The sequence below is a fragment of the Chionomys nivalis genome, chromosome 18 (genome assembly GCF_950005125.1).
Source record: "Chionomys nivalis chromosome 18, mChiNiv1.1, whole genome shotgun sequence".
Taxonomy (NCBI): domain Eukaryota; kingdom Metazoa; phylum Chordata; class Mammalia; order Rodentia; family Cricetidae; genus Chionomys; species Chionomys nivalis.
Window position 1 is genome coordinate 30,423,473 of NC_080103.1, and position 1,153,433 is coordinate 31,576,905.

Genomic DNA, 1,153,433 nt, shown 5'->3' on the forward strand with positions numbered 1-1,153,433 from the left:
AAAGGCAAAATGTGTGGGTGTTGCTTCAGCTGTGCCCCTAATAGCTGGAGTTGTGCCTGCTCTGTAAGAGACATTCAATGTATTATCTCATACGAACAAACTAACTTGTGAATCTGGGGAAGGTACAATTTTCTTTCGTATTGTTGAAATTTAACCCTTACTCCCTCTAGCTGGCGACACCCGCATCCAGTCCTTTACTCCCAGGCCGTTCTGATCTTAACTCAGGTAAATCTCCTGTAATTTGCCTGCTTCTACACTTCTATAGACAGTGACCTCTGAATATCGTAGCCCCTCAACTCAGTGAAAGGAAACAAGGTCGCACAATCCAGCCCCCTCTGTCAAATACAGCTGCCTGAAGTTGACTCCTATATTCAGAGACCTCCCCAAACCAACCTATATGTGAAAATCCAAAAGAACGATTGTTTAAGAAAATAAATATCTTCTAATCTTCCTTGAAATTGTAACTCTAAAAATCTTCATATAAAAATAATACGACTCACAAATTATTTTTGGGTAAATAGCTAAGTGAGAGACGCTTTTTCTAAAGCACCCACCCCTGCTTCCAGGTTACTCCACTAGACACTTCTATGAACTAACACTCTTACCGCACCTCTGCACAAGTGATTCTAGTGACCATCTTCACTTATTCACATCTGTAGCATTTACTTGACAGTTTTTTGAAGCACGGGGAATAGATACAAACGATTTTAAAAAGTCCTGGAAGCGCTATGTTAGGTGAAATAATATCCCGATATAGAGACTGACAGCAGTGTAGCAGGTGCTGAGGGGCTACAAGCAGGAGGGTGGCCTAATCAGATCTGAGTGTTGCCAAGATCATGATACCAGGCATAACAGGATGGAGACCCACCACTTACGCCAGGTCACTAGTTAGAAGGCTGTTTTCAGAGCTCAACCAAGAGAGAATGAAGAACCTTTCCAAGAAAGAAAAAGTACACAGTGTGTATTTCCTTTCATTCAGCTTCTGCAGATGATCATATTAGACTGATATATTCAAATTGCAAGACGTAGTTACACAATTGATAGAGCCCACAGGCATCAAACATGCTTAACTCATCTCGTTTACTCTTTAACAAGTATTAATAAACACGGATATGTGTTTAGTCCTGAGCTGGTAATACAAATATATACAGGATGAATAACGTACTAATCTTGATCTCGGGTCTACCTTAGCAAGATCAAAATGATGCGGTGATGGTAAGAATATTGTGATATTTAACAGACAATCCATAATGTTGTAATTAAAAACTGCCATTACATTAGCAAAACAAGCGCATTTAATGTTTCAGTAGTATTTACATCAGAATACAATGAATAAAGAATTCAGAAAGGGCATTTCTGGCATTGGTTTTTATAAGTTGTGGAGTGGTTTTGTACATGTATTTACTTACAGCCCAATGTCTATGAAATGGAAGGATGGGTTACGCTGTGGGTCACAACAGACAGGAAACTTCTAGCTCTTCTACCAGTGAAATTAGATCCATAGAAAACAAAGGACTACCCGGAACATTATTTACAAAAACCTCAAGGTTGCAAATCAAATGTCTATGCAAATCGCCTTTCCATACTACCCTGCTGAAGCCTCCAACTTAATGAGATGTCTAGCAGGAAAGAATCTTGTTAGCAAGAATCTTTGAAAGTGGCAACACATTGGTGAGATATTATTGTCAAATTCTTCTCAAGGAACAACATGAAAACAGAGGAATGGAAGGACAATGGCAATCAGATTGGCAAGGCAAGGCTTATAGCACTGTGTTTCCACAAGGGTATTCTGTATTTTGCAGTTACTTCTCAGTGAGGACTAAACTCCACTTTCATGTTAATTTTTCTAATAAATGTCAATCCCATGTGACCCTTCATTCTGCCATCCATCTACCCTGTGAATCATCCTAACTCTAGATTATGTATACATAGGTATACAAACACAGTTATATGGGCTTAAAGTTATTTAAAAATTAGCTAATCCAGCAGAAAGTTCTTTTTTAAAAAAAGCCCATATTTTCCTAATAGTAATCATAATGAGCTCTGAATCCAAAGAGAAGTATTATATACTGTCTGCCTGGTTGGTTTATCCACTAGGAGAATGATTTTTGAGTGGCTGTAGATGCAGCTATCAAGATCTGCCTTCCTTGAATTGGCTACATTGGCTTCCACATCCATGCTGTCATCCTTCCTGTTAGAATTTGTGTTTTGAAGGAACAGCCTATGTTTACCCACCTGGGATCTTAAGAAATCCTTGGCACAATTAAGGTCTCAATAATTAAATGTATGATAGATACCTACATGGCTTACTGAATTGTTTGCTGTGTTACTATTTTGTGTCAAGTCAGAGTGCCTTTGTGATTTATGTTTGTTACTCAAATTTTCAAACATAAGACTCAGTTTGAGACTGTGTTTTAATGTTGGATGTTAAGTAAATGACAAAACTGAGATATAATATAGCTTTAGTTTTTTCCTTCTTAATAAATGAGCAAATAAATAGATTCTTAATTAATTGGTTATTTTTAATGGATAATACACATTATATAATGTGATCTTTTCAAACAGATAGAAAAAATTTAGCAAATGTGGGTTTTCAATTTTGTACTAGAAAATAAAAAGTGACCTAGAGTAAAAATATATGATGGCAAGGATAAAAGAAATATATTGTTGTGGCCTCCAGAAGTGAGATGATTATGCATTAACCTTTTCCTAGGACTCCTCCATGTGTACAAATGCATTGTCTTCTGATGCTCTCCAAAGGACAAGTATGTGCGTACATAATACCCTCAAAATAATAATAACAAAGGTGTACCAGTCCTCAGAGAGAACAGCTCAACAAGGGAAAGTGCACTAAAGAAAGGAAAAGTCACATCAGATCCAAGGGGGAACAAGCACAAAAGAAACAGGTAACTCAATTAACTTAGATGCCAGGACTTAAACCGTGAAAACATAATCGAGTTTTAATCTATCATAAGACAATGGCCCTGGATCATTTGCACAGTTTCAGCGCAATCTCTGTACCTTGCTCTGATATCGCTCCTCCTGCGATGTCCTCCTCCGATGAAGGGACTGCTGTGGCTTATCACCAACAGCTCTCCAAAGTTGCCTTGCTGTTGGGATGGGAATAAATCCATCCACCCTCTCTCCACTGGCCCTCTTGTGAGCAAGAGTGTACATTGGCAAGCTGAATTTACAGCTGCAGTCCGTTGGTGAGCCTAAAATAAAACAAACCCAAAATTCAGAGGGCAAAAGATCAATCAGTTTGTAATTAGTGCACAGAGAAAACTGAATAATCAAATGAGAAAGATTAGCAGCGTGCACTAACCAACTGAACTCAGCTCACATAGGAAGTCAAGTATTGAATAACAATTTTCAGGGTTTTTTAATTTTAAAAATTGTATTTACTTAGTCTCTCTCTCTCCTCAGTCTCAAGTGCCTATGTACGTGTGTGTGGATCAGAAAATAACTTGTGGGAGTTGTTTCTCTCTCCGTTGTGGGTCCCTGGGAACTCATTCGGTTTATCACTCTTTGAAGCTATCACCTTTACTTACTGAGACATCAAAGTGGCCCAGATTTATTAGTGTTAAGATAATATGCTGTCCGACTTTGACAAACTTTAGTAAGATTCCCCAGTACCTACTTAATGAACTATTTCCAGTATGTATATGAATAAAATGTGTGATACCACTCCAAAATATGACTAGTAGAAAAATAAAATGTTCGATATGTATAATCTTTATTGATAGAAAAACTACAACCCATCTAATATGCAAGGTATTTTGCCATAGCCGTGAGAAAATGAACCGATTTTCACATGAATTCAATGATTAAACTCAATGACTGGCAGCAAAGCGGGTTTGGTTTTCGCCTAAAATAAAAGAAATTCTGTAATAATATTCCTTACTTCTCTTACTGTTGCGAACAAACACCTGACAAAGACTAACTCAAGAAAGGTTTATTTTGATTTACAGTTCAAAAAATGATAGAGTACATCATGGTGGGGAAGGCATGAAGGTCCCAAATGGCCCGTACAATCATGAAGCGAAGAATGAGCAGGAAGTGGGGCCTGGCTATGAAACCTCAAGTGCCCCCCCCCCCCCCCGCTCCGACCCATTTCCTTGAAGGAGGATCCACTATGGCCTCTTAAAAATCCCACAACTTTCTCACAGCACTATCTAAGAACATTTGTTCAAACCTGTGACCAAATGAAGACACTTCATAGTGAAACCCAAACAAATAAGATTGATTAAGAACACAGCACCTTTGTGGAACGTCACAAGCTGTGTCTTAATGACAGAGGCATGGTCCTCCAGGGTCTTTTAGCCAAACGTGAAAAGAACAACTTAGGATCTACCCGATACAAGTATTTACCAGTTCCTAATAGAGTATACTGGATCCAGTTTTATAAAATAGAATGATGACTATCAACGTATTTGTTTTCTTAATGAATCAACAAATGAACTACCGATATAAAGTATAAGCAAATTACATAATAGAATTTTAGATGATATAACAAGCATGCAACCATGAGTAGATCTGACGTCCTCCTGCACACCCCTGAATACCTGGAAATGAATCCTCAGTTCTTCTAGGCACAAATTTATAGAGGAAAGTTACATTTAATCATGTATAGATGAAAAAGAATTATTACTCACAAGCAACAGGAGCCACCTATAGTGCCCATAACAGAAGCTGGAAGGAGATGGGTTGCCTTGAATTTTAAGCAATTGTTGCATGCTGGTCCCTGGACAATAATATAAAGCTGGCAAAGTTTGTATTCAAGATGACCTTCAACCTGTGTGTTTTTTTTTTTTAATTATTTTGACCTGATGACCCTGCTCCCAAGCATCCAGAACCTTTGAGATATGCACAGACTGTTTAAAAAAAGAAAAAAGAACAACTCTGATGTGAAAAAAGCTTAAGCTTTTTCTCCACTCAAGCCAGGTGACTGGTGTGGATAGGAGATAACTTCCCTGCACTTAGACTCCTCGGTGTAAATTTAGAATCATAGTAGCTCTCTTGTTAGAGGAGTCACACAGACTACATGAAAATGCGCTTGGCAATATATAGCATTTAACAGATAATTGATGCTGCTCAAAATGGCCTTCATATTAGGGACCCTCTAAAACCGACCCTGCCTGAAGTATCTAACTCATACCGCTTCATTTCTTTAATCCAAGCCCTTGCAATTATTGAGAACTGAACAAAGTCTTATTATTATTAATATTTATATATTATATTATTATTGTATTATATTATTTATATTATATTAATATTTATTGAATTTCAGATCTATTGACATCCGTGATATACATAAAACCACCTTATTGTTTTAACTTTCTAAGAAGGGGGCTGCTTTTCTCTTAGCAGTTAGGTCTTTCAAACTTCTACTAGAGTAGCCAGTTTAGCTCTCCTAACAGTGTGTTAGGGCTTTTCTAACACACACCTTCAAATTGTTCTATGTTATTCCCATAAACCAACTCTGTAGACCTAAGAACCAGACGCTCAGAATTTCCACAATGATCCCACTTCTGCCGCCAACTTTCTGTATTAGTTACTTTTCTCCTTGCTGGGACAAAAGCAGCTTAAGGAGGAAAGAGTTCATTTGGGATCACAGTTTGAAGGTTCTGTCAACATAGGAGAGAAGTCACAATGCATTAGCATTCAGGAAGCTGAAAAAAAGAAAGAGAAAGGAAGAAAGAAAGAAAGAAAGAAGGAAGGAAGGAAGGAAGGAAGGAAGGAAGGAAGGAAGGAAGGAAAGAAGGAAGGAAGAAAGGAAGGAAAGGAAGGAGAGGAGAGGAGAGGAGAGGAGAGGAGAGGAGAGGAGAGGAGAGGAGAGGAGAGGAGAGGAGAGGAGAGGAGAGGAAAGGAAAGGAAAGGAAAGGAAAGGAAAGGAAAGGAAAGGAAAGAGAAAGAGAAAGAGAAAGAAAGAAAAAGAAAAAGGCTAGTGTTCAGCTTACTGCCTTATGTTCAGTCAGGGGTCAGAAGAGTTATCCCAGGAAGAAAGTATAGATGTTTCAATCTTAAATTTTCAATATATAAAGGATGCTAATGTAATCTCTCTAAATGTGCTAGTGTGGAAATTTAATTAAGAGGAACCGGACACAAAAATAGCTTTGTATCAAATACACAGAAAGTTGGACTTAAGTACTGGATGACTTATGTTTCCATAGTGATTGTTAAAATTATATTTATAAAAGAAACCAAGTGTAACCATTTTAACAATTCGAGAAAGGCATACTCTAAGAGGTAAAATTAAAATTAGGGAAAATGAGACCATTTATAATGGGCCATTATGAGTCTGAATGACGATGATTATTGGTTCTGCTTAATAAAACTGTCATCTAACACAAAATAGATATTAAGCTAAATTGCATTGCATTATCATTCTATCAGGCTACGAAATTCAATGCAAAGCGTTAAAATATAAATCTACAAGAAACAAACCAGCATCAACCTTCTCTGCCTCCAAACAGCTTTAATTAATGAAGGGAAATGTGAAGAATGAAAACGGCGTGTTATAGGATGCGGCTTTTCATTAGCGCAAACGACCAAGTGCTTTTTATTTATGTTGTTAATAGCAATGTGGCTTTACAAGGATATTTACCGAGCCAGTATTGACCTTTCTCCACTTTCCACCTACTCTCTCGCTTTTACTCGATTATTGAAAGTCCCTATACTCCAGCTGATCTCCAACATACCTGCTGCGGATCAAGCCCCACAATGGAGAAATTTCTGCCTTAATTATCTCTCCAAATAGGTGGTTTGGGGAGTTGGGAAATCGAAATCATCCATTATTTGATCTCATTTGAGAAATAGAGATGTGTAGGTAGTTCCCTAAATATACAGAGTCAGAAACTCTGTGCTTAGACCTGTGGGTCTGTATTCTGTTGCTCGTCTGAAGTGGTTTTTCTTTTGTTTTTCTTTTTGTGTTATTCACTAGTTTCAGAAGCAGCTATATTTGAATTGCTGATAATTGGTTATGATGATTTATTACTGATAATGTATGGTGTGTTTAGCCTTTGCTTTATTTATATTCAGCCCATTACTATAAACATTCATTGAGACTACAATATGTGAAGGCTGGAGTCTTGATAGTAGGGGTGTGAGAAGGAAAAAAAACATTCTATCGTGCATCTTGTAATCTGATGAAAGGAGTGTCTTTTCTGGAATTAGTGTGTCAATAATATAGCATTATTTCTGGAAAATAATAGAATCCTTTTATTATTTCTTCCTTATTACTTTTTATTTATTAACTTTTTTGAAACAGTATCTCCTGTAGCCCATACTAAACTTGGACTCACTGTATACCTAAGGATAACACCCAACTTCTTATTCTCCTGCTTCCACCACTTGAGGGCTGAGATTATAGACAACAAACATCATACTTGGTTTATGCAATAGCCGGGATGAAATTCTCGGTCTCCTAAATGCTAAGAATTCAATATACCAACTAAGCTACTTCCCCAGGTCCATTAAATGAAAATTTCTATCAAATAAGTTGATATAGTCATTGAAGTAAAACCATAATAGAAACCATATAGAGTACATCGTACAAAAGTGTAGAGAAAACAAGTGAAATAGAAATTTGAAGATTCAGCAAAGAGGAAGATGAAATATCAGAAAAATATTAAAGGAAGTTTTGAACATATGGCAAAAATTAATCCAAAATCTCTGACACATCTCACAAGAATAGTGGTAAAAATAGTAGTGTTGAAAGGAGAGGAAAATGTTGAGATAATGATGGAATGATTTATTCAGGTGGAATTGAGTCCTCATATTTAGAAAGTTTCATAAAGAAAACAAATTATATGTAGCTGGTAATTTTGTTGTGAAAAGGCAGAATATGAAGGACGAAGAGAGGCTTCTGGAGTCAAACAGAGATAAAAGCCTACCCAAAAGGAAACAATTAAGCTGAAAGCAGAGCTCATCACCATTGGAAGAGCTCAGACCAGAGGGAAAAGTAAATTCAAACCACAGTTAAGTGAGGGCTGAGGAAAGAGAGAGGTGGAGCGGGATACCAGATGTCTCCTTTTGTCTCTGTATGTGCAAATTCTCATATTTATACACAATGCCACGTGTGCAAACATCCACATGTGATGTTAAACATTTTCAAGAGAAAGAATCAGAAAGTTTAACTGTGTTTAATGATAAAATTCCTTGCCATCATTTCAAAGTAGACTCCTATTTCATTAAAAGAAAGAGAAGAAGAAGAAAATCATGTGTTCAAGGAGAAAGGAGATGATGCGCAAAACAATCAATTTAACATTATATTGTTAAATCTGTCCTAAATTTTATGTCAGAATAAAAATCACCCCAGGAATGTTACTCACTGTAATTAAATAAAAACAGCTATAGCTGGAGGCTGGAGAGAGGGCTCTAAGGGAAAGAGCGCTTGCTTGCATAGTTAGCACCTGAATCAGATCCTAGGATGCTGTAAAGAGCTAAGAGTGGTCACAGGTACTTGTGTAAGAAATATCAAATATGAATCTTTCCCATCAGATACTATAAACCTTGTGTTTACAATAAAGAATTCAAATATTGGCCGGGCGGTGGTGGCGCACGCCTTTAATTCCAGCACTCGGGAGGCAGAGGCAGGCAGATCTCTGTGAGTTCGAGGCCAGCCTGGTCTACAAGAGCTAGTTCCAGGACAGGAACCAAAAGCTATGGAGAAACCCTGTCTCGGAAACACTCAAAAAAAAAAAAAAAAAAAAAAAAAAAGAATTCAAATATTTTATCTCCCCCAGCTTGTAAACATTTTCATGCAAATGTTTTCATCCCCTATTACCCCACATACCTAGTAAAACCTGTATTTGCAAAAAGACCCCTGCTGCTTTCCAGAATATTATGGCCTAGAGGTGTGACCATTTTCCCCTGGGAACAAAGAGCCCTCTCTCCTCTTTTCTTTCCTGTGAGCCAATTCTTTTCAGACTAGCCAATTGAGTAAGATTGAGAGGTTGGTGGGACCCCAGCCAATGGCGGAAAGACAATCACAGTGAGCAAGAGTAAAAAACAAATGCACTTCCTGTCTCTGTGTGGCTCGGTTTCCCTCAGCACATTTTCTTGATCAAGAGTTAAGTTTGGGTCATTTTTTCTATCACCCATTACCTTGGCATTGTGAGGAGTGCAGAGAAGCCTTTCAGAGTGAGTTCACTGGTCACCAGGCTAGCTTCCAGTACAGTGAAAGATCCTGTCTCCAAGGAGTTTGAAAGACTTAAAGAGTAAGAGCAGAGTACCAGATGTCTTCTTTGGCTTTTGCAGCTGCAAGTACCGGTGCCCATGCCTATGCCCATACACGTACAAATATGTATGTGTCTGTACTACATGTACAAACCGACACTCTCTCACAATAGACACCTAAAACTATAACTAAATTACAGATTATGTATTTTTTTTTTCTTGAAGAGAACTACAAAAATAGATCATCAAAGTAGAATTTTGTTTTACGGCTTAAACTAATTTGGGAAGCTATCAAGAGGCACTTGAATTAACATTAAAGATGTAATCAAAATCAGTTCATTTCTCCTCTATATCATCAATTTAATAGCCATTTAAATACTCTTGTTATCAAAACAGATCCTATTTCACCCTGAAAGCTTTACTAGTTTTTCTTGTTTAGGATTATTTTTGTGTTGTTTTTCGTACCCCTCAGATTTCGGTATCTGCTTTTGAACATGTAATTACTAAATCATTAGCTTTTTCAAAAAGAATTAAAATCCTTATTGCACAACGTTCATTGTCGAAGATGGAGATTTTTCTGAGGAATGGATATTAGCATGTTTTCTAACAGTGTTGACAACAAGACGTAGCCATATGTGGCAGAACAAAAGCAACCTGTTTATTATGTATGTCAGGAGATTTCTTTTGAGGTTGGATTGGTGAGCTACAGATCAATACTTCTCATTTATATTGCGGTATAGAGCTATACTTTAAAACTTTATATAGATTTTTCTGTTTTTGTTTTCCTGTGTAGTAATTCTGGGCTTCCTCCAGAAGAAAAAAACCAAAACAACTTTTGAGCAGTCCAATATGGAGGTAAATACATTGTTTATACCTCTCTGTAGATGTCTGGGTTACTTCGTAAGATTATTTTGAAACATCAGCAAGCACATAAAAGCTTTCATGTTTAATGAGACATACACATATATGAACTGAGAATTACCTCAATTAAAACATTTAAATCAAAAAGTATTGCTTCTAGTGTTAGGGAGATGGCTGCGTACATAAAATGCTTGCTGTGGAAGTAAGAGGACCAGAAATTGAGTGTCCAGAGCCAATGTAAAAGCCAAGTGGATGGGACAGGCCACCTTAATTCCGTCTCCAGAAGCCTGAAACAGGATCCCTAGAACAAGATAGCTGGGTGGTAGCATTTTCAGTGAGCTCTGTGTTCGACTGAGAGACCTTACCTTAATTAATAAGGAGGAAATATATCAAAGAATTTCCTACCTTCAACATAGAACCTCTACATGTACTTACAAATACATGTGCTACCACACATGTGAACACACATAAATACATATCACACAAACACACACATAAAAAGTAGAAAAATTTTTGCTAGCACAAGTAATAACACTGTTGTCATAACTACTGGGTGATTACATATTATAGGCTGTGTCTACAACCCCAAGGAAATGGTTTCAAGTGATCAAAGACAATAAAAAATACATTCAAAACCAAGTCATTTTTCTATAGATAAAACTTTGAATTATACGAATGTATATGTGCCTTATAAAATGAATTGCTTGATTTGTTATAGGTATTTTTGATAATTACCACAGATATGAAGTTAATTTCATTTCACCTAGACTTATATTATGACATTTCCCTTTGATTAAGAAAAGTTTCCCTCCACCCTTCTTTCTTTTCTCCAGGACCCATCTTGCCTATATGCTCAAGCAGTTTTTAAGTTATGTCAGGATGTCCAAATTGGAAAGCATTGATCATACAAATTGCTTAAAAATCAAAATGAAGGAATCTTCTATTAAGAGGACTGCATAATAATATAGGTATTGGGATCGCATCCAAATATTTTTGCAGTAATCTAGATATTCAATATCCTAATATAACTAAGATTGTCTATGCTAAAGTAAAACTCCTTAAGAAACAGAAAGTCGTTTGGGAAGTCCTGATGCTCTCCATATATGTGGAGAGCAGATGACTAGAAGGAGAATGTGTTAAGAAATTTTCAATGTTGCAATAGGGAAATAGCTCAGGAGTAACAAACAACCATTTGATTGAACTTAAGTCCACTCAATAGGAGGGTATTCATGCTTGGTACTATAAACCTAGCCAAATACCTGTTGCTGGAGAGGTAGGTCATAGACTCTAGAGAAGAATCTATTACAGCTGCTTTCTTAAATCTCTAAAAATCTTTCTAAATATCAATCCTCCTATTCACAATTAAGAGCGTGTCTCACCTCTTATCAAAGAAGCTTGTTTTGTAACAGATATAGAGCCAATATAAGCATCCATAGCTGATCAAAACGCAGAAAACAAACTACAGAATAACAGATAAGGCTTGTAAATATGTAAGAGAGGGCAGAAAGATTGTAAGAGTCAGAGGACCAGGTTGTGGCTAGTAAGATTGTCTTTTCCATGTGTGACAGGGAACCTACACCCATGAAATCTAAACATGATCTCAAAAACAACATCAATTGGCATGCAACCTAGATGGAGAAAATCTCCCAAGACCCCACCTTAGAACTGAATGAAGAGCTGTAGGCAATTCATGGTTGCTGGGAAACTAGGTGATGAGATTCATTCTTCTCAAGGGAGGAAGCCCCTGACAAGTTTTCCAATCCCAAACAGTCAGCTCTAAACACATATACATATGAGTGACACTAAATCGACTCAGCAAGTTGGGTTTCTCTCTCCTCTCCCTCCCTCCTTTCCTCTTCCCTCCCTTCCTTCCTCCCTCCCTCTCCCCCCCCACTCTGTGTGTGTGTGTGTGTGTGTGTGTGTGTGTGTGTGAGAGAGAGAGAGAGAGAGAGAGAGAGAGAGAGAGAGAGAGAATTCTTGTGTATAATAACTAAAGCGAAAAGAGGTAACAAAATTGAGGATTTGGGGAAATGGAGGCATTGGAGCATTTGGAGGGAGTGGTAGAAATGATGTGGATACAGTACTGATGTATGAAAACTTTAAAACAATTTTAATTAAAAAGAAGCAAAAACATGCTTGGTTTTGAGGATAATTGGTGTGCCTATTTGCATATCAAAACAGACCCTCGCAGCCAGGTTCTCCCAGCATCCCTTAGTTCTTACCAGTCATTGGGTCCTCCTAGCTGGCATATCCTGCCCCCGACCCTGATCTTATTGACCTGGGTTTCCTACTCTCCAGCTCCTCTGGCACCTACATAGCTCAGCCATTTTAGCTACACCAATCTCCTGGCCAGTCTCCTGGTAGAGACCACTTGTCTGGCTCGGCTGCTCTTATCTTGTTCTTCTCTTCCTCTTCCCTCCTCTTCTCCTCACATGGGCTGGCTCAGAATGGGCATGTTTACTCTGGACTCTCCCAGATGTCCCTGTGTCTGCCTGTTTTCTCCTTTATATCTATTATAAACACCTCAACCTTTAAGAGGCAGTCATGTATCCCTTTTATTTCTTTTTTTTCATTCAAAAAAGAAAAATAATTGTGGAGAAATATTTTTTTATTAATTAATTTATTTAATTATTAAAGATTTCTGCCTCTTCCCCGCCACCACCTCCCATTCCCCCCCCTCCCCGAATCAAGTCTTCCTTCCTCCTCAGCCCAAAGAGCAAGCAGGTTTCTCTGCCCTGTGGGAGGTCCAAGGACCACCCACCTCCATGCAGGTCTATTAAGGTGAGCATCCAAACTACCTGGGCTCCCACAAAGCCATTACGTGCAATAGGATCAAGAACCCATTGCCATTGTTCTTCAGTTCTCAGTAGTCCTCATTGTCCATTATGTTCAGCGAGACCGGTTTTGCCCCATGCTTTTTCAGACCCCGGCCAGCTGGCCTTGGTGAGTTCCCTATAGAACATCCCCATTGCCTCAGTGTGTGGGTGCACCCCTCGCAGTCCTGAGTTCCTTGCTCGTGCTCACTCTCCTTCTGCTCCTCCTTTGGATGGTGAGACTTCAGTCCAGTGCTTGTGGAGAAATATTGGAAACACCTTAAAAGCATGCAATGATGGCGGAAAAGTTGACAGAGGGAATGCATAGTGACACACACAGTTCTTCTCGAGACTATTGGTTCATTTTCAATCAATCAATCAATCAAGTAATTAATTAACCGCTAAATCTGGTGTGGTGCACACGCCTTAAATCCCAGCACTCTGAAGTCAGAGGCAGGCATATTCCTGTGAGTTTGAGGCTAGCCTGAGCTACAAAGCAAGTTTCAGGACAGACAGGGCTGTTAAACAGAGAAACTCTATCCCGAAAGAATAAAAACAAATGAAATCCTCCAAAATAAGTGAATAACTAAACAATTTATTTTCTTAACTCACAAAATCTGGGCAACTTAAATTTACAAAGATAAAGTTTGGACTTAGTCTTAAAAAAGCAGTTATCTTTGGATTTGAAAGCAACACTGTGCACTGTGGTCATTTCCTTGTTACCGCTTAGATTTGTGCAGTTTGAGTTCTTAGACAGAAATTAAAAGTCTAGTATGTTCATATTTAAAAAATATTAGCTATGATAGTCAACGGTAGATCACCAATTTTTTTTTTTGTTAGAAATTGATAGTATAACTTTTCAAACTACAGGATCCAGAAGACTAGCCATAATGCAATAGTAAGAAAGAGGCTACAATGCACTGGTAAGACAAACTCTAGAGGAACACATTTATTCTTAGCACCTGCTTAGATTCTACCACAGCCTAGGCATTTTATATTTGGTATAATATTTATTGCACTGAATAATCAAAGAATAAACACCATGGATTTACATTAAAATCAAGGAAGAGGTTTCTTTAATCATATGAATGTTCAATTTCCAGTTCTTTTTTTTTTCCTTTTCTTTTCTTTTTTTAAATTTTATGTGTATGGGTGTTTTGCCTGCATGCGTATCTGTGTACGATGTGCATGTCAGATGCCCAAAGAAGCCAGAAGGTGGCTCTGGATCACCTGTAACTGGAGTTACAGACATTCATAAATTACATGTGGGTATTTGGGATCAAATCTGGGTCCTTTGGAAGAACAACCTGTGCTCTTAACAACCCTCATTTCTCTGTCCCGTAATTTTATTTTTAAAGGTATGTACTTATTTACTCTGGTTATCTTAAGTATAGCCTTTATTGAAATTAGGATTTTTGAAAATACAGATCTATTAAGTCTGTTTTAATTATAAACTTAATTATAAATTATAAAATTGACAAACTCTCAATTCTTTAAAAACGTGTTTTCTTACACAGTCAAACTAAACAGTATGTCATTGTTTACAGCTAACTTTCAGTTTTGTGTGAAATACTGAATTTGGTTAGTTGAAACCTTATAGTGTCCTCATTAAGATGGAAGTTCCTTCTAATAATTTTAAAGAAATGTTTCACCTATTTATCTAACTTTAAATTTAGTGTATTTTAAGCAGCTATCTTTCTTATATGCAAAAAATGCTGAACTGAAAGCAAGATGGAATACATTGACTCGGAGCAGTAGATGTACAGGGAGTTCACCACACGACCCTAAGAAACATTCACAAAACAAATTTTACAGATAAAAGATAAACATATTTATTACAATTTTTCTCAGAAGGTAGTTTCATGAATTTTTCCAAAAAACAGTTTTATAGTGAAAATTTGTCTCTTCATGAACAGAGAGTGTTTTGAAAATACACATGCTTGATGCGTTGGATGGTGCCTTTCCCATTTATGTATCAAAGCATGAATGTCCAATGTGATGATGTTTGGAGAAGAGGTTTTTGTTTTTTTGTTTTTTTTTTTTTGAGATCATTAGACCTAGCTGTGTTTATGAAGGCAGGGCCATCATGATGAGATTGGTGACCTTAAATAAGAAACACCTTAAGAACCTACACATATTTTTCACTCATGTTCTTTTAAAGAAGTGCCCACATGTAGTGAGGAAAGCAGACTTAATAGGAAAAGAAAAAAATCTCAGATTGACACCCAACAAGCCTGGACCTAAATTTTGGGGCCTCATCCTATAGAACTTACAGGAAATAATTTTGTGCTATTTAAACCACAGATGTTTGATACTTTTTATTCTGGACTGATAACATTATGAAAAGATATTGATAAGGGATGGGATGATTTTCTGACACATACCTTAAAATGAAGAAGATTTGGAATTTGATGATGCATAGGAGACTGAAAGAATTTTGACAGGTCCACCAGAAATTTTATATGTGATTCTAATGAGGCCTCGAGTGGAATGGATATGTTTTTAGGAGGATAAGGAACATTATTCCTGAGTGGTAAAGAGTTTGGCAGATCTATGTTGTGGTGTTTTGTCACTGGGAGACCTTGGGTGGATGCAACTGGATAGTTCACTGTGGAAGTCTGTAAGTCATGTGTTAAAGAATCAATGTGGTTCCTTCCACCTGATTATTGGAAAGTGTGAAAGGATGCAGGTGAAATGAAGGAAGGTTGGTGAAGGAAAAAGGAACCACAATATGCAAGATTCGGTAAATTCTCAAGTTCTTCATATTACTGCAAAGATGAAAATAGAGACAAAGAAGAGAAAGAGGCAGAAAAATATAGGAAAATAGGGAGAGAGAGAGGAAGGGAGAGAAGAATGACTGAAGGGAAGAAAGAAGAAAAAGGAAGAAATGAAGGAAGGAAAGAAAAAAAGAAAACAGGCATCTACAGTCTCACAAGTCAGCCCTCACCAGAACCCAACCATGCTAACACTCAGATTTTGAATATATAACCTCTAGCATTTGGAAAATATTAATTCTGTTGCTTGGGTAACCTAGACTGTGATTTTTTTTTTTGTTTAACACAACTACCTTTGTAAAGACACAGAGAAACCACACAATTTTGTAGTTGGCAAGCCTTGTAAGTCTAACTGATTAATTGTCTGCCCATAGAAACCCTTGGGGTATTTCTATATAATCAATGAAGAAAATTTAAAGACCGAACGATTATCAGGAGTGTCTATAGCTTATTGAATTTTATATATGTATATTATTATATATTATAGGTAGGTAATTCATTATTACTACTAATAATGGGGTTTTATAAACCCATTGAAGGTAAAGAAAAATCTCAACCAAGTATAATTTGACTGCTTTCATAAATCTCTGGAGTTATTTTATAATCATTACATTATTAGCATCAATGCATGCCTTATTTAATCAATGTTAATTTCATCCTTAACTCTAGTGTTCCGTTTTTGAAGTAACCAAATACAGCTTCATACAAACTCAATGGCGTGTTTGATAAACTGTTAGACTGATATTTGATGATAAAGATTGTTTTAAGGTAAACACTGCTCACCCTATCTGGTAAAAGATTGAGAGGAACATGAGTATGTTAACAGTTAAGGTAAAAAAGGATATGTTACATGTGATTTCACAGAGCCAGTGCGGCAGCCAGAGCAGCAGGAGGCAAGTTGGATTGTACGGTCACTGAGGACCAAACCCAATTGGGATCAACTTCAGATTGAAGGTAGTGACTGAGGGGAACATTGACAAAGGCCTCTTCCATAATAACAAAATTCAAATGAAACAGAGAAAGTTGTAGAAATTGCTGAATTGATTACTCCTGAGTTACTCCCTGATTTTGATATCCTTCAATTACCAACAGCTCATCTGTGCTTCAAATATACACCATGTCTCCTTCTCAGCATTCACTACTTTATTTTGCAATACATTGTTATCTATATTTATCCTGTAGCTGATTAAATTGTTTAGTTGAGAAACACTCTCCCTCTACACCTGCTGGCTATTCTAATACCTCTAGTCCCAGATCAAACAGACTGAGCTTTGGAATTCTCTGCTTTGCCATATTGTCTATAATTCGTTTCCTGTTTTCATTATAATAGTATACAAAATACATTTCTAGCAATGTTCTTTTCAGTGTTTGAACTTCCTGTTAATGTATTAGTCTTCTGAATTAGATTGGGAGATCACTGAGAGTAGAGATTCATCAATGTCTTGTTTGACACGTACATGGCTACTTTAGCACATAATAGGGTTACTTTATTAGGACATAATAGGGCTACTTTAGCACTCTTTAACATGTATGAATGAAAATCACTATTTCATGTATCTGCAACTGAGTTGTGTGCTTGAGTTGGTACAAGAGACAGGAAGAGGAAGTAGAATATAAAGTAGTGAAATAGGGAGAAACTCATTGCTAGGGTAATCTAATTCCAGAATAAAACTTTGTGGGATGATGATATTCATCAGTACACAAGTATAGGATAATAGAACGGGAAGACATTGCTGAATTAAGATGTTTATGGAACATTTAGGCATCAAGCAGATTTGGGTGAACAGACAGGGAACATAGCACTGGGAGCCAAGAACAAGATGGAGGTGATATACATACAGTAGTAGTAACCCCTTTAACTAAAACACTTCTGACTGCTTAACACAGTGTCATCTGTATGTCAGTAAACCTAATGCATCAGGAAGTGAAGCAACTGCAATTGCTCCTATTTTGTAAACGTAGTAACTGATGCCCAGATCTTTACAAGGGTTACTCCATGTCATGTGATTCCCAAAGAAGGTAGGATTCAGCCTTATACAGTACAGTTGTAAATCCATATTTAGTGACAACCCAATAAGGAGACTGGACTTTTCATCTTTGCCATTGAAATTCGGTGTGACTTTGGTTTTGCTAGTCAGCCCTTCTGTGTCATTGAACTCCTCGTATGCATATTGAGGACTTCATCGGCACTGATCTCAAAACTGTCTTTGATGTAGAGTAGCACTCAAAATCATTATTTTAATTAAAGAACGGAGGAAAAGGTTTCTTGGGTAAGTGTGGGGAGACAAAACGGGGCATGTAGATGCTTCTGTGGTTAAAGGACTAGCTGCCTGTGCACAAGTGTGAGGAGCTGAGTTCCTATTCCCAGAATCCATACAAATGCTGAGAGTGGGCAGGAACTGTAATTTCCCAGAGCAGGCTGACTAGCAAGACTAGCTGTATCAGCAAGTTTGGATATTGGCTGAGTGACCTTGTCTTGATGAATAAGGTGGAAAAGCAGAGATCAAGAATGATTATGGAAATCAGTCCCTGCCATACACATGCATGCTCACCTACATGGTGGATATCTACTCACACACAAATATGCTTCCACACACGCAAGCATGCACACACAAGCTATAAACATACTTGCAACGGGAAAAGAACAATAAAAAAAAATAGGAAAATCTATGACTTGTTAAAGTGGCATGGGAGATTTGCTATCAAGTGTGAACATTTCCAAGGAGTAAAGTGAAGCTTCGAGAATGGAGTTATGGCTAAATCTTTACAGCTTGTCCAAGACAGGAGGCAGCAGCTTTTTACCATATGGTGATATTTTATTTATTTTTTAATAATAAAAAAAAAACTTGCCTGAAGATCAGAGAGTAAAACTAAGTCACTAGAGACCAACCAGGCAGTGGTGTCACACACCTTTAATCCCAGGATTTGGGAGACAGAGGCAGATGGATCTCTGTGACTTCAGGGCCACCCTGGGGTACACAAGATCAACACAGAAGCAGGTCCAGGTGGAGGTGGCTCACACTTTTAATCCCAGTACTAGGGAGTTACAGGCCTTTAATCCCAGCAATAATGGGGAATATAAATCGAGAGGAGACAGAGGCTCAGGGCTCAGTTGTAGTAGCCCAGCCTTGGTAGAAGTAAGAATTCTCTAGTTGCTTGGCTGTTTTGCTTTTCTACTCTTCAGCTTGAACCCCAATATCCATCTCTGGGTTTTTGTTATTTGTGCTATATCACCATTTTTCATCTCTGGGTTTTGGTTATTTGTGCTACATCACCATTTTTCTAGAAGCCATTAAATTATGCTAAAACCATACAATGTAAGTGAAGACATGAAATGCGAAACCTGGTAGGCCATCAAGATTAGGGTTCCTCATAAGCAATGGAAGTGAAGAGACTCTGCTTAGATGTTAGGAGGTAAATCTTAGAGTAGTTTCCTAAGCAAATGCAAAAATCTTTTTCTCCCAGGATGTCATAGGAGGGATTTAAACCCACAAGCAGATTCTGAAAGCTTGTAATCCACTGTTTCTCCGCCTACACATTTGTATAATTTCTGTTGGCTCCAAATACTCTGTCTATGCATGGTTCACAGGAAGATTCCCTGTCTGTGTCACTTTCGCAGGAATCCTGGACTAGAGTAGAGATGAAGGGATTTCCCTCAAATGTCTTCCTAAATGTTAAACACTCTCCATTCTACACAGGTTTCAGGTTTTCTAGTTTGGTTTTGTTGTTGTTATTGTTATTAAGGCACTCTCTTACCTATCCCAGGCTGGCCTTGAACTCATTATGAAACTGAGGTTGAACTGTTTCTTGATCCTCCTGTCTCCATACACTTAGGGCTGGGATTACAGATGTATACTACTCAACCTGGCATTATGAAATGTTGTAGATCTAAGCCAGGGCCACAAACATACATTCTACCAGCTGGGCTACAGCCCCAGCCTCAGCTTTCTATACTCAACTTAAAAAAGAAATGAGGACTCTTTGTTCCTTCACCTGCACGTCCCTATGGGTGATCAAGAGGGACAAAGAAATTTCTGACACTCTGTGTACAAGACGAGAAGGAATGACGAAGGAAGAACTTACCAACACACAAACATATACACTTTAAAAATGATTAATGTTTCATAACTAGCTAACAGCTGAATCTGCAGCATTGTTTTCAAAGAGTCAATTGTTTTCTGAAGCACAGATTAAACAGTATATATTTGTTGTTAGGTTAGAATTAAGCTCTACAACATTTTCTAAGTATGTATCGTATCTGCTTTTAAAAACAATGACAAATTTAAAGAAGCCATGAACTTAGGGGAGTCTCCCTGGTAAAGGCAATTTGGGGACACAAAACCTGTATGGTGCTTGAAGATCTTCTCAGGGTCTGTGACTCTAAAACTGATCAATACGGTGAATGATCACACAAGACATAGGAAAGATCAATAACCTCTAAAATTTAAAATTGCATGACTTGGACTATTCTCAGTCCTCATGAAAACTGCAATTATCAAATGTGATGGAATACTGTTTAAATAAGTAGATAAGAAAAGGCCCACACATGTGTGCCTTGAATGTTTACTTTCTGGTCCTATGGCATGTTCATCTAAATATTCTAATCTGATTATGTATAGATTCAAAATGCTAAATTTTGTGTTAAAATGAGTACTTTTTATCTGCATAGATTTCCCATTAGCGCTAAGTCTATTAAGTATCAAATCTCATGCATAGGACATGGCTAAATGATTCGTTTGGGTGGATTTGATTGTTGAGGTAAATATAGTACACGAAAATTAATCTTAAACTAAATTCAAAATTCAAGTTTCCACAGCCTACACTTTACTCTAGCTCAAAAGTTAACTTTGGGCGTTCTTCAGATTGTCTGGGGAACGTTTAAAAATACCATCTCCTGAATCCCACCCGAGGCAATTAAATTGGAATCTCTGTAGGCGGAGGCTGAGTATTTCTCAGAATCTCCCCAGTGATTCCAGGGAACACATAGACTGAGAGCCTGTATGTGGGGATGTGACAGCGCCAGGGACGGTGGAATGGTCAGCAAAGTTAGTGCATTCCTTCCCAACCTCAGCATTAGGAAACATTGTAGGAGAAACAGATTAATAGCACAAAGTCCTCGCTCTCTGGGTGTTGAGACTGCAGTAGGGGAGAAAGGCTGGGTGAAACAATGTCTTAAAGATAGAGAATAAGGGAGAATGAGACGACTCAATAGGTTAAGGCACTTGCCTCCAAGCTGGAGTTCCATTCCCAAAATCCACATGGTGGAAAGAGAGAACCGACTCATTCAAGTTGTCTTTTTCTCATCATATATACGCTACATCACATCACATACAACAATAAATAAAAATAAATAATCAAATATATGTTAGAAATAAAAAAATAGATGTAGAATACAAAGAAAGTAGACTAGGCAAGCATATTCGGCTAAATGATTGAAATGTTAAAAATAGTTGAGAATTCTTACTAAAAATCACTGAGGGTTATGGAACAAAAACCAGTTTTTCAAAATGAATATAAGTAGGCTTAGAGAAAAACTCACTGTTAGTTTCAAGTTAAATTAAAGATTAATGGCAAAATAAATGGGAATTCAGAGGAGGGAATAGACACCGAAATAGAGCAAAATCCAGAGCAGTTATTAATGCAAAAACCCTATGGTGATACGTCCATAGATTAAGAACTGCTTTAGTATATTTTTAGCAACTTGAAGTGAAATTCTTAAAGTGACTAATGGCATGGTGATGTTTTCCTTGTGTAAGAAATGTTGACTGGCTCCTGACTTAACGTTGCAGGTTGTTGGGGAAGTACGGGTCCTTCTGCCCATGTTGCCCCATGGCCAATGACAATGAGGAGGTGGCTTCTGAAAAGAAGAATTCACAACATCACAGAAGTCAGTCTTGGTGGGGCCAACTTCACACTTTTAAAATAAACTACTTTTAAAATCTCATTAGAATCCCAGTAGAAATGTTTCATTCTCTTCTGAAAGAATGTCGGAGTGTGCCCAAGACCCTGCCACTACTCCCCCGCTTCCAGGATCCTCACCTCTTCTGGGATAGTACCCTCTCATAGGTTCACACTATGTCCCAAATCTCCTACCTGGAGAGCAAGCCTCCAGCATATGAACATTAGGGGAGAGGTAAGCCAAACCAAAACAGGGGCCTGTTCTCAGAGGGAAAGACTTCCCAGGGAACATGTGTGGTGAGAAGCATTTGGATGTGTGGACTTTTGAGATGCGGACGTCTAGATATCAAGTAGATGTCAGCATGGTGTGTGGTAATGCTTTGGGAAATGCCTGGCTGAGATACAGGAGGTTTGCGAGAAAGGAGCTTTATCTCCAGCATAAGAAAAGGGAGAAAAGCTGATCCTTGGGAAAGGTGTATGTTCCCAAACAAAGCAGAAAGATGGAGTTAGGAAGACATATCAAGGAAGTTGATCAATAACATCAAGGCTCAAAGGGAGGTTTATAATTGATTCTGAGAGCAGCTCCCGAGTTTGATATTCAAAGGGCTCTTAACAAACATTTAGAGAGAGGAAACCAAACTGAAAGCACGGGAGGGGTGAACATAGACAGAGGACAAAGGCTACGATTAAAAGAATGAGTCTCAAAAGTAGATGAGCAGTTCTGGGTGAGCATGAACAGTCCTGAGCCATCACTCATTGCACAAAGTTGCTTGCTGTGAAGCCCAAGGGATCTGAGTTCAGTTCCTGGAACCCACATGAAGAAACGGAAGAACCATCTCTTGAAAGTTGTTGTCTTACTTCTGTAAGGAATCCTATCCACACAAATAACAAATAAATGTAACAAGAAGAAGCATAAAAGGTAACTAGAAATTAATTTCAGAATAACAGCATCAGTGTGTCTTTTCTAGCCGGGGAAAGGAAATGAATGGCCTCTTTGCTATGGTGCTTCTTGGAAAAAGAACTGGGTGTTTGGTTTGGGTTGTATTTGCCTAATTAATTAATCTTACATAAAAGGAGAAGCTAGATGGGTGCTGAAAAATTACCTTCTCTGCCTTTTCCTTAGGATCCCTTAAGTGTTCCTAACGAATACAGGTTACCTCAGCATAGAGCTTCAATCCAGCCAGGAGTGACAGGCCATTCACTCTAAAATAAACCAGGACTAATGCCTTATGTGAGTACCATAAAGAAGTCACCAAAGGAGAAACAAAATTAACTATTTCCTACATATCAAAAAGAAAACTTCATAAACATACTACAAACTAAAAGACAAAATGAAAAAAATATGAAGGATTCAAATATCAAAGATTACCAAATCAATGACTAGAATTACGGTCTTAAGTAACTGAAACACTAGAGAAAACAAAAGAAATTTCACCAGCAAGCACAAAGGAAGTGACAATCTTTGGTTTTAAAACTTTCAAGGCCCAGGAAGAAAGCTCCAATCCATTGTGCTGTAGTTTTTCTAGGTGTTCAATATACTCTTTTCACATCTGCCCTGGATCCAGAAAAACTTCAAAGGAGGCCATAAGCCACGTCTAGATGTATTTTCATCATCTCCACATTAATTCGTTCTTGTTTGGTGATATTGATATACTTTTATTGCCTTTTCCCCCCACTCTTCCCCTCATCAACTGAGGTTTTCGTTTAGTTTTTTTTCTAATGTCTTAGATACATAATTTCTATTCCAACATCTGTGAGTTTTCCTATTTTTCATTTTCAGTTTCACTTTGTGTACGTGAAGATGGCTCTTTGGAATTACCACTCTGATTTCAATACTGTCCTAGTCCCCAAATCCCAGGCTGGGATTGGTCCCAGACTATGCGTTTATAGCACCGCAATGTGTTTGCTTAGCATCCCACACAGTGACCTCCTTAGACTGGCATGCTTTGTCAGGTTTTGGAATAATTACATCATTGATTTCAATCCTATCTGTAAAGAACTTCCCACTACTTTGCACTTAGACTCTGTGCCATGGTTAAAGGCTGAAAGAATCAACTTGCAGGGGATTCTGTATGTTTCATGATTAACAATATTGCAGTTTTAAATTCATAAATTATGGGATGGAATTTTTACCAAGTTGATTTTTCTAAGTAAGGCACTACGTATATAGACAGTAGTCCAAATTTCCTTAATGTTCTGTGTTAATTCTGTAATTTAATTAGTATGTTTTATTGCAAATGGATAAAACTGTTGAGGTTATAAAGTTGTTCATTAAGGAAGCAATTCTCTTGCCATTTATTTTGCTCTGCACTAAACTGAGATGCCAGGTGGTCACAGGAAAGCATGGTAATATTATTTAAATAGTGATTTTATACCTTGAAATGTTAAAGAGGTTTAAGAAACTTCAATTAGCATGTTGCATTACATTGTAGTTGGAAGAAACAATGTTTTGAGCACTTTACTCTTGTAATGTGCCTTTGGTATATATGATGGAAAGTGATATTTTGTAATAGGCAGTCCTGTTTCATTTTCTGCTCTTATTTATTTTCTCTGTGTGTCTACACATGCATGTGTGTGCATGTGTGCATGTGTGTATGTGTGGAGGTACATGTATGCAGTTCTATGTGTGCACCACAGAACATGAGGACTTCAGAAGGAAACTGTGAGAAACAGTTATCCCCTTTGACCATTAGGTTCCAGGAGTCAAACTCAGGTCTTTATGCTGAGTGGCAAGCTCCTACTTTTACCAGCTGAACCAGCACATTGGTCCAGCAATTCCATTTCTAGATGTCCAGTTTTAATAATCTAATATCACTAATAGGTGCTGGAAACTACGAAAAACTTCTACAGTTTCCGATTTCAGACATTTAAATTTTATTGGTTTTATGTTTTCTGGGTGCCTTTATTTTCTCACATTTCTATATATATACATCAATTCACTTGCATACATTAATGACCTGAATCTATCATCTTCATTGGAGAATTTACTTGCCTGAAATAGGGTAGTTCCCTCTCAATATAAGGCAGTTCCCCCTTTCTCAATATAATCTATAAATCCAAATGCTGCATGAATTCCACCAGAAATACGCAGTTACTCTCAACAGTATATCATGAAACCTTCTCTCTCGCTTTTGGGTATCTTTACCCTTTAATATATTTTCATTAATGTATTAAATATGGACTTCCTCCTGGTAGTTTTTAAAGTATTATACTAAATAAATATGTTTAAGTAGCATTCACAATCAGCTTAGCTTCAAACCTCAAGAACAGGATATGTCCTGAAGCAATCTTTGTAAATTTACAGTTTAACTACTGTTTGAAAAAAGTCCATAATAATATGGATAATAATATTCAAATAAATATAACTATTATGATAATGTTGAGTATATACACCTGATTTTTCAGATGTTAGTGAGATCAAAGGAGATAGATAGATAGATAGATAGATAGATAGATAGATAGATAGATAGATAGAGATAGGTAGATGATTTTTAGTCTTAGTGTATGTATGTATTCATGCGACTTGTGTAACTCTGTGTGTGTGTGTTTGTATGCACGTGTGTGTTACTATGTATGAGTACCACAGTACAAAGAAAGCCTCTGGTGTTGACCTTCATTATCAACCTTGGGACAGGTTCTCTTTGTTGTTCTCTGCCTGTCTATACCAAGATAGCTGAACCACACGTTTCTGAGGAATCCCCCCACCATCTTTCCATCTCCTCTCACACTGCAGGGGTGCTACCAGCGCAGACCCACACTACTGTATCTGGCTTTCCACAGGTCCTGAGGATGCTCAAGCTTGCATGGCAAACATTTTAACCCACTGAGTTATCATTTAAACCCCCAAGAGTGACTTGAAAAAGAGAAAAATATAATGACTTAATTTTGATTAGCCTATTACTAGTTTTCAAAATCCATTCTATTTTGCCTTCTTATTACTGATGATAATGTGATCTAGTGAGTTGTGCCATTACACTGTCTGCTTTCGGAGGAGAAACCCAGTGTTCAGAGAATTATAATTTGATCATAAAGATTTGATCTTTATACATTAATCAGCTAGCGGGGCAGCCTGAAACAGCCTGAGTCGTCTAACCCTTTGAAATTCTGCTTTCTTACCCACTGCTAATATGTTCGCAGTCATTACCGCTTTTTAAAAAAATCAATATGGATAATTGAGTTATTATAAAAATTTAAGAAACAAGTTAGGCAAAAAAAAGTAGTCTCATATTTGATTGTGAGATTCAGAGGCTGTCAGATATTCTTAGCAGAGAGCTACAGGTTTCCTGAATCACAGTCTTCAGTGTGTTCATTGCCCTGGGTGGGTAATGAGCAGCATCCAGATCCCTTCCGGCACCTGGACTACGTTCTGAGTATTGTTCAAATGCTCAAGACGAGTATCTTGTCTAAGAGAATCATCATCATCAAGAATGCACGCTAACCAAATTGCCACATCTACACACATACTATCTCTGGTCCTCTCCACAGCTGGTGGGACTGGGGTCAAACTAACTAGTAACTGTGAAATTGGTGATTATGCCTTAACACGTGAGATGGACGTATTATTGTTACTGTTTTGTCTCTGGGTTTAGATTTGGTACATTAGGATTTTCTGTAGCATACCAAGGCAGATCAGAGGCTTGGGACCTCAGAGTGACCTGTGAAAGCTGGGTAGCGTCAGGGAAGAAAGAGGAATATGTACGGTCGAGCTGAGTCATGTTACTAAGGGATCAGTAAAGATGAAAGAACTGCTGACATTGCAGAGGTACACGAAGCTGCCATAATTACCTTGACTCCAATAGCCCTTAGCCCCAGGCATGAAACAGCATTTTCTTTGACTGTTGTAAGATATAGATCCCATACTTCTTTCAGTGAGCATATATATCCTGGCTGGCATAAATGGGGCTCTAAATTATTAAGAAACTTAGTTTAACCAAGAAGACTTAGTCCCAGGCTTTTTACATTTTATGAAATAAGCTTACTCCAGAACTAACAGATGCCACCGGGAAAGACAAATTACACATTTCAGAAGTGGTATTTTAAACCGAACTGGTCTGAGCTAGTGGAACAATCTATATGCTTCTAAAATCTTCCCTCTTGTCTACATATCTAGTTTTCTGTTTCTTTGTTTCCAACTTCCTCCCCTCTAAGATTGATTACAGCATTTTCTATAATTCATTATCGCCTGCTTTTGCTCAAGGAGACAATCCCTTGAAATTTACACCAAATTACCCCGATAATGGATGTGCCCTCATAATTCACCTGTCTTCTGTATGTTCACTGATTTGTGAAATGCTTTAGAACCGAACCTCTCGTTTTAATGGACCAGACATGTGCTTTGAGCTGTCCTAACCAGGACACATATCACATGACAATAGTTTCTGGAATCACCCCAGAAACCAAAGGTGCAAGCGGGAGATTGTGTGTGTGTTGTGTTTCACAACGCACACTTATTGCCTTGATGGCTCTTTGTCTTTTGAAATGTAAGGGTTCCTGTTGTTCCTAACTCATAAGCCACAGTATAATGCACATCTTCTTTGTGGGCAAAATGTACCTTTTAGCCCAAAAGTCAAAACCTCGCTTCTTTTTGAAACAAATCTCCAATTAATTCTGAGTTTAAGAGACTACTAAATTAAATGTTTCCTGTCACATGTTAGCACTATGGGGCCTTCGACTGAAAGGAGCCCAGTGTAATTTTATTGAACCGGTAGGTCAGAGGAATAAGAGAAAACGGGTTTGGATCACAGGAGAAAGTGGATGCTGGATGGATCTGTGAGCTATTCTCTGTTGTGGTATCAGCTGACTGATGGCTGTGATTCTCAGAAGGACTCCAACATTTTGCCTTCTAAAAGCTGGAGATTAATGCAACCATGGCGAACTGCACAGCGACACTCTGGCAAAGAAAAAGGGTCAGGGCTGGAGAGATGTGGCAGGTGTCAAAATAAAAGGTTAGGCTCTGTGCCTGGGGACCCATCTGTCAGATAAAACCGTGATAAGACAATTAATGTATTTGTTTATGTTGCTCATGACACATCATGCATTCCATAAAAATGATCAGTTTAAACACTGTCAACTGTTTTCTGGAAACTAGACTGTATGTAAAAAGAAAATGCTCAAGAGAGAAAGAAGTGAGGGTTTATTAGTTAAATGGGTAGTATGTACAGCCAAATCAAGTCAACTTGCAGGACTGCTAGCTATCTGTACTAAAGAACTAAAGCTATTAACCTCAACATCTTCATAATGTAGAGTTTGTATTAGGGACGTTTGAAGTGGATTTTATGCCAAAAGATAATTGGTATAACGCTTCAAAATTTCACCATGCTTTACATTCATGATACTAGATTCTAAGTTTGTAATAAAATGCATCCCAGGGAACGTATGGGAAGAGGAGAATTTTCATCCGCAAGCTATGTATCCTGCATTCTCTTCAAATGTTTTGTTCACAGCGTTGTCGTTATTAGAGCTTTCATCTTCACTCTGTGAGTAATTCTGACTCCTCTCATTGTATTTATTATTTATTTAGCTTTCTCACGACATCTGCTTTGCAATCTGTTTAAACGAGAACATGTTTAGAGTTAATATTCATCAGTAATCTATTTCTTGCAGATAAAATAAATTATCAGATGCTTTTAAAATGCCCTGTTATTTTACAGGTCCACAAATATAAAATGACTTACCTAGAATTATGAAAGAAAGAAGGTTTTTTTTTTTTCCCCAGTTCAAAATTTCAGGTAGAAATTGATTTTCTCGTTTCTTTCTACTGTGGAGTTTAAAAAGGTTCCCAGTTATTGTTTCAATGCATTATTCTTGCAATCATGTGACATTTTGAAGAGAAGAAACTGGTTCAACAACAGCATAATATGCTATGGAGAGGAAAAGCGCCTTTCTCAAGCTGCACACTCTGACAGTGATGCTGTTAGCTTTCTTCGTGACAACAGAAAGAAGCATTGGAAAACAGAACTCCGGTGTTCAATAGATTCATTTTTCATTTTGTTGGGACAGGATTTTCCCCCCTATCACTAGTTCCCATCTATTAGAAGGGTTTTAGTTAAACATTAAGTCAATGATTTTTTTTTCTTCAGCAGGAAAACTTCTCTGCCCAAAGCATGTCACAATCTTATACTTTCTACCATCTCTCACTGAAGTATGGATTCAATGGAGCAACAGGGATATTAGGATAGAAGCCGGGAAGTAAAGGTCAGACTCAAGACACAGACTTTATTATATGGTTCTTCCAGCAGTCTGATGCATGACTTACAAATTATGTTTGCAGTCCGACTACAACTAACTACTATTTAAAATTGAATTCACTTCTGCCTGCATTTCCTGACTCGGAGGTTTATGCTGTTGCTTTAATTTTATTTGAATTTCAGTCTTCTGAATTAGCTCTATTTCCTATCTCTTTATCTTCATTTGCCTGGATGCAGTTGAAAATACACTAGGGCAAAATAAAATTCTTAGTCACCATCCTGTACGACTGTTCAAAATTTTTAAGATGTGTAACGTTACCAAGCTGTGATAGGCTTAGCTAACTGGCCACTTTCTCTGTACCGCAGAATAAAAGTAATAATCTCAACAGAAAGTCAGGATCTCTCTTACCCTTTTTTCACAGATCCATTAAAAGATTCATCAGACAAAAGGTAAGACGATTTCTAACTTCTTCACAGTAGGGACTGTCCATTGGAAATGAGCAGTTTCACAGTACATGTTCTATCGTTACGTGGGGAGAAAATAAACGAAGCAGTTCCCTTTATTTTGAAATGATTTAATTTCTGCTTTCACTTTTCTGCAGAACTGCGAAAGAGTAATTTTGCTGGATATCCACTTATTTCAATTCAGCCATTTGCAGACAGTATGAGAATTCTGGTGTGGTTGTTGACCCCTCTTTGCTCTGGGACAGTGCAAACCTGCCTCTGTTTTAACCACAGGTAAGTTTTTCATGAGTTGTTCCCTGACAGACCAACTAGAGATGATAAATCATCAAACCCCTTCTCTTATTTTATAAGCTTAATAAATACAGTTATTTGGGAAAAATAATGACTCATTGGCCACTCCTTCAATCCATGATAATGGTAAACAGTGCCTATCTGAATTTTTTTATTATTAAAAATTTCCACCTCCTCCCCACCTCCCTTTCCCCTCCCCCGACTCCTCATCTTTCACTCCCCTCCCCCTCCCTCTCCAGTCCGAAGAGCAGTCTGGGTTCCTTGCCTTGTGGGAAGTCCAAGGTCCTCCCCACTCCATCCAGGTCTAGTAAGGTGAGCATCCAAACAAGCTAGGCTCCCACAAAGCCAGTACATGCAGTAGGATCAAAACCCAGTGCCATTGTCCTTGGCTTCTCAGCAGCCCTCATTGTCTGCCATGTTCAGAGACGATTAAAATCCTCAGCATATACTGTGTTATGTAAAGAAAGTATCCACAACCAGTTTTGTTTCTTATTATTAAAAAAAGGTTGTTATTTCTTTCAGAAAATCTGCTTGAAATTGATTAGAGTGTGTCCCACCCGTTAGCTTCACATTTTTCTGGATCTCATTTGTCTTAAGCATCACTTTTCTGGCCAAACATTTTTATTTGTTTCTCTTGTAGTCTATAGTTTTATGGGCTTATATTTTTTAATTCGTCGAACATTTGTTCAATATTAGATAGCTAATATTTTACCTCCATTTCCAGATGACAAAACTCTGGTATACTGAGGATAAATCATTCTCAAATATGAACCTATCTTATTTTAGTTATAGGGATGCTTTGCATCTACTTCCTGCACAGATGCTGAGGAACAGGAATGACAGTTTGAGAGTTGTGTGACAGGAAAGAAAAATAAATAGGTGAGTATTCGGAGAAAATTAGAACAGGGGAAGCGAGGAGATTTGTTGGACAGCAAGCCTAATGATTTAAGATGAAGCGTGACAGCAAAAGATGGGTAGGGTACAACTCTAAGTGGCTCAGTTTCGTTCCCTGTTGCTGCGCTAAAATACCCTGCCCAAAGTTTCTTAAAGGGGAAAGACTGCCTTACAGCTCAGGGTTGAAGGCTCAGTCCATCGTGGAGGGGGAGTCAGACAGCAGGAACCTGAAGGAGCTGAACACAACCGTCTGCATTTGGAAGAGAGCAGTGTGTGCCTGTGCACCAGGGCTCAGCTCCTTTCCTCCAAGATCCTTAAGGATGGCCCACCCACGGAGGGGAAGGCTTTATCTTTTAATTAACTTAATCAAGATAATCCCCCACAGGTTTATCCAGAGGCCAGACTCCCAGGTGCGTGAAGATTTTTTTTGTCAAGTAGACAACATGAACCACTACACTATGGACACTTGCAAAAGTCTTATGATATTGATGGAGAGGGAGAAGGGAAGTTATGAGAAATAATGCATAAATGGGTTTCTGGACCTTTAGCATAATTTGATTAATTCTGAAATAACGTTTCCAGTATGGAATTCATTTTCAAGATAGAATAAAGAGGAACCTCTGTCTCTGAAGATGTTATTCAGGTTGTAACAGTTTGTCATGGGAGTGGTTTAGTGAGGAAGACATTATATAGTGACTCGGAAGACGGACTTTGTAGAGAACTAGGAGCCCAATTCCCTGCTTCATCCTTCTTGTTACGTGTGTAATCTTGACAAGAGTCGGAGCTACCTCCTACAGCAGCAGGATAGCTGACCATGCGCATCCCCCTAACATCATGTCCAGTAACAACCCAGTAGCGGATCACACACAGCCAAGATGATTTAGAGCCTCACACTGGACAATCCTAGATTAGGCAAATCAGGGCTTTAGTCCTCCTGCATTATTTCAGCAGCAAACTGCTGGAGGCCAACAACATCCCTAACCCCTACAAGTCTTCCTTCTTTGTTTTCACTGGAGAAGAAACAAATAGAATGAATGTACTAATCTCTGCATAAGTTTCTGCAGACCTTTCAAAAGAAGGCATATTTCAGGTTTCCTGTATGTAGCAAGCATCGATATCGTAACTCTTGTAATTTGATTCAGCATGTTCTACAGGACAGTGAACATTTTGCAATTCTAATGCACGCAAAAGCATTTCAATTACTTCATCACCATTTCAGAGGAAGAAGCTTTGTAAAAGTTCTTTTACTGGCTTAATAGGTGAGATGTTTTCCTTTAAGTAGTATTAGAAGGTTCCAAAAACAACATGCAATTTTAATACCTGTCTATTAAATTCATATATATTGTCTATTAAACTAATATATATATATAGATATCCAACCAGAATACATAAATATTTTATATATGTGTGTATGTATGCATAAGTAGAAATTAAAGAATAGACCATGGGGAAATGCTGTTTACTGGTTTGTTCTCCATGACTTGCTTAGCTTGCTTTCTTAAGCAACCCAAAACCAACCTATTCTGGCGGGACTGATCACCACGATGGGAACTTCACATTAATCATTCATCAAGAAAAAGTCCCTTTCCCAACACACACACACACGCATACACACACATACACTAACACACACACACAGAGAGAGAGAGACAGAGACAAAGAGGTATGTTCCTATAGCAATCTGAGGGACACAGATCCTCAAGTTGAGGTCCTCTTTTCCCAGAAAAGACTAGTCTGTGGAAAGTTGAAAGAAATTAGCCATCGAAGCACTCACATATGCACAAGCACAAACACACACACACACAAACACACACACCCTTTTAGGTATTTTAAGTGCTCTTCAGAATTAGAGTAAATCTATGGTTTCAGTTCATCATACTCCTTGACAAGTTAGTATGAGGTCTGGTGCTGGTTGTGTGCCCTGCTGTTCGGGGAGCTCTAATAGAATATTCTAAGCCAGAGGCCACTATGTCTATCATGATGACAGGCAGTGTGTTCAATGTAAACCATTAAAGGTAGACTCTGCAGGATATCAGGAATTTAAGTAAAGATTAAACCATCAGTAAATCACCCTACTGACTTGCCTAGCTAAAACCTCTTTCATCTAGGTAGTCATCAACAGGGATTATTTGTTCTTTGGATCCTCCTTTCTATTTCTGCTCTAGGAATGTAATTTTTGCAATATGTTAAAATAACTTTTAAATAACATAGATTTTTTAGGAAAATTATTTGCAAACCGTGAAGGCCATTTTGCTGTCAAAATTATTTTTAAACCTTGTTTATGAATTGTGTAGTCTTGAGACTATTGAGGTGAAATTGTTGTTTACTGCTTAACAAACTTTGTGTGATTGTTTGCACCAGTGAAAAGAACCCCTCTGTCTCTCTGTGTGTGCACTTCCGCCATATGCTGCTGTATTCCCCCACCTTCCACCCCTCAAAGCCTCTCCAGTCTACACTTAGCCAATTGCCACACTTTGTACAGTGTCACTTTAGCCAGACTAAGGGAGCTGTTTTTCAAGGCTGCATTATCTGCTGTGTTGAGGACACCATTTCAAAGAAGCTTGAACTACTTTCAAGGAAGCAGAAGGGAGCAAACAGGAGAGAAATGTCAAGTCAGCTAACAGCTCTGGACCAAATACTAGTTACATGACAGTGGCTATAGTATACTAAGATGGCCTGCCCAGTAATAGCCACACATCATCTAAAGACTCATAAGAATAGGTAGTATAATTGTTTTAAACCAGGAAATAGCATATAGCTCATGGAATAAATCCTAGACATTAGCTATTTTTAAAAATGCAGAATCTGGGGTAACACAGACATATATATTTACATACATGTTACCTAAGACTATTTTCACATTGCACAAAAGTGGCAGTGTTGAATAATCAAGACTCAGTGGTGTGAAGAGCCTAAAAACATAACATCTTTTCTTTTGCAGGGAAAACTGTGTGAACTCTTGCTTTGAATCTAAGAGGTAGGGTGATTTGTTGGGCAGCGATACATTATACAGACATTTGCCCAAAGGAAGCATGCCTCATTCCTTATTAAACCAATAAATTCCTATGCTCGTGAAAAACTACATATGCATTGGCAGAGCCAATAACCCCTTCTGCAGATAAGGCTTATTGTTCAGCTTGCATTTCTTAAGAACGGTTATGCAGATGGCTGGTTGTACACCAGCATCTGCTACTTGTTCACCATAACTGTGGAGCTAGGCATAAGGCTACTCTTCCAGAATTGGATATCTGAGGCACTATATATTATATATGTATATATATATATATATGTGTGTGTGTGTGTGTGTGTGTGTGTGTGTGTATATATATATATATATTTGTATTTGTATTTCCCTTTCTGAAATAAGAAGGGAAGAGATGTCGGCATTGCTCAGGTTTTCTCCCTACTTGAAACTAGCAGAAACCTATATCCACTTGATTCACCATCCTAATAAGTCTAGTATGCTAGATAAGGAGGAAGAAATGAAAACTATTCAAACCATTTAAGACAATTTTTCAATTTCTAGAACTCCATGGAGCAAGGGTTCTAAAGGCATAGAATACTCATATTTATCTATAAATTAGAAAGAAATAAAGTTAAGTCTTCTCTAATGGATTGAATGGCCATTGGGTATCATGTGGAGCAGGCTGGGCCATCGGGTAACAGTTTTATTCAAAAATCAGGACCACGAGGGATGCACCCACCCACTGTGACAGTGGATCTGATTTATTGGGAGCCCACCAAGGCCAGCTCGTCTGGGATTGAATAAGCATGGGTTGAAACTGGACTCTCTGAGCATGGCGGACAATGAAGGCTGATGAGAAGCCAAGGACAATGGCACGAAGTTTCGATCCTAATACATGAACTGGCTTTGTGGGAGCTTAGCCTGTTTAGATGCTCACCTTCCTGGACATAGACAGAAGACCTTCGTCTTCCCGCAGGGCAGAGAATTTGGACTGCTCTTCAGTATCGAGAGGGAGGGGGAATGGTGTGGGGGGTGGAGAAGAGGAGTGGGGATAGGGGGAGGGGAGTGGGGGGAGGGGGCAATATTTGGGAGGAGGGGAGGGAAATGGGAAACGGGGAGCAGGTGGAAATATTAATTAAAAAAGAATAAAAAAAGTTTTGGCACAAAATGATTCAGCTGATAAGACATTGGATAGTTGGCTCCAAACTCGAAGTGACTTTGATAAACTTTGCCCTAATTTTGTTAGTTGGCTAGAGGCGAACCATTTACAGTAACCATACTTTTCTCTTCCTAGATAAAAATATATGACTCCAGACAGATGAAGCAGGAATTTGGAACACTGACCTTTCTAATTCCTGTTTCTCCCAAGTCAGAGGGCTGCAGTAACTGGCGATCGCCCTAGGCATGTGTCATTTTAGTTCCCAGAAATGCTTGTGCACCAACATAGTGCCTTAGGTGATGCAATAAGTATATAATCAAGGTGAGCCTTTGCCATGCAGGCAGCTGAAAAGCACATTTACAGCATTTTTTTTTTTTTTGGCAATTAGCAGAAAATTAGAGAAGAGAATTTTAGTCACACTGTGAATCCATAAACAATGATGGCCATCAATCCCTGTCAATGAGGGCAACGTTTAAGTTTGCAGACTTGAGCACAGTCCCTATTTCTCCAGTGATTGCTTCCCTTAGACTGCGGTGAAGCCTATCAATTCACAGATGATAGATACTAACCCACATGATTCTGAGAGTGACCTATCCTTAGAAAAACAACTCTACACCAGACTTTAATATCCAGAGCTTAAAACCCTGTTATAGAAATTCTGGAAATCTAAATGCAGCAAGTGTGTTCTGAAGAATAAAAAAAAAAACAACAACCAACCAACAAACAACAACAAGACATAAAACAACAAAAATCTTAGTTTAGTTTCCAAATGAAATGCATTAAGAACTCTTCTTCCCAGAGTAATTTTGTTGAAAGTAGAGTTCCTAAACACAGATGTAAAAATGGAAGCTGGTTTGTGGTACCTGGGATCTGCCTATTCATGTGCTAATGCCCTTTTAAGAGGAACTTCTGTTGGAAACGAATCAGATTTTCTTGTTATGGACCGTCTCAGATTCTGTAACTTCTGGATCAGGACAAGTAGCATAATAGTCTTTGTGTTCTAAGTGCCTGCTTTCTTGCTTTACTGAATGCCATGTAAGGAAAGAAAAACATTTTTCTTGCTCACCAAAATATTCCCAGGGCTTGTTAAGATGGTAAGAAGAGCCCAGGTCCTTAACAGATACTTGCTGAAGAAACAGATTTCTCCGGGGAAAACAACTGATTGAATTTTTCCAGCATCATAAATGGGCATGAACGTGATGAACCCTCTGCAAGATATGCTTGTATGTAGCAGATAGTGATTTCACAACATTGAGCAAGACAGTGTTGGGCAAAGCCCATTATGAATATTATAGCCAGAAGATACATGAGGAAAATATAGGTTTTGGTACAGGGCCATGGACTGGCAAGGAAAATTCAATTCAGATCATCTCCCTGTAAGGACATACTTAGCTTTGCGAAGGGAAATCGAACCCATTTTGGTTTTCTATACCACACTATAATTACTATGGTTATTCTTCTAGGCTGTTAAATTTTCTTTTTAGGTAAGTTTCGGGATGTGTATTCATGCACAAGAGAGCTGGCATTTAGATAACCTCCTTAAGAGGACAGTAATCTTCCCAGGTACTAGAGTCCAAAATGGAGCAAATAAAAATAGCCAACTTAAAATAGAACCCAGTTTTCCATGGTTATGTTGAAAATGTAAGTAAAATGCACTGTTGGGGACTGGTGCACTCTAGAAGTGAGAAAAGATAACCAAGGCAAGACTGCAACACACTGGGAGGAAACCTGAGAGAAAACTGTCACGTGTTCTCTGTGGCACAGAGGAACACAACTGTGTCATTCCACAACGTCAGAACCTATTAAATAACAATAAATTCACAGAGCTTGGGAGTTTCAACTAAGGTAATTTGCTAGATAATCCCACTCCTTGGGTCATCTGTCTAAGGCAAATGAAGGTTCTTTTGCTTTAACCTTAATTATTAATGTTAAATCTTATATCATGCATCACACAACACACAGTGAGTGTGGCAATCTATCTTTAGAAAGGCGTGTGGCTTACAGAATGAATATCAGCTAAAGAAGCTGCATTAGCATCCCAAAGGTCCTAGAAGTAGGGTGATGGAAATGTGACTAGAGTCCTTATTGATAGGGTAACTAAGAATTCAGGTCAGGGTAACAGATGATAGATTGGTCTGAGGGCCTGACATCATAGTGCTAGATACCCATCGTTTTGTGGGGTTCATGTGAAGGAAAAATAGCTTGTCCTGGATCTAATGAGTCTTATGAGTTCTTGAATCTAGTCTCCCTGTAATGATGTTAAAATGCCCATGTGCCCACAAAGTCTCAGCTCCCCCCAAAGCTTAATAGGTGACATCTTTTCTACTACAAGGAATGGGTCATTTATCAGTTGGAAAAAGACAGGTGGTACCCAGAAAATACTGTGGGTAATGGGTACACCCAGAGGTCACAGTCATCTGCCTCGAAAACAGAGCAAAAAGCTTTTTGTACAACAGAGTATCCTAGGTCAAGACACAGCCTGAGCACTGCTTGCTTTATACAATACAAAATAACTAAGAGTAGGGCAAAGCCTGATCTCAACAAAACTAAAAGGGGTAAGAGCCAACCTGACTGGGAACAATCACTTAACCTCTCTCTACCTGGATCTCATTAGTAAAATTAGGATGAAATAATTTATAAGGTTGCTATTAACGTTAAAATTTTTATGAGCAGCGAGGCCTTAGGAACATGATGTCTTCAGCAGAAAACACTGGCGTTTTTCAATATTCCTTTTACATATAATGGAAACAAGTTAAAATAATAGGTCTGATGCTCACAAAGCCATTAAATATTTACTGGTCACTCTCTTGATGACCATTTTGATTCATTGTGTAGTATATATAAATCATCGATATTTCCAAATTACAAACAGCTCAGGAAGGAATTTGCAGCTCCTGCTGTGGTCTTGAACTAAAATATGAATTACCTTCCTCTTCTTTGTGGGGGTGTTTATTAGCTTGCCATTTGTTTTGAGCACTAAAGATCTAAGCAAGATACTACATATGTATGATAAGTGAAATATATTGCATATGTATGATAGGTTTATTATGATAATTTTCCTTGAATTGCAGATTGTGTCACATAGATCATCTTTCCTTTTCTGGAAATCTCCTGTTTATTTTTAAAATATCAGTATCCAGTAGCAACCAAATTCAAACAGAAATAGATGTTCTCTGTGTCACATGATACACCATTAATGAAACTAAAATATGTTATTTCTTTCGAGGGAAATATAATTAAAGATAAAGGGAGGTGTGGGTAGAATGATACTTATTTATAAATATCTTAAGTCTATTTTATAATTCTCTACATTCTTCTTCATTTACTTAATCATTTGTCCCTTCCACGAATTTTTATTTTTCCTAAAGTGCCATTGTTTATTTCTCTGTCTACTGGGTAGCAGCTTTCATATTTTGCAATTTCTCCAAATACTCTTAAACAGTTGTCTGTACTAGGTGTTATACAGCCAAAAACCTCCATTGATAAGTGTTTCAAAGTTTATTCCAACACTTACTTCCCAAACTCCTTCTCAAACTCCACCACTGAGCCTTGCCCTGGTAAGAGCATTACTTACTCATTCCCACCCCTTCTTTCTTGTGTAAATGAACATTCCCTGGCCTCCTACCTTGAGATAAAAGACGACTCCTTCTGGGTTTTTTTTTTTCTTGTTTTTTTTTTCTAAACTCTTTTTATCCATCTAGTTTTTGAAACCATGTCTGTTTTTGAAATTCAGAAAATGGGGCAGTCAGGTAATAAGTAAATCTGTCAGGGTCCCCAAATTGATACATGATGGATGTGTCAGGGTCTGTTTGGAAGCAGCTAATGATGATTCTGTTATGTCTTACTGCATGGGTACATTGGAAATGCAGATGGCGTGTGGAATCTGGCTGGATGTAGCATTAAAATAAGTTGCACACCATCCTTTAGTTCTCTAAGTTTGCCAATTATATTAGGTCTCTGGTTACAAAATATACAAGTAATTTGCAGGGTTGAGAGTGGGTTTATTTACAGGTGCTAGCAGCTAAATCAAATAAAAATATTCAAATGACATCCAGTGATGTTGGCAATCCTAGGCACTGAGTATACCTACCACTGCATTCACCAGATGTTGAAAATTACCTCTGCCCTACTGAATACAATCTCTGGACAATATTAGTATTCAACTTTATTCAATTTAAGATAAAGTGTTTAGTATGCATAAACTACCTTAATTTGCTGCATGAAATGGGTAAACTAGTTCTGATTTTAGTTTCTGAGTCTGAATCAATACTGATTTCCACTGTAGTTTGACTAAATTGCGTTCTAATACCCTTTTTTCATTTCTGCCATTTTATTTGCGTTTTTATTTTTGCTTGTATATATGTATGTGTGAATACATGCCACATTCGGCAGGTGCTTTGGGAGGCCAGAAGAGGGTGTCAGATCACCTGGAGCTTGAGCTACATATAGATGTGAGCTGCCCAACTTTGTAACCCACCAGACCAACAGCTGGGAAGAACCCCTCATTTTCTGTCCCGGGAAGTAGTAGCTTACAAATATTGTCCTTCGTAGAAGCAAAGAGAAGTGTACTTGTTTCAGGTGTTCATAATTATGCACTATGTATTGATTTGGCTTCTTTCACAAAATATGTGTCTTAGGTTATTATCCATATTGGTGATAATAATAGTTTGCTTACTTTCAGAACTTGCAGTATTAAACTTCATTACTAAATTTCTGCAACCGACTTGCTCCTTCTATTATCTATGAAAACTTGTTGCTCCCCAGATGCCCAGCTTTTGGTTAAAATGAATACTGTTTTTACAGTAACTGACACATCTGTGTATACATGCATATGAGTATTTGTATTAATTTATAATGAATGCAGTTGTTCATGTGTTTCTTTTGTAAGCCTGTTGAGCTTTTCTTTAAACTTCCCTCTTCCATTTGTATTCTGTTAACACTGAGTTGGGTTCAACTGCACTTCAGCCTCGCCAGTACTGGAATTGTCTCCTGTCTCCTTACTCTGGGAGGTTAGCAGAGACCTCAATCTGTTTCTGACTTACATTAAGTTGATGAACAAAGTAATCAGGGGAATTTTTCGCAGCCAGTGGCCCTTTGGACATGCTCATTTGTCAACAGTCTATTAAAGTCCTTTCCCAAGCTTTCTACTAAACTGTATCATTTTCATATAGATTTGAAAATGTTCTTATATATTCTAGATGAATTTGGGTACTATCGATTTATGTATATGCGTGTGTCATTTACTAATGCGTTTTGATTTTAATTCTATCCATGATTTTTTTAGTCACCAAATAATCTTTCATTTTCTATTTTATCTATTATTATTGCCTATTTCTGTGATGTGTGTGTGTGTGTGCTCTTGTTCAAGCCAGGCCACATGTGTATGGGTCAGAGGACAATATTCAGGAGTGGATTCTTTGTGCATCACAGACATTGAACTTACGTTGTCAAGCTTGTGAAGCAAGCACATTCACTGAGCCATTTTCTCAGCCAAACATTCTTCGAATTGTACAGTAAAGCTCGATAACTGAACTGTAATGCTGTTTCACTTACCACTTCCTCCTTAATGTAATGTTAATGATATGTACTGATTAATAAATCATTGACTCTTTCCAAAATAGTTAATTTCCTTATTGATTTTTATAGCTTTACAGCCTTGTTCTATTCTACTGGAATTTTAATTGTGTGTCTGTATGTGTGTATCCAATGGAACCACTTCCCTTCATTCCAATAGCCTGTGGCCCTCCCTAGTCATATGACTACATCAATGTAGGATATAATTGAGTTCACATTAGTTCCTTTGGTATATTACATTATCAAAACTATACTGTTTTAATAATCATAAATTGACAATAACTGATAAAGACATTCTTCTATAAGACTCTTGACTATTCTTTAAAAGCATTTAAAATTACATTTATTTGTTTGTTGAGTGCCGAGGGCATTTGTATACAGGGGCACAGTACAAGTGAGAAAATAGGACGTGTAGCAGACAATGCTCTCCTTTTATCAGGTGGGGCCTGGGAATCAAATCCATGTTACAGCCATAGTCACAAGTGCCTCTAACTATCAAGTCATTTTGCTGATCGTATGCTCTTGACTATTCTTAAACCTCTGCAACTATGTACAATATTTTAATGATCTGATCAATTTTCAAATGAAGATCTCATCTGTTTTCTAAATACTAAAAGGCTTTATGATTGGTTTTTGAGCTTTTAATTTGTTTACGTGACAAGTTTTCTTATTCTTTTTGATGTTAATATTGACTATTTGTATCTTTTATTGTTGGAACCCCAATAAAATGGATCCATTTTCATGTACTGCTCTATTTGGTTTGCTGATATTTTGGTCAGCATACTTTCATCTGTATTCATGAAAGTGGTTCATTGTGATTTTAATTTTTGTAATATTTTGCCAGATTTTACATAAATTGTTTCCTGTCATTATTTTCATCATTTTTGGTGGGATTTTTGTAGAAATTCTGTTATTTGTCTATAAGTACTTTAAAAAGTTACTTGATGGATTCAGTTGAAACAGTGTTTCCTTATGAAAAATTTTCAAATTTTATTTATTTAAAACAGGTATGATATTATTCAAATACTTATGTATTTTTGAAGGCCTTATAATTTTTATAGTTCATTTTACCTTATTTATTAAGGACATTTTTATAAGGTCACTTAATATTTTTAGTTTTAGTTATCAGTAGGACTAATAATGATGTTTAAAATGTTTCTTTTTTTTTTTTTTTTGGTTTTTCGAGACAGGGTTTCTCTGTGGTTTTGGAGCCTGTCCTGGAACTAGATCTTGTAGACCAGGCTGGTCTCGAACTCACAGAGATCCACCTGCCTCTGCCTCCCGAGTGCTGGGATTAAAGGTGTGCGCCACCACCGCCCGGCCTACAATGTTTTTTAAACTAGTAAGTATATTTTATTTATTTTATTTGATTAACTCTGTAGGTAGTTAGTAATTTTATTATTCAAAATCAGAAAAGAACTTTGTGTATGGTTGAATGTATATATAATATGTGTGTTTTGTATTTCACTTATTTATGCTCTTTATTCTTTATGTTAATCTCTTTTGTATGATATTTAATGTGCTGTTACCTTTGCTGGGAGAATTCTTTGTTTTTTGTTTTTTTTTTCAAGACAGGGTTTGTCTGTAGCTTTGGTGCCTGTCCCGAAACTAGCTCTTGTAGACCAGGCTGGCCTCGAACTCCCAGAGATCCGCCTCCCTCTGCCTCCTGAGTGCTGGGATTAAAGGCGTGTGACACCACCGTCCGGCTGCTGGGAGAATTCTTAAGAAAAAAGCTTCGATGTTGAGTATCAACCCCTTTATTCTCTAACATGAGACCTTAAGACTCTCTAGAGAACATGACTTTCTCTTCATTCCATTTTTTATATGTTCTATTGGTGCTTCACATAGGCCATCTAACCATCACTGACTTTTTTTTCTCTTGTTATTGAAGATTAAATGGCTTAATTTTCAGAAGTTGGAGATTTCTAGTTATTTATCCTATTATTTTTAAATGTAAATCAATAGCAGTTAGAAGCCTAGTCTTAAACTTTGGAACCTGTTAAGAATCATTTTTGGTATGGGTTCATTGTTTATCTAAATATAATCTGTATTTAGTTAGGTTTGTGTGCTAATGTATGCCGGTGAGTCATTGGTTGTGTTTTTAGATCCTGATTTTTTTTTTTTTACAATTTTTGCCTTGTTTGTTTATTCTATCACTACTCAATAGTAATTAGTTGAATTTTCTGCAATACCTATGGAATTATTTGTCTATTTTTTTTTTACTTTTTATCTACTATCTATCTATACTTTTCTACCTATACATTATCTCTAATTTACTTATTTATCTGTTATATATTTGTTATTTGTCTATATTCTATTTGTCATTGATTTGTACCTTTATCATTCTAGCATAAATATTGCAAACTATTTGATAAAGACAATCTTTTAACTATATATGCTGTTGTTGATTTTTATTAATCTGCAATAGTGTTGCCTACAGAAGTTTTCTGGTTTAAGAACCCAACTCCATTTTAAAATAATTTAATAACTTCTTTTTCAATGTGTGTATATGGAATTTCCCTTCATGTTTTCATATAGTCACACATGTATGCGAATGCACACATACATACACTAACCCACACATACACACACACACACAGACACACTAAACACAAATGTTAAAAGGAAAAAGTACTAAAAAAGAAAATGGTATAGAGAATGCACTAGAAAAACATTAACAGCCTTCTTTCTTTTTCAGTTTTTTTGTTGTTTGGTTATTTATGAAGAGATAGTGCTCTAAATGATCTAAAAGTCAATGTGCAGCTCAGGGTAGCCTTGAACTTACTATTTTCTTGTCTCAGCCTTCAGAATGGTGAAATATACCAGCATGTCCAGCTCTTCTTTACTCTGTTTCTAAGACTGTTTAGGCTGAATTTGATTCTGTTACTATACCAGATTAACGTATGAATCACTGTATTGACAGGTGCCTTTTTGTGGGCTTGGCTCCTTAAGTACCTAGCAATAAGGGTCCTGGTCTAAGGGAGGTGCCCTGGCAGACATTGCTGGCTTCTTGTGTAAGCATAGGATTATTTTTCTTCTTGTGATTATATCCCCTTGTCATACATAATGCCAAGGATTAGCATCTTTCTTTTTTATTGGCTTGCCTTTTCTGCAGTTTATCTCTTTTAATGATCTGTTGGAGAGCTAGCATTTAAATTTATCACTCAACTGTTCTTCTCTCATTTATAAATTATTGATCTCCAATCGTATCTTTATTAATTCATTCCTGACATTTTATACTCATTTAAAAATTATTTCTATTTTTTTACTGGAATGATTAATTAATCTATTTTCATTCTTTCTTGCTTAACATGAAGAACATTAAAGCATTATATTTTCTTCTGAGTACTGGTCTGTCAGATTCTTACTGTATTAAGTTTTTCTATGAATTTGATTATGATTTTTAACCTTGACATGAGTTAGGGGAATTCCCTCTCTCCCCACCTTACCAAAATTTCTAAGACTGACCCACAGCTTCAGTCTTTCTACCATCTTCTGATATGGTGGCATTTATTTTGACTGAGTGCCACATCTCAGCTGTTTTTGTAACTGTGTATAGCCATCTTACCAAGGATTGAGTGAGGAATCTGGGAAGGTAAGGGATGTGAGCACCGACTGTTAATGGAAGTCTTTGTCTTCTTCCTGATTCCCAAAATGCAGACCTGTAGGAGGAAGGATCTGGACAACTCCACCTGGACCTTAGGTGAAAACAGCAATGTCTGGAGTGAGCAAGTAGAAGTCCTGGTCTCCAAGGATCTACTCTATCTGCTCTGAAAATGTATAAAATTATTATTGTAAGAGAGAAATTAACATCTATCCCTTTAAGGACCATTATTTCAAGACCCCACTTCAGCAGCTACAATGATGTAACTGATACAGTTAGTAATTACTAGTTTAGTTGTATTGCTACCAAGAAATATGAAATATATAAAATGCATGTCCTAGTTCTATGTAGAATATGCTATTTTAGCTGTCTAAGAAATTATAAAGTTTTATAAGTATTTACTACTGTTTTAATAAATTTTCTATTACATAACTGTATGCTGTCTTAATATATATATATACATACATACATACACACATGTTATTCAATCCACCTTATTAGTCATGTCATACTTTGCATATCATGCTCAACAGCGTGGTATAGAATACTGATGAGTTTCCATCAAAATAAAAATGTTTCATGTTCCCTTTATTCTTTGCTTCCTGTTTTTATTGATAAGATTAATAACACAGACTATGAACCAGGAATAGTCCTATTTCTCATATACAGCTGTTTCAATATCAAAACACATAATTTCATCTTAATAGTATTCAGTTTCCATGTCAGGGTAAAAGGGGAACAATAGTACATATCCCTCAGGATTAATAGCATCGTAAAATGAATACATGTTGCCTCAACTCAATCATGCTTAGCTGATGAGGGACAAGATCTTGCATTGCATGTAGGAGATGGTAAGAGGTGGTGACATATTGGCATCTGCTTAGGGTTGAGTGTCCTGGACTTTCCAAGTTTATTTTACTGGAGATACTTTGGTTACGGCTAAATGGAAAAAAAAAATGTTCCATGGAATATTGATTTGAGGAATGCTGCTCTATTTCACTGTCTTATACTATATACTGTGATCCACACCTCAACACAGAATGTGTAATACTATTTAGGAGACCTTTGAACATCTTGACATGGATACATATTCGATGTGCATATATCTATGTATTTCCAAGGAGATTTATATAGAATGAAGCTGATTTCAAATTTTCTCCCCATGTAGTTTGCTTTTTGCAATTATTTATTTATTAAATCCATTCATTTGTGTGGGTGTGGAAACACATGTTTCATAACAACAGTCAAAGGGATGCCGAGAATGCAGTGTGCTGGGATTGTTTTTATACTTCTACCACGTAGGTACCAGGAATCAAACTTGGGTCATCAGTCTTGTTTGCAAGCACCTTTACCTACCGAACCATTTAGAGCCAATCCCCCCTCACCCAACTGTGACTAAAATTCTCAAATACATTGTTCCTTTCCTCTGTTCCTGGCTGATTCAGACTTTTCCTGCATGTCACCATCAAACATTTCCTAACATCAATGAGTTTTTTCTCCTTAGATAATTTGTTTCTTTATATATTCTCTCCTTTTAAGTCAAATGACTTCTCGCATCTGAAAAGTGTTTTTTTTTTTCATGGATCTTTGTTCTCTATAACACGAAGCAGTGTTTCCTTGCATACTTTTGTGAATATTAATTGCTTCCTACTATTTATGTCTAGTTTCTACAGTCTCTTATTTTGCAACCCAAAATCTGCGGTTATTTGAATCAGCTGCTGAATCCATTCCATCATTTTGGTTGTTATTTCATACATCAATACTGGTCTTATTTTTGCATTATTTTAATTGTTTAGAGTCTTTGGAGGGGATATTTTTGTTGTTGTTGTTTATTTGCTTGATTTGGGTTTTTATATGCTTTGAGACAGAGTTTCATTGTATAGCCAAGGATAGCACAGGACTCACCATCCTATCTCCGTCTCATGATTGCTGGGATTACATCTATATCCTACGAGGTCTAGGCTCATTGTATTTATTTTTCTCATTATTTTCCAAGTGTCAGTTTAGATGGTGAGCATGCCATCTTGTCTCAGAAGCACATATTCCAAAAGCAATTTTTAATAACTTTTCCAAAGTAAATTAGATGATGAGGCCCATTTATGAATTTCCCAATTTCTGGCAAGTTTTGCCTCTTATTTCTCTCCTTAAATTTTGGCAATATTTTTATATATCCATTATTAACACTCTGATGTTTTCAAGTCATACAACTGCTATTTTATATGTTATGACTCATAAATCACAGCTTCCAAAAACTTTCTGGATCCATGTCTGGCAGCCAGGACCTACTAACACAACTGCTTCTTCTGAGATCTACATTCTAGAACTGTATCCTCCTCTTCTGTTTGTTCCTTGTTGCTTTCTTAGATCTGGCACATTTAACTGAATATGGAAGAGTCTAAATGGAAGGTAAATGAAGCCATATTTAGCCCAATTCCACTACAGTGGCTGGGAAACAAAAGAAGAGGTGATATTCCTCCAGATGAAACAGCCTTGAGGGGCATAGTTCAGGGTATTTAAGGGAACAAAATTAAGGAGACATCATCTGATCTCCCATGAAGAGCTCCAAGTCACCAAGGTAAAAAAAAAAAAAAAAAAAAAAAAAAAAAAAAAAAAAAAAAAAAAAAAAACACCAAAACACCTCTCCTGTAAAGAGATTTTCCTTCTCTTCCTATATCCAAAATGTTGTCTCATTATGAGTTTCTTCAGCTTTTCAGCATCTGATCACTTGTGAAGTAGCCCAAAGATCCATATGGCACAGTGGGAAGAGCAAGATACTTAAAAGCAAACTCTAGTTTCAAGTACCATTCTGAGCACTCTGTTCATCTGTCTTCGTTTCTTCACTTCCAAATATGCTGTGGCCATATCTTTCCCACTAAACATTTTCATGAGAGTTAATTAGGAACATAAAACCTTCCAGAGTTGTACACAGCAAAAAGTATCCATACCAAATTCAGAGTATATCCCAACCACTCAGGGAGAAAAGGACACACTCTCAAGTTTTCATTATAATGAAAGGACTCCAATTTAATTTCTAAGTCCCCAATTTAATTAGTAAAAAAATGTAATTTCACCACAAAGCAAGAGGAGGATGAGAAAAAAAATAAAATAACAGTAGAAATATGCATCACAGGAAAATCGTGGATGGAAATTTGGTAAGATCAACAGAATTTGGAAAGCCTATATTCAAGTTGATTATGAAAGAAAACAGAAACACAGATGATGGCTTGTGTTAGAAATTGAAAGATGTTATCAGCATGTGTATTGGATATCAAGGAACAGTGTAAGGACATTCGAAGAACTTTAACCACTGTTTGATAAACTCAGTAAAGCATTCAAATTCTTTCAAACATATAACCTGAGAACTTATTTGAAAAAAAAAATAGACAACTTACATAACTGTATCTTGCAAAAGCTAAACTCATGGCTTCACTTGTAAAGTCAACCAAATATTCATAGAAATGCTAATTCTGTATAACCTCTTCCAGAACATGGAGGAAGCAGGAAACAATCTCAACTCAACATTTCAGCCCGACTTAGTAGACTGCTCTTGTTTTGATTCTTGCATCAAACAATGAAATGGAATGAAAGAAATTTCTTCCCATAGGTCAGCCTAGGTACATGACTTAAGTCCCAGGGACTCAGAAGACATAAAAATCTCATCAGCCTCAAAGTTTTTTTTTTATTTATTTATTTATTATGTATACAATACAGTGTGCCACCTCCATGTATACCCACATTCCAGAAGAGGGCACAAGATCTCATTACAGATGGTTGTTAGCCACCATGTGGTTACTGGGAATTGAACTCAGGACCTCTGGAAGAACAGTCAGCATCCTTAACCTCTGAGCCATCTCTCCAGTCCAGCCTCAAAGTTTAATGACAGTCTGGGAATCAGGACAAAGCTACAATAGGAGAAAGAAGACAAAAGGAGGAAGGGAAGGAGGAAAAGAGGGAGGGATAAAACCTAGTCATGAATAAGGAAGTGAAAATTGTCTGAAAAATTGTTAGATAGTTACCAGTGACTCCAAATTGTTTGAAAATGTATTTGTTTATACAATATTTTATTTCATTTCTGACAGCAACTTGATTTCCATTCTTTCTGCTCTTTCAGATTCAAATTTTCTTACTAATCACATGGATATGTATGTGTGTTTTCATGTGCATGTATTATTACTATAGAGCAATGTTATAAATGCACAAAGTTTGTATATTATTGCTGTGTGTATATTATTTAGTACTATTATTTCATTGTGTATGTATTATTGTTGTGTGTATTATTGCTATGTGTGTATATTTATCATTTCTGTGTGTATGTATTGTCATTGTGTTTATTATTTCTGTGTGTATTGGACATCATTGAATAAATGGGACCTCCTGAGACTGAGAAGCTTCTGTAAAGCAAAGGACACTGTCACTAAGACAGAAAGGCAACCCACTGACTGGGAGAAGATCTTCACCAACCCCGCAACTGACAAAGGTCTGATATCCAAAATATACAAAGAACTCAAGAAATTAGACCGTAAAAGGTTAATCAATCCAATTATAAAATGGGGCACTGAGCTGAACAGAGACTTTTCAACAGAAGAAGTTCAAATGGCCAAAAGTCACTTAAGATCATGCTCAACTTCCTTAGCAATCAGGGAAATGCAAATCAAGACAACATTAAGATACCATCTTACACCTGTCAGAATGGCTAAAATCAAAAACACCAATGATAGCCTCTGCTGGAGAGGTTGTGGAGAAAGGGGCACTCTCTTCCATTGCTGGTGGGAATGCAAACTTGTGCAACCACTTTGGAAAGCAGTGTGGCGGTTTCTCAGGAAAGTCGGGTTCAACCTACCTCTCAACCCAGCAATACCACTATTGGGAATATACCCAAGAGATGCCCAAACATACAACAAAAGTATATGCTCAACTATGTTCATAGCAGCATTGTTTGTAATTGCCAGAACCTGGAAACAACCTAGATGTCCTTCAATGGAAGAATGGATGAAGAAAGTATGGAATATATACATATTAGAGTACTACTCAGCAGTAAAAAACAATGACTTCTTGAATTTTGCATACAAATGGACGGATATTGTTGTGTGTATATGTATTATTGCTCTGTGTGTGTATTGTTGCTGTGTGTATGTGCCTGTGCATGTTGTATATGTGATGTGTGCATACCAAGGTACATGTGTGTAGGTCAAAGGATAAATTTATGGAGTTAGCTCTCTCCTAGCTTTGTTTCTGTTCCAGAGATCAAATTCAGCTTGTTTGGCTGACATCAAAACTTCTGCCTTCTGAACATCTCATTGGCCTCATTGTCTGGGTTATCACAGCAAGCTTCCTTTTGTTCCAACTTTCCATGGACTTCCATCAAATTTCCTTCTTTAAATGTACCATTTTATCATGTCCTCCATGGATTAGAGCATTGGTAGACTTTTGGTAACTTGGTGAGTTTATTTAATACTATTAGGACCCCTTAGCCCAACATTTGAAAATTCTAATACACATACATACATACATACACACACACACACACACACACACACACACACACGAATGATATATACTGTATGCCCAGGATCACTTCACAATGTTATTCTAACACAGAAACATAATTGTATAGTTTTCCATGAAACCTGAATAGCATGCTTCCTCCCTAATTTTCATCTCTTCACTTTTAGTTTCCATGTTATGTGGTTCTTTTGAAATTCATTTTGGACTTATTTTATTTTATGTGTATAGATGTTTTACCACAATGGAATTAAGGAGATTTACTGCCATATTAGAATAAAGCCTGAGGAAGTCTGCTGTTCTTCTAGATGTGAACTTTGCTTGGAAACAATTTTCTTTCTTCCTTTCCATCAGCATCTTCAGACCTGAATTTAGCCACAGATATTAAAATGTGTGACTTTCCCACATTCCACATTCTGCAGTTTCTTCGTCCACCACCTAATGATGCTCTTCACACGCTCCTGGTGAGCATGTGACTATTCCAAGCCCATCCTTTCTATACCTCTTCCTTTCCGACCATCTCCCCTTCCCCACCTAGCCTGGATATTGCTTTTTCTTTTATAAGTTGGAAAAGCTCCTAGTGGTGTAGAAGCACAAAACTGATTTTGAACATTTCATCTGATATATTCACAACTAGGAACACTGAAATTTCTAGTTACTCAAAAGAAATATGATTCATTTTCACATCTTTGTAAAGCACATGCAACAGTAATGCAAATATATGCCCACCATATATGCAGAAATAACTTGTTTTAGCATAATTTCTTATGCTGCCCAGAAATTTTGTACCTCCAGTTAGAATGGAATTAGAACTAAGATATAATTCACTAGACATTTCATTTAATATTTAAGCAATTTTGCTGTTTTATATGTGTGCATATATATGCACATATATCCATGAATAAGCACATCTGTACATGTGTGTTCATATGAAAGCTAGAAATCAGTGCCAGGTATCTTCCTCAATATCCTGCCACCCCACTTTTTGAGATGAGTCTTTCACTAACCTGGGATTCACCAATTCAGTTAAACTGGAAGAGATTCAGGTTGCAGGGATTTATCCTGTCTCTGCCTCTCCTTTATTCTTTCATTTTCAGGTTTTAGTTTAAAATATGCTTAAAGAGACATTATAAAAAGATCTAATTATTTCAAATACAGTAAATCACAATCACTACCTCTTAGGAATCAGATTTTGAAAATATATACTGAAGATAGTAATATTGGTTCAAAATGTCAAAAATCTTTTCCTTCATAAAAAAAACAAATAACGAATCCATCTTCATATTTTCTGACTATGGTTAATTCGTAAGAAAAAAATAAGAACCATAATTTTCATTAAGTTAAAATGAGCAACAAGCTTAAGAGATTTATAATTACAGGACATATTTGCACTTAGAATTAATTTTTAAACATTTTCTAAGTGCTATGTGATGAGCATTATGCGAGAGAAGATAGCATTTTATTTGCCAAAGACACCAACAAAATCAGTTTTAATTTTAAAGAGAATGCCTTCCCGGGAAAAATGTAATCAATAATTTGTCTTTCATTCTCAGAACAATTAAGTTGTCCCTGTTTCCAAATACTCACCTGGAGACTTTCCAACTCCCCTACATCCCCATTGTATTAGGAAGAATGTTTCTAGCTCACTAATTTTGCTGCTAATCAAACACTTAAAAGAGATTCTTTATACTTTCAGATATGCTTTGAGAAAAAAAAAATAGAACTCCCATCATACACACAAGGGAATTATAAGTTCATTAGTATCCAGTTTCTCACATCTTAGATTCATGGTTCATTATGTTACCTTAGAGATAAAAATACAATTTTACACTTATATGAAAGTGAAAATAATTAGAATTAACATCTGATTATGAGTTTTAATTTTGAAATTAATCTACAGACATCTTTAATTTAAATATTTCAAATCAAAAACTACCTTTAATATTTTACTGCAAACAATACTTAAAGCCTAAATTGCATTCCTTTAGAGTAATGACTTCAGAAAACCAGGAAGCAATTTTGCATTTTAAAAGAACTTCTATTTGTATAGTAGATGCTAAAAAAGACAAAGCTAAAGGTATATGGAGATTCTGCATCCTTGAAACATTTGCCATGCTTATTATCTGAATTTTGTTTACTAAGTCAAAGTTTGTGGCTACATATTTCAGTCCGAAATGCAACACTTGCATCTCAACGACATCTCATTCTGTGATAAATCATGGGAGCAAGCAATACCTCCATTTCGGCTGCATGAAATACTGTCAAATCCTGCACTTCCAAGGAAAATTCAGGAAGCATAACCAAATACCAAAGCTTCTAAATCTTTACTCAATTTGCAAAGATTTTCACCAATTTACACAAAGTTGGGTAACCTAGGATGTCTTTGTTATCTGGGAGTAAATTCTAACTCAGGTCCTTCCTGGAGATATACATTGTACAGCCATGTGGATCGCTTCACTACCACTAGTTTTGTCCATGGCTGCTCACTAGGAACAGGGACCGTACTGTGAGCATTTTAGAAGCATATAAGAAGTGGTATAAAGAATTTGTGTCATCACAGCTCTGACACGAACCCGTTTTGATTTTTCTTGACTTGTACAAGTAGGTTCTAATTTCTCCCTAGAAAATACTCAGCCTATTGACAAACTTTTAAAGCTATTATGAAAATTATTTATTAGAAGTTCAAATTTCAATTGCCTACAAAAATGATTAATACATTTAACTTGCAGTGTTATCTTGGGTCACCACATATATAGCTGAGAAATTCTACATAAGGCACAAACTCTAAAAATTTCAGTTAAAATATGCATATCATATTCTAGTTCCAAACCTGGAAGTCAAACATATATCACTCCTTTCACATATGTTCATCCTATTTCCTTTGTAACTTATAAAGGGTCGGCAACATAGTAGGTTCTTTGTTTCAATATTCTTTTTTCAAAACTAAACCAACATTCAAAAACATACTGGTTTGAAATAACTTCTACTTACTTTGACTGAAGTTTTGTGGGCTGAACTGGGCTGAGCCTCTGATTCAATTTGTGGATCCCTTAATGAGTAAATTTAGTTGTTAAGTCAGCCACAGATAGGAGAAAGGGTGAGTCAAAGAGACTCAACCTTCTTGTTCCATGTAGTCTCTGAGCCCCATTCTCCCCGTCATTTCTTGTTGGGAGCAGTGAGAACCCAGATCCTGAATTTCTTGTAATCCCCTGATCTGAGTGCCTACAGCTGCTCTGAGCACAAGACCTTCAGGAGTTCCTGATGGCAGGAGAATGGTTTCTGGTGGATTTGGCTTGGGCGTGGCTATCTCTATATAACCTGCCCCGGAACACAATAAAGGGGGCACTCTTAAGGAATTCAAGGATGACCCTTGTCGCTGTCTCTCTGTGTTTCTGTATTTTAACTTCCAGCCCCCTTGCTCGAAGCTGGAGAACTAGGTAACAGCGCACAGAGCGCAGACAAGGGGGCGCAGTGCGCGGCAATTTCTTGTGTAAGCATCTTTCCAGGTTGGGTCAGGCTTCTGACCTGGACATTACAGCGTCCTGTGAGAGCAAATGTATAAACTCACAGAGCTGGAGGGCTGGTACCACGTTACTCTCACAGATCCCTTTGACACACACATCAGTTCTTGAGTCAGGATCTGAATGGTGAACCAGGAAACTTGGGCCACCAATGGAGCATACTGTCCCAGGGTGAGTTGGCTGGCTGCCTGAAACCTAGATGAATGGGTGCTAATCTTTTAATTGCTGGGGGACAGGAAATGAAGTTGGCAGTTTGGTAATATGCAAAATCCACTGAAGTGCGAGTTACTCTTGGGTAAGTATAGAATGTGATGTGATTACCTGTTTATTCATCTGTCCTTACTTTTGCTGTTTTGCTTATTTCTGTCTGTTTTGTTTTGAGACGGAGTCTTAAACTATTGCTAAGGCTGTCCTGGAATTCACTATGTCATCCAAACAGGCCTCAAACTGAAAAGTCCCCCCCCCCCACTCTCCCAAGTCCTGAGGATACAGCTATGAATTACCAAACCTAGCTCAAGTTAGTGTTAATCTATAATTCTTAACAAGGAGAGTGAAATTGGGAAGCTTTCATTTTGTGTGTGTGTGTGTGTGTGTGAAAATTTTCTGAAAATCTCAGTGAAACTAAGTATATCATATTGTAGCTCCAAACCTGGATGTCTAACATACATCAGTCCTTTAACATATATTTTTTGTATCTCATTGGTAACCTATATAGGGTCAGGAGCATAGTAGGTTCTTTGTTTCATTATTCATTTTTCAAAACTAAACCAACGTTTAAAAGCATACTCGTTTGAAATAACATTTGCTTACTTTGGCTGTGGTTTTGTGGTCTGGCCTGGGCTCTACCTCTGGTTTAGTTTGTTTTGTTTGTGGATCAAACAAGATGTTCAGTGTTGTATTGTCTTATCAAATAGTAGCTCACACACTCTGGATAAATGCACAAAGTACTGGCTTATACTTCAAAATGTATTTTTCTTTTGTGACTTGAGATAGCTGTTAATTAACCTCAAAAAGAAACACTCATAAACACATACACATATATGGAGTACATCAAATTATAAGTGAGAGAAGTTAACATTTAAAGATACTATGATTACTTTTTACCTTTTACCCACATTGTATTTAGTAGTCTTAATAGCTAATCAATAACTCCAGAGAGTAAAGTGGAGTTCAAATTATTCCCATCCAGATACCCCTTTCACCATTATTCATGTACCAGGAAAGGGGTACTGCACGGAATTTCTTGATTGAATAGAACAGGCATTGGCTCTTACAATCCGGATAATGTTGGGCAGTTAGTGTGAAGGTAGGCAATAATCAATAAAAGGAAGGGACTCTCAAAGTAAGATTGGTTATAGAGTGTAAAAAAAGAAGCCATAGAGATTGGAGATTCAGAACAACTTTAAGAAAGAGGTTTTATCACCACTCCACTCCATGAAACTGCCAGTTAACCACTAGTTTTTGTCCTTCACTGACTTCCATTAGATCAGATATAAATTTCACGCTCTCTTGTACCATTTTATATTTCTAGTATCCATTTATGCAAATATCTGACTATAATTTTCTGTCAACCAGGGGCATTTGAAATGAGACATTTTTCTTAACTGCGTGCAATTTTCCCTCACAGTGCATGATATTGATAGGTCCTCAGACCCTAAAGGCTTAGATCATATACAGTTATTTTGACAATGTAAGGCATTCCAACACATAACCAATCATCCTAGATGATGGCTCCTCCGACTAAGGGAAGAACTACACATAGCAATGTAAACCTTTTTCTTGTGTGTCTGCCTAATAGCCACGCACCCATCATGAAGTTTACATAGACTTTGCAGTTCATACTATCTGTACTTATTTGACTGAAGGAAAGTAAAGAGATCATCATTTTAACAAATTCTCCCGAAAGTGTTTCTGGCAATTTCCAAAGCCAATTTGAGACCTTAGATCTATAGAAGCATGTGTAAGTCACACTCCTAGAAAGATCAAGCTGTGAACCATCGTAGACATGCTAATCTAAACCTCAATAAGGGTTTTAATCGTTGCAGACCAATTAGATGGGGACAGTGTAATGATGGGCATTTACGAGGCTTTTTGAGAATAGAGATGGTTTGAAACCTACACACACTGCAGTAAGGGATATAAAACGTGTAGCTGTTATGGAAAACAGTTTAGAACTTTCTTAAAAGTTGAACAAGGAGACAAAATATGACACTGGGGTTCCACTTCTAGATATATACTTAAGGAACAGCAAAACACAAATTCAGGTAAATTGTGTGTTTGAATATTGAAAATATTATTGTACTTACCAGTTAAAGAGTGGAAATAATTCAAATTTTTACTAAATGAGAAAAGACAAATATGGTGTCCTGGAGACAGGTAATAGAATAGTGTTCAGATAAATGGTAATTATTGATTGATGCTTATTTGATACATTCTTAAAGTACTGGTAAAATAAAGACGACAAATACAAAAGGATGACATAATATATATTTTGTTTATATGGAATATTCAGATGTGCAGACAAAAATTAGCTTAGTTATTCTCACAGGTAGAGACATAAGGTATGTGGAATATCTCCTAGTAAATGCAGGTCTTCATTATGGAGTGCAAAATCTCTTCTGAAATTAATAAGGATATTTGTATCATATTATAAATGGAACAAAACCTTAAAATGTACATTTACAAGGGCAAATTAGGACATAAATTATATTTGAACAAATTTTAAATTACAAAGTTATAATCAATTATATGTATGAATGTTTATAGTAATATAACATTTAATTACCTCAAACAGAAAGCAATCAAACTGTCTTTAATAAATGAAAGGTTAACTGTCATATATCTGTGCAGTGGGATTCTATACAATGATAAGAAGTCAGTTATTAAGATATACAAAATGTACATACTAATAAATGAAAGAAGTCAGTCTGATAAGCTACACACTATAGGGATTATTCATATGACATTATGTGAGACATAAACCAATGGAATTAATAAATAAGTCATAGTTGATAAGAATTCCAAAAAATGCCAGAGTTTGTAGTAGAGTTCACTAGTTCATTTCCCAACTGCCCGGAAGCTGAGACCTGAAATAACCACACAGAAACTATATTAATTAAATATGCTTGGCCAATGACTCCAGCGTATTCCTAGCAAGCTCTTGCATATTAAACTAATCCATTTCTATAATTTTATATTTTACCACGAGGCTCATGGTCTCCTGGTAAGGTTCCAGCTGGCAGCTTGTGTCTTTCTCCTTTGGAAGCTCCATGGTGTTTCTAGACTCTGGCCTTCTTTCTCCCAGCATTCAGTTTACTTTTCCCCACCTAGCTCTACTCTTTTGCCCTATCACATGCCAAGATAGTTTCTTTATTAACCAATTGTATTTACAGCATACAGAGGGAAATCTCACATGAAGAACAGAATAAATAATTCTTAATTTTTATCTTATTTTCATTTATGTGTATTTGCCTATTGATGTTCTCATACCAGAGGAGGGCATCAGCTCCCTCACAGCTGAATTAGTAGCTGGGTGGGAGCCACCTAGTCTATGTGCTAAGAACCATATTCAGGTCCTCTGCAATAAGCACTCATATCAGCTAAGTTATTGCTTCATTCCCATTTAGTGATACACAGTGGATATTTTAGGGTGAGAAAACTATCCTATAAAATTGCGAAGTGCTACATTTTAATATATTATGCATTTGTCAAAACCCATTAAACTTCACCACACAAAGAGAAAAGCTTTTATGTATGCAAACAAAACCCAAACAATTTTGGAGATTCAGGAACCCTAAGGTACAGAGCAGAATGTGCCAAAGGAATCTAATTCTATCACAAAGGGGCATAATAACCTCACTGAAGGGAGTGAGGGGAAATGCTAGCTGAGACAACTTTGCAAAACAGAATGCAAAACCAATGCAAAAGGCATTGCATAGAAGCATTTAAATGTTGCTGTGAAAGTTGCTTTCCAGAGTGTGTGGGTTAACAATTAAGATGGTGGTCCAGGTAGAATTGGATGATTAAGGACAGAGACAGTGATTAGTGTTGGAGTGGATGATCACAGAAAGATAAGGTGAATTTTAAGATGATCAGTATGGTATAATGGATTAGAGGTGGAGGCACCAAAATAGTCTATTGTTTATTTTAACAGACAGATTAGTTGTTTTAATATACATAGTAGATATGCATAGATATGAAAATATTTATAGATATGCATATAGGTATGAGTTGATATAAGTTATGAATTGATAAATAAGATATGCTAAATAAGTATATCTAGTTGTACAGACAGGGATTTTTAATACTAATCTCAATTGAAAGGTCCAAGATTCCTTGTAGGTTGCTTATATAGGGTGTAAGAAAACATCCAAGATTATCTTGGAGTGCAATATAATTCCATGAAATAAGTTTACACACACACACACACACACACACTTCAGAGGTGAGGAGATATGAGCAATTCATCAAAGGGACAGAGACACAGGAGACCACTAGAAGGACTCCCTAAAGTCTAATGCTGAAACAATTTGAAAAAAAGTCAAATACAAACTTACATGAAGTCCATACTGATTTAAATAAATGAACAAATAAGATAAATGGAGCAGAAGAAGCAGAGCTTCTATATGAAAAATCAACAGTAACATTTGTCAGTACTCAGCCCTCAGTAAGGAACATATTTCTTCATCCTCTGCCATTTCTGCCTCTGAAAGCCTGTCTCCTATTCATAGCACAGAGCGAGCCTCACTGCTTTATAGCCTTCTAACACCTCCTCACCTCTCTCTTGAACAACATTGATCTTTTTCTCTTCTAAACATTGCATGTGGGATTTCCAAAGTCAGTTCATTCTAAAGAGTACTGTAGTACTGTATGGGAGAAGAAAGAGAAACATGCAGCTTCACAGTGGAGAGGCTGGTTAGCACTATGAACAAAGCCATTGAGTTCAAGATCCACAACGAGTCCTGTTGATGGTGTTTCCTCTTGCTGTGAAGTCATGAGAAGAGGAAATGACCCCAGTGGTCTTTCCTGTCACAGTCCTTAACCTCAGGTAATACTGGCAAACAAGAGTTACCTCCTCATAATAGACAAAATGCTTAAGGCAAGTGATTAAGTCCATACTTAAATAAATAACAAAAATCCAACCAGCATCCCTTCAAAAAATTATGGGAATACCCAAATCTCTAAGTGGATTTCTAAGGTGGAGAATATGATCGATATATAGTTTTTTTGTTTTTTTTTTTTTTTTGGTGTGTGTGTGGGGGGGATTTTGACTTTAGGATCCTAAAGCAAATACTGAGTGATCAATTTTGTTAGATGATAAAGTTGAATAGGGCATCCTTATTGTGTGTGACCTAGTGACCAGCACATTGATTTTAGCACCAGGTATTCTAAGCTGGGAAATTTATTTCAGAGGGGACTTTGTATTTTCATAGGCTAGCACACATAAGTAGAAAATAGTAGTAGATAGAAAACTTGTAATCACCTAGTGTTTTGGCAAATGGTTATGAATTTTTGCCCTCTTCCCTCACTTTTTTGTTTTTCCTTTGTCAAAAGGACTACGTTTTTACCAAAGATGTTTCTTTTTTTATTATTTATTTATTTATTAAAGATTTCTGCCTCTTTCCTGCCACCGCCTCCCATATCCCTCCCCGTCCCCCAATCAACTCCCCCTCTCTCATCAGCCCTAAGAACAGTCAGGGTTCCCTGCCCTGTGGGGAGTCCAAGGACCTCCCACCTCCTTCCAGGTCTATTAAGGTGAACATCCAAACAGCCTAGGCTCACACAAAGCCAGTATGTGCAGTAGGATCAAAACCCAGTGCCATTGTTCTTGACTTCTCAGCAGTCCTCATTGTCTGCTATGTTCAGTGAGTCCGGTATTATCCCATGCTTTTTCAGACCCAGTCCAGCTGGCCTTGGTGAGTTCCCGAAAGAACATCCCCATTGTCTCAGTATGTGGGTGCACCCCTCATGGCCCTGAGTTCCTTGCTCGTGCTCTCTCTCCTTCTGCTCCTGGTTTGGACCTTGGGGTTGTAGTCTGGTGCTCCAATGTGGGACTCTGTCTCTGTCTCCTTTCATCGCCTGATGAAGGTTAATATCCAGGAGGATGTCTATAAGTTTTTCTTTGGGTTCACCTTCTTATTTAGCTTCTCTAGGATCACGAATTATAGGCTCAATGTCCTTTATTTATGGCTAGAAACCAAATATGAGTGAGTACATCCCATGTTCCTCTTTTTGGGTCTGGCTTACCTCACTCAGGATAGTGTTTTCTATTTCTGTCCATCTGCATGCAAAATTCAAGAAGTCATTGTTTTTTACTGCTGAGTAGTACTCTAATATGTATATATTCCATACTTTCTTCATCCATTCTTCCTTGAAGGGCATCTCGGTTATATAATATCAGTCAGAACACACTGAACCTGATAGAAGAGAAAGTGGGAAGTACTCTACAACACATGGGCACAGGAGACCACTTCCTACATATAACCCCAGCAGCACAGACATTAAGGGCCTCATTGAATAAATGGGACCTCCTGAGACTGAGAAGCTTCTGTAAAGCAAAGGACACTGTCACTAAGACAGAAAGGCAACCCACTGACTGGGAGATCTTCACCAACCCCGCAACTGACAAAGGTATGATCTCCAAAATATATAAAGAACTCAAGAAACTAGACCGTAAAAGGCTAATCAACCCAATTATAAAATGGGGCAAGGAGCTGAACAGAGAATTCTCAACAGAAGAAGTTCAAATGGCCAAAAGACACTTAAGGTCATGCTCAACTTCCTTAGCGATCAGGGAAATTCAAATCAAGACAACTTTAAGATACCACCTTACACCTGTCAGAATGACTAAAATCAAAAACACCAATGATAGCCTTTGCTGGAGAGGTTGTGGAGAAAGGGGTACACTCATCCATTGCTGGTGGGAATGCAAACTTGTGCAACCACTTTGGAAAGCAGTGTGGTGGTTTCTCGGGAAATTCGGGATCAACCTAGCCCTGGACCCAGCAATACCATTCTTGGGAATATACCCAAGAGATGCCCTATCATACAACAAAAGTATATGCTCAACTATGTTCATAGCAGCATTGTTTGTAATAGCCAGAACCTGGAACCAAGGATGTTTCTTAAGGCACGACACTAGCTTGCTAGATTCCCATCACAAATACTTGAAAGAAAACCATTAGTAAAAAGAAAGGACTTATTTAGCTCACAGTAGAGTTACAGTCCACGATGTAATGGCTTCATTGCTTCTAGTGAGCCAGCTCATGCGGCTGAGTATAACTTCTCATCTCGACCAAAAGAGTACAAAAAGAGGATATAAGGACTAACTGTTAAGCCTGACCTTGAATTTGATCTTCAGAGCTTACGTGGTAGAAGGAGAAAATTGAAGAATTGAGCTATCGTAAACCATCCTCTGATTCTACACATGTTGCATAACATATGAACACATACATACACGTGTGTGTGGGCACGCACGTACACACACACAAACACAGATGCGTGCACACAAAACACACACAGATCCCATAAAAAGGTGTAATTAAACACTTGAGGGGTTTACTGGGTTTGGAGTTGCCTAGGCTGTTTGTGACGAAACTGGTGCACTATGGTCCCTTTTAAGACTTATAAGTCGCTGGTCCAGCTGAAGCACAAAGAAGGGACCTTATTTGAAGTGGTCGGAGACTCCAGCACGCTGCCCAAGTGGTTCTGTATCGAGCATCTGGATGATCCAAAGACAGTGTACGTGAATCCTTGGTTCGTGGAAGCGATATTTGGCAAGGATGGAGAGTACATCCCACATGTCGAGAGTATGTCATGTACCTTGCTTCAAGTGACCCATTGGCGTCCTGAAGAGGATGCAGAGATTTTGATATTCGGGCCTCCTTATTACCAAGATGATGTTTCCCAGATGATCTCCAACTTGGTTAATTATTTCTGCCCGCTAATGAAACAAGAGAAGGACCTTTCTCAAGAGGATGAGACCCAGTGTCTTCCTGTCGAGGTTCACGAGGCTGCCACTCGGCTGTCTCTCGTGGGGAAAGTCCAAGAGGCTGCCACCCAGCTGTCTTCCGTGGAGGTTGCTGATGCTGCCACCCAGCTGTCTTCTGTGGAGGTTGCTGATGCTGCCACCCAGCTGTCTCTTGTGGAGGTCCAAGAAGCTTCCACCCAGCTGTCTCTTGTGGAGGTCCAAGAGGCTTCCACCCAGCTGTCTCCCGTAGAGGTCCATGATGCTCTCTCCCAGCAGGCTCCCATGGAGGCTGGTGATGCTGCTACCCAGATGGCGCCTGTGGATGTTGCTGAGGCTGCAACCCAGCTGTCTCCAGTGGAGGTCCATGAGGCTGGTACCCAGCTGTCTCCCGTGGAGGTCCATGAGGCTGGTACCCAGCAGGCTCCTGTGGAGGTCCATGAGGCTGGTACCCAGCAGGCTCCCGTGGAGGCCCATGAGGCTGGTACCCAGCTGTCTCCCGTGGAGGTCCATGAGGCTGCCACCCAGCTGTCTTCCGTGGAGGTCCATGAGGCTGGTACCCAGCAGGCTCCCATAGAGGTTGGTGATGCTGCTGAACAGCTGGCTCCTGTGACTGTCTATGAAGCTGCCACCCAGCAGGCTCATGTGGAGGCTAGTGAGGCTGCCGCTGAGCAGACCTCAGGGGCTGTTCATCGGGATGTCGTTCAGGAGGCTGCCACTCAGTAGCATTCTGTAGAGGCCTCTGAGGCTCTGCCCTAGAAGTTTCCTGAGGTTGTTCTTGAAGGGGGGGGACCCAGAGTTCTCCAGTGGAGAGCCTTGAGACTGGAACCCAGCAGTCTCTGCATGTGTCATGCCAGTATTGAGCCTCCACAGGCTGCCTGGAAACCAGTTACCAGGTTATAAGGGTGACTCACATGTTGAACTAGAATAAATGTAGTACACATCAGTAATCCCACTCTCTGGAGGCAGAGGCAGGGGGCTCTTTAGTTCTAGGCTAGCCTGGGATGAATGAGGCAGTGATCTTTAACCCCTGCCTAAGTTTCCAGACATCATCTTTGTTCTTTTTCATCTTTGTTCTTTTTCACCTTTGAAGTTGGAAGAATGGAAAAAGACTTTCTGTTTTCCCCTAGTGTTAATGTTTGCAAACACGATTGAAAATATTCCAATAAAGAGCTGCATCCTCAAAAAAAAAAAAAAAAAGAAAACACTTGAATAAGAGGCGGTTCCAAAAAGTCCAATTAAATAAACAGCTGAAGACATTATTTTAAAGGAGGACACTGAGACTGGGCTCTGCGAAATTGTCCATGCTTTACTTTTATCTCTATTATAACCCAATATAATAGGTATTATATTGTGATATATATTATAGAACATATGAGATAACATGTTCTAGCTGTGATTATAAGTTTTAAGGAGCATGTGTCATTTCTACTTTCAGTATTTGAATATTGGGTGAGAAAGTTGTGCACAGTAATAACCAGCTTCAATATTCAAGAAGATGATATGCAGACAGAGAAATAAGCAAAGAAGTCTGACCTTTGGCAGCCCAAGTCGCTGAGCATGTTAGAGCTCTCCAATCCGAGTGGGCTATGTCACGTGAGACAGACATAAATGTTTTTGGTTACTAAGCCTTTGTAGTACCTTGAGTAATCTGTTACTGCAGCAGAAGCTAGCCCGTATATGCAAACATATTACAGAAAATCCGCAACTAAGAATAATGTAAGTCTACTAAAATCCCATTTCGTATCTAGTAAAACAAACATCAGACTGATTATTAGATTGTTAAAATCAACCCTACTGTGCAAAGAAAGGAAGGAATTATATAAACTGACATTAACTAAAACATTGATGGCAGACCATTAACTAAGTCTCAGATATTTTTGTGTACTTATTTCATATGCAATATCGTGAAATATAATCTCAATATAAAAATACAATTCGATTACTGGGAAATTACAGTAAAAATCTAACCTAGTGATAAAAATACTGTCTATAGTAGCATCTAAACAAATGTTTCCCCATTCTACTCTATGTATTAAAATACACTTGTGTGAGGATATGAACGCAGTATTCCTTGTGGCAACTTGGTACATCACACTGGCATCTTGATTGGCTCACCATGTGATTAAATGGGATGAAGAGATCACAGAGTATTAGAAGATGAAGGAATTGCTTTAACTTTGGCTAAGGAATGAAGCTGTTGCCGTTGGACAGTTAAGCTTGAAACCTTCACGTTTGGGGGCAGTGAAAATGCGATCAAGGAACATCCATCCCTGAAGGTCCAGGTTCCTCTATTTTCCTTATAATACAGGCATACTACTAACTTCTGAGGTTGATTTAAACACTGGATGAGATAATGTTTGCAATACATTAAGACAGTGTATGGTACAATATAATCTTGTAAAAAGTTTGGCTATTTTTACTGCCCAGGACTTCTGGGAAAACATAGAAGTACAGGGTTGGTAATTGCCTGCTGTTGTGAGGCTCTCACAGTGTGCTTGAAAATTGCATTGAATGTACCGTGTACCCAAAAGACATAAAAATAAATTGTATAAGAAAACAGATTTTGAAAACTGATTTTTATTTTGTTTGTTCATTTTATACACAAATATTATATTGACATTATTTCTCCTTCTCCAATTACTCCCTTACTCCAGTGATTCTCTTACTCTTCTTTATATCCACATCCTCTTTATAAAATATCACTGTTCCACATACACAAGCTTGAGTCCATTTACTGTTGTTTATATGTACATGTGTTTAAGGACCACTTGGAATTGTGTAACCTATCATGGATCCTTCCTGGAGTAAATGGACTCTCCTTTTGGCAGCCATTGAAAGGCCTCTATTTTATCTTTTCAATTAATAATTCTCATAATACACCTTAGTTAAAATTTCTATTTCTGTGCAGAGGGACCATGACCATGACAATTCTTATCAAGAAAACCATTTAGTGGGTTAATTTCTAGTTTCACAGATTTAATCTCGTATGGCAACCTGCAGGCAGACATGGTGCTGGAGCCGAGAGTCCTACATTTTAATTGACAGGCAGCAGGAACTGTTATGAGATCCTAGGTGTAGCTTGAGCACATATGAAACCTCCAAGTTTGCCTGCACAAGGACCACTTACTCCAACAAGGCCACACCTATTCTAACAAAGCCATACTCCTAATAGTGGCACGTCCTTTGGGGGGCATTTTCTTTCAAATGATGCATTCTACTCCCTGGCTTCCAAAGATTTATAGCCATATCATATGATAATGCAAAAATACATTCAATCCAACTTCAAAAGCCCCCATTGTCAATAACAGCCTCAAACTTACTTAAAGTCTAAAGTTCAGTTTTTTTCTGAGATTCGTGCAATCTATTAACTGTGATCCCCTGTAAAATCAAAATAAAAAAGATCACATACTTCTAACATATAAAGCACAGGATAGACATTGCCATTCTAAAACATAGGGAAGGGGTCATAAAGAGGAAATACTGAACCAAAGTAAGACCGAAAACCAGCTGGGCAAAATCAAAGCTCTGTATCTCCATCTCCATATCTGATGTCAAAATTCTCCTCAGGAAAAATGTAGAGCTCAATAAAAATCAATTTAAAAAAAACTCTCTTCAGATCTCCAACTCCTTTAGCTTTGTTGACTGCAACACATTCTTTCTTTTTGGTTGGTCTCACTCCCTGTTAGCAGAACTCCTCAGCAGGTATCCCAGGATGTTTAACATCTAAAGGTCTCTAAGGCAATCCAGGCTTCAACTTCACAGTTTTATGCAATGGCCCCTCCAGGCCTCCAGTAAGGGACACCCTGACATACCTGGCCCTGGCCTTAGGGGCTTTCCTTAGTCATGGAGAAAAATTATATAGCTCCTTTCTTCTGTCTTTAAATCTGGAACTGTGTGGCTGAAGCTGCCAAGTTCTTCTGCTTTTGGGGACTGGAACATGCTAGCCTGTTCTAGAGCTTACTCTGTAGAACAGGATGGCCTCAAATTCAGAGATCACCAGCTCCTGTCCCTGGAGGACTGGGATTAAAGGCATGCACCACCACACTTGGCTCTAAGTTTTTCTTTAATTCATTTTCACAAGTTGGAAACTTAGCTGGGTTAAGTTGTCCTGAAGTCACCACTATCTTTGTTACATTCCCAAAACTGTTAGTCTCCTTGAACACACAACGTAACACCATTTCACTTTCTGCTCTTCCCTTTCTTCTCAAACTTTACATTTTGTAATTTACCCACTCACCTTGCTCCTCTTCATTATAAATCTTCATTAGTGACTGCTAATAACCACACAACATAATCTATACTAAGCTGCTTTTTTGTTTTTGTTTTTTGTTTTTTTTTTTTTTTTTTTTTTTTTTTTGGTTTTTCGAGACAGGGTTTCTCTGTGGTTTTGGAGCCTGTCCTGGAACTAGCTCTTGTAGACCAGGCTGGTCTCGAACTCACAGAGATCCGCCTGCCTCTGCCTCACAAGTGCTGGGATTAAAGGCATGTGCCACCACCGCCCGGCTTATAGTAAGCTGTTTTGAGATTTCCTCTGTCAAAAGAATTCATTCAAATTTTTTCACTTTATCCTCAGGCAGACTCTTTGGACAAGGGCAAAAGGCAGTCATGTTATTCACCAAAATATCACAAAATGTCTCTAGGCCACATATTAATATTATTCGTCTCTCAAACCTCTTGAGCCAGCCCCCCATAGTTCAAGTCATTCTCAGCACCGATGTCTTCTTCCATGTGGCCCATTAAGCAGTGCTTAAAGCATTCCACTGCTTTCCTAATCCAGAGGACCAAAGTCCAAATTCCTCAACACAAAGACAGAGTCAGGACTATCACATCAACACCCCAGTCCCTAGTACCAACTTCCTTCTTGGGGTATCTATTGCTGTGAAAAGATGTCATGACCATGCTAAATCTTAAAAAGGAAAATGTTTAATGGGGGTGGCTTAGAGTTTTACAGGTTTAGTCCATTATTATCATCGTAGGACATGGTACTATGCAGGCAGATATGATGCTAGAGCTGAGAGTCCTACATTTTATAGGCCACTCCTATTTTAAGATACCTCCTAATAGTGTCACTCCCTTTGGGGTGCCTTTTCTCCCAAAGCAGCGCAACACCTTTACCCTTAGATCTTTCCTTACCTCTTACACCTTCACACTTGTGCTTTCCCACCTGCTATTTATGTGTAGGGACACTCTTGGCTGTGCGTTTATTGTGCCATTAGAACCTGAATGGTAGCTCATCAAGTTATTGCAATCCCTGACAATAGAGATGTGCCACAAGTGCAGGCTATCCATAGATGGTGATCTCAAGATGAAGAGCCAGAGGAGATGCTGGAGTGATGAGCAGGATACAAATTTGTGGGGTGTGGCAGAAGTACTCTTGAATTTCCTCTCAAGGTGAAAACTGATGGAGGGCTAAGAAAGAGAATGAAGACACAGGTTTTTAAGAACAATTGTGGCATGGCTGCATTTATTCTCCTGTTAGAAGCAATGCTCTGTTGCCTACAGTGGCCCTTCCAGCCCCACTGACCCTATCACTTATTTCTGTTATCCTTACACACCAGGGCAGCTACTCAGTACTGAGCAGGTTCAGCCATGAAGGAAATCTACTGATACTGGGGACTATGGGAGAAAAAGAAGTTGGTAGACAGGACTGAGTGGTGCTGACTAATTAGAAGTGCTGGATTAGCTGTAGAGAATATAACAGAGACCATCTACCTGGAGGCAAGAATGTGGGAAATTGGAGGTAGAGAAGAAAGGAGTCCAGTTTGTGATTAGTAAAGAGGATGTTATATTAACTCCATCCTTCTCAGTTATTCTGTAGAATTCTACGAGTGTCACCTGTGTGGCCAAACAGTACAAATAGTTCTTCTGTGACACACGGACCTTAATGGGAAAAAAATGAGCTTGGGAGTGCTCACACAGCTCCCAAACAAAACAACCAACTACTTTCAGATAGAAAAGCTACTCACTGGGTGATATCCAGGCACATGACCTTGGAGTGAAAGGTTCCATGATCACAGCCTTGCTGGTCACCCTTGCCTTCCAAGTGCCTCAGCTTTCTTTTATTTTAATATTCCGTGATATGCTTACTTTCGTGGCTACAAAGACACATGGAAGTTTGCAATGCTATTTGCTACTCGGCTGCAGAGTATTTTAACTGATGTTAGTTCAAATCAATTCTGGAGAAACTTTCCAGTCAAGGGAATTGCAAGCTGGCTGGTTGACATTGGAGGTCAAATACTCCAGGGTATGGGTCTCAAATCACTTAATTCTTCACAGCAAATTAGAAACAGGACTCCAGCTGGTGCTAGAGAATGGGACAGACTTGCTGCGGAAGGACAAGCTGCTGCCTGGATTTGGAGTCTTTATATTCCCAAAATAAAAAAAAAAATAGGAGACATTTTCCCCCTCTATCTCCTCTCATTCTTTCCAAGTAAAAGATTTCCGAACAGCAGCAGAAATCTGGCCACCTGATTTCAACGCATAAACCTTGCCAAGGTATAAAAATAAAATATGATTTAAACAGCAACCTATAATCTCCTGTTGACGACCAGCTGTGTCTCCTATTAGTATTAATGGAAGTTACACGGCATAATAAGGAGGAGGGGGGAAATGCCACCTTATGCTTTTCCAACACCTTAACATTTTTACAGCGAGTCTGATTACCAGGGTTTACTTGAGCAGCAATTAAACACTGATTGATTACTAAGTACGATTTGTATTCCAGGCAACATGCAAATGGCAATGAAATTCTCAGATAAGGAACAGAATAAATTCACTTCACATCAGAGAGAAAAATCACTTTTTTTTTTTGGACAGGGTCTTACTACTAGGCCCTATTTGGCTTGGAACTCCTTGTATAGACAGGACAAGACTGGCCTAGAACTCACAGAGATCCACGCACCTCTCACAACCAAGTGATGATAAAAGTCTATACTACCATGGGATGTGAGTCACATTTTTTAAACAGATTTTTAAAAAAAATATATACGGAGAAAAACAACTCCTCAAATCTTTAAAATAATGTATTTTTCAGCTTAGTATAATATTCTAGCATTCCAGAGTCTGAGGCAGAGGGTGTATTTTTTTTCTTTGTTTCAAATGTATACATATGTGTAAACACATACTCCACCAATATCTTTCTATATTATATTTAGGAAGACTATATGGATTCAGTTTCAGAAACCATCCATAGTAAGCATTTTGGAAATTGCCTTTTCTGGTTTACCATTTGACTTTAGCTCTCTTTCCACGAAAAAAAAAAAAAAAAAAAAAAAAAAAAAAAAAAAAAAAAAAAAAAAAAAAACCACAGATGGGAAGTGGATTACCATAAAACAGATATACAGAGATTGCCACATGCTTCACAACTACAGTTGTAAAATCAAATTTTGACACAGCAGTAATCATTGCTACTCTTCCATTAGAAGTTAAAATATAGATTTGTTAAATACTCACCACACGCCAGACTCCATTCTAGCTGTAGACAACATACCAAAGAGTGTGCCGTTCTACTGAACAGAAAAAGACTCTGACAACAAGCTAGCACACATAGATATGGTGGGATGTATGTGAAGAAAATGAAAACATGAAAGAGATGGACTGTGGTGCATGTCTGAGCTGGTGCATTTGCAGGCAGGGGTTGATGATGCAGGGAAGGCAAGGACCCTGGCACCGATTGCAGTATCTTGATTTAACATCATAGAAGGAGTGGTTGCCTATTCTGTATAATTTGGGTACTGAACCAAAGATAAAGACTAGTGAGAGTTAAGATCAAGGTCTTCTGGCTAAACGGTGGTGGGCTAGTGAGTGATGTAGTGTGACCTGTGGAAGGACTGGACTGAGATTAGAGACAATGGGAGGTTCAGACTACTAACAAATGTGACTTTGACTTAATGATGATCAAAGGCATTGATAGATTATGAAGAGGTGTGAGCTGGTTTAAATGCTTTCAAACATTACTCCAGCTACACAGCTTATATCTGCATCGAAATATGACATAATGCGTGACTAATACTACCACTACAGAACCTGAGGCAGGAGGGTTGCCTTAACTTTGAAGTCAGACTATATCACATAGTGAGTTCTAGGTCAGCACCAGTTACAGTCCAAAATCCCTTTTCAATCACTATGCAGAACTGCTCTGTGATAGAGCTTATAGAGGTAGAGGCTACCACATGTTCTACTGATAAAATATATGTTTAAAGTAGTGTGGGGGTCTAAATAGGAAGGGCCCCCATTTATACTCATGTCTTTCAATATTTGGTCACCAGGGAGTGGCACTAACAGTAAATATGGCCTTTTTTGGAGTAGTTGTGGCCCCGTTGAAGGAAGTGTGTCACTAGGAAGTGTGTCACTAGGGGTGGGTTTTGAAATTTCAAATGGTCAAGCAAGGCCCAGTATCTCTCTATCCTTTCTGCCTTCAAATCGAGATGTAGGAGTCTCAGTTCCTTCTCCAGCACCATGTCTGCCTGCACACCACAATATTTCCTTCCATGGGCTAAACCTGTAACCCAACCCCAATTAAATATATTCTTTATTATATCAGGCTCTAAGCATTAGAATTTTTGTAGATCACAGACTACAGAAGACTAGAATGGGTTGGAATGGACTAGACTAGGAGAGGCAAAAAGTTATGTAGGGGAACACTTTACTATATTCAAGGTGACATAGTAAAATAATAGATACAGTAAGAAGAATGTGGAGTAAGAATCTAGCACACTCCACCAGTCAGCCTTAAATATGTAGCTATCAAGTTGTTCCACCTCAGTTTTTTTTGACTGTATACTAATCAATATAAACAGTCTAAGGCATGTAGGAACTCTACATGTTAATACCATTCTCTGGGTACTTTAAGAAGAATGAACTTTATGGAGTTTGGGAAATGGCTATGTGGGCACAGCGTTTGTTCAAAAGTCCTGAGTTCAGATCTTCACAATTCATATAAAACTGGGTGCAGTAGTCTGCAATCCCTATGAAATATTGGAAGCAGAGATAAGATAATCACTGGAAAAAGAAAAGCAGCAAGCTCTGCATACACAAAGGAGAGCGAAGGATGCTACCTGAAGCTAGGTGGGACCTGAAGACTGACACCTACACTCACATACATAAACACACATACACACATACACACATACATGCACACACACATACACATACACCGCACATCTCTCACACACAAAGCACATATATACACACGCTCACAATTGTCCTTTATAAGCTGTGTTACATTTAGAGCAAACTCCATGAATGTCTATCTTTAATAACCTCTATAAAAACAGGAAAGTAAGTGCTTGTAATTCCAATAAAGCATATAAAAATCAATTTTTCTATTCTTACATTCAGATTATTGCAATAATCAAATCAGAGATATATGTGATATCCTTGGCATACAGTAGCTGATCAATATAGAGTTATCCATTTTTATTAATACCAAGGAAAATTAATAATTAAACATGTATGGTTCAAAAGTGACCCACAACCCAGCGATCAATGGAAGTTAATGCCCGTGCAGATGGGAAGGTGGCTCTGTTATATACCCTAGTCATTCATTATCCAGAGACAACAAATGTGGGCCAGGATTATCTTTCCTGAGAACAATAGTGGATGCCAAATTCCTAACTGCTCAATACAATCTCTCAGAAAGAAACATTTGGTGGCCTTTAAATAGAAAGTATAATGCCAAAAGAAGACTTTGGGTTCTACAGTTTTAATCTCCAAATTCCAAGTAGTAAGTTATGTTGGGGGAAAAAAAGCCTTCTTCCATGGAAAGATATATTATATGATTTTACATTATTACAGGGGTCAAACACAATCTTGAAATATGTCAATGTAATATTCTCGAAGCACTGCTGAGGTTGTGGTGGGTGATGGTAAGCTATATGCTCTTAAGAAATGTGTGTGTGTGTGAGTGTGTCTGTATGTATGTGTGTGCTGTTGTTGTGTCTCACACAGATGGCTGGAATAAATTATGGCACTCAAAAAGCAAGTCCGTTGACTTAGTTTTAAAATCCATATTGGGAACCTCATTTGTACTTCTGGGAAGAGTCACAGTGACCAGCAGTCTCTCTACCTCCTAACTCAAGAAAAAAGAAACAAAACAGTAATGACAAAATGTGCCATAAGGTTCTTTCAGTTAAAGCCTAAAATGAGAGGAGGCTGTATAAGTTCAGAAATGAGTCATTTTGAGAGATAGATGGGAAATACACAGAGAGTTTTACACTGTATAGTTACGTCAGTATGCTTATACTCCTCCCGATCATGTTGCCTGAGACATATATTATAGTAGCCCTTCTAAAAGAATATTAAGGGCAAGTATCATGGCTTGCAGCAGAGACAGGCAGAGCTTTGTGATTTCTAGGACAGCCAAGTATACATGAGTCTCTCTCTCTCTCTCTCTCTCTCTCTCTCTCTCTCTCTCTCTCGCACACACACACACACACGCACACACACATTCACACACACATACTGCTAAATACTATGACTCTCTCTTAGAATTATGTGAATTCGGCTAAAATATTTAGAAAAGAATCTGATGACATTTTCAGTAAAGGGCTGTTTTGAATGTTTGGAGAAACAAAGCATTATATTCTTAGAATGCATTGGCAATGAAAGCCATAGAAATCAATGAAACTTTCAAATTCAATAAAAACGCAATGGGTATGTACATTAATGATTGTAACTATTAAATATTTCTAAAATAATTTTTATAACCAGAATACTAATCGGGAATATATTTTTAGAAATGCTTTGGTTGATATACATAAGAAATCTCAACTTTGCACATCAACATATCCAGTGGAGTGGATACTATTGCGAAAGTACTCAAAATATTGATTCCCATTTCATTTAATCAACATATATTAAGAGCACATCTACATGATATTAGGCAATCTGTAAGCCGAGAATTCAATGATTAATAAGACATTGTCCTTGTCCTTGACCCATCTGGCTGCTGAGAGGGACAAAACGTATATGTTTGCATATAGAATATATAGTAGCAAGCAGAGATGATAAGGGAATGTAGCCTATGATCTGCTTTATCCATTTATTCAAACATGGTTTTTGAGTGCTTACAATCTTCTCAGACCTGCTCTGGCTCTGAAGATGTCACATGGAGCAAAACAACCTTAGAGGACTCATTTATGCTCCTGTGATGACTCAGTAGGTATGGTGTTTGCTGTGTACACATCAGGACCTGCATTGGTCCCCAGCAGTCACCTTAAAAAGCCAGGTGTGGCTTCACACAGCTTTAATCCCAGAGCTGGATCAGAGGATCCCTGTAATGTTCATGCTCATTGTAGGACAATATGAACAACTTGACTCTTCTTCACCCTGGACATTCACTAAAGCGCCTTTGCCAGTCCGAGACATGAAAAGCATGCCAGTGTATTTTTTTGGCATTGCTTTATTAGTCTGTTGAAGTCAATTGTCACACTTTATCAACCGCTTGTTTTCCTTTTTGCAGTGAATTGTCTATTATGCTGCTTTATCAATTTGTGTGCTACTAGAAATCTTTTCCCTCCGGGCTTTCTACACATCATGCTATGTTTGAAGAGAGTAACAATGAATATTTATTTGCAATGAAGTTTTGATAGAAGAATATAGTAATTATTTGTGAACACTTTTATGCCTACTATGAAGTAGTTATCATGTTAGGCATGGAAAATTAAAAGATAAGACCCCTTTCAGCTGCGACTGAGGAGGTAGCCATACCTGGTGTATAGTACAGTATCTTCTGTGTAACCATAAAATCCCGCGCTTAGATATCAGAAATGATGGAGTAAAAAGATACTGCTTTTTTTTTCTGCATTTCTGTAACTCTATGATTGGAGGTAGAGAGAGAAATCAGAGAAAGATGGATTTCTAGAACTTATTGTTTGCCAATCTACGTAAATCAATGAACTCCAAGTTCAATGAACAGAACAAGACATTACAATCAGAACAAACTTTTGGTTGCTGCATGGACATGCCCACTTAAGCAGGTAAATACATAAAAAAAAACAAAAGAAGAAGAAGGACAGGGAGAGGAGAAGGAGAAGAAGAGGAGGAGGAGGAGGAGGAGGAGGAGGAGGAGGAGGAGGAGGAGGAGGAGGAGGAGGAGGAAGAAATGACTCTGTTGAAAAGCATTAAGGACTTTAAGGATGTTTGCCGCCTGGAAACTAAAGTGCTGGGAAACTCCAGCAAGTATTTTGCTATTCAAATGACTAAAAACGTTTGAAGCTTCATGTTAGCAAACTAACATATCTATTGTTAGAGAAACAAGTTCTTCTGAGAAATGAAGTTTATTTTCCATACTGATTAAAAACAGAAGTCTGCATTTAAGTGTTATGCCAGTTCACAGTGGTAGCCATATATGACAGTCATTATATATAACACTAGTTTGGTTTCTAAAGACAATTAGGATATGATGCATGATAGGAAGAGCAGAGAATGACAGCTTCCATGCACAGAAGTCATTTGCTTTATTGGATTTCACACATTCATCCAAGTGAGTATATGAATATGTCAGTATATACAAGTTGCCACGAGAGTGCTAATCCAGAAGACAGTTTTGATCCTGTCATTCATTTCCTTTAAGAAAAGCTTCCCATTTTCTTACTGGACCAAGTTCAAAACCTTTAGCAAAGATTGCAACAGAACACAGCATGTTTATCTCTTGATGGGGGCTACACACTTACTAGTCCCCTAATGGGCTTTGCCCTTTCTACTAGCTTCTTTCTAGAAATCGCCTCTACCTAACAATAACCATGACGCTTTGGCTTTGAAACCATTGTAGCATAGATCCCTTGATGTTAACAAACTAACGTGTGTGTGTTAGAGAAACAGAAATTCTTCTGAGAAATGAAGTTCCTTTTCAATACTGATTAAAAACAAAAGTTTGCTTTTCAAGTGTTATGCCAGTTACTTCACAAACTTTTAATGGCTTCATCTTTATTGTTTTGAACATCTCTCCATTGAGCTTCCAGATCCACTTCTATAAAGACTCCCATGTCTTCTTGATATCGTTATTTACAGTAGAAATTTCTGTGTAATTTATTGACAGATACTAAATACTCCACAGTATCAGCAATCCATCTACTCTATGGTTGAATATTTTTTTCCTTTAAAGATGTATTTATTTTTATTTTTTATTTACCAGTGCTTTGCCTGCTTGGGAATATATGGAGTGCTCAGAGAAGTCAGAAGAGGGTATATTATATTTCCTCTAATATTTATAAATGGTGTGAGCCATAATGTTGGTGCTGGGGACTGAACTCAGATCCTCTGCATAGAGTAGTAGGTGTTTTTAAGCACTTAGCCAACTCTCTAGCTATATGGGTGGTTTCTAATGTGACCACCATAGTGACTTTAGTGATTTTCACTGTAACTAGTATGTATTTGGGACACAACAATTTGCAATAAGAATGTGGAAGTATCTGAGAACATTGGAATAAATGATAAGATTTTATAAGAAGTCAATTTCGATATCTAAATACATTATAAACCAACTATTTTCCATCAACTGAATGACACATAGGCGTGTCAAAGAAGCTAAAGTTCTCTGGAAAAATGATTTGAAGAAGCTTATTTGCTAGGAAGAAATATAAGGCCAGTAGGGTCAGGGAAGGATACAGAGGAGAACTCAATTCCATCAAAGTCTAACCCCCTACATCCCTCCCAGGTACTGTGGATTTATGCCAGGCAAACAGTCTACCACCGCACCACATACCAAGCCCTTTTTGCAGTCGTAACATATATCTTGAGTTATTCTTTGAAGAACCTGTGTGGTTTCAATGGACCTCAAAAATGCCTTATATTGACGAAGTCATTTATTATTTGCTAACATATGTAGAGGTGGGAATCTCAGTAAGGATGCATTTCTTTAGCAAATGATTTCTTCTAATGAGAGACTTGGAGCGCTTTCAACTATCAGTATGGATAGCAGATGAGACTGAACTCTTCAGTCTTGAATGAGGTGAGAGATAGCTGTAGATATGTGAGGAACCCAGTATCCACGACCCATGGCTAAATGAAACACTGAGTCACTACAGCAAGATTCTGTCTCAACAAAATGGTGAAATTCAGGAAGAAAATGTTGCAAATGCCAGTTACAGGAAATATGGCAGCTTCTGAAGATGAAACACTTAAAAAGCCAAAGAGAAAGACTGGTGATGTGTGTGTGTGTGTGAGAGAGAGACAGAGAGAGACACACACACACACAGAGAGAGAGACAGACAGACAGAGACAGAGAGAGAGAGACAGAGAGAGACAGAGAGACAGACAGACAGAGAGACAGAGAGAGAGACAGAGAGACAGAGAGACTGGGGAGATCTTTACTCCAGGGGATTGTTTTGTTTAGAGCAAGTTAGGTAAAGCTACAAACTTCCTACCTCATATTAAACAAACTTGTTCATAATTAGTTTATGAATCAGAGTTCTCTAGAGAATAGTGGGTGCATATGTGCATGTGTGTGTGTGTGTTTGTGTGTATGTGCGTGTTTATTAATTTGGCTTACACAATCAGAAGCTGTATCGGTCCACAGTAGCTCTTTGTAGGGTGGTGAGCCAGAGAAACCAATAGCTTCTAAATGCATGAAGCAGGACAAGAGGAAATAGCAATGCATCCCTAGGCCCATACTAGTGCTCTAAAGGCTTCCAGGGTAGTTGTTGCCATAAGGAGGTAATACAGTGTCTGACATTCAGTTGTGATGGTGGCAGCAGAAAACACAGACCCTGGTCTGAATGGATCTTACACATGGTGGAGTATCTGCCTTTCCTTTTTGTCTCATCCAGTCCCTTGAGCTTTTAAATTGTGTTATCCATATCTAGTTTAGGTTTTGACCTTCAATTTTCAATTCACATATGGTTCTAGAAATGTTATCTCAGACACATTTGGAAGACATTTCTTTTCTCACTTTTTAGAGACATCTCCAACCAGTCAAGGTGATAACTAAGATTAACCATAAAATACATTAGTGGCTGAGTCACAGAACATGAGCCCTTGGAGGGTTAGATTTTAAAACTTAGTATCTATTTCATTTCCCAGAACTTTGCAATTTACATAATGCATCTGCTTTGGATCAGTCTCTCACAACAAAACCATTTAGTTAGACCATGAGCACAATTCATCATTGAGTTTAGTTGATGAATATTTTTGAACTATTGGCTGCATGAAGACGGACAATTTCTTCATAGTCCACAAGTTTCACTAAGCCCTACCAATACACCTGATATATTGGCATCCAATAAATAGTTTAAAAAGAATTAGGATAGAAATACATTTCTGCAAGGTGTTCATAATTTTGTGATACATGTTATTTTTTAAAAAAATCATAATACATGCATATGTTTACATAGGAAAACTGTCCTCCACTTGTCTCATAAATATGGTCTTTTTGAGAAGGGATATTAGAAATATTTGGACCCAACTGGTCTCAGTCACTATCCTTCTGGGCAATTTGGATGCTATAAATTGGTCCTAAAAATTAGATGGAGTGAAATGGGTTCAAAATCAGTTGAAGTCTTTGACTGTGATTTTGGAAATTCCAAAACCTGTTCAAAATTACTTAATGCTAGTATACTGGGGGGAGAGGGAGAAAAGCATATTGAAATCTGAATTTCTATTGTGTTTTAAATTTGTGATATGGATAACTTTTCAGATGTGAAATTAAAGATGAATCATAAGCCTTTCTTCTGTCTGTGGTAGTAATATTAAAATATTCATTCTTAGGCTGTAAACTATTAAGTTGAAAAATGAGCTGTCTCACCAAAGCCTACAAAAAATTAAGTAGAACACCTGATATTTGACTCTGCTTCCAGATGGAAGGGCAGCTTGACAAATGCTATCATAATTTACAACTTTAAAAAGTGTGGTGTCAATGCATTTGCAAGATCTGCTTACAGCTTGAGTTACTTACAGATACAACTATGTTTAATATTGAGCTTCAATGGCTTTAAAATAGCATTAGATTCAATCACTGATCACAGATAATATGTGTGGCCCATGAACAATGTGATTAGATGTCTTAATTAAATATTTCAGAACAAGATTATCTGCTTGGAGGAGTTGGGTCATGTTGAAGTTGTTTCTTACATCTGAATTTACTTATTAATGGTCACTCATAGAACTCTTAAATTTGCCCCCACAAAAGATATACTTTACAAGTTTCGTTCAATGAGAGGTTGGGAAAATAATTACAGAAAGAAAATATGGGCACACCATGTATAATTTTTAAGAATAACTTTTATGCTGGTTCCCGAATGCAAAATCTAAATTTTAAAAGTAAAGGCATCAGTATAGAATGGTAGCTATTTGAAAGAAGCAGGCATCAGAGGTAAGAGTTGAGTTTGCAGAGTGTGAAGAGATGGATAAAATCAAAGTTTCTAATATACATTTATGAAAATGCTGCAATGAAATCCAATACTTTGTACAATGCATGATAAAGCCAGACAAAAATATTGATTGCTATCTGACAACATTTACATTGCAATGGTTGGCAAAACAAGCACTGAACCTTAGTGATTAAATTGAAGGGTAAATCATATGCGATTATGCATATCAGGTGTATGCATAAATGCAAATATTGACTTAAAGGAAAGGACATAAATCATGTGTATTCATATGTGTGCACATGTGTAGAAGATGTGTACATCATTCCTCAGTATATGAACATGTGTGCATTTTCCGAGGTACCTCTGATTATGTATCATGACAGGGATGACTTCAGATGGATGGTGGTATTTTGCAGGTGAAGGTCTGGTACTGAGAGCTGCACATGCGTGTAGCCTTAGACTATAATCCTTGAATAGGGAAGTCGTTAAGTTGAGCCCGAAATCCATTAACTAATACTGTGACTCATTCTCAACAACGAAGTGAAAATAAAGTTTCCCCAAAGAACTGCTTAGTGTGCGATCTACTGTTCCATCAAGGAGTACAGCTCGTATGTTTCAAACTCAGGCAAGGAACAAAATGTTCGGTAAACAGCCAAATCAGTCACTGGTCCTGTTTACCTGGAAGTTGCATCTTAAACAGAAGCTGTATAGCAAGTGAGTCACATGTGAATAAGCAGGCAAACAAAACTTGACATGGATATTCAGAAGAAAACAGCCTGCTGTAAACTAGAATGGTAGAGATCGGCAGATTCTGACTTATATTGGTGGAGGGCGTGTCTCAGAGACTTGAGAGTGAATGGGAAGGGAAATTGCTTGTGGAGGAGAATGAGCCAAAGCAGAGATGAGCAGAAGGATCAGAACAATACTTAGTAAGTGAGACACAAGTCAGGGAAAGAGTGACCCAGTGAGGTGGAAGAGGAGACAAGCAAGTGACAGTGAGGTCAACAAGTGAATGAGACTTTATTTGTATCCGAGTTGCATGGCCACTGGAAAAGGCTCATATCTTGTGTGTAGGGAGCAAGGGGTTAATTTATACTTTGAGGCTCACTCTAGATTTCAGGAAAGTTAACCACAGAAACTGTTGTTACCGACTGTGGCCGACTGACTCGTGATCTGGTTGGGATGAAACATCCTGAGAAATGGGGAAGGATTAAACCAGTGAGTGGCAACCAGGAAGTAAAGGGTGACTCTGGGGTTTCTACTTAACGCTAGTGTTGTTTTGTTGTTGTTGTTTTGGTTTTGATTGTTATTTTTTTTATGTCAACATGTGATTCAAAGGGAAATATTACCCAGCCAGCCTCTAGAAGTTTTAAGTTCTTAAATGTAACCAGGTGGCTTGTGCTGTAAGCCCTCCCCAGTCACTCAAGAATTTCCTCCTTACCCTGTACCACAGATACCTCTCATGACAACTGGGATCTCAACATGTGGGCCACCGCCCCTTGGGGGAGGGCGTCGAACGACCCTTTGACAGTTATTGCCTTTGACAGGGAAAACACAGATGTTTACATTACAATTCATAAGGCTAGAAAATTTACAGTTATGAAGTAGCAACGAAAATAATTTTATGGTTGAAGGTCACCACACCATGAGGGTCACAGCATTAAGAAGGTGGAGAACCAGTAGTCTACAGGCGGCTCTGGGTTCGGGACTGTGGATTTTGATGTCCACCTGTCTTTTTGCTCTCAAGGCTCCCCAGACTCCAATGTAGCTTCAAAATCCTTCTGGCTTATTTGCTGGTAGCCAGAGGAATATAGATAGAGATACTCCCTGGTCCCGGAAGAATTCTGGACGGTCCTGTTGTTCTTTAGACTGTGCTTCTGTACGTCATGGGCTCGGAGCGTGGAAGAATATTAAACACGCAATTGTTTGCTTTTAGTTCTGGGGATCTCTAGTATCTGCACCCGACTACCAAGCTCGTCCTTGGCTGGTTTGGGAGCATAGGCCAGCACAGCCCAAAGTTCGCTCTAACTTAGTAAGGGAGTCTGGAACCAACGGGACAGGCTGTGAGGCGGGTCTAGAGAGTTGCCCCGCCCCGAGGGCGTGTCCTCGGCTGTCGCCCCGCCCCCGCCCTCCTGCCTTGGCTCGGGCAGTCAGTGCACCAGCTCTGGGGCAAGCCGAGGTTTCGGTGCCTGACTGAAGGCTGCTGCAGCTAACACAGGGTCTGCGAGCCTGAATCTGCGGCCGGGAACGCTGCCATGGCGGGGGTGCTGAGCAGGGACACGCCGGACATTGAGGTACGGGCCCCGGCCCCGGGGTGAGAGGGCCACAGAGGGGCTGGGGCTCTGGGGGCGCGCCCGGGGAAGAGCAGGTGACTGTCGAAGTTTCCTCCAGGGACATTTGTGGGACAGGAGGGACGCGGCATTCCGGGACTAGGACCTGGTCACTTTGTAGAAGACTTAAGGGTAGCCACCTCTCTCTGCCCTAAATCACAGTGACCCAGAAGGTCCGAGTTCAGAGGCCTGAACTCCAGGGCACCGGAGCACCCCTTTTCACCCTTGCGACCCTCTAACTCCTGCTCCTTCCCTCAGTGGCGTTGGGGGACACCTACCCAGTGCCCCCACCTACAGTAGCTGAGCGCTGCTGTCTGCAAAAGTGGAGGGTAGAAATCCAAGATCCAGGCCGCTGTCTATAGCTGTGCTGGCCAAGGTATTGTTTACGACTTAATTTCACATTTGGAAGAACGGAACGAAGTACAGAGGACATTGGAAAGTGCCACCTCCCCGGAAAGAGATACAAAAAACTGCCCTGTTCTCTCTCAACAATGTTTGATTTTTTTTTTTCTTGCACTCTGTTTCTGCAAAAAAGCTCATCGTTCTGCAAATAAGTTCCAACCTGAAAGGGCAAAACCTTTCTTTTGAGTTCTTGTAGGTACTTTTGTGTAGGCAGGCTGAGGGAAAGATGGAGTTGGAGCCTGATTTTAGTCACACTGAATCAAAGCCTGTGTTTCTCGGGTTTCTGTTCTGTTTTGTTTAGGGTTTTTCTTCGAGATAAAAACAAAACCAAACTCCTGTAGAATATTTGCGCTTTCTCCTCGCCCCACTTCCCTTCCTTCTTACCTCCCCGCCCCCAGCCTTTCCTCCCACCCTCTGGTGTGTTTGTTTAGAAATAATACTCTTTCCCGCTTTGTTCCCTTCTCTTGAATTAAGTTTAAAACCACCTGTTTGCAGGATAACTGGTTTTGTCTATAGTTTGCCTCTGTCCCTGGTTAAAGAACTTTTATATAGGGAAGCCTGTAGTATTTTAACAGACTTCCTTTTAGCCTTTGAAAAATGCGTGTTACTGAAAAGAGCTAAAGAATAACAGTGATTTCTCTATGTAGATGACTTACCACTTTTCTTCCTCGTTTCATTTTCAGATATTGAGTCATATGATTGATTTAATGAACTATTCCCGTGTGTGTACAGGGCACAGGATACCATGTCTGACTGAAGTCATGGTCCTCTGGATGCTAACTTTGATATAACGTCCCTGGCACGTTTTTGTTGTTGTTAGACTAGATCAGTGAGCATACCTCTGGCAGCATCCAGGCTGTGTGGATTTCAGGAATCAGCGTCAGAGACTGGATGACTTTTGGCTTCCAGCTGTTTCGTTTCAGAATGGTGTTTCAAGCTCAACTGATATCATTCTTTATGCTTCTCGTGCATCTGTCTTGGAAAACAGTTTTTACTGACATTCTTGTGGACAAAGTGAAGCTGGTGAGACAGGAATATGTAGTCACTCTGAGCCTTCCCCCGTCATTCAACTGAGGGTAATCTTACTCTGTGGCCAGTCAGCCTGATGTACCTTATAACCTGGCATGGCAGCACTCACCCTTTTGTGAGCCTCTTTTGTGTTGTTCAATGTGTGCTCCATGCTCTAACCAACAGCATCTTTTATCACCCACAATATTTTACTCTTCCTTCAAAGAAATACCTATGATTCATGAGCTATAAATACCATGAAAGAGCATGAAATTAATCATTAAAATATAACACAGTGAGGAAAAGTACATTAAACCCGGAGGAACACACTCATACAGAGAGATGACTCTGCTAATCGTATTAATTCACTGAAGTTTTGTTTGTGTTGAAGAATCAGAATAAGTTATGAAGGCTTAGTTTTCTGTCAAATTCAAAAGCTTTGCTAAACACATTTATTAAAAACCATCTTTGGGAAAATGTTCTGATGGTGATCATTGTCTTTGTCTCAAATACATGGAGAAGGAGGCAATTTAAATATGGTGTGAAATAGATGGGCATCAGAACACATTGATAAAGCACTTGATTTGTAAGAAAAATAGAGACGGAATGGGGGCCACCCACTGCACTAGTGATTTAATTTTCCCATTGAGCTACCTATAGAAGATGGTTTCAAAATCAGACAAAAAATATTTTGTCAAGTTATTGAAGTCTTCAATGTTGTATTGTGTTACTTTGTAATATTTAGCCTCAATTCTAATAACGTGTGAGCGGGAAGGGTGGTGAACGTTGTAGAGAGTGAGCTCTCTAAACTGCATCTGGAATATTCCTTGGGCTGGGAGATTGACATAGGGTGTGCTATTTGATTATGAGCCTGTAGAATCAAACATTGCCATCTTTGTTGAACTTTTAGAAATGGTACAAGATACCAAATTGTCTTTTGCTGTTGCCTGGCTGTGGCTCAGAGCCTGGCTTCTGGAGCTAACTGCTGGGACTGAGGCCTAACTTTGCTCCTCTTTGGCTGAGTGACCTTGATGATGTTACCGAGCTTTCAAAGCTGAAAGGAGTGTGGAAAATAATGATGTGGTTAGCACTGCTCCAGGTACACAGTTTCCTGTCAGGAAAGAGGACCAACATTAGCAAATAAATGGAGGAAAGGAAATCACTTCCGACAGATAGTACTTCCAAGTGCATTAATAGTAACCACATAGTTTAAATACCACTTTGCTTTCCTCTTTTGATACAGTCTAAACGTTGAAAAGCATGACTTTTGAATGCAGGCTTTCCTGGGAGAGTTTTAAAGTAGGTGAGAATTGGCCAATGGTCACTTTCCCTGACCTCAGCAATAATTTCACAGTATGTCTTAATTTGGACTGACTCACTAGCCAATATGATGTCAATATCGGCACATCTAAAAGCAAGGAAAAACGATTATTCAAAACTTTACTTTTGCTCAATATCCTGCTTCCCACTCCCCTTCGAAGATAGTTGAGAAGGAGCAAGGAAAGCACATATTTAAAATTTTTAACCACTTATAATAATTTTGGTATTTACAGCCAAACTAAGCTATTGCTTACACCTCTGCCACCTCCACAATCACAGATGAAAGCCCTTCCCTTGAATTTACCACGGAGTGAGAGTTCAGATTTACCCTGAACAAAAGAAGAGAATTCCAATCTGCTGGACACAAAATTGAATGCACTTGGAGTCTAATCAAAATGGCTTTTAAGTTCCTGCTCCCCTGTCTTCTGCTGAGCTGAGAAGACAATGGAGAACCTATTATACTTATTAGTTAAGAAAATGATGTTTTAAAATGAGCACTTTGGAAAATGGAAATGTAAGGAAGGTCCTGCTTCAAAATCAAGAAAACATTCAAAATTGGCAGAAATAGCTAAATATATTTCAGTACAATTTTATTATAATTGCTTCTGCCACTTGGGAGGGAAAAAGAGTCAAAGGAGAAAAATTAGTATTCAACTTTATGGAAGTTGTGAGTTCTTTATTTTATTCATAATTTGTTTTAGCAAGTGTATAATATTCCTTTCCTCTCTCCTGGTTTTATCCACTGGACATCACAGAGCTTATGGAAATGCAATTGAGTAAAGTTTTTAAAGTTTTTTTACTTAAAAACAAATGAGTTTTAATTGTGGAATATGTACTTTTTTCCTCCAAATTTTAAGCTGTTCTGTGGATCACTCTTATTTTTGAAGAGTTTCTTTTTGTAGGGAGTTTGCTTGAGTAGGACAAATACATATATCTGCTTATCTGCCCTCAACCATAGCTAGTTCCATTAATGTTTGTGTGTGTGTAACATACTTCATGTTTCTGTAGCTGGGCATGTTCACAAGTATTTCCACATATTTAAAAATAAACTATCTCTTGCCCACGTATTCAGAGAATTGATTTAGTAGTTTATATAAAACTATAATATAAATGATTAATAATGAATCTTTCAATGGGGAATTTTAGATTGGGTCTAATTACTCTCAATAATAGCACATCGGGTTGATTGGTTACCTAACTAAAATGTACGAATTCAGTAGTTTCCTTTCATGCATTCTGGAGAAAAATCTGTATTTGAAATGCTGATTGATAATGATAAGAAATTAATGAGAATGCTAAGATCTAGGGTCTAATGCTGAGGAAACATGGTCTTTAAATAACTACACAGTGGTTGAACATACCATCCTATCAAAGTCTGTATGAACAGGTATTAACAAGACTGAAAGCTAGACCTCCCAATCGAGTACAGATGTGTCATCATCAGGGAAATTTCAAAAGCCGAAGTTCAAGGATGTTGGAGGGTGTGCACAGAAGGACAACAAGACTGTAAAAGAAGGTTGTCCTAAAATGCCATGGCAAAGTACCAAGAGAGCTTTGGCATGCTCCAAGCTTCACTGTATTCAAGGAGGAATAGAAATGGTCATTTTATTGTTTTTCCCAGTGGCTGTAAGGACACAGCAACAGCTACGTATCACAGATCTCCATTTCTTAATACCATGTGGAAGAACTGGGGAGACAGGTCTGTGCTGGCTGAGAAAGAAGGCGTACCCAGCATGGAGTTAAAAAATCTGCACTAGGGAAATGGAGATGTGTTCTCCAGGTTCGTTGGGTAGCAGTGAGAGATTCTGACTCATAATACAGGATAGAAGTATGCTTTTAAGAAGAGCACTCAAGCCTGACCCCTAATATCACACACATGAACAGATACGTACATACACACACACACACACACACACATTTCATTTCTATTCTACACTAACTAAAATGTGTAATCAGATATTTGTTGTTAGTAGCTTTATTTATAATCAGGAGTTTTATCTTCAACTATGGCATGTTTACTTTCTGAATGTTTGCTTTTATTTGCTCTTAAGCTTCTTTTTCAAGACGGAAGGTGGTTTCTGGCCTCACACATCAGTAATGTGGGTCTTGAGAGTTATCCTGGAGTCAGTTGTGCTACGGAGATAACTTTGAATAGCTTCATGTAGTTCCTTTAATATATGACCATTTTTGCTTTTGTTATTCTTCATTAAAATACTGCTTTCATAGGTACTAAGGGCCTGCATTTAAAATAATAAATAACTATTGTTTTAGATATTTTAGTACAGTTGTCTACTAGTGTTTGGAACTAAGAAATTTTGTATGACTTTATTTTTAAAAATGACAACATTTATTCAATAGTTACTATTTGAAAACAGCATCATATTAAAAATGGTTAGAACTTGTATTCAAAATGTAAGCTGTTAAGCTTCACATTGAATTTTACACTTTTAGTATTAAATATATTTTACTCACCTAACTATCTCTAAATAAGAACAAAAAATCTATGACAGGATCAGAAGTAGAAAGATAATTAACTTCATATATTTAAACGTATACAATTATATATACAATTATAACTATATGTAAGTTCATCATGTTGCATAACCTTTGCATCTTGTTACTTTTGGAATATGATGTTTTGTTTGTTTTCAATCTTTTTCATAGTGAAATAAAATAAATAAATAAAAATGATTTTTTATATTGAAAAACACCTGGCTTCAAATCCTGTTTCTGTTATTTCCTTGGATAATTGTGCTATTTATTTATTTATTTATTTATTTATTTATTTATTTATTTATCTGTCCTTTTGGTTCTTGTTTGTTTGTTTTTTTGTTTTTTCAGACAGTGTTTTCCTAAGTGGTCCTGACTGTCCTGGAACTCATTTTGTAGACCAGACTCTGGTTGCTGGGAGTAAAGACTGGTGTCTCCACTACCTCCTGGCTGTGTCTCTTACTTTCATAGCCTGTCCTTTCTTCATCATCTGGTTAAAATTGATTTTGTTTATTTCCTTAATAAGGGATATAAAGATTAATGCATAAAATACCTGCACATATCACATAACATGAATGCATTTAAAATGGTAGTACAGGGGCTGGTGAGATGGCTGAACATGTAAGGGCCCTGGCTGCCAAGCCTGACAACTTGAGCTCAGTCCTGGACCCAACATAGTGGAAGGAGAGAACCAATTTAGACACACACACACAAGCACACACACACACACACGAATGAATGAATGAATAAAAACCAAAATGGTCATGCATGTTAGCTACGTAAACAGTTTTTGCAGTCATTTGGATAGATTTTGCTGGACTTTAAGGATTTCCAGACATGTTAGAGACTTGTCTTCTTTGTAAGCAGGTATTTGAGAATAGAATCTAGATTGTGTGAGGGAGGGTTTCCGTAATGAAATTTGAAGAATTGTTAGGAAGGCTCATTGTGGAGCGAGGCATGCTGCAGGAATGTGTTATGAGAGTTGCGGAATACGAGTTTTTGATGGGATGGGGGAGTTTAAGAAATTCTGGTTAAATTAAAGACTCTTGTTTGTCTTCCTTGCTACTTTCTGTATGCTTCTAATCCTATCTTAAATCCAGCCCTCTAGTGTAGGCCTTGGGGAATGTAAAGGAATTATATGGCAGAGCTCATCTATGCAGAACTAGCAACATATAAATGGTGGAATGAGACCGAAATTCAATACTTGCCTCTTTTTATTTTTTCCAAACTATGACTTACATATGACATATGACTTACATATGGATAAATTCTTCAGCAGTTTTGATACTACATCAAAGCTGATAAATTGGTAAATATTATTTTCAGATGCGCAGTTATTGAAAGTTTGAAGTGATCTGATGCTAATTCTCTTTCTAAAAGAAACCCCATACAACTGAAACATAACAAGATATCCTGTGTAGTAAATACAGGATTTTTTTTCTAGGCAAGCACATACACTTTAAGATTTTTTTTTCTGGATTTTCAAGTATCTGTGAGCATACCACACTTGTTTTTGATAGTTTGATAGTTTTTTTTTTTTTTTTAACTCCTGGGATAGATTAAGCTAGAGGTCAAACTCTTTTGTTCCAAGACATTGTGTGAGTACTCTTTCTTAACAGTGACTCAGGTATTCTACTTTTAGTATACATCCTGGTAATTTTCTTGGAGAATTTCAGCCAGGTTGTGTAATTTGTTCTTCCTTCCCTCTGCCTGTATCATAATAATTAAAGAGGCTATGTGAGTCCCTATCTCCCAGGTGCTTGGAAATTGATATTATGAGTGCTTATGAATGTCCCCTTGAGGCAGTCTTGACTGGGCCACTTTGAAGAAATATCTCTTCATCAATAATTAAGCCCAGAGGGCCACTTCTCAGGGGACACACAGAAAATTACATGTCAGCTCAAGGCCTGATTTATACAGATGGAGGCCACAGATGAAGCCCTGAGTGCACGTCTACATCCTGTGTTGTTGGGGTTTGTTCTTCTGATTCCTCGTTTTTCTTGTTTTGTTTCCCTGCCACTTGAAATTGCACCCATCACCACTTTCACTTCTCTAGAAAAAAATCATTTCTCCAGTTTTGACTTTTGTTCTGCATGCTTAGGCTAACTCATTTGGGGGTTTTATTCATTGTGAAATTAAAAATTGTTTATAGTAACATGCTGAGACTTTTAAAAGTTTAGTATTTCTAACAAAAGAGCAATGTAAATGTCTTCAGAAAAACAATGGAAAAGATTGTGTATATCTCTTTCTTTCTTCTTTCCTCCCTCCCTCCCTCCATCCCTCCCTCCCCCTTCTCTCTCTCTCTGTCTCTCTCTGTGTCTCTCTCTGTCTCTCTCTCTCTCTTTCTCTCTCTGTCTCTGTCTCTCTCTCTCTCTCTCCTTCCTTCATTTCTTTCTTTTAATTAGAACAAGAGACCTGGGATGGTTTTGTTCTGTAGGTGTGAACCTTTATTGGCTGTTTCTGACCTTGTGAAGGAGATCATTCAGTCACTGTAAAGGGTTTGCTGAACCTCCAGTGAATCTGCTGTTAGTCACTCTTTTAAGAGGCCAGCGAGACCACTCAGCGGGCAAAGGAGTCTGCTGCCAACCTTAAGGACCTGAGTTCAATCACCGTGTCACACCCAATGGAAAAAGAGAACAAAATCCTGAAAGTTTCCCTCTGACCACTACATGCACATAGTGAAAAGAACCTCCTTGCATTTACACACACACGCACGCACGCACACACACAGGCACACACGCACATACACTCCCAATAATAATAATAATAATAATAATAATAATAATAATAATAATAATAATAATAAGTAAAAAGAAATTGTTTGAAAATGTGAACTTCTTTGTAATTATATAAAGAAAGGAGATCATGTTCTGAATCTTCTGTTTGCCCATTCTGTGAGTTCACATCTACAGCTCCCCTGATGTGTCCAGAAGACACTGTTTCCTCATAGTCTTATATCATCTCTGGTTCTTACACTTGTCCCATCCCCTCATTCAATGCCCGCTGAGCCTTGGGAGGAAGTCATGCTTATATTTATCCCAAATAAGACTGAGAATTCTGCAGTCTTGTACTTTTTGCACCTTGGTTAGCTGTTGGTCACTGTGCTAACCACCTCCTACACATAAACTTCTTTGCTGAAGACTGAGGGCTCCATTAATCTATGTGTTTATGGTAAATCATTAGGACTTAGTTTAATGCAATGCCAACTTTTCAGAATAATAGTCGTATATTCTCTCCTTGGGCCTGTGACCTCTGTAGCCAAAGATTCTTGGCCTGACAATGGTGCTCTTTATGAGTTTTACCTTTGGGAGTACAATTTGTATCTTATCAAAAAGTTGTTGATTAATCTTATGATCATTGTGCTACTATTGCACCAATAAGTATGTCTTGTCTAAGAACACAAGGGAAGTTCAGTCCTGCTATGTGTAGCCAGAGTCTTCATAATAATAATTCATATTTTGTAGATAATGGATGATACCCTTTGTGTGTATTTTTTATGTGTGGGTTCATCTGTGTACACATGTGTTGGTGTGTGTACAAATGCCATCTTCAAGCGTTGTTTCTCAGGCACCAACTACCATTTTTGCTGTTTCTGTTATTTTTGCTGTTTTGTTTTAGAGACAAGGTCCTTTACTGGCCTAGATTTCACTGATTGGAAGGATGTCTGTCCATCCAATCCTAAGAGCTCTCCTTTATTTGCCTCTTCAACACCGGGATTATAAACATTCTGTACCACACCTAGCTTGTTGTATGTGTGTTCCAAAGATTGAATTTAAGTCCCTATGCTGTCTCACTAATCAGTCTCTCCAGCTTCCAAATATGGCTGTTCTTATCTTGAAAGTATGACCAGACAGATCTCCCAGTCAGCTTGGAAAGGAGGGCAGATCTGGTGAGAAATCAGCGCCCCTGTGGAGAGAGTTCAATACCTACCTCTGACTCTTTCTCACAGTAGCTTCACAGCTTTGGGGGCTTTCTTTTTATTGAGAAATGTTGCAGTTAAAAAAATGAAGTTATTTGTAATTTTAAAAAAAGTATTCAGTTTCTTTCATAGATCCTTAGGTATAAATCATTGCATCTTTCACAGAAAGATGTACATTTGTATGTGTCAACTTGTATCAAACTTCCTTTCCTTTATCAAATTTAATGCTACACTAATTTTCATGATCATTAGTGAAGACTCAAAACATACTAAAAAGAAAATAAAAAAATTAAATTATGACTGCATAAGCTGGAGAAATGGCTGAGTGGTTCAGAGTGCTGGCTTGTCTTCTAGAGGCCTCAGGTTCAGTTTCAAAAAACGTGTTTTTGTTGTTGCTTTTGTTTCTGTTTGTTTTTGTTTTGGAAGGAAGAGTGTCTTTCCCAGGGAAAGACAGAAACTGCGTAGGGGTGTGGCTACTCACCCATGTTACTTATTGTCTCAACACTGTTTCTAAGTTTCAGAATGCTAAGGTACCCAGATGGCAGTTTTCTTGGAGAGGTGATGCAGTTTGTACTTAGTGCTTCTTAATGGGACGTAGTCTGACCTTTGCTTGAGATCAGGAAGGGACAGGAAGAACATGAGTGGGCTGCAGGCGTTGTTTTGAGCCAGCAGCATCCCTAAACCTCAGGTCAACACCTTTAATGGATAAATTACAGAGGCTGCATCTGTTCATATTGTGTCCCAGAATGGAAATGTTCCTATTGTCTCAGACTTTGTGTTCTTCCTGTAGGACCATTGTGGCAAACCACATTGTCAGAAGATGCTTTTCACCTAGGCCAGCCTTATATTGGAAGCAGGAGTGGGTAATCCTGTGACCATGTATCATGTTTATGCATGTGTTTTTCAAAGGACATGTGTGCCAAAGTTTTGATTATTTTTACTCTTCATAAATAATAAGAAACTATCTTTGAGTACAAATACATCTGAATTAACACACTTTTCCCTCATGATAAGAAATTTCGTACTTCTTGTGTTAATTAATACAAATAACACTGAGTTTATGCTAAATTTTAAAGCTAAGTATACCTCCAATTTGAGGCATATGTCTCTGATTTGAATGAGTGGAAAGTGTTTGCACAGGAAAACCCTTACAAGTTCATGGAATCTGTGTTTAACATCCCCCACCTCATTTAAACAGCAAGAAATTAAAGTGTTTCTTATATTTGCTTAAGATCAGATGTTTAGGATAGACGCCTAGGTGAGAAATTATCAGTAGTAAGTGCAATTAGTGTAGGAGCCTAAAAAATTTTTCCAAGTTGTGAATATACTCAGTCTCAGTATATAGTAGTTTGCCATGTAGAAATGTTTATAAAATGCCATATTTTCCTTTATTCTATGTTTTAATTAAGTAATTCAGCGAAAAACTGCCTCATTTGTTTAATTTATGTTTGTTTGAATAGCGGGGCTTTTGAAAAATCTTAGTTTTGCATTCTATGTGTTGCACCTTTATTTTAAACAGATCTTTTGGATAACACCTTCTTTTAAAAAATACGTTATTAGTTCTTTGAGAATTTCAAACGTAGTGTATTTTGATCATGTGCATACTCCTCCACAGCTTCTTCTAGATCCATGCCTTCTTCCATGCACACCAAACTTTGTAACCTTGTTTCTTTAAATCCAACTTGTGGGACCATCCACTGCAGGAACATGGCCCACTCACCAGGAGACCAAACCCTTAGAGAAAACCAACTCACTTTTCACCAGTACCACAAGGACACTCGTGTATAAGTACACCTGCATCTGTATACCTGCATGCACCTGCATCTACATGATGCGTCATTCCCTCAAAATAATAAAAGAAGGGAAAATGGAAATACGAAACACAAATAACTAAGGCAAAAACATAGATATTAAGAAAACTAGGCCCTAATGAATTATAAGAATCATAATAAAATTAATGATGTTTTGGACACAATTCACCAGAAGTAACCCCAGAAAAATTAATAATGATAAACCTGTGTATGTAACCAATTATAGCATTTAATGTTTATTGTGATTTAGAGTAAGTAATGTTTCATCATTATGTATTTTAATTGTAATTGTGGAGTAGGGGTAAAGAATCCAGACTTGAGGGCCTGGCGACATGGCTAAGGTAAGAACACACTGTGTAAGCATAAAGACCTGAACTTGAATTCCCAGCATCCATATTAAAAGCTGAACATATCTATATTTGACCGTAAACCCAGCATTAGAAGTCAGAGACAAATGGTTCCCGAGAGCTTGCTGTTCAGCCAGCCTAATGTGAGCTTCATGTCCAGTGAAAGACACTGTTTCGATCAATACAATAAGCAGAGAATGACAACAGAAGACACTTGGCATCTTCCTTTGGCCCCTACCTGCATGTGCACCAGAACATATTTCAAATACTTAGGTGCACACAACACACCTACAACATGCCCCCACTCAGGAATGAGGATGCCAGCTATCCACTCTTCCTTCCACTTTAAAGTTCTGACACAGGCAAATAGCAAAAATATTTTGGTTTTAGCTCCTCATCTGTGAACTGGAAATAGCACATAGTACCTGCATTATTCTTCTACTTGGTCCTAACATGGGCAAGAATGTAGTTGATGCCAGATATCAAAATATGAATAATGGCTGTCACTTGCTGCTATGATTCCAATGATCTTTCTGCACCTTTTACTTTTAAATGTATATTTTTAAATTCTTGAAAGTGCATGAATTTACCCATATTTTTCTTTTGTCCATTCATTTATTAATTTCTGACTGTGTACAAGACAATTGTGTCACAGTAGAATGATCAGCAGCAGAAAGACTTATATTCATAGTGTTTAAGAGGATAAGATGTGCTTTTGAATAAACAAACCAGAATGACATGATGCAGAATGATCTGTAGTTCTTCCTTTACCTGGGGATCTTCCTTTACCTGGTGGTCTGAGGAGTTCAGTTGAAAGGCTATAAGGATTTGATCTGAATTTTTTTGAGATTGGGATTTTGGAGCATTTTGGCTTTGGGAATTTTTGATTGGGGTGTTTACCTGATGAACTATAGTCAAATATTCTAAGATCCACAGAATTGAAGTCTGAAATAATTCTTGTTACCAGAATTTCACGCAAGGGGCGCACAGCCTGCTCATAGGTTTCCAAAGCTGCTTACCGACAGTGTCATATGCTTCTTGCAATTTGGGAAGTTTTCTTTGTAAAGTTTTCTTCTGAGTGCATGCTGCTTCTTAGCCTGTGCATTTAACACGGTGTGAAGAAAGACGCACATCCCATGAATACGGTTATGATACAGAATCGAAGATGAAGCAAGTTAGCAGAAAATTGCAAGGCCTGAAAGAAAATAATTAGTGCTGCAGATGATGATACAGGATTCTAATTATGGGATCAAAGTGTGCATTGCTCTGGATGCATACTCATGAAACTTGATTGGTTTGTATGAGGTGATATTAGTTGTATTTAACAAATGATAATGAAGTTTATGCAAGCTTTGCTACAGTCTCTCTCTACCTTGGCTTTCATATCCAGTAGCTTAGGCTTCTGGAAATGTACTGGTCTTCCTTTTCCAGGGAGAGATGGAGAAGGGTGGCCCTGGAAAATAGACAGGTATAGAACAACTGCAGGCACAGAAGCCGCAGAATCGAGTTCATAAGGATGACAGTGGCTGCACACCCACTGGATGTTCCGTTCTTCTGGTGCCCTGCTTCCGAACCTGACCCCCATCCTGAGAAATTGGGCTTGTTTCAGAAATGCTGAAACCAAGGACTCAGGAAGCGGACATGATCTGATTAAGTCCATGGTGAGTTGGAAACTCACAGCTCTGAATAGGAGCTCAATTTGACATGGCTGTTTTTCCAGACATTAAAATACATGATATGAAAATTAGGAATCAGAGAAGTATGTAAGCAGGGAGTCCTCTAAAAGTTACCTCATTTTTCTCTGACTGAAGGCATTCACAGACTCCCAGCAGGGTAGTTAATATTCCATTCCTCAAGGAGTCCTTCACATGTGTAAATGAAGGTGGGTGTGAGAGAGACTTCTAACCCCAGCCAGATGGTTGCAGTGGGGGGAGCTGGGAAGACATCATCCATCACCTCTCAACATGCTGTCAGATGACCAGTATTGCCCTATGCAGGCCCCTTTGACCTTCCACAGGTCAGAATCTTCATTTGTTGGAGAGGGGGGAGAAAAGAAAGTAAGTCAAATGACTACAGTGGTTTTTTAAAATTCTACATTTCTTTCTCTTCCTTCTCTTTTAAAAGTCGATGTATATGTAACCGGGTGTCAGTTTCTCTTGATTAATAATCGTCCTTGGAAAGAGGGGACTTTGTCTTCTATATCTACTTTATATCTATAATGATATCACATCACTTGTCAGGAGAATCTGCTCATATTTGAAGACTCAAAAAATGTAATTACAAGGGTATAATCTGAGGCTAATTTATATTAGCCTAACCTTTGGCCCCTTTGCCTCTTTAGTCCTGTACAATTTTGAATTAATTATGCTATCCTGAGGAACATATTGCATAATTATAATTCACTCTGTGGTATTCCCAAACAGAACAATTTGTCCAGGTCTCAGTTGCTTAAAATGAAACAATTCCCATTATTTTCGGCAGCCTATTCAAAAATAGTATAAAAACCCATAAATCTCGTGACATAAAAATAAATGTAAATTGTGTTTGATAAGTTTTATCTTTTGGCATATTTTTCCTTGGGACATTAAATCAGACTGTGGACTCAAAGTCTCAATCTGTAACTTACTCTGCTATGGCAACCACTTTGAATTGATCATGAGCTTCAAGTTCAAGATGTAGTGGAATAAAAATAACACCTGAAGAATCCTAAATTGTAATGGATCTCTGTTACAAAAGGCAGATTTACAAGTGATAAGCAAGCAAAGTTTATTACCATGCCTATCTCAGAAACTTACAGGAGAAACCCAGAGAATGAGCAATTCCCCAAGGGTTGGCTTTGGGGTTTATGCAGCATCTTCAATGAAGAACAATAAAAGTTTTCAAGAGAGTTAAGAAAAAGAGAAAGGATTCAGTGTGTGTGGCTGCCGTCTTAGAGGAAAAGCAAGCAAAAAAGCTAACAATGACAATGAAAAACAGAACAAAGTAAGGAAATTAAAGACTGATTTGCACAGTGAGTCAGTAAGTGTATTCCTCTGGTTCCATCACCGAGGCTGAAGGGGAGTCCACTGCTTCGCAGCTTGTCTCCTCTACTTTCCCTGGTGGAAATGAAGGCTAGACACCTGTCATCATTTTAAACAAATTTTCTGGTTCTGTCGAGTAGAGGCAGGAGAGACAGCTCTCTATCTATTTCTTCTTTGTCTTTAGCTCAACGATGCTTCTTACAAAAGGAAGAACATTCTGGTCCTCCATACTTGCATTACCTTTGAGGCATTGTTGCTAAGATGTCATTAACTTGCTGCCCAATGACTTCCTCCAGGCATAATTTCTGAATAATCTCATTGTGTCAACAATATATACCAACTGGTCATCATTGTAATATGTGAACGTAAAAAGCATTAAAAATAAGCAATAAGTGCTCTTAAAGAAACTAATGGTTCCGTTTCCTGATTTTCCTATGACCTGCTGGTAAGTAATGACTGGGAGGTGAGTGGTGCCTGCTTGTCAGTGTGTGGACTGAGCATCTTTATCTGCCACTACTGAGTGATGAGGATGTGAACGAGGACATAGATGGTAGCTTATCTTCTCCCCAGAGCCCACTGGAGCTGATTCTCACCTCTGCCCATACTCTCCCAGTTCTCTTCCTAGAAACAACATATTTGTTTAGCTTGGCCCTTTTTAAATCATCTTCTGGGAAGATTCAAATTTCTGTTTAACTGTCAGAGTTTTGTACATTTTTAATTTTGTATTTGGCCATTTGCCCAGAAATCTTGCAAAACTACAGTTTTTTTTTTTAAAGGCTGTTTGAAGTTTAAATTAAGATTTGGAAATGCTATTAAATTCTGAATTCCTTTAGGATAGTTTAAACTTTAAAAAACTGACCAATTTATGGTGATGTAAGTGAAATACATACAGGTAAATTTTAAGTTAGGAACAAGTAATAATTTCCAAGGAATTCTTTTAAATAGTTAATATTGATACATTTTGCAATGTTAATATATAATTAACATAAATGTCAAGGACATTTCCCCAGCCTCCTCCGTATTAAGTGTTGCATGGTAGGCTAATCTGTGTTGTCATTTCAAAGTTCTGGTTATGACAGAAGCTCTGGTTTGGGGTTGGTAGGCAGAATTGATAAAAAATTTTGAGGGTTATTCATACATACATACATACACACACACACACACCCCTGTACAAGTTAGGTGTGCATGTAAAATTATGAAATATTTCATTTGGATCCATAGCCTACATGTAAGTATTTTCCTTAGATCCATAGCCTACATTTTTGGGATTATAGTTAATTTTATTCAAAGTGTACTCTTTCCATTACTCATATTTTCACTGCGAATCACTTGAAGGCCAAAGTAATGTGCTATTCTGTATTTTCTGTGAATATACATTATTGGGGCTTGAGAGATGACTTAGTTTGTTAAGAGAACTTGATTTTCTTATAGAAGATTCAAATTTGGTTCCCAGCACCCATGTTGGGTACTCATAACTGCTTGTAACTCCAGTTCCAGTTACAGAATCTGACAGCCTCTTCTTGATTTTGAAGCCCTTCCCCTCCATGACACACAAACACCACACCATACAACACATATACACACAACACACAATACATACACACAGATACACATACCCCCACATACACACGTATCACAGAATGCATACACACACAGACACACACCACATACACACACACTACAACACACTACACAACACATACACACATCTACAAATACCACAGAACACATACCCCCCCACACACCCGCTCATGCATTACACAACACATACATATATACACACCACACACATATACATACACACATACCACAGAACACATACCCCTCCACACACCTGCACAGACATACACACAGACCACAGAATGCATACACACACATACACACCACACCACATACACACACACTGCACACATTATACATCACACACTTATACACACATACCACAGAACACATACACACACATATACACTGCACAGCACCTACACACAGATACCACACACACATACACACTTACTACGTAACACATATACGCACAATATACACCATACACACATAGACACACGAATAACAATAAAATAAATCCTTTAAAAATACACATTATTTTAAGCTTTTATCATTGCCATAACAAAGTTTACAAGAGCTGCATTGGCTATATAGCCTTTGTGTCTTCATCACAGGTATAAACAGCATGAATGATGCTTACAATCTATCCTGATACATAATTAATTGGCAAATTAGTTAATTTCCATCACAGAGTCCTCCATTAATTCAAATTTTCATCTATGCCAGTCGAGGAACCTTAATTGAAAAAGCAATATCTATCATCCTTTGGAGAAAAAAAAAATGTTTAAACTTTGAGTAAATTTAAATGCCAGGAGAGCTTATAGAAAATATGAGCCTGCTCATGAGTGGGACGTCCCTCCTTTAAAGACACATAGAAAATTTACTTTTTGGATTGAAGTTAAGAATTATGAGTGCTTATTTCCTGGTTGTGTGCCCATTTAAGAAAAATCTGCAAGAGGTTATCAGTTGAAGATAGCTTTTGGGCTAGGGATCAGATAGACATGTGTGTGTACTTCTTTTGTTTCAAGACCCCATCTGATGCAGATCTGTGCAGGTCCTGTGCATACCGCCCCAGTCACTGTGAGTTCATATGTGTGTCGGTTCTGCTGTGTTTGGTTTTCTTTTTAAAGATTTATTTATTTAGCTATTATGTATACAGTATTCTCAGTATGTATGCTGCAGGCTAGAAGAGGGTACCAGTCCTCATTACAGATGGTTGTAAGCCACCATGTGGTTGCTGGGAATTGAACTCAGGACCTTTGGAAGAGCAGGCAGTGCTCTTAACCACTGAGCTATCTCCAGCTCCCAGTTTAGTTTTTTTTTTTTCTTTTTGTTTGTTTGTTTTATGAGACAGGGTTTCTCTATAGCTTTGGAGCCTGTCCTGGAGCTAGTTCTTGTAGACCAGCCTGGTCTCGAACTCACAGAGATCCGCCTGCCTCTGTACCCCCCCCCCAACCCCCCCCGTACTGTGATTAAAGGCGTGCGTCACCACCGCCCGGCTTCTGCTGTGTTTAGAAGGTCTTCTCATGGAGGAAACAAACTGTTCTTAAAAGTAGGCCTCAGCCCGGCGGTGGTGGCGCACGCCTTTAATCCCAGCACTCGGGAGGCAGAGGCAGGCGGATCTCTGTGAGTTTGAGGCCAGCTTGGTCTACAAGAGCTAGTTCCAGGACAGGAACCAAAAAGCTACGGAGAAACCCTGTCTCGAAAATCCAAAAAAGAAAAAAAAAAAAAAAAGTAGGCCTCATGCCCATCAGTAGATGGCCAACAAAAAATGAGTTCAGTGGCATACTTGGGGGATCTTTTATTATACTTTCATGATAGAGCATCTTTTTTCCTTCCTTCCTTTCTCATTTCTTTTCTATTCAATTTTTAATTTATTTTACCACCACAGGTTCTATGCTTATATATTATGGTTTTTAGCTGTCTTTTTATAGAATTTCTGAGCATATGCAAGAGTGGGTCTTTGCATCTCTATCTGTTTCTTATGCCTTTTCGGGGGTTCTTTTTCTTCTGTTTGTTTAGATCATCCTATTCCCATTTGTTTGGTTTTGTTTTATCTTACTATATTTTATTTTATTATCATTCCTTAGATGCCTATTTGTTATCTAATGAGAGAAAGAAAGGGCATGGGTTCTGATGGGAGGGGAGGTAGGGAGGGACTGGGAGGAGCAGAGGAAGGGAAACACATCTAGTTTCAGTAGGAAAGAATTTTGATTCTAAAAGAATGTCTGCAAAGCCCACTGTTAATAAGATGGAATGTCTTCTCATTACATAACATAATTCAACTTAAGTACCTACTCAGTATGAAGCTGTAGACTGCTAAGGTGTACAAAGGTTTATGTTGACATAACAGGGAGAATATACTCAGCTTTGAAGTGCCGACTATTTCAAAGGCACAGGCAATCTTTCAAATCTTAAAAACTGTCTTTGCATCTGGGGAGACGTCTCAGTGCTTACATATACTTTCTCCTTCTGCAGAAGCCTGAGTTCAGTTCCGACCACCCTCATGCTGTCTTACAAAGGCCTTGAACACATGTTCCAGCTAATTTAATATCGTCTTCTGGCTACTGTTGATACTGCATGCACATAGTACACATACACACTCTCAGGCAAACACAATACATGAAAATAAATAAGTGAATAAATAAATATTAATAAGTAGATTTTAAAATGGGGGCTACGTATGTAATGCTTCCTTCAGGAAGAAAAGATACCCAGTTTTACCCAACGCATTGAAACATTGCTTATGACCACTTATGCCTCTGACTGATATTTATTTTAATTTACTTTCTGATTATTGTTGTTTAATTTTTTTTTTTTTTTTTTTTTTTGGTTTTTCGAGACAGGGTTTCTCTGTGGCTTTGGAGCCTGTCCTGGAACTAGCTCTGTAGACCAGGCTGGTCTCGAACTCACAGAGATCCGCCTGCCTCTGCCTCCCGAGTGCTGGGATTAAAGGCGTGCACCACCATCGCCCGGCTTGTTGTTTAATTTTTTGTTTAACAACTTAATACATTTATTCAGTGATTTTAATATTCTCCAACTCAACCCCAGCCTCTAAATGCCCTTTCTCCTATAGCAGCTTATAAAGAAGCTAGATTGATTCTTGCTTTTTTTCTGCTTCTGTGTATGACTTCCTAATGGAGTAGGCTGATACAAAATAGCAGATAATTCAATATATCTGAGACTTCTCTATACCGTTGTAAGATTGGGCCAACCTGGACTGCAAGAGTGAAGTCCTATCTCAAAAAAAAAAAAACCCTAAAAAAAAGGTAAATCTAACATTATCATTTACTGTGAAAGAATTAAGACTAATAATTAATAGTATAAAATTAAAATCCAAGGACAAACACAAGTTGGCTATGTCAAGGCCTCCTGTAGTTGTGTTGACTCATGTTTAAACTGCAATACTAATGCCACTACCGTCAGATTATAGTGAAAGTCAACTGAACCATCCTAACCATCTCCTAGAGAAGTGGCCGGAATACCTGAACACCTTATTCAGCACCAGCTATTAAAAGCAGTGGGGGGTGGTGGTGGATGGAGAGGTTGCTCAATGGTCAATAGTACATGACCTTCTCCCAGAGGACTGGAAAACCCTCATGGAAGCCTATAAATTCAGCTCCAGTTGTTCTGATGCTATCTCCTCGAGACTCCTCAGGAATCTGTACACACACACACACACACACACACACACACACACACACAAATATAAATAAATCTATAAAATATTGAAAACAATGTACTGATACAAAATTACTTAAAAAATGGGTTAATTTAGTTTTCCAAATTGGACACATACGTTTTTAGATGAAAGAGTTGAACCGTCTTCTTGTTCAATTCTTTGCTAGAGTGAGGACAGTTTCTGAAATTACATCAGGGCCTATTGATAGAGGCAGAGTGTTCTGTATGGTAAACCTTGGGGAAGGGGCACAGGGGTGTGTTCCTTACTGTACTCTGTAGGGACAGTTTCACAAACAATGGGTGGAGCATGGATTGTGTAGAAGGAGTAGGGCTTTCAACACAAGTACACAGAAGGACATTGGCTGAATTGTTATTCACGTCATTGTTCTATGCTATTAAAATTTTATGTGAGTTCAAATGGAGAAAACTATTAATAGTCAATCAATGGAGATTAAAATGAATCATGTGTTCTTTTTTTTTTCCTGGGCCAGTACAACAAAATTTCCATTGATCATTTTTGAAATGAATAATTTTTGGTTTAGGATTTTTGACATCTTGATGGATTTCAAGAAAGCTACTAACTTATGTTGATGTGGTTTCTCATTTGTCTTTTAAAATACATGAGCCAAATGCTTTTATTTTCCATTTCATGTACACTTTGGTTTTGGGCATTTTACCTGTGGGTTAGACTGACGGCCCTTCCCACACCTAGTTGGCTGCCACGGTCCCCTTGGGCAGAGTGAGAACCAAGGAGAATGAATGAAGATGGTTTAAAGAGGACAGTGATTTATTTATTTTTCATGGGAAAAGAAAGCCAGTGATGCATCGTGCAGAGAACATGATGCTTCTGAGTTCCTCATGGCTTTGTGTCTTTCCATGCTGTCGATTTCAGATTCACCTTCCTCTTCAAGTTTGAAGTTAGAACTTCGAAAGGAGAGTGGAGGAGAAAATAACAGTGGGTACTTCTTTCTTTGATATTACTTCCTCAAAAATCAGTGTTTCAAATTTATCTTATAAACTTCAGTTAGTCGAATGGCTTACTGGAGCAACAGGGCAGGACTTAGAGTCTTTAACTGAGAACTTGGCCCATTGAACAGTAGCAGGAATTTGCCACAGGAGAAGGTTATGGGCATTGAGGTGGGGTATTGTGAAGCGCTGCTATAGTTTTGCTCAAGAGAGTCTGTAATATGTTAACCTGGCCTGTTCAAAAGTAGATGATTTTGAAATTAAATTTGTCTTTACCTTCTTCACTTAAGATTCCTAATGAAAATGGGTTGGGTTGGTGGGAGCAGTGGGATAACCAAGAGGGTAGAGGACCTTGCCAACAAACCTGATGGCCTGAGTTCTATTATTGAGATCTACATGGTGGACGGAGAGAACCAACTCCCATAAATCATCTTCTGTCCTCCATCCCTGATTTGTGGTACATGTGTACACAAACAAAAAATGTAAATGCATATGGGTGGGGGGGATGTTGAGAAATACTTTATTGCCATTTCAAAATGAATTTTGACAAAAAAAAAATAGATTAAAGTCTCCAAAGGGAAGGAACACATATCAAAGTTTGGAGGAGCCCAGGCAGAGTCCGTGAGTTCTCTTTCCTGGAGTTAAATGGGCACACACTTCCCATGATGTGTAGGTCAACACCTATGAGGCATTGTAAATCAGTGGGGCTCCATTCAGTCTTGTTGTCATATGAGAAGGTGGCTCTATGTGATTGACTTTATATATAGCTCTATATTACCAGAAAAAAATGTATAAGAGAAGAAAAAAAGTTAAAAAGAAAGGAAGGAAGGAAGGAAGAAAGGAAAGAAAGAAAGAAAGAAAGAAGAAAGGAAAGAAAGAAAGAAAGAAAGAAAGAAAGAAAGAAAGAAAGAAAGAAAGAAAGAAAGAAAGAAAAAACCAAAAGCAGATACCAGACACTGGTCATAGCATTCATGTAATCCCATATACTGGTTGGTTTTGTGTGCTAACTTGACATAAGCTAGAGTCATCAAAGAGGAAGGATCCTGAGGTGAGGAAAGGCCTCCATGAGATACAACTGTGAGTCATTTTCTTTCTCAAGTGATGCCATCCATAGACTGCTGGTTTTGGGTTCTATAAGAAAGCAGCCTGAGCAAGCCTTGAAAAGCTAGCTGATAAGCGGTGCCCCTCCATGGTCTCTGCCAACAGCTCCTGCCTCCAGGATCCTGCCCTATCTGAGTTCCTGTCTTGTGGAAGTGTAAGCTGAATTAACTCTTTCCTCCCAACTTGCTTTTTGGTCATGGGGTTTCAGCACAGCAATAAAAACTCTAAATAAGATACCCTGTGATACTGGTACACTGTCGTCTATGGTTTTAGGCATAAAAGAGGAAGACATTCTTTCCTGATGGGATGTTCCCAGCTGTCTTTCACAATAAAGCTGTATACTTTTTTGAGGGAATATGCCTGAATATAGCACTGCAGACCTACCAAATACACTCTTTCATGCTTGCATTTGCATTGGCGTCTACATAGAGAAATACCAATTTTTCAGAGACACTGGTTATCAAGTTGTAAATGAATGTAATCCCTGAGAAATGGAAATTAAATGAAGGATTCCGCAGGTTGCCCCCCTCCACTGTCCTGTCTGAAGAGACAAGCTGCACCTCACATGGAGGAACACATGTGGTACTTCACATCACAGATGCTATTGACCTTAGCTGATATTTGGGATCAAAATGCTACCTCTGTAGGGGTGCCTTAGCTCTTTTTCTGTTGTTGTGTTAAAACATCTTAGCCAAAATAGCTTAAGGAAAGGGGTTTTATTTTGCATATCGTGTCCCAGAGAGGGGCAGAGTCCATCATGGCTAGGAGGCATGGTAGAAGGAACCAGATTCTGAGAACTCATATCTTGAGCTATAAGTGATGGGGGTTCCTAATCTCAAAGTCCAGCTCCGGTGATGTGATTCCTTCAGCAAGGCTGCTCCACCTACACCTCCCAAACAGTATTATTGAGATGCTGGAGATTGATGGAGGGCTTGTCTCATTCAAACCACCACAACGGGCTACAGGCTTTTGTATCACACACTGAACACCTGAATAGGAACAGGTTGTTAAGAGGAGGCTCCTCCTAGGACAGGCATAGGATCTTAAAGTAGAGAGAAAGTTTCAGCCTAATAGTGTTATAGTGCCTGTTCATGTTTTTGTGTTTACCATAGCCAGCATTTTGGAGCCAGTTTGAATAATGTGGGTTTTTTTTAGCTTGCTTGGATAATGTGGGTATTTTCAAGAATGTTCTACCTGTTACATTCATTCCTACATACAACTGTGTGAGTAGCATGTGGCGTTAACATATTAAATCTCTACCAAAGGGTATGAATTTTAATATTAGATTGAGCTACTGGTTTCCATGGGACACTGGAATGATTGTGTCAGGGTGCAAGTTTTAGCTGGTGTGGATGGGTATTTATTTCTAGTCTTCCTCTTGGCCACTTTGCTTTTGTTGGGTGCTAATTCTGTATACTGTGTGGAGGGCATCTCAGATCCTACCCTCTGCCCTATCCTTCTGCCTCGTTTTCAGTTGTCGAGACAAAGCTGGGAGTTCTGGGTACTAAAGCCATAAAGATTTGTAGAACAGAATAACAGAGCAGAGAACTACTCAGAGGGAAGCAGAGCTCCGCTTCAGTAGCTCCCTGAGTAAAGATAAGCACTGCTAGGTAAAGACCAGTCTGAGGGAAGGAGCATGGGAGGTATCTGCCACTCGCAGAGGCTTGGGATTCTGCCTTCTTCTTACAGCATGCTGCTAAACTTGAAAATGTTAGCATTCATAGAACATTAGGTACTCATCAGTTTCTTTCCTCAGCAATGGGAAATAATTAGGCTTAGACCAAATGCTGTTGAAGTGCTAGTTCATAAGCCTTCGGACCAGTTCCTGAAAGAAGCAAATGTTTTCCAGATATTTTGTCTAAAAAAAAACCTCAAGAATTTGTAAAGATTATGAAATCATTGCATGTCCAGGCCATGAAAATTCACAACACCTGTCATCAAACTAAAAATATCCAGGCACTATAAGATGTAGGAAAAGATTATGTGTTAAATAAATTCAATGAGTCAAAACAATCTAAAATGGAGACAAATGTTAGGATGGACAAATAACTACATTAAAGTTGTTACAGCTTTGGCTTGTTTGTACAAAAGCTATTTGGAAGCCTGGAAGACAGTAGAAGAGCCAATTGTTTCTCTAGAACTGAATTGGTTCAGAGGCAGAGTAGGCATTGTGGATGAACAGACAATTCTAAGACAGCAGTAGCACTTATCCAGAATGAAGCACAATATCGTGGTTCAGAGCTACGTTAACTATGGAAAGATGTGTTGAATACCTTTCACTTTGCCTGCCTAAGGCTCCTTATTGATCTATTAAAAAGCTGAACTGCCAATAGCTAAGCAGTAGAGGGATAGGTGGGGCTGGCGAGTAGATAGAATAAGTAGTAGGAAGAACCCAGACTAGAGAATGAAAAGAGAATGAGGGAGAAAGAAAAGGAGGTGCCCAACCGGGGCCAGCCAGCTAGGCAGCCACCACCCAGTCAGACATGGTCGAAGCGGGAAATGTAGAATATATAGAAAAAAAAGAAAGATAAAACGCCCCGAAGCAAACGTAGATGAAGAGGAGCAGGTTAAGTTAAAAGACCCAGTGGGGCAAACATGGCCAAACATTCATAACTAACAATAAATTCTCCATGTCATGAGTTGGGGTTGGCAGTCTGAGAAAGCCTGCTGCATCACAGAAATGGGGAAAATGATAGCTAGCTAAATGAAAGTAAAACATTACTGTCAATTACCTGTAGGATAACGCTGAGTATCTTCATCTGTCTATTATGAATTGATTCTCTCAAAGACAGTTGTAGTGGAGAGGGAGGAAGACAGGAAAATTATTTGAAAAAAATCATCCAAAGAGCTAAGAAACCCAGTGGAGTCCAAGATGAAATAGGTAGAAAACTACACCAACAAGGCAGTCTCAAATCGCCCATATCTGTGGTAAATAGAATCATCATGTCATTTAGAAAGGAAATAAAAGGGTAAACAGGAAACCAAAGAACAAAAATAAGGCCACTGGGGCTTGAGATGTAACTTAAGTTAGTAGGGTCCTTGTTTAACCTGTGTGAATCCATGGGTTTAGTAAGTAATGTTTTACAAACTGGAAGTGGTGGCTCAGGTTTATGAGCTAGCACTCAGGAGAAGGCAAGAAGAACAGAAATTCATGGTTAATTCTTGACTATGTTGTGAGGTAGAGGAGTTGGAAGTCAGTTTGGGGTCCAAGAGACCTTGATTTAAGCAAAACGACAGCGGCAGACACATATGCAAAGTAAGGAAGTTGGGGATTCTTCCTTATGATCAGAGCAAGTGAGAAGACAGCAAGGAGCACACTTGTATGAGAGACAGACACTTTCTCTCATGTGAATTCTGTATTTAGTACCATTACCATTCAAAAGTAAGATGAAATCGTGACCTCCTCACACACACAGAAGCAAAATGTGTCACAAGCTGACCCACGCACGCCACAGGAGAATGTAGAGCTGGCACGTCCTGCAGGTGGAAACAAAGCGTGTGGAAATACATTCAGGAATTCAGAAAGGAATATAGAATTGTAAAAATGGTAAAGGTGCAAATAACCATCTGGTTGTTTATCCATGACTTAAGTCTCATTAAGACAGTAGACTGGTTTAGGCTTTTGTTGCTTATTTTTTGTTTTTACTGCTTCTTATTTATTTTTATTTTATTTTATTTTGGTTTTTCGAGACAGGGTTTCTCTGTAGTTTTGGAGCCTGTCCTGGAACTAGATCTTGTAGACCAGGCTGGTCTCGAATTCACAGAGATCCGCCTGCCTCTGCCTCCCGAGTGCTGGTATTAAAATAGTGCGCCACCACCGCCTGGCCTGTTTCTTATTTAAATACAATTCGTTATAATTATGTGTGCCCCCATTACCTTCCTTTTTCTGTTCCTCATTCAACGCTTGTCTATTCCTTTCTAATTACTCAAGCATTTCTGCTACCAATTTTTGTCTCTTTGTGTGTGTGCACATGAAAATCTTTTAAACATCAAATATCGTGGAACACGGGAGGTGGCTCAGTGACTAATAGCATTTACTGTGAATGTAATATGACCTCACTTCAAATGCCCAGCACCCACATGAAAACTATGCATGATCATGCATGCTGGTAGTACCAGCTAGGGGAGGGGGACACGGCTGGATTCAAGGAGTTTGCTAGCCAGTCTAGTGTAAGTAACTTCCCATGTAGTGAGAAACACTATCTCAAAAAGTAAGGCAGAGAGCAGTAGATAGTAATACCCAATATATATATATATATATATATTATAACCTTGGGAGCTCAGTCCGGTGCTCCAGTGTGGGTCTCTGTCTCTGTCTCCATCCATCGCTAGATGAAGGTTCTCACTCAGGATCGTATTTTCTATTTCCATCCATTTGCATGCAAAATTCGAGAAGTCATTGTTTTTTACCGCAGAGTAGTACTCTAATGTATATATATTCCACACTTTCTTCATCCATTCTTCTATTGAAGGGCATCTAGGTTGCTTCCAGGTTCTGGCTATTACAAATAATGCTGCTATGAACATAGTTGGACAAATGCTTTTGTCATATGCTAGGGCATCTCTTGGGTATATTCCCAAGAGTGCTATTGCTGGGTCCAGGGGTGACGAGAGGCCAAGGAGAATGGCACAGGAACTTTCATCTGGCGATGGATCGAGAGAGAGACAGAGACCCAATTTGGATCAACCGTCTGTGCTCTTAAGGCCCAAATGAGGAGCAGAAGGAGGGAGAACATGAGCAAGGAAATCAGGACCACGAGGCGTGCACCCACCCACTGTGACAGTGGAACTGATCTATTGGGAGCTCTCCAAGGCCAGCTGGACTGGGACTGAATGGGCATGGGTTGAAACTGGACTCTCTGAACAAGGCGGACAATGAAGGCTGATGAGAAGCCAAGGACAATGGCACTAGGTTTCGATCCTAATACATGAACTGGCTTTGTGGGAGCATAGCCTGTTTGGATGCTCACCTTCCTGGACCTAGATAGAAGTGGGAGGACCTTGGTCTTCCTGTAGAGCAGGGAATTTGGACTGCTCTTCAGTATCGAGAGGGAGGGGGAGTGGACTAGGGGGAGGAGAAGTGGAGTGGGGATGGGGGAGGGGAGCGGGGGGAGGGGGCAATATGTGGGAGGAGGGGGAGGGAAATGGGAAACGGGGAGCAGTTGGAAATTTTAAGTAAAAAAGAATAAAAAAATATACAAAAATCTACACCAATGTAAAATATTTGAGACTAGTGGTTGTTCACTAGCTGACTAAACAATCCACCCTTTTAACTCATCCTTTCTATAGTATACCCCCCTGTTTCTCTTCAGAAAGAGATCCCTGAATCTGATCTCTTTGTTCATTTTTTTTCTGACCATGACCAATAACAATTTGTAACCAATCCCCTAACAATGGCAAACATCAATAACTCTCCAAATGACTAAAATAACCACCCACCCCACCTCTTAGGATTGTGGGAGTTGTATTCTCTAGACTCTTTCTTGTTGCTAGGGGATGCTGGCATCTTTATAATGTTGTGAGATATTTGATTATACTCTGTAAAAATAAGTCACTCTGATTGGTTTAATAAAATATGACTGGCCAGTAGCTAGGCAGGGTTTCCAGGCAAATAGGACATTGGGACGAAAGGTGGAAATGCCAGGATGCAGAGCAATCAGCAAGGACATGCAAAGCAAAGGTAACTGAGCCATGTAAAAGAACTATATTAAGAGAAATAGGGTGATTCAAGTTATAGGAGCTAGTTAGAAACAAGTCTAAGCTATAGGCCAAGATTTCATAATAAATAATACATTTCCATGTCATGATTTGGAAGCTGGCTGATGGGACAAAGAAAATCCCACAACATTTTGGTACAAGTTTTCTCACTTTAGATGGCAGGCCAATGAGTGTTTGTGACATTTCCTGAATTAAGAGGGATAACCCAATAAACTCTGTAGTGTGTTTCTATACTAATTAAATATTGGGAGCCCCAAGAATATTTGAAGGGTTAATTCCATTCTCTGAGTTTGGGTTAGGTCTATTAGTATTCAATTACAAATAATAACTAAGAATGAGGTCATTCTTACTTTATATATTGCTTTAGGTGTTAAGTTATTTTATGTTAAATATGTATGCCCTTGAACTGTAATTACTAGCTTTTTTTGTTGTTGTTGTTTTGTTTTTTGTTTTTTGAAGAATGGTGACTTCACACTCCATGTTTCCCCCTAGTCAATACTATCTTTCACATAGACGCTACTGGGTACTCCAGAACTGCATGATGCGGCTCCCAAGAGGTTTTCTTCCTTGATTGGTTAGAGGTTTCTTGAGATGCAGACTTTGAGGATCACTCACACTATTGTAAGTTACCTGTCTTACAATAAACCCAGTAAGCCCATTGGTATATACACACACAGAGACAGACACACAGACACAGACACAGAAACACACACACAGGCACACAGACACACACAGACACACACACACACATGCCATGCTTGCATTGAGTCTGAGGGAATCTATTCTGTTTACTTATTGAAAAAAAGTCATTAAAGAAGCCATATTACTGTTCTTTAATTAGGAGAGTAAAAATAGCAGAGTAATTATATGCATGAATTTTGTGTCATTTTAAAGTTATTTCCTACAGTAAAGTATCAATTTCTAATAGACCTAGTTTCAATCCTAGATATGATTTCCTTATAGGACAAGAACATTTTATATATCAGCAAATTTTTTTAACCCATGATTTAAATATATATATTTGTAACATATTTTCCTGTTACAAATAGATCTCTCCCTGTGAGACATTGGGTATTTTCTGTAGTTTCCTTGCTACTAATAATAAATTCTCTTTCTTGCACAGGATATCTTTGTAGAGGATCAACTTTTGAAGTTTTAATGGTGCAGTGGGGCACAAGCTGTTTCCTAGACTGACGTTGCTCGTTCAGATTCTATACTTAATCAGTGACCATGCTTGACTTCCTTCAGTACAGCTCTTTCTCTCCGGTAGTTTCCACGTTCTCTTGCTTTGGGGGCCCTGTTTTTTATACCTTGTATACTGAAATTCGAAACTTCCACTCTAGAACGTCAATGAGCCAGTAAGTGTGGTGTTGCCTTGACTTTCCCATTGGAAAGTGTTGATTTTGGAACAGCTTTGTTCTGCTGCTTCAGCAAGTGAGTTGCTGATTACACCTTGGCAGGAAAGTAAGACCAAGGGACCTCCCTCCTTTCACAGGGCTGTTAATCATTACCAGGCTTGAAACCTTTGTAACTGCTGACAAGTTGTGAATGTTGTCTCCTTTGTCTTGTGAAACAGAAGAAAAGAATGGCAGCAAAAGGAAAACAGGATTCTGTTTGTCTTTCTACTGGGAATGTCCTTTTACCTTCCAGCAGGAGATTTTCCTTTCAGATTTTCTTTTTTTTGCTAAGGATTTTATCTTGTTAATGTGTATGTGTGTGTGTGTGTGTGTGTGTGTGTGTGTGTGTGTATATATATATATTTGAACACACACACATAGATAGATAGATAGATAGATAGATAGATAGATAGATAGATAGATAGATATTACAATCATGAATGCTTGCTTTTCCTTTCACTGGGCAGTCTGGTGGTAAAAAAGCGTACTCATAAGATATCCTATCCTGTGTGGAAGGAGTAGCAAATAGTGCTGTTTCTTTGGAGACTCATGGGTGTAACATAGCAGAGCAAAGACTGACTTTTAAGTTTTGGAAGAGATGGTTTTTAGTTAGAACTAAGGTGTTCAATATAATGTAAAGCACTGCTTCATGGTGATGCAAGCAAAGATTTGGAATTAAAATTTTATGCCTGGAGAGAATAACGAGTAGTCTAACATGGAGAGTTTGATCATAGTGCAATCCAGGTAGCCTCAAAAGGATCTTGTATATGCTGAGGTAGAAATAGCAAAGGCCCAACCGCATGTGACTGACATGAACAGGCATGCATGAGATGAATAAGCAAAGGGGAATCCATGTAGACTAGCCTCTGTGTGCATGCTCACAGAGAAAAGTGTGGTATTTTTGATGAGAGAGAGAGAGAGAGAGATGGGGGTGCTGTGAGATTTTGTAAGGAAAGACAGTGCATGGATATTTTTGATTCAGATGAATTTAAGTCATCATAGACCATGCCTGCAGATAGGCTATATGACAGTGCATTACAATGGCTAACTGAATTAGGGAAGATCCAAGAGCCCTTTGTTGTGACCTAGCTGAGTAGAGAATTTATAGCAGCAAAAACAGTGTATGGAAAGTGAGGCCTTGGGGTACTGACGTGACTCATTTGGTAAAGGGATCATGAAATAAATGTAAAGACCTTAATTCAATCCTACATAACCTACAAACCACAGGTTTGATGAGAGTTCCTGCCTCAAAAGCTAAGGAGAGAAGTGACTTTGGAAAACACATGACATTGCCTTCAAATCTTCACATATGCATACACACATATGCAGGCTCACGTTTATGTGTGTGTGTGTGCGCACAAATGTATACCCAAGAAAAAAGAAAGAAAAAGGAAAGAGAGAAGTGAAGAAGAAAGAGAGACAGAGACAGAGAGAGGAGACTTTAATGCTATAGACACCAAACAGAGCAAGCTTCTGGATACAAGACTGCAATGAGAATGTTGTGTATTTGTAAACATTATAAGCTAAGACTCACTCCAGATCCAGAAGAACAACACAACACTGTATGATTTCACAGCTTCTATTTTGAAGAGTCTAGCTCCCCACCTTCCCCTACTAGTGTCCTTTTCAGAGCCCCTTCCTTGTGATCATCCTCCAGTTAATTAAACGTGAAAAAGAAAAATTACCTTTGATCACTCTAGTTCTTATTGTAATTCAAACTGCTTGCTAGTTCATGTGTTTCCTTTTGTCAGTTAGTCCTATAGTCGGCACACAATTAGTCAATATGATTTATTATTAATTTTTGAAACAAGTTACACATTCAGTTTACTTAATTTTTAAAATCATAATCTTTACTCAGATCTTGCTTTGTCCTTGGTCTCTGCATCTTTTCTTCCAGTTTTATTAGTTGACTGGTGGTGTTTTAGTTTTTATCATGTTGATATATTTTTACCTCTTGAATTCAAATGACTCTGGGCCTTGTGATCCAGTCAGTCTGCTGTAACAGGTGTCCTTTCCTTTTATACACTTTTAATATCCTTTTATAAATGCTTTCCCGTGATATGTTATTCTTAATTTACAATGTAAAAAAGCCCAGCTAGTACAATATCATAGTATATTCTTAATGTTTTGTTCTTTAAATTGCTTAAAGAATAAAAGAAATAAAATAACTGTGAGCTGGTGTTAAATTCTTTGGTAATATTGCTTTTCTTTTCATAAATGTAAGCAATACTATAAAATGCTCACTGCTTTGGTTCTAAAGTTTCTTCTTGGTACAGAGAAAGTCTGGAGTTGTTATGGTTCCATCTGAAATATTAAGATACTATTGTCTGTGCTGGAATATAATGTGAGCCGTGTTTTAATAGCTCCACACACGATAACGTCTTTTCTGTGTCTGTTATAGACTAATTGCATACTACTAGCGCTCATGTGTTAAAGCCTAGTTCCCAGTGTGTAGTATTAGGAGATGGAACTTTTTGAAGTGAGTTAGGGTTATTTAAGCTCATTAGGGTGGGACTTTTATAATGCCATTAATGCTTTTATGAGAAAAGCCTGTGGAGGACTTGCTCTCGCTCTCTTCACAAAGAGATAGAAGGCAAGGTTAGTAATCTACAAGCCAGCAGAAGGATCTTCACTAAGGACCAAATTGTGCACAAAATTGACCGTGGACTATTCTGCCTCTAAGATTGTGAGAACAAAGTGGTTGTTGCTTTAGTCAGCCAGTCTATGGTATGCAGGGGCTGTATTTTAATGAAAGGAACCAGTGTCTACATCAGATATCATCACCATGCTCTGATCCTACAAGAATTGTGTGGTCAATGAATTGGGATCTGGTTCAGTGGCAAGTGGTTGCCTAATCAGTGCGAGATCTTGGGAACAGACCTTCTTACCAAGGGAAGCAAAAGGAAGAATCACAGGGTAATATCATATACATTAGCATATTTGCATATATATGCTTATGTGTGCGTGTGTCCCTCAGGAATTTTCAGTCTTTTAAAAAGAAAATGAACCTTTTTAAAATCAGTCTATTGCGTGGCATTTACTTTATAAGTTAAAAAACTCTGTACATTCTGGCAAAGATGACTAGAGACTCAAGTGATAGAACCCAGATTGCTTAGTTGCACAGACATGATAGATGTGATGTTTTAAGATGTGTGAACCATTTTACTTAGGTTAACTATTTGTTCAGTGGAAATGAATTGAATTTCCCAGGTGATGTGACTAAAATCCTGAAACCGTTCATGTGTTTCCAGTTGATGAGTTTTGTGATGTTTACAAATTCATCATTTTTCTCACCCGACTTGTCTTTCCCAGAATGGAAATGTAATGTAAATTCACCCTTACATGTCTCGCCCAAAGTTCATTAGTTATGTACAGTTCTATGTATTACAGACATTATCTGTATTGTTCCATACATGTCATGGATGTTCAAATGTATATTTGAATTTCATGACACTTCAATGGTGCCATACTAATTTGCAAAGAGCATATTGGCATTTGTAGGCAATCTGCCTTTGCAATTGCAGGTCAGGGAGATGTGATAAATTCAGGAACCCATGATCAATTTGATTTAATTTGAGGTACATCAATTCTTGTCATTCTGTCGTATTTATAGTGTCCCTTTTGCCTGTTGCCTTTGTCTTTTTGCATGCTCCTATATTTTTAAAACAAATCCACATGTAAATATTCACAATTGACATTTAGAAGCACAGATGCCCATTAGCTGAGTAATAACTAAAACCTACTCATACAACTAAAATTCAATGTGGAATAGGAACTTACTGCTCACCAGGTAATTTTCATTTGTGGTCGTAATAATCAAGGCATACTATTACTAATCACTGTTTAACAGTGAAAGAATGAGACACTGTTGCTTTAAGTAGCCAGTAAAAATAGAAGAATTAACATCGAAGACCAAATGTAACATAAAGCACTAGACACATTGTTTAGTAAGTTCTTAACAGGAATATTTAGAATAGTTACATAATCTTTCTTCACCTGTTGTTTATCAATAATATTGAGCTAGAAACTGTGCATAGAAGGAATATTGGAGTTAGTAGGAAAGGTCAAGAAAAAAGGATAACTTTGCTTTATTAACATAACCTGGAAAAGTGGTCCAACTTAAGGTGATGCCTACTAGTTCATTTAGAAGATGACTATGAACACATGAGAGTCCTTGGCCAGGACTAATCGCCAGCATCTTCCAAAGCCTTCAGACTCCAAACTTGCTTTTATCTGTTTTTGTAGACCTGAGGGACTAAATGACTGAAGCTTGTTCTGCCCTCTGTTCCCAATAAAGCAGAAAACTGGCCACACCATCTCTGGGCTTATCTAAAGTCTTCATTTACAAAATACTTTGTAAATGCCAGAGAGATTCTTTTTAAACTCTTCCTCTCCTATGAGTAATGCCAGACTTAAGAAATGGTGCAGTAATTGGCTGACACTGAAGCTCAGCAAGTAAGTACCAAAAAGTTGGTTTCTATTCGCTAGAATTTGCTAGGACATAAATGCATTAACCAATGGCCTATCTGCTTGCCTGTGAGTTGAGAGAATTTGCTTAGGTGAACATAGTGTAGTGTTTCCTCAGGTACAAGTGGAAGAAAATACATTTTGAAATCAAGATGAAGTAGGCATGACAAGTTGGGCAGAAGTAAATGCAGCATGCTTTTAACCATTTGCTTTCTGTTAGCCTCATACATGGAAATGACCTACAGGAATCACAGAGTATGCCATCAATTATAAGATTTAACCATAATTTGAATAAGATCAGTTTTAATTCATCAACTTGAACATGTATACTCCAAATGTGAGTACATATGTATCATTTTTATAGTTCAGAATGACACCAGGGAATAAGTAGTGTTGAGGTAGAAAATATTTGTTTGTAATCCAAATATTAGAAAAGATGAAAATCTTGATGGTACAATATTTAATGAATAAATACAGTCATGTAAACATTGGCACATTTTTTTTAGAAAGGACGCTTGGCCAAATGACTTCATGAAACTGGAATTTGAGCTCCCAAATGATACTCAAGATCCAACATTTTACAACCAGGGATTAGTGTTTCCATCCAGGAAGAGAAGGTGTGTGATTGCAGTCAAATGGTCACTCTTCACACTCTCTAGATTGAGGCACAAAACTCAGGTACACACTTGAAGTATGTGTGCTGCAGGACTCCTGAAACCTTACTTGTAATGTTCACAGGAACCGGGTGACAGTACATAACTCAGATTTTATGCAGAATCTGCTTGAGTCATATTAAATCCTTTCTGAAACCAAAAAAGAAACTCATGCCATCAAATTTTCTCAAATTGGCATTTTTCTTCTACCCCCATGCACACCATTGCAGTACCGTAATGCTTCTGACATTCTCATAATGCTTCTGAAAATGACTGGAAAACTTAAAGCCAGATTCTTTGAAAAGAGAAAAGTCCCCTTTTATTACCAGTAACTTGATATCTGAAAGGGTTAATGGGCTTCTTAAAGTGCTCAATTTATCCAGAGAGGGGACCCTGTGACCTGGTAGGTCCCTGACTTTGGTCATTTCTTAGGGAGAATGTAATTTAGGACTCTCCCTTATTATTCTGCCAGCTGCTTTCTTATTGATGATATTGACTTTGGGTTTTAAAAAGTCTTGTTTGGGAAAATTGTTTTGAGCAGCTCTCAACCACTCATATCCTGTATTCTTATTTTATATCACTTTTCATCTGGGAAATTATTAAGTCAAATCCTTGGTAACCATTCTCCACAATCCAATTTCTTTTTACCCAAGATCCATTGAATTCAACTCAATGCCTTCTCATAAAAGGTTAACCCAATTTTTCATGCTAGGTTATGCTTTATGTTTGTGTTATGTGAAAGAAAAGTAACCATGATAAGCAGCCAATAAATTACATTCAGAATGTTTATTTCCAAAAGTTACATTTCTATGCCGGCGTAGATAAACGTAATCATTTATCACAATATGGATTGAGGATGTAAAAGGTAAAATAAATACAGCCACATTTCTTGCATGATTCCTATTTTGTTTGATATAAATGTTGGCCAGAATACCTTTAAACTCATTCTTTCCTTTATTGACTTATATTATTGCATGGTACTCTTGTGATTCAAATCTGAAAAGATAAGCCAAAGCACTGTATTTATAAGAAATCATCTTTAGTTTTTTCCTATAAAATGAGATTCTTTTAAATGTGCATTTTCTTAAGTGCACATTTGCCTTGGAAATTTTTCATTCCATGGAGTAAACATTTAGTTTGAGTGTGAATGTCCTATTTGGAATACACAGAAACTAGCCTGATAGAGGAAAGATTTTCATGTTTGTCATTTGTGAGAGTGACTAAAATAATTTTATCACATTTATGCAAGTAAAACAAGTCCCAAAGTTGTTAATTAAAATGAATACAGTGTATAGTTAAACTTGTTGAATGCAGCATTTATTGATTTTTGATAACAACTTTATCAAGATATAGTTGCCATATCCTGCCACTCCCCATATAAGAGAAAACATTTAGCATTTTAAATATATTAATATTATTAATGTATTTTATTATTATTATTAATTTTATTATTATTAATTTATAATTATGCTTTCAATACACAGTCAGGCTTCATCACTCCACAAACAAATCACATGCTTTAGTGGTTACTTTCCACTTTCTCCACCCATCAGCCCTAGGCAACCCTTGATCTGTAGATTTCTCTATCTTGGACAATTCATGAGAATGCAAGCATGCAATATGTGGAACTTTCTGTTTTTAAATTATTGTATGTATAGGGACTGTCCTCCCACATTATTCTTGTTGTCCTTGTTGGAAAGCTTCATGCACATACCCATAAAGAATGTGTGCTCTGCTCTCCTGGGCTGCTCATTTTCTACAGAGGATTGTGTCCAGATCCTCTGTTTCCCTCCTTATCAATCTAGTTTTCTTGCTATTATTTAATATGGAGCATTATTATTGACTACTGTTATTGTCTCAATATGTTTCCCCATATACTTTGTCAGTTTTGTTAAGTGTATCTTGCCTTGTTTTTTTGGCACATATATGTTTTGAATTATTTAAACTTCCAAATGGGTAAGACTTTTCTGTTATTAAATATCCCTCTTTACATCTAGCAATGCTTTATTGCTTCAAGTCCGTTAAGAAATTAGGATGGCCACTCCCATATATATTTTTATAAGGTCATAATTTACATGGCAGTTTAAAAAAAATCTGTCAGTCTTTCATGTTATTTGTGTCATTGAATCTATAATGTGTTGATGTGTTGCCTAATGACAACGCAGCATGGTTGGGTCTAGCTTTTTTTTTTTATCCATTCTGACATATCACACATATCATACATATCACAGTGGCTTCTAGAACCCCATTAGTATCTATACTTTATAGGCTGCTGTGCTTTCTTGTTTCCTGTTATTGTGTTATTATTATTTTGCCACCTGTTTTGGTGGTATGAGGGATCTAACCCAGTGCTTCTTTCCTCTCCATGACATCTGGACAGACGGCATCATGGCAGAAGTATGTGAAAAGGAGAAAACTCATGGTGCGGCAGGGACCCCGAACTTTCAGAGAATTGCCCCAAGCCGACACTACTTCTTAAATGTCCAGCCACCCCTTTATTGTTACCACACTGGTGACCAAGGTTCTAGCATCTAAACCTTTGGAGACATCCTCAATCGTTTCCTAACCAGAGCATATGACATAAATGCATTTATTCTAAAAACTAAGAATTTTTAATATACGTACTGGCTTTGTGGGAGCCTAGGCAGTTTGGATGCTCACCTTACTAGACCTGGATGGATCTGGGTGGTCCTTGGACTTCCCACAGGGCAGGGAACCCGGATTACTCTTAGGGATGATGAGGGAGGGGGACTTGATGGGGGAGGGGGAGGGAAATGGGAGGTGGTGGCGGGGAGAAGGCAGAAATCTTTAATAAATAAATAAATAAAAATAATAAAAAAAATTCAAAAAAAAAGTTTGCCATACTAATCTTGTGCTTTCAGGACAGAGGGCATTTGCTTTGTTTAGTGACTGGGTAGATGGTTTGGAGAAGTCTGTCTATCCTACAGCCTGTATCTCTGACATTTCTATATGGTACAGGTTTTTTTTTTTTTTGTGTGTGTGTGTGTGTAGTAAAAGCACATTTGGGTTTGTTTGGTTTTTTGTTTTTTAGAAAACTTGCTCTTTGAAATCTCATAGGTGCTAATAATGCATTTTGATCACTGTCATAGGCACCCTCTTTTATCCCCCTGCCACTCCTGTTGATGCTCCCCCCACCCACTCCACACACGTTCCTTTCCTATATTTTGTCTTTGGTTTTGCTTTGTTTTGTGATGCACTGGGTTTACCCAGGGTCTTCTGTACCCTGGGGTTTGTACAGTGTTTTCTATAGAGCTCTCGTATGCCTCTTTTTCCGTTCCCTCTGAATCTTTGTCGGTTCATGTTGCTAGCACACTTAGTTTGTATAGCACACCTATTTTGTATAGTTCCTGGAAGTATCAATGGCCCCGTCGTATGCTTCAGTTGTATTTGAACTCATTGGTGAGGGTTGTTTTTGAGGTGAGTTTTTTTAAGGGCTTTTGTTAAGAGCTTGTTGGACCTGCTTCTCCCGTTCTCCCTGGTGAATTCTCTGCCGTGGTACCTCTATTTATTATTTTTTTTCAGGAAGATGTCATCCTTCCTAATTGTTTGCCATCAAAGTCTCAATTGCTCAGAAGAAGACTTTTAGGCTTGAACTTCCCCATAGAGATGTTCAAGTGAATTCAGTTCATGTGGAGAACTGCCTGTTCATGCCACTGTCTTTTCCTTTAGGGCATCTCTGTTCCACAGCTCTATTCCTCCATTACATGGGGTAGTGATGGTGCCTGCTCTTCCAAAGGGATGCCTGACTTTATGACCAGGGTGCTGGGTGTGAGCAGCCATCTTTGGTTTTCTCAGTGAGTTGCTCCTCCTGTGCAGTCTTTATCACCCTGTCTTAGTAAAGGTCTCCAGTGTTAACCATCAGTTTTTGCTAGCATGGTTCCCTCAAGGTGGAGCCTATAGTCAGTCAGTGAGAGCTGACGCAGGTTCAAGGAACTCTGGGTCACTAGGCTCTATTTTCTTGAGTTTGTTGTCTAAGTGATTGGAGGTAGGGTTCTGAGAAATGCTGACAGAACCTTCTTCCCTGAGAGGCTCTAGGGATGCCAGAGTCTTCAAGTGGATGTTGGCACAAAAAAAGTTTTACTGTGTTGGTTATACACTCTTGGGGTGGATTAGTGTGACATGGAGCTGACAGGGGGAAGACAGTGGTGGCTGGTATTTCAGACTTCATTAGACCCTCAGTTTTCTTTCTGAGTTGCAGCAAACTGTCTTCAATTGATGTGTGTTTTTGCTGTTGTTGTTTTTGTTTGTTTGTTTGCCTTTAAGACAATTTCCAGAGAAGTTAAGGGTTGTTTCATCAGCTGTATTGCTGGAGTTGATCAGGTCCTGAGGGTACTACTTTGAATGCGATCTCACTGGTGTTTATCTTTCACAGTAAAGTCAAGGGCTCACATTGATTCTCTCTCTCTCTTTCTCTTGCTCTTTTTAAACTTTTGGAAAATGATTTAATTCTTTTTTAAAATAACGTTTAGTATGTGTGTCTGTGTGTGTGTGTGTCTCTCTCTGTGTGTATACCCCTCTGCCTGGGTGCATGCACAGAACCAGAGTAACAGCATGAGTTGGATTCTTCCTTCTACCATTGAGACCTGGGATTTGAACAAAAGTTGTCAGAGTGCCTGCCCAACATTAGTTTTTCATTGAGTTATTCAAGTGTCATTTAATATTTGTTATACATGTAGTTATAACCAGTTTATACATTAGACATAGAAAGACTTTATTTGTGACTAAATTTGAATTTAAACCAAACAAGAGAACCAAATTATATCTTAGTCTCCTTTGGCTGTAAATGTGGTACTTATTCAGCCTCAATTTATGTGTTTAGCCATAATATGGTCATAATGGTAGATGCTTTTGAATTTAAATTATGAAATGCATGTAAAACCTTCTAAAAGTCCAAAACTTTAAAGTGAGTGACATTCTTACCATTTTAAATCAAATGTAGTGTGCAATATATCCTTTTCTGATTTAATCCTTATATTCTAAGTACAAAATTCATCTTAGGCAATGGTTTTTCTTTGTACCATTTAAAAGTCTTTTGTATTATCATGTGAAAAATGTTATTACTAATCACCTAAATTTTCACCCATAGAATGACTAATTTATGTGAACATACAGAACTGAATAGTATAAGATGGTAAGGGCATTGCTAGCACATAATTTAGTAGTATAAGAATTTGTCTATTCATTTGTCTTGGTGTTGTGGAGAGTTTTATGGACTCCCAATAATGATTCATTTTAATATGTGGAAAAGATGAGCTTGGCAGGCTAATTTTGAAGGAATTAAAAATCTAGGCTGGTGGAAGTTCTTGGAGTTCAACAGGAATTCGATTCTAAAGACCCTGTCAGAACCATATCCAGCTGTTATGGTGCTCTTCCAATCTAGATAAAAAGGATAAATTGTTCAAAGGTATTAGCAAAAATGTTGACTAGGTTCAACTTAAACATTTGTCGTTGGAGATTTTCCTCTCTGGTGAAAATAAAATTTTTTTTGCTTGTTGATGGTCACATTGGTTTATGATTATTATTATGGTTTCTTTTACTTTTGATATTATAAATATAATTACATTAATTTAAATAAATAAAATTTAATTAATTTTTACGTACCCCTTTTCCTTCCAAAGCCTTTCCATATATCCTTACTATCTTTCAAATTCATGTTTTTACATTATTTTTACATGCATATGTTTATATGCATATACATATAGTCCTCAATATAACCTGCTCAAACTGTATAAAGTTACTTGTATTTGTGTTTTCAGTGCCGACCATTTAGTACTGGATAATTAATTCGTGTGTTCTCCCCTGGGGAAGACTATTTTTCCCACCATCAGCTTTCCTTAATTACCTGCAGTTCTTTGTGTAAGATTGGAACCTCATGGTTTTTCTTCTGTTCATTTTGGCATGACTATTGTCCTTGTTGAGCCCATGTTTAGGCAGTCAGGTTGGTGAAGCATTGAGGCTATAAGTTCTGTCGTTACTAGTAGACACAATTTCAGGGCACACCCTGATCCTCTGGCCTTTTAAATATCCCCACTCTATCTTCTACAATGATTCTTGAGTCTTAGGTGTATGCGTTTTTTTTTTAAAGGTGTTTCCTTTGGGCAAGACTTCTTTGAGAATTATTAGAAAGGAGATTAGGATTTACCATGTTTACATTTTATCCAGATAAGCTCGATTTATAGTAATGGTGTTTTTATTTCTTTATTTGCTTGCTTTTGTTCTTAACAGCCTTGGTTCTTCTTAACTTTTCCATATGCATTCTTGTTTTTGATATTCCTGCATAGGTCCTGGTCTAAGTCTAATATTCTTTTTCTTCATTTTTTGAACATCTTTGTGTGACCTTTGAATCATTTTCTAATTTGTTTAGATTACATCTACTTCTTTTTCTCTATCTTATGTGTCACGGGAGATTTCACGTGTAACTAAGTTTCTCTGTGAAATAGGGTAATGCAAATGCAATTTTGATTCTTTGTAATGCCAACATGGTTACTTATGTTTGCATATTGTTTTTCTTGTATTCAGAGTATCCTGGCTTTAAATCCTCGAATACAAGCTCATGCAACACTGCGTTCCACTGTGGCCAAGAAGCTAGACAAGAAACATTGGAAAAGAAATTCTGATAAGAATTGCTTTGTAAGTATCATTGATACATGATTTAGTGCTGAAAATGACTACATACATTGGACAATGTCTTTTGAATCCTTCAAAATGTAATTAAATATGTACAAAGTACTTCTGTGCTTTTGAAATACTTTAAACATTTTATATTTGAAAACAGTCTCAAACCAATATTTATTTTTCTAAATTTGATTAACTTTAGCTTAAAGTTTTGCGCAATGGTGACATGATGAAAGACTTTCTGCGTCATAAGGCTCAGTGTCACTGTGGAAGGTACAATATGTTCTTGGCGGACATATGACTAGCAAGTGTCCAGCGTAAACAGTCGACATTTCCAGCTTCTTATTCCTTGTTGAGACCAGGAATCACTGTGTAACCCAGACTGGCCTCATATCCAGTGATTCCTTCTATTCTCACCTCCTGAGTCCTAAGGTTGCAGCTTAAGTCACAACACTCAGCTTAGAATCTTTCTTATCTGTGCCTATGTCACGATCACAGACTGTGAGGTCATGAGTGGATGTTAGATGTGACCTCAGAGGCAATCTTGAAGATGTTGTTTTATGGGCTACAAACGTTTTAAATGGGAAAGGAATTCCTTTTTCCTGGAATTCCCCCCAAAAATGATTTTTCCAAGATAATTAATGAGACTATAGCAGGAGCTTGTTCGGTGTTTGTTCCTTGTATGTTTTATACATACTGTTGCTTAAGATACATGACATTATTTTCACCCTCCTTAGTTCTCCTTCCACTGGAACAGTCATCTGTGGATATGCTTAGCAATTGTTATGCTTTTCTTTCATGGGCCGTTCTGAAAAGGGTTTTGAAAACAACAAAAATACAGGCAGACTATAACATGAACAGATCTCCCAGTCAGCTGCAGCCATGAATTCGGGATTCTGTTTTTCTTGGTCTACTCCCAGGAGTTCTGTTCTCTACCAGGACATTTCTAGTACGGGTCTTTGAAAGGACACCAGGGTAGCTCACACTAGATCATGTGATGACATATTGTGATCTTGTATAATGATGACACCAATTGAATAGCAATGAAAGCAGAATGGTATAGTTTTCAAACCTACCTGTTAAAGTCTATCAAGGATAACTCTCTCATTTCAAATATGTCAGAGCTATGATCCAAAGACAGCAGATGCCTTCCCTAGGGCTTTTCATTCAGAAACAATCTAACATGCTTTGGTCCAGGTTCTATTTAGAAATAGAAGTTTTCTTCTATTACAATTGGTATTATCACTACTGTCTTAGGAAACTGATGATTTTATTCCTGATGTGATCTCCTACATAGTTTCTTATTTCATATCTTCTAAAATATGCAGTTGACAAAGGGTGTATCGAGATGTTTTCTTGACCCAGTATTTATTGTTTTAATTTGTAGAAAAGCAATCTCACAATATACTTGAGAATATTCATTAATATTTGTGTTATGTGATGGGGCTATAATTTCAAAACATCATTGTAAGGTAGCTTGAATCATTAAGATGGATGGAGATTGTGATGAATGTGTTCACAGAGTTGAATCCTGCTGAGACCTTTCTACTTGTCTTATCAATGGTGTCTACTTCCTGTTTTCAATGATTTCTGTTTTCATGTAGTCTGACTGTTCTACTAGCTTATTTTAATCTGTTTACTTCTTTAAATTCTGTCTTTTAGTAACTACATTTTTGAGGTACTAAGTAAGGGTTAGTATTTCAACATATGTATTTTACAGAGACACAATTCAACCTATAACAATAACTAAATTATCAAACACACTCAGTAATTCATCTTACAGTAATATGTCCTATGTAAAGAATTAAGAATTAGGTAAACATTAATTATGTAGAAAGAGGATTATTCTAGGCATTATTTATTCAGTAGAGAAAAAAATGTAGAAGAAAATCCTCTGAATTCTAAATACTGAGTCTTGGTTAACTAAATTAAAGTAAATATATTCAGTGTTAAATTGTATGACCATTAAAATTATTTTTAAATACTTAATACACTGGGTTAAATAGTCACAATCTACATTACATGCAGAGCACATTAAATATCTCTTTATCTAATTGCAATTCTGTGTACTTATATACAACCATAACTTTGTGCATATCCATAAAGAATAAAAATGTCCATACAGTTTTTATTGGTGGTTATATTTGTGTTCTTGACATTTTGTGTATTTTGTATTTTATATAGTGACTAAATATAAATGGGACAATAAGGTAAAAGCTTCCAATCTATGTAAAAATAATAATCCTTTGTACAAGATCTGCTGAAGATGTAGATCACTATACAAACTCCAGTGATTCTCATAGGATGAGAGAGAGCCGCAGTGAAGTTCATTCCTGTAAGAGGATCAGGACCTATGGTTCAAGTTGATTCTCAGTTCACCATCAGAATAAGCTTCCCTTCTTCTGCATTAGCATCCTCTCTGTGCTGATGTAAAGAATTGCATGAAGTTGTTATCAACGTATGTGATTTGATTGTTACTTTCTATTCTGTCTGTACCTTTGGTAACACCAACAGAACTCTGTTTTCTCTAGTCCTGGGGAGTCAGTAAGACAGATAGCACTCAGAGAGGCAAACACAAGAAGATACAGGAAAAGAGGAGTCCCTTTACAATGCTCACTAATGGGGCAAGTGGAGAACCTGGATTCCCGCCTTGTCATGAGACTGAGATGCCCCAATGTTTCTACTGGGGTGGTGTCAGAGGCCAAGGAAAGATCCTAGAATTTGACATGTAGACTAGACTGACCTTGAACTCCCCAAGACTCACCTACTTCAACCTTCAATATACTCTTCTTAATCTGTGCACTACCACATCCAGCATAGATGTGTTCTTAAAGTTGGCTCTCCCCTTGCCTCCAGAAGCCTTCTTGTTCTGGCTGAGACTAGACAATATCATGGATGCATCTTGGCTCTGCCTTTTCCTCCTTCATTCTTCCTCTCCCTGTGGTTTTCCTGTAGAAAACTCAATTAATAAGGACATATGTCCAATCCCAAATCCAGTTTTGCCTCTAGGAAAATTATGTATCAGTGCTGAAATTTCTATTTCTGGGCCTCATGCACAGTATTGCTACAGCTCTTCAATTTCTGTTTAATGGAAGACTGGTTCTCTCATAATCTCTCCCTCCCTTCCTCCTTTAATCTCTCCCTTTCTCTACCCTCTTTCTCCTCTTCTCTGTAGTATGTGTATTTCTCTCCCCTTCTTCTACCATCTCTCCCTTTCTCTCCTGTTTTTTCAAAACTATGTTATTAATTGAATCATTCCCTCTCTGTTTTAGTGGCATCTTCAGTCAGATAATTCCTATATTTTGATCTCTAGCCAATCTCCTCCGTGATAAGCAAGGGCTCACTGTTTCCTCTTCTCACAGACCTGACAGGTATCTCAAATGGAAAATGCTGATGGTCAAATTATGAAATTACTATCTTGCCCCTGAAATTCTGTTCCCCAGAATTTCTGCCTTTATCTTTTCTGCTAGAATAAAATACTAAGAGTATATGATGTCCTTATCACCACTCCTTTAGGTCTCTCTGGTGGCCTTGAAACTAGCTTCAATACTGTCCCCTTCCCAGGTGGAATCTATTTTTAAGAATTAGCCCAGCTGAGGTCTACTTTAAAAGTTCTTTGCTGACAATCTGCCAGGGCTTTTCCTGTTCTCTTGTAACTTGCAGAATTTCCTTTGCTGATCAATCATCTCAGTGAAGCTGCCTCCGGGAACACTATGTCAAATTCTGCCTGCTCTTTATCTGTTTTGGGGGGGATTTCCTTGTTTGGCTTTTCTCCCCAGGATTTGCTAATGGTACACTCCTTTTGCTCCTAGTTTCTTCATTGTCTTCCTTTTGCCTGTCAGTCTGTAAAGCCTCAGTAGAGCAACTATTTTTATATTTCACTTGTCTTCCTTGTCTTCTTACCTTGACCCTAGCTTCTTTTTTTTGTTGTTTTGTTTTGTTTTGTTTTGTTTTGTTTTGTTTTTTGAGACAGGGTTTCTCTGTAGCTTTGGTGCCTGTCCCGGAACTAGCTCTTGTAGACCAGGCTGGCCTCGAACTCACAGAGATCCGCCTGCCTCTGCCTCCCCAGTGCTGGGATTAAAGGCATGCGCCACCACCGCCCAGCTGACCCCAGCTTCTTGAATGGCACTTGGAACATAGCAGGGACTTACCATATAGCTATTGAATGAATGTATGAGTGAGCAAATGAGCAAAACTGTTATTTTCCCAATTCTTAATAGACTGGACATTAGAATTGCCTATTTTCTCATGTTGCAGCAATTGGCAGTTCTTTGTGGATGTCTTGTTTCTGCATTTGATTTCTGAGGAATGTGGATCCCTCAGATTACTTACTTTAGTTTATTCATGATGATATCTAGGCTGAAAAATAAATAAATATTTACTTAGACTCATTAAAATTACTAATGTCCTTATCGGTATTTCACCTCACATTCTTAGAAAAGCCAAATTGGGGCTAGAGAGATGGTTCAGATGTTAAGAGCACTGGCTGCTTTTCCAGAGGTCCTGAGTTCAATTCTCAGCATCCATATGCGGATCACAATCATGTATAATGAGATTGGATGTTCTCTTCTTGCCTGCAGGGAAATATTCAGATAGAAAAGCATATACATAATAAATAAATAACTCTTTAAAAGGAAGAAAATACAAACGTGTTTATGGAAACTGACATGCTTTAGAAGTTCAAGAAGGTGTGGATTTTGTTGCTTCTGACGTTATCCCAGAAGACAGACAGAATGAAGACTTGAGCATTGGTTTGACTATGGTCAGCCTTCTGTCAGAAAGTCATTGACCAATCACAGGGCATATCCAGGTCAGGATTGGGTTTCTTTGAAATCCCAGATAACGTTTTAGGGAGGTATTGTGTAGTCCTCATTCCCTACCTAACTTCCCTCCATCTTTCTGCTCACTTAACTGATGCCTGAAACAGTCATACTGAGAGATGAAAAAAAATCTACAAAAATATTGTATTTTTTTAAAGACAGCCTCTAATTTTGTTTTAACAAGCAGATGATTGGCTTCTAGGAGTACAGGAGTTGTTTTGTCCCAAGGATGACCATTTTGAATTTTTTTTTGCCCAAGAATTTTCACTATTTGGCAGCTTGCTAGCTTTCTATTACTAATTGGAAATTCTGAATTACATAGGGAATTTAGGCTGGCAAATATGTTTGGACTGGGTAATGAAGCACAAGGCAGTTATTTCCAATATCTTTTAAGCAGGTGTTCCATAACCACTGTTTATTTTTGACATTTTGAAAACGTTGAACTGTCCTAATTACATAAATATTTTGCAGTCATTTTCCATGAGCAATTTTTGAAGACCAGAAAATATTGTGAATCATAAATTTTGTGTCAGGTGGAAAAAAAATGAAGCACGGTTAAGCACAGTGAGTCATTTGTTTTCAGACTCTCAGTGAATTTATTCAAATTTGTGACACATAGTAGGTACTCACATTTAAAAAAGATGGTGAAAATTTAATGCCCATTTAATGTTTGTTATTTCAGGTCCTATGTCTAAATTCTTGCTTTTTAACCTTCAGAATCACTTTGTGGTTGTCATATTTTATCTCCACTCCTAGATGTGAAGTTACACTGGCCAATAGAGCTCAGTATACTTCATGTCTCAGGCCTCTTTCTCAGGGCTTCAGATGGCTCCTAAGTCATAGAGTCTCTGTCTGCTGACTGCCACACACCAGGTGTTGGCCAGGCATCTGTGAAGAGCATTGGGAGCAATCCTGAAACCTTTTCCTCCAGCATTTGCTTGTCTTTTGTTCCTCTCCCGACTCTCTGCCATTAAAATATTAATGTGATCTGTGTTGAAAGGTGAAAAGTTGAGAGAAATTTGCCGTTTCCTTGGCTCACATTTCCTCTTCTAGCTATTGTGAATCACCTAGGTTCATTTCTCCTCCCCTGAAAGTTTGATTTCCATCTTTCCAACTGTCGTAGAAATGCTATTTATATGAGTTTTGCCATTATTTTTCCTTTCTTGGGGAAAAAAGTTTTGAGAAGTCTAGTGTAGGTATTTTATTTTACTTTCCGAGGAGTTTCACTGCTAAGTACCTGGAAAATCTGGAACTTAATATGGGCTCAGACTGACCTTGAACCCATAGAGATCGACCTGTCTCTGTCTTGTAAGTGCTGGGATGTGCTCACCTTTTTTTCTAATCTTGAAATATTATTTTATTGATTAATTATGTGTATGTGTGTGGTCTGTGTGTGGGTAGATTCATGTATGAATACAGGTGCCCAATGAGGTCAGAAGGCAACAGGAAGCATGCCATCTGCCTTATCTGGTGTTGGGATCCAAATTTGGGTCTTCTGCAAGAGCAATAAATGGTCTTAACTGATGAGCTAACTCTCTAGCATTTTCTCTTCTTTTCCTGCTCCTTCTTTCTTCTTTGTTAATCAGGATCTATGAGTTTGGTCTAGTAGTAAATATGAGCAAATTTTATTGAAATCTTCATGACATGTAAATACTTAATATTTTCACTCCTTATGAATTTATAACATATTTATCATGCACAAGGCATTTTAAAGTATCTAATTAAAGTGCCTCATTCGGATGTCTCATTATTCAGTTTCTTATATATTATTTCTGTGTCTGTCCCCAAAGCAAGTATATTTCATTTATGTGTTCTCATGTTCCTAGAAGTAGGGACTGTGTAAAAATAGGATTTGATTGTGTGATATATGCTGTTGTATTCTATAACAGTTTCAGGGACAATGGTGATTGAGAAGAAGAAAAGAAGAGTATGGAGGGGGAGTCAATGGTGGTAAATCCTGATTAAATTACTTACAATGATAACTAAACTGGAGTCAACAGCTGTGGGTCACTGCTGCCCCGTGTATTTATTCTGCATTAGTCCTTCCCTTCTTCATTTTTCTTTCCATAGCAATTGGCAGCTAACACACAATGTCTCCTAATGAATGGTTTGTCTCCTAATTAGAACATCAGGTCTATAAGGACCTGTTGTTTTCATAGCTGAACCCTCAGCACCTGGATTGGTGCTGTGTGTGTGTGACTAAGTGCTTAGTAACTTATAACTAACTAGACTATTAACTAGATTACTGGACTAGCTAAAGCCTGTTCTTGGCATTGATATTCCAAATGTATTCTTTTTTTATTTATTAAAAATTTTGTTAAAAATTCCACCTCCTCTCCTCCTCTCATTTTCCTCCCCTTTCCCCCACCCCTCCCCCTCCCTCTCCAGTCCAAAGAGCAGTCAGGGTTCCCTGCCCTGTGGGAAGTCCAAGGTCCTTCCCCCTCCATCCAGGTCTAGGAAGGTGAAGATCCAAACAGGCTAGGCTTCCACAAAGCCAGTACATGCAGTAGGATCAAAACCCAGTGCCATTGTCCTTGGCTTCTTAGTCAGCCCTCATTGTCTGCCACATTCAGAGTCCGATTTGATCACATGCTCCATCAGTCTCAGTCCAGCTGGCCTTGGTGAGCTCCCATTAGATCAGCCCCATTGTCTCAGTGGGTGGGCGCACCCCTCGCGGTCCTGACTTCCCCTGCTCATGTTCTCTCTCCTTCTGCTCCTCATTTGGACCTTGGGAGCTCAGTCCAGTGCTCCAATGTGGGTCTCTGTCTCTGTCTCCATCCATCGCCAGATGAAGGTTCTATGGTGATATGCAAGATACTCATCAGTTTGGCTATAGGATAGGGCCATTTCAGGCTCCCTCTCCTCACCTGTCCAAGGAACTAGCTGGGGACATCTCCTTAGACACCTGGAACCCCTCTAGAGTCAAGTCTCTTGCCAACCCTCAAATGGCTCCCTTAATTAAGATATATACGTCCCTACTCCCATATCCACCCTTTCTCCATCCCAACGTCCCATTCCTCCAAGCTCTCCCCATCCTCCCCTTCTCACTTTTCTCTCCCCATCTCCCCTTACCCCACCACATCCCACCCCTGAGCTCCCAATACTTGCCTGGCAATCTTGTCAACTTCCATTATCCAGGAGGATAACTATATGTATTTTTTCAGGTTCACCTTCTTATTTAGCTTCTCTAGGATCACGAATTATAGGCTCAATGTCCTTTATTTATGGCTAGAATCCAGTTATGAGTGAGTACATACCATATTCATCTTTTTGGGTCTGGGTTACCTCACACAGGATAGTATTTTCTATTTCTATCCATTTTCATGCAAAATTTAAGATGTCTTTTTCCTCTCCCCCCCCCCCCCCCCCCCCGCTGAGTAGTACTCTAGTGCGTATATATTCCACACTTTCGTTGTCCATTCTTCCATGAAGGGCATCTTGTTGTTTCCAGGTTCTGGCTATTACAAATAATGCTGCTATGAACATAGTTGAACAAATGCTTTTGTAGTATGATAGGGTATCTCTTGGGTATATTCCTAAGAGTGGTATTGCTGGATCTGGGTTAGGTTGATCCTGAATTTCCTGAGAAACCGTCACATTGATTTCCAAAGTTGTTGCACAAGTTTGCATTCCCACCATCAATGGATGAGTGTTCTCCTTACACCACATCCTCTCCAGCAAAGGCTATCATTGGTGTTTTTGATTTTAGCCATTCTGACATGTGTAAGATGGTATCTCAAAGTTGTTTTTGATTTGCATTTGGTACTTACATTCTGGCAGATGATAATAATACTGTTTTGTTTTACACACACACACACACTCACACACACACCACTGATTGTCATGAGTATGGTCATCTATTTAGAGGAACATGTATCCTGCAGATGAAGGGATTGCTAAGTGATATATATAGTACCTAGGCCATCAATTTTCAACCTGTGGGTCCCAATTCCTTTGGGGCTGAAACACCCTTTCACAGGGCTTGCCTAAGACCATCTGCATATCAGATATTTATATTACAGTTCTTAATGTAGAAAAATTATAGTGCAGAAGTAGCAATAAAAATACTTTTATGTGAGAGTCACCACAATATGAGGAACTGTATTAAGGGTCACAGAATTAGGAGGCTGAGAACACTGACCTAAGTGATAGAGCTAGAACTGCTGACTTCATGAGTCCCTCCCCCCCATACACTAAAACCTATATTGGTTTCCTTTTTGAGAACATGTTTCATGTGTAGTCCTCATTTATAAGAATTCATCTGGACCTCCCTTGAAAACTCAGATTAAAGCCTGAAGTGTGGTTTGTTCTTCACTGACTTCACATGAATTGTGAACTCTGAGGAGTATCTGAATACCTTGGTGCATTAGCTCAAAGACAAACTGAGTGACTTTACACGCAGTGACTTTTCCTACAGAATTTACTTTTCAAAAAATGTTTGCTTTTGTTTATTGAGACAAGGCTTCTCTATGTAGCCTTGACTATCCTGGAACTCACTCTGTACACCAGGTTGGACTCGAACTCAGAGATCTATTTGCTTCTGACTCCCAAGTGCTGGGATTAAGTGCATGGCTTGATAAAGAATTTACTTATAGTTTAACCACTATTCATATGTCTCCCCAAATTAATTCATCCATTTTAAATGCGGGGCACACTCAAAACATCAACTTGAATCTCACTTGTAGATATTTATTAAATACCAAACTGAAGATCTCATAGGCATCAGTCACTGTGGACTGCTATGGAGATGAAGGCACAAGCCCTGTTTGCCTTGACAATATACACACATTCATCCATACATTAAATTTGTATTCACAGTTCAATTTTGTTGGTAAGTCTGCCATGGTAGTTGTAGAGGAAATACATAGCTTGGCTTCAGTATCCAAGACTGGCTTCCCTCAGAAAGCAGTTCTTACGGTGAACTTAAAGATGGAAGTTGAAGAAGGAAGGCTACAAAGTGGGATCCTTTCAGGGTGGAAAATGTGCATGGGGAAGACCTCCGAGGGAGCTGACTGAGCCAAAGGTCAAGAAGCAGCCTGAGTTCTGCAAGTAGTAGGATGTAGAGTTGAGGGAGGGCAGCAGTGAGTAGCGGTAGTGATGATCACAGCTAATTACACCTATTGACAAGGTCAAAAATCCGCTTATTTCATTGAGAGAAGTACGTGCTGGTTCATTAAGGAGGCAGGCTCCTTGCTTGATATATGCTGTAGTTTAGTGTTGATCAAATATTATGCTTTCACTTTGAAAGCGACTTTCCTTGGTGTTTCCTTCCACATGGAATGGTATGGCTAGAAATTTATTCTACAAGTAGATACATGCAATAAAACAGTAGCTGCCTAAAGAGAAGAAAAGTGTTAACTCTTGATATCCAGAGGCTGTTGCAAAACGACGACGTTCAATTATTTATTTCAGGCCAATCACAATTTTCTCTACATCCAAGTGGCACACAAATTAAACTCGTTTGTAATTGTCTGCCATCAGCCCTGTTACTTTTCTTGTGTTCTTCTCTGGTTTGAAATTTCTATAATAGTTGAGCAATTTTCCCCTCCTTTATTGTTAATCAGAATACAGTCTAGACCTAGTCCTGGTTCACATGAAGCTGAAGAAAAGTCTCCAGAAGTAAATTTCAATAAGCCTTATTTGCAAAAGAAGAAGAAAATCTTCTTTATAATGATCTGCCTTATCTTTGAGGTTGGAATTATAGGGAGGCAGTCAGAGTATCAGTATTCAGCTGCAGACAGGTCATCTGGAGTCTGTCATCTGGAGATCAACAACTTGGGTTCACATGATGCTTTTGTCATTTACTAGTTGCACAATTTTCACTAAAACGCATTTCTTTCCACTGCTCTTTCTTTGTCTGTAAATGAAGATACTAATAAAGTCAATGCAGTAGGTGAAACTAGAGAACGTGTGCATACACGAAACCCATCAGCCATGTAACCCTCCGTAGAACTGGTGCTCATAAGAATTAGCACTTGGGGTTGTTAGTGCAGGTAGATTTCTGTTGCTGTAAAGGTGGAGCCGCAGGTAGGTCCTTCATGGCAGTTGACATAGAAAAGCAGAATAGAGGAAGGACATGGGAGTAAGGCAATAGGAGGAACTGAAGGTGATGATGGGCAACAGACTATATTTCTTCTATGAAGGAATGCCCTTGAAAGAAACTGAACCTTACACTGCACCTTGGGTAAGGCTGATTAACTGATAGAATTCAGTGATTGTGGCCAATTTGGAATGTTGCTGGTCTGGAGCCCAATTACAATTTATCTTGGGTTATTTTTAGCCCTCTCAATAGCCTTTCTTGCAGACTTCTGCATGTGACTGAACATTCTTGTGACTGTCAGTTGAAACCTTTTGGAATGTATTAACTTAACAGATCCCTAGCTTCCACCATCCAAACAGCTAAGAATGCCCTCGCTTCGTATCTTCAGTCTATAGCAAAAGTTCTTGTGCTTTGCTGTAACCTTGTGTACCTGATGTTTTCAACAAAATGCTTGGAAGGCGACACCAACTTTGATTTTCTTTCTTTCTGTTACTCCTTCAACAAACTGTTCCTATGTTGGGACATGGAATTTGATACAACCTGAATCTGTGTTTCTGTGTAATGTCTATCTTTTATCCTCTTTGAGATGAGAATTGCTTTTGTATTAATATCTCCATTGTCCAGAATTTTTTGGCAGTAAATTGGTCCTGTACATACCAACACACACATACAGTGCACACACACACACATCCACATACACACACACACATACAAAAAGCGAGAGAATATTTATTTTGAGTTTCACCGTATATAAATGAAATTGGAGTACATTATTTTCTATAAACGTTTTTTCCAAATTCCTTTAATAATAAATCTCCACGTAGTAGTCTGGATCAGTTTTCACTGTAGGCTACCCCTCTGCATCCTATGGATGTGGGAAAAGTGGATCCCACCCTGACTGCATGCAGTTCAGCCTGTCTGGGACCTTATGTTGGGCTAGTCAGTGTTTGTGAAATGTGAGCCTCTTTCAGACTCTCAGCATCTGATACAGAGCTTTCTCTTCGAAGAAGTTGTTCATACAGGCCGCATAATGTTCTAAAAATACTGAGATGGGATCCAGAAAATCTGGAACCAAATTGCGTTGATTTGTTTACACAGAAATTCTTTGCATAATCATAAATATTAAACTGGAATTGCATGATGTATTGTAGGTCACTAAGTGCTATATAATAAAGCAGATGTGTGTTAAGATATGGCTGCAAAACAGAATATGTATATTTTAGATGATATTAATGAAGCATATTACTGTATTTGCAAATAAGAAATATCTTTGCATATGGGAAAATAGAGTGCTCTGAACAAAAGAAATCAGCTAAATTGTCTTTAGAGCCTAATGGTATATTTTACCTTTGCAAAACACTTATTTGGTGCTCATAGCAAATAAATATGCGAGTTTTGCTGTTTTCCAGAATGGGCATACAATGGCAGCTGTCTTTCTAATCGCTCATCTATTCAAACGCTAATCGGTGGTACCCACGTAGAATTCTAGAAGCCTGAATAGGTAGACAATGACAGCAGCGTTTTAATCACAGTCCTATTCAGGCACTAATCGGAGTGATGATTAAGGGACATTAGAAGGAGCACTTTGACATCTGATCCTTTGAACTGGCGTCTGTGCAGCCTGCACTACACAACGGCTTACTTGGCCAGACCAATTTCCTTAAATAAAGTGCCGTGATTTCCAATGTAGGAAATATTACATTAGAGCCTATTGAAATGATTAGGAATTGAGGAGCTTTTCTTTTATTGGGGATGCAGTGTGTGCTGTGTACTCACAAAACCGAGAGCATTAATATTGCATGCAGTCCTCTGAGTAGAGGGGACCATAGAGAAATAGCTTGAAAAGAGCTCACTACAGTCATGCACCTTCAATTGAATGTGAGCTGACATGTGCAGCTCTCCTTTATTGAAGTTTGTGAATTTTGAAATACTTGGATTTCCATATGCCCTAATCCAGGTGGGTATATCCTAACTGCATGGCGTGTTTGTTTCCTGTACATGGGGGGTGCATTTTCAGTGTTACTTAGCTGGAGTTCCTCTAATTAAAAAGTTAATTGGATGGGTGGGGTCATGAGGCCCTACCCCTCGCTGACTACCTATTGACAAATGATGACTGTGGAGGGAAGTCTATCTTCTTTAGGATTATGATCCCTGGTAGGTTGCCTACATTCTAATGGATGACTTTATACCCATGTGCCTCTGAGCGTCACTAGTAGGACTCAGTGGGCTCTTAAGAATTGGGCACATGAATGCAGGAGAAGGATCCAGGAGTTGGGGAGGTCTGTAAGGAAGGAGCTGGAGAGGAGAAGGGTGTGAATATGATCTACTTGGATTTTGTGTAGGTATAAAATTATACAGAAGTAATTAAAAGAGTATTGTTAAAAACTTAATTGTTGGTCTGCATAAAAGGTTGACTGGTGAAGGGAAGGCACTGCCTTTGCAGAGGACCCGAGTTTGAATCCCAGCCCCAACATTAGGTCATTGGGCAGCTAGCAGCTTCCTGTGACTCCAGCTCCAGGTCATACGACACCTTCCTCTGGCCTGCACAGGCATCCTAACTCACATGCATGTACTCTCATAAAGATACATGCATATGTATAATTAGAAATAAAAGTAGTTTTTTTAAAAAAGGTAGTCTATTGTGTTATACCCTATGCTCATGGTCATGCGGTAATCAGTCTTTAGCCGCTTATAATGGAATCTTTCTCTTTTCTCCCAGCATTTCTGACATATATTTTAATGTTTCTAGCCTGTTTCCCAGTATCCTACCTGTGACTGCTACCAAAGATTTTCACGACTACTCAGCATTTGCATATCAGATCCTTGGCTGAAATGTCACCAGCGGTGTTTGAGTAGAGAAGACATAACCACAGCTCTCACCTAAAATGGGATAAGAGATGATGTGTTTCGCAGCCAAACATCAGTAGCCATGGCCTAGGAATACTCATTGGCTTTACTCTTAATTCCTTTTTCTGATGGCACAATTTTCAGATAGTGTAGTGAGTTTATCAGGTAGGCAGGTTATGAGAATGTGGGGAAACGATTATAGATTCCAAATGCCTTGCTGTTTCTAACTGTTGTTTTCATGGAAGTTAATGATGTGCTAAAAAGACATTCCATGGATTTTGCCTGTTGTTTGAAAAGATGTAATGTCAGACACAGAAGGGGGAAAGAAACGTGTGCATATCCATACATATGTACTTTAGGTATGGTGAGGAAAATCTTTGCTTCCATCCCATATCTTATATGTCTGAGCCACGGGAATTGAAGCAACAAAAGACAGATAATCAGCAAAGAAAAACATATAACTTCACATGATGTTAATATTTGACTTTTCATGGCCAAAGGACTTCATAGAAAAGGAATTTAGACTGAAATATTCAGTGGATCCAAGGTCTACACACCATTTTGCCAGAGCTAATTAATTTTAAATGACATCACCAAGGAGAAGGGAGTTGGGCTTCTGCAGGTACTGATTCATGTGAGGATGCATAGAAGAGGAAGATAAGGATTGTTTTGGTAAGTTCAACCTGGTGTTGATCTGTCTGCTGTGATAAGTGTTCTTGTCCTGGAGAGGAGAGATATGACAATTTCAGAAAAGGTAATCCATTTGCTTTAAAGTAGTTTGGAAGGAGGCAGAAAACTCTCCCACTCCTTAAATGTCCCTGGGACATGATGGCAGAGTTTGGTATAAGGTCTTTAGACGGCCAAAGGAAAGGACAAAGATTCTATTCTCAACTAAATTGTGATGAATACACCATGGTGTGCGCATCAAGATCCAGGTTACTCCTGGAAGCAACCTAGATGCCCTTCAATAGAAGAATGGATGAAGAAAGTGTGGAATATATATACATTAGAGTACTACTCTGCGGTAAAAAACAATGACTTCTCGAATTTTGCATGCAAATGGATGGAAATAGAAAATACGATCCTGAGTGAGGTAACCCAGACCCAAAAAGAAGATCATGGGATGTACTCACTCATAATTGATTTCTAGCCATGGATAGGGGCCACTGAGTCTATAATTTGTGATCCTAAAGAAGCTAAACAAGAGGGTAAACCCAAGGAAAAACATATAGATATCCTCCCAGCTATGGGAAATAGACAAGATTGATGGGCAAAAAATGGGAATCTTGGGGGGTGGGGTGGGATGGGGATGAGGGGAGATGGGGAGAGAAAAGTGTGAAGGAGAGGATGAGGGGAACTGGGGGAATCGGGGTGATTGGGGGTAAAGGAAGGTTGGATGGGGGAGCAGGGAAACTCATACCTTAGTTAAGGGAGCCACCTAAGGGTTGGCAAGAGACTTGAACCTGGAATGGCTACCAGAAGCCCAGGGCAATGTCCCCAGTTAGTTCATTGGGGCACCTGAGGATAGGGAACCTGAAATGAACCTATCCTATAATCATACTGATGAATATCTTGCATATCGCCATAGAACCTTCATCTAGCGATGGATGGAGATAGAGACAGAGACCCACACTGGAGCACCGGACTGAGCTCCAAAGGTTATAATGAGGAGCAGAAGGAGAAAGAACATGAACAAGGAAGTCAGGACTATGAGGGGTGCACCCAACCACTGAGACAGGGGGGCCGATCTATTGGGAGCTCACCAAGGCCAGCTGGACTGCTACTGAAAAAAACATGGGATAAAACCGGACTCTCTTAATGTGGTGGACAATGAGAGCTGACGAGAGGCCAAGGAGAATGGCACAGGAACTTTCATCTGGCGATGGATCGAGAGAGAGACAGAGACCCAATTGGGATCAACCGTCTGAGCTCTTAAGGTCCAAATGAGGAGCAGAAGGAGGGAGAACATGAGCAAGGAAATCAGGACCACGAGGGGTGCACCCACCCACTGTGACAGTGGAACTGATCTATTGGGAGCTCTCCAAGGCCAGCTGGACTGGGACTGAATAAGCATGGGTTGAAACTGGACTCTCTGAACAAGGCGGACAATGAAGGCTGATGAGAAGCCAAGGACAATGGCACTAGGTTTCGATCCTAATACATGAACTGGCTTTGTGGGAGCGTAGCCTGTTTGGATGCTCACCTTCCTGGACCTAGATAGAAGTGGGAGGACCTTGGTCTTCATGTAGAGCAGGGAATTTGGACTGCTCTTCAGTATCGAGAGGGAGGGGGAGTGGACTAGGGGGAGGAGAAGTGGAGTGGGGATAGGGGGAGGGGAGCGGGGGGAGGGGGCAATATGTGGGAGGAGGGGGAGGGAAATGGGAAACGGGGAGCAGTTGGAAATTTTAAGTAAAAAAGAATAAAATAAAAAAAAAATAAAAAAAATAAAAAAAAAAAGATCCAGGTTACTCCCAACAACACATCCCAGTGTAGAAGCAGCTTCATTAACTTTCTACACATACACAAGAAAAGTCACAACCAATACATTTACCAAATACACTGGTGGAGGCGTCAGGTAGGCAGGGAGGAGCAAAGTGGGGAAAACTGCCAGGTTTCAGAAACTATCTCTTGACATTCTCAGCAAGCTAATGGCATGTCAAGAATGCATTTCAAAGATGTAAGGTCAGACACAGAAGAGCACGATGAGTATTAACGGACCAAAGATAGATCTAGATAATTTGGCTCTGGATCTGTAACAGGCAGACTCCCATGACAAAATTTATATCAGCCAATTAGCCTTAAAAAATCCTCTATGTAGGGAACTTCAATTTGCTGGATCCCATCATGTATAGTCTCTCTACCCTGTGATGATTTCTTGTTTGAGGATTCTGTGTCAGTTTTTAGGACTGTATTACCATGTTGTATACCTCAGCCTTATTGGCTGTGCTGTGCTAGTTTTATTTTGCTATTTGTCTATGATTCTTTGACTCTCAATTTAGCCATGCAAATCAAATTGAGAAACCTGATCAGTCTTTCTTGGAGAAATTCCCTTCCATCCAGAAATGTTTGAGACAAGAACTCAAACTCATGTTAAAGGGTTGCCATGTAGATGTGTGTGTGTGTGTGTGTGTGTGTGTGAGAGAGAGAGAGAGAGAGAGAGAGAGAGAGAGAGAGACAGAGAGAGACAGAGAGACAGAGAGAGAGACAGAGACAGAGACAGAAAATGTAGAAGCAGTGTAGAAGCAGGTGTCTGGCTTTCTCTCTCTCCCCCTCTCTCTTTATGGAAGGATTTTGTGTTTCAAGATGCTCTTACATCCTAATAATTTTCCTTTTATTTACTTATAATATCTAAGTAAGTTTCTGATACAGAAAACAAACAAGGCTTTCAAGGGACACAATTCCTAATATTGTTTTATTTTTTATTGGCTTACAATATAAAAACAAGTTTCAGATATAGAAAACAAATAAAAATCTGAAAGGACGTGGCGTATTTGACATTCTAATGGCTTTGGACAATGTACGTCAATTTTAGTGAAATGTATGGTCATTTAGTTTAAATGACAATCTATCTGTTGCAGTGGGGGCCTAATGTGGCCAGTATCTACCCACCCAGCTCAGACCTTGTCTCTTCATGTACTAAGCTAATAGGATACATATATACATACATACATGCATACATTTAAGCTGGTGAAGAATCTCTGTGTGAGAGAATATCTCTGTAATATATATACATATATATATATATATATATACATATATATTACATATATATGAGAGAGCAAACATTTCTTCACTTCTTTGTGTGTTGGGGAACATTTGTGTACCTGTTCATGTGAAAGTCAGAGTAAAACTTTGGATGTCATTCCTTAAAGGCTGTCCACTTTGTTTTTGTGAGTTCCTATTTTGAGTCAGAATGCTTTTCTGGTCAGGAACTTTTCAAGTCTGCTGGGATGGCTGGCCAAAGAGCTTAAGGGATCCATCTGTCTCCATGATCACCAATACTGGGATTACAAATAGGTACCACCATGCTTGGCATTATTTCTTAAAAACTGTGGTTATGGGCGTTGAACTCAGGTTGTCATGATTAGAAGGCATCCACTCTACAGACCTGAGCTATTGCCTGAATTCTAGTAAAGCATTTATTAATCCTGAATTTCTTTAGAGAATGTTACAGCTTTTAGATATAAATTATAGGCATTAAATATTGAACATAGGGATGCATTTATTTCTTTTTAGTGATTTTTTTTTCCTAATACAATATATTTTACATTTTAACACCCATATTTGTTATATGCATTTATGATTAAATAAACTTAAATTTATTTAGTGTATGTGTGAGAGAGTCAGAGACACAAAGTGAGGGACAAACAGAGACACAGTGACAGAGGACAGAGAGAGAGAGAGAGAGAGAGAGAGAGAGAGAGAGAGAGAACATGCACATGTGGAGGTCAGAGGACAACTTGCAGGGATCTGTTCTTTCCCTATGTGTGTTCTTGGGGTTGGACCCCTCAGGTCCTCAGACATGGAGGTATTTTTTTCCTTTCTTGACCTCGTGCTGGCCCTGGAATAAGTAAACTTGATCATAAACTCAGATGGTGGGACTTACATAGATTTAGTTACTAGCTTCTATGTTACATTCAGTATTTGCTATTGGTTGCTTTGGAGTCCTTCCTTTCTGCCCAGCTTCACTCAGAGCATAGGTAGAATTTGTGGTATGGCTTTATCATTGGTTCATTTACTTCTTTTGGCTTACTTTTAGACTGTGTTATGCTTTCTGATGAACTGATGCTCTTTCTTGATACTTTACATGTTTGACTTCCCCACTGTCTTTCTGACTCATAGTTTGTCTCTAGAGTTACAGATGATTATGAGCAGCCTTGTGGGTGCTGGGAATTGAACCTGCAAAGCAGCAAGTACTCTGAAGTGATGACCAATATCTCATATCACACACACACACACACACACACACACACACACACACTATTTTATATCTCATGGATGGCTGTGTATATGTGTGTGTGTGTAGTATATAGATGTATCCATATATATTATAATTTCTAAATGAAACCATTTAACTTATACATTGCCTTTTATGTGTTTGGCAAAACCAAATGTCAGTGATCAGGAATTTTCTTTGAATTAGTAGTTGCCATAATACATGGCAGACCTCTTGGTCTTTCCTGAGATTTTGGGTTGTTGCACTAACTTCTCTGTAATAGCCTGTTGTGGAATATTAGTTTAAGATGTGTTACATTAGTTTATTCTGTGGAATATTTGGTTAGTGATGAAAAGATGTGTTGCATTCTTTTCTGTTGCAGTTGTTTAACTCTGCAAAGCTGTGTTACTTTGCTTGTCTGTAACACCTGATTGGTCCAATAAAGAGCTGAACGGCAGCAGAGAGAAAGAGGCAGAACTGGCAGAGAGAATAAATAGGAGGAGAAATATAGGGAAGAGAGCAAGGAGTGTGAAAAGGAGGAGAGGAGGGTGCCAATGGCTGCTACCCAGCCACACAGCCAGCCATAGAATAAGAAGGGGGATATATAGAATAAAGAAAGGTAAAAAGCCCAGAAGTAAAACTTAGTTGAAAAGAAAAAGGATAATAAGTTAGAAAAGCTTGGCTAGAAACAAGTAAAGCTCGAACCAAAAATTTCTAAGTAAGAATAAGTCTTCTTATATTATTTTTGAGCTGAGTGGTAGGTTCCCAAAGGAAAAAAAAATCCAACTAGTCAACTACAGTTGCCTGGTCCCTAACTTTTGGGAACAATTATTTTACTCTTTGTTTCTATGACTGTAGCATCTTTTGAAATTTAATGTGTTAGATCAACTATTGTAATGTCTGGGTTTATCTGTCTTGTTGTAGAAAAGGTTTTTTTTTTTTTTGCCACATTGAAAGTCTATATGATGTTTCATTGTATTGTATACCATGTACCATGTTCCTTTAGCTATAACTTTACTAATGGTCACTTAGGTTGGTGCCATGTCTTGATATGTGAGTATTGGTGCAGTGAACATCGACTCTGAGTTACACTCTAGATCTCTACCTTGTGCATGAACTGGTATCATAATAGTTCTATTTTTAGTTTTTTTCAGAAACTTCCATATTATTTTCTAAAATGGTTATTCTAACAGTCCCTCTTAACAGTGTGTGAGGATCCTTACTTTTCCCATACCCTCTAGATGCTTTCTCTTTCATGGTTTTTATAGTGGACATTTTAGCAGAAGTGAGTTGAAATTTCATGGTGGTTTCAATTTGTGTTTCTACAGTGACTAGTACTGTTTAGCATTATCACATACAAATGGCATTTTTCATATTTAAATCTTATCTTCTAATGATTTGTTGCTTTTGTCCATTTTTAATTAAGGCTATTCATATTAATACTACTGAGTTGAATAACACGCATATTTTGAATTTTAACATCTAATCAGATGATACCTAAGTTGCAAATATATCATCACAAAGCCTATGTTTTCTCATCACTCTGTTGATATTTTTTCTTGGATGATAGTATTTGTCTATTTGTGGTTTTTGTTGCTTGTGTTTTCAGTTCATATATGAACCAAAAGTGCTCATGTCAATGTCATGAACAACTTCACATAGAAATGTAGCCCACAGAACTAAACCTTATTTTTAATAAGAACACCTTATTTTTCCAGCCACATTTTTAAAAATACATTGTTTATTGGCTGATTCATTGCCTTTTTCTCTTTGTAGAGCATACGTTTCTTAAGGATATTAGTTTTGATAGTTTTGTTTACAGCTCTATCCTCAAGGTTGAGACTGGTACCTGAAACATTAGGCATCAGTAACAAAAACAAAAACTCTAGTTCTTGTTAGGATAGCAACCTAACTAATCAAGTAATCAAACTATATAGTTGCACATGGATAAAGTTTGACATTTACATTTAAATTTTGATTTTTAAAGTTGTTTTTTTTTTTGAGTGATAAATTTGAACAAATTGAATGCACGGTAATTCTTTATTGCTTGGAGATGTAATGGGAGCTATAAATGGATAGAGCCAGTACATCCTGTCCCAAAGTTTAGGTGGAAATGCCTTGCCTCATTTGCCTTCTGATAATATCATACTAAAATTATTTCAAAAGACAACATTAGGAGGCTGGTTTGGGTAAAAGGAAGCTCAAACCAATTACTCTTTAGAATGAGCTCTATTGAGAAAGAGAGAGAGAGAGAGAGAGAGAGAGAGAGAGAGAGAGAGAGAGAGAGAGAGAGAGAGAAGAGAGAGCTTCTAACCAACATTAGCAGGGGGAGGTACGGCCAGATCTTGAGGTAGGAATTATTATGAGAGACAAAGAATCTTCGCAGATTAAATATGGCCAGCCTGTGCAGGGATATAGCTTAAAATTGGAGAATAAAAAAGAGAAGAGCACCATGGATTATATGCCCAGAGTGATGAGGGAAAGAGAGAAAACATTGAGAGAAATGCCCCCGAAGAGATATATCTGCCCAGTATAGCTCTTCAGGAGGTGGTAGGAAGTTCTGCACATGACTTTACTGCCCTCGTCTACATGACTCTTGGCACTCCTGAAGCCAATGCTGAATGTGACTATAAACTAAAATTTTCAATTGTGTGAGGGAGGAGAGGCATGGCCGCCGAGCAGGCTGATTTCTGAACCTTCTGTCCTGGAAAAATAGGACTAGAAATGAAGATAGAAAGTGCAGAGGGCAGGCAAATGATCTGTGATTTAACACCTACCACATAAATTTGAGAGGAAAATGACCTTTAACTTTCTGAGTTCAAAACAATAGGTATATAATCCCCAAAGACTAATTTTGGTTATAAAAACAAAATACAACATAATTTATACCATAGAGATATTAAATAAGAGATTTTTATTTTATCTGCATTCTTTTGCATAAAAGACTTTAAGAAGAACACACTGTGCTTTTCCTATGGTGCCCAAACAAAATCAGTAACAATATTTCCACCCTGATGTACTCAAGATCCAGGCATTTGATAGCATTATGAATTAGTGTTACTGTATTTTGTATTTTGTTTGTGTGCTTAAAATTTTACAAACTGAGTTATCTAGTTGGCCAAAGAGCCACTGAGGGCCTTGCAAGTAGGCAAGATTCCCCATTATCACCAGCTAAGGAACATTTAGCTAAGTACACTCTATTTTTTTCCTCTTTTGTTTTTGGGCATTCTGGCACACACAGGCATTGGCAGTGTTTGTGTGCCATACGGAAGCATTGGGAAGCATTTTCGGCTGGCTTTATGGAACTTGATGCATGATTTTATTACATTTCCTGTGTCATAGACGTATAATTTACATCAACAAAAAATAAGTCTGCCCCATAAATATGCGATTATATGTAATCAAACATAAATGAAAATTTATAAGTATTAGACTGTAATACAGAGACGAGTTATATAGATGGGAGACATTAAGTGGTAATAATTTTGAAAATGGGAAACATTTCAAGTTATTAAAATCAGGAAGGCAGAGCTGGAGAGATGGCTCAGTGTTTCAGAGTACATACTGCTTTTTGTTGGGGACCCATATTTGGTTCTCAACACCCATGTATAGGCTCCCAACCACCTGTAATAATAAGTTCTAAAGATCTACTGTACTTTTCAGACCCATGTAGGTACCACTCTTACACATAAAATTAAAATTAAAACAATAATAACTTTTAAAATCAGAAAATATCCAAAGATGCTAGTATACATGTTATTGTAATTACAGATTCATAGCTGGTCAAAGTTCTGAGGAAATGTGACTAAGTTCTGGACTAAATGGATCATCTTTAGCCACACTGTCCTCTAACACTAAAGGAACTTTAAAGAAGAGAGGTCAAAAAGAATATAAGAGTCAAAACGTTGTGAGAAGAAATGTGTTCTGGACAAGACTTGGGCATTACATGTGTCAACTGATAGCAGCTCTGTGTACCTGTACCAGATGATACCAGTCAAAACTGTAGGACGCATGAAGCAGATGCTACTGAGATCCTTCTTCTGGCTTCTGTGATACGGGCAGTTAATGGCTGGTGAAGGAGGGCAAGTCACTTTTCTTTGTGGGTGTGGGCCCTGGTAGGTTTTCTATGCCCCTGTGGATGACATCCCACCCATGCACATGTTGACAACATAGTTAGACTCAGTGGGTTGGTAATAAAAAAATAATAGTGGGCATGAATTGGGAATGGAGAAGTGTTAGGTTTTTGGGAGATGAGATGAGAGGGTAGTAGGAATGGATATGGTCAAAGGGCATCCTGTACATGTATGAAAATTTCAAGAACTAAAACATGAAAAGAGAAAAAGCGGTAGTATGTGAATTCATGTTAAGTCTTTGACACTGTGATGAGTGTAAAGGTGACTCAGCAATTTTTTTAACTCTAAGAAATACCTTCACTTTACATCCTATCTCCTATCATAGCCCTACCCATTCACGTAAGATCAGTGTAGACAGACACTCCTGTGTAGACATTACACTGAGAGGCACATCATGTATGACTACTCTCCAGGGCCTGCTGATGGCCCCTCTTCCCTGAAGCAGAATTATTTGCTTCAGGATTTGTGACAAGAGTCTAAGGAGATGGCTAGACTAAACAGATTGATTTTAGATGAACCTCATAAATTCTTTTTGAGTATTTAACTCAATCTTAATTAAGGGAATTTTCTGATTGTAGTCATATAACTTCATGCATTCTTATCTCTTCTGGTAGCTTCTTTATTTAAAAGAGTTTGAGTTATTTCAGTGTACAAATTGTGTCTTCATCATATTTGTTTTACGTATGACTATATAGGCACCTTAAGCTCAGTATGTAAATGAATAATAAAAATGAGAGTTGTCATGGGTTCATCGAGTTTCAGTGTACATCAGAATTGTTAATGTCAGTTATATTTGTTGATACTTTATTAAACCCAACTAAAAAGTCTTCATTAAAAAAATCTTCATGTTTTAAATTTGGGCTTGGCTTGGTAATAAGAATGCTTGTATAACTAGTATGCTTGCCAGTATCTCAAAAGCAAACTAAATTAATAAAACAAAACCAAAGTTGGATCTTAGATAGAGACATTAGGGCATGGGCTGAGAAGAAAACTTAATTTATTGGTTATAGCATACTCATTCATTTATATCAGAGAAATATAGAATATTTCTGCTTTACAATTTTATAATCCCACTTATTTATGTTCTACAACAGAAATGAATGAATATGCTGTAATCAATAAACTGATTATTCTGTTCTGAATATTCCTATCATTTGAAACAAGGCATTTTCAAATATTCCCTTAAATATTTCTATGCCTTGAAAATACTGTCTTAAAACAACGTATATTATATATACTCTGTCAATCAAAACATGTACACGTATGTACTGGGACCATGAGAAGCCTCTCATGCAGCTCAGTGGACACACTTGTACTTACTACTTGGGGACCTGTTAGTCTGTTCATGTGACAGGGAACATACCTTCCATCTTGTAATACTCTCCTTCGTGCCTTCTCTATGTTCTCTAACTCTCTGCTCTCCTTGCCCTCATCTTAGGCTTTGGTTTGGCTGTCACTCTAAGCGTCCTCCGGTGCAGATCTGTCTTTACTCCATATTCATTAGACTTCTTCACCATAGGCACTCCCAGAAATTTTAATGTCCAAATAAGAAAGACTTATTCTCCCAAGTCAATTCTGCTTCCCAAGGCATACTATCATCTCTGAGCCAGCTTCTGCTTAACGCAACCCCTGAACATCTATCGTTGAAATGCATCTACTTATTGCAAGTCTCTGCTAAGCTTTCCTCTCTCCTGGAAAGCTTATTCTTATTACATCTCAGCAGCTCACCCAGCTGCCTGAGCTTATCACTCACGTAGCTCACTTTTACCTGTTTTCCTTCTTTTTCCTTCATTCAATCAACTAATCTCCATGATCTTACTCTGTGCCCGGGACTGCTATAAACATTTCAGATGAAAAAGTGGGCAAAATGTTTGTTTTATTGGACTTACAGTGACAGAGAGGCAGACAACAGACGTCTTACCAGTAAACTGATTACATTATGAAGCCTTTAAAGTTATGTTGAACCAATGTTGTTTTACTTGTCTTTTTCCCACCAAGAACTATATAAGTTGCTCTAGTTACTAAGTGTCTAATGTTATGCTATGGACTGAAGAAAGTTTGGCTCTGGAAACCGGTTTTATCACTAAATGTTTTGTGATGTCAAATTCTGATTACTGATACTCTTTTCACACCAGTGTTTATACAAGTTAGCTTTTGTTTCATTCTAGCCATGTAAATCTCTAGATTCGTTACGAGGTGTTCTCTCTAGACAGATCTAGATGGATGAATTTCATGCAATAGTAGTTTTCTTTATATTTCAGTTGGAGAAATTTTAAAGTATGAATTAGTTTTCATAAATATATTATATAGATTTATGTATGGCATTATATATTAATATCATGATTGCTAATTGCTACATATAATACAAAGTTAAACTGATTCCTGGGTCTGCATATTGATCTATTCCGTTAGTTTTAATGATAATGTAAGTATGCTATGATATGCACATGTTATGATTTATAGAACTTTCCTGTGTACTAGACATATGTCATGGTCTTACCACTGTAAGCCAAATGCATTGTTTCCTCATCTGTTTCTGGTTAGGTGAATATTTGTGTGCTTTTGTGGGATTGCTTTCTGGAAGTAGCATTGCTGCACTTTTGTAATAAATGCTGTCAAATTATTCTCCATAAAGGGTTAATGCCTAAACTGTATGTATAGCTTTTTTCCTTACTTGCTCCTAATCCTTACTACCCTTGTTTAAATGTGAGTGCTATTCTTGTCATCTGATGCTGATCTGGTTATTACTTTTATAGGGACTCTCCTACAATATTATATCAAATTCTACCCTAGTTACAGACACCAATATTTTAGTTTACCCCATTATTTCTTGTTTTTTAAAAATCACATTTTCTTGAGTTTAATACATTACAGAGGTTAAAATAATAATAAATTTAACCCAGAAAAGTTATGAATATTTTATTTTACTTATTTTCATTTTTTTTAAAACATCTACTAATCATTAACAAGAGGACTGAGGGCATGGTTTCCTGCTTGCTGATTTGTTTGCCATTTTGTGAGGTTGCTACATGGTGGTAATAAAGTCTATAAAAATAATTGCTTTCCTGGACTGAGTTACAAAATATGCCTTTTAAATTGGCATGCTGCTAAGTTATTATTTCTAAATATATTTCTTAACTGTGAGGCATCATGAATGACCACTGAGGGGCATTTCAAGCAAACTGTGATAGATTTTCATGTTTTAATTTTTTTTGGCAGTACTTAAGAGTCAGTCCAGGGCAATGTGCTGGCAATTACCATAGAACTGAGATCCCAGCCCTTTTGTTTGTGGCTGTGTTTTGAGACAGGGTCTCAATAAGTCGCAAAGGCACACTTTGGACTAATAACTCTGTAGCTTAGGCAAGGCTTTACTTGCAACCCTCCTGTCTCAGCATAATCTGTAGCTGCGATTACAGGCGTGTACTACTAATACTCACAAAAGGTACATCTCTGTTATCACAAGCAAAAGCTCTTTTAGGTTAAAGTTTGCTCTTTGTGTTCTATTTCATCCCATACGCTATTGTCACTGCATTCTCTTTGGTCATTTAATATGTTTCATCCATACTTTTGTCCATGATATTTTTGCTGAAGTTTTTATTTGGTTTGTTCCTCCTATATAGTGTATGTTGAATATAAACATAATTTAAGGTGAAAAACTTTGGCTACTAGTGATGGGTACAGACCTTGTATACTCATTAATAATAATTTTGTTTTCCATTGAGTGTCTAAATGATTTAGTGTATTTATTTAATTTGGAATATTTTAATTCATTTTAGGCATTTTAATACATACACAGGCTGGAACATTTTTTATGTCTCTTGGTTTCAGATATATGAGGTTACATATTCTCTGGCTATTTTCCTTCTTCTTCAGCTGACATTGGTGTGTCTGTTAAGACAGTTATTTCAATTCCAGTTTACCATTTCTATGGGATTTCCACTGCACAATGAGATTAACACTGTCTCTGTTTAGTGTGTGTGTGTGTGTGTGTGTGCATATGCGTGTGCATGTGTAGTCTTGCTGTGTGCATATATATACGCAAATGCCCAAGGATGCTGCTTCTTCATCTCTCTCCATCTGTGTCTCTCACTGAACCTGGTGACCGCTGGTTTTGCTAGGCTGGCAGACCAGTAAGATTTGGGAAACTGCTCCTCTCTGCGTCCTCAGTGCTGGGGTAACAGGCAGATGCTGACATGGGGCTTTTCCATGAGTAACTGGAATCTGATCTCACATCCTTTTAGTTACTTGGCAAACAGTACTAATTGAGCCATCTCCCTAGCCCCTACATTTCTATCCAGATGCCCCTTCTATTTATCAAAATTCCTGACTTTGAAAATATCTGTATACTATATCTATATAAGTCTTGACTTCTATTTAGCTATCTGTGTTATTTTATTGTCTTTGAAAGCTTACTCTATCTTTTCCCATTGTATTTATTTGGGTATAATTTGGGGGTGTTTCTACTTTTGAGTAAAAATAGTCTCTCTTTCTCTATCTGTAATATATATATATTCTATCAATAAGTAATGTATTTTAAATGTGATCAAAAAGTATTTTTAAACACTAAGTGTTTCCCATTCTCTAAGAAATTAAAGCATATTGCATTTGAGCTGTCAGGGAGAAATATAGATTGGGACAGATCACTGCTTTGTGTGATGGTTGGTGGTGAATATGTTAGTAGCATCTTCTTTATGATTTTTACGATTACCTGGGTGGTTTGTCTGATTCACTGATTTTGAATTTGTTTGAAAGTGTATCGAAGGGGTGGAGTCTTCTGAGCAATGATCAAATAAAGATAAGCTTTATAGCTGAAAACTTAAGCATTGCTGAAAAATAAATCAGGTTGTGTTTAGAAAATGAATAAGGAGTTCAAAAGAGTGAAGACTGAAAAAAAACAGAAATAACAGAGATGAAAAATTAAGGGCAAATTGAAAGGCAAATGATTTACATATCAGATGGAGAATATTAACTATTCAGTATAGAATAGTGTGTCTCATGGAATCAAAGCTAAGGGCTATTGTCACACAGTTCATATACATTCTACATGTGGGATTAAAGATTTTGTGAGTATACTCATAAGCATTTATTGTAATGACTACTAACACTGTTTTAATTGTAGTGTGTATTTGATAGGAACTTAATTGAAGCACTAGACAGTAATGCCTAGAGGTTTGTAGATTTAGGTAGTTTACTCTTAAAACATTACTATTATAAATTATTTTGGTAAAGATATTAGACTTATAACTATTTTAAATTTAGTAATTAATATACAAAATAAAGTTTGAGTTTTAATGTTTGAATTCCAAGAGGTCCCTTATCTGGCCCATACTTATTCCTAAGTTACTAGTTAACTGTCATGAGCTTGCACAGTGTCTTACCACTTGTTATCTAGAGGAGGGGCAGCAGCGCACTTAGGGTTCCATTTTCCACATGATTTTACTTCATTCTGATGTGGTTCTCCAGCTGCCTCCGTTCCCTTCATCTGCGTTTTTATGTTTCTTCTAAAGTCTGAAAGACTAAGCAACCAATTCATTCCTTTATTTCCCACTAAACATTTATATTTTCTTCCATTGATCTACTTTTAAAGTTTTTAGTATAAATCTAAGTAAAGAGATGGCATTTTTAGCGTTTTCTTAGGTTTATTTTTTGGTTTCAATTTTTTTTTCATTTTTATTTTAAATTACTCTTTTACCTGTTATTGTTCCTATATCTGTAAGCACACATGCTCGTGCTGTGACACACTCATGGAGGTCAAAGGTCAATCTTCAGAAGTAGTTTCTCCCCTTCCACCATGACTCCAGGGATGAGATTAAACTCAGGACCTCAGGTCCACACAGCAAGTGTTTATACTCTCTGAGCGATCCTGCTGGCTCTGGTTTTCATAGTTCTGTATGTTGTTCTTGCATTCTGCTTCCAATGAAGTTGAGTCAAGGACTTTATATTTTTGTCTTAATTTTGTTTTCCCTTTGTTTTTAATTGAGGCACAGTAGTCATATATATGAACAGCAATATAGTGTGTTTCTTTGACATGTGTCAAAGAGCAAATCAAATGGTTTAGTGTACCCACCTCCTGGTATTACACATTTCCGTATGGTGAGAACATTATATATATAATAAATATTTACATCATGAATATAAAATTATATTGCTAATTCTAGTTATTCCTCAGAACAGTAGCACACCCAGACTTTCCCTGCTGTCTAGCTGTGCCTACACCTAGTGACCTACTTTTCCCCATTCACTCTCTCTTTTTCTGGTTTCTTTTAACCAATGTTCATCTTTACCTTGACAAGGTCAGCTCCCTTCAATGTCCACATATGTGTGGGGTCATGTGTTTCTTGGTTTTGGTTCATGCCTTACTTCACTTAGCACTTCCATCCTTTGGGTCATCCGTGCTTCATCACAGGACAGAAAGTCCTTCTTATTAGTGAGTGGCATTCCATTGTTTTCATATGCTGATTGGTTGAATGAGGTAAATCTTAGAAATAAGTTCTTTGGAACAGAGTGACAAAACAAACCAGCAAGCCCTCCTGGAGTCTGTTCTTTGTCTCTAAGTCACACAGTAATCTCCCCCGCCCCGCCCCAGAGTTCAGGGGCTTGGGATTAATCATAGGACCTCATACATACTAAATATATGTCTTACCACCGAGCCATATCCTTAGTCCTTTGAAGCAGGTTCTTTTAAATAATTTAGAAGCAGACTAGTATTGTTGGTACTGTATTTCACTCAGCAGTCTTCAGGGACCGATGTTTGTGCAGAGAATCATGGGAGCATTGTCATTACTCACTTTAGTAATTCCTGAACTGGATCCATAGTCATACTCGGAGCATCAACATGGAGGCAAGGCCACCAAGAGTCCCTTTGGCATACTCAAGTTTCTAGGAAGCCTGTGTACCACAATGACTTCACAGTGACCAGGTAGATACTTTTCATCATGAAGAAACAAATAGGAGGTAATAAGGACAGACTTTGATGCATATGGAAGGCAAACAAGGCTGGTAGAGTAGATATTTCCTAGCCTCTTCGTGTATATCAATGGCCCAGAGCCATTGATACAAACATGTGACAGCTAGGATTTTGCAGGCAGCCTTGGACTCAAGCCTCTCCAAGTTCATCCACGCTGTCTTGAAATCTGAAGGACCATGATCTCCTCATGCTCATAAGACCTTCGTGTGTTCCAGTAGGGATCTTATCTGCACAGGATTTTCAGCCAGCACTTTGGCCACTGATGTTTTTAAATATATATTCATCATAAGGCTATGGACACCTTATCCCACTTATACAGAACACACGAAGGGCAGATGAATCTCTTGATGCAATGCCCTCTTTTGTCTAGGTCTGTTGGCCTGGACTGCCCATGAGCAGGAGCTAGTGAGGTAGTTACAGAGGACTGAGCCACTGTCTCTGTAACTATCACCTTTAACAACCAAGGAAGGACTATTCCGTAGAATATTTCAAAGCTGTCACAGATTGAGACTGTGCCACGGAGCTGTGAAAGGAATAATTTTTAAACTCATACTGAACATTGTATTAGGTCCCATGATACAAAAGCGCCTCGGGATGCTTCACAGTCTCAGTCTTAATGGTGTTGGATATGGGATGAATTTTTTTACTAGCAGCAGGCGTATTGGCCATTGTGATTTGCTCCTCACTGTGGAAGGTGAGCTGGGATATCTATTACATACATATGTGTTTTCTCGGTGAGTATTGATTATCTCATAGGTTGGAGACTATGCAGTGAACTAAATAAACCTTTGAAAATTGAGTGTTATAGTAAAAGTGGAATTAATCAAAATACAAACATTAAAATGTGTGAATATAGATGCTTTATGAATTCTGCTTAAGTCTTTTATATTTCTAGGAAATTTCAGAGTCTTGCTTATTAGTCTCTTTGCTCCAAGACTTATTTGCAAAGAGGCTAAGTAAGACTAAAACAAAAAGAAAATAATTAATATTATAAAGTCTTTTCAGTGTTTGAATATGTAATATAAATACAGGAGTGGAACCCCAGTTTCTGAAGATTTGCCAGTATAATCTGTAGTGGAATGTGTGAGAGACAGAGAGGAAGATGAAACAAAGCAATGTTTGCTTCCATTGAAACGAGAAATGCTCTTTTATCTTATTTTTCCTACATGATCTTTTTTAATTTTAAGTATTTTTGACCAAGATAATAAATTTGTCTCCATGTGAGCGGGTTTATTATGAGTTATAACAATCCTTCCAGAGATTAGTGTCACTAACCCAGAACAACACTGGGAAAGTGCAAGAATCCCCTATGCCAACTACTCACTTTTAGTTGTCACTGTTTTTTTGTATATCCCCTAATGAGATCCTTCATGTCTCCTAGAAGCAAGAATATTCTTATCACAGTGGGGGGTTTTATGTGTGTGACACACACACACACATTATTAATCCATACCAGTTAACTTGTTTACATAGTTCAGTAGGTCTACTAGGTTTTTAATTTGGGTGACATTTAATAATAATTTCTAGGCCCCAAGTAATGATGTTTTTATAGGCTCGCCTAGGAAAACAATCTACTTTGAGACTGTACTCAAGGATTTCAGAGGTTGCTGCCCATCAGATATGCCCACATTTGGAGCAGAACCTTTGTTCTCCTCAGAGTGGTTTGCCTAGCTCAGAAATGCAAGTCTGCTAAAGGAGAAGAGTTCGCTTAATCAGGATATTTTAAGACTGCATAACTAGATAAACCATGCCACCCTTCCTGAGCACTTACATACAGATGCCTCAGTAATTAGTTCAGGAAACTGCTGTTGAGCTTCTGCCATGGAACAAAAACAACACCAGCCAACTACACAGAACAGACAGTTCTTGCATTCAAGATCAGGTGCTTTCAGGGAGCTTTGGCCATAGATGGTGAATGGATTTTACTTTCACAATGTTCGGATTTGTGAGGAACTTAGCTGTGTCTGTATATGAAGGGCGACATGAGAGAAACAATCTGATACGTATCCAAGGGTGTCTCCATAGCATCATTGCCCAGAATGAAATGAAAGGATCTAATGGGAAACTCTGTCTGGGGGTGTGGGTTGAGCATCAGTAGGCATTTGGTGATGTGTTTCTGGGGGAAATTTATCAGGTTAGTAACTTCCAATATATGGCTTTACTGATTTATAATATGGTAAATATATTCCATGTTTTGGGATTTTGATTGGTCAAGAATAACATTTTTTTTCTGCCTGTGTTTGAACAACATGGCACACAGAAACATCATCAGAAATGTGCTGTTGATTTATCCCAAGAAATCACATCTGAAAACAGCATTCATCAAGTTGTAATCAGAAAGCTGTTAGGTAAGCATTGGACTAGTTGAATTTGAGATCATTGACATGAGAGATAGCCATTAAAAAATGGAAATGACCACATAAAATGCACACATGCACTGCCCATTGGTTAACAGACTACTTGTGCAATTAGGAAAACAGGATGATTAACAGAATGGTAATTATCATAATTGACTTCATGCTAAGGGCAAACAGATTCAGAGAATGGCTCTCTTCTGAGAGGGGAGGCATTTCAGCTCTCAGAACCATGGCTTCCTCATCTGCAGAATGAGGGTGACAACAATATATTCTAATAATACTGCTAGTGAGTGCTATTCTGTTCCATATGTGAGGCAAATAGCAGGCACCATATGGACTGTGCTGGCACCATGGATGATGGATATTACAGCTGAGAATAACAAAAGGTTGGGATGGTAACTTTTCACTCTTTTAAAGACTTTAGGCAATAAGTACATATTAACTTTGATTTTTTTCTGATCCTGGTTTTTATAAGGTCACGTCCAAATATCTGTTTAATTTCCCATTCCTTTGTTTGCCTGCTGTCAGCCACCGTGTCACAGTCCTGCAGGACTGACGTCAAAATGCGAACTTTTAACAATTTCTTTTTCTGGCTAACATTGTTTGTTGTTGTGAATGGAACAGAACAGGAAAATGTGTTCACCCAGACCTAAAACTTTTAGTATAGCACCCTATGCATTACAGAAAGCTTTCCGGTGTTTACTGCTAGAACCTGACTTCTCTGTATCCCCAGCTGCTTCTTTTAGTCACTCTCTAGATCACAAAAACAAGAGAAATATACTGTGGTATTTGCTGAAGTCTTTAGAGTAGAGTGGTTACCATATCTGGATTCAAGGTAAAAAGATTATATAAAATATAGCTACTAAGTAGAGAACTGAAAAAATGTGTTTATGTTTTTGGCAATGGTGCCCCACTCAATCCAAGCTGGCTTTGATTTAGGGCCAAATCTCCTGCCTCAGTCTCCCAAGTACTGAGATTACAGATATGAGCCTCTCCACCTGCTCAGATATATGTGCGTATTAAAGATATACTTATGCATCTCCTCAAATTTCAATAGCACCATTGTCCTTGATGTATTTTATCTTTTTTGACCTTAGTCTTGTATGCGGTATCAAGCTGAAGTGGTTCAATATATTGTAGTGTGGTAAGAGGAATGAGGGAGCAGTGTGAAATATGGCAATAGCTAATCAAGAGGGTTCTAGTCTGACTTAGTGTAACCACCACAAACGGTTACATGTATCAGTAACTCGCATAAGTAGAGAAGAGCACTGATATAATATTGGAGTTAGAGAAATGATCATTTGTACTTAAAAATTATTATGGAGTATAAAATCCAAATAAGATACCCTTCCACATATGTCTTCTATATTATTTTATCTATTTTTCAGATAGCTCTTTAGGCAACATTGACTTGTCAGATAATCAACAACTGTGATAGAATTTATGAAAAATAATTTCTATTTTAATGCGTGCTTAAATATATAACTGTGTTATATTTTAATACATAAACAACTTAAGAAATAGAAGACAATGCATTTTTCTCTTTTCATTAGTATATTGATAAAGAATCATAGAAGATCAGGCTCTTTTAAAAATTTCTATTATTTTTTTATGTGTGTGCTTCTGTGTTGTACAGATTAGTAGGGGTAATCAGAGAGGACAGAAGAGGGTTCAGATTCCTTGGGCTGTGAAATTTCATGCGGTTGTGAGCCACCCAACATGGGTGCTAGAAACTGAATTCCTATCATCTGTAAGAACAGGAAATGCTCTTAACTGATAAATAGCCCCCCCCATCTGACTCATCAAATTTTAAATGGTCACATGATTTAAGCATCACCAATGGCTTTAATTGGCATATATCATTCAGAGGGTAGAATTATAATTATAGACAGTGACATACAAAACTCACGACGTCTGTTGCTGTTGGTATCTAGTAGGAAGTTTGTATGATCAAATTATGTTTGTGTAAACAGGAGACTTATATTGATTTAGGTCTCCTGTTTACACAAACATAATCTGGTTTCCCATGGTTGTCTGTACCAACTTCACAACACTTTCAAATTACATCTTCTTCTCTTTTGCTATTGCCTTAGTTAGGGTTTCTCTTACTGTGAAGAGACATCATGACCTTAGCAACTCTTATAAACAGAAACAGTTAAGTGAGCTGGCAACATACGGTTTCAGAGATTTAGTCTGTTTTCATGGCAGGGAGCATGGTGGCTGGGGGTATGGTGGTGCATAGGCAGACATTGTGCTAGCAAATTCAGCATCTCTGATATAAAGAGGCAACAGGAAGTCAACTGTCACCCTGGGCTGTATCTTGAGCATATATGACATTCCCGAGTCTACCTCTACAGTGATACACTTCCTCCAACAAGTCATGCCTACTTCAACAAAGCCACACCTCCCAATAATAACACTCCCTTTGGGGGACATTTTCTTTCAAACCACCACAGCTATCTAATCAGTTACTCTTTTCTAGGGCTTAAATTTTAGAGATGTAAAACAATTCTCATATTGAAACGCCACTTATATTAAAAAATTCATTTGACATGAAAGGACTAATGATTTAAGGGACTAAAACATATCATTAAGAGGATTTGTGGATGTGAATAATGTCCTAATAATGAATTTTAGTTATCATTTTCATCCCTAAGAACTTAGTTAAAGCCTATCTTCATATACTCCATCAATTTATAGCTATTTTAGAAGAGAAAACTGAAAATTTTACCTACATTTTACTATTTGTGAGAGAGGCACAAAACTATGCATACCGTTTGCACTCCGGTCTGAATCGAATAAGATACTTGGAGACCTATTGCTGTGGCCTGAGGTGTTAGCTATTCAAACACAAAACATTCTGTAAGATTTTATTATAACTAGAAGCCCAAATGGCTCATTTTCCTCAGATAGCTGAGCTGATACAATAGCTGTGCAGAGTAGATGAGCTGCTACTCTTTCTCACCATTCTCTACCCAGTGCTCTGTCTCTGGCCTCCTTTCCCTTGCTTGTGTTTATCTAATTTGAATTATTACCATGCCATAATAGTCTAAAATTTTTCCCTCACAGTCATTTACTTCTTGGGCAAGGAAAAATATCTCTTAGTACCTTTGAATACAACAACAGGAGGTGGTATTTTGATTTTAGTAAAAGAAGATCAGAAATAAAAGGGTGGGTGAGACTCTTGCCTTTTCAAACACTGGTGAGGGATATTTGTTCACACTTTTTCTGTAAGTGTGAGATGTAGGAGAAAGAACTATTGACTGATCAATGTCAGTCACAAGTTTTGAGTTTATCAATTTTATTCTTTTTATTTTTATTACAATTATTGCATCACTTCAAAAATTGTGAAACATAATTCAGCTTTCTGTATGTCTGGGTTCCTAATTATTACACTGGGTTTCAAATCCGAGATCCTCCAGCTGATACTTAGAGAATCTAACCAAGCTGATTGCAGTGCCCCGTGCATAAAAGCCAACTCAGAACACGCAGGATTGTGAATCTGTAGTTAGTCTGGTCTATACACTGAGACCTTGCCTCAAAAGAAATGTGGAAGAAGAGAAGATTGTGAAAAGGAGGAGGAAGGGAAGGAGACTGAAGAAATGAGATAGGGAAAATATAGGCATAGAGGGAAGGAATGAGGATGTGGGGGACAGAAGAAAGGAAAAAAGGGAAGACAGGAAGGGCTGTAAAAATCCTAAGCAAGTGATTTAACTCATGCTGCGTTTTCCTCATCTGCAAACAAGGGTGTTATTGGGTTTTTAAAAGTTAAGGCATTAAAAAGCCCACAGAGTCTAAGGGTTTAGAAGAATCTCAAGTTATAGTACGATATCAGATTTGAAGTGTTTTTATCCTGTAGAGAACTTAGAAGACACAGTTCTCAGTGTTATCAGAGTTTGTAGTGCATCGAATCCAGACAGGATAATTTAAAGTATGATGTTTATTTATCTGGTACATCTGTATTTTTATTGTAAAATGGAATTACACAGCATATGTCTTAGTTTGCAATTTCATTTTGGTCACTTAAGTAGACGTGACAATATTCCATGCAATTCTGTGTTTCATTACAGATCATTTAAATGGTGCCAGGTTTGGGTAATTTAGTTATCCAGTACCCTGTATCTGAACATTTATGTTTTCACGCATGGCTTCTTTCCTTTATTACCACAAACCATGCCTCTTTGTGGTGAAACAGCTGACTCTGACCGAGGTCTTAGGAGTTTTCTATGTGGGAGTTTTTTTTTGTTTTTGTTTTTTAATTCTGTACCACTGTGTTTTGAAAAGATGATAATTTGCTTAGCTAAGATTGTCCCTTTCAATATCATAAAAGTGTTCTTTCTAAAAGCTAACCCTAACTTATGAATTACAACCTAAAGTAAACTGAAACTGGCACCATTTCTAATGCAAGGAACCATGTGATGTCCACCTCTTTATGTTACATAGAAAACCTTCCTCACTCTTCCCTTATTCCTTTTCTTTGGAAACCATTGGTTGGTCCTCAGAGATCTTCTGAAACTATGATAGTCACAGTGTTGACTAATGATGCCATACAGAGGGACATTCTACTTGCTTAATTATTACATCTCATTATTTTCATAATTATTACATGGTAGCACAGATCTATATCTAATTAAGCAAAATTGAATAAATTAGCCATTTCTATACCTACATTAGTATTATAAGAATAGTCCCTGTAAGCTGAGGAAATAGCTTAGTTGGTCTTGCTTGCTTAGCATGATGAAGCCTTGCTTTTGGCCCCTAGGATCACATATGCTAGCCATGGGACTCACTTCTGTAATAATAGTGTTTGGGAGGTAGAAGCAGAAGAATCAGAAGTTCATTGATATTTTTAGCTACATAGTGGGTTTGAACCCATCTGGGCCATGTGAGACCCTGTGTCAAAAAAATAAATAAATAAATGAAAATTGCATTATACATTCATGTGTTTTAAATATATATTTTATATATTAATCCAAGTTTTCCCTCCCTCCCCTCTTCTTGTTCCCCCCACTTTTCCTTCACCTTAACCCAATCTGCTCCTCAGAGAGGGAAAGGCCTCCCATGGGGAGTTAATGAATTCTGTCACATCACCATATTAAGGCAGGACCAAGTCCCTTCCTCTCCTCTCTAAGCTGAGCAAGGTTTTTCTTCTTAGGAAATGGGCTCTAAAAAGCGTTTTAATCGTGCCTGATATTTGCATGTGATAAACACAAGAAAGAAAAGTTCTTTTCATAAAACATAATTCCATATTATAGTTTAACTTCTTGTCTTCCCTAAAATGACACTGTTCGTATAATCTTAAAGGATAAACTATTGAAGATTTAACTATTTTACTCGATATACTATTTCTGCAGAATAGCCCAATAAACCTTCCAATAGATCTTAAAAAGAAATGTGTTTTCTGATTATGAATTGGAGAATCCTCTTCTATTTTTCATTGATATTGAATATTATTTCCTATTTTAAATTCTATTTTCCATTTTAGTTTTTTTTTTTTTTTTGTCTTCTTTGGAGGAGAGGTGGATACTACCATGTTTCAATGTAGGAAGTGTTGTGCCTTTCTCTTACTTGGATCACTTCTGTATTTTATTCTTTATTTGTCCAGTGATGTCCTTCTTTTATACGTGTTGCTTTTATTGGTTGATGAATAAAGCTGTTTTGATCAATGACTTAGCTGAGTAAAGCTAGGCAGGAAACCCAGAATCTTAGCGGTAAACCACTGCCTGTGACGACATACAGATGAGCAGACATGGGTTAATCTAAGATGTAAGAGTTAGCTAGGAATACACTTGATCCATTTGCCAAACAGTATTGGAATTAATATAGTTTTCGTGTGATTATTCAGGTTGCGTGGCCAAGAAATGACAGCACAGTCTCCGATTACAGTCCAGAATGGTTTGTTCTGTAGAATAGAGTTGGCCTTTGTCTGATTTTAGATTTGTAATTCTTTTAGTTGAGAACCTTAAGTATTCTACACATGTTTAATTGATTTAGTTAGTCTTGCATCCAAATGAAGTCTTATCCTTCACTCTTTTACCATGTCTTTGGGAATTGCTACTTTATACCCATTTCCCCCTCATTGTTAACAAATTCTATATTTAGTTCAATTCTACAAATATCTGATATTACGTTTTTAACCTAATTGAATGGTTCTACTTTTGCAAGTCTGTATACTGCTTAATAAAGAGAGCGAAGTTGTCCTGAAGTTTGCATTCCAACTAAATGTGCACATGCCATTATGATTGACAAGCACTTCTTTACTTATCAGAACACATTTGCATTAGAAATCTGCTTTGGTTTTTAATTATTTTTTAGTAGTATGAAAACTCAAACAAAATATCTTCATTAAGATTCATGGGAATTTTGAGGACATTATGTTACATATGCATATGTTTCTAACATGCTTTTCTTCTTTTCTCGTCATTTAATTCTGCCTTCCTTGTACTCAAGAATGAGGGACAAGAATTCTAGTGAAATTTTGAAGAAATTGGATTCCTAGATTTTAGCCTTCATGGTAATTTGATGTTCTTGGAAGGAAAGTAACTTTTTTTTTTTGAGGAAAAGATAAGGTTCCATTTCAAATACATTTAATAGCATAGTGTAGTTCTAAATTCTAATAATAATTTAAGATATAAGATTGATATGTAAAAGAAAGATAGCAATAATCTGTGGGGATAAGTAACTTTAATCGATTGCAGAGGCATATCACCCTTCTTTTCATATTTATTATATGCAGGTTAAAAGATGATTTACATATGGCATATTTTCCAGAAATCTGCACCTTTATTCATTTTTTATTATTTTCTTATAATTTCTAAGTTCTTTGGTACTAGAAAATTATTTGTCTAGTCTTACCCTTTAGGTTTTCCAAGAACATACTTTCAAACTGCTCTTTTGCTTCAGTTTTTATTAAATGATTTTTAGAGTATATTTAAGATAATGTTATGAGATACTTAAGGATAATACAGTAGGTCCCACAGTAAGGTGGGTTGAACTTTTTATGTTACATACTTTCTTTCTGTGACACAGAATAACCATGTTATTGAATGAAAAACTGCAATAACAAAACCAATACCACTGTGTATCTGTAGAGATGTCTCAGTGGTTAAGAGCTTGCTGTTCATATAGAGCATCAAAGTTTGTTCTCATGTAGTCATCTTGGCCCCCTTAGGCACCTACACTCACATGTACTTATATCCCACCAAGCACACATAACTTAAAAAATATAAGATAAATCTTTTAAGATATGTAATTTTGTGTATATTTATGAATTCAGACAATGGGATATACATTAGAACTCTGAAAATTTTATCTATATATCTAGGATTTTGTGTAGTCTGGCATTTTTCTCCCTGCAGGCATCTATAAAGTCCAAAATGGGATCCCAGAATTGCAGAGCAACTGACAATGTCCTGAATGATAGTCCAGGCTCAGTTCAAGGACAATGTTCAGGTAAATAGAAGTATTGGCACACAGACTCAGCATTCGTCAGAAATATTGTGCAATGGGTTTCTATTTGTCAGCAAAAGTCATTGCCTCTCTTAGCTGTTCACTGCAACCAACTACTCCCCTCTAGTTTCTAACTAATTCCAACAAGGCTGCAGGATATCAAGTTTCTAACTAAACAAGGCTGCAGGATATCAATCTCCACACTAGCCCCCACTATTCTGGCTCACATACTCCCTTATCTTCACATACCTGTTCCCTTAAAACAAGGCTTTCCCTGACTTTTTATTTCTCTCTGACCCCGAGACAGCCTTGGCAGTTTGATTCCCAAATAAACATTTCTTTCTTCCTACAGTGAGGTCTAATTGTGTGGCTTCACTGTACCCTCACTTAAAACATCCCTCCTCATTCACCTATTTTGACTCAAGATGCATAGAGCCTTAACATCAGTTCTCCAATTTTCTCCAGATAGCAACTGTGCACACACTACCTTCTTTCCAATACTGTCTATTTGGTTGTTAGTAATAGATCCCATATTAAGGGTTCAGTTCCCTAGAATGCCTGTCCTAACAGATCCATTCCTTTGGTTAGGTTGTTTGCTACAATATTTCATAGAACTCAAGGATATAATTTACTTATAGATTACAAGAATATTATGGAAAAGAACAAATGGAACGGACGGGCAGAGTCAAGTTTTGGCAAAGGGGTGAGGGTCTTCTCATTCCTCTCTGTATACTGCAGTTTTATTATCTCTACAGGTTCCAACATTCTGGACTTTTACAAAGGTTTCATTAGGTACATGTTTCAGATTAAATTACCTGCCCTTTATTATTAACTGAACCTTAAGGCCCTTTATCTGGAGAGACTAGGGCAGCAGATTTCAAAACCACTTACCATCTCAGAATTTTTAAGCTTCAAGGATCCCTGTGTCAAGAAATAGGGATAATTGCCAAAGTATCATTATAATTGTATCACAGAATTTTAATGGTTGGGCTTCGTCTATGAGATCTGCTCCTTTCTACTCTCCTGTTTGATAAGGGCTGTTATTATATACTTATTAGGCTTTAGGCTTTCTTCCTTTCTGGCTTTCCAGACTTAGAACCATTTTGGAGTCTGGATATTCCTTTTTATCTATTATCACCCTGGAAGAGGCTTTGTGGCTATTCTGATTTTATCAGGTCCCATATTCCTCTCTGTTAGCATTTTTCTTTCTTTCACCACACATGAATGTCTAAAACTATCAGATTTTGTTAAATGTACATATTTGAAGTAAGTATACAGATTGTATTTAACATATTTTATTGGTAGTGCCCTGGATAGAACTTGGAGGCTCACAGAAGAACAGACACACATCGCTGACTGAGCCACATTCCCAGCTATGCTGTTTTAAATAAAGTATTTATAATTTACATTGCATCATTTCTCTCCTATCTACTAACATATGAGGTTTATGAGTACTGAGGGTCAAAACATGTATAATACACTTTAAAAGTTCTTTTTATCAGAGTTGGGGATTGAACTCCAGGTCTGGTGTGTGCTAGGTAATTGCTCTACTGCTGAGCTACATCTTCAGTCACCTAAGGATATTTTAATTTTTTCTGGTGAATTTGTTCACAGAAAATATATTTAAATGACACAGACACAAATAATTGCAGAGTTTCTGTTTTTGCAACTGCTAACTCAATGAACAAATCAATATTCAACTTCTTAGTAAAACTAGCATAGCAATCATTTAATCTTGTTACCACATCAAAACCAGCACTGCTCAGTCATAATAAACAATTAAAAAAAAAAAAGAATCAAATTTGTATTTCCGACTTGGTCAGTAAAAAAAAAAAGTTCGCATGAAGTCATTATCATAATGTTTGTTGGGAATTGTTCAGTAGGCTCCACAGACAATGGGTTTGAGCCAGACAATAGAGTTATTTAAAGCCATCATCTTATACCAGATGATATTTTTCACTATTAAGCTTTGCCTTAAAATGATATTCAGTGTATTTGAAATCAGATTAGATGAAGGGAAATCATGATAAAATCCTGCTGAATCTACTTCAGGGAAAGATGTTTGTTGAGGTAAAATAGCCTTTGTTTCTGAAATTCTGGTGAGTTCCAACCTCAGAAGCCCTCAAAACACCTGGCCAAGGGCATTGAGAGTGTGGGTGACTGTCACAGGGCAAAACTGTGTAGCAATATGTGATTGATTGTGTATAATAATGACTGAAGGGTCAAGACAAGCTTTCCAAGTTTAATCTCTCTTAAGAGGGGACTCTGAAAACGTGAGGAGGGTTCCTGAGACAGTTCCATATATAAATTGAGACTTAAAACAAATCAGAATTATAAAGCAAGCCTGAAGAATTGGATTTGTCAGGCTTGCGACGAGTAGAGCGGGGAGTTAATAATACTCTTTAAGGAAGAAAGGTTCTTACGAGAGAAAGATGACTAGCTTTTCTTCCATCTTCACCAAGTACAGAATGGGAGTTGCGACTTAACCAATGTTTATTGAACATCTCCATGGAGAGGAGAACAAGAGGCTGTGAGCACAAGAGCTAAGATTAGAATTTAAGAATAATCAAGAGTGAAGATTTTAATTCCTTGAGAGTCTATGAATTTTAGTTTGGAAAAGTCTGTTAATAAAATCTATTTTTTTCTTTCATAATTCCATTCATGGGCAAGAGTGTCAATATAATTTAGATATCAATGGCTTTCTTAAATCTCCTTCCAGTTCCCAGTTTTCAGCAGTCTGAAGCACATAGCTTGAGCTCTTTAAGAACCCAGTCTACATATAAACTAATCATGATGATGATAACCACTGGCATGATAACTATAATAGCTGTAAGGTGGTAATGTCAGTAGGAGAGCACATGTGTTCATAGTAGGAAATCATCATGTAGTATAAATTCTTATATACATTCAAATATTTGGATTATTCGAGTGCATCGTAATAAACCTGAATGGAAATAAGCAAATTTGTTTGCATGGACAGACATAATTTAGGATTGTACCATCATTTGCTTCTCCTTCAAAAATTCCACTCAGAAATTAAACTCCCAAAGCATATTTGTCTTTGAAACGTGCATGCATTGTTAATTTAATTATAAACAACTTTCTAATCTTTGAATGATTGCAGCCGACATTTAGACACATTTAAGAGAATGAGTAGATAGCTATTCAGTTTCCAAGATGAAATGTTTATTATTTTCAACTAAATTATAAATTAATGACCATAAAGCATTATGGTATGTTTACCATTTTCCCAAATGAAACCAGTCAGATTCTAAGAAATATATTAATATGTTAACTTATCAAATATAGATGAAATCCCATTAATGGTAAAAAGGACTTACTGAGTATTAGAGACTGTCTGGCCCTTTAGTCTGCAAAGAAATGTCTGTGAAGTCTTTTCTTTGTTTAAGTGTAATATTCGTAAAGCTTTTGTAATTTATGTATAGTATGGTTTTCTTCATTCACTGAACAACTATTATGGGTCAGGCATTGTTTAAAGTCCTGGAGAAATACAGCGTACAATACAAGGGACAACTCCTTTTGAAATGTAGGTCCATTTGAGCCTAATACAGCTATTGAAAAAAGTAGGCAAATATCAATTCTAACATGTCAGATTGGTATCACGGTCATTTACTGCATTATCCTAGTGAAGTGTGGGATTTTCTTATGCTCTAGAACAACGGTCTCTGTTCATTGTTCTTGTTCTACCATTTCTTCTGCTTATCGGGAGAATGCTGCTGTAGGGATGCAGGCAGGTATAGGACGCTTGTTTCTGTTAGGTGCCCATGGTCCACATTTCCTTTATCAACGAGATGATTCTGCCTCTCATCCTTCCCAGCACTGGAGGCTGCACTGGCCGACTAGGTGAGAAGCACAGGCATTCAAGCTCAGCACTTACAGAGTATATTAAAATAATCACTAAGAAGGAACACTCAGACCCAGGGCAGAGAAAGGGCAGCTGATCCAAACTGTGTAGGTTTTTGGTGATGAGTCAAGCCACTGATGGCTTCTCATGGGGCTGAATGTGTCACTAGTCTCTTGGTCAATTTTCTATTTTTTTTCTGTGATAATCTCATAGAAAGACCAGTTCCAAGAATAATGATGACTGATAATGCCCTTACATTTAGAAATGATACTGTAATTTTCATCACGTGTAAATGATCTGAGTCTTGCAATTTACATAATCAACTCTCTTCATTTAATTTTCAAATTTCATCTTCATGTCAGCATTTTGATCATGTCCCATAAATATACCTTTTCCTTATAGTTTAAAATGAATATCATTCCAACTTGTAAGACCATTCAATTGTGCCAGATTTGCAAATATGTTTATAACGATGAGTATTAATTTTTACAAATTTACTTAATTTAAATTTTTAACCTCTAAAAATTAACTGATATTCCTTTGTGGATAGGAATATTGGTGCCAATATTTTTTGAAATGAACTTAGAATAGAAAGTTCCTCAGAGAGAGAGAGAGAGCATTTGACTATAAAATATCAAGATTTTGTATTATTTCCATGAAAATTCTTCTAAAGATACAATAACTTGTATTTTAAAAAATTACAGAAAATAACCTTTCTTACCTGGAAAATGAAAATATCAAAAAAAAAAAGACATGCTTGTAGAGCTAAAGTGTAATTTGAAAACTAAGCTGTGCTTAGCCCCTAGAATGCACAATGAGTCCTGGCCTATGTGCTATGCACATCCAGTCTTCCCGTCTTTCACAGGTTTGGTGGCATTTTGGAAAGTGATATATATGTTGAATTAATAACAGAAAGATGTTGGCCAATTACTACTAGATGTAACGCCTAACCTGGAGTGAGGTTGATATTCCAAGTGATAGTTCACAGGTATCAGTTACAATAGCTTGTTGGTTTAGGACTGGGTGTTCACTTGTCCATGTTATCTCAGTCTCAAAGCTCATGTGTGCATCACTTCTGTTGTGTTTGGAAGGCATTCTGTACTTGGAGTTATCCACGTCTCTGGCTCTTACAAAAAAAAAAAAAAAAAGAAAGAAGATTTTTGAGTGATAGATCTCATTGAATGGCAGCCATGCACAGGACTTCCATAATATATAAATAATTTTTAATTATCTATCATATGTCTATCATCTACCTACCTATCATCTATCTATTTATGTCTAACACCTGTCTACCTATCTATCCATTCATCCTCCCGTCTGTCCATCCATCCATCCATCCATCCATCCATCCATCTATATCTATGTTTATATGCACATGTTTGTGAGTGCTCTCTCCCTTTCCCTCTCCCATTCCCTCCCCCCCCCCTCTTTGTGTGTGTGTGTGTTTGCATGTACATATTTTCGAGAGCACAATGAGGACATATTGCAGGAGGCTTTTCTCTGGTTCACTCCTTCTACCGTTTTTTTTTTCATCTTGGAAATTGAACTCAGGTTGTCAGGCTTGGCAGCAAGCACCTTAACCCACGGAGCCATCTCAGCTGTCCTTCCCTGTAAAACTACACCGGTTCCATTCCAAGTTCTACTTGCTACACGCTACAAGAACGTGGTTGAAAATTTAAAGTCATACACACAGAGAGACAGAGACAGGCATACATACGGGGCCACAGGAACATCCTTGAGACAAGAATGCCGAGAATGTCTACTTTATTGTGCTCAGGGGCAGCTTATAGAGGGCTCCAGCCACGCCATAGCTATTGAGGAATCTTTCAGCTGCAGCCCCACCAGCCTGCCCTCAGGGGCTGGTGCTCAGAGCAGCTGTAGGACATTCAGAGCAGAGGAAAACAAGTTGCTTACAAGAAATTCAGGGTCTGGTGGTCGGCAGTCCCCAACACTTCCGAAAATATTTAAGACTGTACTGTGATAAAAGGATGTTTTAAGAGGTATTGATTACCAAAACTGTCAAAAAATGATGGTAGAAAGAATTTGATAGATTTTGGTCAGACAAAGTTATATTTCACTACTTTGACCAAAAAGGAATAAGGTTGGATTTCTAGGTTACTTAGAAATCTGTTTTCGCAAAAATGAATTTCTGAGCCTGTGTTAAAAGCATCAACTTAAACATCCTGTGGTAGCTTTGGTCCTGCTATTTGATATCACTGTGGATACTACAGTGTTGCCTTGAGCAGCAACACCACGGCCATTAGTTTCCTTTTTTTGTTTTTAAAGCACACAATTTTTTCCATTCTGAGATTTTATTGAATAGACACAACACCCTGTAATATAGAACAAGATAAATGTTGTGACAGGACATTTCAAAAAACTTCATTTTCCCAGAGTATCTTTAATGACACAGTTCAAAAAAAAAAAAAAAACATTGGTTACTTGCTTTCCTTTGTCTTACAATGCTCGTAACCCCAAGCCCCAGTTTATGGCCATTGCCTCCAGAGGCATGATTTTCAGAAGACTATAGCTATCTCTGCTAGTTCTGAAATGATCTAGTCTAAGAAAAATTCACAAATCAAATACTTCCTAGACTAGATAATGGAGTATATGGATTACTAAATTTAATTATAAGATTTATTAAACTGAAATCAAAATTCTGTTTCTTCTCTATTTTGTCTGAACAAAAGAAAATGTAATTTATGTTTATTAGGTTAAAAAAGAAGTAGATTTTTACTTCAATTCTTCTGAGATCAAAGATCTTATTTATTCTATAAGATAGGGTAGTATACATTAAAAGCTAAGTTATTTGATAATGTTTCAGGAACCTTTGCGTCTATGCATCTGTCATTAAAATTATGAATATTTTGAGTTTTATTCCAATTTTTACATCTGTTTGCATACTGCTATATATGCTAGCGTTTATGCCTAATTAACATTTTAAAAACGTTGTTGCATTGAATTGTTTTGCTCTGTACTATACAGAGTTAATGGAAAATGTATTTATCCCTCCCATATTGACATATTTAGTGCTGATACTTACAATTTCAGAACTGATAATCAGTTACTATTCTGGGAAATATGAATTATTTAATCAGTTCCAAACTTTTGAAGTAACTGTCTGGTATTTAGGAAAGAGAAACAAAAATTATAATAAGAGTTTAGACTATAATATATTGCTGCAGGGGCAGTTAGTAAGGGAAAACACAGCTGACATTTTCTGATTTATGCACACAATCAGAGCTGGAGTCCAAGGGCTGTGACATAATTATCTTCATGCTAACAATTTTTGTAAATCTCTTGACAGAATTTTAGCTAATTTTAAAATGCCTTCTGAAGATTAGCACTTAAAATTGTTGGGGAAAATGGCACAATTTATTAGCAAGGGTATAATTGTAAACCTTCTAAATACTCATTGTGAATATCGTTTAGACAGTAACTCCTGCTTCAGCAGCTGGTATATAAGACACCAGTTTATGGAATCTTGAAACAACAGAGAGTGGAATCTAATTAAAGAGGATTACATGCCAAAGAAAAATTATTAAAAACAGACTAATAGACAATTGTTATAGATTCAGAAACCTCTGCCAAATTTTCTTTTTGATATGAACTCATGTAGCTGTCAAGTAAAAAGCCTTTATTCCTCCCAAACCAAAAGAATATTAGAAGACTTTCTCTTTCATGACTTAAAAATGACTGCTTTTCTGAATTTTAACTTAACACAAGGACTTCAATGGTTCTATTAATCTTTTCCCCACATACTTAAAATGCATGTGCCTTTAAAGATAATGACGAGGCTTTCTATTTTAGGGCTTTTTTGTATGATTATATATCTAATACCAAGAATTCCATAACTGTTAATAGGAAAATGTTACTTTTTTAATAAACAAAAATCAGCTATCAATTTAGTTACTGCTGATAGAGACTTGTGTTTAGTTAGATTGCATGCTTGTTTGTCATGAACATTTAAAATTCATGGTACATTAAAGCTTTTAAACTTTCCAACCGAACTTACTAGATTACTCCTTTCTCTTTGAGTTTATTCTCTTTGGTGTGATCCATAGGGATTTTTTTTCCAAATAGCAGACCAAGATAGCTTTGAATGATAGACATCCATCATTAGTTCTTTATATAAAAATGAAATAAATGGTGCTTTTCAGTGCTAAAGAAGTCATTATGTTCATGACTGTGAGTTTGCCTAGTGTCTAGCTTTGCGTCTTAACTGCTGTGCATGGTGTTGCATAGGATTACATAGCTGTACAAGCCAGTGTAGTTCTATAGATTTGGGCTAATTTAAAGAGACATTAAAAATTAATTGCTGAATACCAAAACTAATATTTCCATGTCATTAATAAATGTATGAACACACACTTTGGATTCAGTAAATGAGACATTTGTTTAACATTCTTAAGTGAATAGCAGTACTAAAAACAAATGCCATGTATGAAAACATTAACCTCATAAAATTACCTGTGAGACGAAGAAAAGCCCTCAGAGTGGCAACAAAGGGCTTGTTTCTCTTTGTCCCATCTCGTCCCCGATTCTAGAGCTTTGTTTCTCTGCATAGACACCACATATTCAAGTGAGAATTGTCGACTCCCTCCCTTCAAAACCTTACAAGAACAGGGGCCTGCTTTAAGTTTAAAGGATCAAGATGACTTCACACATCTTCCCTTTGGGTTAAGTTTCTAAGTGTGATAATGTGTCTATAGTTTTTTTTTATGTGCTAATAATTAATGTAATGGTAGTATTCTCTGTAAATTAGAAACTACCAATATTTTTATTCCTGATTTACTTATTTTAAAAATAATCTATTTTACATAACCAATCCCAGTTCCCTCTTCCTTCTGCCCTCCCACTCCCCACTCTTCTCCCCACACCCTCTACTACTCAGAGAAGGTGAGTTCTTTTTTTTTTATTTTTTAACTTTCAGAAGACACAGCTTAATGCAAGTGGATCAAATACTTGGTGGTCATTTTCATGTGGCTTGCTCAAAGATGATATCATTCATACATGATAAAATGTCAGCAAGTATATGAAACACTAAAGGTAGTAAATTTATTAATACTAACAAAGCTGATTTTCTTACTTGGTATGGTGGGTGTTACATGCTTACAACCTCAGCACTGGGGAGAAAATGTCAATGACTCAAGGCCATCCTTTGCTTTACAATGAGTTTCTGGCCTGCCTGACTATGTGAAAACCTGTTTGAAAAGAGCCAATATTGTTTTTAAAGAAAGAAATTAATTTATTCTTTATATTCTTGGTGAAAAGAAAATAATTTATTATATTCTTGGATAAAAACACAGTCTTACAGAAATAAATTCATAACTGTACAGTAGACTTGTTCTTTGAGAATACCTCAAATACTTAGAATTAGGTTTTTCTTTTCTTTCAATTGAGCTGGTCCCTCTTTCAATATTTATTATTAAAAATTACTTTTCAATATACTTTTTGTTTTTTGTACCAACCCCAGTTTCCACTCCCTGCTACCCTTCCACCCCGCAATGTTCCCTGCCCCATTCACTTAAACTCCTTACCAGAGGGTCTATTAGAGCTGTGTGAAATATTCATTTTCCTAATGTAGTTCAGTGTATTGATGGCTGAAATTGTTAAGTCGGGCCTTTGCACAGCTATGTTTAGAGACAGGATCCACTTCTTTGGCATTACAGTATCTTTGTCCTTCTGTCCAGCTATAAACACATCTTATATCATGAGAAGGTGGCCTGTGAGCTTTCACCATACGCATGAACACAAATATCTATACATGCGCATACTACGAGGGAAAGACTCATCTCATTCTTTTAAAAATGTGGAATATTAAGGGCAAGAGATATAGCTAAGTTGGTAGAATGCTTCCTCTTACAGGAAGCTCTGGGTTTAATCTACAGCATCTCCTCAAAAGGGCACTTTGGTGTGCATCTGTAATACTAGCACTTGTGAACAGAAGCAGGATCAGAGATTCAAAATAATTTTCAGCTACAATGATTTTGACGCCACCTTGGGCTACATCAAACCCTACTTCAAGTATATATAATTCATATACACATATATGAATATATTATATCATATATATTAAGTGATATATAGCATATATTATCTAACAGTGCTTTCTTACTCAATGCATATGTTCTAATACATGATTCACTCAACCCTGACAATGACAGCTACAATGTAAACATCGCTGCTTTGATCACTTTCCTCATTTTATAAGGGACTATGTGCCCATGGAGGGGTTGATCATCTTCGTGAGAATTCAGAAGCAGTTTAGTTGCGAAATTGGAACTCAGAAACAGATGCCCCATCTGTGAAGCTCAGATCTTTCCTATTCTATGATGTTATTGCATTTCACTGTGACTCACAAGATTCTCCGAGAGAGGGCCTGCTTGTAAGCTGGCCACCATTAGTGAAATGACATTAACTAAATATGATTACATCTTAATGTCCCCTGAAAGGTATTAGACTAGCTAGTTAAGACACAGTGAAAGGAAAAGCAATTATCTATTGAAATATGAATCTCTTGATGAGAGTTGGAAATCATATCTTACTATCAGAATGCTTGTGAGGAATTTTAACAAATCCAAATGGAATAATTATTTCTTAGAGTGTGGTGTAGAATTTCAGGGAGGCTACCTTCAAGGCCTTCAGTTGAGTGGAACAATTAGAATGGAATATTCTTTAGAACGAGGACTTTCACATAACCAACTTGTTCTAGAGAGGAACATCGTCCTTGGAAGTTCTGATTCCACTGCAATTGTATCTACTTGTATTTTTTTTTCACGGATTTCCCTCAATAAGTCAATCCGTTATAGTCACCACCTTAAAATACCTTACTATTGCAATGGGAAAGCTTGAAGGGAGTCATTTCACTTAAGTTGTCTTCATATTTTACATTGAAGAACCTGACATTGCCTCTACAAAATTGTTTGCATAATTTGTGATGATTTCCTTAAGGTCCCTTTAGTACACAGTGTGTTGCGGGCCTCCAGCTTGCTGCGGTAGCTGGATATTTCAGGACGTATTCCTATTCTTGGCAACTGATTCTTCTTCTTCCACTGGTTGTGGAGGTCCGTACTTTGCGCCATTTATCTTATCAAACGGAATTGGTTTACTTCAGTGACTGCCTCAGTAAAAACGGTGAACTAACACATGATTGATTGGTGAATCCTGCAGATCATTTCTGGCCTAAGAGCCAAGGTCCCTTCTGCTGTTTTCTTTCTCCCCCTTCCTCTCATTTCTTCTACTCTATTTCTCTTGTTATTTTTCCTTCTCCATATCCTTTCTTTACCCCTTCCCCTTAGCTTTTCCTCCTTTCTCTCCTTTCTTCCCCCACTTTCACTTTAATTTCTTTCTTGGTTTATATGGCTTGGAGTCTCACTCTATAGCCTAGTTTGACCTAGAACTTGTTATGTAAGCCATTCTTGTGGAGCTCGCTATGTAGCTGGCCTGGGACTCATGATCCTCCCGCCTTAGTTTCTCTATTTGGGGATTATAAAAGTAAGCCTCCATACTGACTCACTATATATTGTATGTCGAATAATAATGAAGGGAAGCCAGGAAGCTAATTTCAGTAACTAGTCTAGGATTGTCTCCAATAGGCAACAGTGTTGCTCTATCGACTAGAGCCAGGTTTGGCTTAGCTTATTTCCATCTTTGATCTTGATGTGAAAAACTGTTAATCAATGCAAAGGCACATGATTAATTTACCCGTTGTCTCTTTTCTCTCTAATATGGGAACAAGTCAAAATGTTTCATATTTATGTTTATTGCTCTCTACCTGGTACATTTGCTGACAGTAGATGTTTTTTTCCTCAGCTGAAGGCTATTGAACCTTTTGTTTTTAGTTTCTTAGTCATCTGGGACCTGAGTTCTTCTCACTATGCCATTAACTGCCTTTGGCCTTTCATTTATTAAAATTACTTTCTTAATTTATTAAATTTAGATTAGTCAGAGTATAAATTATAGCTCTGTCTTTTTTGATATTTTGATTATCCAATAAAACATACAGACCCATGAAAATTAAGTCTTAATAAAAATAGCAGTCTTTTTTTTTTTTTTTTTTTTTTTTTTTTTTTTATGAGAGCACCTAGCTGTCCTTGCTTTACTTCACCCTAACTCCATCCAGAATGTGAGTGAATGAGTAGACAAGTAGACATGTTTGCCTTGATTTTATTTTTTGGCACAGATCAGACAAGGGTAACTTATTTAGTGATCCTATTTAAATTTCTAGTGCTAGAACATTGTGACTATTATTTTCCCTAGTGTCAATATTGGTATTCCATGTACTAGTTTTATTATATTTTATTTAGTCCTTAACACAGATGAATTATAAAACATGATAAAATCTACCACACTTGAAACTCTAGACCTTCCTTCAATCCATGGGGATTTGTTTGGCAAGAAGCCACAGAAACAGGGTTTTGATGCTTAGTTTCCTGTTTCTCCTTTAATTGCTGCCAAAATCTGAACACTTGGGAATTTAATTGCTCATTATATTTGTCACGGTGGTGTCACAGACCCAAATAAAGACTGTTGCATGCAAAATATTTGTGGATATTAATTTGGCCTAAACATGTGTATGTTGAATTCCTTGTTTCTCCACACTGTTAGGTATATAGCACACACAGACAGAAGTGCCCCTGCTTGACATTCCTAGCAAACCATTATTTGTTCTTCCAGAATCTGCATTTTGGTATTTTCCAGAGGTTCCAGGAACTTTTTTACTCTGCATAGTCAGCTGCCTACAATCTGTCTTGTGCTTGATTGACATTGCTTTCTGAAATTACCCTGCAATAACACAACAGACAGTTTCTTTAAAGATATTTGTCATTTACAAATAAGCTTTTAATTTTTCTTTGCTCTATACCCATGTGAACAGAGCCGAGGAAGGAGTTTGGGAGGAGGCTATTGGCTCAATTTTTATGTAGTAATTAATCCTTGATGACAGGGAGATGATAATGATGGAGAGTGGGACAGGGAACCTATGTGCTTCTGACCAATTGGAATTTTGATGCTTAAATTTATGCAGAAGATAAGCAGATGAAGGTGTTGGTTGCTTGAGCTGTGTGTTACATATGGTGAGAGTCTAATACTGTTAGAAATAGAATTCAAGCCCTGTGGACTTTGATTCTCTTTTATATTCATGAAACATAATAATCTTGGATTTGTTTTTTATTTCTGGATATGGAAATATTTTGGCTAAGGTACATTATTGAAATACCTATAGTCTTATTTTCTCTGTGTTTTGTTGAGCATAATAAACCTCAATCATGCTTAGAAGTATAAAACAAGGAACATTCTTTCTTTTTCTGTGAGTCAACCTAATACTAAGTCAGGCTCCCGTTTTATCTCATGATAGAAAATGCAGTTCTGAGTCCCCTCCAGATAAAGTCCATATTAAAAATTGAAGACTGTCTTTATTAAAATGCTGAATTGTCTTCAGAGACTCTCGAATGTTCTCTTTCAGCTAACAGAAGGATGACCTAATGGTTTCTTGAGCTATAGTGTATTTAAGGGCGATTACTTCCAGATCTTTTGTTTCTCTGTCCTTTTTTTAAATCTTTGTATCCAAGAAATATTTTCATGTCCTGTCTCAGTGGGAAAAATAGTCAGGAAATCTGTGTATTCAGGATAAATCTGAAAATAATTACAATTCCATTATTTTGTGTCTTCTTTTACAAGCTGTACACTCTACTATGGTGGACACAAGATAAAATTTAAAGTTTACTGAGATGACAAAGAGGATGAAGGTGTGGAGGATTATAAAGGAAGTGGTAACATCAGGGAGAAAGCAGGGGAAGAAGAGAGGAGAGAAGAAGGGGATAAAAGTTTGTTTATTTGTGTGTGTGTGTGTGTGTGTGTTATATGTACATGTTTGCATGTGTATGCAGCAGAGCCTATATGTAAATGTATATAGTTGCTGGAGTTTTGTGTCAATTTCTTCCTCTATTCCTCTGTGGCTTTTCTTTAGTCAGGGTCTCTCTTTGAACCTGGAGCTCTTGGTTTCAGATAAGCTGAGTAGCCACTAAGCTTCAGGGATCCTCCTGTCTCCATCTTCTGAAGGCTAAGATTACACACTTTTTTTTTTGTCATGGTCTCAATCCATGACATTGTGTTAAAAATTGAGATAAATACACATTCTATTATTTTTATCGATAGCAACATGTAGAGTCCCAACCATCTGTATAATTTTAAACCTATATATCCCAAACAGCAAAGTTTCCTCAATGATTCTGTTGTTGTTGATGTTTTTTAAGTTGTCTGTGGATATTAACATAAACTATTTCAAATAGTGATCTTAGTGGCTTGCATTTCAAAAAGAACATAAATTCTGAAAACAAGAATTAATGCTTAATTTTCATTACTTTTCAGAATTATTATTGTACAGCATTCCCAAAGACACTTCAAATATGGTTACTGGATGACCGAGGCTGGATGTGGTCCTCCTACTGTTTCTGGAGTCCAAGCCAGTGTGTATAATGTAATGACAGACAGCTTCCAGTCTTTGCTCTTCTTTATGGTATTTTGTTTCTGGCATTATACTCAGGTGTAGGGAATAACATTAAATGGCTAAACTACGATCTTCAAAATCTTCTCTTAATTACAGTACTGCAATTACCATGCCTTGCCAAAGCTATTAAAAATTAAACCACATGTTTCCTGCAGCACTGCCGATTTTAAAGACAATAGGTAAGTGGAAGATGATTGTTTTAAAATAAAGAGCTTCAGGTATGGCGCTGTGTAATTTTGCTAATTCCCATTGGAAAATGCAATGTCTCCAAGGCTTGCTTACCAAAAAAATAATCAACTGAACAAAAGCACCGTGAGACACTCGGATTGATTTTTGTTAAATTACAGACAAATAGATGTCACCAGGAGATATATGTGCATGAAAATTTTTGAAAAAAATATTCATGCCAATTAAACAGAAGTATTTGTTTCCATGTCTGGTTGAGAAGCTGTCTCTGAGAAGGCATTTATTTAATAAGAGGAGGTTTCATAACAAGAGTCAGTCATTTAAAGTTTGAAAATAAAATAAGACCTCAGACTTAGCAGTGATTCACCTAAATAGTTAGCTGTAGTAATCTAATTCCAAAGAAAAGAATGTTAAAAATAACATGACCAAAGAGGACACTAACAGTGCTTTCTGTTAATTTTTGAATTAGGCAACAAAAATATAGATTTAGAATTAGACACCCTGAATTTTCAATCTTGATGCCACCTCTGATGATAGTGGTCACACACTTTGAAAGGATTTTAGATGAAAGTAGTAATTTGAGTTAAATAGCAAATTTGTTTGAATGAATAATCACAGTGACCCTTCTTTCTTTCTTAGACTTTTTAATCCTTTAATTCATTTACACACATCAATTCCTTCCCTGATTTTATAGAGATATTAGAACAAAAGGAAAAAAAATAGAAATTAGCCAAACAAATAATTACACCTAAATGCAGTGAAATACTAGGAACATTTAAGGAGAATTCTAGTTATCAACATAATCATTTATGGTGCTTCCTTCGCATTTTTCTGAGTTTTCTGGAAGTATAACCAGTGATACACTCTACACAATCTCTCTAGCTCTCTTGTTTTCATCCTAAGGAAAGGGCAGCAATATTTTGTAACCACGCTAGATACAGCCATGTTAAACAACAGTGGTGTAGGCAATGGAGAAAGCTTAGATGGTTGCTGACTAGTTTTATGTCAACTTGACACACAAACTAGATTTATCTGTAAGGAGGGAACCTCGATTGAGATAATGCCTCTATGATATTCTGGTATAGAGCATGTTTTAAATTAGTGATTGATGGAGTAGCCATGCCCATCATGGGTAGAGCCATCCCTGGGGTGGTTGTCCTGTGTTGTATAAGAAATCAGGCTGAGCAAGCAATGGGGAGCAAGCTTGTCACCAGCAACCCATCCATGGCCTCTGCATGAGCTCTTACCTCCAGGTACCTGCCCTGCTTGAGTTTCTGCCCTCACTGCTTTTGATGATCAACTGTTAAGAAGAACTGTGATTGAAATAAATCTTTTCCTTCCCAAGTTGCTTTTGGTTATGGTGTTTTGTTATAGCAGTAGTAACCCTGCTGAAGACACTTGTTTTCCATAATCATAATATTTAATATTAAAATATCTCCCTAAAAATTGTCACATGTTTTCATAGAAGCAATGGCTTGTTAAAAAAAATCCATCTAAGTAACATTTGTGATAAGTATGTTTAATTTATCAGATTTAAAGTTCTTTGTCTAACTCTTTGTTTAATGTTGGAAATTTAGTCTCCACCACTGAGTTCTCAGTCCCATGAGAATGACGCTTGAAACTCTGTAGAATCTGAGTCTTCTAAAAACTGATTACTTTTTATGCAGCTTTTAGAAATGTCATTTTATGCTATAGTATAAATATATAATTAATTGAAATGTATATACATATATAAATTTCATATATGTGTGTATATATGAAATTATTTAATTGTTCATTTTTGAAATTATATCCAGCCCTATAAATGTTGTCTTTGAGTATTCACAACTTCTGGGGTGAGGGACAGCACTTCTCTAATCCCAGACCTTAGGAGGGAGATGTAGGCGGATCAGAACTTCACAGTCATCCTTTATTGTGTAACAGTTTTGACACCCACCTGGATTGTTGGAAACTGTCCCCAAACAAACCAACACAAAATTCCAAACAAAAGAACAAGAAAAGAACAAAAAACTACAGAACATTCCATCTACAGGTAAAATATGTACAGTTAACTTACTACAGAGTCAAACATTTATTAAGACTCAGACTCAGTCGCAGGAATGGACCCTTAGCCAATAGTAGCAATAAATAATAATACTTCCAAACAACAATCACATACTGTAATATTCATCTATACTTTCAGTATTTGGTAGACTGAGATAGAAGAATCTCAAGTTTGGGACCAGTCTTAAAAACCCCTAAGCAACAACCCAAACAATAAAAAACAAAACCAAAGTACAGTCCTGCTAAACTGTAGCAAATATTCGCTGTCAAATATTTTGAATCATTTAAATTCTTGAATTTTAAGTCCATTTGGATTATGATTCTTAGAGTTAAAACTCTTATGACTTTATTCATTTGTAGGAATGTCATTTAAATTCAAGTTTATTTTTAGGTAATATCCTAAGCCACACAACATTGTGTGTATTCATGAAGTAACATAATGTTTTGGTATGTGTATATCTTATATCATGCTTAAGTCAAGATAAGCAAATCTTTCTTTAAAGCTCCCTTGAAAACTTTTTGTTTTTATACTTTCCTATAGAAACTTAAGTGAATCTTTCAGGAGTTAATTGATCAGTGTATAGAAGACCCTATTAACCCTCCTTGGGGCTTCAATGCTGTAGATTAGCTTGCCTATTTTAAAAATAACAGTTTTGCTAAGATAAGTCACACATACTATATAGCTCACCTCTTGAAAGTGTAATTTCATAATTTGTAGTCCATTCACAAGTGGCATCCTAATTACCACAAATTCCAGGACATTTCTTCTCATTTCCAAGAAATCAAATTCCCATTAGCAGCACCCAACCTCGTGCTTTCTGCAGCCCTTGGCAACCACTAATCTGCTTTCTATTGATTTGCCCAGACTAGGTATTTTATAAATGGAATTATAAATTGATATCATTTATATACAGCTTCTTTTCCCACTTAGCATAATGTTTCCTGGCTCATCCACAGTGGACAATGTGTGTGATTTCACTCTTTAAAGACAACAATAGTCTGTGGTATGGGAATATCACACCAACCATCCTTTTGTCATTTTACTGACTTTGGGGTTGTTTCTGCTTGCTGTCGGTTATTGATAGTCCTGATATAAGAATCTAATGTACATTGAATATGACAACATGTTTTCTTTCACATAGACTTGTCTGGTTCATCTGCTAGCATTCTACGATAGCACCAAATGTTTGTGAATGTATCATAATCTCCAATTTACATGGCCAGCATGCGACAGAGTGAAAATGTAGTTCAATGATATTATTACCCTTCTCCCTGAGTTTAGTGATCCATGATTCCTCTGAAGAATAATTATGTGGATGCTTTTGCATTTTCAGTGCCCATTTTGTATTTTCAATGGAAAGCTATCTATTGAGAAGTGTTTGCTCATTTAAAAATATAGGGAAAGCACAAGTTGTTTTATTGAGTTGAATTTTTTATATATTCTAGAGACGACTCTTTTATCAAATACCATTTCTTGGGTTTTTTCCCCTTTGGATCTAAGAAAACTCTGGTTTTCATAGATTAATTCGAAATCACAAACATATCTCCCTTTGAATGTTAACTCTTGTCCAGGTTTGTGATAATTTTGAATTGGTTTTGAATTGAGTGTGAGTTATGAGTCTTACTTCATGCTCATGTGTCCCTTCTGCAAAATCCATCCTGACTTATGGACCGTAAGTGTTACTGTCAATTTGCACTCTCAATTCTCTTCTTTAATATGTATGTTTGTAAGCTTATGCCACAATTACACAATCTGTATTCGTGGTAAAAGTTTTGGAATTGGAAGTCTAATTCTTGCTAACTTCATTCTGTTTCCCATGCATGTTTTGAATATCTAACCACTGGCATCTGGTGAACTTTGGGAAGGGTTTCCCAAATTCTGAAAAAAAAATCAAGTGGAATTTTGCTATTAATAGGTGGGGTTATTGCCTCAATCCACAGAATAGTACCACCTTAGTGAAAGGAAGTCTTCCAGTTCATGGCACTGGCATGTTTTCCCATTATTTTTTTAAGTGTGATGCTTCATAGATTTTAGTTATTTTTTTCAACTTATTCATATACATTTTATTCTTTTTAATGTGCCTCCAAATGAAAGTATCAATTTTTAGATTATTCATTATAGCCTGACAAATTATTGAACTTGATACAAATGGGGTAAGTCATAGATGAGATTGCATTTTCAACTTGACACTCCCGGAAGAGGGAATCAGCTTATGTGAGAAATTACCCTCATTGGCTTGGCCTGTGGGCATGTCTATAGTGCATCTTAATGGGTAATTGATATAGAAGGTCTTCCTACTGTGGGTGGTACCATATCTAAGCAACTGGGTTTGAGCGGTATGAGGAATGAGGCAAATAGAGCCTGGGAGGTAAGCTTATATGCAGCTTTTAACATGACCTCTACTTCAGTTCCTTCCTGATGTTCCTGCCTTGATCTCCTGCCCTGACTTTCTTTTGTCGATGGATTGCTATCTGGGACTTGTAAAGCAAAGTATAAGAGGGTATCTTTGAGTGCATTCGGATCTGTGGCATTTGAGGTGCTTCTACGTTACTTGATATAGTTTTAGTCATTCATTCTCAGTGCTACGCAGCTTCCTAGGGTATGAAAGTATTACATCCATGTACTTTATCTTAATATGAAACATTTTTGCTTTTGCTTTTGGGAATATGCAACAATGTTTGCATTAGTATTTTCTCACAGGACTTTGGATGATTACATTATACTTTATTTCCGGGTGTAAAACAGCAAGGCCAGGGAAGCAAATGGGTGACTGTTGAAGCTATTGACATCATCTTCCAAAGTGACTGTAACAGTCTACAGGTCTACGATTAGTGAGGTGCTTTTTAAACTTGAACAACAACTTTGTATGTTCTACTTTTACGTTTCACACATATCTATCTACATAGTCATGTTTAGTTATGGTTTCAATTTTCATTTTACTGTTGAATAATCATGTAAGACTTGACTTTTGTTAGACTATTTGACTTTTCTTCCTGAAAGATTATGTAATTCTTTTGTCTCTTCTTATTTAGTGATCGTCGTATCTTAATTTGTAGGAATAATTTATTTATCATAGTGTAAATATAGAATTAAGACGTGTGGTACTAGCACATGTATGGAAAGTTGATCAATCGATCAGAATACAATTGAGAAACGGATTCTGTAGGCACTGAAACTTAATTATGGGAAAATGACTCCAAATGACAGATGGTATTTAAGGGAAATAGTACTTCATTGATTATCTATATGATGTGATTTTCGGTACTAAAGCATATAAATATCATTTCACAGACATGTTTCACTAAAAGATGAGGTACAAAATAGCAAATCTTCCTGACTAATACTAAAGGAAGCTTTACTGACTTTGAAGAAGATTTCAAGTAAACGGACCATAAAAAACACCAACTGTGTATTAAAAAAAATATATACTCAGCATCATTAAACTTAATTTTTTTTATTTGTGAGAAAAACATGTGAAAAAACACCAATCAAGATCATAAAATGATTTCCAATGCATGTGCCCAACAAATGATTTTAGATGAGTTCAAAGAACTCAGAATTTAAGTTATTTTGGAAAATTTCAAGATTTCCATTTTAAAATAATTTGATTATTCATTAAAATGATCTTTTCCTTAATTTGATATAGTTAAACTGAAGAACTAACGGTGAGAATGATGAATTGGATACCAGTGGGTTGGAAATTAATTAACTCTTGTACAGTGGAAATCAATAATCTAAGTTTCAGTCTTCCGAAATCCAGCATGTTTATTTATAACTTGGGAATAGAAATGATACATTAACAATTAAATTTTAATATTTAACTATTCTGTTTCTAAAATTGAAAATAAAGGCCAAAATCAAACAAAACCAAAAAAAGAATCACCAAACTTCTTTTTGTTGCCTTAAATGTCTACAGAACACCAATGTGTGAAAAGATTAAAATAAATACTCATTTAGTCTAACAGATATGTTTACATTCTAAAAACTTGGTATGTTATATACAATTGTTTGTGTAAATTAATTACCACTAAATTAATGATTGCAACAAAAACTTAAATTTACTTTTAGAAAAGCCAGTGCACTAGTACTGTGTATTCACTACTTAGTAGAAACAGTTACTAAGTTTTAATAACCTGTGGTGTGTGTTCTTGATTTAGTATCCCTCAAATACTTGATATCACAGCAACCAGGCTGATTTATTTTCAGTACACACTACCTACCTTTGAAATGGATCATCATCATATACATTTACCTATGTTATTTTGAACTTATTTACTGATTTTTCTCTTTTGAATTTACATGGGCTTTAATTAATTGGAGATTATTTTAGGAAACTAATTGCTATCCTGATTCCCAGGCAGTTTGGTTAGTTTTGTGTGACACTCACTTTTTTTAACACCTATTTTGAAAAAATAATATGATGAAAAGGTTTCTCCCGCAGCTGCATCAGAAGACTCGTGAGTTCGTGGCTGTTGAATTTCATTGTCGATTTTAATGAATCCTACCCAATTAAAGCATTGTGCCTATTTTTCATGAGTCTATGATCAATACAATCGATCACATTTATATAACTGCATAGAGGTAATTTTTATGGGGGTGTGGAAGATGAATTCCGTGTTTTAATGTGTTGCAGAGCTGTGAGAAGCTGGAGAATAATTTTGATGACATCAAGCACACGACTCTTGGTGAGCGAGGAGCTCTCCGAGAAGCAATGAGGTAAGTCTGGGTCACCATAGCAACAGTCACAGATGTGGTAAAGAAAAAGTCATTCTTCATTATTGGGGGAACAAATGAGTTCATTGCCACCATTCAGCTCCGTTCTCTAAGGTATTAATTTGTCAGTGGAGAGACTTCCCTTGAGGCTCTACTTTGGTTTTGAAGCTGCATAAATGTTAAGCCTCAGTGCACAGTAAAAAATGTAAATGTTTAATTTGTTACTTAAAATGCTTATGGGGTGTCTTGTTTTATATTTATACTAAATTGTGCAATTGAATGATAATATTGTTCACCTAAATTCTGTCTGTGAGTAGAAAATAAACACCGTGTTAAGGTAGCTAACCTGAGGACCATTTCCTAATTAATATATAACTTGAAAAGGTATACTTAAATGTTCATCTTTTGTTATCTTTTACAAGATTAAAAATTTTTTTTAAAATGAATCACATTTTTTCAGTATTTCAAAGCAGAGAACCATTTTCTTTGGATGCAAAGACCTATAAGTAGCCTGATATGTTTTCACTTAACATTACTATTTTGATTTTCTCAAAACTCAATCAGCCTTGCTATCTTTTTTAAAACAACTTTTAGCGAAGCATCCTTTAAATTTATTTGGTTAGATTCAAGGAAAAATTTAAATAGATATGAACAATTTCTGAGCAATAAGTTTATCGTCCTTAGAACAGGAAAGTCACAAACAGCACTAGCCCTAAAAGTTCCCAGTGCAAAACTCACAGTGCCCAATCTGCATTTGTGCAAAGAAATGGTGTACTTTCCTTTGTTTTCCTCAGAAAGCAATGCGACTTAAAAAGTTATATTAATGCTTATTTATGTTAAATGGCTTTCAGGTATAGAAAGTTAAAATTTGAGAACTAGGAAATCTAACAGACTTGCTGGTGGTTTAAACACAATTTTGTTATTGCTGTCACACAGCTACCATATACTTTAGTTTAGAAGCCACTCTCATTTAGCAGCCTCCCTTTTACCATGCAAGCAGCAGGAGAAAGTAATTAAATTTAATAGAAGCTGCCCTCATTTTGAAGCCACTTCTATTTAAAACCACAGGGGGAGGTAATTAAATTTAATGGAAACAGTAGCTTCTACACAAAGATACATGGTACTTCTGTATAGATGATTATGATGTCACAAAAAGGGGAATAATATATTACTAGTGTGCAGGAGAAATTACCAGCCAGAGCAAGGGAACCTATTTTATTGTTAATGTCTTTGCTAATAAAAAAGATGGAAAAATAAAACTGAGTACGCAGTAGAGAATTTGTGTCTGTATAAAATGCAGTGGCAGTCTAGCAAAGTTTAAGTTACTGAAAATAATTATAAATTAAAAATGAGGGATAAAATATACTGTAGGAAAGTCTAGGGCAGAAATTATGAATGAACTCCTGTTTTGAAACATGTTTTTTATTCTTTATTGAAAACTACCACACTGTTATAAATTGAACATGTCGTTTACGTAGAGCTTATATTATACTATTGAATATGTGAACTGTGCATACTAATATCTATTTAGAAACCATTTTTTGGTAATTTAATTTCTATGCAACTTGAAATAAATACATAGACAAACAGGAAGACAAAGAGGACGCCAGATCCCATGCTTTTGAATAAAAGAACTAAAGACTAAAAACACAGAGAGAATTGAAAGGGCTATATGAATGAATGTGGATGTGAACGAGGGAAACAGAATGAGCAGAAAGACTTGTGAGCTGTGCAGGGGATCTATTCTCAAGAAAAAAACAAGCTAAATTGTAGGAGAACAGTAGATAAAAAGATTATAATTTTTTGCCAGTTTCTTTTAAAGTAAATAATATTTAGAACATACTGAGAAAGATTGCTTTTGGAGAAGAAGTAGGAATGAATGTTTGGGGGTGGGGAAGTAGCATTAATTACCGAGTTGGAGTGACCTCTGACCACCCATGCAATGAGTAGGGCAACAGCCCAGATAATTTAATTCAGAATTTAATCACATGGTGGTGAAATGCACTTGTTTACTTAGGCTGAATATTTTATGTGTCCACATACACAGTGCACATAGGAATGAATGTCTGGACTCTCCAAATGCAATGAAATAGTTTAGCAGCCAGTTGCATCAGACGATGTAGTATATCGCTCATGGGCACCTTCTGTTTTTTAATACATCAATAACTTAGTCTTTTGCAAGAAAAAAAAAACACCTAGACAGAAGAGATCTCAATGTGATTCAAGAACTTTGAAGGAGAAAAATGCATTTCTCTCTCAGCTGTGATCAGTTCTTCATATGAAGGGTGGCTGGACGAACGCCTGGCTTAGACAGGTGAAGATGTTAACTGATGCTACAGGAAAGTGTTGTTATACGCAGAGAGAGCAGGAGAGAGTGAAGAATGGGATGCTGGAATACGAAGGTGTGCACTGATGGAAGACAAACTTTTGTGCTCATGTGAATAAATTATTTGTATCAGAAATGTGCATGCAAATGGACTTCTTTTTGATCAATACTAGGTCTCTTCTATGTCATGAATTTATAAGTACACATGGAGCATTTAGAGTTTCACTGATTTAGAGGACCTCAGAGCAGGATTGAGATATTGGGAGACATGTAGAAACAGCTTATGGGAGCCTCTGTTAGCCAAGGGACTGACATCAGATTTTTGGCAGCATGTGTTACAGGTCAACTTGAGATAGTATCTAGTGTTCTGTGAAAATTATTTAAATTATTTCAAGGAATCTTTTAAAGAATTTTAGGATTTTTTTTGATGTTTTAGTTTTTTATTGATTTAAATTGAGCTGTACATTTTTCTCTCTTCTCCTCCCTGCCTACTTCCTCCCCTTCAACCCTCTCCCAAGGTCCTCATGCTCCCAATTTACTCAGGAGATCTTGTTTTTTTCTACTACCCATGTAGATGAAATCCATGTATGTCTCTCTTAGTACTCATTGTTGTCTAGGTTCTCTGGGATTGTGATTTTTGGGCTGGTTTTCTTTGCTTTATGTTTAAAAACCACTTATGAGTTTATAATACAAATAAAAGCCTTTGAATTCTAATATAGCCAGTCAGCAGCTATCATTGACAAAAATCCCTATAAAGATCTAGTGAAGTTATTCAGATAAAGTATCCAAATTATTCAGAACATGCTGAACCTATTAATAAGTGATATCAACTTTTGCTGTTTGAAAAGGGAAATTACTTTATATTCTTATCTCAAATGGCCAAAGCAAACTTCTTGAAGAGTTAAACAAAATAAAAATTAAAGGGCCAGATTCCAATTTATTGTAAAGTGACTATACTTTTGAGGCTTGATGAGTAAAGATACAGTAAATGTCATGGAAATAATCACAAAGTTTTTATTACATTAAGACTCATACATTGGCCCACCAAGGCCAGCTGGTCTGGGACTGAATAAGCATGGGTTGATTCCGGACTCTCTGAGCATGGCGGACAATGAAGGCAAATGAGAAGCCAAGGACAATCGCACTAGGTTTCGATCCTAATACATGAACCGGCTTTGTGGGAGCTTAGCCTGTTTAGACGCTCACCTTCCTGGAAGTAGACAGAAGACCTTCGTCTTCCCGCAGGGCAGAGAATTTGGACTGCTCTTCAGTATCGAGAGGGAGGGGGAATGGTGTGGGGGGAGGAGAAGAGGAGTGGGGATAGGGGGAGGGAAGTGGGGGGAGGGGGCAATATTTGGGAGGAGGGGAGGGAAATGGGAAACGGGGAGCAGGTGGAAATTTTAATTAAAAAAGAATAAAAATAAAAAAAATTAAAAAAAAAGACTCATACATTGGAAAATATTAGCATTATTTAAAGACTTCAGTGAACTGTATTGTCACCTGTACAACAGATCAGAAAACATACTTGGTCCATCACTAAAAAATTGTGATTGAGGTGCTCCAAAATATTCAAACACTGTTTTGATCTTGAAGACAAAAGATATAAGCTTTAAAAGTTTGTAAAATTCTTTGCAAATAGCTATTACTTCAGTTCAGTGGGAAGGGCTATTCCGAGTGCTAAGATAGCCATTCTCACAGCCCATGAGGAATGGAAATTACTAATACATTGAGGAAAGAATAGTCAGTAAACACTAAGAGCCTTAAAATAACATGCCCTTTCATATTAATTTACCATCTTTAAATTCATTGTGCATAAGCCATAGAAATTATGGAAAATATGAAGATTTTTAAATTATAGGCTCTATTGATCCAATTGAATAAGATTCAATTGTACCATCAACCATAATATCAGTTTGATCTTACCTTTCTGTAGAATACGGTTGAACATTTCAGAGACTTGATGTGAGTCATGACAATAAGAGAAAGGAATAACTTTTAACCAAATGTTACAATGTTTGTGTTTATTTTTATTTTAATAGCATGAAGTAACTTTAAAATAATTTACTTCTGTCATATATATTTGTGGAACTAATTGGGAAATTTCACTGTAGTCTTCATACATAAAATAGCAAAAAGGATGACTTATGTACTTATGTGTCACCCATCCTCATGTTCCTTTTGTTGCGGAGACCTTCTACAAAGTTTGTGAAAATGATTCTATTAAAGATATGTATTAAGCACAAGGAATAAAGCCACCTTTTCCAGGCCAAGTCTCTGGTCCATTGTATGATAATGAATTTAGCAGTAACTTCTTGCCTCCCTTTCAGACTATTTTATGCCTAGCTCAGCTGATTCTACTCTGTCCCCACTTCAAGGTGATTTGATTTCTGCACTTTAATATTTGGTGCCTGTCTTGGACGGTGTAATGAAGGCTGAGGATAAAGGGGGGAGAGAGGTTCTTTCATACATGTGTCTACTCAGAGTCCCAGAGGCAGAAGTGAGCAATAAATATAGGTGGTTGGCCCATAGAAATGATAGTCGAACTGAATAACCTGGGAAGCTTAGAAGTTAATTCTGCAAAAGAATGTGATATAGAATGTAATATTTTTCATTGAGAAAGACAAAAAGGTAAAATGTTTTGGAGGTCATCATAAGGAACTTAATGACTGTGTAGAGTGCAAATTGGTTGGATTGAAGGACCTAGCTCTACGAGCGCACTATTGGAGAACCAAAGTGTCCAGAGTCAAGCTAGTACTGTGTTAAGAGGAACTGGCTGTTGGGTGAGGGCTCTTGCTTCTGGGTCTTTATCATAGAGCGGAGCTGCCAGCACCTCAGGAACTGAGTCTTCTCCTCTTTGCTTGTCTTCATCACCTGTTGAGATTCTTGTCACTAGATGGAGATGTTGAGTTGTACAATTTCTGTTTGCTGGCTTTTTTCCTGGTGTGTGTAATAGTATTTGAAGTTTCAACAAAAGCTCAGCGTAGATGCAGAGTCCAAAAATATATTCTAACCATGTCACCTTAGAGAATTATTTCTAGGAGATATAATCAGTGTACATAGTGTACATGTTTTTTGAATCAAAAGGTTAAAATTGCTGTAATGTGCTTGATTCAGAAATATAAATAGCAACCTAAATTATATAAGGAAGATTGAAATCCACAGTATATTTCAAAACAAGGATAGGTTATTCAGGTGTCCAAGCCTATTCTGTGTCAATGTAGGAATCTAAGTCTGTCTTTAATTTCACTCTGTTGTTAATATCCAGTGATGGTGAGACCAGTAGGTATCTAATGCTGAAGTCATTCTACTGTGTAGTTGGACTTGATCATTGCTTTATCTTTTTATTGCATCCCTTGCTAAACTAGAATTTCTTTGACCCTCTCTCCACCATAATTTGAGCGAAGAATTACCTTATTGAGAATTTTCTCCATCTCAATAAGAACATTGTAACTGTTCTATTTTTTATGTTTTGGAGATAAACATACATGTGTCTGTGGGTACATATGCATATGCAATTATGCATTGTGCCTCTGTTCACTCAGTATATATACAAAAAAAGTATGTATATAAAACCTCTCCTCCAAGTCAATGAAAACTCTCAGATGAGAGCATGTACAGATTTGAAATTTCCTTTATTGTTTCCAAATGTGCATTAGGATTGCAAGCATACAATCAGGTTCCATAAAATTATTTTATAATTTTAAAAGGAATTTTTTTAATATCTGAGAGTAGAAAATTGCAAAATGTAGTAAATGACTAGAACTGAGATAATTTAATGTAGGCTTCACAAAGAATACAAAATGAATGAGAAAGGTTTAACAAAATACTTATACTGAAATTATAATTCAATTAATTTTAATAAAATATACTAATAATAAATTTAAATTAATATAGAAATTGGTAGGTTTTTCAAATAATATGGAAGGTAAGAAAATTTTCTTTTCTAAAATTCTGAATTTATTATATGATGCTGTCTTATTTTAAATGGTTTGGAATTGTAGCATATTTGTGTTTAACATTTCAGGAATAAATACACACCACTCCTGTAATCAGAAATATTCAGGTATCTGCACATATTTGAAGAATATAAAATATTTGTAACTATGCCTGTAGGTAAAATGCTGCTGCTCTTCTGTTTGCCTTGAAATTTGATACTATATTAATGACTTGTTTTCAAACTTTTCTTCCATTGGCTGCATCAACAGGATCTCACTAAAGCCCCTCCCCCAGGTCATCAGAGTACAAGTATCCCCTCAAAGAGGAGAACTTTATTGTGATCATTTCTGTTATAAATAAGTATTGTCAGGGTAACAGTCATTTCTTTGATTTGTTTTCTGTCATCTAATTCATAAGTAAAAACTCAAGCTGGCTACTTTTAGACATTTTGGAATCTGAAGGCAAAAGTATATCATTGCTATATTTATAGATGATGTATATGTTATTATAAGTATCACTGTCATACAGTCAGCAAATACATATAGTTAATTGTGTGAAATGATGCAATATAGGTAATTAATTTCATGTTAATTGTACAGTGTAAAGATCATTGCATGCAAAACCTGTTTTATATCACCTGCTTGTCACATGCATAAATACTAAGACTTTTTTTTTATTGACTCAGCTTTGTGGGGGAGACTGAAAGCAATTACAAACAACCTGTTTAATTTTTACCATTCATGGGAAATAGAAAGAGGTACTTACTAATATATATATTTCAGTACTTACTAATATATATTAAAATCATGAATATGCTCTGCAACAAGGCTTCTGGATTGTTTATAAATTTTGTATCAATTGTATATACTTTATAAAATATATATATTAAAATTTATTTTTATTTTATGTGAAGGCATGCTTTGCCTGCAGGAACATGTGTTCATGTGTACTTGCAGGGCTCATGAATGCCAGAAGAGGGCGTCAAATCCCTCATAGCTGGTGTCACACATGGTTGTGAGCTGCCATATGGGTACTGAGAACCAAACCCAGATCCTGCAGAGGAACCCCAAATACTCTTGACCATCTAATCATTTCTCTAGCCCCTGAATAAATGTATTCCATATAGTATTTTTTTTTACTATTTTAAAATTTAATTAGGAGTCCCATGTGAGGAATATTGATTATATAATTACCAATTATAAGTTCCGTGAAAAGCTAGCACAAAGGAATTCAAGTGCAGGTTAAATTAAATGTTTATAAAATCCATTATTATAGTTACTGACAACAAAACTGATATGTTCAACTTGGTGTGACTACTGTGTTCTATGTACTCCTTCAATAAGAGCAGCATGTTTAGAAAAAATATTAATATTGTGAACGCCATTTGATGACCAATTTATTATATTTGGAGTGATCACACACCATTAGGATAACTTATTGAAATGACTCTACTGCCAAGAACATCAGTAGAAACCACCAAGCAAAGGCCAAGGAAAGTATTCCAATTCCCTCTTCTTATCAAAGACTGTTTCTTACAGTCTGGATCTGCAGTTCTCAATATTCCTAATGCTGTGACCCTTAAAACAGTTCTTCATGTTGTGGTGACACACAACCATATTTTCATTGCTACTTCATAAGTGTAATTATGTTATTGTTATAACTTGTAATATAAATATTTGATATGTAGACTATCTGATTTGTGAACTCTTCTTGTGGCGTCACAACGTACAAGTTAGAACTGCTGGCCTAGAAGGAACAGGGGCTGTTTCTGTTTGCTAGCAGAGAAGATTGCAGAGCTGAGTTTCCTCTGGAAAGCTGATCATCTGAGATACAGGATTTGAATGAGCAGCTAATAACTAAAATTGTTTAGGAGATAAAAATTGGTACTGTGAGGATTAGCTCTAATTTTAAGGATCTATAATTGAAGTGGCGCATTATGATTTTAATGTTTTGATAATCTTGTTAACGAGCTGTTGTGTGTATACTATCATATTTTAATGTAGTTACAGAGCTTAAGTAAACCATAAAGTAAATTGCTTTTTGAATCAGGCTTTTACAAGTGGAAAATTAGTGGTTTACATGTTTTGAATATGTATTTTGTAATTATATTTGGCATCTTCTACAACTTAAGGAGAATAATAGAATAGATTTATAGATCATAAACTATTGTTTAGGAACACATTGACATTTTAAAGAAGCCATTAGAGTCAATCTGGGTGGATTTTATAATGTGGTAAGATGCAATGATTGGATTTCACAATTTTCCAAAGTCTTTGCTTATGGATAACTTACATTGACACCCCATATATATCTCATTCTTTTCTATATTTAGTTTGATAAAACTCACTTTATTATAAAGAACTTGCAAATCAGAAACATCACATAACTATATTAACACAACTGCCCATATAAGCACCTTCTCAGACACAAACTTTATACATCTCGGTGAGCTTTTATAGGCATAGAGTAGCCGTTCCAAATCTGGAATCAGTGAAGCTTCCTTTTGTATTTTTACTTTCACTATAAAACACGTTTTCATGCATGTATCTGGCAGAAACAATGGAAAGTCCACGACAGAGTGCACACTAGGAGAACAGTAGGCTTCGTGTTTTCTTTCATGATTCATGTGTCCTTCATCTGTGTTCTCCCCTCATCATCTAGCATTACACTTTATTGTTCTCTCTACATGCTATGCTGTACCCACACATATATTTGTTTGCATATATATGCATATGCATTTATGATGGGCTATGATACACATATGAGGGAGAACATGTGTTCCCTTTTTTTCTTTCTGAGATGCGGTAGCCACCCTTAAGCTTATACACTTTAAGTCCATACATTTCCCCGAAATTTTGAGATTTAATTTTTCTTTGGAGCTTAATAGTATTCCATTTTATACGTATAGATTTTCATTATCTTTTCATCTATTAATGGATTATGAGGTTTATTTATTTCCTTGCTCTAGTGAACAAAACAACAATAAATGAACACAGGGCAGCAGATATCTCTGTGGCAGGATATGGAGTATGGAGTGCTCTGAGCATCTTTCCAGGAGTGAAACAGCTGGGGGGTATAGTAGTTCTGTTTTTTAAAACTTTTTGAAGACTCCCAAACTTGTTTTCATATTGACTGTATGAATTTCACCTCATCAGTGATTAAGGATTCCTCTTACTCTACATTCTCAACATTATTTGTCAGGGTTTTTTTTTGATGCCTTTCATCTGGAGTAAGGTGGGATATTAGAATATTTTTAATTTGTATTTTCCAGATGACTACTTAAATTGATTGCTTTTTAAAGTAAGTTTTGACCACTTGTATCCCTACTGTTGAGGAATTAATTAGTCCACTTATTAATTATCAGTTTTGTTTACTTGCTATTTAAGTTTTGAAATTTTTAATGCTGGATATTAGCATCTTGTTTCTTATATATCAGTGTGTAACACTGAATAAGAAATTAACATTTTATACATTCTTTCAAGTTACTATGATACATGCTACATTTTATTCATTGCTGATGTTTAATTTACTCTAGGAGTAACAAAAATTCCATTCTGACAAACAGTGAAGATAGCTAGTAAGTTACAGTTATTGTTTTGAACTGGTTGCTTTACTGGAAAGACAAGGTAACAGATAGTTCAAAACAGAAGTAACCTGGCAGTTTTACTTCAGAGATCTCATAGTATGTAGTCTTAGTATCCTGGGCCATTTGCTTTCTGTAGCTGGGCACCAGATAATCAAAGCATCCATAGCCACATGAAAGAGAGATTGGTTCATGCTCCAACAGAATTGTTTAAAACAAACAAACAAGCAAACAAACAAACAAACAAACAAGCAGCCAGCTGCATTGACCTCAGGAGTGTACTATTATCCTTCTTGGTTGGGATTAAAATGATTTCGATATCTGAGAGAGTAAAACACTGTGAAATCGTTTAATTTCAGTAAGAACCTGGCTGAAGAACACTAGTATATGTGTTATAATCTCTTAATTTCTGTGATATTCCCTGAAATTGAATTATTCATTTAAGAAAATAAGCAGGCTTAACAATAAATGATATAATCTAGTTTATAAAGTTACCAATATACAATCAAGGTGAAGAATAGGAATCAGGGCTCCTGAATTAGAGGGCATAAATTTTATGTTATATGTATGTGGTTTGTACTTTTAACTGTGAAACAATCATGCAGTGAAGCAGATTTATGTTACTCACTAGCAGAATTCACCACAACGTGGTACTTCTGGTCTTTCAGTTTATCTCTTAACTTTAGATGGAGAGTCACAGGCTACACTCTATGTGATGTTGTGATGGGCTCACACAGCTGCTTGGGATCCATCTTCTTGTCCAGGGCTCTAACTCCTGTACACATTATGTACCCTAGGACAATCTAAACACACGCTTCCAGAAATCTAATTATTAAACCTTTAGTTAATAAACCAGGAAATAATGGGCACAAATGTTTTATCTATATTTTTAGAGTGAAGTGAGTTCATACATTGAATACTCTGACCTCTTCCTTTTTAAAGCTATTAATATGCAAAGTACCAATGTTTCTGGTCCTATTGCTAAGTTCCTGGTAACAGTTTCTTTGTATGATATCTGCGAAAGCCTTGCTCCTATGAAAGGCAGGTCTCTTCTCTGCTGCAATAACCCTGTTTATTCTAGCCATATCAAAAATCTCTTAATTACCCCTCTCCAGTAACTCAGCCCAGACTGGAATTAAATAACCTTCAACAAACGTGCATGCTTACTTATTTTGTATTTCAAAAATCAAATCAAATCTTATCATTTTCTCTTTAGGATCTGGTTTATTTTCTTTCCTTCTCTCCCTCCCTGCCTCTCTTCCTTCTTTCCTCCATCCCTATCTCTCTCTCTTCTCCTTCCTCTCTCCATCCTTTCCTTCCCTCCCTCCCTCCCCCTTCTTCCATCTCTTCCTTCCCTCTCTATATCCCTGCCTTCCTCTTTTTCCATTCTTTAGGTGTGATTTTACACTGTAGAGCAAGCCTGCTTTGATTTCTTATCAACTTCATTCCTCATTTTCCATACTGGGAATGTAAGCTTAAGCTACCACATCCAGATGTATGGTGAAATGTGCTTGTGTGTGTGTGTGTGTGTGTGTGTACATGTGCACAAGTGTATGCAGACCAAAGGGTAATGTAGGGAATATCTATCCTTACAGAGTCTGCATCTGAACCCATAGCTCACTGATTTAGCAAGACTGTGTGCCCATCAAGCTCCAGGAAGCCTCATGATTTAGACTCCCAGTATTTGAAAGCCAATGCTATACTAGCTTTCCAGTGCACCCTAGGACTCAGAACTCATGACATCATACTTGTACAGTACTTTACTAAACTTTCCATCTCCCCAATCTACCCTCTGTGTTTCTTGTCATTCCACTCCCATCTTTAGTATCTCCTTGTTAAACAGGGACCAGCTAAAGAATCCATGAAAGAATTAAGCATATGGTCCAAATTAGAAAGCTGGAGTGTGAAGCAAGATTCATTTCTTTTGGAAATCTTATTCTCAGAAATTTAGAAATTTTAAATATTTATGCCCAAAGTTATTAAAACAGTGTGCTCTACTAAAACATTGGAGTATTAGATAAATGCTACATTAAAGGAATGAAATTATATGTATTTTATTAAATAATATGTATTATACATAAAGTCCACGCAGCTAAATGAATATGTAGTGTTTGTATACTCAAATGAATAGATGATGAATTTATGTTTATTTGTTTCAAGATTCAATCATGCTTATGTTTTCTGAGGAGACTAAAATATTGTTTAATGCACTTGCAAAATTTGGTCTTATTGCCATAAATTAGTCCTCTCTCATTTAAGGCCCATTACTTCGGCTGAGGGTAGAAGTATTAGCAGTGATTTTATTTAGAGGTCTTCTATAAAGTCAGCCTTTAGTGGAGATGGGTGTTTGTCACTGAGCCACAAAGGTAATCCTTTTAGTCAATATCTGTGCTATGCTTACAAAACAATTATCTCCCCTGTATCTTCCTTTAGCTTTCGGGAGCATTTAGAGTAATCCCTTCCCCCCTTGTAGATGGGGAAAAAAAAGATTTACAACAAGGTTGAATTACTTGCTAGCATTGTATTCATCATTGTCATATTTTTCCTCCATATTTCATTTCCTTCTCATTCCCTTATATATTGTTTGTAATTCTGTATTCTGTAACGGAATATTCCTTAAGACATTCTAGCCCAGAAGTGAGAATCTGTTTAACATTTCAACATCTTAGATTAAAAAGATGTTTGAAAGATCATACATTCTTATATTTAATAGTGAAACAAGGATACAGGTTTTTTTATATTGTATAGAGAAAATGTTAATTTGACATATGAAGATAAATGATTCCATATGAATTAAACATATTTACAAATTAAAAATATTGGGTAGCCAGTTGTTTCCATTAATTGTAGCCTGGCAGTTATTCCTTGAGGTGAGTCATTTTCCTAAAAATGAAAGAACATCATTACTTTGCATCAATACAAAACTTGTTGCAATTCATAATCACTTAGGATTATTACACAATCGTTTGCTTGTGTAAAATTTTGTGAGAATCAACTGTCCTTACTGTAATGCATTAAAATATTTGCCTTTCAGCGGCATAACAAATATATTTGTCACACATATTTTCATAAATGCTCTATTTTAGAAAAATATCTGGTTCATCGCATTATTAACAAACCTGAGACTTATATTAGCAAACTAAGAATTTCTAGCCATATTTGAATTACCATCTGCCCCAGTAGTTATTTCATCTGTCTGTCTCTGCATAATAACAAATTCATTTAATATGGAGGCTTATAGAATTGGAGTGGGTAAACAAATTCATAAACATTTTAAGATCATGAGTAAATCTGTGAAACATGTTGTACATGTTATATCTTTATGAGTGTGTGACCTAGTATGCTACCCATACTTGTCTATTCCCATGTTGTTGTATTACTGCTCTGATATTCATTACTAAAACTGACCTTTAGAAAAAAAATAAGAGCCGGGCAGTGGTGGCGCATGCCTTTAATCCCAGCACTTGGGAGGCAGAGGCAGGCGGATCTCTGTGAGTTCGAGACCAGCCTGGTCTACAAGAGCTAGTTCCAGGACAGGCTCCAAAACTACAGAGAAACCCTGTCTCGAAAAACCAAAAGAAAAAAAAAAGAAAGAAAAAAAATAAGAGTCCTTCATGTTTAAAAGTTATACTCATACACACACAGCATATTCATCACAGATAAAGAAACACACAAAACACACACAGTGTAGCATAATTCGTGAGAGACCATCTTTGTATATTCCAGATTTATCCTTATTGCTACAGAAAGCAATTATAGTTACCATCTCTGAAAACCTTTAAATAAACTAGAGACTTGTCTTCTTTTCCTTTCAAGTCCTCATGGTTTTTTTTATGTCACACCCTCCTCTTTCCTTTTATTGTTTTTCCCTGTCTGTTTTTCAGTGACCTGTACCCTTTCTGTTATCGCTTCCCTCCAGAGGGAAACATAGCTATTTGTTCTTTTCATTTCCCAATTTCTGCAGCTCTCTCCTTATGGCAGTGATCACTAAAAAAAAGCTACTGATTTCATATCTCACCCTAAGGAAGTTTTTCCTATTAGGAAGCACAGCTTTCATTCTCCTGCTCTTTCAAACTTCTTACACCATTAGAATCATTTTTGATTTCTTCAGGGTTCTCTAGTTTGAGCTGAGAATATTGACTGGTCCCTTGTCATTACACATTCTGTCTAGATGCTGAAAAAGTTCTTTCGTGTGTACCTAAGCATATGGTGATATCATGCAGCTTGTTCAACAAAGTTAATCACTAAAAGTTCAAGCAAACCAAAACTGCTTTTCTTAAAAAATAATTTTTTCATTTCAAGAAAAGCATTTATTCTGCTTCATAGTTTCATCAAGATGCATTTAATTCAGACATCTTTCTTATCTGCATTCTTGGCTCTGATGATCTCATAGGCCTCCTTGCACTTCATCCAAGGCACTTGCATCACTATTTTCTGTGGCTGTCCTACCTTTTGGTCTCACTCCCAAACCCCAGACAACTGAGTGTCCTCTCCAGACTTGAACTCAGCATCTGAAAAAACAGGACTTGTTCCCTTTACCCATGTAGCTACTCTCCTGCACCCCCATGCTCTCACTTTGGAGACTATCCTAGAGACTGAATATAAAGTTAGTAAACTCCCTATGCTCTGTGAGCCATACTTTTCAACTTGACTTATTTGAATTGCTATATAACTGTGCCTTTCCTTGTTTGACCAAAATCTTTTACTTATTGCCAACTTAATACTATACTGTTGTGTCTTCTCATTACTTCATATAAAGAAATAATTCACTTCTTTGGTCAGAATTAGTTATTAATTGGTCTTGTTAAGTAAGGAGCAATTAAGAACAACTTGGTCCTGTCAACTTGGCTTGATGCTTCAAAGTGTAGGCTAACAAATCCTAAGAGGCCAAGTTAGATTAGCTTTAATTGAGCTTTTTATATGACCACTTAAGCCCTTGCCTTTCCGAACGTATGTTTTTATAGCTGGAATATGCAACCTGTTATCTTCCCCTTCCTTTAATTCCCTCTTCTCTGGAGAGAGTTCTGTGTCATTGAGTGTGCTCCACCTGGGTGAACACAACCAAATGACTTCGACTTTAGCGTAGGAAGATAAATATCACAGAGACTCTATTGGGAGAGATAAAGTAAAAGATACAATGTGGACTGTCTAATTAAGGCTTTATGAAATCAAAACATCCATTTGTTCTTCTTAATAATTTTGCACAATGTCTTAAAATCCCAAGATTTCACAGATAATGAGGTTTAGAATGGAGTTTTAGAATGTTATTTATAGGATGCAATTTGCATGATTATATTTAATTGTTTTCTATTTTTAAAAATCAGTTTTTATTGGTGCTTTGTCTACTTGCATGTATGTCACCATGCACATGTCTAATGCTCATGGAATCCAGAAGAGGGTGTTGTGTCCCCTGCAACCAAAGTTACAGACAGTTGTGTGTCACAATGTGGGTATTTTTAACCACTGAGTCATTTCTCCAGACCCTGCTTCCTAACTTTGTACTGTGAAGATGTGTCTGTTTTGGATTAAATTCTATAGGTGTTTTATGTGATATAACATCTTTTTGTATCTTTATTATCACACCTTCATTAGATACTGATGAAACTCACAGAGAAGGTACTGTTGATATAATAGCTTCAAACTGGATATAATAATACCCATGACGTATGCTCTTCCCATACTCAAGGATACCTACATTAATACAAATCAGAATTACAGAAAGAAAATTTACATTCTAAAAATGATTGTCCTTAATATGATGTAGTAAAACTTTTCATCACTGACTAGAGGAATAAAAACCTTTGTTGCTAATATTATTGCTCAAAAATTACTTAACTTAAAAGTCATTCAAATAAATTCTAATTTTTTCATTTATATATTTAATTTTGTGTGTGTGTGTGTATGTGTATGTAACACAACAATACACATGTGGGAGTCAGGTGACAACAGTTCTAAATTAGCCTATTTTAGGGAGGAATTTCATTCAAGATGGTTGTTTTATTCAGGCAGATAGAGTGCTGGTCACATTGTGTGTATTAAATCAAAGTAGGGGAAAAGTAACTTCCCAATTTTCAAATAATAAAATGTATATCTTTTAATTGAATATAGCATTTGAAATATTTTTCATCTCTGTTTTATGTAGTCATATTTCAAAGATATTATAATCATGTACACCTATGTTTCATTGTCAAGATATGTATTCAGCTATGCTGTTTGAAGTAGCTGTTTGTGTGTGTGCGTGTGTGTGTACATGTGCAGATGAACACAGGGTTTGTTGTTGAGTGCCTTCTTCAACTATTATAAACTCTATTTTTTAAAACCACATCTCTTGCTGAAGTAGGCCTTTTTGATATAGATAGTCTGACTGGCCAGGAAGTTCCAGGTAAAAATCCATCTGTCTCCACCTCCCCAATGCCAGGATTATAGGTACACATTGCCATGCCAATTTCTAAAATTGTTCTGGGAATCAAGGTCAAGTCCTCACCCTTGTTGCCATAAGGCATTATTTTTTTTTAACCTACTGAGCTATTTCCCAAACTCATCATTTTTCTTGAAGCACCTTTTTGATTAATGTCTTTAACTTTTTGTGGGTTCTTTTGTCTTTTAGCCTTAATATAAAATAATTCTGCTCAAACACTTCTGTTATATATAAAATAAGAGCTTGAAATGACAAGATTATTACAGTAACTCAATGATCTATTAGAAAGAAGAGTGTTTCCTGGAGGGTAGTCCAATTACAAAAGAGTAAAACAGGAACAAAGCACGATAAAGTGTTTGTCTATTCGTTTCAGTAAGTTTAGCACAGCAGGGTCTGCGTCATTCCTCCTGGCGGGTACAGCAACGCTGCAATGTGAAATGTGACTGCAAATGGGAATTATTTAGAGATATCATATGTAAGTTAATAACCTTAGCCATAGAAATGATATAATCACATGGCATTTAATATATTTAATTTGCTTTTATTGTAATAATGCCGTACCTTTGGTTTGAGAAAATGATGTGCTCATATGAAACGGCTGATGATGAACATGAATGAGGAAGACATGTTAAAACTAAACTTTGCACCATTTAAACATTACTTCTACTAGAATCAGTTTTTGTAGATCTGTATTTATTGCTGTCCTGATGAGCCTGAAGGTGCTGTAGGTTCTCTGAATGAAAGCTACACACGCACACACACACACACACACACACACACACACCTTGATATTGCAAAAGATAGACATTCTGAAAATTAAAATTCAAGGCCATATATTGGACTTCTATATATCATCAAAACATTCATTGTATGAATCTGTGGAAATGTAACTTTTTTATGACAAGAAGTCTATGTACATGGAAGGTCAACTATGTTAGGGAGGACAAATAGTAGCTTAGATGACCACAGTGAAAATAATTAGATCAACCTAGATTATATATGACATACATCAACTATATGTTAGCAATAGAAGGGACATCTTTGAAAGGTTGAAATTAGGAGAGAGAAGAATAGCAAAAGGAGAGAGGTGGTAAGAAGGTATTGTTATCTGAATGGAATTAAAATAGACAACACACCTAAATGAAAATGTCTTCCAATGGCTTATCACTATGCACAAACATATATGCTAAAAGTAAATAAAATAAGAAGATGATTAAGGTGCCCCAAGTCACATGACCAACACACTATTTTTGAAAAATCAGTGAATAATCTGAGGGAAAAGCCTCTGAGCAATAGGTCTGAAGCATCAGGAGGACATGGCTGCTTTGGGAAGTGGCAACAGCTTCTGACTAATTTAACTCTTTCTGCTCTGCGAGAGTTCAAAGTCTTTGCTGGAAACAGATAACTCTGAACCCGAGAAACACACCTTGTGATTGCAGGCAGCACGGGGTGCGGTGCAGACTGCTGATGGAGAAACCGGACAGTGAGAGCAGACTCGCAGCCGTGTCCTTGACTTCCTGATAATGCTCACCAGGGCAGTAAACATTGTCTCAATTGTGTGTTCATATGTTCATAATTAAATAGTTTTAGAAACCTGAAAGACTTCACAAGAGCCAACTACCAGATTTGTGCCATATCCAACTGCAGAGCTGTTTGGGAGGTGATGTCACTGCCAACCCTCCTGAATGTGAAACCTGAACAGCATGAATCCATTTCTCCACCTCATACGCCAACCTCAGCCCACTCAATCTGGCATCCTTGCTGCTCTGTGTTTCTGACATACATGGTTCTCTTTAAGTGTAAACGCTCAACTGACATGCTGATATGTTTTAATTTCATTTATTTTGTTGTTGATCTTTTATATCCCACACTTTCTTCAAAAGGGAATCAAAGCAGACTTTGTATGATGCTTGCATGGAAATTTGATAGTACTGGTTGAGTAAGAAAATGAATAATATTTATTAATTTCTGCAAACTAAACAAGAAGAGGCATGAAGACATAAAAAGCATGCTAATCCGGGGGTAGCTATTGTACATAGATGACTATTCAATTATGGAGAAATGAAGTCAAACATTAAATAGATTTTTAAAAAAACAGGGAAAAAAACTGAAAGAGGAAAATTGGCTTTTTCCTTTTCAGTTTGGGGATACAGATTATCTGCGTGCCGTGCTTCTTCATTTTCACTTCTTTCAAATGTGACCATCTTACTTTTATCTATCTTGCTACCAGAGAAAACTGCAACCCAATTTATACCATCAGCACTTCTTAGTCACATTTCCTACTTTCCTTTGTTCAGGAGACTCATGACTCAGTTACTGTATATCTTACTTATTTGTCTTTTATTCATCACACAATCAAATGTAAGCTTCATTAAGAAAAAAAGTCTGTGTCTTTGTTACTCACACAGCCTTTGTGCATAGAGCAGCTGCCCAGTAATATGGGCGTTTCTGAACAATGCAAATTCTCAGTAAGCACAGGATGAGTGAAGGACTCAATGGGCTTAATAATTGCACATGTTGGACAAGTCCAAATAAACACACAGAGGAGCGATGGATGCATAGATAGTAGATGGATGGACAAATGACAGATGGCATAAAGATAGATGATCATGGATTTATGGTAGATTATAGAGAGATGATAGGTAGATAGGTCATAAATACATGATAGGTTGCCAGATGAGAGATAATATATAGGTGATAGATAGTGGACAGATGATGGTTAGGTAATTGGAGGATAGAAGTGATATAGATAATTAGGCTATGTCTTCATAGCCAACTGACTCTCTGACATCTTTGTACATTGACACTAATACATTTATGTGAGCTTTATCTTACTGAACTAATTGCCTCTCATGTTCACATAGCCAAATAGCATCACTTTGGTATTACTGTGTGAGCTTACTAATTTTTCAGTGGGAACAAGAATTTAGTTGATAAAAATTGGAATAGGCTATGGAATGAATGAGCGAGTGAGTTGATAAAAGAATGATAAGAAAGGAAATGGAGATCGTATAAATAAGAAACTTTTTCCCTACCCGTGATAGTAGGAGCACATAACTAGTAACAGGGAGCTTTAAGAAACAATACAAGAGGAGGTTACATGCATAAGTAATTAATCATAAGATATAGATTTGATAGAAGCTCCTAACACTAAATGGGGATAAATGGCCAGAGAAACGACTAGTGGTTACAATTGGACTTAGGTAGATGTGAAAGGTATTTGAAGTCCCCAAACTCTTCATTTAAAAGTCAATGATGTAGACAGTTTTGCTGTTGTTGCTGTGGTGGTGGTGGTTTCTTTTTCTAGTGAGGATGAAGAAATGTACCAAGACTGGAAAAGAAAGCAAAAGAGAAAGAACAGTTTATGAAGTTTTTTTCTAGAAAAGAGAAGAATAGAAGTTAGATCAAAGAAATAAACTAGGTTTCTATGCAGTTCCAACTGCTCAGTGACCTGCTGAAGGTGACACTCTGACCCCCGATTTCAGCATGTAGGTGATATTCTTCCTGTGTGTAGAGGTTTTCACCAATGGTTTAGAAGGGAGGAAAGAAGGAAGAGCTGAGTAACAGAGGAAACTAGGTTCCTTGGTCAGAGTTTATTTGGGACTATAATAGAGTTTAAACAGGAAAATCAGGGATGAACCAAATTACAAAAAAAAAAAAAAGGAGAAGCATAATAATGATGATGACGATGATAGTAATAATTAGTAAAATGCTGGTAGTGGTAGTGGTTTGTAGCTTGTGAACTGTGTGTCAAGAGCTTTTTCTGAATACTCTGTATAATTCTCATAATAATGAGATTATGAGATAATTATGTCTATAATGCGTACAAAGTAGTACGTGCACCTTTGTGAAGTCAAAATCACCAACAGATAAGAAATTTTGCATAAGAAAAGAAGGAGGGCTTCGGGCTGCCTGCTGTCTGAGTCCTCCTGTTGTGTCTTTAACCATAACCACTCTGCTATACACATCGTACACAGGTACATCTGAGGCCCCGCACTCCTTAAGAGCCTGCCCTAATGGGGTAATTGACCAAGCCAAATGGGTAGTTTGGGGAATCTGGTTGGGATGTTTAAATTAATAAAACAGAGGGAAAAAAAAACACTGAGATGACAACATGGTTCTATTTTTGGGAATGTGGCCTTTTTTTTTTCTTTCTGCACTTCTCCAATGGAACAATTCGACACCACAGGTATAAAATACTTTAGTCACATTTACTGAAGATTATCCTTTACATGGGCTGTTTTTGAGACAAAAGAGTTTTGATAAGACATTGAAACCCTTGTAATTTTGTTATAGATTTTTAAGAAAATGGATTAAAGTATTCTCAGTGGAATCTCTGTGGGAAAGCATCTTGAGGTACAATCTCAAAAACTGGGTCAGACTGGGATAAAGACCAAAATCATAGAGTAGAAACACATACTTATTTCAGATTATAATGGATCACGTAATTTGTTCCTCACCTTTGCTATTTCAGGTAACCAATGTGGACTTCCAAAGTTTACATTTTTTTCCCAGTCAGGATGAAAACTTACACATGCAGGTTTATCTTTGCTTCTAGAGATCACTGTTATATACTCGGTGACTTTCTTGAGAATATTCTAATTGATTATTTAAATAAGAACCACATGACCCTGCAAAAGTCTGAGTTGATTGTTAGTGTTACCTCCTAAGATCTACTAAAGTTACTCAAATGCATGAGCTTTATGAGAACGTCTTCTCATACGATATAGTACAATTAACTAACCACTACACAAAAATATCTGCCCCACCAGTTTTCCACTGGGTGAGAGGATGTGTATCAATTATAAAATGTGTGGACTTCCAGGCCCACCTTGATCCACACCCTAGTGGACTCTTTGAAGGAGCTCAGAAGGTAGAATGAATGAATGCCTGAAGAAGGATGGAGAGTTTTAGTGCATACAGAACATGTTTGCTTGCCTTCAAAGGGAGAATGGATTTCCTTTTAATGAAAAGAAGAGGTGGAAATGGAGTCTCTGACCCCATCTTGGGTAGAAAAGCCTTCAGAAAGGCTTAATATTGTATTGTTTTCCTACATGACCAAGATGGGATTTACGCTGCTGTCTTCCAAACTAGCAAGTCTGCTCTCATTTGTCAAGACTGACCTTTGCACCTTCTGTGAAAGGCACACTCAGATGTCTATGAACAGAGATGGGCTACTTAATCATTGAAGTGAATGAATCTTAAACTCTTTTAGATATAATCATTAAATTAAGCATAAAAGTAATATGACTTTTGGGATCTTCCTGTGCTTAATACTTGAATTGGCATGAGACTTTCTTTCTCTTTCTTTCTCTCTCTCTCTTTCTCTTTCTCTCTTTCTCTCCTTTCTTTCTTCTTTCCTTCCTTCCTTTTCTTTTTTTTTTTATTTATTGAGTTAAGGTTTCTATGTGTAGACCACGCTGGCCTCAAACTCACCTGCCTATGTCCTTCTTAACTTTTATTGTTAATCATTCTGTGATATAGCTATTTTTATATAATTTCAAAGAGGTCAAGAAATTTGTTGATGGTCCTGCATAGAATAATGATAACTTGAAAACTGCAAAAGTGTTTCACTTATTATTTGAGTGTTATAGAGAATTTTTCAAGCCCATGGTTGTTGTCATGTTCTGTGACTGTCTTACACATAAGTTATTCTGAATTTGCCTAGTTGTTTATAAAATCATTTTTAGAAAAAAATCCTCCATATTCTGTGTCTTTAGTTCCCTTTTTCTGAAACAGTTAATGGCATCTCTAGCAAGTTCTCACCTTCTGGAGACTTGAATTCAGAACAATTTTGGAGTGTTCACCCTCACACACATGCACATTCACACACACACACACACACAAACACACACATGCATGTGCATGCATGCGTGCACACTCACACATCCACCAACCTAGAGCTACAGTGATGAGAAATGAAGCTCCTGGGTAGATAGGCGCCAACTAAGATCCGTTACACTGTTGTTGGTGACTGACTCTTCCACAGAGGTTTTGTGAATCTGATATTTTATGAGGTTACATGTTTTACATAGCAAAAGTTTGTAGAACAAAAAAGTAAAGACTCTTCAGTAGCTACTAAGTATGTATTGCACTTTAAAAAAAATACGACTTGTCAAAGTTGTTGCAAATGTTAGAATGCACTCTTATCTCACAATATGTAATTGTCAGTTCATAAGCATCTTCAGCTTCTGATATTGAGTCAGAATGCCACGATTCGTTTTAGCACAGAGAAGTAAACATTATCTAAGACAGAGATCTCATCCAACCCACTGTAGTTCTGGAACCATATTAAGCCTAGAAAAATGAAAGGTGGGTGGAAGGCAGAGCTGACACCAGCTCCTGTTAAAAAGACAGCAGTAGTTCCTGTAGCTCATGATTTCTTATACAATATTGTGTAATAATAAATGTAATCTCGCTTCAAAGTTCTATGCTGAATTAGAAGAGGAATGATGCAAATTGTCTTTGGCCCATATATGTAACTTTTCATTCCGTGACATGGTCGATAGTAAATTGTCAAGTAACTGATTTTTCTTCCTAAAGGGATTTTCTTAAACAAAATTATTTTTCAGTCATGTCAGGTATTTTTGTTTGTATCTTGTGGTTGCCTAGCTATCATCTGCCACCTCAATTTTCACTGACTAATGCATATATGTAACACACATGCACACACACACACACATTTGAATGGCTTTTCTCTTCTAGCAATGATTTTAATGAAGGAAAGAGAATACATAGCAAGACAAATGCATTTTATTGTATTATTTTTATACATTGCCCTGTAATTGTTTCCAAAATAAAACTCTTTTGATAAATATAAACTTTTACTATTTCTTGTCATTTATAAAAAGCAGCTTAGTTCATAGGTAATGGAAAGTGAGCAGAGAACTCTGTCTTGGTGTATGTTTATGTGTGCAAACATGCATGTGTGTGTGTGTGTGCGCACGCACGCATGTGTGAGGGTGCATGGGTGCACATGTTGCTAAGGAGGCAGCCCCAGAATCTTACATGTGCTAGTCAAATGCTCTGTTGCTGGACCACAATTTGAGCCCTGAAAGAACTCTCAAGTAAATTTTCCAGGACTGACTGCTATGTTATGTGTCTTTAGACAGAAACTTTCCCCGGCATAATCAGCTTGTTGCTGCCCATTTTACTGCCAAATGGTCCTTCTCTGTGGTACCAGAATACTGTAACCAAGGGAACAGCTTATAGCTGACACATAGAGTAGTGCTGCGAACTAATTTCACAGTCATCAGGATGGAGGGCGATGGCAGCAACGTGAGCTACTGTGAAATCGCTCTAGTTCCCATAGAGTTACAGTCTAATCATTGCTTTTCCTGTAACTAAGAAAATAATTCTCATCGATACTCTTGGATGTGTGTTCTTTTGTCCTGCTGTTTCTCTGTTCCTTCCCTTTCTCTCTCCTTCATTTCCTATTCCTCCCTCTTTTGTTGGTTCTGCATCACCATATATTCAGTTTTGTGACAGCAATGTAGATTATTTTTAATGTTATTATTAAGAAAGTTGAAGTAGGGTGAAAACTTATTCAGGGACATTTAAGGGTGCTATAAATGTAATTTTTCTTGTTTCCATGACATATTACCTGAGGGGAAAAAATCAAGGAAGAAAGTCTTGCTTTGATTTATCATTTCAGAGGGCTCAGTCCACAGTTATTTGACCCTGTATTCTGAGTATGATATCATGGTGTTGGCTGTCTGTGAAGTGGGGGCCGCTCACTTTGTGAGGGGCAGGAAACAGAGGAATTGCAAAGATAAAGGTGAAAGCATTAAAAAGAAGTTTGAATATATGTAGGAAAGTTTGGTCTGGTGGATTTGCTTCAGCTTTTTATTCCCTATGAGTTGGCATTTTAGGTATAGCTTATACATCTTCTTATAGTAGGATCAGAACATGACTTACAAATGATACTGTCTGCTCAATGCCAAGCAGCTGGTCATGTGCCTGTCACTCAGCCACTACAAATGGCACTTTCTTTGTATTCAGAGTTAATGCATGAGAGAATAAATTAGTTGGACGAAACTTCCTTCCAGTAAATATAATTTATTTATATGTGTGTCTCCTGTGAGGATGTAGAGGCCAAAGGGATATAGTGGGTGTTCTGATAGAACATTCCTTCCTTGAAATGGGGCTTATCAGAACATGGAACTTGGCTGGAAACAACCTCCTATCTCTGCATCTCACAAGCACCGAGGTTACAGGATTGTGTATGGCCATGCCTAGCATTTTTATGTGGGTGCTTAGATCTAACTTCAGGGGTAGATGTTCTAGCAATTGATGTTAACCATTTTGCACGTTTCTTTCCCCAAAGAACTTTTTGAATGAATGCCTCTTACTGCTTATATTTTCCCAGAGAGATTAGGGAATTATACACACCCATTTTGATGCTGCCCGACACTGGTAGTTTTCATACAAAGAAATGTGATTTTGACTGAATCTACACATTTACACATTCCATTTTCAAGAATATTTCATGTTATTTTTAGTGATGCATCTGAGTAACCAGATGTTGTCCAGTCCCTGTACCCTCATGGGTAAATAGGAGGTGATGAGGTGATGATATTGGCATACAGCTCAGGCTGGTTGTGGAAGCAGGCATGGCAAGTGTTTAGCAAGAGGAGGTCTAATACAGACTAAAGAGCACAGCCGTGCTGTTTTTTCCTTGAGATCCTTAAGGACAGTGTCAGACAGTGGAGATGATGTCCATCTCCCTATGTTCCAGTTCCTCATTTTGTGTATGTTCCATGCAGTTCACAGTCGTGATTTACAGCCCCTCTTATCTCTGCTGCAATGTTGTCATATGTAAGAGTTTAGACGGTGCCTTTTTTTTGTAGTTTGGAACTATTAAGAAGCAGGAATCTATCCCTTCAGATAAATATTTTTTTCACTTTAAATTTTCCAGACTTAACTAACAACACTAAGTTTCGTGAAGCAATGGAGGAATTAGTTTATTTATCTTGTTTTTTTCTCATCACTTTCTTCTCTCCTCTCTTTCTGTTTATTGATGTCTTACCACAATTTAGCTAAAAGAAAGACCCATCTGATTATTGTTATCATTGAATATTTCAAGGCACAGGTTTTGGAGACCAGAATAGCTCTATGTGAAATGTTTGCTTTCTTTTGATATACAGTATTGTGTTCCAAATTGGATAAATTTATCATGTTTTTCTTAAGAGAGAGGAGACTATTTTTTCCTTTTTACCAGTCCAAAGGACTGTGGAAACCACTAACTGATTCATGAGCCAGTCGCTATGATCATCAGTCATCAGCATGGCTTCCCTGAAAGCTTTCTGCAATACCACAGATGCAAATTTTTCACTCCTCAAAAAATGGTTAGCCCAGTTTACTGAAATACACCCTGGACCACAAAACATACTCCAGTACCCTAGTGCTACATCTGCAAAAGCAAATCAGGATATTTTTCAAGTTAAATGGGCGTTGCTGTGATATTTTTCCTTCTGAATTATTGGAGGCATCAGCTTGCTAGTAGCTAGGGGCAGCAACTTTCAAGGGCCATGTGGAGATACATGTAGGGGTTTTTCACTTATTGTAAAGACGGATGTATGCTTCGTTGATTGACAGAAAGAGGGCAGATGACCATAGAATACCACGACACTAGAAAAGCATAGGACAAAATGGAACAGTCAACAAACTAGGAGTTGACTCAGTGAGAGAAGCTTTTGCCATGTCATTGTTTGGATTTGAGATCAGATCTCCTGTGCCCATGTAAAATGCTGCATGCGTATTGTGGCTCAACTGTGGTTCTAGCACTCAGGAAGTACAGTCAGTGCATTCCCAGAGTAAGCTGGCCAGCTCTGTGTCCAAGTGAGAGACCCTGACTCAGTACATAGGTGGCGAGCACTTGAGGAAGATGCCCAGTCAGTTACTGGTCCACACATGAACACGTCTACACATTCACATACATTTGTAGAGACAACCACCCACACACATGTGAACGTGTATACAAACAGGCGTGCACTCATATACATACATATGAAGGAAAAAGGAATTCTTTATTCCTTATAAGATATGAATTGTGCCTCTGCATAAAGAAACTGTTGATAATGCTCATGGAACAGGGACAATTAGAATTTTCTTGTACTTTATATTAAACATGTTTAGACTCATATTGGATAAACTGTCTATTTTTATTTTTACAGTTCTTTATAATTTCTATTATTTTTAAAGTATTTTTAATCAAAATACAATTGCATCACTTATTTTTTTCTTCCCAGAATTTCTTCCATATCCTTGCTCTTCCTCCCTCTCATAGCAGTGGTCCCTTTTTCTTTGGTTATTATTGTTACATATATGCGTGTATAAACATACAAATATATGAATACAAGTACAGCATTCATTTTTGTTGTTCATGTGTATTTGATTTCAGAGTTATTTTTTTAATTCAGTATTAACATTAAAGAAAACACAGCCTGGTGACTTACCTATGCATGAAATGTATTTAATAATTTAGCAGATAACTGGAAATCTATTTTTGATTACAGCTTATATTAAAGACTGGAATATACTGTGTGATAATTGTAGATAATATTTAATCATGCTTACAAAAGTAATAAAATTATCTATTGATTTCTTTTCCTAATAGAGTATCTTTAACTAAAAAGAATGACCTGGTAATTCTAATTTTTTCAATATCTGACTTATTTGAGCATAGTTTTGAAGGATTCTGAAACTGAGTAAAGAAGGTAATAGAGTAATAAATAATATTCAAATGATATAAGAACACAGAAAAAAATATTGCATTTACTTTCACAACAGTATTCCAATTTTTTCTCCGAAAAATAGAATGTATTCTTTTTCCTCTGAATCAAATGTCCCAAAAGTAACAGAACCATATAAATCACGCTGTTTAAGAATAATCTATGTCCTCTATGGAAACCATATCTATGTATGCATATATCAGGCTTTCCATATATGTATATAAATATATTATTTCCATATATATAAATTTCTAAATTTATAAAAATTTATGTATATTCATATATAGTCATATATGCAAATCACACACACACACACACACACACATATATATATATGATTTGGGGATGTATAAATTCTATAGAAAACAGTCCTCTCTAGCGTACCCTCATGTAGATCCCTCTGGGTTTGGTACCATCCTGCTCAATATATTGAAGGAACCATTTTATCAACCAAAATTCTCTTTATCTCTATTCTCTTTCTCATGCAAGAAAGCTGATATCTTCACAGAACATCACACCTGTTCATAAACTGTATCTTTGCATTCAGAGGGGTCTCTGAGTAGTCTTTTTTCGGAGCCTAACTTGCCTTTGGCAAAACATCACGTTTGTCCATCTCTAGAAAAACTTGATTCTCGGAAGTTGTTCGTAAGCAGTTCAATTATTTATGAAGATGTTCTGAGCAAATGTATGAAAGGCTCCCAGTGTGGATTGCAAGTGTCTGTACCTTCATTAATGCTTTCTCTGAAGCTCCTGATCTCTCAACACATAGCATCCTGCCCTCCTGGAGCTGCTGTCTTTATTCTTCAAATTCATTTACAGTCTTAACAATCTTGAAGGCTTCCTTCCTTGTTTTTTTTTTTTTTTTTTTTTTTTTTTTTTTTTTTTTTTTTTTTTTTTTGGTTTTTGGTTTTTCGAGACAGGGTTTCTCTGTGGCTTTGGAGCCTGTCCTGGAACTAGCTCTGTAGACCAGGCTGGTCTCGAACTCACAGAGATCCGCCTGCCTCTGCCTCCTGAGTGCTGGGATTAAAGGCGTGCGCCACCACCGCCCGGCTGGCTTCCTTCCTTGTGTGTGTATGTGTGTGTGTGTGTGTGTGTGTGTGTGTGTGTGTGTGTGTACATGAGAGTGCAGATGTATGAGACCAGAAGTCAACTTAGGATGTTCATGTTGTGAGTAGTTTCTTAGTGTCTAACACTAGCCTGTTGCTTGCTAAACTGGCTAGGTAGACTGCAGAAAAGACCCAAAGAACCACCTATCTCCATCTCCTGGGCACTGGGCTTACACACATGTGCTATCATTGGGCCTTTTACGTAGGGGCTCTGAGTCTCAAGCTCAGATTCTTTCATCGATACAGCAAGCACTTTACTGATAGAGCCATCCATCTACCCAGCTGCCTTCCTTCATCTGGTAAAACCATACAGCTCTCCATCTATCAAAGGTTTAAAGCAGTACATAACTTCATCTGCTTTGGTATCAAAGCTTCCTTAGTACTACTGATCCAAGATGTGCAGTCTTCAAAGATGCAGTGTGTTTATTCAGGAATGGACTTGGGAGATTTGTAGGAGCAAGCTCTTGGGAGGTAGGCCTTACAAGATATGTTTATATTCAATTTCATTTTGAAATTCAAATATCACTTTTCTGGGGAATTGAGAAAAGTGCAGAACAAGAGTAAGAACTCAGGCAAGCACCAGATACCACAGGTTAGGAAGTAAGTCTAATCAAACCAAAGCAGAAGAAACAGATGGAGGTGGGGTGTGGTGTGGTGGAGGGCTCTAAAATCTGCTTAACTTCATTAAGAAATAATAAGATTTTTCTACAAGCAACAGCTGAAAAATTCATTGTATTAATGTTTTTTCTCAGAAGTCAGACTGTTAAAATGTCGCACCAAGGGTGTTGTATCTTCCTGACCAGTAGTGAGAATATGGCTAACTCTTATTATCCTGTTTGACAAAGAGATTGATGTTTTCAGCACTATCAGAAGATGCAGCCTTAAAGTGTTGTGGATAAGGCACTTCTGAAGGAGGTTCAGCTGCATGTTGTGTTAATTTGTTAGATTAGTAGAATAGCATAGTGCCTTTTAGTATATAAATACTGAATAATCTGGCATAGATTTCAAACTTGGGTTGTTACTTGAGCCTTGGCTATCCTGAACCGCCATGCATTTATTACTGTATTTGGATACCAGGAATACATGTAATACCTTGCTAAGAGGACCTTTATTCTGACTCAGATTCTTGTGTCAAATTAAGAATATATTGCATTAGTCTTGTGGTCTTTGCCGAGGGCTAGTCTTTAAAGTATTTACTGCTTCTCTGCTGATGGGTAAGTGAAATCTTGTAAATTGCCTTTTTCACCCTTCTTGGTGTGCTACAGGATGATATGGGGCACCTTGCCAGGATGACTGCCACTGCCCTAAGTGCAGATTGGCAGTGGGAGGCAGTGGTTATAGGACAGCATCTTGGATCTTCCTTTCTTTTCTCTCCAGAGTATTGCTATGATGAGCAGTTCCACTGTTTAGGGAGATAGTTGCACTTACTTCGTATTACTGTAGATATAGATGGTCGCTCTTATTCTGTATTACATTGGATATAGATGCTATTATGGCTTATTAAGTTATTCTTTCAAATATTTTTGCTGCCTATGCAAAAGATCCTGCTGAGAGATCTATAAACAAGAGAAAGTCTTTATTTTCTTCCAGACTTTAGGTATTTTTGTATGTGCATAAGTAACTTGAAATTTGTGGTAGTCTTTCCTGTAATTGAACAAAGTGGTCAATTTTCTCATGGCTTTTGTATGGAGAAAAGAAGGCTGCATGAATATTTTAAAGGCTGTTCTTAGTTCACAGTGACCTGTATATTTTTTTCTTCCAAATCTAGGGAAATAAAGCATAAAATATGAAGCAGTGATTAACTAGTGTAGAAAGCTAGAAACTCACGTGCAGAAAGAGAACAATTTACACAATTTTCTCCCTCAGTAGTTATGCCAGCAATGTTTTTTTTTTCTCCACTCAGATTTTTGCAGGTATATGCTGTATTTCAGCAAGATTTCCTTTGGCAAATTTTTTGCTATTTTTAGGTCAGACAAAATAAGTGATAACTACTTGTTGCCAAGATAGCACAAGTTAACTGATGGGACTTAGAATGTGTAAATTAATACCAGCCCTCACAAATCACACTCCATAGTCTAAAGAGCACATGGTTCTTTAGGTGTAAATGCCAGGTGTCTGCTCCACTTCATCCAGAGATGAGCTAATAAGATGATTAATGTCAGTGGCTCCTCAGGAAGGATTCAGATCTTGATGAGAGAGCAGGTCTAGGACCAGGAAGATGAGCATAGTGGGTGTTCTCTTGCCACAAATAATCTTTGACACATGGTGGTTTCAACAGGATATACCACAACAATTGCAGATGAAATAATGCTTTAGACCTTTGTGTTGTAAATGACCATTACAATGCAAGATGACGACTTTAGTGTGGAGGTGATGGTTGATCACAAATCACAAATATTCACATTGTCAGATACCACCCCATCACTCTTCGTCCATCTCACCCTAACTGAGAACATGCATCGCTTTAGAAATAGCATTAGTTTTAATGGACGAAGTATCAAGTTCATCAAGATTGGTAATTTTAGTGGAATAGGAGTTAAATGTGATTTATTTTCTATGGCTGACTTAGTTGGAAAGGAAGTTCAGTGTTTATCTTGGTGTTTAGATTTGGCCAAGGCATGTTGTTAAAGAGAAGTTGGGTAAACATCATAGCAGTCATGGTGCACTTACCAGTGTGAGCTGGTCTTTAATTTATGCCTGAGTATATACCTATCAAGACACTTAGGATAGTCCATAGATTTGGAATCCACAGCATTTGTTCTGGTTCCTATGAGGTTTAGAGAACAGTTACCTGCTGATCAGTGTGTGTCATTGTCTAAATGGAAGCTTTGAACCACAAATGTATAAATGAGTATCAGTTTCTTCCATTGTGAAATATTGTTGTAAATATGTGTTCAAGTACAACAACGTGAGTATCATAGCATAATGGCTCTCGCTGCTTCATGCTGTCCTCTTGGAAGAAACGTGTAGCTCAGAAGAAGTGTATACATTGCATCAACTATACATACTCAAAAAGGGGGAAATTTTGGTATTTCTCCTATTGACATGTTTCTTAAAATATGTTAAAATGTTACCTACATACCCAACCAACCTGAATATTCACTAAATGAGTGTTTAATGGATTCTACAGTAGATTAAGCTTGTTTTTGAAACAGTATAATTTTGCTGGACTCCTTATTCCTCCTACAAATTACTGTTCTCGGTTGACCATATTTTCATGTAATGATTTTACAAGCAAAGAGATGTAGATCTAATTCTTTTTGAACTGCAAGCCCTTGATAAATATATTTGAGTTTACTAAAAAAAAAAACCAATGAAATTAAAAATATTATTTTACAGGTACTTTATTAATGATTTTCTTGCTTAGAAGCATAGTAGTGCATTTTTCTGATGCTAAAATCAGCAATCAAGTATTTGTTTTCTCCTTCTCTATGAATTGATTACATCATAAATGCATTGTACAGTAAACAGAGACATTGAGAAACTGAACAAATGACCTTCACAACCAGTCTCCTCTAACTTTAGACATCAACTCCTATGATGAAATCAGCCATTTGCTTTTCAAAAACCAGAAGGAACGTTCTGAAAGCAAGGGATGGCATAGGATCTCAACTAGTTCCTAAATAGCAGAGGGTGACTCCCTGCTGAGCTGAGAGGAATAGGGATAAAATCTGGTCTTCCTTCCTTGCAGGTAGTAGCCTGGTGTATGAAGTGGAAACCAAGCCATGCTGTGCTCTTCATTCCCTATGGACAGATGTACTTGTACAACTGTGTGCCTTTCCTTAAGACATTTAAAGCCTAAATACGCTTTCTTGTTCTATGTGTCATTTCTTCTAAAAACTGCTTCATATATTCCCTGGAGCTTCCTGCAAGGAAACTTGGCTACCAATTAGACATCTTGTCTCTTTTAAAATAAAGATTTATTTTGTGTGTAAGAGTGTTATGCATGTATGTATATTCACCTCATGACCGCAAGCACCTACAGAGCTATAAGAGAATATTGGATCCCCTAGAACTGGACTTATGGGTGGTTGTGAGTCACAATGTGGTTGTGGAGAACAGAATCCAGGTTCTCTGCAGGAGAGTTCAGTACCCTTAACCACCTAGCCATTGCTAAGGCTTTGAAATCTACACTGTTAAGTGTGGAAGAATTGAAAAATGATTTATTTACATTCTAAGAAAGATTTTTAAGCAAAGAAAAATGTAGAGCTCAATTAAAATCAATAAAAAGATTTTTAAAGAGTAAATATATGGTTTTCATATAAGAAAACACTGGAGAGAGAATATGAAAAGCAGTTATTGGAAGGGTCCTAGGTTCTCACCTCTGCATTTGGTGTTCCTCCTATATTCAGCTTTCTCAGTTTGTTTAGAATAGAAATTCGAATGAACTCAACTACTGTTCATTACATTGGTTCTGCCATAATGAGATTCATGTTTTATGAATTCTTACTATATTTCAACCAAAAAACGTGAGGAGGTAATACTGTTAGTATGCTGTCAGCATCGCATTTAAGCCAAGAGTTTATTATTTCTACTCTGCCATTACTTCTCCTAAGATACCATCTGTTGTCATGGGAACAATAATTTTATTAAAAAAGTGTGTGGGATTGTAGAGAAAACAAGTTGCTTTTTATTACATGCTACTGAGTCAGATTCAGGATTTGTGATCAAGTCCTTTTGGGAGCTGAGGTGTGGCCTTCCACTTGTTTCAAATCTACTTTTTTATTGTTGGTTTTATTAGACACAAAAAAGAATGTCTTCTCATCCTTGCTTGAAAATCAAATCAAAAAATGGAGAGTCTTTCATTTAGAAACAACCTCCTTCTTGGAGCAAAACTCTTCTAATAAAACAAGCTTTCTAGTGTCCTATGGTAGAAGCCTGCTTCTATAAAAATGTCATTTTTTAGTATTTTTACATTGTATTTATTATGTGTTGAATGTACATCCCAAGATACATATACATGTGGTCATCAGAAGACAATCAATAGACATCATCTCTCTCTCTCTCTCTCTCTCTCTCTCTCTCTCTCTCTCTCTCTCTCTCTCTCTCTCTCTCTCTCTCTTCCCCGCTCTCCCTCTCTCCCTCTCTCTCTTTCTCCTAGATGGATCACAGGAAATTATATCAGGCGATTTATCTGCTGAGCTATCTCACCAGCTCCATGCTATTTATATACTGAATGATCGCTACCCGGCCATGCAGATAAAGGCCATTCTGTTGACTTTATCCCAGATAAGGCTAATCATTTATTATTTTGATCATTCAAATAACAATTTTGTGAAAAATCATAAATTTCTATAACATAGTTACAGAATATACTAAAATTTAGTACCCTATTCCAAATATCTACTAGCATTATATTCTCCACATTTTTTTCTTTTTTGTCTAAAAAATGTAAAAGCATCATCAGGCTTTTGTTATTTCTTCAGATTTTGCCTTATAGTAAAAACTTTCTACTATTTATATAAAGTTAATGTGAGTTTTATGACTTATTCTTGTTAGACAGCTCCTGTGTAAATAATACTGTAAGCTAATGAACTCACATAAGAGTGAGGAGAAAGTGAAGAACCCACCCCCCCATTCCTCACGTATTTAGCTCCTTGTGCAGGTATCCTACCAGGAGATAAAGAAGAGCTCAGAATAGTTGGCTTCCAGTGCTCAAGATACAGACAGAGTCAGGGGATGAGTAATTGTGGATCACGGCCCAAGCAAGAGGCCTTGACTCCTGCCTTTGGAACTGTTAACCATGGAAGCTATCTAGTAATGAAGCAAATTCAAGGGTGGGCTTGAAGACCAAGGTGTAGTAAAACAACCTTTTGTGGAGGAAGAATTAGGAAAAAGTGAGGTTGCCTGTACCTCTCCCATTTCTGGCAATGTCATTCACAAAAGCTAGGCAGTGTAGGCAGTAAACCCTACAGAGTTTTGCTTTCGGTGCTTTGTGCTGCTTTGAATATAAAAGGAAGGGAAAGTGTTAATGGAGAAAGTTGTGTCTGTGTTTTCTCCTTTATTTCTGCTGCTTAGTGGTTCCCTTTCTTTCAGTAGTGAAATTTTCTACCTAAAGACTTTAAGTAGCAGCCGGGCGGTGGTAGCCCATGCCTTTAATCCCAGCACTCGGGAGGCAGAGACAGGCGGATCTCTGTGAGTTTGAGGTCAGCCTGGTCTACAAGAGCTAGTTCCAGGACAGGAACCAAAAAGCTATGGAAAAACCCTGTCTCAAAAAATAAAAAAAAAAAAAAAAAAAAACCACTTTAAGTAGCAAGTAGTAAAAGTTTACAACAAGATACAGGTTTGATGCAAATCTAAGTTCATCTGCTTGATCTACCACAGTGTTTCTTTACAGTATTATACAGAATTCAAAGTCACTGTAATCCAATTAAACATCTTATAAGTTTAGAAGCACTTGGAAACATTATTTAGTGTTAGTTAACTATACTAAAATATATTATTGTCAAAGGAAAAGATTTGTTTGTTAGAATTTAGAATAATGTATTTCATCGTTGGGATTCATTTAGAAGTAGATAATGTCGATCATTATAAAGCTACCAGGAAAATGTACTAAAGAGCATCGGGAGAAATGCGAGCAGATAACTCTGAGACACTTAATAGTCTCTGTCACATTGTTAGGATGTCATAGTCAAAGGAAGCATGCATGATATGATTCTGACTCTTTATACAAATGATTTTCTTTCAGAATTTGTAAGGTGTTCCCGTTCCCCCATTTTAAACAAGACACTGACTGTTAAAGAAATGCTTGGTGTTTAAGGAATGACTCTTTGTAAATAAAACGCATGGTAGCAGTTATATAATAGGCTCTCCATGAATGTCTTTCTGTAGGCATAGAAGAGCACATGAGCAAATCAACACCTTCCCAGTGGCATCTCACAAATAGCAATGCTGGTACTCAAAACATGAAATAATTATGTCTGTTCAATTTTATGAAAAGCCTCATGGTGGTTTTAAAACTACAAGTAATTTTTGTACCTAAATACAAAACAAAATTACTAGTCTTGGTCTTTGTGTACATTCACAATTAAATTTGCCCACGATCTAGTTAAAGTTATTATGGTAATTTTACACAGTGGATAGAAATAGCGGTGTGTAATGGAGGTGCAGGTGGAGGGTTAGCCAGAGCCAATACATCATGAATAATACAGCTTGTTTTCTTGGTTTTCTCTGGTTGTGTCTCCTAGCAGACTGCACTGTTAACTGTTGTGAGAGAAGCAGCAATAGTCACTCTGGCATTAAGAACCTTCTAGAACAATGTCTGTGTTATCTTCTTTCTAGTTACCCTCCTCCTATTGTTAACCTTTATTACATTCTCTTAGAGATAAGGTATCTTATTTACCAAACACAATATGGAGCAGCTTTAGGATTCTTAAATATGCCAGTGAAGTTATTTGGAAAATTGAGCTGGCAGATTTTCAGTGCTCCATATTCAGAGATGCATGCCGTGGGGTTTGTAGTAATTCTTCATTTGCTCTGTGACAAGTTGCCTGTTTCCATCTGGCTTCCTTTCAGTTAAAGGACGGGGCAGGGTGAGGTTTTGTATAGTACTACTTGCTTGGTAGAACTTAGAATATACCTCCTTCTGAGCGGACAGCTGTTGCAGTATGTTCCAGAAGTATCCACGATTGCCTCCCTGTAGCGTCACCAGGTGCTGCTGTGCCTGGAAGACTCAAATGTGGCACCAACTTTTACAGATGTCACCATTGTCAGCCACATGTAAGAACTCTCTTGATTAAACTTTGGGCAAACAGCAAATTAGTAATTAAACTAAGCAATATGTTATGTTTAATTTTTTTAGACTTGTTTCTTTGCTTGTGAATTTTAAACAAACAAGTAAATTGTCCAGTTTCTTCTCAAAACCACAATGTTATTTCTCTTCCTTCTTTCTTTATTTTCTAATTTATTCAGCTGAATATGTCTTTAATAGTTAATAATTTTGTTTAATTTTAAAGACCATGTAGTGATTTTAAAAGTACAGGCAATAAGTTATTACTGTTTCCTTAGAGTTCTAAGAACTCTATTTTATTTTATTTGAGAACTCTATTTTAAATGTAATTACAAAATATAATGACTCCACAACCTTTATTTTAATCAAACAGTGCTTAGATTAGGCTATATTCATAGTCATTTTGTATCAGGTGTCCATACCAATCAAAATTAGCTATCTTTCAAGGTATTTTAACCCCAATTTATAAATAGCACATGCATAGCTTATCCCAAAATTTGACATAGCTTATGCTGTAGAGCCCGTAGCAAATGGGATCTAGAGGTTCATTGTAAATCATGCATATTTTAAGTCTAGTTGCTTAATTTACAAAACCCACATACTTTCTATAGTGTCCTGTGTATATTTTTAAATGAAAGCCATTGGTATGATCTAGCTAAAGCGAAAATAAGGCAGAAAAATAACATGTAGTCAGAAATGATATTAGTGCACACAAGTGTGCGATGGTTTTGAATGTACTTTGTGGAGATGACACATCTATTTGTCTACACATCTTGTAGGAGCTAGTGCAGAAAGAGACGCAGAAACCATTGCAGCTGTGACTCAGTGAATCCCTGAAGGAAAATGAACTCATGTTGGGTTCAGGATACATTTTTTTAGTGCAATAAAAATAAAGGGTACTTTTTGTGGGAAAAAGTAGTATTTTATAGATCTTTCATTTTGATTTATTCTGAATTCCTCACAATATACCCTCTAATTACTGTAATTTACTGTCTCTTCTTCATTTTTCTCCTGTAAATTTTCTTCTCAACTAGATGCCTATGTGGTCTTTAATCCTCTGTTTGTGTCTGTAAAATTATAGACACAATCAGGAAAAACTACTTTGAATCTAACCACTAACTCTAAAACAGAAAAGTGATTCACATGTCAGGTTCAATGACAGCATGTGACCAATATGACTGGGCATATCCAACCTTTTTGGTTTTTAAAATGCTTGCATCATGCCATCAAAATTATTGTTTTATTCAAAAATCTAAAAATGTTTTTTAATGCAGAGTTTTGTCTCTCAGATGGCATCCAATGGATCTAGTGAATATTTCGGTTTTTTTTCCTTTAGGTTTCAGATAATTTATATATTATTTTCATACTTTAGGGTCTTTTCATCATGAATTTTTTTTATGGAGTGTACTACAAATTACGATATGAAAAGAATTGTCATAAGGTGGCAGTATGTTTCAATCGTAACCGTCAGTGTAAAAGGAGTTTCTTGCACTGGGTGCTTCCTTAGCCAATGGTGAGGAGGATTCACAAAACAAAAACAACAACAACAACAACAAAACCACTCCGCTTTTTCTTCTTTTTCTTTTTAAAGGAAAATGGAACACTATTACTTAGCGTGTATGAGGAGATCATTAGCAAATACATCTATTTCTTTCATTCACTACAACACAAAGGAAAGCCACTTCCTTCCTGTTGTGGCTGTGCACAGGGCACAATAGTGAGGTCACTTGCCTTATCATGGAACCATTGCCACCACTTGCGTGAGATATTATAGGTGAGCTACATGTTTGAAGGAGTTGTTTTAGGTTCTAGTTCTTTTATGTACTTTGTGATGGTCCCAGGTTCCATTTGGTTTGCGTTAGATGCAGGTGCATTTGGTCAGGATTTAATAAACAGCATAAGTCTGTGGAGAAGTGATAGAAAAAGTTTTAAGTTCCAATGAAGTGGACTATGTTTAGCTTCCTGACTTTCCCTTGTTTTCTTTGTAAACCTGGGCCCGTCGTTTTGCCTCTGAAATATATATTTCTTATTACTTTTTTGTAGACAATGTAATGCAAGAGCATTGAAGTATTTAATCAGATGTTTATGGATGGGCTTACTAAATTCTGAGTTTTAAAAATTATTCATAGAGCCAAAATATGTTCTCTTTTGTTTCCAATATTTTCCTCTATGAACTTACTTTGGGAGAAAAACTTGCAGATTGTCAAACTGATCTGTTGTGTCACTATCTCAGTGTGTAATTGCTACTTAGCTGTACAAGGAAAGTAGGCACACAACAAAAGAAGCATGCACTGTCCACTGTATGCTAACAGTTAAGCTCTTCCAAATCCCTAGAAATAATGTATATACAGATGGATCATAACACACAGAGGCCATAATGCTGTGATAGGTTTTCATAAGTACTCAGAGACAGGGACAGGGTGGGGGGGGAGAAAAAGGGAGGTAGAGAGAGAGAGAGAGAAGAAGAAGGAGGAGGAGGAAGAGGAGGAGGAGGAGAAAAAAGAGAGAGAGAGAGAACAAATCGTGTTACAGCACTATTCTGTAGATAAATAACTTTGCAGTCTGAAATAACACTCCATCGTTCTGATCTTTGTAAACTGAGTTTGAAAATCCACAAGTTCCTATCAGACACTGTCACCCTGAAAAGGTCTCATATTAGATATTTTCAAATGACTAAGTCCTGAATTGTATGACTCTATGTGTAATTAATTTTCAGAGAGGAGAAAAAGAAGTATGTGCTCTGGTATTTGTAATATCTTTGGCACTGTTGCAAGGAACAGAGTTTTAGTTGCTCATAAACAACATTAATGATGAAAACTCTGGTATTTTTTTCTCCATGAAAGGTAAAAAATAGAAATTAATCTAACAGTTATATAAATGTAAATATTTTAATTTTTTAAAGAATTTGAATGAAAAAAATAATTATTAAAAATTTTAATACCAGTTCTTAAGACAGTGTAAAGAGATGATTACTTAGAAGCAAAAATATCCCAGGTATATTAGATAATTGTTAATGGCAATTATTAGTGTTTTAATCAAAACAAGTAAGGTCCATAATAGTATAGTCTTTTCAACCATTTACTGATGGTATTTATTTCTGCACATGCATAGCATTTCCACTGAAATTTTTTTACCAGCTTCCTTATTTTTGTTATATTCTGGACTTATATATTAATGCAAGACTTTCTGATATTGAGGAAAGATAATGCTTATATGTTTGACTTCCTTATGGAGATTAAATTTCTGTCAATGAGGAGATGAGCACAGGCTTCTCTGAGGAGGTTAACACAGGTTTCTCTGAGGAGATGAGCATAGGCTTCTATAGAGAAGTGAACACAGTCTCCTTTGGGGATGTGAGCACAGGCTCCTATAGGGAGGTGAGCACAGGCTCCTATAGGGAGGTGAGCACAGGCTCCTATAGGGAGGTGAACATAGGCTCCTATAGGGAGGTGAACACAGTCTTCTCTGAGGAGGTGAACACAGTCTTCTCTGAAGAGGTGATCACAGGCTTCTGTGCAACTATCAGGCCATCTATGTGAAACAGGACACTCTCTCAGGTCTCTACCCTCTCTCTTTCCTCCTTACACACAAAGCCACTGAAAGTCATTGAAAACTGGAGAAAGTCTAGGAAATGTTATCCAGAAAGGCTTCCTGGAAGGATTACATACTGTGGGAAGCACAGGGATAGTGCCAAGGCCAGCAACTGCTGTCACCGCCTTCTGACATCATGACGCAAGCTGAAAAGCGCTGGATGGTGTGAGGATGTACGCACATTGTAAGACAGGCATAAAGCCTCAGCACAGTCCTTTTAAAGCTTGACTTCCACGCAGAGGAAAAGAAGGCATGTTGAGATGAGATGATGAAAAAAAGAAAAACGGAACTAACAAGAATCTCAAATCATGGAAATGCCACATTGGATTAAGTAATCAATATTTGGAATAAACATTTGTGGTGAGATGAAAAAAGGAGATAAGTTAAATTTGATTGGCTCTTAAGAGTATAGAGAATATTGATAAAGTTTCAAAGTAGATGTGCCAAATCCTGCAATGACAAGATAAAATGATTGTCAAAAATATCATTTCAAGGCCTTGTTTGAAACATTTTACAGTCTATTTAAGCTAAATGGCACTCATATATTCTATAGACATTTATCAACTATTGCAGCAAATCTTGCATACCCTCTCATATGGCTGATGTCCCATCTTCATATAGGCCACATGCCAACATAGAGATCTATTTACAGCAGACACAACCAGTAACTGCTTGGCCCTTTCCGGGCTTGAGCTGACAGAGGACACAGATGGCTATCACCCAGACTTCTTGGTCTGGAAGGGGAACATTCAACCAGGATCCTCTCGACCTCTGGTGTGGGGTGATCGGGAACCATCATAACAAGCAATGTCCAATGTTTGTAGACCCCAGGCATCATAAAGAAGAAAAGCAACAACTCTGTGCCTGGATGTCTCCATGGCCCCAGGTGGCAGCACCAGTCACCAAGGTCAGTAAGGCCATGGCCCTTAAATACCGGATATGATCCCAGGTCACTGACCAGATCGTAGTCATCCACATGGCCCTCTGAGGTAACAGCAGCAGCATACATCAACCTAGACCCTGGATCCAGACATGACACTGGGAAGCAACACTGGCCTGGATGACACCATGGTCTTGCATGATAGTGCAGGCAACTCACATCAGCATGGCTCTGGTGATGGCATGGCCCTTAGATACCCTCATGACCACAGAGTACAGTCCAGACCCCAAGCATCTGTGTGGTCTTCAGTAGCAACATTGACAATGGACATCAACAAATATTCTGGCTGTGGTAGGACCATGAACCCAGACATGGTCCTAGGCAGTAGCCCAGCCCAGATATCACCATATTCCCAGGTGGTAGCTCAGGCAACTCCAGTCGACATGGTCCCTGAATGGCCTAGGGGCACCAACATGGATGGCCCCAGGTGGAGGCATTGACCACTTGCAGATGCACAGACTTTGATGGTCTCAGAAGCTAAGAACATTAACACAGACCCTGGGTGTATGAGAGACATAGACCCAGACATGGCCCTCGACCAAAGCCCTGGTCTGGATGATACCATGGTTCCAAGTGACAGCACTGGCCACTCAAAATGGCTTCAGCCTGTGACAGGACAGCCCTAAGACATCAACACAGTCAAGGTTGAGGCCTAGACCCTGGGCATGTGTGTAGCCTTTGATGACAACGTGGACCAGGTACATCAACACAGACCAATGACTCCTGGCAATGAAGACTTGCAAGTAAGGATGAATGGACTAAAGAGTTAGCTGTGTGACTCAATGGGCCACACTACAGCTTCCACAGCAAGATTCTTCTCCTCTTCCTTCCTTCCTTCCTTCCTTCCTTCCTTCCTTCCTTCCTTCCTTCCTTCCTTCCCTCCTTCCTTCCTTCCTTTCTTTCTTTTCTTCCTTCCTTCCTTCTTTTTTTCTTTCTTTCTTTCTTCGTCTTGCTTGGTTTTTGGTTTTCTTTTAAATGTGGTTTAAATTTTGTTTTGGAGGAAGGTGTAAGGACAGACAATGGCTGTGAAGAGACACAGAGATAAGTGGGATTGGGATATATGATATAAAATCAAAGAATCAAAAAGAATAAAAAAGTATCTACATCTATGAGAGAAATAAGAGGAAGCACATGGGTGCCCACGAGTGGAAATGCCTCAGCTCATGTGTATAGATCAGGTGACAACCTGCAATTTGCAGGAGTTGGTTTTCTACCATATAGCTCTAAAGCTCAGACTCAGGCTGTCGGTCTTGGTAGCAAGAACCTTCACACACTGAACTATCTTGGCTCTCCCCAAATATTTTATAACTACAAAGAAAATGAGAAATTGAGAAAGACATTAAAATGTTTCTGTACAAGTAAATGTTAAATATGTATGTTCTTGAATTAGTAGATTATCCTGCAATTTTGATTATAAATTGCATGTAAAACTCAGGCTCCAATAATGAAGAATGTGTAGCTATCAAGCAATGCCATGAGGGAAAGCAAACTGTAAAATGGTAAAGTTCTTATGTCAAAGAAAAAGTGTATGATTTATAATAATATGCGCATAAGAAAAATATGCTGCTTCATATCTTTAGGTAAAATACAATGATGACTGTTGAAAAATTTAAAAGTAGAATATGCATCTTAGGAGACACTGAAGAGGAAAAATGTGGCATGAGTTAACACATAACTGGTGTGTGCCTAATGTATGAACTATGGGGATTAGTAAGGATGATTGACAGGAAGGAAGCCATGGTGATGCACTTCTACCAATACACAAGCCAGAAAGAACAGGATTCCACAGAAGAAAAGGTGAAATTCAGTCAACAACATGGTTCTTGGGAAAAAAAATACATCAATTATTTACATTTAACAAAGAAAATGGATAAAATTAACTATGTAAAAATATAAGTTCTTCACATTAGGAAGAGAGAAAATTCCCATCCTTATATTTAAAAAAAATTAGAGCCAAGTTAGAATTTGAGACAATTACAGTTTTGAAATAACAATGAAAACTATGATAGAACATGTAAACTATTAAGAAAATTACATGGACTAAAGAATATGGTGAATTAAAACTGTATAACCAGACATGTAATGGTGAAGGAATTAGGAGGAAACCAAAAACTAAAAACAAAAATTAGAAAATTCAACTAGAGAAATCTGCAGTGTTTCACTGTTATAGGTGAGCATCCTGCTCCATTATTAGAAATTACTGTCAGGTACAAATGATAATCCCCTTTGTCTAGACCATGGGAAAATGTAGCAATCCTTATAATTTACTGAAATACTTCTAGTCATGAAAATATGAAAAGATAACCCAAAAAAACACTAGCACCAAAAATACTTATTTGGTAAAATGTTAACTAAGTTAACTAATAATATTCAGTAGCAAAGGTGATATTCAAAATGTTTGAGATAGGTACAGCATTATTGTGGTAGGAAGGCCACTAGTTAATTCCCAGATGCTCAGTCCCGAAATAATCACACAGAAACTGTATTATTTAAATCACTGCTTTGCCCATTAGCTCTAACTTCTTATTGGTTAACTCTTACATATTAATTAAACCCATCACCATTAATCTGTATATCATTACATGGCTGTAGTTTACTGGCTAAAGTCCTGGTGTCTGCCTCTGGTGGAGTGACATGGTTTCTCCCTAACTTTGCCTTCCTTCTCCCAGCATTCAGTTTAGTTTTCTCCACCAAGCTAAGTTTTGCCATGCTATAGGTCCAAAGCAGTTTCTTTATTCATTATTAGTAATCACAGCACACAATGGAAAATCACCTCCCCTTTTCTGTTTAAGTAAAAAGGGAAGGTTTTAACTTTAACATAGTAAAATTACATACAACAAAACAGGTATGAAGCAAGAATTACAGTTATAATATTTTATCTACTTTATGTTTTATGATAACTAAGAAAAACTATAACTATAACTACATATTCTTCAAACTCCATCAAAGACTAATGTTACCTAAGTAAACAGGAAGTACATTGTAAGCAACTTCCAAACCTCTAGAAATGACAGAGACATCTTGCTGCCTGGACAGTTACCCAAAGTTCTTCTGTAATGTTGAAGCATCCATCTTCAGCCTACAGGCCCATAGTATCCAGCAGACTTTTCCATGAAACAGAAGTATCAAAGACAGTTCTGCCTATATTGGCAGTTTGTCAGTAACTTTCTACTGTGTCCTGCAGTATGTCTGGCAGATTATTTAATGAAGCAGAACCCTGAAGGACCATCTCACCTTTAGGCAAGTTCAGCAGTCATTTCTCTGTGGATCCTGTATGTAAGAAACCTTTTCAGAGCCAGGTGGTAGCAACACATACTTTTAATCTAAGCAATCAGGAGGCAGAAGCAGGTGAATCTCTGTGAGTTCAAAGCTAACCTGCTCTACACGAGCTAGTTCCAGGACAGGCTCCAAAGCTACAGAGAAACCCTGTCTCCAAAAAGAAAGAAGGAAGGAAAGAAAGAAAGAAAGAAAGAAAGAAAGAAAGAAAGAAAGAAACCTTTTCAACGCCTCTCATCCTCTTGAAGTAATTGATGCTGCCAGGAGCTGATGTGTTTCATTATCATAAAAGTCCTAACTTCTTAAAACACTTTGAATATCATATTTTGGAGGTCTTTGAAAGGTTTGAAGATATCTATCTAATTAAAATATATCTAGAAAGTCTAACTATTATGACTATAAGCTTCACTATCATAGATGACTCCCAATTAATATATATTTTAAATTATTTTTATACCTTAACCAAGAGTTATATGCACACTATAACAAAATTGGCCTTAAATTTGTGTCATTAAAGCAAGATTCATACCAATGAAAATATCTATAGCATATTCCCCTTTAAATATAAGCAAAGATTTATAAACAACATTTGGGAATATGAGTATGGTTCTCTACAAACTGCTACCTGCGGTTTATTGGGTGAAATAATTTATTGAGTGGTGTTCAAGGCAACCTTTCAGGGGTTCTTGGTCCATCAAACCACATTTGTCTGGAATTAAACCACAGATTCTTATCCTCTGTGGAAACAACAGTAGAACCTCTTTTCCAAAGTAACATATTCATAGACTCAAACTTTGAAATCCAGATACCCTTAAAACATACATGTTGGTTTATCTTAGCAGCCCATACAATGAAATGTCTCTCTGTACTTAGCTCCTTCACAGTCAAAAAATTCAAAAAAACACAATAATCCTGACTCTCTGTGTGTATTTCATCTTTATGTGGCTTTGTAAATTTTAAATCTATTACTTTTTAATATTTATTATATTATCTTTACTCTTTTAATCTATGACTGTATTCTGTTTCTTTAAAGATTTTTACCTATTTTTTTAAAAAACCCATTTACTTCTTTTTATAACTGTCTATATTCTTTTTCTTTTTCCTCCCAAGCCTATGTACATTTCTCCAACACTGTGGCCCATTTAGAGGTCTTTTTTTTTATCTGAATCTGTCTTTACTATGTATCTGTAATTATTTTCTGACCAGAATGATTCTTAAAGTTCTAAACCCTTCTTATGAACTTAAGTGGCACCATTGCTAGGGGAAATATGGCACTGCCTGCTTATCCTGCCCAGTTCAATATGGTGGAGACATGTTTGCTGTTTCTGAGAGCCATGCACCATTTTCAGGCGCAGAGAGTGTCTATGTTGCCATTAAGCAAGTTTTAGCACTCTGCTTACAAAACCCCATTTAAATGCTCCATAGCCTGACCTCCTAAAAGAGCCAGAGCTATTGTGCTGGTGAACCAGGAAGTGGCTGCTTTTTTTTAAAAAAAGAAGCTGGGCAGTTTTCACTGCACCTCTCTTAGAGTAGCCACTGTGCCCCTGCTCACCACAAGCCCATCTATAAAAATGAACTTGTGCCTACCAAAAACTGTGCTAAACTCTGTTTTGTGTGTGTGTGTCTGACATTCCTTTTCAAGCCCTCTCATGTTTTAAGTCGATTTTAGCTGGCCACATTAATGTGTCAATTTGTTGTCATTAGGCCTCTTGTTTCCTTCCGGGTTGCTCAGTCCTAAAATAATCACACAGAAACTGTATTATTTAAAACACTGCTTATCCCATTAGATCTAGCTTCTTATTGGCTAACTTTTACATATTAATTTAACCCATCTCCATTAATCTGTGTATCGCCACATGGCTGTGACTTACAACGTACAATTCTGGCATCTGTCTTAAGCAGGGCTACATGTTTTCTCCCTAACTCTGCCTTCCTTCTCCCAGCAATAGTTTAGTTTCTTAAGCAGGGCTACATGTTTTCTCCCTAACTCTGCCTTCCTTCTCCCAGCAATAGTTTAGTTTCCCAGCCTAGTTAAGTTCTGCCCTGCTATTGGTCCAAGGCAGTTTCTTTATTCATTAATGGTAATCACAGCATACAGAGAGAAATCCCACATCACATTACCATTGTTTAATTTGTGTGTATTGGTTCCTCATAGAAATGAGCTATGATTCTACAGATATGTAGATGATTACATTTCTGTTTAGACTCCATGTTATGTATTTAGATGGTATACTTCAGTAACAGCTATATACATAATATTATGTATTTCATTGCTGTATGCAGTAATTGTTCTAATCCCTCTGTGTATGCAATCATACTCTCAATAGTACTATTATGTATGTACTATTGGCACTCCCTTTACTAATGTAAAATGAGCTACTTAGAAGTAAAGCAAATTCAAGAATCTTCATAATAATAGAGTTTATTTTTTTCAATTACTTGAAAAAGAGAAACAAACCAAGAAGCATTTACATTAAGAAAATAAAACATTCTACAAAGCGTTGCATTTTAACAGTGTAGTTCTAAGATGGTGTTGAATGAAATGAAGTCAAAGTTATATACTTTTTAATATAAAGTTATAAAACAAAAATTATAGAGGTCATAATCTGTCAGATATACAAGGATATATATTTAAATTTTTCTTGCATAAATTATTCATAATCACAAGATATAAACAAGAACAAAATGATCTGTATACCCAATTTTGGAGACCGTTTAAATCTTCCTAATGTTACAGGGATTGTCACAATAAATACTCTCGACAATTTGGCACACAATTAATTGTACTGACATGGAAAACATTTTAATATATTATGAAGCAGCAAAAGAAGTGAAACCAGATAAAAATACAACTCATTGGAAGATGTATTTTATTCATCTGTTCAGTCTGTGTTCTGTGTGTGAGTGTGTACATGTGTGCAGGTACCCATAGAGACAATAAGATGGTGTCTCTGGAACTCACATCGAGAGAATTGTGAGCTGCCTCATATGGGCGCTATGAACCAAACTCTACCTCTGTAGGAGCAGAATGAGTTCACAGCTTTCTTGTAGTCTCTCCAGCCTCTAAAATATCTCCTAATCTTGTAGTCATTCAAAGACATTTTTTTGTGTTCATGTGTTTCTGCACTATATAGGTATTTCACAGGACATATTCTAAAACTCCTGGCTAACAGGAAAGCAATAATATTTAATGCTGATAATTTTTTCTTTGAGAGAGTGTGTTCCTGTGGATTGGCCTGGCCTATGTTCTCCCTGTTTTCACCTGCAGAGGGCTGCAGTTATGGGATGCCCCACTACACCACAGAAGATTCACAATACACATAAAGAAATGCAAGCTAGTGTGTGTGTGTGTGTGTGTGTGTGTGTGTGTGTGTGTGTGTGTTTGGGTATGTGTGCTTAAAGGACTTGTATTAGAATTAATCATCACAAAGCATTGGGCATTTTCTTGTCGATGTTACTAAAGTCATAGTGTGTTAGGCTTGTTCATGGGTAAAATCAGTATACTCACTCATTTACCAAATTTTACCTAGTGGCTAAAGTTGTATAATGAACATCTACTTTTTGAATCTGAGATTAGGAGAATGAACTTGTATGGATGAAAACCTTCCAAGGAAACAACTAGGGATACAGTCTCTGAATTGGGAGCTGTAGTACAGGGTTCTTAATATGCAAAGACCTCTGCACCTGCAATCCCTCCTCCAGTTCTCTCACCACAGACGGTTTAGGTTCTTTGCATGCCCAAGAGAAGATTCAGTGTTCCTCTTAGCAAAAACCACCTCTAAATCCCTGACACCCTTTCAACCCCAAATTGAAGCTAAAGTAGAATGATGATTTTCTTGGAATATCTCTTACTTTTTTTGGTTCATTAGATGTTTTTGGCTGCTATAATTTATGGAGATAAATAATGTTATTATATTTTAACTCACTGACATTTATGGACATAACAGTTGGTATGTTGAAGTTTTAAAGTACATGAACACATAGAGAGATGGATAGACTGATACATTGGAATTTTTAAAAAATTAAAAACAGAGATTTGAGTGTGAGATATTTTCAACAAAAGATTTTGAGGGCTAGTTTTGAGATCTTGTTCCACATTTGGAAATATTTAGAATAAAACAATTTTGTTATCCTGAAAAAACCTAACGGGTTAGCCACCAGAAAAAAAAAAAAGTGTCATGGTTAGTTAAATGAGCTTAGTGAGATATGTTTTCCAGTATGATCTTGTCAAATATAATTCAAATGCATGATAGATTATTCTATGCTTGAAATAAATTTATGCCTTTTCAGAGTAAAAAAGCCTAGTAGCACTTAGTTGAAAATTGCTTCTCTACTGCTTTAGAGAAATTTGTATAATTGTATCCAGCTCTTGTATTCTTTGGGAATGGAAATTGTTAGACCAGAGAGTACTTTATCCCTTCCAAAAGTTCTTTTCCTTCCTACAGAATACTGCTACTGAATGGAAACCAAAGTGTGACCAGAAATTTCTAAATAGTCTGTAAGAATCTGGGACACTCTGTCAATAGGAAATGAATAGCTGCCGAAAGCCTTCTAATAAGCCACACCTTGGTAAATGCTTTTCCTTTTGTATTATCACAGGAAAAAATGAATAGAGTTTTTACTGTTAGAATGTAATACTTCTCTTTTTAACTTTGGAAAGATTTTGTGATTGCAACACTGTTAACCATATAAACATCATTTTATTTCCCATTTCTTTCACTGTTAGGGAAGGCATTTATTTTAAAACTTATTCCACTTTTGTGAAATTACAAATTACTTTGAGTCATTAAAATAGCTGTTATTTATCCTGTTTCTAGGTGTGCTTTTCCTTATTAGGAAAAAGATCCATTTTAAAATAAATATTTTTGGTTTGAAGCCTATTCATAAATTAAAAATTTTAACTTATAGAAAAAAAGTGTTGAACATTTATTCATCTTGTACCAGGAAGTCAGCTTTTGTAATTGAATTATTGCAATTTTCCCATGACAGTGACTTTTCAACTGCCAAAATTACAAGGAAATGACTACTTTTGAATGTGAAAGAATGCTTAAGCTTTTCCATTATCATTTCAGATCTGAGCATATCTTCTGAAGTGACAATAACAAGGATGAGTGCATTTCTGTTCCTGTCTACCAGTATGATTTGTGGGAAATTTTTGCTTACTTTGTGATGTTTGACAATGCTTGTGCCAAAAGGGTAATTATATCAACCTACATTGCAATCAGCCCTGAGCAGAGAACATTCCAAAAGTTCATGTTTACTGAGTTCTAGGTCTATAGATTTTTTAAAATTAGGAAAGGTTTCATTATTATTTTAATGCATATATGGGCACATGTAATCTATTAGCATATGACAGATTATATGACCTCTGAAAATAGAAAATTCTAGAACTGGTTAAAGTTAGTAGGAATTGAGTTATGGAGAGATACATGTACCTATCTGAGAAAATGTTTCTCAGATTCTCCAGACTTCTAAGGAATAGCTTGCTTCTTCTCCTGGTTATCTCGATTAAATAAACTCACCGTGAGTTTATTCTTGGGACATTTATGTAAAAATCAGACAGGATTCTATTATAAATGTGAGTCTTTTCTCTTAGCTTTGGCAAGTATTTCCTTGGTACATCCTTGGGAATGAAAGTAATAACAGCAAACATCTGAAGTTGATAGATCCTAAGTTACAGTTTTGGCTTTACTTATACTAAACTGAGACATTAAAAAAAATTGTTACTGAGTTTACCCTTGATATTTGTAAGGGATCATTGCATAGGAATGCAGTGTTCAGGTCCTTCTGCATAACAAGCCATCCCATAGCTCAGTGGCTTAAAACAATAAAAATTGTTAATTCTACCAAATTTAATTATGAATGTCTTGAAGACTGACTTCTGCATGTTGTTCTGCTGTCTTGGCTTAAGTTCCTCTACATATTAGGAAACAGCTGTTTATATCAGTCTATTTTAGCTGCAACAACTAGCCTCTCCTCCCTGTGTCCATTCATCCTTTATTAGAGGTGCCTTGTAGGTATTCAAAGAAAAATGATGGGATTACAAGGGAGGTTTAGGGATCATTGAGGTGGATTCAAATAGGAGATAGAAATTGGTCATGTAGGGCAGCAGTCCAAAGCGGCTGTTCTGAAAGTATCCTTGCTAGAGGCCAAGAGTGTCAGAGAATAGTTCTTGCTGTCTCTTTGTCATTGACTAATAACTCTCTCTGCCTAGAGGTTGTACATGACTAAATGCGTGAAACTGAGAAGATACACTGTGAGTGGATAAACTGGACTGATCAAGATTTCTGTTCTCAGGCTTCACCATAGTTTTCCCCAAAAATTCCTTGAAAAAGCTCCCAGACTAGGAACTCAATTATATCCTATTTCCTGGGACTCCACCCCTCCTGTTGTGAACTTCTGTATTCAAGCACCCACTCTGGCTATCTCTCTTTCTCCCCTTGATTCTTAAGTTTCCACCTATAAATGTATAACATTCATTTTGTGGTATTGTTTGTGAGCCTAGCCTTTAGTGGTTGAACTATCTCTATAGCCTAGCTGTACCACTCTGGCTTATACCCAAAGGATGTTCCATCCTACCACAAAGACATTTGCTCAACTATATTTATAGTAGCTTTATTCATATAGCCAGAAACTGGAAAGAGAAAAAAACCTAGATGTCCCTTGACTGAAGAATGGATAATGAAATCGAGGCATATATACACAATGGAGTACTACTCAGCTGTTAAATGACTTTATGAAGTATGGACACAAATGTATGGAAGTTGAAAAAAATCATCTTGAACAAGGTGGCCCAGATTCAGACAGACAAACCGGATCAGTGCCTAGCCCTGTTATTAACAGATCAGAGAAGCTTCCTCCAGCAAATGGTGGGAACAGATGCAGAGATCCACATCCAGATATTAGGTAGATAGAGCCCAAATTAGAGATCTCCATCAGGTTCCTGACCATGGATCTCAGGGAACCCCACAGAAGAATAGGACAAAGAATCATAGGAGCCAGGGTGGTCGAGGACACCAGCAGGACAATGCTCATAGGGGCTCCCAGAGACTGAACTGCCAATCACAAAGCCTGTGCATGGATTTATGCTAGGCCCACTGAATATATGTTATTGTCCTTAGCTTGGTGTTCTTTTTTTTTTTTTTTTTTTTTTTTTTTTTTTTTTTTTTTTTGAGACAGGATTTCTCTGTGGCTTTAGAGCCTGTCCTGGAACTAGCTCTTGTAGACCAGGCTGGTCTCGAACTCATAGAGATCCTCCTGCCTCTGCCTCCCGAGTGCTGCGATTAAAGGCGTGCGTGGGACTCCTAACAATGGGAGTTAGAGGTATCTCTGATTCTTTTGCCTGTTCTTGGGACCCATTTCCTCCTACTGGGTAGTCTTGCCCAGACTTGATATGAGGATATGTGCCTGGCCTTATTGTTAAGAGTTCTGGGAGGCCAGCTGTTTTATTAAGAGAAACAGATGAGGAATGAATCTAGGGGAGATGGGAGGTAGGGGCAATGGAAGGAGTAGAGGGAGTGGAAACTGTGGTCAAGATGTATTTTATGAGAGAAAAATAAATAACAAAAAAAATTATAAAAAATTGCTTTAAAACTCTATGGTCCATGAATTTCTTTATTTGACTTCTTCAGATAAGAACCTTAAAGGCAATGTCTTGGAGTGGCTTTCATGGCTTTTAAGTTTCCAGGATCCTCTATCCCTGCAAAAGATTCCATTTTCTTTCAAAGACACCCAGTGTGTCTACATTCCTATACTGAGTTATATCAAGGTCTAGGCTTAGCACAAGTACGCCCCAGTTATGCTACAATCTCTTAGCATAAACATTTCACAGCATCAGATTAATTTGAAGTGGAGAAATGTGTTCTCCTTTGCAAGGAAGAAGTTATAAAGTCATATTACAAAACCACAGGTGAGAGAAATGTTTTTTTTAAAAAATATGTATTTTGTCAGTAACCGATTAAAGACCACACTTCCTTCAGATCATAAACATCTTTCCTTGAATAAAGATACGTTCCCTTGCCACTAATTGCTCTGGAGTGTTGTCCACCCCAAATCCAGTTCCTCATAATGACATAAAGTACTGAATTCATCAGGTGTGCAACAGTCACTGGTTTGCACAGTCTGAAATGATGCTGGTAAAATCTTAGCAATTCCCTCATTGGCCAATGTAGGAGGCGTTTTTTGAGTCTTCCCAGTGTTCATTTTCTAGGAGTATTTTCTCAGTTCCTTGTCTCCAAGAAGCTCTCTAATTTCTTATCTCTGACCACTGTGAAGGTGTTAATTTCTTTCATTAGCTGTGTGTGAAGAAATAGTCCCGAGTATCCTCAGCCCTATTCTTTTTTTCTCTCTTTTTTTTATTATTGAATAAAATTCCTCTTCCTCCCCGCCTCCCATTTCCCTCCCCTCCCCCCATTTCTCTCCCCCTCCCTCTCCAGTCCAAAGAGCAGTCAGTGTTCTCTGCCCTGTGGTAAGTCCAAGGTCCTCCCCTCTCCATCCAGGTCTAGGAAGGTGAGCATCCAAACAGGCTAGGCTCCCACAAAGCCAGTACATGTAGTAGGATCAAAACCCAGTGCCATTGTCCTTGGCTTCTCAGTCAGCCCTCATTGTCCACCATGTTCAGAGATTCCGGTTTTATCCCATGCTTTTTCAGTCCCAGTCCAGTGGCCCTATTCTTACCTATAGAAAATTCACCCAGGGGAGGAATTTCCTCCCCTTTCTCTTTTCTCTGAAGTTTCTACTCTTACAATCAACTCTCAGGCAATTCCTTTTGCCTTTTGTTTGTTTCTATGGTACCATATTCCTTCCTGCTAGCCTATGTCAGTTCCTCTTCTTTCAGGTTCTCCACTTTCCTCTCCTCTTTCTCAAGTTTTTCTTCTTGCCTCAAGAGATTCCATCAACAGTGTTAGTCATTATTTTTGAATGCAATAATGATATTCCACTTTATGCTCACTCTGAATTAATAAAATATGTAGCAGCTATTAGTACAAACAATTATGAACTGGCTGGAAAAAAAGGAAAATCCTTGAGGATGTTTTCACACACAATAAATGCATGCTAATTAGGCTTCTGTGAAATGCACTTTCAGAGAGAAATGAGATCTATAATAGATGTGTGGATGGAACCTGAGGCTCAGAATATCCTTTTTGTATTTTTAAATCTTCATTTTACACCCTCTCCACAAATCAAAGTATTCAAATTAATAAATTGTAATAATTTAAAAGATGTATTGCCTATTTCTATGATGTATTCCACAGCTTTTCTAAAACCAATTTCAATTAATAGGCAAAACTATTCTAGTAATGGTTGAGAACCTAAGGTAGGGAACAAGAATATGTTAGTGTACAGCCATCACTATCCTTTATGTTTCCTTTTTGAATGGAGGAGTTCAAAAAATGAACAGCTCAATTTTTGATGGAGATGATGAAGAGGGAATATATGTGTTATCTTCTCTGAAGAACAAAACATGCAAACTGGAGATGAAAACTAAAGATAATTTGAAAAGTTCCTGTTGTGTGGTTATAGAAGGCATTGGTTGTATGTGTGAGTGGAAGGTAAATTAGACTGTAGCTACAATCATGTGCACAGCTAGCATGGCTATGGCTACCCTCTGATATTTGTTGGACACTATGCTTGGTGGAGAGTGACACAGAAAGAATTACTGTGCACAGCTCTGCAAAGTAGATGTCCAAAAATTAAAAGAGCAAATGTGAAGTCCCAACAGAGGCATTGCTATTTCTCAGGAATACTAAAAAGTGTGTTTACTATGGTATGAATTGAGGATGGACAAATACTTTTTTAAAAATTGTGTTATAAACATTTTGCTGAATTTTGTGTATTTGACCTTCTGATCTGGGCTTTTGATTGTGCTTGCAGACATTAAAAAATGTGATGCTTATAGCAAGGTTTTTTTTTTTTCTCATACACTCAATAATGTAGTACCCTCAGAATTTGGGCCTGGGCCCATTTTGCTTTTGAAATAGTGTTATTACTATCATTATTTTGAGGATCTGGCATTAGCATTAATTTGGCAGATACTATGGTGGTTATGCTTGAAAACTCCTGGAGAGTTTTAAGATGATTCCTAAAAAATGATGAGTGACAGAAAATTGAAGAAGATACTTAAATGGAAGAAAAAAGAAGTGAATGGTTAAAGATACATAATATGTTAGGGATAACCTCAGTTTTTCAGGCAACTTGGGGTCCCAGATATCTGACATCTGAGATAGATATAAAATTTATTAGAAACAGGACATACTGAGTTTTGGCGGATATGCTGGAATCAAAGAATGAAAATAGCAATGGTGCAGAGAAACACTGAGGTCAAGAATAAGAGAACTATTGATGCACAAGTTTTCAAATATGAAAACTATCTTCCTAAAGCCACAAAGTAAAATCTAAAATGCATAGCTCGACTCTTTTCATTCCTTCCGGCTCTTAAGCTGTGTTGTTATGACACCACATATTCCTTAGCAGAATTACAGCATTAACCTTGGGCTCTATTTTTTATTTGCTTTTGAATTACACTTGAAGTGATTTTATTTGTTTTTTTTTTAATTAAAAAATACATGTATATCTGTATGGATTTGTGCATGTGAGTTCAATGCCCCTGGAGGCCAGAAGAGGGTTCTGGTTTCCCTCAAACTGTAGTTATAGGTAGGGGTAAGTTAATCAACATGTGTGCCCGGACTACACTTGGGTGGGGTAATTGAAGAGAGCTGATGGGATGAAGATGAAACACAGTGCTGCATTCTTAAGGATGGCCTGGAACTTGCCAGGCAGATGAGAGTAAGAGTTGTGCTTTTTGTATTGAGGGATAAACAAGAGCAATGGCAGGGAAATTGAAAGAATACAACTTCTTTAACTAAAAATACTACCTTTGTATAAGCATTGCCAAAATCAATACTGTCTGTCCCCTTACATATAGAACTTTAACAACATCGCTTCAATAAAAAAGGATTTATGCACCCACTATGCTGGGAGAACAGATTAATATCGTCCTAGCTTGCAAAACAATTTCCTCTCAGTGAGATTGTTCTGAAAAGTTCACTTAGAAAAAGTATACAGAAGGGAACAGGTGAGAAAATTCACAGCATGAATAGGAAGCTAAAACATAAGAAATGTACTTTGAAATTATTTCTAAATGTGTTTTCCAAAGTAGGAATTTTATATATTTATTATGTCCACATATGAATGTATTAATGTGTTAGAAGCATACCCATATTAGATGTGCAGATAAATGGGACAAAATAATGACACTTTAGCCAGAGAGTTTCTCTTACATAGGAGGATCATTTTCATCCAGCCTGCTCACCCCTGTGGCTTCAGAGCCATTGCTCACAGATGAATTTGCCTATGCCACCCACATGCAGAATTGGTGGCTGCAGCAGTCCCGTCAGAGTGATTCATAGTGAAATGAAAAAGAGGTCACTTGAAGAAATAAGATGCGTGCTGCTTTGCAGCATCTAACCCATCGCTCTCTCTGGTGCCCACACAGATCAAGTGGTGTGGGATGGCTGCCAGTTTCTTTATAAGACTCCTTAATGAACATAAGCCAGATGAACTTAATTCCTTGGGATTGTTGTTTACCTATTTTATTTCATGAAAAACTATATGAACAACATTTTGAAATTTAAATGTTTTATCAGATTTATATTTAATAGTTAAATTATAGTTAAAACATAAATTGAGTGGATAACATGAACATTGCTGGTACTGGTCAGGGATGTCTTTTTTTTCTGTATTTATTTATTTATTTAATTATTAAAGATTTCTGCCTCCTCCCCGCCACCACATTCCATTTCCCTCCCCCTCCCCCAGTCAAGTCCCCCTCCCTCATCAGCCCAAAGAGCAGTCAGGGTTCCCTGCCCTGTGGGAAGTCCAAGGACCTCCCACCTCCTTCCAGGTCTAGTAAGGTGAGCATCCAAACTGCCTAGGCTCCCACAAAGTCAGTACGTGCAGTAGGATCAAAACCCAGTGCCATTGTTCTTGACTTCTCAGCAGTCCTCATTGTCCCTTATGTTCAGCGAGTCCGGTTTTATCCCATGCTTTTTCAGACCCAGTCCAGCTGTCCTTGGTGAGTTCCCTATAGAACATCCCCATGGTCTCAGTGTGTGGGTGCACCCCTCGTGGTCCTGAGTTCCTTGCTCATGCTCTCTCTCCTTCTGCTCCTGATTTGGGCCTTGGGATTTCATTCCGGTGCTCCAATGTGGGTCTCTCTCTCCTTTCATCGCCTGATGAAGGTTAATATCCAGGAGGATGACTATATGTTTTTCTTTGGGTTCACCTTCTTATTTAGCTTCTCTAGGATCACGAATTATAGGCTCAATGTCCTTTATTTATGGCTAGAAACCAATTATGAGTGAGTACATCCCATGTTCCTCTTTTTGGGTCTGGCTTACCTCACTCAGGATAGTGTTGTCTATTTCCATCCATTTGCATGCAAAATTCAAGAAGTCATTGTTTTTTACTGCTGAGTAGTACTCTAATATGTATATATTCCATACTTTCTCCATCCATTCTTCCATTGAAGGGCATCTAGGTTGTTTCCAGGTTCTGGCTATTACAAACAATGCTGCTATGAACATAGTTGAGCATATACTTTTGTTGTATGATAGGGCATCTCTTGGGTATATTCCCAAGAGTGGTATTGCTGGGTCCAGGGGTAGGTTGATCCTGAATTTCCTGAGAAACCACCACACTGCTTTCCAAAGTGGTTGCATAAGTTTGCATTCCCACCAGCAATGGATGAGTGTACCCCTTACTCCACAACCTCTCCAGCAAAGTCTATGATTGGTGTTTTTGATTTTATCCATTCTGACATTTAAATTCATTTTATATTCCAACCACATTTCTCCCTTTCACCCTCCTCTCGAACCCCCTCCATCCGCTTTCCCTCCAGCTCACTCCCATCCACTCCTCCTGAAGTGTATGGCCTTCCATGGGGAGTCAACAAATCCTGACACATTACCCTGAGGAAGATTCAAGCCCCTCCCTGCTGCATCAAGGCTGAGCAAGGCATCCCACCATAGGGAATGAGCTCCAAATAGTGTCTTGATTTTTGCAGTGACTCACATTGTAATCACCATCCATACTTTCTATCATATCAGTGTGCTTCCCACAGCTCATGTCTGCATGATATCCTCCTGTGTCCACAGATAATAATACGAATAATCTATATTTTGAGCATTTGCTTCACATAAACAATCTTCTGAAGATTTCATGTGTATTATTTCTTAAAGTTTTCCATCATATTATGATATCCAGACTATAATTAGTAACTTAGTTGAGGAAACTAGGCTACAAATATTTAAATCACATTCCCCTGACCATAAGACTAATTATTGAGTTGTATTAAATCCAGCATCCATTGGGCTACATTGCCTCCTGTATCCCTGTGTTGTATTCAATGTTGTATACAGATAAAATAGAGCAATTGAAAAAAAAAGAGAGATTAACAGCCCAAAAGTTGAATTAAAAGTATTGGGAAAGAATGTTCTCAAACAGGTGTACTGTGTATGAGTTACTGACATTTCTGCATTCAGTGAGACAGAAGAGAGTCATATGTGACTTGTGACAAGACCTATGTTTATTATGGAAGTTGGACAGTAATAGAGAACAGAGGTATAGGAGTTAGTGTTAACCAGGTCATCCAGCCTTCTGGGGGACTGATGATGTCTTGGCTGTTCAATACTCACTTATACTGCAGATGGGAGACCATGGAAAGCAGGCTAATTGGGTTTTATAACTTGGAATCACATGACTTACTGGGCCAGAGCACAAAAGAATGGAGCAAGATCAGATCCTAAGCTCTTCTGGTCCAGTCTTTTTTGTCTCAAGATGCAAGTAAATATACTTTAAGCCTCTTCTCCTTCTCCATCATTTCATATCTATAACATTCAAGGACAAAGATGTATTTGTCCACTTTCTCTATTGCAACCTTCTGGGAGGAAGAATTTGCATTTTGTTCAACATATTATTCCTTTCTTCTAGAATATTTTTGAAGAAAATAGTGAGTGCTCTGTGGGTGTTAGCTGAAGGAGGGAAGGACAGAAGAGAGAAAGAAGAAAGAAAGAATGAAAACGATGTGTTAAGATCCCATCGATCACAAATGTATTCAAGTTTTAATACCCTTACTCACATTCTTCATTTAGCTTTCATAAATGTAATAGGGCCTGTGACATCCTGTGACACTGATTTCAGTTTTCAAATATATTTCATTAAAAGCAGAGCCAGTATTCAAATACATTTCATTAGGTTCAAAGCAAATGGAATTTTCTGTATTTACACAAATATATACTATGTGTTGATAGCTTTTTATTTCCTTCTTTTAGAGTTTAAATCATACTAAGCTGTAGGCAGCTTAATTTTAATGATTGTGTTCAAGATATTATCTATGAATATTGTGTTCTTTGGCTTCTGGGCTAGGTTTTTTTTTTTAATCAAAAATCCTCTTTTAATGAGCAGATTGTCTTCATATTACCTCATTTTCTAAGCAATACTGTTGCCTGAAACCTTGGCCCACCTTAAGATGTAACTCAAATTGAAAAGATTAAACATTTATATTCTTATCTACTTTTTACTCACATTCATTAATTTCTGAGCATTTCCAAAGATTCTTGGAGTGTAATGATAGTAGTGACTCTCATGCATCACACTCCTAAGAAGAGATATGCATGTATAGTCATTTTCTTAAATTTTACCTCCTCCTCATTCTTGTTCTCCTCCTCTTATTCATCCTGAGTTCTTGTCATCTTTGTTGTCTTCTTCCTCTTCCTCCTCCTCTTCTTCTTTAACTCAATAACTTTACTGGGAATTATTTTGTTTTAAGCTTCTTTCCCCTGTAATAGATGCTGTGACAAGTGTTTGTAAAGGCATACTTACATTAGGATTAATCCTGATTATAGACATTTCAGTTAAATTGTATCTATTATGGCTCATTTTTAGTTGCATTGTGTGCTCTGCTATTTATATATAGGATGTATTGATCTTGTTGATTTGTATAAATAATTTTATTACGAGAAAATTCATTTCAAGCAATACTTTGATTTGTAAGTATTCGGGTCAAAGAGTTTTCTTTCTTCATATTTTTAAATGGTAATCTTTAAGCTATATAAACAATAAGGACTAGGATTCTCATGAACTTATTGCAGTATAATTTAAAATTTTTTAATTTCTCTATAGTTTTGGATATTTTAAGAACCCCTATAGAAATGAAGTAATGATATCCTCGTCTAGGCTGTAGACTAAGTCAAAACTGTGTAAGGGTACTCAATCCAGAATCCACGCAATAAGGAAGACCTGATGAGTAATGTAGAATCATGAAAAGATGGCAGAGAAAGTCAGTAAAAAAGACCCTGAGACATTCTCATTTAACACCTTAAAGACTACCAGAATTAGAGAAATTACTGATAAATTATATCAAACTTAAGTCATTGAAAGACTGTTTTACCATAGTGTCTGTCTCTTTAAGATGACACTAACAAAAGGGCCTAACTCATCAGATTCTTATGAAGAAATTATTTATTTATACCATTTTACTGAGTGGATAAGAAGATTGAGTTTTTATTTATTAAGTACTCAGAACAATGCTAGCATGGAATAGTTTCCTATACACATTAATAAATACACTTAAGATAATTATTTTACATTATAGTTCTACATAATGTATGTAAGCTTAAAGAGCAACTATAAAAACAACTTCCAAAACATTGCAGCAGTAACTACAGTATTCCCAAACTATGACTCCTTTATGTGATTTCAAATTAATCTGCTTCTAAGCTAACTAACCCATAAGACAAAATTGTCCAGCCGTATCTCACTACAGGGAGAGTAAACAGCCTGAAACAGCTGCGTAAGAGAAAGTTCAAGCACCATAGCATTGTAGAAAATCAAATCTTCATCCTCATGCCCTGAGATAGGTTAACATATTTACATAAGTCTCTTTTCCATAATTGCTATGATTGAATGGAAATTAATAAAGGTCTGTGTAGCTCACTATTATAATAGAAACCACATATAAATAAATATACAGGTCAGTATTACTACTATATTATTTTTGGAAAACTCCTGTAGATGACTACAAAATGTAAGAAAATTCCAGTGTTAAAATCTGTTCAGAATGTTTATTTTCTGGTTACCTGTAACCAAGATAAATCAATACAGATGGATTCATTTTCCTTATCTTTCCTTAACTAGCTTCATTGATATTAATACAAGTGTACATCACTTAAAAGCCATGTATATTCTCCTTTACCTGGGTTTCAAAGAGCCTTTCTTGAAACCCAAAGGATAGAAAAGGAACATTTAAAGCCCAGATGTGTGTGTTTCAGATACCTATCAGGTGTGATGTTTTAAAATTCACTATGAGATATGCATATATCTGGCTTTCCAGATGGCCAGAACTAACGATGAACTCTAACCTAGGAATGTGGCTTTCATTATTTCATTTTGGCCACATGGAGGAAACTTTGTCCTCATCTTGAACCATGATGTTGTCCTTAGTCCTTGGTGTTTCCTTGTTCTCCACCATCTCTATAGTAGGTGAAGAATGGCCTCCTAGAACAATGTGGCCTCCAGGATCACAAACCAAAGATGTAAGGATGAGCTCTCATCCACTGTAGTTCCTGGTTTGCAAATTAAAGAACACTACCGTAGCAGGGTGCTAGTCAATCACATCTTTGATCCCAGCACTCAGGAGGCAGAGGCAGGCAGATCTCTGTGAGTTCTAGACCAGCCTGGTCTACAGAGTGAGTTCTAGAACAGGAGCAAAGCTAAAAAAAGAAAAGAAAAGAAATAAAGATTGCTACCATAGCAGGCGAATATGCAGGGAGCAAGCTCTCTTATGATTTAGCCTCTAGGTAATATTGGACAGGAAAACAAGGTATTAAGTGTTTTAATTTTTCTATATTCACTAGCTGTGTTTATGTTTTTAATATATAAAATACTAGTAAGTGCCTAATTCTCAACTATTTTACTAGTGGCAGTGTAGCAACCTTTGATTCTATATATAAAGTTTAGTTTCTATATCATTCTATTATACCCATTAAATACTGTTGCCTCATTGCTGCAACTCCCTACTTCTACAAGTAGTCATCTATATGAATCACATGAGATTATAATGATTGTCACTATTATTTAAACATTGCTTCCTGGTATATTGCTCATGCTTCTAATGAACTAGAACTCTGGCCAACTGAGAAAGTTTTAAGGACGGAGCCTACTTTCTGTAAGTCAGCTATGTTCTCTCTCTCCTAATTAGTTATTTACCCCTATACTAAACTCACTGTGTATGCATCTGATTTTATAGTCTGTCTTCCTAAATTGTTTTGTATACACCAACTCAATCTTTCCTTTCTCTGTCTTTTTTATCCTTTTTGCGACACTACAATCTTAGTTTTATGCCATCTCTTTCCACATCACTTTGAGGTTAGCAAAGAGAAAACTGTAGTTAGGAACCACGTCCACAGACACAGGTGTGTATTATTCCTGTGTGGGGAGACAGGGAGTTGCTTATTTAAAAGATTTTCAGAAGTGATATATCTTGAGGTATTGCAGAAACATTTTATTTGTGTCTAAGATAACAAGAACAACATGAATTTTGGTTTCTAACACCTTTGAAAATTTCAAGTGTATGTGGTTGTTGTTATTGTTGTTTTAACAAGACTGTTCTAACAAAGAAGTATCTTTCTAGCACATATGGCTGGACAAAATTCACTTGCTTCTGCCATCCCAGTTCTGGATTTTCAGATGTGTACTGCTACAGCTGGCTTTTTCTGATCACTTTCTGATGTGGTTCTTGGGAACCAGTCTTTCAGGTCCTCATGCTCAAACTTTAAGTGCTGAGGGTTTTTGTTGGTTTGTTTGTTTGTATTTTTGTTTTTTAGCTTTTTTTTTCATTCAACACAACATCTTCAGAAGTCCTAATTTGCTTTCTTTTATGTATATGACAGCCCCTGGTGGAAGAAGCTAACTGTGCCTTAGGAGTTGTTTCAGATACATAGCCACTGTTCTCTTAGGTGCTTACATCAATACAAAGGTGGTAATAGTAGTATATTGTTTAAGCAAAATTTATTATATAGGAAAATTGGACAATATTGACTTCAGGATAAGTCCATTGGTTTCAAAATATGCAGAAAGAAAAATTATACACTTAAAATATTTGTATTTTTTTGAGCATTTAATATGTTTTGATCATATTTAATCTTCCTTCCCCAACTCTTCACAGAACTGCCCTCTTTTTTTCCCCATGCAACTTTTTTCCTTCCTTCCTTCCTTCCTTCCTTCCTTCCTTCCTTCCTTCCTTCCTTCCTTCCTTATTATTTCTTTCCTCTATCAAGGTCAATTAGAGCTGCCCCAGTATTCTTGGATGCTTGGCCTTTCACTGGAACATGGTTGAATTGCCAAGTTGACTTGTTTTAGAGAAAACTTACCCTCCAGCAGCTAACAATTACCAATAGCTCCTCATTTAGCAGTGGTATTTTGTGCCCAACTCTCCTCTCAATGTTGTTATTTGGTATGGCTTATATATGGTCTTATTACTCTCTGAGTTCATAAGTACAACTGTCTGCTATATATGCATATATGTTATATGTTATTATAAATATTTAAAATTTAAAAGTTGTATTTGACTTTATATTTTTATATAAATAGTTATTAAAAGGTTAAAAACCTTGAAATTAAAGGTGGTGTATACAATCACAATGATACATAGCATTAAATCCAACCTCAGTAAGAGCTTTTGCATTGTCTTATGTCTTGTTTTCCTCTGTTTGACTGTTTACCTCTTGGAGGACTTTCTTTTCTGTAGAAGAAATGGAAAGGAATTGGGTATGGGGAAGAGTAGAGGTGGAGGAGTGGCAGGAATGGATGGTGGAGAAACTGTGCTTGTGATGTATTTAAAAGAAAAGAATCTATTTTTCATAAAAATTATTATAAATTCAGTTATTTTTAATGATGTTATCACAGCTTCTAACTGGATAGCTTGAATAGAGCATCTGGGCTAAGCAGAGTGTTATTAACATTCACTGTCAGTGCTCGATATCCCATGTCCAGGAAAACTCTTCCTATATAGATCAGATAAGCAGCATCAGAAGTTGTAAAAGAAGTGTTACTAAGGGAATAATAAAAAAAAAGTGAGCTACAACCAATAGCCTGAAAATTATTGAAAACAGAGTATGAAGTTCAGTTCCCTGTTTTGACTGTTTGCTGGATCAAAACATGAGATTAGTTGTATCATGTTTTTAAAGATACAATCCATCAATCTTAGATGTTTTATTCTTCTAGTTCCTGGGCATCAGACCTGACTGCAGTGAAACTCAGATGCACGTATGACACTGCGAGCCATCACAACTTGATTCTTGTGCCTTCCACCACCTTGACAATGGCATCTACCCAGTTTTCAGTGGAAATATTCCACCATTAGTAAATAACACTATGTATAGATTTGTTTACTCTAGTGCCTATAGAGCAAGAAAGAGAGGGAGGAAGAGGAAGATAGGACCCATACTATTGACTGTGTCTCAACTAGTAGATCATCCAAATGATGAACAAACTTCAAAGACTTGCAGAAAAATAATATCAATATTGGGAAAATATTAAAATGCTTTGTATAAGTACTAATTTGACCAATCCTATTGTATTAATTCATGGCTTAATGCTGCATATCCATAGAACAGTGCTGGGTTCATTGTCAAAATTAGCAAAACTAAGACAATGTATATTGAGTTCATGCATTATTCAATAGATGTGTGTACTTGTGGGTGCTCCTGGGTGAGCGTGTGTTTTCTGAAAAATTGTCATTTTAGCTCTGGACAATTCTGCAAGAAGCATAGCTTACAATTCTAGCTGTTGTGAACTCTTACTAGTAGAAGAATGATGTCTCTGTTCTTTCAGATGTGTGAAGAATAAAATGCAACTTAGTTATTTATTATGAAGTAAAACTACTCATCCCCATTGTCTCTGTTATCCCTACAGAAAGATCACAAATGCGTATATCTTGAATAGTTTGGTCCCTCAAGTAACAGAATGAAAGTTTCCATATGCCTTTTGAAAATCCTGTTAATCACAAAAGATTAACATTTACTAAGCATCCCACATATTGCTTTTAATGAAATCCATTGTTATACCCTGCACTAAATATGAAAATAGAAAGTTTATCAGTAATAAAACATACGATGTTTCACTGCTTTTAGAGATAATCTAATATCCAAGTTTAGTATGAATTTAATTATCTGCAGATTAAAAATATTACATAATTATTTATCTCAACTAACTTTTGCCCCTTACAGTGAATTTAAAAATAAACCTATTATAGCACAGTAACTCTGCAAGGAAGGGGTTCTTAAATGACTGAAGATGCAAACGACTGTAATTGAAATGTTACTTCTGAGGAACAATTTACTGAGCACTGTGGTTTACCATAATTGTTGACAAATCCCCCTAAGTACCGTGTCTCTGATTTCTTCATGGTATCAATCATTGAAAGCAATTTAGGAAATAACATCTGGATGTACATTTCTGCTATTTTATTTACATCATTTGTCTACATCATTACAATTCTCAACCTTTCCAATTTGGTACAGTAAATATACTCTGTAATATCTATCATGGCATGGTCAAAGGATAATTTATTGTCAAATAGAAAAATAGGTCAACAATAATGTCACTTGATGATCACCCCCCCCACACACACACACACAGAAGTTTAATAAAGCATCTCACCAGTATGCATTCCAGTGCAGTGGTTGATATTTTATTAGGACTACCTGGCTATAGCAGTAGTGTAATTACTGAGCTGTCAGAGTGATAAGTGGGATTAATGGCAGCCTGATGCACTTTAGTCTGCAGAGCGCTTAGAGAATTGCAAGATGGTATTATTATCAGAGTCTGCCCATTCTGGCATATTCATGGCACCAAAAGAAAAAAAAAGAGAGAATGCTACAATTCAGGTTTGCATTGCCCTGCCTCATTAACATTTGACATTTCCAACAGCTGTTATTTGTGAACTAGCTCAATAATAAAGGGAGAATTATTTGGTAAAGAGGCTTAATAACCACAACGGAAAATCCTTACGTTGTCGGTGCTGTTAAGTGACTCTGTTTCTGTTGAATTTAAGATTTCTCTGGAAGGACAGGAAGACATCCTGCATCTTAATTCAGTTCACTCATATCTGCTGACATTATAAGGTCATTTTCAGTTGCCTTATTAGTCAAGTTGGGTGTTTGTAAGAGAAAATGCAGAAAACTTGATTAGAGATAAGTAGAAGCAGTATGACGTTGTCTCTCTGCTTAGTGCAATTCTTTCTTCCTGTTTTTCCCTTTAGGTGTCTGTCTGTCCTTTGTGTGTTTAGCATATATATGCATCTCTATCTATCTATCTATCTATCTATCTATCTATCTATCTATCTATCTATCTATCTATCATCTATCTATCTATCTATCTATCTATCTATCTTAACTAGATATTTAATGGCAAGGATATTTAAAATGTTAATGTGACATATTAAGTGAGAAAAATGTTTTGCTAGGTTTTTGACTGTATTGTGTTGGTACTTGGTAGAAAGACATTCACACTACTATTAATTCTCTCCATATTTATCCTTATGGTCCTTCCTCACACTGCATTCTTTCACCTCAACTCCAAGGACTGCATTGGTTGAGTCTTTTCTTTTTTGATTTGTTCTTTTTCTTGTCTTTTTTTAAAACATAATTTTGTGATGTATATTGCAGGATATACTTCTAAGAAATTCCTTTTCTTCTTCCTCACAGAGAGTGTTTTGGGGGGAAATAGAAAACAAAACATTCTGAAAGCCTAAGTCTGAGTAGATAGGAATCCAACAAAATGACAGATGTGAATCTAACAATGGCATTCAGAGCAATGACAGGGGAGAGGTTTAATGATGACATTTCACAGAGGACAATTGATTATGAAAAGCCTTCAGTACTCATTGTGAAAAATTTAATTTAGAGAGAAGGCTAAGGGCATAAGCCATAGAAAAGAGACCAGATTTAAAAACAAGATATTAATTAGGTTCTGAGAAATTGCTTCAAACAATGCTGAGGATGGCCGTACAATGAAGTGACAAGGAGATGGCTATTGTTTTCTTGAAGGAAATGAACTAAGGTCTTTACATTTGGAAGTGGATACGAAATGAGGGCCCTCATCCCTATGCCAGTGAGTAATGTAGAATTCATTCTTAGGCAAATTATTTTAGAATTCTGTTCCTCTAACACACGACAGTAGCATATTGTCTGAAGTTCTATCTCCAGCTGAACATCTTTCTTCATCTTCTCTTGCTTTAGTCAGACTAAATTCCACACTGACATATTCTTTCACCTTCAAACCTTGGCATGTACTGCTTCCACTCTGGAGCCATTCTTCCATTTTCCTATGCTGCCAATCCTACCATTCTTTGCTGCCTTAACATCCACCCATCTTTGAGGTCTTTGTAAAGTATTATTGCACTCAACTAATCTTTCCTGACTCCTACTCCAGAATTACTAACCCTCCCATATACTCCCTTATGCTGTGTTTTGTTACATTGATCATTTTGGAAATTGAAGTGCTCTTTGTATTTCTTCACTTTCCTTTAGTTATATGCTCCGTGAAAGGAACCACTATGTTTATGTTCTTCATATCTTTCATTCTTTTCTGTTACTATAATAAAAATAACCAAGATTGAATTATATGCAAAATAAATACATATATTTAGTTCACCATGTGGGAGGTTAAAAGCTCAGATCACATGGCACAGGCTATCATGTGAATCCTATGATGGATTATACATGTATGAGAGAGATAACATTCAGCATTAAAGAAAGTCAAAGGGAGGCAAGGATGGAGCAAGGCTTTCTCTTCTGTACTGAGTCTCCTGTAAGAATGAACATGACATCATCAAGTCTTTCTGAAACTAGTACCCTAATGACTTCTTTTCCCAGTAGACTCCACCTGTCAAAGGTCCTATGCTACCTTTCTGCATCATTTCTTTGAAGACCAAACTCCTTACTTGACTGACAAGCTCAATCTGTCATACAGGGAATCAGTACATGTTGGAAAATGAATGAGTAAATGAACACAAACACACAGACACACACACACACCATATACAAATTAAGAATAGTGCAGTCAGTGTTTGCATCTGTTTCTATTCCACAATAGAGTTGTAGCATTGATAACTTACAGTATGGTTATCAATATCACATCAGAGACTAGAAACTTGGAAATACCAGGAGTTCCTTGGTGAAATAAGTATATCTATCATGTTACCAAACGTCACTTAGGTATATTAACCTTCAGGAATGTCTCTGGCTGGTTCCCCATGAAGAAGATTCTGAGTTAAATTTGGGCAGTGAAGGGAGTAGATTGGGTATAGAGTAGATCCCTGTAGTGCAGTACCCCACACTGTCTCTCTAAGCCTCTCATTGACCTGCAATTGCACCAGAGCTGCCCCAAGCAAAGGATATGAAGACCTTATTCCTTTCCCTTAAGGTAAAGGCAGCTGTGGGAAGAAAATGCTTTGTTCTCGAAGGGAGTGAATCTGGGCAACTTTGGTTTTTTTAATTTCTTTACACTTGTTTATCACATTTAGAGTTTTGCCTGCTAGAATTCATTTTATTTTTTTCTCGGTATTTTACATTTCAGCCACAGTTCTCCCTCACACCCCTCCACCCACTCCCACTCTTTGAAACAGTTGTTACAGCGCTCACTTGTGCTGTGCCTGAACTCTATGCTTGAAGACAACAGAGAGACGCTGAAGGGAAGAGGGAGGGAGGAAAGGAAATAGAGAACAGCAGCAAGTTTGGAGAGAGGAGAGAAAATAAGGACATTGTGACTGTTACGAAATAAATATCCTTTGCATAGTAATTGTAGTCTCTAAGACTTACAAGCTGTGTCATAAAATATTGCATTTATTAAACAGTGTACTGGTATATCAAAAAAGTGGAAGATTCCATAAAAGAGTGAATGATGTATCTCTAGGTTTACACCTCCTAAAACTTAGGAGCCGCTCTGAGAGGACAGGATGCTAAGTACCAGAAGGTCACCATTCCATATAACTCAGGAGGCATAAAAATTTAGTAGAGACTGACTATTTATGGTGTCACTTGAAGAATGCATGCTTAAAATTTTTCAATTTTATTTGTATTTGTTAAGTGTCAACTCAGAGTTGGTCTAAAAATAAAAAAGAGAGATGATGTCATCTTCTTTGTAATTTTTTTTAACACAGTTATTCTATTCCCTAGGTGCCTGAAATGTGCAGACGCCCCCTGCCAGAAGAGTTGTCCCACAAATCTTGATATTAAGTCATTCATCACAAGTATCGCCAACAAGGTGAGCTCAGAGGTCATGGCCGTAATGAGAGTACATCACACACAAACTCACAGCAGATGCGGTTGCTCCTGCCAGACCTGCACAAGAACAAGTCAGTCAGCATTGGATCATGAGGGTCGATCTCAAGCCCCATCCTGAGCTGAGGAGGAACTGACAGTTGATGGTGTCTGTGGGAGGGAGAGTCAGTTTTCTTTAAGGGAGTGCCTGTTAAGTAGGTTAACTCTGCAACTACGAGCTAGTGGGTGGGCTCAGCTCCGAGAAACCATAGACAGGACGAATTAAACTCAAAGGGTTAAAGAAAAAAAAGGAGACGCGATGTTGGCAGTAGGATAGGGTAGATCTGAGAGGAGTTAGAGAATTTGGAAGAGTGGACAGTGAATATGATAAAAAAAAAACACCATCTCTGCATGAGTGGAATTATGAAGGAATTAATTAAAATATCATAAATATTTTGAGATAATCAGTGGTTACTGCTTAGGTTGTCAGACATGAATTTAGTTTTCATGGTTGTACTTAGTAGGATTTGAAGTGCAAAATTTTTAGTCTGATTGCTTGATAATAACCCAGTGAATACTAATGACCTTGTCACTTTCTTCTTTGAGGAAAATGTAGCATTGTCTTCCAATGTTGCTGCAAAATACTTAGTGTAGAAGTGATTACTGTTCCTCTTTGTTTAATGTGGTGAGTCTTGCAGCTGTAGTGAGTCTGCTGTGGTTGTTGATAGTGACTACTGAGTACCTAGTGTTTGCCAGTACCAAACATTAAGATGTCCTTGCTGTGACCATGTCAGCATCATCATCTTAATAGTACATTATTGTAGCATGTCTGATCAAAACCCAGAGACAGATATTGGTGTTCAACCTGAAGGTAAAAAAAGCAAAACAGATAACCACTGGCTCTTTCCCCTACCTCAGTCCAAAATAGACATTTTACCTCCAGAAATCTTAAATAAGACTTATATAAGTGAGAGCTATCTCCTCCATTCTTATTTTCCTCTCTAGTACTGGGACTAAAGGTATGCACCACTACCACCCGGTTTCTGTGGCAAATTAGTGTGGCTACTGTGATTAAAGGTGTGGGTCACCACTGCCTGGCCTATAAGATTGACCAGTGGAGCTGTTTTATTCTCTGATCTTCAGGAAAGCTTTATTTATTAAAATACAAATAAAGTATCATGACACACAATGAAAGATAAATAGAGACACATTTTAAAAAGACCCAATTAGAGTTTCTTTTGGTTGATGCTGCATTCCATGTAACCCAGAAAGACTGTTCATGCAACACTATGTGAAAGAAGGAATGTGAACATGCACACTGCTTCTTTGAGGAACTGTTATGTAGCTTTAGTAAACAGGCCCAAGATACCATGAAGAAAGGAAGTGGGAAAATACAAATCAATTGTGATTAGGTTGTAAAAATCCACAAATAACATATTCTATGTTTAGGTCTTAATCCCTTAGGGACTGGGAAATCTGCTTTGCATTTTTGGAATAATTCTGGAAAGGGGTCAGGCTTTAAATATCATAGTATCCAAAATATTCATTATCATAAAAACTTTGTCTTACTTGTTAAATAATACCGCGTGGAATGTGCTTGAAATTAATTTCATTTAAAAAGTATCTTGCCGAAATATGTAAAGCTTGAAGCCTAAAATATTCTGGCTGAAGCACATACCTACATGAACAGTACTCCTATCAGAAATGAGGGGTGGGTTGATGGCCATCAATCTAGGAAGCCTGCTAACTCAGTTGTCTCTGTTCTGTCCCACACCAGAAGCTAAACAAACCTAGAGATTATATGGTCTACTCATTCAGAAATCTATGCTAATTGCAGGAAAGTGACACAGAGGAATGATGTCATCTTTGAAGGGCTGCTATCCTCTGTGAGATAAGTGAGAAAGGTCTCTTTGTTCTATTCTCCCTCTCTTCTGGGCTGGAGCGATGGCTCCATGCTTAAGCATATTCCCTGCTCTTGTAGAAGACCAGGGCTAATTTCCCAGGACCCACATTGTGGCTCGAAGTGATATAACACTTCAGTTCCTCGATATATGTCATGCTCTTCTGACCTCCCAGGCGTCGGGTACATATGTGGTGCAGATACAGACATAGAGGCCAAATACTCATGACAGAGGACACAAATAAATATTAGAAAACAAATAACAAAAGAAACGACCATTTCCATTTTCTTAACTTATCTGTATCTTGTTATTTATTCAAACATATTCACAATCTAATTAAAATTATTGAAGCTCTTTTATTGAAAATTTCATCCTTGGTGAGGCTGGAAATAAAGTTTTTAAAGTAGTGTATTCCTGAGAAATCATTTGTAATAATCATCAAAGGTCAAAGATTTATTTTCTTTGACGCCTGCAGGTTTTTAGACAATGACTGGGAGTGTAGAGTGTAGGTTGTCCCATACTGCACTGCCAGTGGACCTGAACACTGGAGGGGGTTCATCCCAGGGTGAGAGGGTAATTGAATTGCCTGACTCAATGAGCCTTGTGCCTCTTTGGGAAAAAGATGTCGCGGGTGTTGTATTGTGTTAGGCTTCTGTGATTCACTGGAGTTTAGACCAATATGTCCATTCTTTATTTTCTTACAAACTGGATTACAACTCTGGTTTCGAAAGCTACACTCAGGTCTATTGTCCCTGCACAGTCAGCTTTTCTCTGTTTCCTTAGTACAGGCCGTTGTTTGCGATTGTCTCTCTCAATTGGAAGTATGCGTTTCGAAGTCGTCAAACTGTGAACACTGGGCTATATTTTTGGATAGCTTTCTTTTTGAGAAAAACTACTTTATCTGAGAGTGTGTGAAGCTAAACTCGATAGATATAATGGGGAAAAAGTCTGTTTGCTTAAGTATTCATTTCATGACCCTGTGTTTTGAACAGCAGTAATGTGTTCTCTTTAAAACTATTGTGTTAAACAATAAAATACGGAGTTCCCCCTTTTTCTTCGCTATTAAGTACACACAAGTTTAGTAATGGGCATGACATGAAGGCTTCCTTGGATGATTTAACATAATGTACAAAAAGCTTCTTTGGGTTTGGAAGAAGGTTCAGGGAGTAAAACTCATATTGTGCAAACATGAGGATCTGAGTATACATCCAAAATGACACAGAAACAGGGGCCAATAAGATCCATCTGTACTTCCAGTGTTCCTACAGAGAGATGGGAGACAGCTAGCCTGCTCTACTCAGAGGCAGATAAGCAGAGCCTCTGTAGCAAACAAGATAGAAGGTCAAGGATAACACCCAAGATTGTTTTTTGACCTCCACAGGCAATGCGCATTGCATATGCCCACACAAACACACACACACACACACACACACACACACACACACACACACACACACATCAACTGTTCTTTTTCCCAATAGAAAGAACTATGACACATAAGAACTTTTACAAGTTCTAACCTGGAAAACTTACTGGCAATTACTATCACAAGTAGTATTTCTATTTCTTGTGCAAGTTCTCTTGGTATGTGTGTGCACGCCTGGCATGTGTATCGTGTAGAGCAGCAGAGCTGTGTAGCGAGGTGGCATTCTCTCCCTAGTCTGAGTTTCATCTTCAGCTCTCACAGACAATATGCTGACTATCTTTTCTGGAGTAATCGAGCAACGCTGAAACTGTGCTTGTCTTACTTCTTTAATCAAAAATTGCCAGCTGCTCTTCAGTGCCCAGAAAGTAATATCTGATCGAATACACAATGAGTGTTGATGAAGTTGGTTGGGCTTTCTCTGATTTTTTGTATTAAACTATGTGTACCTCAAACATGTATGAATCCGTAATTTATTCCTCGGTAATTTTTAAATATACAAATATTTTAGGTATGTAAAACGAAAAGTGGCAACACGAATTTTGACTTCCCTTTAATCCAGGATGCCTTACTTGATAGGACTTTAGTTTTTTTTTTTTTTTTTTTTTTTTTTTTTTTTTTTTTTTTTGGTTTTTCGAGACAGGGTTTCTCTGTGGTTTTGGAGCCTGTCCTGGAACTAGCTCTTGTAGACCAGGCTGGTCTCGAACTCACAGAGATCCGCCTGCCTCTGCCTCCCAAGTGCTGAGATTAAAGGCGTGCGCCACCACTGCCCAGCGGTAGGACTTTAGTTATCGACACCTTTGTTTCCTGGAATTGTCACAAATGGAACCAACCTGCCATTGAAGGACACTTCAAGAGAGTTGTTTTTTTTTTAAAAAGAAAGAAACAAAAAATATTATTTCTGTTGACTCTCAAAGTTCACTGACATTGTCTACCAATTCTGAAAAGTGCCCATGTGGTTTATGTCAGTGGCTCTGAATTCCTGTGCCAGTGGCAATCACAAGTGACTTGTAAGATAGTAGGCATCAGATAGCGGGATGTTTCCAAGTTTCTGGGTATTATGAATAAAGGTGCTGTAAACATAGCTGACCTAGTGGTAGGATGGCGTGTTCTTTGTGTATATGCCCACTAGACTCATGATGAAAAAGTTTCTATTGTTTCTAAGAGTTTTTAAAAACTTATTTTTAATCTAACAATGTTTATCCAGTTTCAAGTTATACTATTCCAACCATAGGTAAAATATTTACTTTCCTAGTCTCTAATTCCACTCTCCAAAGTTGCTAGGAGTCTGCTTCTACCATCTGTTCTGTCTGCTTATTTTCTTGAATGCCTAGTGATATACTTTTTATTCTGCTTTTTCTTTGAACCCATGAAGGAACTTTTATGAACACTCTTATAAATACATGTTTCTTTCTTTTTAAAAAATTATTTTGATTAAGCTATATATTTTTCTCTGCTTCCCTCTTTCCTCCCTCCCCCCTTCTACCTTTTCCCATGATCCCAATGCTCCCAATTTACTCAGTAGATCTTGTCTTTTTCTACTTCCCATGTATATTAGATCCATGTATATCTATCTTAGGGTCCTCATTTTTATCTAGGTTCTCTGGGATTGTTGATTATAGGCTGGTTTTCATTTGCTTTAAGTCTACAAGCCACTTATGAGTGAGTACATATTATTTTTCTCTTTCTGTGCCTGTGTTACTTCACTTAATATTAGGTTTTCTAGATCTATCCATTTGCCTGAAAATTTCAAGATGTCATTATTTTTTCTGATGTGTAATACACCATTATATAAACGTGCTCACATCTTCTTTGTCAATTATTTGGTTGAGTGGCATCTAGGTTGTTTCCAAATTCTGGTTATGACAAATAATGCAGCTATGAATATATTTGAGCACATGTCCCTGTGGTATGACTGAGCATCCTTTGGGTATATACCCAAAAGTGATATTGCTGAGTCTTGAGGTAGATTGTTTCCTAATTTTCTGAGAAATTGCCATACTTATTTCCAAAGCAGCTGTACCAGTTTGCACTCCCACCAGCAATGAAGAAGTGTCCCTTTACCCCACATCCTTTCTAGCACAATTTGTTATAAGTGTTTTTTTTTTTTTTTTTTTTTTTTTTTATCTTGGCCATTCTTACAGGCATAAGATGGAATGAAGAGTTGTTTTGAGTTGCGTTTTTCTGATGGCTAAGAATGTTGAGCATTTCCTTAAGTGTCTTTCAGCCAGTAAATGCATGTTTTTATAGAAAGGGTTTACATTTGCTTTGGTCAGTTAGTAGCTTTAACATTATTTTTCTTTAAATACCTCAAAATACCTTTTTTTTCTTCAAATCAAACATGGCCTGGAGATTAAGCCAAAAACTATTCTTGAGTACTGGATTATTGTAAATTCCTTAAATGGCTATTTCTCTTCATTTTGGATAGTTACTTGGTTAAAGCAGGAAGAATTTTATAATTTCAGATGGGAGAGAGGGAAGGATCCATATCTTTATTTTTGTGATAATGTAGGCTTATATAGCCCTTGATTTATAGTAGAGTTTTGTTTTAGTTTCACATTTTGGGTGAACTTTGAATTTTCTCTCAAATATGCAATGTTCTTACAATTCCTGACTGTGGAATCTTGCTGCCAAATGTATCGAAGATAATTCCAGGTGTATCACTGCACTGTTGGCTTTGCCATCATCTTTGGTTTGGGTACCTATCTATTATCAGACTCATTAAAGATAGCTTTATATGAAATATATTCTCTATAATTTTAAATTTGAACTAGAAAGACCTTGACAGGAAACTAGTTGGAATAGTGTCAATAAACAAAGAAAACTATATGTATGAAATTGATGAGAAGTTTACATTGATTTCAAGAAGTCCAAAATTTTGTATGAAAGTATCAGAGTGGTGACTGAAAATAAATTATTTGTTATGACAGATATTGACATTACTATAAACATAACTAAAGTTCTATACTGTTGACATAGAAAAGCACAAGTCTACAGAGTAAGAAGTGAATGCATAGAAAATATAAGTACTGAATTTGAAGTTTTGGTTCAGTAGAAAACATGACTCATTCATAAGTTTGTACTTTAATAAACATAACTTCTGAAACTGGTCATTTTTAGAAATACATAATACAGGGCTGGAGAGACGGCCAAGGGTTTAAGAGCCCTGGCTCTTCTTGCAAAGGACCTGGGATTGATTCCCAGAAAACTCTTGGCCAGATCTGTCAGTTATTCCTGTTCCAGAGGACTGATGCCCTCTTCTGGTCTCCATGGGCACCAAGCATGCACACAGTGTACAGACATGATGTAGTGAGAAGCGGGCTGTGTTCCCGGTGCCCGTCTAGCTGAAATAACCACATGGAAATTGTATTAATTAAACACTGCCTGCCCATTATCTCCAGCCCCTTTTAGCTAACTCTCACATATTAGTTTAACCCATCTCCATTAATGTGTATTGCCACTTGACTGTGGCTTACCAGCATGAGCTAACGAGCATCCATATTGGAGAGGAGAGCCATAGCGTCTGCCACACTGCCTTCTTCCTCCCAGAATTCTCTTCTGTCTACCACGCCCATCTAAGAGCTGCCCTATCAAAAGGCCAAGGCAGTTTTCTTTATTCAACCAATGAAAGCAACACATAGAAAGAAGACCTTCCTACACCACAGACATGTGCAGATAAAACCCTTACTCATAAATAAAAATGAATAAATCTTTAGAAAAATAGACTAAACTTGCATATATTATGTATATTTAAGGAGAATTTAAAAATTAAAAGCTATATGTTAACTGAAAATAAATCTCAATATACACTTGGGTAAAATCTACCATAAAAATGTTAACTTAATGAAAATATTTTTGCAGTTTATTTCAGATCAAGTAATAATGTCATAAAAAAGTTGCTGAAATTTGTGAGAGAGCAGAAGCTGCTGTAGGAATGCACAAATGTTATCAACAGTATGAAATGCTGATACAAATCTTTTATGACTATAGTACATTGCAGAAGTTGCATATTTTTCAAAGAATGTAGGTCAAAAGATGGACCATCAATATTTACTTACTAGTTTTTAAAAACCATAGAATGTGATTGTCTTTGGTCTTCATCAGGAAGGAAATAAGAACTCTCATTCCACTCCCATATATATGGAAATATATATATATAATGTGTGTATGTAAATTTGTGTTTGTGTGAATATGTTTCTGTTGATTAGCTGTATATTAGAAAGTGTAAGCTATTCTGGACTGGCAAGTAATTTAGTAAAATACATCCATCCATTGAATAACTAAGAGTGGTTGTTTTAGACATATTCCTTAAAGATAAAAACTATCACATAAATAGTCACTTGAGACTGTAGTGTTGAAAAAGTAAAAACTAGAAATATCTTTATGTATTTTTATCTATTATGTAATTTTATATTATTCAATGCCATTATGCTAATCTAAAAATGAATTATTATAGCTATTAATAATAAAAATCTTATTGAATGAAAGCAGGCACGTTGTTTAGTAATATGAAACATGACACATTTCAAAGAAAAACATTCTGGTTAGCATAAGCTGTTCACAGTATAGGCAAAGTGAAGTTTTAAGATTTTCCTTGCAAATATCTAAATTATCAAATATTATATAAATATGTATATTAAGATTTAAAATATTTAGTTATAAAATATCTAAATCGGATCTTACAATGTACATATATATTTTATAATAAATGATAAATTATAAATTAGTGAACAATGTAAAGTTAGGAGAGAGAGTTTTCCAAATAACGCATGATGGCTCTAACCTTTCTTAATTTCAGTATGTAGACTGTTCAACCTTTGCCAAAGGTCTTACACTTCTATACATTTTTCTTGTCCTTTGCCTCACTCTATTTAAATGTCACTTTGCCTCACTATACTTTAATGTCCCTATCAGCACATTCTTAAAGTCATGCTTATTTAGATGTGCTTAAATTCTCAATTTTTCTTATCTGTCTGTCAGTCTTTCTATGCGTCTATTTGTCATTCTGCCAAAAAGGAATCAGCTATTTTAAATACAATGCTTCATAAAATATATTTTAATGAAAAATTGTGAACAACTCCCTGATAGCACGGTGATTTTCAAAATTTTTGAAATTTACTTTACATAAACAACTGCCTCTATGAATTCGCTGAAGTAATTATGTTTACATTATAATAAAATATGGATTTAAATTGATCAATGCAAATGCATGCACAGATTGGCTACTGTATTATTAGATAATAATTCTATTAACTAAATTTTTCAAGATTAATTAGTTAATGTATAACTCCCCCACACTGAGTTTGATATCCTGGAGTAATGAATTTGCCAGTTTTAAAGACAGAGGTCCAGTATATATTTTCTATATCATTTACCATATTGAGTTGTGTTGAGATCGAAGAAGCACTGCCTATAGATACAGTGATGCTTATCTCAGATCTTCCTCTTCTGCTTTATTATTGTTTTATTATTATAAAAGAAAACATTTTACTTCTAACCAAGGGTTTAGAATAATGTGTGCTTTTCTTAGGAATTTCTTTATTAGCTGACTGTTTAAATCTTCAGATAGTCTGTTATTTAAAACATGTGCTGATCAAATATAAATAGTAAAGGGCAAGCCACGTGCCATGTGAAAATATTTCAGTTTAAATAAGATAGCTGATTTTCACTGTGTAGCTTAAGCCAGCTTTTTAACAAGATATTTTTAAAATTATGTGCACATGTGTATATCTGTGTGTAGATGCGTGAACATGGATGCTATAGCCACAGAGGTCAGAAGAGAGCATCTGATTCTCCTGAAGCTGAAGTTATAGGCTGTGAACTCATCAGCATATGTGCTGGGATCTATACCCTGGTCCTCTACAAGAGCAGTGTGTGCTCACAACCCCTGATCCCTTTCCTCAGCCAGTTCTGCACTAAAACAGCAGCATCATGGTGTTGCCTGTGTGGCCAGAGCAAAAATAAAAAATAATCTATTAAAATGTTACTTAATTTTGCAAAATATAATATGGCTGAGTAGTGATGGCACACGCTTTAAATCCCAGCACTAGGGAGACAGAGTCAGGTGAATCTCAGTGAGTTCAAGGCCAATCTGGTCTACAAGAGCTAGGTCCATGACAGGCACCAAAGCTACACAGGTTCCCTGTCTCAAAAAACAAAACAAAATGTTCCTTAATTTTGAATTATTTTTAAAACTGTGTAATAATTATTTCAATATAAGCCGGGCGGTGGTGGCGCACGCCTTTAATCCCAGCACTCGGGAGGCAGAGACAGGCGGATCTCTGTGAGCTCGAGGCCAGCCTGGTCTACAAGAGCTAGTTCCAGGACAGGAACCAAAAAGCTACGGAGAAACCCTGTCTCGAAAAATAAAAAAATAAATAAATAAAAATAAAAAATAAAATAATTTCAATATAAAATAAGTTCATCTCCTACTTTTTTTTCTTTTACTAGTCCCAAGCCAAAAGGGATTCTACATAAAGAAACACATAGTATATGACTTAGGATTTTTAATATTAAAAAGTTTGACATAATAAACCATAACATAGGCCAAAAGGAGTTTGGATTTAAATAACCTAACTAACTACCATATTGTTTAGAATACCTATTTGCAATCCTGGAAGAATAAGTGATTCGTTCCTAACTGCTCTGTGATACTGTACAAGGTCTTACAGAACCCAAGTGCAGAGTCCTTCTGTTTTGATGCATATTACACCATTTGCAAGAATAAAGTATTGGTTGCAATTTAGTATTAAAATATAACAGGTGGGTAAACAACATACTGCTATCAGAATGAGATTGTGTAAGTACTGTTAGCATATGAATTGTTGAGTAAAATATATTATACAGTCAACTTCATATTAAATATATTTGAGTTTAGTTTTCTGAAAACTACTTTGATAAATTGAAAAATTTAAAGTAAATTATTACAATCAATACTAATTATATTTTTGAGAGCAGTGGTAGGTTTAAATGAATGTGCCTGCAATGGAGAACATTTTTTGAGTAATCTATTTGTACCCACTGTATAATAACACACTGTCGTACATATCACAGCATACTGTCACTTAAGAAATATCTTATATTCTTGGCAACAAAGAGCCAACCCTCAAAAATAGTCTGACATTTTTTAAACACAGAAGGAAATAGTGGTGTGAAATTGCAGTCTAGTTAAAATTCCTTAAATAACCAGGTATGTGTTATACATGATGATTAAAATATCACATATAGTACTTTGAAGCCTATCTCATGATACCCACTGAATGCATGAACACTTCTACATACATAAATGCGTATGTGTGCATGCATTGCACATGATGTATGTGAGCAGCCACTGCAGTTGTTCTAAATATTGGCTCAAATCAGATTATTTGGAGTGAGATTTGTTGAGCATTTACTTATATTTGGCAGACAATTTTGCCATTGACATTTGTTATTGAGGAATAGTCAAATTATTTGTGATTTTTATTAAAAACTTTTAAACAAACAAAAAGCAAGAGTGTTAATAAAAATTCAAATTTGCTTTTCTTTTATCTGCCCAGTTTTGGTATCAGGTGTATCCTGAATCAATTGTGAAATGTAATAATCAGTAGCATGGATAAGTTTACTGCATTGGATCCTGTTCTCCAGAATATGGGGTTATTTGAAGTGCAGGAACATATCCTCAGTTTCTACTTCATCACACTAGAAGGCAAATATAATTTTAAAGTGTGTTTGTAAGAAAATTACAGTAAAATAATTATATTTGATGCATAATTCTGGTTACCTTTAACATGTTATATGATTTAATTCATATAAATGAAAAATAGTTCACGAAAAATTAAATTTGTACAGGCAACAATGGAGTGGCTGAGACAAGAGTTTTAGTGAATTCAAAGCCAGTAGGAGCTACAGATTCTGTCTTTAGAAATAGAGAATGGACCAGATAGAACTTAGTGGTTCAGAACCCCCCGCTTCTCCTGTATTGGACATGGTTAGATGGCCTTTAAGTCCAGGCACCTGAAGATCCGATAACCTCGTCTGCCTCTGCAGGCACTGGTAATCACAATGCACATATATACTCACAGGCTGTTTTCATTAGGGTTACTATTGCTGTAATGAATTACAATGACCAAAGCAACTTGGGGAGGAAAGTGTTGATTTGGCTTACGTTTCTATGTCACTCTTCATCATCGAAGGAAGTCAGGACAAGGAGGAATCTAGAGGCAGGAGCTGATACAGAGATCCCGGAGAAGAGGAGTGCCTCTTACCGGCTTGCTCCTCATGGTTTGCACAGTTTGCTTTCTTATAGAACCCAGGACCTCTAGCCCAGGGGTGGTCCCACACACAATGAGCTAAACCCTTTCCTATCAATCAGTAATTATAAAAATACCCGACTGCTGGGCCTACAGCCCAGTTTTATGCAGGCATTTTCTCAATTGAGGCTTCTTCTCAGATGACTCAAGCTAGCATCAAGTTGTCAGAAAACTAGCCAGCATGCAGGAATTCACACACACACACACACGCACGCACACACACACACACATGCACACACACACATGAATCATTAATGAATAACCAAGAGAAATAATTAAAATTAAAATTGTCATGTAATAAGTAGTAGAAAATTCAGTTTTAAATATAAATTGTGAAATGAAGACTCATTAATGTTAATTTTTGTTCTTAGTGTTATATTTGGTAAGTTATAATCATATACATATATAAAATTAAGAACCTTGACAAGCAAGACAAAAGAGGTCCTGTATCAGAAAAATAAAAAATCATCATACAAACTATTTAAAAATGCAATGATCTAAATGCTGTCATACAAAGAAATACCATGCTGTGGTTAGAAAATTATATAGATATTTTCTAAAGAAACATTTTTTGAACATTGATTATAAAACATTGATTATAAAAAAGTCAGGCTGAGTTGGCAATGTAGCTGTGCTTGTAAAATTCTTACTCAATAAGAAGCACGAGGTCCTGGGTCTAATCCTAGAAGGACTTATTTAAGCTGGCATACAGGCTTGCTGCCCATGTTCTGGAGAGTTGGAGACTGTCATATCCCCAAGCCTCTGGTCTTCCTGAGACTTTGCTTTACCACTTGTGGTAGATAATACCTGAGCATGGATACTCAATGACCTCTGACTTTCACACATGTGCACAAAAGTGTATCCCAGAACACATGAACTCACACTTAATCACACACATGCACATACACAAAGATGGGTTTGGCTATGAATGAAAGTATTCTTCTGTTTAATTAAAGCGAAGGCATAGCACCCATGCTGGTTCTTCGTCATCTTGCCTGCATAAGAAGAGATCACTCACACATCAGATAGTTATTGAGTTGGTTTCAGCTATAAGTCTATTGTGCTGGCAACACTAATTCAGGGGGGAATTGTAAGTTGTAAAACCCATTATAAAAGGAGGCAAGATGCAAGACATGTTAGGAACAAAGGGACTTTTATTTTATAGGTACTCCATATAAAGTATTTTGTTCCAATTTGCGTATGTTCATGACCAATTTATGTGGCTTTTAAATGAATGTTTTTTTACCCACCCTTGATAGCTTTCCTTTTTTTCACTTTCTTATTCTTTACCTCACATGAGTTTCCTTGAATATGCATTAAAATGTTTAACACATAGAATTAACATTTACGAAAGCATTTGGAGGAGAAAAAACGCCATAAGTAAAACAGAGAGATGTCTCAAATCCATTAAATTTATTTAATGGGCAGCGTTGTATGTATGCCCAGTTTTAAAAAAGATATAATATAACCCCAATAAATATAAGGTCTATATAGACTGAACCGAAGTCTATTAATCTAGTCATTTGGATTGATAAAGCAGGGTGATCATAGGCAGATATGTACAGACGTGTTCAGACACAATCATGGAGTCAGGAAAATAATGCTCTACAAGAGTAAATGTTTCCCACTCTTGGTACCCTTGTGTGTTCCTATGTTTCTGCTCTGATCAAGGACTCATTACCACCAGAAGATCGTTGGCTGCCACTCTGTTTATTATCACCTCTCTATGTTCCATGCAGACCTAGTTATCTAAATTCAGTTATCAAAACAAAAAAATCATAAAATTGATCTTAATAAATTTGAAATGGTACACAAAAAAAAAAAAAAAATCTAAAATTGATGACTGGGTCAGGATTTTTTTATTTGGGCTACCAACCAGCTCCCATATCATGACAGGGTGCTCTTTTCTGGCTAGATATTTTAACATAAATTAATGTGTTTCTTTTTATTTACCTTTGCCTTGGGGCTTTTTACTTTTTTTCTTTTTTCTATTCTGTATATCTTACTTTCTTGGGTCTTCTGGCTGTTGATTGCCTGGCTTCTTGCCCTGGGCATTTCCCTTGTTCTCTTCTTCTTCTTCTGTCTTTCTTCTCTCCTTAAGTCTAGATTTCTTTTCCGATTATTCTCTCTGCCCTACCTGCCCTGCATATCCTTTTCCTGTCTAGCCATTGGACATTTACTTTTTATTAGAACAATCAGGTGTCTTAGGAAAGCAAGATGAAACAAATGGAATACATCTTCCCATAATTAAACAAATGCAACATAAATAACCTTTACACAGACACACCTTTACCAAGTTTAAGTAATATTCTACAGCATAAAAAATGTAACACATATTTACATTGTTAAAATAAAATTTCACAATATATGATCATATGTATTATTACATATTTCCCAATGAGAGTGTTCTTGTGTGTTAGCACTTGCATCCAGGAGTGTCTCCAATGCCTATCTGTGTAGGTTTAACTATATATATGTATATGTGCATTTGTGAATGTGTTTGTGTGTAATCATTTACAACTGTGTCTATGTAACTTTGTGTATATGTGCTCACACGTGTATATGAGTGTGTATTTGTGCATATATAAAGGTGTGTGCTTATGTCTGTGTGTGCTTGTGTGTCTGTGTGTGTGAAGCTTTCCAGTTAAAAAACTTAAGGACAGAAAAGTAAATTTTCAAGAATAACATGTTAATTTCTTTACACTTTAGGTTTAACTGATGACTAAATTTGTGTTCTTAAAATATCTAATTATATTGTATCAAATTTACCAAAATTTAGAATATATATGAGACTCTCCTATCCTGTTCAACCCTTTGACACTACAGGGATGTATTCTGAGAGTAAAGTTTTGTTTCTTTGTTTGTAACAAAATATCACTAGATACCCCAGTCTGGTTTTCCACTTACAGTCCAGTTTCATGCCCCACCACTCTTGCCTCTGAATGCAGGATCTCTGTGTGCCCTGATCATGTTGGCTCTGGAGCCAGGGCTTTTTGTGTGTTCTGAGCATGCTATTTGTCTCAGCTACTCTGAGAACCACAGATGTCTCAAATGTCTGAGAACCACAGCTTATACACTGAGGAAAGATAACAGCTTCATACAAAGTTATCCTGGTACCCCTGTCTCCTGCATGTGTTACTAAAGTCATTTTCTATTCAGTCAATGTTCATCCATTCATTCTTAGATAGCTAAAGCCAGGAATGTAAGCAAAGTTAATCCACCCTTCTCAGACTTTCAAACTTACTAAGGTTTAGCACAAGTGGTTTTTAAATGCAACAGATTGGAGTTTATCTTGGAAGGATGCTTCCATCTGTGAAAACTGTCACTGGAAAAGAGAAGAACACTTTAAAATAAACCACCAGCTGTATTGATAATCTTGCAGTGATAAGAAGGCCTGAATATGGTAGGACTATTTGTTAAATTAGTTATACCATACGACAGGAGAGCAGGCTTGACGAGCTTTGCAGTTCCCGATAATGACTTTGAAAATCATTAAATTGCAGAGCAATGGCACTAATGTAATTTCAAGTTTTAATTTTAAAGTGAAAACAAAAATATTAAAGTTATAATCATCTTAAAATTAACTAAAAGGCACGTGTTGTGCTGAAGAATATGCCGTTAAAATGCTCGGGTACAAACTGAGGCTTTAGACCTGAAGAAAAAATAAAAGAGACACTAGTGAACTTGGTCATTGATTTGAAAACAACCATCATTTTTCTCTCAAAATTTTGATCATGGAAGGAGTCAGGCATCCTGAGCTCTCCAGAATACACAATATATATATATATCTCCAACAACTAAACCAAACATGAAACTAGTAACAGCAACAAAAAGAAACCATCAAAATAATAAAGTTCCCATGGTGTATACAAAGAAAAAAATGACTGGACCTAAAGAGAATAAATTTTCTTACATCCCTGCTAACATAGCCCTATACATTTTTCTCTATATGAGGAAACAAACAATAAAAAGCTATAACTGATAGAATACCTTGAAGAAAGGGTTGAAGTGGTGGTTTATCTTCTAGTACGAGTCTTCCTGGGTGTCTATGAAATACCTTTTCCATTTAAATTTTCTAGCCTTTACTTTTAAAAGGTTTAAGAGGCAAATCTCTTGTGTAGAAAGAGGACTTTAGAACCATCTCACTTGTTAGAGAGACAGAATTGATATTGATCCTGCGCCTTTATGGGAAGAGTTGAGAAGCTGTCCCCTTCTTGAAAGGATCCTCAGTGGCTCTGCTGGGTGTACTCAGAACAACAAACACTGAAGGGATCTGGGCATCTTGAGAGTTTCCCAAGAGCGTAACTTGCAAGGTGCTTCATGTTTCAGTTTTTACACTACCCACTTTGTTTGTTTTGTTTTTCAAGACAGGATTTTTCTGTGTAGCTCTAGTTGTCCGGAACTCTCCTTCTATCAAGACCAGGCTGACCTTGAACTCAGAGTTCCCCCTGCCTCTGCCTTTAGAGTTTTGAGATTAAAGTTATGTAGCATCACCACCCTGCTAATGCAACGCCCATTTGAAAACTATCTTTCTAGTTATCGGATACACACCGATGCTTTCCTTTTTCTGGGCTGGTTCTGTGATCCCTCTGACACATCCTCTTTCCCAATTTCCTTTCTGAGAATTTCCATGTGAACTGTAATGTTATTATTCAATCTTTTAACACCCGAATCCTTCCATTAAAATGCTTCAATTAACCTGAATGTGGTGCCACACACCTTTAATTTCAGCACGCAGGAGGCCGAGGCAGGTAGATCTCTGTGAGTTCAAAGACATAATGGTCTACATATGGAGTTCCAGGACAGCCAGGCTATATAGAGAGACCATGTATCAAAAAGCAAAAACAACATGAAGCTCATTAATTAAAGCTTAAATTAAAAGTCTAAATCTGGAGGTTGGCAGTCAGGGTTCGCTGTAATCTGGAACAAGCAGAGTTTTCAAGTGAGTTTTCTGAATGTCTTTTCCTCCATCAAGTACACTAGCCAACTGCACATCATCCCTCCAGTGCCTACTCTGAACTTTCTCGAATGTTTACCCACAGTAATTTCGAATACTTTGCTTGTAATTCTCTCCTGCCATAAGCTATCATGTTAATATACTCTAAATACATATATCTTACAATGGTCTCCACATACTTTGTGCCTTCACTTTTTTGGTATGTTCTTTTAAGCACTGAGTTTTTGATTTTCATAAAAGTCTATTTATTTCCCTTTTCCTCTTTATGCTGTGGTTGAACTGTCATGAAAGAGAAACAGTTGCCTATTCTAGTTTAATGAAATTTCTGATGAAAAGACCATTACCAAAGAAGCTATGCTCCAAAATAACCTAGTGGAATTCAAACACAGTGAACGTAGGGGCTGGTGTACTCTACATTTCCAATGAGATATGTGTGCATGTGTGCATGCGTGCGTGAGTGTGTATGTGTGTGTGTGTAAAAATCAAAGACTGTGTTCCAGCTAAATTGCACTGAGATGATATTTTTTATTGCCATGGGTAGTACACTTTAGAATTAATTCTGTCTTAATTGCTCATGTGCTAGTTGATACTGGTCAGCTGGTTGCTTGATTTTTACTCCTTGAGTTCCTTGGTTATGATCTGAATTTCACACTATTTAAACATACTATCTGTTTAAAAAAATATATATTGGTTAATCTTTCTCAGATATTGACAGAGCTGTTCTTGGGAGACATATGAAATTAAGCAACTATATTTAACCTTCATGAATACTGTTAAAACCATAGGATTTTTTTTGCTTTTTTAGCTCTAATTTATAACTTTTTTATTTTATAATACAGTGATCTATGCATTGTGGTGATGATTTTAACTATTTTGCCCATTTTTTCTTCTCTTTTTTTGAATTGCTGTTGACATTATTTTAGTCGTTCTGGTCTCTTCAACTTACATGTTTCTTTAACTTACCACTTTTACTTAATGACCAGGTATTTATTTTTTGATGTTAATAGTCTAGAATGTTCTTAATTGAGTTCTGGACATTTCCCACAGTGAGCTATTAGTGAAGATCAGAAGTAATCAAGGATTGCCAAAGTGGTGGGGAAATACTGAAGTGACTAAATAGGAAACCTGTGGCAGTGACGTGGATCTGCACGTAGTTCCCTTATCCACTTATGTGTGTATGTGTGCGTATACGTATGCATGCATATCTGCAAGAATATCACATTTATTATAACCATAAAACCCAATACCGATTTTGTTTTAATGAAAATCTCCACTTTTTTGAATTTCCTTGATTTTCTAATGTTCTTTATTTTTTTGCAGGACTCGCTTCAAGACACTGTATTTTGTTTATGTGATATCTCTCCTTAGGCTCTTCTTGACTGTCTTGGTTTACACAAATTTTTTTAAAACAATGTTTTTATACATATTAGGTCATAATTCAGGTTATCTCACTTTTGAACAAATCATGTTACAAAGTTATTGACAAAAGACAAACCCTAAGCTATTTTATAGACATCAGATATGAGGGAATGAGTGAGGGGAATGAATTGATTGAGGAATAGACAGGAGTCCATTCCTGTATTAAGTGCCTATATGGATCTCCACTTAAAGGATGCAATTGAGGAACATCAGTCAACAGAGTGTCTTGAAATAGTACTGTTTAGAACAAGGAGAAGAGTTCTGATTGTTTTTTATTTAGCCATATGGAAACTTACTGAATATAACTTTTTGTTATTGCTATAGTCCTAATGGCAATCTTATCTATCTATCTATCTATCTATCTATCTATCTATCTATCTATCTATCTATCTATCTATCATCTATCTATCTATCTATCTATCTATCTATCTATCTATCTATCTATCTATCTGTATGTGTATACCCTTTGTCTAGCAATGCTCCAAAGTTCCTTCATTAAAAACATAAAGAAGAATTTAAAGAAAGTTATAAAGATATACTATAATGTGTTATAAATAATGGTCTTTTAAATGTTAAATCTGAAATTGATCAACTACTTTTTTATTAATACACATGTATAAAGTTCCTCATGCGAATGATGTTCTTCTTGTGATGGGGCAGATTCCTGATGATGAACAATTTCACAGCATATGTATCTCATTTTCCTCTTGAAATCTTGAGCCTCAATGCTGTTACTTACCAGAAAAAATAAAATGCCACAAATGGACATCTCAGGTACGCTATGCCTTAATACAAGCTCTGGTTTTATTTTATCTCTATAGAACTACTATGGTGCAGCGAAGATGATTTTTTCTGACAATCCTCTTGGTCTTACTTGTGGAATGGTTTGTCCAACCTCTGACCTCTGTGTGGGAGGATGCAACTTGCATGCTGCAGAAGAGGGACCGATTAATATTGGTGGGTTGCAGCAGTTTGCTACCGAGGTATGTAACAGCTACACTTGCAGTATTTTTTCCTACTACTACAAAGCCAGAAGTTTATAAAATAATTGAAGTTCTTGGTTTGTGATGATACTCAACATGTGTGTGTGTGTGTGTTACAAATGTGTTGTTTGAAATCAGAATCTTTACACAAAACTTGGCTATAAAAATGAAAGTTTATAAAACCATATGTCAAATTAGTTGTAATCCCAGCAGGTTATTAAAATAACTTAAACCGAAAATATCTAAATTGGATGATCTAGAAATAGAATTTGTTCATTAACTTCACATTGAAGTGTAGCGTGGAGACCCTATTAGGAAAAAAGGCTATATTCCTTAACTGATAATTTCCCCTGGAACTAGCTTTGATCTTTATGCCTAGAAATATATTTCAGCAGTACTTCATACTATTCTTTGAGTGATAGAGGTTAGGGAATTTTCAAAAAACCCTGAAATGGAATAATATTCTTTAACAACATTAAGAAGATAATTAGATTATGTGAGCTTATAGATTGAAAGCTACTCGGTTATTTGCACGGAAAAATGTTTAATGAAATGAAATGTGGCTTTCTGTCATTTGTCACATAAACTTTGGTCCTGGCATTTTCTTTTATAAATCCTTTGTAAATGACTGATTCTCTGGGACATCTTTATGCTCTCTGGGGTCTCCTGTTTGAAGTGAACTAGCAAGTCAATTCTCATGTATCATTTAAATGATCAGCTTATTGGGAGGTTACAGTAAGATTTTATAATCTTGAGGGACTAGTTGGCTAGAAGACTAAATTAAATGTCTGTCTATGTTGGACTTTTAGTTAATGACTTACCTCTCTGGTTGTGTCAACTTAAACACAATGTGCTCTTTCCCTTTAGAGCCTTCCCCATAATATCCCTCAAGCTTAAGTCACTCTTTGCCTTTAGTAATAAATCAGTGTTATTCCTTTCCTGCTTTCTGGCAGGTTAATTCTGAGGAAAGACCCCTGGGAATAAGAAAATGGAAACAATTTGAGGTTGTGAGTTGATGCAATAAATTCTTGGATTTAATTTCTTTTCTTACCAAATTAAAAACTGCATTAGGCTTACCTGACCACTGCAAGGGATAATCTCTACAACCTGGGAGAATCCATAGTTGATGGAGGAGATTCACTTGGATTCCTCTCCATATTTCTTGGGGGAGCCTATTGCTTTATCATTAAGCCAGGATGAGCTTACTCAAAATGCATCACAGCAAATGAAGACCCATACAGTATGTGAATGAACTGAACTGACATGCCTAAACAAAATGATTTGTTAGCAGTAGTTTTTCAGGGATTTGGACATGAATGTGACAAGCTTATAGAGGCAGAAAGATGTAGAGAAAACAAGGAGGGGGAGAATAGAGAACTAAAGAGAAAGCAACAAAAGAAGGGAAAAAGAGGAAGGAAGGAAACGATGGTGAGGGAGGGAGATAGAGAAAGAGAGAAAGTGTGAGGGAGACAGAGAGAAAGAGAAAGTCAGAGAGGAAGACATTCACACAAAGAGAGAGAGACAGAGAGAAAGAGAAAGTCAGAGAGGAAGACAATCACACAAAGAGAGAGAGACAGAGAGAAAGAGAAAGTCAGAGAGGAAGACAATCACACAAAGAGAGAGAGTCAGAGAGAAAGAGAAAGTCAGAGAGGAAGACAATCACACAAAGAGAGAGAGACAGGGACAGAGAGAGAGATAGAGCAAGACAGAGATAGAGAGACACACAGAGAGAGAGATGAAGGAATGGAAAGAAGAAGGGACAGAGAAGAGAGAATATGAATGAATATGTGAATGACTTTTCTACTCTTACTGAGTTTTAATAAACTCCTACTTCATAGAGTCTTTATTTGTAAGGACTTTCACATTGTCCTCCTTGCTATACAGAAGTCATCAGAAATTCATTGAAAATCACGTGTACACACATGTGGGTTCTTTGTAAGCCCTACCTAATAAAGAATCGAGTACAAATAAGGAGTGTCTATAAATTCATCTTAAATGGATAAAGAAACTGTAAAAAGGATGTGTCATTCTATTTTATTTCCTTAAAACTGTGTTTCATAACTAGGCAGTGGTGGCACACGCCTTTAGTCCCAGCACTCAGGAGGCAGACACAGGTGAACTGTGAGTTCGAGGCCAGCCTGGGCTACAGAGAGAGCACCAAGACAGACCCCAAAGCTACACAAAAAAGTGCTTTCTCAACAAAACAAAAATGAAAAACCAAACCAAACAAAAACCCTGTGTTTCATAATCAAAAAAGATAAAAGACTGTGATGGAAACTGCATATAAGGGCACCCCGTTCATTTTTTTTACATTGATCAGTTTTATAAAGTCCCATATTTACTATGTTAAAATGGGGTTTACTTAAATGTTCTGGGCATTCATACACTGTGTGAAGATAGATTGCTGTGTTGGTTTAATAAAGGGCTGAAGAGTCAGTAGCTAGGCAGGAGGTAGAGGTGGGGAGCGAAAGGAATAGAAGGAGGAATCAAGAAGCAGAAGATGCAAGGAGAAACAAAGAGGAAGCAAGAGGTGGAAGATGAAAGAGAGGTAACACCACATAATAAAAAGTAGCTTAATATAAACAGGTTAATTTAGGTATAAGAGCAAGTTAGGGACAAGCTTTAGTTACAGGTTGAACTTTGTTATTTTATTTAATTTTACTTTTTTTAAAAAAACTATCTTTTCTTATTTTACATGCCAAATCCATTTCACATTCCCTCCCCTTCTTCTGCTCTCTCCATCTCCCCCATCCAACCTTAGAGAGTGTGAGGCTTTCTACAGGAAGTCAAAAAGTTTAGCACATTGTTTTGAGGTAGGAACAAGGCCCTCCTCCCATATCTAGGCTGAGTAAAGTATCCCTCCAGAGAGAATGGATTCCAAAAAGCAGTAGGGATAAATCCTGGTCTCACTGCCCCAGCCATACAAGTGTCACCCACAATCAGAGGGCCTAGTTTGGCCTCACGCTGGTTCGCTCACTGTCAAACCAGAGTTCGAAGGCTTCCATTAGCTCAGGTCAGCTGTTTCAGTGGGTGCCCCCATCATGGTCTTGACATCTTTGTATTTTCACTCCTCCCACTCTTCTACTGAACTTTGGTAGCTTAGACTGAACTTTCTTAAATATTAAGAAATCTCCATGACATTATTTCGGACTGGTAGAACAGAGAAAGACTGGTTACATGTAAATATAGCAACCTTTTGAGTTGTTAAAAAGTTGCAGAAAACATCAATTCTGTGACTACTTGCTAAAAATATGGGAAGGGCAAAATCCTCTTTTTACCAGTGACTCAACTATCGGCATGAAGTTTAACTCAAAGTGAATGGTGATGTAAATGATTTCCTGCTCTGATTGATACAAAATGATTGATTTTGACCTTTTAAGAAATACAAATCAATATTTCTCTACCAAATTAAGCAAAGGTTAGGAAAACAAACTAAATAGAAAAATAACATTTTCCAGAATTGTTTTTCCTGTAACTTGTAAATTATTTTTACAAATATCAACTCTCTAGTCGTCTTTTGTCGTTGACAGAATCTATCTGTTCTGCCTCTTCATTCACACCTAGGTGTATAATTTGGAAAAGGGGTAAATCACACCTTAGCAAAGTCTGCAGGAGGAGCAGGTGAGGAGAAAGCTACATGTGCAGGGGAGTTCTTATTCTGTCTGTAGAAGGCAGAGAGCCTCGTAATCATACCAGAATTCTTTAACAATATAGGCTCCATAAAATCTCTTGGCAGTATTGATTTGGTGTGGATATAATCAAGTTCAGGGCAATTTATAAATTTCTGTGCTTAAGCAAGGTTTAACAATGAACTGAATAGATAATGTGTATATTACACAACAACAACCATAAACTGTACAAACTCTAGGTCCATAGAGACATGGTAGAACTTCAGGAAGCAATGACTACCAAGAGTTGCTATTTCAGGGTGAACTGACAGGAAGCTACACATTTCACTAGGATTCTGAGGCTAAAAGTTTAACTTTCAAAGCTTTGTGTCATTTGCATGGTAGGTAGGTAGATATGTTGGTGGAAAAACATAGATGGAGAAAGTCCAGCCACTGTGCAGTAAGTTCATTTTGTGATATCAGGCTTCAAAATGTTGGTGACTAACAAGCCATGCCATATAATTGTTTTGGCATCTTGGACAAGACACTATAAAGGACCAAAGTGATTGAAATAACAGTTAATATTAAATAAATTAAATAAATCCACTGATGTGGTTTTGGGTTAGGGAGAATAAGCCCTGAAATCATGTCAAAACTCATGTTATCTCCCTTCTATACAAAAGACTCCATGAAAATATTCAACGTCCACAACTCTAAGCCTGTCTAGGAAAGCTAGAACTTTATATTCTTTCCAGTAGTTTTCAGTCTCTCATTTATCCTAGAAAACATTTCTAGTTGATTTTAACAGGCTTTATGTTAATCCGGGTTTTCTAGATCCAAAGTCAAGTAGCACCTACAGAACTTGGTGAGTCAGGTCATCAGTCTCACATGTCCTAGTCATCATACCTTACAACTCTAAGTTCTGCTAGATAGGTTGCTATCACAGTAATATTAAAATAGATTTAATAAGACCAATAAACACATTCAACTGATTTTCTTTTCTGGTGCTCTCTTGACCATTTAAGTATCATTCTTCAGCCAGGGAAAAGCTAGGCTTTTTGGAGTTTCAAAACACACACACACAGACACACAGACACACACTTAAAGAAATAAATGAAGGAAAATTGAGTGTCTTATCTTAAAAATTACACATTTTTTTAAATAAAATTCCAATGTACAAACTTGATATGGCCTTATGTAATGAGGGGTGCCAAACCTCTGGTTTTTCTTATTTTTTTATTTTAATTTGAAAGCCTGATGTCTGATTTTGTGATAGCCAAGTAAATTAATGAGCAAGTTTAGCACACTGATGATATAGTTTGGCAAACTAGGGAATAAAACAGGCTAGTTCATGGATATAATTTAAAATTAAGTGATCAGAGATAATTTAACCAATGCTTATGACCAATACCTTGTTGAGATAATCTACAAATAGTGGGTTAAAGAATAGTAGTTAGGTTAATAAGATCACACATGTGCCTTGCTATTTCAAACTTTCATTATTTAATTCAAATCCTGCTATTCAATACCTGTTTAAAATATTATGATCAATAACTGTGAACTCTTCTAATATCAACACACACACACTTACACACACACAGTGAATTATTTCTAGGAAAATAATATGGAGGTGAAAATAGTATAAAGTAATGCAATCAATAAAGTTGACTCTAGGGAAATGGAGCTTTCTGGAATCTAAATACAATAATATCTGTTAGGAATTTCCTTGTATTTGTTCCTTTCTTTTTAATATAATACCACTAGAATGGACTACTATCATGATAGATACCACTACACATGTAACATTTTTCATGCAAATCCTTTGGGAACTTGTAAATTTCTTCAGTGTCTACATGATGACTTATGGCAAAGCTCTATGAATGAATAAGGCTACCTAAGCTGCAATACAATATTCAATTTGTTATAAAGTGGTATGTTAGAGTTCAGAGCTTCAAAATATAACATAAGGTCATATGACCTGGGGTCTATTGACTTTACCACAGGCAAGAACTGCATGTTTTAAAGTATTTGCTTTTTTCTAAATTTTAACTACTTAAAAGAAGACAGTTTCCATAGATACATTAGATGAACATTTATACTGTGCAAAACAAAGATATGATGTTAACATGAATTGTTTCCTTCAGACACATTATGAATTAAATTCAGATTATTCATTTTACACTGAAGGATAAAAACATAATTAATGAATTATTTATATATAATATATACATACACACAAATATAAATATACATATCATAAGCTAAAAAGCTGAAAAGGATGAGAATGTAACTTGAAACCAAAAATGGTATAGAAGCATTCAGCTTTAAGATGGAACTTGGTTTACTCTGTACTAATTTTAGCATAAGCACCCAGAGATTCTGAAGCAGATAGCTGACATTGGTCTAAGTACTAAAAGCATCAGACATGGTAGAAAACTGGACTCACTTATCCCTGTTAGAAAGTTTTAAGAATTGACCAGGCATGTGGGCACTTGTTTGTAATCCCAGCACTTTGGAGGATTCTTCTGAGTTTGAGCCTAGCATGGGAAACAAAGCAACACTCCATTTTAAAAGATCAACAAATTGAAATAAGTTCTAAAAACAAGAACTTAGGATAATGTTTAGCTAGGATATAAAACTCGCTACTTATAAAACTGGCTAAAGAAGCACAAAGTCCCATATAGCTTGAGTGTTGGGCATGTACCTGTCAGCATAGGAGTTCACTTCTGCAGTGCCGTGAGAAGAGTATCTGTCCAGTACAGCATTTTGAAGGCATTTGACATTCACCATTCTGAAAGACTACTAAGGGTCTTTTTTAAAGTGATAGAAATAAATTGAATGAAAGACAAAGAACCAGCAAAACAGTGATGAAAGTAAAGATTGACCATAAGATAGTGAATAGCTCATTTTGATGTGCTAAAGTTAACATTGATGTACAGATTAATCTAATATATAAAAATTACTGATAAAAGACAAAGATAAAACAATCTTGTTAAAGATATGCCACTCATAAATGTATATAAACATAACAGAATAGCCTTATGCAAAGATAATAAGGACAATTTGAATAAAAGTTTTAATTTGATTTCAGAAGTCTAGTCATGCAGCCGGGCGGTGGTGGTGCACGCCTTTAATCACAGCACTCGGGAGGCAGAAGCAGGCGGATCTCTGTGAGTTCGAGGCCAGCCTGGTCTACAAGAGCTAGTTCCACGACAGGAACCAAATAGCTACGGAGAAACCCTGTCTCAAAAATCCAAAAAAAAAAAAAAAAAAAAAAAAAAAGAAGTCTAGTCATGCAATGTGATACCTACTTGTTACTCAGTGCTGATGAAACAGATACAGAAGGAACATGAGTTTGAAGTCAACTTGAGTTGACACTGAGACCCCATTTTTACAGGAAAATTTTATGCTAATGACAAGTGTTTTGAACAAAAAGGATATAGATAGATAGATAGATAGATAGATAGATAGATAGATAGATAGATAGAGTAGATAAATAATCTTTAACTTGTGCATATAGAAAAAGAAAGATGCCAGGTATGTGGAATAATATAAAACTATACAAAATAAGAAACCAGAACATACAATCAGATATCATGAAGATCCACAAACAATAAGTCTTTGAAAACAGCTCAATGCAGAATTCTCTGCTATATCATTTACAAGTCCATTACTATATAGACCCCTTCCAATTGCTGGCTTTTTAAATCTTATTCTTGGTTATAAAGAACATTGCCCATGTCATTAATCATTATTAATTTTCACAAAAATTATACATTCAAAATAATCCTCACATATAAATAGAATAGAGAAACATCTTTACAGTCCATCATCTTATTGCACTCAGTTTTTTGTTTTTATCATCTTGTCATCTTGTTCCTGACAAACAGTAACACTCACTGCATGGGTTCTGGCATCTTGAGTCAAACTCTAGTAACTTGCGTCCAAGAATCCATGTGTGGATTCTAAGAATATCATGATGTACAAAATAGCAAGAAAGTAAAGGTGACAAATGCAGTCAAGTAATGATAGAGAAGGATAGAGTACTGTTGGAATAAGTGTGGCAATGCTCTAACATAGAGAGGAATTTTAGCTAGGCTCCAAAAGGTATTCATCCAGATCAACAAAGTCAGAAATGGAGGCTGGAGAGATGGCAGAGTGGCTTAGAGCATGCATTGCTTTTGCAGAGTTTCTGGGTTCATTTTCCAGCATTCCAGGTGACCTGAATTCCATGGGTATCCACATTCATTCATGCACATACCTACCTTTTCTCTCCATGTACACAATGAAAAATAAAATAAATATTTTTACAAAAAAGTTTTGAGGACTCTCAAACCATAAACAAACCTCAATGCATAGAACATTGGTTGTCATGAACCTACATCTCATATTTTGTTTGTGAGGGAGTAAAATTGCTTATCACTGAAGTATCAATACTTCTGTTTTTAAATTGTAAAGGGTCAAATTGAACCATGCAGTTAAAATGTCCAGCATCATGTCTTAATCTAATATTGAACTGTAGTCATAGAAGTATGAACTATCAATTAAGAATTGTGGCTATGAGTTGAAGTCTCCATAAACAAAATGATCAGAGGATATTATAAAAAAAACCCATTGATCCATGAAGTTACATCAGTGATTCCTTAGATTTTCATAATAAATTGCTGATAGAATTTTTACTCATTTTGTGGTAGTGCTGATAAGGGGAGGAGTGAAGTATTTTTCAAGGTAAATGTACCTTTTATTTTAGGATATGTCTTGGGTAACAAATTTTCCTCTCATTTATGTAGGTCTACATTCCTACATCTTCGAAAGGTACTATTTGTAAACCCTGAACCAGATGGATTGCATTGTAGCAATTCTGTATATAAGGCATGTACATTCTCTTAGCCAGAGAGCTTCTCCATGGAGTTGAAAGAAAAAAATTGAGAATCTGAACTTCATCACCATTGGAAATGTTTGCTTTGACAAGAACTTGAAAATGTAAAGACACACTACAATTCAGTGGACACATTTGATAAAATGCTGTTGATCCAAAATATACCGTCAATGCTGAAAACTCACAATATGAATGTAAACTGGCCCAAAGTCCTTGTCACAGACCTTCTTAAGAAAGATACACTGCTGGCAAAGAGAGAGGAGATGATACTCTCATCATATAACACCAGGGAAATGAAGGCGAATCAGTCCGACACCAGCACATTTGCTGACTTGGCATCTCAGTCTGTTCAGTGCCGTTTGTCAGCCTGCAAACAACAGACTTTCCAGTGTTACGTCCTGGAAAATTTTAGATCAAGGTGTTTGGTTGGTTTCTGATGGGAGCCTATTTTTCTTAGATGATGCCTTTGCTTTGTGCCCCCTCTGTGGAAGGTGCTTTCATCTTGTTTTATTTTTTTTTAATGAAGACCAAACTAACTCAGCAGGGTGCCAATAACTTTCTCCTTCTCGAACCCTCATGCCTAATGACACCTTCTATCTCTACTTTCTGTCATTGCAAGCTAGATTCCAACATCTTATCTGTAGAGGCACATTTAAATTATAAAATACCAAAAGGCACAATACAGAATCCTGACCCTACCTGTTGCTGACTGAATGCTGAGCAACACCAACACTCATTCATTCCCATATAAAGGAATTGGTAGTTTCTTACAGACTCATGCAAAACCCATTGTTTTAATGAATTTGACTGGGAATAATTACTCTGGGTAGCCCGTTCGATGTTGGCCAACTGGAATTTAAATATTCTCTATCTCAGAATGTGACCATTATTTGTGGTGTGACCAATCTTTTTATGAGAGTGTTATATGCACTAGAGTAATTCATTTAATCTTCATAATACTCCTATGTGATACTCTTAGCTCCATTTGAAGTTAAATAGATAGAATGAAATATTTTAAAGGACTTCGTCTATTACCCTGTACCAAGAGAATGATGCAAATCGAGGTTTGACTTAAGCAGTCAGATTGTAGAACCAAACTATGTATATCACCATTTGTGCTGAAAGAGAAAAGCTACTTTAGTATAAATTTACAAAGAATAAAATGAAACAGAGCAGGACAGTAGAGACAGGGATGTTATTTGTAAATAAATATACTGAGCATGGACATGTGTTGAGTGTCATCTGAACATTCAGGCTATACAAATCAGGGACTGACCATTTACATATTCGTTCATACACTTATGAGGAGTAAACTCTTGTTTTCCTTCTGACATGCTGAGCCTCCTGCCTTGTGATGAATTCTAATTGGGATCCCCCAAACATATTTTGATTCAATATTTATACTTTATAGTTTTGAAAAGAATATTCGAAGTTTTATTCTTAAATATTAAAATAAAATATCCTTGGGCTAAAATTTATACATATTAAATACTATTAAGAAACTGCTACTCTATTTGCATACCATTAACCAGAAACTATGGGGGACATATTTAATGTCTTAGAGTTAAACTGCTTTTTTTTCCACTTATAAATGAAGATAGCCAGAAAGATATCACATGAATCCTGCTCTATTTGCTTACCACATATTAGCTTCACATAATAAACTTTTGGGCAAAATGCTTCCTTAAATAATCAAATATACTATTCTACTGTCAGAAAGTCACTAATAAACAATTATTTTAAAATAATTTATATTTTATTCAAGTCTGTTAAGATGTAATGTTAATTTATAAAGGCCACATTTTAACATATCAGAGTACATTTTGTAATTATTAATTCATAAAGCTAAGAACACTCAACTGATTGTGAAACAAATATGCATCTATTTAATCCCTAAATGAAATCAACTATATCTCTCCACCATCAATTTTCAATGTGTATTTTAAATGTTTTTATGGAAATTATGTAAAAAATTTAATTTAAGAAAATATAATAAATTTCAACTACATTTTTATTAATGCTCCATAAAATCACAAACCATAGACACTTAATTTCTTGCTAATGTTCCTTTGAAAAAGATAAAATTAAAAGATAAATATTGACGCAAACAATAGGTAAATGTCTTGAGAGACGGCTTAGTGGTTCTGAGCACTGACTTCTCTTTCAGAGGACTTGAGTTCAGTTCCCAGCACCCACATGACAACTTACAACCTTCAATAACACCAATTCCAGGGAATCTTTTTACTCTTCTCTTCTTACTAGTCTTCTGAACACACACATACTTAAGCACTCTCAGGCACCTATACATCCTCATAAAATTACGTGTCCCAAACAAAACAAAACCTCGTTGAGAGAGTCAGCAGATGGCTGTGGAGACACATACTTGTTATGGATGGTGCTGTTGTGGGCTGGGTCCCTGAGATCGGCATGATGGAAAGATAGAGCCAAATGCAAAGACAAGAAGAAGAAAGAAAATCTGTGCTGTTTAGTGTTTAGACAGTCCACCAAAGCACTGAAAAGTGCATTTATAATTTTCAAAGTTATAAATTATTGCCAATAATCAGAAATAATTTTGCAACATTTGAAAAATTCGTTAATAAAAAGAAACACTCCTCTGTGACTGGCTAGATGTCTCAGACAGAAAGAGTGTTGTGGTCAAGCCTGCTGACCTGAGTTTGATCCCCAAGTCCTACTGAGCAGATTACTGAATTCCAAAAGTTCTTTGACCTTCACGTGAGATGCTCCATGGTACATGCATGCCCCACCCTGAAATAGACACTCAACCAAAATATATCACCAAATGTTTTAACTTAAAAATATACTCTTATGTATAGGCGATGAAGAGATGACATCAAAGTTATGTCTGTCCTTAATAATTTTGTGTTTTAAGAAAGGAAACAGGCATTACCGGCAAAGTGTTTGAAGGATTTTAATTCAAATGGCAAAACACAATGAGAACCATTTGTCTCACACCGAGAAAGAGAGCTTTCTCGTCTTTGTTGCTAATGGTCTTTCATTTTTTATGTGGAAGAGTCTGAAAATGACTCATATTTTGAGTGGCAGAATTTAGTCTCAGTGGCTGATATAAAGAGGTCAGGTAGACACAAAAGTAGCATGTCTCAGTCACTAGGAAAAAGAAATAAAAGAGCTTTTCATTTTCTGGTTTTTTTTTATTAAACATAGACAACCTGTTAGGCAATCTATTAAATATTATGATGTGCCTATAGCATGAATGTTTTCCAGTGTCACATTTACTTCTCATGGTAGTCAAATTTTTGGGCGAGAATGGTGAGAATATGCATGATAAGTTACATATTCTCCCTCCCTTCCTCCCTCCCTCCCTCCCTCCCTCCCTCCCTCCCTCTCTCTCTCTCTCTCTCTCTCTCTCTCTCTCTCTCTCTCTCCTCTATGTGTCATACAAATACGGTGAGTACTCTGCCATTAAGCTACATCCCTAAACTAATTTCATCTATGTGTAAAGTTTATTTAATGTAGTATAAAATACTAGTAAGTGCCTACAGATTCAGAATGACCAAAAATTGTTACTATGAAATAATATTTAACATTAATGTACCTTTATTTAGTGCCTGATAAGTTTGACAATGGTATGCTTACAGCTTTCTCCTAGCTTCCAACCGTTAGCAGATCCCTTGCGTCACTTACATTTACTGTGTGGATCTTTGCAAGCTTACAGGTTTAATTTTTTTTTATTTATTTTATTCAACCCTTCAATGTGATAATTCATGCTAGTTACACTTTTTATATAACAATTTGTTTTTTATTCCCCTTTTTCTCTCCTACCCGCCTGCACTGATTTTTATTATCCCTCACCTTTATTTCTTTGAAGAGTAATTGTTTTAAATACCAAACCTCATCACTAGTTAACTACGTTTTCTTTTGCTGTGGTTTAGTAGCTACTACAGGGGTAGAAAATATACTCTGAGCTAAGTGCAGTGTTTGTATTAAGCATGTGTATAATCGTTGGATCTGAACTATGAAAAGTATTTAATCGCTGATTGTGTTACACAATTTAATTCTTTTTTTTTTTTTTTTTTTAATTTTTCGAGACAGGGTTTCTCCATAGTTTTTGGTTCCTGTCCTGGAACTAGCTCTTGTAGACCAGGCTGGCCTCGAACTCACGGAGATCCACCTGCCTCCGCCTCCCGAGTGCCGGGATTAAAGACGTGCGCCACCACCACCCGGCCACAATTTAATTCTTATATCACACAAATCCCACAGTTCAGACATCATTACTTTCTACAACCAATTTTAAGTTGCCTTCACCCACATATTTAAAAAATTTTACGTGATATTATTTTTTGAGGTAATTTTATAGGTTGTGTTGTGATAATACATGAGTACAAGCTACTTTTATAAAGTCTATCTCTAACCCCACCACCACTGCCCTGCTCTCTCCTTTTAAATACATGCTCTTTCTTTCTCAATTTATTAAAGTATTTTAATGCTTTAATGCATGTGGGTTTTTTTTGTGTGTAAATTCTTCTAATTCCAATTAGTGTTCCTATAGGTGCATATGCTTATATTTATAGGTATTATCACTTGGGCTAGGACAATCTATTACTTATCCCTAAAGAAACCTAAATCTCCCTCCCAGAACTTCTTAAACCATTTTTATTGACTAAAAACCTCTTAATAATTATTTATATTTCACTTAATATTCATAGTAACTTTATCACCTAAGATGATTTTAGATAATTGGAATTTTTCAATGGTCGGAAATATTTTAGCCTCACCGGATGTTTGTCATCCCTTTTAGGGGAAAGAGGCTCACATTTTTGCTTATTGACATTTTTTTCTTTATTATTTGGTGATTTTAAACCTTGTTTTTCATTACTTCACTTTTCAAAAATTTGACTGATGCTAAGAAGCAAGTTTTGGTTGGCATTTTCTTGTTTGAGGCTGTACAAACTTCTGCACATATTTTTTAGTCTGAGGACTCTATAAATTGTCCTTTAGTTATTAATTTTTTCTCGTATTCTATTATCTTTGCTTTTAGGAATCCAACTATGCACTGATTGTATCTCTTCATTCATTGTTTTTGTCTCTTTTGTCTTTTTCTGTATTTACCTCCCTATTTCTTTCCCATGCCTCCACCACAGCAGGTTTTTTTTTGTTTGTTTGTTTCATTTTTGATTTGCCCCATCTCTCTAGTGATTAATATATTTAATGATTTATTTTTATACAGTCTTCTAATAGATGTATAAAATTTAAAATCATCCATTTTTCTCTTCCAAAGTCTTGTTTAAGTTTTGACAAAGTTCTGTTTCCTGGGAATTTTAATTCTTGCTCCTATCCTTGGAGATACAGTGATCAATGTTGTCTGGAGGTGTCTAAATGATAACTCTACTCATTGGATTATATGTGCATTGCTTTCCATATTTTCTTTTCTCAATGCAGAGTTTCTTCATAGCTTTTTGGTTCCTGTCCTGGAACTAGCTCGTGTAGACCAGGCTGGCCTCGAACTCACAGAGATCTGCCTGCCTCTGCCTCTCGATTACTGGGATCGCAGGCATGCGCCACCACCACCCAGCCGCTTTCTATATTTTTTATAAGCATTCTATTTGTATTGATCAAAAGCAAGACATTATATATGAAAAATTGTCATTCTACTGTGTGGCTGACAAATAAATGTGTAAGGACAGATAATATGCATTTCAGTATGTGGCTGTGTTGGCCCAGGTGGAATTGTCTCTCTTTAGTTTGCTATTTATTTCATAACTCATCTGCACGCATGCATGATGATCAGCTACCCTGCAAGTCACCCTCAGCATTGCAGAGGTTCTATTTGGATCCTTTTTATTCTTTCCCATGCCGTTTAGGAGTTAAGCTAACACTGTGCTTTTTCTGCTCTGGATCAATGGGATCCTGAATTTCCGAATATTATTGCTCCTGTTATACAAGATTGTCCAGACTGTGTTATTGAATTTCCTGAGTCATGGCCCTCTTAAAGTTCTTGGTCTTCCTCCTAGTAAGACGGGCAAATACATTTAGTTTGGAGACAATGGTGGATCCTAGATCATTAACTCTTAAGTTGTTGCTTTCTCTCTAAAGCTTGGCACCTCTGAGCCTTGCTTGTTTGCTTCGGTGAGTCTCCTGTGCCTCTAAAACTAATCTATCATAATCATAAGTGATGTAAAGAAATACATTAATAAATTCTGTGTTTGCTATGTGCCAGGTTATTGCTGGCTACTGGTAGCTCTGTAGTAATTTGCTTCCTGAAATATGATCCGTTTTCTAACTCAGGAAAAAAGCATTCCTCTCACTGACAAAGAAAATCAACACATGAGCACCTACACTGTAAGCAATTATGTTAGATGTGTGCAAACTATACTGTGGGGGCTTAAGGAAGAATCATCTAGCATGACCAAGAGGTAGGAGCAGGAAAGGTGAGCCAAATGTCTTCCCAGAGTTCTCCCATATTCTCGGAAGGCCTTTCAGAGGCGGAGAGAAGTCAGTCCCCGTCATCAGCTGTTTAACAAATACAACTCAGTCGTATTTATGTGGAACATGCAATTCTCGTTGCTAATTAAAGTGCTGATTATGAGTTGAAACATTAAAAACTGTGTTTGAGGATGTAAAATTTAATTTCAAGTTTTAATCATCACAATTGATTTCTCTATAGGTGTTCAAAGCAATGAACATCCCCCAGATCAGAAGCCCATCACTGCCTCCTCCAGAGCATATGCCGGAAGCCTACTCGGCGAAAATTGCCCTTTTTGGTGCCGGGCCTGCGAGTATAAGCTGTGCTTCCTTTTTAGCTCGGTTAGGCTATTCCAACATCACCATATTTGAAAAACAGGACTATGCCGGTGGTTTAAGGTAATGCCTATATTTGTGTGTGTGTGTGTGTGTGTGTGTGTGTGTGTTTTCAAATGTCAAAAATAATGAGGCAAATCGGTCCCAGGTGTGGGTGGTTTGTAGTCACGGAGACACTCCAGGCTCACAGATGTTATTTTACAAGTTCTTTTCCAAAAGACTAAAAAGTACGGATGATGTCTTTCACTTGTAACTTTGAAGTTTCATTCAAGCAAGATTATATATGAATTTTTCTTTCTTTTTCAGAAATTAGAGAGGTTTGGAAAACTTTATGATGGTAGAATCAAAACACAGGAAAGGTTTAATCCCTGAAAATCTTTTGTGTGATAGGAACATATCTACCATTAACAACCTATATACGTTACATTTTTTAAATGAACTACACAATCACAATACCTTAATCAATATCAGAAATACATATACATATAACAAAATTGACCTTAAAATCTATACCAATTCAAATTATTTATATCTATATCATATCCCCCTTTAAATGTAAAAGAACATTTATAAACAATATTTGGGAATATGGGCGCAGTTATTTCTCTCCAAACTGCTTCTTGCTGAATGGTGGCGTCATTAATTAGGTCTTTCATGGTATAACCTGTATGCCAGGGTCATCTTAGTTGGCAGTTGAGTGAAGTAATTTTTTGAAGGTGTTCACAGCAACCTTTCAGGAGGGTGTGGTCTATCATACCATATTGGTTAGATGCAATCGACAGGGTCTCATTCTCTGTGAAAACAAAAGAAGACCCTCTCCAAAGCATCATATCCTTAGACCCAAATTCTGAGGTCATAATACCCTTATGATGTCCATTCTGGTTCAGCTTGGCAGCCCATATAATGAAATGTCTCTCTGTACTTAGCTCCTTTACAGTCAAAAATTTTAAAGAAAACACAATGTACATAATCCAGACTCTCTGTGAATTTTCCATTTTTACGTGGCTTATTTTTCTTTATTTCTTTTAATCTATAACTATCTCTACTCTGTCTCTTTAAGGACTTTATCCCCCTTTTTTTAAGGGCATTAACTTTATTCTCTCTCTATATATATTTTTTTCTCTCTCTCAAGCCTACGTACAGTCATCCAACACTGTGGTCTTTTATGTCTGAATCTGTTTTATTGTGAATCTGTAATTTTTTTTACTATCCAGGAGCATTTCTTAAAATGTTAAGCACTTCTTAAAAACTTAGGTTGCACCATGTAGGGGTAATATGGTACCGCCTCTGTACTGCCCAGTCTAAACTTTAACTGCACTGTTATTATGGTAATTATGGTAGTTCTTGCCTGAGACCAGTACAGTTCAGCATGGGGGAGCTGAGGCGCTCCTGCCTCAGCTTTTTCATAAATGTTCATTTTTAGAGTACATTTTATAGTGTTATTTATTCAACCAATATTTTTCCACTGGTTGAGACTTTAGTATAAGTCTTTATTATTGTTGTGAAGTAGGCTTTGGTCATGCAGTCCATTTGTGCTGATGTAGCTCTATACATGAATATAGGAACTGGTCACTTTGTATCAATAACTTTCAGACACTGAGGCCAATGTTTAGAATGGAGCTTGCTTTACTTAAATAGGCCTTAGAAATACACTGTATTATGTTTAGGCTAACACATTTATTTTAACTCAGCAATAGATATTGCTTAAAATATGTGGTACAAAAAGAAAGATATTGGATGTTAGATTTATTACATTTTTATTATATCAATTAAATTGTTATTATTATTCCCAAGTGACTTATACTAAAACTCACAGATTATAAATTATAGACATTTAAATTATGTGTTTATAGTTAACACTTAAGCTTTCTGTAGCTACTTAACTTTTCATTAAGCAATAACTTTATCATCTTGGATAATCAGAAAATAAGTTTAATATAATAGTTTACAAGATTATGATGCCTTTTCTATTTCTTGGTATCTGTAAAATGGGTATTAAATACAAAATTTCAATATTAATTAGTTGGCACTGTGATAACTCCAGATAATAGAAAATTATCCAAATTTTGTTTCCTTGTTGTAGACTGTGGTGTGTGAATTGTATGTAAATATTAATCAGGTACTTTATCATACTATTTGAGTCATTAAATAATACTAGTTGACTCCTTAAACAACAGTCACTCACATAATAGAATAACACCATAGAGAGCATCAAACGCTTAAATCATTCTGATGATCAGGAATAATTATTTCTCTGTGTTGGTTATAAATATTGAGGAATTCTCATTGTTTCTCATAAGATTTTTAGGAAATATTTCTCTACAATTTATTTTGTGGTGGAGATGCTGGATACTGTTTTTAGTGCCATCTCACCCCAGCTTTATTAATTAGGAAAAGCATAATGTACTAACAACATGTATAAACATTGTATGTTCTTTTTTCAATTATACACATCAATGAATATGTGAGTTAATTTTAAAAGTACGAGCATAATTGTTGTGTACCCTGGTAGATGAGGGAAAATCTTTTTGCCCCTTAATTGCATTTTCACAAGAAGCCGAAAATGGAAGCAGCCTTGTCTGCGAATTATTATGGGTTGCCAATTTTAGTACATGATTATGGTTCTTAGCATCTCTGTATTTCGTTTTCATTCAAATGTGGAGTAATTCATATAAATTACACTAAATGTTTGTTTTTATGTATCTGAACATTTTTAGTGAGAAAGAATGTCTTGAAACTCATGACTAAACATGTTTTTTTCCTGTTGTTTAGAGATTTTATTTTCTACCCTTTGCTTTTTGTCTTTCTGATCCCTAAGCACAGCAGCCGGTGTAAAACTTCCCTTTGTCTAGTATCTGATCCCTAAGCACAGCAGCCAGTGTGGAACTACCCTTTGTCTACGATCAGTATTAGAGGTGTTAGATTAGGAAGAGCAGTGCAGAACACTGGGAAGGACAATGTCAAAGCGTGTCTGTGAACTTACTTTCTCACTTACAGATGACTTGCAATTGATCAAGGTATCAATCTAAAAGTTCTAATCTGAAAAGATGTTAGATTAGTTTTGTATTGAAGTCTGTATCTTAGCTTTTTCTTCATATTTGGGCAGATTCTTTTATTTCTTAAAAATTAGTATAACTACTTTTTAAAGAAATAACTTTAGATAGCGAAGCATATCCAAGATTGATCCCTGTTGCACTTAACACAATTGATTCCTTTTCCTTCTGAAGTGGATATATTAAATTATCAGTAATTTTGCTTTTATTTAAGCAAGCATTCTTTTTTTTAAAAAACCCTTTTTGTAAAAGAGGTTAATCTATGTCAAGGTTTTTATTTTATTTTTTTAAAAAAGAAAACAAACTATCTTTTTCCATTTTAAATATCAATTCCAATTCCCATTCCCTTCCCTCCTCACATTTTCTCCACCTACCCTTTCCCACTCCTCATTCACTCATCAGAGAGAGCTTTAAGACACATTGCTTTGGGGAAGGTCCAAGGCCTTCCCTAATATATCTAAGCTGCACAAGGCAGCCATTCTAAGAGAAGTTCCCAAAAAGCCAGTACAAACAGTAGGGATAAATCCTGGTATCATTGCCAGTGGCCCAGCAATCTGTCCCAGGCATACAGCTGTTGTCTGGGCATGTTGGTGCACTCTTGTGACCCTAAAAATTGTGAGATAGATGTAAGAAGATAAAGAGATGAAGATTAGGGTTAACTTAATAAAAAGTTTAAGGTTAAGCTATTCCAAATGAAACCATGTTTGAACATATAAAATTAATGATAAAATAGACTATTGAGTATGTATGTATTTTAATTAAAATAATAATACATACGTAATGTATATGGAGTTTAAAATTTTATTTAAAATAGTAATTATATTTATGATATTTTATTATGAGGTATTGTCACAGAAACACTACCCTTAGTTTTAGTTCTTTTAAATGTTTCTGTTTTCTTACATATATAAATGTGTGTATTATTTTACGTCGATTGATAATGTAACTGTTTCTAGGTAAAATATTTATATCAGTAAAAACTATTTTATAGCATACAATGCAATACAAATTTAGGGATAAATACTTATTCAATCATGAATTGAACCAATGTTTTGCCAAAACATCAGATGTGTGCTATAAAAAGAATTGAAAATAATTGTTATTGATATATTCCATTATACATAAGAAGCATTAGCATAGAAGGAAGACAATTGCTTTTATATTTCTGTCACTCATCTGACGGTAGTGAAAGACTTATGCTCACCACCAACATGTGTTTTTAAAACTTCAAATTATTAAAAGAGCACAATAGGAAAAAATTTCAAAGGTTTTCATAAACTCAACAAACTTGAAAAATAACTGTTTATATCAAATTTGTTTCTTGTCTTCTTATGTCCTTCCACAGTCAGCAGGGTTTATGTTATTTATTCCCTTGTCCCAAATAAATGTGTACATTTATTAAAATTCTGTATCTTCTAAGAATTTTCTTTGTTTCCTGAGCATCAGATCTGGCATTCACACCCTGGTTATTTTCTTTATTAAACTTTGCTTATCTAACTCCTCCATCTGAGTTTGCCATCCGTCACCAAATGTGAAAATCAGCTGTGTACTCTTTAGTGTCCGGAAGCTGTGCCTGGTGAATGAATTCTTTTTAAAAGTCCTCTTGTTTGTTCATATACAGTGTCCCTTGTGTGTCATGTCCTGTAGTAGCTGCCAAGCGGTTCTCTTGGTTCCATTATTTTTCTTGCCAAAGACATTTCTTTGCTTTCCAAATGAGATTGTATCAGTGTCTACGTGGGATTATTCTATAACTTCTATAACCAACAAATGAGTTCAACTTGTCTCATAACTTGATAGTCACTGATATTTTGCATTTCCTTATTTTCATCATTTCTTCTTTATTTCTTAGGATACCAATAATGTGCTAATCAACCAGACACTAAAAGATTCCCAAATAATCTAGGAGAGTTCTTCTTCTTGCTAGGTTTATTTGCCACTGATGGACAGTCAGAAAATGGACAGCAGGTTAAACAGACATTTTGTCGGTTGATAGTGAGCGCAGAGCACATTGATGACATGGGACTCCATTGCTTGTTTCCTTACAGAAAAATCCACTTTAGCATCATTCTTATGAAAATATCTCTTTGCATTCATGAAGGAAATGTTGGGAGTGATCCTCACCACTTTGGTAGTTTATTCGTCTGTTTTCTTACATCTGCATGCACAAACTCAACATTTATATTCAAATTTGTTTATATACAAATACAAATATCTATACATATATATTAATAAACCATGTAACATTTCTGTTCACAGAACTGAAAATTAAAAACAAAATATCAAAGAAAATTTCCATTCAAAAAATTAGCAGAACAGAAATGAATACAGATACAATAAAAATCAACACTGAAACGAAGTGGGGATTAGGAAAACCAAAACAATAAAACAAAGCACAGTGTTGTTTTCTAACAAGATACGGAAAAATGATGAAACTTTTAGCTGGATTAATAAGAAAGGAGCTAGGACTTACAAGAACAAAACTACCGATGGTAAAAGCAGACGTGGCAGCTGGTAGCACAGACAGGGGATCAAAGATTTATAATAATGAATTAAATATATATATATATATATATATGGCTAACAAAGAATGAAATCATGAAAAATCAGAAAAAACAAATAGGCCAATAAATAGTACAGAAATAGAATCATTAGCCGGGCGGTGGTGGCGCACGCCTTTAATCCCAGCACTTGGGAGGCAGAGGCAGGCTGATCTCTGTGAGTTTGAGACCAGCCTGGTCTACAAGAGCTAGTTCCAGGACAGGCTCCAAAACCACAGAGAAACCCTGTCTCGAAACCCCCCCCCCCAAAAAAAAGAAATAGAATCATTAATAAATATTTGTTATAAAAAAAATAAAAATACAGAGCCTGAAGACTTTCCTACCAAAGTTTTCTCAATACTAATTAATTTCAGTTAAAACTATTATAAAAATCTTTTTTATTATCAATGTAGGAAAACATTACAGAAGGCAAATTTTAACTTGATATTAAGAGTACACTAAGATCTGACAACAATATCCCTGTTGAGTGTGGATAAAATGATGGACAATAAATTAATGAATCCAATGGAATTTACAAAATCATTTGATAGCAGGGCAGTGGTAGTGGCATGCCTTTAATCCCAGCCCTCCAGAGGCAGAATCAGGTGGATCTCTGTGAATTCGAGGTCAGCCTGGTCTACAAGAGCTAATTCCAGGACAGGTTTCAAAGTTATAGAGAAACCCTGTCTCAAAAAACAAAAAGCAAAAAACAAAAAACAAAACAAAAAAAAAATCATTTGACCATTACTCCCTCCCTAGCCCACTATCCCCACTCAGAACTGGAACCCAATTATACCCCCCTGTCCATCTGGTTTTCCTAAGCTGGAAATCATGGGTTTCCATTCAGCTTTTTCATGCACCATTCATAACAGTTAAGCCTTCTCCCACACCTTATTCCCCATTTGCCTTATCCCCCCATGTGACTCTTTCCACACCCAGGAGTCACAGTCTCAATTTAAATGTTGCATCTATTCTACTGCCCCCTCCCTCCAGAAGCTGGTGTCCTGTGTCCTGGCTTCTGCACACACTGCATGTTAAACAGGACAAACAGAAGATTAGAAGCTAGGATCCAAGTATGAGAAGGAATAAGCAATGCTTGTCTTCCTGAACCTCTTTCTCCTGACTCAGTAGGAACAACTTTTCCAGTTTCCACGTTTAACCTTCTGAGCCACTGTGACCTCACTCGTTATATATGCTTTCGCTAGTTCCTTCCTTTTACCTCCACTTACCTGCAGATTTCATGTGTGTTTTTCTTCTGAGTAAATATTACAGTGTATTTATATGCCATATTTTCCAAATCTATTCATCAGTTGATGGGCACACTTGTAAATTCTATTTCTTAGTTCTTGTAAACTGAGTCTCAGTGAATATGAATGTACAGATATCTACATAATAGGACATAATATCCTTTAGTTATGTGCCCAGGAGTAATATACTTGGATCAAGTGTTACTTTTATTTCTAGTGGTTTCGCAAAGCTGCCAGGCTGATTTTCACAGTGAATGCATTCATTTACATCCCTCCAATAGTGCATGATTGTCTTGCTTTCCCCAAATGAATGCCAACATGTTCTAATTTTTATTATTGATCTCATCCATTCTGGTAAGAATGAGAAAGAATCTTAAAGTAATTTTAACCTTCATTTCCCTGATAACTAAGGATTTTGAATACTTTTTCAGTGTTTGCCAGCCATCTGAATTTCTTGAGAAATTTTATTCTGTCACTTTAAACTGAGTTGTTTGTTTCCTTGATCTTCAGTTGTGTAGGCTCTTTGTATATTTTAGGGACCAATCATCTATCTGATAAATAGTTTTCAAAATCTTTTCTTCATTTAGTGTTGCATGTTATTACTAGGCTGATATATATATATATATATATATATATATATAGTTGTTGTTGTTGTGGAGGTCTTTAATTTCATGTTATCTCATTTGTGTAGTGTTACTCTTACGTCACATGCTAAAAATCCTATTGGGAAAGTCTTTGCCTGTACCTAAATTGAGCACACTCCCTAATTTCTCCTCTAGCAGGTTCAGATTATCAGAGTTTATGTTGAGGTTTTTAGTCCATTTAGGGTCGGGTTTCATACAAAATGAGAGAAAAGGTTCTATTCCATTTTTCCGCATGTTGAAATCAACCAGGCTTCCCAACACCGTTTTTTGATGGGTTTTTTTTTTTTTTTTTTGGACACCCTCTTTTCTCAATCATGTGTTTTCTGTATCTTCATACAAAATCAGACATTTGCAGTTGCATGGTCTTATATATAAATTCTCTATTCCACTGAAGGATTCTCACGTTGTGTAACATGTTGTTTTTAATACTGTGGGTCCCTAGAATACAATTTGAAATCAAGTAGAATGATAACTCCCACAGTATTATTTTTGTTTAAGATTATTTTGGCCATATTTCTTTGTGTATGTTTGTGTATGTTTGTGTGCATGTGTGTGTGCCTGTGTGTGTGCGTGTGTGTTGCCACATGCATTTTGAGATTGACCCTTCTATGTCTGTGACAAATGCTTTTGGAGTTTAGACTAGAATTGTATTTAAGGTGGTTTGGACTTGGTAGTTTGACCACTTTCACATGATTAATTTTCCAACTTACATTCACGGAAGTTCTCTTTATCTAATAATGTCTTGCTAGTTTCTTTGTTTATCGTTTTAGAGTTATTACTGAAGAGGCTTTCATTTTCTTGATTAGTTTTATTCGTAGGTATTTTATTTTTGTGGCCGTTGAGAACACAATTGTTTACCTGAACTCTCAGTGTGTTTGTCATTGCTATCTAGATAGCTACTGATTTCTGCGCATTAATTTTATATCCTGCCATTTTGCTGAAAATAGTCATTAACTGATTTTATTGTTGTTGTTGCTGGGCCTTTATGTTCTTTTATGTATAGAATCACATTATCTGCGAACAGGGGATACTAAGACTTCTTTCCCCCAAGTCTAACAGTTTTATTTCCTTCTCTTGACTTATTGTTCAATATAATTAGGAGATCTAATTAAAAAAAGTCAGTAAAGTTGCAATCAAAAGATAAATAAAACTCAGTAAAAATTGCTGTTGATTATCAAGAAATTATCTAAAATATGTATATAAATATAGTCTAATTATTAAAGCAACAGTAACACATAGGAATAATAGAATTTTCCTGTAGAATGAAGTTTACAAGAAAAAATCCAAAATATTGATGAAAGAAACTGAGCAGCACATGATAAAATGAAGATATTGTTCATTCATGGATTGGAAGACTATAATAAAAATATTCATGCTACTGAAAAAATACAATATCATCCCTATAAAAAGTAATAGGCTTCAGAAAATAGAAAAAAAAATCTGAAATTGATATTGAACCCCAGAGGAGCCTAAAGAGAACAAAATATCCTGAGCTAAAAGAATAAACTTGATCCAACTTAAAACAAAATGCAAAGCTACTATAACTCAAAACAGATAAACGGACTTGGGAAAAATTCACAATTCTGCAACTTAGAAAGAAACTCACAAGTTATAGCACCCAGTCTTCAGAAAAAAACACCAAGAAAACTACAAGATTTGCCATAATGTAGAAAAGGTTATCTTTTCAATAAGAAGTACTGGAAAAACTATGTAGCCACATGCCAAAGAATGAACTAAATTTTTAGTTCTTCAAAAATAAATTTTAAAAGGATTATGAATCCAAATATAAACGCAGAAACTGTGAAATTTTATGGCATTGGCCTGGTCATTGTTTCTATGACTCAAAAAGCAAAGACAGAGGAAACAAAGTTCAAATTGCAATCATATGCCCAGCAGATGAGACAATCAGCTATTTTAAGGAATAACTTAGAAAGAAAGAGAAATATTTACAACATATATTCAGTAAGGAATTAGTGTCCATAACATATAATGAACTCAGTAGAAGGAAAGCAAATTTTTTCTGTCTCACATGAAAACTTGTGAAAGTCTATCATACATATATATATAAATTGGATCATCTGAGAATCAAAACCTCAGTAAGATGGTTTCTCACATCTGTCCGAATGATCATTAGTAAAATCAATAAAATTTCCTGAAAATGTGCAGTCTTTCTGTAGAGTATTTATGTGTGTTTGAATACAAATATATAAAATTTGGCTCTATGTTTACTGTGAATTGATTTTTACTCTGAGATTTTAATATCTTAAGAGCATATTATTAAGTAAAATGACTAAATAATTTGAAGTGAGAGATTGCTTTTGACTAATTTTATATTGTTTGTTTTATATTATATATATTGGCTGTATTTTATATTAGCTTCTACATAGTTTTAATACATGGGACATCTTATGGTGGCAGTGAAAATATTGTTTCTCTACTTGGTTATAAGCAATGTAAATATTCACAGAAACTTATTTGTTCTTTTAATGCTGATCAATAAGAACACATTGAACGATTTTTTTCTACGATGATAAAATTCACTCTAATTCTCCTTTATCCTGTTTTTCTTCATTTGTTTCAGTACTTCTGAAATCCCTCAGTTTCGGCTGCCATATGATGTCGTGAATTTTGAGATTGAGCTTATGAAGGACCTTGGTGTAAAGGTGAATAGGAGACATAATACTATCTGTCTGGATATTGCAGAGAAAGAAAGGAGAATGCTGCATGTTTGATATTTATGGCCAATGCTGTGCATTTTAGGAATGAACAATTAAAAGCTATCCTATGCCTAGCAGAAAGATATTTCCACTTGCTTAGGGCATTTGTCTGTCTACTGTCTGAATGCCACCAGCCTGGAAAAGGGCAATCAATAGTTCTCATCTGGCACAACTGCATGTGATTAATTGTCTGTAAGAAACAAATTCCTAAATAGCTTTAGGGGTTCAGTGCAGCCAAGAGAAGGATTTGGTTTCTCTAATTGTATTTTGTTCAGGCAAGTTGTGAGCTCTCTGAAACACTAGCATTTCAACACTTGGATTATAATTTCTTCCAAAAGTTTATTTTCTTTGTTATGTGTATCATGCTATTTTTATATCTGGATTTTTCATCAGAAAGCCATAAATTCCTGAGGAATAAGATGATAGATTTTTTTGTTTTATTGTTTTGATCAATAAATACTATATTCTTCTTTGAAAGACAGACATGTGATACTCATATGGTATAATTCCAGAATATAACTTTAGATACCCTAATTTTCCTTTATTACTCTTATTTTGTAACCTTATGTCTTCAATTGAACATTCGACTGTTTTGTTTAAAAACTGTGATTTTCCATAAGGAACAACTGATTAATAGTTTTTCAGGATTTCTTTCTGTAGAAGATATTTTAAGAAGTGATTAGCAAACTCTGCATGGATTTTGCTTTTACCAAGAAAACCTAGAATTTATCACTAATGGAAAACAAAACACTATTGTGGACTTTTTCACTTGTTTATATTTGTATAATATAATGACCTTTCACACATAATTACAAAACAAATACACTGATCACAAAAATACAATGTGGATATGCATATCAGAAAAATAAGTGTTAAAAATTACAGTATTCAAAGAGATGAATTACAGATGATTAGATACAAGAGAAAATTCTTTAAATGTTGAATTTAAATTCTTATCTAATTTTCACTAAGTAAATGAGCATTATATATTAAAATTTCAAGTTAATATGTTTCATATTTTGACCAGTCAAAGATAAATTAGAAATTACTTTAAAGTATTTTTGAAACAATAAGAGACAGGAGTGATAACACATATTTATAATCTCTGCATCCAGGAGATTAAATAATTTTATTGAGATTTCAGAGGATAGATATATTGCATAAATTAAAGCATACCTATTCTCATAATTTTAAAACTTATTGGTACATAGAAGTAGACAAAGTACTGTTTAAAGAAAACATACATTTTATTTACAGTCATATGACTTTCTAATCTTACAAGTAGGTAGTCTTGGCAATGCCTGGCAATATTCTTCTTCTTAGTTGTTATCTGTTAGTAAAATGTGTAACTTTTGTTTGGGAAAATTTTATCTATATTTGCATAGAGTTCTTCTGAAATGTTGATTTGGAAAGTTCGTGAAGAAGTTATCACTGTTGGAGATGTTTTAATTTTAGGGCCAATGAAGTTACAGTCTTATTGAGACAAATTGATTTACTTCTGGTTGGTCCACCTCCCAAGTTCTTTGAAGATATCAATGGAGTAATCAGCCTTTGCTCTATAGTTCTAAGGAGAAAAGACAGGAAACACTTTGAGGGCTTGGCTCCTCTGATGGGCTACTCATGAAGCATCTATGACAAGTCCCTTTGACACTTTGTCCCAAATGTGGTCCATTTTTGAAAGGGAGATGAACTCATGAACGTGTTATCTCATTCTCATCACCAAAACATAAAAACTGTTCTTACCATGTCTCTAGCTTCTTTCAGCTCACATTATCCACAACTATGTTCACACACAATTTCCTAGCAATTAACTTTTTCTAGGTTTTTTTATTGCTTTGGTTTCAAACACACACATGCACATGGGTATATTGAGAACTATGTAGACACAAACATATAGATGATTGACATCCATTGACCAATATTGTCTTAATTTTGTTTTACCTCTTAAACAAATAATCGCCCAAATGTTACTTTTAACAAGGAGTTTGTCAAGAGTATACATGCTATTACTGAATTTGACATATCTCAGAGGTGAACTGAAACCCTCCCTATGTATCAGCTGTTTCTGACTCACTTTAGAAGTGGAGTAGAGTATAGCTGCATTCAGTGGTTTTTATGTTCATATCAGTCTTCCGCAGCAGTTATACCATGCGTGTCACAGAAACTGCAACCAAAGCTACTCTCCATGTAAGCCCACAGTAGTTTATATTCATCCTGTGGGAACTATCGAATCTCAGCAAGGGACAAAGGGTGAAGTCAATGGAGATTTGATGGGCACCAGGAACATCTTTCCCCATCCCACCAGCACACTGTATATGAATCAGTGCTATAAAAACTCTTTCAGTTAGGTTTCTGATGTTTGAATGTAGACTTCCCAGCTGTGATAGCAATTTCAACTCTTTTTACACAGACCAGACACAGTTGGGGATTACTTAACTGACAAGTATAACAATTTCAATTATGTGTTTGGAGAGTAGGAAAATGCTCATTGACAGGGTCAGTGTCTCTGATGGCTCCCTGGAACCCAGACTTTAGTCAGGCTCCACGTTACCATTCACATTGGTTCCTTTTTTGTGTCTCCAGATATCAATGTCAATAAGGATCATGTGCTTAATTGTCCTTGAAATGTCTGATTATCCCTATTTCCCTGGTTCACAGTTGCCTAGGTAAATGGTCATCATCCCCTATGGGAAAGCAGGGTAATTATTGTAGTATTTATTTGCCAGGATACTACAGAGGTCTACCTAGTCCTGCCTGGTCCTGTAGCCATTCAGTCCTAAAGAAACACACAGAGGCCTACATTAATTATAAACTGGTTAAACTATTAGCTCAGGCTTTCTTATTAACTAATTCTTACATCTTACATTAACCCATAACTCTTATCTGTGTGAGCCACATAAATTGGTACCTTTTATAAGTGAAGCATTCTCATCTTGTGTCTTGTGTGTCTGGATAATGACTGCAGACTGAGCCTTTCCTCTTCCCAGAATTCTCCTGTTCTGGTCACCCCGCCTATACTTCCTGCCTTACTACTGGCCAATCAACATTTTATTAAACCAATACAACTGAAAAATCTTTCCAGGGTACAAGATCATTGTCCCACAGCACCCCCCCCCCCTTTTTTTAAACCAACACTCTGAATCTAGTCTTCTTTGTTTAACTTTCTTCCTGGCCATTATCCATAACAACTTGTAACCAATACTCTAAACAAAGACAAACATCCATAATACATTTTTTTGGAAATGTGGGCATAGTTTTTCAGGCTACTTCCTGTTGATTGGGGGTGTGCATAACCTTATGCAGACCTAAAGAAAATTTAAGATTATGGCTAATCCTAACTTCCAGACTGCAATATTCTGTGAGGCTTGATCATATCATCCAATAGTCTTGAGGCTGTTCTGGATGTAGACATCAGAGGAAACTCAACAGAGGTCCTTTGAAATGTTGGATTATCTGGGCTCTCTGTTACTATCAGAGATTATGAGGGGATCTTCCTTGATCAAACCTGATTTTTCTTAACCCAGAATGAATCCAAGGCCTCTCATTTCCTGTGGAAACAAAAGCAAAACCTCTTTTCCAAAGTAACATATCTTTTAACTTAAATTTTGAAGTCAAGGCATTTTCAAAATGTATATGTTAGATTAAATCAGCAGCCTTTATGATCAAATGTCTTTTCGGAGCTGTTTTACCTCCCTCAGCAATCATACAATTTAAAGATAACACAATAACATACTGTATCCAGGTTCTCATGTATTTTCTATCTTTATGTGGCTTTATTTTAAAATCTATTTCTTTTATTCTTATTTTTAATTTTTTTCATTTTTTTGAGACAGGGTTTCTTTGTGTATCTTTGGCTGTCCTATAACTCACTCTGTAGACCACACTATCCTTGAACTCACAGAGATCCACCTGCCTCTGCCTCCCAAGCACTGGGATTAAATGTGTGTGCCCCCATACCCAACTTCTCTCTCTCTCTCTCTCTCTCTCTCTCTCTCTCTCTCTCTCTCTCTCTCTCTCTGTGTGTGTGTGTATGTGTGTGTGTTTAAGGACTTTATCCTTTTTTTCTCTCAAAATCTTTATTTTAAAATACACTGCAAACCATTTAGAGTTATTTTTCATCTGAATCTATCTTTATTGTATATCTCTCTTTTTCTGAACACATGGGTATTTAATTTGCTAAGTGATATGGCTAGGATAAAAGCTGAGGCTTAGCTTAGCTTTCTGATAGTCTAGCCTCATGGAAGAGCTATGTTTATTGCTACAACTCTATGGAGTTTCAAGGTCTCTACCACCAACAACATTATGCTGCTGGCTATTCATAATACATTTAAGTGTTTAGTGGTAGGGCCTCTTAAAAGAGCTGTAAGGTTGTTGCAGCTAAAGCTGAGTCAGAATGTCTGTCTTAAATGAGACATTCTTGTCTCTAGCAAACAGAGCTCACCTAAGAAAATGCTGCTACCAAGAAGCCATGCTTAACTCTTCTCTTTTGTGTCTAGAATTACTTCCCAAGCTCCTCAGGTGTTATGTAAATGTAGTTGTCCACATTGGCACCATTTGTTGATAGAAGTTTTTGTACTTCCTGGTCCTGCAGCCTTTTATCAACGAGGCATATTCATCTTGCTCGCTGTGTTTGAGTGATGACTTCAGACTGAGCCTTTCTTCTTCCCAGACATCTCTTGTTCTGGTCACCCCATCTATACTTCCTGCCTGGCTACTGGCCAATCAGCATTTAATTAAACCAATACAACTGACGAATCTTTATGGGGTACAAGACCATTGTCCCACAGAACCTAGGTGTGTGATGTCTGTCTTGTTCAGCAGGTTTCTACCTGAAAATTGACTCATGGGTCAGAAAGATGGCTCAGGGTTAATGACACTAACCACTGAACCTCACAATCTGAGTTAAATGCCCAGGCTCCACATGGTCAAGAAGAGAACTGACTCCTGCTAGTTGTCCTTTGACCTCTAGTTGCCCCAAATAAATAAGTGTAATAGTATTTTTAATTGAATCGTGTTTGAGACCAACCACAATATTGTGACTCGGAGTCAAAGTGACTACTCTGTCCCTCTGATTTGTTCATATTGTATGAATAATACCCCTTGTGAAAACCCTGCCCTTTGTCGAGATCTTAGTGAAATACTCTGCAATCTCATGCGTTTGACTATAGCTACAGTGAATCTTTACTATCTGAACTACCATACTCATACCAATAACATGATTTTGTAGTATAATTTCATGTGTAAATATTTTGTTCTCACTTGACTTTTTGGTACTTTTTGACTCGTTGGCCTCACTATTTTATTATTATCTTATTGTCTCAAGTATTTTATTGTGCGATTTTGTTTTTTTGGGAGGCCTACCACCTAATTCTCAATAAATCACATAGAGGCTTTTCTTCATTATAATGTCCAGTCTTGGCTTGTTTCTAGGCAGTTTTTCTTATCCTGTCATCCTGACTATCTTTTGCCTCTGGGTTTTTATCTTTTTCTATCTGTATTCCTTTCTTTACTTTTTTTCTCCATGGCTTGCTATGTAGCTGGATGACTGACCCCTGATGTCCTCCTTTCCTTGTTCTCTTGTTGCTGCTCTTTCTCTTTCCTGCAAGATTTCTCCTTCTATTTATCCTATCTGACTGCTAACCGCACCTATCCTTCCTATTGCCCTGCTATTGGATATTCAGCTCTTTATTTGGACCATCATGTGTTTTTTAACATGCAAGGAACCACAGCTTTACAGAATTAAACAAATGCAGCATAAACCAAAGTGTCAAACCTTAAAATAGTATTCCCCAGCAGAACTCAACATAGTGTTTTCCATATACATAAGGTGAGAAGTTTTACTAATTTTAGTTTACCTTTTTGAATTTTATTTTTAAATTAGCATACAAAGTAACTTTTGACATTTCCATACCTGTTTACTTTGGGGAATTATTCTCATCTCTTTGCTATGTCTCTCCATTTTTATATCAATTGTGTTTTATTTATTGCCTCTCTCTCTCTTTCTCTCTCTCTCTCTCTCTCTCTCTCTCTCTCTCTCTCTCTCTCTCTCCCCCCTTCTCTGTCTCGCTCTATCTCTGTCTCTCAAACACACACACATGCACACACACACACAAAACCAAAAAACAAACAAAATTTCCTCTCTTATTGTTATGGAGTTATATCTAGTTTCTTGGCTTTAACCCACGTTTATTCTCGCATATATATATATATATATATATATATGCAGCTAAAATCAAAAGGTGAAGGTAAACATGCTGTGCTTATTTTTTGAAGTCTGGGTTATCTTATTTAATATACTAGTTTCTATAATTTTCATATTTTTACCTTTCTTAATGATTGAAAAAATCCCACTGTGCATATGTACCACAATTTCATTATCAGTTTGTCTATTGATGGACACCTTGGCTTAGTCTATTTCCTTGCTATTATGAATATATCAGTAATGCACAAGGGTGTACAAGTGTCTCCATGGTGCAATATATAATCTTCGGGTATACGTTTAGGAGCTTAATACAGGTTCATGAGGTAGTTCCACTTTTTACTCATTTCATTGTAATTATACTGGTGTTTCTACATTCATCCCATGCAGAAAATGTTTGTGTCCTAAATATTTACAAATTTCATTCGAGAAACCTGTTCATTAAAATCTTTCATAGTCATTTCTTTGACTTTGTGTGTTAAATATTTAGTTTTAATCAACCGCTAAAATAAAAGTTCTTACTCAAAGTACTGTTTCTTGCAGATAATTTGTGGTAAAAGCCTTTCCACAGATGAAATGACCCTTAGCACTCTGAAAGAAGATGGCTACAAAGCTGCTTTCATTGGAATTGGTGAGTGAATTATTTCTAAATATCTTTATATATCTTGTTTCATGCTTTTTTTTCCTGACAATGTCCATCAGAATGACTACCTTTAGACATTTCTCTACTGTAAACCACATCTTCCATGCACTGATACACCTTATTGACTGGACCCACATGTATCCTGTGGTCCCAGGCCTTATTGTACTGCTTCATGAGCCTTGAGAACAGGCTTCGGTGAGATGTTTGTCGTTCTAGGTCTCCCCCTGCACTGGAAGCACCAGAAGTGGGCTCTAAGGTGAAGAATGCCTTCCATGATGTGGTAGTGAATATCTGGCTAGACACTGTTGCTTTCTCCGCGTAAATATTTTGAAGATGCCTAGATCTTCAAAGACTTGGCATCTCCTTGCTCTGATTCCAAGCTCACACAGCTGGTGATAATTTTGAAATAGGTTGATGGTCAGAGGCGAAGATCACGGGTAAACCTTGCCCACGTGATTCTCTTCTCTCTCTGAATTGTGTTTTATCGAGGAATTGCCTCACCGACACTGCACTCAATATTCGTGACACTCACACTGTAGTAGACTGCCCTCAGGATGCTGGAGCTGTGGGAATCTACCCTGTAGGTTTCTGGGGTGTGCCACCCAGCTCTCAAATAAATACATGAAGACTTATGCTTACTTAGGAATGCCCAGCCATAGCTTGACTTGTTTCTAGCCAGCTTTTCTAAATTAACTAATTTTCCTCTTTCTCTTCTTCCAATGTCATACTTCAAAATTAAAAGTCTTTTCTAGACTGAAGATCGAAACTTAACATGTTCTGAAGAACCAGCCCTCACTGTAACATTCCACTTACGGCTGTTGAACAGGAATATATATTCTTAAAAAATTAGATCCATATTTAGTTTCAATTTCTTATTGTTACTACCAGTTGGGTTATTTTTTTTTTTTTGCTTTTGTTCAGTTACTACAAGAGAAGAATATTTTGTAGTGTGAAGATTACCAAATATTATAACAGCTGAGGAAGAGATAATTACAATTAAGAAAATCCATTGAGAAACTGTGGTATTAAATTTGCTGTTCTGTGGCCTTTACTTAACTCTCTTGTGCCTTCTTACAGCCAGACTTCTTCTCTGCAAAAGTTATTCTTAATTAGTTTCTTAATCAGGAATTTCTAAATTGTAGATAATCATGTATGCTTTCTATTTATTTAGAAGGAAATGCAATAGTTTTCAGACAGCCCACTCTACTTCTGCCCCCCAGATAAAAACTGGTTACCTACTCCATATAAACAATTACAAATACATTATTTAAAATAATAAACCTGACTTAATTGTAAGCAAAAAGGCACAAATGTGTTGCTGTGAATATTACTTTTTTTAATTTGCAATATTGTTTAATCTAATATCACTTGTAAGTACTCTCATATAATTGTAAGATGGCTCCCAAGAATTTGAAAATGAGGGAAAAGGAATTCCAGCTGAGAGTTCATTAAATCATCTGTTAATGAGTTCGTGAAAAGCCCCCAGAGGGGATAAAAGAGATGTAGGGCAATTATTCTTTGATCGTATTAACATATCTATAGAAAGTACATATTTATCTTCAAAAGCAGGTGGTAGACTGGTCACCTTAAGAAAATAGAAGAAAATAATAGAGACTCTGAGAGAATGTTGGCAGTGTTCTTTTACAGATATTTAAATTCAGTGTCCCTGCGTGATTTTAGCTTACATCATGTAAGAGCCAAGTAAGTCCATTCGGTTTCCAGTCTTTAAGTTGTGTTTGTATGCATTTTGTGGGCATGTCTGTATGTGCGTGAATACACCTGAGGAGAGCTTCTGAGAGTCAGTAGTTTCTTTCCTCCATATGAGTACCGGTTGAACACAGATCAGGCTAGACTCAAGTGCCCTTACCTCCTCAGCAATGTTGCTGGCTCCGCGTAAACATTTTGAAGATGCCTAGATCTTCAAAGACTTGGAATCTCCTTGCTCTGATTCCAAGCTCACACAGCTGGTGATAATTTTGAAATAGGTTGATGGTCAGAGGCGAAGATCACGGGTAAACCTTGCCCACGTGATTCTCTTCTCTCTCTGAATTGTGTTTTATCGAGGAATTGCCTCACCGACACTGCACTCAATATTCGGGACACTCGCACTGAAGTAGACTACCCTCAGGATGCTGGAGCTGTGGGAATCTACCCTGTAGGTTTCTGGGGTGTGCCACCCAGCTCTCAAATAAATACATGAAGACTTATGCTTACTTAGGAATGCCCAGCCATAGCTTGACTTGTTTCTAGCCAGCTTTTCTAAATTAACTAATTTTCCTCTTTCTCTTCTTCCACGTTTTGCTTCTGGGCCTTTTTTTCTTTATTCTATATTTCTTTCTTCCCTTCTTACTGTGGGGTTGCCAGGGTGGCTGGGTGGCTCGTCCTCCCTTCCTCCTTCTCTAACTCATTGTTCTCTTTCTTCTTTTCTCTGAAGCCTAGATTTCTCCTCCAGTTTTTCTCTCTGTCTAGCAGCCCCACCTATTCTTTCTCCTGCCTGGCTATTGGCTGTTCAGCTCTTTATTAAACCAATCAGCTGTTTTAGACAGGCAAAATAATACGTTACAGAGTTAAACAAGTACAACAAAAAATATTGCAATACATCATTAAACAAATATTTCACGGCATAAATTAATGTATCACATCTGAAACTTAATATTCCAAACACTACCCTTTTAGTTATAAAGTCCCAATTTGTTGACCTCACCCATCATTTCATATACAGCCTTCTTTCCAAAAAGTATTTCCCCAATTTCTATCTATGTATTTCCCCACAGAGAAAATCTCTTGATGCTAATATCAATACTCCTTAGAATATTCCTCTCACAGAGAAAATCCTTCATCAGACACTCATTCTCATCCACCGAGCGAGTGTTTTAACTATGTTCATACATAATGAAATACTCTTGTTACATTTGTAGAAAGGAATTTAGTATCCCTTTTATTACTTTTGGTTAGTTGCGCTTATCTATTATCTCTTTAAAATGTATGAGTATGATTATAGTTCATTTTGATATTCAAAATTTTCAGCATATTCTTGTCAAATTGTATCAATAAAGTGTTTTGAGGGAAGAAAATTAGAAAAAAGGATGACATAATAAGAATGTTATAACTTCTTGAAAAGATTCGAGATATTACCATTTAACTATTTAAAAGTCCTTCATCCCCCACTCCTTGTCTTTCTCTGTCTCTCCTTTTTGTTCCCATCCACTTCCCCCAAGATTAAAAAATAAGTTCATTGGCTCTGAAAAATTCTTATGCAGTTGCTCTATTAATGTCTTATTGTGGAATCTAGAATTACACTCTGATGCTATTTGCTTTGAGGATTTGGAGTTAATTTTTAAGAGCGGATTTATTGACTTAAAGAGGTTTTGTTAAGCATTTCATTTTTACATAAGACATTGTTTTAAAGACTGGTGATTTTGCTCAGTCGGTACAGGCAAGGTGACAACTTGAGTTTGGCCCGTGGGTACCACATAATGAAAGTAGAGAATAAACTCCCACGAATTGTTCTATTGTCTCCATACATATGTCCCCCTTATACAATAAATAAACTTATAAGATTACTTTGAAATGAAACTATTTTTAAGATATTAATTTACCTTGTAGGTAGAAATTCTTAAATACTGTCCATTGTAAATATATATTTATTTGATCATTAGTTAATTAAAATTAGTATGCTTCTTCTAAGGTAGTCTATATCTTATTTTATTTAACAAAATTATAAAAAAGTATAAATGATATTATTTTACTTTCAAATAATTTTATCATCTTTGGATTTTTAAAATAGTGATAGAGGGATTTCTCTGCTATCTCTTCCCGTGTGTTTTATTAAATAAAGATACATTTCTCTTGTGGCAGTTATTTTTACTGAAGAAGGAAAATTAGGTGTTTTCATTATGTAAGAATTAATTTTGTTTTAGTGTTCCCAGTGGCTTAATGAATTCTTACATAGTCATTGATAAAAGGATCAGAAAATCATTGAAGAACTCAAAATGTTTATTTATTATTATAATTATTATTATTTTGCTCATTAAGCTACTAGTTGCGTTTCGGAGAGAATACTACCATTTAAATCTTCTTGGGGATTTATTGAGCACATACTATGAGCACAGTCATCTATTATGACTGCTCTGGCTAATGTCCTCAGACTGGATGCTACAGACCACACATAAATGTCCATACTATTGAGAAACTGGAGGTCTGCAATCGTTGGACGACATGCTTGTGTTCTAGTGGGGCCCCCTTCCTGACTTTCAGATGGCTAATGGGCTTACCTAGCTTTTCTTTGTTCATCTAATTGGTCTTTTTTTTAAAAAACCTCTTTTTCATTGTTGATGCAGTTGTTGCTAAATAAATGCTAATCCCAAAACAGAGCACCTTTAACTTATGATTATTTAAACTGAATCTAAACCCAAAGTCCATCCTCCAATACAAACTTGAATATTACAGCTTAAATATAAGAATTTTAATGGGACACAAGCATGCACTCTGTAAAATGGGCTTTGAATATTTTTATAATTGTAGCAATCATCCTGTAAATTTCAGCTGACCTCTAGAAGGCAAATTTGGATATAAAAGGGCAACAATAAGAAAGGGAATGTGTGTTGTCCCGGAAACATTAAAGACTCTTTAGTAAACCTCCTCCAACTCAATATAGTTGTCTGTGAAGAATTTCAGACCTTACTGAATGTATGTGAACTATTCATAGGAGTTTTCAAATTAAAATCATGAACTGTGCTACTGCATAGCTATTCTATCACTAGAAACTATACTGCTATGCTTATTTTAGCTTTTTGTCAACTATTACTATATAAAATTTTGGAAAATAAAGAGCAATATTGTACATAAAATGAAGAGTGAGGTTACCCAACGTGGGGGAATAGTTCCCAAGAGCCAGTTTAAGCTCCAAGGACATAACCTGATTCCACGGCTAAAAGCCTCATAAACAGACTAAGTTATATAACTGTCGCACACATGCAGAAGGCCTAGGATGGTCCTAGGCAGGTTCTTAACTTTTGGAACAGAATTCCTGAGCTCCCATGAACTCAGGTCAGCTGTCTCTGCAAGGGGAGGAGCTTGGTTCTACCTCAGCTTGATGTGCCATGCTTTCTGGAGACCCATGGGAGGCCTGTCCCTTTCTGAATGGTGACAGAGGAGTGGATGGGGGAGGGTAGAGAGGAAGCAAGAGAGGGAAAGGTAGGGTGGGAGAAGGGGAACTGTGATTGTGATATAAAATAAATGAAAACTTTTAAATAAAAATAATGAAGAGTGAGAGAGAAAAACTACAGAACTGGCAAGAGATTGATGTAAATTGGAGGAAATTGGTTTTCATTTCAATATGGCGTTTTGCTTCTTTATAAGAGTCATGCTTTTGTAATATAGAACTATGTAACTTCAGGATAATTTGTGTTATTTATTAATTCTTATTTGTATAAGTAGGCTATACCATCTTTAATTAATAAGGTAAATTTTGCTATTAAACTTTAGCTTACAAACACATCTCTGATTTTAAATGCCTTTCAAAGGTATGTTCTAAAGCAAAATGATCTCTTCAGAGATCTCTCTGACACAGAGGGTTTTATGTAGCAAAATATAGGGGGCATAGGATTCCCTGTATGAGTGCAGTCCTGAGTAGATGTAGTTGACATGACCAAGTTCAGTACAGTAGCCTTGAACTCTTGGTAAAATAACAAAACCTTACCCCCAGGGAAGCTGCAGAGGCTAAGAGCAATGGCAAAGCCTTCCTCTGGTCTACCTGTGAATGATGTTAGCATATATAGAAATTAATCCACAATAGCTCTCTCCCTCCAAATATTAATGTCCTATAGACTGGTCTCCTACAGAAACTACTCATCTGGAGATCATGTGAACATATTTCCTTTATCCAGGTATATGTAGTATATATAGCATAAACCATTCTCCCTTCTTTATCTGTGTGTAATACTGCTGCCTTATTTTCTAGCTGCATACAATAAACCCACTTCTCCATTCAAGAGAATATAATAAACACATTGAGATTCTGGGGTGCTGCCATTTCTCTGGCAGAGCGAGCCTGTTCAATCCCAGCTTAAGTTTATATCTGTGAGTTCGTCTGTTTTTCCTTCCCTTGTTGTCACAGTAAGGCTCATTCTGGAGCCATGCTGAGTGGAGCAGCAAACTAACTTTAGGAGTAATAAAACTAAAATTTATATCAAATTTAATTTACTCTTGATCATGTCTCTGAATTATTCAAGGAACAACCAGTACAGCTGTGTTCTCAATACAATAGACAAAACCCTGTTGATTTCTCCTACTCATTCTCAATTAGTTAAACTCACATTAGTTAATACTGTAAATTATGTCTTGAATTTGTCACATAGAAAAACCAATAATGCAGCACTAATGAATTTAAACCTTGAAATTGTAATTCTTTATATACAAATTTAAGGGTGTTTACTGTGAGCACATAAGAAAAAAAAGTTTTTTGACAAAGTTTGAATGTATTTATTTTCTTATCTCCAGCTATGTAAGGAATCCTGATGTGTGTTATCATCCTCTGATTAGCCATGCAATGCCACCTGGTGTGCAGATGGGATGAACATTACACATCAGAGGCTCTGTTCACACCCTGCCCACCACAGCCACACTCCCATGACAGGAAGTTAACAGATGTTCATTTTGCTTGTGTGAATAGATAACTTGTGTATCCAACTTTCAATTCATGCAGTTAAGTTTGAAGAGCAAAACATTAATATTTGAGTCAGGATTCAAAATTATGCCCATGTCTCGACAGTTTAAGGGAATACAGTGATACGTAATGATTATGTCTTCACTCGGTCTTCAACTACTTAATGTGTGCTTCTAGTATTAATGTGGGCTTTCTTCTATTTTAAACAAAAACTCATGTGATAGTTTCAGTTAATTCTTAATGACCGTATTTCAATTATAATCGATCAATACTAAATTATGATTTTAGAATTATAATATAATATAATCACTTTACATTGTTCTCTGTGCTTGCCAATATATTAGAACCATTTCCCAAATACATAGCAGTGCATAAAGGTATATATTTTTTAAAGAGTTAATATGTTTTTAGAAAAGTGAGAAAATAACTTTAGTGCAAATAAATACAGCTTTTGCACAGGTAAATACAATATATACATCAGCTGCATTTTTGACCAAGTTCTGGACATACGTTCTTTTAAAACTCTCACAATAATCAATGATTTGCCTATCCTCATTTTATTTCCTCTTCCCCAGACCCCCAGTCCATGTGTGTAGGGGGGGTTAAATAACTTTTTAAAATTTGAATAAAGGTCCCTCTGAAGCCCTATAAATCCAACTCATAAGCAATACATACATTAGCATAACTTATTTAATGTTTTTTAAAATTTGAACTGTGTCCTCTAACAAGAACCTTTTAAAAATTAATTCATTAAAAATTGGCATAGCTGAACACGTTGTCCAATGCCTATAGTCTCTGCATTTGGGAGGTGGAAGCAGGCAAGTGTAGAGTTGACACGGACCACAAAGAGAGTTCCAAGCAAGCTGGGATCAAAACTTAGAGTCTTTCTCAAAACAGAGATCCAGATTTAAATAAATTAAATGTAACCTAGCATCTTCCAGACTTGATAAGGCCAGCAAACCCACAGCAGTGATGACTACTTGTAAAAAAAACTACACGAGATCAAGCCGGTCAACATTCACATAGGGATGGGAGGCACTGGTGTGCACCCAACCCTAGCTGAGGAACTACTGACATTAATGGCTGCTAGGGGAGGAAATGTCAGTTTAACTCTGAAGTTTGGTCACTGGAATGTTTCAGATGCTCCAGTGGGAGGCCCAACAGCCATGCACACAGGGGCTATGCTAACCGGAATCAGTGGGATATTAGTAAAAAGAGATCTTGAAGTGAAGAGGGCAGTGTGGAGGTGGGAGCTTACAGGAAGTGGAGTGATGGAATTAGCAGAGGATGGATATAATAATATTAAAAATAGTGTACACATCTATGAAATTCACAGGGAATAAATTAAAAATAGTAAATGTAAAACAGATGAAAAAAGTCTTAATTGAGTATCTTGTTAGCATTTGTTACACTGCTTTACCATGAAACAGTAGTGTCTATCTTTCCCCAGAAGTGTTTTTATAAGAGCAAAAGTATAAATACATACCTTAATTCGTCCAGCTACCTTATTCCAATAAAGACTCTTACTGTTGCTAACATAGTGCTCTTAAAACTCTATTTTCTAAGATTTGTCAGAAATCCTGTGATGTTTTATTGTTGTCTGTTACTTTATTTATGCACTAGTAGCCACTCCACTGTTATACTTGTGGACATGGGTATAATTATTTCCTCAGGTCCCAGTGTTCATTTATTTGAATATACATCTTTAAAAACGTAATTGTTTGATCACAACAATTCTCAGCTTCTTTCCTCTATGGAAGCTGCCCCATTTCACCTCTATCCATAATGCATGAGTTCTAATTTCTCTACATAATTGTCAATATATTTTTATTTTTTTATAGTGCCATTCTAATGCATATGTAACAGTATAAATTATATTTATTTTGTTATTACATCATGTGTAATTAACTACAGAAACATGATGTGATTTTACACACATGTGATACATATTTATATATATATTAAATGTAAAATTATAAGTTGAATTAGCAAATAAAACTATCTCCCATAAAGATTTATTCTCATGTGCCTTTTGTAATATTCCCCTGTAAGGACAAAGCAATGCTACAGGGGAATATTATGAAACAGATGTTACATTGCTTCTAAGTTTCTACAATTCCCTCCAATATTATCTATTAAGTGAAAAGACAGCAAATATTTCATAATATTTCATGTTGTTTGTAACATATGCCGCTATCAGTGAAGTATTTGCAGTTAAAAAAAAACAAATGTAGAATATATACAAGAAGGTAATTCTGGGCAATAGTAAAACAAAACTTAAAAATATCCATAAGGGCAAAGATACATATAAATAAAATAAAACCATAAAATAAGTAAATGAGAATTGAAATTAATGATTTGAATAACTTCTTTGGCACATATCAGAAACACTATTATCTTCAGTTTTAATTTTATCATCAGTTTTGATAAGAAACAAGTAAACACAGACAAATGTGTGTGCATGTGTATATGTGCATAACCCCACCCCCCACACACACACAGACATACACATGATGTTCTTTGTGTCTAGCCTAGGACACAAACCTTCTCAAATTTTTAATTTTTCCTGTTCTTGATCTCAATTCCTCTTCACGGATTCAAATAATTAGCTTCTTCCTCCTCTTTACTGTTTTGTTTGAGAATTTGATACATGACAATAACGTGTTTGGACTAAATCAACCCATCACTGTATCCTCCATAACTCTTACTACCTCCTACCAGTTTGCCTTCCCAATTTCATGTACTCCTTTTTCAAATTCACTGAATCCATTTAGTCATTCCAGTATGTGCACAGTTTTAGGGCCACCAGCTGCAACATGGCTAACCTATCAGGGGCCAAATCAAAAAACATAGACTGTAAACATTATCAAGCTAGTCAATAATCTGTCATGGAAGAAGAGAGGGTGACAAAGTTCTACCCAAGCTGAGTAGCTAGGGCAGGCAATTACCATTTTGGCCAGAAAGTTACAAAGGCTCTCCAGACTATAGTTCTTTCACTATTCATACCTCTGGACATGAAATATGAATTATTTTATAGTATATCTCATTCTTTTATAAGTTTATTAATAATCTCAATATATAGGACAGACAAAAGTATATTGGTTGTAAAAATGTATATTAAAGTCTATATGAAATCTGTGTTGCTGGTAAATTAATGAGAGCTAAATGCATTTGATTATGACATAAAAACAAAATGGGATAGAGAATAGGATTTGTATTTTTTCCTACGTGTAATATGATAGATAACAATACACATAAATAAAACATGTGTAAGTTCAAAATCTTTTCCCCATTCTTTGAAATACATTCATGTAAAGGATGATTTATCTTTGTTGTGTTTGCCCTTTTTTATTTCTCAAAAAAAACTAACCAAGAACAGAGTGGAATAAAAACAAGAAAGCTCAAGATACTAGAAAAAAGTTGTTTTGACTGTTTATTATATTAATATAGTATATAGTAAAAGTTACTAATTGATACAATAGTAAAGTATTAGACTCTTATGTGAGTGTTTCTTTTCTCTGTTATTGACTGTACAGATATTTGGTGTTCTCCAGCATACGTTGAATTGGTGTTTCACTTGATTCTTTAGAAGAATATCTATCTAAAGTGTTTTTGTAGCTATAACAACAGAATTTCTTTCAGAACATTCTAGGCTGTTTTACATGATCGTCCTAAGCTTGGGAAATACTACTATTGTCATTAATTCAGCTGTAAATTTTCCTATTAGAAATATACAGACAGAATCTTGCCAAACTTTTGGAGGTAAATAGAACTCACATTTCCCTATTATCATCATATTTCAGATTATAGTTGGTTTTTTTCCTCAGAAATGGGAAGTTCATGTGTATGAAGTAAAAAAGAGGAAAATTCATGAAGACAACATCATCTTAAACTTATTTTAACTTTATGACATTATTTCTGTTAAGAGAAGTTCATCAGGCTCTGACATGAAGTCAGTAGATTATCTTAAAGCACATAGATTCAAAGATCATGAATATGTGGGCATATAAATTTGCTCCTGACCCTATAAACTTGTGTCCATCTCATAATGCAAATGTATGAAGTATTGATTCCAAGTTTTTGAAAATCTTGCTACTATCAACACTGCATGGCCGGGCGGTGGTGGCGCACGCCTTTAATCCCAGCACTTGGGAGGCAGAGGCAGGTGGATCTCTGTGAGTTCGAGACCAGCCTGGTCTACAGAGCTAGTTCCAGGACAGGCTCCAAAACCACAGAGAAACCCTGTCTCGAAAAACCAAAAAAAAAAAAAAAAAAAAAAAACACTGCATGGATCTAGAAACTCCTGGGCATCTCAAGACAATCTATCTGTGTGGCTGCTATACAAAGTCACACTCATGCCTCTACTATATAGTGACACATATTATTAACACTGCAAAATGAAGAATGGAACTACATTAAAGGAAAGATTGGTTCAAAGCAGTCCTATGTCCAACATACAGAGATCTCTGGTATATTATCTGAAGTCCATTTATCAGACATGAGCCTAAAGCTCATCTGCTTACAGCAAATATCACCCCAAAACAACTCAGTGCCCACAGCTCTCCTCAGGAGATGGCCTATCCCAATGTCCTGACACCTCCTGGGAGTCTCCATTAACGTTTTGACTTCATTTGTACAACTGCTCAAAAATCTCCACAAGAAGTTTAATTCAGAGAATCTGACACTACTATACATTGACCAACCTCAACAGCTTTCTTGACCCTTACTTATTCTCTCCACGGTTTGACTGGTTTAAACTCCTTTTCTCATCTGTATAGTTTTAAAGAGTTTTTGCCACACTTTTTATACTTGCACTGTAAACCTGGTTTCATGCAGTGAGAAGTGACCATGGCACAGCCTAGACCCTTTGGTATCCTGAAGCTTCTGCTGCTGATTGAATTAACCTATTACTCAAATCCAACTTTGCTCATGTTTCAAGATACAAACTATAGTGAAGGAAAATGCCACAATGCAACATGAATAAGCTATAGCTCAAACCATAAAAGAATGGTTTATGTCCTCTCCTGACACCTTATGAACATAGTTTTTGCACATTTCTCTCAGAATGCTTGTCTTCAGAATTATCACCAGAATGGTTGTAAAGCTATAACTACGAAGCTCTGGAATTCCTCACATTCACAGTTCCAAACAGTTCTACATTCCATCCACTGCCCAACTGCAGAGGACTAGGCAGTACATAGCTGTATTTATTTTAACAGAGACTCTACTTCTGGTACTTATTTTATATCTTTATTTTAAATTTTAAATATTTTTATTTAATATTTAAATTATTTAATATTTATTTTAAATCTTTCTTGATTCTTCTTGTTACTGTGACTAAATACTTTACAGAAACAAAAATTTATTTCTGCCCAGAGTTTGAAAGAGTATGATTGTCTATCATGGTTGGTTTGTTCCAGCATCTAGAAACCATTTTTGGTGGCAGAAGTCCCTGAATGACTTATAGCACTGCAATGGTCTAGAAAACATAGAGTTTGGGGTAGAAGTGGGCTAGTGGCCCTTGCCTAGTAACTCATCTCCTATGGTTTGCTCTTTCCTCTTTATGATTTCAAAACATCCCAAGACAGCAGTACCAAATGAGGACCCACGAGCAATTGTCACACTTCACATTTACACCATAGCAACATATAACAGAATCAGGTTTTGGAGTCTTTGCCTAACCTAGCAGAAGTTCAATATCAAGTTTATTTCTTCTTCTTTGTTTATTATAAAAGATAAGGGATTTTGATTGCACTATGTAGATAGACTGACAAAAGGACAGATATTAGGATATTTTATATTGTGGTTATTGTACTAATGGAGACAAGAAAAAGTTAGATTATTTTAAATTAGGGTATATATATTTGATATGATATACAGTATTATATATGATAAATTATATATGATTATATATATATAAAATGGGCAAGTCTTGGTACCATATTAGATATGGTTAGATAATGATAAAAAATAGGAAGTAGCATGCAGGATTAAGAGACAAGGTCTAGGTACAAGCTGACTCTGTCTTTTACACTTCTTTTGACCAACTGTATCGATAGTGATAATGATTTATCAACTGAATCAAATATGATAACACTATAAAATACTTTCTGACTTCTTATTTGGTATTCCCATGGGATTTTGGGATTATGAGCCAATAAGTCCTTGGGTATACTTTATTTGTTCAGGAAAGAAGATAAGAAATGTGGATAGAAGAGGTTGCTCTGGTTCCAGTAGCTACAGGCTCTAGAAAAAGACCCTCAAAATCCCCAAACCAATAAATCTTAAACCTAGTCAGATTTAGTCAGTATACTACCCACTGTGGCTTTTGGGAGTAATAGCAATAACATGCATTATCTTTTTTCCAAAGTTGTCATGTGTTAGCATTTTTTTTTTTTTTTTTTTTTTTTGGTTTTTCGAGACAGGGTTTCTCCGTGGTTTTGGAGCCTTTCCTGGAACTAGCTCTTGTAGACCAAGCTGGTCTCGAACTCACAGAGATCCTCCTGCCTCTGCCTCCCAAGTGCTGGGATTAAAGGCGTGCTCCACCACCGCCCGGCTATGTGTTAGCATTTTTAAAATGGCAGTCAAAAGTATCACATTGTAGAAATTTCATGAAATCATGGACTTGATGAAATTACGTATTGGGTCTTCATATTTACCCTAGGAGGAGTGAGACTACCACAGCACAGTGAAATTACCTGATTGATGACTCCATATGTCATTCAAACACATTGCATTGAGCATGCTTGAAATGCATACCAAAGGTTATTAGGTCAACAAGACTGACACATAGTTTTAGTTTTAAATTTTGTTGTTACTGCATTCTTTTATACCAGATCATCAATATTATTTATATTAAATGTCTTCCTATTATCATAGAAGCTTTTAGATAATAACAGAGAAAAATCATATTATCATGCATAATGACCGAATGTGCTCACATTGTATTTTAGCGTCAGGTGGTTGGTGTGCAGAGCTTATATGGTTGAATGAAACTGGCCTGGTTCTCATTACGGAAGTGTTTGTTTCAGACATTTGACATGCATGAAAATATATATACTTCAAGAGAAATTCTGTGTTATAGATTCGTGTAAGAATTCATAAATTAGGAAAAATCTTTTACTTCAAAAATATTACCTAAAGGTCTTTAAGAACAAGTTTCTTAATGACTAACATATATTTTATAAAATTGCTATCATCTAAAATGAGATTGGAATGTACTGTTTTATCATTTATCAACTCAGTCCTGAGAAGGAGCCATCAACATATGCATCAGGCTTTTTCCGGTAGGGACTTATTCTGTAGAGTTTGTTTATACTTTTATACCTTCTCTTAATATTAGCAAAATATTAAGCTAATGAATATTTTAAAAGTATATCTTACATTTGTTAAAAAGAGTGGCCTCTAAAAATTAAGATTTTTTTTTCATAGTCAGATACCAATGGTCATTTTGTATGGTCTATCAGAAGATAGGCATTCTGCATTTTTGAAACATAAAATTGGTCTCAGAGTTTAAATAAGCCTCCATAGTGCAGAATAACTGAGCATATGTTTTATACTGCTCTGGTTCATTGGTTAATGGAATAAAAAGAGGGAGAGTTACACCAGGATTCTAATCTCTGCTTCTATTTGCCTTTTTATACAAACATAACATTTTGAAAAGTTTTAAGTGTTGTTACACAGGAATCTTTTCTTTCCCAACATTGTAACTTTTAGAAGTCTATCAGTACACATAGCATAAGTAAATTACATCCATACAAGGAAAGAGAGAGAGAGAGAGAGAGAGAGAGAGAGAAACAAGATTAGTTCTTTCAAAGAACTGCTTCCCTGAAATGCTAAAGTCTTCTGTTAGAACTGAAAATGATAGACACTTTTCTTATCAAATTCGTTTTTAGAGGAAGTTACTTTCTCATGGACAATAGGATGCTAAGGGGATTTGGGGATCCTGTGGGAAATCTCAGCTTTCTTAGCTTATTTCTAGCCATTCGGCCCAATGCAGACAAGGGAGATCACATAGAACATTTAAACGAAGGCTTGTTGGCCTCCACTGTGAATCTTAATCTCTCCTTCCCCCTTTATGTCTCCTCCTCCTCTCTTGCAAAAATTGTAATTTTTTATTATAATTTAATCATAATATTTCTTCTGTCCCTTTCCTGTCTCCAAGCACTCTCTTATACCCCATTCTCCTTCAAATCCATGACCTCTTTTCTTAAGTATTTATTGTTCCTGCATGCACATATGTATGTACATATATGTATATTTATATTCCTGTACATATACACATGTTCAGTCTGTATATTGTTATTTGTCTGAATGATTTCAGGGCTAACCATATGAAAATGGACAACCAATTGATATGCTCTTTCCTGGAGAAGACCTCTCCTCCTGTATTCATGAGCACAAGGAAAATGAAATAAAATCCTGCATGAGTTTGTTTCGGATATTTATAATTTCTCTGGGTTAGAAAAAGATTTATGATTACCAAATACTGTTGATTGTTTATCCATTTATTTGTTTCTGAGGCAGGATTTCATGCTGTAGCCTGGAGTGGCTTGGAACCCTCCATACAGCCAAGAATGCTTCATACCATGACAGTCCTTTGGTGTCAGGCTCCCAAATACTAAAAGTACAGATATGTGCTGCTGCACAGGAAATATTTTGTGTGTATAATTTGTGGAATCTCCTCTGTGTGATTTTTTTTGAAAGAACATCAAAAGCTCTGTCAGTAATTTTGTCAACTTGAGACAAAGGAGGCTACCTCAAATATTCTAGACTTACTGCTTTAGGAAGTTTTTGTTGCAAAAAGTTTTACCTATTTTGGTATCTATTATACCATAAAATGTCAAATTGGCATTTCTCTTCAGTGCCTGAGCTCTTTGCCTGCATTCATTCAGTAACAACTCCATGTCCTCATTAGCTCTTGTTCAAACTTCACTACAAACCCCACGGACTTCACTATCTATGACCTTTGAAATACTGCAGAAAGTACCCCAGACTGTGCATATATTTTTATTTCAGTCCACTGTGTTTCCTCGGAAACCAAGAGCTGTGTCTCTTCCCACACCCCTTACTATTCGATATAGCAGTTATGGTAGAAAGAAATGGGGATATGCAACTGAAGGGTAAAGAAAAGCTGTGAGATTGTCGTTATTTCTCTCAGTGTATGTTCTACTGGGGAAATTTGAACATATTCTGTGGTTAGGTAAAGAAGTAAGCAGGAAACCATAGTGTGAGAAGCTGGTTAATGTGGAACCAATAAAGGGAAATTTAAGAGGAAGAGTTGGGCATTGACTTGGGCAACGTGTAAAGAAATCTTCCCCTCATTGATAGATTTAACTTGAAGATAGAAAATGATGTAAAGTTGCAACCTGCTACTCAAGTGACTATGTCATGCTTATTTGTGACAGATGGTGCAGAGACAGAAGTTGGGGATTGAGATATGGAGCGGGAGGGAGAAAACAATAAAGAGGGAGAAAGAGACTGAGACTCTATAGGAGGTTCATAGAAAAAAATCAAATCTATACACAAAACATACAGAAATACAGACTGACTGGAATATTACATTTATCTTAGTCCAAGTTTACAGGTATGGTAGACCTTAGCCCCTTTTTGCATTTATGGAGTAGAAAGAAGAAAAAATTAAATAAAGATGTTTGTTAAAACAGAGGCAGTAAATATGGATATTCTTATTTTCAGTTTTATTGTTTATTTATAATTAAGAGACAGGACCAGAGGTGTAGGACAATGGTACAAGGGCTTGCCCAGCACCCTAACAATGCATAAACCAGCCAAACAAATAAAAAGCAAAAGTCTTTAGAATGAAAATAGAAGTATTAGTGCTTCTTACAATAAAAATTGTGATTATTTCCTAAATGGATGTTCTAGGAATATAAATAAGGCCAACCCATAAGGCTGGCTTGAGCCAGTTTCTTTTAGCAATGCTATTCTCTGGTTTTAATTAGTTGGCTTGAAAAGGATTTAATTTTATCCAGCCATTAAATAGCCCCATTTGGTAAATTATTATATCAAGCTATTATTTGCTAAAATACAAGACCAGTAGCATTTTAACAAATTATCAGTGCTAAGGAACAACTTACATTTTGCTTATGTCTAATGATAGCATCAGGCACAAGTCCATTAGGGTATATTACTATCAGAGGAGCTGCAGGGTCTTTTGTAAGTGTAAAAATTAAAGACGAATTAATCCTTACTCATATTGTGTTATCAAAGGTTCGTAGACTAAGCTTATTTGAAAATCGGTTGACCATGTGAACATTCAGTACTTATGCATAATGAGGTAGAAAAGGAGGAGATGAGGTTGAGTGAGGAGGAAGGCAAAGCAGAGCAGGGAAATATGTATAAAGTTAAGTAGGAACTTCTAGGCGAGCTCAGGCAATAAAGTGCTTGCCACACAGCATGAAGACCAGAATTCAATCCCAAAACTCATATAAAAATTAAAGTGGCCATAATCCCTGCACTGAAGCAGACAGGAGGATCCCTGAGGCTCTCCAACCAACCATCCTAATCTTATTTGTGAGCTTCAGATCCCAATGAGAGATCCTCTCTCATAAACCAAAGTGGACCTTATGTGAGGAAGGACATCTGACAGTAACCTCTTTTCTTCACATTCAGACACACAATTTTGCCACCATATACTCACATACACTTACATGCACAATCAAACAGGTTAAGATGTATATATACACACAAACACACACACACATACACACACACACAAACGGATCAATAAAGAACAACATAATTTAGTGTTTATTCAAAATTCCTTTAGTTCTTTTTCTGTGTATAATTTTACATAGTCTAGGGAGTCTGTATGCCATTTCATAATTGAAAAAAAATTAAGCAAGTTGAAAATTTTACTTGCTGCTTGGAGGAATGAGGTAATTAATTTTAAGCTAAGCCTTTAGGCCCAAAATTTCATCATAGAAAAAAACCAAGTTCTAATTTATGCCAAAGACTTAATTAGCCATATGCTGAAGAATACCATTCATGCCACATGTGTGGGAATAATTCACAATTGTGGACAGACATGATCGGCAATTTTCAACTGTAACTATCTAGATCAGCAGTTGTCAACCTGTGAGTCCTGACCCCTTTGGGTTCACAGATATCAGATATCCCGCTTATCATGTATTTATATTATGATTCTTAACATTAGGTAAATTAAAGTTATGACGTAGCAATGAAAATATTGTTTTGGGTGGGGTCATCACAACATGAGGAGCTTTATTAAAGGGCCGCAGCATTAGGATTCTTGAGAACCATTATCCAAGATCAACGTTGAGAATCAAAAATATTTCCCATGCTAAATATGTGGGAAAGGCTCCATATCAGTTTACCTTAACAAAATGTACTTTGTAGCATAAAATTATCATTACAAACATTCCTCCTAATTTGAGGAAACTTTATTTATTAGCTGTTAAAATGTCAATTATGGGGAAAACATTTTCCTCAACTTCAAGAAGGTAAAGGCTGCACTAGATTCAAAGTGACCCAATCCTAACTCTGTGACCATATATGTAGTCATGGGAGAATGACTTCACTATGATGTGGATGTTCAATATTACTGAGACTTTAATAGTGAAATGGACCATTTAAATTTCCCAGGGATTCTTCAAAGATTCTGGTGCCTTTCATGAATTGAAAGGTGATCTGGACATAGTAGAGAAAGTAAAGCAGAGAGGGATGCCAGACTGAAGGATGAAGTTGAATGAACTGGGTTGTAAGTGCTCAGTGGTGTGCTGTTACTGTGGTTCAACTCTCACTGATCATTGCGATTGTCACCTACAGAGTCCAGTGGCACATAGGTCATAGGGATTGTCTAGCATGCTGTACAGGTTGAACGTGTACACCATTGAATAAGGAAAATCATGTAAAGGTTTTAAGCTCTTTGGGCTTTTGAGTGACAAGAATGGACTTGTGGAGATGCAGAGCTGTGAGAGGCTGGGATGTGGTCCAGGTAAAAAATAATTAGACTGCTGAACTCGGCAAGCAAATTAATTCATTAATATTTAGTTCTAAATGCTTGAGATTTTTTTCCTTGTAATTTCATGACACAAACTTCAATAAGAACTTTGGAAAATAAATGAGCATATAATATGTAGTTATTTGAATTATATACTCTTAAATTCCAGCGACTTTGGGATTTTTAAAATTGCAGTAATGTCTAGGAGCATGGAATTAAATAAATTATTATTATAAAAGCAAGTCAAAATCACTACTTTCAAACAAATAAAACAAGGTTTCCCCAGAATTGGCATTTTTGAATGATAAACTGATCAGCATTTGAAAATTACTTGAGATTATTTCTATAATGAGTTTCAACACATTTTGTCACATTCATTTCCCTGAATATTCAAAATTGTTAGGAAATGTATACTAAGAAATGTAGAGAAGATTAAGTTATAGAACTAAAAGTAAGCATAATGACTAATTTAAGTGCTTAATAGAGCATTAGCAAGAACAGAATTCTGGGAACACCCGACAAGGTATTTTCTTATTGTGTTTTTCAGCTTTGTTTGCTGCAAACCTCGAGTGTCCTCTGAAGAATAAAACTAGTATATTTTTAAGATTAGGGATGTGCGTTTGAATCACTGAGGCTTTCCATGGGTGTGTTTCATTCATGTTTTTTCAAAAGTGTTTGAATTCGCACATGAAACTCAAAAGCAGATTTTTGTTTTATGTTTTCTTGGTACTAATTCTAATGAGATGATGTTTGTTGCTAGATGATTTGAAGAATGGGCTCTAAAAAGAATTAAGGAGACAACAAACTTTTATAATTCCTCTTATATGACAATAGGCTTATAGTCTCCATTTCACTATGAATATTTTTTATTAGTTGGAAGAGCTTATCTGTGTTGACTTGCCAGTTTTCTGCTACGATCATATAGACAAAATCAGTGCATAGCTGTTTCTCTGGACATCTGTGATGCCTGGTAGGGACTTATTCCTTTTCTCTCATTTGATATGCGTGTACTGTAGGAAGATAAACAATATGTAATTTACAAAATATGTTAATCTAAAACAAAGATATGTCTTAATGGGTTATTTGGAAAAACAGTAAGGTAATAAATCAGAATAGAATTTTATCCTACTTAGAGAATGAAATTATAGCATTGTAGGAAAATGGGTAGAACTAGGAGTCATCACGTTAAGTGAAACAAGCTAGACACAGAAAGGCAAATATTGCATGCTTTCTTTGGATTCTCAGTTGAAAATTATACATATTATAGACAGCACTACTCTATAGTTGATATCCTTTATTAAATTATAATTATAATTTTACAATTTTTTTCTAGTATGTTGAAGATATTATGTGTATTACGGTTGTCCAGGAAAATTGAAGTTAGTCCATTTGGAACCAGTGATGAGGGAAAAGAAAAAGATACTAGGAGAATGAATATAAACAATGTACATGATGACAGGTGTGAAGTGGTCATAGACTCCTGCTATTTTATGCAATTGATAATTAATATCTAAAATAAGTAAAAATCAATTATTTAGTCATAATGGTCGTAAGATGTGTTGTCACTGACTAAGTCTGTCTAAACATTGTCCAAAAGAAATTCAGTTGGTTTTTTTTAATGTGAAAGAAAAAATTTATTCTTTTAATATGTAGAAAAACTAGAGGATGAAATTTACACAACAAATTGAAGGGTGAAATGAAAACATTCTCTTCTTACATTTTCTGTAAAGTAGAATATTGGAAAGTACATGTTATAGTCTTTTTTTATTTTATATTCAGTTTTTTATTATTATTAATTAATTTATTTATTTAATTATTAAAGATTTCTGCCTCTTCCCCGCCACCACCTCCCATTCCCCCCCGTTTTATGTGACAAAAAATATTGTCAATCCAGACATAGCAAGGGTGACACAAATCATTCTCAAGACAGCACATGTTAGGCTGCTCCACATGAATTAGGCTCCTATTGCTGTAAAAGACATCTTGACCATGGCAGCTCTTATAAGGAAAAAGTATTTCATTGGGGTGGCTTGCATTGTCAGAGCTTTAGTCCATTATCATCATGCTGCACCTGTCTAGTGTATAGACAGAGATGGTTCTAAAGAAGGAGCCAAGCGACCTTTGTCTTAGCTTGTAGGCAATAGGAAGTGTTCAGAAATGCTGGGCATGGCTTGAGCATTAATGGAACCTTAAAGTCCACCTCCACAGTTACACACTTCCTCCCGCAAGATCTCACCTACTTAAAGAAGGTCACACCTTCTAGTAGTGTCACTCCCTTTGGGGACCAATTTCTGTCCAACTAAAATATCAGTTAAGAATATGTATGTTCGTATTGAGAGGTTTCATTTAAAAAAAAATATGATCTTTAAAATTCAGACTAAAGCCGGGCAGTGGTGCTGCACGCCTTTAATCCCAGCACTCAGGAGGCAGAGGCAGGCGGATCTCTGGGAGTTCGAGGCCAGCCTGGTCTACAAGAGCTAGTTCCGGGACAGGCACCAAAGCTACAGAGAAACCCTGTCTAGAAAAACAACAACAAAATAAATAAATAAATAAATAAATAAATAAATAAATAAATAAATAAAGATAAAAAAATTCAGATTAAAATGTTTATAGAAACTAGCTGGTTTTGTTTGTCCTGTGCGCTGCTTGCTATCATGTTACTCTACAAGGGATGCTCTAGAGAGTGTGACTGTGGGGCATGTGGAAAAGACTGACGCAGAATTTAGACTATAAACCAAAGAAAGTCCTTAACTGAAAGAAAATCTGTACATCTAATTAGCTATTTGAAAAAAATAGAAAATTTCTAGAATAGTAAAATATTACATTGGGATGTTAACTCTTGGTGATTATTTTAAAACTTAGTTTAATACGCTTCCATTTTTAATACAGCAGATGAGAACCGAGCATGTCCCTACATTTTCACTACAGTGTCTTAGAAAAGAAAACAAAAGAATTTTTACTGCCACAAGTCCCAAGTGAGGAAAATAGAATAAGTGCAGAGAAATGATAACAAAATTTCACAAACTGGAAAGCAGTTGAGCACATTAAGACCTTGGAAAAGAGAACCTAAACTAACTAAGTAGGTTGAATGTGTGCTAAAGAACCCACTTACTTTATTTCAAGGCTGCCATGTGTTTGTGGAAATAAGAGACAGGGGAGAACGCTTGAGAATTTGTGCTGTCTGTTAAGAGAGAGGTGGCTGGATTCCCAGATTCCTCAATCTGAGACCTCTCCCTCTCCTTTCTTTCTTTGAACACCTAAAACAGCTACTGTGTATTTAGAAAACAAAAGTCAGAGTTGGTCACGTAACACATGTGATTTGGACTTGTACTGGGTCAGTAACTACTGCAAATGGCACCCTAAAGGATAACTGGGGATATGTCAAGATCAGAGCTCAAGAGATTTTCTAATTTTTATTTTATTTTATTTTTTTGCACAGCTGATTGGAATTTATATATAATACAAATGTAAGGAATGATTTTCTAATTTTTAGAGATCTATGAAGTATGTGAAACCCTCATTTTAAACAGAATAATGGCTTCCTTCCACAGTCTTTTTAATTAAAACTTGAGAAATAATTCAGGCATGGCAGTGCATGCCTTTATTTTCAACACTCTGGTAGGCAGAGTTCCAGGCCTGACTGGTCTATATAGTGAGTTTTGGTTCCCTAAGGCTACACAGTTGAAACTGTTTCAAACAAAACCAAAAAGAGTCAAACAAGTTTGCAGAAAAAAAAAAAAAGGTTATTTTTAATTTCCAAAGTATGCTAAATATTTTTTGGATTTGTTATCCTGAAAATAATAAACAGTTAAGGGTTAAAAATAAACAGTTTTAAGGTTTTCTTTTTGTTTTATGGTGCAGGGATTTTGCCTTGGAGCCATTGTACATACTAGTCAAATGCACCACCAAGTCTTCTGTGTCCTCAGCCCATCAGTTCTCTAACCACTTCACAGGATAAGAAGTCTTGAGTCTATCAGGATTCGGGTGTATGCGGTGTTTGGTTTCTGATGCTCAGTGGTTGTGGACAGGGCTGAAATACTGAGTTTTCTGTGTATGTGTTTTACAATTGACTTCTACTGTAAAAATAAAAAAAAGTCTCCTTTTTAATTAAATTCTCAAAGTTTTGATTTCCTCGAAGAAACTGAATTTTAGAAGATAACTTATTTTAAATAAACATACAATACAAAATAAACATAAAATCTCCAGGAATGAGTATTTCTAGCCTTGCAGTTAGGATACTAAAAGCACTTCAGCCTACTGTAAAGTATAAGTCCGTCCCTCACATTTGTATCCACAGACACCTAGAGGCACAGAATTATTTAGTCCCACGCATCTCTGACAACTAAGAGAATAGTTGCATGGTGTCAGTCCAAGGCTTATTTTAGTGTTCAACCATCATAATTATTAACTTATATTATTAAATTACCTCAGATGCCTTAGGAAAGCAAGAGATCAGACATTATAAACACATTTTCTATAATATTTGGACCTATGCAAATTTATAAATCCTATCTCTACTTATTCTGCTGGGATTTTTTTTTTTTTTTTTTAGAATATTGGGTACCATGAGAAAGGAAAAGAGTCTTAAACTACAGATGGTACTGTGATTGGTTATTGTACTCATGTGTGGCATTCCCCAGTATTGATCATGGCTAGACAATGAACTTCAGACTTTACTGAGATCTAATGCTAATTTGACTCTATAATTGTATTTTTAATTCATGTCCACATTTCTATATTTAAAGGTTTACTTGTTTTACCAAAGGACAATATATTATACTTGAAATTAAATGTGTGATTTTTTTTTCTAGCAAGCTTACACTTACAGTGTATTCTAGAACCCATCTAAACCTATGATCAACAGTGTCTTTCCTTATGACCAGATGAGAGAATAAGCACAATGAACGGAACCGGAATGAAAGGAGAGTCATTGCTCTCATGAGAAGATCAAAACAAATGAAGTATTGGTAATAGAAAGAAAAAAGTGAAATTCGTCGTGCATAGGCTTCTTTGATACATTTTATATCCAATCATTTGTCAAATTCTTTTTTTTTTCTTTTAAACACTGCTTGGCCCATTAGTTCTAGCCTCTTAATGGCTAATTCTCACATCTTGCCCTTAACCCATATTTAGTAATCTGTGTAGCACCAGTCTTACCGGGAAAGATTCAGCATGTCTGACCTGGCGGCTTGCTTCATCGTGTCTGCCCTGGAGAGCAGTGGCCTGGCATCTTACTGCACTTCCTCTTCCTCCCAGCATTCTGTTCTGTTTATTCCACCCACCTATGTTCTAACCTATGAGGCCAAGCAGTTTCTTTATTAATTAACCAATGACCTTCCTCCATCATTTCCCCTTTTTCTGTTTAAACAAAAAGGAAAGGCTTTCACTTTAACATAGCAAAATTACATATAACAAAACAGTTATCAAGCAAGACTTACAGTTAAAATATTTACATCTATTTGTCTTGGGACTGTCTTAGAGAATTAGTATAAAGTCTGTGCATTCTCTTCCTAGAGTAATGTGTTGTTTTCAGGGAACAAAATATAATAATCTAGTGTGGTGAGATTTCTCTGGTAGTGTAATTGCTTATTACAAGCCTAAAAACCTGAGCTCAATTTTGAAAATCACGTGTTAGGAGAAGACAGACCCATACAAGTCATCTTCTGGCACATACATATGTGTTTTAGTGTTCTCTCTCTCTCTCTCTCTCTCTCTCTCTCTCTCTCTCTCTCTCTCTCTCTCTCTCTCTCTCTCTCTCTCTCTCTCTCTCTCTCTCCTACTTCTTTCTCTCTTCCTCCTTTGTCCCTTCCTCTCTTTCATACACATTTTCTCTCACACTCTCTCTCCCTTTCTCTCTTACACACACACTCTCTCTTTCTCTCTTACTCTCTCTCTCACACACATGCACGCAAAACAAGCAATTTAAATTTCTTCTCTTAAACAAAAATGGAGAATAGAGATGTTATCTAGATGACAATCATGTGGGCTGATTTTGAGTCTGGTGAGTGAGAGTTTGTTAGACAGAAAATGTGAAACTAGTTTATTAGAGGCAGTGGAGATAGTGACCATCATCACAGAGATTTGAAAGAACCAAACAATTCTGAAAATTAAGACAGCTTCCATGGCATTTGCCTCAGACACATTTTCCGGATATAAAATATAAGTGACACTAGATAGGGCCTGAGGACAGGAGGGGCATTATCATGGTAATATGTGTGAAGCTAAGAGGTTTGTGGAGTTTGGAATCATCCCAGAAGCCATGAAAGGCCTATGAGTTTATTGATTGATGTGATTATGGTTCTCCTTTAATTCTACCTGTTCTTCAGTATCATCAAACAATTGGAGAAACACTCCTTGTCTATCCTCAATCAATGTTTGGTAGGTTTAGTTGAGGACTCCATTTCAATACTCATGTAACTTTCTTACTGACTTTGAATACTTCATACTTTGATGTGCCTAATTCCCTTGGAAGAATTCATGTGATTTTTGTTATACAATTGAAGGAAGAGAGCTATATTATATCATAAGAATAGCATTTTTGCCATAAATTAATGGAGGGGTTGTTTAATAAATATTCACTAAAGGTATTTCTTCGTAGTGATGAAGCAATTATTTACGAAGCATCCATTTGTGCTCAGTTGTTTGTCAATCTCCTTTGCCTTCATTGTCAGGGCTGATTTGGGGTCAATATTATCTTTGAGATTAGAGTTGTTGGCAAAGAAGGATGAACAAGTTGAGACCATTTTCAGTTGTTTTATTTTGCAATGAGAACAGGAATGTGTCCGCTGAAATTTTCTCTTGTAGTGTCTATATGGTACTGGACTATTCCAAAGGCAGTAGAGAAATCTGGTTTATGTCAGTTATCTTAAGTTAAAAGATGTTTACTCAGTAAGTCGGGTGACTTAAATATATGTAAACATTTGTGATTCCTTTCAGTATAGAAATACCCATTTTCTACAATATATTCCTTTACAGAAGAAAAAAGTTAAGACTTTACAGTTGACTCTAACATTGTTCCATTTTCATTTTATGTGCATAAAACTTACAGCAGGTAGATAAATTGCATTTCATTGTCCTTTGAAATGATTTTTAATACCATAAGCTAAATTTAAAATACACACACACACACACACACACCTGCACATGTGTTCTAGAAGTCTAAGGTGTAGATATATTCACAGAATTAGTTTACATTATACATTTATTATTACGGACCCAATTTTAAATGGACATTATGACCACATTTATTTGGCATTTTAGAAATCTAGTTTGATTTCACTCAGGACAAAACAATAAGGAATTCAAAAAATATAGTACCATTTATAATTGTTTTTCTGCAAAGCCCATTAAACTGCTGGAGGTTTCATATTTCTAAAATGCTAGCAGTCAGTATTGCGGGGTCAGGGCCAAACAGTGAGTGAAAGTCAGCCCTCAGAATGAAGTGTCTTTTCTGTTTAACACTGGGCACCCGTAGAAACTGATAATGTTTGATTAATGAACGGCAGCCTTGCGGCAGCAAAAACATCTACAAGAAGTGATTTATTATTTCAGAGGTATCGGGAACCGTGCGGTATCTTGCCGATTTAAGTATGTGTGCCTGAATAAAATAAATGAGATGCAACATGTGAAAAATGAAAACACATTACTTGTAAAGAATGTGTCACAGGCAGGGTATTTTTGTTCAAGTACACTTTGTCATGGGGACTTTTAATGCTGTTCTGAATACAAATCATTTAGCTGCTTCATAAAATCCCCTCAGTTGGAATTCTTGCATCTATCATAGAAGACACAAATGAGGGTTAAACTTAATGTGCTGTAACATTCCTTAAATGTTCAAATTTTGTGTCATATACCACTATTAAAACTGCACATATGTTTTATGTATAAAGATGAATTCATTGTAGCTACTTAAAACAACAGTGCCTGAGTGGAGAAGGGTTTGAGGTCTTAATTGAACACTCATCATCATATACTCAGAGATAAAGCTTTCCCTGCAACCATTATGGTCTGGCATTTAAATAATTTCTCATTTTGTGATTGAATACAGTTGAGTTGGGTGACATGTTATATGATAAATAATGGAATTTAATTTGTAACAATAGTATGGTATTTTAAGTATTACTATTCAAGATTGTATGTGTACTATGGATTATTTTTGTTGTTTAGGTAAAATTGTATTATCTATTAATGTAATTAGATTATACATCACATATACTAGATAATCATATCTATGATTCTTTCAGTGTACCAGAATACTAATAATGATTATATTAGAAATGACAAACAATATAAAAATTAAGCTGGAGCAAACTGGCAGAAATATTATACTGTAGGGATTACTAATCCCTTCTTTTTTAGTTTCTAAGATGTACCTGCTAATTGCGCTAAAGGACAATTTTACGAAGTTGGTTGCTGTAGCTTTGAGTCTGTCACTCTTTAGAACAATTATGAAAATTAATCACCATCATAAGCAAAGTAAATTCTATAAAGGGAGAGTTATCTTTTAATTATGAAACTATATAATTGCCTATGCAATTGTAAATTAGAAACTCAATTAGGATAAGTTTTATGCACGCCTTTTAACCATTGCAGACTTAGGACAGAGAATAAGTAAATCCTCATTAAATGTTTTGTTGTATGGTTGAATAAATTAAACATTTAGAAAGAAGATAGAATTTATAATTAAAGTCACTGACCTAGCAGTCTTGGGGAACTATGCCATACCAGATCATGGGTTATATATGGTAATGGAATGGCCAAGAGAATAGACATAGTCCCTGTGAACTCTGATGCTGCTAGGTTGGTGGTATACATACTAAATGCATTAGTTCTGAAAAGGAAATGCACTGAAAAGTGATTTTAAAAAATGAAAGTCTAAATGTCAGGGCCACGAGGCTACCTTTCAAGGACTCTTCTCTCAATGAAGATAAAGATCCTTTAATCTGGATTTGGAGGGAACAAGAGGATGAAGTGACAGAGGCAGAAGGTGCTAGTGAGATTTGGAAGCTAAATGACTATGAGCATTCTAAAGAAGACTCTCTCAGATTCTGGGACTGAAAGAGGGAAGGAGAAAGCCTTGGAAGAGCCATTAACTCAGAGGTGCTCAGTAAGAACCTGAGGTGACAGCATTGGCTGGGCACTACTCTTGACATCAATTCTCTTTGGGTTTGATGACACAACCTTTCTCTGCCCTCCCATTTATCTTTTACCAGGACTGTAACAAAAATGAGAGCTCTTTCGTCACTACTTTTGGGAGCCTTCTACTCCCAGTTTTTAATAATGTATTTGTATGTGTGTGTAGGTGCACGCATGCATGTATGCACATGTTCACACGTGCGTGTATCTGGAAGTCAGAAAACAATTTGGAAGAGTCAGTCCCCCTTTCTGCCACATGAGTGTTGGACTCAAGCCACCCAACTTAACTGGTTGAGCCATCTCACCCACTCTACACCCACTTCTTATATTTGATGTTAAATTATTATTTAAAATAAACATGCTTGTTTGACAATAAGACTATTCCAATGATATTTAAATTCTATAGCAACCTCAAAATTTTAATTTCCCTTGCCCTCTCCCAATAGTGGTATAGGATTAACTGCTATTTGTACAGATTTGAATTTATGTATTGTTACTTTTAGTCATGAAATTCCTCAAACATAGAAAAATGATTATATTTTAAACAACTTATTCATGTAGAAAGTCATAACTAGAACAAGAAATGTAAAGGAGATTTACTTGATAACAGATTCATACAAATAATTTCTACAACTGCTGTAGTTTATAAAATTTCTAGCCACACTGTCAGGAATCTTTCCTGCCCCTCTTGGGCTAGCAGATAGCCCCAGGTTTTAAGTGGGAAAAGCACTGGTCATCTTGAGAACTCCTTACAGAGCAAAATGTTTTCATTACATAGAGTTCTCAGTGGGTCTGTTTGCACCTCCAGGTAGAATAATTATAGTTCCAATTAATTAAAGACTAAAAATTACTTCCTCAATTAAGATGAAATATGTAGACAAACATAAACCTACATTTAAGAGTTTCCAAGAACTCCTTGCACAGGTGTCAAATATTAATATAGCCTAACATCCTGCACATCAAAGCACATACAGAGATTTGTTCTTCCTAATTACATAGATACTGCATATGTAAAACAAAATTAAGATCTGGGGCATAGTAATAAGGAATCTAATGAGACATTAGAATAAATATAGGACACTTCTCTCTGGTTGTGTCTTTGTAACTATGGGTAAGGTTTACCATTTTCTGTTCCTACACATAAGGTTCCTCAGAAAATGATAAAAAGAAATAGAACATTTTATCCATTCTTCTTCAAACTGAGTGTGATTTTTGATCCATCTGTTATAAACAGATTCCATGTCTTTATTTGTAACTTTATTTAAAATAAATCAGCTTCTGCACGGGGAGGAATCATTGTAGGAGCCAGAGTGGTCAAGGACACCAGGAGTCCACAGCCCACAGAATCAACTAAGTAGGGCTCTTAATGGCTCACAGAGACTGAATCAACTAAGGAGCCTACACTGGTCTGCACCAGGCCCTTTGCATACATGCTATGGTTGTTTATCTTAGAGGTTTTTTTTTTTTTTTTTTTTTTTTTTTTTTTTTTTTTTTAGAGTTGTAACAGTAAGAGTAGGGTTGTCTCTGACTCTTTTGTCTACTCATGGGACCATTTCCCTTCTCCTACTGACTCTTGAAGCCTTGACATGAAAGTTTGTGCCTAATTTTATTGCATCTTATTATGCCTTGTTCAGTTATATCCCTGGGAGGTCTCCTCTTGCTGCAGGGAAACATCAGTGGATCAGGGGGAGAGGGGAGTTGGAGTATTGTCTGGGAGGAGAGGAGGGAAGAGAGACAATGGTCAGGATGTATTGTATGAGAAAAAATTAATCAAAAACAATAAAGAAAATTTAACCCAACATATTACACCTTAAGATTATTTTTCCTTTATTTTTGTACCTTCAAATTTGCCTCAGAGGCATTTATTAAAATAAAGATTAGGAGCAGCATTTGGAAATTGACATAACCAGTTATCAAGAAAACTGTCCCAAATTTGACAACTTACAGTTTTGGTTGCAATTTATAGCAGGGAATGTTTTGGGGTGATGGAGGAAGAACAGATCCATGCTTTGTGCCACTTAATTGAAAGAAATGTTCCACGTGAAAGGATAACCTGTTTGCTTTTATGGGAAGTGGTTTGCAAAGGGTTTTAGACAGTGAATAGGAAATAACTATGTTAAACTCTCTCTTCATCCTCCTACATAAAACACTCAACAAAAACTGTTTCCTCATTATAGGACTATGAAATCAATATTATAGGGTTTTAATTCCAATGCTACAATGACTAGTGCCACATACATTTATGGGTATGGAGAAATAGGGAAACAGATAAAGAGAGGGAAGAAGGGAGAGACAAAGTCAGAAAATGACAGAGACAGACAGACAGGGACAGAGATAGAGAAACAGAGACTAAGAATGAAGTCTTACTAAAAATATTAAAGTATGAAGGATAAGAAATGCAAAAGATGATGAGATAATAAAGTACAAGACAAAATAATCACGGAAATCTACCTTACACAGAAAGTGCCAGAAGTCTGAGATGATCTGTTTGGAAAACGAACTAGTTCCTTAGAGATCCTTGTATTTAGCATTTGCTCTTTAACAAGCCATTGGCTTGAAGCAATCATGCGCATGATGCCTCTGTCCATGGCTCTTGGTTCTTCTGATGATTCATGGAGTTCACTGTTCTTGATTTTTTTAATCATTGGATGTTTGTCTGGGGATTATCACAGAATTTCTCTTCCATGTGTCTCAGTTTGTATACATGACATCTCGTCCTTTGTAGGGTAGTCCAAAGCTTGTTCACATGAAAACCTTGTTCTTGTTCTAAGACAAACCATGCCCTTTAAGCCTTAGTTCCAAGGCTTGGTGGTCAGAAATATTATTCTTGCCCTATCTATTGCAATTGTCAAAACTCCTTGCTTGATGATTCCAGATCAAAGGAAGATTAATGGGTTGATGTTCAAGGAAGGAGGACCAAATCATCTCAAAGAAATATAAGAATTCTCCAGTTCACCTTGGCAAACAGCTTGATATGTAAAGAAACATATTATGTTTGAATCTAAGGAGACTAGTTTTTTCCTAGGTGCTTTTCTCTAATGAAATATTGTTTGTACATTAAAAAATGTTCAGCAGTCTTAGTTGAAGTAAACTGAGCAGTTGACAAAAGTAACTCATTTGCTCATTCATAGCTGTGGATATTCTTGAATTGCAATGGCATGATTGAAAATATTGGAACCTTCATATCTAAGTTTAAAGGTCCCATTGTCAGTAGCAAGTTCCTTAATAACTCTGTTCCCAACCTATAAGTTTTCAGTCTGAATAAAAGTGCAGTTTTCCTCACAGGATCATTGAGAAAATTAAGTGATTTGACACAGATAAAACACTGTGCTATTTGCTCATGTAAATGCTTAACATGTTAGCAATTTTTGTCACATCTTCATAGCTCTTAATGCTGGATAAAACTATGGGACCTTATTATAGAAACTCATGCTTCCCTCATGACTGTAGTCCTACTTATATTTTGCTCCCCAAAATTTTATTCTTAAATCTGTTTTCTTTCATTCTTAATATGTTCATTTGTATTTGCATATGTGCATGCATGCCATGTATATATATTTGTTTGATTGTACATATATATATATACAAGTCAGAAGACAGTCTCAGATATAGTTCTTTAGAAGCTCTTAATCTTGTTTTATGAGAAAGAATCTCTCATTGGCCTGTGACTTGCCAAACATGTCTGTGCTCAAGAATCTCCCTGTCTCTGTCTCTCCAGTACTGAGATGACAGACTTCTGTCATCATTCCTGCCTCTTTCATTTGGGTTTGGGGAATCAAACTAAGCTCTTTTTGTTGACATGGGAAACATCTTCTTAGAGAACCATCTCTCATATCAAAAGCATATTTTGGCTCTAATTATATAACAAAAAATGAAAGTTACTCCTATCAAACATGTGACATGGTATCTGTTCAGTTTATACACAAATCCAAATGTCCATCAGTCTCAGCTCCCAAGTTCCCATTAAGTTAATGGAGTTTAAGGGACCATGATCCTTTTGCTGTGGTTTTGAATCAGTGTGGCTGCAATGCTTAGAACATTAACTCTAGCACCAGACGTATTTATGCAGACGTATCCCAGCATCTCAAACAAGGGGTCATGCTCCTTAGTTGACTCCAAATGGAGGCTCCTCATTTCCAATCCATGCTATCCATTCTGTGATAGCCACGCTGTGTAATCTGGTAGTCGGGACATTATTTTTAGTTTACCATACTAAAATGTGCCAATAGCCCTGGCCCATAACCTGCTAATACCTGCACTTATATTCATGCCTGTCACTCAATGACCTCGTTATGAGTTGCAAGATGCCTTTGAACAGTAACTTTCTTTGCTTCTGTAAGCTTGTCTTCAAGGTGAGAGATAATGAAAATCTGATTTGGTAGTAACAGCAGGGATGGAGATGGAAAGATGGATGAGAGAGAAAGAGCAGCGCGGAATCATCAGTAATTGGCAAATATCAGATGTATGAGTTGGGGAAATACAGAGGAGATTCAGAGGTCAAAGCACTTTTTGTTTTAGTAACTCATTGTAGGAAATGGTTCTCCCTGTGATACAGACTTGACAGTTTAATGATATTAATATTTTAATATGAAATAATTTAGATATGTAATAACTTGCTATGTCTGTATATTCAGAAGGTATATAATTATGCAATGGAACAATGCAGATGTACTATAGTAGTATGGTACTATACCACTAATATTTTGTTAGTTCTGAGTAATTTTATAAATATATAACACAGTTGAATGAAATCATACTTTCACTTTATTACACATTAAAATGCTTACACTTGCCGGGTGATGGTGGTGCACGCCTTTAATCCCAGCACTCGGGAGGCAGAGGCAGGCAGATCTCTGTGAGTTCAAGACCAGTCTGGTCTACAAGAGCTAGTTCCAGGACAGGCTCCAAAGCTACAGAGAAACCCGGTCTCAAAAAACCAAAAAGAAAAAAAATGCTTACACTTCCTCTTTGACAAATCTTGGGTTGGAACTTATTTGCTTTTATGTAATATGCCCATGTATATACACATCTAAAATTTGTATACTGTAATTATTTTCTGTATTATTATTGTTTTTATTTTTATTCTCTTTTGGAGCCTTTTCTTTCCTCTTCCTTTACATAGTATCCGAGCCCCAGAGGATTTTACTTCCATTTTCAATAGAATGAATTTGGGACTCAAATGCTTAACCCATCGTTATTTTGACAATACAGTATGTAAACTGAACATTTAAGTGGTGTTAACATATGACTTTACTTTTTCTGTTTATAGCAACACATCAAATATTTATATTTTCTAGTAAGGATTTCTCATGTATAAACTGTTTCTAATTTTTTTAAATGTAGTAAAATTGGGAAACAATAATAACTTCAAATTACAAAGTGATTTAAGATCTATTGGGAGTTGCTGAAATCAGAAGAAAATTGTTTAGATGAAATGGAAAACAAGAATTGTTGGTTTTTAGGAATCCCAGAAGTGGTTGATAAAATATGTAGCCCATTGTTTTATTTTCAGTAAACAAATGTAAGAGCAAGATGAGCTGCGCAGATGTGGTGTGGTGGTGTGATGTTAATGCGAGTGATGGTGGCTGTGGTGGTGGTGGGGACTTTGGTGGTGGTTGTGACGTGGTGAGTACTGTGACTGTGGTGGTTGTGACTGTGGTGGTTGTGACTGTGGTGGTGGTGGTGGTGGTGGGGACTATGGTTGTATGTGTGTGTATGTGATGTGATGTGGTATTATGGTTTGTGTAAAATTTCCGTGAACACAATTTTATTCTGAAAGCAAAGTAAACAAAAGTATAGCAGAAAAGCATATTTACAAAAAGCACTCTGCTATTATATCAGGCTATGTCATCTTAGAGGACATTCTTTTGGCTCTGTCCCTCATCATAACAAGACTATAAGGATATTCTATAAATAAACAGTTTAAACAAAATTTTCTCATTTGATGATATAGAAACATACTAACATGGCATTATGACAAAAATATTACTTGGAAATTTGTGAGAAAAGGCAACTAAAGTAATGCAAATAAGTCATAATCTGGGCAAATGTGGTTATGCATGTCTGTAATCACCACATGCAGTAAACTGAGTCAGGAGGATTGAGAACTTGAAATTATCTTGGAGATGTAATTCTACCCTGCCAACAAGGCAAAACAGGAAAATTCTCCAGAAGAATATTGCAGTAGAATATGTAAAAGAAAGTGGGAAAAATTATGTGTGTTTAACTAAAATGAGAATAATAGAAGTAGCAACACTTATGAGAGTGTGTGGAAAGCCACAGAGTGCTGTTTCCATAGCAAAGACAGAAATAACAGGGGATGTAACATGAATTGACAGAAAATAAGAAGAATGTAGATTGAAACAAATGTAATGAAAATGGAAGCTTAAAATGAATAAGGGCTACAGAACACAGTAACAGCTGGCAGATTTGAAGAGGAGGAAAATAAAACGAAAATGATGATGGAGGTAAATTTAAAGGTTGTAAAAATGAAAATAATAGCCAGCAGAAAGTCTCATCCCAAATATACATAATTAGAGTCTCTTGGCTGGAAAAACCAGGCCTCTGATGGATTAGAATAAACTTAAGAAACCCTACATGTGTTAAATTAGCGAACACATTTTATTTTGAAAGGATTTGCGTAGAAAAATTAAATTTTTTGTTGATTTAAATCTGAGGGACTTCCCCTCCGTGTGTGTGTGTGTGTTTGTGTGTGTGTGTGTGTGTGTGTGAGTGTGAGTATGATTGTGAGTGTATGTGGTGGTGTTGAGTATGCGGTTCTGGAAATTGAACCTAAGGTCTTACATATATGCTTGACCTGTGTATTATTATTGAGCTATACCGTAGGCTGATCAGATGTTTTAATAAAATTATTGAATTGTCTTTATGTTTCTCAGAGCACCATTATATACAGAAAACTGAAAACTGAAACTCTGGTTGGTTTTTTTTGTTGTTGTTGTTTTTGGTTTTTTTTTTTTTTTTTTTTTTTTTTTTTCTGCTTAGCTAGCTTCTGGTAACTACCAGATCCAAGATATTTTCAGGATATTCTGGCAATACTATTAGAAAACTGAATTTGGTCAGTCAGAGAAGATTCTGGAAATTGGTATTGTTCATTCACGAGTACCACACATATATAATTAAAAAGTAAAGAATGAAATAATTAAGAGGATATTAATGACAGGATAACGTAGATGATCCATTCACTGACAATGGTAATAAGATGAAAATAATGGAAAAGAGGGGTACTAGGCCAATACGTGAACTGAAAGTAACCTGTTATTTTACCTTCAGTAGGTTGGTCATCATTTATGACTGACTTAGCCCCTGAATATAAATGGGAGTTCATCTAACAATGCAGCAGAAATGAGGAAGAAATATAATATTCACCAAATACCAGTAGAGGAGAACAGAGACTGGGAAGGAGTCATTATTTCTTAATAGGAATTTATTGGTACTATCTAAAAATCAGCTGATGAGGGGTTTGTATTATATCATAAATATATAAATACATATTTAAAATTTAAAAAGAAGCAAACTGAATATTAAAATACTTTTAAAAAGCAGGAAAAAAATCCCAAGATAGACTTACTGAACTAAGTAATGTCCTCACTGCATGATAAGAAGAAATAAAAGCAAAAGCAAACTTCATAGCAGACCAAAGTGTTCTAATGCTGTGTCAACAACTGCACAGTTAAAGTGAACTGGAAAATAAGCACTTAGGGAAAGACATAAAATAAAAGGTGAACCGTAGTGTTCCTTAGTGTTGTCCCAGTCCTGGCAATAAGTATTCAACTCCATCCCTAAAGCAGAGAAAGCAATTGTATCAATCTCATGTTTAAATATCAATCCAGACATCTTAAGTTTAGACTGTGCCAGCATAATTATTTTCTGAGGAAAAAAAAAGGAATGTACATTAAAGAATAGTTAGTTGTTTGGTGATAGAAAAGTTAGTGGTATCCAATATTAATGAACTTACTAACCTGATGATCTTTATGCATATTAGCAAGTAATAAATTTCTATGATGTGAGAATAGATATATTCATAACACAAAATATGTATATTCTAGCTCCATATCTAAGCTAAGAAACTATTCTCTTATTTGCAGTAATTCAGAACTAAGATAAACGTGTTTAGTGTCACTATTATTATTTTTAATTTTACATGTACTAAGCCACTTAGGAGAAATAAAGCAATTAGAGAGAAAAGAATTGCATTGGTTGAGAAAAAAAATATATCGTTTGAAGAGTAATAATCAAAGGCAATCAGCTGATAATATTCCAGAAGAAGTAAGTGAGTTCAGTAAGCTTAGGGTTCAGCTCAGTGTACAGAGGTCAGTAGCTTTTATATATGCAAATAATAAGTCAATAGATGTTGCAAATTATAATGGGAATGAGCCTAACATGTAAGTAAGCCTCATCAGTTAAAAGGATATGCCATTGGATTATGAAGACAGATCAAAGGGACAAATTAGGAAAATCAGAAATAGGCACAAACACTAAAACTAAGTCAGTCAATGTAAAAAGGTATCATCCAATTCAGCATGGAAAAGACAAATTATTCATTCCATGACATTGATAGAGTGGGAATATCCTTTGCGGTAAAGTTGAATTCAGGCACCAATGTAAAATAGCACATTTCACAGCAAAGGAAATAAAAATGACCTTTAAACAGTTGGGAGGATGCTAAGGCTCACACATGGTAAAAGAAATGCAAATTAATATTCTACTGAGGTACCATTTTATCTATCATACTGGCAAATCTTTGACAGGGCTGTGAGGAATCTGGCACTCCTCTACGACGCTTGTGAAATACCAGTTCTTTTGCAGGAAATGGTTTTACATGCGGCAAAGGATGTGCCTGTAAATTTGTTAGCTGAACTATTTTTTGAATTACGTTTGCTTATTTGCCTTTGAGTACACCTTACACACACTCATGTGCATGGGCTACGGCATACATGTGGAGGTCAGAGGATAGCTTCCAAAGGAGTTCTCTGCTTTCACCAAATGAATTTTGGGGACTCAAACTCCAGCCCTCAGGCTTGGCAGCAGGCATCTTTATCAGTTAAGACATTTGCTTGCCCCGTGTTAAAATATCAAAGTAAACACCTAAATATTCATGGGAGTAAACAAGCTAATAGGTAGTTTATTATAGAGCATTTAAATATATAGAAATTAGTCAAAAGATTTAGTGAAGAAAATATTGACATGGGCTAGTAGTGTGAAAAAGTTTGCTATAGTTTTACATATATGCTAACATTTGTTGAAGGAAGTGATGGAAATACGAATATTTATTTGTATATGTCTAAGAATCATATGTAAAGGCTATCTTGCAAAGAATTGGATCAGAAAAGGCAATAAGTAGTAAAGGGAGTTCTTTTATGATGTGTCTTCTTAGATCTTATTCTCAAACTATGTGAATATATTGCTCAGCCTTAAATAAAACTTAAAATTGTTTCTCACAATTAAAACTATTGCAAGACTTACACTGAAATGTGTTGTGAGACAATGGTCTGTACCCTGTCACTTGTATTTAAAAAAAACACTGATTGGCCAGTATCCAGACAGGAAGTATAGGTGGGGTGACCAAGCAGGAAGTATAGATGGGGCAATGAGAATTCTGGAAAGAGGGAAGTTTCAGTCTGCCGTCATCACCAGACAGAGAGGAAGCCAGACACAGAGCAAGCAAAATGTGACTTCCTCGCCAAAAAAGGTACCAAGCCCCGTGGCTAACATAGACAAGAATTATGGGCAAATATAAGTTATAAGAGTTAATAAGAAGCCTGAGCTACTAGGCCAATGAGTTTATAATTAGTGTAGATCTCTGTGTGATTCTTTGGGACTTAACAACTGTAGGACTGGGTGGGACAGAAACTTCAGAAAACAGTAATGTGCTGTCATCTGATGTATGTTATATACTTTTATAATGTACAAATTATAGTCATCTGGAAAGCAATGAAAGCTACTACGACTCAGCGGATAAACCGCTACCTTTGCAAGGGTGAAGTTGTGAATTCAGAGATCCAGAATTCACTTAAAGTTGATTTCTTACTATTATTTATTAGGTATAGAGGAACTTGAAGTCATCTAATCCAAGTTTCTTTTTTATAGCCCTAGAGGATCAGTGCATGGTCAGTGTGTGTGTGTGTGTGTGTGTGTGTGTGTGTGTGTACTTACACCATCTAAATAACTGACCAATGGAAAAGAAAGGTTGCTGGTCTACATGGGAACCAGAGACTACTGGGAGTGATAGTCAACTTCCCCTTCCCTTGGTGATGAGAACTGCACAAATCTGATGTGTCTCTGTCCTGGCTTCATGCTCACCATCATCTCTCTACTTAACCTTGTTATTATTGCACATGTATCCAAATAGTGTGCTCAACTCTGCAGGGATTTTCAGATTCCATCACCTTCCCCACCTTTGACTGAGTGCTGCCGCATTGTATCTAGTGGTTGATTCAGGGTCAGTACCCACGCCAAGCTTGCATCCACCCAGCTGTGTCCAAAGGCATGTTCAATGGATATGACCCAGATGCCAGTCTTCATGAAGGCTTGGGTCTCTGCTACAGCATCTTTGTGTCACCCAGCACGTACACCTCCCATTTATTAAAGGCAGGGAGGCTAAATCTCACTTTGCAGACTGAAGACCGATGCCTGGAATTCTCAGAAACACTTTGTGGTAGAAGGCCTACCACTGAAAGTCACAGAAGACAAGAACGAAAAGGATACTTTAATTCTGAACATGGTGCCTCGGCCAAGTGTGAGTCAGTGTCCTATCTCCCCATAGTTTTGTGTGTGATTCTTTGTGAAAGAGTTGTTTGTATTCACCCAAGGCATGTTTCTGTAATATACAGCAATATAAGGGGCAGTGGTGGTAGTTAGTGAGAGCTGAAAAAGTACCCTATTTTTTGCTATATCTTCCAGGGTAGTTCTCTGGCTACAGAGCTCATAGTGCAATAATACAGCCATTGGAATTAGACTCTTAAATAGTTTAACAAAAGAAGAAGAAAATGTTTTTGCAAGAGACTGGAAGCAATGTGTTTTTTGTTTTTATTTTTAAGAAAAAAAAGACTAAAATAAGCAAAACTGTAAAATATTTTTCTTCCTGCTTTGGACATTCTTCTTTAAAATGAACCCAAGAACTTATATTACAAATTATGTCAGTCACTATACAGCCAGGTTTCATTCCTGTATTTTTAAATATTTTGGTGTTTCCACTTATGTATATAGACAAAAGAGACAGGTGGTTTTATGATGGTTGATTGACATGTGGATACTTTTGTTTTGATAGTTAACTCCTTCTCTGTGAAGTGGCAAACAGTTTCTAGCCCCGAGATTCAATTAAATGAAGGAGAATAAGGGCTAGCAGTCACAAGACTGTTGACCTTATCAACGTCACTCAGAAAGCGAGTTGCCTTGAAAAGGCATGACACGCATCATCTGCTGATACTCACATGCATCCAAAGAGCCAGTTCAATCACATTTTAAAGAAAAATGATCTTAAGCTTCCAATGAGTTGCTGCAAATTAACAATGAGATAATTGGAATCAATGTCAAAGCTGGAAATCATATTTCTTTGTTTACCTACCAAATATGAAATCAAATACACACATACAGCTAAAATCCAAGAGCCTTAAAATCCAACATAAAGGCCGAATGAGAGAAAACAAATACATACACAAAAAGTATCATTGAATCCTGAGCATAGAACAATCATTTCTGTCTCATGTCTAAGCCATGAGGCAGAAGATAACAGAATGCATTCAACATCACAGAAACATTTATTTTGAAGTAATGCTATTGTCAATGTGGTATAATGGATATCATTTATTAAGAGCTCCTAATAATTAGCCATATATAATAGCTGGGAATCATTGTATCAGTCCTAAGTACATAGACTCATTTTAATTTTTTAAGTGGGGAAATTTGGATTAAAGTTTAAGAACTTTAAATCAGATGATCAATGGATTAGAAGATAGAGTCCATCCATATATAAATTCCACATAATTTCTACCTAACCCATCTCCCACAACCGTTGCCCCATTACCCTAGTGATCAGATAGCCTCATCCAGAACTGCTTTCTGAAGGAATGTACAATTAAAAAATCAAAAGTATTTACTGTCAGCCTGGTAATGTAACTCAGTAGGTAAAGTGTTTACAAAGCATGCACCAGGTCTTAGATTTAATATCCTCAGCCTGTAAATCAAGTATAATAGTGAATGCCTCTAATCCCAACTTTTGGGAGACAGAGGCAGGAGGATCAGAAATACTTCTTCCTAGCATTTTTCAATCTACATAGTAAGTTATTTCAGACTGTATTTTACCCTCCTAGTCAGTGAATGCTAGAACTGTGTTTTTCTGTCTAACTCATTAGACTGTCTACTAGCTAGACATTTTTTTTTATTCCTCCTCGTAAGCTCTCCTCTATTCAGACTCTGATCGCCACTATTCTGCTCTCAATGTTTATAAAAACTAACTTGGTTTCAATCCTGCATATAAATGAGATCATGAAATGTTGTCTGATTTTAGCTCTGTTTATTTTTATCAAAAACTAAGTCTATTTGTGGTTGCAAATGACAGGAAGATGACATTTTAACTAGTGGATATGTTGCCTTTGTGTGAGTATGCCACATTTTTGTTAATTGATTTACCCAATTGGACCCTCAGTTTGTTTACCTTTCCTGGCTGCTGTGAACAGCTTCCGTAAGCACAGGAGTGCAAATGGTCATTTAGCAAACTGATTTCACACTTTTAGATACATACCCAGTGGTGAGATTACCAAGGATTATGGGAGTTCCACGCTTTACATTATAAGGGACTGCCATGTAGTTCTCCACATTGTCTGTTTACATCTCCACCAACAGTGTTAAGAGGCTTTTATTTTCTCATGTACTTTCCAGTGCTTGTTATATTTTATATTTATTTTTCTGTAGCAGTTGGTGCACACACACCCACGTGTACACTAGGATGTGTGCAGGTCAGAGAAATAATTGTTGAAGTCAGATCTCTCCTTCTACCATGTGGGTTCTAGGAGCTAACTTTAGTCTTCAGACTTGGTAGCAAGCACTGTTTCTGCTGAGAAATCTTGCCTATTGATTCTTATGATGATAGTACCTCTACCTGGAGTGAGTTGTTTTAGTTTTATTTTCCTGATGATTATGTTTTTGCATCTGCTATCCATTCACATACCTTACTCTCACATATGTCTATTTATACCAAGCTCAACATCATCTATCTTTCAGAATCTTTGACTATCACAGCAGTGTACTGTGGTCTTCATGGAGCCATGCCCCACTGACCGCTTTTACTTTCTCTTTTCTCTGCCTTGACACACTTATGACTTTTGTCTGGAAACAAAGAAAAAAGAGAAGTAAACCTTCTGTGAGACTTAGGCAGACCTCTAGCCCTCTAAAATCCCCAGCAGCCAGCTTCATGACTTCGGATGCTTTCCCTTGAGTATGACAAGCCTTGGTTCAGTGTTTGTGAAAAACATAGCAAAAGAGAAATTAATAGAAAAGAATTAATCTTGATATGTACTTTGCACTAACAAAAAAGCAAATAGCGGAGCAAATGGGTACAAATAGGTTTTATTATTTAGTAAGGGAAGAATGGTGAGGTGTTCGCTATAAGAACTAAATGTGGCATCTTCAGAAATGTCAGAGAAGGTTTTGCATCAACAGAGATCCTTATCTCCTATAGTAGAAAACAACCCAGAGAAAGAATTTAAGACAATTTTATTCCAGAACTTTCTGCGTTTTGGCAGGATTAAAGAAGCTGAATTTTTTTCTGCAAGGTTTCTTCCTGCTTGTATCAAATCAAGCATCTTCAGCCCCATGTAATCTTTTCCAAACTCTGGAGTTCCAAGTAGCTTCCTGCAGTGTGAAATTGTAGCGCTGGCTCTTTGCAGCATCCTAAGCCTGGCATCTATGCTTAAGGGATTTCTTAATGACCATGAACAGGTTGTCAAGGCGTTCCACTGACTAACAATGCCCTCCCTGAGTGGAATTTTCACTCTTGGTGTTTAAGGTAACAATGATAATTTTTTTCACTTGTTATAGAAATGGGAGGATTCAGACTGTACTTGGGACCCCTGAAAGCTTCTGAGAGGAAAAATCAGCATTTGTACAGCCATCGCTTGTTCAGGAGTTGTGAAAGACAGTGTTACAACTAGAAACTTGTCTTCTGTGATGTGTTTTAGTAATAATGGTTAAAACTGTAATTTGTATTCTGTTCATCTTCATTCATCCGTATTCTCTTTCCTGTAAACTAATTGAAAAAAATCATTCTTAAAGTATGGTAGTAAAGCTGGGCGGTGGTGGCGCACGCCTTTAATCCCAGCACTTGGGAGGCAGAGGCAGGCGGATCTCTTTGAGTTCGAGACCAGCCTGGTCTACAAGAGCTAGTTCCAGGACAGGCTCCAAAACCACAGAGAATCCCTGTCTTGAAAAACCAAAAATAAATAAATAAGTAAAGTATGGTTGTCAGGTAACAAGAACTATCGATATATTGGTCCTAAATAGTCACAACTCTGATGGGCATTGAAGCCAAGGCTTTGTCATCATGAACATGAAGTTGGAAAGGTCTGTTGAGAGGATCAATTTGCACAACGATATGCATCTGACATTTAACCCAGGCCTCATGCGTCCATGCTGGGACTAATGAATACACATATGAAGACATGGAGAAAAGGTGACGACCACAACTGAGAAAGTAGGTTTACAGAAGACACCAAGAAAGTCAATTATATGACTTGCCTGGGTGACATAATTGCCTCAATATTAAAACTTTTATGTAGATACTATTCATACATAGTGACATGATATATGCGATCAGATATTGTTATAATCACCTTGATGACAATCACTTAGTAACCACTAAATATTAAATACTATGAGACTATGGTAATAAAGCAAGGGTGTTGTCAAGAAACTGGAGCTCACTCTTTCGTTTCTGACATATATGATGACAGAAAGGTTACAGGAAAAGAATGAGATGTTATTCTAGTGTAAGGATGATGCTCTGAAGAATGGTAAAATGGCATTCTTCTCAGATCATTTGACACTGATTTTCTAACTCATATGTACAGAGCGGGCATGGAGGATACTTCATATATATCACACACACATCGTGTTCTGAGGAAGTCCAGGTTAATCATTTAAAAATCATATCCTTGTATTTCTTAGCTAAAGAATGTTTTTTTTAGGCAATTCATAAGCAAATCCACTCCTCTGTTGCTCATACTGCATACATATTTCGCCATGAAAGAAAAACCCCATAAATAAGCTATGATTGTCTTACCCATCCCAACAAGCTGCACTCTCAACACCCTTGATCTTGGCATTTGGATGGGTCACTAAAGAACAGGCTTGTCCTTCACACAGGACCTGGAAACAGGCTATGGCCTTTGGAGGACGATGGGGAGGACCACTAAAATCCTACCCTGCATGGTAGAGTCAAAGAAAAGTTCAAAACCTCGTGAGGATGCTGCCGAGGTCTGCAGCCAGCCTCCTCAATAAGTAGCCTGGCCCGCGCCTGAGCCCCAAGGTTTTTCTCCCAGAGGCTTAGACTCCTCCGCACTGACTCTGCTGGTATTTTGAACACCTAGTCTAAATAAAACAGAGCACAGGATGAGCACATCCTTCCTCCCTGGATATTTGCATTTTAAGCCTTTTATATCTAGCTATAGATTGAAGGGCTTTGGTTCCAGTTAAAGGAATTTCAAGCAATTGCAACTAGATGGATGAGATTAGATTGGGTCCTGGGGGGCTTGTGTGTCCCTAAAAATCCTGGTATTGTCAGATACACTAGATGCAGACATGAATAGGCTTTGTTCTGTCACGGTTCTATATGCTTTGTGAAAAAAACAGTGCCTACCGTGGCCACCAGTGTCAACTACTGAGAAATGTCCCCTTGCCTCTACCCTTCTACTTTATTCTTCGAACCTTCTGAGACGTCTGTTGGCATTTTTCACATGTTTTGTTTCCTCGTTTGTGACATTTTCTGCTGCCTCACCAATGAATTCATTGGTCTCGTGAGTAATTATTGCTTTGCCGTCTTCAGAGCACGACTAACCTCTTCAGTTATTTTTTTTATCTCAATGATTACATTTTAGTTCTATTATAGCACTTTTAAAATCTAGTTTTTCTCTTCTTGTGTCATAAATTGTTGCTGTGTTTTGGAGAAAAGCAGTCACTGGGTCATTTTCCAGTTTGAGTACTGGCATACTGGTTTTAAAGTTTCTGCCAGGGTTCTACAATTGAATTATTTTTGCAAGTTCATGGATCAAAAACTGATATAGTTTTACTTATTTTTTTCTTTTAACATTAGAATCTTTCTTCCTGACTTAAGTCTGTTTTATCATGCTGTTTTTTTTTGTCATATAAACAACTTGACTTCCATTATTCTTCTGTTAATTCTTTTTTATTAAATACAATTTTTGCCAGACAGTGGTAGTGCATGACTTCAATCCCAAGCACTTGGGAAGCAGAAGCAGGCAGATCTCTATGATTTTGAGACCAGTCTCATCTACAGAGCAAGTTGCCTGACTACATAGAGAATCCCTGTCTCAAAAAAATCAAATATATATATATATATATATATATATATACATACATACATACATACATACACATATATATCTATGTATATTTAGGTGCATAAAATTTAAAATAGAAATGCATCACTCCTTCCCCACTTATGAATTCCCTGTTTTACTTTCAAGTTGATAGGCTCTTTTTCTTTTGTTATTATTGGAGTGTGTGATTGTGTGTGTGTGTGTATGTAGACATATGAATACAACTACTGCATCCAATATGTTTTTTTTTTTGTATATGAGTGTGTATGATTTCAGGAATGACCACTCTACATTAGACAACCTATAAAAAAACTCATCCCTGGGAGATGGCAATTCTCCTTCTCCCAGTAATCATTTAGCTGCCTGTAGTCCTTTGTCCAGGGATGGGGCCCTGTGACCTGTTGCCTCTTCCATGCTAATATGTTCATTGTTATTGCTATTGTTTCATTCTTATTTATGCAGCAACTTCTAGGAGAAATTACATCACCACAGACCTTCTGATATTCTGGCTCTTAGAATCTTTCCTTCCTGTCTTCTTTGCAGTGTAGATGCAGTGATTGGGATGTAGATGTGTCCACTGGACCTGGGTGCTCATCATCTCTTGATCTCTGTATTGAGTCCAGTTGAGGTATTGTGGTGGTCTCCATTTCCTGCAAAGAGAAGCTTCTTTGATGAATGCCAATGGCCTCACTAACTGTGGGTACAAAGATCAAATTTAGACTATAGTAAGGAATTGTGCTGGTCTAGCGAAGTGGTGGTAGTAGATTCTTTTCTAAGGTTCATGACCTTGCTAGTCCTGGCAAGCCATCTGTCCCCAGTACCAAGCATGCCTTTTTTCCTGTTGGGTGGGCCTTAAGTCCAATTAGACAGCTGTTGGTTGCCCATGACATATGAGAGAAATTTATTGCACCTATAAGTTATGTTGCTGTACTGGCTGTTGTGATCCATAGGCATTGTAGCTGGGTAAGACTGTTTAATTGCTTCTCTCCCTTGGCAGCTTACGCAGGATTCTCTGGTACAATGGAAGGAAACTAGACCACAGGAAAGAGGCTTTCAGGTCAGATCCAGTTTGAATTATCTGGTTCTTGTGTCCTAAATATATGGTGTCTTCAGCAATAGGGGGCACCCGCCTGAGAGCCAACCAGGACATCTAGATTCTATGTAGTTTTGGGAGTGACATGGACTACCCAGACAAGCCATTTGAAAGATTTCTCTTGCCTATCAGGCTGAGTTTTAATGAGATATAAAAATGCATTTTGCTTTTTACTTTCATATCTGTCCTCATCTCTGTGGCTCATTTCTTGACTAGTTGTTCTGTCTCTTCAGCTCCTCCCTTTTTGCAGTCCTGAGTCAGGATTTTAATGGGATGAGAATCTACTCTCTCAAGACAACATTGCCCAAAAGACTGCTTTAACCTGAAGTTCTGTTGGCAAGGTTCTTTATCCATAATCTGACCTACCTACATTCAAAGTACAAACTTCTCTGTACTTTCACGGGAGAGGAAATACCACATTAGTGATGGGAAGTCAACACCCAAATACAATGTCATCAACAAGCTTTCCTAAAATGTCCAGCTACAGTCATTGTTGTAATCATTTCCTTTGTGGTGAAGGGTTGGTTGCCTTGAACCTACGTCTAAATGCTTGAGTTTCATGTCTTTTTTTATAAGTTCATCTTTATGCAAATATTAAGTGGATTTTTGTTTGTTTGTTTTCCTTGAGCCCAGCCCAGGCTACAAGGGAGATGTTGTCTAAAATACACTGATAAAATCAAAATTGTAATAATCCTTCTGTCTTGGTTGCTTTTGTTAGTGTGATTCAGACTCCCAGAGACAGACTTCCAGAAGCTTAGGCGATGGAGGAAAAGATTTTATTCTTATATACTAATAGTGTGTCTGGGGTGTAGCAGGCCATGTCTTCAGTGGACAGACATCTTGGTTTGATTAATACAAAAAAGGCCATTCCCATTGTCTCTTATCTTCTTTGCCCCACATCTTGAAGTCTAATTCCAGTTAGTCAGGTGGCAGCAATTTCATTCACAAGCTTTCAGAGACACACTAGTTCAAGCTACCCATCTCAATCTTAGTGCCTCATAGTTAGTAGAAGTTTTAAAATAATTTACTATGCGACGATGTCTGACTCATGTCATTTTCCGATAATCTTTACCTATGTTTGGTTTGGCCCTCCCTTATTTTGCTTGTTTGCTTTGTTTGACTCTTGCATTTACACATTTTGTTTTGACTTTCTTATTTAACAAGTTATTGCTGGCATAGCCCGCCTTACCCACAGTAGCTTAAAAGTTATTTGACTTCACAGTTTAGCTTGATTTTTCAGGAATCTCAAATAGTTTTCTTGGAGATTCCAAATCAAAAACCTTCTAATTAGTAAGAAACACAAGAAGGTTGTGTGACTGGTACAAAATTGATGGAGCTGAAATTCTGTGTGAGAATAACTTCTGCTTTTTCAAGCTGGCTAGATGCCAGGAATAGTTTTCTTAGCAATGCATGTGCTATTTCTATCCTTAGGCGCTTAAAGCCCATCTGAGATTAATTAGCAATTACACAAACATTCAACATTCTCAAACAATTCTGATTTTTTTAACCTAAAAACAGTCAATCCTCCCAGGCGAAAATCTAAAGTTATAGATTGTAAAATGAAGATAATGCCATCTATAAGTATGCTAAAAAAAATCCAGAGGCTATAATTTTGCCCAAAGCAACAATCAACTATTTAAAAAAATGTTGCATTTTACACATCTGTAAAACCCAAACCTGTAAATATTAGGTAGTAATATTAGGACCATTGTTTGGCTTAAAACTTCTCAAGTTAGAATCAAAATAGTAATGATAAATAACTGTGTCCCAGTATGACTAATAGTCCAAGATGGGCTGTTAACATGCTGTATGTCTTCAAATACTCTGTGAAGCTCATCCATGCTTGTGTTTTTTGAGAAAGTTCAGATATAGATCTGTAAGATCTGCAAGCAGCATGACTAATTATCCTTAAATGCATTTATCATTAAATAAACCTCACAGGAGACAGAACGATTGTTTATTTTAGCAGTATAAGACTGGGGATGGTAGATCACTCTAGAACATGGGATTACATTGCCAGAATGGCACTATTTATTAAGCTATGATAACGCTAATGTTCCTCTTTGATGTATAGCATGTGCGACTTCAGCTGAACTTGTAGAGAGCCTTAAGGATGTTTCATTGAACATTTAGTATGGCAGCCAGCCAGAATACATTTAGCTTAAGCCCAGATGACGGGCTGGTAATGAGGTAGTGATTGATGACTAGAGCTTCCTTATGAAAACCTGCTTGATATGCTGGGGGGATGCATTGCTGACTCTTTTCATTTCCCTCCCTGTTATATTAGTTATTTTTACTGTAGAAGTTACATTGGCTTGGCCTTATGCATTCTTGGTATCACTTTTAGATTACAATCGAACTGTGGTGTAGAATTTTAGAAGTCCAGCCCTGTGGCTGTATTTATGTATAATTCAAATCTTAATTTCAAAGGGGTCTTTAAAAATCACTTGAAAAAAAAACCTAGAAATGTCTTATCCATAAAATACTCTAATATTCTTATTTTGCATCTTTTTAATGTTATAATCCTTCTGACTTCTTTCTTCCCACCCCCCACAGTGTGAGGAAGCTCTTCTCAGCCTCATAACTTCAAAGAAAAAAAGAGCAATTGTTCAAATTACTAAATACAAAGAGTCTATTTTCAATTGTTCACACATTTTAGTAGTGTGCATGTTTGTATCTTTTCCTAAATAAAACATAGAAACATTATTAATTCATGTTTATTTGTGTATATGAAACTGTCTTCATTGCAAATGGAATGTTCTTTTTTTTCCTCTAATCTATGCCTTTGTTGCCTTATGCATTTGCCGTCTTCTCTTGTGTCCACATCAATCACTTTCCACATTGGTTTCCCAGAAGCCCTGGTGATTACAAAATGCCACTTTCCAGAATGGCCACTCTGGGTGCCTACTGACCTGGGCCAAGGTGGAGAGAAGGCCCTAGATTAACATTTCACCCGTAATAAATCTTGCTTGTTGAAATGCCAACAACAAATAGCGTATCCCAAGATTGACAAGAGAAAATAAACTACCCTTCTGTCCGCTTTGATCCTGGCTAGCTGGGCTTTCAATTTTATCTGTCAGAGGAGAGTCTGTGCCCTTTTGTTGCCTTGAAGCCATCATTCTTCTGGGGTTAGAGTGACCCAACACTCACAACTCTTGGTCACAAACCATCCCTGAAATTGCTCGGGCAGCATACGTTTGAAGTAATAGGTTACCCAGCTGATAGAACAAGAAGCCATATTTTGTGTGGCTATATGAGAAACTCGTTCTGTGAGGATACTTTTGTGGTTGTCTCAGTTACCTTCGTGTCTTCAATTATTTAAGTTTTTATGAGACCTGGAATGAAACAAGTGGAGACAATACGAGTATTAGCACCCCACTGAGGTTTAGCTTGTCTCGTGAAGCCTTGGGTAATACTTCTCATTGACAGGCTGTATAAACAGCAAAAATTTTTATTGACCCTACAATTTTTTACTCTTCATCAAAAATAGTATTAGAATTAGTGTTGCACCAAAGTAGAAGACATATCCTTTCCGATTACAGATTTCATTTTTTTTAATAAGTTGCTAACCACAATTACCACCAAAACATACTTTCTTACTGGAGATAAAGAAAGTTGTTATTAACTGGGAAAAGTTTCCAGTGGCAAAAATTTGACCTAAAATTAATTATTTACAAGTTTAGTCGAAAGACTCGCTAAGTCAGTGCCGCAGCTGAGAAACAAGCCAACACTCTCTGCAAAACAGCTTGAAGTCAACAAAACACTAGGCTCTGAGGTCCTAAAGAAGCAGAGGTTCAAGCCCTTGTGAGCCTAGAGCTGCAGGAGAGATGGCACAGGCAGAGTACACAGAGGGAGAAGCAAGCCTCTTAAGAGGGGCTGGAGGGATCTAGAAATAGGATGCGTGGGTTGTTGGAGAGAAAGGAGTAGTGGTAAATTAGGCACCGAGAGATAGAGGCCGAAAACACCTATTTAAAGGATCTTAGAAAGCAAAATAAACAAGCAAATGAAAGTATATATTTAGGAGGGGGATGAAAAATGAATCCAAATACATTTTACAGAAAATTTTGTAGTAAACGATAAAATTATTAACTGTTGCATATTGCATTTCAGTTACATTTAGCATATCTGTTTTGTCTAATTTGACTTGCACAGCTCCAAGGCCATAGACATTTTGCTGTCTCCATTTTACAGGTGAATCATAAAACAATTTATGCGGTCACATTGCTGTATAATTTCTAATTTTTAAAATTCAGGAAGTTTGCTAAATATAGTGATACAGGATGAATGCTTATAATATTTTATTTATAGTTTTATCTTGAATGACAGGTGGGGTAATCTTTCAAGTAGGCTTGTTAGAAACAGCCTACTTTGGGAGGATTGTTTGTGCATCTGAATTTCACGAGAGTTCCAGGTATAATGGCTTTCTTCCATTTGGTAAAATAGGGCTCCATCAAACTAAGTAATGGGAAGGAGGACAGCCTTCATGATTTTGGATGCCCCTGGGTGCACAAGATACCCTGGGATACGTAGCTTGAATCAAGCGTCTCTCTTACCTTCTTTCTCAGTTGTCTCAGTAGAGTGTTCATAGCATATTCTTTTAACTTACTCTTTCCTGTCTCACCTCCCTGCATCCTAACAGCTGTTTCCTGGTATTACTTCTCTAATAGATACTTCCACTTACTGTCTCATCTCAGGCACTGCTTTGGGAGAGCCCACAGCAAGACCATGGTGGCCATGCGAGTGAGAGGAATTTGCCATATTTGATTTCTCATTAAAGTGTGAGGCTCAAGAGCTTTATTGACAGGTGAAAGGTGACATGGAAGGAAGTCAGAAAAGCAAAGTAATAAGGGATTTACTTTCGAAAAAGATAATTTTTGTAAAGAGTCCTAATAGCATCTAACTCGTGTGTTTGCCAATTGCTAGGCACACTTTGGAACTTATTATACATGCCACTCAAAGCAGCTGCTTTGATTTGTGAATCTCAGCATCATGAGTCTGGTCCTTCAGCACGCATGTAGCAGCTGGGATTTGAATCCAAGTCAGTAATTTTAGAGACTGGACACATAGCCTCTGTGCTTTTTGTACTGTTGATATACATGGCAATAAACAGTAGTCTTACATTAATATCATTAGCTCTTTTTACAAATAATAAAGTTGTATTTTTGAATTTCTAGTTCTTCTATTTTTGCACATACACATATATAATATATAAAACATTTTGTAAATCTATGTGGCGCTTGGGTACCATTTCACAATTTGTGGCCTGTCTCATCTCATAAAAAATATGAAGAGGTAATATTGTTATGATCATCATTAGCAAGGTTGCTAAGTGGTGCTGACTTTCCTATAATTAACTGTTATTTGATAAGATTGTTTCAGAGTATTATGGGATGCTGTACTGCAAGATCTAAAACAGCAGGCAGAATATATAGAATGCCAAAGGCATCATTTCTTGTTTCTAACAAGTTTCTAAATGACAGTTTAACTGTTCATGTCTGAGAATACTTTCACTTTCACACAGGCAATAAGAGAGTCACTGTGTGTGGTGGGTGGTATCTGGGGGTGTAAAATATATTGAGCAAAGTTGTGAATATGTGAACATCAAGGCCTAGGTGGGAGTGATGAAGGCATGTAGGTAGTAAGCTGAAGGAATGTGGTCACATATAGGTAGGAGTCACGAGGACATACAGAGAGTAGGCTAAAGATTACTAAAGCAAACGTATCTCCTTCAACCTCCAAGTAGAGTCTGAGTTTATTGCAGTGTCTGGTGACAGGATGGGTAAACTCCTTCTGGATATGGTCCAAGTGCATGACCTAGACTTCAGTATCAATGTAATTTTGTAATGTAAATTTGGCACATAAACGTCTCTAAAATGGGAGCCTGTGTCTGTAGTCCTATTGTCATTATCACAGCCAGGAACTTCTCTTCTCCCTCCTAGATATTTACAATATAGCTTACAAACTAGTTTCTGTAAGGGTAGCATCAAAGGTCTTTAGCATGTCTCTAAAAACCCTTTATGTTTTTGCCTTTTGGCGCCAGTGTTATAACCATAATATGATTTTTTGTGTATTTTATATGATATTAATATATTATATTATCTAATGTTTTTAGTAACACCTGTGGACAATGTGCCATCCCCTGAGGTCATTTCAGGTGGAGAAATATCTCAAGACTTAGTGACCCAGGTGAAGGGAATCTATGACCTTTTGTGTAATATTTACTGCCAAAAGTGAAGTGGGGATGGCACAAATCAGGAAACTGTAGACTTGGGGCAAAAGACTCCAGAAATGGATATGATAGTGTTGCACTGAAGAAAGCAAAGGAACATATACTTCCTGCTACTTAGGGGACCTGGAGAGATGCAGACCAGAAGAATGACCTTGGGAAAACAACCAAGCATGCTGACTTGCTCCTGGTGGTGGTCTCGTGTTGTTGCTGTGCTGTCGAGCACAGCAGCCCTGCCAGCATGCAGCACTTGAGATTCCTGGGAGACGAGTATAAGTTTTATGCTTTAATACCTATTAATATCTACAATTGTCAGCATTGACCCCGAAATTCATTGTCTTCTTAGTTAAAGCACATGGGATTTATGGCAAAACTCTGTGTCTAAAACTTCATAGATTGTTTCCTTGTTTGGTAGACTGACTGTATCCATCCAATGGATAGACAGAAATGTTAAGTAATACAGTGGCTTTAGGAAATGGGACCCTGGGGGAAGGGTTGGGCTGTGAGTCTGAAGGTCTCTTGGGCAGGCCAGTATCCCTACAAGAAAAGCTCTGTAGGGTTTTCTGAGCCTATTTTCTCTGTGTGGAGATGCAGGAAAATAGTGATTTGTAGGTAGGCAGTGGAAAGGACCAATTGGAATCAGTGCATGGTGACTGTTCCTCACCTCACACCTGTAACCCCTTGAACTCTAAGAAATAACCTTCTGTTGTTTATCAGCCTCTCTTCCTGTTCTGCTTTCTTATAGCTGCCTGTGCTTGCTAGAATGCCTCGGAAACGTGTTTCCTTTTCTTCCTTTTATTGAAAATAGATTCTTTTTTTTTTATTAAATACATCCTGATTTTAGTTTCCCTTCCCTCTCCTCTTCCCAGATCCTCCGCAACTCCCCTCCTTTCCCCTCTGCGTCCACTCCCTTTCTATCTGTTTTAAAGCTCTGTTTTCATTTTAAATAAACTAAGCATCTTGTAGAGCTCATTAAGATGCTTTGGGAATGAAAGTCACCCAGAAAACAGGTGACACATAATATATATTTCAAGTCCCATCCTAACTCCTAACCCATCCTTTCTATAACTTTTCATTTTGACAATTGTCACTGCAACACACGAGGAAGGCATGCTAAGACTTGATTGCCCTCACCTGTGAAAATACTTTAAATAATGACTTATACCAATTTCACATTGTGTTGGAAGACTGATACTTAAGCTGGGAAATGTATGCATCTGGTTCAGAAGCAATAAAAGCAGAGATCTGAGGTCAAATATATATTTCATTTAGATCAAGTTTTTTTTTTTTTTAGTTGTGAGAAACTCACCTTTTGCTTCTTTTCCTGCTGTTTGAAGTACACTATTCCCATTCATTCTAAGTATTCACTTCTAAATTATTTAAGATGAGCAGATACAATGAAAAAAAAACTCCAAATATTAGATAATCCTTCAACCAATACTTGTGTATTTGTACAGTGTTTTTTTTTTTTTTTTCATATCACAAAGGACATGGTAAGAAAGGTCTCTGACCTCCCATTGTCCTCAGTTGAGTAGATGCAGGAGTCATGATGACAAGCCTCTAATCATGAATCCTTGAGGTGACTCAAAAAGGCAATGCTGTGTTTGTGTGGAGGGATTCGTCATCTGCCACAGCCCACAAAAACCACCTCCTCCATTCTCCCAGTCATAAGCAAGGCTGTCATAATGACTGCTTGAGACTGCAAAATTCGAAAGAGGAAATTATTGTTTTATAACTGACTTATTTTGCCAGGATTGTTGATTGCTGTAGCAAAACACCATAAATTGGGGCTGAAACAACTGAATTGTATTTTCTTACAATACTAGTAGCTGAAATCGGTGTGTGTGTGTGTGTGTGTGTGTGTGTGTATGTTTAGACCTCTCACTTTGCCTGCTGATGTCCCTTTACCTAGTATCTTCATACTATCTTCTGCCTATTTCTGTCTTCGTTTCCTCTTTATTTCAGGGCACCTGTAACAATAGACTCTCTCCTAACTGAATTCAATTTATTTGAATTCTTCAGGTGATTCTTCCGCAAATATGGTTTCTATGCTTTTTCTAAGGTACTGAACTTTGGAGCGTCAACCTATCGGTTTCGGGGAATATATAACTGCTACTTCTCTTTGCATCTACCATCAATCTGTCAGTATTTTATAACCACTTTTAAGATCATTTCTCCTCCTACTATAACCCAGGTACATATAAACAGCAGATTTTACAGAGTGCCACCAGAGTTTGTTTTTCTTTTTTCATTTTATTTTATTTTTTGTTATGGTATGAATATATCCCTCTGTGGTTGATTTATTTTAATTGAATTGTAAAGAGTTATCTATCATTTTATAAATAGCTGTGTGTGTCTTCATGGATGTAGGAGCACAAAATATGTCCAAGAGCCCGTAGATACCAGCAGAGGGCATTGGATCCCCTGGAATTGGAGTTACATGCAGTTGTTTTCTATCACATCTCTGAGTGCTAGGAACTGAACCTGGACCTGTAGTAAGAGCCATGCATTTTCTCCATCACTGAGCCCTCTCTCTAGTCCTCATTTGTTAAAATTTTAGCAATCAATTTAGAAGTATGAAGAGGAAGAGTACTTAAGAAGTGTTTAGGTGTGAGAACATGGCCTCTATGAATATACTGATGACATTTTGTTCTCCTGAGTCCAAAGAGAATCTGCTCTTTTTCACTTCCCTGTGTTTACTTCTTTGCGCCTTTTTCAAAATGCTGTAATAGACCAATAAGCATTCCTCAGAAGACAAACAAATACTGGAATCACAGTCTTAGGCTTCCCAAGACTTGCAACCATAAAATAATATATTACTAAGTCTGACTATGAGCCCTTGTGAACAACTGAACACCAGTATTTCAAACATATTTCCTGTTCATTCCATAGTCAATGATCTGTGTTGCAGATTAGAAAATCCCTTTCATTATTTCTAACAGCCCACTTCTACCAAATTTGTAGTAGATTTTAATAGCCTACCTCTAAAGATTTATAATAGTTTTTAATTCACCACCTCTACAGTTCTGAGTGAGACCATGTGCTTTATCCTCTTGGGGAAAAATCACAAGGGATCTCACTCTGACACCCCAAATTTCTTTCAGCATTGTTGTTTGACCATCTGGGACATCCCTCAAATTGTGCCTAATGTTCATCCGCCTCACCATTTTGGTCTTCCGTCTTAATAGTGTTCATTTGCTTCCTGGGCCACTGGTCATGGCCAGTGCCCTTGGACTAACTGCATTCAAGTCTTATTCGCAGAGAACACGAATGGCCTGGATCTGGTGCTACAGTATGTTGGAAAGTGATCCTTACTGTCCACTTTGTGTTTTTCCTGCATTTTTGTCTTTACATTATCTTTCCTCTCAACATCAATGATGAAAAGTCATAGTTCTTCCTGTGATTCTCTGAGAAGGCTGTCTATTTCCCAACGGCTTCCACCATCTCTCTGTAATCATGTCTCATATTAACATAAATCACCTGACTATAATAGTCTGAATTGTGATTCTAAATGATAAAGCAACTGATTTCTTTCTTTCTTTCTTTCTTTCTTTCTTTCTTTCTTTCTTTCTTTCTTTCTTTCTTTCTTTCTTTCTGGTATTTGTCACTATGAGTAGGCCACGCTTAAGTGAGGCTTGTTCTGCACCTCCTTGAGATCAGGGTAATTATGTAATTGCTTCCAATCTGCTTGGGTATTTTTCCATTCTGCCTACACAAAACTGGTATGCTACTCAGCTTTCATTGCTATGACAAAACTCCTGAGAAAAATCAATGTAAAAAAGGGATAGTTTTTAATCTCCTCATTTATTTCCAAAGTTTTCAAATCAGTTTGCAACATTGTTTTCAACCTGGTGTGAGACTGTATATTATATCAGGGGGCATGTGTAGGAACAAAACACTCCATGGAGGCTGAAAAGGGGTGAGAGGAAATGGTTGGAGTCTTCAGTTAAAAGCACCCAGTCCTCTTCCAGAGGCTCCACATGGTTTGCTCCTGAACTCTTGGTGCACTGGAGATGGAAACAGGAGGGTCTCTGGAGCCTGTTAACCAGGTAGCCACCAGTTAATGAATCAGTAAGGTGCAGATTCAGGAAGGAAGAGACGATGTCTCAAAAAGTAATGTGAAAATCAGTAGAAGGAAACATCCAGTGGGAATCTCTGACCTCCACACACCTGTACACACTGTGGGTGTTCACCCTGTCATAAATAAGCATAAATGCATATCTTAGCAGCACACACAGAAAGAGACAGAGATGACAGAGACACACCAAGTTGAAAGAAAATGGTGCTTCTATATATTGGCACACTGAAGAATGAAAGAACAAACACTAATAGATGAAATAATGAACACTATAAAAGACAAATTCAGATTTCTTATTTCTGAAATTATAAGCTACTTGAAGTTTGAATGAAGTACACTTTTTTTTTTGGTTTTTTCGAGACAGGGTTTCTCTGTGGCTTTGGAACCTGTCCTGGAACTAGCTCTGTAGACCAGGCTGGTCTCGAACTCACAGAGATCCGCCTGCCTCTGCCTCCCGAGTGCTGGGATTAAAGGCGTGCGCCACCACCGCCCGGCTTGAAGTACACTTTTTGAAAAATGAATTTACCTAATTTAAGAAGACAAATGGTTTTGCTAGTGAGAAATCTGAACACTTTCAGAGGATCTAGAAACACCAGAAAATACAGAAACTTGAGATTGGCATCCTGCGTGTCACTTGGAATAGGGAATGGAGCTGAGTGAGACCCAGGGTGAGAATTCCAAAGTTTCTCTGATTTTCTACTTAGGCTAGGAGACTTGGTTTAACTGCAAAATTAAATTAAAAGAATGTCTAAGAATAGTTTTGGGGGCTCCCTTCCTTCCTCCCTTCCTTTCTTCCTTCCTTTTTCCTTCCTTCCTTCCTTTCTTTTTCTTGCATTCTTTCTTTTTGTATTAAGAATCAGTCATGGCAATCACAGATGTTTGAATTTGATTTAACTTCCAAAATCTATTTTTCAACATGAGAAAAAGCTGTCAAACTGTATAGACATAAATGCCACTGGCAACATTTCAAGACACTAAGCCCAGAAAATAATGCTGTCCTATTAAAAATATCCATTTGATAAAGTTACTTACAGATTTCCTAGAAACAAAATAAAAATAGAAAGTGAAAATGCATGAATACATGGAAACAGGAAGGATACCAATAATGAAGAAACCAAAACTTTCCAAAGGTAAAAGAAAGGTAGCGACTCTGTGGTAGATGCCAGTTAGGATCACAAAACCAGAGCCAACAGATGTAACTTTGCTTCTCCTGTCCTGTACCCATTAAAAAAAGAAAAGCAAATTGCCCTTTCAGAACTATCAGTCTAAGTAGTCACATAGTACAGTTTTGTGAAAAGTTAACTTTCTCTCTCTTGTTACCACATGCTAAATATATTTGAATCAGGCAACACTGCATTTAATTTTGCCAACTAGCATTTCCACGTGATGGTAAATGAATAGTTGTCAGCAGGACATAAAGATTCTAGTTGATTGGCTTTTCCTCTCTTTCTTTCAGGGAATTTTTAATTTCCTTTTAAGGGTCTCTATCATCTTTGTAAAGTCATTGTAGAGCTCATTTTCTTCTGCTTCTTCTGGATTGGGATGCTCAGGTCTTCCTGTTGTAGCAACACTAGGCTCTGGTGGTACCATATTGCTCTTTAGGTTGTTGAATGTATTCTTGCATTATCATCTACCCCTCTCTTCCTCCAGTTGGTACACGCAGTGTCTTTGCCTCTTGGTCTGATCATTGCAGTAGGTAACTGTGTCTCGGGGATTCTTGTGTGGACCAATTGGTGCAGTTACAGTCTGTGTCTTAGGGAACCGCTCTTGGTCTGCTCTGGTGCAGTTGCTGTCTGTGTCTTAGGGAGCCACTGGGGTTTTGGGGGATGCATGGGTTTGGGGAAATAATTTGGTGCAAATTCATTAAACTAAGAATAGAGTTTTAAGGCATCTCCAATCTGTCAAAAACAAGAAAGAAAGAAAAAAAAATGTTGTGATTTTCAATTGAGTTGAAGTCAAACAATTTATCATATTTCTATAAAGTATCCATTTTTTATGAATTGCCAATCTAAGGGAAATAAAATAATAAAAAAATTAACAAATGATGTCATCTTGAAAACCACTCAGCAATGTGCAATATTTTTACCTGTTGCCATCCAGTATATCACACATCACATAGAAACTAAGATAATGACAGAGAATGGAGACAAAAACATTTTTATTGTGATTACTTTTCTGGGTACTAATTAAAGGTGTATCCTCTGTTGTTTTCTTCTCTCTGCACCAAGCAGGACCCTGTTTTTCCCTTTACAGGGTAAATGTTAGTGCTATGTCTGGACATGGTGTTTTGCAAGCCTAGTTGTCTGAATTCAAGTCTTCATTTTTCAAGTATGGCTTCCAGCATTGACTCACAGCAGTCTTGGTCATGGTGCAGCTAGACACTGGCTCCAGACACTGAACTGATTATCAAGTATTTTTAAAGGAAAAGTGGTATATATACACAATGGACTCTTAATCCTACATAAAGAGCAAAGGGTGTTTGAGAAAAATGAACACATTTGGAAAGAACCATATTAAGTGGCTAATGTCAGCCTCAGAAAGACAAAATGTTAAATGTTTTCTAGCATTTGTAATTCATGGAATTTCTATGGATCTAGAAAATCATGCGTGGTATGAATTAGAAATGGAGGTCTCTGAAGAAACAAAGGTAAAAAGAAGGCAAGAGAAGATGTATGTGCGGAGTAGAGTTAGGATCAACACACACATTGATACTTATATGAAAACGTATTCATAGTAAACAGTACAATTTACAATGAACATACACCAATGAAAATAAATATGAGCTTTATTTTTTCTGTAGAACTCTAAAAGACTAGATAAGCCCACATGCCTACAGTGCTTAGAAACCTATGTAGAATCTTGACACAGCAATTACATGTCTAATGAACCGAATAATAAAACCTCAAAGCACGTGTCTCCATGCCTGTCCTTTCTTTTTCACTTCGCTTCCTAATAATTTATTTTCATATTATTTGTAAATATCTTATTTCAAGGTGGACTGGAACTAGAGAAGACTGGTTGTTGCAGAAATTGTGAGAAACACTGATCTAGAATGGTACTGAAGCAATGGTTTACTTTTCTTTTTTATTCATTAAATTTGTTTATTTATTTTACATCCCACCTGCAGAAGTTTTTCATCCTTTCTCTCCTCCCATTCCTTTCCCACCCCTCCACCCCCAATCCTCTGTTTCTTTTCAGAAAGGGGCAGGCCTCTCAAAAGTATCAACAATGCAATTAAGGAAGGTCAATGTCCTTTTTTTAAAAAAAAAAAAAAACTTTTATTCACTTATTCTTTATGTCATTTTGTATGCACCATTTGCCCTTGCAACACACACCCCCAAAACCGTAAAATACAATTTAAGAGACAAAAAACAAAATCATTTTTAAATTTTATTGATTTTTATTGAATGCTACATTTTTCTCTGCTTCCCTCCCTGCCTCTCCCCTCCCCTTCAACCCTCTCCCAAGGTCCCCATGCTCCAAATTTACTCAAGAAATTTTGTCTTTTTGGGTGTTTACTCCATTTTTTTTATTGGATTATTTGTTCTTTTGATGACCAGTTTCTTGAGTGCCTTGTATATTTTGGAGATCAAACCTCTGTCTGATATGGGATTTGTGAAGATCTTTTCCCATTCTGTAGGCTGTTGTTTTGTCTTGTTGACCGTGTCCTTTGCTTTACAGCAGCTTTTTAGTGTCAGGAGGTCCATTAACTAATTGTTTCTCTCAGCATCATCTTCTTGCATATCCATATAGTTGTAGCAGACATTCTCTCTCTCACACACACAGATTATATATTCACTTTTCCTGGGCCAGATGGTCTTGTCTTATTTGTGAATCTTGCAAAATCCTACCAAATAGGTGCCAAAAGTCAACTTCTACTCACGGTGAAACACTCTCAAAATTTAGCCTATTGAAGGAATGTACCTAACATGCAATAGGCCTTGCATTCAAGCCGTAGAAATGGCACAATTAAAAAAAATATGTATTACTTTGTGACTTTTGTTTTTGCTATAAAAACACTTAAAATTACTCTCCAAACTTTTTAAGAGTGCATTTACCATATTTCAGTTCTTTGACATCGTCTCTCAAGTCTCTAAAGCCTTGTTCCTTTTTTGTCTTCATTTTCAGTTTACATATTCAACAACTTTCATTCCTCTCTGTTCAAGTTTGCCGGGGTTTCTCCTGCCCTCTGTGACAGATATTAAGTCTGCTAAAAATTATATCTGTATTTCTTACTTCTATAATTCCATTTACATCTTCGAAGTAATTTCTTCCTATAATGTTTTAAATGTTAACCTGCAAACATGACAGAGGCAGGCTTTCTGGGGTGACACAGCTGCCATTTCTTCTTGTTTCATAATAATATATATTTTAAATAGCTGCTTTCTGAGGTGGGATCGTCCACTCCTCCTTTATGGTCATTTTCTACATTTCTGTGGAGTCATAGTATTGTGGCTCTGAGCAGATTTTGAACCTTCTTAATATGCACATTATATATTTTTCCAGCATCATAAAATTCAATTTGAATGTTTGGAAACCAGGTCATTGGATCACAAAGGATGAAAGAGAGAAAACAAGAGAGGGGGAAGCAGTGAAGGAAGGAAGTGAAGTGTCTCTTAGACATAATTTTTAAAGAAGTTTCTAAACTACTAAACTTAGGTTTATGTGGGTGTTTGTGCCTGTGCATGCTTGTAGTGTGTGTGTGTCTGTGTGGTGTATGCATGTGTCTGAGTGTATGTGTAGGGTGTAGTGTGTGTGTGAGTGGTGTGTGCAAATGTGTAAAGTGTGTGTGAATGGTGTATGTGTGTGTGGTATATAGAGAGATGTATGGCATGTATGTGTTGTACGTGTGTGTATGAGTAGTCTGTGTTGTATGTGTATATATGTGTGGGTGATATATGTATGTATGTGTCTGAGCAGTATGTATGTGTGTGTATGATATGTGTAGTGTATTTATATATAGTGTTTGTATGTGGTGCATGTAGGTTTGTGTGTCTAAGTTGTGTATGTGTGATGTGCGTGGTCTATGTGTTTTGATGTGTGAGAATGGTGTGTATGTGTGTGAGTCAGTGGTGTGTATATGTGATATATGTGTGTGGTGTATGTGTATGTATGTGTGATGTACGTGTGGTGTATGTGAATAGTGTGTGTGGTATTTTGTATGTGATGTGTATGTGTTAGGGAGAGATTGGTGTTCCTGTGATATATATGTGTGTGTGTGTGTCTGTGTATGTGTGGTGCATGTGTGAATGTATGTGCATGTTTGTGTGATGTATTGTGTGTTATGTGTTTACATATGCATGATTTATACATGGTATATGTGAGTGATGTGTCTGTGGAGTATGTGTGTGTGTTGTGTGTATATATATGTGTTATATATGAGTGTTCATGCATATATATCTCTGTCTATGTCCCCATATCACTAACACACTGAAAAAGAAAATTAACAATTATTGCTGTTCAAATCACTCATTAGTGAGGCTTTTTTTTAAAAATATAAGAACTCACTCTTCCTTCTTTGTCATAACCACAACTGTCTAAGCATTTAAGTAATTTGAGTTGATATGCAGGCTGGCTATTAATATTTTTGAATCTTAGATGTATAATACCAGCATGCCTGGAAATTTTGGTTTGAGTATAACATCCAAGTAGAATTTATGAATAATTAATTTAAGAGTATGCAAGATTCCATCTTTCTGTATTGTCCCTCTGGTCTCCAAATGTAATCCTACCTGTTTCATAAGATAATATTTTGAATATGAAATTTCTTTTAGATTTAGAATAATTTTCAATCTCATTATTCTAAAATTTATTTGAACTCTTGGGTTTTGAAAAATTAAGGTATGTTAACATGTATACATTCTGAGAAAATATGTAAATAAATGAAAGCAGAACAACTGGTAACATTCTTCCATAACATTTACTAAATGTTTAAAATTGAATAGACAAAAATAACATGGAGATAGGAAAAATCACATAGCTTGACAGGTAAAGGCACCACTCTCCTAGTGTTATGACCTGAAGTCACTCTGCAGGGTACATGGTGGGAAGAAATAACTGATTATTGAAGGCATTCCTCTAATTTCCTTATGCATGCATGACATGCATACATACACATGCATACACATACATACACACATAAAATTGCAAACATACACCACATACATACACCACACACATACACACTTACCTCACAATATACATGCTACACAGATACACACACATACCCTCAAATATACACACATAGACACACGTACAAAACACATATACAACCCAACATTCCTAAAAATTTTAATTAAAGAATATAGAGTAAAATTAAGAAGACCTTGCCTTTAGGAATTCACAAAATTGAGAAGAGAATAATACTAAATATTGTGGACAATGAATACCAAGATCATGCTGATCATTAATACATACTAATTTGTAAGACAATTATCATCAATATTCTGATAATATTGAAGACTTTAGCAATCTGAAAGTGTTCTTTTAAAAAACAGATTTATTTATTTTGATTTTATGTGCCCAGGTGTTTGCCTGCATGTATTATGTGTACCATGTACATGCCTGGTATCTGTGGTGGCCAGAAAAGTGTGTCAGATCCCCCAGAACTAGAGCTACCAACTTTTCTGAGTTGATGTTTGGGTGCTAGGAACCAAACTTCAGATTCTTACCAGCTGAACCATCTTAACAGTTCTTAAAATTGTTTCTGAGGCACATCTGAAAATCTTGGCAATGGCCATAGGCTTTTATAAGTCTTAAATTCTAAATAATTAAGACATAAACGAGAAAAAGACACAATATTATTTTTGGATTAAGAGAGTTAACTAGATTATAGTAGTTTTAAAATTTTAGTTTGTAACAGCATTTGTTATTAGCCAGATTATAGTATGTGAGAATATTTAAAATTTTAGACTTGTTTCCTCAATTCTGAGACAGTGGACTTTTATGATATCAAAAACCTCTTCAACACGTTGAATAGTTCTGTCTAAATTTTAACCATGTAAAAGTGATTAAAAATAAACATTAGAAGTGTATTCGCGTGGGTAGGAGAAGCTATACACTCAATTGATTTTGATGAGCAGCCCTGATTCTTCCATTGTTAATGAACATGAAGTGTAGTTGAGAATTTAGTAACCAGATCCCGCCTCAGTACTGGCAGTAATTAGCTGAGGTTTTACACAAGTCCAGCCCTTCTCCGAGCTCTTCATCCATAAACTGTGTCTTATCTCTAGCTATCCCTGGCTTTATGTGTATTGATGTTGGATTTTATGCTCTTCAACTTATGGGGGGAATGCACTCTCTCATAAATGTGAGGGACTGTAAAATCCATTATATAATGCTTAACCTACTAAAAACACAGAGTGGATATTTTTATTTAATTCATTAGTGGCATGGGAGCTGATATAATTCTTCCAGATGGAACTCTATTGTGGTTCTTTTAAAAGTGTTTCTTTCTAAATAAAATCTTGCTTTATGCCAAGTGTTGAGGGTGAACCTCATGCAGTGCCCTTAGTGTACACATGCCTTACTACCAATCTACATGCCCCAACTTGTGAATAAAACCTCCTGAAGCAAGCCTAGTTTGAGACTGACATCTATTCCTAGGCCTCACTAATGAGACCCCGTCCCCAATCTAGTGTCGGAGGCAGGTCCTATGGGAAGGGATTAGGCCATGAAAGCATCATACTCGTGTATGGGATAAGTGCCTTTATAAATATGCCCACAAGAATCTGGTTGCCGCTTTATGAAATGAAGACACATACAAGATGTCATCTTCAAGGAAGAATGCCTCATTAGACACCAAACAGGATGGTGTCTTGATCTTGTTCTTCCAAGATCCAGAATAATTGTCCCATTTTCACAAATAACCAAATTTATTTTGCAATAGCAGGTTACATGGTTGAGCATGTGCCTTTTCATTTTCTCCATATAGTATATAAATTCTATTTTTATTACTGAACTCATGTAATAACATGTGTGAAATGGGTAGTGAGCATTGCATTAGTAAATATTGAAGAATGGGTAAAAAAAATCCTGAAAGCATTTTAGTGACATATCCATTTTTTGTGAATCATTTTCAGAATAGTGATCATTGATTACTATGATAATACGGAACAAGCAAATTCTCCCCTTGTTTGACAAGATTTAAAATATTTTCCTTAGAAAATAGGCAAAGAGGTTTTCCGGTTAAAGTTTATTCATGATTAACACAGAGATTTTTGCTCCTAAATATGTTACCCTAATATTTTGGGATAGTGATGAAACCCTAGCATGTAATACTCACTCTCAATACCTCAAAACTCTATTAAAAGAATATACCAGACTCTTAATTGGCACACAGCCTCATAGTGCTCCCTTGACTTGAATTATCTTAGTATTTGCTAGTAGTGTGTGTTGTTTGGAACTGAGGGAAACTAAGACTTTTTCAGCATGTTGGACAGGGGTAGAGGTTGCTTGGTGGAAGGAAGAACCAACTGCCATGAAGTAAATTTTTCTTAGGGTTTCTTTTTGTTTTGAGACAGGGTTTCTTGAAGCACAGGCTCCTTTTAAACTCCCTGTATAGCTGAGAATGACCTGGAACTTTTAATCTTCCCGCTTCTGTCTCCCAAGTTCTAGAATTGCAAACATGTGGCTGGGGACCCTCTTTCTGCAGAGCTGAATATTTAACACAGGATCTTTTGCATGGTAGGCAATTACTCCATCAACCTAGCTACACTTCTAGCCATCCTCATTTCATATGCAATCATTATAGATAAAATTAAAGGCTAAATTAAAGCCAGTGTTTTCTACCTAATAAATGACATATGCATTACACTTTTATTCAGGATTCTACCTTCCTTAATTATCCCAAACCATGAACTTTTCATTGAAGTGAATATTAACTGCAAAGATAATAAGATTTCTATATGTTAAAAATTTTAAATGAAAAATACTGGAGGTATTTTGCAGACACATGGGAGGAATTGTTTACATCCTCGAAGAATTATTTTACCATTAACCCCTTCATTTGAGTGGGTAGCCGTAAGAAAAGTATGAATTCTGTTTTACATTAGTACTAACAGCAAGTATTTTAGACCCTCTGGAGTAAGAGGATTAAAAGCTACCGTGATAGCTACGCAAAGATCCTCCTGAGTTAATCCTTGTTAGGACAGCCTAGCAGGGACAAGCGACTAGATTTTGTGTTTATTGATAAGTGCATCATGATATTTTTAATCATGAAATTAAACTCCACAGAGATAATACTATCCCTCATTCATATGGTGAAGTGAAGATGTACTATCATGATATTAAGTTCATCTATCAAACTCCTTTTTCCTTTAATACCACTTAATATAAATGCAAGGGGCCTATGGAGATAGGATATAAACTAAGTATTTGGAATTATGACACACATTAGAGACCAGCATTCACTTGTCCTCTCTTTATCCAGTACAGCTAGCTGAATGCTAGGACAATGAGGCTATGGAGGTATTTACTTCAGTCTGTTTGAAAGGCGATTCAAGGTGTCAGTATCAAAATACCTCAGTTCTTCTGAGATTTTGTTAAGCATTTTGAAAAGAGATCAGAGACGAATTTTCTGTATCTTGGGAATTTTCTGTTCCCTGTGACCCAGAACCCATCACACCCTACCCTACTTTGTAGCCATGATGATGTGAACAGTATTTCCTGGTCTATCATCCTCAGATTTAATTTTAGAACACAGGAATAACATCCATCTATGGGAGTAGATTTGGATGGAAGGGGTAGTCGGGGAGGAAATGGGAGGAGCTGAAGGAGGGAAGACCATAATAAGGGTCTATTATATAGGAAAAATCTATTTTCAATCACAGAATAAAACATTAACAAAAAGACCAATCAAGAGGTATATAAGCCATAAAGAAGTCGATGGAAAATTACTTGATTGCTAAAACGTAGGCTGGCATGCTGGGAGTTTTATCACAAGTTTCATGTGTTAAACTTCCTTAGACAGTGCTGCCTATTTTAAAAGAATTGAGCTGGGTGGTGGTGGCACAGGCCTTTAATCCCACTCTTGGGAAGCAGAGGTAGGCAGATCTCTGTAAGTTCAAGGCCAGACTGTTCTACAAGAGCAAGTTCCAGGACAGCTAGGGCTGTTACACAGAGAAACCCTGTCTCAATAAAACAAAAAATAGAAAATAAAATAACCCAAAAATTGAAGAGAGGCCTAAAAACCATTTGGGAAGAGAATAGGCAAATATATCCTTTAGATAATATCTGTGTGTAAAAGATTTTGAACTGTGAGAAGGGACTCTGGTAGCCTAGTAAGTCAAGTAATCAATTTTTTTAGTAATAAAGTTACACTGCTCGAATTATTAATAATTTTTTTCTGAAACAAACACACCAAGATCAATGTAGAAACTAAACCAAAGTCTCTTCTCAGTTAACATGATTTTCATAAGGCAAGTTCATATGCCCTTGAAAAGCGATTGAATACAATTATAAAAAATTTTGTTAAACAGTATGATGATTCTAGAATATTTAAAATGTCTAGATCTAAATATTTTTACTTTTGTTAAAGCCACATGTCCCTGTTGTACAGCGTGTCCCTTGTTTTCCTCTGAGTCTTCCTCTGGGCCCCTCCCTCTTCTGCCTTGTCAGTTCTGAGCTATGGATTCTCTCCATACCCTTGCTTGACTCCTGTTCTGCTTACCCACGGTAGCCAGATTCGTCTGTCTACTAACCAGTTGATTAGGTCTAATATTTCCTAATTTCTTTTCCACTTGGAATGCAAGCATTTTCCTGGTCTTTCCCATTTTACCACTAGAGTAAGTGTGGAGTTACCCAAGAAAAAAGAGAAATAGCTGATGGCATTACCCTGTCCTCAACAGTTCATTAATCTAATTGGTTTTAGATGTGGGTAGAACTGGATTGGACTAGAATGGCACACTGGGACAGATAAAACCAGTTTTCATTTGGCTATCTAATTAATAGACTATAACCATGAAACAAAATAAAAGATTTTTAAATACTTAAATTTATGTATAGAAATAGATTTAATTACTAATTCCTCTCTCTTGTCTGAGTCAGTCACTCTTTTTAAAATAAAACTGTCAAAGTGAGCCCAACTTCTTATATTTTTTTGCAGAAATTTTTTGATAGCAATTAATTTTTAAATCAAATGATAACAATCAGTTCTTCCCTACAATTTAAGAATATGAGTCCATTATTGCTTCCCAATTTGAGCTATGAATTGGTGTTGTGTGGCATTATTCCTGTAAGGTAACGTGTCAACAATATCTCACTCTAGATGAGTGACAGAGAAAATGTAGGGTTCTACAAAAACCCAGCTTGGTAAATTAATGAATTATATTTGGGTTTACTTGCAGAAGTATGGGTGAAGGCGTTCCTTAGAGAATCAGATATCACTCTAGACAGCCGTGTCAGCACAAGAAAGATGGAAACTTTAATGCCTTACACAAACTCCAGACAGCTTACCTGACTGCAGAGTCTTTGTGGAGCTCTCAGTTGGTCTGAATCTCTTGGCTGGTCTCTACCATTCCCAAAGAGCTCAGCTGGCCTCTATTTCTTCTAGTTAGCTATGCTGGTCTGGAAGTTTTCTAAGGTAGCTCAGTTTGTCTCCGCTTCTTGCAGGCAGCTTGCATCTGACTGTCTTAGCATCTCAATTTGTCTGAGAATGTCTCTCAGTAGTCCTTACTAAGTAGTGCTTACTGCTCATATACATCTGCCAGAGCCTAGTATATCTGATCAGTTTCAGGGACTTCCTGAATCCTTTAAATTATTTATTTCTTGAACATAATGAGTGTGTGTGTGTGTGTGTGTGTGTGTGTGTGTGTGTGCATGTGTTGAGGGTGACTCTGTTAGTGGGATTGTTAAAGCCAAAGAACAGCATTTAGGAGTTGATTCTCTCCACCTCTCCACCATGTGGGCCCTGGAGATATTTTTTTTTGCTGTTTTTTTTTATTAATTAATTAATTTATTTAATTATTAAAGATTTCTGCCTCTTCCCCGCCACCACCTCCCATCCCCCCCCTCCCCCAATCAAGTCTTCCTCCCTCCTCAGCCCAAAGAGCAAGCAGGTTTCCCTGCCCTGTGGGAGGTCCAAGGACCACCCACCTCCATCCAGGTCTATTAAGGTGAGCATCCAAACTACCTAGGCTCCCACAAAGCCATTACGTGCAATAGGATCAAGAACCCATTGCCATTGTTCTTCAGTTCTCAGTAGTCCTCATTGTCTGTTATGTTCAGCGAGACCGGTTTTGTCCCATGCTTTTTCAGACCCTGGCCAGCTGGCCTTGGTGAGTTCCCGAGGATGTTCTATGGGGCCCTGGAGATTTAACTGAACTCCTCAGGCTTAGTTGCAGCCATCTGTACCTTCTAAGTCATACGGCTATCTCAATATTTACATTTTACCCGTCAGTGTCAGCTCTTTACTGGTACTTGCTTAATTTGTTCATTCCGTTTTTTCATAACAAATCTTATATATCCAACCACCAATTCACCTATCCAAATATCCACTCATCCATTTATTCTGCCAATGTTTTCATTCCTTCATCCTGTGAGCATATGTTGACCATAACCTTTACGTAGTTGGAGCTATAAAGGGAATTTTATGTAATTAATTGCATCCTCATCCTATCCTCATAGTAGTTCTTCAAGATAAATATTAGTTTTCTAATTGCAAATTCAAAGGATGGTTCCCAGAAGAAGTTAAACAATTTGGAAGGTCAGATTGTTACTGTGTTTGGCTCATCTTTATTTCCTAACACAGTCCATGTGACATCCAGAGCAAGTAATCAGTGTTTATGAAGCAACGAATAAGTGAGACAGAATATATTTTCCTGTATCTAACGAATCCCAAGTGAACACTTGCGTCCCCCCAAGCACACCTAGCTTTGCCTTCATTTTCTTTAATTACAAAGTCTAATAATGCCCAGGCTATAGAAGAATTTGGTATTATTATCTTAAAGATGAGGTGTCTGTAGTTGAAAGGTGTTCAGTGAAGTTGCTTAAGATCCTACCAGTTATGAAGCAGGCTTGAGGCTAAGACACTCTGACCCTGGGACCTGTGCCCATGCCTCCAGTTCACAAAGTATGTGACTACATAGAGCCTGCTGTGTTCACGATGGTGATAGGTGGAGTCATTTTGCTGATACCATTGAAAAAACTAATTATAACCACAGAAGTTTAAAGTTATAACTCTCTTGATTGTCCTTGTAAAATCCCAGGATGTTATATTCATGTCCCAGGAAACAATGAACTATCTTACTTTATATTCTTATAGAAAAGCGAGAACATATATGCCCTTACATGTAAATGCATTACCATATATATGCATGCACATGTATACAGATGTGGATTTACTTATAGGTTTAAACACATGTGCATGGCAATAGTTTCTAATTTTAACATTACAGAGACTTTGTATTCTAAAACCCTTCAAATGTACCCATATATCTGAATAGATGCATTTTGGAAATAGCTGCTCATTATTTTACTAAATGTTGCATTTGTTCTTTGAATAAACATTAATAACTTCACCTGAAGAAAATAGGCATAAAATCATTCATATTTTGTGACTATTAAATATAAAAATCATATAAAATTGTGCTAGAAAACCTGATTCCACTTGAAACCATGCAACAATAAAGCACACAATTGTAAGGTCTTTTCTGTAGTGTGTTGATCATATTTCCACAAAGTCATTTTGCATATACTTTTGCAGCTTTTAGTTCTCTCGATAGAGGATGGAAAATATGGAAAGGAACAATGGGGAATGATAATTTCAATGTATTTTTTCCTGGAATGCCAGTTGAATGAACTCTTTTTTTTCAGCTGCAGATATGCAAATCTATATAGTTGTTTCCTTTCGAGATGAATCCAGGATCAGTAGTTTGCATTCTTTTATTTTTGATCAGGAGCTTAAAATTGATCACAGGCCACACAAGGGAGTCTCCTGTACAATCACAGTTCAATATGTTTAACGAGACCATGCTTGTCTTCTGTTCTGCTTAGCAAGTTGCACATATTATTGATTCTAGGGATTGCCTGAGACTGAAGGGACATTTTGTGGCTTGACAATATTTTGCTACCGTTAAGGAATAAAGAACTATGAGCTCTGATAGCAACTGGGACAGGTACAGTTTAAATTTGACAAATGAAGATTTATACTTTTTTGAGCTGGCTGAATTCTTCATGTAGAAATAATGAATGAACATTTGATACTTGATTTAACACAGGTCAAATGACTTGCAGTGGAAGAATGAGAATAACACTTTAATTATTACCCTTTCCTCAAAATGAATTGATGATAGGTTTGTCATGGTAGATCTGCACTTTAAACAAACGAGTTGGGCATAGAGCATTCTTTACAAGATCATTTAAATACAAGAATGCATGCTTTACTCAAAATCATTTGGCAGTTCAGTGTGGAGAAGATGGTTGGAGAATAATTACCCACTAACCCTTCAAGTCAGTTTTCCTTATTTTGAAGAAAGCTTCTGAAGACCTAATTGTATGCCAAATTGTCAGGCTAGGGTAATAACACATTTTTTTTGTTCTTAACCATAAGGTAATGTGTTATCTTAACACACACACACATGCACGCACACACACATGCACACACACGCACACATCATCATCATCCTTATCCTGGAAATGGAGGGACAAGTGGTTGTGAGTGCCTCTCTGTGGGTTCTGGGTTTTGGATTCTGGATCCTCTGCAAGAGCAGCAAGTGTTCTCCTGAGCAACCTCTCCATTCCCTCTGACATGCATTTTACGGAATGGTAGAAAAAGCGTTGTGTTGAAGAACTTAAGCATATTTAAATTTAGGGTTTTTTTCTAGTTACTGTGAGGTATTAGAGAGTACATCTCACGTCCCTGAGCCTCACTTTCTCATTTGTAAATAGGCAAGCATATACCTAGCTTAGTGCTGTATCATCAATTGATGTACTGAAAATATCTCTAAATAACAGAATCCTCTTCAAATGTAAGTTATTAAAATATTCATTACTAGTGAGCTTCTACAAAGGTGGGCATGCATATAAGTACTTTTGGGTGAAAATATCTGTACTACATTTTCTTTCTTTTGCTTTTAAAATCCGCAAAATGTACCAACAAAATGTCAATACACACCCCAAGACACTAGATCGGAAGAGAAATTGTCTATTCAAAAACTGACCAAAAATGTGTCAAAGCATCAATTGCTCGGTTTATTAAACCAAAGGCATTCAGGATATAAATTGTTGTTTTATACTGACATAAAACCGTGAGAATTTTATCGATACTGTCAAATTGTGTGCTCTGCCATGGTGTTGAGTAGTTTATGTGTATTTGAGTCTAATTTAATTTGTGAATGTGAGTGTTATATAGCTCATAAGAGAAGCTAACTGATTTCCGAAGAGGAACAGCATCGTAATTTTGTTTCTCTGGTTTGAGCCACACAATCCATGGTAACTACTGTGTCTTTACTGGGCACAGGAGAAAAAAGAACTAATTTTCTTCCATCTTCATGAATGTTTCACAAATCAACATCATCAAAAAGCTGAGGAGTGGGCAATTAAAGGCTTATGTGACAAGTGAGTAGAATGACACACAGAGAGGGAGACAAATGTGTTACACATCACACCCTGTGCTAGTTTGAATGAAGACTGCCTCAACTGTGGGCACATATAGTTGAATGCTTAGTCCCCTGTTAGTGAAACTCTTAGGAAAGAATTGGGTCGTGTTGCCTTGTTGTTGGAAGTATGTGTCATTAAGGGTCAGCTTTGATATTTCAAGAGCCCATGTCAGGTGCTGTCTGTCTCTCTCTTTCTCTATTTCTCTCCCCTCCTCCTCTTTCTCATCTCTGCCTGCCTGCCACCATGACACCTGTTATAATGATAGGGGGCTCTAAAACTTTCAGCTAGTCCCCAATTAAAACTTTCTTTATAGGAGTTGCCTTGGTCATGCTGTGTCTTTACAGTAGTAGGATAGAAACTAGGCACAAGCTAACAGGGGTGCTATCGGCAATAGTCCCAAGTGCTATCATCCTCATCACATTTCTCCTGTCCAGGAGTCCTTATCGGCTTTGCTTTCAAATGTCATATTGCATGAGGCTAGGAGAGCCACCTGAGCATACGACTATGAGGAATTCCATGCCCATGGAGGAGGAACAGACCCTCCCAGCCAGAAGAGTTGTTTTGATGGCTTTCATGGGTGTAAGCCTCTCTGACAGTTGCTTCCAGTCCTATATTGTTGGAGGAGAGGAGTGAGGCCACTTGTTTGTCCTGGCCACCCAGAACTAAAATAATCACACAGAAACTGTATTAGTTAAATCACTGCTTAGCCCATTAGCTCTCGCTTCTTATTCGCTAACTCTTACACGTTAACCCATTTATATTAATCTGTATATCACAACGTGGCTGTGGTTTACCAGGTAAAATTTCTAGTGCCTATCTCGGGCGGTTCCATGGCATCTCTCTAACTCTGCCTTCCTCCTCCCATGCTATAGGCCAAGCCAGTTCTTTATTCATTAACCAATAAAAGCAACACATAGACAGAAGTAATACATCGAAGTATTACATCCAATACATAGAGCACTGTATTACTCAAACTGACAAAATACTCCAACTAATCTAAATCATCCCTAAATTATATACAATATTTGATATAACATAAATGCTATAAATAATGTTATTGATATTTTATAATAGTTACCAATAATTTGTGTTTTAAACTTGGACAATTATTAATAAGTTGTGCTATTTAGGGAAAGACGGGAAATATATGCATATTCAATAGAGATACAATTTTCTAACAATATACCCATGGATATTGCAGCTAATAGAGACACATCCTAAAAACACAGAAAACTAAACTGACAATACATTGATGTTTTGTTATTTTGCTCTAGTTAATAATCTCTCTCACAAGACCTCATCATGATATGGTGTCCCTAAAATTAATGAGAAATCAGTTTTCTTGTACCCACCCTGAAAAACAGAAATAAAATAATTCCCAATTATTATAAACATTGCTATAAACTATAAATTAAAAATTATTTCTTTGAGACACCTGCTCTTTATGCTTTATAGTGTTATTTTCTGTACACTACATGATCCTTCTTGTGTGTGTGTGTGTGTCTGTTTGTCTCTGTTCTGTAGTCTAGAAAGTTTAAATTAGCACCTCTCATTAATAAATTCCTAGGGTACTGTTCTCTTCTACAACGTTTATCAGTATGTATCTTATCTCTTCTCACCACCATCACTATGCTGAAAGTTCAAGATGCTCTCTTGGGCTCTGAATTTGACTGTTGTGGAATATTAGCTTACAATGTTTTACACCCGTTTATGTTGTGGATCATTTGCTTAATGATGCAAAGATGTGGGGCATTCTATTGTGATGTGTATGTTTAACTCTGTGAAGCTGTGTTTCTTTACCTTTCTAAAGCACCTGATTGATATAATAAAGGCCTAAACAGTCAGTAGCAAGGGAGGAGAAAAATTAGGCGGTGCTCACAGGCAGAGAGAATAAATACGAGGAGAAATCTTGGGAGAAAAGATCAAGGAGCAAAAAAGGAGAGAGAGAGAGGAGGAGGAGGAGGGCTCCAGGGGCAGCCACCCAGCTACACAGCAAGCAATGGAGTAAAAAGTAAAGAAAGAAATACAGAAATAGAGAAAGGAAAAGGCCTGGAGGCAAAAGGTGGACAGAATAATTTAAGAAAAGCTGGCAAGAAACAAAACAAGCTAAGGCAGGGCATTTATAAATAATATTAAATCTTTGTGTATATTTATTTGGGAACTGGTGGGCAGTCCCCATCAGAAAACAAAGAGGAAAAACAACCAGCTACATTTGACCTTCATTTTATACATTCCCAATTAAGTTGACTGACATTCCTGGCTTCTAAAACCATCTCTTTGTTGGTAATGTCTCACTTTCTTTGTCCTGACTACATTTCCCTCATGAGCTTCATACTTGTATGGTTACTTAGTTTTTTTTTCCTGGAGGACAAATCTCTTAGATACCTCATTTCCCATTAAAGGTATCAAAAGAGCCTCATTTCTCTCGAACCATCCCCTTTTCCACTTTCCCTGAGCCACAATCGGCTGTGCCACTATGGAAATACTCACTAAAGCAGGAACTAAGACTGTTGTGACATTGGGACCCTTTCTCCTCCATATAGCTGCAAGCTATGAAATTGGCCAAAAACCATCCTAAGGGTAGAAATGTTTTTACCCTTTTGTGTCTTGGCTTGATTTCATTCTTCAAGCCCATTGACAGATGCTGTTAGAAGGCTAAAACCATACCTCTCGTAAATGAGGAGGGCGCAGTCTCAAATCTCATATATGAAATTTCTATGAAACATTGTAACTTAGATTGAAATTTGCATTTCTGTCCTCAATACTTTCATATACATCTTCATATTAATACATCATCCAAATTACTTTAGCTCTGAATGAAATTTGTACTCCAGATAGGCTGTGCTTCTCCTGAGCCTTTGCACCTTGTAAAACCATGTGAGTGGAAAGTGATAGTCCTGCAGGTTGAGGAACATAAGGCTGAGATTCTTTTCCATCTGGATTTTTTTAGCATGCCTTTACCTGCGCCACATCCCTCCATTCCTAGCCTGACATCACCCCTACACTCTACTATTATATGTCCTTCTGAGTAGACAACACTCACCATCATGTTTCCTGAAACACCTCTGATGCAAAACCCAACTACCTGGTGTCACGTGACTGGCTCTTCATGGTAGGAACTACCAATTTTTCATTTCAGTGGTTTTCTAATCAAACTTTTTCCTTAAGTTTTCCTGGAGGGTCTGAGCCCCACCAGATTGTGCACACAACAATGTGGCTCATGGAACCTGATGATTATTCTTTCCCAACTCCTGCAACTGGACATTGGCCCTGACCTATCTGGGTTAAGCTGAAATATATTTCCTTTGTTACAGTGCCCTGAACTTTGTAACCTCCCCTGTTCACTTGTGCCTCTTTGTTTCCTATCGTATAGCCAATAAATATTAACCGATGAATAAGTAGTTAATAAAACACCTAAGATTTCTGTTTCTGGCATACTATAATTTCAATTATTTTAAAAAATCACAATTTATATTAAAATCCAATAGTTGAACATAATATAGTTTGTTATTTTCAATTTTACTCTCTTTAAAGTAACCCAAATATGCACCAGGTAGGCAACTTACCAATTTTGTAATTATGGAAATCTCAATTTGATCTGTGTTTATTGCTGTCATTCTTGTTTTACTGCTTTATATGAAAATCATACTACTTATCCGTTAAAATATCAGAATAAATATGAAAATTATAAAATCTTTTAAAAGTTAAAATGTACAAAATTTAACTCATGTGTTAGATTTTTCCATATGCTACTCATTGTGCTTTAACATCTGTGAGACTGTGATATTGAGATACATTATATCAATTAATCTCTCTGCAAAGCAAATTTTAGAATGAAGGAAATTGAGACTTAAAATTTAAATAGCTGTGATTAGGCAACGTTCAATAGCTAATACTTGCTGACATAGTGCTATCAATACAGTCACGTCTGATGTTAGAAACCACTGTTTCCTACTACCCGGAAATGACATACAAGCCCTTGCAAAAACTGGGGTTCACTCATGGTGTGCTGCATTTGTCACGTGTGCATAATTGCAATACATTTGATGTGCAAGGACAGGGCTACAGAATGGATATGGTATAGAACATTGCAATAAACACAAGCTTAGGGCTAAGGCATATGACTTTTCAACCACATTTGAGCTAGAGACTCTGTAAGTAGTGCAATGAGAGACATCTCTGTGTCTCTGTCTCTCTCTGTCTCTCTCTCTGTGTCTCTCTCTGTCTCTCTCTCTCTCTCACACACACACACAGAGTGCAATGTATTCGTTATATTTTTGAATGTCTTAGATTCTTTGAAAGCACAGACAAGGTTACCAATCACGTGTCTAGACAATCTAATTCTTACACAGATGGAAACATATTTGAGAATGTCAGGCATGTGTTTCTAGGATTGTTGATCAAATACGTCCATCAAGAATGTTTTCTGCAGATGAAAATAGTAATACATGTCTGTAATCCAGCACCCAGAACAGGAGGGCAAGAGCATCACCCACTCAAGGACAGCTTTACCTACATAATGAACCATAGGCTGACTTGGGACTTCTTATGACTTGCATTTGAAATAAAAGCAAAGAAAAAAAGCAAACTGACACAGAAAAAAAAGCTGACATTTATATTTATGCACGTAGAATTGTGAAGTATGTGTATGTCTATAAATAAATTACATGGTACCTATGGATGTCAGAAGAGAACCCTGGAACTGGAATTACAGATGGTTGTGGGTACTGGGAACTTGATTTAGCCCCATAATTTTTTATTATGTATTTTGGTGCCCACACATGCAAGTGTGAATGTGTGTGTGTTTATGTGTGTGTGTGTGTGTGAACACTCCAATGTAAAACTAGTGGGTTTTAATCCTCTGCTTCCACCATGTTAGTCCTGTAGATTAAATGCAGGTTTCCAGACTTACTGAGAGACACATTTCCCTGCTGTGCCATCCCACCAGCCCAAACATGACTTCTGAAAGAGGTCATCCCATGAAATTTTTTAAAAACTCTTATCAAATAATACAATTTCAAATCCTTCACTTCAGCAACATGTGAGTGATACAAAACACATTCTAAGTTCATTTACATAAGTAATATAATATTTATATTTATTATATACATGCTTTTGTCTAAATATCTGGAAACTAAGTATTTTCTTGAAAAACTTGTAAATTCCAATAATGATGTAGAGTAAAATGAAAGTCAATTACACAGAAAGCAATCATTTCATATATATGAGGAGAACATACTGATGAGACCAACCCACTCCCTACTGCACCAAGACGGGGCTGAGTAAAATGCTTGTCATATGAAACGATGCAGAGTGGCAAACACCCTCACAAGATGAAAGAAATGTAAGCAGGCATTAGAGACATCTATGCTTGTGTATTACATTTAATACCTGTAAAATGGGTTTCTGGAATAGGTAACAGGGTCAAGCCTACTTGTCAACAGAAGAACTTGGAAAGGAGACAGAGCTGTGTGACTGTTCTCAATGCAATGACAAGGAAACTGAGAAGTCAAGTGCCTTGCCTTGTCTTACAGTTGGATATGGAACAGAATCACGAGAAGACTCTTGTTCCTAATTGAGCAGTTTTCATTGCTTCCTAGGAACACCTGGGAAAATCACATGGATAGAAGAAACATGTTATGGAGCTGAGAGCCACCAAGCACATTTGGCATTTGACCAGCCAGTTGCTTCCTAAGTTGGCTTTGTTTCACTTTGCAGAGCTCTGAACATGACAACACACTTAGAAATTCAAAAATGTCTTGACTTTCATGTCTGTTATAACTATGACCCCAATTATTCCAGTGTGCCTCACCTTACTCTACCCTAATACTATAGCATAATTTTGGTTTTAGAGGGAAGTATTTAAATGTATCATCTAAATTTATGTTTCATTAAGCATTACTGCGTGAAGGTTTTCCACATACAGAAAGCTTAATTTCCATAATATAATCACAGAACACACTAGAATGGTTATAAATAAAGAGGTTACCCCATACCTATAGTAAAAAAAAATATTTGAATAAAAACAAAGTATAATTTTTAAAAAATACCTTTAAGAAAGTAACTAATACAATACAAAGGATGTGTGGTACATTTACAGGTGATTAACACATTAGTGACACTTTTGAGATGACATTTTTAAAGGGTCCTCTTCCTCTGCAGAATGTGTGTTTATGGTGGCAGCTTTAATGTTGTTGCCTGCTGTGCAGTTCAATAGAGTATGTTTTTAGGTGGTTGGCTGAGGGGTTTTCGTTATGTATGTCGATGGAGATAAGTGTTTTAATTACTTTTTTAATGTCTGTGCTTTTGTATTTTTTCCCTTCTCTTCCTTTTTATTTCCTGGTGCTGAGATTACTGCCTCATCTCCTCAGCAGGTGGCGGTTGCAAATTTGTTTTCTTTGTAAGGCTGGTAGATTTATTTTGTAATATAACTGTTCCTTTTTAGGATTTTATTATTAATGATTTCTTTACTTTGGAATATAGTCTACTTACACAGCCCTAAATAGTAATTTCCTAAGACCATCTAAGAACTTCAATCGTTAAGAAAAAAAATTGCCTGAGGCATATTGCTTGAGTTTCCCTTACCATTATTTGATGATGTGAAGATTAAAATTTAAGGAAATTGTTTATAACAAATGCCAAAGGAGAAAAACCAAACAAAGCAGAGAAATAAGGGAAATGAGGAAGAGGAGGAGAGAAAAGACCCAGGAGACAAAACATGTTTTAATACATAATACCAAAAGTCAGAGGAGAATACACAATTTTGTAATAGAAATATGTTACACTAATGCATGCATTTTAGAAAAGGGATTTTAATTAGCCCTGTGTTATGTTAAAATTAAATTTTAATTATTAAAATAAGAACAATTTACGAAAATTAGAGCTCTACAAAAGTAGAAAAGCAAGGTTAAAAAAAGCCATTTTATATTTTCCAGGAGTTTGTTGTTTTGATTGTATTCTGTCTTACAGATAAAACAAGTAATCTGAAATCTGAATAAAGATGTTAAGAAGTTATTTGTCCATAGTGACTCATGCTCAGTTTTCATCTTATGCTTACATACTTTTTTATATATCAGTTTATTATTACTTTTGCATTGTTTTTGACCTGGACATAACAAAGTTATATGTACTCACTATGTTGGCATAAGAAAATTTATTTATATTTTCTACTTATGGCTGAAGGCTTATTTAAAAAGATGTACCTCATGTAATTATCAACTTTGGTTATTGTTTAATCTTATCTGACATTTTTCATAAATTTTTTTGCTTCATAAATTGAAGACAATATCTTATTTAATCATCTTCAAATTTTTGAATGTAAGAAGAGCTCTGTACACAACACATTTTTGGCTTTGTTAGATGATTTTATACAGAAATTCCTGTGCACTTTGAAAAGTTACGCTTTGAAGGGCTCGTTCCATTGGTAACATATTCACAATAGTCGTACCCAGTTACACTTTAACAAGTTGTGTGGCACACACAAGTCATGTGTGGGTTCGCACTGAGAGAGCCCAGATGGCAGTTCCAGGAAGCAGATGTTTAATGGGGATTTGAAAAATCAATGAAATGAATATTATTGTGATCCATGGTGATCTAATTTCATAGGTGTTATATTGAATTGCTCCATTCTTTCCGAATTCAGCCCTAACACTCAGAACTAGCCATATTTACAGTGGGGTGTCAGGGAAAAGGCATTGGCTTTTATTGAGAAAAGAATCACAATAGGGTATTATTGATCTGTTCTTTTTCTAATCAATATATGGATCCCAGAATGATGACCCATATGGCACTATTGTCCCTTGGAAGCAAAATATAAATCCTTTGATTCATATAAGTGATCTTTAAGTGACAGATGAAAAACTTTATAATCACTCATGGCATTGCAGAATACATAGACCTTGAAGGAATTGTTTTTTTGGTTTCTATATTGTAATCCCAACAGCTGGGGCTTCATATAGGAAACATTTTTTTTTCTAATACAGACTTACACACACACACACACATGCGTGCGCGCGCACAAGCACACACACCACCTCCAGCACTTTATACTGTCTTCTCTGAGAAGAAAGTGTGATCTTAGAAGAAATTATAAGACAGTAGGGGGTAGGTGAGTCACTGGGAAAGAGAAGCTGGATAACGTGTACTGAGCTAGTTTCATACAAGAACTACTTTTAGTCTTCTATCACACAGTAGAATGTTCTGCATCTATAGCATTATGCAAACCATTTAAAAAGAATAAAACAAATGAGTTTAAATGGTCTCAAGTTTGCAAATAATTGTGAGGAAGTGGAATTGCTTATTACCTTTAATTGATTATATATAATTTTATTAAATACCCTCTGAAAATATAAATATTGCATTCAAAGAGATAAAATTAAAGATCTGAGATAAAAGGATATTTTGAAATGTGGGGGGAAAATCTACCGTTAATTACATTTTGCTCTTCTCTCATCTTGTCACTTTGAGGATGGTGACATATCTGTAATGCTCTGTTTACTAAACTCTTATTTCTGAAGAAGCATTTGTGTGACATTACAACATTCAGTGTACCCAGTCAGTACCTAGAGCATCATCCATTTCTGTAAGATGCAGACTTGTGCCAGGGACCAGTTCTCATCTTCACCATTATGTTCTCTTCAGTGAGGGTTGTGAGACACTCCTAAGGACATGTTTATCTGGTGACTGTCTTTCTCACCACCTTTAAGTACACACATCTCACAGAATTCTTGCTCAATCAGATTAACACCAAATAAGTGACCCAGTGAGGTACCTCCTGTAAACATCATAGAATCTCTGTGATTCCTCAGCACAGTCCACTGAATCTAGATAGATCAAGGCACATAGCTGGTTCTTCCTTTATTACTTACAGGCTGATAATATGTTACAGGATATTTAGTATCTTTTTCATGTTAACTGAAGTGTAAAACTTGATAGGAACTCAAGGAGTGTGGTTCCTATGTGTGCTGCTGTTATTTATTCTGTAGTTGTTCCAGAGGGAGGTGTTTTGGAAACAAATCAGGGATACATTTTGTTTTCAAAGAATATCAAATATTGAAAAATAACCAGCAGATGCCCAAGGGAGACACACTTAAGAAAGAAAATGCTTCAGAAAGGGAAATTTGCTGGAAAAAACAATCACAAAACACAAAGGCAGTCGGGAGAAGCAGACAGCCTTCTTCAAGCAGGAGATTGGAAGCTGGTCATAGACCTGTTATGTGCGGCACACATATAGTTTGACAAGGAAACCAAATATATGCATTTGGAATGCTTCCTTGGAATACTACTGATTAATCTGCATAAATTATAACAAATTCTAATTATAAATTTACACACAGCCCTTACAAATGCTAGGGAGAGGGTATAGTCAATAAACTGCTTGCTGGGCACTTGAGAGCCCACATTCACATTACCAATCTAACACCCTTATGAAGAACCAGTCAATGGAATTGTGCACTGGCAAATCCCAGAAAGGGGGAAGCAGAAACAAGAGGATCTCTGGGAATTGTTGGCCAGCCAGTGTAGTCAAATTGGCGAGCTAAAGGTTAATTCACAGACCTTGTCTCAAATAATTAGGGTAGAAAATGGACAACAGGTGGCATTAACCACTGGCCTTCCCATACATGAGCACCTGTATACACACTCACACACACACACATACACACACATAAATATATATATATATATACACATACATGCAGATTCATGTACATACACTGACACAGAGAGACACAGAAACACAGATAGAAACATGTTCTGTGACCTTCAGCATAGCTATTTAGTTACTATATAGCTCATTCTCCCAATATCGAAAATGTGGGAAGAGTAACACTGTGCGTGCGTAGAGTTATTTAGATATTTCAAGTGAATTGATTATACAAATCCCCTACCTACCAGGCAGCTTTTGCAGTGCTTGTAATCAACGAACATTAAATAAAAGTTTCTATAGAAGCAGAATTTACTTTCTCATTGGGAGTAGCTGAAAATTATTGTTTTCCTATACTTCATAGGGAGGTGTTGGCTTGTGTAATACATAAAGCAACAAGCAAATCTTTGAAAACCACCCTAAAGATCAAGGATTTGCCCTGGGGTTCTTGCAAGACACAACCATTAGCAAGCAGCACGAAACTGTTTTGTTTGTAGAATCATTGTCCATCCCTCATTATTCATAAATTCTCATCTTCCTACTGAATGGTGAATTAAAAAGTCATATCTGTGTCATTTTGAAATCATCCTCATGTAGACACATACCTTATTTATTAATATGTCATCAACTCTCGGGGAAGTCTTCCCGTGATAGATGGGGATTTGCAACTTTCATTATCTTTCATATTTCACTTAAGGTTGCCTCATTTTTCTTTCCTTATAGAACTTAAATTTGCTAAGATTTAACTTTACTATGATTTAAAGTTTATTCTTTCCTTACCAGGAGATTTGAAGTTTGGGAGAATTTATAAACTATAGAATAAATAAGCCTATCTTACAGCAAAGGCTCATTGAACATTCATTATTTAACAGGTCTCAGTGACATACAGACACACGCCAGCATAGTTGATCTCTAAATCTTACATTCATGAGAATATCACAATTCTTACCTGATAAAGGAAATGATGATTATCAGAAAACGAGAAAGAGAGAGAGAGTGTGTGTGTGTATTATGAGAGAGAGAGAGAGAGAGAGAGAGAGAGAGAGAGAGAGAGAATGTTAGACATGTTAGAATGTTTAGAAAGTCTGATCATTTATCTTAAGAAACAGTGTAGTTTAGATAAAAACTCAGAGATCTGTAACGAGCCAAAAGAGATCTCACAGGTAGAAAATGGTGCTGAGATACACACAGGGTGGGGGGATTCATGTCAACCAGGCTGGCTATGGACTTGTTATTAGCATGCAGTCCACACTGACCATGAATCACTGTGTAGGCCAATAAGACAGCTTTAGTTTCTGCCTCCTCCCCAGTGCTGAGATTACAGGCATGTTCCACTGTACCTGTTTTGTACAGTACCAAGACTGAAACCAGGACTTTGTGCATGCTAAGGAAGCATTCTACTAAGGAAGCTAGATGTCACAGTACTGAAATAGGAGTTTTTCCTTCCCGAAGAAACTGTTTTGTTCTTAAAGACATTGAGTGATAGAATTACATCTGTCCACACTACTAAGGCAATCCTTAGTTAAAGTTATACAACTATAGCTTTAAACAGCATTTAGAAAGGCATCCACGACTGGGCGGTGGTGACACACACCTTTAATCCCAGCATGGGGGAGGCAGAGGTAGGCTTATCTCTGTGAGTTCAAGACCAGCCTTGCCTACAGAGCAAGTTCTAGGACAGGCTCCAAAGCCACACAGAAACCCTGTCTGTAAAAACAGAAAACACACACAAAAGAAAGAAAGAAAGAAAGAAAGAAAGAAAGAAAGAAAGAAAGAAAGAAAGAAAGAAAAAAAGAAAGAGAGAGAGAGGGAGGGAGGGAGGGAGGGAGGGAGAGAGAGAGAGAGAGAGAGAGAGAGAGAGAGAGAGAGAGAGAGAGAGAGAGAGAGAGAGAGAAATATCCACAGTAACATGTAGGTAATTATTCTAGGGACTAGCTGGTTCTCTAGCTCAGTCAAGGTGACACATAAAACACGTGATCAGTGAGGAGGAACTTACTCCAAAATCTGTCTGGTGACCAACCACAACCTGCTCCTGATCATGCCATAATATTACAGGTGATGATCTACCAAAGTATCCATGACCAAAGTATTAAAGTAACAAAAAAAGTACCTGCATTACAGATACAGACAAGTCCTTCATGAGTTTTTGGACTCTGTATGTGACCTGAAATAATTTAATCATGCTGTGTCTGTCTTGTTACTGGCTCCTTTTTCACCTCCTTAAGCCAACATTCATAGCTCAGAATATCTTGTCAATTCCCTTTGAAACATTTATAAGGAAACTCTGACCCAGTAAATTTTAAATCCATCATAGTGCCAAATGTAGATTTAAATGAAAGAATCAGGAACCCAGTTGTCTTTGCCCTTGACTTGATCCGAGTGAGCAATGAAAGAATGAGTAAATAAAGATTACTATTGTATCCAATACCACTCGTCAGCCTTGAAATTATACATATACAAGTAACTTTACATAGACTGAACAGTTTGCCTTTATATACCTATAATTAATATATCCTAAGATTTATATATGCATTATTGTTGTGTTATGTATTTATGCCATACCAATTTAAAAAATTAAACAACAAATTTAAGAGAGATCAAGGGACCACATACAAAGAGTTGAATGGAGCAAAGAAAATGTGGTAAATAATGTAATTATGTTATGGTTTCATAAAAATAATCATTATAAAAACATTAATATGTTTTTCTCTTGGAACAAAAAGAGTCATTAGGTAGAGACAGTGGTAGTTTCCAGAGAGTGCCTACACTTCTTCAGATCATAGTGACCTAAGAGTCAGATACAAATATAATTATGAATGAACAGCTTCCTCTCCCTCTTAACCGATCTTCGAGAATATCAGCTTAGAAGCCAGTAGAATAGTTACGACCCTATTAAAGGATAGTATCAGTGGTTATATGTTCACCCTTTCCATACCTTTTTTCTTATTTTTGATTCACCTTAAAGACTTTTAATTAGTATATCATTTTGATTCTCAGGTAAGTGTAGATTTAAAAGAGATATCAAAGTAGATATCAAAGAGGTTACTTTTCTTAACACATGAAAATGATTAGAGAGACCTCCAATTGGCAAAAATGCAAAGAAAAACTGACCTTGGGGTGACCAATCTCAATTTATATGCAATCCAAGACCTACACATAAGGCTCAAAACAAGCACAGAAGAGGAGGTAGAAAGTTTGTAAGAGCCGGAGGACCAAGACACATGCTCCTAGATAGTGTTCTCTATCCATGATGGGAAAACAAGCCTATAATCTCATCAACAGTGTTGCCAAGACATGAATAATGAAACATGACATTATGGTTGAGGGAACATTCATAAGGTCTCATCTGTCAATGAAGAACTACAGACAGTCTATGGCTGCTGAGAGAGGGAAAACTATGTTTCTTCAGGGAGGAGTTCCTTCATAGGTTGTCCCAAGTGGTTAGTCCTGGGTGTATGCACATATGAGCCATAAGGATGGACTTAGTAGATTGCACATATACAGACATGTGCCATAGCACACAACACAAATGTGTGAGTGTGTGTGTGTGTGTGTGTGTGTGAGAGAGAGAGAGAGAGAGAGAGAGAGAGAGAGGGGGAGGGAGAGAAAGAGAGAGAGAGAGAGAGAGAGAGAGAGAGAGAGAGAGAGAGAGAACTTATTAAAGAAGAGGTAATAATTTTGAGAGATTGGACAATGTACAGACAGCATACCATCTCTCTGTTGTGGTATGGTATTCATTTCTTAAATATATAGGTGATGAGTAATGATATAGAACATTTATAAAATAAACAATAAGAAAAATGAATATACAAAAATCATTAAAAATAATACAAATTCCAATTATTCATTTTATATATTTTTAGTAGAATATACATATATACATCATAGAATACACACACACATCATAGAAATAAATTCTGTTCTCTCCCTTTGGAGATAGAACTCATTTATTCATACTTTCCTAATTCTAGTGTTTGTTCATCCTTTAAAAATGTTTTGCATTGATCATATATACATTTAAGATATATATGCATGTCTTTGTGTCTCTGTGGAAAAGACTGCAAACAATTTTCTAAAAATTCAGTGGCAATGTATTTCTAATAAAAGTGTGTGAAGAGCTGTATTTCTACCCCTACTGTATATTCTAATTTTCTTGAATAACTTTTACTTTGAAATAAGGAAATCATAAACTTACATTTCCTTATTTGGGTAGGAATTAAATATTTTTATTAGTTAAAAGATAATAACATAAATTTTCTTCCTCTAATTGCATCATTCTTTTGGTATCTACTGGAGAATTAATGTTTTGCCTTAATGCAAATATTGTAAACTTTGTGGTTTTCTTGTTGATAGTAAGAAATGCCTTGAATAATAGATATTTTAAGACTTAAAAATTGTTTAATCACTAATCTGTTATTATTAATATTACTGTGCCTATGTGTGTGTGTGTGTGTGCATTGTGTGGGAGGGGCAAATATCTAGAGGTTAGAACAACTTGGTAGAAATTTTTCTCTTTCAACATTATCTGGATTCCTGCAATTGCACTCAGGTCTGGAAGATTTGCAGTATGACAGGATCTTTAACTACTGAGCCATCTCATCAACTTTTATCTCTCATTTTAAAATATACTTATAGTTTGAAATTTATGAGAAGCTGAATTTTTTGTAAAATGCATTCATTCTTAGGAATGTATTTATGTCCATTTTCCTTACAATAATCTTTCTTGTCCATTAATTAAATAAAATAAAAATTTGCCCTTGTTTATTTTTTTAGTTTTGTTAAAGGTTTTGTAATAGTCAGCACTCGATATATTCTAAACATTTTTTTATTTAAAGCATAAAGAATAGTATAATATTCCTATTAATACGTTATCAGTTCATACTATGCTGTCATGTATAGTCACACAATATTTCTCTCTGTGCATGCATATGTGTATATGTGCATATAGATGTAAATTAATGCATTGTTTATGTTATATATTTAGTTTAATATTAAAGGTAAACGATGTCTGTTAGGTTGTTGTCTCAGTTAGGGTTTCTATTGCTGTGATGAAACACCATAACCAAAATCAACTTGGATAAGAAAGGGTTTATTTGGCATATATATCTCCACAGAGTAGTCTATCATCGAAGGAAATCAGGACAGGACTCAAACAGGTCAGGAACCTGGAAGCAGAAGCTGCTGCAGAGGCAATGGAGAGGTGCTGTTTACTGGCTTGTTCCCAGTGGCTTGCTGAGCCTATTATCTTATAGAACTCAGGACCACCAGCCCAGGGATGGCACCACACAAAATGGATTGTGCCCACCCCCATCAATCACTAATTAAGAAAATGCCCTACAGGCTCGCCTACAGCCTGATCCTGTGGAGGTGTTTTCTAAATTTAGGTTTGTTTCTAACTGATGATTCTTGCTTGGGTCAAGTTTACATAAAACCAGCCAGTACAATTGTGTTATCTACATTTCTGATTTTGATGTGTGTATAGTCTTTTATCTCAACAAGAGATACATTTTGAAGATTGTCACTATTTTCATAATTTTAAATAGTAATAATATTACTAATTTAATAATATTAATAATTTTAAATAGTAAATAAAGTGATTGCTAATGATATTTTTTAAACTTTATTCAATAGGCTTACCAGAACCCAAAAAGGACCATATTTTCCAAGACCTGACACAGGAGCAAGGATTTTATACATCTAAAGACTTTCTGCCACTTGTCTCCAAAGGCAGTAAAACGGGTGAATACTATTGTCTTTCAATGTTGTCTGCATTTCCCCAGGCGTTATAAATTTATATTAAATTCAAACTCAGTAGAACATTGGTCATATCTTATCTGGATTCTTGAATAGATATCAACAAGGTAAAAACATTAAAATGTCAATACTACAGTTTGTAAGAATTATCAAATCGTCTATTCTTCCAAGAAAGCATCATGATTAGGTATTGTATGGTATTGTAGTACATGTAAGTCTAAAATGTGAAAAATCAATTCAAAGTAAAAAGCCTTCAGCAAACATTGGAAGAGATTCTTGCAATAAGGGTGAGATTTCTAGTTTAGGAGCTATTTTAAAGTAGGATGAGTCTTTCCATGTCTGGCATGATGTGTGTCTGCAGAGGCAGGACGATCAACGACTAGACTGGAGCAGTAATTCTAAGTAGTTATTCTAAGTAGTTAAAATTCGACAGTTTGATAGACACCCTATTACTTCATGTATCCCAAGAATAACAACGTGAAGTGAGACTATACCAAGCTTTTGCTTCCTTAGTGCCCTTGTCTTGATGATAAAAAAAAAAAGAAAGAGAGAGAGAGAGAGAAAGAAAGAAAGAAAGAAAGAAAGAAAGAAAGAAAGAAAGAAAGAAAGAAAGATTTCAGTATTTTTTAACTGGATTATCTAAATCTTCTAAACATTTATTTTATAAGAAGACTGAGCCATAGCTAGTCCTACATCTAATTATTCATAGAAATGACAAAAACAAACAAAAACCCACAAAACTTATGTTTCCCTTTTTCTTTCAAAATTTAAACAGACAAGAAACTTCCTGTATTAAATTTCTTAAAAGGTAACAATGAGGAAAAATTCCATCCCTATCTGCCTCCCCACCCCGAATCCCAGGAGCCTCTGTTTTTTCCACAGAAAAATCATAGTACACCAGCATGTATTTTATATCAAGAATGTCAATTGTCTACTCCCAAACAGTATGTATTCCAACAAAATGATGACATTTGTTGAAATTATAGGTCTAGCCATCATATGGGATGGAATATCAAGAATTATAGTAATTTATCTTAGCAGTTTATAATACAGTACTAATAATATAGAACTGTCTAATACCCAACACAACCTGAATTTCTTTTCTTCCAGGGAACTTTATAAGGATACCAGATCTTTCTGTAGATTCTCTGAGAAATAGACACTTAAGAAGTCGTATTTCCTGAGCAAGTGGGATGGCTCAGAAAGTAGAGGTGCTTATATGTAGGCCTGACACAGGGATTCCATCCTTGAATCCCACAACATGGCAGGAGAGAAATTAACTTGAACAATGTTTTTTTGCCCTTTTAGTGCACACCGTGACATGTGATTGCATACAAACACATAAGCACAAAATTAATTAAGTAAATAAAACAGTTTTAAGTGAAGCCCAATTTTTTTATTTTCCAGTTTCACAGAAAGAACCAGAGATATTCAATAAAGGGAGAAATCTATATTGTAGCTATCATTCCCAGAAACTCTTGAGTCACAAATATGACATTTCCATTTTTAAAGTTTACTAAATATAAAATATATAGTAGAGTTTATGTGAGAAATTGTGTAAAGTATTCTAATATAATGCTATAGATTATGGATTGATATTATAAGGAACACTTTTTCACTAATATGCTGAAATGTAATTATAAAATGTAAAAATGTGTATCATAACTTTGATAGAGTATTAATTGATTCATCCTGTTTATTATAACTGAAATAATTTGAAAATGTTGCAGCAATTCTTCTAAAAGGGAAAAAAGAAGCTAAGGGTACTGAGTATGAAATTACATATATGAGCATATTTTTAAAATGGGAATAAAACTGTCTTTCAACGAAGCAGAATAATTTGATAGTGACACTCCACCCTGGAAAACTGCAAGATGCAATTTTACAGTGCTTTGAGTACAAGTATCTTTTGAGCTGTCATGCAGAAATGGTTTCTCTACTTGAAAATGGGGTTTTCCTTTCATCGTTCAGGAATGTGCGCCTGTCACTCTCCATTGCCATCCATACGGGGAGCCGTGATTGTACTTGGAGCCGGAGATACTGCCTTTGACTGTGCGACATCCGCTCTGCGCTGCGGAGCCCGTCGTGTGTTCGTCGTCTTCAGAAAGGGCTTTGTTAATATTCGAGCTGTTCCAGAGGAGGTAATGTAGACCCACCAGAGGAGATAGGGGTGGAATCCTGCAGGTTGTAGGCAATGGCACTGTTGGGATACCGTCCTAATTTAAATCATTAGACTATCCTGAAATTTGACAGATGAAAAGTCTGGGCTATATATAATTATTTTCATTTTGACAGCCTACCTAAAAGGAACTTTTAAATATTAATTTGAATAAAATGATACACATATTTGGGTCAAAACCACTGGTATATCTTTTGTCACTGTTAGAGTATCTTTGAAGAGCTTTCTAATTATTAGCTGTCAGATGTGCTAAGACTTCCATAACCTCAACAATCTGCATTTTATAAAATGTGTGGATGCTGCACAAATGGTATAATTGGAGACAGTAAAGATCCCAAAAGTCCAACTTGCAAATATCAAGCATGCTCTGTTCACATTTAGCATCAACTGTTTCTGTTAGCAAGAAAATTAAATGAAATTGTAGCATAGATTTTAAAAGAGCCTTCACATGAGCACAGTTCAGATTTGGTGTTTTAGTTAACTCACCAAAGATGACAGATTTCACATCATGTCATTCTGACTAGTCTTCTATGAAGCATGATCTCTCCAATTGCAATGCTATAAGAGAAAGATAATGTTATAATAAGTACAATAGTTGTGAGGCCATCGATGGAGCATATTTATGGAAAGATAAATTCTCATTTTGTTCAAATTAGTATTTTGAATTTGATTTTCTTGAGAATGTCTGCACAGGCTTGGAGGCACTCTATCTGGCAAGAATTATAACCTCAGTTGGTGGGTAATTTGTCACATGTAGATCAGCCATTGTACAAATTGACCTCAGTAAATGATCAGTCATCAGTAGTTCATAGCTGCCTTTCAAATGCCAATTTTACTCTGTAGGTTTTGCTCTATCATTTACTCTTTTAATATGCTTTTACCTCCCAAATCCAAGGTCATCTTATAATCATAAGAGTCTTTTCATACACTTTTAGACATTAATTAGTTCACTCACACCATTTTGAAAATTTAAACAGCCAAATTAAAAGAGAAATGGGAGCTAAATTGACTTATATTTACATCGCTTTGCTTAGTGTAGGATTGGGAAATATAACAAACTTGTGAAATACACTTTACACTAAGTATTTTGCATTTTCTTCATCTAATTCCTATGATTAAATGGATTTCATAACCAAAAGTTTTTCTTTTTGGGTTGGAAATGGAAGATAACACGTGTCTTGATATGCCATTTGTTGTGGCAAGAACACTTGAGATAAAAACAAAACAAACCTGCACAAAGCACGGGTTTCTTTCAGCTCAGTGTTTAAGTTAAGCACTACTTGGAATAACCAATTTTTCTGTGTTGACATAACACTGTGGTGGAAACATTTTTTTATGGGAAACTGCTCACCCGAAGATGGCCATGAATCCTGGAGGGTGGAGGTAGAGAGGGGACAAAATAAATTTATTAGCATCACTCCTTCAGTAACATACTTCTCCCAAATAGGTCCCATATCCTATAACTAACAGCACTTTCTAATAGGACTTTCAAGTTTGAAAGAAGCTTTGTATATAAGCTTTTGGGGGACAGTCCATATCTAAAATTTAGCATTCCAAATGGCAGTATGAATTACTTTACTCCTCATAGTATCCTCATCTTCTCATCATCTTCAACTAGAAAGAATAAATGACAAATATTTCTGTCTTACACAACTGGATTTACTTAAAGTAAAGGTGTTTATTCATGCACCTTGTGTTGACTGAATACCTCCTGTATACTAGGCATTATTTCAAATGACTTGAACAGAGCAGACACAATTTCATGCCCTCGTAAAGTTTATAAAGAAATAAACAAGGGACTAAACAAGTACTTTGTATGCTTGTTTATATGGTAAATAAATGTCTTGTACTACCAATAGTATGCTGAAGAGCAATTTGTTCTGTGGGAAGACACTGATATGGAGATATACAGTGTGTAGCGGGTTGTGCTTGAATGCCGAGTGTGGTGGAGGAAAGGGCAGTGTCTTCCGTCTTACAGAGGGTACTCTGACAGGTCTCTGTGATTCGTTTTAAGTACAGAAAAAGTAACATTGAGGGAAGATTGGCATCCAGTAATAAACACTTGTTGACCTTGTTAAATGTTCTCTGTCCTAACAGAGAAAGTCTCCTAGTGAGTTCATGTAATTAAAAGAAGATCAATGTGACTGCCTATGATCGGGTAGGGACTTGTAGGTACCAATAATTATAAGGAAAAGTTGGGGACTGTTCTGTATATAGAATAATGAAGACCTAAGATAACGTTTGGATTTACTGTTCTGCCGAATTTTATGGAATTTATGGAACAGTAGAGATAAAAGCAAGGAGGCTGGTTAGTGGCTCATCAAACATAGACTGTTAGTCAGTGTAACAGGATACAGATTGGAAGAGAGTTCAGTCTAGGCGTAACTCAGTAAAGGGCCAAAACCAGTAGGATGCACATTTTGCAAGGTGCTAAGCAGAAGTAATGAGCCTCTGGGGCACAATTGGCAAACCTACAGTGGAGCTTAAGTAGATCTCAAGCTCTTCTGAGGCTTACAAATATCAAACAACGGTTTCTTTATTATTCCTTTACAAGGAGCCACAAATAAGGTGTTCAAAAACCAGTTGCTTCAGTATTTTTTTAGAGAGGCTCAGAAATGTGGTTTCTTGTACTAACCTTTGAAGGTAGCTGAATTTTACATCCCTAGAGGGCTTATCTAGTAATTTTAGGCAAAGTCGGAACATGAGATATGTAATAAGTCATGCATTATTAGAATGTATAAAGACCATGCTTGAGTATCTGAGCAATGCGCTTGGTATTGTGAATTTGATAATTTCAGATTTTATTGAGGCTTCCATGCTTATTCATCATAGTCATTACTTGGTTTTGTAAACTCTAAAGAGCACTCAAGGTTTACAGTAGAAATTATTGTGCTGGAGGTTAGATATGGATTATCTTTTGTAATACATGGGATTTGAGAAATTATGTTCAGGGACATGCTTTTAACTAACATAAATGTACAAAATCTTTTTTATTTCTCTAATGTCTCATATTTTTCACTCAACCAACATGTGTTTCTGCAATTCTCTGTTTCCTTAAAGTCAATGAGTATTGAAAAACATAGCCTTTATGTTTTTCCCTCAAAAATATATAATATTTAATAATTTGAACTGGGTGAATTTTGGAAATAGCATGGCTTGTCCGTTAGTAAATTGCTTCATCATCAAGCCCTTCAGAATTTATATCCTAAAATTGGAATCCAATTCTCCTTCTTTGGGAGAGGACAAAGCAGAGCAACAAAGCATGCTCTGAGTCTTTTGTAACAAATGTGAATTGTTACAGATTTGAATATTTTGAGCACAGAATTGCTTGAGTCAGCTTGCCTTTATGGCTATGGTTAAGAGTTATCAATTTCTCTTATGTTGCTGTGATAAATTACAACAATCAAGGCAACTTATTTCAAGAAGTTTATTTGAGCTTACGGTTCTAGATGGAGCATCCATTATGGTGAAGTAGACATGACAACAAGAAGATGAGACATCACATCCTCACCAACAAGCATGAAACAGAGTAGGGCAAGACTATGGCATCTCCAAGTCCACAACCAATGATGTACTTCCTTAGTAAGACTGCACCAAATCCCAAACAGCACCACCAACTGGGAGCCAAGTGTCCAAACACCCACACTGATGGGGGACATTTTTCATTCAAACCACTGCAGTGACCAAAACCAATATGCCTGGATCCATGAATATCCAATCAATTAACCTAGGAAGCATCTCCTAATAAAATTTTCAGTGACAAATTACAAGCCATTTCTCTAAAGCATACGTTTTCAAAACTTAAGAATGGATTGAAAATCACCTTCTTAAAAACAGACTGTGGGGCCCTGTCCCAAAAGTTTCTGTCAGAGTAAGTTTGGGGTGGGCCTGAGAATTTGCATTTTAACAAGTTTCCCGGTGATGCTGAAACTGCTGGTCCACCGCTCTAATGTGTCATCAATGAGATTCCAGCTGTCTAATTAGAACCATAAGCAGTGCGCTGTTTGGAGGCACTTTCCATCTTAGTTAAGAAAGCATTAATGTTGAAGGATATAGGTTTGATGAGATGAAGATAGGGAGGCACCATCAGCATATTGATGTAATTCTGATTCCAAATGTCTCTCCGGCTCCCTGGTGGCCTTACACTCATGCTAAACAGGATGCTACTGACACACTAGCACTTCTCAGCCCTCAGTCCTTGGGGAAACCAGCCAATCACTCAGTGCTATCCTTTAAGAAGATGAGGGAAAAATCTGTTAATAATTCCCTCCAGTACTTTCTGCAAGCTTAAATAGGTGAGATTAAATTTCACAGGATAGCAGAATCCCCCAAAATGCTGGCATTAAAGGCTGTTGGCAGATCAGACAGAACTGCCAGAATGCTGTAGGCTGTTGGGAATCCCTAAAAGGAGGCATGAAGATCAGGACCCAAGAGACCTCTTCGCTTGATCAATTTAAACAATAAGGTCAAGGAAGGAATTTGTAGTTGTCACTGATTATGGCCAGGAAAAGTATGGCTCAAAATTAGTTTTAATAACAAATTCCATTCACAAAGAACATTTCAGAGATCTGATGTGTACCTTACTTAGTTTCAAAATAGCAGCAGAACATGGCAGACCCGTTACCCTTCTCTGTTGGAATGGCATCTCTGTGTTATGTCCTCTTTGGTTTATCAGCATAGCAACTGGTTTAATTAGACTTGGTTGTTATTAAAAATCTTTTAGTTATTTAATGGATCGGCTGTCTTGATAATATTATTTTAATATAAATATCTGTGGCTTATAATTTAGTCCAATAGTCAAAAAATGTTTTATTATGATTTTTGAAATAATACATTTCCATTTTAAGAATATAGCTATTAATTGGATCTTTTTGGAACAATACAACATATTCCATACTTTATCTTTTAAGGAGCTTGACTTAAAGTCCCCTCTATAGCATCTTTAAACATTACAGTGTTAAATCTATACTCTTTGTTTAATTCTCTGTATCTTGCCCTCGCCCCATCTTTTCATCTTTTATCTATCTATCTATCTATCTATCTATCTATCTATCTATCTATCCATCCATCTATCTGTCAATCTATCATCTATCTATCTAATTATTTGTATTAGTATCAGATGCTTCCTAGCTCTTATTTAATCATAAAAGGCATTAACCTGAGACTATTTTTTAGTAAATAACCTGTATAAGCTCACAAATTTAATATCCCCCTAGAAAAGTGATGGAGCAGCTCCTGCGTGCTTGTCACCTGCACATCATTTGAGAGCAATTCTTCATGGACCATGATCAGGGACTTGTTAGCAGGATTGGCCAAAGGGAGTTGAAACCAAACAAATAAATACACACAACTGCCTCCAGGCAAACAAAGTTAATTAATGACAGTTAGAGACTCCCGTGGTACTAAATAGTAAGTACATATTGAGTACTCCTTTTATTGCAGAAAAATGACATTCTAGGAATCTGAATATGTTTACCTTATGGAAAGTTGTGTTGATGGAGTATAGTATGAACATTTAGAAAGAAATAGAAGTATTGCACTGAAAGTTGGAGCACCTTGGTCAATGAATATAAAATATAGTCTGAGTTTTCATCTATGATATCACTGTGTAACTACATTCTTTTTAAGTATCCTTCCTTTTCCTAAGTTTTATCATTTTAATATTCAGAGAAAAATATGAGAGAGGGGCCTGAAAACTGGCCAAGAGCCAATAAAAGCTCATGTTCATTCAAAATCATGTATTTAAAGGCTATGCTCAATATTCCATGGGATTTGTTGCATATGTTGGCTCTGGGTATATAGTACTGGAGATGATTTATCTTTTAGAAATTTTTCCCAATCTCTTTAATATATATACATCTCATATATATATGTGTATCATGTATCTATATCTATATGGATATAAATATATACATAGAGAGAACGAATGTGTTACACTAAATAATGGTTAATAATGTATTAATTTTAGAAGCCCCTGAATTTAATCATTTTTGCCTTAGCTCTTTAATATCTTTACTTTGTCATCTAAAAAAGAAATCCTGAAAAGTAATTTTTATTATTTATTAACTTTTTGAAAAATAGCCTTACACCATAGTCTAGGGTAGCCTTAAATTTACTGTGTAGCCTTTCCATGCCAATTAATTCCCTGCCTCACCGTCCCGGGGACTAGGACCATAGACCACTTCCACCTTTCCTGAATTACTTTATCAGTTGCATATCTTAGTCAGTACTTAGCACCCAAAGAAGAGTAGTGAAAAAAAAGCACACAAAGATGACCATAAAATTTCCATCTTTTTATTGTAGCACTAAAAATTTAACCTAAAGCCTTCAACTGTCCACACAAGCACTTTACCTCTGAACTGCATATATATCCCTTTCATTAATTTGATATTGAGACCAGGTCTTTCTCTGCCACTAAGGGTAACCTGGAATCTCTGTGTGAATTAGCCAGGTCGAACAAGTATCCCCTTTTGAGTAGCTTGGATTTCAGACAAAGGACTAATTTATCTCCACCCCTCTTCAAGTCTTGTTTTATTTTAAAGGTGTCATAACTGTCTTTCTAGGCCTTCCTTGAAGATAGGTGGTTTTTGTTGTTGTTTTTTTTTTTGCTTTTCTGCACACTTTCTCTGTTATCTCATTAATTCATTTTTGTTTCTAGGCCTTGTATGGCCCACTATGCATTCTGTTACTGTAATACTCACCTCACAGAGTTGTTATTTCTTAATAATAATCTCACAAATTAAAATGTAGGTTACTCCCATTGGTTGTTTTAGTCAGTTTATTATTTGACTCCAAATACAGAATTCTTTTCATTCAAATTAGTAAATGTTAAATAAATATATTTAAAATATCTTCATGTTATAAAATTACTTTAATTTGATACAAAATATTCAAAATTTACATACTATGCATTCACATACCTCAAAAATACTTTAGATATGTTTCAAATAAATGATTACTCTTCAGATAAATTATTATTGTTAACTGCAGTGTTTTATTTTCTCCCATTACATATGTGATGGTTACTTTTAAATTACAGCTTGACACAACCTAAAATAGTTTCCAAAAAGATTTTGATAGAGTAGTTATCTAGATTAGGCTGATTTGTGAATGATTGTCCTTATTATTCATTGATACAGATCATTTGGGGCAGCACTATTCCCTAGGATAGTCTCTGAGATATATAAAATAAAGATAACCAGCTAAGAGCCAACGAATAAGCAGGTAGCATGAATGTGTTTGCTTCCTTCGGCATTTAGCTCTAGATGTAGTGTGAATAGCTATCTCAGACCCTTACATCTTTGACTCATCTCAAATAATGGATTATAACCTATAGTTGTAAGCCCCCAAAAAAACCCTTCTCATCACTATGTTACTTTTTAGTAAAAATAGGACACATTATGAAATTAGAATCAAAGATTAATTATTTAAGGTCTTTTGACACTTAAAAGTTAACTATGTATTAAGAAAAAGAAGTAACTAAAATCAGAAAACGTGATGAAGCAATATATTAAAACATTAAATTTAATGACAATATATCAGAAAAAAATGAAGATTGACATTTTATGGGAGAAGACAGGATTGTGTCTTGTACAAGAATTTTAATATTTAGTCATTTCTGGATTGAAAAAGATAGCTCCAAGTCACCAAGTTTTATGGGAATAGCTTTTTGTGAAATATTACAATAGCAGTCAGTATTGCTTTACTCTGTCTAAATCTAAAGTGAAGAACAGTGAGATCTAGTCAGGTTTAAGGAAATGTCATCAATCATAAATGAATAGTGTAAAATATTCTTTTCTCCCTAGAAGTGATGTGTTTTATGATATCTGTGCAAAGCTACTCTACGTCTTCTCAATAATTCCTTACAATGCAATTCTGGGATTACACTTAAATACTGACCCAGTCCAGATAATGAGGACTGGGTTAGGGGGCTACTATATTTATCCAATGTTTAATACAGTTCCCATATGCAGTGATACCTCTTTATGTTCAAATGCTTGCATTTTCAAGAGTTTTAGGAAAGGCTTGCCTGACTTTACTGATTGTAGATCAAGCATGTAGAGGCTAGATTTTAAAATATAATACATTCTATTACTTATTCATTGCTAATTTGTGTACCAGAAATTATAAGGCAGGCAGCCAGAGTGCCAGTATGAATGAGGGAGTGGTCCAGAAGATTCCATTCCTTGTTGAATCACTGTTTGAAGTGTGTGGCTGCTGGGAGATGGAGTGAAGCCCCAACAACATTAGATTGCTACTTAGCCATGGGCACAAAGACAGCATTATTTCAACTCAGTCAGTTATTAAAAATAAAGAAAACACTAATTTTGCATGGGGAGACTGTTGAGGCAGAATCTCACAGTTGCTGAGGACTTGAGGTTGGATATGATCAAAATACATTGTATACATATATAGAATTTTCAAAGAAAAAGTAAAAATATATTTAAAAATTATAAAATAGACAAAAGTTGTCCTATAAATTAAGGATTATAAGAGTACATGTGAGTACCTAGAATTTGCTCTGTGTCTTTCATCATCTTTTTTCTCTTTGAAAACCAAAATAACCAGGTGATTACATTTTAAAATCAGCCTAGCGTGATTGGTACTACAAGACATCAAGGTTTATTACTAATCTAGCGAGTAGAAGTAAACAGAATGTGTCACGTAGCCAAGAAGAAGTACATTATTGCAAGGTTTCATCTTGCAATATCTCTGTTTTAATTCAGGTCATGATGATTCTAAGAAGTATGTGTAGTTTCACATTTCACACAAAAGAGTTCTATCCCAAAACATCTCAGTTTTATAGTTAGTTACATAGTCCATATGACGGCGGAACTCCCTGCTCCATTGTTCTTACTGAGGTAAACCCTACCCCAAACATGTCACATATAAGGATGCCCTCATTTGAAATCACCAGGATTTATTCCCAGGAGCATGTTTATGAGGGAATTTAAACAAGTCTCATTCTCTGTAGAGATGAGCTTCCTTCTTTCTTCTAGACTTGTTGCAAAAGAGAGAAGAGTTTCCATTCCAGAATTCTCTCAAAGCCAGCTCATTCCCACTAGACTGTTCTTGACTATTATTCAAGATTAATATCACATTTAGCTTGAATAGTGTGTTTTCTACTTTGTCATTTCATGTCCATTTTGGGAAAAAAAGTCATTTATGTTTATATCACTTTTACATACAATAACTTATATGAGAAAGAGAGAGACTCACAGATAAATACAGAGAGAAAAATAGACAGAGAATGGATACACATGACAAGTCATTTAATTGGAGGTCATCAGTTGATATTGGGAATTATATGCACATCAGTATTGTTACAAGTTAAGAAGTTTGCTACATTTTCCAGTTGTGGCACAACTCATATTTTATCAGAGTCACTGTGTGTACACATAATGAATATTCTTGATAAACTAAATGTTAGGTTTCTGAATGTCCAGGCCAAGCCATTAACTTTCAAGTAACATTCAGGCTTGACATAGAACATAAACCGGTCAGGTCAGTAAGAACACCTCATACTTAATAGTCTCTCTCCATTGTTATGCCTTAGATAAGACATTAGCTTCAAATGCAAAATAGACAAATAGTCATAAAGTCAAGGTGTAAGGTGTTATATGTGAATTAAAATATTCAAAATTGGAGTCTTCCACTCTAAGTCTCAATTTGATTGGTTCTATGTACCTAGCAATTTTCTTCTGAATGACAGGTTAGGGTGATAAGAGATTTCCTCAAACGTGACAGAGAACAAGGAAGATGATCCGATTTAAAGGGACCATACATCAAGGGTCAGGAGTTTTGGTAAGCTAAATGAAAAAATATCTTGCTTGGATTTACGAGAAAATACACAGAGAAGTATAGACAAATGCTTGGAAATGCAACTAAATTATGGCCATGTAGAGAACAACTATTTGTCATGTTATCATAGTGAGCATCATTGCTGATGTTTGACAATTTAAGACAAGTATTAATTTGTTACCTGTGATAACCAATATCAATTTTGTACATAGGAACTACATAATACTGGGTTCAATTTATGCATGAATTGGACTGTGTAGCCATAAATATCTGTGGCATATCCAACAATTTCACAGTGATGAACTAAGATCTTTTCCAAGATTAACACTTGCCAAGGAAGATTACTAAGCAATTTTGATTACAAGAAACTTCATTTTGGTCTTGGTATTCTTATCAGATTGATGGTTAAATATACTGATCATAGAGATTTCATTTTATAAAGAATATTGTTTCTTCACATTGCTTGTTAAACTTTGGCATAATTAGAAGTTATTCCAGAATTTAATATATGCTGGTTTTAATTCTGCTCGTTATGGTTTATAAGCTATGCTTACCTTGCCTATATGCAATCTAAAAATGAGTTGACATCATGCTTTTAATTATAGTGAATTAAGTTGTTTCATAATTTCTGCAGTATGATGCCTGTAATAATAATCAGACCAAATCATCACATTACATAAAGTTAATCATTAAAATGATTATCATTATTGCATGCTGTAGTGAACTATTTTTATTTTACTTAGCTTCAACTACATATCTTTCCTAAATATGGAAGTAAAAATCAAAGCCAAGAATTTTTTCTTTTTTACTTTTTAAATACTGTGTAAAAAGTAAAAACAAACTAACTTGTTGAACCTAGCTTTTAAACACTGGAAAAATTGATGCTGCTCACTGCCATATTCCCTCGAGTAATTATTGGTGAGGATAAGAAGGGGGAAGTTCATGTGTTTGTTGGATTTTCCAGTTGTCCCCATGTAAATATAGTGTGATTGCTTGACTATGAAGTGTCCTACACAGACTCATGTGTTAAACACGTGGTTCTTAGCAGTCAGTGTTGTTTAGAGAGATTCTGTGAATATTTGAGGATGAGATACAAGTCTTGCTAAACGATGTAGATCACTGCTGTCCAGTCCTGGGTAATTTGTTTGCCTTGGATACTTTTTTGTCTATGAGTCTTTATATTTCTCTCTTTTTCTAACTCCCTACCTCCTAGTGCTTTCTGACCACCATGAGGCGAAAAGTTTCTTCTACTGTGAGGTCCAGTACTACAATGGTCTAGCCAAGCACATGGGGCCAACCAATCAAGGACTGAATGAACCTTCTAAAAGGTTCTTTCATAAAATTTTCTCTCAAGACTTTTGAACACAGTGACCAGAAAGCTATCTAATGCATACAATTCTGCTGAAAATATGAATAAATGATATACCATGACAGCTGCATTTTTGTACCAGTTTCTCATACTTCTTGATTATCAATGATCATTAAAAATCTTCAAATATGAAAATGATATAGCACTCTGTTTATGAATGACTTAGATTAAAAAGCTGTCTTCTGTGAATAGCAGAATATTCATGTATACACATAGCAGATAACTGGTCAACCTGATCCATCATTTCTTAATGGTAATTGACAACATAGAAATTACCATTTTCTTTTTATGCCATTCGGTAAAGTAGCATTATGGCTAAGTAGTATATCTTCTCCATACCCATCTGCTTATACTTGGAGTTTTTTTTTACCCATTCACTGAAATCTACAGCTAGCTAGTTTTATTTTCATTTAATTTGAATATCTTCCAGGCTATTGTAATAGTTTATCAGTCACTCTGTTTTTTTTTTTCTTTTGAAGAGTGTATTGCCAGTTCTTTGAACAGAAATAAATAGGATGGCATCCTGTCTTGATGCTTTTGAATGTAACATACTGGCTGCGTTCATTTGAAAGAACACATGTTTGAAATTATCTGTCATTGGCTTTTGAATATCACTTTTGGACACTGGAGACAGAAATTTTAATATTATATTATCTTGGTATTTAGAGTTTTGTGTAGTAGTTTGCTATTTGTTATATAAAATTAAACACTTATTTTTCTTCCTTCACAGAGTATGATTTTGTCTCCTTATTCCACATGTGGAACCTGCTTTGTCCCTAATGTAGCCATTATCCAAGTTCAATAAGTTTCTTTTAACTCATTTATGGCATTGACTTTGTAAACTTATTCCTTGGTTCCTATCTTTCACAATTTTAAGGCACGCATGCATTTATTTGTATTGAGAGGCTTGATTCTCATACTCTCTGAAAAATCTCTCTATTCCTCCAAATTCCTGACCTCTAGCTCTGTCACTTCCTGTCACATTTGTGTCATCAGATCTCAGAACATGACTCACAATCATACTGTGTGTGAAGCGGAGGAAGCCCAGAGTGAGTAAAGTCCCAAGTGAATGTGTGTGACTTCAGTCAGCCATGCTAAGTAACCCAAAGCCTCAGACCCCCAGGAAAATGGCAAAACCTTCCCCTGCAGAGTCAACCTAAAAGCAAATGGCAAAGCCTTCCCTTGGTCCTTGTGTGAATGTTGATACCACATGAAAAACATTTCTACCATAACCCTCTCATCCTGATATTAGGGTCTGAGAAATGCTCCCCTACAAGGACTGTTCCTAATGAGTCAGCTAAAACTGTGTCCTTGATACATCTCTATACCAAAACCCCTGCCTCATTGATTCAACAATATACAATAACCCCGCCTCTGTATTCAATTGTGAATAATCAACATGCTAAGCCTTTGGGATTACTTCCGTTTCTCCATCAGAGGGAACCAGTCCAGCAAACCCAGCATTTTCTGTATGTCTGTCTTCAACCCATAACCATTTGGCACTGTTCTTCACTGACCTAGTAACTGTCCTAAATAAATCTGTGTGTGTGTGTGTGTGTGATAAAGTATCTTTAGTCACAACTTTAGTCATCTCTTTAGTTTCTTAACCTATAATATGTTATAAATTAAGTATGAAAAAGAATACCTGCTACTATCACTTGTAATTATCAGGCAGATCTTCTAGGGAGGGAAATTAGGCTGACAAGATGGCTTGGCAGACACAGACAAGTGACATCATGTCTGACGCATGGAATTTAATCATCAGGATTCACATGCTGGAAGGGAGAGTTATCTCACTCAAGTTTTCTTTGGATATCCACATGGGTGCCATGCACCCACACACAATACACACACACACACAATCACCAAAATAAAATGAATAAAAATGCAATTTTAAATCTGAACATATATACCCATGTTATATCCCTAAATTATTGAAAGGATACTTTACCTGATGTGTAATTTCACATGTTCATCTTCTAATTGCCCTAATATTTTCTTATTTCCCAAGACAAGTATTTTCATGATTTCAATATCCTCCTGCCCCACACAACATGAACACTTTCCCAATAAATACATATGTTCAGATGATATTCTGGTGGTTTCTCTTTACATTTCTCCCCTTGTTTATAAAATGACTAATAGTAAATAAAATTGTATTTGATAGCAAAGTAACTGTCACATGTAGTATGATAAAGGGACATACATATCAACAGGTTTGAGATGGGAATTCAAAATAATCTGCCAAAAGAGCAGTGTTTGTAATGCTAGGCTTAAGCACACTGTCAGGCAGGAGTTAAGGAAGCTAAATATCTTTTTAAAAACTTGATCCCTTTTTTTTCTTTATTTATTTTTGAAAGTCAGTTACACCCACAAAAACACAGACAATAGATAATCTCACAGCAGCAAATTCCAAAGAAGGAAAGCTAAATAGCTTTACGAAATTATCAACTTTGTCTTATTAGAAAATTATGATGTAGTAGAATATGGATTAAAGATGAAGGGCCATGAGCTAACATATAGGCACATGCCGGTGATAGGGTGTGGTGCAAAAGTAGAACAGACCTGCTGCCAGCTCAACTGTTCACTTCTGGCTTCTACAAGTTGCTTTATTGTATATGGATAATCATTATCATTGCCTCACGCTGAATTCCCTTGACCGGGTCCTGCATCTCATTGTAAATAAAAAGCACCTGGAGTTCTTTCCAGCTTCCTAGTTGGAGCTGAAACCCAGAGGCTGATGGCATAACATAACATAGGAGGCTGCCCATGACAGCACCTATGAACCAGTCAAACTAAGACGCACAACACGCTCATCCTGAGATGAAGCCTAAAAGAGTTCATGCAAACATATCTGTCTTTTGTTTCCTTCCTCCTGTTCACAGAAAATATGGTCAGGCAGGTGGACTCTCCGTATTTTGGATTCCTCAAGCAGTGTGAACCACAATGCATACTTTAGAATGTATAGATCAATGAGAAGAAGAAAGCATAAAATTATGATATAATCTGAATAGGTGTTGGAATTCTGTTTGTTTACAATCAAAACATGGAATTTTAGGTCCTCTAAACCTTGGATCAGTGGGGGAAACAGGCTGAGGAAAATCTTAAGGGTTTTTTTTTATTTGCTAGTGATATCTAATTTTATTTCTGAATTTAGCAACAACTTGGCTAAATACCTTAAGAGATGGTGTACTCAAATAGATGAAAACTGTCGAATAGACAAGAAGTAAAGAAAGGGCAAAACCTGTTGTAAAGCAACCTACCAGGCATACTCTACAGTACCAGAGGCATACTTCTGTATTTTACTTAGGCCCTTCCCAGAGTCCAAAACAATTATAAATACACATGCTGGATAGGCTTATTCAATCCATGAACATTTGGCAATGTCACTCACTCAATTATGACATTATGATTAAATGTTAATACCATTCCTCATTCTTGAAACGCCATAAACTTGTTTCTTGTGTTACATTATGCAAATGTCACAAAGGAGATACGGAAAACATATCTTATATACCATACTGTTTTTATGATTTTGATCACTTAAGAGACAGCTTGCCTCTCTAAAAAAATCATACGTTCCTCAGGAAAGTTCCCACCAAGAGCCTACCAGCCTTCTACAGGTATGGGAATGGTCTCTGTAGTGGCACATTTTCTACTTTGTGTGTGTGTGTGTGTGTGTGTGTGTGTGAGAGAGAGAGAGAGAGAATTCAGATTATATTGATAAATGGGTATCATCTAAAACAAAGGGTGGAATAATAATATAAGGAAATATGAATCTTTTGTGTGAATGGGCAACCTCTACAGGCACAAAGTAAACAATTCCTATTTGGTGAGAGGATGAGTCACAGATAAGAAGGGAGCTCCAGGAGGTCTGGACTTGTCTTTCTGATTTTTTTCACTGATGCCCCTCATGACTATACTGTTATAAAAGGGAGAAGGAATTATTTTCCATACTTACTCCAAGCATCTCATTTTCTTTCCCCAACTCCTATTCTAATCATGTGTTTGCACAGATTTGTTCATCCATTTTATTGGTATTTTTTTCTAGTTCAGTTATATGCATCTAATTAATACTTTTTTTTTTTTTTGAGACAGAGTTTCTCTGTAGCTTTCGAGGCTGTCCTGGAGCTAGTTCTTGTACACCAGGCTGGCCTCAACCTCACAGAGATCCACCTGCCTCTGTCTAATGAGTGCTGGGATTAATGGGGTGCACCACCGCCCCAGCTGATAAAAAATATCTTATGTTTAACATGATTGCAAATAGAGTTTATTCTGCAAAACTAAGGTGTTAGGAGCCCAGATTAGTGCAGTTGAAAATGTCGCACATCACCAACTGTAGATCATTTAAATAAGTAAGACTTGAGAGGGTCTCTTTCTGAGGTGCTGGGAATGAACCCAGGGCTAACACCTGTTTTTGAACTGCACTGCCGCTAAGCATTGTTCCCAGCTGGAAGTAACTTATGTTACCATGTTCTACAAATTTCTTTGTCTCATTTCAAATTCAAGACTCCCATGAGCAAGCAGCTAACGCCTGAAATTCAGCTTTGGTTGGAAAAAAAATCAAACCAAACCTTCATATAAATTCAAACATTTTAACCTCTTAACATGCAAATAGAGTTGAAAATCACCTATTACCTATGATAGCCAGTATTTCTCACATTTTATTTATGAATTCTTTTGTTTTAGATGGAACTCGCTAAGGAAGAAAAATGTGAATTTTTGCCTTTCCTTTCCCCACGGAAAGTTATAGTCAAAGATGGAAAAATTGTGGCAATGAAATTTGTTCGAACAGAGCAAGATGAAACTGGAAACTGGGTTGAAGATGAAGAGCAGGTGGTGCGCCTGAAGGCCGATGTTGTCATTAGCGCCTTTGGTTCTGTCCTGAGTGATTCCAAAGGTAAGACATTCCTAGGAGCCCCTGTGTGTGATGCTGTGGGTGTTGTTTTATGGCTCTAATAGTTCCCAACTTTCAGCCACTTTTGCCTATCTTAATATTCATTTCACTTTGTTAGTATGGACTGCAAGTAATCTTGATTGAAAAGGCTTAGAAGTGTTATTACCAAATATATAGAATTAATTTAAAGTAGGGAGAACTGAAAAGAATGTGAATCTTTAAGCTAATGTCCAAAATACATATTCTATTTTATAATAATGTTTGCCTTGTTTCCTATAAAAGAATGGCCTTTCTTCAATTAGAGTAGAATAAAAAGATGTAGCTAAAAAATTCTAACAGTCTGTTTTAAATGGTGCAGAGAAATTATGATGTAACAAAAAGCAGAAACTTAGATTCCATATTTATTACCAACACCATGGCAAACCATCTCTCTGAACACGGGACACCAACATTATCCTTTAGAAGTTCAAATTCCTGTCATTTCATCTGAATGCCCTAACTGGATATGCAGAGGAAAAATAAAATGCTTAGGCATATCACGAGAGAGGGAATGTTTTATATAACATTTCAACCCCATAGTTGTCAGTCAACTGAGAGACTGCCTTGTGTTGGAGCTCTCCCACTCTGGTACCATTGTAAATGAAAGCTGAAATACCAAGGCACCTTCATTTTGCAAATCTTTGCCTTTCAATTCACACTGTTGAAACGACAATTATCACTTTTATTTTCTGAAGGGAAAATAAAAGGCCTTTCTGCTGTTCAGACGTTCACTGAGAACAATAATAACAGAAAATCTAAACCTCACACGTCTGCGTATAATGCTTACTGTATCCATGTGAAGCCTGGAGGAAATGCATGCATGCAAATACATATTTTTATGCAGCAGATAGGTAAAGATTCAAGCAGTCACCAGGCTTTTTTTTTTCCTGCAGGACACGCAACATCTTGGTATTTAAAATCATCCAGATGTTTAATGTCATCAAGATAAATGTTTTCAAATGGCAGAATGATGGCCTGAATTTGTCACTTTCCATATAGATGCTTGTATGAAGTGTAGACACAATCACTGTGTGCTTTGTGTATTCGTTAACTGAGTTTTTAAAGGAAAAATGAACTGTGAAAGTTATGTTCAGTTATCTAAAATATACTGTTCTCTGCAAAAAGTAAGATGCCAATGAAGTTTAGGTAGCAATTCTACTTATGAGTCATGTATCAAAATAATTTATTGTTCAGCCACTAAATTTATATTTCATGACTGGCAGTCGAGTATTTTTAGAAGTATTATTTTGTAATCAAGACAGATTATCTTGTGCCTCAGAACACAGGAAACAGCTTTTATAAACTCACTATTATTTTAAAACTTACGTTTATGTATGTGTAATTTGGCTGCTGAGATTTTGTTGTTATTGTTCGAGACAGTCTCTCACTATGGATCTGTTCCTACCTTTGAACTTTTAATTCTTTAGGCTCACCCCTATGAATTACAGGCATGCACTGCCAGACTAAGTTTTGTTAATGACAGTATGTATGTGTTTATGGACATGTGCATCAAGAATGAGATAACTAATTTAATATTTAGTGTTTAATTTATGGAGTAGAAAAAATTGATATGTTCAATTTTAGAATTTCATGCTTATTCTACAATTTGTGCATTTTGTTCTCTGTGTCTGTTTCTTGTGGTACTTCACATGGCTTTTAGAATTCCTAACGGCTATTTAGAGAAGCCAAGAAAAGCATGGTGCCCTAGTAGGGTGTCTTTTTCCTATCCTGATTTGACACAGAATAAAATGCTTAGAAATTGTATCCTTATGCACAATCCCATGTTATACTAAGGTCTCTTGGGGTTTCTAAGGACAAAGTGTTACTTTCCAAATGAGTGGGCAGCTGGAATTAGCTGTGATGTTAAACAGCATTCTTGTCCTTTTTTCTGTTACTAGTCGGCCGTGTCTAGACTGAAGTTTCCAGGATGTTGCTGTCCTTATTCAAAGAATTGACAAAAAAAAAAAAAAAAAAAAAAAAAAAAAAGCACACAGAGATCACAAAGTAGCAAGAACCTTGTTCCATATAAAGAATAGCATAGATCTGAAATGTTCTCTATGGGAGCAGGGACGTATATGGAAAAGTGTTCAAATGCTGTGATAGTTGTATGTGCTGCCATTTATGAGGTGGACTAGGAGGTGGAATTGTGGGCCCTTGAGGGATTAGCACAGGCTGTTCTCTGTTGCAATCGACTGGCTTGGACTCTGCAAGGTTTTTTCCCCCTAATGAGAATATTCCTTATAATGCACCTGATTTTACTCATGTGCATATTGAACAGACATAGGCATAAAAAGATAAATAGTGACTTCTCCTAAATTTCATTCAGTGGACACAGTTTGCCTCACTGTGCATCCACCCAAACCCAGTGCAGTCCATAAAAGTCCATTGGAGAGCCTGGATATGTTCCAGCATGTGCTTGAAAACCATACGGTTTCCAAGGAGTAAACAATCAGTACAGTTAAACTCAACACAGGTTGCCAGATGTTTTATTTGGAGAATAGTGTGTGTTTATATTATGCATATGAGAGTCCTCAGTTGTCAGCTCCATTGATGGATGGATGTGTCCATACTGTAAGCCAAATGGAGAACCAGGCTCTTCTGTGCTTTCGCGTGTTTGTCTGGTTTGCTCCTGTGCACTGTTTTCAATCCTACTGAGGGGTCATGGGAAACTATTTAGAACTGGTAAAGGAATTTGGGTTTTAGAACTTACATAGGAAGACCTTTTAAACTCATAATAATAATAATAATAATAGTAATTTTAAATTGAGAAAATCTTCACATGCACATAAATATTCTGGGTATACTGAAACCAGTTTACTGGAAGAAAGCTGCACGTTTGGAAAAGAAAAGATAACTCGTTTCTACCTGAGTTTGTTCAATTCCAGTGCCTGTGGAGTGTGAGCCTCAAATGATTACCATGAATGCGGTACACATTTTAATGCACTCATCAATATCTGTGTCTCAAAATGTTAGGTGTTCTTGTCACTTTTCCTCTCTTCTTCTTCCCAAATTTAGTTTGCATAGACTCGATAAGTTGCACGAAAACACAGAAACAGCATTTCATACCTTATGCAGTTTTATCTATTTGACAATGTTAAATATTTCTGTTTGAAATGTTCTTCTCCAAATCACTTAACCTTTCTAAGGTTCAGCTCTTCATCTATCAAAACAATAACAAAACCACGCATAATGAAACCATCTCTCCCTATCCTGTAACAGGACTGTCAGAAATAAAATGAAGGAGCGGGAAAGTGCCTTGCAAACACAACTATAAACAGACTATTATTGTTTATGTCGTTCCTGCTTCCTGCATTTTTCTTTTAGTTATTTGTAAGCCTGTCACTGACTTCCTCTTTCTTTTTGCTGTTACGTTTAGTCCTTTCCAAAGTCCAGAGGTTGCAAGTTAGTTGAAGGACCACTCTCAAGAGGAAAACTATTAGTGAACAGGATTACCGAAAATTCCTTCAATATGCTTCTCTGTTAAAGAATAGCAAATTATAACTATTTTGAAATTCTTTTACACCCAAATCAGAAGAGCTATCATCAAGAAAAAATTCAGAGGCTGGCAAGAATCCAGGGAAAGAGGAACACTATACACTGCTGTTGCGAGTGTGAACTGATAGAGTCTCCATGGAAATTGTGTGGAAGTTCCTAAGAAACTAAAATGAGCACAGGCTCGAGCTACCCCACCCCAGGATATGTGCCAGGAAGAATCTGTGTCGGGGAACCATAGATCTATGTACACATCTATGTTTATTGCTTTTTGTGTTATGAACATTAGCTATAAACTCTCATTCTTAAACATCCACTGTTTAAGATTTTTTATGTACAATTTATGTATCAATTGCTTTGACTACTCATATAAAAGCGATAATTGATTCCAATGAAAATTTCAAGGAGTTATTTAGTTCCTTAAAATTATAGTAGCATCTGACATATTAATACTCAATACACATTCACAAATACACTTATGCACTTGACTTGAACTGACCATTCGGGGATATAAATTTATTAAAACTATTTTATTAAACCTATTTTCTTCTGAGAAACAGGCCAGTTTGTTTTATTTTTCTAAGAAAAGGTAAACAATTTTTTTCATTCCCTGACAGTAACTCCCCCCCCCCCTTGTTTGGCATAAACTATGGCATTCATTATAATTAGATGACTAGTTGACTAGTTAGAGTTTGTCTAGTGTATCAGCTCAAACAAGAGCTCCAGAGCCAGGCTTCGCCAGGCTGTTCTTACGGAAGTGTGGCTCTGTCCTTTTCGTATTTTTCCTCTGAGGAAGCTTCTTCAAACTTCATGGTCCTTTTGTATAAGGGGCTGAATTGGTATCTACAACCTAGTATCACTTTAAGCATAAATGAAATAATATCTGTAAAAAGGTTGTATGCAGAGTTAAAGCATCTCATGAAATTAATATGATTTTTTACAACAAATATTTTAATAACTAAATCATGTTTTAATACACCTTCATTATAAACGTTGTGCAGACACGAATGCATTTAAAAATCAGAATGTCATCATCATCTTGAAGCCTCTCTCAGTTGTTCATTTGATACATTTTGTTGGCTTTATTAGTGAAAAGAAAATCCCACATTTTTAATGGTCTATAACATTTTAAGATTTTTACTTTCGAATATGATGGTTGCCTTGAGTACTGGAGCAATTTTCTTTATGTAAATTCTTAGTTGCACAGGTATTCATTTTGTGTTTCCAAAAATCAGGTATTTGAAGAGCAAGGCAATTTAAATCACTTTGGATTTTCAAACTGAAAACAGATTTTATTAGTTTATTTATTCTAAGGGGAATGCTTGTTTTTGAGATGGAGAAATGAATCACTTCTGAGGATTTAAACCCCTGAAAAGTATGAGGTGATATGAGTTTTAAAACACAAGGCTTGGAAAGGAAGAAAGCACAAAAGATGATGGCCGATTTATGTGGTTTGCATGCTACAGGGAGCAGGGACTTGGACCCTGAGCTCTGAGGAACACAGCCGGGGGAGGCCGACCTCCAAAGGAAGGAGTTTATACACAGCATCAAGGCCTGCAGTTTCTGCTCTTCGCAGCAGGAACTAGAGATAACAAGCACAATGCCCAGATCTTTCTGAATCTTTAATGCAGCCCTTAGAAACCAACTCCCTTGATGGCATTAATTGCAATTAGCTGCATAAGGGAGTGTTTTGTGGAGGAGGGAGAAAGACAGTTTTAAAATCACTCATCGATCCATTAGAGGGCCCTTAGAAAGGTCTTTGAAGCCTTGTGGGAAAGTCAAGCTTTCTATGGAAACCAGCTTCAAGTGTGCTGTGGAGTCCCCTTCTTCCTCCAGGAGGAAGGGTGCAGGTCATGGCTTAATTGTGTTCATTCTGACAGTCAGAATGAGAAATTGATAGGCAAGAGATGATGTGCCTGAGATCTTAGCAAAGTGAAGATGGAGACTCTGGGGTTTTCAAAAATGATCATCTTTTTTCAGAGGGAGAAATTCTCTAATATTATTTTCATGTGAGCTCCTGATGGGTCAAATGCCAAGCAACCATAGTTATTTATACTATAAAAGACTTGAAATCAGTGTCTGATTTATATTAGAACTTATTAAAATATGATTTATTAAGTAATTCACAAACAGATGTAGAACCATAAGATTTTTCAGGACCACTATGTCTGTTATTTATTTGATGTTCTAAATGATAAAGCATTTTTTTTCCCAGAAATTGGTGGAAGCACTTAGAAGGAATTTTATTTGGCTTTTAAGCCCTTTGACTTGCAGTTTGCTTAAGTCCCCTTCTTCCTTACAAAAAAAGCAAAGAGAAAAGGTGAGGAATGAAGTACCAACTTGAGAAAGTATCAGATCTGCTCTATTGTATACATTTTATTGAATGTATGGTATAAACATCAAAGAACAGATAGAACACTGGATTTTCTTGCCTGGTGGGAGAATATTTTTAGCTATTGCAAAACCTTGAAGGAAGTGGCTTCCCAGTGGTCAATGTAGATAAGAATGGTTGAGGTGGACTCCAGCAGTCAAGTGGTCAGAACAATGCAACATACTAGGTGTATTAGGATGCAATCATTTGCCTTGAAGTTTTCCCATTTGTATTTTCAAATGTACAAGAAGGAATAAAAGAAACATAGTGTTCTGGCTCTGTTATTCCAGGTGCTTGTTTGCTTATGGAGTTCTGACAGCCTGCTATCTCAGACTCCGAGCTAGGATGCTCTGGGGAGAAAGTGGGTTAAAGGCATGCGCACACTGTACTTCCAGAAATGCAGTTTAAAGGAAGAAAACACCTACTTCGAATCAATGGAATCGGAAGGAGTTTAGTGTCTCAGGGAAGCACAGAACTGAGCAGGAGGGCTCAGGAAAGCTTCTTGGAGGAGGTGGGTTAAAAGTTGAAGCCTGAATGATGTGTAGGAGTTCCCAGGTGGAGTGGAGGTGGAAGGGAGGGAAGCCACAAGAAGATTATGCAACGTGCTTCACACCACACTGTAGATTAAGTAGTCATTTTACAGTCATTTAAGAAAGCTGCTTAAAAAGTATGTCTTCAGAGAGTTGTCAGCAGCCTACTCATTCCATGCATGTTCTTATCTTTATAAAGGAAGGTATGAATTTTTCACTTTCATTAGAACTTCATTATTTGATGGTTTCTACCATGCATCCTATTATTAATCTGCTTGCAGTGTACCCTTGTTTAGGGACTGCTCGAAGCCCATTCATTTACGGGGACTTCAGACATGCCTGACTAAAGGGAAGTCTTTACCTGCCAACCTACGGAGAGAAATTATCAGATACACATTGCCACAAAATATGGTAATCAGATCTGAAGTGGTTTCTATAAATGAGCAGACATTTTCCTGTTGGATGAAATATCACATACAAAACCACTAGCTGACAAGATACTTTCATGTGGTCAGGCAATGAATGGGAGAGATTGAGTTAGTTGAAACAGATGGCGTGGGTATGTAAGATGGGAAGTGGGCAGGGATAGGATGGCTGGAATTTTTGCGACAACTTCCTGTTGAGTCAAAGGACTGCTTGCTATGATAAATTTGTTGTTGTTTTGAAATTACATTTCAACCAACCCGGTGACAAAGTGAGTAAATGCTTTAGATATCTGGGATATCTTTATCTCAAACAAGATAGATAATGTTGCTAGATGCGTTCTATCTGTATTTTAAACTATATTCAAACTAGGAGTTAGGAGTCAAAGGGTTACCTTTGATTGTTGACTCATGTATGCAGGCAAGTGTGTTTTCTGTAAGACACCTTTCTTGTATGAGAAAATTATTTACTCATCTTCAGGATATGATTCCAGAAAGTAGAAGGAAGCTGCCCTAGTAATATGATGGAGAAGCTGTACACAAATGGCAATTCCCAAGCAACATGGACAGAACTCAGGAGTACAGCAGGTGGGATCCTGCTGGCGATGCTTGTAATGTGTTGCAGCTGGAAATTTTTAGTTTAACCAGCAACTGAAAATAGGGATGGAAGTAAGACAAAAGAAAATTGAAAACAGCTTTCCGAATTTTTATAATAATTATATTTAATTTGCCTGTCTGCCCATTCGTTCTTGAGACAAGTTCTTACATGTAGTCCATGACAGCCTCAAACTTTCTTATGTATGCTTGTGTAGATGGGACTTAAGCTGTTGTCCCTCAGATGCCATCCAAGGTATGCTCGTATAGACGCGGCTTTAATTGTTGTCGGATGCCATCCTGCATATGCTTGTAGAGACGTGACTTTGGTTACTGTTCCTCAGATGCCATGACTTTAGTCATTATTCCTCAGAGGCCATCTAGCATATGCTTGTGTAGACGTGGCTTTAGCTGTTGTTCTGCAGATACCACCCAGCGTATGCTTGTGTAGGCGGGGTTTTAACTGTGGTTCCACAGATGCCACGCAGCGTATGCTTGTGTAGGCGGGGTTTTAACTGTGGTTCCACAGATGCCATCCAGGGCATTTTCCTTTAGAGACAGGACTTCTCACTTTTAGGCGTTCACTAAGTAGGCAAGTTTGGATCCCTCAGCAGGCAAGAGACAGAATTTACCTGTGGCTGCCCAGTGCTGGGATTATAAACACATACCACCAAGTGTTAATTTATTTGTTTTGTTTTAGTGGTTGCTATTGTTTTAATATTTATTTTAATTTTTCAATAGTTCTTTGAAATTTTTATAGAACATGTTTTGTTCACATTCCCCAAACTTCCCAGATGTACCATCCTTCCCTTCCCAACCAGCTTTCGGTTTTTTTTTTTTTCCTCTTCAAAGACAATTTGTACTTCCCAAATTTTCCTGGATATATGACCTTCTGCTGTAGCATGGTTGATTTATCAGACTTTATGCTTGTAACAAAACTAAGCCTTCCTTTCCCAGCAGCCAAAGATCGCCAAAACCTCTTCAGCTAGGAGCGGACTTTGTTCAATTCCCTTTCCCATGCTGAGATTTGGTCAGATTTAGGCCTTCACACGTCTTGTCCTGTATGCAGTTGCCATGCTCTGGGCGGAGACCCTGATTCCCTGTCATTATCTACTACTACTGGCTCCTCTAATGATTTTCTTCATGGGTTGGAAGAAAATAGACCTCGTGTTCTCATGCTTACAAGACAAACCCTTTACTGACAGGGCTATCTCCGTAGCTCTTGACCCTCAATATTTCAATCCTCCTTTGGCTTCCTGTGCTGGGACTACAGAAGAGCTCCAGCGCATCCAGTCTCGTTCACCTGACTTTTCACTGTCGTATCTTATTTCTTACAGTGGGGGCTATTATTCCGTGAATGGACTGCCAAATGTAAGCTGATACAGCAATTTCTCATGGAAGTTTGATAGATGAATATAGTAGAATTTATTTTGGACTCCCAGCAGCAGCTCTCCTGCCATACTATGACACTTTTATGTGATGATGGCAAGTCTCTTGAAGTAATGGCAGCAATGTTTTATTTCATGGTACTGTGCTCCCTCCACCATCCAATGCATATGCACCCTCACATTAGTATTTCATTTTAAAATGTCTGCATATGCTAGTTGGTTGGCTCAGTGATGAGCATAACCCATCTTAGTCTATTCAGCACCTTGCCTTGCTTTTAATTCTATTTTGGACAAGAAGAATTCCCAAGAGGCTACTAGGAAAACTGTATCTATTTTCTTAAAAATTGCCTTTTTTTATCAGAAAGATTTTTTTTCCTGGCTAGATTTATTATCTTTCTATTATAAAATACTCTGCCCAGACAGAAGGATGGAGTGTGAAATTGCAAGCCAGTTCCTGGCATTTCTGCAGAATAACCATTGAACATAATGGAATCCTTGCACTGTTTTCTCTTAGAATGATTTTAAAGGGTAGAAGTGATGAGGAGGGAGGTCAAACTGATAACAGTGTTGAAAGTGATTTAGAATCAACATCACATCACTTACAACTGCCGTAGACATCCGTTTGAAGCGCGACATGATATTTCCGTAATTATTTTACTTCCTTTAATAACTGCATAGGAATAGGTTTGTTTCCCCAGTGGATCGCTCTGTTCAGAGCCTTTCCTTATCTTTATTTTCCAGGTTTCACTAGTGCTTGATACCATATGCATTCTTACAGGGAGACAGTGTATAAATCAAATCAAAGTCATTTTCCATCAAATCAAAGATTACATAGAAGAAGCAGAGCAGTGGTATGTAACAAGTTTTGTTGGGGAAAGGAGGCAGAAAATGGAAAAATAACGTAATTGTTTCAGAGAACAGAAATCATAAAATATAGTTAGCAATATTCAACATATAGTGTATGCTATAGAAGCCTGTACCTTATTGACCAGGTGTTATTATATTTGTTTTTTTAAATACTGTTTACCTATAGTGTAATAAAATGCTACTCTTTGGAAAATGAAAAATATATTTATTCATCAATAATGTTATAATTTGGAAAAAGAATATACATTGAAACAAACTACCAAAAATAAATTTTTCAGTGTTTTCAAATTCCTGGCTTGTTACTTTTGAGGTTCGGGGATAATAAGTATCCCTGATATTCCTAGATTTTTCAAAATTGTATTTTAAAGATATTACTAACCCCATAATGGCTCCCCTAATCAAGATATCTCTTTCCTTGCTCTCATCTCTGTCCCTCCTCCATCTCGACCATCCCATTCCCTCAAGTTCTCCTCACTCCTCCCCTTCTCCCCTCCTCTCCTTTTTCCATCTTCTTTGCTCCCCCCACCCCTGTGCTCTCAATTTTGTCAGGCGATCTTATCTAATTCAATTTCCAGATAGATCTATATATGTTTTTCTTTGGGTTCACCTTATTACTTAGCTTCTCTGGGATAATGAACTATAGGCTCAATATCCTTTGCTTATAGCTAGTATCCCCTTGTGAATGAGTACATATCAAAAAATCTTTTGGGGTCTGGATTACCTCACTCAGGATAGTCTTTTCTAATTCCATTCAAAACCTGGCTCTAAAGAAATTCCCAGAAATCCACAAGGATGACCCCAGCTAAGACCCTAAGCAATAGAGAAGAGGGATCTTGACTTGTCCTGTAGTCAGACTGATGAATATCTTAAATATCACCATAGTACCTTCATCCAGCTACTGATAGAAACAGCGCAGAGACCTGCATTAGAGCACTAGACTGAGCTCCCAAAGTTCAGTTGAAGACTGGGAGGAATGAGAATATGAGCAAAGAGGTCAAGACCATGATGGGTTCATCCATTGAAACCATCTGCCTGAGCTAATGGGAGCTCACCAACTCCTGCCAGACTGGGAAGGAACAAGCATAGGATCAAACTAGTCTCTCTGAATGCCCCAGTTGCATGGCTGGGGCAGACTTAGGGGCCACTGGCAGTGGCACTAGGATTTACCCCTACTGCATGTATTGGCTTTTTGAGAACCTATTCTCTTTGTATGCATACCTTGCTCAGCCTAGATATAATAGGGAGGGCCTTGGACCTTCCACAAAGCAATGTGCCTTACCCTCTCTGAGGATTGGTTGTGGGTGGGGTGGGAGGGTGTGTGGAGGGAATGGGATGGGGGGAGGGATAGGAACTTGAATTGGTATTTTTTAAAAATCAAATAAATTATAGAATGATATGCCTAACAATCTTATAATTCTATAATTTGTATAGATAAAATTCTTGTTTACATAATATTTATTGAAAATTGTATCCTATAAAAATATTTAAGGAAAGCATAATTTAAAATTAGTTCAGGTTTTAGAATAAAATAACAGCCTCTAATGTAATCACAGTTTACACTGCCTATTTATAGACTTATTTTACACTGAAAATAAAATATTATTCTTAAACCCAATATTTTTTTCAAAATGTAAAACTATGCTAAGTTATTGTGATAATTTTTGTTAAAAGTTAGTTCAATTATAAACTAATGAATGATATGGAGTATTTACTAATATTGTAACTAATATATATTTTATTAATAGCTCTAGATTTATATTCTTTGTTGAGAGAATGATGTATGATAAAGGAAATGTTCATCTAAAGTAAGCTTAATCTAAAATTGGCTTAATGTAGACATTGGTGTTTATGTACATTTTGATTAACAGAAAAGTCATGTTTAATTGTATTTAATATTTACATTATTATAATATTAATATTATAATTAAAATGATAAATATAAATTATCATTTAAATTATAAATATAAAATATGATATTGCCATTTATAGATGTGACTCAAATCAAATGTTATACTGTGATATTGCTAAGTAGAGCCCTGAATTAATTTTTACAATCACCCATGTGTCTTTTCCAAAGGCTTCAGTGATTAAATTTATCTGTCAAATGCTTTTATTTTCATAGCGAGAACAGTTAAAATATTGTCCTCATTATTTTCTTCAAATTTGTTAAGACACCATGGTCAATGCAACTTATAGATGAAATAGTTTCTTGGTCTTCAGTTTTAGAAGATGAATCCATGGCCATTATGTTGGTAGCAGGCAGGCAGTCTTGCCGCTGGAACAGTAGTTGAGAACCTATATCTGATCCCCAAGCAGTAGGAATGGAGAGTTAGTTAGGAATGGTGTAGGCTTTTGAAATCTCAAAACCCTCCTCCAGGAGGCCAAACCTCCTCCAACAAGACCACCCTTCTTAATGCTTAATGCAGAATGGTTATTCTGCTACCTGGAGACAAAGTTTTCAAATATATAAGATTATTGGGACCATTGTTACTTAAAAGTACACAAATAGTTTGGTATTATAAAGCTCATTAGAGTTTGTAAAAGGGATTTTTATTTACATAACCATAGGTTTCCATGTAAATCAAGAGTTACAAACATATCATAATATATGTTTGGTAAATATCTAGTATTTTATATGCTCTCTCTAAAGTATATGGATAATTGTTCTCGTTCAGTATGGTCCTGCTTCCCACCATATTTACACACTGCTACCCACAGAAGTTCCACATCACCAGCATCATTGCATGGACCTCCTGTTTCAGAATCCAAGTATTATCTTCTCTGGATGTCATATGGCCAACAGGTATAAAGTGATCTGAAGAGAACCATAGATTGTGGGTGTGACTAACAGAGTAGAGAAATGGCTTCCAATCAAAGAAACAATAGGGTTTTTCAGAGGAAGTAATGTTTGAAGTAGAGATAAGTACAAGACAGACAGGAAGAGAACAGAGACATGGAAGTGATGTCACAGTGACAAGGAACAGTTGCTATGCTGCACAAACTAGGTCCTTTGGCTGGATTATAAAGCGTGTCACGAGAAATAGTCGTGTAAGCATAGGAAGGCATGCGACTGCAAATTCAGGAAGAATTTTCCAATGCTAGGTCAAGGCATCTGGATTTGTTCTGGAGTTAGTGGGTTCTGGAAACCTAAGAGGGAAGAGGGCAGAAAAACTGCATTGTCTTCACACAAATGAAGAACATGAAATTGGGTTGTGCTGGGGCATGTATTTCATCCCAGCTCCCAGAAGGCAGAGGCAGGCAGATCTCTAGAAGTTCAGCCTGGTCTACATAGGGAGTCCCAGAACAGCCAGGACTGTATGGTGAAACCCTATCTCAAAAAGCAAAAAAAAAAAAAAAAAGAAAAGAAAAGAAAAGCAATCAAAGCCTTAAACATGCCTCCTGGACTTTTCTGATGCTCTGCTTCATTCTTCATCTCACCTCATCTCAGCTATAATCACAATGCAATTATAAGGCAGTTCGCTTATATTTTTGCCCAGAGACACTGTTACCATCTCCAGTGCAGCAGGGATTTATGTAATGAATGAATGAATGAGTTTGGATGAAAATAATGAAATAATTGCTTCCTTTAAAATGATTTTAATAAAAAAATTCATTGTAAAGGCTAACCATGTATGATGACCTCCCTGGAAGCTAAGCAAGTCAGCACTCTTGACTGATGCAGGACACTTCGATGTACACTATAAACAGCTTCCTGTGATTAATCACCTGTACTGTCCACCTATACAATTGCCTGTTTACCACAAGATGGTTTGCAAGTCGGGCAAGGGGCTGGAGATTGAAACATACACACAGAAGGAGACACAGGTCATCCTTGAAATAAGAATACCCCTTTTATTGAATTCCAGGGCAGCTTACATAGGGCTCTCCTTCACTAATGGCCATGCCCTAGCTCTCGAGATTTTTCAGCTGCAAGCCCACCAGAAACCACTCCCCTACCATCAGGAACTCTTGAGGGTGTGGTGCTTAGAGCAGCTGCAAGAACAGGAAACAAGCTGTTAACTCCAGCAGGCAAGCAGTCATAGAAAACCAGGGTCCAAGGGTCTGCAGTCCCCAACAGTCACCCTATGCCCTTTTCTCACTTATTTGAGGCACTAGCAGATATTGTTTATAGACAGGAATGTTGACATTCAGTTTTTATTCCAAACATGGCTGCAGTTTCCTTCTTTGTTTAGAATACAGTTGCTATGACAGGAGTATAGGACTGATGGAACTGGACCATGCCTCTTCCTTAGTGCTTTCCCTCTTTCCTGTTCACTCTCCTCCATCCAAAGAGCATCACCTCTAATCAACAAGTGCTGTAGTCTCACCTCATGCTTGAGGATTCTGTATTTCCTCATCCTGGAATGTTCAGCCCTCTGTTTCTTTACCAAATGGGTTCATTCTTACCCTCCATTCTCTGGTACTGATATCATCTTCCTAAAGAATGCCCTCTTGGAACCTCCATGCTACTAGGTTCTAAAACACAAGCTCTATCGTCTGGAAATCGTCCTTTTCCTGATGTTCTCTCTGCAACCTGTTTCTCCATGATGTGATTCCCTATGTGCTTATTGTATATTTTTGTTTCTGTAAAGTAAACCCACAAGGGCTGGTCACTTACCTTTGGCTTATAATAGTCCCTACATCAATATATAGAGCAACAGCAATAGACAATAAATGTTTGCTAATTGGATAAATAACACCAAGCCAATTCTTTAATTTTTCCTTTGTTTTCATTGCTAAACTTTCAGTAAGACTGGCCCACAAACACCATCTTCTGTCTTTGCAGCACTCCTTGTCCTTAATGCATTTCATTGTGTGTTTTGTTGCTAATATTTTACTGCTCTTCACTCTTCATTTTAGGAGACCTCGTGACTTGCTTTTTACTTTTCTCTTATAGCTGATCGGTCCTAAAACTGCCTCACATGGATAGAAAATATTTTGGTTTCATTTGGTTCTCATTCATTTGAAAAATCAAATGAATCTTTATGTATTTTAGTTTGAGTTACTCTTGCTGCCTATTTTACATGCCTGACTTGATTTTTTTTTTCCACCTGTACTTTTCTTCTTCCAAATCTTTACATATCCCCTGACTGCATCTAAGGTGCAGCCATCTAAGATGACTCAAAGATGTGCATATATGCCTCCAAGTTCTGTAGAGATCTCGAATCTACATGCTTAGCTGATTTGCTCTTTGATTTTGGATCTTAAAAGTAGGACCTTGGCAACTTATCTGTATTGTGATGATATTGAGATATATAGCTACTCTGTTGGGTTCCAAAGAGATAATGTGTGCATGACAGCTCAGAACCAGCCACAAGTTTACAAAAGCACTCAGTAACAGTTTCCAATACCACCATCATAAATACTCTGGAATAGAACTTTGGTCAATACTTAAGATATATCCCAGTTGTGTGAAACTTAACTGGTTCCTGTATATTGAATTGTACATTTACTAATGTATAAAATTTGCTTAAACACAAATTTCTACTATGTGTTTTAAATTTGCATTGATGTGTGCCTACTGACGATTGACAAGGGGGAAAAAGCTGTAAGATGGATATCAAAAAATAACATTAATGAGCTGCTAAAGCTAAAATTACAGGAACTTATGAAATTGGTTAAACATAAAAACCATTAAACTGTTTACTGAAGCTTCACAGATATACTGCGGCTAATGAGCATTTCTGCTATTTAAATAAGCCCAAATTGAACACACATTACATGGATACATAATTAGTCATGGCAGTCAAACACACATAGACTTACTTTTAAAGCTCTATTTAGGAAATCTTTTCCATTTGATTTATTTTGTTAATTAAAATATTTTCCTCAGCATTCATTTATATTTTAATAATATTGTTTTCACAAGTAGCATAATCTTCTCTTGGCTTTCTGTGTTTTTGTTTATGCTTTAAATGCAGCAAATGGGGATTTTTTATACTGGGCATTTTTCTTAACCCCTTTCTGTAATTGTTTATATCACTTGGTGGCATCATTCGGCATTTTAAAATTTTCTCTCATTGGGAATTACATGTGAAATGTCTCAGCAGCCTATCGTTTTTCACTGTCTTGTAATTATCAAGAAGTATTAAGCACCCAAATATGCATAGAATTATGATGATTATGGTCCAAATCAGATTAAAGGATGATCTATTCCTTCAAGGAGTTTGTGGTCTTAAGTAGATGGTAACATTGAATATAAATAAGCATATCAAAGAACAGCATTTGGGAATCCAACAGAGAATCTGAAAACAATCCCCACGTATTTACTTCAAGAGCACTGACCTCCTTGAGGAGATCTTTTCCAGAGAAAATGAAATCAAATCTTCAAGGAGTTCACAGAGTCTTAAATAGATGGAATTATTGTGGAGAAATAAGCAAATCAAGGTGAAGTGTTTGCATGGGTCTAATTCTGAATTGATTAGTTGGTCAGTTTAAGAATGGAAATGAAGCTCCCAGTGGCATGCAAGGACAACAGAAGCCATTTATGAAGGCTGCTGTTGGCAACTGTCCGTTTAATGACTTGGGGGAGCCTCTTTATCCTTGGCATGATGGGTTTAGAAAACTAAACCCCTACCTTTAGTCTCCCTGAATGCTACAAATGCAAGCAAACTGAAAATAATCCAGGCAGAAAAGTAAGGAAGACAATGGTTAAAGCAACTGAAAGTAGCCACACACCTATTCTTTCCCCCATGATTTGGTATGCTAGCAGCTTTCGAAAGAGAAATATTTGCATTCTCGCCCCACAGTGAGATGCCTTTCATTGTTGTACTAACAACTACAAGAAATAAGTCGAATAAGAAGCTCTAAGCTAACGAACAAAAGCAAGAAGAAAGACAATACTTAATTAAGTCCCTCTTATGTGGCAGTGATTTTGCTAGAGACTGGAGAAGTCGATAACTTACAGGAACTCAAAGAGTAGTGAGAAAGACACTAGAATAATGTAAATAAAACCATGCAATGTCTATTTTAACAGAAAAGTCAAGAAACAATTCATTGAAAAGATGATCTAGATGCTGCATCTATGAAGCCTGTCAACAATGATGTCATTGTACATCCCCTTCGACATTCCCTTGTCCATTTTAGCTACTTCCTGGACTCCAGTGGGAAGTTCCCAGAGATCATTCTTAGCCTATTCATTTTGACTTTCTCTTACTCCTATGATCAGTAATAAGGAAGGCTTTGGGGTCAGAAACAATTTAATCCCAATAGAATTCTTGCTACCTCTTGGCTATAAGGAAAATGGTAGTACCTACCTGCAACATCTGTCTGCTTTTTTTTATTGGAATGAAATAATATGAAAATTTACAACATTAATGTCTAACAATTACAAAGAATCTGTGAGTTCTAATTGATTTTCTTCACACTGAGTAAGGGCAGAATCAATAGACTGCAAGAAGTTAGTAGGAGAAAAATTCATTAGAAGAGTTCACAGATCTTGCTAACCGAGCCCATAGTGAGGTTATTGGAAACAAATGATTTAAAGATAATGTCAAAATGTTAAAGCTCTATTTTTAGGGCATTGAAGAATGGAGAAAATCTTAAAACGTAGCATCGATAATTAGAAAATATGATGAAGGCAAGAGAAAACTCAGAATGGTGTGATGGAAACCAATCCTAAGGATTCTCAGGACAAATATGTGGCCATCTCTTGGAGGTTGACAAGAAATCATGAGAAGTAGTGTAACAGATAAGGAAAAGAAGTCAAGGTCCCTTCTCTCTCATAGCCCCGAAAGAAAGAAACTCCTTCTGTCATTTCTGATGGGTTCCTTACTTAGCTCACCCGATATGTGGCCCTAAAGAATGATAATTCTTAAAAATCACAAGGTTGTTGAATGAATGAATGATCTTAATAATCTGCTAACATAATAATTTGGGAGACAGGAGAAGGTTTGGGATGCTTTCAGGATGGGCAGTACTGTGCATATGTGTGACTGTAGAGGAGCTGTTTGCCTTCGAGGTAATGGATAACGGCAGAGTGGCGGGAGGAGATAGAATGGGGAGCAAAGCCATCTCTTGAAATGCCTATGAGGAGTCTGGCTCTTAACAGGAGGAGGTGGTTCTTAAATTCTAGGGAGTGGGATAAGAGGCATAATGGGGAACTGGGGCTAGTATGTAAAATTTTTAAAAAATGTTAAATAGAAAAATAATACCTGACAGCCAATGTGGAAGTGTGAATGAGAATGGCCCCTTAAGGCTTCTACATTTGAATTCTTAATTCTTAGTATGTGGAACTTTTGGGAAGAGATATATCATTGGGGGTGGGCTTTGAGATTTCAAAAGTCCACAAAAGACTAAGTCTCTCTCTCTCTCTCTCTCTCTCTCTCTCTCTCTCTCTCTCTCTCTTCCTCTCCTCTCCTTTCTTCTCCCTCTCCTAGTCCCTCTTTCCCCTCCTCTCTTTCTCTCTATCTCCAAATGGTGGATACAATGTAAGCTCTCTCAGCTGCTCCAGCCACCCACTTCCTTCCTCCTGTCTTGCTTCCCAACCACTAGCCATACTCATCCTCTGAAACTGTAAGTATGTCCCAAATTAAATGTTTTATTTTATAAGTTTCTTTTGTTGTGGTGTCTCTTCACAGCAATACAACAGCAACTAACATGGAAAGGGTGAATAAAGAAATTTTTCAAAAGAGAATTTGAAGTCATCTTCATTGAGATCAAGTTCAGGACCACAAATGACTATAATTTCTAAAGGAGAATGTTTGGTGTAATAGATATTAAAGAGTTGGGAAGAGGAACAGTTGCATATGAAAAATTCCTACAATACAAGAAAAAAATAAAAATAGAGAAAGTGTAGACAGAAGAGTTTTCTACAAATGTAAGAAGAAAAAGGATAAAAAATTAATGCAGTTTAATTGCTAGATTCTAAGGAAATGTGGAAAAGGAGGACAAAGCCACAGGGTGTGGCAAGCAAATAGGCCATAGTTTCTTTGGCTGGGCAGAATGGAAGGCATCACTGAGTGCTGAGGAAAAGCAATGTGATTACTCTAACAAAGCAGATAAAGCGAGATGTGGATGTGGTTATGAGAGAGGAGGGATGTCAAAATCCAAGGCTTCAAAGTACGTGAGGAAAAGAGAAAAGTTTAAAGAACTGTGTGGGAGGCAGAGTAAGAAATAACATGAGAAAAGGACATGAGAAGCAGGAAGGTGAAGAGCCCAGGACATTTTCCAAGGGTGGGTGAGGGAAAAATGCAAGTTTCTTACTTAAGTCCCCAGTATCTCTGAGAGATATATCCTGATATATCCTTAGGCTTACATATGTGGAGGACAGAGAGGCTACTGTCCCAATCTGGTACTCTCAGATGAAGGTGTTTTCTCTTTCTATCCCTTGCTTTCTCTCTGTTGTCCTTCTGTTAAACAGAATTCTCAGATCCTGGCTCTGTACTTAGAATCCTTTGATCTGTCTTTGACTTTGCTTTCTTCTCTGAATTGCTAAGATGACTGCCCTGTCTTGTTTTCTTTTCTCATCATGCTTTGATCCTACTGGGTCATCACTGGTATCAAATTAAACAACACTCATAGGAATAGATTCATCTTTGTTATCAGGATAAGATTTTATTATAAATGCTGAAGGATTTCTTCCCTTCCATTTCTTTATAATGACAAACTCTTCAAAGAATACTAATAATCCTTTCCATTATAATTACTGCACTGGTTTTTCTTTTTTTATGGAGAATTAATTTATATTTATGTAGTAAACTATAACACTTTCCACATCTTTTTATAAATACTGAGAACCGCACTTGTCATATGCTTATGGATTTCTCTTCTACATATATGACAGCATGGCTATGTCAGTTTAATTGACCTTGGCAATCCGCATCTGCTGCTGATGTGTCCCTAAGGGATGCTTTCTGCAATTTTAAACTGTGGCTTATTGAAGAATTTGTGTGTCACAGTACAATTAAGTCTATATATAAAAGAAAGTCATTTTGCGCATAACATTAAGTTGACTAAAAGTTCCTATTTCAAAACCATTTCTTAATATAAAGCTACCTTGGAGTGTCTTTGTTTTTTAAATAAGCTCATTTTAGCACACTAGTAATTAAAGCAGAAAATTAACATAAATCTCGAATGTTTGGTATGAATTAAGTATGTTTCTGTTCTTTTAAAGGCTGCATAAAATTCCAGGCACCATATCATTTAGCATATTCCTCCCTCATTTGCAGAATAATCTGGACTGTGAATCAGCATGTTTAAGGGCTCTTTTTCAAGTTCTTATTGTATTCAGCAATAGAGCTACTTGGACATATGCCTGTCTCCATCAGCATACAATCCCTCGGAAATCTTTGTGAAAACTGTAAATGATCATAACAGAAAATGCCTACTCCCTTCAAGAAAGAAAGAAAAAACGTACAAGCCTTTATTAATATTCATTTAACACTTCACAGGAATGGCAAGCAGTTATTTGGTTTGCAAATGTAAACATACATTTTTCATCCACTAGGGCCTTCATTCCTTCCAAGCTGCATCAGGGCAGTAGTGATCTGCTTCTGAGGTTTGTTTACATTGAATTCCAAGTTGAATGTATCAGCAGAGGAGTAAGAGCTTTCAGTGGTTCCAGCGATGCAGATAACAGAGATCCTCTTGTTACAGGCAACTGAAGAAACGAACTCCTCACTGATAAAGTAGAAGAAAAATACATATATTTTCTGTATTAGATCAATTAATAAGCTAAATTAATTAATTTGGAATCTAGATGTGGTACTTAAAGGTTTAGAAAAAAGGAGGGGATAAAATGTAGGAACAGTAGCTATCGTTTGAAAATCACTGAAATTAAGAAAGATAGAGCCGAAGACATGGCTTGTTCAGGACAATGTCTGACACCCATGCCAATAGATCTGAGTCTTTCAACACAATAAAGAGATGAGGACAGCGGTGTCTGTCTGAAATTGTAGTACTGAAAGCGTGGAGACAGGAAGATCCCTAATGGACATTAGCTAGCCAGTGTAGTCAGAGTAATGAGCTGTAGGTTTGGTGAACAACCCTGTGCCAACAAATAAAAATGAAATGGGATCAAAAGAGATACTCGCATCAACCTCTGGCACTCATACACATGAGCACAGGTACATGAAAAGCATACTTCAACATGCACTTATGTGGAATTGAGAAAGATGGTTTGTGATCCATATGTAGATTCAATGAACTTCTAATTACTGTATAAACATTTTTATACACCTAAACTGAGCTACTGGACCTGCAAGGAAATACTTGTGGTTTGAGATTGAGGCCATCATCCTGAGAGTAAATGGTAGGCACTGTTGAAAGAAAACATTTGAGACCTATTGTAGCAGTGGTTAAACTTGTATATTTTGTTCATCTTCTATGTTTTTAGTGGTTGTTTTGTAGATACTGACAATCCCAGAATTATATATTCAAATTTATGCATATTGTTACTATTTCAGTTATATTTCATAATAGCAAGGCCTACTATATGACTTTTTATCCACTTAACATTTCAAGAGGGAAATTAGGGATATGCTAAAGTTGAATGCCCCACTAAAGTGCAGAAGGCAATTCCATAAGTACTTTTTTGAAAGATAGCTAACATCATTTTTAGTATGAAAAATTAATATATCTAGTCTGTAATAGATATAGAATCAACAAACTGCTTAATTAAAAAAGTTTAGATTGGTGTCAGAAGTGACTAAATGATTACAATAGTTGGTATTCATGTCTAAGATTTCAAAAGCTGAGTGAATCACATACTAAAGAGCTTGTTTTAGCCAGTCTACACTTATGAATATTTAGGGACATGCACTCACAAATGTGCATGTAATTCTTTGGTTCAAGCAGATATAAATTTGTGAGGCCCTAGGGCTTCTCCTTAAGAATACAAACATTTAATGGACTTCAGATGTAGCTCAATGATAGAGTGCTTACCTAGCATGAACCAAGTTCTGTATTCAACCCTCAGTGCTTCAGAAGACTTTAAGAAAAAAAAATTACAAATTTTATGTTAGTCAGAGGACCTCAAAAAGTCTGAGTGAGGGTCCTTAATTTAAACTTCAACAGCTTAACAATGTATGTCTTTAATAGATGTAGGAAAAATAAATAATACATAATCTTTCTCTCTTTTTCATTCTTAAGATGACACCAGTAGTAATTTTCAAGGCGATTTCTGAAAAATGAGGTTAAATGTACAAATGGGATATGGATTTTTAGTAAAGCAATCTGGAATTGTTTGCTATTTTTAAACTCTCTTCATTTTATATCTCTATTTGGAACAGAGTGTGTCAAAGTTTTAGACAAATAATATCACTTCTTATAAATAATTATTTACAATTATTAGTCTATTTTTAAAACATATTATAAGTGCCATTCAATAATAACAAATTGAACCATGTTGAAGAAATGAGCCCTATTCACTATTAATGTTCTTGCAACTCAAGTAACTGTCAACAGATGGTAGTGATGATCTGTTATGCAATGGGGAACAATGAGAAAGGTCTCCGTGCATGTGACCTTTAAAGACATTAGAAAAATCTCAAAATGCCATTCTGCATTGAAAATAATTACATGAATATTTAATTTTACTCTTGATGAAAGGTGAGCTAGCATAAGAAGTACAAATAGCAGAAGACTTTAAAATAGAAACCTGAGTGCGAGAGCTTTAACTCATTTCATTCACACACACCAGTCCATCTCAGTATTTTCTAAAGTCCACACATGATAATACAGAAGCAAGTCACATATACGTAGTTCTGTCTTCCATTAGGAAAAGCACAGCACTACCCCAAGAATAGCTGTCTGTTTCTACTTGATGTAGGATTCAACAGATATAAAACAAGGCTTTTTAATTCAAATTTTAGTTTAACTTCTTTGTTTAAATTTTTAGAGATTTTTAAATATGGATAAAATGAATTCTTAACATTTCTCCTCCTCCTTCTTGGCCTTGCTATTTTATCCCACATTACCCACTCACGATTTTTCTCCTATAATTATTTTTCCCACACATGTACACATGCACATATATGTATTTGTGTATAATACTTATTACAATCTATATAATACAAAAGGAGCATTTATTCTGAGTTGAATGTGACTGTATACTTGAGTGAAATGATTTAATAATAAGGGTAAGTAACTCATTGGAAATATAGAAGGTCTTTCCATTTTGCTTTATAAGTATGTTCTTAGGGAAAAAAAGACTTGGCTTTGATCACAATCCATGAATCAACTATGTAACTTTTACCTGTAGCACCCAGGAATACTATTGGGATCATGGGAATAGTAGCAGATTTATGGATAAGTAAATTTATGGATAAGAAAATTCATTTATATGTATTTCAAAGGCTATACTTTATTGGTTCAACTCTTTTTAGATAGTAAAGCAGTTACTAAGTATTTCAAACTATTTTTAGTTTCTACATGTGAGGTATATTTTTAATGACTTTAAACATGTTGACTCTGGTATTGCACTAACTTACCTTTTACCTGTTTATTAAAAACAGTTGCTTACATCCGTAGAATAATAATTATTGAATATTTTCCAAACTGTTACATGATTCACTGATCTGTCATTGCCTATTTTTCTTTCCCTTTTTTTTCAGTGAAAGAAGCCTTGAGTCCCATCAAGTTTAACAGATGGGGTCTCCCAGAAGTAGATCCAGAAACCATGCAAACCAGTGAGCCCTGGGTATTTGCAGGTGGTGATGTTGTGGGTATGGCTAACACCACAGTGGAATCTGTGAATGATGGGAAACAAGCTTCTTGGTACATTCACAAGTACATACAGGTAGGCATTTGTCATCAGTATTGCTTAAATATTTTTCTCTTAAGTACATTTTGATTTTGATATTAATTTGTATGAGCACATTTTGTTCATATGCATGTCTGTGCTTGTGTGCTTGTGTGTGTTGCTTGTGCATGTACCTGTGTGGATGCACGTGTCAATATATACATAGAAGCCAGAAGAGGACATTGGGAGTCCTGCTCTATTATTTTCTCACTTATTGCCTTGACATTGTTTTTTTTCGGGGAACAAGGAGCTGGGCTGACAGTCAGCAGTCCTCATTGATCCTCCTGTCTGTACTTCCTACCAGTGCTGGGGTTAGAGGTGTATAGAATCATGCCAACTATTTCACAATAATTGTGAGAATTTGAGCTCAAGAACCCAGGCATGCATAGCAAGTACTCTCACCCAATCAGCCGTCTTCCTAACCCAGTAGAAGCATTTTATATGTGGTATATGTACATATATATTTTTACTTGGATATAACTTTTAATATTCAGACTGGGTAGTAAAATCAATCTGCTTATTGAGAATGCTTTATGCATTTCTATTAGTAAAGTGCTATGAAGATGAAAGTGTATTGAAAAGTATTTGGAATAGATTAAATAAACAATACTACATATCAAATTTGCTGATACCCAATTTGATAAGATCTATAATCTGATTCATAATGAACCTATGTAGTCTAAACAACTATTTGATCTGTCCACGTGGACCAGATTAATTCCTAGCTATTTCCAAATTTGGTGTGTATAACTTAGCAGAAAACAAATTACTGAAAAACATCAGTTCCAAACATCTTTAGCAATTGGTTAATTAAAGTACAGTTTCACAACTGAATACTGGCCAGACCCTGGGTAGTCTTCTGGAGGAGGCGGAGGATGGATTGGAGGAGACAGGGGGTCAAGGAAAACACAAAAACATGGCCAACATAATCAACTAACTGGGAATCAAGTGGGCTCACAGAGATCAGGGAGACTGTATGTGTATGACCTTTGTCCTCTGTGTGTGTGTGTTATGGTTGTGTATCTTGGTGCTCTTTGGGTTCCCTAACAGTGGGAGCAGGGGTGGTCTCTGACTTTTTTTTCCTTCCTGACCCTTTTGCTCCTACTGGATTGCTTCATCCAATCTTGGAATAAAATATTGTACTTGGTTTTATTGAAGCTTTTTATGCAATCCAGTAGGAGCAAAAGGTTTTTCTATTTGTTTGTTTTTTGAATATTGTTTTTTCTTTCTTTCTTGATGTTCTTTAATGGATTTATTGATTTCCTCCAATTTTTTGTGTATGTGTTTCCTGGATTTCTTTAGGGGATTTATTTATTTCCTCTCTAAGTACTTTCATCTTCATACTGTTGGCTTTAAGGACCTTTATTGTGCTTCAGTTGTGCTGACTATGCAGGGCTTTCTATAGTGGGATGATTGGGTGCTGGTGATGACATATTGCCCTGGCTGTTGTTTATTGTGTTTTTGCACTAGTGTTTAGCCATTTGAATTTGGAGAAATTTTAGGGCTAGGTACCAATTTCTGTGTTTGTCTTTGTTGGATGAGTGTTTGTTTGTTTGTTTCTGTTCTTGGTTTCTGTTTTCTCTTTGATCTTCTGGCTGGAGTGGCCTGTGGTTAAGTAGAGGGTCACCAACTGACTTGAAGGCTGGACTTCTGATGGTTTGGATAGCCTCTGTTTTGGCAGGGGTTTGCTGCCAATATTGAGGGCTGGATTTCTGGTGAAGTATGTGCTCTCTGATCTCACCAGAGGTTCTCTAGGAGTCAGGAATCTGTCCTGGCTTCTGGTTGGGTAGGAGGCTTCTGCTTGATTTTCAGGAATCTGGCCTGGTCTCTGGGGTTCAGTATGTTGGACTGGTCTCCGGTGGGGTTAGAGGCTTCTACCAGAGGTGCAGGCTGGAAAATGTTGATGAGGATGATGAGGAACATTTGGGGTTTTGCTGGGCAGGTTTGGGTTGGATGGGGGAGTGCTTTTACTTGGGGTTCAAGGCTCTCTAGCCTTCTGGTGGTTAGGAGGCTTCTGCCAGACTTGTGGACCAGGATATGTTGACAAGAAGTGGAGGGACAGTTGGGGTGTGCTGGGAGGATGTGTTGGGGGACAGTCTTTCTTGGGTTTCAGGGCTCTGACCTGACCTCTGGTGGGATAGGAAGATTCTGCAGGGAGTCTTTTTTTTTTTTTTTTTTTTTTTTTCAAAATATAAGTATTCTTTTATTAAGTTTATTTATTTTAATTTATTTCTTTTATTTTTTTTATTTTTTTTTTTTTAGAGTCTCATTTAATGACTTTTATTAATTTTTTTTTTTTTTATTTTTTATTCTTTTTTAATTAAAATTTCCACCTGCTCCCCGTTTCCCATTTCCCTCCCCTCCTCCCAAATATTGCCCCCTCCCCCCACTCCCCTCCGATCTCGTCTGCAGGGAGTCTTAATTTCATCTTTTAACTCCTATGGAGCTGACAAAATGTTACTTAAAAACTGGATAAGCATTTCACTTCACCTTCCATTTACCCATAAAAGAAACAAACTTTTAATATGATAACGAGAAATGTAATTCTTTTTTAAAAAAGTACATGTTTCTAAGAATGAAATATTAAAAATGTAGTGTTTAGGAAGACTTTTGGATTTGTCTTAAGGGTTCAACATATCAAACTAGGTATCAAATTATATTTTAAAATGGAGTCAAAATGGAAAATAGGCACAGATTTCTATTTAGGACACTCAACACTTCTGCCTTTTGCCAGGGTGGCAGCCACAAAGTGTGAAGCATTGCAGTGGCTTTTAGGAGTAGAGACAATACGTGAGCTTCTCTTCCCCCATGGTTATAATGTACTTCCAGCCTCTGTGATCTCTCTTGAATCTTCGTCTCCAAATCCAGCAGCCCAACACTGCAGCCATTCATCCTTCTGCAAGATGACATTGGTTCTAATGTCCTAACTAATATCCTTTTAGTGTCTCCTCTTTCTGAGGCTGAGTTGGTCCCAAGCACCCAATTAAGGCAGCTCCTAAATGTAGCCCTGGCTCTGGTGTTTCCAATGTCCTCCTTTGCCACTACCCACAAGAATACCTGTGTCTCTACTCCCTTTCTCTCTCTCCTTTCCTCCTTCCCTCCCTCCATCTCTGTCTGTCTGTCTGTCTCTGTCTCTGTCTGTCTCTGTCTCTCTGTCTCTCTGTCTCTCTCTCTCTCTCTCTCTCTCTCTCTCTCTCTCTCCACACACACACACACACACACACACACACACACACACACACTAATTCTTTAAAACCTTACTTGTTCTTTCAGTTTATCTTGGGGAAAATTGTCACACCAGAGAATATAGTTTTAAATGATTTCACACATATATTATCTCATGAATGAATGCATACAGTCACTGAAGTTGTGCATATGCAATTTCTTTGATATATATATTTTTAGATAAATGCTGTTATTTAAAGACATCCTTGTTGGGATTCCAATTATTCTCATAATTTTCCAAAGAGAGCTTCACTTAAGTTTCATTAGTTAATTTCCTCAATTACCATTTATCGAGAGACAGCTGTGGGGCCCAACATTTTACACTGGGAAATGTACATCTTTAAAATGAGTAAAGGAGTGAAGGTAGACTATCATGGTTATACATTTGGATTCTGAATTGAAGAGAGGATTTCAAACTCAATTCTAATACTTAGAAACCAACCTTTAGCAAGTTATACCACCCCTCCTAAGCATGGTATTCTCAGGAGTAGATCAGTTATTAATAAATACGTAATGATAATTAGTGGTCTTGCTATGCTATTGGATTATGAAAAATATTAGGTTGATGAATTTCTGGGAAAGCTCTTACTGCAGAGCCTGATCTACAGATCATTGTTGTTTATGTTATTGCTGTGGGTTATTAGAAAGCATTAGCTCTGTGTCATTCAAATGATATCATAAAAATTATATGATATTAAATAAGCCTTTAAAATTCTAAAACCGAAATTTGAAGTTTAGAATCTTAGTATTTAATCATTAAAAGATTTAATTACAAATAAATACACAAGGCTTTTTTAGCCATCCATGAGCATCTTCTGTCATTAATCCATCCATCCATCCATCCATCCATCCATCCATTCATTCATTAAATAATGTATTCTAAAATGTTCTAATTTATAAGTAGCCTGAATCAGAAGGCTTATATATGTGGAATAAAATAAAAACTTGCAATTAAGATAACAAGGTCATGACTGGAGAGATATTTCAATCATGAGTGCTTGCTGCTCTTCCAGAAGACCTGTATTTCGTTCCCAGCAGTGACACAGAGCAGTGTCCAACTGTCTAGAGCTCCAGCTCCGGGGGATCTGATGTGCTTCCCTGGCCTCCAAAAGAATCCACACCCATGTGATGATAAACACGGACATAGACACATCAATATAAACAGAAATAAATTTCCTTTAAAGATAAATTAGAGTCTAGTAAAGGAATCGGTTGTAGAAGTGAAAGTCTCTTAAAGTGCAATTATTAAACATGTAAAAATAAAGGGGTCGCATGGACAAGTGGGCATGAGGGTCAAGCTGTATAACCAGCAGAGAATTCAGGAGCATCACGGCACAAGAAGAAAAAGAGAACAAAAAAAAAAAAAATCAAGTCCTAAGAACTGAAGAAACTTAAGGGGAAAAAGTGACTGGGTCAGGTTTAATAGGTTGCTCCCTTCCCAAGGAAAGTCCCAAACAAGAGTGCCTGATGTCTGGAATGCAGAACAGCCTGCACCAGGTGAGGGTGAGCTGCTGTGATCTGTTCAGTCCCAGGCTCACCTTCCTAGAGCTGTCATGGGGCCACTCCACTTGGCCTGTCAGCTTCAACCCTGGTTTCTGGTTTCTCCAAGAAGCAAAGTGAGGACTAAAGCAGGTCTTCAGCACATACACTATTTGGGGAAAAGACAAGGAATTGTCTGTAATTATTGTGGTTCTACAGTAGGGTGAGAGCATCTAGCTTATACTTTTTAATTTCAGACATATAATGGGGTGGAAATTGTTCATATATAGAAGCGATGTGGCAGATCTGGTGTAAATGTGGGAAAACATGGTATTTTGTCAATGTTTCCCTAGCTTACAAGTCATTATTCCTTCTTTTGAAAATGTACTAAAGAAAATCTACCAGATGCTCCAGTCTGTTGAACTCACACTGCGAGAATTCTTTGTCTTTTTAGGCATTGAAATATTCCAAGATAATGTGATATTTTATCAAAAGCGAGTGTACTGACTCTTCTTTAATTGCTGCGCTGATAAGTGGCTCAGAAGAACACCATCTTAATTGTTTCTAATGGGTTGATATCTGTGGAGCCCAGATACACTTAAACTTTCTTCTGCCAGTTGAATAAAAATTTTTGAATATTCTGAATAGTGATAAGAATATTCAGAGAGAAAGCACAAAACTGAAAATTGAGTGTAGCTCCTTTAGGTTTGAATTTTATTTGTGTGCTTTATTTTCATGCTTGATCAACTTACTTATTTAATTAAAGTGTATATGTGTGAATGTGATGTTTTAGTGTGCGTGTGTGTATAAAGAAAAGTTTCATATTAAGGAGAAACCTAACCCCACTAATCTATCAATCTTTTATTCTCTTAGAAAACTTATAATAGTGTTTGAATTCAACTCCTAACCTTCTGTAATAAGGAGAAATACATGGTAGACATAAAGACAGTTTTATTATAGCCAGTGCATTCTTTAAACTAGGTAAACTGGTATCAAAGCTATTAGAATTATTCTAGAAGACTAAGGACAGATGTCTTCGATCTTTTCTTGTCTGTTTTTTGTTTGTTTGCTTGTTTTTACATCACTGACCAAGTTTCCCCTCCCTTTTCTCCTTTCCATCCCTCTCCTTAGCTCCCCGCATCCCGCATCCCCATCTACTGCTCCTCTGTTTCTCCTGAGAAAAGGGCAGGCCTCCCATGGACATCAGTCATGATATATCAAGTTGCAGTGAGACTAGGCACCTCCCCTTCTATTTAGACTGCATGAAACAACCTAGTATAAGGAATGAAGAGGGCTTTAGTCTGATCCATGCAGGCTCCCTGGTTGTTGGTTCAGTCTCTGTGAGTCCCTACGAACCCAGGTTAGTTGACTCTGTGGGGTTTCTGGTTGAGTTCTTGATCCCTCTGGCTCCTACAATTCTTGCTCCCCCTATTCCACAGGATTCCCAAAGTGCTGCCTAATGTTTGGCTGTGTGTCTCTGCATCTGTTTCCATTAGGGGCTGGGTTAAGCCTCTCTGATGACAGTTGGGCTTTGATTATATCAGAACATCTTTAGGAATCATTTCATTGACTTTTCCCAGCTATGTTTGGTTCTAGCCTATGTCTTTGGTTTATCCTACCTCTGTGTCCTGGATCTCAGGGCCAAGCTCTCTCTTATGGTACAGGTCTTCAACTGAACCAGTCATTGGTTGATCACCACTACAATTCCTGTACCTTCTGTACCCCAGCACATCTTGTAGGCGGGACAAATTGTAGGTTGAAGGCTTTGTGACTGAGCTGATGTCCCAATCCTTCAACTGGAAGATTTCCCTGGTTACAGGAGATAACCTGTTAAGGCTACATGTACCCCAGTTTTTTTATCTGTTCTTCAGTTGACATCTAGGTTGTTTCTAGGTTCTGGCTATTATGAGTAAAGCTGCTATGAGCACAGGTTAATAAGTGTCCCTGTGATATGGTGACGTGTCCTTGTTCTTTATCTGCACTTGGACATATACTTGAATATCCACTTGTGAATTATTGTGATGACAGCTCCAACCTGTTAATCATCTGTCATCATTATTTTATTTTACCTGTGATAACTTCACATGGGCATTGAATTTCTCGACTTTTAGAAATAGATTTTAAAAACAAGGACTAAAATGGTTCAACCTGTTCATATCCAATATCTATCAGTACAGAAGCCAAGGGTTGAGCTCACATGTGTCTATTATTAATGCTTTGACTGATCTGTTATTCTGATGATTTTCAAGCCTAGGTTTTTATTTCTTTACTTTGGCATCTCTGCCTAAAATGACATGTATTTTAAAAAGTTGGGAGGGAGTCAATATTTTTAAATATACTTTTTAAACAATCTTTATTTTATTTTACATACCAATCCCAGTTCCCTTTCCCTTACCTCCTTCTGTTTCCCCCAACTTAAGCCCCCAGCCCCACTCCCCATTCACTTCCCAGAGAGGGTGAGGCCTCCCATGGGGAGTCAACAAAGTCTGTTATACCACTTGAGGACCAAGGCCCTCCCGCCTGTATCGAGGCTGAACAAGGTATTCCTCCATAGGAAATGGGCTCCAAAAACTCAGTTCATGTACTGGGGATAAATACTGGTTAGGGATGAATGTGTTGCAACTTTGCTTGAGTATTCCTCTGGGAAAATGATATGACTGTGGTTGGAGGTTATATTCAAGGTTCAGATTGGCTCTTTTTTGAAATATATCTTAAATAAAGTGATGGGGGAAAGACCATGCCTTCCAAATTCCAGGATAAGGAGAAGTACCTGCATATTAGAGACCTAAATCCAATTACTAATTGTCAACAAAAATAAGGCACTTTAAATACAGTTCATTAATAATATAAGTTGAATAAATCCAGAACCTTCTTTTTAAAATACTAAAGTATAAAAAAGATTTCCTTTTAATTAAAAATATATATTTTATGTGCATGAGTGTTTTGCCTGCTCATGTGTCTGTGAAGCACATGCCTATCTGGTGCCCTTAGGGACCAGAAGAGGGTATCAGGTTCCCTGAAACGAGAGTTAGTGATCATTGTAAGCCAAGACACAAGTGTTAGGAATCTAATGTCTTACAAAAGAGCAGCCAGTAATCTAAACTACTGTACCCTCTCTCCAGACAAAATTTTTCCCTTTATTTTTTTCTCTTTTTATTTATTTTTCTTTATATTTCATACAGGGAAAATACTTTGTAAAAAACTATATTTTCAGTTATTATGTTGCTAATCTAAAACTATTAATAAAAAATCTGATAGCATGCATATTCCTAAATGATAGTCATTTTTATTCTTCTTCAAATCTTACCTGTTTATGCAATCTGCTGTTATTCCATGATAACTACCAATGATAAGAAGACAAATATGATTTTGGTTATTTTATTTATGACCTTGTATTATTCCTTTTGCTTATTTAGTTATCACACTTCTGAAACTAATTTGTGTTGCAGAATTTTCTTAGAACAGATGCAAAAAATGCGTATGATTTTATATATATACATAAAGTTTCTGGCTTGTTTCATGTTTATTAATCATGGGTGCTTACTAACTATGGTTGTCTTCAACTGTAGATTTCAATATTGCTTTTCAGTCTAATAATGAAGATTATATATAGTTATATCAATGAAGATTGAAAATGTTCTTTAATGAATATGACCATTCTGTTTGATTGTATGTAGTATGTGATTTTTTTTTAAAATATGTGTTTAAAGCTCTCCAAGTCTATCTGAAATTTTGTATACTGATAATCCACTTTTCACTGTTTGAGGTGTGTGTGTGTGTGTGTGAGTGTGTGTGTGTGTTCTTCATACGTGACCAAGGCACAAAAGAATCACTAACTGTTGAGGGAACAAGATATCTCGGGGGATTGGTAATGAGATACAGAGCCTTTAACCTCTTGGTCACCAGTTCAAATCTGCCCTAGGTCATGAGTGACAGAAAGTCATTACCAACTGAGGGTAGTTCAATAAGCTATGTGAAAAGAATATGTGATTTGGGTGCCTGGCAGAGGAAAATTAAGGTGATAGCTCCGCTCTGAGGCAGGCCACAATGGTGACTGCTCTTTTACTTTAAAAGGAAACAAGTCCAACCATTTCTGAGTATTGTATCTTCTTCCTATGGCCTGAGCCTCACTTGTTCTTACTTTGTGAATTGGGTGCTTTGTTGAATCCGTTTGAATATTTTTCTGTCACTCTAGCTAAGGTGATGCAGTCTAACAATATTAAATTGACGTTGGAAGTCTTATTCTAGTCTCAGATAAAAGTTCAGTTAAAATTGAAATTTACATCCTTTATGTCTCCTGCTCCTTCAGTGCACTCCAACAGAGTTTTTCCCTCAAATTGTTTATTAATTTTATCGATCTGTGGATAAATGGTTGAGCATTTAGAGAAGCCTGTTCAGTCTTGTCACTCTTCCATTGAGAAATACTTAACAAATAAGAGCAGGCAAGTATAACGATATTTTGGTGGTAGAGAATTCACACTAGAACAGTGCATGAAGTACATCACCAGGGCCTCCTGACTGAATTAGCCACATTCATTGTAATAAGACATGTTTGTATTTTGGACATTTTAATATTAAATATTATGGAAAGGTTTTATTTCTCTTTCTAACATCTTTAAAAGTTAAGTTATTCAAACTTCCTAATTGAAGTTGTCTTCAGAAGGAATTATATACATATGTTTGCAATATTTCTAAGAGGTAGCACTTAAATATAATATTTGTGATTTTCTGTCTGTGTCAAGCTCATTGTGTTTCACAATGAATTTATGGTCATGGGTTGTAAGAAATTTAAAACTATGGCAATAATGTTTATAAGGAAGGCTATTTTTAAAAGAATAGTATTAACTGGGCCTTGTATTGATGCGCTGAATGAGGATGAGCAGGTTCTAAAACCATAACAACCGCAGATTTTAAAATCAACTTTATAAGAACTTACCTATGTCGAAGTCCTTCCTCATGCCAGAGCAGACTTCCCTCCTAGCTCTAAATGAAATAGACTTTCTCATCATTATCATTGCTTAAAATGTAACTGTAACCCCACATCTTCAAAGGCATTCTTCTGCCCCCACTTAAACCACTGGTTTCTAGGATATCTGAAGAACTCTGATTTGAGAATTAGAAATTTAAATTGCACAAGCTTACTATTAGAGTATTTCCGTTACCCTTTGCAGGTTTTGAGGCAGCTTATTCGACCTTACAGTCTCACCAGGAAGCTAATGGGAAAGCCTTGCAGCAATCTTCCCAGGAAAGTTTCCAAATGTCAAGTGTCATCTTTCCAGCTGTTAGATGAATGGGTAGCCAAGAGGCATTTATTTGGGTGTGCAGCCCCTGTGAAATCTGGGTGAGGGAGGAGAAAAGGCTATAATTTGGTGGTTAGTTTACCAGCACTGGGATAGTTGCAAATCTCCAAGCCAGGAAAGGAACTTGATGTTGCCATTTTATGATTGACAGCTGACTGTGGTGTTTTCGTAGTTAAGGAATAAGAATGCCATAAAAAAAGGCATTATCAATATGCCATACTAATTCCTGAGTCTTCTATTTCTTCAGATGAAAGCGGTGTTATCAACAGAGTTGCCTTCTCTAAACCCTTCTCAACTGAGAAGAGGTGAGGGTTTTTAAAATGACAGCTGTGTTAAAAATCTTGAGACATATTGAAAAAGTGCCCTTCTCCTTAAGATATATTGTAGATGCTTAAATCTCAGGCTAAGAGAAGATTGATAAAAATTACTGGACGCTGTCAGGTGAGAAAACAATGAATATCAATAAAAAGAGAGTTTTAAATCATAATAGATCCTATTGGAGATAGTAATAGCCTCCAAAAATATTGAACTATGTCGCAGATAAATGTTGTTTTTATACTATGCTTTCGACTCCATTGGGATTGGGCTGTTATGGCTATGGATATGATTTCAGCCGGTTAGCATTAGAACTTGAGATTGTAGACTTAATTAGTTTTAGAAATGCATGGGGTTTCATTTTTTAAGCCATCTCTTTAAAAAGTAACTAGTACAGTCAAATTTGCTCATAGTCATTGAAAAACAAAGTTCTTTGCAGCTCCTTATACCCAAATATGCAATGAACTCTACAGCTCTGGGTATGCAATGAACTTTTTTTTTTTTTTTTTTTTTTTGTTCATTTGCCTTAAACTATAGTATGCTCCTGGCTAATATTTTAAAATAATTATTTACATCAGTGCCTTGACATGTACTGAATATTAAATACTTTTCTGTGTAATAATGTACAGTTTTTATGTGAAGAGAGGATTTTTAAAAATAATGCCTATGTGTTGTAAAAGGAAACCAAAGAAAAATGAGGAATAAGCCTGGATTTAATGGAGCTATCAAGCAGAACTCTCTGGTTGGTGACAGGAAGAGAGTACCATGACTAATAAGTAATTTTAATGCCTTTTATTGGTTTTGTGTAGGGTTCCAAACTTTTATTAAATGGCAGCGTTTGGCCTGAGAAGTAATTTAAAATGGAATTGTCTCTATAAAAACAGACTATTTCCACTACAAGACTAGATAGCTACTTCAGGCTGAGATTAGAATTGGCAGAAAAAAAAAAATCAGAACTGAAAAAAATCTAATCCTTGCTGAAAAAAAAATGATCCTTGCCATGTAAAACCCCACAGAACCACAGTGTGTTTGCAAGAAGAGAAGAAACATAGTTAGCCACTGCAGAGTCACTGGGTCCAAAGGGGCTATAAATGCTACTGATTCCAAGGTTATAATGACTGATTCCCTAGACAATATGGAACTAAACAAATACAGTGAAGCTGAGTGTGGGAACCCATTGCTTTGCTGTGGAAATTTTAAGGCCAAAGTAACCTACCTGGGAATTTGGATCACAGCTCTGTTCTATTGCCTGTGTTAAGCAACGGAGTAAAGTTTAGTATAGACCTGTGAAGGAACAGGTCAAAGATAAATAGATGGCATGACAGAACCCTAGAAGTCATGAGGCCTGTTTCAATATGTGACTTAACTGCTCGCTGTTTTAGTCTTGGATCTACGAAAACACTGCATAGCTTTTTGTTTGTTTGATTTCATTTATAGCTATGAGACAGAGATGGAATGGCTGGTTCAAACATCTAACTTTTAAATCACTATTACCGTGAGTCCCTGTTTCATCTAGAGAAAGGAGATATCGATTCCATGTGGCTCTGAAATACAAATGGGATACATTACAATTGAGCAATATGGATTATTGAATGATCACTTCATTTTCTATTATTTTATTTACTTGGCAATTGCATTGTATTTAAAGTTCTCTCTAGTCATTAGCCACATTTTAGAAAAAAACTTTTGAATTTGTTTGAGGAAAGATAGGCTATGGAAATAACTGGATCCAACCCCTTATGGTACGTGTTAGGCCCTAGTAAATGATAGTGCACCTATGCCTATGTAGGTATCACAAATTGCATTTAGTGGGTTATTATAAAGAAAGAAGAAGAAACAATGACATGAAGTTGGAAGGCAGTGATGGTTGATCTGGGTAGAGTTAGGATAGGAGAGAATTTGGTCAAAAGGAATTATATATAATTCTCAAAGAATTAAAAAAGTTTTATATTTTGAAAGGATATTTGTTAGAAATGTGAGATGCAGAAAGTAGAATAAATGCTAGTATAAAATAAAATAAAACCCATTGTATTGAAGTTGAACTAGGCAAACCAACAAAAGGAAAAGAGATCAAGAGAAGGCACAAGAATCAGAGACCTACTCATTTGCTTGTTCAAGAGTCCCATATAAATACTAAACTGAAGGCCAAAATATATACACAGAAGACCTGGTGCAAACCTGTTTGGGGCCTGTGCTTGCTGATGCAATGAAAATTTAAAAAAGAACAAAAAGCAATCCAAGCCAAACAAACCAAAGGAAAGCTAGGTGATGAAAGTACTGTGCCTAAACCCAGGCTATTCAATGCTTAGCCTAATTCTCATCTCAATACCTCCTTGCCTCTTCCTTTCTTGCTGAGTTTTCTCTAAGCATGTGGATAGCCTGGATCCAGGACATAGACACTGGATTTATGCTCCTGGATTTAAGTATTGGGTTTCTCTCAATAACTCATTAAACCAGTTCTCTAAGAAGTTATTCTATTTTATTCTAGACCACTTTGCATATATCATATTTAATATAGCAATCCCATATTGGGTAGTTTACTTTCTAGATACTATAGTCAAGATATACTGAGAAGTTCCCCCAGAGGGCTGTAATGTTTCATTATTGACTAGATAATACAGCTGGGGTGTTTAGTTCACTTCCAAAATGGGTAATATCTCAGCAGAGCATAGCTTCTTCCCATCTGCTGTAGGCACTGTGTGCTGGGGAATATCCCAATGTGGTAGAGTTTACATCAAATTTTTGTTTGTTGTTCTGTATAGTAGCCAAATTTGATTTGGTGGTTATTTAGGAAGGCTTGTCATAAACTCCCTGTCAAAAATAGGGTTGAAAATAAATACACTTAGCAGTTTCTTAGATCATGGTAACAAAGGATTGAGGAAACGATGTGTTAGCCTAACCCTTGGGTGATGAATGTTACTGTCTGGTAATGATGCAACTGGTAATTGATGGTGAGGTAGAATTAACACAAAAACTGAAGGGTAAAATCAAACATACTAATACTTCATATTTTCTTCTCATTTATCTTAACATGTATTCTCTATATGTGTTCCTGTCATAAGGTAGCCTCTTAATGATGTACTGGCTTTCACTAACTCCTCTCTGCTGCTTTGACTCGTTCGGAGACCAAGTCAAGAAATGCAAGGGTTAATAGTTTTTTAACCCCAAAGCAAGTATCAGCTACTGTGTTGTTGACTTATAGTTCAGAGCTGTTTTATTTCAAGTCTCAATATTTAACATTACTCCCATCACCTTTCTTAAATGTCAGCTTCTTGTATTTTCCTTCATCACTCTTCCTTGATCACACTGACTCTTTTGTGTGACATGGATTTGCTGTCAGGTGCCACCCTAGGCTGGTCCCCAGGTTTTTATGACTCTAGTCATTGACATCTTGTCAGCAGTGTCACCTACTTTGCCCCTCGGCCTCTGAATATGGCAATTGTTACCTTCTTGATTGACATTTTTTGAAAACTGTCAACATGTTTTTATTATTTGGAGGAGAGCTCAAACTCAAAGCCTTTTCTTAAAGCTAATTCTCTGTTTCATTCTTTGAATGGGTTTTCTGGCTTGAATGGAATACACCCTATGAGGAATATCAACAGGCTCTTACTTTAACATTATATTGTAGTTACTAGAAAGGATCTAGCAGCCAATGTTTTGGTTATAACTCAACTAATATTTTGAGGAAGAAATCCATTTGAACCATAAAGAGACTGTACTAAAACTTTTATATGTATTATCCCTATGCTCTTCCATTTGTGGTACTGGCTCAGATGTTTCTCTATTGAAGAGGCGTTTTGTAGTACCATAAAGTAGAAGCTTTTTCTGTCCCTAAAAAATCCTTGTCCTAATCAAAATATTCTGTATTCTTTTAATTTTAGGAAAAGCCATTTAAGTATAATTTAACAAGAAGTGTACATATACACATACATATCTTTCTTGGTCATTCTCTTCTCATCCCTCACTATCATATTTTAAAGTAAGCACAGGGATCTTAAGTCCAAGGTCACCCTGGGATGTATAAGAAGTTGGGAGCCAGCCTGTACTGTTAGCAAGTAAGTGAATGAAAGAAAAGGAAAAGAAAACTGGAAAGTTCACAAAGGAGCAACGCCAAGAAGATGTGCATAGAGTGGGTCCAGCAGGTAGGAGTAATAGTGCAGGAAATCCAAATACTAGTCTACGTACAGCAGTGATATTTGCCATTATTCACAGTTAGGAATGCCTTTGTGAAAATCACTGAAATTGCAGTCTCAGTAAAGCACAAAACTTGAGAAGAACCATGTTAAAAAAGAATGAGAGAGTTCATTTCTACATACAGTTTCTTCTCTAAGTTAGATTGCAAGATAAACTCAAGCCACAAATCTCTCCAGTGGGGAAAAGACAGTTCTCTTTAACCTCACCTGATGAACAAATAGGCAAAGATAAACTCTTAGGGGCAGCAAGGAAAGAGCAAGAGATGTCATGAACTAAAACATAGAGCTCAGCAGTTTCTCCAATGGAACCCAGGGGCCTCACCCAATTAAATAGCCACGGGAGCGCCAAACAAACCACAGTGAATCCCAGTAAGAGGCTCATTCCTCCATACAATCAACCCACTAGAAATATCCAACTAAACCATCTAGGCAAAAGCTCTAACCATCTGCATGTACTCCCCAGAAAACTTACTAACCTCAAGATTCAATATTGAGATTAGCCTACTTAATAACCCTGGAAGCTGGCCACACATACAAGCGCTATGTGCTAGTCTAACTATAATTTGAATCTGGCTGACTGGTGGGACCTTTTCATCAGAAAACCAACTTATAAATCATAAAAGACATTGCCAGTTTTTCAAATATGCACATAAGCATGCCAGGATGATGAAGAATAAAAAACAATGGATTTTTATAACTAATCCAAAACACACATATCTAAAACATCTCAAAATTTTTCATAATAAGATTTTTAAAAACCCTAACTACCAGTGGATATGGAAGGACAAATCATACCAGGGAAAACAGTACACGAACAAAAAAAAAACATTCAACATGGCAATTAAGTCCAATAAAAGTCTTAGAACTGAAGAATACAATGACTATACTGAAATATAGAATAATAAAGATTCTCAAGAGTATGGCCAACCAAGCAGAAGAATTAATAATTCCAGAAGCTATCATTGGGAATTATATATTCTGTCTAGAAAACAAATAATGAATGAGAGTTAAAAAGTTTTCCAACTGTTATGGTCTGCCAACAAGTCAAATGATGTACTCTTATGAGCATTCTAGAGAGGGGAGAGACAGCAGCAAAAAAATAAAATAAAATAAAATCCTTCACAAGGAATAATGAGATTTGCAAGATGTCTCAGTAAGTAAAAGCACTTACCACCAAGACTGATGATCAAAGTTTGACCCCTGGAAACCACATAGTGAAAAGAATTAACTCTCCCTGACATCTGTATATGTTCCATAGCATGCGTGCAGACGTGTGCACCCTCACACACACAAAATAATGTAGTAAGTAAAAATTATGATTGTTAATACTGATAGGATGTAATGGTCAATGAATATGGTGAAACCAATGACGCTTACAATGAGAGATTATGATTAAATTAATAAAATTTTGACATGAGATAATTTTGATAGCAAAGGAGAGTAATGACTAGTCACATGAAGTGAACTCCGATAAGTCATCAAGCATAGTCATCAAGAGAAATTTTGTAAGCCTGGAGAGAGTGGGATGGCATAATCACAGGGCTGAAATAAAAACTGTCAAGAATTTTATATCTAAAAAATTGCATCCTAAAATGAAAGAAAGTTTAAGACTTCTGAAGATATATAAAAATTGAGGTAGTTTGTCACTGTTAGACTTAATTATAAGAACAAATTAGCTATATAAAAATATAAATATAACAAGTAAAAATCATATACACAAAACAAAATAATATAATACTCTATTAATGGTATCCAATCCTTTTTATTTCTAGCACAAGTGGTACAAGACTAAAGTATGAAGTGTATTTATAATGTGTAACACCTTAATGGATACACAATATAAGAAATATAATAACTTTGGTAGCAATAAAGTGAAGCATGTAGATCTTTTGCATGCAACTGAAGTTAATTTGCTATCTGTTCTAAAAACACTGCTATAAGAATTCTAGTGAAAGGCTTTTAACTAAAAGTAGGAAGAAGAGTAGGTAGATATAATAACAGAAAAGTAAATGAATCAAAATTTATCACTGTAAAAACAAGAGCAAAAAAATCGAACTAAAAATAAAGCAAAGTAAAAAGAAAGTTATAGGTGATCATAAAGAACATAGAAAATGATTATTAAAATGATAATAGTAATTTCTTACTAGTTACTTTAAAGTTAATTATAATTACTTTAAATAAAAATGAATGATGTTATCAAATGACATAGAATGACTGAATTTTAAAAAGACTCAACTACTTACTGCTTACAAGAAACTCACATATGAATTAAAGATACATAACTGAAATGTGTTGACACATGCATGCTTATAATCCCAGAATTCAGGAGCCTGAGAAGGGAAGGATTGTGCATTTGAGGTCAGCCTGGTTTATGAGAACCTATCTCAAAAATTCAAACTGATCAACCAAACAAATAAACACACAAATAAACAACACATATTTGAGAATAGAACATGACTTTACATGCAAAGAACTACCAAAGGGAACAATTTGAGTTGTGCTCATTTTAAACAAAATACACTGTTAGTAAGTGAAACGTACAATAGAAAGAAGATAGTATTAAATGAGAATTTTCAAATGCAGTCAGAAAATGTAATGATTAGATAGCTAACTCCCAACATTAGAATATCAACTCAGAGCACACAAAAATATAAAGTAAATGCCAACAAATATGAATGGTTAGCAGACCGAACTATAATAATTGTTGGGTACATCTATACCAACTTTCAAAAGTAGCTGGACCGTCTGGATGGTAATAGTGAGGAAACAGAAGATTTTTCAACAAAAACTACTTTTGTCAGTGGAATAATATCTGTGCACAGGATGACTACATCTCAACAAAGCAAAACTAAACCAAGCGGACCTATCATATGGACACATGTGGCCTACTGAGCTTCTCCCCACTACACATTGGTTTTCTGTGCTGCTATAGCAGTGATCATGTGCGAGGACATACAACAAATCTTAATGAAATCAAGATAAATTAAATTATCTCTTGTGTCCTCTCAAACTATAAAAGAATAAGACTATAAGACTAAAAATCAATAACAACAGAATATTAGAGACTCTTAAGCATTAGTGTGAATTGTGTATAATCTATTGATCAAAGAAAACACCCAAAATATACATCACTAACTTGTAAAGACAAGAGAAAGCAAAAATACAACAGGATTTAACCAAAAATAATGATAACAAGAATATTTTAAGAGTAAATTTATTATTTAACATTTATTATTTAAATAATTTAATATTTACTATGTAAATAACTATAAACATTTAAACATTTTAACATTTATTATTTAAATGTTTTAAATTTATTATTTAAGAATTATTATTTAAGTTTAAAAAATATTATTTAACAAAAAGAAAGATACTCAATAAACAAATTTACTTTATACACTGACAGACTAGTAAAAACCAAAACCAAATGCATAGGGTAAAATAATGATTGGGATAGAAACATAAAATAGTGATTATTAAAGCACAAGGAGCAATTGAAAACTTAGGGTTGTTTCTGCAAAGATAAACAGAATCAATAAAAACTTACTTTTTCAAAGATTTAAAATAAAATTCTCTTGAAGCCTTATATTTGATGCCATAGATAAAGGCCGCTATAAACAATTACTTGTCAACTATTTTGACAATGTAAAATTCATTATATAACTCCTAAAAAAGCATGCAGTTTATTTAAACCAACAAAAAATAAAGACACAACAGGCCAGTAACAAATAAGTTTAAATCAGTAATCAAAAACCTCTCTCCAAAAAAGAATACCCAAGAACAAATTGCTTCAAAATGAATTCTAGCAAATATTTAATGAATAATTAGTATCCATTCTTTAAAATATAATATCAAATATTATTTTCAAGTCATTTTAAGAGGACATCACCACTCCATTACAAAAATCTCATTAAATACATTAGGCAAAAATCCAAAACTATAGGTCATTATGCCCAATGAGTATAAATATAAAAATATTTAGCAAATTATTAGCCAACAAAGTAAAGGAACATTAAAAGGATTATATATAAAACTTATAGGCACTCAGAATATGAGTGTCATCACAAGGATACATAGAAAATTTAATGTGCACAAATAAATAGATTGTCACAGAATGTGAACTAAATAGGCAAAATATGGACATTTCAGTACATACAGAAAATAATTTTATAATTTAGAAATTAGGTACAGAAAGAACTTACTTTAGTATCCTAAAAGTATTATGTAAAAATGGATGTCCACATAAAAAACAATGAAGGCAAGACAGAATTCATGTTAATGCATCCAACTAGAGTCCTGTAAGGCAGAGAAGGAAGCAACAGACAGAATGGTAAGGCCAACTTCAAAGAAGAAACATTTGAAAGCTATGTATCTGATAAAAGACTAATTTTTAAAATGCATAAGGAAACTAAAATTCTACAACAAACATATGAAGCGACTGAAAAAGAAAAGGAAACAGAAAACAGAAATATAGGGACAAAGCCATGAAAAGACATTTCTCCCAAAAAAAGCCATGCAGGTGGCCAGGAAGACTATGGAAAGCTGCTCAAACCAATCATTAGAGAAATGCCAATGAGTTTATGATGAGGTAACACCTTTCACTAGAATGACTATTGCAGAAATCAGTCGTTTTGCAAGGTAGAGTCCACATTAAAACCCCAGTGCACTGTTAGTGACTATGTAAATGGTATAGTGACAGAAAAGGATAAGGCTTTTTTCTCAAAAATCAATACCTGAAATATGCATCATGAAAAAGCATCAAACACGTGTCTGCAGGTATATCCTTAATAATTGAAATCAGACTCTCCAAGGGATGTCAACACACCATGCTCAACACGTTGTTTTTTAAGAACACTTTACATAATACTACCAAAACTGGCCATATAGCTTGATATTTGGGAGCGGGAGAAATACACATGGGTTTGAATAAATATTTAATTTCCAAGTTTTACTCTATGAATCTGTTTTAGAAATTATTTAAATATAGATTTCTAAAGATGAATGCAACAGGGTCATATTTTGTGGAAAATTTTCTCTGGCTTTCTACCTTTCCTAATCTAAATTAATTTCTACTTTATAAGTTTCTCCTCTTGATGACTAGTCCTTCTGAAGGCAAAACACCTGAGCTGGAGACAGTGCATTAACCCAGTCTGAGCGTTAAGCAAGCAATTATTAGCTACTCGATGGTATATTCTTTGTTTTAAATAATTATGGAATGCATCTAAAGCAGATATAGCCAAAGCAGAGTCAATGGTTATAAGTCATTGATAGTTTAAATATAATTAACAAATTGTTGGGATTTTGATGGGGATTGCATTGAATCTATAGATTGCCTTTGGTAGAATTGCCCTTTTTACTATGTTGATCCTCCCAATCCAAGAGCTTAAGAGATCCTTCCATTATCGGGTGTCCTCTTCAATTTCTTTCTTCAAATACTTAAAGTTCTTGTCAAATAGATCTTTCACTTCCTTGGCTAGTGTTACCCCAAGATACTTTATGCTATCCATGGCTATCGTGAAAGGTGATGTTTCTCTGATTTCCCTCTCTGCTTCTTTATCCTTTGTGTATAGGAGGGCTACTGATTTTTTTTTTTTTTTTTGAGTTTATCTTGTACCCTGCAACATCACTGAAGGTATTTATCAGCTGTAGAAGTTCTCTGGTAGAGTTTTGGGGGTCACTTATATACACCATCATATCATCTGCAAATAACGAAATTTAACTTTCTAAAAAAATTTAATGTACAGAAGTATAGGATACAGTACTTTAATCAAAGTGAAGGGTGAATCTTTATGTCACTTCATGTGACTGGATTTACAGAATGCATGTATTTTTACATGGAAACTTTAAAATATATTTATTTTTTATTTCATTTTGCACTCCAACCTCAGTTCTCCCACCCCAATCCCTCAACCCCTATCACCTCCCCTCTAGGCCAAATGCATATGCTCCTTCCAAAGGGTAAGATCTCCCATGAGGAGTCCACAAAGCCTGGCCCATTTAGGTGAGTAAGCTACTGTATTACTGAGAGCCACAAGAGAGCTCTTTGCAGAGGCTTTGCAAGCAGGCAAGGCCAACCTTTTGCCATTACAACAGGAAGTTTGGTCAACAAGAGTCATGTTGAGGAACATCACAACCAAGTGGCAAACACAATAAAATAAATCTCATCATGTTAAAAATAAGTTAAACAGTTTTCTGTTGGGCTACAAGCAGAACATAGGCTTCAGGGTGGATGTACCTATATGGAATATGAATTGAATATGATTATTCTAACATACCTTGTTTATAGCAATAGAAAATAAATAAACATAAGCCTAATGGAACAATGGGCTTTTGTGTTTTTTAAATAAGGTAAATAAGCATGGATTTTTATCACTATTATGTGAGCTTATCACCCTACTGAAAATGCAAAAAAAAAAAAAAGAAGAAGAAGAAGCAAAGATGAGGTTATATATATAAGTTCAACATTTTAATACATCGAATTTTGAACTTTTTGTGCATGTGAAGCCAGTCCTGCTCTTGCCAGGTGCTGATGAAATTCATCAGAAGGTGGAGGTGGGTAAGCAAGCACATAAAGTGTGATGAAGAAACAAGAGCAAGGGATCCAGGCAATGGCAGTGCACTTCCTATTGCAGGATTCTGTAGATTGTCCACAACATTTAAGCCAAGCACGAAATAACATACCACAACAAAAAAGAAATTTGAAAGGCACAGATCTGCAAGTGATGTTGCTTTACTTGCAACATTTCAAATGGTTCAATCAGCTGAAGCAAAAGCACGTTCTCCGGAAACAAGCGAATGGGGGGGGGGGTAGCGCTTGAGCAGTGGGACTGGAAGATCCAGAGTGAAATTAAGGTACATAGTACTCGGAAGTGATGTGGGCAGTGACCGGCCTTGCAGAACTTTGCAGATGGAAATGAAATGAGAAATTTTAATTATAACTTATATACATTTAGGACCTCTTCTAATCCATGCCATCTAGTCAAACTTGAGAAGTTATATGTAACTTGACTAAAATGCTTGCCTAGTTTCTCAAAAATAAATTCTCAGGGGAAAAATCGAAGTTTAAGTGACTCTTAGATCTAGCAATGTCTCCTGAAAGCGCCATATGCATTCCTTTCTCCACTGTGGGTTCTGGCCTTCTTACCGTCCCTCACTCTACGCTTTTGCTACCCTAACCTCGGTCCTATATGACTTAGACCTTTTGTTTTGGTTTATTTTCATTTCTTCTGTTGTATGCGCTGAACATGCAAAGAAGTTGAGGCTGAACAATTTATTAAAACCCTTTATTTCTGAGAACACTTGCCTCCTATATAGAAGTATATCCTTTTGTGCTTGCACGTGTGCAGCTGAGGCTCCTATAGGCATTCCTCACTAATCCCTTTGTCCATAGATTTTTTTGTTTGAGACAACTGTCTCTGATCATTCTGGTTCTACATTTTGTTAACTTTTAAGGACATCCCATCTGACAGCCTCAATCAGCACAATCTGTGTTCCAGATTAGTCATCAGGGTTCCTGACTTGACCTTCACTAGATGAGTTTTAGGCAGTTATTGTTTATTTTCAAAGATTGTTTTAAGTATGCTGTCAAAATTAGCCAATTAATTATCACATCAATAAATCAAACAGCATATAGATTTCATAAGTACACCTATACAATGAATTTTCCAAAGAATATGTAATAGGAAAAGGAGAGTTGCTTAAATAATTGAATTTGGAAACTTATAAACACATGCAGTATAATGAGCTTGGATATGTAGTTTATACCACATAAATAGCAATCCTTAGTGAACCAAAAAATTAGTTTACTAAATTCATGAACTAAAGAATAGTTAAAGGGGCTTCAGAGTTGACTCGGCCTTTAAGAGCACATATTGCTCTTGAAGAAGACATAGGTTTGGTTCCCAGAACCCACCGGGGGTCTCACAACCACCCATAACTCCAGTTCCAGGGGATTTAACCTCTCTCCTTACCTACTTAGGCACCAGACACTCAGTGGTACAGAGACATGCAGGTACAGAGACATGCAGGTAAGAAAGACATTCATCCACATAAAATAAAACAAATGAATCCAAGGTAAATTAAATGTAGAACCAGAAACTTCCTAACTACTGGAAGACAGCAAAGGGAGATATTAAACAGCGGTGCCTTTGTCGATGATATTTCAGACTTAACTCCAAGTGAGAAGATGGATAGGTTAACAAACCTCCTGTCATTCTACATTCATAAATCAAAATACTTTGAAGCCCATAAAAAGTTGTCAAGCTAGAATGGAAATAAAATTTAAATAATTGTTGTAATGCATCTTGAAATCTGTTTGTTTCACGTAATGATATGAAATGTAGTGACTATCATCAATGAAAAATATAAAGATATAAAAAAATAAAAGTACAAAGACTTTAAAAATAAAATTATGAAATAAAATGGCATACAGTTGTAAAAAATTAATGATGGAGGGATACTCAGAAATCTCATCCTGCTAGAAACATAAGCACATGTATGACATTCTCTTCATTTATGTAAAGCATTATCTTACTAATTTTCCCAGTTAATACACAGCCAACAACCACCAGTCAGCCAGTGCACTAGTTGCTTCTGCGTCATTTCTGGTTCTGACATAGAATAAATTTCCACCGTGGAAATTGCAGGGAACTAATAGTCTTTACTGTTCAACATCTCTATCATATCTGTTATTTGCTAACACTATCAGGTGACTGGAAAAACAGTATTGTCTGAAATTGAAAATCTGGGTAACATGTGTTTTAGAGAAGAATGCAATAAGGTCCAATTTAAAGCAGTGTGATTTAAGGGCATCCACCACATCAGCAGCCAAAGGTGGTGAAAGCTCTTGGAAATCTCAGCATGGGGGCCGAGCCTGGGATTTGGAAGACACTGGTCTTTCAGTGAGAGCTGACTTGAGATTCAGGCCACAGAGTCAGGCACAGGTGAAGAAGGCTTTTCTATAATGTAGAATAAGAAGTACAGCTTAAGGCAGAGGTGGACAAAGACAAAGCAAACATAGCCTTGTGTGTGCACGCATGCAAGCACGCACACACTCACATCTGTAGTTAAGATATATAACCTATGACCCTCTCATTTGAAAAAGCTTTGTCAGTAAGTGTATATTTACACTTCACTTGTTCAGTACGTTTAGTTTTCTCTTTGTTAATCTTAAAGGAAATCCTACAAAATTTGTACACAACATTTTGTTTATAAATTCTAAAACAGTAACCTTCTTATTTTCGAACTGGGCCTTATTTTTAAAAAACTACATATATTAAGTAATGCAAGCTGAACTATATATGCAATATATCATATTGCATATATACACACATATATGTATGTGAAAATATACACATACAGAGACAAATACATAATGCCATTTGGGGATGTTGCTTTATGCTGTAATAACTATAGTCAAAAGCAAGCCAAAATTTATCTGCAGTATTGACAAGATTGGATATTTCAGTGCCCAGCTACAGCAAGCAGAACAGTGTATTCATTTCAGGGTAGACATATACAGCACCATCTGCATTCTTGCTGTGAACATCATTCACAACAGTGCCCAGTGTTTTGCCTCTGAATGTGCATATAGGAAAAATTACAGGAGTACTTACCTTACGTTGAAACTTCTCTTTTTATCTAGCCTAAAACATATTTGATTCTTCTCAAACTATCGTCAAACAGAGTTAAAATACTATCAATACCAATGGTGATTTCATTCCATGTCTATCTGTATTATACCTGTCCACATGGACACACACACACCTACCTCCAGTTTTCCCTACATTTTTACATTCTTGTCTTGGTGTAGATAGGAGACTGCTCATTCATTTCCCAGCCACTCATATCTGAATAATCACACAAAAACTATATTAGTTACAACAGTGTTTGGCCTATTAGCTGAGGTTTCTTATTAACTAACTCTTACATCTTAAATTAACACACTTCTATTAATGTATAATCTCCACAAGGTTGTGGCTTACTGGTAAATTTTCTGGGTCATCTGTTTCCTTCGGCAGCTCTATGGCGTCTCCCTGACTCTGGTTACTGTCTCCCTATAACTCTGGATTTCCTGCTTGGCTTTATTCTGCCCTGCCTTAGGCCGAAGCAGCTTTATTCATCAACCAATAATGCAACACATATACAGAAGGACATCCCACATCATCTTGGTTTATACTTAAATAGTATTTTGATTTTATGTAAAAAAACAAGAGTCAAGCACAATGAGACCACCCAAAATTGTGGCTCAGAAGTGAGAGGAGATTAGGTGTAAAGAATTTAAATTTGATCAGAGAGGGAGGAATAGGTAGATGGATGCAGGGAGAAAAGGATCCACGAAAGCCAGATAATCCCTGGTGGAGAATGAAGAGTATCTATAGCTACAGCCTAGATGCCACCAGGCTCTTTTTTTTTTTTTTCAAAACCAGAAACACAATAGCCTTTCAACGGGCAAGTTTGATGCCTTTTTGCATATTAAGTGAGCTTTTCTCTGCTTTATAAGTGGTGGAGGACAGAAAAATGATTTCTATGCAAGTCATGGTAATCTTTATCTACACAAGACACATGCCTATAAAATTAAGGTTCTGCTCAAATACCTTTTCTTTGGAGTGATGATTCACAAGAGAACAGAGCTCTACTTCTGAATTAAGTAGCCCTGTCCATTCACTAACTACTTTGCCTGAGAAAATTCATGCATTTTTGTATTTTTCAAGTATTGTCTTTCATAGATAAACAGAAAGCAGGAAGAAGGGCTGAGGGAAGGGGACAGAAGAGGGGGGAATAAGGAAGGAAAAGAGATAGGAGAAGAAAAGAAGACAGAGACATTCGGCAAACATTTTCTATCCTTAAGTGAGCCAGGTGCCTAAGTATTTTTATTAAAACATATTAATCTTGCTTACAGTGGTCACTGAACGTGGCAATGTTCATTTCTAAGTACCAACTGAAGATTTTCATGTAAACTGGTATCTGTTTCTGGTTATGTTTCTGAAAAAGCAAACTCCTTCAATCCTCAAGTGTGTAATTTCTGTTGCAATTAGAAATCTCCCTGTGGCCTACTTTCTGCATTACTCAATATCCCTCTGAGGTAGGAAATGAGACAGCCAGAAGTCCCACTGATGTACTGAGAGTTATAGAGGAGAAGAGGCTGGGCATGCTACGGGGCCATCCTGAAGCCACATCCAGAGCAGTGAGATTGCTGGGAAATGAGTTTAGACCTCCTCACTTGCCATGGCCCATACCACAGTGCTAAGATGTTTTCATAAATTAAAAACAATGAAGCTGGGCTAATGGAACCAGAAGAGTAAGTTCGAAAATGATCCCCTCTTGTGTTTGAGTCACAGTATGTTGGAAATAGAGGGTTTTTTTTTTTTGTTTGTTTGTTTAATTGATTTTCCTTCTGTTCATTACATCTATGGCATCTTTTAACTTGGAAAATGATGATAATTTTGTATAATGTTGAGGTACTGAAATCTGACTTGGGGCAGTATTCGACAGGGAGATGGACCGATTGTGTTCATTTGAGTGCTATGATGAAAAGATACTAGGGAAAAAATTATATGGCATTCCAGGTATGATACAAAAGAAGTTATTTGCTGGCTTGTTTCTTGCAGGCACAATATGGATCCTTGGTATCTGCCCAGCCTGAACTGCCCCTGTTTTACACGCCTGTCGACCTAGTGGACATCAGTGTGGAAATGGCTGGGCTAAAGTTTCCCAATCCCTTTGGCCTTGCCAGTGCCACGCCAGCCACGAGCACACCAATGATTCGAAGGGCCTTTGAAGCCGGATGGGGTTTTGCTTTGACCAAAACGTTTTCTCTTGATAAGGTAAGAAAATATGTTTGAAGCTACATGCAAATGTCTAGCATGCATTTTAATTCAATGGTAAATATAAGATAGAACTTTTTAAAGTTTGAGATGATAATTACCAAATAGTTGAAAACATTGAACATTGCAGTTTAATTTTTTTTTTTTACTCTGTCTGCTCCACAGATAGAGGGCTGTGGAATATATTTTAACTTTGTATTGTCTAAGAACCATCAACAATATAGTTTGCCTGGTGAGGTAGCTCAGTTGGTGAAGTGCTTGCCTAGCAAGTGCAAAGATCTAAGTTCAAACCCCAGCACCACATAAAACAGGTATGGTGGAGCATGCCTACCATCCCAGCACTCAGGAAATAGAGGTAGGAAGATTAAAATTCCAGGCCATTGTTGGCTACATTTCAAGATAAGCCAGAGCTACTCGAGAGCTGCCCCAGAAACCTATACACAAATAAACTAGTATAGTAGTGATTTAACATTCAATAATTCCTGTTTTAATTGAATTGAATTATTTTAGTTGCTTATATTAGAAGGATATCATATGATGTTCTGTTATTTGTGTGTATGACGTAGGGTTTTATTCACATTAAACATTCCTGTCTCAAATATTTTTTTTATTTCCTTATGCAAAAAGCTTTCAAGTTCCTTGGATCTACCTCTTTGAATTGCAGAGTATGTTTCTGGATTTGTAGTCATGATTTTGTGTTGTAGCACACTAGAACTGTTTTCTAAGTAATTTGAACCCAAGTGATCCACCTTTCCCCTCTCCTCTCTCCTCCCAATGCCCCAACCAGCCTTTAGTTAATACCATTTGACTCTTGACTTCCTCTTTTAAACTTCCATGTGTGAGTGAAGTCATGTGGCACAAGTCGTCCTCCTGACTGGCTATTTCAGTTAAAATAATGATTCTGATGTCCCTCCATGTTGCTGCAAACTCAAGATTCCTTTTCTCTATCCGTGCATCACTTGATGAATGTTAAGGAAGTTTCTGGTTTTGTGCTATTGTGAATAGTGCAAAGGTTAACATGGAAATACATATTTTTTACATACTGATTTCTCTTGGATATATATCCCATGGGGGGATGCTGCCTGATAATATGAGAATTTCTATTTTTAATTCTTTGTTTTGACATTATTGTTTTGTGCTTTGAGGACTGTGTAAATGTGAACATATGTTTCAATTCAAAGTTAGGAAAACAATGGATTTAGTTTGCATAACATCCTATTATTCACGACATGTCTTACAGACTTTCTCACTGTAATTTGTTGAGGGTGGTAATAAGATTTCTCATGAATTTCATAATAAAAACACACCCCCACCAAATTAATTCCACGTGACATTATGATTTTATGCTTTTAACAGGAGTTCTACATATTGAGGAAATGATTAAATTTGAGATCAAATCTTTAGTGCAAAAAGCAGAGTCAGTGAGATGGCTCAACAGGTAAAGACCCTTAGTGTCGAGGGTGGTAACTTGAGTTTCATTCTTATAACAGAGATGATAAAAGAGGGATACTGATTCCTAAAATATTTCCCCTGATAGCCACATGAGTCATGTGGCAAAAGGATGCATTCTCTTAAGAATCCACACACATACACACACACACACACACACACACACACACACACAAATAAGCATATACAAATTAGCAAACAAATAAATGTAAGATAACTTTAAGCATTTAAAACATGGAAATGCACACTTCCAAGGTCAGATGATTAATGGGATGGAAGACAGACAGCATCCTTACATGGTAGTGAATTAGAAGTCTAATTTACAGAATGAAAAGAAACATTTCATGGGTCATTTATTGAAAAGTTTTGGACCGACAAGCCACATCGATGTGGTTAGAACTAAATTGTAGTTAGTAATAATTAATGTGTTAGAATGGGTGGATCTAGTGACTAAATAGAGTATCATTATTTAAATCATCCTTATCCTGGGGCAAGAAAATAACAGAGAACTACCATGTACCATTAAAACTCATTCTTCCTTCTTTCTTCTCTTACTGGGATCAATAGCTGACATTATTAGTAAGGTATTTTGGCTTTCTTAGTCTGACAGTTTTATAAGAGGTTGGGTAAAGGTGGTGCAGGAAATCCAGAAAAAAACAAAAAACAAAAAACCTTAGGAGTTAGAAAACTCAGAGCAAGGAAAAATATTTCTTAAGGATTGTGGTAAGGTAGAAAAAGTATATGTAAAAATCAACCATTCAATTAAATTTGGATAAAGACTTTTGTTAAACAAAATAGTAAATTGAAATGGATAGTTTGGATTGATTTAAATTATTATGGATGAGTTGTGTTCAGTTTTGTAGAAAATTAATAGTGTATTTGTCCATGTTTCTCCTCATATTTTAAGAATTCTGAAAGCTGTAATCAAATGTTTAACCTGTTGATATCAAAAATCTCCAGAGCATTTAATGATGTATTTATTAAGCTATTTAATATACACACAAACAGGAATAAATATTTAATCAGGTTATAAGTGAAGAATTTTGGTGTGGGTGGGAGAGTTGGTTTCTGTTTGCTGCTGGTTTTTGTCAAATTGAATTCTGAGTCATCAGAATCATCTTTCCTCTATTGGTGACTTGCATTGATATGTTACCCTGAGTCACTCAGGAACACAGAAGCTGGGTCCTTTATAGGACTCACCAGAAGAAGCAAATGTAGAAACTAACTTCATTCTAAATCTCCCATTCAAATATAATCTATCCATTCAGAAGTCTGTGCTATAACTTGAAAGGGAAGATATTAACAAATATAAATAAAATCTGGCACTGGAAACATTGTGACAACCCCACTTGCTTATTTTGATAGTGGTATAAAACTAGTTTGCCAAGTCTGCTTTTAAGCTTATCTGTGAAAATTGTAATGGCAAAAAAATCACAGTGCCACCTTGCACCTGAGTAATGGCATGTCCTAAAAAGAGATATTATCTTATATATGAGTTTATAGAGCACTCACTCTACCTCCTAGAAAACTACAGCTGGTTTCTTACTTCATCCTTAATTACTGATGAAGCAAGCCTATGAAGAATATATAATTACATCATATATGAGTACTTGTGTTTTATTATGGATGAAATGTTGTGCACAACATTTGAACTCTCATTTCCCTCCACCCAACCTTATCTAAAGACAGGTATTAAAATATCACATATAATATACATGTGTGTGACATTACAGCAGACCGATTGGGATTAGACTTATTATAATTTATTATGCCAATTCAAGAATCTGTTTAAAACTGATTATAATTCAGAATCTTGACATTTGAAATTTGGATGCTCATAATATGACAAAGGCTAGTCTGTGGAGTTTTGTTATCGTATGAAATATTAATATTTCACAACACATCTCTGATGAAGTACAATTTGCCGAGGCTGCATATGATAAAGAAATTAAATGCTCACCAAGGGAGTTCAGTCAGAATTAGAGCTCTGCTTGAACATCTGCTGGAAGTTTCATTATCCAGTGCTATGCCAGTGCGGCTCCCTTGTTTTCCTAGATTGACAGCTGAATATTGCCATGATTCCTGCAGCAAATACATTTAGCTCAATGTTGCCCCCCCCTTTTTTGTTTTATTTTTTGGGGGGAGAGTGTTGGAGACTGCTTTTGATTTCCAAACTATATTTTTTATACTCTTGACATTTGTAGATGCCACATTGAGGTCTAATATGGTGTAGCAGCAATAGACCATTGACTTGCAGGGAAATGCCAGCTGATATCTCAGTAAACAGAAATATTATTATTCTTCACCGTGCCGTCTGTATAAAAGCTGGGTATGCTTTCTTGAGGGAGGCAAATGATCAGATTTTTAATGCCAAATATAAAAAAGATCTGTGTTTGCTTTTGTGTTAAATAACATCAAAGATGGCTTTTATTAACTCTCTTCTTTCCCCAAATCAATCTTTCTAAGAATGAGTGTCCCAAAATAAGTAGAAAGCTTGCTTTAAGATGTTATTTGTGTTTTACAAGAGTGACAAGTGATATTTAAAACCAAATTGTGAAATCATTTTCTCCATAAATGCAAGTTTAAATTAAAAAACAGGAAAGGAAGCCAACCTGTCAGGCTTTATTAAAGCTAAGTTATTATGATAAAACTGAGAACTGCTTTGTTTATGGGGAACGCTATAAAAGTCTGCGGGTATCACATAAAATAACCTTTGACCTGGGTTCATATTATATAAACAAGAAACAGTGTCAGATGGTCAAATAAAAAGGGAACTGCATAATATATTACCTCCCAATATTTAAGACCTGAGGATAGAAGTAAGTTTCCTCATTATTGCTTTGTAGGCACATCTTATGGATTGTAGTTATTTGGGTAAAACACAAACTTAACACGTATCACAATGCTGAGTTCATAGCAAAGAGTTTGGTAAACTTAGATACTTCACAAAAATGAATAAATAGATTATTTGCCACGAGCATATTGAATTTCTTCCCTCAACCATTTGAACAGATAGTTAACACATAAAGCAATTGACTGCTCTCAGTATTGATCTCAATCACAGGAGAAAAGGCCAATTTAAAATTTCTCATCTCATGTGTTGTTTCTATACCTGTCTGAAACTGAAAACATCGGTGGAATTTCTTTATGCATGGGTGATGTTTGAAGAATGAGATCACTGAAGCTTTCGAAATGCAGAGGACTATTGAGAAAACAGAATAGGAATCACATTGTATTAGGAAAATATATAAAAATAATCTGGTCTGACTATGTAAGATCATGTATTAGTAATTCCGGCAGAAGAAACGTAACTTGTTTTTTTTGCTTGTGTGCTTGTGCGTGTGTGTGTGCATATGTATGAATGAGACATCCAGAGAGAGATTAACATCTGGTGTGATTCCTCGATCACTTCTCTGTAGGTGGAGACTACTCTTTCATTGCCCAGCTGCCCTGACCTGAATAATTACACAGAAACTATATTAATTACAATACTGCTTGGTCAATAGCTTAGACATACTCCTTGCTAGCCCGTACATCTTAAATTAACCCATTTTTATTAATCTATGTATTGTCATGAGGCTGTGGCCTACCAGTAAGGTTCTGGAGTGTCCTTCTCCTTCAGCAGTTACATGGAATCTCTCTAACTTTGCACTCTTTCTCTCTCTCTCTCTCTCTCTCTCTCTCTCTCTCTCTCTCTCTCTCTCTCCCTCTGTTCAGCTACCCTGCTGCCTGGCTTTGCTCTGCTAAGCCATTAGTCCAAATAGATTTATTCATCAAACAATAAAAGCAACACACATATACAGAAGGACATCGCACATCACTTCTCCAAGTTATGTTTTGAGGCAGAGTCTCTCACTGAATCTGGTGTGTACAGATTTGGCTAGTCAGTCTGAACAGCAATCCCAGAGATACTCTTGTTTCTTTATCTCCCAATATGATATATATATATATATATATATATATATATATATATATATATATTCTGCTCTTAATTTTTAATGCAATGTTTTAATTGGAATATGTGAACCAAACTCAGCTCCTTAGTTCTTTGACAACTGAGACATAACTAAATAAACTCAAGGTTTTTTAGTAAAAGAAAAGTTATGCTATATCTTTAAATTAATGCATCCTATTATTTATAATATTATATATATACATTTCTATATTAGAAACTTATTCCTTTTGTTGATCCTAGATCAGCCTATCTAAATCCAGTCCATGTTTTTTTTATATAGGTCTATCCTGTGAGACATTATGAAGTAAATTTGTATAAATCTTTAATATAATACAAATGTGTTGGGTTTTGTTTTTGTGTTTTTCAAATTTTTGTTTTATTTACTTATGTATTTTTATAGAAAGGGTTTCTCTGTATAGCCCTAGCTATCCTGAAACTCACTCTGCAGAGCAGGCTAGCCTCAAACTCACAGAGATCCACCTACCTCTGCCTCCTGAGTGCTAAGATTAAAGATGTGCACCACCATAGCCCAGCTTGTGTTGTTATTTTTAAAGAGTTACTTTTAATTATACTTTTAAGTGTGTGTGTTTATGTGTGTGTACATCTTTGTGCCTGTGTGTGGGTATGTGTGACTTGTCTGTCTATCTGTTCTTTTTAGTAAGATGCCCATAAAGACCAGAAGAGAATATTGGTTAGCTGGAGTTTAAGTTTCATATAGGTGATCATAAACCAATAAAAGTGGGTGCTAGAAACTGAACTTGGATTCTCTGCAAGAGCCACAGGCATTCTTAACAGCTGAGAATTCTCTAAACCCAGAATTGTCCATTTTAAAGTGTGTTGTATTTATCCTCCAAATAAATTCTTTATAAAAGTTCTAGTGTGGTGTGGGAGGTCCTTCTGCATATGTGTTGCCTTTATTGGTTAATGAATAAAAAAGCTTTCTTTGGCTAATGGCTTAACAGAATATAGCCAGCCTAGAAGAGATATATAGAGAGAAAGAAGGTAGAGTCAGGGAGAAGCCATGTAGCTCTGCCAGAGACAGATGCCAGACAGAACGCTGCCAGCAAGCCACAGCCATGTAGCGATACACAGATTGATAGAAATAGGTTAAATTAAGATGTAAGAGCTAGCCAATAAGAAACTAGAGCTAATAGGTTAAACCATAATTTATTTAATATAGTTTCTGTGTGGCTATTTTGGGGCTGAGCAGCCAAGAACAATCAAGCAGCCTCCTACAACACTATTGTACAAAGAAAAAGGAGAAGGACTTCTGCCTGGAAGTCTCTAGTCACCTATGCAGATTCTACAGTACTATCTGGTCTTGTATTGTATTGGAGTTTGCTTTTGCTATAGCTGTTGATACTAGGCAGGTACTCACATATTCAGTATAACTTATGGATGGTTTGTAATATATCGACAGTGTTTTACTACACTAATATCGATATCAACACACACACTTTTTTTTTTTTTAGAAAAACTAATATTCTAAGTTAAATAAATTTGCCTAGTCTTAATGCAATCATCTATTTGCATGCAACTATCCATAATGGAAATTTGGACTGTATTCATATGTACATTTTTCTGAATCACATGGTGCTTGTGGGGCTCACACAGGGCCTCCATCAGTAGATGCTCAGAGGAGGGCAAGATGTTCTTACTAAAGACCTTAGGGTCTCAAATGGTGTATCATGATTGCTGAGGATGTTGGGCCTGTCTGCCTGTCTTCATATCCTCTCATGCCTTACTCTATCCCATTAGCATAGACGCTAGTTTGGACTCGTTCATAAGGTGACTGCTTTCCAAGATGAGTGAATGCTGAAAGGTCTTCGGAAGTAGCAATCCAAAGCACATGATCAGTTCCACCATAATCTCTTAAGCACATTACAACTTTATAGTCATCACCCACTTATTGAATAGAACTACAAAATTACATAACAGTGAGATGTGGATCCAGATCACAGTTACCTTTGCGATTAGTCTTCCAGTGACAATCCTTCACATAACTCCGATAGGCAAAATGTATCTACCCTATAAAGGATTTCCCCAAATGACATGTTCCCAACATGAAATGAAATGTTCAGGGGCTGGAGATACGGTTCAGCAATAGAGAGAACATATTTCTCTTGTAGAAGACCCAGAGTCGATGCCTATACCTACATGATGGCTTAAAATCCTCTGTAATTTCAGTTTTTTTTAATTATTTTTATTCTTTTTTAATTAAAATTTCCACCTGTCCCCGTTTCCCATTTCCCTCCCCCTCCTCCCAAATGTTGCCCCTCCCCCCACTCCCCTTTCCCTATCCCCACTCCTCTTCTCCTCCCCCCACTCCATTCCCCCTCCCTCTCAATACTGAAGAGCAGTACAAATTCCCTGCCCTGCGGGAAGACCAAGGTCCTCCCACTTCTATCTACGTCCAGGAAGGTGATCATCCAAACAGGCTAAGCTCCCACAAAGCCAGTTCATGTATTAGGATAGAAACCTAGTGCCATTGTCCTTGGCTTCTCATCAGCCTTCATTGTCCGCCATGTTCAGAGAGTCCAGTTTCAACCCATGCTTATTCAGTCCCAGTCCAACTGACCTTGGTGGGCTCCCAATAAATCATTTCCACTGTCACAGTGGGTGGGTGCACCCCTCGTGGTCCTGACTTCCTTGCTCATGTTCTCCCTCCTTCTGCTCCTCATTTGGACCTTAAGAGCTCATACCGTTGCTCCAAATTGAGTCTCTGTCTCTATCTCGATCCATCGCCAGATGAAGGTTCTAAGGTGATATGTAAGATATTCATCAGTATAGGATAGAATCATTTCAGGTTCCCTCTCCTCAGTTGCCCAAGGTACCAGCATAGCCAGAACCTGGAAACAACCTAGATGCCCTTCAATGGAAGAATGGATGAAGAAAGTGTGGAATATATACATATTAGAATACTACTCAGCTGTGATTTCAGTTTTAAAGGATCCAACACAACTCTCTGGTCTCTATATGCTTGAGGCATACATGAGTATCCATAAATAAAGGCAGGTAAAACACTCAAACACATCAAAATAAAACAATAGTATGTCCAAGACGACCTGTTAGATAATATTGTCATTTGTAAACATAGTCCAAGCTAGTTCACGGGCCCCTATCCATAGCAGGGGAAATTGAAACTGAAATTCTGTTTGTCAGGTATCTTCTAGGATAGTGGGTGTTTCTTTCTCGTTTAGGGTCTGTTGTTCTCTTTGGTAGTGGTTCTGCATTTCTTTGTTCTGCTTTAAGTTTAATACTCTAAGCTATTATTTCTAGAATTTGGTGCCTTCTATGTCCTTGTAGATTGCCAACAAAGGCTCTATCAGCAGCCTAGTAGCATCTTCAGGATGTCCCTGCCTATAGACAGATAAAGCTATTCTACTCTTTGTTCCGAAATGTATTGTTTAGTCTAATCTTTAGTGTTATCACCAAAGAACAATTTTTGTCTTTTCTATAATTCATTGGGGGAATGGATTTCTTCACATCTGGGTATGCCTTGCTCTCATAATGCTAGTTCCTGAGAATTTTAGAACTCTAATGTCTACTTGTGAGATTCTAGTAGGGACCAGTTTAAATCTTGTAGAACTTAGCAAACTGTCTGGTGTTACACTCTGGCTTGGTACAATAGTCATTGAAATGTGCTTGAGAATCTTCTATCTGTGAGAGACTCATTCTAAGCAATAGCTTTATTTTCCAACGTAGCAGTCTCTGAACACTTTGGGTGGCTTAAGTTTTACTTTGCATATTAAATACATCTTTCTTAAGCTTCTATCTGTCTTTCACTTCCTTATTATTTGAACAAAATCACTCACCTGTTACTTTCAGCATTCTGCCTAGAGACTCCCTTAGAATCACGAATGTGTCATGTACTTTCTCTTCTGAATTATCATTAGCAAGATTGTCCTGTCTACCTATAATCCAGGTTGCTATTTTCCCAGTCCCCAATATAAAAATAAATAAAATCTTCTCACTACATGTTAATCCTGCAGGAAGTTTAGTGTACATCTTTCCCTTTTTACCAACAGCCTATTCTTTGTTTTACAAGACTCATAATCTTAAAACTAACATCATGTGCTTTAGATTGGATACCCCACCACATGACTGATTTCTGTATCATTTGAGACATAGCTTCCTGTTGAACCTCACTCTAGTTTACAATGGTTCAGTTGAAGAGACAAAGGAGGGATTATATGAGCAAAGAGGTCAAGATCATGATGAGGAAACCCACGGTGACAGTTGACCTGAGCTAGTGGAAGCTCACTGACTTTCAGCTGACAGCTAGGGAACAAACATAGGACCAAACTAGATCCTCTGAATGTGGATAACAGTTCTGTGGCTTAGGCAGTCTGTGGGACCACTGGAAATGAAACCAGGATTTATCCCTAGTGCATGAACTGGCTTTTTGGAGCCCATTCCCAATGGAGGGATACTTTGCTCAGTGTAGAAACTGGGGGGAAGGCCTTGGTCCTGCCTCAACTTGATATGCCAGATTTAGTAGACTCCCCATGGGAGGCCCTACTCTTTCTGAAAAATGAATGGGGGAAGGTTGGGGAGAAGGTAGGGGAAGCAGGAGAAAGGTAGGAAGAGGGAACCTTGGTTGGTATGTAAAGTGAAAAATAAATGATTTTGCATTAAAAATAGCAACAAGGTGTGTGATCCTCCCTCTATCGTTGTCGGGGCTGGTCAGGGCTTGGCTGGGCACATGTTGGGTATTGACAGTTATGCACATGAAGTGACTTCACAGACTGCATGGTGAAATGCTGGCCACCCAATAGTTATGGATGCTTATATTTCTACAGAGAAATACAACTGGCAAAGAAAGTTCAGAGAAAGTGCATGTCCCAAGACTCAAAGCATTTAGTTTGAACGACTAGCCACAGTCTTGTGATCACAATCCTGCTAGAACTATTTTCTTCCTAAGTCATTGTCTTCCTTTGTGTTCTCTAGCATGTGGCTTGTCTCTCTGAGGGGTAATGTGACTTGGCATTTGTTCTGTCTGGTAATGATCAGCACCTCGATTTATATTTGACTGGTTCTTGCTTCTTATTTCCATTTCAGATTAATAGTTTGCTCCTCAGAGGAACTTTCCTTGACCTTTCTAAAGTCTTTCTGTGGACCATCTTACCATCGTGCTTTTCTTCACTGTTCTCATGGTTGCAGAAAATGTCTAGGCTTTTGGCCATCTATCTGTGTGCTTTCTGGTTTAGCTACTCACAGCAAGGTACATGTGAAGTGGGACATTGTCCTTTTTGCTCACTATTGCATCCTCAGCACCAAGAACAATGTCTGGTAGCAAAGGGAGGACTCACAGCACACTTGGTAGATGAATGAATAATTGCAGGATTCTAATTTCAACCACAATTTTATCTGACAGCCCTTCAGTGGCTCAGGGGACAGCTCTCATGTCTTAGCCATAAGACTTTTCTTTTCTTTCTAAATCATTCTGTTTTTATTCCATAATAAGATTTGCAGATTTTTTTAACACGTAGGTTGCCTTTTCTCCCGTGTGGTTTTCAAGAAACTTGTTTTGATCCACATTATCTTAATTGAGAGGAAGTTGTGCCTGCATTTGCACAGATTGGACAAATTGGGATCACCTACCAACCAGACAAGAACTGGAGAATAACACTAACAAGGCCATAAATGCTAGAAGAAATTACTAAATATTCTGTGAATATCTTAAGTAATATTTTAGAGTCTATCTAAGTTTCTTTAGAATATAATAAGGGATGTCATACTTATATCCATAATTCATTTTGGGATACTATTTTGGAAATAAATATCTACATTAGTTTAAAACATTAAACAGATCAACTTCATCATTCAGATTTTCAATTTCTTATCAAGAATGTCTATGACACAGTCATGACCAAGAGTCCATCCAGATATTTCACTGTCATTTTGGATTTTTTGTGAGTGTGTTTGATTAATTTTTATTTAGTGTAAAATATTGTTCTCCTGATACATACTTGTGCTTTAACTAAAGGAATATAATTATTTAAATGAATTCAATCTTAACTCATCTAGAAGGCTCTGGACAGCCTGTAAAATCAAAATAAGTTCTTGTACTATTAGTGTAATTATTAGCTGGTTTGGTTAAATTGTTATTTATATTTCATTTTTAAAAGTTGTAGCATGATTAATAAAAACTCAGTGACAGATATTGGGGTTCAACCTGAAGATCAGAAAAGCAAAGCAGTCAGCCACTGGCTCTTATCTCAACCTCAGTTCAAAAATGGTGCTTTTGCCTTCAGAAAACCTCAGAACAAGACTGTGCCAGAGAGCTGTCTCCTCTTGTTTTATAATCCTCTCTAGTTCTGGGATTTAGGGCATGTATAGCTATGCAAGTACACCTGATTTCTATGGCAAGCTAGTGTAGCTACTGGGATTAAAGATGTGTGTCATTGTGGCTACTGGGTTTAAAGATGTGTGTCCTTGTGCCTGGTCTGTAAGGCTGGCCAGTGTATCTGTTTTACTTTTCTGATCTTCTTGCAAGCTTTATTTATTAAAATACAAATGAAATGCCCCTACAAAATTTCATAAAACTGTCTCATCCTGAAATGATGAAGAATAACTTAATTAAAAGGCTACAGTCGACACATGCTGGTCCTCTAGCGGACTTTATCTCAAACTTCAGAATTGTTGGTTTGACCCTCATCATCTCTACAACCGATGAGTTTGTGGTCTAGTGTGCTTGAACACGTACTCACTTGCATTGCAAGTTCAGAATTGAAGCTAATCTTGAAAGTCATACTCCAATAAATATGCCTTTGTCTCTCCCTAGGTTCTCATTTAATGTCTATTATGTGTCTTACCATGTTTGTAAGCTCTGTTTGCTAAACAGAAAACATTAATTAGGTTATTTGAAAACATAAATTAACAAGTACAGTTATGATGTCAAATAAAACTCCTTTAGCTATAATCAACGTGATCATTTTAACAATCTACATTATTAAAGTTATTCAAATCCTTCAATACATTCTTTCTTTTTTCAAAAATAGTTTTTTTTACATAATATATCCTGATTACGATTTTCCCTCCCTCTACTCCTCCCTGTTCCTCTCTACTATTCCCCTATCTGGACCCACCCACTTTCTGTCTCACAGTTAAAAGCAGGCTTCTAAGAGACAAGAACAAAATAAAATAATAAAATAAAATACAAAATAAAAAGCAAATAAATCATAAAAGAAAAAATACAGAAGTAAAAGAGCCCAAGAAAAGAAGAAAAAGAACATGAAATAAATATAAATGCAGAGAGCCATTCATTTGTACAGTCAGAGAGCCCATAAAAACACTAAACTAGAAGCCATAAAATGTACATGAAATATCTGTGTGGTAATATAAATACAAACATACATGTATAGATATATGTGATCTAATGTGATAAAACACACACATATATATTATCACATAAGTGTATATATGCAATTAAAAAAATTAAAGTCCCGAAAAAACATCATGAGACAAGAACCTCCAAAATGCCATTGAGTGGGTTTGCTGTTGACCATAAAACACTGAGCATTCAGCCTGCCTTTAAGAGTACTTATGTATGATTGAAGTTTTGTTGGTTATACTAGTCTTGGATGGCATCTCTGGTCTTTCAGAGTCTACATGTGTCCAGACCCTTCTGGCTTTTAGAATCTCTATTGAGAAGTCAGGGTTTACTCTAATAGGTCTGCTTTTATATGTTACATGGTTGTTTTCCCTTGCTGCTTTTAATATTCTTTCTTTTTTGTGTGTGTTTAGTGTTTTAATTATTATGTGTTAAAGTCAGATTTTTTTCTTTTAGTCTATATGGTGTTCTTTATGCTTTTTGTACCTTGATAGGCATTTCCTTCTTTAAATTAGGGAATTTTTCTTCTATGATTTAGTTGAAAATACTTTCTGTGCCCTTGACCTGGCTTTCTCTTCCTTTCTCTATGCCTATTATTCTTAGATTTGGCCTTTTCATAGTATCCAAGGTTTCCTAGTTTTCTTTTTTAATTTAACATTTTTTTTGCCCAAGGCAATTATTTCTTCTATCATGTCTTTAATGCCTGAGATTCTCCCTTCTATCTCTTGTATTCTGTTGGTTAGGTTCCTGTTTGAGTTCCTGAATTTTTCTTTTCCAAATTTCCCATAGTTTTATTTTTTAATTGACTCTACTTCTATGTTCAGGGCTTGTAAAATTGTATTCATTTTTTTCCATTCTTAGTGTTTTTATAGTTTCCTTTAAGGGGTTTATTTATTTCATCTCTAAGGAATTTCATCATGTCCATAAAGATTATTTTAAGGTTTTTGTCTTATACTTCAGCTATGTTGCAGTTCTCGTGGCCTGCTGTGGTAGGGTTCCTGGACTCTAGCGGAAACATATTGTCCTGACTATTATTGATGATGTTGAATGCTGGCATCTAGGATTCAGGGTTTGAGAATATTGTAATTCTAGGTGCTGATACCTGCTCTTGTCTTTGTTGGTTGGGTGTTCTTTTCCTTGTAGTCCATTGTCCCATCTGATTCCTGGGAGGGTGCAGTGTCTGTTTGTCACCTGGTAGGGAATTCTTCTGGGATCCTGCCAGGTGTGACCACTGAAGGGTCACAAAAATGTGTTTCTATACTAGGCACTGATACTTAGGAATGGATAAGGACTGGGCATTCTGACTGGGGTCCACAGGAGGGGGAAAGAAGATTATCTCCCAGGATCTGATTACTCCCCTGGAAACGGGGGGAAAAATTGTGAGGAAAGATCACAAGACATAGTCTGCTGCAGAGCGGAGGTGAGACTGGGGAACTTGATTCGAAAGAGAGAAGGGAAAGATGAAGATCTGCAATCAGACTACCTGCTTTCTTGGTCTGCATCCAACACCTTTGTTAAAAATACTTTATTCCAAATTTAGGCTAGTCGACTATAAAGCAGACAAATCAATTTTCCAATATAATTACATCTTCACCCCTTTTCCATTTCAGGCTGTGATTTCACACTTGTTAATTAGTTAATCATTTTGGTAGAGTGGACAGGGTGAGTTTCAAATAGACTTTTTAATAATGTAAATTGACGTGTACAATTTTGATCTGGGTTAGCTAGTGGGTGAACCTACTTTGTAATGGAAAATACCTCTTATTCAGCTTCCTTCTTTCTTCTGAAAGCAACTGGTGGCAAGGTTAATGGAAAATTGTCATAATTGTGGCTAATGGAACTTTCCTTAAAGTTCCATGCTGTCGTTTGAGGAACTTATTTTGCTTCACATAATGCTTTTATGGATTTTAAACTTAGCTAGTTAAAATGACAGTACATAGACTGGTTCTGAAATACATTCCCAGCTTTTGTACAAAAAAAAAAAAAAAAAAAAAAAAACAGGACTCTATAAGTACTATGGAAGGAGATTCATATGAAACTCAAACCACTTTGCTTCAAATTTTTACTACACATTCCTACATGGGGTATTTTGTTGTAAGCTTTCCTAAGGCTTATCAGAATTGTACTTTTCCCTATATGCTCCATCTCAGAGGACTTGCAGTGTGTTCTATATTTAATCTGCAGTTCTGATAAGTTATCAAGGCACAATAAAGTGTCATTAATGCACCCTAAAAGACTGATGCTTTGGCGAGCAATACTGTCAACCTTCTCCAAACCAATTACGCCTCTAAGCCCTTGTCCTCATTTGTGTCTTTCTCTTTCATTGAAACCAATGACCTTTTCCTCTGGCTCTGCTTATGGATTTACATATCTCTCCACAGAATCGTGTGGTATAGAACAATTTCTCCCCTTCCTTCTGCCAAAATCACCCTCTTGAAAAGTTGAAATTCATATTATTAAGTAATCTCACTTTTGTGCATGCAAACAAAGTCACTGTCATTTAAGACTTCTTTCTGATGCCCCTATAGAACCTCATTAATCCTCATTCAAACACTAACCAGGCACCAGATACTTTGTGTGTTTGTCTGTTTGTGTGTGTGTTTCTATATCTATATAAATAGTCTTTCTTCTAAAATGTTTCAATTCTAGCTCTCAACATATGCACACCACAATGTGCAAGATGATAACTGAATGTTAGCATAAGACAATGGGTATCCTTGAATGAGAATATTGCTTACCAAGCTGTATGACCTGAGTCTTTCTTTTAGGCAGAAGAAGCAGGGGCACATCCGTGCTCATGAGACTGCCAGGCATATTTAAGATGCAACACTTGTCTTGCAAGATGACACATGCAGTGGTAGAGATGATGGGGAAGGCCTGTTAGAGTAGGAATTTAAATGTGTGTGGATAACAAGGACACTGAAGAGGTTTTTAAAAGAGGATTTACATAATTCAATTTGGAAGTCACAGTTGACTATAATATAATTCCCACTCAACCATTTTAACGATGACTTTCACTTCTCATGCAAACTCTTTTCTGATAAAACCAATTTAATCCCCAGATTTGGGTTTGTGTCATCTGTGCCTTAGTTTTGCCCTCCTTCATTCATGAGAAGACAGTCTTTGCTGTTCTGTCACGGTCAGCCTCGGTCCTTGTGATTACATTAACTTTTAGTTGTCCTTTATTTCATTTTTCTGAACCATTACAGTTTTTTGTTTGTTGTTTTTTAACTAAGCCAACTTGAGATAAAATGGATTTGTTAACAGTTTTGTTTAATTTCCTATAAACTACAGGCCTTATAATTGAAGGATTGCAAGAACCTACTGAATGCCTGCCTCTATGAGCCAGTCAAGATGGCTTCACTTTGGAATGACAAACATGAATGGACAATATTGTGAATATTGTACCAGTAACCAGTAACTATTAATAGTACAGAAAGGCTGTCTTCACACACACATACACACACACACACACACACACAGAGACATTTTCCAAGTGTGTATCATCATACTTAAAAATACAGCATGATGTCAACTTGCATGTGTATGTGTGTTTCTGCATGACATGTGTGGTTAAAATATATCTAATAGTCTTCAGGACACAGACACTTAGACTCTTTATTTTATCTGTCTCTGTGTGTATGAGGGGTAGGTATTTATTCACATATGATTGTGTGGTGTAGGAGGTCCCCTGTCTATGTGTTGCTTTCATTATTGAATAAAGAAACTGCCTTGGACTTTAGATAGGGCAAAACTTAGGTAGGCGGAGAAGACAGAACTGAATTCTGGGGGGGGGGGGAAGCAGAGAGAGAGAGAGAGAGAGAGAGAGAGAGAGAGAGAGAGAGAGAGAGAGAATATGGAACTGCCAGGTTGAATTTTTCCTGGTAAACCACGACCTCGTGGTGAACACAGATTATTAGAAATGGGTTAAATCAAGATGTGAGTGTTAGCCAATAAGAGGCTAGAGATAATGGGACAGGCAGTGATTTAATACAATTTCTGTGTGATTATTTTGGGGGTCAAACTAGCAGGGCGGCTGGGACAGAACAAAGGGACCCTCCCTACAACAATTGTGTATATGAGTACTAATGTGTGTTGGCATGCATGTGGACGTCAGAGGTTAACCTGAGGTATCTGCCCTCACTTTGCTGTTTATTTGAGAAAGAATCTCTTTTAATTCATCCCTATATAGGCCAGAGTAGCTGGCCTACAAACTTCCAGGGATTTTCTTGCTTCTTCCTTCCATTTCACAATAGGAGTTCCAGGAATACAGATGTACATAATGTGTCCAATTTGACCTGGGTTCTGGGAATCTGAACTCAGTCCTCATGCTTGCTTAACAAATGTTTTACCCACAGTACCATATCCAAAGCCCTGGCTTTTCACACAGCTACAGAAATTCTTCCCAATACTTGGGTAGTCTCTATATGGCTCTTTGGAACCTTTGGTTATAGAGCACTCACTACATAATTATTAAGATATTATGGAATACTTGAACTTTGCTCTATTTGTTTGCTATTCCCTTTTTAGTAGCGCTAAGATGACCTCACCCTACATTATTTTATATGGGTCCCATAAATGACGTTTGAAAATGTCTTAAAAATCCTAGAATGCAGGCTGGTCATCATGGGCTCATCTCTTTTAGCTCATTGTTTAGTAACAGTCCACTAAGACCTTTTCACATACAGCAGAAAGCCCTCAGTGGTGTGCAGAAGTGCTCCATTGAGGAAAAGAGAATGGCGGGGCATATGCACCGTGTTCCGAAGAGTTTGTTCTAAGTCATCTCTTTGGGTTTTTGATGGCAGTGGGATGCAAACCCCCCACCAGCATACTCCAGAAATAATTCCAAAGTCAGAGACTTGGGCTGTTGTATCTTTATTAAAATAAAACATATAGCATTTCTCAAAGCAAGTATTTTGCTATCCACCCGGATGTTTCTGCAATAAGAAAATCTGGTTTTGTTACTTATTTCAATATGCCTAAAATCTTAGTCAAGCATACAGAACCATATATATGTATATATATGCTTATGTGTGCATGAACTTTTAACTAGTGACATTAAAATACATAAAAATTTATCATTTACATTTCATAAAATTTCTTTCTAGCTGATAGTTTGTGTATGGGTCTTGTTTATATCATTCCATTTTAAATATTGACATAGCTTTTAGGACACATCTTCCACAAAAGTTGCCAAGACGAGATTAAATATTCATGAACATTATGGAGTGAAATACCTGTGAAAACAGGGGAAGAATTTGAAGACAAGTCGGAAAGAACTAAAACTGAGACATAAAAGTATACATGATGGAGAAAAGTATTCAAGAATACCTTGTAGTCAAGGAGACTTCAGAAAAGGCACTGAAGTGTCTTATGTCTCCTAAATGAGTTTTCTGAGTATCTCTACCCTAATCAAGTCATTGGCTGAGCCCTGGGGAACACAGAGGCAGAGTAAAGATACTAGGACAACTTGCACAAAACAATGCAAAATAGGACTGTAACTAAATCCGTGATACTCCAGTTAAATTCTCCCTAGTACAAAAACGATAGGCTAGCCAGCTCCCTTGCATGTGTGGAGGGTAAGTACTAAGCCCCCCAGGGATGGCTGACATATCAGGTAGCACTTCACTTTAATGTATTCTTGTTTTGAAAGTTTAATTTATCAATTAGTTGTAGGGACAGAATAACCAAAATAGAAACACAACAGTTTAACAATATGCTATAACAAAAGCCTTTTATCTTATTTTATTTGGTCACGCTCTTGTTTTATGAGGATGTGAAGTAATGAAGTGTGTTTCTCAAAACATTCCAATATAATGTCTCCTGTAATTTTTAAAAATAAAATTCAAAAGCCTCGTGGGTACCATTTGATAGTACAGATTCCCAATTTACCTGGTAACCAGTCTACTACAGCCACGATGACCTTCTCTGGCTTCCTCCCAATGTATGGTTTCCTATCCGTGGTTTTCCTTGCCTACTAACCACTGGTGCTTATACTCAGATAAAGTAAAATAAAGTAATTGCTAATGGGAAAATATAAGTAATACAGGAATGACTTTTGTCATGAGTGGTTTGTACTTACTGAAGCTTATCAGAAGATATGATCAATTAAACTAGGAAGGGTGATCACAATTTTTTTTCCCATTAAATAAACATCTTACCTCTTCTAAATGTGTTCAAGAAAACTTCACTCTTCATTAGTACTTCTAAGGAAAGGATTAAATGGTCATTCTTCCTTCTAGCAATAGAGATCTCGTTAGTCACCCATCATGAAATGCTCAGAAAATGAAAAGCATTTCACAAGGGTCGATGCTTGCACTATAAAGAGCCGTAGGTATTATATGTACCTATGGGTTTTCAGAACAATATTTTACAATATGTTTCTGTGTGAAATTACTAAATGCTAATGCTAAAACACTAAAGTTGTTATTGATAACTGGCTTTAGAACATTTCACAACTAATTAAAAATAAATAAGGAAGCAAACAAATTGAGAAATGATATAACATGCAAGAATATCTCATAACATGTATGATATGACTGTGTCTGTAGTGTGCGAGGGACTTGTGTCTATAATGTTGGAAGTGGGTACTTATATCTACAGTGTCTGAGGGGCTTAGTCTATATTACTTTTAATATTCATGAGATATGACTGTGTTGACCAATTTTATGTCAACTTAACACATGCTATAGTCATCTGAATGGAGACAACCTTAAGAGAAAATGCCTACTATGATCCATATGTAAGGCATTTTCTTACTTTGTTGTTGATGGGATAGGGCCCAGCCCATTGTGGGTAGTTCTATTCCAGATGTGCTGGTACTAAGTTATATAATAAAGTAGACTGAACAAGCTGGGGAGGAACAAGTCAGTAAGCAGCACTTCCTCCATGGTCTCTACATCAGCTCCAGCTTCCTGGTTTCTGCCCTATTTGAGTTCCTACCTTAACTTTATTGAGTGATTACTATTACATGGAAGTGTAATCCAAACAAACCCTTTCCTCTCCAACTTGCTTTTAATCATGTTTCATCACAGCAATAGAAACCCAGACTAGAACAATCCCCTCTACCAAGATCCGATGATTTACTCCTGTTACTCCCGACATAGCCAATCATGGGAATTAATCCATAGCAAATCTAATTTCAAGTGTTTTCCATTAAAACACAAACCCGAACCTTTTAAGCAGTTAGCTACATAGTCATTTTTGGAGCAGGTACCAAAGTATCTATGTTATTGGAGTTTGGGTATTAAATAAAAGACAAGTTTGCAAACAGTTCAATAATTGGACAGGCTCCATATTGATTTTTTCCCTTTGTTATATGATATTATCCACTTCTTCATCCAGTACCATGTCATACAGGGCTTGAGAGCGCTAGAAACACGGTCGCTGTTGTGTATTGGATGCTGGAATGTGCGAAGACAGAAAGGGCTGTCACAGCAGTCAATAAGATCTGAGAGGTGTTGACTAATTGCCTGCTAATTACACAGTAAATTGTCTAATTAAGCTGATGGTTAATTAGGGTACGCTTGCACAGCAGTCTTGTGGAATTTGCGTCTGATGTCTGGGAAGCAGCTTGTATAATTGGCAAACTGGTAAGGACTGGCAGAGAACATGACTGGAAAGCTCCCCACCAGTGGGTGACAGAGCACAGATTCGGTGGAAACAAAAGGGTTGTCATTTTTAGGCTAGAGGTTTTGTTTCCATCCTGCAGCTATTCTACGCTGAGCAACTGAGAAACATCCGGAGCTGAAAATGGAGAGTAAAGAAGGCTGAAAATGGGTGTCATAAGAGAAAATGGACCTTTCACCTGCCTTATAGCCTTCTCAACAGTGTCTCATGCTATAGTAAACTTCCTGTGTGTGCTTTACAGTTTTTCATCTTAAATATGTTATTTGGTTTTCATATTTAAAGAAAACATAAGGTTAATGTATATGAAGGAATGCCTCTTTATGAATATATGTGAAAGAAACAAATGTGACTGTTTGGAAGGCTTGTGGAAAGAGGTATTTGAGATTTTAGTAGTTTCTCAATCACAGTGTGCTTTAAAGATGTTAGCTATAATATAAATATATATAAGGATACTATTTTAAGTAAATATAAATACCTAGTGAAAGAACTTCAATTTTACAATTTTTATAAGTTTGCCAGGCAACTGGCTTTTATTTATCATTTAATAAAACATAATGATGCAGTATTTCATTACCTAATTAGGGGGAACTCATTTTCTGTGTGGACATGGATGAAATGGCATGAAAACACTGAGTAAATTGAGTGTTTCAAAAAAATCTGAAAATTAAGTTTGAATTTATTGTTTAGTATGGTTGAGAAAGCTTAGCGTTTCATTTAAAGAAGTAACTTGTTGTTTGTTGAAAGACACGTGTGAAAACTGACCTTTGTGAAAAGCAACACTCTGCTAAGAACTCAGTGTCCTCTCTTAGCTGGAGCTCTGTCCACACACATGGTCTCTGCAGAGGAGACATAAATTTAACTAACTGCTTCCTTATTTATCACTTATCTCCCAAGCCACATCATCATGGCTTGCAGACTTCTGAATACAATTTTGAATAGAACATTAAGCTGCAGTTGAAACAGAGTCACAAGAACAATGATTCTTGAGTTGATTTTCACTTTCTTGTCAATGAAACGTGAAAAAAAAAAAGTAAGCTCTAAAAGCGAATGCTCTGCAAGACAAGAAGCTCTCGCTTAAATAGGGTTTTAAATTTTCGTGCTGCTTTCTCAAACAAATGACATCTGCTTGCGGTTGGTGGTTATGCATGCTTTGTTTCCGTGACTTTTCAAGGAGAAGGTGAAACTGGACATTTGCTGTCTATTGTTTAGATCGCGTTATGAACCACTTAAGATATTTTGAGTTATTATTAATTTTGGAGACATATACTTCCTAAGTTAAAACATTTACCATTTTTATAATTAAAGCATTTCAATCTTTAAGGCATAATTATATAATATTAATCATGGATATAAAATAGATACAAAATTAATGTTATGCCAAATATGTAAAATCATAGCTATTCCATTTGGAGTCTTAGGTTAGACAGTCTTAACATATTTTATAAAGAAATTATGCAAGAGAAAAGTGAATTTACCAAAAGATTATAGAGGTAAACACTGAAATTGCTTATTTAAAGATATGTCTTCTGAGGGAGAAAACTCAGATAGAGGTCAGTACTGAAAACCAAGCAGTCTGCGTTGATCTACTTACTCTTCACAGAAAAAGCATAAAAGTGTTATTTGTCATAAATGATAAAACTCTGAATAAAAGAAATATCAATAAAATCTCTCATTTTAAGTTTTAAAGAACTGTGAGCAAAGTTTCTCTATTATAGTTATAAATAGATTTCAGTATTATTTTATACCAAATCAAAAGCTAGATGCTTACATCAGTACTTAGTCATCTTATGAATAAATTCTGTTTGTCTTATTTTGAGTAGTCATCCATTATAAACTTTATGATACTTTACTTTGTATTTTAAATATATCTATTTAATGAAATATGCATATATTTAAAAGATTAAGTGAATCATGTGTGTAGAGGGGTTGGTGGGTGAGGCAAGGTGGTATATAATCATAGTTTTTTTTTAGATCATTTGAAGAGTTTTGCTCCTGTCATAAGAAATAAAAGTTAAGAGATATAATATTTTTTCTTTTTTTTTTTAATTGGGTAGAGTTTTTTATTTTTTTTTATTCTTTTTTAATTAAAATTTCCAACTGCTCCCCGTTTCCCATTTCCCTCCCCCTCCTCCCACACATTGCCCCCTCCCCCCACTCCCCTCCCCCATCCCCACTCCTCTTCTCCTCCCCCCAGTCCATTCCCCCTCCCTCTCGATACTGAAGAGCAGTCCAAATTCCCTGCCCTACAGGAAGACCAAGGTCCTCCCACTTCCATCCAGGCCCAGGAAGGTGAGCATCCAAACAGGCTAAGCTCCCACAAAGCCAGTTCACCAACTTCATTTGATACTTTCGTTTTGTTTTTGTAATTACAAATATTTTGTTTTTGTAATTACAAATATTTTGTAATTACAAATATCAAAGGATTCATTCTTGCTATTTTCATGATTTTTAGTTCATTTTTATGATCCTTTCTCACATGTGGCACTATTTGCTCTGGTGTCAGTTATCCATGATCAATCAAAGGTAGAAAATATTGAATGGAAAGGTAAAATGTAAGTGCTAAATTTGCACCGTTCTGAGTGTCTACATGAAAGCTCCCACAATCCTGTCCTGTCCCTTATGCCAAGATATGCCATCCCTCAACCCAGCATCCTGGTGTGTCCAGCACTTTCTCTACCAACTTGATGTATGATCACCCTCTGTATGCTGTGAATATGGTTTTTAAACCATTGGTTAATAAAGAAGCTGCTCTGGCCTATGGCAGGACGGAATAGAGCTGGGAGAGAAAACTAAACTGAATGCAGGAAGAAAGAAGGCAGAGTCAGTCATATACCATGTAGCTGTCAAAGAGAACATTGCCGGAACCTACCGGTAGTACACAGCCTCAATACATAGCTTAATAAAAGGGTTAGCTTAAGATGTAAGAACTAGCTAGTAATATGCCTAAGCTATTGGTCAAACAATATTGTAATCAATATAGTATCTATGTGATCATTTGGGTCTGGGCATCCAGGAAACCAATATTTTTTCTCTGTTAATGATTCAGCAGTGATTTTGATTTGTAGCCCTGTAGCACAATGCATACACAGTTTAGGTTGCTTAATTTAATCGTGTGACCAATGTCTTATCTTCCATCATTACAAGAAGAGTAAATAAGGTACAATAAGATATTTTGAAAGGGAACAGATACCATTGAATAACATTTGTCATAGCACATTAGAATTGTTCTGTTGTTAGTTTTAATTGTTAATCTATTATTGTGTCTAACTTACAAATTTACTTTAATGTATAGAAAAAGTTACAGTAAATATAGTAATTGGTACTATCCATAGGAATATTTTGGTCACAAATATGTACTTATCACTGCTATTTAATGAATTTTATATTATTTCACCATCCCAGAAAAAAAGCCTCAAATTCTTTCACAGTCACTCTGTAGTCTTTCAGCCCTTGATCTATGGATATCAATCACGTATTTTTCATTTTTTTTGTTTGTTTGTTTTTGGTTTTTCGAGACAGGGTTTCTCTGTAGCTTTGGTGCCCGTCCTGGAACTAGCTCTTGTAGACCAGGCTGGTCTCGAACTTCCAGAGATTCGCCTGCCTCTGCCTCCCGAGTGCTGGGATTAAAGGCGTGCGCCACCACCACCCGGCCAATCACGTATTTTCTAACTCTGCATTGGCATGTAAATAGATGACCTTTCTGTATTGTTTCTTGTAAGTTATTGGCATAATGTTTTCACAGGTTGTTCATCTTACGGATATACCACATTTTATTTGCCTACTTGTTAGTTATGTTTATTATGTCTTCTCTATGTTTATTGTAAATCTTGTTGGAACATTTATTTATATGGTTTCGTTTAGAAGATTCTGAGTACACACTCACACACACACAAACATATATAGATAACATATATTATTTTGGAATACACTCAGGAATGAAAAATCTGAGTGATAGGATAATTCTGTTTCTACCCGTGAGAAGGCTCTCACCTTTCCCCATAGCATCAATACTAATTTATATATCTACCAGCAACATCTTTTTCCTATTCCTCACATGCCTCGCTGACCATCTTTCTCTTACCATAACCTCATCATGAGTGTGAAGTTGTTTCTCGTTGTGATACTGACTCTTTGTCTCAACTAGTATAATATGAAGAGCCAATAACTGCCTTCTTTTTGTCTGTGAACCAAGCATTCTGCTTGAGTGCTGAGAGTAGAGTGGGAGGGGCAGGTAGAAGGCCCAAACCTCTGAGCTTACAGATTCAGTGCCAAAGGGAAGAAGTAATCCGTAATCACAAACAGTGCCAAGTGATCCTACATGAAGTGTCCCCACGAGGTTAGGTTGGCAGTATTGGTCCTGCCTGCATGAGAAAACTTGGGGTACTTTCTTGGTTTATGTGCTCGCTGTTCATGGGGGCTTTGTACAGGAGGGAGCATAAGAGAAAAAGAACAGGAAGATTATGTCCTGTGCAGTTACTTGCTAATATGGGACTTTTCAATATCAGAAGGAAACAGTCAATAGATATTTTTATCCTACAACTATAATTACGTCAAATATTTGGAAAGAAAAGGTCACTCTGATAGAAGAACTACAGCTATTAAAATTGAACTGGCAATGTTAATAACTTTCCGATGAGATATAGACACGTACAGTTCTGAAATGGGAACCAAATTTAATTATTCTAAAATTAGATATAAAACTAAACAGGTAAAGGGGAAATGTTAAAGAACAGGGGAGGATGTTAAATCAATATGATTAATTAACTTGTTATAAATAACTTGAGTATTGCTATGTTGATCTGTAAATCGTTTATCATGCTACCAGTTGTAAGAGAGAATCTTCATAATAATGATAATGGTGTGTGTCCTCCTCCCACCTATAAGACATGTCATGACAAATTGTTAACCAACTGTCTCACACGTACAAATGCTAATGCAATCCTAATATAATCAATAATAATAAAAATCAACAATAGAACAAATCATTTTGATGTTGCTCGGAAAGGGAAATTTATTACAGCTCAGAGTTCGTGTGTGAATAAAGCACCAAAACACCACTACTCATCCTTTTAAGTCTATATTTACATTTTGAATTTTAATTTTCAATGAGGGAAAGAGGAAGTGGGAGAAAATGAGGGAAATATTTCTATTGGCCTCCTGCGCTTTGTCCCTTCTCTCTCTCTTTGTCTCTCTCTCTCTTCTCTCTCTTCTCTCTCTCTTTCTCTCTCTGTGTGTCTTTCTCTCTGTGTGTGTCTTTCTCTGTGTGTGTGTGTCTTTCTCTCTCTGTCTCTCTCTCTCTCCCTTTCTCTCTCTCTCCTCTCTCTGCTCTCACTCTATCTTTCTCTCTCTCTATGTCTTTCTCTGTGTGTGTGTGTGTCTTTCTCTCTGTCTCTCTCTGTCTCTCTCTCTCTCTCTGTCTCTGTCTCTCTCTCTTCTCTCTCACTTCTGCAGGATCCCTTCCTTTATTAAGAATGCACATTGATACATCTCTTCCATCTCTACATTTACTGCCAGTTTTCTCTGTAGATCTCCAGAGTGAAAGTCTATTGGGATGTGTGGCCCTGTACTTGAGGATTTATCTAGTCTGCAGTGTGTCTATGCATGGAAACACAGACACCACCGATTTCTAGTTCATCTCAACAGAAAGAATGCACTTATTTTCCTTCAAATATAGTTCCTTAGATTGCATTTAGACATTTCTATCTCATACCAACAGGAGAAAATTCCTATTTTTTAGCATATATTTTTGTGCACAAAGCCTACATCACTTCCATTCAATTTTCTCTGAGCCTTAATTGCCTCCCTGTCTTTGTAGAAATAGGTTCAATAGTATAGGCCCCGAAAGTAGTAAAATGTGAATACCAACGTAGACAACATCAAGCATGGCTAAACAGGATTAGAGAGATAATCCAGGGATTAAGAACACTGGCTGCCTTTCCAGAGGGTCTAGGTTCAGTTCCCAGAACCCACATAGCAGCTGTCTCTAAGTTCAGTAATGGGACATCCAGTGCCCTCCTGTGCCCTCCATCAGCACTGCATGTGATTTACAGACACACATGGGTGGGTGGGAGGGTAACAAAACAAAAACTCACACACGCAGCACGAATTATAATTGGTCTTAGCAATAAAACCCAGAGTCAGGAGTTAATACTGAAGACCAGAGAAGGAGAGATGCCAGCCACTAGAGAGTTCTTTTACCTCTACTAATGATCAGAACAAAGGGGCGATCCTGTCCTCAGACAGCATCTCTACCAAACTCAGACTGCACTGTCTCCTTTCCCTTATATTTGTCTCTCAACCAGCCATATCACTCTTGTCTCTACGTTCCTAGTGCTGGGATTAAAGTCCCCATAGTTCCAGATTTCCCTGACTTCCTTCACCACACGTGCTTTACTTAGGACAGAACTATGAAAAACCGATGGTGTTGAGGGATTAGCCTCTCCCTAGTGCTCTGCGCAGTATTTTAAAGGTGTCCCAACGTTATAGACTGTGCTGAAATAATACAGCCTACTCAGTATTACATTTCTTTATTCATATTTACTAGTGTCTCAGTACAACACAATCCTTAACTTCCTATAGAGAAGGACGCAGTGTACAGCAGGGGAGTGCATTCTTCAGGAATACCGAAAGGCGAGTTGTTGATTTTAAAGACATTTTGTCACAGATGAGTGAGGGAGAAAGAGATCAAACCAGCCAGTCCAGCCAATCCAGGGCTCCCATTCATGCATCTTCACTGCTTAGCGCTTCCCCTTTGGTGCCATTAGCATTTTCATTTCGAAAAATGACAGTCTGCTGTGGAAGCAGTAAAAATGTTCAACCTGTGGTTTAAATTATTGATTTTTTAGAATATTGAAGCAGTATTTCAAATGGATTTTGTTAGAGATACTTCTGGGTGGGGGGTTTCAAAGGTAATTTGATATCCAAAAGCCTTTGTATTTCAAAGATTTCCCATTCTTTGAATTCTTTTAGACTCTGGATGATTGGATAAAAATGCTTATTGTCTTTGAGATTCTAAGTAGCACAACACAGGCTGCTGGAACTTAAAAGGTATACTTGCATGCCATGTTCCTTTTGATTTATGGTGGAGGCGTGGGGTCTGGTCGACTAGTAAAATAAATGTTTTTAAATTTGGAAACAAAAGCTGATTTTAAAATGAAGGAAAAGGTTTGCATCTTTGGAAAATCAGTAACCCAAGTGATAACTAGTTTGTTGATAACAAGGTGAGATTGTGTAAAAGTGGGTTTTAAGAAAGCTGCTCTAAATGTGCTATGTTTATAAGATGTGATGTAAGGCCGCAGAGATTGCCTTCAATGTCCTCATATGTCCCCTGTCACCGTCAGCACCCACTTATGAATGGAAAGTGATTCGAAGGGACCAGGAATACTGACTTGTTTGCGAGTGTGTGTGCCAGGCATGGAGTTTATGATTCACTGCATGTTTCTACTTATGGAAAAAGCTACTTAAAATTACATTACATCAAATGGCTTGATCTGCAATCATTCTCCAAGTCCAAGTCCTATTGAAGTCAATGAGAGCTTGGAGTGCAGATTTATGGCTGTATCAAGCTTACTATGTGGAAAGTTGTATTGTATTTGCAGTGTCAAGTATCAAACACCTCAATAGATGACACGGGTTTGAAATGAAATCTGATATGCCCCCTTGACAAGTAGAAATGAATTAAAAAACTGGATCAAAGCAGATCTTTTTGAGGAATTGGGAAATGAAAGGGAAGTCTGCTACCGAATACATGAGATATATCCATAATAAACCCTGTGAACATTTCAATCAACTTAAAAATCCCTTCTCAATGACACTGTGACCATGAAAACTGGTTAGAGTGTCTATGGATGTTGCGACTTCAGGGAAATAAATTTTTAATAAGAAGGTGAAGACTGTGGAATCAATTTCTTTTCTAAGATCTACTCTTCCATATCTAAAAACTACAGAACGGCTGACAAGATGGCTCAGTGGATTAAAGTGCTGTTGGCTGCCAAGTCTGGCCACCTGAATTCAATCCTCAGAAAACACTTGATGCAAGGACAGCGCCAACTCTCAAAATATGACACTGAGTCCTTTCTATGTTGGCCAGCTACTACTAAGACTGGGGCCCACCCTGAAATGTGGTTACTATACCCAGTGAAACTCCATTTCAGAAAACTAGTTTTTCCTTTGCAAGCGAGTATTCTAAGAGATGATATTAATAGTTAATTTTCAATAAAAAAAATTCTATGCTATGATAGTACAGAAATATGTGGGTCATATTAGCAGTTGTGTAGCTTTTAAAAATTAAAATTAATTCTGAAATTTGTGTGTTCTGGTGTGTAGCTATGTGTGTTAGAGTGTATTCTCTGCCCTTCATATATACATTTGATATTTTTGTAGACCTTTTTCTCCTATTGCTTTTTGGGGGCAATTTTCTATTTTATCAGTCTTTTGCTTATAAATTGTGGTTCTTGTAGGCTTTGCGTGTGCATGAGTTTCTTGTAGTTTGTTGTTTGTTTGTTCTACCTGTTTGTTTTCTAAAGAGAGAAAGAAAGGGCATGGCTTTGGGTCAGAGGGAATGTGGGGAGGAGCTGGGAGGAGCACACCTTCAGGATGTATCATATGAAACATTGTTTTCAATACATAGGGTTTGCATGTTTCCTTGTTGTTTCATAATTTTATAGTAAAGGAAAAAGAAACCCAGAGAATTAAATAACTACTCTTGGTCATGTATATAATTCCAAAGTCACTTTTTATCTCTCTGTCTCTCTCTTATTGTGAAAAATGACTTCTTAAAGTCGGCATCAACCAAGGGATGGATGCCATACACCTGCCATGCCAACGTTTGGCAGACTGAGACAGGAGGATTGCAAGTTTGAGGTCATCCAGAAATATGTAATAGCACCTTGTCTCAAGACCAACAATAACAGTGCATATTGTCACCTTCATGAAAATCAGTGGAAAAAGAAAATCAAAACCCAGGACACACTGAGCTCTTGACATCACATAGTCTCTGTATACAGTATGCTCATAGGTTTTTGTCTCCTTCCATATATATTCCCTTTTACATCCATTAAGTTTTAAAACTATTCTTGTGAATTAATATCTCAGACACTAGGTAAAAACTAATTCAGAAAATTTCTACAACAATGTATGCACTATAAATTTATATTAGTATCATATGCTGGTTGTAAATGATGTCTAGAATAAGAAATACAGAATGTATATTCTTAATAAAGCCATTACTAAAATACATCTACCATGAAGAACTGTGACTCAATGAATGAATGAATGAATGAATGAATGAAGATGATGATAATGATTACAGTTTATTGCCTTGTTCTAGTTAAGTTTAACTGTCACCTTGACTTAAAGTTATCTGAAAAGGCAATCTCAATTTTAGTGTTGTCCAGTTCAGAATTGCCTGTAGGAAAATCTTTGGGGAAACTGTCTTGATTATTAATTTATGTAAGACGTCCTAGCCCACTGTTGGTGGCACCAATAGCTAACTGGGAATTCATAAGAAAGCTAGCTAAGTGTGAGCCTACCAGCAAGCCAGTAAGAAGCATTCCTCCATGGGCACTGCTTCAAGTTTCTTGCTTGAGTTTCAGCATGGACATCCCTTTAGTGGTAGACTGTGACTTGTAAGCTGATACAGCCTGTTTTCCCTACGTTGTTTTTATCACAGCAACGGAAAGGAAACAAACATGGGTAGAAAGAGATGAAAGCATCTATCAGAAACAAATTCACACTTTCTTGCTGCAGGGTGAAGGCTCCACTTGTCTGTGGGTACAAAGAACCATACTTAGAATGTAGTTAGGAACTATGTTGGTTTAGTAAAGTGGCGGTATGGGTTATCCTCCAAGATTCATGACTTCATAAGCCCACATATTTGGCTAGGTTTCCAGTACCATCCATAATTTCCCACTTGTTGATCTGGTCTGACCTCCAAGTAGAGAGTTCTTGGTTGCCTCCAGGGAATGTGTACTATTTTTCTACCCTGAGGATTATCATGCAATACAACACTTTGACAACTGTGGCTGCTTCAGCCTCCTTTCTTTGAATCCTTGGCCCTTGGAAACCACTCACTTATTTTTTTCTTTCTGTTTTACTTATTTGCAGAAATGTTGTATAAATGTATCGCTTCAGAGAGAAGTGATAGTCTGTCTTGATCATTCTCCAACTATTACAGTGATGCACAGTTTCTCACTTAAACCCTGAACATTCTGATTCCACGATTTCTGCTAGACTCTGCTTCCAGATCAGAGAGGTACACAGGCAGTACACACCATCCTAGTGTTTACGTGGCTGAATTTCTGTCATTATGGAAGCTCTTTTACCACTGAATCATCTTCCCAAGCTCCAACTTGAGTTTTGTGACCATTGGTTTCTCCCTGCATCCTTTAGCCTCTAAAAAGCATTAGCTTTTCTTCCATTAGATTCTACTCTTGTCAATCATAATTTATAAATGAATTTACATAGTGTGTAAACTTTGGGAGAGTGGCTTTGATTTCTTAATTTAGTGTCATTCCCTTAAAACTAATCTAAGATTTTTAGCAGACCAAGAGCTTGCCCCTATTTGACTGCTAACACTGCTGCATGGCATTGGATGCACCAGGGTTCCTTTGTCCATTCACTTGGTGAAGCACATCTGGGTTATTTCCAGTTCTTCACATTTGCAAATAATTGAGCAATCACAAACATTCGGGAGCCATTTTAGGTTTGGACATTAGTTAAATCTCTCTACAATTGAATAAAGAAGGGCATTGTTGACATATGATATGGCACATGTGTATTTAATTATATAAAATAAAGACTTGTTTTCAGTATCGCTGTAATATTTTCCAATCCCAGAAGCAATGTGTATTTGTGTAGTCCAGTCCATTTGCATGATGGGAATATTTTTTTCATGTTTCTCTCCTTTTAAAAACCATTTTGCCCTTTGTCACAGATGTGCAGTGCTATCTCATTAAAGCTTTAGTATGGCATCAGCCATGATATGATAACTCCAGCTACTAATGATGGGGAATATATTTTCCATGGGTAACAACTGTCTGTAGATCCTTTTCATACTTTCTTGTCTTGGGCATTAATATCAGATGTAGTAAATGCCTTAAAATAGAAATGTATTTCTTAAAATGTGCTTGCACATACATGCACAGAGGCAAACACACATATACATAAATTTGAAAATCATTTAAAAACTTTAAATAACACATGTGTGTAGAGATGACTCAGCAGTTTGGATTACATATTGCCATGGCAGAAAGCCTGAAACTGGTTTCTAGCACTCATGGTGGGAGGGTTTAGAATTGCCTGTAACTTCAGCTTAGGAAATCCCAAACCCTGTTTTGACATCTGCAGACACTCATACATGAATGTACACACACAGACACACACACACACACACAGAGAGAGAGAGAGAGAGAGAGAGAGAGAGAGAGAGAGAGAGAATCTTCAATAAGGCAGAAATACAGTATTAGATATTTTATCTACCCATGTATAATTGTAATTGTGTGATTAACCAATAATTACAAAATATATATGATAGATTACCAAACTTAGTCATCTTAAACTTCAGACAGAACAATAAGTAAATATTCATATGTTATGGATTAATTTAGAAATAATTTGTTTTAGCTTTTTATGTCTTAGGAAACATGTAATAGACATTGAGAACATATAAAAATGAATCTTAGGGGAATAATTTCATAAATCATCTTATTTACCTTTTTTAATATAATTGGACCTATGTCATCTTTTATTTTTGCTTTTTACTAAGAAGTGCTTGTTCTTCAATAATGATGTTTGATAAAATAATACAACCCACACCTTACCAAGATAATATTTCCGTATTTACTTGAAAATAGCATATACTAAGAACTATTTAATTTACTCCCAGGATTCCTCAGTAACTTTGAGTTCTAAATGCCATGAGGCATTGAACTAGAGCAAAAATTATGCTTAATGCAGCACTCCCAGTAGCTTTGTAATGTTTACTGTTTTGAATAACTCTCAGATTCCTGTAAAATTGAATGTGACTAGGTCTAACAGTAGTGTGATTTCTTAGTATTTGCAACACTTTTTAAATATATATATGTTTTAATATATATTGTATTAGGTATAAATATGTATTTTAAAACATATGTATATTTTATATCCATACCACAGTTTTCCCTCCCCCCTCTCCTCCTAGTCCCTCTCCCATTACCTCACCATCCAATCCTTCTGTTTCTATTTAGAAAAGGGAAGATATCCTGTGGATATCAACAAAACGTGACATAAGAAGTTGCATTAAGGAAAGTATTTGAAATATTTCTAAGTTGAAGAATTCTAAATTGATGAACATGGACTCACTAACAGACTCCCATAATGTGAACCCTCTACAGTAGTTTAGATGCTTGATATTTTACTCTCTTAATTCATTATATCCATACCTTCGGTTATGGATTAATTTTTCCAGTTTTTGAAACAGAAAACTTATGATCAAACTGAAGTTTGGGATGCCCTAAATATCAAAAGAAAAAAATGTGTCTACTATTTCATATATAATTCAACATAAAGTAAAAAATTGATTATTCCCTTAAGCCCTTAAAAACTGCAAAATGGAAGAGTGAAATAATTCATCTATCCATGCAAATAGATTCTGTGATCATATATTTTATAAATATTTTACAACCTCGCTGTTATATTATCCATGAACATTCTAAATTTTCAAAATAACGCACTTCAAATCTTCTAAGTGAATCATGACACAACGAAAAGTTAATGAAAATGTATGCCATTCCCCTTCGCAGTTCCCAGTTGCCAAACCACCGGGTTAGCTGGTAACTGCAAAGGGAAGTCACAAAACCATGGCCGCTGGCACAAAATCATGATGACTAGAGGGATTAGAGTGACTTCCTGTTTACAATGACCATTTCCTCACAGTTGCTGATCTCCCAGTTCTCATTGCACTTCAATAGTGAGAAAATATAAATGTTTCCAGAAAATTTAACTCTGCTTTGCATATGAATTATACTATGTGTGTGCTTCATTTTAAACTATGATACACACTAGGTTTCATTAGATGTGCATCTAGTGATTGGACACTGTAGTTATTATAGTAGAAAGACAATGGAACTGATGGAAGAGTGGAAGCAAATGAGTTCAGGGTAAATTACATAGTAGATGAAAGAAATCAGAAAGTTCCTTGCTTATGCGAGGCGAGTCAGATAGTTTTCCCAGGTAATCCTAACTGAGGAAACCTCCAAAGAATCAAGAGCTGTGTTCGCGACTGTAAGCGTAGGGGAAAGGACAAACTTTACTTGAAAAAGACCGAAGAGGAGTTGAATTGAAAATACAATATCTAATTTAAGAAGAAAAAGAAAAAAAATTATGGACCCCATTGGTGAAGAGAATAATAAAGTCAGCATGTCAAAAGAAAGGAGATGGAAAATATCAAGAAGATACTTAAAAACATGAAAATTACAGGAAGTTTAAAATCATAGTATGCTGAGTTGTAGGAAATAGACAAAATAAGGAAGCCCAAAACTTAGGGACTTGCTTAGACAATTCAAAAATTAAGGAGGAGCAGAGAGAGAAAGTGAGAGAAATTTATGCATTAATCCAGAGATTCCAAAAGCTCAGTGACTCTTGAAGTGAAGGGCGGCTACTGTACTTAAAGCAAAACAGGAGAAAGAAACTGAAAACTCAAGCCTCCAAAGCATAGAGATATACAAGATGATTTTTAGGATTTCTCTAAATTAAAAAAAAAAAAAAAAAAAAAAAAAAAAAAAAAAAAAAGATAATACAAAAGCTCAATGTAAAGAAAAGAAAATGAAGCCAGGGACCTGGGGAGATGACTCAGTAGGTAAAACCCTAGCTCTGCAAGTGTGAGGCCTGAAATGGGAGTCTTAGAACTTACTTAAAAGTACTAGTCTGTCAACCTAGACATATAACCCTAGCTCTGTGTGGGGTGGCATAGAGACACCTGCATCCTTAGACCTCATTGGCTAGTCAGTTTGTGAGCACCAGGTTCAGAGCAGGAGTCTATCTGAAAAATGGAGGAAGGCACACCATGTCAGTCTCCGGTCTCCACACACATATGCATCTGAATGGGCACCTCTACTCCCTTCTACACATGCATTATGGAAAGAAAGGAACTTATAGTTTCTACAGAAATAGAATGAGCAGAGAAATAGTAGGGCATACCAATTCTATGAAAAGACTAATGAGTTTTTAAAATTCGTAAATCAAAATGAATTTGAAACTAGAAACATGACAGTAAAGGAAAATCTGTGCTTGGGAAGTTGAGAGATAAAGCTGTACTAATCTTCCAGAATCAGAAAGAAAGTCTACAGAGCTCCAAAAGAGAAGAGGCAATCAAACCAGAGAATTAAAGTATTCACTAGTAGCTCCAAATCCTAAGCTGTGCTACATTGAGAAAGTAGGACCCACTGAAGGAAGGCCGTTTCCAACTACACAATGGGAAAACTTCCCAGAAAAGCAAAGCAGGATTTGCTACAAGGACACAAGGAGAAAAGGCTGATGACCACTACAGTGGTTGCCCCATAAGATATTCAAACATGAGGTAGTGAGTTTAGGATGATCCTTGGGTACTCTTTTTAAATTTTTGTTACATTTTAATTTATTTATTTCATGTGAAGGTAATTGTGTAGAGGTCAAAGAACAACTTACTGAAGTCAAGTCTTTTCCTTCTACCATGTGGATCTTGGGAATAGAACTGATATCATCAGTCTTAGCAGCATTGTGACAGTAGGCACCTCTATCCCGCTAAACCATCTCACTAGCCCTTCATCGAAGACTCTTGAAACAGAATAATTAGATCACAAGTACAAAAAGAAGTCAACAAAGTAACATTGGATGTTGGAAGACAATTTTCTGAGATTTGGTAGATATAATTGTTAATGCTGAATTCTACACGACTATGATATAAATAAGATATTGTGTATTAATCAGTTTTGTGCTGCTACAACAAAATACCCAAGATGGAATAATTTCCTAAGAACAGAAAATCATTTTTTCATAGTTACGGAAGCTAGAATGTTCAGCATAAAGGAACAGCCATTTAGTCTTGTGCTTTTCATTTGCTGCCTTGTCATATGGAGGAAGGTAGAGAAATAACAAGCTACCTTGATGGGGTCTTTAATAAATTCCTCAGGTCTAGTAACAAAGGAGCATTGGTGGTCTAATCACTACTGACAAACCCCACCATCTCATACAGTCACACTGTAATATATGAATTTAGAATTGCATACAAACCATAGCAAGACTAAAAAAAAAAACCACACATACTGTAGGTCATTTATTTCTCGGGAAGATACAGGCAGAGGCACTATAACAAATCCTAGCAACAGAATTAAGTATCAGTAACTTCATTTCAAAGTAACTTCAAAGTAAAGGAATTTCTAGAAGAGTTACAAATGGAAATTCTACAATAAGACGTGTTAGTCATTTTTTCTTTTGCTATAACAAAACACATCTAGCCAGATAACATATAAAATAACTTAGTTTATTATAGATTGGATAGTCTTATTTGTCTTACGGTGAGTGGGACTATGTGACAGAAGCAAAGGGAAGGCATGAGAATAAATATGACAAATATAAATAAGAAATCTTAGCTTCCTTATTAGGAAGTCTGAAGTAAAAGCAGAAGAGACAGAGGAACTTTCTGTACATAAACATAACTGATCTGCTCCCAGTTCAGTATGTCATCAATGTAGAAATGGCAATATGTGTCCTCAATGGCTCCTCACATCATGAAAACTAAACGTAATTCTCATTGTGTGATGGAGTACATCCTTTAGCCAATGGCCTTTGAGAAGCTGGACCAGGTTGGGCGTGGCCTTGGGTACCAAAAAGGTGCAGGCTGCTCTCTCTCTCTCTCTCTCTCTCTCTCTCTCTCTCTCTCTCTCTCTCTCTCTCTCTCCTCTCACACCTGGATGGATTCCATTCCTGTTTCCCATTGTGATCTATGAGCCCCCTTAAATGAAGAACCCCATTATTATCTATTCAGAGCTAGTGTGGGCTTACTTGATTTGCTTTCCCATTCATGTGGTGCATTCTCCTTCAATTATGATAATGGAATGAAGAAGATATTCATTCCTTATCACTAATGGCCCTGGATTGCATAATCCTTACTCAAGTTTTTCTCTCATGTGTACTTGAATTTCTTTAATCCTTGTTTGGATGAAAGAGAAAACGTGGAATATGAGTACATATTTTATGTCACAGTATTCCTATGGAAACTGTCTTTGCCTTGAATCCTTCACCCTGAATAATCTAATGATGTCAGTCAATACTTATAGAATTGTAGCAATCTTCAACTCTAATGGAGAAAGAAAAATACAGGTGTCTATGATGTGCACATTGATTTTAGCAGTTCATCCTTAGTGGAAAATGTAATTGAATATGTGTTCAAATGGATAATACTGTTTTCAAGGAAGAAAAAGACAGCTTAATGCAATGGGAAGAACGGGGTACATCCACACATTAAATAATTGTATAGTTTGCTGATTGACAGTAACTCTTTATACCAAGAAAAAATAGAGAGGTATATCCCTTCACCTCCTCTCTCAACAAAGCACTTGTTCGTTCAGTTGCTGTCAAGTTGACATGTAATATATCTTTTATAACTTTTAATGTAATAGATCTTCCCTTCTACACACCCACAAGAGAAGGCAATGCATCTACTTTAGTAAAAGCATTCTAAAAATATTTTCAATACAATAATGATGTAAAATGTTCTAACAATGATTTATATTCTCTTCTAAAGATGTAGGGATGTATTTGTGACTGTGAATGAATACTCACACAGGAAAAAGAGAGATCATTTATTTTCCCAGGAGTAAATGGCCATTTAAAATATTTATGCTACATAAAAATGAGTGCCGACATAGACATACATTAGTTATGATAAAGGAATCTTTACTTTTCTTTTAGGAAACAGTATTTGCTCTCCCTCCATCATATGTTCTGAAAAAGGAACTCATGTGGTCAGACTTAGCCAATTGTATGTAAACCAAATGAAGGCATCTTTTTCTTTTTAACCTAGATAATTATTCACTCATCGTAATGGGTGTTCTTCGTGGTCAACTTAACTAAGTCTGGAACTAACTAAAACCAAAGAGGGATTTTTTTTTCTCGATTAAATCATTTGAAGTTGGAAGACTAACTTTTAATACAGATCTTTTGAAGTGGAATGTCTGACCTTTAATCTAGGTCACACCTTCTGGTGGCAACCTACATAAAGAACATTGAAGAAAGAAACTTGCTCTTTTGCCTGCATGTTCTGTGTCTCTCTGGAAAGTACATCCTTCATTGGCATTAGAGACCACTTCTTTGGGATTCTGGTTTATACTAAAATTAGATGAGACATTCAGTTTCGTGGACTGAGTAACTACTAGATGCTTGGAAGGTCCACTATTGACAGCCATTGTTGGCCTGAGTGGACCACTGGTTGCCAGACATTCTAATAAACCACTAATAAATCCAATAAGATATGCACACACAAGCTTAAAGAGTACTGGAAGCAGTCGGGCGGTGGTGGCGCACGCCTTTAATCCCAGCACTCGGGAGGCAGAGGCAGGCGGATCTCTGGGAGTTCGAGGCCAGCCTGGTCTACAAGAGCTAGTTCCAGGACAGGCTCCACAGCTATAGAGAAACCCTGTCTCGAAAAAAAAAAAAAAAAGAAAAGAAAAGAAAAGCAAAAAGAGTACTGGAAGCTCATGATGTGAACTACTTTACAAACTTAAGGAGACAATTGCATTTGATTATCCTGATTTGGCAATTGTGAGAGACAATGGATTTGGTGACTTTGTGCAGAAGTTGTGATGGGCAGTATAGACAAAGCAATATCCTTAATACCCTGACCCAATGGTCAGCACGGGCAAAGTAATTTTTACAGTGGCATGATTCACGTGGACTTTTGGTACTGGTTAATAAATCACAGTGATTCCAGGCATTAAAATGATAAGAAGCCTACTTCATTTTTTAAAAAATATGTTTAAGTGGAAAATTTCTCACACAAATGAAAGGAAGGCACCCTTGGATTTTGGCAGAAAGAAATCTTGGCCTGTGAACCAATTTCCAGTCTTGAGCTAACTTGCAAACCTAGAACCCTTTGAATGCAAGGAAAACCAGGTTCCCCCAAGGAAGAACCTTGATAAAATACCAATGTGTTTTATTGTTAGCCTTTCTTCAGTCTTTCCTCAGAGGCACCGATGGCCTTTTATAAAGATAACATGTAAAGATTCCAAACACCAAACACAACAACACAATGGGACGAAGTTCCTTGGGCAGCATAGTCCCAGAATTTGCACACTAGTCCACTCATTGTGTAGGAGTGACTTTGTTCATAGGAAGGTCTTATGTTGTCACCCCGGAGTACAATGTATCACACAGAAGTGGCCTTAATTCTGGGGTGGAGGCAATATGTTCCTTAGAGGGTGCAAAGTAGGAGAATCACAAGTACAACCATGCCCAAAATGAAACTCCAATACAATTTATGATCAGCAAGTGTTATGCCCACATCCCTAAAGTCCCCCAAAAACCAACCAGGAGACTGAGTCCCGTATGTAAAAGCAAAGAGCCTTTATTTTATGCAAGTTTGCAAACTTGGTCTCTCCCTGTATCTGACGTATTGGAATAATCAGAAAGCCCCGAGCTCAGTTAGAGTTTGGTTTTTAAAGTAGTAAAGGTGGGGGTGAGGGATTTCTAAGGTTCAGGACTCCTGACTGGCTGACATTTGTCTAGGGGTGTCCTGGTGAGTGTGCTGGCAGTTGATCATATCTAAAATGGTTGGAACGTTAGGCATTTCCTTTGGATGGTCTGTTCTTGGGTGGTGCTTAGGTAATCTCAGTTTGTGGTTCTTCCTGCATCCAAGTATTGCTTTAGGGTAAACTACTGAGATTCAGGTCTCCATTAAACTTATTGATGGCTGAGTCTTATTCTGGCAGGTGATAATGGTTAGAATTAAAGAACTTCCTTTGGATGGTCTGTTTCTATTTAGCTTATAATGGCTGGCTCCTACATTTCCCCCTTCACAAACACCGATGACAGGACCCAATCTTGGGTCTTGTTTGCCCATAATTTTAAGAAAGTATCATTGGGACCTAAGAACTACTTAAATTAATAAATCAATTAATTGACAACTCTGGGTCTATTTTTTCTGGTGTATCAATGGACACTATAGGTAGTTATTTTGTCCCCCATGCCAGGAAGTTCCCCCTTGTCTCAGCCTTTCAACCTATTCTGGGCAGGGAGCATGGGACGTGTTCCTTTCCACAACTACTTCAAGCTGACATTGGGGCATTGTTATGAGGTCCCAAGCAGGTTGAATGGCTAGCCAAAGGTAGGGAGGGAATTCAGGCAGTGGGGCACTCATCAGACTCCATTGAAGGGACAGGGAACGTTCATATCAGCTGGACTGGTCCACATCAATTTTCAGAAAGTGCAGGGCTCACCACCATTCAGAGCAGGCTGTAGTCAGCAACTGATGCTTAGATGCATCTGCCAGCCAAGTGGAAGCCTATTGAGATAAGTTTAAACTAGCAACAGAAATCAGAATTTATGTACTTAAAGAAAATTCTATATTGTAGAAAAAGCACAGATAATGGGTACCTGTGAACAGAAGGAATAGACTCATACCTTCGAGTCCTCGAAAAACTACAGATTTTGGTTAGAAGCATATATATTTTTCTGCTATCCAGAGAACCAGGTATGGGTTGGACAGACATGTTTTTGGTCCGATAAGAAACACCTTTTAGTTCATATTTAACTGGCAACTAGAATAAATATAAAATCTTGAGCTTGTGACCCAAACAGTAAGTAGTCATTGCTCTATCAGCGTATTAGAACCATACAATAAAGGGGATGGAAGAAATCAGAAACATTTTCCATATCTTAACCTGTATTTACATCTTAAGTAATTTCTTTTAGAGCCTCAAAGCTTAGGAACTTGTATATCCACAGACATAAAACATTTTTTAAGAGACCTAGTAGCTTCAGAATGAGCTAACAAGCTAGATATGGCTTTGCGGGAAGATCTGAATACCTTTTGTTGCTAAACTGACATTATAACTACCCTAGTCATCAATACTATTAGAGAGCCCAGAAGGATAAATAAAGTATATTTGAGACAGAACAAGTAGTTTCTGAATCTATTAAAATCTATTTAAAATCTATTAAAAATGACAGGGACCAGAGTCCATATACCTAGAGTCATACCTAGGTCTCCATAGTATTGGAGGCAGAAGTATCCAGAACTTACAGTCTTATAGTCTTAGCCAAGCCCATAAGGTGGATTTTTTTCCTGTGAAAGAGGGACATGGAAAAGACTGACCTTATTTTGTCTAGGCAAAAATGATGCAATCAATTCTCCAATGTCTTGCTGTTTGTCCACAGTCTGGACCGCTCCTGGCAGCAGCTGTTTCACTGTGGCACCTCACCCAGTGGTTAGGATCTTTGTAATCCAGGTTGAGACATCATGATGTCCCATAATCTTTTTTGGAGACCTTGGATTCCTTCTAGGATCTTGGAGTCTCTGTCTAATATAATATTCTTTTAATCATTATTTTAAATACCATATTCTGCAGATTTCTGAAGTATGAGAGCTCCCTAAGTATGTCTGATTAGACAAATTTTGATTCTCATTACTTGTTTCAAGTTTAACTTTGAAAACATATACAGGGACCTAAATAAGGTTTGTCCCAGTAATTAATTATATCAGTACTGTAAAGATGACTGACTAACTTGTACTTCCCAAGAGTCCATAATAAGTTAGCAGCTTTCACAAGACTAGAACTCCACACTCTGTAATGATTTTGAATTGAAGCTAATAAAGAAGCTAAATTAGTCATTCTGAGGGTAAAATCAGAACAAATTTGTATCTGTCTGTTAATACTGTCTCCTACGAAGACAAGGAAAATGTCCCAGGGTGAAATGGGAACAGGAGGAAGTCTAAGAGCAAACTGAGACTCGGGTCTACCTTCCTGTTGATTTATAGAACCCATCTTGGCAGGTGAGTACCAAGACGCCCTGGACTCTACATTTTTCTCCTTTCACAAGTACCGATGACAGGGCTCGATCGTGTGTCCTGTCTGTCCAGGGGCTCAAAGGTGATACTGGGACCTCAATACCTGTCTGTCCAGGGGCTCAAAGGTGATACTGGGACCTCAATACCATCAGTCAAACAGTATTGACCCATTCTTGAACAAAAGTCATCAGTCTGTTGATAAGAAGAAGCAAGATCCTTAGGGGCCTTATCACTACTTGGATAGCTTCAATAATTAGCATTTGGTTAGCCTCCCCATAGAGTTTTCCATGAGTTTTAGTTCAGATACCCAATATTATTCAGAATTATGTGCCACCTTCATGACACTCAACATCAATTCACCAAATATAAATTGTGCATCAACATTGGGCTGTGTACATCATAATTGATGGCATACACAATGGTAAACATGAGAGACCAAGAAATCATCATAGATATGTGTAGGTTATCAAAACATTCTAATTTGCATATCCCTTGGCATACTTCTTTTGTTCCTCTTTAATGCTTACAGCATCACTTTTTTAAGATTACTTCTGATTTGCTCAATTTAATACCAAAAAGGAGATAACATAGGTTTTTACTTGTTTAGAAAGGCAAAGCTACTCTGAAAAATTAGTCTGTCACTCTAGGTAATTTGACTTCTTTTTTTAAAAAAAAACTAATATATCAACATGTCAAAATAAAATGACTCTAAAACTACATGGAAGATGTATGAAGTAAGTTTGTTATAATCACCATCAACCTGCATCTCTTGGTCAGGTCTTTCAGTCCACAGGTGTACTTTCCAATTACTTCATCTAACATCAGTGCATTTAACAAATAGGATTTTCTTATGCCTTTATTCAAGTCCATATATTATCTGTTACTTGTGAAAATAATGAAACTGACTTAGGAAAGGGCTAAAAATTCTTATATAATATTAGAAACTCATTTCCATGTGAAAAATCAGTAATTTAACTGATATTCATTAGCCCATCTGCTCCATCTTCCCTAAGAAAGCATCAGATATCCTTTCAACCACGGCTAAGTTATCTGTGATTTTTCCACATTTCTCTATATATTAGATTTACAGCCATTTTAGAAAAGAAATAGAATTACTTTGAAATTATTCCCATTAAAAATTGAACCAAAACATTGTAACCCAATTACAAGCTCATAACATGGTGCTATGGTTAGTATCTATAGCCTACATTGTGAGTCTTAAGTATAATTTAATTTTATGAAAGAAACAAAAATGTATCAATATGCTAATATATTAACTTCAATATTCTCTTTTCTGTAGTCTGTATCAAGCAGTGGCTGAGGAATGAGTACTATTTTATTTTTGCTACCAGAAAAATCAGAATAATATTACGTTTAAAAAATTTCTACTAGTACCAAAAAATTTTCCAAGATGTAGTAGTATTTTTTTTAATCTGTCTCTTCTCTTTTCAATTTTATCCTACCTCTGGGTTATTTTAGCAGATACATCTTATTTCTGTAAGTCTACAGTATATAAATTACTCATTCCTTACCTTTGGTAATCAGAAGCAAGAGGTTTTTATTACATTTAGAGTTATCAGATAAAAGACTTCTGGAGAGCTATAGTATTTGTGTAACCCTTGAAAGATTTACAGAGCAGGTGACCTGAGGCCACAGTGGGTGAAAGACAGACAGATATGCCATACAAAGAAAGCTTTGGTATAGAGTTTATTTAGTGGGTATTGGGAAGTATATAAGGGTATATATAAGGATAATAATAAGGGGGTTATGGAGGTGGGGGAGATAGACAAAGAGAAGAGGAAGGGGGAAGGGAGAGGCAGAGGTTGCCTCTTCACAAGAAGGACAGGTAGAGAGAGAAAGAGGAGGAGAGGAGGCGCTAGATCAGCTTGCCTAGGGAAGGGGGAGATTGGTGGTGGACAGAACTTGTCCCTTAAACAGACAAGGTACCCAGGTGACAGGCCAGGCCAGAAGAATTATAATTATAACCTCACCTAACTTTTGAAATAATTGTATATACTGCTGTTGATGTTACAAATAGCATATGTAATGTCCTAACGATGTCTATGTATTAAAAGTTGATGCCTTTATGGCATCTTGAGGGGCAATTCCTGATGATCAGTGTTATTGATAACTATATAGACAGCCATAAGTACCAAAAACTCAGCTGTAGTTTTGGAGTTATCTGCCTCCAAATTGTTGAATGAATCAGCATTTCTTTAAAAAAAAAATATTTTGAAGATTTTTTTTCCCTTAAATTTATTTTTGGAAACATTGTTGATGCATGGGTCAACTTTTTCCTACTGGCATTTCAAAATAATTATTTTAAGTGTGTCTTTTGCCTGTATGTATGTTTATATACCACATGTATAGCTGTTGTTCACAGAGGACCAAACAAGATCTCCTAGAACTGGAGTTACAGAAGGTTTTGAAACGCCAATCATGTGGGTGCTGGGAATCAAACCCAGATCATCAGGAAGAGCAACAAGTGTTGTTAATCTTTAAGCCATCTCTTCAGCCCAAACTTTTTATTATCAAATAATTCAAGGATTGGTTCCAGTAATATTAGAAACATAACTTTATTTGAATAATTAATTTATTTTCACTCATGTAGGTTAGTAGAAAATTAAAAATAGTGTTTTAACTCTTTCTCTGTAGTTCCAACCCCTTAATTTTCCTTTTAATTTTTTTTATATTTGGGACAAGAATTAAACAAATTATCTGTGAGACAGTTCCAGCCTCTTGTAGGTTTTCATGAAGATTATGAGATAATAATGATTTATAGTTTTCTAAATTATCATAATCCACTTAGACCATTAACATAGAGAGTAACAAGAAAAAGTCAGTGAATACATACATAAATATAAAATTTGAATGTTATTGTACATGCAAAAGTTTTTATTTGAGCACAACCATGCTTATTTATCACTTTTTGAATCTGTCTGTGGCTGTTTCCATGACTAGTGGCAGAGGTGAATAAATACAACAGAGATCATGTTGACAGAAAAGCCTAACATGCATATCTAACTTTGGAACATTAGGTCTCTGTTGACTTCTGCTCTTGCCCTCTGTGGAGGAGATCCTTATCTTCATTTCCTGATCTATCACTCTGCTCTTTGAACTCTGGATCTTTTGTGAGTACAGAGGTAGGGAAAAACACTAAGATGTGGCCAAAAAGAATAAAAAATGTGTCTCTATGTTCTCTTTTTTATTGTCTTACGTTATGAATATTTCAGTGGAGATACATGTTAGTAGTTATATTTTAGGAATTGACAGTGTCATCAAAAGTATGGAGGCCGTTGGCCCATTGAAATAGCTCATAAACATAAGCCTGCTCTAAAATATTGCTTACTACCCTCCTGCAGTCCTAGCTTTCCATGAGCAGAGGCATCCTTTTTAATTGAGTTCCAGACTAGTCTGGTATATACAGAAAGGCCTATATTAAATATATTAGGATCTTGGAGGATATTCATAGGTATTATATAAAACATTTCAAAGGACAATGTATATGTGAGATGATGGATTATCTGTTGTGCAGGCATATTTAGTACTGATATCTCAGAGCCTTTAATATGCCCATAGGTGTTTTGGTCATCAGGAGGATGTATCCTTTTATTTTTTCCCACATTGCTTTGCTGTATGATTTTACAATCTGTTTCCAAATAACCCAGTGGCCACCTATGGGATATGTTCTCTCATTGCAAAGAAAAGCTCAGATGATAACTATAAAGTACTATGCAGGTATAACTTATGATTTAAGTGATATCAATCTTGGCATTTATATGTCTGACCAGTGACTGCATCCATTCCTATTAATTAATTTTGTAAAGAATCTTAAAACTAGATTGTAGTTCAGCCTGAATATTAACCACTGTGATTTTCCTTTAAAACATGTGATAATTTCCAAATCTGCTTTAGGGATGTAGATAAAGGGTCCCAAATCAGCATTTTACAAACTCATGGGAAAACTTTCATGATAGTATATACAGTAACAACTGATTTATTTTTAGACCAACTTATATACAAACATTTATTCTTTGGAGACTTCCAAGTGTTTATATTTGCTCCTATTTTTCATTTTTATTCCAAGTATACCTTCCATATATTGTAGCTATCACAACTAAAATAACTTGTATAACTTAAATGGAGAAATTATACATTTTGCACTATCTTTTATAAAAAGTATTATTTTAAGCAAGTTGTATTTGGGAATATGTGTGTCTGTGTACATAATCTCAAAAATACAGTAATTTTTTTAAATAAAAGAAATAAAATACTTTGATAAAATAAAGACATAATTTTAAGAAAGAGCAAGGAGGGTATATGAGAGGGTTTAAGGGAAGGAAAATGAAAGGGAGATAATGATATTAAAATTTGAATATCAAAAATGAATAATCAAGAAATTATATACTGGTGTGTGAATGTGGAAGGCCACTAGTAAGAGCTTATTCTATCTTTTTACCATGTGGATCTGGGAATCATATTTAGATCATCAGGCTTGGCCACAATTTTTATAGAATGTTTGTTTACACTGTGAAGATGTGTCTTTGTTAAGGCACCTTTTGGTTGGCTTGATAAAGAGCTAAAGAAAGATGCCTTTGACTCCATACAACAGGAAGCATTCTAGGGAACATGACACCCACACTCCAAATAGATGGGATGGGTGGTTTTTGGTCATTCAACAGATTATGCATGTTTGTCATTGTTAGTTGGTCTGTTTACAAGTTGTTACTGTTCCTATTAAGGGAGGAAACTAATCAAGGAAAGCTAGATTCAGAGATTTCTTTCTGAAAAAAAGAAGGGGGAGGAATATAGGAACGATAACAAAAGGATAGATTATTGACTCTATATTAAATGAAAAAGCAACTGTTGATCTCAAATATTTTAAATTGGTATGGATTTTTGTTTATTTATACAGGTGTAAAGTTACTTTTATAATAAAATAGGTTTCTACTTATTTAGGACATATTTTATATGTTGATACAAATTTAAAATTATTTTTGTTATACTGTATATATGTTTCTACTCTTGTTTGAGGTATATGCAACTCATATAAATGTAAAGTTTAATCCTTGAAAGCTATTTAGGATAATAAAAAAGACAGGTTAATAGTTGTTCATCTATAATCATCAAAGTTATACTCATGTTTGGTATGTTTTCAAGGTCAAACAGAAATTATTTTAAGTCAATAGATGGCTTTAAAACACTTCCAAAAGCTACAGAACATGGCATTTAAAATGTTTTAATAACCTAAGGCTTATAATTTATGAGAGTTAGATATGTTTGCTTCTGGAAGCATCAGTTTACTTCAAATAGAATGATGAACATCAAAGAACCTCCATATGATGTTTTCTTTGATCATGTCAAAGTTAGACACTGGGCAAGAAACTGGCTTTGCCTCCACTCTGATTATATGCTGTCCAAATTGGACAAGCATGACACACAAAAAAAGTGACTGCTGAACTTTGTCAAAACAAGAGAGGACAATCCTTCAAAATTCTTGTTCCACACAAAAGTTTTTTAGATATTCTAGGTCTATAGGCTAAAGCTGGTTGTAACAACATTGCAGAGGAAACTTGGGTGACTGTACAGGCAGCCAGATGTCTCTATCATTTTTATAGTTTTAAAAGATTTTTTTGCTCTACCCTTCCTGTTTACTCAGGTAATTTTCTTTTCTTCTCAGGTCTCTGATGGAGTTGAAGATGAGATAGTTATAGTTACAGTTTTCCTTGTTACTGAATTCAGAACCTAGACAACAATGAGGACCCTAGGATGGATATACTTAGATCTAATCTACATGGGAAGTAGAAAAAGATAAGATCTCCTGAGTATTGGGAGCATGGGGACTTTGGGACAGGGTTGAAGGGGAGGAGAGAGGCAGGGAGGGGAGCAGAGAAAAATGTAGAGCTCAATAAAAAATCAATATAAAAAGAAACTCACAAAAGAGGTATAAAGTGTATAAGATTGAAAAACATAAAGGCTTCAATTGTTTATCTAAGAAAAATGTTTTAAGATCTAAAAAGATAGATGGAATTAAAAGTTATTATAAAAAATAGTTTAGTCATAAAACTTTGAATCTATCAAGATAAGAAAGATGATAGAATATTTTCTCTGGGTATACCAAATACAAGATTGAACTGGACATTGTGAATGATGACATAGTGCTGTGATTGGTTTAATAAAGAGCTGGATAACCAATAAGTAGTCACGAGGTATAGGTGAGATGTCTAGACAAAGAGAGAAGTAGAAGATAATTGAAGCACATGGGAGACACCAAAGAGATATAGAGAGATTTGGACATACAGAATGAAAGGAAGGTAAAAAGCCGCATAGAAAAAGCAGATACATAGAAGGGGGTTGATTATGGAACAAGTTGAACATACAGAATGAAAGAAAGGTAAAAAGCCACATAGAAAAGGTAGATAAATAGAAATGGGTTGATTTAAGTTATAAGAGTTACTTATGAACAAGCCTAAGATGTAAGCTGAGCTTTTGTAATTAATATTAAGTCTCGGCATCATTGTTTAGGTGCTGGCTGGTAAGACAGAGAAAGACTTATTACACAAAATCACTCTTACTCCTGAGCCGTCTTGATGCCCTCCATGCTACCTTTTTAAGGATGAGTAGATAAGAAAATAACTGTCTGAGAATACTGAGTTTGAAACAACTAGAAAATACATTTGCTTTCTGGTGTCCATCCCATAAAGAAAAGTTGTTGTAGCACTTGATTTGTTTTTCTCATAATGATATCTAAACCATGATGATAATTGAAAGTCTTACTACAAGGTATGTAGTTTGAAAGTCCAGAATTTTTAGGGTTCTTTGCTTTCTTAGCTATTAATTTTCATTTTGAGTTTATAAGAATTTATAAGGCTTTCCTATGAAGGCATATTCACCATGTTTCAGGTATAAAAGATTATTCTACATGAATCTAAAATGATTGAGAAACTTTAGAGGACTATGGCAGTAAGTTTTTCAGATGTCCTTCAGTTTACTTGTTTGCATTCCCTCAAAAGAGGCCACCACAGAGCAGCTTGGAGTTGAGAATAGCTTTGAAAGCAGTTATTGTTCCAAGGTTAATTTTAACCTTGTGATAAAGATTGCTTTTTGTATTCAGTTGAATGTGATCCAGTAATTGTTTGTCAAGGCTAAGTGCTGTAGGACATAATACATTTTTAAAATAGTGTTTTATAATTATAATACAAGCATCTTTATAGCCTACTGTATGAGAAAATGCTATTGGGTAAGGGGGGCTATTAGGTTTAGGAGAAAACAGATATTAAACTTTATTATTTTAATTATTAAATATCATGGCTGCTCAATTTACATTATGAAAACTTGAAGATATGCTCAGATGAATGATTTTTCATATAAACAGAACTTTTATTCCTTTCCATTTCATATCTTCCTGTTTTAATCAATAAAATACTGGTGGGAATAATTCCTCAGGAAAGCTAGACATCAGGAGTATGTTGCATAAAATATTTTTAAAATTAGCTTGGGGTTATCTATGAATCATCAGTTCATGTCAAGGTTTTCAAGCAATAACATTCCAAATCTGATATATTTCTACCATGTACTCTTTAGCATTGGATAGGTTAATGACAATTTTTTAACTATCTTAATTAGTAGTGGCTGAAAGGATGTTGGAGTCATGTCAGAGAGCCTCGTTGTTGTCTTAATGATTAGAGTCCCTGGCCTTTCTAAAACATTTGGATTCACATATTGATAGAGGTGTTAAAATGCAGGTAAAGTGCTTGAATGTCTATGCGACTCAAGAATACTTCCACTTTGCAATTCATATTCACTCCCTTCTCATTTTTTGATGAATTTGTTTTACTTATATTAAAAATCAAAGACTAGAGCATGCCTAAAAATAAGTGTCTGTAATGTTGATACACAGTTTTAGATGTAAGAAGGGAGGTATAGTTGGACATGGTGCTGCATGCCTTTAGTCTTAGCACTCAGGAGGTAGAGACAAGCAGATCTCTTGGAACTTTGAGGCGAGCCTGGTCTTCAGAGTGGTTCCAGGCTAGCCAGGGATACATAATAAGAATCTGCCTCAAGGCTGGGTGCTACTGGCACACACCTTTAATCCCAGAACTTGGGAGTCACAGCCAGTCAGATCTCTAAGTTTGAGTCCAGCCTGGTCTAAAAAGTGATTTCTGGTAATGCCAGAGCTAAATCCTGTCTTGAAAAACCAAACAAGAAAAAAATCTGTCTCAAACAATAAAGCAAGCAAACAAATGAATACAAAAAAAAATAGAGTTGCACTGGTTAGTTTTAGAAAGTAGCTGATCCATAATTACACTTCATGAATAAGACATATTAGGAGAAAGGGCACTGAGACCATGATTAGGGGAATATCTGAAAGGAAGAGTGTGATTATATTAAAGACAGAATAACAGGGGAAAAAAAGAAGGAGAGGCTTCCTTCTAAAACCCAAAGAAAACTTTTTTAAAAGGGATAGTTTAAGAATAAAGACATGACAATCATAAAAAGACAATGCATGGTGGACTGGAGAAGAGAGTCATCAAAATAATCTATTGAAAACAGAAATTATTTGTCTTTATTAGATTTGGAAGAAGTTGCATTAACATGACCATTTTTGTTACTTCTGATTTTGCATACTCTTTTGTGTGACTCATACAGTTTGTATTTTAAGTGTGATTTGCTTTAATCTCGCCCATTTCTGAACTTTAATTGTAAATGTCAACTTGTCACACTCTAGAATCACTGGAGAAGGGAATTTTAATTTGGGAATGATCTGCATCCGTTTTGTGTGAGAGCCTAGCTGGGGAAGAAGTGTTTTGATTATTACTTGATGTGGGGGCATCCAGTCCAGTTTTGGTGGAACCATTCCCCAGGCAGTATAAGAGTGTGAAGAGGTTAGCTAAGCGTAAGAAAGTGTGCAGCATGGATACATTCGTTTCTATCTGTTCTTGACTATGAGTGTGATGTGAGTTACTGTTTGAGTTCATTCCTTGAGTTACTTGAAATTATGGGTAACAACCTGTATTTATAAGCCCCAAACTCCTCTTCAATTAAGTAGTTTTTTGTCAGAGTATTTTATCACAGCAACATAAATGAAATTAGAGCACACTTAACAAATTAACGTTGACTTTATCATCTCTTGCTGCTTTCTAAACCATCACTATTTTGTTTTGTTTTGGCCCCTATTCTTGGATTATATAATCTAAACTGTGCAATTCTCAGTTAACCTTTTTATTCGTACAAAATGCTCTACCTCAGAGTTCCACTGGAGGTTGGCTACTAATATGATTTTACTTTGTGGTTATTTTTTTTTAACTTTAGACTCTTCTTTCAACATTTTCTTTTATACAAAAAAATCACAACTTTCCTCCAAAGGTAGTAAGCAGTGACTAGAACTCAAATTCAGATTGCCTCTAGTGCCATGTTTCAGTACAGTAAAAGTGATGAAGTTTTTCTAGGTGCAGAACAAAATAAAGTCATAATTCAGGTCATTTTTATAAATATACTCACCATAACATCAAATAAATAAGATACAGGAATGAAGTTTCTGCTATAAGCCCAGAATGCTGTTGGAAGACATTCTTAGTTTTTGGATTGATAGAAGCTAATGGCCTGTTAGTACTCTCAGAATCACCAGTATGTTTGGTTGCACACAGAAGTGGGCAGTGATTGGCTATGAAGTTCATTAATCAGAACCCAAGGTAATTTTGGCCCCAGACCAGCATCATTCCTACTATCCACAGTCCTGTCAATTATGTTCAGTTGATCAGCCTTGTAGTGAAGAAGGGCACTTAAAAGAAATCCCACACTAGCTCAGAATTGAGTATAATAGAGGGTGTAGCTTTATCTTGAGTCTTCAGATCATATTTCTTTCCTTTGGGTGCTTTATTTCCCACTAAGCATATGGATACTGAATTTTCAAAGATATTTCTCTCTGTTTATTGGTACCTGGAATCGGAAGATTGGTGTCCTTGACCAACTATTTGAAATACGTTACAAATTCTACTCAAATATTGACTCCTCTATTTTTCCCTATATCCTCTATCAAAATACAACTATAATTTTCCATTTCTATCTTTACCTGGAATGCCTTTAAAGTTCTTAATTTAATTACAATTCTGAAGCATCTGATTCTTTGGTAGTATGTTTATTTTTCTTGTATTTTTGAGCTATCAAACATTTGTCATAAAAAAAATAAAAATAAAAAAAAAACATTTGTCATTTAATCTGACCAACCTACTCTACATATTTTTTTGGTAGACTAGATTTTGTAACCTACTGTTTCCCGATGGCTGTCATGCAGGTTGTCTTTTTACCTGTCTTTTCAGGATATTCTTCTGTCGTGAGCTCACAGTCCTTTCAATTTTATTTATGGACATTTTCAGAAAGCTGGAGTAAAATACTTTATAAATAAAGGACTGGACTTTGCTTCTGTTACTTCTCTAGTGAGGGAAACAAAGACCTTTGCTTCATAATAAGAGCTCTAGAGGTTCAGAGTAGCAAAAATGCAATGTGTCTTATTTTATAGCTTTGCAAGGTCATGCATTATAATCCTGAAAGGCAGGCATACCGACTGAGTAGAGTCTTTAGCCCCCAACTCATAAACGTTCATTTTATTGAATTAGCAGGAGGATACAATATAGATTAACTAGGTTCTATCTTTCTTTGTCTCCTTTTATCTTTTTTCTCAATGAACACTGTGGGTGGGTTTATCTCTACATTTTACATTATGGTTATTTTTAATAAATGTTTGTTATACACACAGACTTGCAGGCAAGGTTGATTGTTAGTCATTTTTATTCTATATTCTAGTTGTGGGAGCATACTGTAGTTTGAGAGAGATGTATAACTTTGCTAGCATACCTTCACAGGGTGGGTTTGATTGATTTATAGCCAGACCTATAGAGGTTCCAGCCATCCTTGAAAATGAACCATATAGATTTTAATTCTTACATCTATATGCACCATGACTGGGGACTCGGGTTTGGGAACACAAATAGGTTTGGATTCTTATGACTACTTGTTGGCTGCTAAAGATACCCAGCCTACTATAGGCCCATTTCTAGGAAACAAGTTGACAGTATCATTTTTGTTGCTCTGTTTTAGAAGATTTTAAATTCACCTACTACTACACAGTGACTTAATTTGGAGACCACTGAGGATAGATAAAATACCTTAGGTGATGTGGAACTCCATAGCTGCTTTGTATTCTAGGAGCTCCAATTCGGGTTTATGTTGATTTTTTATTTTTTCCTGATACCTCCGAAACGACTATATTTTAGCATTTAGATTGTGTGCTTAAAAGGAAAAATATTTTTATTTCAACTATTTCATGGATATTCTCTTGCTATCTTCTTAATTAACCATACATCAGAAATGGTTACATCCTATCTGCTCCTTTAACATTGTCCCTTGGCTAATAGCCGTTTCATTTGGAGAGACTTCTAGAGTAGAACCACAAGGCTTATACAAATTTCGTAAAAAAGGTATTGGAATATATTTATGATTTTCAGTGAAAATTCTGCTCTAGTACTTGAAAGTAATTAATAAGAACTGACTCATGCTTATACCTCTGCAGCTGTTCTTCTGGGCCACAAAAGATTTCTTCAAAGTATACCACGTGATCATCTTTAAAGCAGTCCAACAGAAATTTCTAACTTAATTATAGTTTGGCAGAGTGTATCCAAAACCTCTTATCTGAACAGTGAACCCAATAATTTAATCAGCCTGTCTGTTGATTAATCACGTTCTAATCCATCTGATATCAGCCCCAGAAAAAAATTTCTTCATCTGTTTCATGTGAAACTTATCTCTGCGAATGCACAGCTGCTGTGAGCCATGGGTATTAATAACTTGCACAAAAGACAAAACACAGCGGAGTCTCCAAACCTGCAGAAAAAGTAAGAACCTATTAAAACAGTCATTAGGTACTCTCTACAGCCTTACCATTTCACGTCATCTCCTGTCCTCATTGCTGACTACTTCGCTGTCACCCTCACGTTAGTAAAAGTAACACACGCCTAATTCTCACTGCTGATTTTGAAGCTGACAACTTGATTAATTAATAAATATCGGACTCTGAATAGCAACTGTGGCCGTGTTACTTCTCTTATTACTCCCACAGCATCTCTATTATGTATAAATGATCACCTAGATCAAAAGATGAGGTCAAAGAGCTAAAGACAAGCCATTTTCAAGCATATTGATGAATACAAAAACAAATATATGTATATAGTTGATGAAAAGAGGAACAATAAAAGGCTGCATGAGACCATGACACTTTGCCTTTCTCGACTGTAAGATGCCCAGTCGCTCTGTTGATTAAGAATACATTTGGCTGGTTAGACATAAAGATAATGTGGTTCAAATGTAGGTATCCAGTACGCATTCAGTATCATCACTTTCCGCTCATTACTCTCCTGCTGAAGCCCTGTCAGCTTCTACACTTTTCATTTTCCTTCTGTTTTTATTTCCTGTTTCATCCATTATCTCTTCCATATGGACCCTGTCTGTTCATTTGGCCCAGCCCAAGCCGGAGACTGAGTCCACCCTTCTGGGTCAGCCTCTGCACAGGACACATGTGCATCTCAAGATCTCAGTTTATATGTGATCTAACCGTACTTCAAGGGTTATTAGAATTTTGATTTTGCAAAGTATTTGCCACCAAAAATATGATATGGGAGATCACAGAGGACTCAAGATTATGATTAACTTACATTTTACTAGGTAAATATTTAAATTTGGTTCTATTATACCCATTTTCTGAGTTATTTATACCCTTATCTATATGGGATTTTTTCTAAATTTAGAGAATCCTCGCTGAGTAGTTTCCTCTGACATTATTTGCACATTCCTCAGCTTCTCCATATTCATTTATCTGAGCATCTACATGAACCTTAATCAATTCTGCCCTGCAGGAAAGGGCAACCAAGCAGAATTAGAGTATCCAATTCAAGTTAACTCTTTCTGGACATAAGGGTTAATGTTTGATATCAAAGGTCCCATGTTTAGGAAGAGGCTATACTTGTAACCTATAAACTCAGGCTCATTCTGTACCCACAAGGGACACAGGGGCTGAGAGGGTGCCCATTATCTGTGCACTGTGTGCACGAAGACAGAGAGAGACAATATTCTGTGTTTACCATGTGCATGGAGGCAAAGAGAGACCATTATATGTTAATGATACGCATGGAGGCAGAGAGAGCCTATCCTGAGTCCACCATTTATATGGAGGCAGGAAAAGCTCATTCTCTGTCCACCATGTGCATTGAGGCAGGGGACAGCTTCTGGGAGAAAGAAAGAGTTAGGGGAAGGAATAGAAGTGGGGTACAAGGAGGAGACAGGGAGAGACAGGGAGAGGAGGGGATAGTGAAAGCAATTAGAATTGAAGCAGTTAGATAACAGAAAATTTTCCTGAGATATGATTATTTCCTATGTTTTTAAAGTAAATGTACTGCACTTCGGTTTTCAATAGTTAACATATTCAAATTGATTTCTTTTCTCACAAAAATTCTAGTCATTGTTGCATCCGTCATGTATTAGTAATCATGGCTATTATTATTCTCTCCACATGTACACTTGAGAGCTAATCTTAGCTAGGATGCTCAGTGGCAGTGCAACTGAGGAAAATGACTAATCTCTGTCTTTCATCCTTGCACGCATGATAATAGAATGATGATCAGCTCTGATATATGTAAAGATCTGTAAGATACATCCCTGTGTTATTAATTATTTATTTCTAAAATAAAAACTACACTGCTGTTTGATAATTTACCTAACATTTGTGAGATAAGATTGCTATTCTCTCTGTGTTTTCCATGTAGAAACGTCTTCCCGTTGTACCCAGGAAGCCCCATTACTGTTTCAGATTTTGAAGGCTCTTTATGTAAGACACTCAGATGGAAAAGATGGTTTATTGAAAATGGATTCTTACGTTACCTGTTTTGCAAGCCAAACCAATCAGAAATGTTTCTAAAAGCCGGGCGGTGGTGGCGCACGCCTTTAATCCCAGCACTCGGGAGGCAGAGGCAGGCGGATCTCTGTGAGTTCGAGACCAGCCTGGTCTACAGAGCTAGTTCCAGGACAGGCTCCAAAGCCAGAGAAACCCTGTCTCGAAAAAACCAAAAAAAAAAAAAAAAAAAAAAAAAAGAAATGTTTCTAATGTTTATGTTTGCAGTAATCAAACATTGGTATATTTCTCTTTAAAGTGAACAGGGGGAGAAGAAAGACTGCTTCCAATGATAGAGTTGTGCTTGAGACTGGGCCAGTGTTGAATTTTCGTTTTGCTCTCTTGAGGGTGATAGCATGCTAGACAGACTAGTGCAGTCTTATGTAACAATGCATTTGCAGTTAGACACATTTACAAAGTATTTTTCTTCTGTTATGGAAGAAATGTGCTGCGGAGCCTACATACCTAGGAAGTGCCTTGTCCTGTAGTACTTTTCATCTTTAAAATTTTGATTTATAAAGTCAAATAGCTTAACTATTTTCAAAGCAAAAACAAGTAAATACTTAGATAAGCCATAGTAGAACCTTGGGATTTAAAAGCAAAGATAACGTAGGCAGTAGTGACTTATGCCTATAATCCCAGCATTTGGAAGGTAAGAGGAAGTGGGGTCAATTCCAGGCCAGCCTCTGCTACATAACAAATTCATGGGTTGCCTAGTCTGCATGTGTCCATTTCTTGAACAAAGAAAAGAATCACCTAGACTTAAGTTACCTATTTTCAGTTAGACTGACCTATCAGAATCTATGCATTATAATAGCATCCACTATACAACCACATAGCTCAGGAAACAGATTTCTCTTTCTGCTCTTCTGTGAGTCAGGCAGGCATCGATCCTTCCTGAGAAAGTTCTCGTTGCTCTGCTTTACCCCCATGTTGCTACTTTCCTCTGTATACCCAGAGAGACAATCCCTCTTCTACATTTTCGGTATACCCTTCAGTAGAAGGGTTAAACTTCTCCATGTCAATGTGCATTACTGAACACTATAGGTAGTGGTTCTTGTCCTTCTATGAACTATCCAGTATTTATTTTTTGTAGACTGCCCTTTTCATTTAGCACCATTTATAAAATCCATCCAATAGTGGAAGACCCAGCTGTGATTTCATCTGAACATTTTAGTTTTTTTTTATTTTGTTCAATGTCATTGGACCCTAGTTCTCTGTCTAGTCTCTTCTAAGTTTTTCTTTTTCTACTCTTGAGGCCATTGTGATTATCTTTATTCAGGAGTAGCCATGGAAACAGTATAATCCCTTTTTAGGTCCAGAGAAGTCAAGTAAATGAACTTCAACAGATATGATCAGGATGTTCAGCACCCAAAAACTTATGCTGAAATTTATGCTGAAAAAAAAAAAAAACACACGCTGAAAACCCACTATCATCACCTCAATGGCTAAGAGGATGCTAACACTTGATTTTACAATGGTGGTTCCATTAGCACATAAAACTAGCATCTCTCTTTTCATTTCCTCCTCCATAAGCATCTATTTTTGAAGATCTTAACATTGTTAATGCACTGAAGATCAGGGCCATGATAATTTATCATCTTTGTATAGAGAATGGACTTGTATCTAGTTTAAGTGTGCCTGGCCATGTTTATTCTATTAATTCCCCTAAGCAATACCAATATGCTTTAGCTATTAGAAGTTAAAGTAAATTACTTTCTTATGAAATGATACAAAACTTCTGGTTATCCCTGGTCAAAAGTTTTAGTAAGTTATTGCCCAGTCATTGCAACTCTCAATCTACTCATATAACCAAGGAAAATTGGCTGGATTCCTATTTTCATATGTCTGTCACTTTAAAAATTCTAAAATGTCTCAATCTGCAGAGGAAGTTTTCAGCAAATTAGTTGCAAGGGCAGCTCAATTTGAGAAAAGCGGTTTTTTTGTTTGTTTGTTTGTTTGTTTGTTTTTGTTTTTTTTTAATTACTGACCTAAAGTTACTCACTCACAGATATTCACAAATTCTACACTGTAGCTATCTATAGGATTGTAAAGAATCTATCATTGTTGGTGTTAAGGAATGGAAATATTCCCAACAGGGTCTTACTGTTCTATTGTTGTGAAGAGACATCATGACTAAGGCAATTTATAAAATCAAGTATTTAGTTGGAGGTTTGCTTATACATTTAGAGGGTGAGTCTATTACCAACATGGTGGGAAGCATGGCATCAGGGAGGCATGGAGAGAGGGGGCAGGGAGGGAGCAAAGGAAGGAGGAAGTGAGAGGAAGCCTGTGGTGGGCTTTGGAAAACTCAGAGCCCACTTCCAATGACACGCCTTTCTAGCAAGACCACACCTTTTATTCCTGCCTAAATCATTCTACCAACTGGGGACCAAATATTAAAATATATGGACCAATGGGAGTCTTTATCATTTAACTTGTGGTAGCGCCTGAAATTATAGCCCAGAGGTTGCTAAGAAACTTCTCTGTCTCTCTATCTCTCTCTCTCTTCCTCTCCATTCCCCCTTCTCTCCTTTTCCCTCTCCCTCCCTGTCTTTCTGTGTCCCTCATTTCCCTTTCTTTTTTGTGGTAAATGAGACCATGGCATAGTTTGTTTTCTGAGGTTCATTGGCTAGGTTTCCATGTGATAATAAGATGAAACCTTAGGACAAGGGGGCTTTGCAAGAGGGTTAAGTTGTGTTTTTACTTTGAAAGAGTTTCAGAGCTTTGCTATTAAGATTCCCAGAAGACTGCAAGCCCATGGCTGCTGACAGAGAAAAAGCGATACTTGAAGCTATATATGCTAACTCTTAAACATGGTTTATAGCTTTTTAATATTTGAATTATCTCTATGCAAAATTTAAATCACCTCTTTGGAGGCAATCTTCACAGCAACTTTTCAATTGTGCAGGATTTCATCTACTCTTAGTACGTGGGAGACCTTAACCTGGCTCTAAAGAGGCTCCTTTCCAATCTTTCTATCTTGACTCACTTTGATGACCTGAATTGAATCTGTTCACCTCCTTGACCAAGGACTCTGTGCAGGAACAGGTTGTTATGTGGGTTGGATTAATCCAAGAGAAAGCATTTAGAACAGTGGGTAAAGGAAGAAGCACTTCAGCAACGACAACGTAGGAAATCTGAAACCTGGAACAGAGAGGAAAACCAGGGCCATGAAAGGACATTCTCGAAATGTCTTTTCTGACCCTGGCAGGACAATAGCGCCTACCTGTAGAGGCACACAGAGCCACCCCCGGGGAGGCTGCATGCACAGTGGAGCATTTGCCAGGATGGAAATTTGCCCCGTCTGCTAGAGCTTCCTGGAGTGATTCTATTTGTCATCTTAGCGTTTATGATTGTGTAACAGGGCTTTTCAACAGCAAATCAAAGCGAGGTTGGTGACATTGTGCACAAACACAATAGAAATGGAATGGCTTAATTAGTCAAAATTTAACTGGCACAATTCCTATAAGTTAAAATGTACATATTTAAGGAGGCTTTTGTAACATTTATACCATTTATTTTATAATATACTAATTCGGATGTAAAAGTGAATGTAAATTAACAGGAATTAACATGCAATGTGAAGAAAAGTCTTTTATCCTCTGCAACTGTAGCATTTGGCACATTCAGGAATAAATAATCTTTTGTGGCAAGGGTATGCCTTATCAAACATATGCAGATCAGCACTAATTAATGCTAATTAAGGTTTCCTGTCTATCTAGTTGGAAAAACGTCCAAATGTTATGAAATCCAGTTAGTATGCCTATTACACTAATTGTTTTATATGGGGTGGTTCTTAATTAAAATATGTAAATTGACCTTAATTGCTATATACTAATGGGGGTTCATGTTATCTCACTAAAAGTGACAAGATGGTGAGGAGGGGTACTTAAAAGACTAATTCTGATAAATCCTTAACTAAATGACCTTTATTCAAAATTAATTTTAATTGGAAGTTGGCAATAGAAACATTTTTTCCTTCTTTGTTTCTTTTTAGTTTTAAGTAATGGATGAATGTTATTCTTCTTTGCTAATACTGATTTAGAAGCAGCCTGGGATTGGTAATTACACTTAACAAGCATGTTAATTTTACTGTTTATATTTATCAGGAAGTTATTGATAACCTCATTTCAATCTTGGGAAGGGAAACTATCTTCAAATTGAATGGGAGTAGAAATACTCACATATGTATGTATATATATATATCCTATGAGAATGTAAATATATATGTATCTATATGCATAGGTACACATATTTATACATATGTACAGGTAATTTGATCTAGTTAATTTTTTAGAATATTTGTTAAAGTTTAATGAGCTAGTAATAATAATATATTTTTCCTAGTTGATTTGCATTTAAATAACATTTTAAGAAAATTATACATTTTGTCTTTAAACATTAATTCTTACTGGAGTTGATGATTAGATTACATAGACTTACATGGAATTCTAATGTTTTATTTATTTATTTTTTTTTAAATTGCAAACAAACTAAAATATGTACACCCCAAACCAGCATGAAATTATTTAATTAAAAGGTTTTTTTTCTTTCCTACTAGTACAAGCCAGAACTGTAGGAAGTTATCAAAAGCTAGAAAATATTTTATTCTACCATTTCTTTTGGAAATAGCATATGCTCAACTGTAATTTAAAGCATGTTAAAATCTCATCTGGAAAAATGTGAGAAGAGACTTAGTAAAATATTGTCACATGGAAATGAGTATATAATAAAGATCGCAGGTTTTCTTTGTGGAACAGAGACTCAATATGTTTTCTCTTTCATTAGGACATCGTGACAAACGTCTCGCCTAGAATCATTCGGGGGACCACTTCTGGCCCCATGTACGGCCCTGGACAAAGCTCTTTCCTCAACATTGAGCTCATCAGTGAGAAAACAGCTGCATATTGGTGTCACAGTGTCACTGAACTAAAGGCTGACTTCCCGGACAATGTAAGTGTGATTTAACATCTAAAACAAGAGAACGGGCATGAGTTGCTGAATGTTTATTTAAACATCCAATTCATAGGCTTATAAATATTAATGCATATAATATATTTTATTAAAGAATCTGCCAGTTGCTTGGCTGATGCATAGAAAGATAAAGAAAGAAAGCTGGGAAACTCATAAAATCCCTCCCGTGTGAGGTTTTGTTATAAATGGGCACTGTGTGCATGGAAGAAGCCTCGACATAAGCAGAAGAAAGAGGAATGAAATACCCATTTTACTGAGTTGGTTTTCATCATGTGTGGCTGGTATTTATGAAGGTGATGACCTTAGGGAGAAATTGCAGGCTATAAATCATTGTAAATATAAAGCTAAGACGGAAACAGAATATCTTATGTAGGTTATTTATATTTTTTCAGTGGGAGATAATTTGCCAAATAATTGTAACAGCCTTATACTAAATTAACTCGCTATGTTTTGTAGAAAGCTTTATTCTTAAGGAAGCACACAGAATCCTTGCAGTAAAATCAGATTTACATGGAATAAGGAATATTTTCTCTTTAGTAGTCTAGTTGAGGTTATTATCGTTATCATTCATTCATTCTCCCACTCCCTGTCTCTATGCCTGCCCTTTTGTGTCTCTATTATTCTTTCAATGAGCTGTGGTGAATGGAGCCTGAAGTATCCAGCTGTGTGTGTGTGTGTGTGTGTGTGTGTGTGTGTGTGTGCGTGTTTATGCTATAGAAAATATTTTCCACAGGGACAAAAGGGAGCACATGTCACATGCTCTCATGATGTGTATTTTTAAATAGTTAAATACTTTTGAATTTAATGGAATTCACAAATGGTTGCCTATAACCTGAAAAATCAGTCTTCCAAAACAAACATGCAGTTGCTTAGCAGATCAAGAGGTGTTCTTTCAGGTAGCTTGGCTGCTTCTGTGTTCTCTCTTACGCTGACCCAAAATACAGGCATGTAGGACAGGCATAATTTGTCTTCTTCAACACAGTCCTTCAAATGTGAATGGAGCTATGGGCATCCATCAGAAATCTTAAGCATCTGCTCATTAGGAGTTCCTCTGGTTGGGAGCCTGATGTTATAATTTTTTCTCCTGTGAGACAGTTAAGTCTTGGCAAGAAAGATACCAAGTGTTTGTTTTCTATAGGAGCCTTATCATTTTAGGAAACTTTTCCTTAGATACCTGAGAGCAAGAGCCCAACTGTTAAAACAAAAATATTAATAAGTACCCTAACTAGATCTGTAGTAGTGACTATTCTGCTAGGGTCTGAACATTTCATTTTCATCACAGTGGTAGGTAGGTGCTTAAGATTTGCTTATACTGTGACAGACATTGTTATAAAAAATTTGTGTATTTTAAACTTGCTGGGTCCTTCAGCATCTTCCTAAAAATAGATACTATTACACACTCAAGTCCATAGTGGAGGAAACTGATGCCCACAAAAGTAGGGAGTATCTTCCTCAGAATTGAATATGTAATCTATCCTGGAGTTGAAATTTGAATTTTGTTTTTACCATCTACTTGTCTGTATATTAGTATCTTCAGTGTACCTGACTGGGTTTGCTCTTAAAAAGTCAGTATTACTTTCTAACATAACATATAAAACAGTATGCAATAAATATGTTCCCCCAAACTGCTTCATTGTCAAAATGAGATTGCCGTTTCTGGTAAAAGTGAACAACCAATCAAACAAAAATATTTTAGTTCAAAAAGCAATGCCCGGCAGTGACTTTCTTTTTTTTTTTTTTTTTTTTTTTTTTGGTTTTTCGAGACAGGGTTTCTCTGTGGCAGTGACTTTCTTAAACTCACGTGATACTGCTTTTTCTGAGGCAGGAATAAGTTGTAATAATAATGACCACCGAGAAATGACAATCAAGGAGGGGAAAACTGGGTTGAAGCGCATGGCTTTTTGATCCCACAGCCAAGAAGAAAGAAGAAGCACATTTAAACATCAGACTATCCTGACAACAGTGCTCTTCTCTTATAAAGCTTTTGTGTGTTTGAAAAAATAATGCATGACATTTTCCCCCAATTCTTTTCCCATTTAGATTATACTTATTAGTCTTTTCTCTGTATTCTTAGAACTCATTTTTACCGTTTTTACTCCCCATACCAAAGATAACACTTTAAACACAATTAAAGTGGCATTCTCATTTGAACCCGTGGAAAGCGCACGTGTGCACCCAGATACTGCCATGCTGAGAGGAACATCTCCCCCACTGTTTCGGAATTATTCTGATGCCAAAGCCAATGAGCTGCGTGAAAGGAGGTGACCCTTCTTCTTCCAACTTTAATTATCACTCACACTGGAGTTTCACCACACCATTCTCAAGTGTGTGGCTGCCACCTTTAATGACAGAGATTGGATAATTCAACCCACTGTGGCAGCTTCTAAGCCAGGGCAGAGTTTTCTGAAAATGAAATTGTACGAGAAGATGCAGGCAGTTAATATCTGCAGCTAGGGTCTGTTTCTAGAGGGCAGAAAACAGTTGCTTATGAATCAGAAAAGACAGCGACTGAGCATCACGAATTTAAAGGTATAAGCCTCTGGAAGGTTCTGTGAGGGATACTTGAACTCAGGCTGTAATAGCGCCCACCTTCAAGCTAGACCTGCTTGGCTCCCAATTTTTTCTTTATATTTATCTGTGAATTAAATTTGGCACACGGATCATTGTAGTGACAAGCTATTACTAACAGAGTTTTTGTTCGTAAGCTGAGATTTTGCAAAGCTTATTATGAAATATACTGTATAATTAGGGCTTACAGAAATCAGTTTAAAGTGAATCTTTTCACTGGCATTACAGAAGCCGAGAACAGGCATATTTTAGGCTTAAAAAGAAAAAAAAAAGACAAAAAAAAAAACCCCAAAAATACATGCTGCAATTTGATTGAATGTAGTTGTTTAGCAAAGAAAGATACTCTTGTATCATTCTGGGCAACTAGAAATTACAGGAAGGCAGACATTCAGCGGTGAGTATCTACTGGTAAAGACAAAGCAGACAAGGATGAGGAGTTTGTGGAGACATTGACAGAGGAGGGACAACGGCTTTGTAAATATTCTTTCTCTACATTACCACCTCATCTTCATTGGTGGTGATGCTATCTTTCAGCTAATGGCACTGCACACGAGTAAGTTCACAATGACTCTAAAGAAGATGCTCTCCATTCTCATTCTAGGAAGTGTTACTGGCCAGTAGCCTCTAAATGCAGATTCTTATTCTTCCTTGTGTACTGGAGATTCCTTCCACCAAGGAAAAACTTCTTCTGGATAATAAAGGCATAATTCAAAATTCTTAAGGTTATGAAAGACCATGACTATGCAGAAGTGAAATGTTCAAAACACATCTCTTTTTGAAAATCAGGGATAGAGGAGGCCGCCGAGGGGGGTCGGTGGGTAAAGTGCTTACTGTGTCAGCCTGAGGACCTCAGTTCAGTTTCCTGCATGGACATGCAAAGCCATGCATTGTGGCACACAAGTATAATCCACGTCCTGGCACCATGGCGGCCATGAGGGGGAGACAGGCTGTTCCCAGAACTGGACGTCTGTTCTAGCTAATTTGGGTTCTGGGTTGAATGAGAGACCTCCTGCTTCACAAAGTAAGGTAGAAAGCCACAGAAGAAGACTGCTGACAGGCACCTCTGTGCTTCACATATCCTTGCTTGAGTATGCACACTCTCCACATATGTGTGCACACACATATACCAAAAACATATACAAAGTGAAAGTAAGATAAAAGATAAAGACATTTTCTAACTGTTACATCTCTTCAAAATTTTATTTATTTATTTATTTATTTGTTTGTTTATTTATTTATTTATTAAAGATTTCTGCCTTCTCCCCGCCACCACCTCCCATTTCCCTCCCCCTCCCCCATCAAGTCCCCCTCCCTCGTCATCCCTAAGAGTAATAGCATGTACCATCCATTGAGCCTATTTCCCTCAGTCCTTCTCCTGTCCTTCCAGCTCTTTTCTTCCTTCCTTCCTGTAAGTTCCCCTTGTTCCTCCAGACACCTTCATTCTACTTTTAGGTCATATATACCTCGAAATGGAAGGATTCTGGAGAACTGAGGCTAAGAATTCAATTCCAATTGAATTTTAGAATCACTTGGGGAACTGAAGGAAAGAATGTAGTTCACTCCTGTCTGAGCTCAACCATCATTTCAAAAATTATGGTGTGGGCACAATGAGTGTGTGTACGTATGTGTGTGTGTATGTGTGTGTGTGTGTGTGTGTGTATCTGTCTGTGTGTGTACATGGGAGGCAGAGGCAGGCGGATTTCTGTGAGTTCGAGGCCAGCCTGGTCTACAAGAACTAGTTCAAGGACAGGCACCAAAGCTACACATCTAAACAGTCTATACTTTTTCTAAAGCTCATTGGATGATTGTGTTACAAGTAAAATCAACATTATTTATGGATAGGTAAAATTCCCTCGTTAGAACTCTTTACTAAGATAATTTTCTCTTCATTTGGAACTGAGCTTCATATAGTTGTACATTTATGACATGCAAATCAGAAGAGCAAAGAGATGATACATTCCTCTCCTTTGCCAGTGCTAGTGTGTGACGCAGAAGAACTAACAATCTTCCCATTATATCTTGGGGGAGGTATGCATCGTTGCTTTCTTCTGTTTTTTTGTTTGTTTGCTTGCTTGCTTTTTTTTGTCAACTTTATATAATCTAGAGCCATTTGGGAAGAGGGGAGATCATTTGAGTAATTTCCTCTACCAGATTTGTCTTTAGGCATGTGTGTGGAGGATTTTCCTGATTAATGATTGATGTGTGAGGACTTAGCCTACGGTGGGTAGTACCATCCCTGGACAGGTGGTCCTCCTGGGTTGTAAAATAATGGTAGCTGAGTAACCCAGGAGTAGGTGATACAAGCCAGTAGGAAGCTTTCCTCCGTGGTCATGTTTCAGTTCTTGCCTCCAGGTTCTTGCTTGTGTTTCTGCCCAAACTAAAACAGGTGGCATTGTTTTCAGCCCTAAAGCACCGGGAGAGCTGGAGAAACAGCTCAGTGGTGGAGCCTGGTGACTGCTCTTCTGGAGGACCAAGGTTTAGTTCCCAGCACGCACAGACTGGCTCAAAATCATATGTAAATTTAGTCCCGGGGAATCTAACACCTAGATCCACTGACAACTGCATAGACAGGAGCTCGTACATGCACTCGGGCATACACATAAATCATAATTAATGAATTAAAAATAGTACCTAAAATGACAATTAATGTTATTACAAGTTTTCCTTAACTATGCCCACAAATGTACACTCTCAAACCTAGACTTTGAAGAAAAAAAAAAAAAAAAAGAATATTTTTTACCGAACAAAGAATCTCTGTAACCAGACAGTCGTTACTGTGGCTTTAGTCCCTGCTCCAAACACTGGCTAGCCCAGTTCTTTTGCTCTGCAGTTTATCTGCTCCTGTAGGAAATCATGTCAGCAACTCAGTTCGACTTAGGTTTATGTAGTTCCCAGGCCTTGTATTAAATCCTCTATCCAGAAATGCTAATGCTGGCTAGATGGAGTCAGACTACAAATACTAATTGAGCAAATAGAATGTTCCTTGCTTCTTCTGAGGAGGCCTGTTATTCAGCAGCCTCAGTAGGGGCTCCTTATAGGGTTCAAAAAGGCTGACTAAGCCCAAGCAAGCCTGGAAAAAAAAAAAAAAAAAGTGACTAACTTTCAATAGTGGGAGGGGAACTTTTGTAACTCAATCAACTTGTTTAGAAAAAGTGAAATTTAATAACATAGTCACAAGCAAATATTTAAGAGTCCCTCTCTAATTTGTTCCACTTTAGCTCCCTCAGGAGTTTTCTGAGCTTGTCAAGTCTATTTCTACCCATTTCTACATTGATTAATAAGTAATAAATTAAGAAAATGTTGAAACAGCTCCCGAAGGGCAGGCTGGTGGGTCCCTTGGAAATGGGTCCTTGTTCACACCACAGTGATTTCTTAATACTGTTTATAAATTCCTCAGGATATGGGTAATTCTCAGCCTCCCTCTTTTACCTAACTTCTGGATGAATCTGACCTCAGATTACCTATTAGCGCCATCTCACTGGATTGTTAAGCACTCTAGTTTATAAAATAGATATAAGTTATAACGGAGATGGGAATTTTGAAAGTGGAGGCAGAAGAGTGTGTATCCTGTTATCCCAGCAGAACTCAGTTCTGTCTGACATCCCTATAGTTGACCAAGGCAGAGAGCTCACAGTCAGTATGGAAAGGATGGAAATAGCCTTTAACTCACTTGCCATTCACCAACACTATCAACCTCAGTCGCTACCTGTGTGAGGCGGTAATACTTATTCTCAGAGGTCATTATTAAAAACTAACTGAGGTTTTATACGTGGCATTCGGACACCCTGCAATTATTCACTACCATGTATTATAGTCCATGAAATGCTTTGGCATTAACTTTTATTCCACTTCAATCTAGTAATTTTCCTCAATAGACTGCACAAGGCAAATGTGACAGCAGAGTTGTGGCACTTAAAATATGTAGTGAAAACTATTTTCAAAACTTATATGAACTGGTTTATATAAAATATTATTCTTAAATAGGTATCCATATGAAAAGAAATTAAAGACTGAGCCAGGCTGGTAGTCTTAGCATTTGGGAAGCTGAAGTAAGAGGATTGCAAGTTTGAGTCCTCTGGGCTACATAGTGAGACTCTGTTGCTGTTACCTAGATAAGGAATTAACCAGGCTAGCTTAAAGGTAGACAAATATATTTTATTTATTATAAGAGGAAAACTCACCCAACAGCAATGGAAGATACAGGCTCTGCTTAACCACGGAGGAAACTATAAACAGAGAGCATATCTAAGTGATGCACAGGTTTTTAATCTCCCAGTTCCAGAAAGCCACGCCTAAACTAGGTTCCACCTCTTAAAGATTATTGGTTAACAAGGCTTTCCCGTCAAGACTCTTTGTGGACATCTTAAGAGGAGGACTAGTTGTTGTGCTTCACAGGCTTTGACTTGGGAGTGAGACCACCGTGCAGAGGGACTGTGGCGGTGACCAAATGTTTTCTTGAGATAGATGTCTCCAGATTCTTTAAAAAAAGCTTCTGCTAGTTAGAGTAATAAAAACCTGGCTTACTTTCCCAAGTGAAACAACAAAAATGAAACATAACCAGGGGTTTTAAGACCCAGAACATTATACAGTCAAGACAGTCATCACTGAAATAAAAAACAAAATTCTCCCCTGCTACCGAGAGTTTATGAAAATGAACTGAGACAGAGGTGAGGGATCAGAGAACAAACCGATTAGAGTTCATAAGATAGCGAACAAGACAGGAAAGACTGAGAGAGAACAGAGTTGTCAGAAACTTACACAGGAGTCCCGCACATACAGTATATAGCAGAGTATAAACTAGTTTGTTGTATGTGAATCAAACAATCTATAGAGAGGAACCGTTTGCATGGGGTAGAGAGCAAGGGCTGTTTGTTTGTTTCCATAGACTTGGAATTAACAACAAATTGAAAAGCTCCATCAATGGAAACCACTAGGGAGAACATAAGAGAATGTCCCAACTGAGCATTGCAGAGTTATTTTCCTGGCTGAAATTATCAACTGAAAAGAAAACTTGAAAACACTTTGAGGAATATAGAAATATGCAGTCCAACCAAGATAAAATTCATAGTGACTTACAGCCAATAAAATTCACTTGCTATGTAAGAAATAAGAAGATGTTACTATAATCAAAGGAAAATCAATTGATATAAACCATCTCAGAAATGGCCAGACAGAATTATTATTAAAACTATGTTCCAAATGGTCAAAGGCTAAGAAATAGCAGATAGATAAAATATTAAATCTTTCAGAGATAAAACTGCTGTGAATTGTATAGGAAATATGATGTAAATCATAAACAACCTCTAAGACATATCAAAAGAATGGCAAACTTAAAGATATAAAATATAAAATGAGAAAGGAAGGGTAGAGGGAGAGAGTAATGGGGAAGTAAGATAAAGAATTAGAGATAAAAAGCTAACAGAAGACATAAAATGATCCACTCATTACAAAAGAAGGCAGATAAAAGGAAACAAGAACACAGATAAATCAGGCATGGTAGCTCATGCTTATGATCTCAACACAGGACAGCTGGGTCAGGAAATTGCTGTGAGTTTGAAGACACCTTGGGATACACCACGAGTTCCAGTCAATCTGAGCTACAGTGTGAGACTCTATCTAAACAGTAAAATCAGGATAAAGTTGTTTAAGAGATGTGAAGAAGAAAGGGGACTAGAGTGGAGTGGTGGGGGAAGAATAAGAAAAATAAAGCTTAGAGGAGGAGGATAGAGTTTAGCCTGCTCATTCAGTGCCACAGTGAAAATATAAACAGCCTAAACACCTCAATTAAGAAACAGAGATTTAAAGACTAGACATAAGAGCAAGACACAACTATATTTATGATATAGTATAAAATTCAAATATGATTTATATCAAAGGCATTGATATTATACTTCATGTCAACTTTAATAAAAAATATTTCATTAATAGCAGATAAAACAGACACCAAAGCAAGCATATTACCCGGACCAACCCAGCAAAAAGATCATGTTGTCATAGTAAAGGATCAGTTCATCCATAGCAGGCCATAACAGTGGTATTTATAATTGTCATAACAGAGCTGAAAGATACATGAAGCAAAAACCAATATAGCTTTCAGGAACAATGAGAAAACCTGTAATTACACTTTGATGGCTATTGCCTTGATATCAGTAATTAATAAAATGAAACTATTAGATTTGGAAAATGCTATCATTCAACTTACCTAACTAACATTTTTGGAACATGCCACTCAGTGTTAATAAAACACAATTCGTTTGCTTGGTTTTAAATGTTGTCCGGGCGTTTAGAAAGATAGGTCATATTCTAGTCCCCCTAAGAAGTTCCAATGTTTCTAGAATAATTAAAGTCATACAAAATATATATCCTGATGATGAAATAATTGAATTCACAATTGAAACAAAAATATTTTGAAAATACTCAAACTGTTAAAGGGAAAAATGCACTCTTAACTCTTATATCAAGAAAATAATGAAATTAGAAAGTATTTTGAAGTAAGTAAAATTAAAATATGCCTAAATTTGTCATATGCCATGCAGGAATTCCTCATGAGGAAAACTACACCACCAAATGCATAAGTGCATGAGAGGTAAATGCAGGAAAATATTAATGACCTCAACTTCCACCTTTCAAAACTAGGAGGGAAAATCACTTAAACTTAATGTAATTAAAGGATAAACTGAATATCAATGGGTGTGGGGGAATCAGTGAAAGAAAACAAATTCAATGAAGGCAAGTCTGGTTTGTGCAGACCAAAATGAATAAAACTTTAGCAAGACTCATCAGAAATAATAATAATAATAATAAAGAGGTGGAGATTTCTAATATAGAGAATGAGATGGGGAACTCCACTACATACACTATAAAGAAATTACACCTGTCTGAGTCTCCATGTTTCTTTTCCCTTTGCTATGATAAAATATTGTCAGAGAAGATCTAGGGAGAAAGTGTTTGTTTCAGCTCACAGCTCAAATCTACAGTCTATCATCACGGTACTCAGGGCCAGGCACCAGGATCTTAAAATAACTGGTCATGCTGCATCCACAATTTGGGACAAGAACATTGGTTTGGGTCACTTTTTCCACTTTATTCAGTCCAGGAGCCCAGCTCTGAGGATAGGGCTGTCCTCAGTGGGTAGGAGTATACTTCATCAAATAATCAGTTTAAAAAGAGATTCTTTAAAATCATAAGAGTACTTTTGATGAGATATGTCTTAAGATTAATTTCTAACATGGTCAAACTCAAACACCCTACTATCAATCAGTCTTCTCAGTCGAGCTACTAGGCTGTTCTGGGTATCTCAGGAGTTATTTCCCATGGTCAGCATCCTCACTCGGATGCTGCATCATAGGAATGCTCAGGAAGTTAAAACCAACCTAATCTGGTATTAAGGAATATAACACATGTTGGTTGAGTTTTAAGCTTTGGCTTTGTGAGAGATTAAAACGTTGGTCGTTCATGTCATTCAGCAAGAGAAAAATCTTAAGAACAGTCCATCAAAACCTTTAAAGTAGTCATTATACAAGTATTAACTGCTTATAATCCAAGCTATTTGCAAGTTCCCTATCCATTTGTAATCAGACTGCCTTTGGGTAAGAATAGTGTCTCTCTGATTTGTAGGCATGGCACTGAGCATGTCGAATAGTTAGAAAGAAACCCAGAGGACTGGGGAGACACAATGAATTCAGACTCTTCCTTTATCTGAAGGAATTAATGAAAGGAACCAGGTCTACATAAGAACAAATATAGATCAAGGTCAAAACTAAAAAGCTAAGAAGTGTGTTTGGTGAGTCCACTTGCTTTAATATCAATCTGGTAATCTTTGTGTTTTAATTTCTAATTAAACTCAATTCTAATGCTTTCTTCAAAGGAACGGGGATATCAGGGAAGAGAAAGGGTGAAGTAAAATTTTAGCAGTTACCTCTCTGCTTCTCTGCTCTAGTCATGAATATTTATCTCTTCTTAATCTCTCTGGCAATTAATCTGTTAACTTTTAAAACTTGGTTTAGAAAGTTCCCCCTTTCTTTTATGGAGTTGAAATTGAGGGGGCAAGCTCAAAGTTCCCAGCTAACCCACAATCCTGCACTTACATGTTGTGCTCTGTCATAAACACATTTCCTCCCCCTCCTGTCCTCCTTTTCTTCCCTTTTTCTTTTTTCTTTCCTTCCCTCCTCTCCTTTCTTCTATTTTCTTTTCTTATGGGTGAGCTTGTTGATACAGTTTCTCCTCTTTAGTTTTCTTTTTCACCAATAGGTGTTTCATTTTTGTTTTTTTTACTTTGTACCCACAAGAAATATTCTACAATGGAATAAAGTCATATCTCTCCCCTTAGGTCATTTAAGACATTTACTTGAAATCCTTTTAGAATAATTTCTTCTTTTTTATTAAGTTTTTTTATTAATATTTCCACCTGCTCCCCGTTTCCCATTTCCCTCCCCTCCTCCCAAATATTGCCCCCTCCCCCCACTCCCCTCCCCTTATCCCCACTCCTCTTCTCCACCCCCCACACCATTCCCCCTCCCTTTCGATACTGAAGAGCAGTCCAAATTCTCTGCCCTGCGGGAAGACGAAGGACTTCTATCTACGTCCAGGAAGGTGAGCGTCTAAACAGGCTAAGGTCTCACAAAGCCAGTTCATATATTAGGATCGAAACCTAGTGCCGTTGTCCTTGGCTTCTCATCAGCCTTCATTGTCCGCCATGCTCAGAGAGTCCAGTTTCAACCCATGCTTATTCAGTCCCAGACGAGCTGGCCTTGGTGGGCTCCCAATAAATCAGATCCACTGTCACAGTGGGTGGGTGCATCCCTCGTGGTCCTGATTTCCTTGCTCATGTTCTCCCTCCTTCTGCTCCTCATTTGGACCTTAAGAGCTCAGACCGTTGCTCCAAATTGAGTCATCCGCCTGGAGAGGGGAAGTAGACAAGATTGCAGGGCAAAAACTGGGAACTTGCGGGTGAGGTGGCATGGGGCAAAGGGGAAATGGGATGAGAAACATGAGAAGGGGAGGATGGGAGGAGCTCGGGGGATTAGGATGGTTGGGATATAGGAAGGGTGGATACGGGAGCAGCGAAGTATATATCCTAACTAAGGGAGCCATCTTTGGGTTGGCAAGAGGCTTGACTCTAGAGGGGTTCGGAAGTGTCCAGGGAGATGTCCCCAGCTGGTACCTTGGGCAACTGAGGAGAGGGAACCTGAAATGACCTTATCTTATACTGATGAATGTCTTACATATCACCTTAGAACTTTCATCTGGCGATGGATCGAGGTAGAGATAGAATAATTTCTTAAGCATTAATGAATTGCTATTTTAAAAGTCCCCCCTAATTACTTTATTTTAATAATCTTTTGATTTAAACCCAGTTGTATGGACAGTTAACTGATCCCAGTTAAGTCATATGCAAGTCTGTACCTATGACTTACATGCATGATCCAGGTCACTATCAACCATTTAAATGGAGCCTGGTCTTGAGAGACATTTACCTACTGGTTTAGTGTCTGGGCAAGATGACAAATATCACAAACAAGGAATTCTCTGATAAAACAGTTAAATATGTATAACAAACCATCATCATTTGACTCAAAAGTCTATCTGTGGGCTATGTTTTTATTTAAAGAAGCAAAATTACCACAACAAATCACATTAACATGAGACACATTCTGGAAAGAATATATACAAAGTCGGTTACTGGAAAATCCTCTCAGTATCGGCAGATAGGAAAGTGTCACTGAGTCAAACCCACCAGGAACGACAGCACTGGAGATTTACTGGTCTTCCAACCACTCTACTCTTCATTTTATCACAATATCAGAATAGAAAGGGTTTTTTTGAATAAAATTAATTTTTTTCTTTTCTTTTTATTCACCTCCTCCTCTCCTCCCATTTCTCTCTCCCTCTCCCCATCCCGTCCCCCTCCCTCTCCAGTCCAAAGAGCAGTCAGGGTTCCCTGCCCTGTGGGAAGTCCCAGGACCTCCCCCCTCCATCCAGGTCTAGGAAGGTGAGCATCCAAACAGACTAGGTTCCCACAAAGCCAGTACATGGAATAGAATCAAAACCCAGTGCCAATAGAAAAATAAATAATGAGCCTTTCCAGAAAGCATGCCTTGATTGAAAAAAAGAAAAAAAGGAAGGAAGAAAGGAAGGAAGGAAAGAAGGAAGGAAGGGAGAAGAAAGGAAAGAAAAGAACGAAAAAGGAAAAGAAAAAGAAAACAACTTTTCGAAGGAATTTTATATACAAATCCAAGGACTGACAATGTATACCAGCTTCACAGAGCCTCTTATCAGCTTCCAGTTGAGTCTGTATTTCTTTCCATTCATTTCTCAGTAACTTATTGAGGCAGGCAAGACTGTCACCTCCAGTTCATATTAAGGATCTGATATCCAAATAAAGACAAATATTTCTTAAGAAACTTCTCAAGCCGTAAGTGCTATGATTTTGATGATTTTGACAATTTAGAAACTCTGATCCTATTGTCTCATCTTTGTGCTGTGCTGTGCTATGCCTTTGACTGGGTGAAAAGTTAGTGTATATGTCCACTGCCAATTGAAAAGCAATTATTAGTTCTTTTAACCAAGTATCAGAGTATTTAGGACTACCAATATTTGATCTTTTTTTTTTCCTGTTTACCTGGACTCCTCCCCTTTTGGTAGAGCTGCTAATGAGCTGAGAAATGGGAGGTAATCAGCCAGAGGGAAGAGAAGACTCAAGGACCTAGATAATTCACAAACTGGAAAATGAGCTCTTCACTAATCAAGATCGGGTTGAATAGAATAGAAAGAATTTATCCCTGGTATTGGCCTGGATAGCATTTGTACCCAATCCAAGAAAGTATTTGCAAATTTCACAGTTGGCTATTTTTTTTGTCCCTTTGAGATTTTCTTCCTGAACTAATTTTCCATTATGTACATAAGGCAAAGAAATAAATTATCATTAAAGTCATTTTTCAGGTAGATATTTCACTTTGCATGTTGCTAAAATGCCTAAGGCATTAATAAATAATGAGTTAACTTTATTAATACAGTTTCTTTGGGGAGTTTCTGATCTATATACTGATCACCCAAAAGGAAATTTTCTGTAATATTTTATTCATGTAAAATTTAGGGGAGTAACTAGATTGACTAATTTTTCCATAATAAATAATGTAGCTTTGTCCTGCTTTTGCATGCTAATTTTTTCATAATGTACCCTTTAATACCCTCAATCTTAAAATGATCACTGACTATTTTGTTTCTCATTTATTTAAATTGTAAATTTAAGTATGGTTCTGGGTTTACAAGATGCAAGGCGATAGCTTGATATAGAAAATAAACACAATTACTTAAAAATTTCCAAAGCAATGCATATAACGTTTGTGAGTGAATTACTAAAAAATAATATAAAAACTAACATGAGCAAAAACACACACCAAGGATTATTAGTTACACAAACTATCACCTCAAACACTTTATATGCTATATATGTCCATGCACTATTCAACTCCCAGCCCTGTGATTTCGAATTGTTCCCTAGTCTCTTGATTAAAATTTTCCAAGGTCCTCCCAATTCAAATTCAGACTACTGAGCTAGATACCAAAGACTTAGGCTTTAACCTTGAAAAGCAGGCAAGAGACTTTTGCACCCAGATAGGATGTAAAGAGCAAGTAGAGTTTCCCCTGCCACTTTAACAAACAATGTGTATCAGGGAAAAGGAGATAATCAGTTTTTATAAGCCCATCTGAGATGTGAAAACGTAAACAATTCAAAATGAGCTACATCCCAGGCAGTAATAAGAAGAGCAGAGACACCACGTCTGTCTACAGACGTACGGAGAAAAGGTTGCTGTCACAGTGCAACCAGTGACATTTTAAAATCTTAAATACCCATTTGATTGGTATATATTCCCTGTCTTATATACCACTATATTTATGCTCACCAATTCTTGTGGCTCTTTGTTGGTTGTCTACCAAACAAAGAATTAGGATTGTGAGTTCTTCATTCGGTAAGCAGGACATTCTCCAATTAAAATAGCCCTGAGGAAAATCCTTCTAAAGCATTCCAGGTCTTAGTCAACTGTACACTGTTATGTCTTTTGAAAAGACAGAGGAAGATAAATCAAAGTATGTGACCTCAAATCTTTGTCTGTCGTTGCCGTTTTGAAAGTAAAATAGGATAGAATTTGTTTAATTCAATCAAATTCATGCCCTGGGAGAGGACTAAAACACGCTGTTAAAACCACTAGTGTGAAGAGATACATTTTCTTCAGGGATGTAGCCCAAGTAAGTTGCTCATTCTCCTATAAGTAACATCTCACTCATGCTCATGAGGGCAACACTAACTAGATTTATTACTCCTCCCCCACATGCGCGCGCGCTCACACACACACACAAGTTGAAAATAATAATAAGAGAAACTGACTGCACAAAGGGGGAAAATGAGCACATTTTTTCAATAAAAAGATAGTAATCACGAGGAAGTATCTCGTGATTTAAGTATGACTTAAAGGACATACAGAAATGAAAAATGCCAATACTTTTCTGGAATGGGGAGTAAGTGTACAAGGGCAATAGAGTCTCCTGGAGAGACTCAGAAACAATGGTAATTCCCCCCAAACAATGCAGTCAAGACTGCTATAGTTTACAGCAAATCAGAGAATCACAGGATCCATGCATACCTAAAGCATTTCAATTTAATTTTAATGAAAATAAAAGCTTAAATTCTTTATCTCTCTTCAGAAATGTTCGAATACATAATTCTTTTATCTAACCTCAAAATAAAATATGAAGACATATATGATGGAAACAAGACTTTATTCCCTGTATAAATTGTTTCTGCTTTTTCATTTTATTCTGCCAATACATCATGAATATATACTAAGTGTCAGGTACCTATTTTATAAAAATATTAATAGAGACAGGGTCTCTTCCTTTTATCCTTTTTCTAGAGTATATAAAAAATGAAACTATGAACTTTGAAATGAATTTGAAACATACCCTTTTTTAAGGATTTCATTATCATTCTCTGAGTCATGCCCTTTGTAAGAGGTGTTGTGAAGCAATAGATTCTGTGGCTCCTATTTTGCGTTTAGTTGTTTCATTGCTGGCTGAATGTTTTCTTTAGAAAGAGCTGTGTACTTGTTGCATCTAAGTAGTGAGGCCACACTGAAACTTCCAGTAGATTAGAACTTTCTACGTCATATTTCTACAGTTTTAGTCTTACTTATGATATCATGCTGTAGTCTTATTAATGTCATGCAGTGCCTTATTTAATGTAACCATTCAAGCTAATATTTATTGATCATAAAGTTTATAAATGTCATCTTCCTATTTGACCATCATTTCTTGTTTAGAATTTGAGATTTCATCTATGCTTCTTTTTACAATAAATTTGATCAACTATAGATTTTTGAGGCTGTAATCTAAAGCTTACAGAACTGCAAGGCAAAATCATGAACAATAAGAAAAATCAACAGTTAAATTTCTAATTTTACCTGTAACGAATTTGGACAAGGTTATCACTCATCCCAAATGCCCTAAAAACTATTGTTCTTCAGACAATGGCTTGTTACATCAAATATATTATCAAGGTGAAGTCAGTGTTGTAATGTGTAATGTGACTTACATGGTGTTGCTCTTGTTCATACTGAATAAGGGAAGGAAAGTGCTTTAACTGAATGATAAGCACATGGCCAGGTTTTAGGTACCTTGAACTGCATATGAGAGAAGCCAGTGGGATCACATGCTAAGAAAATATCATTCCAGAGGTGAATGCATACTGTCTTCCATTTTCTACTTCATTTTAGTTGGACATAAAGAAATAGTCTGATGTGAGCAACACAGAAAATTACTGAGAAGTTTTCTATTTTGAGGTTCTCTGACTATTGACTGAGCTGGAAAAGGGGGCAGGATTAATATCTATTTCTGGGCAAAAATTGAGACAGAGGTACATTTTTAAGGAAAAACTTTTTCTCTTTACTGCTTGCTTCATTGGGCAAGAAAGCTTTATCTTGTTCTGTGAGGTTAACTATGGGAATGGAGCACTGCTGAGAGCAAGGGAACATAAAGCAGAAACAAGACTGCAGAGAGCGCTCTGATGGTTTCCTGCCTCAACAGGTCACATCACACTTGGGGCATGAAGACAAGGGTAAGAGTTTTAAATCAGCTGTGAAATTATTTTGGTACCTAGTGTAGAGTGGAGGATTGGGGTTATGTTTTCTTAGTCATTTCCTAGAATAGACAAACAGGAGCTTGTATTATTGCTTGTGTGTGATGAAGGGATGAATCTCTGGCTGCACAAAAATGTCAATCATTGGCCAAGCAAAAATAGGAGTACATTTGTGTTGGCGTTGAGATAATGTCCAGGAAAAATATCAAGAAGGCTATTTCTGTCTGATGTCCAGGGCTCAATATAAATTTAGCCTTCCAATTGAAAGATTACCATTTGATATGCATATCAACAAATATATCATTAACTTCCAAAGCAAATTAAATAAACTGTTTCTCGGTGCTGTAGGAATTCCTATCGCCATTAGCCTTTAAGTTACCTGCCCACTTGGGCATGGCCTCTTATACTGTATATGCCAATGAAAAGTGCTCATCTGGCCTCTTTCCCTGCTGCTGGATTCGGTTGCTGTTCCCTGATGGAGCAGAGGGTTGTGATCTGATTCTACCCTGAATAAATAACCCTCTATTTTACTCAGTTCTGACCTAGTGTGGGATTATTTTTAAGTTTTTTTTCATCTCAGTTGTTCTTGCTGATGACAAGACCACAGCTATTATTAATAAGAATTTTCTTATCACAATAAATTAAACCTTTGCACAGAAAAAAAAAATGGTTAAGTGTGCCTAGATACAGAGTTGGGGGAGGGCCTTGATCTTGTCTCCAGTGATGTGACAGACATTGTTGACTCTCCATGGGAGGCCTCACCCTCTATGAAGAGTCCATGGGGAGTGAGGTGGGATGAGGTTGGGGTGAGGAGGAAGATGGGAGGCAAAGGGAACTGGGAATGCTATGTAAAATAAGATTTAAAAAAAAAAAAAAGACAAATGTTTCTGTTCTTTAACCTATGAGGTGATGTGCCTTCTTTGAAGAGATCTTATTTCCATATTTCTCTTTCTTACCTGAAGAGTGAGGAAGTGCTCACTATTGTACAGACCACACTCTCACTTACCTTTTCTACTTTCCTTCATCATTCCCTCAGCAGTATCATGGCCTGGGGCATCCAGCACTCTAGATGAGATCTTATAAGACAACCATGCAGCACTCTGAAAACCATTCGACCACACAGCCTTTGATCTGAATGATAGCAAGAACCTTACAGGTGTCACTCAAAAAGAATTATGAATATCTCTAAAGATTTTTAAAAATGATTTTTGACTTTGCTTTGACTGAAACAATCCCAGTCTCATCGGGAGTAGGCAAAACTAATTGTAATTGCTACATACCTAAGATAGCTCCACATAAAATGATAAACAGATGTACACAAGGTTGGTTTATTAAAGAAGAGCAAAAGTGGGAAATCAGGAGAAATAGCTGCCTCTCTTGTTGCGTGTCTGCTTTTTTTGCAGATTTACCACCAAAGACGCAAACATAAGCAAACAGAAAGATAAGTGACAATATCAATCTCTTATTTTAAAATCTGTACCAGAGAAACTTTGGAGTGTAACCTGTCTGGAGAACAGGAGTAAAAAGGAGAGGATGCCCCCAGCTGCAGCCTGAAGTGATGATGGCGTTACACTGCAGAGATTCTGCAGGGTGTCAAAGGGTTGGTGATTCAATTGTCCGAGTGCATGATTTGGTGAGTCAGTTTAGACCAGAGCAAACTGGACCTGTCACTGAAATCACAATGGACAAAAATGGTCCTATTCAATCTGCCTCTCAATGGCCAAATTCTTCCCAGTTGTAAATGAGAGACTCTGGACAATGCCTTAACTCATTCGGGTCACCAGGGTACTATGTCAGCTCTGGTGCTCACAATTGCCCATGACCAATTTTGCCCTCTCCCCAGCAGGGGCATGCAGTGTCATTTTGTGCTCTCTTCTTTTGGATAGTATCAGGTCTGAAAGGGAACGAACAAAAGAAGTTGCTGCTTTCCTTCCACCCTCTCTTTCTAGCCATAATCATACCCCCTCCTTTAACTACGCGAGTCTATGAACTTGACAGAAAAATGAACTGTGATTGTGTGTGGCTACTCACAGACGCGAACAAAGCCAAGTATTCACTGTTCTCCCATTCTGTCTTCAAGTTGAAGAAAATGGGCCTACATGAAGTGCAGAAGTGCTCCAGATTTACATAGCATTGCTAGGAAAACCAGCGCTTTGTGGTTTCTCTTACTAGGATCAAAGTGACTTCTGCCTTCTTCCTCGACAGCCTTCATCCCATCCCATTCTCATCATTATCAAGATTCTTTGTAAAGTGTGTACTTAGTTCTCCCCATGTCTGCACCTGGCTGCATCAACCACCTTGTTCTTGAGTTCAACCATTCTTTACCCAAGAAATTTTAATTCCTCTACCAACCTCCAACATTTACGCTATCCAGTGTAGAGAAGTTGCGTACATGTTCACTTCTCCTTTCATTTACACACTAGCCTCTGTTCATCCCAGTCACACCTTTAGTGCCTGTGCTGTTCCTCTTCTCTTCCAGGCCAGCAGCATGAAGCATGCTAGTGTGATACCATCAACAACACAGCTAGCCCAATCCCTTGAGTAACTGAGCATTTAGTAGGTGAACAGTGAAGGACTACCACCCCATCTTGTGCTGGGAGTCTCTATTATAAATTCAAGATTTGGTGAAATAGGAAAGACTCCCCAGCCCCATACAGATGAGAAGTAAGGTGTCTCAAACTCTGATCAGGAAAAATAAGTTTATGAGAGGAAACTCTTCTTTAGCTTGCTGTGTTCATGATCTTCATCCAGGTCAACCAACCACCATCTCTAGTCAACCAACAATGTATGTGCTGTGTACTGTCCATAGACTCGAATTCCCTTGCACTCTGAACGCATCTTCAGTTATGTCTATAGGCCAATGAAAGGAAAGACATTTAAATTGTGAATGCTTTCTTCCCCTTAGTTGTAAATGCCCTATTATGTGTCTTCAGATTCAAATATTAATTCCTATGATAATACTGATCAAGAGATAATAGCTGTGAAACTACTTCAATTTCCCTTTCTTAAAGTTTACTCAACATTTCTTATAATTATTGGTGAGGATAATTCCATGTCTTTCCCCAGAGAAAACAAAGTTTAGGAATGAGTAAGACTTTCAGACTGTTAATTTAAAACCTACGTTTTAATATGCAACTATTATTCTTGGTCTAGAGACTTATCTCAATTGTTAAGAAAACTTGATGCTCCTGCAGAGGACCCAGATTCAGTTACCAGCACTCATAGAGGCAAGAGATCTAACACTGTCTTCTGAACGCCACAGCACCAGGCTTACATGTGGAGCACATACATACATAAAGGAAAATGCTCACATTCATAACTTAAAAAAAATAAATCAGAATTTGTATTGTCTGTGTCTGCTCCTCTCCTCAGGGGAATGCAATTGCGGTATCTCAAAGAAAGTCTAGGATATCGCAGAGGAATAGCTGGCTGAGCTGGAGAACAATGGAACCTTTACAGACAGACCGTTCACAAGTTGAAGAACAAGTGGCTTGATGCTGACTGACTATAAAATACAGATGGAGGGGTGACACGCAGAATGGTTGGGATGATCTCCCTATACACATGATCCCAATTATGAAAAGCCATTTATGGTTACCTCACAGTTTTCAACTTTGTTCTGGGGAGATGGAGATCTCTTCTGTCTGGTGGACTCTTTTACCAGCCATTGGATCTTGAGATGAAAATGGCTCTTTGTTGTTCTTTATCATTTTACTATGCAATCCTCCATCTTTGCAAATATTCCTTTCATGAATCATTACTTACTCTAATAAGTTGAAAACTGAGGGCTCTACCGGTTTTCTTCCTGGAATCTGATGCGTAAAAAAAGAGTTGGGGAAATGGGTGTGAACTGTGCTGGTAGCAGAATTATGAACTAGCATCCTCCTTCTATAAAGCACATGTAGATGTGATAACATGGAATGTGGAGAGACCACCAGGCCTCAAGCCTAGACAAAGAATTGCAGGCAAATAAGGAATGTGGAGAGCAGGAGATAATCTTCGCCAGGGTAGCATACACTGATTGGTGAACCACTACTAAATGGCCATCCTTACAACATTCACACAACTGATCTTATCTGAACTGAGGTTACTTTTATTTACTCAGAAAGCACACACACACACACACACATGCATGCACACACACAAACAGATATTTAACAACAATTTTTAATTTAAAAAAGCACCATAAAATGGGAATGGTGAAGATTTTTTCAAGGATTTTTGTGTCAACCCAAAGTCATAACAAATCTTACGTGTCTTACGTTGTCAGGTTTGCAATAGGACTGAATAATGAAAAAGGACAGCTTGAACCATGTCAATGCTAAGAGAGCAGAGGATGTGGTAGAGTTTGGAGTGGGCAGGACCTGCACTTGCCAGACAGAGGTGGAGATGACTCCAGTTGCATAAGCAGGGTTTATTGTAGAAAGGGATGAACATATTAGAGAACAATTCTCAGTCAAACGTCAATGCGTTTACCAGATCTACTCACCTCAAGTTAAAGTTGGCCTGGAATTTAAAATGTGGGGCAAAACTGAAGAGTTTGGCTTTGAACATGTGGGTTTTCTTACAATCTATAGGATGTCCAGATGGTTGTCAGAAGATTTTAAAGCAGAGAAGAATAAATGATGTTATAGCAGAATGTCTCTCTTGATTCTGAAATATCCTTATGTGGCAGGAGGAGGGCGGCAATAGCTCAGAATCAGTTTTCAGAACCTTTTTCCAAAAACCCTGATCCATCTTCATGTTCTCTGCTGAGCATGTCTGTTCTTCCATTGTCCAGTTCTTAGGATAGACGCCATTCCTGCTGAGTTTCAGCTAAGTCCTCTGTCCACTAATGCAACAGGAAACGTAGGCTCTTCACACATCACTTTCTACTAACCTTGAAACTGAATTTATTTCTTGTCATTTTTGGTTGTTTTTCTGCAGTATAGTTTTATACTGAAACTGTTTTCACTGTGTTTATGACATTTGTGTATGCTTATTTTGTTTATGTCTATAATTATGACTTTTGCCATATTTTCTCATGAGAAAAATATATGATAGTTTAATATAAGAAATCATTTTATAACTATCTGAGTTGGAGCTGGAGGTGTCTTTAATGCAAAGCGGTGAAGGTACTAGCTATATTTTCCAGAAAAATTCCCAAAGGAGACAGTGGAAAGAAATACATTGTATCTACTTCACATAACCCTATGTAGTCATCAGTACTTCATCAAAACCTCAGAGGCCTACTTACATGTAAGTTATTCTGAAGGACAAAAACATCAAGAAAAGTACTATTAAGCTGTTTTCTAAAAATTCTATATTTTTAGAAAATAAAGATGCTACAGATCAGCAATGTCACAATGTTCTACATAGCTTGTCTGTATCAAAACAAGCAATCTTTTTTTATTATGGCATCCCAGAAAGTACATTTATGGATAGAAGGTAGAATGTTTAATATGTCCATATCCATCTCGATTGACAGTTTTCACAGACATGAATTTCCCCAGAGAGTCAGTGTTACTAGTGTCAGTGGATGGCATCATTTACTTCAATGTTCCATTATTAAATTGATAACAAGATAATTCCTCTGCTTCTCAGAGACATGACAGGGTTTACAATGGTTAATACTCTTATTGCATGGGGTTTACTATTCTAGATCATTTTTAATATGGTGCATATTTGTGTTTCAATATAAAAAATGAAGAGAAAACAGCATAGTAAAATGAAATATAAACTAAACATACTGCATTATAGAATTATGAATTACGAGATATTTAAAAGATATCCTGTATATTATGTATAGTTTGTGTGTGTATGTGTGCATGTCTTCAGTCTTTCAACTAATGCCACTGAAATTTATGTATTTGGTTTATTATTTCAATATAAGAAATGTGTGATAAATTTAGCTAGTGATAGAGACAGAGGAACTAGGTCATATTTATAGTACTTTTTATCTAAAAGGGTTTTATTTTTTTTAAAAAAAAGAAGTAAAACTACTATATGACCCTGTTATGCCATGCAGAGAAATATACCCTAAGGTTCTATAACTTACCACAAATATAAGTACACACACACTCTCTCACACACACACACACTTATCACTGCTTTGTTCACAATAAAAAAGGAAATGGAGTTAGCCTAGTTGTACATCAATAGATGGATTGATAATGAAAATGTGGAGTAAAATTGAAACTTTATTCAGCTGTAAAGAAAAATGAAATCAAGAATTTTATAGGAAAGTTGATAGAGCTGGGAAGAACTTTATTCAATCAGGTAACACAGACTCAGTGGCAGAAATCACATGATCTCTTCTCACATCCTGATCCATGATGATGGACAGTGTTTATACACGTGTACATAAGTGTGTATGTGCTAGGTGGGGAAAGGCTAAAGCGCAATAAAACAGGGAAGAAGCCGGGCGTTGGTGGCGCATGCCTTTAATCCCAGCACTTGGGAGGCAGAGGCAGGCGAATCTCTGTGAGTTCAAGTCCAGCCTGGTCTACAAGAGCTAGTTCCAGGACAGGCTCCAAAACCACAGAGAAACCCTGTCTCGAAAAACCAAAAAAAAAAAAAAACAGGGAAGAAAGGGAACAAGATACCCGGGAAGAACTAAAGCACAAACATGACATGGAAGTAGGCAGGAAATTATGTCCATAGAGACGTAAACGGTCAGGTGAGGCATCTAACAGATGGAGGGAGTAGAGGGAGGAAGGCAAGTCAGCAGGAATAAATTTTCCTTGAAAATGACATAACGAAACCTAATACTGTGTATGCTAACTAAAAAGCAATCCACCTCCTTCCAAATTTTTGGTGTGTTCCCTGGACACATGTAAAGAAAGGGGAGCACCAGCTACACACAGTTGTCTCTGACTTCCACATGTGCACACTGACTATGACATGTGCAACCCACACATGCCTACTTACAATAAAAGTAAGCCTTTGAAGTTCTCAAAATTTTAAATGAAAATTAGCTAAAATAAAATGGTAAGTATATGAAAAAGAAAAGACAGAAAGCAACTATTGAAACAAGGCTCGGGAGCCAGTGGGGACAGACAGGCAGATAGGGAATCTATGAGAATTAACTCAGCATTTCACAAGGACAACTGACATGAAGATCATGTGGCAGCTAAGGGGACTGATGCTCACAGTAGTTAGAATATTGTCCCAGAGAATATAAAAAATTGTTCGTGGCCTACAGCTAATAAATAAGGAAGCCTATTCTCTTACATACATCACTAGGTCCTCTTTACAGGGAATAAGGAAATAGACTCCTCAGAGAGCTAGCAAGCAGGAGAGATAGAATCAAACTTGGGTCCACCAGATCTGTCCTTATTTCCTTTTGAAAATTCAAATTTTAATTAATACTTGTACCTGTATTATTGGAAATAGATGCTTAGAAAAATACAGCAAAGCAAACACAGGTCAGAAACAAACATTTTAGACTTGAGATGAAACCTGACCCCAAACAGAAAGGAACTGTAGACTTGGAGCTAAGGTGTCCCAAAGGAAGTAGGATATTCCCATCATACCAGTTAATGAGGGAAACCGTATCTTCACATTTGTTTGAAATGGAGTCGTATTTGCAAATAGCTTTATAGGTCAGGGATCCCTAAGGATTCCCAGATTTTTTTCTTATTTCACAAAGAATAGTGTGGAGCCTCTCACCACAGGCAATGCTGGCTGCTGACGACCGGAGAAGCGCTCTAGAGAAGCGATATGTCAGCGACTTCAAAGTCCTCTAGGATCGACATCCCCTGGAAAGCTGCTGCTATTTCCCTTGGAGCTAAGACAGAGCAGCATTTTCAAAGTTAAAATTGAAAGCAGTTCACACATTTGCTGTGCAAGTGATCAGGAAAAGCAGAGAGTGGAGCATTTTCTCAGTCATTGATTTCTGGAAGGCTCCAGCATCATGGGCTGTCAGTGGGTGCAGTTTCCCTCATCCTAAAATACAAGTCTTCACGCGTGGTTGACTAGTTTTGTATGAATGGAGAGATGAATTCATATGAGTGTATTCATTGTAAGTAAACAGAGGGAGAATCATCCTTCTAGGTGATATTGTTTATGTTACATAAACTGATTGTTACATTAACTAGTATGTGAGTTGTGTATGTGTGACTGTGACTTTGTGTGTGTATGTGTGTGACTGTGACTTTGTGTGTGTGTGAGATATTTCATGGCATTATTGCTCCTGAGAGTAAGGCGTTGTCCAATAATAATCTTTTTATTGTTTTGCAATAATACCTTTCTATTGTTTTGTGTGTTCATATGTGTGTGCATGTTTATACACAGGTATTTGTGCATACATGTGGAAACCAGATGCTAATGCCAGTTGTCTTCCTTAACTGTTCTCTTTCATTTTTGCGGCAAGATATTTCATTGAACCTGAGACTCACTAACTGGGTTGGATATACTGTGTGTTCATTGAGCTCCATCTATCCTTTTAAATCTACTTCCCAGAGCTAGATTTATAGATTAATGTCACCAACTCCAGCTGGGGCATGGGTGCTGGGTATTTGAACTAGGACTGTCTTGATTGCCTGGCAAGTGTTTTACTCAAATGAACCCATATCCTCAAGCCCAATCCCTTTTTTTAATGTCTCCCCTTAGACACCGTAATACTTGTAGTGTTCAGGAGACAAGGTTTTCATAGTCTCAGTCAACTAGTCAGCATAGACAGCCAATAGTTACATAGATCAACAGCCCTAAAGCATCAGGATTACTAATAGTTACAGAGATCAACAATCCTGAAACATCGGCATTACTTTTTTTTTTTTTTTTTTTGGTTTTTCGAGACAGGGTTTCTCTGTGGTTTTGGAGCCTGTCCTGGAACTAGCTCTTGTAGACCAGGCTGGACTTGAACTCACAGAGATTCGCCTGCCTCTGCCTCCCGAGTGCTGGGATTAAAGGCGTGCGCCACCAACGCCCGGCACATCGGCATTACTTGATTGCTCTTGATAGACTCATCATTTAGACAGTTTGAATAGTGTAGCTGAATAGTTGTCACAACTCAGTGGGAAGTATAGCTAACTCGTATACGTTACCACACATGGCAAAAGAACACACAAGAACATTCCCTGCACAGGGATATAAAGAATATAAAGTTGTTTGTTTGGTTTTATGCATTGATGATCTCTCAAGATCTCTCTGTCTCTCTGTCTCTGTCTCTGTCTCTCTTCTTATCTCCTCTTTTTCCTTTTTTGCAGATCCTGAAATGACAGCTACATATGAATATACATATAAAATAAAACAGCTGTTCTACTGGCTTTCTTGACTTTAATTTGTTAAAAGAAAATATAGGTTAAAAGAAGTCAGAAGCCAAGTGCATAAGTTTGTGCATAAAATTGCTTGATACACAATCAGGAGAACTTAAATTTGAACCCCAACCACAGAAAAAAGCCAGCCCCAAGCTGTAAGTGCCTGCAAAGCCAGCTTAGGTGAAATATCAAACTTCCTGTTCAGTCACATGTCTTAAAAGAATAGGGTGGAGAGAGACAGAGGAAGACGCCAATGCTCTCCCCTGGCCTCCACCTAGAAGACACGCATATCCACTACACTATACATACATATGCATACCAAGTAAGAAAATATGATGAGAATTTGTTTTTTAAGGATAATTTATTTTAATAAAAATTCTTTGAAGTACCCTAAAAGTGACGTAGTGACTCCATTATTTGGGTAAATAAACCAAAGAATCTGACCCTTTACACCACACCAAATGCTAATCCAAAGAAAAGGCTTCCTTACTCTGTATTCTGAGGCACTGGGTGAACCACAGATGGAGAACCCAAATATTGCCACTAGGACTTTGCTGTAGGATGTTTGGTGGTGACCACATCATCAGTAAAGAATGTTACATCTCCCATGAAAGAAAAGGAGACAGAGAGAGGAAGAGTATAGATGAGTAGTTCTGTATGAACAGGGAAATCAGGATGAAGGATAGAGTATTTTCAGGTATTGACAGTGGAAATTGTCTTTTGTGGGTCATTTCAGATGCATATATGAAGTTGTCACCCAGCCAAAGCTGGGCAAATCTATCTACAAAATGTAACCTATGATTGGATTAGAATAATATCTTTATAGGATTTATCTGATAATGTTCATATCAGCTAAGTATAAAATGCTATCTATGTATTTTCACAATGCCTACAGATTATTTGTTACTAATGGGCAGAGGGTGACTTGTTTCATGATGCTGGAGACTAAACTCAGCATCTTGGGTATGCTGGCAAGTATTCTACCATTGAGTTATATCTCCTACCCAGTGATGGTATTTGATACATAGAATTCTTAATGGAAATCACATGTGTACTCAATTAAAGTTTGTAATCAACTCACACAGGGTCCAAGTGTAATAAATCATGATGAAAAGGCACCCACCTAGACGTGACAAAAATTTGAGGTTAAATTTACATATCAGCAGTTTTCTGTCCAACTTAGATTTTTTTCTGAAATATTTTTTTTTGTCTTTTTTCATTTCCTTTTGCCATATAATCAGAGAGTGTCTGTCTCAGAGTAGAACAGCTGATAGAGGTATAGCTCTCTGTACACAATTTACCACACATGTATATATTGTTTACATACCATTTGGAGTGACTATGTTATGTATTTAGAAGTTGCAGAAAATTGGTCTAGCTTAGAAGACCAGTATCTAAGGAGAAATGATACTTAAAGGTGACAAATATATTGAAAGCTCAGTGGAGAGGAAATTCATTAGCCTGATTTCAGAAGATCTATGTACGAAGGCTTTATTACGATAGTTTACAAAAATCTGTGGAGTTAAAGGTAACTAAAATGTTTGACAGTGACTCCTTACTATATAATGAATTATTCTTAAGTAAACATTGAAAGTCCTTGTCACTTTAAAAATGCACGAGGGGAGTATTCTGCGCTACACTGTCATGAACACTTCCCCACTAGGGAGAAAATGGATTGAGCGACACCTGGGTTCCACTCTGTTTTTATCTGTTTTTTCCTATCTGTTCCTCGTTTAACAATTGTCTCAAGAAAGACCAGCATGGTGCCTGCAGGAGCTTCCACTCAGCCTTTGCAGTCTGTATTCATTCTTTTATTTACTAAAAATGTAAGAGGTTTTTGTTTTGCTTTTATTTTTTTTGTTCCAAGTCCAGGGCCAGCTCCCATTTGCTTTTTGTTCTTGGAAGTTGAAAAATGTCACATGTTGTAAAAGCATCTGTCTGAATAGACATTCATGGTCATGCGTGTGAAAATGTGTTGGGAGGATTTATGAGACATGTGGGGATGTGGGCTAAATCTCAGACAAAAATCCTTGTAACAAGCTCTGACGCTGTTTAACTAGGGTGACTTGTCCAGCATGGGATAACAGTGTACCTCTCTGCTTTTTTATTAAATGATAGACCAATTGTAAATAATTCAAAAGGATCTGAGCCAGAATTTTGTCTATTGAATATAATTATAGTTGCTCTTTGTCTAATTCTAATTAATTAAAAATAATCAAGGCTGTTGGTTTTTCAATGACTTTTTTAAAAAATATATAACAGTTAGGTACACAGTAAGCATTTAATGACCCCCAAATTCCTGACTTTTATTTGTCCAATTCTTAATTATATATACTTTTATACAATAATTTTCAAGAAAAAGAATGTATGCTTGCAAATTTGCTTTTACACACACTTCAAATAGGCAAAGCATATAGTAGGAAAAATATATATAATCTATTCTTAATTTACAAACCTTAGCCATGCAATTACTTCGTTTTGAAAGGCTACTTTTTGCTATTTGTTGTGAAAGTTTCAAAGATCATGTAATTATGTGTGGGAGAAGCAAGAGAAAAGATTGCAAAATAAACACCTCATTGTTCTGTAAAAATAGCGTTGGTGTCAACATCTGGACATTTGTGAGCAAGCTGCCAAGCATGAATAATAAGAAAGGGGCACATTTAAGGGACAAAACACTGTTTTCAACTCTTCCAGTCAGTATTAACTACATTGCTCTGAAAAGCAACCAAGTTTATAGTCTGAGAAGGTCCTTCACAGTCTATTTTTGATAAGAACTGAAAAATACATTAAGGAAAGTCAAGTAGTTAAAATAACTTATCAAATTAAAAATAATCTTATGAATTGATAGATTACAGCAAGAATTTGGGAATCATTTCCTCCTGGTGAGCTTACTGGAGTGTGTACGCTTTCTGCCAGGATGAATTTAAGTGTGCAGGTAATGTCTTGGAGGCATGTAGGTATATGACAGTAGATTGAATAACATTTCTTGATTTTAATTAGATTACATTGCCTTCTGAGCATCTTCATTTAACAGGTAATATGAATTTTACAGGGACTCCTTATACCCAGTGTTTTATTTTTATGGAATGCAAATAAGGCACAAATGCCAACACATTCATTATGCTATGTAAAGTTTATACCAGAAAGGTTTCAATCCCTCTGAAAAAGGTTCTGTCATTATTTCCCCTGTAAATCACATTGTTAACCTCTGAAAGACAGCACATTGAACCGAAATTTATGAGAAAGATGAAGTCGCCTGCACAATGTGGGAGACGTCATTGGTTGGTTCCTAACTATCCACAGCATATCAAGAGGAAGAAACCAGTTGTCAGTTTTAATGATAAAATAAATGTTTTGGGAGGGCTGGAGAGATGGCTCAGTTGGTGAGAACACCATTGTGCAAGCATGAGGCCCTAAGTTTGGATCTTAGTATCTATGTGCAAAGCCAGAATTTTGACACTTGTAACATCAGCCTGTGTTGTGACCAGAGACAAGAGGATTGCTGGGGCTTCAAAGACATCAGCCCATCTCCATGCATTATGATAAATCCTATCTCAAATGAATAAGTTAGAAATGCCTACGCAGAGTCTCATCTACATGTGTAAACACACAATACATATAAACTACACTTATTCACATACATATATACATATCCACAAAACAGGAAAACAAAAATTGTTTGACTCGCTTAATGTTATTATTTGCCTTTACTTTTGCAGAGAAAAATCTGGTCTTGTTTTTATGACTGTTGACCAAGGTGCTCATTGGTGCTAAGCATCTGTCCTGTGGATGTTTAATACCAAAGTATTCTGTGTTTCAAAATGCCACTATTTGCACATTAATTTGCAGAAAAATACAAATCTAAATTTAAGTTTTTTTCTTCCATAAAAATTTTTTGAAAAGTAATGTAAAATTGATGCTATATAAATCTCATTCCCTTTTAACTAATTATGATCAACAAAACTATTCACAATGAACAGTTGATGTAGAAGCAGACCTACACAGTATGTCAGTTTGTAGCTATCTATCTCTGAAGCATTTTCATGGATCTAATGTTCAAGAAGCATTGTATTTGAAGTTTCTTACTCTGGTGTAGCTCCTATTCAAATACTGGAATGAAAAGAGAACAAAGATGTTACGTAAAGGAATGATAAAGAATGCTACAAGAAAGAAGCCAGAGCAAAGTGGAAAGGGGTGGGCATTTTAAAGAGTCACTGAAATTGCAGCAAAAACTTGAGGGAATGAAGGAGAGGTGTGCATTTGCCTAGGGAAGAAGAGTCTACCTAACCTGAGGGAAAAGAGAAGTCCAGCTTAGTTCACCACTAGCCACCTGCTTAGGAGAAGGGTGATATGCAGTACCAGGCCACTCTAGTTAACCTATCCCACCCAAGGAGTGAGAATAAGAAAAGTGTGTGGTGTTCACAGTTCTGAATGCTACAGACAGTAAAAGACCGAAATCTAATGAAAGAACTGGAGCATACATCTCCTGGACATCCTAGCACCTCATTACAAAAGCCCTATTTACAGTGGTTCCTTTTATCTGGTGCATCATGTCTGTCTACAAGAAAAACAACAGGGCACACCAAAAAGCAAAATGCAAAATAATGGGAAGAGACAGACAAAGCACGCATCTGAACCAGACATGGCAGGGATGTTGAAATGATCAGACTGGAATTTAAAACAACTATGATTAATATGCTAAAGGCTCTAATGGATAAAATAGACAGCATACGGGAGGAGATGGACAAAGACGGCAGAGAGGCATGCATCCTTAAAAAAAAAAAATGAGCCCAAAGGAGATACGAAAGATCAAAAAGCCTAAACAAAAAGAGAGAATACAGTGGCTGGGCTTCTTAGTAGACTGAACACAGCTGAAGAAAGGCCCTCAGATTATGCACATATCAATAGAGAATCAGAAAGTAGAAAAGCAAAAAGATCAAACTTTGAAAGAAAAACAGAACCAAATATGCAGGGATAGTGGGATAACTGCAGACAGGATGATGTGCAGGGTGGAACAACAGAATGCAGAAAGACTGGAACTGCTATTTCAAAGAACAGCTACTGAGAATCTTCCCAGATAGTGGCAGACACCAAACGGTGGACCCAGGCATCCCGGAACTCTGTGCAGGATAATTATTCCTTCAGCCTACACCTAAACATTTAATTTTCCAATATAAAGATCAAAGATGATAGTATCAGAGCATAAACAAAATCAGGGAAATAACCTTAGCTATAGAATAGCAAATTATATTGCAATTATCCTCAAACCATGTTGAACAATAGGGTGGGGAAAATGTTTAGTCTTGAAAGAATAAAACTATTGATGAGAATACTGGATTCTTCAAAATATCTCTCAAGATGAATGTAGAAATAAGATTTCCTTAAAAATAGGAATTTTTTATCACAAAAGAGTGTTAAAGATGGGAAAAGTAAAGGCAAAATAAAAATAAGAAAAACTTCTCTCTCTCAATGTTTTTTAAAATATTCTCAATTGTTCTAAACAATTAGTCCATTAAAAATAATCATGACAGCCGGGCGGTGGTGGCGCACGCCTTTAATCCCAGCACTTGGGAGGCAGAGACAGGTGGATCTCTGGGAGTTGGAGGCCAGCCTGGTCTACAAGAGCTAGTTCCAGGACAGGAACCAAAACCACAGAGAAACCCAGTCTTGAAAAAAAACAAAAAAACAAAATAAAACAAACAAAAAAACAAACAACAAAAAAAAATAATCATGACAACCAAACATTTGATTGCTTACACTATATATATATATATGCATGTATGTTTGTATGTGTATGTACATGTGTATGTGTTTATGTTTATATGCAAATAAAATAGATGTGACTAGTAAATCATCTCCTCATCTCTGAGGAGAGAATAAAAAAAAATGTTTTACCATACTGTTCCCACTGCCACTGAAAAGATAATGTATTATTTGAAAGTGAGCTGGCTAGTTTTCAGTGTACTTTGAAAACTCTAGAGAAAACAATAAATGTGCATGCATGTCTACAATGTGCTCAGATAATAAGCTCATCAGAAATACATTCATAGATATGGTAGACATTTATTTCATAAAACAATAACCAGTTATATTATCAATTATGTATATGAACCACTTGAAAGACAAGTTACAAACATGGATCAAGAAAGAACACTCTGCTATGTGAGTCTATAAAAAACTGACCTATATAAAATCAATACAGTCTAAAAGAAAATGAATAGAAAAAAACTGGCTATGCTAACTCTAACCCAAAGAAAGTGAAAGCAACTGTGTTTATTTTATATTTTACAGACCTCAAAACAAGGAAAGTTATCATAGGTAGAGAAGGACATCACAAAATAATGAGAAAATCAGTTTTCCAAAATGTCTTAATTATCTTTTAATGTGCATGCACATGTATTTCTTGTATATATTTTGAGAACAGGACCTCAGACTCTGTGAGACAAGAAGCAATGGACTTTCTGGAAGACATAAGATGACTCCTCATTCAGAGTTGGTGGCATCCTCACTCAGCTGTCTGAAATGGCCAGGTGCAGCAGGCACAAAATCTCCTTGCCGCCATTATCATCTGCCTCTAATCAGGCATCTTTACTTTATCCAACAATAACAACAAACACATTATTTTTCTGTTCACACACAGGTGAGCTTTCACCAAAACAGTCCATGTTCATGGCTGCAAAGCACCTTTAGAAACCATAAACTATTCTTCCTTACACATCATAGAAATTAACTAAAATTCAACAGAGAGGTAACCGGAAAATCCCAAAGCATATGGAGCTTGAACAATATGCCCTTATGAGCATGTGGGTCAGAAAAGAAATTAGGTAATATTTTGAACTACCTGACAGTAAAATGTAACTGAGAAAGTATCTGGCACACAGGGAAAGCAGTGCTTAGAGGAAAGGGTAGAATATTCATGTGTGTATCGGAAAAGAGGGAGCTCTGAAACAAATAATCTGTTTCCTCCTCAATGAAGTAGAAAAGCTTGATGCCTGTACTCTGGAAGCTGAATTGAGGTAGCTGCTTCTTGTTAGTGTTGTATGGCAATGAAAAGACACTATACCAAGACAATTTACAAAATTAAGCATTTCATTGGAGGTTTGCTCATAGCTTCATAGGTGGAGTCCATGACCATTATGGGGGCGGGGAGGGATGGCAGCAGGAAGGCAGGCATTGCAAGGGAGGAGTACCTGAGAGGTTACATCATATCACTCCAGTGACACATCTCCTCTAACATGGTCACACCTCCTAGTCCTTCCCTTAAACTGTACAACAACTATGTACATTCATATTTGTGGGCTTATGGGGACCATTCTCATTCAAACCACAATTGTCTCATTCAAAGGCAGTATAAAGTACTTAACATATTCCAGGTTGCCTAGGATATAAAACCAGTCCCTGTCTCAAAATATGATGAAAAAAATGAAGGAGGCAAAAAAAAGAAGGGAGAGAGGGTAAAAACTGTCTTTAAGTTAAGGAAAAATAAAACAAGATATAGAGCAAAAATCAATGAAATTGAGAACTGATCATCAGTAGAGAAAAGTCCACAAACCAAAGCTTATTATTTAAAGAAATTAATAAAATTTAGAAGGCTCTACTGAAGCTAAGATAAAGAATATACAATTCAGATTAATAATATTGGATTTGGAAGTGGACATCTCTACAGATATTACAAAACTGAAATAACAAAGGAATATTGTGAATGTCTGTATGGCTACAAGTTGATAACTTGCAGAAAATGTTCCAATTCAATGGGAAAAGCATCTTCAAACATACAGTATGAAGAGATAAATTTTAATATGAAAGTAGAAAAAGACAAGATCTCATGAGTAAATTGGGAGCATGGGGACCTTGGGGGAGGGTTAAGGTGGAGGGAAGAGACAGGGAGGGGAGCAGAGAAAAATGTAGAACTCAATAAAAATCAATAAAAAAATTAATAGGCTTATATCTATTGAAAATTGAAATAAAATTGATATTGTATCAAAAGATCAAGTACCAAATGAGTTCATGTGTGAGTTCCATCATGTATGTAAAGAAGACATCCTATTGATGCTCTATAGTCTCTTCTAGAGGTTAGAAATAAAGGGGATTAATATGAACTCATGCCATGAAGCCAGCCTTACCTTCAAATCAGACAGAAGCATTGCAGGGAGCTATAGACTGCCATCTAATGAAGAGTCATACAAAAACTCTCAACAAAATATAAGTAAGTCAAATTTTACAATATGCAAAAGAATAATATATTACAATCATGTGGAATTTTTCTCTATTAGCAAATAGCATGATAAATGGAGACACACATGAACAAATAAGCATTTAAAAAGATGGACTAGAAAATGTCATCAAGGAAATGCACATTCAGACAGTACCAATTAAAACATCTCAAATACAGATCACCTCCAACACCAAACTCTGTCAAAGATGCAAACCAAACTAACTATCTTCCATTGCTTATGGGATGCAAAATGGATTGACCACTTTAGAAGACCACCACTGATGCCTATGAAACTAAAAATCCTCTAGCCCTATGATTCAGCAGTGCATCAATATCTACCCAGAGGAGTTAAAAATTTATGTCTACTTGAAAAATTGCACATGGATGTTTAAAGCAACTCTATTCATAATTGCCCAAACTTAAGAGAAGCAGGATATCAGTCAGTAGGTGAATTGCTGAGCTGGGATGTACATCTACACCACCGAGCACTAAAAAGAAGTAAGCTGTCAAACCACAAAACACCTGAAGTAACTTACAGCTCATCTCAGTAACTGGAAGCAAAGGATCTGAAAAGCCTGAAACTGTGGGATAGTTAGCAAGCCAGTGGCTGCCAGGGCATGTGGAGAGAAGGGATGAAAGTACAGTGTGGAAGAGTCTTAGGGAAAGGAAGCTACCCTGTGTGGGAATGTCCTGAGGATTTAACCACTGATGTGGATTCCCCTCTGTATGCTGTGAATATGTTTTATTACCATTGGTTAATAAAGAAGCTGCTTCGGCCTATGGCAAGGCAGAATAGAACTAGGCAGGAAAGCCAAAGAAAGATACAGAGAGAGTAGGCAGAGCCAAAGAGGCGCCATGTAGCTGTTGAAGGAGACAGATGCCGAACACTTACCAGTAAGTCATAGTCTTGTGTTGATATACAAATTAATAGAAATGGGTTAATTTATGATGTAAGAATTAGTTAATAAGAAGCCTGAGCTAATATGCTGAGTGGCTGGGAAAACAGCATGTAGTCTCTGCTTCCAAACCACTATTTATTTATCCAAATCCCCAAGATGTGAAACCCTAAGAATGAATGCAAGGTGTGAACTCTGGCTGAAGTTAAGTGGTCAATTAGGTTAATTTTGCAACTGGACAAATTTAATGAGAAATGCTAGTAGTGGGGAGGCCGTGCATTTGTGGAGACAGGACAAGGAGCATATAGGAATATACTTTAATTCCTCTTATTTTCAATTTAGATGCAAAAATAAAATTGCTCTAAAAATGAAGTCGTGTATATAACAGAAACTAGTACTAGACAACTATTATGTGCATCATAGCAATGATAGTTTTTTAGGGGGGTAGTATATGTTATGGGTATGTGTTTGCATATGTGGTATATGTCTTTATGAGTACATATATGTGTGTGGCATATGTATATGTGTATATTGCCATGTGTCTGTGTATAGGTGTGTGTGGTATATGTGCATGTGTGTATTAGTATCTAAGTGTGTGCTATATGCATGTGTTGCTGATGATAATTTTGGATATGTACTGCTGTTTGCAGCATATGATGTAATCTTCATAAACGATAAACCAAAAAGTTAAAAAATCATAATAATACGACTCTTCTACCCACAGGTGTTTATTAAAATAATATGAAGTGAAAGATAATGATGAACCTAGTGATAAACAAAATTAGCATATTCTCCCTTTGAATAGAGTGAGGGATATAGTGGTAGGAAAAGGATACACACCAATGATGCAGCGTGACCAGAACTAGTTTAGAAGAGGATGATCCTCATTGAAAGTTCCAGTGAAATGGTGATTCTATTTCTGAGAATAATGAGGGTAGTATGAGACAGGTAAATCCTTGTTAGTCTCCTGGAATAGAGAGCTGGCATACTGCCTGATGGTGTAGTTGTACAAGAACAACCCATGTTGAGAAACAAATGGAAGTCTAATATATATAGTCATGTTTGTGGAAGCATTCAGGAGGATATGTGAAGATAAGGGAAAACTGAGTCTCTGAGCCACATTATCCAGATCCAAATGAGCTTCTCTTTAGCCCAGTGTTCAGGAAATCATGTATCACCTTATTACTTCTTAATAACTTAGTCTTCCTTTTTATTTTATTTTTAAGAACGTAACAATTTTTTTTCTCTTTTCCCTTGAAATGACACACATTGGTAGGGAGTTGGGACTTGGTATAGGTTGAAGAGAGAGGTGGAAGCCATGGGTGGGGTCTTCCTGGCCCCCAATATATCAATTCCCCTTTCACAATCCTTTGCTAAGAGCTCCCCCAAACTGGGGAGTTTTCCCACAGTTATTCTAAGCTCCAGTGTTGAATTGTAGAGTGTATGGTACTGTGGTTGGGAGCCAGGGAACTTTGTTCTCTGTCTCATAGAAAAACCGAGCTCTGAGTCAGTTTTGGAATGTTTGATTTTGCATAGTGGATGCTGGGTTTCAGGAAGGAAGTTGTGTGTTGGTTCTTGATTGTAACTTTCTGATATCGGAACAGGATTGGCAAATCTGGGATGCAAAAGGTGCCCTTGACTGGGACCCTGGCCCCACCTGGCAGTTCCCTACCCATGAACAAGCAGGCTGGACCCTCCCAGAGGGACCTAGGACCTGGAATTTGGTCAGTGATAAGGAAGACATTACAGAGAGTAGGAGACAAGGAATGAGGTGATTTGGGAGAGTGCTTCCCCTGGCTGGGGAAGGGAGGTGTGTGCTAGCTGACTTGAGACCCAGTGTTCATTTGGGGTGTGGTGTTGTAAGAGGCCACTTGTTTGTTCCCAGCTGCTCAACCCTGAAATAACTACACAGAAACTGTATTAATTAATTCACTGCTTGGCTCATTAACTCTAGCTTCTTATTGGCTAACTCTTACATCTTAATTTAATCCATCTCCATTAGTCTGTGTATCGCCATGTGACTGTGGCTTACCAGGTAAAGTTCCCTGTCTCCTGCAGGGCTACATGGCTTCTTCTGACTTAGCGTTCTTTCTCCCAGCATTCACCTTAGTTCCCCCCTTCCCTGCCTAATTCTACTCTACCCTATCAACGGGCCAAGGCAGTTTCTTTATTAACCAATGGTATTCACAGCATACAGAGGGGAATCCCACATCACTGTTGTGTGGGGCATGCACCCTAAACTTTGTGGGGAATTACAAGTCTGAGGTATGGGCTTCCTGAAGGCTCCCTGGAAGGTATGTTTCCATGCAGTGGTAATCAACTCCAGGTGTGCTAAACTTTGCATCCAGGATTCCTTCAAACCTGTCTCAGGACACCATAAATAGAAGGCTGATCTCTACCAGAAACCACAAGATCCCAAGTCTTTTTCTCCTGCACCCAAAATGCTCAGACCACTCCCCAAGTCTAGATCCAAGAACCTAGTGATGATGTCTTAGTCTTCCCTTTTAGGATTTCCTGGGCCAGTCTACTTGCCTATCTAGCTTGGATAATATTCACAAGAATGCAGGCAAATAGCCTTTGACAAAGAAGGGGAATGACTTAGCTTCCAAAAATTCATATAATAAAAATTGACAATAAAACTCAGCATCTATAATGTAAACCTATAGGTTTTTTTGCAAATGTGTGATTAAGAAACAAATGATTATTCAGAGCAAAAATATTGCAATCAGGCATTTCAAACTTTTGGTCTGTTTTTAGTAGACATACAAGTGGTTGGTTAAAACTGAGCTGAGCCCCTTCCTCTCATTTGGAGGTGAAATATCTATGTTGCACTTCTCTAAAAAATTAGAGATAAAATGTGTGCAATATGATGGGCAAAAATCATGCTAGCACTGCATAGGTTAACTCTGTCTTCTGTATTCAGCTAGAGGTGACAAGGGCTAACTTTCTCTGCATACAAGTACATCCCAGAGTTAGGGCCAAAGAACTAATTTAATTCACAACCATGGCTGTTTACATTTTGCTTTACTGGACTAAGCTGCATGGTTCTTCTGTTCTGAGCTTGTCTCACTTCTTTGTAACCAAGTTCTAAGTGACCTAGGGTCAGGTTGCTCTCTGGGCTCCAGAAAGACATACACTAGAGAGCTTATGTGTAGATGACTTATATAGTGGTCTCTGCTCTTCCAGTGGGTTAGACAGACTTACTTACATGGCACATGGAATTTTCAAGGCAGCAAGGGAGTCTACAGCCTCTTCTGGCCTTAACTGGCCTCTGTCAAATCCCTTCTGCCAAGTTATGTTGATTAAAATATGTCACAAAGTCAATCCCAACCCAGGATTCTGTAAACAAACTTCCTTTCTTGGTGGGAGTGGCCGCAAAATCCAAATTAGAAGGTTGGATTCAGAAAAGTGAGCACTCTTTCTCAATCTGCCTCAAGAGGACTAGGGGTAAAACATAATCAACCACTAGCTCTAATGTAAACTGAAAAGATAGAAAATCAATATGATACAGCCTTGATATAGTAGAGGGAACTCAGGCTCAAAGCTCAGAGCTCAGTCCCTGCCTCTACTATTGATTAACTTGACCCAGGAAAGTAACTTGAATTGTCTCTGTCTCACTATAAGGTCTTTAGTATAAGGTTCTGAAAATTCATGCTTATTTTAGAGAATAAATGAGATAATTATATGAAAGTGTGTATTCAAAAGCAAAGATTAAAACAATTTAAACAGTTATTCTTTTATATTTAAGTATAATATAACTTAGAAATCATGATCTTCTTTTTTTCTGGTTTTTGAGATAGAGTTTCTCTATTTAACAGTCCTGACTGTCCTGAAATTCACTTTATAGACCAGGCAGGCTTTCCTGGAACTCAGAGAGAACTTCCTGCCTCTACCTCCCAAGTGCTGGAATTTTAAGGCTTGTGTCACCACTGCCCAGTTTATCATGAGGTTCTTAAACCTGAATAACTTATTGGAATAAAGAAATGGTCTTAAATATGGAAACTAGAATTAGTAATAATATTGATGTTATCTGGAATTCCTTTTCTCGGTACCTTCTCCTTTTCCTCCTTCTCCTACTTCTTCTCCCTTTTTTTGTTTTGTTTTGTTTTTCAAGACAGGCTTTCTCTGTGTTGCCCAGGCTGGCTTGGAACTCACTCTCTACAACTGAGTACTAGGATTAAAGGTGTGTTTCATCACACCTGCCTCAGCTACCTATTTTAATATTTATTTAAAACAAGTATAAATGAGGCCCAATTGCATACATGGTATATATGTATAGAGCCCTTCACTCAAATTTTATATCATCTTTAAAAGTATATATAAACAATTGCATGTCACATAGAAAAATCATAAATAAAAGATATGACAGGATCTCAGAAATGGTGCGAACATGATGAGTGATCAAAAGGAGACAAAACAGTAACACTTTGGGGGCTGCATTGTTGCATTTCGGTTCACTGTGGTAAGACGCTGACCAAAAGCAATTCCAGGGATGACAGGGTTAATTTCACCCCTCAAGTCCTGGTAATTGTTCATTCGTTAGAGAAGTCTGAGCAGAAATTCAGGGCAGCAGTCCAGAGATGAGAGCTGAATCAAGGACTGTGGCGGAGCACCGATCAGTGGCTTGCTCTCCTGCTCTCTCCTCCCTAGTTTTCTTATACAACCCAGGACCACCTGCCTAGGGGAGGTGCCACCCACAATGGGATGGACACTCACACATCAATCATCGATTGAGATAACTTTTTAAAGTTTTATCCACGGACCAATCTGATAGAAATGATTCTTCAACTGCTGATTCTAGCCATAACATGTTGACATAAAAAGTAATTAGTACAGGGACATTTCTAGAATTTCCAGTGGTGGAATTTTTTTTTTTTTTTGATAGAGACCATCGTTAATTTTTTTCTTTTTTAACATAGAAATTATGTCATTGTTTAACGTTTATTCTTTACTGTTTTTGTTTGTTGAGACAAATCTTTCTATTTGACCTTGACCAGCCTGTAATTCACCTTGTAGACCAGGCTGCTCCCAAATTGCTAAACTCTTACTGTCTTTCTTCCCCTGCCTGTTTGCTGGGATTACAGGCATGCAGTAACAGGTCAACCTTCTTTAACCTTAAATATCACTTTTCTGTGTTAGAAATAATTGTATCCAGAAACCAGTTGTGGATCCCCGGGTGACTTTAAGACAATTTTAAAGACCACCTAATAAAAAATAAAGATAGCTTATATGGATATTGTTTTTATTGATGATCACTAAATAAAAAGTGAAAGAAATATAATATGAAAGGTTTTAAATATTCAGTGTTGCCTTCCAGGAAAACTGTACCAATCTCACTCTAATCATACTTGTACTAAGGCAGAAAGTACACTTAGAGTTTGAATGTGCACATCAGTTAATATTTAATAAATGTCGTTTTTCTAGCTTTCATGTCCTTTAATATCATATGTGCCATGCTGGCATTCCCCACTCAATGTAATCCCAGTGGTGTTGGGAATGGTTTGGTTAAATGGCTTGACGAAGTCTAACTTTGCTACGTGTAATTTACAGATGCTCACCTCTGTCACTTTGAACTTTTTACCTACTAAAAAATTTACTTTGTCTTGAAGCTGAATCTTTGGCTGGATTTCCAATGTAGTTCACAGTATAGTTGTGGAATACAAAAGCATTATTGACATTGTGTTTCAAACATAAAGTTAAAGTCAATTGGAAATCGGACAAGAGATCCTGTTCATGACCAAATGAAAATTTTAGTCTGTTCTTCACCTTGATTTCTATGAAATAAACTTTACTGTTATTTGGTTTCAGTAGTATTTAAACAGAAATTATTGGATTTATCCCATAAGTGGGATAATCAAGTTGAAAATAATTGACCACTAATTTCTATTCTTAACTTTGAGCTATAAACGATGGCAATTTTTTTGGTGAGTAAATGCTCACACACATAGTTTTTAATCTTTGTGCTATTTTCAGGGAGAAAAGTATACAACATCATACTGATAAATTTTTATATTTGGCATTTTAGAATGGTTTAGAATTTTAATAATTTATGAGAAATAAATATTTGCGCAACAAGTATATACTTTCTTGGGTTACATTTATGAGCTAAGAAGAAACTCAAAACTACGGAAAATCTAATTTGAATGTGGTGAACTTTTTTTCTTGAGCCAAAGTCTAGGACTTTAGCCTAGTGTGGTGGTCAGAATAAAATGACCCCTATAGGCTCATAAGGAGTAGGACTATTAGGACGTTTGGCCTTTTGGGGGTAGGTGTGGCCTTGTTGGAGGAAGTGTGTTACTGAGGCTAGGCTTTGAGGTTTCTAATATGCAAGCCAGTCCTAGTGTCTGTCTTTCTTCCTGGTGACTGCTGATCCAGATCTAGAACTTTCTGCTCCTTCTCCAGAACTATATTTGCCTGTGCTCAGCCATACTTCACATCATGATGATAATGGACTACACCTCTAAAACTGTAAACTGACCACAATTAAGCGCCTTTTTTTTAATAAGTTGTAACATCATAGTGTTTTTCATAGCAATAGAAACCCTAACTAACACACGTAGACTATCCTAAAACCATGATCCTTTTGCCTCAGGCTCCAGAGTGTCAAAAATTACAGGCAACCACTACCATACCTAGCACAAATATTCCAGTTTAAAAGCATTGTCTACAAAGCACAATTCAGTAGAGATAGTTCTTTCATGAATCACATCAAATTTTAATGATCCATACACTGAGAAGAGTTTTGGTAAAATGTACCATGACTCCAAGGCAATCTTTAAAACTTGTGTTTTGTATTCAGCCGTATAATCTGTGTCCTGATTTTGTAAATCATCTTGTACTTTCATTTTTACTAGTTATTCTTTCTTTCCCTTTATCAGTTATCAGTTTTCCCTTTGAGGCTTTGTAATTGTACCATCATCTAGAAGGTTTGTATTCTTATTTTCTTAGTTGTTTATTTTACTTTCTTCTTGCCCTCATAATTCTGAACTCCTGTCCCCTTTCTATTTACTCTCATCAAGAGACCTTACGTATTTCATAAAGAAAATGTAGCAACAAGAATTATTTCACCTTTCTCAACAAATCTATTAACCTATCAGCTATTTTTTGCTCTCTTCCTTCCTTCCTTGTTAAAATGAATAGGATGCCCTGCCCCTATCCAAGGACATTGTTTCCCATCTGCTCTTGACTCTTCATTACCTCTTATCAACTTCATACTTTCTTCCATATCATCCCACCAGTGTAAACACATAGCAAAATGCAGATTACTAAAAGAGACTCATGCTGGACTTCCTACAGTCTTTCATTTCCCTCTTCATACCTCTGTTAACTCAAAGCTCTGAGGGAGATTTTTATATCTCCCTTCTTTTTTTATTGATTTTTATTGAGCTCTACATATATCTCCCTTCTTATGTCTTCAAATTCTATTCACTCAGTCTGTGCCAGTCTGAGTCACCCTTGCTGCTTCAGTGACAACCATCTTGTAAAGAAGACCAGAGATCTCTATGTTGTCAAACTCAGTGGACACTTCTCTTTTGTTTTGTTGTTGTATGACAAAGCTTTTCCTGGGGAGACACCACATACATGCTCACTCACTCCAAATAGAGGACGTGGATGCCACCTAAGTCCAATAAGTTTTATTGGTATTACATAGAGAAACATGGGTGAGGAGATACTTACAGGAGCAGAAATTACTAAAAGTCAGTTACATCACCAGTACCACCCCAGCAGGGAGGCAGTTTTACAAACTCTGGGAACCTGGAGCACACTGTACATCCTATAGGCAGCCTAGCAGGTTGAAGAATGTCTTCTCCAAATGACTCAGTTGGTCTAAAGCTCTTCTAGGAAACTGCTGGTTTCTGCTTCATCCAAGCAGCTGCTCTGATCTCAGTCTCCCTTGTAGGTTAGCTTGTTGGAGGGAGAGTCTTAACAGCTTAGCTTCTTTGTCTGGCAGGGGCACTCAGATTGCTTACTTTTTATTATTGCCTACTCTGGTGGGGAGGGGCCTAATGAATCTGGTCAGTTTCAGGGATTTCCTGAGACCTTTTTGAATTATTTACCTTCCTGCTCAAGGAGCTTCCCTGAAGGGTGGAATGTTACAATCTCAAACTGTTTTATACCATAAACTCTCAGCAGAATTCTTCACAATTAATCACACCTTCACATCTTAGACTCTGGAGGAATCCCTCCCTGCATGAATCTACATTCTCTTGTGGTGTGAGGTTGGGCCTGCATTTTTATTTTTTTTAATTAATTAATTTATTTCTTTACTAAAGATTTCTGCCTCCTCCCCGCCACCGCCTCCCATTTCCCTCCCCCTCCCCCATTCAAGTCCCTCTCCCATTCCATCTTTCAGAGTAAGGAGCCTTCTCATCGCTCTGCTCTCAATGCAAAGAGCTCGTGACGAATGCCCATCTGTTGTGACTGTGCCCACCCCATGATCCTGCCACATTTTCCTCTTTTATTGCCTTCATCACAATAATCCTGACCTCGCAGTTGCTGAAGGGATGCATCTTTTTACCTGGGGTGACAAGGATCTTTTACTTGTTCAGTGTTACTTCCATGTAAGAGCAATTAGTGGCATATAGTACAGACTTGGAAAAGATTGGTTGAATGTTGAATGAAGAAAGACTATGTCTTATTGTGTAGACTACTGTCTTATTTAACAGTTGCCACAGTAGGAAGTGAATTTGTATGTTCCTGTCTTGTTTGGTACAGGCAGAAATTCCTACCAGAGTGTGTCTCATAGAATACAGGGTAGGCAAAAAGTCCAAATATTGTGTAGTGTTTGACTGTTATGTATCACCTCGTTCAATAATGTTTTAAAATATGAACTACAAAAAAAAGAGCTCTGGGAATGACTTAAATTAAGTGAAACTTTGATTAGGAATATGTCTCAGTGAATATTCATTTCTGGTAGCGTGGCATGATTCTTCATCATATGCAATATCCATCAGTTCGCTTTTCTCATAGGAAGCAAAATAGCCTGTCCTCTTTTACTTGATTAAAAAACTGAGTCAAGCAAAACACTAAAGGACTTTTTAATCATCAAAGAAAGATTAAATTATGCTCTATCTCCTTTTAGAGTGAATACCTTTTAGCTTAATTCTGGAAACCACGGGTCTGTTTTAATGAAAGTTTAGATAATTTTGAAGCCACTGTGGTATCTGTGAAGTGCCATACCTTTACAAGTATGGCTTAGAAAGGTATTTGGCTTTAGATACAAATACTGAGAATGTTTAAACTAATTATGTTGCTTTATGAATGTGAATCCAGGACTCTACCCGTGCTAAGTTAGCACTCTTTTAACCTAAATAGCCCAGCCCTAATAACCCTGCTTTTAAATCATTTATGAAGTTAGGTTTTCTTTTTACTTCACTGTGAAAAAGATACTGCTCATCAAATTGTTTCAAACAGGATGATATTTGTTTTATAGACATCAGTTGTTAAAAGTCAAAGTATGACGTTCATTGGAAGAGCAATATTTATAAGTGCAGACACATTCATGGTCTGGCAGGTATCTGCAGCAGGACTTTCTTCTGTTCTTGGTTATGTCCCCGTTCCCACTTTCCTCTGTCCACTCTACCTGTACTGGTAAAGTCAATGAAAGGAGAACCAGGAGGTGGATAAAAGAAGAGAGATCAGTGGTCACTAGCCACTCTCAACACATCTACTCTCTAGTTTAGGGACCAGTAACAATACTTTTTTACTTTTGTGGTAGGACGTTGATGACAAGTGTAACCAACAAATCGCTGTGATTTTCCCAGCTCAGGGTACTTTCAATCTTTAGGGGACAAGAAGATAGAAAAATTTTTAAAAAGTTGCACGTCTACTTAAAAGGCTATTAAAACCTGCCCAAAAGGAAGAATATACAGATCCCATCTATAATCAACTACCCTCATACCAGTGAGAAGCTCACATGGGCTACATCCAACCTCTGTATCCATAAGAATCTATTTAATAATACTGTGGCTCTCCATGTCCAGGACAATACTCTCTGTGATAATGATGCAATAGAAACTTCAAGTAGTAAAAATGATACTGAAAAGAGTCTACTAAGAAACTTAAGTAGAATATATTAAGTTATACAATGTACAATACAGCTAAAGAAGCACGCCATCCAATATGACTGGATGGTAAGAAGTGCACCCTCCAATATGAATGGAAGGTAAGTACTGGACTGACGAGACATGTTAGAAACTATGAGAAAGTTATGTACTATAATTGAAGTTCAGGGTTGCTGAGGAAATTTGTACTAATGTTTATTCACATAGACAAACCTCTAATTCATCTCCATTCCTATTACAAAATAAGGCAATTCTGACTTAAACCAGCAATTAGGTCCATCTCTCTATCAAATAATAGAAATCTAGTGGGCTGGGGTAACGTCGGTCCTGGACTGCCTGTTAGTCACTTGCATTGTTATCAGGAAACGCTTGATTCTACTAGGTGGGCGAGATGATCCAAGGAAATAATTTTTTGAATTATTTTTTTTAATTGTACTAGTGCTATCACTCAAGGTAGCAAGCAAAGATGGTAGAATCAGGATTCCAACCTAGGCATCCTGCCCTTGGCGTAGACACTGGTGACTACTACTGCCATGGATACTCTACTGATGGATTAACATAAAGCTTAAATCATAGGCATGCTGAAATTCAATGCAATGTAAAGTCATTTAATATAATTTAAAACTACAGTTCACAAGAAATATATGAAATTGTATTAACTATAATGTTTTATGTTATTATTGAAGGGAACATTATATTTTTCTTTCCCGTACCTTCAAATCTTTCTTACTTTTCTGGTAATTATGGTAATATGCATTTCAACAGCATGGTAGAAATTTGCACACATTTACAGATGATGTTATGTAATTCCCACTGTTACTTTCTGACATGACAAAATCAATATTGTAATCTGTTTGAGGAGTGAGAATATTGTGACTCAATGAAGTTAAGGAAATTGGCACTGGGATATTGTTCGGTTAGTGAAGTGCTTGCCAAACAAACCTAAGCACCAGAGTTCAGTCCCTAGAAAGGACATGAAGTCTTAGGAGTGGTAGCTTGTACTTCTTACCTCAGTGTCCCGGAAGTAGAGACAAGAGAATCAATCCCTGGTACTACTGCCCAGCCAAACTAGTTAAATTGCTGTCCTAGTGAAAAAATATTATCTCAAAAATAGAGAGAAAAAAATGGAGAATTGTCACCGAGGAATCCACACAAAGTTATCTAACCTCCACAAGTCCCCCACAATCATGAATCTACATGCATGTGCATGCATGCTTCCATACGCGTGCACAGTACACATGTGAACACTCATACATGGCTGCATGTACATGGACATACATGTTCAGACACCTGTTCAAGTGCCCTTTGACAGTGATTGAGAAGGCTGTCACACATATTATCTGGTGATTTACTGTGGCATGCTGTCTTTTCTGGTGCTATTTCTCTTTCAACAAATTGAAAACTAATTTTTATAATGCAGCTTGTCGTTGTAAGTGTGTGTACATATATGCTAGTGCGTGTGCAAAGCAGGGACACCGCTTGACCGCCTGTTCTCTCTTTCTCTGTAAAGATCCTGATCGCCAGCATCATGTGCAGCTACAACAAAAATGACTGGATGGAACTCTCCAAAATGGCTGAGGTAAAAACGTCTTCAGTTTATATTTATTTTATTCACGCACTCTCATTTTTATTAGTTTTAAGTAAAGAGCTGCCACTAGAAATAATACAGTAGAAGTAAAATTGAATTGAAAATGTAAGTTAAAGCATTTTTATTATAAATTGTTTACCATGTGTTTTCATTTAAATGATGGAAATGTAAATTTAAGAGGAATCTATTCTATAAAAGCAGTCCCTTGGATTTCACAGGGTACCCAAATCCCGTTATTCTACGAATCCATAGACTCTCCATTTGCATATTAAGCAAACAGCATATTATGATGGATGCCATGATAAAATTTAATTCTACCTCTGAGAGTCTACCTTGATCTTACCTTGCCTTTAGGCAAACTAGTTTGACAGTAAGAGGAGAGATTCTGAATATAAAAGTCTTGAATATTTAAAATATAAAAGGTTCATTTAATACTGTTCTCGTTTGAATGCCGGCATGCAGAAAGCAAAGCGCTAGGATGGAATGTTGCTGAATGGCACACTCGTCGGCCTGCATGCCCCAGTATAAACTGAACCTCACGCAAAAGCAAACACTAACCATGGGCCTCGGGTTTGTATTCCAAATAGAAAAATATACCCTTAAAGAAATACACTTATGTCCATCATTCTGTCAGGCAACCTGGGTGAGACCCTCCCGGCTGGAGGTCTTGAGAAGCTCTCAGCCACACTGAAGACTGAACCTAGGAAGACTTTTGAAGTAATTGACCTGACATTACAAAATATCATCATGTTCTCCATAGTGTTCAGATATGTTGATTGTACATTTTACTTGGGTATTTTTAAAACTGTGAAGGGAAAAATTGCTTCTGGGACTTAGGGGGTGAAATTAAACATGATCTGTAATTGGCTCCGTGATCTTCTGTGCTGGGTCCATTTTATACATGTATTTACCTAATTGACCATGAAATCTTCCACAGAGCCCGTGCTTGGCATGAGCTTTGCCAATTTTAAGCTGACTATGATAAATGGCTTTATCATGCTGCGTGCTTCTCTGCTTTTCTACAAGAATAAAATACTTTTAAAAATTATTTCCTTCAGTAATGAACATTAATTTTTAAGTGGGAGAGTTTACTTACAAAAGCCAAAAGGCTGTAATTATGGGCATATTAGCAAATTATCACATTCCATCTTCTTCTTTAATTTCTCTTTTATTTATTCTTGTTCTCTCACTACTGTATACCAGAGACAAGAGAAAAGAGTCTGCTTTCTATCAAGTCAGAACAATCTGTCGTATCTCCATAGGAGAGTGATATGCATGTCAAGAAGGAAAAATCATATATACTGTCAATGAAACCAACATGCTTCTTGTAAGGTTAGGCTATCCTAGGTTTAGCATGAGGAGAATACCCAAAGGCCTTTGCATCCCCATGGAGGTAGCAGGGCAGCAACGATCAGCAGGATTCAATCACAATGCATGCTATACACAACCAATACCATTTTAATGTAATGTTTTACTCATTCTTTGATAATTTTATACATTTATATGATTATTTAGATTATATTCACCTCTCTCCAACTTAGGATCCTCCCTGAGACCCCTTTCACGTCACCTTCCCAACTTCATATTGCTTTTTTTTTTTTTTTTTTTTTTTTTTTTTTTTCCTCTGTAGCTTGGAAGCCTGTCCTGGAACTCCTTCTGTAGACCAGGCTGGCCTCTCTCTTCAAGTTCTGGGATTAAAGCTGCCTGTTTTTTTGTTTGTTTGTTTGTTGTGGTTGTTTTTTTCATCTTTCTTTTTAGTGAGTTATTCTTTTGAATGAATTACTTTGAACCTGCAAGCAAGTTCCTTGGGTAAAGGTGCTTGCCACCAATCTTGATGACCTGACCTACATGGTGCAAGGAGGGAACAGACTTCCTATCAATTTGTTCTTTGATCTCCACACACACTGTGGCATGTCCATGCCTGCCCATACTCATATACATAATAACTGTATTTAAAGGAAAAAGAGAACCAATCACTACTTTTGTTTTTATGAACCCACTCTTCAAAACATATATTTAATATTTTCCATCCAAAGTTACTCTACCATCTAACAGGAATAATTCTTGTGAGTGGCATCAGGAATCATGTACTACACTACTGTGCCAACACTTTTAGGGGTAGCAAGTGGCTGGATGTGGCATATGTATGTTTCCATGTATTTTCTCCTTAAGGTGGGTTGACTTTATAATTGGAACTGTGAAACTTGACTGTCAACAAGTGTTCTGTTAAGTTGCATCTTTTTAGGTGTTTGGTCACAGCATTGGAAAAATAGCCAATACAGAGACATAGCTTTTCTTTGTTTCTTTGGATCCTAGTATATCATTTTACTGTGTAGCTTAGACTTTTAAGAGCATGTGAGTAGCTTTAAAAATGAGCCTCAACACAGACATGTTTGTCCATGCTCCTGCCATAGTTGGGTCACAACATCAGATATATTTAAATAATGCAGTAAGTTGAACTAAATGCCCCATCTCAAGGACATCATGTGCCCAGACTCTCTTATTTGTCAACCTCCTTTGCTTGATACGATTTCTCTTGCAAATGAAACAAAACCAAAATCGATCTTTTTTTTTTAATTCTAACTATAGAGAACTCACACTTAAAATACCTTCTGATACTTTCTCCTTTTCAAGCTTAGCCATATTTATTAAACAAAGAAACTACTTTTTTAGAGTTTTTACAGCATAGTGAAATTCTTAGTGAGCTCGGTAGTAGGTAACTCTCTCTGTTCTTGGTTTGGGATAAAGTCTATATTTATTGGGATATTGATTGATTATCTTCATTTCGTGCTAAAGGACTTTTACTTGTAAACACAAGCATGAACTGTATGTAAATTTCCTGGGTAGCCAAACAGGTGAGCAAGTGTCATCTCGGCCCCATGGATGAGCTCAGAGCTTAAGTATGTAATCAGATACACGGCAAATTGAGCCATTACTGAAGGCTGCCAGTATTAGATCTTAAGCAGATCTTGAATACATTTTAACGGTACTGGAATCCATTTCTTTCTTAATATATATTAGCCTAGAAAATAGAGGTTGAGTCATACATAATGAGAAAAGGCCTGATTGAAGGATGCAACCTCTGAGCAGTAACAGTGTGGACAAGATGAACTAGAGTAGGAGAGAAAGTGAATATAGAAAGGTGCATTAGAGAGCCAGCAAAAGCTTCCCGCGGAAACAGAGCAGATCAAAGAGAGCTCTAGAGATCATCCTTCCTACCACAGAACTTAGAGAAGAGGAAAAAAAGGCTGATCCTTCTTGCCTACAGTTTCTATTGGTGAAATCTTATAAGACCGTTGAATATGTGCTGGACCCCTCTGGGCAGTCAGACATCATGGCATTCATCCAAACCCAGAACTGGAATGAAGACCAGAGCTCCCTGAGCTCTTGTTTGAACAGGGACAATGCAAGCTGAGTATTCCTGGGTTTCATATAAAAGAAGACTGTGGGCGCTAGTACAGTAAATATGCTGACAACAATAGGGACTAGGGCTTTGAGAGTGTGTGTCTGGGAGGTGAGCAAAACCATCAGATGTGAGGAAGTATACAGACTCTGTGCATAAGGCCATCCACTGAAATATGGTTAGTCTACAAAGAATCAACCACATCTGAGAGAGAGAGAGAGAGAGAGAGAGAGAGAGAGAGAGGCTTCATTCTCCTTCCTTCAGAGGCCACCAACTGTCCAGAGGTCCTCAGTTAGAGTGGGAGATGGAGAACTCTTCCAGCCCGTGCTGGAAAGTCGGCTGTGCTAATCTTGCACAGGCAACCCCAGCTTCTGCAGGTTTATGAGCGTCGCTGCACTGGGCTGTCCAGGAGATGCTGTTTTACTCTGATCCCCCTTGACCCCTGGCTCTCACACTCCGTCTGCCTCCTCTTTCTTTACGTCCCCTGAGCCTTGAAGAGGGGCTGCGATACAAACTTCCTGTTGGTGGCTGAGCACTCCGTAGGCACACATCCCCTCCTCTTTGTCCAGTAGTGAGTTTCTGAGTGAGCCAGTGTCCAAAAGAAACTTCTCTGATAAGATCAAAGAGCTGCACTGTGGGTAGAGAAATCCAAATTTAGGGAACAGTTTTATATCATGTCCATTAAGCTGATTTATAGTAGTGGCTCCATGACGGAGGCTTAGGGCCTCTCCAGCCATGGGTCTGGAGCTAGGTTCGCAGTCCCAGGCCTGTTTTCTCTTACGGAACAGACCTTAAATCTTAGCAGAGAGCCTCTCTAACACATTTCAAATCTGGAGTTTAGCTATTCCTCCAGCCATGAATGTTTTCCCTTGTCCCCACCCCCTTTGTCTTTTCCTTTTCCACACTCCTTTTTAAGTAAGATAGGTGCATTCTGGGTTAAGTCATTAAAATCTTTGTGACCAACAGGAGTTGGAATGTTCACCAATGTTAGACCAGTTCCAGTTTCTTTAACATTTCATTCTAACTCAGGAATTAAGGCTTTTTTGAATGTCTGTGGCTGTTTGGAAATAGACTCCCTTGAAGATGGTCAAGCCCTGTGACAGAAATATTCAGAGGTAAAATGAAATTCTTCAGGCCCTGGGTGTCACCCAGAGCAGCCTCACTGCAATTTTTAAGGCCTAAATACTCATTCTAAGGCCTCTATTATGTGTGTTTTGGTCATAGGTACACATGTATGTTATCTGGGAAATTTAAATAATTATTCTCAAATAAGACTATGTTATAGGTGTTTACAAATTGTTATTTGAACAGCCGTTCTGAAACCATAAGGATGCTGAAAGATGATGTTTTCTTAGCCCAGTGCAGTACTCCTAGGTGGGGAACAAATGACTTCTTTCTCTTTGTGTCTCCACGTGTGTGTCTACTAGATAGCCTCACATCCATGACCGACACACTATGCTTGTACACACTGGGATGTGAATGGAGACAGAATCAATGAACAGGAAAGCCCCCCAGAACATTCAAGCCCTGGCTCTGTCACTACACATTCTCTGATGCACAAGAAATGCTTTCCATGACTTCCACATTGGTGACATCACTATCACCAGGAGGTGTTCTACATGGCTCTTGATTGATGCATTTCCAGTTTCCATAGTACTGGATTTATAAGGGGATTGCGTGCACGTCTATAATGTGCTTTGCCCTTGTTCCCCTCATACCTCCCTCCCTCTTCTTATTCGCCTCCCTGTTCCTGAGGGTCCTTGATGGAGGAAGGTCATTTGTCAATAAACAAACTGCCTTGGCCCATTTGATAGGCCATCCCTTAGGTGGGTGGAATAGACAGAATAGAATGCTGGGAGGAAGAGGAAGTGAGCTCAGATGCAGTGCAGCTCCTCTGAGAGACAGACGCCATGCTCTCCTCTCCAGAGCAGACGCGATGCAGCCAGCCACCAGGTCAGACATGCTGAATCTTTCCCGGTAAGACTGGTGCTACACAGATTATTCCAGATGGGTTGATCGGGATATGAGAATTAGCCAGTAAGGGCTAGAGCTAAAGGGCCAGGCAGTGATTAAAAGAATACAATTTCCGTGTAATTATTTCTGGTGTAAAGCTAGCCGTGCAGGAGCCGGGCAGGATGAAAAGCAGGCCCGCAGCTCCCTACTACAGGTCCTCTTCACTCTTTTATAAACTTTGTATCTACTTTTACATCACATATATACATGATTTTACCTAGCAGTGTGAAATCTGGACCCTGAAAATGAAAGACAAGATGTGGTATTTGTATTTTACTTAAGGAACAAACGATTCCTAGCAAGTTGATAATAATTCACCCATTGATAAAAATCACTGAATAAGTCAGAGGGTCTACTTTCAAGATGCTTTGCAATGGGTCATTTGATTCTTTTATGTTTGGCTTTTCAACCATAAAATGGGCATGATGATATGTCTTAGCTTTTGGAGTTGTTTGAGAACCAAAGTAAGATAAAAACAAAAGGTTTAGTAAAATACCCTTGCATATGGAATGTACTCAATTAGCTTTAGCTGTCATCGTCTACCACACTGGTTAACTGTCAGTTTGCAAAGACATATGCATAATATAAATATGTGTAAAGTGCCCCTAAAGATCTGTTAACCTAAAGTGACAGTGAATTGCTACCAATTTCTAAATAAATCAGTCTAAAGGAAATACCCTAAGTAACTACAGAAAGTACTATTGCACTGCCATATACAATTCCAATGCCCAATCTAAATTAAGTGGATGATTCCCATATGGCATGAATTTGGGATAGATCACATTCCTTGCACTTTAGACTTATCCATTTGCAGACTAGGAAGGCTCACTGACTGGCCTGAAACTGCCCCAATCCTTTTCAGCCAAATTCAGAAGCCATTGGCAGGGTCCTTTCTATACTCACTGAAAGCCAGCAGGAAGAAAACAGCATGATTTACAGTCATTGTTATGTAATAGGAAGCATTTCCAAATTGGGTTACGGTAGCAAAGCCGCATAATGTGTCCATGTTTGAAAACATGGGAAATGATCAAATGGACCTTCACAAATGCACAGAAGAGAATGCAGGTGCACTAATGAACGAAGATGGGCAAGAAAATCAGCTGAGAAATAACTAAAATTCAGTTTGTTATGATCACTCTTGAAATTTGTGAAACAGAAAAAAATAATTAGGAAGTAAGGAGAAATATTGAGGAAACAGCTTTTGACTTAAAGAACAACCTGGTATGTTTAGTAAATAGTCAATTTTTTTTAATAAAGGCCTTTCTGTGAGGCAATACATATGTGATTTTATTTTTGAATTCTATTCAAGCCTCTAACTACAAACTTACTGTTAGATTCTAGAAGTGGGTAAATAATGAAAAACTTGGCACATTTAATATATGTGTCCTATAACCCCTGAGTTACTGTATTAAATTTTAAAAGGTGTGTGTGTGTGTGTGTGTGTGTGTTATGCATGTGAGTGTAGTTGCCATTTTTTCATGCAGAGACCAGAAGGGAAATCATGTGTCATCTTCTATTCCTTTAAGGCAGGGTCTTTCATTAGATGGAAAGTTCCTCTAAAGATGCCCATCTCTGTCCTCTCCCAACAATAGGGTGACAGGCACACAAAGCCTTACCAGAATTTTACATTCCATGCTGAATTCAAACCCAGGTTCTCATGCTTGAATAACAAATATTCTTACCTGCTGCCTTAGCTGGAGTTTCTATTGCTATGAAGAGACACTATGATCACAGCAACTCTTATAAAGGAAAACACTTAATGTAGTAGATTACAGTTACAGAGGTTTAGTCCATTATCATCATGGTGGGGACATGGCAGCATGCAGGACATGGTACTGAAGCCGAAAGTCCTCCATCTTGATAGGCAGGCAACAAGAAGTGAACTGAGACACTGGGCTGTATCTTGAGCATATATGGGACCTCAAAGCCCACCTCCACAGTGACGTACTTCCTCCAACAACAGCACAACTCCAACAAGACCACACCTCCTTATAGTGCCTCTCTGTTTGGACTATTAACTTTCAAATCATCACACCCACTGAGCCATCTTCCCAGCCCCTAAAAGGTATTTAAAATATTTCCCAGTAAACATTCCACAAATTTTAAGATGCTCCAAGTATTCTGAACTGTTCTCTACATTTTAAAAGTATCTATGTATTAAAGTATAAATAATTTAAATTAGAACTCACAGTTATTGAAGTCTAATAAGATAACCAATAGCTTATGCCTCTTGGAATAAGCTGTTTTTAAATATGATGAAATTGACTTTTAGTTTAGGACACTTTAATTCCACTCATTCATTGTAGGTATCTAACTACATTTTTCTTTACAGGACTCTTTCCGTCATCAATCATCCAGAATTATTAAGAGTTGTTTCTACAGAGGAGAAGCTGCATAGGAAAGATACAATATGGTCCCTAACAGAATGCGTTCAAATTTCTATTATCTCATCTAACAGCCAGCCCTGCCATTGAGCACAATGAGTTTCATTTCTCCTGCCATAGATACATAGTGCAATAACACAGAGATTGTGAGGGTTGGGAGCTGTGAGATGGGTCTTGGGAGTCAAGGTACTTATCACCAAGCCCTACAACCTTGATCCCAAACAGTGGAAGGAGAGAGTGATCTCCTGCATGTTGGCTTCTGACTTCTAAATGTGTACAGTGCCCACTCATATAGAGACCCACATGAATACCACAGACATATTAAATAGATTTTAATTAAAAATTAAGGTTATGTGAATTACAAAGATGAAATAGAATGCATATGGAGCAGCAAGTTACAACTTTCAAACTCTCGATCCATGCTTTGTTGTTGCTGTCTGCAATTTAGCCCCAGAGACAGCATGTACTTGAGGAGGAAACTATGGTGAAATCAGTATTCCAGTTTAGAAGATGTGATCTTGGTGGTCAATGAGGAATGCATCTTGATCTCTGAATAAAGTTTTGCCTTTTCTCTCATTTTTGGGGGGTACCTTACAGGCTTCTGGAGCAGATGCCCTGGAGTTAAATTTGTCATGTCCTCACGGCATGGGAGAGAGAGGAATGGGCCTGGCTTGTGGACAGGTAAGCACCCCAGGAACTGCCACTGTGTCTGTCGGTATGACATAATGGTCCCCTGTCTGGATCCTTACATCCTTGCCGTACCTTAGGCGAGGAGGCCTGTGGATCTGATGACTGGCTGGAGACTTGCAGGTCCGCGTTGTTTAAATATTTAGTGCTTCAAAAAGTAGAAAATGAGGGAAACTGGAATTACAGCAATGGTTGGGTTTTATTGAGGAAATCGTATTATGTGCTTGACAGGAAGGAATATCATAACAAATAGTTTTTAAAAGCGCTGAAGCAGAGTTAGCTGATATCCAAGGCAGTGTTCCTTATTCATTTCTTCAGCTGATTCAGTCTCCCTGGGGCAATACACTGTACACAATGCATTGTTCGTAGTGATTTTGTAGTAAATGGGGCACGGCACAAATTGCGTTTTACAGTTTTTAGCATAAGATCATTATTCCGTAACTGTGTTTGGGGAGTTGCAAAAAGATTTTGATGCTGTTTTTATTTAGGAATACAATACATGGAACCTTTATGTTAAAGTAAATTCAAAAAAAAAAAAAAACCCTAATGAGCAAATGCAAAATAACATGTTAATAGATAGGAAATACGATGTCTTTATGCAATAAGACATAGTGTGGTGGTGAAACAGCTTAATGCTTAAAAGGTAAGCTCTTTGAGTCTCATTTCGCCTCTAAGCCCAGAGGAAATAATACAAAACTTTGGCATTCGCTGGCAGCTTCCGAGAACTTTTACGTTTACTTGTGTGTCCACACGCGACTCAGGACTCTGTGCTTAGGTGACACCCAACTGTCCCCCACTCCTGTTTTTCTCAGGTCACAGAACTGACAGGAGTTAAACTCATAGCCCTTTACTGGGGAAGGGGGGCGTTTTTACATGCTGAAATGAACAAGCGTTTTTATTTTCATGTTCAAATGCAGAGAAGGGTTCTTTAAGTACTTCGTAAATATTTAATCTGCCTAGGGAATGGATTTGCAACTCAGGAAGAAATCATTCTTCTGAACAGCAGGAGGGGAAGGGCTGGCCAGGCATCTTTCACATGTATCCAGGCTCTGCTCACCACAGGTTACCCAGAAGGCCATTAAGCCCAGTAAACACATCCACTATTTAGTGCCACCAAGCCAGGGAAAACCACATTATTTCTGAGTCATATGATGAGCTAGCAGTGTACCAGAGTCTGTGACATAGTCAAAGGGAAGAAGACTGTGCGATGGAGGCGGCTCAAGCCATAAACCGCTTGCCACTCGGAGATGAGGATCTATGTGAACCCCAGCACACACATAAAACAGCTGGCACTAATGTGGGCACCTGTACCAGCCTGTGCTGGGGAGTCAGAGATGGGGAGATTCCTGAAGGGCTCTACTCACCCAGCCTAGCAGTTTAGTTAGTGAGCTCCAGTTTCAGTGAGAGACAAGGTCTGAAAAACACAGTGGCGTCCTTGATCTCTGACTGCCACATCCCTATCTGCTCAAGCACTCAGAAACCCGCACAAGGATGCACACTCTTCTCTCATCCATTGAATTTGCTCCCATTGTCTATTTCACAGTGTAGACCTAAAAACCCATATTTTTTTTTAAAAAAGGCAAATTACTTGTTAACACTAGCTTTGGAAAATGGAAGGATACTCATTTCTTAAGGAAGAGTGCATTCTGGTATTTATGTTTTGCTACACACATAACAATTATTTGAAAAAAGTCCCAGTGGAGTTTTCTCTTTTACAACAGGTTTTGTTCTTTGCACATACTGACCTTATGTGAACCAGTTGTGAGGTGGTGTGGGCGGATCCTCTCCAGAGCTATTTAGACACATAAACTTTTACAGTCTTGAGCGGAACAGGAATGCCAAAATGCTAAAAATGCTGCCAGCGGAGATATCAGTAAGATTTGGAAAGACTTGGGTTTTTCGGCTAAAGGAAAGAGGATGTTTCCATTTCGCTTCTCAGCTCTGCTAAAACCGGAACCCGTTCTTATCAGCCAAGCTTATCAATTTCCTTTTTAATTTTATTATGTTATAAATAAAATCATTCAGAAAATAAAGCCAGTTGAATGAACTTTGCTTAGCCTTGGAAGGTGTGAATGTTCAGCTTTCTGAAGGTGAAGGAAGAAGATCAGTGTATTTTTGTAAAAGTGTTTTCAATGACTGGCCTTCAAGAGGGGCACAAACAGCCAGGCCTTATTTGTAATTGCTTCTAGCATTCCCCATCCCCATTTCTCCCTCTGGTTCCCACTGTTTCTTCCTCTTTCCCTCAGTTCCACAGTTTCTAACGCTTACAAGTTGGTATGTTAGGCAATGTGCACTCACTGTGTGGTCAGGAAGGAATCAAGGGCTGTTACTGATGGATTCTCCCTACACTGCTCAGAGCTGAGTTTAGGGCTGTCCTGTCAGAGCTTGCTAAATGCTTGCTGTATGAAGGGGAGGCCAATGCTGGTTCTAGTCCGAGATTTTATCTATCAGCCAAATCTACTATATAGCTCCTTCTCTCTTTCAAATATTTGTTATTATTGACTTACATCAGCTTTCTCACAAATATCTAATGAGTAAAGATCTTTTCTTAAGAGTGTACCCTCATACATAATTATCATAAGTTAAATATACAATAACTATAAACATAAAATCAAAATACTCATATACAAGACAAAAATATGACATGTATGAGCACAGAAACCTATAATAGCAATAAAATACAGGTATGAAACTTAAGAAACATGCTGATATAACACAAAATCTCCAGGTGACCTTGATATTCAAATTGCTATTTCCTGTCTAGTGAAACTTTGTATGAGACCAGCTATTCTTTGTGTGTCCGAAGGAGTTAAAATCACTCTCCCTCTATATTCTTTCCATCAGCCATCAACATTGCCTCCATCAAGCTGCTCACCACTGAAACATAGGCTTCTAGCTCTAAACTGTGAGGTTTGAATAACATGATCACTGAAATCCCATATAATTCTCATGTCCTGTGAGTGTGGACATTTTAAGTAGGGGGCTAGTCAGTGATTCTGAAAATGCCCTAAATAGATAAATAAACTATCATCGGGTTGTTTAAAAACACTTTTCATTTTTTCTTAGTCTACATAAATTCATTATTTTACTTTTAGTCTCTTTTACCTGTAGGGTACAGATTCCAAAATCTCTGTAGACATACAAGATTGGGGGAGAGTACCAAAACATGCATGCATTATATTAATTTCTATAGGTATGCACCTGTGAGGAATTTTAATGTATAAGCTAAGCATACAGGATCAACCACGAATAATAATGAAAATGACTATACCAGTGTAATATTATGAATGTTTTTAGATTCATGGTTAGTTTTATGTAACTGAGACCACACAGAGGAGAAAACATTGGGTGGTTGGGAAACATTGATCCAAAGTGAATTTTTATTGTTTTAATACCATCAAGTACTGCTTACTTTTTTGTATGTTTTGTGTAATTTGATAAATGAAACGTGGTGATGGAACACTCAGGGATGGGATTGTTGCTTAGAATGTGTTATATCCTGGTTTCAAACTTCAGTATAACAAACATATCATAAGTGTACATGAAAAGACTCAGCTGTATGTTGTGAAGCAAGTCTGTGATCGAGGCTTCTCAGGAGTCTGACGTCAGAGTATTGTGACTCCAAGACTACCTTGAGAACATGGTCACATCCCTGCCCAAAATGAACCATAGAAAAGACGAATGAACATCATCAAAGATAAGATGGTTCGCTAAGGCCACAATTGACTAGCCATCTAGTACTAAAGATGAAAAAAATAAAGCCCCTCGTCATATACACAAATTCCTAGTGTTCTAATCTTGCTATTCAAGCAAGGCTGAGAAGATGGTCATATTCTGGCTGTGTGCACATTGAAGAGCAATGTTGCATTGTACTTGTGAGACAAATCTCTGTTCTGGCTGAGACCCTCCAAAGTAGACTGAGCATCCTCATATGATCCAGGTCTCAAATCAGGCCAATGGTACCAAAGCCAATGCTTTAATTAGCAAGCTGACCAGAATGTAGGCAAGGCACCCAGAATGGTCCCCAGTGAGGAAATATCCAGGGTCAACATTAAACTTGAAAGCTGAGAATTAATAACTGCAAGATCAAATCAACTCTTTGGCCTTTCATAATTCTGAATTACCCTTTGTCTCCCATTCCTGAGTCAATTAAAACACAAGGAAGTCTGAACCTAATGTTCAAGTTCTGTCTCCTGGGCATGAGGGAGGCCCACTGTGTCTTTGCTTTCAGAATTAAAGATGTCTAACAGTTATTTATGCAAGTCTATTTCTCTTAAAATTTTATACTTTATGAAACTAAATTGAACTGTAACAATTTTTATATAAGAGAATCCAAATTGTATCTTGCCCTAGGCATCATGCATTTAAAAATAAAAACAAAAAATAGCTTTAAAATTCTTTTAAAGTTATGTTGGAATTTTTGCTTTTATTTTCCTGGCAAAGTTCAAAATGGTGCTGATAAGGCCACTGAAAAGTCATTCATGTTCTTCTCAGTACTTCTGAAATAATTGTTAGCAGACATTTGAACAAATAATCCTTTCTCCCTCCTACTTCTTTTGGGAAACTACAGAAATCAGTGCTTTTTCAAAGGAGGCAATGTTAGGAGCGAGAGATCTGTTAGACTTCTCTGAGGGTGCTTCCTGTTGATGCGAATAACAGCAGATGTTGACAGGAATAAATCTCTGCCTCATGTGTGGACTTCATCCCTCCTGTGAGTGTATATATGTGTGCGCATGCGTGTGCATGTGTGTGCGTGTGTATATGTGTACACATGTGTGTATGTGCACGCATTCATGTGCATGTGTGTGTGCATGTGTGTATGTGTGCATCTGTGTATGTGTGTGTGCATGTGTGTGTGTGTGTACACACATGTGTGAAAAACATAGGTCCACTTCCGGCATTGTTCCTCTGGTGTCAACAACCATTCTATTTTATTACTTGTTTGTGCAATCTTTCATTCATTTACTTATGTTCTTACTTATTGAGAAAAGGTCTGCTATTGCCCTGAATATCTCCACATAGTCTTAGCTGGCTGTCCAGTGAGCTCCAAGTAATCACCTGTCTCCACAGCACTGGGATGTTGGGATTATAGGAGGTGCCATCATGACTGGCTTTAAAAGAAAGAAATAAACAAACAAAACACCCATGAATTCTAGAGGCAGAACTCGGGTCCTTGTGTTAGTGTGGTAAGCATTTTGTCAATAGAGTCATCATCCTAGCCCTTATATATACTTTTTCTAACTCAGCCTCTTGGTATTAGAAATCAGATTTTTCCAGGACCTTTGCTGACTCTCTGGATTTCTGACATCTCAGGCACTACTTGGGCTGCTTACTTCACACACCTGCCAGCAACTATTGAGAGAAAAATAGTTCACAAGGGTCCAGCATTGTGGCGGAACATGGAATAAGATGTATTGCCTTCCTAGCTTATACTCCATGTTAAGAGGAGCAGGAGAGAGCTTGTGCCATAGAACTTCTCAGTGATGAATACACAAACATTTGGAAAATATTTTCATCAGGGAAAAAAACCTAATTTGTTATTATTCATATAAGTTGATTACTTTTCCCCTTGAGATGTGATGTGATTTTCTTTGGCGAAGCTTGACCGTGTGGAGCTGAAGGGAGCCTTACCTGTTACTCCTTGTCAGTCTTTATGTACAGGATGGAACTGGGCATAGTGAGATGCTTGATCTGTTTTCACTCAAAGTAACAGACTGCCAAGGTCCAGAGCCTTGGTTCCCTTGCTGCTGCTTTCCTCTCAGGTATTGTCCAGTATTTCCCCTTGATATTTCAGATCATCCAATTCCATATGTGAACAGAAAACACGAGTAAGATGCCCAGATTACTCCCAACTGTCTCCTTTTGTCTACTGTTATTTTCTTCACAGTGGAAGTCATATAGCCTTTTAACTGAAATTAAACATGGAAATCAGCTTTTATATCTGTGTCAAGTGATATCCAAATTCATGAACTGATATAACTTATCAATCAACCAAATGTTCCCTGAAAATGGAAGGCAGTTATGGGTGGAGGACTGTGGAGGTGGGGTCTAGAATTCTGTTCTTACTTAAATCTGTAATGGCTTAAAGTTTGGATCCCCGCCAACGAACTTCTATTTCCTTCTCTAATCATCCAAGAGGTTACAGCAGTTTGACCTTGGCCCTTGTAGGCTTTCTACTGTTCATTGCTTTCAGTACCTTCATTAGCAGTCCGTGGCTAAAAACTGCACAAGTATTTCAGCAAAGATTTAGATAGAAAGTTCCATAATGGCAGTGTAATTGGAGGAAGGATTGGCCAGCTTCCCAAGCAGGCCAGGGAGCTGAGCAAAGGTGATGGTGTCTGTTGCCAGCTCCACCATCATGCAATCCCACAGTAGCACGCATCCCTTTATTCACATATCCTCTGCACAGAATTTCCGAATGCAAGGCTAGAAAGATGGCTTGGCAGTTAAGGGTGCTGGTGCATAAGTAAGAGGAAAGAGTTAGAGAACCAGAATGCATGCAACAAGCTGGACAGCCCACACCTGCCTCTAATCCCAATTCTAAAGGGGAAAGAAGACTAAAAGACTTCTCAGGTTTATGGCTTGCAGCTGAATTGAAAACATGCAAGCCCTGCTAGCTGTTAATCCTGTGGTTTGTGACTTGAGCTCCCTATGAATTTGGTGAACTGGTTTCCTCCCCCCCAGAATGAAAACAAAAAGAGAAGAAATCCGAAACATAATTCTGAAATTGCAGGAAGAGCAGAGTAAAGAGAAGAAGCTGCTGAAGGACACTTTTTCAGCAGAAACATCCGTAGGGGAAGGAGCAGAGCAGTATGCCAGCAGTGTCTCAGAGTGACCAGGAAGCTGGGGCTCTAGCTTCAGAAATCACATGACATTCAACTTTGGTTATAGACAGTAAAGAGCCAAAGTGCTCACTACTCAGAGATTTGGGGAGGGTTAATGCTGTAAAAATGTCACATAAGTAATTTCCAAAGGATTATGTATTAAGTAAAAGTCTGTAAATATGTTAATGAGGCCAATTTTTCCAACATTTATAATTATTTTTTTCACTTTTAGGAAACCTTTGTTATGTATTTTCTGTTAATAATACTAAAACTGCAACTTCTAAACACAAATAGACTATTTATAGGAGGAAAAAAGAAAACATGCAAGCCCAAAGCTCAGGGAGAGACCCTGCTTTAGAGGATATACAACTTACAGAAGAGGAAGACTCCCAAGGACCTGCTCTGGCCCCGTGCATGTGTAGGTACAAGTGCCTGTGTACATAGCACACACACACACATTCACACATGCGCATGTGTGTGCACACACACAGAGGGGGGGATGAGAGGGAGAAACAGCAGAGAGAAAGAGAGAGAGAGAGGAATCTTAAAATAATTTCCAAACCTTTCTATTTCTGATTCAGTTTATTCTCAAAGTTCATTTTGTCTCAGGAAGACTTACATTATGAAGTTCTCATGATAATTTAGATGAGTAAGGATAAAAATGCTTAAAAGTTATGATTCTTCCACTGTTGAGCATCTTAAATAATTATTACTTCAGATAAAATCACCCAGAGGGCTACTTTGACATCTCCCCATGTCAAAACTGAATTTTCATAAACCTTTATGTTTATGAAATAATGAAAAAAAAATCAAGAAAAACTGAGGCTGGGTTTCTGTTGCAGCCTGCCAATGTTTTTCCATAAGACATCAGCCACAGAATATTCTTTTCACCCCTGCCAGAGAGCAGATGTCTGTTACTAGGAAGAGAGTCCAAAACTGAGTGTGAAGACGGCATTGCCCCAGATGTGCTAGCCTCTCCCATGGGAAATAAAGCCTTCCTCCAGCAGCTGGATTAACAGACCCTCTGCCTCACACAGCACATTGTCCAGGGAGCTCTGACCAAAGCACTATTTGAATAAGGTCCTCATTAAGCATCTGTGGCAGGGACAATATAAAGATACATCCTTTAAAGCCAAAAGCTGACAAGTCTCAATATTTCCTAAATTTATCAGAGAACTGAAGCTTGGAAACTTCTGAGGCTGAGAAATCCAAATGGTTAGAGAGATGAATGGTAGACGTGCTGGGAAGTGAAACACACAGTGTACTCGTTGAGTTCATTTTTTCTTTTTGATACTGTCATGTAGCCAATGAAACCTTTCCTCCTTCAGCTTTTCGATTCTCCTCTTTCTCCTGATTGTAGCTCCTTTAAGAGATGCATGTGGAGCTAGGGGAAACATGCTGATAACCACAGTACTAGGGAGGCAAAGGGAGGAAGGCCATGCCTTTAAGCTTATATTAGGCTACATAGTGAGTTCCTATCTCAAAAGTAAAAAGAGAGACAAGAAGGGAGGGAGGGAAGGAGGGAGGGAAGGAAGGAGGGAGGGAGGGTAGGAAGGAGGGTGGGAGGGAGGGAGGGAGGGAAGTAGGGAGGGTGGAAGGGAGGGAGGGAGGAAGGGAGTGAGGGAAGGAGGGAGGGGGGAAGGGAGGGAGGGAGGGAAGGAGGGAGGAAGGGAGGGAGGGGGGAAGGAGGGAGGGGGGTAGGGCAAGCGAGCAAATTGCTCCCTGTGATGATTAATCATGGACTAGGTGGCACGGACACTGAGTCTAGAGAGTAGGATTTTTAGTCCTGGGAGTCGACCTGTTAAATGTCGAATGTTCTAGGGTGGCTTTCCATGAAGTTAACCTCTAGGGAGTCCCATGTAACAACTTGGTGAACTAATACAGCTTCACAAGAAACATGAAGAAGGCCTGTGTGCTATGATTGTCTGGAAGAGCGCCTAAAGTCTGATTCGGGTGGCCCCGCTGCTCTGTTCTCTTTTGTTTTCCTTGTGGTATGAGAATTTCAGAGGGCTTTCAGATAAATGGCTCACTTGTTTATGGGGGTGATAACTGAAATATTTGTGTTGTACAATATTATGTTGCTCAACTTCTTATTTGATTTTAATTCTCTGCCATTTGCACAGACGGGTGTGCCCTGTAAGTAGATAACTCCAGGAGATCTTGAAGAGGCATTTATGTAGCTGGCAATATTTTGCCTGAAGCTAGCAATTCTATGAGATTTTTAATTGCTGTTATTAATGTTTGTTAATGATATACAAATGAATGCTTCTTTAAAAAAATACAAATTTTTAGTCAAATGAAATGCCACTTAAATCTAAAGTATCAGTTCAAAGACTATAAGTATTGTTGACTTTTATGGCTGTTCATATGGCACTAAGAGACATTATATTTAGTAATGAGCACATTTACTGATGAATCATTGTAGAGAGAACTAAATGTGTATTTTAAAATTTGATGTGAATATATATTATATATATACATATTATATATATATATATATATATATATTACATCCAAGAAAGGAATAGCAAAAGCATTTTTAAAGGTTTTAAATGTTATTCTCAAGTGGTAGTTATTAATATCACACTAAGTTAGTGAAGTAGAACCAAGCTCTCTCTTTCCTTTCTTACCAGATCATCTGACCAAAGTACGAAAGCTAATTAAAGCTGCCATTGGCCTAAGGTGACAGGGACAGGAGTAAGATAGAGGAAAGGATGTGCTCTTAGCCTATGAGTCCATGAAGACAGGTGGCACCAGAGTCTTCCCAAACTCATCTACAACAATGAGACAGGCTGGAGAAAATGAAGAAAACAAGGTCATTAAAGTGTGAATATTAGCGGCAAAAGGGAATATTCAGTCATGAATTGCAATTATCTCAGAGTAATAGAGGAGCCAAAAGACAGAAGAGTCAGCTGTAGCTACATAGAAAGCTCAGCAGATACGAGATCTTCTCTGGAAACAAACAAAAACATTATTAAACCCATTACATATTCTTTTTTTTTTTTTTTTTTTTTTTTTTTTGATTTTCGAGACAGGGTTTCTCCGTAGCTTTTGTTTCCTGTCCTGGAACTAGCTCTTATAGACCAGGTTGGCCTCGAACTCACAGAGATCCGCCTGCCTCTGCCTCCCGAGTGCTGGGATTTCAGGCGTGCGCCACCACCGCCCAGCTCCTATTACATATTCTTTATTTTATAAAGGTGGTAAATACAGAGCAAAGTGAAATACAGTTTTTTTCCCAGCAGATGTTAAATAAGGAAATACTTTTTTAAAGAGTGAGTATATTAAAAAAAAAAAACACATTCTCAAGATAAACTGATACTGACTTTTGTGCTGAAGAAAAAAAGTTTCTTCACCCGGCTCCTGTGGACGGCTGGGCACCATCATATGTCTACATGTGCAAACAGAATTCCTCCTCAGTTACAATGGGATAAAAAAAGAAGGCTCCGCCTTAGGAGTAAACTGAAGCCACAGCATCTTGCTTCCCTTTCAATGCATAGAGACTGTGATTTTTGATATGTGGTGTTTAGCAAAAAGTGTTTGGTCAGGCTAATGAGGGAATTTATGAATGAGTGAGGGTGTGAAACACTGACTAAATCAAACTGTATGTAAAATTTTTTGTGCCTTTATCAGACTCAGCAGATGCTAATGTTGATGTTTTTAACAATTTTGTTCCGTCCTCAATACGGAACTTGGTATTTCCAATTATTTTCTTTCCTATGGCCTTAGTGCCTTGTTGGTTTTATTTTTCTTCCTTTTCTTATCTCTCCCTCAACTAGTTCTTCAGTGTTTCTGGAATCCTGAAGTGTGTTAATCCAGACACAGAAGTATATCTCCTTTCCATACAGTACATTTTGTTATATGTATAAGTATATATATATATATATATATATATATATATGTATATATATATATGTATATATGATTTCTCAAAAAAAGAGGCATAAAATGTAAAACTATAATTTCTGCTCCAAACCTCTTTATCCTGCAAGGTCTTTTCCCTGGCCTAACAGAAGAGAAAGAAAGTGCACTATCCAGAATGGCCTCTAGGGGCAGTAACACATGGAGTTTTCAGCTGTTCCCACTGGCCTGCTCTAGCAGAGCTGTTCTGTTTCAGAGATGGTCCCTCAAGATGGAAGAGCAGGTAAACTGTGTTGCTGAAACCTACACAGTCCTACTGATGGCTAGGCTTTGATCCAATGGCGACTGCATTTACTCTTCCTAGCAACCCCATGACTACGTTACTATAATCTCCTTTTACACATAAGAAACTCCAGAGGCAACAGGAACATATCATGGCAAGGTAACATGGAACCTACATCCTGAACTATTCGGGTTCATGGGCCAGGGATTCTGACCCTCCGCAGGAATAAATGTCTAAAAAATAATTGCTGGCCTTATCAACTATATGGCTTCTATACACTTATTCATGTGTGTGGAAGTGTGTGTGTGACACACACACACCAGCGTATGTATGCCTGTGAAGACCAGAGAACAACCATGACTTGTATCCCATGGGAGCTGTCCACCTTGTTCTTTGAGGCAAAACATCTTACGTAGACCTCAGAATCAGTAACGAGGTTAGCCTGGCTGGCAGGAGAGCCCTAGAGACCCCCTTGCCTCTGTTGCTGCTTCCCTAGTGCTGGGATTACAATCATGCAAGCACACTCAGGTTTCTATGTGGTGGTTGAGTGTCAAAGCATGAGGTTCAGGTCCGTGGAACCTCATGCATTACAGAATGAGCACTTCACAAACTGAGCCACCTCACTAATCCTGCTGTAAGCAACTTCTGGCAAGGCTTCACTGTTGAGAATAGTGCTGCTAAGCTTAAGGACATTATGGAAGGTCCTCAGTTGGACTTGGTATGTAGCTACTAGGCTGAATGTTTTTGTAACATGGCTGTAGCCACCAGCCTGATCTCTAATAATGCAATATCAAATACAATAGCATAATTTTATATATACTGTTATTGATTACAAATGGCAATTCCCTGAATATTATTAATAAAAACAACCAGTACTTCAAAACTAAGCATAAGAAACAGGCTTGCTGCTCATGTCTTGACTGCCACGGAATTCTCAAGAAGCCTCAGTGCAAACATTCCCATTCTCTGTATCGGATGTGTCTTTCTGATTGCTTTATGTTTGAATGGATACAAATAATTTAATGATCAGAAATACTATTAAATAAAAAAAACTAATAAGAACATGGAAGTTGTAAAATAAAACAAAAATCCTGCAACTTTAAGTATTTTCTCCACCCTTAAAGAGAACTTCTGGGCCATTGACATGAGCCTGCAGATAAAATTAAATCTCAGATTCCCATGGAGAAAGGAAAAAATTGACTTCTGAAATTTGCCACGTGCCGCCTGCTCTGTGAAATGCATGTAACTACATTAACAAGTCTTAGTTGCTACACGTGTGAACACACATTCATACATGTGGACAGACACATATATCAACAGTAAAGAAAAACTAAGTTTTCTAAAAGATAACACCAAACATTTAGAAATCTCTAGGTATGGAAAAAAATAAAGCATAGTTTTTCTAGCCATGAGTGTAGGTGAGCAAGGTCTGATTTTACTTTGAAATCCGTTAAGTGACTGTTCATATCTGAAACCAGCCCTCGCATCCAGGAGGGTCTATGAAAATCGGGGCCCTAGAAAAAATGGCATCAGGCAGGCAGAAGTTGATTCTTTAGAACCTGGAAACCTGGACCACAGAAGCCCGTGGAGGTTCCCCCTCCCAGAGTGAGCCCCCCCATTTTGTCCACAGTGGGAAGCCCTGCCTCTTTAGTCTCCTCCCCGGATCCTTCTGCCCTGCCTGCCAGGCTCCAGGCTACAAAGGGTGGATCATTAAGCCATCCAGGCAGTGGGGAGTATTTTCAGAGAGTTGCTGCCCTTTCCAGCAGCCTGGCAACGAGTGACCATAATAAATTATGCACCAGCTCTGTGAGACTGTGACACCCAGCACTGGAGGAGCAGCAGGGGTGGCTGGAAATCCATTATTTGAAATTTTTGTTTCTTTTTCTTACCAGATTCCATGCTGCTCCTCTGCTGTCATCTCCCTCCTTCTCTCCCCCCAATCCATTGTTTTGAGGGGTTTGTGTCTGACAGTTCTTTTCTAATGCAGCTTTTGTCCCTTTTTGTTACCTTGTTCCTGCCTTCCCTGGGCTCCCCCTCCCGCCTTGATCTTGTGTGTTCCAGCCTCCTTTCCCTCTCTGTCAGGCATTTGCCTTACTTTCCTTTCTCTCTCCCAGCCTTATTGTCTCACATAATACAGACAAACAAGTTCTCTTTTTGTCTGCATTCTTCTGCATGGTGTTATGGAGTTGTCGTTTTCCCTTCAGGATAGGCGCGCTCGCTGTATGAGCTATTCATTCCAGTTCCGAGAATTCCGAACACATGTCCGGAGGAGTGCCAGGGCTGGTGACAACCGAAAACAATCAAAGCAACCAGGAGAGTTGTTCATTGAAAACAGCGCAGACCTCTTTGCGCCCTGTAGATCTGCTCCCACAGCGGCTGTATGCTTATGCTCCTAATTTCAGAACGTTCAAAATCATCAACTTTTCTCTGAGAATAGGACTGATCCAAAGGGCCAGTGTTCTCACAGATTCAGTCCCCTATTCATTCCACCCTGTCCTTCAACCCATGCCTAGCATCTGAAAAGACAGGCCCTGTGGCACAGTTACAAACTCAGCTCATTTCCTGCTTGAAGACTGAGCAACTATTATATCCTGCTCAAAGGTGCTGGGGAATCCTGGAATGTGGAGTCACTCAGTGTGTAAGAGCATTTTATGTTCTTTACTTCATTGTTGATGCTCTTTCCCATCCCTTTCCTTCATCTGAAAACACTGTGGTCTGCCATCCCACCTCCTCCGTGGTCTCTGGACCACGGTCTAACCTTATAGTTAGTGTTGTAAGGACTTCACACTCTTCTGCTCAAAGTCACTATTAGCTCTGAAAGCTTTACAACTCTGGTGGTAAAACACCTAAGAGGACGCCAGGTTTCCCAGCCCCATTCTTGTATGGCTACAAATATGAATTAACAAAACAAAACCAGTAACCTCTCATGTAGTGTGGCTAAAAGACATTAACAATACTTTTAGTCACTGAATTTAATTGAAATTTTGTATACATGTTTACGAATGTAGGAATCTTGTTCCATTAAAATTAAAATTAAACTCTCTCTTTTACAATTGTTCCAGACATTTATTTGTTTGGTTTTTTGTTGCTTCCATTAGCCCGCTCAGTTCTTCCCTTTGGCGAATGTAGTCTCTCCTAATCACTTTTCAATGTGAATCACTTCCGTCTTCTCTTGCTCTGTGATTTCCAGCCTTACCTGTTTGCTATTATATTCAAAACTTACCATTTTGTTCTAACTGTTGCTTTACTTTGTTTTTTTAATTGCTGTTATAATTATCAATTCACATTAATTGAACAAATACATATTCATCCATGCATATACTGTTTTTAGATCATAATTGCTTTCCCTGCTGCACCTGGAGATATAGTTGCTAAAAATGTGTGCTTGAGGACAAACACACAAACACACACACACACACAAGCATTGGGGACCTACAGAATGCAGAAGGGAGTGTTAGAATCTTTGAAGCTGGAGTTACAGTCATTTGTAAGCTACACAATGTGGGCACTAGCGCTAGAATTCTTGTCCTCAAGCCCTCCTTTACTTTTGGAGATATGGTCTCATCAAATTGCCTAGCTGACCTTTAATTCCCTTTGTAGCCCAGACAGAACTTTAACTTGTGGTTCTCCTGGTTCTACCTCCCAAGTTTGGTATTACAGGTCTATACCACCAGACCCGACTTAGTTTCTACCCTAAGCTTTCTATCTCTGTACTTATTACAGTTGTACTTTTGACATCTCTGCTCTTCCTCATGCCTCCAAATGTCTGTGCCATTAATAGTCTCTTTATTCACCAGGGTTTTGTTTGTATTTTCTGCTGTTTTAGTTTGCTTTGCTTTGCTTGACACTTCAAATCCTAGGTCCGGAATTTTTCCAGTTATCACGTTTGGGTAAAAGCAGACATTGATTTCTTTAATAGCATGTTGCATTTGCCTTGAGAACAACATCTCTTATTTTTGCCACTTGCAGTTCAGAGTAAACTCGCTAATGTGTTGCTGTTTTCAGCACCAGCTCAGCTTCTAAATAGAGTGAAATTCTTGGGACTTCCTCTCACAGATAGCACAATTTCAGCTTGAAACTACTTTGAGAAAGGGAGAGGGCAGAATCATTGTATGGACCTGTGAAGACGATTGTAAAAGGGAAGGACATGGTGAGGTGAACGTAATAAGTCCATGTGACAACTAGGGCATTGGCATGCTTAGGAATGGCACAGGGAACATATAGATGGTGGGCACAGTAGAAAGTAACTTCAAGAGGTCCTCTGAGAGACATAGCTGGTTCTGCCTGTCAAGGCTGTTTTTCTGTAAGCTTACCCTGCAGTGTGCCATTCATCTGGTTGCCGGCTTATTTCCACCTATTTCTACCTCTTTTGACATTGCACACTAATCATTTCATGGATGGAATGAGTGTGTGGGTGTGTATGGGGGACTTACTTGCGCATGCACATATGGAGGACAAAGGTTGACTTCAAGAATCTTTGTTATTCTCTTAGTTTTGAATAATACTTTCTTGGTTTTTTGAGAACTGTATACCATGTATCCTGATCATTTTCACCACCCTTCCTGGACTCCCAGATCAATCCTCACATCACATCTTTCCCCACCCAACAGTGTATCTCCTTTCTTTTTGTTTTCTTTCTTTTATCTCCCTCCCTCCCTCCACCCTTCCCCCTTTCTTTCCTCCCTCATTGAGTCCCACTTGTGTTGCCAAAATAATCTAATGTATGGGTCCTGCCCTGGGGTGTGGTAAGTCTACCAGGACACACAGCCTTCAATAAAACTGAGTCTTCCTCTCTCTCAGCAGCTATCCAATGCCTACAGGTATTCAACTAAGCCCACCTTATTTTGAGTCAAGATTCCTCACTGGATGTGGGGCTCACTATCTCCCCTAATAGCCTGGCTAGCAAGTCTCCAGGGGATCTACCTGTCTCTGCCCACCCCAATGCTTAGAGATACATATGAACACTTTTTATGCCAATGCTGAGGATGGGATCAAACTCAGGTCCTCATTCCTGTGCAAAAAGACTTTATTCATCCTGCCATCGCCCTAGCCCCTGCACATCAATTCTTAAACAGTATAGTTTGAATCTCTGATTGTGTTTTCATGAGTGAGCATAGAAGATAAACACATATGATGTACAAATTCAGGCAAAATTATCAGGTTTTCAAGTCAGATTATAGAACTGTCCTGAGCAACCATGTCACACAGCCCTGTTTCATTTCAGTTTGTGACTTAAAGCCTCATTTATAGTAGAAATTATTCTAGCTGTAATATTCTTTACACATGCTAATATTATTTTGAGTATTTGAGTTTATTGCTATCATGTGTATGCTTGATGTGTGTAAACACTTGAGCCATGACATGTTTGTGGAGTCAGAGGACAGTTATCGGGGCTGGTTCTCTCCTTCTCCCTTTAAGTGGGTCCTGGGGATCAGATGGCAAGCTTCAGTACCTGATCTTGACATCCTCTTGCTATTTCTAACACCCCGCTGTTGACAGAGGTGTGTGTCCTGCCCAGTCCCATAGCTGTTCAGTCCCAAAGAAACACACAGAGGTCTATATTCTACATTAATCATAAACTGGTTGGCCTGTTAGCTCAGGCTTCTTATTAACTCTTACATCCTACATTAACCCATAATTTTTATCTGTGTCAGCCACCATTTATCAGCAAGGCATTCTCATCTTGCTTCCTCTGCATCTGGGTGATGACTACAGACTGACCTTTTCTCTTCCCAGAATTCTCCTAGTCTCATCACTCTGCCTATACTTCCTGCCTGGCTATTGGCCAATCAGCATTTTATTAAAGCAGTACAATGGACAGATCTTTACAGGGTATAAGATCATTGTCCCACAGCACTCCCTGCACCTGCTGTTTTTAAAGTCCAACCCTTCAGATAACAATTAACTTATTTATCTGTTCATTTATCTCATTGGTACCTGAAGCCTTTACTTTTATTTTGCTCAGAAATTGTCAAAAAGAAAAACTACCTACAAAAGCTGCCCCGTGTTCTATGTATGAAAGTATATATTAAGCTATTCAGAGCAATGTGTGTTTCTGTGTCATTTGTGAATATGAAGAAAGAATATAATTAATTTGAAGGTCCAGATTGTATTTAAAACTCAGTTGTATTCCACATTACCCTTCATGTTAAGAAATGACTTAAATACATATTCTATACTAAAATTCATGGTTTGAGAATTCATTCCTTCTCACTTATTACATGCATCCCAGTTTGTATTATAATAAACCTTAATTTTATTCAGTTTAAAAGGGAAATTCAACTTCCCCCATGACTTTCCTTTCTTTTCTTCACTTCCCTCCCCAGCCGTTCTTACCTCTGTCCTTTCCTGCTTCCTAAGGAAGAGCTTGCTGGCACCAAGGCAGGTTTTGCTCACTGAATTATTGAATTATTTTTCTCCAGAGTAACTTTCTCTTTTTACTCACTTGTACATTTCTTCTCACTACTTACCATATACCTTTTCTTTATGAGTTGGCCTTATGTTTGGATTCTGACAGAACCGTCACAAGACTGTTTGAAGTAAGAATTTGTTAGGTTGGCTTTCTTAGTTGTTGATGAACTATTCTTGATTATTTTTCAGAGCTTACTATACGCTTTACTACATGTGCTAACCTTTTAGATATATCATATTACTCAATTATCAAATGATCGCCCACACTAGTGATAATATTACCCCTATTTTCACAAAGATGCCGAGGCACAAAATGGTTAATCTGGCAGGAGATATCAGACAACAGTAACCTTGCCTACAAATCACAGGTCCTTCAGGAGCTGATATAAGGTTATGCTATTTTCCTAAATCTATAGATACATGAGTGTGTGATGAATATATTCATGTTCATATTTGCAGACGTCAGGGGATGATCATGAATACCTTCCTTCATGACCCTTTTCCTGACATCTGGAGACAGAGTTTTTCACTGAACTGGATGCTTGCCAATGGGAACCTACTTGCCTCTCCCCATTGAGCAAGCTATAGGCACACACAGCCATGCCCTGCTTTTCATGTGGCTTTGGGAGCTTCTAACTCACATCCTCATGCTTGCATAGCAAACACTTGTAACACAATTCTAATTAGTCTTATTAATAAAAACCTGGAGACTGATATTAGGGGGTGAAAGCTGAAAGATCAGAGAAATAGAGCAGCCAGCCCAGAACCAAGAGGGCAAGATCCTTTCTCTACAAATCCTCAGACTAAATGCCATGAGCTCCTGTCTCCATCTCCCTAGTGCTGGGATTAAAGGCATGAGCCTCCAGCTCCCAGCTCTGTTTCTTTTAGACTGATTCAATTTTGTGCAGCCCTGAGTGTCCTTAAATTCCTGATCTTTCTGCTTTGCCCTCCCAAGTGCTGGTATTAAAGGTGTGTGCCACCACTGCCTGGCCTCTATGATTAACTAGTGGCTAGGTCTACCCTTTTATCTCCAGGAAAACTTTGTCAGAAACATATCACCATAAGCACTTGTATTCACTAAGCTAACTCCGTTTGCCTATAATTTTGATATACAACAGATTTTCTATTTTATTTTCCTTACTAATTTTGGCAAAAGTTTAGAGGAACTATATCCATGCAGGCAGAGCCATATTAATGTCTACACCACTTTGGTTCCTTTCTGTCCACTAACTCTCTGAGACAAATTTTGTCTCACCTTTTCACAAGAGTTCCAAGCTATTGAGACGGGTACTCTACCACTTTGTTGTAGTTTATATCCCTAACACAACCACCTCTCCCTTTTACTAGTATTATTTTTCTGAGACATAGCCTACCTAAATTCTTCACACTGACTTGGAGTTTTTCTTCCTCCTGCCTGTACCTTCCCAGTGTTTGTATCATGACACCTGGCTAAAGTAAAGATTTTCTAAGGGCTCAGTCTCTGTGGCATTTCTTTTTATGTCCCTCATGTTGCATTAAAACATTAATAGTTTTCCAGATAAATGCCAAAGTGTTTATGGATGAGCCCTTCATGTGCTTCTGCTGCCTAGTATTTATGCTGTTCCTGCTGGGTTTACTCAGGATATTGGTGAAAGGAAGGCAAGGTATAATTACATTGTTGCTATTCTATTACTGTGAGAAAAAAAAAAAAAAAGAACACCATAATAAAAGCAACTTACAGAAAAAAGCACTTAAATCGGATCTCACAGTTCTATAGGGTAGTGGAGCCAATGGCCATCATGGTGGGGAGCATGTCAGTGGGTGGGCAGGGAAGGCACTTGAACTCTTTCAGGAAGTTTACATGTTATAACATGGAGGTAGAAATAGGGGTTAACTGGTAATGACATGGGTTTTAAACCTCAACACTCACTCACAGTGGCTCATCTACCTAAGACCACACCTCCTAATCCTTCCCAGACCGTTCCACCATCTGTGGAAAACCATTCAAATATATGAACCTATGGGTCAATTCTCATTCAAACCACCACACAAGGCAAAGCCTTTCTTTGCATAGAGGTGACAGGACCTTTTCAAGTGATGTGTTCTGTAAACTCCTACTTCTCCTACAGGTTTACATTTTCCTCATCTGTAATAATTAAGTTCTCTCTCTCTCTCTCTCTCTCTTTCTCTCTCTCTCTCTCGTACACACACACACACACACACACACACACACACGTGCATACCCATGCACATGAAGATGACTTGGCCAAGCAATTAGTTATTTCATTTGCAGACTCCAAGAAACTCAGAATTTTTAATAAATTACCCAAAGAGCTTATGTCTTTATTTTGAATTACAATTCAACAACATTTAATCCCTTGTTATTGTTTTGTCAGACTTGTAATTGAATTATTCAAAATGTGAAACAAAAGGCAAGAGTTGCAGATAGCACAATGCTATGAACAGAATTACCAGGGTTCCAGGAATTATTAAAGAGGACATTATGTTTGTTAATCAGGTATTTAATTTTGCCTCTTTGTTGATAGAAAACACCCTCTTGGAGAGGATTTTCTGAAAAACCTTAATTGGGACAATGCCTTCTTAACATCCATGAATATACTATACAAGCCAAAGCTGTTTGTAACCTAATTAGTCAGAAAAGATGGCTAATTTCCATTTTAACTGTAGAATAGCTGACCAGCATTCCAGTCAGATGGCATTTTAGTGCACACCGCCTTGCTTTTTCTGACAACTGGGCAAGTCAGTAGTGCTGAAATATCTGAAGTGATTCCAGACTGGGAGAAGAAGAGTAGACAGAAAGAAAGAAGAAGGAAAGGAAGTGGCGATGAGGAAGGGAGGAAGAGAAGGAAGAATTGAAGTAGAGAGAAAGGAAAGACAGGTGGACAATTAAAATATCCTTCTAATTTAATGAAGTAGCCAAAATTGTAACATTTGAGGATCAATGTGACAGGAACAATTAAAGTCCAATCACAGTCATGGTCACAGATGCAAAATATCAAAGAAAACAAGACAAAACTGCACATGGAAGAACAGGAAACATGGCATAGTCACATGAGGCATATCTGTAAAAAGGAAGGTTGGCTTGACTTTTAAAAACCAATCCATGTAAATCATTCCATTAACAGATTAAAGGAAAAAATCATATGGTCATCTCAGCAAATATAAAAGGTTTGTTTGTTTGCTTGTTTGTTTTTAATTCACCTTCAGTTCATAATTTTAAAAGCCAGTAAACTGGCACAGAGAATAAAGCATTTGCCTCTAAGCCTTACTACCTCCCTGAGTTCCATCCCAGAAACCCACATTGTCGACAGAGAGAATCATTTCTTTCAAGGGTTGAGGTTAGACTCCCCCCCATGTATGGCAATACACAGAAAAAAATGTTAGAAAAAAATGAATAAAACATTAGAAAAATGTCAATTGGAAAAAACTTTCTTAAATGATCTTTATAAAATGTCTATACTGCATATTAAGCAACATATTAAGTGAGTGAAGTATGGAAAATCCTACCTTAAGATTAAAAATAAAAACATTATCTGCTAATAAAACATCCATCCTACTTTGTTATAGGCAAAGTGAGACAAAGCTAGAAAGTTATGTCGCCAATAAAACACACATATTTTAAAATGTAGTCCAAAAAACAATGGTATCCATGTGTCTTCTGATTAAATGTAAACAAGTGATGGAGGAAGGTCATTGGTTAATTAATAAAGAAAGTGCTTGGCCCTCATAGGTAGGTGGAGTAAACAGAACAGAATGCTGGGAGGAAGAGGAAGTGAGCTCAGACTCGATAGCTCTCCTCTCTGGGGCAAATGCGATGAAGCTCCGACCCAGGATGGATGTAGGCTAGAATCTTCCCGGTAAGTGCACCTTGGGGTGCTACACACATTATTAGAAATGGGCTAGTCCAGGTGCGAGAGTTAGCCAAGAAGAAGCTAGATATGATGGGCCAAGCAGTGTTTAAAAGAATACAGTTTGTGTGTTGTTATTTCGGGGCATAAGCTAGCCAGGCGACCAGGAGCTGGGGCGGCAGGAACACAGCCCACAGCTCCCCACAACAAACAAGGTAAAAAAAATACTGAATTATGTGTATATAGGTATGTTAGGAAAGCCAAGAATGAATAAGACATCCTGCAATACAGATGACCAAGATGATAATGAAAAGGGCTTACATCGTTTCTATCCCATGTAAGACACTTTTGCTATCAACAGTACTAAGAAAACTATTAGTTTTAAGATACTGAATTTATCACAACATTATATCAATTGAGAAATGTCATACAAGTACTCAAGTTCCTAAGGAGTGGTGATTTTGTTGGGGCTATCATTGCAAGCCAGGGGAGAATGTTGAAGCACATGGTGGGAGAAAAAAAATACTACGTATATGCAAAAGCTGACTGCAAGTAGTTTGACCTAAGTTTGATAGGCAATGCTAAAAATATTTAGAAAACATTATTAAAAGTGTTTTATTGACCTTGCAACAATTCCATTAAAAAGGTAAGAGGAAAATAAGAAAACCCACAAAACATAATATAAAGTTTGACAATGAGTTAACCTATAGATGCCAGGAGGAGGGGCCAGCAAGAGAGCTAAGTGATTAAAGTAGCCTGCTGTGAAACCTGAGGACTTGAGTTTAGTCCTCAGCACCTACATAGTAGAAGGAACCAATTTCTGAAATTTCTCTTCTGACTTCTGTACCTACATGCCCCTCACACACTCATTTAAAAAAAAAAATTAAAACAGTACCATGAGGGAATGGACACAATAATATTTTTCTTACAAACCACTCCAGTAGAGTATTATTAAAATATATGCATTTCATCAAGTTAAATAGAAAAAGTCATTTTGTCATAAAAGTTAACAAAAGGACTAAGCTGCCCATTTAGAAAAGAGTGGTAATATTAAAAATGAGAATGAACCAAATGCCAATTTATAATAGGAAAAGCAAGTAAACTTATAAAATGGGACATTATATAAGAATTAAAATGATATACAGCAAAGCATAGTGGAATCTTTAGGGCCATGATACTGAGATAAAAACTAGTTTGGAGAATAAACAGTAGCCATGTTTGCATTCTGTACATGCGTATATAATAAAATAAAAGAATTGGATGCCAAGCCAGGTATTCACTGGCGATAGAAACATATTCAACAAAGCTTTTTAAAGGGCAGGTGGATAATTTACAAATTTACAAATTATTTATTTATATATCACCAACAGTATTTTCTATTCACTTCACTTTTTAAAAATGTGGCACCATCGTGTTGGGTAATTAATCTTAAGGGGGAAGGTGACTTGAAATGCAAATGGCCTGAGAGCAGTTGACGGTTCCTACTTGCCTTGTGCATTTTAAGCAGCTTGCATGGTGACTAGGAATAAGCATTCCATAATTGCATTGCTGAGTTCATACTCCAGCTCACTGAGGTCTTATAGGGTCTTATAGAGAAAGGAAGGTGGACAATTCAAATATCCTGCCGAGCATAACACAAGTATCTTAGCTCTTCTCTTCTCTTCTCTTCTCTTCTCTTCTCTTCTCTTCTCTTCTCTTCCCTTCCCTTCCCTTCCCTTCCCTTCCCTTCCCTCTCCCTTCTCTTTCCCCTTCCCTTCCCTTCCCTTCCCTTCCCTTCCCTTCCCTTCCCTTCCCTTCCCTTCCCTTCCCTTCCCTTCCCTTCCCTTCTCTTCTGTATAAGCAAGTGACTGTAGAATTTACCTGCATTGGAGATGCAAGCAGGTAACATGTACTCAGAAAAAGGAACAGGTTTTGTATACAGCTAAGCTGCCAGCTGTTTCCTAGTGGGACGTGTCTCCTCTCACTCTCAGGGATGGATGTTTCCATAGGATGAGAGTGATGACTTGCTGGAGCAACTTTCCTTATGTGGAGGTTGAAATTTTGCTTTTTCTCAGGAGCTGTGATTTTCTGCTTTGTGTTGATGGACATTTAAAAGCCATATTTGTGGATAAATATATAAGTAGAGAAGCATTTTGAGGCTGAGTGAAGAGAGATGTTGAAATACAATGGACATCAGGATTCTGGCTGCCCCTGACCTTGCAAACAGGCTCTGTGTCAAAAGTATTTTTTTTTTGAATATAGAACTATGAGCAATTCTTCATATTCTTTTTGCATACATGAATTTTAGAGATAAGTTCACGATTCTTGTAAAATGGGAGGGGGGAGTCTGCAAAAAAAATTAGCCAATTAATAAGAAACTGCAAGCAACCAGCCTAAAGAAAAAGAGGGAGAGACAATTCAAAGAAGCGGGATTACAAATAGCCAATAAACATGAAAAGGTATTCACCCCAGCTGGTCAGCATGGAAATGCAAATTAAGCCAACACATATTTTAAATCTTTCAGCAACTAGATTGGAAAAGAATGATGGCTGGGTGCTGTGGAGGGTGGGAAGCAGCAGGCACTTTCATGTTTTATCAAAGGGAAAAGGAAACACTACCACCCTTTGGGAGAATATTTTTACAGCATCTCAGTAAATATGAGGGTGAGTATTTCTAAACTCAATAATTTATTTCTATGAATCTGTCCTGTCAAAATTATAGGAAGCATACAAGTACTTTTGAGGTCAGTGAGCATAGAACTTTTTGATATATCTAAAAAAAAAAAAAAAGAAAAAAAAAGAAAAAGAAAAACTCTGAAAACCACCTAAAATTTTTTTAAATGTCTGAAAAAAATGATGGGATGCCCATCAAATGGGGCACTGCTAGGTTTAAAAGGATGAAGTAGAAATGCTCTTTACTGTGAGCAAAATTTTATATCTATCAACATGAAATATACACACCTATGTATTTCTGTAGTGGGAGCTGTGGGCTGCGTTCCTGCCGCCCCAGCTCCTGGGTTGCCTGGCTAGCTTATGCCCCAAAATAACAACACACAAACTGTATTCTTTTAAACACTGCTTGGCCCATTAGCTCTAGCCCTTACTGGCTAATTCTCATATCCTGATCAACCCATCTCTAATAATCTGTGCAGCACCCGTCTTACTGGGAAAGATTCAGCATGTCTGACCTGGCGGCTTGCTTCATCGTGTCTGCCTCTAAGAGGAGCTGCCCTGCATCTGCCCGGGAGAGGGGAGCATGGCGTCTGAGCTCACTTCCTCTTCCTCCCAGCATTCTGTTCTGTTTACTCCACCCACCTATGTTCTAACCTATGAGGGCCAAGCAGTTTCTTTATTTTTTAACCAATGACCTTCCTCCATCATTTCCCCTTTTTCTGTTTAAACAAAAAAAAAAAGAAAGGCTTTAACTTTAACATAGCAAAATTACATATAACAAAACAGTTATCAAGTAAAAATTACAATATTTACATCTATTTTATCTTTATCATAACTAAGGAAAACTATAACTATAACTATCTATTCTTCAACTCCATCAAAGACTTCAGAAGGATACAATATTACCCAAGCAAACAAAAAATAAGCAACTTTCAAACTCTAGAAATGACAGAGACATCTCACTGCCTTGACAGTCACCCAAAGTTTCTCTGTACCATTGGGGCATCCATCTTCGGCCTACAGGTCCATAGTTTCCAGCAGACATTTCCATGAAGCAGGAAATTTCAAAGGAAGTTCAGTCACTATCTGCTGTGTCCTGCAGAATGTCTCACAGACTCTTTCATGAATCAGGAACCCTGAAAGATCATCTCACCTTTAGGCAAGTTCAGTAGTCCTCTCTCTGCGGGTTCTCTGTGTCCAGTTTATACAATAGTCCAGGCAAGAGCAGTTTCTTGCCCAAATGGCTATCAAACTCCATAAGGTGCCTCTTCGATGCCTATCTTCTTTCTTCTTGAAGTAGATTGGTGCTGCCAGGAGCAGACGTGTCTCATTGTCATGAAAAACCCTAAGTTATTAAAACACTTAAAATGCCATATTTTATAATCTTTGAAAGATATGAAGAATGCCTATCTAAAATATATCTATGTACATCTAGAAAATCTAACTAACATGACTACAAGCTTGACTATTATTGATAATTATCCATTAACAACCTATATACATTACATTTTTAAATGAACTACACAATCACAATACCTTAATCAAGGTCAGAAATACATATACCTATACAAAATTGACCTTAAAATCTATAGCAATGCAAATTATTCATACCTATATCATCTCCCCCTTTAAATGTAAAAGAACATTTATAAACAATATTTGGGAATATGGACGTAGGTATTTCTCTCCAAACTGCTTCCTGCTGAATGGGGGCGCTGTTATTCGGGTCTTTTATGGGATAACCTGTCTGCTAGGTTTATCTCAGTTGGCAGTTGAGCAAAGTAATTTTCTGAAGGTGTTCACAGCAACCTTTCAGGAGGGTGTGGTCTATCATACCATATTGAAATAGAAGAAATCCACAGGGTCTCATCCTCTGTGAAAACAAAAGAAGAAACTTTTTTCCAAAGTATCATATCCTTAGATCCAAATTCTGAAGTCAAGGTATTTTGAAAATATCTATCTTGGATTAGTTCAGCAGCATTTATAAACAAATATCTTTTAGCATCTGTTGCTCCTTCCTCAGCATTCAAACAATTCAAAGAGAGCATAATAGCATACAATTTCAAGATTCTCTGTATTTTCCATTTTTGTGCAGCTTTATTTTAACTCTATTTTGTTTATTTTTACTTTTGTTTTATATTCTCTGTATATATTTGTCCTGGAATAACTCTGTAGACCAGACTGTCCTTGAACTCTCAGAGATCCTTCTGTCTCTGCCTTCCAGGCATTGGGATTAAAGGCGTGTGCTACCACACCTTGAAGTCACAGAGGTAAATCTCCCTCTGCCTCCCAAGTGTTGGGATTAAAGGTGTGTACTACCACACCCAACTACTTTCTTTCTTCCTTTTTTACTTTTAAGAACTTTAATTTTTAGCCTGCATATATTTTTAACACACTGTAAATCATTTAAACATTTTCTTTGACTTTGAATCTTTCTTTTACTGTATATCTCTCTTTTTCTGACCACATGAGCCTTGAAATTACTGAGCAATATGGGTAGGTTTAAAGCTGTGGCTTTGATGGCTGGATCCAGCCCATTCCTTAGCTTTCCAGCCTCATGGCTGAGGTACTGGCTGTAGCCATGTTTATCAATACAACTCTGTGGTGTTTCAAGGTCCTTGCCAGAAAACAAGCTACAACACTCAAATGCTCTCTCTGTAGCTGACCTCCTGCCTCAAAGAGTCAGAGTTTGCCCTGGCAGGATGGACCAGAATGCCAGCATTTTAAAACAGCACAACTTTTTTCCTGCTATGGCTGAAAACAAACAAGCATGCAGTCAGCTTTTATCAATACCATTTAAGTGTTTCGTGGCAGGACCTCTTAATGAGCTGCAGGATTTTGCAGCTAAAGCTGAGTCAGGAAGCCTCTCTTAGATGAGAGCGCTTGCTTGCCTCTAGCAAGCAGAGGAGACCCGAGAAATTGCTGCTACCAAAAAAACATGCTTTATTCTTTCCCAAGCTTTCTCAGGCTTTCTGTGGATGCAGTTATCCACGTGGGCACCATTCTGTAGTGGGAGCTGCGGGCTGCGTTCCTGCCGCCCCAGCTCCTGGGCCACCTGGCTAGCTTATGCCCCAAAATAACAACACACAAACTGTATTCTTTTAAACACTGTTTGGCCCATTAGCTCTAGCCCTTACTGGCTAATTCTCATATCCCGATCAACCCGTCTCTAATAATCTGTGTAGCACCAGTCTTACCGGGAAAGATTCAGCATGTCTGACAGGGCGGCTTGCTTCATTGTGTCTGCCTCTGAGAGGAGCTGCCCTGCATCTGCCTGGGAGAGGGGAGCATGGTGTCTGAGCTCACTTCCTCTTCCTCCCAGCATTCTGTTCTGTTTACTCCACCCACCTATGTTCTAACCTATGAAGGCCAAGCAGTTTCTTTATTTTTTAACCAATTACCTTCCTCCATCATATTTCGGTAAAGACAACAGCAAATGATTCTATCTCATTTTTCACCAGTGATACATGTCTTTACCCTGTATCTACAAACACATATATAGAGAAATAAAAAAGAATAGGTACCAATGTATAGTATCTTTAGGACTGACAAAGAGAAAATTTTATCTTCTCAAAGATTTATTAATTTTTGTTTTGTATGTATATGTGTGTACCTGTGTGAGTTTATATGCATCAAGTGTGTGCAGGTGTCTGCAGAGGCTCAATCTCCAGCCACACAGGGCACACACATAATAGGGAATCGTGGCTAGAAAGGTTTAAACCTCTTTTTCGTTTAAGTGTAAAGATGTAATTCTGTAGTTAAAATAATTTTCCTACCACTGTTATCTTAAGCACGAGAAATATCTCTACCGTTGACTGTACTCTAGAGACTGCTCTGTCTTCTGAAGCAGTGAGCCATGTTTGTTTGGGATGTTACTCTGTATCTAAAATTCCTCAGAATGACTATTGATGGATAGAGGTCAGGTTGTGGAAAGAGTCTCACTTTGGGTTTTTTGTTTTTGTTTTGTTTGTTTTTGTTTTGAAAATAATGATTGGTCATGAATTTTATCCAATTTGTTTGTTTAAGGTAGAGTTACTTTTTATGACATTTATATATGTCTTTTATATATGACTTTTATATATTTCAATATATAAAGGTGTGTGGGTGAACTATATAATCCTTATGGTTGAGAGCCTGAGACTGGAGAGTTGCTGTGAGTTCCAGACCAAATTGAACTTAAGGTTCAGAGAAACCTAACAACAACAAAAACCAGAAATAGTTATCATCTCATGAGATTTATCATTTTATAACACTGTAAAAATTGCTCAGTGATGTATTGTCCAACAACAATTAAAGTTGTTGGAATAATTAAAAAGAAAAAAATCACAAGTGCTTGTTTTAAAACTTTGACAATTAGCAAAGCCCAAGACACTGTATTCATTATTTATCTATCTCTCACTGGGGAAAATGGATAGTAAATCACAATATAAACATAAACATGCTGAAACTGTAAAGACTTAACAGACTTTTGTACTTGACATTGCTTTGGTAATGATTTATCGTATCTTGCCAGCCACCGTCTACCTATTTATGATTGTAAAGGGACTTTGTGCCTTTATACCTGAGTGTGAAAGCAAGCCATTTGTACCTTCAGCACTCATATATTAAGAGCGCTGTGTGCTTTTCTTTAAGATTTCTCCTGGAAAACATGAACCTAATCAAACCTTTCTCCCTCCAGCAGGTAACCTCTGCATGAACTAAAGGGTTGAAATATTGTTTAATCGTGTTCCATGCCACTCTTCACCGTTATGAGGATTGTTATTTTGTTTCTATAGAAGCAGCAAAACAAAATGTTCCTCTCTGTGATGAAGACCGCATTTAAAATTATGTATTACTTTAAATGCCATGATTTCTTATGACCCTACGTTTTCATCTTCTGTATTATATATACTACTTGAGGAAAAAAACGACACTTTTTTTTAATGCTGAAAACCTAGCAGAAGCACAGAGAACAGGTTCCCAGACTGACTTGTGTCTCTGAGAGAAACAACACACTAATTTTAGTTGGCAATTTTTCCTTGATTCCTTCAGTCCAAACTCAACTATTATTAACCTTTGTTTGTGACAATTGAAGAGAATAATGGTTGAATTTGGGGCCTTTAATGTCACATTGAAATCAATAGTTGTAAATGGTAGTTGCCACAGTTTGAACTGATCTGTCACATTCAAACAAAAGAAGGCCTTTCTCACTTCATAGAAGATAGCTGAGACAATTAAGCAGACACACAAGCATCTCTAGAGACCTTCATAGCATCAAGGACATGGTCGGCTAGCAGTATGTTTTTAAACGGTTGTTTTGTTTTGTGTCCCGGGGGGGGGGGTGCAACTTGTTTTGTTTTAATAGTGTTTTTTGTTTGTTTGTTTGGTTTGGTTTTTTTTATAAAAGTATCTGAAATTATAAATCAAGTCCATAGAGGAAATGTACTAAACCTCATACAGAACTCAGAAATTGTGGTCTGTCATAAAAATAAAGTGTATTGTCCTTCTCAAAGTAATGAGGATAGTAAACGGTGGGGGATTGATGATAAGCTACTCTGTGAACTGGCAAACCCAGTAATTGCAGAAGCCACTCTGTAGAAACAACTGGAAATGCTTAAAATCAGAGCCCTGGATGTCAGCGAGAGACAACCTCTTACCATGACTTGCACTCCCAGCACAAGCTCACTTCTGCCTCTTGATCACACACACCTGGCTCTACTCATTCTCTGCTTTCTCTGGGCCTCATTTTTTTTTCCTTTTCTGTTTCCCTGGGACAGTTTAGAGATGTGGATGGAGAGACTGATTTCTAGTTCCCTTGGGTGACTGTGATACGCATATTTGTTATCCTTGTACCTAATTCTGGTTATAACTTGCTAGACACTGATTAATTCTCTAGGAATACAGCCTGATTTTGCACTGCTAGGTTTCATGAAGTAATAAGAATAGTACCATTCTTTATCAGGAAAAAAAGGCATTGGCAAATTTTCACATATAATAATAACAGGTCTTCGAAGTTTTATTAAGGTGTAAAAATATGAAATATCCTCATTCACCAAAATGCCATTCCAACCATCCCTTGAAAAATTAAATTAGTTGTTCTTGAAATTAGAAATGAGAATGATTCAATACTACCAGAACCTAGGAGATTAAAAAGAATAAAGTAGGCAAGATCATGTTTTTGGCTTGCCTTAAGCAAAAGGACAATTTTTCTTCCTAGCTCATGATTTTATAAGATGAATTCTCACACTTAACATCTTCCCAAAATTATTAGTTTAAGGACTCCATGACTTTTAAAAAATACTGTAGTTTGAAATAAATTTCTTGACTGAAGAGAAATATTACTACTCTCTAATAAATCTTTTTCTCTAGATTTTTTTTCTTCCCACTTGAGGAGAGTTCAGCCATTGATATGAGCCACTCAGATGCAGAGCAAGCCATAGCACTAGACTAAGCTGCTTTCCCAAGGACAATCCCTACCTTTCAGCATGAGCCATTTGTGTGTGTGTGTGCGTGTGTGTGTGTGTGTGTGTGTGTGTGTGTGTGTGAAGTGCTCCAAGGGTAGCTCATATCAAGTCTCAAATCACTGAACTTAGTGCTGTGCTCCTATCCAACTCTCAAACTGCTGCCTGCACCCAAGAAAGAGATTTCCATGGTTGGCTCCAGCATGGCAAGAACACCAACAGTACAAAAGGGAGAGCAGGGCTTTCCTATGAGACAAACAAGAAGTGCCATGACCACTCTAGAAACCTGCTGTGCTAACTGTACATATCCATGCCTGCTTGAAGAGAAATGCCACATGAGCTGTGGAATTGTTGAGAAAACTCTATCTTTAAGATGGATTTCACATTTTGACTTGTTAGGGAATGACCATATTCATTGTTAGTAAGAGAATATATAAATAAGGAAACCCTATGGTCCTATTTATTTTTAAAGGCTTATTTATTTGTTTTATGTGCACTGGTGTTTTGCCTGCATATGCAGTGTGAGGGTAGTGAATCGTCTGAAACCGGAGGTATAGACAGTTTTGAGTGGCTCATGAATGCTGAACCACTTGAATGATCTGGCCACTTGAACCCAGATCCTCTGAAAGAGCAGTCAGTACTCTAAACCTCTGAACCATTTCGGAAGTTCCAACCCTATGATTTTTATTTTTTTTTATTCATTTTACATGCCAAACACGGCTCCCCCCTCCCCTCCTCCCTCTTCTCCAACTCCGCAAACCCTCCCCACATCTACTCCTCAGTAAGGGTAAGTCCTCTCATGAGGAGTCAACCAAGCCTTGGATATCAAGTTGAGGCCCTCCCGCCTGTATCGAGGCTGAGCAAGGCATCCCTCCAAATGGAATGGGCTCCAAAAAGTCAGCTCATGCCCCAGGGATAGATCGTGGTCCTACTGCCAGGGGTTCCACAAACAGTCCAGGGTATACACCTGTTGCCTACAGGCAGAAGGTCTAGTTTAGTCACGTGCAGGCTCCGGAGCTATTGTTCTAGAGTCAATGAGACCGCAGGCATTTGGATCAGATGTCTCTGTGGGTTTCCCCATCATGCCCTTGACCACCCCCTTGCTCACGCAATCTCTCATCCCTCTTTTCTACTGTACTCCAGTAGTGCAGCCCAGTGCTTAGCTGTGGATCTCTGCATCTGCATCCACCAGTGATTGGATGAAGGTTCTATGATAACAGTTAGGGCAGTCACAGTTCTTTAATTCTTATGTTACTCTTGTTTCTACTGGATCCTTTTCTTAAGTTACATCAACTCAGAAAATAATAGACTTTGTTGGGAAGCACTTCATCAAATACAGTGAATAGAGATATGAATCTGGGTGGACCTGCAGCTTATTAGGATCCTTCCCCGTCAACAGGATGGGACTGAAAGTGTTCCTGTGAATCCAGCATGCACCTATATGTCTATAAACGTCCAATATAGGAATACGATATACACCTATTGGAATCCAATATACACCCTATAAAAATCCAATAGCCAACTATTGGAATTCAATATATACTTCTAAACTCTAATATGCATGTATAAAAATCTAATATACACTTATAGGAATAAAATGTACAACTATATGTATTCAATATAAACCTATTAGAGTCTACTATACTTGTAATCTAATAGACATCTATAGGAATCTGTAGATAGATTTGTCAATTTATTTATCATGTATCTGCCGCGCACCGCGGCCCCTGTCTGCGCTGTATGCGCTAGACCCCAGTTCGCGAGCTTCGGACAAGGGGCTGGAGGTTGAGAATACAGACGCAGAGACAGACGGACACACAGACATTCAATCGCTGGTACCAAAAGCCCTTCTTTAATAGCACCGTGGAGGCTTAAATACCCTGCAGTCAATGGCTAACAGGTGAAAATCCCATCCTCTGATCCTCTGGGCAAAGCACAGCTTTTAGTAACTTCAATTAGAAGGCTCTAGCAAGGAAGAGCAGCTGAAGGCCAGGAATCAATTGGTCCCAACATCATCTATCTAATTATGTATCATATATCTACATGTCTATCATTATAATAACCATTTGTCATCTACTTATTAGATTCGAATCAAAGAAGCTAGTAGTGGAATGAATCAGTAGATAAGGATTCTTACTGCTAATCCTGATGACATCAGTCTGATCACTAGAGCATAAATCATGTAAGGAGAAAACTAACCTGTGCTAGTCTCCATCTTATCTCTATGTACATCTTGTGACATACATAAGCCAATCGATTCTTGTGCTTCACCTCGTACATGAAGACATTTTTAAAGAGGTCTTGGTGATATCCTTGTGGCTATGTCCCATCAATTCGCATGTGTTTTGCATGCATTTCCACATGAGTTCACAATTATTTATTAAATAAAATTTGTTACTTGTAGCACTCAAGTTCTGCACATTCTAACTTTCTTATTTTCCCTTGAACTTATTAGTCAAAAATCTAAGAGATGTATTTCAATTTCCCATTACTACTGTTTTCTATGTTGTTTCTCGTCTTTCCTAATTATAAATCTTATATTATGGCATTAGTGTTAGGGATGCAGTTGTATGTCTTACACTGATAAATAGTTCACATGTGTACTTTTAGAAATCATGCCTGATACAGTTATACAATGTTTGGTGCTCTTGGGTCACATTTAAATTATTTGCTTATGATTTATTTTTTATTGTATTCTAATCTTGATTTTTATCTTCTTTTATTTTGAGAGTTCATTTTATTAATGTATAGAGTGGTAAATTATCTTTGGTTTATTACTTCATATTACTTTGTTTTATTTAAGCTTCTTATTTTAATTTCATTCTTCTATTCACAATCACACGTACAACAAGATTTCTTTAATTAATGTCATGTTCAGCAATGACAATGGCCACAAAAGGACTGACTACATTCCCATTTTCCCCTTAGCTCTTCTTCCTTTGACTGTGAGCCATGTAGACTTTACCATTCCTCCCCTCAGATTTCCTACCAACCCCCCCCCCTTTCTTCAGATCTTCCCTCACATTTCCTGAGTTTTGCATAATAGTTGGAGTCGTCGGAGTCACAGTTTTTTACTGCGCACACAGATATATGAATTTCGAGAATTTTATAGTAATTTCTGCTCTAACTTTACTTACAAAATGTCATCATGTGAATTTTAAGACACTGCCGAATAGTATTGACCTTGCTTATAAAGAAAACATGAGCTTCTGGCTGATCTCCTTGAGGACTCTCCTCAGATGGCAGTACATGGGTGGTACATTATTTTGAATACTTGAATGCTGGAAATCATTGTGCTTTTTCTGTAACATTTGAGCACTGTGGTGGAAGAAATAAAGATTTTGGATCACAGTCTTTTTCTTTTAATAGCATAGTCAGATAATCTTTCTTTTGTTAGAAAACCATTTTTTTTTTGTTCTAGCAAGAAAAAAGATTTTTTTTTCATCAGCATTGGGGGTAGGACGTTTCTCCTGACTATGTCTAGGTGTGTGGCTTTTGCAAAATTCATCGCATTGAGTCTTAGTGAGCCCACTCAGTCAAAAGCACACATCTTTCTGCAACTTGGGGATTTTTTTATTCTATTATGCCTATCTCATTCCTTACATCCAATTCTCTATTTCTCAAATGAGAGTCCCCTTTTCTTTGCATCTTATGTCACCTAGATCTTCTTTTGTCATACTTATTTTATCATCAGTTTTCTGCCTTTCCCATTCCTATGTTCATTCTAACTCATTTTTCTAGTGACTACTATATCACTTATGGTATTTGATTTTAGAACTGTGAAAATTGCAAATACTAGCTCAGGTCATTTTTATTTTCCAAATGTGTATCCCAGAGAACACTCACAGACTTAAATTAGCCTGCTTCTCTACTCTGTACTTTACTAACTTCTGAATAGTACCTACCTGTTCTGATCTCTCCCCTCCCACAGTTCGTGAAATCCATGAACTAAGGACAACATTTTTCTTTGTCTTTCTCGTAATGTAAATTAGGCCCAAAAGAACAGGTCAGGACTGGCAGCTTCCCAAGCATGTGTTACGTGAGAAAGCTGTGTCTATTGCAGCAGTTCTGTGTGGAGCTGTCGGGGGAAACTGAAGATTCCCCAGGAACTCATGGGACAGTAAGGTTGGCAAATACAGTGTCAAACAGGATGAGAGAACCTGGCTCCAACAAAGGTGGAAGAGGAGGATCAACACCAAAGGTTGTGCTCTGACCTTCACACGTGTGTTCTGGTATGCACACACCTGTGCACACACGCACAAACACATACACACATGCACACAAACACACACACACACAGACTAAATGAAGAAGTCGCAGTTGCAGTTCTTCAGGCATCGTTAGTCAAATTTTAGTTTTTTTAATCAAATTTAAAATTATTTTGAGGCATATGTTTTCAAAAGCAAAACTGAGTTCCATAATGAGCCAAGGAGCCAAATATTGACATCTCTCAAGGAATTAAAAAGCGATAGTAGGAGGAAAGTAAATCTAGTAGTACTGAGAACAGCCATTCAAGGGGAAGCATCTCAAGACCTTTCCAATTCCCTAAGTAACACTAGAACATATAATTTTCCTCATAAAATGCAGTAAAATATAACTGAAGCATTTAAACCATCCCGGTAGAGCCCTAATGATTCTCTAGAAACAGAACCATAGTCACTTACAATGCTATTACCATAAATTTGAATTGGGCACCGGCGGAAGCGTTTTCAACATCGTTTCTTCTTGTTCCCATATATAACACATAGTGTGCTCATTTTTGTCTGTGTAGCCACTAATTTATTCAGAATTTCTATTTTCTGGTCAAAGCCCATCAACTCTTCATAACTATTTTGCTCCTTCATTCCCAGCACCAGAAGTAGCAAGTGACTCTTTTTGAGATTCATTTCACGGGAAAGTTTTCTGACTTGTTAAAAAAAAAAAAAAAACATGTTGTACTTAAGTCAAACACAAAAGTGTCGAGCCCACACTGCAGTATGAGTGCTGGCTGGCTGGAAGAGCAGGTGGCATTGCAGCCAGCTCTTATTCGGATGACTTGTTTATGCTAACACTGTTCAGATTCCTTCTACATTCCAACTGAATATGTGTTCTCTGGACTCATACCCAAATAGCTGAAATAACAAGCCTGTCCTCTGACTCTGCGCAGATTGCTCCATGTACTAATTTCCTTTCACTCTGACCTCTTGTGTATTAGTGTATTTCTCAATGATTTACTTCAATATTGTTTTGCAATTCATTTCCCTAGCATTATGATTTAAGTGACTTCTAACACTACACCATGAATCTAGAAAAATGAAAAACGTTCTCCATGATACCACCATCCTGTTTTATTTCCTCAGTTTTTGCATGTGTAAGTAGTGTGTATATTTTATACGTAAATTTGTACGTGTGGAACATTTCTACACGACGTGGAAGTCATAGGTTATCAGATGGAGTCCCCTCCTTGTTCTCTACTGTGTTCATGGAAGCAGAATCCCTCACGGGAACCCAAATCTCACATGTACAAGCTAGTTTAGATAGTCCACTTATCACTAGATATCCCATCTCTACCTTCCAAAGCTGAGGGTGACCATGCCCACCTGAGATTTGTGTCGGCTCTGGAATATAGGAATCTGGTCTTCACACTTAGTTGTCAAAAGCTTTGTGCACTGAGACTTGGCCCCAGCCATGCTTTAATAAGTGTTTTGAGCTGCATTTGCACTCAAGCATGAAGAAAGACTGCATTTGGCCTGGAACATACAAAGATCATGGGATAAAACACACCTCCAAAAAAGAAAGTTCAAGATCAAAGCATTGCTTATAAGGGGTCCAATAGCTATCTCAACTTCTATGTTACATTGTATTTACTACATTTATAATACAGATATACATGTTATAGAAAAACATGTGTACACGTGTGCAAAAACACTATTTGTGTATCTTTAAAAAAATGACCGCTTGCCTATGTATGGAAGTTTAAACTTTATTCATCTGTGTATATTTTGTTTGACTGTTTTAAATTGTTCAAAAATGGCCTGACCTCCGTAGTTAGTGAAGTGGTGAAATGGAGGCAGGAAAATTAGTTACGTTACCTTGATCTTCAAGACTATGTGCCATCCTATTAAAGACACAGAGCAGAAACGAGCGGTAATATTTTCTCTTAAAGAACAAATGTCCAAATAATTTACAATTGCCATACATCTATGTCTGAGTAACAGAAAGAAAACTTTTCCCAGAAGCTGCTCTAAGCAATGGCATCATCTCTAAGAGCATAGATAATACAGCTAAGCCTCTGTGTTTTAAAGGAGTTAATTCAATTTCCTACATCGCTTTTACCCTTTTCTTCCCTTATCATTTTCTCCTTAGCAAAGAACATATTCCTCATCATTTATAAGATTATGAGCCCACATTTTGAAGCGTATCTGCTATTAAAATATTTCATATAAACAATAACAGCAGCTGGGCGGTGGTGGCGCACGCCTTTAATCCCAGCACTCGGGAGGCAGAGGCAGGCGGATCTCTGTGAGTTCGAGACCAGCCTGGTCTACAAGAGCTAGTTCCAGGACAGGCTCCAAAACCACAGAGAAACCCTGTCTCGACAAACCAAAAAAAAAAAAAAAAAAAAAAAAAAAAAAAAAAAAACAATAACAGCTCGTAGCTTTGCAAACGTTGGACTCACAGAGAAGGACAATATGAGTGCATCACTTGGCTAAGATTTAACCTAAGTTTTAAAAGCTTCCTAATGTGTATTTCAGTTTTCTATTCCCATGTTACATATAACCATGTTACATATAAAACTGGGTTATGAAAACAGGCTGTAACCAGATAAAACACCTCGGTATAACTTTGGCTGAGACGTAGCATTTCCTCTCCATGCCAGTTGTCAGAAAGGCAATGACTTCAATCAACTGATCTCTTTGTATATACTGAGTGCCAGTGTTCCCTGACCCATGGATAAGACGGCAAATGAGAAACAATATGCTATCCAAATTGGAAGAACTCAAATTTTTTGACCAATGAAAAATGTCTAATAATGTGAAATTATAATTTTAAGGCAATCATAAAAACATTCTGGTGAATTAGGTAGGTCCTAGAGTAACAGATAAGTTGTTGTGACTTCTGCAGTCACATTTGTATCCCAGTCGCTCCATCTCCCATTATCCTCCCACCCTGCAGCACAATTGACGCAAACACAGTTACCCAGTACTCATTTGACCTTGTTCTATTTTCTGTTAGAACGAAAATGGTATGAGAAGAGTCTTTTCTTCTATTTGCTGTCTAACCACCGAAAGTGCAGTCATAAATATTTGGTGATGAATGAATTAATAGAGCCTAATCACTTAGTAACCATTATTATAAAATTGATCATGCAACAAGTATGCAATTTGTACATGCTACTATGTAAATAAAATAAATATGACATAAGATGCGAGAATATTTGCCATGTCCGTATTTTAGTTAAACTCTGAGCTTGGGTCTCTGTTAAACAACTGTAACAATAAAGTCCAGCAAGAAAATGCTGCACGGGAGAACTGATTGGTAATGGTTAAAATTTTTGAGAACTTCTGCAGATTGCAAAGGGCCTCTTTGGCTTCTTTTATAACCAAAAAAGTCTTTCTTTTTCTGGTTTTACCTTATGTTGCATGAGGATGAAATATAAAATATTTATAATTACACATTTCCTAATTAAGAAGGTATTAGAATTAGAGAAATGGATCAATGTTTAAGAACACTCGCTGCTCATGCAGAGGACCTAGATATAATTTCCAGCAGTCACATAGGATGGCTTTCAACTCCTTGTAATTCAGTTGTAGGAGATTTCACACCATCTTCTGGCCTCCTCTGACACCTGAATATATGTGATATATATAAACCTATACATAAAATGAAACTAAAATCTTAAAATGAAAATGAGAAATGACATTTTGGATAAAGACATAACTCAGTGATTAAGAATACATACTGTTCTTCTAGAGGACCTGTTTGATTCTCAACACCCACACCGAGTGACTCATAGCAACCTGTAACTCCAGCTCTAGGGAGATCCAACACCTCTGGCACCAACCACAGGCACACCACCATTCACATAAATAAAACAATATATATATATATATGTATATATATTATTTTATATATATATATATATATCCTTAAAAAGAAGTAAGCAACAGAGCAACATAGGGTACATATCCTTTGCATTTTAAGATGCAATGTGCTCATATACTATTAGAAAATATACCCCTACTGGATGCTCTTGAAATCAGCTGTACCATATCTTATTAGCACATAAAGTTGATGATAATATTATAGATCTTAGATATTAAATATTACTTTAAATGTTTATTGTGTGTTTAGATGTATGTAGAGGCATGTGTGTACACCATGGTATATAGATGGAGGTTGTTGAGCAACATTGGGGACATGGTTTCCTATCTGTGGTTCCCTCTTTTGAACAGAGGTTATCAGGTTTGTTGGCAGTGACCTTACCCACCAAGCAACCTCACTGGTCCATCAAAACATTTCTAGTCTTTGTAAATTGTACTTTTGATAAAAAAGAAAAAAAAAACTTGAAAGTGATATACAATGACTTAATGTCATTCTTTTGTGCTTAATTTTGTGCCTCAAGTATAGATTTAACATTGACCAGTTGTGCCATCTTTGACAGGCAGTTCAGAGTCCCAACTTATGCTTGTCTTTCGGTGGAAGAATATTCATGGGTGTCACTTTCTTCCAAGAGTTAATACTGGAAATTGCATTGGAAGTATTCCTTGGTAACTGATCACATTCCAGAGAGAAATCTACATCATCTTAATGCATTTATTATATTAATGGCTCTTTTCATTCTGACATGAATAATTCAAAGTTGATGGAATCTACATAAAATGAGTTTGTGCAAGCTTCAAAATAGTGACAATACTGTAGTTTAAAATATAATTTATATAGTGTTCATAACTTCTCTTGAAATGTTAAGGAGACTAAATTTTCCTTCCATCTCTTCACCCCTCTTTAATAGCTGTCCTGGGCTTTCATTCACCCTATGAAATGGCTGTAAAGTCTAGGAAATAGTATCTAAAAACTTCTTATGAACATGGAAAATACTTTCTGTAAGTTATCACAATTAAAAGACCACCCTAGCTAAATATGAAATAAAGAAGATAAAATAAAAATACTCTTGGTGTGACGAACCCATGTAATCACATTAGCTTAGAAGTCAGACATCATTATTTCCTGCAAAGATTGACACACTATAACCAAAATAAAATTTGGTAAACTTGGAGTATTGAACTGTGTAAAAGCAAATAGATAAAATATATGATTTCCAAATGATGCAGATTGTGAGGGCAGAGGGCCCGAGGTCTTGAAGATAGCACTAGAGAAATCAGAATTGTTAAACAGGCAGGTTTTTTTCTTCACCTAGAGAAATCACTCCTGTTTACCCAGAAGGTTGGAGTGAGTGTTGCATAATAAAGTGGTAATCTTTTGTTATTCTAATACATTCCCTTTCTATATATGTATATAGATCCATTCCATAAGTTCTGTTTCTCTAGAGAACCCAACTAATACAGATTTTGGTACCAAAAGTTGTTCTAGAGTAAGGTAAATATGGATTTTTTTTTAACTATCTGGAGGAGGCTTTTCAATTTGCCAACCCCTACAGCTACTGAAGCCTCTCTTAGAAGAAAGCTGAAAGCCCTTGGTATAAACTGTTTTACAGACCAAGAAGACAAATGCATTTGATTATCCTGATTCACCAATTGTGAGAGGCAGCAGGTTTGTGGAAAATGATGTTGCTGATCAGTTGTGCCTAACATACCACGATGAATTGACAAAGGAAAATAATGAGCTCCATGATAAAATTAACCAACGTCTAGCATCTCTGAATACTGTGAAACACATGAACTAAGTGAGAAAGCTGACCAGCTCCAAGTGTCCATAAACAACTTAAGGTTTCTAACTGTGACCTGGAAAAGAATTTTATTCTCCAGCAGCCACAGAACTCATGTTGCGGAAAATCAAACCAAAGCCCGCATTATATAAAGTTGGCTGAATTACAGTGAAAATTTATTTCCCAGCCTCAGATGGTGTCCATGGTTAAAGCAGAGGTATTAATTGGTGAAGATTGGGATTGTAACAGGGGATGGGAATGTGTGAGAGAACCCTGTTGATATGGAGAAATTTGAGTTCTCAGATTCTCAAGGGTTTAATCTCATATGAGGAAGTAATCTCTCCACCCTCAGCAGAACATCTCTCCCACCCCAACCCCCAAAATATTGACTGTACTGCCTTTGCCTGAGGAAATTAATCCTTTATTATCTGCTAAGCCAGTAGGGACTTTCTCTGAGGGATACACCAGGCAAGACAATATTGATGTCCCTCAGGGCCCACCAATAGTTGCTACTAGACTTATAGCCAGACTTAAGTCTAAGCAGGCTCCTAAAGGGGAAGTAGAAAGTCCAATATTATTTATAGTAAGACCTACATATTATCTCAAAGCTCCCCAAATAAGAAAGTATATGGTATATAGTATGAACTATTTTATGAATGCAATGTGAGTATTCAACAACTATAATGAAGAAGATTAATGACAAAGAACACTGTATATAATATTAAAAAATCTAAGTCTGTGGAAATAACTCGTTCAGTTAAGTACTGTCATGCAACCATGGAAACCTGAGTCCAATCTCCAAATTTCATGTACATAAAGCAGAAGATAATGGCATACACTTGTAGCACTAGTGTTGGGGAGAAAGGTAGAGGAAGGTAGATCCCTGGGATTCACTGTCCACCCTCGTCTAGCCTAAATGATGAGTTCTAGGTCAGTGAGAGACCCTGCCTCAAAAAGCAAGATCAAGGACACTCAAGGAATGACAGTGGCCAGCCCACAGGTGCACATGAAATGGCACACATGTTCACAGACACACACACACACACACATGCACACAAATGAAAAGGTTATATAACTAAAGTGATAAATGGAAAAGGTTGAGGAATGTATAATCTAACTCAAATGAAGTAGATGGAAATATTTCTTTGTAATATTGCTTTTGTTTAGTTATCTTGTTAGGCACTTCTATTTTTCACTTAAGCTTAATTTTCTTCCACAATCATTAGACAATACTTTTTGCAATTAAGTAATCACTTTATTTTAAATAATTTCTGAAGAAAGATTTATGCAGAAGAGTTGTATAAATTATGATAAACAGTTTTTTCACCTTTATCAGAGGTGAGACAAATGATCGTACTTTAACCTGTAGCAAGAAGAGAAAAATATTCCCATGAAATGGATGATCCTAAACATTGTAGGTATGAGGACTCCTTACATATCTCATAGGGAATAATTTGAAGAAAACAGTAAGCTAGAAATATTTTTGTACAATAAAGTGAATATGTGTGAGAATATTTGGTAAATCATCAACAGTCGTATGTCTGCTAGGTTGATATTCCCTGGAAACAATTTCAACCACTTTCTCAGGTCTCATCTAGATCTGTAATATCAATTATATATCTCATTATCATAGTTTGTTCTTGGGTCTCCGACTGCCACTCATTTTACATTGTAAGAATTTAGAGATGTTAAATCACAGCTGGCACCTTTAATAACAGGTTCTCTTTCTGCTCACATTGGTGCAATACTTCACAACATAGCAAGTGATCGCTTTCACCATGTCCTTATTTCTAATTGTGAAGTGGAACATAATTAATGCATGCATTTATGTACATTTTTATATCAAGTATAGTTCTAAGGTCTTATAGCTCCAGTTAAATTTATAGTGACTTTCTTTGATTCTACATGTTCTAAAATGTCCCTAACCCAATTCAATTGGCCTTCCATCTCAGATTGCAGCTGTCCTTACTATGTCATTCTTCATACTGCAGAGACATACATGGGAGTTAGGTTTGTAGAATGTGGACCTGATCATGTGACCTCCCATCTTTTATTCTCCAAAAAATTAAGAGAATACTGCTTTGGAGAATGACTCTAATTCTGGTAGAACCAAGTGGCAATGCCTGTTCCTCCCTGATTCCTTCCTAAGCACTAGACCCTTCCACTTCTCATCTTGATAAGTATTCCCATGTTTTGTACAAGGCCTCCGTTTGTGTCTTTATTCATGTATTGTTTCACATGCCTTACTAAAGTTTGTGCCATCTGGAGATCCCCGGTCTATAATCATGTTCATTTTTACCTTTCCTGAATACCTTGATATCTCTCTCTGTGTCTCTCTTTCTATGTCTCTCTGTTTCTGTCTCTGTCTCTCTCTCTGTGTGTGTCTCTCTCACACACACAATACCACAGACTCATTGTAGAAGTAAACAAAATGATTATCTAACTGCTTAGACAGGTTCCATTTATTCTGCACACACTTCAAATAAAGCAATTTGTTTTGGGTTGTTTTTTTTATTTATTTCCTATACCAAAACATCAGTATTAAAAGACTGCATGCATACAGCCAGGAGTAGTGGCACATGCCTTTAATACACAGTGATCATTTGAAAAAAGAATTGCAAAGTTTTAAACTATCTGAAAACAACCATTTCTGGGTACTTTCCATTTGTTGAATGCTACAGAAGCAAATGCCCATCTGCTTTAGTACTAATATGATTCTGCAGTGTGAAGATTTTTTTCCCCCCGATGCAAGCATCATCAAGTGTCTTATCAACAATGCAGGCTTCAGGCACTTCCGTAAAGTTGAGTTGGGATAAATGAAAGATCCTTGTCGAATTGGTAATCACACAGGTATTCAAAGTGAAGAGGAGATCGTATTTTCATTTAATTTCACTGCCTCAAGATATTTTCCCTTATAGGTTATATTACCATCCTCTGTCTATGTATCTATCTTTTAAGAAATCATAGTTATTCTTAATACATTTTAAACCAAGTTTCCCTGAATCTGCCTGTACACATCCTTTCTTTCTTCAAAGGTCTTTTGAATTGCATGAGGGCTTGCTCATTTTAACATGCTTAAATGCTAAAGGACTTACAGAGAAATAGAGATACATTGAAATCCCCCAGGCCATTTAGATATTATACTGATTGTAGTAAATTTTCACTGCCATAAGTGAAATCATATTTCAGTTCTAAGGGACTGTTGTTGTTTTAAGACAAATTGATGCCTCACTCTGATGCTTTCTGGACCCTTTCTGAGGAAAAGTGGTCAAAGACATATCTGGCACAAAAGTACCACAAAAACATATGTTGTGATTACCCTGTGTAGATGGAGTTCCTATCCCACCTGGTCCACAGACATTCTGTCCCAAAGAAACACACAGAGGCTTATATTAATTATAAACTGTTAGACCTATTAGCTCAGGCTTATTATTAACTAGCTCTTACAATTTAAATTAACCCATAATTCTTTCCTATGTTTAGCCATGTGGCTTGGTACCTTTTATCAGTGAGGCATTCTCATCTTGCTTCCTCTGCTTCTGTCTGGTGACTCAGGTCTGTGTGGCCTGGAAATCATGCAATCTCTGTTTACAACCTTGGTCATTATTCTTTGTGTCAGATACTATATTCCAAGCTAAATAGTCAGATAGAGATTAAATCAGAAGACAGCAGCTTTTTATAAACATAAAACAATAATTCATACCTTTTCATACTAGATAGTAGTAAGTCCCCATAGAAACCCCTAATAACAAGACCTCACTCTGACTAGAAGATGTCTTACAGAAATGGAGAAGATGGAAACCACAGGAGTTTAGAGAACCATGCCAAGAATCCCCCTGCTCTTGGCAGGCTGTGGTCCATACTGTGTCATTCTACATGCCTTTGTACACAGTCCTCTGCATGCCACCTCTGTATGCATGAATGCTTACAGCATTTCTGGTGGCAGGATAAATGGTTTCAGTTGAATATGCACTAGTCTAAGCTTATACTGAACTTGTTTTCCATTACAGGAAAGTGGAGAAGATAGCTGTTTTAGTTGAATCTGGTGTTATGTAATTTATAATCCCTGCTACGTAAGAAGCTGCAATCACAAGGCCAGGGCCAATTTGGGCCATTTAGTGTGACCCTGTCTCAAAAGGAAAAGTTTTTAAAAAAAGAGGGCTGGGAATATATCCCAGTAGTAACATATGTCATACCCTAGGTTTTATCTCCAGCTCCATAAAAACATGTCACCCTGTGTTAGTAGTGGCTTACGTAAGTGTTTTGTGTCTCATTCGCATGCCGTCAGTGGGAATCTCCACAAAATGAAATAGTAATGTGGCATTGGATTGGACAAAAGCCTAAAATCTACAAGCCTGGTGATTAATCTGATCTTCAGTTGATTTTCTTAATAAACACAGATCCCAACATACAAGTATTTTCAAAAGGCAAATAACATAAATTGCAGAATCAAATAGGCAGTATGGATATGGGGAGCAACTGAGTGGATGCGCACATACTATGAGGGCACTCAGGAATGGCAAACATGCTCAGTAGTATCATGGATTACTTTTTGATACATTATTTTGTGTTGGGGATATGCCTGTGTGTGAGCGTGGTGTGTGTATGGTATATGTCCACATGTTTGTGCAGGTACATGCATAGAAGACAAAAGAGGATATCCTGCTCTATCACACTCCACCTTATTTCTTCAAAATAGGGCATCTCATTAAAACTGTAGCTAGACTGGCAGCCAGCAAGCTTCAGCTATCTGTACTCCTGTCCCTGTCTCCAGAAGCTCTGGGACTATACATGCCTGTAGGCATGCTTTGTTCTTTGTAGTTTCTCACTAAAACAGGGGGTGGTCTTTCCTCAGTAACCCTCTTGTCTCTGACCCCACAGTGCTGGGTTACAGATAAATGCGATCAAACCTGTCCTTTTAATGCGGGTGCTGGGATTCAACCTCAGGAGTTGCTATTACTGCTACAGTAATAATAGTATACTCTTTCCCACTGAGCCATTTCTCCAGCCCCAGCATCATGGTTACTGATCCTTAAAGAAACAGACGTCCATTTGAAAAGAACTTGGAACCAAACTCAAGGCTTCAGAGCTGCTACATATCCTTTAAGATGACAGACAGATCAGTTGTTTCTTTCTTGCTCCAGAGCTTTCTGTCACGTTCATCTATTTCTCCAGATGTTGTAATAAACTCAACATGGGATGATTTGGTCACCTTTTTTTCCCTTGACATCTGCATGGATTTTAAAACAGAGTATTTTTTATTTTTAACACACACACACACACACTATAATGACTAGTTTGAATTGTCAGCTTGCCAAAATCTAGAACCACCTGAGAAGAGAAATTCAATGAGGAGGCATCAGGGTCTTGTGAACATGGCTACGATGGACTTTACTTAACCATGCTAGCTCAAGTATGAAGACTCAGTTCACTGTGATTAACATCCCTCGCTAGGAAGAGGACCTTGGATTCTGTAAGAATCTTATAGGAACCAGTAAGAATATTCTGAGAGTAGAGAAAGCTACATGACTACTCGGTCTGCTTTCATTTCTCTCTGTTCTTGACTATGACTGTGACATGACTAGCTATTTTAGGTCGCTGCTTTCTTGACTGTCCTGCTATGATAGACTGTATCCTGAAATTGTGTTCTTCAATAAACCCTTGTTCTGCTAAGGTTTTCTTTTTGCATTTTATCATAGCAAGAGTGATAAGACTAAGACACAAACCTCAAGGTATGTACTCTCTTAAAATCTGCTACCCAAATATGCATAAATAAGCCAATAGATTCGAGATTGTTCATGATTTTGAGTATAATATAGTATCTACAAGTTTTATGTGAAGAGCTTATAAATGCCACACTTACAAAAAGTCCTGCCATGTACTTCACTTCTGGTATCTAATTTTAACTCAGAGAAAGAAATCAGTCCATTAAAATAAAAAAAAAAAAAGAAATCAGTCCAAAGAGCTGGCTAAACAAACAAACCAAAACCATTTAGATATTTCTTTCTTGTCCTTACTGCAACAGAAGGAAGAAATTCATTGTGAACTGCATTCGGCTCGTTATGGATGAGTTCTCCTTAGCTGAAACCATCCATTGTCAAGGGATTGAAGTTTGCTCTGCTCTGTTATTTCAAATTGCCTCAGCGGTAATTCCTTCTTGCTTGAATTTCATCAAGTTCCCAGGACAGAAGCGTGGCTTCCCTAGATCATCTTCTTCCTAAATGCATCTATCAGCATAGTGGGTGCTCCAGGGCACAGTGCTGTGTCTTACACTGGCCTCCTCCCTGGGCTAGTTAATCATTCACACCAATATGGAATTATAAAAATACTGAGGCTTAATGCCAGTGGTTGTTTTCTAACTCCAGCCTAGGAAAACTTAAGCTGGGTGAATAGACCAATAGATGTGTAAGATATCAATTGTTCTACTGTTTACATTGATGCTTTTCATTAAGGAAACAAATTTCCAGCTGCCTGAGGTCCACAGAGAATAAGAACTCCTTTTTATCCTTTTTACTGACTTGCTTTTATCCAAAATGAATCTGTACATGGTGGTGCAAGGAGCTGCCTGCATGTTATTATCCACTGACATCTTTTTAATATGTTCTACATGGTGATTAGGGTGCTTTCTGGGGATTCAGTTGAGCTCAGCTGGTCCACGACTTTGAACACCTACTGGCACTGTTAGGAGACAATGTGCATTGCCTGTTTCTATATATATTGTTTTCATGAGATTACATTGGGTCACCTTGCTAATAAGCAGACTATAGATAATAATATGGTAGGCAACACTAGTAATCAAATCCTCAGGATTTGGTCCAAAGATGGAGTAAGGAGGAAAAGAAATTTTTGGTAACTAGGACTGATGGAAGTACAGAGGAAGAAGTTGAATTATTTTTGTGTCAGGTTTGTGGGTAATCATCTGAGGTTAAAAATTTGACAGAGTACTTTGCTGTCCCAATACAGAAAATGCATCAGGCCAATGATATCCTATTAAAAGAGTTGGTCACTGGACACTAATATAGTAGTTTATGACATGATTGTCTTACCATTGCCTGGGAACTCCCTTAAAGGAACATGACCTCAGCTCAAATATCAGATAGAGGTGGAGGGAGTGAGCCATGAGAAACCATCAGCTCACACACACGTAGCAGAATTAGTCTGTTCTTGGAGAAGGATGTGAGTAGTAACTACATCTCTTAAAGCTGCCTGAAATGCTGGAATTTTCTAAAGTTTTTTTATATCCTTGTTTGTAACTTAGCATAGGTGCTCAGGATTTTTGATGACTAGTTAACAATCAAAAAGATAGATCTTGAAATTGATATGCCCCACATAATGTTCAGAGTCTAATCCCAACATTTTTTTTCTTTAAATTCACAGTGGGGTATTTGCAATCAAGTTAAGGTATTACACAATAAGTTGGTGATAGGAATAACACCATAAGGGCCAGTCCGATAAAGTGTAGTGCATCCAACTGTGGTCCCCAGATGTTCAGAGGCAGGTGTTTTGAACAAGTACACCTTCTCCAGCTTCAGAGCCATTAGCACTGTCATTTGGGAGTAAAGAAGAAATGAGCTTGTGGAAAGTGAGTGAGAATACCTGGAGGTCATGGCAGAGGATGAAAATAGCACACAAAGAGCCCCAGGCAATCAGGAGTGGGAGACAGAGATGTAGTGCTTGCTGATTCTTACCCTATGAGGAAAATTGAAAGCTTCTGAGATAGACTGGCAGTGGAAAGCATCCACACCAAGAATGTCAGAGCAGTACAACAATAGGGACAAGTAAGAACAAGCAGCAATAAGTCATAGTCACAAGGACAGTATTTAAAGACAAAGAAACCTTCCTCCTGCTTTCCTGACCATAAACAGGCTCTGCCTTCTCCACCAGATTTCCAGGTGCCAAGGTCTAATGGCTAAGGTAGGGTCAAGGTTGAAACCCTGGTGATGCAGTACCAGAAAGATTCAGACAGAAGGGGCTGTGGGCAGCCTGAGGCATACCATAGAGTTTCAGGCTGTCATCGGGTCAAGAGACCTCCGTGTAGTTTCACTGACTGAGGGATAGCTGCAGAAGAATTTCCACAAATCCTCTTGTAGATCAAGTGTGTGTGTGTGTGTGTGTGTGTGTGTGTGTGTATACATATATTTGTTGGCATACAAGAGAGTTCCACAATAGCCCAGAATGGAGAATAGCAAAGGTTTATTATTTGGTAATAAGCTCACAGAAAGGGTAGCGATCCACAGTCCTCTGCATGCATTGGAACTGGAAACAAATTCAGCATCCAAGAGGTACATGCATACTTTTCATCTGCATTTATAGCGTCACACCCAGAGTAGGCTGCTATCTTAAAGGTATTGGCTGAAGAAGTTCTCACAGCACCTACCCCTTTTGTCTAAATAAGAGAGTTCTAAGCCAAATTCACAAATATACAATAAGAACAAATATCAAGTATTATCCAGGGAAAAAAGAGGCAAAACCATGCATAAAAATTATAATTGCAACGAACATGAAAAACATCAAACAAGAAACATATGTTAAATATTTCAATGATTACCTTATCCTAAGGAGTCTAAGTCTTATATTAAAAACCGCTTGGCTATGTCATGAGAGGAAATTAACTATGACTATCCAATCTTCTACCCCATCAAAGACCTGAGAAGAGAAATAATATTACTTGAGTAAATAGGAAGAGTGCAATCAAGCAACTTCCAAAAGGTGTAAGAATTGACAGAACAACCAGCTACCAGGGCAATTACCAAAAGTCTCATTTGCCACTTTGGGACAACCAACTTTGTCTAATGCCTAGAGTATCTGGCAGACCATTTTCGGAGGCAGGAAAATTTGAAAATTTTTTTTACCCTGTCTTGGTAAGATTTAGCAGTCTTTTTTCTTGTATCCTGATTGTCTAGTCTTAACACGGTACATTTTGTTAGTGGTTGACTTTGTCCAAAGGACAGGTTTGTCAAGAAGAAAACAAGCTCCAAGTCTTTGGTGCCCAACATTCTCTGGGGAATATATCAGTGTTGCTAGGAGCAATCATGTCTCATATCAAGAGAATTCTAAGTTATTTAAATGTCATATTCTACAGTCCTTTGAAGTGTTTGAAGATTACCTATCTATGTGGAATGCAATCTCTATGCATTTAAATAACCTGATTAGTCTAACTATGACAAACACAGATGACTATTGACCTATAATTCTTAATACCTATATAGCTTAAAGATTAAGGCTTCATATTAAAATATTAAATACTTTTTAAAAAATTTTGAAGCAAATGAGGACAATGACCTCAAAAAGTAAAGAATATATAAGTATCTTGATCAGAGGTATAAATGTATAGTGCAGTATGATAAATATATCCTAAAATTGCATCAATATACAAAATACCTTAAGCAGATGTAGAAACATGCACGCATACAATATAACAAAGTAACTTTTCATAGGTGTGCAAATATTATAAACAGAAATAGGAGCATAGTCAATGTAACAAATACGATTTGAATTTGTATCAAGATACAAAAATCTATACCAATGTAAATTGTATATAAATAATAGTTCACAAATGATCTCACTATACATATATATGTATATATATATACATACATACATACACACACATATTTCTATAGCTTGTTTTGGTTCCATGGAACATGAAAAGCGGATTTTTTGAACCCTAGACTATAATACTAACACACAATGAGGTAGGTAGCCTTTATTTTTGTCAATGAACACAAAATTTTAGGAGATTCTGTAGTGTCTCAGACTCTTTGTTTACATATTAGATGAGGAGAAATACACAACCCTAAAAGGATTCATAGGCTGGTAGGCAGAAAGAGGTGATACAAAGAATTAACCATTATAACCATGCTGACAAATGCAGTCAAGAGTAACATGGGCGCACTCTAGAGATAGTCATTTACTAATTGATTCTGGGCTGAGGAGTGTGGGATACTTTGTCCCACAAAGCTTACATGAGAGATGTTAATCAGGCATAAGAGAAGGACGTTCTGAGAGGTAGGGACAGGGAAATAAAAAGGGTTTTAGGTAATAGAGTAGAGAAAGCTGTGTGTCTAAAGAAAAAACACACAAATGACCCTATGACATTTTATACTGCCTTAGGCATAGGGAATCTCTGAAAAACACACACATAAAGTGATAGATGTAATTCTGTGGTAAAGCCTTTGCCTAGCAAGTTCAATGTTCTGCATTCAACCACTAGCCTAAAATATATACATATGCACATATACAAAATGTACTCCTTGTTTTCATGTGTTATATTTTATTCATACAGTATGCTTTTGTTATCTTGATCTTATAAAACACTATCACTTTTTAAGAGTAAGGATCATATCTATATATCCTAAATCTCTTTTGTCAAATGTAATATATAGAGTTTAAGATAGTTATTGACTCAGTTATCCTGGACCAAAATATTTTTATTATTCTATTTTTAGAAAGAGAGAAAAAAAAGTCTTTGTTGATTTTGTCAGTGCAAAGTCTATCATTAAGACACCTTTCATGAATCACTACTGTGTACCAGGTGTTAATCTTCATATTCTGAAATACTCTGAAATGACAAAGTACTATGATGATATCTTTATTGATATTTTATACCCATCATGTATTTTATCACTTGGATTGTGTTTCTGAGTCTTCCTGGTTTTATTCATTTTGGTACCCAAGATACGCCAACTGCAATGACACCTGGTCAACAAATACTTGCCAAAAGAATAGATTACCCAGAAGTCCCCACACTCTGTGTTTCCGTATGTGAGTCCCCTTAATTATTACAACATTCAGATGAGGGTGTGACAGCACAGTATACCCACAATTCAATGAACACAGTAAACTATATTTTGGCCAATGTCTATATCACTGAAAAGGGTCTTTCTAGAGCACTCAAATATTGCTCTGTTCTGCCCCCAGCTATTCTTACTTCCCCTGGTGCAGTCTTGAGTCCAGCATTCAATGCTCTGCTTACTACTTTCTTTTTGTAGAATTTCATATAAATGGACTCATGTGTGGCATGTAATCTCCTTCACTTCCTTCATACAAAGTATATTTTTAATCAGTACTAAATTGAGGCATGATTCCCTGGTTTGTTTCTGTTTCCCTCTGATTACTCTTATTAGATAGATATGCACTGTATATTTATTAAGTCACATACAAATGGACTGATATTGGGGATACTTTGAAAAAGTTACTAGAATCATTCAAGTGAAAAATCTTTGCTTGAAACAAAGTCACTGTATATTTTGAATATAGAGTTGAATGGAATTTCTGGATAGTTACTAAGATTATGGCTGCTTCAATAGCAAACTACCAAGACATTTCCCAAAGTAACTGTGCCACTCAAATCCTTAAGTAAAATAAAAAAAAAAAAATTCGAGAAACATGTGTGATAAGACATAAGTCCATTTAAACCATCTCCATGCCAACCCACGACCTTTGCAGTAACTAGTACTTTTACCTCGGTGAACTCTACCCTAGTTTATTGACACAGAAAGATAAATTTGTCTTCTTTTCCTATTACCTTATACTTACATCTGGTCTCCAAGGTATAAATGAAGCTGGATCCTTTTATAGTTCCAGTTTACAGGGGATGGCAGAATCTCACTTCAGGGAGCAATTTTGTTAAAGGAGATGATGGTTTAGAACATGATAATGGGAAAGAAAATTAAGAAGATGAAATAGGCACTCAGATTGATCTTCCGGGCCCCAGTTCTCGCCATCAGAAGGAGACGTAATAAAAACGCTATTGGGCTCTTGTCATGTCATGTGAATTAAGACTTAGGAGTTTCTTAGTGGAAAACATTTTATACCTGGTAACATTTTTCAGTGAATTCATTGAAATGCCATCTCCTAAGAAATCCATTTTGAAAAGAATTGTACAGACTGAAAATTACCAGGTAAATTGGAGAGAAATGTTTCTTCAAGTCAAAAACTTCACTTGGAGTTTAGTTTCTTGATAAGTGCACATGGCCTTACTCTGGGATGCTTTTCTTTTAAGGGGGTAGGAGTGGGTCAGGGGGTCACATCACTGAATTCTGCAACCAGTGCCTGCCCAACAGTAAAGGTATCGAAGGGCCTGGGAATTGGAAGGGCAGGCATTACTAGAATTAGAATCTAATGGCTTTTAATTCAGAAACAAAGCTTCACACTTACAGTCACACAGTGAAAGCCGTGAGAGGTGTAGGTTATGTACTGGGTCTTTTAGTTTGTGCTTGGTCATTCTGTGGAGTTTGCAGGGCATTGCAGGCACTCCAAGAGAAGAGTCACCGTGTGCAGATGCAGATACGAGGATGCTCTCCATGTACACTTCACTCCCTCCTTCCCTCCGTCCTTTGCTGTTTTCTTTCTTGTCACTGAGATATAATTTCTCTATGTAGCCCTTCATGGGCCTGCTACACACAGAACAGTCCAAAGAGGTCCTGAACTCCATAGCAGTCATTCCTTCCTCAAGCCTCCGAAATGTTGGATTGCATGCATGCTTTACTGTCTGTGACTTCCATGAAAATTGTCAAATGGGCCAAATTTCTTTCTAGGCTGCTCTTGACCTCTCTCCAGTGCTTCATAACTGTGCCCCAGTACTTTTGGGCCACGTGGTACCCTTGAAAGCATCATCTGCTCCCCAGGCATGCCACTCATCCCTTAACGTCATCAGTGTCTTTCTGCTGCTGATGTCACTTACATGTCTGCCCCATGGAAGTATGATGTGGCTTAGAGCATGTTCAGGTGCTCATATAAATAACAAAAGAGTTAACAAGCATTAACATACATACCATATACACACATATACATGCAGACATACCAGGTTCTCCTGAAAATGAGGTTGGAAGTTAAGGTTAGGGATTGGCATTGATACTACCTATAGAAAAATCAGTACAAGCTTTTACTTCCACTAGATTTTGTGTTTATTAGATTCAATGAAAGATACGGTAAGCTATTGTTTTATTTTTAAAGCAACTGTCCATTTTCTTCAGAATAAATTCTGATTTGGAGAACATTATTTTTAGACTCCATGCTTCTAGAATACCATTTATCATGAAGTATGCCCAGCTGTTCTTAAACACAGCAATAGCATAATTTTTATTACTAATATTCTTTGTGTGTGTGTGTGTGTGTGTGTGTGTGTGTGTGTTAATTTACTGGAGCTAGAGCCACAGGTAGTTGGGAGCTGCCCAATAGTGTCACTGGGAACTGAACTGGAGTCTTCTGTAAGTATGGCAAAGACATTTGACTGCTGATACATCTCCTCTCACCCAAACTTGGATTTTAATAGACATAAAAAGAAGTAACTTGAATTTTGCAGGAAAATGGATGGAGCTAGAAAACATCATTTTGAGTAAGGTAACCCAGACACAGAAAGACAATTATCACATGTACTCACTCATAAGTGGTTTTAAAACATAAAACAAAGAAAACCAGCCCATAAATCACAATCCCAGAGAACATAGACAACAATGAAGACCCTAAGAGAGACATACATACATACATACAGAGATATATGTGAAGTAGAAAAAGACAAGATCTCCTGAGTAAATTGGGAGCATGGGGACCTTGGGGAAGGGTTGAAGGGGAGGGGAGAGGTAGGGAGGGGAACAGAGAAAAATGTAGAGCTCAATAAAAATCAATAAAAAAAGAAGTAACTTAAAAATATGCCAAGTTCTTTGTTTGAGGAAATAAGGATGAATTTATCCTGAGGCAAACAGATGTTGCTAAAGCCCAGAAACATGGATTCATGTTAAAAGCGGGAACATGACCTTTTATAGCCAAAGGATAATGTCACAAACACATCCATTCAAGGAATCCATGGAAGTGGTCCCTAAGGGAGCTGTAGCAACAGAGGGATTCTGTGAGTTTCAGATGTTATCTTACAGCCCTTTTAGCCTTGGGGTTGGCTAAGGCTAGAGGCCTGCTCAGTTTAGTGAGATGTTTAGCTCACTAGAGAATGTTAGGTCAAATACAATAGTCAAGATGAACAGCTACTGGAGCTTGTAAGACAGCCCAAGACAATTTTGGTAGTAGGTATTATACCAAGTTTTTAGTTAATTCTTTCTTCATTGCCACAGCACTTGTACTTTGGCTTCCCAGAAACTGTTGGCCTTTTTTGCTTTATTTTTATCGGGTTTGATCATTTCAGCTATTTTGTTCTCTGTAGCAGAAAATGGCAACCGTTTCTATTTTTAAGATCTGGGAGGAGAAATAATTAGAAAATATGTAGATAAGACTTGAAAACCTGATTTATTAAGAAAAGCAAAGCTTTCAAAAAAGCTACCAGAAAAAAGGGGAAGATAAAGGCACAGAAAAAGACATAGTATTCAGAACAAAATTTCATATCAGAATTGTGAAGATATGAAGGAAGTATCGACAGTTACATATCATCTGTATTAGAATATTTACACAATAATGTTGGTCAGAAATTGTTTCTAAAATTCTCAAGCACTTGTTTTCAAATTTAGCTAGCTATGGTGTTTACTCCTAGCTGACTTGCTTGAGACCTGAAGATTAGAAGAAATGTGTTTGCAGACATCTACCTCACGGAACTATAGGAAGGTCAAATCATGTTATCTCAAAAATTAGGACAATTATTCACTTATAAATGAACTGTGTGTCTTTAGAAAACTAAAAAACTCCAAACAAATTTAAAATTCCTAAGAAATGAATACCAAATACTTATTTAAAGTAATCTACTTTAAATGAAACAAAAAATAAAACCAATCTCTGACAAATATTCAAAGTAAATTATAAACACATGGTGGTCAATAGTGTTAAAAGTCACATAGAAGTTCTAACAAGTTATTAGTGTTTACCCTATTAGAACTGAATATAGTTTAAAATGTTTTTGTAATTCATACCAGGCTACCTTCTATATATTAGGCTATTCAAGTGATCTTTAAATTATTGTCCAATTCTACTTGAAAGAGCACTTTCACAGAGGACATGCAATTCATATCATCTGGAGTTACTGTCATTTCTAAGCTAAGTCCCATGGAAATTCATAACTTAGAAATGAAAGTCTCAGGGATGCACTGCCATCACAATACCAATGCAGTCGCCATAAATATTTCATGAACATTGCATGGGCCAGGGCATATCTCCATTTTCATGAGTTAGAATTTGTACAGCTAAGTCTCCCGATTTTACTATTCATAATGCACCGTATGCCCCACAGAGCATTCCATATAGTGCTTTTTAATATTTATGTTTAATGAAGAAATTACTGTTCTGAAAAGTGAACAAGCCAAGCCAAAGATTTCTTGTTGAAAGTCTTGAGTTTGGTTCAAGTGAAATAACAATCAACAGAAATGACCTCGCTGCAGTATCTCCGCCTAGAAACAGATAACTTTCAGAGAGAGGAAAGTACGGGGTGGCAAATCAAAGCTTGCTAAAATCAAGTGAAAAGGTTCTTTAAAGGTTGTAACATTAGAAATTTTGTCTTAGACAAACCCAAAGGATTAAAATACCAAAAGCAATATATATATATATATATATATATATATATATATATATATATATATATATATATGTATTTTTTGGTCTTTCTTTTATCAAAAAATTTAACTTGTTAAGATAAAATTAACAAGTTTGATAATTGCTTTTGCATTTTTAAATCACATTTCAAAGCAAATTATCAGCACTAATCAGATTAAATTTTTCACTCAACATAGTAATAATAATAAAACTATTGTATGTATTTAAATCAAGGACATTGTAACAGAAAAGTTGCTTAATGGGGAGGATGGGTGTCTTCCTCTAAATGATACTTGTCCCATGAGAAAATAAAAGCTTCAGAAGTCTCAGGAAACGGGCATAGGAAAAAAAATTAAAAGTGAGACTATTTCTTGCTTTTAAAAAGGGAATTTTTGATTTTTTTCATTTTGACCTATTTTTCAAATAGAGGAGTGTTGGAAAGACTTTGCTTATCTTAGTAACACCTAGAAAAGTAAGCTAACATCACTGTGCATGTCATATGCAAGCCAGGGCTGAGAACCCATTTTATCCTGAGTACAAATTGCATTCAGAAGAATGATTAGGTCTCAGAGTTTCTTTTGAATAGATTCCAACAAGAATCTGTCTTTTCTAGTAAAAAACAACTGACTTCACATTGGATACCATTCACCAGTACAAATGTTTTTTTTTAGGCATCCAACAATGAAGATACTAAAAATTCTATAATGTTTCCTGAACTTTGAACCATGTATTTATGTTGTGTTTCTGAGATCGTTTACTGAAAATGAGAAACTTTTCCTGCATTTGCTTCTTCATAATTGTATTTTACAAAGACTCCCTTAAGGACTTTAACCTTTCCAGAACGACTTCAAAGTGCACCTGAAGTATACCTGCCTTTGCTCCCTAATGCACTTAGGAGTCTGAGAAATGTATCATATAGGTTTTGGTCCCCTCCACTTATCTTGCACATGCCCAGCTTTGATATTGTTTGGGGGCAAATTTTCATCACAACTCTTTAATTAGGTTCTATATTTAACTGACCTATTTGAACAGGATCCAGAGCTGGTGAGGAACATCTGTCGCTGGGTTAGGCAAGCTGTTCGGGTTCCATTTTTTGCCAAGTTGACCCCAAATGTCACCGATATTGTAAGCATCGCAAGAGCAGCGAAGGAAGGTAAGAGCTGGCATTACATTAGTTTCCCAGTTACTAATGCTTCCCCAATGGTGCAGACAGGCTGAAGCAGATCTTTTCCACACACATCTGTAAGCCTGTTCTTTTTAAGAAATATATTACGTGGACCACTTAGTTTTACCAATGCACGACATATACCTAGTTTTGAAACACAGAATCACAGTTTACACATCTTAGCATGCTTGAAATATGAAATAATAATCTACAGTCCTAACAGAGATCTCAAAAGTTGAGGGTACCAACGTGTACTGGCTTAGTAATGGCTTTTGCATCTGTGCTACAGCTGCATCCTCACTAAATTTACTTTTGTGTCCCTTGTACTTGTGAAGATGAAGCCCAATGTCTTACACACTTTAATTTGCAAAGACACTGTAAATTACTCAGAAATTTGAACTGGTTGGAAAACCTTGACATTGATATATCCATCTACTGATTAAGAGATTGAATTCATGGTAATTAAAACTTTAAAAAATAGCTAAGTTGTTGTTGTTTTGTTGAAACAGGATTTATTTCAGTAGCCCTGGCTGTGCTAGAACTCTCTTTGTAGACCAGGCTAGCCTGGAGCTCACAGAGATCCCCTTGCCTCTGCTTCCGTATTGCTGAGATTAAAAGCATATGCCACCACTGCCCAGATTTAAGAAAACAAATAATCTAACCTTTAAGCCTACCTGGAACAGTCAAATTAAGGCCGACATTAGGGGGAAGGAATTTTAAGGTTGCATGGGGCTGAATGGGTTTCAACCATCCTTTCTTCAAGGCCTAAAGACAAATGTTCACATGGTTTTTCACAGGTGGTGCAGATGGTGTTACAGCCACCAACACTGTCTCAGGCCTGATGGGATTGAAAGCCGATGGCACACCCTGGCCTGCCGTGGGCCTTGGAAAGAGAACCACATACGGAGGAGTATCAGGTGGGTTTTCCTCTTTCCTTGCATTTTACTTCATTAGACATTGCTGGAAGTCAAGATATGGGGGGTGGCAAGGGCAAGAACATCTTATGTTTTGTGATCTGAGATTCTGATGTAACTCATTATTGGTCACTTTCTTAACTGTTGTGGTAAGACAAATTAACTACGAGGCGACAGTTACTATTGGGTGCTATGAGAGAAGACCATAAATGGCCATGTTGACTCCCTTCTCCTCTGACCTCCACTTTCCTTGGAGTTTTTCAATATCACAGCCACATTGTCCCTTATTAGTGAAAGCTAACAGCATGGCCTCTTGAGAGAATAAGTACCTCAATTATAAAACCTTTCTGATAGTCTTAAATCCGTTTGCATCCTTCTTAGACTCTTAATATTATCCATTATCTTTAAAACATCCTGTTTTCACAACTCGGAGCTAACCACTATAGCGCAGTGTTTAGCTTCAGCTGATGAGACACAGGCTGACCTCATGCTATTGCTTATTCTTTCTCACCCTCTTATATTTGAATTTGATAAAAAGAGAGACGTTTACTTCCAAGGTTCATTCTGGTCTTGTTGCCCTCCACACTCTGTTGCTGTGACAACATGAACTTGGCCTTGCGCAGAGACAATGCTGTGAGGTCCTTGACTATCCTGATATGGGTGTTAGTTTCCTTGGTGATAGAGAAAGGGGTAAATATACATAAAGCAGTGGTGCCCCACTCTTCAAGAAAGGCATTGCTGAATCAGGCCAAAGTGCACTTTTGGAAGGGTCAGTACTGGCAGCCAAAGCCTTGTCTATGCTGAAGAAGTCTACAGTGTCCACGAGCCAAGGTAAAACTACAGGGACACGGAGCTACATTATGCTTATAATTGAATGCTCGGGACACCATGTCTGAAGGAGGGAACAGACAAGCAGCCCCTGAGCCATCAAACAGGGTCTTAACTCTTACTCTAATGTGAAATAGCACCGTCTGTGTTAGAAAGGGTCCTAGAAAGAGACAAGAGACTCTGCAGTTGGGCCTTGACATGTGCTACTTTTTCTGTCAGCTCATTTCAATTTTTTTCCAGCCTGTCATGTTGACAGCAAGAGAATAAAGGAGGTCACAGAGGGTGCTGAGCATTAAAAATTAATGGAAGAACTATTGAGGTAGTATTTTATATAAGTAACACCATTCACGTTTTCTCATTTAAGCTGCAATTTCTGAATATTTTCTCTTGCTATAACTCAGTCTAATAAAACTTTGAAATTGCAGCATTAGAGCGAGTCTCTCATGTTTCAGTCTTTATCATACATACATTGAACACAAGCTGTACCTCAGGGCCTGTTAACATTTCCAGGAAAACTCCATTTCTGAGATTTATAAATACATATATAAAAATTCGCTTGGGCTGTAAGCTCAGCTAAGCTGGTGTTGGAACTCTCATTTTAAACAACAAAATGTTCCTCACATTTTTAAGGGGCTGTCCCCCACTTCTAATATGTTCTATATTAAATTCACCCGCACTATACAATCTGTTTTGAAAATAACCTTTCTCCACATGGACAAAACCAATACAGTCTTTCCCTTTAAAGAAATACTTGCTGTAGTTTAAAAGGAATAGGACCAGAAAAGCAGCTTAACCTGGCAATAAGATGCTCTAAGGTAGAATCAAGGGCTATGGCAAAGTACCTTCAGCATACATCATACAAAACCTAGCCTTGTAAAACTGCTAATAACACAGGTTTCAAATTTCAGCGAAATACTGTGCTACTCTCTTCGATATGGTTGTCAGAACTTCAAAGTCCGATCCAGCGTAGAAAGCCACACAGAATTTTACGAGATTAAAAACAATTGTTGCCATACATGGTTAATATCATCCTGAGGGTTTTCTCAGAACCCTGAAGTGCCAGGTTTTACAACTATTTGAGTTGGGCTTTTTTAAGAGAAACTGAGTAATTGTTTGGAGTCGTCACCTGACAGCAAATGCCTAGACTGCCAGAGAAGGATGCTGTCGGTGTTTTTCCAGTTCATTATTCAAAGCTTTCTATTTTGTTCAAAATACTTTTTCTGGCATTGGAACTAGAAGTTAAGTGTTGCTAAGAAGAGAAGAATAATTATCAAGAGAAATTATGTTATATACATGGTATATTTCTACATTTCTTTTTAAAAGATGTTTCATGTTTTATTTACTTATTATGTGTATTTGTATCTGAGTGTGGATATATTCAAGTGAGTGTCGGTGCCTGAAGAATCTAGAAAAGTTTGTCTGATTCCCAGGAACTAGAGTTGATGTGGTTAGGAGCCTCCAGATGTAGGCGTTCAGACCACTCAGTGCGTCTGCAAAAGCAATATAATGCCAGGCAGTGGTGGAAAATGCTTTTAATCCCAGCACTCAGAAAGCAGAGACAGGTGGATCTCTGTGAGTTCCAGGACAGCCTGGTCTACAAAGCGAGTTCCAGGAAAGCCAGGCTATTACGCAGAGAAATTCTGTCTCAAACAAACAGAAAAAGCAATATAGGTGTGCTGAGCCATCTTTTTGGGCCATATTTCAGTACTTTTTAATTTGTTTTAATTTTATTACCTCTTCGCAAATTTTGTATAATGTATTTTGATCATATTCCTCCTCTCCCAACTGTCCCAAGATCCACCCCCAGCCCCAGTCGAGACAACCTTGTGGGGTTTTGTTTTCATTGTTTTATTTTGTTATGGTTTGTATTTTAATCTGTCAAGACCCATTTATGCTGCTCAGACTCCCCAAAGATATGGTCTTCCGCTGGATCAGGGTCCACTTAGCAGGGTCTAACTCTTAGAGAAAACTGACGCTCCTTCTCCCAGCAGCTTACAACTGCCAATAGCTCCTTGCTATTGTATGGAATAGGCTTTCTTGGCCACCTAGCCTCTCCATGCTGGAATTTGGTCTCCCTCTGGCTTGCAGAGGTTTTGTGCATGCTTTTATCAACACTATGAATTCATATATGCAGCCGCCTTACTGTGCCAAGAAGACACTGTTTCCTCATAGTTGTTAACTACTGCCTCTGGCTCTTAACCCTTTCTGCAGTGATCCCTGGGCCTTGGGACTAGGGGCTGTAGTATAGATGATCCATTTAGGTAACAAAGGCCAGTAGTGCCCTTTGGGAAGATGAACTCAGCTAAGGAATGCCAATCAAATTGAGTTGTTTCTCATATGATTATTCCAGATTCTACTGCACTGGTTTTCAAATATTGTTTTCCAATCATGTATGTGCTATAGAATTAAGTTTAATGAATTGTATCCATCATATTTTAATATTTATTTTTAAATATGAGTATCTGCATGTGTCTGTGTATGAAGTTGTGCTCCTGAGTGCAGTAACCATAGAGCCAGAGGTATAAGGATCCCATGAAGCTGGAGTTATTGGGTGTTGGGAAATGAGCTAAGGTCCTCTGAAAGAGTAATATATGCTTTTAATGACCGACTCACCTCTCGGGCCCTTGCAATCAACATTTGAATAAATAAAATTAAATTAAAAAGTAAAATGAAATGAAATGCTTTACACAGAGTTGTAGTAAGTGTTGTCTGGTCAAATTTCTTTGTCAGTTGTGTATTATGATGAGCATATGTGCAAACGTGCAAAATGTGTGAAATGTGTTTTCACTGTGGCACATGTCAAAATCCTTTGAAGTTGTAATGTTCAGAGAAAGGTGCGTTTCTTAAATAAAAGAAGTCAGTAGGCGTGTAAAAACCTAACATCTACTTGCTGCAGTTTAAAAAATATTTGGAAAGGGCTTTAGTACTCCATCCTGAGGACCTGTCCAATGTTTTGCGATTTTGTAACCAGCATGTTTTCCAAACTGGAGGAGTGGATTAAGATTAGGCCAATCAATGTAGATTGGGCTCAAATACACAATCTAAAATCTTAAAGGAATGACCTACTAAACAGAAAGCCAGTCCTAAGAGAAGCACCTGGCCAGACTCATGCTTGTAGGAGTCCACCGATGGCTGACTTAAAGAGCAGGAGATCAAATGGTGAGAATAGTATCCATGTCCAATAAGAATAATAAATATTCTTGAAATTAGGATAGCTGCCTAAGTTCCACATCTTATAAGTATTTCTGTTCAAGTCATTAATATGGAGTGGGTGGGAAGGCACAGAAAGTAAAGGCACTTGCTCAGAATCTACATCGTAGAAGGAGGGATCCCACTGGGGGTGATGGTGGTATTCTGACCTTCACAAGTGTGCAGAGGCACTGAAGCCCTTCCCCTATACACATCATTAGTAAATGAATGTAAGAAAATAGTTGATTTTAATGACTAATTATTCTCTATTCTTCTATGGACAGTAAGTAAAATAGTCCTAAGTTGTTACCAACTAATGATCTTATTTCTACAATGTAGGCAGGAAATTTGTTTTAACCAATAGCAGCTAGTTCAGGGACTATTACACAAGGAACTAAATTGTGTGTGTGTGTGTGTGTGTGTGTGTGTATGCAAGTGTTCAGAAAAAGAAAATACTCATTGATGTTTATTTATCTAATTGGGAGGAGCCCTGTATGAATTCTGTACCTGAGTGGATAATTTTGTTTTCTAACTTTAGATTCAATTTTTTTCTGGTTTTACTTTAAATTTTTCACCATTTTCAAATCAGGTTCCCAAATAATAAAAGCATCTTAATGCAGCCACAACTCAGTGATACTATCATCCAACTGAATAAATGGTGTCACTCAGCTGTGGTGGGACATTGTCACACGGCGTCTTCCCTGTGGGTAAGCTTCACTTAAAGACTGTTAAGAGTGTATCCTCCATGGTATCAGCTAAAGGTCTGTCTTTTTTACAGCTGACACTGAAGGGTAGCCTTTGCTCCTTTACAGATATACAGGGAGAAGAGTAGTTGTGTTTCTTTCAGTGGGTTTACTTATTTGAAGACATTTTCTTTCGCTGTTCCAGTGCTTTTAGTTTTGTTCATTCTTGGGGAAGAGCACATTCGTCAGAGCTGTTTTGTTCCATTCCATTCCCTGAATGTATGTTGTCTGTCACACATGTAAGCACGCACTTAGGGAAAAGTTATTAAATCTCCCTGCAGATGGCATTTTAAATAATCCTTCAGGCTCCGAGAAATTTGCTTCCAAGCAGCTTAAAAGCAGACGCGTTGTTCTGAGCTGTTTTGTTTGTCAGTTTTGTTGTAACTTCCCACAAAAGAGAAACTCCTTATTTTAAAATTTTGAATGTTTGCTTGAAATTTCATGATGTATATACTTAATTAAAAGAATAGCTCCCACTGTATTTGGTATTAAACCTAATGAGCTTGTATCATTGATTTCTGAATAATTTACCAAAGATGGCCTTCAAGTTTGACGTTAGAGTCTAAAAGTGCTAATCACGGACAGAATGTTGGAGAAGATGTGAGAAACGTTTGTTTCTTTCTCAGTAAATGATAATGGCCAGACTCATAGATTCTCCTTACAGTCTGCAGGTAAATAATACATCATTTGAAGTTCTACTATGTGGACTTCAATTTACAGTTGTATAACTCATAAATAGATTTCATCATAAAAACTACCCACCTAACAAAATACAAGGCAAAAATGTTAACACGAATTTGTAGCCTTGTAATGGTGTAGGACTAAGAATATACAGAATTTCATTGATAAAACTTTCATAGCAGACCCTTAAATAACTCATACAATCTCGGGAGGCAGAGGCAGGTGGATCTCTGTGAGTTTGAGACCAGCCTAGTCTACAGAGCTAGTTCCAGGACAGGCTCCAAAGCCACAGAGAAACCCTGTCTCAAAAAACAAAAACAAAAACAAAACAAAACAAAAACTCATACAATATAGTGGCTTTAAATTTTTTTACAATAAATTTTTATTACATTAATTATTGTGTGTGTTTACATGTGTAAGCATGATAGAGTGTTTACATGAAGGTTGGACAGCTTGAATAAGTCAGTTCTTTCTCACCATGTAGGTCCCAGGAATCACACTCAAGGTCCCTGACTTTTCAACATAGGCCTTCACCCTCCGAACCATCTCACCACTCCAAGATTCAAATATTGACTTCACTTGCATAGTTTACAATGATTTTAAAGATAATCACTGGGGGAGAACTTTTGGATTAATGTAACTTAACTGAGCCCACTCTGTCACTAGATACTTCGTGAACACAAGTCCATTGTAATCCAAATTCATGGACAGACTTAAGCTTATATTGCTGGAGTCCCAATGACTATTTGTGTAAACCTGGTAAGGTGGTAAAACACACAGTAGATAAGAAACTCAAAAGTTTTAGTTATACTTTTCTTTAAATATCTATTTTCAAACACACAAGCTATAGCTGATTTTGACAGATCACTATAGCACTTATATTTCACATCACAATTATACCGCCAAATTCAGTGTTGATATTTTTTATTAGGAAGTAGTCATTAAAAGGTTGGATTTTTTTAAATGTGTCAATCACATGATTACCGATGCATAAAAGCCTTTGAGAAAAACACGCCTACTATCTTTCATAGAATTTAAGCTATCTATTGTCACCCTCCTTATCAATAAGAGCTAAAGATTTAACAGTGAAATATTTGAAATAATTTAATAGGTAAAGATAAAATTTAGGAAAATACATGCAACTAGATCATGCCATAAGCAATCATTTAAAAGAGAATATTCTGTTTTATTCTTGCCTTTACCCCACCCATTTCATGTATATATAAAAAGAGTTACAAAAATTGTGATCTGTAATTTCTTTATATAGAACATCATTAGAGTATCCAAAGTTTAATGAATTCAATTACAAAGACCCTGTTATATAAACACCTGAGTTGTATTTGCAGAGCAGTTCAAGGTAGACATATGAAATAAAGATGCTGAATTACAATTTCCATTATAAATTATCGCTTTGGTCTAGAGAAGCTCACCATCAGAAATATGCTCATTTAAATAATGCTCACTTAAAAATGCTCATGCAATTCTGACAAGGTGCCCCTCTTCATTGTGTTACCTTGGCTGCAGCTTGGATGCTTCATTGTTTAGCTACCCCTGGTCTATGCAGGAGATCAGAGCCCTAATAATAGATTTTTTGACAGTGAGCGTGCCTGCTACCTGTTCTACACAAATCTCTCTGTTCATGTTTGCGTCATGGCAACAAAGCAGACAGAGGGAAATGCCAAGTGTGGAGTTGGAGGCACAGTCGTGCCTTGCCTTGACATTCCAGCCAAGTAGCAGTTATAAGATGTGTAATGTTTTTCTAAGACTTGGCTGCCGTATCCATAGATGCTTACAGCTCATCGACAGACAGGGGCGCAAGGATGAAGGCTTAAGGTACAGATCAAGGTATCTCTCCTTAGATATTTTAAAATAGCCATTGTTCTGCACATAAATGATTAAACAGTATGTAAGAGTCAACAAAATCACAGATCCTCTTATAATCTCTCTGTGTGTATAAAATTAGGAAAATAAATTAATATCTGCACCAATTTCTATAACATTTGATTGACTTTGTAAACTAAAAGACCTGACAAGCATATTATGAGAACTTATCTTTGCAGCAATGGCAATGAATTATTAAATTTCTTTCCTTGTATGTGTATGTTTTTATCATAAAGAATGATGTCAAGCTTGAAATTAATCCCCAAAAAAGGTTCTATTATGAAAGTGAAACTAGAGAGTATTGTGTCAATGTCAGAGCTTGAATTTAAATATTCAGAGATTCATGCATATCTACTGCACTAAAATATCAGTGTAGGTACACGTCAGTGGCTGTTTAATTTAGGACTACACATCTCTGTAAGCCTCCGAAATGGTTCACTGTGTCACAGTCTCATACAGAACACCGGTACAGTACGTTGGATTAATTAACGAAATCCTTGCAGAGAACTGAGTTCTCAGTATGTCAAGATTTCAGTTTTATGTTAAATATTTTCTAAAGGCCAGACCTTGAAATCTCAGGGGCAGTCCCAAGCAGTGAGCTGTGAATTTAACCATAGGCTAACTGCTAATGATAAGGAAAAGAGTCCTCGCTGAGGCAGCTGTAATACAGTCACTGGATTAGGCTATCAATCACTCTGTTCCCCAAGGAAATGAGGAAGAAGAAGACCAAACAGTGAAAAGGGAAGTTAGGAAAAGAAGGGCATGACTTGAATGAGATTCCTCAGTATCTTTCCTCCTGCCTCGTCGAAAATCCCTCGGCATCGGAGACTGGCGAACTTCCCTTCTTTACTCCATGGAGCAGGCACATTTATTCTTCACAACTAAAAGACTATCACAACACCGTTGCCTCTGCTCATCTGAGGGTCTTTAACCCTGCTGGATGCAAATGCCTGATAACATAAATAATAATAACCTTTAGTTTTTGAATTTAAGATTTCTATTGCTGGTTGTTGCTAGATACAGAATTCATTTGGCTATGGTAAAGGGAAATATTGCTGCATTGTTTTCTAAAAGGCAGTCGTTTCAATTATGGGTATCCACACAGTGGCCTGAGAGTGTTGTAAACAGAGTTGAGTATGCATGGGAGCCTGAAGGGCATTTTAGGATATTATTACTGGCCCTCTTCCCCAGGACTTTGGGTTTTGTATGGGGAATGGAAGAGGGCCTGAGAGTGTGAGATCCTTGCTGCTGCTCTGGGGAGAGCACTCTGGGAAGAGCTCTGAAGAGAAGCTGGTGTTATTAAACACATTAGTTTGAATATCTTATTTCCAAAATAAATTCAAAAGCTGTATTCTGTATTAAAGTTAGAGAACTGTAACATTCAATAAATCAATAGTCTTAGGCCATGGTCAGGTATCTGAAACAAATTATCATAAGTAGCATCAGAACTAACCCTTCAAAAACAATAGAACACAGAATCACAAGCCTCAGAAGAGACAAGCGCATGATACATCATTTAAGGTTACAAGTTGAAAGCCAACACTTGCTTATGCAAAGAGAATCTGGTCTGAGTGCCTCTGGAGATAATTTATGAATATCCGCAGTCCTTTGAAAAGCAAACAGGTGTGAGAGGCAGACAAAAGTAAAATTAAACTCAGATCTGTGAAAGACAATGTTTTCTTTTCTTTGTGAAAACAGCAATACACTGAAAAAATAACTCGTGTCTGGGGAGAAGGACTTAGAGTAAATTTATGTATTTCCTCAATCCCTTAAAAATGTAGAAAAGAGTGTGGCAGCTGCTGATTGTTACTGTCAATTTAGTGATCCCCATGCAAAGGTATCCATTTACAAGGAAAAGATAAGCAACCGTCAGTGAGATTAAGCTAAGCTCTGACGATGAAGCAGCTCCTCCTTTAGCACAGTTACACTGTGCACTAAGAGTCTTCATCTTCCAGAGTCATGTGCTTAGTCTATTCATGGTTCCACCCAGCAACCATGGACATTGTTTTATAGTCTATGCTTTAGGCATATGTCCTGGTCTTCAGTCCCAAGGGCTCAGTACCATGTGAATTCCAAAATTTCAACAGGTGCTGAAGGATGGGACGTAGAAAACCCTTGGCAATGTGCAGTTAGCATGTGATATTCCAACTACAGACTTCCAAGATAGAGCAGAAGGTATGGTCAGAGTCGAGATAAGAGTGAGGGGCAGAAAGGAATATGGCTATGCCAGCTTCTCTCTACTTGGTTGAAGGTTCCAACACTTCAACTCAACCCAGTGTGGTGGTTGAATAGAATGACTCCAATAAGCTCATATGTTTGAGCATTTTCTTTTAGATTTGATCGATTTGTGGATATGTTTATGCACATCATTCTGTGTGAGAGTAGCAATGCATGTTCATATAAGCATACCAGTAGTGGCTACTTTATTTTATTTGTGTTCACCTTTATTCTGATAACCAGGCCTTAAAACATAAACTTAATTGTCTCTTAAAGTAACAGACCTTGAATTTTAAGGGAAAAAATTGTCTGGATTTATAAATGTCAACATACATGTTCCTGTGTATTGTTGGTGGCTTTTGCCACAGGGCGGGGAACCCGGATTACTCTTAGGGATGATGAGGGAGGGGAACTTGATGGGGGAGGGGGAGGGAAATGGGAGGTGGTGGCAGGGAGAAGGCAGAAATCTTTAATAAATAAATAAATAAATAAATAAAAAGAAAAAAGAAAAAAAAAGAAAATTTGTATTAACAGACTTCTGTTAGAAAAATGGCCAACATTAAGACTAATTAACAGCTATGTAGCAACAGCGAGGTGTTTGATATGATTTTTATTTGTGTTGCACATTACTGAATAATATACATGTAGCATTATTTAAACACCCTATGAAGATGATGTCGCTAGGTCCATTTTACAGATAACTAGTTAAGCAAATCAACAGAGAGAGTCTGCATACTCCAAAGATATCATAAACTAAGTTCAAACTCAGATCTTTCTCCAAAGATAAGCCACCCAATATTCTTTTTAAATCATTCTCTTCTGGGATCTGGTACAGTAAATTTCTGTCTGAATATGAAGTACCCATTAAATTCTGACAGGGTACAGGCATTACTGAGAGATGAATATATCCAATCTGGGTTTAAAAACACCTATGAGTATATACTTCTGAAACTGTTGTTACTTATATCGAGCTAACTGGGTAAAAGAGAGACAATCCCAGACAGTTCATTCCAAGAAGTAAAGATGAAGGCAGGATTCAGTCATTTTTCTTGAAGTATAAGTATGTAAGGTTTTCTTGAAAAGAAACATTCATCAATATAGCAATAAATAACTTTATTTCGTACTGACTTGAATGAACTATGGGGTGCTTGGTCCAAGCATGCTGTTGAAACAAACTCTGGATGCTATTCTTCATTTCCTGTTTCCAGTCCTCCATCAGTTACAAATCTCTCTGTTCCTGGGGCTGTCTCACAGTCTTTCCCCACAGATCTGTCTTTCTCCCCAGTAGCAGCATCGTCTCCTTTATGATTTCAACTGAGCTTGCAACAAAGCACCAGGAAGCAATTCAGATACACTGTCTTTTTATCAAGTGGCAAGAAAGAAAAGGACATTTTGAAGATAGTGAGATGGGGTGGGGGGAATGTTAATACCAAAAGCCTAAAGTGTAAGCTTTCTCAAACAAAAAGAAGGAAACTCTACTACTTTTCCCTCCCTCCATTCAAAACAAAACAAGACAGAATATGAGTTAAATCAGTAAATAAGCAAGTTAGGCTCTTAGCACATATCTAGTGTGATACACTATGTGATATTTTAATTAGTATTAAATAATTTAGAAAGAGTGAGTGAATTAAAACAAAGTCCAACAAATGTTCTGGAGTTGGTCTGACTTCTATCATTGTCGATGACCAATGTGTTTGAATTACGACAGTCTTCATATTAATTGATAGTAATTCATATTACTAGTAATTGTACGTACATGCATAACATGTCATAACAAATTATATACCTTTTACAAGCGGAAACTGGCTTTTTCTTTTCAGCTCCTTGGGGCCCAGGTATGCTACAGGCACACAGAATATATGATGGAAATCCAGCTCAATTCTTAATATTCATAAAGGAGTCCGATTCATTGTCGCTTCAAGAATCTGTGGCCTGTGTAGTGAATCTTTGTAAAGGAAATAAGAAATTTCAGTATGTGCCCAATGCCCAGAGCTCTTCACACTCTGTACTACTTAATCACTTAACAATCTGATGAAGTGATCTGTTTCATTGAAGGAGAAATGAATGCACAGAGAAGTTGCATACATTCTTTGAAATCATGCAGTTGATACCAAGTTCACATGAACCTATGCATGATATTCTAACTTTACTGTCCGTACCTGCCTCATCTCCTCTGCTATTTTTAGAGCCATGGTTTTCAACCTTCCTAATGCTGAGACACTTTAATACAATTCTCCATGATGTAGTAACCCCCAACCAAAAAATTATTTTTGTTGCTACTTCATAACTATAATTTTGCTACTTTTATGAGTCATAATATAAACATTCATCTTTTCTAATGGTATTAGGTAACCTCTGTGAAAGGGTCATCTGACTCCCAGGTTGAAAAGTACTGTTATAGATAAGTTTATTCTTGTATGTATCTTTGAGGCTCTTTATATGTAGGTTGAAAACCATGAAGAGCAACTCATCTCTTTAGCAAAATTAAGGAAAATAATCCATAAAAATGGTATAAACATTAATTGCGGTTTTAAAAGTATCGCATGATGGAGGGTCACAAATGTACTTTAACTGGTCTAGTAAACCCCTCAACATTCCTATTAACCTCTGTGCTTCATACACCTCTCAAATTAATATGCTGAGAAATAACACAAAGGAATATTTTAAGGTAGATGCCAAAGGTTTAATGGGTAAGATTATTGCTGTGTTAGATTTTTATTCATTAGTTCAAACACTTGATCTTTTACTTTATTCTCATATTAAAGGGAAATTACAGATTTCTCTGTTTGCTAGTTTAAAATGTAAACATAATCTAAATGAGTTGGACCAAAAACTGCTTTGAATAGTTAAACTATTTCTTTAACCTTAACTCTTGAGCTTTCCCAATTTTATTTTAGTTATAAGAATAAAGTAATTCTTGTGTCGATATGTATGTGCACATATATGTTTGTACATGTGCATATGCATGTCTGCTTTTGTCTGTAATTGTAAAACATTTCCAAAAACATTTACCTTCCTATGAATGTTTACAATAGGCATCAGTAAAGTCCCGGGTGATGACAGTCACCTGAGAATCTTTATACATATGCGGATTTGGCCTAGAGAACTACTTACTCTGTACATCAAGTATTCCAGAGGAGTCTGGTACCTATGCCTTGCACTCCTCTCTTTGGAAGGAAAAAAAATCAAAGAAATATAACATGAGGAATACTATCATATATGATATTATAGAATACAACTTGAGATGTTTGTTTCACAGAATAAAATAAAATTGTTTTTTGAGGGTTGATGCCATTTAGTCTATGATCATTGTAATACTAGTGATTCATACATTACAATTTAATTTTTTTTGTTGAGTGGACCACTAAGTAGATGCCTTGAAAGTCTGACTAAAATACCAAACAACACAGAGAATGGCAGACACTCATTCTAAGGGAATTACAAGATGTTGAATTGATTTCAACCTACTCATTAAAACGGTTATTAAATTTTCAGATATTCTTTTCAGTGAATTTTACTTATAGGTATTAAAATTTAAATGATGGACTACCTCAGTAAAAACATCACCTTTCAGCATGATGTAGTGTTTCACCATGATGTAGTATTTCACCATGATGTGGTATTTCACCATGATGTGGTATTTCACCATGATGTGGTATTTCACCATGATGTGGTATTTCACCTCATGATGTAGTATTTCTGAGAATGTGTCTAGAAATGCATGTGTAAAAGACGTTGTTATGTGAGGGTTCTCTTGTCTATATCTTATTTTACAGGTTTCACCCTCTAGCCCAGGAGAAATGTTAGCATTTGATGTGTGTATCCTTACTTTAAGCAAACAGAATTATTGCCCTTTCAAATACATAGGATGGTCTTGACACCAAACGATTCTACCTCTGTGAGCAAAGAGGTATCTGGAGGCAGTGTCTGATATTTAAGGGCAGTGATCTTCAGAAGTCAAGATCTTCCAGAAGAATTATACTGTTGAGGATTATTTTTTGCTTCTTTTTTTTATTATGCTATACATTTTTCTCTGCTCCCTTACCTTTCTCCCCTCTCTCTTTCTACCCTCTCCTGTGACCCCCATACTCCCAATTTACTCAGGAGATCTTGTCTTTTTCTGATTCCTATTTAGATCCTTATTTGTCTCTTTAAAGATCTTCTTTGTTGTCTAGGTTCTGTGGGATTGTGAATTGTAGGCTGGTTTTTCTTTGCTTTATGTCTAAAAGCCATCTATGAGGATTTTTAGTGTGTGTCCTGGTAATTAATGCATTAATGTATTATTATATACATAATATAGTATTCTATATAACATCAGAGATCAAGGCAGGGTGGCAAATAAAACTGGTTATGCTTAATCCCTTAGAGTTCTGTGGAAGTCTACTAAATGCTGCTGAATTGGTTCTGAGCTGTGAACATCAATGTTGTTTCTATCTGTATTCCTGGAGGCAGAATTTGCCTAACAAATAAAACAGACTATTTACAGCTGGCAAAGATGACAAGACACAAAATAAATGGGGAATTTTCAGTGGTAATAGAAATAAGGGAGCAAAATACAACTATAAAAGTAAAGTCCTCATTGTTGCGTGATGTTTGGGAGTTGTATGTCTTATAAAGGACAAACGTAGAGATCTTGGAAAGAAAAGAAGGACGGCACAGAAATTAAAATCAGCAAAGAAAGGATAGTTGAGAAAACATGAATTAATGAGAGAGAAAATAGGGCAACAAAGTAATTTTTTAGTGCATGAACTGATTTGGGGGAGTCCATTTCCTATGGAGGGAATAACTTGCTCAGCCTAGATATAGTGGGGAAGGCCCTGGTCCTGCCTCAAGTGGTGTGACAGACTTTGTTGACTCCCCATGGGAGGCCTCACCATCTCTGAGGAGTGGTTGGGAACTGGGGTAGGGAGAAGGCGGGAGAAACATGAGGAGGGGAGGGAAAGGAACTAGGATTGGCATGCAAAATAAGATTGTTTTAAAAATGAAGTAAAGGAATAAGAATATCGTACATCTGCTGAGCTTTCTCCATACACTCCGTGGTCATCTTCTGAGTACCTACCACATACCTACATCATTTCTAAGCTCTTTCTATGTTTTAATTCACAATAGCAGTTAAAAACCACATACCTAAAAAGCTATATATTTTCAGAAAAAAATCCATACAAAAAGAATTTTATCTCATCACTCTCTTAAAAATACCTTTCATTAGAAGATAGACCAGTCAATGAGTATAACCATAGTAAGAGTCTCATAAAATGAAATAACAAAAGAAAGTGGAGTGGTGTAGATGTTATAAGAAAAGATTTTCATGAATTCAAAACATTATTGTGTGGCAGGAAGAAATAGCTGAGATATATAGTGGCTCAGAAGTATAGCGTACTCTTCTTCAAAGCATTACTGAAGACTATATATATGTACATATACATACACATACATGCATGCACGCACACACACACAAACAAACAACCAAGTGATGAATTGCAGCGATCATTTTCAAATTATGGCTTCTGGACTCTCTGCTAGCACCACCTGGGAACTTATTAGAAGCACAGAATTTCAGGGCCAACTCCAGAAAAACTGAATCAGAAACTCTGGGCTATGGGACCTACAGTCTGTTTTAACAAGCCCTCCAGGTGATTCTCAAGCTGAAGTAAGATAGTGGATGAATTAAATTAATCAGTTCAAAAATAAGATGGCCTCTGCACAAGTGTTAATCTTTTAAAAACTGATTATACATTGGATCCGAAGTAATTTTTGAAAATTGGGGTTTAAAAATGAGTTTCTATAACAAAAATATTACTAAAAATGAATAGTAATAAAATTCTATCCTCTGATTATTTTAACAAAGAAAAATGAATAAAAAATAACAAAAATTGGTGATCAAACATTTAAAATGATAGTCAAAATAGGATGTTGGGGTTTTATTGTCATTGTTGTATATCTTTCTTTTCTTTTGGAGAGTCTAACAATGTAGTAATTATTGACCTAGAATTCACTAAATAGCTCGAACTAACCGCAGACTTTCAGTGAGCCTCCAATGTCAGGCTTCTAAGCACTGAGATTACAGATGTGTGCTATCACGCGTTCACAGACCAATCTTTTAAAATGTCATTCTTCACTTGGCTATTTATAAACTACAGTAGGTTCCAAGGGGTTTTTAAAGAATCTGTGGTCAGTTCCTCTTGGAAGTAGTGGGAGTATAAACAAGGACCTGTAGTCTATAATGCTTTCATTTATGATCTCCAGTGGTCACCCTGATGCGCATCCCACAGAGAGCTCATGACTGGCTCAGGAAACAGTGACTCAGTGGAAGAATATTCAAAATCAAGGACCTGTAGTATAACTGGAAAGTTGTATTTAGGGATGTCATGGTAAGCAGCATGGTGGTAAAAAAAAATATATTGACATGAATGTTGAATCTTACAGACCTTAACAATTTTCTGTCCACTGAGTTTTATCTGTAACGTAAGAATAAGAATGCCTCCTTTGGAGAGGTCTGTGAGGACTAAATTAAATTTCACATATAGAATTGGGATACAGTTACATAGCACTTCCTCTTTGTGTTGTATAAACAGATCCAAAATATTGCTATACTGAAAAAGTGATTATGAAACTGACATGATAAAATTTAATTTTTCCAAAATGCCACATAGAATATATGGATGAATTTCATTTACAAATCTAATATACTTTCAATACTGACAAGTTGTATTGAATAATACATTTGAAGAGTTTAACATTGACCATAAACTATTATTCCAGGAATGCAATGATGGTTGAGTTTTATTATTATTGCTAATGTAATATAATAAAATTATATCTTATAGAACATTTTTAAAAGGTTAGTTTTCTCAAAGTGGCCTGAAGAACCTTCTAAATTTTATATTTTTAAACCAGTCCCAGGCACATGAAGTAGTTTACAAGAATAAAAAGTCTAAGTCCTACTTAGCAGTTTACTTTTTAAAATATTACCAAGATAAATGGTAAGAGATGTCTACCAATGAGAACTGGCATTTTATACCATGCTGGAGATTATGCCATATATATACCATATGTTTAAAATTTTAATAGTTATTAGAGTTGTTCTCATGTATTCAGGAAATGAAAACTGCTGTTTTAAATGTCAGAATTAAGGTAATGAACATAAGGATAGTTAGATGATCCTGATAAGGTAACTGGACCAGGCAGAAGCCAAGCTGCTTTCCTGGTCATTCCATAAATGAAGAAAATGATGTTCCTGACTCAAGGTCATCGGAATTTGCTGCCTGTGTGACTGATTCAAATGCTCATACTACCTATGTAGCCAACACAAAATCCTGCTTTCCTGCACACTAGCTAGCATCCACATCATGAAAAAACCCTTATCCTTAATGAACAGCACATGGGTAGAAGGAAAGAACAGCACTACTGTAGCAGAGAACAGAATAAGTTGCAGAATTTGTTCTTGCAGCAAAAAGACTCATTCTCATATTTTCAATTGTTATATAATTTGTACAATGATGAACTAGAATAGACTCTTATCCTAATATTTATGAAATTTTTATTAGTAGTCATTTAGTAGTTATTAATAATAATAAAATTGTTATTACTATTATTATTATCATCATCATCATCATTTATCTGTGTACCCCTGAATGTGCTAAAGCTCATTCTGTAGACCAGGCTGGCTTCAGACTCAGAGATACACCTGCCTCTGTCTCCCACATGCTGGGATTAAAGTCATACCCCATTATTGCCTAGCTGAAATTATTATAAATCTTTTGGTCTCAATTATAACAAATCTATTAAAGTATAGACACAGCAAATTATTGAAATCAAATTCAGAATGATTATAATGAAAATTATGTTTCTAGTATGAGAACAATCAGATAAACGAGAAGAAAATGGAACTCCTGAATATATTGTCTATTCCCATGAATATAACATGTAAAAAAATTCTTTTAAGTCATATAGAAAAGGATATTTTATTAATGGGGTCTTTAGTGAGAACCTTTCTCAGAGCAAAACCATTTTATTAAGCAAATATTGAGCAGTTTAGCTACTTAGAAAAGAGTAAATATATAATTTTCAAACTACACATTTAAAACCCTAAAGTTTAAAGACTTAAATAATTATGTTAAATTAACTATTTAAAAACAATAGAAAAGTTAATATTTGTTTGAAATGGAGAAGTTAAAAGAATGTACAAAATACAGAAAGTATTTCTCTGCATGTTCTTTGAACACTTTTATGTATCTAAAACTATCAGCAAAATTAAAAAATGAATGTCAAACCGTGTTCATAAGATAATAAAGCAGTTGATTCTGAGTCAAGACCTAAAACTGTGTCTTGGGTTGCTATTGCTGTGATGACATACCATGACCTTAAGGAGCTTGGGAAAGAAAGTGTCTTCCTTACAGATCCTGAGCCACAAAGCAGGAACTCAAATTGGGCAGGAAGCTAGAGGCAGGAGCTGATAAAAAGGACATGGAGGAAGGCCACTTCCTGGTTTGCTCCTCATGGCTTTCTTTAGAACCCAGGACTACCAGCCTTCAAGCATCCCCAGACACAGGATGCTGGGCTCTCTCTTTCACTAATTGGGAAAATGCCTATCATGTTCATCTGCGCAGAGTCTGATCTTATGGGGGCGTTTTCTCAGTCCAAGTTCCATCCTTTCAGATGACTCTAGCTTGTGTCGAGCTGATGCTAGATTACCTAGCACACTTCTCATAATAGAAGACAATGCAATAAATTAGTCACAGTGGGCAGAAATATCCAATCACACTGTTTGAAAATATATTCTTTACATCATTGTATTCAGTTATTTTTTGGCTATAAAATTTGAAGATTTTTTAATAAATATTCAAGCCAATAATCCAGTTTCTTTTAATTATTAACAATATTGCTTTTTTTGTGAGTGTTTTATCCCCCCTTTGAATCTTCTTAGTCAAATATACTCTTTATTTCTTGAGATCTTGTCTAGTATTCTGATGATGAAACTTCTTTATTAATTTATTATTGGGCTCTCAGTTCTTTCTATTTAGAAATTTTACTTTGATTGTTGTGTCTTGGGACGAGGTCTTGCTATCTAGCACTGGTTGGCCTGAGATATATTAGGTAGACCAGGGTGGCCTCAGGCTCACAGAGATCCCCCTGCCTCCTCTTATTATTGCAGGGATTCACCAACATGCCTGGCTACAAATTTCTTTTTTAAATCTGTGCATTCTCTTTATTTTACTCATTACCATTTTCCCTCTATCTTTACTCCTTTCTTCAGTCACTGTTTAATTTTTGTCATCCTGTATACTCCATTTGAAGTCATTGATTTTTTGAAGAATATTTTTTTTACATTCTCTGACAATTTGTTTTGTTTTTCTTAACTCTTGTATTTTATTATTCCTGTGACTGTATTCTTTTGGATTATATCCTGACCTTTTTCATGCAGAGTCTTCTCTGACTTTTTCTAAAAATAATGACTGTTTTCTTTAGTTTCTGTATGATCTCTATGTCCCCTAGCTCATGAATGATTTCCTTTGAGGTTTTGTCTTGGCTTCTCTGGGTCATATACGCAACAACTTGAAATATTCAGGGTCTTAGAACTCCCTCAGCTTAATATTAAGTGTGGAATATTGAGAAGTTGATTAAAACTTCCGACTGTGGGAATGAAGTTAATCAACTAGAGATTTTATTGTAAAGAGAATGAGTGATGAGCAAATGCTTTTACGAGAGCTCGTGGAGAATTCTTGAGTTTTTTTTCGTAGGAAGAAGCCTTTTCTCAGTAGAACCCATTGTCTCCTATTGTGAACGCACCTGCCTTCTGATAATAAAGAAGGGGTAGTATACATTAGGTTCAGCATTTACTATATAGGTGTTTGTTTCATTTCCAACTTTTAACATTTGTCTCAATCAAATCCTTGTACTTGTTTTTTTTTAAATATTTTATTACATTTATTTATTCAATCATGTGTGTGTGCATACACATTTGGAGGTCAGTGGACTACATGTGGCAAGTGTGTTTACCCACAGAGTTATCTCATGGATACCATCCCTGCAACCTTCTCTGTTGCCCATTCTTTTTGTTGTTGTTTTTCGTTTTGTTTTGTTTTTCCAAGACAGGGTTTCTCTGTGTAACAGTCATGGCTGTCCTGGAACTCACTTTGTAAACCAGACTGGCTTCAAACTCACAGAGATCCACTTGACTGCCTCCTGAGTACTGGGATTAAAGGTGTGTACCAACACTGCCTGGCTTGTTGCACGTTGTTTAACTGCTGCCCCGTGAGTTCCATGTGATGGGTATTCTAAATTATATCTTTCTATGTATCTCCTTTCATCTTCTACAACTTTTCCTCAGCAAATGATGACTTCTTTAATTTCTTTATTTCATACATGTGTTCTTGTTTGCTTGTTTACTTATTTATTTTTACTTTTTATTTGATGTCTTGTGGGTTAGGTTGTGGGAGAGGTAAAGGATTCAATTCAAGACACAAAGCAATCCATTACTTGGAATGCTAATTAAGAAGTAAAATTAAGCCAAGTGGCACTCACCTTTAATCCCAACATTCCAGAGTGAGAGACAGGTAATTTGAGGCCAGTCTGGTCTACAGGGAGTTCTGGCTGAACCAGGACTACACTGAGAAAACATGTATCAAAACAAACTTTAAAAGACAAAGGAAGAAAATAAAAGTTAAAAATTAATCCTTTGGAAATTTTTGGTTTATGAACTTTTGTATCTTTGATAGATCGTGCCATTTATGTTTTTAACTAAATTCTTACCACTCATAAGTTGAGCTCTCTGTTCACAGTTCAATGTGTGTAGATGTGTTAATGTGTGCAGATGCCTGTACATAATCGCAATTGATAAATTAATAGGAACTGAACAACATCTATACTAGGAATTCAGGGTTAGGATTTCTCCATCCCTTCCTGACCTTATTGTGTAACACAAATCTTTGCATCTGTTGTATAAGCTGCGTATTTCTTCCACTTTGCTTCTCCATTTAGCCTCATTTGTTTCCCTTATTGTGCTCCGAGGAGAATGATGGCTGGGGTCGGTAATGCCATTAGGCTTCTGCCATAGCTGCAGTATTGTTCTGTGGCTTCCTGAACTGAGATCACCAGAAACTATGGCATTATTGCAGCTTACTTATGGGTCAGCAGCTTGTCAACAACAGGTAGACTCTTGTTTCTCTGTCCAGTCACATTCTTGTTGTCTTTTTCTGTGTAATGATGGGGCAATCACATGACTTGCAAAGTCTAACTTTCAAACACTGGAACCTTGGAAAATTTCCTTGTGACTAGCCTGCCACCTTTGACTAGCATGGCACATTGTTAATAAAACCATGGCTATTGTTTGGCAGACAGACTATAGGGGTCAATAACTGAGGTAAGGAAACTATTTTGAAGGCTAGCATAGGAATCCAAGCAAGACAGGATGGTACCTTAGACCAGTGTGAAAGCTATGGAGACATTAGAGACCTGAGTACAGTGTAGGAAAAAGAGGAAAAGGAAGAGAATTTACAGATGACTCCATCAGTTTAGGCCAAGCATCTATGTGAGTAATGGTGACATTTTCAGTAACTGTGGAGAGCAGCTGTCCGGAAGGACAAGAAAGCATACTTGAAAGTTCATTTGGAGATGTACTTTGACTTGAGATATCAGATTGCCAAGTGAGAGAGTATGGTAATTGGTTGAATCTTGGAGTCTGAAGTTAAGAAAGGAAAAGTTGAATTCCTAGTATTATCAAGGTACATTGATGTCATGGAGCCTGCGGAGATGGGCTTGAATCTCATACAAAGAAATAAAGAAAATGTCCAAGAAGAATTTCAGTATTTTCTGGTAAAGAAGATCAGGAAAATCCAGGCATAGTGGCTCAAACCTGTAATCTCATTATTCCGGAGCCTGAGGCAGGAAGTTTGGTGTGAGGCCAGCCTGGTAACATAGCTAGTGAGTTAGCCTTTATAGGATACAGAATAATAATGTGCCTCAAAAAAAAAAATGAAAAAATAAGTAAACCCTGTAAGATCCATAGAGAAAGGCTGAGGGGGAAAGGCTGAAATGTTAAGTTCAATGTGATGGCTGTTCATGTGTCTGTGCTGAGAAGAGGTAAGCTCGTTGGGGACAGCAGTTAAGAAAAGACATTTTTTCAAAAGAAACAGCTGTTGTCATTACTACTTCTTCAAGATTTGAGGCTTACAAATATTTGGCAAAGTTCTATTTTTGTGTGTTAGTCAGCTTCCTGCCACTGTGATAAAAATACACAAGTAAACCACTTGCAATAAGGAAGGATTTATTTGTCTGATGGTTTAGATATTTCAGTCCATGGTCGCTTAATGCTGGGCCACGATGAGTCAGAACACTATGGCAGGGAGACTGTGATGGAACAAAACTTTATCTCATAGCAGTCAGGAAGCAATAGGAAGAGTGCAGAGTAAAGGATGAGTGTACCCTACAAGCTTATACTCTCAATGATGGACCCTCTTCCTCAAACTAGGCTCTCCTGCTTTCAATGTTTCCCTCACTTCTCAGTAACCCCTTCAGCGACGAGTTTATCAGTGAATAAGATTAGAGCCCTTTCAATCTAATCACCTTCCAAAGACCCCTCTTCTGAACACCTCCCTATGGGGGGCCATGTTTTCAAATTACATGCTTTGAAACACAGTTTGAGGTCAAAACATACTACTATGCTTCCTCAAAACTAAATCTTTCTGCCTTTTAAGGTGTGTACATTCTCTTAGGGACAACAAAATAACGTCATCAGAGACTCCTGTAACAAAGGAGCTTTCTAACGCAACCTTCACATCTTCACCATGGTCCATAGTGAATGCTTTAATTATTATGACCAGGGTTTCTACATGATAAAGAGAAGCTGAACAGCTCTTCTCAGCAGCTGTAGATTGAACTTCAAAACCAAGAGAAGGCTCCATGCCTTTACTCCATCACCAATAGCCACAAAAAGAAAAGAAAGGAAAGTAGGAAATGCCAATCCACATACACACAAAAACATTTTATAGAAAATCCCAAATGGAGGGCTGGAAAGATGGCTCAGTGGTTGAGAATACTGTATGTCTTTGTACAGGAGTGGAATGGAGTTCTCAGCACCATACACAGGTGTTTTCTCACTGTTTTATTAGGGAAGACATTGTGGGTGAAGTAGCCATTGAATCAGATCTTGAGGAAAGAATAGGGATCCAGTGGTGCTCAGTGACCTGGATGACGTTGTTCTAGTTTTTGCCATTCTCTGTAGCTACCCTAAGCTGTCAATCACCATGGTATTTATACCGATACATAACCCCAAGATATTCTTTCTTTCTCTCTCTCTCTCTCTCTCTCTCTCTCTCTCTCTCTCTCTCTCTCTCTCTCTCTCGTTTAACCTATAAGCATCCTGCTTCTTTGAATGATGAAGAACCTTCTTGTGTATCCTTTAAACCTTAGTCCAGCATTTTCTTACCATGGCTGAACCACTTTGGGACACTCTCCCACGGAGTCTGTGTGCCCTTTCTAATGAGTTTCCATCACCATCTATTTCCAGGGTCTCGACTGTCTTCCTTAGACAACTTCTGAACAGCAAGCATTGTCCTCACACATTTGGTGCCTATTTCCACAGTCTAGCATGCAGAGATTGTCAGCACTCTAGCGTGTAGACGTCATGAGCATTGGTCACTCTTTAGCCTCATGGTATGACTTTTATATTAGTGGCACACAGACAAAGCTTGATGAACTTCCCTTTATTATTGTTGTTAGTGAATATATATTTAAGCATATGTATTATACATATAGTATATATATATATTTAAATGTTTATACAGATGTTTTATCTAACTTTATTCCAAAAGCTACATGCTTAAGCTAATGTGTTTATCTTGCTTATTGTTTCTCTTTAAAACATAAGCTTCTAGATCAAAGACTGTCATAATTTCAGGCTGTGGATGGTAATTTGGAGTCCTGTGCTTTGTTCAGTTGTAAACGTCTCCTCCAAGTTGACTCTTAAAACTCAAGAAAGAAATTGAAAAAAATGACCTGTGAATATCTCATAATAGATAATTTTCAGGAAACATTACCTTATCCTTGAAAAATTATTACTAAATAATTTTTGTTCCTGAATCATATACATACCAAGAGATTTGGGGGCTTCAGGGTTTCAAATAATGCAAATAAGTTATCAGACAAGGGAGACACTTGCCTTTTAATATGTGTGAATTCATGCAAGGCAGCAAAGGGGATCGAGAAAGCTGCATGAATGTCTTACCAAAACAACAAAAAATAAGCAATAAACACACCAGTCCCCAAGGAAAATTGTGGCAATAATTTAATCATGTATTAGCAATATCTATATTTCTAGATAAATGCAGAAGCCTCCAGTTTATAAATAGCTTACTCCCTTCCATAGCCCTTTGATACCTTTTTAACGCCCTTGTCAAGGAAGCACAGAACAGCCAAGATTTGTACTTTAAAGGCTTAACTGCCATTTCACAGTGCATATGAAAACAGGTGTACATTTCGAAGTGCTGGCTTGTGAGAGGGAGTCCTTCTGCATATCGCGGAGTGTCGGTGCTGGTTCGTAGTGTTCACTATACAACCCTATGTCGATCAGGTGTTCTTTTCCCCGCCTTAAAAGTTTCACACTCAGAAAACCTGTGTTTTACACTTGACCTTGTTAAAATACCTGAGTACCTTACAAAGCCAGTGCTTCTAAAAGCAATCTCTTGCTGGAGACTTTGCAAATTTCACTTTTAAAAGATTCATTTTAAAATTTGTGTGATGATATTAAGAAACAGATGCATCTGGAAGTTGGTTCTGCTGGAACTATTTAGTATTTAGTGTAAAGAGCATCCCATATTGCTATTTTCTCTTGGAATTTGGAATTCCCCTGATTCAAAAGAAACAAACAAAAAAACAAACAGCAAATACATATCTCTTATTCCTAAGATAACTCCATGGTTATAGGGTTTGAACAGACATTGATTTCAAGTCAAATATAATTTTATTTTCTACATTTATTTATTTGATGAGGGAGGGATAGCCTGCAGGAATCTGTCTTCTCTTTCCACCATATGGGTTGTTCATGGGACTGAATTTCAGTCCTAAAGCTTAGTGTTATGTCCAGCTAGAAGACAGAGTCCTGTAGGTAAAAGCAAAGAGCCTTTCTTCTCACACAAGTTTGCAAACTCTAACTCACCATGTGTTCAACATATTGGAGAAATCCAAGAGCCCCAAATTCAGTTGGGGTTGGGTTTTTATAGTAGCAAAGATAGGGGTGAGGAACTTCTAAGGCTCAGGACCCTTGATTGACTGACATTTGTCTAAACGTGATCTTGTCTACAATGGTTGGGATATTAGGAATTTTCTTAGGATGATCTGTTCCTGGGTGGTGCCAGCTTATGAATTTTGCTGGAACGTGCTGCCGCCCGTTATGGCAGCTGTGCAGCCTGGGCCCCATTAAGTGTGACTAGGCTGCCACAGCCCCACACTTAGAAGCAAGCACTTTTACCTGCTAAGCTGTCTAGCCAGCCCTCAAATATAATTTTACAACTAACTGCTACTCTCCTCTAAAAGCAACATAAGAAAGATCCCTGTTTATTTTTTGTCATTTATTGTTTGCTTATGTTTATATTTTATTAATTTTATTTGTGTATTTTAGTACCATTGAAATTAAAGTCCAATGTCACCTATTTGATTTCAGAGACATCTTTCGACAGAAAGTTCAAGGTAGAGATTGTCAAATGTTCTAGAGAAATCATTCCTATAAGTTAGGTCAAAAGGATACAAAATCACTTGTAGTGTTACATCTTCACCAGTTTTAAAAAAAAAGAAAAAGACCGTGAAATACTAAAATGGATGAGGATCTTTTCCTTAATCTACTCAAAGATTAACCTTTTAAACAGCCTTGCTTTGCAACCTATTTGTTCATATTCGAAGATCAATTGTGTTCCCCACTATGGAAAGTTTTATGATTGAACATGTGTAATTATAGTACATAGCGGCTTAAAATAACTCAGGGGATTGAACAAAGTTTTCCAGTAGTTAATCATTAATGAAGATCTTGAATCTGTTCTTTAAATACAGACAAAACTCAGTATAATGATCTCATTAGCACCGTTCTGAGGTTATCTATTTCAGTATTTGTCGGGAGAATTCAGATGGAAATAAACTCCTTTACATATCTAAGAGAGATTCTTGATCAAGCAGTCAGTTAAAAGCTGTACGAAAAGGTTGATTAATTGTTGTGTAAATACAGCTCTGTACCAGAGGCAACAGAGTCTGCTTCTAGCTAAAGGTAGCTCATTCTAAAAACAAACTTCCCTACCTGGGCACTGTACCTTCGTTCAATGTGTGTTTTATTCATCTGGTGTGTGCATTCTTTTACAATGCAGAAGTTGGAGGAAAATCAAACAAAACCATGTGCTAGGTTTTTCTAGAAATCAGTCAAGAGTCAAATGGAATGGAGCCTTTACCCAGGTGTTCAAAATGTGCATTTTCCAAGGGGGAAAAAATGGATTTTTGTACCTAGGCAGTTTGGATGCTCACCTTACTAGACCTGGATTGAGGTGGGTGGTTCTTGGACTTCCCACAGGGCAGGGAACCCTGATTGTTCTTAGGGCTGACTAGGGAGGGGGACTTGGATGGGGGAGGGGGAGGGAAATGGGAGGTGGTGGCGGGGAGGAGGCAGAAATCTTTAATAAATAAATAAATTAATTAATTAAAAAAAATCTGCTGCCCTGCAGGATGAAAGAACACAAGCTTTCTGAAAACAAGCAGACTCACCATCATCCCTGGGTATTGGCATGTTTTTCTAATTGTCTTTGTGATGTGTGGGCAAATGGAGCTGAGGTTCCTGACATACATATGCTTTAGGGATGTGAAGACAGGGACTGACCTATCATAGGAAAATGTGGTGACCCTCCATCACTCAAACTTTTCAAACACCTCAACTTGCTTGCTGCGATTAGATGGGGAGGAAGCTATGGGGGACACATGAGGGCACCTTCATCTATTCCCTAGGAATTAGTTCTCTGCATTTTTCATTCTGTTTTAAAGGAATAGATGCTGCGTCTGAATGGCTATCAAGATGAAGTATGTAGCAAAGTGTGGGAAATATTCAAATGTCTTGAAAATATTCAGATTTCTTGAATTTAAAGGAGTATCCTCTTTGATGTTTTATTGTAATTTTAGCTCCAAGGCACATTATCCCTACTAAGATCACAAAAAGAGGCCGTCCTCAGTATTGCTGCCTCACTGCTTGGTCTCTAAATGGTTAAGTAGTTTGATGAGATGGTCCTTTTAGTCCAATCCCATGGAAAATACTGCAGTCAAATCCTGTCCCGTTCACTTCTGTCATCTTTCTCCCATCTCCTGCCCAAGCACTATACTACACTCATGTTTTGTTTGCAAAGTCCTTATTAATGATGCTAACAAAGGAATTTCTAAGACTCCTTTTAAAACTCAAGTTTTATCTTTTATTGTGTGTGTGAGAGAGAATGGCACACACATAAAGATCAGAGGACCGCTTGGATGAATCAGTTCTCTACTTCCTCAGTGGGTTATCAGGCATTAAACCCAGGTCATCAGGATCATACAGCAGGCATTTGCACCCACTAAGCCATTCCACAGGCCTATCTCTATAAAGTTTTCTAGTTTTTAATTTATTACTATTTTTTGAGTGTGTGTATATCTTTCTGTGTGTGTATATGCACACATATGAGTGCCCATGAGTGCAGGTGCCCGTAGAAGCCAGAGCTGTTGAATCCCTCAGGAACTAGAATTGCAGTCAGGTTTTATTCTAAGACAAATGTGCTGAGAACTGCAAGGGCAATGTATGCTCTTAATTGCTTGCCCATCTCTACAGATTCTTTCTAGTCTCAATATCCCCTCCTCCGTTCCACAATTTAACTGTATACCATAAGACACAGGGGGTTTTCTTCTGCTTTTCTAAGGACCCTAGCATCTCTGTGTGCACGCATGTACAGACACACACACATACACACACACACACACACACACACACACGATCTCTTATCTGGAAAATCCCAGGTTTCTTCAGTGTAAAGGTTCCTGGGGCTAAGTTAGATGCTCCTTCCAAATGACCTTCCACTTATTTCTTTATGCTGCTATCAAATAATTTGCTAGTTTGTGTGGTTATTATTTCTTTGCGTTTCTTTCTTGCTGGAAAGCAATTTCAACACTAAATTGGCCTTTCAGTTCATTTATAAGTCTTTTCAATATCAGAGTTCCTAAATTTTAGTAGTGGGTTCTCTGTAACTGGTGGAGATTAAACACAGGAACAGATATTGAATGGAGAACGTAAATCTTCTTGACTAAAATGACTTGACATAAGGAAGAGTTTGGGAGAAATCTTATTTGATTAACTTCCTTTTCAAAGGGCAGGCCAACAGGATGCAGTCCTGGAAGACTTGCAAAGGTCTATAGGTTTGTCTTCGTCCCTTACGCTTTGACTTCCTGTTAGTAGATAAATTCCCCATTTCCATACTATGTGTCTTAATTGACCCAGATGTTGGTCTTCTGGGTCCCACCTGAAGGGAGCAGTTGTTTGTGTGCTAAATATGATAGAATTCTCAAGACTGAACTGATCTGCCTTATTTTTCTAAGAACTCTGAATGAATAGTCTTAGCCAATGGACAGGCAGAAATGATGCATGCACATTTAATCAGACATTTTTAGACATCTGTCAAATATCTAGACTTTATCAAAAATTAAAATATGAGGAATGCTAATACTTGGGTCAGATTATCAAAAATGCAGAGCAGGGGAAAGGAGAAGGTTAGTGATATAGGATTGCAGGCTCTAGACTCTTTATTGGAAGATCATGGCACCTTTGAATCCATACTGGCTTCAAGGCTTCCTTTGGGAAGACCAAAGTTGTTTATCAATCTAGATTCCTGGTAGAACTTTGGCTTTTGATTCTCTAGCCTACCTGCTTACTTTTCTTCCCTCCTTTCTTCCTGAAGGAAATACTGATCTGCAGTCAGGCATAAAATGCCAGCTTTTAGGAGAGGAGGCAGGAGCATCAGGATTTCAAGACCACCTTTATCTAAATAGCAAGATTGAGTTCAACCTGAATTACTTGAGACCCTGTTCAAACAAATGAACAAACAAACAAACAAACAAACAATTATTCCTGCAGTCTCCCCAGTCCTCTGCTGAAGTGAAGGTCTCAGGTTCTCACGTTGCTTACACTCCAGTAAGGAAAGAGCTTCTAAATAAAATAGCTGGTCATAGCAATTGTACTAAATGATATGAAAAACCAATCAATATGATGAGCGTCCACCTTTATTGTTAGAATATAGTTTCCACAGAGTTAATGATCGGTGCACTATTTGTGTATATAGCTCACAGGCTGTAATTCTCATAGATGGCATATAAGGTAGTGGTGGTATAAATACAAATAGACCATTTTTCTAATATCAGGGAAACCTCTCCTTTCTAGCCAAAAGACTGAAAATAAGCTTTCAGTTACTTAGAATAGATATATTTTATGAATACAAATAAAATTTCAATTATCTATTAATATTCAATAGCATAATTTCCTTATGCATGCATACATAAAATTTCATTGTGTGTAAAGTAATGTATCCTAATTAGAAAATAACCTTTTCTATATTTATTTTGGGATAAAGTTCTACTCACACATACAATATTGATAACAGTGATTTCTCACCAACATAGCTACCTTTTAGTTCCCTAAATATCTTTTCCAGTGATATTTTTTATGTCCATCAACATTATTTGGGATAGAATATTTCTTAAATCATAAATTATTTTGTTACTGAAGACTCTATACCAAGTTAAAAAATACTAATGTAAAAATATGTCTTTTCCTTATCCTGTAAGGATATGCTCAGAATGTTAACAAAGTTTAAGTCAATTTTATTCTAATATCTTTTCAATTTGAATCCATTATCCACTCTTCAGGAATAATATTTAAATCCATTTTAGCTTTATTTATTTCTCTCTTTATTTTAGATAAATCTATCAGATAGCAACTGCAATATAGAAAGTGTCACATCAGGTAGTTTATTTTCAAAATAAGCTTACTGAGAAAGTACCACATTGGAACATCTTAAATGTAAGGTGATTCTTTTTTTTTCCAGAGGAGGAAATTTAACACCTAAATCTCATCACGAATGTGAATACTATAGAATAATTCGCTTGAAAAGATAATGAACCCTGTGCACTGACTGTCAGTCTCCACCTCACGTTTATGAGTTGAAGCCTTAACCCCCGAGGTTAACTATATTTGAATATAACAGCCCACGAGGAGGGTGTTATGATCAGATGAGGTCAGAGGGTGGGAGTTCAGTTCTAGAACTAATGATCTCAGAAGGAACACTAAACCTCTCCCTTTCTACTCTGTAGGTACAGAGTAGCCATCTGCCAAACAGGAAGAGAGCATCCATCAGATGCCTAGTCAGCTGGCACCTTGATCTGGCTTCCAGATCAATTGAGCAATTTCCCCCTGCTCTGTGGGTCAGATTCCCAGAGTGGAAATAACAGGCCTGAGTACTCACCAACCAGTTACTGGTTATTTGGAAATTGTTGGCAACAAGTCTGCCTGTTTCCCAATGTAAAATTCATGCCTAGTTCTAGCATCCATTCCAACTCATGATTGCTTATGATAGTATCCAGTCTGTCATTGATTCCCAACACTGTCAAGTTAACCATAATAATCCAAGCTTTCACTCCCATTTCGCCCTCCAGTGCAATCGCAAATATAAAGTAGAGTGCAAGGCCATGACAGTGATGTCACAACTGTTGGGTTTGGGTTTGGATGAATGTATACAACACAGTTAGTTTGTAAATGATGTCTTCTATTCTGCTTGCTGCTTACATCAGGGCAGTTTCCTATAAACTACCAGGGTATTTTGACTTCTGATTTAGTGTGCATTAGTACACATGTCCAGGGACAGATATTTGAGTTGAATACATCTGAGAAAATAATTAGTTCAATTGATCCTGACTTCCTGATCTCCATACTCTGAGACATAAATTTCTATTGTTTAATGCACTGTTTTGGAGAATGTTTTGGGCATTCAGAGCTGATTAATATTGTAAATGAGTGTACATTAGGAGCACCAATAATAAACAGGGAACTGTTGTCAAATGGTATACAGGTAGGCACAGAGTAAGTGTTCCTCCTTTCTCTGCATAGTTATAATATACCAAGTTAACAGAAATGTCAAGAATTTCTGCTTTATGATGTTAGAATAATGTCAAAGGTCTAGACACCAAAACTACCACTAAGTAATGTCACAGCAGCCTTGGGCCAAATAGCTGTATATTATAAGATCTCAGAGTCAATGTGTCTGAGATACCAGATGATTTTGTCTGAGAAATAAAGAAATACATAAAAATGATCAACCACTAATTTCACCACCCAGATCAAATTATTATTCATTTATATGCATATATGTAATATATGGATATATTTGTATGTGTGTTAATATAGGAGCAAAGGTATATATTATTATAATCTCATTTGTTTTCACATAAAATTTTTATAGTAAGCCAGGCATGGTAGTGCATGCCTGTAATTCTAGCACAAGGGAGGCTGAAGCAGGAGAAAATGACAAACAAGGTCTAGATTATATCAAGGTAGTACTTCTTACCCATAGAATAAAGTTCACCAGGATCTTGTGGCAGGATCCAGGCTCACTAGTTAACTCTGGGTCTGACTGTGAGGGGATTATCTTGATTAAGGTAACTGAAGTGTAAAGAACATTCTAGCTTCATTTCCATTGCTGTTATAAAATATCCTGACCATCCATTCCCCCCCCCCAAAAAAAAAAGAAAAAAAAACTTTGGGAAGAAAAGGGTTTATTTTAGTTTATAGTTCCAGGCTACTGTCCATTATTATGGGAAACTGGGTGATGTAGCATTTATTTAAAGTACTCACACCCATAGAAAAGTATGAGAAAGGAACAAACAGCAGAGTTCACATGACATGATAGAATGGTATAGTTATAATTTGTTTATGTTTTAACAAATAATGCTTTCCTGAAGATCAGAGTGCAGAACTAAATCACTAGAAGCCAGGAGTGGTGACACACACCTTTAATCTCAGGACTCGGGAGGAGGAGGCAGAGGGATCTCTTTTAGTTCAAGGCCACCCTGGGATACCCAAGATTGAATCTATCTAAAAGAGAAACATAACTCACACAAAGGTGATCCCAGCACTTGGGATCCCACGCCTTTAATCCCAGCACCAAGAATGTGGAGACAGGAGTGACATGGCTGGGCAGAGAGAGGAATATAAGGCGGGAGAAGTCAGGAGCTAATTACAGTCTAAGGTTTAGTGGAGACAGTGCAGTCTGAAGTTTGGTAGAGACAGATGCAGACTGAAGATCACCCCTGCAGTCAGAGGAGGAAATCTTAGGAGACAGTCTGAGGACAGGATCGTCCCTTCAGTCTGAGCATTGGTAGAGGTAAAAAGTCTCTCTAGTGGCTGGCTGCATTACTTCTCTGATCCTTCAGCTTTTACCCCATAATATCTGACTCCGAGTTTTATTTATTAAGACCAACTAGAATTTGTGCTATATAATGGAGTCTTGAACTGAACCTTATGACAGAGCCAAAGGCCCATGGCCCTAGAGTATAGCCAGAGCAAAGTTATTTAATGGGGTCTTAAGCCTTGCTCCTAAATTCTGCTTTGTATTTCCTGTGTACTCTGTCCATGGTGCAGAGCTATCTTCTCCAAGCAGTAGAACAGGGTAAGCACACAGCACTCTTTCTCCTTCTCCAGCTAGCATCTTCCTTGATATGCTAAGGTGCAGAGATTCTGCTTCCCGGAGAATCCATTAATGCCCTCTGATCTCAGAAGGGCCAACCATATAAATTTCAATCCATGGCGTCTCTCTGAATTTCATTTCTTATTGAAAGTGAAATGAGCAAATTCTTATGAAAATCATGTTTTGAAAATTTCCAGTTAAGCTTATATGCTATTCTAAAAGATCTGATAATTTTCAATAACTTTAAATATGAGAATATTATCTAAAGTCATGCGTGTTTAACAGTAAGTTTCGCATTTACTTATAATTTTTTTCTTAGTAAAAATATTATAGAAAGCATCTGACACGGGATGTTTCATTTATATAATTTGGCATGGAACGGGGAACTGATCATCTAAGTGCATTGCAATACTAAGATATTCAGCCTTATGAGTAGACAGGTTGCATGTTCAATATTACATGTTAGTAGAACAAGGATAAATAAAGCAAAAACATGTTTAAAAGTTCAATGAGAAGATAGAGATTGTGCTTTCCTCAGGATCAGTATTAATACAAAACAGCATATCACCTAATAGAAAATGTTTTTACATCATCATGATATAAATTATGTCACATTCAAATTCCCATACGTAAGGCCAAATTAAAAATATTATCCTTAGAACAATATTGGTAGTTATGATTGTTAATATTTGTCAACTTGACAGGACCTAGACTCACCATAGTGGAAACCTCTGGGCTTGCCTCTTAGAGGTTGTCTTTATCAGTTTAATAGAGATGTGCACATCACCATTCCATAGGCTGGAGTCCTGGGGTGCATGACAAGGGGGAAAACGGCTGAGCAAGGGAACATAATGAATAACACACTGGAACCATAAGGCAAAATGAATCCTTCCGTCCTTCGATTTCCTTGGTCAGGTATTTTGTAACAGCAGCAAGACAAACACAGTTAGACGTGTTCCACCTGGGTGCTAGAATGATTCTCATTCAGTGATCCTTCCATTAATCATATTTATGAATGAGCCACATGCTCGATCCTGTTCTTAACTGAACGTGAAGCAGTGAGATGACAGGAAGCACAGAACAGCTGTGAAAACAGCTAACCCAAGTATTAGGATTTTGGTAGAAAAAAAAAAGAAGGGTATTTACATCAGGGCTTGGTGTAGATACCACAGACGTGACATTTGAGCAGCCATACACAGGATGAGAAGCGATGGTCACTCAGTCTTGTGGATATTTAGAACACCAATTAGAGGGGAGAATCAGGCGGCGAATACTGCCAGGAGACAGGAATTTCAGAAACAGCAATTAAATACCAGGGCAGGAGAGGTGTGATGGCCGAGAACAAGAGGAATGTGATGTAATTTCCAATTAGGATTTCCAGCACCCATTACTGGGGAGGAAGTGATCACTACAAAGCATGATGTCTCCGTTTTTAATCCTAGAGTGATAATTGATATTTTTAAGGCAAGATGAAATATAAGAGAAAAGCATTATGCTTTGTCGTCCCCAAAACTAGACTTTTGTCACACAATAGTAGCATGTCCTGGAAAGAAAACCAGTTTTAAAGCCAGACATCACCGGAAGTTCATTTCTAGTTTGTTTCACCTTCATCAAGACGTTTCTTGAGTGTTGATAAAGGAGCAGGGTTATGATGATCAGACCCAGGTTCAAGTTCTGCTTTAAAAGTAAATTTGGTGTGAGGTATCGGATTGTACAGACTTGACCACCTCAGTGCCATTTGTCATCTTTTATTTTGTAGTGAAAGTCACTTAACATTTAAGAAAGTTTAAGCCATGAGTTGTGACAGAAGTATTTGTCACTGCTTGCTGTTCCTTATGAAACTAAAGAACTCTTCTACACAACCGCCTCCACTTAAACATGTGAATATGGTAAAAAGGCAGGCATTGTTTCAGTAAATCATAATTATTATTAACTCAGAAATGTATAAACATTGAGAAAAGACATTGACTGTTGAAGTATTAAAATCCAGCGGGACTTGATGTTGCATGCCTATGATTCCACCCTCCGAGGATGCTGAGGCAGGAGGATCTGATGCTCAAGCCTATCCTGGACTTAAGAGTGATTTCAAGTTCAACTTGTGTTACTTAGTGGATCCTGGTTCTAAATTAAAATTATGAAGAAAATAAAAATTTTAAGATAGATGGCAACATTCTCATTGACAGACTTCTAGTACAACATTTATAAGGCCCCAGGTTTAATTTTTAGTACAACCAAAACAAATTCAAATGTTTAAATAGTATTAACAGCTAGGACTGTCATTTCTAATAGACAAACCACAGCAAACATCCCCCTTCTCTGTACCTTCCAATCTTCTTGCACCTCTTATACCTTTGTCTATGATGTCCCAGGAGATTCAGTACAGGAATTCTGCTGTAGCCTTATCAATCAGTATGGGCAGCCCAGGATAAACTGTTCTCTTTATTATGACCAATGTGTTTTTTTTTTTTTTTCTATGATGGTCTCTGTTGCAAAACGAAGCTTCTTTGACAAGAGGTAAGAGCTACAAGATGGCCGCCCGTCAAGAGCAGAACTAAGATAATAACAATAGACATGTGAACATGTTAGGGGAAATCTCATGGGCCTCACCCCTAAACAGAAAGGAAAAACAACAAAAAAAAACAACTGCTGAAAGATAGGAAACTAAATGTAGGGCATAAGGCCCCTAATACACCATGTGATGTTAAACTGTCATCCCAGAAATCATGAATGTTCAAGCAACACTAAACAGACTCAGCATTTTGTATCTATATAACCATGCACTTACATGCATGTAACATGTGTATGTTTGACCATAATCATAGGGGAAAAAAAGTGGGCCTTGAATTTAATTATAGGGTGGTATGGGAAAGGGTGGAGGGGAGAAGGTGTTTGAGAAAGAAGAGTGAAGGGAGAAATATAAATTTTAGCTACACAAACAAATGGAAACAGAAAACCCATCAGAGCTAAGGTTCCCCCATCAGAACTAAGCAAAAAGAAGCTAGAAAATGATCCAGTTCTTCCTGCTGCTTTAACACGATGGATTTCCAATTAATGCAGCTTTGCTCTGCTTTCACTTTTGGATGTTAGTTTGAATTAAGTAGTCATGGATCACATCAATGTCATTTGTAGCTACATTAGGAAGATAAGACACATGTAGCACTTTGATCTCCAAATCATGGATGTAACTTTTCAATCATCAGAGATACGTTTAACATGTCTTGTTTTTATTTATCATAATAAAGCTTCATCTTAATCAATTTTATAGGTTATTTTTATCAGGCTCAAAAAATGAAAATAGAGATTTCCTGTTTATATTTGCTATGCCAGAAGTGTAATGTGGGCCAGGCAAGTGCATTACAGCACACACATACACACACACACTTTCTGTCCATTTCATGTTTTCTTATATATCACCATAGAGGAGTCAAGTTTTAGCATAAGATTGATCCTCACAGCCGGGCGGTGGTGGCGCACGCCTTTAATCCCAGCTCTCTGGAGGCAGAGGCAGGCGGATCTCTGTGAGTTCGAGACCAGCCTGGTCTACAAGAGCTAGTTCCAGGACAGGCTCTAAAACCACAGAGAAACCCTGTCTCAAAAAAAAAAAAAAAAAAAAAAAAATTGATCCTCACTGTATTTTCTCAAATGCAATCACTTTAATGATTCAACACTTTAAACAATAAAAAATAATAGCTATAAAAGCTTGGAATCCTCTCAGCATCACTGTGGCATGAGATTCTTTAAATTGCAAAATATTTGTTTTTAGGTTTGTAGGAATCATTACCCACCATCTCATCTGTATTACACTTGTTTCTGAATTCAGATTAACATTCTTCTTGAGCTTTTCTTTGTATTGTAATCATAGTGGGGAAATTGTATTTCAAACCTTAGATAAAAGCCTTAAAGTGATTTCATGTGACAGAATTTTATCTGGGTTTCAAAAACCCTAATAATGGTAACGATAATTCTCCTATGCAATTTCTCTTCTTCTTGTTACCATAGGAGTACGGAAAACACGTTTCTGGCATAAAAAGCTAAAAGGGAAAAAATCTGTTGTCTAATCTGAGTATTAGGAAAAAGATCACAAATCTTGCTCTAGTATTTCGTATTTAAGCTACTCCTGTGAAGGCCCCTGACATGCCTCCTTGGAGCTCAATATTGACGAGCATGCTTTGCCAATCAAGCTCAAGCTTGTTGAATTAACGGAGCTCAAGCCTTGCACTGACACTATTCCCCAAGACTGAACTCTTATCTTACCCCATTTGCTCTGGCTTTGCCGCTGATACCGTACACTTCAAGTAGAGCTTGCAATGTGACTTAAATGCTATGACTGGGAATTAATTTGGTCTGAGAATATATCAGTCCTCCTCATGTTCACAGTGCAAATCATAAATTAAGTAAACCACATTGGTTCCCCTCGCAGCATAGATATAGAAGGAAACGGCTAAAATCAGGCCTTATCTTCTCTATCAGAAAATGCCATATAATTTCAAGTTCCTAAAGAGAAAGAAAAAAGAATGATGGTATTCTTTATATATCTTTTAGGGGAGTAAATCCCAGATTGTTCAGCCTTTGGAGGATTTTCAGTTGTTTTGGAATTTCAAAATGGATTTTTATTAATTCTTGAGAATGAGGATGATGAAGCTGATGGTATAATCTAATATTATTCGGGGCTTCTGATGCTCTGTAGAACATTTTCAGTGCTGTTTCTTCTTCAACTCTTTGAGATGATGTTTTCCTTGACCTCATCTCATATAAGTTGAAATGGAAACCCAAAAGTTTAGAAACTTGTCTAACTGTGCCTAGGGTTCTGTAGAGCAGACCCTTACTTTCCTTCCAGTACACAGATGGGCAGTCAATAAACGAACATTGCTCCTTCCCCCAAGAGTTCATGTAAAAACAGTCAGGTAGGCATTGCTCATTCAAAATATTCTTCTTGCTTATTTTAAAACAAAACAAAAAGGAACATGGTGGTTAAAGATAATGGAGTAATAGCCCTAGAGGTTTGGATATTTAGTTCTGCTCTTAAAAGAAGAAGAGGAAGAAGGAAAAAAGGGTCAAGCAGTGCGACTAGAAAGAGAAATGACAAAAGGTTGCTAATACAGATGTTATTCCCTTTAGAAAATGCAGTTGTTCCATAGTGCAGGCATTATTGGGCAGCTGTTACATGAATGATGCAAAGAACTTACTGAGATTAAATGTCAGAAACATGCAGACCAGCTGATGACCTGGACCTTTACTGTGAGCTGAAGATAATACCAAGAATCAGATTCACAGAGCTGTTATGGGGGATAAATTAAATACTGGATGCCAAATGCCTGGCCTGGCCCCAGTTCTCAATTCTAAGAACATGCTTTTATCTTCTAAGGAAATTTATACACTTTGCTGTCATCAGAGATACTTCTGTAGCTACTCTCTCCAGTTATTTTCTTTAAATAAAATAGCTCTTTGGCACAATTTCTCTTCTAATTTTCCTTCTTGGCAAGTTAGTAGAGAGACACAAATTGGCTCTTCATATACATATTCTTCTTTTCATCCATTTCTCAAAGCAAATTGTCATATATCTATCTCTGTTAGCAACTGTGATTTGACACTTAATTGCATAATATGTGCCATGAAATTTCTAAAATAATTTTGAATGGGTGTGATTTCTAATATATAAGTGTAGACAAAAAGCGTAATCATCGTGGCAGCATGCTGTAAAGTTGAAACTCTATATCATAGTGCCCAGCATGCCTAAGCACTCATTCACTCCTCTCTTCTTCTCTTTTTCCTCCTTTCTATTGAAATCCCTCCCAGAATCTACCTTAACAGAGACAGAAGATCAGAAATTTCACCAATAGCTTGTTGGCCAAACTTGTTAGTCGTTGAAGACTTAACATTGTCTTAACCTAGCAACTATCTATAGCCTGGCATCCAAATCTGTGACCATTGTACAAGCAGTATGGTGTCTCTGTCCTCACTCACATCTCCTTTCAAAATACTTGTGATACCCTAAATGCCTGTGGTCATCTTTCTGAAGGAACTCACCTTTTCCCTGAATTCTCAAGCTGTCAATTATGACCATATGACATTTAGATATGCCACATTAAATACTATGTTCAGTCAACAGATTTTCTCTATAGAAAAATGGAGTTGCATTTGTGTAAGAGAATTATTTTGTCTCTTTTCAAAAGAAACTGAAGCTATGCTCTGGAAAATTTAAATCAATATTTTTGGTACCATATATCTACATATCTATACATATATCATTATTACAGTTCTAATAGCTACTTAAACATTTTAATTTTATGTTAATTGTAAGTTATCAAATATCCTTAATTCTATTCTGTACATTTGAAATAAATATAAATATTCTCAACTTATAATTTTAATAACAATTTTAATGTAGAAACTGTTCAGTTAAGTGATTGGTATTGCCATACCTAGCCACAATACATGTTCATGATTTTTTTATATTCTCCTGTATCTTATTTTTTATGTCAGCAACGAACACTTCCATATACATTTCCTTCCTATAAATATGTATACATCTTAAGTGCTCTATATTTAGATATTGTTGTGGCTAATTACTAAACCATTAGTATATAAGTGTTCTTTCATAGCAAGTTTTCTTATGTGTCATGTGATATTTGGATGCCTATAGTACTCATTAGCTGTTTCTATCATTACTGCAAAGCAACTGCCATTCTTGAAACTGGTTGCTGTTTAAGAATAAAGCAGTGGTATTAGGTTTGCCAGCTTCAGAGGAGTAGTGTGTAATGTGCAACACATTTTGTAAGGTGATGATACCTACATTCTTAGAACTAATCATTGCTGAAGAAAGTAAAAGGGGTTGCCCTCCCATGAGGCCCTTTCCATCACACATTGTATGCCACTCAACTATGAAAATGATGATAGTTTTTTTTTTAATCTGCCAATAACGACAGCAGTGAAAGATAACTTCATACGTATGTATCCAGATGTACACGTAGCTATCGGTATTAGCTCTTGTCCACATCATCCTTCAGTCTCAGTCTAGCTAGCCTCATTTGCACGGCAGTGGGGGAAAGGATGTGCATCAAACGAAAAGCACAAATCTCTCATTGCGTTTTAATGTGAGCAGAAAGGAATAGTGTTACAATAATCATTTTCTGTATTGAGCTTTTCCCAAATCATTGCATAGTTCTCAATTTGTTTCTTTGAGTTTGAACTTACACATCAACTTTGTCTCCAATTCTCCTATGTGATCTCATTCTCTGCTCTTCTCACAGCCCACTATAGGCTAGATATTTGAGTCTAAGCTTAACCAATTTTTCCTTCATTACAGCTCCTGCCATCATCATTAAGAAATAACAAAGGGGTGGGGGTGGGAGGAGGGGAAGGATTGGGAAAGGGACTACTAGCTATGTATATTGAGAAACTATTGTATTAAGACATCTTAATAAAAAATGAATAAAAGAAATCGCAAAGGGTACTCATAGGTACTACTAGGTATTCTCATTTCAACTCTAGATGTTAAATATTTGGTAGGAAAAATTGGTCATAAAATGAGCAGAACTGGGAAAAATTAGAATTTGCAGTCAAGTAATGAAATAACATTCATATCACTGCTTATCACTTATTTTTGAAGTAGCCTTAATTCTTTTTACCTAGAAATTGTTCATGAATGATAACTTTTCATGGAATTGGTTTGCCATGCTGGGAAGTTAGAAAAAGAACTGACTTTTTCAAGCCTTATTACAAAGAGGGTTGGAAAGAGAAGGGTTTGACTATCTGTGACTGTAAGCCAGCAGCCCCACCCAGGAATGGGAAGTAGACATTAGAACAGATATTAGGGATCAAATCCAAGCATCACCTTCCTTTGGTCAACTTACTCAGCCACTCTAGACTTGATTGTCCCCCTTAAGAAAAAGAGAGAAATTAAAATACCCTCTATGATGCTGTGAGGAATTATTGAGTTTTTACACAGCACTAAGAGAGTAGTCTGGCCATGGGAAGCAATGTTAGAACATGTGCCCTTATTGTGTTTATGAATCCCTGACTTGATTCTCCCTGAAGACTTTGGGTTCTATTCTGTTCCTCTAGTAAGTGGAGACATGAAAGGAAACATATGTCATGTCACAAAAAATATCCAAAGCGCCGGGCGGTGGTGGCGCACGCCTTTAATCCCAGCACTCGGGAGGCAGAGGCAGGCGGATCTCTGTGAGTTCGAGACCAGCCTGGTCTACAAGAGCTAGTTCCAGGACAGGCTCCAAAACCACAGAGAAACCCTGTCTCGAAAAAACAACAACAACAACAACAACAACAAAAAATATCCAAAGCAATATATTTCATTCCTAACTCAATGTTCAGTCTTGCCCTAGAGCCAGATGAGATCAATGTGATGTTGGCAATGCAGTCAACAACATATGTGAAGTTTACCACAACTTCACAGTTTCTTAAGGTGTTAATATGAGACCTCCATCTTGTCTCCTGATTGGAGTGTCCCCAGCCCAAAGCTCTGACATAAAATCTCTGATCTTATCCTCCACACCTTAGCCTCTTGACCTCTTCTTAGTGAATGAGATCATCTCTTGTCTGGGTGAGTCTTCTGAAGTAGAAAGTGTTGAAATAAATGACTTATGACATAAATAGTGTTGAAATAAATGTTTATTTTAGCACTTCATAAGTCATGAGCCATTTATTTTAACACTTTTCACCTGAAGTGTTTAAATAATAGGTTTTATACAGGGATGTGTCATCTGCTCTATTTAATATAAAAGTGAATATGTAAATATATCCATCTATCTAATCTAGATTTTACACCCTTTGACTGCCAAATAGCTCGGTTGCCATAGTTTCTGGAGTAACCTGAAATTAAATTTTCTCCCTTTTCTTTTCAGTTGATAGATAATTTGTAGAGCATAAGGTGATTGGACATCATTCCATTAATGGACAATTGGCTAAATACCTTCCAGACTCCTAAAACAAATGTCAGCAAAGACTAGAATGGACATTTCCCCGCTTTCTCAACTAAAACACTTTTTGTTTTCTGGAAAATACCAATTTTTTTTCTTTTGTGTTTCAGTTGAATAACAACCTGTTTGCAGGATTATTTGGGACATTTGCATCAATAAATTAAACTTATTGAAGGAAACACTGTAGCTCAGAAGTCAAGAGCTTAGATGGAATTTGAGATTGTTTGTCTATTGTTTAAATGATAAGGTATGTTACTGTTGTTACCAGATAAATACAAAAGCTCTTCTGTGTTTTATGAGATTAAAGGTAGCATAAATGAAACCCGAGGAAAACACTTTATGCATATTGAGTCAATTGGTAAAGACAGACAGGATTGTGTTTACATCTCAGTAGGAAATTGCAATCAATAAGAACAGTGATGGAGTTAGAACTCAAGAAATTCTTTCTACTATAAACAAGTCTGTGCCTTTGTTTTTGCCAAATAATATAGACTCCTGGATTTTTATGTGAGCAATAAGAATCCAAGTGTTACATAAGTGATATTTTTAAAGGTGATTTGTTGTTTTATGGTGGTTTTTACATTCACAGCAAAGCTGAGAAACTAACAAGAGCATCATTATGTGATTACTACTCAGTTTCTATTACTTTTAATTATAGGGGACACTGTATTTTAAGAATGTGTCAAAGGAACGCCTTGTAGTGGAAAGTAATTGTACCAAAGCCCATGTTTTTAAAGTCTTAAAAGAGTGAGGGGAGAGTTACAAATAAAAGCATTGTAGGCTAGAAGGAGTACATAGAAATAGGAAAACAAAAGAAGGATGCATTAAAGGAGAAACTTTAGAAGAATCTTAGATCGCACAGATCCTGATCATGTGTGTGTCTGTCTGTGAAGCAATTCCCTAACAAATCCTACTCTGGAGAGATGCTGGATTTTGCATTCAGAATACTTCTAAGGCAATAACTAAAATCTGAGAAATAAAAAATGCTTCAGAAGAATACAAACACCAGCATTCTTGTTTTTCAAGTGACATTTTCCAGTGTCTATAAATGCTATTGATTTCAAATTGTAAATTATTTTACTTCTGAACACACCATGTAGAGTTATTCTAGCTCTGTTTGTGTGAGCTTGTAATCATTGATTATAGCATTAGACTCTCCATAAATGTGCCATTGTGAATAACGGGACTTGTTAGCATATTGTTTGCCTACAGTCTGTAGTTGCTAGCTAGTGGGGGCAACCACATACATGCTTCTGACATTATGTTCCTGCTAGATGTTAGGAATATTCTCCTTTACCTCCTCAAACTTTTAAATTCTCTGGCAAGATCAGATTTCCAGAGCTCCCTTAAAGAGCTTGAGTATTTACTGAATATGGATACTCTGAGGCCTCCGGTTATGCTCTGCAGCTCACAAATAATCGACAATACAAACCAATGTACCTGCTGTCACATCCCACCTCTGAGCATCCATTATTTCCACTTTCCTTCTTCTTGCATCCAGGAAAATCAACAACAATGTTCCAAAAAAGACACACATTGTGATTGTTGGACCTATTTAAACTGAGTTTCAGGTACTCTTTAAAAGCTTTGGAGAATTATATTATAATCTGATTTAACTCACCATATTCCCAACGACAGAGAATTCTAGGGGGGAGGGGGAAAGCAACATATAGCAATTTTGGCAAAACGTACTAAAAATGTCTTGCTGTGAGGCAGAAAAACAGTGTTGTAGCCATACTCAGAACATCTGCCATGCCCAAGGCCCAAATCTAAATGGTCAAGTGATATTTGGAATTAGGCTATGAATTTAGGCATCTGAGTGATGAAATACCTATGGCAGAACTAAAATGTGGAAGAGCTCCTATAAATGAGGAGAAACATATGCATCACATTTTGCTTTGATATGTGCATCCCCTATGATGAAATATCCTTTTCCCACCAAATTGGGCCCAATAAAAAGCTTATGCAAGCATAAGTTATCGAACTGCCATTTGGCAGTGAGTTAGGTCAGCCTGGGTTGCATGCATGCCAACCTGCCTAGACATAGATGCCAATCAACAAAGTAATGACCTCATTTTGACAAGAGACTGAAATTTCATCAGAGAACATAATGGGTTGTAAAAGTGATGTAGAACAAAGCTATTTCATCACAAATACATGGCACATTTAACAAAGCTGTAAGCCAAATAGTCTTTAAAGATTGAATTGGAAAGATGGACTTATGATTATAAGGTCTTAATAGGAATAACACTCTTAAGTGTTTTCTCTCTTGTTTTGTAGAAAAACATACATACTGACTTATCAATTTGAATATAAAACATAGAAACAGAGAGTCTTACTATATATTGATAATATAGACGATCATTTGGTGACAATTTTGAAATTTGGCTCTGGGACTTTACATAGTTTACCAGTCTGCACATGGCCCAACAGCTTTTGTGACTGCGTGCAACTCTGCTTGTCTAGATACAGTACTATTTAACATGATGTGCTAGTGAGGAAGTTAACACTTACATGTACAGTCCAGCCATGGTGTCTACTTTTAGATTTGACCATCTTTGTTCTCCATGTCTCCACATTTCTAGGCAATCTATGGTATGTCCCCAGCCAAGCTGGTGTGTGAATTAGTGAGGATGATCCTCATTTATACATGATTAGAATGGTGATGTGTCCCTTTTCAAACAGCATTGCTTCTAAGAAAAATTCATGGAAAATGAAACAATAAATGTGCCTAGTGCATCTTAAGATTCACTCCTTAAGGGTCATGTAGTCAACACAGGTTTACCTCCCAGATATACTGCAAACAATCATTTTTATTCCTGTTTGACCTTGTCCTTCAGGTACACAGATTCATCTCCTATTTGCAAATGCCAAGGATTCTTTTACATATCACAGGATGAGGTCTCTGCAATATTATAACCATCCAAAGATGCCATAGAAATGGATCTAAGTAGGAAGTGATTGATTCTTTCACTATTTTCTGTTTATGTTTTTGTATTTCAATGTAGTGTGGCTGTGATGAATAAGAATGGCCTCCATAGACTCATATATTTGAATGATTGGTCATCAAGTAATACCACTACTTGAGAGGGATTAAGAAACCTGGCCTTGGGGTGTTGTGGTCTAGTTTAAGGCTCTTGTAATTTAAATTAACCTGTTTCCCTTCATCTACATTTGACCACTGGGCTTTTTCCTTTATTTCATTCTGTGTACCCTATTTATCCTGCTTCTTCCATGTCTGTCTGGATAGTAGCTGGCTGGCTGGATGGCCCCAGGTGTCTCCCCTTCTTCCTCCCTTATTCTTTCTTCTATCTTTAGAGCCTAGATTCCTCATCCTACTTGTTCTCTCTGCCCCCCAGTCCTGCCTATTCCTCTTCTACCTAGCTATTGACCATTCAGATTATTATTAGACCAATAAGTTGTGTTAGGCAGGTAAAGTAAAACAGCAACATATCTTTGCATAATTAAACAAATGAAACATGAACAAATGTAACACATCTTTATATAGTTAAACAAATGCATCATCAATAATTAAACAATTATTCTGCAACACAAATGTAACACAAGTACACATGGTTAAAGTGATATTACACAACATTTCTCTTTTTGTCTAAATAAAAATAGAAGTTTTAACTTTAATGTAGTAAGACTGCATATATAAGAACATTTAAAAAGTAAGAATTACATTTACAATATCCATCCCATTTGTATTTGGCGAAATCAGAAAAAAAAATACTCCATTGTTTAGCCTATCTTAGAAAGTCCAGAGTTTTGTACCTAATTTACCTTCTGTCATAACTAAGGAAAAATGTATCTATAACGATCTAGTCTTTGACTACATCAAATACCCAAAAGTATATAATATTAATTGAGAAAACAGGAAGTGCAGTACAAGTCACTTCGAAAATGAAATGACAGAGACATCTGGTTGACTGTACAGTCACCTAAGATTCTTATGCAATGTTAGGGCATCCATCTTTGGCCTACAGGTCTAGAATATCTGGTAGATTTTCCACAAGGGAGAATTTTGAACTAACTTGTTGTGACAAAGCTTGTTGTCCAGTTTGTATAGCATACTGTCAGCAGTTAAGCCAAGGGCAGATTTTTGCTCAAATGGCTAGTTTTGTCACAATAAAAGTAAACTCCATATGGAGGTGCTTTGATTCCCATCATCCTGTTATGAAATAGATTGTTGCTGCCAGGAACAGATATGTCTCACTGTCATGAAAAGCCCTATGTTAACAAAACATTTTAAATGCCATTTTCTCTAGGTCTTTGAAGCGTTTGAAGCCTGTTTTTCAATCTAAAATATATCTTTGCATGATTTTAAAAACGTATCTAACATAACTAAAAGTCTGAGAGTTGTAGATGACTAACTATTAAGTTGCATTTCTTAATTATTCTTAACAGTTTTTAATAGTAGCTTTCAAGGACTAAGACTTTATATTTCATTTTAAATGAACTTTTATAGATACAATACCTTAAACAAGAGTAGAAACATATATGTAGTGTAACAAAAATAACCTTAAATTTATATCACTATACAAAAATCCATACTGTTGTAAAATATTTGAGATGAATACTTGTCTTTTTATCCTATATGCCTATATCCCAAATTAATGATGGTAAACATCCATAACCCACTAAATGATCAAAAAACATTCCCACCAACTCTTGGGCAATATACTTACTAAATGGCTTCCCCTTGTCTGAAGGTGATGACATCTTTAGGAGACCCTAAGGAAGTTGAGATAATGGTCAAATACTTGGAAAACCAGTTGTAAAATTTGCCATCCAACCTCAGAACCATTCCCATTCAAAAGAATCGGTATATCCATCACCTGTCAGGTTGAAAGAGATATTAAAGAAAGAGTAGGCGGAATCAGGGAAAGCCATGTAGCCAGAACCTTGCTGGTAAGCTACAGCCACATGGTGATACATAAATTAATAGAAATGGGTTAATTTAAGATATAAGAGCTAGCGCCGGGCAGTGGTGGCGCACGCCTTTAATCCCAGCAATCGGGAGGCAGAGGCAGGCGGATTTCTGTGAGTTCGAGGCCAGTCTGGACTAGAAAAGCTAGTTCCAGGACAGGAACCGAAAAAAAAGCTACAGAGAAACCTTGTCTTGAAAAAGAAAAAAAAAAGATATAAGAGCTAACCAGAAATATGTATAAGCTACTAGCCAAACAGTATTGCAAATAATATAGTTTCTGTGTGATTATTTTGAGTCATAGCAGCTGGGAACAAATGAACAGCTTCCAACTACATGGGCTAAATTTTATTTTTTAATGTACTTGTTAGATTTATATGACAGAAATGTAATAGTGACATAAAATTGTTTGAATTTCCCCTTCTGCAAAAATTCATGTAAAATTTATGTTATTTCTTCTTTGAGTGTAGTTACTCTATGAAATCATCTGAGTCTTTAGTTTGCTCTGTGACAATAGTTTTTATTTATGAATATAATATCTGTACTAATTGTGGACCCCTTTTTAAAATTGGGTTTCCATACTTTGTTGTCTCAACTTTGATCAGTTATAATTTGCATTGTCTGGCCCATCATGTCAATTAGTATATTTATTGCATAAAATGGTTCTTATTGTTTCCCTATTATCCTTTTAAATTGTTACGGTTTGAATTGATGGCATTCCTTACTAAATACTCTGTTTTAGCCATCACACCTCCTGCCTTACATTGATTATCCTGTTCCATTCCATCCACCTCTAAATTAGATGCATTTGAAGTTCTTATCCATTCAGTTGCTTATTGAAGTGACTACTGGTTTCTAGTCACCCATTTCCCTGAGGAGAGTCTCTTGCCCATAGTCAATCCAGAAGCATTCAGCATCTTGTGACTCACAGACACACAAACATAAATTCCATGAGGTAGACTGCAGTGCTGTGTAGCTGTCCTCTGCTCAGCGAGGGAGGGGTACCAGCCTGATGGCAGAAGCTCTTGTGGCCTCACACAACATGAGCATTCTTTATGTCATACGCTAGGAACTTTTGAAGTAATGGAGTGTTCAAGTCTTCCCCCTTGATCTGTATTCATGCTCTAATGTGTTCATGCTGCAGATTCCTCCAGTATTTATGATATTTGATAAAGTATAAATTCATATGTGACAATGATATATTCTGAGACTGATGATCGTTGGTGAATGTTGAGTGAGTGGATGTTTTCCTCTTTTCTACTACATGAGCTCTACGTTCTGAAAAAGCAGAACATACTATTGTTAACTAGTCAATCTAAGAGAAAACTCTAAATGTTTTAACCAAAGAAGAAAGATGTTTATGATATGAACAAGGGCTACATACACACAGATAAATCATACTGTAAACATACAGTAGTGTATGTTCTCAACATTGTTTTGAAAAATACTTTTAATAATAACAGTTACATTGATTTATTAACATTTATGAATTTCTATTAAAACAGAAATATTTTATTTAGTTTTCTTCATTTTTCTTTTTGAGAGCTTAATTCAAACTTGATTATCCTAATACCAAAGAATTTTTTTTCGAAGAATAATTTAAAAATCAAATGTAATGAGACTAAAGAGAGGGCTCAGTTGGTAAAGAACTTGCAACACATGCATGAGGACTTGACATGGATCGCTGGTACCCATTAACAACAGGCGTAGTGGCCTAGGCCTAGAAACTTAGTACTGGGGAGGCAGAGACAGGAGGATCAATTGCTGAGACTGGCTGAGAGCTAGTCTAGCTGAATTGTTGAGTTTCTGTCCCAGATTATAAGGTGGTGAATAACTGAGAGCTATATGTGATGTTGTGCTCTGGCCTTCATATGCATGCACACACAATTTGTGCATGCTTGCATACACACACACACACACACAAATACACACAAACACACACGATCACATGCACATTAAATAAAGTACCACACAACAATGAATGAATGCTGTAGCTAGAAAAGAAAGATATCTGGGTCCTTTGTCCACTGGGCAGGATCTCAGCACACCAGAGCATATGTTTTTTTCCATCCTGAGGTTGCTAGTCTTGGCTGTTAATTGTTTCACAAGCCTGATGTGTCCTTTACCAAATCTGCAAGTGTTCTTACCTTGGTCTCAGTGCCAACTAGTCATATATATCCTAGTTACTAATCCTAGCTACCTGTCCTTGCAGATCTCAGCTGAGTCCTACCTACATAAATCTCCCAAATACCTACGTTTACTAACTCAGTCTTCCTGTCTGCCACTCTGCCCCTGTTGGCTGTCATATCATGGGACATCTGTTCATGTATTGCTCATGTTTCTGTATGATCTCCCTCATCCTTGCTTGTTTGCTCAGAGAACCTCTACTGCTCCCTTTGGCTAATCAGATCTTTGCTGGTGACATGAAATAATTATGACAGAAAAATAATTCCCCATATTTTTTATCCAACTGAAATTAAGGGAAAATTTTAATGAATCCACAAAGCAACTACTAATAGATACCTTTCATTCCAAGGTTATTTATCTGTTTTATAGACATTAGTGAAACTCAGAGGTTGAGATAAGGAACATTTTTGAGAGCTGTCTAGCACACAGATGAGAGAAAACCACGGACCCTTTGCTGTGCAGCCAGGTTTCAGCAGACTGTGAGGGATGCAAGTTCATTGCAGTGCACAGAGATTTACACATGTAATTCACTGACAAATCACGCAGAGAATGTATTGCTAAGATATGAAAAGAAAGGTTGACACTATAGCAACGGCTACCATGGACACCCTGGCCATGAGTCCACCCTCAGGGAAAACAGCACGTATTTCAGAAAGAAAAGAAGTCATAGCTTTCCAAAGAAAGAAACGATGCAGTCCTACTGGATGCAGAGCTCCTCTTGTTATTTCCTCATTTGCCCTCAGCAGGATGCTCACTTCTGCTTGCCCTATGTTCTCCCATGGGTAAAGAGTCGTTCGGACATGGGTATTCTCGCCGTCATTAGAATCTTCCTCTTTCTCCTGAGCAGAAAACCATTTCCGAGTACATGTTTAAGGACAGCTTTCTATGGAGTGTGGTAATATTTGCTCACAGAAGGAATACCTTCTACACTGAGTCCTGCAACCCTTGCTTCAGAGTGGGTTTTTTTTTTTTTAAAGTAGTTTCTCTGTTTAAATTTAATACACTGCTAAAATGCCACCTGGAAAAGAGTGAGAATTTTGTCCGTGTTAAAGACAAATACCACATGAAATGCAAAAGCCACTTATAGTCTCCCTATAAGCTCACCTCAACTTTGAAAATGTAGACTACTTTAAAGAAAAAGAAAACCTTCCTGAGCCGGCCGGTGGTGGCGCACGGCTTTAATCCCAGCACTCGGGAGGCAGAGGCAGGCGGATCTCTGTGAGTTCGAGACCAGCCTGGTCTACAAGAGCTAGTTCCAGGACAGGCTCCAAAACCACAGAAAAACCCTCTCTCAAAAAACCAAAAAAAAAAAAAACCTTCCTAAATGCTTAAGGTTGATAGAAAAAATTCAGAGATTTTTACTGTGAGAAATATGTAAAACCAATAGTATAAGTATGGCATATTTTGTACCTGTATAAGATCTTATTTTACAAAAGCCAATAACCTGAATTAATAATCCAATTTTCTTCTGTATTTCTAAAAAAAAAAAAAGGTGTTTGCTGTATTTTCTACCATGTAAACTAAAATCCACCAAGAAATACCAACAGTGTACTTATTTCAGTGATCTCTATTCTTTCGGCTCTGTTTTCCCTCTGTGTAAACATGTCTACGTACTGGATTTCTTTTTAAATCTGCATGTCCTCTCTGGCCATACTGAAGACGCACTTTACTGTACTGTTTCATTAAACTGCTGTGTTATCAGGTAATTGTTTAAACATAATGCCATAGCACTATCAAAAGGAAAGGTGAACTAATGGCATTTGCAAATGTCAGGGATTATCTTAACACTTTTATTATAGTTTATAAAAAAAATAGGTTCAGGGCATTTCATGGCAATTATTTCTACAGAAATTGGTTATTTAAATAAATTGCTAATTATCTGAAGATGACAGTATTGAAAAATGCTACTAATGAGTTGTTTAATAAGTGTAGCTTGTGGTGGCCACCTACAGGTGAAAAACAGAACATACAGACAGTGCCCAGTAGCTGCTATGCTTTCTCTTCTGGTAAGAGTTGCAAAGACCTTGAGCCCCTCACACTAAGGGTTCCACACCAGGAGTTTCCAAAATACTCACTGGTGATTGCTTCTGTTTCAAGTCAGGTTTCACTTGTCTTCTGTAATTTCTATTGTTGTTCTCAGATATAATTATCACCGGTTTTAGCTACTGTGATGCTACAATGTAGCATCCCAACTGAGACGCTTCTCAGGTGAAAGAGAATGCTATTCATAATTACATCAGACAATTACGAATCGGCATAAGTATAATAAACAGGTACTCTCCTGGGAAAACTAGGCCATATGGTCACTCTCATAGCAATTATGAACTGCGTTAGCTCTAATTTAATTCCTATCCAACAATTAATTCATTGTTAATATTCTTGGTTTATCATACCCGGGTAATACATCTTTATTAACTATAAAAATTAACTCATCCTCTGTAACTTAATTTACATTTGGACACCTAAAATGAAGAAGAAATATAACAGGGTGCTTAATAACTAATAGAGGGAGATTCAGGTGCACATGCATCAAATATTGGATCTACTCTTTCTGACAGATTGATCTTGAGCAAGTGCTATTTATCCTCCTTCACTGTCATTTTTGTATATCTCTATAAACCGAGGCAAAAATACCCACCTCACAGTGATGTTATCAAGACAATATATACAAAGTTCAAAGAAAATTGCCAACTCGAAAGTGCTCAAAGCAGTGGCACTGTATTCTGCCTACTTACTGCAAAAAGTCAACATGAATAACAGTTCTTTCATTTCTAAGTTGACCTAAACACCAGTGTCTATCTGGACTCTGCAGAGCATGTAAAATTGCTATTAAAGCTGCCATGTCTAATAGGTTCACAGCATCCTCAAGGTTTGAGTTAGGAGACTTTAAGGTTTTCCTTAGTACAAAAGTCTTTTTGTTTCATCCTTCCAGTTTCATCACCGTGGACAGTCAAGAGATAGGCAAGTCAAAACATAGCCGAGTTCATTCACAGCTGATTCAAAATAAGAACAGAAGAAGAAACAATCGCATAGGTTGAGCCATGGGCCTTGAAGCTAGTGCCGAAATCAGCCACAAAACACATAATAAATCTTTCTTCTTAGCTACCTTTAATTTTTAAAAGATTTTTTAAAAAATTCTTTGAAAATCATTTACATTCACAATGTATATTTATCATCTGCCCTCCACTCCTTCCCCACAACTCACTCTGATGCCCCCAGCACATCTTTCCCCAAACTTTGTGTCTCTTTCTATAACCCAATGAATCTAATTTGTGCTGTCCATACGTGCATGGGCATGGGTCATCCACTGGAACATGGGCGATGCACCAATGGTCACCTTACCCCATGCCCCCCTTTATTGGGGGAGGCTGCTTGTTCATTTCCTGGCTGCCCAGACGCCTGAAACAATCACACAGAAATCTGTATTAATTTCAATATTGTTTGACCAATAGCTTAAGCATATTTCTGGCTAACTCATATCTTTAATTAACCCATTTCTATTCATCTGTGCATCACCAGGTTCCAGCATCTGTCTTCTCAGGCTGCTACATGGTGATTCACCAACTCTGCATACTCTCTATCTCTCTCTACATCTCTGTTCGAATTTCCCCCACCTAGCTTTACTCTGTTAAGCCATTGGCAGAAAGCAGCTTTATTCATTAACCAGTAAAAGCAGCACATAGAAAGAAAGACTTCCCATACCACCCCCTCCCCCAAAGAAAAATAAATCTTCTTCAGTAGCTGTCAATTTGCAATAGATTCTCAACTGGAGCCTGGAGTATTAGGATGCTTTTTCTTCCATGCTGGGATATTTACCTAGCTTTTTTTTTTTTTTTTTTTTTTTTTTTTTGATTTTTCGAGACAGGGTTTCTCTGTAGCTTTTGGTTCCTGTCCTGGAACTAGCTCTTGTAGACCAGGCTGGCCTCGAACTCACAGAGATCCACCTGCCTCTGCCTCCCGAGTGCTGGGATTACAGGCGTGCGCCACCACCGCCCGGCTACCTAGCTTTATCTTGTGCAGGTCTTTTGCAAGTAACCACAGCTGCTTTGTGCTCCTGTGTATAGCAGCCATGATATATCCAGAGGCCAGCATTTCCTTATCCTGCAAGTCTTATGCTCTTTCCATCCCTTCTCCCATGATATACCCTGAGCCTCAGAGATGGGGATTGATACAGATCTCCCATCAATGGCTGAGCACATTGTCTCTCATAGTGTAGAGGGACAGGGAAGGGAGCAAAAGACTGCTCATCTGTTCCACTCAGTTTCAAGCTCCCTAAAATCATACTTAAAATAGTGGATGAGGAACCAAGTATGCTATTCTGATTATGCAGATAATAGACACATTGACCATCACACACATTAAAATTTCATAGCATAGGTTTTAATAATATCTATTATTACAGAAAAAACATAGACTTTATAATGGTCATTTTGTTTCTTGGCAGTAGTAGACTGTAAATATCTCCTTATCCAAGTGATAAAATAATAAAGTTATCAGTAGCAAAGATTGAAAATTCCCTTTCAACCCCATCTATATTAAGCTCACCCTATTTTATGTGAAACTATTCCAGCAGTTTAAAACCCAACATCCGACACACATGAAAGCATCTTGTGCAGAAACTTAGGTAATAATGGAGTAAGAACTTGTTTTCTTCTGCTGCAAGTGCTTAATTACCGCTGCATATTTTAGATTGATGCATGTTACTCTGAAAGGTTTTTTTTTTTTTTTTTTTTTTTTTTTTTTTTTTTTTTTTTTTTTTTTATTTATTTATTTTTTTTTTATTTTATTTTTTATTCTTTTTTAATTAAAAATTTCCACCTGCTCCCCGTTTCCCATTTCCCTCCCCTCCTCCCAAATATTGCCCCCTCCCCCCACTCCCCTCCCCCTATCCCCACTCCTCTTCTCCTCCCCCCACACCATTCCCCCTCCCTCTCGATACTGAAGAGCAGTCCAAATTCTCTGCCCTGCGGGAAGACGAAGGTCTTCTATCTACGTCCAGGAAGGTGAGCTTCTAAACAGGCTAAGCTCCCACAAAGCCAGTTCATGTATTAGGATTGAAACCTAGTGCCTTTGACCTTGGCTTCTCATCAGTCTTCATTGACCGCCATGCTCAGAGAGTCCGGAATCAACCCATGCTTATTCAGTCCCAGACCAGCTGGCCTTGGTGGGCTCCTAATAAATCAGTTCCACTGTCACAGTGGGTGGGTGCATCCCTCGTGGTCCTGATTTTTTGCTCTTGTTCTCCCTCCTTCTGCTCCTCATTTGGACCTTAAGAGCTCAGACCGTTGCTCCAAATTAAGAATCGATCCATCGCCAGATGAAGGTTCTAAGGTGATATGCAAGATATTCATCAGTATAGGATAGGGTCATTTCAGGTTCCCTCTCCTTAGTTGCCCAAGGTACCAGCTGGGGACATATTCCTGGACACCTGCGAACCCCTCTAGGGTCAAGTCTCTTGCCAACCCTAAGATGGCTCCCTTAGATAGGATATATACTTCGCTGCTCCCGTATCCATCCTTCCTATATCCCAACCATCCCAATCCCCCGAGCTCCTCCCATCCTCCCCTTCTCATATTTCTCATCCCATTTCCCCTTTGCCCCATGCCACCTCACCCGCAAGTTCCCAGTTTTTGCCCTGCAATCTTGTCTACTTCCCCCTCTCCATGCGGATGACTATATGATTTTCTTTGGGTTCACTTTCTTATTTAACTTCTATAGGATCACACATTATATGCTTAATGTCTTTTATTTATGGCTAGAAACCGATTATGAGTGAGTACATCCCATGTTCCTCTTTTTGGGTCTGGGATACCTCACTCAGGATAGTGTTTTCTATTTCCATCCATTTGCACGCAAAATTCGAGAAGTCATTGTTTTTTACTGCTGAGTAGTACTCTAATATGTATATATTCCACACTTTCTTCATCCATTCCTCCATTGAAGGGCATCTAGGTTGTTTCCAGGTTTTGGCTATTACAAACAATGCTGCTATGAACATAGTTGAACAGATACTTTTGTCATTTGATGTGGCATCTCTTGGGTATATTCCCAATAGTGGTATTACTGGATCTTGGGGTAGGTTGATCCCAAATTTCCTGAGAAATCGCCACACTGATTTCCAAAGTGGTTGCACAAGTTTGCATTCCCACCAGCAATGAATGAGTGTGCCTCTTTCTCCACAACCTCTCCAGCAAAGGCTATCATTGGTGTTTTTGATTTTAGCCATTCTGACAGGTGTAAGATGGTATCTCAAAGTTGTTTTAATTTGCATTTCCCTTATCGCTAAGGAGGTTGAGCATGACCTTAGGTGTCTTTTGGCCATTTGAATTTCTTCTGTTGAGAATTCTCTGTTCAGATCAGTGCCCCATTTTTTTATTGGGTTCATTAGCATTTTAAAGTTTAGTTTCTTGAGTTCTTTATATATTTTGGTGATCAGACCTTTGTCTGTTGCAGGGTTGGTGAAGATCTTCTCCCAGTCAGTGGGTTGCCTTTTTGTCTTAGTGACAGTGTCCTTTGCTTTACAGAAGCTACTCAGTTTCAGGAGGTCCCATTTATTCAATGTTGCCCTTAATGTCTGTGCTGCTGGGGATAAACGTAGGAAGTGATCTCCTGTACCCATATGTTGTAGAGTACTTCCAACTTTTTCTTCTATCAGGTTCAGTGTGTTCAGACTAATATTGAGGTCTTTAATCCATTTGGACTTGAGTTTTGTGCATGGTGATAGATATGGATCTATTTTCATTCTTCTACACGTTGACAACCAGTTCTGCCAGCACCATTTGTTGAAGATGCTCTCTTTTTTCCATTGAATACTTTTAGCTCCTTTATCAAAAATTAGGTGTTCATAAGTTTGTGGGTTGAAATCAGGGTCTTCTACTCGGTTCCATTGATCAACTTCTCTGTTTTTATGCCAATACCAAGCTGTTTTCAATACTGAGGCTCTGTAATAGAGTTTGAGGTCAGGGATGGTAATGCCTCCAGACGATCCTTTATTATATAAGATTGTTTTGGCTATCCTGGGTTTTTTGTTTCTCCATATAAAGTTGATTATTGTCCTCTCAAGATCTGTGAAGAATTTTGATGGGATTTTAATGGGAATTGCATTGAATCTATAAATTGCCCTTGGTAGAATTGCCATTTTTACTATGTTGATCCTCCCTATCCAAGAGCAAGGGAGATCCTTCCATTTTCTAGTATCCTCCTCAATTTCTTTCTTCATTGACTTAAAGTTCTTGTCAAATAGATCCTTTACTTCCTTGGTTAGGGTTACCCCAAGATATTTTATGTTATTTGTGGCTATCGTGAAGGGTGATGCTTCTCTGATTTCCATCTCTGCTTCCTTATCCTTTGTGTATAGGAGGGCAACTGATTTTTTGGAATTGATCTTGTATCCTGCAACGCTACTAAAGGTGTTTATCAGCTGAAGGAGTTCTTTGCTGGAGTTTTTGGGGTCGCTTATGTACACTATCATATCGTCTGCAAATAATGAAAGTTTAACTTCTTCCTTTCCGATTTGAATCCCTTTGATCCCCTTATGTTGTCTTATTGCTATTGCTAGAATTTCAAGCACTATATTAAAGAGGTATGGAGAGAGTGGACAACCTTGTCGTGTTCCTGATTTTAGTGGAATAGCTTTGAGTTTCTCTCCATTTAATTTGATGTTAGCTGACGGCTTGCTATAAATAGCTTTTATTATATTTAGGAACGACCCTTGTATTCCTAATCTCTCTAAGACCTTTATCATAAAGGGATGTTGAATTTTGTCAAATGCTTTTTCCGCATCTAATGAAATGATCATATGGTTTTTTTCTTTCAGATTATTTATATGATGGATTACATTGATAGATTTTCGTATGTTGAACCAGCCCTGCATCTCTGGGATGAAGCCTACTTGATCATAATGGATAATTTTTCTAATGTGTTCTTGGATTCGGTTTGCCAGTATTTTATTGAGTATTTTTGCGTCAATGTTCATGAGTGAGATTGGCCTGTAGTTCTCTTTCTTGGTTGTGTCTTTGTGTGGTTTTGGTATCAGAGTAACTTCAGCTTCATAAAAGGAATTTGGCAATGACTTCTCTGTTTCAATATTGTGAAATACATTAAGGAGTATAGGTATTAGGTCTTCTTGGAAGTTCTGGTAGAATTCTGCATTAAAGCCGTCTGGACCTGGGCTTTTTTTGGTGGGAAGGTTTTTTATAACAACTTCTAATTCTTCGCGACTAACAGGTCTATTTAGATTGTTCACCTGGTCCTGGTTTAACTTTGGTATATGGTACTTATCTAAAAAAGTGTCCATTTCTTTTACATTTTCCAATTTTGTGGCATACAGGTTTTTGTAGTAAGATCTAATGATTCTCTGAATTTCGTCTGTGTCTGTGGTTATGTCTCCCTTTTCGTTTCTGATTTTGTTAATTTGCGTATTCTCTCTCCGCCGTTTGATTAGTTTGGATAGGGGTTTATCAATCTTATTGATTTTCTCCAAGAACCAGCTTTTTGTTTCATTGATTCTTTGGATTGTTTTCTGTGTTTCTATTTTGTTGATTTCAGCCCTCAATTTGATTATTTCCAGTCTTCTACTTCTCCTAGGTGAGTCTGCTTCTTTTCTTTCTAAAGCTTTAAGGTGGGCTATTAGGTCTCCAATGTGTGCTTTCTCCGTTTTCTTTATGTGGGCACTTAATGCTATGAACTTTCCTCTTAGCACTGCTTTCATAGTGTCCCATAGGTTTGAGTATGTTGAGTCTTCGTTTTCATTGAATTCAAGAAAGACTTTAATTTCTTTCTTTATTTCTTCCTTGATCCAGGTGTGGTTCAGTAGTTGACTGTCCAATTTCCATGAGTTCATAGGCTTTCTGGGGATAGCATTGTTGTTGAATTCTAACTTTAATCCATGGTGATCTGATAAGACACAGGTGGTTACCGATATTTTTTTGTAACTGTGTAAGTTTGCTTTGTTACCGAGTATGTGGTCTATTTTTGAGAAGGTTCCATGAGCTGCAGAGAAGAAGGTATATTCTTTCTTATTTGAGTGGAATGTTCTATAGATGTCTGTTAAGTCCATTTGATTCATTACCTCCCTTAATCCTCTTATTTCTCTGTTAGGTTTCTGTCTGATTGACCTGTCCATTGGTGAGAGAGGAGTGTTGAAATCTCCTACTATTAGTGTGTGTGGTTTGATGACTGCCTTAAGTTTTAGTAACGTTTCTTTTACATAAGTGGGTGCTTTTATATTAGGGGCATAGATATTCAGGATTGAGACTTCATCCTGGTGAATTGTTCCTGTTATGAGTAAAAAATGTCCATCTCCATCTCTTTTGATTGATTTTAGTTTGAAGTCAACTTTCTTAGAAATTAGTATGGCCACACCTGCTTGTTTCTTAGGTCCGTTTGCTTGATAAACCTTTTCCCAGCCCTTTACTTTGAGTAGATGTCTGTCTTTGTGGTTGAGGTGTGTTTCTTGTAAGCAACAGAATGTTGGATCCTGTTTTCGTATCCAATCTCTTAGCCTGTGCCTCTTTATAGGTGAGTTGAGTCCATTGATATTAAGTGATATTAATGACCAGTGGTTGTTAACTCCGGTCATTTTTCCTTTCTTTCTTTCTTTCTTTCCTTCTTTTGGTAGTAGAGTTTGTGTGTTTCCCTTCTTCAAGTTGTGCTGGTGAAGGGTCATTAGATGTCTGGGTTATTGTGGGCATTGTTGGACTCCTTGGTTTGTGATTTTCCTTCAATTACTTTCTGAAGGGCTGGATTTGTGGCTACGTATTGTTTAAATTTGTTTTTATCCTGGAAAATTTTGTTTTCTCCATTTATAGTGAATGAAAGCTTGGCTGGGTATAGTAGTCTGGGCTTGCATCCATGGTCTCGTAGTTTCTGCAGTATATCTATCCAGGACCTTCTGGCTTTCATGGTTTCCATAGAGAAATCAGGTGTAAGTCTGATAGGTTTACCTTTATAGGTAACTTGACCTTTTTCCTTTGCAGCTCTTAATATTCTTTCTTTATTCTGTATGTTTTGTGTTTTGATTATTATATGACGAGGAGATGTTTTTTTTTGATCCAGTCGATTTGGTGTTCTGTATGCTTCTTGGACCTTCAAAGGAATATCTTTCTTAAGGTTGGGAAAGTTTTCTTCTATAATTTTATTAAATATATTTTCTGGACCATTGAGCTGTAGATCTTCTCCTTCTTCTATCCCTATTATTCTTAGGTTTGGTCTTTTTATTGTGTCCCAGATTTCCTGAATGTTTTGTGATGAGAATTTGTTGGTTATGCTGTTTTCTTTGATGAGAGTGTTTATTTTCTCTATGGTATCTTCAGTGTCTGAGATTCTTTCTTCTATCTCTTGTAATCTGTTGGTGGTACTTGTCTCTGTAGTTCCTGTTCGTTTATTCAAATTTTCCATCTCCATCCTTCCCTCGGTTTGTGTTTTCTTTATTACTTCCACTTCATTCTTCAAGTCTTGAACCGTTTCCCTTACCTGTTTGATTACTTTTTCTTGTTTCTCTTGGTTTTCTTGGGTATCTTTGAGAGATTTATTCATTTCCTCTACCTTTTTGTTTGTAATCTCTAATTGGTTGTGGCAGTTTTTCACCTCCTGTTTAAGGTCCTCTATTATTTTCATAAAATTCACTTTTGAGTCGAATTCTTCTAATTCTTCTGGATTAGGGTGTACACTTCTCATTTCGGGATTCCTGGATCCTGGTGATGTCACGTTGCCTTTCAAGTTGTTGGGGGAATTCTTGCATTGGCGCCTGCCCATCTTTTCCTTCAAATGGAGCCAGGAGAGGCCTGATGTCTTGGACCAGTCTTTGCTGTGACTAACTCTCTAGGTGTATCTCCTCAGTGTAAGGGCAGGAACCGTTCCCTTCCAGATGAACTCCTCAACACCAAAACATGGATGCGTGGTATTCCAATGACCCGCGTAAAGAAGGCCGAATGCAAGGGGTCGGGCAGGGTCGAATAGAACACAGGCGACACTGCAGTACAAGCTGGAGGTGCCTGCACTCCCTTTCGGGGGTTGCTGAGGCCTGCCCGCTAGGCAGGCACTCACTGCTCTGGTTGGGTAGCCTTAGTGTAGGGGCGTTTGTGCTCTCTACCGGGACCGTCCGCCCCAGGATAGTACACACTCACCCGTCCCGATGAAACTTCTCGGCACCTACACAGGAACTCCTGGATGCCCCAATGAGCCAGGGACTAAGGGAAGTAGGGCGCAGGCAGAGCAGGTCCAGGAGATCACAGCAGAGACTGCAGCCCCAGCAGCAGGGGCCTGCTTTCCCTTGTGGGGACCTTGAGGCCTGCCCTCTAGTCAGGCACTCACTGCTCTGGGCTGGTAGCCTTAGTGAAAGGGCAGGAAACTGTTCCACAGCTAAGGACCCTGCAGACAAGGCAGGCTTGGGGGTGGGGGTGGGGGCGGGTGTGTAGGAGAGAAAGCCCTGCAGCAGGAGCTGGGGGAGGGGCGTTTGTGCTCTCTACCGGGACCTTCCGCCCCAGGATAGCACACACTCACCCGTCTCGATGAAACTTCTCTGCACCTACACAGGAACTCCTGGATGCCCCAATGAGCCAGGGACAAAGGGAAGTAGGGCGCAGGCAGAGCAGGTCCAGGAGATCACAGCAGAGACTGCAGCCCCAGCAGCAGGGGCCTGCTTTCCCTTGCGGGGACCTTGAGGCCTGCCCTCTAGTCAGGCACTCACTGCTCTGGGCTGGTAGCCTTAGTGAAAGGGCAGGAAACTGTTCCACAGCTAAGGACCCTGCAGACAAGGCAGGCTTGGGGGTGGGGGTGGGGGCGGGTGTGTAGGAGAGAAAGCCCTGCAGCAGGAGCTGGGGGAGGGGCGTTTGTGCTCTCTACCGGGACCTTCCGCCCCAGGATAGCACACACTCACCCGTCTCGATGAAACTTCTCTGCACCTACACAGGAACTCCTGGATGCCCCAATGAGCCAGGGACAAAGGGAAGTAGGGCGCAGGCAGAGCAGGTCCAGGAGATCACAGCAGAGACTGCAGCCCCAGCAGCGGGGGCCCGCTTTCCCTGGCGGGGACCTTGAGGCCTGCCCTCTAGTCAGGCCCTCACTGCTCTGGGTTGGTAGCCTTAGTGAAAGGGCAGGAAACTGTTCCACAGTAAAGGACCTTGCAGACAAGGCAGGCTTGGGGGTGGGGGTGGGGGGCGGGTGTGTAGGAAAGAAAGCCTTGCAGCAGGAGCTGGGGTGTGGGGGGCGTTTGTGCTCTCTACCGGGACAGTGCGCCCCAGGATAGCACACACTCACCCATCCAGATGGGACTTCTCAGCACCTATGTAGGGATTCCTGGTGGCCCCAATGAGCCCGGGACCAAGGGAAATAGGGGGCAGGGAGAGCAGGTCCAGGAGATCACAAGCAGAGACTGCAACCCCAGCAGCAGGGGCCTGCTTCCCCTGGTGGGGACCTTGAGGCCTGCCCTCTAGTCAGGCACTCACTGCTCTGGGCTGGTAGCCTTAGTGAAAGGGCAGGAAACTGTTCCACAGCTAAGGACCTTGCAGACAAGGCAGGCTTGGGGGTGGGGGTGGGGGCGGGTGTGTAGGAGAGAAAGCCTTGCAGCAGGAGCTGGGGTGTGGGGGGCGTTTGTGCTCTCTACCGGGACAGTGCGCCCCAGGATAGCACACACTCACCCATCCAGATGGGACTTCTCAGCACCTATGTAGGGATTCCTGGTGGCCCCAATGAGCCCGGGACCAAGGGAAATAGGGGGCAGGGAGAGCAGGTCCAGGAGATCACAAGCAGAGACTGCAACCCCAGCAGCAGGGGCCTGCTTCCCCTGGTGGGGACCTTGAGGCCTGCCCTCTAGTCAGGCACTCACTGCTCTGGGCTGGTAGCCTTAGTGAAAGGGCAGGAAACTGTTCCACAGCTAAGGACCCTGCAGACAAGGCAGGCTTGGGGGTGGGGGTGGGGGCGGGTGTGTAGGAGAGAAAGCCCTGCAGCAGGAGCTGGGGGAGGGGCGTTTGTGCTCTCTACCGGGACCTTCCGCCCCAGGATAGCACACACTCACCCGTCTCGATGAAACTTCTCTGCACCTACCCTCTGAAAGGTTTTTTAAAGATGGGTGAAGTATAATTTACTAAGTAGCACAATGTCTCATAAGCATTTAATGGGTTTTTACTGTTTTTTTCTAAAAACAAAAGTGAGACAAAGGATGGAAGGAAGAAAGGAAGGAAGGAAGGGCAAGAAAAGAAAGAAAGAAGAAAAGATAAGGCAAGCTAGGAAAGGACTAAAATACTTTGGGGACCATTTTTGCATATGTAACTATATCTATATACTAATGTGATACACTTCTTAAAACGGAATGTGTGGGTGGAAAGGCATAAGTGTGTGTGTATTTGTATTACAAATTACATTTCAAATACAAACAAATATTTAAGCACAAAAATTCACATTTAAGTAGGAGACATGAGATAAATATTCATAATTTTGTGGGTTATGAACTGGCATGGATTCATCAAGGGTTCCCAATCAACCCCATTAATATTAAGTCATTGTCCTTATATATTCATAAACCTACCTCAGGACCCAGTTTAATGGATTTTTTTATGCTGAATTTTCTTTGACATCAGCAATGATATTCACTTCTAGAAACTAAATCAGGCACTCTGCTTTCCATAAAAGGTATCACTTAAGGCCCGTTCACTTGCTCTAGTATTTTTGGTATCAGTGTCCTTGTTTCCAAACAGGAAAGACTTATGTTTAAGGAGGTTAAGGAGCTTGTTCAAAGTCATGATTCTATTAAAAGTCAAGATCAGGCCAATGATTTCTGGGTTTGAGATCAGCACTGCCCTCAGTATTCCACAGTCCTATTTCTCTTATTCTTCAAGATGACATAAAGATGCCATTCTTCATAGTCTCTGTACTCTTAATGCCCAGTCATCATGGGGACATGGGCACCTTCATATCACAAAGATCTGCCTTTCAGTCCAAGTCCATCCCTTCTTAAACTGGCTTCAGACATGATATTCAGCATAAGCTTCCATTTTCATGACATAGTCATAAGGGTAAAGTTTACAGGATGCTGACCTATGGAATTTGCTAGAATGAATGAATGCTCCAGCCTCTTCCACTACTGGAAGCTGATAGTCTCAGGAACAAAGGGGTCTGTTCTTTTTCTTGGTGAACATTATTAATTTTCTTGCTTCAAATAAAATCCCTGGAATCTCTTAGGTAAAGTTGTTGAACATTAATTGACTATGGGCATGTTGAATATTCTTAAGATGCAAATAAACATAGCAACAAAGATATTAAAGCTTCAAAACTATATTTTAATAGCAACAAAATCAAAACATTTTAATAAGAAAACATTTGGCTTTGGGAAAAAAACTAAAATAGCTTCAACAATTTTGTATGGTTTTAATATTCTTCATTTCTATCCTTTGATTTCATATCTGCATATAACCCTCAATCCTTTTAGTGCATCAGTTTCTGGTTGAATTATGTTCATTTTCTCAGATGATCTTAATCCATGTGTAAAAGATGTATTTTTAAATAGTTGCACTGCACATATTTATCAGTATATTAGCTTCATTAACATTTTAAACTTGTTTTCATGAAGCATAAATTTGCTGCTTCTTGATTTAAAGTGTGTCTTATAAAAATCAATCTTTCAACCCTTAAATCTTTGAAATTCCCGATTTGTTCATATTTTTTTCCTTCTGGGTGTTGTTATAACAATTAGATAGTCTAAATTCAATTTTAAATACATTTGTTACCCACTTAATTCATTATATTTTAATTAATATAAGCAAATTAAAGCTGCATTTTTCTTTTGTATATGCAGTGAGTACAAATGAGTGTTACAACCCGGCTTCTGTTTTATTGCCAGGTTGAGCTATTATCAGGGAGTTTATGTGGACTTGGTTCTATCAATTAATCGTGTAATCATAGCTATCCTAGGAGTCAAATGATGAGGGGGGAAACAAACAGAATTGAACTCAATTATTCAAAATTCCAGTTATCCAAAATTAGCTTCCCTTCCACACTATCTTGCCCATTAAAAAATCCCTTTTCCCCTTCCATGATTCAGTCATGCGAAGTAAATCTCTCCTCCCTTTTCACCAGAAACCCTTCACTTCTAACATCATTAAAAATCCTTTTATATTGGGTTAGTGCCTGGGTCTTTTTCATATAAAAGAATTCTTAGTGTACTGATGTTGGACTCTGAGGTTTATACATTTAGAGGCAAAGTAATCTGATCAATATTATGACACTGGTCAATGACAGGTGTTAGAAAGAAGAAAAGGTGAGGACATGTCTGGTCCTCTCGGGATATCAGAGAGTATAAAAGTCTATCCAGACAGGTGTCATGCTTTTGTCTTTTTGGCGCACGCCTTTAATCCCAGCACTCGGAAGGCAGAGGCAGGCGGATCTCTGTGAGTTCGAGACCAGCCTGGTCTACAAGAGCTAGTTCCAGGACAGGCTCCAAAACCACAGAGAAACCCTGTCTCGAAAAACCAAAAAAAAAAAAAAGAATCAGTTTCATTGCATCACAAAATGCAGAAGAGCAACGTAGAAGACAACATGAAAATGAACTAAGCAAATGCTCTCTCCGGACTCAGTGGTCCTTCAGAGACACACAGATCAAATTCTCAACCTCGGTGTTTAGGGTATGCCTTGAACTACACTAAATCCACCCACAGAAAAATTCTATTGCAATTTTCGTTGTTTTGTTCATGCCAAACTTGAAGTTCAACATGATGAAGGAATCTTCACAATACCACACAGGCTGTAAGTAGCATAGTTAGTGTTTAAACCTCAATAGTTGGCACCAATGCCTGACGGTTGTTGTTACAGATGGTAATTAATCTTCACTTTGATTTCTTCATAAAATTCATATTAATAAAATATATGGCATCAATAAATCATGATTTTGTTTTCTGCTGCCCAAAATGTCTGCTGAATCTTATGTACTCTGAAACAATCTAATAAAATAAAAATGGTTATTATTTTTGAGTATCATGAATATACAAATTGGATTTAAATTAGAAAAAAAGACATACATGTTTGAAAATATTTTATCGACAGGTCGATGAATAAAAGAACATTAAGAAAGAAGTCTAAGTCATAATGTGTTCTTACATGGATTTCAAAGTACCACAGTAAATAGTGTTATTCTATTTAAGATGGTATCTGAAGAAAACTGATATTCTTTTCAAAAGAAATCATTTTCATTAGCATAATTCAAAATCTTTCAGTAATAAAAATATTTTTCTAAGACATAGTAAATCTGGAAATGTTCTGTAATATTTATCAATGATCTGTAACTCCAACACATGAACTTGCATTTAATTTATGACTACATGAAGGTTTTGTATATTTGTTAGCATATTTATTATATAGAAAGTTTAGTCTAGCCCATCAATGACTCCAGGAGGCCACTTTTGTGCAAACCAGAATTCTCGGTCAAATGTTGCAAAACAAAGCTCTGTTTCAGCCCTTCCTTTTTTCCCTCCAACCCTCTTTTCCCCTTTCCTCTTCTCCCTCCATGTCTGTCTTTGAGCCTTCAGTCTGTTTCAAGACGCAGAGACTTAGAATGACTTGAACTTTATTGGAGAATTCCACACAACTGAAATAGAAATGGCTTGATGTAAGTGGATTTTCCATCAGGTTCCTCTGGCCACCCTATGTAGATGCCAGCTTAATATAAATTATGTTTTATCTATTAGTTGATTTAGGTAGATAGGAATTCAATTTCTTGACTGAAACCTCATCATTTTCCACAAGGATGGAACCTGTCTTCACATCTCTAAGGCTATCAAACCAACTTCGTCATTCCTGCTTTTTGTTCTAAAAGCAATAACCATCATAATGGCAATATTTTAGAAGTCACTATCTCAGCAGTTGGGGTTCTGGAAGTTTCTGTACACTTTAACTGACAAATGTACAGTTCTCTTTAATACAGATACATGTACATTGTTCACATTGAGTTTTAGTTTTGACTGGAATCTATCATCTCTTTACTTTTCCCATCTTGACACTAGAGAAATTTTGTCTTCCAGTTTAGCATGATCACTTCCTATATATACCTCTAGTGTTCTTTTTTATAATGTCCTAGTGGGTAAATTCTACTTTATGGAAGTTATTTTCCATGAAAATACTGAGAACAGGTAGTTTATATGTTGTACTGAATCAGTGATTTTTAGTCAAATGGAGTTTATAATAATATAAATAAAAGCTGACTTAATTATTGCCCAACAACAGGAAGATCTATATCTTCACCTTTGGTTCACATTTTCACAGAGAATATAATTCCTCTTAATTAAAAAAAAAAACAGGAAAAGATACCTTTATTAGTTCGAAAGGTTTCCATGGTCATTATGCACATTAGAAAAGTTTTAGAAACGGAAGAAAAACATGAAGTAGAAAATGTCGTATTGACCTAATTGAACGTCTTCAAATGCCAATGAGAATTTGCTGGCGTTTTTAACACCCATGTAATAATGTTGCCCTTTAAATGTAACTGGTTAAATTTTCAAAGCTGTGTCCTGGGATTTTGCCATTTGATGTCCATTAGTATCAATTGGAATATCCTGACAAACCCCTGTATACCACTTTAAAATTTTACCCCTTAGAGTTAATGATAATCTTCTAACCGTGAAGTGAGAAATTAATTATTTACCTGCTTAGTTCAAGTTTCCTATAGTCTCTTGGGTATACTAAATAAGGGAATAAAATATTTCTTTATTAATTCAAAATAAAATGTATATCAAGAACCCATTGATTCAGTATTATTGAACAGTTTGTTATGCAGTTAGCTCTGTCTATCTGAATATTTATATTACAGATTTTCTTTTAACTATATGCATCGTTAAATTTCTTTTTATTATACCTACAGCATATAGCACTGAATACAATAGTTTACCTGTTATATTGTTCTATTTTGGTTAAAATATTAAGACAAAAAGGAATCATTGTCATAGAAGTAAAACCTGATGTCTAATTTCTCTTTTGTTTAACATTATGCACTGTGTTCTAAAAACTTTTTGTGGAATTCTGAAGTGTCAAGTTCAAACGATCTCTAGGAAGCTTTTAGGTAACAGAGACACAAGTAGGAATTTCCATACATGTCTTAATGATAACAAGGAAGCATCCCTGATGCATAAATTTAGTTTAATATGAAATTGATATGAACACCCTAAGCAGAAAACCACTTCTTCGTAAAAGAATGTATCTGAAAGACAAGTTTTCAGTTCACAAAAAAATTGAAAGAAAGGTATAAAGATTCCTCATGTCTTAGCATGCCCCACATTTGTCCTCAGTACCCTTCACCTGAGTGCTATAACTCCTAAAATTGGGAATCTTACATCAGGGTGGCATTATTGCTCAGGGCCCACAGTTTATACTAGAAGTCACCCTCAGAGCTTTGTGGTCTATGGATTTGAATTAATATGTAACAACATGCACTTGCTATTAAAGGATCTGTCATGAGTTTCACTCTTCTAAGATTCTTCTCGTTCTGCCTTTTCCTCCTTCCTTCCCCGACCCCCGTCTCTCCAAACACTGACCTTTTCACTGTCTCCATGGATTTTCCTTTCCTATCTACTGCTGTCATCACTGTATAGTGTGTTCAGACCAAAAGTCACCTGTTGCAAGGAACATTCTATGAACTTTCTAGAAGTAATAGCCACCCCCTCAAGAAGTTCATATTGCCCAGATTGATGGCTCGGCTTGAGTTGGTAGATACAATAATAGGATGCTGAGCCAGGTGCTTGTTTGTCTTGTTTAGTTGACGCTGGTTTCAGACAAGTTCAATCATTTCATAATTAGAACTACCTTTAATTCAGAAAATGCTTTGAACGCATCATTAACTTGAGAGATCACCAAGAATATCAGATTATATTCCTCAATTACAAAAATACAAATTCTCTCCAGTATGTAGATGAGACTCCAAAGTAGCTTTAGTACAATACATTCATGTTTAAAATCATCGCAGCATGTTCGGTCTGTTATACAGTTTTTAGATCTGTTAGGACAGGGACTAATATACTAGCAATGCTTAACTAATTAGGATATGTTTATATGTGTATACATATATCCATATATGTGGATATATGGGTATGAAGACATGTATATTCTAATTATAGGTGTCAAGTTAATTATATTTAACTTACTTTGAATTTTCTAGCAAGGAAAATTATACCAGGCTTACGGAGAACCTTCAAACTGTGCAAAATATATATGCAAAGCTATATAGAATCTGCATGTTCTTCAGAGCTTTGGTTTTATAGCCTCTACATTCACACCAGCTTCCTTGAACTTGTGAAAAAGTAGCAGAGTTATATGACTATTCATATAGTTGTACGTGATTGTCCTCTTTTTCAAAGCTTTCTGCTTCCTGACTTTTTATTAAACAGATGTTTGACTACCCCAAGTAATCTTACTTACACATTACTGTGTACCAAGCCATAATTTGTATATATTTTATATAAGAGTTCTAGGCTTGTCATATCTACCTTGTAATTTGTCTAGATTTGATAATATCATCAACATCCTTAAATCCACATTCACTGAAAAGTTAGAACACTTTGAAACAGATAAAGGAAAATTGTCTAGTAAAATGCTGACTTTACTTAGCAGTATATAGACGGCAATGTGTTCCCATGTTAGAAAGTCTGACCACCAAGCTTCCTTGTCTTCTGCAGGGACCGCCATCAGACCTATTGCTTTGAGAGCTGTGACCGCCATTGCCCGTGCTTTGCCTGGGTTTCCTATTTTGGCCACAGGTGGAATTGACTCAGCCGAAAGTGGACTTCAGTTTCTTCACAGTGGTGCTTCAGTTCTCCAGGTAGGGTTTATGTTTTCTTTTTCAGTTCCCAATAAAAGCATATAATATGACAGATATGTGTGCTTTGGAAACCTCCAAAGAAAGAGGTAGCAAATGAACAAAACAGTGACATCCATTTTTTTTCTTTTATTTGTTTTTTAGTTCCTTTCTTTATTCCTTCTTTCCATTCTTTCTTCCTTTCTTTATTTGAGAGTCTCAAAAAAAATGTACTTTATTTCCTGTCCTACTAAGTCATGGAATACATTTTCTAGTATGTTAGTCCTCTTACCTGTTTTAAAATAAATGAGACCAAGTTCCAGATGCACATTATATGCTATCATAAAGTGAGATATCTGTGGAGAAATGATGAAACAGAAATGCAGCCAATCCAGTCTGATGAGAGTGCCTGGAGGGATGACTGCATTCATCTCCTAGCTTCTTGATACAAAGAGAAGTCTCTGACTTTATAATTTTCATGCTACAAAATACAAATCTGAGGAAATGTCTTCCAGTTCCTTTGCAAAGGGATTCCTAACAGAACCCACATAGATAGTACAAAATTTGTATTATCATTTCATCTTAGATTTTATTCTTTTCTGAGACTGGCCTTGAACTCATAATCCTCATGAAATTTACTTTTAAAGTTAGGACATTGTGATTACCCCCATCCCAACCTTGGGAGTTACAAATCCCACCCTGCCCCCAAACTTGCCTATCCACCTCCTCTCCCTGCCCCCACTGCAAACTCAGTAGAACTATGAAGCACAGCCTGATGCCACACAGAGAGGACTAAGAGATGAGTGACCAGCCGCTCAGCAGGATACCTCATTCTCTAGGCCCTCCATACTGTGGCAAAACCCCGGGCCCCTCCCCCACTGCCACAGCATCTTTAGATAGCCAACAGGTGAGTTTCTTGCAGGTAGACAGTTCCAAAAGCCCTGAGACACAGATAGTGACAGCACAGAGCAGACAAAGAACAGATACCAAGACACAGACATCCACTGCAAGGATTGGACCAAGAGGCAAAGACACTGCTGGCATCAATTGAAGGAAGAGATGGGTAGGCACCAATGCAAGAATTCATCTAACCTAAAAAGCAACATGGTAACACTAGAACCCATTGGTCACACAATAGGAAGACTTGATCATCCTCACACAGAAGAAGAAAACAATTTTAAATGTAACTTTATAAAGATGATGGAGATCTTTAAAGAGGAAATGAAAAACTCTATTAAAGAAATGGAGGAAAAGACGAACAAAAAATTGGAAGAAATTAATAAATCTCTCAAAGAAACCACAGAAACCAAGAAAAAACAAACGAACAGGTGATGCAAACAGTTCAAGGCTTCAAGTCTGAAATAGAGGCAATAAAGAAAACACAAAACGGAGGAATTCTGGATATGGAAAATTTGGGTAAATGAATGGTAACTACTATGGGACACTATGAAAGAGTAGGAGGAGGAAAGTTCATAGCACTAAGTGCCTACATAAAGAAAGCTCACACCAGTGACTTAAGAGCACCCCAGAAAGCTCTAGAACAAAAAGAAGCAGACTCGCCCAGGATGAGTAGAAGACAGGAAATAATTAAATTGAGGGCTGAAATCAATAAAATAGAAACAAAGAAAACAATACAAAGAATCAATGAAACTAAGAGCTGGATCTTTGAGAAAATCAAAAAGACTGACAAGCCCTTATTCATACTAATAAAAAGACAGAGAGAAAAAATTTAAATTAACAAAATCAAAAATAAAAGGGGGTTACAACAACAGACACTAAGGAAATTCAGAGAGTCATTAGGTCATACTACAAAAACCTGTACTCCAAAAATTGGAAAATGTAAAAAAAAAAGAATGAACAATTTTCTGTATAGGTACCATATACCAAAATTAAATCAAGTCCAGGTGGACCATTTAAATAGACCTATAACCTGCAAGAAAATAGAAGCTGTCATCAAAAGCCCCCCCCCCCCAAAAAAGCCCAATGCTGTATGGTTTCAGTGCAGAATTCTGCTAGAACTTTAAAGAAGAGAGAATACTTATACTCCTCAAAGTGTTCCACATAATAGAAACAGAAGGAACATTGCCAAACTCTTTTTATGAGGCTAGAGTAACCCTGATATCCAAAGCCACACAAAGACTCAACCAAGAAAGAGAATTAGAGACCATTTTCACTCATGAACATAGATGCAAAAATACTCAATAAAATACAGGCAAACTGAATCCAAGGAAACAACAACAACAAAAAAATCATCTACCATGATCAAGTCAGCTTCATCTCAGAGATGCAGAAATGGTTTATCTGCAGTGTAATCTAATCTGTCAGTGTAATCCACCATATAAATAAACTGAAAGAAAAAAAATATGATTATCTCATTAGATGCTGAAAAAGCATTCAACAAAACCCACCACCACTTCATGATAAAAGTGTTGGAGAGTTCAGGGATACAAGGAACATAATCTACACATAATAAAAGCAATATACAGTAATTCAACAGCCAACATCAAATTAAATAGAGAGAAACTCAAAGTGATCCCACTAAAATCAGGAACAAGACATGGCTGTCCACTTTCTCCATATGTATTCAACATAGTTCTTGAAGTTCTGGCTAGAGCAATAAAACAACAGAAGGAGATCAAGGGGTTCACATTGGAAAGGAAGAAGTCAAAGTTTCATTATTTGCAGATGATATGATAGTATACATAAGTGACCCCAAAAGCTCTACTAGAAAACTTCTACAGCTGATAAATATCCTCAGTAATATGGCAGAATACAAGATCAACTCAAAAAAATCAGTAGCCCTTCTATATACAATTGATAAAGAAGCTGAGAAAGAAATCACAAAAACATCACCCTTCACAATAGCTACAAATAATATAAAATATCTTGGGGTAACACTAACCAATGAAGTGAAAGATCAGTTCAATAAGAACTTTGGGTTTTTGAAGAAGAAATTGAAGAAGATACCAGAAAGTAAAAAGATCTCCCATGCTCTTGGATAGTAGAATCAACATAATAAAAATGGCAATTCTAGCAAAAGCAATCTAGAGATTCAAGGCAATGCCTATTAAAATTCCAACACAACTTTTCAGAGACCTTGAAAGAACAATGATCAACTTTATATGGAAAAACAAAAAACCCGGGAGAGCCAAAATAATCCTGTACAATAAAGGAACATCTGGAGGCATCACCATCCCTGACATCAAGCTCTATTATAGAGCTACAGTAATGAAAACAGCCTGATATTGGCATAAAATCAGAGGTTGACCAATGAAACTGAATCAAAGACCTGGATATTAATCACACACCTATGAAGACCTGATTTTTGATAAAGAAGCTAAAATTATACAACTGAAAAAGGAAAGCATCTTCAACAAATGGTGGTAGCATCACTGGATGTCAACATGTAGAAGAATGAAAATAGATCCATATCTATTCCCATGCACAAAACTCAAGCCCAAATGAATTAAAGACCTCATTATAAATTTGAGCACACTGAACCTATATAGAAGAGAAAGTGGAAAGTAGCCTTCAACACATGGGCACAGAAGATCACTTCCTAAATATACATCAGTAGCACAAACACTGAGAATAACAATAAACAAATGGGACCTCCTGAAACTGAGAAGCTTCTGTAGAGTGAAGGACACAGTAAGACAAAAAGGCAGCCTACTGAATGGGAAAATATCTTCACCAACCCCACATCAGACGGAGGACTGATCTCCAAAATATATAAAGAACACAAGAAATTAGACATCAAAATTCCAAATAACCTAATTAAAAATGGGGTACAGAACTAAATAGAGAATTTTCAACAGAAGAATCTCAAATAGACAAAGACACTTAAGGAAATGTTCAACATCCTTAACCATCAGGGAAATGCAAATCAAAACAACTCTGAGATACCATCTTACACCAGTCAGAATGGCTAAGATCAAAAACACTAATGATAGTTTATGCTAGAGAAGTTGTGGAGAAAGGGGAATCATTGTCTTCTCTATTCTGTAGTTATAAAACTTTTCTTCTCTCTGCGATATCAGCAAAGCCAAAATGGACAAGAAGATGCTCATACATTTTCTACTGTGGCCTAGACCTGCCAGTAGACTCATAATTGGAGCCAAAATCTCCAGATTCCCCTAGTCAGAACAAGGAGCTATGTCACATTAGTATCTTTGAATGCCTAGGGTGAAGCCTGGATCTCTATCTGACAGTACAATGGCAGTATCTCTTCTTTCCCTTGCTAGAGTGGTGCCAAAGACAACCAAGTAAAAATGAAACTGTAAAGAAAGTTGTGTCTCCTCATATTGGACAGGGATGTAACTCAGTGGTCAAGTGCTTGACTGGCATGGCCAAAACCTCAGACATCATGTCCAAGGTCATGTGCATGCACACACACACATTTTAACTCAGCTTTGTAGCTCACCCTGGAATCATAGCACTTAGAAGGCCAAGTAAGAAGGACCCTAGTTAGAAGCCAAACCAGCTACATTCTGAAACTATCTAAAAAGAAATTATGAGGCAAAAATGAGAGAAAAGTATGTTAATGGAATACTCCAAATGTTAAGATACTTTGAAGAGAGAAGGTTGGGTGATAAAATATAACTGAAAAACATTAATGCCAAGATGACAGGTTTTGTAATTCTCTAGACATGATTTCAGAATAGCAAAGATAAAATTACATTAGCAGCACTTAGAAACATTCTTGGGAAACAGTTGGCTAATACAAAATATACTCTATGATTTTTGTGTGTTTTTTTCATTGGTTTCATTTGTCATTTTTTTTCTTAGAATTTGTGTGTTTTGATTTTCAGAGGGTTTTTTTTCTGAAAGAACATGAAATTGAATGGATGAGGAGGTGGGGATGATCTGGAAAGATTTGAGGGAGGGGAAATAATATGATCAAATGTTATATAAAAAGGGGTTTTAGTAATTCATAAAATTAAAGCAATGAGAAACAAATGGAACCTTTTGGGCTTACAGCAACCATGTTCAATAGAGTTGCAGAACAGAACCTAACTGATGTGCTCAGTAACACAACAGAGAGAGGGAAAGAAAAAATTAGCAGTGATTGAGAAAATATCAAAAATCCGAAAAAAGGAACAGAGTCCTAGAATTCAGATATTATAAGAGCTAATACAACACTGAATCACAGAGAATGTGTCAAAGAAAGTCAAGATGAAGTATATTTAGCAAAAGTTATAATCCTACAGATTCAAGAACTCAAGGGAACCCTGAATAAGATATATAAAAAGAAATCTATCAGCAATTCTGTTGTATTACAACTTCAGAAAACTATAAACAAAGAATGTTCAAAGAAGCAGGAGGCAAATGACATGAAATGTCTTAAAAAGTTACTGTGAGGACAACTGGTTTCTCATAGGAAATCAGGCAGCCTAGAGGAAGGTACCAGACTCTTTTTCGAAGGCTGAAAGGGAAAGAATTGTCCACTCAGATCCTATTTCTTCAAGTTTGAAGTGGAAATGAAACTCTCTCAGCTGAAGGAAGATTAAGCAGATTAATGACCAGCGGACCTTAACTAGAGTGACTGATAAAAAAAAATGTAAGATGAGGAGTTATGAAATAGAGCAGTGATGGCAAGACGGCTCGTTATGGTAGAGGCTCTGTGTCAAGCTTCACAACTTGAGTTCGATCCCTGAGTCCTAAATGGTGTACAGAAGAACCAGCCTCACCAATTGTCCTCTGAGGTCCTCACATATTGTGGCATGTATGTGCACGCACACATACATACACATCCAGTGGATTAAATGTTTTAAGAATGCACTTTGGAGCATCAGAGAGAAAAGAGGGCCATGCAATAGAGTCTTCAATAAGAAGCCAGAAGAAATCACATATTTTGAACATGTCTGGAATTTTGACCTCAAAATGTAAATGTTTAGCCACTCTTTATTTTTTGTCTGTATCTTGCTCCTTATTTTTTCTTTCAGTGAATTTTTCATCCTCACATGGCTGCCATGTCCTCTGGTCTACACGACAAAATGCCTTTTTAGCTCCTTTCTACAGAGTATGACTCACAAATTCAGGGCCTGTTGGCTTAGGTTTCCTGGAGAGGGACACTGTTGGGCTCACTGTGCCTCTTCACATCAGGTCATGGTCCAAATTATTGGTCACCCATGTATGTATTGTTGATGTGATGTAGACCCAAAGCATTTTGCATTTACTTTGCTTGAGTGCTTGAGTTCCTTTCTGTCTTTAGAAAAACTCTGATCATAAGTACAGTTACTCACAGAATAAAAAAAGGGGGGGGGACTTTTACCCTTCAACTCTGGCAGGGAATGGCCTAAACTAGGTTCACAAAGCTTTCTAGAACTTTGACTCCCAATAATTTTGTTAAAAATTGTGAAGTTCTACATCTAGTGATTTACTGACAGAAAATTATAGATTTATGTACCAATCTTAACCATTAGCTGAACTCAGACTTCCATGCAGGCAGAAAATATGTTTTAAAATGTTTAGCTAATATTTGAAGAAAAAGATCAGTATTCAAATATTCTTTAGATGGTCATAAAATGAACAAACTTGAATTTGAAATCGGGCCGGGTGTTTTGGTTGGGTGGGAGTTGTTCTGTCTTTCTTCCATTGTAACTGAATTCCACTCCACTCCACTCCCCATTCCTGGGTTAATATAACCTTTCATTTTCTATATTTCTGAACTGCTGAATATTACTAGAGAAATTCAAGCAACTCTGCCAATTGGATTTAGTCCAAGTTCACAGTGTTTAATGTCAGCGTGGCCTTCAGCGCTAGTCAGAATCTGATTTTAGTTATCCTTTTCCTTTTTTAATTCTCCACAAGATTGTCTTTAGCAGGTCACTTCAATCTTTTTGAGACATTCCCCCCTCTTCTTTATTGCATTCCCATTTCTCTGTCCTGGCTTATCGCTCCTACTCCCCAGCGCAGTCCCCTTCTATTCTATAGGTCTTGAATCTTCCTTTCTAATTATTTCTCCTCAAAAGTGAAGTATAGATTGGCAAGAAAGATGCATATTCAAGCAGTAATTTCCAATTCTATTTATGCATTTGGAAATTAAGACACACAATTTTGGAAAAGTGTTTCTGTTTCAAAACTGAAAAGCCAAATTTCTTTCCGCCGCTGAGTAAATGTGACAGAATATTCTGTCCTTCTTAACCAATATGTGTCACATAGGATTGTTCATCCAGTCACATACACAATGTACTATACACACAAAAACAAATTCAATATAAATTCAAGAAACGTAAGGTCTGATACTGTAAAATCCCTAGACAGGAACAGGGGGAATCTCCTGGAACAATATGGGCTGTGACTAGTCATAACCATGCAGGGAAAACACAGGCAGCAAAAACAAAAGTAAACAAATGAAAGTGAGTCAGAACACTGTTCTTCTCCATATCAGAAGAAGCAAACAATATATGAACATATCGCCCATAAGTCACGAGGCGTCTGGATCAGTGGATAAAATGCTTGCAGTGCAGACCTGAGGACCTTAGTTTGGGCCCCTAACACCAAATTTACTACCTAAAACTTGGTGACCAACAAGCCTAGCTGAATCTGTAAGCTCCAAGTTCACTAAGTGATGTTTTCTCAAAAAATTAGGTGGAAGTGAATTGATAAAACCCCTTGATGCTGATTTCCAGTGTCCATATTCACATACACACATGAACACATACAACCATATACACCTTTGCATAGCACATAGATACACAGAAAGAAAAGCCTGCCTTTGTGTTGGGGAAATATTTACAGGCTACATGTTTTCTAAGAAGCAAATATCCAAAATATATAAGGGGCTTATACAACTTTATAGAAAAGTTGGAAAACATTAAGGGAGAGAAGGAAGGGTGGAAAGAGAAGGGGGAGAGGATAAGAACCTGCTTTAAAACGGGCAAAAACCTGAATAGATATTTCCCCAAAGATGGCACGTAGATGTTCAGCAAGTATATGAAACTGTTGTCCATACAGGAAATTACCAGGGAAACCCAAATCCTCAGTAAGATATCCCTTCAAAACTATTGGGATAACTATTAATTAAAGTACAGAGACGACAATGATAGCAAGAGATCATGAGAGTTCAGCTATGTCAAGCTGCATAGCCACTGTAGAAAACAATATGAATGTTTCTCAATAACCTTAAAAACAGAACTTTCCTAGAATACTGTAATCTCTATATCAAAATATTCCCAAGCTACAAATAATTAGAAGCATTTCCTTGCATAGATATACACATTTTGTTTGAACAACCAAAGTGACCATTAACTAATGAATGAGTAAAGAAATGTGAATTCTCTGTGTGTGTGTGTGTTTGTGTATTTGCGTTTGTGTGTGTATGTTTGTACATGTGTGCATGCATGAATTGGCAGACTACTCAACCTCAGTAAAACGTAGGCTCCATATTTTACAACACAGATCATTTCTGAGGATCATTAAACTAAATTTATTAAACACAAATTAAGTTGCTTCCTAGTATTCACTGTATGTCAAATCTAAAAAAAATGAGAGAGATACATACATGGGGGGATATGTAAGAGAGAGTGACCAAGGTACAATGAAGGGAGCTATAGTTTCTGGAGGACAAAGTTACATTTGTATGGGATAAAGATCTAAAATGCAGGTAAGGATTACAGTTTGTAATGCTGTATACTGAAAAAGCTCTTTTAGAAAGGCTTGGGTTACTCTTTCACAGCTAAAATAACAGTAATTAATAGCAATAGAATACAAACTATAATAAAATCTAAGAATGTAGATAGGAAACACACTAAGGATGACAGATTGTTTCTCAAAGAAAACTTTGGAGTGAAAATTACTACTATAGTGGAATTCCCTATAGTATTCTGCCCTAAAAATAAGGTTCAAAATCTATTCTGGGTTTATGTTCCTAGATAGCTACTCATACTTAGTCTGTCAACTCAACTGACTTCTAATTTGTTACAATAAATTTCAGTGTCTGAAATCTTTGGGCTATTTTTTCATCTTATTTGACCGCCTTTCATTAGAATATGAAAACAAAAGCTACTAAGAGGCTAGATGGAAATTATCAATAAGTTCCAGGTACTAAAATTTATAAACATCCCCTGGTTAAATTATATTCTCAAATTATTTGCAATTTCTTGGTGGGTTATACTACAGTTATGGAGCTTGCTTCGGTTACCAATCAGCTGTTTGTGAACAATACAATAAAGTTAATTCTTCTTTAAAGGAGTTTGGAGAGAGTGTTTTAGTACATTATTATTGACTTTTCTTTGTATTTCTGTCTATCTATCTGTCTATCTATCTACCTACCTATAAATCTATATCTTCATCCTCATAATAATCTATGTATGTCTCCATGTATCTGTCATCTATCTTTCTATGTCTCCTGTGTTTGTAGTACAGGGGATTGCTAGTGTCTTTTTGCCCTCTCTCCACTCTCTTTCTGATGCAGTCTCTCACCGAACACATAGTTCATGGATTGCCTAGACAAGCTGTCCAGCATGCTCCCATGTTCCAGGGATCTCCTGTCTAACATTGGGGTCACAGAGCACCTCCTCTGATATCTTGGGAACTGACTTCAGTCATGTCTTCTTGTTTTGCAGCAAGCACTTTACTTCCTCAATCCTCTCTCTATCCTGGCTTTTCTTGATTTGGTCTTGGTTGTGAGTCATGGATGAGGTCTTCCTTATGAGTCCTAGATCCCCTTCCTCTGATCTGAGCACTGATCTGTAATTTCTGCTAAACTATTGTTCGGGACTTTGGGTTTCAACCTAAGTACAGTCTGTTGCTGCATTAAGTGATAGGAATCTTCATAAAATGCACACACTCCTCTATTGCATACAGAGAGAGGATATGGAAACTTTGGACTTATGGAACTCATTGAAATGATATTGGCATTAGAGTTCAATCTTATAAGCACCTTCACTCAGGATATGGGGGAATCATCAGTTTACATGCATACAGTTCTGACCTGTGCCTTTAGTGAGTTGGGATGGATGATTTTTACATTCTCTCTTTGTGTGTATGTGGCTGTCACTGACATTAATAGAAATCCTGAAATACAGTAGAAGAAGAGAGCTGGATGGCCAGTCACTGTAGAAAGATCATTACAGGAGACTTAATTGTCCACTGGACTCAGATAACTCAATCAGATTTTAATAATAGTCACAGTCACTGTGATGCAGCTAAGTTAAGCTAAGTTTAATGATTTATTGTGGTTGGATTTTATATTATTTTATCAAAAGTACAGATGAAAGTTTAATTGGAACAGGACGGTACTTTTGTTTCTACAGAGGTAAAGACAGAGTGTTGGCTTTTACTTGTTCATAATGTACATGGAGACTTAACCATCCAGATTTTGTCTATGGGCACCATTGGGTTATTTATTTAAAATTCATGACACACAATGTTCCAAATTTTTATTCAGTACCTCTAAAGTATTTACTTAGTGATTCCATATATTTTCTTCTGTGGTCTGTCCTTTTAAGGACAGAGTGTGCCAGATGAAGAATTGTCGGCACCAAAGTCATTTGTAAATGCCTTCAGAACAATTTCAAATCACTAGTGAAGATAGGCACAATTTAATATCTATTAGACAATTTCCTATTGTCTAACTTTAATGAGCATTAAACTTATAATTTAAGGAATAATATGCAAGTAGATGCTTAAAAGACAGAAGCTCTATATTCTTTCAGTAATATATAAGAAAAATATGGTCTTAGTATCCCATCCAATGAAGTTCTAATTACTGTGTCAATTATTACATTATTTTAAATGACTTTAATGGAAGAATGTTTTCAAGAGGCTGTAATTCTTAAAAAGCATCTCGATTCCAGGGCAACAAATGTTGTTTATAAGCAAAGGAAAGAAATTAAATGGAAACCCACTGGGCCTTCAAGTGAGTGCATATTCTCCACTTGACAGAAGGATTAGCATCTAGAGTCAATGGAAATTAAATCTAATATTTTTGAAAGACAGTTTTACTATAGAAAAATAATATTGTCACAAGATGACTATTTTAGATTAGAAAATAATGGTGAGTTAGCTGCAGTGCCAGTAGATAAAGTGGCATGTAATTTCGATGGCTGTTGTCTTATAAATGTCACTTAGCTGGCTTTCCTATTGACCCTGACCCCAGGGCTTTATGTTTTCTGACCCTTTTTATATTAGATGTACAAATCACTATTTACTACAAGTTTTATTTCTCAGTCTTGATACGTTTGACCAAAGTTCTGAACAATTATTTATTTTCTGTTCTACTCCAAAGGTTAAAAATATATCACTGGGTTTTAGGTTCTCATATCCCACATGACTTTTGTAAACACTGTATTTTCTATTTTTTATTTTTTTATTTCCAATTTGCTAGTCACTTGAAATGTGCTGTGACTAGCCATTAATGTATTTTAATAATTTTGTCATGATTTATCCATCCAAATGTTTATGAGAAGCAGGCATTGGTAAGGGAAACGACTTGTTGAATATCACCACCAGTTTTGTACCTTAGGAATTAATTTAATACCCTATAAATAATCTTAAAGACAGTTGACTAAAAAGTTGTTTTTTGGATTGAATTAAAATAATGTATTGTCTTCTTATTGTCAGGTTAGAAACTGACTTCAGTAAAGATCCAGAAAGACCATCTTAGGATATTATTTTGAGTAGTACCAACATATAAGGACATTCCTCTTAAAGTGGCACACCCAAAAAAGGGGATGAAGAACAACTTCTCAGTGAAGCATTTAACTTTGTACTTTCATGATTACATGTTCATTTTGAGAACTTCATGCATAAGCAACACATCAACAATTCTGCTCTTCTTCTTCCCAACTCCTCCACTGTCTCCCCCTCTTGCTCCCAAATTAGCGACCTCATGTTCTTTATTATTCTACAAATGCTACATACATGTGTGTAGTCACATATATATACAACCCATGTTTATTTAATATTGCACACATGAACATCTGTCCAAAACTGACTACTTGAGACTGGGCAACCCACACAGGAGCTCAACTGCCTCTCCTTTCAGCAGCCTTCGACCACCTGAAGTTCTTCACCTAGAGTTGGAATCGCGTGGAATTTTCCTCTGTCCCCATTGGCATATCAACTGGGGTTGTCATTATGCCAGCCTTGTTCAGGCAACCACTACTGAGATTCCTTACATGTGTTTTCTCTTTCACATCTAGGGAACACTTCCTAGTAACAAATGTTCTGGTCCCCTGGCTCTGCTCCCTCTTCCATGGTTTCCCCTGAGCCCTAGGAGTAAGATTGCATTGCAGTTGTATCCATTGGAGTTGGATATCTTATTATTTGTATCTTAACCTGTGTTGGGGTCTCTAATGGGCTTTATTTGTTGGAAAAAGAGCTTCTATGGTGAGGGATTACAGCTGTACTCATCTGTTGGTATAAAGATAAGTGTTTAATTCATCTAGAAATTACATTGGTTTAAGAAAATGACAGTAGCATTTGGCCTAGGCTGTTGGCTAGGTTTCTAGTACTATGCATGAACTTCCTCTCCTTTGGTGGCCCTTAAGTCAAAATAGACAACTGTTGGTTTTCCCTAAGATAAAATGCCACTTTTACACCATTCTAGCTGTATTGCTGGACTAGTCATTCTTAATGTCCCGTAGGCATTACATCTGGGTACCACTACCAATTGCTGCTTTCAGTTGGCATCTTGTATAGCACCTTGTGATGCTGTGAGAGTCAATCCTTAGAAAACAGTCTTTTCAGATCAGTTCCAGCTTGATTATTCCAAGTTCTGAGTCTGAAGTGTGCTGCTGTGTTAGCAGCAATACAGATTTAACCTTCAAGTGTTGAAAGGCAACCAGAGGTACAGGCAACAGGCTATATTGTTTTCAAAGACTTATATTTCTTTAAATAACACCTAGCGGTGATATTTCCTATGTGTGGCGCTAGGGTTTTGTTAGGCAGTGCATGGCTCTTGACGCTATTATACACCATGTGGCATAAGTACATGTATATATGCATACATAAACATATTGTATATGTATTTTTAAGTAAATTTATAAAATAATGTTTCCCTATGGGTTTTTTCAAACTTTTTAAAGTGTTACTTATCTCCCTTTCTTCCCTCTACCCTTTAATACCTTATATATTATTCATTTTTAATTGCTGGTTTTTATTCTTTAAGATTTTGATTCTTCTTTCTTCGAGGCCTATTAAAAGCTATCTTTACATTTGATTAGCTGTTTGTAAATATTTCTAGACTACCCCAAGGGGAAATACCTTCAAAAATGTGTGTTTATTAATACAAATCCTTTACTTATAGAGGAAACGCATTTCAAGTATGTATTATGCTAATGATAAAACATCATCATCTATATTCAATACAAAGAAAAACATTATTAAATATTCATCCCCAAACAGAGCAATACAGATTCTTCTCCTGAAGCATGGAATTTTATCATGTGCCTAATATATTTAAAATTTTCCCCAAGGTTTTAGATCAGAATAGATCTAAGTATTTCTTTTGCAACTGAGATGAAAATATACCCCCAAAATGTACTTCATAATTGGTTCCTCCTGCATGCTTACCTCCCTCCATAAGACTTTCTGATCAAGTCATTCAATTTGTACCCTGCCATTCTCTCTATATCCTGATGTAATCCCTTATTACTTTCCTTAATTACATTTTTGAATGGTCCTGAATCATTAGCTCATTGTAAAAATGGAGCCCATAGGCTGTAGCTACCTTTCTCCGTGTTTACTCTTGTTATTCTAATGTATCAGCTGTGGTTAAATTGGTGACTTCTTAGAATGTACCTTTGCATATAGGAGAAGCAATTGTTCTTTGCAATAATAACAAACTAGGCCTCTAGTCTTTTATCTTGCTGTCCTACACTCATACGTGCAATTCTGTTTACAGTAGGGCTCATGTTTGGTCATCATCTTCACCATGTAGTCACAACAAATGAGACCCTCTGCAATTGCCCTCTGAAAAGCCCAGGTATTGTTTTTGGTACTGTACATCATGATTTAATTCATGTGTCCTTCTCTCCTGCCTCTTCTTCCTTTCTTTCCTGTAAATAAACTGCTGCCTGTCTTCTGAGACCATGGCTTGCATCAGCATTGGCAAATTCTCCTCCCTTTTCATATTAGAAAAATCTGAGGATCAATTTACTTAATAGACATTTTGCAGATTTGAATATATGTAAAGTTTGAAGAGTAATGCAGAAGTGGGGAGAAAGAGATACAGTTAAAACACCATCACATCACAGGCCAACTATATCTTGAAACCAAAGCCATGTCAATACATCCAAGCTCTGACATCGGCTTTATAAGCACTGGCAATAGCTCTAGTTCATGAAGTCAAATTGAAGCTGGACCATTCTGCTTCTGTGGCTCTTTGCCACTGTCTAACACATGAATTGATGTTTTGATTTTGTTTTACATCTTGTGAAATAATAATCTGAAAGTTCCATTCAAAAGTATATCGCCTCTACGAGTTTTCAAATATTTCAGTTCATTTTGGCCTTTCAGACTCTTTTTTTTTAATTTATTAAAAATTTCCACCTCCTCCCATCCTTCCATTTCCCTCCCATTCCCCCCATTTCCCCTCCCCCTCCCTCTTCGGTCCTAAGAGAAGTCAGGGTGCCCTGTCCTGTGGGAAGTCCAAGGCCCTCCCCCCTCCATCCAGGTCTAGGAAGGTGAGCATCCAAACAGACTAGGCTCCCAAAAAGCCTTTCAGACTCTTCCAATGTCTGTGTGCCATTGTTATGTGTCTGGTGTGGCCACATCCATTGCAAAGAAAACAGGAGCTTCAAGTTTCACTCTTCTTCCTTAATGTCTGGCCTCATCATTTTCCCCCTCTGAATAAATCCTCACTCACTATTATTATTTAACCTACAAACCTTAGTTTATTCATCTATAAAACAGAAGTTAGAGTATCTTTCTCATTTGGATGCTAGCAGGGAAAATGGATTTTTAATACGTTAAATAACGAATCCTTGTTCCATGAATGTCTTTCTCCAACTCCAGCCACCTGGTCCCATCAAACCTCTCATTATCCAGCAATGATTGGCATGTCAGGGAGTCTTCCGTACTCTGGTCCAGCTTTCAGTTTAGTTGTAAAATGAATATCCAACTCTGATTGTTTCTGCCTCTAATTAATTATAAACTCCTAGAGAAAAAAAGAGAGAGAGGGAGTACCAGACTTATGCAATTCTAGTCATGCAGCTGACATTTATTAAAGGTTTTTCTTGGTGCCAATGATAATGATTTACTATGGAATTTAAAAAATCAAATAACTTGGGGGCAGGTTTTATTTTACAGTATTAATTGCGCCTCCTGCTAGAAACAGAAATGATAGTAAAATGTGAAAAGTCTTGTAAGCCTAAAAACACTGTTTAAAGACCTTCACCGGAAACCACAATAATGGCTTACATATGTTTTTGAAATCAGAAAATGTATGAATTTAAGTGTTCTGTTAAAGGAGTTAAGGGAATTGCTATCAGAATATCTCTGTGTTTTCATTGATTTCTAACCCATAGTTCAGAGGCCAGGCTTATTCATATGATCTTATGACATTAGTCTACAGTAAGCATGGAATCAGGCTCTACATTGATATACATGTCCTTGAACACATAGAAAAATAATTAGAATTTGAATTTTGATACAGTGCTAGTAAGATGGCCTGGTGAATAGAGGTCACCTATTGCTGAGCATCAAGACATAGGATACATTCCTAAAACAACTAGAGCAGAAGGAAAGAACCAACTTGTAGTGGTATTTTGTTTGTGTTTTAACAAATAAAGTTTGCCTAAAGCTCAGACTGCAGAGGTAAGCCATCAGAGGCCAGGAAGTGGTGGCACAGATTTTTAATTCCAGGATTTGGGAGATAGAAGCAGAGGGATCTCTGTTAGTTCAAGGCTACCCTGGGCTACAGAAGATTGAATCTATTGAAAAGAGAAAAAGAATTCAAGCAAAGGTGTTTCAGCACTTGTGATCCCACCCCTTTAATGCCAGCACTAGGGAAGTGGAGACAGGAGTGATATGACTGGATGGAGACAGGACTAGAAGTCAGTGTGTCTGATGTAGTCAGTCTGAAGCAGTCTGAGGAGCAGTGCAGTCTAGGCAGTCAGTCTAAGGATGCATCTGAGGCTGAGGACCAGATCACCCTTTCGGCCTGAGCTTTGGTAGAGGTGAGAACTCTCTAGTGGCTGGCTGCTCTGCTTCTCTGATCTCTCAGCTTCCACCCCCTAATATCAGACTCTGAATTTTAATTATTAAAACCAACTTGAATTCGTGCTGCACCAACTGCTTCAAATTGTACTTTGGTGCTAACATGTGTGGCATGTTCATACACACATGTTAAAGCAAACATTTGACACAACATAAGGAAATATGAATATAATCAGTAGTAATATTCCATGAAAATATGTATGGATATTTACTGTATGAGATTTTTGCATCTTCTCCCATACCTACTTTTTTGTTTCTAAAATAAACTATTTATACATGCGTTTGAAGTTCATTCTTAGAGGGAAATATTATCATACAAGTTTCCAAGATGACACACTTTTAAAGGAAATTTTCAAATGTTTTGTTGCAAGCTTCTCAACAAACTGCAATTTTGTATAAAGAACCAAATGGATTTTCAGTATATCTAAGTAAAATAGAATCATTCAAAAGCATAGCAGTCTAGAGATAGGAATCTATGCATCATATATGAGGATTACACATCATCTTGCAGTTCAGTAGGTTTCCAAAAATACTTTTTGAGACAGAGACATGAATTTTTATGGCTTCTAATTACAAGTTAGAAATGATCTCACTCTGGGACATTAAGAAAAATTCATATGTGAAAGAAAATGCATTGTGGAAAAAATAAGAAGAAGAAACACACACATAAGGACAAAACCCCCCAAATCTCAAGGAAATAAAAATTACTTACCGGAGGTCCCAATTATTCCATTGTAGATCAGTAGTGTACAGTTAATGCATTACCAGAAAAGCATTAATTTGCAGTCACCCCAGGTGTTCTGATCCCCTGTTCTGTCCATCGACACAAAAAAGCTTCTGGTTAAAGAGTCTGCTGTCATCATTTTAAATAGAGCCACGGAAAGGGAAAAACATGGATCATTTTCAGTCATACGTATCTAGACCACATAAAGTGGGAACCTTTGTATTTTTATTCCTGAATAGTCATGATAACACATAATGAACCTGTGCATAAACATGTTCTTTGTATGTAGAACAGTTGTGCTAGAAACTGTGTGGTAGAAGGTAAAATGGTGCAAAACAAAATTAAAGTGCCCTGAATCGAGTCCAAAGTGAAGCCTAACCTTCAGTAGTCTCTATAAAATGGAAAGAAGTGTTTTTCTTCAGAGAGATCAATTCATTTAAGAGTGTTTGAAAAGCTTCATTTTGAACACACAACTTGAATGGCCTGGGAGGTCAAAACTAATGCCACATTTTCCTGAGAGAGTAGGATCTCTGCTCCCTAGATACAAGATCTGATCATAAACTGGCTTGCAAAGACTCATGTAGTTCATTCCAGAGTCAGTTTCTCACACAATGATCTCAATATTGAAATTTCCAAATAGCAACAGGAAGCCTCTAAGCATTCCTCCTTACCCATGGAAACTTCAGCACAAATGAAGATGCCTCAGATTGTTTAGATTTCGATTTGAGCTCTGCTGCCCATCAGCTATATGAATTTGGGCTCATTATACATGAAAATATTTTCTACTTAATTTTGTTTTAATATGGAAATTGTCTCATATCAAGGATGTCATGCTTAAATATGGTCACATATAGCACTTGTCAGACAAAACATGGAATAAAATAAGGCTACCGGCACCAGATGTCAGGCAGCAGAGGCACCACTGTCCTTATCCATCAGTAGTCTTATACACTGACATGGAATTTTAAACTAAAATTTACAGTCCTCCATTCTAACTTTGCACTGCCATATGCCAGCTGATTTTCATACAACACAGAACCTAAAGAGAAAATAAAGTGTAATTGTGTTGTTGATTGGGAATAATAACCATTGAATAAGAAGTGAGAAAAAGTAGAAATGAGAGAGGGAAATGGGATGGACATAGGTCATTTATAGCAGAGATACTATATATAGCCTGTCTCCTTGTTTCCAAAGTCAGAGTCAAGTGAACACAACACCTTAGGACAACCATTGTGGAGAAATTGGGAGAAAATTTTTTTGGCACATCATTTTTTTTTTCTGTCTGAATTTCATCCTTCTGGGGGACTAACTTTCCCATCCTTTTAGATCTTATCTTGTGGTAAAAGGCATTCCATACCTTAAGACATGGACATGGAGTCTCCCAGTTCAAAATAATACCGCTACTACACTTGTGGAATCAAGAACCCAATTGAAAAGCCACCATGATAAATATCTTATAACAGTACAAGAAATTTCTGTCTCATGTTTTAAGGGACCTACTTCTATATATATTTTCCTCTACTAAACAAAGTAAATCCCTGTTGTTTGCATAAGAGCCAATAACTTCAGGAATAGAGAAAACCTCATTCCCCACAAATAGTTAAATAATACATTCATAAAACTGTGGATGGTTACATAGGACAATGGAAATGGCATCCACTATCCTAATGATATTTTTGCCATCCATAACCTAGGCTTGATTCATGCCCTTAATGAGATTCCAAAGGTAAAGAAGATGGGTGGTACCAAGTAAAACGCAGTTTGCTCTTGGGAGATTCAGATGGAACCTCCACACTTGTAACCAGGAGAGATTAAGAAGCAGTGATTTAAACATAGAAACATGATCACAGCTTGCTCCAAGATTCCCACGGGACATGCTCTGGAACACTTTCAGGAGTAGATTTATTTTTTTAAGGACAAGCATGACTGCTGGGCTCCCTCTTTAGTTATTAATAAGAAGAGACATGAGGATGATAGTCATGATTTTAGAAAATGGTCTAAAATGGGCAATGATGGCTTCATGAGGAAACCCACTGCTTTGTCTTTCTTTTAAAATTTGTTGTTTGTTTTTAAGCATTAGCAATTCATTATCTACAAAGCCAGTGAAGAGCAGAAATGGGACAAGAAAACAAATAGCTGTTGTAACGAGGAGGAGGCAGAAAGTCTTTATATAAGGTCACGTAAATTGACAATCTAAAAGGACAAAACTTGTGACAGCCTTCACTGTTTTATCTGGATAGTGTATTTTATGGATCAAATAGACCAGTGTTTGTTCATAAACTGCAGTCTAAACCCTATGATTAGCAGTGGTCTGGTAGCTTCAACTGGCCTTTTCATGTCTTTACTGGCTCTAGTTGCTGGTCCCTGTCATTCTGGTGCCTGGACTGGATGATAATTCACTGTAATACCAAAAGCAATATCACACAAGTTATACTCAATAAGAGAATGGAACAAAGCTTGCAAGATGGCTCAATAGGAAAATACCACTGCACCCAAATTGATGACTTGGATTCAATCCATGGATCCACATAGCAGGAGAAAACTGAGCTCTGAAAGTCATCGTTTGACTGCACACATGTATGTATGTGCATTTGAACACACACACACACATGCACATATACACAAAAATAAATAAATAAATCTAATTTAATTTTTTAATGAGGGCGTGAACAATCTCTCAGAACTAACTGCAATGTATAACTAGCCTAAATATGTTATAACTTTGCAAATTACAATGATAAAACAAAATTAAAATAGCCCATCTTCATATAGAATTTATAATGCGTCAGACACTTTTATATGCTCAGATATATTAATACATTAACACTGCTAATAATCCTATAAGGTAACTTATATTGGCATTTCAATTATATTTTAATAAATAAAGTTTGCTTGAAGATGTGAGAGTAAAACAGCCCCACTGGTCAGCCTTACAGACCAGGCAGTGGTAAAACACACCTTTAATCCCAGTGACCACACTGGTTGCCATAGAAACTAGGCAGTGCAGGCCTTTAATCCCAGTGGTGCAGGCCTTTAATCCCAGTCCTAGAGAAGATTATAAAATGGAACAAAACAGCTCTCAATCACAGTTTCATTCTGAGATTCCTGGAGGCAGAACATCATTTCGGACTGAGGTCAAGGTAGGAGCCTAGTAGAATCACGGTGTCACAAGGCAGACTCTACAACGTCATACATGTGAAGAAATGTTGCGCACCATGCATTACTATTGACATGTAAAATCATGTCAGCGCATACAATCCAGTAGTTCCTCTTCAGAATATTTATTTAAAATAAAGAAAAAAAGCATACATCAACCGAAATGATTTATATACTGATGGTCAAAAAGCAATATTCCAAATATCTAAAAACTAGAGACATTCAAATCCTTACCAACATAAGTGGATAAACAAAGTGTAATACATGCACAGCATGGAATAATATTTTGTGGTGCACGAGCTAACGCTATAATAGCACAGATTGTTTGAACATGTATAAAAAAATAAGTGAAGACAAACAAGCAAAAAGGACCTGTTGGAAGCATGAAATGTAGCTCATGTTTGTTTTATGAAACTGAAATGATTAGAAGTGTCAATTCTGTCAGCACAGAATACAAGGTGTTAGGAAGGTGGCAGAGAACACCTCCCAGAAGGCACAAGGTCATTTCACATACTAAGTTTACAGTAAATTGCACTGCTCACAAAACTTCTTAAAGATCCTTGCCCTACAAACGTACCACGTGTAAGCTCTATGGCATGCCATTTATAACACAATGATGTGTGTAAAAAATATGATAGCTTAATGTATAAATAGATGTCATTTAATACTAAAGGTCTGAAATTTGAATTGAGAGTTATTTGTGTTAGTAAAATTTCTGAAAGGTGGCCCTGTATGGTGTCATGAAACTTTAATCCCAGCATTCAGAATGCAGGGGCAAGTCAATCTCCTAAGAGTTCTAGGCTTGCCCAGTCTGTAGAGAGAGTTCTAGAGTTACTTCCAGCCAAGGCTACACTGTAAGACTCTATCCAAGGAAAAGGAAAACGATGAAACAGACAAATAATCATGGAACGTGAACAAATCGGAGAAATACTGTTTTTGTTTGTTATTGTATCTCTATGTCTTAGTGTAAAATTATATGAGTTCTTTATTTAAGAACACATTGATATTTTAACTATTATCACAAATGGAATGAATTATTTTAATTTTTGCAAAATGTAAAAATAGGTACATTTAGATAAGTCTGCATATTTAGCATATTCTTGGTAGAGGCAGACTTACATTTCCTGTGAGTTCAGTCGTTATGATGTGAATGGTTTCTCAAAATTACTGATCATACCTTTTACAAATTCTCATGATTAAAATCAGTGTCTTTACTCTCAAACTATATATGGTTCAGGAAAAGATAAGTAGATTGTGCAGAGAGTGTCCTCAACTGTATCAGCAAATAATGCTTGTTGAGAAATTCAGAAAAAATAGAAGGAGATCAAGAGGGGTGAGAATAAAAGTGGACAACTATGAAAGATGGAGGCAGACATAGGGATGCACGACACATGAAGGAAGAAAGGAGATGGGGAGGGGCACAGTTAAATAAGTGTACTTTGTTGTATGCATTTGCAAAATGAATGACCTTTATAAAACAAAAACAATGAAATCTACTAGAACAATGTCAAGTAGTAATGGCTATCATGGAGAATATTTAAATTAGACAAAGTGACAATAGTGAGTGAGTTGCTAGCTTGTCTGGTAGGGGAAGTCCCCAGAGGTGACCATTAAACTGAGAATTGAATGAGATGAACTTCATCAGTGGTCTGACCCAGTTAGTACATCAAAGTAATGATTCTGTCTCTTGCCTATGCACATAATTTCAGGAGAGCTAAGGATGGAAAGAAAAATGAAGCTGTGGCAACAATCCAGGTGAGAGATGACAACGGATTACCATAGTGATTCACACAGTATAGTTGAAGCACTCCAAGGTTTGCTGAAAAACCAGGTGTTTATAGATAAGAAAATAAAGGAAGAAAACATGATTTGTAGGTTTTGGACTAATAAAACTGTAGGCTAACAGGAGCAGCATATCTTGGATTGCTCTCTAGCTGTAGAGAAGCTAGGGCTTATGTTGCTGTGATAAAACATTTGGAGAAAGGGGTTTGTGTAATATTATAGCCTACAGTTCAAAAAGTCGAGGCAGGAGCCTGGAGGTGGGAACTGAAGCAGAGTCCATGGAGGAATTCTGCTTACTTGCTTACTCCTCGTGGCTTGTTTAGCTTGCTTTCTTATTTTTTTCCAGTGATGACACTGCCCCTAGGGAGCCAGGTACACCCATATTAATCTTCCATCACAAAAACACTACAGACTTGCCTACAGGCATATCTTATGAGGGAGATTCCTCAATTGAGAGCCCCTCTACCCAAATAACTCTAATATCCATCATGCTATCAAAATACTAGCCAACACAGTCAAGATGGAGAGGGAAAGTGCTTGATGAAGATGCTTTATTTAGTACTTTAGAGACATGTAGCTAACTTAGAACTATATGTATAACTAAGTGCTGATAAATGAATGCACATCTTACCCCTACGATGAGATACATTGCATTTTTAATCTTAGAAAACATCACAGAAGTTAGAACTACATATGTGGATACTCGTAGGTTTAAAAGAAGAGAATGGTTGGCTAGTTGTCTATATCTAAATAAGTAAATATTTAAGAGTGGACAGTAAGAGACCACATAGTAAATAATTCACAGGTCATTCCCAGTAATCTCTAGCATATGTCCAACCTAGCCACTGTTTCTGGCCAGTTTTACATATCAGGTATGAGTTTTTGCCTGTGGAACAGCTTCTAGCTACAATCAGAAAGCTGTTGTTTACCCCATAACACACATGCCTATAATGCATCAGTTAATGAATTATCAGACATAGTCTTGAAGTTTTAGAAGATTATGACTATTTGAGGAGAAAGTTAGAAGAAATAGAATATATAAATAAGCAAAAGCCGGGCGGTGGGTGGCGCACGCCTTTAATCCCAGCACTTGGGAGGCAGAGGCAGGCGGATCTCTGTGAGTTCGAGACCAGCCTGGTCTCCAAGAGCTAGTTCCAGGACAGGCTCCAAAACCACAGAGAAACCCTGTCTCGAAAAACCAAAAAAAAAAAAAAAAAAAAAAAAAAAAAGAAGAAGCAAAAATTCTGGAAAATATTTCCTTCCACAGAGAGATATGTCTGTTCATGACTCTTACCGAATATACTAATTTATTTATAGAGTATTAAATATTCAAAATAAAGTATTCTCCTGTTGTGTTTAGCTACTAATAGTGCTCACACATTGAATATTGACGTGTGTGTGTGTGTGTGTGTGTGTGTGTGTGTGTAAGAGAGAGGAGAGAGAAAACAACCTGTCAAAACTTTCAAAGCAGACTCATGTTGAAAACATGAATGCCCCTAGTTAAATACTTTACTTACTCTATTATACCCCACATAATCAAAGGAAAGAGCTGTGCTTGCTATTGACTTCTTTTGTTTAAGGTGAGAGAGCTAAACCAGGAGGACATATTAATACCTCTTGGAATTAAAACTGAGAGCATGCAAATATAAATCTCCATTATCCTCAAATCAATTATTCTGTGTTCGTAAGACAAAAGAAGATAATGTGTCTAAGGATCAAAATACCAAACCAATGTTTCAGATAGCTGGCTTAATCCCACAGTGATAGACATGTCAGATATTATAATATTTAACATATTTCTTCATGTGGAAAATGATAGGATTTCAGATGTCAAGCTTTAAGGGCATGAGCCATAATCTCATTACTGCCTTTCCTAAATCAGTCACTACACTATGGATATTAACTTCATTCAAATCACACTAGATGTGGGAATGTTGCCTGTGATGTGAGGAAAAAGTTCTGTGACTCATTACTGGCCCCAAAAGCAATGTTGCTAGAGAAAACAATCTATTAATTTACCAGTGAACTCATTATGGCCAAGTACACTGCATATTGCAAGTACATGGATCTACAGAGCAAAAGGAAGGGGAAGTTTGCATTCATTGGTCACAATCTTGATTAAGGCACACAAAATAAATGTGAGTGATTTTTAAAAATTATTAAAAAACCACTCAATTGCAAGTTAAATAATTATTTAATTACGTAGTATTTGTTCTAACAGCTCAGAATGCAAATAGTGGTCCTGCAATTATCCTGTGAATGTTGCTGAACACATTTTGTAACTGAAAATGCCATATCATGATGTCAAAGGGTTGAATATGCACAGAAGTTTAACATTTTATAGACAATACTGAAATAGAAACCATAAAGAATTTAATGAAATCTTCCTTATTATAAATTTCTTCACCATTCATATTTAATAATTGGCTTAAAGTCTATAGTATAGTGATTGCTTAATGGAATGGTGATGTCTTAGTTAGTTCATACTTTTAAGGCATGGTAATTGATACTCAATCATTCCCTGATATCAAAATTCTCTAAGGTACTTATTTTTGTGTAATTAACTGTTTAAAAGACACGTCATCATTTTCCTCCTAGGCCTCTATGGAGTAACTTATCTTAGAATTTAGTTTGTATGAAAAAATTAAACTAAAAACATTCCCTATGTAGACAGATGTCTTTCTTTCTGAATCAGGCGCACTGTTTTAAATACATTTCTACAATGCCTTCCTGATAACTAGCACTTCCTAATTCTTGCCTCAGTTGGGTCTCGCAACAGCTCTGCACAGAAGGTACATCCCTACCAGCAGAGAACAAGTACCCTGACGCCAGGATGCTGCAGTCATAGGTTATGCTCCATAGTAGAGTGTGGAAGCAAACCAGAGTTAATGCGTGAATTTGTATTTCCTGAGTGAAAGAATAGAGGGATGGGTTTGAGAAGTAGGAAATTGTTTGAGAAGTAAAATCAATCAATCAATCAATCAATCCTTTAGTGAAATGGTGAGTTTGGGAATTTGTCCCATGGTCAGAATGCAAAATAATGCTTTAAATAGCAATGTCTGCATATCTAGCAAAAGCAGAGAGAAAAGCACTGCTGCACAGTTGAGGTGGTTTTAATGACATGCATTAGAGGAGAACAGGGCATTTTAAGTGTCAGTATTTACACAAATGTACAGAATAATAAATTTAGACAATTAGCTTGGATTGCTTGGGGTAAATTGATGAACTAATTGTAACTTATTTAAGGCAAGAACTTGAAATTCTTTTTTTTTAGTTTTTTATTGATTTTTATTGAGCTCTACATTTTCCTCTGCTCCCCTCCCTGCCTCTCCTCTCTCCTCTTTAACCCTCTCCCAAAGTCCCCATGCTCCCAATTTACTCAGGAGATCTTGTCTTTTTCTATTTGCCATGTAGATTAGATCTATGTAGGTAAAGCAAAGAAAACCAGACTACAAACCACAATTCCAGAAAACTTAGACAACAATGAGGACCCTAAGAGAGACTTACACAGAAATTCTTAAAGATAAAGTGCTATTTAAAATAAAATATGATTCTCAATGATAAGAAAAAAACTGGACTGACTTGAATATGTGTGTGATACAGAATTCCAAATGTTAAGGAATCCAGATGCAAAAGACCAGAGTAAAGTTTCCCTTAGCCTATATGACCCCATTTTATCTATGGTAGTATATTTTATATCCATCAAAATATACAGCCATATAGTAAACGTAAAAATATTTTTATTTGACTGTCTTAACATATGTACCTATATGTATGTGGATTAGTTTAAATTATTACATATGTTGGATTTGATACTACGAGTTCAGCAATTGCTAATAATTATCTTCAGAGAATTCTGAGGTACAAATCCATTTCAGTTATCCTTAAAGGAAATAAAATCTAAAAACAATTGATGTCATAATTTGTCTCCAGACTGGGAACCCTAAATAAAATTTTGTCCAGTATGACTATGGTTAATAGAAGTTTGAATCTCAAGAAGATGTGGAATAAGTGGAATTGATTCTTAACATTTGGGAATATGTCAGTGGATGTTTAATAATAATTAAGGATTAAGACAATAAATTAAGATTAAAGAGTTACCATGAAGAATATAGAAGCTAAAAATAATTCAATTCAAAAGAAAAGTATTCAATGTGAATTTCTGTGGATTCTGATTGACTTGTTTAATTTGGTGGAGATGTCCTTTCACTATGAGTGATGAGAGAATAATGTTGATCCTTTACTAACACTATCTTGATATCATTTTATTTTAAAGATTTCTTATTTTTATTTTACACATAGGAATGTTTTGTCTGTGTGTATGTATGTGTATTACAGGCATACAGTATCTATGGAGGTCAGAAAAGAATGTTGGATCCTCAGAAAACGAGATTAGAGATGATTGTAAGGCACCATGTGGGTTGTGGGAAAAGAACCCAGGTCCTCTGAAAGAGCAGCAAGTGCTCCTCACCACTGATCCATCTCTCCAGACCCTCTGTTGATATCTTCATTTTCCTTCAGTGATAAACACTCTGTGTGGTGTTTTACTAAACAATATGACAAATCAAGCCTCCCCAGCTGTGCCGACTGACTCTGCTGAAAAGGGGCGTCTTTTTCAGACTTTAGTCATATGATAGCTATAGCTATTGTTTGGTTGTGTGGTTTCCTTTTTTTTTTTTTTTTTTTTTTTTGCTCTACTTTCATTATGAGAAGGGCTGAGCATGCTCAGTGCTCCAGGCAGACCCCCTTATCACCGCCTATCACTTAAAAGTGAAGGAAGATAAATGTGGTAAATGATGCTACACTAAAATCTGACCCAGGCAGATGAGAAATTCTTTTACTAGAAATTTCTACTGCCTATGGAGCAAATTGGTCAAGCTTCCACAGGCTGCAGCCGCAGCCATGACCAAAGAATGGTGTCCCAGGAGCCTGTTGGCTTATGAACTCTGGGGCCGTCGTATGCTTTTGAGAACTGTATTTATGTCCATAGGGAGGCAGAGCCATCAACAGCACTGTCTTTGACGATGCAAAAGAGCAGACACCATTCTTTGACTCCACATGTTGAGCTGGGCTTGCCCAGTTTACCTCTAGCCTTACATGAAAGGCTAGAGGTTCTGTGTCTCTATATGATTTTTTGTATTATTATTTCTTCATCCAGGCTATTATTGAGATCTGATTCCAGGAGGAGCTCAATTTGTAAAGGATAGATATAAGAGGAGGGGCCGGGGAATCTTCCCCTGCAGAGGAGAGGCCTTTGAGTAATCAGCCCAGGCCACCCTAAGTGAATTCACATCAACCCCAAAGTGCAGCAGAGATCCTTCCTGTAGGTCCTTCTGGCGGGTAGTTGAATTGGTCACCTGTTACCTGTCATGCCTTGGAGAACTGCTAATGTTACTCTAATTGGCCAAATGTGGTTTCGATCTCAGTAAGCTCTATTTTAAAAACACTTTCTTCTCTTCACCCCTCACTTTAGTTGAACTTGGATTAGAAAATTAATTAGACAAAGACTATCCACAGACTGACATTGAAAAATGGTTATGCAAGCTCCAAAAAGCCCTTTCTTGATTGGGCAGGAGGGAATTCATCTGCTTTGAATTTGTCAGCCGTGCTACAATTTAAGAGGCTAAATAAGATAATAAACAAAGTGAGTGACAAAAAATAAATAAACAGGATATCCTGAAATAAAACAGGATAAGTCGCACCTAAACAACAGGATTTATTAATGAGTCATGACTTAAAAACACTTTAAAAATATTTAATAAGCAGAACTGCCTTTCCATCAGGCTTTTATCCCGAGTTAAACCTCTGAAAAGCCACATCCGTGGGTGCTATTTGTTGTTCTTTTCGCTCCAATTCAGTTTGCTGTTGTCAGAACATAGAAAAGTAACGCAAAACCAAATTTCTTAAAAGAGTGACATTTGGACAACTATTTTACTTAGTGATCCGGAGAAGTTTGGTAGCAAAGCTGAAATAAGCCTTCTCCTTTTGGGGGAAACAAGATGGTATTCTGCTGAATGCTAAAATTTTATCACTTGGGGGGGGGGTGCTTGAGAGACCTGAGAATATAAAAGCATTTGAGATTTCAGAAGGAGTTTAAATCAATGCACTACCACAGTTACTGAGCAGATGAAAGAGCCTGCTGTCTCAATTGCCAGGAATCTACTTAGAAACTCTCACTTTGATTTCTTCACATCGTCTGCTACATTACTGCTAAATGCAATATAGAGGGACATCAGGACTTTGATGTCGTACAGCTCCAACAAATGGAAACTAATGCAATAGAACAACGAAGAGCTCTGGTTTTATGTGAATATACAAATACATCTCCATCCAGCTCACTAAATAATATGTATCTCCAGGGGCTGTCTTTTTACCTATATTTTCATAAATTTATAATTTGGTGGTTTTATTTATGAATTCTAGTAAGCAATGCCATGTTTATTTAGTATCGGAAGCTTACAGGGCGATATTGTTATTCAGATTATTACTTCAACAATATGTATTATTCACCATTTTTAAAAGTATATTTGTCAATGCTGGTCAGAACTCAACTCTGAGTGAGGAATTACTAATTGTATGCCCCTGGAAATTTGATGTTCTTAGCCAGTAGATAGGGAAAGGTGGAATTGAATATTGCACTACCTCCCCAGCACAACAAAGGTCTGCTCTGTGTTTTGGCATTAATTATTCAAATGGGTCATACACATAAGGAGACTATTAAGAGATAAATATCTGTGGGTTTATGCCATTGCTGATCAACACACTTGGAATCATTTTGCAATGAGATACTTCGGATGTAAAGTATTAATAGGTGCTGTTCTGCATATGTAAAACCTCTGTCACATTAAAGACAAATGTTTTTCTAAATAAGGACCCACAAGAATATCTACAGAAATCAGGACTTCTGAGTCCCGTTGTTTGTTCTGGCTCTTACTAATCTTGTGAGTTTGGGCTGGTGTTCAGTGTTTAGGTGGGTTTCATTACTTATTAACAGGTTATCACATGTCCCAATTACTTTAGTTACTTTTCATTTGCTGCAATAAAACACTATGACTGCAGCAACCTATAGAAGAAAGAGTTTATTTGGTTCTTGCAGTTTCAAAAGGTTAAGAGTCTGTGACTGTCTTGGCATGGAGAATGGCAGCATGCAAGTGGACATGGTGATGAAGCAATAACTGCACCCTCCCATCTTTAGACACAACCAGGAGACAGAAAAGCTAACTTAAAGTGGCCTTTAGCCTTTGAAAGCTCAGACCTCACCCCTGCCCCTATGGATACACTTCCTCCAACAAGGCCACGCCTCTGAATCATTCTCACACAGTTCTACCAGCTAGGAATTGAGCATTCAAATGTATGGTCCCCTGCAGGTCATTCTCATCCAAACATCACATCATTCTCTGATATGTAGACAGCGAGGTAGTGCCACAGAAGAAGCTGCTTTGGGCAGGGTGAGAGCCAGCTCTGCTCCTGATGAGTTGGGTGAGCAGGACAGAGCCTTTAATTTTTCTGCACTCTGAATCTAGAAAATATGGTAGATGTGCAAACAAAAAAATAGTTTTCTTTGATATTATTTTGAGCATATTTTTTAGAAAATAAATCATAACCCAAATATTTCTAACTTATTAACACCATGTATTGGAATCTAAAAACTCGGTAAAGTATTTCAAGTGTTTGACACTGTTTAAACAGTTGAATCTTTTATCAACATAGATTAGTAAAAATAGATCATGTTGTCCCCAAGAATTCTTTAAAGATGGGACCTGGAAAGACTGCTCAGTGGTTAATGTACTAATTTAGCAGAAGCGAATTAAGTTCCCAACACCTACATCAGGCAGTTCATAAATTCTTGTAACGATAGTTCCAGAGGCTCAGATACCATCTTCTTACCTCTTCAACACTTGAATGCACATGTTACATATCAAGACAAGGAATGTACATAATTAAATCTCTTAATCTTTTGAAAATACACTTGTTTGATATGTTTCAATCCATGTTTCATGGGTAAACAACTTTCACGGGAAAATTTTGGAATTCTTGGCAGCTACATAAGAGTTTGTAGATGTGAACATAAAGATCATTGTTGCACTTCATTCTTATTTGAATATATTTACACTCTAATATTAATTTTACTTCTGCACTAATAGGAACTTTGAGAGTACTAGAGATTTAAATTGCAAATATGTATCAAACTGAAGGCATTAATTTCTAAGATCTGGGTAGTAGTTTATTTGCCTATGCAATAAAATAACAAAAAGGATAATTATGGCCATACATTTCTCTGAGTTATATCTCATAGGTCACAATATTCATTTTAGAACTTTAGTACATTTTAAACTTTCATTTGAAAACACATGCTGCTCTCTTACACCAAACCTGAGCGGGTCAGGGTTATCTGCTTTCACAGGGTATTTTTTGACAGATTACTTACTTGGGATTATGCTCTGGAATTAGACTTAATAGATCTTAATAAATTGTCTTGGATTCTTAAAAGGAAACTGGGGGTTTTGAATAAGCAATGTTTTTCTCATTTGACCATTGCTAGGTACTTTAAACTCTACACTACTCAGCTCGCACCAACACAGTCCAATGCCATCTGTTAATCTGACCTTCAGTTTCCATGCACACCAATAAGATCAATTGAATGTTCATGGCAGGAATCCTTCTACTTGGTTCAGACTGGAAAGGGGTAGGGTGATTCAGACAGGAATGATACAACCCCCAGTGAAAATTGCATTCCACACGTAAATTGACTGACTGATACCAAAACATTTTTTTAACCTAATGAAAGTAAAATCAAGGGTCACGACCTTCTTCTATGACATTGAACCAAACATTTTTAAACTTAAATATTTCATCCTGTCTAATCTATGACTAATATGCTAAGCAGTAGCTAACGTTTTAAATACTTTACCATCTTGCCTATAGTTTTCTATTTGCAGAATGTTTCATCTCTAATTTGATATGAAGAAAGCTAACAAATATACATCTAAGAATTCATTTGAACTCAAGTAATCTATTCTTTTTTTGTATAGTGCTCTTTGGTTTGATTGTGTTGGTTTTTGACTTGAAACAGGGTCTTTTGTAACCCAGGATAGCCTTGAAAGCCTTGAAAGTCCCTGTTTGTCAGAGACTGGCCTTGAACCATTGATTCTGCTGTCTCCTCCTCACAAGTGTTAGAATTACAGGCCCTATGCCTGCCTTCTTTGTGTATGTTCTTCACCATTTAACTTAGTATGTCATTGAACTAAATCTGACTCTAAGAAGTGAAACTTCATATCTGGCCTCTTTTCCTGTTAAAGGAAGGACTATTGTCTCTTCCTCTGCCTAAATGAGGTTTATTATGACTCCTGAAAGAAATGGAACATGGGAAGGAGCTTTTTAAGACATAAATCTCCATCAATGCATAATTTACCATTAATTTAATTTCACATTAATGAGGAATTATGGGATAGGAATAGGCCCTTAAACTCTCTGTCACTTCCCAGGTATTTGTACATTGCTTTCCCATAGATAGGTCTTTGATAAAGTGTGTCTCCACTCATATTAAATTCTAGGGCAGCATATCACACCCCCAGAGGGGAGCTGTTGATGCAGAGAACACTTTATGACATACCTCAAACCACATTACCCAGGCAACCAGTACCAGCCTGCCAGGTACCAACATGGTTCTTGTCCCACTGAGGATCTTAAAATCCCTATGTAAAACAGTTCAATATAGGGATACTCACACTTATAAAAGTAATTGATGGGACAGTTTTCATTATCTTAATGGTACCTAACACCCTGCTGAGAAGAAAGATACACCAGCTTTAGCCACTAAGAAGCTACCAATTATACTAAACAAACATATGATCAGTCGTTAATCAAAGCTGCTAAACAATTAAAAGATGTCATATAAAATACACCCATTTAGACCTAGCAGCTGTCCATTAGCATTTCCATCATTTGCCCTCCGTGGAATGTGAATTTGACATGACAGGCACCTTTCTGAGCACTTCCAGTTTCTGGGGTCACATTCTACAGATGAAGCTCAGCTCCTAATGGTAAATCCAAGCTTTTATTGTCTTGTAGCATTATGTAATCAGAAAACTATTCTTGTCTCTTCAGTCACAGATTCTTATAAATAACATTTCTTTTAAGGGCTGTGAAGATTTTAATAAGGCTAATAGAGGAAAAATAAGAAAATAATGTTGGGAAGAAATCAGTTTTGCAGACAGTATTTTAGATGTAGATGATATTGACCTTTACCAGTACTCCAAACTAGTCCAAGTGTGGTCCAACAGCATCCTCGAAATTTGCCACTAATGACCTAATTCCAGTATCCCACTAAGAACCTACATAATCTTTATTTTAATGAGCTCTCCAGATGGGCTCATGTGTATTAAGTTTTATTTTAATACACCAGAATTTTGTTCATGCCAAGCAAATGCTTACCACAGAGCTATAGCCTAAACCTAAAAGTTTTAAAGAGAATATCAATATGCAAAATTCCTAGTATCAGAAAATCCCTCAAGAAAAATTGTACATTCAATGCTATGGGACAGTAAAACTGAAATAGATCAATTAAGAACTAAGATTCGTAGTGTGGACATTGCTTTATGTATGTGTGTAAGTGCAAGTGGTCCCTTCCATCTGCCTACAGACTCCACTGCTGCCTCTGACACCCACCACTTGCTAGAGTATAATTCTTTTTTCTCTTCAAATTTCAGTTCTCATACTTGGTGTAGCTCCCAATTGTGCAGAACATTAACATTGTGGCATATAAAAGCACACGGCTTCACAATGTTCTTTAATATTTCAAAGATACCAAGACTGTGCTCTGATAATTCAGTCTTGGCTGAGTTTGCCCTATACAAATGTATGCTTCTGGATTATGAAAAGTAATAGAGTTTATATTTTTCCCTCTGGAAAAGAATCTAGAATAACTAAGGTTATATTTTTCTGTTAATTCCTGTTAAAATAGTTCTAGATTTTATTTATCAAAGAATAATATTTTTACTTTTTTTACTTTTTTATTTTTTTAATTAATTAATTAATTTATTTATTTCTTAAAGATTTCTGCCTCTTCCCCGCCACCGCCTCCAATTTCCCTCCCCCTCCCCCAATCAAGTCTTCCTCCCTCGTCAGCCCAAAGAGCAATCAGGGTTCCCTGCCCTGTGGGAGGTCCAAGGACCACCCACCTCCATCCAGGTCTAGTAAGGTGAGCATCCAAACTACCTAGGCTCCCACAAAGCCATTACGTGCAATAGGATCAAAAACCCATTGCCATTGTTCTTCAGTTCTCAGTAGTCCTCATTGTCCGCTATGTTCAGCGAGTCCGGTTTTGTCCCATGCTTTTTCAGACCCAGGCCAGCTGTCCTTGGTGAGTTCCCGATAGAACATCCCCATTGTCTCCGTGTGTGGGTGCACCCCTCACAGTCCTGAGTTCCTTGCTCATGCTCTCTCTCCTTCTGCTCCTCCTTCAGTCCGGTGCTCCAATGTGGGTCTCTGTCTCTGTCTTCTTTCATCGCCTGATGAAGGTTAATATTCAGGAGGATGCTTTTATGTTTTTCTTTGGGTTCACCTTCTTATTTAGCTTCTCTAGAATCACGAATTATAGTCTCAATGCCCTTTATTTATGGCTAGAAACTAAATATGAGTGAGTACATCCCATGTTCCTCTTTTTGGGTCTGGCTTACCTCACTCAGGATAGTGTTTTCAATTACCATCCATTTGTATGCAAAATTCAAGAAGTCATTGTTTTTTACCGCAGAGTAGTACTCTAATATATATTCCATACTTTCTTCATCCATTCTTCCATTGAAGGGCATCTAGGTTGTTTCCAGGTTCTGGCTATTACAAACAATGCTGCTATGAACATAGTTGAGCATATACTTTTGTTGTATGATAGGGCATCTCTTGGGTATATTCCCAAGAGTGGTATTGCTGGGTCCAGGGGTAGGTTAATCCCGAAATTCCTGAGAAACTGCCACACTGCTTTCCAAAGTGGTTGCACAAGTTTGCATTCCCACTAGCAATGGATGAGTGTACCCCTTTCTCCACAACCTCTCCAGCAGAGGCTATCATTGGTGTTTTTGATTTTAGCCATTCTGACAGGTGTAAGATGGTATCTTAATGTTGTCTTGGTTTGCATTTCCCTGATCTCTAAGGAAGTTGAGCATGATCTTAAGTGTCTTTTGGCCATTTGAACTTCTTCTGTTGAGAATTCTCTGTTCAGCTCAGTGCCCCATTTTATAATTGGATTGATTAACCTTTTACGGTCTAGTTTCTTGAGTTCTTTATATATTTTGGAAATCAGACCTTTGTCAGTTGAGGGGTTGGTGAAGATCTTCTCCCAGTCAGTGGGTTGCCTTTCTGTCTTAGTGACAGTGTCCTTTGCTTTACAGAAGCTTCTCAGTCTCAGGAGGTCCCATTTATTCAATGATGTCCTTAGTGTTTGTGCTGCTGGGGTTATACGTAGGAAGTGGTCTCCAGTGCTCATGTGTTGTAGAGTAATTCCCACTTTCTCTTCTATCAGGTTCAGTGTGTTCAGACTGATATTGAGGTCTTTAATCCATTTGGACTTGAGTTTTGTGCATGGTGATAGATATGGATCTATTTTCATTCTTCTACAGATTGATATCCAGTTTTGCCAGCACAATTTGTTGAAGATGCTCTCTTTTTTCCATTGTATACTTTTAGCTCCTTTATCGAAAATCAGGTGTTCGTAGGTTTGTGGGCTAAAGTCAGGGTCTTCTATTCGATTTCATTGGTTGACTTCTCTGTTTTTATGCCAATACCAAGCTGTTTTCAATACTGTAGCTCTGTAATAGAGTTTGAAGTCAGGGATGGTAATGCCTCCAGACGATACTTTATTGTATAAGATTGTTTTGGCTATCCTGGGTTTTTTGTTTTTCCATATAAAGTTGACTATTGTCTTCTCCAGATCTGTGAAGAATTTTGATGGGATTTTGATGGGGATTGCATTGAATCTACAGATTGCTTTGGGTAGAATTGCCAATTTTACTATGTTGATCCTCCCAATCCAAGAGCAAGGGAGATCCTTCCATTTTCTGGTGTCCTCCTCAATTTCTTTCTTCAAAGACTTAAAGTTCTTGTCAAATAGATCTTTCACTTCCTTGGTCAGAGTTACCCCAAGATATTTTATGCTATTTGTGGCTATCGTGAAAGGTGATGCTTCTCTGATTTCCCTCTCTGCTTCCTTATCCTTAGTGTATAGGAAGGCAACTGATTTTTTGGAGTTGATTTTGTAACCTGCCACATTACCAAAGGTGTTTATCAGCTGTAGGAGTTCTTTGGTAGAGTTTTTGTGGTCACTTATGTATACCATCATATCATCTGCAAATAACGAAAGCTTAACTTCTTCCTTTCCAATATGGATCCCCTTGATCCCCTTATGTTGTCATATTGCTATTGCTAGAACTTCAAGCACTATATTGAAGAGGTATGGAGAGAGTGGACATCCTTGTCGTGTTCCTGATTTTAGTGGGATGGCTTTGAGTTTTTCTCCGTTTAATTTAATGTTAGCTGTCGGCTTGCTGTAAACAGCTTTTATTATATTTAGGTATGACCCTTGTATCCCTAATCTCTCCAAGACCTTTATCATAAAGGGGTGTTGAATTTTGTCGAATGCTTTTTCAGCATCTAATGAAATGATCATATGGTTTTTTTCTTTCAGTTTATTTATATGGTTGATTACATTGATAGATTTGCATATGTTGAACCAGCCCTGCATCTCTGGGATGAAGCCTACTTGATCATAATGGATAATTTTTCTAATGTGTTCTTGGATTCGGTTTGCCAGTATTTTATTGAGAATTTTTGCGTTGATGTTCATGAGTGATATAGGCCTGTAATTCTCTTTCTTGGTTGGGTCTTTGTGTGGTTTTGGTATCAGGGTAACTGTAGCTTCATAAAAGGAATTTGGCAATGACTCTTCTGTTTCTATATTGTGAAATACATTTAGGAGTATAGGTATTAGCTCTTCTTGGAAGTTCTGGTAGAATTCTGCATTGAAACCATCTGGTCCTGGGCTTTTTTTGGAATTAGTGTTGCTGTTGAATTCTACTTTTAAGCCATGGTGATCCAATAAGATACATGGGGTTATTCCAATTTTTTTATATGTTGAGGTTTGTTTTGTTATTGCAAAAAATCACATTTCTTATGTGTGTGTGCTAGGACACACATAGTAAAAGCATATACTATAAATTTATAATCTTAGCATGATCAAGGAAGGTGTTAGAAAGTATTAGTTGCTTTCTACAGCTAAAAAAAATCACAAGAAAACCTGTGGAGGAAATGATGAGGTGTTCAAAATTTTTCTGAAAACAAAAATGTTATCAGTGTTGAGAAAGTTTATTAATACTATGCCTAAGAAGTAGAGTCTTATATTTTTCCCTACCTAATAGAAATAAATCACATTCCAATACTGGAAATTAGAACCTTTTATTTCTTCTTTTTGTGGGTTTGATTTATCATTATTTTTACTCTTCCTGTGCAATATAGAAGACGAATGAAAATTTGATTATTTTTAGCCACCATTATGAATTTTATTTTTAATATAGCCATACTGGGTTTGAAGATCAAATGTTTCTAAACATGTTTGTTGAAACTGTTTAGTAATGATTATTATTATTATTACTTTAAAATGACTTTTCCTTTGTCTCTATTTATGTTTACCTCATCTTTGACCATGTGAGCCCTGTGCAGATTTGAACCATATGTGTTCATGAGTCCTCTAGAGCCATCAGTCCTGTGTGGCAATGATTAAGCATCCACACCACATGGACCTTCAGTTCCTAATTTGACCTTTCTAAGATCCCATTTTTTTTATCTATAAAAATATGATTAAAATATAAGTCTTCTTGTTAGAGTTATTTTGAGGACTAAATGATATAATTAAAAACTGTTGACCAGAGAACCAGGCCTATTTTTAACTCTTTCGTATTAAATATTTCATTGGTTTTGTCTTATCTCACTGTCATTCAGGGCATCTTAACTAAGTTCAGTGCATAGAAGTCATTCTATTATGAAAATAAAGCCTACATCCTCATAAACCATAACTTAAAAAATAAAATATAGAGCAACGAAAACAATATTCCCTAGGTCTCTCTTTTTGCCCTAACAGAAGCTAAAAGTTCTACAAGTTCAGGATGTCCTTATACCTTAAGTTCTCATTCCTCATCTATTCTTTAACCTCCCAAACAAAGTACTTTCTGGCCTGGACAGAGCCTCTTCCCTACGAATGCAAGCACCTCTACTGTTGTTTGGATTGCTAAATCTAGGGATCACTTCTCAGCTTTGGGTTTCCTGCAAGCTTTCTGCAACACCTGACTTAAGCCCCTCACATCTTTCCTGCTTATTGCCCTACATGACCTACTTCCTTAGCCTTCTTTTAAGCTTCAACTTGTCCAGAAGAGTCCATGATTGGCTGCCTTTTGCACAGGCATCATGTACACGGGACTCTTAGCTAAGTGAATTCTCTTTCCTGTCCTGTTCTGTCCTGCCCTGTCCTGCCCTGCCTTACCCTCTCCTCCCCTCCCCTCTCTTTTCCTTTTTTTTCCTTTAGTACAGCTCCCCCTTTCTTTCTTTTACTTCTTCTCCCTTCTTAATCCCCCATTCTGGATAGCCTTATACTTTAATAATTTCTCCAAACCAACTTACTAATATTTCTAATTACCAAGTAGTACTACCAGGCATATATATTAAAGCAAAGTTTATTTAGTCAGTGGCCTAGGAGACATTAGAAAACCTTGAAATAGAACCTTATTCATTCACCCATTTGGGTGAAGTTTAATTCATATATGACCTAATTCCCTTCTACCATTGTCAGTACCTTGAAAGCCATAGCTCACCCTTCATGCCATAGATTTTCTACCAACTATTTAAGCTGATCAGAGACTGCAAATATATGGAAATAGTTACAATTGTGTTGTGTGATATTTTGATCTCATTTAGACAATAAAGTTTGCTTTAAGTCAGAGAGTAGGGATAGCCACTAGTTGACCAAAATTAGCTATACAGGTTTTGGAGAACTGAGGAGAAATGAGAGACAGGAAGTAGTAAGGCAGGCCTGAAAGAGGATGTTGGCCTTTAGGGATGGAGGAATGGAAGAGAAAGAAGTTCATTGGTGGCTTCTCCATTTCTCTGATCATTCAGGTTCTTACCTCAATATCTGACTCCTGATTTTTTTATTGATAAAGGAGAAGACTACACTTCACCTGGGGGCATACTTCACAGATGTCCTGGGCATGGATAGACTGTTTTTCTCACAATTAAAAAGCCCCAGAAGAGTTCACACAGTATTTACACTATTGTGGGTACAGAAAATCATCTAGAGTTGATTTAGAGTACACTGCAGAGTGGGGAAATTATCCCCATTTTATATGTACAACATGAATATGTGCAGATGTGGACCGGGTAGGGTGCACTAGAACCAATGGTCCATACATATTGGTCAGCTGTAGTAGGAATTCAGCGCCAGGAAACATAGAATAGAAGTGAAATGAATTTTCTTAGTTTCACTTGGATGGTTGCTTTACTGGGTGCATTTGATACAGGTTAGGAAGGTTGTTGATTTCTATTTCTTCTGTAACTCTAGGGTGACTTATTTGTATTTTATGACATGTGTTCACTTAAAAGTTTTCCTAATAACCGCTAATTTAATTTACTGAGTACATAGTAAGGTCAAATTATGTGGTAGTTGCGGAAAATAATATAGTGACCCAAATAAATACAATTTTCCTTTGTTAAGACTCTATGAAGCTAAGGACTGAGCTGCCAAGCATATAATCATTTTTATATTATAATTATAAATCAAAGATAATTGTATGTAAAGGAATGCCTAACCTACTCTGGGATCCTGGAACCTCCCTGAAAAGGTAACAATTAAAAAATTGAAGAATGGTTGACTGCTACCTGGATATAGACAGGAAAAAAACCTCAAAAGCAGCAAAAGCATCATATGAAAAAAGCACTAATGAGTGGGCCTAGCCCACATGCAGACCAGGATAGCTGCGAATTATGTCCAACATGAACATAAAGCATTAGGAGATTATTTTTGTGTTCAGTTTTTGTTTTCGTTCTGTAATTCAACTATACGTTTCTTGAGCATGGACTTGTTTTTTGCTTGTTTTTTTTTTCGCGTTCTTTTGAAAGTTTATTAATTTCACGAAAGCTTTAGTAAGAAACGCACATGTGTTTCTTTGTAAAGTCAAGCAGTTGTTTGCTTCGTGTGAAAGCATTGTTAGAACTGAGATCAGTGTTCCTTTTCTCAGTACAATCTTTACTTTATTATTATTATTATTATTATTACTCTTTTTTAATTAAAATTTCCACCTGCTCCCCGTTTCCCATTTCCCTCCCCTCCTCCCAAATATTGCCCCCTCCCCCCACTCCCCTCCCCCTATCCCCACTCCTCTTCTCCTCCCCCCACACCATTCCCCCTCCCTCTCGATACTGAAGAGCAGTCCAAATTCTCTGCCCTGCGGGAAGACGAAGGTCTTCTATCTATGTCCAGAAAGGTGAGCGTCTAAACAGGCTAAGCACCCACAAAGCCAGTTCATGTATTAGGATCTAAACCTAGTGCCATTGTCCTTGGCTTCTCATCAGCCTTCATTGTCCGCCATGCTCAGAGAGTCCAGTTTCAACCCATGCTTATTCAGTCCCAGACCAGCTGGCCTTGGTGGGCTCACAATAAATCAGTTCCACTGTCACAGTGGGTGGGTGCATCCCTCGTGGTCCTGGTTTCCTTGCTCATGTTCTCCCTCCTTCTGCTCCTCATTTGGACCTTAAGAGCTCAGACCGTTGCTCCAAATTGAGGCTCTGTCTCTACCTCGATCCATCGCCAGATGAAGGTTCTAAGGTGATATGCAAGATATTCATCAGTATAGGATAGGGTCATTTCAGGTTCCCTCTCCTTAGTTGCCCAAGGTACCAGCTGGGGACGTCTCCCTGAACACCTGCTAACCCCTCTAGAGTCAAGTTTCTTGCCAACCCTAAGATGGCTCTCTTAGTTAGGATATATACTTCGCTGCTCCCGTATCCTCCCTTCCTATATCCCAACCATCCCAATCCCCCGAGCTCCTCCCATCCTCCCCTTCTCATGTTTCTCATCCCATTTCCCCTTTGCCCCTTGCCACCTCACCCGCAAGTTCCCAGCTTTTGCCCTGCAATCTTGTCTACTTCCCCTCTCCAGGCGGATGACTATATGATTTTCTTTGGTGGGAATGCAAACTTGTGCAACCACTTTGGAAATCAGTGTGGCGATTTCTCAGGAAATTTGGGATCAACCTACCCCAAGATCCAGTAATACCACTATTGGGAATATACCCAAGAGATGCCCCATCAAATGACAAAAGTATCTGTTCAACTATGTTCATAGCAGCATTGTTTGTAATAGCCAAAACTTGGAAACAACCTAGATGCCCTTCAATGGAGGAATGGATGAAGAAAGTGTGGAATATATACATATTAGAGTACCACTCAGCGGTAAAAAACAATGACTTCTCGAATTTTGCGTGCAAATGGATGGAAATAGAAAACACTATCCTGAGTGAGGTATCCCAGACCCAAAAAGAGGAACATGGGATGTACTCACTCATAATCGGTTTCTAGCCATAAATAAAGGACATTGAGCATATAATTTGTGATCCTAGAGAAGCTAAATAAGAGAGCATGGACTTGTTAAGAAAAATCTGTGTAAATGTCAAAAAGCTTGACACCAACACCAGAGAGGCCATTTTTACCACTTTAAGGCTTGAGAACAGTTCATTGGCAGTATAGTCAAAAGAGAGGGAAAGCGAGAAACCTGGTGCCTATGTCATACCAAAATTCAACCATAGGCTGATGTTTAATATCTGTATGGAGATATATCTGATGTGCAGTCACCCGCACAAATTTACAATATATAATTCCCTATGCTTTGTGATGCATATTCACACCTGTAAAAATGTTGGCACACAAATTTGAAGAAAGGATTCAATACTTCTAGAGGTTCCTCTGCATCTCCAGGGCCTCTCTCTACGTGCCTCTCATTCCTGTTCACATCCAGCTATTGTTCTGCGATGCTGACAAAGTATATGACATATGAACACTTGTTAAATGACTGAAGGTTATGTCTGTTTGAAGAGAGGACTCTTGGTCTGATGTTCTGCTATTCCTCCTTCCTATAGGTGTGTAGTGCTATTCAGAATCAGGACTTCACTGTGATTGAAGATTACTGCACTGGCCTCAAAGCCCTGCTTTATCTGAAGAGCATTGAAGAATTAGCGGACTGGGATGGGCAGAGTCCAGCCACTCTGAGTCATCAGAAAGGGAAACCAGTTCCACGTATTGCTGAGCTCACAGGACAGGTATGTGCTGCTTTCTCTTGTGTTGACGATGGAGAACTCTGCTTGGGTTCATTTTCTCTTTCAGGTCATTTGCTTTGCCATACCTCCCCAAAGGTACCAAAGACAGTGCCTGTTTGATGTTTATTTGCTTTTACAGTACAATTGCTCTGAAGCAAGCTTGATTGCAGCTATACAAAAGATCTCTGAGTTACCTTCTGATAAAACACAAGGTCATAGGAAAGAAAAAGATGGAAGTCTGCCATGTGAAGTGTTTATGAGTTCTTGCTGACTATACCGATGACTAGCATTCTTTCCATTGAGGAACATGGGATTTCTTTATTTTTTTTTAACAAGCTCTGGCTATTATAACATTACTTTTCTATCTCCAAGACAATCAAATCACTGGAGTCCTGAATAATATGATGCCATTTTTAAAATTAAAATCTAATCAGTGCCTTTTGTAACTGCCTCTGCCGTGTGGTTAAACCTGGGCTCCAAAGGTTGCAGCCTAACTTTCTCTCTAACTGCTATTTTCTGAGAAATATACACTACATTTACATCTTGTATAATACAGTGATTTGAGCAACTCTCTTCTAAAACAACCTTCAGCATTTCGCCTTTGTGTTTCCTTTGTATTATTCTAAATAGACAACCATTGTCAGAAGATATTTCTTGAGTCCTGAATGAGGGAGGAAAAAAATTACAATTCTTAGTCTTTTCAGCTTGTCACTACATCAATAATTAACTTTAAAAGAGAGAGGGGGCGGTATGAAAAGATTCTTAAGGAAGCATTTAATAATTCACATGAGTTTTAACTTGAAACAGGTCACATGAAAAAGAATGGAAAACAAAAACCATGGGTGTGCCGTCTTGGATGATGTTGAGAGGCTTAGCAAGACTGGGGGATACAACACGTAGCTGGGCAGTGTTCCTGAGAAATATCACTGCCCTTAGCCTAACAGATAGCCAAAAATAAAAATTCTTGAAGAATAATATGTGTGATTGCAAGTTCAGTAATGAGAAAGAGGAGAAAAAAGAAAATCTACAAAGTGGGTTCCAGGAAAATATCATGATGAATGACTCCATGAGTGGCAATCAAACAGAAAGGCTGTGACATTAATATTTATAATATTGTAATTAGAAGATGGTGCCTAAGCAGCATTATTAGTGTAACTAATCATATTATCATAGACTGAGTCTTCAGTATTCAGGGAGTGTTCTTGCCTTTATCAATGATCAGCAATATCCTAAGGTTGTTTATAACTAAAAAAATCATAGATGGCATTACACACATTCAATGTAAAAATATCTACCTCAAGGAAATTGTTTCTGACATGGTAGTTTATAACTATCTATAAACTCAGGTGTGTGCCATGTGAACTGAAATGTAAGCAGCTTCTCTGTGCTATGATGTTCTGTCTTTTAAAGAGTATTCGCCCTCATCTCCCCATTTCCACATTCAAAGGAATGATGGATCAGAAAGAGGGCATCTGTGTCTGTGACATAAATGGAAATAGAATTTTCTAATAGTCTAGAAACAGATTTGGACTTTATTTTGGTAAGACCAGCCTTCAGCAAGATCATTAGTATAATTTTCAGTATTCTCAATTTAAAAAAAAAAATCGCTAGATCATTTCTCGGATAAAATGAGAAATAAGCAAATGGTTTAGTAATAGACCCTGGGTTCTCTGGTGTAAGTTAGTATGACTAAAACAACAGGATGCATTGCCTGAAGGTTAGCATCCTGAGTAGTGAATCTAAAATCCCTGGACTCATACATTTTAGCTGGCTTCCTGTCTATTTCTTCTTAATGTAGTGTGTGTGTGTGTGTGTGTGTGAGAGAGAGAGAGAGACAGAGACAGAGACAGAGACAGAGACAGACAGACAGAGAGAGAGAGAGAGAGAGAGAGAGAGAGAGATAGGGAGAAAGAGACAGAGAGAGACAAAGGAAGAGAGAGATCAACCTATTGATACACTGTAACCTGCTATTTATGACGCCTTACCCTACAGTGTTTTCATGTTGCAGAGAAAATGAGAAGTGTGTAGATCCTACTCGGAAATACCCATCAGAATTAGTTGGGTCTCATTTGAAAAGGACAGTGATATTCTCCTTAAACTTTCATAAACCATGCTAGATTAAATTAGAGTACACCCTGAAAAGAGAAAAAAAATAATAGCAATGCAGAGTCTGATGATGGAAAAAGTGAACCTATGAGATCTTAGCTAGTCAAAGAATTTGTTTAAGTGAGGTATGCTATTTTTTCAAGGAATTGGTAAACTCGGTGTTAGTATTTGGCATTTAGTGGCATAAGAAATAAGAAAAATGATGGGGTTATTTGTTTTGGAACCATGAGAGAAATCAGACAGTCTAATAATTGAGCAAAGTTTCTGATCAGAAAAGCATAGAACTAAATTTCCCTACTGTTCATTGTTGGAGGGAGAGCAGGACTACTGAGCAAGCCCTAATGTGCCAGGGAAGGGAAACAGTTAAAGACCAAGATTTCAACCTAATTGGGACTTGATGCATCTCACATGCTGTTCCTTGTCTCTGAAACAGCTTTCTCTTTCAATGGGGAAAACTTAAATATTATCATCTTCTCATATAAGGTTCTGACTTCTATACAAGAACTACCCCCCCCGCCCCCAGGATCTGAGTCCCAGGAGGTATCATACAACTGCAATTTTACATCTGTTAACTTGTAAGTGGAAGCTGCTCTTGTGTTTTCTGGCTGCCCAAACCCAAATTATCCCACAGAAACTGTATTAATTGTAACACTGCTTGGCCTGTGACTCAGGTGTATTCTACCTAGCTCTTACATCTTAAATTAACCCATTTCTATTAATCTGTGTATCACCATAAGGCTGCAGCTTACTGGTAAATTTCCAGTGCACCTCTTCTTCGGCAGCTACCTGGCATCTCCTTGACTCTACCTAATCTCTATATATATCTCTGTTCAGATTTCCTGCCTGGCTATACTCTGCTAAGCCATTAATCAAAGCAGCTTCTTTATTAACCAATGGTAATAAAACATATTTACAGCATACAGAGGGGAATCTGACAGCCCCCATCTTATCTATCTTTATATCTTAGGACAGGCTTAATGATTGTTGATTCTGCAACTGGGTTAATGTGGGAATGCAACGTGGGGCCAGAATGTAGAACAGATAGTCACCAGGCTTATCAGGCTATCCCTCTATCTATTACATTATAAAGAACAGGGAAGAAAACAACCTTGAAATTCATTTTTGAATGTAAAATGCCCTCTACAGGCTCATGTGTTTGGATCCTTAGTCTTCAGCTGGTGGCATTATTAAGGAAGATTGTGGAACACGTAGGCTATGGAGACTCACTGGGGGAAGTGAATCACTGGAGGACAGCCTTGGAGCTTTATATCCTAGTTACAATTTCTATGCACTCTCTGTTTCCTAAATGTGGTGGTTTGAAAGAGAATGGCACCCATAGGTTTATATGTCAGAATTCTGAGTCACCAGGGAGTAGAAATGTTCGGGAGGTTTAGAGGGATTAGGAGGTGTATCTGTATTGGGGAGTTATTGGTCTTATTAGAGAAAGTGTGTCTCCAGAGGTATGCTTTGAGGTTTCAAACGCCCGTGCCAGGCCCAGTCTCTGGCTCTGGGCCTGTGGATCAGTATGTTATCCTCAACTACTATTCCAGCTCCATGTGTGGGCCATGCTTCCTGCCAAGATTATAGAGTAAATATCTGAAACTGTAAGCAAGTCCCCAGTTAAATGCTTTCTTTGATAAGAATTGCCTTGGTTCTAGGGTCTCTTTACAGCCAGAGAACAGTGGTGAAGACACTAAGTGTGAAAACTGTTTGATCATCCAGTTCCCTGCTCTTCCACCATGCCTTCCCTGCCATGGCAGAGTGTACCCTTCTGATGCCTTCAGTCCAAACAAGCCTTTTCTCCTTTAAGTTTCTTCTGTCAGGGCATTTCAGTCACAGCAATGAAAAAGTAATAAAGACAAACCCTTAAGTCTCATTTTATGAGTCCACTTTAGTAAAATGAGCTAGAAAGCAGCCAGAAGAAATAATGAAGGAGGCTAATAAGCAACTGTTACACTTTCTCGACTTGGTAAATGTGCCAAACTTCTTGAGGGTCCAGATCTATATACCAGTGTCTATAACAGTGTCCATCATGTAGGACAGTGGCAGAGTGGTTGTCTTAGTTAGAGTTTCTATTGCTGGGAAGAGACACCATGACCAAGGCAACTCTTATAAAGGAAAACATTTAATTGGGCTGGGCTTACAGGTTCAGAGTTTAGTCCATACGTGCAGCATGCAGACAGACATAGTGCTGGAGAAGTAGCCAAAGAGTTCTACATCTTTATTGTCAGGCAGCAGGAAAAGAGAGACACTGGGCTTGGCTTAAGCATTTGAAATCGTATAGTCACCCCCAGTGACACACTTCGTTTAACAAGGCCATACCTCCTAATAGTGCCACTCCCTATGAACCTATGAGGACTAGTTTTATTCAAACAATGATTCAAATGCTAGATGAATAAGTGATTACTCACTTGTTTTAATATATATACCTTGAGTTTCATTTTCTTCATAAAGCCATTTAAGGGTTTCCGTTCTCAATGGGAAAATCAAATCACTTCCTCTCTCCTTCTAGAGACCTTTGCTCACATAATTAGGAAACTTAATATATCTTCTAGTCCTGTATCTCTTTGCCCATTGCTGCAACTCATTATAAGCATTTTTAAAACTGTACACCAGATCTGCTTTTTTCATTGAGTTTCCAAGCACCTAGAGCAACGCTACATGTTTATAGAATTAAACTACACAAATTATCTGTGGTATTCTTATTTAGAAGAAAAAGAGAAAGCCAATTTGTAATTAAGATTCCAACTTGGTCTTTCAGGAATAGCAGGCATTCATAAGGTAAGAGTAAACGTGCCAAATTACTTTCAGCAGGTATTAAAGCATGATGAAATACATATCAGTGATATTAATAAGTGAACCTAATCTGTACTCATTAAGGAACTCTCATTAGGATGAGATCAGAAATGCTGCCATGGAGCCTGTAGAGCAGCTTTGGGGACAAAGCTTTGTTTTGAAGGTAAAAACCAAAGACAGAGGCGCATGACCACCTGCATTCTTCTGTTGTTTAAAAATCAAGAGTAGCACAGAATCAGATCATTGTGAGGAGGGTCTGATAATCTTATATGGTGATGACTGTCAGGTTTCCAAACAGAGGAAAGTGTCCATATATATATATTAAGTCAATAGCACAGCCACAACAGAAGTTCTAGTGATGGTAGCCATCAGAAGACAGTACTGATTCATAAGCTGCAGCTTTAAGGTTTCACATCATTTGAACTGTGATTATAGCTCAGTGGGAAAGAGCTTGCCTAATGACCACAAGCCCTTTTAGTCAGTCCTTAGTATTAAAACACATATTTGTTTTATTTATATTATTTACTTTTTTAACTTCAGTTTTCTTCCACTGGTATAAAATCTGCATGTAGAAAAAAATACATAGATATTAAATGGGGTATTTAATAAATGAGTAAATACATTTACCCTGACTCTGTTTCAGCTACAGTGTAGAGTATAACCAAACCTAGGGATGATTGTATGTGTTCCCTAGCCATCATCTCTTGCTAATCACCACCAGAATCAAACACCATCTAGTTTCTATGCATCAAGATTACTTTTTCATGTGTTTTTCCATTTAAACAGAAATCTACAGAATGTGTACTGGAGGATCTGTGTATTACAACTCTCACTCACTGAGGTGTTGATTGTTAGTAAATTCTGATTTACAAATCAGAACATTCTGATTTATAAATATGCTCTAATTTGCTTATTAATTTAAAACATCATCTTTCTTGGTATTTGAAATGTATTCTTGTGCAACTTGTTTTTGTGCTTACATATTTCTATATATCTTAGATAGTATGTAGGCATCTAATCGCATAGCCAAAAAGTGACTGTATGGTTTATGTGAAACTTTTATGCATATTTTCAAAGTAGTTAAAGCATTTTACATTTTAGCAACTTGTGGATATGCAAATTTAGCTTTGCATTCAATACAGTATTTGATATTCTAAGTCATTTTAGTTTAGCTATTTTTAATATATATGTGAATGTCAGTATTATTACCTTAATTTTTATTTCTGATAATTAATAGAGCCATTCTCTTGATGTCTTTGCCATATATATACTTTTTTCAATGAATTATCTGCTTAATCTGTCTTTCTTTTTATTTTTTTTATAAACTGAAACATAGCAGTTTTAGTGTATTGGATAGAAGTCATTAGACTCCCAATAAATTATTTGACAAAACCCAACATCCTTTCATAACAATAACCCTAGACAGTCTACAAATATTCAGCAGTGAGCATAGTGCTTAACACTGGAAGAATAACTGGCTTCTTTTAGAATCAACAACTGATCAGAAATTCTTTTTACTCTATTCCATGATAGTAGAAGTGAAATGAATATTTGAAGAGAATGATAGAAGAAATGAATGATATCTAGTTTTAAAGGATGTGCTAAAACTGTTCTATTTTCAATATAAAGACTGTTGACATAAAAATACCAAATAGAATATAGAATTGTGATTAAGATGATAAGTGACCTTTGAAAAGTTTCAAGGCACAAAACAATATACAGAAGTCAGTTACATTTTTATATGAATAGCTGGAATAAAAACCAGCAGAAATCAAATTTGAAATGACACAAACATGGCAAGAACTATAAACTACTTTAGACCAAATTAAAGTACATTATCTTTCAGACCAGTGATTATGACAATGAGCTGATAGAGGGAAACTGAAGAAGTCTTAAATTACTGACAAAATGTGGAGAGATGTCAGGCTTTTCAGATTGATCTGTCTGAACATTATGATCACACTCAAAATTTTAACATATGTTTTTAAAGTTGACAGGTTGGTTTCAAAATGTACATTGGATTTGAGAGAGCTAGAATAACCAAAATAACTCACAAAATATGACAAAGTTAGGAGGTTTTGACTCTCTGCCTTCATGGCCTTTTAGGAGCTTTTTAAATGTGCAGTCAAGCAAGCAAGTTTTGGTGTTCAGATGAACAAATATATCAAGGGGACCCATAGAAAGATCAGAAACAGACCTACACATACACACTGAATTGATGATATTCAATAAAAGGGCATGGAAAATGTAGTAGAGAAAGTGCAATCTGACCAAGAATTTGTTTAATAAAACTTATCACTCATTCACACATATTTAAACATATTGTATTTATGAAAATAAAGATGAAATAAAATTTAGATTCTGGAGCAAATTTAGGTCAACTATAAAACTGAGCTGAGGACAAGACATGTATCCTGACCAACAGGACTATAATACAAGTTTTGTTTTTAATTGATTCATTTTATTTTAGTGTAAGAGTGTTTTACATGCATGTGTATATATCTATTACATGTGTGCCTTGCCCATGGATATCAGAAGAAGTCAGACTCCCTGGAACAACAGCTACCATGTACTACTGAACCTGAGTGCCTGGAAGAATACTGCTGAACCATTTTTCAGCCTGTAAATTTTTGAAGAAAACAAAGTAAATAACAAAATGAAGGAAGGAAGGAAGGAAGGAAGGAAGGAAGGAAGGAAGGAAGGAAGGAAGGAAGGAAGGAAGGAAGGAAGGAAAAAAATGTCATGCCTTTGGTTTTAAAAGCAAGTAAAAATTTTTGAACCATATGCAATATTCACAAGAAAAACATTAATGCTCTTTCATTACAAAATAACTTCTACCCAGCAAGGAATCATTTACAACATGAAAACTCAGATCACAGAGAGGGGAAAAGTTTCACTTGATTCTCATGAGAAATTTGAATCAGGAAAAATATATATATATATCACATTCTACACTATATGCTGGGTTAACTGGAAATAGCACAACCTGTTCAATCAGTAGTTCATAGAGACCCCTAAAAATACGTGACCTGCCATGAAGATCTCGTTAGTGGGATCCTGCAGTTGCAGGTTGTTTTGTTTCTGTTTTCTTTCTCCAATGACTGTTTTTATACCTCACCAGTGAAGTAGAAACAGGGTGGGGTGAGGACGTGAAAGCTTGTCCCTTTACATTCACTTTAAAGTTTGAGGTCCTTGTCCGTATTGCCTTCCCCAGCTGCAACTCTGGCTCCAAGGTTCACTTCCCTTGAACTGCTAGATGGTCTTACTGTATTGTCAGAAAGTTCGAGATGCGAGTATAGTTCTATCGGTTCCTTAGGCAATGGTTGCAATGAAAACATTATTATTGGGCTGGTTTTGTCTGTCTGTCCACAAATTGCAGGAGGCTAAGTTATAGTTTGCTCTTTATGTGTTTGAGTCACAGGACAAGGAAGTAAAAAAGCGCCAGTCCAAGGAAGAAAGTACCCAAACCCCAGAATTACCTGATCGGAATGCTTTGTCGTGATATGAGGGACCTTCTTCTACCAATATGGTTTGAGCAATTTCTGACCTAGAGTGTGCGAATGGCCAGAGCCACAGAACAGTAGGACAGGTGCCTAGGACAAGCAAGAAAAAAAGGGGGAGATTGAATTCAATTCTGTAACTGCACTTGTAACTTCCACTCATCTTACCAGCTTCAATAGCCCCTTCTTGAGGCACAGCGTGAAGAGCAATACTACAGAGATGTTTGCAGCCTGGACACTTTGAATTCAAGCTACACTACTGTGTGAGCCTGGACCAGGCACATGAGTCTCTTAAGCTCCCATTTGCATAAAGGCCCATGAAGGTGATGTTATCTCTTTGACAGGCACTTTATGAAGACCAGAAGTTATTATGTGTCCTGAATACAGGAGGCAATTAATACAGTAGTTAGCATTATAATTTATATAGTAGAGTGATAGATTGATTAACTTATTTCAGGGTAACGCTGGATATATCTTTATCTAAAATAGATGGTTAACATTAGGAGAGGAATAAATATTTGAGAGATGTATTAATAATCATTACTACATCATTTGTGTAGATTTTCAAACAGTGCTTCTGCCTTATTTTTATGTTTTCTTAACTTTCTGTTATAACATGATCTAGGGGTTTTTACTTTTTTTTTTCTTCTTGGTTTTTGGTTTTTTGAGAAAGGGTTTCTCTGTGTAGCCCTGACTGTCCTGGAACTCACTCTGTAAACCAAGCTGGTCTTGAACTCACAGAGATCTTCCTGTCTCTGCCTCCCAAGGGCTGGGATTAAAAGCATGTGCCAGCAGCACTGATCTTAATGAATGTTGTTTTATCTGGCTAAAGGCTAGCGTATTCTTCCTTTGAAGCACGGCTTTGGTAAACCGCTTCTTAATAATTTGTGAGCATTCACTTTCTAAGGAAATTGGAATCACGGTAGCTAGTTCTGGGTCACAAGCAGTTCACTATCATTCCTAAAACAATCAGAAAGGAGGGGCACACCACTGCTGCCAGAAGAGAATAGCATTACCAGAATCTAACACAAACCACTTAGGCAAGGTACTTGTAGACGCCCCTCACTTCTAGGAAGGGGTCACTTTGCGTTGCTTATTGTCAGCATTATAAATCCTATACCCCTGCCAACTTCATTCCTCCTAAACCAGGTATACGCTGATGTCACTTCATAGAGAAGCTCTGAAGTGCTTCTCAGCCTTCCTAATGCTGCAACCCTCATGTTGTGGTGACCGGCAATATCCATGCTATTTCATAACTATAATTCTGCTACTGGTATGAATCATAATGTAAGGATCTGATATGCAGGATAGTGAATAAGAACCCTAAAAGGGTCACAACACACAGATTGAGAACCACTGACGTAGTTCCTGCTAAGAGCTCCGGATCCCTGGAGTCCTGTGTCCGAGTACCCTATGAAGAGAGGCATGCCAAGGAGAAGGGTGTGGTCGATTGTTGGTGCTTGTGTGGACGTGACATAGATGTGCTATTGCAGAACACAGCTTTCCGCTCTCAACTGTGAATGGAACAGAACTGGGTCAGCTGGCTCGGAGACTCCACAGCCACACAGTTTTAAGGTTGTAATCACTTTCTGCTGTCCATCACTGGGTGTCTGCAGCAAGATGTTTTGTACTCACCTGCTCCATGTGTTTCCATCTTTCCATGGCGCCTTTCCTTTGTCCAACACACACAAGAAAGTGCGATGCCTTATTTCTAATTACTATCTAAAATTGATATCCAATTACCAACCACAGTGTAATTATTTCCTTTGTCATCCATGAAAGTAAGTGGTTAACAGTAATTTCTCATACTTCATCAAATATAACTACTTTAATCAGAATGTACCTTATTAATATTAATTACATACTTAGGACTTCTGCAAAACTGCTTCTCATCTTCAGCACAACTTACATTAATTCTGGTGTGACTTATAAGTAACAGGAAAAAATAGGATTTTTCATATTTGGTGAAAAGATTGGGAAGTTTTTAAATGCAATTAATATGAACAGGTAAATTAATATTTGAGATCATTTTATAACCATCAATTAATCCCCAGCATTTGTGATTCCAAGCTGTAGCCATAAAGATCTTCCTGAGACAAACACGTTTTTGTTTTGTCTCATCTGTTGACATGTATAAAGGGAATATGTATGAGGAGGTTGAAGAATAATTTTCAGGTACTTATAGAAGTCAAAGGTATTTTCTTGATAAGTGAAAATTCAACAGAAATTCCAGCTATATTGAACTTCCACTGATTTGTCTTAGGGTATGATTTGAAAATAAAATTAAATTTACTCTATTAAAAATAAAATTAATATTTAGTTTATAGAAAATCCAACAAAACAAAACAAAATTATATTTAATTTTGACTTCAAAAATGATAGAACTGATTGGGCAGGGTGGTTTGTCTCTGTAATCACAGCCTCGGAGAGGTAAGATGGAAAAATTGCCCTGAGTTGAAGGCACCTAAACTTGTGTGAGACCCTGAATCATACAAAACAAACAAAATTAGATGTCACATTGCTATGAAACAGCTTTGTGTAATTTTAGGGAATTTTAGGGATGATAAAACAGACATATTTAATGCATTGAAAGATTGGCATCTCATATTTGACCAAATAAATTTGTATAATCAACAGAATAGTGGTATTTCTCTTGGGGAACCTGATTACTTCTAATTCTTGTCTTACTGACTTATCCATGTGATCCCTAATACTCAAATTATGTTACATAATCCAGGAGAGATGTTATTATTACACTAGTACCTATGCTTTGTAGTCATAGACTACCTAATGGAAGTGTGTCTGAGATGGCAGAACTACAGCCTACACAGAGAATGTGACTAACGCCGGTCAGAATCCTTTGATTTGCAGCTTCAGGCAGTGTTTGTGAAGTTCCCCAGCAGACTCAAGGTACTCAGAAGGCTTTGCTCCCAGCCCTCACACCTTGTAGCCACACTGCATGGAATTTCACCAGCAAACAAAGAGGCCACCCTTTGAAGATTTGCCACAGTCCATCTTTCAAACACTCCCTGGGTCCTCCCTGCTTATGACCTTATCTCAAAGTATAATACCCTTCTCTGGGGTCTTCCAGCACATTATTCTTCACAGTCACACAGAGCTGCGGATCACTGCCTGACCCTCATTCTGGCCGTCTTCCAAACCCCAACTGTTACCAAGTGTTTCTTCATATTTAATGGGAGTCCCAAGTAAAGCCAACCAAAGCAAGCCAATCCTATTGTCTTCCATCATTACTAAGACATACAATAAGCGCCTGCGTCTCTCCTTTTGCATGTGTTGTAGACACTGCTACTGTCCGACCCTTGGATTAGGTACTTAGTACTGTGAACACATCCCTGACAAGAAGGAATTTATGGAAGATTTACCTTGACTGCTAGTGTGGGGAATACAGCCCATAATGACACAGAACATGTCAACAGAAATGTGAGGTAGCTGACACCAAACCCCAGCACACACACACACACACACACATGCATGCACACACACACATACACACACGTGCATATACACACATATACACAGACACACACATACACACAGAGACACATACATGCATTCTCGTTCTCTCTCTGTGTGTCTCTCTGTCTGTCTCTGTCTGTCTGTCTCTCTCTGTCTTTTTGTCTCTCTCTCTCCTAGAAGGAATGTTTCAATTTGTGGAAGACTGCTACACAACAACACTCTTTAACTTAACTTCCTCTTTCTGGATCGAGAGACTCGGAAGAAATAACATATCAGATTAGAGGATAACTGAGGGAATGAAGTGGGTCAGAATTCTCTTCCCTTCCCAGATCAGGTTCTAGTGTACAGAGGCTCTGCTCACTGTCTCTTATTCCTCACTTGCTTTTCTAAGTTCAATCACCACATTTGGAATTCTAGGCAGTTCACTCCCCCAGAATGTTCAAGGTGTATGTGGTAAAATTATCAGACATTTACTCGACACCAGTTCAGCAAACATTTCGGTTCTCATCTTTTGGTAGATGGGTATTATGTGCTATACTTAACAGCTGACCACTCCTGTGTATTGGAGGTTTTCTGATAATTAAGCATGCCTTCCTCTTGGTTTCTTCATAGCAGTATTGGCACTTCATGTGTCCAGGGATTACTAATATCACCCATATTTTTGAAACTATCAGACATGAGTATGGAATTTAGACAGAACATTATTTATAATGGTGTATTTTGTTTACTAATGTCAATATGTATAAAAGGGCAGAAGTGAAGAGGACTTTGAAAAGGTTTTGCAGAAGAACCTGAATTAAAAATATATAGTAAGAGTGAGACTGATACCCCAGACTGAGGCACAAAGCACAACCAAGAGATAAATATCATTTTATTTGGACAGAAAAAGTTTTATTTATTGTTTTTTTTTCTTTTGAGACAGTCTAACTTTGTAGACCAAGTAGGTCTCAAATTTGTGATACTTCTTCTTCCTTAGCTTCCTGAGTTCTTGAGTTACAGACATGAGTTCCACACCCGACCCAGAGAAAGTTCCTCAAGTTAATCATTTAGGACATTCTCCCATGCACTATTTTTTCTTGTCCCTCAAATACCTATGTCCCCATGTCTTGTCCATGGCTCTCACATGGCTACATGTTCTCATCTGACCCATGGAGCCAGCTTTACCCTTCATGTTGTTAGCCCTCAAATCTCTCCTTTAATCAATGGGCTTCTTTGTGGACCCTACACACCCATCTAGTTGGCTTTCTGATGGACTTCGCCACTCAATAGCCCAGGTCAGTGCTCTTTCTACATCCTAGGAATAAAAAAAAAAAAAAACAATAGTAGCAATCATCCCCAACAATTACATAAGCATTTCATAATTTCCAAAGCACTTTGGCATACATTATCTCACCAGCTGCTTCCTTAATGTAATAGCAGCAGTGGGCAAAACCCATGTCACTGATGACAGCTCTTTTCTGACCTTGGTCTCACAGCCCCACCTCCTGAAAACACCAGAACAGCTGGATGAGAGCTGATTAGAGGCTGGAAGCTGACCCTGTGTGGGGACCAGGGGCGTGTGACAGCGGTTGTTGCCACCTCCACCTTCTCCATCTCCAAGGGGACAGTGCAAACAGCCAGAGAGTTCAGGACAGACTGTGGGAGGCTCGGCCGAGCTGTAGCAGGTCTTCTCCTGAACTGCAGAGGCACAGGCTGAGGGAGTCAGGCATCAACTTGTGGGAGGCTAAGCTTATCTGCTCTCGGCTTCCCACCCCCACACTGCTCTGACTTCTCATTTCTTCCAATGCATTAGCCATCATTTTGAAAGTTTCAGTGGGTTAATTAAATTCCTCTAGTGTTGACGCTAAGAAAGCTGAAACATTTTCAACTCAGATTGACACTACTCAAGACACAGGCTTCAGTGATGTTTGTTCAGTAACACTCCAATATGTCACAGGATTGCTGTGAGAACATCTGAGAGCTATAATGAGCTAAAAGTCAAGTACAGGGGAAAATGTGTTCCAGACTGCTGCAGATGTTCTCAAATCAAATCATATTTCTGTGAAATGCCATATAGAATATTCAGCTGTTGTAAGATGCAACATGAAAGAACAGTTCCACCGATTTGCACTGTGTTTAACGTTTTCTTTTTCTTTAGCCCAATCATATGGAATATAATGGTTTTCTTTCTCATTTTTTTGAATCAATTAATAACAGAAGCATTTGATTCTAATATATGGCACGGATGAATTTCCTTGACTGAAAGGAATACATTCACTGATTTCAGTAGGATTCAGAAGCTGGAAAAGATACCAGTTGAATAAGAGACAGAGTAGAGAGGATAGATGACCTATGAGGCCACTCACTTGCCCCCTTTTTTTCCATTTTTCTTTTTGGCACCCAAGTAAGAACAGATCTATGTCGAACTGATTCATGAAGAGTCTGAAAAGTCTCTCTGTGACATTATGTCAGTGGTAGTTGGTCTTTCACCTACCCACACCCCTGAAAATCAAAAGAAAGTTTAGCAGTTGGAAGACAAGGAAGTGTTTATGTCAATGCACCTTTTCTCATCACCCAGCTGTTCTCACAAACTCTTGAGTAAATGACATGGCCATGTAGAAATTGACAACTGAAATTACCAAAACAGAAATCCTAATTTCATATTTGCTAGAATTACTGAACTTAACAAGGCAGACAATATTAAATGCCGGCAAGAGTACAGAGCAATGAGAAAGGTAGCTTACTAAATAATGCATACCATGGCACATTAAACATTCTTTTGACTAGTTTCTTCTTATACACAATATTCTTCTAGGTATTTCTTCGAGTAAAATTAAATATTCAGAGTTTTAAGATAGACGATGAGGATATTTGCTGAGTGACTGTGTATTTTATATAAGACAAGGAAGATATAACCATTAAAGGCTCAACAACATGACCGCCTAAAGAAGTTGAACAATGACAACAGTTGCCATATCAACATGGATGGAGAAATCTCAAAAGACCTCACTTCTAGATAAAGAGCTACAGATAGTTAATGACTGCTTAGACAGAGAGAAAACCAGTCTGCTCCACAGATGAGCCCCCAATCAGTTATCCAATACCAAATAGTCTTAAGAACATATTCATATGAACGACACAAAATGGACTCAGGTTGTAGGTATATATTCATACATATGTGTATATGTATCAAAGACAATGACAGAGAAAACAGACAAAAATAAAAATATGAGAATATTATAATAAAAAAGCCAGTCACAAGTGAATGTAGTAAACCATTTAATGTGGATTTTAAGAGTAAAAGAAGTCCATCCTATTTGAAATCTTAACAAGGATAGGAGAATGACCGGAGGAGACACAATGGGAGTTTCTAGAGTGATATTTTTATATTCTTGGTGGTAAGAGTTGGCTAGACACATATATTTGTGTAAATTCTTCTAATCATATATGTGAGAGTCTGCACATTCCACTATATACATAGGCATGTATAAATATAGGAAGGTATTTTTTTTTAAAGAAGAGCCAAACAACTCACTCTGAAACCAGAGGGTAACCACTTCATAAGATTTATACACGAAATAAGACATATTATTTAAGAACAACTAAAAAGGCGTTCTGTATGTCCAAATGACTTCTAATCCGGTAGCCTGTGGGAACTAAAACCCTTGTAAAGTTAACCACTGGAAAAGAAGGACTGGTGCCCTGATAAAAATCTTAGCTGGAAACTAGCTCCAAGAAAACAGATTGCTGGGGGCATAAACAAATGCATTTCCCTGTGCCCCCTTGCCAGCAGCTGGGTGTGGAGTAGAAATACCGGAGGCCTTTCACATCAGGAGGCTGGCCAGGCTTAGGAACCAAGCAGGGACACATCTGGCCCCTGGAGGAGGGTGTGGGTAGCGGATGAGGCATCTGATTTAGATGAGAAGCTGCTACTTAAAGAAGGAGAATTTGATTAGGTCCTTTGGTAGATCTTCAACTGCTTTTGCTTTGTAGGATCAGCCAATGCCTGCAGCCTCTGTTAACAAAAGCTGGCCTTGCCCGAGGCCAAAACTTCCAGAACACAACCTTAAATTGATTGCTGATAGTGTGTTACATGCAGGGCTGGACTCTCTGGCCCTTATGTCCCACCCTTCTACAAACAAAACCACTGGGAGACATGTCTGCAAATTTTAATGCCTTAACATTATTCATTGATATTCTGTTTTGAAGTACTATTCTTAATAACCCATAATAAAATCATAACATTTATAGAACTGAAGGCAAAGCATTAGAGGTTGAATTTCTATTCAGTTCGGGTACATTTTGTGAATTTTGTACACGGTAGCAAATTTGTGCAGAGTCAAGAACTAAATTTTGTTTGAAATATTTTTATATTGAAGTTTCTGGCTTTGCACTTTTTACTATCTAAGACCCATCTCCCTGAAAACAATGACGAGAAACAGGTATGATGCACATCTTTTATAAACTCACAGGTTGTTTTTTTTTTTTTTTATGACAGATGTGATCTTGGTCCTAATTTGGTTTTTACATTCTCTCCATCTTACACAGGAACCTTGAGCTTATATTTTAATGATTTGAATAGATGTCTATTCACTGAAGAGTTCCTGAGTGTTTGTTATGTGTTGCACTATGCAGAAGATAATTAAAACTCAACCATGAACCCAGATAAACCCCACAATGTTGTAAAATGTTCAATTGCAAAATATACATTAGTGGAGTAAAAACCCTCTCAATGTTTTCCAGAATTATTTATAAAGTGCATATGTATTTAAATATAGATGAAATGTACTTATAGCTATATCCGCATTTCACACAGGTGGAAATTGAGGTTAAATAGGTTTAACTATGCACACAGTAGTCAAAGCAAGCTACAAAGCTAATTATGTTTGTACCTCTCACCCACTGAGCACACCTCCTTTCAACACTAGTGCTATTATGCTGTCAGAGTTGAAGAAACAGAATGCAAGGTTCCATATCAACCTGTGGGATTGGAAGCTTTGGGGAAGAGACACATCAACTCAGTCCTGAGGGGTGAAAACAGTATAGGTTTTATGTAAATGCCCTCATTAATTCCATTCCATAGGCGACAGCCCTGGCTAAATAATCATTTGTGAAGTCTGCTCCATTTGTATTTATAGTTCAGTACCAGTTACATGTCTGGTAGGTAATTAATTCTATCCCCTGATAAAGCTCGGGCTTCAGTCTCGGTTTGTGCTCTTAGGTGGCATTGTCTTTTGGCATAAATCCCATCAAATCTTTTTGAGTTTCACTTCTACATTTCCTTCAACTGTGACGAGAAGATTCTATTAACGACTCCAGCACCTTCCATTAAAGTCTACAACTTCCAACTGCCAGTAAGGGATAATGAAGTGATAAATTTAATTTGCTACCAAAATATGTAAGGCAGAGATATCTAACTGAATTTATAGTATTAGCTATGCCTTTTCTCTTAGAATGAAACAAAAGTTTTATGTCAGGTTATCAAAATCCATGTGACAAAAGCAAACTCATGAATTTCCATATATAGAAGCCAGTCCTGCATGTTCTGCATCAAATTATCTGCGTCCTTTCTGCTCCTTAGCATTCCTTAGCTCATTGGAAACTAATGGAATGGATTCTAAGCATTTTCTTACTGAAGGGTAGCAAAAACTGTAAATCAGCCCCAAACTGTTACGTGCATATGTGTATACATACATGTATATGTATGTATTTGGACATTCTATGCATATGCACCAAAGGCTGCTAAATTTGTACTGCTTTCTATTCTAACTTGAGGTATGAAGATAATGAAAGAGATGACATCATCCTTTACTTATGATTGTGACTCTGACAGTACTTCAAATTCTGTATGATACAAAATAATCTTTCACCTCCTTCCTTAACTCTTTGGATCATGATCATAAATATAATAATCCCTTGTTTAATAGCAACCTCATTTTTCTAGACACTGACTTATCCACTTCCAGGAGTTCTTTGTTCCAGTGAGTTTTCTCTACCAGGGCTTCATCACCCTGTGTTTTGGCAGTACTATTGGTCTTACTGTTGTAGAAGGTCAATGATGCTTCTAAATTACACTCAAGGAAAACATGGCCAGGCAAAATCTGCTTCTGCCAGCCATTCAGATATGTGTTCATCTTGTAAACCAGACAAAGCTGTTAGAATCAGTTCTTCGGTATGAGGCTGTTTTTGAAAGAGAAAGTACAATTAGTAATCATGATGATGATAAAAAATAGTCTTCCAATGGCTGTTATTTAGCATTGTTTGGAGCGCTTTTATTTTTTTTATCTTAATCCTTACAACAATGTATCCATTATTCTCTCTTTTCTTCTGTCCTGTTGAAGAGATGAAGGCCCAGAGCTAGAACAGAAGGAGCAGCATTCCAGCCCTGTCCCAAGCACACTTGTGTACTGTGCTCAACTGTCTTTATGTGTCACTGTATGCAGAATGCACCACTATTTCGAATGCTTGGGATTTGATGCTCATTTGGCAGATAACAGATGAGGATTCAATTAAATCTTGAGCAAAATGTCAAGATCAGTGACCCTTTTACCTTCTCCATTCCCTGAGATAGTCAATTGCGGTGGGATTAATCTTTACCATGCTCACTTGTCTGTGGACTCAGAATAAACCATTACTTTTGCAGATGTAGATTCTGCTGTACGCAGGCCTCTATCATCAATGTCACACTACTATCCTGTTCATTGCCTGGGTGATCGTCACCCGTGAATCTTGTGTTTGTTGACGCAGCTCATGGGTTCATTTCTTTCTCCATCTGTTTTTGCCTCTTTATGTTGAATGTCTTGACTTTCAACTCTTCCACAACAAATTCAGCTTTGGTTATCACTTTGCATATTTATTTATATGCATATATTCCCCCCACCAATTACCTTAATGAACCTAGTCCTTCTGGCCTGGTGATTCATGCCTTTGAAAGCGTTGAAGATAAAGGGAGCCAGGGAGTAGAAGAGAGCGAGCCTGCAGACAAAGAGGGGGCTGGCTGCTCCCGAGGTCTGCAGAGGCTTCCAGTGGACTGCTTTGTTCTCCCAATGTTTGCTCCCCCCTCCAGCGGCCAGCCGTGCCTGTCTAGTTGTATGTGAATGCCTGGCTGAATGCCCAGCCAAACTGTTGATATGAGCATCGCCTCCTCTTTCTCTTAAGTCACCCGAATTTCAGATAAAATTAGCATTCTAAACATTAATTGGGTATTTGAATGGAATTCAGAGTCCTTCGAGCTAAGCATCTTCTTCCCCTGGGCTTTTAATGTGCATTGCTGTGCAGAGTACCAGGTAATGACTAATACTCATTTAATGACAGGAAACCCCCAATCTACCAGTCGAGGGCTGTACTATGCTTTTATTATAAATGCAAGTAATGCTTTTGCTAATGCTTTTTTTCCCCCTCAAGCATTGTGATGTACGCATGTCTCTGGAGATAAAAAGAAAATGTACAAATGGCTTTCTAAATCCTTCCCAATCTCTCTCTCTCTCTCTCTCTCTCTCTCTCTCTCTCTCTCTCTCTCTCTCTGTGTGTGTGTGTGTGTGTGTGTTTTCCCCTCTGTACCAGGCTTCTTTACTTTCTGTATCCCTGCTTGAAGGTTTGCTTCTGGAAATCTCCTAGAGAACACTAGAGAAAATCTCTCCTCCGCCCCACAAACCAATAACAAAAAAACATTCAAACATTCACTCCTATTATATTTATCGAATGTCCCAAGGCTCAAGATGCCAGAATAGTATTGTGAAGTGGAGTGAGGTCAAGGCCCCGGGCTGAAGAGGGAGATGGGGTGCTCCAGGGTTATTTGGGAGCAAACTCAGTACACAGAGTATAGGCAAGTCAAACAGCAGTCGGTAAAGAAATCAGGTGTGCACATGAGCATGTCACAATCTCAGTCACCAACAGGGAGTGTGTTGGTCTCTTTCATTATGCTAAAAATAGATAGAATGTAGATTAGGACAACACACATGACTTTTAAGATTCTATATGCTACAAGTTGAAAATAATATTTACTCAAAAAGAAACCTGTTTACAGTGTTTCAAAAATTAACCAAATTTATCAAAAGAATAAAAAACATGCTGACTATGGAAGGCATGATTAGGGGTGGGTAGTGAACAAGAATGATTCGGCCAGATGAAGATGATTTTTCTCCTTTGATGTATCTGTCTCTAGGCAACAGAAAACACTTTGCTTTTGCCTACCTCTTACTAAATAGATACCTTGGGTTCTAGGTGCCTGCGGTGGTTTGATAGAAAATGGCCCCCATAGAGAGTGACACTATTAGCAGGTGTGGCTTTGTGGAGTAGGTGTGGCCTTGGGACAGAAAGTGTGTCACTGTCAGGGCGGGCTTTGCGGTCTCCTTTGCTCAGTGTGACACACAGCTGCTTCTGCTGCCTGCGGATCAAGATGTACAACTCTCCGCTCCTTCTCGAGCACCGCGTCTCCCTACATACTGCCTAACTTGCCACCTGTCATGACAATAATGGACTAAACCTCTGACCTTTAAGCCAGGCCCAATTAAATGATTTCCTTGATCAGAGTTTCAGTGGTCATGGTGTCTCTTCACAGCAATAGAAACTCTAAGACAATGTCCCTTCAGTCACAGCACTTTAAACCTAGACCAAGCTGAGAACTTTGTCTTTCCAGGAGCTCTGCTTTAGATGAGAAAGAGGCAAAGTTAACACATAGTCAGGGTGGGATTTGAACACAGACCATAACAATCTGAGTCTTAACCCAGGTCTCTGTTCTCTGCTCTCGGGCATTTCTGGCAGTAAGGTGGACTTCCCTTTCTGGCAGTCATCTGGCAGCTGACTGGACCTGCCTGTTGGGCACTGTGGGGGCAGAGGTAGCTAGGTCAGTAGCTAGGTCACAGAGGTGGGTCAATGTTAGCTGAGCCTCATGATATCTTATCTCCACAAAAAGGCTTAACTCATTTGGAGAAGAGTGTTAGATTTAAGATGAGATTTTATGTTCTCCAAGTCCTTCAGAGTTATAGCTAAATCAGAAACAGATGACTGGGAATTCTGACCCTCAGCAAGCATCATACAGTCTTGGAGAATCCTCCATTACAACTGAATATTTTTTAAGTAAAATGTTTAGAAATTAAATGAGAGTGGGAAAACCTCAAACAAAAGGCCTGGGACAAGATATTCATTGTGATAATAATAATGAACAATTATGCTCTTAAATTTTATCTTTGACTGATTTTAAAATGCAAAATGTTAAGTTGCTCAAGCCTATAGCCTATCTGCCATCATGCCATAAGGAACGCTACTATATTAAACAAGTTATTAGTATAAATACATTTCAAGAAACTGTTTAACCTACTTAAGATAATTAACAGCCTTCAAGTATGCTATCAAAATTCACTCGAAAAGCAACAATAAATTTGCTTTTTGAAACGAACGTTTGTTAGCACTCTTTCAGCAGATGTACCTGACGTTATGACTCTTTCCCAGTGAGCTAGAATTCAGACTTTGCACCAACTCTCAAGAACTCTTCACACAATTCATCCAAATTCGTGTGCTTTTGCTGGGGAGCGCTATGTCATAGAGAGAGCACTGTATTCCCCGATGAGATCATCGAATCTGCTATGTACTCATTGTCTCACTCTATCTGCTTCTACCAGGAATCTTTCATTAGTTCCTTGCTGATCTTACTCTAGAGATTCAAAGTAATTATGCCCAAGAACAGTACAGTGTCAAGAGTTACAGGAAATGGAGTGATACGTTCTTTAATTTTCTAAATCTGATAGTAGCATGCTAAGTGAATCCAGAGAGTATGTGAAGAGAAGGAAAGTATTCCACACAGGTTGTCTTGAATTTTTCTTATAGTCAAGATGATTTTAACTTTTAATCTGCACTAAAACTTTTGAAACATCCAAACTTTCCATGAGACTTGATGTGGAAAAAAATTGTTTTTTCCTAGTTTGCTTTTCATTTCTGGGACAAAACACCATGACCAAAACTAACTTGGGAAGGAAAGGGTTTTCCTGGCTTGCAGATCTTTGTCCCCTTCATCATCGAGGGAAATCATGACAAGAACTCAAGCCATCGCCAAGACAGGAAGGAGTTAGGAAGGATGCTGCTTACTGGCGGGCATTCCCTGCTCTCCTCATCAGCATTGTTATGTAACCTGGGATTGCCCTTTCTATGTGGCACACTGCCACAGCGGGCTGACTCCTTATGTACATGTCATCCCTCAAGACAACGTCCCAGAGACACGCCCAGAGACCAATCGAACACAGGCGAATTCTGCAGTTGAGGTCACTGTTCCCAGGGCTCTCTAGTTGTGTCAACTTCACAAAAATTGCCCCACACGGTACTCTTGAAGAAACTCATCTAAAACACAACCTTGTCATTTTATAAATTTAGATTTTTAGGGGTTGTAGAGATGGCTGAGCGCTTATGTGCACTTACTGTTCTTCCAGAAAACCCGAGTTTGTTTCCCAGTTCTTGGTTAGGTGTCACACAAGTGCCTGGAACTCCAGGTTCAAGGAATCCAACACCCTCTCTAACCTCCATGGGTAATTGCGTGCACACATACATACATACACACACACACACACACACACACACAGAGAGAGAGAGAGATTTAAATGTAAGCTTTTAATATCAAAAGTTCCTAATTCCTAAATTTCATTACTGTATTTATTGTTATTTATCAACTAAAACTACTAAAATAAAACTACTGAAAACAAACTTCAGTTTTTCAAATGATTGGTGTTGAGACAACATTCTTACATCTCTATTACATTTAGCTTTTTCTAAATTCAGATATACATGCATTGGCACCTCTGACAAATTTTTAGATTTCTACTTACATTTGAAAAATTTACAATGCAAAGTGTGATTCCTGGAATGTAAGAGTTTGTGCATATGTATGAAGAGCAGTTTTGAGGGAGCCAGTGGTTGAGACTGTCACCTGCCACTGGGTTAAGGAAGCAATAGTCACTTTGAGGGACCATGAGAAGAAAAGTCCATTTTCCCAATTTTGATGAAATCTGTTTCATTCTACCAGTTTTAACTAGCTGCTTCTTCTTAAGAACGCACTTCCCCTGAGCAGATGCAAGAGAAACACAGTGAGGCTGTGTTTGTTGGAGTAATTGCTTGTTCTCCAACATTCATGCTAAAATCTCACTTCGGGCACCCAGAGGAAGACATGTCATTTGGGGGATGGTTAAGTTGTGAACGGAACCAATGCTCTTGCTATGAGTTAGGTTTAGGGACAAAGGCTGAGGGAACCAATTGTGCTGTCTCTTCAAGCGTGTGAAAGTATGGCCCTTGGCCCCCTGACAGTTGCAGAACAAGATGCCACTTTGGAGGTGGTAAAGTAATCTCCCCCGACACCAAAGCCCCAGAGACTTTAATTGTGGAATTTCTCAGTCTTTGTGAAGCAAACATCTCATTGCTTGTAAATAAGCCATTCTCTTCCAGAACGAAGACAAAGCGGTCACACTATCACCTTGTCATATTCTTGTTCATGATTACCACTGGGGAGACTTGAACAAAATATTGTTCTGTTTCCATTTGGAATTTTTTTTTAACTATTTATCCGCACTTTGGGCTTTGTATTGAGTTAGACACGAAGAGAAGTACTTCTATCCAGCCTAAGTATATTGCCTCTTGCCGGAGACAAAATTCCCCACAACTTCCCCATGAAGATGGAGCTTTCAAAAGTGACTGACTGTTCTAGTTCTGAAGGAATATTAAACTGTTTCTTTCTTTCAGTGATATCAATATGATTAACTAATATTATATTTCCTCCCCATCATTTCGAGGATGTATTTTTTCTCGGAGGACCTAATGGAATTTTAAAAACCATGGATAATAGTATGCACAGCTGGGCTATTTGAGACAACCCCAGTAGCTATATAAAAACAGAAAAGTTTTTGAAGAAATTAATATGAGAAAGAGAATTTTCATCTAACTTAATCACTATTCTGCAGTTCTAAGTTGGATACAGGGCAACAGGCAGACACCAGTCTTGAGATCAGCCAGTTCAACATGTGAACCCAGGATGGTTCTGCCCCAGATGCCAGAATGCCTTCTTAAAAGTAACAGGTTTTGTTTGAGGTGAGTTTTAGGGAAAGACTGGCCAGTTTTAAATATGCTAATTCACTGTAGGGTGCATTTTACCAAATCAGCTAAGGCTGCCCTGAAGATATTGAAAGATAAGCTTAAACACAGTCACCAGGTCTGAACATCTGTTTTCATTAAAAATAAAAACAAGTTTCTTAGTAGAATTTTTGGACTTGCTTATGTAAACTATCACATTATCAGCAAACAGTGTTTGACTTCTTCTTTTCCAATTTGCATCCCTTTGATCTCCTTTTGGTGTCTTTTGAGGACCTCAAGAACTGTATTGAATAGATATGGAGAGAGTGGATAACCTTGTCTTATTCCTGATTTCAGTGTTTCTGTCCATTTAGTTTGATGTTGGCTGTTGCCTTGATGTATAGTGCCTTTATTATGTTTAGGTATGTTCCTCATATGGCTGCTTTCTCCAAGACCTTTATCATGAAGGGATGTTGTATTTTGTTGAAAGCTTTTTCGGCATCTAATGAGATGATCATGTCGTTTTTATTTTTCAGTTTGTTTATATGGTGGATTACGTTGACAGATTTTCATATGTCAAACCATCCCTGCATCTCTGGGATGAACCAACTTGATCATGGTGGATGATGGTTCTGATGTGTTCTTGGATTTGATTTGCCAGTATTTTATTTAGTATTGTTGCATCAATGTTCATGAGTGAGATTGGTCTGTAATTCTCTTTCCTAGTTATGTCTTTCTGTGGTTTGGGTATCAGGGTAATTGTAGACTCATAAAATGAGTTTGGCAATGTTCCTTCTGTTTCTATTGTGTGGAATAATTTGAGGAGTATTGGTATTAGTTCTTCTTTGAAAGTCTTATAGAATTCTGAACTGAAACCATCTGGTCCTGGGCTTTTTTAATTGGGAGACTTTTGATTACTGTTTCTATTTCTTCAGCAGTTATAGGTCTGTTTAATTTGTTTATCTGGTCTTGATTTAATTTTGGTAGGTGATATTTATCCAGAAAGTTGTCTATTTCCATTAAGTTTTCCAATTTTGCAGAGTACAGGTTTTCGAAATATGACTTGATGATTCTCTGTATTTCCTCCATTTCTGTTATGTCCCCCTTTTCACTTCTGATTTTGTTAATTTGAATATTCTTATTGTGTTAATTTGAATATTCTCTCTCTGCCTTCTGGTTAGTTTGGAAGAAGCTATTATTCTTTGTCAGTAAAGAGCAGTAGTTAACCTGGGGGTCAAATGACCCTTTCATAGGGGTCACCTAAGACAACTGATGTGACTTAATAATTAGAAATTTTCAATTTTAGAATTTATTTGCTTCGTTTTATTCCAGTTCCTTGTGATATTTCTTATTGTATCAGTTAATCATATGAATATTTTTCTTTGTATTTTGAGCACAATAAAAATAGCTAACTTCAAGCCCTTAACCTCTCAGATTCTCATTTCTGAATCATCTTTGGTGAAGGGTCATAATTTCCTGGTTTTTTTTTTTAAGTCTGAGGATCTTAAATTATTTCATCTCAACTGTTCAAAGGATATGTTGTAGAGCAAATGTTCTTTCTATATCTGAGAATACTGATTTTTATTGCTTTTAACAGTTAAACCCTTGGAATGCAAAGATCCAGTCTCTACCTCTTCCTCACTGAGAAAACAAATGATTACCTGTGGGATTATTTTGGCCTCTACTGGGGTACCACTTGCAGAGTTTGGGTAGGAGAGCATCACACACTCCCTTGCTCCCCTTCATAGCTTTCTCCTTTCCCAGCTATTCTTTCCATTTCCAAATACTTTGAGGTCCCTGAACACAGATTTCTCAAGCCCTTGGACTGTGATTTCTCTCTGCAGTTAAACCATGTTGCTAGATATCTCTTGGGCCTGTCTTTAGACAGAAAAGGGCATCATGCCCTTCGTTCTACCCCTAGTTTCTGCTTTCTTCTATCATTTTGTTTTAATTTTGAAAGATTCATTATAGTTTTAATTATGTGAATGTGTGTATGTCTGTTCACATGAATGCAAGTTCTTGCTGGAATCAGTGGCCTTGGTTTTCCTTGGGAATGGAGTTACATATGATTGTGAGTAATCCAATGTGAGTGAGGAGAACTAAATTCAGGTCCTCTGCAAGAACAATTCACAGCTTCTCTCCAGCCCCATTTCTGACCTAATTGAGTGCTTTCTATATAACTTTTATGTAGAGAAAGAAGCATAAAGCAAAGCCAAAAAGAAGACATGTCCACTAATAGGAAGAGAATTATCCAGATTCTTTCTGCTGTATGTAAGGCATATGAAGGATCTTCACAGAAAGAACATTCACCTAGGTAGAAAACCTTCAAACTGGGAACTTAAAACAATCTGAAGATTCGATTGATTTCACTGTTGTTCTTAAATGTTCATACCATGCACTGCCATCTCTAAATCAGAGTAATGAATTCACTGGTTGTCAGCAACTTGACATGATTTGTAGAAGCACAAAAGGCCCTGGGGAATTGGACTTGGTATTGCTCACTTTTAAGCTAATAAAGAGAAAACCCTACAATCAAATGCAGTGAAGGGTATAATTGGTGCAATGCTGTTTGCTATCAGTGTACTTTCCAGGGTCATTTTTGTTAACTGAAGAATGAAGTAAAACATTTTTAAGTGCTCAGCACTTCAATAAGAATATATATGGTTACCCTGAGCAGTCAAGTCCAAGTACACGATGCCTGTTTATTATAGAAGCACCTGTTCCACGGGGCTCATGGTAAAGAATCTCATTCTTTAGTTGCAGAAATACATCAGCTGAAATCAACCCATGTCTAGAAAATACATCACTTCTAGCTCCATCGACTATTAAGGATGAATAAAAGTGTCAGAATCATTAGAGAGCTTATTACACATAGAGCAGGTATGGTAGTACCTGTGCAACTTGAAAATATATACACCAGGAAGTGTGGGCAGTTTTCACAGGACATCAAATATTTCACAAGTCACACTCCATTCAGCACCATGGACGACCTCTTTCCTGAGCAGGGAGAAATTTCAAGCCTCCTTTTATTCTGTCTCCTGTGTTTGAGCTAGGGCCTTATGATCAGAGCTTCCTTGTCCTGTCGCCATGGAAATGAGAAGGACTGCTTGTTTTGGGTGGACAACTGACTTAATAATGTGAAACCACAGTGAAGGATAACCAGGCACCCATGTTCGGGGGCAGGTAGTCATAAAAGGTATGTTATTTGAGGAATGAAATTCCACAAAAACGGATAAGTCTTCCCAATAAGAAAAAATCAAGATGATAGAAATCCGCCACAGAAGGATCCTGGTGTTGTGTGAATAGACAGAGAAGGTGAGAGGTATTTGAATATTGGCCGGTGCTAGGACCACTTGTCATCAAGATGGACTCAAAATGAACCCTCTGAGCACCTTCCTTTGAAAGATAGTGTTTGTCTGTAGAGGAGAAAAACAGCTCCACTGTCCCTCTCAGGAATTTTTAAAATAAAGTCGTCATGTTATTCGTCATTCCAACATCAAAGGACTCCATTTACTTCAAATAAGCACGAATTTTCAAAAGAAATTCCAAGAGCATAAACAAAAGCGTCTTCTTTTAAAAATGTAGATGCAGTTAACCCAGACATTTGTGTTGTTCCATCAACTTAAATTGTGTAACTTGATGCTCTTTGAAGCACATTACAGCATCACCATCACCAGGAGAGAAGTGCGGAATGTCAGACACAGTACCACACCTACTGAGCCACCATCTCCACTTTAACAAGAGCCCCGGGTGTCTGTTAGTGTTAAAGTGGATGACAGAATACAACCACAATGTAAGCAGCATCTCTTATGACCTGTTTGATGACATCATTAGAAAGTGAAGTTAGAAGAACATTAAGGAAATGTATGGAAAGTTACCATCTGGAAATGACTTCCAGTTCTCAGGAAAATAACTCTCAGCAAACAACATTAAGTAAATTATAAATAAGGAAAAAAATGAAAGGAAGCAAGAGTGAATGTAAGATATGAATTTGAGAAATAATGACCAAATAAGACATTGAGTAGGCATCATTTAGGAAATCATATTGCCAGGAGACCCGCGATGAATGTGGAGAACAGATTGTAGTTTAAAGCAGTCTTTCAGTATAGTAGGACAAAAAAAAACAGTTGATGCGACTTGTGGCTTCCTACCAGAGAAAAATCATGGAGAAAACAGACAATGACTCCCTTTCAATGACTTGGGTGAAAATTTGAGTGGAATTTTGGGGCACAAAATGGGAAAGACTCTGATTGCAGACATGAGCATGGGAAGTTGTAGAGTTTGATGTGTAGGAAAGAACTCCAAACACTTTAAATGATGATGCCACGATGAGACATAGACCAGCATAGGGGAGCAGGCAATGTGAAAAGCCTTTGATATTAGGAAAAGGAAAATACAGCAGAGAAATTCAACAAGAAAATATGCCCCAAACATTAACACCCATGGCACAAATTTTATAACACCCAGGTCAAGTCTAAGTTGCCATTCATCTGCAAAAATATTTCCAAGGCTCCACAACAGAGAGGGTGATGGAATAATTATGACATGAAAGGAGAAGGAGACTCGATTTTCAAGGGAGAAGTGGACAAGCTAAAAGGAGATACATGCGGTGGGGGGGAGAGAAGTTGGGAAAGGAGATGAACGAAGACAAAGTAAAAAAACACTTAGGCGTGAAATGTCACAGTGACACTCTACTTTTCATGCTAACTTCAGGATTAATTTAGAAAAATAAAGAAGTTATCATTACTCCCAGTGGGGAAAGGGAGGACTGTTGTTGCTGACTCCATATGCTGCTATCAGATCAAGAGAAACTCAGCTCTACCTTGCTGGCCCCACTGCTGCCGTGCCACAGACAGAACACATGATTTCACCAGGAGAGGCTGTCTGCCATGGGAGTGAACAAGTCCCATACTTCTAGCATTGTGTGCACCATGTCCCCTGGGGTCATGCCACTTCTAACACTGTGTCATGATACAGCTCATGAGCATAGAGGTGGTAAGGCTAGAATATCGATATTGCTATCTAATTTTTTTTTCTATTTCCCAGACCTCAGCCCTGCTACTCTGGGTAGTGAGTCCGTTCATTAGGCTACAGTCTTGATTTCCTGTACAGCAACGGAGGAAAAAATCAGAATGTTATCAATTGTAATCAGGTCAAGCTACAAAACACACTATAGGTTTGCCTTCCACTATAGAAAATTAGAGCTTAAAGCACAAATAAATAAATGGCTGATTACAAGAGATTTTCTCCCATCTCAGAAGGCTTCTCCATGGGGTTCCTCTTTAAAAATGAACTCCTCTAGTGTTTTTAAGTGGTTTACAGATCATTAGCTACATGGCAGAAGGGCAATGGGAAGGGATTTCTACGTTCAGTGAACTAGGACGCACTCAAATTGAGGACAGATAAAAATAAGACAAGTTATATTTAAAATTCGACTTCTTCAGTGGAAAACAACCACAGAAACCCTCTGAACAGAAACTTTAAAAGGTATTCATTTTTCAGGTATGCTTTATCTTAAGAGGATAACAACTTGAAACAATGCATGGCATTTATATTGTTGTTATCATATATATTAAGATCCTATACATGTGCCAATGACTCCAATATGTTTCTATCATAATATATTAGGCTATATTATATTAGTTAAACATGCTGTTTTACATAGATAAAGACTACTATTAAATAGAAATTATGGTTGCAATAACTATCTCTGTGAGTGCTTACCACCTAGCAAAGCAATGCTCCTATTTTGCCATTTTATATCCAAATTTAATGTCAGCATTAGCTTATCAAATCTCATTCTTTTAAATATTATACAACACAGCCATATTTTCTTGCTTTGCTCTGAAGCTCTTAGGTCTTAAATAAGATCTGAGAGTGATGATTTAGTCTGGGAAGTAATCTGCCACATCCCTGGAAACGTTTAGTAAAATGCCATATTCTGTTTTTCTACCAGAAAATTTTAAATTCCTTCCTATGAAGTGAAATAACTCCATCAGATTAGTAGGGGCTTCTTGGAAATAATTAATGGGAGTATATGGAAGTATTCTCAGTTGTGTTGAGGGTGTTCTAGTTGTCTTTATGATTAAAACTATCTAGAAAATTAAGCAAAACTAGAAATAATTTATTCTTAGATAGCTGTACTTTTAATTTAATTTAGTGTTTCATTTTTCTTTCTCCCCCCCACCCGGAGAAAGGTTATAGAAAGCCTTGAGACTATAGTGTCTTAGTTTGCTTTCTGTTGCTGTGATAAAACACCATGCTTGAAAGCAACTTGAACAAAAAAATGGTTTATTTGGCTTAAATTTGGCTTATGTGTACAGATAACAGTCTGCCATTGAGGGAAGTCAGGGCAGAAATCTAGAAGCAGGAGCTGAAGCAGAGGCCATGGAGAAACACTGCTTACTAGCTTGCTTCCCACAACTTGCACAGTTTGCTATCTTATATAACCTGGCACACACATGGTAATAGATTGGTCTGGGACCTCTCACATTAACTATTAAGTGACAAAAATGTCCCACAGAGTGGTCATTACTGATGGAGGCATTTTCTCACTTGAGGTTCCCCCTTCCTGGATAACCTGAATTTGTGCTGAGTTGATGAAAGTGCTAACCAACACATTATGAGACAGCTTCATATACTATGTCAGGGCTTTGAAATAAATTAATATTTTCCTTTTAAGTTCTTCTGTGGAAGAGTAGAGTTTGCTTATTAGTATGTTTCCTAAACTTTATTCTAGCTATCAATTAAACTTATAACAACAAATTGATAAGAACATGACTCTGAAAATTGGGACTGTTTGGTACCAGACAGTTGTTCTGATCTGAGTTCACTGAAAAAAATGTTAGGGCAATACAGTGATTGATGTTTCGTATCAATGCTAAGTTTTCTATGTTGACTGGCTTAGCTCTGTTGTTTGTCTTCTTTTCTTCTTCTTCTTCTTCTTCTTCTTCTTCTTCTTCTTCTTCTTCTTCTTCTTCTTCTTCTTCTTCTTCTTCTTCTTCTCCTTCTCCTTCTCCTTCTCCTTCTCCTTCTCCTTCTCCTTCTCCTTCTCCTCCTTCTCCTTCTTCTTCTTCTTCTTTTGTTTTTGTTGTTGTTTGAGACAGGGTTTCTCTGTAGCTTTGGAGCCTGTCCTGGGACTAACTCTTGTAGACTAGGCTGGCCTCGAACTCACAAAGATCCACCTGCCTCTGCCTCCCGAGTGCTGGGATTAACGGCACATATTATTTTCTGAGGCAGGGTTTCATTATGTATCCCAGAATTGCCTCAAACAAATGATCCTTTTGTCTCAGTTTTCTGGGATTACAGATGTAGACCACCATGCCTGATTATAAGTTATATTATACCTATATACAAAAAACTAATAATAGTGAGTGTAATGTGATTATATGATGTTCTTATTCATTCATTCATTTATTCATCCAACAAATGCTTATTTGATTACCGAGGAAAAGGGAAATACAACGTTCAAAAGTACTGTCTATAGTAACTAAGATACATTGGTTTCTTACCCTCTTGGGAATTAAAATCCAGTGATGGAGGGCATGATGCTGAATCTTGGTTGTTAACCTCACAGGATTTATAATCATCCTAGATGATACACCTTTCAGTGTGTCTGTGAAAGGTATGAAGTCAAAATAACTTTGAGTATGCATCATTTGAGTTGGAAAATAAAATGAGAATATTATTGACCAGATAATGGAAATTTAATGAAATTAAGAAACAATTGAAAATATCATGGTTATTGCAGGGCAGATCTGTCTTTTGCTTAACAAGACCTACTGAAAATTTTGCCTGTATAGTAATGACATTCACATCAGGGAATGACTATGTGATGGAAATACTTGAGAGAAATAAATCCCCAAGGAGCAGACACATAGCCCTCTTACATGTGCCCCAAACAGCAGAAGGCTCATGGGTGATTAGGGATTGAGCCATTGCCCCAGTGATGAGACCCGTAACACTGAAGATCTTCACTTGTCATGATAACAGCCCTGAGATTCCAGACATCACCTCCCAGGATATTTGTTTCACATGTAGGCTTCCATGGTTACAGCTCTAAGTGGGACTTCTGCTTTATGCCTCCTGGGATGAACCCAGAGCTCTCTGCTTTACTTCTCATGCATTGTCCTTATCAAATTCATACCTGTGGCTGCCGTGTCCCCAATGTCTTCATGCCTCAAAATATTAATGTTATGATGAATGCTGACTACATTAGTCTGTGAAGTGATGTGAGGTGATGCTGCTCACATTCTCTTGTCTCTACCCATTCTAAAGTTAGAGCTGAAGAAAGCCATCGTTCTTCAGCTAGTGAGACTGGGATAATGAAATATACTGTACTGGTGGGCTAAGGGCATGGGAGATGATGAGAACATATAATATACTTTGGGAAGTATATCTCAGTCTTACAGTAGAACCACTTCAGAAAACAAGGAGCATGTTGTATATAGCTCCCTTTCTACTCATTATATCCCCTCTCTAAACATCCATATGAATATCGTAGCCTTTGAACTTGTCTCTGTAATGGAAGTGTTTTTCTCCCAGTTTCTCCCTTGGCCATACCCCTTATAGATCACCTCCACTCTTCCCAAAGTTCATTTTCTTTTCCAGAGCCTTCTCTGACCCTACTTGACCAGCAATTCCAAGTCTTTCCTCCACTAGGTTTCTGAGGCTCTTTATGACCACACCACAAAGTGCTCTGTCAATCTTTCTTTTGTTTCTCCTGTTTACATAAATTATCTCTGACTCCCATAACCCCCACATGTGCCGTGTTCCTTTCTGTAATGGTGGGACACATAATCATTCTGATGCTTTATCGTTCCCACCTGTTACTGCTCAGGTTGAAGTTATGACCTACTCCACAGGCTTCTGCTTCAGTGAATATGATATTTCTCCCCACAGATACAAGAGAGTGTCTGATACCTATGTTGACATTTTCTGTGTAGAGCTGTTCATTGGAGTCTTTATAATAGCTGCTGCCCCTCACCTTCCACCCCTGGCCCAGTTATAAATACCATGCCTCACATCATGCTGGCTGACCGCATACTGGCTTAGCAGGCTTTTGTTTTTGTTTTTTAAATGCGTAGCTGAAAAAAAAAAGGTAGAAGAGCACATTTTCCTATCTACTCTGAGGCTGTGTTTCTAAGTTGCTGAACTTCCAGCTAGAACAGATGCATTATTTTAAAGCAAAACAGACCAAAAAAAGATCCCTAAATGTTGAAAGCAAAGCCACAGTGCTTGGTCCAGCACTGGTCAGCTACACTTACATTGACCACTTAAGTATCCCATGGTTGGGGATCTTACGGACCATTTTGCCTGTGGTATTCATGGTGTGTAAGCTGGAAATTGCTGCCATAACCCCTTTTATTCATAGAAAAGTTCTAATTTCGGTGACAAAGTTTACAAGCATTCTCCCAAAGGACTTTTGCTATCCGTACATGAAAGATCCACCTTGTACGTCAATACTCAGTCTAGTTTGCTTAAACTAGCTAGTGTGGAGGTGAGATGCCTCACCATTTGATCAATTAATTTCATCTCAAAGTTTCAGGTTCTTGTGCAGTAGAGAGACAAAAACAAATACAAAGGAGGAATGAATGTCTCAAAGGAAAATGTAGTGGAGGGTGAAGCAGAAAGCAAGGATCACTAAGAGAGAGGTTTCCTTCTTTTTTCTTCTCTGTCCCAGAAATATTTCATTAGGATCAATTTGAGCCTTGAGTTTGGGGATGTGCATTCTCAGTTGGTAAGAACACCTATTTTAAAAAGCTGTGCATTTATATTAACTTGCAGGCATCGGTAGGCACTGCGTATCCACCGCTTCGCGCCAGGGACAGGCTGCCAGGAGGATATGACTCCCTTTGCAGAAGGTTTGGGAGGGGAATAAAAGAGAAAAGAAACAGCCCTACAATGCCTCAAGAAAAGAAGAAAAAGGAAAAACCCACAAAATTCTTTTTTTGTACACTGGTTTGTTTTACTCGGGGAAGCGGCTCGGTTCTACCCTGCAGCCCGCATTCATTACCGTGATCTTTGACTGGCAGATGCAGAGTAATAGGATGCATATTTTAGTGCTTATTATAATACCCTGTCCAAAAACAACTTGACAAATTTGTGATTTCGACAATATCTCATTTTGCTGGCTGCAGCGCTCTGTGATTGTCTGGCCCACGTGGCTTCGCGATTATGCATACCACCAATACTTCTCATTAAAATGGCCACAGTTCACCAGTTTCGGTAGCTTGGAACGGACTTGGAATGAATTATTATACAACAAAGAGGCTGCTGTCATGCAGAACAAAAGACAAGCAAAAGAGAGCTTTGGCTTAATGAGGCTAAGTGAGTGTCTCCCCTGCATCAGAGCTACTTGACGGCCTTTGAGCATGGATTTTTTTCTCCACAGGCCAAAACCTTTGGTCTATTATTTTGTGTTTATGCACCTCGAGGCTAATATACATTTTAATATGCTGCACATGGAGAAAAAAAATCAGCCATTAGATTAGAACATGTGCACTCCCTGTTAAATTAATGACAACCGAACACAGAGATAAATTTAGGTTTTCATATTTAATTATAGCACACTGCCGTACATTTAGCAAGGATAAATTGCACTATTATTATGCTTCATTTTTTTTTTGACATCTTCTCCTATTAAGAGTGCACACTTGCCCCACCGTCACCACCACCACCACCATAACCTCGTGCCAAGCTAGCATATCTGTGAATATCACGCTTCTCCCAATGTCATCCCATCTGAGCTGGCAGTGGAAAGGTCTGATATTTTGCTAAGTTCTGGGAGAGAACTGGTGCTCTTTTGACAGTTGCGTAGAGTGAATAAAATGTGGTTTTGTAAGAAAAGATAAGTCATCTAGAAATGGCTCGCATGTCACTCCTCCCGGCTGCAGGCAGCGGCAATGATGGACACAGGTAGTCTGCCTTTCCCATCTAAACAAGACCCAGCACAGCATGGCACCAGGGAGTTGAAGCTTCACCATGATTCCAATGACCTGTGTGTAAAAACACATAGCCTTAACAAATACCAAGGAAAAATTTTTAACACTCCTGCTCCCTTGGGAGACTTTTCTTTTAATTTTGTTCATTTCTGATAAAAATGGGAACAGTTCATCTAGCAAAAGTTTCCAGGTAATATAAACCCAGTTGACTTTGGAATGGACATGGGCGTTTTTGCTTTTCATTCTTCCAAGGCCAGTAATGCAGAGACAGACTGTTACAACAGCAGTGTCCAGATGAACGTTTCCTATACAATGACTGGATAGCTCCTAATTCTTTTAGGTTTGAGGCTACATTTTTCCTCCTCCATTTGTTCCCTGTTATGTCTGGAGGTAAGAATTCAGCTTTCTTCATATACCTTTTAGTAGAGTTCTAGTTGGTTGCCCAGAATGTAAAAGAATCTTTTTCTCTCTTTGTGTGAAGCTGAAAGACAAGCATTTGTGGATGTGTCTGCCTGCAGGAGTGAAGCCAGGGTGTGTACCATCCTGTTCCTTTAAAAGTGATTTGAATTACCAAAGATCTAAAAGTCAGAAAACTTTCCCCCATGGGTCTGAGAGTTAAATCCAGCCGTGGGAATACACTGACCCCTCGTCTTTGCTAGGTGTCTGCTTTACAAGGAAGGATACCAGATTGGTTGATGACTGGGGATCATGGTGGCTGTACAGTTAAGTAGAAAAATAAAAAGCACACTAGAAGAATTAGTTGTCATTGGCTGGTGAACAAACTTTTTTGGATGGCACAGATTATACCTTTATTAGGTATCATTCTCGTTGCCTGGATTCTGACAAAAATGAAATTTGCAAGAGAATAAAAAAGAATGATCTTACAAAAATGAGTTGTAAAATTCATTTTGAAAATCCTTTTCACTTTCAAATTCTACTCCCTTCAGAACTAAAAGTGTGACATAATGAAGAGATGAGTGGTTCGTTGGTAGGTGTGATAAAAATTTCTTATGACTAAAAGGAGCTATTTTTTTTTAATCTCTAAGTGTTCTTGACAAATTAAATTCTAAGAACCTCCATGTGGAAAGAGATGAGCATTGTATCTGCCGTATTATAGAGGTTGACAAAGAGTCAGTAGAAGAGGCTCTCCCTAATTGGAACAGTCATGGGACATGCCACCGTTTCCATTCAAATATCTGAACTCATGCTTCCCCAAGGTTTCTTTATAGCTACAGACCAGAGGTTCAGACATCTCAATCAGTGTTAGTGGCCATCAAGTCACGTTTCTGTATTAATTCACTTTGTAGTCTAAAGAAATTTTCTGACTGATTGGAAGGCATACCCCACTTCTGATACTAAATGGTTTCACCAGAAGTAATCAAAGGCATACATTTTTTCCAGACACAAATAGGTTTCTAAAGTAACTTATTTTTAAATGAATATATTATTTATTATGTATGTGTGGGGAAGTATACATACAAGCTACTACATGCATACGGAAGTCAGAAGACAACTTAGGGGAGAGGGTTCTCTCCTATCATGTGGATTCTGGAAATCAAACTTCCATCATTGGGCTCATTAGTGACTGTCTATACCTGTTGAGCCTCCTTGATGATCTAGCTATTAAAAGGCTTGGTTTAAAAACAAGATACCTGTGGGCAGAAAGAAAATGTAACAATGATGTGTACATATTACAGACATTTCCGCAAGCAGGCATTTCTGTGACTTTTCCTTTCTAGATTTCATCCATTACCTAGAATGAAAGTGCATTTTACATGGACAAAGACTAAAAATGAAAGCAGTAACTTTAGAGAGTTTGGTGTGAGTTTCTAAAGAATTATTGATCAAAAGTTCCATCAAAACAGCCTCAGAAGAGCAAAGTTTAAATGAATCGAGACTATTCAAGTTCCAAAAAGCAGGGCCAGAAAGAGCATAAAAAACCTGCATTATTTAACTTACAGAATAAATTAATTTAATTAAGTCAGCAAATAAAGACTGAAGAGGAACTTCTGAATTCTTTTAAGAAATTACAGGAGTATGTACAATTTTGAGAAAGAAATTGCTTGCTAAGTCTACTATGGAGGAAGGAAAAGGAAAGTGATGTGTAAAGTCAGGGTCTGACAGTAGTGAGTCTCTCTAAGAGTGAGTTACTAGAAAAAGAGTGAAAAACTCTCTGCAGCCTCTGCATTTCCTGTCTCTTCATTTCCTCTCATTGGTCTTTTAGAAACAGAGATCTTTGCGCATGCCTGATTCTATATACCATATGAAGAAATCCACCGTTTTGCTTCCCTGATGTTTCTTTAAGATGTATTTATCAGAATCCCTAAGTCAATTCTTCACATGTAGCAGTGAAATACTAGGCAAATCACTTAACAAAAATATAAATTGCCCTTACTGTGCAGTATGATTTATTTGTTCCAAAAAAGAAAAAAAAAAACAGAAAAAAAAGTATTGAGGTGCTCTTTGAGTAAACGCTTTGCTCTCCAGAACAATCTAAGCTGAGTCTATCTCAATAAACTGTCATTTCCTTCTCTATTCAAATTTGTTTCTTTTCTACCATCTATAGAGATCAGGCTCAAAGTAACAGCTTCCAAACAACAACATATCCAGTTGTAGGTTAGCATGCTGTACTCTACACACAGAAGTGGAGATGAATACAAGATAGCTCCTTGCACTAGTGATCAAACTAGAGGTTACCCTGGGCTGAATGTGGTTTGGGTAGGAAGTTGCAGAGAGCAGTATGGCTACTTGATAAACCTGAACTGAATAGGTATGGGTTCTAAATTCTTGAACAGCCTACAATAAATGTGACATAGCTTCAGGATGGGAACTCTTTGTCCAAAATAGTTAGGACTATAATACAAGGTAGTTTAATTATTATTTTTTCAAATTTTAGGTATTTACAGATGCATCATGATGTACTTTTTAGAATAAGATCCAAGTTTAAACATTATATTCATTTATTTCTGAAGCATGTAGCCTGAAGCCTTTTTTCCTATGGTAGAAAGTTGCCAGAGGTTGAACCTAGATATTCCTTCATGCTACATTAATGCCACTGAGCTCCATGTCAGCACTATCACTGTATATTATGCCAAGTAATTTTATGCAGTGGGTAAATTCAATGGTGTGCAATTTTTTATGTGTGAAACTGTGTCAGTGCTCAAAATGTTCCAGACATTGAAGCATTTCATAACAGTGCTGAGAAACCTGCACATAATCCTGTAAGTTATACTTTAGACATTTCGGCTTTAGCAACGAGGGGAAGGTGAGAGAGAGAGGGAGAGTATACAACACCCATTTGAGTGACAGGGATAACCACAGACGGTAGAGATAGTGATTGATAGCACATGGGTGATAAGGGCTATGTGAAAGGTTAAATAGTGAAGGCAGAGAATTCAAAAACCCAGGGGTCAGAAGATGTGTAGAAAGCTGCAAATGAAGATCTCATCAGAACATGACATTTGCAGAGGTGTTAAAGACCCAATAGGCCATGTAGACACCTGTGAGGAGAGAGTTCCAGGCACAAGCATAGGCCAAAGCGAACGCCCAAAGGAGTAACAAAGAGCTAGAGATGAAGTACAGTAGGTCAAGGAAAGCAGAGTCAGTAGGGATCCAGGGTAGTCACCCTCTTAACCCCAGTTCATCCTCTTTTACTCCAAACCCATTAGCCTCCCATGTACATACATTGCCTGGTGTTCAAGTCTCCAGAGTGATAATGCAAGTAGCAATCATAAATGAAGCAACACCACCATAAATTGTTACTTATCTCTGTTTCATTTTTGTTATAATGACAAGGTTTATAGGAAATGTACTCCCCTTCCTACATGTTCAACAATATATAAGGCTCAGAACTTACATAAGTCTCAAATTAACTTCATTTCTGTGCATGACACATGCAGAAAAATTGCTTAATTACTGGGGAAAATGTTTTTTGTTGTTGTTGTTGTTTTTTGTTTTTACCAAATTGTCTTCTAGAATAAACCAGAAATATCTTGGTTCTCTCTCAAACTCACTACATCTTCTCGCTTTGAGATAAAAAACCTAGAGTATTTTGGTCCCTTTCAAACATCAGAACATATGTAGATTATAAGAAATCTGCCATCAGTTAAAACTAACTCTCCCGCTTTGTAGAGATTCTGTCATTGCCAACAGGAAAACCTAGAGCAGCTAGAGCGAAGAATATAGGCATGCTTAGTCCTTTTTGAATGCCCCTTTCCCTCTTGTCTTCATGTCTTATTTACAGTTGCTTCAGAGTGATTGGAAGAGAGGAGATATGGAAGCTAAAGCATGCTTGCTTGGTGATCTTGTGATTTAGAATAGTGATCAACCCTAGTGTGGGGCACAGGTGGTATATACTGCCCCTTTTTCTTAAATGATGTTTCTGTGAGATCTCTAATGATTCTTTCATTCTTTGGCCTTGGCCATACTCTCTGCCTCTGTGCATTTATGTGCACAGTGCTCTGGCAATTTATTACTCAAGCATTCTTCCACCAGGATCATCTTTGTCTGATGGAAATGTCAGTGACCTTATTGTAGTAGCTTTCCATGTAATCCTTAGGACCTGCCATAATATGCAAAAGTCTCTGTCTGAACTATCCAGTCAGGAACACCTATAGCCAAACTCTATCACATAGACCTTTTATGACAAAAGCCACGAGGCAGCCTCCTTTCTTCTTTTACCTTCCACTGGTGACAAACCCACACACCAAGGGACATGTCCATGTACTTTAGTCCACAACTATCCTAAGAATGCATATTTTGTCAAGTAGCACACAAGTGGCCCAGAATTAAAACGATCAGTCTCTTTTGGGGGTAGTATCACATTCTTGATGAGTTCTAAAGTGACTCCTGTCACTTGACTTGGGTGGGAGAAACAAAGATTCTGCAGGGGAAAAAAAGAGAAAAGATACCACTTTCCTTGATTAATCGTGAACTATTTTATCTCCCATATCCTTTCTACATCTTTGTAGACTCTACAGTATAGGGTATGGGCAATAGGGCAGCACCACAGGCAGACAGAGCAAATCTCTGAGTCATATCTTCCCAAATCCTGGCCAATCCTCTTGGGACAGAGGGCAATTCTCCAGCCTTTCAGCCAATGCAATGCTATTGATATAGAACGTCTAATGTGTTCTCAGCCTCTGTCTTTGCCTTCTGTATGTACCCAGTAAGGTTAAGGAAATCTGTTCAGGCTAGAAACCATGACAGTGTGGTAATGCCATTACCAACAGAGAGTTAGTGTTGAAGAGAGAAACTGCAACCCAGGAAGTTCATGATCACAAAATTTCAGAAGGAAAACCCAGTCTTTTGGTTTGGTAATTTTTTTCATTTGTCTGTTGTATATCTAGAAGTAATTAATATTAAATTTATTTTTTGTTTGTTTGTTTTCTTTAAAACATTGATCTTGTAGTGCCTGGAAAGACTGCTTAGATGGGAAAATGTTTGCTTCACAAACACTAGGCCCAGAGTTTAGGTCTCTTTCACTCACATTAAAACAAACAAATACACCTGGGTTAGTGTGTGTGCACCTGTGATCCAAGTTCTGGGGAAACAGCCAACCCACCTAGCTGAATAGCTGAGCTTCAGGTTTATTGAGAGACTATGTCTTGAAAGAAGAATATAGTTAATGAGAAAGACATCCAACATTGACCTCTAACATCCACACAACACCCAACACATGTTCCTGTGCATACATACATACCCCCAAAGATTCAGTTAGTGAAACTACTTTATGGAAAAATATCATTTTTAAATATTAGAACAAGTTTCTCAGAAAAGTAAAAATATCTAGCAGTTGTCTATTGGGATCCTAATTTTGTGAAGGAAATTTCACAAATGAAGGGTAAGCAAGTCTAACCCCCCCCACCTCTTTGCCAATAGTGAACCTAACCTTACATGGATTAGGACCAGATACACAGAAATCCATCCTCCCCAGTTCATAGCTATCATAGAAAGTCCATCTACATGTTGAGGAAGATTTGTGAATCCAGAAACCCTAGGAAAAAGAGGAAATTCTAAATTTTATGCCCCTTATTTTATAGAATTTTAGAGCAGTATAGAATTTCTAAGGCTAACATGGCAACCCACTCACGCACTTTATTTGATGGTTCATATTTGCTGTGCAGAAGCCTTTGTCGTGGGAGTGGAACGCATCTAACCAAGTGAGCTGTGTGGCTCAAATCAGTGAACCCTCTTGCTGCTGCTGCGGAGTAGCCCAGGAACAGTCAAAGAGCACAGGGCTCTCTGAATTCCTGCAAAACACATTGCTTAATTAGCACACACCAACTTGAGCAACTCCTCCAGAGACTCCCAATTAACTAAGACTCTAACCCAACGGCATTAATGCTTCTCTCTTATTAGTTCCGATACGTACATGCATCCACATACACAAATATATGTTAAATCAACACAGCTTCTCAACACTTTGTCACCCTAGAAGCCAGCCTGTATGAATATTTTCTAGGAATAACATGCAAAAAAGAGAGAGAGAGAGACAAAGAAAAGAAGAAAGTAATGAAGTTCTATTAAGCAAATAATCCCAGAAGAAGCACGCAACCCAATTGCTCTGCAGCTCTCAAGCCCACCAGATATTTCCTGCTGTTTTTCAGTACCTTCTATTTATACTTCTACCCTGATAAACTCAGCACGCCCCCTACTGCTCAGGAGCAGAACTGACACAGTGTGGCCCACAGCACAACACATCCAGGTATCCTCTCGAGGTTTCTGTCTGGCCATATGCTATCTTTCAGAATGCTTGTTGAACAGCACTGTTTGTCCCCCCTTGGTCACCAATGCCAGAGTAAATCTGTGGAGTCCTGCTGGCAGGAGAAACGGCCTTCAATCGGCAACAACAAACAAGTTCCTTATTGCTGACCCTACCATCTGTCCTGGTTTCCACATGGCACGCAGAGGGGCAGGATTCTACAGGGCCAGGTTTCGTGAGCATCAGACATCTATTCCACTGCTCAAGTCAGCTTCTTTATCTAGACTGTAGCTGTGCATAGCCAGACACCTGGCTAACTTCCTCTCCTGGAGAAAGGTTGGTGGGTACTAACACAAAGGAAACAGAAAAAATATATATATCTTTTTCAAAACTGTACTGCTAATAGAAGACGTGTCTTCTAAAACTGGATCAGGTACCCATGCATGGTAGAAATATTAAGTCCCTCTGTGACAAACAAAGAAATGAATTACACCTCATTTTTATTTAAATGGGTTTGAACCAAGACCACACTCATTGTGAGCACTGCCACCAGAAGGAGTATTGCCAGGTCTTTGAAAACATCATGTAATGTGCTTCAAGATACCACCAGGGTGAAGACGTAGCTCCCTCCGAGCTCAGTTCTAAGATGCTGATGGTCTTATGTGCTTTGCCACTGCAAACTTAAAATGGCTTTGTCCCTAGCAGGGTACTCTGAGTGCTCCGAATATCACATTTAGTGATAAGGATTAAAATAAAACAGCAAAAACAAAAAGACAGTGTTCTCAAAACAGCAGTACTAAAGTAAGCATGCCAAGAGCACTATGAAAGACACTGAGAAAGATAACGACCTGTCAGGTATTTCTTAATGGTCATATTTTCTTCTCTCAGATTGTATCTTTGAGAAACGCAGTTTATTACTCAATGATTTACCCATATACCTGATGTCCTCTTAGCTTCCGGAAATATTCATGACTTTCCAGAAAGCATGAAACAGAATCCTACAGTGACAGCAGGAAGTTTCTGGGGGACACATGGTGAGGTAGAACCTTAGCAATCTATCCATGATCGGGGTGTCCAAGCATGGTTTAAGAAGAATATAAACAATGTTTTTATTATTTGTCCCAAAGGAAAATATGTGCTATACACCAGTAAATTGATTCGATGCAGCCTTACAGAATCCTGGTACTAAATGTGAGGCTTACTTCTCATTTTCTTGAAATTAGGAACAATAATGGTCCTCTCGTCAAATGATCATTGTAAAGATTATGTGCAAGAAGCACATTTAACTGAGGGCACAGCATGGCTGGTGCTCAAAACTCATTCAATAAATGTCACAATTGCTAACACTTTTAAAGCTAAGGATTTTATGAATGGCCATTCTGATTTAAGACTATGGTTGTCTTCAAACCTTGAAGAATAGACAGGTTGTTTCTATTATGTGAAAGTAGAAAGAGCATAGATGAGAGAGTGTGTGGTGAATTTGACCTTAGCTTCATAATCACTCGATATGCCAATTCTGTGAATGATAGAAGCTCTCTGGACCTTGACCTGATGGTATGAAATGAAGAAGATGAAATTTGACAAAGCCCTTTCTGTCTGAAGAGTGGTGATCTTGGATGTGTTCCCCCGTAAGTAGACGAAATAGCTGGTGCTCGCTTTGTGAAGTGGTTTGAAACACCAGAAAGACTCAGAAAACCGTTCAACTGTTAGCTGACCTTTTTTGTTTTTAATATAAACCCATCATTTTAAAAAAAAAAAAAAAAAACCTCCTTTTAAAACTACCAATTAAATTCACTATAGAGTAAAATACTTAGAGAGTACAGAAAATATAAAGCAGGAAATCCTATCCTGCTGTAGAACCTTGAAATCTGATCAGAGAGATAAAATTTAGCACTTTGAAGTTAGTAAATTTACTGGTCAAAAATATTAATTTAAAATCAATTCAATAGGATCAAATAAAAAAGACAAATAATAGTTATCTCATTGGTGTGCCTTTATGTCTTTTAAAGTACTGAGTTGATGTTCAAATATTCAAAGCAATACAACTTTTAAGATTTAAATCTGGTATTGGGACTCTTTTAGAAAGTAGGAATCAAGTGCATGAGAAATCAAAGACAAATTATTTTGCTAAAATAGGAAAAGTATAACACTAAACTTTTTGGTAGTGAAACAAGCATAGAACTCACAAAATCCAGACCCTTGTGGTTCTACAAAAAAAAAAAATACCCTGTAGATTCATCATAAGAGACAAGACTTTGCTCATGGCACAGAATACTGGGGAATTTTTGTTACATGGACCCTTGTTTATTAAAGTAACCTGTAACATCAAGATCTGGCATCTTGTGGAATATAGAAAAATTTCCTTCAAATAGCTGTACCAAAACTTAGCTTAATCAACTCAATAGGACTATGCAAGAATAAACTAAGCCAATAAGCTCTCTGAATATTCCTTAGAAAGTGCAGTGGTAAGAGGAACTCAGAAAGATGGTGGCTTAAAGTTTAAAATATCAATTACATCCAAAACATTTCTGTATGTGTGTGTATGTGTTCCTGAGGATGTGTGCAGAAATGCGTGTGGGTAGGTGTCTATGAGGAAACATGGAGGTCAGAGGCTGAAGTAGGATGTCCTTTGATGTCACTCTCAGCACCGTTCCTCTTAAAGGCAATAGTTCTCTAGGACAGAATTCATCCGTTTTACCATTCGACCCTGGGTGACTGATAGGAAGCAACTCTACATGTGTCAAAATGTCTTGTCAAATATGAACTCCAATAGTGAAGGTTACCTTACATTTTAGCATTGAACCAAATGGTCACATTCCCTAAGCAAGCCACTGTCACTCCCTGCTCTTGTCCATCTTCCACTTAAAATATGTGAAATCATAGAAACTATGGCCCTCAGAGTCTTCTAAAATCCCCCGGGGAATTATTACTAATAATTATTACTAATGAGAATTATTGCTGTCATTTTGCTTATGAGAGCAGAAGCACACTAAACGGATAGGTCACTAACTCAGAGACCTGCCCATCAGAGACAGTCCAGACAGACTGACACAGAATTCGTGCACACCTTTCAACTGATGGTATGAAATTCATTCTTCTTTTAAACAGATAATTACCAAAGGAAAAGAAATGTTTGTATGTGTGTGTGTGGTAAATTTGGTTTTCATTTTGGAACTAGAATCACAACTGTCTAGATGTTGGAAAGAATTTTCTTCCAACTGTATTTAAATTTTATGTCAGCTCACTGCCAACTGTTTTAATTCCTGATCCATCAAAATTCTTTACCTGGACAACGAAGGAATAAACATAAATAGGCTGTAGCTGTACACTTAGCCATAAGCTATGTTAGTATGTTATTAAATAAAGAACAGATACTCAGTTTTATCAGGAAAAAATTTTAGATAGCACCGAATGAGAAGTTCTTTTAATTAGAATGTGTCATGTGATAGTGGATCATAACTATAGAAAAAATTAAATATACTAAAACAAATTTCACAAAGATTAGTTACATGTAAAATCAAGCCTAATCAGGTATAGGGATGTGAAAAACTGATTATCAATTGCTATAAGTAATCAATTTTAAATTTAAAAAGGAGTAAAACAAACCAAGACATAAGTTTCTCTGCAGAGAGGTAAATTCAAACAGAAAACATACACAGAAACAAACAAAAACTATGTTTACAATGTTGAAAAGCAATTTAAAAGAAAAACATTGTTAACAAATTGATTTCTCTGCATTAGCTATAAAACCTAGGCTTATACATGACCCAAAGTTGGAAAGGTTAGCAATGAATTTGGGGAAATGAAATAAATGTGGCAGCTGTTGTTTTTATTTGTTAGAGACTAAATTTAATTTAAAATATCTTAGATTATATAGAGGTGAGTGATTCACAAGAAATAAAACTAGTAGAGAAATTGAAACAAATTTCAAGTTCACTAGCTTTGAATCCGCTTAAAGAGATAATAGTGTCCGGCTACCCAATGATGATCATAAATTAAGAAAACTTCAAGAAGCTACTGATGATGTGGCAAATGAGTTTAAAAGAATTATAAATTAAAACCTTTTTGAATTTTGAGTAATTTATCCAAAATATGTATTTTACAGATATGTACATCCAAGTTCTCACTATGTAGCAGTAGGGATGCAGCTCCGTGGTGGTGCTTGTCTAAGATGGAGAAGGACCTGGGTTCACTCTCCCACGCTGAGAACAAAAGAACACACTTTCATGGTTTAAACATCAGATGGGTATCCCTCTACCATACGGGGAAAAGATGCTTAAATTACAGTAAGCCAAGAGAATGTGGTATTTTAATGGCCTAAGCAGCAGTCTAGCGTGCTCTCCACGATAAAATGTGAAAGAGACAAACATACTGAAGAAGTCATTGTACGTCTTGGTGACTGCACAGAAATAATGGAGAAAGGGCTGTGAGAACCCATAGATTATGGAATGCTGAGCTTATGTGTAGCGGCTGCTTTTCCATTTGTCAAATTTCCTATGCTTTTTTCCCCTTTGCTTTTATAATATAAACATAAAGATTATTTAAAAATATTCATATTTCTTCTTTCATATAAAATACAGAACTGTGAGGAATTCTTCCATCTCCTTCATTTCTTAGCCTGCAATTTATGCTCTAGGAGTGTTTAGGGACCAGGGAATACATTAGAATCATGAATAGGAAGATAGATCAGAGTGTTTTGTTTACTGATGGGGCATATGTGTGTAACTTAAAAAAATCTTAGTACTACACATTTTATTGCTAATTATTATTAGCATTTATTATTAATTATTATTATTATTACTATGCCAAATACAAACCTCAGTCATGATGCCACTGCTGCTGGGAGCATCCATATAACCTAACTGACATACCTAAGCAATGCTAAAATATGGTGCTTGGTTGTTTTGCTTTTTGGTTTTTGTTTGTTCACTTGTTTTCTTTTAAAAAAAAATCTCACTTACGTGTGTATGATATGTGTGTATGTTCTAGGTGAATAAATGAACATATATGTGCGGTCACACATGTGTGTGTGTATACATGCTTGTCAAGGCTCAAGGTTGATGCTAGGACCCTTCCTCTATCTTTCTCCACCTTCACTGATGATGAGGATTCATTGAGGGAGAAACTCTCAGTTAAATTCAGTGCTCATCAGTACAGCTAGCCTGGTTAGCCAGCTTTTTCCAGGGTTCCCAGTCTCTACCTCTCCTGGACCTACAGATAGGCGGAAATGCTCACCTATCATTTGTAAAACGCCTAGGAATCTGAAGTCTGGCCTCGTTCCCGTGCATCATGCCCTTTTACCAATGAGCCATCTCCAACCCTTGCTCATTTTATATTTTTTCTATACTAACATTTTCTTAGCCTTCTCTGTAATCCATTGTGTTTACATTGAAAGACTCAGTAATTTGACTGTCACAGAAATCCTTTCAAACACACACTAAAACAGGCACCTTAGCAACCATATATCTTCATTTAGAAATCACTGTAGTAAAATAAAATAAGAGTTTTAAAAAGTTTTATTATGCAAAGGAATGTTATGAAATCACTCTAGAAAATGCAATGATTTCATTTTCCATGACCTTGCTCAGTTGCTGGAATGAAATGCTCTATTCATGATTTGTTTCCTATACAACATGGGTCTTAGGCCATGTCACCTCTTATTGTCCAGGAATCTCAGCTCTAAGCTCCCCAGCGGGAGCACCTTGGTGTCACCACGGTATTGAGCCATGTGTGATAAGGTCAGGTCGGCTGACATTTGTGTGCTTCAGTTTCTTCAGATCCTATGAACACACAAATGGCTGTCTCTTTAACCTCCATTACTTTTTTCCTTCCCAGTGAAATTCAGTTGTCTTGCTCTGACATATAGCAGGGACCAGCAATGTGTGATCCTTAAACTTCCTCTCATGCACATGCCGTGGTACTATCCTTCCCTCCTGTGGATGTAAGAGAGATGTGGGTGTCTTTTCTGTAACAACTACCTGCCCAAATTAGCTAATACAGCAATGCCCAGATACTGCTACGTGCATGAAAAGTACCAGTCTCTTTCTGAACGACCCTCTATTTAGGATCAGAGTAATAGCGTACAGAGCATGTGTTTCCTCACCCTTGTTATAAAAACTTATGAAGCACGACTCACTAAAAATAAGTAAAGGCTAACGATGAATAATGTGGTGTCATGCTTGTCCAACTTTGATCAAAAGTTTATTGAGTTCTTTGTTGTCAGAGATTCCTTGAAACATGTTGGATTCCATTAGCAAACCTTTGGGTGCTTTTGTAAAAGGTGCCACTTCATGTATATAGGATTTACTGGAATATTCTATCTATCTATCTATCTATCTATCTATCTATCTATCTATCTATCTATTTATCTAATCTAAGGCCTTGTTTGTATCTAATACTTTTAGTTGTCATTTTTTATAAATAACCAAAAATTTGGTAGGAATAAAAAGGTAGATGATATATAGGCAGATACATAGAGAAACAAAATGCCAGAGAGTAGACATTAAAGTAAAAAAATTAAAACAAGATACAATGGATTGGTTAAATATATCAATAATGATTAAGACATAGAGAGAAGGTAGCATATCTTTAACAAAGCAAGTTTAGAAGAAGAATCTGAGCCAACTAAGGACTGATGTAAAAAGTGGATCTACCACACATGCACTTCCCAAGAGCTACACAGAGAAACAAGCAGAAGCTACATGTAGCTCCTTCCATTAGGAATCCTTCCCAAAATGCCCGATGCCCTTACCAAGAAGATGTCTTGTTCTAGAATCATCTCTCTGACAGAAAGGAAGTAACAAGTTTCATATTGTAACATTTTATAATTTTAACAATTGAAAAATTTCACAAATATCCTTCAAGTAAAATGACCTCTGAATATAGAATTCAAATTATTTGACCCAGAAGTAAAATTGAGAGAATTCATAAAGGTGAATCATTTAGACCATTATTCTTAAGAATTTTTGAAACCCAAGGAGTGACAGATACCATGAGAGTACCCGTACTGAGCTGCAGTGAAATGTTCCCCAGTATTGCTGAGTGATTCTGACCTTTGTATTTGATTCCTTAGTAAGCATTTATAGGAGAGTATGGGACATGTAGAAATGCCGGCATATGGGCCAAGAGAATCTTTAGGAATACAAGGATGACTCTGGGTCTTTTACAAGGTCCAGTGAGTACTGTAGATGCTGCTGACGAAATAAAGACACAAGTCATTAAACACAAAAGGAACTCAAATTGCAAACTATAATAAAAAGCTCAATGATACTGCTACATATTAATAAATATAGTGCCACTGCAGTCCTTGGAGAAGAGGGATGAGAGATGATCTCTATCCACAGAAATCGAAGAGCCCATGCAGGTGCCACAGCTTGGCAGAGGAGCTATGTTTCAAAGGATCGAGGTTGAGGTTGAATGAAAGTTGCCGAAAGCAAAAATGTGTTCACTGGTTTGTGGGGCAAGGACACACACAGTGAGGCTACATGGTAGATTAGGTTCAGGTTGTAAAGCCAGATTAATCCAATCATTCAATCCGGTGCCTTTAATGGGCTCTTTTTAAATGAGACAGATTCAACTGTCATAAACTATGTGGGATAAGTTCACATAATCAAACTAGTGACCAACAATGTAGATGAAGGAGAATTGTGGGTAGAATAGAGATAGGAAGAAAAAGGAGCTTGGTTACCTATTGGGAGACAACAAGAAAGCAGCTATCTCACGGCGGTGTCTGGACTGGGTCTACACAGTATGAAATCAGTAATTGTGACAAGGAAGGCAATGAAGAATGTGAACGATGCATAAAAATTTGAACCTAAGGGTTGGGGTAGTGGCTCGGAGAATAAAGCACATGCAAGTGTGAAGACCTGAGTTTGTGTCCTCCTTATTCACCTAAAGCAGAGCATGGGAGTACACATGTGTAATCCACAGGTTTTATGGGGAGGTAGGAGACAGAGATAGGAGAATCCTCGTAAGTCTGCAAACCAACTATCCAGACGTGTACTGCTGTCTGCAAGAGACCAAGTCTCAAACAAGGTGAAGGAGAAGACCAACACCTGGGGATATCCTAGAACCTGTACATGTGTGCCATTGAGCAAGCACACTTCACGCACACACACACACACACACGCACACACACACACACACACACCGCTGGGTTTCCAAACATCATGTCAAATGAACACCTCCAAGAATCACACTTGCTAACTTTGGCCTGAACAAAATGGGATGTGAGTGGACTTCAGAACGACTGAGAGTAAAACTGCATTTTTAAAAATCCTCCATCTGCTTTCATAGGTCCTCCTTCTGTCCTTCCCAGTTAACGGTGTTCTATGATATGCAAGGTGAAAGTGGTTTTGGAGACTAGCGAATGTAATCCTCCACAATAAAAAGCCAAAACAAAAACAACAAAACCCGACTCACTATAGAACACTCCCAGACTGGCATTCAGTGTGGCAGTAGAAAGACTCCTATTCAGATAGTGAGAGCCTGATATACTGCCACATCCCTACCACGAAGGCAGGCAGCAATCCCTCCCAAGTCCCGTAAGAGCACTTTACATTTTCTTCCCATCTTTCAGCTCATAAACATGTTTCTCTCCAGAACACATGCCATATGCCATTGGAAAGGGGTTGTAAAGTTTTATAGATATATTTGAGAGTGTTATAATAGTATAATAAAGCAAAAATAATGCAAAGAAATGGGAATTATTGAACAATGGAATTAAAATATTAGGCACAGAAAACTCGAACCACATCCGGCTCTTGTTTTTGCAAGTTGTAAAAACCAAGAATTCCTTGTTTAGTTCAAAGATACCAAGTCTTTGAATCCATCGTTTTTAAAAAAGTCAATGATCACTTTATTTTATTAAAACCATGTATACATGGGAGCTAAGGAGTCTAGAAACGTCAGTGTTATGCTAAATAATAAATTTAATGTACTATGTATTTGGAAGAAAGAAACTTGGTTCTTTTTCACACTTCCTTTTAATTTTTCTATAATTCGCTTTTCCCTGAGAAGGATTAATATGTTCATTTAATCAGAATTTCTTTATTTCCTGCAGCACTGAAAGTGGGTGAGAATATAAAACACAAAAGTGATTCTCTAATACTGAAGTGCACATATTTCAGCACGAGCCTACGTGGGTCATTCATTCACTCGCTCATTCACCCAAAATTTATTGTATATGTGTTGCTAAGATCAACTTTCCACACAACTTTAATTATTGCAATATATAACACCACATATGAGGGTTAATGGCCATTGTGAACTACTTTTTCCTAATCCCAAGAGACTGCTAAGGAACCTTGGCCATAATTTATTGTTTATAAAGGATAGGAGTGAAGAAAATAAAATAGTCCCAGGAATGGAAAGATTGGTGTCAATGTTCTCAGAAGAACTAGAAAAATCTGCAATCGATAACCAGGTACAGAAGTCATATCAATAGGGATTTTCACTTGAGACCTATTGTTGGAATTTTGAGCCTGACGAGAAATAGGATGATTAGTGCAGTGTAGAGCTGGGCTCATGATGACTTTTCCAACAGCCTCCAGGTTGAGTTTGCAAGGAAAACATTTGAGCTTGCCATCAAATAATAGGAAACAGAACCTAGGCAATAGAAAAGGTTTTATAGCTCATAGGAGAGATGCTACACAAACAAATATTGTGTGCCAAGATTCAGCTTGAGTCAGTCAATGAAAACTTTCAGAAATTACTCTTACATTTTAAAAAAAAATGTCTAACTTCATAGACTAACTCAACTCTATTGGACCCAGGATCCATTCTCAGCTTGCCATCAACTTGGCTTCCTTTCTTTAAATGCTGAGCATCACTCCAGTTTTCTCCATAGTGTACTGTTTCTTTCTCCTTCATGTTACCTTCTGGCTTTAAATATCTCTTTATTGTATTCTATAGTGTACAACCTTTAAGCTTTTTTAGTTTTTTGTTCCTGGTAGAGGGCACTGTGACGTCTTTCTTGTTGCACATGGCAGCTCCCTGTTGGGCATCAGTTTATGGGCTGTATTTTTCTATATGTTTAGTACTTTTTTATATTAGACTCTAGGCCCCCCACATACAACACCCAAGTATAATTTCTCCTGAGGATTTTCATAAAATCTTGAAAAATACCTTGTATATATGTAAACATAAAAAATATATTTTTGGATGAATAAGTGACTAGCAAGTCAGACCAAGATAGGATCATCCCAAGCAATGGAAATGTATGAGAAAACCCCGAAAGACAGTTCCCAGAGAATTAAGAACTTAAATGGGTAATCAGGAACAGAAAGCATATTAAAGATGAATTTTTAATGTGTTAACCCATTCAATTACTCAAAGAGTCTGAGAACTTCTGTGTGATGGGAGAGATAATACGAACTCTACAAGAGCCTGTCCTTATCCCTCATGAAGTTAAGTCTAGGAGAAATCAGGGTAATGAGGAAATACTATGAATTGGAATTCTGTGAAGCTTAATTCCAGGTGGTGTGGAAATGAATGCCTAAAGGGATGAGAGAAGAGCTCCTTAGAGAATGCTGTATCAAGATGAAACTTAGAGAATACTAGGGAGTCAACAGATTACAATGGATGGGGGTGTAAAGAGTTAAAAATAAAACTGGCTGAAGCTTATGACATCAAGACACAAAATGGAGATTTGGGGAACTCCTAAGAATTCCCTTCATTGGCAATAAGTCAAGAAAAAGTAAATCAGACCAAGAGTTTCTTTCGTTAAGAGCCACAGCTGTCTGCATTAGGGAGAATCAGAGCTCAGAGCCTCAGAACCCACATCAAAAAAACCTGGTATGGTTGGGTATCCATTCCAGTGCTGGGGAAGTGGAGACAGGACAACTCCAAGGGCTTGGTGACCAGTCAGTCTAGACAAATCTGCAATCATCTTTGATGAGAGGCTTGTTAAAAAAAATAAGGTCGACAGAGACTCAGGAAGGCACCTGACCTTTGACCTTCGTGTGTGTGCATAATGTACACATACATGCATACAAATATATGGGAACATGTAAACACACACAAACACAGAGTTGGGAGGGAGAAAAAAAAACAATAGCTTGAAATAAAATTTAAAAATAATTTATTTACAAATTTTAAAGTAGTGGCATGTGTCTCGGATCCTTGTATTTGGACATTTTACTTAAGTAAATTCATCAGGTATTCATGTTTAGAAGTTGGAACCCAAAGAAGATACTCTATATCAAACAAATCAGAAGTCTTGTAGTAAACGCAGGGAAACAACCACTGTGTCCCAATTTTTGCAACTATTTTTCATTCCCTGTCCTATCTGTTAAGAGTCAAACAAACAAGATTAAAAGTGGCCAGGGACTTATTGAGAAGAAGAGGGATTCAGTAAGAAGGGGAGGGTCATAGGAAAAGATAATGAGAGAGAGATCAAAGTACTTTATATATGTTGTAAACTGTGAAAGAATAAAGTTATTTAAAGAGTCACTCTTAAAGGGATACCATAAATTTGGGGGTATTTCTGATAACATCTCTCAAACTATAGACGTTTCCTTGGGTTTTGTTTTAACGTTTCTATAGTGTAGAGTGGCCTGGAACTCAGGGGAGATTGTCTTGCCTTAACTTCCCCTGTGCTGAAATTGCAGGGACGAGATATCAGATCCAGCTTATGGAAATGATTTGCCAGTCTAGCAAAGTCAGATAGTTTTATCTTCAGTAAGGGACCTTGTCTCAAAAATAAGGCAGAGGGTGTTGGGGAAAATACTTGATATTTACTTCTGGTCATATACAGAAGGTTATGATCCTTCTCCATTAGATGGACCTAGAGTTTTCCTTTCCAACAAAATAAGCAAATACTCCAATTTCCCCATGTGAGACACCACAGGATTGGAGAGAGAACTTGTGCAACCCTACTTTAGCTGATAAGCAGGAGTAATTAAAAAAAAAAAAAACTAAGAGGACATCAGATAAACTGTTCTCTGTATAAACTCACAAATATTTGGGATGGGTGCCAAGATGGGTAGATCTTTCTGGGCATGCAAACTAAAAGAAGAGAAATTTGAATGGCTTCTAGCTTTTCAGCAAGTGTCTGCCCTTTGAAACCGAACATATTCCCCAACATGCATAAAGAAGGAGAGGTGATTTCAAGTGGATAGTAAAGGTAGACATCCTTGGTAGACACTGAAGCATATAGAAGGAAGTCTTAGAAAATGCCAAACCCAAATTGATATGTGGACACTGATCTATTAATATATCTTCGCTTGGAGAAAACCTAGTCCTTTGGTGCTTCTAATCTGTTACTTGGAAATTTGTACCTCCTTGTAGACTTCAAATCACCTTCAGGAGTTACTAAAGTTGTTAAAGAACTCTAGCTCAGCTAATGTATTTGCTTCTTTTCATAATAAGTATTAAGAAGAAAATCACCTAAGGATTAGGAGAGATATTTCATTAGGGCTTAAAATTTGACAAAACACAAAATGTGTGTGTGTTGTGCGTACGTGTGTGAGTGCATGTGTGTGTGTGTGTGTGTGTGTGTGAGAGAGAGAGAGAGAGAGAGGAGAGAGAGAGAGAGAGAGAGAGAGAGAGAGAGAGAGAGAGAGAGAGAGAGAGAGAGAGCGCACATTGTTTGGGGCAGGGGAAGAGTAGAAGGTGTCAGCTTTGAAATGTCACAAGAAAGGTGAAATTTCCTCTATTTCCTACAGATTAAGCTGTGTGACACTCAGAACCCATAAATGCATTCACTAATCTGTGATTTCCACGCAAAATCGCAAGCATAAAACACTCTTCCAAAGTTACTGAACAAAGCAAAATGCAAGGAAAAGTGCCAGAAACTCCATCACAATTTAAAATGCAGGGGGAGAGCTTCACAGTGGCAGGCCATATTTGGCTGAAACCCAGATTCATTATTGCACATTGACCCAGATCACCCAGTTGCCTTCTGTGTGCTGCAGGGCTCAGAACCTGCACAGGGCTCTGATAACTCAATAAAGGTGTCTGCCTAAACACAGCGGCAGCTAAGTAGGAAATAGGATACTTAGGATGCTGTAATGAAGCTAACAATAAAGACCCATTAAAAAGCAGAGAGAGTATAAAATAGAAAAAATAGGGAAAGATGAATGAGGGAATTAAAACCGAAAATAAATGCTGATAGGGTTCATGTCTAGGTATCCACGGGTATTTGCTGGCTTGATAAATGCTCTTATCTATTTTTTAAGCATCCGGATTGTTGATTTTCTTATATTCAAAGGACCAATAAAGGAAAATTGCATAAGTAAGTGAGCATATAAATGAATACAGTAAGTCACAGGTATTTTTCTTCTTATATTTACTTTATCAAATTGAAAAGGACAGAGTCCTCTGGGCTATTGAAGGTACTATATTTCAAACCACACTCAGTGGAAATTTTTACTGTTTATCTTAAAAGCATTTAATAGTACAATTTCAGAGGATCAAGTTTCAATGAACTGGTTAAATTCAACCTTCATGTTAGAAGTAGACTTTATTAGGAAAATTTTGTCTGTAGGGAGTGTGGCAAACTCTTTGTGAGGGTATCTTAGTCCTGATGAACTTGCAGAGCAAATATTGCTCCTCTTATGGAAATACCCAAATTTCATGACTCAAACAAGAACCTCAGTGTTACTGTTAGCGTTCGAATTTTTCAGTCTGTTGTTTCAACTAAGTATTGCCGGATTTGCCTTTAAAATTTAAACAGATTTGTCAAGATTGAGATTTACTGTTCCCTGGCTACATGATAGTTAGCCTTTTCTTGGAAGATCATAGCAGATAGCCTTATTGAAATAGATCCAAGGACAGAGGAAAGCTGTCCAGATTATAGGCCGCCCTAGATTTTATTAGACTAATCAGAATAGCACAATTGTGAACTAAAAGTCATAATTTTCCCACTCATCTCTATGATACCAGCACTGTTTGATAATCAGCATAGGGTTTAGGATTGTTGTGTTCTCTCTCTCTCTCTCTCTCTCTCTCTGTGTGTGTGTGTGTGTGTATTTGAGAGCACACGAGAGAGAATAATATTCAGAAAGAAGAAAAAAAGGAAAGAATAAAGGAGACTTCCTTTTTTAACTAAAGGAACAATAAGACGTGTAATAAGAGAAAAGATTAAACCCTAAAATAAAATAGTACTTCAGCAGTTTATTACTTACTCTCTTTGGACACAATAACTAGACCTACAAGTCTCTTTAGATTTTCAAAACTGCAGCATGGCCATCCTCTGTATACAGATGGGATGGAGTAAGATAATAAACCTGGTTATAATTAAGGTGATGAGGTTTATATGGGAGAATTCTTAACCATTCAAATTAAGAACACTGGGGAAAAGTGAAGCAAGAACAAGCCTCCATTGAGAGGTCTCTGAAATAAACAAGTAAACAACCATTCTAGAATATTCTACTTGTATGCTTCAAGGTTAAATTCGGATTGATTTCACAGTTTTGAGGCTTTATGGTACTGAATTTTTTAAGTATTTACTTACTCACTAAGTTATATTTACTCTTACATCTACCAGCACCCCAAAGCAAAATATAGTAAAACATTGTCCTACATACAGCACAGACTTCTGAATTAAGTCTCCTTTAAAGTTCTAGATGGTTTCCTAATAAAATCATACATGTGAGACCCAGTTTTAGACTGAAATAGTCACCTGTCTATAAACAGTCCTCTCCCTCGCTAAGCTTTAATGCAATAAGCATCTCCATGTTAAGTGAACTGCACGAGCTTAGCTGATACTCTTCGAAAGCATTCTGTCACTCTTCCCATCATTCCTCTTGAATTCCATCTTCTTCACACCTGATTCAGGAAACGTTGTCAAGCTTCAGCACTTAAGATACCTTTCAGAGAACCCCTCTGAGACCTCCCGCTGCAGTGTGCTTCCTGCCCTGGATATGGAACCCTAACTTCCCTGACATACCAAATGCTTTAAACATAGTCTGTGCCAAACATGGTCCCTATGCTGTAATTGAATTACATTGTTTAAATAATAAGCTTTGGATCAACTGAAGCCTTGTTTCAAAACCAAACCAACTTTCCCCATATATCCGTCATGCAGTGACACGGGTGAGGGAAAGATGCCCTGCCCCCTTCAACTTGCTACCTGCAGCAGGCAAGAAAGCTGGCCCCAGCATCTGGAGAGTGACAGAACTAGCCCTGCCTCTCACTAGCTGCAACACATAAGAGAGTGGGTCCTGCACCCCACCTGTGCAGCATACTAGAGCTGACCCTGTTGTCAGCTCCAGAGGTGACCCAACCCTGAGGGTGAGAGAGCTGGACAGCTGACTTTGCCCCTCTTCATCATATGCCCCCTACAGCAATTAGGAGAATGGTCCCTGTACCTTGCCTGGGCCAAATGTAGAGCTGGCCCTGGTAGTGTGAATGTGGATAACCCGGATCTGAGGATCTAAGAGCAGGAGAACTGGTCGCGTTCCTTCCTACAGGCTGTATTGGGTGAGCTAACCAAGGCAGTGCTGGAGAGCTCACCTGGGTACTGACCATGAAAGAAAGCTGACCGGTTGAACAGCCCAGCTACCACCCAGGCCCAGAACCAGGACTATGAGTTGGCCCACCCCAACATCCAGCCCATCTATGAACTGTTGGAACATATGATTGTTGGTGGCAGAGTAGACGCCAGAGGCCTTGAGCCACTCAAGGCAACGAACGCTAGCAAGTAAAGACGAATGAACTTAACTGTGTGATTCAACAGGCAGCTTCTATGGGGAGATTCTTCTCTCTCTGTTTTTATTGTTCAGGTTGTTTTTGTTCTGTTTTGCTTTGCTTTGCTTTGCTTTGGTTTTAGTTTTTCTTTTAAATTTGGTTTCATTCTGTGGGGGCATTTGCAAGGGCAGGGGGCAGATGTGAGGGATGGGGAGAGGAGTGGGATCAGGATGCCTGATGTGAAATCCACTGAGAATCGATAAAAGTTAAAAACAAAACAAAACAACAACAACAAAAAAAAAAAAAAGATTTTTTTTCCAGCTACACTCAAGCCTCAGAACCTAGCCCTATTTAGAAGGCTACATTTAGATTAATTTCTTGTCCTGGATTCATAAAATAGGCTTTTATTTTTTCCTGTAGCTGATCAAGTATGTAGAACTCACAGGGGTTCTGGAAAGAAGAGGTGGCTTTATTAATTATTATTATTGTTATTATTATTATTAATCCTTGCTCTGAAAAGAGGTTGCTTAAGGAAGGAAGGATTGACTTGTGTCCGTGATTTAAGGTATACAATCCATAATTCTAGGGAAGGCATGGGAGTGGTCAGTGTCATGGTAGCAGAAGCATGTATCACATGCTCACAAATCATCTGACCAGGAAGTGAGGAAAGAGACTAGCTCTGGAAGTGGGCTGGGCTCTAACCTTTACTACCTGTGCCTGCACCCTATGTCTTCATCCATAGTGGTCCAAAATGACTCAAAACAGTATCACCAACTGGGGACCAACATTCCAACACATGAGCCTGTGCAGGGCATTTCACACTTAAACCATAATACCTTCCAAAGCCAGAAATCGGTTGGCAGTAACACAAGGCCTCCATGCTGATCTCACAACTGAGGACCAATGCTGACATTTTTGAACCCAAGAAACAACTGACCATGAGCGAATGCACAACAGCTCTATGGAAAACATATTCACTGAGCCCTTATAGCTTATAAAAATGAACAAGAACAATAAAAATAAACCCTACAACAGGTTCCATACACTGAGAGCAATTTAGGGAAGCATCAAGATGCTTACATTGAGCAATACAGATGCGCCACGGACAAATGAATTATTAAGTGTTAAAGGAGGGAAGAGTTTCAGTCTAAATGGAGACTTAAGAGCTGGGAAAAGAGCTCAATGTTTAAAGCAGTTAGCTGGGCATTAGTGGCGCACGCCTTTAATCCCAGAACTCAGAAGGCAGAGGCAGGAAAATCTCTGTGAGTTTGAGGCCAGCCTGGTCTACAAGAGCTAGTTCCAGGACAGGCTCTAAAGCTACAGAGACACCCTGTCTCAAAAAACCAAAAATACAAAAAAGAAAAGAAAAAATATCTAACTTACTAACATAGGGACCTAAGTTTGATCAGAGAACTCACATAAAACAGCCAGATATGATAGGGTGTGCTTATACCCCAGCAGAAAGAGGCAGATCCTTGAATTTGGCTCAGCTGCCAGATCAACATAAACAGTGAGCTGAAGGACCAATGGAAGACTGTGTCTGAAAAACCAAGGTAGCTAGCTCCTGAGAATTCAAACTCAAGAGGGACCTTTGCTTTCCAAATGCATGCAAACATAAACACACACACGGACACACGCAGACCACATACACAGGAATATGCACCCACACACATGTATACCAGTGCTCACAAAAATATATAAACTAAGGGTTGGTGAAGGGATGCTGGCTAGTAAGGGTCTGAAGAAATGCTACCATGACATTCTTGCAGGAGAAGCAATAGCTATCACTGTGCCATGGGTCCATAGTCCACCCAACTCCACCCCTAGGCACTGGGTACAGTATGGTGCTGGATTTGGCTTTATTCACTGACGACAGCACCATGCTCAGGGCCGGCAGGATGGGTCTCTATCTACTGCATATTCTCCAGCTCTAAAACTGAGAGTGGGGCAGGGGAAACCAACGCAGAAACCACAATCGTGTCTGTTACTTAACACCCTCTCCAAGAAGCGATCGTGATCAAACAGTCCAAATTTACTAATGTACAGGCTTCAAACCCAGACATATATTCAGATGCATGGGGTGCCTTAGGAGAATTTTGCGAACATCTTCAGCAAATCTAACAAGTGATATAGGCTGAGTTTCTTTGCTCCCTAAGGGCCCTACACATTTCTCTACTATACGGAGCTAACATTTCTGTCAAAAGGAGCTTTGAACACACGGAAAGACACACACACACTAAAATAAAATTTAAAAAAAAAAACAACATGGGCAGCTTAGTATGTGATGTGACCCATGGTTTTCGAGGACCACCCTGCTTTTCAAAAAGAAAGGCAAAGAAAACAGCAAATTCAAAGCACTTTCGCATATTCACATTGACAGGGATTGACTGTTTTGACAAGGGAAAGTCATGGCATAGGATTTTTTAGATAAATTAACAGAATGAAAGTGCTAAATGAAAATCACCGCATTGATTTCCTTTTTAGCTCAGCTGTGCATTATATAAAAGGGTCAGAGGAAGGATTTATTATAGGCGATGAGTCTCTGCCGTCCACGCAAGGACTAAAGACCAGTGTATAAAATAAGTTGTCCATTTCAGACGCCCTTTGTCTTCGAGGAAAGCTGCCTAGGTGGCCCACGGGTGGCTGTGGCTCTGAAAGGATATGGAAATTGATAAGCAGTCCTGTTAGACTGATTCTCTGTGTGTTCAATTCATATCCTTTTGAAAAGGAGAGATTAAGATGAAACCTCATTGAGGAATACACATTTCGAAGAAAATAGAAACAAAGGTTTTGCGAGGCTATTTCAGTAGGTGTCAAATGTGAGAACAAGGGGACTCAAATCATAGGAAGAAAGGGCATTAGCAAAATCCCCAAACAAAGAAGGCGCCCACAGCAAACACACGCAGCCGTCTTTGTGGATGCTCGCAGGAGAAGTAGTACAACTTGATTTACAAAGAGCCGGGGTAATTATTTGTTACTTGGAGCCAACCCTGCTTTTCCCGCTGCAGAAGGCAGGCCCTGACCATCTGCGTGTCTTCATTTTGCTTTTGTGTAGCTGAGAAGTAGCCACGCTGCTGCGGCTGGTGAGCCTCGCATGGAGAGAGGTTGGAAGCGCTGGCTTTAAGTGTTTAAACCGCTCTCTCTGCTTCAGCCAGAGGATCGCTGCGTGTCTAACCACAAATAAATTGAAATATCAGCTGAAGAGAGGGCATGGCGCTCACTGACGGAATAATGGACAGCAGGTGGTAGGTTTTGTTTTCAGAAAAGCACAGGAGGCTAGAAGTGACAAGAGTGATTTTTGCGAGAGGGCTAAAACTGTCAGGATGAAGTCATGAGGGTCAGTAGTTGCTGAGCTGACCTTTTTAAACAAACCCTGAGACCTTTCCCCGGATCGTCACAGCAGTCGCACATTCACGCTGGAAAGGTTGCCCCTCCCTCTGGATGCTGAGAGTCCTAACAAAAAGCATATTTTCTGTGATAGGGCCCGTGTTTCTTCCCTGAGCTGCCTGGCGCTTCCTTTCCTGTCAGCCTGAGATGCATGATTCTACGCACTCACCTGCTTCACCACACACCACCGGCATCTAAGCTATCCCCCAACACTTTTCTGCAGCCTTTGATATCATCTTCCTGTCAAATCATGGAAATCAAAGGACTGGGTGTGGAGTGGGACGCTCAGTGAACTAGTTTCCATGTCTCTGTCACTGCCGAATGGTCCTTCTAGCACAGAGAGCCGTTACCTGACTTCTGGGGACTCCCTGGGGTGGAGACAGGTTAGGAAGAGAGCCTGACAACTCATTCCTCCTCATGTTAGTAAACTAAGCTGTGGGATTCATCCGAACAGGATATTCTTTTCGAGCACTTTTCCATTTGGGCACTATTATGTCCCCAGAAATGACAATCAATCCCATAGCTGGTGTGCTTTCTAATGAGTAGGCTTAGTTCAGAATTTGCAGTATGTAGAAGTATGAACCTATTGTCCAGAGCCTGTGGGGGAAAATGAGAGTATTTCCACTCAGCCACGGGATAATATCGCCTGTCCTCTTTAAACTAAAAGCAGTGTTTCAAAGGCTAGCAGAGGTATCGACTTTACAAACCATACTCTCTGCTCTTATAAACGAGAGGCTATAAAGACGTACACCTCTGTGCTGTGCTCCTAAAATAGGAACCGTTTTCTCCATTTGCAACTGAATGGTAATCATTTATCCTCGGGAGACCTGATTATAAACCATAGAAATGTTAGCAAACTAACTTAAAAGTATGGACGTACAGATGAACATGATTGTAAAACTTAGTTTTCTTTTGTTCTTCTCCTCCCTTCAGTAGGATTCCAAACATTTCTCTGACCTTATACATATGTACTGTAGCAACCCATGCCAGTCTGCGCTCTATGCACTACCATACAATTCGTGAACCGGGCAAAGGGCTGGAGATTGAAACACATAAAGACTCCACAGATAGAGACAGGGGTCATCCTTGATGCCAAAATCCTTGAAACAGGAATGCCTCCTTTATTGTGTACCAGAGCCGCTTATATAGAGATCCTTAACTAATAGCCACACCCCAGCCAAACCCACCAGAAACCACTCCCCTGCCATCAGGAAGCATTACAAGTTGTTTACCAGAAATTCAGGATCTGGAGGGTTCACAGCTCCTAAAAGTGTACTAATAAGAAAACCTGACAAATGATCCCATAAATAAGAGTTCTTTTTTTTTAATCTGACAGAAAAATAGTTAAAGCAAAATTCTAGAATTTTAATCCCTTGATCTTTAATTCTGGACTAGGACTTCTCAGCACTGTCTGCTCTTCTATGGGCTTCAGCAGTAATTTAGTTCTTGGTTTGGGGCCTAATTTTGCAAAGCTCTCATTAATCCCTGTTTCTGTGTAAACCACCAGAAATATAGAATCTATGTTTACAATCTTGAGATTTCTAAACATTTTAAATGACTCTACATTTGGCCTGGAGGCAAAATGTTGAAAAGGAAACTATTTAATCATAAGGTTAAGGACCAGGAATCCTCAGAGGTGTGACTAAACAAGGAATCACAGGCAGTTTGCAGGAGAAGCTTGGAATTGCAGAGTCCAGATGCTCAACTTGTGTGGAGAAGCTGTGGTCGCTCATCGTGGGTACCAGTGTAGGTCTGTTGGGGATAACTTAAATAACTGGAAGCAGATGACCAGAACAAAATGATATGATATGGTCCAGTTAGTATTGGACCTGAGAGATAGTTTTATCAGGCTTTCTATGATACTTAAACAATTCCAATTTACAGAAAGATCCAGAGTGGAATGTGGTGTGCACCTGTAATCTCAGCTGTCAAGAGGCTGAGACAGGAAGATTGCATGTTGCAGATGCAGCCTGGGTTTGTGTGTGTGTGTGTGTGTGTGTGTGTGTGTGTGTGTGTGTGTGTGTGTGTGTGATGTCTAGATTGCACAATGATGCCTCATCTCAAAAGACAAGAGGAAAGATTCAAAAATGTTGCTAGTAGCTTATGAACACTTAACGCCCAAGTTCAGCAAGGGTATGAAAAAGTATATGTAGATCATAGTTACAAACCACTTTCCACTTAAAAATAAAGGTACCATTTTTTAGTGAAACAGTATTTTTGTCTTTGATATAAGAACAAAATCCAGAGTTCTATGCACTAGCTATAGAAGAAATTGTTTCCTTCTGCTAATCTCTCCATGTGTTTATAGAATGAAAGTGAGACCCAGCATATGAGTTAAATCAATACATGAAGAAGGGGAGACACTTGACCCAGCTCCCCTATGAGTCCTCTGGAATTATACAGCAATATTGAAGCTCCTCTGCAGTCTGTGATTTTGAAGTACTCTTCCAGTGGCAATTGTTCAGGAAGAAAACCCTGTTCATCTGTACATTGGCTAGCACTTGAGAATAACAGATACACGAGTGATATGTAATCATGATAAGACATTCGACTGATGACAGTTTGACTGTAGAACTTTATAGAGTTAATACTATCAGCTATTGTGACCACCTTTATCCCATGTGGACTATCGTTGTTTATTTAAGCATCTTCTGAGGTAGGTAACAGGAGACAGTAATCTAAACTAGGGATGAGATTTTGTCAGAAAGAGATGGTACAGAAGTTAACTCTGGGAGGAAATCTACCCATTTCTCTGGAAGAGCGGGGATTGGTCATTTCATGCATCCACATGTTGAGGGCTGAATAGGATATAGGAAGCAACCACTTAGCAGGCTCCATGCTGGGGTCAGCTTGAGTCTTCACTAAACAATGAGTCAAGTGGGAAGTACCAATGCCTAGAAAGGTCTAAACGTTCAGAAGTTATTAATTCAACTTAATTGAATAATTCCATGGAAGACTAGCCAGGATTTTCAATCACTATAGATGACATGACATCACAGAGACTCCAGAGATGTCCTGAGTGCACCTAAACATCACATATGATAGAAAGTATCAACATCCTTGAAATCCTTACATGGTCACGTTCAATGGTTCACATTTGTCTTTGGCTTCCAGATGAAGATGGATTTTATAATGCAATTGGATTTTCTCCATGTAGATTTGTACATGAGTGTATCTGACATAAATATACTACATATTACTTATATGCACACAATAAAAATAAATATAATTTTGCTTATGATATACCTTACTGAAACATGAGCCTTGACTTTGGATACTTTATAAGGTCCAAATATTGACATGCTCTTGCCAGCTGACAAATCATAGGCACTCAAGAGCTCTGTCGAGATCTTGTTTTTCTAGGGGCATCATGTTTTTTCACACAGCTTCTAGCCTACACCAAGTCATCAACTCAGTTCATGTGAACTTCCTTCTTTACTTCAGTGAGATTTCTGCCATACTCGCTGTCTTCTACATAACCAAGACTGTCAAAGATTGCCAGCTATTCAAAAGTGTTCCACAGACGCACGAAGTAGGAAGTGTTGTGGACTCCCTTTCAGCTTGCTTCTCTTCTCCCTCAGACTGGATTTGGAGGTGCTCCTCACGAAAGATGGTTCTAGACCCACGATGGTTGAGCTCAGAGGCATGCACAGAGCGACCCAGTTCAACTCTGTACAGCCAAGATAAAGTCTGTGCTCTTATGTGCACATGTGTTCACATGCAGCGCTTTCTAAAATGCACATCTTCTGTGAGAAATACAAATGAGAAAGAACTCTCTCTAATAAAAACCTTCAATGTGGTTTTAATTCTTGGGGTTGCATTCACTCCTTAAGTCATGGACAATATTAATTTGAGACACTACCATACACAAATAAAATTTACGTGTTTAATTTTAAGATACATAAAGAACAAAATCTATAAGCTAAAATATATTCAGTGTTTTGCTGACATGAATATTTTTCACATTTTATGAATTTAACCATATTTGAGAAGTAAGCCTGAGGTCTGCTTATCATATTTCTATCTGTTCCATCATTACATTTGCATTTTTCCACAATGTAAATTTGCTTGGTAGCCTCTATTATAAATTATGAATTGAAGTTCATATTTTAAAATAAGATAATCACTGTATCTTTCATACTAATAAAAATTTTATTTCTATAGAAATTTTGATAGCATTTCCCATTTGTGTGCCTTTTAAGGCGCTGTTTGTTTTTGAAACTTTTGTATTTATAAAAAAGCAGTATGTCTTCACTTTAGAAAATTAAGAAAGGTGCAAGTCTCAAATACCTTTTATCTCACTTCTCAGCAACACCTCCCTTGAATTGGGTATCAAATTGTAGGTGTTTCTCAGATCCTGCTTTTCCCATCAGTTAAAAAAATATATCAAATATATCAAGTGGGCCAGGAAGATAAGTCAGTGGCTAAGGGTATGTACTGCTCTCCCTGAAACCTGACTTCAGGTCCTAGCATCCACATCAGGTGACTCGCTTCCTGTCACCCAACTCCAAAGGATCTGATCCCTCTTCTGGCTTCTTGAATCACTGCACTCATTTGCACAAGCCATACCCAACACATACACACAAATACACACACACAAACACACAATTTAATTTTTTTAAATTAAAACCATATCATGAAGACATTTTACATACTTCTTCTGGTCTCCCTAAGCTTACATCTCTTTTCAGACAAGATCAGACACGTTCAGGATGGAATGGTGGTAAGCAGACTCTCCTTTCAGTGCCCACTCAAGATTCTAAGAATAAACATCAATTTATTCAATCTTCTATTTTTGAACTTCTAAACAATAACATAAAACTTCCTTTGGATCTCGAGTCATAGAAGTCAGATAAATTTATGCCATCAAGAAACAGTGCAAAACTTTATAGAAAACCACTGCAGCAGGTGCAGAACCCACACTGAGCACTCAGCCAAAAGTCTGCAGGTAAACACTGAAAGCTAAGGAAGTGAAAGGGGGAGGAGGCTCCACATACCTAATACATACAGTGGAGCCTGGACCAGCCATCATGTAGCCAGTGATGGCTCCTTGGGTCTCTAATTTGGAGATCCTGTTTGTACTGGGGTCCTTTTGTCAACAGAGAAGTGATTGAATTTAAATTATAAGCATGGAAAGGAGAAGCAAAGGATTACGAGTGTGAGAGATAAATGACAAAGCACGGTAAAGCTTGGGATCCGAAGGATGTCTTGCAGTTCATCTGACATGAGAGATGGAGTTTGATGGCTCTCTAGTGAGGGATGGTTTACTTAAGCATCTAGCAGTAATTTACATTTAAGGGATCCATTAGTGCTTTTACATACATAGCTCCATCACTGAATGACTAACAGGAATACATGATATTTGCTTATGTTTTTATCGATTCTAGTGAAATATGATATTATCTCTTAAAATTATTTCTATTCTGGGAAAATCTACTTGCCTAGGACTGTTGGTTGACGTAAGTCATTAAATGGCATCATAATACTGTATCTTTTTTGACATTATGCTTGTTTCTTTCTCTCTGTGGGTCACATTCTGTCCTGGAAAAAGTGCATCTAAGAAGTAGGGCTAGAATTGACTACTGAGTACTTACCCATGGACATTTCTCCTAGAGATAACTGCGTCTCCTAAGAAACACCTGTCCAGGAATGGCTCACACAAAAGCCTTCCTTTGCACAAATACAGCAAAGAGTAATTATAAGTTTTCTTTTAAAAAATGGCTAAAATGTCATGGTTTTCTTTGAAGGAAAAAACAAAACAAAATAAAATGTTTTTCAGCACAGTTTCTCATTATATATTTCAGGCTGGCCTCTAACACACAGAGATTCCATCTGCTTCCTAAGTGCTGGGATTAAAGGAATGTGTCATCACACCCAGAAAATATTGTACTCATCATTAAATTGAAAATACAAGACTAAAACTCGGCATAAAATGCCTCTTACTGAGCTAGAGAGAATGGAGTGGAGTGAAGAATTCATAGGTATAAGCTTGACGCAAATCCATGGCATCCACTCATTACCCATCACTTCTGAGATGCACACGGTTCTGGAGGGATGATCTGGATAGTGAACAAGATTTATACCCTACTTTCTCTTAGATCATAGGTTTTTTTTTTTTCTTGAACCTTTATCTTTCTAGACGCTGAGTTTCGAATTATATATGGGCTTTAGGGTGGCTTATGGAGTTTATACACAGCATTGTTCTATGAACAGTGAGATGCTACGATCAGGAATGAGAAAGAATTTTAGACTTGACCAGAAGATATTGGGGACCAGAATCATTTCTTCAATTCCAAACTATGACTGTTTTCACATCCATATTTCCAAATTGGAAAATCTTCCAAGTATTGATGACTTCAAATTGTCATAATCTAATCTGAAAAGGTTTTAGTGGTGTTTTAAATAATTTTCTTGTTTTTTATTTTCTCCCTTGTTTAGTAACAACAAGATTGTTAGTGTCTAAAATGTTATTAAATGCAGAGCTATTATTTCTGTCTATAATCCATAAATGCAAACCTCTTGACCGTTTTGATATTATTATAATCAACAATCTAATACATCTACACGGAGTGCTCTTAAACTTCCCTGGTGAAGTGAAACACTTTCTTTTGGGAAAACCTCCAAAAATGTATTCAAAATTCCATGCTGATTCTTTTTAGAATTTTATTTCTTAAATCTAACTAATGGAGCATTGAAACAGGTGGATTAGTGGCTTCCACAGGCAGTTACCCCAAAATCAAATTATTCATTGATTTTTCTTCTTACACTTCTACTACATAAGTTCCCAAGGTTTAGGGAGTAAGCAGGCCAGTTAGTTTTTAAAAAAATATCCTTATATGCTTCCTTTCTAACAGTAAAGTTTTTAAAAATCTAAATTTAGGTAGAAATAGTAACATAAGAATTCAGATGATTCTATAACTGAATACCCTCCCCTCATACACTGAAAACCATTACATTTGCAGCTCATTACACTGCCAATTCTTCTATGAAATTCAAAATATTAGAATAAAACTTAGGTGTCTTTAATGTCTTTACGTGAGCATTGTAGGTAAATAAGTGAATGTTTACACAAACATGATAAGCACACATATTTAAATAAATACAAAGTTGTGTGCATAAAAGTAGCTCTGGACCAAAGATGCCAATTCTACCCATGAAGGCAGATTGCACATGCTACAGTTTCCTGCTGGGTTAATAAAGATGGAGAGGAAAGTTTGGGGGAGTTACAGATATAGTTTAAAGAAATTTCTTAGAAGTACCCGTGGACATATTTATTGCAAGAAAAACAGCCATCTCTAGTTGTAATTGTTAGCCTGTCAACTGTTTATTAATAGACAGGCGGCTGTCATCTCTGTTGAAATGCTTTAAGTTGACAGAATTTCATTTACATTAATGGGTAGAAAGTCCTTTTCTTACTTGTCCAACAAACTGGAGACAAAGTGCCTGCCAATGTTTTAATTTCTTCTTCGTGTTCTGGGTAGAAAGTGAGAAGAATGCTTTCACTCCAGTGTCATGAATATGGTAATCTATGGAAATCACAGGAAGGCAGGTACTTAAGTTAAGCATATACTGTACCAGAGGAATCCCTGATGAATTCCAGTCTCTGCTGTTTGGAGAAGATGTTGTTGCCTGTGAAGTGACAGTCTGCCAGATGTTCCTGGAGAAGCACGTAATAGGCTCAGATCTGAGCACCTTCCCCAACCCCACAGAGGAGAGCAGTTAGGGCTACAGAATGGTCTTGTGAGTGTTCGTTCTTCAACTGTCAAATCTTCATTCTCTTAATTTTATTTATTTCAATATGTAAAGCACAAAATTTCATAACTGCGTGAGCAACCTTGACTTGAGATACTGTGTGCAGTCTAAGTTAACAATAAGTAATTCTTTGTCATAGAGAATACATTAATTCATTGGCTCCTTTTTGAAGTGGTCAGCAAGGGCAGAAGGAATGTTACTCTAGTAGTATTAAGCAAAATATTTGAAAGCACATATATTAAATAAGTGAACTGAGGTATTGTCATTGTGTGTGTATAACTCACAAAGTTAACAATAGGAAGATTATATTTATAGAAATTATATAATAACAATGATGTTTAGGGTTAAAAAACTATCAAAAACCAACAGTGTACTAAAGTGTTGCCTTCCTTTCTCATGTTTTATATAAATTATAATATAATTTATTATGTTCCCATTTTATGAATGAGAACACTTAGTTCTTAGAAAATCAAACAAAGTCAAGTAAAAAACCTAGTTAATAATGAAACTAGACCTTGAAGCCAAGTCAGGTTCAGGTACTACAGTATTTATAGATATGCTTCCTCCCCCTGTGTTTGTTCCAATTCAGAATATTCAATGGGTCAAACATCATTCAAAATCTCGGGGGAATGTCAGTAAACAGAATTGATGAACATGCTATTCTAGAATCTTATATTTCATCAAACATATATGTATATATAATATTTGCAAAAATATATAAACAATGGATTATACAATTGAGGTGTGAAGAATGATTTGGTGGGTAAATTGAGGCAGGGTTGTCATAAAATGGGTCCCTGAAAAATCACATCTTCTCAGAGGGATGAAGCCTGAGGAGGAGGCCAAGATAAAGGTTCACACAAAAGATAAGGAAACGTTGTGGGGCGGTGGTGGCGCACGCCTTTAATCCCAGCACTTGGGAGGCAGAGGCAGGCGGATCTCTGTGAGTTCGAGACCAGCCTGGTCTACAAGAGCTAGTTCCAGGACAGGCTCCAAAACCACAGAGAAACCCTGTCTCGAAAAACCAAAAAAAAAAAAAAAAAAAAAAAAAAAAAAAAAAAAGATAAGGAAACGTGAAAGGTATGGCTAAAATATAATGAACAAAGTAGAAATAGGTAAAATATGCATGTATACATACATACATGCTCACACATACACACATATAATGTATTATATTCATATACATGCATGCATTTGCACACACAATATATAATACATATATATATAGAGAGAGAGAGTGTGTGTGTATGCATATATACTATATACTAAAATTAAATAGTTCTCCAGAAGCTAGAGAAGTTAGAAACTGTGAAATGATACTTTTAGATTCTATTCTGGGTAGCCTGACATCACTGGAAGCTTTCATGTGGAAATACGTGTAGTAACATATACTTACGATTATTACTACATGGAGAATTCACTAGAACAAGTCAAATGAACAGTAAGTAGACTATTTAGGAGGCCACTGGTATAACCCAAGTGAATGACAATGGAGACTAGGATAAAAGTCATATCAGCAAAGATGGTAAAGTGGCAAGATGATGTGGGTGTTGAGAGGGGATCCTAGGTTTGCTGATAGTTTTGATATAGAGTAAAACAAAGTGATTGAAACAGAGAAACCCACAACACAGCATAGTCCTCATTGCTTTACTTGATCTGTGATGTTCAGGTAATGCTATTATCATCTCAGCAAGGTGGGATAGACTAGAGGAAGGACATAAAGTGAAGTAGGGATGTGTCTCAGATGCTGTGAGTGTGGGACTGGTGTTCAGCATTTGAGAAACTTCAGTGAATTAGGTCTCTGGGTATATGAGTGTGTTCATTATAAAGACAGACCCAGATTTTGAGTGGTATCAGTAGGAAAACTTGTAAAGCTAAGTATTAAGAGTAAATGACCTGAGAAGAGTGTAGTGATGCAAGGAATAACTGAGGCTGAGCTTAAGGGATTCAATTATTTATATATTTCAAAGAAAAAGATTACTCTGCAAAGGGCATACTCGGAAGAGACAGGAGAAAAGTATCTTCCACTGGGGTGATTGATGGTGAAACATTAAAGTTAGTTGAAGAAAAAACAAGTGAGGTCAGCGCAAAATATGTCCTCAGGATTGGCCTGCAAATCATTGTCAGATGCTGGGAATCAAGGAAGATTTGTGAATACTGCACGCTGCGAATGGCACTAAGGAGAGAATGCAAGAAAGAATCTGAGCTACCCTTTAGATAATGTCGAAGGAACATGGATAAATGATGCCTGAAGTTACTTTATTACATTTCCTGTATTTTTTAAGCTAAAGGAGATGCAAGTGTATATGCAAGTAAATGGAAACAACCCAGATAAGAGGTGAGATTGTAGGATGTTCATAGACAGAAATTATGGAAACAGCTTCTTCTAAATGATGCTAGTTCTAGAAGACACAGAAACTTGGAGAGTCTTTAGGTGGAGCCGTTGAAATAATCAGGATATTGCCACTGGCAACTGAAGACCAAGGATGAAGGTGAAGATGAGGAGAGTGTGATACAATGTAGTAAAGTGAGTGAGAAAGCTGCAGCTGAGGTTGGAGAGGTTGCCCAGTGATTAAGAGCACTTGCTGCCCTTACAAAGGACCTGGGTTCGGATCCCAGCATCCACATGGTAATTCATAAACATCAGTAAGTCAAATCCCAAGAGATTTAATAATGCTCTTTTCAGTTCTCTGTGGGCACAGGTACATGCATGGTGCACATACATGTGAGTGAATACTTGTGATGAAGATAAAATAAATTTTTAAAAGGAAAGAGAGGCAGTAGCTCAGCGCTGGTGGCCTACTGAGCAAGACCTACTAACCATACAGTTGCTGTGAACAGGGAGGAGGAGCCCTTGGGTTCTCCCACCACTTTCCATCTCCCTATGTAGATATAGCATAATTGGGTAATGGTTGGTTTGATGATTTTTACCTGTTGAGAACAGCAGAGGAAGAAGGATGCATTTAACCTTAAACAAATAATTGGATAAACATCTATCACTGAAAATTGCAATAAATGTTACATACTTCTGACTTAGTTTCTTTTCCTATGGCTATGATAAAATATACTCTATCCAAGGCAACTTGTGGGGGCAAGATTATGTATATGAAAGTTCAAGGTTACAATCTAGTCATGATAGAAAAGTCACTGAGGCAAGAGCTTGAGGCAGCTGGTCACCTTGAATCTGTAGTCACATAGCTAGGTCTGATGCATACTGCCACTCAGCTCGCTTCCACGTTTGTACAATGCAGGGTCCCAGCCAGAAAACAGTGCCACCCACAGTAGCTGGTTTTCCGACACTGATTAACACAGTCTAGGTAATCCATCACAAGCATGCTCAGAAGTCCGTCTTCCAGGTGATTCTCTGTTCTGTCAAGTAATTAATAATAACCATTATAGTGACTATTCAATTATTTTGCTTATGGTTAGTCCTATTATACTTCCTTAAAACTGCAGCACATTCCCCAAGGACAGAGATCACACCAGCTTCCTTATCTGTTAGTTGTTTAGGACCAACTACCTAGAATTTACTGACTAAAAAGTACTTGATAAATAATTATAAAGCTCTTCTGCCAGGCAAAGTTTATTAATTTTACTTGGAATGTCTTTTCCTGAAACACTGAAGACCTCATAGTGTTACTGATACCCATAGCACAAAACCTTGGGAAGGTCGTGACTTGTCAATTTGAAAGAGAAGGCATCACGGGTGGCATCAGGTCTGCAGTGAATTTTGTCTTGTGAATGCTGTTAGTGTTTCTACATTCACATGCAGAAGTTTCCAGATACATAAAAGGTATTTCCCCCTTGTTAAACATTTCTGTCTAACAGGACATTAATTATAGTCAAAAATCAGTTTTCCTTCTAATTAAAAAACACACATACACAAATAATTTTGACATAGTTTCGTAATTCCTTCTGACTTAAATTTTCCTTTTAGCATGGAAACCCTGAATACTGAATTTCAAAGCCATGATCATGTTTTTCTAATATGATCTGAACTGGATGAGCTCCAAGTAGGGTTTTAGCTTGAATTAAAATGCAGTACCCTAAGCCGGGCGGTGGTGGCGCACGCCTTTAATCCCAGCACTTGGGAGGCAGAGACAGGCGGATCTCTGTGAGTTCGAGACCAGCCTGGTCTCCAAGAGCTAGTTCCAGGACAGGCTCCAGAACCACAGAGAAACCCTGTCTCAAAAAAACCAAAATAAATAAATAAATAAATAAATAAATAAATAAATAAATAAATAAATAAAAATGCAGTACCCTATATGTAGCCTGTGCAACCCTTTCAGATACAAAAGCTTAAAGCCGTTACTCGGGTGTTTTTCTATAGGAAGTTACTAGATATCACGTTAAACAAACGTGGAAAAACTAAATAACCTGCTACTCCAAATGCAGCCTGGATCCTGGGTGTCTTTTCATTTGTTTTTATAGCAGACTCATTTTCTCCATCAACTTTGTTTTTCCTGTTTTTCTTTGCTCCCATCCCATTTTGTGAAGTAATTTTTATTCCATTTTCCCTCATTGGTTTTTGCCCTTGACAGTCTTTGCAACATGTAGCCACAAAAGCTGTAGCATTTTGAAGGTGGATTTCAGGCACAAATTATTTTATTCTGTTCTCCTAACGATGTGGAAGTGCTGATTGGGAAGGCTTTCTTTGTGTGTAGTTAACATTTGTGACAATTTTATAATTCAAAAACTGGCTTCATCTTTATATTATTATGTTGAGCATCAATCAAGTGTTCAATGTAGTAACAAGATATTCAGGTCTATGCTACTTTATAGTTTTCAAAATACTAAAAATCTATATTTTGATAATTTGTTAATGCTTTTCTTGTTTCAAACAGTTTTACAGAGCTAACAGAGCTATTTCTTTGAGGAACAGCTGAAAACAGGCTCATAAAGGACAAGCCACTCACCCAGGTCCTTGGCTTAGCGTCTTCACCCTAAGATGAGGGGTTGTTCTGCACACTGGGTTGCTAGAAGAAAAGGCTATTGTCCCTCACTGGCCTGAAATTTCAGTAACTACCACATGCAACCACAAAAACAACACATACATGTATAAATTATACATATATAATTTTTACTTCTTGGCCATTTCATGACTATTATCATTTTTATCAACCTGTAGAATTATTCTGGTTTGTTTCTGCACAGTATGTCTTACCTGAGTTTGTAACTAGGCAACGAACTTCTTACAGATAATTTTGAGTATAATAATAGTTAACTACATTTTTCAGTTCATATCACTTATAATACTTTTGAGTGTTTTAAGAAAATATTTTATTTATATCAGTTATCACTTTGGATCTCACTACTAAATGATGAGAATATATACATGCATGAGCATACACACATATAACTAAGTATATGTACATTGTGTCTTTGATGCATCTTTTGCCAATAAAGTCTTAACTCATTTGTAGAGGGTTGAAGGGCAGGAGAGAGGCAGGGAGGGGAACAGAGGAAACTGTAGAGCTCAATATAAATCAATAAAAAAAGAAAATAGCAAGAATAAAAAAAAATCTTCAACCTTGGGGCTTTGGTAGTTATCCATAGCATCACTATCTTACAGTTGAAATCGTTCAAACTGTTCTACAATTGAAAAGAAGGCATGGAATTACAGTTTGTTTCCCATTCCAGTGTTTCATCCACAAGCTGTATGATACCAACCGGGAATAAGCCCCAAGGATTTCTAACTGTAAATTTGAAAACAGAATGAAACCTCACTTGAGGGGTATCACAGATCAGCTAGTTCAACCCCCTCGTCTCACATATAAGAGAACTGAGACTCAGAGGGTGTCACCATTCTACCATGGGTCACAAAATTAGCTGATGGCAAGGCTCAGCTCAGACCCCCCACCTCCAAAAGCCCAACTGCATGCTACCTCCAATCTGCCACGTTGCCTGCCCCAGTAAGATGCCTCCCATGGGCACTGCTTCTCAAAGATGAAGTATATTAAATTCACATTTGGCTGCTAATCATTCTCTCAGCAGCTCTATGGTATTTCATTAACTGCTGCATGTAACACCGTGGCCTTTCACCTGTATTAACTTGAGCTCATTAAACTTGAGTCCAGTCATAAACAGGACTGAACTAATTCAGATATTTGGCTTCGCATGTGTTCAGCATTTCTCTAATGGCTTCTACTGCGTGAAACACTTTTCCCTTCACAGTTTGTGAAATGAGAAAAACAAGGAACATGGATTTCCTGAAAGTGCTCCGGATGGAGTGCACCTTTTATATCAATACTAATATATTGAGTGCCGTGCGCAAGGCTGTGAGGGAGACGCAGGTATGTGAGCGGAGGCACAGCAGTGACTGTGAGATTGAGTTCCTGATTCTGTCACTTAATGTTGAAAAGAGGAATGAGTGATCAGGATTGCTAAACCTCGGGCTTGACCTCAAATATTTGAAGACAAATATACTCTCCATAATGTTCCTGATGAAGACCAGGTGTTCTCCACACGTTGCACAGGATTTGGAGATGAAATTGAAGTGGGTCCCAGATAAAAAGGCTAGAAAACCCCAGAGTTCGATGTCCCAGGTTCAGAAGACAGCGTTATCAACCTATCCTCTGCACTTTCTTACCCTGAACAGATTGAATGACACCACCCACCCTGGTGAGAACTGGCCCTTAAAATCCGTCAACTCACATGCTATTCCCTCTGGAAACATCCTCAAGACATACCCATAGGCAATGTCTTTCTGTGTTATCTAGGCATCCCTTAGTCCATGAATTTCAAACACAAAATTAAATATTGTGCTACTGAACTACTTTTTATTTCCTTCTTTAAAATCTTGAATAATAGTTATGATTTTATAGATTGTCTAGGTTATTGCCCTGCAGCAGAATTCCATCTCTAATATTCTCGACTATTTTCTCTATCATACTCAGATACCATGATTTGCTCTTTCTTTTGTGACCATACCATCTGGTCATAAATCATTAAATATTTCATGCTTCATACTTTGTAATGAGTAAAATCCAAGCCAGCACTCAGAATTCAGTCCTTCCTAAATCGCCCAGATTTTCACCCAATATTTTCTCCACTTTACTCCTTTTTTCTGTTTTTTTTTTCTTTTATTGATTTTTATTGAGCTATACATTTTTTCTCTGCTCCCCTCCTTTCCTCTATTCAACCCTCTCCCATGGTCCCCATGTTCCCAATTTACTCAGGAGATTTTGTCTTTACTACTTTCCATGTAGATTCGATCTATGTTTGTCTCTCTTAGGGTCCTCATTGTTGTCTAGGTTCTCTGGGATTGTGATTTGTGGGCTGGTTTTCTTTGCTTTATGTTTAAAAACCACTTATGAGTGAGTACATATGATGATTGTCTTTCTGGGTCTGGGTTACCTCATTCAATATGATGCTTTCTAGCTCCATCCATTTGCCTGAAAATTTCAAGATGTTGTTATTTTTTTCTAATGTGTAGTACTCCATTGTATAAATTTACCCCATTTTCCTCATCCATTCTTCAGACAAGGGACATTTAGGTTGTTTCCAGGTCCTGACTATGAAAAACAATGTTGCTATGAATATAGCTGAGCTCATGTCCTTGTGGTACGATTGAGCATCCTTTGGGTATATACCCCAAAGTGGTATTACTGGGTCTTTAGGAAGGTTGTCTCCTAATTTTCTGAGAAATCGCCATACTGAAATCCAAAGGGGCTGTACTAGCAATGAAGGGGTGTTCCCTTTTACCCCACAACCTCTGCAGCATAAGTTGTCATCACCTGTTTCTGTTTTTGAGACAACATACTACTGTGTATTTCTTGCTGTCCTGGAACTCACAGTGTAACACAGAATGACCTCAAACTCCTGCACCTATCTTCCTCTTGAGTACCAGGATTACAGGCAGGTGCCACAGCACCGATAGCCGCTGCATCCCTTCTTCTCTAGCACAGACTGTGGGACTGAGTACCTGATTCTGCCATTAATTTTTTTGTATAAATTCTCACTTCACTCTAAAGCCTTTCTTCTACTCTAGCTGTGATCAGATGCATTTTGCCAAACTCTCCTTAAAAGTCATGTGGCAAGCCATATGTTCACTAAGTTCACCCAGTTTGTCTTTCTGGGGTTGCTACAAAATCTTTAGAAATTACATTCTCTTGGTTGCCTCTGACTGTTTATTCCTACCACGATTGAATTCTGATGCTCCCAAACCATACTTTCTCTTGATTTCTATTCTCTTAGCTGTATGCTGACACAAACATGAGATTCCATTCCTTGATTTTTTTCCAGTTTTCTCATGAAAGCATGTAACCATGTAGTGGACTTTATAAAATAGAGTTCGTGAATTTAGATCAGATCCATGTAAACATCTCACAACAGAGTACCAGCTCTCGTTCCCAACAGAAGCTCTTTAGCCATGGACAGCAGGAACTCTGCTCCCTTTCTGTTCCTTTCTCTGTCCTCTCCCCTTATTCTGGCCTCTCCCTCCCTACTCTTCTCCTCTCTACTCTCCTTCTGCTTGAATAGTCTTAGGCATTTCTCTATGCACTGAGCTTTGACTTTCTCTCTATTTTGGTCCCTTCTAAATCAGAGCCTTATTTCCCAAACCTTGAGCTGAAGATATGGCTGATTATTACTGTGAGTGATGACAGTGTGTCACTTCAAAGAAACCTGATAGGAGCCATCTAGATGCTATTTGAATATGAAAATCTCAATGTTCTCAACCCAGTCCCTCTGGAGATGAGTCAGTCTTCCTCTCAAAACTCTGAGAGGCTTCCAAAAATAATCTCCTCCTATTCTTTATTGTGGCCTCAGGCCCAGCACCCATACTGTAATGACAACAAAAAAAAAAAAAAAGGAAAAAAAAAGAAAGAAAAACTTACTGCAATCAGTCAACGCCAACGTTCTTTAATGCTAGACTTATGTCTCTCTATTGACGTTGCTCCTAATGGGCAAGCTATCTTTTGGTTTCATGGCACCTCTCCCAAACTGTCACCTTTTTTTTTATTTACCATCTCTCTTTGACTTGGAATATTGTCATCTTCTTTTGTGACCCTCATACCTTCATTGGCACTGTTTGCTCAGTCAACTTATCCTCATCCTCCAGAATTTAGGCCGGGTGTCACCTCATACAGTCTCTCAGCCGGAACTAGATACACATTGCCATTGCTCATCCAACAGCCTGTGTCACCTGTGATGTAGCCCTTGTCACAGTATCACGATTATTATTAACTGTAGGTTCTTTAAGGTCACAGACTGTCTTCTATTTATAAACTTCAAGTGCTCAGCACTCTTTAAAATTAATGAATTACAACTGTTATAATGGTAGCATTAATTGTTTCATGTAATTTTTAACCTAAAATAAAATACAGATATCATTTGTTTTTCTCTGAATATTGTGGGAATGTCTGACATTTCAAACATGCAGCGAGATATTGTGCCTATTCAAACAATTTACAATATTAAGCACCTGATAAGTGCAATGCTAGATCAACACTTTCCTCTCTGGGATCTCAAGGAAGAAAGATGAAAGACAAAAGTGACCAGACAATGTAGGAAGCATAAGGACTAAAATATGTGCAAAGTACTCTGTGTACCACTAGGGACCCTTTACACTAGGGGGGGAGAATCAGCAAAGACAATTTCTTAGATGCCCATGAAGACTGAGCTCAAATGACAAAACCAGGTTGAAGTGGACTAGGGAAAAACTATGGGTGAGGTGATAAGAGTGTATGAGCACATGGCGATACAGGGCACCATGTAATATACACATATGCAGGATGCATATACACAGGTGTGATACATATATATGATAACATACATATATTCATATACAGCACCAAAAGCAAAGGCTTGTGGAATTAACAGTTTGCATATTACAAGTTTTATTTCATAATAAATACTGACATTGTGAGGTGGAGATTATCATTCTCAAGTCTTGATGAAGAAAAGTCATATTTGAATAGCTCAGTAATTAACTATAGGTAGAGAGTGTAAAACTAGTATTTCTTTTTTTTCTAGGCTTTGGTTTTTTGAGACAGAGTTTCTCTATGTAGCCCTGACTGTCCTGGAACTCACTCTGTAGACCAGGTTAGCCTCAAACTCACAGAGATCCACCTGCCTCTAACTCCTGAGTGCTGGGATTAAAGGTGCACCACCACCACCTGTCAAAACTGTGATTTTCATGCAAAGTGAACTTATAAATCAATAACCAAAACACTCCTTGAATATTGGCTTTTTAATATTAGGCATGAAACATGAGTCATAATTGCCTTTTGGACTGACTTAAATATCGTGTGTGTGTGTGTGTGTATGTGTGTGTGTGCGTGCATGTGTGTGTGTTTGTATTACAAAAGTAGTATGCTTCAATATTACTTGCTGAAATCTATTGTTCCAATTTTATTATAATACTACACTAACACATATAGATGCTCGTCCTCTATTGTTTTAATGTTGTCTATAAGTCTGAAGCAAACATTAAAAAGTTTTCATGATCAGTGATTAAGCATTACATGCCAATTACACCTGGAGGTAATGTGAATTTCTAAGCCTTTATACTGATGCTGCAATAAATACCATCTCGAAACTGTATAGTCCATGAAATATTTTCCTTTTATTGAAAATAGGTTTTTTTCATATAATATATCCTGATAACAGTTTCCTCTCTATATACTTCTCTCAGTTCCTCTCCGTCTTCCCTTCTATCCAGATCCACTCCCTTTCTATCTCTTATTAGAAAAAAAAAGCTTCTAAAGAGTAATAATAAAATAAAACATAACAAGATAAAATAAAAAACAATGTATCAGAAGTTGATAATATAAGCAAGGAGAAAACAAAAGCCCAAGAAAAGGCACAAGAAACAAATACAGATTTAGAGTCCCAGTTGTCTGGGATCCCATAAAGACACAAAACTGAAAGCCATAATATACCCTAAATATCTGTATGGGGAAGAGAGAGAGAGAAAATAAATAAATAATACATATTAAAAGGAAGATAAAATTTTGAGACATTATGACACAAGGAACCTCCATAGAGGCCTTTGTGTTTGTTTCCTGTTGACTATAAAAGGTTTCCATGGCGACACTCCCTTTGAGGAACTCAGTTTACATTTGCTAGTAGTTATCAACTGGAGATTGCCTCTGGGTTAGGGATGGGGCGCATGTCTGCTTCTCCTTTCAACTCTAGGACTTTATGTGGTGTTTACTTGTGCAGACCCTGTGTGTGATGCCACAGTCACTGTAAGTTCGTATGTGTGGAGCATTTACTTAGAGGACCTTGTTTCCTTGGTGTTCTCCTTCCTTGGTTCTCACATTGCTTCTACCTCCTCTTCTATCGTGTTCTCTGAGCCCTCTAGGGAGAGATTTAAAGGATGCATTCATTTTAGGGGTAAGTGTTCCAAAGTCTCTCTCTCACTTGCTACATATTTTCTGGGTATGGATTTCTGTATTTGTCCCCGTCTGCTGCAGGATGTCTGGGCAAGGCACTGATCTGTGAGTTAGCAGAATATCATTAGGGGTTATTTGATGGAGGTTGGTCTTGTATTAATCTGTTGCTTTTATTGGTTAATTAATAAAGAAACTGCTTGGCCTCTGATAGGGTAGAATTTAGATAGCAGAGTAAACAGAACAGAATGCTGGGAAAAAGGAGCCGAGTCAGGAGTTGCCATGATTCTCCCACTCCAGACAGACGCAGGTTAAGATCTTCCTGGTAAGCCAGCTCGTGGTGCTACACAAAATATTAAAAATGGGTTAGATCAATATGTAAGAGTTAGCCAGTAAGAGGCTAGAACTAATGGGCCAAGCAGTGTTTAAAAGAATACAGTTTCCATGTAATTATTTTGGGTAAAGCTAGCCGGGTGGCGGTGGAAAGCAGCCCCGCCGCTCCCATCTTCAACATTATTTTACTGCTATGTTCTTTTAGGACCACAGTAGTATTTGGTTTTTCCCCAAGGCACCTGGGCCATCTAGTCTCAGGGTCTTAGTTACCCAAGCAGTGTCAGGTATGAGTTCCATCTTGTGGAGAGGAGCTTAAGTCAAACCAGATATTGGGTGGCTGCTCCCACAAGTTCTGTGCCACCATTGCCCTGGCATATCTTACAGGTAGGACACTCATTGTCGGTGAAAGAGTTTGTACCTGAGTAAATATTTATGTTTTCCTGAATGTAGGGGTGAAGGCTTTATGTAGGCACCATTTCGACTCCATATTCAGTGAGTTGTGTAGGTATAATTCTTTTTGGATCCTTGCTGTTAATTTGAGGAGAGAGACCTAGTCTTGGCAAAAGCCTGGGTTGTTTTTGGGTTCCCCCTGGGAACCCTTTGGCTAACAATTCAATTAGATGGAGGCCATTCTTTGTTCTGGAAGCTTCATTTGGTGAAATGAGATCTCCACTTGGGCTTTATCTCTGCAGTTTTTGGGAATTTCATTTAGATCACCTCCACGTTTGTAGAAATTTTAGGATGTGTCTACTGTATTATGTTTCTATGTTATCCCTCAAATGGCCCTTAATTTTAGTTCTTACTCCCCTTATTTCCTCCCTTGTCTCCCTCTCAGCTCCTCTTCCCCACTTGATCTTCCCATCCACTCATAGCTGTCTATCCTATTTTCCTTTCCTAGCGAGATCTGCCTTTTCCCCTAGTCCCTTACTCTATGCCTAACCTCTGTGGTTCTATGAATTGTTGCTTATTTATCATTGATTAACTGCTAATTTCTGCATACACATCCCTCATGTGTTTCTCTTTCTGGGTTAGGCCACCTCACTCAGAATAATTTTTTTCTAGTTCCATCTATTGACCTGTGAATTTCATAATTTCATTTTATTCATGACTGAGTGATGTTCCATTATGTAAATGTATTACATTTTCTTTATCCATTTATCTGTTTGGGGGACATCTGGGTCGCTTCAAGTTTATGAATAAAGCAGAGGTAAACATAGGTGAGCAAATGTCTCTGTGGGAGGATAAAGCTTCATGTGGGTATATGCCCAAGAGTGGTATAGCTGGAGCTTGGCATTGATTGATTTGCATCTTGAGAAACTGCCACACTGATTTGCACAGTAACTGTACAAGTTGGCAATCCCAGCAACAATGAATGAGTGTTCCCCTTGCTCTACATCCTCACCAGCATGTATTTTCAATTTTTTATTGATCTTAGTCATTCTCATTGCTCTGATGACTAAAAATGTTGAACATTTCTTTAAGTGTTTCTCAGTCATTTGAATTTCCTCTTTTGAGAATTCTGTTTAGACCTATACCCCATATTTTAATTGTGTTATTTGTGTTCTTGATATCCAGCTTTTTGAGTTCCATATCTATTTTGGATATTAGCTATCTATCAGATGTGTAGCTGATAAGAATCATTTCCCTTTCTATAGACTGCCATTTTGTCCCTGGCTGTAGTTTACCAGCAGTTTTCCATGGAACAGCTGGTAGAGTTGGAGATTAAGAGAAAATGATGAGTTGGTAGAAGGAAGAAAGAGCCTGTGATATGCGGGGGATGGGGACAGGGAGGGAAGGGATGCTGGAGCAGGTGGTTTACTGCATACCTGGCTGTGCGGCTAGGAGAATAAGAGAGGAAGAGAGGTGAAGATTTTTGATTAGCATTCCTGCTTCCCTGGCTGGAGTAGCTCATGGGTTCCCAGGGAAAGAGTTTTTCAGTCTAAATCACAATTAAATCGATATGAAAACCACAGAAGAATATGAGTCAACTGTTACTTTTATAATTGAGAAGAAAGTACCTGAACTTGCACATTGCAGAACTGAAAACATACTCAGCATCCCCACCTTCCACACTGCATCGCACCACTCTGGGTGTGCAGCAATTAGGAGCAGACTCAGAACTTTCCATAGATTTCTTCATTTCAACACCAGGATGGTCATTTTACATGAAACCATCAGATTCAGAAGGTCCATGACCCCAACCATAAGACACCAATCCTCTGAGATTTTTTTTTTTTAATGTCCAAAAAGTATTCCACTGAGCGATAGTGGCGCACGCCTTTAATCCCAGCACTCGGGAGGCAGAGGCAGGTGGATCTCTGTGAGCTTGAGGCCAGCCTGGTCTTCAAAGCCAGTTTCAGAACAGGCTCCAAAGCTACTCAGAGAAACCCTGTCGCCCCCCCCAAAAAAAACTAACTAAATAAATAAATAGTATTCCAATTGCCATATTATTTTAAAGAGAAGTTCTACAAAAATTCATTGTCTTTATTTTTCTCTGTAGTTCTTGGTCACTTGACCACATTCAAACAATAATACCAAGGAGTATGGTACATCTTGCAAGTAGGTGGGATAAATGTGATAAGTGAGACTATTTGATCTATAATTTTGTTTGACATTAGCCACTAATGAACAGTGAGAGATACTTAAACAATTAAACACGATGTTTCCATATGGAAATTGTTTGACCTGTAATCAAGGCATCCAGCACAGATATTCTATATTATATTTGTTGAGGGTGTGTGCAACCACAGATACCGAGTACAGCCATCTTAGAAGTAAATATTGTTTTTGAAAAATAAAGAAGCATATTAGACAGTTATAAAAGACTTATTTTTACATCTTTACTGTCCTCCAGTCTGTCAGTGCACAGACATGCACACATATGTGCACACAATAAGGAGCGAGGCTGACACATTAAATGTTGTGAGTTTGTCCTGATCCATATGTATATTGCTCAGTAGAACTCTGAAATCCTTTTATCTTTTCATGTTATTACCATGTTGATATCACGGTAATTACTCTTCTTGCAGTTATTGTTTCCAATCAGATATGAGAGCATGATTAAGAAAATAGAGTTGATGCACTACAGTTCTATAGAGCATGCTATTAGCCAACTCTATGCCGTTCTCATAAAGTTATGCAATTTAAACTGGATGATGCTGGTGCCTGCTTCTATTAGGAACAAGAACCCTTTTCCACTCGGTAATATGCTCAATTACCTTTAGATTGATCCGTGAATAAATTATAATCCAAATAGACTACTTTTCCTCCCAGCTTTGCTGGCTTAAGGAATCATTGTTGATTCACGCTGCTGTCACCTTTCTATTGGCAGTGTAATGCTTTTTATACCTGGATAGAGACAATTTTACTGTGAGATACTGTTATCTTTAAATGAGTGGGATTTAGTTTTTCTGCTGAGAGCAAATTCATCAATGAAAAATCCCTGGAGAAACTATTGAAATAAAATATCATACCCTTTCTGAGATTTGTTCTGTTCATCAGGTTTGGGTGGACCTTTAGAACTTTTTGTCTTTGTTTGGGGAACCTAGCATGATGCTCAAAATCTCTTGGTTTGAGTTAACTCAGGTTAGAAATTTTTCTGTAAGAAAATAATGAATGAAGAGGAAAGATTCCTGCTGCTGCCTGTGCCAGGCCCCACTGCTTCTCCTACAATGAGGAATCAATTAACGGCATGTTCAGGCAGAGATTTGGACCAAATGCTTTATTAATCACCGCTGATTGTGCACTTATACTCTGATCAGCTACATGTTCATCTTCACTTTTTCTCAGCTTTGTTGGGTTTTGCCTTTTTGTCTGTTTGTCTGTATCTCTGTCTTGTCACAAACAGAACACAAATGTAAGCCTGACTAGAGGTAAAGCAGGAAAAAAAAATTATTGTTTATAACATCAGAAAAGTGTAAGGCCCTGAGCTCAATTGTCAGCACCCATGTTTAAAGCTGGGTATGATGGTAATACTTGCAATCTCGGCACTAGAGGGGAAGACACAGGCAGATCCCTAGGGCTCACAGACCCACCCGTTTGGCCTACTGAGTGAGCTCTAGGGCCCAATGAGAAACACTATCTCAAACAAGGCATATGGCTTCCAAGCTATGTCAGCAGAGATTTACCTATAGCCTCTGGATGCACATATGCAAGTATGCATCTACATTTGCATACACACATGCACCTGCATGCATGAATACATACACACATGTTTCAGTACTTCTTAACCCTAGAACCACCTTAAGGTGTATTGTGTGTATATGTGTGTGTACAAGTATAGAATATGTGTGGGCCCAACTATAATATTAGGTGTTTGTGCATGTGTGTGCATGTCAAAGCCTGAGTTTAACATTGAGTATATTTCACCTTATTGAGACAAAAACTCTCAGTTGAACCCAGAGCTCATGGATTCAGCTCATCTAGCTACCCTCTTGCTCCAGGAATCCTGTCTCTGCTTCTTCCATGCTGGGATATCAGGCAGTCTACCATGCCCACTAGAATTTACATGAAAGCTAAGATTTTAGAGTCTAGTCCCCACGCTTCCATGGCAAACATTTTACCTACTGAGCCATCTTCCCATTCCTGCACACATTTATTTCATCATTTAATTTTCCATACTAAAGAGTGAAACAAAAATTCCTGTGAGCGTCTCAAAGTGTTGGAAAGTAGCCCTTAGCCTCTGGTGAGCCCATCTGAATTTGGAACTGTGTGATTGGAGGTTGAAGGAATACTCATCACTATTTTGTCCATTTGTTTTCAACTTAAAATAAAAATGAGCAGTAGCCATTTTTATCTCATCAATTTTTCTAACCAATGAATGAATAATATCTTATATGAATCTTTATGTTAAATTGATAGCATCTCCCTAATATTGATTATGCAGATGAACAAATTAGGATCATGGCACTGCTAGCCATGGGAAAAAAACCTCCATGCCCCAATTTTATATGAATCAAATGTGATCAACTATTAATAAAGTCACAGAGGCTATCAGTCCATTAGATGCTTACATCGCATGTTTGACATGCAGCGTGAAGGGATTTTCAAATATTTATCATCTTCATGATTATCACTGTGAATTCAGTATTTTAAGGTCACAGCTTAACTACATTTCTTCAGTCCCTTTGAATGAAGAATATTCTTTTAAGATCTTTTAAAATCTTTTAAAAATTATTTGTATGTTTGTGTTCATGTGTAGCATATATGATACATGTATATGTATATATGTGTATATACGTATGTGTGTGTGAGTGTGTGTGTGTGTGTGTATGAGAGCTTTCAGAGACCAGAAGAGAGAGTTGTATCCCATGAATCTGGAGTTACAGGTGGCTGTAAGGGGCCCACTGTTGGTGCTGTGAACTGAACTCTGGTCCCCTGAGACGGCTGAGCTATCTCTTCCTCCCATGGATAACAAATCAACTAAACAGAAGACACAGCCTTCCAGTGTCCGTTTGAAGAAGATAAATTGAAAAGTTCCAAGAATGTTTGTTTTTGGAACAGCCTTTACAGAACTCAAGTGGAATTAGATGGTGTTGAGAGAGACACGATCAATTGCAGCAACAAGAATCATAGTTCAGACTTCTTAGGCTTAGTTGGCGTGAGAACCTTCCTGACCCAGAGGATGTGTGCTTAAATACTGAACCATTCTTGGTCATCTGTATCAGTATAAGACTCAGAATTAACGACTCTTGATGTACAGCAAAAATGTGTAGACAGTGATCTTCTGACAAGACTTATAGCATGTAATCTGTATTCTGTTCTTATGAGACGTCACCTAGACCTAAAGGAACAGTCTTTCTAGTGTAACCCCAATGCAGTTTTTCCCAGGCATCCAAACAAGCATTATTCAAACCCTTAAATAAGACCTTTCATGTAAGAATTATTTTTATATTAAAGAGGCTTTCCTATGGGATGAGTTCTGAGGACTCCTTTCAGACTCTTATTTTTTATGCTTTTAATAAGCCAGCATCACTTAACTTACAGTAAAATAGATAGAAAATATTCTACCCTTCATCATATCATTTCATGTTACTGTAAGCATTAAATGTTGTAATTTGGAAAAGTGCTAAGATATAGAGATGAAGTACATAATTCTAATCCAATTGGGTATAAATTAATTTGGCATTGACTTCCATTTTCCATTTACTTGACTTCTTGACATAATTATAGTGAATTTATAATCAAAGTAACAAGCTTAGGTATATTTCCACATCAATATGTTCTTTGCTAGCATAAATACACAGTTGAAGGCAACAGTCTGGTCTGCCTTGATTGACTTGTTTGTGCTCCACTCCCTACCCTTTTGAAATCTCCAAAGATCTCATTTCCCTGGTTCCCTATGCAAGCTAACAAGTGAAGGCAGGTACTTAAAAACAAGTACATTTTTTTCTTTTCACAGAAGCACATGCTAGGTCAGAGATCAGGATAACCTTGGAGAGCTGTAATTTTCCCAACCCCCATCAGCTAGATAAATGGGCTTTATTCTGCAGGAACAAGAAGGTGTGTTTGCAGTGGTATAAAAGACATATCAATTCCAGGTTACTGGCTGGTGTAAACCATTTAAAATTCAGTGGTGTCTATCATCAGTGGAATGTGTCAGTAAAAGTGAAGATCAAAGGTTCCAGAAAAGGGGAAGGACCCGGTGAGGAGTGTTTAATTGTGGAATAATGAATGGTATGAGGGCATTTCTGTGTTAACTTGAAACCATTTAACATTTTTTCCATGGCACCCAGGTACCTTCCTAAATGAACTTTGTAAAGTACAATTGAATAACCTTGAGAGTTAAAGGCGCATTGTGATTCTGAATACTGATGGAGCTGGTCTAAGCACTGTGATGTACCCTCTGCCTTTCCCTTCCATTTTTTGCCTCCTTTGTGCAAAATAAAGTTTATTTTCTGTACAGAGAAATCAATATTTTTGCCATTTTGTTTTTTAACTATTCCAGTAAGTTGCAATCAACATTACTTACAATCTTTAAAGAGACGCAGGGAGAATTTGAACACAATAAAACGGAGATACAGATGAGAACTTTGGCAAAGCACCTCTCCTATTGACAGAGGCATTTATCAAGGGCTATGGCTGTGTCTATATTCTGCTAAAAACCTGACGAAGGGGAAAATAAAGCATCAATAGGTTTCACCTTCTGTCTGTACAAACCAAACAAATGGTCTCCCTAATAGCTATTGTTTTAAGTGTGTGCATTTGGTTTTCCATGGTGAAATGCATTCCCCTTAGAAATGAATTTTAATTAACATCTGCATCTAACACGTACATATTTGGCTGAAGTATCCTTCTCTTAAGGCTAGTGGTCCAGAGGGAAAGAAGACCTAGTGAACAAGGGATATGCAATACTCACCACATACTCATTTGTTTGTTGATGATGTTTGTGTGAAGAGACCCCCCCACACCATGTTTCTATGAGTTAATATGATTTCTACTTTGTGTGTTTTCCCTTTAGAAGCTGCCAAGCTTTGGACCTTACCTTGAACAGCGCAAGAAAATCATAGCAGCGAATAAAATCAGACAGAGAGATCAAAACGGAGCTTGTTCACCACTCGAAAGAAAGCACTTTGTCCCTCAAAAGCCTATTCCTGCCATCAAGGTAAAAATTAAGACAAACTCATAAATTTACCTATTTCCCATTCAAATGTGGCTTAAAGGCGTTTCCCCCCTCTTTAAATGTAGCATTGAATTTTTTCCTTTCAGAGATATTTCTGCAAACTTGCAGCGTATCTACTAATTGTACTCAGGTTTCTCCTGTTGTCTCTCTCTCTCTCTCTCTCTCTCTCTCTCTCTCTCTCTCTCTCTCTCTCTTTCTCATTCCCTCCCTCCTTCTCTCTTTCTCTCTCCCTCTCCCTCTGTCTCTCTTTCTTCTCTGTGTGTGTGCGCGTGCGGTGCGATGCATTCAGTTTTGAGAAATTTTGTTTTCCGCATAAGTTTGCATATCCATAACCACAAGCAAGATCCAAAACTGCCCAGGCTGTTCTGGAGGTGGAGAATTCCATGTCTGTCTGGGACATGCATCAAAACCATTTCTGAAAAGAAGAGGAGCAGGAATGGGAGGAGGAGGAAGAGGAGATGAGGAGGGTGCCACTGATACATCCTTCCCAAGCAAGGAAGAAATTAAGTTCAGATTATATATTGAACCATGTCAGATGAGCAGTGCACTTTAGTCAGTTTCTGAAGCAACTGCAAAATGTCTGAGACTAGGGCATTTATGAAGAGTATAAGTTTATTAGGCTCACAGTGACAGACACTGAGAGAGCCGAGAGTATGGCAACAGCGTCTCTGGCGTTGGTTTTCTTCCTGCAACATAATGTAGCTCAGGTTCTTCTAGTAAGGACTCTAATGCCATCAGGGAGCCCCATTCTCCTGACCCTGTTTAACCCCAGTTGACTCCCAAAGGACCTGTGGGGAAGTTACTTTCACATACAAATAGGAAGGTTAAGTTTCCAAAGAAAGAATTTCAGATGAACACACTCAGTCTCTATCAAAGAGGCATGTTGAGGAAATGAATTTGGGCTTAGCAATGTTATTTTAATGTGGTTTTGTTGTAAAAGCATCATTGTAGGAAAAACCTTAGGGTGTTTGCTTCTTGGAAACACAAAGTTTGTAAGATTTTAACAGATTATAGTTATGATGGAAGAACTTCCTAAGTTAAGCTTGACTGCTCTGCCATTGTCTCTGCATTCAAACTGTTCCACTGACAGGTGAGTGCCCTATGAACTTGCCTCAATAAAATAATCTGCAAAATGGAGTAAATGAAAGTGTTTGCCTCCACAGGGTTATAAATTTGATGATGTGTGAGACATTTTTAATGTAGTGTCTGCCCTAATTGCTATTTGTTAGTAGATATAGCGCCAGGATGATTAATGCCAGGTTAGATAACAGGTGAGTTGGATATTTCTGCTTTGATCACTGAAATGAATTCTAGAATAGGTAGGGAAAGAGGGAACTCTGAACGCCAATCAAGCTAAAAATTTTGAAGCCATTGTATTTCCCAGCAAGTCTTTATGGCAGAAAGACATTGTGGCAAGCAATGTGCCAGGAGTTGAACATCTAATGCTCAGGGAATATGACAGACATATTTTGTAAGCCCATGAATCATACAAAAAAAGAGAGATATTAACAAAAACTGTCAGAGGGCGCAGTACTATATTTGTAGTGTGAGCTATACATAAAATCTATAAGATGTACAAAATCTTTCAGGAGACCTAATTTAGATCCAAGGCGCCAAGGAAACCTTCCTGGATGTGGCAGTTTGTCTTTTTCATCTTTAATGGTTTGAGAACTACCTAGAGATCAGCAAATCACATCTCTGAGTGTGTCTGTGAGGACATTTCTGTAGATAGTCATGAGGGCCCCGGCCTAATTAGGGTGTTTGATGCCTGGATTTTTAGGCGATGGTCAACCACCTGGCTTGGGGATTGAACTCAGATCTCCTACAAGAACAGCAAACTCTCTTAGCTTGGGCCATCTCTCTATCCCCCTAGAGATACCGCATTAAACAGATGACCTTGCAAATTGATGCTCCTCTTTCCAGGACAACAGAAATACTTGTTCTGGTGGATCAGATAAGAGAGAAAGGCTGGCCTGATAAACGGATTCATCCCTTGATGGTTCTGTAATGTGACAGCCAGAGAGGGAAAGTGGAAAGAGGTAGACATTGGAGGAGACACACATAGGGGCAGCTGTATGCTATCCTGGTTCCACTTGTCCTCTCTCTTTCTGCTTCCTGGCCTCTATGATGTGAGCTGTTCTGCTCCACCACACCCTTCCCTGACACACTGGTCTGACATCTCTGAAACCTGAAAGTGAATGAAACAAGGCCATTCCTTTGTTAAGTTTCTCTTTCAGCATGTGGGTGGTCACAGCTACACAGAGGTAATTAAGGCACTGAGTCAGAAGATTAATTGGTCCTATAAACTAGATAGGAGAGGGGAAATATACATTAAGTGAGCCAGAATATGGTTTTACATTTCATGAATAGTTAGGTAAAGACTGTATTGAAGTCTATACAGTCTTTTAATTCTCAGCAGGGTTTAGCAATTCCAATTATACTAAAAGGTAAGGCATGGAATGGGATTGGAAATAAGAGGACCTAACAGACTCAATTTTTGATGATCCTATTGAGCTGAAGAAAATTATAATAAATAAGGATTTCATTCCTTTTGTCTTAAAGTTTAGTGAAGTTTTTTGGGAGTGACATACAAATTTTACATTGAGTACCTTTAAAACGATAACCACATGGGGTACATTCTTGGGTACATGAAAGAGAAAAAGTTTGAAATTGCAAGTGTCAGACACAAGATGGGACACAAGATGCTTTCTTTCATTGTTACTTAAAGCCCCATGTGGAAATAAAGGATGCTGTGTAATTAAATGAGGAGTAGTCATAGAAATAAGAAAATGGCATGAAGAACATGATGACATGGGAGAAAACTGGAAATATTCTTAATGCTGAAGTCCTGGTCCACAGAGTCAGGTATCCCCAGATGTCAACCAAGGACAGCTTGTATGGTTCCAGTTTTTTTCTGTCATATGTAATCACTGGGATTCCAACTTTCATCTGCAATAGCAATCAAAGTCACTATGGATCCCTTTCTTCATTTACTAATCACTAATTCACAACCACCACCAAAAAGCACAGCGCTGGTACAGCCATAGCACTCCAAGAGTGTGTAAACCTGGTTCTCATGAAGAGAGGAGAAGTAACTGAATACAGGCTGGTCCACATGGGGTCCTATGTTGCAGGATCAGGAAACTAGAACTCCCAAGACAGTTCTTTAGAAATGCTTGCTTGTATACCTGAATTAACACTACAAAACTAAGGGAAAAAGAGAACAATGCATATATCTAGGGGAATAATTTCCTCCCCAGAACGAATAGGAACCACACAGACCCTGAATGGAGAAGTCTCTCACAGAAAGCCACCGAGGTCTCGTGAAAGGAAAAATGATAGAGGCAGAGGCAGGCGGATCTTTGTGAGTTCGAGGCCAGCCTGGCCTACAAGAGCTAGTTCCAGGACAGGAACCAAAAGCTACGGAGAAATCTTGTCTCAAAAAATCCAAAAAGAAAAAAAAATGATAGTGAAGAGACGGATAGCATCAAGGGTACATGGGAGAGGAAGTCAGAAGGCCTTAGGTGCAGTGAAGGTAGGTGTGTGTGTGTGTGTGTGTGTGTGTTATACAGAAAAATGCTTATAGGAGCTATGACTGCTGTCACTTGCATGTAAGACCCCTGCCCGTCCCTCACTCATCTTTTAAAAGTTGATAAGTTGTTCAGCCACTATGTTTCCTTGAAGAATTCCAGTCTGTCTGTCTGTCTGTCTGTCTGTCTGCACTTCAGATGTTTTTGTTCTCATTTCTGGCAAACACACAGCTCATCTTGTGTTCCCATCCCATTTATTCTTTTGCCTGTGTTCCCCCACCATTTTCGTTTGCTTCCTAAAATGTTAGTTTTCTTTGGTTCCTTTGTGTTCTTTATGGAAAACCTGAATGGTCTGTTTTCATGCCTAATAATTTCCCTCTAACAGATCTGTTTATTTAGTGTGTTTCTTCCTTCTGCTAGGCCCTTTATAGATTCTTTTGGTTTTTGTTTGAGCTCCATGATGCTGCCTTGTTTATTCTCTCTGCCACCGCACTATATATGATTTCCCATCTGCCATGGAAAGATCCCCATCGTCCCCCCAAATTATCTGAGCCTCTCTTGTCTAGACAGGCTTTTCATTCACATGCCCCCCATTCTAATCTCTGCTGGCTTCTCTGGTTCTAACATGGCGATATTGTTTCAAAGGACAGCATGCCCAATGGGCCTCTTCTTTGGTTCTTTTATCCTTTCCATTGCTACTGATACGGCTGAATGGTCCCTTGCTCCACAGGTAGGCAGTTTCAGCCTCAGTCCATCAACAAATGTTTATCGAATACCTTCTATTTGAACATCGAAACACTGAGAGCGGTGGCAGATTCCAGAGAAATACAAAGGAAAGTCCAAGGCTGGAAATTTCCCTCTCTCAGCATATATTCAGTATGTGCTCATCGCAATCTAGGAATTGTGCTAAGGAGAAGGAATACAGCATGAATTTTAAAAAGACAGAAGTCTATATTTTGGGAGCACGTGGTATAACAAGGGAGAAGACACATGTTAAAAATTATTTACAGTTCAATCAAATACGAACAAAATGCTCTGGGAACAGAGACGACTGAAAGGGATTAGTTCTGCCTCGGGTAATTGTGGAAAGCTTCACAGAGATGGTGATATTTAAAGTAGAGTTTAATAAATTAGTGTTAATTAAGCAGAGAATTAATAATAAAAGCTAATATTTATTGAGGTCTTATGAGGTTTCAAGCACTGCAACATGTTTGTAAATGAGCTCATCCCAATAACCTGGTGAGATGAAATACTTGTATCCCGCCAATTTTACTGGCTCAGTAATTGAAAAACAGAGAGGTTAGCTAATTTGCCCAAGGTCACACAGCTAGGAAGGTATTATTAAAGCCAAGATCTGAACCTATTTCCTGAGGCACTGTTTTATATAGGGTTGGGGATAGTGTTTCAAGACAGTCACTATGCTTGCAAAGTATAATATTCAAGTGTATGTAATAATACAGTCAAGGGAGCTTAAATCTACACACAGTCCCTGGGTTTCAATAGGTGGTGATATCAATGTGTTGAACTCATTTTGCAGAGTAGGACAGAACTGAGAAGTGCTAATGTTGTGTGTGTGTGTGTGTAAGAGAGAGAGAGAGAGAGAGAGAGAGAGAGAGAGAGAGAGAAAGAGATCTTGTGTGTTTGCTTGTCTGAGAGAGAGAGAGATCTTGTGTGTTTGCTTGTCTGTGATCATGTGTATCCAGTGCACACGTGTGGAAATATCCATGTGTGAGCAGGTATGCATGTGTGTGCAGGTATGCATGTGTGTGCAGGTATGCATGTGTGTGCAGGTAAAAGTATGCATGTGTGTGCAGGTATGCATGTGTGTGCAGGTACGCGCGTGTGTGTGGGAATATATTCATGTGAGTGAAGATGCTTGTAGAAGCCAGAAGAGGGTTGTAAGATCTCTTGGAGCTGGAATTACAGGTAGTTGTGAGCTACCAGTTGTGGGTCCTGGGAACCAAATTCTGGTCCTCTATAAGAACAGTGCCTGCTCTTAACCACTGAGCAATTAAAACAGTTTCAAGGAACAGACTGGCTAATCCAGGAAGAATTCCACCCAGGGCACCCAAAGGGGCCATTCTCAGTAATATACCAAAATGTCCAGGTCAGAAGAGGGTGTCTTCATGCCATCCTCACTCTTCTTACCCTTGGAGCTGAAAATGGCCTCAGAGTACCTTAGTTGCCCTTTCAGGGAATGACAGGATGCCTGGAGATGCCCTGGAATCCAGTTGATTTTCTCTTTATCACTCCAACATCTTCATTTCCATTTCATAGCAATAGCATTTACCATGCATCTAACCATGCGATGAAGCTGCTTAGTTTGTAAAAGGGGGAGAAAAAAAATCTGAGTTAGACACACGTCATCAAAATCAGCCCTAGAAGGCCAAAAAGAAGAATGGGATGAAGAAAGAGAAAGAGACATGACCTCCCAGAATAGCTTCAAAGGTATTCTTCTAACACCATCTGAAAAAGTCCCTAATATACACACACATACACACACATACACGTACGTACGTAAGTATGTATGTATCTGTAGTAATATTTTGTTTGTGCTCTTACAAATAAAGTTTTCCTGGAGGTCAGAATGTGGAGCTAGCCACTAGTTAACCAGGCAGTAGTAGCACACCAGCACATACCAGCGCTTGGGATCTCATGCCTTTGATCGCAGTACTTGGGAGGCACATGCCTTTAATCCCAGCACTAGGGAAGGGAAATCAGGAAGTGATATGTACGTCTGGGTGAAGGGAAGAACAGAATCTGGGTGGAGATAGGAGCTTGCCCTGTTTTCAGGGTAAGGAGATGACGAGGTAAGAAGCAACTGTGGCTTGTTCCTTTGTCTCTCTGGTCTCTCCACACTTACCCCTATATCTGACTCTGGGATTTTATTGTTAAGACCAATTAGAATTTGCATTACATGTATGTATGCATATATTTGCCACAGATGGAAAAACATGCCAGTGCCTCCTCCTGGAGCTGACAGTGCACACGTGTGGCCCAGGGAAATGAGAAATGTGCTTTATTTTCTGGCAGCAGATAACGGAGGCTTGAGAGCTTGCCAAGCCTTATGAAGTTCCAGTTCTGTTGATATATGTGAGAATGAATTCTCATTCTCCTTATGTAGCTGGGGATGGATCTCTAACGTTTTTGAATTTCTGGGTAGGAAAATGAATGGTTTAGGGGCACTAGCGATGTTTTCATCACTTCTTCCTGCTGCTCGGAGGAGGAGATAGACGGCACCTCATAAGACTGGCAAGGCCGTGTTGGCAGGGGACCAGTCAGCCTGATCGAGTGCTTTATTATTTCAATTGAATTGTGAAAGGAAGGAGGAAAGCACTCGGATAAAACTGTAAGACCATATTAGACACCACAGAACACAAAGGGGAACTGCACAGAGAGAAAAATAAGGGAGCCTTGCCCAGCAGTTTCCAGAAGGATCCAGAGAAGCAGGCTGGGGGGGCAGCATACATATTCTCAGTTGTCTATGTACCAATAAAGAGCAGTTGAAATCTATCATGTTGAACTTTAAAGGCTGAGCAGAATTTGGTTATAAAAATAATCTCTTAAGTCATGTGGGGATTTATTGATGTGTGGTTCCTGTCTTGACCAGGATATAGCAATAGGATAAGATACTTTGCTTAGAATGAAGAAGTCCAGCCAAAGGGCAGAGGGAGGAGCAGTGTGTGTCATATATGTACCTGCATTGAAATCCACAAATCTGAAGGTGATGTGACAAGGAACCAACTATGGGACACTGAAATGAAATAACCATGGAAATACCATCCCAGGACTACATCGGAGATGTAACAACCAGGCGGTTAACGTGGACAAGCAAGATAGAGCAGCCATGTACGTCTTTACAGACTTTAGGTAGAAAGCCCAGTCCACTGAAGGAATGACATCTGAAAAGGAATTGTATAACCTTTGCTATTGGGAATAGCATCTCTCAGAAGAAAACTGCTACACAGGCTTAGTTCCGACTTCTGTGTTTGAGGGAAACAGCACCTGGTGGGAGCTGAAGGATTTAGCCATTCATGTTGAACTTAGAAATTTTCAATGCCAAGTCTTTAATACAAGTCTCGGTGTAGATACCCATGCATCCCACCTTTCGTAAATCTATTTCCAGAAGTTCGGAGAAAGTCATAGATGGAATCTCATAGTCCAGTTTGACTGTTAATCTTGATTGTCAAGTCAATGAGATTTAGAATCACCATGGAAACTAGTCTCTCAGTGCGTCTGTGAGGGATTATCTATATTGGGTGATTTAAAGTGAGGTAGAAAGACCAACCATAAAGTTGGGGGCACCATTCCGTAGGCTCAATAAAAAGTGGAAAGTGGGCTGAGCACAGAGTCCATCTCTCTCTGCTTGCTGACTGTAAAATCAGTGTGACCATCTGCCCTGCTTCTGCGTCCATGACTTCCCTGCCATGATGAGCCTTATTCCTGGAAGAACTGTAAGCTCTAACAGGCCCTTCCTAAAGGTGCTTTTTGGCAGATCAAGACAAGTAACTGAGACATTGGGTCTCTAACCTGAAGATGGATCAGGAATGAGAAGCTGTCAGTCAGAACTTGATGATGTCTGACTCCGGGGTATTTTCCCAGGAGTAAGAGGGTTAAGAGTTTAAATAACTTAATGATCAGTGGTCCTATGAGAAAAGACCTCATCAATGATAAATAAGCGTAGAAGTGTGGTAGCAAGCTTTAAAATTTGGTCAACTTAAGTAATTTCAATTTGCAGAAAATATTAGGTAAAATAGGAATGTATTTTTGTCTATTAAAAGTCAAAAAGAAAAAAGTACACCCACCACTTCAAACAGATGGCGCATTGTTAAATCACAATTAGAAAGAAAACCTGTTCCGTTCCTATTATCCTCCCTTGCATCCTCACATGGCGTTTTCTTAGCATTGAAAAGAAGGAGGAAAAATAGATTTGGGAGTCTAAAATATAAGATTGCAGCTTCATTAAATCAAGTGAACCCCCAAATGTCAGCAACTTGCCGCATGAAGCCTGACTCCACCCCACATGGAGAGGATACTGTGATCGGAGCCTGAGACACTGAAGTCATCCCCATCTTCCGCAGACACCTTTCCCCACGACCCTCTCTCACCACGATCATTTGATGTTGCCTGCCTCTTGGCACATTGTTTCTCTCCACTTTTCTAGCCAATCTACCGTTTGTTTTCTGAATCAGTGCCTTTGTCATCCCCCTCCCAGCTTATGCATCTCTCGCCTCACTGGCCCGAGTATGCTGAGTTCTAGTTCAAGATCACCCCTTCTCAGTGCTTACTGCTTGCCTCCCAGCTCAGAGAGCTATGCATGCTAGCAATAATAAGTGGACTGCTATGCTTTATGAACACTTGTGTTTGAGAATTCTGTACCAACTGATGAAAAACAAATATTTCTCTGGATCCTTTTAACATAGAAAAGGCAAGCTGAGCATGGTAGCCAACACCTATAATCCTAGCACTCACGAGACTGAGGTAAGGCGATTGCTGAAGCATCAAGGACAGCCTGGGTTGCATAATAAGTTCCAAGATGGCATAGTTTAGAGCCTGAATCCCAATTTCAAATTAACCTAGAGAGCCATGGGAAGGAAGGGAGGGAGGAAGCAACGGGAGAAAGAAGGAGAGGAAGAAGGAAGAAACAGATATGGGGATGTAAAAGGTTCTTACTGTAGTAAAGAAAAAGTAGAAACAGACCAGAAAAGCCAAGACCAAGTCTCAGGGAAACTGAAATGATTACTAAACTTTTGACTCAAGAGCATTTATGAGGACAGAGTTACTAAGAATCAGCATAAATTCAGTGAGAGCAAGTCAAGTGATCTCATTTCCCCTCCTGATAGGTCTATAAGGCCAAAGGTGTGACGAGAGCCTGCGGCATTGGTAATGGTGCAGATAGAGACACAAGAAAGTAATTAAATAGCCATAACCAAATCACTTAAATCACAGATCCTTCAGGTTAGAGGTCACAGTGATTGCCCACAGCGTGCATCCTCGGTCCTAGACTACGGAGGGCACGTGTGTTCAGGAATTTTAGAAAATGGGAACACCCAAAGCCAGATAACGATCACAATTGGAATGTACATCAATCAGCCTAAAAGTAGGTCAAAACCAATATATTTCTATAGTGTAAAACATCAGAGACCGATCAAGTCCCTCTAGGTTTATATTCTTTGACCTTAAAATGTGTATCAAATAAAAATAATGACTGACCCATTTGCAAAATCATTTTTGAGCCAGGCAGTGATGCCTTGTGTCTTTAATCCCAGGACTCAGGGAAACAGAGGCAGGTGGATCTCTGTAAATTTGAGGCCAGCCTAGTCTAGAGAATGAGTTCCAGGACAGCCAGAGCTACACAGAGAAACTCTGTCTCAGATGAAGCAAAAACAACAACAACAACAATACTCTTAACTCTGGATAGGATTCTAGAGTACTGCAGTCCACTGTGGCTAGCCCGGAGCACTTCCATTAAAATCAAATCTGCCACCTGGGGAGATGGCGCAGTGAGTGAAACACCCACCACACAGACAGGAGATCTGAAGTCTGGTTCTCCAGAATCCACTGAAGAGCCAGGCAGACATGGAGGCCCACCCAAAATCCTAGGGCAGGGGAAACAGGGACGAGGAATCCGTGGAGTGAGTCATCTAGTCAGACTAACTGAAATCAGCAGGAAACCCTGCCTCAATACATATGATTGGAGATGACACCTGATATCAACTTCAGTTCTACACACACAGCACATGCCTTCACACACACAGGCACACACACACAACCGTGCACTCTCTCTCTCTCTCTCTCTCTCTCTCTCTCTCTCTCTCTCTCACACACACACACACACACACACACATCAAATGTGTGAAGTATAATCTAAGGGATCCAGTGTCATAGTCTCCATGTATAAGCATTTCTAGTAAGCAGGAATAGTTATATAGATTGCTCCAACTTTGTATGGGCACACCCTGTCTGGAACAACAAACGTACGTCTCCCAACCTCTGCAGAAGTATTTCTATAAGGCACTACCTGAAACACAAGTACCTGTCTGGTGATCCATATTTTTCTATCAATTTCAAGACCTGCGCACACATATCCCTCAGCTCACAATATAGCTAAAGAGGGTGGGGTTTCAAACACTGTCTACAGTTTTTGCCTCAAAGAATGATCATTCTTTTCTATTGTTCCTTTGATACTCCCAAACTAATTTCAGATACTATTCTTTTATCCTCTTCTAGATTAAAAATGAAGATGGTATACTAAAAAAAACTTATGAATTTTTAACCCCTGTGTTAACTTGTCACTGCTACAATGAGCTTATTCTATCTGGTTTTATAAAAAATGATGTTTTAAATGACAGCTGCAAATCTCAAACAGAGAGCAAAGGGCATATTTAATATGCCAGAGGATAAACTTGTTCTTTATAAAAAAAATAATCTAGGGCATGTATATTTCTTCTAGAAAAATCTAGGGATTTCCATGACTAGTCATCAGTTGAGCATCTAACTAATGATTTCTCCCATAATGATTAGATTCTGCACAGGAGTTGTTTTGACTGAATTATTTGCATTTAAAAAGTTAGTTTCTATTGTACATAAATAGTCTTTCACAGCCAGATAGAACGTCCGTGTATTTACTGTCTTGATATATTGGAAAATATTAAGCTGCTCCAGTTTCCTTGATCAGCTTTTGCGTGTACAATGCCCAAATTAATAAAAATATCCACTAGACTTTTTATTACTATGTAATCACTGTTATGAGTCCGGGCATAGATATTCAAAAGATGTATTTATTTAACAAATATTTGGGCATCCGTTATGCTTTAATGATCTGCAGGAACAAGATATACCATACTTGATTCCAATATGAATAAGGCTCGGTTAAAAAATAAAACAGCATAGGAATCTAGATTTAAAATCTTATTTGCAATATGAGGTGGGATTTGCCAAAGAATAACAAGTGAGTCAGAATAGCAGAGTGCATATGATCACGGCATTTGAAGTCTAGCAGCAGTTATCTGAACCTCTATTCCATCATCTACTTGATTTTATATCTTAAATCGCAGTCACCTCAACTTCCCTAAAATATATGCAGTTTAAATAAGAAAATCATTTTAAATTAAGGCACTAGCCTGAAGTGTGGTAGAACTCAAAAATTATCTTTTATCGTCAATTCTACGACATGGATAAAATATCCCAGGCCATGACAAAGGAAGAGAGAAAGACGATAAAGAGTCTGAGGTAGAAAGGGGAAAGGAAGGAGAGAGAGGGAGGAGAGAGGAAGAGGAAGGAGAAAGAACACAGCTTGACATTTGGTTAGGAAAGGACACAGAAGGATTGAGGAAATCCTCATGAAGTAGAGACATCCGAGCTCCCTTTAAAAGATACCCAGGACTAGAAAAATGATTGGGAGTTGATGAGTTATGTTGAAAACTGGTAGTAGACACAGCAGGGGATCCAAAAGATCCCCCAGAAAGTGCAAAAGATGACATTAGAGGAGAGAGTAATAGGAGTAAAATTGCAAGAATACCTCATTAAAAATAAAAAAAATCCCAGTGCTATCCACAATGCCAAGAAAAGCTGAAGAGAACTACAATCCTTTGTGCTTATGAGTTCAGCGGGTGGGAACTCACTGTTCTTGTTTCTAGTGATAATGCTCATCACACATTTGGTAATGCAGCTTGAGCTTGTGAGAGGTACAGGCACAGAGATTTGAATGTCAAGACTCCCTGAAAAAAATCACACTGCGATGGAGTGAAATCTTCAGCTTCAGTGCACTGAAAAGAAAGGAGGCAAGACAGCAGCCCTGAAGTCTTCTATCCTCCTAGGGCTTGGGAGCATGCAAATGAAGTGTAAGGGTAATGTGAATATTGTCCTCCACTTGAAAGCTTACAGTAACAATGTAGTGCTCAAATCGAAACTGAAATAGAGGTAAAGGAGCATAGCCAAGTCCTCCTGGGCAGTCTCGTTTATCTTTGTTGTTGCTCTGATAAAATACTGTCCAAAAGCAACATGGAAGAGGAGAGAGTTAATTTTAATCAAGGGAAGCCAAGACAGGAGCCTGGAGGCAGGAGCCGAAGCAGAAACCAGGCAAGAATGGCACTTACTGGCTTGCTCCCCATAGCTTGTTCAACCAACTTTATTATATAGCCCCAGCCTACCTGCCCAGGTTTGGTACCTCCCACAGTAGGCAGGGTCCACCTATATCAATTAGCAATTAAGAAAATGACCTACAGACATGGATGGCCACAGACCAATCCAACACAGACGATTCCACAATAACGTTCCCTATTCTGAAGCAGATTACATAGACAATTAAGACTGGCCATCCTACGGTTTCTCAGGAAAGTCGGGTTCAACCTACCTCTCGACCCAGCAATACCACTATTGGGAATATACCCAAGAGATGCCCAAACATACAACAAAAATATATGCTCAACTATGTTCATAGCAGCATTGTTTGTAATAGCCAGAACCTGGAAACAACTTAGATGTCCTTCAATGGAAGAATGGATGAAGAAAGTATGGAATATATACATATTAGAGTACTACTCAGCAGTAAAAATCAATGACTTCTTGAATTTTGCATACAAATGGTCGGAAATAAAAAACACTATCCTGAGTGAGGTAAGCCAAACCCAAAAAGAGGAACATGGGATGTACTCACTCATATTTGGTTTCTAGCCATAAATAAAGGACATTGAGACTATAATTCGTGATTCTAGAGAAGCTAAATAAGAAGGTGAACCCAAAGAAAAACATATAAGCATCCCCCTGAATATTAACCTTCATCAGGCGATGAAAGAAGACAGAGACAGAGACCAACATTGGAGCACTGGACTGAAGTCTCACGATCCAAAGGAGGAGCAGAAGGAGAGTGAGCACAAGCAAGGAACTCAGGAATGCGAGGGGTGCACCCACACACGGAGACAATGGGGATGTTCTATCGGGAACTCACCAAGGCCAGCTGGCCGGGGTCTGAAAAAGCATGGGACAAAACCGGTCTCGCTGAACATAATGGACAATGAGGACTACTGAGAACTGAAGAACAATGGCAATGGGTTCTTGATCCTATTGCACGTAATGGCTTTGTGGGAGCCCAGGTAGTTTGGATGCTCACCTTAATAGACCTGGATGGAGGTGGGTGGTCCTTGGACCTCCCACAGGGCAGAGAAACCTGCTTGCTCTTTGGGCTGAGGAGGAAGGAAGACTTGATTGGGGGAGGGGGAGGGAATGGGAGGTGGTGGCGGGGAAGAGGCAGAAATCTTTAATAATTAAATAAATTAATTAATAAAAAAAAAGACTGGCCATCCTACCAGGCCAGAAGGAGTATGCAAAAAAATAATATACCCAAAAGAAGGTGGGACGAGGCCTCCAAGCAAGATATGACCTCTTTGAACATGGACCTTGAATTCAAACAAACCATTCTCATTCTAGAGGTGAAACACAGAAGCTGATAATCTTGACAGCACACTAATTTGGCAAACATTGTTACATTTCTCTGTTTTGTTTTCTGAAACAAAGTGCTTCCTAGTGTTGATGAAACATCCTCTGTGCTTCCCATATTAAGCACAATCTCAATTACTATAAGAAACAAAGCCGTGTGTAACTGCTCGAAAGATCTTCAGCGGTGAATGGAGCAATTGCTCGTTCTTTAAGAGTGAAAAGGCATCTAATTCAGCCTCGATCAACCTAATTAATTAGCATACATTAGAATCCTTCAATAAGGAAATATATTCTTCAAGACATGACAGGTGAGTGCACTATCAGAGCACAGTTCAAATGAAAATCAAGAATCAAAAAATCAACAGTAAAAATGGAATGAGCCTTTGTTTTTATTTCCCACATCCCCAGTGAAATCAAGTCTCCAGTGTAAATGTGGGACCTTCTTGTCCATTTACATTACTTTTAGATCCTTCAAAATGCAAATTCTAGGATATAGAAGTTACAAAAACCAGAGAGTTATTTTAACATCTATATACAAAGTGCTGTTATTTGGTGCCCATCTGAAAAACAATTTCTTATAACTGTATCTTGCCCCCCCCCCACCATGTTGTATGTGCATGTGAGTGAGGTTTGCAGGTTCTGAATGCAGGTGCATATGTGTAGGTGCATGTATGCGTGCATGTGTACTCGTATGGAATCCCAAGACAGACATAGGATTATCTCCTTCGATGGCTTTTTGCTTTATATCTTCTTTGGGTCCTATGTGCATGTTGGGGATCCAAACTTTGATCCTCATGTTGGCAGGGCCGACGCTTTAACCACTGAGTCATCTCGACAGTCAGTGGCTAACATCTCTAAGCTGGGTGTGCAGACTGCCCATCTCTCAAAATCAAGTAAACTAACCGTCACAGAAGATGCATCTGTGAGGATAATGTTACATCCTCTCAAAATGGGAAAACGCGGGCAGATATTCATTATTAAGGAATTGTTTCAAGTTGAGCACTGTAAGTAATTCACTGCCCCTTTTCTAGGATGTAATTGGAAAAGCATTGCAATACCTGGGAACATTTGGTGAGCTGAGCGGAGTCGAGCAGGTTGTGGCCCTGATCAATGAGGAAATGTGCATCAATTGCGGCAAATGTTACATGACCTGCAACGACTCTGGCTACCAGGTAGGAACCCTACTGCAATTAAGATGCTACATTGAGGGATGGCTCTTCTTTAAGGGCAGCAAGTGTCTTCTGTCGCTAAATGTGCAATTCAAACCGGGTGTGTCAAATATCCTCACTATAGGCCCCCTTTTTTGTCCTTGTAACGCACTGGTGTATCTTTCTATGTCTATTTTTCAAGATTTCTTTATTATAAGTATAGGTGTCAGTAGGAGCGCATACTGTATGTATGTGTGCATTAACCCTTCACATTTGTTGTGGTTGTGACCGTCCCATCTTTGGTATTAGGAGACAAACATGGATCTTCTGTAAACGCAGCAAAAACTCCTCCTAACTGCTGCACCATCTCTTGAACAAGATACAACCTTTATTGTCAAAGGCTCCATCCAATGTGCTGGGTTTTCCTAGTGAAAAGAAATAAGAGAAGTGCTAAGCACTGTCAGCATTTGTCTTTGCTTTCTGATCCACCCACATGTGAGCAAGTTCCCCTACCATGGCTGTAAGCTGCTGCGATGCCTTCCTTACCATGATAGACTCCATCTTCTGAACAGTGAGCCAAAATCAGCCCTCCCTCCCTTGAGTTGCTTCTTGTCAGGTAATTGTTCCAAAGATGAGAACAATAATTAATATAACCATTTTCAGTGCACAGTATTATTTTAATATTGTTTCATCACCCATGAAGCTGGAGAGGGAAGTTTAAGTGAAAACAGAAATTCATGCAAAATAATGTACATTAGGGAAGGTTATGGTCTGGTACTAACTGCAGAGAGGAGAGCTGTCATTTATTACCAGTCACCTAAAAGGACTGGATTCCTTCAGCCTCCAGAGGATCCTCCTCCATTCAGTATTGATTGGAGTTTTATGGTAGTAATTTTTAAAAAGAAAAGAACCACTCTTCTACCACACACTTGTAGGAGTTGGTCTTATGAATTTCTTCATAGCTGGAGAAGAAGGGAGATGTTTTATCGGTGTATCTACCACTGGAAGTGACTTTCTTGCCTTGGCTGAGAGCCTGCCACAAGACAGAAAAAGCAGATTAAAGATTCCTCCAGGATGGAGCAATTCCTACCCATTTCTCTTTGACGTTAGTTTGTGACTTCACCTACCACCTAGTGTACTGTACATATTAATTAGATTCTTTCACAAGCATAAGACACCAAAGGCAATAGTAATCAAAATTAGGTTACACAGAAGATTTTTAGGGCTGGCCTCAGCAGGTGAGGTGAGTAGGGCTCCCCACTGCCCCTTGCTATTTCCCCAGAGTGCTACCTTGTCATTCCAGAAGATTGGAATGTGGGTGGAGCTTCTGCAAGTGAGCCAGCAGCAAGGCTCCCAGCAGCAAGGCTCCTTCCTCTCATTCACTACCCTTTCCCAGAGCTGCACTAAAGTCCTTCCTAAAAGTGAAAACCCACCCCTGAGAACTGACATAGTGTCTCCATCGTTCAGATGCCTCTAACAGGCAGGTTTTCATGATAACTTCGCCATCTCAACCCTCACCTCACACTCAGTATATTAGTTCTTCCATATGACTTCAAGAAGGGAAAATACAAGAAGGAGGGAGGAAGGAAAAATAATAGGAAGAGAGGTAAAGGAGGGTGGACAAGGGAAGGATGGAGGGACAGAGAGATAGAGGCAGAGAAGGAGGGAGGGAGGAAGACTGGAGGAGAAAAATTCAAAATTCCTCAAAATCATGAGCAGAATCAGAGCTAGAGGGCTGGTCCAGGTTCTCACATCTGAAAGATGTCAGGGCCAGAGCAAGACAAGGGCTCTCCTGCCTCTCTCTTTTACATTTTGTTCCTGTTGTGGTAAGATAATGCTTAAAATCAAGTTGGAAATGGTTAAAACTCAGAGTTAACACTGCAGTCATTTTTTTCTACTGTTTTGCATGCAATATTTGAAATGCATTCACTGCCTCCCCTGACATTATCACTTCTCCAAGGCAAAGAACAAGGAGTGTGGTCTTGCAGGATGATGGCTCTGCCTGTAAAGCACTTGCCTTGCAATCACAAGGACCCGAGTTCAATCCCCATGACCCACACGTGCCTGGAACACATAGAAGCATGTCTAGCAGAATGGCCAAGTCTTGAGATCCCAGTGCTGAAGAGGATGATACAGAAGGTCTTTGGGATTTACTGAAAAGACAATCTAGCCTGATTGGTGAGCTTCAGGCCAGTGAGAGAGCCTGTGTCAGAGAGGCAGATGGCTTTCCTGAGAATGACAACTGAGTTTGTCCTCTGATCTCTACATGCACATACATACGTGCCTCCGTGCCTATGTGCACCTGCACGCATGCACGTGAGCACGTGTGTACACACACACACACATTAAAAAAGAACAAGAAGTGTGAAGAACAAATAGGTCTGTATGAAGCACCCAACATCGCCAGGTACAAAGTGTCTCAACCAGGTCATATTAGCAAGACATGAGTCCTCCGCTGACTGAGAAAGCAGAAGTGCTGTGTTTCAAAATGTTTCCTCTCCCATGGAAAAAATAAACCTCTGATATAGTGTAAATACTTTACAATTCATCAAACTGCATTTCTAATTTAAGGGAGCTTCATTTATTTCTCTGTTGCTCCTGTAAGTTCAGCTGTTGCTATCTTTGCACCGCCACGGTGCTCGGTGTGGTAATCTCCATCGCTGTGGACAGGGATGCAGATGCTAAAATGGGAACGTTCTTGGCATGGGTGGCCAGTGGCTCAGCTCTCTTATTTTCTGTTTCCAGGCTATACAGTTCGATCCAGAAACTCACCTGCCTACTGTTACCGACACATGCACGGGCTGTACACTCTGCCTCAGCGTCTGCCCTATTATCGACTGTATCAGGATGGTTTCCAGGACAACACCTTATGAACCAAAGAGAGGCATACCCTTAGCTGTGAAGCCAGTGTGTTAAGGTGATTTGTCAGGGAGTTGCTGTGAACTTTGATGTTACCGACATAGGCTGATCTTTAAACACAGCAATGAATAATTCCTGTGGTCAGTTCTTTCCAAACTTTATAGCTATGCATATATAATTTCTAAATAAATGTCTAAATTGGAAAGCAGTGTCTAATGCCGGTGACCAATTAATGGTCATAAAATGGAATCATTCTTTTCTGAGGTAGCTGGTGAGGAGCTGCATACCAGTTAATTGGATGTGCTCCATCAGTTGTCTGCTGTGAAAAATTAACTTTTTCATGGCAATTAGTGTGACAATTTCTAAATTGCCCTATGCCGTGCTCATTCTTTGGATTCTAATTGTAAGTGAAATGAACTATTTTGGAACTAAGTACAATTTCATATACAGGAAACCGTTTCCAAGGAAACACTTTGTAATTAAAAATTACCTGTAATTTTGACACCATTTCTAAGGACATGTAATTAACTCCATTAAGAACAACTGAAGAAAGTCAAGTCGTTATTTACTATGACAAGGGGAACGAAACCTGAAAGAGGGTTTTCTAGAATTTTCTTAAGACACCTTTTGCTGAAGTAAGTCACTCTTTGATGAGGGACACTGAAAGAGATTATGTCCTGACTAAAATGCTATTCACCGCCCATGCCTGAAACAGGTGTCCAAACTGCTTAGGGACGGGCCACATCTCACTTTTGCTTGACTACTGAAGCTATGTGCCTAATCAAATAAGATGTTAGGATGGATGTCTGGTTAAGGCCACACTTTCACTGCGTATGAACTCTTCTGTCTGCTTTTCAGTTACCTTCAGTAGGAGAGCAATTAATATTCAAACAAGACTCAGGTTACACAGCACTGAGCCACAGGCTTCATATTCAACAATGAAAAACATCATATCTGCAACTTATATATAATGAGAAGAGCCTTTCTGACTTTTACTCTTTGCTTTGATGCTTACGTGATTTCAAAATTAATGAAATAGAAATGTGCGTTTTTGATATTGATAAATATTTTTTGATTTCTTTATTTTTATAATCAGTAATCAGCATCACATAACTTCATTTATTCCTTCCTTATGGCACATTTTAATGTGAATCTATAGGAGGTAAATCAGAAAATGGAAATCTGTGGCATATTTTCAATGATAAATGTATTAGCTAGGAGTGCATTTTGATAAAAATCTGTATGACCAAGTAATCACAAATAAAATTTTATGATCTATTTTCAATGTAGTTTTCTGTTTCATTTTTTCCAAATACACCTTCCTGTCAGGTATTTACACTTTGACATTAGGCAATTTGGGATTGGTTCTATATGAAATTCCATTCAAATTCTGTATGTGTGTCAGTTAAAATTTAATGAAGAAAATGACAGTATTATTTTCAAATGCTTCCTTTCCTGCCCCCCTTATCCCTATCCTCTACTGAATGCAACTCTTCTCAGCCAAAACATAATTTCCCCATAGACATAACCAGGCATCTTGGAGTGGTTCAAGGTAACGACTCTTGGGAAATGACCTTCCTACCTAAAGCTGCTTCCCACACCATGAGAAGCATGTGCCACTCAATATTACTCTTCATAAAGTTATGCGGCATCAAGAATTTAGAAGAACTGATCTTTTCAGCCACTGTCACAAAAAAACAGCATCTTCACTTTGGGAATTGATATTACTTGGCTAATAGATTCAGTTATGGAGGAAAACATCCTGGAGAGCTACAGTTGCCATGATATGTGATTGTTGAGCATGATTGGAGAGAGAGAGCACAAGAGATTGGGTGCACATGGGTGTGTATGCCTGGGTGTAGGTTTCAAATGTCAACCGCAGATGTCCCTCCAAAGCTCTCTACATCACTTATTAATGCAGAGCCTCTCATTAAGGAATGAGATGTAGCTCTCACCATTAAACTCTGTTGACTTGCCAGTGAGCCCCAGGGACCCCCTGTCTCCACCTCCCTGGTGCTAAGATTGCAAGTGTTTACACCATGCTGAGCTTTTGACTTGTTCTCTGTGAGTGAAATTTGGGTCCTCAAATTTTTTTTTTTTTTTGACATTCATTCATTTTACTGACTGTGCTACCTTCCTAACTCCTAGTAACTCCTTTTTTACTGTGGGAGTTGATTAACCCTGCAGAAATATAATGATAGATATTACATGCATGTATGCTGGAGTTCTCAAGATACTGCCTCCTAGGAAGGCATTCTGCCAGTACAGACCAAAGCACATCGAGGTGTGATAGCTCATTCCTATTCTACTTTTGAAAACTATGAACAACCAAGGCATGGAGTTAGGCCTTAGCAACCCATGATTGAACACTGGTGTTGCTCCTGATTTACATTTCATTCTGATATGTTCCCTCACTAGTGGGCACTCACAACCTTTCTTATCCATGCTGTTTGTGGAAAATGTAATTTACTTTGGCCTGCAGAGAGACTCTGAGCAGAATAAGAGGGGGAAAAAAATCTCATTTTCTATCCAGCAAGAAACCACAATACAGTGGCCCAAAAAATGTATCTTTGTAGCTCTTCAGAGTAGAATACAGGACCAGATCAGAGAAACTGGTTAGTATTTCCTATCTAGTGTCTAAGAAATTATATGATGTCCTACACGTGTGGTAGCTAGTTTTATGGGTCACCTTGGCTTGACAATAAGACCCTATATGTGATCAAACTTTTTGTTTAGGTTTATAATTAAAATTGGTGGACCCTGAATAAAATTGTCTCCCAAAGCGTGAGAGGGCTCCATGTATGTGCCAAGGGCCTCAGTATAACAAAGCCCCCCCCCCCGAGAAGAGAGTTCCCCAGCACACAGCATTCACGCTTCATTCTGACTCCTCATCAGACTGAGTCTGAACTTGAACTTGACTTTTCACAGTCTCCAGCCTCAGTGTTACTCTACCAATTGAACTCAGTGTGTAACCATAATTGTGTGAGCCAATTTCTTAAAAGTATTTAACTCAATCCCATTGCTTCCATTTCTCTGCTGAAGAAAGTGACAGCTCATTGAAATATACAGTAATCAGGAGAGGGGGGTATCATTTCTTCCCAAAATAAATGAAGATATATTTTCTTATTCAACCTAAGTAACTTACTCGAAGTTATCCTTCTAATTTGGTGTGTTTCTAAGTGCACTGACTTACTTCCATTATTCCTCCACCTGTTCATCGAGCCCTTCATTCACTCCACAAATATCAAATAGCCACAGAGCACCAAGAACTTGGTTAGAGATAAGGATGTTAACTCAAATGATAGCTGTCCCCTGTCTCTTACCCATTTGGGTTGATAAACTAAGTGGCTCACAAACAACAGAAAACTATTCTCACTATTCTGGAGAACACAGAAGTCTAAAATCAAAGTGCCAGAACCAACCAGTCTTATAGTTCATAAATGTAACCTTTCACTGTTGTTTTGAATGGTAGAAAGCGTGAATAATTCCTGTGGGGCTTCTTGTTAGAGTGTTCATCCCACATATGAATGCTTCACCCTCAGAAACTAAACACCTCTTGCAAAACCTGATACTCTGAAACCATCTCCATAGAGATTCTACTTTCATTTTATGCATTTGTAAGAGATACAATCAGATAGTTCTACTCCCCAGATTCAAAGCATTCATAGAGTGCAACGTACAGAGACTTACAACAGCGTTATGCTACGTGTGGCAATAAGTGATGGGAAAACAAACAGGAAAGGAGGGACATCAGAAGCATGTGCTCTTGACAAGGTGGCAGTAAAGCCAGTTTTTGAGTTTATAAAAGAGAAAATATGGAGTAAGGAAAGGGCATCTCAAGGAGTGAAACCAAGGCCCAGTGGGAGAAAAGGCTAGGATGTTCAGAAAATCATAAGAACTTAGAATTAGCTAGAACTAAACAAACATGGAGTTGGGATAAGGCAAAAACTGGTACAGATGGCATTAGGATCCTTGAAGAAATCAGAGTTTGCAGTATCTTCATTATTTTTTTCAAAATTATGAAGTATCTTCCATATGCTAAACTCGTCTGCCTGTCTGTGATTCAAGTGGTGAACAAGGCAGGTGTAGGTGCTGCCTTACTGAGCTTGCATCTCAGTAAATCACACAACATCAAGAAAGAAATGAAACAAAATATGGCAAGTGCTCTGACAGCAGCAAGGTCCTCAGACAGAGGCAAGGACATTAATGTTTAATTGAGTGAGTGGGTCAGTCTCCAGACCCAAGGCTGAGAAGGAGCCAGACACGTGACGAAAAGAGGAGAGAGGATTCCAGAAAGAAACAAGCACAAAGATCATGAAGTATTGAAATTATCAAAAGAGTAAACGGACGTAAGGAAACAGAAAGGGATTACTGGTGTGTAAGCAGGTGTCCCTTAAGGTCTCTCCCCCTCCCACACCCTGGTGGTGGCTCTCCAGTTAATGTCTACACCTTTGCTTCTGAACTAGACTCCTGTTCAAGTACTCCTGTTCCACCTGCAATGTTCAGGAATTTCAAACTCCAAGCTAAAATCCAAAGCTATTTCTGCCACTTTTGATGTTTCTTGCTCGCTTCCAGTAAATCACAGTATCTAACAATTTGACCCCAAATATCTTTCCTAAGCCCTTCTCTGATTTGCCATTCTATGAACTCCCGTGACTCCTTCCATCCTTATGCAGTGTGATGGTTAATGCTGCCAAAGTGATAGGATGGGTGATCACCTAAATGACAACCTCCAGGCATGCTTGAGTGAGTTTCTAGACTGGGCTGAGAAGCCATTCCTAATGTGCACAACACTGATCCATGAGCTGGAATCCTGGGCTAGAGAGAGGGAGAGAGAGAGAGAGAGAGAGAGAGAGAGAGAGAGAGAGAGAGAGAGAGAGAGAGAGAGAGAACGCAAAGTGAACATCAACATTCGTTTCTTCCTGCTTGCCTGCTGCTGCAGATACACTGCGGCCAGTTGCCTCACAATCCTGCCACCAAGCCTTCCACACCATGATGGCTTGTAACCCTCCTTAAACTATACTCAGAAATGGACCTGCTTCAGTTAGGGTTTCTATTGCTGTGATGAACTACCATGTCCAGGGCAACTTGAGAAGGAAAGGGTTTATTTCAGTCCATACTTCCAGGTGAGGGAAATCAAGGCAAGAACTCAAACAGGGCAGAAACCTGGAGGCAGGAGAAGAGGCCTTGAAGGAGTGCTGCTCACTGACTTGCTCCTCGTGCTTTGTTCAACCTGTTGTCTTAGAAAGAACCATGAGCCCACTGATGGCATCATCCAAAATGGGCTAGGCACTCACCTTCTGAGCACTAATTAAGAAAATATCTTACAGTGGGGTATTATAAAGGCTCCACAGTTGCAGCTCCCTCCTCTCTGATTACTCTAGCTTGGGTCCAGCTGACATAAAACCAGCCCGCACAGGCCATTCCTCTCCTGAGTGTTTCTTGGTCAGAGAAATAAGAGAACTCATAATCACCATAACTGACTTTTGTCTGGCGTCTCTCTCCATCGCTGTCCTAAACGTTCTTGTCAGCACCATGACAAGACTCTCAAACTCCTCCATGGTAACAACTGAAAATGAAAGTCTAGGAAGGCTCTCACTGCCATTTCCACTGTATATGACTTGATCCATCCCTGAGCTCTACTCAATGAGAAATTTCTGTAGTTTATAACACTCCCACTGTCCTATAATTTCATAGAACCCTAACACTCAAGCCTCAACTTCTTTTTGTTTGTTTGTTTGTTTTTCAAGACATGGTTTCAGTTGTCCTGGAACTCACTCTGTAGACCAGGCTGGTCTCGAACTCACAGAAATCTCCATGACTCTGCCTGCCAAATGCTGGGTTTAGTGATATGCACCACCACCCCTGGCCACCAAGACTCAAGTTCTAACCCACAAAATAGCTGCTTAAACAATTTTATCATCTTCTTAAGATCATTATAGGATAAAAAGACAACATGAAGATTAAATGTCTCACTGAATGTATATTCATTTTTTTCTTGTTTAAGAAAAACACTCATTCTATGATGCCTTGAAACAAAGAAATTGTGCTGAAGATACAACTAATTCAGTAAGGTTCTGGAAGTGCAAACATAAAGACCTGAGGTCTTGCCTTCAAAACCCACCTAAACCAATGTCAGGCGCGGTGAAAGTCACTAGCAGTCACAGCCCTGAGGAGGCAGAGATGACAGATCTCTAATGCTCACTGCCCTACTTTCTTAGCCTATTTGGTGATCTCCAGATCAGTAGGAAACCCTGTCTTAAAATGAAGATGGACAGTACTAGAAAAATGGCACCAGAGGTTGATACATGGACACATCTGTGCATATTCACATGCACAGACACAGACATTACACACATACACACACACATATTCATGTCCAAAGTAACTTTTGAATATAAACATATTCCTAAGTGTAGTGTGATTGTAAGATCAAAATATGCCAAAGTTTGTTGTAAATCCTGCTTTTTGCCTCTTTAATAAGAATCTTAAAAAATTAACATGTCTTTACTTTAAAAAGTTGATACTAGTGTTAATCTCATCAGGTCATACTTTGCAGGGAGTAGAGAATTTCAACAATAACGTTAGAAAGCTTGGCATTATTAAGACATTATCTAGTATTGTTGTGTGAGACAAGATTAAGCACCCTAGTGAAAGCTTTGTGATTACAATAAAATCACTTCAAAATATATGCTGACTTTGTACAACATTAAGGATAAAACATTATGTGTAAAGGTTAAGAATGCATATATATATATCACATACATATATCACATTTTAAATTTAGGAAAAGAATTTCTAGCATTGTTTTAAAATTCCCTTGACAAAAACAAATGCAAAATGGAAATATAAAAAGGACTTCTCATTTAACCCACAGTAACTTAGTCATATAGGGGATATTAGCCCCATTTCATAAAAACAAGACTCGGAGAATTTCCATATCCTCCCCAAGAGAATATGGCTTGTATCTGTCTGTATCCATCTCTGTCATTGTCTGCTGACAGACCACAGTGCACACTTGGTATCTTCACACAAGGTCCTGGTAACACATGGATAGGCGCTCCTCTTAACTTACACAGAGACTGTGAGAGTCTGGTGGCACTGTCTACTGAATGCTGGAAGTTGGATATGTTAACAAGATCCCCAAGCCTCCATTGTCTCGTCTATAAAATAGAAAACATACCTGCTTTCCACCTACTATGCTAGATGTTGTAATTGGCAGTGCTATTATTTATGGATTTGGAATTTCAAATATGCTTTTTAAAACCATAAGCTGCTTTTGTCACATGAAGATGTCAGAACTTCTGATCTGGCATTTGTCACAGCCCCATGCATGAAATGCAGTGTAATGACCAAGAGTGCTTTTGTTTTGTTTTAAAAATGGGTGAACTGGGGGCAGAATGGACAGCGAGAATAATGAAAGAGATTTCTTGATGGGGGAGTCATTTGTGAGTTAGGGAGAATCCTGGTGCCAAGGAAACTCCCAGGAATCCACGTGGATGACCCCAGCTAAGACTCCCAGCAATAGTGGAGAAAGTGCCTGAACTGGTCTTCTCCTATAATCACGATTGGTGAATATCTTAATTGTCATCATAGAGTGTTCAACCAGATGGAAGCAGATATAGAGATCCACAGTCAAGCCTTGGGCCAAACTCCAGGAGGCCTGTTGAAGAGAGAGAGGACGGATTGTGCAATTTGGTGGCAAGGATCGAATGTCAAAATCATGACAGGGAAACAATACTGTACAATAAAGGAACTTCTGGAGGCATCACAATTCCTGACTTCAAACTCTACTACAGAGCTACAGTACTGAAAAAAGCCTGATATTGGCATAAAAACAGACAGGAGGACCAATGGAACTAAATCAAAAACCAGGATATCAATCCATACACCTATGAACACATGATTTTTGACAAAGAAGCAAAAAATATAAAATGGAAAAAGCATATTCAACAAATGGTGCTGGCATAACTGGATATCAATGTGTAAAAGAATGAAAGTAGATCCATATCTATTGCCAGGCACAAAACTCAAGTCCAAATGGATCAAAGACCTCAACAAAAAACCAACCACAGTGAACCTCATAAAAGAGAAAGTGGGAAATACAGTTGAACACATTGCCACAGGAAATCACTTCCTAAATATAACCCCAGTAGCACAGACACTGAGGGAAAATATTAACAAAAGGGACCTCCTGAAACCGAGAAGCTTCTGTAAAGCAAAGGACACAGTCAACAAGACAAAATGGCAGCCTACAGAATGGGAAAAGATCTTCACCAACCCCACATCAGACAGAGGGCTAATCTCCAAAATGTACAAAGAACTCAAGAAACTGGTCATCAAAAGAACAAATAATTTTTTAAAAAGTATGTGTTGTATAGACCTAAACAAAGAACTTTCAACAAATGAATCTAAAATGGTTGAAAGATACTTAAGGAAATCTTCAACATCCTTTGTCATCAGAGAAATGCAAATCAAAACAACTCTGAAATTCCATTTTATACCTGTAAGGATGGCCAAATCAAAATCACTTATTGCAATTTATGCTGGAGAGGATGTGGAGTAAAGGAAACACTCCTTCATTGCTGGTGGGAATGCAACCTGGTACAGCTCCTTTGGATATCAGTATGGCGATTTCTCAGAAAATTAGGAAACAACCTTCCTCAAGACCCAGCAATACCACTTTTGGGTGTATACCCAAAGGATACTTAATCATACCACAAGGACATGTTCATAGTAGCATTGTTTGTCATAGCCAGAACCTGGAAACAGCCTAAATGCCCCTAGACTGAAGAATGGATAAGGAAAATGTAATAATTTACACAATGGAGTACTATACAGTAGAAAAAATAATGACATCTTGAAACTTGCAGGCAAATGGATGGATCTAGAAAACGTTATATTGAGTGAGGTAATCCACACCCAAAAAGTAAAATACCATATGTACTCACTTATAAGTGGCTTTTAGACATAAAGCAAAGGAAAACCAGTCTACAGTTCACAATCCCAGAGAACCTAAACAACAAAGAGGATCCTAAGAGAGACATACATGGATCCAAACAACATGGGACATAGAAAAAGACAAGTCCTTTTTCTTTTTGAGTTTTTATATTTTTGACTAATATGGTATTTGAGGTTGCACTATTCACTTTTATTTAACTTTAGGCCTGACAAAAATCATGTGATAATGTTATCTGAAAGGCATTGCTCTTAGAGGTGAGCATGCTACAATGGCAGGGTCTGGTTTACTTTTACCCTCTGAAGTTAATCCAATTGACAGGGAAGCTATTAGGTTCACTAGTATCTGCCCAGAGCTAAAACATTTTCCTCTTTCTCACAGATGCGCACGATTCCAGAAACACCCTGCCAAGTGAAATTTGGATCTGATCCTTAATGACTCTGGGATGCCCTTGTCGTCTATAACTTTCCCTTTTGTTAATTGATATGGCCATTCTTATGGAATAATATGCATTCTTTCCTTAAATGTTAAGAATTATAAACAACATCTTTAAGTTGGATGGTCTCATTGGAAACATGATATAATCTATACAGCTTATTAACCTTCACGGTACCTCCCCTTGTGTCTATATTTATTACCCTTGCATGTACTATAAACTACTGTGTTATAAAGGAGTCCAGGTCATTTTATCACTGGCTGAGAGTCAATAGCACTGAGTCATGCAGATTTAAGGATCCACACCATTATTTACCTACAGATTTTATTTACTTCTTTTCCCTATGGTGTCTTCTGCTCTCTCTAAGAGGTTTTTGTGTCATCCTGCCTTCCTGTTGGCCTGACCGCCTGATTCCACTATCACTGACAAATTCACAGTTAGAGATTATAGGTCGCTTTCAAAGCTTTACATTAGTCAGCAATTAATAGATCAAGATTTCCTTTCTTACCAATAATTTTCCTTTAGGAGACTCTATTGAACATGCAATTTCTGTGCCTACTAAAGGTGTAGTCTTATTTGTCTTTCACGGTTTCTTTGGAATCTGTCCCCTTGGTAGGCATATGTCTACAATATATCAGCAAATAGATGAACACATATTCATAACTATTAAAATTTAAGAATAGGAAAAAGACTAGATCGAAATATTTTTCTTAAAATATAAGAATCTGAGTGGAAGATACGAAACTGCCAATTCACTTTTTTGCTTACTTCTTCCATTTTAAGACAGGTATTTGAGGAAAAGAGAAAACGATTAGAGGACTTGAAATAATCGTTCAGGAAACTGATCATGAATATATTAATACTCTACCTTCTGTTTTGCAGTATTTGGGCAACTACATCTTGTGTGCTTTATAGGATCTAATGTTTTACGGGACTGTGGCTGACATGTTAAAGAGCTTATCATTGCTGTGACAAAATACCTGAGATGAGTGGCCTAAAGGAGGAAGGACTGAGTTTTGCTCTCAGTCTCAAAGATTTCAGTTCATGACTATTTGTTTCTTTCAGTGTTGAACCCTGATGGCACAGAGCATCTCGGCAAAATGATATGGTGTGTCTGTTTACATGACTGCTAGGAAAGCTGGGAGAGGGAGAAGGAAGAGGAAACGAGATATATCATAATCCAAATATTCTCTTGAAAGACCTTTTCTCCTTCAACTAGAATCGCCTCTTAAAGTCTCCACCTCCTACCAATAGAGTACCCAGTTGACAAATGGTTAGCTCAAATGTCTTTGACCGGCACTTAAGAGCCAAACCGCATTGACGAATATATGAGGTTGGTTGAAAGTAGGAACGATAGTTTGTTTCTGTTTAAGATTAGAAACGCAAATAATTATGTGACAATCCAGAGTCTGTCCAACAATCTTGCTGTTGAGTCCAACTTAGCAATAGGGACTCAATTTTTGCCTGGGCTACCATCTCAATAGCGGGAGTTGATTACCACATAAACCTTATTTTACCCCAGATTTCTAGGAGATGACCAGGAAACAACCTAACCACAAACATTCCACTCTCCCCTGATTGATTGCCACTGAGCAGGGGCAGAAGTGCAAACTTCAAAGGCTCCCCAATAAGCTGGGGAGTTTGCCACCCTGGAAAGTCCCTAACTATGTCCCCTCATGCTCTATTATAACTGTGTAAGGCTATGGCATTATCACAGTGCGATTTTCCCCTTTAAGTGGCTTGTTCTCCCTCACCTCGGAAACACAGTTTTGGATCTGGATGCTGGCTGTTTCCCTGATACATTTGCCTTTTTCAATAAATTTTCTGTTTACTTGAACCCAGTCTTCCTGGTGGATTATTCCCAGATTCTCAGACCCTCGTGTTGCTCAATGCCTTCTTCTGCATCGTAAAACTTAGGTAACTTCAAATAAAATCTTTAAAAATTTCTTAAAGACAACAATGTAATTTATGCTCTTCCCTGGTAAAGTTAGTAATATAGTAGTCCAAGTACCTGGCTAACCAGAGCGCCAATAGTAAGTCATATAAATGATAAAGATAAAAGGAAAACATTTATCAAATATTACAAAATATTTTGCCATCTCTACTTTTCTGAACTTTAAACGTATACATGCAGTATTTATTAACCATGAATATTAAAATAAAACCTCTAAAGTCAATACATCTCAAGTAATCTGGGTCCATTAGTTCTGTTTATCTCATTTTGACACATGTAAAGTAGCATCATTCAACATCTGTCCCAGATTTAGGTGTCAGCTTGACAAACCTTGTAAGAGGAAGCCTCAATTGAGGAATTAATTCCATTGGATTAGCCAGTGCGCATGTCTATGGGGCATTTTCTTGTTGCCAATTGATGCAGTAGGGCCCAGCCCACTGTGGGTAATACAATCCCTAAGGAGACAGGCCTGGGTTGTGTGTAAAAACATCTAAGCAAATCAGCAAGAAGCATTTCTCTTTGCTCTGAGCTTCATTCCCTGCCTCTGGATCCCTGTTCTGAGCTCCTACCCTGACTTCTCTTAAGGATTAAACGTAACCTATAAACTAACAAAAACTCTTCCTCACGTTGTATTATGTCAGTGGTTTTTCACACCAATGGAGCGCAAACTAGAACAGCTACTAATTGTTCAGGATTGGTAATCACGTTGGCGGCAAACTCTTCCTTGTTTTTCCTCCATATCTTTTATTTCCTCTCCTCTTTGTGTACCAGGATACTTGATTTCAAGTAACAGAAGGCTCAGCCCACACTGATTTAGGTAAAGGATAAAAGAATTTTCTTGCTTAGCTAAAAGCTCTGGAGTAGAATTTACTAATTTTTTTAAACTAAATCGGAGTTTCTATTGCTCTGTCTGATAATAGGCAGAAAGGTGTTACCCTCGTTAGTTTCTGTTGTCAATTTTATACAAACTAGAGTCACCTGGGAAGAGGGGATCTCACTTGAAGAATTACTTCCATCAAACTGGCCTGTAGCTATGTGTATGGACAATTGTCTTAATGATTGATGTGGAGAACCTGACCCAAAGTGGATAGAACTGTTCCTTTGGCAGGCGACGCTGGACCGTCTAAAACACTAGATTGGAGATTTCCAAAGAACAAGTCAGATTGCAGCATTCATGTGTTTTTTACTCCATGTTCCTACCTTCAGATTCCTGTCTTGAATTCCTGTCCAGACTTCCCTCAGTAGGAGAATTCTGACCTATACAAGATGAAATAAACCGTTTCCATCCTAAGTTGCCTTTGTTCATGATGCTAATTACAGCAACAGAAAGCAAACTAGGAAAAGTGCCTTCCCCAAAATTGTCCAACTCTTAATTATAAGAAACTAACATGTTGGTGCATTGCTAAGGGCAATTATATATGTAGAATGAGTTAAAGTTGCTGATCACCAGAGCTCAATAGTCAGGGAGATTGTCCTAGATCATCTAGATGGGCTGAGTGTAATCGCACGAGTTCTTATGAGTGAGAAGAGGCTGTCAGGGTGGTGCGACACAAAATAGACTCAAATATGAGTTCTGGGTTTGGAAATGCAATAAACTACGCCCCAAATGCTGAACAGCTTTGCACTGAGAAAATACAAGAAACTGAGTTTTCTCCTAGGTGTTCTGGAGAGGAAGATCACCCTACCATGTCTTGATCTCAACCCTGTGAGAACCATGTTAGAGTACACTCTCTATATACATGATGTTGCATTCTTATTGCTTTATATCACTCAGTCTGGGAAAAAATTACTACAGCAACAGTAGGAAATTCAAACATCCGGCAAGGCGCAAGCGGCCTCGTGGAATGGTTTGATTCTGAAATAGCCTGCAAATGTGGCTAAAGGCTCCATTTTCCAGCTGCTCGTGTGTGTTGAAAGTTCTCCGCTCACAAGGCCACTGGAGCATTGCTACATTGAAAGAGAGATAATTTGATGTCTCTGTTGGGAAAGGATGGACACTTAGGAGGTGGGATGCATTTGGAGGAGGTGAGTTACGTAGGGTGTGCTTTTAGAGGGCGTATGTTGTCCCTGAACTCTCTGTGTCTTGCGTCTTCCCCGCCTCTGAAGTTTTCTTTGACATGCGCCACAAGCATGATGCTCTGCCTCACCCTACGCTCAAAGCAATGGGCCAGCTGGTTCTCTAAACCTATGAGCCAGAATAAACATTCCTGCTTTTGAATGACTTAACTCAGGCATTTGTCTCATCAATGAAAACCCAGAAAATGCACCTTCTGGATTCCTGCTATGAACAAATTTGACTGAATAGATGGACCAAAAAATATAATAATAATAATTACAATCTATCCCACTTCGTTCTTCCCATAATTTTGCTGATTCCTGTTGATTCTACTTTGAAGTAAGTGTGTCCATGTCTACTTTTGTCTCACTGTCCTATCTCAGGTCTTTATCTGGGAATTAAAAGAGATTAATTTTAAGCTCTTTTTTGTTTCTGTGTCTTAAGACACTAGTTTGCAGATAGAAAGAAAACGCCTAAAGCACCTACTTACATGATCTCAGAATTACAGAGTGGCATCCATGTGCTCACAATAAACAGCAGAGATCGCAGATGGAAGGGATAACAAATACTGAAAGGCAGAGTCAAATAATTTCCTACAAAATGTTTTTGTTTTCTGTGGTAGCTCTTTCTGTAAATATACCTTATAAATACTTAACACATGAGGTGCCTTTTTGGTGAACTGCTTTCTTTCTGTCAATATCATCTTTAGGAGAGCTGTTTGTATCCACAAATACAGCATTCACCAGGACATTTTCAATAATGTGCCAGCCCTCCTTCATGAATATGGCATAAGTTTGTATTTTTCTTATTGTGGAAAAAATGTGGGTTACTGTGATTTTTTGCTATTGCAAATAATCATGTCATAAGTATTCATACGTGTGCCTTTTCTCATGTAAACTTTAAATACTTATTGAATAAATAGCTGTGTATAAAATTAAAATGTCGCAGGTATTGGACATGATCAGCTTTATTTGTATTACCTCTGGTCATCAAGTTATAGGAAATAAAAAATGCAATCATTTCAAAAATGAAATCTTGATTCAGATGCAACTCTATTAGAAACCGTAGAAATCTGAGAAAAACAAAACAAGACACTGTAGCAGATAGAAAACTCCAAATCTGACTGGTCCCTAACCAAACTGTGTGACTGAGTTGCTAGTAAAACTTAGCATGCAAGTTTCACGCTGAGACAAATGAGAAATGAAGTACTCTTAATGTTCATGTATTGTAAGAGGTTTATTTATTTAGCAAAGGAAGTTTATTAACTTCGGAATCAAGTATGCTGTAATGAAGGGATGAGTGTTGATTTCAGGATTGAGAAAGTCCTCTCCTCCAGCATCACATTGTTTCCGTCCTCTCAAAATTCATACGTGAAAATCCCATCCCTCCATGGCAATGAGATTCAGAAGATGCTATTGTGAGAGACCATGGGTGATCCTAACATATTCTAACGGGATTAGAGTCCTCATTTTAGAGGCCCCAGGGAGCTCATTTGCCCTTTCCACTATGTGAGACACAGCAAGAAAACAGCATCTATGAACCAAGATTCATGCCTTTCCTGAAACTTCAGGCACCTTGATCTTAGCCTTCCAGCCTCCAAAACTGGAAATATATTGCGAGGGGTGTCCCAGAAAATGATATCTTCTTATACTGACCCAAATGGACTAAGACACCTCCTCTTAAAGAAGATGCTCATGGGCACAAGGAACTTGTCTGACAGTTGACATTTTAACAAAATTTGTTTGGTACATCAATATTAAAAAAAAAACTGTATCTTGCATGTTCCTATTAAATCAACCATTCTTTCTAAGAATTATCTCATTGATATGTAACCATTTCATGCATTCGGAGTCTGGAGTGATAATTAAAGACATGCATACAACATGACCAAGTGAGAGAAACTGCTTTTTCATCTCCTTTAGCACTTACTATTTCTTTGTGTTCCAAACCTTTCAGCTGTTTACAAAGGGTGCTTTTTTTGTGAACTGTGTTTATCCTACTGTGCTTCAGAACCTTGAAGACCCAACCCCGTACCCACTATTGCCGTCTATGCTCTCTTCCTGACCCTTCTGAACTCTTAGTGGTCACAATTCTTCTCTCTACGTATATGACATAGATATCTTAAACTCGGTCACATGAGCAAGCCAGCCATGTTTACAGCCAACCACTAGATGCTCACAAATCAACGCCCTTCCTCCCCACACTCCTGGTAGCAGAGCTGATTCCCTGTTCTCCAAGGGATAATTTATTAAACACGCTCCGGTGAGAAGACTTCTCACCTTATCACAAAGTTGTTGCAATGCTTGGAATACATTTAACTTCCACATCAATCTTACCAGCTGGCTAACTACGTTCTTTGCGCACGCAGAACCTGCTCACTAAGATGGTCTCATAAGACAAAGTATGATGAGGAATGCGCCAGGCAATAGTCTACTCAGGGTACTGTTCTATCATCTCAAGCAAGATATCCTGAGTGTCTGAAATAGTAAGACAGCATCTAGTGAGGTTAGTGAGGAAGGAAAGAATAAGAAACGTTTATCAAGAGACTTAAGAATGAAAATATATGTTTATTAAGAATCTAACAGATATCAGTTACTGTAAGAACTAATGATAAAATACCAAGAATGCATTATATACTTCCAATAAAGTATTGAATGTGATATTATAAAGATATGGATATTGCTAAAAGCACCCTGAGGCCCATCAGCAGGATACAAAGGATATTTCTTAGAGCATGTCTTCTATTACCATGTGAAATGAGGTTGTAGAAAGAAATTTAGTTTACTGCTTCAGAATATGAACTCTGGGGTCAAACTCCATGAGTTTAAATCGTAACTCAGCCTCTTGCCGTATTTCCCTGTGAAAAGCGCTTAATAATTTAAACCTCAGTTTTCTTAGTTGTTAAGAGGAACGGGATGGAGGCTTCTGCTAACAACTAACACATAAACAGCTGTCACGACATGTCAACTGCATTCCAAGTACTTCATATCCAAACAGCTTTTTGTAAGCACTGTGATGTAGGCACTGTTCTTATCCCCGGCTTGAAGATGACAGAATGGTGGTACTGAGAGATCTGGAGCGAACTGCACAGGCCACACTTCTGTAAGCAGTGAGACTGGCACACACAAGGCCATACAGTCTGCCCGTGAGTGCTCACTTATGAGCACTACACCCCTATCTCTAGTGCCAACTGGCCTGCATTGTTGTGCAGACCAAAGCTGATGATTGTGTAAGGTCTTTAGAACAGTGCCTGCACATGGGTCATGCTCAGTATTGGACTGACGATACTGTTACGATGTGAGGTTCGATGTTCATAACTACTGGCTAAGCGGGATGGTGTGACTATGTGATAGGACTTGCTAACGTGGAGAAAGGGAACGCCTTATCCAAGGACCAAGCATCCATTCCCAATGTCTTTAATGCAGGCACTGGCTTTGCCTACACCACGTTCATGGCAGGCCTCCTTGCATGGGAAATTTGAGCTGGGCAGAGAAGAGGGTTTGGAGCCAACTCTTCAATAACTGTTTTCTGAGGACTCCCTGCAGATTGAGCCTTGTGTTGGAATTCATGGAAGAGCCAGTCTGAAGTAATCTTTTTAGACTAAGAGGGCTGGTAAATAGTTTAGGCCCTAGTGACGCATTTCTAAGCATTGACTCCTAGCTCTGCCAGTTAGCAGCTGAGGACTTTGAGAAAGTCGCTTTGCCATTTGTCTTCATGGCCCTTGTCTCTAAAATAGCAAAAGAAGAGAGATTTCATGGAGTCGGTGCAGAAAAAAGCATCACACACAGGCCCAGAGTGAGGAAAATATCCTACCTCTGGCCTCCATGTGCACAGGCATGCCTGCACATAGCTGATATATCCACCCCACTCCCCACCTCCCCCCCACACCATAAATGTGACTTACACTTAGTCCCAGCTTGACTATCCACCCACTTTTTTTTTAACCTAAATTTATATCCTTGGCACCACTCACCAGTACTGGAACAATTGCTTAATCAGTTACATATCAACCATTTCACTTCTTCTATCTATCCTTCCTTCTTTTTTTTTTTTTTTTTTTTTTTTTTTTTTTTTTTGGATTTTCGATACAGGGTTTCTCCATAGCTTTTGGTTCCTGTCCTGGAACTAGCTCTTGTACACTAGGCTGGCCTCGAACTCACAGAGATCCGCCTGCCTCTGCCTCCCAAGTGCTGGGATTAAAGGCGTGCGCTACCGCCACCCGGCCTCTCAACAACATTCCTAAACATTAATTTTGTACTACAATCTAATGCCTAAAACACACACATGGGTGTTTTACCATGAACTGTGTCCTCAGCGTGTGCTCTACTTCATCTCATTCTCAGAGAAAGTTCCTTGTCTCTCTTCAGAAACTGCCTCCAGTAGCTGGGCTTCTTCTCTCAGGCCACACCCAACAGTAAAAATTAATCATTCCTTCTTGAGCATACCTTTAGCATTTATGCATCTGACGTTTGTATTCAGAGTTCCATTCTTAAATGTCTACAACCAGGGGCAAGTCTTGGTGATAGTGATCTCAGTGCACAATAAATTATTTTTTGTTTTATTTATTTTATTCTTTTTTAATTAAGATTTCCGCCTCCTCCCCGTTTCCCATTTCCCGCCCCCTCCTCCCACACATCCCCCTCCCCCTACTCCCCTCCCCCCACTCCATTCCCCCTCCCTCTAGGTACTGAAGAGCAGTCCAAATTCCCTGCCCTGCGGGAAGTCCAAGGTCCTCCCACTTCTATCTAGGTCCAGGAAGGTGAACATCCAAACAGGCTAAGCTCCCACAAAGCCAGTTCATGTATTAGGATCGAAACCTAGTGCCATTGTCCTTGGCTTCTCATCAACCTTCATTGTCCGCCATGTTCAGAGAGTCCGGTTTCATCCCATGCTTATTCAGTCCCAGTCCAGCTGGCCTTGGTGAGCTCCCAATAGATCAGTTCCACTGTCACAGTGGGTGGGTGCACCCCTCGTGGTCCTGACTTCCTTGCTCATGTTCTCCCTCCTTCTGCTCCTCATTTGAATCTTAAGAGCTCAGTCTGTCTGAACCTGATAGAAGAAAAAGTGGGAAGTTCTCTACAACATATGGGCACAGGAGATCACTTCCTACGTATATACCCAGCAGCATAGACATTAAGGACAACATTGAATAAATGGGACCTCCTGAGACTGAGAAGCTTCTGTAAAGCAAAGGACACTGTCGCTAAGACAAAAAGGCAACCCACTGACTGGGAGAAGATCTTCACTAACCCTACAACAGACAAAGGTCTGATCTCCAAAATATATAAAGAACTCAAGAAACTAGACTTTAAAATGCTAATAAATTATTTTATAATAGTTTTGTAGAGCTTATAAATCACACAAAGGTATCTCTAGGGTGTGATTCCACAGCTTGAGTTCATTGACAGGGAGGCAGACATCACCATCCTCAAGTGCTAGCACCCAAGTCCTGTGAACAGTCACCCTCCGTCGGGCTTTACTCCAACTCCATGCAATTGCTGATCTACTTCATGCCTCCATGGATTCACCAATTCCAGACATTTGTATTAATAAAAATACGCAACACTTACCCTTGTGTGAGTGATTACTTTCATTCTGCATAGCGGTTTCAATGTCTATTCATGTAGTATCAGATTTCAATACTATTTGCCTTTGAGGGTGAATAATATCCCACTATATAGATATAATGTCAACATTTGCCTATCTACAGATTGATAGACACTGAATTACTTTCATGTTTTGGCTAGGGTGAATGAAGCTCCTACGAATATTCATAATAAAAGTTTTGTGGTGGACACATTTTAATTTCTTGGGTATGTGTGATATCTATGAGTCCACTTAATGAGACACATGGTAACTCTATATATTATCTTCTAAAGGAGCACTGGGCTGTCTGCCAAGCAACAACAGCATTTTGTGCCATCACCAACCGTGTATAAAGGATGCCTCAAACCTTTACCAGCCTTTGCTAGCTATCTGTTCTCTGGATTGTAGCCATCTGTATAATATAAAATAGTTCCTCACTGCAGCTTTGATTTGCATTTACTTAATGTCTTATGATCTTTAACATAAGCCATCTACTTTTACATGTCCTCTAGAAAAAGGTCTGCTTATAGTCTCTCCTGTGAGAATTAGCTCTACTTGCCAATTTGACACAATGGAGAATCACCTGGAAAGAAAGTCTCAATGGGTGATTGTCTAGATCAGGCTGACTTCCCGGGCATGTCTGTTGGGGATTGTCTTGATTACATTAATTGATGTGTAAAGACCCAGCCCACTGTGGGCAACACCATTTCCTGGATGTGAGTAGAGAAAGCAAACTGAGTACCAAGCATTCATCCATGCGTTCATTTTTCCCCCCATTCTCCAAGGTAAATGTGACCAACTGTTTTAAATGAATGCCACTGCAGGCTTCCTTCCTGTGATGTACTGAAACCAGGGATTTTGAATAAAACACACTCTTTCATCTTTAAGTTGTTTTTGCCAGGGTATTTGGGTGCAGTGGCTAGAAGGGAAACTAAGACCCCCAGTCTTGAAAAAATACCACCAAGGGTGCCTAAGCAACAAGAACAGAGACTTTCCTCTGGCCACCATAAACACTCTCATATATGTGCATATGTGAGCATACATACATATGGACCTGCACACAGAAAAACATGCATACAGAGACGCAAACCACAATACGTTCCTATTTTCTTTCTTTAATCTGACAATGTGTTTATGGACAAGCACATATCTTCAGTGTTTGGTACTTCTGCTTTTCTATCTACAAAACAATATACAAATAGGGATTCTCCACTATGGCAACTTAAAAATCTTTTAGAATTTCACCCGCAAGTATCTGAAAATGTTTTTGTTACAGAATGAAACATGCTGGATGCTAGTACCCGTCTTCATGCACACTCCCATCTTGCTGACGACCTGTGGAAGGCAAGTGCCCTGCCAGCATCTGGCTACCTGGCAGGCTCCAAGGGCATCTGGGGAGGAAACCTCGGAGTTGCTTCTGCATCTTCCACGTAATTAGCCTGTTTATAGGCCGTCTGGGTTGCTCTGATTTCACTGTCGTCATTTCTTGTTTTCTGAAGATTTTAACTGTGTCTCTTCCTTTGGAACTAAAAATCATTAATAAGGCCTTCCTTAGCCAGGGACACTGGCTTCTTTAATGTGTCTGGCAACTATCTGCCCCCCTGGATGTATCTCATTATGAAGCACCCTACAGACCAAAGAAGGGCGGTATTTAGATTTGATAATGCTGTCATCAAATTAGCAGGCCTCATTAGAAGGAAATTACAGATTTGGGGCTCCCTAATATAATAGATTCGTAAAACCCCATCCAAAGAATTACAAAGCCTCCTCAAAGAGAACGGTTACAAGAGGAAGTTTGCATTTCTACAAAGCTCCCTCAGATGGGGAGGCCTGCAGAAACATCAGAGCCTAGCCTTACTTGAGTATCTGTGCCCCACCCCCTACCTGTACAGACCAATGAGGTTACAGGTACATTGTGAAATCACCTTCAGTGGCTAATGACTCCTCTAGGTGCAAGCCCAAACAAGAAGCAGCTAATTCAAAACAACCAAAGGAGGATTGTGTCTGTGCTTTTTATTTACTTTGGTTTGTTGGAGAGCAACAGATGCACATGCATATAGGTGCCCTCAGAGACCAGGAGAGGGAGTCAGGTGCCCTGGAGTTGGAATTGTAGGTAGTTGTGACCGACTAGGCATGGGTGGATGGGTGCTGAGAACCTAATTTAGGCTGCAATATCAGCAAGTGCTCCTCACTACCCCATGTCTCCAGCCCCGGCAGCTCTTTATTTCAACAGTATGTGTTTTTTTATTTTACACCCCAACCACACTTTCCCCTCCGTGGTTTTCTATTAGGCATCCCACTGCCCAACGCATTCATTGGTCGGTTCCGAGAAACTATGTTTTCTCCCATCCAACTGGGTTCTAGTCGGCTGGTTCTTAACATCATCAACATGCCCCAATTCTCTCCATTGACAACAAGCAGCCACGCTTATCTGGCCTAGTTTAACTGTGGAATTGTTTTGTTCCATGAGAAGTTTGTTTGTGTCTCCAGGGCAGGAACATTTTCTTTACTTCTCCTGTGTGATCCTGGGGCTTGGAGCTGTGTGGGTAAACCATAGACAATAGCTAAATATTTTTATGTGACTAATTGTTGTCAACCTGACATACCCTAACCTTAGAAAAGTACAAGGTCTACTAAAATAGATGTTTTGCTTGGGGGGAAAGAGCCGGGGGAGGGGAGAACCTGAGGTGAAGAAGCACATTTACCATTAGACAATTAGCAAGTCGCCTGGAGTCTGCCCCTTAAAGCAGCTTAGTTCTCCAGGTAAGCAAAGGCAGGGGCCTCAGGAGGGGCCTGCTGCCGCTCAAAGCACCCCTACGTGGTCAGCCCAGTAGCTTCATCTTGCCAGCCCAATGTAAGCTCCTCATCTTCTAGGCAAACTCCTATTACCTACTCCACACGCAGTTATGTGAGCCAAATACACACGGAGAATGGTAACAGCCAAGGGCCTTGGAGAACTACGCCTCTGATCGCTCTATGCCTTCCCTGGGTTAGGAAAGTGGGGATCATCTAAGGAGAGCTGATGGCATGGTTGCGTTCTTCACTCTCAGTTTCTACACCAAATATGAGCAAAAATGGGAGTCACAGTAAAATATGGTAAGTAATAGTAGCAATTTCAGTACTACATAAAAAAAACATAATTGCTAATATCCATTGATCCACTTTACTGTACTGCACCCTTATTTACGGTCTTGCATTTTTATTTAAAACAAATGAAGTGGCAAAAACCTTAGGGTGGTTTCCTTCCCTCCCTTCACCAGATAGAGATGCCGCGGCACAATTTACAAATTCAGAGATCCTCAAAGTCCCTCATTTCGCTTAAGAGATGATGGCGCTAAGCTTTAGGTCCCTATTAGTTCTTAATCATGGGGGGAGATAATTCCATACTAGAGTTTCTTCTCTTCAAATGCCCTCTTCATCGACTATTGAGGTTCTAGAAATGGGCTCTCTCTGTTCCCCCAGCAGACCCAGTCCCTCAGGCTTGTCCCTAGCACTGCAACAGAACACCAGCTGCATCCCTCCCTTTCCCCTCTCCATCCCTCCTGTGGATTCTACTACCAACCCCTTCTGGCCCTCCCCAATTGTCACTGTGCCCTAGCCCCCAGCTTGAGTGAACATTGCCTTCTCAACCATGGGCTACACCTGCCAGAAGACCAGGTAGTCTGCCTGCAGACCTTCTCTGCCCTATCTGGTCTCTTCCACCCTGTCCATGCCTGCTATGGATCCCACAGACCATCCCCTCCAGACCTCCCAGAAATTAAGCACTTAGACCTATAATCACCCCAAAACCAGATACCTAGACACCAGTATAACAATACAATCAATAACAGACAGGACAACATTTCTCCACTAGAGCCCAGCTATCCCACCACAGCAGGCCCTACAGCACAAGGGAAAAAAGCCACACATATAAAAAATAATAGAAGTCACCTTTCCCCCAGGTAAGTTACCTATTTCTCCCAGAACTTTCTAACTGTGTGGAGAATATTTCTGTCCACTTCAAAGCCTTTCTAAGTAAGAAAAAAAAAAAACTCAGAGAAATCCCACTATTGTCTGCACAGACTTGCTGCCACCCTTCTTAGCAACCACAGGAAGATACAGGAAAGCCTGAAACCTAAGTTCTGTTGCTTGAAGGAAGTCAACAACGGGCATCTCGTCAGAAGCTTAAGGAGTGGTGTGCAGCTAGCTATGGGCATTCAGTGAGTCTGGTTCAGGTAAGGGACTGACTAGATTATGTAGTGGTCCCACTTCAAACACAAGTGAGCAAGAAATCTGTGCTCTAAAAAAGATCTCCTACTGTCTGAAATTGCCATATTTCAATGTATACATAGCTATCCAAGGTTAATGATTTACCCTCAAAATGTAATTCAATGTAAAAACAATGTTTGCAAAAATTCTCACCTTTTGAAGAAATTTAAAATAAGCATGCGGTAGTGCAAAAAGCTAAATATTTTGTACTGTTTTGCACTGTTTAAAAAACTATCAATTTTCAATTGGGCAATAAGTCCTAAATATCACACACACACACACACACACACACATGACTTATACTACTTACACATGGATGGTTGGGTGCTAGGTATTTTCTTTAGAATTCTTGCAACCACTCTTTCTGTTTCTCCTTATCAGGAAAGAAACAAAGATTGAACATAGTAGCCAGCTGAGAGTCCACAAACAGAGCAAACAAGCATTGTGGGCAACAATGACATATGGGCTTTCTGGAAGCCAATGCTTCACAGGAAGTTAGTTAATTGCATCATGCATATTAGAGCTGGAGGATGAAATCATCCAATCTGATTTCATGGATAATGACATTGTTGTCTTGATTTAAATGTCCAAGCAATGAATATGTAACATCTGTGTAAGGAATGACCACAGTCATGATAATAATTAAGATACTTCTAAGTGACTTGAGATGGGATCCAATCATCTCCAGTAAGGGGAAAAAATAGTGGCAGTGCCAACCACATGAGGGGGCGTGCTCTCATCATTTCTAACCTCTTACAACATGAAGAAAATAACACAGATTTTACGAGACCACACCCTATGCCTTTCCTCTAAAGATCCACAGGCTCTTTGGGAAACACAGACTATGGCCTCACCTCACATTGATTTAGTTATTTCATGAAAACCACTGTGATACAAGCACTTCTCAATCTTCCATGAAATCTTAGCTTATTTTAACTGATCACACCAGAATCAATGAAATAAGCCCAAAAGTTGTTGTTCCAGTACATGTATAATGTATCTTTTAAAACACTATCTTAAAGAATACAAAACTCAACTGGTGTACCTGCGTTTAATCACTAATAAGCATGATTCAAAGAACTAGGTGTTGAGCGTAGTACAAGGCACAGGGAATTACGCAAATATGAGTTCTTGTTTTTAAAGTCTGCATTTATATACAATTTGCGTTTCTATTTCCAGATACAGCCTTGGGTACATGATATATAGAAAAACATTAGAAAAACAAATCCATTTAAGCTTACTGTCCACTCCCTATTCTAGGTGCTAAGCTAGGATCAATGCATACAAACACATAAGACACATATCAAGAGACTCAGGAAGAAGGCTGCCACCTGTCTCCTCAAAGCAGGGATGAGTCTCAAGATACCCAAGAGAAAACATTATGACAGGTATAGGTTATACAGATACATATAAAGTATTCTTACATATTGTCCACATACTATATGTCACTTTTCAATTATATGCAAGTACTTACTTATGATATATTTAAATTGTTTGTTTATACTTAGTATAGAAAGCTAGAGGTAAAGGTCATGTTTAAAATGTAACTTGGGTATTAGAAAACAGTTCAGTAGAAAGTTCTTCCTGTGCAAGCATGAAAAGTTGAGTTCAGATCTCCAGAACCCACATAAAACTGGGCACAGGCTTGCACATCCTGAACCCTGTCCTGGAAGGGAGGAGTGACTAGAGGCAAGGGCATGGATCCCAGGCTCAGGTCAGTCAGTCTAGCCAACTAGGCAAATGTGGTGTTCAGTAACAGATCCTATATCAACGGGTAAGATAGAAAGAAATAGAGGAAGACACCTAACATTGATCTCTGGCCTGCACATACTTACATAAGAATGAGTGCATACCCATGAACATGAACATGCATACGCACACACACACACACACATCTAGACACATATATATATATATTTTTTTAAAAAATAAATTTTAATTCTATTACCAAGTGCTATTTTTTATTAGATAGGATGATATAGTTTGTTTATCTTCCAGATGTACAGGCATGGTTACACTTCACTTGAGAAAACTATTAACATATAAAACCTTCTTTTTAAAAAAACATTAAGAAATAAAAAGATATCCTGAGAGAAGATACTCTGATATACTGGTAAAACAAACAAATTATTTTCATACAGGAAAAATGCTTTAAATCTTCCAGCTCAACAAAATGGTAAATTTAAAAATGAAGAAAAAAATGTGATCACTGGCTTAGAAAAAGATACAACTGTTAAATAATGGTCTTCAGAAAGAATTGGCGGTGTCCTGTAAAGTTAACCACACACTCACTGGAGGTTACAGATTCTGTGCTGTCTTCCCAAAGTCTACCTGTTGCGGTACTGGAGCACATGCAATATGAGAATGTCAAGCATTAGGGTGTGATGACGTCATAAGAGTGGAGCCTGAATGCACAGGATTAAGGTCCTTACCTTAAGAGAAATGTCAAAGAGGCTCTTTACCCCTTGCCATAACAAGACCCTGTCAATCAGAAATGAAACCAAACAGATATTAAATCCTCTAGTGGCTTGATCTAACTTCCAAGATTCCATATCATAAGAAACAAACGTTTTTGTTTAAGATATTTGATTTATATTATGTGGTAGTGAACTATAAGTGCTCTGTGTCCAACCATGGAGGGATGTATTGGTGGTTTTCCACAGTATCAAAAGTCATCGAAGAGCAATAATTCACAAAGTTGCATCCATTTCTTTAACTTAAAGTCACCATGTCCTCTCCCAATGCTGCTTGACAGTGCAGTGACTGGCAAACCCCAGCTTCTTTTATCGCACTCTTAATTACTAGTGTTAACTCTCCGATTACTATGCTATATTATACAAATGATGTATAGAATATAGAACAGCTACAGAGAGGTTAAAGAAGCTTCCTAGTTCAGAGGGGCTTTACTACAGGCAGAGGGGACAGACCCCACAGAAAGACTAACTACAGGAAGTTAAATAAGGTAGTGCCAAGCTCCACCCAGGCTGTTGGATGATGGAAGGCAGGTTCAAGGCAAAGCACAGGAGTCAAGGCCAGGCAAGATAAGGCAGAAAGATGGGAGGCCCGGATCAGTGGAGTCACCTGGGGCAGATAAGTGATTATTCCTCAGAAGTCACGTTGAAATGGAGTCAAGAGCTAGTAGCTTGCCAGGCGGTGGTGGTGCATGCCTTTAATCCCAGCACTTGGGAGGCAGAGGCAGGCGGATCTCTGTGAATTCGAGGCCAGCCTGGTCTACAAGAGCTAGTTTCAGGACAGGAACCAAAAAAAAAAAAAAAAAAAAAAAAACTACGGAGAAACCCTGTCTCGAAAAATCCAAAAAACAAAAAACAAAAAAAAGAGCTAGTAGCTTGTAGATCTCAAGTACATGAGATGAGTGCTTATGAGTAGGTGTCACCTTGTAAAATATCCTTCCTTCTGGGTTAGGGATGCTGTACATCTTTGGTCCTATTCGTCCATAAGTTCATGGGACTGTTTCTTCTGATGTATTTTTTTGTTGCACGCAGATGTCCACATGTTTCTGACTTACTTTGGTTAGTTCATGGGTGACAATGTCTTATAACTAAATTAGCTGTCAGTCTATGACATGGTGTATGCTAGACTGATGGCGGTTCTGTGTCAACATCTGCGCTTAAAATAGACCAACTGTAAGTTTAGTAAAATGGAGTCAGCCAGGTCAAGGCATGGTCTAAAGGCAACCATTGGATGAAGCAGTCACATCTTGCTTCCTCTGTGTCTGGGTCACGACTGCAGACCGAAACTTCCCTCTTCCCAAAATTTTCATTGCCCCACCTCTACTTCCTACCTGGTCAGCCCACTGATACTTCTTGCCTGGCTACTGGCCAATCAGCATTTTATTCAAATACAATTGACAGGGTACAGACCATTGTCCCACAGCACATTATACATAACACATGTTCTGATAACTTTATTATTATATATTAATAAATAGTTTGTCTGGCTTTGCAATTGGGAGTTCGATGTGAAACTGAAGATGGAAAAGCATCACAGGGAGGAGAAAAAAAAGGCATTCAAAGCAGAAGAAGGACTACCAGAGGACACACACTTTGAGAATACATGACGCATTGAACATATACAGAGAACTTCAGCGTGCCTTTCCTGAGTTGCAGGTGGGTATCACAGGAGGTAAGAGAAATTACTGAGCTTCAAATCATGCATCCTCTTCTAAACCAAGATAGGACTTTGGTTTTTTTTTGTTTGTTTGTTTTGTTTTGTTTTTTCAGCTAGTACATAGAGCTAATTGAGAAGATTTGAAGAGAAAAGAGACAATTTGATGTAGATTGCATAAAGATCAGTGTAACAGGATAGAGAGATGGCTCAGTAACTCAGTGATGTGTTTGCCTTGCAAGCATTTGGAGCTGGTTTGAAATCCAGTACCCAGATAAAAAGCTATGTGTACCTGCAATCCCAGGAGTGGGGAGGTGGAGACAGGGTAATATCTGGGGCTTGATGGCTAGTTAGTCTAACTGAACATGTGAGCTACAGATTCAATAAAAAAAAATAAGGAAGAGAATGAGAAATGATATCCAAATGACTTCTGCAGCCCCCATGTATACATGTGTACCCATTCACAAAATACACACACACTCACACAAACATGCTCTCTCATACACACATGCTCTCTCTCTCTCTCTCTCTCTCTCTCTCTCTCTCTCTCTCACACACACACACACACACACACATACACACACACACACACACACACACATGCCCACACACACAAAGATGAGAAGAAAAAAAACACCGGTATCTGATGGAGTATGACCTGGGCTCCATTTGATGACAACAATACACAGAAGAAACCATGAATCCCAGAGCTATGAACACAGAACAGGGAGGGGAGTTCAGAGAAAGTATGAAATCTAGATCTTCACCTAAGGACCACAAGGTGGAGAGAAGAGATTTTTGAAAGAAACCAGAGGCTTCTGTGGGTCTTCATCCAAATCTAAGACTCATCTCTACCTGGGGCAAGTGTACTGGTGTCATGCTTCTGGCAAGTTCTTCTGAAGTCTCTTTGCTACAAACTGTGGTGGTAGACCTAAGGGGCAAACTCAGTCACTTACATCATCCTCCTGTGCTAGACTCTAAAAATGGAATCCCTTTTGCTGCTGTAGAAGTGGTCCTGGAAATGTTGCTATCTTAAGTACCTTCCTGCTAAGAAGCAAGACAACAATGTATTTGATAATTATTTCAAAAGCCCATTTGAATAGATTCTGTTTTTTAAGGTTTCATGTCAAATAGCCTTTTATTTTGAAGGAGTGTTTGTTTACTTTCTAGATGCCCTCTTAAGATTAGACATAGGTAAACTTTCTTGACAAGGTTTATAATGTACAAACATATACTTATTCCTTTTATGTCATGGGTCTATTTATTGGATTAGCTAGAAGGATTTGATGTGAAGGCTTAGGATGATATTGAAAACACATCACTTCTATTGTGGCTAAGAAAATCAGCTTTAGAATTAGAGACCTTGTACTGGGCATTGTGTGTAGACCTCTAGCTTTTCATCACAGCTGTTCTTTGTTGCCATGACAGCAGAATTAACCGTTTCATTAATATCCCTGAGAAAAGACATGCATCTTTATGCATGTCTCCCTTCAAACATGGTCCCTGCTCAGATGTCAAGGTCTCTGGCATGTTTAAAGCTCGTGTTTATCCACCATCACCACCCCTCACTATTGTGCTTAAAGCTTCTACGGGGTTTTATAAGCAAAGCTTTAGATTTTTGAAATTAAATTTCTATTGGTTGCATTGACTTGGCAGCTTTTAAGTGTCCCCGAGTGGTGAAATGAACTTCAGAATCTGAAGCTCGTGAACGCCATAGGAAAGGAAATTTAATACAAAGAAAACAGTTACCTGTGATAGGGAAAGTTGGCTGTTTGTTTGTTCCTTCTCAGGGGCTACACTTGGTGAAATGGGTGTTACTATAAATACGGAAGAGTAATCCCTCATCAAAATGGGTGATCCAGCTGTTTCAGCGGCGGCTGCAAGCAGGTAGAGTGCTGATTGCGATTGTGATGGAAAGGGAGAAAAAATTTCCTACGACAAGGAAAATCCATTATTTTGAAAATAATACCTCAGGAGAATAATTTTACCCAGCCCCCAAACGCTACAATGGTCCCTTTCATATTTGTATCTGGCTTTTCTTTTGAAGAAATAAGATGCATTTTAATGGGAGAATGCTCTATAAATATTCATATTTTAATGACCAATGTAAAAACCCCTGATTAACATTAAAAGGGCTCAAAGAAGCTAGTAACTCTGCCTTCGTGTACTTTAGTTAAGTACAGATTATTTTTGAATAAACAGAAATGTCTCCCTCGGACTCATTGTGTTTAGTAATAATTATCTATTCTAGATATCAGCCATGACTGTGCAACTGCAGAATGTTTAAAATACACTACTTCGTTTAAACAAGGAAACAGCAGTTATATAGAGAAGGTAGGTACAGTTGTTCCTATGTATAGATGAGGAAATGAAGACTTCATGTATTGTGCCAGTAGTCACAGCCAGGGGAAGGTTCGGCCCCTCTGTCTGGCCCGACAGCCAGTGCAGGCATCCTTTGGGGGAAAAGCATCGCCTTTGGCTCTTTGTTTCTGCTCATAGAAATATTGTAATGACATTTAACATATTTACATTCCCACCAGACATTTTGTCCTGGAAGGGTGGAGAATGTCTGGGGAAGGATTATTCATAATAATTAAACTCATAAAACAAGAGAGCACATTTGAAGCAGTCATAAAATGCTTAGGATCAAAACAGGCTCTGTGAGGCTAGCAGTGCTCCAGGGAAGACGTTGAAGCCGCACAAAGGCCTCCCACCAGCCAATGAGACAAAAGAAGACATTTGGCAGAATAAGGTGCAGCTTCCTTTGCTTTAATTTAAAGTTTGTTTGTATGTTTGTTTGTTTTTGAAAGTAATAGTTTTATTGGGATATGATCACAATAGCATACAATTCACCTAAAGAGAACAATTCAGCAGCTTGCAGTCTATCCCAGGTTGCATAAGCATTGCCATGGTGGATTTTGGAACATTGTTATCATCTCCCTAAAACAAAAACCTGTCTTTGTTCAGTTAATCACCTTTTCTTCTTCCAGGCACCCAATCTACTGTATGGGGCTTCTTTCAATTAGCATTCAAGGTTCATCCACTGTGTAGTGTGTCAGTTCATCAGTTCCTCTTAAGAGCTGAATACTATTCTGTCCTACTGTTCACTGACGGACAGTTAGGTTGTTTCCTTTTTTTGTTTTGCTTTGTTTTGGCCATATTTACTGTTGTAACTGCTGTAAATTTTCATGTGCCAGTTCTGAGGGGGGCGGCTATTTCTCAGGTTTTTATTTGCTTTCCAGCTGTTCTAATCTCCCGAAATGATAAAACTCAAATATCTCCTCATGACTAAGGACTTCACAGAATTCTGAAGAACATTTCAAGTCACACCTTTCCTGTTCCATGAATTATGACTTTTAAGCAGAGGGATTAATTATTTACGATTCGTAGTCACTCATAACACAATCAAAAAAAATCATTCAGCTAGTTCTTCTCTACATGATAGTAATTATTTGTTAAGTTTTTTAAAACCCTAAAAATTTAAAATACAAGACATCATTTACATAAAATAAATGCTATTGAAGTCTCTTGTAGAATAATCACCCACCTCATCTCTGTACCTGACACACATCAGAAGTATCACCATGTCAATGAAGCTGAATGCTCAGACAATAGCAGAACCAGAAAGGAAGGGGGGATTGATTCTTTTTCTTCAGTGATAAATTTTTGAAAGATACCCGAGTTTCTTCTTTCTCTATAGTGAGAAACTCAAGCAAGACATAGATTTGCGAGACCCAGGAAAGTGATTTTGACTTATTTTTCCCTTAGTTTTAAAACTCCATTCACAAGTACATCAAAATATTTTATAAATGGAAACAAAATATATTTGCCAGGAGGAAACATAGACTATCCCACAGGGAAACTGTTTCTATGGAGGAAAGGTGAGAGTCGCAAGAGATCCATTCTAGGTACCAAGAGATTAAGAAAAACAAAAACACGATAGGAGCACATTTTCAATATTTTAAAACTTGCAGCCTTCAGGTTTAGTGCTAACTTCCATGATGAAATACAATATAAAATGCATCATTTAACCAAGTATGTTTTCTTGTGTGTTAAACAGTTGCTTCTCATCTCTGCACCAGAGGGCAGTCTTTCATCAAAGCCGTGGAAACATTAGGGCAGGACTCTGCTGATGAACACAGAGACCCTCCAATCACAGACCTTCTGGAAAGAGCAACTCCTCTGGCAAGAAGAATGAAGAAATGATGTGATGTTAGACCCTTGTATGTCAATCGCAGGAAGAACTGGCATGCTTAGATAACCTCCAATGGCCATTGTACCTTTAATGTTGCTCAAGAGTGAACATCTAGGGGCCATAGATGGGCCCCTGAAACTAAAGCAAAGGGTAGTTTGAGAATGAAAGAAGAGTGGGAGAAAGGAAGGGAGTGGGGAGAAGGAATTGAAAAAAAGAGGGAGGGAAGAGGAGACAAGAGAGAATTTCCCTTGGGTCAAACATCTCAATTCCTGAAGACATTTTGTGAACACACAAAACGTTGTCTTATTGGTAATCAGATTTGAAGGTTTCAGAATGCAGCTATCAAAATTAACTTGAAAAAGCAGTTTATACTGGGGCTGTTATAAGTTCAAACTATAAAATACCATTAAGAGGATTTACCTAGTGTCTGGAGAGACAGTTTGGCCAGTAGAACTTGCCCTGCAAGCCTGTCAACCTGAGTTCTAGCCCTATAGACCACAGAGAGGTGGAAGAAGACAATGGCTGCACAAAGGTGTCCTCTGACCTCCATGTCCATACCATGGTGCATGTGCCCACATGTATATCACATCACAGTACACATTAATATAGATAATGGCAATATAGTTTTAGGATATTTTGAACATTTACCAACAAGTTTAGGAAATATAAAAAGAATTGAAATAGTTATGCTTGACAAGAAGCATGCATTTAAATGCACTATGGTGAAACCTGAATGCTATTAAAAAGAGATTAATTTTTCACACGGAAAGTAAAATGTAAGTATCTTATTTAAAGCTTCAGAGTAGTTTTTTTTTTATGAAGTATAAACTAAGCACAGCATTTTTTTTCTTTCAAAAGTTTATGAAACTTTCAACTAAATATCTCACAGGAAATTACTGTCTCCCCGAATATAAAGGGTTTTATATGAGGGACTCTGATCAGCTGTTCTCCATGGATACAGAGGCACAAACAAGCAGAAATTGGTTTAATAAAGCCAGGACACAAGGCAGAATCTGACTGTCATGGTGATATAGGGAAAAGAGGCAAGCTTTTCATCATTTTCTCAAAGATAACTGTCAAACCAGATCCCGGGAAACGGATAAGAGCTTTCTTTACTTATTGCTTAGATTTAAAAAAAAAAAAAAAAAAAAAAAAAAAACCACGAGAACTGGGCAGGGACAATAACGTACACATCCATAAATCAGTTCCAATCTTTCATTTGCTTTCAATAAAGTGGTCATTTCGTCCTAGTTAATCAGTTTATAAGGCAAGCACGGAAGTGGCTTTCCACTGCCCTCAATCTCACTTTGTAAAGATACACGTGTTTGGAGTTGTGTTGGCCTTGAGAATCACAGGGCAGGCTGGCTTCCATTTACTTAGGTAACATTTTCTAGATAACAATGAAGGGAAACAAAACAAGCAAGCAAACAAAAAAACACAGCCAATATAGAAATGATTTTCTTACTTGCTCAAAGGAAGCTTCTGGGATTGGGAGCATCCCCTAACATACAGGTAATGTAGGAACAAAACATGCTCGCCCACTGCACAGAGCCAGCCCTTTAGGGCGGTTTTACTGAATTGTATTTTCACTAACCTGTATCTGTTTCTGTGCCAGTATGAGAATCAAACTCTCAGGACTGTTCTCACTGGCAAAGGCAGCTGCAGGACTGACCACATAGTCATGTAAACCAAGAAGTTCTTAGGGCTATTCATAAAACCTTCCATAATCCACATGAACCTGTGCCTCCCTGAAGTAGATGTATAAGAAACCATGCTAATCAAATTCTTACAGAGAATCGACACTCAGTGAAATGTTCCATAAGAACATTTTTCTGATGTTGACTTTGTATAAGACACTGTAAGGCTGAAGGGACGTAGAAAAAGCAAAGAAGAACCCTCTTTGCACATCCACCATGTATCTTATTCAAAGTACAAGTGAATTAAGCTGGCAACCTGAATTTAGTTAAACCCTGAATGTGCTTGAAAGAAATGCATCCAGGGCACTGTGAAAGGGTAGAGTGGCAGGTGAGGGACCAGGATTGATGGGAGGAAGAAGGTGATTACACAATGTGTTTAAAGTGGAGAATACATGGCACCATGAAGAAAAGAGAAGGAAGCCACAACTGCCAAATGTGGAGTTGGAGAAGAAATTACTCAGCCTAATCATAACAATGGAGGAATGGGAGAGAGAGAGAAGAGAGAGAGAGAGAGAGAGAGAGAGAGAGAGAGAGAGAGAGAGAGAACTCACTTCCAGTTGGGCTTTTCCCTGGTCAACACAACACTAACCATCATGTGCCATTGTTTGCCCACTTATTTCTATGAGATGTACCCTCTGCCTAATGGCATCCACAGCAGGTGGCACATAACTTGGTGGTGTCATTCTCCACTCAACGTGGAATCAGTCCTTTTGCGACATCATCACCATGTGCAACACTCTAACACTCTGTCTCAGAACAGTGCTGGGACAGGAAGCGTAACAGGAAGCGTAAGTCATGCATAATTCTTGAAAAGCCGTAGACATGGGTCTTTATAACAAAATAAAAGCTCTAGTTAAACTATAAGGCATTGCACTTCTATCAAATAAATTAAATAAACGGCCAGCAGAGCTGTTTTACACAATTTATGGGTGCCCTCTGCAGTCAGTGCTACATCTCATTAGTGGCTCTGTCACTCATGAAAAATGTGGCAGCCATCAGCATCACACATTAACTTAAAGCATGTGCCCACCCATCAAATATATACTTTTTTAGTTATAGGAACAAGCCACAAAGTAGATGTGCCTGTTAGGGAGAGAGACAGAGAGAGGAAGAGGGAGAGAGAAAGAGAGAGAGAGAGAGAGAGAGAGAGAGAGAGAGAGAGAGAGAGAGAGAGAGAGAGAGAGAGAGAGCATGTGTGTGTACACTCTGTGAACAGCAGCAAAGGGCATTCAAAACTCTCTCATCATTTTTTTGTCTTTTTCTTTTTACAAACCTAAGGAAGATGCTGTTCTCATCCTTTCAGAGTTACTTTTCTCCACTGACTTTTTTTCTGCTTGAATTTGCTGCAATAGCCCAGACTTTGCCATTTTTTTTCCTTCTTGACATTTCATTTTTAATTAAAAATGACATTTTAATTAAAAGGAAACATATGTAGAATAAACAGAATAACTCACCAACAGCAGAGAGCTTGGGTTGTCCTGTCAGCTCAGTTTTAACCTTTCTGGCTCAGGCAAGGCTGTGCTAGGCTTCTGCACAATGGTTGCCAAGGCGAACTCTCAACAGGAATGAAACAGAGGGGGATAAAAAGAGGATGTCATCAAACAAAGACTTACCTATATCCACAAGCCTTAAAACTACAAATGGTGAAATGGAGTAAATACCTTTTTCCAAACTATGTTGTTTTCAGGATAGAGTGGGGGTTAATGTCCTTTTTTTTTTTTTCTGTTCAGCACATTAAAACTAGCACTTCAGTGAAAGACCTCAGTTTTGCAACTTTTCATGTTTACAGATGGCCTGATTTGGCAATCTTAAATGTTAAGGGAATTGAAAAGCTGGCAGGAGGTAAGCATAGCCAAAAGTAAAGTGTTACAATTAAAATGAACTATCCTTCTATGGACATTCATCACTCAAGACATGTTCTGTATCTGAGCTGGTGCTGCCGGGACCCACTGACAGTCAAGGGCCAAGCCGTGCCCTCAGATGAGCTTGTTCTTGGCACAAAAGTCTCTTATGAGGAGGAGGAATATACCTCCCTCCCCACTCTGTGTGTGTGTGTATGTGTGTGTGTGTGTGTGTGTGTGCAGGCATGTATTTAGTGTGTATTTCATGGTCTGTGAGTTCAGAGGACTGTGTGTGTGCAATATATATATTCTAATACTTTATGACATGATTATCTTACCTGGAGCTAGGATTTTTGCAAATGTGTCTAGGGAAGCAAACATGAGGGCATCCTGAGAAGGGTGTGCCTCTGTTCAATGACTGGGACCACTGTAAGAACTGGGCATGAAAAGAAAATGCTCTGAGAAAACAAAGACAGAAATTGGACTTGTTTGCAAGTCCATGATGGCCACAAGACAACAGCTACCCCTCAAAAGCTTGGAAGAGGCAAAACTGTAGATTTCAGAAGGAACACAGTTCTGCCAGCAACTTAATTTTGGACTTCAAGCTTCTAGAACTGTGAGAAAATAAAGTACCATGACCATTAACCAGTCAAATTGTGGTGCTTTATTACAGTGCCCATACAGAGGAAAATACAGCCAGGCATAATGATCTTGCCATATTACTGAGGAAAAATGAGCTTCTGAAAGCTAAACTGTTTTTCAGTGTTGCGTAGCTATTGATGAACCAAGATCAGTCTGCCTCAAGCCTATGCTTTTCAGCAAGTCTGGGGCTTCCAGTCTTCAGCCGATTACCCAAACTGGAATTACAGAAAGGCAGAAAGTGTTTGTGACTTACCAAGTCCTATACCAACCATGGTGAATAAAGGAGGTCACTACACATTTTAGTGTAAAAAAAAAAAAAATTACCTCATGTTAAGAATAACCACAAAATCGATGCTAGAGAGATAGCTGAAAGGTCACTGGCTACTCTTCCAGAGGACCTCAGTTTGACTCCCCATGCCCACACACCAGTTCACAACTGCCTGTAACTCCAGCTGAGAAAATCGAAAGCCCACTTCTGGCCTCCATGAGTCCTTGGTATACAGGGGTCATATAGACATACGTGTAGGCAAAATACCTATGTATACAAAATAAAATGTTTCAAGTTTTAAGATAATCTCAAAACCTTCCACCTAGATTTTTAGAATGTATTTGAAGTACTATCTGTTTTGCAAATAGTTCTTTTAAAACTGCATTTAGATTGTTAGAATTAGAAATGTCCTCTGTAGGACATGTGTTGGAACAACTGCTCCCCAGCTGCAGGTGACACTTGAGGAGGTTGTGGAACCTTTGGATTGTGTGACACAGCAAACAAAAGTGGGTTACTGTGTATGCAGTGCGCTTTCTGCTTCCCAGTTCACTGAGCTATCAGGCACCTAGCCCTATGCCTTATGCAATGAAGCCTTCATTGCTTCTTTGCCATGATGAACTGAACCCGCTAAACTGTACACCAGGCTACATTCCCCACTAAGTTGCTTCTGTCAGTTATTCTGTCAGCAACGAGGAAAGAAATAAAAGTGGTCTTCGAGTATCCTGGAGACATTAACAATTATATTCCTGACATAAACTGGGGAAAACTTGTGCATAGAGAAGATGACAAAGGGTTGAGTTTTCTGCTAGATACTAAAGTATTATCTATTTACATAAGAATTCAAATTATTCTTATTGATGGTCATCAAGTAACCGCCCCAATATTGTTAAAATACAGACTATATAGAGGAAGTATGCACCCACACTGCCATCAGCTATCTAATTGTTTATAGTGAGATACAGACAACCAAAATCCAAGCCATCTCTTTCTATGCTTAGCCTGATAGAGTCTCCCACACATAACTGAAAGTTAACCCCAGCATTATCTGTATTAATAAGACTTCATTTTTCCTATATACTTGCGTTCCAGCAAGTGAATTAGCTGTTCAAGATGGAAACTTCTGGAATCAACCTAAACTCTTCAGCAGAAATCACTACCAATTTGTATTTTCAAATCTTCTCCTTCAAAGACCTTTGGTATTTCAATCAATCCTGTATTGCATGGTAATCCCTATCCAAGATTAATCAAAGGCCTACATTCTATGGCATTCCTAAACAAAGCCACCAAGTGAGGACCAAGTGACCAAACCATGAGTCTACAGCAGTTATTTCACATTCAAATCACAGTAAGTACAGGTGTTGGGATTATTTGGAGTCCTGGCCTCCATCTGCTTTTCCCTGCTAGAGATCTTTACTTTCCTTCTGATTTGAGTTACTAAAAGCTGTGTCAAAGTTGTTTACCAGCTCTGCTTTACGAGCATGTGTTTGCCCTTGGCCTTGAAGATCAGAGGATAAGGTTTTCACCTGTTGGCCCACCTGACTGTTTGGGTATATAAGCCTCCACGGTGCAATTGAATAAAGGGCTTCTTACCAGTGACTAGAAGTCTGTGTCTCTGTCTCTCTGTGTCTGTGTATTGTTGTGTCTTTCAACCTCCCGCCCCTTGCCCGAAGCTCCCAAACTATATGGTAGCACATAGATCGCACACAGGCGTCGTGCGCTGCATACAGGCAGAGGAATTTAGAAAGAATTATGTTTAGAACTCACCTCCATGTGACTCTACCCCAAATCAAAAAAAAAAAAAAAAAAAAAGAGAAAACAAGAAAAAGAAAAGAGAGTCTTCCCACTCCCATCTCAGCCCTAGCACCCAGTTAGCTGATAAGAGCCTTGCTGGCAGGCTATCCACCACTGTCCCCACACATTGGACACTGTAACCTATAAAACCCCCTCTGGCACCCAAACCCACTGACCCCTTCACCTTCTCCCTGGCCAAACTACCCTGCAAGATTAGCAGCCTCTAGAGATACAAGCACCAACTGCACCAATTAGAAGAAGAGTTGAGCGACTGGTCTCCCAGCTAAACTGCCCTAATACCTATGCCCTAAGCCACAGGGCACATTTTATGCCCTTCCCACTCCCATCTCAGCCCCAGCAGCCAGCTGGGGTAAGAGTCCTGCTGGCACGCTACTACGCCACCATCCCCACCATTGAGTGCTGTAACAGATAAGACTCATTCTGCCACACAAATCCACTGAACCCTCTCTCTGACCATACAAACCTCTGCAAGGTCAGCAGCACCAGAGACACAAACACCAAATGCACCAGTTAGAAGAGATGGGTAAATGGCAGGGTAAGAACACATTCAACAACATCAAAAGCAATATGGCATCACCAGAACCTAGTGGCTCTACAACAACAAGATCTGGACATCCCAATGCAAAATGACCTTTAAAATAGCTTTTTGAAGATGATAGAGGCCCTTGAAGAGGAAATGAAAAATTCTTTTTAAAAATTGAGGAAAAGACAAACAAAATATTGGAATTAGTTAATAAATCCCTTAAAGAAAGCCATGGAAAAAATCAAGCAGGTGAAAGAAACAGTGCAAAACTAGAAAATTTTAAATAGAGGCAATAAAGAAAGCACAAATGGAGGGAATTCTTTAAATGGGAAATCTACGTAAACAAACAGGAACTACCAATGCAAGAAAAACCAACAGAATACAAGAGATGGAAGAGAGAATCTCAGGCACTGACTATATGATAGAGTAAATAGATTCATTGCTCAAAAAATATCCAGGAAATCTGGGACAACATGAGAAGACTGAACCTAAGAATAATAGGGATAGAAGAGGAGAAGAAGGCCAGCTCAAAAAACATATTCAACAAAATCATAGAAGAAAACTTTCCCAACCCCAAAAAGGGTACACCTATGAAGATACAAGAAGCTTGCAAAAACAAAAATAGACTGGACCAAAAGAAAGGTCCCTTTGCCACATAATAATCAAAACACTAAACATACAGAATAAAGAAAAATACTAAGAGCTGCTAAGGAAAAAAGCCAAGCAATATATGAAGGCAGACCTATCTGATTTACACTCAACTTCTCAATGGAAACCCTGAAAGCCTGAAGGCCCTGGACAGACAAGTAAATCAGTGGAATCAAATTGAAGATCCTGTCATAAATCCCATAAATCTACACACCTAAGAATACCTGATAATTTACAAAGAAGCAAAATTATACAATGGGTAAAAGAAAGCATCTTTAACAAGTAGTGCTAGCTTACCTGAATGTCAGCATGTAGAAGAATGCAAATAGATCCATATCTATCACCCTGCACAAAACTCAAGTCCAAGTGGATCAAAGACTTCAACATAAATCCAGTTATACTGAACCTGATAGAAAAGAAATTGGGATGTACCATTGAACACATTGGCACAGGAGACTACTTTCTGAACATAGCACCTGTAGCACAGATACTAACATCAACAATTAATAAATGGGATAAATGTGACCTCTTTAAACTGAAAAGTTTCTATAAAGCAATTTGTCAATAAGATAAAAAGCCAGCCTGCAGAATGGGAAAAAATCCTCACCAACCCCACAGACAGAGGAGAATACATAAAGAACTCAAGAAGCTAATCATCAAAATGCCAAATAATCCAATTTTTTAAAAATGGAGTACAGATCTAAACACAGAATTCTTAACAGAATATTCTCAAATGGCCGAAACACACTTAAAGAATTGCTCAACATCCTTAGTCACCAAGGAAATGCAAATCAAAATGACTCTGAAATACCATCTTACACCTGCCAGAATGACTAGGATCAAAAACACTAATGACATCTTATGTTGGAGAGAATGTAGAGTAAGGAAACACTCTTCCACTGCTTCAAATTGTACAGCTACTTTGGAAATTGGTTTGGTGGTTTCTTAGAAAATTGGGAATCAGTCTACCTCAAGACACAGCTATACCAAATTTGAGCATATACCCAAAGGATGCACAATCACACCACCAGGACACTTGTTCAGCTATGTTCATAGCAGCATTATTCATAATAGCAATAACCTGAAAACAACCTATATGCCCCTAATCTGAAGAATGGTTAAGGAAAATGTGGCACATTTACTCAAGGGAGTACTCCTCAGCTGGAAAAAAAAAACAAAAAAAAACAAAAATACCACGATGACCTCCTGAATTTTGTAGGCAAATGAATGGAACTAGAAAGAATCCTTCTGTGTGAGGTAACCCAGACGCAGAAAGACAAAGATGGTATGTACTCACACATAGTTGGCTATTAGAGTAAAGTATAGAATAATCAACCTACAATCCACAGCTACAGAAAGGCTAGATAACAAGGAGGGCCCAAAAATGGGATACATGAATTTCCTTGGGAAGGGGAAGTAAAAAGATCTCCAGGGTAAACTGGGGGTGGGGTTGGGGGTGGAGGGATGAGAACTAGAGGAAGCTGGTTGGGCAGGATGGGTGCAGAAGGACAGTTGGAGGGAGGATGTAGGGGGAGAGTAACAAAAGAGATGTCTTGATGAGAGGGGATTTGGGGGTTAGTGATAAACCTGGTGCCAGTGAAACCCCCAGGAACCCACAAAGATGACCCGAACTAAGACTCCTAGCAATGGTAGAGAGAGTGCCTGAACTGCCCATCTACTGTAATCAGATTTCCTTAATTGCCATCAAAGATACTCTTTCCAGTAACTGGATGTAAACAGAGGCAGAGATCCACAAACAAGCATCATGCTAGACAGCTGACCTGAGCTCTCAGGAGGTGATAGACACTGGACCAACAGTCAGAGCCTGAACGGAATCAACCTAGGTCTTCTGAATGTATGTGACAGTTACGTAGCTTGGTCACTTAGTGAGGCTTCTAACAGTGAAAGCAGGACTTCTCTCTGGCCCTTAGTGGGTTTTTGGTAATCTGTTCCCCATGCTGGATTACCTCGCCCAGCCTTGATGAAAGGGGAGGAGCTAGATCTTGCCTCAACTTGATGTGTCATGCTTTGTGCTTTGTGCAAACCCGTGGGAGGCCTGTCCTTTTCTGAATGGAGATGGAGGAAGAGTAGATGGGCAGAGGGAAGATAGGAAAGGAGGAGAGGAAGGGAAACTGGTTCGTATGTAAAATAAATGGAAAGATGTTAATTAAAAAAAAAGAAAAAGAAAAAAGAAACACAGAGGAAATAGTTTTTCAAGCGAAGCTAAGAATTAGCAATGGAGATCATGTCCAGCTGTAAGTGGGAGAGGCTGTGTCAGGTTTCCTCCCACCAAATAATATTGAAAGACTTTATAAGCAAAGCAAATATCTGAGCAGAAAAAAAAAAATACCAAACAAAATATAATGTGTTTGAGCAGTAGGAAAGGCAGACCACTTCTTTTTAACATGTGTGTGCAAATTATTAATAAGTAGTTTCACAAAGGACATAAATAATCAATAAGACTTTCTGACTAATATAATGTCTGGAGGAGGCACTGTTTGATGTTCACAAGGCAAAGAAGCCAGGCCATGGAGGAATAGCACTCTCCAACGTAACTTCGGGTTTTTTTTTTTTTTTTACATAGAACATAAATTAAAAAACTAAATAATTTGAGATTTTTGGTTTTTTTAATAAATTGCCAGTTTTATTTTTCAGCTTTAAAATTTTAATTTTATGTGTATGAGCGTTTTGCCTGCATTTATGTATGGGTACCAAGAGCACATCTAGTGCCCCTGGGAACCTTAAAAGGTCATCAGATGCCCTAGAAATGAATTACAGATAGCTATGAGTCAGCATGGTGTGGTGGAAATTGAATACGGGTCTTCTGGAAGAGCAACAATTGTATTTAGCCTCGGTTTTTTTTATATAATTTAAATATTTCACTCTATAAGACTATTTTATATGTATACAGCATATTATGATCATATCCTCCTTCTTTTCTCTTTCAAACTCCCTTCAAGATCTCCAATACCAACCTCTCCCAACTTCATCTCCTCCTCTTCTTTTCTTCATTTTTTTTTCAGTTTATTGCATCCAGTTAGTGATGCCCATCTACTCGTGATTGTGGGCTCATCCACTGCAGCATGAGCACCCTACTAGTGGCCACTCCACCACCGAAATATGAGTACGCTTCCCTTATCTAGGCTTTCAGCTAGGAGCAAAGTTATTTGTTGTTTTGTTTTGTTTTTGAGACTGTTTGCTTGATTTATGCAGTTATAGTTTGCCTAACACTCACCATGTAGGCTAGGCTAGCCTCAAATTCATAGCAACCATTCTACATTAGCCTTCTGATTACAGCTATGTCCTCTATTCTCATAACTGTTTTTGTTGTTGTTTTTAATTTTCCTGTCTGTGTATGTTGTTATGTTTAAGAAATGGCCTTAACTATACTGTCGAGGCTGGGTTCAAAGCAACAATTCTCTCATCTCTGCCTCTAAAGTGCCGTGATATAGCACCACACCCACAGCTTATGATTTTGCTTTACGGATGTGGATTTCGTTTTCTTTCTTTATTTTAGAGCAGATTTAGGTTCACAGAAAAATTGGGAGGTGGTACAAAGATTTCCTCCACATGCCCTCTCCTCACACACACACATTCTCTCCTGTGACCAACAAGTCCCACCAAATTGAAACCTTTGCTACAATGAATGAACCTATAATTCACACGTAATTACCCAGATTTAACATTTGAGTTCATTGCTCCAGTTGTACGTGTGAGTTTGAACAAATGTATAATGATATGGTTGCTTTATTATAGTATTATATAAAGTACTTCATTTTTGCTGCCCTGAAGATTCTTTTGTGCCCAACCTAATCATTCTAATCACTCTAGCCCTAGCCATGGCAACCATTCATCTTTTTTTGCTCCCTCCATAGATTTTTTTCCCCCTTAAGTTGGAATCGCATGATAAGAAATCATTTGTTTGATGCCTCTCCCCAATAATACACATTTAAGGTTTCTCCATGTCACCTCATAGCTTAACGGTTCACTCATTTGTAGTGCTGAATTGTATTCTATTGTATGGACATACCGTACCTCATTCGTTCATGAACAGGCTGAGTGACATCCTTAGCTTCCAACTTTCTGCAACTCTGGCAATTACAATAATCTGTTTGCAGTCATAAGGGAACATTAGTGTTCAAAAACTTGGCGGATGATGGGTTGTGGTTTTAGTTTTGTCACAAAATATCAGACTGTCTCCTGAACGGTTTTGTCATTCCTAGCCCCACTAGCCAAGAACGGGAAAATTAACATTTCTCTGTATTTTGTTAGCACTTTGCTGCTGGAGTTTAGCCATTCTACTCAGTAAGCATAGTTTCTGGTTAAATGATGACTTCGGGTGTAGAATGTCTTTTTATGTGCTTATTTGCCATCTGTATGTCATCCTGGTTAGGTGTCTGTTCAGGTCTGTTCAGTGGTAAGTGTTTTCATATATTTTATGCATTGTCAGATGTGTTTTATGCAAATATTTCTTTCTGGTGTGTTTCTTATTGTCTTTCACAAAGCACCAGTTTAAATTTCATTAAGTCCAGATTATTATTTCTTTCATGTATCTTGCTTTTGATTTTTATCTAAAAAAATCTGTTACCAAATTCAGTGTCATCTAGATTTTCTTCTGTTTGTTTGCTCTGCAAACTTGACAGCCCAAGAAAGACACCTGCTATTGGCTTCCAGCCTTCACGTGGACACACAAACACACATACAAACAGTATGAACATGTATATAGATTTCATATATGAAAAAAATTTTTAGGATTTATGTGGTTTTGAGATGTAAGTGCGTGTGTGTCAGTATGAGTTTGTACAATGTGGGTGTTGTGTATTTATGTACATATGTATCTGTGTGCTGTGTAGGTACCTGTATGTGTTAAGGTCAGGGATCAATGCTGGGTACCTTCTTCAAACATTTTCCACCTATTGTTTTGAGACAGAGTCCCTCAATGTACCTGGAGTGAACCTTTTAATGACTGAGTAATCTCCTCAGTCTCTATATTTGAGCTTTTATATTTAGTCCTATGATTTAATTTTGTTGGGATTAAGAATGGATGAGGGGAACATATGAATGTCTAGTTGTTCCACAAATGTTTATTGAAAAGAATATATTTCTGCATCATGTTGCCTTTATTCCTCAAAGATTAGATCTACCCTGACTTGAGTGTTAGGAAGGTACTCAAGTCCTCTGTAAAAGTAGAGTACACTCTTAATAACTGGACTAGCTCTCTGCCCCCTGGGTCTTGGTTTTAATCCACTTGGAGACTTCCTGTCTTGAACTTGCTTTGATTTACTTTTTTCGTCAATGATCTTCCTTGTTATGTGTCACCTATTTTTATTTTAAAAGCATTCCCTGTGATGTAAGTCTACCAGGTAGTAAATTTTCTCCCTTTTTATTACTTAAATGTTGAAGGTCATGGAAATATATGGCATATGAAAACTGATAATTTAGATGTCAACACTCCAGACAAGTGATTATCTCATACAGGTTAACTAACCCTGTCCAGGCAAGGCCTGCAGGACCTTAAACTCTGAAAACTATTGTTCACTTTTGCTAAAGCAACTTGGTATCTCCCCAATACCTGAATTTTAGTGTGTAATCTCATATGGTGTGTAGATGTAATCTCATGGTTATATCTCAATCTTATGGGCACATATGTTTGTGGGTAGTCAGGAAGATGACTTTCTACTTAGTAATTTTGGTGTATAGACTGTATACTGATACATGCTTCATAACTAGATCTGTTTGTCCCATGAGCCCTATAGACACTAAAAGCCTCTTTTGTTCCTTTGCTCAGACTACTTGAACACAATTAGCTCACTTTCACCTCAAAGCAAGTTTAAACTATACTTATTTTTTTAGTGGATCATAAGTTTAAAAGTTTACAGTTATGCACAAGATCAGAGTCATAGATGTCTAACCAGGTTATTCACAAACCACCCTAAGAAAAGCAAACCAATTATTTGCTTGCCAAGATTGCTGACCTATGTCTCAAAGCTTGTCACTGGATACTGTGTCTCCCTGTCTGGTCACAGTCTTACTCCTGTAATATGGAACCTTGTGTTGTCATGGTAATGGCTCAGCTTGATATTGCTTACCCTAGGAATATGATTTTGACCAATGAGAGGTAACACTTGTAATATTTTTTATTGCTTCAAGGCTTCTGTAAAAAGAAGTGTTTTTAGGCTGAAGGAAAAAGAAGAGAAGAAGCTAAAAAGAATTAGAAGTAGGATAGGAGAATTAGATTAGAGGCAGAACAACAAAAAGACTTATTCAGAAACGCATGTGTGAGAGAGTTGATTCACCCTCGGATACCCAAAAAACAAATCCTTTTCACTTGCTGTTGTATCCTATCTGAACCCTGAAGAGAGTCTTGGGACTGCACCCAAATGCTCTCATCACTTAAAGAACTACCTGTTTTTCTTTTATTCTTTTTTAATGATTTTTATTAGTTTTCAAATTCCTACCACAGTTTCCCCTCCTTCCTCTCCTTCCACTCACTCCTCACCTCCCCTCTGCTCCCCATCCACTCCCCCCCCCATTTCTATTCAGAAAATGGCAGTCTCCTATTTTTATCAACCAAATTTGACATATCAAATTGCAGTGAGACTTGGCACCTTACCTCAAATTAAAGCTAGACAAAGCATCCCAATATGAGGAATAGGGTACCAAAGTCAGGAAAAGTGTCAGAGACAGCCCCTGCTCCCACTGTTAGGAGTCCCACAAGAACACCAAAGTACATATTTGTAACATATATGTCAGAGGATCTAAGTCAGTCCCATGTAGACTCGCCGAGTATTGATTCAGTCTCTGTGAGTCACTGTGAGCCTATGTTAGTTGATTGTGTGGGTTTTCTTGTAGTGTCCTTAACCCATCTAGCTGCTAAAATTTTTCTTCCCTCTCTTCTGCAAGATTTCCTGAGCTCTGCCTAGTGTTTGGCTGTGGGTCTTTGCATCTGTTTCCATAGGTTGCTGGGTAAAGTCTCTCTAGTGACTGAGGTATTTACTTCTAGTGTGTCTTTAATGCCTGAGATTCTCTCTTCCATTCCTTCTATTCTGTTGGTGATGCTGGCATCTGCAGTTCCTGTTCACTTACCCAGATTTTCCATTCCCAGAATTCCCTCAGTTTGGGTTTTCTTTATTGTTTCCATTTCCATTTTCAGGTCCTAAATGGTTTTATTCAGTTTATTCAACTGATAGGTTTTTTTTTTTCTTGGTTTTCTTGACATTCTTTAAGAAATTTATTGATTTCTTACAGTTTTATTGTATTTTCTCCAATTTTGTTAAGGAACTTATTCACTTTCTCTTTAAAGACCTCTATTATCTTTATTAAATTGATTCTAAGGATTTTTTGTAGTACTTAGGCTATGTTGGAATACTTGGGCTTGCTGTAGTAGGATGACTGGGTCCTGATGGTGACATATTGCCCATTGTGTTCTTACACTGATGTTTACACAGCTGGATTTGGTTCGATAATAAGTCTAGGTGCCCTCTCTGGCTTTGTTTTTGTTGGATGGATGTTTTCTTCCTTGGTTTCTGTTTCCTTTCTGGTCTTCTGGCTGGAGTGGCCTGTGGTTAAGCAGATAGTCTCTGCCTAAGTTGGAACCTGTACTTCTCATGTCCTGGACGGCCTCTGATCCAGCATAGGTTACTGCCCAGGTTAGGGATTGTAGTTCGGTGTTGTGAATTGCCTCTGATCCGGTTGGGGGTTCCTCTATGGTTCAGGATGCTGTCTTACTTTTTGGTGGTTAGGCATAGGCAGGGTAGAAGGGTGATCTTACCTGATAGTCAGTATACCAGCCTGGCCTATCATAGACGAGGAGACTTGTGCCAAAAGTATGCACCTAGATTTGTTGACAAGGAAAGGAGGGACAGTTATGGTTATGACAGGCAAGACAGGAGTTGTTGGATGTTTAAATCTTTTTGGGGGAGGGGAGTGCTACCCATTTCCCAACTAAATCACGCAAGAAGTCTTATTCTTGCTTAAAAATTCCCAGCTTTAGCTTGGCCTGTTTCCAGCCAGCTGTTCTTACCTTAAATTATCCCATCTACCCTTTGCCTCTGAGCTCTTATCTTTCTTACTTCTGTATATCTTACTTCCATTCTTACTCTGTGGCTGCCTGGGTGGCTGGCGCTTAGTGTCTGTCCTCCTCTCCTTGTTCTCATGTTCCTTCTTCTATCTTGCTCCTTCTATTTATACTCTCTACTGCCAGCCCTGCCTGTCCTTTCTCCTGCCTCACTGTTGGCCATTCAGCTCTTTATTGGACCATCAGGTGTTTTAGTCAGGCAAAGAATCACAACCCACAGAGTTAAACAAATACAGCATAAACAAAAGCTGCACATCTTGATATCCTAAACAAATGTTCCATAGCATAAACAAATGTAATGCACTTTAAAATAATTTACACAACAATAAGTGGGATGGGCGGTGACTTTCCTGGTTTGTAAAGAACTGGCCTGGCCTCTGCTGGAGTAAAAGATTTCTGCCAAAGGTACGGACTGGGTCGCGAGGACGAGGGGAGGCAAGGTCATTGGGGTTATGCAGGGAAAGTGTGGGAGAGGTGGAAAAACTTCTTGCCTGGAGTTCAGGTCTCCAGCCTTGCCTCTAGTGGGGTATGAGGCATGGTATTTGATGGATAATGTGTTACCACAGTGTGAATGAAGAAAGGACCTATTAGCCGAGTAGCTATTTGCATTTGACAGCTACTAGGGTAGGAAGGGTCCTTAAAAATTTACTCCTGGTATACTAACTGGATGTACCAACTAAATTAAATGAGACTTTTGTACTGTGGGGGTCATATGGGTTAGGGAGCTATGTCTATCATCCTAGGATTCAGTCGGTCATCAAGTACTCATTCCCTTTGGGTGGAAATTGATGGTCAAATGGGAAGTACTGGACTATTTCCTTGTCCTCTGTAGGAAGAGAATGACAGGTTGATCATTTTCCTTTCTTGAGTCAGCTGGGCTCTGATAATATCAAGCAGAATATACTGAAGTAGTTTCTGCTTGGGATGAGATTTTTAAAATATATTTTATTTATTTAATTCTTTGAGAATTCCAACAAAAAAAATGTTGTTCTCAGGAAAGACATACTTTAAGGTGACCCCTTCCCTTTGCACACACTATTTCTGTTTAAAGAGAGAACACCTCAAAAAAAAAAAAAAAGACAGAACACCTCAGCATAAACCAGCTTCTCCATGCAGAGTTGATGTAATTTAAAAAAAAAAAAAATAAGAAAAGAAGTATTGAGGTTCTATATAAATAAAAAAAAATCCTTTAGACTTTTTAAAAATACATTGGATTAAATCAAATGCAAAGGCCAATGCTAACATCTGTTTTGAGAGAGAGAGAGAGAGAGAGAGAGAGAACATGGGGGGCGGGGGGAGTGCGTCCTGATCATATCCAGAGAATACCAGTCATTAAAGAACAGAAAAGTAACTAAGGAGGAGGGGGAGGGGAGAGGAAGAGATTTTGTTTCCTTCAATTTGAGACCTATGTTCGACTTCTCTAAGTTACCTCTTCAGCCCATATGATGTCCTGGCTTTATATAAAAGACACAGAGCACCTTGTTATTTTTTTGTGAGCTATCCCCTATAAAACACCTAAAATACGAGTTATGCTTTGTGGTGAAGGTAAACCTATGATGGCAATGCATAGAGTTTAAAATCCTGAAGGGAAAACCAAAAATAAAACAAACACCAAACAAACAGAAAACCTGCCAAACCTGTCTCCGTCTTAGAAGGCAAAATAATTCTCAGACTTGTTTTATTCTCCAGAAAGGCAAGTTTCAATAGGTTTATTGCAGCACGGTTCAGAAGAAAAAAAAGCTGTCAGAGAGTGCCCAAAATAGAAATAATCCTTACATAAAATAAAAACATAACCACTGTGTAACTTGTGATTTTCGACATCTGAAAGACTGAGAAAGGCACTGATGTTTGCTAGAACGTGACTGCAAAAAAGAGGCATAAAACCAAAGAGAACCTGAGAGACGGGAAATGTCCCTGCACAGTCAGTGACCAGGCAATGAGGACAAGCCGATAGTGAAGTCTTTGTAGCAAGGTTGGCAGCCTTCTTGGAAATCCATCCTCAGACCTTCAGAAAGTCTTTTGTCCTCACATACTCCAGTTTCCTGCAGAGAGAGCTGACATAGGAGTCAAGACAAACCTTGGTCAAAGATCCAGTCCACTGTCAACTTTATACTTTAAGAGTCCTAAAGGCTGAAAAAAGACAATGGGTAACTCATTTTGTATTGCCATCCTTTACAGAAATATTGTTCCCATAAGGAAGATAGTGTTTCTATTCAGCTCTGCAAGGATGCCCATGTATGAGGCTGGGAGCTGATTTTGCCTTAAGGAGCTGACACTGATTGTCTCATAACCAAATTCATGGGTTTAAGTTTCCATTAGAGTTCTACCACCTAAGAATGTGACTGTATCCGGAGACAGTGCCTTTGAAGAGTTTAAATTAAAATGAGGTGTTTAGGCAAAGCCCTAATCTAACGTGACTGGTGTCCTTCCAAAAAGAAAAGGTTTAAACATGACTTGAAGAGATACCAGGAAGGTGAGTGCAAAAGGAGAGACTCTGGAAACACACACACAGTCTTCAGGTAAAGTTCAGGTAAAGGTGGCAGAAAAAGAAGGCATACCACTCCTAAGGAGAGGAGTGAAGTCATGTTTCCTGCTTTTCTATTTCTTCATCCTTTTTCCATCCATTTTGCCCTCTAGACAATGCTGCCCACACTAAGGGTGCATCTGAGAACACACATGCACACACATACACCAACCTCGGTCTCTGCCACACACGCCAATCCTCTCTTGAAACATCCCACAGGAGCAGCAGAGGGCCACTTCTCTATCTCTCAATCCAGTCAAGATGCCAACGGAGATGAGACATGACAGAAAGATGTATTGACAGTCAATTTCTCTGGTATAGCCGTAAATATGAAACATTTGTCAGGGGAGGCACTGTGACAGCAACATTACCTGAATTTGATTCATTTAACACAGCGTTCTGAAATAAAATTATTGTTCATGTTTTGAAGATGGAATATATGAGATTTCAGAAATAAAGTTGTTCAAGATTTCACAGTTGAAAAGAAGAAGATTGTACAACTATGCTCCAAAGCCCACACTCTTGACCCACTGTGGAATATTGGTCCCAATGCCCAAGAAGCATCCCGGATTTTCTTGCTCTCAGACTCTAGGGCCATTTTCTTTTCCTCCTGCACAATTTCCCCAATGGCTGTAATTTAGGTACAGAGACAACCTATAGAAGGAAACTTCATTTCTTTTCAATTTTGCATTTTTTTTTTTGCATTTACCACACACTGCTTCTTTCTCTCTCCTCTATCCTCACATACACCAGCTCATCCTTTGAAATTACAGAGACAGTCTTCTATCCTCATAAGCTAGAGACCATATTTATTCATTATTAAATTGCCCTTTGAGCTTTCTGTGAAAATGCACATTTATTCCCAAGTGCAAAACACATTACTACAATTGGCTTTAGTATTTTCATCATGATGAGCCCAGAGTTCATGATAGACCAGAGATATTTTCTAATATCAAATATAAATCTAAATAGAAAGCATCATTTTAAAAAGTATGAAAGCTAAAACTTTTTGATATTCATTTTTCCAAATGATTGTGTTCAGAGCTGCTTGCCTGAGCGGCTTCCTTCACACTCACTTGGGAACAAATGCTCCAACGCGATGCCCAGATATCTTCAAACCGATCAAGTCCCCAAAGAAAATTTCTTCTTCTCACTTAATAAAAATATAAAAAGAAATGTGTCCTTATGTCGGGATTCTAGCTCAGTACTGAAAGCATGACCCTCAAAAGGACACCAGCTCTTTTCACTGACATAACTCCATGTGTGTCTAGAAAAGACACACTTTTCTAGAACTGTCTTTGGCTGAGCACCATGATAACAGGAAAAGAAAACCAGTCAAATTTCCCTGTTGCAAACTTGGGATCCTTCTAGGAGCTGACTCGGGCTGGCATTTCAGAACTGTAACTGACAGGGTTGTGCATATACTTCGTTGCTATTTCCTTGGAATTGAAGTTTTCTATTAAGTCTTAGGAAGTAAAATAAAAACTCACAAAGCCTCAGGCATCTCCTGAGAGACTTTCAAGGCCCCTTACCAAGGTTATGCAAACCGTAACAGCTGCTACGGAAAGAGAATAACCAATCAACGTAACTGCCGGCAAGCCAGCCGTGCTGGGAGCTCCAGCGATGCCACTTTCATGAGTCTGTGCCCACATCAGCAGGGACCTGTAGTCATCTACCTATCTGTAAGTAGCCCCTCAACCATACTCTTACATGAACCCCCCAAAACCTCACTGGTTCACTAAGTTAGACTTGGGTGGAATCATTCCTTTGTCCTGCTTTCAGTGCCCTATCATGATGAAGAGAGTTTTTGCTTTTTGTTTGTTTTTTCATCTCCCCAAGAGAAAAAAAAAACAAATAAACTAACAAACAACAAAATCAAGCAATAGCATATAAATTACATTTTGCTTATTTTATTAAAAACTGCCAAGTAGAGGGCTGGAAAATTGGCTCATCAAGTCTGAGCACTTGTTGATCTTACAGAGGACCTAAGTCCTCTCAAGCTGATTCTCAATTCCCACATGGCAAGTCACAACCCCAGGAGAAGCAATGCCCTCTTCTGAACATAAACACAGTACACAAATACACAAGCAGTCAAAGCACTCACACCATAGCAACAAAAACAAAAATAAAATAAAAGTTGCTTGTTTTTTTTTTGTTTGTTTTTGTTCTTCTTTGTACATCAAGTACTGCCAGAAAGATGTTTTAGTGGGTAAAGGTGACTGCTATCAAGCTTTATAACCCGAGTTCAATGTGTAAAACCCACATGGTAGAGGAATAGAACCCATAAGTTGTCTTCTGACCACTACATGTGCATCTTGATATACTGTGGAAGCCAAAAAATAAATGTGAGCCTATTCCACCTTGTATGAAGGTCAGAGAGTTTGAGCTTATTCAAAGTTGTTGGCAACAACTGTGGCTAGACACCCTGACCTAAGGTGTGGTTATTTGATGTTTTGGACATTAAGATGGCCCATAGAGATAGATCCACTCCATCCTGACCAAAAGTCAGAGAATTCAAGCATACTTCTGCTCCTTCTTTTGAAATAGGAGGTTTGACCTAGGGAGTGGCTGCCTTCAGGACACTTGGTCTAAGATGGGTTCACTGCCTAAACAACAGAATGCTTTTCTCAAGAATTAATGACTTGATGTCTCAAGTATTGGGGCAAGTAACTACTCTGTTTGTCCTTTGTATCATGTTATAGCAGTCTTTTTGCCTTCTCTCCCCTTTTAGTATCGGGGTATAAAAGTATATGGAAAAGTAAATGTGGGTGGACTCAGAACTCAGTATGAAGAAGACTGTGTGGCCCTCCCGACACTATCCTGTGTCTCTATGGTTCCTCCTTATCTCTGTTCCTCCTACCTAACATTTCTAATCCTCACACCCCTACCGCAGAATGTACAAACCTGCCATGGCTAGAACCGCGGCAAAAGTAACCCCAAAAAGGTGGCCCCGATACCATATCTGCTTGCCCTCTCCACCAGCAAATAAATGTAAAAATAACAACTGCCTTTAAGTGCCAAGCATCAATTACCTTTGAGAAGTCAGACCCGAACACGGGATCCACATGTTCTTTCTCAGCTTAGAATCACTCTTGTAACAACCCTGTGTCACAAGCAGGTCACAGCTTCTCTTGTTGTTTTTTTGTTGTTGTTTTTGTTTTTGTTTTGGGGGGGGGGAGTTTCGAGACAGGGTTTCTCTGTGGTTTTGGAGCCTGTCCTGGAACTAGGTCTTGTAGCTTCTCTTGTAAGGCAAGTTCTTCCTGTTTCAAGTGGCTTCTCCTTATGAGTTCCTGTCACTTTAAATAAGCTCACCTAAACATCCAAATTAAGAGCAACACTTCACAATAGCACTACTCTAGCTGAAAGATTTACAGTAGGATTTGAGCACACGGTCATCTATTTGTCAAGTTAACAAAAATGGATTTACATGTCATTGCCCCACCCATGTATTCACTTAACAACATAAATCAAGAAATAAGTTTCAAGACTCCTGTCCAATACTTTTGTAATTTAATCACAATTTCAAATAAATAAACTTAGTAGAGTTTTCTTGCACAGCCTATTCTTCACCCAGATCCTTATCCTGGGACTTTCTTCTATCTCACCCATGTGTCCATATGGTACTGATATGTTTTCATATGAACCTACACCTTCCTTCCCAAGCCACATTTTATTTATTCTACAGGTGAGAAACTATTGCAAATTAAATGGATAAATGTGTTGCCCCTCCCCAGGAACTTGCAAACAAGTCATTAAGAAGTGTTCTTAAGGGGCCCAATGCTTCTGTTCCAAGTGAAAGACAATGTGATGATAAATGTTGTTAATTGTTAAATTAATAGATAAGAGAGGAATGGAAAGGGAAGGATGAGGAAAAGGGGAAGGATGGGCTGAAGAAAGAACAGAAGGGGAAGGCAGCAGTCAATCCAGACAGAACTCACAGACCTGTATCATGTGAGTGTCTGTGTCATGCTGGCTCAGACGCTGGTGCTAACTAAAACATACACAATCCATGTATATCACAACTCTGAAACTCACCTGTGAGTATATATATATATATATATATATATATATATATATATATATACATACATACATACAGGTAAAGGTTTATGCAGGCAGCACTGGATTTGCAAGTGTAGGTGGGCCTTTCTGTCGCACCCGCCTGCTCCCAAATAACCACATGGAGACTTCTCATTAATTATGAAAGCTTGATAGATAGCTTAGGCTTGTTTTTAGCTAGCTCAAAACTTAAATCAGCCCATTTCTATTAATTTGCTTTCTGCCTCTTGGCTTTTTTTGCCTTTTCTCTGTACTGCCCATGCTACTTTCTCTCCACCTGGTTGGCGACTTTCCTTGTCTCCACCCTTCTTCCCAACATTCTCTCTGACCCCCAAATCTTGCCTAGTGATTGGTCATTTAGCTTTTTATTAAACCAATCTGAGTGACTTTTCTTCACAGTATACAGAAGATTATTCCACAAAACCCGACAGTTTGTCTGAGACTTCAGTTTTACACCCCTAGGATTTCCAAAGGTAATATGGCATAGTACCCATGTCCTCCATGATTATCACAGAATTCCTCACTCAGAAACAATGCCACTTGTCAGGCTTGCTGCTTAGTTCTTTGCCTTTGCAAATACTGGTAGACTTCAAAAGCACATGCTTCATGACTTTACATGTACCTATTTTCCAGTCTGAGTCTGGACCTCTTAAAGCTCAGGTTCAGAATGCCTAATCCAGGAACATTTGTAGCATAGGATATTCACCGGCTCAACTAGAACTGAAGGAAACCTTTAGGCTGAAATGAAATGACAGCATCTGATTCTGTTAAAGGGTCATTTGTCACTTTACATTTGGTTCTTGACATATGGTTGTAGCAAGGTCTCATATAACACCTCTTGTCATGACATTCATCCAGTATTTTCATTGTGATATCAATCGACAACCCAACTTCCCTGGCTGAGAGAAAGGCTTCAAGTGTGTCAGATTTCCTAAGCTTAAATCTGAGAAATCCACAGTCCCTCATCTGGCTTTATCTCCCATCATGTAATCAATTTCAGTTTTCTTTTCATTAGGCCAAAGGCCAGGTAAAGTACTTAACCTGACAGACTCCACAGAACACAGCAGCAAGCCTTTTTCCACAGCACTCTTCTTACACAATTTACCCAGCTTCTCTACTCCCTTATCCCAAGGAAATACCTCCTGCAGTGTCTCTCATTATCTTTTGTTTCAAAGTGTTAAGAATACTGGGTAGTCCAACCATGAGGGTGCTTGACTTTAATGCAAGTACTAACTCAGGGGACAGAAGCTAGTAGATAGATCTCTGTGAGTTCAAGGTCAGCCTGGTCTTCAGAGTGAGATCCAAGTCAGTTATGGTCACTGTCTCATAAACAAAAGGAAGCCAATTCATCAATGCATAAGTGAATTGGGAGGCAATATCATCAACTCAAATAATCCCTTGTCATGTCTTAGTGATTTCTATCCTCAAGGGAACATGTCATATATAACATGTCATATATAATTTTTATATAATATAAAAAAGTGAGATAAATGGAAACCAGTGATAAATGAAAGAGAAGAAGCAGCTTTAGAAAAGTCAGTGTGCTGGAAGACATCTACCGACTGGTTTTATTGTATTCTAAGTTTATGTTTAACAGAAAAATAAGAGAAAATCAGACTTGAGATGGATTTCCGTTGCTAGCAAATAACCACCTCTGTCCAACAACAGCTCACACAACGACACTACTGTGAATCCCAACCTCCTTCCATTATATTTGATTATCACCAGGAATGAGATATACCTGTGTCAGCTAACAGTTTTAAATTACCTCCATGTTCTAATTTATGTTAATGGCATAATAGCATAACAATGATGGGAAATGTGTACCAACATTTACAAATCAGTCATGGTGCATTTCAATTACAATTCTCTTTCTATCTCTGATCATCAGCAAAATCAAATTAGCAATGCAACCCTTAGTTATGGAATTACCCTACCACGGAAAGGTTTAACTTGGGTACCTTTTCATCTCAGTGCTGCTGTAGGATTTCAAAGGTGGTCAGGAGAAATCGACCAAATTTATCATATGTGCTAATAATGGTTTTCATTTGGAACCACAGTGAAAATAACCAAGAGGTAACACTGGACTCGTGGTTAGGATTAGAGTCGTGAAGATGATGCTGTTAACATGAGTAAAATTGATTGTGTGATATAGAATCATATGGAATGGATTGAAATAAATGAACCAGTGCCTCACATTCCATTTGGACACAGGTGAAGATAGGACAGCACAGAGATCTCCAAAGGCAGAGCTTCAGTGACTATTGTTTTATAAGATCCTTACTTACTCAAATGCTTTCAACAACTCAGAACCAAGCGGAACCCCATCCGCATACCATGTTTGGGAGGCAGGGCAGGATCTAACAGAAGCAAATCAACATTCTCTGGTCCAAACCATCCCTTGAAATGTCTAGTATTTGATCAGGTGTAGCACACAACCCATTTAAAGGAAATCTCACCACTAATTATGCAGACAGAAACGTGACTCAAGCCTCTGATTGGAAGGCACAGGGTGTTCCTTCATCTGGCTACACCACCATGGGCCTGATGTGTAGGAAATACTGAGTTCGCTTTTGTGAAGCCCTATTTTTAGGCCAAGTCCAGACTTCAAAGGCTAAAGATTCTGGAACTGTCTCTCCTCTTAGAACCATGGTCACACTTTGAAGAAATCTGGATGTGCAAGCCTTGAACAGTTCGCAGTGTCTTTGTATGCTCTCAGGAAGATATACATCCAGGGTCTGTTTTAACACAAAAGACGGTAGATTTGGCATTTTAAAATAGATTTGGGATTTTTTCTGAAATTGTAGAGTCCTTAAAAACCCAAACTCAAAGGACAGTGTTTGTATTTCAAAGTAGAGAGTCCTTACTTCTCTTCTGGATTTTTCTGACCTGGGAGATTTTCCTTACTATTATTTGCATCCAAAAGCAGTTTTTTGAAATTAAAATTTTTAAAGAAACATGTATGCTTTTTAAAAGGTAATTTAAAAGAAATTTAACTTAAACAGAAGCAAAACAAAAATTTACAGAAGCCAAATAATAAAGACAAAACAAAACCAAACAAACCAAACAACAATAACAATAACAAATAAAACAAACAAAAATCTATTAAAACAAAGTCTATAGCCACAGTGCTTAATACCATCTGTCTAAATAAAGGGGCCTGGGTCTATTCCTCTTCTAGCACTCACTGAGTAACCCAAAGAAATGAAACAACAAAAAAATGCACTTAGCATTGCTGTGTTTTAATGTCCTCATTTGAAAAGAAGGGAAAAGGTAACTCCACTTCCTGGGATTGCTATGGTGATTGAGACCCCACATAATAAGCCCTCAAAACATGCCTCGACCTAGTGCTTAGTAAAAATGGATCCATCTATTGTTCTAACAAGGAAATAGACACCAGGCCCTGGGCAAGAGCAATAGCAAAATTTCCAAACCCTACCTCACCTGTAAACAGTTACTGCACAAACCAGGTGAAGAATTACAGACACGAGGAAGCCTCATGTCTACGGAAACAGAGGGGTGTCAATCAATCCTTCTTTTCTTTGGTTGCACACAGTTCCAGAGCCACTTGGAATCCCACTGGCAACCCTGGGAGATAATGTACTATTGCGAACTATCACAGCCCCTAGTCTAAACTAAACATGACAAGCGTGTGAATCCGATCTCCATCATTGTAAAGAAATCTTAAGTTAATGAGCTGATCTCTTCCACCATCCGGTACAAGCTCGGGAACACAGAAAGTCATTAAAATGTTCCCTGCTCTTCAGACATGTATTTTCATTATGTGTCGAAGACAGACGGTGAGATTTTGGAGGCTAGAATAGGTCCTGAAGCCAGCAAGGATCAATTTTTAAAACATTATTCCTGTAGAGTAAAAGGTAAAGTGTTTTATACAGTCGAGGAAATGCTGTGAGCCCTGCAAGCTTCCTCCATTTATTACTCTAATCAGCAAGCCAATCGAGATTCCAAATAAAGAATATTCCTTGGAGTGAGTCTGTGAGGCTACCGGAAAGGTTGTTAAAGCAGAGGAAGAATCTTTGGAATTTTTTAATGCTGGTGCCTGAACTTTGGTGGTCATTGATTCTCAAACAAGAAAAATCGGCATTTCTATTAATTTAAGATAATAGTTACCAAAAATAGGCAGGAGGCCTTAGCATGCCTTTTGATCATGTTGCCCTCTGGATGTGGTGTGTTGGACGGGTTTGCTGAAAACAAGTCATATTTTCAAAAGCAAGCAAGAACTACAAGGACGCACAGCAGCCTGGCCTGCCAGGCTGTTCGCGGATGCTGACAGCTTCACCCTCCTGCCCGCATTAACTGGTACAGCTAGGTGAGTGATGCCTCCTGAATGTGAACTCGTGGTGTTCAGAATCACAGCTCCCATGATATAATTAGTAACCCATTCTGAGTCCTGTTCCCAGGTGGGAAGGGAAATCAAAGCGACAGGAAAAGAAAAATATTTCAGGCCGAGAAACAATGCTTTATCGTTGACAAGGTTTTGCAGTTGAGGAGGCTCTCAACAGGCCCGTCCTCCCAACGTTGGCACGCAGCCAGCTGGCATTTCTCTGGGCTATGCTGAGAACGAGTGAATGCCATGTGGGCGGTTGTCAACCTTAGAAGCAAGAAAAATAGAGAGGGAAAAAGGAGTTGAGAACTGTAACATCAACTTTCAGAGGCTTTGGATTTCTACCCAGATGGCACAAATATTCCTAGGAGTTGGTACACACACAATAGGTATCCAGCCTGATAATTATCAGAGCTTTAAAGATGACAATATGGGCTTGACTGTCAAGCTGAAACAATAGAGCCCAGAAACTGGTGTAGGAACAGTCAGATACATTAAGCCTCCCGTGCAAATGAGATTTTTCTTTTTGTTTATTTTACTTTTAATTGTGTGCGTGTGTGTGTATTTGACTGATACAGAAAGGCGTAGCAAATGCATATATTCACACAATAACATGGGATGCCTTGGTACATGTAAATATATAAAATTTAAATCAGAGGAGCCTGTCTTTTTTATCGTGTTTTAACAGTGAAAATCTTTTCAGTCCCTCTAGGTGTTTGAAGTCAATAGTACATTGCTGTAATCTTTGGCCACTGTTCAATCAGACACAGGGACCTTGAATGTCTTTTTGATTCTGTATTAAGCCATGAAAAAAAGCAAAAGTATAAGATCGCAATACATTGGCTTGGATAGTCTACATACGTCCTCCCCACTCCTTCCACTAAGCAAGCTTGAATTGTCCCTCTCCTTACAGGCAGCCAGGTACCTAAGGATTTCCTACTCAGAATCAATATAATCCCTGTGTCATCTCTGTCCACCACCAAGGTTTCATGTTCCTGAGGCTTTTGATTAAGATAGAAAGAGAAAGCACAACAAGCAAGATGGCTCAGTCAGTAACGTTCTTGCTGTGCAGCATGCACACTTGAGTTCTATCCCCAGAATGCATACACAAGGGCTGGAGAGATGGCTCAGTGATTTAAGAGAACATACTGATCTTGCAAAGGACCTGCATTCTCTTCCCAGGACCCACTTCAAGCAGCTTACAAGTGCCTGTAACTTCAGCTATAGGGACTCTGAGGCCCTCTTCTGGCAGCCAAGGGTGTCTTCAGTCTTACGTGCATACTTAATACACATACATACACACACAGCACACACAATTTAAATTATTTTAATTTTAAATATAGTAAAAATAAATGTGAAAAACATAAAGCTAGATGTGGCAGCACATGCTTGAGTCCCAGGAATTAGAAGGCAAAGACAGGCAGATCCTTGGGGCTAGCTTAATCTAATGGGTTAGGCTGAGGTCTGGTGAAAGGCTCTGTCTCAAAAACAAGGCGAATAACCTTTGAAGAACGACATCCAAGGTTGATTTCTAGCCTCCAAACATATAAAAGCACATATTCACCAAAAATGATAGGAAGGAAAGAAGAGAGGGAGGGAGGGAGGGAGGGAGGGAGGGAGGGAGGGAGGGAGGGAGGGAGGGAGGAAAAGATAGACAGAGATCAGGTTCCCTCCTCAAGCCCCTATCATCCATGAGGTAGTCCCTGAAAATAGTGGGGAGGAAAGACCATGCCCTTCAAGAGTTATCAGCACCCACCAAGGCCTCGCACAAAGCCACTCTCGATGTGCTGAGGACTCCATTTTGTTCTTTAGCAGATTCATGTATCTAAAACCAACTCATTCTTTCTACTTAGAGAATGCGTACATATGACCCAAATGGAACATGATCTCCTTCTCACAACACTGTTCCTCTCATTGTCTTGTTGGTCTCTTTGTGAAGGAAATGGTCCCTCCCCTTCACATACACAGATGTGTATGCCCCCACCACTAGCAACAGAGCAGGATGTGAATTCTAACTTGATGAGTGTTAAGTTTGAATCTCTTAGACGTAAGTGCTGTCAAGGTGTATGGAAGAACACTGTCACCGTCAGCGGATGCTAGGCCTGCAGTCATTCAGAGTCCTTTTGTACTGGTTCATTCTCTTCTGCTCCGTGAGCTAGAACTTTAGCAACTTCTATCTCACTTTTCCCTCCTGCCTCCTCCGGACATCCTACTGGCATATGCCCTCACAAGCAGCTATGTCTGTTTCTCTAAATGAGATTATGTTTTTCATTTCTGCCCCCTGATCCCACCTTGTTAAGTCCATTCCTTCACACCCATCTCAGAGTCCTCTGCCTTCTGTAACACCTCATCTACCATGTCCACCAAACCTTAGGCCAAGCAGCTCCACCATGGCTCCCTCAGGCTAATCCCTAAGCTGGTACATTAGCACCCGTAAACCAAGTAAAGTGTCATTAGGTTGGTATTATTACAAAAACCCTCTCCACACCCCGCCACTAACATTTCCATTTCCACAGTCTGAAAGTGGTTTGGATAACCTGAAACTTCCGGGTGTCACTGCGATGTGATCTCAGTCAATGGACAAGAAGACATCCTCACCCTCTCTTTGCCTGCTTCTTCTCACATCTTTCATGGGCAAACAGGCAAGTTGCTTTTTGTTGTCCATCTGCTTCAGCCCTTGAATTCATCTCATATCAGGGTGAGCCTCATGCCCTAGATGACAGAAGGAAAGACTAGCCTTATTAAATTGTAAATCCCACAACCGTGGCATAGCTCAGTGGTTGAATACATGCCGATCATGGACAAATCCCGCGGTTCGTTCTACAGTAACAAAATATATAAATAATGAATACTTTGCTTTAAAGCCTCTAGACTTGATTCTTAAAAGATAAATGTGAGACGAGAAAAATGGAAGCACAGGAATAAATGAGTAAGTTAATAAAAAGTAAGTAATAAAATGAAATCTTATTTTATCTTGATTTCAAAATGAACATCTCAATCCAAAAATCATAGTTAGCTAATTAAGAGCTTAAGAATTTCTTATTTTTTTTCTTAAACTCTTGTTTTATGAGTCCCTTTTTGTGCTGCAGCCTCTAGGCTCAAGTTAGATGGATAATCTCTTGGCTTTCTGGCTACAAAGCCAGTTATGAGGCATACCCTCAGGTCAGCATACAGAATGCACCTCCTGAGGCCAAGTTTCTCATACATTCTATTTTCAATCCTCAAAACATACCTAGAAGAAAAGCATTTTTAATTTGCATTTTAGAAATTAGGAAACTAATGCCGAAAGGTTAAGTTGCCCAAAAGTTATATGGCTAACAAATGTGAGAGCCAGAATTCATACCTAGATCTGCCTTGACACTATGAAGAAAAAGTTCTTAAATATTCTAGTGAACTATTTGCTTTCAGTTTGAATATTCAAGGCAGTTCATCCCTCAAGTTAACCTGCAGTAGAAACTGGACACCTTCGTTAAAGAATACTAACCACATGATGAAAATAAATATATAAAACATATGTGTGGCTGGGCCGTGGTGGCGCACGCCTTTAATCCCAGCACTCGGAAGGCAGAGGCAGGCAGATCTCTGTGAGTTCGAGTCCAGCCTGGTCTACTAGAGCTAGTTCCAGAACAGGAACCAAAAGCTACGGAGAAATCCTGTCTTGAAAATGAAAAAAAAAAAAATGTGTGTAAGAAAAGAGGAAAGATAAAAGGAAAATAGAAGGAAAAGGGGGAGGAGGAGAGGGAAAAGGGTGGGAAGGTAGAGGGAGCAGGGAGGGAGGTCTAAAAGACAGTCACAAATTCAATAGAATCACCATTGTGAGGTTCTGACTTTCCATATGCATTAAAACTTACAAGAAAATTTATACAACATTTAGAGATTAAAAGAAACAAGTCTTCCTGGAGATGACATGGGCACTGGTTGCAAAAGTTGTGGGACTGCACATACTTGGGCCCCAAAACTGTTAACTTTGTGATAATATTGCTTTTAATAGTTCTATTTAAATCATCAGTCTTCACAGGCTCATTGCCTCCTTCTCTAATAAGAACTAAAGAAATTTTATTTATGCAAACAAGTACAACTTAATAAATTTATTTTAAAATATCTTTAGGGGTTAGAGGGATGGCTCAGTGTTTATGAGCATGTGCTGTTTTTGCAGAAAACCTAGGTTCAGTTCCCAGCATACTACATGGCAGCTCACAACCATCTGTAAGTCCAGCTTCAAGATGTGTGACACCCTCTTCTAAGCTCTGTGTGCATTACACATTACATGTGTCTAGGAAGAGCAGTCACAACAAAACACGAAAATAGATAAATACTGTAAAAATCTTTAGTAAGGCTGAAGAGATGGTTCTGTGGATCAGATGGCTTGCTATGCAAGCTAGGGATTCTTAGTTCTGATCCACGGAACACACACAAAAATCAAGAACCTGTGTAATCCTATCCCTGTGAGGGGCAGTGTCAGAAGGATTGCTGGGTGGCTTACCAGTCACCATTCTAGAACCAGGTTCAGTGAGAGACCCTGCCTCAAAGTACTAAGATCCCAATTACATCCCAAAGTCCTGACCTCTGCACATGTGTCTAGGTACCCTCACACACAACTCATCACACACACACCTCAAATGTACCCACTACACACACACACACACACACACACACAATCTCTTCCCCAAACTATCTATCAGATTCTAGAGCCAATATCTGGCACAAAAAAAGGTATTACATGATTGTACCTGGACTATGATTACAAGCAAGCAATATTGAGCAATAAAAAAGTAAAGCACAAAATACAGATACAGAGAAAGCTAATTATATTACTTTGTTGAATTAAAAATAAGTACAAAAATTTAAATTGCCCCACAGCAAACACACAAAGACATACTTATGGCAAAAAAAAAAATAAGCTTCTTACCTGCATTCCATTCATCCTTTACTAAGTAGTAAATTTCATGGAGCTTTTATTCTTTAGACTCCTAGAACTCAGTCTGGTAACTAACAAACAGTAGCTACTCAGTAAACATTTTCTGAGCCTTTCTAAAATATTAACCAGAGCCCTGACCTAACTTTTAATATCACTTGGCACTGAAGAAAGTGCACATATGCTTGACCTTTTCCATAGTGTCACAGATGACCACCCAAGCTAACATCCTTTGTTACCATCTTAGGTAAGGTGTAGCACTAACATTTAACATGTTATCTCATTCAATCCACTCCATAATCCCAAGCGTCAACCAAGATTTCTTCAACCTTTCACCTAATTTTTTACAAATGAAGTAATAGAGGACAAGAAAGTTACATGTCAAGATCATACAGAAAACTTCAAGTTTCAAGCATGCAGTTCAACTCAACTACTAATCCATTCAACTCCCAAACCCATGGTTTTAACAGCAAGTTGTTTTACCTGCTATACCAGAGCTTCCTGGGCTCAAGAGCCCAACTCAAAGTGAGTATCTTATTGGTGTCGGATCTTCTGTGAGTTGTTACATGTGGTAACTGAAGGCTGGAAATATGCCTGTCCTAAATTGAGATAGACTATGTATGATAAACATACAATGGATTTTCAAAACCTGGAAAAATCCAAAGAACATGACATATTTTGTGCCTGGTTTTTAGACTGATTGTACATAGAAAGGATAATATTTTGAATCTGTTGGGCTGATTACTTTTCCCAACTAAATACAGTCTAGGGCTGGGTAAACAATATTGCACCCATGCTAATGTCTTAGGTTTGTGAACATCATCATGTTTCTACAGGGTGTTAAGATTAAAGAAGTGAAATGGCGGTGGAAAGAAATCACGCATCATTTTTACTTTGTAGATCTAATTTTATCTCAAGATGCATAATTAAAATGAGTTCTATTTCTAGTTTTGAAAATATGGCTCCGAGAAAATTTAGAAGTATGACCAAAGTGGGCACTATTACATTTCTGTCATGCCGAAGCAGAACATCAAACTACAATAGAGTAAAAATAGCAACTATGCCTCTCAGTACCATCAATTGCAGACCCACGATCAGATAGTTTAGTCTACTTAATGAGGAGTTTTATTGTTAAGAGCTAATTGGACCATCCGTTAATGCAACCTCATAACACCACGAAACCAGTGACTAATGATTTGGATTCAGAGGTCAGCCATGCAAGCTATGATTCTAGGCAGAAAGGCACTGAAACTCCTTCCTGGAAGCCAGCCTCATTCCTCAGAATCTCGTCAGACATTTTCACAGCCTCCCTTAGGAAACTGCCCTGGTTTTGTACAGCATTGAAGTCAGAAAACTTTCCCTCTTGGCACTAAGTAAACATAAGCCTTTCTGCAGATTATCATTCCATTATACAAGTAAAATCACCACAGCTGGTCTGAAGGAGGGCATAGACGAAGTTTGCAGGGCTGTGGGGATGCTCCAGTTTGCTAAGATGTGCTAGATACAGTGACACTGCCGGGAAATGAGCAGGGAAAGGCGCTGTTGGATACCACCAACCTCTCTCTTGTGCCTTTCGTGGAGATCCGAGGAAAATAAATAAACTACACAAACTAATAACTCAGCTCAGATTGCTCCTTCCTTGGTATCTGCCCAAGCCGTGCAGTGGTTCTGAGAGAGTATCGACCTCTCTGTCGGAATTCAGAGTACCGTGTTCCAGCTCTTGTCCAGCCTGATGAGTCCTCATCTGCCAAATGAGTAGATAGGATGAGATTTGTATTGCTCAAATCACAATTCCACCCCTCTGGTAGGTCATGATATCAATTTCATGGGTCAAGAGTACTTTGCTTAAAATGACACAGAACAAAAAAAAAAAAAAAAAAAAAAAACCCTCAGAGTTCAGTGCACATATTAAGAATCAACATTACTTCACGGAAATTTTGCGGTGTGTGTGTGCACCATGGGACATGGATGAGCACGTTTTTACTGAAATTTCTTTTTTGTGATTTCTGGTTTATACACTGTATTCAGATATGAAGTATTTCCTAGTGTGAATATTTATAAGATCGGTTAAAATCATTGTTTGAAGTGGTGTGCTCAAGAGTAAGTTATTTCTGAGAAATGAGTCTCATGTCCAGTGCTCCTTGGTCTCCTGAGGAGGCAGCTCAGAGACCTCTAAACATGACTCTAGCCCCCAGTCCTCTTATACACATGCTGACCCTTTACCTCCTGAGAGGTGGGTCTCTTTCTCCTACCTTGAACTGGGCTGGCTCTGGCACTTGCTTTAACTGGTATAATATTATGTACTGGGAGACTGGATAGTCGTTCCGAGGACAAGGAGCTCCTTCCTGCGCCTTCTTGGGAACCAGGCACTGTGTAAGAACTTTGACCTCTCTGAGACCACGAAGTTAGGAAGTTCAAGCTTAGCCCAGAAAAGGTGATGTGGGGATGCCTGACCAGACCCTGGAAAGTACAGCCCTTTGACGTGAAGCCCCAGTTAGAAAGGTAAAAGTGTCATTTATATGTTTCAGTTCCTATAGACACCACAGGAACAGAAGACCCACACCACCCAGCCCAACCCAGACCTCAGCAGGCTAAGAAATAAGAAATAAGGTTGTTTTAAGTTCTTAAACGTGAGGTAGTTTGTTACACAGAGAGGTTCCTGAAACAAGGTCCACAGAACTGTGAAAAGATTACTTCAGATTCCTGGGGCCCGAAGAGTGTCTTCTGTTGTGAGAAACCTTCCGTTCATTCTTGGTGGGGTGACTTCCTGGCATACAGCTTAATAGATAATTAGAATTTTATTTGCTACTGTTTAAAAGTTTCATTCATTAATATAATGAATGTTAGCCACTCTCACTTCTCATTGCCCTCCTTCACACACACATAACTCTTGTGGGAATTCTTCTTGACAAATCCCCCTCATATTTTTATGTCACTTTTGGGGGATGAAGCCATAAAATTTAATAGGAATTACCTGTCCATATGTGAGTGGCGGGTTTGAGCAGGGCAAGGGTAGCTTATCTGTAGCTTCAACCATGAGGGAAGCGACACATTCTCTCCAACAACTGTGAGTTGCCAACAGTTCATCTTCAGGGAGGCATCATGGGTTCCTCCCCTCTCTGGGATAAAACACAAAGGACCCTTTTGCAAATGATACAGCAGGAGTTAACTCCTATGTACAATGGCTACGTCATTTCCAAATGATGTCTCTTGCAGCACATCTCCCCGGGCTCTGCTTTTACTTTCTACCTTTTCACTCCTTCTTCAGTGTTTCCTGAGAAGAGGTTGCAAGAACCATCCCAACTGGGAGGGAGCTCTCCACCACAGCTTACCCTCGGCACCCTGCCAACCATGGGATTTCTCATTAAGCACCATTGGCAAATTCTGGAGCAGGCCGTACCACTTGTAGTGAGACTAATAACGTGACGAATTTAGTGACTGAGGATGAAGATTTGAGGAAGTATGTTCAAGTCACATGGAGGGTTTCAGACTTCTCAGGACCTGCCACGTTCTGAAACCTACTGTTGTGTAGAGAGAGGTGAGTGTTCTGGTTGGCAAAGAGAGAAGGCAGAACCTATGCACTTAGACTTCTCTTCTGACAAATGACCAACCATATGGACTCGAGCGAAAGTTGAAACACAGCTAATTATGAGTGAGTGACAGCCTACAGCTGCTGCTAAGGACCACCTCGGCCCGAGTTTGGTCGAGTTACAGGGCTCTGCCACCTTATCACACAGTTCTGTTTTCTTCCTTGCCTGTCTCAGGATCTGTAGCTCATTAAGATAAGATCCAACAGGCTCTCTCAACACTAAGGGAGGACTGCTTTATTTTCCCTTTATTTGGTGACAACTGCAAGTTCCAGTCACACAAAAGAATGAACATCCCTAGCAGGTTAGAGGTCATTTAGTATATTGCATATACCACCATAGACATTTAAACAAATGAAAATCTCCAGGCTTTTCCCCTAAAAGCCCCCTCTTGCCCTCCTATTCACGATGGTAGAATTGTGTTTCTTCATTAGGGAAACATTCCTAATGAAAAAGTATAAATTCAGATGGTGTTTTGTGACGTGGGTCAAAAATATTCTCCTTTACTTCTCTATTCTTGCTATCCCCCCAATGAGCCATAAATAACAATAAATGCTAATGTAGGCTCTTGTTCAGAAAACTCAACCCCTTCTCCTTTAGTGAGCTTGATTTCATTTCATACTGGCAAGGACTCAGCCCTGACTGTCTGCCTTCATTTATCCTTCACACTTCGGATCTGCTTCTGCACTGGCGTACAGCTTGGTCCATATGGAAATTAAATACAGCCACGTTTGAGACAAGGGTGTCTTTCCTTGCTGCTATTTGTTTCTAATGTGATATATTTATTTCAGTGACAAGGCCCGGTGCTTAAGGATGTGGTCAGACCAAAGCTATGCAAGCAGAAACAGGATTGAAGTGGTTGGCTCCTCGGTGACTCCCGCCAAAGGAACAGAAGGAGAAAGGGGTCCCAGGGGCCTGGTAGGTTCTGCCTGAATTATCCAGATAATTGCTTGGGCCTTTTACCCTGACAGCAGAGATCTGGATAGCAGTGATATAAGCCAAGAGAAATTTATTTAACTTTTTCTTTCGTCCCAATCATAACAAGAGAACTAAAAGTGAGTGGTGGGGGCAGTCAGGATTTCTACAGACTCCAAACCCATCACTGAGATGTTTGTGGAGAACTGCAAAGTATGATATGGATGAACAAAAAGAAGGCATCCATTGAAGTAGCCCATTCTGAAGCAGCCCATTCTTTGATAAACTTTAGAGAGCTCAAGATTTCGCCTATAGCTACTGTCTTGTTCTTTGTCGTAGACCGTAATCTACCTTGCGCCATAGAAGAGTCTCACTCCTCCTCATATTCTTAAGTATTATTTACACTCTCAAATTTCTGTCTCCAGCTGGTCCAGCTGGGACCACTCCCTGAAAGCACACTTGACATGGCATGTCTGAAACCGAGGTTTATTTCACCGCCTGTTGCTGTGTTTGTGACTACCACCAAGAGATAATACTTGAAAGAGTATGTTCTGTGCCAAGCAGTGTACTTAATCCACAAAATAAACTCAGAGGTCGAAGCAATAGGGACAAAATGTGTGTGTGTGTGTGTGTGTGTGTGTGTGTGTGTGTGCGCGCGTATGGCCAGAAGACAACCTCAGACATTGTTCCTGAAGCACCATTCTTGGGATTACAGATGCGTTCCACCACGCCCAACTTTTTCAAATGGGTTCTCAGATTGAATTTATACTTTCAAAGCAAACACTACCAACTAAGCTGTTTTCTTATGCCTCTCTACAAATAAAAGAAACCGAGACTTTATCAATTGTCTAATTACTCTTACTGGTGAAGGAATCAAGCCTGTAGTCAAGAACAGATCTGTTTGCATCTTCTCTATTATTATTACTATTTCCTTCGCATGTTTCAAATTTAGCCCCTGCTTCACACTGCAGTCATGGTGGTGACGATGATGGCATTGGTGATGTGATGGGTGTGGTGGCGGTGATGGTGATTATTTGACTAGCCCTGCTTCTCCCCTCTGATATCAGAATGCTTGGCTCTCACAAACCTCGCCTACTGTGTTACTACCACAGTTGAGGTCTCACAGAGAGCCGGCCTCAACAATTCACAGCTTGCCCCAATGTCTAAATCAAGAGGTTGGGAAGAACTTCATTGCTAATCAGGGTTTGAAACCTGTAACCTGGGTCCTGAAAAAGCAGTAGAACGTGTTTTCCATGCTGCACTGACTTATGGAGAATAATGAGATTCTCTGGTTTGCTCACCAAAATATACTTTGTGGACATATATAGAAATGAAATATTAAATTCAGGTCAGATCCTTTAACTCTGCAAATTGTACTTTGGAGGTCACCAGGCCAAAATCGGGGAGACTAGCCTAAAAAGCCTTTTGAGAGGAGGGATTTATTATTCATTGGATAAAAGAGGTAATCAAAAGATTTGTCCCTTCCAGTCCTGGGGATCGGTCTCTTGTCTTAAGACTGAATTTCCCCATCCTTCTCTTTTGTCATATTGCTCTGCCACTTAGTGTCAAGTGGACCAGTTCTCTTTCTCTTTGTAACTAATCATTGCTGGCATGCAGTTAAAAAATCTTTTACTCCAGAGAATCTGCCTGCAGTGTTTCAGGTCAACCTCACCCCTTGTGAAAAAAAAAAAAAAAAATACTGTACTTGGAGACTCGGTCTGGGATCTAAAAATACGGCAAACTCGAGGTGTGCTGACACTTTGTAGTGCATTTGGCTGGGTCATCATTCCCTGGGGTCTAACCACCAGGTCTGAAAGTCCATCACCAGCTTGGCTCAAAGTTCTCCTGAGTACAGCACATGAAAGAGGACCCCATGTAATCTGTCACTCTGCCCTTGGGAAAACTTCAGTATGACAACTGGATCCCTCCTGATTGAGACAATTACCTCAACACCAAAGAACAAAAAACAAATGCTTCTGTTTTCTGATATTTTAATATTTCTTTCCATGTATTGGTTGCATAATGAAATACCATTGCCATCTGAAATTTAACATTCGTTATGTCATGTAAATGAATTTGACAAACATGATGTAACCACCAATCAAGATGTAGCACGGTCCCCAGGACTATTCACAGACCATCCCTCTTCACAGTTCCTGTCCTCAATCTTTCCTCAGATTGTCCTGCAACCACAGGGCACAGAGGATTGGAGCCTGGTCTTTTTCACTCAGCATGATGCATTGGAGACGAATCTAAGATGGTGTGTACCCTCAGTTTGGTGGGGTTTTTATTGTGTGTGTGTGTGTGTTTCTCCGCAGTCTGTCCTTGGGAGCCTATTCGCTTAACTGCTCATCATTTGAAGGACATTTGAATGATTTGAATGTTTTGTCAAACAAGAATAAAGACACTATAAACATGCATGCACGGGGCCTTTTTATGCTCTTATTTGGGTAAATATGAATTACTGTATACATAGTAGAAATGTATTTAATTTTATTAAAAAAAAACTGACCATTTTCCTAAGTAGCTGCTCCAAAGTGTATTCCTAACTAGCAATATAACAAAGTCCTTAGTGCTGTGTGTTCCTCATAGAATTGGTACAACTTTTATTCTGTTGTTTGTCTTCCTGGGGGATTTTAACTTATTCATTTGAGGATTTGGGTGTTTAAAAGTATTGGATACTGAAGCCAGGGTGTAAATGGAGACTTATTCATTCCTGCTGCTCAGACCCGAATAATCACACAGAAACTATACAAATTACAACACTGCTTGGCCAATGACTTAGGCATATTCCTAGCTAGCTCTTCTATCTTAAATGAACCCATTTATATTAATCTGTGTGTCACCACAAGTCCATGGTGGCCTACTAGGAAGGTTCCTGCATCTTTCTCCTTCGTCAGCTACTTGGGCATCTACTTGACTTTGCCTAATCCCTCTCCGTCTCTGTTTGGATTTCCCACCTGGCTTTATTCTGCTAAGCCATTGGCCAAAACAGCTTTATTAATCAACCTTTAAAAGAAAAACATAACACAAAAGGACACTGCACATCACCATGGCCTCGCACATGCTAGGCAAGTAATATTCCACTGAGCCATGCCCCTGGTGGCCCGAATTTAGCTGCTTGAGTTATGTGAGATAGTGTTTCATTGTGACTCCTTGCATTTCTGTAAAGGCAGAAAGATTTTTAGATGCTCATTTGACATTTTTTATGCTTTCTCTGATAAAGCTTTAATTCAAATCTTTTACTTGTATTTTAGAAGGGTTGTTTTTTATATCGCTTAATTTTATATTTTTCGTCTATCCTAGAAAAATCCCATAACAATTAAATGACACCCTAAGAGATCAAATGGAATATGATGTTAAATAGTACAGGAAACAGAAAATTTGACCATTATCCATGTCCCTTGCCTATCACAAGTGAGACAGCAAACACTTGTTGAAGAAAAGGCAGGTTAATAAAAGTATTGCAAGTCTTCAACAAACATTGAATTAACATGAGAACTGTCACATAAAAAAAGAATGAAAGTTCTGGGAGCAGTGTCCATTTGCATGCTTAGATTTGATGTCAAATTTGATGATGTTCCCAGGGTCTGGTCTAACTTTACCAGCCTGAAGGGAAAATTCCAGCAAACCGTGTCCAAATTCTTCTTTGCTTCTGTGTAAAGCATTGTTTCTTCTTTGCTGAGTGGTGGTAGGTCTGTAGATCTCCAATGAAAAATGATAAAGGGGAGGGTGACCTTTATGGGTTTTATAACTAGTTTTGGGGGGGATAGAGGTTTTAGTTTTAAAGACTCACCTAAAGTAAGAGGAAACATTTATTGCTCACTCCAGAGGAGAAAAGGAACAGGAAATAGGAGATCAAGAGTATTTTTCTGACTCTGAGGCCCCATCAAATATCTCTCAGTTTGCAGTATTTACTGTGCCTGAGCACTGTGCTTTGAGCTGTTACATCCTCAGTCCCAATGCTAAACCCTGTCTTACAGTTGAAGCCTGTCCAAGGCAGATAAAGTTTCAAATAATGAGATATAGGATGAGACTTTTGAGGACTCAGTTCTTTCTGCCTTCTGGAGACATCAATGAAAGGTGTGTTCTCCTGGGATTCGGACTCCCCACTCTCGTCTGTCACGTTTACTTCCTAGTGATTGCATCCAGTCTGGGACTTTGAGCTCCATCTCTATGATAATGATTCCCAAATTCTTGTCTTCAGCCTGATCTTGCTCACTTCGGACTCGACATCTCTTGGAAGAACTAAATAAACCTTCCTATAGTCAGTGTGCACCAAACTGAATTCCTCCACACCCCAAACCGATTCACTCTGAACAACCTCAACTTCAGCCATGACCTGACTGTTAACTCCAACTTTTCACTTGCACCCCACAGCCAACACATCAACAGCCCAGTTCACTTGTCTTTGCCCACACTTTAATAGTGTGATGGCTTCCCGGATATTATACTGTGATCATTTTGATTCAAGAGCCCACCAACACTCATCTAGATTGCAGCAGTATCTTCCAGAGAGTTCTCTCTGATAACTGGCTGACTATCCCACACTTGAAGCCCACACAACAATCAGAACCATAAATTAAAGGAAAAAAAAAGAAAAGAAAATGAAACCATAAAGCTGGTCATTTGCTCTTCTTCTTAAAGCCCTGACATATTCAAAGTCATCATGAAGTCTTGCAAAGCTCAGTATGATTTGCCTTTCCCACTTACCTTCAAATTCTTCCTCAGGCTCACTAGAGTTCTCATATTATCATAAAGTTCTAATACATCTTTGCCATGTAGCTTATAGTTAGATAGCTATATCAATAACTGTATACAGTGAGCAATCATGAAGCCAAAAACAGCATTTCACACTTTGCCCACCTCTAATACTGTACTCTAATGAATACTTAGCTTCCTTCCCAGAGGTTGTAATACCCTTGTTGAAAATCTAAAATATCTGGAAAGCATTACCTGCTATTTGTTGTGAATCATGTATATATTTTTTATACTACTCATAACAATACTGCCTTGTGCTTATGATTATTTAGCTACCCACTCACTGATGAGCCTGAGATTCAGGGCTGTAGGAGACATTCTTCAGCTCTGTGAATGACAAGTGAAGACAGAGGGGAGTTAGGATGGGCCATGTTCCAATATGGGTCTATAATAGGAGGTTTCTCTCTTACCCACCAGTTCCCAAATAACTACTCTCAGGCTTGAAATTAATTACAAACTGTTTGGTCTATTAGCTCAGACTTATTATTAACTGTTACAACTTAAATTAACGCATTTTTATTATTTCATATTTTACCATGAGGCTCATGGTTTGTTACCGCACATCTTGCTTCTCCAGTGGCTACTGGCATCTCCCTGACTCCGCCTTCTTTTCCCTGTATTTTTGCTTGGATTTCCCCAACTAGCTCTATTCTGCCTGGGTTTTGGCCAAATTAGCTTCTTTATTAGTCAATGGTAATAAAACATATTCACAGCATACAGAGGGGCATCCCACATCATGGACCTGTTAAAAACTTGTGATAAAGGGGCAAATACTTAGATAATCCTTTACTCCTGAATGTCTTATACAAAGGATATCAAAGATAAATTTTAAGAATTTTAATTCTATCTTTGATATACTCCATATGTACTCCTTTTCTCCTTTATGATTTTTTATTATCTTTGCATTCCCAAGTTGGTGAGAGAGGACTCATAGCCATGAGAGTGGTACTACCCACATAAACTCCTAAAACTGTAAAGAGAACAGTGAATCAAGTTCTCCCATCGTGGAAGTCAGCCAGACTGATCAATATATAGATCTACTCAGCTTTATCCACTAAATGTTCCTGAAGCGCTGTCTATAAAATAAATATTTGTGTACAGAAATCACATATTTTATGCCCTTTCTTTGTGATTTTAGAAATGTGTTCCTAAACACAGAGAAAAAAAAAATGTTTGCTCCAATATTATAAGATGACGCTAGTTGATGCCAAACATGTACCCAAAGGAATATTCTGGCTTTGTCAACATAGCTCATGCAAGTTCAGCAAATGGACAACCGATCCATATGATCATTGGGACTCCTGGAAAAGCACAACTCTGTCAAAATACACAATCAATTCACTATCAAATATTTAAACAGCCTTCTTAGGCCTTTGGTGCCAGGTGTTTAATAAAATCCAGTGGAAACGGATGAAAATACTTTCAGAGGCTTCACCAGGCATCTCTTCCTTTGCAGTTCACAGTCAATTTACAAGTACCCTTTGTCCATGCACTCCCTTACTAATCAATACAAGTTTTCTGACCTTAATGAGTATCTAACTGATAAAAAAGGAGATTCTGTCTCTTACCTGATAAGAGCTATCCTAGTGACACCTGAGATAAAAGGAAGCTTCTTGATACTTCTCTACAACCATGAGAAGGTGAAAGCAAGACGCCATGCATAGAAATCAGAATGTTGCTGTGATGTTTTGAGTACCAGGATTCTATTCTGTTCAGGCTGGGGACATCATATGTGGGAGATAATGTGAACAATATCAACCATTCATCTATAGAGTTAAGTATTAATTTAATCACATTATCTAATTTTATTCTCATTGATTAAGGGGCAAATACTATCTATTGCAATCTGGCAGATTTAGAAACTGAGATTGGGATGGATTAACTCACTAAGTAGACGTCAAGCAGCTGTTATCACTTGAACAAATTTCTTTCAGAGGACAGAGATGTTTCCTTTTCAACAGCTCCATTAACTCATTGTGGGCCTTCAACTAAGATGACATATTTAATGACAAATATATTCTCATCCAATAAATATTTGTCAAATGACTGAACATAAGGAGTATATAAATATGCATGAGTGAGCACATAATGTGTGTGCAGATTTACTCTATGGAAATAATTTCCATCTAACCAGCAGAACAGCCTACATCCTGAATGGAATGCTATTGTCCATAACCAATTATCAGAGAATTAGAAGACTCAAAAACACTTAAACACCGTTAACCATAAGACAAACATCACTTTTTTTTTTCTTGGATGAATTCAGAGGTTTCCAGGACAAATTTTATTTATTCAAATGAGAGTTATTGGATTCAGGAAATTCTCTTCAAGACAAGCTATTGAGTGAAGAAATGCATACACCAGTACTTTATTTCTGAAAAGGAAAGTCATCGTAATTATAGAGATGGGCAAACATTGGCACATTTTATGATATAATGTGAGAAAATGCTTATTACAGAAATATTTGCATTACTAGCAGATCTGTCTTTAAGAGTGTTGACGGTTTGGTTGATTTTGAATGGCCCTTAATGGAGTCAGAGCTTTTGCATTCCAGCCAGGTTGGCAGGCCAATTTACAGATCAGAGTCTTAGACAAACAGAAACCATTATCAGCCCTGGCTGAGAATCCCTAGGGAGGGATCCTTTCCTTGCCACTACTGGTGGCAGCTACTAACTTCTCATCTTGAGAAATCTTTAATGAGGCAAAGACTGAACTAAATGGAAGAATAGCTCTTGGGATCAGCCATTTTTGTTCTAATCCTCATCTTTTCCTTTAACCTTCCACTTAATAAATAAATCAATAAGTCCAAGCCATGTTCTTAAGAGACAAGATGACCTAAGATCCATCAGTTGTCCATCATCCCCATTAGAACCTTCTTTGAGACTTTGGAGCAAGGTGACAATCCTCTGCACTTCTGGATAGCTGACCAGTGAAGTCTGCTGTACTTCTAGTCACGTCCTTACTCAGTGTAATGGCAAAAGCGTTCCTACCATTGCTTAGGCTCTGACTGCTCCAGGACAATCTTTTCTGAAGGTTCTGCCCTAGTACTGTCTCCACTTTCTGACCAGTCGGGCCTGGCAGGAATGGTAGGTGAATCAATCCCTGGCTGAAGAACCGCTCTTAGTAACAGACAAGAATAAGTACTCCTCTAAGCTGCTTCTGATGTAAGTCTCATTTCCCAGAAGCTGAGAGGAACTGAGCACTAGTCATCACTACAGTAGGATGGTATTCCCTATCTTGTTCCCTCCCTCCTCTGCCTATCAAATGTTACCCTGTTCCAAAGATTTGACAAATTCCTTACTAAAAAAGCATTCTAGAAGGGTATGGAAGACTGAGGCATAGAGAAGGATGAATGATTTATGTAGAAACAACAGATTAGAGTCCACCTTGTGGGCAAGCACTTGACCTTAGAAACAACTTGACTGGTCAGACAGCAGGATTTAGACACCATGGAAGGAAGGAAAAGCCTCATCTAAGGGTCCTTATCATGTTATTTCCTGTTCCATTAAGTTCACGAATTTTATGTTAAAAACTAAGTTCTCTGTCCATATGCCTGCAAATTTCAAGATGTCGTTAGCTTTTTACCATTAAATAGTACTCCATTGTCTACATGTACCACATTTTCCTTGTCCTTTCTTTGGTTGAGGTGCATCTAGGTTGTTTCCAGGTTCTGATTATTATAAATAATGCTGCTATGAACATGGTTGAACATATGTCCTTGTAGTTAAGTGTGCATCCATTGGATATATGCCTAAAAGTGATATTGAAAAATTACGAAAAAACATCCTGAGTGAGATAACCCAGATCCAGAACGTCAAATATAATATGCACTCACTCGTAAGTAGATATCAGACATAAAGAAAAGGACAAGCAGCCTACAGGCCACAACCCCAGAGAACCTAGGTAATGAAGAGGACCCTAAGAGAGAGATGCATGGATCTGCCTAGGAAGGGGAAAAAGATCTCCAGAGTAAATTGGGAGAATGGGGGCAGGGCCGATGGTGGAAGTGGAGTGGGGAGGAAGAGGAAAGAAGGGGAGTGGGGAAGAAGTATATAGCACATTCCTTTCCAAACAATTAAAATGAGAAGGGTTTTTTTAAAAAACGAAAAAAACGATATATATATATATATATATATATGAACTAAATTTTCTACTATCAACCTTTCCAGCTAACACAACTCACTTGTGATGTAATTTTCAAAGATGTGTTTTAACTGTTGAGGGGGTAGTATGTTGGTTGTGGTTGATACATGTATGAAGACAGAAGAGAAAGAATGGAAATGAAAGCGTTCATTTACTTATGTTACCGCGCATAACTAAATATAATAGAGTTCATTGTCAGTTCTATATTTCGCGGAGGTGATGCTTCAGTGTCCTTTGGAGGACAAATGTTGTCTTCACTGAAATGCTTTTGAACAACCAGACACTAAAATCCTTCTGTAAAAGAAAAAGAAAGGCCAGGATAAAATCAAAACTGTAAGTCAAATCTGTATCACACTCCAGATGTTTAAAAACTTACCATTTGTAAGGCCACTTCACCAGTTGTTCATTGGTAAAAACATAAAATTCTACTTGTAAATAGGTTATTAATTTAAATCACCTTTCACTATTTTTGTTGTTGTTGTTGTTCTGTTTTGTTTAACCTGGCTTCCTGGATTTGACTCAGATGTCAATCTTACCTTCAGAGAAAGGCCTTTGAGCTTCTCTAGTCTTCCTTTGAGCCTGTTGTCCATCTTGGCTCAAACCTGATGAAAATTCACCACCAAGGGAAAAGTAAAGGAAACAAATAACTGAAGAAGAAATGGGTGCTGGCTCATCGTGATGATTAATGTTGATCGTTAACTAGGTTGGATCAAGAGGTATCTTAGAGATTAGGAAACACATCTCTAGGTGCATGTCTGAGGGGATTTCTAGAGACAATTAGATCATGAGAACTCTTTTTTTTTTTTTTTTTTTTTATTTTTCGAGACAGGGTTTCTCCATAGCTTTTGGTTCCTGCCCTGGAACTAGCTCTTGTAGACCAGGCTGGACTCGAATTCACAGAGATCCGCCTGCCTCTGCCTCTGCCTCTGCCTCTGCCTCTGCCTCTGCCTCTGCCTCTGCCTCTGCCTCCCGAGTGCTGGGATTAAAGGCGTGCGCCACCACCGCCCGGCTGATCATGAGAACTCTTGCTTAATTCGCGGCAATCCATTAATGGAATCAAAATTTGAGTAGACTGTTGAGATCTGGTGAACTTGGGAAAGTGGGGTACACCCGGCAAGTATGCATTTTGTCCTGTATCATTTCCTGTTGGCTCTTGTAACTCTCTGGCTGCCAGTAGGTGCACAGCCGTCTTCCACCATGCCCTTCTACATCGTTTCTGTCTTACCATGGACCTTCAAACAATGCAGCCAGCCAAATTTGGACTGAAGTAAGTCAAAGTGAAATGCTATTCTTTTAAGTTCTTCCTCTCAAATATTTATCACAACCATGAGAAAGCTCACTAATATAGTCATACAAACTAGAACTCCATTTTATAGACCAAGAAATACAACTAGTCCATCCTAGAAGTGTTGAGGAATCTTCTCGCGCTATTGTTTCAGAGATCCACCAGCATAACCATTGACTCTCATTCATCCAGAACAATATTTTATGTCTTTGAGGGCAATGAAACAACCACTGCTCTGGCCAATGGGAAGCATTTATCAAACAATTAACCAAACAATTTGTGTGGCAATCCTCTCCCCATGTTAAAATTTTAATTATTTGAGCAATTGGATTGCTGGATGAACCAATTGTTTTCTGACAGGTTAGCATTGGCTTCAAACTTGTATTCAGAGATATTCAGGAAAACTGGGAGTATCGTTCTGTAATAAAGCATGACACACCTAAGGTATCAATTTCTATCAGAAAGACTATAAACAAGCCATCAAAAAGTTAGTAAATATCTTTATCAAAAATCACCTGCACAGATTAAAACCAAATGGGGTCACAGTGCTGAGAGTGGTACATGGGTAGGAGCTCCCATTCCTAATCAAGAAATTCTCTCCAGCTGACATCCAGTTGCAAATGAAAAGTTAATCTTCTCCCATCGAGTCTCACTTATTAACCACACTTAAAGGTAGTCCTTATGCCCATCAGTAAATGTCTAACACAAAAAAAGTTAATAGTATTTTTGTAGATGTTTTGTCTCATATTGCTTTGTTTGGGAATTTTTTTATTACTTACCTTTTGTTAGGATATTATTGTTTCTGGTTTTACATATCTATGGGCTGTTTGAGTATTTTTTGTCTTTTGGTCTTTTGTTTGTATATTATAGTTTCCAATTTTGTGTATTTATGGGTTTTACTTTGTGTGTGTTTCTTGTACTTTCTCTTTATTACATTTTGTTTGTTTTCAAAATCTGATTTATTTGCTTTCCCTGTTTGCCTGTTTGTTTCCTAAAGAGGGAGAGAAAGAAGGTGTGGAATTGAGTGGGTGGAGAGGATCTGGGAGGAATTGGGGGAGGAGAAAACATGGTCAGAATATATTTTATGAAAAATATATTTTTAATAAAACATAGAAAAAAGTTATTAAACATCATAGTTTGTTCTATGAGACATAAAAGGCATGATACCAGAAGTTAGTAGTCAAAGACTCTTGTCTTGCTTGGATCTATGTAACTGCTTCATATTTCGGTGTCCTGACCTGAAGAGTTCAGTGTTCCATGCTGTCTGTGGCCGCACCCTTCTCTTCTGCTTCGATTCTGGTCATAAGACTCCCAAACACATAGGACACTCACATCACAGGTACTGTAAACCTTCACTGAAGTTTTAAGGAATGTGAAGTCTTCTTACGATGAGAACCAGTTCTTCAGAGGGAAACCAGTCAGCTTGATCTAATTTAATGACACGTGGAGTAGGGCAAAAGGGTTTGATGCCTCAGAAGCTCTAGTCCATGAAAATGTCAAGACCTCTATACTGAGCTGGACATAGTGGTGCACGCCTTTAATCCTTGCACTTGGGAGGCAGAGGCAGATAGATATGTGTAAGATCAAGGCCAGGCTGGCCTACACATTGAGCATCAGGCCAGCCAGGGCTACCTGGTATGACACTGGTGTGTGTGTGTGTGTGTGTGTGTGTGTGTGTGTGTGTGTGTGTGTGTAGATGGATAGATAGATAGATGATAGATAGATAGATAGATAGATAGATAGATAGATAGATAGATAGATAGATAGATAGATAGATAAGTTTATAATGGGGCTAGGGATATGGCTGTCAGTGAATGTTTCCTGTTCAAGTATGAAGACTTGAGTCCAGAGCCCTGGCACTCATATTAAAAACATAAACAAATCAAAATACTAGTGTAGGGATATCCTACAATCCCAGCACTGAGGAAGTAGAGACAGGAGGATCCTTTATGTTGGCTGGCCAGACAGTTTAGCCAATACAATGAACTTTGGGTTCAATGAGAGACTGCCTCAGAAAAAAAATTGAGGAAAGACACTTAATGTTGATATCAGGGCATGTTTGCACCCCCCCCCCCATGTGCATTTAAACACATCTATGTGCATGCATACACATCCACACACAAAGAGAGACAGACAGACAGATAGACAAAAACAGAAATAGCGATAGGAGAAAAAGAGTTCTAAAATTTAAATATGTTTAACAAGAATAACAAAAAGTGAGCCTTTAGAAGCTTAGGCAAAGAAGTTTATTATAAAGAGGACAATAGATAGCTCAAGAAACATGTTATGTGCCCATTGAGGTGTAAGTTGCTTGGGTGGGGTTCAGACTACAGTTTTAATACACTAGTCACCATGTCCATGTTTGACTTGCATTGTTTCCTCCATATTTAATTGTACAACTATATACAAATTATATCAATTATACTAGTAGGTGGTCATCAAAATGTCTTCATTTTACAGACAATAAAGTCAAGGCAGTGTTAGAGGTAAGGGTGTGTTTTTGTGGATTGAGTGCCTAACCAGCACCTATTATGATGCTCTAGATTGAATAACGAACACAGCATAAACCAAATCCCAACATGCAGGAGATAGAGGCAGGAGGATCAGAAGTTCAAGTCATTCTTGAGGCCATTGTGGTGCATATGAGATCCTGTCACCTCTCCCTTACCACCCCCCTCCCCAAAAATACCCACTACCAGGCTATCACCACTGTTCTCGGATATTAGTTGTCATATATATTGGGGAAAATTTTTGGAGGCAGGTTCAGATTTAGTGAGCAGACCATGCAATCTCTTCTAGATCCATAGGATGCTAATCTGGTTCTTCAGGTCTGTCAGGCCATGCTGATGTCAGCAGAAGATAAATATGGGGGAAGGAGGTCAAATCAAAGACGGTGTCTTTCAGAGTGATCCACCATCCTGGCGTCTTCCCTGCCCTCTCACAGACCCGGGCCATGTAGGAAGCAATGTGAAACTTAACATGGAAAAAACGTTGAAATGAAAATGAATTAGAAAAGTTTGCTTAAAGAGGTCCAGGCAGAATAAACTAATCTCCCATCACCAGACGCTGCTCCGCAAACTCTTAGCCTTTCACGTTCATCGCAACCATCTCTCAGCTGCACACGGAGCAATAAGATCTTCCTGTTCAGCCTTACCAGAAGCCTGTGAAACTAAATGGAAATGTGTGAGAAGTGTTTAAATCTCATTGAAACCGGTTAAATGAACCCAAGGTGTTCTTTTTATGCATTATTACAAATTATCGTTGGTATCATAAGTTGCAGCTCTTCAAGTTGCTGTACTCGTCTGCATGACGAGACCCATTTCTGCCACCCACTCAATGGCTTTCATGAAACTCTTCTTCCATTTGTAAAGAAAACCAGCAACTGCCTATAAAATCATCTGCCTGGGATTTTACTTAAAAGAGCAAGTTTCCCTTCTGTAATATACTTCTTAGTGTACTTTTTAAGGCTTTGTGTATTCTCGCTTCACGAATACATTCTCCCCCGTGTCTATGCCTGCGTCAGTGGATCTGTGTATTTGAAAGCCAGACTTTCCCAGGACCAAGAGAAAACAAATGGATGCGCCCTCAGGGGAAATGAAGCAGTGGCAGGAGAGTGGTTTAAAGGACTATAGGGTCATTGGTTTTATTAGGCTTAGAGCATAGCCCAGACCTCCAAGAAAATGCAACCAGCCACAACGAGTGTCTTCAAATTTAAAAAAATAAAATAAAAAGATGTATTTACAACTCCCATGATAAAATAACTCAGAGAGAGAGAGAGAGAGAGAGAGAGAGAGAGAGAGAGAGAGAGAGAGAGAGAGAGAAAATTATTTCCTTCCCCAGGGTCATTGCCTAGGTGAGCCTGGTGTTTTTCTGTAAAGCTCTATACAGGAAGCTTTTTAACTCAATTTAGTCCCCACTTTAAATTCCGTTTCTTGGGGCAAGAAAGCTTTTTTTAGAGTAGAGCCAGGTAATAGTCAACCTCCTGGACAGTCAGAGTCTTATGAAAGTCTTACCCCTGCCTTTCATCTCCCCATAAAACTGTACACTCTCCTGATTACCCCAAATTACAATGTTTGTCGTGATTCTCTTTAATCAGATTTGAGCAATTCTGTTTAGTTGGGAAAAGGAAAAAAAAATCAAATGCCATTTCCCTTTCAGAAGGCTTTTCTCTTCATAAGAGAAGTGCGCTCTGCTATTCTTCGTTGCTCCCCGTGAGAGATCTTTCTTTGAATGTTTTGAAGCTTTGACTGTTGGGTATCAGCGGCTCAGTCTTGGCCCCATGGTGGTGGGTTGGATTACTTCGCTGATTTCTTACCTGCAGTGGAAGGCTCCCATGTAGATTAGGACATGGTTTAAGAGGAATTATCTCCTTTTTTTAATAGATCACATACTGAGTTTGAAGCTCCAAATTCAACAGAAAATCAAGTTAATTGTTCATTTCTTCCAGGATATCCCTGAAGGATAATTGACCTCTGCAGAGCAAGTTCTTAGTAGGAAACTAAATAATTATGTTGAAGGAAATACATTTCTTATTCACGGATGCAGTTGTAAAGGGCTTTTTGTGTGTGTGTGTGTGTGTGTGTGTGTGTGTGTGTGTGTGTGTGTGTGTGATGAGATCATAACCCTGAGTGCATTTTACACAAAAGATAAATGCACTTTTCCCCCCAACCTGTTTTAAACTAATTATTTTAAGCAGAACACATATCCAAAGAGTATTACAGATAAAGTCTTCACCGCTCAAGTCATTGAATTGAAATACTCTCAGCAAAGTCACCTCTCTCCTCATCTAATCCTTCACCCATTGGATTAATCCTTATGTTGACAGAATAAACTGGAAACACAAGCCGTATACATTTGGATATGGTGATATGGTCAAAATGTTCTCCTTAATGAACATACTTCTTCTGTATCATTTTCATCAGTCGTGTCTAACTCCCTCTGTCAGGAGGAACAATGATTCACACTCATCAAAACAGAGAAAAAGATGGTACCCCTAGATTTCTCATTTAATAAGAACACAGATCAGTCCTAATGGGGTAGCTATATTTCTTACCATGTTAAAAGCATTGCCACTGCAAACAATTAGTAACAAAATACACAGTTATAGCAAAAATAGGAGCACATTGAAAAGAAGATATGCTTCCAATACCCACAAAATTACTCCTTTTTCTCACAGAATAACGACTTTATTTAGTCTTGCTTTCAGAAGGGTGAGTATATCATGTGGGTGTAGGAAGGCATGGAAGCCAGCTGCAGAGACAGAAGGAGGAGCAGAAAGCTGAGCAATCACATCTTCAGCCACAAGTAGGAAACACAGAGAGAACTGCCGGTGGGGTAAAGCCATAAACTTCTCCAGCAAGGTCCTCCTCCCCTAAACTGCATCATGGACGGGAAATAAAGTGATATGATATATTAGCCTATGGAAGACATTTCTCATTCAAACTGCCACAGTTGGTATGCCATTCTTCTGTGATAAACATGGTGAAATTGTTACGCTACCTGTAGAGAGTCACCTCTGGTAGAAATTTAAGTTTTCTGGAGACACGGTATCTATTACACTCCTAACAAGGACATACATTGTTTAAGTAGCTCCATTGATCTTGTTAATTTTTTTTTTACAATGTTACCATTAGTGTTTCCCTAATGATAAACAAAGAGGAGTTTTTTCCATTTGTCCACCCAGTTATCCTATTGTGAAGACACTACCAACTCTTTCCTCCAGCTTCTTTTTATATTAAGTCTTTTTTTTTGGGGGGGGGAGTGGAAAGGAGGGGGCTTGCTTATTTATATATTTATTTGTTGTTAATGGGAATTAAACATAGGGATTCATGGTTGCTAGGCTCACTTTCTGCCACTGAGTTACGTCTCTGGCTTTCATTTTTATTTTTTTTAATTGTTTGTTTATCTTAGGTCCTGACTGCAGTTTTCCCTCCCTCCCACAAAATCACTCTTAAATGAGAGCAGTTATAACATTTCCTACTATCAATTCTCATTTAAATCAATTCAGTCAATGGAAATTTTAACTCACAGTTACAACTTCCAAAAGGAACCATGCCACGAAACATTATAAAGGACTGGAGAGACAACAGAATTATGTCTCCAGCATGGCCTGAAGCTTGGAAAATCTCCCTTCAGAGGGGACTTTTTGAGCTCGCTGTACATCCTGAACCACCCCCGCCCCAAAACCTCGAACTTGGAAAGTGCTGAATTGGTTTGTGCGCATTTGGAAAATGACCGCTTTCCTGCAATTTTCTGTAAGCTATTCCTAAATTGTTCTATTGAATGTTAGTGAGAAATTATATTTTTAAACCACCTCTGAATCCTAAGAGCCCGTGGCACAGTGTTCTGTTTATGTGAGCAATTTAGCTTTATTAGGCAGTGCGACATAGACAAAGTGAGGGAAGATAAGCTCGTACAGTATGTGCCCTGGCTCATGAGTCAGAGCCGAGGTACAGCTTCTAGCCTACATCCGTGACCCAATGAACACCTGGTAAGGAGGGAGAACATTTCTCAAGGAGGGAGCACACCTACTGGCTGCTCCTAGGATGGATCTGACACCCCATTTCACCCCGGCTATTAGAGGGATTTTCCCAGAAGTCAAAACTTCAAGAACAATTCCTTATAAAATATGTATTTTTATGTTCTCTGTTTTGTTGTTGTTTGATTGTTTGCCTGCTTGGTGTTTTGTTTTTGCACTAAGATAAAGTCCCTCGTATCCCATAGTCTGGCCTCAAATTCACTACGTAACTGAGGATGTCCTTGAACTTCTGATCCTCCTGCCTCCACCTCCCGAAGCCCGGAATTACAGATGCACTAGTATTCCCCTCATCATGTTACACCGTGGCTTGAACCTGGGGCTTCTTGCATGCTGGGGAAACATTCTACAAATTCAGGTTTGTCTCTGTCCTTGCCCCTTCATTTCTGTTTTCAACCTTTGACCTCAACATGAATTGCAGTATTTCCTGTGTTCAGGTTTACAATATTGGAATAAGATCCTGCCAGAGAATTCTCTACTCTGAGGACAGCATGTGTTCACTGTCTGGGTGAAGGAAATGAAATATACACTCCAAGAGTGAGAGGGAAAGGACTCCCAGAAAGTTATTAACTGACTTCCAAAGCAGTGTTATAGATGGTTATTGAGATATGTTACCATCTGCCCTCGAGTCTCACCCTGACGAGAAAGGATGGACTAGAAAGAACTGTGCAGAAATTCAAGGCACAGTTGTGCAATGCGCCCTGGTGCTTCCACAGGAGAACTCCTACGCCTTGGCGAGCAGCGGCTGCACTATCCATCTTCAGATACCCGGTCTTCTCTGAGGTTATTGTATGAATTTAGACACACCATTCTGGAAACTAAATTAGCCTGCATTTACTGGGAAGTTGATGCAGCCAGACTAATGGTGGTGCAAGTGTTATTGGTTCCCAACACGTGTCACTGTGTGTACTTCTCCAGCCCTAGAAAAGATGCATTATGGGACTAATTTTTAAATGTTAATGGATATTGGACATTTGCCAGACACCCAGCTGTGCACAAAACACTGAGATGGTAAATAGCTCTTGATCTGTTTAGAAACAAATGATGATGGTTTTTAGAATTCCACGGGACTGAGACATGGCAGCCAGCTCAGACCCGGGTACTGACCCCATTAACAGCATTGAAGGGAAACATTCTGATTTTTACTTTCAAAATTAAGGAGCCAGGGGTATTGTGTTAAGGCTTAAATTATTTTTGATTAATATTAAAGAAAGTCTAGTCCCTCACACCTATTAACCTTACCCATGTTAGCACAGCTCCCTGACAAGTGCTTTGGGTTTGTTTGTCAGGTTTCCGTGGGATCGGGTCAAAATGAGACTGTCTCCATCAATTAGCTTGGCTGGAAAAGCTGCATTCTGGGTGACCTGCTCACCTATGCCTACAAAGAGATCCTTGCTCTCCCACCACACACCAGCTACAGGGCTCACAAAACCGCAACAGGTTTTCTCTCCTCTTGTTCTGCTGTTCTTGCCATTTTAATTAAAAGTCAACAGACAGAGAATGCCCTACATTCTTCCTCCAAAAGTTCTTACTAATTGTGTGTGCTTGGCCAGTCAAACCTACCAGCAATGGCTTTTCCTTCCTTCCTTCCTTCCTTCCTTCCTTCCTTCCTTCCTTCCTTCCTTCCTTCCTTCCTTCTTTCCTTCCTTCCTTCCTTTATTTGCTTCTTTACCTTCTTTTTTGTTTTGTTTTTGTTTTTGGTGATGGACTGCTTTTGACTAAAACATGACTGGGGAAATGCCACTTATTTTTTTCTTAAGCATAAACAGGGGAGCGAAATAGAGACAGGGCACTGCAGCCTATGGTACCCGGTGGGAAGTGGTACAACTTTCGGCATCTAACATGCCATCTGAGGCTATCAACACAGTTTAAATATTTCATCAGCCATAGCAAATATGAGCATGAGCCTGGCTGCTCTGACATCGTGCCTGCAGCTCTGATTTGTTGGCAGTTCAACCGCTAACAATTTGTGTAGGGTGAGCTCTCCCTCCGAGAGACAGAGCAGGTCTATCTGAATCCAGCCAGCTATCAGAGGAGAATAAGAGGTATGTGGTTCTGAAGGCTTTCTAGTGCAGCAAATGTTCTGGGCTTTCTAGTCCAGCAAATGTTCTGGGAACAGTAGGGGAAAGTCTCAACCAAAGACTTCACTTTTGAAAACTTTTGGAGGGACTTCCCAACCAACCTGCTCGTCTCTTTGTAGCTTATTTTTAACTCGTTGGCAGTAGGGGGGACAGAAAAAGCTGTAACCCTGAACAAATTTCTTTCTAAAGGTAGTTCTAGAGAAAAAAAAAAGACTTTGATGTTTGAAAGCTACCAATTCAAATCCCAGCTCTGTTCGTTACTAAAATAGTGTGATGTGCAGCAAATGAGTCTCTCCAAACTCTTACTTCCTTTACTCTAAACACAGTCCTGTCACTCCAGTGCAAATGCTGCAGTCTTGGAGCAACAAAACAGACGACCATTTGTTCTTGGTTGCACAGAAGGGGGTCCTCAGGCTGCGGAAAGGCAAAAATCTCTGGTGCACCAATTTCGCACTAAACAGGTTTGATGTTTTGATTCCCTAATTTTAGTTCTCCACTCCTATTAGTTCTCATTGCCTGTGTCCTTGAGGGAGGTGTCTCCCTGGTGTCTCCTCCCTAAATTCCCCATCCTGTGTGTCCAAGACACAGAGCCTTATCCATTGACTATCCTGAGACTCAAGATTCCATCTTCTTCTGATACATGGGCTCAGTTACACAACAGCCATGACAGCAAATGTTCAACCCAGATAAAGCTACATTGTGTCAAGGTGACAATTAAGGCTAGCCATCAAACCATTTGAGACTGTTTTCAGCATTCTTTTTTAAAAAAGTTGTATTGTGCTATGGTTCACATGTCATGAAACTCATATATGTAAAGAGTGCGATGCAGTGGTTTAGTATATCTGCAGATATATGCAATAAATTAACAAAATTTTAGGATATTTCCCTCACCTTAATAGATGCTCTGTTGCCTTTAATAACCGCTCTCCTATCCCAGCCCCAACCCCCAACCCTAAGTAATCTCTAATCTATATTTAACCTTGTACATCCTCTATTCTGTATTATATGAGTACAATCACATACTATATCACTTCCTGTAGCGACTATCATATTTCATCATGTTTTTAAGCCTCATCTATATCATTTATATTATAGGGCTATTCCATTCATTCTACTTATCTGGTCATTAGTTGTCAGGCATTGGATTGTTTAACCCTACCACCACCCTTTGCCTATGGTCAATAATGCTGCTCGCAACATTCATGCACAACTTTCTCCATGGATATATTTTTATTTCTTTTGCATTTATGTGCAGTTATAGATTATGGATACATGGTAATTGTACATCCCATCCCTTAAGAAACAGGCAGACTTCTTCCCAAAATCACACAATCATTTCCTTCCCACCATCAATGTACAAAAGTTATAATTTCTCCACACTCTTGCCAGCACTTTTTCTTTCTTTTTTTTTTTATTCTTCCCATCCTAACAGATAAGACATGGTATCTTGTTACCTGATATTCTGTGGTGATATTTTATTTGTGTTCTAAAAAATAAAGCTTTCCTGAAGTGTATGTGAGGTGAGTGTGAAACTAAGCCACTAGTTAGCCATAGAGACCAGGCAGTGATGGCACACACCTTTAATCCCAGCACTCTGGAGAGAGAGGCAGAAAGATCTCTGTGAGTTCAAGGCCACCCTAGGCTACTTATGATTGATCCAGTCTAAAAGACAACGAGTCTGGTGGTGATGGCTCACACCTTTATTCCCAGTACTTGGAAGTCACACACCTTTAATACCAGCACTAGGAATGTGGAGACAGGAAGGGATACGGCCGGGTGGAGAGAGAAATATAAGGCGGGAGGAGACAGGAGCTTAAGGCATTCAGTCTGAGGACTTGTAGAGGCAGGATACCCCATTCAATCTGAGGATTCAGAAGAGGTAAGAACTAGTGACTAACTGCTGTGCTTACACCCCCTAAAATCTGACTCTGGGTTTTTATTATTAAGACCAGTTAGAAATCGCTCTATAGCAGATGATACTGGCCAGTTTTATGACAACTTCATGAAAACTAGAATCATTTGAGAAGACGGAACCACAAACGAGAAAATGCCTCTATCAGAATGACCTATGGGCAGGCCTTTGGGATATTTTCTTGATAAATGATTGATGTTGGCAGTACCACTCCTGCCTTTTAAACCATCTTCGGGTTGTCCTTTAGAAGTAGAAAGACCCTGCGTTCTCTCTTCAAGATGATTAACTGGACTTACTTTAAAGACTTTCTTTATCAAAAGTGTCTTATATTTGGATGGATAGAAGATCTACTTGTTGGTAACTTTTTTCATACCCTAAACAGGATCTGATCCCTTCATCTTCCACTGTCATCGAATCCCATCCTCCTTTCCTGGGGTTGCTTTTGTGCTAATTGGTATAATTTTGAGAGTCCTTGCATATTTTATACACATGTCAATGTTTCTCTTTCATTTTATTTATCAGAATGCAATGTGCCTCAGACAGAAGCTTTGTCCACTCTATTTAACCCTTGGCACTGTTTTACCAGAACCTCAAAAAATGACTAGCATTCAGAACAAGAGAAATGTTTATATAATAAGTAAATATATATTAAGTGGTTTAATATCATCTTCCATCCAAGGGGTCTGCATCCGGAACTGTATAATGGGCTCCAGAGGGGGCTTCCTCGATGCCAAGCACAATCATCTTCTTGTGCAAAAACTTAGAAAAAAAATCCTAACTGCAACTCCAAAACTCGGACTGAGGGGTCCCTTGCGTGGAAAGGCCATGATGAACTAACTCAATGAAGAGAATAAAGCAGTAAGTCACAAATAAATGAATAAAGTAAAAATGAGAGCACACTGACAACATGCATTCCAGTAGTCCTTTATAGTCTTTGTACATAGTTCCACATAAGTGTTCCCAAATATACACACTTCCCTTGAGTCAAACCTAAACTTCAGAAACCAGTCAAGTCTCCATGATGCAGAAGTAATGACTATAAGGACAGCCCAGGGAGGGGCCAGACAGATTAACAGGCAGCTGAAATTCATTCCATAAAGCAGAAGAGTCAAATAATAAGCTAAGAGAAGGAGATCACAACGACTGCTTGAATCAGTCAAGCATGGGTTGTGTGTGTTTTTCTACATTCATTGTACTGCTTTTCTGTAGCGGGTGAGGAAGACCACCCCAGAAAAGGTGAGAGAAATATGTCACTGAAACCATTACTCTTTACCAGGGAAGCTGAGTCCTGAGAATTCTGCCCTATTGGTCGGAGTGGCTTTCCCTACAATGTACCCTTCTGTTAAGCATCTCAAAGCCTAGGTCTTTTTATCACACCTAATAAAAAAGTTCATACCAATTTTCTTAACTAGTCAGCTCCTCAGTTTTAAGTGGGTAGGGGGTAGTGGAATATTCTGGAACATAAAGAAGGTAGGTTAGGCTGGGGCAGGATGGGAAACCCAGATGAGAGTTTTCCCTCGGTGTTTCTCCAGAACCCACCTCCCAGCGCCTCACTTTTCCCTGCTTTTCCAGTGGAGACCCTAGAACTTCTCCCTCCATTCACGAAAGTCATGCTGTGCATTTTGATCTGGGGTTTGTGGTTACAATTCTGGCAGAAGCTCTAAACTTAGTTTTCACCATTCCCCCAGTGTTTGCAAGGCCGTGCCTGCTGCTACTGAACAAACAGACACAGGACTGCGTGTCTAAGAGAAAAGTACATATTGTAACTGTTTGTTTTGGAAAAGTAATTTCCTCTATCAGTTCATTTCCATCAATTTTATCAATTCACTTAAGCCTCCTAAGCCAAGTGATATGCCACAGATTGCTGCAGAAGTGGAAGGAGATTCTGCACTAGGATTCCAGGCAAGGCTCCTATCGACTTAACTCCATTTTCATAGCTCTTAGTTCAGTGTCTGTGAGTCTATCATGTTCTCGGGCTCTATAGCAATGAAAAAAAAAAAACCCATGCTTACCCCTTCAAACTGTCTAAAGTTATTATGGGATGTGATGTTCACCCAGTTTTTGCGGCAATGCATTCCTCGGGGGTTGCTAAGAGGAAAATCTACTAAAGCTTTCCTACACGCTGTGAGAATTGATGAATATTTCCAATACTTTTTAAAAACACAAGGTAGGCTCAAGAAGATACATGATTCAGTTCTTTGATAGATTGATACCCAAAGCAGGTCTCACAGATATACTAATTTGAACAGATCCATCTTTGGAAATTTTTTATTTACAGAACTCATTGCTGTCTCCTTCTAATGTAATGAGATTTCATAATGAAGTCCAAATACAATCTGCTAGAGGAAGAGGGCATGTAATGCTGATTCTAATAAGCCTGCTAAAATCAATAACGTTGTTAGTTTCCCTGAAACCAGACGGCATTGGCTCACAGAACCGTGTTCTGCCTACAGCACGGTATTAGTGGTTTATGTTTTATTGGGCAGATTTCTTCCATAGGGGAGGAAGATAGAAACTTAAAGAAATGTTATTAAATGTGTCTTTAGGCTCCAGGTGACCCCGCATGTGTTTGCTTTTCTCTTTTAATCAGCTCTTGGTTCCTGTGGAAATCACCTGACATCATCCTTGTGCTGCTCATTCCTCGCACCTAATTCTCCATTCTCATTATCCCTCTCTCCCCTCCTGATTTCAAAGGCCTGGCACGAACAGGAAACTGCATGCTGGGGTATCTCTGAGAGGCCATGGAGAGAAGAGCTCTGAGTAAACTCTCGCCTTTCCTTGAGACCTCGGCAGTAGGATCCTTCTCTCTCGTGTCATTGTCTAGCTGAAACGAAAACTCCTGTGGTGAAGACAGTGCAGCTGAGGATACAGCAGGTGAGTTCTGACCATGCAAGGTAAAGATGAACTGCCAGAGACCCTGCATGGCCCAAAAAGATTTTAAACATCTAAGGAGGGTCTACCAGAAGCAGGATAGGCTCATAATTGCAGAAAAAAATATCTACAGGGAGTATGATGGGAAAGGAACATGGGAATGTTGCAGTCTTAATGACAAGTTTGATAATCTGCTCTCTATCCAACAATTGCCAAAGGCTATGGGTCTAACTCACTAAACCCTATGGGGCAGATGCTGTCATTCATTATCTTCACCTTTATAAACATGTCCTCAGTGGCTGCTGTCAGGAGTGTGGCTAAGTGTCCCTCATGGACAATCTTCTAGACTCTATCTCTGGCCTTCCCCTCTGTGAAATGCTCTCGCTATATAGCTCATCTGTTCTTCTGGTGTTAACAGCCACCTCTGTCATTTCCATAGCCACACTCCTCTCCCCTGTGCTCAGAGAGTCTGCATAAAGAAACAACAAGCTGAATTGTTGTTTCCAAGTCCATGAAGCCTGTACTCCTGATGAGACTTATAGGTAAGCGTGATTAAGTATAGTCACAATACAAAGTACATCACAAAGTGGATCATGCAACTTGTAAGAATCTGTGCTGGCTGTAATGGTCACTTGTATTGATGGCTTCTTGTTAGTATAGAGTCCCTTAACCTTTGCATCTGAGTGAAATCAACCTAAAGACATTCCCTGTTGTCTCTCAGTGCTGACTGTCTTAGTCACTGTGCCACTGTATAGCCCCAAGCACCAGCCCCAAGTTTTCCAAGCCCTAGTCTTCCTCTAGAACATAGTGGGTTCCTATGCTGCAGGTGGTATGGCTACAGACACCTGAGAAATCCTAGTAGAATTGCTCCATCCAAGTTGATATTTTCTTTATTTTCTCCAGTTTACCTTCCAAAGTCCAAATCATCTTATATCTATTTATAAAATTTACAACCTCCACACCCATATAGAGACAATCTACTTGGGTTGATTTGATGCGTATATGGTGACTTGAAATTAGTATCCAACCTTTTACATGTGTACTTCATATTATTCTCAATATATAGTGCCAGCATCTTGACAACGGAAACAGCATCTTACAGATTTGGGAATAGCTAATTGGGGTATCTCCATGAAGAGGATCAAAAAGTATGGATTAATTGACTGGTTGATTACAGAGGTGGGCCAAGATACAGGAACAACTGAAGGCATCCATGGCTGTGTCTTCTTTCCTCTATGCTGGTGCAGTCCAATAGATCAAAAAAGCTTTCTGGGTCCTGGACATTGTTCTGAACCGGAACAGTTGAGTCTGGTTCAAATTCAATTAAACTAAACAAAGAAAAATGCCAGAGAAGGAGCACAGCCAAATTAGCCTGGGGGAGCTCCCTTTTAATTTCATTTTTGAACCTAAAATCAAATCAACCGATTCTCATTGAGTTCTTACTATGTACAAGGAGGTGTGCACAAACACATATGTACCTGGGACAGTTCCTGTCTCTTAAGCAAGGCTTCATAAAGCAGTCTTGATATTCAAGGACAATAAATACCATATTTTAGACATGTTTTAAGATCCTAGGATAAATGGTTTAATGTATTTGAGCCTCTAGGGATTATTTATTTAATTCCATTGGTTTGGAATGGCTTGGATTTATTCCTTGTGGTTCTTCTATTTGAACCAAAGAGGCAGGGGCAATGAGAGCCACCTTGCTTTCATGGGAAGTCTGAGAATTAAGCCAGCACTTATACTCCGAAGTGAAACAGTTCAATTTAATACTCCAGTCTTACTTGGTCATTTCTTCTTCGGAGCTCTGTCCTGGATAGATTCTGTAATGTGACTGATACCCCTGGAACTACAGTACCCAACTTCTACCCATAAAGACAGAGATCAGGAGGAGTCCAGACTCTGTGAGGCTAACAGTGCAGAGGTGGCGGCTGAAGTTCAGTCCGGAGGATGCTATTGTGTCCTGGAGCCGCCTGCATGGAAGCTTCTTGCAGTGTAAGATAATACTTTTCTTTGTATTCAAGGCATTTTGATCTGCCCAGTCCCGGCCTTAACATTTTCTGCCAAAGAGCATTAAAAAAAATCTTATCTGGAGGGTTTCTTCTCTACTGCCTTCACTTTAAAAGAAAATGATACAAATACAACGAAACAATTTTTAAATAGCAGTTTAATAATAATCACATAGTTTTACCACATATTTCTCTTATCTTTTAGGTTGTAAGCCTAGCTTTTAAGGGCTGAACCATCTCTCCACCCATACCATATATTTCTCAATGTATAAAAATACTCTGTTTTCATATTGACCATATTGCTGTTACTACCTTTGTTCTCTCACCCTTTACTAACGTCCTTCACTGTATCCCCAGCCTCGGGGCTGCCGTCCTCACTGCATGGCTGTCAGGCAATCTCAGAGTCATCACAGCAGAGATGGAGAACTTAACGCTTTCAGTTACAAGGGTTAATGAGGATCGAGGAGGTAGACTACGTCACTCAAGTTGCTAAAACCCTGCAGCATCTGACCCTGTGTGTACTGGATGCTAAAAAGAGATGCCAGCCACCTAAGCAGAAGCCATACTGTAAAACTCTGAGGGAAACTCTAGTTAAAGCCAAAAATAACAAACTTCTCTATGACAATTAAGGGGAATTAAAAATGCAGGCAACCTAGAACAACCCATAAATGGCATAAATCCATCTTCCTGTAACATTTTTGTATCTCCAAATACCACTTATTCTACCCTTGTGTGATCATAATAGACAGCATAATGAACACTATCCATCAACATATGATAAAAATGGTCAATAACTTTGATTGACTGACTAATGTCATTGAGGTGTCTTGAATAAGAAATGTCCCCCGTCAGCTTTACATATTCGAGCAGTCGGTCCCCAGTTGGTAGTGCTGTTTGGGTGGATTGTACCACTTTTAGAACATAGATTTTGCTGGAGGAAATACACCAGTATGGTCACCCTTTCAGAATTTATGGCCTCATCCACTTCATCCTTCTTCTTTCTGCTTCCAGGTGCAGTTGAGATTTGATCTATCCTGGTCCAGATTCCCACTACCATTCCTCTCCCACCATTATGGGCTCTCCCTCTGGAACCAGACACTAAAATAAACCCTTTCTTCAATGAATCACTCTTGGTCATGGTATTTCATTATAGCAAAAGAAAAATAATGAATATAATCTACCTCTATGTTTTTAGTGGAAATCATACACAGGACTCAGAGTAAATGTGTCATTTTAGTGAAACTCAACTTATATTCATGCTTTGATTTTAAGATTTACTTTGCTATTTTAAAATGTTGTGTGAGCCGGGCAGTGGTGGCGCACGCCTTTAATCCCAGCACTCGGGAGGCAGAGGCAGGCGGATCTCTGTGAGTTCGAGACCAGCCTGGTCTACAAGAGCTAGTTCCAGGACAGGCTCTTGTGTGTATGTGTATGTGCCTGTGTGTATGGGTAGCTGAGTACAGGTGCCCTCCGAAACCAGAAGACAGTGCCATATCCCTGGGAGCTGGAGTTATAGGCAGTTATGAGTAACCTGGCCTGGGTTCTGAAAACCAAATTCAGATCCACTACAAGAACGTCAAGTGATCTTACATCCTGAGTCATCGCTCCTGCACCTTTTCATAATGTAGGATTTGTTTAGTTTACTGTTGTTGTTGTTGAGTCTGTTTGTTAGTTAGTTGGTTGGGTGTAGAGGCAGACAGCTCCTGGGTGTTCACTGGCAAGAGAGTCTACTTGAAATGAGCTCAGATTCAATGAGACATCCTATCTATCTAAAATAATAATAATAATAAATAATGTGAAGAGAGACATCCTAACATCAGTCTGGTCTCTATGCATGCCCTCACTGGTGAGTACACTAATGTAGACATATGCATATGCCAAGCATACAAATCATCAATATCATTGTTGTCCTCAGCATTGCCATCATTGTCATTTTCAAAGCTAAAGGACTGTAAAGAGCCAGTTCCCTTCAGTTAAGGGCTGGAATAATATATATGAAATATTTTGTTAATCTCCAATGAATTATACTCCAAGAAACAAAAAGACCATGAAATAATGTAACGATCTAAATATGTATACAGTACGGATTACTTGCATGAACTCTGTAAAGTTAGAGATGCATAAAAATCTTTTGGTGCAACTATGAAACCACCTTTTTTAGTTCTGCTTAGGTCTCTTCAGTATAAGGCTGGTATCTGGGAGCTGAGGCTTGTGATTGGACCATTTTGATGCCCCTCTCTGATCTACCAAAGAGTCTGCATTTAGGATTGCTCTATTGCCCCTTTGGAGTCCTGTCTGAGTGGAGATGTAAAGAAAGTTCATCTTCTTCATTAATGTGATAAGGTCCATCAGAGTTTGTTTTAATAGACCCATTCCAGACATGGAGAGAGTTCTTTGAATTAGATATTGTTATTTTCATAGAATAGCAAAATTGGAAATTATGCTTCGGTAAAGAGAGAGAGAGAGAGAGAGAGAGAGAGAGAGAGAGAGAGAGAGAGAGAGAGAGAGAGAGATTATGTTATGATAAGGGCTACAAGAAAGGATTGATGCTTCTAACTACTGCAGGCTTTGTAGAACATCAAAAAACATAGTTATCCAGCCTAAGGGAAATGTCATGGTGTAATGACTGGTGTGCACTAGTTACTAGTGCCCTCTGCTGGGCAGAATTAGTATTCTGTGCTCCAGGAGGGCTGTAGCTGAGCTGGCTTCTCTTCCTTGATAATACCAGGAAAACTGGTGGGTCTGTATCTCATCCATTTCTGATGCCATTGTTGTAGAACGCCTAACACACTGCAACTCACTGAGGATAAAAAAAGTTCTCTTTCCACGTGAAAGACAAAATACAGAGATTTACTCCTACCATGTGTCTCTTTACCAAATAATAATAATAATGATGGTTTGTAATTTGCATACTCTCAAAGAGTAGCCTCTTTCTGCTGTCTTTTCAACACACCATTGGTCTGAATCCTTACATTTAAAGGTTCTCCATGGGTACATTCCTCTATCTTTTCATTTTCCCTAAAAACATTTCTTTGTAAAACGATAGATTCCATGTATGTTTCCATTGTGAAAATCCATCTGTGTCATTGTCATTTCAAATCTTGGCAGTAGCCATGACATTGCTCACCTCAGAAGGCTCCAGTTTATCATAAATGATCAGTTGCCCAGAGTGTGAAATCAAAGCGAGGGGAACATAAAAGACCTCCCCCTGGTGCCGAGTCCTTCAAGGCCAGTTCAGAGCAGCAGGCCAGCGGTAGGAGACACAGCAGTATGGGTGTGCAGAGGCTCCCGTGCGAAGTGCACTGTTCGTCACACCCCCTGAGTTTGATTGTTGAATGGAAGGTTCAAACATATTTCCTCAACTCAAAGCAAAAACTAACCTGAAAACATAAATTGGCCCATTTGGGCTTCAAACTTGACCCAAATGTACAAAAAGGGGTTCTTAACTTCAGGGAACCTGACCAACCTTTGAGTTTGTTAAGAAGCCCAGACAAGAAGGCCTTTATAGTTACCAGAGGTCTGCGTGTCACCTCGTCAATGGAAGTCTGCTGTTAATAAAAGCTGTTCCCCACATGGAGGGGCACCAACCCGCTGCGCCTTAGAAGTCCCCAAATGTTCTGCAATGGTACCAATCCTTTTTTTTTTTTTTTTTTTTTTTTTGCAGCTAAATTTATACTCTTTGCAGCTAACACAAGATGAACAGAGTAGCAGTTGTTTCCATTAAACAAAAAGCCAATTCAGAAAATAACCAAGATATCAAAAGGAACCCTAACAACCGAATATATAAAGGTTCTAAGTTGTTGTCCAATATTGTTTCAAAAATCGCAGCAAGAACACTAAAATAGTTTACGTATACTTTGTCTTTTTCTTGGGTATATTTCAAATATTGAAACAATGGTGACAGCTATGTAATACCTACTACATAATAGCAGAAACGGCTCAGAAATGGCAGTTCCTTGAGTGCCATTGGTTAACAAAGAGCAAACATGTTTAGATTTTCCAAATACTACTTTCTTTTTTTCCTGGAGTTTCTTTCTCTTTTGTGGTGGCTCAGAATTTTTGAAAAGTGTAGCCAATCCTCATACCATTGTTCTATTTCTTGTCCTCATGCCTTCTGTCACCACCAGTATTACCTTAATATGCAGAAATCAAACAAAAAATGTCACAAGAAAGAGAAATCACAAGCAGAGGTTTTTACTGTAAATAGAAATATTTCCTATCTACAGAAAAAAAACTTTAATTTTAAAAATGCCAGAAATAGTTCAGCTGGTATGAAAATAAAGATGTCACAACTAAATAGGAATTTGTGATCCCTTCACTGTCAATAATTAATAGATTATTTACACAGGCACACTCACAGTTCCAAGCTTTCAGGATTCCATTTACACTTTGATCCTTTGCTCAGCAGCAAATTTAACATCATTGTGACCTTCTTCTGCCCAGGCCCATTCGCCTATCAGACAGGGAGAGAGCAACATTTGATACATGCATTTATTAAGGCAGCCAGCTCCAAATATTGGGAAAATGACAAAGGCCAGTGTGTACTAAAATAAACTGAAAGAGAAACAGATTGTTCTTAAGGAAAAATCAATTAACAGACCCTCTCTATGATGCCTTTCTTATGAGATAGGATGTGTGCATTCTACGGTAAAGTAAAGCTCTCAAAACACAGTTTTGGATTAGAGTCCTGCAGGATTGGCAGCAAGTTACAGCAGTTCCATTCTAGCCCATGAAGGAAAGGCCAATGTTAACACCTTGCTCAAGTGCCTAACAAACGGTGGCTTAAAATAATAAAAGTATCATTCACAATATGATCCTAGAAAACTCTTGATTATATTTAAAAGTAGACATTTAATAACTGATGTACTTTAGAAGCAAAAATCAGAACTTCTATGAGAACAATGTAAAATAAGAAGAGCATACAAGGCCATATTGTGTATTAATGGACGAAAAAAAAAAGAGAAAAACTCAGCAGGTCGCCATTGAATCTTAAACATAGGAGTAATCAACGTGCTAATATTTAGTGGGAATGCAAAGGTCCGTAGTGTGGAAAATCAGGCTAGCTGATTTGTTCTTTGATGTTGATTCAAGTTTGCATATTAAAAGATTCAGAAGTAGGCCAAAATGATGCTTCATTCCAATATGCCATCAAGAGGTAAAGAAGAGCGGCAAACACACACTGCAGCAGCTATGTAAATAAGTTGCCCAATACTATTTGTGTGAGGTTTCTTAGTAGAAACGGCCAGGCAGATAATGTGTCAACATTCGCTTTTAATGAGAGTGCTATTAATAATAAAACTGTGAAGTTCGCTGCTTTGGGGTTCACATTTCAGTTTGGAATGGGCAAGGCATGGAGAGGTTTCCCTCCTTTAAGAGCCAAGATTTGATATTAGAAATACAACAGAGGTATGGTCTTCATTGGAACAAAAAACTATCCTTTCTTCCCACGGCCTCTTCATGGACCATATTCATTGTGCCTCACAAGACATGTAAGGATTTGGGGTTTCCTTTGTTTGTTTTGTTTGTTTATTTGGATTTTTGCTTCCCAGACGGAAGAAAAGCAAGGCAAGTGAAGGATCTGGCCCCGGCTTTTTCTTCTTCCAGGACTGCACATGTTGTTCACCATGTTTCATATTCAATAAACTCAAAGATCACATCCTTCATCCATCCCCACCGCACAGTAATTCCATTTGCAAAAGGCTTTGACAGAAAACACTGCCAAATGCTAACTTCATCTTCAAAATGAGTTTTGGCCGATATGAAACATCTATAAAATAGACTTAAACTTAGCAAAATGGTGGCGCCAGGGAAATCAGAAAGTATGAATGAAATCTGAAGCTCAGGGTGAATTTCTACCATAAGTTTCCATCCAGATGGCAATAATCTAGGTGGGTAAAGCATCCCGGTAGTTTTCCAAGGGCACGAATTGCTATCTCCCAGGAAGACAGTCTTTGCCTCAGAGGTGGATAGATGAATGGCTGGTAATATTCTTTCTCATTAACCTGCTTCACAGTATTATCTCCTTATCAGTGGTCTGTATATTATATAGGATTCCACCCTCGTGCAAGGAACCCTCGTGTTTCAAGATGACCACTGACAAATAGAAGAAAACTATTACATGCAGTTGACTCGCTGTCAGGCAACCCTACAATATGTAGACAACTGAAATAAACCAAAGAAGCATTCTGTTCATGACACGGGCCCAAAGGAAGGCAGGGAGTCTCCACCACAAGTCAGTTTCAGTTCGAGCTCTGATCTCTGTAGAAATGAGATTTGTAATGTAAACGCCAATAGATTTCTATGAGGCAGCCTGAACACGCTGCTATGGATGCTCCAAATAACAAACATCACCCTGTACCTCCAGTTTAGCTTTAATTACTGCAGATCTGCCTTTTTCTGCTCCTCTGGTCCTCCCTCTGCAAGGAGGACCTTAACACTCCAGTCTGAAGCCAATGTGTTCACATTATGAGCTTACTCATTACAAGCGACCCTTGGTTTTGTGAGATTTCTTTAAATCTCTGTTTTGAACTAGAGGAATACAGTTCTTCCCTGGCACTTCTTGCTCAGTCTTTCTTTAAATTCTACCCAGAGAAGTAGATATTGCTGTGATTAATGTGCTAAGAGCAGAAGTTGCAATTCGAAGAATAACTGCCAGATTGAGGCCTGCATCCATTTCGTGTGTGGTCCAGAGTTAAACTTGGTATGGTGGACATCTTGGAACACTGCAGCTGTCCCCCGTACTTCAACCATGCTAACTACAACCTTTCGCTTTTACTTAACATCTGTGCCTACTCTCTTCCTACCCTCTATACCACTAGGTCCACAGTCCACAAGTCCAAATGTACAACACCAGGGATCAGGAAGATCTTCTGAAAGTATCTGCAAGCTTGCACCATTTTTATCATAATTCCAAGATAATCTTTGCCCTTTCGTTTGCTGACTGCTTGCAGTTTTGCAATGAGTGGGAAAAGCGCAGTGGGTCAGATTGGTTATCATTCAAGGCAACCATTGTGCTTTTCAACTGCACTAATTCACATTAAAAAAAAATACAGTTTCACCTAGGAATAAACGTGATGATCCTGTAAAGGTGTCGACATTATTTATATTTTCTTTTTGAGTATACTTTCTAAGAGATGAGATTATGGAATTGGAAGTGGACATGAAACATATTTGCTGTCAATAAACATACATACTTTGACTCCAGCTTGTGTGATATATTGTTGCGACCTGAACAAGACACTTCCTTCAACATTTTTTATGTCCAAGAATGGTTGAAAAGCTCTGATGATACAATATTGTGCATTGGGGGGGGGTCATTTTTGTCAAAATTAAATGAAGTGCAACTGTCAAGAAAAGTAACTGATGTGCTATTATTGTTGTTGTTGCTGTTGTTGATAAAATTACAAGGTTACAAATAAAAAGCAGACTTCGGGGAAACAGGTAGCCACAGAATGAGGTTACCAGTTTCCCAGTACTTGAGAATTTCAGGATTGGTAGTGGTTTTAGTGAGTGAATTTTCATGTTGTATTATGAACTGTGTCAAGATTTGAAAGATGTGCATAGCTCAGTGAACTTACAGTTCCAAATGAATGACCATCACAAAATGTTATTTAAAAAAATGTGAAGAGGTCTCAAAATGCAGAACCAGACCATAGGATTTTAGGGAATATGAGTTTCATTAACATGGCAGCTTCAAATTTATCCATTAATGCCACCTGCGACAAGCAACCTCTTAGGAAGTGAATGAGCAAAGAACATTCCCCATAGTGACCTTCCTCTCCTGCTTCATAGCTGTGCGGGAACGGGTTGTTCTCTACATCTTTCAACCAGAAGAATACATCCCATCAGCGGAAAAGCACACAAGATGTGAAACCCCAGAAATCTGAACAGTGAACCACACAGTAAGAAGACTTGTGAAAATGTAAAATCATGCTTGTCAGTAATTTTTGTTCATTTAATCTAGGAAGTATGGCCATGTATATGTATTAGTAATAATTGGTAATTGTGTTCCTAATTACATTTTAAGAGTCTTAACATTAGTTCCCTTTACTAGCATAGATTGGTATAATATATACAAGCAACAACTGTGAGCGAAACCTGGCTAAGAATTACACAATCCTTAAAGCGGAACAAAGGGATGAAGACTAAAAAGCCCGAGAGCCCCTGTCTGAGCCAGGCACTGCTGCAGCTGCCCCACTGGTCTCCTTTCATGGAAGAGTCCTTTGTGAGGTCCCAGAGTGGATTTTACTTCACAGAACCTTGAAATGTTACATAATTTCGCATATCAAAACTATTTCTCTGGAGCAAGGGTTGGGGTTTTATAAGACACTGTATAAGTCATTGCTTCTGGTTAAAGTCAGGGAGTGGTGTGTCCTCTGTAATGTACGCTGAGAAATCATCAGTGTGGACCGAGGTCACTCGGCCCCTGTGTTAAGAGCGAGTGACCTAATTTCCGAAGTGCATTAAGTTGATCTTGTGTTCTACCGTACACGGACTCTCGGGCTGAGAGCTCATGGGTAATGAAAGGACAAGGAAAATGGTCCACTCTCAGTCACAGGTCCTTGCCATCCAGTATCCAGTCACACCTGTACCTCCATTCGTCAACATGGCTTCCACACTGTTCCAATGGTTATCTCTCATCCTCTCTCTACCAGCTAATCTCTGTTTCCTATCACACAGTACGATTTTATTTACCTTCTCTGCTAGCTAGAAGCCCCTGGGGAGCAACATCTTTATTTACACTACTTTGCCTCCCTATGCCATACTGACACTAGACCAGGAATAAAGGAAATGCTAAATTGATGTCATTTTTAATGCAGTGAGTTTAGTGTACAGAAAAAATTGGGACATAAATAACTTCCATGGTAATATAAACCATATGACATCATGATTTTAGAATACAGACTTTCTGCATTCAAAGCCAAGGTTTGGATTTGAATTGGAGATATTGACTTTGGACAAACCAGTGTCCTCTTCTGTACAGTAGGAAACTTAATGGTGTCTATCTCTGTGTAGTTTTTTGGAACCATTGGCATTGGCATAAACAAGGACAAACTTTGGACAAAATGTTGAGGTTTGTGCTTACCCATAGGTAGGAATTACTAGGCAAATAAGTAAAGTCAATGACATCTGGCCAAAGACAAAGAAGCAATCACGATGACAGCATTTGACTGAGATGCATTTGATTCCAATACCCTCTTAATCATCACTAACACTTTGACATTTGTATGAGGATAAATTTATATGAGTCAATATCAAGGTAACAATCAGGGGTCATCAACTCTTCATTTTACACCCAGTTAATTTCTGATAACTTTTCTCTGGGAGTGACACCCCGCAGCACTGAACAGCATCATGCAGCATAAAATGTTATGCACAAATAAGTGCCTAATGGTGTTGAAGATACTGCAGTAGTCCAACTTCTTTAATTTTCCTGATTATAACTGTATTTGCATAATGTATGAATTCAAACATTATTGCTGTTAAATAATGCATAAATATTCTCCCATGCTAAAATATGTCTATTTCCTCTTCATAAATTCTGTTGAGTGTATCATTCAGTTGTTCTATTTAGAATGTACTTGGAGATTGCATCCATCAGAGGCGTGACTGGGAGAAATGTCATTGCCAGTAAAATGAACATACCCAGAACTGTAAATGAAATATACTTTATTAAATGTATCCTAGCTTCTCTCTGTGGGATACATTATTGTCAGCCTCAAAGGTTTAGTGTTACAGAAATAGCAAATACTTCCTATGTCACCTATGAAACACAAGGAATTTGCATGTCTAATAAAAATCTCCTGGAAGATCTCAAAGAAAAAGTTATTTCTTTGGTGTGGTGTTTTATTTCCAAGGCTGTATATGAATGTGAACGTGATCATATACATTAGAGATTTGTTCATACACACTAGGAAATGCTATCTCAATTATTAGAGGAGATGATAATTGGTGTGAGTTCCCACTTCAACTTTACAGCTTTAAATATTCCATTTAATTGACTCTCAATGTTTCTCTTTTGGAAACCACAGGTGCTTCTTTGTTTACTAAAATATATGTTTAAAATAATAGTGTCTACTTCTAATTGCATTGTTTCTTATTCTTTTCCTAGTAGATAATGTCTTCCAAAATTCCCCTTCATTTGTTAAACACAAGTCACACACACACACACACACACACATTCTTGGTCTTAAGCAGCTATCTAATACAATTTCTCTGGTCTTAGTGCATTTCTATTTGCTGCTAGTATGAAATAGCCAAGTGACCAAAACAAGCCATATTTTTTAAATTGCTTTGTATTTTATGATTCACCATCATGATGCTAAAAGATGCCTGCCCTTGTATTATGACTGCTGTAATGTTGCTCTCACACGCGCAATCATACGCACATAGGGAGAGAGCCCATTTTCTCTGTCAAATGGATTTTCTGTCACTTCTGTATTCCATCCTCCGCTGTGATGGCTGATAAAACAATGTGATGCATTCAAATGTCTAATAAAAAAGGAGGTGCCTTTAAAAGAAAGCATTTTTAATTCTTAAGTGTTTCGTGACAAGTGGAAGATAGCCCTGAAATGCATCCATTGAACCTACAACTATTTAAATGGAAAATTCTGAAACGAATATACCTATTCAATAAGCAAACTATGATGGACTATGACCCTGCATGTCTGTTCCACACTGGGAGCGACCAAACAAATGTTTGCTCAAAACTCAATTTCATATACAACAAGGCTATTCATTAAGTCTTGGCCACTTTGTCATAGATTGTGTACAACGGGGCCATCAAAAGCATGTGAGAATTGTGGAGTCCCAGGGCTAACACTGTAGATTTACAAGGTACAAATTTTCAGCACAAAAACGTGAACTTAATTTGTTTGTCTCAACCTCTTTAATGATCAGTTCTTAAGCCCTGTGGAGTGATTGATTTGTCAAAAAAAAAAAAAAAGTCAATAGGAAAGAGATACTGTATATGGAGATCAGAGGACAGCTTCCGTTGGTGATGTCATCTACAACTTGGACTTTGGGGTTCTCCCTCGTTTCTCTTCACAGTTTATGGCAATGGGGTATGATTTCTACAATTAGTTCTTTCTGCCCCATGCTTGTGAATCCAGAAGCAAGCACCCAGCTACTGCTCCAGGACTATGCCTCCCTGCCATGCCCCCCACCATAATGATCATGTACTCTTACCCTCTGGAATGCTAGGCTCAAAATTAAATGCTTTTTCCTATAAGTTGACCTGCTCATGGTATTTTATCTGAGAAGGGTGCCAGCAAGACCTAACCGAGAATGGCCTAGGCTTTTGAAACCTCAAAACCTACCCCCAGTAACATACTTCTCCAAAGAAAACCACTTCTCGTAATCCTTCCCAAACAGGTCCACCAGCTGTAGACCAAATATTCAAATACAAGCCTACAGGGGCCATTCTCATTCAAACCACCACATTAATAAATGCTAGAGAAATAAAGTTAGCTTATGAAACCCAAGATGGGCCTGCTGGTACAATAGAGCCAAGCCTGTTATGGGAAAACCACCCATTTTCTAACTAGATCTGAGAGTCTCTCCACAAGGGAGAATTCATGTCTGGTACTGCAAACCTGGTCAAAATCCCAATCATTGCTAAGGTCATTGGTTCTGGTCATGAAGCTACCACTGTTGTTTTGCTACATGGCTTCTAAAGAGCTAAATTTATGGCCATGGATCAGTACTACTGTCAGCTTTAATCAGAGAAGCTTCTTTTTGCAGTGGTGAGTGGTGACAAAGTACAAAGAATAAATGATTGTTGTATGCTCAGCCATAAATTGGACTTCTATATTACCCTATCCAGGCCTTGGAAGCAAAGTGGATGAAAGGGTGAAGTGAATGCATTGTATGGAAAATAAATTCTACGAGAATTTCACCATGGGTAAACTCCTCAGAATTTAGCTGGTCTTGTCTGATCACAGGAGCTTACTAGGGTCAGTAACCCGGTTAGTATTCAGATGGTACAACTTTGATCCAAATTCTGAATATTTTATTTCAGATACTATCATTATTTCCTGGTATTAAAGTAAGCAATGAAGGAAGGCTGAGAAACTTCTCAATCCAGAAAAGGGGAAGAGACAAGGGGAACAAACTGGCTATCCAGACGCACTCCCCAGAGCCCTCCAAGGGTTGTGAACTCTCTTCACAGTTCGAGGTGAAGACAAACCCAGACGCCCTCTCAGCTCAACTCTACACCCTAAAACTTACGTTAGCAAAAGAATTCTGCCTTGGAAGGCCAGACCTTTTTTTTCTTTTATCAACTATAAAAAATTGCATCAATAAGCCAAAAGGCATAAGGCTCTAATGCCATACTTGTTTTTATGGAAACAAATTAAACAGCATATATAAAAATGAAGCTTGCATTCTACCTGGAAAAGTGTGATAGCCCCACTGGGAAGCTTGGCGACTTTAATGGACTTTCTATGTTAGTTACTAACAGAGTCTTAAAAATATTTTGCAAACTTCCTCACATGCATTCAAATTGATGCATTTCTCCTTAACTAAACATGTTGTCAATCAAAAGAGGTAATTAATATAGTCATACAATAACATGTAATACACATCATCATGGAGCAACATGATATAATTGATATTTTATGCAATATAATATAATACATGATACTACATGCAAAATACAATAGCATGGTATATATAATTTATATAATAGAACAATATAATCATCTTTTTTAAAGACATGAAGTTTTCTAAGGTATCACGGCCACATTGTGTGGGGTCTCCTGACTCCAAAGTGACCATGTGAAACCCACAGCTTGCACAGGTTGCCAGTGTCCTGAACACCTGCACTAGCACAGGTTCCTGACCGGAGGGCTTGTGAAGATCAAAGCTGACTTGACACCTACACCCGTTATGTCATCTCTCCGCTGGCTCAAGACGCCGGTCCCAACTCTAGCTTTAACTCATGTAGGCAGTTTCGCTAAGGCTGAAACAAAGGAGTGTTTAATCATAAAATGCATTAACTAATTGGTGAAGCCTATTATAAAAAAATCTCCCTAATTACTCTGTGGTGTCAAGAAAGAGGCCTGTCAAGAGAGTATCCACGCTACAACTGTGACAGCAAAAAGCAACACTTGGAAGTCTTCCTCCCCTGGGCCTTTTCTTTGATTTCTGCCTTTAATTCTGATGAGAAGTGACAATGGTTGGATAAAACAATCAAAACTTGAGTTGAAGAGCTTATAAACCTTCTGACACTTCAATAAACCAAAAGCCGATACGAAACCAGCAAAGCGGTTTTATTTTAGCTCTGGCTAGCCACACACTGCAGACATGACATCCATCTGCAGAGCTCCGAGCTATCTCCTTGATATAATATTTTACTAACTCTCATTTCACATCTTTTAAATAAGAAATAAATGCTAAATTCTACCCAGAGAAATAAAATCTTTTATAATCTTTGAGACAGTTGTTGTCATCCCTCAGGAGAGCATTATGCCTGCTGCTAAATGTCTACAAATCAATATTTAATATTTTGAAACATGAAGTCTTAATTATCTATCTCCCCTTTAAGCGTGAAACCCACACGGAGTGAAAATAAAACCATTTGTTGGCTGATGGATTGATTGCCACTTATTAGCACTTTTTTGATCTACAGGTCAGATTACAGAATCTCATTCTGAGCACATCCTAAACCTTCTTACGGATGCCTTGATGTATGAATGAAGATGGAGCGTGGTAACTCAGGGCTGTGGGATGATCCTTCCCACTGTGGTTCACTGGGCTAACACCAACAAATTAAAGAAGAAAGACGAAACAAGCTTCAAGTCATAACTGTTGCTGATACCCCAGACACATCTTTCACTCCCTGGTTCAATAACAACAAATTTTAATGCTCTGTGTACAAACTGGAACAGAAAATAGAGTTGTGTGTATTGCTCCCTGTCGATGAGGGAAGGGAAATTGTATGGTCTGTGTAGTATTACCAATGCCCCCCAATTAACAGAGAAGTTGTCGCATGGTTTTCTGTGGACCTTTAACCTTCTTGCGCTAGGTATGGAGTTTGAACCATGGCAGAGCACTGGGCTGGGAGGTCTCCTGCCTCTAGGGGTCATGCTATCACAACCTGATTGACAATGATCTGGTACTTTGTTATTGTTTGTTGTTTTGAGTGTGCTCATTCAGAGCATGGGTGGCAGAGTCCTGTGGTGAAGTACATAGGTAAGTCAAAAAATTATGAGTATGTGATGAAGAACTATATATGGGATTGGATTTGAAAATAAATGTGTAGATGTAATCAAGGCAGGATCTGGGATGAGAGCCTCCTGGATTATTTAACCCTCCATCTGAAGACAAGTGTCCTTAGAAAAGATACACAGAGTAGAGATGCACAAGAAGAAGGAAGGGCTCCACAGAGCCTTCACAGGAAACATGACTGAGCTGACACTGTGACTTGGACTTCTGGACTCAGGAATGGCTAGAGAATACATTGTGATGGATGTAAGCCAGAAAGTCTGCTCTTGTCCTTATAAAAACCCTAGGCTACTAAAGCAGATAGCATAAATGCAAGTGCCACCGAGAGCAGACAAGTCAGCTGTGTAAACTGGCCCTAACCTGAGCTCATGGAGCTGGAATATAAAGAGTATTGAAAGGTTTTCTTCTTCATTGATCTCACATTCTCTACCATTGGCACTGTTGGGTCCTTTATCCAGCTAGGCATACCATATGTCTACAACTATGGAGCAACATAGAGCTTGAATCATCTAGGGTTTGCATATGAGCTCTTGCATTTCAGATCGATCCTCACTTAACTCTATCATCTTCAAGTCTGATCTGAAGTTTATCAGAACAATAGAAAGCTCATGAGTCATCCTTAAAGGTTTGTTTTGAGATTAGACATCTTTGTAAGGACTGGTGAAACAGCTCAATAGGTAAAAATGCTTGTCATCAAGCCTGACAGTCCGAGTTCCTTTCCAGGACCCACATGGTAGAGAAAAAGAATTGACTCCCTCAAGTTGTCCTCTTATGTACGTGTGCGCGCGCACACACACACACACACACACACGTAATTAAATATTTTTAATGTTTGTAAAGCATTTCATATGGTCCCTAGAATACTTCTGCTTACTCAATACAGTAGCAATTAGTACTTCATTGGGTTTTTAAAGAATTAAAAAAAAAAAAAAAAAAAAAAAAAAACAGCACACAAAATTTCTGGCACCAAAGGAGCACACAATAAGTAGGACCACTGCTATCGGAATGCCCATCATTCTAAACTAGCAGTAGCTGGTATACACACATGGTGGCTGCCTTGGCACCAAGGCCAAAGTCCCACATGCTCCACCATAGTGCATGAGTATTTCTTGATCTGGTCTGGGCTCAGCACACTGTTACATCCCATACTTCCTTCTTGTTTACCGTATCACAATGCTTCACATACTCCGCAGACCATTTCCATTCCACAGAGAGAAGCCACCTCCCTCCCTTCTACCTTTACATGCCTGAAACACTCCTTCCCCGTTCCCACGTAAATCTGAACCATTCTTCAGGTCTCATCGGAAATGTCCCTGTCTGAGAGAAGAATCTCTGACTCCTACCCACCCCCCAGTCATAAAGGATCCTTTTCTGCCTTTCATTGCATGTATTTCAGTTCATAGTTACATTTTTACATCTGTGTTTGTATGATCAACTGCATTTTTTTTCACAATGGCATCTACCAAGATATTATTTAGGAAATGAAAACCATATAGTCTCCTGCTAGTTTTCTCATGAGCTGGAAATCATTCCATGACTGCCTTAAGAACAATCTTGTCTGGCAGACCTAGGTCATGGGTTCTTTTGCATTTGTGTAGGAAGAGAGGCCCACTTATATATCATGTTCTTCTATCATGAGTAAAGACCAATGCTTGGTGAACAGGTGGCAACAGAGGAAGTTCATGTGCAAAAGAAAATGAAAGTTCATGTGCAGAAAATGGAAAATAAAAACTTAAACTTTTCTGTCTCAATAAATTATGGGAAGGGTAAAGATGAGGGAGAATCATAAGGTCCTATGCATAGGTAGCTCAATGCTCTTGCACCAAGCGTCATATTTGCTGGTTAGGGCTGTCATAGTTAGTATACCTGAGTCAAGAAATCTGAATCAACATGAATTTATTTCTTCGCATTTCTACAGACTGGAAGTTCAAGATCAAAATATATACATAATTCTATTCCCTTCTGAGACTCTTTTCCTTGGCTTGCAGATCACTGTCTCCTTCTGTTTGCACCAAACAATAGTGTCTCTTTGTGTGTTCACATGAGGACATTTCCCCATCCTACATGAACATCAGTCAAATGGGATTAAGCCCCAACATATGCCTTGATGTCACCTTCATTACCTCTATAAATACCCTCTGTGAATTCACATTTTGTAGCCTTAGAAATGAAAAGAAAAAGCCAATACTTGAATTTAAGAGGACACAGTTTAGTCCAAAACAAGGCCTGAACCTTGATGGATATGGAGAATTATATATTTACATGTTGCAATACCTCAAAGCCCAATGATACCAGACAGAAAACAAGAGGGTCGGTGGTGTCTCAGGCATCAGTCAAGAAAGATGTGTGAATTTCACATCCTGTGATGTAAACAGCACTAGTCCTGGGGGACAGTTATAGTGATGGTGCAGAAAGCCTGGCTCAAAACCCTATGTAAGCATGCCAGGATTCCAGCACTACAGTAGGAAGCACACATGAAACCGTTAAAAGAAACACTGAGCCAGAGGCTCCGAAGCCCAGGTCAAAGATGATGACTAAATAGGAGGCAACAGATGTCACCCGAACAACAGATGTCACCTAGCAACCCAAAACTTCAACAAAGCTAGCTGTGTCTTTTCAGATAAAAACACTGTTAATTCAACAGCACAATTGAATTTTTAGTCGCTTCTTTTTCATGATCATAAGGCCACCAAAATAAGCCTTCTACAATGATAAATATTAAAGATTTCATTAAAAAAAAAAAACAGTCTTCTTTAAAATTCATCTGGACCACCCCTGAGGAGCACACAGTTCTAAGCTCACTAAAGACTTAGCCCATGAGAAGTGATAATGACTAAGGCCAAAGCCCAAATGGAAGGACCTTTGCTCATTCCCAAGTTTACACTTTCCTCCTACCCAGTGAGAAGAGAGAAAAAGGGAAATGAGCAATTTGTAGACAGAGATGTGTTCCTCTAGACGAGAGTGTTAACGGGCATCAATTTCAGACATCCTTAGTGTAAACTCCAAGATGACAGGCTTGTCTATTGGGTGTGAGCAGCACAGAGTTGGGCCTGGAAAATGTTTTGCAAATATTTTTGTCACCAAACTTGCAAGAATTTCCATGCCAATCTCTCTTCACCTTTAAAACTCAACAGTAGACTTGTCCACATTGTGTTATTTTATTCACCTATTAAAGTCAACAGTATTTTATTCTTCAGCTTTTCTCATCATTCCAAATAATTTTAAACCAAAAGTTTAACCGTACGCAATAATGTCAGGGGAGAACCTTATCTCCAATTTTAAGTTTCCCCAAGCACCAAATGTGATACCCTCCCTTCAGGGCCATGTATTGGCCCCTCAGCCCATCACCCAGGTTTGCTTGATCTCTTACAATTCTAATGCGAGAAATATTATACTCTACTACGAATTTTTTTAATGTCTCCCTGGCTTTCACTTCTACTTTGGCTCAAGCCCCTTTGTCAAATCTGAGTAGTTGCTTTCTTCCCTCCAGTCCCCCGCACCTCAATGCCTAGTCTTTCACTCTCACGCTGCAGTTCATGTTAACCTCATCTTGAAATGCTTTCTACATCATTTGCATTGCTTATTGCAAGAAGTGTCCTTGCAGTAGCATTCATACCTCACTATTTAATATTAATTCTCAACGATTCCTGATATACATCTAATATCAATATCATCCTACAAATATATAGAGAAAGACAGAATATATTAATGCACATATTTTACACATGTGTAGATGTATGAGTCATTCTGACAAAGCCAATACTTTCCTTAGAAGCAATCCACATATTCTGTTCATTAATTTTGAAAGCCGTGGTTCACAACATAGATAGGAAGCACTCAATGACACATTTTGATCCATCTTAAATCAAACATCCTTAATATCTAGGATATATGCCAATATAAATTTAAAAATTGAATTATATTTGCTTAATTTTTTAAATCAATTTCCCATCTTTATTATTTTATGAATTATCTTCATTTAAGCAAGTAGGAGAGTTTCCCAATGCCGGCCCATCTGTTCTTCCTCTTGACTTTGAAGTGGTCTGCAAGCTAAATTGGTAACATCTTTCATTCTGTGGCAAAGCCCCATGTTGTCTCAGGCATGCAATTCCGATTTCATTGCCCTATTGAGCCAAAGGCAAAGAGAGGCAACAAGAGATAAATCCCTTCAAAAACTCAATAAGTTTAATAATAGCTAACAGACACAGAATACTACCCACCATAGAAATGCTTAATTGCTCCTTGTCATTAACTTGGCTCTGGTGATAACAGCTCTCTGTGAAGCACCCTTCCCCTTTGGGGTTAAACTGACGAGTTACACTGGATAGAAAGGATTTGGAGAGCCGGCACCTCCCAATGCCTCCCACCCATGCACACACATCCATACTCTTTCAGTTTCCACTGCACAGAAAGTAACAGGAACAGGAAAAAAAGGTTCCTTTCAAATTCTTCAGGGAAGACCTCTTTATAGATAACACAGTCCTATTTGGAAGCCGTCATCTGAGCCAAACCTACCCTATGCTGTCCAATGCACACCTGGCTCCTTCTGGATGCTATTTCTTTTCTGTGGCCTCAACAGAGAGCAAGGACAAATGCATGATATATGCATGAACCACAAGGTAAGACTAATAACCCATTGCTTAAACTTCTCTTTTCATTTAATTTACAATATTAAAGGAAAAAAATACAACTGAATTTTATAGAAAAGATTCCCTTATGCTGTGGTCATGACAGGTGATTTCTTAAAGCACCCTTTCCACCCAAAAGTAAATCCACTTAATACAAAACAATCAAATTATTTTCAGCACATTGAAATGTAAAGGGAAAAGCTAGGAGTTGGACGAATGTGAGTATTCGTGAACTTTCATATCTACTAACTAGCCCATTCCAAGTTTATCTTTGCTTACTCTTCTGAAAGTGTAAGATTTGACCACGCTTTCAAAGAGTATACACTTAGGATTGATGGGAAAAGAGACACTAGATAAAACTCACAGCTAAAAAACTTGTTTTAGTGTCCTTTTTCTCCATTATCTATCATTCATTAAAAGATAAACTTGGGTAAGTTAGGTTTTAGAATTGATGTGAGAAGATAATGGTTCCTGGGTCAGGCAGTCCAAGTTTCAGGAAGCTCTGTGCTCCAACAGAGTAGTACAGGGGAAGGTTCCAGACAGTGATCATGGAGTCAAGGCAAAGAATATATTTGATTGATTAAAGAATTACCTACTTGGATCATATCAGTGGAAAGCCCATAGTTAAGCGCTAGCTGCTATAATTTATATATGTCTTGTTAGGGGTTAATTGGTGTCTTCCAGTTGCCTTGCCAGATGAATGTTTACACTGAGTTGAATTTGCTTGCTTAACTAGAAGCTTGGGTGTAACATCTGCCTCTGGCTCTCAATTAGTTACTAAAAAACAGCTCAGTCTCTCTGTTCAACATTCCCCAGTACCCTTGGGTAGAAATAAGTACTCTTAAGAATTTGAAATTCATGCAAAGTATGTGACTTTAAGTGTTGTCTGTAGCAATGGGGTGTGTCTCAAAGTCATTTCCACACTGCCCCACCCTATAGCAGCCTAAGAAATTCTTTTGCAAGACCCCTACACAGGTCAAGCTGGAATTATTGACTTCACCAAAGAGAAGGGTTTCAGTTCAAGTCAGAAATGAACCAGAGTTGGAATTTAATAAGAGGCTTTATCATAGATTTAAGCAAAAAGATCAAAAAGACAGAGGAGTATTCAAGAAGAGACAGTGCATGTCCATGGGCGAATGAGGGCTTCTTGGGAGAGATTGCTGATGTGTCTTCATAGTGTACACACCAGATGGCTTCCAAAGTTGCAGCTTTCAGAGGGCTTCTAAATAATCTTTTGGGTTTATATGGTTTCTTGTTCTTGCTGTTTAGAGGCACCAGTCATTTTAATTTATTTGCAAATGCTAAGGAGCTTCCTGGGGTTGCCTGGGGTAAGAATACAGTCTGAGAAGGTAAAATTCTAAGTGGCCCTGCTGCCTATTACACAAGCAAGAAAAAAAAGATCAGGAACAGAATCTTTAAACCACATGTCACTCAAAGAGCCTAAAATCCAAGAAGACCGTGGCTTAGAATCCTAGGGATCTGTCTTCCATCTCATCTTCCACCAATAGAGTACAGAGGAAGGGGAGACAAAGGCAGGCAAGCACCCCAGAGTTCCATCTCCAGAGCTCCTTCTGAGTCCTGCCTCGGATTCATGGTGTTGGTGTTTCTCTCCTCATCTTTCCCCCATCCAGGGAAAGCTGGTGGCAAACTGCAGGGCCACTGAGGCCTGTATTTGTCCTGAGCTGGTCATTTGTATGACATCTAGTCTGACAGTAAACTCAAAGAAGACAAACCGTTAGCAGTCTGGGCATCGAGACATACTCCTTTCCTAGAGAACAAGACACAAATATGTCTTTATAACAGAGAATATTCAGTGGCCCTATCATTGTGTCCCTATCAAAACGGTGTCACAATGGTTCCACAATGAGGTTAAGATGTGTCTTTTATCTGTAAATGGAATTTATAGTCTTTCTTATGCAACTCCTAGAAAATTGCTGGTTTACAGCTACAAACGGCAAAAGGTCATATATCCACTTATATATGCATAGGCCTTAAGTGTGCCTTGTTGCTATTTCATTGCAACACTCTCTGTGCAGCCAGCCTCCACAGCAAATGTAAATTGTGCTGGAATTCTTGATTTGCAGATGGCAGAAGACTCTCAATCAGATTCCAGGGTCAGAGACTCCTTTTCCCTTCCCACACCCCCTGAACTTTTCCTTTCTTTCTACCCTGCCTTAGAACTGTTTCTCACATGATTTCCTTGAATCCTCTAGCCTGCTCTATGACTGAATTAGTGCAGCTGCATCAAGAAGGAAACTATGTCTCAGAGATGTTAGATCACATTTCTAACTTACCAAACAGTCCACTCTTTTAGCCACTGCAATAGATGGACTTGAAAAAGAGGTGCCAAGAGACTCCAGCCAAGCTTCCTTCTCTTTTAATTCTTGTGGATCCAGTCCTCCAAAGTAGCCATAACTTTGCCTTCGAAGACTAAAGAGTTTTTTTTAACTCAATGACACTATTGGAATGGGGAAATCTGAGTGTCTTTGAGTTCAAAGAAGCCCTTGACTCTCGCTTCGAATGGGCTTTTCCCCAAAACTCATGGTGCCAGATTCTCCATTTCCTAAACTTGCACTGAATCAGAGGCCTCTGGATTCGTATTTTTCAAATTTGAAGAATACAGTTCACATGCTGTAGGGGTGAGCCTTAGAAAGAAGCACATTATAGATTCGTACGAGGGAGCTTCAACAGAGTATAGTGGATAGTGGGAAAGGTCCTAGGAAAGAGGGTACCATCAGGTTGTTTTTCCAGGGGCTTATTTTATAGAACTTATGGCAGAAAGTAGGGTGAGGCGAGGGAAGGGGGATCGCTGGTCAGTCCAGTTGGCCCAACCAGGATACAACCAGGTATCTCCTCTTACTTTCCATTACATCAATTCACAAAATTACATCATGTTAGAATTAAGGGGCATCTCAGAAAATACACGATGCAATTTTCTTTGTTCACAGGAGAAAAGCAGAGCTCAAATAAATTCCTCACTTCCTTGAACTCAGCACATAACAGAGTCAGCTCTTAAACATGAGTCTCTGGACATAGTTCAAAGAATGGCCTCTTATTGTCAGAGCTGACTGTGGGACTCAGTGGGATAGAATGCACTTATCACACAGGAGTCTCTGGGTTCAACTCCCAGCAGCAGAAGCATCACCAGCAGAAGGATTCGTAGCACAACCATAAGAGCTACCGTCTTGACGTGGCATTATATCTACTGCCATCGCTTAACACCAAAATGATCAGTGTCTCTACCTGAACAATTTTTATTGGCCTACGTCTTATTAAATCATGCATCATAGTATTTTTTAAATTTTCAATACATTATATTCACATTTTTTGTTTTAACCTTTTAAAATCCCATTTAGATATAAGCCCTTAAAAGGGGTTCTGTTTTCATTTTCCTCTTTGTGTGTTTTATTATTTTGTCCCCAAATAATATGCCCCAGTTCTCCAATAAACCCAGCAGTCTATCCAAACACATTTTGAATGGCAAGATTCTTTTATATATGTGGCTTCTGGAATTAAAAACTACAGCTCTTCAGGGTTATGGAAACCGTTCCTGTGTAAGAGTTTTAATTTTTGTTTGTTTCTAGTACAATACATTCTAAATTTTTATAAATTAAATTAAAAGAACAGACACACCAGCATACATGTATTTCAACCACTGTAACATTGTTTTATTCTCTATGACCGTCTTCTGATCCATATATTGATGGTGACTGTTGTCAACTTGACAGAATCTAGAACCCATGGGAGATGGACTGTGAGATGGGCCTGTGAAGGTTGTCTAGATTGAGGATGGTTTCTAAGCATATCTGTCTTGGTTTTGTTAGGGTACTTGAGGTGGTAAGACCCCCTAGTGCGGGTGGCACAGTTCCCTGGGCTTCGGAATATGGAAAGAGATATGTAGAGAGGAACTGAGCTGGAGCATGCTTCCGTACATCCATTCTTCCTGACTGTGGATGTGAGAGGACCAAGTTCTTCAAGTTACTGCCATCGCAGCGTCCCCGTAGTGACAGAACAAACTCTTTCTCTCTTAGATTGTGTTAACCAAAGCATTTTATTCTAGCAACAAAAAATCAGGTAAAAATATTATTGACATCTAATCTGAATGTGAAGGCATTTGGTGTGGCCTTTAGGAGTGCACTACTAATTAATGGAATCAATTTCCATATAAGAGTGATGCCAGCAAGAGCTATCTTCCATTATGTGGTGTCAGTGTTACAGAAAGATGGTGCCATCTGTGAACCCTGAAACAAGTCTTTGCCAGGCACCAATTCTGCTAGCGCCTTAGTTTTGTACTTTTCTATTTCTAAACTGAAAAATTCAGTTCTCTTGTATATAAGCTCCCAAATCACCAATCTATCAGTCCAAATAAACTGCATATAACCTGTGTCAAAGTAAACACACTGTCCCAGAGACGCTTCATATCAAGATCATAACCATCCTCATACATCAACATTTCAGACATTTGTGAATTGCTCTTTTTGCTCTGCTACCACTGCCTCTGTCAGCTCTCCAAATCCCATCTCCAGCCATGGTCTCACAGTGTCTTAAATAAAACATGATTCTGTTTTAATCAGCAGAGAAAGTTTGGGCCCCACAATTACTTTTAAGTCCATTTTACTGACAAATGTAAATTAAAGATTATTTGAATCCTGTTTTGCAAACAGTTCACAAACGAACACAAGCTGGCTTAAATGTTTGGAGTTTGGGTTGCTCTTCAATATGAGCAATAGGTGGGGAGAACATTTTTAATTCTGCAAGCGGGAACAATGTACCAGACACCATTCTTGTGCTAGAGAGGAAATAGCTGTAGTCAATGCATAATCTTTAAAAGTACATTACCATTCTATATTACTGTTGACTTTTCAGAATACAATGTTATCCTTCTAGAATCATCCATCATCTTTCTGCATCAGAGCATAACTCTCATTCTCAACCTTATTCTCCTATTAATTTTAATATTCAGCATCTTTGCATCTGGACTTCTTTAAGGCTTCTCGGAAGTTACTCTTGCTTCTATAATTACCTATATTCATTGATTACATAAAGAATTTGCCTTCTCGCACCAGACTGACCTCAAGCAAGGGTGGGTTCTTTATCATTTTTGTTTTCCTTGAACCCAACACCTGGTCCTCCAGCACATTAGAAAACATCAGGACGTATTTATCACAAAAATAGGTGAGTGAAGAAATAAACTCCTTATTTTAAATTTGTTATAGCTATAGTCCTCAGGCAAGAAGAAAGTGCTTTCAAAATTAATTTATTTTGAGTGTATCAAGAACTTCTGAATTTTTCCTGGGCATTCACGTGTTATAATGAGGCAAGATCTAGTAGGTTGTTGTCTGTGTGACCAGCCGTTCTTCAGGAGCAAGGTAAAGGTCGTGCTTACACGAATGTGTTGCTATCATAAATAATCCCCAAACTTTAACCTTCAAAGAAAAAATGAATCTAAATTCTATCATCTAAAGCCACAGACTATGCATATGCTCCCAATACACAAGATCAGCTCAGCAAGAAGGATGTAACATTTAGCAACTAGGAAACATATTTCAGCTACGGTCAAAATAAAGGGTAGACGCTCACCCCACTTAAAAGAGAAATGAAAAATGGTTGGGTAGCCTCGACATGCCTAATGCCTGCTTTGTTTCAGCTCTCATTATGAAGACCGTTGTTGTCAGAGACATAATACAATTCCTACCAGAGGACTTAAGAAATAAGATTTAAAACAGGCCAGGGACTTAGTCATCCAGATCAGATTTGCCAAAATGTCCAAAAAATTAATCAGTTCATCCTGCATTACAAGAGGAGCAACAGTCCTAACTCATGAATTATGGAGCAGTTAGGCTGACTCTCAAATCTGAAAGTTTCTAGGGCAATTCATTAAGGAAAAGATCAATTTGTAAAATCCTGGAGGTTATTGAGTTGTTTAGAAGCAGCACACAAGATTTTTCATGTCAAACCAATTCCACTTTCTTCTTCAGGCAGAAGGAGCCGGGTGATGACATGAAAGATGCATGGGAGACAGCTTTACCATCTTCTTAATAAGGCTTTGGACACATCAACATATTGACCATCAACTAATAGGTTGTTTGCTTAAATTCAAGGACAACCTAACCACCTAAAGTGATACAGTAACAATTTAAGGACATCAACCCTTCACCAAATATTCACTGAGTTTATCAAATATGTAAGATGCCCTAGTAGGCAGTTTACAAAAACGGCAGGCTCCATCAGCACCTTTACCACTAAAGGGAAAGCCCGAGATAATTTAGGCATTATAAAATAAGGGCTTCAGACCGTGTTTCCTGAAAATAGACTATGAAGGGTTGAATGATGGATCTGTTAATTACTAGCAGCATGAATTTGGAATCGTGTGACTTTTATGCCTCAGTTTAGCCATCTGTCAAACTCGGGTGATTGGGGGGGCAATTAACACGTTGGACAATAGTTAATACGAAATGAGTTAGGCTATGTAAAGTACTTAGAATGGTGTAGGGAGTTCAAGGAGAGAGACATTTCCACAGTGAGTGTATTAGAAAGGGATCAGGAAAGTAAGAACGGGATGCGGAAGAAGAATAGAGAAGATGTGGAGGTTAGAGTGATTCGGATACATGGTACCCGGACACACAGGATTCGAGATATACAGAAACTTTGCTGTGAAGTGTAAAGCACCATGTCAAAACCAGCAGTCAAAAACAAGAACAGTTGGCTTCTGCCATAGGTTAAAATAGCATATCCTAATGCACATATACGAGAGAAAGAACTGAGTCTCACCCACAGGCACATCATTACTTGGGTCAGGATGCTAGATAAAATTACAAAGAAAAAGGAGTAGACTATGGTTCAAAATAATATTTTGAACTGACCAGTTCAAAATAATAATCATCCAAGAAAAACAAACAAACATAAAAAACAAAACAAAGCAAAACAAAACAAAAATAACAACAACAACAAAAAACTCCACACACCACACACACACAAAGCAGGAAGGTGGAAATTAGAATAGGAAGGATTCTTCTATTTCGATTTTGGGAGCATTCATTTTCCTTTGGTAATTCCATTAATTATAATGATGTCTGGCTTCTCTCAAAAATAAGAACAGAGATTCATAAGCTGGAATAAGCTGAAGGAGGAATTGTTTGAAGGAGGAAGTGTAAATAAAAGAATGAATTCAAAGTAAGAAGCTGGCTCAGGATACATATCTGTCCAGAGCAAGTGGTTCTGGATTATTCTCAGTGGTATTCTTCCTTTCTTCTCTCTCAGGGATATATGAGGTGCCTAGAGAAACCTATGTGGTAAAGAATGTCACCCCCAAGGATCTGGTTATGTTGATTATATAGTTATATATTATATATTTCCCTTTTGTCTCCTGGCATATGAACCAATGCCTTGTACAAAGCTATGCACACCCAGGAATAAGGAGTTGCTGGTGGCCAGAACTGATACAGAAACTTACCACTGTTGTGGTAGAAATAAATACACAAATTTCCTGCCCAACAAATTCTGAGAGATGTATGATTCACATGGAAGTCTCAGCTTACATTTTTGCCCAATACATCATTCCACAATGAGGACTTCTCACCTAGCAGTGTGAAGGATTCCTCTTGGTGGCAGTTCTTGCCTTGAGTTTTAGAGAAGCCAATAGCTTCACTGTCGGAGTAACTGGCTTCAGTAAGTGTGTCCCTATATCGGATACACCATTTAGGTTACTCTTCTTATTCTTCTTCTCTGATGTATGGCATTGCAGATACTTGATGTTTTCACATGAAGGGATGTGCAAAACTCTTCTCTACCTCCATCACAGATTGTCTGCTCAGATCGCAAGAAGCTCTCTCCCTGCTAGCAAGACAGCCCCAGATCCAGAGTGACAAATCTCCCTCGGACCCCCTAAGAGACGGATGAGTTACTGTTTGCATAGTCAGCCAAAGGAACTGCAGGAATAAGCCCCCTCACCCACATGAGGCATCCATAAATGACTGATATTTAAGTGCACCTGACTGAACTAAAAGTTAAGAGAGACTATGAATTATTTTTGAATTTCAAAACCCACACAAAAGGTTGTGGATATAGCTCAGAGTATAAGAGCCCTTGCTGCACATAGATAGAGACCTGAGTATGAATTCCCCAATGCTCATGCTCATAGACATGCTTGTGATTACAACCCCAGCCCAGTGAGGTATGGAGACAAGATGATGATCTCTGTGGCTTGCTGGTGGTCAGCCTAGTTCCACACTCAATGAGAGGCCCTATTTCAAGATAATAAGGCAAAGAATGATAAAAACATGTCACCATGCATCCTTCTCTGGCCTCTGTGTGTACAGCTGCACCATCACATGTGAATAGGCCATAGATATATGCCACACACATGCACTTAAAAACACACACAAATGGTAATAGTATTTTCACAAACATTCATAAGTTTCTACCATGCTAACTCTTTAAAAGACTATTTGCATAGCATTATGTATTATCTGTCTTAGTATTCTCCATTCTTATGAGTTTGTCCCCTTCTAGGATCTCCACATATGTGACCAACTTCTAAATGTATGCTACACCGAAGTAGCAGAATCCTTTCTCTTATCTACAAAGTCCCTGGGAGAGACATGTAACTACATGAGATACTATTTCAATGAAGTGAAAAGAGTTCTGGACATTTTCTGAGCTCCGTCCTGCCCTTTGAAATGATCAGCTGCCATGTTGACAGTTCCTTCTTCAACAATGCTCTGAAGCCAGCGAGACTCCTTATTCTATGTACTTTGCTGTCTGGAGCCCTATTAACCTCAAATTTATTAGCTTTTAGTCAACTACTTACACAGTCAGCCTCCCAAGAGGAGAACACATCAGAAAGCAAAGAACTCTAAGAGACACATACGTAAAGAAATCTCTCAAATAGCAAACATTCCCTGAAAGCAGGAAAGCCGAGTGATCACACTTGAATAACCCTGCTCCCCACGAGCACATTCTATGGATATGCCTGTGGACATTGTGCAAATAAATCTCATTATGCTGCAAAGCGTGGAATTATTCTCTCTCTCAGAGAACTGAGATGAGGCTGAGAGTCTTCACAAATGTACTGGATTGGCTCCAGATGCATGCTCGATTATATTTATCAAAATGAAAGGATTTTAAAGTGAATCCAAAATAAATTCTTTCAAAAATGTAAGACTGTGCCCCAGAGGGGTTTTGCTTCTTCCTTCTGTCCTTTCTCTGGCTCCAGAGGCGGAGGATGGAAAGGAATCTTCATTAAAACAAAGAGAAAAGGGTAATTTGACTTAAGTTACTGAGCCAGAGAGCTGCCAGATGTCAACAGAGCCAGCAGAGGTTACCAGCAGCCAGGGACAAGAAATAGAAATTAGAGCAAATGTGTCTATAGAAAAAGTCTGAGAAGTCCATGCAACTCCAAATGCAGAGTGACTGGGAGACCCTGGGGGCAGCCGGTCTTGGCTAGAGGGCTGAGCAGCTGCCTGTGTTTAGTTCCAGTTTCCTCCGGTGCTTTCTTCCCCATAGTCATGTTCCTAATTATTCTGCTTTAATGTATCAACCTGTTCTTTGTGGCTCAGTTTAGATGTAAGACCAAGGAAAGAGGATGTAAATACATAAGTCTTCCCCTAGGATTGTTTTGAAACCAAAGTCGTATAAATGTGTTTCTAAGCAACATACATGCATTCACACACACACATATGCATAGACACACGTACAGACACACCACACACACAAACATATACACGCACACAAAGAGAAAGAAAGAGTCGCTTTAATCAATGTCCTTTGATACTTATGATGTGCCTAGACTATTTAATGTCATTATCTTTCCTTTCTGGGTTCCATCCTACTTAAACTCTCAGCCATTTTCCTATGTGGCCCATGCCATTGTTTCATATTACAGGTAAATCGACCAACCCAGAGAATAAGGAACATGTTCAAAGCCACATCATAAGTGATAGAAACAAGATTGGGAAACGGTTGGTCTAGACTTTAACTTGGGCTCAATTACTGCAATTGTCCTGTTAAAGAAATATTCAAGATGGGCATGGTGTCTCATGTCCATAGTCCCAGTACTAGGGAAGCAGAGGCAGGTGGATCTCTGTGAGTTCCAAGCCAGCCTATTCTTCATAGCAAGTCCCAGAGCTTCATAATGAAAACTTTTCTCAAAATAAGCATTTGCTATAATAAAAGTTGAATAATATATGATAATATAGATATATTTTAGGATCTATATTACTTTTTAATTTTAATACTATGCATGCATTACATAAGCTAACATCCATTTTACACACAGAGATAATGGATTTGATCATTGTCACCCTTTCATTGCCTTCTGTCTCCCCTTCCCTCTTGCCCTCTTCCTCTTCCCTGATATTCCCTTCTTTTCTTTTGTCTTTTCTCTTCACCATCACAAAGTGACCGTATTAACTTTTGGTGAATTTATAGAAAGAGATCATATGTAATCATTCAGCTACAGGTTATGTTTCTAAAATATTTAGAACACTAGATCTGTACTATAAAATAGGAAAGTCACCAGCCGCTGATATATTTAATATTTGAAAGGATTGATACAAGTTCAGATTTATTATATATTTTAAAATGTTGAACACCTAAAAAAATAAGAGTATAAGATGCCTCTTTAATTTTTATATAGATTATATATAGAAATTATAATGGTTGGATTATGTCACATTAAATTATGTCACAGTAAATAAGCTAATTATTAGACTAGAGAGATGGTCAGCAATTAAGACTGCATATCCCACTTATAGGGAACCCATCTTCCGTTCCCAACACCCTTGTTAGGCTGCTCACAACCAACAATGTGTAACTTCAGCTCCAGGAGATGCAATGATCTCTTTCAGTCTCTGTGGAAAGAAAGTTCCCACTCGCACGTATACACACATACACGTGCACAATTAAAAAATAGTGAAAAATAAAACATAAAATAACTATTCATTCTATTCTCTTTTTTTAAATATGGTTGCCGGGAAGTCTTTAATGTTTGTATGCTGCATATATCTAATAGACTAACAAGTCGGGCCTAGGTTTTAAAATAGATAAATTTGGCCTCAGACTTGTACAATTTGAAATGATAAAGATTTTTTTGTTTGTTTCTTTGTTTTATATTCATATAATCAATATTTTAACACCTCAAAAAGCCTTGGTTCCTAATAAAGTTTTTAAAATGTAGCTACAATCTTGACATAGACAAGTCAAAGGAATTGACTCAATAGAGCCATTAAGTAAGTTCATGAGATACATGAAGCAATATAAAACATCAAATAAATTTGCAAATATCAACATTAAATAATTTACAAGCCATTTATTCTATTAAAACTATTTTAACCAGCACTAAAATACACAAAACAATTCAAAAAACTTATAGCATGTACAAAATTTATACAACATTCCAAAGAAAAATAAAAGACCTAAATAGGTGTAGAGACGTACCATGTTTGTACATTAGAGGACTAAACATTACAACATTAATTTTTCTTACATTGATTAAGGCAGTTTAGTTATACTAAATTAATCCAACAGTTTCAATAAAAACCCTTAATAAGTTTATTTATATGAGAAATCACAGAGTTTACTCTTTCATTGGTTTTTATTTTGTTTTGTTTATTTTTAGACAGATTCTCAAGATATAGCCCTAGGGGGTCTACAGCTCACCCTGTAGTCCAGGTTGGTCCCAAATACACAGAGATCCATCTCTCTCTGCCTCCTGAGTACTGAAAATGAAGGTGTGAGCCACCACTGCCAGCTCACAGTTGATTCTCAAGAGAAAGGCAATAGGAATTTAAACAATGTTTAAGAAAGGGAGAAATTGAATGTTGTCTTATTTGTAAACTGTACCATTAAAAGTGGAATATTACATACCTAGTCTGTTTTCCCAAGAATATGGGAAGTTTATTCTATCCATCGTCATGACATTATGCATATTTCATTGTTTTTTTTTTTTTTTGTCAAATTAGTGAAAGAAGAATAAAGAGATAGAAAAAAGCAGTCCAGAAGCAGTTACGGTGAGATATGTGGATTTCAGACTCTTGTCCCACAATTCAATAGGATAAAAATAATCTTTACAAAATATCCTTCAGCAATTTTAGGAGAAGAAAATAATCCTAACCTTCTACTGCACAGAAAAATTAACCTGAGTGAGATCATAGACCTAGATTAGTTAGGTGACTCAGCAGGTTAAGGCACCTGAAGCCAAGACAAATGACCTGCCTTTGATCCCTGGCATCCAAGTCCTGGAAAGAACCCAACTCACAAAAGGTGTACTCTAGCCTCCATACACAAGTCATGGTGATTACATATGTGCAAGGGTTCATATCCCAACACAAATGTAAATAAATAAGTATAATGCATCTTAGAGCTATAAGCAAAAGCTGAAATTCCTATATTTTTCAAGAGCAACAAAATGTATCGGTAGTTCAACAAAGCAAAGGTTTTACAAAGATGCAATAAAAAGCATCGATTGTAACAAGAAATGACAAATTTATTTCATCAAATGGAAAACATCTGTTCATCAAGAGACATGATTCAGAAATGTGAATGCAAGCTACAATGTGAGAAAAATTATTCACAGTACATATATCTGACAACAGATGTATAAGAAAAACAACTTATACCAGACTGTTTACAGAAGCTTAAATCACAAGGACCAGAAACTGGAAACCACCCAAACATCTATCAGCATTCAGATGAATAAACCACTTGTGGTGTCCTCATACATTGAGATGATCCCCGTCTATAAAGAGGGAAGAGAACCGGAAAGATGCTTCAAAGAATGAGAACTCTTACTGCTCCTGCAGGGGGCCTGCATTTGACTCTCAGCACCCACCAAGGTCAGTTCACATACAGCCACCTGCAACTTCAGATCCAGGGCATCTCACAACCTCTTCTGGCATCCAAAGTTATCTGCACACATGTGACATACACTCACATAGACACAGACACATTGACACACATTAAAAAAAAACTGTTAAAAGAATCAAGAAAAAAAGCTACTGATAGGACATGAATGAATCTCAAGTACCTCATGCACAGGAAAAGAAACATGGCGAAAAGAGTTTGAACTATAGTTACATCCATATGTTATCAAGAATAGCAAGTCAATTTTTTTTTTATTTTTGAGACAGGGCTTCTCTGTAGCTTTGGTTCCTGTCCTGGAGCTAGCTCTTGTAGACCAGGCTGGCCTCGAACTCACAGAGATCCACCTGCCTCTGCCTCCCGAGTGCTGGGATTAAAAGCGTGCGCCACCACCGCCCGACTAGCAAGTCAATTTTTGCTGATAAAAATTAAAGCTTATTTCTTATTGTGAATTATGAGCATGAGTTCATAATAAAGTACTTGAGGAAACTTTCTGGGCTAGATAAAATACCAAGTAGTGTGACTATAAGTGTGGTTATAGGTACATAAATAAATAGATCCAATCTCTGACAGTTTCACCCTGTATGTACACTGTAATCTATATATCAATCCTTAAATATTCAATTGCACATCTCAAAAGTAAGCACAACCCTTGTTAAATACTTCATCTGTAATGTTACTAAAATCATTGTAGAATGTGTGCTACACAGACAAAGATTTTTATTTTGTTTGTTGCTCATTCCCTACCTACTGCCTGCCCCTATTAGGCTTCTAGGAAGCATCCATGAACTCAACACTGATGTCAGCTAAGGATGTGAAATCCAAATTATATATGTCATTCTGTTTCTAATTGTGTAGAGTAAGATGTAGTAGTCACGAGGCAGCTTAGTAGAGTCCCTGAACTATAGATGCCCTAGAATACATGACATAGGAAGAGGGGGTTACCAAGTATTCATTTATTAGTCAATTGGTTATGAACTTAACTTTATCAGTTCAATCACTAGTGGCTAGAATTTGACAAAACAACTTCTCCAAGCATGTGACAATGTTCATACCAACATTCAACAACTAACGAGAAAATTTTAACATCCAATGCAATGAAAAGTATGTTTGTGGACTTTATGGAGATTAAGAATTAGACTTTCAGCCGGACGGTGGTGGCGCACGCCTTTAATCCCAGCACTCGGGAGGCAGAGGCAGGCGGATCTCTGGGAGTTCGAGGCCAGCCTGGTCTACAAGTGCTAGTTCCAGGACAGGAACCAAAAAGCTATGGAGAAAAAAAAAAAAAAAAGAATTAGACTTTCTGAAAGATTTGTGACTATATCAAATGATCCAGAATATAGTACACACATGGCTTACATAATCATAGACCTCACATTAAGGTAGTAACCACTACATTGAGAAGTAATCCAAAGTAACCAAGCATTGTTAAAAAGCACCTAAGCACGTTATGCAAAGAGGGCCACAATCTTCGACTTAGGACCCAGTGTTTACACATGCTGGGCTATTATTACAGATTGTTAAATATATGTGTCATCATGATTCCAAAACAAATCTTAACTTTATTGTAAAGTACATCATTTTTCTACCACACTGAAGTGAGCAAGGAAATTAGGTGCATCTTTAAGTGGTTGCAGAAGCATGTGTTACCATTAAAGAACTGGTTCCCTGTGGACTACTACTTATCTCTGCAACATGAACAAGGGAGCTTTGGATCTGGCACCTTCCAGCAGCATCTCTTGAAATCCTTCACTCCTGGGAAATGAGCTGTGTTTCATTTTGCATAATATTGGAATGTAATTTAATCTTGGCCATCGTTATCTTAAGAAATTATTTGAGAAAGAAATATTTTTAAGTAAGTAACCACATAAGAATAGAATTTATTTGGGTTTCACATTTCTAAATATTGTTCCAAACATAAGCATTTGGTGGGTGAGAGAAAGAGAGCAAGAGAGAGAGAGACAGAGACAGAGACAGAGACAGAGACAGAGAAAGAGAGAGAGGTTATAGAGAGAAATGTGGAAAGGCTCACTCCTGAAGAAAAAGTGAGTACTATCTAACCTATGGAAGCAACTTCAATGTGTTTCTATCCCTAAGAACTCTAACAGGATTTTTATGCTCTTTCTTATCCTTTATAAAAGAATCAGGCTTTCAGCAGATTTGCCATGAATATGCCATTCAATTCGGTCCTACTTTGTGAGCAGGACAACAAAACAGTACGTGCCATATGGGCTCCATAGTTCTGTGAGAGGCAACTTCTGATAGGGCGCCTCTGCCTTGCCTGTTGCTGGGTAATGACCTTTGGAATAAATGCATCACCTGCTTCAAATCAATAATTGTACAATGTTAACTCAGAACATGATCTCCAGGGTCACCAACGATTACCATGAGAATTTGCTTTCATGAAACAGCATTTGCACAAAACTTGTCCCAGCCATGGTCTTCTCGAGTACTTACTATATTTGACCCTGGCAGTGGTACACACGATGACTTGTCTTTGCTGTCAGATCTATTGATTGAAATGTCATTCATTGTGTGCAGATAAAAAAAAAAAATATGGAGAAGCTGGCTCCTGTTTATTAAGATGTGACCAAGTAGAAATTTCATTTAATTTTAAGAACCCCTGATATCATTTTCTTTCCATCTTTGCTTCACACAAAATACATTTGAAATTCAGAAAAGAATAATAAAAACCATTTGCTTGTTGTTCGGTTTAAGGAGGAAAAAAAGCCTTCAGCTGCAAGTAAGTCCTCTGCTAATAGCTTTTATATCCACCATAAAAATACTTTCACTATGAAAGCATAGTGTCTCAGAGATGTGCTTTTAAAAAGAAAACATCAGCCTTGAATGAAGAAAAAAAAAGCACTTGGTGAAGGTAAGGGGAAAAATAAGTATGGGTCTCCATAATGCAGAAACTCAAATCGTCTCTCAGAGAGCCCTAGAGAACACATCCTCCTGGTAAATGGGAAGAGTTCACAAAAGAAAGGTTAGAAACAAGGCTGATATGGAGGTAGGGAAACAAGGCTGAGTCACTGCGATCGTGTAAGTGACGGCCATGACAAATAAGCACAAATCGAGTGGTTCCCTACAGTGGGTACTAACTGCACCTCAGCTTTGGAGGCTGAGAGCAGAAATACAGGAGCCGGTCAGATTGTACTGTCCGGAGGCTTAGGGTGAAAGGGACAACTAGAGCAGGAAACCAACCAATCACCGTGCACCCTGACTCTGAACCCAGAGTCAGAGAAAGAAACACACCCTGTATTTTGAGGCCTGAGGCAGGAAAGAAACATCTTTATCCCTGAACCCAGGACTAAAGACATGCGCCCTGGCTCTGAAACTAGTGTCGAAGAAACACACTTTGTCCCGAGAATCAGAGCCAGTGAAAGAAATATGCCCTGGTCCTAAGTTTAGAGTCAAAAAGCCAAAAAGAACAAGTGAAAGAAACACAGATTGACCATGATGTCAGAGTCACCTCTGCCCCTGACCACTTAAACTGACCAATCACTGAGCAGAGAAAAACTAACCAATCCCCCTTCTCCCTGGGAAAACTTAGCCTCTAAGAAGCCCTATATAAGCCTCTCCACCCCTTCAGCTAAGAGCTGCCGTTAATCCCTCCCTGGTAGAGGCAGCCACTCTCCTAGACTCCTCCTTCCCAAATAAATCTCTTTCTCAAAGGAGTCTTGGGTGACGTCCTTCATTCGCCAGTGAAGACCAGAAGAACCTGGCTGGGGCATCCCTTAGGGGACTGAGCTGAAAAACCTTGCTGAGATGCCGCCTCAGCAAGGCAGAGCAGAACAGAAGGACCTTGCTAGGATGCTCCTTAAGGGGGATTAAGCAAGGCCAAACAGGAAAAAGGAACAACTTTTTGCTGGAGCTAGAAGCGATTGCTCCATTTCTGCAGGGGGGCTTCCTGTTAACAAAAGAAGTATTTTGGGCCTGAGAAGAAACAGATACCTCTGCTATGATGCTCCCATAAGGGAACAGAGCAGACCTCAGCTGTAGGGGCCCTCCAGGAGAAGAGCAGGATCCCTATATCCTGCAGGGAGACCATCCCCCACCGCACCCCAGCTTCAAGTAGCCTGGCCTTCCCAATAGTCAGGACACCTTTCCTCCAGGGCTGAGCTGTCCTATTGCAGCTCCAAGTATATCCTGGTTTCCGGATAAGTCAGGATGTCCCTGCAACACTACTGTAGCACATTTCCCTACAGAATCTCTGGGGCATCTCCTTCCCTGCCTTCTCAACTTACCTGGCACTGCTTGGAGATCCTTGGCATTCACTGATTTTTGGCAGTATAACTCTAGACTTCTTACCTCTCTCTCTCTCTCTCTCTCTCTCTCTCTCTCTCTCTCTCTCTCTCTCTCTCTCTGTCTCTCTCTCTCTGTCTCTCTCTGTCTCTGTCTCTCTCTCTCTCTCTCTCTCTCTGTGTGTGTGTGTGTTCTTCTGTAGACTGAAAGTCCACCCTAATGCATTGTGGTCTCATGTTGACATTATTTCCAAATAAGGTTATATTCTAATTCTCTTGTCCGCATGCAATTTTGGTGGCACACTGATCATCCTGGTAGTGTGGACGTCTTAGGAAAACTAGACTGCATGCTGCAATGAGGTCAATGACCATCACTGATTAATTTGATAGCTTTATTTTGTAACGTGAAGTCTCATACTATGCCTACCAGAGTAGATGGATGAATAAATGAACTACGTAATAACTCTTGATGATAAAAAAAATCTAAGAAATTATAAAAGAAGTAATTGATATCTGAGTTGCTTGTTGGTCAGAATGCTTTTACCACAGTGACAGAATGAGACCTGAGCACTCACCAGCAATGAGTTTTCATAGCTTATTCAAACTCTGATGCCTATGCTTGGAGTACATGAAAATAAAACAGAGCCTCTTATGAAACAGCATTTCCAATTAAGGCAAAAAAAAGAGCAGTAAGCTGTCTTCCTGTCATCTCCTTTATATATGATTTTGCCAGAAGTCTAGGGGAAAAAGTGTCAGAAAATTTTTCTCAGGAAAAAAATTGTTTTTTGCTTTTACAGAACTAGGAAAGATTATAAGGTTTCCAGTTAAGAGAGGAATAGACTGCACTATGTGTTTGTTAAATGGAAGTAGTGATCAGAATCAGCAGCCTGCATTGTTAGGACATGGTCATTCTCTCATTTTCCAAAGGCATTGGTGGTTGGTATCTAATAATTGACCAAAGGACTCTAGGAAAAATGATGGGCAATCTTTGTGGCGTCTATTATTTTTCTCTTTGGGGAAACCCTGGGAATGAGACACAACTTTAAAAGACAAACTCGAGACAGTCACAGAAGCTTTACAGCTGCCTCACCTCTTCAACCCTTTCCTGGGTCCTATTTTTTCTTCTTCATAAAGCAGTTAAGGACTACACTTACACTGGTAGCAAGCAATAGTCTCTGTCAAAGTGAAATTCTCACTGCTTATAAATAAGGCCTCAAATTCATGCATCAGCTGATAATGATATATGGTTATTTAAACAACAGCAATTGGATCCACTTTGCAAAAACATTTTTCTACCAATCTCATTACTGACATGTGAAATTCTACGGTTAAATTGTGGGGTTGTGAGTACAGATTTCTCTCGGTGCCGAAAACACAAATGTCCCCAGAGGGTGGACCACATTAAAGACTTCATTCATAATACTTTATTAAGATCCAGGAGATGACAATATTTTTACAAATCTAAAAATATTACCACTCCAATTATTATGATTGATCTGTAACCTCCATTTCCTGGGGGAAGCTAAAGAAAAACACAGAGTCATGCTGAAAGTGGACCAGCACTCTTAGTGAGCCATGATTCTGGTGTGCTGACTACTCTCCTCACCTAAGGGTGCTCTTTCTGTGAGCTGCCCAAAGCCAGCTCACTCTCACCTTGCATCATACTTCCGTGGGAAAGAAGGGGTATGACATACCATGTGTCCCTACGCTGTCCTCCAGTCTGTCTGCACTGCCATCCTCACCTTCCACCTACTGGCTACTTCCCACAGTCTCATGCCAAAATGCCTCTTCACTCTACTGCTACAAAAACCTTTGCCAAGGTATCAAAGTCTTCTAGTGTTCCTAAAACCACCGGTCAGATTTCAGCCCTATGCCCTCCCTGTGTCCTCCTCAATGCCAGCGCCATCTTCATGTTTGTTCTGGAAACATGTTCTTCATTCAACTTCCTGCTACTAGTTCCTTCTGGTATTCTTCCGATTGTACTAGACAAAACTCAGTTTGGTTCTCCGACATCCCTCTTTCCTCCAACCTTTTCATAGCCTGCATGCTATAAACCAAGATTTTGATTTTTAGCATTGATGCCCAAATTGGTATATTGAATTACTTCCTTGATACTGCTGCTTGAATTCCAGTGGGCAACTAGATCTCATCATGTGCAGTCTTGCTTTTGTTACCCAGAGCCACTCTGTCTTCAGGCTTATTCAGCTAGGGAAATGTCAGCTCCTTTCTTTCAATAGGTCAAGACAGGAAACCACTGTATCTTTTCTTTCATATCACACTTCACAATTACCACTCACCTTCACAGAAACACCTTCATTTTTTTTTTCGTGGTCTGACCCCTTATGGTGGTTTAATTGAAAATGGCCCTCATAGTTACATATATTTGAATACTTGGCCCCCAGTTGTTGGAACTGTTTGAGAAAGACTAGGCGGTGTGGTCTTGAGGGAAGAAGTATGTCACTGGAGCAAACTTTGAGGTATCAAAAGACTCATGCCATTCATTCTCAGTGTCCTCTTACTGCCTCATGGTTGTAGACCAAGATGTGAGCTCTCAGCTATTCCTTCACTCTGACATCATGGATAGAACCCTCTGAAACCATAGCCAGATTAAATGCTTTCTTTTATAAGTTGACTTGGTTGTAGTTTTATAATAGCAATAAAATAGTGACTAAGATAAATATGAGTAACCTTTTTCCTGGTCCATTCCTTTCCCCATCCTTAGCAGCCAAAGAGATGCGTTCATAACTGAGATCAGGTGTCAGAATGATGGATGGTCATTTGAGCTTCCCCGTTTCCACAACCTCCATTAATCATTCATCTCACTCAGGGCCAAACCAAGCTCCTCAAGTATTTACCTGGGGTCTGGACCCCAGCGTGTCTCTGAGCTCAGTTTCTATTTTCTTCCAGTTTGCTTCCTCTGGCCCATGAGTTCATTTATTCATAGTTCACTTGTCTAGGCTTCTTCCAATATGCCAAGCAGATTCTTACCTTGTCTTAAATCTCTTCCCCATATTTGCATAGACCTTATATCTTTCTTTCTTTGGGTTTCTGGTTGCATCTCATCAGGATGGTTTGTTGTCAGCTGTCTCATATTTCAAAAGCGTCTATCACCAGATTCCCAAGCACATTTCGTTTCTAGGTATCTTATATGTCCTACTTATTTATGTCCATCTGTTTTAGAAATCATTATCTAAACTTCCTAGATAGGGTCTCTTAGTGGTTATATAAATTACTGAATTTCTGACAAAGTTAAATACCTGATTTATATTGAATTCTCAATACATTTCTTTCAAATAAATAAACTTTTTTTTTCTAAAAAAAATATCAACTTCACTTCTTGCCCAGTAATAGCTAACTTATTCCCATTTTCTTCTTGATAAACTAAGTCTCTGCAAGTGCTCACTATCAAATAATTCTTCAAAACCCTCCCACCAACTTCCTAAAAATCAAGAATAAGAAGTAACGGGAAATTTTAATGTGTTTATTTTAGGTTAGAGTTATCATTTTCTCTAGACCTGAACAATATAATTTATTTAGGGGTAACGTTGGTAAACAAAAGCAAGTTTGGGTGGAGAAGATTTAGAATATGTAGATGGAAGTTTCTGTCCTGCCCAGTTCCCACAACCCAGCTATTCAGTCCCAAAGAAACATAAAGAGGCTTATATTAATTATAAACTGTTTGCCCTATTAGCTCAGGCTTATTATTAACTATCTATTACAATTTAAATTAACCCATAATTCTATGGTACCTTGTATGGCTTGGTACCTTTTTTCAATAATATCTTTTCATCTTGTTTCCTCTGCATTTGGCTTGCTACTGACTCTCTGTTTCTCCTCTTCCCAAAATTCTCCTAGTCTGGTCACCCTGTCTATGCTTACTGCCTGGCCACTGGTCAATCAGTGTTGTATTAAACTAATATAAGTGACAATTCTTTACAGTGTACAAAAGCATTATTCCATTAGCATTTCCCTTTTTTTTTTCTTTTCAAAACAAGAAATCCAAATCTCATCTCTTTTATTTAGCTTTTCTCCTGACCATTATCCATAACAAATTGCACCAGTACTCTATAAACAAAGACAAACATCCAAAATCCATTTTCTGGGAATGTGGGTGTAGTTTTCTAGGATACTTCCTTCTGATTGGGGACACTGATAATCTTATGAGGACCCAAAGAAAATTTGGGATTATGATCAAGTCCTGACTAGGTATTCTGTGAGACTGGATCATCTCAGTCAGCAGTCTTGAAGCTATTCTGGACGCAGAACTCAGAGGAAACTGCAACAGAGGTGCTCTGAAATGTTAAATCATCTGGGCCATCCGTTTCTAACAGAGATTTTTCAGGGGTGTCTTCCTTGATCAAACCTTATTTTTCTTAACCTAGAATGAATCCACAGCCTCTCATTTCCCGTGGTTTGGTTAACTGTTGGTCTCAGTTGTTCATTTCATGGGCTATCTGTGAGCAACTGATGTGTGTGAAAATGTGTTGTAAACCACAAAGCCCTATGCTATGTGCTATGTACAATCCAAACAGCTTTATTAAAACCATATTTCCTGTTTTCTTATTGTTAACTAATATTGGTCACGTATTTAATGGTAAAAGTTCTTCTGAAATATTGTAATATTGTCTGCATAAGTAAATAAATTACTACATTCTCCATTTCTGCAAAAAAGAGAAAAAAATAAAGTAGAACATAGTAGCAGTCACCACCAAAGTGGCTCTCATCTCACCTCTGCGACAGTGAAGATGCTAGACTACATGGGAAAGAAAGATTCAGGTTACAGGTGACATTAACACAGTTTGTAGTTAACTCCTTTAAATCAAGGAGAATATCCTGAGTTACCCAGGAATGAGCAAAATAATTCCAAGACTCATTTTTAGAAGAAATTGGAGAGACCCAATATAGACAGATGCTTAAGATGTGGTGAATTTTGCCAAATTTTTGATAGATGGAGCCAGAAGTCAGAGGACATGGTGGGTGGGCTTATAAAAGCTAAAAAGGCTCCAAGGGGGTTCTCAATGACTGCTCCAGAATTACATGCCTGTCCTCACCTGAGACTTGGGTTCTGCTTTCGGCCTAAACAAATTTGTGTCCTTTTAAGCAGTGACTTTGTGGTAAATTTCCATGGGAGCAATGGAAAATGGATAGAAGAAACAGTCTGAAGGAAGTATGAATTCCAGACCAAAGACAGTTTCAGACTCCAGCTCACCTAGGCTTGTTCTTCATCAATAAACCAGGTAAGAAAGAAGGTGCCTCTTTCATGGAAACGTTGTGAGGAATACCTGAAGGAGGTATGGAATATACCTTCCCATAAATATATTAAGCCCTTAGTAACTATTAGCTATCCATTTTTAACTATAGTGGTTTGAATGAGAATGGGTCCTTATATTGGTGAAACAGTTTAGGAAGGCTTAGGAGATGTGGCCTCATTGGAAATGTGTCACTGGAAGTAGGCTTTAAGGTTTCAAAACTGTTCACCATTCCAATTAGTTCTCTTTGTCTCTGTTTCTTTCTATCTCTGCTTCATTGCTATCAGGATATGTAAGCTTTGTGTTCCTACTCCAGCACCGTGACTGCCTTCTGTAATGCTCCCTACCGTGATGGCCAGAGACTTACTCTCTGTAACTATAACAGCCCCCCAATAAAATCTCTTTATAAGTTGTCTTGATAATGGTGTCTATAGAAAAGCAACTAAAAAAAAAAAAAAGAAAGAAAAAAAAAGAAAAGAAAAGCAACTAAGGCGATATTTGATCATTTTTGTGTGAAGTTTGAATATCTGTTTATTGTAGCAGTCAAGGGCCTGGGAAAGAAAGCTGCACACATGTTAAAATGGAGATGGTGCTTGGAACCCAAAGAACTGAGTTCAGGTGCAGGCTGGCATAGCAATGTGATCTCAAGAAAACCATTGAACTTCTCATCCACAAACTAAGATAATCATAGTGCTTCACCTGTACGAAATTAGGCACTCAATGCAAAATCACTTCAGAAACTTAATTCACGAGGCTGGTTGCCTGCACATAACACAAATCTTTTTGCTTAGTTTTTTTTGTATTTCATTTCTAAATGGGAAATAATGAATAAAGTCTCCTTGCTATAGCCAGATTATTGTTAATTGAATTTGATACATGATACATGTTTAGCAGGTAAAGAAGTAGCTGGCAGGAAAAAAAATTAATGATATGACCCAAATAAGAATTCTTGAGAATATATCCAAAAAAAATTTTTAAATTATCAGAAATTGAAGTATTCCCTTCATTGTCCTAAATCTTCCTCAAAAACACTTATCTCATGCTCAGCTCATGTTCATCAAAATTCTTTTGAACAGGCTGCCTGTCTAAAGGCAAGATTGCATCTGAGTGGAGTAGCAATCCCATAATCGAACTTAGAGGGCTAAAGTAGTCCCTCAATCTCTTTCTTTCTCTTCTTATTAGTTCACTTACTTCAAAGGCTTTAATTCATTGTAATCTACCTGTGTTAGGGTCTACTGCAACAGTGTCACAGGTCTCGTCTCTCTCTCTCTCTCTCTCTCTCTCTCTCTCTCAAAAGAATTATTATCCTACATTTTTATATAAAATGATTCTACATTTATTTATATATTGGGAAAGAGAATATGCACATGCACAGTGAGATCAGAGGATAACCTGCAGGTTCTTTCCTTTTGCAATGCTGATTTCAATGATCAAACTCAGCTCATCAGGCTTAGCAGCAAGCACTATTATCCACTGAGCCACATCTCATTGGCTCCACCCTCCTCTTTTCCCTAAATTCAGTTTTTCCCTCTTTCTTAGGCCTTCAGCAACACAAATAAATGAAGGCTCAAAGTAACAGAATGGATGATATTACAACGCATAACATATAATAACAAGGTATTACCATAGAGCCAAAGCAGGATAAAGTAGGTGAATGTGGTGTTCCATGGTGACATAGTGACAGGTCACTAGCCTTATTAATTTGCTATGCACAGGATTCCCCAATGTCACAAATTTGCAGATGGCCAGAATGATGTTTGCCATGGTTTTTTTGTTCTCAGAGTCTTAGCATGCTGGAATGAATGGGACTATGACATCCCAGCAGGGGATGGGAATTCACTGGGTCATTGTGGAATAAGCCTATGCTTAAATGTTTGACATCCAAAGGGAACAAAAACCTCAGTTTTCAAAAGAATCTATAGGGCTGGGGTCCTAAGTGTTGTTGGGGGTGGTGCAGGAACCAGCAAGCAGATTTGCTAAAGGTGCAAGATAAATATCAAAGCAGAGAGAAAGTTTCAAGATTATTTTATATGTCTTTTAAACTAACACACTATTGTGATTGTGTTAAAGAAAACACTCCCTCTTGGAACTCTCTGTGACTTGAGTGCAAAGCCCACCTTAATCAATTTCCTGCCTTCCTCCCTCATTTACTTGGCTCCTCCTCAACTCTAAAGACGCATTTTTCTCTTTGACGCATTTTTCTCTATTACCCTCCTACTCGAGTCAAGAGAGGAAGAAATAGTGATGATTTAGCAAGGAATCCAGGTGGTGTTTTTTTCACCTGTCTCTCTCAGTCGAGAGATGAATAGGCTACGGCAGAAAAGATTTTATTGATACCTCATAACTAAAATGTTTGAAAACCCAGGAATTAATTACCATTCCTATTTCTCTGACTTTGAGTTTCTCCCCTTTACCACAGCCTCAAAGCTCATGATCACACCTTAATTATTCTCAACAGCAAATAACCATGTACTTGAATTTTACTGTGATCCCATATCCCCAGAGTTCGGATTGGAATTTTAGAAGAGACGGTCTTTACATGCAAGAGCTACGTGCTCTGCCTCTTTGATTCCCACTGTCTAATAACTAGGCCATTGCTATTCCCTCTATAAATGTTTACCAAATGCTTCTCAGACTGTGTGAAGTACCAAAAACTCAAACATGTAACCGTTATTAACAGTGAGATCAGTGGCTGGTGGGCATAATAATATGTTGTGTGAACTTCTCCGGAAAATGACCCTCTATCATAGAAACAGTCCAGCAAAGCAAAGAGAGTTCCCACTCTTCTACGGAGATGAGTATGAAATTAACTTACACACGAATTGCTCTGATTGATAAGAACCTTTCAAGGTTAATCACTTACCCTAACCAGTGGTTCCAAATTTCATAAGCACAATGGAGATCTTTGAAAAACACTGACGTCTGGGTGCCACTGAAAACCAAATGAAGGAGAATCTTTAAAGTTGGATCTTGGACATAACTACCTTTAAAAGGGTGCCTGTACTGAATCAATGGCTCAGTGGACAAAGACGCTTGCTACAAATCCTGACAACCCAAATTTGATCCCCATAACTCGCATGGTAGAAGGTAACAGATTCCTGGATGATGTCTTTGAATCTCATCTTATCATGTGAACACATACAGATACACACACACACACACGTACAGAGAGTAAGTGAGAGAGACAGAGACAGAGATAAAAGTGCTTTAAAACTGTCTTACTTTCCACCAAACTTTATACTTAAAAATCCATTGAAGATTTTAATGTTTAGTGTCAGGTCCAGTCCGATTTGTTGGCAGGTTCCTGAAAGGGGGAGTGAGGACTGAGGGAAAAAATAGACAAGGGACAGAAAATAGAGTCGGGAGGGCTTTTAGTGAGCATTGTAACAGCCTCACGTTTATTACTCACAGTCCTTACATATGTCAATCAAAAGAGGAGGACAATAGAGTTGCCTCCTGTTGAGAGCAGTGAACCCCCAGATCCTGAAACAACTTGCTTTCCCCTGATCTGAGTGCCTACAGCTACTCTGAGCACGAGACCCTCAGGAGTTCCTGATGGCAGGGGAATGGTTTCTGGTGCATTTGGCTGGGGCGTGGCTATCCCTGTATAAGCTGCTCCTGGACGCAATAAAGAGGTCATTCTTGGAGCATTCTGGGATCAAGGATGACCTGTGTCTCTCTCTGTCTGTGAGCCTTTGTGTGTTTCAATCTCCAGCCCCTTGCCCGGCTCGGGAACGGCATGGCAGTGCTCTCACAGATGGACATTGTGCGCAGCACTCTCCCAGTGATGCAAGGAACAAACAAGCACAACTACCTCCTTACATCTCAGAACACCATACCCTAAGTCAAACATGTTGTTGTCTGGTCTTTAACTAGAAAGACGTCCAGTAGCCACACCTTTGATCAAACATCCTGTTATATGTCCTTGCAGAGAAAGAATAGGTTTGACCTTTAATCAAGATGGAACAGATTCAAAACTGTGGGCTCTGTCAGTTAAACCAGCATTGAGAATCAGTACTGTAGACAGCAAAGAGGAGATAATAAGGATCACTATATTAATAACAATTACTTTGGGAAAGCCAAGAAGAAATTGCTAATTACATCAGTTAAGGACATATTAAATTGAGCATAGTACTAAATTATAACCAAGAAATATAGACATATATAGATAAGAGACAGATATAGGTGTGTGGGGTGTGTGTGTGTGTTTGTTTGGTGTGGTGTGGTGTGTGGTGTGCATAAGAGCCTTTGTTTCCCTAAACTCTTCAGAGGAAGATTATATCACTGGAGATCCCAAATGTCTGGGGAAGTCATACCAAACACTGGATCCATTCATCAAAGCATTGTACATGATTCCAGTACTCAGAGATAAACATTTATACACCAGATTTTATCAGCAGGTAATCTTAAAACCAAATGATGGTGTTTCTGTAGAGTTGCACATGTAAGAGGGGATACAAGTTAAAATATGAGACTTCATTCTCAATGTTAAAAACGGAAGAAAAGATCTCCCATTTTGCTCTGACTTTGAGTATTATTCTGAGAAAACAGCTGAAGAATATCTCTTCACATCTTTGAAACTGGTAACTTCTGAAGACTGGCCAGGTCACTAATTTCTTTCATGTCTCAGAAAAATCTCTCCAGGGTCTGGAATGCAATTCTTTGAAATAAACAGCACTCTATCTGCCACAAAGGCCAGTTTGAGCTATGGGTCTCATTGAGAGACCCTGCCTCATTGAATAAAAGTAGAAGGGAGTGCTATAAATATTTTCAAGAATCCTTTAAGAACACTTGCTTCCAGAAAGAAAGAAATAGCATATTCATTTCTGCAATGTAGAAATGCACTGACAGGGCACTGACAAACAAATTACAAGGTAAATTAGAATTATATGTAGAATAAGAAGTTTGGTTCCCAACATCATCAAAGATGGTTAGTGCCCACTTATGCTCAGAGCTCTCGGAGGCAAAGATATTCAGCAATGATACTGAAAAGTGAGTTGCCTCTGGATGCATCTCTCTACTTTCCTCAGTGAAGGGTTAAATGTGTAAACCTTCCTCTCTAACCAATTCCATATTCATCAGCTGGTGCTGTGCAAAGTGTCACTTAACAGATGAAAAGTTCTCCAAAGCATGAATAATAAAATCCCAGAGACAGATATTGGGGTTCAAGCTGAAAGATCTGAGAAGCAAAGCAGCCAAGCCACTAGAGAGCTCTTACCTCTATGAAATCTTCAGACTGAAAAGAGAGCAAGTTCCTATCCCATCCCACCTTATATTCCTCTCTAGTGCTAAGATTAAGGGCATGCACCACTACTTCCCCACTTCTATGGTTAACTAGTGTGGCTGCTGGCATTAAAGGTGTGTACTACCACTGCCTGGCCTGTATGGCTAGCATTGCACACTGATCTTCAATCAAGATTTATTTATTAAAAGACAAATAAAGTATCACTATATTTTCCCTAAAATTAAAAGGCTATAATTAATATAAGAAAAACTATATTTAATAAGCTCACTAACTATATGAAATATATACAGGCAATAAGTACATCCACAATGTCTAGTCTGCTGTGGCACAATGGTCTGTACTCTATCAACTGTATTTTAATAAAACACCGATTGGCCAGTAGCCAGGCAGGAAGTATAGGCGAGATGAGAACAGAAAAATTCTGGAAAGAGGAAAGATGCAGTCTGCAGTCATCACCCAGACACAGAGGAAGCAAGATGAGAATGCCTCACTAAAAAAGGTATTAAACCACATGGCTAACATAGACAAGAATAACGGGTTAAGTTAAGATGTAAGAAAAAAAATAGTCAAAAAGAAGCCTGAGCCAGTTTATAATTAATGTTTCATTGGTACTGTGTGTTTCATTGGTACTGAAGAGCTGAGGGATGAGGCAGGACAGAAACCCCAGTCAACACTAGTCCATTTGCATTTGACAAATTCAGAGAAAATATTCCACTATCTATCCTATCTTGGTGAGTCCAAAGTCTTGTACCTAATTTACTTTCTATCAAAACTTGCATTAGCATCCAAAACTACCTTTAGATATCCCTCACCCTTACACACTTTACACTTCTTTAGTAAATTTCTTTTCTGAGTCTTGAAAACAAGGAAAACTATAACTATCTAGTTTCAGAGACCTGAGGAGGAAGTAGTATTACCTGAGTAAGCAGGAAGTTCAAGAAAGCGACTTCCAAAAATGTGAGAAATGACAGAAACAGTTGGCTTCCTGGACAATCTCCCAAAGTTCCTCTTCAACATTGGGGCAACAATCTTGAGCCTGAAGGCCTAGAATATTTGACAGACTTTTCTATGAAACAGGATTATTGATAAACTGTCCTACCTTGTCTTGACAAGGTTTGACAGTCACTTTCTTTTGTGTCCTGCTTGTCCAATTAGGACAGCATACTGTCAGCAGTCAAGGCAAAGGCAATTTCTTTCCCAGTGGCTTACATTTACCCCATAGTAAGTAAACTGAATGTGGAGTTTCTTCAGTGACCATTATCTTCACTGAAGTAGATTGGTGCTGCCAGGAACAGACATGTTTCATTGTCATAAAAAAGAACCTACAATATCAAAACATCTTTTTTATTGTTTTTAATGAGCTATATATTTTTGTCCACTCCTCTCCCTTTCTACCCTCTCCCATGGTCTCCATGCTCCCAATTTACTCGGGAGATCTTGTCTTTTCTACTTTCCAGGTACATTAAATCCATGTACATCTCTCTTAGGATCCTCTTTGTTGTCTGGGTTCTCTAGGATTGTGAATTGTAGGCTTGTTTTTCTTTGCTATATGTCTAAAAGCCACTTAAAAGTGAGTACATATGATATTTGTCTTTTGAGTCTGGGACACCTCACTCAATATGAAGTTTTCTAGATCTATCCATTTGCCTGCAAATTTTAATATGTCATTTTTTCTGCTGTGTGGTACTCCATTTTGTAAATGTAAGACATTTTCCTAATCCACTCTTTGGTCAAGGGACATTTAGGTTGTTTCGAGGTTCTGGCTATGACAAACAATGCTGCTATAAGCATAGTTGAGTACATACCCTTGTGGTATGATTGAGCATTCTTTGGATACATATACCCAAAAGTGGTATTGCTGGGTCTTGAGGAAGGTTGTTTCCTGAGAAATTGCCATACTGATATTCAAAGTGCTATACCAGTATGCATTGCCACCAGCAATGAAGGAGTGTTTCTTTTACCCCACATCCCCTGCAGCATAAGTTGTCATCAGTGTTTTTGATCTTGGCCATTCTTACAGGTATGAGATGGAATTTCAGAGCCGTTTTGATTTGCATTTCTCTGATAGCTAAGGCTGTTGAGCGTTTTCCTAAGTGTCTTCAGCCATTGTAGATTTGTCTGTTGAGAGTTGTCTGTTTAGGTCTGTACTCCATTTTTTTATTGGATTATACAAAATTGAACACATTAATCTGCCAGATTTCATTTTTTTGAGGACTCTTTGGGTTACTTTCTGCAGGTAATGGTGTCTGTTTGTATAAAGAATAAGTAGGACATTTCCTTATAATTTCCATGGCTTGATGTCATGTAATGGAAACGTCTTTTTTTAAACCTTTTTATTTACATGATTTTTTATGAAATTCTGAGGCCTTCTACACATTTCCAATCAATAATTGATCAATTTCTGAATTACCTTAGCTAGAAGACATGGCAGATCTGTGTGGGATTGGATGTGTGTTATACATATGGGATGATTCCTATTCCTGATTATATCTTGTGACTGATTAAATAATGAAGTCAGTTCTGTATCATCTGTAAAAAATTTAGCAGCTTTAATATGCAAAGCAACTCTTTCTACAAATTGTGAGTCATTAAGTATGTTGAGAGATTCCTTAAAATATTATAGTACCATGAGAAGAACATATAATTATGACTTTTGGACAGAATCATAAATTCTTTGATCCACTTTACATAAATTTAATGATTTGTAACATGCTTTTCCTGATTTGGTAAAGGCTCTAGTTTTGGGTATTTCCTATACAATGAAAGAAAGGATCCAGTTATTTATCTTTATAAATTGAATGCTCTTGCTTTGGGGATATATTTTGTTAATCTCTCACACACAAAAAATTACTACACGCTCTTTGACAGGGTTCAATTTTCCCCCTAATTTGTCAATTTCATCATTATTAAAAGGTACTATAATTTTTTCTGGGTCTATTCCCACTAATTGATGAAGTCTCAAGTTTTCTTTTAGAATTAACCCAGAGACATTTTCCACATAAATTTTCAATATTTTATTCTATTTATGTGGTTAAAAAGATCCATTCTAAGATAATATATTTCCTCTGCATTAAAATTCCTGTAGGGGAATGGTTGGGGTATAATATGACCAGAATGAAGTTAAGATTCAGATTTACATGATCCACATGTACCTTCTGTAATTTCTCTTCTATCAAAGTCAGTTCTCTTTCAGCTTCATCTGATAATTTCCTGGAACTATTTAAGTTTTTGTCACTATCTAAGGTTTTATTTAATCAATTCATCAGGTTTTACCCTAATAATGGGCTGCAGATTGAAAATGTCACCTAGAAATCTTTGGAAGTCATTAAAAGTCTATAATTGATCTCTCCTAATTTGTACCATTTAGGGTCTAATTTTTATAAGCCTATTTTATAGCCTAAGTATTTAATATATTCTCTACTTCATATTTTTTCAGGAGCCATTTGTAATCCCCAACAAGGTAAAATTTTCATTATTTCTTCAAACATCCTTTCCAAAGTATATACATTTGAATCAGATGATAACATGTCATCCATGTAATAGTAAATTATAGATTGAGAAAATTGCATGAATATCATTTCCAATTGCTGCCATAGAAAATATTGGCATATGGTGAGACTGTTTAACATTCTCTGTGGGAGAATCTTCCATTGATATCTCTTAAAGGTCTTAGAATTATTATAAGTAGGCACTGTGAAGGCAAATTTTTCTGTCTTTTTCTTGTAAAGGTATAGTGAAGAAACAATATTTTGAATCAGTAACAATAGGAGGTCATACTTTAGGTAACAGAGAAGGCAAAGGAATGTCAAACTGTAGAGAGCTCATTGGCTGAATCACCTTATTAATAGCTCTTAAATCTGTGACCATTTTCCATTTTCCAGATTTCTTTTTAATAACAAATATGGGAGAATTCCAGGGGCTGGTTGATTATTCAAATGCTGAGTATTTAGTTGTTCCTATATCAGCTGTTCTAAAGCCTGCAGTTTCTCTGTTGTTAAAGGCAAATGTGCATCCCTTTCAGATGTTTCTGTCAGCCACTTTAAAGGTAGGGCTATTGGTTCCTTTGGAAGATGAGCAGCTGTTGTTCCCTCTTCTTGTACAGTCTGAATGGTCAGTGACTGTTCTTTATAACACCTTGTGTTATTTTCCCAGAAACAAATGTTAATCTGTGGTTTGTTTCTAAGATTGGGAGAATATTTATCTGAGTATTCCATTGCTGTAACAAATCACATTCCCACAAATTCATTGCTATGATGGCCACATATGGTTTTAATATTCCTCTCTGTCCTTCCAACCCTATCCATTTCACCCATGCCATACTCTGTTTTACCTAAGATAAAGTTCCAAATTCTAAAAGCTGAACCTTTACCTCCTGAAGAGACCAATTTGGATGCCAAGATTCTAGTGAAGTTATTGTTATATCTGTACCTATGTCTACCAGACCTTCAATGACAACATCATTTATTTGTATTTTTAATTTTGGTCTTTATTCATTTATAAAATTTTGCCAAACTTTATGGTTTCTCCTGAATTTTTTGTTCTTTCTTATATAGTTCCTCTATTATCCACAACAGTATGGTTTCTTACAATAGGCATTAGGATCTTTAATTACTCTGGAAAGGAGTTTCCTCTACCATAGCAGGAAATGGTTGAAACAGATTTGGCGTAGGGACCTCTGAGAGGCCCCTAAAGGAATTTCCCAATGGCAAAGGATTACCCTGAATGTCTCTTTTTGATCTAAATTCATTAGTCCAATGCCTGCCTTTGTCACACCTTCTGCATAATCCAGAAGAGAGGGGCATTCTGTTTGGATTATGCTTAGAAAAGCCATTGTTTGGAATGCCTTGTTTACAATCCCTTTTAAGCTAATCTTGTTTGCCACAATTATAACACTTGACAGTTTTATCATAGCAGCAGCTATAATCTGACCAGGGTCCATTACCAAAACATGCAAGAGAAGCTTCACTCAATACAGAACCAAGGGTGGAGAAAATACTTAAAACATATGAATGTATGAGTCAAATCAATAAAGATGCCTGCTTTTGCTGTTCTTTTGTTTTCAGTAGGTACCATTTACTTTATGCATAACATTTTTGTTTAAACTAATAATAACCTAGTAAACACAAAATATCTGTTTTGATTTGTTTACAGGGGGGCTCTTGTCTGGTCCTTAACACCAATGTAGAATAGAGATTCTGTAGCTAGTGTTTTAAGGCAAAAAGCCAGACCTTGGCAGCCCCAACAGACTAGACTCAATCACCCAACCTCCCCTATAATCAAGTAGATAAGGAATGTCAAAGAACAGAAGCAGAGGTTCAAGGAACCAAGATTCCCACCATTAGCTTTAAGGTCAAACAGAGAAGAATCAGAGAAATAAATTTAAGCAGTTTTGGTTAAGGTGTTGTCTAATAGATCAATGTGGTATCTCTGGTTCTACAAGGTGAGCCAAAGAACTCCTTGTTCCTTAAGATGTCATGGTAGTTCACAAGATATGATTGTTTTTGGTCTAGGGTACATCATGGACAATGCTCTCATGAGGAGGGGTGGTTTTCTGTAAACTAAGCTTTTCCATCACTGGAATCCAGAGTGAGTAGAAGTTTGGAACAATGATGTCACTGCACCTTCATACTGAAGGAAGACAGTTAATTCTTTGAGTGACTATCATACCTAATTAGAATCATGCAAGGGCTGCACCCAAAGAAATAAGATAGACACAAAATTCAGGTGGAGATGTGAACTTTGATCCTGCCGTGACTTACCATGTAGGTAGGCCCTAGTGGAGTCAGTGCATTTCAACAGAAACAGTTTCTGAGTCCCTATTATAATACAGGGAAGTCTAAGAGACTGTTTGGTGCCCTGGCATCCCCATGTGGTTTGAGGTGATGCACTCCTCTCCTTACAATAATACTCATGGTTCCTTCACCTCTTTGCAGACAATGCCCCAAAGGGACCTCTGAAACCCTAGGCCACTCCTCTGTATGTTGAACATTAGTGTGAATCTTCCTGTCCCTGTGAACAGTAAAAACTCAGTTTTTATTTATGTACATTCCTAGCATGTCTGAGTGTGAAGACTAGAAGGGCCAATCTGACTTGAACTAGTTTTTGATGGTAGGCAATAAGGCAAAACTATGTCCCCTAGTAACTTTCTAGGAGAATTCCTTATTTATCATCTTAAACCTATGTATAATGGACATGCATATGCTTAAAATCAGATGCATTGTGGCCATGCATAGTAAGAACAGTACCATTACCTGATTTGTATTAGAACCACAGAAATTGAGAACCACAGAAACTATGCCTCTTAATAAACAGCCCCTCCTCTGGGAACCCATTAAAAAAGCCCCTTGGCTATTATCTGGACAATTGGATATCTTCACTCACATAATAGTCAATCTTTATATTCTACTTTAATCTGTCACTTTAATTCTACTTTAATCTGAATACAATTTCCGTGTTTCTTTTACAAATAAGTATGAGAATTTTTTCACTTCTTTGTGTAAAAGATCACAACCTGGAAACATTCATCCCAGAGAGACCCTAACCACCAGAAAGCTGGTGAAGACCTCGGTGTGGAGTAATTTTCCAAGGAATCCTTCATCTTTCTTCCCCTACCCTCAATATAATCAAAAAAATTGGTATCTCATTGTGGTAAGGTGTTCTTGGAAATGATATGATGATTATCAGATGAGCACATTTTTTTATCCTTCCAGTGAATGAGAAAGCTAAAGTGAGGAGTTGGGCTCCACTTGCCTGCTCAACAACAATTGGAACTCAACAAAAGGAAACACTGTTATGCATTTTTTATGAACTAACAGTTTCCTTATCTCAGATTTTAAATAAATACTTCACAAATTAAATGTTTAGTGGAATAGATACTCGAGGCTTGGTCTTTATGTAAAACATAAAAGTCACACCTCTGATGTCAATGTTCATGTGAGGGACGGGCTCCTTAGTTGAGAACACAGAACACCTCAGCCTTCCCTAAATCCTCTTCCAACTCAGACTCTAAAGAAATTTTCCTGCCTTCAAATTAAAAAGATGATAGAGCCCTGCACTGGAAGAACTGACAGCTTCACTAAGTGTGGGAATCCTACGTCCTTGATTCATGTGAGCTAACCCATTCATGACAGCTGAAACAAATGTGTGAGGGTGATGGTATGGCAGGAGACTGAGCCAGCAATACCCTCTCAGAGAAAATCTACACTTCCTCTGGTATTTGTGTTTTTACAAGGCAATAAAGTCTATGTGCAAAATGGACTGGATAAAAGAGATTGCCTTTGAGAAGCAACAACTCTGAGAAAGCAGCTGCTGCTGATCACAGCAGGGGCCACTGTCCTGTTGTTTCCTGGAAGAACTTCTTGACCATTGAAGAGAGATGTTCTCAGGTTTCCATGACCTCTCAACCACATTCAGAGGAGAGAGAGAGAGACTTCCAGACAGCAGCACCCTACAGTGACTCACTGGTAGCTCCAAGTAACCATTCGGGGGGCTGGGGTTGATATAATTTACAGGAGCGACTGAATTCAATGTCCCTACCACACTGGTAAGTTGAGAAACTAGGACATGGGCTGCTAACTCATGGCAAGATGAAATGCTCACATGTTTAGCCTGTGAAAATGTATTATTAAAAAATACCTCAAAGTCACTAGTAGTATTGATATATGCTGTGGGATAACCCTTCTGCATGCCATTAGTATTCTTTATTACCATTGGTTAAGAAAGTTGCTTTGCCTATAGAAAGGCAGGATAGATCCAGGCAGGAAATCCAAACAGAGATACAAGGAGGAGAAGGGTAGAGTCAGGGGAAACACCAGCCAGTCTTTCAAGAAGCAAAAGATGTCAACTGACTGGTAACACCACATGGCAATACATAGTTTAATAGAAATGAGTTAATTTAAATGTAAGATCTAGTTAGCAATAAGCCTGAACTATTAGGTCAAGTGGTTTATAATTAATAGAAAGCCTCTGAGTAATTATTTAGAAGCATCTATGGGACCCGGCGGGACAGAAAAGCCTCCATTTATATTTGGCACTCCAATGTAGTGTGCATACATCCACATTAAGCCTGAGAACACTTTAAATATCTTAAAAATAGAGTCAAAAGCAGCTTCACAGTTTACGTCTCTCATTACAGAACTGCATCCCCTGGCGGCAATGCACTTGAGCTGCAGCATGGCAGATTTAAGTGGTCTCTCACAGCTGGGTGCTAAGAGGCTCCTCCCAGACACTGCCTGTGGGCTTGAGAGCAGGTTCCCCCAGCCTCTCACAAGCCAAAATATATAAAGGCTCCTGCCATCCTCAGCCTCTTATATGGGCTAGGGTGAAAAGGCTTATCCCAGCCACTGTTTACCTGCTTGAAAACACAGCTGAATGCTACTTAATATTGCTTCCCAGAGTTGGGGCAATGAGTGTAACTCTTTCTGGTACCTCTGGCATGTTGGAAAGCCAAGTATGGTAGAGCCAGCTGCCTAGTCACCTCTTTGGTCCTAGCCAAGCCCACTTAGCAGTGGTCAAAAAGGATTACAGATACAGATTCAGACAAAAAAGACTCTAAACAGGTCACAGCATGTTTCACATGTACATAGGCTTAGGAGAGAGAGAAGAAAGGGTAAAAAAAAGGCTACAGATTAATAAAAGGATTTGAAAATAATAAAATAAAGTCCTTAATGAAATAGAGTTATAAAATAATATATAAGTCACGTAAAGATGGAAAATACACAGAGAGTCTAGACTATGTATATTATTCTGTTTTCTTTGAATTTTTTGACTGTTAATGAGCTAACTGCTGCTAACTGCTAATTGTGGGGGCAACTAAGTTAAATCAAGATTTATATTTTAAAAATGTCTTCACTTCAAAATTTGGGTCTAAGGATACGTTGCTTTGGAAAGGAGGCTCTGCTTTTGTTGCCACAGAAGATGAGAAACTATGGATTCCTTCCAAGCTAATATGGTTTGATCAAGGAAGACACCCTGAGAGGTCTCCAATGAGATTGAAACATCTTCAAGGCAGCTGGCTGAGACAATGATGCCTCACAGACTGCTACAGCCAAGATTTAATCATAATTCAAAATTTCTCACGGTCCCTCAAGATCACCAGCACCCACAAATCAACAAGAAGTAGTCTAGAGAACTATACCAAAATTTCTAAAATATTGTCAATAACTTTGTTTTCATTTAAGGGGGTGTGACTATAAATTGTTATTGGTCATACTTAATCTTTTTCTTAAAAAAAGAAAGGTGGATATGATAGAGAAAATTCAGGAGAAAAGGTTAGATTATTGAATCTACTTTTATCCAAAAAACAAGTGTTAATATCAAAATACTTTACATTGTTATGGATTTTAATTTGTTGATATTAATCTAAGGTTAATTTTGTCATACTATATGCATATTCTACTCTTGTTTAAGATATAGAGTTTATAAAATTCAATAAAAATATACATATACTTAAAAATACAAATTTACAGAATCACAGTTAATCATCTCTAATATTCAAACTTAAAATCATATTAGTTAGGTTTTCTAGATATACAAAGATATATTCGAAATAGATAAGTAATCTTCAAGCACTTCAAAGACCGACTGAATATAACATTTAAGATGTCTTAGTAACTTAAAATTCTTTTGATATGAGACATGTGTGCTTCTGGCAGCACCAATCTACTCCTGAGAGAATGACTGGGTATCAAAGAAACTTAATATGGAGTTTGTTTTCTTTATGGCAAAAGCTACCCATGCAGGCAAAGAAACTGCTCTTGTCAATTGAGGACAGTTACTGTCCAAACTGGACCAGCAGGACACAAGAAAGGTGACTGCTGAGTTTTGCAAAAGACAAAGTAGTCCTTCAAAACTCCCTGATTCACAGGAAAGTCTATAGGCCATAGATGGATACCCCAGTGTTGCAAAGAGACCTTGGGTGATGGTCCAGGCAGCCAGTTGTTTCTGTCATACCTTGCATTTTTTGGAAGTTACTGGCTTGTACTTCCTGCTTACTCAGGTAATATTATTTTCCTTCTCAGGTCTTTGATGGAGTTGAAGACTAGATAATTATAGTTATAATTAGAGTTATAATTTTTCTTAGTTATAATAAAATATAAATTAGATAGAAAACTTTAAACTCACCAATATAGGAAAGATAATTAAATAGACTAGATATTGTAACTCTAATTCTTAATTGGTAATTGTTTTGTTGTACATAATACACTGTTAAAGTTAAAACTTTCCTTTTTGATTAGACAGAAAGGGGGAAATACTGTAGGATAACACCTTTGTATGCAGTGAATATGTTTATTAACCTTAGTTAATAGAGAAGCTACTCTGGCCTATAGCAAGGCAAGATAGAGCCAGGCAGAAAACCCAAACAGTGATACAGGGAGTAGAAGGGTGGAATCAGGGGAGACACCAGCCAGCTACCCAAGAAGCAAGATGCTAACAGACCAGTAACACCACAGTCATGTGGCAATACATAGATTAACAGAAATGTGTTAATTTAGATGTAATATCTAGTTAGTAAAAACCTGAGCTATTAAACCAAGCAAGACCAAGCAGTTTATAATTAATACTAAGCCTCTGAGTGATTATTTAGAAGTGACTGCAGGACTGGGTGAGACAGAAAAATCCTCCATTTACAGATATACAAATTCTAGTGATGTGTTAATGTATAAAGTCCATCTAATGGGATACTGATACAAGTCAACTGATAAGTGCTTGGCTAGGATCCATAGAGTCCTGAGTTCAATCCCCAATACCAAATAACTTGGGTATGGTTTTGCCTAAACGTATTATCAGCACTTGGGAGGTAGATCAGAAGCTCAAAGTCATCCTCAGCTATATGTAACATTCAAGGCTAGCCTGGGCTACATGAGATCCTGTCTCAAAACAAAACAAAATCCATGTATTATCAACACTTCAAAAGCATTGCAAACAATTTTCCTACCAATGAAATTTTTCTCAAAAATATAGTCTCTATTTTCTAAAGGAGAAAAAACATCCTTTCTGGGGGCAAAAATAAGGGCATACTTGAAAAAGGCAAAAAATAGACATCAATGATTCCAATTTTTATGGTGAATATTTCTTTCATATTAAAATGTTACTCAGAATCACATTATTAAAACTATCACCATCTACTAGGTAGGACAAATGAATAACAGTGTTATTGAAGATTTCTTGATATTTTTAAAACACCAGCAGCCATGCTATTACAGTCCACACCCAGGTCTTCTGCACCATATTGTCATTTCAGCATCTTTCTGCTGCCACTGTACGAGACTGAACCCCCTGCCTCTCATCCTTCAGTGTCCTATTACCTTAGACAACCCAACAGAGGTGATATTATTTCAGGACATATCTGAAAATAACTTTTTTTTTTAATAACCAACCACCTGCATGGCAGAAAAATCACAGGAAGCAAATAACCATCCCTGCATGAGGCACTGTCACTGACAATCTCACCAGGTAATGAAACCAATTCCACACTTTGCTGGTAGCCTGCCACTGAAGGATAAAAACCAAAGGTTTTGATCATCCTGCAAGTGAAGCCTAGAAGAATTCCTAAATTTAAGCAAAGAAGAAAGGCAGAGTGCGCTGAGTTCATTGTTCTCAGCTGTTTAATTGTCCTCCTGATTCAGTGTTCATCCAGGTGCATGAAGCACTACTGGACTTCTAGAGACCAAACTGAGCTGAAATGAGGAAAATCATACCCAAGCAGAGAACAGATATGATTACAGCAGCAGGGAGCTGCAACCCAGAAATCTGAATTTTGAGCTCAGGCAAACAAGTTCTTCCCAATTCACAAAAGAAGTCTCTTGATCATTCTTTCACTGACGGGAAAGTCAGAAGGAGTTTGAATCAACCCGTGAGATCCTGGGGAATTCAAATGCCTGTCACAATAGATGATAACCGAGCCCACCACACCCTGCAACATCCAGCCGAGCTCAGACTTCTGATAAGATTATGAATGGCACAAAGAATCTATTCCTCTAATGGACTGGAAGGAGTGGGATGGGAGCAAAAATAAACAAGCAGCCTAGTTAGTGTGCAGATTCTGTTTTCCCAAAGCCAGATCCACTGAGAGAATTAGAAGAATGAATTTTCTTTTTTGAAGCCTCTCTTCAACTTTAAGCATTTCAGACAAGATTCAATAAAAAATTTTTAATCTAATTTTTGTGCCAGCAAAACCCATATAAATCAGCACAAGCCCTGAAAAATTGAAGAGGCACTGTGTTTTATTGAATCCATAAATCTAAGAACTTAGCTCTTAAAGAGCAATCTCTTCTCTCTCTCTCTCTCTCTCTCTCTCTCTCTCTCTCTCTCTCTCTCTCTCTCTCTCTCTCTCTCTGTTTCTTTCTGTGTAATTAGTGTGAGAACAGGCAGTTAAATAGATGCCAAGAGTTTAAAAGCCATATTCAAATGCCAGATGCAGGAAGTATCTGAGAGTTAGAATCTTGCATAAGTAAAATTGAGTAAGATCTCTGAACTCAAATCAGCAACTTAAGGCCTGCCTATGACTTTGAGAAGTTTTATGACCAACTATCTCACGAAGGAAACTTAAGGGAGGAAGAATTAATATTGGCTCATAGTTTGAAAGTATAGAGTCAATCATGGTGGAGAAAGCACAGTTTCAGTTAAAGTCGTGGCAAATGCGAGCATGAGGCTGCTTGCTCACATCACTAGAGCAATAATTTCAGGAACGAGAATATCATAAATCAGCTGAATTTCTTCTTTTTCCTTTCGATTCATTCTGAGAATCCAACCCATGGGATGGTGCCACGTACAGGCAGAGTAGATTTTATTCCTCAGCTGATCTTCTGTAGAAACACCATCCCAGACATGTACAGAGACATCACCTCAGAAACTCTAAGTCTAGTCAATTTGACAGTAGATAGTAACTATCATGTGCCTACTCCTTACTGATTTGTCATCAAAACATATCACTTTAAACCAAAATATTCCAACCCTGGCCTCCACAGTCATGTGGAACTCATAATGCAATGTGCTCTTAGTCCCTCTCCAAAAGTCCCCTGGGTCTTAACAGTGTCAACACGGTTCAAAATCTCTTCTGAAACGCAAAGAATTCTCTCAACTGAGATCCCCTGTAAGACATAAATAAATGAATGATAAAGAAAGCAAGTCACATATTTCCAATGCACAAAGGCACAAAATAAACATCCCCTCTTCTAAAATGAAAGAAAGAACAGATTGAAGCAAGGCAAAAGCCAAGTAAGACAAACAGCGAAGTTTGCAGCTCTGCGTCTAAGAGTTGGAGCTTATGATGCGATCATCTGGAGTCCAGTGATCTTGGATCCCCTGCCCTTCCAACTCTGCTGCATGGAGCACTTGTGTCCTATTTGGCGCTCGCTCTACTCAGTGCCTGCAGCTTTCCTTGTCAAACACTGATTCCTACTGCCAGTACCCATTAAGTTACCTGCCCACTTGGGCGTGGCCTTTTATACTATATATGCTGACGTAGCATACCTTGCCAAGACAGGGTAAGTTTTTGAAAATTTTCCTGCCTCTGATAATGGTCTGTTACTCTAGGCCCTAGCCAAAGTTGGTTGTGGGTGATTGTCCAGGTAGCCAGTTGTTTCTGTCATTTGTTGCACATTTTGGAAGTTGCTTGATTGCACTTCCTGCTTACTCAAGTAATATTATTTCCCTTCTCAGGTCTTCATTGGAATTGAAGACTAGATAGTTGTAGTTACTTTCCTCTCATGACTTGGCCATGTTATTTATTATACAAGTCTTAAACTCATTAGGATAGGATAATTATTGAAACATTTATTACATGTTTCTTGTTTGATATTGTTTATGCTGGTTGTAATTATAATTTTTATACCTGATATTTGTTCTTATTTTATATAACTTTGTATTAGGCTTAGAACTTTCTTATTTAAACAAAAGGGGGAGGTGCTGTAGGAATTCCTGTCACTAGTAGCCTTTAAGTTACCTGCCCACTTGGGTGTGGCCTCTTCTACTAAATATGCCTATGTAAAACAAGCGTCCGGCCTCTTTTCTGGCTGTACGATTCAGTCGCTGTTCCCTATTCCAGCAGAAGATTGTTATCTGTGGGTCTATTCCTAAATAAATAATCCTTCATTATACTCAATTCTGAGCTAGTGTGGGATTTCTTTTAAGCGTCCTTCTTTCATTTCTGGCATCTGACATCCTGCTGTAACTTAGGCTTCACCCTTAGTGTTTCACTCAAAGGCTACTTAAATCTGATTCTACTACACATTCTTTAGCCTCACTATCTTTCTCAAACCTCGGTGCAAGTCTCTATGTTCCCCTCCTTCTAGTACCTTCTATACCTACAAATTCAGTACCAACTAAATGACATCAAGTTCTACTGTGATTTCAAGGTGTTTCCCAAAACCTTGATGAAAACTTCTGTGTTCCTTCACAAGTGAACCTGGGAGAACCCTTTCCTGGGTAATCATTTCCCAGCAAGGAATTTCATCATTCCCGCTCAAGTGCTCTCCTTTCTAATGAACTTGTGTTTTTAAAAGCCAGAGCTGATGAGTAGGCTATTGCCCTCAGGAAACTTCCTGACCACCATTGCTACCAATATATACTTTCTCCTTATCTGCACCAATTTGCACCATCTCCTTAGCAATCAAAGCCACTTTGTCCCCATTTGCTTTGTCCAAAGTTTTATAATTCAGACTCAACCGTCAAAAGGTCACTAATAGACAAACGTTCTAAAATAAATTCAAGCTCCTCTCCTACACACTACACAAACAACTTTTTTTGTTTGTTTGTTTATTGAGACAGGGTTTCTCTGTAGCTTTGGAGTCTGTCCTGGAACTAGCTCTTGTAGACCAGGCTGACCTCAAACTCACAGAGATCCGCCTACCTCTGCCACCTGAGTGCTGAGATTAAAGGCATATTCCACCACTACCTGGCCCCAAACTACGTCTTTTAAATATCTTTCTACTCCACTTTTTGCACTGTTTCACTGTAAATCTGGGCAAGGTGGGTAAGGAATACCCACATCATGTTTATATATAACTTTAGAACTTCATTTTCATAAAAATGCTGCCTCTCTAGCCAGAATCTTGCATCCAAGAGATGGAATGGCATTACAACTCAACTATTTCGAAAACTGATTTCTTTTTCTCATGGTCAAATTATCTCAACTTTTTTTCATAAATTTTATTTTAAAAAAGCCATGGAGTCTTACAACTATTATTGATAAGAAAGCACTTCAAACTCTACATAAATTTCTCTACGGACAGTTGAAGGTAAACTGGACCAAACACTATGACCAGAAATACTGATTTTATTTTCCTCCTCACATTAATATCTGCCACCACTTTTCTTCATTTATCACTTCAGAAACTTCTCTGTCTTCCTTCACTACCACAGTTCCTACCTGAATGTCTGAAACATCAACATTTGTCTCTTCTCCTAGAAAAAGCTGGAAACGATTTCATCTCAGTCACTTGAATCTTTCTTACTTTATTAATGAGATACATTATAACTCACAAATTTCAGCTAGCCAGTTTACTTATTTGAACAGTGAATAGATAGTAGCAATTTGGAAATCAAAAATTGGTAATTTCTTTGAAGAATTTTGAATGAACGAAATTGCAGTTTCTTCCTTTTGTGTATAAGGGTATCGATTTCACATTGCACCAGTCTGATGAACAAGGCATGAAAGCATGGAAGAGTGAATGGGAGACCAGAAAATGTAGACTCACATTTCTTTTGTTTGTTTTTTTAAGAGTTATTTTGTTTTTATTTCTGTATCTGTTGGAGCTGAACAGATGGTTCAATGGTTAAGAGCCATCACTGCTCTGCCAGAGACTCAGGTTTGACTCTCAGGAGCCACATGGTGACACACAACCATCTATAACCCCAGACCCAAGGAAAGCTGATGGCCTCTGTGGTCACTGAATGCACATACATGCATGCAGGCAAAACCCACTCACATAAAAATCTCTCTTTCTCTCTGTGTGTGAATGTGTGTGTGTGCTCACATGAGTGTGGATACTAGATGAAGCCAAAAGAGGGTGTTAGATCCCCAAGAATTAGACTTAAAGGCCGTTGTGGGCCTCCTAACATGGGTGCTGGGAGTTCATTTCCAATTCTCTACAAGAAGAGCAAGCACCTGTGACTGTTAAGCCATCTCTCTAGACCCATCCTGCTCTCATTTCCGGGTATGGATTGAGGTTATCAGATTATGCCTTTGGCCAAATTCAGTCAAAGGCCAATGTTTACACATATAATAACACATGGGCTGTTTTTATAAAACCAGAGTTGCGAGATTTTGGCAGAGACAACATGAGCATAAACCTACAAATAATTATTACATCATTATTTATAGAAAAATGTTGTTTCTTCACCAAATATGGCCTCTAGTTTGTGAATGAACATTAATTATAAAGTGGCATCGTAGCTGGAGAGAGGTTGACAGTCTGCCACTAAGAGCTTCAGCCTATTTTACAGCAACTTCTCTAAGATACAGGACTCCCTGTGCCCTGGCAACACAGTCTTCTCTCTACACATCCAAATCTCAAACAAGTTCTTCTTCTTCAACTTGACCTTTCTTCACCCTGCACCAAACCGTCAGCTCCTGGATGGATATAGTATGTCATACTTTCATTTGATTCTACATTCTAATGACACTGTAGGGTATGACCGTTCACCCAACACATCTCTATCTGTAACCAGACACCTATCTTATGCTTTACCCTTCTTAAAGCATTCTGTCTTCCACCCTTTCAAACCAAACAACACATCAGTGCATCTACTCCATGAATCAGTGACACTGTGATGTGCAGCAAGATGAGGGAAACCAGACAGATGAATAAACACTTACCATGACTGAGTTTAATTTAGTACTGAAAAAGAAAACTAACGATATGATCAATTCTATCTTAGAGGAAATCAAGAAATTTGTGATGAGACTGCTTTTGGTGGTAAAAATATTATTACTGTACATGTCCTAAAAGTACTGAGGAAACAAAGATTTTTATGAATTTGCTGCAGTAAAATCCATGAAAAATATCAGAAGTTATTCTAAGATAAGAATTCATCACGAATATGCTTTCTCTCAAGTGCCTTAAAGTAGTTATAAAAGACAAGTGAGGCAACATGAAATTAATTAAATATAAATAGAACATGATTGATCTCCTGCCCCTAGGAATTCATTAACTCTCACTGATTAGATTTGAATAAATCAGAATACACTGTGTTGCTTCCATGGAGGCTCTCAGAATAGGCTGACAGGAAGGACTGCAGGTAGAAGACATGGGCTAACACTGAAAGACACAAGCCAAAGGAATTCATGCTTTGTTGCTGATGGTAACTGAGAGAAATTGGAGGAAGAGGTAAGAAAAGAGAGAGGGAGAGAGAAATGACCTACTAACTAATGGAGATGGAATGTGGGGTCTGCTGGAAAATGCAAATTTTTAAATGTCGGTTCACTACATATAAGACCATTGATTGATAGGTAACCTGACTTAATTTAGAAATTGACCAAGACCCAAGACAATCAGAACCAACCTTTCCAGTAATTCCAGCCATCAGAAGCCATGTTTCTCTAAAGGGAAGTTGGCTCTCCACGGCAGATAGTTCTCGTGGGACCTGGAATAAAAATTTAGCTACCACAGAGATAAGAATGAGTGCTTGGAAGGGAATCACTGTTCTAAAAGGAGTACATCGCTGTGGCTGGGAAGCTTTTGAATGAGACTAGAGGTGTATATAATGTCATCTTCTCCCCCAGCCCACACCTAGATATCCACACCGTGGATAATCTTCCAGGTTTATTCTAACTATGGTTTAACCCAAGGGTTTCATTTTCCCACTCATGAAACTGCAAGTCACAGTCTCCTGTAGAAAAGATACTGAAGACGATATAGGCTAAGCATTAGGAAATAAGCAGCATGAATGGGTGGTCAAACTGCATGGAAAATGACAGAAAGAAATGGATCTTCTTGTCACCTCAATGGGTGAGCCAGTGAGAACCTACTCGATGATATTTGCCTAGAGATTTGCCATTGGTAAGTGTGGAACTTTGAAGAAAGTGGTTGTGCCTTAATATCTTCTTTGTAAAATGGGAACAATCATACCTGCTGCATAGGTTTACTTTGAAGAGTGACTTGTGTGCAAAGTGTAGCTTTTCTTTCTTAACAGTCTATACATCAGTTTTTTTTTATATTCACGGCCATCATGATACATGTAACAAAATGTGACCTAATGAAATACATGATGCTACTAGAACAACCCAAAAATGCAAGATGGAGGCTTTACCTCTGAGCATTTCCATTGTGCCCTCTCCTTACTGAGCATTTACTCCTTTGTTAACAAAATGCCTCCTGCTCCTCCACACACTCTTCCAAGCCCTCTCCCAGTCCTTGAATTTTGTTCACTGAGAATTTCTTCTGTTCTTTAAGAAAATCTCTGGAACCTTTGAAAGAAGGTTCTTCTACAGCCTGAGGTTGAGTTTACCTCTCTTCTTGCCATCCCTTCTGTTCGGATTCATGTTTGAAGCCACCCTTGGACATGTTCCGGGTCCAGGATATGACCAGTCTCCTAACTCACAGAACTTTTCACATCTAACTTACATTTATTTCTGTGCTTACTTTATCTTCCCTCATAGATATTAAACTTCTTAAAAGCAGGGTCCAAATTCCATTATTCCTTTTACACCTCAAATAATTTAACATGTGGTAGGACTTACAACAGATATTCAATAAATAAATAAATATTTCCTGACTACATAAACACAGATACTGAGTTACCTGTCATTTATAGATAGGAGCTGTGGACTTAGTTCTATGTGCCCTCTATCTTGTTTTGTGAAACACTAGATGAATGACAACTACCTTTTTATGCTCACCAATTTCTCTCCAATTGGAACATGTCAACACTATAATTCATCTTTTCCTTGCCATAAGGATAGATCACATAATCAGTGGAATAAGGACTCAATAATATTTGCTTTTCCAAGGACCAGATTTTCAGTTTCTTCTAGGGTTTTCCATGTTCTCATTTTTTTCCTAGTATTTTTCTAGTATCCAGAAATTGGGAGACACCAGATGGCACAGGTGTGAGTCCTTAAAGGACTACATATAAAAAGAACCTATCATCATTGTCTTAGTTTTGCCTCCTGTTCTGAATAATTACCCTAACAAAAGCAAATTAAGGGATAAATGATTTATTTATCTCACAATTCCAAGTTTAAATCCATCACTGGAGGGAAATCAATGTGTCAGGTGGCTTGGATTGTCCAATCACACTATATTCACAGTCAAGAGTAGAGAGCAATAAATTAATGCAGACATGCTAGTGTTCCACTCACTTTCTTCCATCCTATACAATCCAGGACCCCTGCCTAAGGAATGGTGCCACCCATAATGGACTATTCTTCCTGCTTCAATTAACAAAATCTAGGAAATATCCCCATATAGACATATTCCCATACCTAAATAATCTCATACTGAGACTTCCTTCCTTAGTGATTCTAGAGTGTGTAAAATTGACCATTAAAAGTAACCAGTACAATCCTTTGAGCCATATTAGACTGGACCAGGAGGTAGGCTAAAACTTGGCCAATCCACAGGGATGCTGTGGTTTTTCATTACGGAACATAATGAAATGATTCTGACTAATTTCAGAACATTGAAAATACATAAAGACTTAGTCTTAAAATTAATATAATACCATATCAGCTCACATGTAAGATAATTCTACAATTTTTGGAGTACTTAAGTGAAATTGTTAATCCATTTTTATAACATAATCATTAGTCAATTCTTTTATGAAGAGCATTATGCTTGATCCTGGAAGTACAACTAGATTCTTATCATTATTGTCTTCATGATCACAGATTAGTAGGGACTAAAAATTAAAAGAAAAAAATTCACTTCAAGGCTAGGAAAGGGTTTCAGTCAGCATATGAATCTGAGTTCAGAGCTTCAGCACCCATGGAAAAAGCTAAGTATGATGGAACATGTCTGCATCCTCAGAACTGCGCAGGCAGAAATGGGAATAGCTCTAATGTCACTAGACACTCAGTCTAACCAATCATTGAGCTCCAGCTCAGCGAAAGACTGTCTTAAAAAAAGAAGAAAGAGATCGGCTTCACTAGTCAGCCAACAGGCAAGCTTCCTGAAGGTAGGCTGCTCCAACACCCCCCTCCCATTGATCAAACCCTGTAAGCTACAAGTCCCACTCCACCCCAAAACCCACCTACCTACCACAACCTCAGAGGAGCTCTGAAGCACAGGATACAACTGCACAGAGCCTACCAAGAGGTGAGTGATCACCCACCCAGCTGGGCACCCCACTCTCTAGGCCCCTGGTACCAGGGTAAACCCCAGGGCTCTCCCCCACCTTCATCAGCTACACTAGTCAGACAGCAGGCAAACTTCCTCCAGGTATGCTGCTCTAACACCCCCATGCCATTGATTGCACCCTATAAGCTACAAGTCCCACACTGCCTCCAACCCCCCCCATTACCTGCAATCTCAGAAGAACTCTGAAGCACAGATTGTGACTACACAGAGGGGACCAAAAGAGAAGACCAAGAGAGTGGGCCTAGAGAGCCCTCAGTGACTCACTGAGACACAGACAGCAACTGCACAGAGCAGACTAAGATCAGCTCCCTAAGACAGAGGCATCAACTGCAAAAATTGAACCAAGAGGCAAAGACATGGTCTGCAAAAATTGGAGAAAGAGATGGGTAGGCATTAATGCAAGAATCCATTCAACAACCTGTAAAGCAACATGATACCACCAGAACCCAGTGGTCTTACAACAGGAATATTTGATCATCCTAACACAGAACAAGTAGAACAAAATGATTTTAAATATAACTTTATGAGAATGATAGACTCTTAAAGAGGAGATGAAAAAATCCCTTAAAGAAATGGAGGAGATAACAAACAAAAATTTGGAAGAAATCAATAAATCTCTTAAGGAAAATCGAGAAACAACAATCAAACAGGTGAAACAAACAGTTCAAGACTTGATTGATAGAGACTCTTAAAGAAGAAATGAAAAATTCCCTTAAAGAAATAGAAGAAAAGACAAACAAAAACTTGGAAGAAATCAATAGATCTCTTAAGGAAAACTAAAGAAAAAAAATCAAACAGGTGAAGCAAACAGTTCAAGAATTGAAGTCTGAAATAGAGGCAATAAAGAAAACACAAACCAAGAGAATTCAGGAAATGCAAAACCTGGGTAAATGAGCAAGAACTACAAATACAAGCATAACCAAAAGAATAAAAGAGATGGTAGAGAGAATCTCATGTGATAAAGATACTATAGAGGAAATAGATTGATCAGACAAAGAAAATGTTAAATATAATAAATTCTTGGCACAAAACATGCAGAAAATCTGGGATATCATGAAAATACCAAATCGATGAATAATAGGTATAGAAGAAAGTGAAGAACTCCAGTTCAAAGGCACAGAAAATATATTCAACAAAATCATAGAAGAAACCTAAAGAAGGATATGCCTATGAAGGTACAAGAAGCTTACAGAATACCAAATAGACTGGATTTAAAAAAAAAAAAGTCTACTCAATATATAACAATCAAAACATAAAGCATACAGAATAAAGAAAGAATATTAAGAGCTGCAAAGGAAAAAAGGGCAAGTAATATATAAAGAATTACATACAACTTCTCAATGGAAACCAAAAGCCTGAAGGTCCTAGACAGATGTGCTGCAGACACTAAGAGACCATGGATGTAAGACCAGACTACTATACCCAGCAAAGATTTAAATCTCCGTCGATGGAGAAAACAAGATATTCTGTGACAAAACCAGAATTAATCAATACCTATCCACAAATCCAGCCCTACAGAAAGTACTAGAAAGAATACACCAAGCCAGGCGGTGGTGGTGCACGCCTTTAATCCCAGCACTCGGGAGGCAGAGACAGGCGGATCTCTGTGAGTTCGAGACCAGCCTGGTCTACAAGAGCTAGTTCCAGGACAGGCTCCAAAACCACAGAGAAACCCTGTCTCGAAAAAAACAAAAACAAAAAAAATAAATAAAAAGAATACACCAACCCCAGAAAGATAACTGCACCCATATACAGGCAACAGATAACCTCACAACAGCAAACCCCAACAAAGGGAAACACAAAAACACTACCACTGAAAAATGACAGGAATTAACAATCACTGGTCATTAATATCTCTTTGTAGCAATGGACTCATTTCACCTATAAAAAGACACAGGCTAACAAAGTGGATATGAAAACAGGATCCATCCTGATGTGGGAGGTCCTTCTGTCTATGTGATTAAAATAATAGAGTTTCAGTGTGATTATTTCTGAGTCTGGGTGGCTGGGAAACAAACAAGCAGACTTCTTTGCAACAAATTGGCGCCAACGTAGTTGACTAAAATCCACTTAAAATTAAATGGAAAGAAACTCAAAGCAATTCCACTAAAATCAGGAATAAGACAAGGCTGCCCACTCTCCATATCTATTCAACATAGTTTTTTAAGTTCTGGCTAGAGCAATAAAACAACAAAAGAAGATCAAGAGGACACAAATTGCAATGGAAGAAGTCAAACTTTCATTATTTGCAGATTATATAATAGTATATATAAGTGACGCCAAAAACTCTACCAGGGAACTCCTACAGCTGGTAAATACCTTCAGTAATGTGGTAAGATAAAAGATCAACTCAAAAAAATAACTACTCCTCCTATATACAAATAATAAAGGAACTAAGAAAAAAAATCAAAGAAGCACCACCCTTCACAATAGCCACAAATAACATAAAGTATCTTGGGAGAAAACTAGCCAAAGAAGTGAAAGACCTGTTCAACAAGAACATTAAGTCTTTGAAGAAAGAAATTTAAGAAAATATCAGAAAATGAAAAGATCTCCCATGCTCTTGGATAGGTAGGATCAACATAATAAAAATGGCAATCCTACCAATAGCCTTCTATATATTCAATGCAATACCCATCAAAATACCAATATAATTCTTCACAGATCCCAAAAGAAAAATACTTATCATATGAAAAAAAAACCAGAATAGCCAAAACAATCCTGAAAATAAAGGAACTTCTGGAGGCATTACCATCCCTGACATCAAGCTCTAATATAGAGTTACAGTAATGAAAACATTTTGTTATTGGCATAAACACAAACAGGTCGACCAATGGAATAGAATCAAAGACCTGGATATTATTAAACCATATATATATGAACACCTGATTTTTGACAAAGATGCTATAATTATACAATGGAAAAAAGAAAGCGCTCTTCAGGGGGACCCATCAGAGCGAACCTTCATCTGGCGATGGATGGAGATAGAGACAGACACCCACATTGGAGCAATAGACTGAGCTCCCAAGGTCCAAATGAGGAACAGAAGGAGAGAGAACATGAGCAAGGAAGTCAAGACCGCGAGGGGTGCACCCACCCAATGAGACGGTGGGGCTGATCTAGTGGGAACTCACCAAGGTCAGCTGGACTGGGACTGAAAAATCATGGGATAAAATCGGACTCTCTGAATATGGTGGACAATGAGGGCTGCTGAGAAGCCAAGGACAATGGCACTGGTTTTTGATCAAGTAGAAGAAGACATCCACACACAAATACATATGTGTATAAAGAGAAACAAAAATCATTTTAGAAAACAAAGAGAATGTGGCCAATGCATAAAATAACAACTAGTTAATATGAAAAAGACAGAGTTTCATCCAAGGGCTCTATATTGCTCAGTAAGGACACTAAGGAGGTCAACACGCTTCCTGTCACAAGAAAAGAGTCACTAAGCTCATAGTAAGGTTGTTATACAGAAGAGCCTTTAACTTTTAAAATTGCTATGAGACTGAAAAGAAGTGTCCTGGGAGTAAGGGAGGTACTACAGACTGCAAAATCATTGGAGCCAAGAGAACGAATGATTACAAAAGCCTTTGGTGGTTCTGGGAAGTGAAGGGGGATGATTGTAGAAGGTGTGGTGAACAGTTCCCAGTAAAATTTGTGTGTGATGTTAACATGGTCTGACAAATTCATAGGACAATGGGAATTTCAGAAATATTTTAGAAACGTGTATCCAGGAAAGTGGAGATCACCAAAATATGGTAAAAATGTCATTAAAGATTATTTCTCAACATGTCTACATTTATAGACATTTAATTCAAATTAACAAAGAAATAAGATCCAGTATCATTCAATCAACAGGCAGAAAAGATAATCATGAGCTCCATTAAGTTGGCAAAAACATCAAGAACATTAGTTACTAGGATTCATTTGAATTGATTTCATATTATACATGCATAAAAAGATAATTTTCCATTGCTCTTATGGCTTTGTGATTTATTACCTTGAAAAGAAGACTTTACAGCGATCATTCATAAACCTATTCCATTCACTTCTTACCTCTGGAATATTTTCTTTTAAAAATATTATCAGAAGCAATTTTAAACAGCCCAAGTTTTAAGCATTTAAAAGGCAGCTATTTTACATACTCAGTAAGTATTTTTTTTTAATTCTGTAATATAGAATCATAATTCACAGTGGGCTACCCCTGTTAATATGCACTCACAGCTGCATGTAGCCCTAGGAACCATTATTATATTAAGAATAATGTAAAGACACTTAGACTTATTCTGTATCATCATGCGTATTACTAAGTGTGGGCCATTATGAGACGCAGTCACAGCACACGGTGTAATGGTATGTTAAAGAAGATGTGGAGAAAACTGAAGGCACATTAAAGGTACACAAAACTCTGCTGAATTTTAATCGCCTTTATTCATAGGACACAGGCTCTGACGATGCTCAAAATGTGTGAGATTTAAACAAGTTTTCATTATTCTGCTACATTTAAGCCCTTGGGGTGAGCTAATCGCCTTCTGTGGCCTCATTCCCAGGAATAAACAAAATGAACGAAAGCTTGGGTCACAATGGAAAGAAATTGTGTGGTACCTGGTGAACAGATGCAATGAATCATGTCCAATCTATGTCACCAAAGAGCCCTACATACTTCTGGGACTAATGATGTTACATAAATTTAGGAGAGTCCCCGAATGAGCCCCATTCCTGAAAGTTGGTATTCAAGGGAAGATTAGAAGAGAGAAGTGAGAAGGGGAGGATGGGGAGAGCTTGGGGGAATGGGACATTTGGGAAGGAGGAGGAGTAGATATGGGAGCAGGGAAGTATATATCTTAATTAAGGGAGCCATTTGAGGGTTGGCAAGAGACTGGACTCTAGAGGGGTTCCCAGGTGTCCAAGGAGATGTCCCCAGCTTGTTCCTTGAGCAGCTGAGGAGAGGGCGCCTGAACTGGCCCTATACTATAGCCATACTAATGAATATCTTGCATATCACCATAGAACCTTCATCTGGCGACGGATGGAGATAGAGACAGAGACCCACATTGGAGCACTGGACTGAGCTCCCAAGGTCCAAATGAGGAGCAGAAGGAGAGAGAACATGAGCAAGGAAGGCAGGACCGCAGGGGTGCACCCACCCACTGTGACGGTGGGGCTGATCTAATGGGAACTCAGCAAAGCCATGGGACTGATGGAGCATATGATCAAGCCAGACTCTCTGAACGTGGCTGACAAGGAGAGCTGACTGAGAAGCCAAGGACAATGGCATTGGGTTTTGATTCTACTCCGTGTACTGGCTTTGTGGGAACCTAGTCTGTTTGGATGCTCACCTTCCTAGACCTGGATGGAGCGGGGAGGACCTTGGATTTCCCACAGGGCAGAGAACCCTGACTGCTCTTTGGACTGGAAAGGGAGGGGGAGGAAAATGGGGGGAGGGGGAGGGAAATGGGAGGAAGGGAGAAGGTGAAAATTTGTAATAATAATAATAAACGAAGTTAGACTTTTCTCAGCAGTAAGACATGTCTGCTTCTGGCAGTATCAATTACTTCAGAGAGGTTTATGGGCATTGAAGGAACTTGTTATGGAATTTGCTTTCAGTGTAACAAGGCTAACCTTTTGGGCAAGACACTTCTGGATTGCCTGGATTGCTTAATGGCATGCTATATGAACTGAACATGCAGGACCCACAGAACTTGCCTAAAGGTGAGATGGTCTTTTGAGGTTCCTGCTTCATAAAAAAGTCTGCCAGACATGCTGCAGGACACAGAAGAAAGTGACTGACAAACTGCCAATATAGGCAGAACTGTCTTTGGAATTTCCTGCTTCATGGAAAAGTCTGCCAGATGCTATTGGTCTATAGGCTGAAGATGGATGCCCCAATGGTACAGAGAAACTTTGGGTGACTGTCTAGGCAATGAGATGTCTCTGTCAATTCTTAAGTTTTGGAAGTTGCTTATAATGCACATTCTGTTTACTTAAATACTATTACATTCTTACTGGGTCTTTGATGAAGTTGAAGTCAGTTTATAGTTTTCCTTAGTTATGATAAAAGATAAATTAGATATGAAACTTTCCAGACACAAATAGATTAAATATTGTAAGTATAATTCTTGCTTGATACCTATTTTGTTATATGCAATTTTACTATATTAACGTTAAAACTTTTTTTATTTAGACAGAAAAGGGGAGATGGTGTGGGACACCCCTCTGTATGCTGTGAATATGTTTTATTACCATTGGTTAGTAAAGAAGCTGCTTTGGCCTATGGCAAGGAAGAACAGAACTAGGCTGAAAAACTAAACTGAATGCAGGGAGAAATGAGGCAGAGCCAGGGAGACACCATGTAGCTGCCAAAGGAGAAAGATGTCAGAACCTTATCAGTCTAAGCTATTGACCAAACAGTGTTGTAATTAATAAAGTTTCTGCGTGATTGGTCTGAGTAGCCAGGAAATGAATAAGCAGTCTCCAATTATAAAACACATAAATAAAAAATAAAAGTTGGATTTTTTTAAAAGAAATTGCTGGCATCTCTAAGTTAATCATCATTCATTAGGCAAGCCTTCACTAGCTCATTGCCCCCAATCTGTCTCCTCAAGTGGATCTCAGCTCCAGCCTTAAGATGGCTTTCTCTGCTTTGGAAGCAATTATGTTACTGAGAAAAAGCAGGTAGGAAGGTACAACTGCCTCAAACCCTACCTCCAGCAGGATTTCCAGGGTCCTATCTATCTCAAAATTATAGGATACTCAGTTTCCTTCCGGCTGTCTTCTGCTTGAATTACACTGTTATTTGCTTGCATGAAGTCTGTGGGTCATCTCTCTCCATTGATGGATTTCATAAATACAGCATGTGTCACACAGGAAATAAGAAGGTCTCTGGTCAGATTAGCAGGAGACATTGCTGACACACAGGCTCCTGTCGGGGGAGCTCAAAAGATGTGTTGATTCCCTAATTCGCACAATATCAGGAAATGAAAAATCTCAGAACATCAGTAAACTTGTGAGCAGTATTAGCTATTTCAAGTTTATTAGAATCTCGGGTAATACTACATCTAATTGAAAATAACTCCACTCCAGCATGCTTTTGGCATTTGCTTCTTCAGATCTTTACTGAGAGACTCACTCATCCCTAGCAGATCCAGGTTACCACTCCAGATTTCTGAGCCTCAGGCATGCCTTCTCTAGTCACCAAGCCTTAAGGTGCTCCATCCACACTTAGCTGACCAGCTTCACAGAGAAGTATTCTGAGAACACTTGGTTCAAGCCTATGTTCAGGCTGTGCCCTCCCACACTGCAGATCTTGGGCTAATGTCATGAAGGATGGAAGAAGACTCAGCAACAGAAGTAGTAAGGCACAGCTTCTAAAACTATATACTCTAAGTTCTAAGCTCCTCCACAAAATTTTATGCTGAAACATAGTCTTGGAGCAGGTAGGTAAAGGTGTTTGTCACCAAGCTTGATGACCTGAGTTAATCGCTGAGACCCGTACGGTAGAAAGAGAAGACCAACTCTTGAAAGTTGTCCTCTGTCCTCCATGTGTGCACTGTAGCACTTAGACACAAACAAACACACACACAGTAATAATAATAATTTAAGCATAAATATAGTCTTAGATTAAATAATACTTTAGCTGATCAAGAATACTGCAGAAGACAAAAATTTCTACAAAACTGGAAGAGAAAAAAACACTCCAATTTAACTAATATTAGCCCTGTGTTAATGAACACATGGATGACTTTCTAATCCTGCCTAACTAAAATAATTCTCTATGGACTTTCATGAGCCTAACACGTTTATTAAATCACACAGAAGTCAACAAACTTCGCATAAAGAATGAGGACACCCCATGTGTCTTGAAAAAACTGTGCTGTGATAGGCTGGGGTGTGGAGGAAGATCAAGAAATGCTTGCTGGCAGGGCTTTCCTATTCTAGACTTGCCCAGGAACCACTCACTGCAGGATTCCCCATCTCACAGGCAAGATAAACCAGTCACAGCGAATACTCCATCCCACCTACCACATAAACTTGACATAGGCTGGGTTCTAGAAACAGAAAGTCGAGGCTTTATTCTGCCTGCAAGATCAGTGTCTGAGAAGAGGGATTTTCCAAGAGTAGACAGTGAGGGCTAAAACCCAAGGATCCATATCCACCAGTAAAGAGGAGGGTTACAGAAACTTTTTTTCCAAGGAAAAGCAAGCAACCTGAGAAATACATACACTGAAAATTCGGAATAGATAAGAGCATTTTACAGCATCCTCCAGTGCTCTCTAGAAAGATGACAGACAAGGTCTTAGTGGCATCAATGCCAAGATCATGAAAAACCACACTGAGATCAAAATAAAAGACAAAACGGAAGGTGAATGAGGGCTGGCAAGATGACTCCACTATAAAGGTGCTTACCACCAAGCCGGGGGACCTGGACCCATGTGGTAGAAGGAGAGAACCAATGCCTGCAAGGTGGCCTCTGACTCTACACATATTCTGTGGTAAACACCCACACCCAAAACACAATAAATCGATAAAATGTTTTAAGAAGAAAAAAAGGTGAATAACTCAACAGAAGAATCTAAAATGGCTGAAAGGCAGTTAAGGAAATGCTCAACATTCTTGGCCATTAGAGAAATGCCAAACAAAACAACTCTGAGATTCTATCTTATACCTGTAAGAATGGCCAAAATCAAAAACAATGATGACAATTTATGCTAGAGAGGATGTGGGGTAAAAAAAAATACTCGTGCATTGCAGGTGGGAGTGCAAAGTGGTGCAGCCCCTTTGGATGTCAGTATGGCAATTTCTCAGAAAATTAGGAAACAACCTTCCTCAAGACCCAACAATACAACTTCTGGGTACATACCCAAAAGGGTGCTCAATCATACCGCAAAGGCATGTGCTCAACTATGTTCATAGCAGCATTGTTTGTCATAGCCAGAACCTGGAAACAACCTAAATGACCCTCGATCAAAGAATGGATTAGGAAAATGTCTTACATTTACACAATGAACTGCTGCACAGCTGAAAAAGATAATGACATCTTAAAATTTGCAGGCAAATGGATGGATCTAGAAAACATCATATTGAGTGAGGTAACCTAGACCCTGAAAGACAAATATCATATGTACTCACTCATAAGTGGCTTTTAGACATAAGGCAAAGAAAACCAGCCTACAATTCACAATCCCAGAAAACCTAGACAACAATGAGAGACATACATGGGTCTAATCTACATGGGAAGTAGAAAGTAGAAAAAGACAAGATCTCCTGAGTAAATTGGGAGCATGGGGACCATCGGAGAAGGTGGAAGGGAAGGGGGGAAAATGTATAGCTCAATAAAATCAATAAAAAAAAACAGAAAAAACAGAATCAGCACATAAATCTAAAAGCTAAAGCACGTAAGACAAAAAGACTAACTTCAAGGAAAGCAAAAATATAGATAAATAAAATAAATAGAAACAATAGTGTAAATGAGTTACTTTAAAAATAGAAAATGAATAAAAGGATTTGCTATTACCGACCCTAGTCTTGATAGAAGAGATAATGTCATAAAATGAATATAAGGTGACTGTACTGTCTAGTTTTATGTTAACTTGACACAGACTAGAGTCATCAGAGAGGAAGGAACCTCAGTTGAGAAAATCTCCATAAGATTAGGGTATAGAAAAGCCAGTAGAATTTTTTTAATTAGTGATTAATGGGGGAGGGCCCAGCCCATTGTGGGTGGTGTCATCCCTAGACTGGTGGTTCTATAAGAAAGCAGACTGAGCAAGGTATGAGGAACGAGTCAATAAGCAGCACCCCTCCATGGCCTCTGTATCAGCACCTACCTCCAGGTTTCTGCCCTGTTTGAATTCCCACCTTGACTTCCATCAATGATGGATTGATCTGGAAGCATAAGCTTAAATAAATCCTTCCCTCTCCAAGTTCTTTTATTTATGGTGTTTCATCACAGGTATGTGTGTACATGTGAGTGTGAGTCTGGGTGTGTGTTTTTGTGTGTGTGAGTGTATATGTGCAGGATGAGAACCTAAGTTCGCATCTTCAGAATACTTGTATGAAAAACATATCTGCAAATAATGAAACTGGGAACTTGCGGGTGAGGTGACATGGGGCTAAGGGGAAATGGGGTGAGAAACGTGAGAAGGGGAGGATGGGAGGAGCTTGGGGGATTGGGATGGTTGGGATATAGGAAGGGTGGATACGGGAGCAGCGAAGTGTATATCCTAACTAAGGGAGCCATCTTAGGGTTGGCAAGAGACTTGACTCTAGAGGGGCTCGCAGGTGTCCAGGGAGATGTCCCCAGCTGGTACCTTGGGCAACTGAGGAAAGGGAACCTGAAATGACCCTATCCTGTACTGATGAATATCTTACATATCACCTTAGAACCTTCATCTGACGATGGATCGAGATAGAGACAGAGACCCAATTTGGAGCAACGGTCTGAGCTCTTAAGGTCCAAATGAGGGAGAACATGAGCAAGGAAGTCAGGACCACGAGGGGTGCACCCACCCACTGTGGCAGTGGAACTGATCTATTGGGAACCCACCAAGGTCAGCTGGACTGGGACTGAATAAGCATGATTTGAAACTGGACTCTGTGAACATGGCAGACAATGAAGGCTGATGAGAAGCCAAGGACAATGGCACTAGGTTTCGTTCCTAATACATGAACTGGCTTTGTGGGAGCTTAGCCTGTTTGGATGCTCACCTTCCTGGACCTAGATAGAAGTGGGAGGACCTTGGTCTTCCCGCAGGGCAGGGAATTTGGACTGCTCTTCAGTATCGAGAGGGAGGAGGAATGGAGTGGGGGGAGGAGAAGAGGAGTGGGGATAGGGGGAGGGGAGTGGGGGAGGGGGCAATATTTGGGAGGAGGGGGAGGGAAATGGGAAATGGGGAACAGGCGGAAATTTTAATTAAAAAAGAATAAAAATAAATAAATAAATTTTAAAAAAAAAAGAAAAACATATCTGGACATGAGTGCACCCCTGTGACCGACCCCAGCTCTATCCCAGAGATGAGGTGATTGCTGAGCTTGCTGGTCAGTGGAAGAATACAGTTCAGTAAGGGAATAAGGTGAACTGTGATGGAGCAGGACACTCAGCATCATCCTTTGCTCTCTATTCACATATAACACACATGCACACACAACACACACAACAACTAAGAGATTACTTACAATGGATTTTGAGGTCACCTTCTGCCACACAGCAAGTTTGAGGCCAGTGTGGCCTTGTGTGTCCCTATCTCAGAAATAAAGAAAAGCAAAGAGGGGCAGGAGAGAGGAAAGAAGGGAAGAGAAGAAGGGAGAGTGGAGAAAGATGGGAAGAAAATCAAGGAAGAAAAGGGAAAGGAAAGAAAATAAAACATATTCAGAAAAAACACTAGCGTGTGGCTAGAAGAATACCAAAACAAGGAGAGCTAATGAATAGTAGAAAGAAATCATATTTTAACTTTGCCTAATTCTACTGAAAGGTAATGAATCTATATTTAGCATAGTGTACTTTGTTTGGAATATATAATTCTACTTACTTAACAATTCAAAGATAGGACAACATCAGTTCATGCTGAAGACTGAAGCCAGGGTGAGACTTAGCAGTACACAAGCAGTCCTTTATTAAAAGGCCCTTAAGTCACAGTGCATATGTAAGTAAGGGTATTTATCCTGTCTAAAGTTTAATTTTATACACACATCATATCTTATATAATAAATACATATAATAACTCTTATTGTGAAAGAGAAGGTGGAAAGACTGTGAGAGTGTCTCAAAGACCTAAAGTCGCTGAATCTTTGTGAAACATTAAAATAATAATTATTATTTTATTATTAATTATTATATTTTATTAATAATATTATTATTAAAATAGTTTTATTACATTTATTTCATGGCTTTTCTAATAAAATTATTTTTCTGCCTGCTTTATGAAGGGGATTTTTAATTAATTTTTGCACAGTTCCATAGCGCTTTGATCATAATTACTCCCCTTTCCCTAACTCTTCTCAGTCTGACCTCTACTTTCCTTCCCACCCAACTTTGTAACATCACCTTCCACATCAAGGCCATTTTGTGCTGCCCAAATATTTTTGGATGTGTGGCCTTCCACTGGAGATTGATTGGTTTATCAGGATATTAGAGACTCATTACTCTTAGAGAAAGCTGGCCCTTTTCCCAACCGCTAAGGAAATGTCAACAGCTCCTTAGCTAGAGGTGGAACTTGCACCCAACTCCCCTCTCCAATGCCAGGAGTAGGTTTGTCTTGTGTACACTGTAAAAACGCCTGGGAATTCATATGTACAGCTATTGTGTTGTATCCAGAAGACACTGTCTCCTTGTTGTCACGCACCACCTCTGGCTCTTACACTCTTTCCACATCCTCTTTCTCAATGAGCCTTGGGAAAGGGGGTTGCAATATTCATTTAGGACTAAGAATTCTGCATTCTTTTATTTTTGCCCTTTGGCTAGTTGTGAGTCTGTGTTGATCTCCATTCACTGCAAACAGAAGCTTCTTTGGTGAGTTGAGAGATGCCTAGATCTACGCCATAATGACAGATCATTAGGAGTTAGTTTAATGCTATATCCATAATTTTAATAAGTATTATCAAAATGTAATAAATAGGACTTACTTTGGGCTACCTCAAATTTTCTGTTTTCTATTTTTGTTTTGTTTTATATTGTAAAAATCAGTTTCTCTAAATTGCATGTGTCGTGTGTGTATTATTTCAACAATGAAAACACATGGTAGAAAGTTTCTTCTTTCAAAATAATTCATGAGTCAACATTAAAGAGGCCAGGTTTGAGCGAGTCTGGGATTTTTGTTTGCTCTTTCTTTTGTTTTGTTTATTGTAAATTTTGCTCTTTTACAGTTTGACACATGTACACTATGTATTTTGTCCTCCCCTTCATATATCTCTCTGAACCTATTATCCCCTCCATCCTGTAAATTTCTTCCCTGTTTACTAGCTTTGACTCTGTTTAGTATCCCACAGTTAAAGCAGGGACATCTGTGTGGCTTGAGTTCGGAAATAACCACCAGAGGCTGGTGGACTCACCAGTGGGGTATGCCGCTGGATACCATGTTTCTCCTCTCCTAGAACCTGACCAGCAAATCAGCCGTACATGGTAGAGCCCAGTGGATCCCTTCTCTTTCTATAGCTGACTGATCAAACGGCCCGACTTCTGTGGCTCAGTGCCAGTATTCACAGCCACAGTGAGTCCATGGTTACCATCCTCGTGTCCTACTTAGAAGATGGTATTTCACACACTCTCTTCCCATTTAGGATCGGTGAATTTTCACATGGGAACACAGGCTCCCTTTCCTCTAGAGAAGGCTTGGGAAGAGACTTGGACTTGGACATACAGCAGAAACTAAAATGGAAATAAGAAAGCCCACTTAGGGACTTTGTATGGGAGATCCAGAAGTGAGAAGAACCTAGAGGCAAGGCAGAAAGGGAACTAACTACTTTCTGGATTAATATAAGCAAATGGCAAGAGAGCCCCGCCTGGGTCACTCGATGAGACAGTGCTTCTGAGATCTCGATGATTCTGTCTTCTAAGATCCAGCAACTTCCCTGTGCCTGAAATCACTTAGTCCCACAGGCTAAGACATTACAGTACTCTTGGCTCCAAACAGTTCATTCATGTTTCCCTGGATGTGTGGCACATTCACCTCTTTACATTCAGAAGATGAAAAACAGGTAAGCTTGATAGTGATTGTACATTTAACAGTTGATATAGTATCAGAGCTTTATCAAAAACTTTCACTTTCAGAAAAACGTGAAATATATCCACAGATAAATATTTATCCATCTATAGAGATAAACAAAAGTAAGACTTTTTTTTAAAAAAATCACATTCATAGTTCTATACATACATCTTTTAAGTCATCACCATACGCGGACCAGCAAAGTGACTTAGCAAGTGAAAGACTTGTGGAGTATCTTGATAACCTGAATTCAATCCCCAGAACCCATGGTGAAAAAAAGAAGACTCCAAAGAGTAAGCTTCTGACCTTCATACATGCATGATGACAGAGACATGGGAGTGCGCGCGTGCGCGCACACACACACACACACACAAATAAACATAAAATAAATACATTTAAAGTCACCATATATGATCTTATATTTATTTTCAGTATGGCTTACTAAGACCTCTCCCTAGGGATATGACAGCCACTCCGTCAAGAATTACTATATTATGAAACCTTATATTTGAGCAATATAGCACATAATTCTACAAAGGGGAGAATCTGAGACATTTTCCTTATGAAGCTTTACAAGGGAATTGTGAGATAGACCACGACATTCTATTCGCTCTATTACCCTTGGAAGCTTCAACCTGGGTCATCTCCGTGAGACTGTGCAGAGAAATGAAACTTCGGCACATTCACACAATCAAAAGCCTTACGATAATTTGGCTTGAGACAAACTTCAGTATGGTGTTTCAGCCACGCAGTAATCCAAAGTCAATTTGAAAAAGAGCACAAACCAGACGCACATGATCTTTTGAAAGAGAGACACCCTGCATGCTTTCAGGCTGGGGAATGAAGAAGGAGACAGCCTGCAACCTGGTATTTTCAATTAGCACTCTATCCGTTTCTCCAATCCGTGACCTGTCTGAAATTAATGAAACCTCTTTCGCATGCTGCCTCTATTTGTATGAATCAATCCAGAGTGTGAGAAAGAAAAGAGGGAACAAATTCAGCTCCCTGGTCATTGACACTGAGTCACGAAGTAACAAACACAAGAAAGTAGCATAAATCACATCAAAACATCCCTGGGGGGGCTGGAACAAAGGATGTCTGGACTCGGGTGGGTTGAGTAAGCAGCTTATTTCAAAGACTCTCTTTACCCCTAAGATCAAATCATCATAATAGCTATGATTAATTTTTTTCCGTAGATAAATTCTTTGGACTTTTTTCCCAAAAAAATAATTCCTGTTGTGGACTTCTTAGATCCCCAAGGAAGAAAAACAAATCTATTGACTAGTGCTTTTGTTCGATTCTAATTATAATTGGAAAGGTGCTTGAACGGAGTTTAAATCCCCTATGTCCACAGTGTTTGCAAAAAGAGAGTCTGCTAGGGTTATTAAAGCCTCCTTTGATGATCTCCATAGATGCTTTAATTGCAGTTCTGTATTTTCAAACCAAGTTTCTGTCTTGTCACATCCTCTGATGCTGGAGATGAGGGGGGACAGTAATTGAGATTTGAAGTTAATTTTGGGAGTTGTATTGAACCTGAGAAAAACACCACTTCATGTGATGGCGCAAATCAGAAAAGTAACCTTGTTTTTAAAATCTCTCTCTGAAAAAGAAGATGGCCTATGCCTTTTCCAGCTTTACCTTGGGGGACCATTGTCATGAAGACAATAGACAGCTATGAAACGGATGTTTATATTATATCTATTTGAGCATGCATAAAGAGTGACTGCTCCACCCTCGCGTTACTGGATAAAGTCTCTACACTTACCTCATCCTACTTATGCCTATGCCCAGCCCAACATGCTAGGGCAGAATATCTCAAGCATGTTCTACTCACCTCCCCTTTCCAGTCAAAATTTTTCCACATAATTCTAGATATGTAAGTTTATAAAAATAGGTACTCAAATCAAACATTTACATATAAGAAATCATTTCAAATTTTATTTTAAAACTGATCTTTGACATACACAGACAAAGTCAAATGTGTATACTACTGAGCTAGGTGTATTGTTTTATTTTCACATAAGAATTCGGTCCTGGACCTGGGTAAAGGTGCTTGATAACAAGAATGAAAAACCAAATTCAATTCTCAGGCCCCTCATGGTGGAAGGAGTGAACCAAGCCCAAAAGGTTGTCCTCTGACCTGCACACATATGCTGTGGCACACTTGTCACCCCTCCAACAAATAAATAAATGTAATAAAAGTTTTTAACAAAAAAATATAATCTTGAATGAGTATTCAATACTTCATGATAGAAATCACCTTCAACATTATTTGGAGTTGATAGACGTTTTGATTTTATAGTTGTCAAAGTTTATAATGTCACTTCACATTAGTACATAATAAAAAATGGCAAAATTTTACTCAGGGCAATTTAGAAACTGCTGGAAATTCTATCCTAATCCCAAGCCAAATCTATTTATACAGTTGTGTGTGTGTGTGTGTGTGTGAAATTCAAGTCTGAAAGTCAACCAGCAATTTTTAAGATCAATTATTGTCACAATAAAACCGAATGCCATATTTTTTAATTAATTTTGAATTGAATTTAGGTTGTGTGATATGCAGAAACCTCTCAGTGCTGTAAATTCTTGGCAGCTCTGTTAGGAGTCTCAACCAGTAGTTTAAGAAGATTCACAAGAAAGACTCGAAAATTGATAGTAATTAATCAATACTATCAATTACAAATATGGAATGAAAAGGCAAAGAGAATGTAAGCAGAAGATGAGATCAAGATATAAGGTTGCAGTTGGTGTTTGGGGGACTCTATGGGTGGAGGGTCAAAGAATATCTACCAGCAGGAGTGAGCAGGGACAGGATGAGCCCCTGTGCAAAGATAGGAGAGATGATAGAAAAGCAGTCCTTGGGAGAACTTGTGGCCCTTTTCTGCTTCCTCAGAATTGCCTCACTGTCACTGTCCTCAAACAACTCTGTCCTTTTCAAACTAGAACCCGTATCTCATCCTTTCTCTTCTCTTTCACTTTGTTAATACTAATTATTTTAGATGGTTTTTTTTTTTGCTTGTTTCTTTCTTTTCTTACATAACCAAGTACAGTTGAAGTCTCCTTTTTTTCTTTTCTCTAGCAACAATTCAAAAGTTCCTCCCTTGTTCAAAAGTTCCTCCCTTGAGGAAGCCCAAAAATGTGAGCCTATTTCCACCTTGACCAAAAGTCAGAGAGTTGGAACTTACCTCTAGCTTCTTCAAGGTTATTGTGTTTCTACCTCAAACAAAGGTCCCACCTAGATTTAGCTCAGAGTTTTGCTCTCTCAAGTTTATTGTCAACAGGTGTGGCTAATATCCAGATCTTGTATTTTGGGAATAGAGAAGTAGATATGCTTCTACTTCAAACAAAAGTATAAGGATCCATTAAGGATCCAGTTCCTTTATGAAGATAACATTGGATTACACCCAGGGAGTGGTTTGCCTACAGAATGTTTTGGTCTAAGATGTGAGCGTGACTTGTTTTTTTTTTCTAGCAACAGAATGTTTAACTATGGATGTAGCCCACAACCTTCCATTGGTATGTTCATTTCCTTGCATCATGTTAATGCAGTTTTTCATCTTATTCCTACCTTTTGGGGCCAGGGGTATTTAAAGCAATTGGAAATTAAACATGGGTGAATTTCAGTACTCACTGGAATTCCCTCCCGATACTATCCTATATGTTTCTCCATTTTGTTATTTTTGAAATTAGCTGGCATGAGTGAAAAGGAAACACAGAACTCACAACAAACCCACTTAGGAATTTATTGGGGGGGGGATGTAGAGACCTAGTGAGGTTGGTGTGCAGAGAGAGAGAACTGAAGATAGCACGTCCAGCTTGTAAGGGCTCCTAGCGCATGCGCACAGGAGGATGACATGATTATGTCTTACACAGATGACGGAGCTCACACATGTGCACAATGGCTCACGCAGCTGCATCATATGTAGGTGATACAACCATGCCACACGTAGGTCATGTCTGAGGGCTTGTCTACACATAAATGGCCCTGGAACCTGGAAGTGTCGGACATATTGTGACTGAATCATAACATTCCACTCTTTCGTTTATTATAAAAAAAAAAAATGGGGAGTTTGGGGTCTTTAATAGGTGGGAATGGAGCAAAAAATTGGGGAGTTTGGGGTCTTTAATGGGGAGGAATGGGGTGTCATAAGGTCTCTCATGATTGTTCCCTACTGATTTTGCCGGCATCAGTGAGGTGAGATGCTGGACCACGTTATGGGGTGGCTGATTACTTTTGTGTTATTTCTGGGCTCTGTGGAACTGGCTGGCTGGCAGATTGGACCTTACAAGATGCTGGAAATGCAGAAAATTATTTCTGGAAAAAATTTTAGATCCTGGTGATTAAGGGAGGAGAGTCCCAAGATGGAAGATAGAGGAGGGGTTTGGCGGTGTGGAGGAAGGAATTTCCCAGGGGTTCCCGAAACCAGGAATGATAAGGGAAGATTTAAATGATACTTATTCTGGGTGAGTCTGATCCATTTAGATAGGCCCAATTGGCTCCCTGGGGCTTATGAAAATGTTTGAAAGGAAATAAATTTTAGGCATATTAAAAGATTATGATTACAATGATATAGTGTTGAAATAGAAGACAGTGGAGAGGAGGGAAAAAAGAAGGGGGAATTATTGGAAAGGGGAATATTAGACCCCTCAATGTTTTACCTGAAGCAAATCTTAAGGTGCTTGTTTTACTTTGGCATCATGGTATTACCTTAACATCCAGGAGACACTGCTGCAGTCAGTGACAAACTTGTTATGTTTAAGTCTGTTTGTGAGGTTTTGGAGTCTGGGACTGTGAATGTCCCAAACTCGTTATTGTTTCTTACCACCTGGGCTTTTGGCAATCCTTGTACTACTGGCTCTATGTTTAATGATGCTCCCTGTAATAACAGCTGAGTGGCTAACTGGAAATTTAAGTATGACACTGGAGATACAGAGAAGTTGGTAAAGCAAATAGGAGAAAGAGGAAGAGAGAGAGAGTATATGGAGTTTTGACACAGGAGGGTTGAGTGCAGTGAGGAAACTTTTTTTTTCTGGAACTGGAGAAAAAGTGGCTGATCTTGGTGTCCTCTGGAACTTAAAGGAGTGGGGCCCTGTTTGAGTTACCATATACTAGGAGTTATCTTGGGCTGAAAGAGTAAAAGGTTTAAAGTGAGACAGGTGGATCCAATGAGAGAGTCCCTCAAGCTTGGCAGCTGTGGGAGTTACAAGAATTACTTTAAAGGAGCCCTGTCATTTAGGGGAAAGCGGTGAGGGGCATTGGTTTGGGGGAGAGAATAGCACCTGATCCCCTATTTTAATTGGCAGTGGGCATGGATTGGCACATGGTTGAGGTAATGAGTAGTCGGTAAAATCCCATAATAAGGAGTGAAGATGTGATAACAGCAGGCTAAGCAGGTGATTAGGAAGGGGAGTGGTTTTAGGTGAGAGACCAGGGGTTAAAACCAGCCACCCATACATGAGTTCAAAGGGCGAGATGGAAAGGGGGCTTTTGAGAAGAGCCCTAAGCCTAAGAAGGGCCACAGGCAAAAGTTTTACCCAGTTTTTACCCAGTCAGGGTGAAGCTCCTGTGATATCTTAACAAGAACATTTTAAAGGAATGCTTAGTTTGTTCTACCTTTCCTGAAGACTGAGGATGGTATGGGATATGAAAATGCCAGGGAATGTTAAAAGCCTTAGATAAAGTCTAAGAAATCTGGGAGGTAAATTCTGGGCCATTATCCAGCTGAAGAGAGGTTGGGATTCTAAACTGGGGGATAATTTCTCAGAAAAGAACATTGGAAATTGTCTGGGCCTTCTTGTTAGTGGTGGGGAACACTTCAATCCACCCAGACATGGTGCCCACCAAAACCAGGACATATTTAACTAATATGACTTTGAGAATATGAATAAATCAAGCTGCCAGTCAGTTCCTGGAAGGGAGCCCCTGGCCTGGTGGGTGGGTAAAGGAGAAATACGATATTTGGTCTTGGGATCTGACTTTTGACAGAATTTACGAGAGGGAGTGATAGCTTTTAAGAACTCTGGTGTAGGTTGGAGTTGAGCCTTGACAAAATAAAACAGAGCTTTGCTATTGGGATGAAAGAGCTGACATAGGTATGACAGAATTTGCCAGGTGTCAGGGGGTGTCTGTAAGAATGTGGGCTGTACTGTATGAAGCTCCTGAGGTGATTGAGGTGGAGATATATAGAGGTTTTGGCTCTGGAATGCTGCTGTTCTAGCTGCTTGGTCAGCCCAGTTATTTCTCTTGGAAATAATGAAACTGTTGGTCTGATGAGATTAACCATGGACAATTCCCATAGCTTTGGAGAGATGGAAGGCTTTTTAACAAGTCCACAATACAACCTGAGTTAGTTATGGATCCTTCTTTCTTTGTTAAAAGCCCATACTCCTTCAAAATAACTGTGTAGGACAGGAGGATATGAAAGTCATATTTGGAGTCTGTGTAAACATTTAAAGTTTGTACCTTTGCTAACTAGAAGGCATTGGTAAGGGCTATTAATTCAGCCTGCTGATTAGTGGTATGAGCAGGGAATGCCTGTGCCTCCACCACCCCAGTATCTGACACTATGGCATAGCCTTCTCTACAGGTCCCTTCACATAAAAAGGAGCTACCATCTGTGTACCAGGTATAAAGTGGCCTGGGACAGTTTGCCCTCCTGTATATGGGAGGGGGGCAGTAGATCCTCTAAGGTTTCTATACAGAAATGAGATGGGGAATAATTAATGTTAAATTGAGGTAGGGGATTTGAGATGTTAAGGGGTAGGCAGGATTGGAAAGTGAGTGTGGCATCTTCTACTAGTGCCGCCTGGAGGGAAAGGACTCAGGAAGGGGGTAAGGTTTGTAAGCCTTTGTAAGTAAAGAGATGGGACAGATTGTGGTGGCAGAAGACAGTGGTGGGTGACCCAAAGATTAGTCTCTTTGACTCACAAATAAGAAGCTCAGTGGTCACTAAAGTGCATATGCACAGTGCCCAGTCCTGAGTGGTAAAGTCCAACTTCTTTAACAGGTATGCCGTAGGTGCAAAAGAAGGTCCCAGCTGATGCCCTAGGACCCCAAGGGCATATCCCTCCTTCTCTGTTACATAGAGGGAGAAAGGACGTGTTAAATCTGGGAGATGAAGAGCTGGAGCCTGGAAAAGGGCTTGCTGGAGTCTCTGGAAGGGTTTAGTAATGGGATGGAGAAGGGGCTCATGTAGAGAGCCAAGAGCTGCCTCGTATAATGGGCAGGCAAGGAGAGAAAAAAGTGGAATCCAGGAATGCAGGAAGCCAGCTATCCCTAGGAATGATATAATCTCTTCTTTTATAGAAGGAACTGCAAGGGAATGAATTAGCTTTTTTCTGTCTAGGGTAATAGCTTTTTTGTTTGGGGTAATAGTTAATCCCAAGTAAACAACCTGAGAGGTAGACAGTTGGACCTTAGAAAGTGAGACTCTATAGCTCTTTTTGGACAGGAAATTTAAAAGAGAAGAGGTATCACTTTTGCTGATTTCCAAGGATGGTCTGCAAAGTAAAATGTCAACCACATACTGTATGAGTTTCGACTTAGGGAGAGACAGTGAGAGTACATCAGAAGCTAAAGCCTGACGAAATAGGTGTGGGCTGTCCCAGAATCTCTGGGAAAGGATGGTCCAGGTGAGCTATGTGGAGAGGTGAGTACCAGGATCAGTCCAGGTGAAGGCAAAGATATTTTGATATTGAGAGCTGAGAGGAATAGAGAAAACAGACATCCTTAAGATCTAGGACTGAGAAGTGGGAGGTTCCTAGGAGGATAGTGGAAATAATTGTGTAAAGATTGGGCACTACAGGATGAAGAGGGACCACTGCATAGATAAGGAGCCAGAGGTGTTGAACCAGGCGATAGATTCCATTAGGATTTTTAACAGCAAGTATAGAGGTGTTAAAGGGAAAAGAGGTGGGACAAAGTAGCTGTTTTCTTAGAAAATCAGAGGCTTAAGTCTCCTAAGGCTCTGGAGAGAGAGGGGGTACTGAGCTTGGATAATGTACTTAGTAGGATCTTGTAATTGGATAACAATGGGGGAATGGTGTTTAGCAACATGGGTTTGGGAAGTCCAAGACTTGGGGGTCCACCTGAGAGGTTGGTAGAAGATAAGACACATTGGAGCTGGGAGGTTGGGAGGCTAGGAGGAGGAGGAAGGGAGCTGTTGATGAGTCTGGGGTAAGGTGAATGGAAGGAGCAAATGAAATGGAAGCTCCTACTTAAAAAATAAATAAGTGAGATAAATACTTCTGAAAACACAGTTAAGTGGTGGGGTCTGCTGAGGTAGATAAGGCTGTTCCACTACCCCAACAATACGAAAACTAGAAGGAGTGGTAGTTCCCCAGAATTCCCACAGTACTGAGTATGTGGCTTTGGTGTCCAAGAAAAAGGAGATGGGCCATCCTGATACCATGATGTTTACCCATGCCTCCCTGTTACAGATGACAGTTGTGGTCGGGTCAAAGGAGCCCAGGCAGCCTCACTTGTTCAAGGCCAGACCTAGACAGTCAACTTGGGAATATTTTGGGTTTGATGTTTCCATGTCACAATGTGCACAAGGATAATCAGCTGCCCAATGTCCTTCCCTATGGCATTTTGAACAAGGTCTCGCAGGACCAAGATGAGGATTACGGCATGCTCAGGCTCAGTGACCAGTTTTACTACATTTGAAACATGGGCCTGGCAGTTCTCGAGCCCCAGGGAGCAAGAGAACTGCATGGACATCCCAGATCGGGCAGTCTGTTGCCTCGCCTGGTCGAAGGGCCGAGGCTAGCATGTGACAGTGGTGACTGTGGGCTTTGTCATTCCTCGCACGGTACACCTTAAAAGCCAACTCTAAGACTTCTGCCTGTGGGGTCAGGGGGCCTTTCTCCAAATGTCTAAGTTTAGCCTTAATGTCAGGGCAGCACTGAGAAAAAAAAGCCATGAGTAACTGTCTGCCTTCTGTGGTTTCTGGATCTAAGTTAGTATATTGTAGCAGGGCTTTAGTGAGGCATTCTGAAAATGCAGAAGGATTTTTCTTTATATCTTGAATGATCTCTTAAGAGCTTATTATAGTTTTCTGGCTTGAGGGCAGCCTTATTGAGACCTGTCAGAAAGCAAGTCAAACACCGGTCCCTAGCTAACCCCAGGATAGTGGAAATAATTGTGTAAAGATTGGGCACTACAGGATGAAGAGGGACCACTGCATAGATAAGGAGCCAGAGGTGTTGAACCAGGCGATAGATTCCATTAGGGTAGTTCCTGCTCAGAGACCACCTCAGCCCACGGGGGGTGTGTTGAACCTCATCTGCATATAGTCTGGCCTGCTCCCAAACTCTCCTGTGCTCTTCAGGAAGTAGGTTATTAGATAGGGTCATATAGATATCATGAAAGGTGAGATTATAAAATGGAGTGGGAGTAGCTGCCTGTTGAGGTCGAAAAGGAGGGGGTTCGTTAGCGGGGTCCAGAGCAGAATGGAGGGTTCTTCTGCCTCAGATGGCATAGCCAGGATCATGTGAGCAGGTGAACAATTAGTAAGGACAGAGGGCTTAGGTTTAGAGCTTAGATAGTAAAAGGCTTGGATATAAGGAAACTCCTTCTATTTGCCTGTGCACTGACAGTAGTTAAAAAGCTCCTGTGGAATATGGGGATCAAAGGTGCAATTAATCGGCCACTTTAAACTTTTATCTAAACTGTAACAAGATCATGTTTTTGAACAAGGATGGACAAGTGTGGGAATATGTAAGTAGGGAATTAAGGCCCGGGGTTTCAGGGCCTCTAAAAGGCATCTCAGGGGGGAGGCTGGATTGATGGTCTTAGATGGCTTGCTACCCATAGCTGAAACTGTAAAAACCCGCAAAAATGGCGACACCATAGGGCTTATAGGGGGACAGCTCACTTCTATAGGCAGGGTGTGAAATGGCAGCAAACACCCCAGGGCTTGTAGAAGAGCCTCCTCTATCCATAGGCTGGGTGTTAAAGCCTGACTGGCTTCACTCTGGGTGACTGGGAGGCCAGAGAGGCTAAAGACTGAGCAGCTCTCACAGCAGGGACCACTGATGAGTGATCCAAAAGAAAAAAATAAAAGAATAAGAAAAAGAAAAGCCAATCATGATTTTGGCTAAGGGAAGCGATCCAGAGATGAATGTCAGCAAAGCATTCAACCATAGCCATGAAGGCCGTGGTTGGGGTTTGTCTCCCCATTTCTAGGAACACCAGAAGATTACCAGGAGCTCAACAGTCAATTCCTCAGGTTTGGAGAAACGATTAGGCTGACCAGAATGGGGTAAATCACCAACTGAAGCCAGTTTGTAGAGGTCAAGCTCAGGCAGATGGAACATGTGGTTGTTGTGGAAAAAATACCGGGTTCCAGATCCTGACCCCGGGAGAAGGGCTGGAGAGCCTCCCAAGTCCCATGGCACCAATGAAATTACCTGGCACAAGTGAGAAGGAAACATGGAACACTCAACAAACCTGCTTAGGAGTTTATTGGGGGTGTAGAGGCCTAGTGAGGTCGGTGTGCAGAGAGAGCAAGCTGAAGATAATATGTCCAGCTATTAAGAGCTGCCTAGTGCATATGCACAGGGGGATGACATGGTCACGTCATACGCAGATGATGAAGCTCATGCATGTGCACAAGGGCTCGCATTGCTGCATCATACATAGTTGATGTAACCGTGCTGCACGTGGGTCACACCTGAGAGCTTGTCCGCACATGCATGTCCCTGGAACCCAGAAGTGTCAGCCACATTGTGGCTGAATCATAACAATTTTCTTTTGCGTCTTCATATTCTTTGCTAATATTTTCTATGTCCCCATGCCTCTACCTTGGCAAGAGGTATTTTTGCCAAGGCTGGGCCCTAACACTCCTATTGATGACCTTCATTCTCAAAACTTCTCATTGAGCTTGCTAGAATGCCATGCTGAAGACCTCTCCTGCTTACCTCCTGAAGCATCTAACCAAAGACATTACCCAGAAAATACTCTCTTGTCCTGGCTTATTAGCCATCATTATCCTTGCTATTGTTTGGCTCCTCAGTATCACCTGAAGTTCACGTGCTGAAAACTTGCCCTACAGTGCAGTAGACTTGGACCACGAGAGTAAGTAATTCAATTATGAGGGCTTGAGTCTTATCCATAGATTAATGTGTTTATGGGTTCATAATGAGCTATTAAAAGTGGTAGAAACATTAGGTGGGGGCTAGATAGAGAAAATAAGTCACAGCAGTGTGGTTTGAAGGGTAATTTTATTTCTCTCTCTCTATCTCCGCCATTCCTCCCTTTCTTGCCTCTCACTCTCTTCTTCTCCCCTGCCCTCTCTCTCTTTCTTTCTTAGCTGTCATAACATAAGCAGCTTATGTCTGCAGTTTTTCTACTCTGCCATGATGTTCTGCTTCACCACGGGCCTAGAAACAATAGAACCAAGCAACCATGGACTAAAACCTCCCAATCCAAGAGCTAAAATACACATTTTCTCTTTTAAATTGAGTTTGCTTAGGTATCCTGGCACAGTGATGGAAAGCTAGCATAATCTTCTCCCTTCTCTAAAGTATCTTTTTTTATTCTCTTCTCCTATTACCATCCTTTCTCTCCATGCTGAGGACCAGCACCAGAACCTTGTTCTATCACTGGGCCCCATCCCTTATGGTTGTTATAATGGATAGGGTGGTTAAAACCAATATTCTGTTGGATTCTATATAAGTGATACACACTTGTTCAATTTATTTCTCCAACACTCTCATCATGGATTTAAGTATACTTCAGATTTCATCTATAAAATCACTAAAAGTAAACTTCAAAGTTATCCTCCAATCCAAACCTCCTACTCCCACTAACTCTCTTATTTCAAATGTTCTATAAAACATTTCCTTTTGTAAATGTACTTGTAGGCTCATGGGTGAAAAACAGCCAAACACAGCCATTATTTCCCCAGTGTGCCCTGCAGATGGGAAAGAGGAAGATAGACAGCAATCAGAGGCTAGCTTGTTCTTCAACTAAACTTGGAATTTTCACCATAGTAGCTGGGACTATGACAACAGGAAATTAGGCAAGAGGAAGCTCCATCTGTTTCTTCTCAGTGCATTTCTCTTCATCCCTGCCCCGAGACAAGGGCCATTAACCACAGAACAACATGTATTGTGGATGAACAGATCCCAAATAGCAGAGATTAATCCCATGCAAGTGGGTTTGATCCTCCAAATAAGCAAACACATTAGCTTAGTAAACAGATTTGGGGAGGGATGGTTGGAGATGCAGAGATCCCTCGAATTGGATTTTAACAAATTTAATGGAGTTTCTAAAGTGAATGGAGAGGCTTCAAGAGGGTTGAAGCATCAAGGAAAACTCAAAGCTTAGAGAGTAGTGGTTTTTGATTGATTGAAACTGACTGGGAATGTCACCCAGGCTAAAACCAAGACCAAGTGCAATGAACATACACCTCATCACAGATTGAACTTCACTGAGAATTCAAAGGCAAACAAACACACTTACAAATTACACCCGGGGTTCTAATAAGAATAGAGCTGTAGAGAATAGCACAGGAGGGAAAACCAGCTTAGCAGTCTGGGCAGCGAGGCAGATCCCTAGTCCAGTAATGTATACTGCTGCCAAGGGCATCTGAAAAATTATTTCACTTGATATCTCTGATGCCCTCATATTTAACTGGCTTATCCAAAGGATAAAAGATGTGATCAATAAGTTTGTGACATATGTGTCTTCATTTCTTTTTGACTGTTTAATCGTTTTTGCTTGGCTTATGTTTCTCCTGCTGTTGAGTATCACCTGGGATATGTTTGGGTCTATCTGGTGAGGGTGCGAACATACATGTGCACATGTTTATAGCCTGTTTTTAACTATGTGTACAATGCTTTGATTTATTATATCTTAATATAGTGGCCATCTCTATTTTAATACCTTTACTATTTTCCACTCAGTTAGCATGTATAAGTGCACATACATATATTTTACATATATGTATGTATAGATTTAATTAATTAATTTTTCAGGTTGATAATTATTTGACTGCTGCATGGTTCTTGTAGCTTTTGTTGAAGACTTATGGTTTTATAGCAGTTTTAGCTACACAGCAAAATTGAAAGCTAAATACAGAGATTTTATATATATATATTTATATATTATATATTTATTTATATATTTATATATATATAATCTGACCCGACCTGTGCAGCTTTCTCTAAAGGAACATTATGGCTGGATATTAGGATAAGTGTATCTTTCCTTCAATAGGAAACTGCCAGGCTGTGCCTTGCGTGTCTGTACCAGTTCCTAGTCCAATCTACAAGGAATAGGACAGCTCTTGTTGCTCCACTCCCTTGTCAGCCTCTGAAGCTGTCAGTTTTCTAGACTTGGGCAACGTTATTGGTGCAGAATGGAGCCTAGTTTTAATTGGCATTTTTCTGATGGCATCTAAAATGGGAAGTCCCTTTATGTGCCTTTTTCCATATGCTTCATCTTCAGTGCTTTATCTTCAGTGAAGCATCTAGTAAGATCTTCTAGAGAGATCTTAGAGATTATAAATAAAATCTTCAAAGATATATATATATATATATATATATATATATATATATATATATGCCAGTACTGTGCCTGAATATATGTCTATGCACCATGTACATGACCAGTGACATCAGATATCCTGGGCCTGGAATTACAGATGGCTCTGAGTCACGATGTGATGTGGGTGCCAGGGATCAAACCTGAGTCCTCTGGAAGAGTACACAGAGCCAACTCTCCAGTCCCCTAGCGCATTTTAAATTAAATTATATGTTTACAAAGTGTTGAATTTTAACCTTTTGTGTAATAGTCCCCTACCCCTTTATCAGTTGCATGTTTTGGAAATATTTCTCCTAGCTTGTGACTTTTGTAAAGGGGTGGGGTCCCTGACGGAGATTGGACCCAGAGCTATGCTGATGCCAGTCTAACACTCACTAGTGACATTACCTGTGCCCCCAGTCGTCCCTCTCATTGTCCTAACATTGCCCTGTATAGAACAGGCTTTGAACTTTAAAAAAGTGAAAAATGATGCAGAGATGTAAATAGATAACAGATAACTAAATAAAGACTTAGAAAAATTGTAAAAAGAAATTGTAACTGATTCATTGTGACATCCTTGATTCTTTTACAATTCTTTTTTAAGAGAAAAACTAAATATGCCCTGTGAACCTAATAAGGGTGCTAAAACAGACTACAGTTTTATCAATGTGAAAACAATTTATTTCAGCAGAATATTCTAAACTTATGACTCATGTGCAGTGGGATATCATTAATCAATTTTCCAATTTTATATAGATATAGATATGTAAACTAGAGAGAATGAAAAACTTCAATATTTCCAGATAGAGTGGTCCAATCTTAATGATATTCAACCTAATAGATGGGATAGCACACAGTGATGATTAGAACCAGTGACAGTTGAAACTTGATGATCTCGCACCACATACACAATGAACTGGCCTGGACTGCTTCACAGCCCCTGTCAGTGTGAGTCAGGAACAAATTTGAAGAGCATGGGGTCTTGTCCCCACACTCACTATCTCAAAGGTCAGGAAAGCAGAAGAGAGTTAATGTAACTGAACTTCCTGTTAGCTGGTACTGACACACCGCAGTTGTGGGAATACCGAGCTTCCCGAGGATCACGTGGTTGTGGTGGCAGCCATTATACCAGCCTTGGACTCAGGATAGGAGAGAGTTAAGGAGATGAGACAGCAGCACCTTCCTGACTTCTGGATTGCTGCTTTGGGGTCAAATCCTCAGACCCACAGCTAAGTAGTCACTTCCAAGTCCCATGCCCAGTTTTCAAATATTTCGTTCCTTGTAATCTACGTTATGCCCCATTGTACTTGGGTTTCCTTTACCAAAAATGACGCTTTTACTTGTCAGCTAGGTGAATTCTTACTCTTTCTTTAGCTTCAGTTTAACTTGAGTGTCTTCTCAGATACCTCTCTAATAGTTTTAGTACAAAAACATGCTGGATCTCAACTGCCCACATCTGTTTCTCCAATCTGCCAATGACCACTGCATGCCATTGGGTGCTTGTATTTATTTATCTTTCCATTTCTCTTCCCTCCCTTCTTGAAGACAGGATGACAGGTATGTTTTTCTGTCACGCTTGGTCTTATTTTCTTGAGACAGGAGTCTCTTACTGAACCGGAAGGTAGGCTAGCTAGGGAGTAAATTCTGTGAATCTGTCAGTCTCTGTTGCCTAATTCTGGATTCCAGGCACGCACAACTATGCTGGACTTTTTAAGTGGGTGTTGGGGATTCTAAACCAGGTCCATGCTTACAGAATGAGCACTTCTTATCTACTGAGCTATTTCCATAGCTCAACCATTTTATGATTTTATGACCTACCAACCCCATCCCCCGCACGTTTATTGAATGGTGTAGAACCAAAGGTATATGCACATAAGATTAAAGGGCCACGAGTTCCCAAAATTAGCAACTGGGCAGCATTGGAGATGACTCAAAGCATGTATTGTGCTGTATTATTCAAATATTCAAAGTGAATGAGTAAAATTAGCATCATTAACCAAGAGAAAATGGAACAATTGAATTTATTTTCTACTTTCTTTTCACTTGGTATTCTTTTAGAAAGCAGAAAATCATAATCAACTGAAAAATAAAAGGTATTCAACCAGATATGAATGAGTCATTTTATACATTAAATGTATTAATGAAAACACAAGAATACTAAAGGAACCATATTTTTCCCTTAGACTGGATATAAACCTTCTGTATCAATTATTTTATATATCAACTTTCTGTAAAGAAGTTTGCTCACTAAATGTCACAAGAATGTCTCACTGTTCTGTTCTTTTATTAGTTTTCTCCTTAGATGGATTTATTGGTCATAATTCATATGCTATAAAAAGAATTCATCTTAGCTTTATAGTTTTATAAGTCTTATATTTGTTCCTAAGAAAATGGCCTTGAAGTAGTAATTTGATAAGTTTGACAAGTATTTATGCTTATAACAATCAAACTGTATAATAGTACCAGCACTCCAAAAATTCTTCCCTGCCTCTTTTGTAATTAATCTATTAATTGTGACCAGATTGATACCTATCGACATTCAGTCAACATTTATTAATTGGGACTGGAAAGCTGGCTCAACTGATAAAGCACTTGCTACAAAGGCCTGACAACCTGAGTTTGAATCCCCACAAGCCACTCAAAGCCATAAGCAATAGTTCTTGTAATTGTAGTGCATCCCACTTGGGGAAATGGAAGGCCGAGACAAGGGAATCCACAGAAGCTCTCAGGACAGCCAGCCAGGTGCACGCAAAGTGAACTTTCAAAAGTGAAGTGGAAGGATAGGAGCAACCCAGAAGATTATCCTCTAACCTCTATAAACATGCCATTGCACACACACACACACACCATCATACGCACATATGAGTGCAAACGTACATATACATACAAACATGTGTTAATTTTATGGCCCAGTAGATAATAAAACTGGAATTATAGTATTCTTATTTCTGTGTCTAGCTTATTTTATTCCCTCAGAATAGTATTTGGGAGATTCTCTCAATTCTTGCAAGTTCCCATAGTTCATTTTGTTGACCAAGTAGCATGGTATCTCATTGTACGGATGATGCAAAATTTGTTTATCACTCACCATTTGATGTGCATTTGGTTTATCTCCAGTGCAGGCCTGTGATGAGCTTTTGTCCTGAATAAAGAAAGAATTTGTCCAAGGGTAACAGCAGCTCATGTTTATGGGTATAAACCTAAATATTTAGAAGGGATTTGACAGCATGGTCATTTAGCAAAATAAAACCAGCAGGTTGTAACCTAGGGCCTATGACCTCCAAAACTTTTGACTAACATTGCAATGCCAGGCACAAAACGCCTTCTGAAGGGCAGACCTCAAATACAGTCAGAAAACCATCACTCTCCTATAGTCAAGCCACTATTGCATCAGCTTCTTTTCACATTGAACAGCAGTCAATGGAGAGAAGCGTAAATTGTCAAGGTGCTGAGAATAAAGACAGTGTTCAGCCCTAAATAAGCCACCGATATCAACCCTACTACCACCATCACCAAGGTTTAGAGAACATCAAGGAAGAGAGGACAGGAAGCATTCAAGAGCCAGAGGTTGAGGAGGAGAATAGTGAAATGTTCTCTTCTGGGCATGACACGACTATCACACTCACAGAATCACAGTAGCTGTATAGATGGGGACAGTGGTCTTTAGGCCCACCCACTTACTGAGAAGCTATTGGTCGTTGCTGGAGGAGGGAGAGTCGTTTGTTTGGAGGATGTGACGACTGGTACGTTTCCCATGTTCCAATGGTTGACCCTACTTTCAAGCTTCCAAGCACATACAGGCATGACTAACTGGACTTAGTGAGCTATCAAAAACAAAGAAATGTATTTATAAAAGAGACATGTTGGGGGATCTGAGGGAAGGCATGGGTAGGGGAAAATAAAGTATAGATATGAAATCGTGAAGAATGAAGAAAATGTAAACATGAAGGCATCTATGAACAACGTGCTGAAGTTTCGTAAGGCATAGGCTTTCATTAACCTTGACTGAGAATGAGCACAATTCCTAAGTCCATGTGAGAAATACGTGTTAAACTGGACGACCAAAGCAGCTGTGCCATTTGCCCACCAGCTCTGTGATGCACGTGAGCTCTGGGTCCCTGCATAACCTTCTTCTAGACATAGAGTTCAGTAATTTTTCAGGCTTAACTAAATATCAAGCCAGTAATTCTTGCTCTTGTAGCACTTTGTCAGCTGGCAGCTACTTCCCTTTATAAAGTTAAAAAGTAATAGATATCGGCAACAATATTCAAACCCAGACAATTCTTTCATGTCTTCAATATATACTTTTATAAAGTTCCCTTTTCTACAAGAGGGTCCCATGTCTAAGTCTCTCTAGAAAAGGAAGACCTTGATAAAGCTCTCTTTTCCCATCTCACTATACTCTATCTTCTATGTATACTGATTCTTTGTTATTTTTTGAGACAGGCTCTCAGGTAGTTTACGCTGGCCTTGAACTCACTCTACAACTCAGGCTGACTTGAACTGTCGATTCTCCTATCTCCACCTCCCAGGTGCTGGGATTGTTGGCATGAGTCACCATACCCAACTTTGAGATTTTATCTGAGATACTTTTTAAAATGTATTTATTATGTATACAGTGTTCTGCCTGCATGTATGCCTGCATGCCAGAAGAGGCACCAGATCTCATTGCAGATTGTTATGAACCACCATATGGTTGCTGGGAATTGAACTCAGGACCTCTGGGAAAGTAGCCATTGCTCTAACCACTGAGCCCTCTCCAGCCTTCCATTTGAGATACTTTTCACCTTCATTTATGATGGCTATTTTTACTCTAGGCTATTTTTACTTCTCGATGGCCCAGTTTTCTCTATCAGAACTTTATTAAAGATGTTCATCGTCTTCTGGCTTTCATTATTTTTAATAAAATCTGAGAAGTAATATTGGAATATGCAATCTTTTTTCTGTTTTAATGGATATGTACACTACTAATTTTTCATAATCTTTACTGAATGTCTTGCTATGTGCTTCTTTGCAATTATTATATTGGAGACTCACTGGAACCTTTTGGGTCTGTGAACATGACTTTTATCATATTCATAAGCTTTGGGGTCATTCACTTCTTTTTACAGACACCAGGTTGTTTCTAGAATACTTTCCTTGTTGATACCTAGGTATTATCCTGGGACTCACCAGACTCCACTCAAACCTTTTCAATGCCTTTTTCCCTATACATGCGTCATTTCAGTCTTTTTGTTCTGATTGAACTCTACAGTGCTGAAGTTTCCAGCAAACTCCTCCAGCAGACTTTTTGCTAATAAACACAATGTTTTTCTCCAATTTCGCATTTCTCTTCCCTTTGTGTTTATATTCTGTCCCCCTTAATTCTGTAATGATACTAATAAAGTAACTTTCAAATCCTCGTTCACTAACTGCAGCATCTTTCTCACTTTGGATTCTATTTCAGTGCACTTCGATATATTACTTCTAGTTAAGAGTTGTATTTTAGGTTCTCTGAATGGAAGGCAAACTTTGATTGATGCTGGACATCATAAATGGTACTTGTCAAATGACTGGATTTGTCTTATTTCATAGAGTGTTGAATTAACATCATTAAATAGGCAGTTGAGTAACATCAATCAACTCTAGAACTTTCTGTTTGGGTTCTGGTAGGGCAGGTCTAGCCCAGCACTACACTTGGTCTGGTCGGCTGCCCCAATACAGACTCTCTACAGACTCATTCTTCTGGGTTCTCTACCGAACACTTCAGGTGTACAATGGCTGCTCGTTGAGATGGCCAGAAGCACAGCGTGTCTCAGCCCTGTCTGAAATCTGAAAATAGCACCTTCTCTATTGCACTCTAATAACGTCAGCTGTGCTTTCTGGCTACTATTCAAAGGCACAGTTGGCTTCTATGCAAAATCCTGGGACCCTTCCCTCTCTAGTACCCAGATGCCCAAAATTCCAGCTGCTTGAACTCTGTCTCCATGAACTCTCACCTCTGACCCCATAGTCTGTGATGCTGCTGTGACCCAGGTTGACTTTCTTTTGGCTACAGTTTGGAAAAGTGGCTCTAGACAAATTCTAGTATAATACAAGGCCAGTTTCATTTCTCTTCCTTTTCTTGTGGTTCATCGTTAGGTTCTGCCAGCTATCAACTAACGAACGAAGTCATTCAATAGTTTATCTCGAGTCCTAGCTGTCCGCTGTGATGTGTGAGGTGGAGCAATCTAAGTGCCAATTATTCTGTCATTTCCTGCCGCAGAAACAATTGAAAATTTAAGAAGATTTGAGAGTTTGAAAGATAGGGAAATGTTTTAACAGTTAATAGCGCTGTTTTATCAGAGGACCAGTGTTTGCATCTGAGCACCTACATGGGGTAACTCATAAATGCATAAAACTCCAGCTCCAAGGTATCCAGGGCCCCTGCTGGCTTCTCTGGGCACTCTCTCTCTCCACCCCCACCCTCCCTTTCACACACACACACACACACACACACACACAAATAAAACAAATCTTTTAAGAAAAAAAGTAAGACTCTTAAAAGGTCTTTAGTTGTGCAGCTTCATTAAATCCGGTTTCTTCCATATTACAGAACTCTATAGGAATGCATACTCAGAGTGTCTGTCCAAAAGCACTGTAATATTTGAAATGATCAAATAATCCACATTAAGAATATTATAGTTATTTTTAATACTGAAAAAATTGCACATAAGCATTGCTGAGGGTTGAAATAATTACTTTTTGTTGTTACAGTTCAGTGAAGAGTTGTATGTGTATGTCCATTCCATTACTGAAGTGCTCATAAATTAGGTGTTCTATTGGATCACCTTTGAAAAAAATTGATCATTTTTTTCCATACCTACATTGTGTGTGGTTTAGGGTTCACTTCTTCAGGGATATGTGTGAAGGTTAAAACACATTTTTATGTCTTTGTGAAGTTGTTCGGGGGATACATTCCAAACTGTCTTTCTGCACGGCAGAGAAAGAAGCGCTATTCTTTGTAAAGTCTCATTTATTTCCCCCGAGCAGATAATTGTCCACAATGAGTTTTACAAAATAAAGAGTTGTACCTGGATGTGAGGCGGAAGAAAGCTCAAATCATGCCAAGGTCTAACATCGAGTCAGTGCCCTGGCTGATAAAAGGGCCTCCTCGGCCCCATTGCAGCTGCCAATCTCCTCTTTTCCTTAAGATTTTGTTTCTGGCTCCCAGTTTGTCATTTCTGTAATGGGCCTTTAAATGACTTTTCCCTTCAGGAAGGCAGCATTTATCATGGAAAGGTGGAAGAGCCCTGGGATAGAACTTAGGAGAGCGGAGGTTGCAGCTTGACTAGTTCCATGCTGTCATAGGCTATGTGATGATGTGATGGGGGGGAGGAGGTTGCCTGGTCTCGGGTCAAGAAGAGAATAAGAGGGTTTTTTTGCTTTTTGTTTTTTATTCTGTTTTCCTTTTGCTTATTTGTTTTAACTCTGGCTTCTATGACAGAGACTAATCTGTGTAAAATAATACTCAGTGGCAATGAAAGGGAGGGGAGTTGGTGCTCCCAGAGGATGGGGAGAGCTTAAAGGCTCCCCAAGGGGAACCTAAAGTCAGAACTAGGTTCCCAGGGGAAAAATATAAAAATAAGGGGCTGACTGAATCACCTTCTGTACAAAGCTCCTTTAGATTCTGAGTTTCAGTAACACTCACTCAGCATCACCTCTTTCAACCATAATGGCCCAGGGAACAGTTCCATCCTCTGTGGAAGAATGTATTCTAATAGTGAAGTTCAAGGCATTCCCATACAGCAGAAGAAAAAACAAAACAAAACAAAACCAAAAAAAAAAAAAAAAAACCAAGGCTCTGCGTATAGCCCCATGTCTGCCTCCTCCTCCCAAGCTGAGGAGCCTTCAATAAGAAAGTTCATCTCTCTGAACCTGAGTTCCTCATCTGCAAGACGAAGAAAAAAATGAAATACTTTATAACTGCGACATCCGTGAGCTTGTTTGGCAAGCCATCAAATGCCACTCACTGGATGGGGTTTGCGCAGTTAATAGGAAAAGTGAGATGAAAGAACAATGAAGACCTGAAAAAAAAAAAAAAAACAATTCCCAAGGTCAGGGGTGTAGAGTGAAGAGCATCGTTGAGGTGTTTGGGAAAGACACTGGATACTGTGGCTTTGTGGGGTGGAAGAGTGCTGGGGTAGTGCAGCTGCTGAGTAAACACAGGACTGGCCTGACTAACCACGTGACGACCTCCTCAGTTGTGCTGTGAGGAAGCTTCCAGTTCCCAAGAGGATTAAGTGAACCGATATTTGGGAAATTATTTTAAAGATGGTCACTAAATACTAGCTATTGAACAGTTTCTGAAAACTTTTGAGATGTTAGTCATCATAATTCTGTTGAGTGGTTGTTCTCCAGAGTGCATACTAGAGACGCGGAGTTAGGATGGGGGGTGAAGTCGTTGGTGGCGCACGCCTTTAATCCCAGCACTCGGGAGGCAGAGGCAGGCGGATCTCTGTGAGTTCAAGACCAGCCTGGTCTACAAGAGCTAGTTCCAGGACAGGCTCCTAAACTACAGAGAAACCCTGTCTCAAAAAACCAAAAAAAAAAAAAAAAAAAAAAAAAAAAGGAAACCATTCAAAGAAATCAAAGAATACCTGTGTAGCATTACTCCAGGGATCTGGGTCCTAAGGTCCTAATTCTGCCTGCAAACTTTGCAGACACAGGAAATAGGAAAAGATATTCCTGGTGGCTGAGAAATCCTTATTCGTTCATCCTCTGTTCTGCTCTTGGTTTGGAGTTCTATCTGAAAGAGCGCTATTTCAGGAATTTTCTTTCAGTTAACCAAATTATTTTGGGTTTTTTTTCATTTTTTTTTTAAAAAAAAAGGACATAAAATCTGCATAGTTTTAAACCATCTGTAAAATTGTAACCCTAACAGTTAGTTCATCTAGTAGTTTGATGTTTGAGGAAACATAATGAATTTTATAGATACATTGTTTAAAGTAGGCGATTGAAATAGCTCCAGAGACTGGTTATCAACCAAGATCTCACAAATTGGAATTGCACAAGAACAATGACTTTGTGTTTTAAAAGTGATACTGTACCATCAAGATCTGCTACTCAAAATAACTTTGTAAATGTTGACTTTTAGAGATACCTAAGGTTCTTTTCAAAACATACTCATCTCCACTACCTATTTTCTTTCTTTAAAAGTCTTTTTTTTTAATATTTGACTATAATCAATGTCCCAAAACTTATAACAGGCATAGTTCACAATTTTGTAGTTATTCTTTTTATAATCTATGACTATGGTTTTTTAACACAGAGAAAGAACATGATGTATCACAAAACAGCATTCCAAAGAAATGCATATATTTGTCTTTAAAACTTTTAAGATTTAAAAAAGAAGAAGAAGAAGAAAGAAAGAAAGAAAGAAAGAAAGAAAGAAAGAAAGAAAGAAAGAAAGAAAGTTTGGAAGAGGTGGCTCAGAGGTTAAGAGCATTTGCTGCTTTTCCAGAAGACCTGAGTTCAATTCCCAACACCTATATGGGAGATTATAACTGTTTGTAACTACAGTTTCAGGGAATTTGACATCATTTTCTAACTTCGGTGGCTGCCAGTTACATAGATAGTGCATATATATATATATATATATATATATATATATATACATTCTAACAAAACCTCATAACCTCATGTATGTAACATAAGATAAATAAATCCAAGATAATTACTTGATTTCTTTGTTTGTTTGGTTTTGGGTTTTTTGTTTGTTTTTTTGAGACAGGGTTTCTCTGTGGCTTTGGAGCCTGTCCTGGAACTAGCTCTTATAGACCAGGCTGGTCTCGAACTCACAGAGATCCACCTGCCTCTGCCTCCTGAGTGCTGAGATTAAAGGCATGTACCACCATCACCCAGCTAAGATAATTACTTGAAATAGTATCCACAAGACAGAGATAGCTGGGGGCCCATGCTATCCCTGAAGTGCTGATAATAGCCATTCAAACGGAAAAGGAAATTTTAGTAAACTATCATCCATGACCCATATTCAGCCCACCATCTACTCATGTACCAAGCATGAGCTAAGGATAGTTTTACATTGCTATATTAAAAACGAAATGAAGACTATCGTTTATAGTGTGTGATTTATCTGATTATTTGTAATGGCCTTTGCAGTCCTTATTCATTTCATGGATGAAACCCTGAAGCGAGAGTCAAACTCACACAACTTCTGGAGGACCGTTCTGCTGGAATCCTGCCAGGCAGATTAGCCCAGGGCCCCGCGGCTCTTAACCCTCCTCCCCAATGAAAAGGAACCTACGGTGTAAGGGTTGTACAGAAAGGCCACAACACACACCTGTGTGTTCCCTGGAAACACAATGCTGCATTTCAGAGAAACAAGCGATGGCTCCGTCGGAAAGTGAGGGCTCATCAATCACAATGACAGACCTCAAGGAAATCAAATCATCCTTCCCCCAAATAAGCCTGCTTTTCTCAGTAGTAGACTTCTATTACAAAATTAATCTCATATATGGTTTATACTGATTAATAATTATAATAACTTGAAATTTGGGGCTGAGGAGCAGATTCAGTCAGTAAATTTCTTGGCACAGTACAATTGTGTGCATCTGTACAGTTGTGTGCACCCAGAATTAGGGAGGCAGAGACAGGAGTATTCCCGGGACTCTATAACCAGCCAGTCTAGTTGAATCAGTAAACTCTAGGTTCAGTGAGAGACTGTGGAGAGTGAACAAGGAAGACACTCATCTCTATTTCTGTGTTTTGCGCATGCGCGCGTACACACACACACACACACACACACACACGAACCCACAGAGAGAGACAAATGTGCACATTCTCAAATTATAGAGGTTTGTTTCCTAGCTTGTATATAGGTACCCACGAATAACTTTGCTTTTACTTGTAGAACCAAAAGCACAAGATACTATCTGGTTCTTTCCAGAAAAAAGTTTACTGCCCCCTACTTATGAATGTTAGAGTATGGCAGGGAATGTCAAGGAAGAGAAACTGGAAAGACAGAGAGAACCAGAGGACCACTGTGTCTACAGAAGGAGTGCAGAGGACCTGGAGATTGGAGTGGAGAGGGGTGGGTCTTGGGGGACAAACGATGGTGGGCAGATCTGATAAAAATGTGTTGGCTGAAACTCTCAAAGAACTAATAAAGATCTTATTTTTAAAGCAGAATTGAATCTGGGTGATTGTAAAAATGAGTATAGTCAGTAAGATGGACCTGTCTCTCTTTATTACCAAGTTATCAGTAAAACTGGATTACATTGGCCATCATGATGATAATTTATATTTTAACTTTTTATTTGGTTTTTTTGTGTTTTCCACATCATGCATCTCAATCCCATTCATTTCCCTGTCCCTTTGTACCTGCCCTCTGCCCATGCAATCTATCCCCCAAAATAAAATAAAATTTAGGAGAAAGGAAAAAAAAGAGAAAAAATCTCATTGGAGAAGCTGCAATGTGACACAGCGAGTCGCAGTATACCCTTTAATCTATACATCTTTACGTGCAAGTGTTCACTGCAAAGAGTCATTGGTCTGGTTCGAGGCCACTGGATTCTGCTGCACTCTCAATGTTCTACCCTTACTGGGACGCCTCTTGGACACTGTTGTTGTCCTGTGTGGTGGAGATCCTGCAGCTTTGGATCTGCAGGACCTGTCCCTTCACGTGTTCCAGCAGATCATAGGTGGGGTGGATGTGGACCACCTCATAGCCCTGGTTCTGGGCCTGGGTAGTTGGAACATTGGTCAGCCCTCCTACTCTTCCCCATCTTCACCACCAGGGTGAGCTCTCGAGCATGGCCCTGACTAGTTAACCTTAGGTAGCAAGGAGCAAGGGGCTGGGCATTCTCCTGCTTTCTCACCGAGGGTCGGCTCTCCCACACCTACACAACCAGAGCCAGCTGTACTGAATAGTGCAGGCGAGGTACAGGGGCCATTCTCCAGAGTGCTGCAGCTGGCGAGGGGCAGGGACAGCTCTCCCACGAGCATGACCTCAGGGACAGCTCACCCATTACCGCCCCCCACCAACAGGGTCAGCTCTCTTGTGCTGCCCAGGTGAAGTGTAGGGACCCCCTCTCCCAAGTTAGGGGAGGGCAAGTTCTCCCTAGTGTTGCAGCCAGTGAGGGGTGGGGCCAACTCTGTGCAGCCCAATCCCCTCTGCCTTCAGTGGTAACAGGAGTCATGGACATCAACACAGACCACGGCTGCAGCAGAAAGGCAGACCCAGACGTGAGCCTTGGCAGCAGCCTAGGCCCAAACATCACCATGGCGGTCTCAGCCCGTCCCTCACTGCCTCATGCCTTCGCCTCTTCAGATCTGCTACTTTCCACAGGTCATGAACCACTCAGTCTGTCTTTACCCCTCTCTCTCCCTCTCCTCCCTCTCCCTCTCCCTCTCCCTCTCCCCCTCCCTCTCCCTCTCCATCTCCCTCTCCATCTCCCCCCCCTTCTCTCTCTCTCTCTCCCCCATACCCCTTCCATAATAGTGTCCCACTGTCCGGGGCCACAGTGCTGGGCAGTCCTGTGTTTTGCTGGCCAAAGTCCTATTTTCTCCTAGCTGCCATGGCTGGTGTGTAGGTCTCCTTCTCCTGTTCGATCGTAATGGCCTGTGCTTTAAATTTTAATATGTTATTTTATGCTTAAGAAGTGGCATTTGGTTGAAGAGCAGAAATGAAATCAGCTGTGAATAGAAACAAAATGAAATAAAGAAGTGTACAAATAAGCCTCCTGTAGTGTGTATATTTCAATCAGATATGTGTGTTTTTGTTCTATGGCCATGGATAGGAACATGACAAGTGGTAGCATTCTGTGGATGTAGAAAGAAAAGATAAGGTCAGTTCTACTGCAGGGTGCTGCAGACCTTGACCAATATTCTGTACCCAATGTCTTGAGAACGATGTTATTGCTTTACTCATTCATTAATCCTGGATGTGCTCATACAGAAAGTCTATCTTTGAACACTCTTGACTTTCATGTAAAACACTGCCAATTATTTTTTTTGTGAAAATAAACAAGAAAAGAGAATTGATCATAGTTCCTATAACTTTAACCTAGATGTTTATGACTTTAGAAAACACAGGTGTCATCCCATGAACTGAGAATTCTTAGACATAGGTCATTTTTCAATGTATCATTAGCCCTTCAAAATGTAGAAAAAAAATCAGTACTACAAGGGCCTTAGTGATGACTCAGATGGCAAAGTGCTTGCTGTTCAAATATTAGGGCCTGAGTTTGGACTCCCAGCACTCACATAAAAAGTCATATGGGGCTGGAGAGATGGCTCAGTTAAGACAACTTGCTGCTCTTCTAAAGGACCCAGGTTTAAATCCCAGCACCCATATGGTGGCTCACAGCCATCTCTAAGTCCAATTCCAGGTGATCCCCCCACTTTTCGGCCTCCACAGGCCCTGTGCCAATATGATGTACAAACATACATGCAGGCATAACACAAACACACACACACACACACACATATATATATATATAATTAAAATAAAGATTTTTAAAAGTCAGGCATGTCAGCCAACATCCATAATCGTGACACTAGATGCCGAGAAAAGAGGATCCCAGGAGCAGGCTCGTTAGCTAGCCAGTCTAGCTGAAGGGACAAATCCCAGGTACAGCGAGAAACCCTGCCTGTGAAAAACAAGGTGGGGGTAATAAAGGAAGGCACCCAAAGTTGATCTCTGGCCTCCATATGCAGAGGTACACACCAGCACATGTGTGCACACATACACATACAGAGGCACACACAAGCATGCGCACACACATGCATACACACAAAAACTGCAAAAATGCTAATATGTAATCATTTGTCTAAGTGTTGAAAACTGGGCTTACAATTCTTATAACACTACTCTATTAAAGTGACTGTGAAGCAGACAAGCACAGGGAATAGTTTAGCAATCTGGTACCCCACTTGTGTGGGGCTATGCACACATTTCTTTTCTAATAATTTACTTGGCAGTCTGAGACTCTTATTCACACATACTGGTTACAAACACTCTCTCTCTCTTTTTCTCTCTTTCTTTCCCTCCCAAATAGTACACAGCTTATTAACAGTCTAGAACCCCTACCTACTTAGAACTGCATGCTCAGCCCAGTCTAAACAATGAACTAAGTATCTCCTCCCCTTAACAATCATCAGACTTAGATTCTGACATAGTCCAGTTGTGGCACAAAAGTAGCCTATCTCACTCTCTGACTCAAAGTGGACTCTTAGGGATACTCACATCTGTCACTTTATTCTTATAGACATGCACATAACAACAAAAGGTTCATTGGAGGAATGGACATGGATATGGATAGTAGAGGAAAATTACATCAGTTAAGAGTGTCAACCAAAACAGACAACCACCCAAAATATGCCCCTTAACAATAAAATCCCTCTTCTTGATCCTAAACTTAAAAGGAATCCTCCAACAGTGTAGTAGGAAGCCACTTGTTTATTTCCTGGCTACCCAGAATCTCCAAAATAATCACACAAAAACTATATTATTTAAATCACTGCTTGGTCCATTAGCTTTAGATTCTTATTGGCTAACTCTTACATCTTAATTTAACCCATTTCTATTAATCTGTGTATCGTCACATGGCTGTGGATTATTGGCAAAGTTTCAGCCTGTCTGTCTCTGGTGGCAGTTCCATGGCTTCTCCTGACTCTGCCTTCTTCCTCCCAGCATTCAGTTTAGTTTTCCCCTCCTAGCTCTGGTCTACCCTGCTATAGATCCAAAGCAGTTTCTTTATTAATCAATGGTAATCACAGCATACAGAGGGGACTCCCACATCACTACAGTAATTAGAACTTGGGTACCTTGACTAGGATCAATCTGGACAGTGTATTCCTTTCTAGTCAGTGTTTTACTTACTTTGGATATTTTGCTTACGCTGCCACCTCTGTGCTCCTGTATTTCATTCTTGAATACTATATCAAGAACCTGGAACCCTCCTATCCAAGACCTTGATCACTGGTAACATCTTCATTCTTACCATATTAAATACTGTCATTTGGAGAAGGAAAATGAAAATGAAAAATCAGAATGTTTCACTTTTCCTCAGACTCAACGTGGATAAAATTCAGTTCAAACACCTTGCTGAGATGATGACTCTTCACCCATCTCTGTGTCTCTAAAACGGTCCCAAATTCATTGCCAGGATGAAGCTTGTAGCTTTTTACTCTTTTTCTTCTGGGTTTCAATGGCTAATCAGTGACCAACCAATCCACCAAGAGCCTAAGCTTATAAGTGCTTCATACATGTGATTTTCAGTTCTTAAAGAAATATTGAAAAGCAGTTAATTGATGAAAAACTAAAAACTTACTTTTGGGCAGATTAAATGAACCATACTCACATAGCTACAATTTCTAAGGTCGAACTAAAACATAGCAACTGATTCTAAAGCATTGGAAGTGCCGAATTTTTTTCTTCACCCAAACTTCCCTAGCCTTTCTCAACCCCATCCAGGGTCCTACACAGAGCTGGAAGTCTCACACCATGTGGCTCTCAGGTCCCCCATTAGCTCATCTGCCCAGTCTCACCTTGCTGCTCTTTGAATGATGTAAATGGGAAGAGATGGAAAGAGGTCTCCACCATTAAAGAACATTTGCTGCTCTTGCAGAGAGCCACAGCTCTATTCTATTCCTACGTTGGGTTGTTTTCAAATGCCTGTACCTCTAGTTTCAGGGGATCAAACACCCTCTTCTGACTTCTACTGGCACCAGACACACATTGACATTGACATGCATACACACACACACACACACACACACACGTAGGAAACAGTGCTTACAATCCCCTGACCAGTACACACAACAAAATCTCTTTGAAATTTTATAGTCTTGGTTCTCCAGAAATCAGCTTTTTTTTTTTTGTTATGCTTGTCCTTGTATGATAATTTTACTCCCTCTTCTCTCATTACAATCAAAGATTTTTAGTGGGCAGGAATTTAGAGCCTATAAATATTGCTGAATATATCAATGATCTTTTTTTGTTCCCTGAAAGAATTTATATGGTTGTCTCCTTCTCCTTGTCTTTTTCTCCCGTCTAAGCAATTATTTCTCCTTCCTGAAAGTCAGAAAAGCATTAAAGGAAATGTAATAGCAAGAGGGCCTTGTCATGAGAAAACTTTAAACATATATAAAGATATGCCTGCCTGGCAAAGGGACACAATCATGTGTCTCCTAGGGAGACCCGTGCATCATGTTGAATAGCATTCAAATGACTCTTTGCTAAATCTTCCATCTCATTGCGTCTTTGTTAAAGTCGGGGCACCAGGGAGTTCAAGGTGAGATGTCGCCCACACGGTGCCCAGCAGCGCTGCAGCCTCTCCTGTGTTTTCAAAGATCACTTTATACTGTCCACACAGCTCAAAATAGCGCTGTCTTCTTGGCTGTGGCATTGCACTGTGAACTCCTATTCAATTTGTTATCCACCAACCTCCCCAAATCTCACTCAGCACGACAGCTGCCTGAGTAATACCCCCATAATTTGAATCGGTGTGGAGAGTTATTTTCTTTCAGGTGCATATATTATCTTGCATGTCTTTATATTAAACCTCATCTCACTTTTTTGTTCAACCAGTGCCCTGAATTATCTACATCCTGCTGTGATTGTAATATGTCATCTTCTTTATCTCGCTTACCTACAAGCTTCATGCTATTTGCAAATTTGGTCAATATCGCATTAACCTTCTTTTCAAGGTGAAAGCACTTAGATAGGAGTGGTGATTGAGGCCCAATACTGACGGTGCTCACAAGACCCACAGCCCAGGCCTGTGCTACACCCATGAGAACCACTTTTTGAATCCTTTTTGTTAGCTATCCTGGTTTATTCCCCAACTCTCATTATTCTCTGGACAATGCACCTCTAATCTCTCAGTGAGTTGTGTCCGACCAAGGGTCAAGTCCCCTGGGAAAAGCAGAAAAGAGGCAGGATTATTGTAAGCGCCAGGGTAGAAAAGGGCAAAGTAGAATATAATGTCCAAACTTGCTTAACCTCTCAAACGCAGGTATTAGAAGAACACACATTCGTTGTTAGAAGCCTGGCGCTCTTTGTGTGTTGGTGGCCCAGCTCTCTGCTGTTTTAACCCAGTGTTTGTATGTTGCCCTCTTAGAGCTTTTCATGGAAACATCTTACAGCCGAAGCCTTGTATGTACGCCACTCCCCAGATATGCCTGCACATCTGTCTAGATCATCTCTTTGCCAAAGGCACACTACAAATGTTTGTTAAGATTTTTCAAACCACTTCGAATACGTTTACCCTGCGTGTGTGAACTTCAGGGAAGGCCGCATTTAACTCGTTCCCAGCAGTTAAGCTGCAAGTCTGAATTCCTTGCATGGGAAGCTGAGCTGGGGTCCTGGACTACTGTCTGGTTTAATAAAGATAAGGGGTAATAACCAGGTATTGCTGTAGACCACTTAATTCCTCTTCCTTGTTCTTACAGAATTTCATGGAGGTGTTTGCTATAAAGTGTTATTTCGGTAGGTTTCCTAGAGCTTTCGGTAGCTGTGTTTTAGCTCTGTGGATTAAGTTTAAATTTTGGACAACACGGCTGGAGAGTTGGCTAAGCGGTCAAGAGCTCATGCTGACCCTGCTGAGAACTCAGGTTCAACTCCCAGAACTCACATGATGCATCACAGTGGTGTGTACTTGCAGTTTCAGGGTATCGAACATCTTCTTCTGAGGACACCAGGCGCATGGTGAGCTCACTTATATCCAGGAAAAACACTAATACACATAAAGTAAAAATAAAGCTTTAAAAATAGAAAAAGACAGCTGGGTGTGGTGGCATATGCCTTTAATCCCAGCACTTAGGAGCGAGGCAGAGGCAGACAGGGCTCTGTGAGTTAAGGCCAGTCTAGTCTACACAGCAAGCTTGGGGGCGGCCAGGAATACATAGAGAGACCCTCTCTCAAGGACAGTGGCTGTAAAGTGCTCTTGATTTCTAGCTTTAGACTCTCTTTAATATCCACCTACATCATCTCCGCAGCCTTGCCCTGAGGCTTTCAAGTGTTTTAGATAGAAACTCATTCCCAAGGGGAATGGTAATTGGTGTGCTTGTCATACCTGGTTCCCTTCACTCCCAAACTTGGATCGGCTTGGAATCATCAATTCACTGTGGAGAGGGCTTTTGCTCTACATCAGACACTACAAACACCAGCGAACATTATGGAGTCATCTGCTTGCTGCAGCACTGCCTCAGTCGGCAGCGACCATGAGTCCGGAAACTTTATGGTTATCACAGCTTGGGAGTCGCTGTGCCACCGGACTCTTGGACAGAGGTCATGGATTCTGCAACAAGACTGCCTCAGCCCTCAGCCCCAAATGTCACCGATGCCACTGATGAGAAAAGTTGCTTTAACTTCACATACATATACACACAGGCACACACAGAGAGGCGGGCAGTGGGTGGGGGTGGAGGGAGCCCATTAAGTCAATTGACTCAACGCACCTGAGCTCTGCCGGTCTCAGCACCTCTCCATAAGCGTAAGTATTCGCCCCAGTACTTGGTTATCATCCCTGTGAACTCCTCAGTGAGAGAACACAGAAGCTGCCTTCTACATATGCTCAAGCTGCCCAACCACAGAGCTTCATTCATTCAACCACAGAGCTTCATTCATTCAACCACAGAGCTTCATTCCGTTTCCATTCCTCTTAGTTCTTACAAAAATAACTACGTTGTTTTTCCTCCTTCCGGGTCCCTTTGAAGTTCTGGGGTTTTTATATATTCCTTGTGAGTGTTTGTCGGGAGGGGCCGAATGATCTCTTCACTGTGGTTGCCCTAAGGCTATTTCTCCAAGAATGCCTGGCACAGTGATTCTCAACCTGTGGGCCATGATCTCTTTCATGGGAGTCACCTAAGAGCATCAGAAATACCAGATATTTACAATTCAAAGCAGCAATATCACAGTTGTGAAATGGCAATAAAAATAATTTTATGGTTGGGGAGGTCACCACAACATGAGGGATCACAGCATTAGGAAGGTTGAGAATCGCTGACCTTGGGAGAGGTGGAAAAGGGTATGAGGACAACAAAAGGGGGACGGGAAGTGTGGATGAGGACAGAAGGAAGGATGGGGCCACTGGAACTCACATAAGCCTTTATTTTGTTCTTACCTGGCCACTAATTTACAGAATGTCTTTCCATCCAGGCAATCGTGGCACTCTATCAAGTCACTCTCCTGGTGTCTCACACCTTCACGGTAGGTCTGATCTCCAATTAATTTTCTACCTCGTGCAGATTAAGACACTTACCAGGTGTCTGATTAGCAATGCCAGTCTCGACTTCCTTAATGTTGCCAAGGTGCAGACACTCAGCAAGACGCCCAGCACCTGCACTGTGACTGAGATGGGCATCCCGGGGCTCTGAGCCAAGAACTGCGCTGCCTGCTTCCTCCTCCGTGAGCCCCGGTCTTCTCTTCCCTTACAACTTTTACTTCCTGTCACCTTATCATAGCCTCTGGCGGGTCCCATGGTGCTGCGGTCTCTCGTGGCTCACTTAATGTCCTCTCTAATACTGTTTTCAAATCGAACCAAATGCTATGACGAGTTAGGAATGGGTGTTCAGGTTCAGGTGTGATCCTGCATCCTTTAAGGCGGATGCACAGCCAACTTCTGCAGTGGTCCAGGGAACAAAAGAGGATCTCACCTTCTCCATGGAGACATCTAATTTCTTTGTCGAGCAAACTTCCCCTCTCCCTACAGGTCATGTTTTAGGGAGCTAGACCATTAAATGGAAGGGACCACTTCTTCCCTGCCGTTGTGTGACTGCTTTGGTAGATGGGTACACACTCCCTGGAATTCCATGGATGTTTGCCTTCTTCGCTAACATTTGCGGTATACTTTAGACTCTTTTATTTTAAATAGTACTTATTATCTGCAATTTGACTTTTCAAATTAAAGAAATTGAAATGTAGCAAATACCTAATCAGGGGTATGGTTTGCTTTAAACTGAATTTAAATGCCTAGCACTTAGATTAGTCAATGGAATTTTCCACCAGTATTGAGTCCTAATTTTTAATTAATAAACAAAACCCTGATTAGTTGCCTATCATGTGTACTTAAGTAACTCGGAAAGGGTGTAGACAGAATTATAAATAAATTTCTAAGGAATAAGAATATGGCTGTGTGGTGCTTATTGTGGTTGTAAAGCCACTGTTATTTTTTAAATACATTTTATTTTTTTCTTTATAATTTTATTACAAGTATATGATGTATTTTGATCATAATCATCCCTAACTATTCAGTCTTATCGACTGCCCATACCCTCTGCCCCCTTTCCTTCCCAATGAGTCTTCTTCCTTTTTTAATGTGTGATTTTAAAACTGCCTTTACAAGTTTATTATTATTTTAAATAATGCATTCATGTGTGTATGTGTGTGTGTGCACCCAGAAGGAGGTGTTGGTTCCCCCGGAGTGGAGCTGGAGTTGCAGTCATTGTGAGCCATGCATGGATGCTGGAAATCAAACTCTAATCCTCTGCAAGAAGAGCGAGCATTCTTAACCACCCAGCCACCTTTTTAGCCCCACATCTCTTTTACCGACCCAGTCTTTTGAGTTTAGTTAGTGTTGCTTGCGCATAGGCATGTGATTATTTACTGAAGTATGGTCAACTAGCTAATGACTACACTACAGAAGTGAATAACCCCCTTCTGAGGGAGCCATTAAGCACCAGTGGCTACCTTGCTACTAGCAGTAGGGGGGGGTGTGCCCCTCCCTGTCTGTGATGGAATGCTAATAGGCTTAATCTTGTAGAGGGCCATGAGCGCCATGGCATGTCCAGAATGAGCGCCATGGCACATCCAGAAGACAGCATTTCACAGCAGTCCTCCTTACTCTCCAGCTGGTACGCTTTTTCTGCCCCCTCTTCCGCGATGCTTCCTGAGCCTTGGTTTTTCATTCTTTTTGACATTTGGTTTCATTTTCCAATTTACAAAACTCTTATCAGAAATCTAGAGCTTGTATCTACAAAAATAACCTGTGAAAATGAACTATAACCAATGGTTTTTAGGAAGAAGGGCAATTCTGAAGCTTGGTGAAATAGGTCTCATCCTGTTCCAGTAGGGCAAGGAGTTGCCAATGTCAGCTTGCAAACTCTTCCAGCTCCCAGCAGAGGAGGCAGGGAGCCCACAAGGCCTCCCTGTCGAGAGTCTTGCTCTAGGATCTCAGAAAAGAGTAAGTCGTCTTACCACCAGGTTTCACTGTCAAACTGTCTGGTTCTAAAGCAGGTTCTTAAAAATCACATCCATAGTTCCAAACACTTCCTATTTGACATCTGAAATAAGACCAAAAACAATGCAAATGACATACCTTCCATGAACACATGAAGTACATGAACTTAAACATGTACTATAGGACTAAAGATTGATTCCAGATCTATCAATTACTGTAGATTTTGATGGAAAAAAGGAAAGGTCTCCTTAAGGATTTAGGTAGCATGGCAGTCTCGTGATAAAAGAGAAAGGGTACATTGGATGCTCAAAGTAGGCAAAGTTTAGCAAAAAACCAGTTGTGTGTGCATGTGTGTGTGTGTGTGCTGTGCATGCACGTGTGTGTTTTAAACTGATAAATAACTAGATGCAACATGGAAAACAAGGACTGACCTATCTGGAAATTTCTCAGTTTTTAGAAACACAGAGAACTTTACACACAATAGTTTTCTTCACGCTAATAATCGGTGCTGAAGGGTCAAGACTTCGGCTCATCTGTCCCATCCAGTCAAGATCCTGGTATGGACATTTCAATCCACTAACTCTCCCTTCAGTTATGAAATGCTGTAAGTAACTTGTCACCTGCTCTAAATGCCAGGCTATGGCAACACAGTTTTCTGTAAACACTGGACCATAATCCAGTTGAGGCCACTATGATGACAGGAATCTTACTCACAGTTCAGCATGTGCTCCTCAATAAAAATGGAAAAGAGAGCCGGGCGGTGGTGGCGCACGCCTTTAATCCCAGCACTCGGGAGGCAGAGGCTGGTGGATCTCTGTGAGTTCGAGGCCAGCCTGGTCTACAAGAGCTAGTTCCAGGACAGGAACCAAAAGCTACAGCGAAACCCTGTCTCAAAAAATCCAATAAAAAAATAAAAATGGAAAAGGGACTTAGAGCCAGGCCACCAGAAATTGCTTCTAAACTGAGCTCAGTGCGATCTTGGGCATACTCTATAACCTGGGTGTAACTGTGAATTGTGCTGCACTCATGAGCCTCATCGGTAATATGAGTTGCGGCAGAAATAAACCCGAGAAACTGGATCTAATACCTGCAAGGTCAGGAACAATCAACAGTCAAGTCCACTGTGGTTTCCTCAAAGCAGCAGGCCCTACATCAAGGTCAAATGGAGACCTTCAAGGACCCACATCGGCTTTTTGACCTAATCAGTAAATATGGGGGTGAAGCAAAAATTGCATTCAACTTGAAAGGAGAGACTGCTTGCCTTTTCCCCTGGCTTTGATGAATGGTATAGATAGTTTCCTTAATCAAGTCCCATGGTAGAGAAAAGCAACCTAAAACAAACAACATCTAAAGAGAGGCTAACCGATTAATGGGAAGGTTAAGGAGTTGAGAAAGGGGTAACATGAGATAAACTGAGTAAAGAACTTAAATCCAAGTGCCGCGTTCTCTTTACATGCCTCCTGGACTGGGTGAAGGCTCTCAGCGAATGGGACAGCCGGACGAGGCCATCAAAGTACACCTGGCACATGGGAACGGCTGAATTCAGAGAATTTTTAATGTTCTCACAATGCCTTTGAAACCACGGCCCTCAGACCACATGTGTTCTACCCAAATAAATTGAAGACATAATGTCAGCTGTATTTTCATGCCCCTTCAGTGCACTGAAGTTGGCTGATTCACTCTCAGTAAGATTGCCACATACTAATTGTACTTTTCTAAGTGTTTATGTGGTTTTCGCCCCTTTAAAGTAAATCCAGTTTTGAACACTGAACCATGTTTTTGTTAAACCCATCTTTGAACTTGAACATGGGGTCCTTCTTTTTCTTTAAAACAAACAAAAAAATGGAAGGGGTAGGATTTTTATTTTCAGTTTGAAGTTCATGTGCAGTCTGAAGATGAAGTTCACATCTTAACTCTTCTTTCTGTCTCCAGTTCATGATACTCAGCAACACATTGTAAAATTCAACAAACATTAGATTATCCTGCTTTACAGCATGAAGTGTGAGGAGGAAATAGCAAGGTAGAATGAAGTTGTCATTCAGAGTCTGACTCCAACTCTCTGTCAGACAAATCTTGTTCTAGGTTTTTGGAGGACCTGTTACTCAAGAGTTCGGTATGGAGAGAAGAATCTCTTTGGCTCGGATGAGGTTATCTAACTGCAACATGGTTCAGTGCATACCCATTTTCAGGTTTCTTCTTCACACCAAACAATGTAGGCTTAGTATTCATGCAGAGAAGGGCTTCCTCATTCCCCACGGTTCTGTGTTAGAGAAGAGAACTCCTTTGGTCATTCATCCTCCCTGCAACAGCCAACAGCAACACATTTCTTCCATTGGTGTCCAAGGCTTGTGGTAATGGTTAGACTGGTGTTCAACACACAGCCAGTTCTGTCCTGTAAGGGAGCTTCTGGTCCTAAGTCTATGCATCCATAAAGAAATTACAAAAGGTTTCTGCTGTTTAAAAAATGGTGACTCCTTGCTAGTTGGGAATTGCTCTAGTAGGGTCTGACAAAACATTTGTTGGTTTGTGCCTACAGATGATACTGTAAAACAAGAGAAAGTTGAATACCATCTTCACTTAGTCGGGCTGCAAGCCGCTCAAAGAAAACATCCAAAACAAGCTTTTCTTCTCTGACATTTCTATCCCATTCCTGCACTCCCATCACAGGGGCCAGCATTCTACCTAGAAAGGCATTCAAAAGAAACCTGAGGCAGGAGTAGAGCTCAGTGGTAGGGTCAAAGCTTAGGCATGATGCTTACAATATGTGAGGTAAGTCTTGGCATGGATACTGGAGGTTGTCTGTCTGGAGTGGCAGAAACTAGGTCAAGAAGAGGGGGCCCTAATTGTAAAGAAAAAAAGAAAAGAAAGAAGTAAAACTTGAAAGTGTGTGTGTGTACCAGGTCAATGGTGAGGCCAACCCCCAATTTAGTAAGGAAAGAGTTCTCTAGATGAGGAGACAAGCATGCTTCCTGACACACACACTCCATGCTTACAGTACCTAGGGTGAGAGAGGACTCTCCTTGCAGCTGTCAGAACCCTGTGTGTGTGTCAAAGTAACAAGCAGGGACATGCTTTTGTTTAAGAAATGGCTAAAGCCAGTAACAGCAGGCGTTGGGTAGTGTTGGTTCAAGTCTCACCCCCAGAAAGTAACTCTTTTTAATGACAAATCCTTGTTAAGGGGCAGGCTGCCATTTCCAGCTGCCCTCAGATAAACATCCACTCCCCACCAGCCATGTGCTAGCACAGCTTTTAGAAGTTTATTCCCCCCTGAGAAAAATCTCTTTGAAAAAAAAAAAAACAAAAAAAAAACTGGTTTTGTTTCAGCTCATGGAGACATCACAGTGAGACATCTGAGTCAATAGGAAATGTTAATAGATTTACACTTGCTGGGGAGGCCGGTGCCAGTGTGAGCATCGGCTTCTGCCTGCTTAATTAACATTTGTTGGCATTATATCTGCTACTGTTAGCAAAATGTAAATATTTAAATGGCATGTATTTTTCATGGATCAAGGGAAGTCTGTGAGCGCAGAACCTCAGGCAAAGATCTGGCTTCATCTTAATCTCAGCTTTTGCAAAATACCTCCTTAGCTCTTTGGAAATCTCTTAACTTCCTGACTTTCCTACCTCAGCTTCTGCATTTCTAGGAGACAGATGATGAGGTTCTAGAGAGGGCTGCAAAGAAGGAATAGCCAGATGTCCGGATTGGGTGTCGAACAAAGGCCAGGGTGTCAAAGGCTCAGTCTGTCCTGCTTTTGAGGAGGTTGTGGACCTTTAAAAGGTGGGACCTAAAGGAAGGAAATTTTTAAAGCCAAGGGTGTGGCTTTTCAAGGGATATTGAAAGCCTGGCCCATCGTTTATCTGTCTCAGGTTCTCCCTAGCTATCCATCCATCTCTTCTCTATCCCCGTCGCTGTTTCTCCTCCCCGTCCCTTTGCCACGTTCCCTTTCCAGGTATCAGGTACTTCCTGCTCTCCACCATGATGCTCTTGCCCACCGCAGGCCCCCAAACAATACAGTCAGCCTGACACGGACAGGCACCTCTGAAACCCTGAGCCAAAACAAGCCTTAATTCCTTAATTGTCCTCCTGGATTCCCTCTGAAACAGCCGGTGTACACTATCAAAGGTCAGAAAGCTAACAAACCAACCGTTGGTAAAAAGAAAAACAAAACGAAGCAACAACAACTAAAAATTTTCTCTGCAGATGAAAATGGTCAAAGATGATGGAAAATGTATGCTGTGGGGCTCGACAGACTGGGAACAAGAAGAGGCGTGGAGCTGCATTGGAAACCTTTCTGTATACTTTGCATCCGTTCTGTTTCACTGAGGAGGTGCTGCCTATGACATATACACACGCAAGAGACTGTGGCAAGCAGCACGGTGTTTATGGGAACAAACTGGAATACTCTAACGATGCAACTGTTCACCAAACAGCTGCTTATCTCTCTTGAGCTGCAGCAGATTCCCAGAAGAATCTCTTTCCCATCTCCAGTCTGGATCTTCCTCGGCATTAACTAAGAGCAGCCACTGCGTTCAAGTCAGGATGTTAGGGTTTGTTGGTTTTGTCATGTGTGTGTGTGTGTCTGTGTGTGTGTGTGTCTGTGTGTGTGTGGTGGCCGGAGGTGTATGCATGTTCATGTGGGTTGTGCAAGTGTATCTGTAGTTAGGTATGCATGCATGTGGAGGTCAGAGGTTGGTTTTGTGTATTTTCCTAGATTCCATCTCTATTTTTTAGACCTGGTCTTTCATTGTTCCTGGAGTTCATGTATTTGTTGGATGGCCAAGAAGCTCCAGAAACCTCACTGCCTTTGTTTCTGGGGTTACAGAGCCAAACCTGGCTGTCTTGCAGCAGCTACAGATCTGAACTCAGGTCCTCACACATGCATTGCAGGCACTCTGAGCCCCCACCCCACCCACCCATCTGTTATCATGGAATAAACAGCCTGAGGGAGGGAACATGGCTGTTCATATTGAGTATATAATAAGACTTCATGAAGAATGCTTTTCTCAAGAGAATTTCAGTTCGTATGTTAGCCTACGACCAAGTACTCATTACTTAGCTTATGGGGGATGAAAAGGGTAGATCAGTCCTGAGGCCTGAATACTCCTTATTGAGATTGACAATAAATGATTGTTATCCTCTCCTAGCCAGTAAAGGAAGACCAGGAATCCCATGAAATTTTGTGATAGTGAAATGCTAATGTATAGAAATCTTCTAGAACTGATAGGGACCCATAGATAGGGTGTGGTACAGGTAAGTTACTGTCACGGTCATTGTGGTCTTCATCACCATTGCTGCTTAGAATACATTAGAGAACTTAATGTCAATAGACAATGAACGTAGAGACATGGCAAGCAAATGCTGGGTAAGGGAAGCATGAAGGATAAGTATGTTAAATAAGTTCGCTTCTAAGAGTCTGAGCTATGCCAGGTAAGGTAAAAACTAACGCATTGCTTCCGGACGAAGGCAGCACATTCCATGTAGTGCATGAGAGAACTTGCCTTGGTCAGCAGATCAGAGCAAGGAATCAGGAGAGCGCCAAGCCACTTACATCTCCAGTGCTGTCTGCTAGGGAAATCCTTTCACAATCTGTGCCTCAGCTTCCTCCCAGCAAAAGTCTCAAGAGTACCCTGGCTTCTCCGGCTCCCTTACTTGGTGCCCAGAATTTCTGTTTCCTGCACACTGGTGTGTGTCTGCGTGTCTATGTGTATTGTCTAATCCACAAAGCCCATGGGATATACAGAAAGAAGACAATTGTGAAGGGTGTGGTGAGCCAAGAGAACTTTGGGCAAAACCGTTCTCCCAAAACAGACATCAGAAGAACTTCAGGACAAAGCTGTTGTCCCAGGGCAGACATCTGGGAGGTTTAACAGGCACCTGGAAATTATCAACAGATGACACAGGGCAATGGAGACTGAAGCAGGAAAAACAAGGAAAGAGAAAAGTGGTGGCTGCCTATTTTATTAGTGTACAGGTAATAAATTTCAGTCTCAGGTGAGAAAGAAAAGGGACTCCATTTTTTTCAGACTGAACTAATTACAGATCCCTAATTTCTAAAGTGGTGGAGGAACCCTCAGGCTGTTCTGACACCACTCTTTGAAGATCTCTTACACACCCTGCAGGACACTTAAATGTCTCTTAATCAATAAAGCTTTCTTAATCACATTCTTTAAGCATACCCCTCCATTCTAATCTACTTCTTCCTTGTTTAGCTTGCTTGTTTTTCTCCAAAGCATCTGTTGCCATGTGAGATGATGGATGACAGGTAGTTAAAGATGATAGAGAGATAGATGGGTGGATAGATAGATAGATAGATAGATAGATAGATAGATAGATAGATAGATAGACTGATAGACAAGAGACACCATGATCATGGCAACTCTTATAAAGAAAACATTTAATTGAGGTGGCGGCTTAAGTTTCAGAGGTTTAGTCCATTATCATCATGGCTGAACATGGAGGCATGCAGGCAGACATGGTGCTGTAGATGAGAGTCTTGATTGGCAGGCAACAGGAAATAAACTGAAACACTGGGTGTAACGTGATCATAGATGAGACCTCAAAGCCCACCTCCGCAGTGACAAACTTCTTCCAAAAAGTCATACCTGCTCCAACAAAGCCATATCTCCTAATAATGCCACTGTCTATGAGCTTATGGGGGCAATTACATTCAAACTACGATAGATAGATAGATAGATAGATAGATAGATAGATAGATAGATAGATAGATAGATAGATAGATAGATAGATAGATAGATAGATAGATGATACCTGTCTGGTGTCTACTATCTCTCATCTTTTGGTGCTGTGGCCATTGGATCATAGAATGCTGACCATGTTGATCATGCCTTTCTTGTTATCTGTGCTGGCTTCTCTAGTAGCTGTTGGCTTTCTTGGTCATACTTGCACACTTACCATTCTGCTGACTCCATGCCCACAGAACTACTGAAAACTCCCCAGACAGTCTTAGTCTCTCTATCTTGTCATGTTGAGTGCATTGGGAATCTTTGGCCTTCATGTGATATGCTTATTTCAAGTGTGATAGCCACTCTCCTACTCCCACACATTGATAAACTTAGGGTACTAGAATTTGCCAGCATCCTAGGCTAAGGGTTAACAGTTTTTTTCTGTATGGGCTTTTGAAGGTCACAAGGTGCCTGTCCCAACTGCATGAACTCTGCCATTGTGACCTAACAGTGTACATGGATTCCAGAGAGCAGGCATCTAGCCTGTGGACAAGCCAAGGTTTGTATCCTCTGTTGGTCCTTCCCTGGTAATAAAATACAGAATTCTCTTCAAATTTATTGAAGATCAATTCTCAAGACATAGCCCAATATGAGCACAGAATATATAACCTCTCCTCAATCCTTCCAACATTCTAATCTTTACTTTTTCTGCAATCATTTATTTCTTTCTAGATAAAATCTTGAGCCCAAGAAATTCTGACTTTGACTAATGACTTTAGGACGTGCACCAAAACAGAATCTGTCTTCTACTTAAAGGGCAATTAACTTTCTGCTCTTACAAGAAATAACACATAGAGATAGACAGAAAGATAGAAAGAATGACAGATAGATAGATAGATAGATAGATAGATAGATAGATAGATAGATAGATAGATAGATAGATAGACTCCTAAGAACATAAAGAATACTGGGTAAAGGTTATGTCTAATCAAAGTCACTCTAACAGCCATCTGTGGGTGAATTCTGTGAGTTTTCTGAATCCCTTGCAGCTCCATGAAAGAGAAAGGACAAACTGTGAAGCCAGTCCATTAGTCTATAAGGGGTTTAACTAGAGTGATGAGACACAAACACGGCTGGGAATAGCTGCAGTAGGCCAAAATATTTCAAGGGAGGTGAGCACAATGGCCTTAAAAAAAAAAATCAACCTCCAGATCGTCAGCTTCCACAGCATTTTTAAAACTCCACTCATGACAACCTGCCTGGGATCACAGTAGCCTTCTTCCCTTTTGTCAGTTAAGGCATACTACCTGTTCCACAAATCCACGCTTAATACCCATTATTTGAAAAGTTCCCAGGGAGACACAACCAAAAAGAAAATTGGTGAGAGAAAGTGAAGTGCAGATGTGGAAGACACATCCGTTTTCTTCCTTCTACTATCATACCATATATTGTCCTCAACTCTGAGTGCGAGTATAGCCTTGAACCAAGAAAGTAGACAAGGCCAACGGATGGCATGTTCCTCTTGTAGTTACCCGATATGATTATGACTCCTCAGCAGACTGCAAACATCAGTCCCACAGAGACCTGACAGGATCACCACAATAAAGGAGTTAGTACTAAGTCAGAGCTAGTCTAGGGATCCAGTTCTTATAATCTAGATCCATGTTTTTTCCTACTACCATGAGTGTTTTGCTCCCTGTACTGAATTTGTTTAATGATTTATCTTCCTAGAGATCAAGTCTCCAATCACTTTGCAGTGGGGAGTATCCTTCCTCAGCATTTTAAAAATGGCACCATGACTTATGGAAATGGATAGGTGGAAATGTATTTTTTTCTAGATGGAAAGATACTTTAGTTTCTCTGAAATTGCAATCATTAATCAAATTAAATCTATTTATAAGAAAAAGTATCTACTAAATGGATAAATGATTTATTTAAGGTCAGATTTAAATCAATCAGAGCCAAGACTGGATCACTCTCTCAGAGTTTTTAATGTGTTCTTTTTTTTAATTGTAAAAAAAAATTCATGCTAGAATAAAATTTTCCAGATTAAAAGATATAATTGAACTAAATATATGTATAATCTGATGTTATCAGGTGTCTAGGTTCTACAAGTGGGCTTCACCACATTACAAACAAGTATTTTATTTTTATTTTAATACTTAAAACTTCAACTAAGTATTTTAAACTATCTCTTGTTTGGGGAACAAAAAGAAATATTTAATAAAATTAGCTGGGAAATAAATGCACTATAAATATGTTAACTTTTTAAAAATTTTGTTAATTTGTATATGTGTTTTATGTGTATACAAAAGCATGCACATCATAAGTATGGATGTATGAGGAAAACTTCCAGGATACAGTTCTCTCCTTCCACCATATGGACTCCATAGATCAAACTCAGAGGTCAGCTTGGTAGCAAGTATCCTTACCTGAGGAGCCATCTCAATGGTCCAGGAATCTTTTGTTATTTGCATACATTAATACTATAAAATAATAGGTTTCATTTTGACATGTCTTAGTCACTATTCTATTACTGTGAAGAGACACCATGACCACAGAAACTCTTATAAAATTTAATTGGGGGCTTTTTCTTTTTTACAGTTTCAGAGGCTTAGTTCATGATCACAATGGCAGACAGAATGGCAACAGGAATAGCAAGTATGGTGCTGATAAAATAGTTGATAGTTATATCCAAATCTGCAGGCTAAGAGGGAGATTGGGCCTGACATGCACTTTTGAAACCCCAACAAGACCATACCTCCTTATAATACCTAATCTTTATAATCCTTTCAAATAGTGACATTATCTGATTCAAATACATGAGCCTATAGGGGCCATTCTTTGCAATCAAAGATGGCATTAAAACCAAGAGATTATATATTTTATTTTCACACAAATATATCATACACTTTGATCATATGCACCACTACCATTATTCTATCTTGTCACCCTTTCCCCTTATATTGATCCCTCCCTCTTTTTAGCTTAGATATTGTTTTATGCTCTACGTGCACACACACACATAATGAGAGAGAGAGAGGGAGGGAGGGAGGGAGGGAGGGAGGGAGGGAGGGAGGGAGGGAGGGAGAGGGAGAGAGTGAATTCTGTACAAAAGGATGCATGCATGCAGTATTTGTCTTCCTGAGTCTTACTTGCCTAACATGATGATCTCCAGATCCTTTCATTTTCTTGAAAATGATCTAATTGCATTTTATTAAATGATTCAATAAAATTTCATTATATGCCTATGAGCACATGTGTGCATGCATATTTTACATATTCACTTGTTAGACATCTAGACTCATTTCATAACTTTGTTCTTGTGACTAGTGCAGCAAAAAAATACAGATATCCAGATATCTCTGTTGCATGTGTTGATTCTTTGGGTTTACAGCCAGAAGCATTATCCCTAGATTATAGAGTTCTATTCTTGGTTTTTGAGAAAATTACACATTGATTTTTTTAGAGGCTACATTGACGTTCACACAAACATTACTTGTCTGTGCTGTTCCTTTGTCTTTTGTATACTAACCACCTGTTGTTTGTTTTCTGGAGGTTGGCCATTCTGGCTGACATGAGATGAAATCTCGAGGTAGTTTTGATTTGCATTTCCTTGGTTAAGGATAGTGAACTTTTCCCTGTATATTTATTGGCCATTTCTACTTCTCACTTAGGGAACTGTCAGTTCAATTCACTTCCCCATCTACTGATCAGGAGCTTTTTGTAAATTCTGGATATTAATCCCATCAGATGAATAGCTTTGCAAAAACTTTTCTCCATTCTGTGAGCTGTCTCTTCACACTATTGCTGCCTTTGCTATGCAGAAGCTTTTCCATTTCCTGCAGTGTCATTTTTAATTACATGATATTATATTATTATTATTTATTACTTGTCCTAGACTGGAGTCCTGAAGCCCCTATCCATACTTTTATCTTCTTATAGGCTTTTCCCTGTATTTTCTTGTAGTGGTTTCTAGTTCAGATCTTACACTAAGGTCTTTGCTAGGCTCCTTCTAGCTTGTCAGTCATCCACTAACTTCATAAATAGTATGGTTCTTGTAAATTCTAGCAGTATATGGCTTCTAACAAGTGGCCTGTTTACCCCTCACAAATTCCTGACTATCCAAACATAAACAGAATCGAATTAGCCTATATTTCATAAGAAAAGGGCATAGAACTTATGAAATACATATATATCCCAGCTGCCCAAATTAGTTAACATTTAGATGAACACACAAAGAGAAATGATATTTTATTTGTAGACCATAATTTTATGGTCTGTGAAACATTGCCTTACTTGCATTAATAATAAGCACTGTAAAAGTAATAAATACTGGCCCATGATTTATATAACTGTTGCTTTTAATTCTTTTTAATAAAATTTGAGAATTTGTGTCCTGTTAGAACATGGTTCAAGAATGGCATGTGAGATTTCTGAGTGCTTATGAGTGACTAATAACTTCAGTTTCTTCAAAAACATGGAATTATTTTTGGATTATGCTTCTGTGCCCCTCCAAAGTATAGCAGATAAGCAGATAAAGTTTACTTTAGATTATTCATTAAAATTGGTTCCTGTTATTCATTTATGTGCATCATGGAAAAACATGCTTTTGTCATGTGTGGTTTGTCCACGATGTGTGGCTTGCCCCCGTGATTGTGCACTGTACTCATATGGATCCTCTTAACCCTGCGAGTATAAATTGTCTGATGCTTTAAATTAAGTTGACTGTTGCTTAGGACTTCAGTCTACCTCAGTTAGGAGTTCCACTCTCCCAGGTCCCACCACCTCTAGAGCAGTAAACAATATCCTGGCTGGTTTTTTGTCAACTTGAGATAAACTAGAGTTGTCTAGGGAGAAGAACCTCAATAGAGAAAATGCCTCCACCAGACTGCCCTGTAGGCAAGTTTGTAGGGCATTTTCTTGAATAATGAATTATTAAAATGGGAGGGTCCATCTTACTGTGGGTGGTGCTACTCCTGTGAAGGAAGTCCTGGGTGATTTAAGAAAGCAGACTAAGCAAGCTATGGGGAGGAAGTCTATAAAAGCACCCCTCCATGGGTTCTGCATCAGCTCCTGCCTCCAGGTTCCTGCCCTGACTTCTCTTCATGATAGACTGTATGCTGTAAGATTGAATAAACTAACCATTTCCTCTCTTAGTTGCATTCTGTCATGATGTTTATGACACCAATAGAAAACCGCAAGAAGAGCATGAGTGAGCACCATATGCATGTATGTATGTATGCCATTTATACCTCTGGAACTGGAGCTGCAGGTGGGTGTCAACTGCCCTGTATCTGTGTTGGGAGCTGAAACTGTGTCCTCTGCAAGAACAAATGTCCTTAGCCTGTGAACCATCTCTTTAGCTCCAAGATTTACGTTTTTCATAGGAGGATACTTTTGGAATAAACAGTGCTAGTATATTAAGTATTTGAGTACTGGTGAACAAATAAAAGAGGTATAAACTTGCTTTTACGATAGCAAATGATTTGTCCTCATTTTCAGGGATATAATAAATGTAGATGTGCCTTAGGTTTATTTTGACTTTTATGATCATCACAGCTATCAAAACAAGTTCACAACAATCTTCATTCCAAATTGTCAGACATTCTTAGTCTAGTCTCCCTCCCTCCCCCCTCCCTCCGTCCCCCGTCCTTCCCTCCCTCCCCCCTCCCTCCCTCCCTCCCTCTCTCCCTCCCTCCCTCCTTTCTCTCCAATTGCCACCCATGTACTGCAGTTGTTTGTCTCTGAGATAGGGTCTCTATGTATGCCAAGCTGGACTCAAAGCTGCCATTCTTCTTGCCTCGGGCTCCTAAACCCTGGGATTATAAGGCATGTACACTACTCACCACAACTTTTTAAAAGCCATATTCATTATTTATTTATTTATTTGTATGTGTATCTGTGGAGGTCATAGAGCTAAAACTAAGGTCAGCAGGTTAGTGGCAAGTGCCTTTATCTGCTGAGCCATCTTGCCAGCCCAAGTACAGGTGTGCATTCTGTCTTTTATTTCTTTTAACTAGAACACAGAAAATTTGTCTTAATCATAGAATTTAAAATGAACGTGTATTTCACTCAATCCAGCTCTCACAATACCACCAAAGTCAATGACATGAAGACTTTGGCAAACTTCCCAACATACCTATAGTTAAATGAATGGCGATACACCCATGATAAAGTAGCAATACACAGAGTACTTACCATCAGAGAATGCTAAATTTAAATTTATATTAAAAATAAATATGATAGGCAATAAAATACCTGTGATTGACTGATAGGAATTTCTCAGGAGTTCTACAAATAAATTTGAACTCCAGAGTCAAAGCAGTATTTTAGCTCTGGCTGATTTTCTGTGATGAGATAGCTTTCCTAAGATTTAACTTGAGAATAAATGAAAACTCCTGGCAGCTTCATCACAGCACTAAGGCAACTCTAAGACACTGCTGCGTAAAATCATAATCAAGTTTGTGAATTTTTAACGAAGCTCAAGTTCAAATGTCTCAAGGTCATGATTATACTTTTTTTCTCTTTTAGAGTAATTTTGAGGAATACATGAAAATCCAAAAGTTCATTCATAACCTGAATGTTCTTTTGCTGCCATAGTTAACTTTAAAAGTAGACGAATCTGGAAAAACAGTGCTGAGGAGGACCAGTGCAGGGTTCTTACATATTTATAAATCAAATCATTAATATGACCAGCCGGGCACTAAGGTTGTGCAGTCAATAGCTAGAAGGGATACAGTTTCTGACCTCGACCACTGGCTGGAAATGCAGGGGGAACTAACAATGGAAAAGGCTTATTGCAGACGTGATAGTTACACAGTTATATATTAAGAGCTGACACTAGAATGAGAAACTGAACCACAGAAAAGAGATTTTGAAGCAATTACTAATCAGGAAAAGATTCTAATAAATCAATCAGCATTAAGGTTGCTCTTCATCAGCTGGATTCATGGTATTGCAAGCTATTTACATTTTTAAATGGCTCACCTGGCGTAGCAATGATATTCAAATAATTTCCATAATGCCGCTTGACAAGGACATCTTGGGAAATTGCTTATTTAACTCGGGTCTTAATGGAACAAGGAGAGTGTGAGTGTGGAAAGAGAAAGAGAATGAGAGCAAGAGAGAACACTCAGCCAACCAAAATTGAGGAAAATATAAAGAAAAAAACAAAAATTTTAATGTGCCTATAAATTTAGATTGAGCCTATTTGCTAATAGTATCTCCACAATTTTTGTCACAGAATAAACAGTAACGGTCGATGTATGTTTTCATATATGTGGTAAAAGGCACTCAGTACTCAAACTGATTTGTATGTTGTAGTTTTCCAGATTAGCATCAAACTTAAACTTCAAAGTTAAACTACAAGATATAATGTCAACATCATTTTGCCAAACAACAACAAAAACTTTTCCATGTTCTTGAAAAGTTGTCGACAGTTACGTAGTCAGTCTATAGAGTACCTAAGTCCTTTCCTAGGGTGGTATTTTTTTACACTGTACACTTCACCAGAAATTACTTTCTAAATTACCCTGTGTTGAATTGAGCAGGGTGCACAAGCAAAGAACAAGACAACACCAAAGAGCATATTGCTTAACCAGATACCCTTTCATTGGGAAGTATCATTCTGTGATGTTCAATTTTTAGTGGGATAGGCTGTATGGTTGAGTTCATCATCCCTCGGTGAACTCAATCAAATTTCAGCAGAAAGCATTGATAATAAACTAAACAGATAAATATGTCACCATCTATTCCTTTCTATAGCAATCTTCTCCGTTCTATTAAAGCAATTATTCCTATGATGGAGTCCAAAGACCCTGCAGATATTGGATTCTGCTCCTGCCTCCTTTCCGTGATCATGCACTTTTCTAAAGGAGATGTTCTAACAAAAGTCCTCAAACTAACATGTAGTCATCGTCTCCTCTTTTGTACCATACAGCAAGAGCTACTTTTCCTAACACAGATACCAACTTAACCGTCTAGCCAACTCTTTCCTCTTCACATCTTCTCAGTCATCCCCAGCCCATCTGTGATATTTTTTTCAAAACATTGCCATACCTTATAGCAATATCTTTGCTTTGCAATGGTTCATAAACAACTCTAGTTGATTTCAGTTGTCACTGCAATCCATCCTCATCTCCATCAGTCATCTTTCTTATAACTTTTTGAAATCTGACCATACAGAGCCCGTCTAAATATCTGTCTAAATATCTGCTATTGCTATCTAGAGGGAAGACAAACTCTTCCGTCTACATATAGATGAGACGACCCACTTTTGCAGTCTTCCCTCTGCCATGTTTCACCTGTTAGATTCAACTACTTACTCAAGAATCTTTCACTGTACCCAAGATGGCATCCTCCTGGCATTTGCTGTCTTCACCTCCTGGTAAATGTCTCGTGACTCTTCAAAAGTTAATATCACTTCCTCTTAAGTTATCCTTCTTGTCTTTTCTAATAACTCATGACTCTTCAAAAGTTAATATCACTTCCTCTTAAGTTATCCTTCTTGTCTTTTCTAATAACATACACATATAGCGCATGCATCAATGTATGTGCTGTGACCATGTGCAATATGGATTTTTTTATTTTGTTCGACCTTGCTATGGAATACTTTTATTTAATTCATTATTATTATTATTATTAGCTTTACAATTTCTGCTTATTGATGCATGCCATATAATTCTGCTGTGGAATATTAGTTTGAGATATGTTGTATTTATGCTGTAGAAATTTGCTTAATGATGCAAAGATGTGCTGCATTCTTTTATGTTGCATTTGTTTAACTCTGTAAAGCTGTGTTACTTTGTCTGCCTAAAACACCTATAAAGAGCAGAACGGCCAATAGCTAGGCAGGAGAGAGGAACAGGCAAGGCTGCTGGGCAGAGTGTATAAATAGGAAAAGAAATCTAGGCTTGAAGAAGAGTGAAGAGCAAGGAGGAAGAAAAGGAGAAGAGGATGCCAGGGGCCAGCTACCCACCTACATAACCAGACACAGAGCAAGAAGAAAGACATAGAATAAAGAAAGGTAAAAAGCCCAGAGGCAAAACGAAAAATGGGTTAAGTTAGAAAAACTAGCTAGAAACCAACCAAGCTAAGGCCGGGCATTCTTAAGTAAGAATAAGTCTCCGTATGTCTCCATGTATCTATTCGATAGCTGGGTGGTGGGCCACCAAGGATGGGGAAAAAGAAAATAAAGGAAACAACTTCACAATTCAATCCTGGAGAAAAGTGCAAATGAGACAGCTAGAAACAAGGGAGCATTCCAGGCACAACGACAGGCGCTCGCTTGTGAGGTCAAAGCGTCTATTAGAGGTAAAGTTGGAAACATGCTACATATGGCAACAGAAGTGAAGATTTTATTGAGTGTGGGTTAAATGGCTCTTTTGGTTCCAGATTATGTAGAGCTAGGAAAATAAACTATTTTCAAAAGGCAGATCTACTAGAATTGAGATACTGTATGTTTTAATTCATGGAGGCAGTACATAGAAAACAATTTCCATGGGCCAAATAACTTAGGTTCTGGAGGTTCAGTGGAGAGGGGAAAATGACAAGATGAAATTCATGTTTCTAGAAGTAAAGCAGCTTTGGAAATACATGACCTTACTTACACTGTCATGAGAAGAGAGTAGTGGGGATCTGAATACTCTGAGTTAAGGAGAACAAGAAACTCCAAGGCTAAAATAGACTGTTTACAAATCAAAAAGATGAAAGAAGTTAATAGGATGACAAGAGTTGGCTAGAAAAAAAACCAGGTGCAAATGGCTTCAGTGCATACAAAGGAATTAACAAGGTTGATGAGATGACTATGGTAGAAAAGGGGGCCAGATGTAAATACTTCACTGTAGCCATTGTTTTGGTTTTTTTTTTTTCCAAAAGTAGAGGCTTTTATGGAATCCATGAAGAGAAAAGGGGGCTCACCTTTAGAATGCATGTGAAATGAGAACTCCTGGGTGGTGGTGGTATTAGTGGGGTGGGAAAGCCATTAGAGCACACTATGGTCATTCAGGGATCTGTTTATGGAGCAAGGGAGCTACAGAACCATGGAGAAAATGGCAGTAGAGAGTTGGCTCACAGAAGTACAATGACATACCCTCCTGAGAGCAGAAAACTGTATGGGCTCCTTGGACCTGAAGTTAATAGTTGAAACTGAAACCAAATTACACAAGAACTGTGCATGTAATCTGCCACTGAACCATTTCTGGTTCACATAGTTTTACTGTCTTTACAGCAAAGTGCCATTGTGTATCTGTGCCACATTTCCTTTTCTGTCATAGACTAGTGAGAGGTTCCTTATGATAACAGGTACTAACTGTCCTTGGTTTTATGTTAGGTAGCAAGGGAGAAATGCAAGGCTGCCAAGTTAAACGAGTTCAGATATAAAAGCAGAGACATCTGAAACAAGGGAGAAAATACTGTGAAGTACAGTCTTGAAAAAGGTTCTTGGGCTATGCATTAAAATGGGGGAAGTAAAACCAAGGTTATAAAAGGCTGCTGTATTTCTTTCAATTTCTTTTAATAAATTCTAATTTTCTTGATTTAAGAACACAAATGCTATACAACACTAATACCAGATAAAGCTGAAACAGAAAAGGAGGAAAAGAAAAAGCAGTGTCCTAAAGGAATGAGGTTGCAAGATACCTTTGTGCAGCTGATTGGTAAGTTTATAGGTAGACTTTAAATATAGCAGTTCTTCATTAATTATGACCGCTTATTTATTTTCAGATATATACATGTATCTTCAGAAACACTTGAGAGTCAAGAAAACTATTTTTCACTGAAAAGAATAAAACTTCCTTAGAAAAGTATCAGTGTCTTAATATTGCAATCATCACAATTATGAACTGTGAAGCACAAAGAGATTACACCGAATAGCTTGGCTGTTACAGTACTTTTGTTTACTAAGAAGGAAAGGCTCATACACAGTGAAAGAATATGGAACAAACTCTTTGAAAAAGAACTACTAAATAAAATATTAAATTCATGGGAATGATTGTCTTCAGTGGCAAAATGAGGTAGGTACTAAGAAAAGAGGTACATAAAAGAGCAGGCAAGTCAGCCTGCAAGGTTCAACAGAGCTGAGTGTACAGGTTTCTATCCATTACGTTTTCTCTCTTCATCTTTACAGACTTGTTTTCACTCTGAGTAATTGATAATCTATAAAATATATATTACTTATAAAACCAAACTAAGAAGACAATTTAAGGGAAATAAAATCAGATTTAAGTGTTAACTATTCAAGATTCTGAAATGATTATGTAATGAAGACTGACAACTTATAAATATTCTAATACCAGTTTAATAATTTTTCTCATTTCTTTTCAGACTTTCTAGAAACTAGTGTTCAGTTAAAACAGAATCGTACATGTGCTCAATTTCATCAAACAATTCTATATTCTCATCTTCTAAATGAAGGCTGATGCTCCCGTTAAATCTCCTGGGTTACTCACAAAAATACGCTGTTTCTTCCATCTTACACTGAAAAACCTTTATTAAGTAATGTTAGCATTACCTTCAAGTTTCATGGCAAATTTTAAAAGTTTATAAACAATCTCCTTTTTTTGGGTAGTCTTGTAACGAGAAATAGCTATACTTTATTACTCAACTATCAGATAGTAGAAATGGAAATCTGAAGCTATATCCAAAGAGTCCTTTTCTTGGGCAGTAAAATGTATTCTGTAAGTGCATGCTATACCCTTTCCTTAAACAAGTAACACTTAAACGATCTTAAAACATTAACAAACATTTCTTTACAACAGTAAGAAAGACACTGGGATGATGTGGATTGCTGGTAACTAGGTTTACTTCAGGCAAACCTGGCAGGCTGGGAATTCTAGCATTTTAATATTTTTGTTTGTTTTAGAGACAGTGTCTCACTTATCCCAGGCTAGCAATCCTTTGTTTCAGCCTCCTGAGTGCTAGGATGTAACCTTATAAACTTAAGAATTGACCAAAAGCATAGCATGTCGGCACATATCCTACCTGAACTTCACAAAAACCGTTGGAAGAAGCAACAAATGTACAGACTCAATTTTACTTACAGGCTTAGGAAAATTATTCTTCTCTTGAAAACTATATACCTGGTGGTCCAAATAAATCTACATGAACTAATTAAGTTAATACTTTTCTACTCTAACCTTAAATCTTCAATACCATTAGTTAGTATAACTTTTAATAATTTACAGATGTTTGTTACAATCTTCCTGGCAAAGGTCTTTAGCTGCTTTCACACACAAAACTAGGTTTCCAACACTGAATGTAAGCAATATGAACCCCCTACTTAAGGAGGTGATTTGAAACACATTTTCAAATGAAATCTTATCTAATATGAAAAGAAACAGTTTTTCTCAACTACATATTTAAAAAGTCAAGTTATTTGTTTCTAAATTCCCAAGGCAAATCTTCTAACAGAACAGTTATCCCTAACATTATTTTAACGTTAGCTACTGAGAAAGGGAAGGTTGAGGCAGTGATAATATAAAATTGATAGTACTTTTATTTAAAATTTTCTTGACAAAGTGGGCTATTTTAATCTATGCACTGAATTTAAAGAATTTCAGAGTATCAAAATTCCCACTTCAGTGTCTTGATACTTTTAAAATAAGACTGTGTTAGCAGAACTATTAAAAAGGGGTAAAAACTAGTCACCACATCCTTGAGTGGGAAAACTTGGTCTCGGGTTATCCTCTTTAAGAGATCAGCAAATCCTTCAAGGTCATCAACTGGAATGGAGGTAAAAACCCCCTTTCGAGTACTGGAACCATCATGCAATACCGAGGACAACACTGGTTGTAAACTAACAGAATTAAGGCACAGGCGATCTCCCATACCATGTTACTGTACTGCCATACCACTTTAGGAAAAAACATGATCGATCATTCACGGCTTCCAAGCAACACTCAAATTCTTAACTCTAAAACAGAAACATTTTTTACTTACTGTTATTTATTTCTTGGGGCTGAGTGAACTCTTGCATTAGAACAGTACTTTTAAACATGCTCTTCATTTTAAAAAATCATCTTAATGCCAAAATTGTGTGACTTTGAGGTATACATGTGTAACTCCCAAGTGAGTCAATACCAATATTTGTATATAAAAATAACCAAAGAAATAATTTAACTAGCACCCACAGCATCAGTAGAAAGAGTGAACACTGCTGTGCCAGCACTTAAATACTGTCTGCCCAAATAATGTGAATGTATGTATCCCCCACCCAACTAAAGGCAGGTGACACACTCCTTTCTTTCCAGTCACACCAGAGCCCTTTGTTGTAGCTCAGAAGGTAGTCTAAAATTAGTAGGAAATCTTGAGCAGACACAAAGATGAAAGATGAAACTGCAGCAAGAGAGCATGGCAAATCCAAAAGATCTATTAGTGCATAAATCTACAGGAAAACAACAACAACAACAAAAGAGATAGAGAGAATTAACGAGCTACAATAGAAGTTATGTCTTTAAAGCAGATTATAAACAGGGTGGGAAATGTTTAATATGTGTCCTCCTGAAAAAGCAGTTACCGTCTTTTGCATTAAAAAAAGGAACAGCTGGTGCATTTTCACAGCATCTAGATTTATTTATGGTATAAAGCCATAGGGTTGTAATATTATTACTCCTTTCCCACCCTGGCAGAGAGTAAACATGAATTCAGAAGCACAGTGGAGTGAAAACAAAGAAGAGAGAGAAAAGGCAGCAGAGAAAGACAGAAAGGTGAATACAGAGCTACAGAAGTGTTTATTGAGCATGCTACAGAGGTAAGCAGAGTACACACAAAATGAAATTAAACAACCATCAAACCTCCCAACTTTGTTAGAAAATTAATTTTTAATTGTGCCGCTTTCAAACTATACTGAATTTTACATTTCTAAGGATGTAAAAACTCAACTAATAGAAAATATACATGACCATTCTGTCTACATAGATAACAGAATCTATGAATCTTGAAACTAAGTACATCAATTTCAAAAAGTATTGGTCATTTAACAGAATCAACAATTCAGATTGACGAACTGTTCAAATAAATTTGACCTGTAGATTCTGAGCCATGTTTTTATTAAAGTCAGATCTATTCCTAAATACAAAATATTTTGAAGATTTATTAAAACTGAATATTACAATGCAAGGTAAATTAAGACTAAAGGCACATAAACTTTGGTCCCACCTGGTTGTCAGTTTTAGAAAACTGCCACAAAATTAATCTTCCTGCAAGTTTTCGCAGTACACTTTCTTTGTCTTTGAAAAATACATGCACCAGTTCCTGAACTAGCTAGACCAGTCTGCACATGCTCAGAAATCCACAACCATTTTCCAAATCTTAATTACAAACTAAGGATGGCAATATATATTTAAATGCACATAAGTCATGTCAACTTCAAAAACATCTACGAAAAATATTCAGCCACAAACAAGACATTACTTAGTGCTGACAATTATATGATACGTCCCACAAGAGTGTGTACAAAAAAGGTTAAGGTTCCACAACGCTTTCCACATAGGGCTCAAACTTACAGAAATCACTTGCTGTCTTAAGAAATTAATACTCTGCATCTTGTTAATTTTAACTAATGCCTACATTCATAACTGAATCTAGACCAGATTTGTGAGATATAAAAGGCCAATGTTTTCAAAAGCAATAAAGCCTAAGATAGTAGAAACTAAAAATGCTGCTTTATTCTTTCAGTATCAAGTATCTTATTAGAGTAAATAGAAAGAAATGTGATAAGCCAATAATTCAAAATAAGTTCCAAGCAGGAGAAACAAAAACTTAACCTTTTGACACACCCCTGCCTAAACATATTTTAATTCCCATATAACGATGTGCCCTAAACAACCAATTCTTCTTTCCTAGTAAATGCACAACAGCAACACTAGTTTTCCTTTGTAAGGCACGTATGTCAACTAAGTAGAAAAAAAGAAAAAAAAGCAAACTTAAACTAAAAATTTAAACAGACAAGAAAAATGGCTTCCCTATAGAACAGATGAAACACAGCAGGTAGTAACTCTGCCTTTACATAGGCCATTTCATTTTATAACCAAGGAATGGTAACAGCATGAAAAAAAATCAAACTCTGGTCCCCACTTTTCTGAACAGTCAATAGGTGATGACACCAAACAATGTGATTTGCCCACAATCTTCAGCTTCCCGTCCTTAAATTGTTGACTTGGAGAAAGACACTCTCAGATGATGGTTTTCACCAAGGTTATAATTATGAAGGTCGATCAAAGCCTGAATAGCTTCCTCCACTGTTGCCATCTGAAGAAGAGCCATTTTGTGATCTCTTCTGAAACAAAAGTATGAAATTAGATACTTCATAAGAGTTTAAACATTTGATTTTTACTCATCTGAGGTTAAACAAAGACTAAAAAAATTTTGAAGAAAATTTTATTTTCTATCAAGTCATAAATTTAAAGACAAAGAAGCATGCTTACTGAAAAAACTTAAATGCTTTCACAGTGCCCCCGGTGTTAGCAAACAGAGTCCGCAGATCCTCTTCTGCTACAGAAGGACTAAAAAAGATAGGCAGAAAGAGCAAAAATTAATAGAATCCAGTAATAAGAATCATGCTTTTCTAAACAAGATGAATATCCTCAGTAAGCAGCTGAAATACTCACGGGATATTAGACAGGTGAAGGGTGGCAGAAGGAGGAAAAATGTTTTGAAAGTTTTTGGATCCAGGTTTTTTAAAACGGTGCAATGGGGAATTACCAAAATCTTTTGTTAGCCCTTGATCATCAAGTCCCTCTCGAGGTAGTTGCACAGTCTGATGTTTAGAGAGAGTAACACGAATAATTTTTCCATACATTTTCTGCCCATTAAGATGATTCATGGCTAGAAAATAAAGACTATCTATTAAAATATGAAAGTAATATTTCTAATTTGAAAAACTTGAATTTCCTTACAATTTAAAAATAAATCATGAATTTTACATAAGAACTGGTAGTTAAAACTTAAGTTTCATTTTCAATTTCTACTAGACAAGGTACTGTAGCAAAGAGCTTCTTTCACAGAAAAAGAAACTCTACAATCCGGTCTTCTGCGATAACACTAACGATAAACTGGGCTAGGTCACTGCTAATGCGCCCACCCTTCTGCTGCTCACTTCCTACTGTGTTCTATCTCCTGGTCAGCAGGGTTTTGCAATGATTCCTCTCAGTTCCCTATCAAATTTATGTTCCCTCTATTTCTCATTGGCCACTGGCATTTTTTTTTTTAAAAGATCTGGATAACTCAATTCTTTATCTGCGTTCCTGTTGAATCTTCTTCTATCTACCCCACCCACCCATTCTATACACAGAGCAGTAAAAGACTTTCACAGGTTATGAACCTGATCTTGTTAATACTTAGTACAAATACCTAGGAACAAAATCTAAACTTACTTTTTAACATAGTTATACTTCCCAGTCTGAGCCTTATTTACTTTCTGGCTTCTTTGCAGATATTTATTGATGGTATGTAATACCAACTACTGTATCAGTGTGGGAAGCAGTGAAGTAGACACGATCCAAGCCATTAAGGAGTGGCCTCTCAGACTGGATTTCTTATATTTTACAGGGCCATATTATACAGGCCCATATTTCTACATGGTATGACAGCCAGAATTTCAGGCCACAGTTTGAGGCTGTCACACTGGAGGTGGTCACCTAGTGTTTCCAGACAAACTGATGCCATTCTAAATAAAGGGCCAGGATAGGCTAATGTTGCTCTGCTCCTTCTTTGTAATTTGGGAGGTCCACATGGGAAAGAGGTGTTAATTCAGTCCATGACAGAGCAGGCATGGGTAGGAAGACATGACAAAAATGGGCATAGATAGGGGTAGACATGGCCACAGTCAATCTCCTGACTACCTAGGAAACAGAATGCTAATGAATTCCACCCTCAGTTTGCATTTTGGTATAAAAGCTGTCTGGAGAATAAACACTGGTAAAATTTTCAGGATGCGAACTCAGGATTTCTTGAGGGATTCCCTAAAAACCCCCTCCCGATAAAGTCATGTGAGTTGTGTACTTCTTCCCACGCCTCCACTTTGGTACGGGCTGGTCCTGGACTACGATAATATTATATGCTTTCTGCTTAGAAAGCATTCTGAGATTTTATCATATCATTTTTTAAAAGTCCTTTCTACAAAAAAGCTTTTTAAATCATATGTTGTAAAAGTTCAGATCTCACTAAATATCCTTTATGGATATCCTATACCTTTAAATTCACCAAAATTTATTAAAATCATTATTTTCTCCCTTCAATTTGTGATACACATAAAGACAAAACAATTGTGCCTACACAGTAGTGTAAAAATAGGACATCACAGGGCTTCTTGATGTACCTGTCAGGTTGTCATTCAAAGAAAACTTGCCTAATATTAAAAGTGGGGTTGTTTTTAGTAGGTTTCTTCACTTTGTAAACAACACAATAGTTAATACTGATAGTAAACATGACAGGAGCTATAATAGCTAGGGGACAAGCTTCCGAAGGATTATCTAGATCAGGGGTTCTCAACTTGTAGGTTGTAACCCTTTTTAGGAGTCAATGACCATTTCACAGGGGCCAAATAACAGATAACATACATATTAGCTATTTACTTTATGACTCATAAAGGCAGCAAAATTAGTTATAAAGTAGCAACAAAAAGAATTTTATGGTGGGAGTCCCCACGACATGAAGTGTATTAAAGGGTCATAACATTGACCAAGATGAACTCAGATGGGAAGACCCACAATAACTATGGACAGCAACATGCCATGGGCTTGCATCCTGGACTAGACAAGGTTATATAAAGCAAGCTGAACTCCAGCTAACATTCATCATTCTCTGCTTCCTGGCTAAGAATTCAATGTTGCCAGCTGCCTCAAGCTCTTACTGATTTAAGTACCTCACTGTGATAAATAAGTACCTTTAAACTGTAAACCAAAATAAACCCTATCTCCCTTAAGTTTCTCTGGTCAGATATTCTGTTGAAGCAAAGAAAGAAGCGGATATATTCAATATGCTCATAATGTGTAAAAACATTAATAGTACAAGTAAGGGTGGCTCTATCCAAGCTCAACAAGACAGCCTTCCATGTATGTTAGCACCTTAGTCTGGAACTCAATCATTCATACTTTGAGCACTGTGTTACGGCAACCAAGCACAATAAAGACTAAATATCACTTGTTTAAAGTAAGTCTTAGTAGTTACTCTAGCCGGGCAGTACTGGCATATGCCTTTAATCCCAGCACTTGGAAGGCAAAGGTAGGTGGATCTCTCGGTTTGAGGTCAGGCTGGTCTACAGAATGAGTTCCAGGACAGCCAGGACTGTTTCACAGAGAAACCCTGTTCTGAACCCCCCCCCCCAAAAGTTACTGTACAAAAACAACAGTGGGACGGGTCTATAGCTCAGAGGACCTGCCTAGTATATGCAAGATCTCTGGATTTCTTGATTTGATTTCCAGAACCAAAAAACCACAAAAACTACTCAGTGATAACAAAATAATGTCAATGAGTCACCTCAAAAAGAGACACGCACACAAACCAAGGAGAAAGCAGTAGCCCACACACCTATGTTAAAAGAGCACGTTTAACATGGGCATTGTCATTTTAAATCAGAAACTCAGATAGTTTTCTATTTTAACTGAGCTAAGTTAACAGTTTCAGATAGTTATAACATCAAAAAACATTAATTCCATTAAAAAAGTAAATTTCAAAGTTTAAAAAAATGTGAATACAAGCAGAATAAGGTAGCATCACTTAAATCTTAATGAATTAAATTGTTAATTTAATTAACTTGGTGATGCAAATGCAGATTACAGATTAAGTATACAGGTGTATTCTAGATTGAAGCATGTAGAAAACAACAATATATATGTAACTTGACTGACTCCATTTTACCATTAACCACTGGCAAAGGTTTTTCATTTTGTAAAACTTAGCATCTCTAAGGAATTTTCCTTTTCATTGCTAAGTTGAAGCGATATTTATAAATGATCTTGGAATACAAGGACACTAACCAGGGTTTTATGACCTATCTGAACAAGGAATAGAAATCTTAAAATGAATTCAGAATATTCCTCTTACCAAGCTGTGACTGGTTCCCATCAGCCATCTGTATCAGAGCACTGTCTTTCTTATTGTACAAAATCTTCACGCGCTGCACATCTCCATAAACACCTTTTTGTGGAGCCACAAAGAGGTAATCCAGAAATGGAATTAATTTTATATGCAAGCCAGCTAAAGATTATCTGACACATCAATGAAACACTCAGACGTCAACATGATCACTCACTCAATCTCACCATTTGCACAAATGAATAAAGAAGGACAAGATTTTGAACAGTGAATTTTGAAAAGAATAATTTTGATAAACCCTCAAAGCTATGTGAATGATATTAAATTAAAAACCATGCAAAATAAATCAGCATGCATTAAAACAAACTTTGTGTCTATGGAGAGTTTTAAATAGCAAAGAAAAATAGCAAAAGATTTACTATTCAACTTTAAGCCAAAGTGCTAGCTACAAATAAGAATTAAGGTGAAACAAAAAAATCAAATCAATAATAAAAGTATAGTGCTAACAATAACATACCGAAGAGGGTAAACAGACTTTGGGGCGTAACCATCTTTAGAAGGAGAGAAGAGCAAGCAGCGTAAGACAAGAAGAGAGAAGAGTCGAGGAAGAGCGGAGATGAACAGATCATCCATAACGAAGGGTGGTTCCCGCAGAATGGTGAGGTGGTCATGGATCATGGTTCAAGGCGGTTAATTGGGGCAAGTTGGTCCGAGGAACATTTGTTCAAGCACAGAAGCATGAACATAGGGAATGGAGACAGGGAATGAAGACAAGGACAAGGAAAATAAAGGATAAGACAGGGAAGGGAATGGGCATTTGGGGAAAGACAAGGAAAGGGGAGGTGAACACACAGGGAAAAGGATGAAATGGGGAAGGGAAACAGCAATGCAGAAGAAAAAAATAAGGAATCGGGGAACAAAAAAAAATAAAATATAGGTCAGTACATAGGAAATGCAGGAATTTGGTCAGAAAATGGTTGGTTTATGTACTGTACAAGAAAAACTGAGCAAAATGTAGTCATCCAAGACAAATATGGGTAAAGTACATCTATATCAAAGAGTAAATTACAGCATTTCATCTCAACATAGGGAAGGAATGCATGCATAGGAATTTTAAACTTTGAACTTTAACTGCATAAGCATGGCTGGTTATGAAATGCAGGCAAAAGTCTTAAAACAAAGGCACTCTGATTCAAACACTTTAGCATGCAGAACTGTGAATGGTAACAGTATTAAATGATAAAATTAGTTATATCCATTATTAACAGAGGCCAATCATAAATGAGACAAATACTCAAATTAGACACCATAAACTGATACATTTGAGGGTCCCACATTTCATACCAGCTTTCATAGCAATCAAAATAAAATATACCAGACATAAAATGTACAACTGAAGAAAATAACAGCAACTTTATTTAACAAGAAGGGAGCAGGGTAAAGTTGAAATATATTGTAGAAGACAATGACTAAAAACTGCAAAGAAAAAATTACTAAGAAAGACTGGAAGAGTGCCTCGTCAAGATCTTTGGAAGAACCTTCAAAGAAAAATGTATTAGAGTAGTTCACACAAAATAAGATTAAAAAAAATGCAATGACACATAAGCATGAAATGAACAAGCAAATCATTAGAAAAGGCAAAGGGCAAAATTGTTTTCGAGTTACATTTGCAAAATTAGATCACATTTGCCTTTGAGAACAACAGAAAAATAAAAAGCCAAACTACGGTACTTCACCATATTTTTCTTAGGAAAAATAGGTAGCTATATTAAAATATATAAACATATATAAAGATATATGACTGTCTAAAAAAACAGTACTACCTAAACAAGTATGTAAATTTTATTCAGAAGCAGAAATACAAAAGATATTTTGGCTAATGAATATACATAAAAGGAAAGGCAAGTGCAAAATGAAATAAATATGAAAACTTTCACAAATGAAATGGAGATGAAAAAGCATTAAAAATTATTTCACTAACCTCTTCATTTAAATTGCTAACCAACAGGACTGTATTGCCACCAGCTGAGACTCCAGGCATACCCACTCGGCCAGCGGCAGCTGCAGCAGCTGCTGCAGCAGCATTTGGAATAGCCAAAGGACTGAGAGCTCCTGGAACAGCTGCAACAGGAAGCCCTAATTTTAAAATAAAGCATATTTTACGAAACACACACAAGTCGTTTACAAAACCAATTTAAGCACGATGGCTGCATGGCTTATGACTGGCCGGTCCAAATGGTTCCTGTAAGTTAATTTTTAAGATGTTTAGAAAAACAGCAGTTATAGAAAAGTAACTGATTTCAACAGTCATTTATTATTTGAACTAAGGTACATACCTGTAAAATGTAAGCATATTACAGACATGATAGTTCTGTATCTTCCCTATGGAAAAGCTAACAAAGTATGAAGAGTCAATTTTCACTTCCATGATTTAAAGTAAGAGGTAAATATAAGAAAACCTTCAAGACAAAGGTACTCATCATCCCATTTCTACAAGTGTTGTCTCTTTTAGAACCTAATTTTAAAACCATTCTGCACTTAACAAATACGTACTTCAGTTCCTATAAATAATTGTTTTCCTATAAAATTCAGCTACTGCAGACAAATCCTCTTAAACAATTCACACAGAAATCCTAAAGAAAATCATAGGACAATTTGCCTTAATTTCTACTCAAGTAAACACACAATGAAGCCCAACTACTTCAACCCTTAAATTCTTATTCACCTATTTCTCATTAAGTACAATGCTAACAACACAGAATTTACACTTTCCCATGAAAATGGCACAGATCTCATGACATACTTGCTTAGAAAGAGCCCTTTGCTGTGGCTGTGTAAATTCTTTCTCTCTTTGCAGCTTTCTTATGTGCTCCTGTGAGGCTGCAGCTACCTTCAGGGACAGAGACTTATACTTTCTTAGCAAGGTTGAGGTGGGCTTTACATAGACTGCTCTGACCTTCCACTGAAAGTCTCTAGAGTTAAGGACAAAATTCCCAAGTTTCTGACATGGTCACCTCCTCCAATTTATTCAGCTTTTCCTTGTTTCCTGTGAGTACTCGATCACTAAAATGAAGATTCTCATTTATGAGGTTGTTCTGGATGGGGATATTTTGCAGCTTTTTGCCCACTTTCCTTGGTTGTTACGTTTTATTTCAGAATGTTCCAGCTTAAAGAAAAATAAGAATACAGTAACAAACCACCAAGTACCATCATATGTGTTCAGTAATCCCGGCCCAACCTTTTATTGGCTACTAAGCCATTTTATTCATTCTTGTATGTGGTATGTGTACTTGACAATGGAAGTGTACTTGGGTGTGGCCCCAATGTTTTGTGTTGCTCTTAGGCTTCATGTTTTAAGCTAGTTTCTCTCGGAACCTGAAGCTCACTACCTCAGCTAGTTAGGCTGGCTGGCAGATAAGCTTCCACAGCCCCTGAACCCCTAGCACTAGAGTTACAGAAGTACTGCCACTCCAGGCTTTTTCTGAGGGTTCTATTCTTTGGGCTTGACATGGCAGACACTTTACCCACTAAGCCATCTCCTTGCCCCTGACTTATTAAATATACTTCTCAGGACATCTCACAGGTTATGTCCATTTAACAAAATACAACTGTATTTTTTGTCAAGGTATGCATATACACTTATTAACTACAGATACTTGTACTCAGTAATTTTTTTCTTACATTCTTATGCTAAGTGACCTTTGCATGATTAGAAAAAAAAGTAACAACATTAGGAAAACACCCAGTATTTTCAGGCAGTTTGGCTGAATGTACAAAGCATTCAACTTAGGTTGACAATACAATTATTTAATAATAGTGGAAATACCAGATGTAGTAATTATATTGTCAAATCATTTCTTTGTTTTAGTGGCTTTAATTGACTACCTCTCGGAAGAAAAGCTAATTTAAAATGCTGTTAAATTCCATGGTCTTTATGAGACTCAGAATTAATCGTGGCAAAATTAAACAAACAAAAACAAAGCCACCAACTGCAATATACTGAGTGCAATAGAAAAACAAGTGCTCCATGTTAAGCATCACATTTTAATACAAGGATTTCAAAATTCAAAAACAATGGTTTGATAAGTTCTTTCCCACAATAATACATAAAGTCAACTTCATTTATAGGCTACTTTCAATTCTAACAAGCAAGGAAAAGCTCTCAACGTCATTAACCCAGAAAATTTTCCCTGAAAAACCATAACACAAAAATAAAATAACATCAAGAATCCCCAACCCCCTAGTATTTTCTCTGTACATCTGGCCTCTTAGCATCTTCTGTTTACATACCGGAGTTTTCTTGAGCTTTATACCTAAGAAATTTTGAAACCTTTCGGTTTAATGTCCCCCTTTACATTTAAAAATTACTGAGAAAAACAAGCTTTTGTTTACCTAAAGTATTTACCTGAATTATATCTACTGATATTTACTACAATAAAATTAAAAATAACATACAATTATGCACTCTATTAGCCTTAAGGGTGATATAGAAAACAAAACCCCTAAATACACCAGTAAGAAAATCAAAGTCAAAAAGGCAAAACTTATTTTAGTATTAATGTCAGAAATTTTGACTTTGTGGACCCCAATATTAGGAGACTGCCCACAATCTTCACTTTGTAAACATTATGTTTTATATAAAATATACAAAGGAATTTAAAAGACAAATAACTCATCGCAAAGGTAAGAAAACGCTGTGGTGACATCTGCAAAAGAATACCAGGGCATATGGTTAAAACTACTAAGACAATTCTATGTCATTTCTTACTTGTTTACCTGTTGAGTTCTCAAAAAATTATTCTTAAAATATAAACAAAATATATTTAAATTTTATGAATAGAATTCCTACTTTACTTTTGGCAGAAAGAAAAAACAACTTCTTTTAAGATACATTTCTACCATGACAGAGATTCAATAATCTAACAAAATTATCAAAAATTTAAAACTAATTAAAATTTATTCAAACCTCTAACTACTTAAGCATAATAGTTTTAAAAAACACTTCAGGCTTTTAAATTTGTGTTTTTGGGTTTTATAAGGGAGCAAGCTTAATGGTAAAATATTTAGATAAAGCTTTAGAACAGGAAATGCCATAAAACTAAAAAAATTATCTAAATGAACCTAAAATAATTGAGAATTAAAAGACAAATGTTAATTGTTATAGACTCAAGAGACAGTTTAAACGGTCCCAGCTGATTTCAATACATATTATGCTTTAATAAAAAGAAAGCTTTCATGAAAGAAAAGTTTGGGTTCAAAACAGAAGTAACTTACCTCCCTCTTAGTAAGAAAGGAGGTAATAAAAATATTACCAAAATGTAAAATTTAAGTTTTGAAGACCCCAACACTATTTTTATCTACTTAAATGATAATTCACAATCTATTTATTATCACTACTCCTTGGTTATCAAGTTACAAAGTAGGTTAATCAAATTATGTCAAAGGACGTGGACAGTTATGTCATATGCAACCTGCTGTATGGAACCAGCGGTTTAAGACCTGTGGCAACCACTACCTTTTCTTAATAACATGTTATGCTTTTCTCTTCTATAGTTTCTTACCCTAGGCTGGGAACAGGAAAACTACCTCCACTTCCAAACCATAGGCATAGATAGCTTAAGCACTTATCAAACATTAAAGCCTCTGTGGACAAACTTCAGCTTTTCTTCCCAAATAATTTTCTCTGAGAAATTATCTTTGATCAACACAGACATGTTTTAGATTTTACCTAAGTACTTGTGGCTATAAGAAAACTTAAAAAATGTTTCACGGTGCATTATTTTTACCAATAAAATTGCAACTTCTATATAAATGCCAACTGAATTATTTTACAAGATAACTGCTCCTTTGTAAAACTTAAACACGTCATATACATAAGATTTACAATTTAGGAGGATAAACTATAATTTTAATGATTTAGAAACTCTTTAAGCTAAATACATTAACATATCTTCCATTACTATAACAAGCTACTTGAAACCAGGCTCTGCGAAAAGAAGTTTATTTGGCTTTTAGGCAGTCACATATGTAAGAGGCCTTTAGGTGTCAGGAAAGAAGTACCTGTGAAAAGAGATGGCAAGGGGAGGTGTGTGGGAGGGGCCAGCCCCATTGTTTTTCAGAAACCTTATCTCAAGACGACCACTAAAACAATTCTTTCACAGGACATCCCCCAAGAATCTCCTACCAGATTCCACTTAAAAGTGTCATCACCTCTTAACATTGCCACAAAGGCTTTGGATCAAGTCTCTAAACCACAAACCTTTGTAGAAACAATATCTAAACTATCATTAGTTATTGTTTTGGCCCTAACTTTCAGTATGAACATGATAAAAATTCCTTCTAGGTCTCATAATGGTCCTATTTAAAAGGTGTATTTTCTAAGCCTTAATATCTTCATTATTTCTGGATCCAATATACAACCAATTCTGTTAATTTTAGCCTGAAAAAACAAGTACCTGCCAACATGTAACAGACATCTGCTACATGCTAAACACTGAGTAAAACCCTTCATATGCATCACTGTATTTAATTCTGGATTATCGCCATTATGTCCATTGCAAATGTGTAAGCCAGACAGTAAAGCTAAGTCAGAATTTCAATGTAGGAATGCTGGAGTTCAACTCCCAAGTGAATTCTGCCATACTGCAAATATTCTCCCTTGGGTAATACTTTATTAGGCCATTTCTCCTTGCTTTGATACACATCATCTGGGTATTAATTTATTGTTGTCTTTTAATATCATCTACTTCTTCCTAATACACATTTTATTTTTTGTGAATAATCTTATGGCACATACTGCATTGAAGAGCCACTTCTAATTTTAATCCTAACTATTACAGCCATCAATTTCATTTTGAGTACTGGAAATTGAAACCACGGCCTTGAACTTGGTAAGGAAGAAATTTGACCACTATTTTCCCAGCCTCAATTTTATTCTGATACACAATACGATGTATACTTCGATAATCTGTTTCAACATTTATCTTGTTCTCTTATATTTGGAAAATTGTAATGTGGAGTTTTTGTATTAATCTCTGGCTTCTAAACTCACAAATCTTGCCAAAATTTACACTAAAACTCAAAATTCTACATTAAACTAGGCATGGTGGTACATGCTTTTAATCCCAGCACTAGAAAACAGAGGTAGATGGATTTTTGTACATTGGAAGCCAGCCTGGTATAGTAAAGTTCTAAATCAGCCAGGGTAACACAGTGAGACCCTGCTTCAAGACAAAATTCTACACTATATCTCCTATTTTCTGATAAAGATCTTCATATTTCATTCTTTGTAAGTAATCATCATTAAGATATAATACTTTAGCTCTTATTTTCCCACATTTCTTCATCTCATGCTACTATTTTAGACTCTATTAAGAGTAAAAGTCTTTAGTACTCTTGTTTTTAGCTCCCAAATATACCCAACAACCAGTTTAAACCTAAATAATCATCCTTATTCAATCGCTCTGACTACTAACAGATCCTTCCTTCACAGAAAGGTTCGTAACCAATTATTTTGATTAACTGTATCTTATCTTAATGAGATAGTTACAGAATACTTGTAAACTTATCTCTTTTGATGCTAAGAGGCTAATAATTCCAATATAAAATTCATATTTCACAGATAACATCATTCCTAAGATCTTGCTCTGTAAAAATTTTTGTGGCACCATTTCATTCATATTTTCCCAGTTATTACATATGCCATTCAAAATATTTGCCTCGCATAAAATACAGCAGAAGCTTATAGTGTATTTGTTTATACCAGGTCCTTGGTGCATAAAACCCTCCCAAAGGAAAATCTCTCATTTCACTGTACTCAAAACCACAGTATGTGTATTTGTTTACCTCCAATTACAACCAGTCTTGTTAACCTCTTTCCACTTGAATACAAAATCTGTGAGATCAAAAACCTTCACAGTAACATTAAGAAAAAAAATATGCTTAAAAATCAAGAATCTAATTGGAATGTTCTGTTGCATCTTCTGATTTCTAGTTTGTGAAACTCTCCTGCATAATCTTCACCTCAAGCCAAAGACAGACTTTATACCATGTCATCTTCAACAGCATAGAGAGCATGCACATCTTTAGAAACATTTCTCTATTTACTCATTATCTGTATCTGTCCATTTTTAAAAATACAAATTTCTGTTTTATTATTCTGGGGAGATAAGGTCTCACTAGGTGGTCCCGATAGTTCTTGAACTCATGACACTCCTGCTTCAGCCTCCAGGTAAAAGACTGCATGTGTTTATGACTATGGCGAGTTTCATCTTAACAAATCTGTTCTAACCTTAGAGCGCACTGTCATGCAATTCAGGCTACAACTCAGTCTTTAAAATACTAACTCCTCTGAGTACTGGGATTATAGACTTGAGTCACCAGTTGTTCCCCAACTCAAAACTCAACTACAATAAAATAGAAGACTGGTTAATAAATCAACACTCTATACATCACTGTCTAAGATCATCTTTGTTCAAATATCACATTCACAAACAGGAGATGCATTAAGATTGCTGCTGAAATAACATGGCATATTAACTTAATAAGTTTTAAAAGTAACTGGTGTTCCTAAAATAATGTTTAAAAGGTATGGTAATTATATAAGCCAGCAAATCATTCAAGAACATTATCAAGTATTGCGTACTGTACATTTACTATATGCACTGCACTTTATACCGTGGGCAGCACAACTGTTTTATAATGCACTGTGATATAATATTACTAGACAGTAGAATTTCTTAGCTACATAATAATCTTATAGGAACATCCTCATGAGATGAGCCCATTGCTGAAAGAAACACTCAGTGGTTCTAGTTCATGTTTCTGTCACAACACATGACATGAAGAAGTTTAAATAGAGGTGGCATCTTAAATCATTATTTTTAAACTGGTATTTTTCTAGTCATTCTGCAGGTAAAAACTATTCCCAAAAGGATCTGTCTAGGCATTTAACAGTGGGGCCAAAACTTTAAATAGCAATGAGAGACGAGAGAGTGTGCTAATCCTTGTATCTAAGATTCATGTGTCTACAACTTTCTTCATTGGCGCTTCTTTTTAGAAAGGTACTTAATTCCACCATTGTCTTAATTAATTGATAGGAGCCTTGCTTACTCACAAAACTAACAAGCAGCATTTCTGTATTTCTAAGCACTGGTTCTACTAATGGTTCGGTAAGACACTTTAGAAGTAGAAATCACTTTGGAATGATTTCACTTCTGAAACCCTGAAAAAATTAGAAAAAATATTAATATCTAAAAATAACAATCTTTGTTTTTCTAACACACGTAAGTGAAAGCACAGGTACTGGTACAAATACTTGAAACAATGAGCCCAGTGTTATTCCTCACTGCTCCAGTGCTCATTTGCTACTGTCTGCATTTGCAGTTTTTCTCCTGTGACTGTTATAAAATAAATATAATACATGTCTCATAAAAGTTGTTTAAACTTTTCTGTGTATGTCACAGAATAACAAAAAAGCAGGCCAGTAGGCAAATGTAATTTCAGGAAATGCTTTGTAAAAAAGAGAAAACTGACAGTAAGGCACTAACACATCCAAAGTAATCCTGAAAAAGAAAATGACAAAATGGAAACCTTTTTATATTAATAATTAATATGGAGCTAAAATAGCCAAAGCAATCTGGTAGTGACAAAAACATGGAAGCATGAATTGATCATACACACATACACAAACATACAACCAAAACTAAATCCAAACCATATTTCTAATTATTATTTGAAAAGTAAAAAAATGTAATTCAACAGACATTTAGTCTTGGTTGGTCTAGGACAATCTGCTAGTTTAAAAACAACACAAAAAACAACAACAAACTGTCCCAAGCCTCATTCCTCATACAAAAATAATTCAAAATGGATAATGAAATTAAACTATATAACTGAAGAACACCTTCACAATCTACCACAAGTCACTGAGACAAAAGCCAGTAAATTAAGACTTCATCAAAACGATTAACATGCTCTATGAAAGATTCTGTGGAGGATGAAAAGACCCAGCCCAAATGTTCTGTCATATATGGATTTAGACTCTAAAAAGAGACGTGAAAGTAGGGATGGGGAAGGAGGGGCAAACAAGGAAAATAAAGGGTCAAATCAACTATAATTAAATGACATTACAAACTTTTATCATTTTTCTAGCTCACAGTCACATTTGTGTCTTTTGTTCCCACAATTCATGGTAAAAGAGATGTGATATAAATTCCTCTGCTATTTATTAAAAACCAATACATAAACTTGGCAAGAATACTTGTACCCATCTATTCATAAATTATTGTAAAAATACAACTATTTACAGCAAATGCTATGTCTAGCAACTATTTTCTTTAGCAAAGAGAGTGAGGAATTTATTGCTCTATAGACACCTAGGGATACAGCTGAGAGATGCAGCATATCTCTAAAAAGGACTGAGGTCTTGGGTTTAATCTCCAGTACCACCTTCAGCCCTGAAAGTCAGTGAAAGGAAAACCAGAATCGTTCTGCACACGCTTTATTATATAAAATATAGGTCTAGTTTATTAAGGAGGAAAAAAATCTAGATTTTACTAACTAAAGGAAAAAAGTATGTGAAGGGGGGCAATCTTTATAACTGCTCGCTCACTCTTATGAAAGACACTAAGGCAGGACTCTTTACTAAACCCATTAGCTGAAGAAGAGAATGACGGCTTCATGTTAACACATGGAGTCACACTCAATCTCCAGCATAACTAAGTTAGTAAACATGGAAGAACCAGATGTTACAGGTCTTTTTCCAAGATAAGCCCAAATGCAGAGAACAGAGGAACAAATTATAATACACAAGATAATAATCAGAGCAACATAAAACTAGCAACATCTTAAAGTTTAAGGCTTATCAAGCCAAAGAAACTGATGTTGGGGCAAAGGGGAGAAGGGACTGTCACATGATGAAAAGGAATTAGGGAGACAGCAACAACCAACACCAAGATCTTTTTTTAGGATCCTGCTCTGCACAAAGCTACCTAATAAAAAAAAAAAAAAAAAAAAAAAAAAAAAAAAAAAAAAAAAAAAAAAAAAAAAAAAAAACTTTTTTTTTTTTAAATGCAGGGACTGGCAGAGCAATTCAGCCTGAGCTACATAAAACTCTGCCTAAAATATCAAACATCAAATATCAATATCAAATACTTTTTTAAAAAAATAAAATTTAATGCAGGCTAGACATTTGGTCATATTACAAAACTGCTGCCTGGCAGATGTGAACAGAGACCTACAGTCAAACAATATGCAGAGTGAGAGACCTTGGAACAGTCGATCATAAAAGGTATATCCCAATCAAATCCCACCCCACTCAGGGGTCAGGAAACTCAGCAGAAGACAGGTACAAAAAATTTAAGAGCTGGAGGGGAAAGGAGGTACCAAGGAAACCAGGCCCTCTAAATAAAGAGGATCAGCACACATAGTAAAAGGCAGCAAGCACAGTGTCACCATGTGTCTGCACCAGATAGGGTCCTAGAACTAAAAGTCAAAGTGGATACATGCCCTGTACATGTCCCTATCCCTAACCCAGAAGCAATATCCAATAGAAACCTTCTTGCAAATGAAAATTAAATTTTCTCCTAGGGAGCCTTACTGGGGAAACAAACTGCTCATAAGGGTAGGCCTCGTGCTCAGCAGTAGATGGCCAAAATGAACTCAACAGTATCTCTATAAGTTCTTTGTTTTATAATATCACTTCAAGGCCTTTTGTTTTCCTCTTCATTATTTTTGTCTTTTATAACACTACATGTTCTGTTGTGGCTTCCAGTTTTGTGTTTTCATGGGATTCTTGAGTGTGTGAACAAGTGAGTTTCTGTGCTTCTATCTGTTATTTATGCCTTTTTGGGGGGGAGGGGGGGTCCTTTGTTTGCTTTGTCGTCCACTTTATTTATTGTTACTCTCTAAACCTGTGTACTTTCTACTGACAGAAAGGGAGTGCATCCACATTGGGGGAGAGGAACTGAAGTACAAGGAGGGGAAACCATAATCAAGATATATTATGTAATAAAAACAAATCTATTTTCAATAAATGAAAAAATAATTTAAAAAAGAACAAAAATCCATTGCCTGTCTGGGTTATGTAAGCATGCAGGAGGCTGACAAACAAAACATTTTAAGATTGAGGGCAGTCTGTACTACTAAGATTTCCAAGGCCAAACTGTAGACACAGTGAGACCCTTGTTTCTATTAAACTAACCAGATGTTTCTTGATGTGGTAGAGATATATTATGTTTTGGAAAGAAAATCTGGGAATACTGTGGTGATAGTTGAGATGTAACACGTGGGATCAATGCTTTGATTCGAAACCTCAAGTAAACCCATGGCTATCATTACTAATGTGGTTACAAAAATGCAGGATTCATTCTAAGACAGACAATAATTGAAATATAAATGCAAACTGTAAAGCATTACCATGTGAATGACCCATTAAAAAGCAACAGATAAAAGCTTTAGAGTTTTGAAATAAGCTTACTTGGGAATTTTAAGGTTAGGCATACAAAAGAAGAAACACAGTAAGTCAATTTTAACAATGAAGTAATATCATCAGAATTGTGCCAAGGTAAATTATGACATAAATAAAAAATATTAAAATACTGTTCAATGGTTATGAAGCATGTCATGAGGATATCATTCATAAATATTAAAATCCCAAAATTTAGTGTGTATAAAAATTCCAATAGCATTTAATTTTCAACTCTTGCTTTATTAAAATATTTTGGGGTATTAAAAACTCTATGAATACCTTGAACCCACTCCCAATGATTTTCAGTGGGGATTTGAATAGCTAACAAGTTTGGAAAGCGTCAGCACACAAGAAATACAAATTAACCTCTATAAAAATGTTTAATCTCCTCATAATTATCAACTGTTCCGCCTCTGATAACTGTTATTCTAAGAATGGAAAATAAGTTATTTATTCATCTTGAAATATATCAAAAAGTTCTATTCTTTTAAAGAATTAGTTGCTCTAATATTTTTAAGTGGCAACATGATCATGAAAAATTAACTCTAGCAATTTTCTAAAGCTGTCCACCTTTTAATACACTAACATTTACCTTGACAAAAATGATTGTCTTAATTTATAATCAGTAATTTTTTACCACCTCCTCAGAAAAAGAGTATGTGAGTAAATAAATGGAGTGGAAAGCTAATAAGAATGCATTCAGATGTTACACTTCCAACTACAAAGCACTGTGTCTCCCTTCTCTGAATAAACTAATTTTCAAAACAGTCTGATTCCTAGAAAAAGACGTAGGGAAACCAGGTATAAGCAATAGTTTAGAAGTAATTACTGCTTAAAATGAAACTTGTAATACAGATTTTAAAAAGTAATGACATTCATTGAAGCAACTAAACGTAAAAATGAAAGTAAAAAGCAAACACCCCAAAATATTTGATGGAGTATTTCGGAGTACTGTAGCAATTGTTTTGGAAGTTCTCAGAAAGACTAAGAAAGGAATCTTGTCATTATTACTTTGGTTATATTCTGAAGTCACCTGATTAAATACTTTAATGTCCACTTTCAAAGATTTAATGTACTGCAGCAGTAAAAAAAAAAAGTAATGACGATATATATCCAGTATAATAAACTATCAAAATTATCATTTTTATTTAAAAGTTCTTAGTTAAATGGCAACTACAGTAAAATTCAAAATCTAAAAATGGTTTTAATTTCGTACCAAAATGTACTAATAGAAGAGAGATAGAACAAAAACATACAAATGTTATCTCTTATGAATACCACAACTTACAGAATTAGTGAAGTTTTGAAAGTTAAACTCACCTACTTTTAAAACCGTTTGAGGATGGTTAAAGTAAAAAGCCCACTTACAGATGTAGAACAATTAAAACAAGTAAAAGATGACAGAATTTAGGAAAGCGAGTGCAAGTCCCCACATTTAACCTCACTAATAATGCCTACTAATAAGCATCAGGATTCTCCATCTCCTCCTGCCCCTACTCTACACCTAGTTAAAAATAGCCATCATTGTGCTTCTTATAAGGATATTGGGGATGAAAACGTAGGAACTCACGCCAACAGAGAAAGCACTTTACCAACTGAGTCATCTCCTAGATTCAATTTATGAAAGATTTGTGTGTGTAAAAAATGTTTTTCACCAAAGCCTTGAGATCACCACAAAAATATATACAAGCTATACATTCCCCAGAAAAGTCCAAATGACTTCAAAAGAGGCCTCTACTCAGGATCTAAGCACATACATAGCTACTTAGAATCCTGTAATGTTATATATAAACAACGTTTTAATGGATTTTTTTGTTATTTTACCCTCAATTTTTTTTAAAGAAATGGTACATGATTGTAAAATCTTCATGTCACTACCTACTTTATTTCGCTATTTCAGTTTCACTAATATACCTATCAAGTATTTAGAGAATGCCTAAGATCCACAATCTACTCAATTACAAATCTTTATTCTTCTTTTGTACAAGTTCTGACAAGAATTAAAAGCAAAAGCTACCACTTGTTATGGCCTCAATTAAACTAGCAATTCAAAAGGCTTCAACAAGACCCATAGCAAATAAGATTCTGTCAAGAACACTCCTAGTAACCTAAAACATGTACTATTTCAGTCATAATAATAAGCAGTGGTTGTACTAGAGATACCAAATACTACTATAAGGAGTCAGCTTTTGTGTTCATTAGAACGGACTTCAAATAACAAACATTAAACTCTTATCACATACATATACGAACCATTTTACCTATTTGCAAGTAGATGTGATAGTTACATATTTACTGTATTTTCAACATCTGTCTGGTTTTTAAAATGATGGACATAAACTAAAATTTTAAGAGCTACTTTCTTCTTTCTCAACCATAAATCTTGAATTCTGTTTAGATAATAATCTTAAATTAAAAGTAGTATTAGTTGGGGATGGAGACTGTCCAGTGGTTAACAGCGCCTGTTGCTCTTGCAGAGGACCTGGGTTTAGAATCTGGAGTTCACATGGCAGCTAACAACTGTCTGTAAATTCCAGTTCCGCAGGATTTGATGCCCTTTATAGGCATTGCACACACATGGTATACAGATATACATACAGAGAAAACACAAATAAATAAAAATGAAAATACTACAAATACCAAAATAAAAATTCCCAGAACACATTAAATTCATGAAAACTATTTCTGACACTATAAATCAGGTTGCTTATTCTAACAATTTTTTCTCCAATCTTCAGTCCATCAACAATCAGCTGCTTATTTTACACTGCATTTTACATAATTAGCACAAATGTACTGCAGGGCAAGGTAAGAGTCCAAAGGAAGAGCAATACACATTTTATGAAAGAATCCTCAATGATAAATTTTCAAGATTTATGGTACATTATACTTTTAAATACTCCATTTACCCACACTCCTATTTTTAACTGTGTTAATACTTTTGTTGTTTCTGCACACTGCTAAAGCAATCAGATTAACCCTAAGAAGTCGGCATAAAGGCCTTAGGCTTAAATATCAAATCTGAAGCATACATATTTGGATAAACTTAACATTCTTTTTCATTCCAATTTTTCTCCTTTTGTTTTAGGAGAGTTATAAGGACAATAAGGTGACAAAAAGGGGATAAATGAATATACTTTTAATTATACTTAGCAAGTTAAAGCTTTCCTTATAATGGAATTCATATACTCTTCGAAACAGACAAAACAAAAACTCATAAAATATGAACATAATTTTTTAAGGTTTAATATGTAAAATTAATTATACTTACAGGAGTTTAACAGGTACTTTTCCACCGAACAATGGAAGAAAGGTGGTATAGACAGTAAAAATCATACCTAAAAGGGATGTCTCCTTGGCAAATGCTGCAGCAATAGCTGGGTCTAATGCAGGCTGGCCATCTCCAGATGGAAGATCAGGTCGTGTATAATCCCTACTTTTATCATTGTTGTATTTTACATTCAAATTCACAAGTTTGGAAAAATCAATCCTTAGGGTACAGCAAGCATTATAAATATTTTGACCATCTAGGGCCTGTGAAAGTGAATAAAATGAATCAGCCATTTTAAATTTGAAAATCAGCAAAAACAGGAAAGGGATTACAATTTTATACATCAAGCCAGGCCACTTCCATTCTAAGTGTGTTAGTTTTTACCATTCACTGCTTTCATTAAATAGGAAATGCTATGTAACTCTAAAATACAACATTTCATCATCGATGCTAACAGTACTAAGAGCTTAAAAAAAAAAAACACGTAATAGTTACACATACAGTCAGCCCTAATAACATTTATTCATTTGAACAATATATTTACACACATTTTATTAAGGGTAACACTAATATGAGTTGATACAACTACTACCGGATGCCATACCATATGAAGCTGCCTCATACCAAATAGATGCAGCCCCATGATTTGTAACAAATCTCATGAAATGAAATAAAAACAAACACTTAAGATGAATTGTTTGACTTGAATCCGAATATCCTGATGAAATTAGATCAATGTCATTCCAGGAAATTCTGGAATAAAAGAGCGTCAAGTCTAGAGTTAAAAAGCCTAGACTTAAACCACTATTTAACCCTGAGTATCAATATAGTAATATAGAAAATAAAAATGATAAGGACCACTAAGTTTCCTTACAGGGCTGTGTTAAGAATAAATTAAAAATGCCACATGTGAAAGTTTATCGTGAATTATTAACTATGTTACTACTATCATGACTTGCTGCTGTTGTATATCAATTATTTCTAATCTAACAAGATATACTATAGAAACAAACTATAAATGGGAATAATGAGTTAATTTTAATTAGAAGAGAGAAAATGTCTATTAATAAAAAAGTAAACTTCTATAGTTGGTTAGGTGTTTGAAGTACATAAAGTTTGGAATTCATTCAAAACATTAAAATATTCATACTCTCTGGAACAATAATCCTTTCCCCTCGATCTACAAAAATGTTAGGACTATTTACTAAAGAGCAGGAAAAAAATTCATCATCAGAAGATGACAGGGATGGTGAAAACTAAAGGCATTTCATACACATGACATTTGGATCAAGCAAATCATCATATAAAATAATCTATCATGTAAAAGTAGTCACCAAATGTATCAACTTCATCAACAATTTAAGGTAAAATAATCCAACATCCTCCTATGGAGGCAAATAACGCACCAAAAATAGGTGTCTCTTTACAATAAGTAAAGGCATTACTGTAGGGAGAATGCGAGCCAGGAGACAGAATCTGCGATTTCTATGCAGTCTGAATGGCACTGTTAGTATCAGTGTTGCAAATGTCTACCAGTGGGTGAGTGGACAAATTTTACTCCTAGGTAAACATTTAAATATTATCTGGGAGCATACTAATTATTTGATTATTATTAAAGAGAAAATAACATCTAAGAAGAACTGGCTTGGTTAATGCTAACAGTACTGACAGAAATTACCCAACCTACAACAGATTTCTGAAAGCATTATTTTAAATTAAAGCAATATTAAGGTAGAGTTCCAAATTATCCACAGTCAATGTAGCAATTGTTACAATACCCTTTGATATTTTCAATTTTAACTTTTAGAAAATATCTGCATGCAGATGAAAGATACACAGTTACACACAGACTGGTACGAGCTGGAGAAACACCAAGACGAAATTGAAATTATAATCAGGTGGAACAAAGGAGAGCAAAGCAGAAATCCAGACATTTTTCAAAAGGATTCTGAAGAAAGGGAGAAGGAAAATTAATGCCTAAAAAAATTTATGCAAGCTTCATTTCAAGCTGTGCTTGTAACTCTAAGAGGAAGTGATACACAAACCCATCCTGTGGTGCAACCATTAGGAATGCAATGATCTGGCTTGAACAAAGATTACTGGCAATTAAAGCTCAAGATAATGTGTAGCAAGCAGACTTCTCAAATGTTTCTACTTTCAATAAAAGTTTAGACAATAAGCAAAAATAACTGGGAAAAATTAGCCACAAAAAAATTAAAATTTATAGACCAAACACAAGTATCAAAATAGTTAAAATGTTAAAATAGAGTATACAATAATAAGTGTAGAGTGAAATCTGCAGATACTCCCATGTGTACTAATTGTATGTGATTGTTATATTGAGAGACTGTTGGGCATAAGACTTAGCTGATGCTTTAGGGAGCTCTAAGTTAAGTTCAAGTTCTCTGAAAATCTTACTATCCTGTCCAGTAGTTAGCCAAGTGAGAAAAAAAATTACAGTAATAAAGTAGTTCAAATCAACTAACTGCAGCAAAACTCTACACTAGATTATGTACAATTCTTTAAAACGGAACCATTATAAATTCTTATGAAGGTGGAGAGTTAAAAACTAAAAGGTAGTATTAAGCAAGTATAAGTAAACTATCCACAAAGCATGATCTCATTATGTCTCTCAAAAACATCTGCATAAAATTGTGAGTTCTTTGTAAGAAGGACTGAGGGACATGATCTTAGTACTACAACCATCTCAGTTTTACTGTTGCTGTCTTAATAAAAGCTGAAGAGTAACCCACAAGTTTGCAAAAGACTCTAGAAGATGCAGCACCAACATCTAGTATCTATAAGGAAGACATATTCATGAGAAACTGTTTCTAATAAAAACAAAAAACTGTTGGTACTCACACATTAGTGTTATAACTTCGCTGCAAAAAGCAACCTAAATTCTACCACATATCTTGCTATTTAGAACTGGGGTATATAAATCCAATTAGTTGTATTCATTCCAGTTTTTAAAATGTTATTAGAAAGGCAATGGAACTTTGCTTCCCAGCATACTGCATGAGTTTTCTTACAAAATTATGAAGACCATATACTTTATGAAAATGCTTAAAAATTGTTGTTTTGGCTTCAGTTTATCACCTTAAACGTCAGAGCTCAATAAATGAAGCAAAGAACAAAGTAGACATAGTATCTACTCATTCTAATAGAAAAAAAAAGTCCTCCTTGTAAGAAATAATTATAAAGAACGAATATAATTGAAAGTACAATATGGAAAGAGTTCTCTACGAAGAAATTTCTAAGCTGGAATTTGGTTAAAACAAACAAAATAAAACCCAGCTGAAGTTGTGTAAGAGATGAAAAGCCATTATTAACAAATGAAATGGCAATTAAGTCTCCAAGATCAGAGAATATACATCTACACAGCATTTAAAGACGTTTAACATGGATGAAAAAGAAGGAAATGAGACTTGAGAAACAATTTCCTAAGCCATGTTAATGACTACAGACTTTATTCTAAGGACAAAAATGTAGTCACTGAAGGACATTAAGAATGTAAGTAATCGGACTAAATTGAGGTCATCATGTATGCAGTCTGTGGAAAAATATTGGGAATGCCAAGATCTTGAACTGGTGGGTTTCAAAAGAATACCACAGATGCTAAGTAGAGATTTGCAAAAGGATGATGTCTTGATGACTTAGACCAATGCTACTCACACTTTTCAGGGACCAGCAGCTCAGGTCATTCTGCATAAAATGACTTTGTATCAAAAATTTTGATATTCTCTAACTGCCTTTTAGGTATTTTTTTAATGACCATATAAGTATTATTGTTACCTATGGCTTAGAGAAGCTTATTTTGGCAGTAAGCAGCAGTTACTGCACACACAAGTGCTCAGCACTAAATAACAAAACTACATCATTCCCTTGAAGGCACAGGATATAAGAGCTAGTTGAAGGGGTGGAGTTTTATGAAAACTGTCTTCTGGGCATGACATGGACTTGCATTATTGAGCCTTCAGCATCTGCAATTATTTGTACAAGATGTGTGTAAGACTGCACCTGCCAGTATTCTATCAGAGAGAAAAGAGAAGGCGGTGAGAATCTGCAGGCATTTATGATTACTAGGAACAGGCATTTTCTTCAGTAGTGTAGGCAATGGTAAGTTGTTCCTGGTGGTGATTTGAGTGAGAATGGCTCTCATAGGCTCATGTTTGAATACTTGGTTCCTAGTTGATGGAAAGTGTAAAAAAAAGGATTAGGGGGTGTGTCACTGGGAGTAGGGTTTCTTTCAAAAACATATGTTATTTCCAGTTAACTCTCTCTGCTTTGTGTTTATGGATCAAACGGAAACTTCAGCTACTGCCCCAGGACTATGCCTGCCTTCTTTGCTGCATGCTCCCTGCCATGATGATAGTCATGGACTCTATTCTAATCCTCTGGAACTCTAAGTCTTCAATAAAGTCTTTTCTAATTTGCCCTGGTCACGGTGTCTGTTCACAACAGAAACGAAACTAAGACCCCTGTTCCTGTAAATAATCCTTGACACACACACTCCTGTAAGTGATCCTAATGATACTCATACATGGTGCGTAAGTGTACACACAGACATGCACACAAGCAGTTGACATGAAACAGAAAGGGAACTAGTATGGAAGAGGAAAAGAGATCAATAGGAATGGTAGGAGAACAAAAAAAGGTAATAATAGGTGAGTTTGATTAAAATATATTCTATATAGGTAAGAATGTTATAATAAAGGTTATATGCATTATTAAAACAAGACAAAATATACAGCATTACTTGTTTTTAAACACTCAAAAAAAGTTCTATCAGCATAAGCACTAAGTAAACTACAGCTATAAATATGTGGTTTTGCACACTGGCATAAATTTAACATAAAAAAAAAACAGAAGAAAGCATTTTGAGCAACTCCTGTTCAAACTAGGATGAAAACAGTGTTGAGGAGCACACCAAACAGAAATTCAGGAATCAGAATGAGTATCTTGAAATAGGATGGCAAGAAAGAATAATAGCTCCATGTTTTCTGGCTTGTTAATGAGAATAATGTTGGCATCTTGTGCTGAGATAGGGAAAACGAGAAACCAGAAGATGCAGTGAACATTCTATGTTTGAAAGTGTACAATGATTGCCTAGAATCCTAGTCTGGGTCTTTTAGTAAAGTTCGGAGCGAGACAAGTTAGCATAAGCACTATTCTAACTAGGCTGTGTGAATAGAAGTCTACCCAACAGAAGCAGGCTGTGGAAGGGGAAAAGAACCACTGAAGAGAAAGGAGAAATCTAGGGTAAAAAGTGTGAGAGACCAGAAGGGAAAAAAAAAACAAGGCAAAAGCAAAAAACAAAACAAAAAAGTGAGATTCTCAAGATGGGCAGTGGTGGCACACGCCTTTAATCCCAGCACTCAGGAGGCAGAAGCAGGTGAGTTCGAGGACAGCCTGGTTTACAAGAGCTAGTTCCATGACAGACTCTAAAACTACAGCGAAACCCTGTCTTGAAAGATCAATCAATCAATAAATAAATAAATAGATGTGGGATTCTCAGTGTCAAATATTACCTACAGATTAAGCAAGATAAAGACTGGAAACTACTAGTTAAACTGAACTACTCTAATGACCACGGCTAACAGTTGAAGGGGAGTTTTGGTAAACATGAATAAAACCAAATTACAGGAGACAGAGAAATGAGGAGGATATAAAAGATGAGTAGCAAACAGCTTTCTTAAGAAGTCTGATTATAAATGAAAACAAAGAAAGGATGGGGATTGAGAAACATGAAGGGCAGTAGAATCAGCAAGATCTGAAGTAAATTCACTAGAGCTGAGCATATTTGAGATCCTGGAGATAATCAGTTGAAAGTGGAAGATGAAAATCAAAGTAGATGAGACAAGTATTACTAACAGAGCCCAAGGCAGTAAAGAATGAGGTCTATGAGTCTATTCTTTACTGATTTTAAACAGGTGATGAAATATGCCTTTTATTAGAAAGTCAGGTATAAGTATCAGATTTTGCTAGAAACTACTAAAACTCACATCTGATGTTTTAAAAATCAGACAAATTAAAAGTGAGGAGAGACACAGCAAAGTGTAATCTGACACTATGTAAAATAGTGCTACCGACTAAAAGGTTGTGCAAAGATTGCCCCAAGAACGAATACTTTCTGATCACACTAACAAAACAGAAAGTATTTTAAGTACCAGATAATATTATTGTATGTAATAATCATCAAAGGGTTTCCCATATCATTTACATGGCAAAAAAACAGGGCAAGTTAAGTGTGGAAAGTAAACACCCCTTTGCTTCTCTAATAGGCTGAGCTGCCAGAATGTGTACTTAAGAAAGTGTATTACTGAGCTGTGTGGTGGTGGTACATATCTTTAATCTCAGCACTTGGAAGACAGAGGCAGGTGGAGATCTGTGAGTTCAAGGTGAGTCTGCTCTATGGAGTGAGTTCCATGGTATCTAGGGCTACACAGAGAGACCCTGTCTCCCCAAAAGTGCATTACTCTTAAAATTATCACTTTTTTAGACTTCTATCATAAAGAATGTTAGTAAGTATATATAAATAATCACAAATGTGTATGGTTGGATGATTAGCTGTACAAAAGAATATATATAACAATTCTGGTTCTTTACCAATGTTAACTATAGATTATTTCAGACAAGATACACAGAACAGCTATTTTCTCTGCAACAAATGTAGCATAAATTCTAATCACTCTGGTTTACTGATCGTCTGTCAGTATTTTCCTCTGGATTAGGCAGATAAGAGATACATAGACACAAACAAATATATAATAAATATCAAGAAAATGTATACAATTTACAAATATGTCTGACATTGTGGAAAATGCTATAAACTCACAGTGTCTAGTCATTTCCAATAGTATAATTTCATACCACATTAATTTTGGCAACTCGATAAATATAAAAACTGTCCATAGCTGGGAGGCAAGGCATGTGAAGAATAATTATTTGGGGCAAGAAAGAATTTTTTTTTAATAGTTAACCGGTATCTGAAAAGAAAAGCATAGATAGTGAAATAAGATTATATAACCTGAGAACAAGCAGTTTAAGACTGAAATCCCTGAAAAGTTTAGAATAAAGCTCTTTAAATCTTAATACTGTTTTATATTAAGAAAGTGAAAAGTGCTATATTACAATTATGCCATTGTTACTATAGCCTTTTGCCATCTGAAGCATTTTTTTACTAGCCAAATATGACATTGTAAGTGAAAGCAAATGAAAACAATAAAAAATTGGTCCAACTTTTACATGGATAATTTTGATCTGAAGAAATCAATGAAGTAGTAAAAAACATGATTAGTACAAAAATAAAATAAAAAGTAAAAAAAATTAGGTTGAGACTAGATAAAGAGCTGACTTAATAGTTTCAAAACATTTACGTTAATATGAATTTTTAAGGGTTTAATAATTAAATGAGATGGTATGACAAAAGAAGTTAAACAGTAAAATCATCATTGAATAAATTACACAGAAAGATTTAGGCATTCAGAAAGAATCTGAGTTTCCAATGGCATCATGACAAGTGGTGATTTTATTTCTCTATAGTCTAACCTTCCATATCTAAAAATAAAAAAATGATATGACTATAACACAGACTAAGAATCTAAAAATAAACTTTTAAGAATTCTTTAAAAACCGCTTAAGAAACAATGTAACTACAGCTGATCAGAATATCTGCACTATATCTACATTGAAGTATCTGAACCAAATTACCTTGAAAAGTTACTCTCAAACACCTATCAAAAACTACATAAAACTGTTTGCACATACAATGCAATCCCACCATCTTACCAAGATCAGAAAGTTTTGTACCAAATGAACAATTTTATAACACAAGCCTATGTTACAAATGACCATAACAGCTACAGTTATTTCTAAAAATAAACTCTACATTAAATTAATACCAGAAGTCAATGAAAAACACATCACTATCCCAAGAGGCTCAAACTTACTAGTTTTGCTTGTTGAGCATTTACTGGATCACCATATTGGAGCAAAGCCTGAAACTGGTTATTTTTTGTAAATGTGATTATCTTCAATACAGCACCAAACTTAGAAAATATCTGTGAAAACATTTAAATCAAGGCATTATTACCTACTATATTATTTCTTCAAGTTATAAACAAGTACGCAAATTACATTACACTTACTTGGTGAAGGACATCAAGTGTTACAGGGTAGTACATATTGTCAATAATTATTCTAAGCACTGGACTCTGGGCTGGAGTCACTGCACTCTCACTGACTGTGGTGCCACTAAGAGGTGTATTTGCTGTCTGGACAGCTGTCACAGCTTGAAGAACTGCTTGAGCACGCTGAAATTTGACAAGACAAGAAGCTTGGTAGCTCAGCCATTATTTACACTTACATTTTGTTGCATATTATACTACTGTCTCTTTATAGTTCAAATATTCTACTATATTGGTTTCAAAACAGTTACCTAAGTACTATGGTACCAATGCTGACACAGATAGGCAATGTCATTTATTTAAAAACAAACAAACAAAAAACGTACCTGGGCAGATATTTACACCCAGAAACCATTCAAAGAGAAACTCACTGAATTACAAAACCTTAACTTCATATTATTCACTTGATGAAACAGGTATACTGCAGGAAGGGACTATAAGTGATCTTTCACTAAAATTACCATTACCATTATCTCCAATACAATCTTAGCAACTGGATACTGGATTAAAAACAAGTATTTTTTCATACTAACACTCTAGAATTTTCTGAGCAGAAATTAATGTGGTCTCCCAGAGGTTAGGCCAGATCTAGGAACCTCAGTCTGTATTCCCCTCCCCTGGCCTCCATATCCTGATCTACAACTTTGAAAGAGGGCTTTGGCCTTACAAGAGGCCAGGTCAGAAAGGACATATAGCCCCCCCAAAACAGAGGACATCCTACCGAACCAGAAGACACGCCAGTTACCAAACCCTTGATCATTTATGCCAGAAGACCCGAGAGAAAAGTCAAGAAACAAATCACCCATGTAACAAATACTGGAATTAACACCTAGTTCTAAAATCATTCCAAATTCAGATGCCTACATGCAGTAATCAATAACAGAAAAGGCAATCTTCCATCACTATACCCAGTTATCTTACAACAGCAAGACCTGAGCAATCCAACACAGCTGAAGCACAAAAAACAACCTAAAATATTACTTTATGAAGATAATAGAGGTCCTTAAAGGGAATATGAACAAATTCACTTAAAGAAATTGAGGAAAAGACAAACAAAAAATATTTGAAATCAGTAAATCCCTATAAGAAAACAAAACATAACAAAAAAACAGATAAAAGAAACAATTTAAGACCTGAAAACAGAAATAAGAGCAAAAAAGGAAACACAAACAGAGGGAATCCTGAAAATGGAAAATTTGGAAAAATTAACAGGAACTACACAGATGTAAGCATCACCAACAGAATACAAGAGATGGAGAATCTCAACTGTTGAAGAAACAATAGAGGAAATTGATTCTCAGGAAAATGTTAAATCTAAAAAGTTCCTAACACAAAACAATCAGGAAATCTGGGACACCATGAAAAGACCAAGCAAAGAACAATAGGAATAGAGGGAGGAGAAGAAACAGCTCAAAACCCACCAAATATATTTAACAAAATCATGGAAGAAAATTTTCCCAACAAAAATAAGGAAATAAGGACATGCCTTTTAAGGTACAAAAAGTTTACAGAACACCAGATAGATTGACTCAGAAAAGAAAATTCCCTCGCCTCATAATAATCAAAAAACTAAACATATGAAATGAAGAGAAATAATAGTAAGAAAAAAATAAGTCAAGTAACACATATAAAGACAGACCTACTATAATCACAACCAACTTCACAAAGGAGACCCTAAATTCCAGAAGGGCCTGGACTGATGTCTTACAGACTCTAAAAGACCAGGGATGTCAGCCCAGACTACTATATTCAGTAAAACTGTCAACCACCATAGATGGAGAAAACAAGATATTTCATGACAAAGTCAAATCTAAACAAAATCAACACAAAAACCTAGCCCTATAGAAGGTACTGGAAGGAAAACTCCAATCCCAGGAAGTTAATTAACTACACCAGAAAAACACAAGCAATAGATTTCACACCAGAAAAACCCAAAGACAGACATATATACCCACACCCACATACACACATACCTCCACAACCACCAACACCAACAAAATAACAGAAACTAACAATCATTGGTCATTAATATCCCTCAATACCAAAGGACTCGATTCACCAAAAACATAGGGTAACAGATTGTGTACAAAAACAGGATCCAACATTCTGCTGCATACAAGGAACATTCACCATCAAAAACAGACATTAACTCAAAGTAAAAGGGTGGAAAAAGATTTTCCAAACAAATGGACCTAAGAAGCAAGCTGGTAAAGCTATCTATCTATCCTAATATCTAGCAAAACAGACTTCCAACCAAAATTAATCAAAGGAGATTCAGTTCACCAAGATGATGTCTCAATTCTGAACACATTTGTAAAAGAAACGTTACTAAACCCTAAATCACACAAAGAGCCCCACACCATTAATAGTGGGGGAATTTAACTCAACGGACAAGTCATCCAGACAGAAACTGTAAACAGAGAAATTACAGTACAAAGATTATGGTTCAAATAGACCTAACAGGTATCTACAGAACATTTCACCAAAACACAAAAGAATATACCCTTCTTCTCAGCATCGCATGAAACCTTCTCCAAAACTGACCATATATATACTTGGCCATAAGTCTCAACAGATAAAATTAAAATAACCCACTGAAAAAAAAAATAAAAATAAAATAAAATAACCCACTGTATCTTTTCAAACCACCATGGACCTACAGCTCAATTTTAACAATAGAAAGTCTACAAATTTCATGAAGACTGAGTAACTCTACTGAGTTACCACTGAGTTAAAGAGGAAATAAAGAAGTTAAAGACTTCCTAGAATTCAATGAAAATGAACACACAACATACCCAAACTAATGGGACACTATGAAAGCAGTGCTAAGAAGAAAGTTCATAGAACTAAGTGTCTTTGTGAAGAATCTGGAGATCTAATACTAGCGACTTAACAGCACACTTTAAGAGCTCTAAAACAAACAAAAAGAGCAGACACACCAAAGCAGACAGCAGGAAATAACCAAACTGAGTGCTGTAATTCATTAAATAGAAACAAAGAGAATACAAAGAATCAATGAAACAAAAAGTTGGTTCTTCAAGAAAAAGATAAACTCTTATCTAAATTAACTATAAAAGGTAGAGAAAAAATATCCAAAACAACAAAATCAGAAATAAAAAGGGGAGATAACAAGACCCTAAGGAAATACAGAAAATCATTGGAAAATATGAAAGAAATGGACAATTTTCTTGATATATACCACATATAAAAAATTTAAATAGAACGATAACCCTTAAGGAAATAGAAACAGTCATTAAAATCTCCCAACCAAAAAAATCCTACCAGGTTTTCAAAGAAGAGCAAATACCAATACTCTACAAATTATTCCACAAAACAAAAACAGAAGGAACATTGTAAAATTATTTCAATGAGGACCTAGTCACCCTGATACCCAAACCACAAAAAGACTCAACAAAGAAAATTACAGACCAATTTCACTCATGAACATTAAATACAAAAATACTCAATAAAATACTGGCAAACAAAATCCAAAAACACACAGAAAAGACTATCTACTATGACCAAGTATGCTTCATCCCAGAGATGCAGGGATGGTTCAACACACGAAATCTGTTATTATAATCTACCATATAAGCAAACTGAAAGGGAAAAAAACCAAGCAAGTCAAAGAATTTATAACGTGAATTTCAATACTTTGGAGAAAAAAAATTAAAGGAAGTATCAGAAGATGGAAAGATCTCCCATGCTCTTGGATCATAGGATTAACGTAGTAAAAATGGCTACTTACCAAAAGCAATCAACAAATTCAACCCAATCATCAATATCTCAACACAATTCTCACAGACCTTGGAAGAACAACACTCAATTTCGTAGGAAAAAATTAAAGTCCGGGATAGTTAAAATAATCCTGTGCAATAGAAGAACTTCAGGAGGTATTGCCATCCATAGTTATTATAGTATTTATAGTAATAAAAACCACATGGTATTGGCATAAAAAGACAGGCAAATCAATGGAACCGAATCAAAGACCCTGACATAAATCCACACACCTAATGGACACCTGATTTTCAACAAGGAAGCCAAAATTGTACAATTGAAAAAAAGAAAACATCTTCAACAGATGGTGCTGATCTAACTGGATATCAGCATGATGAAGCATTCAAATCAAACCATGTTCATCATCCCATACAAAACTAAGTGGATCAAAGACCTCAACATAAATCCAGTTACACTGAAACCAATACAAGAGAAAAGTGGGAAATAATCCCCAACACATTGGCACAGGAGACAGCTTTCTGAACAGAACACCAAGAGCAAAGGCACTAAGATTGACAATTAATAAATGGGACCTCATGAAACTGGAGTTTCTGTAAGGCAAAGGATACTGTTAATAGGACAAAAATGGCAGGCTACAGAATGGGAAAAGATCTTCACCAACTCCACATCTGACAGAAGACTGATTTCCAAAATAGATAATAAACTCAAGAAACTAGGTATCAATAAACCAAATAATCTGACTATAAAATGAGATATTAATCTAAACAGAATTCTCAACTAAAGAATCTCAAATGGTCAAGAAACACTTAAGAAGTACAACATCCTTAGCCATCAAAGAAGTGCAAATCAACATGAATCTGAGAAACCACCTTACACCTGTCAGAATGGCTAAGATCAAAAACACAAGCAACAGCTCATGCTAGAGAGGATGTGGAGTAAGGGAACACCCCTCCATGGCTGGTTGAGGTGCAAACTGGTACAGTCACTTTGGAAGTCAGTGTTGTGGTTTCTCAGAAAACTGGGAATCAACCTACCTCAAGACCTGGCTCTATCACTCTTGGGCATATACCCAAAAGATGCTCATTCATACCACAAGGACAACTGCTTAAGTATGTTCATAGCAGCTTTATTTGTAATAACCAGAACCTGAAAACAATCTAGATCTTCCTCAATCTAGGAATGGTTTTAAAGACACCAGGAAAACAGCAAATGGACAGAACTAGAAAAAATTATCTTGAGAGAGGTAACCCAGACCGATAGAGACAAACATGGTATGTAATAACTCATCAAGTGGGTATTAGCTGTAAAATAAAGGCTAACTATACTACAATTCACAGAGCCAGAGAGACTAGGAACAAGAGGGGGAGGGAGGAGGGCGACCCAGATCTCCCTGGGAAGGGAAATAGAAGAGATTTCAGAGATTTCGTGAGTGGGGATGAGAACATGAGTGATCAGAATGGAGGGGAATGAGCGGAGAGGGAGAGTGCTGGGGGGGGGGGGGGACTGTTGGGGGCATTTCAGAGTCAGGTAGAAGTCTGGCACAGGAATATCCCAGGAGACTTAAGTGGAGAACTCCAGCTTAGACATCTTGCAATAGCAGATAAGTAGCCTGAATTGGCCATCTCCTGTGACCAGACAGGAACCTAGCCCAACTGTCATCAAAGAGGCGCCATCTAGCAACTGATGGAGGCAGATGCACAGAACCACAGCCAAACAGGCAGCAGAGTTCAGAATCCAGAGGAGAATGGAGTATAGGAACCAGAGACAAGGGACAAGAACACCACACAAAGGGTCACATAATCAACTAACCTGAGCTTATAGAGACTGAACAGACAACTAGAAAGCCTGGGATTAACCTACACTCTGCATATATGTTACACTTGTGTAGCTTGGTCTTCTTGTGGGACTCCTAACAGCTACAGCAGGGGCTGCCCCCAAATCTTTTATTGGCTTTTGGGGTCCTATTACTCATATTGGGTCACCTTGTCCAGCCTTAATATATGGGGAGGTGCTTAGTATTACTGCAACTTGATAAGCCATGTTTTATTGATACTCATGGAGAACAGCCCTTTTCTGGATGCAAACTGAAGAGGAGGGGACTGGGGAATGGGGGAGAGAAGGGGAGGTGGTGGAAAAAGACTGGGGGGATGGGGAGAGGCTAAAGCTCAGATATAAAAGAAATAGATAAATTTAAAAATTAAAGTAAAAATAAATTAAGGTGGTTTCTAATATAACTGTTGAAAAAAATTTTCAGATATATTCTGAAGGATATTTTTAGACTATTTTATGGTAACACATTTACTTGCCTCTCTTCTATTATGAAATATCAAAATGCCTATAAGTGAATACAATGCATCAAATACTAAACAACAGGCTGAGAATGATTTTTATCAAATTTCCAGAACAAAGAAAATGAATGGAAAGAGACTAAGAAAACAGTGAGCACACAGTAAGCTGGAAATTGAACTGGCAACAACAACAAAAGAAAGGTATCAGAGCAACAACTGGCAGGATAACAAGACAGGGAGCACAAACAGATTAATAGAAAGTCTAGAAGATGAATAAGCAACACAATTCTGGCTTCTGACTCATCACCTCAACACTAAAAACAACAAAATATCCCTCAAAAGAATCAAAGGTCCTAAAAGGCATGTTTGCTAGTTCAAAATAAATGGCTCTGTGACGGGGATGGTGGAGCAGAGCGGCTCTACCATGACATCCAATTCCTCATTATTTTAGTCTGGAGAAAATCATGTAGTCTCAGAAAATTCTAATTTTGCATTCTAACATGAATAAAATGAAGAACAAGAAAGGAAAATAACAAGATAAACTAAAAGGTAAAACTGAAGGAGATACCACTCAAACTCTGCAAAACTATTTTAAAAATAAACTGTACTTAGAATCTTCAAAGAACTGAAATTATTCTCTGTGCTCAACTACAATGTAAAAACACACAAAACAAACAAAAACACTAAAGGGCTTTTGAAAATTAAAAACTTGACTTAGAGCCGGGCAATGGTGGCGCACGCCTTTAATCCCAGCACTCGGAGGCAGAGGCAGGAGGGTCTCTGGGAGTTCAAGGCCAGCCTGGTCTACAAGAGCTAGTTCCAGGACAGGCTCCAAAGCTACAGAGAAACCCTGTCTCGAAAAACAAAACAAAACAAAACACAAAACAAACAAACAAACAAAAAACTTGACTTAATTTGAACAGTCCTTCTGTATGTAATCAAATAGACTAAACTAAGTGATTTATTCCCTAATCACTTTGAACTTCATTATGCTAAAGCCCCCTCTATTTGGAGCTTTAAGTAGCCATTACTATTTAAAATTATCTTTCTAGGGATTCCCTATTATTGTCCCTTTCTTGTATATTTCTTTCTTTTCAATCTTTTCTGATGAAACTGATGATGGAAGGCACAGTCCAGTGAGAGTATCCAACTACCACGTTCAAGACATTGGATTTAATTTATCCATAATAATACACAGAATGTGTTCAAAATACCAAAAATTAAAACAATAAATAAAACTGGGATAAGTTTCTTTTTAAGGAGACAGTTTACTAAGTGTAATAAAATGCATATAGAAAGACATGCTGTACATGACCTCACGTCGAGAACCTCACATAATCAAGCTCATAAAAGTAGCAAGAAGACTGGCTTCCAGGGCAAAAAGGACCCTTGAAGGATGATCTTTGATCAGGATAGGTCTGACTGGTCTATGACAAATCATGAAAATTACAGCTACTTGTAAATTTCAAAATATTTTAAACATTCTCACCATTAAGAAATTAGGTATTTCAGGTAGTAGAGAAGCTAATAACTGATTACCCACAAAGGACAAATATAAAAATATCACACTGTACTCCTTAAATACGTACATTCATGATTTGCCAATAGATATTAAATAAATACAAAAAAACATAAATAAGAGGTACAGACCGATAACTTCTTTTGGCATACTTTCTAACTTCTTCGATACAAAGTGAATGAAATCTTTATTACAAATTAAAACAATAAAAGCACACGGCATGTTAACCCTATCCCTTAAGAAAGTTTTACAGTTTATTTTTTCGTATGTTATTAAAAATAATTTCAAGTCACTTTTCACAAAGTGAGGAAAATCTACAAGAAATGAAGTTTTTGATATAACAAATAGTCAGATACATCCCTATCTTACTGAAGCAAATACATATAGTAAGCTTTAAAAGCACTAAATTAAAGAAAATCAAAGTTCTTAGACCATTACAGCAACTCAACATGTTTGGGTCTAAAAATATTCTTATCTATTTTAACATTAATTTAAAATATCTTCTGTACTATATTTTCAAATGACAAATTCATACAATCTTGGTTAGTTTTTTTTTCAAGAAAATACATCTTTAGGGTAAAAAATAAAAGCAAAAAACTTTGATAATGAAAAGAATACTAAGAATCAATCGCAGACACTGCATTTCCTAACTTACGTTTAAGCAACAGCATAGTACAATTTATAGTAACAAGTTCAATCTCATCAACGGTCTCTCCAACTTCTCCGGCTTCCCCTCCTACATCTAACTCTAGCTCCAGCTGTGACTACAGATACTTGTCAGTGTTTGTTCGTTTTGCTGTTTGGTACTAGGAACTAAATAAACCCAGGACCTCAAACATGTTCAACCAACTCTCAGTTCTAGTTTCCATATTAAAAACTTTAAAATGTAACAAGAAATAGAAATTTCTGACAAAGTACTTAAATAGTAAAACTAATCTAATATTAATTTAGACCATGAAAATGAGTATCAGAAAGTCACATATTTTTATAAATACTTAATATGTAGACATATAAACTAAAATATTCTAAAGATAACAAGAAAATGCATATAGAAGCAATTTATTTTCTATTCATATATACTATTTATGAGATTCATAAGATGCTATCAGCTCTATTATTTATGTACCTATATACACTCACTTGGTTTAATGTGTTATCTGTCTTTAGTTCTTTGTGATTGGAGTACTGGATGTAAATTGGTTGGTTACGAAGATGAGGTGTCACAGCAGAATAGTAATTAACCATAGTAATAGCTGCTTCCTCTGTTGCCAGTTCCAAAAATGCCTGAAAATGAGTTTTTAAAAAAAGCACAAAAACCAAAAAACTATGAATTAAATCTTTAAATAAGAATTACAAATTTTAACCCAAACTCAAGTATCTGTGTAATCTAGTTTGCTAATTAAACATTGCCTAGACTACAACCCTCAATTTACAACAACATTTTAATGAAGAGAATTTAGTATCTTATTGAAGGACTGGAAGAGGTGGCTGTTAAGAGCTTGTTGCTTTGGACCCAAGTTTACATCCCAACATCCATGTATATAGTGCCTCACAAGTGCCTTAAACTACAATTCTCTTTGGCTTCTTTAGGTACTTCCACTCACATGCATATACCCACACACATATAAATAGTTTGAAAATAATACATCTTAGAAATTTTAATTTTAAATATAAATTCGAGCTAATTCAAGCAATACCCTTTGAGAACAAACTACGTCTGTGTTCCATCTATGACTTACATGATATTCTCTACCCCATAAATCTGTTTCTTTCTAACAAAAACTAGAAAAAAAATAAAACATTTTCTAGTACCAGAATTTTACTATTACTACCCCAGAGGTCTAATTTAAAAATATATAAAGGGAAAAATTTTAAATGGCCGCCATAATTTTAACATTAGCTATATTTTAGAGAATGTTAAGTTTCATAAATTCTTCTAAATAGAATCATTAAATATTTTTAAACAAAATTTCATATTTAATATATCTGGACCTTACTGCTACTGTTACATTTACTGAACGAGCATCTAAAATTTAAGACTGATTTCTACTAATGCTACCAATAAGCAAGAGGTGCTACTAGTGTCCCTCGTTTCTGCTATTTACAGAACAAAAAGAAGACTTCTTTTTAATGAGGTAACAGACAATTCTCATTCTGTGTGAGGTTTAGCATGTTAGCAATGTTTGAAGAACTGTACCTGGTTTTTTCCTTTCAGCATAAGGATGTTAGTCACCTTACCAAAAGGTAAACCTAAAGCAATGACTTCCGTTTCAGTCACTTCACCAGGTAATTTTCGAATATGAAGTACACGAGAGGGCGCCCCATCCATTTTATCTTCTCCTTTAAACTTCTTACTATCATTACCGTTGGCTGAAAGATATTCAAAAACACTATATTTTAGTAAGACAAAAGTACACAGATTTTCCTTATTTTTATGAAAAGCCAAAAATAATCTTAGAACATAGGTGAGTAAATATGAATTTTTGAAAAACTAAAATTAGGCTTTCAAAAGAATAAAGAAATTTTAGCCATGTGCACAGTCTATGTAGAGAGAATAAGTAATCGGCAAAAAAATTAAATTCAATTTCTTTTTTTTTTTTTTTTTTCGAGACAGGGTTTCTCTGAAGTTTCGCAGCTTGTCCTGGAACTAGCTCTTCTAGACCAGGATGGCCTTGAACTTACAGAGATCCCCCTGCCTCTCCCTCCAGAGTGCTGGAATTAAAGGCGTGAGCCACTATTGCCTGGCTAAGATTCAATTTCATACAAAAACTGTCCAAGTACATAAGTATATCACCATTTAATTTGTTTTACAGACTAACAGATAACAGTGAACTCCCTTAACCCAACGAGATACATTGCAAAGCCCCATTCTATATCTATGAACAGCTAGGGAAAGCTCTAAAGATATGGCAAGGTTTAATTTACATTGGGCACAATAAGAGCTTACTAAGAACAAATAATAAAACACAATGAAACAACAACATAATGAAGTAAAAGTACGTACTTTTGAATCATTAAAGTACTGGCAGTATCCATTTCAATAAATAAATCTGCATTCATTATAAAGTTTCACCAAAAAAAGAAAAACTCTCTGTAATTACAGATGCCTATAGATTAGATAATATTTTATATGGAATTGTGTGTAAGGCATCTCTATATCTAATCAGTTGGTCGTAATTTACTAAATACTCAAGTGTATTTCTAAGACTTCAATTGACATGAAAAATTCTTATACATGCTAATATATTCACAGATACTTTTTAAAATAAAATTTAAATACTTTATGATGCCACAGTATACACATGAAGTCAGAAGACAACTTGCCTGAGTCACTGCTCTGCTCCCAGGAATCACATGTAGGTTACTAAGGTTGGCAGCCAATGCCTGCTGAGGCTTCCAGGAGCCCGAAAGCCTCTAAGTGTACCATTTATCATATAGTACTCAGTTCTGAAGCACTTTAAGGACAGTTTCTACTCTTAAAATCCAAACAAACGAAACTTTAAAAACTATTTCTACTCTTAAGTCAAATCCTGTTTCCTATTTCAATCTAATATCAACTTCTTAATGAGTAAAGAGAGCAATCTCATACTGGACCCTGTGAAAGAATCATGTTGCTCTCTCTGGCTTCTTTTCTAATCATCTTCCTCACAACTGCCTATCTTATATTGTTGTTTGTTCAAAATATTTTTTTTAATGCTTAACTTTAACATTTTATTTTGTGTAAAAATGGGCAAATTTAGTGAATTATTTTCATCTTGTACACAAAGTTATAATTTTAATGCTTTTCACATCCATGCTGAAAATTTGCAGTTTGGTAAAAATGAAAGGAACATAAATTCCTCTGAAGGGATTTTTCACGCTATGTACATTTCATGAGAAAGCTTCAAACACTTCCTCAGTGATCACAAGTTACCAGAAAATAAAAGATTAAATTTGTCCAGATATTGATCTATATATCAAACGCACACAGAAATGATATAAAAACCTTATGTACTTTACTTTGGCCTCTGTCCTTGAAAAGTTGCCCAGGGACAGATGCATTTTTATTTTATTTTATTTTGTATAAATGACTGTGGCTTTATTTAAAATATGAAAATCAAAGGAAGATACCCAGTTTAATCACAGTATTTTTAAAATCCCTCCCCAATATTAAAGGATCATTACCAAATATATAGCACCATAATACAAATATTGATGGGCGAGGGTATTCACATCACACAAAATTAATAATAATAAAAACAAACAAACACTGAAAACCCGTGTTAGTATCCGCAGAATAAAAAGTTGATAACAGCCGGGCGGTGGTGGCGCACGCCTTTAATCCCAGCACTTGGGAGGCAGAGGCAGGCGGATCTCTGAGTTCGAGACCAGCCTGGTCTACAAGAGCTAGTTCCAGGACAGGCTCCAAAACCACAGAGAAACCCTGTCTCGAAAAAAAAAAACCAAAAAAAAAAACCAAAAAAAAAAACCAAAAAAAAAAAAAACAAAAGTTGATAACAGCTTTAGCTTTCCTCATACACAGCAAGGAAAAGGTTAAAAAGTTTAAACTACTAAAAGTTCCCAGGCTCCTAACAGGAAAACAAAAACAAACCCAAGGTCAGCAGTACATTTTAAACTTTGAAAGAGAACAGGGGTACTGAGCTGTATGACAAACAGTAATTATGGCTACAATGGAAGTCTCCTCTGGTTAACATTCTTTGTTAGCACCACAACCCAGAGCCCTCTGTTCAAAATATTCTTAAGATCTCCTATAATTCATTACAAACTACCTTTGCATTAAGATAGTACTCTGGTTAAAAACAATGTTAAAAAAATGAAATAAGCATGCACATTCATCTTTAAGTCTATCACTTTTCTGGATCAGTCTTTAGGGACCACCATTGACTGAGGACTATTTCTCTTTTATTTAATTAATTTATTTTATATCCTGACTACAGTTTCCCCTCCCTCCTCTTCTCCCACCCCAATTTAGGTTTCTGTTCAGAAAGGGGCAGGCTTCCCATGAGTATCAACAAAGCATGACAGTATCAAGTTGTAGTAAGACTAAAACAACTCCCCTTGTTTTTAGGCTGGGCAAGGCACCCAGTATGAAGAATATATTTCAAAAGCCAACCAAAGCATTAGGGATAGCCCCTCCTCCCATCATTAGGAGTTCCGCAAGTAGACCAAGCTACACAACTGTCACTATATGTAGAGGGCCTATGTCAGTCCCAGCCAGGCTCCCTGGTTGTTGGTTCATGAGCCAGGTTAGTTATTTCTGTGGATTTTCTTGTGATGTCCTTGACCCCTCTGGCTCTCTTCAGCAGGATTCCCTGAGCTCAGCCTAATGTTTGGCTGTGGGTCTCTGCATCTGTCTCCATCAGCTACTCTCTCATGACAACTGGGGTGGTCTTCAGAGATCACTGACAACGAACGGATCAGTCAGCAATCTGATCGCAGGAGATAGCCAGTTCAGGATATGTATCCACTATTGCTAGGAGACTTAGCTAGGGTCATCCTTTGAGATTTGTGGAAGTTTCCCCTTGCACCAGATTTCTACTTGACCCTGAAATTTCTAATCGTCTCTTTCAGTACTCTCCTTCTCTATTCAACCCTACACCGGATCCCTTGTGTTCCCATCACTACCCGCCCCCAGTCTCCATTCAGGAAATCCATTCTCCTTGAGCCAAACTGAAGACTATTAACCTTCCCTTACTGGATCTCTTTCAATCACTTGAAATATAAATATATATATATATAGCTATATATATATACATATATATATATTATTCTGTAGTTATACAATATAGTTTTACAATTATGGGTCAAACCAAAGTGACAGAGCCATTGTTCTAATTCTCTATTGTAGCCTTTTATTTACAGTGTTATAGTTAAGCTTGTATATCTGACTGGATTTAGAATTATCATGGAAACACATATGGTATATATACTAGGGTATATTCTGGATTAGTGAATATGATTTAGTGAATATGAACTTGATTTTTTGTGAGTAAACAATTTCTAGGAGAGAAAACAGCAGAATCCTATAGTTAAGTGAACTGCTTTAAGTTCAGATCCTGCCAAATAGAGAAACCAACCTTGATTGATCAGAATTGTTTTCCTACTTACAAAGTGCTAGAAGGAACTATGCAGGCTGCTGGCAGAGAAAAGATCAATGGTCTCATCTGGCAATAGACCCACATGCTACAATACCAGCCTGTTTAGAAAGATGTGATGCCCACTGATGCAATAGTCACTAAACAGCTATAGCAATAACCACCCACTTTCTGCTTCTCTGAAGCCTGCTCTACTGTAGGAATTCCATGTCTGTTACACAAACCTGTTCAAAAGTCTGTAACTGGGAAGACCATAGGCCCTGGGGAAAACTCACTACTATTGTTTTGCTAAATAGTCATGTTGTCAAACTACCTTCTAAATATCTATTCATATGCACAGATCTGTATTACTCTCAAGTCTGGTCAGAGGCTTCTTTCTGCAGTGTGTAGCAGACTCACAGCTGATCAAAGGAACAAGCACATTAATGCCTTCTTGTGGATAAACCATCTTATTAACCTTCCCCTATTCAAGGCTCAGTATGTGTAGAAGTACGGGCAGAAAGATAAGAGCTGATGAAAAGGGATAAAAGTTGTGAAATACAGATTTCTGGATATGACCAAGGCTGTTGGACACATTAATTCACAGCAGCTATGGTTACCTATGTAAGATTAAGCCAAGTAAAATTCCAACATGGCATGTGGAGGAGCCACAAACTGCTCATGCTGATGAATGGCTAATGAAGGTCTCTTTTGGAGACATGTCTGCTGGCAAATTACCAGTGCCCCAGAAGACGGCCACAGTCAAGCTAATATGGACAGCACTAACTAAAGGAGTTGTTGGTAACAACAACAAAAGGAATCACTAAGCTGGGAAGAGGACAGGATAACGGGCAATAAACAGGAGGGAGGTAATGGTGGATAGATATCATCAACATATAATATATATATGGACTTTATGAGTAAATTAAATATATTTGAAAGAGAAACTGCCAAATTTCTAAAGTAGTTTTAGAATTTTACATTACAACAGTAAAATTATCAAAACTCTTCCACTCTTTCCAATACTTTATGTGATTATCTTCTTTGCCTAATATCTGTTCAAGTATTTTGATCAATTTCTAAAACTGGGTTGTTCATAATCTATAATCTTACTGTAAACATGAGTTTGCTCATTTATAAGTTTATATACAATCTTATTAGTTTTTTGTTTCGGTTTTTAGAGACAGGGTTTCTCTACAAAACAGTCCTGGAACTCCCTTTGCAGATCAGCATGTCCTCAACCTCACTGAGAGCCACCTCCCTCCGCCTCCCAAGTGCTAGGAGGCATGTGCCACCACCTCCCAGCTTTTAATATTTGCTTTTATAGCTATACTCTTTGTAAAAAAAATATTTGGTTACACATGGCTTGCCTTTGTCTCTGAAGGGCAGACATAGTTAATTCTTTTTTTAATGACTTTTGAGTCACTGCCTACAAAATTTGTTTTCTTCTAAAATTTTTAAAACTTTCAGATTTACATTTACGACACAGAGTTCATTTCCACCTATATCAGAAGACATAAATCCAAAAATCACTTGCAATGGGATAGGAAGGCAAAATGCTACATAGTATTCCTCCTTTAAATCTCTTTTCTCCTCACAAGACTTTGTACCTCCCATAAACCTGCTGCCCATAAATCTATGGACTTACTTTTGAATTTTCTCTATTGTGGTCCTTTAACCCAAAACAGTATGCTACGTACCGCAGAATTATATAGTGAGAGTTTAGCGTATACTTCAGGGGTCAACCCATCAGAGATGCATACCTTGTTTAGTCATTATCAAAATCAAACAATCTTCCAGCTTTTTCACCATTATGTACTAACTACATTTTTATCTTCTCTTAGAGGTATCACTAAGATTTTAGTATATAAGCTCAATTTCAGAATATTTTTATGCTAAAGTCAACATTATATTACTTAATGTAAAATATTAAGAACTTTGTCAAAGTAATCCCATTTGTTCTTACTTTGGGCTGTTGCCATAATCTCATCTACATCACAAAGCCTATAATAAAAATGCAACCTAGCTAGTTCGAAATTCTGATTATGACCCCTACCTAAATTTGTACAATTTCCTTTTCTTCAGGACCCATGCCCCCAAGTCCCACATGTTTATAATTCCAATGAGTTTCTTGGTTCAGGGAAGCTTCTCTGCAGAGAAGTAGGAGTAGGAGGCTCACTGCAGGGTTTCCATTCAGTTAAGCTTATACTTTCTGTTTATCAACTCCAACAACCAACTTTGATTTGGAAGATGACTGGAAAAGGGGTCAAGGCTACTACAGTTACTCATGTATAGCTGTAGATTTTAATTTTTAAAATGTTCCTAGTACCAATTACTATTATAAATAAAAAAAACTTAGCAAAGCAGAACTACAGATATGTGAACTTGTGTGTTCATTCTCAGAATACGGCACTACGATAGTTTCATAACTGCTATACAGAAAAATATTAATATATACTAGAAATTCATCTTTATATCAGCATACTGCAGTTAGCAAATATAATCTTACCATTTTTAATTAATTGAAACATTAGGATTGTTTATGCGTATGTCAAAGTGTATCAAAACAGAAACAATTAACTGAAAGATAATTGTTTATTTTATCCTTTTTGTTTATAGAAAAAAGAAAACTGGCTTCATGAAAATAGGTGTAAAATGTAGAGTTTTAAGGTAAATTAATCTAATAATATGATGTGGGAGTTCCCTCTGTATGCTGTGGATACCATTGGTTAATAAAGAACCTGCTTTGGGCCTACTGCAGTGCAGAATAGGGCAAGACAGAAATTCCAAGCAGACAGAGGAGGAGAGAGTAGGAGGAGTCAAAGAGAAGTAATGTAGCTGCTGAAGAAGGATGCTTGCACTTGCGGGAACTTTGCTAGCAAGCCACAACCTCATGGTGATGCACAGGTTAATAGAAATGGGTTAATTTAAGATGTAAGAGCCAGCTAGAAATATGCATAAGCTAAAAGGCCAAACAGTATGGTAATTATCAGTTTCTGTGTGATTATTTCGAGTCTGGATGACTGGGAAACAAACAGCATCCGCCTACAATAACAATAATGATAAAGATATTAAAATATTATTTAAGATTTACCAAAAAAGAGCTCTATGCAGATTAAATAAATCCTCTTAGATTTATAAGTAGACAACAAAATGGAAATTCATTAAAATATTATTAGTGAAAGGAGGTGAAACTACATAGAAAATAATTGTGTTGGTCAATTTTGGTTTTTTATTTACAGTACAGGTAACAAGGTTTTAAGTATAAAATAATAAAGAAAATATTGTCTACCACCAGATTTGATCATTACAGTGTATGTGTTTAATGTCAAACTGTAAACTGTCACTTAACAAAAATAAATCTTTAACAACAGTAAGATAACGGGAAAGTTTCAAGACTGGGTATGACCCAGTGGTAGAGTATTTCCCTGGCAGGTGTAAGCACTTGTGCAACAATCTTTGTGCACTGTAAAGATATATTATTCTCATTGGTTACTAAAGAACTGACTGGTCAACAGCTAGACAGGATAAGGTTAGGTGGGAGAATCAGACTAAGAAAATGCGGGAAGGAGGAGGAGGAAGAGTCTGAGAAGACACCATGAGCCGCAAAGTGAGCAGGATGGGAAGTAAGGATATAAGGTAAAGGAGTCTTGGGGCAGCACACAGGTTAATAGAAATGGGTTCATTTAAGTTAGAAGAGCTAGCTAAAAACAAGGCTAAGCTATTGGCTGTGGTTATTTGGGGAGTGGCTGACGGGACAGAAAAGTCCACCTACAAGTGCTTGATTCAATCCCTAGCATATATTACTCAAATAACAAATTGAATCAGATTTAAACTCTGCTTCCTCACAAAATTATCAATTTCAGGTTTCAAAACAAAAGCTGTTCTGACCGAAGTTTTAACGTTCTGCCCTGGAAAACAGTAAATGAGGGCTGCTAAGACAGCAACACTTACCTGTAACTACCATGCCGCTCATATTAGAGTTGGGACTACTGAGAACACTGCCTGAGAGTAGCTCGTCAGATCCTCTCTATAAAAACAAAAACAAACCAAATTACCATAAGACACTGCACTTAAAAAACAATACAAAAGCTTATCTTTTATTTCTAACTTTTCAACTACTGAACATGACAAATCCCTAAGACAATGGTTTTCAACCTTCCTAATGCTGCAGTCCTTTACAGTTACTCATGGTGTGGTGATCTTCAACCATAAAATTATTTCATTGCTACTTCATAACTAATATTGCTACCATTATGGATCACAATATAAATACCTAATATACAGGCTATCTGATATGTGACCCCTGTCAGGATCGTGACCCACAGATTCAAACTGATGTCCTAAAACAAAGGATAACTTCATCCTTTTTTTATTTTCCTTTCCCACCTGTATCAAGAGAAAGTGTTCATTTCCTTCTTTTTACCCAAAATTCAAGAAAGGAAAAGTTAAAGTTTCATAATTTTTTCAAAGGCTACACCTCAACTGATTGCAAAAAAGGAAAGAATAGGACGGAGGAGATAGTCTTTCTCAAAAGCATTATTTGAATCTTTCATTCTACTAATTTTATGCACTCAGATAAATCAGGTCTTTAGGAAATTCAAAATTCAAAATGGGGAGCTATTAGTTACCATAATCCAAAAAAAAAAAAGGAAAAAAATAGGTATAAATATCAACGAGAACACTGAAGACAAAAGCAACATCTAAAGAATGAGAAAGTTCACGGCACAAAATAAGAGAGAAATGACTCGTTTTTAAATTCTTTAGGGAAAGGTTATGCCTTATATGTTCAAATTACTCAATGTTTTAGGTATTTAAAATACCTGAATTTTATAAAAATATACTTTACTAGACTAACATTGAAAATAAATCAACTGTTTTGTCTATTTTTAAAATGTATGTATTTACTAGGTGGACATTAATATTTAAAATAACTAAATAATAGTGACTGACTTAAAGAACTTATCAGAATAAGTTGAACAAGAAAATCAAGATGAAGTATAAAATAATTTTATATTACAAAATATAAAAAGACAAAATAAAATTATTATGTACACAAAGTTGGCTTCCAACTATAGGATGGGGGTTTCCTACAGTGAATAAAATCAGCCCTTATCTAAATCATTCCATATTTGATTCTAAAAGTAAAAAGCGGGAGGAAATAAAAAGGGCAAGTCTTAGTGCTTTACTTTGCCAAAGAAGCCATACAACCCTTTAGAAGGGTCAGAGTGTAATGTCTAAGCATTCACCACCATCCTTACAATACCCTAGTTTCCAAAAGAAAACACAACATCCTTTCAGATGAGTAGTATCACTGTATCCTTTCTTTCCACTCTAGGAGATGGTAACTAACTACAAAGTGATGGGTAGGAAATCCCTGTTCTGAGTTAACACAAATCCCTAACTGACTCACTGCATGCAAAAGGCTTCTCTCTTCCTTCTCCCTACCACAAACCTTCACAACGTATGGTAAAGTTGTTGAGTTTTTAAAATTTTTTATATGGTGGAAACTTTTCTACAACATTGATGTTAAAATTACTACATTAACTAATGGAATTTTACATGAACTCTTACGCAACCTAGTCATTTAACTTTAATACTATAAAAAAATCACACAATGATAATAAGTGATGGCTGTTTCATTGTAGTGCCTGCTAAAAACAAATAAAACTTGTAATATTGAAATTCAGAATCAAAACCTATCCTAATATGTAATCTGTAATCTCCAAAACTCCAAAACATCTAAAATGTCAACCTGTTTTACACTCCACTAAAAAATTTACATACCAAAATGAGTTTGAATGTCTCTTAGTAAATAAGTATGATTAGAAAAATTAAGACATCTATTATAGTACAAATGATCATTTCAAAAACTTATTTCATTGAATTAAGAAAGTTTCTGTCAGAGGAATGAATATGATGTTTTTAAAAAATACAAGTCATTTGTCATTAATTCAAAAGGTATGAATGGGTTTTTCTTCTGTTATTAAATCGTCTTCTGCTTATCATAACTGAACCTAACTACCATCTACTGCTTCCTGCAGAGAGTTCTGAGGGCTGCCAATTTTAACAAGCAGAAGCTGAGGAAGTTGGGAAGTCCATGGGCCCTGGTAGGTAGAAGACTGACCTCTAGTCAAGCACTTTCTACTCTAAAGATGCCAGCCTAAGAAATCATGACCCGCAAAAATTAAAAAATATCAAGTTCCAGAGAAAAACTAGACTTTCAGAAAATGATGTTACTCATCCTTGACAGAAAAAGCTGAACAGGTATGAGAATTAACCTCTCATTAAATGCTGGACAAGCACATCACACTACCCATAAAAATACACAGAACAATGACACAGCAAACAGAACTATCACAACCAAAAGTTACATTTGAAGAACTATTAACAATACAGATAAACCTACAGGAATAATAGCAAGAAAAAAGAAAATTTAGCAGTTACACAGTATCAGACCAATTAGCCAAGAACAAAAAGCATAGGGATCATAAATGCAAGATGGAAGAAATCTGGCTTGTTGAAATCATTTTCTTACACCATCAGAAACTTATTTAAACAATTATTTTTATTTCAAGAATCCCTACAAAGAAATTAAATCTGAAAGGAAACACTAGTAAAGACTAGAACTATGTAGTCACAAAATCACTGCTGGGAAAAACTATTAAAGTAATTAAAAATGATTAAAGTCCATATAAAATTGCAAATACATGTATATGCATATCATACACATATATGGTCTTTATTTTCATTTTCTGGCATAAAACTCTGAAAAGTCCTTATAAAAATAATACTAATGAGATTACTGATGGCTGGAAGGCTCAAGGCACGTTCAGGATAGCAGCTGGTCACTGGAGGAAGACCAAAGATGAAGAGAGGAGGTAAAGGTTAAGTTGATCACCAACAGTCAATGGTTTGATCAAACATGCCTATGTAATGAAGCCTCCAGAAAACACTAAAAGGACTAGTCCAGTTTCCAAGGTTAGCATGTAGATTCCCAGACACAGGAAACCTAAAAAAGTTCTACAGCACTTCTCCCTCACCTTGAGCACCTCTTCACCTTACCATTAATAAAGTTTTAAGTCCTTTTCTTTAGTAAATTAAGTGAACCCAAGAAGATAACTGTGGGAACTACACATTCCAAGCAATGGCACACAACCAGGGGCTTCTGACAGGCATACTAAAATGGAGAAAAACTTGAAGACTTGATTATTGCTTTTGCATACAGAACTAGCAGCCCACAAAATAGGAGAAAATCTTTACCAACTATACATCAGACAAGTGTCTATATATAGAATTTACAAAGTGCAGAAATTATATACCAATGAAATAAAAAAAACCAATCAACAAATAACAAAGAATGAACAGTGTTAAAAATAAATATGTCCAATAACTATCTTTAAAAGTATTCAATATCACTAACAACCAAAGAAACACAAATAATAACTACTTTGAATACCACCTCACACCAGTAAAAATGACCACCATCACCAAATCTCTCTTTTTCCTTTCACTTTTGGTAGGGATGCAAACTAATACAGCTATTGTGTGGAAAACAGTTTGGAGATTTCTCCAACAGTTAACAAAGAACTACCACATGACCCAACTCTTTCATTTCTCATCATATACCCAGAGAATCTGTACCCCCTGGTTACAGCTGCTTTGTTCATTATAACAAAGAATAGGGATTAAGCTAGCTACCTATCAACAGACGAATGGATAATGAAAACAAATATTTACAAGTAAAATAGAATACTAAGTTATAAAGAAAAAAACTAAAAAAATCTGTAGAAAAAATGGACTTGAAATATACAGTATTAAGCAGGATCACACAATCTCAGTAGGGGGAAAAAAACCTGCATGTTCTCTCCCATATGTGAAATGTAGTTAATACATGCTTATGTGTAAATAAATGTACATGTGGTTAAAGTAACATGCTATAGAGAAGAAAGGCTAAACAGGCCTGAAAGCAGGCAATGAAACATGAGTTATGAAAGAAGATAAATATAAAACAATTTTATTTCTAGTTCTATTCTGTCATTTTTTTTTGTTCTTAGTAGTAGGTAAGTGTATGAAATATATTTGACACTGAAAGTGAAAAGTTAATGTGAAGCTCCACATTAAAAACAAAAACCAAAAACAATGTACACTCCATTAATCAGGAGAAAACAGTAACAAACAAACAAATCACCAGACTAGCAGAAATGAACACACTACATACTTAGAGTACCAGTAAGAACTTGCTATGTAACTCTTCTACGTTAATCTGAGACATAAATCGGAATGAAACACTGGAAATAGTCTACTACTACTGGGCAAAGTTAACATACTCAAGTCTTAGTGCACACTTTTCAAAAAACGGTCAAACATATACCAGCACTGTTCAACTTCATAAACCTTATCCCAAATATCTACCAAATGAGATAATTTGAACATTTTCACAGAAGAGCTCTCCACAGTATTATGCAACTCCACATATAATTTAGCTAATTACTGAAATCATCACTGAATGAAAACAGAAGTCACAGCCACAGTCAGATGTAATGGCTCACATTGGAAATCTCAGCACCCAGGGGCTGTTGCAGAAGGACAGCCACAGGTTGGGGGCCAACCTGGGCTACATAGTGACTTCTAAGCCAGCCTAGACTACAGCGTAAAACCCTGCTCCCCACCCCCGAAAAAAAGACAAATTATAGAAAACATATGGGCACATTATTTTCATAAAATGAATTACATTTGTGCACTTGTGTTCCTAAGATCGTAAGTATCTGGGAGAATTAGCTTTTGGATCCTTAGGGGGGCTCAAACAGGTGAATGCTCATAGCCTGTGTATGATGTGGCATAACTGCTTACAGCCTGGACACATCTCCAGATATACAGTAAGTCTCTAAATTACTTAAAATATTTAATATAAATTAAAATACATAAGACAATGTCAACAGCAGAGATAATACATTGTTTACATTAAGAAAGTCTTCACACAAACAATTTGGAGGTAGTATTTTCAATCCAAGGTTACCTGCAGGCAGAACATAAGCCAATGAACATGGAAGACCATATGTTAACCTTTTGCATTTACATGACAAACATCAAATTGGAAAGAGTAAAAAAAAAAAATCTTCACAGCACACCTATGTTAAGATACAGAGGGAAATAAAACCTGATACAGGCATACACCTATATGGTAACATTCATATTTTTAAGTGGCAGATAAGGGTCTAATTATATTGTCACAAATTAATTATATTAAAGGTTCCAGGAAGAAAACAATGAATAAAAATATGCATTTTAATAACCCCAACAAGTCACTTCTGTGAAATAATCAAATAACAAGAAAAAATAATCAGAACAAACTACAACCAATACTATAGATTAAGACATCATATCATACAAGGCCAGGTATAGGGATCACAGGTAAAATGGCTAATAGCACAAGCCTGATGACCAGAGTTCAGATCCCCAGAACCCATAATTAAAGGTGGATGTGTGGAGCCCCTAATCTGCAATCCCAATGCTACTACAGCAAGACGGAAGCTCTAGACTGGAGTGATCCTCAAACTTCCAGGCCAGTTAGGCTGAAATAAAATAGAAATAAGAGAGACACTGCTTCAATAAAGTGGAAGGTAAGAAATTCCCAGAAGCTGTCCACTGAACTCCACGTGCACAACCTAATATATGTGCCCCCCATAAATAAGTATTTTTAAAGCTGTCACAAAATTATTTCATAAGCAACAGATACAACTTGACACTACATAAAATTTGCCTATGGTCATTTCTCCTACCCACCAAGTAAGACTTATTTATAAATTCATTTTTACTATTTTATGGGTGTCTACATGCATTTATAGCACATAAGTACACAGGTACCCACGGGTTATAGAAAAAATAAGTTGAATCTTGTCTTAGTTCCTCAAACAGGGGAGGAGGAACCTGCAAGCAGAAGGTGATGGATGGCCATGGAGAGGTGCTGCTTACTGACTTACTCATCATGGCTTGTTCTGCCTGCTTCCTTATAGAGCCCAAGACAGAAAGCTCAGGTTTGGAACCACTGCCATGGGCTGAGTCCTCCCCCATCACTAAGTCCTTTCCCCCCATCAGTAACTAAAAAAATGTCCTACAACTGGATCTTATAGAGGCATTTATCTCAATTAAGGTTCCCTCTTTTAGGATTAACTATAGTCACCCTAAAGTAATACTAGCAGGACACATCCCTGGAGCTGGAGTTATATAGCCTGACAAGAGTCTTGGGAAGTAGACTTGAGTACTCTGAAGAGAAGCAAGTGTTCTTAACTTCATCAATCCAGGTCTAAGATTTGTTTTCTAAAGACAATATATACACAATATTTTTAAAACAGGAATATGCAAAGAAAGAAAACATGAGACCATCCTCTTTCTGGCCAAAGGAAAACTTCAAAACAGTAGACTGAAAATCTGTTTCATTCCTTCAACATCATCCTAATACTGATTTAAATGCCCATGAAATCCACTGCAATATGAATTCTAAAATACATCCCGTTTAGCCAAACACAGATATTTTTAATGAAAAGCATAGTGAAAAAGAAAAATGCAGTCAAGTTCAACTGTTTTAAACAGATAAAATTTTGAAATAGATTTAAAATGAATCATAAAGGAAATCTAAACTTCAAACACAAACTTAAAAACTTGGAAGTTTTTGGCATAGGAAGTAGAAATCACAAGCTGAAAATCTGTTTAATCTTCCTCACAGTAAACAAATCCAAATTAATTCTGTATTTGAATACTTTCTCACCCACGAGAGTAGCAATACTTCTAACTTTTTCTTTCCTGAGACTGGGACCTGGGGTTCACCTATATTCCACATGGGTTAACCAGCAAGCAAGCCCTTGGGATCCTACTGCCTCCCCGACCACCCACTTGAAACTACAGGCACAGACTATAAGATCTGTTCTTGCTATGAGACACTGGCATTCATATTTCTGGATAGTAAACAAACCCCCAGACAAAAACATTTAGGAATATCTAGTAAAACTGTATTTGTATTACACATTGACCAAACAATTCTTGTTTAGGAGCTACTCTAAAGAAATACAGCAATTTTTTATACTAGCAATTGTAGAAACAGTGAAAGACTACAGAAGGCAATGAGAATGTTTCTTTATTAGACATGTCCTCTAAGGAGATATATGAGATATATAAATCATTTAGTAAAATGTCAAGATATAAACATTATGCACACTGTGCTACTTTCTACATATTGTGGGAAGGAAAATGAATGTATAACCTCAAATATAGTGGATGAGTTGAATAAAACAATTAATGAAAATATATGTAAGAAGGAATACAACACAGTAGGCTAGCTAAGCTTCTCTGAATGTAGGTTGCTGTAGAGGTCATTTCTTTACAGCTTGTTTCAGAGAAAATTTAAAATTTTTTTACAAATAAAAACAAATCTACCATTAATTTAGTGGTAGAACAAAGAGAGTAATTTCAATAAACTTTAAAATTCAATGATTATACTATGCTTTTTTGTATCATAGAGACAAAACATGACTACAAAAATAATAAATCATATTAAATGTGTAGTACAATATAATACTGCTTTAAAAAAACAGTGTTTTAAAAAGTTATTGTTTTTTGAAGTGCTATGTGTGGTATACCAAGGTTAGTATTAGCAAACGAAGTTTTTCAGGGACAAGAGATACAACCCAAAGGGGCTGGAGTAATGGCACAGTGTTTAAGAGCACATTTTTTGGTAGAGGTCTGGGGTTTGATTTCCAGCATAAGAGTCAGTTCACAACTGTCCATAATTCCAGGTCAAGGATACGTGCACACGATACACAGAAATACATGTGAGTAAAACACTGACACGTATAAATAAATCTAAAAAAAAAAAATCAAATAAGAAAAACTATAACTTTAAATACAAACGAGAAAATAAGAGATCATAACATATTTCTATCAAAAAGTGCTAATGTTCACTGAAGTAACAATCTTAGAGCAAATATCCCCTTGTCCCCCCATTATTGCAATTTCTAAAGAATATTTTCCACATCTTGGACACAGAGACTTTTTAACAGCATGGTAAACTTTAAAACAAATTTTCAACGACATTATCAAAGTTACTGGTATTTGAAGCTCCACCTGCTCAAGATGCAATAGCATTTCTTTCTTTCTTTTCTTTTTTTTTGATTTTTTGAGACAGGGTTTCTCTGTGTTAACAGTCCCTAGCTATCCTGGCTAGCTCTTGTAGACCAGGCTGGCCTCAAACTCCCAGAGATCCACCTGCCTCTGCCTCCCGAGTGTTCGGATTAAAGGCACATGCCACCAACACACCATTTACAATAGCATTTTAAAAATAGTCGCCACAATGGACTAGAAGATTAACATTAAAATGCCTGATTTCATAATGGTAGTAACAATTAAAAAGAAGGAACTCACACTAACTACACTGGAGGTCAATCATCAGAAAACTGGAATGGGGGAGAAGCTTATGAGACCCAATCCCTCCTTCCCCAAGGGAGTATTGGCAGTTAATGGACTGGGAGAGGGCTCACTTTCTACAGTGGTATAGGCACTGAAAAATTGTCCATAGTGCAGTAAATAACCTCCCACCCAGGCTCATTCAAGAAATCCCAGGTAAACCAGTGGGTTACACACACACACAAATAAAAGGAGGGTTACAGCAGAAGAGGGAAGGGAAGAGGGAATGAGAACAACTATGATGCATTTTATACATCCCTGAGATTATCCAAGAATTAAATCCAGCCTACTTCCAGTTTTAAAATGGTGTGTGGCTAAAAATTCATGGGCAAAGTTCTTAAAGGAATTTTTACTGCTGTGAGACAATGGTCTGTACCCTGACACTTATATTTTAAATAAACACTGATGGGACAGTAGCCAGGCAGAAGTAAAGGCGGGGCAACGAGAATTCTGGGATGAGGGAAGTTTCCGACTGTAATTGTCACCTAGTCACAGAGGAAGCCAGACACAGAGCAAGCAAGATGTGACCACCTCACTGAAAAAGGTACCAAGCCATGTGGCTAGTACAGACAAGAATTATGGGCTAATATAAGTTATAAGAGTTAATAAGAAGGCTGAGCTAATAGGCCAATAAGTTTATAATTAATGTAGACCTCTGTGTGATTCTTTGGGACTTAATGGCTGCAGGACTAGGTGGGACAGAAACCTCAGTCAACATTTTATAAACGAAGAGAAAAAATATAGTATTTTCACTATACCAATAAAATTACATATTATTACTAAATGTGAAATGATAGGAGCATTCTGTAACGAGTATGTAACACCTTACCTTATTGATAAATGTTAATGATAGAAATGATAGGGATCATATATACAAGATATTCTTGCTAAAAATTAAACCTGTATTTGATCGTCTCATCTAATCTACATATTCACAATCAATACAGAAAATATGAGGAACAGAAGAAACAAGGTATATAATCAGCAGAATACTGCAGAATAGAAATTGTTCAGATGACTCAGATTCTCTAAAAATGAGTTATAAGAAGGTGTTAGGAAAAGAGATTTATTGATAAAAAGAGACCTAAGAGACATTAATCAACATGTTGGCTTTTTTTGTCCTTAATATCAAAGGAAAACTACCCATGATATTAAGTTACTGTGAATTTTATTGTATAAAAAGAATGGTGTCAATATAATCAATAGATCATTCTTCACTTTTGATGTATTTTTAAAGAAAATTACAAAAGAATTCAAGATCAATTTAATATAGACAAAATAGGGTCTCTTTGTGTGGCAAAATTTTAACAGCATTCTTAAAAAATTCTGAGCAAGCAGTTCCTCCTGTAAGTTTGTATTTTAATGATAACATCAGAAACTATAGGAATCTTCAACCCATAGCTATAGTATGAGACTCAGCACAACCAACTTTCCTTCAATTATTGTGACAACTTCCATATACATATGATATTTCCTAAGAAAATGTTTCAGTGTTTTCCTTTCAAAACATGAACTCTCAAAAACCAACCAATAGCTATAAAACCTACTGGGACATCCAAAAGTTTGTAACTGCCTTGTATTGTCAAAGTTAAATCTGTGTTACGATTTGTAACTTTTCTTAAATGTTATCCTACTTCATCCGGTTTATTAAGTGGGAAGAAGAATCAGAAAGTAACAAAAGTCACAGTGATCAAGTTGATATTACCTCTTAAAACATCTTTTTACCCAGAAGTTCTCCATCTTTTTAATTATTACATCTCATCTGCTACAGAGAACTGATGCGAACTTACAGAATTTACAGAACTGCACAGAGCCTGCATTCAACTGCTGTATTCTGTTCTCTGCACTTTCGGTTAACTGGGTGGTAGTGTACACAGAGACTGACAGAGTTTGGGGGTCGGGGGATGACTAAGTACCGCGATTTTTTTCTATTAAAATAAGGTGCATTTAACAAATGTGTGTATGCTTATCACACCAAGAATATTCCTTTATGTTTTGATTCACTTTATTTTCCTAGACTGAGAGAAATCTATTGATCAGTAAGTACTTTTACAGTAAAAAAAAAAAAAAAAACTAAAACTATTAAACTTAGTGCTAAAACTGAATTTCTGCCCATCGACACATGGATTTGTCACTGCTTCAATGTGTACTGCTGTGTTCTTCCTGTCTCTCAACCCATCTACTACAAAGAACAGCTCACAATTTCCTGGAGCATACTGTGATCCTATCAGTGTGGCACTTACTTAAAACCATCAACAGTTTCCCAGGAGATGTGATCCACCTAAAGACTAATCTTTTGGATCTCCAACAAACAGGAATGTAGTGAAATAAAATTAGTATTTATCTTTTTAATGCTAAATCGTTCATGGATTATAAACAAATTAAAGCTCAAGACACTTCCACAATAATTAAGTATTAACCGAGTTATCTACTACTTAATATGCACACTTAATAACGAAGAACAATCAAACTACTTTAAAATCCTATACTCAACAGAGAGCTGTCATTTAATAGAGATTATGCAATAAATTGAAATTTTTGAAATTTTAAGAAAAAAATTCTAGCACAAAGTATACACTATGGCATTACATTAAAAGAATAATCAAAATCTAAAAAATAAGCAAACAACTTTGTGAAACACATACCTTATTAAAAATCAATTATATTCAACTACTATCAAAAACTATATGCTTAGCATTATTTAATAACTCATTAAAGAGGCCAATCATGAGGAGTTCAATAGTCACAGTAGAACCTAAACTTTTGAGTTAGGAATATGTAATTTATAATACTTTTAAAGAAAAATCCAATTTTATTTAAAAAATTAAGCTACTTTTAACAACACTTTATCAGCACTAGCACTCCAGTTATAATTACATCTTGATTTTTGGTTAACTCACTAAAAAAACAACTTCTAAAAATCTGGCCATACAAGTCTGCATCCAAAGTTGCTGTATTAAGTAGCTACAAACAAATGAAAAGCAACAATGAAAACTTAAGAGGACACCATAAAAGCATCACTAAGAAGAGATACATAGCAGCAAAACCATGTTTAGAAAAGGTTTGTGTGTGCTAAGACTTTGTCAATTTGACACAAACCAGAGACACCAAAGAGGGGGAGCTTTAAATGAAAAACTGCTCTATCTGACTGGCCTATGAGCAAATCAAGGAGGTTTTTTCTTTGATGATTGACACAGAAGGGTCCAGCCCACTATGGGTGGTGGCACATCTAGAAAGGTGGTCACAGAATGTAACAGAAAGCTGACAGAGCAAGCAATGGAAAACCACACAGTAAGCAGTACTTCTGCATGGTCTCCGCTTCCGTTCCTGTCTTGAGCTCCTGCCCTGGCAGAGATTATAACTTGTAAACATCCCCAAGATGCTTTTTTCAGTCACAGAAATGGACAAGCAAATAAAACCACCTGGTAGAAAAAGCACATGCCTTTAATCCCAGGATTTGATGAACAAAAGGGGGGGGGGCATAACTGTGAGTTCTAGGCCAGCCTGGTCTACATAGTGAATTCTGAGACAGCCAGGGCTACACAAAACCTTTCAATAAAAAAGAAGGAAAAGTATAAGTTAATATGAGACAAAGGCAGAAGGGAAAAAGTAATCAATGAAAAAGACAAAAACGTGATGAAAACTTCACGAAGTTGACCACTTTGAGAACATTAATAATTGGCAATCAAAACAAAGTAGAATAAAACATGAATAACGAGTATTAGAAACCAGAGAGTTCAAGTGATTACGGGTTCTAAACCATTGGTTCTCAACCTTCCTATTAATGCACTTTAATACACTTCATCATGTTGTGGTGACCCCCAACCATAAAAATATTTCGTTGCTACTTCATAAGTAATTTTGCTACTTATGAATCATAATGTAAATATCTGTGTTTTCCAGTGGTCTTAGGTGACCTCTGTGAAAACCCCCCAAAGAGGCCCTAACTCCCAGGTTGAGAACCACTGTACTAAACTATCAAAGTACAAAAGGGACTGGAGCACAGTGGACCACAACTTTAACCCAGCCTCATTTGCTGGCAGCTCTGTGACCTTAAGACAGGTCTGGTCTACACAGCATTTTAGGCCAACAAAATAACAGTGAGACCTTACCTCAAAAAGAAGGAAACAATATAAAGTGTAACAGAGTCCAACGAACAACTCCATCCAAATATATTCACCAAGTCTACAGAAGATCAAACTATAACAGTTACCCAAGAAGAAATAGGTAGCCTAAATAGCCCTACTCTATTAAATTATGCAGTTTAAAACTTCTTCATAGAGAAAACAAACCCGAGACCTACAGAGTTTCACTTTGCAATGACTTCCTTCCACTGTTTGTTCTGTACAACTTACAATTCATAATTTGGGAAGAACACGGTAAAACTAACAACTCTTACCAACTTAATATTTACTGGCTATCATAGGCAAGGAAAGAAAAAATGGTGCCCAAACAGCCAAGAGGGAAAACTAAGTACAACAAAGGTAAACGTAAAAATTCTGTTAGAATCTAAAATAAACGCATCAGATTTACAAGGTGAATTAAATTACTAAAACTATTTTCATTGCTACTTCATAATTTTGCTGTCATGAATCCTAATATATGTTTCGAATAATCTTAGGTGACCCCTGGAGTCACGGCCCACAGATTTAGAACTAATGATTTATAACAAAAGAAGCTGTGAATACTTAGGGATGAATCCAATCTTCCCCCCCCCAATTAATAATGTATAAAACTTTACAATGAAATAATAAAGAACAATGCAAAAAAATTTAAAAGGCCCCTGTGAATGAAAAAATAAACTGTATTTTGTCACTGACAGGAAAATTCAGTATTAAATTGTCAGTTTTCCTCAAATTACTTAACACATTCAAGTTAAAATTCTAGCATGCTTTCTTTGAGTCAGGGGCAAGAACAACTTTGAGAAAGAACAAAGTTGGCGAATCAAGGCAACTTGATTTTAAGAGTCAGTATGTATGTAACTAGTAATTACAACAGTATGCTTTTGGCAACTAGATAGATAAAAACCGGTCAACAGGAAAGAGTATAGAAATAAAACCATATATAGGCAAATATTTTGTTGTTGCTGTTGTTTTGCAAGACAGGGTTTCTCTGGGTAACAGTCCTGGCTGTCCTGGAACTCATTTTACAGACAAGGATGGCCTTAGACTCAGTGAGATCCGCCTGCCTCCGCCTCCCAAGTACTGGGATTAAAGGCGTGTGCCAGCATACAGGCAACTTTTTGTAAGACAACTTGTTTCTGACAAAGCAACAGGTTAATTAATAAAGAAAATATTATTTTTAGCAAATGTGCTGGAAAAACTGATGTCTACATATAAATCGAAATTTTCATTCCATGCTTTGTATCCTTTTAAAAAAGTTTTAACTTCTGATTTGTGGGGCTCTTGACTTTTTCTCCCTTCTTCCTGATTCTCATGTTGTTGTCTATATTTTCTTCACCATCTTTTCCCCTACTTCCTTCTAGGGTTTTGTTTTTATTCTAACAAATATGGAAAGGCACTTAAAACCAATTTCATCTTAAACACAGACAAGATTTAAGTATTAAAATAAAATGAAAACTCTTAGAAAACAAAGAAGTCATTTTACTTCAGGTTAGAAAAGGCTTAGATAGGACAAACTGCACCATCCATAAATGAAAAAGTTGAGGAACTATAATGGAGTTCACCATAGCTACTACTTTTCAAAGCATTGTACAAAGACTGCAACGAGACGGAAAAAATTGTACAGGCTATTAATAAAGAACATGTCCAGAGTGAAGCCTGTCAAAATCCAAAAGTAAAATATGAACAAAAGACTTCAACAGATACAAGTCAGGTGTGATAGCTATTAGTTGTCAACTTGATTACACCTGAAATTAACCAACACTCAAGCTGCTGGCCACACTCTAAGGGATTTTTCTTGGTTAGTTCATTGAAGGTGAAAGACCCACTTTCTGGTGGCAGCCTATCTGAAGGACATGGAGGAAAGCAGCTTTTGCTTTTTGTCTGCTTACCCTCAATCCCGATGGCAAGTTCATATATCCTGGAGGCATTCCTTCACTGATATTAGAGCCTGCTTCTTCAGGATTCACACATTTACACAAGACCAGCTGGGAAAGCCAGCCTCGTGAACTGAACAACCATTGGTTTCTTGGATTTTCCCCCGGGACACTGCCACTGTTAGATTAGCTGAACCACAACTGTGGTAGTTTGAATGAAAATTGTCCCCACAGGCTGATAATGAGTGGCATTATTTGTTGGAGAAGGACTGGCCCTGATGGAGGACTGTGCCACTGGGGGCAGGCTTTAAGGTTTCAGGCACTCAAGCAAGGCCCAGTGTGTGTCTCTCTCTTTCTGATGCCTGCCAATCCAGATGTAGAACTCTCAGTTCCTTCTCTAGCACCACGATGCCTGGAGGCCACACTGTTCCACCCTGATGATAATGAACTAAACATCTTAACCTTAAGCCAGCCCCAATTAAACCCTTTCTTTTGTAAGAGTTGCCATGGTCATGGTGTCTCTTCACAGCAATAGAAACACTAAGACAACAACCTATAGACTATCCTAATAAATTACATGTGTGTGAGTCTGTGTACACACACACACACACACACGGACGAGAAAGAGACTGATTCATTCTATCAGTTCTATTCCTCTAGACTAGAACCCTGACTACAATACACCAGTCACGGTAATGCAAGCCTTTTAATCTCAGCACTCAGGAGACAAGGAAGCAGAGTCAGGCAGATCTCTAGTCTAGTTGGAAGGCCACCCTGGTGCACACAGTAAAACCTTGTCTCGAAAAACCAAGAGGAGGAAGAGGAGGAATCAACAACAGCTGGCAAAAGGCACACTGAAAATGCTTATAAGAGATTCCACACAGAAGTACATATTAAAACCACAATTAGATTATCACTTCACACCCACTAAACACTAAAAAGCATTGAGAAGTCTCTGGAGGAACTGAAATTTTCATACCCTGTTGATGGCAAGATGGTACAACCACTGTGGAAAAGAGACTGCAGTTTCTCAATTAAGCATATGCCAAACATATGATTCAGCCATTCTTAACAATGGGCCCCAAGAGAAATAAAAGCGTATGTCTACACAAAAATGTGCAGAAATGTTCACAGCAACCTTTTAATACCCCCAAACACAAATGCCCACCAAAGTTTTTAATTACCAGGTAGTATAATACTACTAAGGAAGGAGTCGGGGAGGGAACAATCAATACACATGTGTAAATAACTTAAAATTTTCTGTTGCGTGTAATAGGCCAGAAGACCTCCCCTTTGGATCCCATTTGTTTAGAGTTCTAAAAATGCAAATGACTCAGTAATGCTAGCAGATCCCTGGCTTCTATGGGAGAGTAGAGAGGACTACACAGGGGCAGGATGGCATTTCTAGGAGTAACACGAGTTTCTACCTCGATTGGAGTGGTGGCTTCACACGTGTGTATAAGCAAAACATTGCATACTTTAAATACAGGCAATTAGATCATATACTGAAATATTTATTTAACCAATGTTCTAGAAAAGTATATAAAATTTTAACTTTGCAAACTTTTATATAAAACAACCTTTTAAAATGGGTAGTATATTTATTGAATTTTCTAATAGTTTCTCCTTAAACTTGAATACTAAAAACTGGTAAAGCTAACATATCCTATCCAGGCAGTCTAGCCTAAATCTCCTACCTTTTTTCCTGACTACTAATGAGGTTTTGTGTGTAAACTTAACTGCTAATAACAGACCACAAACTTATAGTCACTTTTACAAAATACCTTGTATCATTTATTCTTTTATGAAGTTCACAGAAGCCATCTATTTGGATAAAAACTACATATCAACACATTTTGTACTCTTGAGCTATTACTGACTGCAAAGCTCTTAACTATCTCAACTTGGAAAATGACTGACAATAAAACTAAATGTTCTATACAATGTGAACTCAAGAAATAAACAGAAAACACAGTAACATCTACTAGTCATAAAAATTAAGCCATCACAAACTCAATTTTTTTAAGAGCCAAGAGAAATATTGAGGGTCAACCTCAGTAAACTAGGAATATTAATAATTTTCCTACAGGTACTTATATATGAGGGGTTTTATATTTATGTTTATAATATGGTTGAGGGGGAGGAGAAATGTCCTTATTTCAGGCTTGGGCCAAAGCTAAAAGACAAGGAATATGCCTAACAGGGCAGACAGACTTACAAACAAGTCTGTAATACACCAAGACAAAAATCTCTGTCTTCCAGGAAGGGCCAGATGGTAAGCAAGCATGGAGTCAACTGTAAGGGTTGAGCATTTTTCCTACCCAAGAAGCAAGTACAAACCTACCGCAGACAAGACAGCTGAAAGTACTTGTGCGACTCTTTCTGGCGCCAGGGCAACCAATTTCCAATGGGCTTCATCCCTAACACGCACATTTCGCTTTAATCAGAGTCAAACTATTTTAAACTAACAAAGTTAACACTACTTAAAAAGTTCAAAAAAAAAACTTATTATGAAAGCCTACAGTCATTTACACTATCCAACTGCATAGTTGTCTATAGACTGACTTTACAAATTAAAGGAAACGATTTTAACTGGGTTTTGTTGTCAAAGCTAACTGAAATTCTCAATTCTTTGTAATGATAGTATATTCAACACGTCTAGTTTCCACTTCACTTCCAAACACCATCTCCTACCTTCACACCAACAGCAACCTCAGTGACAATTCTGTAAAGGAAAAAAGAACAGGGTCAACCTCTTATTCTTCTCACGGCCACTGCTTAACTTTAAAACTTTCAAGGTCTTTCAGAAATCCTCCAGACACTGGCAATAAAGTTAGAAAACAAATACAGAGATGCTCAGTGATATGTTTTAAAGCTATTATCTACCTGGAGTTTCAGAAAGACCTTGAAACATGAGCTGTTTCAGTTTAGGCTAATTTTTAAGAACCTTTAGCAGCAAGATAAAAATCCAGAACACTGCGCCATTCCTACAGTGCTGGAATACGGCGGACGTAAGCAGCATAACTCAAGTTCTTTGGTAATCTAGATAGAAGCTGGGAATTGGAAAAGACGAATTTCTGCTCAAGTTTTGCCACCAATTGTTTGGAGGGAATTCAGACCATGTCTGAATCTTCATTTCACGTGGAAAATGATTTCCCATTAAGGTTATCTGTGGCACGATTTCTACTTTCTGTTGTTACTTTTCATTAACTCTTTGAAAAAAAAAATCAGAAAACGCTAGACTGGTAACGAACTTAATAAACTCAGATTTGACTTTAGATTCTTCAGTTCCTGACACTCATTTTACTAACTGTTCATGTTACCTGAGTCTCTTTTTAAACCCCCTTCCCCTAAATGAGCCGTGAGTAGTATCATATTTTTACCCAAACCTATGCCCCCTTCTCTTAACAATGAGTTGAACTGAGTCCTCAGAGATGTGGTGTTAGCAGGGGCGCGACTCTGGTCCTCATCTTTTCTCACAGCTCTCTCCTCACTCTGCATCCTATCTTCACGCCCAGGCTCGCAAAGATGCATCACGACTCTTCCATATTTGATTGGGTTTTCTTTTAAGTTTTTCCCCCCAGAAACTAACCAAAGTAGCTTTAAAGGGAAGAAAGAAAAAAAAGCCTTGTGTGGAATATCTGTTCTTTTCTCTGCCACGGCTCGGTGGCCTTTGCCCATGTGATTGATGTTACCTCAAACACTTCACGGGGTTTTGTTTTGTTTATGGTTTAATTTCTTGGCCCTGTGGGCCGAGCCTTCACATTTTTTGTTGTTGTTGTAAAGGCATCTCGATGGCCTCCCGCCCCCGCTCCCAGACTCGGATGAAAACAAAGGAGTGTGACATGTGCCCTCCTCCCTCCCGCCGCCACGCGCCCTCCCTTTCCCCGCGGCTCCCATTCGGCTCTCCCGCCGCGGTGGTTCGGGCGAGGCCGAGGATGGCGGGCCTCGGGCTACGGGCTTCCGCACAGGCCTCCCCGGCGCTCCCAAGTCGCGCTCGCGCGGCCGCCGCCACCCCAGGGTTCGGGTCCCCCCGCGGCGTCGACATGGCTCCCGAGGGGGCAGGGCCGCACCGGGCTTCCCGCCCCATCCCCCGCCGCCCGGCCCCCACCGCGTCCCCGCAGAAGCCCCGAGGCCTCCCCGGCCTCCCGGGCCCGGCTGCGGTTCGCGCTCGCCGCCCGAGCCGCTGAGGGAAGCCCGGGGAGGGGTGTGTGTGATGGGGCGGGGGTTGGGTAACGGCGGCGCGGCCTGGGAGGGGCCGCCCGAGCCCCGCTCCCAGACCCGACCGGGATCCCAGCCGCGGCCCGGACACCCTCCTCTCCCTCCCCCATCTCCTCACGGGCCCCGGTACCTACCCGTCCATTGCCGAACCGGACAAAGCTTCGCTCCCAAGAACCGAGCCACGCAGCCAGCGAGCCACACAAGCGGCGAGAAAATGGCGGCCAGGGCCCGACGGAAATTGCCGAAGGTGCCAGAGCGCACGGGGCAGCGCGCGGCGGCGGAAAGAGCCGAGCGCTCGGGCGCCCGGCGGCGGGAGACGAGCGGCGGGGCACAGGGACCGGGGGGAGTGGGCGCCTCCGCCTTTGGCTGCCTCCGCCTGCCCGCGCGCCTGCTCCCGCCCTCTGCGACGTACCTGCTGCAGTGGCTGGCTGGGCGTCCTGGGTTCCCTTCTGTGGGCGGTGTGAGTAGGACAGCCTCCAGCCTGCTTGCACCCTTATGCCTCAGGCTGGCCCGGGCTGCAGGATTGCTCCTAGGCAGCCTCCACTTTACCCTTCCAACCCCGAGCTGGGTTCCTTCCACCCACACAGGTCAAAGCCAGCCCCAGCCTGGTGACCCTCTCAGCCCCAGGGAAAATACTTAACAATTGCATCCTCTAAGGTGTGTGTAGACTGTCCGTCCTCCAAAGTCTTACCCCACTGAACAAGACCCACTGCTTAGTAAAAACAGTACTTCTAAACGAGGAGAGCTCATCAGATTGGCGTTTGCTTCCAAACCTGGAGTCAATCCGGCCAAGTGGATGAAAACGTGATCTTCATTTCGGTTAGTAATTACTGTGCATCTGTCAAAAATCAATAAATAAAACAACCGTATCTTCCAGTTCCCTAAATGAGAATGGTCGCACGCTGAGTGAGGTATACATTCCAGCACTTTTGGGGATATGGAAAAAATGAGAATGGGGGTGAAGACAATTGAGTTAGCGTTGGTCAGAGAGGGTGAAAATGTTAAAATGGCCTAGACAAAGTCGTTCCTTTTCCCAAAAGACTTAAGGCCTTAAATTTAATAGTATAGTACACGTTTTCCGTTTTTCTTTAATGTATCTGTAGCATAGCATCAACAAAGTTTGGGTTTGGAAAATTCTCCCTGGGTGACACTCATGCCAGCACCCTCTTTCGTTCATTCGTCACTACCTACTTTTCAACACTCAACCAACCGTGTTTCTCCAATTGTTCTCAGTGTTCCCTCTAGATCTGCCCATGTCTCCTTCAGGAAAACCGCTTACCTTTACCTGCTGGAATTTCACTTCACTAAAGGGTAGGTTGTGGATAGACTTTTTAAAATAATATATCAGAGCCAGGCCCCATCTACTCCAGAGGATGAGGCAACTTAGTGAGAGCCTATTTCAAAAGCCAAAACCACATACACACACACACACACACACACACTCCGTTGCTATAAAAACTTTTCAAAGCTACCACATGGTCAAATATTCTTGATTTGCCTCAGGGACTGTCAATTGTTTTTAAAAATCTGATTTCCTGTAATGCCTTTCTTTTGACTACACTATTGACTTACGATACATAAAGGACGCATCATAATTTCCATTAATAATAGTTTTTCATGTGTTGTGGCTTTGTTCACGTGGTTTCACTCAACAATTAAATTTCTATACTCTCAAGGAGGGGGAGGAATACGGCATTCATTCTCTATATATCTCACATTGGTTCAATCAATATTGAATAATTGGTTCTTGCTTTATCTTGGGGAAGACAAACTATGTCATGAGGGACAGAATTTCTCTGTCAAGTGTCAAGTATTCGTTGAAATACATTCTTTGTTTTTCTTCCTAAAAAAGTATAGGAAAGCAAACATTCAACATAATCAATATGCTAGCTTATTTAAATCAGTACTTTGTAGAAAATATTTGAGGTCGTTCACAAGTTAAGATACATCAAGTACTAGATTTTAAAGTGTAGTAAAGAAATGAAAGTGTAGACAGGCCGTGGTGGTGTGCGCCTTTGATCCCAGCACTTGGGAGGCAGAGGCAGGTGGATCTCAGTGAGTTTGAGGCCAGCCTGGTCTACATAGCGAGTTCCAGGACAGCTAGGACTGTTAAACAGAGGAACCCTGTCTCGAAAAACCAAAAAACAAACAAACAGAAAGGGAAAAGGAAATAAGAGTGTTTGTTAAATATATTAAATATATCGTAAGTTGGAGATGATAGTAAGGCATCAACACACAGCAGTAGACTCCCTTCAACACCTGCCTGAGGTTTCGGTGTCAGCCATTTGTTCAGTGGTAAACTATGGTTGGAAATATTCGGTGCAAATTCTAGGAAGAAACAATTTAGAAGTTGTAAATTATGCACCATTCAAGTAAAACATAATGAAATCTCCTCTCTGTCCAGTCGGGACCTGAATCATCTCCACGTCCAGTGTATCAAGGCTGTGTATGCTATCTTCCAGTTAGTCGGTCACTGGGCAGGTATCTCTCATCAGTTTAACTGTCCTAGTACCTCAGGGTTTATGTGTGCAAGAGCCTCTTATTTTACTCAACAGTGGTCCGAAAACACAAGGCTAGTCATCCCGGCAGTCCACAGATGCCAAGAAGTTGGGAAATGCTTCCTTGCATGTGAAAATGCAGCAAGATATTCTAAGACACCCTCAAAAAACCACATTCCCTTGGCTTTCATTGGTATGTTCTTACATTCCTCTGTTTTTATTAGTTATTCTTAATCTCTGGTTGTGTCTAATTTATTAGTAGTGTGAAGTTAACTTATTGTAAGTTGTATAAAGAAGATGGATGTACAGAAAGAAATAACAGATGCCGAGTTTGGTGCCGTCTGCAATTATAGGCTCCTTGTGGTGGGATAAAATTATATTCACTATGTGCTATATATACCGCAGAAATATACCCATGAGAGCCTGACTTCACATTTGAGATGTTCCATTTATTAGCTATGTGACATTAGACATGTTCATTATAACCCAGGGATGAAGAATTCTTTCAAGGACATGAGAGTAAAGGTGATGCCATTGTCCTCAGGGGCTGTGAAGCCCAAAGGGTTTGACTGGCTGCAGTAAATGCTACTGTCGCCCTGATTACTGTTCTTAATGTTCTTACTGGTCTATTCTCTGGAGAAGGAACAGGCCATATATTTGGCTTTTTAGAATTTTTCCATCAGCCCATGTCCATGTAGATATAGCTGTATGGACATTCTTCACAACGGTTAAACGTGTCACTAATGAAATTAGTGTGCAAATGCATAAACCAAGGGAAATGTCACAGGTGAATTTGTAAAGTCTTACCCAAATCTCAATCTGTTGGATTTTATGGGTTAACTATGGCCTGGATTATTAATCTCAACAGTAGAGGGTGGCCAACCTTTGTAATTTCTGACAAGATTCTCTTCATTTTATGGACTCCAAACAGAATAAGGCTATAAAAAGATGTAGTGTCTGGACAGTATTATTTTCATACCCATATCTTCTTTCAGTATAATGATTTGTTCTTTCCCATCTGAATGGTAAATGTTTTGACCTTTTACAGAGATTTTCACTTATGTGAACAATGATTAAATCTAAATTTCAGCACAGGCTAAGCCAAAATGAGGTCTAATATTGATGCAGTAAAAATAGGAAATGGGACCATATTCACAACATGAGGATTTTATTCTTAGCTCCACTATGGTCTGCTTAGAGTTCAGAAGAGAATCATTTAACTTTTCACAAGAGAAAGAATAATAATGCCAATTAGATAATGTTTTATTTTTAAATAGCTAATATAAATTCAAAGTAGAGAAAAGGAAATTGAAAAGCTATAAAAATGTGTGCAAACGCCCTGGAAATGGAAAGCAATTAGAAACAGAAGGCAGATACTAGGTTACTCCACACTGGGAATGGGAGTGTAAAATAGATGTAAATAGGCAAAAAGTTTCGTTTTAAGATGAGAGATTTCGTTCGCTCTCTGCTTTGACTGTGGATGTAACTAGCGGCTTCAAATTTCTGTTGCCTTGACTTCCCACCAATGATGGACTGCAGTGGTCTGAATGAGAATGCCCTCCCCCCAGGCTCGCATATTTGAATGCCTGTTCCCCAACTGGTAGAGCTATAGGGATTAGGAAGTGTGGACTTGGAGGAGGTGTGTCCCTGGAGGTGGCTTTGGGGTCCAGTCTCTGCCTCCTGTTTGTGGATCAGCCACTGCTCCACTGCTATGCCTACCTGCCTGCCTGCCTTCACCCTCCCCATCATGATGGCTATGGACTCAACCTCTTGAAACTGTAAACCAGCCAACAATTAAATGCTTCCTTTTATAAGTCGGTCGTGGTGTCTCTTCACAGCAATAGAACAGTGACTCAGTGTCACCTGAATTGTAAGAGGAAGACAACCCTTCCTCTCTTCAAGTGGCTTCTGTCGGTTATTTTATCACAGTAATCGGAACCTAAACTAGGACAAAAATATTTGTTCTCTTACTCAAATGTAATAATCATTATGTGCCTGGTATTATTTTGTAAATTAAAGATATGTATCCTTGAGCTCTAAGAGATAAAAATACATTATGGAGTTTAGAAGTATCTTGTTCTTTCTACATGGCTATGTATTCCGCAAGTAAATGATTCTTTATTTAACTAGTCATCAATGAAGCCTTAGGTGGCCTTTATATTAATTTTTGTGAACAATATTAATACACTAATTAATGAAATTAATTCCATTGTTCCTTAGTCACTTTTTATACCTGACTACATCTGCTAGGTGACTACCATAAATAAAAACTAAAAGGTAAAGTGTTTGTTTTTTTTTTTCTTAATTGTGAAAGATGCTAGTAAATTGCCCTACATGGGACTTGAGACCCTTGGGGAAGATTAGAATTTGCTAATGTAATTAAGTAATTGTCAAAAGCCAAGAAGAGATGTCTCAGCAGGAAAAAGGAGTATGCCATCAAGTCTGAGAGCCCACATATGTGGCAGACCCATACCGAGGAAGGAGAGAACCAATTCCTACAGGTTGTCAGATGGTCATGGCATGTTTACATCCACATACATACATACATATATACATACATAACACACACAGTAAAGAAATAAAAATGCAGTCTAAAGGGAAACAAATCAAACCAGCAATCAAACAGAAAAACGAGTAAAGCACTTGAATAGGATATTTAAAGATTACACAGAAATGAGAACCAATATCCTTGGCGTTACTTAACCAAGTCCTGGGAATACTGTATTAGATTGCCTTGTTTTAATCCCTCAAAACAGACAAACACAAAACTGAATCCTGGGGAAAAAGAGTCTCTTCTGTGCTGTCATCGACATGTGAAGACAGAATGAAATTGCTTCAGGGCTGGAAAGATGGCCCAGCAGTTAAAAGTCCGGCCTGTACCACTCCTTTGAAGAACCTGAGTTTGGGTCCCAGCAGCATGTCCAATGGCTCATAATGCCTGTAACTCCAGCTTCTGAGAAGCTGATATCTCTGGCCTCCAGGGGCACCTGCACTCACCTGCCGATACACACACACATTCACATAGATTAAAATAAAATAATTTTTTTTAAAAAAAAATACTCAATGCCTTAAAGTAAAACAAACCAGAACTAACAACCACAAAGCTCTTCCACACACCCAAACTCTTTTGTTGTGATGGGTCCTTCAGTGCTCAGGAAAGAAGGAGATGCAGCTTCCAGAAAAGCTGACATCCATATGTGATCCAAGAGGGCATTAGATGTGGGCGAGAGAAGCCCCAGGCCCTAGCTATAAACTGCCCCTATGTTCCTGTGGAAGAAACAGAGAGCAAACGCAGCAGGAAAGTCTCCAGGAAAGACATGGAGTACACAGGCACTAAATATATAGATCCATTAAAAAGAAACTTGTGGTTCTTGACATAGGAAAAGAAGAAAAAATACATGAAAATTTTTTTCAAAAGTTTAACGTGGATGTATTTGTCCTGTGTTGCATCTGTCCAAGCATGGGAGCAAGTGCACAGCAGCTTCTAAGAGACAGGTTCTCTACATTCGCCAGGTAGGTTCTGGGGATCCACTCAGGTCATCAGGTTGAGGGACAAGCACCTCTACCAGATGACCCATCTTCCCCACACCAGATTTTAAAAGTATAAAATTCCAGAATAACTAATAAGCAATGAAATATCATTGTAGCTCACTCAAAATTAAGACTGTGAATCAATTTTGCAGACAATAGTAGAGAAGTCTGGGTGCGCACACGTGTGCATGCGTGTGTATACATGTGTGTGCACATGTATAACTCCAATGTGTTAGGGTTAAAATATTTCATCTTCTGAAGCAAGAAATCAACAGATAGTTTGTATACAATCCACAGCTGAGAAATGGCAGATGAGCAAGTACACCAGAGCTGAGGAAGAGGAGGTCACTAGGTCAGGGAAACGTGGGAAACTTGAAAGTGGTCACTCCACAATCCACAGCTGAGAAATGGCAGATGAGCAAGTACACCAGAGCTGAGGAAGAGGAGGTCACTAGGTCAGGGAAACGTGGGAAACTTGAAAGTGGTCACTCCTACCTGAGTCACTAAAGTGCAGCTTTGGTTCAGTTTATCTCCTCACGGATCATGCAGAACTATTTGTTTTAAAAGCTATGTGAATGTTTTACTTTGATAGAAACTAAGTTTTATATTGAAAAAGAGAAGCATACGGGGTTGTGGTGGGGACTGGAGAGATGGCTCAATGGTTAAGGGCCCTGACTGCTCTTCCAGTAGACATGGGTCCAATACCTAGCACCCACATGGCAGCTCATGACTGTCTGTAACTCCAGTTCCAGAGGACCGGACATTCCCCACACAGACATACACGCAGGCAAAACACCAATGCATATAAAATAAATAAATAAATAGTTTTTTTAAAAAAAAGAAAGAAAGGAAAAGGGATTAGGTCATAGGAAGCAAAGTATGGTTTTAATGCACTGCTGCCTTCTTTGTATTCAGCAGCAGTACTGCTGTCAGCATATTTACTGAAGGAGAGTTCAGCAGAGATGGTTGCCCTTCCCATATTGTGCACATGATAAAGATTATTCCTAGAAGAGCATACAATACCTTTGATTGGATCAGCGTTTTTCAGGATGATACCACATAAAGACTCAAACTAAGGGTGAGACAGAAAATAAAGAACACAGAGAAAAGTGAAAGAGACGTGGGAAAATGAGATACAAAGGGAACAACATCACCTCACTTTGGAATACTATAAGCCATCAAATGAAATCTGAAATCCATATCTTAATATATGTGGCTGTGTGCAAACACTCACATAAATGGAGGCTAAGCATAGTGATTTGTGAATATACAGATTTTAGGTCATACCAGGAAAGAGTAAGGCTTACACATTAAATTTTTTTTATAACTTTACAAAGAACCAGATTTCATCACTACGTAAGCTACCCAGCAGGAAAGTGTTCATGGTTAGTTGAGCTTGCTTTTTTTTATGACCTGCATCCAAAGTAAAGGATGTTTTCAGCAATAGAGTTTTATCACTTAGTAAGAGGTCTTTCTGTCTATGTGTTGCTTTCATTGGTTAATAAAGAAACTGCCTTGGCCTGTTGATAGGGCAAAACTTCGGTAGGCAGGGAGGAATGAACTGAATGCTGGGAGAAAGAAGGGTGGAGTCAGAGAGACACCATGGATCCACTGGAGAGAGACACTGGGAATTTTACCTAGTAAGCCACTGCCACATGGTGATACACAGATTAATAGAAATGAGTTAAATTAATATAAGAATTAGCCAATAAAAAGCTAGAGCTAATGGGCCAAGCAGTGGTTTAATTAATACAGTTTCTGTGTGATTATTTTGGGTCTAAGCTAGCTGGTCGGCTGGGACAAACAAGCTGGTTCCCTACTATAGGCAACCAGGAGTAATGGCAGTAGCCTATGTTATTTTGTATGATTTTGGCTTCTGGAGGAAAAAAGACATCAATGGTTTCACCCAGCACTGGACTCAGCATGAGACTGTGCTAACCTGCATGACAAGATGATCCTATTGGTGCAATAGTGGCATGAATGATGTGGTTGTTACCAACTACTTTTTGACGGGTTATAGCCTGTTTTACAAGAGGGATGTCATTCCCAGGACTGTAAAATGGTCAAACATTATGGTAAATATTATGGGCTCTAACAGGAAACTTGCTATTATTTTGCTAACTGGTCATGCTCTCAAATAGCTTTTAAATATTTAAGTTTATACCCATAGATTTGTGTTACTCTCAACTTGACTCAGAGAACCTTCCTTTTGTCATGGATAACAGTTACTGTAGAGGCTAATAACTGGTCAAAGTGTCAAAATATGTAACTGAGGATGCTAAGCTATAACTAAATCATCCCTTGCAACCTCCGTAATCAAAGGCTCAGGGAACGTCACAAAATACAGAAGAAAGAATGTAAGAGCTGGCAAATGAGGAGAGCTGTGAAATCCAAATTTCTGGCTATGACCAAGGCTATTAAACATACTAACTCAAAACAGTTGCTATTACCCGCATAAGATCTATATTAGGTCAAGGCAGTCAGAACTTCAGCATGGCTTGGGAAAGGACCCTCAAGATTCCACTTTAGAAATGAGGAACTATTGAAAGTTGATGACTGCTGGTAAGAGTCACTTTTGTTTGGGACATGACCCCCACATTCATTCTCATATGGGTATCACTAATTGAATTTAGAAAGTTGTTAATAACAGCAACAACAAGGGAAGATATGAAATTAGGAGTAACACAAGATGGCACCTCAGTGGGAGTTGGACAAAGGTAGTGTAGGATGGATATGACCAAAATATCTTGACTACATGTAAGAAATTTTCATAGGCTAAGTAACAAATATTACCCAAAAAAGGAACATTTCAAACAGAAGTAGTTAGCCTCTTAAAAATCTCTTACTATTTCTAGCTTGCAAAGTAGTTTGACTCTTTACTGATAGAAAGGATGAAATGAGAAATGAGGGTTGAAAATACTTCCAATGTGGTTGTCCTTAATTGATTCGTAATTGATGTCTCTGATGAAGCACTGTTCCTCCAGTCTATGTTTTTCTCACCCCATGCCTATTTTTAATGATAGGAATTTTAAAAAGTTAAGAAAAGAAAGGGAATGCAATTTTGTTATTATTGAATATTTCCAATAAATAATGGTAGCCGGATTTTCAAGTGATAGATGACTTATACTACAAAAGCAAAATAAGTGACACAAAACATTGAAAGGACCGCACCATGAGCATACACACAAAATCTTTCATTTAGATTAAAACAATACTTCAGTTACCTGTTTTCATGGACTGATATTTTGTTTGTGTTTTAACAGATAAAGCTTGCCTGAAGATCAAAGTACAGAGCTAAACCACTGGAGGCTAGGGAGTGGTGGCCACACCTTTAATCCCAGACTCAGGAGACAGAGGCAGGGTGATCACTGTTAGTTCAAGACGCCCCTGGGCTATAAAAGATTGACTCTTTCTAAAAGAGAAACAGAGCTCACACAAAGGTGATCCCAGCACTTGGGATCCCACACCTTTAATCCCAGCACTAGGGAGATAGGGACAGGAGTGATATGGCTGGGCAGAGAGGGGAATATAAGGCCAGAGGAGTCAGGAGCACAGCACAGCCTGAGGTTTGGGGGAGTCAGATGGAGTCTGGAGATGCAGTCTGAGGACAAGATCACCCCTTTGGTTTGAGCATTGGTAGAGGTAAAAGAACTCTCTGGTGGCTGGCCTCTCTGCTTCTCTGTTCTTCTGCATTAACCCCTATATCTGAATATGGGTTTTTATTATTCAGACCAACTAGATTTCATGATACAAATTCCCCAGACACATCATGGAAGAAGAGAATAGATTTCTACAAGTTGTCCTCTGACTTCTACACGTGTTCTGTGACATCCCCCAAATAAATAAATACATGTAAAAACAGAACTACATAAAATATTAGGGCAGCAAGGCAGCAAAGTAGAAAAAGATGCTTGTCAGCACGCCTAACACATTACTTTTCTGTTGCTGTGATAAAAATAGCACAAACAAAAGGAGATACTTTAGATATTATAGGGAAAGTTTATTTTGCCTTCCAGTTCCAGAGAGGCATCCATAATGGTGTGGGAGGCAAGACAGCAGGCAGTTGAAACAGGAAGGTGAGAGATCACATCTTCAACAGCAAGCACAAAGTAAAAAGGGTGAAGGCTATAAGTGGGTGAAGACTATAAACTTTTCATCCCCAGCCCTGAAAAAATGGAGGGAGACAATTTACCCCTTCGAGTTGTCCTCTGAAACCACACATGTGCTATACTATGCACATTCACACATGTACAAACACACATACACACATGCACACACACACACATAAATACATTTCATTAAAAAATAGAATAACTGCTATGTTAAGTGCTCAGCATACCAGGAGATTTGTGCCTTTATAACAATTCCCATAAAGAAAACATGAGACACTGACCTAAAGCAATTAAAGTGTTAGATCTTGTTAATGAAATTAATGTACTCAACTAAGGGCACCATAGTCCCACTGGCGTCTATTCAGATTTTGCTGTTTGTCTTGAATTAGAATAAGCATTAAGAAAGTGATTACTATTTATGTCAAGAGGACTGTGAATACTATTGTGATGGGCAGATTTACGTTCAGTCTCTCCTTCCCTTAAGGAGTAGCCAACAATTTCGATGCATTTGACCTTCTTTTCCAGCTCTGGGATAAGCTAATCAAGGTAATGTTTCCCAGCTACCATGATAGCTCTGGTAAGACCCAAAGTCAAACTAAGCTGAAGCAGAGATTGCTTCAGAGGTAAATCAGTAACCCTGAAATTTATGCTTGATGATGGTGCAAAGGCATTCATTGGGAACTTGGAGCTCTGATAGATACCAGTAACCACACAGAGCATACCGGAAACTTAACTAAGTGTAAAGCCTGCAGAAAGAAAGAAAATAGTGCTATGCCTTAGCCACCTGTTCTTCCTAAGAACTGAGGGGATCATTTTAGGACGCATGGCCATCTCACTTCTCTGCTTAGACTCCTCTGAGGTGAAACCTTCCCTCATGTGGGTAGAAACTAATATCCTAACAGAGGTGTAGAAGCCAGTATGCGCTGCTCCGCTGTCCTCTCTCTGACCTCATTCCTCACAACTCTCTTGTTTGTTCATTCCTGACCAGAGCATCAGCCTCCTCTATGGTTCCTGATGTGGTTGGCATGCAAGATCCCATCTCCTTTTAGGGTTTTAATATAAGCTGTTCTGTTCTTCTTCAATATTTCTTGTCTCCCTGACAGATAATGCCTTCATTTCTCAGTCTTTATTCACCCCCATCTCAGAGGGTTACCCAAATCATGTTATCAGGATCCCATGCTGGCCTTTGTTCAACTCCCTTGTCCTCCTTATGTTTCTATCACAAGAATTCAGATGAGACACAGAGCATAGAGTAAAAGATAGAAGTTATTTTTAGTAAAGTGGGGCATGAGAGTGGGCAAAGGCCCAAGAGACCATTGCATCAACCTACATTTTTAGGGTAGGCTTTAAACGTTTTCCTTAAGTCTCCAGCACATAGAACTTTCCTGAAACTGTTTTCCTGCCCAGGTGATTGACAGGAACTTGTGAATTAACTCTTAAGGGGAGGGACAAATGGTATGGGTTTTTTGTTGTTGTTCATTACCAGAAAGCTTCGAGCTAGATAGCAATTTTATATTCTCTGGGGGCAATTTAGAACTTGCCATGTTTCTGAGGAAGGCCAGAGATGTTATTCAGAATCTCTTCTTTGACTAGTAATCGAAGTCCTGCAATTTCAGTTTCAGGTTTTATCAGCTGCTAATGACGATAGACCTTTTAACCTGCTAATATCGGATTAGCTACCTAATAACCACCTGAAAATATAATGCCCTTGTTGTATTGACTTTCTCAAAGCACATGTTAATATTAGAGCATGCTATATAGTATTTTTTTTTAATATCCATTGCTTGGTTTCTGCCTCCCTCCCCAGGAATGTAAGACACCTGGTGAATGGTAGCTGTTCCCTACACCTTGAGAGAGGCATGAAGGAATAATCCCACTGCCGGCTCACATATATTCTGAACACTGAATCTAGTGGGAGCCAAGGTAATTCTTTTACACCTCATGTGTTTGCGTCAGAATATGTTTTTAGACATTCGAAAGTCAACTCCCTACTAAAATAATGAAGAATGAACCATCCATGACATCCGGAGAAGGTTGGAAGGAGTAAATGATGTTTACCCTGGGGAAAACCAGAGAAGAACACAACACTTATCTTCAGACAAAGGGCTGCCATACACAAAAGGGGGAATTAGGCATATCATAGCTTTTGTTCGACAGAGCACAGTGGATTAAAGTTATAGAAAGGCAAATTTCAGCTCAGCATAAAAACTAACTTCTAACAATGAAGCTGCCTCACACTGGAATGAACTGCCTCCCGCTTTAGTCAACTCTGCTAGCGTGGTGCACAAGCAGGAGCTGAGTGTGTCTGTCTTTGAGGGCAGAAGGCGCCCCTGCACTGGGCAAAGCCTTGGCCGGACCTGGTGATTTCTACTCTAGAATGTGTCATAATGAGTTTCAGTATGGACTCTGTGGGCTCTCCATAAACAAAACCTTTCTCTATGCCATGTCCTTCCTAGATCCTAAACCCGCACAGAGGGGCTTCCAGCGCTTGCGATCTGTGAGCAGAATCCTCTTGGCCATAGGTGATTCGATCATGAACAGGCAGCTTGTCTAGTTATAGATTACAGCCTACAAATTCAGAGAGAAAGACTCCAGTGCTCTGGCGGTAAGCATCCAAACACAGGAGTAGTGAACAGCCATTTTCTAATTTATGCTGAGAGGCAAATACTTCTTCAGAAGGAGCAAAAGAATGAAGCCAGTGTAGAGAGATGAGGACATGGTAGAAGGGACTTGAGGGACAGAGGATACTTAGGCCCTGGATTGTTACACCTTAATTCTGGGACTTGCCAAGGCCCATCTGCTATTGGTACCTTGAGATTTTTTGCTTTCTTCTTCCTTCCCTGCCTCCTTTTCTCATCCTTTGCACCCAGCATTTTTCTCGCTCCCTTTTCACCTCCTTCTATTTTTTTAAAGCTAACTAATTACTTCTGGTAGGTACAGTGTAAGAGTCTTAAACCATAAACGTTTTATTTTGATTTTCATCTCTCCTCATTTGTATTTAATTGACTGAATCCACAAAATCTTCCATCATTAACATTAAAAATAGTAAAACTATGGTCCTTTCTCTGCACTAATTGGAATGAGAGACTATAAATTGTAAAATAAGTTACATAACATCTCTCAAAATGTATCACTGGCTTGCCCATCATCACTGTGTACCAATGCAAAGTTCTACAGTTCCATATTTGGGGATATCATCAATGTGCCATGCACTCTCATTTTTCCTAAGGCAGTTGTTACATCCTGCTCACTCTGAATGGTGGCATTTGTTCATTGTTGGTCCTCCCTGTTCCCTGGCCCTTTCCTCTTTTCGGGTTTAGGTGCTGGTAGTAGTGGTGTGACTGTGATAAAACAGGTGTTAGGGATCAGAGACTTTTGAAGTCACCTGTGGTACTGCGAGTCTTTAACCTCAGCGCTTGGGTGGGGCTCTGTGAGCCTGATTGACATTCCAAGTTCCAAGACAGTCAGGGCTTCATAGCGAGGCCCAGTCAGCAAAACAACTGGACTTCTCAATTAGTGTACAAAGTAATGGGTTTTATCGTGGCATTTTCACGTATGCTTCCTTCTTGTCATTAGTTCACCTCCCCACTCCCTTCTCTCTGACCTCCCTAACTGTTTTCTGCAAATCCCTCTCCCCCCTCACACAGCCCCTCTTCTGAGCTCATCTGGTCACATGGACTTTATCCCCACTCTCACCCACATAAGAGTTTTTCTTCTACCCATCATCCCCTTTCTAGCCATCTCTAAAAAAAGATTTAATATCTATTTACTTTCCTTATGCATGTCTGTGTAAGAGTATTTGTACATACGTGCAGGAGCCCATGGAGACCAGAAGAGGACATTTACTTCCTCGGAACTGAAGTACAGACAGCTGTGGCTCCATTCCATCTGGTAGGGACTTGTTCTGAACAAAAAAGAAAAAAGTGAACCCAGCACAAGCATGCATGTATGGTGAATTCTAATTGGTCTTAATAATAATAAAAAAAAAAATCCAGAGTCAGACATCAGGATGAAAGATCAGGGAAATGAAGGGTTCAGCCACTAGAGAGACTTTTTACCTCTGCCAAATCCTCAGACCCAAAGTGGTCGAGACCCTGTCTCCACAAATCTTCCTCAGACTGAAACCTCAGACTGAGTGCTTTGAGCTCCTCTCTCCTCCTTCCTTATAGTCCTCTCTTCGCCCAGCCATATCACTCCTGTCTCCACCTCCCTAGTGCTGGGATTAAAGGTTGTGATTCCCAAGTACTTTAATCCTAGAACTAAAGCTACCAGCTATCACCGACTGGATCAATCTCCTGGCCTTGAATTTACAGAGACCTGTCTGCCTCTGTCTCCTGAGTGGAGTGCTGGGATTAAAGGTGTGTGCTACCACTGCCTGACCTCAATGACTAACTAATGTCTTAGCTCCGCACACTGATATTCAGACAAGCTTTATTTGTTAAATGACAAATGAAATATCACTACGCACACATGGCATTCTTTCTTCTCCCTTTCTGATCATGGGTGTGATGTGATCAGTCCTTCATGCTGTGCGCATGGTGAGTTCCCACTCTGGCAGACAGTAATACACAACAGCGAGCCAAAATAAACCCTTTCTCCACTAAGAAGCTTCTGTCAGGCTGTGTCCTCATAACAACAAGATATGAAACTCTTCACTCTGGTGATTTTTTTTTTGCTTCCTGTGCTAAGTACCTGATTTAATGTAATACCACTTACTGCTATTTGAGGTTATTTCTACCCTTGAAAGGAAGTTTTTGCCTATGCCTATATCTTAAAGATTTTTTTACCTAGCAATTTTTTTCTCTAGCAATTTCAACATTGCTGTTCTTATATTAATGTCTTTGAATCACTTTGAATTGATTTTTGTGCACATTGAGAAACGTGCATCTGTGTGTATATCCAATTTCCCCAGCACTACTTTATCAAACAGGCTGACTTGTTTCTAATGTGTGTTCTTGACACCTTGGTCACAAAATAGATGGCTGTAGCTGTGTGGGTTTATTTCCTCTATTCTATTCCATTGTTCAACTCATCTGTGCTTGTTCCAAAAGTATGCTGTCTTTGTCACTATAACTCTGGAGTACAGTCCGATATTATGATAGCTCGAGTATTATTCTTTTTGCTTAGCCCTGCTTGGATATTTGGAGTCCTGTGTGTTTGCACACAAATTTTATCACTTTTTCCTAATTCTGTGAGGAATTAATTGGAATGTGTGTATGAAGGGTTGCATTTAATCTGTACACATCTTTTAATAACGTAGCCATTTCCATGGTATTAATCTTTCCAACCCCTGAGCTTGGGAGACCTTTTTGTTTTTTAGTATCTTCATCAATTTATTTTTTTCAGTGTCTTCAAATTGTCATTATAGAGTTCTTTCACTTTGCACATTAGGCTTATTTCAAAGTAGTTTTTAAAAGCTACTGTTAATGGAGTGCTTTTTTCTGCTTTCTTATCAAGTTCAATATTGATATGATACATTGGTTTTATAGACATTATAAGAATTTAGAGTTTTATAGTGGAGTGATTAGGACCTTTCAGGTATAGAATTATGCCATCTACCATAGGGATATTTTCCTGTCCCTATTTGTGTTCTTTTAATTTATGTATCTTTTCTTATAGCTAAGATGTTGGGCATTATGCCAACTAGGAGTGAAGAGAGGAGGCATCCAAATATTGTTCTAAATTTGAAAGAAATGTTCTCAGTTTTCCTGTGTTTAGTATCGTGCTGCCTATTACATGGCTGTTGTGTGTAGCCTTTATTCTCTTGAGGTTTGTACTTTCTAACCCCAGTTTCTTTAGGATATTTGTCATGATGGGATGTTGAGCTCTGTCAAACGCCTTTCTGAGTCTATGGAAGTGACTAAATGATTTCTGTCCTTCAGCCTATTTATATGATGTATCATATTTAATGATTTGTGTATGCTGAAGCAAACTTGCATCCTTGGGGTTACACCCACAAGGTCATGTTGCATGATTGTCTGTGTTCTTAACTTCAGTTACAAGAATTTTGTTGAGAACATTCTCATTTGTGTTCACTGGGGGAATTGGCACATTGTTTGCTTTTTGTTGTTGTGTCTACATCAACTTTGTTATCTGACTATTGCTGGCTTTGCAGAATGAGTTTGTAAGCGTTTCATCCCTTTCTATTTGTTAGAACAGTTTGAGAAAGTATTGGCATTACTCCTTCAAAATTTGATTTTTCCTTAAAAGTTTGCTAGAATTCAGTAGTGAATCCATCCAGTCTTCAGATTGTCTTTACAGAGACTTTTAATCACTTAAGATTGCTGGCTATGGGTCTGGTTGTGTTACAGCTGTTTTCTTGACTTCACTTCTTTAGACCACATGGAGTTAGAATGGTAAGTGTTGTTGCCCTCAGGAAGTGAAGCCTCCCTGGAAGAAGTGGGCCATTGCCCCTAGGCTTTGAAGCTTTATAGCTGAGTTCTACCTTCTGACT

At 37.7% G+C, this 1,153,433-nt stretch overlaps 3 protein-coding genes across 6 annotated transcripts; 2 read left to right on the forward strand and 1 right to left on the reverse strand.

Moving 5' to 3' along the window:
* Positions 1–60,294: 60,294 nt before the first annotated feature.
* LOC130889348 (KH domain-containing protein 3-like) lies at positions 60,295–61,380 on the forward strand. Its single transcript, XM_057792996.1, has one exon. It carries the CDS (start codon positions 60,295–60,297, stop codon positions 61,378–61,380), a length of 1,086 nt encoding a protein of 361 aa, XP_057648979.1.
* Positions 61,381–79,129: 17,749 nt separating this feature from the next.
* Dpyd (dihydropyrimidine dehydrogenase) lies at positions 79,130–844,009 on the forward strand. Its single transcript, XM_057794113.1, has 23 exons — positions 79,130–79,258; positions 119,698–119,808; positions 180,581–180,663; positions 248,535–248,622; positions 267,431–267,592; positions 282,723–282,919; positions 292,919–293,000; positions 299,797–299,884; positions 386,521–386,628; positions 388,615–388,784; positions 404,682–404,892; positions 428,146–428,330; positions 454,455–454,670; positions 514,789–514,953; positions 561,601–561,669; positions 570,076–570,159; positions 626,846–626,966; positions 627,776–627,895; positions 695,855–695,997; positions 736,975–737,154; positions 824,601–824,744; positions 839,761–839,901; positions 842,623–844,009. Exons 1-23 carry the CDS (start codon positions 79,220–79,222, stop codon positions 842,791–842,793), a joined length of 3,078 nt encoding a protein of 1,025 aa, XP_057650096.1. The 5' UTR covers positions 79,130–79,219; the 3' UTR covers positions 842,794–844,009.
* Positions 844,010–1,070,925: 226,916 nt separating this feature from the next.
* Ptbp2 (polypyrimidine tract binding protein 2) lies at positions 1,070,926–1,137,086 on the reverse strand. 4 transcript variants are annotated; one of them, XM_057792969.1, is made up of 14 exons: positions 1,136,973–1,137,086; positions 1,135,312–1,135,342; positions 1,118,115–1,118,190; positions 1,110,284–1,110,456; positions 1,109,227–1,109,370; positions 1,100,503–1,100,667; positions 1,100,305–1,100,415; positions 1,092,420–1,092,615; positions 1,078,594–1,078,748; positions 1,077,130–1,077,163; positions 1,076,622–1,076,714; positions 1,073,186–1,073,402; positions 1,073,003–1,073,080; positions 1,070,926–1,072,851 (listed from the first exon to the last, which is right to left on the reverse strand). In XM_057792969.1, exons 1-14 carry the CDS (start codon positions 1,136,978–1,136,980, stop codon positions 1,072,722–1,072,724), a joined length of 1,611 nt encoding a protein of 536 aa, XP_057648952.1. In that variant the 5' UTR covers positions 1,136,981–1,137,086; the 3' UTR covers positions 1,070,926–1,072,721. The 4 variants fall into 4 exon arrangements, with proteins under 4 accessions (XP_057648952.1, XP_057648951.1, XP_057648954.1 ...); XM_057792968.1 differs by having other exon boundaries at positions 1,070,926–1,072,854; XM_057792971.1 differs by having other exon boundaries at positions 1,070,927–1,072,851; positions 1,078,594–1,078,733; positions 1,136,973–1,137,082.
* Between the last annotated feature and the right edge of the window lie 16,347 nt (positions 1,137,087–1,153,433).

Excerpts from the sequence above, each read along its gene's own strand:
- Dpyd (XM_057794113.1), top strand. The coding sequence starts at position 79,220 with ATGGCGGGGGTGCTGAGCAGGGACACGCCGGACATTGAG. Across the intron at positions 79,259-119,697 it reads GGGACACGCCGGACATTGAG|AGTATCCTGGCTTTAAATCC; the intron begins GTACGGGCCCCG and ends TCTTGTATTCAG. Across the intron at positions 626,967-627,775 it reads CGCAAGAGCAGCGAAGGAAG|GTGGTGCAGATGGTGTTACA; the intron begins GTAAGAGCTGGC and ends GGTTTTTCACAG.
- Ptbp2 (XM_057792968.1), bottom strand. Across the intron at positions 1,078,749-1,092,419 it reads CAAGGAGACATCCCTTTTAG|GGCTTCCTGTTGCAGCTGTT; the intron begins GTATGATTTTTA and ends TTTTAAAATTAG. Across the intron at positions 1,076,715-1,077,129 it reads AAGTCTGTTTACCCTCTTCG|GTGTTTATGGAGATGTGCAG; the intron begins GTATGTTATTGT and ends CTCCACAAAAAG.
- LOC130889348 (XM_057792996.1), top strand. The coding sequence starts at position 60,295 with ATGGTCCCTTTTAAGACTTATAAGTCGCTGGTCCAGCTGAAGCACAAA.